General features: G+C 43.9%; 4 protein-coding genes across 16 annotated transcripts in view; all 4 read left to right on the forward strand.

Annotated features, from left to right (window-relative positions):
- The window catches only part of NUP210 (nucleoporin 210), a 108,117-nt gene extending 82,186 nt beyond the window's left edge, over nucleotides 1-25,931 (forward strand). Inside the window, exons 34-40 of the mRNA XM_073644462.1 lie at nucleotides 2,676-2,799; nucleotides 16,048-16,194; nucleotides 17,903-18,153; nucleotides 20,519-20,726; nucleotides 21,490-21,597; nucleotides 21,675-21,749; nucleotides 21,998-25,931. Of these exons, the coding sequence (XP_073500563.1) occupies nucleotides 2,676-2,799; nucleotides 16,048-16,194; nucleotides 17,903-18,153; nucleotides 20,519-20,726; nucleotides 21,490-21,597; nucleotides 21,675-21,749; nucleotides 21,998-22,107 (1,023 nt within the window). The 3' untranslated portion in view covers nucleotides 22,108-25,931. The remainder of the gene's footprint in view (nucleotides 1-2,675; nucleotides 2,800-16,047; nucleotides 16,195-17,902; nucleotides 18,154-20,518; nucleotides 20,727-21,489; nucleotides 21,598-21,674; nucleotides 21,750-21,997) is intronic.
- A 25,677-nt stretch (nucleotides 25,932-51,608) lies between these two features.
- On the forward strand, nucleotides 51,609-965,060 carry IQSEC1 (IQ motif and Sec7 domain ArfGEF 1). 12 transcript variants are annotated; one of them, XM_073644463.1, is made up of 17 exons: nucleotides 51,612-52,305; nucleotides 250,188-250,217; nucleotides 458,620-458,664; nucleotides 669,497-669,553; nucleotides 881,700-881,976; nucleotides 888,744-889,996; nucleotides 900,031-900,192; nucleotides 910,676-910,798; nucleotides 915,467-915,633; nucleotides 920,050-920,189; nucleotides 925,372-925,401; nucleotides 928,492-928,617; nucleotides 930,990-931,089; nucleotides 935,487-935,660; nucleotides 937,348-937,524; nucleotides 963,292-963,341; nucleotides 964,167-965,060. In XM_073644463.1, the coding sequence occupies exons 1-17, from the start codon at nucleotides 52,052-52,054 to the stop codon at nucleotides 964,707-964,709; spliced, it is 3,708 nt and encodes a 1,235-aa protein (XP_073500564.1). In that variant the 5' UTR covers nucleotides 51,612-52,051; the 3' UTR covers nucleotides 964,710-965,060. The 12 variants fall into 12 exon arrangements, with proteins under 12 accessions (XP_073500575.1, XP_073500564.1, XP_073500567.1 ...); XM_073644465.1 differs by having other exon boundaries at nucleotides 51,614-52,305; nucleotides 935,487-935,648; XM_073644474.1 differs by lacking the exon at nucleotides 963,292-963,341 and having other exon boundaries at nucleotides 51,609-52,305; nucleotides 964,167-964,285.
- A 33,105-nt stretch (nucleotides 965,061-998,165) lies between these two features.
- LOC141157756 (uncharacterized) lies at nucleotides 998,166-1,013,530 on the forward strand. Its single transcript, XM_073645286.1, has 6 exons — nucleotides 998,166-998,227; nucleotides 1,000,238-1,000,452; nucleotides 1,000,850-1,001,086; nucleotides 1,003,743-1,003,850; nucleotides 1,007,574-1,007,631; nucleotides 1,013,410-1,013,530. The coding sequence occupies exons 1-6, from the start codon at nucleotides 998,166-998,168 to the stop codon at nucleotides 1,013,528-1,013,530; spliced, it is 801 nt and encodes a 266-aa protein (XP_073501387.1).
- A 355-nt stretch (nucleotides 1,013,531-1,013,885) lies between these two features.
- The window catches only part of ACAD9 (acyl-CoA dehydrogenase family member 9), a 38,006-nt gene continuing 6,891 nt past the window's right edge, over nucleotides 1,013,886-1,045,000 (forward strand). Inside the window, exons 1-14 of one of the 2 annotated variants that reach the window (XM_073642734.1) lie at nucleotides 1,013,886-1,014,137; nucleotides 1,023,610-1,023,703; nucleotides 1,024,192-1,024,293; nucleotides 1,025,056-1,025,162; nucleotides 1,026,830-1,026,930; nucleotides 1,029,069-1,029,147; nucleotides 1,035,529-1,035,703; nucleotides 1,036,734-1,036,807; nucleotides 1,037,080-1,037,155; nucleotides 1,039,132-1,039,202; nucleotides 1,040,270-1,040,389; nucleotides 1,043,756-1,043,884; nucleotides 1,044,063-1,044,142; nucleotides 1,044,939-1,045,000. The exon at nucleotides 1,044,939-1,045,000 is cut by the window's right edge and continues 65 nt beyond it. In XM_073642734.1, coding sequence (XP_073498835.1) covers nucleotides 1,013,988-1,014,137; nucleotides 1,023,610-1,023,703; nucleotides 1,024,192-1,024,293; nucleotides 1,025,056-1,025,162; nucleotides 1,026,830-1,026,930; nucleotides 1,029,069-1,029,147; nucleotides 1,035,529-1,035,703; nucleotides 1,036,734-1,036,807; nucleotides 1,037,080-1,037,155; nucleotides 1,039,132-1,039,202; nucleotides 1,040,270-1,040,389; nucleotides 1,043,756-1,043,884; nucleotides 1,044,063-1,044,142; nucleotides 1,044,939-1,045,000 — 1,420 coding nt within the window. In that variant the 5' untranslated portion in view covers nucleotides 1,013,886-1,013,987. Of the gene's footprint in view, nucleotides 1,014,138-1,017,187; nucleotides 1,017,310-1,023,609; nucleotides 1,023,704-1,024,191; nucleotides 1,024,294-1,025,055; nucleotides 1,025,163-1,026,829; nucleotides 1,026,931-1,029,068; nucleotides 1,029,148-1,035,528; nucleotides 1,035,704-1,036,733; nucleotides 1,036,808-1,037,079; nucleotides 1,037,156-1,039,131; nucleotides 1,039,203-1,040,269; nucleotides 1,040,390-1,043,755; nucleotides 1,043,885-1,044,062; nucleotides 1,044,143-1,044,938 lie in introns of those variants that run through there. The other variant, XM_073642735.1, reaches the window with a different exon arrangement.

Genomic DNA, 1,045,000 nt, shown 5'->3' on the forward strand with positions numbered 1-1,045,000 from the left:
ATATGGCTGTATTATTTCTCTATGATGCTTCCTGAATATGTATTTTAAGAAAAGAGGGTGTCCATAACTTTTATGGAAAAATGTCAACTTTTTGACACAATTTATTAGCGACCAAGCAATAGCTGGAATAAAGTTAAACAAAGATGCACCAAAACTATTATCTAACATGAGCCACTGAGTCATTAGACCATTTTACTACTAATCTAGGTCTCCTTTTCCTAATAGATGGGATTGGTAAAACTGGCCTAAAGTTATAAAAAAAAATTATCTGAAATTATTTAATGGGGAATGCAAGTATTTACTAGAACGGACATGTCAGGAGAGCGGACAGATCCTCTTTACAGAATAGTTCCTAGTGGAATTTCCTTTGTCACAAGCACAGCTATTATCTGCTAAAAATACTTTCTGTGCAGAGTCCAAAGAGATGTTCATAGGGGATTTTCTTACAAGATTCAGACCAACTATATAGTATTTTTGGATCCATTAGAAGCCAAATGAAATGGCTTATACAGTAGTTTTAAAATGATCCTACTATCAAAACCACGATTTAGACTAACTTAGTACAAAGTGATGATCTCAGTTGGTGCTTTTGTGGTCGACACTACTAACTAGCAAGGAAAAATATCCTTCATGCGGGTGGTCATTTGTACTGTATGAGCAGGCCTGTCTGATGTGGTGCAACACAGTGGCTCAGTGGTTAGCACTGTAACCTTGCACCGTTGGGATCCTGGTTTCAAATCCCACTAAGAAGATTGTATGCTTTCCCCATGTGTTTCGAGCCTTGATCATAGTCTGTAAAACTTTGTTGACGAAACCTGAGGATCTTAGAACAGCTTTACTGAGTGGCCGAGAATTGAGGTGGAAGAAGATACCTTGAGAGAGAAGATCTGGATGGTCCAGGAGCCTTCACAGAATGTCTGCTAGAAGATTTACCATTTTCACGTACCATGATCTTCTAGGCCAGTCTGGGCCCACGAGGACAACAGGAATACCTTCTGACCTGATCTTCTTGAGAATCCTGAGTAGCTGAGGTAGATGTGGGAAGGAAAAACTGTGAGACCAGGGAATTGTAACCGCTAGAGGATTGCAAGCTCTGGACACGAACCGGGACACCTTGTGATTGTCGCTGGATGCTATCAGGTTGATGTCTGGAGTGTGATGACAATTTGAGGCAGGACCCACTGTCTCACGAATAGACCTTTGCGACTTAGGATGTCTGCAGCCCAGTTGTCCACTCCCAGGATGTAGATTTCTGAAATGGCTGGGATTCTTCTTTCTGCCCAATCGAGAATCTGAGAGACCTCTGACATAGTTTGATGACCTCTAGTTCCTCCTTGGTGATTGATGTAAGCCACGGAAGTGGCGTTATTGAACTTGGCGACCCGACAGCTGATCATGCCTATGCGATAGTATTAGATGACTTGCCCTGAGTTCCAGGATGTTGATGGGGAGGAGGACTTCATGGCTCTTCCACCAACCCTGCAACGTCTGCTTCCAGAAGACTGCTCCCCAACCGAGTAGGCTGTTGTTCGTCACGATCAGTCGGTGAGTAGGGAGGAAGGAACATCTGAGAAAAATGAGGAGTGAGTCCCACCACCATAACCGAGACTGTCTGACATGGGGGGGAGACGAATCTAATGAGCCATAGAGTTAACCGGCTTGTGCCAGCTGCAGTGGTCATGTGTGGAACTGGGCAGGTCCATATAATGCTGCAGGGTAAGAAAATGGCACTTCCCGGGAACGAGGAGGGGGCGGGGACACTGCTGAGTGGGAGATTTACCCATACAAGTGTATAATTGGCCGAGGTTAAAGGGAGCATGGTCTACCAGCTCAACTAGGCCACAACTGAAGCCAGAGACTAAATTTGAGTCCTGACCCCAGGTGCAGCTTCAGAATACTGTGGAGGAGCTTCAGGAAGGAGAAGCAGAGCATGAAGAAAAAGATGGAAGAAAAATTGAAAAATACTAAAGATGGGAAAACGTTGCTGGAACAAAGCAGCGGGATGCAGGGGGAAGTTCCACTTGCCTGTCCTAAAGGAAAGCATGCTGGATTCTTTGCAAGGATGATCATCAGCTCGGCCTTCACTCCATGCACTCCTTTACTTTAGGGGGTGAGGTGGGCAGGAGAAAAGGAGTCAAGGACTGTCACACCTTCTGCATCTGTACATAAAACCAACTGTATTCGTACAAAAAAAAGGTCCTACCGAACTGGACAATAGGGGATACATACTGACCCCTGGAAGACTGTGCTCTTGTTGGGAAATCCGAGTGGCCCAACCCTCTGTTGCCTTTCTGTCGAAACAAGAAGAAAATTAATAAAAATAAATAGACTTTTAGCAGAAACTGTTATGGAGCTCCAGACCCATGTCTGCCTCCGAGTGACACTAGGCCAAACTGATTAGCTTGATTGCCAGTAGGCTGGTATAGATTGTTGTGGAGGAGCTGACTTTTATTCTTAGTTGTAATTCTTAGTGTCAGCCTCCTGGCAGGGGCAGCAGGGTTCACCCATGGTCTCCTGTGCCCCCCAATGAAGCGTCCAAGAAAATATTTAATCTAATACCTAATTGTTTTCACTGCATGGAAAACATTACTCTGTGCGGCTTTCATGCATATCATGGCAAAACTTTTACTCTATCGAATATTCAAATTTTGTTTTTTGTTTTTTTTGCATTACAGGTGTTAATCCGCTCACCGCAGAGAACACGAGTTGTGGATGCAAATAGAGAGAAAATCAATTTGCAGTCTGCAAATATTCATAAATTCCTTGTTGATATTGGGGAAAATGGCAACAATTTGAAAGGTAACTCTAACACATGATTTTCTGTATGAACAGCCTGTCTGAGCAGGGAGCGCAAACAATCTTACAAAATGTCTTTTCTCAGTCAGACCGTCTCTTTTGTCCAACGAACATTACCCCGGCCTGTTGTTGTTTTGTTTTTGTTGTTTTATATTTTGAGCCACGTAATGGTAGAACAGTTTAGAATATTCCACCCTTTTTGGCGTTTCTTTTCTGTCTGGTTTCTATTGAATTTATGACACCAAGAATGGCGTAGGATGCTGCAGTATTCTGCACAATATATTCCCCCCCCCCCCCTTCCCTAAAGTGATACCAATTTAAAAATTGCCCCCCTCAAGGTATTCAAAATATGTACCCCCTCCCGCTGTTAACCATTTAGTTGCTGGTGTTACTATTGACAGAAGCATATAATTGGTTTAACACCCATGATTGGCGCTAACATCGATCATTGCCAGTGCGGCAGGGGGTCGGCTAGAATATAAAACAGACATACTCTGCATTTTCGCCCGTAGTGGGGCATTATTCTTGTATTCCTCAGGTCTGTAAAAAAGTGTATTGGCAATCATTAAGGGGTTAAAAAAAAGTAGAAAACTGATGCACTGATGATAGACACCATGGCCGAACCCTATTCATTGTAGGTGGTAATAGTATCCGGCGCTCCAGCAGAGTGGAAATTAAAGTTCAGTCTGTTTCCATGGGCAATCAGAAAAACTTACCAAAATGGCTATTAATAAGATTAAAAAAGTAAAAACTGCAAAAAGTGAAATAATGTTGCATCGTTATCAAGTTTAGTGCATGCACCAAAAAACTGGTTTTAATGACTTTCATCATATTTGTGTGTTAGATATTTTCTGAGCTTTGTTCAACAAGGAGTGGCCTTGTTGGGAAGGGATGTGAGACTGTTGGCCAAAATTTTGGCACAAAGTAACCCAACTAAGAAGTGATGTAAACTTGGACTAGTTAGTCTTAAATCCGGCACATTTTAAAACCGTTTAGTCTAAATTTGCACTGGCTAAGTATTATGCCGAAATCGCATATCTGTGTGACACAGTCCGAACACTGGCCGAGCACGGACTGTCTGCGGGTCTGTGCAAGGTTCGTTTTTGGACCGTGACATCGATGTGAGTTTTGTGTTTTTTTTCATTTGATAAAGAAGTCGGTACGGCGTTGTGCATATAAAGAACCTTTATTCTCATCATTGTTGAGGAATTGGATTACTCCATCAGCGCAGTCCAACTAATGTTTTTGATCCAACTGGATCCATACCTGTATGAATGCGGCATTAGACCGTATTGATAAATGTGCCCCAATGTATTTTGTAAAGTCTCTTTATGTTCTGGTGTGAAAAGATTTATACTTTGTTTTATTTTTCACACTATTTATTAAATTGAAATACGATCTATTTTAGTTCACAATTATCAGTATCTCGGCAAGTTATGCTGAAAGTAATATTTGGCATAAAGTAATATTTTCATTTTGGTGGTCTTGTTTCCATAAAGTTCCAATGCTTGAAAAGGTGGCACCACACACAGAATAATATACCAAAGAGAATTAAGGGGCAGCGATTGTTCGATCTTCGTTTCGCAGGTTCTTCAGTCGGTTTACGTGTAAGCCGAGATTACTCTCTGCCATAGCGTATTGGAGCCATTTGTCTGGCTGTATGAAGTATAGCTCGATCGCCCAAGGGCTGAAGCTTTCCTTGCTGGCATAGTCTACATCCACGTGTTTGTGTGACTGCAGATGATGTGCATTTGTGAATGTTCCTATAAAATGCCATATAATGCACTAACATCCCAGAGATTTGCCATAATAACTGTGAGTGCAGGATGTCTTTGCGCTATGAAGCATTACTCCTCTGCGTTAGTAAAAGACTTCTATGAATCGTTCTGTATAGAAGTTGCACACTCAAGTGTAATGAAAATGTCCCTTTAATGTTTGCTAAGTTTTAAGTACTGACTATAAGGGCACAGTGAGGCGCGTTGGTGACGACAATGATGGACTTGGTTGAGTCACTCTGTAGTTTCCTTAGATGAAAGAAGTAGTTGTGTTTTCTAGATTGCAACTAGTGATTATGGTTCATCCACTTCATTGCGATTACTCTGGTCTCTTGAGAGTCCATCAAAACCACTTTATTTTCAACAGCTTCAATTCTCTATTCTTGTAAATGCCTCCTTTATGCAATAACACTTCATAAAATGACAGTAATTGCGAGAGCCCCCCAAAGCTGCATTTACATAGAGCGATTTTACAAACCAACAACCAATTGCCAGTAAAGCACAGAAGTGGTTTATTACCGCCTCTGTCTTCTCGTTTGACGGTTTCTCAGTGCATTTATATAGATTATGGGTGACATTAAAGGTGGACAAATTTCTGGAATGATTCTTTTTGGTATAATTAAATTTATATGACAAAAATCTAGCATTTTCCCTAGGGTGTATAAACTTTTTTATATTCCCTGCATATATACACCTTCATTCCTAATTTGGAAACAACAATCAGTATGCTTTGTGACTTATAATGGCAATTATACAAGAATGTAGTTTAATAATATAATAATAATTTTTATTTATATAGCGCCAACATATTCCGCAGCACTTTACAATTAAGGACATATACAGACAATATAAACAATACAATGTAACATATTTCAATAGTTACAGGAAAAGTGAGGGCCCTGCTCGCAAGCTTACAATCTATATGGAAATGGGGGGACACAATAGGTAGAACATGGTCATCAGCCAGTATCAGTATCTAAGAGCAGTTACCGTTTGTTATTTGGTGCATGGAGGATGTGGAGACAGATGAATAGGCAGGGGCAGATTAGGATTAACATTTAGGAGGGGACAGGGGAGAGTTAGGTTAGTGAATTGAGGTGATAGACTTGTCTATACAGATGTGTTTTTAAAGCACGTTTGAAGACATGGGGGCTAGATATTAGTCAGATCGTTTGGGGTAGTGCATTCCAGAAAACTGGTGCGACACGAGAAGTCTTGGAGATGGAGGTGCGAGGTTCGGATTATGGAGGATGTTAGACTTAGATCAGTTGCAGAACGGAGGGCACGGGAAGGGTGATACAGAAATGTGGGATGAGATATAGGGCTTTGCAGAACTGTGGAGAGCTTTGTGGGTGAGAGAGATGAATTTGTATTGTATTCAGTGGTGAATGGGTAACCAGTGCAATGACTGGCACAGGGTAGAGGCGTCTGTGAAGCGGCCTGATAGAAATACTAACCTGGCTGCTGCATTCAGAATGGATTGGAGAGGAGAGAGTTTGTTTAGATGGAGACGGATTAGAAGAGAGTTGCAGTAGTCCAGACGAGAGTGAATAAGAGCGTTAAATTGACCCCCCCGTCCTCATTTAATTGATCCCCGACCACCCCTGTCCATATTAAAGTGATCCCCCTGACCACATTTAAATGATTGATCCCCCTTGTCCACTTTTACTCATCCCCAGTCCCTATCTATTTGCCTTATCCCCCACCATATTTAATTAACCCCTGTCCATAATTAATTGATTGATTCCCCAGACCACAATTAATTATTTCCCCAGTCCATATTTATTGATATTATTGATACTTATTGATCCCCAGTCCTTAGTTAATTGACCCACCGTCCATACCTATTTATTTGCTTTACCCCCCATCCTATTTAATTAAACCCCCTGTCCATAATTAATTGATTCCCTAGTCCACAATTAATTATTTCCCCAGTTCATACTTATTGATCCCAGTCCATAGTTAATTGACACACCATCCATACTTAATTAATCCACCTGACCCACTCAGCTGATCCCCCGTCCATACTTAATTGATACTTAATTGATCCCCCGTCCATACTTAATTGATACTTAATTGATCCCCCGTCCATACTTAACTGATCCCGCGCCGATATCTAATCGATACACTTGCACATCCCTAATTGATCCCCGTCCATACACCTATATATAAATAATTGTGTTTTGTACTTGTACATATATACTGACTGTATCCCCATATTTAGAATGACGTCCATGTTGGCCGGAGCCGTGCAGTGTACATCTTGCGCAATGTATGCATTCCCTGAGCTACCGCTCAGGGATCCATACTGCTGCGAGAGATGTGAGCATATCGTGCACTTGGAAGCCCAAATCCTGGATCTAAGTGCTCAGATAGCGGTACTGAGGAGCATCGACAACATGGAACGGAGTTTGCTGCTCACCGAGCAGACACTCAATGGGTCAACACTGGGGGTGGAGCTTAGTGGGGAAGCGCAGGCTGAACAGGCAGGGAGCTGGGTAACAGTTAGAAGGGATAGAGGGAAGAAGTATAGGAAGGCTGGTTCAGAACCGGCATTATTGGAGCACGACAGATCCTCTGACCGCCGGGGGAGTGTATGCTCCAGTAATGAGGTGGAGGGGGGAAGTGTAGGGCAGGCTAGACAGGTCCTGGTAGTGGGTGACTCTATTATTAGGGGGACAGACAGGGCAATCTGTCACAAAGACCGGGATCGCCGAATGGTGTGCTGCCTCCCTGGCGCTCGAGTCCGGCACATCGCGGATCGGGTTGACAGGTTACTGGGTGGGGCTGGCGAAGACCCAGCGGTTATGGTCCACATTGGCACCAATGACAAAGTGAGTGGTAGATGGAGGGTCCTTAAAAATGATTTCAGGGATCTAGGTAGGAAGCTTAGGGCAAGGACCTCCAAGGTAGTTTTCTCAGAAATACTACCAATCCCGCGAGCCACACAGGAGTGCCAACAGGAGGTTAGGGAGGTGAATAAGTGGCTAAAGAGTTGGTGCAAGGCAGAAGGGTTTGGGTTCATGGAGAACTGGGCCGACTTCGCTGTCTGCTACAGGCTCTACCGTAGGGACGGGCTGCACCTCAATGGGGAGGGTGCAGCGGTGCTGGGGAAGAAGATGGCTAATAGGTTGGAGGAGTTTTTAAACTAGAGACGGGGGGGGGGAAACCAAGGAAATAGGTGGGATGTGAGGCAAGCAAGGGGGAAGGGGAGAAGTGAATATAATGAGGGTGGAGAGGGGGGTGGGGATAGTATAGTTAGATCGTTAGAGAAGAATAGGATGCTAAATAACCCCAAAGTTTTATCTTGCACGCTGACCAACGCAAGAAGCCTGACCAATAAGGCGGATGAGCTGCGGGCGCTTATATCGGAGGAGAGGTATGACATCGTAGGTATAACAGAGACTTGGCTAGACGATAGCTACGACTGGGCGGTAAATTTAACAGATTATAGTTTATTTAGAAGGGACCGGAAACAGGGGAATGGCGGAGGAGTCTGCTTATATGTAAAGTCATGTCTAAAGCCCAGACTAAGGGAAGATATAGGAGAGGGAGAAGAGGGGGTAGAGTCCATGTGGGTAGAGATAGAGGGGGCAAAAAATAATAATAATATTACTGGGGGTCTGCTATAAGCCACCCAATATAACAGAGGAGAATGAGAAACTGCTATTAGGACAAATAGACAAAGTAGCAAAACATAATGAGGTGATTGTAATGGGGGACTTCAACTACCCGGATATTGACTGGGAAACAGAAACCTGTAGATCGCAGAAAGGAAAAAGGTTCTTGACAAATATCAAGGATAATTATCTCTCCCAACTAGTGCAGGAACCAACGAGAGGGAAGGCCGTGTTGGACTTAATATTGACTAATAGGCCTGATAGAATAACTGAGGTACAGATAGGGGGGCACCTAGGTAATAGCGACCATAATATTATCGACTTCAAAATGCCCTTCAGTAGGGTTATCAATAAGGGAACAACTAAAACATTAAACTTTAGGAGGGCGAAGTTTGATCAGCTGAAAGAAAACCTTCAACTTATAGACTGGGACAAAGTTCTTAATCAAGGAAATACGAATAGTAAATGGGAAACCTTCAAAAGAATTCTGAATACTCAGTGCGAGAGGTATATACCGTATGGGAATAAAAGGGCCAGAAATAAGAGGAAACCAATATGGTTGAATAAGAACGTAAAAGGGGCGTTAAATAGCAAAAAAGAGGCATTCAAGAGATTAAAACAGGAAAACAGCAAGGAGGCACTAATGTGTTACAAGGAAAAAACGAGAACCTGTAAAAAACAAATAAAAATGGCAAAGGAGGAAACAGAGAGACGTATTGCTAAGGAAAGTAGATCAAATCCCAAACTGTTCTTTACGTATATAAATAGTAAAAGGATTAAATCGAATAATATTGGACCGATAAAAAGTGATGAAGGCAAAATCATAGAGAAAGATGAGGATAAAGCTAATCTATTAAATAAATTTTTTTCGTCAACTTTCACAAAGGAAAAAGAACTAACAGGCGAAATGAGAAGTGACAAACTTAATCCTCCACTAAGTATGACAAATCTAACCCAAGCTGGGGTACAGAAACGTCTCAGTAACATTAAAATAAACAAATCACCAGGACCTGATGGCATACACCCACGGGTACTAAGGGAACTAAGTAATGTGATAGACAGACCGTTATATCTTATATTTAAGGACTCTGTTGAGACTCGGTCTGTACCACTTGATTGGCGACAGGCGAATGTAGTGCCAATATTCAAAAAGGGAGCGAAAAGTGACGCCGGAAACTATCGGCCGGTGAGTCTGACGTCCGTTGTGGGCAAAATTTTTGAAGGCTTTATTAATGAGGCAATCATGGAGCATCTTGATGCTAATAATCTATTAACCCCGAACCAACATGGATTCATGAGGAATTGCTCCTGCCAAACAAACCTGATTGACTTCTACGAGGAGGTTAGCTCTCGAGTAGATCAGGGGGAACCAGTGGATGTCGTGTATCTCGACTTCTCAAAAGCGTTCGATAGCGTGCCACATAATAGGTTGGTATGCAAAATGAGAATGATGGGGCTGGGGGAAAATGTCTGCAAGTGGGTAGCTAACTGGCTAAAGGATAGAAGGCAGAGGGTGGTTATAAATGGAATATACTCAGATTGGGTAAGCGTCACTAGTGGGGTACCACAGGGGTCTGTACTAGGCCCAATGTTATTTAATATCTTTATTAACGACATAGTCAACGGGATAAATAGTAAAATATCAATATTTGCAGATGACACAAAGTTATGTAAAACAATTAATACAAAAGAGGACAGTGCAGACCTACAGAGGGATTTGGATAAGCTGGGTAGGTGGAGCATTAAATGGCAAATGAGGTTTAACGAGGAGAAATGTAAGGTCATACATATGGGAAGGAAAAATGGAAGTCACCAGTACTCACTGAATGGGAAATCATTGGGGAATTCAGAGATGGAGAAGGACTTGGGCATCTTGATTGACAGCAAACTAAATTGGAGTGCCCAAAGTCAGGCGGCTGCTGTAAGGGCAAACAGGGTAATGGGATGTATCAGAAGAGGTATAGCTGCAAAGGATGAGAACATTATTCTTCCACTGTACAAAGCACTGGTCAGACCACACTTGGAATACTGTGCTCAGTTATGGGCCCCAATATATAGAAAGGATATAAATGAGCTTGAAAAGGTACAAAGGAGGGCAACAAAATTAATAAGGGGAATGGAGGGACTGCAATACCCAGAGAGGTTGGCAAAATTAGGACTATTCAGCCTGGAAAAGAGAAGGTTGAGGGGGGACATAATAAATGTGTACAAATATGTTAGGGGACAGTATAGAGACCTTGCCCGGGATTTGTTCAAAAGGAGGGATATTACGGTAACAAGAGGGCATTCACTAAGACTGGAAGAGAAAAGGTTTCAGCACCAGCATAGGAAGGGGTTCTTTACGGTAAGAGCAGTGAGAATATGGAATTCACTGAGTGAGGAGACGGTAATGTCGGATTCACTACACCAGTTCAAGCGGGGACTGGATGCTTTTCTAGATACCAGGCAGATTTCAGCATATACTTAAAAATAGAATAAAATAGTAGGTTGATACAGGGATTTATTCTGACTGCTGGTTTCAGAGTCGGGAGGGAATTTTTCCTCAGGTGAAGATTGGCTAAATCATTTGGGGTTTTTGCCCTCCTCTGGATCAACTTTAGCAATTACAGAACTAACAGGTCGAACTTGATGGACGCAAGTCTTTATTCGGCTTTACTAACTATGTAATTATGTTAGTAAGAGTTTTTGCCGTATCAAAGGTGAGAAAAGGTCGGATTCTGGAGATGTTTTTAAGGTGCAGGTAACACGAGCGAATGAGTGATTGTATATGGGGAATAAAGGAAAGTTGTGTGTCAAATATGACTCCAAGACCGCGAGCTTGTTGCTTGGGAGTTATGGTGGTACCACCCAAGGAAATTGAAAAGTCAGGTATTGGTAGGTTAGTAGAGGGAGGAAGAACAAGGATCGGTTTTGGAGAGATTCAGTTTCAGATAGAGGGGGGACATGATGATAGAGGCAGCGGACAATCACTGGTATTTTGTATTAGCGTAGGGGTGATGTCAGGTGAAGAGGTGTATGGCTGGGTGTCATCAGCATAGAGATGATACTGGAAACCAAATCTGCTGATTGTTTGTCCAATAGGGGCAGTGTATAGAGAGAAGAGGAGGGGGCCTAGGACTGAGCCTTGCGGAACCCCAATAGTAAGGGGAAGAGGAGCCGGCAAAAGATACCGTGAAGGAGCGGTCAGAGAGGTAGGAGGAGAACCAGGAGAGAGTGGTGTCCTTGAGGCCTATAGAGCGGAGCATAGTGAGGAGGAGCTGGTGATCCACAGTGTCAAAAGCGGCAGAGAGATCCAGGAGAAACAGCAGGGAGCAGTGACCATTAGATGTAGCTTTTAGATCATTAGAGACTTTAGTGAGGGCAGTTTCAGTGGAGTGTAAAGAGCGGAAATTGGATTGTAAATGGTCGAGAAGAGAGTTATCTGAGAGATAGTGGTTAGACGGGAGAGGACCAAGTATTCCAGGAGTTTAGTGATGAAGGGAAGATTAGAGACTGGTCTGCAGTTAGCAGTGCAGTTCTGGTCCCTGGATGGCTTTTTAAGTAAAGGAGTTATGATGGCATGTTTGAATGAAGAGGGAAAAATACCGGAAGAAAGAGAGAGGTTAAATATTTTAGTTAGGTGGGTAGTGACAGCTGGGGAAAGGAAGTGAGGAAGATGTGAGGGAATAGGGTCACTGTTTCAGGTTGTAGGGCAAGAAGAAGCAAGGAGCCTGGTCACTTCTTCTGTGACCGTCTCGAACAGTTTACTCTCAAATAGAGGAACCATTGGATTTTTAGTGCGTGCATGCGTGCTCTGTCTATACTTAATTAATAATAGTATGGATGTACATAGTGTAAATAGTTAATTGAAGCAAACTAAAGGGACATGTGTTGGAAATGGTTTAGTGAATCCTGCATTGAGCAGGGGGTTGGACATGACCCTAGAGGTCCCTTCCAACTCTAAGATTCTGTAAATCTGTCAGCAGGTTTTTGCAAACTCAACTGAGAGCAGCATAATGTAGGCAAAGAGAAGCTGAATCCAACTATGTATCACTTAGTTTACTGAGTGCAGCAGTTCTGACACAATCAGAGCTTTTAGATTTTGAAGTGTAGCAGAGCTGAGAAAGCTAACCCCGCCCATGCCAGGCTCACAGTGTAAATAATCCATAGCCAGTGAGCTGCTTATCACAGGAGTGGGCGGAGTTGAACTTGCAAGTGCATGCCAGCTAATCACAGCAATGATAATCACCAGGTGATGAAACATTTAGTGTAAATAAACAGCCTACAGCCTGATATGTGACACATTGTTGAATTCTGTGTTTTATCTCCTACCCCATGTTGTTCTCAGATTACAAAGCAAAAGCCAGCTGACAGATCCCTTTTAAGTAATCTTTAGCCCTAGTGGCAAGTTTGAAGAAAAAAAAAAAAAAAAAAAGGATCTATCATAATATTCCCTGTCTCATAAGTGGGTTTCTTTGATAGTCTTAGTTTATTACTATGTACGATTAATAGGTCTTTGAAACAAGAGTACATCAAATTTAAAATGTAGAACATATAATAAAAGTTGCTTTTTTATTTTAAATATATTGGGATAATTACAAAAAAAAAGGTTGTGAAGGTGGTTAGTCTTTTTTAGGGGTTTCTTTTTTTTTTTTTTTTGGGATAGCGCCTAAATAATAAAGATGTGCAAATAAATTTGCCAGACTCTAGTCCATAGCCACCGGATGTAGCCGGGGAGGAAAAATACTTGAGCGCTGCCAGAAAGATGGGGACCAATGGTAAGATTTAAAAACCTTTCATTCAGACTATGCATTTCTGGGCCGATCTGGCTCACTCATCAGGTACAGCGCTTGCAGCGTTCACAAAGTCCGGGTATTTTTCCTTCACTGCTATATCCGGGTCCTGGTACCTGACAGCCTGGGGCTTCGGGGACGCAGCTCTTCTTGGAGGAAGATCATCCACCCCATTGTCAGTGTTGTGCCTACTCGCACAACCCTACAAGATGGGTGTAACAATTCACAAGCCTCCATCTTCTGTCCTTTGGAGCACTTGTTCTCTCTTATGTAGCTACCGGATGAGCCCTGTGAACGGCCTCCTACCGGCTAGTGAGAGCCGACAAATCAGAAGAGGTTTCCCATCCAGTGTCCACGAATTCATTCGCACATTTTGGCATCCTATGCAAGTTTATTTAGTAATGTAAGAATCTGCCCCCGGCCACGACTCGTGCCGCCTCTGCACCTACTGTGGCTACTAAGTAGTGGGATGAAGATGCAGAACAAAGTTAGCAAGTTTGTAATTTAGTATTTTTAGGTTCACTTGTTCAGGAGTTCATATATCATCTTAGAAATCGGTGATGTCCATGCAAACACTTTTTTACATTTTTGAGTACGACTTAATGGGTGGTAATGGCAAAGAAGTGACTAACTGCCCCCGTACCCTCCTCCCGCTCGTACATTGGTCAGTAGGACATCAGATTGGTTGTCCTTATTACTTATCTTCTCAGTTACAGTTCTATAAAAAGGAAAAGCTCGTAGAAGGATTTTTTATTTTTATTTTTTTTAACTTGATGGCTCTATTCTTTTCTGTCTTATCTTGTCGGATCATTTTATTGCCTACAAGTCTCGGCTAGAAACCAGCTGGGTTTGTCATTGTTTAGATAGTTAATAAGGCGTCTGAAGCGGCGATGATAACCATTCGTGTGACGTCTATTAGAAAACAAAATAGATGGGTTTATTTCTGCATTATATCCACAAAGGACTTCACTGTCTGACATGCTGGAATATCCAAAGAAAACGCTTACACTCTGGTAGCCGAGTGTATAATATGCTCTGTATTTCTTCTGACTTGCTGCATTGGAGACTTTTCAACAGATATAAAAGTTTTATTTCTCTGGTATCTGGTTTTTTTTTTACACATATAACGCAAAGTTGTAATACCAATTTGTATGTCTTACCCTGAAAAATAAAGTGTATAGTATAGAACACCAGATCCCAGGTACAGGCAGCAGATATGTCACTGGGTAATAATCTGTTTGCTTCAAGATCATATATTATAAGACAAATGCACCTCTTACATTAAAAAAAAATATAAAAAATCTGTCCCTTTGCTTATAAAAGACCTATCTGATTTATTATTTGTGGAAATACTTGTATTTCTCATATAGAAAGGGTCAGTCCCTATCAATACTTTGACAGCAGGATGTCATTATCTAGATAATATAAATAGGTTACATACAACTCACTATATTGTCTACCACTAGGGGTCTCCATCCTGTCTAATTTGCCTGTTGTAAAGTGTAATCCATCTGTAGCAGCAGAGACACCGAGAAGAGTTATAGGAAGTGGTGGTGGTTGGTCTTTGTCTCTCTGCTTCTCTTGCCCAACTGCATAAAAGCATAACTTGAAAGGTGATGTTTCGGTTCAGAGTAGGTGCAATGCATGCTGGGAAAGGAAGTTCCAGCACGCATTGTGCTAACAGAATGCTGAAGAAGAGAAACTGCCAACTAAAAAGGTGTAGATGATAAATTACTGAGCAGAAGACTCGGGTATGTTTCTGGAGAAATTACACCGGTTTTAATTAGTTGTGGGGCAGTACAGGTTTTGTGTGAAAGTACAGGTATACTTAAAAGGGTAATTTTAACCTTCAGAAATGCCATCTGCCTGCAGATATAGAGATAAAATGCACGTAAATGGCTATTAAATCCTGTTTAGCCAGCTACAGGGCGAAAATAGAGTTTTATTCTTCCTGCAGCTGCTCGTTTCCAGTCATTGGAGCGCTTATATTCGCAGCTCACTACACAAGACAGTTAATGCAGCTGTAAGCACTGCCCTTCACAGTGATTGACAGCCCACTCTGCAGCCGAAGTGTGTGGAGCAAGCTGTCAATCACCTTGCCGGGGAGTCATAACAGCCACGCTCAGAGTATTATTATTTATTATGCATTGCTTATATAGCGCTATCGTGATCCACAGCACTTTACAGATATCATAATCACTGTCCCCATTGGAGCTCACAATCCAGATTCCCTATCAGTATGTCTTTAAAGTGTGGGAGGACACCAGAGAACTCGGAGGAAACTCGCACAAACACGGTGAGAACATACAAGCTCTTTGCAGATGTTGTCCTTGGTGGGATTTGAACCCAGGACCCCAGCTCTGCAAAGCAACAGTGCTAATTGATGAGCCAGTGTGCTGCCTTATATGAGAGTGAGCAGGGACAGTACTGCCCCGATGTGCACCGCCCTGATGACTGGAAGCGAGCGGCTTCAGGAAGAATATAATGTGATTTTTTTTTTCTCCCTGTAGCATTTTTGATGTGACGGGTTCCCTTTTAAAGGGGTTGTCCAGCACATGATGATGGTTATCATTAGGATAGGTCATCAGTGTCTGGTAGGGCTGTGATACCCAGCACCCCCGCCGATCAGCTGTTCCTGGTCTCAGTGGTGGCCGGAATTGCTCAGTTATGATGCTGTTATGTTGTAGGGTGGCTGGAGACAGCTGTTCTCAGTTTGCTTTATCCATTGGCATTAGTTTAAGCCCAACAGTGAGTAAAAAAAAAACCTATTGTATGTACAGAAACATGTTTCCTACGGTATGTGTAAAACAAGCAGAAGGCTGGTCTGATGGTGTCTGCTTCACCGCAAACCAGCAGTGAGGTTTCCTAATTACCCTTTTGTCCCATCTGGTCCCCAGAGTTCAATATTATCTGTAAGATCTGTGCAATGAATAAAATAAATACATCAATTAACACACAAGTTTAATAAAGCTGTCCAGCGCAACACGGCAACAATTGATTTTCTGTTGTTTTTCTCTGCTTTGTTGATGGTTTTGATTTATTAATATTTGCAGATTAAAATGCCTTTTTTTTAATCACTTTAAGGGGAATGTTCTTCCATCCAGATTGAAACAATTCAGGATCTTCACCCAGAAAACCTCATCCATTGTTATCTGCATTTTAAAAATCAGAATCCCGATGTTTCACCTCCTGAAATATTTTCTATTAAAACGGGATTTGATGTAGAGACAGGTACGATGATTGTAATAGATTTGGTGTTTTACTTTGCATGACTGTGGATTCGGACTCTTTCCACTTTTCCCGGTAACGTATAGCTGAGCCCTGGAGTACGAGCTCAATTCTGTGGAGCATTTACATTTTGAAATGTTGCAAAATTTTATTAAAAATGTAACTTTTTTGGAGTTGAAGACTAAAATGCAATATCTTAAAGGGAACCTGTGACTCGGTTTATGTTGCCCAAACTGCGGCAGCATGGATCCGAGCCTGGCTGCCCGATTGCAGGCTGATATGTTTTTCTTTGAAACGCCACGGAAAATATGGTTTGAAGAACTGGCAAGGAACCATAGGAAGAGACCGGACTAGTGTTCTTATTTTCCCTGCACCAATCTAGCTGAATGACAGGTCTCTTACATGCGTGTACATAGTTAGAGACCTGTCAATCATCTGGAGTGATGCTGGGGGCGGCGCTGGACTGGTCTCCTCTCCGGTTGTGATCCCCGTACGGTTCTTGGAACTATATATTTTTTTTCTGAAATGCCAATGTATTTCAGAGAGAAATATACCTGGCTGCAATTGTGCAACTTAGCCTGGTGCCCTTTAACATTTATTAAAAAGATCATGCAACTTTTTTACTCTTAAAATGTGCAAAAAAAAAAAAAATCTCTTGAATTTGTGCCAATTCATCAAACATTGTGCGCCCGTTTTGGTGAATTTGGTGCGAAGTCCGCCAGCGCAAAATTTTAAGAAAAAAATTCTTAGAAAACTTCCTATAATGGATTTAGGATGAGCAAGAGACAGGGCTGTGGAGTCAGTAAGCCAAACCTCCGACGACTCAATTTCCATGACTCCGACTCCCTCATACATGGCTCATGTTTAAGTGATAAATTTACTGTAGCACAGATTCGTCTCAGCTAAAAGTCTAGACCCTTAGATCAGGAATAGGTCAGACATTTATAGGACATTTCATAACTTTCCCAAATTCTTATGAGAAAATATTCCCCACAAACTGCATTGTACTACTGTACCCAATTTATTATATATTTTAGGAGTCGGTCCATTTCATACCGACTCCGACCCCACCACAATGGGCTCAGACTCCAACTCCACAGCCCTGGAGAGGGCACATCTTGATTTTATTGTTGCATCTTTTAAGTAAAATTGAGATGAGACCACAATAGAAGCGCTTTCTGTGGAGAAAGGGGTATGTGTGCGATATTTTTCTTTTTTCCATGCTTTTACTGCTAGGTAGTGATGAGCGCAAGTGCTCGTTGCTCGGGCATGCACGGAGTATCGCGGGTGCTCGAGTGACTTGTTCGAGTCCTGTGGCCATATGTTTCGCAGCTGTTAGAGCCACAAAATATACCAGACAAACGCCGGCAATCCCCACATGTTTTGTGGCTGTCTAACATCCATAAAACATGCAGTCGCGGTGACTCTAACATGTCACTCGAGCACCCTCGATACTCCATGTATACCCGAGCACCCGATACAGACTATTAACGAGCACTTGCGCTCATCACTGCTGCTAGGTCCTGGTTATATTTGAAACCGTTTCAAGCTTTTCTAATATCCTGATTTTAATTAGCCATTTTTCTTCATTGATACACTTTGTACAGGTTATTTCTTAAGCTGCTGTGCTAAGTGTCTGCTAATTCTTTGCTGTCATAACGGTCTCCTCCGAGCCGAGTCCTCACCATTATCTTATCTATCCGATATCTAGGTCACTACACCTGTTCCCTCTCAAGACAGCAGCTTTCCGAGAGCCAGCTAAAGCATCTCAGCATGGGGGACACGTCTCTCACTGTAACAGCAGCCATACTTGGGAATCACGTCTACAGAGAGCAGATCAGCGCGCTGGCATCTGTTTATCCCGGCTTTTATGCCAATCAAAAGGAAATAGTTCTAAGCAATCATTACACAACAGCCGACATTAAGATATTTGGAGCTGCCGAAGTTCTGAACAATCTGGAGGTGAGCGCTCCGATACTAATCATCCTTCACACGTCGTAATGAAGTGGGAATCTGCCCAAATGTTCTGGTTTATCGATGCCCGATAATATCAATGTCTTCAAATCCCAAAAGTATTCTCTCAACCCCCTTCCAGAGTCTTTAAGGTTGCACTTTCTGTGCGGTAATATCTTGTAAGACAAGCTGTTGGTTTAAATGTGTTTTTTCTTCTTTTGGCTTGTGCTCCTCCATCACTGAGAAGTTTTAGATCAATTCAATAAAGTGGAGGCTGGAGAATGACTGACTGTTTTATTTTAGGGCAATAAAAAAAGCCTTTTTTCCCCCCCTTTCCCTGTCATGATATGTATGGCAGTAAATTAAAGGCATTGACTCATTAAGAGGAGCTCTTTGAGATTAGAGCTGGCCCAGTTCTTGCTTCATCGTGGCTTCTAACATCCCAGGAGATGACAGACGACTGCTGGGGGTTTCTGAGGCCGGACCTATGTCGATCAAATAGACGCAGGGCCGGCTTTAATCTACAGAGGGCTTGCTTTGATGAGACAAGCTGCGGCCGTACATGCATTTGTTTTGCAGCCACTACTGCAGGGGAATTGTAGTATTATATTGAGGCTGGTTGATTTTGTAATACATGGAATAGCAACGGACTGCCTGAGCTAATAGTGAGGGCCCATTCATGGGGGTGGGAGATATTTATTTGGCCCTTTTAAATGGTCCCGGTCATGTCAACAAACTTTGCATAAATCAACAACAGAAAACATTTTTGTACTATATCATATCAGAGAAATATGTTTATTTTAACTGCTTCCACCAGCCTCCTGAACTCGCCATCCACTCAGGGTAAAAAACCGGACACAGTGAGGTATCCAGCGTAGACCTCTCCTCTCCCTAATCCATAGCATCTAATAGGAGACGTATTAAGCCTTGGTGAGATACAGGGAGCTGCAGCTTCAAGCAGCTCTTACCTCCAGTGCTGGATTCACAGCCACACAGCTGTAGCTTCAATCAGCTTTTACCATACACCAGTGCTGGATTCACAGCCACACAGATGCAGCTTCAATCAACTTTTACCATACGCCAGTGCTGGATTCACAGCCACACAGATGCAGCTTCAATCAACTTTTACCATACGCCAGTGCTGGATTCACAGCCACACAGCTGTAGCTTCAATCAACTTTTACCATACGCCAGTGCTGGATTCACAGCCACACAGCTGTAGCTTCAATCAACTTTTACCATACTCCAGTGCTGGATTTACAGCCACACAGCTGTAGCTTCAATCAACTTTTACCATACGCCAGTGCTGGATTCACAGCCACACAGCTGTAGCTTCAATCAACTTTTACCATACTCCAGTGCTGGATTTACAGCCACACAGCTGTAGCTTCAATCAACTTTTACCATACGCCAGTGCTGGATTCACAGCCACACAGCTGTAGCTTCAATTAACTTTTACCATACGCCAGTGCTGGATTCACAGCCACACAGCTGTAGCTTCAATCAACTTTTACCATACGCCAGTGCTGGATTCACAGCCACACAGCTGTAGCTTCAATCAACTTTTACCATAAGCCAGTGCTGGATTCACAGCCACAACGCTGTAGCTTCAATCAACTTTTACCATACGCCAGTGCTGGATTCACAGCCACGCAGCTCAGTAGTGCTGTACAATGTGCTAAATAAATAAAAGCAGGAATCCCTCCGTGTGCTGTTTTTAGAAGACATGACAGCAGCTCAGGGGGAACTGCGAAGTAGGGCTCATTCAGACAAGCGTATAATTCAGACTTGTTCTGTCTGAGTAAACATCGGACAGCACACTAACATGTAATTTAATACGTCTGTTCAAATTACAGCTATCTCACACGGACTGAGTGCCCGTATGCATGCATTCGTATCCCGTGTGTCGGATGTGATTCGCCTATTCAAGACGAAGGGTGTGCAAAAAATAAAATCCGCTCCCATACGAATCATCTGTGTAGCATTTGATTTTTACTAATACATTGCTATTGTTAACCTAGGAAACTGTATTTGATCATGTACATTTTATAATGTTGTATAAAAACGGATGGCACACGGATGAAAATAGTATGACATTTCTGGACGACAATCAAACGATTTTTGATGCACTTGTTTGAACCCGGCCGTAGGGAGAGAGTCTGCAAAGGGGAAAATTGGTAAATGCAAGATGCATGTAATATAAAGATACACGTGTGACTCTTTGTATTTTATTAATACCCTTCCTGTGCAACATACATTTTTATCAAAAAAGGTGGCTGCACATAATGGAGACTTGCTTTTCATTACTCTGGCTATAAGATAACATGTTCTACAGAATAAAATCTGTCTAAGCTTCTGTGATCTCTTCCGACAGGTGAAGGTTGGATCCCCGGTGGTGACTGTGTATCGGAAAGAAAAGTCCTCTGGAGTTCCCAGCTTTGTTACATATGAAGTTGGCATTACTGATGTGCAGGCTTTAAATCGAGGATCATTATCCACATCGCTTTCTGTTTCCAGCTACACGTCAGACCAAACCATAGATGTTCCCATCAGACTTATGGCAGCGACAGGCCCACTTAATGGTATGTATATATGTGTGTAGCTTTTACCACTGTGGTGATCGAGGAATGGTGCCTGCAGCTTTTTTTTTTTTTCATGACCGCCCCACAGCTTCTGTCCCCACCATCTCGTGTACTAAAACGAGACTTCGTCAAGGAGTTGTGATAGGCGGGTGAGTGATATCAGCGCCGCACCACAGCTGTCACTGCCATGAAGCAAATAGTCATCAGGGGCAGCGCTGCTGTCACTTACCCTGCTTCTATCGCCATCCCTGATGACGTTTTGTTTTGGTGAACAAAAATGCTTTGGAGACTGAAGATGCGGGGCTTTGGGGACAGAAGTGGTGGTGGTGAAAGAAACTGCAGTTGTTTCTTCTTGCCTCCATCACCACAATTGATTTGAGACGTCGTCATGATGATGTCTTGTTCCAGAGGGACGATAGAAGCTACGGGGAAGTGACTGCAGGACCATCTTCCTGTGACCTCTTGTTTGAGACTCCTCTCCAATGAAATGTCACATCACAGGAAGTAAAAAAAAAAAAAAAAAAAACTTTTATAGGGAATAGCAGGACAGGGAGAACAATAGCAAATTTTATAATAAAACTAATTGCATAATTGGTTAAGGGTTAAAAATAGATATTTATAAAGGGCATCTAATGTGGCGGCCAATCTCTAAGTATGGCAGACTCCTAATGCCTTATATATAGCTCCATATATGTTAGTTTCCAGTAAAGAACAGAATGCCAAAATAACGACTTGTCTCTTCTCTTCCGCTGTGTTCCTGCAGTGCCTTATACCGGGGAGCACAGCTTTTACAAGACCTTTATGGACTCTTATCCTGTGTTCTTCTTCACCTTGTTTGCTCTCATAGCCGGAGTTGCCATTGCTGTTCTCGGTAAGCACAGACACAATACAAGTATAGTCCAGTCTCTTAACGTCACAATTCTGTAATATTTGTTTTTCCTTTTTCAGTTCTTTCACCAAAAGAGACTGTTAATCACCCGGCGTTTATCCCGCGCTCACCTCCTCCATCTGTACCACCAAATAGTAAGTGTTCATACCTGTACAGTGCACTTTAGTTTGGCCATTGCTACAACTATATCTCCCCTATTAAGTTTATTTTAGACTATATTGTAGTGGCGATTGGGTTGGCGTTTTCAAACTCTTCCGAATTCTAGCAAAGTTTTGGCCGTGCTTGTACATCTATGCATGTGTCAAGATCTAATAGCAGAAACTGTTTAAACAATAAAAGGAGGAAACTTTTATAAAAACTTTTACCTTTGTTGTCTTTTTAGATTTTTCTCCAACACCACCAGGGAGTTTTGCCAATCACCACAGTCCAAACTGGCCTCACAGCAACTCCAAACCTCGGCCCCTGTGGAGTCCAGACTACGCCTCCAACTAAAGAAACCCCGGGTTTACCAAAGAGCCGATCTGATTAATTTGGGTGCCTTTTGTAGTGCATGTGTTGTGCAGCATGATGCTGACATTTTATGCATCTTCTTATTTTGTTATGTTTGGACTGGAGTTTTGCACACTTTTCCTAATACATGTGGATTCCTCTGTGCCGCATGGGCCGGAATCCATGCGTCTTAGGACATCGTAAACCTTCTCATTTATATATATCGGCAGCCAATTTTAATGCCGTCCGCCTGATTTTATTTTTGTTTTGTAATGATACATGCTTGTATTAGCCCTTTCATTGTTCGGTACTTTTTTCTTTTTACGAAGATCAGATCGAATTGTTTGTTTTTATGTGCGTCTTACTGCAATTTTAGTTGTTGGATTGAAGGACTGTTTTTATTCCTTTTTTTTTTACTTCTGTTTTTGTAATTTCAGCTTTTTCAAACCACTTGCTTTTCCCTTCAGGTAGAAGTTAGAAAGCGTCTTGCGTTGCAGCTCTTTCTGTGTAACTCAGGAATATTTTGCACTGATTAGTAATTGTAGCCTTGCAATGTGAGCCTGACCAATTGGAAATGCATAGCTGTGAATGAATCCTGTGCACGTTGGCCTCTATCCACAGAAACGACAAGCAGACGGCACTAGACTATACTGCCAGCTCCTGCGTTGTTTTTCGGGGGTTAACGTGCATGGGGTGTCACAATCGGATATCGAGTACTCTGTGAGCTTGAGGCATTTACTGATAATGAGAAACCACTATCCCCATGACCATTCAGTGCTTCTGCATGCGCGTAGACTGGCCGCTGCCTCCTAGTACACCAATTGTATTTTTTTTTTTTTACCCTGCCGTTTGCTTTGCTTTGTTAGCTGATCATGATACCACTGGACAAATGTGAGCATCAAATCAATGTTTCCTGGATAAAAAATAGCAATAGTCCGCCACTACCTCTGCACAACGGTCCGAATTGCAAGAATGTAAGCAAGGGATCCGTTATAATTCTTGTGGCATTTACACTTCTTTTTAAAGGTAGTACTAGGTGAGTCGGGTTGGTCAGTAAAATTCACACCCAAACTGTGAAGTACCCCAATGGAAACTCTCATAAAAGAGCCAGCAAGGCTAGGGTCACACTCTTCTGAGTAGAATGTTGGGGTTTCTGTTGGAATTTCCAAAAAACAGGATTTCGACTACAGCCCCCAACTCAGCCTTTTGCTTCAATGAAGCCGACGGAGTCAGTGGATGATAACTGACCTCCGTCCTGGCAGGATTAGTATTTTTCAGACATGAACAAAAATTTGGCAGACTGGCTGTGTCAGGGTTTTCTTCAAAACCCTGTTTTTGAGGGATTCCCCCAGAAACCCTGATGTAAAGATAAGCAGATAACACCCTTATAAGGGTGATCCTAGCCTTACATGGCTCTTCCTGTGTGTTATGCATAATCATAAAGCTATTTAGTCACTCAGTAGTTAAATTAAAATTGCAGGGTACCACATTTGTTGCACAACCCTATGGATTCCCTATAAGGGAGGATTCTGATATCGCAGAACGTTACACATTTTACCACAGTTGAACTATAGGGTCAAATTTATCATTGCTTGAAGTGACAAACTTTTATTGGTTGCCTTAAAGTGACAAATTTTTGTGCAAAAATGTGGGATTTTTTTTCCCCAATTTTTTTGGCTAAACTCAACCCTGAGTTAAAGGACTGGTGTGGCTTATTGGGAGGGTTCTACCAAGGCCTTATAAATATACCATAGATTATTGCAGAAATCTAGGTCTGCTTATAGATGGTGTAGATTCAACTTAAAGCTGCACAGACAGCCCAAAGTGCTCCAAATTTATTAAGGCCCATGCTCCTCTTTAAAGGGAATCTGTCATCAGGATTTTGATGTGAAGTCTGATTTTAACATGATGTAGGGTCAGAGACCCTGATTCCAGCAATGTGTCACTTAGTTTATTGGGTACAGCAGTTGTGATAGAATCAGTTTTCCTTGCTGCAGATGTAGCAGAGCTCAGTGCCCCCATCACTGATCAGCAGCTTTCTGTCAATATACAGTGAACACAGAAAGCTGCCAATCAGTGGTGTGGGTGGAGTTTGACCAGGAGGCACGAGACACCTAGTCCTCTAGTGATAATCTTCTGCTGATAAAACATTGATTTTATTTAAACAGCAAAACTCATCCCAGCAAGTGACACATCACTGGAATCAGGGTCTCTGACCCTACATCATCCTGCTCTCGGATTACATAGCAAAAACTGGGGATAGATTTAATACATTTTTCTCATGTTATTTTATCGGGCTGTTCAAGGCTCTTGTACGAAATGACCATCTTCCTAAATTCCTAGATAATCAGTCGATCCCGATGATCCACTGGTGAAAACATAATGGCAATCACCTTACGAACCAGTGTTTTTCTGGTTCGTTGGGTAATAAGATCGTTTCTGGTGGCAGAAAATCCTTATCGGTGGCACATTACCCAGTGTAAATGGGTGATGGGCTGCTGATAACTTGACACTATGTGGTCAGAACAATTGTAATTAGCGATAATCGTTCTGCCCCCATCATTGTTCACTGGCCTGTGTGATCAAGTCATTGATTGAGCGCCCAATGTCTTGTATATAGTCGAATGGCGCTAGTTAAAGGTGCATTGACGGGCCAAAATCGTAGTGACTAAACGCATCTTTTCGTCTTAAATAGCGATTCCACTGTATACACATTATACCTGTTACATATTACCTACATTCCATTATATACCTATATACCTCACCCTTGCTTCTAGATTGGATTATATCCTTTTCCAAATGTCAACCATCTCCTAATTAATTGCTCTTTTTTTTTTTTTTTTTTTTTTTTTAATTACTGTGGGCAAATCGTGCCACTTGTTAAATCTAACTATCACTGGTAAAATGGCAGTGTCCCCCGTCTGGGGCAGGGGCATTCATCTACAATTGCATTACTGTACCTTTGTGACTTTAGAACATGGAGAAGCCTAGGCGTCCATTGCTGTCCATGAATATATACTTCTCTACTTTCCAAAATGTTACTCCAAGGAAAAGAATCCATTACCACTGGTAGTAAGTCCACATGGCAGAAAAATTATAAGTGTCTCTGCGGGGGGACTAAAACGTTTGGCCCCTGTGATCTTCATACTTCTGGGAAAGCTTGGATATGAAGTACGTTTATGCAGAAAATGAATGCCTAGTGCACGTGATAAATGTGTGTGCTAGCGTTCAGCACCGTCAGGTTTAGTACCCTGAGGCGTCGGGTTTAGTACTTGGTATAGGAGCATTTGATCATTTCGTATTTCAGGTGATAATTGTTTTGACTCTGAAGAATCTTGCAAGAGATTCACAGTTTTTCTTTAATGCAAACGATACCGTGTGTTAAAACGTCTTAAATAATTTAGTCTGCCAGTTTTCAAGATGCTAAAAATTTAATAGCCTATCACTTTTGTACCCGCATCACGTGAGAGGGATCACCGTGATGTGTGTAATGGGAGAGATACAATGTGAAAAATGTGAATTTTGTTTTCTTTGTCACAGTCAAGTGGTGAAAACTGATGACGCTTGTACTCAGGGGCCAGTAACGTGTAGTAAAGTGTTCTCTACTCAAATACCTCAAGCTTTCTTTCTTTTATTTTTCCCTAAAGATAAACCACGCTGAATGTACACGTCATCTGTTTTTTTTTTTCTTTTTTTATTATACTATAATGGCTCAGAATCATCATTTGTGTTTTGCTCGCTATTGTTGTGAATGCCGTTTGTGCCTTATTTTTACCATGTCTGCTGCATTGCAATTTTTTCTTTGTATAATAAACTGTTTCTTAATACATGATGCTTGCTGAATTATTACATTTATATATGTGTACCTGAATTCTTATGATGCTATTCTTTAAAGCTACGGTACTATACATTAGTGTAATCTATTGCTATCAAAGTTATGTACTATGAATATGGAGCCTAAGGACTCCTTGTATAATAAAGAAAAAGCATACACTCTCCTCTCGCACCATTCCAGCATTGTCACCATTGGGTCTGCCAGGATTCGTGTGGCACGTGAGCACTGCAGCCAGTCAGCGGACGCTTATGGGCTACTCTCCCACACCATTCAGTGGGAAAAAGTGAGAGTGCAGCAGCCCAAAAGCGGAAAAAAAATTGCATAGATTGTCCTACTTGGTGGGGCTTGTGCAGTCTTTGGGACTGTTCACATGTCCGATTTTTTTTCTATTTATTTTTTTCCTCTGATTAATTGGTCCTAAAATCGTAGCATGCACCATTTGCCTCCGAGAATCAGATGGCACTCGACTGTTCATGTCTTTGGGTCAGTGGAAAAAATCTGACTGCACTCAGATGACATCCGAGTGCAGTCCGATTTTTCACGGACTGACATAATGGACTTTTTACAGACCTGTCGAATTGAATTGATTTTTGGCGTCAAATTGTATTAGTGTTTTTTTTAAGGAGAAGGGATGCATTACACACAAAAGGTTTAAAATCAATATTAATAACCTAAAGAGGGAAAAGGTAAAGGGGAGGGTACACCTGAAATGGGTATAAGGAAACTACTACTTTGCATTCCTAACCTATACAATAGCTTATAATAGACGATTATATCTAAAATATTGTAAATCCTAAAAAAAGAGAAACGGGTTAGTACAAACAACAAATCATTGCTTTTAGATAGTTGCTCTTTGTACCTTTTGTTCTGGTCGGGATGCACCCCCGACTGAATAGATGATATTGATCCATGACTCGGATCAAGAACAGAGATGTCAGTAGTTTCCCAAGGAAAAAAAAATCAAAGTTGGGTGCCTACTAAAAAACCTATAAATGTGAACAGCACCAGAAAGCATAATGGCCACATATTCTCTCCCATGAAAAACAGAAAATATATGTGAAAAACAGACATCTGAATAAGGCCTTACTCTGATCAACACATGCAAGTTTGAAAGTGACCAGAGTTTGTAAGCCAAAACCAGGGATCGGTCCAAAATATGGAAGGGGTGCAGCCTGTTGCTTTTCCATCAAATTTATCTTGTGAAGAACTCTAAAGAAATACTGCAATTTTTTAATATACAGTATTGTGCAAAAGTTTTAGGCAAGTGTGGAACAAAATGTTGCAAAGTAAGAATACTTTCTGAAATAGAAGTGTTAGCAAAAAACGTACAAATTTAACAAAATACAAAGTGAATGAACAAAATAGAATTCTAAATCTCTTAAATATTTGGTATGACCGCACTTTTACCTTCAAAACGGCATCAGTTCTTCTAGCTACACTTGTAGAAAGTCATGGATTTTTGTAGGATTGTAGTCAGGTGAAGGAGTAATCAATCATTCAAAACAGGTGGTTTTTCTTTTTCATATGTAGGTTGAAACGCAGTCATGAACTTAAACATAAACTACTGTGTAGGAGGCTTAAAACTGGGTGAACAGCTAAACTCTGCTACAAAGGTGAGGTTATGGAAGACAGTTTCATGTCAGAGGCCATACACCATGGCAAGTGTGACCACGGCAACAAGACACAAGGTAGTTATATTGCATCAGCAAGGACACTAGGTTCAAGATGTGCTGTTCAAACTCTTTTGAAGAACCAACAAGAAATTGGCAACATGGAGGACCTGAATAGTAAGTGAAGGTAACTTAATGCAGCAGACGAAAACACATCATGCTTCTCTTCCAAATCAGATGTGCAGTAACAAGTTGGAGCAGCTACATCCAGCTAGTGTTCGGAGAAGTCTGACCAAAAGTGTTCTTCATGGAAGAATTGCAGCCAAAAATTATACCTTCAATATGGAAACAAGGCCAAGGCAAGCAACTCAACTATACACAAAAATGTAGGATCTGGGATTGGACTGATAAGTTTTGATTCAATATACACTGCGCAAAAAAATAAAGGGAACACTTAAACAACAGAATATAACTCCAAGTAAATCAAACTTCTGTGAAATCAAACTGTCCACTTAGGAAGCAACACTGATTGACAATCAATTTCACATGCTGTTGTGCAAATGGAATAGACAATCGATGGAAATTATTGGCAATTATCAAGACACACTCAATAAAGGAGTGTTTCTGCAGGTGGGGACCACAGACCACATCTCAGTGCCAATGCTTTCTGGCTGATGTTTTGGTCACTTTTGAAGGTTGGTTGTGCTTTCACACTCATGGTAGCATGAGACGGACTCTAAAACCCACAGAAGTTGCTCAGGTAGTGCAGCTCATCCAGGATGGCACATCAATGCGAGCTGTGGCAAGAGGGTTTGCTGTGTCTGTCAGCGTAGTGTCCAGAGGCTTGAGGCGCTACCATGAGACAGGCCAGTACACCAGGAGACGTGGAGGGGGCCGTAGAAGGGCAACAACCCAGCAGCAGTACCGCTACCTCCACCTTTGTGCAAGGAGGAACAGGAGGAGCACTGCAAAATGGCCTCCAGCAGGCCACAAATGTGCATGTGTCTGCACAAATTGTTAGAAACCGACTCTATGAGGGTGGTATGAGGGCCCGACGTCCACCGATGGGGGTTGTGCTCACAGCCCAACACCATGCAGGACGCTTGGCATTTGCCACAGAACACCAGGATTGGCAAAGTCGCCACTGGTGCCCTGTGCTCTTCACAGATGAAAGCAGGTTCACACTGAGCACATGTGACAGACGTGACAGAGTCTGGAGACGCCGTGGAGAACGATCTGCCTGCAACATCTTTCAGCATGACCGGTTTGGCAGTGGGTCAGTAATGGTGTGGGGTGGCATTTCTTTGGAGGGCCGCACAGCCCTCCATGTGCAAACCAAAGGTAGCCTGACTGCCATTAGGTACCGAGATGAGATTCTCAGACCCCTTGTGAGACCATATGCTGGTGCGGTTGGCCCTGGGTTCCTCCTAATGCAGGACAATGCCAGACCTCATGTGACTGGAGTGTGTCAGCAGTTCCTGCAAGATGAAGGCATTGAAGCTATGGACTGGCCCGCCCGTTCCCCGGACCTGAATCCAATTGAGCAAATCTAGGACATCATGTCTCGCTCCATCCACCAACGTCACGTTGCACCACAGACTGTCCAGGAGTTGGCGGATGCTTTAGTCCAGGTCTGGGAGGAGATCCCACAGGAGACCATCCGTAACCTCATCAGGAGCATGCCCAGGCGTTGTAGGGAGGTCATACAGGCATGTGGAGGCCACACACAATACTGAGCCTCATTTTGACTTTTTTTAAGGCCATTACATCAAAGTTGGATCAGCCTGTAGTGTGTTTTTCCACTTTAATTTTGGGGGTGACTCCAAATCCAGGCCTCCATTGGTTAATAAATTTGATTTCCATTGATGATTTTTGTGTGATTTTGTTGTCAGCACATTCAACTTTGTACAGAACAAAGTCTTCAATGAGAATATTTCATTCATTCAGATCTAGGATGTGTTATTTGAGTGTTCCCTTTATTTTTTTGAGCCGTGTATTTGACAGTAGCAGAAAGCAGTTTGTTCGCTGAAGGGCTGGAGAGAGGTACAATAATGAGTGCCTGTAGGCATCAGTAAAGCATGGTGGAGGTTCCCTGTAAATTTGGGGCAGCATTTCAGAAAATGTAGTTGGGAGATTTGGTCAGGGTCAATTGTGTTCTCAAAGCTGAGAGATACACACAGATACTTATCAATCATTCAATACCATCAGGGAGGCGTTCTGTTTAGCTACAAATAACTTCTACAGAAGGAAAACTATCTCAGACATACAGCCAATGTCATTAAGAACTATCCTCGACATATGGAATAACATTTTTCTCGCCAGACTTGATGAGAGGTGTATGTGTAGCACCCTGAGGATTCGGCTGCTACAGGGGTATTGCACCTCAACCCAGAGGTGTGATATTCCACTCCCGGGTAAGGATGGAGTGTGGGACTGAGCTCGGTAGGCTGCATGCACTACACACATCCCATTTCCGAGGAACAGACCAACGGTACTCCCACTTAGAAATGTGCAGGTACGACCGAGTCTGTTCCTGGCTGGAGTGGGAGGGGGGTGGAACATCCCAAGTAGTGTAGGGGCAGATAGGGGGAGCAGCCTGGGTAAAGATAGGAGCTCATTGGGTGCTGGTCGCCTGAGCTCACACATAGAGGGTGTATATAAGGTGGGCACCATCAAAGAACAGGGTCAGTCAGTCAGTCAGTCTTTGCAGAGGAGTCAGTCTGTGAGAAGCAGTGGAGGAGAGAGAGAGAGCAGAGAAGCCCCAGAGAGAGTGGAGCAAGAAAGACCCAGAGGGGGAAACAGAAAAGGAACTCTGAGAACCCAAAGTCCATCAGCGGGTGAAGAGTTGGCATTAGGGTACCGGATCCCAAGCTGGTGGGGGCAAAAGCACACCCTAGCCAGAGACCGGAGGCCGTGGGCAGCGTCTGCCACGGCCACCCACCACATCCACCCCGAAGGCATACCACGTGGAGGGTCAGGGAACCCAAGGCCAAGGGTGTCCCAACAGAAGGCCCGAGGGAGCTGGACCTAGGTGGATCACTAGTGGGGACGGCCAGAGGAAAGGACAGAAGGAGAGCTCAGGGTCACGCTCCGGACTTGCTTGGGGGTTGGCTGAATCCAGGACCTGGTGGACGCAGCACGGCTCGGGTGGTCACTTGAAGCTGGAGTGACCGGAACATCAGCAGTGAGTAAATACCCTAAACTGCACAACCCGACTCTGTCTTCCTTTAACATCTATGCTGCACCACCACAACCCCCATCCTCTGCACCTGACCCCCTGAGGCTATACCCCACCCGTTGGGGGTTATACCACCAAAAGCTGCACCAACACCATTAGCCTCAGCGGACCCTGCTGCAGCGGCGGCCATAGTGACCGCAATACAACGGGTGGCGTAGTCGACAATAAAGAACTTAATAACATCTGTAGGACTGCCACATACAACTGAGTTTGACACCCTGGGCACGGACCGGGTCACGGCCACTCGGAAGACTACAACTCCCATCTGATCCGGCTCCGGATATTCCCCCTAAAGAATATGGCCCAGGGGGCGCGTCATATGCCTCTTAATGAATCATGAGTGTCTGAGAAGTCTCTGACTGGAGTAAGATTTCTGGGGTAAGGAAAGCAACAGCTCGTCATGAATTAGGCTTGCTGTGGCATCATGCCCCCATTCCACCCCAATTCCGCCCATTTTGAAGGAGCTGGTAAAAACTGACATGAAAATGTCAAAAGTCTCAAATTTTCTGTGCAACTCCGAGTTGCGCAAACATTTTGCAATTCTTGAAAGCAATTTATGAATTTCTACAATTCTGGCGAAATTACTTTGATTAATTGGGGCCAAAGAGTCCTGGAAGTGATGATACGGCCCCCACAGAGACCTAATCTCAACATCATCAAGTCTATGAGGAATTACGTGAAGAGACAGAAGGATTTACACAAATGACATCCATAGAAGATCTCTGATTAGTTCTCCAAGATTTTTAGAAGAACCTCCCTGTCAAGATCATTCAAAAGCTGTACAAGTGTACCAAGAAGAACTGATTGTTCATTTGGTAATTGTTAAAAATAAACTTCTATTTTTTTCTTTTATTTTTAAAGCATTCTTACTTTGCAGCAGTTTTTCATCGCCTGTCTAAAACTTTTTCCCAGTGCTATATGTGGTTTACAATATTATTATGTGTAGATCCCAGAGGAAGTTTCCACACCAGATTAGGTAGGAATGTTTGTGCCCAGCAGATGTCAGTGTAATAAAACAACTAGATTAGTGCTCATCTTTGCCATAGTGGAAAGCCTATGTATTTCAATTCATGCCCAGCAAGTCACTACTTTAAAATGAGATGTGATCAATATTATAAGGGGTTGAAAATTATATAAACGCCTCTAAAAAATATTTTAATTGCTTTTGCCAAAATCAAAGGTGCTGAGAGCCTCATGTATTACTTTGGGTAAAATTCATAGTATTATATTTAGCAGATCAGTTATGCTGCTGATTTTCAAAACTGCGATATGCTAGAATTAGATGCAGATAGTATCTGCTGTTTGTGTATTCTGCACTAAAAATATTCGGAGTCAAAATTAGCAAAATATGCCACATCTGACATTTTCAAATTTCTCTCTCTCTCTGACTTTCCTTGGAATGCCAATCAATGCAATGGACTTCCCCCCGGAACTCCGATCAATGCAATGGACTTCCCCCTGGAACTCCGACAAATGCAATGGACTTTCCACCTGGAACTCCGAACAATGCAATGGACTTCCCCCTGGAACGCCGACAAATGCAATGGACTTTCCACCTGGAACTCCGAACAATGCAATGGACTTCCCCCTGGAACTCCGACAAATGCAATGGACTTTCCACCTGGAACTCCGAACAATGCAATGGACTTACCCCTTGGAACTCCGAACAATGCAATGGACTTCCCCCCAGAACTCTGATCAATGCAATGGACCCCCCCCCCCCAAGAACTCCGATCAATGCAATGGACATCCCCCTGGAACTCCGAACAATGCAATGGACTTCCCCCCGGAACTCCGATCAATGCAATGAACTACCCCCCGGAACTCCGATAAATGCAATGGACTTTCCCCCTGGAACTCCGATCAATGCAATGGACTTCCCCCCCCAGAACTCCGATCAATGCAATGGACTTCCCCCCCAGAACTACGATCAATGCAATGGACTTCCCCCTGGAACTCCGAACAATGCAATGGACTTCCCCCCGGAACTCCGATCAATGCAATGGACTTCCCAGCGGAACTCCGATCAATGCAATGGACTTTCCACCTGGAACTCTGACAAATGCATTGGACTTTCCCCCTGAAACTCCGATCAATGCAATGGACTTCCCCCCCAGAACTCCGATCAATGCAATGGACTTCTCCCTGAAACTCCGAACGATGCAATGGACTTCCCCCTCAGCTCTCCGAACAATGCAATGGACTTCCCCCTCGGATCTCCGAACGATGCAATGGACTTCCCCCTCAGCTCTCCGAACAATGCAATGGACTTCCCCCTCGGATCTCCGAGCAATGCAATGGACTTCCCCTCGGATCTCCGAACAATGCAATGGACTTCCCCCTTGGATATCCGAACAATGCAATGGAGTTCCCCCCGCAACTTAAAACGATGCAATGGAGTTCCAGAAAAAGTCAATGTTCAACGTTTAGTATCGGACACTAATTGTCCGGTACGAATGCCGAACTTTTAAGTTCGAGTTCGCTCATTTCTAATATTAAAGAAAACTCAAACACTCACTGCAGAGACATTCTGCAGCTTAAATTGTCCAGCACTGTAAAAGTAATATGCTTCATTTCCATACGTTCTCCGGTTATTTCCACCCCACTCCCATCTCATTGACTGACACCGCTGGATTCACATGTGCCCCTGCTGTCAGCACATTCACAGAAGAGCCTTCCCCTCCAGTGTTGGTCTGCTCCCTGTTGTGCACATATTTGGGATTTCAGCAGTGACAGTACTGTCAATCAATGAAGTTGGGGGTGACGATAACCTGAGAACATGTAGGCAGGAAGATGCTCTGCCCTTGATGCACAGATCCCCTTATTAAAATAAGGCTAAGTTCTCACCGATGAGCTTTTTGGTGAGTTATTGATGTTGCAGATGTTTTGCAGCATTTCTGCGCCCATTAAGTAAGAGGTTACTTGCATTTTTTTTAAAATATACAGCATCAAAAACTTATTGTGGGAACGTAGCCTGAGGAATGATTTCTGCAAATCGACCCAACGTATTTTAAGATTAAAGGTAAGATTTTTTTGGGGACAATGTTTCATGCAAGGTGCTGAGCTTAGTTTGAACAATCTATCTTTAAATCCCTTTTAAAAGGAGTCTGTCAGCCCAAGCTCACAGTATAAACTAAGCCCCCAGCCTTGAAAGAGATATGCCACCATTAAAAACTGCACCTTTAAAAGAGCCGATTCATCTAGTAAATTGCTTGAAATGCGGAACTCTAAATTATGCAAAAACGTAGCAACTTTTTGGTATTTTAATGCCAGTCCCGCCTTGCTCCGCTAACTCTTTGCAAAGTGAGCAGTGTTCATAAGAGCTGTAGACAGAAGACCTCAACAAAGTCATAATTTATGCCACAAAAATTATGACAGACCCATCTGGTATACATTTTTGGCGGTGGCACATGGCAGTTGAAAGATGCGCCAAATCCATTAAGAGGCACATGCGTCTTAATGAATTCTCAGCACTTTACTCCATCGCTCCTTTCATTAAAGGGAACTTGTCATGTCAAAAAACCTGCAGAATTTTAACACTATCTGCAGATTAACCCCATATCTGCATGTAAATAGTGTCTTTGAACATGACACGTACCATTTAAGACTTGGTGTGCAAAATGCCGGTCCTAATGAAGGCTGAATTTCGGCACCCGTGAAACTGACTGGCCATTGATCTCCCGACCCATACACAAAAACCTCATAGGCCTCTTCCTACTGCTCTTGTTTCCTTCCTTCTTAGCTTGATTGATAGCTCACTGTCAGTGTGACATCAGGAGACAAGCAAGGAAATCAGACCGCTATCAGTCATGCTAAAGAGACCGGTGCTGGGCGAGAGAACAACTTTGGGAGGCAGAGGCTCAGGAAGTGCTCTGTCACACCCAGAGCATTTAAGGCCTTATTTGCATGTGAATTAAAACACTTATTTGTTGGGAATGTAGTAATAGATTGAAAATGTAAATTCATTGACTGACAGAATGTCTTTAATCAAATATACTAGTTAGGATGCTTGGTGCACACTTGGTGTGGCCAACCAGCTTATGTTCTTCTCTGCACACTGTTCTTGCAAGCCCTCACTGGTGACTGACAGCGCTGCCTTGCCTGGAGATTACATAGTCTCCAGATAAAGCTAAGGCAAGCCTGCACTGTCAATCACCTGTGAGGATGGTGGGGACATGCAAAACCAGTAGGCGGCGCAGTGCACTGAGCCTCTTGGCCACACCAAGGGTGCAAAAAAGCACCCTAAGTAGCATATTTGATTAAGGGTGCAATTTTTATAGGGCAATGTGCTTAGTTTCCATTTGCAGTTTGACCTGACAGATTCTCTTTAAGAAAACATCTGGTATGGCCATTATCTCGAGGGCTATTGATTAAATCACATTCATTGCAGATTGCATTATGGCTGATCAATGTCATTCTTAGAATTAATAATCATTACTTATTTGCTCCTGACATCGTTGCTGGGTCTATTTGTGACATACGTGGGGGTAGTGAGGGATTAGTCCAATTGTCATTATTAAATGTATGGAATATAGATAATTAAATATATTGGGTGAAGGAATGAGGCAGAGATGATAAATAGTTTTTATTGGCAGCGGAGTGCTATATGCCTTTTGAGATCGTAGATACAAGTGATCATTAAACATCCCTGTAAGTTATGGCTGACACCGAACGCAGCTCTCAATGAGGATCAGCTATACCGGCTAAACTCTTGCTGACTGAATGATGTCATTGGTTCAAAGGAAGCAATGGCTGCCTTCATGTAGATCTAAAAGGGGAACTCGTGAAATATCTCTATAGATTATAAAAAATTAATATTTGCAATCTGCATGGAATTAAAAATGAACTCGTTGTGACATTTTCTTAGGGCTCATTCAGACGTCTGTTTTGCTCGTATGAGCACTATCCGTGTTTTTCATGGATGGCAATCATACTGATAATAGTGAATGGGGTCATTCACAAGTCTGCAACTTTTCTCAGACCGAGAGGTCCACGCAAAATTGCGGAGACATGTCCAATTGGTATGTAAGTGTCAGAGGAAGATCAGCAATGCAAGTCTATGGCTACATGACAAAATCGGACCTCTCTCTGATGCCATCTGAGTGCGGTCTAATTTTCATGGACTGTTCGATTTTTTTTTTTCCACATAGAAGAAAAACTGATGAAACTCAGACCAAACCCTGATGAAAATCACTGATGAAATTTGGTCCATTTTTCTAGTATGTGAATGAGGGTTTACACAGTATGGCGCCATCTGGTGTTGAACGTGTATAACAATGTCTAGGTCCATCTGATAAGCTGACTGATGGTGGTCACACATGCTCAGCCACATAGGTATGTGTGTACCAATAATATGTGGCAAAAAAAGACGCTCGTTTTAGTGTATATTGGCAAGTTCATGCCTTACATGTCCACATCATTTATTTTAATGGATAAGAGGTTGTCCACTACTTTTATATTGATTGCCTACCCTTAGGATAGGTCATCAGTGTCTGATCAGTCGGGGTCCGACACCTGGAACCCCAGACGATCAGCTGTTATCATTGTCAATGGCGGTGGCCACCGGCCAAAAATATTCGCTTGCCGAGCTGCTCTGTCTACTTGTAGTGGCCGCCGCAGGGTACTACACATCCACTTCCTATTGATTTGAATAGGAGGCAGATAGGCAGCCACTGCAAGTAGACAAAGACACTCAGCAAGCGAGTATTTCCTGCCGGTGGCTGAAGCCATTGACACCGATAACAGCTGATCGGCGGGGGTGCAGGGTGTCGGACTCCGGGCCAACCAGACATTGATGACCTATCCTAAGGATAGGCAATCAATATAAAAGTAGTGGACAACCTCTTTAATTCCCTGCCTTTGGTCCAGCATCCAATCTGGTCTTTCATGGCAGTTGTGCCAGAGCAGTCTTCCCCTCCTTGGTTCCTCTTGTGCCTGGTGACATAATGTTAGGGCTTGTAAACTCAAGAAGTGCCCAGCATGCCGGACCATGGATGCCGGGTGCATAAGTGAAGACCGTGCTGGTCTGCCTGCCATGGCTGCAGAAATAATTTTGCGCAACCTTATTAATTCATAATGGCACTGAGGGGGAATTGCAGGGTGCCATTATGTAATTGTCAAGATCCCTTGCAGATTACAACTAGAGGTTAGCGAATTGATTTGCAGGACCTTGGTCTAGTGGCCACGGTAGTAGTTTTTGGCTGCCAGACAGGAGCCCTGTGCACCATTTCCTATCTGCTGAAATCCACAGTGCTTATTCTGATGTGTAGGACTGATGCTATGTTATCAATGAAGTGTGAGGCAAGATGGTGCACCAGAACTATTAATCAGAAAAGGCACGGGGGATGCCGTCACCTAGACACAAACTCCTGTCCCGTGGACGCGGGCACTGGACCAGGAATCCTGTAATCGTTTCACTGATCACTAGTGGTCACACAAGATGGAGTTCTTATGCTCAGCTTGTGACTGCAACACTCCTGGCCAGTGTCTCCCTGCACACAAAGAAATGCAAATTGGACATAATTTCAGACAAAACTCCAAAAATGGGTCCAACAAAATTGTTGGCACTTTTCCAAAAATGTGGGTAAACAACTTTGTTTCAGGCATGTGATGCTTGTTCAAACTCACCTGTGGCAGGTAACAGGTGTGGGCAATATGAAAATCATACCTGAAATAAAAAGGGGAGGCGTTAACTGAATTTTTGCATTGTGTGTCTGCGTATGTGACACTAAACATGGAGAAAAGAAAGAGGAGAAAACTGTCTGAGGACTTGAGATTCAAAATTGTTGAAAAATATCAATAATCTAAAGGCTACAAGTCCATCTCCAGAGATCTTGATGTTCCTTTGTCCACAGTGCGCAACATAATCAAGAAGTTTACAACCCATGGCACTATAGCTAATCTCCCTGGACATGGACGGCAGAGAAAAATTGATGAAAGGTTGCAACGCAGGATAGTTTGGATTGTGGATAAGGAGCTCCAATCAAGTTCCAAAGAAATTCAAGCAGTTCTGCAGGCTCAGTATGAACTATCTGTCGACATTTGAATGAAATGAAACGCTATTACAGAGACATAAAAAAAGCTAGACTGCAGGTTGCCAAAATGTATGTAAGCCAAAATCCTTCTGGGAAAGCATCTTGTGGACAGATGAGACCAAGATAGAGCTTTTTAGTAAAGCACAACAGTCTATTGTTTACTGAAAACATAATGAGGCCTTTAAAGAAAAGAACACCGTACCTACAGTCAAATATGGTGGAGGTTCACTGGGTGCCTTGATTGTGTGCAAGGCATCATGAAATCTGAAGATTGCCAAAGGATTTTGGGTCGCAATGTAGTGCACATTGTCAGAAAGCTGGGTTTGCATCCTGGGTCATGGGTCTTCCAGCAGGACAATGACTCTAAACATACTTCAAGAAGCACCCAGAAATGGATGGAAACAAAGTTCTGGAGAGTTCTGAAGTGGCAGCAATGAGTCTGCATCAAAATCCCATTGAACACCTGTGGAGCAATCTAAAAATTGCTGTTGGGAGAAGGCACCCTTCACATATGAGAGACCTGGAGCAGTTTGCAAAAGAAGAGTGGTCCAACATTCCAGTTGAGAGGTGTAAGAAGCTTGTTTATGGATATAGGAAGTGATAGATTTCAGTTATTTATTCCAAAGGGTGTGCAACCAAATATTAAGTTGAGGGTGCCAAGAATTTTGTCCAGACCATTTTTGTGGTTATATTTGAAGTTATGTCCAATTTGTCTAATTTTCTCTGTTTTTGTGTTGTTCCAATACACACAAAGGAAATAAACGTGTATAACAAAACGTGTAACTGCAATAATTTTCTGCAAAAATACTTAATTTTATGGAACAATTTCAAGGGTGCCAACACTTTCGGCCATGACTGTATGCGGCGATGGTGATTGCTACAAACCATTGCCATACTACAAAAAGTAAAGCGGGCGAGCTGGACCCGGTCCGTTATTTATATATTAGTCCATTAGATATTCCAGTACATTAGGAGCACCCGTGATTTACCAGTCGGCTCTTTCTGAATACATCTGATGGATTTCAATCAAATTAGCTTCGTCTTATTATATCGTAGACGCTTCTCTTGAAATCCCTACTGATTCCCTGCTGATCATCATGCCACCTCAATTACATGGCGATAGGTCACGTGTAGATGAGTAAATCACTGGGAAGCCATGTGATATGTAGATAGTAAGCAGAAAAACAGACACCCAGGAGTCATTAAAATGCGCCCTCCTCTTCACATCAAAGTGCGGTTCCTCCTACATCAGCTGGTAATCTGGAGGCCTGGTATGAAGAAGCGATACAGAAACTTCCCAGAGGAGTTTGTAAAGCATTTTCAGATATGCGCTTGTTTTCTGCTTTTACTATTCATACCAATTACTCTGCAACCTTCCTTTTTTCTTACAAATTTTTTGTAATCTCTTTTTTTGTTGTCAAGTTCCTTAACGATGTGATACTAATTAGTCGAACAAGAAGAAACTCGTTAAGGGCGTGATCACATTAATGTTTGATCGCTCCATCTTTAAAGGTTCTTTTTTTTTTTAATTTGCTTCTTGATTCTGACGAGATTTATTCACACTTTTGCAAAAAAATGAAAAACGGACGTAAGGCTGAAATCACACTTGTAATTTTTGACGCAGTGTTTTTTTTTTCTTAACCAAAGCCAAGACTGGATTCAAAGAGAATAAAAAATATAAAGGCTTAATGCCCACTGTGTTTGTGGCTAATGTTGGGTGTATAGGCTCAGGGGGTAAACCCCTGCTAGTGCCACAGCCTGGATGGATGCCAGGGCGCCTGTCTAAATTGGGGACCAACAGGGGGCATCCTCTAAGATTTAATTATCGTAGACAGTGATTCTTTACTGTAAGAGCAGTGAGACTATGGAATTCTCTGCCACATGATGTTGTAATGGGTGATTCACTAAAAAAGTTCAAGGAGGACCTGGATGCCTTTCTTGAAAAATATAATGTTTCCAGTTATGGGCACTAGATTCTGTGATGAGACGTTGATCCATGTGACTAGTCTGATTGCCGTATGTGGAGTCGGGAGGGAATTTTTCCTCTTATGTGGAGCTATTAGCATCTGCCCCATGGTTTTTTTTCTGTGTTTTAGTTGCTCAATTCAAATTACATGTATCTCACGCTATTAAAAAATGATTGAGTGAAGGTATGACATTTACTTACGGGTGCCACTTGCTGTTTAAAGTGTATAGCAAAGTGCAGGTGCAACTAATGAGCTGAGTGCAACAGACATCTTCAGTTACTCTACCCACAGTGAGTTCTCTTCATAGTGATTGTCTAAACATTACAAGGAGCCCAAAAAATAATTTTTTGCCCTGCTTGTCAGGAAAAGAGCAGAGCCTCTGCAGTAGCGAGGCGGTGTAATAGAAAAGGCTTCGTCTGCAGAGCAAGTAGGAAGCGACTGTGCTGTCATCTGCAGGTGGGAAGGAGACTGATTCTGGCAGGAGCATTTTTTTTATCTAGATGCACTTTAAATTTGTGTAAAACTGCTATTAACATAATATCAGGGCTTTTAGCATGAAATTGATTCATGCCAGATAAGGGTCCACCAGTAACATTGACTCTGGTGGCCCACTGTTCAGCTACATGCAAATATCACATTACCATCATTCACAAATGTACTTATTTTTCTATATAATAACAAATGGGGTAGCTTATTAAATGGATGTTGAGGTGATGCCCTTGTTTGTACATAGTGAAACAAATGTATTATGCCAACTACTTCTCATATAGGTGGAGTAGAGAGCTCATTCCTGCGTGGGGGCCCACCAGAGGATTCTCCTGTTCTCCAGTGGACCAGTCCGAGCCTGGGTATAACTCCCTTAAGGCAACATTTACACATTCAGTATTTGGCGAGTATTTTACATCAGTATTTGTAAGCCCAAACCAGGATTGGGTGATAAATGCAGTGTTTCTATTATACTTTTCCTCTGGTTGTTCCACTCCTGGTTTTGTCTTACAAATACTGATGTAAAATGCTGACCAAATACTGATCGTGTGAACGTGGTCTAATTCAGACAAGTTGGTTGTGAAGGAATCAATACATACCATACTGTTTAGATAAAATTTGTCCGAACCTGATTTTTCAGGGTGAGGTCTTACATGGCAGCTGGCCACATGCGATCATCACTCCACCCACCATGATGACCAATTGTGACATTACTTTGTTGCACAACTGTGCAGCCACTGGTCCGCCGACGCTTGGTGGAGTTTTATCTGCATCAGCAGCGTCTGGCCGCACCCTTACAGAAATTCTTCTACATAGTGTAGATGCTGCGTTTTTTCGATTGCATTTTTTTTAAGCAAAAAAATCTGTTACATTTGACAATTCATGTAAAATGGATGTAATTTAAAGGTTAATGCTATTTACCTGCAGATATAGAGTTAATAGCATTATCAAGATGCCCGATTGCTGTATTGAAAGTGCAGCATTAGGGAGAAAATGAACTTTATTCCTCCTGGCAGCCTCCAGCTTTAAGTCTTAGGCTAGAGACAGACTGCTGTATCTTTCGTGTGAGGATCGCATGATAAACCTCGTTCTGGCCGGCACTTCTACAGACCTGACCTTGACAGCAGTATAGAAATCCATCATGCTGTCATGCTCAGGTCAGGAGAAGTGCCGGGCCAGTCCGTTCATTGCGATGCGATCATCACACGAGTTATACGGCAGTCTGTCTCTGCCCATAGAGGTGTACCAGCCCGGCTACAGTCACCGCATAGTGAAAAGCGGCTTTAATCACACCCGGCACTTACTGGCAGCTTGCTCTGCATGGATACACCGAAGCTGGCTGTCAGTGACAGGGCGCGGTTAAAGCCACCACTCACTATGTACTCAGCGGTGACTGAAGCCGCGACGGCGCCACCCCTATGACTGAACGCCGGAGGCTTCCAGGAGGAATAAAGTTAATTTTCTCCCCAGTGCCGCACTTTGTGTAGTGGCCAGGCAGCTTTCTATTGATATTAATCTGCAGATATAGGGTTAATCTGCAGGTTGATAGCGTTATATTTTTCTGATAGGCTTCTATGGGGAGCCTTAAAAAACGCAATTGTGTTAGGTTGTGTTTAAGTACAAAATTCCAGTGTTTCTTCACTAAAAAAACACTTGAAAAAACGTTGCGTCACTTCAGCACCAAACTTTCATAAATAAAGGGGAAAATCCACAAAAAAAACAGAATAATGAGAACAGATTATTGTTATTGCATATTTTGGAGTGGACATCTGCAGAAAAACGCAGAGGGAAAAACAGTGTTTGGGCTATATGGGAACATGGTCTTAGGGAAACACAGTCGGCATCATTATTTGAGATACTTATTACCAAAAACCAGGAGTGCATGGTAATGGGACACTTCACTAGGGTCGGACATATCATCAGTGCAACCTGTGTAGCCGCACAGGGGCCCAAGAGGTAAGGGGGCCCATTTCTACCTCCAAAGCAGGTGAAATTTTGCATTTTTAGGAGCTCTTTGGCTGCAAAGGGCCCTGTTCTTGCACAGGGGCCCTTTTCTGCCTGTGTCCGCCAGTGTCCTCCACCATATATTTATAAAAAATGCAGCCATGTGTCAGGGGGAATGTGGGGTGCAAGACCTTTGTACTATTTATCAGTGGGACCCTCAACATATAGTTATCTCATGATTGTAGGGAAACCCCTTTAAGCAGTTATCTTCTTTTTATTTTTACCCGTCAATTCTGGTTAAACACAAGTCTGCAGCTCCAGCAGACGGTAGATAATAGGTCCCTCTGGTGAAGGCGTAGACAGTTCTCTAGTTAGGATAATACAGGGTGAAGGATCAACTCATCACGTACAGAAAAACCCATGACTCTTCTCACATACAAGTCCATTTCATATTGACCGGAGCAGTGTGAACAGCTGTCTGCTGACAAGGTGCATGTAGTGTCTCTACCCATATGACTTCACCAAATGCAGCCCCAAACCTTACAGCAGACGTGATACTGTAAAGCAGGAGACCGAATGCAAGGCACACAAGGCACGAGGCGGGAACAGTCAAGGCACGATTTCTTTCTTTCCGATATAGCGGGAATTTACAGGGAACAGTTAATAATATGAAACAGCAGTAAACCGTACAAACAATAAACATACAATACATTTTAGAATACAATTAGAATAATGGAAAAGTCTCTCAAGAATTATATTTGAGTCCTTCCTACAAGGGTGGCACACCCATTACTGGGAGCTACTATGTTAAGTCTTCCTGCAGCAATGGCCCTAGCCGGGGTCACCAGGGTTTCCCGCTAGTCCTTCTGACAAAGTCTATCAAGGAACGTTGAACCTCCCGTGCACCAACCGGCTCACATCCCACCTGTTGTCCTAACTCAGGCCGACCCCTGTATCGTACGTTGTTGCTGGAAGAGACGGCCCGGTTCACTCGTGTCGTCCTTCTGTAACTGCAGGCGTCCTCCTCTGGTCGACGCCTCCTCGTGGATCTTCGGTGCTTGACCGACGGCGCATGTCTCCTAGGCTGGGCAAGAGAGGGCTGAGTCCCGGCTCTCAACGGCTGTTGTCTGGGCTCTGAATCTTGACCAGCGTAGGGTGAAGATTGTGATCTTGACCTGTGCAGTCTGGGCTCTGGATCTTGACCGGCGCAGGTTGGGTCTTCAAGTCTTGGCCGGCATAGTCAGGTCTTTGGATTTCACCGGACGTTGTCTGACGGCAGCCAGCACCCTGCTTGCGCACGCTCTCTGCTGAGGCCTGTTATACTGGCGGAGGTGTAGTCTCTGACCCTTGTCCACACCGCTCTTCTACTTGGAGATAAATCCTGCCATGGTTTGGCGTGCAGGAAATCCAGGAACTGTATCATCCAAGGCACCTGACCGGTTCTTGCACATGAACTTGCTCCCCCTGCAACTCTTCTGGTGCCGGTTAGTTCCGCCTGGTTTTGTGCAGCCAGCAGATGGCAGTCTTTCCTCACGAATGCGACATCACACAGGGGCTCTTCAAGGGTACCATCACTTCCTCTTACTATACACCAAAAACCCACTTCATGATCAGGATATGCATCAGACACTTTTATCTACATACTGAAAATCAGTAAACTAACTATCAGGGTCAGTTCGCACACTAAAGGGAACCTATCAGGAAATTAACACTGCTCAAACCTCAGGTAGCATGTTTCTCGTGTATCAGAAAAAATATATTGTGAAGATCCAGCCTGCGACCATAGCCAGAAAGCAGACTAGTCTGGCCAGCTCTTTCCAGCGTGCAGCTAATTGACAGGTCTCTCCCTTGTATCTCACCTGCTGCAGCGCTGGGAAAAGTCGGCCAGGAGCAGAGCCAGACTAATCTGGTCTCCAGCTTGGATTCCCAGCCAGATATATCTTCTCTGAAATAACACAGCGTTTCAGAAAATAATACACCTGGCTTCAATCGTACAACGAGGGTGCGATTCATGATGCACTCAGTATGGTCAGCATGAAACGCCTCTCAGCTTCCCTTTATGCATGTGGAAAATCCACAGAGTAAGTGAAAACTCAACATATCTTATCCGCATGTTGCTAAAACTTTCTGCATTTAAATCTGCAATGAATTAAAAATAAACCTTCATTGCAGATTTCAAACTCTGCATAATATCAATTCTTTGTGCAGAATTGAACACAGATTTTAGCCTTTGCGCCCCTCCACCATGCCTGGCCTTGCCTTGATATATCTGGATCACTACAATTTTGCCAGATCTCAGAAATCTGTTGCAAATCTGGACCAAAATCTGCATTTAATAAGCATAGATTTTGCTGCCGGTACACTATAGAAAAAATACACAACCTGTGAACTTATCCTAAGAACGACCATATCTGACAGCATAAATCCTGGTGCTCACATGGTCTGATATTTAATCACTGGATTCTCTACAATTGGCCCCATCCTGACCTAATACTAAAAGATTAGTGACAATTCTATTTCTCATTTCACCAAGGCCATTTCTGGAACTATACAACTTTTGCACCCATTAAATAATATAATTTCCAATTTTCCCAGATTGTGACGCTGCCGCCATATTGACTTCAATAGAAGCTGTATTAATATGTGTGCTGTGATCGCCCCCTTGTGGCGTTTTCAGCAAGCAGAAATATACCGGTAATACTGTGGCTAAGTGAATGCACAATCATTCTGTATCAGAAAAAAAACAAAGCTCTATTCTCTAAAAACAAATGCATATTTTAACTAAATAGCACATAATTTGGACCTTTTTACAGTATATAAGGCTCTGCTCACATCTGCTTTGAAGCCTTTATTCTGGTGAAAAAAGATGGACACCATGACAAAGCCCCAAGGACATCATTAAAAATCAATCGAGTCCATTTAGCACCTTTGTTGCCCATTTTGGGATAGATAGAGGACTGCATCATTTTCGGTTATCTATTTCTGCAACAAAACAGCAAATTGTCTCTTCAGAGAGGAAGAGGACCAGAACTCTAGTGCCACCTACAGGAAATAGCAATCCTAAAAGTCAATAGTGACCCTTTAACGAGACTTATCACATGACTTAGGATATAAGCCAGAACCAGAAACTCAATTTGCAGACACTGTGTTTCGGGGTACTGCCCCTGGTCAGTGCAAAGCATGAGTTCTGGTTTGGCTGGATGAGAGGCGTCAGACTGGTATCTAAGGGGTAACATTTCTGCAACAAAACAGAAAACTGGACAGGAGGAGATCCCTGCCTAACACAGAGCCAGCACCCCATGCCATCGCTGTAAGGGAGCGTTCACACAGGATGTATTTACTGCAAAATTTCCGGTAATTAACTTGGGAAGATATTGCTGGGGTTTAGCTGTGCAGAAATGCTGCGGATATACCGAAATTTTCACCCTTTGCATTGCGAAGAGTGAAATCCATGGTGAATGACTGCAGCGTGAATTAGAAGCTGGTGAATTTATGCTCATCCACAACGCTTGCACTGGAAAACACAGCAGATTTTTCATCTGGAAAATCCACTGTGTATCCGCGACCCGTTCCAACATCAATATGATGACTTTTTTTTTTCACCGAGCCATTTATCTGAATAGCCGAGTTATGACTAGTCTAGGATATTGTCTTGGTTTTTCTGTGGATACATGAATAGCTCCATAGAATAGAAATGAAAAACTTTGGACAACAAAAACTGACATGTGAATAAAGCCTTATATATCATTGAAGCCAATCAGCGGTTTTCATCCCCCACCACGGATGTCTCACTTTTGTCCGAAGGAAAGGGTGAGCGAAGCAGTTCATTAGCAGCTCAGCACTCACGTGATATTACTATGTCATGCAAGTGCCAGGAAACCCGGCACTGGTAATGCTGGAACGGCACTGATGCCGGAGGTAAGTATCTGAGTTTTTTTTATTCTATAATTGAAAGCACCACAGCAGCATTTATTTTTATTTCAGTGCTGGAGTGGTGCTACTAATGTAAGGTCTCTGACCCTAGTCTTACACTTATCAGCCTCCGTCTTCAGCTGTTCCCAGTGCCACCACCTTGGAAGTCAGAGGTAACGGTCACAAGCTCTCAGTGTAAGTCTATAACAGCCTCCTCTAGCCTCATAGACTAAAGGCCCTGTCACACTTAGCGACGCTGCAACGATCCCGACAACGATACGACCTGTCAGGGATCGCTGCTGCGTCGCTATGTGGTCGCTGGTGAGCTGTCAAGCAGGCAGGCTCACCAACGATCAGGGGAGCAGCGACATCGTGGAAAGAATCTTTCCACAATGTCCTGCTCCTGGTTACCAGCCTGCTGAAGCAGGAGCAGGCTGGTAACCATGGTAAACATCGGGTTACTAGGGGCACACGCGCACCTAGTAACCCGTTGTTTATCATGGTTACCACTCTGCTACAGTGAGCGGGAGGTTACCGCTCACTTTAGCAGGCTCGTAACCATGATAAACAATGGGTTACTAGGTGCGCGTGTGCCCCTAGTAACCTGATGTTTATCATGGTTACCAGCCTGATCGCTGCTCCCGCTGGTCACACACAGCGATGTGTGCTGACCAGCGGGAGGGCAACGACCAAAAAATGGTCCAGGACACTTTGCAGCGATCAGCGACCTCACAGCAGGGGCCTGATCGCTGCAAAGTGTCACACATAGCGACATCGCTGGTGAGGTCGCTGTTGAGTCACCAAAACCGTGACACAGCAGCGATCTTGCTATGTGAGACGGGGGCTTTACTTAGTTGTGACCTCCTGTCCACCCAGCAAACACTGGAGAGATCCAGCAGATCACAAACTGCTGGAGACCGACCGGAACGGCGCCGAAAACAGAAGACGACGGCTGGTAAAAATGAGACTGAGTGCAAGGAACTTAGATTAGTAGCACAACTCCAAAAATTAGAGTGGTGTTTTAAGAAGGAGCTGTCCAATATATTTTCTCAAATATCTGTGTATAATCCAAGAATATAAACAAAATCAAAATTGACAAAGGACGTGTGAAAGAAAATAGATCTCATCTAATATATACATATGTACAAAGTAAGTACACAGCTGAGCATATAATATATTCTGGAGATTCGCAGAGCCCGTATACACAGAATAATAATAAAGGAACCCAAAATAAGAACCTTCCTTCCATAGGAGGAGTATTACGTTACAACAAAGGCAGGTGATGAACCGCTAATAAGTAAGTACAAAGGAAATCTGGTACTATACATAAGGCCACGTTCACACATTTGGTATTTGGTCAGTATTTTACATCAGTATTTGTAAGTTAAAACCAGGAGTGGAACAATCAGAGGAAAAGTATAATAGAAACACGTCACCACTTCTGTATTTATCACCCACTCCTGGTTTTGGCTTACACATACTTATGGAAAATACTGACCAAATACTGAATGTGTGAATTTGGGCTTATAGTCATAGTACACAGGGAGTTATAAACGGCAGGAGGGACAACACAAACAGGGCCAGATCTATAACCAAGATCGACCTCCTGCGAATAAAGGTAGCTTAGTACATATGTATATATTAGTGCATATGTATATATTAGATGAGATCTATTTTATTCCATGTCACTCTGTACATTTGGATTATTTTTATATTCTTGTTTTATATGCAGATATAGGAGAAAAGTCATATCTGAGCGAATCGTTACATTTTTTATATTGTCTAACAATGAACAGAACGATATCTGGCTAATTTGATAAATAAAGAGCGTCGAGCTCCGTTCTTGAGCACCTTGTATTGGGGACTGGAGTGCTGTGTTCCCTTTTCTGCTTTGTAACTTCATACCAGACGACCGTAGATTCTCACATCCGAGAGAATCAGGCCGATTATGTAATTCACACTCCGATCACAGTGTGCTCCGATTCTTTCGGATGAGTAGGAGATGGAGAAAAACATTTCTCCATCTCCTGCATTCTCTCAGTGCGCGGAAATCAGACTACACTCAGATGTCATCCGAGTGCAGTTCGATGTTTCCCACGTACTCATTGACTTGCATGGCCAAGTGCGATCAGAATATTGAATCAAACTCGGACATGTAGCTATTTTTCCTTTCCTAAAGATCTGACGTGGATGACCGCATAGAATAAGATTGGTCTAGGTGCGATCCAATGTTTTCATAACGAAAATACGCTCATCTGCACCTGCCCTTAGAGGGTTCTTTACTTACTTTTAAAATGAAGTAATCCCCCTTGTAAAATAAAAATAACAGAGTACTCTCCTCCCGCAGTGGTGCCGTCCCAGCACCAGGTTTCCCTTGACATTGTTGTACCATGTGAGTCCTGCAGTCAACTATTGTGCTGCTGCTTCCACATTTCCCTCAGATGAATGTCGAACATGTAGAAGAGAAAACGCAGCAGCCCAATAGCATACGCTGGGCTTACGTGGCATCGCTGCTACGGCTCCAGCGAGTATGTTATTTTTATTTTACAAGGGGGGACTACTTCATTTTAAAAGGCATTGGTCTGGTAGGCCAGCCCCTTTAAAGGGAACATGTCAGCTGATCCATGCTGCCCACACCGTGGTCAGCCTGTATCAGCCATTGGCTGTAGTATCACTGAGGTGTTTCAGAGAAAAACATATAGCCGTCAGAAACCTAGACCGAACTATTGACTAGTCGTACAGATGGGTTCACGGCGGCTTCTTCCTACCCGCTGACACTGACTGATAAGTCACTGTCAGCTCTGCAGGCGGGGAGAAGCCTCTGTGGACCCGCCTGTACGCTTAGTCACCTGTGCAACTAATCGGTCCCCATTGGCAATTAAAAGTATGGCTAGCACAAACATACATTCCTGTGGTCGTACAGTCAGTGGCAGATACATGTTATCCACCTATCCACAGTTCGGGCAGCATGTATCAGCGATCAGATTCCTTTTATGTCAGTGATCAGATTCCTTTTATGTCAACAGTCAGGTTCCTTTTATGCCAGCGGTCAGATTCCTTTTAGCTCAACAGTCAGGTTCCTTTTATGTCAGCGGTCAGGTTACTTTTATTGCAGGGGTCAGGTTCCTTATATATCAGTGGCCAGGTTTTTTTTATGCCAGCGGTCAGGTTCCTTATATGCCAGCGGTCAGGTTCCTTATATGCTAGCGGTCAGGTTCCTTATATGTCAGTGGCCAGGTTCCTTTTATGCCAGCGGTCAGGTTCCTTTTATGTCAGTGGTCAGGTTTCTTTTATGTCAGCGGTCAGATTCCTTTTATGTCAACGGTCAGATTCCTTTTATGCCAGCGATCAGGTTCCTTTTATGTCAGCGGTCAGATTCCTTTTATGTCAACGGTCAGATTCCTTTTATGTCAACGGTCAGATTCCTTTTATGCCAGCGGTCAGATTCCTTTTATGCCAGCGGTCAGTTACCTTTTATGCCAGCGGTCAGATTCCTTTTATGTCAGCGATCAGATTCCTTTTATGTCAGCGGTCAGATTCCTTTTATGTCAGCGGTCAGATTCCTTTTATGTCAACGGTCAGATTCCTTTTATGCCAGCGATCAGGTTCCTTTTATGTCAGCGATCAGGTTCCCTTTATGTCAGTGGTCAGATTCCTTTTATGCCAACGGTCAGGTTCCTTTTATACCAGCGGTCAGATTCCTTTTATGTCAGCGGTCAGATTCCTTTTATGTCAGCGGTCAGGTTCCTTTTACGTCAGCGGTCAGGTTCCTTTTATGTCAGGGGTCAGGTTCCTTATATGTCAGTGGCCAGGTTCCTTTAATGTCAGCGGTCAGGTTCCTTTTACGTCAGCGGTCAGGTTTCTTTTATGTCAGCGATCAGGTTCCCTTTATGTCAGCGGTCAGGTTCCTTTTATGTCAGCGGTCAGGTTCCTTTTATGTCAGCGGTCAGATTCCTTTTATGCCAGCGGTGAGATTCCTTTTATGTCAGCGGTCAGATTCCTTTTATGTCAGCGGTCAGGTTCCTTTTACGTCAGCGATCAGATTCCTTTTATGTCAGCAGTCAGATTCCTTTTATGTCAGCGGTCAGATTCCTTTTATGTCAACGGTCAGATTCCTTTTATGCCAGCGATCAGGTTCCTTTTATGTCAGCGATCAGGTTCCCTTTATGTCAGCGGTCAGGTTCCTTTTATACCAGCGGTCAGGTTCCTTTTATGTCAGCGGTCAGATTCCTTTTATGCCAGCGGTCAGGTTCCTTTTATACCAGCGGTCAGATTCCTTTTATGCCAGCGGCCAGGTTCCTTTTATGCCAGCGGTCAGGTTCCTTTTATGTCAGCGATCAGGTTCCTTTAAAGCTAGCGGTCAGGTTCCTTATATGCCAGCGGTCAGGTTCCTTTTATGTCAGCGGTCAGGATTCTTTTATGCCAGCGGTCAGGTTCCTTATATGTCAGCGGTCAGGCTCCTTTTATGTCAGCGGTCAGGTTCCTTTTATGTCAGCGATCAGGTTCCTTTAAAGCTAGCGGTCAGGTTCCTTATATGCCAGCGGTCAGGTTCCTTTTATGTCAGCGGTCAGGATTCTTTTATGCCAGCGGTCAGGTTCCTTATATGTCAGCGGTCAGGCTCCTTTTATGTCAGCGGTCAGGTTTCTTTTATGTCAGCGGTCAGATTCCTTTTATGTCAGCGATCAGGTTCCTTTTATGTCAGCGATCAGGTTCCTTTTATGTCAGCGATCAGGTTCCTTTTATGTCAGCGGTCAGGTTCTTTTTATACCAGCGGTCAGGTTCCTTTTATGTCAGCGGTCAGACTCCTTTTATGTCAATGGTCAGGTTCCTTTTATGTCAGCGGTCAGGTTCCTTTTATGTCAACGGTCAGGTTCCTTTTATGTCAGCGATCAGGTTCCTTTTATGTCAGCGATCAGGTTCCCTTTATGTCAGCGGTCAGGTTCTTTTTATACCAGCGGTCAGGTTCCTTTTATGTCAGCAGTCAGGTTCCTTATATGCCTGCGGTCAGGTTCTTTTTATGCCTGCGGTCAGGTTCCTTTTATGTCAGCGGTCAGGTTCCTTTTATACCAGCGATCAGGTTCCTTTTATACCAGCGGTCAGGTTCCTTTTATACCAGCGGTCAGGTTCCTTTTATGCCAGCGGTCATGCCTATGGACTTAGCATGGGATGTTATAAAATGTCCTTTAGATGTAACGTGGAGGTATCCCAGTCCTATTGTATTGTTTTTATTTGGAGACTGTATAGCGGTGTATTATTTCTGTACAATATGGCAGTAGTATAAGACTATGCAGGCTGCCTTTCTCTGGGGTGATTGTGTGGGGCTGGGTGCATCTTCTTGGCTCATTTCTTTACTTTCCCCCAGTACATGGCTGGTATCCCTGCATGCACAGGTGGGCACATCCCCTCACTTTATCTGGGGTGCCCCCAGTAGCCGGTGCAGCAGGTATCGCAGGAGGTCGGTCTCTGCCGGCTCCCTGCCTCCTCTGCCGCCTGTGTCCTCTTCTGCCAGCAGCGAGTGGAGCGGACCCGAGCAGCCACATCTCTCCCTCCTTCCTCATCTCCCAGCCCCCAGCTAATGAGCCCAGCCCTTAGCTCCATCATCCCGGGGACAGTATCCCAGCGACTCCCAGTCACCACCAGCGTCTCTCCCATTCATCCCCAGTAACATTCCGGAGCGGCTGCCAGTCACTGCCAGGGGCCACAGTGCGGGCAGCAGGTGCAGAGACCCTCACCCTGCACACCGGGCAATGGCGGAGATCCGGTGCCTGCACCCTGGAGCTGTGTAGCCGGCATATGGCACCATGCATGGCACCGGGGATGTGAGGAGTTCCTCCTGCACTGGCATTTAGGCTCCGTGCCATCGCAGCAGTGACTGACATCTTCTGCACAGGCATGTGTCCGGGGGGCTGAGGTCGCACAGCATGGAGCCCCCTGCAGAAAGTCCATGTCGGGCGGCAGAATACCTGAAGGAGCTCAACAAAATCATTGAGACCCAGCAGGAGCTTCTGGAGAAGCAGAAAAAGAGGATTGATGAACTGGAGGAGCAAGTGAGCAGCCTGTACAATGAGAAAGCCTGCCTGCAGGAGGAGCACCACAAGCACCTGGCCACCTGCAGCAGGCTGCACCAGCCACCCGCCGCCTCCGCCTGCCTCAGCGCCATCCAGGAGAACGACAAGTAAGTGTGGAGGAAGGCAGGGGGCGCTGTCACACACCTGTTGCTGGCTGGCTGGGTGTACTTACAATATCTACCACCAGGGGGTGGTGCCCTCAGTGGGCAGATTATAGCCATTATGTGGTAACATGTGAGGTGTGGAGATACATTCTCAGTCAGTCTTTCACACCAGTTAGGGGCATGTTCACACACAGGGTTTTTTTTAATGGAATTTTGATGCAGATTCCACTACAAAATCTACATTAAAAACTGTTTCAAATATTCTCAAAGTAAAGCTTCCCATACATCTCAAAGGGAAATCAAGGATATAGTGAATTTTTTTTCCCATGTGTTTATTTCTATGTGGAAAATAGGAGCAGTAGTCAGTTCTTGAGGTGTTTCTGATTGAAAAATGCTCCAAATGTGACCACCGAAGCTAAAAAGCGCCTCGTATATAAAAACTGCGTGTGAACATTCCCTTACAGGCTACGTCACAGCCTCCCGTGAGGGGTTTAGGATGTGGTTTACATCCGCCATTATGTTTGGTGTTAATGTTGGCATTTGGTCGCTGCAGAGCAGCAGAAGTTGTGGGATAAGTGGTCTGTTAGGGTGGTCTTGGCAATGGAGATATGGTGGCAGAGAAAATCTCTCACAGGAATCTAGTATGGACGAGCGGGCGGCCTCCCTGTATCCTATTGTGATATATACTAATGTATGGCACCGCGCTATATACTAATGTACGGCACCGCTCTATATACTAATGTACGGCACCGCTCTATATACTAATGTATGGCACCACGCTATATACTAATGTATGGCACCGCTCTATATACTAATGTATGGCACCGCTCTATATACTAATGTACGGCACCGCTCTATATACTAATGTATGGCACCACGCTATATACTAATGTATGGCACCGCTCTATATACTAATGTATGGCACCGCGCTATATACTAATGTACGGCACCGTGTTATATACTAATGTATGGCACCGCGCTATATACTAATGTATGGCATCACGCTATATACTAATGTATGGCACCGCGCTATATACTAATGTATGGCACCGTGCTATATACTGATGTACGGCACCGCGCTATATACTAATGTATGGCATCACGCTATATACTAATGAATGACACCGTGCTATATACTAATGTACGGCACCGCGCTATATGCTAATGTCTGGCACCGTGCTATATACTAATGTACGTCACCACGCTATATACTAATGTATGGCACCGCGCTATATACTAATGTATGGCACGACGCTATATACTAATGTACGTCACCACGCTATATACTAATGTATGGCACCGCGCTATATACTAATGTATGGCACCGCGCTATATACTAATGTATGGCACCGTGCTATATACTGATGTACGGCACCGCGCTATATACTAATGTATGGCACCGTGCTATATACTAATGTACGGCACCGCGCTATATGCTAATGTCTGGCACCGTGCTATATACTAATGTACGTCACCACGCTATATACTAATGTATGGCACCGCGCTATATACTAATGTATGGCACGACGCTATATACTAATGTACGTCACCACGCTATATACTAATGTATGGCACCGCTCTATATACTAATGTATGGCATCACGCTATATACTAATGTATGGCACCGTGCTATATACTGATGTACGGCACCGCGCTATATACTAATGTATGGCATCACGCTATATACTAATGAATGACACCGTGCTATATACTAATGTACGGCACCGCGCTATATGCTAATGTCTGGCACCGTGCTATATACTAATGTACGTCACCACGCTATATACTAATGTATGGCACCGCGCTATATACTAATGTATGGCACGACGCTATATACTAATGTACGTCACCACGCTATATACTAATGTATGGCACCGCGCTATATACTAATGTATGGCACCGCGCTATATACTAATGTACGGCACCGTGCTATATACTAATGTACGGCACCGCGCTATATACTAATGTATGGCACCGCGCTATATACTAATGTACGGCACCGTGCTATATACTAATGTACGGCACCGCGCTATATACTAATGTACGGCACCGTGCTATATACTGATGTACGGCACCGCTCTATATACTAATGTATGGCACCACGCTATATACTAATGTATGGCACCGCTCTATATACTAATGTATGGCACCACGCTATATACTAATGTATGGCACCGCTCTATATACTAATGTATGGCACCGCGCTATATACTAATGTACGGCACCGCGCTATATACTGATGTACGGCACCGCTCTATATACTAATGTATGGCACCGCGCTATATACTGATGTACGGCACCGCGCTATATACTAATGTATGGCATCACGCTATATACTAATGAATGACACCGTGCTATATACTGATGTACGGCACCGCGCTATATACTAATGTATGGCATCACGCTATATACTAATGAATGACACCGTGCTATATACTAATGTACGGCACCGCGCTATATGCTAATGTCTGGCACCGTGCTATATACTGATATACGGCACCGCGCTATATACTAATGTATGGCACCGTGCTATATACTGATGTACGGCACCGCGCTATATACTAATGTATGGCACCGTGCTATATACTGATGTACGGCACCGCGCTATATACTAATGTATGGCACCGCTCTATATACTAATGTATGGCATCACGCTATATACTAATGTATGGCACCGTGCTATATACTGATGTACGGCACCGCGCTATATACTAATGTATGGCATCACGCTATATACTAATGAATGACACCGTGCTATATACTAATGTACGGCACCGCGCTATATGCTAATGTCTGGCACCGTGCTATATACTAATGTACGTCACCACGCTATATACTAATGTATGGCACCGCGCTATATACTAATGTATGGCACGACGCTATATACTAATGTACGTCACCACGCTATATACTAATGTATGGCACCGCGCTATATACTAATGTATGGCACCGCGCTATATACTAATGTACGGCACCGTGCTATATACTAATGTACGGCACCGCGCTATATACTAATGTATGGCACCGCGCTATATACTAATGTACGGCACCGTGCTATATACTAATGTACGGCACCGCGCTATATACTAATGTACGGCACCGTGCTATATACTGATGTACGGCACCGCTCTATATACTAATGTATGGCACCACGCTATATACTAATGTATGGCACCGCTCTATATACTAATGTATGGCACCACGCTATATACTAATGTATGGCACCGCTCTATATACTAATGTATGGCACCGCGCTATATACTAATGCACGGCACCGCGCTATATACTGATGTACGGCACCGCTCTATATACTAATGTATGGCACCGCGCTATATACTGATGTACGGCACCGCGCTATATACTAATGTATGGCATCACGCTATATACTAATGAATGACACCGTGCTATATACTGATGTACGGCACCGCGCTATATACTAATGTATGGCATCACGCTATATACTAATGAATGACACCGTGCTATATACTAATGTACGGCACCGCGCTATATGCTAATGTCTGGCACCGTGCTATATACTGATATACGGCACCGCGCTATATACTAATGTATGGCACCGTGCTATATACTGATGTACGGCACCGCGCTATATACTAATGTATGGCACCGTGCTATATACTGATGTACGGCACCACGCTATATACTAATGTATGGCACCGCTCTATATACTAATGTATGGCATCACGCTATATACTAATGTATGGCACCGTGCTATATACTGATGTACGGCACCGCGCTATATACTAATGTATGGCATCACGCTATATACTAATGAATGACACCGTGCTATATACTAATGTACGGCACCGCGCTATATGCTAATGTCTGGCACCGTGCTATATACTAATGTACGTCACCACGCTATATACTAATGTATGGCACCGCGCTATATACTAATGTACGGCACCGTGCTATATACTAATGTATGGCATCACGCTATATACTAATGTATGGCACCGTGCTATATACTAATGTACGGCACCGCGCTATATACTAATGTATGGCACCGCGCTATATACTAATGTACGGCACCGTGCTATATACTGATGTACGGCACCGCGCTATATACTAATGTATGGCACCGTACTATATACTGATGTACGGCACCGCGCTATATACTAATGTATGGCACCGCGCTATATACTAATGTACGGCACCGCGCTATATACTAATGTATGGCACCACGCTATATACTAATGTACGGCACCGCGCTATATACTAATGTATGGCACCGCGCTATATACTAATGTACGGCACCGCGCTATATACTAATGTATGGCACCGCGCTATATACTAATGTACGGCACCGCGCTATATACTAATGTATGGCACCACGCTATATACTAATGTACGGCACCGCGCTATATACTAATGTATGGCACCGCGCTATATACTAATGTACGGCACCGCGCTATATACTAATGTATGGCACCGCGCTATATACTAATGTACGGCACCGCGCTATATACTAATGTATGGCACCGCACTATATACTAATGTACGGCACCATGCTATATACTACCGCATGGAACTGTGCTATATACTAACGTATGGCACCGCGCTATATACTAATGTACGGCACCGTGCTATATTCTGATGTACGGCACCGCGCTATATACTAATGTATGGCACCCCGCTATATACTAATGTATGGCACCGCGCTATATACTAATGTACGGCACCGTGCTATATACTAATGTACAGCACCGCACTATATACTAATGTACGGCACCGCGCTATATTCTGATGTACGGCACCGCGCTATATTCTGATGTACGGCACCACGCTATATACTAATGTACGGCACCGTGCTATATTCTGATGTACGGCACCGCGCTATATACTAATGTATAGCACCGTGCTATATACTAATGTATGGCACCACGCTATATACTAATGTACGGCACCGCGCTATATACTAATGTATGGCACCACGCTATATACTAATGTATGGCACCGCGCTATATACTAATGTATGGCACCGCGCTATATACTAATGTACGGCACCGCGCTATATACTAATGTACGGCACCGTGCTATATACTGATATACGGCACCGCGCTATATACTAATGTATGGCACCGTGCTATATACTGATGTACGGCACCGCGCTATATACTAATGTATTGCACCGCGCTATATACTAATGTACGGCACCGCGCTATATACTAATGTATGGCACCGTGCTATATACTGATGTATGGCACCGCGCTATATACTAATGTACGGCACCGTGCTATATACTACCGCATGGAACCGTGCTATATACTAACGTATGGCACCGCGCTATATACTAATGTACGGCACCGCGCTATATACTAATGTATGGCACCGCGCTATATACTAATGTACGGCACCGCGCTATATACTAATGTACGGCACCATGCTATATACTACCGCATGGAACCGTGGTATATACTAACGTATGGCACCGCGCTATATACTAATGTACGGCACCGTGCTATATTCTGATGTACGGCACCGCGCTATATACTAATGTATGGCACCGCGCTATATACTAATCTATGGCACCGCGCTATATACTAATGTACGGCACCGTGCTATATACTAATGTATGGCACCACGCTATATACTAATGTACGGCACCGCGCTATATACTAATGTACGGCACCGCGCTATATACTAATGTATGGCACCGCGCTATATACTAATGTATTGCACCGCGCTATATACTAATGTACGGCACCGCGCTATATACTAATGTATGGCACCGTGCTATATACTGATGTATGGCACCGCGCTATATACTAATGTACGGCACCGTGCTATATACTAATGTACGGCACCGTGCTATATACTACCGCATGGAACCGTGCTATATACTAACGTATGGCACCGTGCTATATACTGATGTACGGCACCGTGCTATATACTACCGCATGGAACCGTGCTATATACTAACGTATGGCATTTTGCATGACACATTCCTGTCAGTGCCGGTACCAGTTGATTCTGAAAGTCGAGAATTTGCTTATTTTTTTCCTCACAGACTTATTGCATTTTATGTATTGCCACATATTAATGAATAATGACATGCCTCAGGGGTCTACACATATGTGTTCTTCATAATCACAGGGGGGGTATTGGCATTCTTTCTGTCACTCTCGTTATCCTCTAATGGATCCATATGTTCTTGGTATCAGCCATATACAGAGGTTGGATCCATATCACCAACTGGCCATGACTGATAAGAGAGGGGACTCAGTGCTGGCAAATACTCAAATACCTGCAAATAAATAGCACGTGGAAAATACTATATACACTGTGTTCCAAATTATTATGCAAATAATATTTTCTCAGATTTTCCCAAATTACCTATATGAATTGCAGTCATTGTAATTTTCCAGTCAAATAACTATTAGAGTACAATTGAAAGGTTTTTGTACAAACTGCCTATGATAACAGTATATTTAAAAAAAAAATAAAACACTCAAACTGCACTCAAAATGCATGTTCCAAATTATTATGCACAGCAGAGTTTTCAACCTTTTCATTTTAATAAAGAACAAAAAAATGGTCATTTTTGAAATTATAAGCATTAGCAGGTTATTACAAACTGAAATCAAACAGTTTTCAACTCAAAACTTTATTCTAGGTGATGTTACATTTGCACATAGGACCGCTTGTTCGAAAGGAGCTTCTGAACTCTCTCGTCCATTGAATTTGTCAGGTTTTGGATGGTTTCTGCTTCAATTGTTTTGCATGAGGACAGAATACCCTCCCAGAGCTGTTGATTAGATGTGAACTGCCTCCCGCCATCATAGACACTCCTTTTGATGATGCTCCAGAGGTTCTCAATGGGGTTGAGGTCAGGGGAGCATGGGGGCCACACCATAAGTTTGTCCCTTTTTATGCCCATATCAGCCAGAGATGCAGATGTGTTATGTGCAGCATGAGACGGGGCATTACCATGCATGAAAATGATCTTGCTGCAGAATGCACGGCTCTTCTTCTTGAACCATGGAAGGAAGTGCTGTTTGAGAAACTCAACATACATTATGGAGTTCATCTTTACCCCTTCAGGGATCCTAAAAGGGCCGACAATCTCTCTCCCCATGATTCCAGCCCAAAACATTACTCCACCTCCTCCTTGTTAGCGCCGTAGCCGTGTTTGCATGGGGTGTCCATCAACCAGCCATCCTCCACTCCATCCATCTGGACCATCGAGATCATTTCATGCATGATAATGCCCCGTCTCTTGCTGCACATAACACATCTGCATCTCTGGCTGCTATGGGCATAAAAGGGGACAAACTTATGGTGTGGCCCCCATGCTCCCCTGACCTCAACCCCATTGAGAACCTCTGGAGCATCATCAAAAGGAGTGTCTATGCTGGCGGGAGACAGTTCACATCTAAGCAACAGCTCTGGGAGGGTATTCTGTCCTCATGCAAAACAATTGAAGCAGAAACCATCCAAAACCTGACAAATTCAATGGACGAGAGAGTTCAGAAGCTCCTTTCGAACAAGCGGTTCTATGTGCAAATGTAAGATCACCTAGAATAACGTTTTGAGTTGAAAACTGTTTGATTTCAGTTTGTAATAACCTGCTAATGCTTATAATTTAAAAAATGACCATTTTTTTGTTCTTTATTAAAATGAAAAGGTTGAAAACTCTGCTGTGGATAATAATTTGGAACATGCATTTTGAGTGCAGTTTGAGTGTTTAATTTTTTTAAAAATATACTGTTATCATAGGCAGTTTGTACAAAAACCTTTCAATTGTACTCTAATAGTTATTTGACTGGAAAATTACAATGACTTCAATTCATATAGGTAATTTGGGAAAATCTGAGAAAATATTATTTACATAATAATTTGGAACACAGTGTATGCACACACATATATATATATATATATATATATATATATATATATATGTATATATATATGTACAGACATATATATACACACACATACTCAAATACATACAGTACAGACCAAAAGTTTGGACACACCGTCTCATTTAAAGATTTTTCTGTATTTTCATGACTTTGAAAATTGTACATTCACACAGAAGGCATCAAAACTATGAATTAACACATGTGGAATTATATACTTAACAAAAAAGTGTGAAACAACTGAAAATATGTCTTATATTCTAGGTTCTTCAAAGTAGCCACCTTTTGCTTTGATGACTGCTTTGCACACTCTTGGCATTCTCTTGATAAGCTTCAAGAGGTAGTCACCGGAAATGGTTTTCACTTCAGAGGTGTGCCCTGTCAGGTTTAATAAGTGGGATTTCTTGCCTTATAAATGGGGTGGGGACCATCAGTTGTGTTGTGCAGAAGTCAGGTGGATACACAGCTGATTGTCCTACTGAATAGACTGTTAGAATTTGTATTATGGCTAGAAAAAAGCAGCTAAGTAAAGAAAAACGAGTGGCCATCATTACTTTAAGAAGTGAAGGTCAGTCAGTGCGAAAAATTGGGAAAACTTTGAAAGTGTCCCCAAGTGCAGTTGCAAAAACCATCAAGCGCTACAAAGAAACTGGCTCACATGAGGACCGCCCCAGGAAAGGAAGACCAAGAGTCACCTCTGCTTCTGAGGATAAGTTTATCCGAATCACCAGCCTCAGAAATCAAAGGTTAACAGCTGCTCAGATTAGAGACCAGGTCAATGCCACACAGAGTTCTAGCAGCAGACACATCTCTACAACAACTGTTAAGAGGAGACTTTGTGCAGCAGACCTTCATGGTAAAATAGCTGCTAGGAAACCACTGCTAAGGACAGGCAACAAGCAGAAGAGACTTGTTTGGGCTAAAAAACACAAGGAATGGACATTAGACCAGTGGAAATCTGTGCTTTGGTCTGATGAGTCCAAATTTGAGATCTTTGGTTCCAACCACCATGTCTTTGTGCGAGGCAGAAAAGGTGAACGGATGGACTCTACATGCCTCTACTTATTAACCCTGACAGGGCACACCTGTGAAGTGAAAACCATTTCCGGTGACTACCTCTTGAAGCTCATCAAGAGAATGCCAAGAGTGTGCAAAGCAGTCATCAAAGCAAAAGGTGGCTACTTTGAAGAACCTAGAATATAAGACATATTTTCAGTTGTTTCACACTTTTTTGTTAAGTATATAATTCCACATGTGTTAATTCATAGTTTTGATGCCTTCAGTGTGAATGTACAATTTTCATAATCATGAAAATACAGAAAAATCTTTAAATGAGAAGGTGTGTCCAAACTTTTGGTCTGTACTGTACATATATTTATCAGCCACTAAAACCATTTCCTTACTGCTCTACACACCTAGGTCATTGACATGTATGAGAATGGAGCAAGATTGCGCCGTAGAGCTTGCACTCTACCTACAATGCTAAATACCCTTCTAAGATATCCTCATATTCTAATTATATAAAAACACACAGAACATGATGAGAGTAATAATCTGCGTAATTAATTTCACAGCAAACATGTCAGATGTGAGGATGCTGCTGGATTACATGACAGATCGCTGAGGACTGAGGGTTAAAGGTTTCCTGGTGCTTATTCCTAATGATCCCATTATCCTCTCATTTATAGCTAAAATCATACAATTTATCAAGTGAGACAGAATATAAAGTGCTCGCTGGAGTTAGGGGATCTGACAGAGGCATATATATACAGTATATATATATATATATATATATATATATATATATATATATATATATATATACTGCATATATCTGTGACGTGCAGCATTTCTGTACTTCACATTAATTCACTGAGAATTGGGATTATTATTCCCAGCCATTTCTAGAGCCGAGTATAATTTGGCCGTGACGCTGAACGCTCCATTGTTGTGTGTGGCTGATATTTCATTTTAACTTGGCAGTCTCAGGGAAAACTGCAGAGAAAAACTCTCTATTTTCTTCGGTTTTCAGACATATTAAAGGGAAACTCCATGAGAAAAAGATTATAAGTCTCAGGTTTTGAGGATATGTTACCATATTCCAGGATTTCTGTAGGGACCAGCGCTGAAGAGATGAATACAATATTTTTCTATATTGTATGTTTTATTATATATATATATATATATATATATATATATATATATATATATATATATATATATATACATACACATATATATATGTATATATAGAACAACACAAAGAAATACTTGCCTTAAAGAAAATCAGAGGAAAGAAACATATAAAAATATGATGTGCATTGTATAGAACAGCAGAGTACATGGAAGAGAGGAGGCTTTATGTCAAAAATCAAAATTATTCTCCCAATATGTGATGGATTTTGCCATGAAGAACAGAAAGGTCTGTAATTTGTTTGCCCATCATCCAATTTCCAGGACCCTCTGGCGGTTTCCCCACCTCCTGTTAGGCTGGCCATACACATTACATAGCTGTCGGCCAAATGTTTCTTCAGCGTCCAGCTATTTCTCCTGACTCCTCCATACACGGCTCAGCAGACACGTCTAGCAGCGACTTATCTTCCCTGAACAGAAAAGAATTGGGCATTAAAATTCTACCTGACGATATCTGGGGAGAGTCGGGAGGCCTCCATACACATCAGATGGTCGGCCAGTCCCATCAAAATCGTATGACAATAATCTAATGTGTAACAGGTTCTCCGGTGATGGGAATCCTGTGCAGGTCTTTGGTCTTTGCCAACCATTTGCAAAAAGAAGAGACCAACAAGGCCAGCGCTCCTTTCTGCAAGGGCTTGATCTTCCCCTCTCTAAATCTTAGCCCCCCTCTTCCAAAACCTCACCTACAACAGACTCTTTCTTCCATTGCTATATTATTCTCATAGTGATCTTTTGCTGTCACAGGCAGAACAGAGTAAGGGTATGTGCACATGATAAGTATTTGCAGAAGAATTTCTGCACCATTTCTGCATCTGTTGGCAGGAAAGACGCTGTGTAAGATAGGCACCCAAATCTTTTTACTTGTGTTTTTGGTGCAGATTTTTCCCCACTCATTAGTATGGGTGGAATCTGCAGAAAAAACGCTGAAAGAATTGACACACTACAGATTTAAATCTACAAGGAAAAATAAACAACGTGTGCATGAGACTTCAGAAATCTCCTTCACTTTGCTGGCTTCAGGAAACCCTTTAGGTTTTGTGACAAATGTGCACTGAAAAAAAAAACACGTCAAAAACACAATAAATCTGCAACGTGTGCACAGGCCTTTAAGGGTTCTCTCAGGCAGTTCTTTTATAGCAGTCATGGACAGAACAGATAATGCATGATGTTGTGATGTTTTTCTGGTAAAGCAACAGACACCATGACGGTGGACCACCACCCTCTTATATTATTATAATTATTACTATTATTTATTTATATAGCACCACTGATTCCATGGTGCTGTACATACAGTACAGACCAAAAGTTTGGACACACCTTCTCATTTAAAGATTTTTCTGTATTTTCTTGACTATGAAAATTGTACATTCACACTGAAGGCATCAAAACTATGAATTAACACATGTGGAATTATATACTTAGCAAAAAAGTGTGAAACAACTGAAAATATGTCTTGTATTCTAGGTTCTTCAAAGTAGCCACCTTTTGCTTTGATGACTGCTTTGCACACTCTTGGCATTCTCACTATGCTCCATCTTCTGGCGGCAGCGGGCGGTCTCCGGTTTGACCCGCTGAGCCCCTAGTCCATAACAATGCACCTCACTTGCTCAGCTCCAGGGATCCTGCGTCTCTTCTCCCTCTAGTCGGGCTTGACTTCCACTGTCCACTGCCGCTTTTCCCGCGCAAAAACTCCTTTTCCACCCTCTTCCTAGACACGAGCTCAGCTCCCCGGTCACCTGACTCCTCAGCTCTCTCTCTGGACCCACCCCCAGCTTCCCGGTCACCTGACTCCTGTCTCGCAGTCTGTCTTCCCCCTGCAACAAGAGGCACGGCCCCGGCAGTTCCGGATCCCTTGTTCTGAAAGTACTTACACCCCGGTCTTCCCCCTTACACTCACATTGAGTTTGAGGAAGCGAGAGGAGAAGAAGGAGGATATGGCTGGGATTCTGGACAGCAAAGAGGTGACGTCTGGGCCAGAGAGGTAGATCTGGGTGTCATCAGCGTACAGGTGGTATTGGAAACTGTGTGACTTTATGACCTGCCCCAGACCAAGGGTATAGATTGAGAACAGTAGGGGTCCTAGGACAGAGACTTGAGGTACTCCAACAGAGAGAGCAGTTCTTGGCACAATATAGTTGAATCGACATGTACAGACAAAGGCAGCATCTTATTCATTAGCAATCTACCCAGTTCATTGTTATATAAGTTTGTGATTGGGGATAATGTCACATTTGCATGTGGCTGAAAAGTGGGGCCCTGGAGTTGGTTACTGGTGGACCCTTAGCACCTCAGTCCGATGCTGGTTCAGTGTGGTCAGTTAGCGCTGCCGGAGTCCGTCCTGTGTCCTATAGCATAAATTCCATTTTTTCCGTTCCTAATACAAGAAAATGGAATTATTATGCTGATGTGAACCTAAGGCTGTTTCAGGTCAAAAAGTGGCTATTCTGTATACATCCTATGTGCAAGGAAGAAGAAATAGCTTTTTTTTAATAGCCTAGCTCCCAATAAAATTATATCTCACATAAGATATGTTCTTGAGTTTCTGAGTAAGCAGGTCTTTGTACACATAAAGCCTTTCTGGGATGCTATATCTTCTACAGAAAGATGAAAAGATACCAAATCTGATGGAAAAAAATAAGTGCTTTTCATTTTTGGTATTGAGTTTGTAGCAAGAAAATGGCATTCTGTCACTTTAACGGTATGTAAGTGTGAGCGCCCACTCACCTTCTCTACTACTACTGGTCACAGACTGGATGCTAAACAGGCGATAACCCCATATTTCTGAGGTAGATGCGAGTTTGAAATATCTAATTAGGACTTCACTTTGTCAATTGTAATGTGAAGAGCTTCTAAAATGTCAGACTGGGTTCTATTCTTCAGTTTTGTCTGAATTGACATCTGAATTATATGAAAGGGGTTGTCCACTAGTGAATGGTCATCACAAACTAAAAAAAGCTTCCCTTCCGGACCAGCGCCGTTCCTCTGATTACAGCACTGAGTCTCAAGGCAGCCGCTGATCAGTTGCCGCCTTTAATATGTCGTCAGCGCGGACTTCCACAATTCCATGCGACTGCTGGGGGACAAAGCGTAGGAACAATGCTGGTCTGGGAGGTAAGTATGCAATTGTTTTATGATGGGCGGTAAAGCTGTTAAGAAGGGGTTGTCTAGTAGTGGACAACCTCTTTAAGGATATGACGCGCCCCCTGGGCCTGTGCTGCTGCTGCTGCTGTGCAGGGGGAATACCCGGAGCCGGATCGCTGGGGGTTGTAGTTCTCCGTGGCGGTGACCCGGTCCGTGCCCAGGGTGGTCAAACCAGTGGCAGTCTATTTGTATGGTAATAAGTGTCCGACTACGCCACCCGTGGATTGCGGTCAGTGGGGACCGCCGCTGCGCTGCAGACCGCTGAGGCTGATGTTGTTTGCGCAGCTGAGTATGGGATGACTCCCCACGGGAGAAGTATTGCCTCAGGGCAGCTAATGTGGATGATGGTGGTAGTGATGGTGTGAGGGTCCCAGTGCTAGTGGTGCTGGAGCGGCAAGGAATCACAGAGACGTGTGGTGCAGTTTCCAAAGCTTTACTCACAGTTGTTGCTCCGGTCACTTCGGCCAGCAGTGACCGCCCGAGCCGTGCTGCGTCCACCAGGTGAGGGACTCGGTCAACTCCCAAGCAATTCCAGAGTGTGGCTGAAAGCTCCCCTCTCTTCCTTTCTACTGGCCGTCCCCACCAGTGACCCACCTTTGTCCAGCTTCCTCGGGCCTTCTGTTGGTGAAACCTCTCTCCGGTCTCCCTGACCCTATGCGGTATGCCTTTCTGGTGGATGTAGTGAGGGGTCGCACCAAGATGTGGTCAATGACCTCCGGTTTTGGCTGAGGATTAGTCGCCTCCACCAATTCGGGTTCCGGTACCCTGCTCTGCCAACCCTTCACCCAGTATCTCCTCTGGGAATATGGGGTTCCTTCTGCCTTCGTGTCTCTGGGCCTTTCTTTGTGTTCCTTGCCTCCTTTCTCCTCCGTTTCAGTTCCTTTCTTACTTTCCTTCCTGTTCCTTCTCCTTTCTCTTTCTGCTGTTTCAGGCCTCCACTCCAGGCTTGCCTCTGGAGCTGGGCCCAGACTGAGCCACAACTCCCTGTCAGCCCTCTCTGGCTGAGCTCCTCTCTTCTTCTCCTCCTCTCTGAACTGACCACTGACCTAAGATGGTGCCCACCTTATATACCTCCTTCTATGTGTGAGCCCAGGTGACTAGCAACCAATGGGCTCCTACCTATGCCCAGAAACCCACCCCTATCTGCTCCTACACCACTGGGTTTTCCTCCCCCTCCCCACTCCAGCCAGGAACAGAAGCTGTCGTGCCTGCACTCTGTCTAGTGGGAGCACCGTTGGTCTGTTCCTCGGAAATGGGGTGTGTGTGGTGCATGCAGCCTACTGAGCCCCGGTCCACACTCCATCCTTACCCGGGAGTGGAATATCACACCTCTGGTTCGAGGTGCAATACCCCTGTAGCAGCCGAGTCCTCGGGGTGCTACATTCCCCCCTGGTAAATCACAGCACGTCCTCGGGCTGGAAAAGAGCAAAGACAAGTTAAAACATACAAATTTTTTTTTTTTTTTAAATGCACTCATATATAAGACATTAACTTTTCACTCATCCCTTTATGGGAGGTACTCTTCTCTCTTTAACGTTACTGGTATAAAACATTTTTATAAAACATTCTACTAATGCCACTGGAACTCTTTTGTAAAACACTATATAAAACTTTTGGCATTACTATTTTAGCAGCATATTAAACTTTCCATTATAAGACATTTTCAAATAAACATTTTCAAAACATATTCTTGAGCTCTGGCCGCTGTGCAACTTGCGACCAGGTAAAGGTGCAACAGTCCATTTTAATCCACCTTGAGGTAGACGTTGCGGTTCTTGTATAAAACCAGTAGGGGGCGCTTTAAGAAGCGCAACTATATACAAGGGATGGCCGCTCTCAGTCCTCGGCCAGTGGGGATAGGGGAATGGCTGCTCACAGTCCTCAGCCTGGTTAGGGATTAGGGGCACACAGGTAACAGTTCTTTAACAGTTCCATACTAGTCCCAACGGGGACCACACTTCAATCAGCAACAGTTCTTGTACCCTGACGGGTAACTATATACAGTTCCATTTTACCGTTTACTGGTAACGGTGTCCTCCTCGCTCTTCCGGGTAATCTTCTGGTCCGTCCGGACCCTCGGTGTACTCAGTTTCTGGGCGGTACTGTAGTTCCTCTTCCGTGAGCCGGTGAACGTGGAGGGCGTACGGTCCCTTAGCACCCTTGTGCCGGGTGAAGGTGACCACATCACCCGGGTAGAGATCGCGTCCGCGGTGTCCTTCTGGCAGGTGGCTCTCGACGTCCCTGCGGGTGACAAAGACGTCGCCGGGGGTTCGATGGTCTCGGATAAAGCCCCAGCCATGCTCCAGCTGGAACTTTATTACGGTCCCGTTGACTCGGGGACCGCGGGCGGCTCGGGGATCTTGTCGGGCCCTGCGCTTCTGCTCCGCGCTCCGGGCCTGCAGCTGTTCTTCACGGATTCGCCTCTCCCGCCGTTCCCTTTCAAATACCTCCAGCTGTTGACGGCAGCACTCTTCACGCCGGGCTGCGTCCGCCTGGGTCTCCTGCGTGAACCCTATGAGATTCTCACCGGTGGGGTCCCATGCAAACTGGGCATGCTCCAGCGGAAGCGGAGCGATTTTGGCGGGCTCCGGAGCCGGGATCAGAGGCTCACACAGGGGCCGTTCCCTCCGGAGACGGGGGTTGACGTACTCCGGTGGCCACACGAAGGGCAGCCCGTCCGGGCTGGTATGTTGCGCATAGAGATCTGCGCCCAAGGGTGGCACCACGGGCCCCGATCGGGGAGCAGCGCCCCGGGTTACTCGGCCTTGCGACCAGGCCGGGGAACTTCCGGTTGGGTCTGGGGGTGGCACTGTTGAGGAAGAGGGAGCTGGAGGGGCAGCGGCGCCCGGGTTCACCAGGCCTTGCGACCAGGCCGGTGGTACTTCCTCTTTTGCTGCACCCGGGGTCGAGGGGTGTGGCGCGGAACGGGGCGTGACCGCGGCTCCTGCCGCTTGAGGCCTAGTTGGGAGCAGTGGCGGCGCGGCAACGGGTGTGGTGAGTAGGGCTTCGGGCTCTGCGACGGGAGGCTGGGGCAGGCTTACGGCTGCTGGGCTCGGGGTGATGACGTCCCCATTACCTGCCTCAATCCTTGCGGCTCCCTCCGCGGCGTCGTCTCCGGCCTTCGTCCCTCCTGCACCATCCTCAGAGGCAGACGTGCTCCTTGCTGCGGGTGGCGCCTCCTGCCGGCGGGTTTCAGCCTTCTCCACTCGGCCAGCGCATCCTGCTGTGCCCGGGCCATCCTCCGGTCCAAGTCCTCCAGCGCAGCCTGTGCACGCTCCGGATCTCTGGGGAGCTGTGCCAGGATCTCCACTAGGCTGTCTGGCGGTGCGGCCTGCAGCAGGCTCCGGACCAAGGTGTTGGCACTGCTGGACGCTTCCTCCATTCCCGGGTGCGGTCTGTCCAGACTGATCCAGAGCGCGCCCTGCCCCACAGTTTTCTTCACTTCCCGCCCCCATTGGGGGTGGTCCTGGGGCAACTTGGTGACAGTCAGTTTCAAGGGCAGCCCTCCCACGCTGATGGACATCTCCACTGCTGCATTCATGGCTGGTGGGGGCGGGCTCCTTCTTTGGCGCCACTCTGAGACCTGGCCCACGATGGGAGGTGGCTTCCTGCTGTCCTTTGGTGCGCACATAATGGCGTCCGCTCTGCCAGGGCGGGAAAAACTGATGAAGATGGCGGGAAACGGTCCAAGATGGCGTCTGATGGCGGGAATCGGCTGGAAATGGCGGGAGACTTCTTTTTAAGGTACATGTGCAGTTTTCTTCAGGCACGCAATACCCGCTTGTGGCGGGTTGGTAACGATCCTGCCGACTACGCCAAAGTTGACGCGCCCCCTGGGCCTGTGCTGCTGCTGCTGTGCAGGGGGAATACCCGGAGCCGGATCGCTGGGGGTTGTAGTTCTCCGTGGCGGTGACCCGGTCCGTGCCCAGGGTGGTCAAACCAGTGGCAGTCTATTTGTATGGTAATAAGTGTCCGACTACGCCACCCGTGGATTGCGGTCAGTGGGGACCGCCGCTGCGCTGCAGACCGCTGAGGCTGATGTTGTTTGCGCAGCTGAGTATGGGATGACTCCCCACGGGAGAAGCATTGCCTCAGGGCAGCTAATGTGGATGATGGTGGTAGTGATGGTGTGAGGGTCCCAGTGCTAGTGGTGCTGGAGCGGCAAGGAATCACAGAGACGTGTGGTGCAGTTTCCAAAGCTTTACTCACAGTTGTTGCTCCGGTCACTTCGGCCAGCAGTGACCGCCCGAGCCGTGCTGCGTCCACCAGGTGAGGGACTCGGTCAACTCCCAAGCAATTCCAGAGTGTGGCTGAAAGCTCCCCTCTCTTCCTTTCTACTGGCCGTCCCCACCAGTGACCCACCTTTGTCCAGCTTCCTCGGGCCTTCTGTTGGTGAAACCTCTCTCCGGTCTCCCTGACCCTATGCGGTATGCCTTTCTGGTGGATGTAGTGAGGGGTCGCACCAAGATGTGGTCACGACCTCCGGTTTTGGCTGAGGATTAGTCGCCTCCACCAATTCGGGTTCCGGTACCCTGATCTGCCAACCCTTCACCCAGTATCTCCTCTGGGAATATGGGGTTCCTTCTGCCTTCGTGTCTCTGGGCCTTTCTTTGTGTTCCTTGCCTCCTTTCTCCTCCGTTTCAGTTCCTCTCTTACTTTCCTTCCTGTTCCTTCTCCTTTCTCTTTCTGCTGTTTCAGGCCTCCACTCCAGGCTTGCCTCTGGAGCTGGGCCCAGACTGAGCCACAGCTCCCTGTCAGCCCTCTCTGGCTGAGCTCCTCTCTTCTTCTCCTCCTCTCTGAACTGACCACTGACCTAAGATGGTGCCCACCTTATATACCTCCTTCTATGTGTGAGCCCAGGTGACTAGCAACCAATGGGCTCCTACCTATGCCCAGAAACCCACCCCTATCTGCTCCTACACCACTGGGTTTTCCTCCCCCTCCCCACTCCAGCCAGGAACAAAAGCTGTCGTGCCTGCACTCTGTCTAGTGGGAGCACCGTTGGTCTGTTCCTCGGAAATGGGGTGTGTGTGGTGCATGCAGCCTACTGAGCCCCGGTCCACACTCCATCCTTACCCGGGAGTGGAATATCACACCTCTGTAGCAGCCGAGTCCTCGGGGTGCTACAGATGTCCTAAAGGACCACTTTAGACAAAAATTATACACATTTGTTTTGCTTAGTGTAGGACCTTATGCATGATACAGGGGAATCTGTCAGGTGATTCATGCAGTTTAAACCATGGGCAACATGAAACTGCGACAGGCTCTACAGACACTTATGTTTTAGGGCTTTATCAGTTGTCAGTGATCATCGGTCCGATCTTGGATCACAATACACAGACTGGCCCTGTGTCTCCTGAACCCCAAGCGTGACAGCCACATAGAAATAAAAGAAGTTGTCACGCTCGGGGTCTGGAGACGCCCGGCCCATCCATGCATTGTGATCCGAGAATGGACTGATGATCACGGACATCTGAATGAGCCCTAACTCTGAAATGCTACAAACGATTCGGGAATAAGGAGAACAGTCATCTGGGAGGCTCTGCACTGACTATTCCCTGACCGACATAACTAGATATGTCCGTATTTGTATATTGAGCCAGGTGGGGAGAAGCCAGCGAGCGCACCCACCCAGTTGACTTCTTCCCATTCTTCGATTCTTTCTAAACTAGATACCTGAAGTTAAAGAGAGGCTGTCAGCACGATTTTGTAATGTAAAGACATGGCTATAATGGCGCTGTAACACAGATTAAATTGATATATTCGGTGAAGAAATCCACTTTGTGGTTTTTCTTTAATTGCCATTTAAATGTTTCTGGTAATTAGATTTCGGTGAACAGGGGCCAGACTGTGCACTGGGTCTTCTCCTCCCTGCCTGTGATTCCTCGGCCCCTCCGCTGCCTCTGGTCCGTGAATGATAGGTCAGTGCTGAGATTTGATATACAGTAGAGGAGGCAGGTCATTCACAGACTGGAGGCAGGTGGAGGGGCCGGGGAATTACAGACCGAAGGGAGCAGAGGGGCCGGGAAATCACAGACAGGTAGGAGAAGACCCTGTGCACAGTCCGGCCCCTGTGCATCAAAATCGAATTAGCAGAAAACTTTAAATGGCGATCAGAGAAGAACCACAAAGCGGATTTTTTCACCAAAGGTATCAATGTAATCAGTATTACAGCCCCATTACAGCCATGTCTTCACTTTACACTACAGTGTCGTGCTGAGAGGTCAGCCTGTCCCTGGTTCTTTCATGCTGCTTCCTTCCTTGCGTCTTGCACCTGTCCCTCAGCACCTGCACTAGGCATAATGCAATGTATCAGCTTTGCCTGGAATGAACCTTTAATCTGTACTGATTTGTTTACTAGGCGCTGGATGCTGTTTACCTCTTCTGTCCATACATACTGCTTCTCTTGTAATTTGCCAAGGTTACTTAAAAGAAAATATTTTCATTGCAGATGATACAAGGCGAGCAGGTGCCCGAGTGTTTGCCATTTCGCCAATTTAAACTATAGAATGACCCAAAATTCCGTCGATCGGTGATGAATATTGAAAGCTGTTGCTATTATTTAATAAACATTTATTTATGTTATATTTATATATTTGCTAATAGGAAACTGAAAATACTTATTGATTTCTGCAGTCTGATTGCTCTTCACTCATGTTGAGGGGCTGTGGATGTATCAGAGCTTCTCTCTTACAGGAAATACTACCTGTTTCCGGTGGCTCGTGATTTCTGTAGTCATGAGGAGAATACATATTAGCCAGTTACCAATGTTCTAAAATATAACTTTTTTATTTTCTCTTGATGTCTTTGAAACTTTTTTAATACTTGGCTTTAGCAACTGAAGATATGAAACTGAGCCTTTGGGGTATTATAAATGAGCTGAAATGTGTTTGCCGTATGCTGGAATCCCCAGAGTTATATATAATCTTATATCTGGAAACCTTATATCAGGAAAAACTAAATGTATTAATTGGAAACATATATAAACTGTTCACAAATGCCGTATTTGTTGCAGATTTTCATTACAGATGCTGCTACATGAATATTTGCAACAAAGTACAAAGCAATGAGTATAAAAGAGGGTTTAGAAAACGCTATTTTTACGTAACGGGATACATGTGCAGATCGGAAAGCATGTCACAGATTTTATTACTTGCAACATACTATATTCTGCAGCAGATTTAGTACAGAGGTAAAAGTTATGGCATAATCAATAAGTTAAAGGGACCTTGTCAGCTGATTCGTGCTGTCACAAGAAGGATAAATTAGACACAGGCTGCCCAAGTTTTTATCTAAAACGCTGCTAAAAAGCAACAAAGGGGCCATCTGACTAGTATGACGAGGCCGAGCAGATCCCTGGCAGCTTCTCCCCGCCCCACGGAGTCTCTCCTTATATGTGTGTATATAGAAAGCTCTGTATAACCCCTCCCCCACCACTGATTGGCAGCTTTTTACCTATGCACAGTGTACACAGAAAGCTGCCAATCAGGGGTGTGGGCGGGGTTATACAGAGCTCAGCATTCAGAGAACTGCTGGATCTGCAGCTGATAAAACAATTACCTACAGCAGAGTAAGTGATTCAGAACTGGAATCAGGGTCTCTGCCCACACATCATGCTGCTCTCAGATGGGGTAGCAAAAACCTTAGACAAATTCACAGATTCCTTTTAAAATATGGTTGCAATAACCCAGCTAAACATTCATTCATGCTGCCTGTGATTTGAGCAGCATGAATCAGCTGACAGTTTCTCTTTAGTATGTGCAGTTTTAGGCCCCATTCACACGTCTGTGTTACACCACAAAAAAATAAATAAATACATGCCATCCATATTACATCCAGATTTTTTTTTTACTATCCAATGGATACGAGAAGCTTGGAAACATTTTTTTTTCTTAGTATACAAGAAAAATTCACAGCGAAGATAAAAACGGACACATGGATCTAAAAGTAGATAAAACCTAGGTAAAAACACTGAAAAAAATCAATTAGTTTTATCGTACACGAAAAAAGGATGTCTGAATGAGGCTTTAATGTGGATTTTATTGTAGATTTTCACCAGATTAGAGTACAAATTTTGAGTACTTTACTCTAGCAAACTGGTGCTAAAAACCTTTTATTATTTGTAATTCTGTATTACATAGTAAAGTAAATAGCATAAATAATGGACAGTGTAATAGGAAGAATGAATTTGCAGGTAAGAGTGTGTGAGAAAACATGTTTTAGTGACTTATTTGTAGTTAACTAAAGATTAAGCTGGAGATGTTGATTTAGCTTAGGTAGTCGCTTTTATTAAAGGCTGTTCAATGTTTAATCTGTGTTAGATGAGCTTGCATCGCCCGTGCCAATGGATTTAATGCTAGCAGTAAAGCCATTTGACAATTGTGGTTAGTGGAGGACAGGGTGATGGAGTGGATCTGGTTTCAGTGCAGAAAGTTGGTCTCTTTCTATTTGTTCTATTTCATTATGTCATTGAACTTGATAGAACGGTATATGGGACTGGAAACATGAATGATACTGATGTTATGTCATTTACACACAACCTGACACATAAAGCAGAAAACTGTGAATCTACAAATGATAAAACGTCTATTATGTCTCTTAAATTGTATGTAAATTAGAGCTCAGGGTGCCACGAGGTGATCCGACTGCTACCATTTTCCCCATCGCAAGATTCTCTATGTGTCTAAATAAGAATTTATGGATTCCTATCAGACGATATTGCTATGAACTCTCTACCTGTCTGAAGTGATAACCGAGACAGTAAAAGGACAACAATAAATTTCTTAATAAGAGTCTTACAAGCAGGGCTGTGGAGTTGGTAAGCCAAACCTCCGACTCCTCAATTTCCATGCCACCGAGTGCACGACTCCGACTCCCTCATACACGGCTCACATTTAAGTGATAAATTTACAGCAGCACAGATTCATCTCAGCTAAAAGTCTAGACCCTTAGATCAGGAATAGGTCAGACATTTATAGGACATTTCATAACTTTCCCAAATTCTTATGAAAAAAATATTCCCCACAAACTGCATTGAACTACTGTACCCAATTTATTATATACTTTAGGAGTTGGAGTTGGTCCATTTTATACCAACTCTGATTCCGACTCCGACTCCACCAAAATGGACACCGACTCCGACTCCACAGCTCTGATTACAATAAGTGCAAAATTTGGAAATGACTAAAACCTCTCATACACATTAGACTATTTTTGGCTGAGCCTGCCAATATCGACTGGTTCAGATACCTGATTCTAATATGTATGGGGGCAGCAGACGATTGATTGTCAGGGGAGTTAAGGATCTGAAATGGTCGATTTCAAACTGCTGATCCTTTGTTCTCCCAGCTCTCTCATAGAGAACATAGGAGTGCTCAACCAACATCAGGGGTGGACACTGCCACCTGTGGCCGCTGTGCAATAAATGTGTTTGGGGCCCTCTCCCTTTATGGCAACCAAGCTACAGATATAAATATGGAAATCTGATATGTAAGGAACAGTGCTGTACATAACAACTGAGGGCACTATGTAATAAGGGACAGTAATATACATAATGAGAGGAGACTATGTAATATATATACTGTATAAATAGTCTCCTCTCAGTATGTATATTACTGTCCCTTACTACATAGTGCCCTCAGTTGTTAGATACAGCACTTTTCCTTACATATTGCATTCTCTTATTTTTTTTTATTTATAGCGCCCTGTCTTATTTATATACTGTCCTCTCTTGTTAGATATAAACTGAAATGACGGCTGATGGAACATGGGAAATCTTCTTTTCTAATGGAGGAATCTGATGGACTGGTTTTCTGGTTAGATGCTGCTTTTTCAGCAGTCATTTTATATCTACAAGAGAGGACTCTATGTAATAAAGGAAAGGCACTGTGACTAACAAAAATAATGGGCATATGCTATATAACAAGACATAATACTATGTAATAATGGGACAGCACTGTACATAACAACAGAGGATGCTACATAATAAAGGACCGCACCATACATAACTAGAGAGGATGGTATGTAATAAGGGATGGCCTTCCTGGTATAACGTCCTTTCTTGGTATAATGTTCCCCATCTTGGCCCCCTTCCTGATATAATGTGCCCCATACTGGTTCCCTTCCTAATATAATGTCCCCTACCAGGAATAATGTTCCTCATGTTGTCCCCTTACTGATATAATGCCCCCCCATCCTTATCTCCTTCCTGGTATAATGTCTCCCTCCTGGTTATAATGAACCCCATCATGGTATAATGTACCCTATCCTGGTCCCCTTCCTGGTATAATATGCACCATCCCTTTTCCCCATCCTGGTATAATGTGCCCCATTCTGGTCCATTTCCTGGGATAATGTCCCCACCCTTGTAAAATGTGTCCCATCTTAGTCCCCTTCCTGGGATAATGTCCCCCCCCCCCCGGTATAATATGCACTAACCTGTTTCCCCATCCTGGTATAATGTTCCCCATCCTGGTCCCCTTCCTGGGATAATGTGCCCTACCCTGATATAATGTGCCCCATCCTGGTATAATGAACCCCATCCTAGTATAATGTTCACCATCCTGGTCCTCTACAGGATAATGTTCCCCATCTTGGTCCCCTTTCAGGTATAATGTGCCCCATTCTAGTTCCCTTCCTTTGATAATGTGCCCCATCCTGGTCCACTTCCTTTGATAATGTGCCACATCCTGGTCCCCTTCCTGGGATAATATGCCCTGTTCTGTTCTCTAATATATTAAAAAAAAACTGATACTACTCACCTTCCTTAATGCAACAACACCACGTGGGGTCCTCTTTTACAGCCGATGCAGGAGCCGGCAGCTGACTTCAGCGTCCCCGATATGGTGTATGACTTCACTGCCAGTCACAGTACACTGACGTCAGGTGCCGACCTCTGATTGGCCGGCGGCATATATTGCAGCGCAGGGAGCCGGTGGGTTCTCTGCACCGCAATACATTTCAGCTGAATGTGTTGCTGGTGCCAGCAGGCCCCACTCCACCTCCGGGCCCCAATGCAGCTGTATCAGCTGCACTGGCGATATGTCCGCTCCTGGCCAAGGTGGCTGCAGTATAGTGATTGGCCAAACCATCATTTGTCTGACAGCCATCTAATATGACTTATCATATCACTACAGTACACAGTCAGTACATTCATGTAAATAATAATAAAGGCTCCCATGTACATTTGTTCGGCCTACAGCTATCTCCCTCGATTCCCCCATGAACATGAATACTCAGCTGATCACTCATGTTCCCAATGAGAAAGCAGCTGTCAGACTCTTCTGTCATTGGCTTTTGTCCCGGACAACAAAAGGATTAACATTGGAAATCTAATCTATCCGTCTCTTCCCCAACATTATCTGTCTGAAAAGAGTTGGTAGGTCTCCTATACATAGTAGATTGTCGGCCAATATTGGCAGTTTCGTCTTATTCGAGTCTAATGTGTATGGGGGACCTTAAGTTGTTGAGCATAAGTCCGATACCCAAAATATAGGTCCAGATACTATTGTATTGTATAGTCTAATAGCTGGTGGGCCCAAGATTTCTAGAATGGGGGACCCAAGCCTTCTGAGCCCAAAATTCTGCTATTTTAGTCAGCCCCAATGACAATGCATTGAACAGCAGGATACTTGCCTGGCCATCACACCGTTCAAGCTCCTGGCTGAGCCATGTGCCTCATTTCAGTGTCTACTAGTGGGAACAGCCGAGTGCTATGCTCGACTCTTGACTGTCTCCATCATTCCTGTAGACTTTAAATGGATCTTCTGGAGCATGCTCGACAGCAGCATAATGTAGAGACAGAGACCCTGATTCCAGTGATGTGTCATTTACTGGGCTGCTTGCTGCGTTTTGATAAAATTTTTGTTTTATCTGCTGCCGATCTCCAGTTTTCTGAACGCTGAGCTCTGTATAACCCCGACCACACTAGTGATTGGCAGCTTTCTATGTAGACTGCATAGGCAGAAAGCTTCCAATCAGTGGTGGGTTATACAGAGCTCATGAATATGGAGGACTACTTGGCAGCAGGATTACTAGTCCTCTAGGAATAATCTCCTGCTGGTAAAACAGTGATTTTATCAGAACTACAGCAAGCAGCCCAGTAAGTGACACATCGCTGGAATCGATGTGTCTGTCTCTACATCATAATGTTCTCGAATTAGTTGGAAAAAAACAGATTCCCTCACAGAATACAGCTCTCTGCTAGTTGTCCAGACAGCAGGACACTCAGTTGTCAGCATATCATCAGGTGACGCTTCTAACAAAAAGGGATTTGTCCACATATTGCATAACAGTCCAGGACAATGGCCATTGTAAGCATGAGGCATGTGCAAGCAAAGACTTGTAAGTACTGAGGCCTCAGGGCTATACGACATAACCAATTGATGCAAGTCATCAGTCTTAGTATAGGTCAGCTGTATTTAATAAAGCTAATTGATTTTACAAGGTTGTGTGCTCTGTATAGGGAATGTTACAGCAACAATGGAGCTTCCAGAATACGCACGTCATCACAGACCACTGATATGAGAGATGCTGCTACTCTATGGCTAGTAAGACATTTGTCTAGGCTGTGAGTTTACCGAGTTCTTGTCTTGAGTATTTTTGTACATATTGCTCAATAATAAATATCTATTGCATTTAGTGTTGAGTGAGTATGTTCTATTAACCCTTTCGCTGAGTATGCTCGGGCCGAGCTCCGAGTATTTATAGCTGCTCGGTGATATGGTTAAATCGCTCCCGTGTGCATGATTTGCAACTGTTTGATAGTTTTATTACATGTGAGGAATGTCTATTTCTTACACATTCCTCACATGTAATAAAGCTGTCAAACAGTCGTAAATCATGCACACGGGAGTGATTCAACGATATCACCGAGCAGCTGTAAATACTCGGAGCTCGGCCCGAGCATACTCGGACAGAACATACTCGCTCAACCCTAATTGCATTCTATGCCTTTCTTGCTCTAGCTACATATGTTAAGATTGTGATAGACCTGGCTAGGGCGGTGACAGGGGATGTAAAAGTAATAGAGTCATCAGCACTTATATTCTCTGATGGTCCTCAGACTGAGGGACAAGTTTATATGTTGTGCAGCTATATTATAGTTACCATGCTAATTTTTAGAAAGTCATAAATGTGATATAAAGTTCTTTACATAGCTAGCAGTAATTTTGAATGACCACTTACAAATGCCCCATTGGTGGTGGATTGTCATATCGGATGCCATGTACAATCGCTAGTGTCAACTTAAGGGGTCGTGTGGTCTTAAGCTACAAGTCTGCAGTCACATTATGTGACTGCAGACTTGTGAATCCTCACATCGCGCACACTGCACGCTGTGAGGATTCTTCCACCGGGAGAGGGCGATCATGTGAATACAAGTATGCAATTTGTATCCTTTCGACTAGACTGTATCCGGCCTCGCTCAATACACTTGCATTGAGCGAGATGCGCCCATTTAGTTGGCACATAACTGCATGTATGCAAATTACGTAATTGCCGGCACCAGAGAACTCCTGCAGCACACAGTGCACGCGATGTGAGGATTCACAAGTCTGCAGTCACATAGAGTAACTGCAGACTTACAGAGTATGAACAGACAACCCTTTTAAATTTGGGTGCGATTAAACATTTGCATGAAACAGTGAAAACAATAAAAAAAAAGTTTCTTCAAAGATACAGAATGGAACAAAACTCATTTTAAAACCTCTTAAATGTCTTTTCACATTGTGATTTTCAGCATAACTGAGTCCAGAGCTTGACCTTCGAAGACTAAGGGATTGACAGCTGTCTCTTTATGACAAAAGTCAATAATTATGTATGGAAAACTTGATCTAAGATGTGAGAGGTAATTGAGCTTGTATAAATCTGCCATTCTGGAGGAGCTGGACTGTCTGCACAACCTTCTAAACACAAAACTAAAGAAGATTTAGTCAGGAAGGATAGGGAGAGAGTAAAGCCCACCATATTAGATGGCTATCGACTGATCAGTCATTTGACAGTCAACTCAGCCGACTTTCCCGTACATAGGAACGCTTGTTTGACCAAGGGATCCTGTGGTCTCTATGAGAAAGAAGACGAGAGCTTGGCACACTGAGGAATCTCAGGAGGAGCAGGACAGATGAAGTGGAACCCAGCAGGGATGGAACTAAGTAAAAGCACAGTATGCACAGAAAGCGAAGCACACTAAACATGGAGGTCTAGAGACTCAATCCCAAGGCACAGGTGTGTGTCTTCATGGACCTTAAATATTTCTATTGAGATGATGTCATTGATTCACGCCAGGCAGTTTGCAAAACCTGACGTGGAGCACAACAGAGGGCAGTAGTTCCAGGGGAAGGAAGCGGAACCTAGGATACCTGGGGCAGGTTTTTGGTGTCCACTTCAAAAAGTTCCTGTAAAATCACTTTGAAAATGCTTTAAAGACTCTTCCCATTTATTCCTGTTGTAAAACCATTTTACTGTTCATATGTTCAGTGTTTTGAGTGTTTTTTTTCATTACAGGTTATGAAAAAACACCTGATGGGGTAAAAAGAAAGTACATGTCACTTATTTGAAGCGGATCCTGATTGAATCCGCTCCAAACTAGGCACTTTCCAATCTAAAGAATGCAAAAAAAAAAGACCTCTTCCAAAAACTCTTCAAAACCTTTTTCATGAAACGTTTCAGGAAAATTCTACAAAAAAGGAGCCTTTCCTGAAGCAGTTTCCACTTAAAAGCTCATCGGTTTTGACATCCTCAAAAAGAAACTCACTGTGCACAAGTCTATTTGTATGTGGCCACCACCTGCAAAGTCAATGGGATGTCTGCTGTAACGTCTCCAGTGCGCCTGTTGTAAAACATTGAAGCTTCCTGTTTCCTCCTTGCACTGATCATAGCAATTAGTGCAATATGGAGATAAATGTAAGTAAACAGCTATATCTATGCAACTTCACAGCTTCTAGGTCCTCTCTGTGATTGGCTAGATCATGTCGGGAACACATGGAACAGCTCAGGGAGCCTACACTTTAGGAACGGGAGTATTTAAGGTGCCCATTCACACAACACTCTAGCAAATTTATTTTATGATACTTATTATTCCCGCAATTCCTGGACTATCCAAGGTTATCTTGGAGACTGTCAGTTCAGGTCAGGAGTTTAAGACTTAAAGAAGTTGTCCACTACTTTTTAAGATTGCCCCAATGTATCAACCGTTTGATTTTAAGACTTTTTGTAATTACATTTGGTAGTCCTCATTGCCTGTGAGCGGCGCTATCCTAGGCCTCTCACTGGCATCACGTGACCCCGCGCTGATGTCGTCAAGTGAGGCATGACATCAGTGACGCTCTCCCCGCGGTGGCTGCTGGGTTTTGGGCAGGGTTACCCCACCGCGTCACACCCAGCATCCACCGCGTGCTTTCCCAATGAATGAGGAGAAGGAGAACACGCGGTGGATGCCGGGTGTGACGCGCAGGGTAACCCCACCCACAACCCATCAGCCACCATGGAACGCAGCACTAAGTCACCCCTGGCTGCAGCCAGAACTTGATGTGACGTCAGCCGATGTCAGAGCCGGCTGCCGCCGGGGATCACGTGATGCCCGTGAGCAGCCAAGGATAGCGCCGCTCACAGGCAATAAAGACTACCAAAAGGTAATTACAAAAAAGTCTTATAATCACAGGGTTAATATATTGGGGGAATCGTAAAAAGTAGTGGACAACTTTAACACGTACTATGAAATGCGACCAATATACTGTTGTGTGAATAAGCCCTTAAATAGATTTGTTTTACAATGAATTAATTATGTGTAGAGACCCTTTACATTTACAGCAAACTCTTAACGGGTATATAACATCCTGTCTTCACCTGGACAATGTTATACGGTGGCTCAGTGGTTAACACTGCAGCCTTGCAGCACTGGAGTCCTGGGTTCAAATCCCACCAAGGACAACATCTGCAAGGAGTTTGTATGTTATCCCTGTGTTTCCGTGGGTTTCTTCCTGGTTCTCAGATTTCCTTCCTCACTGCTAGGGAATCTAGATTATGAGCCCCAATGGGGCTCATAATGTATGTAAAGCGCTTGGGGAATTAATGGTGCTATATAAGTAAGTAAACATCCATGAACTGAAATCTTTTTGCAAGATTCTAGATATTCAATGAACAGGGCATTATACCTTGTGCCGAAATCAAGATGGACACTCAAAAACGAGTTCTTCATGTTCCAAGGAAAAATTGCACTTTGCTTCTCATTTGTCGCTGCTCCAAAAATACATTTATAGAAGTAAAAAGGTTCCTCGTTCTTGGTTTAAAAGAAAATACTGGTACATTTAGTCTCTGACATAACAGCTATTATGTTGGCTTTCTTAGCATCGGACATGTTGGATAGTTCATAGAGTTCATAGGTGATGTAAAGTTTATCATAAATCTAACAATTCTTCAAATCATTTATCACATGGATAGACAAGATACTGTAGACTGCAGGAGGCAACCTGATTTCTATTAGTTGTAGATAGTAGATATCAATAAAAAAAAAACATTTAATGTTTGGTATCAGTAACAATGTGTTGGGTATAACGGCTATCTGGCTTTTGGTTTTCTTAAAAATGTATTGTTATTATACATTTTGCTGCTCTTTTTCTAAGTATATAAAAGTGATCTTTGTAGGTTTTTTTTTATTTCAAATCTATAAAGATGAGGAACGAGACCATGGTACCAATGGCGCAAGAGGAAGACCGTGGTACCAGTGACACAGGAGTGAGACATTGGTATCAGTGGCACAAGAGGAAGACCATGGTACTAGCGGTGCAGGATGAAACCATGGTACCAGAGGAGTAAGAAGGAGACCATGGTACCAGATGAGCAGGTTAGACCATGGTAACAGTGGTGCAGGATGGAGACCATAGTACCAGAGGAGCAAGAAGGAGACCATGATGCCAGAGGAGCAGGTTAGACCATGGTAACAGTGGTGCAGGATGGAGACCATAGTACCAGAGGAGCAAGAAGGAGACCATGATGCCAGAGGAGCAGGTTAGACCATGGTAACAGTGGTGCAGGATGGAGACCATAGTACCAGAGGAGCAAGAAGGAGACCATGATACCAGAGGAGCAGGTTAGACCATGGTAACAGTGGTGCAGGATGGAGACCATAGTACCAGGGGAGCAAGAAGGAGACCATAGTACCAGAGGAGCAGGTTAGACCATGGTAACTGTGGTACAGGATGGAGACCATAGTACCAGAGGAGCAAGAAGGAGACCATAGTGCCAGAGGAGCAGGTTAGACCATAGTAAGGGTGGTGCAGGATGGAGACCATAGTACCAGAGGAGTAAGAAGGAGACCATGATACCAGAGGAGCAGGTTAGACCATGGTAACAGTGGTGCAGGATGGAGACCACAGTACCAGAGGAGCAAGAAGGAGACCATGATACCAGAGGAGCAGGTTAAACCATGGTAACAGTGGTGCAGGATGGAGACCATAGTACCAGAGGAGCAAGAAGGAGACCATAGTACCAGAGGAGCAGGTTAGACCATGGTAACAGTGGTGCAGGATGGAGACCATAGTACCAGAGGAGCGAGAAGGAGACCATAGTACCAGAGGAGCAGGTTAGACCATGGTAACTGTGGTACAGGATGGAGACCATAGTACCAGAGGAGCAAGAAGGAGACCATAGTACCAGAGGAGCAGGTTAGACCATGGTAACAGTGGTGCAGGATGAAGACCATGGTACAATTGGTGCAGGAAGGAGACCATGGAACCAGAGGTGGAGGAAGTAAACCATGGTACCAGTGGCATAGAAGGGAGACCATGGTACTAGTTGCAGAGAAGGTCAACCATGGTATCAGTGGTGCAGGATGGAGACAGTGCTACCAGTTTTGCAGAAGGGAAACCATGGTCCTTGTAGTGGAGGAGGGAGACCATGGTACCAGTGGCACAGGAGTGAGACCATGGTACCTGTGACAGAAGAGGGAGACTGAGGTACTAATGGCTGAGGAGGTAGACAATGGTACCAGAGGCATGGGCAGAAGATTGTGGTATCAGTGGCTGAGGAGGAAGACAATGGTACCAGTGACACAGGAGCCGCATAGATTTGTGAGTATATTCCAGTTTATCATTAGCCATTTGCAGCTGTTGAAACTTATTGCTAAGAAACAACTTCAGAGTTTCAGAGACAGGCTCCTTTTTGCATACAGATGTAACACAGGTGCTGGAATGCAACGCACAAAGACACAAGGCAGGAACAGTCAGGGGTTGCTAAACCCACTTTATATGTATAACAAGTATTATGCAAGGGGGTTAGTAACAGGGATAATAAACAACAACTTTGAATAACAATAAGAAATAGTTTCAGTGAATAACGGTAAAGTTCTTTGCAAAAATGTGATGCACCCAGTCGTGGGAGTCACCACATGAGTTCTCTTTGTATGACCCTAGCGGGGGTCACCGATTCTTCCCACTAGGCCGCAAGTCTCTTCCAGATAAAGTCTAGCAGATCCCATTGAGCCTCCCACACACCAGCTGGCCCCCTCCCAACCTGAGATCCTAATCCCAACTGCCCCCGCTACCATAAGAATTGGAAGTGACGGCCCTGTTCACTTGCCCGATTCCTCCGTGGTTGCTGGCGCTTCTCTCCTGTTGTAGTTCTCTCTCAGCTCGACCATCGACGGTAGTCTTTCACGCTTGGTCTAAGGGGGTCCGGACCTCGGCTCTTGAAAGGTGGCATCGGATCCTGGGGAACTTACTCAGTGTGGGTCGCAGGTCCTGACTCTGACCAACATGCGTAGGGCTCAGGACACTTCTGTAAGGAGTCCGGAGACTCTCAGGCAATGTCCAACTCTGGTGCAGCGCAGGCCTCCGGCTGAGACCTGTCCCGCTCGGCTCTGCTGTCCCTCTGGAGCACGTCTGCTCCACTCTGCAGCCTGATGCCAAATCTCTCTGTCTCTTGGCGCACTGGACATTTATATCCAGGAAATCCTTCCTGGAAGTCACCTGACCAGGTCCAGCATCTGAATTTACTCCCCCTTCAGCTTTTCTAGCATAACTTGGTTCCGCTTGATTTCATCTGGCCAGCAGATGGCAATCTTTCCTCATCTCTGGGACATCCAGCAAGAATTTTCCTGCTGGTTCATTGCTCTCTACTACACAGAGAAGTGAGAGTGAGGAAAATAGAAGTGTACAGGGTTAAGGAAAATGAGGCAACACTATGTGAAGAATGGCTCAGTATAACAACATTTTCTATCTCTGTGTTTTTTTATGTACAGAAAATCCATATAATTTTGTAACATAACTTTCCTGAAACATAAGAGTACTTACAAGAAGTAATAGAAAACAATTTATTTTTTTCTTAACCTTGCATAGCAGGAATTTTATGTGTCAGAAAGTAACATTTGTGCTGGTAACAACTTAAGGCCCCCATACATATTGAATAGTTGTCGACTGAACTCGTTAAGCTGACAGCGATCTCTCCTGATTCCCCCATATACAACCCTCAGCTTGTCCAACTGCTTCTGTGTTCTTTATGAGAAAGTTGCTGCCAGACTCCTCTGGCGGAGGCTTATCACTGTACAGTAGGAAAGGATCAGCAGTTGAAGTCCCAACGTGCTGATCCTTTCCTCCCATGACATACAGTGCCTTGAAAAAGTATTCCTATCCCGTGAACTTTTCTCACGTTACATCCACAAGCGAAAATGTTGTTCTATTTGGATTTTATGTGCTATACTAACACAAAGTAGCAAGTATTTGTGAAGTGTAATGGAAATGATACATGGTATTCTAAATATTTTAAAAATATTTACTTTCTGTTGCTATACCAAATAAAATCCCAATAAAATACATTTAAGTTTGTGGGTGTAACGTAAAAAATGTGGACAAATGTTAATATTTTTTCAAGGCACTTTAATTTGTCGGGGGAGAGTCGGGAGACCCCATACACATTAGACTTTGGCCGATACCGTTCAGCCTTCTTTTAGTCTAACGTGTATGGATAACTTTACATCACCCATGTCACAGGCAAATAGGACAGCTAAAATCAATCTATCTGCTTCCTTGGATCTCTGTTAGTTTGCATTTGCAGATTTGAGAAAACACTATGATAGTACGTAGGATCTGTTGTCATTCAGTCTCGATTAAAATGAAATTCACAATATTCTTAGTCATCACTACACTCAAGTTTTGTTTTAATTCTTTCTTTTTTTTTATGTCTTGACACAATGCATTTGATTTGCCATTTTACATGAATCATTCTCTCATCACTTGCATTGTTATAGGGTGCAATATATGCGGGTAGATAAGTGTTGATAGGACAATATGAACTTTTTCTGTTTCATTCTTATTCCTAGGATATAAGCTCGTCAAAGTGAGTACACACAACATTTTATTTCGGTGTACCTGTTTGCCGGCTGGGTTAAGTCCACCTCTGCATTTGAGTTTTTGGATGATTCCATAATTTTTACCGGGAAAAAAAAAACACAGCACACTTTATTATTAATTTTTTTTTTTTTTTTAAATGAGGGGCATCGTAATGGAAACCTGACAGAACCCATTATAAATCAGTGGGTCCTGTCAGGATGTCTTTGGGTCCATCATTCCACCGATCCCTCACTGGCATGAATTTCATTTTTCTGTTCCTAATACCAAAACAGAAAATAAAATATTCTTAACCCAGATGTGAAGCAAGAAGACAAATGATTGTATTTGCACTGCAGCTGCTTATTGTCATACTGAACCAATCCGGGGGCTGCACTAAAAATGAAAGGAAAATTACCTTCTGTGGCATATGGAAAGTATATAACATAAATGTGTGATAGGTACAAATTCTACTTACAGGATTCTTACTTCCAAAAATCAGTACTCTGATGGTACAGAGAGAAAAAAATAAAGGTAGTTTCTGGCACAACCGTCCAAGTCGGTTTGCCGGAAACTACCTTAGTTTTTTCACTCTGTCAGCTGCAATCACCAGCAGGTACGGCACCCACTGGTTTCTAATCACAGCAACGGATTCATCCATGTTACCAGCGTGAATAGCTCTAACCCTCCCCATCTCCCCAATTCCTACTCTAGTGGTACGTTCACACTGAGGTTTTTTATGAGAATTTAGAAACAGATTCTGCTCCTAAGTCCACATAAAAAAACGCATCAAATACTCGACCGAATTAATACGTTTCCAACTGATTTTAATGGGAAAAGCTCCTTCCCTACACACAGTGCTGTTTTTTTCATGTTATTTTAAACATTTCACAGTAAAAGTAATAGGAAGCTTATTCAAAGAGTATTTGAAGCATTTTTTTTTCATAAGGATTTACAGTAAAATCAGCTTCTAAATCTTCATAAAAAAAGGTGTGTGAATAGGCCCTAAAGAGGAAGCGGTCATGCATGCACACGGCTCTCTACAATTGATTATGGGTTGCTTGCTTACTGGCTAATGTTTCAGAGCTCCCATAAGTTAAGGTGGAGTGAGCCATAGACACAGGCCACAAGTCTAATTCACATTCTCCTTTCTGGAGTGCTGAACGGGTTAAGCGACCCTCATTCCTCTGATGTAAGAGGCCTCCAGAGATGTCTACACTGTGCACCATTAGTCCATGCCAGTCCCTGCTCCTTAGCTGCTGCCACTACTCTTTTGTGTGTGGCTGCTCACCTGTCAATCAAGCATTTTTTCTGTCCATACGGTTGAGGGCCGCACAGAATGGCATCGTGGACTGCATGTGGCCCCGTGGCCCCCGGGCCACAGGTTGTACACCCCTGATATAGTTAGGTATGTCTACAATGTACCATAACGGAGGTATGAAATATACTGCTTGTAACATCAGAACATGTGGACAGCAGAGGGAGCAATTCTTTCTGAAGCTGGAAATCTACAGTAGCAGTTATTGTATGTACTGTATAAAATGTGTGTTAGGCTTTAGTATATCTGTGAGGTTCATTAGCAAAGATGGAATTTCATGTACATATGCAAACGTTAGAAAATGGAGTGTTCAAAGATAATATGCTTCATAGGTCTGTAGCTGGCCTAATAGGTCATATAACTAGACAACCGGAAAGCTGCCCATCTGGGCAAGAAACACAGGTAGTTTTTGCTGTGGTTTCAGTCTTCTGTATTATTATTACTTTTGTAGACATAGGGCTTCAATAGAAGTTTACCTTCTGTTCTGATTTCATAGAGCAAAGTTGCATTATGTTCCATTGCAGGTTCTAGCATGCAAAACTCTCTCTCTCTCTCTCTTTCTCTCTCTCTTTCTCTCTCTCTTTCTCTCTCTCTTTCTCTCTCTCTCTCCCTCTCTCTCTCTTTCTCTCTCTCTCTCTCTCTCTCCCCCCCCCCCCCATAGTACTTTTATGACAGATAAGATTTACATTTTGGCCATTACAATAATTGACTTGTGTGACCAAATGCAATAGTATTTTAACTCCTTACTGACATCCACCGCATATATATACAGCCTATGGCCTCATTCAGATATCGTTTTTCTTACGAGAAAAACGAACCAATTATTTTGATTAGAGGTTTGATCAGAGTGTCATCTGTTTTTTGGACTGCACTCGGAAGTCATCTGAGTACGGTCCACTTTTTTCACGTACCCATAGACTTGCATTGGTGATTTTGATCCGACCCTCCAATCAAAATCGGACATGTCTGCAATTTTCCGCGTACCACTCGGAATATCATGGACATGTGAATAATATGAGTGTTACAGAATTTCTTACAATGGCAAAACCCTTTCCTGCAAAACTATTGATTAATCTTATCACTGCTATAATGCAAAATGTCCTTGAAATAATGTTTACTTCTATCACCACAGTAAATATTGTATATGTATGCTACCATAATGTTTGGGATTGAGGGATATGACCTAGAAATAACACCTTAAATTTTTCACGCTTGTAAATGATTTTCAATTTTACTCTTAATTCTGTTGCTCCCGGCTCCTTTTTCTGGTGCACGGATCTGCTATGATGAGAAGCCGCTGCCACGCTGGAGAGGCTAAATTACAATCTTGACCAAAATCAGAGACATGGTGAATTGCAATTGTGAATTATTAATCATTTAGCCCCACATTAACTGTTAGAGAACAGCATAAAACAACCTCTCACTGCTATATACAGTACAGACCAAAAGTTTGGACACACCTTCTCATTTAAAGATTTTTCTGTATTTTCATGACTTTGAAAATTGTACATTCACACTGAAGGCATCAAAACTATGAATTAACACATGTGGAATTATATACTTAACAAAAAAGTGTGAAACAACTGAAAATATGTCTTATATTCTAGGTTCTTCAAAGTAGCCACCTTTTGCTTTGATGACTGCTTTGCACACTCTTGGCATTCTCTTGATGAGCTTCAAGAGGTAGTCACCAGAAATGGTCTTCCAACAATCTTGAAGGAGTTCCCAGAGATGCTTAGCACTTGTTGGCCCTTTTGCCTTCACTCTGCGGTCCAGCTCACCCCAAACCATCTCGATTGGGTTCAGGTCTGGTGACTGTGGAGGCCAGGTCATCTGGCGTAGCACCCCGTCACTCTCCTTCTTGGTCAAATAGCCCTTACACAGCCTGGAGGTGTGTTTGGGGTCATTGTCCTGTTGAAAAATAAATGATGGTCCAACTAAACGCAAACCGGATGGAATAGCATGCCGCTGCAAGATGCTGTGGTAGCCATGCTGGTTCAGTATGCCTTCAATTTTGAATAAATCCTCAACAGTGTCACCAGCAAAGCCCCCCCACACCATCACACCTCCTCCTCCATGCTTCACGGTGGGAACCAGGCATGTAGAGTCCATCCGTTCACCTTTTCTGCGTCGCACAAAGACACAGTGGTTGGAACCAAAGATCTCAAATTTGGACTCATCAGACCAAAGCACAGATTTCCACTGGTCTAATGTCCATTCCTTGTGTTCTTTAGCCCAAACTTGTTTCTTCTGCTTGTGGCCTGTCCTTAGCAGTGGTTTCCTAGCAGCTATTTTACCATGAAGGCCAACTGCACAAAGTCTCCTCTTAACAGTTGTTGTAGAGATGTGTCTGCTGCTAGAACTCTGTGTGGCATTGACCTGGTCTCTAATCTGAGCTGCTGTTAACCTGCGATTTATGAGGCTGGTGACTCGGTTAAACTTATCCTCAGAAGCAGAGGTGACTCTTGGTCTTCCTTTCCTGGGGCGGTCCTCATGTGAGCCAGTTTCTTTGTAGCGCTTGATGATTTTTGAAACTGCACTTGGGGACACTTTCAAAGTTTGCCCAATTTTTCGGACTGACTGACCTTCATTTCTTAAAGTAATGATGGCCACTCGTTTTTCTTTCCTTAGCTGCTTTTTTCTTGCCATAATACAAATTCTAACAGTCTATTCAGTAGGACTATTAGCTGTGTATCCACCTGACTTCTGCACAACACAACTGATGGTCCGAATCCCATTTATAAGGCAAGAAATCCCACTTATTAAACCTGACAGGGCACACCTGTGAAGTGAAAACCATTTCCTCTGACTACCTCTTGAAGCTCATCAAGAGAATGCCAAGAGTGTGCAAAGCAGTCATCAAAGCAAAAGGTGGCTACTTTGAAGAACCTAGAATATAAGACATATTTTCAGTTGTTTCACACTTTTTTGTTAAGTATATAATTCCACATGTGTTAATTCATAGTTTTGATGCCTTCAGTGTGAATGTACAATTTTCAAAGTCATGAAAATACAGAAAAATCTTTAAATGAGAAGGTGTGTCCAAACTTTTGGTCTGTACTGTATATACAAGGGCAACTCAAAAATAATCCACACTCTGTCTATAAAATAAATTTTAATCAACTTTCAGAAAAAGACAAATACATCATTTTTCAACACAATCTTCCTACTTTTCAGTACACTTTGTACATAGATGTGAATCTTCATACTCTTAGTGCTTCTTTTAAGTGGACTGTAACAATGCTACTCACTTGGGAATGACCTGAGGTATTACAGGAACCATTTCTATCTAAAGTCCGGCTGGTTTATTTCAGTCCTCACAAACCACATCACAGGAAAACTTAAATACAGCCTTTGTCTGTCACAAAGTAAAGCATAAAGTAACAAGTCCATAAAATAGTGCTGGTTAGCCCGCCTGGCTTAGAGTCCAGCGTCTTTAGCAAAGGCACTCAATCCAGGAGATCTGCACGCCTCCATACACACAGACATGTGTGAGACAAATAGGTCTAATTTTTTAAAGTGAATCTCACCCAGGGGTGGAGGTATGGTGAACAGCTGTCTCTTCCAACTCTTCAGTTGCTCGCAATCAACCTATCATGGCTGATTAACCTCTTTTAGTCCTATATGTACTAAAGCATTACTCCAGGTTTATCTCCCATACTCTAGGTGTCCTACAGCCACCTTACAGGGACATAATCCACTGTCACTTGTCTGTTCAACAGAATGAGTTCACGTGCACGCTCAATGTTGTCATCATTCGTGGACTTGGACCGGCTTCCTGCTCCATCTTCATGGCTGCCACTTCTGGGACCTTCCTTGAACTTCACAAATCCATCCATACACACTTCTTCCCGGCAAAACACTTTCTCCATAATGTGCACAGTGACAGCCCCAGACACACTATCAGACCAAAAAAATAAATAAATAAATCCGTGTATGCTGATCTTGTTCAGTGCAAGTCACAAGTGGGGCAGCTATTCTTTCTTGCTGCCCAGTCACAAATGAACTGACGTAACCCGATGAAACCTGCTCAATTATGACTGGGGAGACTACGACGACATACTGAAAGCAACAATAGGACAGTGCATCCATCAGACATTTTAATATAACGGGAGTGTGGAAAACTTTTTGACTCCTCAAAAAATAACGGCGTAATTGCATTTCTATCACCATATCATCCCAATTAGATTTTTTTCGTGTTTCCATTCATCATATGGTAACATGAATGGTGTGATTCCAAACTACTCCATCCAGCAAAAAAAAAAACAAGACTTCATATGAAATTTTCCCAGCTCATTTTGGAATGGCATAGTACTAGGATATTCCAGATCTAGATTTTTGATGCCTCTTATACAATCAGTCGTATAGTGAATACACCACACAGATGAAGGACCTCAGCTGAAAATATCAAAAGCTTGTACAGAGGTAGCACATTGCGTAATCCCACAACCAGGCATTGGATAGCGAACACGAATGTTGGACCTTCGGCAGCAGGTGGATGGCGATTCCCACTGATCTAATGGGGAGGAAAAATCATCAAAGGGGACTACAATGGTGTAGCACTACTACTCAAAAAGGCATATCGCCCCAAAGAATTTATTGAACTCACAAGATTCCAATGAATAAGTGCCGTAAAAACAATGTCTAAAACTCAGCTCAAAGGTATGTTTATTGCACACTTTCCCAACTCAAGTTTCGCCTAATCGGCTTCCTCTGGGGTGTGTTTAAATAATGAATTTACCCTATCAATATATACTCTTGTACAACGACTGATCCTGAGAATGAAGACGATGTTATGCTGGTCTAGTGCTGTGTTCTCTTCACTGTTTTTACTGTGTACGGAGGCTCCTGGTCACCCGGTGTTGCTGAGAGCTGCAGCACAACACTATTGAAGTGATTGAGGCAAGTGGCAGTTCCTCAGGGGCTGAGAGCTCCACAGCACAAGAAAAAGCTTAGAAGTTTTTTCTCAGTGGGGGTCCCTAATTGATCATAATGGGAAAGTATATACTAGTGATATGCCATCACTTTGTAAGATAGAAATAACCCTATAATAAACATTACTGAATGATCTGTGCTCAGACTTAGTTCTGGCAACATTACTCTTTTTGTGGTTACATTTGATTGATGGACTATATGTCTAATTTACTGATTAATTCTGCTCCAAGGTAAACAGCAAGACTATTTCATCCACTTAAATAATAAAGATGATAATTCTACAACTACTTGTCAGAAAGCTAATATTAATAGTACAGAAGTAAAACAGATTGTATATGTTGTGTCATTTGTTACTTCACTTTTAACATGTAAATAATTTATGGAGGATTCTCCAGTCGAGCGATGGGATACAAGTTATTGTGAAGTGTGTCATAATAAAACCTTTCACTTGTTTTCTTTCATAGCTTGGGGCTCGAGGTGGCTGAAGCCAAGTCTGTGAAATCCTCTAAGTGGATTTGGTCTCGGGATGATAATTAATCTGAGATATTTATGGAAGGGAATTTAGCTTTGCAGGGTATACCATTAAGATATTACACTTCTGTTTCCTCCTAAATCGCTCCATTTGAAAACAACAATGTGCAAAAGAAGCAGTCTATCAAAACTCCCATTCCAGCTCTATGGGAAAATAGGAAATTATCTTGTTTTTTTTTTTTTTGGGAGGGAAACAGTTATTCACAAAGGTGCTTCTTTTACGCCTGCATTAGAGGTTGAGATCATAGAAAAATACTTCCACATCCATTCAATTATAGAGATGCTATTTTCCAGTTCAGGAAATAGGTGGAGGTATATGACACACTTTACAAATTGCAATATCTGTAGGAAGGATAATATGCTATAGGGCTGACATTGGGAGGACACATTGAGTATTACTGGGTCCTCCTGATATTAAAAAAGTGATTTATAATAACCATTTTTTTTTAAGTTCAGCCTTTCCTATTTATTTCCAGGATGTCCTCCTTTTATTTCTATATTATAGACTGTGCTTGCCTAATTCACATATAATTAGGCATCATTTGCATATAGATACACAATGGTTAACATATTTATTCACATGTGCATTTTTTCCCAATTACATAATTACTTAGATAGATAGATAGATAGATAGGTAGATAGATAGGTACAAAAAGAAAACACAGCAGCACTCAGTAAGGACCAAGATACATGAAAACAATGGAAACATTGAATCTAAATGGTATTAATGCTAAGCAAGCTATATTTACAAAAAACAAAGGTTCTTAGTGCATTAATTGGCCAATTCATGTGTGCCCATCAACCGCGGCAATGTGACCTCCCTCTGATGGGTACTGCTCTACCCTACAGGCCACTTTTGGGCTACAAGCCTACAACTAAACGCACAAACATGTCTTCTTTTGGGCTAAAACACCTACATTTTAAATGGGCAAGTACAGTGGGTACGTAAAGTATTCAGACCCCTTTAAATTTTTCACTCTTTGTTTCATTGCAGCCATTTGGTAAATTCTAAAAAGTTTCATTTTTTTTCTCATTAAAGTACACTCTGCACCCCATCCTGACTGAAAAAAAAAACAGAAATGTAGAATTTTTTGCAAATTTAATAAAAAAGAAAAACTGAAATATCACATGGTCATAAGTATTCAGACCCTTTGCTTAGACACTCATATTTAAGTCACATGCTGTCCATTTCCTTGTAATCCTCCTTGAGATGGTTCTACTCCTTCATTGCAGTCCAGCTGTGTTTAATTAAACTGATAGGACTTGATTTGTCTATATAAGACCTCACAGCTCACAGTGCATGTCAGACCAATTGAGAATCATGAGCTCAAAGTAACTGCCCAAGGAGCTCAGAGACAGAATTGTGGCAAGGCACTGTAAAATAATACTCTTCTCTGTATTATTTTTTCTACTGAGGACTTCTCAAAGTATCAATATCACGATATTCTTATAAAAAAATGTATCTATTTATTCTTGGATTGTCCATTAAAAAGAATCAGATTGCAGCAGGTACATATAATAATTAGTTATAAAGTAATTGTCCATTTGTCCATAATTAGCTTAATTGTTGAGATTCACCCATCTTTCCTTGGATCCTGGCTGGTAAATCATGTCTTTGTCCAGCACGTGTCCAGGCCTACATGTCATCTGCTTCTCAGCATGAAGATTCTTCTTGTGGGGCGGGAAGAGCAAGAGAGCCCCCCTTTCTGTACCATGGGCTTTTATAGCCAGTCGTATGGCACACCTGTTCTACATATGGTAGTGAACCAAAAATACACACACAAATAGCGCATGTCAACTAGACACAATGGCTGATGCAATCCTTGTATAGAACTCAAATTTAAGAAAAATGATTATCGATTATTAATTAACATTCCAAATGAATTTCCATAATTAACCATTTAACATTTCCCCCTTTTTTGAGAATAAAAGGATTTAAACTGAAAATTCTCAAAAGAAGATACATTCATCAATCATTTTTTTCCTTTCCTTCTTCCTTGGCAATATCATTAAATTTCCATAATAATAATAATAATAATAATAATATCAATAATAATATCAATAATAGTATCAGATATAATGATGTGAATTCATGTTATGGTAAGCCATGACTAATATTCATTTAATATGTATAATTATACTTCCCTATATCTAAATTGAAGTAATCACGGGTCCCATCGTCATCGTCTGATGTCATCGGGTCGTCGTCTCGTCTTCTTCTTGGTTCTTTTATAACGCAGTCTTTAGATGAAAACTCCTTTGAAATAAATGACAGCGTGTAGATATTGTACAGTCCATAATTGTGTTCATTATTGTTCAGTCCATAAACTGTACTCTTTATTAGAAAGATCATGTGTATCAACTGATAAGAAAACAAAGTCCATGGATGAAATGTAGCTTTAATATCTGTGCGATATTCTGGAATCTTCCATATGTCCGCATTGGTCTAGTGTCACTTTTGGAACAGATGTGACGTCTTTGGTCAGTAAAGCAAGGGTTAACTTGACACTTCCCTGCTTTATATAGCACCATAACCAGTACGCAGTCCTTTATATACAGGACACATTTGCCAGGTATTACCTGTTCACCAGCTTTCATTGAAGCGTTGCAGGTGATAAGAAACCACTGGAACGTGATGAAACTTGAACACAACACAGTTCATTCAGGATCATCGTCCTCTGCCGTCCTGGTGATCAGTGGTGTGAATTGTATCCGACACAGTCTATTATAACACTCAGCATTCACACCTGTTACCTTCTGAGACGTCCGGATATCAGTTGCTTCTTCTTGTAACTTTTGAGAGTCTCTTTGATTTATAAATATGAAAGTCTTTATTAAGATAGAATTCATAATTGCGATGTCTTGATTGAAGTCTTCATTCCCTAATCTGATACCAAATCTGGCAATTTTTCCTAACCTATAATATCACAGCGTACCATAGCAATCAATAATATCCATCTAATTATTATCAAAACATTAAAATAAATTATGTTTGGAATAATAAACAATAATAGATAATAATTCATTATTAATCAAGTTCTCCATATGATAGAACATTTTTATGTCATAGGTGTAATTACCTTTTCCAACCCATAGGTGTCAGTGTGTTTTGAAACAACAAGTGTTTATATCTTTATTAAACCAATAATATCAAAGAATGCATACTCCTGAACTAAAATGAATAAATATATGAATGTATGAATGAATGAATTGTTGTGTTTACTCAGAAAATGTAAACATTTTTTTCCTTAACAATATATTAATTCATATCATCATTATATTTAATGAAGCAATATTCTTGTACTTGACATTACCCCATTAAATATTAATGTGTTTTCTCAATTGAAATATTGAACTGAATTAAAATCAAAAATTGAGAATTAAAAATGAAAAATGGAAAAATAAGAAAATAAGTAAGAATAAAATTTTAAAAATGAAAAATAAAATTAAGAGTAAAAATAAGAATAAAAATAAAAATAAGGCCTTTAAATTTTAATGACAAATGCAGAGTAATTATATTCTCCATAAAAAATACCCTTATATCTCCATTATCTGGATGATTTCATATTTGTCATAACCTTGTACCACCAAAAAATTATTAAACTATGCAACTTTGCATGTAACACCCTTCTTAATTATATCATTGTACCTTATTATTGTTTCTTCTTTATTAAAATGTGTGGAAAATAAGTATTGATCAAAAGTGATTATGTAATCAGGATCAAAAACACATTTTCCCCCTTAATACCAAAAATATTATTTTATAAAATTTATGTATATATCAGAACCAAATTAAAAATAGTTATTCTTGAAGAAATATTGTGCATAAATTTCATATCGACGAGTAGCATAGATTTGTCTAAAGAGAGGTGTGTACCTATTTAGGTAACCATTAAAAATAATATCATAGTTATTCAAGAATATTGTCATGTGGAAAATTATTCTAAATATAAATTTGCTTTGTAAACCATTTTGATGTGTGGTTGCCCTTATCCACTATTTGTTAAATCAAGAAATAATAATTATTAAAGAAATATAGAAGTATATATATATGTAGATAATACCTAATTATGTATTATAATTTTTCTCAGAATTAAATATATTTTTGTACCTTCACATAAAGAAACATTTTTTTTTTCCAAACATACAAACGTACGAAGCCTCTGTCACATCAATCACTCTTAGCAGCTGCTGATTTACTCATCTGTCATGTTCACTCTGACATTCACAGATCTGTTCAATCCATACATTCCACATACGAAGTTATAGATATATATTTAACCCAAAATTGTTGTATCCCAATTTATTAATGCGCATTTAATATCTTAATATTTTTTGAATATTCCCCAAGTACATATTATATAATATGAGAGTAAGTCACTGGAATTTCAGACACTCTCTTGACTTAGATTCTTTTTTCACTGGCTGCCCGGTCTTAAGTTACATCAGCTGAAAATAGAATGAATGGGATCTATGCTATTAGCTCAAAGTTCAAAGGCCGCAGCTGTCACACGTCATGCTGTAAAGCTACTTGTTATAAAATAAACACTTCATGCATAGAAAATATTAGCAACACAAAAGAATTAATAAGTATTACATGTATTATAGTCCAACTAGTTATATTGTTAATTTTTTAAAATGTAACACATATAAATCATGCAATTTTTCCACTTCCTGTGTGAATAAAGAAATAAATCCATTTTAGAGTTGTTTGATCAAATCCTGCTTTGGAATGAAAACTCTAAGGAAATATAAGAAAATAAAATTAAATATCAAATTCATACAGAAACAGAATTATTTAAATATCTTATACATATATTGGTTGGTTCTAATGTAATTCAAAATATTGCTACTTAAATTTATATATGAAGTTCTAATTTATTAATTAATATATATATATTTTTTATAAATATATATATAAATACAATTATACACAATCTCTACTTAGACAAGTGTATATATATATATATATATATATATATATATATATATATATGAACTATTAGAAACTATGTAACTACAATTTTACAGTATAAGATTATAAATAAATATTGAGACATTGTATAACATTTTGATACAACATCATAATTACAGTTTTTCCTTAGCCACTACCTAAACCAAATCTTCTGTCTCTCTCAAATATCTCCAGGAACGCCCTATTTAGGAAAGACATTTTTCTATCCTTCAAAACCTCAGAGAACTGCCTGTCCTTCTGTCCACATTCCATGACGTCACTGTGAGCCGGTCGTCTCACCTGTCTCTGTTCATCAGTTTCGGCCATTTTCCTTTCTAGGGAAAAGTCACAGCTTTGCATTTTTAACTCTTTGTGTGGAGATATGGAGTTTTGAATTATCTGATATGGCTTATAACAGATATGAAATCTCCTGCGTATTTGATAGAGTTCACTATGGGCATGACTCAGTCTAGGAGAGTTTGATATTGGCTTTTGGTAAGATTTTACCTTTTCTGGTTTTATAAATTTAACTTGATTCATTTTCTTTTCATGATTCTCATGTTTTCTAACAAAATCCAGAATCTGCGCACATTCAAATAATGAATTTTTTGTGATGCCATAACTTCGGAAACTGAATTTAGGAATTTGAATTTTTGTACAAAAGTTGTTATCATATGTTGTACTTTTCCATTTTTGATAAGAGCTTTATACAACCGTTCAAACATGGACATGAATGTATATGTACATTCCTTCCTACCAATCCTTAGTTTCTGCAGATCTTCTATATTGGGAAAATCCTTTGTGACACAATAAATCAAATATCTTAATCTGTCCGAATCATTTTCCCATCCATTAGGAGAGTCATTTTCACAGGGCATTAAATGTAAACGTCTGGACAATGTCACAGGAATCCATATTTTAAATAATTGATTCCTCTCCTCATTGGATAAATCAAACTTATCAGAGAAGCTCTCAAATATCTCTGAATTTCTACAGGCATGGATTTTGACATCATATTTTGGCATGATTTTGTATAATTTCAGCAAATTTTTCCTCATTTTAATTTGTAGTTGAGCCTGGGTAATTCCAGAATTCTCTGATATTTTTAGTGGCTCTTGTACGTCCGCTCCTCCTACATCACTCACGTCTCCTCCCACATCACCTAATATGTCGGTTTCTCGTATGTCAGTCATGTCTCCTCCCATGTCAGGTTTCTGTATGTCCGTCTCTTGGTCAGACCCAAGGTCACCTTCAGTTACAGACACGTGTCTCAAATCTTGTTCATTTTCCACATTACAGTCAGAATCATTATCACCATCTGACACTTCTACACTATTTTCCTGCTTAGAAATCTCTAACACAAGACTATGAAAAAAATCTACCAAATGTAGAATATTTCTCAATTTGTGTTTCTCTCTATTTACCAATTTAGAAGTTAACTGTAAATTCTGCAATTCACATTCTTTGTATAAACTGAGCCACAAAACTTCTATGTCATCTCCTACATTAACTTTGAAATTAATATTACTTTGTTTAGCAAAAGAAGAAATTATATCCATATTTTGCTTACCTTAAGATTCCTTAGCTTCTCTTTATCAGCACGTCCTGTCTTCAGTTCGTCTGATTCTTTCCCTGTGTGATTCTGTTCCTTGTTAGTACCTCTGCTTCCTGTCTTTCCTCAGTCTGTAGATTCCTTCTGCTTCTCGTGACAAATTAGTGAATTTACTGACACGTGAACAACAGCTGTTCAGCTCGTCAGGACTTCCCCCCTTGTTCACGGAAGAAATTCACTTACTTAATTTAAAAAAAAAAAAAAAAACAGGACTGGCTGGCTCACCATTGTAAAATAATACTCTTCTCTGTATTATTTTTTCTACTGAGGACTTCTCAAAGTATCAATATCACGATATTCTTATAAAAAAATGTATCTATTTATTCTTGGATTGTCCATTAAAAAGAATCAGATTGCAGCAGGTACATATAATAATTAGTTATAAAGTAATTGTCCATTTGTCCATAATTAGCTTAATTGTTGAGATTCACCCATCTTTCCTTGGATCCTGGCTGGTAAATCATGTCTTTGTCCAGCACGTGTCCAGGCCTACATGTCATCTGCTTCTCAGCATGAAGATTCTTCTTGTGGGGCGGGAAGAGCAAGAGAGCCCCCCTTTCTGTACCATGGGCTTTTATAGCCAGTCGTATGGCACACCTGTTCTACATATGGTAGTGAACCAAAAATACACACACAAATAGCGCATGTCAACTAGACACAATGGCTGATGCAATCCTTGTATAGAACTCAAATTTAAGAAAAATGATTATCGATTATTAATTAACATTCCAAATGAATTTCCATAATTAACCATTTAACAGGCACAGATCTGGCCAAGGTTACAAAAGAATTCTTAAGGTTCCTAAGAGCACAGTGGCCTCCATAATCCTTAAATGGAAGAAGTTTGGGACCACCAGAAGTATTCCTAGACCTGGCCATCCAGCCAAACTGAGCCATCGTGGGAGAAGAGCCTTGGTGAGAGAGGTAAAGAAGAACCCCAAGATCACTGTGGCTGAGCTCCAGAGATGCAGTAGGGAGATGGGAGAAAGTTCCACAAAGTTCCACAAAGTCAACTATCACTGCAGCCCTCCAGTCATGCCTTTATGGCAGAGTGGCCCGACGGAAGCCTCTTCTCAGTGCAAGACATATGAAAGCCCGCATAGAGTTTGCTCAAAAACACATGAAGGACTCCCAGACTATGAGAAATAAGATTCTTTGGTCTGATGAGATGAAGATAGAACTTTATAGTGATAATTCTAAGCGGTATGTGTGCAGAAAACCAGGCACTGCTCATCACGTGCCCAATACAATCCCAACAGTGAAGCATGGTGGTGGCAACATCATGCTATGGCGGTGTTTTTCAGATGCAGGGACAGGACGACTGGTTGCAATTGAAGGAAACATGAATGCGGCCAAGTACAGAGATATCCTGGATGAAAACCTCTTCCAGAGTGCTCTGGACCTCAGACTTGGCCGAAGGTTCACCTTCCAACAAGACAATGTCCCTAAGCACACAGCTAAAATAACAAAGGAGTGGCTTCAGAACAACTCTGTGACCATTCTTGACTGGCCCAGCCAGAGCCCTGACCTAAACCCAATTGAGCATCTCTGGAGAGACCTGAAAATGGCTATCCACCAACGTTCACCATCCAACCTGACGGAACTGGAGAGGATCTGCAAGGAAGAATGGTAGAAGAACCCCAAATCCGGGTGTGAAAAACTTGTTGCATCATTCCCAAGAAGACTCATGGCTGTACTAGCTCAAAAGGGTGCTTCTACTCAATACTGAGCAAAGGGTCTGAATACTTATGACCATGTGATATTTCCTTTTTCCTTTTTAACAAATTTGCAAAAATTTCTACATTTCTGTTTTTTTCAGTCAAGATGGGGTGCAGAGTGTACTTTAATGAGAAAAAAAAATGAACTTTTTAGAATTTACCAAATGGCTGCAATGAAACAAAGAGTGAAAAATTTAAAGGGGTCTGAATACTTTCCGTACCCACTGTAGAACTGATTATACATCACCTGCTTGTTAATAGGAGGAGTGCAGAGTCAGACAAGAGGCAGTTACAACCTCATAGAAATATATAGTGAAAAAAACCTGACCAGCACCTCATAAGTGTGAACTGGTGCCAGGATTTTTATTTTAGATGTGATGTCCTTTTCAGAAACAATGGCTGCCAGCTGTGTAGAAGCGGATTACGAAAAAATATGTATTTTGGCGAATGTGGATTTTTGTAAAATTCAAGTTGAATTCAGTTCCACATACGTAAATTTATTCATTCATCTCTAGTTGTTAAGACTATACCGAGAATGGTATGAGCAAGGAAAAATATCTAGTGAAAGGGGATCCTGTGGGCTAAAACCCTTGTTGAAATAAGAGATTAGAAGAGGATTCCAGAGTCTGTGCTTCAAGTAACCTGTCCGATGCATGATTTCTTAGCAAGGATGGGCAGAGAACCAGAAGATGGCCAGTTCAAGTGCCATTGCCATCTAAGGGAAACAGAAAGGTGAGAGAGCACAAGAATTAGATTAATGGGCAGTGAAAAAAAAATTGTCTGGTGAGATGAATTAAGGTTGCACCATGCTGATGGGAGGGTCAAAAAATGGCACAACATGAACACGAATTGATGAACCTTTCCTGTCAAGAGGCAACACTTCAGGATGGTGGAAGTGGAGTAATGGTGTGGGTAATTTATTGGTATGTCCCGGCACCTCTGTTACATAAAGATATTTGAAGGGCACTTTTAACAGCACAATGCCACTTTAAAACCACACAAGAGTCTATCAGTCCTCTTCAGATGTTATTTTCAAAAAAATACACACCAAAGACACTTCATTGACTGCTTTAGAAAATTCCATATATATTCAATATCCATATATCCCAATACAATAGCTCAATAGACTTTCAGCATATTCTCCCAGGGCGCATCACAATCCAAAATGTGGCTTTAGCTGAAGCATCAGTGTCTTTACCAGACTAAAATGCTGCACGGTAGATTGAGTGTCACACGCATGACATTTTTTGAAAATAGCAGGACAATGCACCACCACCCAACCAGTCATGGATTAGATCCAGGAATATGACATGGAGTTTTATTTGCTTTCCTGGCCTTTACAATCCCTAGATATTAATCTCATAAAGCACCGGTGGGCAATTAATTTTTCTGAAGAGCCACATGGGAGACCATGACTGTTGTGGAGGCCAAACCAATAGGCTGAAATTAATTCTGCTCAATATTAATATTAGCATATTAATCATTATTTCATATTAATATGAATTGTATCACGTAATATTGAGCAGAATTAAGTATGCTGACAGCACTTCTATATACAGTATGATAGCACACACAGCCCCCTATATACAGTAGGAGCCCTCACACAGCCTCCTATATATAGTATGAGCCCTTACATAGCCCCCTATATTTAGTTTAAGCCTCCACATAGCCCCCATATACAGTACGAGTCCCACATAGTACCCCTATTTAAAGTATGAGCCCCCACATAACCCGCTATATACAGTATGAGCCCCTACACAGCCTTACTAAATGCAATATGAGCCCCCACACAGTCTCCCTATATACAATATGAGCCGCCATAGAGGCTCCCTATATGCAGTATGAGCCCTCACACAGTCTTCCAATTATACAGCGAGTCCCCGCACTGTCTCCTATATACAGTATGATCCCTCACATAGCCCCTATATACAGTATGAGCCCCCACATAGCCTGCCTATATGCAGTATGAGCCCTTACACAACCCCTATATACAGTATGAGCCCTATATACAGAAACACATCCCAGATATACAGTATATATATATATATATATCTAAAAAAATACTCAGTTCGCTCCTGTTCCCCGGGGTTTTGCTCCAGTCTCCACACAGCAGACGTGATGTAGTGATGTCATCGTGTCTGCTGTCTGAGTCACACACCCTGAATCGTGGAAGGAAAGGCCGGTGATTCCCACCTTTATTATTATATTCACAGCTATTTGCATCCTGAGGATGCAAAGAGCGATATCGGGTGCAGCCCGTGAACCACACTTTTGGCCGCACTTTGCCCAGGTCTGCTATAGAGCATCTATGGGGTTGGGTAGTACCAGCTTTTCAGAGCATGTCAGAGCATTTCAGTACCTGCATCAAATTTGCGGCAACTGCAAGAAGTTTTCCTTTTGGGCCATTATTTCTGCAAAACGATTGCAACAAGTAGTAGGATCTATGCCTTGACGAACTGCTGCAATTCTGAAGGTCAAAGGAGGTCCAACGCGCTACTAAATTGGTGTCTCTAATAAAGTGGCCATTCAGTGTATATAGCAAGTTTGTCAGATGAATTACTACTTTTTTCCAGTTATGACTGATCTGAGGTTTAGATCCATTTGATTAGACTCATTTGTCACTTTCCACACAGTTCTGCAGCGTGATCTTAGCAAATTAGAAGCTGCAGTAAGAGGGTATTCCCATCCCAGACATACAGTATATCCCATTTCCACAGGCTATGCCTGATATTTGTCTAATAGATGCAGGTCTCACTTCTGGGACCTGCAATTATCTAGAGAATCTGGGACATAAAACAGAGACGGGCATATATGACTGACAACGAAGTAACACACAAATCTTGTGTCATGGACGCAAAGAAGTAGAAAGAACAAATCGGGAAAATGTCTCTAGATATTTGACAGTGCAAAATATATGCAGACATTGAATATATAAACTTTGATTTGTATTATTGCTATGTAGACCATATATATAGAGTGTAGTTATAAATGTGAGACTCTTAGTGCACATTTTATTCAATTGTCGTGTTCCCATATGTCCCTGTGCTATTCTGATATTAAAGTAGATGGCCACTACTTTTTATTATCCCCTTAATGTATTCTCCCGGGGCCCATAAGGGTTTTTGTAATTACCTTGCATTGCAGTTCTTGCCTGTGTTCCGCTCACAGGCATCACGTGACCCGCCACTTATGCCTCGTCAAGTGACACGTGACATCAGTGACGCGGTTCCCGCGGTGGCTGCTGGGTTGTGGGTGGGGTTACCCCGCGCGTCACACCCAGCATCCACCACACGCTTTCACAATGATTGAGGAGAGGGAGAGAGCGCGGTAGATGCTGGGTGTGACGCGCGGGGTAACCTCACCCACTGCCAGGCATCCTCCGTGGAATGCAGAAGTCAGTCACCCTGGCTGCTGCCAGAACTTGACGTGCCATCAGCAGATGTCAAAGCCGGCTGCAGCCGGGGGTCACGTGATGCCTGTGAGCGGCCAGTGACAGCGCCACTCACTGGCAGTAACTGCAACGCAAGACATTTACAAAAACCCTTATGAGCCCCAGGGGAATACATTAGGGAGATAATAAAAAGTAGTGGACAACCCCTTTAAATACTTATCTATTTTGTTTTGTGCATTGCACATTTGTGGAAGGGACTTTTTCCATCTTGGCAATGTACTTCTCCCCATCTGTCCATAGCATTTTTTTTTAAATTAGAGCAAAATGTATTTGTGTTATACACCGGTCCTGGGTATCACAAGCTTCTCTCCCTTCTCCTGAGTCTGCTGCCCTCTGTTGTGCTCCGCATCGGGTTTTGCAAGTTGCCCGATTTGGATCAGTGACACCATCTCTCTAGATCTATTTAAAGGGAATCTGTCACCCCCTAGGATGTAACTAACCTATTACTATGGGCATACAGGTGATAAAAACGTAAATCTGTTCATCGCTGTATTCCTCATATTAATAGTATTGATGTTGTGAAATCTTATATTATTATTATTATGGTAATGATTGCTCCAGGCCCCGGGCCTATAAGGAATCCCCACCTCCTCTATTTATTATCATAGTACCCCCCTCCCCTGCACGTCACAGTGTCCTGTTGTGGAGCTGTATTCTCGCACCTACGTGTTGAACTACCTCCACGATCCTCCCTCCCACGAGTCTCCGTGACTCACCGGCGACTGCGCAGTAGATCACAGACTAGTGTATTGCGTGATTTTCTGGGCAGGCGCGTCACTGCCGGCGCCTACGCAGAACATCATGGAATATACTAGTGTACTCAGTGATCTTCTGCGTAGGTGCCGGCAGTGACGCACCTGTGCAGAAAATCACGCAATAAACTAGTCTGTGATCTTCTGTGCAGGCACCGGTGAGTCACGGAGTTGAGAGGGTGGAAGGATTGTGGAGGGATTTCAACATGCAGTCGCGAGATTACAGCACCGCAACAGGACACTGTGACATGCAGGGGAGGTGGGTACTATGATAATAAAGAAAGGAGGCAAGGACTCCTTATAGGCCCGTGGCCTGGAGTAATCATTACCATAAAGTCATAATATAAGATTTCAAAACATCAAAACTATTAATATGAGGCATACAGCTATGAATAGATTTACATTTCTATCACCTGTATGCCCATACTAATAGGTTAGTTGCGTCCCAGGGGGTGACAGATTCCTTTTAAGGCCCATTGTCACACACACGCAAACTTTGTCTTGGGATTGAGTCTCTAGACATCTGTTTAGTGTGCTTCACCTTCGGTCCATACTGTGCTTTACTTGCTTCCATTCCTACTGAGTTCTACTTCATCTGTTCTGCTGCTCCTAAGGTTCCTCAGTGTATCAAGTCCTTGCTGCCCACATGCTTTCCAGCATGCTGCATCAAAGCCTGGGGTCTGTGTGCCCTCTCAGACCTGTGGCTTAGAGGATCCACCTCACCTGATGAGCCTTAACAATCTGAACTCATCTGGCCTTGAGTTCATTTGTAGACATAAGCATAGGAGTGCTAAGTCCTTTAAGGCCCCGTCACACTAAGCGAGATCGCTAGCAATCTCGCTACTTTTGACACGTAGCAGCAACCAGGCCCCTGCTGTGAGATCGCTGGTCGTGTCGGAATGGCCTGGACCTTTTTTTGATCATTTTAAAATATTTTTATTAAGTTTTCAATTAACAAAACTGTAAATACTTTATATACAGTACAGACCAAAAGTTTGGACACACCTTCTCATTTAAAGATTTTTCTGTATTTTCTTGACAATGAAAATTGTACATTCACACTGAAGGCATCAAAACTATGAATTAACACATGTGGAATTATATACTTGACAAAAAAGTGTAAAACAACTGAAAATATGTCTTATATTCTAGATTCTTCAAAGTAGCCACCTTTTGCTTTGATGACTGCTTTGCACACTCTTGGTATTCTCTTGATGAGCTTCAAGAGGTAGTCACCTGAAATGGTCTTCCAACAATCTTTAAGGAGTTCCCAGAGATGCTTAACACTTGTTGGCCCTTTTGCCTTCACTCTGCGGTCCAGCTCACAACAAACCATCTCGATTGGGTTCAGGTCTGGTGACTGTGGAGGCCAGGTCATCTGGCGTAGCACCCCATCACTCTCCCTCTTGGTCAAATAGCCTTTACACAGCCTGGAGGTGTGTTTGGGGTCATTATCCTGTTGAAAAATAAATGATGGTCCAACTAAATGCAAACCGGATGGAATAACATGCCGCTGCAAGATGCTGTGGTAGCCATGCTGGTTCAGTATGCCTTCAATTTTTAATAAATCCCCAAAAGTGTCACCAGCCAAGCACCCCCACACCATCACACCTCCTCCGCCATGCTTCACGGTGGGAACCAGGCATGTAGAGTCCATCCGTTTACCTTTTCTGCATCGCACAAAGACACGGTGGTTGGAACCAAAGATCTCAAATTTGGACTCATCAGACCAAAGCATAGATTTCCACTGGTCTAATGTCCATTCCTTGTGTTCTTTAGCCCAAACAAGTCTCTTCTGCTTGTTGCCTGTCCGTAGCAGTGGTTTCCTAGCAGCTATTTTACCATGAAGGCCTGCTGCACAAAGTCTCCTCTTAACAGTTGTTGTAGAGATGTGTCTGCTCCTAGAACTCTGTGTGGCATTGACCTGGTCTCTTATCTGAGCTGCTGTTAATCTGCGATTTCTGAGGCTGGTGACTCGGATAAACTTATCCTCAGAAGCAGAGGTGACTCTTGGTCTTCCTTTCCTGGGGCGGTCCTCATGTGTGCCAGTTTCTTTGTAGCGCTTGATGGTTTTTGCAACTACACCTGGGGACACTTTCTAAGTTTTCCCAGTTTTTCGCACTGACTGACCTTCATTTCTTAAAGTAATGATGGCCACTCATTTTTCTTTACTTAGCTGCTTTTTTCTTGCCATAATACAAATTCTAACAGTCTATTCAGTAGGACTATCAGCTGTGTATCCACCTGACTTCTGCACAACACAACTGATGGCCCCAACCCCATTTATAAGGTAAGAAATCCCACTTATTAAACCTGACAGGGCATACCTGTGAAGTGAAAACCATTTCTGGTTACTACCTCTTGAAGCTCATCAAGAGAATGCCAAGAGTGTGCAAAGCAGTCATCAAAGCAAAAGGTGGCTACTTTGAAGAACGAAGAATATAAGACATATTTTCAGTTGTTTCACACTTTTTTGTTAAGTATATAATTCCACATGTGTTAATTCATAGTTTTGATGCCTTCAGTGTGAATGTACAATTTTCATAGTCATGAAAATACAGAAAAATCTTTAAATGAGATGGTGTGTCTAAACTTTTGGTCTGTACTGTATTATATTATACAGAGTGGTTATAGTAGATATAACATATGTGAGTTATCATATAATACAGATATATCTATCCAATATGTTTTAATCACAGATTTACAAGGAAAGAACATAAATTTGGGGAAAGGGGAAAAAACAGACAACATAAAAGGAACTTACAACATAATCATACAAATTGGTTAACCAAAAGTGTAATACATTACTTTTAACATCCCGAATTCTTACAAAGAGTATCATAGCCTAAGTTTCGGAACTACATTCAGTTAGTGAATTAAACAAAATTATATAAATACACCATTATTGAATCAGAATTCAAAAATCGTAGTTTCACAATGTTAATGGAGTGTCAAGAAATTAAGTTTGGCATAAAGTTTTGCGACCAAATATCCCATTTAAATTTATATTTATTCAAGTCCTTCTGTCTAAGGGCTATATTGTATTCATAGATATTGTGGATAGAAACTCTGTCTATTACATCTGCTATGGTTGGAACTTCAACTTGTTTCCAACGTGAAGCTATCAACAATTTAGTAGTTATTAAAATGTGACCGATTATGTGCCTTAGATTGTTGGGGAAAGTATCTATACCTAGCAGCAGAAGAACCAATTGTGGATTAAGGGAAATTTGTAAGCTAGTGAGGTTTTTAATAAGGTTTCCAACCTCTGTCCAAGGATTATTGAGCTTAGGACAACCCCAGAAAATATGTGAGAGGGTCCCCATGTTCCCGCAACCCCTCCAACAGTCGGATGATGTCGATGGTGAGATTTGATAAATTCTCTCCGGTGTCCAGTACCATCTAGACAAGATCTTATAGTGGGACTCATGTAGAGAAGCACACAGAGTGTTCGAGTAAATGATGTCTAGAGATGAGGAGAGTTGTGATATGTCTATTTGAACTTGGAGTTCTTTTTCCCAAGTTATTATGTTTTTAGTCTTTAGTAGTTCAATGTCATCATTGTAAATCATATACAGACGGTTTGTCACCCATTTGGGGCTATCGAAGGGTTTAGATAAAAGGTCAATAATGAATTGGGGAAGAGAAAAGAGAATGTTTTTTGAAGTCAGGAATAATTGTAATTTTAACCATGTCGAAATTTCTTTGTTAGGTAAAGTATATTTATCCTGAAGGGATTGAAAAGTAATAAGATTATTATCCAGAATTATATCTTGGATTACTGAGATACCCAATTCCAACCATGTACTCAATTTCAGCTTAGCGATTAAAATTTCTAAAATTTGGATTGGAAGAGAATTAAGCTGCAAATCTTTACATTTTGACTTTGTTTTGTTGAGCAGATTTCTCCAGACGGTGATAACTGCCTTGAGTGTCTGAAAATTTGGTAGAGGTTTACTAAGGTCTATAAGATAAGCTGTGATAACTAGCTTCAAGTCACTGTAATTTATTTGGGCCTTTTCCAAGGAGACCCAGGGAATAGGATTGTCTTTTATTAACCAACCATTTGAGAGTTTCAATATCGTTGCTTGATAATAACTAAAAAGATTTGAGAGACCCAATCCACCTCGTCTCTTATGTTTTTCTAAAAGAGTGATTGATATTCGTGGCTTGTTTTTGTTCCAAATAAACATCCTGAGTTGTGTTTGAAATGTATTGAACCATTTTCCAGGTATAGGTAATGGGATACATCTAATTACATATAAAAATTTAGGAAGGGCCATCATCTTGTAGGTAATGATTCTCCCCAGCCACGAAAGGTCTATTTTACTCAGACGGAATAATTCAGTTTGAGGGATTTATGAAGGACCGACAGGTTGTCATTGACCACAGATGATGGAGATTTTGTCAGAATTATACCCAAGTACGAAATCTGCTGCGGTTGCCAGTTAAAGTCGAATTGTACCTTCAAGGCAGTGGCCAAGTTGTCTTCTAAGTTGAAAGTCATACATTGAGTTTTTGAAAAGTTAACGAAACATTAGCAAAAATTTTTATCAGGGAATTTAAACGCTGAAGTGACAAAAGAGGGTTTGAGATAGTAAGCAGAATATCATATCTACTAAGGTTCTGGCACTCAAATAATAATAGAAAGTCAATGGATGTGTTTCAAACAGGTGAATGCTTTAATAGATTCTCCAAGACAAAGGTAGCTCAAAAAGATGCCCAACGTTTCAACCCCACTGGGGTTTTCATCAGGGGCTTCAAAAAAGCATTCACCTGTTTGAAACACATCCATTGACTTTCTATTATTATTTGAGTGCCAGAACCTTAGTAGATATTATACAGTCTTGTTGAGTTCCTGGCACCTTCACTCTACTGGTTGAGCCTGGACTTTATATTTTGTGCAGTAAGCAGAATATCGTCTGCAAAAAGTGTGACTTTTGAGCATGTTTGTTTAAAGTTTATACCTTCTATAAATGGGTCAGACCTAATTTTTGCAGCTAGAGGTTCAATAAATAGGGCAAAAAGTATAGGCGAGAAGGGACATCCCTGTCTGGTGCCGTTAGATAGAGGAAACTTAACTGAAAGAAAATTATTTGTGTACACCCGGGCCGATGGATTCAAATACATAGCCTTAATTCTGTTGAATATCTTGCCTTGAAATCCAAATTTTTCAAGAGTTTTAAACATATAAGACCAGTTCACCCAGTCAAAAGCTTTCTCCGCATCTATGGCCAACAACACTGCCGGAGATTTCTTTTTGCTTATAATCGAGATAATATTAAGGGCTCGTCTTGTGGCATCTGATGTCGATCTTCCCTGAATAAAACCCACCTGGTCTGGGTTAATTAGTTTGTGAACAACATTTTGAAGTCTTTGAGCCGCTAATTTAGCCAATAATTTGCTGTCACTGTTCAAAAGAGAAATAGGCCTGTAATTTTTTGTGTCATTCGGATCACCTTTGGGTTTGGGGATGACGATCACCAAAGCCTCCATCATCTCAGCAGGCAAGTGGCCCTCAATCGCGGATGTATTTTCTAATCTAACTAGAGGATCTTCCAACAAGTTTTCAAAGCACTTATAAAATTCATTTTGAAACCCATCTGGGCCAGGTGATTTCTCATTTTTAAGGTTTTTAATTAGAGAAGAAATTTCTAATTTAGTATATGGGGAATTCAATTCTTCCAGCTCAGACTTAGAAAGGGAAGGGAGGTTTATGGAATTTAAAAAAGAGTCTATCACTTCACATGAGGGGTTAGAAAAGTTGGGATTATCCTTAAGATTATATAAATTTTTATAAAAATCAGCAAAGATGTCTGTGATTTTCTTAGGGTGTGTAACTAAACGGGCATTTTTATCTATAATTTGACTAATCTTTGTCTTTTGTCTAAAATGTTTAAGTCTTGCCGCAAAGGCTTTAGATGGTTTATCGGTTGATGAGTAATAGTTTGCTCTAATTCTTTGAGTAACTTTGTCGAATTCTTCAGATAAAAGGGTTTTGAGTTTCTGCCTCAATGTCAATATTAAAGATTGCAAATCTGGGGAAGGGTTATTAAATAATTTTTCTTCTAAAGCTATAATTTCTTTAGTGATTTCAACAGTTTTGTCTCTATTGCTTTTCTTTAATTGGGAATTTAGTTGGATAAGATGACCCCTTAGTACCGCCTTAAAAGCCGTCCAAAGTAAATAAATTGGAGTATTGTCAGAATCATTCTCTCTAAAGTAATTCTTAATTGATTATTCTATTGCACATCTGTATTTAGGATGGGTAAATAAGTAACTTGTTTCGCCACAGCCTATTCTCTACCAAAACTGGGCTAATAACTATTTCAGCTAAGACAGGGGCATGATCAGACCATAACCTTGGCTCTATCCGCACAGATTTGAATTTGGCTAAAGAAAATATGTCTGTGAGGATCAGGTCAATACGGGAGTATGAGTTATGCCTTCCTGAGTAATGGGTAAACTCTATAGAAGATGTGTTGAGGCATCTAAATACATCATATAGCTCATTCTTATTAATCCACTGGTTTAAATTAGAGAGAAACTGTCTTGATCTAGTGGAGCAGTCCATTAAGGCGTTAGGTACCATGTTAAAATCCCCAAACAAAACCAATTTGCCCCTCTTGGTTTGGTGAATAAGCTTCATTATTTTGTCCAAAAAGGTTATTTGACCACTATTAGGAACATAAACATTAACTAGAGTGAATTCTACACCATTTATTTTACATATTAAAATTAGATATCTTCCATCTTCATCGGCTAATATCAGAAGTTTTTCAAAAGTTACTGTGTTTTTTATAAGAATTGCTACACCTCGTTTTTTCTTCGGATTGGAGGCATAGGAAAGTTCTTATTAGTGAATTTAGGCTGGTTGGCTGCTGCGAATTTGGTTTCTTGAAGACCAATAATATCTGCTCTAGAGTCTCTTATCTGTTTCCATACTAGATATCGCTTTCTTGGGCTATTCAGTCCATTAACGTTATGGGATAAAATCTTAACTGCCATGGGAGAAGGTGTCAGTAGTGATGCTTGTCATTTGAGCACGGTGTTTTAGAAATATGAAAAAAAGAGATGGAGACATTGCAAAGATTCTGAAAACAACTTAATGAATCAATAGAGAAAAAAAAATGTACTATCAGTAATAAACCACTAAAAACTGAATCTAGCCTAAAATAACCTAACTTAACTGCTGAAGATTAGTTCCTCTAGAGGATCTACTAATCGTAGGAACTAACTCCTCTAGGAAAGGGCTTAAGTTCTGGCCCAAAACCTCAATTCAAATGCATAAAATTAACTTCTCAGGAAATAGTATTACAAAGTTCTTTTAGAATCTGTAGACCTTCCTCTACATTGCTTATGGCGACAGTCCGGCCCTGGAAAGAAAACAACACCTTCGCTGGGTTAAAACCCCACTTATACAGGAGGTGTTTCTGCCGAAGAATGTCTGTGATTGTTGCTAAGTTTTTCCTTTGTAACATGGTCTCTTTTGAGAGATCAGCAAACGTTTTAATGTTCTCATAGGGGTGAGGTAGGATTTTGTTAGTTCTTATAAATTCTTTTAACCTTTCTTTGGTATGAAAGAAATGGAATTTGACAATTACGTCTCTTGGAATGTCCGGACTGATATGTTTGGGTTTTGGAAGTCTATGGACTCTAACAATAGTGACATCTAGATGTGTCAGAGATGGCAAGGACTTCTTTAGCAGACTTTTTACATAAAGATCTAATTGGTCATTTTTGACTGACTCAGGGATCCCTCTCAGCTTCAGATTTTGTCTTCTATCCCTGTCTTCTAAATCCGTCATCTTATTTTTAATGAATTTTAGATCTTCCCTTAGAGTACTTTGCTCCTTCCCCAACTGATTAGTCATTTTTCCTAATTCAAAAACCTCAGCTTCATTTCTTTCTACTCTATGTGAGATGGAATCAATTGAGGTCTGAAGTTTCTCAAATCTCTTATCTAGGTCTTTTTTTGTGTCCAGTCTCATGGATTTTTTAAAAGCTGTAAACAGACTCTTGAAAAATGTTTGGTCTAATGGCTGCTCCCATTTGAAACTTTGAAGAGGATCATTTGGGTCAGTATAGGATGAATCGTCTCTGCTAGATCTCTGCTTATCCCTTTTTTTTTCTTTTTTTTTTTGATCATTGAGGTCCCGCTGGGTAGCATGCATCGGTGTGTTTGACACCTTACCAACGACCTTGTTGGCGACTCAGAACTGAGACACATAGGCGTGCATTTGCGTTGCATCGTTATACAGGTCGCTACGGGTCGCCGCATCGTTGCTGCGTCGTTGGGAAGATCTGACTGTTTGACATCTCACCAGCGACCACACAGCAACGCAGCAACGATCCCTGTCAGACTGTATCGTTGTTGGGATCGCTGTAGCGTCGCTAAGTGTGACGGTACCTTTAGTGTAAGATCCCATCTAAGGAGGTTGCCCCAACGGAGCAGATAGGCTCTCACAATTAGATCAAAATGTATATTGAGATCCTCAAATTTGTAAGTATATTCTATAGAGCATTAATGTGTTTCAAAATTCTTATATTTTTGATATTTGCATATAAGTTAGCATTGTTTCATTAAGATAAGTCAAAGAATAATAATACAATGGGAGGGTTTTCCAGGGTCGTCCTCAGCCCCTTAATACCGGTAGAGGGAAATTTTCATGTTTCAGCATAAAATACATTTTGGATAATTGTAGCTTCCAACTTTGTGGGAACATTGGGAGCCAGTTCCTCTTGTCCAGCATAATAAATACTCTTCTGAATGAACGGGAAAAAATCCCACAGACAACTCCAAAATCTTGTAGAAAAAGTTCCCAGAAGAGTGGAAGCTGTTAAATCTCTGAGGGGAAGGAGGGAAGAACTCCATATTAATGCCTATGGATTTTAAATGGTATATCATAAAAGTACTCAGAGCTGCAATGTGTACACGTTTCGATGCTTTTATCCATATAGTGTATGTTGTAAATTGGCTGATATATGACCAACATGACTTTTACCAAGTGAACCGTGTGCTAAGCTTATGTTTATTGATATGATTCATGCAGTTTGATAACTCGGGGTACCGAATAATAATGGAGCCATTAAGCAAAAGCTACTATTGTGAACCCACTTATTTCTTCTGAAAGGGATCAATTATAAATTCAATATGAATGTAAACCACAACTGTGTCCATGATCTTACCGCCTTGGCTTCTGTACCTGCAGAATTTGCATGAATGCCTTACTAAGTAATTTGTTTGTCTATGAGAGTTAGGATCAATAGCCCCAGAAGATTGTTTGTATTGATGTGCTTTAGTATGGATGACTAAACCGCTGCTTAGGTCTTGGAGAAGCCTATTAGAAAATCAGCAGGAGTAACATTGGCTGATTTCTTGTAGTAGTTAAATAATACATTATTGGGAAAAGTATTATAGGATGTCCGGTTAACTATACTTTTTTTTATTAGGAAATATCTTAAGATTGCTAGTTGAATTGCCTGTAACCATTTCAGACCTGGAGATGCTTTACAGCTTTAGTATGAAGACAAATTTACCAATTTCATTTAGATCAACTTATATTACAAAATCAATTCAGTGTCTAGCAAGTGATTGGTTGATCATAGCTGATGTAGTGTACTGAATCTGATTAGTCAGAGTGATGACAATAATGCCTCATATGCCAGCCCATAAAGAGGTGATACGGGAAAATAAAACAATAAATAACTAAACAAAATCTCATTACATACATGTTCCTAAATACCATTAAATAGCTAATCATATTTGTTTTGACTGAGGAAGTAATCACTATAGAATTAAAATGTCTGCCACCTTGTGACCCTGACAGCAATCTGTCCTATAATGTTAAGATAGCAGCCTGTAAGCATGTGAACTAGGAAGGTCTCCCCCCTTCATGTGTAGGGAGATGTGGTCCCGAGGAATATTCTGATCTAGTATTGTGCGGAGGCTAAAAAAATGCTCACACTGAGGTCCACCCTGTATGTCTGATCTAATACTGGGGATAACAGAGATGCTGAAGTAAGAAGAGGCTGCTCACACTGCCGTCCACCTTGTCTATCTGATCTAATACTGGAGGTAACAGGGGTGCTGAAGTAAAAAGAGGCAGTTCACACTGATGTCCTCCATTTCTATCTGATCTAATACTGGAGATACCAGGGGTGCTGAAGTAGGAAGAGGCTGCTCACATTGCTGTTCACCCTGTATATCTGATCTAATACTGGAGATACAGAGGTGCTGAGGTAAGAAAAGTCTGCTCACACTGCTGTCCACCCTGTATATCTGATCTAATACTGGAGATAAAGAGGTGCTGAGGTAAGAAGAGGCTGCTCACACTGTTGTCCACCCTGTATATCGGATCTAATACTGGAGATAACAGGAGTGCTGAGGTAAGAAAAGGCTGTTCACACTGCTGTCCAACCTGTATATCTGATCTAATACTGGAGATACCAGGGGTGCTGAAGTAGGAAGAGGCTGCGTACACTGATGTCCTCCCTTTCTATATGATCTAATACTGGAGATACCAGGGGTGCTGAAGTAGGAAGATGCTGCTCACTTTGCTGTCTACCCTGTCTGTCTGATCTAATACTAGAGATACCAGTGATGCTGAAGTAAGAAGGGGCTGCTCACACTGCTGTCCACCCTGTCTATCTGATCTGATACTAGAGATACCAGTGATGCTGAAGCCAGAAGGGGCTGCTCTCACTGCTATCCACCCTTTCTATCTGATCTAATGCTAGAGATACCAGTGATGCTGAAGCAAGAAGAGACTGATCACACTGCTATCCACCCTATCTATGTGTTCTAATACTGGAGATACCAGAAGTGTGGAGGTATGAAGAGGCTGTTCACCCGGCTGTCCACCCTATCTATCTGATCTAATACTAGAGATACCAGGGGTGCTGAAGTAAGAAGAGGCAGATCACATTACTGTCCTCCCTGTCTTTCTAATCTAATTCTGGAGATAACAGGGATGCTGAGGTACGAAGAGGCAGCTCACACTGCTGTCCTCCCTTTCTATCTGATCTAATACTGGAGATAACAGGGGTGCTGAAGTAAGAAGGGACTGCACACACTTCTGTCCACCCTGTATATCTGATCTAATACTGGAGATACCAGGGGTGCTGAGGTAAGAAGAGACCACTCACACAACTGTTCAATATATGTCTATCTGATATTATACTGGAGATAGACGAGGCTCTGAGGTAAGAAGAGGCTGCTCACATTGCTGTCTACAATGTCTATCTGATCTTATACTGGAGATACTAGAGGCTCTGAGGTAAGAAGAGGCTGCTCACACTGCTTTCTATCCCATCTATCTGATCGAATACTGGATATACCAGGGGCGTTGAGGTAAGAAGAGGCTGCTCACACTTCTGTTCATCATGTCTATCTGAACTAATACTGGAGATACCAGGGGTGCTGAGGTAAGAAGGGGCTGCTCACACTGCTATCCACCCTATCTATCTGATCTAATACTAGAGATACCAGTGATGCTGAAGCAAGAAGAGACTGATCACACTGCTATCCACCCTATCTATGTGTTCTAATACTGGAGATACCAGAAGTGTGGAGGTAGGAAGAGCCTGTTCACCCGGCTGTCCACCCTATCTATCTGATCTAATACTAGAGATACCAGGGGTGCTGAAGTAAGAAGAGGCAGATCACATAACTGTCCTCCCTGTCTTTCTGATCTAATATTGGAGATAACAGGGATGCTGAGGTACGAAGAGGCAGCTCACACTGCTGTCCTCCCTTTCTATCTGATCTAATACTGGAGATAACAGGGGTGCTGAAGTAAGAAGGGGCTGCTCACACTGCTGTCCATCCTGTCTATCTGATCTAATACTGGAGATATCAGGGGAGCTGAAGTAAGAAGGGACTGCACACACTTCTGTCCACCCTGTATATCTCATCTAATACTGGAGATACCAGGGGTGCTGAGGTAAGAAGAGACCACTCACACTACTGTTCAATATATGTCTATCTGATATTATACTGGAGATAGAAGAGGCTCTGAGGTAAGAAGAGGCTGCTCACATTGCTGTCTACAATGTCTATCTGATCTTATACTGGAGATACTAGAGGCTCTGAGGTAAGAAGAGGCTGCTCACACTGCTTTCTATCCCATCTATCTGATTGAATACTAGATAAACCAGGGGCGTTGAGGTAAGAAGAGGTTGCTCACACTGCTGTTCATCATGTCTATCTGAACTAATACTGGAGATACCAGGGGTGCTGAGGTAAGAAGAGGCTGCTCACACTGCTGTCCACCCTGTCTATACGATCTAATACTGGAGACACCAGGAGTGCTGAGGTAAGAAGGGGCTGAGGTAAGAAGGACAGCATTATGAGCAGCCTATTCTCAGCACCCTGGTATCTCCAGTATTAGATCAGAATATCCACATGGAGCCTGTCTTTTGCACATGCTGACAGGCTACTGTCCTATTAACATTCTAGGTTTCTGTCAGTGTAACAAGACGATGGCCATTTTAATTTACTATAGTGATTACTTTCTGTAACACCCTTTTAGGGCTACCACGGTACACTGGGTGTTATGGGGGGTCTCACCTCTCTATGGCGCAGTGCCTCCACCCGAATCTTGATTGGAGCTCTCTCTCTGGGACTGCAGAAGGACGGTTATCTTCTGCCAGGGGCTGATTCGGGAAGCCCCTGCCACAGCTCAGTACACACACAGGGAACAGGGGTAAAACCGTTTTACAGGTTTATTACTATGCAGCAGAATTGAGGTGGGTGTAAAGGAATAACATACAATGCAAGTAACGGTGCTCTATAAAAGTCATATACACATCACAATCTACTTCTACTCCGACCCTGCAAATATAACGTAGCAGGTTTTCCCTTTTTTGTATTAACTCAGTCCAAACGTTGGGGCCCAGTTGCCGTGGATGTTGGCGTGCAAATTAGAACCGTTGGTGCACTTAGATGAATATTAATGTCAATAGTCTGGGTTGTAGTGTACTCACTGTAAATAGCGCTGGTAGAACCACAAGTCTCAGAAAGGCACTTGACGCGCCCCTGGGCCTGAGTCGCGCAGCGTTGCGCACGCGGGAGCCTACCCGGAGCCGGATCTGATAGGGGTAGTAGTCTCGTGGCAGTGACCCGGTCCGTGCCCAGGGAGTCAAGCTGAGTGGCAGAGTTTAGCAGAAGATGGTACGGTGTTCGACTACGCCACCCGTTGAATGCGGCTATGAGGCCGCCGCTGCAGGGCAGACCGCTGAGGCCGGTGGTACGATCGTGCAGCGTAGATGGTATAACCCCCAACGGGAGGGGTATGGCCTCAGGGCAGCCGACGTGTTTGAAGGGGGGTAGCAGAATAGCATGCAGGTAGCAGGAACCACTCAGAGACGGTGCGGTGTAGTTCAGGGTCTTTACTGATGACAAAGGTAGACCCTCCCGGAGTACTGGCTAGCGATCGGGGCCTGGTCAGTCCGTGAGCAGATGGGATCTCCCCTGGCCAGGCGGAGTTGTAGGCCTCCCCAACTAATTGTACTCTTCTGGCTACCTTGCTAGAGGCGGGTAAAAGTAGCCCACGTCCCTGAGTGTACCGTGTGGTGCTCACCCGTATGGCCGGTGACTCGGGGCCTTCTGGTAGCTTCCGCTCCACGACGGCGGTGCTGGTCCCTTGCGTGTGACCGTGCCTTCGGGTTTCTTGGCCAGAGGACCTGAAATCCCCTGCCGGTCGGTTTCTGCTGCTGGGTAAGGATTAGTCCCCACAGCCTCGGACTCCGGGTCCGGTGAGAACTCTTCAATCAGGGCGAGCTCTACAGCTTCCAGCCCCTGACTCCTTTTAGCACTGCTCCCACTGAGCTCCTGATCTTTCTTTCCTATAGCTGCTCCTCTCCAGACCAGACTATGTCTCTGTCTGGGACTCTTCTTCTCCTCTTTCTCCCTAACCCTGCCTCAGCCCCAGTCTTATATAGGGGAAGTTCTTCCCCTCCCAGGACTGGGCAGGAGGTGTGGCATGCATAGGATTCCTGGCCAGGAGACCTCCCACCTGCTCTCAGACATAATATTGCTATTACTGTGGAAACCAGACCCCTGGGGTGCCACATTCCCCCCTAGTGAAATTTAGTACTCCGGGACTAAACATACTTTTGTAAACATAACAAGTTATAAACAGAAACAGTACAATAAAGAAAAACACATTAGGATGGTCACGGCGTGTCCGCAACCGGGTGCAGTTTTTGAAGAAAACAAGGGTGTCCATTCCACCAAAGAACAGGGAGCCGTAACCAGGTAGGGGTCTGTCCTGCCCCGAGTCTTTAACAGTCTTTAGTCCGTTCCTGGGTTACGCTCCAAACATATGTACAAAGGATTCCGGATAATCCATAAACGACACCTATAAAATAACTAGAAATACACAATTATTCACAAGCAACAATAAACAAGTAAATACAAATAAAACAGTTTGAGCACTTTAAATCCTCCAACGTACGGGCAACTGGCCTCTAGTGACCCTAGTAGACCTACGGAGCTGACTGACTGGTCCTGAGTTACAGGGTGTAGGGGCTGTCAAAGGTAAACTGGGCAGCTGTCTACGAGCTCTTTGGCTCACTAGGGGCACGGCAGGCTCACTATAAGCAGAGGGTTGATCCTCCTGGTCTGCTTGTGTGGGGTCTTCTGCCTCCTGGACCGGCTGCTCTTCCAGCTCTACCTGTTTCTCCGTAGGTACTTGAGATGCTGGTTGGAGGAAGGTGAGGACGGGTACCACAACAGCGCCATTGACTTGAGTCCAAGACCGAGGGAAGTCTCCGAGCACAGTACTGACCATATCTTCCCTTTCCTCTGCGGGTCGAGGGTCTTCCTGTTCTTCTTCAGGGTTCCGTAGCTGTTCGGGACACTTCTTCAGGTGATCTCGGGATACAATGGCTGTGGTTTCTCCTCCATCCTTACTGATTGTGCAGACTTTCGGGTTCTCATGGCTTGAGGGCAGTACGGTGTACGGGTCCTTCTCCCACTGGTCGTCCAACTTGTGGAGCCGTCTCTTCCTCTTCAAGACCTGCTCTCCAGGTACCAGGGGAACAGCGGGAGCATACTGGTTGTAAGTCTTCTCCTGTCTTTCTCTAGCTTGACAGAGACTTCGCTCCACGCTCTCCTGTACTTTCCGGTACTGCTGCTGCCTCTCTGTGTCCCAGTCTGCTTCTGGTGAAGTGTCCTCGGGTGTCAGGACTCCCATATCCAGGTCAACAGGCAGCTTACCAGGTCTTGCTCTCATTAGGTAAGCCGGGGTACAGTTGGTAGAACCTACAGGGATGTGGTTGTATAGGTCCACCAGATCAGGCAGTTTCTCAGGCCACAGACTGCATTCTTCCAGGGGCAATGTTTTCAAAAGGTCTATCACCACCTGGTTCATTTTCTCGCAGAGTCCATTGGTTTGTGGATGATAGGGTGTTGTTCTTATCTTCCGGCAGCCATACAGAGTGCAGAACTCCTGGAAGACCTCCGCTTCAAAGGCAGGTCCCTGGTCCGTCAGCACCTGCTCTGGGTATCCGTGTGGACGGCAGAAGTGCTGCTGGAAGGCTCTAGCTGCTGTTTGAGCCGTTAAGTCCTTGACGGGGACGACAACCAAGAACCGGGAGTAGTGATCCACGATGGTTAACGCATAGACGTAGCCACTTCTGCTGGGGGTCAGTTTTACATGATCCAAGGCTACCAGTTCCAACGGCTGCTTGGTGACGATGGACTGCAGGGGAGTCTTCTGGCTAGCACGGTCCTTCCTTCTTAGGTTGCATGGGCCACAGTCTCTGCACCACCTCTCGATGGTTCCTCTCATGCCTACCCAATGGAACCGCCCGCGCAGCAGGAACTCCAGCTTCTTCCATCCGAAGTGCCCAGCTCCGTTGTGGTATGCCTCCAGTACCATAGCCGCGTCTCTTCTTGGCACCACTACTTGCCAGATCAGTTCATGCGTCCGGGAGTTAACCATTCTGCGGCACAACTTCCCCTTGTAAAGGAACAGTCGACTCTTCTCAACCCACAGTTGCTTGGCCTCCTCCGGAGCGTCTGGGTCAAGGCGGGCATCTGGCTGAGTCAGCATCTCCTTCACCAGTCGGACGGCGGGGTCACTGTCTTGCGTTTCCGCCCAGTTGTAATGAGGTAAGGGGTTGAACGTAGCAGATTGCTTACCCCTTACACGGTGGGAATACTGGATAGTCCCATGACGGTGGAACGCGGGGAGTTCAACTTCTTCCAGTTCCTCTGGATCTTCCCCTACGTCCGGTAGGTTTGGCATTCTGGACAAGGCATCCGCGTTGGTATTGGAGCGTCCTGCCCGGTATTTGATCGTGAACTCATAGTTGGACAGGCGGGCCATCCATCTCTGCTCCAGGGCACCGAGTCTTGCCGTATCCAGGTGTGTCAACGGGTTGTTATCCGTGTACACGGTGAACCGGGAAGAGGCAAGGTAGTGCCTAAAGCGTTCGGTGACTGCCCACACCACTGCCAGGAACTCTAGCTTGAATGAGCTGTAATTCTCAGGGTTTCTTTCGGTGGGTCGCAGTTTTCAGCTGGCGTAAGCAATTACCCGTTCTTTCCCCTGCTGGATCTGGGACAGTACGGCTCCTAGCCCGACGTTACTTGCGTCGGTGTAGAGGATAAAGGGCTGGCTGTAATCAGGGTACGCCAGGATTTCATTCCCCGTGAGGGCCATCTTCAACTGGCGGAAGGACTCTTCTTCCAGCTTCTCCCATCTGAAGGGTGGCTTCTGGTTCTTGGCCTTCCTGGACTGGCCTATCAGGAGGTCCTGCATAGGAGCTGCCTTTTTGGTGAAACCGGGAATGAATCTTCGGTAGTAGCCTACCAACCCGAGGAACTGCCGCACTTCCTTTACGCTGGAGGGGCTTGGCCATTCCTTAATTGCGGTGATCTTATCAGGGTCGGGAGCCACTCCGTCAGCACTCACCACGTGTCCCAGGTACTGCACCTTTGGTTTCAGGAGGTGACACTTGGAGGGTTTCACCTTTAGGCCGTAGTTTGCCAGGGCTTCGAACACTTCTGCCAGGTGTATCAGGTGGTCCTCGTAGGTCTTGGAGTAGACGATGACATCGTCCAGGTATAACAGGACCGTCTCGAAGTTTCGGTGTCCCAGACAGCATTCCATCAATCGTTGGAAGGTTCCTGGTGCGTTGCAGAGTCCGAACGGCATGCAGGTAAACTCGCTAAGTCCCATCGGGGTGGTGAATGCGGTCTTCTCCCGGTCCGCCTCTGCTACAGGAACCTGCCAGTACCCGCTAGTGAGATCCAAAGTGGAGAAGAAGTTAGCAGATTTTAAAGCAGCCAAAGACTCCTCTATCCTTGGTAAGGGGTACGCATCTTTGTGTGTGATACGGTTGATTTTCCGGTAATCTACACACATTCTCATGGTGTTGTCCTTCTTTTTAACCAAGACTAGTGGAGCTGCCCAGGGGCTACAGCTATCCCTGATTACCCCAGCCTCCTTCATGTCTCTAAGCATCCCCTTGGCGTGTTGGTAGTGTGCAGGGGGTACGGGTCGGTATCTCTCCTTTATGGGAGGATGGTCTCCCGTGGGGATGTGGTGTTCTACCCCCTTTACTCGCCCGAAGTCTAACGGGTGTTTACTAAACACTCTCTCGTACTCTTGAACCACCCGATAGACTCCCTGTTTCTGGTGTGAGGGAGTGGAGTCAGTTCCCAAATGTAGTTGCTGACACCAGTCCTCCATTGGTTTCTTAGAGCCGTTACCTTCCTCTGGGTGAGATGGAGGCAAGGGTTCCACTGACTGTACAGAATTTTGGTCGATGGTATACAATTTGGCTAGCGTGGCATACCGGGGCAGGTATACTTCCCTCTTCCCGATATTTATTATGCGAACGGGCACCCTCCCATGGCGTACATCAACCACCTCCCGTGCCGTCAAAATGGTGGGCCTACTGTCTGAGTAGACTGGTTCTACCATTGCCTGGTAATCTCTACCTCTCAGACCAATAGCTGCCCGGCACCAAATCATCATTTCACTTTTCGGGGGCATGGCAATAGGGAAAGGGTCACACATTCTCACGCTTCCTATCTCACCACCGGAGAGTTCCACCTGTTGCCGCCGCATCAGTGCCCGGATCTCTTTTTGGAGCACTCGCTGCTGGCCGGAGCTGGCGTTCTTGGCAACCTGCTGTAAAATGAAAATCACCTCTGCAAGACAATTTTCAATCACATTAGTTCCTAGTGTTATCTTTGGGTGACTCTCGCGCTTGTCAATGTCTACAATGATCAGTCCCTGTGCTGCCAGTTCGACTCTACCGATTTTAATGGTCATCTCTTTAAATCCGATCTGTGGCACGGGCTGACCATTGCTGGCAATGATACTCAAGTCGTCGTCAGGGTAGCGGGTTATATCCGAGTCATTCCAGTACTGCTTGAAGAGCACGTACGGGATGGTGGTGACCTGTGACCCGGTGTCAAGTAGGGCACTCATAGGAATGCCATCCAGTACCACAGGCAAGACTGGACGTCCTCCCACATATTTGTCACGCCAGTTCGATGGGCCTGGTGATCTTATTCCTGGGGGTTGGCCCTCTACCCCAGGTTGTGCCAGTTTAAAGGACAGTACCTTGCCATATGTCCGGGTTGATTGCAGCGGCGGCAGATGGGTTGTCCGTCCTCGTTGTATCGGTCGCTGGGTCTTCCTCTGGCCGGTGGGGTCCTCCTTGGTCGACGCCACGGGATGTCCTCCGGTCCGGATGCCAGCTGGATCTTCCCTGGAGCAGAAACCTGTAAAGACTGCACAGTTCGGGTTAGCGCAGCAACGCTTTTAGCTAGCTCTTGGACCTGATGGTGCAGGTCTGGAGCCGGGTCATTGTTCAAAACCTGCGCGTCAGCTCCCACAGGCCCTGCCGACAAGGGCGCCGCCTCCTGGTGGTAAGCGGTAGTAGGGCGCCTGTGGGTCACCACGCCACCCGGTGCCGGTTCTCGGAGCACCCGGATGGCTCTGTCCTTGAACTGTGCAAAGTCCAGATGAGGATCCTGTAAGGCCATTGCCCGCAACTGGGTTCGGTGGGCATTGCAATATAGTCCCTCTATAAATTGTTCGGTCAACAGCCTGTCCTCGTTTCCCACGCCGTCAGGGTCGGTCTGCTTAATGGCTCTCAGGGCCTCTTGTAGGTTTAGTGCATAGTCCCTTATATTCTCATGTGCTCGCTGTTTGCACCCGTAGAATCTAAGCTTAATCTCGGCTGAGGTGCGGGTATCAAAGGTGTCCTTCAGCCGGGTTAATATCCCTGTGACAGTCCTCCTCCCAGGTGGCCAGGACTTTACCTCCTTTTGGGCTGCCCCGGTTAGTTGGGCCACCAGGATGCTCACTTTTTGCTCTTCTGTGAGGGGGTACACCTGGAAGAGGCTATCCAGCTTTTCTCTAAAGTCATTCAGGGTATGTGACTCCCCTGAGTACTGGGGTAGCCAGGCTGCCCCCGGGATATAGGTCATGGTGAAAGGCATGACCGCAGCAGCGGCGGCGCTGGCGGTGGCTGTGGCAGTGAAGCTCTCCTCCGTATCCGACATCCTCCTCCCCCCTAGTGGACCGTGGCCTACCTTGCGATGATCCTCTTCCGTAGGCCGCGGTTCCGCAGTGGATCGTCAGGGTTGAGGACCTTCCGTCGCGCTACTGTGACGTCGGCGTCTGCTGGGCTCCTTCCAGGACCTTACGCAACGTCCTGACGTGAGGCGGGGCTTCAGTTCTCGCGCGCTTTCAGAGTCCACGCCCCTCTTCTTCCCGCGCGTCTTCAAGATGGCGTCCAACGGCGGGAAAACTCCACGGATGGCGGGAAGAAGGCAGAAGATGGCGCCGGATGGCGGGAAAACTTCACGGATGGCGGGAAGAAGGCAGAAGATGGCGCCGGATGGCGGGAATCTTCACCACAGGTAAGTTTAACAGTCTTCTTTCAGGCACGCAGTACCCGGTGGTTGCGGGCACGGAATCCTGCCGACTACGCCAAAGTTGACGCGCCCCTGGGCCTGAGTCTCGCAGCGTTGCGCACGCGGGAGCCTACCCGGAGCCGGATCTGATAGGGGTAGTAGTCTCGTGGCGGTGACCCGGTCCGTGCCCAGGGAGTCAAGCTGAGTGGCAGAGTTTAGCAGAAGATGGTACGGTGTTCGACTACGCCACCCGTTGAATGCGGCTATGAGGCCGCCGCTGCAGGGCAGACCGCTGAGGCCGGTGGTACGATCGTGCAGCGTAGATGGTATAACCCCCAACGGGAGGGGTATGGCCTCAGGGCAGCCGACGTGTTTGAAGGGGGGTAGCAGAATAGCATGCAGGTAGCAGGAACCACTCAGAGATGGTGCGGTGTAGTTCAGGGTCTTTACTGATGACAAAGGTAGACCCTCCCGGAGTACTGGCTAGCGATCGGGGCCTGGTCAGTCCGTGAGCAGATGGGATCTCCCCTGGCCAGGCGGAGTTGTAGGCCTCCCCAACTAATTGTACTCTTCTGGCTACCTTGCTAGAGGCGGGTAAAAGTAGCCCACGTCCCTGAGTGTACCGTGTGGTGCTCACCCGTATGGCCGGTGACTCGGGGCCTTCTGGTAGCTTCCGCTCCACGACGGCGGTGCTGGTCCCTTGCGTGTGACCGTGCCTTCGGGTTTCTTGGCCAGAGGACCTGAAATCCCCTGCCGGTCGGTTTCTGCTGCTGGGTAAGGATTAGTCCCCACAGCCTCGGACTCCGGGTCCGGTGAGAACTCTTCAATCAGGGCGAGCTCTACAGCTTCCAGCCCCTGACTCCTTTTAGCACTGCTCCCACTGAGCTCCTGATCTTTCTTTCCTATAGCTGCTCCTCTCCAGACCAGACTATGTCTCTGTCTGGGACTCTTCTTCTCCTCTTTCTCCCTAACCCTGCCTCAGCCCCAGTCTTATATAGGGGAAGTTCTTCCCCTCCCAGGACTGGGCAGGAGGTGTGGCATGCATAGGATTCCTGACCAGGAGACCTCCCACCTGCTCTCAGACATAATATTGCTATTACTGTGGAAACCAGACCCCTGGGGTGCCACACACTCACTGTGTGTCTCAGTCGGATGGGTCTCTGGACACCAGCTGGGGGCGGCAGGATTCAGGCCTTTATACAGTAGGAGTGCCGGCAGAGCTCTCCGAGTCCTTGATGTAACTTGCTTCAGAGGGTGACAGGACCGCGCTCTCTCCAGCAGCGCGGGTATCTCAGAGGGGGCCACCACACTCTGCAGCGTAGAGGAATGCAGATCCACACCTCTCCGTCTTTCACAGCAAGCTGCCACGCTCCTTCTCCCCTGAACTTTCACTTCCTGCCCAGCTCCCTCCCCCCAAGTCCCTCCTCCTCCAATCCACTCTCTCTCCTTTTATCCTTCCAGGCTGTGTCATCTGACTGAAACAAGGGTCCCTGGGAATTGTAGTCCACTGCACCTCAGGGGAAAAACAGTTAATGTCTGTAGGTCCCTCTTTAACAGCAGCTGCAAAGCTCTTCTTAGTGGCTGTAAGTTCCAGTATACCGGTAGCTGCCCTGATAGTTCCATGTGCAGGTGTTACATTTCTTATTCAAAACTAGTGTGATTTGCTAGTTAAAGGTGTTTAGGAATTTATGTCTAATGACATGCACTTTATATTTTTGTCACCAGGCTTTTGCCACCTAGTCTGGGAGACTATGATTTCAGCAATGTATCACTTATTGTTTGCTGATGTTTTGATAAAATCACTGTTTTATCAGAATGAAATTATCATTAGAGGACTAGTAAACCTGCTGCCATGTAGTCCTCCATATTCATAATCTCTGTATAACCCCGCCCCCACCACTGATTGGCAACTTTCTGTGTACACTGTACATGGGCAGAAAGCTGCCAATCAGTGGTGTGGGCGGGGTTATACAGAGCTCAACATTCAGAGAACTGCTAGATCTGCAGCAGATAAAACAGTGATTTTATGAAAATGATTAAGTAAGTGATGCATTGCTGGAATCAGGGTCTCTGCCTCTACTTTATACTGCTCTCACATGAAGTAGCAACAACCAGGTGACAGATTCCCTTTACATGATCATTTAAGTTCATCCTCTGGGACCCCCGCTGATTGTAAGAATGAAGAAGCCAAAGCACTGTTTTGAATGTGCCACTGCGCAACCACAGGCTTTAGCAATCAGGTCACCAAAGAGTGGGGAGCCATTGTATCTGTTTTGTAGCGGAGGTCACTGGAGTGACCTGTGCTTGATCCACAGGTGTAGGAGAGAGTGAGTATGCCTCAGTTTATTGTTTTTTTAAGTGTCAATGCATTTGCAAATTGTTTTTAACATGTTGGGCAGCATATTTAAAGGGCGTCTGTCTGACGGTTTTAGCTATGTAATCTGAGAACAGCATGAGGTAGGGCCCGAGACACTGATTTCAGGGATGTGTCACTTTTTAGGCTGTATGCTGTTGTTTCAATACAATGAATGTTTTATCACCAGGAGATTATCACTTCCAGGACTGATGCTCCCATGAGCCCTGGTGTGTCCACCCCCTCTCAACTGATAAGCAGCTTATAGTCTATAGACAATGTACATAGAATGTTGAGCTGTGGGCAGGGTTAGCTTTATGAGCTCTGCTACATGCTACATCTAAAACCTCTGTGTCGCAACTGCTTCACCCAGTAAACTAAGTGATACATCACTGGAATCAGAGTCTCTGTCCCTATATTATGCTGCTCTCAGATGAGGTAGCAAAAAGTTGGTGACAAATTCCCTTTAAGTGATCGAATATATTAGACGTATGACATCAATTACTAAGAGGATTTATCCATTTAAATAAGTTTTTACATAATAAAATCTAATATCCCTGATCTCAGTAGTGCCACCTATATTCCATACTGAAAGGCTTTATCACAGCTGAAAGATCATCTTATGGTTCTATTCACATGTTATTGTTTATTTGTACACAATAAAAAAGATCAGATGTCATAAGTGCACTGGATCTGTTCATGCATTTATGATCCATGTGTCCCATTTGTACCGTCAGTATGTCACCCGTTTCTTATATGAGCAAAACAAATGTAGATAAAGCAAATTTCTCCTAGCAACTAGTCAGTGAAAAATGTATGCAATTGGGAAAGCATCCTTGTGCTGTTCGGGCTGCTTTTTCTTTCAGAGCCATTCACATTTTTCATCAATAAATCAGATAAAAATTGAACATGTCTGCTTTACAAAAAAAAAAGTACAATGCATGTGAAAAGACTCATGGCTATATAACGAGTATGTGTTAAAAACAAAACAAAAAAAAAACCCGATAGAACACAAACTATATGTGAAACTTGTATGTGTGAATGGGGCCTTAAAGAGAAGGGACGGCTTTAAAATTAAATTGGATGTAGCAATCCTAAAAGTCAATAGTGGCCCTTTAAAGGGAATCTGTCAGCAGTTTTTTTTTGCAATATAATCTGAGAACATCATAATGTAGGGGCAGAGGCCCTGATTCCAGCAATGTGTCACTTACTGGACTGCTTTTTGCAGTTTTGATAGAATCCTTGTTTTCTCGCCTGTTAGCAGTGCTCAGAATGCTAAGCTGTGTATAACCCCGCTCACACCCCTGATTGGCAGCTTCCTGTGTACAATGTATATTGACAGCTGCTAATCAGGGGTGAGGGCTTGATTGGACCAGGAGGCAGGAGACAACTAGTCATATAGTGATAATCTCCTGCTGATAAAACACTGATTGTATTGAACTACAGCAAAGTGACACATCCCTGGAATCAGGCTCTCTTCACCTACATTATGCTGCTCTCAGACTATATATCAAAAACCTGTTGATTCCCTTTAAAACATGCCACATGACTTAGGATATGAAGCCAAACCAGAAACTCCATTTGCAGAAACGTGTTTCAAGGTGTTTGCCCCTCATCAGTGCAAAGAAGGAGACCTGATTTGGCTGGGTGAGAGACCTCTGACATGGTGTCTAAGGGGGGATCATTTCTCCTTGTGGAGAGTGTCAAGCCATTGTAAGGAGACTTATAGGCCATTCAATGCTCTAGGAGCAGACACAGAAGAGGGCCACTGTGCAAGAACAATACATGGGCCCATTGCAGTCCAATAGCTCATCATAATGAACAATTCCACTTTATCTGGACATGGAAGTGGGCCCTGTGTGACTCCACAGTTTGCACCAATGGTATGTCCGCCCCTACAATGCTCCTGTGGGAATTGAAATATGCAAATGGTCACTTCAGAGAGGAAGAGGACAGGAACGCTAGTGTGGCGACCCTGCGGGTTCAGTTGCCACAGAGGTACTGCATCTCACCCAGAGGTGTGGTATCCCACTCTCAGGTAAGGATAGAGTGCTGCCCTGGATCCTAACACCTGCATCCAACACATTCCACTTCAGTGGGGGCAGGGCGAGATTGCTCCTAAGGGAGAGCACAGTCCCTGGTCCCTAGCTGAAGGGTGGTACTATGTAGTGGGTGTGGGTGGAGCATGTAATTCAGGGGAGCACAGGAAAGGAAGTGATATAAAAGAGGGAACCACCTTGGAAAGACAAGCAGTCAGTCAGTGGAGTTGAAGGGAGCAGGAGCTCTGCAGGAGCTCTGCTCAGGAGGAAGGTCTAGCAGAGAGGCCCAAGACTGAGAAGGAGAGGAGGAAGGAGAGAGGAGCAGGAGAGAAGGCTCCAGGAGGAACGAGGGGATCTTAGGGGTACGGGCAGTGCTGGAGGCCACCCGTACGCCCGAATCTACCAGGACATGGAAGGATCAAGCCGCAGAGGGGACCGGCCTCTAAACTAGTGAAGAACTACAAGGCTCAGCTAGAAACCGGAGGCTTCTGTACTTTTAGGGTGCAGTTGCCACAGCCACAGTTACATCGCCGAAAAGGTGGTCACAGAGGGTCTAGGGGACTGCAGCTCGCCTGACAAGACCCGAGACTACCGGCTTGGGACACTGATTGTGAGGCGCAGGGCAGGAAGGTGAGAGCCAGCGCAGGAAGACGACTGAGAAAGGCACACAGAACGGGGTCCCGTTAAGTGCTCTTGAATTACCTGAGGGATTGCTGAACCCCTCCCTGAGTAAGCACAGGGCGACGTGGGAAGTTACACCGGTACCTGTAACTTGGATTGCAACAACTGTGAGTAAACAACCTTGAAGACTGCACCCCACTGTCTCCATGAATTACTACTGCGCCATCACCCCTGCACTACACCGCAACATCCATAACATCTCAGCACGGCCCTGGAGCTAAGCTCTACCTGTGGAGAGCTAAACCAACTCTGCTGCATTTACACCAGTTCCAGAGGACCTGCTCCGCAGCGGCGGCTCCCTTTAGCCGCATACCAAAGGTGGCGTCACAAACTTTATACAAAAACTATAAATCCCCTGTAAATATTCCCATTTGGATTGACCGCCCTGGGTCACGGACCGGGTCACCGCCACTGTGACATCTCCTCTAGCAACAACCGGCCCGGCACCGAGTACCCCAGGGGGCGCGTCACTAGCGCCACCTACTGGGTTTTAGATGTGCAAAATAATGGTTGGTTATAACATTAGGTGATATGTATAAAATATGGTGTTTGTCTCTATATATCTACAGACGCTCTGCACCTCAGCAATCTCATGCTCTCCACCTGGTGTTGCAGTCTATCAAAGTTGTAGAACAGGGATTGAATAATTCAGTATCTGTCAGAGTAAAACCAGCACATGGGGTGCAGTTAAATATTTGTATGTCAGTTCCTGCTTCAGCTCAGCAACTGCAGTGAAACGTCAAGAAGGTCCATATGTTCCCTGCACCTTCAGTTATGCATCTGCCAGAATGATATAAAAATGTTTATTCTTTTGAGGAGCTGATTTTGTTATAACTGTATTTTATTATCAGTTTCCTGAAGCTAATAAGAATATGAATCAAAAAATGATTTTTTTTATTGGATGCAAAATAGCATTATGCTCTGCGTCCGCATAAATTATAATAAATAATCATAAATTGTAGACAAAAATAGCACATTTTACCTGTCATATAATAAAATGTTTGAATTGGAATCATAAAGTGCAAGTTTATATAAACCATATACAATAGGCCACTTTAGAAAAATGTCAGTAAAGAGAAATACAGAGGTGATTTCCATTGCAAATTGAACACGAGGCCTTGGAAGGGATTTAAAGACAGGTGGCTTTATACATTAAAACCTCTGAAAGACGATCACTGAACACTACGGTGAAAAATGGTCTTCAGAGGGATGAGGCTTTCAAGAAGAATGACCAATATACGAAGAATATAAGGGAATGAAAAATGTCATAGAAAATTCTGGTTAAAGGGAAGCTATCATCAGAAAATTACCTATTGATTAAATCAGATTTTTGTGTTAAATGTATTTTATTTTTACATTTTTGGCAGTAGTTTTTTTTTTACATAGCAATTTTCACATTGGCCACTGGGGCTTTTTTAGATTCTAACTTCCTGTTGTTTCTGGAAACAACACATGTACACAGCCACAAGTGGTCAGATCCTATCTTCTGAATAGAAGTGTCTAATGAGCATGTCTAAAGGTCATTGTGAAGAGAAGGAGAGCAGGGCAGCTGTGACATCACCTATTGTGATTGATAGATCCTGTGTTATCAGTTGTGTATAGAGGTGTTACCTGTCATTGTTATCTTGCCTTTACTAATAACTTTTATGTAAACTTTTCCTAAAACACAGAAAGTCCTAATGGTCATTCTGAAAATTGCAAGATTACTTATTTTATTTTTATTTAATAGAGGACATGATATGAAAAAAAAAATTGCCAACAATTTTTCAAAAATGCATGTAGCAAAAAAATCTTTAAAAAATCAAACAATATGTCATTTTCTGATGATATCTACCCTTTGAAGGGCTCCTACTCTGTACTGTGTAATGGCCGTGTCTGACCGTGCAGAGACATGGTCTGAACATACCACAGCCTGGGTTTGGATAACACCAGAACATTACCTGACTTACTGCAGCTTACCAAGTGTAACATTTTTGGTGGAGAAAGGATAATGCAATGGGGTTGTCTTTCAAAGGTCGGCCTAGGACCCTTAGTTCCATGAATGTAAATCTTAATGCTTCAGCACAAGATATTTTTGGACAATTGTAGCTTCCAACTTTCTAGGAACAATTTGGGGAAGGCCCCTTCCTGTTCCCCATACCGAGTGCACCAAGCAAGGCCCATAAAGTTTGTGCGCCCGGTCATGTTCTTACTCACCAGAGCATGGACTCAACTCCCATCAAGAACCTTTGGGGTGAACTAGAACGGAGATTGAGAGCCTGGTGATCTCCTCCAACATCAGCGTCTGACCTCACAAAAATTTCCACAGAACCTCCAAAATCTTGTAGAAATCCTTCCCCAAAGACTAGAATTTGTTATAGCTGCAAATGGGGATGAACTTCTTATTAATGTGTATGGATTTAGAATTGGCGGTCATAAAAGCTCCAAAAAGTCCTAATACTTTTTTTCCATATAGTGTATCTAATTAGTAGACTGCTCAATTTAGAATCACTAAGATTTAATGTAGAATTGACAATTAAATGTAGAGACATTCCAATCACCCTCTTTAGCACTAGGTATAGAACATAAGGACCCACCATATATCATTGTCTATGGCAGTGCTTACAGAATACAATAATTCCATGTTGATGGAGCTGAAGTTGTGCACCACCATGGTTTCTGTTGGATACATACTGTTACGGGTGTATCACTGGTGACAGACAGTCGCCCTGCAGTTGGTTGCAGGAGATCTCTACGTTTGGCATTACAGACATCTTCTTAGATGAGAGGCTGTCTCTCGGACCTAGCGGCTACCTTCCCCTGGCTAATTAGCTCCCTGGCCTGGGTGTATAAATACCTGGTGTGTCTGAGAGGGAGATGCCGGCTATATTCATTACTAGTTGTGAGGCTTTAGCAAGAGGAGTCATCTAAAGCTAAGCAATGCTCCCCTGTTTGTCTACCCTTGTTGTCTATAGAGTTTAGTGGAGATCGACTAGTTCTCATCTCCTCCCTTCCTTAGCCTTAGCCATACACCAGGGAAAGTAAGGGCGAGGCACATGTCCTGCGATTGCTGCAGAGCCAATATAGGGACGGTAGTTGAGACAGAGTGACACTAGACCAGTCTAGGAGGTCTCCAATCCCCGCTTTCCCTAGTGTCTGAGCTCCCTTTCCCTCTTTCCTCCGTGTTGCACTTAGTCTTTCCCACACCTTGCGTGACACATACAGAATCTAATAGAAAATATGAAATTAGAAGCACATGGAAGTACAATTGGGCTCCAAAAAATCTAAAGATGACCTAATATCGCCCGTCCGAACCATAGGGTATTTAAAGAAGTTGCCCACTACTATAACATTGATGATATAATAGCTGTCTACAAATAACTCAAGTGCTGTCACACTGTAGAGGGATCAGCTTTATTCTCTTTTGCACAAAGAAAGACTAGAAGCAATGGGTTAAAACTGAATGGGAGAAGATACAGATTAGATATTAGAAAAAACTTTTTGACAGTGAGGGTGAACAATGAGTGGAACAGGCGGCCACGAGAGGTGGTGAGTTCTCCTTCAATGGAAGTCTTCAGACAGAGGCTGGACAGACATCTGTCTGAGATGGTTTAGTGAATCCTGCATTGATCGGGGGGTTGGACACTATGACCCTGGAGGTCCCTTCCAACTCTACCTTTCTATGTTTCTATGATGATGACCTATCTTTAGTATAAGTCATCAATGTCTGATCGGTGGGGGTGCAACGCCCTGCAGCCCCTATTCTAATCTATAAGGGGTGGATGTGCAGGACTCGGCCGCAGCCTCTATCAGTAGATGGAGCAGCTCCATTACTGTGTAGCTTCAGCCACCGCCAGCACCTAGAGCAGCTGATTGCCGGAGGGTGCCGGGTGTCGCATCAGACATTGGTGTCCTATCCTAAGGATAGGCAATGTTAAAGTAGTGGACAACCTCTTTAGTAAGTGCTAATATCGCTCCACACACCAATGTAAGGCAAAGTTAACACAAAGTTATCTGTATCTATCTTGCTATCATAACTCTACTATATTAAGATATTAAGACTTTATTCCCAGTGAAGTTCCATCTGTGCTCTCTGCTAAATAACTATTTACATTTAATGTGAGCGTTTACTCAAGAGACAGAATGAGTTTTATGAGAGGGGAACATATTTTGTGACTTGAATAAATGTAGTATTAAATCGTTTAGGATTTACACTAAATCAATTCTGTTTCACATAATTGAGTCCGCCTACAGTGCAATAAATAGCGACAAACAGCGCATAAAAGAAATTCATTTAAAAGTCACAAAATCAATTTCGTCCATAAAATTAATTTTGTAAGTCATAAATAGATGGAAGGCCATCATTTCACAGTCCCCTTTTTGGTTTTTTTCTGAGTTCACGGATGGTAGTACGCTGTTACCAATGTTTAGAGTTTCATACTGACAAACCTCTTTAATCAGGAGAGAGTATCAAAGACAAGTCCAACTTTATAGCTCTCAGGTTCCATAAAATACTCATTTGTCCCTTCAGCACAAGGCTTTGAGGTATCTCTGTGATGAAGGGTTGTAGTCTGAAGACATTGAGGCACAGATTATTCTTTTGTGGTTCCTAACCGGCAGCTGGGTCGCAGGCACTTTAGTGCTCCTTCAGAGAGATAATTGGAATAATAGTCCGTTAATAAGGATTTTTGCTTTTGGCCAGGTACACAGTGTCCTTTTTAACTTCAGTAAAGTAATAGTCTAAATGATCTTCCTCTGATATCATCTTTTGATGTATAAACCGCTTTGCAAATCCTTCTTTTATTTTAAGTATATGGACACTGAAAATCAATAATCATTTGGGGATCAGGACCTACTTGGATTAATGAGAACAAATAGGAAACTGAACCCTTTATATTCATGTTTCTGTATTATTCTCCATTCTTTCATATTACATATTTTGCTTAATTTCCTTGTTACAGAAATAGGCTTTTCAGTTTATTATGCCTATTGTCTAAATAGGATAACACGTTTTAGAAACCCATCCAATGGTTCCAATTCATCATTTGCTTTTTTTTTTCCAAGTCCCTTTCCCTTTTTGTCTTGTGGTATTTGTAGCCGTTTTTTTGGAAGGAAGGAGACGCACAGCTAGGGTAAGAATGGATGCTAAATCAGTAAGCAACCAAAGTTACAACAAGCAAAACAAGAAGCATTGCTTAATGATCAGCACACCTGTGATAAAAGTATAATCATTTTATTGTGACAAGGAACCATAACAATTAAAACCAATTAAAAAAAAACAAAATATCCCCAGAGACCACTGGCATGTATGGCAATAATCATAATCGACAAGGAAATACAATAAATATACTGCACAAAATATAGACGTTAACACAACCCTATAAAGGTGCCAAAAAATGTACATAGTTCTAATATGGATCTAATATATACAATATATACAGATAAATATCCAATAAGGCACTATAAATATACAAGAATAGTACAACAAAAAAGCTGTCAAATAATAGCTATAATAGCAATGTCAACATTCTTCTGTCTATAAAAACACCTATGAAAATGTATAGCATATATATGATATATCAAAATCAATCCCAAGATGAGGGTCTAAGACATATATAACATAAAAAATACATGCAAATGAAGGTAGAGATAGTATACCACTATTAGGTAGGGTCCATGAATATAGGATCCAATATGCTAGGCAACGTGATATCAGTGGGGATAAGCCAACCCCATTTCTCTGCTGTAGAGCAGCTTCATCAGGGGAAGTGTGCCAAGTACGATCGGTGTCCACATATATATCACAAAGTAAATTAAATTATGATTTACTGGTGGCCATAGTCAAGAAAGTTCCACGAGGAGTAAAGAACGCAGATGATCCAAAAATGGCATTCTTCAAAATGGCGCATGTGGTTCATGAATTTTACTGCCATGAACTGTTTTTACAACCTGTTAGCACAAAGAAGTCTCACATTTGGCACAATAATACAAAAATTGTGGCAAAAACACAACGGGGGTGGGGGTGAGACTTGAATAGAGTGGAGTTGCACCAAATTTTGTAACTTTTTAAAAAGTCTTACATTAAGTATCAGACAAAAACATCTGTAATCACTTAATTTTGCCCACAAAGCGGAAAACAGAAAAACAAACAGGTGAGCACATATAAAATAGACTTAAAAAGGCACAAATAAAATAATGAAATAAGTGCAAAAACAGGACAAAGCTGCACAAAATACAGGCCCAAAGACAATGATGAAACAAAGCCTTCATCTTTACCTGCTATCTATGAAGGGGATGTCACAACAAAAAGAACTGATCCATTCTATATTACATACTTTTTAAATACCACAAGAACGTCCATGTCACTACTATGAATGTCTTATCTGAACATCCCTTTGACATCAGAAAAATTGTTGCATTAGTTATTTTTGTCTCGAAAGACATCTATGGGATATATCTATTGGAAACCTCTATCAAAAGCGTTATTTCCATCATCTCAACAGGTCATATTTAGGTAGATTTTGCAAATATAAACCACTATGCAATTAAATTTCACAATACAGCCATACATTATGATACAGTTCTCTTAGACCTGATGAGCCTGGTGTCTTATTTGAAAAATCTGTTTCAGAATGGCTGTATAAGACTTTTTGAAAGAATAAGTTTGAGTTTAATCTTTCAGTTTGAGTTTACCCATCCAGCTTTGATTGAAAGCTCATTAGTGTTACTCTTTCCTGGGCTTCTGATAAAATTTCACACTGCTCAGCTCACACCGTGTGAGTGTGTGTGTATATATAGATATAATATATCTATATATATATATTTAATATTTTCAAGTGTTAAAATAAAAAATTATATTTATAAATATATATTATTTTTAACATATGCAGCTTGTATTGTGAAATCTGCTGAGATCTGCTTTAATCCCTCCTGTGCTATTGCTAAAAAAAAATACCCAATGGCATAATAAAAAATTATTGTCCTTCCAAAAACACTACTATAACAGTATATCAGTATAGAAAACTACAGTACTTATTGCACTATATCTGAGAGCGATTAGCTAATTTGATCACTAAGAGTTAAAATTATAGTAGTATGTTAATAAAACAAAGCCTGTACACAGGGGTGGATTAAGAGTAGCAAGGGCCCCGGGCAGTTTAGAAGGCGCGGGGCCCCCCCCACACACACACACACCTGATGTATCACGTGACATGTCACATGATCCCCTGTGATAGATCATGTGATAGTTCATGTGAAATTAATTTGACACAATATTAATTATAATAATTTTTTTTAGGCTGTGTGCCCACTATGCGTTTTTTAAGCATTTCCGCAGCGGCAATTCCGCTGCAGAAACGCTTAAAAACGCTTGGTAGAAGGTCTGCCATGTTCCCCATTGATAATCCGCATGTGCTGTGCAGATGCTGCGGAAATTTCCACTGCGGATTATCATTGCGGAAACATCCGCAGCACTACCAATTATTTTACCGAAGCGCGGCGTTTTCGCCGCCATTGACTTGCATTGGAACGCATGAAATCCGCATCACTGCATCTGTACATGCAGAATCCAAGCGTTTCAATGTGCGGATGGTACCCGGGTCTGGAGAAGAGGAGACTCTCCTCCGGACCCGGGTACCATAGAACGTGTAAAAAAAGAATAAAATAAAAAATAAATATCATACTTACCTTTTGATGGCCCCCGGTGTCTTTATCCGATGCGTCCTGGCTTGCCGGCAGCTCGCGATGGTCTGAAAAGGACCTGCCGTGACGTCATTTAGTCATGTGACGGGTCACGCGACCGCTGACGTCGGCAGGCCATCAGAAGGTAAGTATATATTTATTTTTTACCATTCTTTTATGGTCACACTATATAAATCCATGCCGGTTGCATGGATTTATATAGTGTGACCAAGTTGTCAAGCACTTTCCAAGTGATGCTAAAATCGCTTGCAAAGCGCTTGTCACCCCGCATGCGGAAATGCATGTGAAGAACGTTTCACATCCGCTTGTCCCTGGCAGGAAAACGCATGTACAATCCACATGCATTTTTTCTTCCAGGGAGATGCAGAAACGCTCAAAAAAAATCCGGAGCATTTCTGCATCGTGGGCACATAGCCTTACATTAATTGTATGACTCAATATTGAGCACACATAGCCATCTATACACAGCAGGAGGCCGCATGTAGCCATCTATACACAGCAGGAGGCCGCACGTAGCCATCTATACACAGCGGGAAGCCGCACGTAGCCATCTATACACAGCGGGAGGCCGCATGGCGCCATCTATACACAGCGGGAGGCCGCACGGCGCCATCTATACACAACGGGAGGCCGCACGTCGCGCCACCTATACACAGCGGGAGGCCGCACGGCGCCACCTATACACAGTGGGAGGCCGCACAATGCCATCTATACACAGCAGGAGGCCGCACGGCGCCATCTATACACAGCAGGGGGCCGCACAATGCCATCTATACACAGCAGGGGGCCGCACGATGCCATCTATACACAGCGAGAGCCCGCATGGCGCCATCTATACACAGCGGGAGGCCGCACGGCGCCATCTATGCACAGCGGGAGGCTGCACGGCGCCATCTATACACAGCGGGAGGCCGCACGGAGCCCCCCCCCAGAGACAGCAGAAAGCCGCACAGCGCCATCTATACTCAGCGGGAAGCCGCACGCAGTCACGCACGCACACAAACATATACAGACATATACATACACGCATAAACAGATTTGAAACACAAAAATACATATAAACAGACATCACACAATGATATCTGCCTGCACATACACACACACTCATATACACACACACAGACACACACTCACCATCCCCCGGCTCAGCTCCAGTCCTGCTCTTTTCCGGTACAGCACTGCAGGCCGGTTGCACACTGCGTGATGTCACAGCTAGGAGACACGGCCGCGCACATGGAGGGCCGTGTCTCCTAGCAGTGACGCGGCCGGGCCAGCACAGGGAAGTTAACTGCTGCAGTGCTGGCCCGGCCGAAGAAGAAGCAGCGGCCGTGCGCCGCTGCTGGGGGAGCGGTCCGGGGCCCCCCCGCCACTGTCTGCCGGTATGTGCCACGGCGCCGCACATATAATGAGGACGATCTGGCCATGGGCCCCCCGGAGCCCCGGGCCCCTTGGAGGTTCGGGGCCCCTGGCGGTAGCCCAGATCGTCCTCATTATAATCCGCCTATGCCTGTACAAACATGGTGACAGTAAAAGTTAAAACATACAGCCAGAAAATATAAAAACTTCTTACGTCCACACTTACAGGACCTGTGAGAAGCCATTCCTTCAGTGCTCAGCTATTTGTGCTACTGTGCTCTCTTTCATCCTAATGCACTAACAGTAAGTTGTTATCATTATCTGTCATCTTGGGCTCTGTTCACTCGTCCAGTTGTCGTCAATTTCTAACAGATCCAGTATTTAAAAAAACTGGAGCCATTACAAACAGCAAAAATGGAAGCAAAATGAAATCAAAAATTTTCGTTTGGAAATTAATCAGTCTTAAAAAGAAGACACTTTACTTTCTAGTTTGCATCCGTTCTTCATCCGTTTTTACTGGAGGTGTCTCTGAGCATGTCTAGTATTCTGGACAAGCACGGTACTAAAGAATGGATCCATTAGCGGATAACAAAACAAATGACCATCAGTTAAGATCCGTTTCCCATAGAGTTAGCAAAAAAATTTTATGCGAGTTAAAAAAGTTTTTCAGACCATGGTTTTTAATACAGCTAAAAAAATGGATTTCAGCTGGATTGTAGTCAAGTGATAGGTTTTGGGATGAAAACAAGAAATAAAATACATGTACTAAAATGGCCTTCCATTTTAGTACATGTATTTTATTTCTCTTGTTTTCATCCCAAAACCTATCCAAAATAAAAATAATTACTGTACATGTGAACAGATACAGTGAAGCTGCCGCTCAGTCATGGTCACTGTCTGTGAGAGTCTCCTAGCACACACTACTCTTGTCTGTTACAATACAGAGACCACTTGAAGTTGTGCAGTGGCTGCTGTAATCACAGGACTTTAGTAGCTAGCTCTTTTCTATATAATCCCATGTCACAGTATATATCTCTTTCTCTGTCCTTTTCGGCAAGGAGGAAGTAAAGTGCTTCAGTAATTTATGTCTCCTTCTTTGCACCATATTGAAATGAGTGTGTAGCCTTTCCATTGAACAACGCTACCAGATAATTTAGAATAATTGTAGATTAGAAACTTTAATTTACACACTGAGGTGCATTTGACGCGCCCCCTGGGCCAGTGCTGTTTGGGGGATACCCGGAGCCGGATCGGATGGGGGTTGTAGTCTCCGAGTGGCGGCGACCCGGTCCGTGCCCAGGGTGTCAAACTCAGTGTGTGGCAGTCTTGATAGATGTTATTGATGTTCTTAGTGTCGACTACGCCACCCGTTGATTTGCAGCTATGGAGCTGCCGCTGCAGGGCAGACCGCTGAGGCCGGTGTAGAATTGTGCAGCGTGATAGTATAACCCCCAACGGGAGGGGTATGGCCTCAGGGCAGCCGACGTGGAAAATGAGGGTAGCAGGAACCACTCAGAGACGGTGCGGTGTAATTCAGGGTCTTTACTGGTAACAACGATAGACCCTCCCGGAGTACTTGCTAGCGAACGGGGCCTGGTCAGTCCTTGAGCAGATGGGATCTCCCCTGGCCAGGCGGAGTTGTAGGCCTCCCAAACTGGCTGTACTCTTCTGGCTACCTTGCTAGAAGCTGATATAAGTAGCCCACGTCCCTGAGTGTACCGTGTGGTGCTCACCCGTATGGCCGGTGACTCGGGGCCTTCTAATGGCTTCCGCTCCACGATGGCGGTGCTGGTCCCACGCGTGTGACCGTGCCTTCGGGTTTCTGGGCCTGAGGATCTGAAATCCCCTGCCGGTCGGCTTCTGCTGCTGGGTAAGAGTTAATCCCCACAGCCTCGGACGCTGAGTCCGGTAAGAAAGCTTCTCAGTCAGGGCGAGCTCTGCAGCTGCCAGCCCCTGACTTGTAGTAGTATTGCTCCCACTGAGCTTCTGCTGTTTCTTCCTATGACTGTTTCTTGTCTCTACTCTCCTAGACTCCTAACCCTGCTTCAGCCCCGGGTTTATATAGGGGAAGTTCTTCTCCTCCCAAGACTGGGCAGGAGGTGTGGCATGCACAGGATCCCTGACCAAAGGACCTCCCACCTGCTCTCAGACATAACATTACATTACTGTGGGAACCAGACCCCTGGGGTGCCACATTCCCCCCTAGTGAAATTTAGTACTCCGGGACTAAACACATTTTTGTAAACATAACAGAGTACAACCAAAACATTATAATAAAGAGACACATAACAATGGTCACGGCGTGTCCGCAACCGGGTGCAGTCTTTGAGGGGAAGCAAGGTGTCCATTTCACCAAAACAGGGAGACGTAACCAGGTAGGGGTCTGTCCTACCCCGAGTCCTTAACAGTCTCTAGTCCATCCTGGGTTACGCTCCAACTAATTGTACAAGGATTCCCGGTAGATCCACCAAGGATTCCTAAAAATAACTAGAAACACAAAATTATACACAAGCAACAATACACAGGTAAACATAAATAAAACAATTTATACACTTTAAATCCTCCAGCGTGCGGGTAACTGGCCTCTAGTGGCCCTAGTGGACCTACGGAGCTGACTGCCTAGCCCTGAACTACAGGGTGTAGGAGCTGTCAAGGGTAAACTGGGCAGCTGTCTACCGGCTCTTTGGCTCACTAGGGGTATGGCAGGCTCACTGCAAGCAGAGGGTTGATCCTCCTGGTTTGCGGGTGTGGGGTCTTCTGCCTCCTGGACCGGCTGTTCTTCCAGCTCTACCTGTTTCTCCGTAGGCACTTGGGATGCTGGTTGGAGGAAGGTGAGTACGGGTACCACAACTGCACCATTGACTTGAGTCCAAGACCGAGGGAAGTCCCCGAGCACAGTACTAACCATATCTTCCCTTTCCTCTACGGGTCGATGGTCTTCTTGTTCCTCCTCAGGGTTCCTCAGTTGTTCGGGACACTTCTTCAGGTGGTCCCGGGATACAATGGCTGTGGTTTCCCCTCCGTCTTTACTGATGGTACAAACCTTCGGGTTTTCGTGGCTTGAGGGCAGTACGGTGTACGGGTCCTTCTCCCACTGGTCGTCCAACTTGTGGAGCCGTCTCTTCCTCTTTAAGACCTGCTCTCCGGGTACCAGGGGAACAGCGGGAGCATACTGGTTGTAAATTTTCTCTTGCCTTTCCCTAGCCTGACAGAGACTTCGCTCCACGCTCTCCTGTACTCTCCGGTACTGCTGCTGCCTCTCTGTGTCCCAGTCTGTTTCTGGTGAAGTGTCCTCGGGTGTCAGGACTCCCATTTCCAGGTCAACAGGTAACTTACCAGGTCTTGCCCTCATTAGGTAAGCCGGGGTACAGTTGGTGGAACCTACCGGGATGTGGTTGTATAGGTCCACCAGATCGGGCAACTTCTCAGGCCACAGACTGCGTTCTTCCAGGGGCAACGTTTTTAGAAGATCCATTACCACCTGGTTCATTTTCTCACAAAGTCCATTAGTTTGCGGATGGTAGGGTGTCGTCCTTATCTTCCGGCAGCCATACAGATTGCAGAATTCCTGGAAGACCTCCGCTTCAAAGGCAGGTCCCTGGTCCGTCAGCACTTGGTCCGGGTACCCGTGTGGACGGCAAAAGTGCTGCTGGAAGGCTCTAGCTGCTTTTGAGCCGTTAAGTCCTTGACGGGGACGACAACCAAAAACCGGGAGTAATGATCCACGATGGTTAACGCGTAGACGTAGCCACTTCTGCTTGGGGTCAGTTTTACATGATCCAAGGCTACCAGTTCCAACGGTTGCCGGGTGACGATGGACTGCAGGGGAGTCTTCTGGCTGGCACGGTCCTTCCTTCTCAGGTTGCACGGGCCACAGTCTCTGCACCATTTCTCAATGGTTCCCCTCATGCCTACCCAGTGGAATCGCTCGCGCAGCAGGAACTCCAGCTTCTTCCACCCGAAGTGTCCAGCTCCGTCGTGGTATGCCTCCATCACCATGGCTGCGTCTCTTCGTGGCACCACTACTTGCCAGAGTAGTTCATGCGTCCGGGAGTTAACCATTCTGCGGCACAACTTCCCCTTGTAAAGGAACAGTCGACTCTTCTCTGCCCATAGTTGTTTGGCTTCCTCCGGAGCGTCTGGTTCAAGGCAAGCCTCCGGGCGAGTCAGCATGTCCTTCACCAGTCGGACGGCAGGGTCGCTGTCTTGCATTTCCGCCCAGTTGTAGTGAGGTAAGGGGTTCAACGTAACAGCCTGCTTACTCCTTACACGGTGGGAATACTGGATAGTCCCATGACGGTGGAACGCAGGGAGTTCAACTTCTTCCAGTCCCTCCGGATCTTCTCCTTCGTCCGGCAGGTTGGGCATCCTGGACAGGGCGTCCGCGTTGGTATTGGAGCGTCCGGCCCGGTATTTGATTGTGAACTTGTAGTTGGACAGACGAGCCATCCACCTCTGCTCCAGGGCACCGAGTCTTGCCGTGTCCAGGTGTGTCAACGGGTTGTTATCCGTGTACACGGTGAACCGGGAAGAAGCGAGGTAATGCTTAAAGCGCTCGGTGACCGCCCATACTACGGCCAGGAACTCTAGCTTAAATGAGCTGTAATTCTCGGGGTTCCTTTCGGTGGGTCGCAGTTTTCGGCTGGCGTAGGCGATTACTCGTTCCTTCCCCTGCTGGATCTGGGACAGTACGGCTCCTAGCCCGATGTTACTGGCGTCGGTGTAGAGGATAAAGGGCTGGCTATAATCCGGGTACGCCAGGATTTCGTCCCCCGTGAGGGCCATCTTCAGCTGGCGGAAGGACTCTTCTTCCAGCTCCTCCCATTTGAAGGGCGGCTTCTGGTTCTTGGCCTTCCGGGACTGGCCTATCAGGAGGTCCTGCATAGGTGCTGCCTTTTTGGTGAAACCGGGAATAAACCTTCGGTAGTAGCCTACCAACCCGAGGAACTGCCGCACTTCTTTTACGCTGGAGGGGCTTGGCCATTCCTTAATTGCGGTGATCTTATCAGGGTCGGGAGCCACTCCGTCAGCGCTCACTACGTGTCCCAGGTACTGCACCTTTGGTTTCAGGAGGTGACACTTGGAGGGTTTCACCTTTAGGCCGTAGCTTGCCAGAGCTTCGAACACTTCCGCCAGGTGTTTCAGGTGGTCCTCATACGTCTTGGAATATACGATGACATCGTCCAGGTACAACAGGACCGTCTCGAAGTTTCTGTGGCCCAGACAACACTCCATTAGTCGTTGGAAGGTTCCTGGTGCGTTGCAGAGTCCGAACGGCATGCAGGTGAACTCGCTAAGTCCCATCGGGGTGGTGAATGCGGTCTTCTCCCGGTCCGCCTCTGCTACAGGAACCTGCCAGTACCCGCTAGTGAGATCCAAGGTAGAGAAGAAGTTAGCAGATCTTAAAGCAGCCAATGACTTCTCTATCCTTGGTAAGGGGTACGCATCCTTGTGTGTCATACGGTTGATTTTCCGGTAATCTACACACATTCTCATGGTGTTGTCTTTTTTTCTGACTAAGACTAGTGGAGCTGCCCAGGGGCTACAGCTATCCCTGATCACCCCAGCCTCCTTCATGTCTCTAAGCATCCCCTTGGCGTGTTGGTAGTGGGCAGGGGGTACGGGTCGATACCTCTCTTTTATAGGAGGATGGTCTCCCGTGGGGATGTGGTGTTCTACCCCCTTGACTCGCCCGAAGTCTAACGGGTGTTTACTGAACACTCTCTCGTACTCTTGAACCACCCGATAGACTCCTTGTTTCTGGTGTGCGGGAGTGGAGTCAGTACCCAGATGTAGTTGCTGACACCAGTCCTCCATGTTTTTCTTAGAGCCGTTACCTTCCTCCGGGTGAGATGGAGGCAAGGGTTCCACAGATTGTATAGAATTTTGGTTAATGGTATATAATTTGGCTAGCGTGGCATACCGGGGCAGGTACACTTCCCTCTCCCCGATATTTATTATGCGAACGGGCACCCTCCCATGGCGTACATCGACCACCCCCCGTGCTGTCAAAATGGTGGGCCTACTGTCTGAGTAAACTGGTTCTACCATTGCCTGGTAATCCCTACCTCTCAGACCAATAGCTGCCCGGCACCAAATCATCATTTCACTTTTTGGGGGCATGGCAATAGGAAAAGGGTCACACATTCTTACGCTACCAATCTCACCGCCGGAGAGTTCCACCTGTTGCCGTCGCATCAGCGCCCGGATCTCTTTCTGGAGCACCCGCTGCTCGCCGGAGCTGGCGTTCTTGGCAACCTGCTGTAAAAGGAAAATCACCTCTGCAAGACAATTTTCAATTACATTAGTTCCTAGAGTTATTTTTGGGTGACTCTCATGTTTGTCAATATCTACAATGATCAGTCCCTGTGCTGCCAGTTCGACTCTACCGATTTTGATGGTCACCTCTTTAAATCCGATCTGTGGCACGGGCTGGCCATTGCTGGCGATGATACTCAAGTCGTCGTCAGGGTAGCGGGTAATATCCGAGTCATTCCAGTACTGCTTAAAGAGCACGTACGGGATAGTGGTGACCTGTGACCCGGTGTCCAGTAGGGCACTCATGGGAATGCCATCCAGTACCACAGGCAAGACTGGATGTCCTCTCACATATCTGTCGCGCCAGTTCGATGGGCCTGGTGATCTTTTTCCTGGGGGTTGGCCCTCTACCCCAGGTTGTGCCCGTTTAAAGAACAGTACCTTGCCATATGTCCGGGTTGATTGCAGTGGCGGCAGATGGGTCGTCCGTCCTCGCTGTATCGGTCACTGGGTCTTCCTCTGGCCGGTGGGGTCCTCCTTGGTCGACGCCACGGGATGTCCTCCGGTCCGGATGCCAGCTGGATCTTCCCTGGGGTGGAAGCCTGTAAAGACTGCACAGTTCGGGTTAGCGCAGCAACGCTCTTAGCTAGCTCTTGGACCTGATGGTGTAGGTCTGGAGCCGAGTCATTGTCCAAAGCCTGCGCATCAGCTCCCACAGGCCCTGCCGACAAAGGCGCCGCCTCCTGGTGGTAAGTGATAGCAGGGCGCCCGTGGGTCACAACGCCACCCGGTGCCGGTTCTCGGAGCACCCGGATGGCTCTGTCCTTGAACTGTGCAAAGCCCAGATGGGGATCCTGTAAGGCCATTGCCCGCAACTGGGTTCGGTGGGTATTACAATATAGTCCCTCTATAAACTGTTCGGTCAACAGCCTGTCCTCGTTTCCCACTCCATCAGGGTCGGTCTGCTTAATGGCCCTCAGGGCCTCTTGTAGGTTTAGTGCATAGTCCCTTATACTCTCATGCGCTCGCTGCTTGCACCCGTAGAATCTAAGCTTAATCTCGGCTGAGGTGCGGGTATCAAAGGTGTCCTTCAGCCGGGTTAGTATCCCTGCGACAGTCTTCCTCCCAGGTGGCCAGGATTTTACTTCCCTTTTGGCTGCCCCGGTTAGTTGGGCCACCAGGATGCTCACTTTTTGCTCTTCTGTGAGGGGGTACACCTGGAAAAGGCTATCCAGCTTTTCTCTAAAGTCATGCAGGGTATGTGACTCCCCTGAGTACTGGGGTAGCCAAGCTGCTCCCGGGATATAGGGCATGGTGAAGGGCATAACTGCAGCAGCGGTAGCGCTGGCGGGGGTTGAGGCAGTGAAGCTCTCCTCCGTATCCGACATCTTCCTCCCCCCTAGTGGACCGTGGCCTACCTTGCGATGATCCTCTTCCGTAGGCCGCGGCTCCGCAGTGGATGGTTGAGGACCTTCCGTCGCGCTCCTGTGACGTCGGCGTCTGCTGGGCTCCTTCCAGGACCTTACGCAACGTCCGGACGTGAGGCAGGGCTTCAGTTCTCGCGCGCTTTCGGAGTCCACGCCCCTCTTCTTCCCGCGCGGCGTCCTCAAGATGGCGTCCAATGGCGGGAAAACTCCACGGATGGCGGGAAGAAGGCTGAAGATGGCGCCGGATGGCGGGAATCTTCACCACAGGTAAGTTTGAAAAGTCTCTTTTTCAGGCACGCAGTACCCGGTGGTTGCGGGCACGAAATCCTGCCGACTACGCCAAAGTTGACGCGCGCCCTGGGCCAGTGCTGTTTGGGGGATACCCGGAACCGGATCGGATGGGGGTTGTAGTCTCCGAGTGGCGGCGACCCGGTCCGTGCCCAGGGTGTCAAACTCAGTGTGTGGCAGTCTTGATAGATGTTATTGATGTTCTTAGTGTCGACTACGCCACCCGTTGATTTGCAGCTATGGAGCTGCCGCTGCAGGGCAGACCGCTGAGGCCGGTGTAGAATTGTGCAGCGTGATAGTATAACCCCCAACGGGAGGGGTATGGCCTCAGGGCAGCCGACGTGGAAAATGAGGGTAGCAGGAACCACTCAGAGACGGTGCGGTGTAATTCAGGGTCTTTACTGGTAACAACGATAGACCCTCCCGGAGTACTTGCTAGCGAACGGGGCCTGGTCAGTCCTTGAGCAGATGGGATCTCCCCTGGCCAGGCGGAGTTGTAGGCCTCCCAAACTGGCTGTACTCTTCTGGATACCTTGCTAGAAGCTGATATAAGTAGCCCACGTCCCTGAGTGTACCGTGTGGTGCTCACCCGTATGGCCGGTGACTCGGGGCCTTCTAATGGCTTCCGCTCCACGATGGCGGTGCTGGTCCCACGCGTGTGACCGTGTCTTCGGGTTTCTGGGCCTGAGGATCTGAAATCCCCTGCCGGTCGGCTTCTGCTGCTGGGTAAGAGTTAATCCCCACAGCCTCGGACGCCGAGTCCGGTAAGAAAGCTTCTCAGTCAGGGCGAGCTCTGCAGCTGCCAGCCCCTGACTTGTAGTAGTATTGCTCCCACTGAGCTTCTGCTGTTTCTTCCTATGACTGTTTCTTGTCTCTACTCTCCTAGACTCCTAACCCTGCTTCAGCCCCGGGTTTATATAGGGGAAGTTCTTCTCCTCCCAAGACTGGGCAGGAGGTGTGGCATGCACAGGATCCCTGACCAAAGGACCTCCCACCTGCTCTCAGACATAACATTACATTACTGTGGGAATCAGACCCCTGGGGTGCCACACATTTACTAAAAGGAATTTAATTGGATTACCGGAGGTGTGCCTCAATGTAATTACATCTCAATAAGCTCCTTTTCAGAGTTGTGAGTGAAAGCAGATTTGGGCTTGTATTTCAGGTTGTATGATAGAAGTGCTACATTTGTTTGTTGACAAACGCAAATAATATCCTCCTCTTAATTTAATTTTGTCACAGGTTGAAGCTTATTACTTGGTTCAAGCACTGATTTAACTAATTTTTTATATATATATATACAGTACAGACCAAAAGTTTGGACACACCTCATTTAAAGATTTTTCTGTATTTTCATGACTATGAAAATTGTACATTCACACTGAAGGCATCAAAACTATGAATTAACACATGTGGAATTATATACTTAACAAAAAAGTGTGAAACAACTGAAAATATGTCTTATATTCTAGGTTCTTCAAAGTAGCCACCTTTTGCTTTGATGACTGCTTTGCACACTCTTGGCATTCTCTTGATGAGCTTCAAGAGGTAGTCACCGGAAATGGTCTTCCAACAATCTTGAAGGAGTTCCCAGAGATGCTTAGCACTTGTTGGCCCCTTTGCCTTCACTCTGCGGTCCAGCGCACCCCAAACCATCTCGATTGGGTTCAGGTCTGGTGACTGTGGAGGCCAGGTCATCTGGCGTAGCACCCCATCACTCTCCTTCTTGGTCAAATAGCTCTTACACAGCCTGGAGGTGTGTTTGGGGTCATTGTCCTGTTGAAAAATAAATGATGGTCCAACTAAATGCAAACCGGATGGAATAGCATGCCGCTGCAAGATGCTGTGGTAGCCATGCTGGTTCCGTATGCCTTCAATTTTGAATAAATCCCCAACAGTGTCACCAGCAAAGCACCCCCACACCATCACACCTCCTCCTCCATGCTTCACGGTGGGAACCAGGCATGTAGAGTCCATCCGTTCACCTTTTCTGCATCGCACAAAGACGGTGGTTGGAACCAAAGATCTCAAATTTGGACTCATCAGACCAAAGCACAGATTTCCACTGGTCTAATGTCCATTCCTTGTGTTCTTTAGCCCAAACAAGTCTCTTCTGCTTGTTGCCTGTCCTTAGCAGTGGTTTCCTAGCAGCTATTTTACCATGAAGGCCTGCTGCACAAAGTCTCCTCTTAACAGTTGTTGAAGAGATGTGTCTGCTGCTAGAACTCTGTGTGGCATTGACCTGGTCTCTAATCTGAGCTGCTGTTAACCTGCGATTTCTGAGGCTGGTGACTCGGATAAACTTATCCACAGAAGCAGAGGTGACTCTTGGTCTTCCTTTCCTGGGGCGGTCCTCATGTGAGCCAGTTTCTTTGTAGCGCTTGATGGTTTTTGCAACTGCACTTGGGGACACTTTCAAAGTTTTCCCAATTTTTCACACTGACTGACCTTCATTTCTTAAAGTAATGATGGCCACTCGTTTTTCTTTACTTAGCTGCTTTTTTCTAGCCATAATACAAATTCTAACAGTCTATTCAGTAGGACTATCAGCTGTGTATCCACCTGACTTCTGCACAACACAACTGATGGTCCCAACCCCATTTATAAGGCAAGAAATCCCACTTATTAAACCTGACAGGGCACACCTGTGAAGTGAAAACCATTTCCGGTGACTACCTCTTGAAGCTCATCAAGAGAATGCCAAGAGTGTGCAAAGCAGTCATCAAAGCAAAAGGTGGCTACTTTGAAGAAGCTAGAATATAAGACATATTTTCAGTTGTTTCACACTTTTTTGCTAAGTATATAATTCCACATGTGGTAATTCATAGTTTTGATGCCTTCTGTGTGAATGTACAATTTTCATAGTCGTGAAAATACAGAAAAATCTTTAAATGAGAAGGTGTGTCCAAACTTTTGGTCTGTACTGTATAACGGTTTAGGCTTTAACTGGAGAAGAATATGGAGTTGGAGTAGTTGGCGCTCACGAAAAAAGTTGGAATTTGGGACTTAAAATGTTGTTATATACCACTTCTAAGCAATTATAGCAAGTGTCACAGTAAGCGTTACATTAGCTAATTAACTTCTTTGAAGACAGAACCTTATAAACTCCTCTTAATTAACACTGGCGTACTGATTGCTGCTACAGATGAAAGCTGCCAAAGCTGCATGCTTGTGTACCGACAAGAGAAAGAACAACATACAGTGTGTGACATAATCTAGTTAATATATATGCACACAGATGTAGCGGGACTGAATTTGTTATGTCAATTTTTCTACTATTTATAGAGATAACCTTATAGTTTAAAGAAAATCCACAGAAAAATATATGTATGTATCATGATAAGTTGTGTTTGTGTCCCTTGCCTTCATACTTCTTTAATAGTCACATATTAGTTAAATATGGGTGACTACTAAACAAGCTCCTACCGGTACTGGAAAGCAGCGCAGGAGTGTTAATCTTATAAGCTTAAAGGGATTCTGTCAGCCCAAATTTACACTGGATTCTCTCATTTGTCTCCATATCACCAGAGTGCAAGAGTGAGCAGACACATCACTCTCACTTCATTACTAACATCGCTCGGGAATAGCGGTTATTGCGAGGCATGTCAGTAGAGTGGAGAGCGTGATGTGTGTGCTCGCTCCTACACTGAAGCGATTGCAGAAGAGAGGAGCATTGACAGCAGAATGGAGAGCGCGATGTGTATGCTCGCTCCTACGCTGAAGTGATAGCAAGCAAAAGAGACTAGCGATGACAGCAGAGTGGAGAGAGTGATGAGTGTGCTCACTCCTGCACTGCAGTGATAGCAGAAGAGAAGAAAGATAATAGCAAAGTGGAGAGTGATGTGTGTGCTCACTCCTGCACTGAAGTGATAGCGGAAGAGAGGAGCGATGACAGCACAGTGGAGAGAGTGTTGTGTGTTCTTACTTATGTACTGAAGTGATAGCAGAAGAGAAGAGCGATGACGGCAGAGTTGAGAGAGTGATGAGTGTGCTCACTCCTGCACTGAAGTGATAGGAAAAGAGGGGAGTGATGACAGCAGAGTGGAGAGAGTGGTGTATGTGCTCTCTCCTGCACTGAAGTGATAGCTGAAGAGAGGAGCGATGACAGCAGAGAGGAGAGAGTGATGTGTGTGCTCACTCCTACACATAAACAGTGTGCACATAATGGAAGTTTATCTTCACACAGCACTGGTTCTGGCCAAGCCAACACTGTCAACATGGAATTAGTAGCGGCAATCCAAATAAGTGGGTGTAATGGTGCACTGACTCATTTAGTCACGCAAAGGGTGCCCTGAGCACCTTCATTTATATGTTACAATAAAGTTATTTTTGGGGGGCAACAGAAGAACAGATTTGAAAACTGAAAGAACATTTTTTATGCTCCATCTCCTAAAATCTGTGTTTAGTTTGAAGTATAAATTTGGATTGACTAGACTCCCTTTAAATAGTCATTTTGGTTTCAACTAACTTTGCATAAGTCAATAGTACAAACATATATAAGAAACTTTGTAATACATCTTGTCAGGGAAATATGCTTCTTTCTCCACTTATGAGCCACTTCTTCTCCTCCCCTTGCCTATTGAACTTTCAATTTACTCTGAAAACAATAAAAATCATTCTTATCATTCTTGGTCAAGCCAAAAATATTGAGGTATCAGATCACAGCTTCTTATTGAAGTCTATGGAGAGACGAGGACTGAGAAATATAGTGAGAGACACATGCAGACCGTGCTGCAGCTTTCTAGTGTTTATCTCACACCACTACTCTGGATTTACAGCTACACTTCTCAGTACTGCTGTATGAAGTCATTCATGCTATGACAGGTATGCTTTAACGTTACTGTTGAAGGTTTTATCATAGGGCATATAGCTTGTTTGGTTGTTCAGGTACCAGGAAATATAACAAAAGGCATTGATTCAATTGTAATGTGTGCAGGGTGTAAATTTCAATATCTATAGTGCTAGTTCTTTAACAATGACCATGTACAGTCCCTATAAAATTATTTATCACCCACGCTGACATGAAATCGTATTCTTCTGATAGTAAGTGTCATAAAAGCCCAATTAAATTTGTAGTGATTTAATGCCGTTACACAATAAAACATGAAGTATTAATGGAAGCTGAATACCATTTTCATAGGCACTTTGCGCTGAAGAGAAGTAAAAAAGAAAAATCATCTTCAGCATTTTTTTAAAGAATAGAATCAAATTTTGGAAACCGTTTTTTTTTTGCAACTGGAAAGTATTGCTTATTTGAGGTGCAACCATTAAAGTTTAATGCTGTTCATATAGAAGTAGTAGTACAAGTCACCTCTATGGCAAACCCTACAGCTCCATACAAAACTGAACTATTATTACAGTAGTGTGCATGAGCTCTTAAGGTAATTAATTATACTGAGATGTTCATGATTTTATAATTTTGGGCAAAATGTTTACTTAATTGGGTGATAATTAAAAGTAAATAGAAAAATAGCTTGATCCATGAGATTGGGATTGTTTTTCTGAGGGTGGAATCAAACTGAATGCTGACCATAAAATCTAATTTATGTCAAAGTGTACATCAGGACTTAAAGGGGTTTACCCACGAACAAAAGTTGATTTTAATACACAGGGTGGGCCATTTATATGGATACACCTAAATTAAATGGGAATGGTTGGTGATATCAACTTCCTGTTTGTGGCTCATTAGTATATGGGAGGGGGAAAACTTTTCCAGATGGGTGGTGACCATGGCGGCCATTTTGAAGTCGGCCATTTTGGATCCAACTTTATTTTTTTCAATGGTAAGAGGGTCATGTGACACATCGGACTTATTGAGAATTTCCTAAGAAAAACAATGGTGTGCTTGGTTTTAACGTAACTTTATTCTTTCATGAGTTTTTTACAAGTTTTTGACCACTTATAAAATGTGTTCAAAGTGCTGCCCATTGTGTTGGATTGTCAATGCAACCCTCTTCTTTTTGTGGGAAAAATGGGATTTTTTCATTTTTACGGCTCAATGTTATAAAATTCTTTGAAGCACCTGGGGGTTCAAGGTGTTCACCACACATCTAGATAAGTTCCCTGAGAGGTCTAGTTTCCAAAATGGTGTCACTTGTGGGGGGTTTCCACTCTTTAGGCACATCGGGGGCTCTCCAAACGCTTTATGGCGTCTGATATGGTTATTCAAGCAAATTTTACATTCAAAAAGTCAAATGGCGCTCCTTCCCTTCCGAGCCCTTCCATGCTCCCAAACAGTGGTTTTCCCCCACATATGGGGTATCGGCTTACTCAGGAGAAATTGCGCAGCAAATTGTATGGTGCAATTTCTCCTATTACCCTTATGAAAATGCAAAATTTGGGGCTGAAAAACATTTTTGTGGGAAAAATATGAACATTTTATTTTTATGGCTGAATCTTATAAACTTCTGTGAAGCACCTGGGGGTTCAAGGTGCTCACCACACACATAGATAAGTTCCCTGAGAGGTCTAGTTTCCAAAATGGTGTCACTTGTGAGGGGTTTCCATTGTTTAGACACATCAGTGGCTCTACAAACGCGACATGGCGTCCGCTAATTATTCCAGAAAATTTTACATTCAAAAAGTCAAATGGTGCTCCTTCCCATACGAGCCCTGCCGTTTTCCTCCACCTATGGGGTATTTGCGTGTTCAGGGGAAATTGCACAACAAATTTTGGGGTCCATTTTTTCTGGTTACCCTTGCGAAAATAAAAAAATTTGGCTCTAAAGGAAAATTTTTGTGAAAAAAAGTAAAATTTCATTGTTTTCATCCACATTCCAAAAATTTCTGTGAAGCACCTAAAGAGTTAATAAACTTCTTGAATGTCATTTTGAGCACCTTGAGGGGTTCAGTTTTTAGAATGGTGTCACTTCTGGGTATTTTATGTCATAAAGGGCCCTCAAAGTCATTTCAAATGTGATGTGGTCCCTAAAAAAATGGTTTTGTAAATTTGGTTGGAAAAATGAGAAATCGCTGGTCAACTTTTAACCCTTATAACTTCCTAACAAAAAAAAATTTGGGTTCCAAAATTGTGCTGATGTAAAGTACACATGTGGGAAATATTATTTATTAACTATTTTGTGTGACATATCTCTCTGATTTAAGGGCATAAAAATTCAAAGTTTGAAAATTGCGAAATTTTCGCCACATTTCTGTTTTTTTCACAAATAAATGTCAGTCACATCAAATAAATTTTACCACTACCATGAAGTACAATATGTCACGAAAAAGAGTCTCAGAATCAGGGGGATCCGTTGAAGCGTTCCAGAGTTATTACCTCATAAAGTGACAGTGGTCAGAATTGTAAAATTTGGCCCGGTTCTGAAGGTGAAAACAGGCTCGGGGGTGAAGGGGTTAAATTTCCACAAATTGTGAAAAGTGACTACATTTTTTTTTAAAGTATAAAACTGTAATCCATTGCAAACACTTTTGTACTTTAGGGCAAATCCTACCCACATATAAGATTTATCCATCATTCATATAACCCCTGGAGCAGTCAGACGGACAGTATGGAATTGGTTTAACCCTTTCATTGAAAGCTCATAGAATAATTCCCATATTGTTTGCTGTAAAGTCACCTGTTGTATTATTTTTATAGAATAATTATGTGGTATGTTAAAAGCAAAAAATATACCTTCTATTGTTTTATTAGAATTTTGTTTCATTATTTGGTGTTTGTGTATTTATTGTATTATTTATTTCTACTTCATATTGATGTTATAATTAGTTTTTTTTTATGTACCATACATTTATTTCTACTTTTTGGGGTAGGGCTGCATTTTGCTTGTGACCTAAAGCAATAAAAGTGCATTTACACTAGATAATTATTATGAAAGATCGTTCCTAGTTTCATGATAATTATGAAGTACCAATCACCCGATGAACAAGCAAAATGCTTGTTCATCAGTTGAAATGATTTTTAAGCCTACTTAAAAACAAATAATTCTCAGCAGCACATGGATATGTGCTGCCGAGAACAATGACAGTCTATGCCCCCTGATGGTTCTGTGCGTATCAGAGGTGTGGTCTGCATCTCTAAACGGGTTATTAAACAATTGCCGACCTGCCAATATGTAGCCGATCAGCAAGTGTAAACCAGGGCTGTGGAGTCAGTAAGCCAAACCTCCGACTCCTCAATTTCCCTGACTTCCAACTCCACGACTATGACTCCACAGCCGCACCTCACTACTGAGCATGTACATAAAGTGCGGCATAGATTCATCTCAACTTAAAGTCTAGATCCTTAGACCAGGAACAGAATAGACATTTATAGGACATTTCATAACTTTCCCAAATTTTTATGAAAACATTTACAGCACATCCTGCATTGTACTACTGTACCCAATGTATTATATATTTTAGGAGTTGGAGTCAGTCCATTTATACCGACTCCGCCTTAACCAAAATGGACACCGACTCAGACTCCACAGCCCTGGTATAAACTAACCCTTATGGTCTTGTTCATCAAGACCAGCGTTGTTCACGTCGGTCTTGATGAAGAGATGCAGAAAATTAAATCATCGCACACTCGTAGGTACAGTTGCAGTGTTCATTTATTAACAGGCAATAAATCAAATCAAAATGGTGAAGGCGACAGTAGACGTTTCGACCTTTAACTAGGCCTTATTCATTAGGTCGCTACTGTGAAAGAGAGGTAGAACAAAATAAGAACAAACACAATGTTTTACAGATAATATATACAATTCCAGGTGGTTATGGAGTCATGACAAGGAAGAGAAAGGGTTGCCTTACACCAAATAGCTTACTGGCAACGATGGACGTCAACAGTCTATACACCTCCATTAGCCACAAGAAGGGACTGGAGGCCACTTCACAACTTCTCTCACAATCCAACCTATCTCCCTTATCAGTCCAGTTTTACCTGGAACTACTATCGCTAGTCCTACATGAGAACTTCTTTCTGTTCAGGGATGAATTTTTCATACAGGAACGTGGGACTGCAATGGGCTCGAACGTAGCGCCAGCCTACGCAAATGCCTACATGCGCAAATTTGATGAAGAATATGTCTACACAAATGAGCTATTTAAATTACACTGTACCACTTACCATCGCTATATTGACGATATCTTCCTCATCTGGCAGGGACCACACTAGACACTCACTACTTTCTTTACTTACCTTAACTCCATCAGATCAGAGCTACAATTCACCCTCAACTATGACTCGAAACAAATCCCATTCCTTGACACTATGGTCATCCACAACGGTGACGGTATACTTACAACCGTAGTAGTATATTCCCGGCACACATATAAAGAGACAAAAATTGTTTGATGCAAATAAAATAGTTTAATACTGACAGATCCTCAATCAAAATCCGATGATCGTTTCAATCAATATTAGATTTTCATCAGGGACGGGGATCTCTAATCAAAAATTGTGTTGTATAGAGTGCCAATGTCGTGGCTCAGTAACCCGCATCGGGTCCTAAAGATGCTAGGAGAAGGAATCACCCAAAGGTACGGACAAGTAGATCACCCCAAGAGAATGCTTGTTAGGGTATCAAAAGGAAATCCCAATATGAGAGGGGGGGGGATCTATATTAAATAGCAAAACTCCGTAGTACAGGAAGTGGTGTCCAGCTGAAGCGCGACGGGCATAGCACATCCGACGGCATATTCACCCTGTACAGGTCCTAAGCCGCAGTTCTATTTCTCACACTTATCCTTTAATTATAACGATTGGACACCACTTCCTGTACTACGGAGTTTTGCTATTTAATATAGATCAATATTGAGTGAAACGATCGTCGGATTTTGATTGAGGATCTGTCAGTATTAAACTATTTTATTTGCATCAAACAATTTTTGTCTCTTTATATGTGTGCCGGGAATATACTACTACTATTGAAGTTTTTTTTCCCTGAGCACCTATTATATCGGTTGAGCACAGCTTTCTCTTTGTAGGTAAACTTACAACTGACTTGTTCTCAAAACCTACAGACTGTAACAGTCTTCTGCACTACTTCAGCTGCCATGCTAGGACTACTAAGAACAGTCTCCCATGTTCCCAATTTCATAGAATCACTCAGATTGTCTCCGATCCCAGTGTCCTTCCACAACGTCTCCAGGATATGTCACAGAAGTTCAGTGAAACCCAATACCCCACCCAACTCCTCCAGCAGGAAAGTACGTGAGCACTAGAACCGAAACCACCACATCCCCCAACTACTAAAGTAGAAAGAGTGCCTTTCGTTCATATGTATCCTCTGATGCCCAAAATCCATGCAACCATCAAGAAGCACTGGCCCGTCTTATCTAAGGCTTATCCAGAGATCCCTGCCTTTACCACCCCTGCACTTATGTGCACCAAAAGATTAAAGATAAAATCATCAGGGCAGACATAGGGAGCTTACGCACAACCGCCTCACAACGCCTACTTAGCTCTCGCTGCCACGGCACCTTTCCATGCCTGAGCTGCGCAGCGTGTTCTACTATCATCAAGTCAGACACCATCACACACCCCAGAACTGGAAAGAGCTACCCCATCAAGGGATTCTTCACATGTGACTCCAACTTCGTGATTTACGTGGTCAAATGTCCATGTGGTCTCCTCTATGTGGGCGAAACCACACAACACATTAGGGACCGCATAGCAAGCCACAAATCGACTGTCCGCTGTGGCAAAAACTGGCTTCCATTACCAGACCATTTCACCAAAGCCAAACATACTGTGCCCCAACTCCGTTTTCAAGTGATAGGACATGTGGTGAGGCCCAGACGGGGGGGCAATCACATTCAACTACTCAAACAGCGCGAGTCATATTGGATATATACCCTCCACACCCTTTCCCCCAAAGGATTAAATAGTGAAATAGATTGGAGCCATTAACCCGCTAACCTATCCTTTTTCTTCAACAGACTCACTTAATCCACTTGACCTTATAGGTGAGTTTCCCCCCCCCCCCCCGTTGTCCCTGACAATATACATCCCCACAACATATGTACTGATCCCATTATTAATCCCTCACCCTCAACCACCATGTTGATACAGTGATCCACATTAACTTTAATTTTTCCTTCCTAATCCCCCTTGCTGTCACATGCTGGCCGGATCTCCCTGACCGCTGTTCATAACAGTGCTGCCCCGGGCTGCTTTCTCTATCTGTTCCCCTGACAATCCCTAATCACCACATATGGCCAGCGGCGATGCGCACATGCGCCGCCTGAGGACCGCTTTGTTTATGATCTCCTTGACAACACTGAGCCGGCTCTCCCCGCAATACTGAGTCAAAAGCGGGACGTCACTTCCGTGGCCACAACCCGCCCATGACGTACTTCCGGCACAGTGCTTAGTGCCGATATTTAAACACTGTCCACCGCACTTCGCCACAGCCCACGGACGCAGTCAGGCGCAGTAACGCCGCTCCCATACTCTCCTGAGGAGCCAGAACTGGGACCATACCACAGGTGCTGGTAGCGCTCCTTGCACTATTATCCAGGTATTTGACTAAGCAACACAGGCCCTTACCCTCATGACTGTACACCACAGCATGGAATCCTAACCTGGTTATTTACATGTTTTTCCAGATCTACACAGGCTGGCTCTCACAGGGACTTATAGAAAGGTACTTCCAGCATACATCTCCCCCCCCTCAAATACCCTATAGTGACCCTGACTTATATCCTCTTAATGTTACAGCTCTCTATTGGATCACTCCCATCATTACTCCCTCTCATCTTATTGGCACACATCCAAATCTTGACTAAATGTAAGGAAATTCGTCCCGCCCACTTTGTGAGAGATGCGCAAAAATGATGTGAGAACACCAAGTCACAAAACTTTACCACAGCCTGGAGTTGTGCCAAAATTTTTTGAATTTTCAAAACTTGTTACAATAGAATACTGGTGTAAAAACTGTGTTGAATTGGACCCTAAGACTTTACTAAACCTTTTCATAATAGTTTTTTTTCCTGTGCAAAAAATAATGATGAGTCTCTTGCCAGTATAACACAATACAGCGCATTCCTCCTAAAATGATATAAGCGGGCAATGATCAAACGTCCAAAGTTGTTTTCAATTTAGTACAATCAGATGTTGATGTGGCATTAATTCAGACAAATTATTCATCTTCTGTGCATGATTCTATCATTTGACAACGATTATCTTGTCTCTCTAGATTCCCTGTAAAAAGCATTTCTACCAGGTTTCTCCAAGCCTTTCCTTCTAATTATTGATATGATTGGAGTTTATTACTTTTTAGAAACTTTGATGTAAGTTCAGTATTTTTCTGCAGCCTACATCGATATACTAGGTCATGGGTGCAAAATTAATACTCTTCCTCAGTCAATTGATAAGTAAAATTAAGAGAATACATAGCGCCTGGTGTACTGCTGAAAAGGATACTTAGGAGGAGTGTCAATGACAACCAATAAGCATCTCTGACAGAGTGAATTGAAATGCTGATTGGCTGAGATCTGTTGAGGGCAACATAAACAGGCTGAGTCCTTTTCAGTTGGTTTCCAGGCACTATATAATTACTATTGGTCTGATGGTTAGTTTTTCCTCTCTTTTTGCCATTGTAGCTATTTTAACTATACATTTTCACATTGCAACCTCTTGTAAAACATTTTTTAATCAGTAAGCAGACAAATATGATCTATAAGTACAACCCCCTTTTTATTTGTGTGAGCTGTAGTCAGTCATCAACATACAGTCGTATAATAAGCTAAGTCACAGGACTTCATTGGATTGGTGTAAGCCACGGGAATACTTTTAAATACAGTAGTTCACTCGTAGAGATTTCTAAAAGCATAATGCACCAGTATGAATCTAGGATCAAAAATGTGTAATTAGAGCCTCTGATATACAAAACGCATTTTGTGTATAAAACAACCTCTCCTCTGAGAGAGCAAGCATGAGCTGGTCCATAACTGATCCGCGGCTTTTGTTATTCACTAGCAACATAAAGTAATTAATTGCCAAAGAACAATGGCATCTCCTATTTCACTGCAGCATTCACACAACATCTTTGCTCTTCAATTACATTCATTAGTCAAAACATGGTTGTGAGGCTGAATGGATTTATCATCATTGTAAAATAACGAAAGATATTCATTCGGAATTGTTCAAGTAGGTTTACCATTGTAAACCATTTCTAATGGGCGGTACATTATGCAATATTCACATTATTTCCCTTTCTGCATATCAATAAGGTCTGCTATACATTTCCAAATAATCTGGTTCCCACATAGACTCACTGTTCACATCTGGGTTCTTGTTCTGCTCCTGTTATGTCAGAAAACGATGGCAGTGTTGGACTTGTCTAATGATAGACACCAACAACAACCAACAGTCCACAATGACTATAATGGGGTCCATTGAATTTCCATTATGATATCTGTCATTTCACCATTTTTGGTATTTTTGATGGATTTTGTGACAAAGTCTCTCAGCTGAGCCTCTAATGCACATGTGAGGAGCCTAATACTGAGAAAATAGATGTTCATTGTTTTCAGAAGATAGGTAGCTGCACTTGCACTGTCCCCCTGCATTACAGTGAAGGTGGGAAACTAAACCAATGTGTGTTCAGCCACCATATAGTGAATGCATTTGTGTAGCTATCCTTCTGCAAAATGAAGGATACATAGCAAAAGTAAAAAGTGCAGATATCTCTATTAATACATCTAAAATGAAATACTCAGACAGTGTCCTCCGGATGAAGCTTTACCAGCGAAACGCACGTTGCGTATGGAGAATCCATGGTTCCGTGGTGCTCTATCCTTTCATTTTGACTGTATTATTGTAACTCTTGTTTATGTGCATGCTTCAAGGGGTGTCTAATATATATATTTTTATAGTGTTATCAGCTCTTCTGGGAGCATATTTTTTTATACCACATATGTTTGTAGATTTTGCATTATATCCCTTGATTCCACTTTATTTTCTATACTGTTTCTCTTTGACAGTATGCAGACATTTGTAGTTTTTTTTGCACTTGTGGTTAATTATTGCATCTTGGGGTAGACATTGGAACTACATGGTGTTTTCCCATCCTGCTTGCTGGTATTCTTGTGACATTGTGTTGTCTCTATACTAGTACGATCTGAGTATTTCACTTTAGATGTACTAATAAAGATGTAGTTTTAGGTACATCAATTTTTTTCTTTTGAAATGTGCTACCTTTGTGTGGTGCTATAGGCTACTAAATATGGCTACATGGTATAGGTGTCTTGCAAAATGAAGGAGAAAGGTATTGAGTAATAAAGGGGTTGTCGGGTCTAAAATGACAAATCTGCAGTTACTCTATGTGACTGCAGATTGGTGAATCCTCACTTTGTGCACAATGCGCGCTGTGAGGTTCCTCCCGGCCACAATGTCCGTGTAAAAAAATATCACTACCTGTTTTCGATTTATGAACCAGACTGGAGCATATAAATAGCAGGCAGCTCCAGCACTCGGCTGCTATGTGAACAGACACACGGAGCCAGTCATGTCTGCAATTTGCAGTCAAGACTGGTCCAATAAATTCAGTGACCCATGTGAACGTAGCCTTAGCGTGAGCTCAGTGGTATATCCAAGTTATGCTGTGATTTAGGCAAAAGCGCAGCACAAAAATGACCTGTGACTGCAACGTACCCTTAAACATTTGAGTGTTCCAGGAATTATTTTAGGCTTGTGAATGGGGATAATCGTTTTGCATCCTATTATTATAATAATTACACCGAATAGAGATCGCCTTGAAGAGATTTCTTTTCACTTTGGCAATAAAGAATCAATTTCTGTTGATTAGTGGAGAAAGAAGCCTAATTGCATCTAGTGCAAAGTGTGAGTTAGATTCATCATGTGGGAAGACTAGTTCTCTGCCCGTAGGAGACTTTGAGACATTCAAGGTAATATTGTTTAGAGATAATGAATTCCCTCCTAGGCTGACCACATGCAAACTTGTCTTGAATAAATTCGAAGTTGATGAAGGCATGTTAGCGGTTGAAGAAAATCTGTAAGGCGGCTGGATGCATCTTGAACTGCATGCTAATAAGCTGCTCAAACTATTATTATAGGGTGCTCGAAAAAAGGTAAATTCAGAAAGTGTTGATTTTGGTGATGATTCCTCACCGTACATCCACTGTAGTTTAAAATAGGATACATGCGGAAGGGGCTTTCAAAATAGGGTGAAAACAAAAAAATAAATAAATCACCCTCCTGCTTTTCCCATTCTGAAAATAAAAAAAAAAGAAGAAAGAAATATTTGTTATTGACAATGTGTAAAAGCCCTACCTTTTGAAATGATGAATCCCATCACCTCACCTCAGAAAATCATTGAAGACACTTCTGCTTGCCCCACAAAAAAGCCCTCACACCGCTCTATTAACAGAAGTATAAAGAAAAAAGACTAACACCAATATTATCTCCATATGGTGATCATATAGTGGTGGATACCAGTGTGCAGAACATGTAAGAGATTACAGTAAAGTTATAGATTATGATTTACTACTGATGTTCTTTCTGATGGAGTCGTTCATTTTTTCACCGTCTTTTCCATCTGGCCCAGACCGACATGGCAACTTCTCCATCGACTCATCTGCAGAATTTACTATAAAGACAAATTTGACTTCTCATATTTCCAACCTGCACAAACTCATAATCCTGCTGACACCCTAATGCTGAGCTGCCGCGGCCATATGTGTCCGTATTACTGCACCTGCTGTGTGGTACAAAAACAGCACTCCTCTTATTGCCCCAAATAGTAAAACACCTTCTTTGTGCCCACTAGATTGTAAAACCGACCCCTAGAATATATTCATGCCCTGTGCAAGTGCTCTAGACAAAAAGTGCCCACATTTTTCCCACTAGAAAGTAATAATGCCCCTTTGACAGTAACAATAAACTGAGTGCCCCTATAACAATAAGTGACCGCTTAACATTTAATAATGTCTCCTGAGTCTCCCCTGTACAGCTCCCCTATACACACTATGATGGACCCACAGCTCAAGTATACACAGTATCATGTCTTCACAGCTCCCCTATACACAGTATAATGGGCTCAAAGCTCCACTACACTGTATGATATCCCCACAGCTCCCCCCTACACAGTATCATGTCCCCACAGCTCCCCCCCTACACAGTATGATGTCCCAATAACTCCCCTATACACCGTATAATAACCATACAGCTCTCTATGCACAGTATAATGGGTCCACAGCTCCCCTACACACAATATGATGACCCTACAGCTAATCTCTACAAAGCATGATGCCCCCACAGCTCTCCTATACACAGTATGATGCCCTCGAAACTGTACGATACCCCACAGTACACCTCACACTTTATGATGGGCTCAACAGTAGCTCCCACACTGTATGATGGCTCCACAGTAGCCCCCACACTACATAGTGGCCCCTTAGTAGTCCCCACACTGTATAATGGCTTCTCACTGTATGATGGCCTTCACACTGTACAATGACTCTACAGTAATCAACACACTGTATGATTGCTAGACAGTAGCTCTCACACTGTATTATGCCCCCACGCTGTACAATGGCTTTACATTAGCTCCTACACTGTATGATGGCCCCCTCACTGTATGATGGCCCCCACAATAGTCTCCAAACTGTATGATGGCCTCTACAGTAGTCTTCACACTATATCATGATCCCCTTTCAAGCCCCCACTTTGTATCATGGCCCACTTAGTAGTCCCCATGCTCTATCATGGCTTCCTCAGCAGCTCCCACTCTCTAGGAAGGCCACCGTAGTAACCCACAGACTGTATCATGGCCCCCTTAGTAGCCCCCACTATGTATGATGGCCCCCTCGGTAGCCCCCACTCTGTATTTGGGCGCCACTATGTATGAGGGCCCCTTGGTAGCTCCCACAGATAATAGCCCTTACACAGTAGTAAAATGAAAAATTAAATATCATATACTGACCCAACCCAGACAAGTCCAGTGGCAGACAGCGACTGGTCCCGGGCAAACCAACGCGGTAATGTTTTCATGTCGCACCACCTGGGAACTGCCGTTCTGCAGGCCACAGGCTTAAAGTGACCTAAGGCCTACAGAACGGAGAGCAGAAGAGCAGGGAGACCATGTCTACTTGCTCAACTGCTGAGATTAACAGATAATGGTGGGGGTTGCTTCTGGTGGGCCCATCCAAGTCCTGGGCCGATCGCACCCTCTGTCCCCTCAGTAGCTATACTACTGGTCTGAATACTATTTTATGGATATAAGACATAAAACCCAGATGGAGTGCATAATGGAGAGTATTCACCTATTCTCATCCAAGCTTACTGGCTGATCCAGACTTTTAAAGATTGCTGTTGTTTATTGGCCTATTTACACAGCTTGATGAACATTTTGTGTGCATTGAATATCATGTTATCGGCATCACGTGTCCTGTTTATATGGGGCAATGTGCTGCCGATAACAATGATGTTGCTTGTTCGTCTGATGATTGACAGTCTATTTCGCTGGGTGAGAGAGCATATATGAATGCTTGTTCCCTAAAAGTTGGCTTGTGTAAATGGGCCTTAACATATGCTGATTCTGTAGTGGATATAGTGTGTGAAATCATGCCAAAATCTGCAGCCGAAAAAAGTATGTCATGTCTGGACTTACTACCAATAAATTGGGGTCACCTCCACTGTTTTTGAGTCAAGTGTTTTCGGTCTGTTACAGTTTTGTAATCATTTTTTTTAACACTGAAATAGCACAGTTACATTCCTTTGTGCATTGAGCAGACAACATTGCAATACGTAGCGGTAAATGTTTTGGCACGTCACATTATAGCAGTTTAGCACATTGTTAGTAATATTGCACTTTGCATAACAAGAAACTTGATAACATAAAACAGAAGGATAATACAGGACATCTCCCAAAGGGATACATGGTGGGAAAAGAACGAGATGTCGTAGCTTTGTTGGTGTGGCAATATTGAATGTTTGAAGAGGAAACAATCACTTGCAGACCAGGTTCAGTGTATTTTGCGTACATGCTGGCCATGTTAAAATCGGATAGCACACGGCCAGCACATGGACCAATGTTATTCAATAGGGCTGTTCAAACAGTTTTTTCACAAGTGTTCATGCGAGAAAAGAAAATCGCACCATGCACTAGCCTCTTCTGTATTTTGGATGAGACTTGCCCATACACGTCTATGAGTGTGGAAAAACAAAAATGGATCCCATGCGAATCATCAGTATTGCATCTGTTTTGCAATTATATTAACACAGGAAAATGCATTTGGTTGTGTACATTTTTTAAGCAGTTGATATATAAAAATAGATGTTATACAGATATAATACAGTTGTCGAAAACGGACATACAGGTGACACATGGATGGCCTAAAGATGAAAAATGGATGAAAATAGTTTTTAATTAAGTACGAAAATTGGACGATTTTTCATATGCTCTTCTGAACTTGGCCATACTTGGCTACTGAACAAATCTGAACATCAGATTCAGAATGTGCATACAATGTATATAGGTTATTTTATAGGGATATACAGTATTGGTATAGGGGCCCTAGTTCACTGGGATTTCATGATATTAACTGTGTACCAAAAAAAAAAAGTGTTGTGTTCTCTATTTCCAAGGAGAATTGCCTAAAATCACTTGGGAAAGTAGTTAATCTCCTATCTCCATTAAGAGTGTATGGACGAGATTAATTGTTTGAAACACGCTTTAGGCAATTAAATTGCAACAATGAGCGATTAACCGGCATCATTATGCTTCACGGGGAATAAAAATTGCTTGTGTAGCAAAGCAAAATGGAAGTAAATCATTATAAAAGCAGTGATCGTTCCTGGTAGATTCATATTTGAAGGCTCAACTACTGAAAATAGTGTAGATCAGCTCTAAAGTGAATGCGTACACCAGAGCACAATTTTGTTTTTGTTTTTTTTGCAATCTAAAAAGATCTAAAATAAAAATTCTGAAAAAATGATTATTTTCAGATTGTATGTGTTTACTTCCATTTTTTTAAGGGATTCTCAAATCTGCCGCAACGTTTTAAAATTAGAAATTTGTCAATTTTTTTTACCCTCAATAGAGGAAATGTAAGCATTTTATAAAGGGGAGGATGGGTGTGGAAGGGGGGGGGATTCAAAGCCATGAACATCTGAATACTGTACACTGGATATGTACACAATAAATAACAGTACCCCTGTTGTCATCACACTAAAAGCTCTACCATGTGCATGAACCTCAATAGCTGGATCAGGAGTGCAGTGCTGGTGAGTAGTTTAGAAATCTATGATGTCCCCACAGCTCCCTACTACACAATATGATGTCCCAATAGCTCTCCTATACACAGTACTATGCCTATACAGCTCTCTATGAAAAGTATAATGGGCCCACAGCTCCCCTATACATAATATGATGTCCCTACAGTTCCCCTATACATAGTATGTTGGGCCCACAACCTTACTATACACAGTTTGATGCACCACAGCTCCCCTATACACAGTATGATGTCCTTACAGTTCCCCTGTACACAGTATATTGGGCCCACAGCTCCCCTATGCACAGTTTGATGACCCCACAGCTCCCCTATTCACAGTATGATGTCCACACAGATCTTTTTCACAGTATGATGCCCCCCAAACTGTATGATGCCCCAACAATACTCCTCACACTGTATGATGAGCTCAACAGTAGCTCCATACCAGGTGAACAGCTCTGCCAGTAGAGCGTACTGCTATATTACAACATGCATTGGGGTATTCCTCATTTTTATTTTTCAAAAATGTAATGAGCAACAATTTATACTGCTAAAAATAATCAGAAATACACTGCTAAAAAAAAAGAAAAAAAATCAATAAAAAACACTTTACATTGAGCTCCAGAGTACCACGATTTTAACAGTAGAGGTAGACTATGCCCACTAGACGGGTTCTGCCCGGGAGTATGCATATCTCATACTTGACTGCCGTTCCCAGTGCAGATACTGGCGAATGCTCGCAGCGTACAGTGCGGGCGCTGGGAGGAATCACAAGTCTGCGGTCACACAGCGTGACTGCAGACAACCCCTTTAACTTATCTCGAAAAAAGGTTGTCTGTGCTCATAGTAAAACCTCCCCTCGGCTTGATCTAATTAATAATAAAAAAATATTTTTGTTTAAGATGAAAATGTAAAACCTCAATTAAAATACATTTGGACAAAAAAAAAAAAGAATAAAATAAATAAAAAAAATAGGTTTACTCATTGACTGCGACTCCTGCTCTTCTTCCATGTTGCTCTCTGGTCTCTTTGACATAGCTGTAGCAATTACCTCACATCGACAGCATGTGACCGCTGCAGCCAATCACTGGGCTCTTGATGTCGCTGGCACAATATCATTGAGCCCAGTAATTGGCTGCAGCTGTCACATGTTGTAGAGATGACATCACCTCTGCTGCCCTGTCAATAAACACTCGGGTAGCCGTAGAGAGGCAGAGCTGGAGAGACAGTCAGTTAGTAATTTTTCCACATTTGTTCTGCTATTCTATAATATTCTTATTATATGTGGATTATACACATACACATTAAATATAGCAAAAAATCCCAAAAACATATTGCCTGAGGGCACACACGTCCGTGGAATCGGTCGACAGGCATGTGATCAGAGGAGATGAGCTGTAGAATATAAATGATGAGTTGAGGCCTGTCTCTAGGAAAAAAGAGGGCCAACCTGGGCAAATATGAATAAAAGACACATGTTAATAATCAAAGCTGCTGGCCTCTGATAGGCCGGCGGCTGCCACTGGTATTGCTGTGCAGAGAGCCGGTCTCTGCGCGGCAATACACTGAACTGAAGCGCAGCTGCCGGCAGCTCCTGGACCGGGCCGCGATCGGGGTCTATGGTGCCTGCGGGCCACAGGTGCAGAAAGGACGCAGAGGGAACGGAGGACAGGTGAGAAGAATCTTTTTTTTTTTCTCTTGTATGTGTAGAACGGCACAAGGGACAGTCCTCCAAGATGGGGACCAGGCTGGGGACAGTCCTAAAAGATGGGGACCAGGCTGGGGACAGTCCTAAAAGATGGGAACCAGGCTGGGGACAGTCCTAAAAGATGGGGACCAGGCTGGGGACAGTCCTAAAAGATGGGAACCAGGCTGGGGACAGTCCTAAAAGATGGAGACCAGGCTGGGGACAGTCCTAAAACATGGGGACCAGGCTGGGGACAGTCTTAAAACATGGGGACCAGGCTGGGGACAGTCCTAAAAGATGGGGACAAGGCTGGGGACAGTCCTAAAACATGAGGACCAGGCTGGGGACAGTCCTAAAACATGGGGACCAGGCTGGGGACAGTCCTAAAAGATGGGAACCAGGCTGGGGACAGTCCTAAAAGATGGGGACCAGGCTGGGGACAGTCCTAAAAGATGGGAACCAGGCTGGGGACAGTCCTAAAAGATGGGGACCATACTGGGGACAGTCCTAAAACATGGGGACCAGGCTGGGGACAGTCCTAAAAGATGGGGACAAGGCTGGGGACAGTCCTAAAACATGAGGACCAGGCTGGGGACAGTCCTAAAACATGGGGACCAGGCTGGGGACAGTCGTAAAACATGGAGACCAGGCTGGGGACAGTCCTAAAACATGGGGACCAGGCTGGGGACAGTCCTAAAACATGGGGACCAGGCTGTGGACATTACTACAAGAGGGGGACCAGGATGGGAACATTCCTAGAAGATGGGGACATTACGACAAGATGGGGACCAGGATGGGGCATTACTACAAGATGAGGACATATCTACAATATGGGGACCAGTATGTGACATTACGACAATATGGGGCCCAGGATGGGAGACATTACAACAAGATGGGGACCAGTATGGAATATTACGACAAGATGGGGACAAAGATGGGGGACATGACAAGATGCAGACCAGGGTGGGGCACATTACTACAAGATCTTGGCAGAAAAACTTCCAAATGAAGCATGAAAAAATATTTTGCCACTAAAACTGCTGGTTTATATCTAAACTAAAGTAAACAAAAAAAGTGCATGTTTTGTTATCGCAACATCCATAACGACCCAAGCTCTAAAAAATAAAACAGCAAAAATGTTCAAAAGGTGTATAGAAAAAAAAATGGTATCACTAAAAATGTCACTTTGTCCTGCAAAGAATGCGGCCCCCCAAATTATTATTTTTTCCGTGTGCGGCCCATATACCCAGCCGAGTTTGAGACCCCTGCTCTAAGCGGTCCTTACTTCCAGGATAATGCTACTGCCACTTTTCTGGATTCCTATTCTGGTGACATCTGCTTTCTGTCTGGCTGATGCTCACTGTGCTGTAACTACAGGCACTCTGATGTACTAGGCCTCTACCACCCCTTATACTGCTGAAGCCCCTTCCTGAGCTTTCAGCTAATTGTTAACCCTTGCCTACGCAAAAGCTCCATCACTTAGCATTAATTTTCACAGTACACTTATATATCTAATGCAGCAACTGAGAAATACATCAACATAACACATTACATTTATTATAACATCTTTAGGGGAGTTGATCATTCTTCTCTCTTACAAGCTATTTAACCTCTGTGCTTTGTTCTAATGCGCGACTTATTCCTTATAACAAAGATACAGTTTGATGACATAAAACTGAATTTGAAAGTTAAACTATGAAGCGTTTCCAAGTGCGAGTAGGTTGTTATATTGGAAATGTAAATTTGTGGCATTTGGAGTTAATAACACTTGCAAATGGGAAATCAAAATGTATTTCCCAAGGTACGTTTCTATTTCAACGGCTGTTTACTTTTACAGCAAATAACTTGTGCTCTTTAATCTCACCCCTGTGGTCAAAGATTATCTACATATTTACAAACCGATATACAACATTGAAAATACTTAACAATTCTCGAGTAGCGTCCCGAGTGCATTACTCTACATTAGCTTAGATAAAGAATCTCTCCTCCATTGTGACAAGGCGTACACAAGGTGATATTTCACCCATTGCAACAAAAGGTCAAATTTCAAGTTATTTTAGATCATGAGATATGTCACTATAGCAACAGTTCTTTTCTTTTATTACATGCATCACTCCAGTGAACTAAAGTTTTAGTGTCCATACATTTTCTACAAATTTGATTAATTTCAATTTAGAATATCTCAAAGTAAATGGAGAAGGTCTACAAGAAGGGGATGAGTAGATTGTACTTCCTAAGGAAGTTAAGGTCTTTTAATGTGTGTGGCAAAATGCTTGAGGTGTTCTACCAATCCATTGTGGCTAGTGCCACCTTTGCGGCAATAATTTGCTGGGGTAACAGTGTGCGTGTTGCTGATGCCAACAAGCTCAACAAACTTATAAAGAAGGTTAGCGCGACGGTGGGCCTACAGCTTGGGACTTTTGAAGAGGTGGTAGAGGATAGGATTAAGAAGAAGTGCAGAGATATAATGGGCAACAACACACACCCGCTTTATGAACTGTTTGCGAAACAGAAGAGCACATTCAGCAATCGCCTAATACAACTAAGGTGTAAAAAGGAAAAATACAGGAGATCGTTTGTTCCAACAGCTATGGGGGTGTTTAACAAATGTCTGAAAAGCAATGTCTAAAGCATTCCAAATGTTATCATATGTGTCATGTTCGAGATCTGTGTTCTGCTGCTGTGATACCGCAATTTCCTCCGGGATAAATAAAGTATATCTTAAAGGCGCACAATAGATAAAAACAGTTGGCTAAAATTTGCAAAACTTTCTATAATTTTAGAATGTTCTTTTCTAAATCACATAATAGTAATATGACGCTGAGTCACTTCTCACGGACAAGCCGGACAAGCCGCGAATCGGGATAGACGAGGAGTCCGAGGTCAATAGCCAGGTGGGTACATCATAAACAGAGGGAAGAGACAAAGTTGTAGTCAGGTAACGGTCCGAGGTCAAAATTCCAAAAAGATAGCAGATCAGAGCAAAAGGGTTAAACAGACGGATGGTCAGAACTGTGTACTTACAATTGCTCATTTCGCCTTTCTACCCAGTTAACTCTTCTCTTTTCCATTAGGTCTATGATATCACGTGATTGAAAACTGACTAGCTGAATCCTTCTAAGCTCTACATAGAAACAGGAAGGCTATTTTCCTTGCATGAGTCATCACTGCAAAAGTCCCTTGCAGGGGGAGGAGCAGAGCAGCTGGGTTAGGAGTTGAAGAGGTGGATGAACTTATGCAAGGAAAATATTTCCAATAATATGGGGCAATTTGCATTTGACTCATGGGGGTTTTGCCTTTTTCTGAATCAACATGTTTGGCTATAGGGTGAACTTGATGAACTTATATCTGCTTTGAACCTTAAAAACCATAAAACTATGAATCAGTTCACATGACCAGGTCCATCGGCCTCATCAGTAATCCGTGGCTGCTGGACAGGAGTTGTGAGAACCACCTCTTACTTGACAGCATTCACAGCTCTTCTTTTAGTCAGTCATCGTTGCAGCGTGATGAACATTTCATGTCGCGCCAGGCTGGCTAATCGAAAGAATAGTTGCGGATGCTGATAAGTAAGAGGTGGTTCAACATAGATGACTGATTTGGCTGCCTCTTGCTCTTCCTTCCTCCTGTCTACATAGAATCTTTTCCGTAGCAGCTGCCATCTCCTATCTCAGTAATAGGAGTCTGTCTTAACTGAATACAGATTTTACCTTAGAATTAAGAATTTTGATAATTACTGATCAATTCTGCCAGAGAAAAAAGCAGATTCCTCTGATAAGATATATTACAAAGTTACTTAATGTGAACTATTGATTTATGAAATAAATATTAAAACGACGGTTACTCTTTAGTTCCTGCAGTACTCGGGGGGTGTATGCCATCTGGGCTCAGTGATTTGTCTGCTTTAGTGTTTTTGAGGCGACACCATACTTCCTGCTGAGTTAAGCAGGTGACATTTAATGGAGAAGTTGTGGACTATGACCATGAGTTTTTTCTGTGAATACTGTGGATAAGAAGGCATTTAATTAATTGGCCTTTCCCTCATCCTCTTCCACCATTTCACCCAGATTATTTTTGAGGGGTCCAGAACATTAATATTTTTGAGTTTCTTCCTGTTTAAGTAGTTGAAGAATATTTCTTAATTATTTTTACTCTTTTTGGCAACGAGTCTCTCTGTCTCATTTTTCATGCATTGAATTTTTTTTAAACATTTTTTTCTCTATAATCTATTAATGTCTTCTCACTATCCTCTTGCTTTAGTTACCTAAATTCTTTCTTTTTGTCATTTATTGTGCCTCTTACGGTTCTCTTTAGCCGTAGTGATTTTCTCCTATTTCTAGCTTGTTTATTCCCATTGAGTATATACAGTATTTTGCAGAAGTCCTATTCAGGACGCTTATAAAAGATTCCCTTTAATTTGTGCATTTTTGATTTCAAGGACATTGTCCTAGTTTATGACACTAAGATCATCTCTCGGGCATTGAAAAATCGCCTTCATGAAGTTTAGTGTCCTTAGTCCTTATAGTCCCTCAACTATACATCTTATTAAAGGATACATGGAGACAAATTATTTTGTGATCAGTATTACACAAGAGACCCCAAACCCATACACTTGATATTCTGTCTGGTCTATTGGTTAATATTAGGTCTAAAAGTGCCCCCCCTTTTGTTGGGTCCTGTACCAGTTGTGAAAGATAATTGCATTTTATTATTGTCGATTTCTAATTTATATCAGGGTAGTTGAAGTCCCCATAATTATTAATTTTCCGATTCTCCGTCTCATCTCTTTGCTTTATGAAGATATTTTCTACCCCTTCCATTCAATTCACAGGAATTTTTGGAATGTGGAAGAAAACAATGAACATTTAACTTTTTTTCAGAAAAATGTTACTTTAGACCCAATTTTTTTTATTTTCACAAGGATAACAGGAAAAAATGGACTCCAAAATTTGTTGTACAGTTTCTCCTGAGCATGCTGATGCCCCATATGTGGGGAAAAATCACTGTTTGGGCGCACGGCAGGGCTCAGAAGGGAAGGAACACCATTTGACTTTTTTAATGTAAAATTTGCTTGAATAATTAGCGGACGCCATGTCGCTTTTGGGGAACCCCCGATGTGCCTAAACAGTGGAAACCCAACCCCCCACAATTGACATCATTTTGGAAACTAATCCCCTCAGGGAACTTATCTAGATGTGTGGTGAGCACCTTGAACCCCCAGGTGCTTCACAGAAGTTTATAACATTGAGCAGTAAAAATAAAATTTTCACATTTCTCCCACAAAAATGTTTTTCAGCCCTCAATTTTGCATTTTCATAAGGGTAACAGGAGAAATTGCACCATTCCATTGGTTGTGCAATTTCTCCTGAGCACGCCGATACCCCATATGTGGGGGGAAACCACTGTTTGGGCGCACGGCAGGGATTGGAAGGGAAGGAGCGCCATTTGACTTTTTGAATGTAAAATTTGCTTGAATACTTAGCGGACGCCATGTTGCGTTTCCAGAGCCCCTGATGTGCCTAAACAGTGTAAATCCCCCACAAGTGACCACATTTTAGAAATTAGACCCCTTAAGGAACTTAGCTAGATGTGTGGTGAGCACTTTGAACCCTCAAGTGTTTCACAATAGTTTATAACATAGAGCTGTGAAAATAAAAAAATCACTTACTTATGTTTTAGCCCCATTTTTTTATTTTGACAAGGGTAACAGGGGAAATTGGACCCCAAAAGTTGTGCAATTTCTCCTGAGTACGCTGATACCCCATATGTGGGAGAAAACTACTGTTTGGGCACACGTCAGGGCACAGAAGGGAAGAAGTGACGTCTTGATGGAATGGTCTGCGGGTGTCATGTTGCGTTTGCAGAGCCCCTGATGTACCTAAACAGTAGAAATGCCCAACAAGTGCCCCCTTTTTGGAATCTAGACCTCGCAATGAATTTATCTACATGTGTGGTGAGCACCTTGAACCCCCCAGGTGCTTCACAGAAAATTATAACATTGACTTGTGAAACTAAAAAAAATCATATTTGTCCACAAAAATATTATTTTAGCCAAAAAAAAATATTTTCACAAGGGTAACAGGAGAAAGTGTACCCCAAAATTTGTTGTGCAATTTCTCCTGAGCACGCAGATACCCCATATGTGGTCGAAAACTACTTTTGAGGCACAGTGCAAAGCTCAGAAGGGAAGAAGCGCCATATTTTCCTGGGCTGTTTTGACGGTGCCATGTCACAATGGCAGAGCCCCAAAGGTGCCGAAGCAGCAGAACCCCCCATAAGAGACCCCATTTTACAAACTATACCTCTCAATGAATTCATCTAGGGGTGCAGTGAGCATGTTGACACCACCGAATTTTACACATTGGGCCGTGAAGAAAGAAAAATTACATTTTTATCACCAAAAGTTTTGTTTTAGCCCTAGATTTTACATTTTCACACTGGGAAATGGATTCGGTCTTCTCAGAATAATTTTTTACCACTTTACCATTTTCATCCTGTAAAAATCCTATAGCATCTTTGACTTTTCTTTTACTTTTGACATACCCCTCACTGCGCTCTGTTGTTCGGTCGTTGCCGGTAATGGGCTCTTAACCTGGGTCAGAGGCTATTACCGGCAAGGACCTGACAGTAAAGTGCCCTTTCTCCATCCCTATCCCTTTCCTGACATATCTACTGACTGTGTGTGTAGGCGTCATTGGCAGAGGAGTCAGGAAGGAGTCGGGAGGAGGCCCCGGGATCTCACCATAGTCCTCCTGGGCTGCATGTCACTGTGTATCTGCGGAGATAAAACTGCTGCCGGAGCTCGCTCCTTCTATTCCTGGCACCTGCCACCATCACAGGGATCTGTTACACAATCTATATTGTGCAGGAAGCTGATTGTACGATGCAGGGACGACCTGAAGCTGCTGAGAGCCCAAAAAAGTAAATCCACCTTCCCTAGTATTGCTTCAAAAACACTCGTGGTCATTGCAGCAGATGGTATCTTCACATTACTAGTGGTTGTGTCACACGCAATCGGGTGAGCACAATACAGTTGTAACCTCACTATTTTACCTTGATAATGTTACACACACGCCGCCTAAGTTCAGATAGGGGCGAGACCGGTTACATCAATTCGTTGGAATCCTGGGGGAACCGTTACTCAGGGCGATCATAGACTGCCTCTTCTCTCAGGCACACGATAGATTCAGTTGCTGACCAGACACATCTCACAAGATTCTTCATAAACAGTAGAACAGTAACATTTAATGAGGCACGGCCAGTGCATTGCAAATGTCTCTGAGCAACAGGCTCCAGTAATAACAGTACAGTCTCCTTTGCAGCACAGCAGTACACAGTCTATTTGTTAGAACCTTGCTCTTAGGTTTTTTCCTTTGCTGGTCACATGACCTTGTTGGCCTATTTAATCCTGCTCCGCCCTTCTGGCTTTGCTGGACTTCATTGTATAACTACTTTCTAGCTAGCCTGTGCTCTGTATCTAACTCTGTTAGTTTGCTTGGTCTACGGACCTCTATGTTCTATATATTTTGTTTGTTCGTCTGTCTGCTACTATTTCTGTTAGGAGGTGTCCCATTTTCTTCCCAGTCCTTAGTACTTGTAGGGATTCCTTCCCCACATCTATAGGTCTCCGTACAGACTAGCTTAGGACTTTAGCAGGTCTGATCGCAGGATCAGGTTCCCTGTTACATCGTAGGGATTCAGCTGAGTTCTATCGTAGGGACAGATCTCCTCTCTTTCCTTAGCTCTGGTAGCAGAACATAACAGTAAGTCCAGCCTGCAAATTCTCTAAGGAAAGATTTTTCTGTTCCATCATGGTGTCGGTTCAGGATTTGGCTCATCGCCTGCAGGGACTCTCTCTGGAGGTGGCCGAGCTCCGTCAGCACGTGAGTAACTGTCCTGGAGCACATTTCTTGGAGCCTAAGGTATGTTTGCCGGATTTATTTTTTGGTGAACACCGAGAATTTTTTTCATTTAAAAATGCTTGCTTATTGTATTTTCGTTTGAGACCCAAGTCCTCTGGGGATGAATCCCAGCGCATAGGGTTCATAATGTCACTTTTGCGCAAAGAGCCTCAGGAGTGGGCCTTTTCTTTGCAACCTAGTGATACATGCTTCAGATCAGTGGATAGTTTTTTTTCTGCTTTGGGACTATTATATGATGATCCTGACCGTGTCGCATCAGCTGAGACTGAGTTGAGACGTTTGAAACAGGGATCAGGTAATGTGGAAAAATATTGTACTCATTTCCGTCGATGGTCTACTCAAACAGGGTGGAACGATTCTGCTCTGAAAAGTCTATTTCTTGCTGGGCTCAATGAAAGGGTTAAAGACCTGCTAATTGCTTATCCTACACCTGAAGATTTGCAACAGGCTATGCAATTAGCTATACGGGTGGATAGGAGACTGCGTGCAAGGGTTAATGAGAGCAAATCCTCTGCTATGTCAGTTTCTGGTTATGAGAATGTGTGTACTAACAGTGGTGAACCGATGGAGATTGGATCGGTGGCACCTCGCTCTCAAGAAAAAGACCGTCGATTTTCTGAAGGCTTGTGTTTCTATTGCGGAAAATCTGGTCATTTGATTAAAGGCTGTGAGCTTCGTATGAAGAAAGAAAAAAAAATGGTCAGTCATGCCCGTATTGCCTGTTTAAATTCCAAGGGTGTATTTTTAGCTGCTTCCACGATTGCTCAGGAAAAATTAATGGAATTTCGGGTGTTTGTTGATTGTGGGTCTACTCTGAATGTAATTGATGGGGGATTCTTGGAAAGACTCAATTTAAAACCCGAACCTTTATCATCCCCCATTGCTGTGGTTTCTGTGGATGGTTCCCCTTTGAAGAATATTACTCTCAAGGTCTGTGAATTTCCTCTCACTATTAATGGTGTTCACCATGAGAAATTGGATTTGGTAGTTTTGAATAACTTGCCTTCTCCAGTAATATTGGGATTGCCCTGGTTAAAATTTCACAATCCTGTACTGGATTGGTCTACCAGTGAAATTAAATCCTGGAGCCATAAATGTTATGACAAGTGTTGTAACGGGCGTATTGCAGCTTTGGATAGGGGAGAATTGCCTGTTCCTATTCAGGATTTTTGGAGAGTTTTTTCTGAGAAGGAATCGCAGGTTTTGCCTCCCCATAGAGACTATGATTGTTCTATTGAATTTGTCCCTGGAGCGACTCTTCCTAAAAGTCGTTTATTTAACCTTACTATTCCTGAGAGGAAGGCTTTGGAGGAATACATACAGACAAGTTTGGCCGCCGGTCACATTAGGCCCTCTAAGTCTCCTGTGGCGGTTGGATTTTTTTTTGTAAAAAAAAAGGACGGCGGTTTACGTCCTTGTCTGGATTTTCGTGAGATTAACAAAATTACTGTACGCAATCCTTACCCACTGCGATTGATTCCTGATCTGTTTAACCAGTTAATGGGGGCCAAGTGGTTCTCTAAAATTGACCTTAAGGGGGCATACAATCTGTTGCGCATGAAGGAGGGTGATGAATGGAAGACTGCTTTTAACACTCCTGTGGGTCATTTTGAGAACCTGGTTATGCCTTTTGGTCTTACTAATGCTCCTGCATTTTTTCAGAATCTTATTAATGACATCCTTAGACCTTTGATCGGCAAAAATGTGGTTGTGTATTTGGATGACATTTTGATTTATTCGCCGGATCTGGAGTCTCATTGGCGGAGCGTACGTGAGGTATTACAGTTATTAATGGACAATTCGCTTTTTGCTAAGCTGGAGAAATGTGAGTTCGCTCTACAGAGAATTAGTTTTTTGGGTTACATTATCTCCAGCGAAGGTTTTGAGATGGACCCGGTTAAAGTTCAAGCTGTACAGGAATGGCCTAGGCCTATTGGTTTGAAATCGATACAGAGGTTTTTTGGGTTTCGCCAATTATTACAGAAAATTCATAAAAATTTTTTCTAGTATTGTCAAACCTCTGACCGATCTCACCAGGAAAGGTGCTGATGCGGTTCAGTGGTCTTCTGAGGCCATTGAAGCTTTTGTGTATCTCAAGGAGAGGTTCACCTCTGCTCCCATCCTTATGCAGCCTGATGTGACTAAGCCGTTTTTGGTTGAGGTTGATGCTTCCTCTGTGGGGGTTGGCGCAGTATTGTCTCAGGATAACGGGGATGGATTACATCCCTGTGCCTTTTTTTCAAAAAAATTTTCGAAGACTGAACTGAATTACGATATTGGTAATCGGGAATTATTGGCTATTAAACTCGCATTTGAACACTGGCGCCACTTCTTGGAAGGTGCGGAATTTCCCGTTCAGGTTCTTACGGATCATAAAAATCTGATATATCTTGATGCTGCCAAGCGCCTGAATGCCCGTCAGGCTAGGTGGGCACTGTTTTTCTCGCGGTTTAATTTCTCCGTTACTTACATCCCTGGTACTAAGAATGTTAAGGCGGATGCCTTGTCTCGCAGTTTTTCTCCCATAGTCGGTGCTGAGAAAGAGGAGAACATTTTACAAGAAGGTGTTGTGATAGCTGCTTTGGACTCCGTTTTGGAAGATGAGATTCTTAAAGCACAGGAGAATGCCCCATCTAACACTCCTCATGGGAGGTTGTTTGTGCCTGGGACCTTTAGGAGAGATTTGTTTGTTGAGTGTCACGAATCTCGGTTGGCAGATCATCCCGGAATCTCTGAGACCAAGAGACTGGTGGGTCGCAGTTTTTGGTGGCCTGGATGGCAGAAGGAAGTCATTAAGTGGGTGCGTCAATGTACTATATGTGCTAGATCTAAGTCCTCACATACTCCTGCTGCGGGGTTGCTTTGTCCTTTGGAGGTTCCCAGTGCTCCTTGGACACATTTGGCTATGGACTTTATAACTGACCTTCCCCCCTCTGAGGGTTTTACTGTCATCTGGGTGGTCGTGGACCGTTTTAGCAAGATGTGTCACTTGGTTCCCTTCGTCAAACTGCCCTGCGCTAAAACTCTCGCTAAGGCCTTTGTCAAGGAAATTGTCAGACTTCATGGCGTTCCTACTGACATTGTTTCTGATAGGGGTCCTCAGTTCGTGGCTCGTTTTTGGCGTGCCTTTTGTGACAGGTTGGGAGTTCATTTGTCGTTCTCGTCCGGATATCATCCTGAATCGAATGGCCAGACAGAAAGGAAAAACCAGGATGTTGAGCAGTTCTTGCGTTGTTTTGTGGCAGAAAATCAAGAGGGGTGGTCTGAGTTTCTGCCACTTGCTGAATTTGCTCTGAACAATCATACATCTTCTTCTGCTGGTTGTTCGCCTTTTTTTTGTTGTTCTGGGAGACATCCGTCGTTTGGGTCGTTCTCCAAGTTGGGATCTGCCGTGCCTGAGGAGGAGAATTTTTCCGGTGATTTGGAGAGAGTTTGAACGGATGTGCGTGGTAATCTTCAGGAGGCCAACAGAAAATCTAAAGACTACTTTGATAGGAAACGACAGGAGGTTTTGTTCGCTGTTGGTGACATGGTCTGGTTGTCCTCTAGGAATCTGCGGTTGAGGATTCCTTCTAAGAAATTGGGTCCCAAGTTTGTAGGGCCCTTTAAGGTGCTTCAGGTTGTCAACCAATCTGCTGTTAGGTTGGAGGTTCCTACCTCCTGGAGAATTAATCCGGTATTTCATGTCTCTCTGTTAAAAAAAGCTGTTGTGTCGGATGGTGACGCCTCTGCCTCTGTTCCTCCGGTGGTGGAGGACGGGGAATATGAAATTTCTCGCATCCTTAACTCTAGACGGTATAGAGGTAGTTTGCAGTATCTTGTGGCCTGGAAAGGTTTCGGACCCGAGGATAACTCTTGGGTGAGGTCAGATGATGTTTCCGCGTCCAGACTTATCAGAGCGTTTCACAGGAGATTTCCTGATAAGCCTGGTCCTAGGGGATCCGGAGGATCCTCTTAGAAGGGGGGGTACTGTTAGAACCTTGCTCTTAGGTTTTTTCCTTTGCTGGTCACATGACCTTGTTGGCCTATTTAATCCTGCTCCGCCCTTCTGGCTTTGCTGGACTTCATTGTATAACTACTTTCTAGCTAGCCTGTGCTCTGTATCTAACTCTGTTAGTTTGCTTGGTCTACGGACCTCTATGTTCTATATATTTTGTTTGTTCGTCTGTCTGCTACTATTTCTGTTAGGAGGTGTCCCATTTTCCTCCCAGTCCTTAGTACTTGTAGGGATTCCTTCCCCACATCTATAGGTCTCCGTACAGACTAGCTTAGGACTTTAGCAGGTCTGATCGCAGGATCAGGTTCCCTGTTACATCGTAGGGATTCAGCTGAGTTCTATCGTAGGGACAGATCTCCTCTCTTTCCTTAGCTCTGGTAGCAGAACATAACACTATTATCCCGTAGCACAGTGCAGCACAGTTTTGATGCATACACAACCACAGGTTTTTCCTTCACAAGGACTCAATAGCACACAACATTCTTTATCCTGCATGGAGATGGAGGGGGGGAAGGGTGTGATGAGGGAGATGATCTCTACGACAGGCTTCCTTCCAGTCCTTATCTTCCTAGCCAATAATACTCCACACTGTTAGCTCAGGTAGTCTAACGGACCTTTGTTTAGCTTCCTTCCTGACCTGAATTCTGTTCCCTTGCCTTCTGCGAGATACAGATCATAATCCACCTTTCTCTTCAGCTTTTTCCAGACAGTAAACAACTTCCCCACAATCCCCCTGGGGCTCTGCTAAAACACTCACCATTCTCCTGTGACTATGTTAACCCTTCTAGTTGGTGGATGCTTCTGGAGTACAACACTTCCTGTCTCATGTGCTTGTGTTACTTCTAATAGTTGCTGAATGCTTTTAAAGCAACAGTATTACTTCTGCATGTCACACTCTGCAACAGCACTACTTCTGCATGTCACAATAATACCTTATTGCGTTTTTTTCTAACCTATAGTTACTAATGTAGTTGTTATATTTGGCGATAACCTGTATAGTGTATAGGAGATATTTGCCCCTCTATATAAAGCCATTACAGTTTGTCTACATTTCGGCGTGCCCAGCTCGGATGCCCTCATTCAGTTCACATTGCAGCATTTCAGTGGGATTGAGGTCAGGGCTGTGACTTGGCCTTTGTAAAATACCAAATCTCTTGTGATTGATCCACTCTGCTGTTGATTTACTCCTGTGTTTTCAGTTATTTTCTTGACAAATGTCTCAACCTTTTTTCAGTATTATATCACAGACAGACATTGCCATTCTACTGTCACTGCCAGGTTATAACGACGGCTGCTGTAATCGCCAGCATGAGTTATGTGGTCCCTCCACCAGGAATCAGAGTTAAGTCTCATTCAAAGAATTCTCACCTACATGTTCTGTCCTTGTTTCCATAAGTTCTTTATGGATAGAATATAAACCCATTTTAATCTATGGTGCTGTTTACATGTCCGTGTTTTTTTGTGGAGCGGGTGTCTACCAAAATCATAAGGAGACAAGTCCTGTTTTGATCCGAATCCTGGATAACACTGACCAATTCAGACTTATAGACCCAGGAGAAGCTCCTATAGCACTTGTCACCATCCTAGTTGCTTCCTAGTGCTGACTGATAAGAGAAGGTTCAGATTCCTCTATCAGTTTTTTTGCAAACGAGAAAACTGATGGTAAAAACGGACACATTGACCAAACACTGATGAAAAACCTGTTGTGGTAGCCCGTTCCAAGGAGGGCTAATTTGGGTTGAGATACAAATGATCTCCAATATTTCTGCCATTATTGGTTCAAATTAAATAAAATAAATACGATGCATCAGAGAAAAGAAAATAACACACAGCCAGTGTCTGAGTGTACAATTCTTGTCTGCCCTCAGATCCCAAGCAACAAGTATTTTATTACAACCCCAGAAGAAAGGGGGATGGCTTTGTACATTACCTAACACAAAAAAAGTATTTTAATTGGAAATAACAGAGTAGTACATTATGGATTCTCCAGAAGTCCTTGAAAGCTAGTTCTGTCCAATTTACTATACTTTTAAAAACAGAGAAGGAAAGCTTTAACACAAGACACTTCTATATAAGATACAATGCCCTGTGTTATAGCTTTTATGAATAACACTTAGAAAGCTAATATTAAACTACAAAATTATCAAAGATATGTAGGTAGATTTAATTGTCTAAATAATAAGCAAAGCAAAGTATAAATATTTACCATAACAAAGCGAACTAAAATTCTAATGGAAATTGTTCCGTTTTCTGCACATATGGTGAAAAATAAACCGACACCAGAGGCCTTGCGGTATGTTCACATGTGGCTTATATGTAGATATTCACATTTAAAATTCCCACGAAAGGTCAATTTCTGCTGCAGATTATTTGTGCAGCGTATGGATAAAATTTAGTAAAGTCTTAAACACTTTTTTTTGCTACTGTAAAATGATGCAGATGTTCTGCCCACAAATCCAGACAGAAAATCTCCAGTGTATAAGAGTAGCAGCAAAGTCTAAATGCTGCAGAAAAAAATCTGTAGCAGAAAGAATTTCTCCCTTTGCAATTAGACTTCAGCAAAAGATTTGCAGGACCCTGATACAGTGATAGGTTGACAAAGCCCAACAAAACTCCTCCTACCTGCCGGTATCTCCAGCACTTTCAATCAGTAGGCGCTACATTTTGTTAAAAAACATAAATGTCAAGTTCTGCCGTAATACACAAACCATATTTTTCATCCCAAACTGTGGTTTTTTTTTTAATTAAATAAAAAAAAAAGGTCAATAGGAATTGATTAATCCCTTTGAACAAATAAATGGGCCTTTATGTACAGGCTTGGGTCCACAACTGTCGAGAGTGCCCAGAAGGTCAGCCCACTACAATCAGCTGACACTGGCTGTGTCATACAGTCGGCATCTGTCTAGCTCCGATCACTGCTGATTAACCATTTAGATGTTGCTGTCTAAATCTGATAATGGCATTTAAATGGAGCGATCACAATTGCATGCTCTCACAGTCTCCATTCAGTCACTATGACTTATGGTGACCTATCGATGGTTTACCTCTGGCTACCATCTTGGCATTCAAGTGGAGACCGTCATTTGCACTATATTCTGTAAGATTCATACAAAAATGTATGAAACCTTTGTATTAAATTTGAGGATGCTCATTTATAAAATATTTTAATGCAAAAAATAACTCAACATGTGAACGCATCCTAATAGTCTTCAAATAAAGTTGCACTTTGTAGTACTATAACATGTAAACATGAAATGTATGAAAAATTTGAATTGCATTTCTGCTCTAGAAAATAGGAAAAAACGAAGTTACTTATCACATAATTCGGCCAATTCATGCATACCCAGCAGCCACGGCAAGGCAACCTCCTTTGGCAAAGAAGGTCACCTTGCTGTGGCTGCTGGGCATGCATGAATTGGCCAAATTATGTGTTAAGTATCTTTGCTTTTTACTATTTTCTAGAGCAGTAATACAATTCAAATTTCATATATTTTACATGCTATAGCATTACAGAGTACCACTTTATTTGTTAGTTATGTATGGAGATGGCTACTCTTAGTAAGCACCTTTACATACCGATTTTCTGTTTGGAAGTGATGGTCAGTCTTTTGATAATGGTCTTCAAAGACTGACACCATTAAATGGTCTGATTACGAAATATTTCAAAATTATTTTGAGAGTAGAAAACTGGGCTTCTACACACACACAAAAAAAAATTGCCAAAAAAAACACGTCTTTTTTACCGAGCCTCTCGAATCTTAGAGCTGAGGAAACAAGATACATACAACTGAGCTCAGAGAGCCTTTCTCATTCTGCACATGAACTTCATCTAAAGACGAATATTTAATATCTAACGTTGAGTGTACTGTGCCTCCAGCGTTCGGTTTGTGAGCACCGTTACAGTATACAAAGACTTCATAAAAAGCCCGGGTTTGGAAAGCTATTTTGGCAACACAGCGTTCTCCCCAGGGCCATAATATCTTGTTTTATTGTAAAATCGTTACAGCCACTCTCTCACAAATTTCTGATTTGTAAGTCATTGTGAATTCTGACCCACGTGTGTCAGGACACCACAGTCATATTTTGTCCACAGGGTTTTGTAATTAATTGAGGTTTTGTGCTTCCTTTTCATCATGGTTCATTAAACACAACCTCACATTCATGTGTATTTAACGCTAATTGCATAGATTATAAGAAGACTAATGTTGAAAAACATCATTAGTATAATGTAATATTTTCTTTTTAATTATGAGACGGGAATGTATAACAATTTTAAAAAGCTTTTATAGGTGATCAACATAAAACAATCTCCAACTATAAATTATAAGGTCAGCTTGTAAAACTTTTTATATGTTTTAACTCCTTAAGGACCAAACGATTTACAACCATGGGATTTTTTTTTTATTTTGGCAACCATGTCTTTTTTTTATTTTGTTTTAGTATTGCTTAGATTTTTGCCTAGATTTTTATTGTTTTGTTGTAGTTTTTTTTATTAACCATCATTTTGAAGCACAGTTTTAATTATTTTTTCTCCCCGTGTTTCCGTGGGTTTCCTCCGGGTTCTCCAGTTTCCTCCCACACTCCAAAGACATACTGATAGGGAATGTAGATTGTGAGCCCCAATGGAGACAGTGCCGATAATGTCTGTAAAGCGCTGTGGAATTAATGGCGCTATATAAGTGAGTAAAATAAATAAATCAAACAATTACAGAATTCATTTTTTTATAATGGTGGAATCAATTTAAAAAAAATCATTTCCAGCATTTTTTTAAACCCTTGATCAGGCCAAATTTTTCAAATCTGACATGTCACTTTATATGGCAATACCTCTGGAATGGTTCAACATATCCCATTGATTTTGAGACTTTTTTCGTGACACAATATATTTTATTTGACAAAAATTTCTAAAAATTATCACTTTTCAAAACTTTGAATGATTATCCCTTTAATCCAGGTAGTCATACCACACAAAATAGTTAATAAATACAATTTCCCTCATGTCTGCTTTACATCATCAGCACCATTTATGTAATGTCCTTTTATTTTCTTAGGATTTTAGAAGCATAGAAAATTGCAGCAGTCATTTTTCATCTTTTTCAAAGAAATTTAAATTTTTTTTTTGTTAGGTACCTATTCAGTTTTGAAGTGACTTTGGGGGTCCTATATATTGGGAAACCCCCAAAAGGGATACCATTTTAAAAACTGTGCCCTTCAACATATTCAAAATTTATTTTGGGTGGTTTATTAACCCTTCAGTAGCTTTTTCAGGAATTAATGCAAAGAGACATGACTCAAAAGAAAAACTCTATTTTTACCATCTAAATGGTGGTAACTGCTGAACAGGTTAGTATAGCCGGCAGACTCTAGGGTCGTTATTTGGCCGTGAATTGCCATGGCAAGGATCAGGACCACACAATCATAATCTCAGGGAGCCCCCACACTCTGTTAACCATCTAGATGCCGTAGTCATTACTGACAGCAGCATCTAAGGGGATGAACGGCCATGGTCGTTGCCAACACCGATGGTGACCTATACAGCAGGGTGTCAGCTATAGTGTACAGCCGACAGCTGATGCTATTCACTTATATCTCAGGTCAGTTTTTAATTCGTATTGGTGGTCCGTGAGGGGTTAAACATGATTTCCATTCACTTTAAATGACAAAATAACTTTATTTTATAGGGTGTAATATGCTGGGATGCCTGATAGAAAGTGTTTAGTTTCCCTGCAGCACCACCAAGGGAAAAATAACCATTATATGGCGCCCTTTGAAAAATGAGGTTGCATATGTATTGCACAGATGTTACATGTCCTCCAACGTGAGAAATGTTCTCTGTAGTTTCTTGCAACTTTGGCTAAATATTGATTTTCCTGAATGGGAGACTCTATGTTTTAAATATTAAAGGCTTTCAATAGGGCATTTCAAAAGGCTTTTTCTAAACTATACAACATTGCATCATATGAGAATTTTATTATTGACATTACATAATTTTTTTTAAAAAGATGAAGATCAGATATAAGGAAAACAAAAATAACAGTTAATTTATGAGATTTTTCACATATATACAGTATGTCATTCGCAAATCAGTGGACTTACCTCAGTAGAATGAGCACAAAATCTTGTGAAATTATCTGGGGTATACCAATTCTAAACGGCTAGATGATAAAGTGGAGCCTTGTGCTCAGATGTTTCAGTATTTGGCCTGTTTTTCCATTTTGTTGGCTTATTAGAATGAGAGAATTTGTCCAAGGTGTAACTTTTCTCCTTGCGGAGAGTGACATGTTAAGCATGTCAAGGTGAGGAGACTTTTAAGCTGCAATGCTCATTTGGAAAATAAGCACCTTGCCTTGTTCATAACACACAGAAATCTTACATCTTCTTTAACTCAACTACATTCAGGATGAACATAAGAGTTCTTATCCTAAGAGCATCTCCCTTTTACTTACACACTGCATGCTTGGGTTACCAACCGTCCAGAAATTCCAGGATATTCCGTATAAATAGGTAAATAGGGCACTTTTTTTGTCCTGCCAGTAAAAAAAATTTAAGGCATCTGTGATTTTTTTTAAGCTAATGATTACAGATTATTTTCATTGCAATTATCATAATTTTACAGTTTACAGTGAATGCAGCTGATGTTTTCATATCAGAATTATGGGCTGTAGACATTGAACACTTATAATCATAATGATTTGTTACAGTTTTCCAATGTGTTTGTAAAAAAAAAATGTCTGTTCGTGAGTTTTTGATGAGCTGTCCAGAAAAAATAAAAAGTAATTTGGCAAATGTGCTGCACACTCCCATTCTTCCCGTACAACATACACAGTGGTATTTCCACCATAGGCGGAGATGCAGGAAGTCTCACACAGCTCTCAAATAGAGAGCTGCAGAAAGCCCTTACTTCAGCCTCTCTAAAAGGGCCAAAGCTATCATCACTAAATTTTAAATTATTACAACTTACATTTAGCTTAGACCAGGGATGTCAAACTCAAATATATAGAAGGAAAAATGAAAAACTTGGACAAAGTCACGGTCCAACCTTGATATTTATTTAAAAAAAAAAAGGTCTACAGTTGAGGAATAAATGTAAATATGTAATAATGAAGGATAAAAATACTTGAAGTAATAAATAATACAGATAATAAAGTATGATGCCTACAAAAGTGGCCCCCAAACACAATATGATACTCCCACAGTGAATTCCTCTACAGTACCCTCTACACACAGTATGATGAAACTACTGTACCCCCAGCAAAGTATGTTGACGCCAGCACAGTATGATGTCGCAACTGTGATCCCCACACAGCACTCCATACAGAATAATGGGCCCCCCTAGTGCTCCATACAGAATAATGAGCCCCACATAGTCCTCCATACAGAATAATGGCCCCGACATAGTCCTCCATACAGAATAATGGGCCCCCCTAGTGCTCCATACAGAATAATGGGCCCCACATAGTCCTCCATACAGAATAATGGCCCCCACATAGTGCTCCATACAGAATAATGGGCCCCACATATTCTCCATAGAGAATAATGGCCCCCACATATTCTCCATAGAGAATAATGGCCCCAAATAGTCCTCCATACAGAATAATGGGCCCCACCTAGTGCTCCATACAGCATAATGGGCCCCACATAGTCCTCCATACAGAATAATGGGCCCTACCTAGTGCTCCATATAGTGTAATGGGCCCCAACTAGTCCTCCATACAGAATAATGGGCCCCACATAGTCCTCTATGCAGAATAATGGGCCCCACATAGTGCTCCATACAGTATAATGGCCCCACATGGTCCTCCATACATTATAATGGACCCACATAGTCCCCCATACTGTATAATGGCTCCCACCTAGTCCTTCATACAGAATAATGGCCCCACATAGTGCTTCATACAGTATAATGGGCCTCACATGGTCCTCCATACAGTATAATGGCCCCACATAGTCCTCAATACAGTATAATGGCTCCCACCTTGTCCTTCATACAGAATAATGGCCCCAGATAGTCCTCCATACAGTATAATGGGCTCCACATAGTTCTTCATACAGACTAATGGGGCCCACATAGTCCTCCATACAGTATAATGGGCCCCACTTAGTCCTCTATACAGTATAATGGGCCCCACGTAGTCCTCCATACAGTATAATGGGCCCCACTGAGTCCTCCATACAGTATAATAGGCCCAACGTTGTCCTCTATACAGTATAATGGGCCCCACTGAGTCCTCCATACAGTATAATGGGCCCCACTGAGTCCTCCATACAGTATAATAGGCCCCACGTTGTCCTCTATACAGTATAATGGGCCCCACTGAGTCCTCCATACAGTATAATAGGCCCCACGTTGTCCTCCATACAGAATAATGGGCCCCACATAGTCCTCCATACAGTATAATGGGCCCCACTTAGTCCTCTATACAGTATAATGGGCCCCACATAGTCCTCCATGCAGTATAATGGGCCCCACTTAGTCCTCCATACAGTATAATGGGCCCCACTTAGTCCTCTATACAGTATAATGGGCCCCACATAGTCCTCCATGCAGTATAATGGGCCCCACTTAGTCCTCCATACAGTATAATGGGCCCCACTTAGTCCTCTATACAGTATAATGGGCCCCACATAGTCCTCCATACAGAATAATGGGCCCCACATAGTCCTCCATACAGTATAATGGGCCCCACTTAGTCCTCTATACAGTATAATGGCCCCACATAGTCCTCCATACAGTATAATGGGCCCCACTTAGTCCTCCATACAGTATAATGGGCCCCACTTAGTCCTCTATACAGTATAATGGGCCCCACATAGTCCTCCATACAGTATAATGGGCCCCACTGAGTCCTCCATACAGTATAATGGGCCCCACATAGTCCTCAATACAGTATAATGGCTCCCACCTTGTCCTCCATACAGTATAATGGGCCCCACATAGTCCTCCATACAGAATAATGGGCCCCACTTAGTCCTCTATACAGTATAATGGGCCCCACTTAGTCCTCTATACAGTTTAATGGGCCCCACATAGTCCTCCATGCAGTATAATGGGCCCCACTTAGTCCTGCATTCAGTATAATGGGCCCCACTTAGTTCTCTATACAGTATAATGGGCCCCTCATAGTCCTCCATACAGTATAATGGGCCCCACATAGTCCTCTATACAGTATAATGGGCCCCACTTAGTCCTCTACCTGGGGCCCTACCGGCGCGCGCATTTTGAAGCTTTTTTTTTAAGCTTTTTTCACTGTTTTCAGAACATTAACAATAAGAACATGGAAGAGTCCAGGAGCCATTTGGTGAGCTGCATATCCTGCTACATGTTCACAGACTTGCCAGTGGAAAAGCCAGACTTCACATGCCAGAAATGCAAGCTTGTGTCCCTGTTGGAGGAAAAGTTGCGAAATCTAGAAGAGAGGTTAACTACCTTGAAAATCATTAAGGAAGGTGAAGAGTTCTTAGACAGAGCAGAATTATCTCTTCATGATTCAGAAAGAGAAGAAATTCGAACTGCACCTGACGAAACAGAGGAATGGAAGCATGTGACCCACAGAAGCAGGAGGATCGAGAGGCAGTCAGCACCCATACTGCTCAGGAACCAGTACCAGGCTCTCACACAGGAGAACCATGAAGAAATACAGCAAGATAAGACTTTGCCAGCAATGAATGACCTTGTAAGCCCTCAGAATCCTCCTGGATGGAGAAAGAAGAATGTTGTGAAGAAAAAACGGAGAGTGGTGGTCATGGGGGATTCCCTGTTAAGAGGAACAGAGGCCGCTATCTGCAGACCAGACATAACCTCAAGAGAAATGTGCTGTCTTCCAGGAGCAAAAATTAAAGATGTGTCTGACAGGATATCAAGACTCTTCAGACCTACAGATCACTACCCATTCCTGCTAATACATGTGGGGACAAATGACACCGCAAGAAAGGACCTGGCAACCATCTGCAGTGACTTTGAAGACTTAGGCAAGAAAGTGAAAGAATTGGGAGCGCAGGTGGTCTTCTCATCCATCCTCCCAGTGGATGGCCATGGAACAATGAGGTGGAATAAGATTCTACAGGTGAACAACTGGCTACGTCGATGGTGCCGTCAACAAGGATTTGGATTTCTGGATCACGGAATGAATTACGTATACGATGGACTACTTGCTAGAGATGGGGTGCACCTTACGAAGACTGGAAAACATGTATTTGGAAGTCGCCTTGCTACACTCATCAGAAGAGCTTTAAACTAGAACAATGTGGGAAGGGAAGCAAAAGGCCAGAAAAAGCCATACAGCTGACAAATACTATTGAGATCTCTGCTACTGGAAGTGGAAAAGAAGAACAAAGACAAAAAAATCTAAATAATAAAAATATGGGAGGAAGAGAAACCAATCACAAACTAAAATGTTTTTATACAAATGCACAAAGCATGGGCAACAAACAAGGAGAATTGGAACTACTAATGCAGGAAAAGGAATATGATGTCATTGGAATCACTGAAACTTGGTGGGACGATACACATGATTGGAATAAAAGGCTAAAAGGATACAACTTATTTGCAAGAAACAGACTTGATAAACGAGGAGGAGGTGTTGCATTGTATGTTAGAAAAGCGTATATCTGCACAGAGATTGAAGCTTCAGAGACTGGGAGTTCTGTGGAAACTGTTTGGGTAAGAATACAAGGAGAGAACAACGGAAAGGACACCATTGTAGGCATTTACTACAGGCCACCTGGGCAAGCTGAAGATATGGATGAACTCTTTATGTATCAAATGACCAAGTTCTCCAAAAAATATGACGTAGTGGTCATGGGAGATTTCAACTATCCAGACATTTGTTGGGAATCTCTCTCAAGTAAAACTAACAGGTCAAGCAAATTCTTATCCTCTCTTGCTGACAACTTTATCTTCCAAAAGGTAGGGGAGAAAACAAGGGGATCTGCTACTTTGGATCTAATCCTTATAAACAGGGAGGAAATGGTTGAGGAGGTAAAGGTGGCTGGGACCCTAGGAGGCAGCGATCATGCTATTATAGAATTTTGGATAACTAGAGGAGGAAGACATGTGAAGACTCAAACTTCAAGGTTAGATTTTAGAAAGGCAGATTTTAAGAGACTCAGAAAGAGAATAGGAGGGATCCAATGGCTGGATGTCCTTAAGGACAAAAATGTCCAGGAAGGATGGGAAATTTTTAAAAATGAGATTCTCAAAGCACAATCGTTAACAATCCCGAAAAGTAGGAAGAATGGGAAGCATTTAAGGAAACCAGGATGGATGAACACAGAACTTAAACACATGCTAAAAAGAAAGAAAGAAATGTTTATTAAATGGAAAGAGGGAGGCATATCTAAAGAAGATTATAATGCAGTCTGCAGATCCTGTAGGGCACGTATCAGGTTAGCTAAAGCTGACAATGAATTAAGGCTTGCAAGAGATGTCAAAAGCAATAAAAAAGGATTTTGGGGGTATGTCAAAAGTAAAAGAAAAGTCAAAGATGCTATAGGATTTTTACAGGATGAAAATGGAGAAATGGTAAGAGAGGATGTTGAGAAGGCCGAACTTTTTAATTCCTATTTTGCATCTGTTTTCTCTCAGAAAGAAAATGTAACATCAACTGATCTTCACTGTCCTTTTAAAGGAATAGAGGAATCCAAGTTATCAGTAAACAGAAAGATTGTGAGGGAATATTTAGCTAACATAAATGAGTTCAAGTCTCCAGGTCCAGATGAATTACACCCCAGAGTACTGAAGGAGATTGTAGAAGAAATTTTAGAACCACTCTCCATAATCTTTGAAAATTCTTGGAGAACAGGAGAAGTCCCAGAAGACTGGAGAAGAGCAAATGTTGTTCCTATCTTCAAAAAGGGGAAGAAGGTGGACCCAGGGAACTATAGGCCGGTGAGTCTGACTTCTATACCAGGAAAGATCTTTGAACAAATTATTAAACAACATGTATGTAAGTACATGGATAAGAATGAAGTGATTAACCAGAGTCAGCATGGGTTTGTAACTAACAAGTCATGTCAGACTAACTTAATTTCCTTCTATGACAGAATCACTGACTGGGTGGATCAGGGAAATGCTGTAGATATAGTATATCTTGACTTCAGCAAAGCATTTGACAAAGTATCTCACATCATCCTTATTGAAAAAATGACCAAGTATGCAATGGACCAGGCAACTGTTAGGTGGATTCATAACTGGCTTAGTGATCGGACTCAAAGGGTGGTTGTAAATGGCTTCACATCCAGCTGGATGAATGTCTCAAGTGGGGTACCACAGGGCTCCGTCCTGGGACCTGTATTGTTCAACATCTTTATCAATGATTTAGATGAAGGAATTGAGGGTAAACTGATTAAATTTGCTGATGACACAAAGCTAGGAGGGATAGCTAATACTAGAGAAGAGAGAGAGAGGATTCAAAAAGACCTAAATAAACTGGAGCAGTGGGCAGCAACCAACAGAATGGTTTTTAACCGGGAAAAATGCAAAGTACTACATCTGGGCAATAAAAATGAAAAAAGCATATACAGAATGGGAGGAATAGAGCTAAGCAACAGTACATGTGAAAAAGACTTAGGTATACTAATAGATCATAGACTGAACATGAGTCAACAGTGTGATGCAGCAGCAAAAAAAGGCAAATACAATTCTGGGATGTATTAACAGAAGCATACAGTCTAGATCACGTGAAGTCATTATCGGTCTTTACTCCTCTTTGGTCAGACCTCATCTGGAATACTGTGTACAGTTTTGGGCACCACATTTTAAAAAAGACATCGACAAACTGGAGCAAGTTCAGAGAAGAGCGACCAGAATGGTGACTGGTCTGCAAACCATGTCCTATGAGGAACGGTTGCAGGATTTGGGAATGTTTAGCTTGCAAAAAAGAAGACTGAGAGGAGACTTTATAGCTGTCTACAAATATGTCAAGGGCTGTCACATTGTAGAAGGATCATCTTTATTCTCATTTGCACAAGGAAAGACTAGAAGCAATGGGATGAAACTAAATGGGAGGAGACACAGATTAGATATTAGAAAAAACTTTTTGACAGTTAGGGTGATTAATGAGTGGAACAGGCTGCCACGAGAGGTGGTGAGTTCCCCTTCAATGGACGTCTTCAAACAGAGGCTGGACAGACATCTGTCTGAGATGATCTAGTGAATCCTGCTTTGAGCAGGGGGTTGGACCAGATGACCCAGGAGGTCCCTTCCAACTCTACCATTCTATGATTCTATGATTCTATACAGTATAATGGGCCCCACTTAGTCCTCTATACAGTATAATGGGCCCCACATAGTTCTCCATACAGAATAATGGGCCCCACATAGTCCTCTATACAGTATAATGGCCCCACATAGTCCACAGCGTCGCAGACCAAATATAATCACCCTGAGGGCCAGATTTGGCTTAGACAGCGAGAAATTCTAGGGTAAGTTTAGGAGTACTAGAATAGCTGGGTACTTATATGGGTACTTTTTCTTCTTATATCTTTTTTTTAATGAAGCCTAAAAGTAAGTCTTTAAGTTATAAAAAGTAAAGGATTGCACACATAAAATCCTGCTAATAGGTGCTAAAAGAAATCACTGATACCCCCACCAATCACAAAAAACAGGTCCAAAGGTTAGAATGTCGCAGTGCACTGCCACTCCATTCATTGTGTATGGCATTCTCTGTCACTTTGTTTGGAGTGGATTGGCACATGTGCGACCACAACTCCAATCCAACTTCCAATCTTAACGCATTATTATCCAGAACCAAAGGTTTAATTTTTTCACTTTTGTATCCAGGAAGAAATAAAGTCCTACTAGCGTGACAAGTCAACGGCAGAGACCACAAGTGCCCTCTCCATTCATCTCAAACCAGTTTTTGCTGCTAATGAAGTAATTTTCTGCAGACATCTATAAATTCAGCTCTAATTGATTCATATTTGAGCAAAACAAGATATGTTTGCTGAAATTAATTAGTTGCATATCCTAAACAGAAATAATGATATTTAGGTAACCTAATAATTGGTTCAGATTTTAAAAAATACATTGATATTTCTCCTTATTCCGTAATGATAATTTTTTTTTTTTTTTTTTACAAAACTAAGAAATATAAAGCAGAGGTAAGAAAGGATAAGAAAGCCATCGAGGCAGGGTTTTTTTTTGTGACTTTGGGAAAACATACAATTTAGAGAAAAAGGACAAACTCCCATACACGCAGTGGTAATGTTGAATCAGCAGCACAGCTGGATCCAAATGAAAGCTAAAGGGGCAGAGAAAGGAGACGGAAGACGTGATTCACACACGATGATGCAGAGCCAGATTTACCGAAGAGTTAAAAGCTAAGTGACCTATTGAAGGAGCACAACAAATAATTTTCACAAAATGAGAGGGGACGCAGGAACATTTTGTCAATGTTGTTATTTGATAGTGAATGGAAACATCCTGGACTTGTAGATAAGTTACAGTATGTGCTCTGTCATCTTGTCCAGTTATTTTGGAAAGTCGTAGTTGGGGGTATTTTATAGTAGATTGAGGCAAAGGTGTAGATGGAAACTCCTGTGCCCCAATGAAAAGCCACCATACACCATGTGCCATTTATTACATTGGTATTTTTTTAAGTTTATTGATTTTACTCACTTACATAGCGCCATTAATTCCACAGCGCTTTTCAGACATCATCAGTGTCCCCATTGGGGCTCACAATCTACATTCCCTATCAGTATGTCTTTGGAATGTGGGAGGAAACCGGAGAACCCGGAGGAAACCCACGCAAACACGGGGAGAACATACAAACTCCTTGCAGATGTTGTCCTTGGTGGGATGGTATCTTCTTCTACGTGAAGGGGGCCTTTGAGCCTCCAAAAGATTTAGTGTCCAGGTGTGACTGCACCCCCATAGATGGAAAACAGAAGAGTAGGGAGTAAGAGGATAACTGCTGTAGATAGTACAGGGGTAACTAATTAACATGCAGGGTTGTGTCAAGTTTTGTAGATGGAGAAAACTGAACTTTCATTCTGTCAATATCTATTTTTTACCCATTTTATTACAGTACTCATGGCTTACCTGACCATAAAATTGCAAATTAGCTCAGATCAATTAAACCAGAAGCATCTATCTGTAGACAGTGGCGTTTCTAGGTTAATGAAAAAAGCCTTTTGTCAATCATTGTCAGCCAGATGCAAACATACACTATGCTGTCACTTACACAATAAATATCACAGGAGTACAAGAACAGGTATGAACCTGTCATTACAAACATACACATTACACACATTATATACATTACACAACGTGCACACCTACATGCTAATAATGCTACAGTTTTCAACAAGAAACAGAGAAACAGAATTTGATGGAGGTGTGGAGAATGACATCACCTTTGGTTCTTTACTAATGTGTTTACTGTGTTCAGTTTTGGCTTGTATGGGCTAATTTGAATATTATTTTCCCATGCAGCTTTATTACCTATAAAAAAAGTCTTCATTCATGGTAGGGTGTCTACTATGAATGATGCATCTAAAGATCCATTTAAATGGGCCAATATTTGGGGAATAAGCATTTGTAGGAAAGCTCATTCTTGTCTTCTGGTCCTCCTAAACAGACCGCGATCACCCAACAAGCAAACAGAGCGCTCGGTCATTGGTCGCGATAATTTTTAATCTGTCAGCAGGTTTTTGCAATCTCATCTGATAGCAGCATAATGTATGCAAAGAGAAGCTGAATCTAACAATGTTTATTATTATTATTATTATTATAGCGCCATTTATTCCATGGCACTTTACATGTGAAAATATACATAGCAAAAACAAATACAATAATCTTGAACAAAAAGACGACGGCGACTGGTACAGGAGGAGAGAGGAGCTTGCCCGCAAGGGGTCACAATCTAGAAGTGTATCAATTACATTACTGGGTGCAGCCGTTCTGACACAATCAGAGCTTTTAGATTTAGATTGAAGCAGAGCTGAGGAAGCTAACCCTGCCCACACCACAGCTAACCCCGCCCACACCAGGTTCTCCATGTACAAAGTCCATAGACAGTCAGCTGCTTATCACAGGAGGGGGCGTTGCCCGACTTGTCAGGCAATGTTAATCTCTTAGTGATAAATCGTTCACATTTAGTAAACAACAGCACGCACTTTGACAAGTGACACATCCCTGAATTCTGTGTTTCAGCCTCTATCTCCTGCTGTCTTCAGATTACATAGCAAAAACCTGCTGACAGATTCCCTTAAAAAAATCATCGTTATCAGTAGTATACTACCCCATGTAGAAAGGTGATGTGCTGCTGATAACAAGATGTCTTCAATTCAGTAAAGGACTGCTGATTGGCTTGCATACAGTTGTTTACCATCCGAGTTTGTTTAATCTAAATGGGTTATAACATCACATTTAGCCAACCAGTATATTGCTTTGTACTGATGAGGAGAAAAAACTCTCAAACAGTGCTTTCTGTGGATGGGTGGTCCTGTTTGGCTTATATCAGCTGATTTGCTTACTTATGTCTCAAGGGGCACTACTCATAATTAGCTCCTTGTACACCTAGTGAGTCTGCTCAATGAAAGCCATTGCCACCATTAATGAGCAGTGTCTAAGGGTCCATTTACACAAAGATTATAGGGAATGAGCATTCCTAGGACTGTTCGCTTCATCACAATCTCTCAGTCTGAACAGGCTGATGATAACCCGATGAATGAGCAAGACATTCAATCGTCGGGTGAAATGTTCTTTTGGTTTGCACAAAAGATCATTGTTCTCGATAGAGCATTGTCTTGTGTAAACAGGACTCACGCTGCCGAGAACAATGAAAATCGATGTGCACTGAGCGATCTGTTACAGATCGTTCACTGTGCCTCGTTAAGCATGGTCTGCCTGTGTAAACAGGATATTAAACGACCACAGATCGATAAATATTTGCTGATAGGTGGTAATTTAGTCAAATCAAATCAATGTTTATTAAGATATTATTTAAAGTATCAGGAAAGTCTGTTAATCATGTATATTTTTAACACAGAAGAATACAATCCAGATCTATTACAAAGGCATTGATAAACTGTATCAGAACAATAATAAATAAGTACAAAATAATAATATAATAATAATAATAATAATAAAAGATGAAGAAGAGAGGCGGAGGATCACAATAAAAGCAACAAATAACACAATAAGGTCACATGAAACAATTGGAAAGGAAAGAGCAAGGAAAAAGGCAAAGACAATCAAGCAGGAGCAGTGCCTAGTTTACTGACTTTGGACATGTCATCTAAGTGTTATGTAACAACCTCTAGAGGAAAAGTTATAACTAAATATGAAAAATAGTATTACTATTTGTAGAGGGAAGGAGACCCTAGGCCAGCCAGACGTAATATTGAGGAGAATCGAATAATGTTATCCAAGGAGACTGCCTAGCAGTCCAATCAGAGCACTGATTCATAGGCTATCATGTCCTCTCTTCTACAGGATTAATTCATTTTTTCTGCCCAATTTAGTCCAGAGGGGGTAATGTCCGACTTTCATGACCGGGAAATAACTTATTACCAGAGTACATCTTAAATTAGACCCATATAAGTAAGAGAAACATGAATTGATGTCTTGCCATAATAGGCGCATTTTCCAACAATTCCACCAGATGTGTTCCATGGTACCTCTGTCCCTCCCGCATCTCCAACAGGTATCGGATGTAGAAGGAAAGACAGAATGTAACCATGAGGGAGTTTTATACCATCAACTTAAAATCTTGTACTATTCTCTCAGATTCAACAAGAGATACTGTAGATAGCTTATGTGACCAAATAAATTACTTTCTCCAATACACAGGAGAAAATGTTCTCCTCAAGTCCCTCTCCCATGCTAAAACAAAGGTCGGCCAGGTCTCCAAGCATCTCCCCAGGAGGAGTCCACAGATCACAAAGTCGGTATGAACCAAAGGTGCTACTTGCACACAGAGGGTTTCAAAATGCGTCAAAGTAAAATCTCACTAGTTGTCACCTTAGACATAAATTGACAAAGTTGACCATAAGCCATCCAAGCCCTACTAGGGGTTGGGTAATTGTTTAGGAGATCCGCTAGAGATTTGATAATGCCATGATCGGTGGTAATTTATTGCCGAAAGTTGGTTGGTGTAAACCTACCTTAAGACATCTCACTTATCACTACAAAGCAGGTAATTGTTTGGCTAAGGAACAAGAAGCATGAAAAATTTCTGATATGAGCTAATGTTTCTCAATGGAGCCTTGCCTATAGATAAGTTTTTTCAATGAGAGACACCCACACCGCAGTGTGTTCATAGTGAAATATAACTTTCTAACATTTTAGTTACTGTTACTGACAAATGATGATACTACTTTTGGCACATATTTTGCACACTGCAACAAATCCATAAAGTTCTTAGTATGGATCTGTTGTCTCACATCAACCAGTGCTTTAACACTCAAAGTAACCGCCTTGAGTGAGACAGTGATGGAGTGGACAGCAGTAGAGCTAAAGTGAAAAAAAATAAAAATGATTATTAGAACTTTCAAAGAAAACAAGCAAAAACTTCCCGAGAGAAAAGCTCCTGGACAACTGTGCGCTAATTCCTGGAGAGATACATCTCCATTACCAGATGTTTCATCCCATCTGTTTCTGGGCTATGTTTGTTCCTACAACCATAATCTCTCCAGCTGTTAAATAGGTTAGAAACCCCTGAGGAATTTTGGCAAGACCTATGGCTTGCCGAACCCTAGCGGTGTATAATATGCACACTTTTAGGATTTGGCTCTGCTTGTCTGTTCCAGCGGACGTCATGTGTCCACAAATATGCGATCTGTATAGTTGCAGATACTTGTCGACTAGAGACTAGACAATTGGGAGAAGTGGCTGACACTCTACTCGGCACTTGACCGCAACTATGCAAATCACATATTTGAGGTCATGTGACAGACTGTGAGGATTTGGCAAGCTGCAAGGCTTAACAAAAATTTCCCCAATGATGGAAAACCCCCTTAATATACACTACCGTTCAAAAGTTTGGGGTCATTTAGAAATTTCATTATTTTTGAAAGAAAAGCACATTTTTTTTCAAAGAAGCTAACATTAAATGAATCAGAAATACACTCTATACATTGTTAATGTGGTAAATTAGTATTCTAGCTGCAAACGTCTTGTTTTTATTGCAATATCTACATAGGTGTATAGAGACCCATATCCAACAACCACCACTCCAGTGTTTTAATGGTACATTGTGTTTGCTAACTGTGTAAGAAGGCTAATGGATGTTTAGAAAACCCTTGCACAAGTATGTTAGCCCAGCTGAGAACGGTTTGGCTGATTTGAGTAGCTATAAAATGGACCTTCCTTTGAGCTCGTTGAGAATCTGGAGCATTACATTTGTTTGTTCTATGAAACTCTCAAAATGGCCAGAAAAAGAGAACTTTCATGTGAAACTCGACAGTCTATTCTTGTTCTTAGAAATGAAGGCTATTCCATGCGAGAGATTGCCAAGAAACTGAAGTTTTCGTACAACGATGTGAACTACTCCCTTCAGAGGAAAGCACAAACAGGCTCTAACCAGAGTGGAAAGAGAAGTGACAGCTGAGCAACAAGACAAGTACATTAGAGTCTCAAGTTTGAGAAATCGACGCCTCACAGCTCCTCAACTGTCAGCTTCATTAAATAGTACACGCAAAACGCCAGTGTCAACGTCTACAGTGAAGAGGCGAGTCTTGGATGCTGGCCTTCAGGGCAAAGTGGCAACGAAAAAGCCACATCTGAGACTGGCCAATAAAAGGAAAAGATTAATATGGGCAAAAGAACACAGACATTGGACAGAGGAAGATTGGAAAAAAGTTTTATGGACAAACAAATCAAAGTTTGAGGTGTTTGGATCACACAGAAGAACATTTGTGAGACGCAGAACAACTGAAAAGATGCTGGAAGAGTGCCTGATGCCATCTGTCAAGCATGGTGGAGGTAATGTGATGGTCTGGAGTTGCTTTGGTGCTGGTAAAGTGGGAGATTTGTACAAGGTAAATGGGATTTTGAATAAGGAAGGCTATTACTCCATTTTGCAACGCCATGCCATACCCTGTGGACAGCACTTGATTGGAGCCAATTTCATCCTACAACAGGGCAATGACCCAAAGCACACCTCCAAATTATGAATGAACTATTTAGAATACAAGCTGCCTGCTTCTTCCCTATCTGTAATGGAGTGGCCAGCGCAGTCACCAGATCTCAACCCCATTGAGCTGTTGTGGGAGCAGCTTGACCATATGGTACCCAAAATGTGCCCATCAAGCCAATCCAACTTGTGGGAGGGGCTTCAGGAAGCATGGGGGAAATTTCTCAAGATTACCTCAGCAAATTAACAGCTAGAATGCCAAAGGTCTGCAATGCTGGAATTGCTGCAAAGTGAGCATTCTTTGACAAAAGCAAAGTTTGAAGGAGAAAATTATTCTTTCAAATAAAAATTATTATTTCTAACCTTGTCAATCTCTGGACTATATTTTCTATTCATTTTGCAACTCATTTGATAAAATAAAAGTATGAGTTTTCATACTTTTTACATAATTGTCTGGGTGACCCCAAACTTTTGAACGGTAGTGTATATAATATAGATATAGATCCTCAGTTAGAAATACCTTATCCCACCTCAATGACCATTAGTATTATGGTGATCATGCTGTGATTAACCAACAAATACAATTTCTTGGTGTTTGAAAACTTTTTACAATTTGAGTTCAAAATATTTATGCGAGACACTTTACATAAAGCTCCATGCTTTTATAGAAGTTGTGGACATAGATCCATCTGTGCTTCAAATAGTTGCCCACTTTGGACAATACCTTTAGGGAATGTACACACAATGGGCCGATTCACCATAGCTTTCACGCCAGAATTCTGGCATAAACCCTTTGAGAAGTCATAAAATGTAGATGCAACCCTTCACACCAGTTTCTTCCAGTTGTACCAAAATGGGCAGAGCTGGGGCAAGGTGGGGGGCTGATGACACAGCTTGTCTAATTCATGATGAGCTGTAGCATTCTCTAAGACAGAAATCTCACTCCAGTACTTGACTGGATTGAGTTTTCTTACGTAGTGCACAAAGGTGCACACCACTCATCAGACACTCCAGATTCATGAAGAGATGAATCAGGAGCACAAGACTCCAGCACACCTTGTGAACAACGCCAGTCTAGAAGAATCATGCCTAATGTCTTCTTCAGGCAGGTCTTCTCCAAAAACCGCCTGAGAAAATGCCAAGAAAACTCTCAAAAGAGGAGGCTGTACGGGGCCCCAGGCCTAATGGCATGACAGGGTTAGGGTGGGAATTAGTAGGAGCCAGGGTTACTAGGTGCTGCAGGGGTTAATAGGATTCAAGGGACGGAGCAAGACTAGGTACAGGGTGGAGAGAACTGGTGTTGGAGGTGACCCTATAAATATCAGGGTCATGTGGTAGCTGGCAACCATTTTAGGTGGCCACCGAAGCAGATCAGATCTTTATAGGGGACACCCTAAATTATGGAGGCTGTGGACACCTTATTGCAGCAGCTCAGATTGGCTGCTGGTTCCCTGGGTGAGCAGTGGCTGCAGGCATCCATCCAGGGCCTGCTACAAGGAGCTGTCGTTGCACCCCCAGCTCAAACTGGATGCCGGCCGCGGAGAACCAGGCCTCCGCCCCGCCTCAGTCCGGACTTTACCCCTAGGGCCTGGCACCGCAACAGGAGCCCCTCCAGGGACCCTCTGGATCAGAGTGGGGCTCGCTCTCCTTTGGAGCGCCGCGCTATTTCTGGGAGGAATCCGACCTTCCGGCGGGGCCTGCAGCAAGGTGAGGTGTCCCCCTTCCTCATCTACTCACAGAGATGGATCCGGAGCTGCTGCGACGGATGTTCCGACCGGACCGGGACCCGCTCGTCGTAGACAGTTACGCCAGACCAGAGGGCGGTGGCCAGAGCGCAGGGGGGTTTCACACTCAGGAGACACTGGTGAACTGCGAGGATTAACCCCTAATGGCAGGCATGAGCCCATGATTGTTCAACACGGGCAGCAGTCGGCTGGCCTTGTGCAGAGTTACAGCCCACCTGCAGTTCTGCAAGCAGGTACAAGCCCTAGTTTCCACACCACATTGAGTTTCCTGGACACTTCAAGACATTCGGCACAGATAGATCATGGAAGGCGTCTGCAGGATTCCGGACTTGCGGCTGCTGGGAACACAGCACCCAGGCAGTCAGCTGAGACCTTACACATGCAAACTGTTTTACCTTTGCTAACTGCTCCAGGGAATGGGGGTCAAGATTCTTTCCCTGGGGGGCAGGCGGAGGTATGGGATTCTTATTTAATGGTCTAAGGCAGTGGTCGGCAAACTTTTTTGCACCAGGGACCGGCTTTAAGCAAGACCAGTTTTCAATGGCCCAGTGGGGGCGGGGCTTTGGTCATATGTGGGTGGGGTTATGGAGGGGTGGAGCTTAGTGCATACTTATCTTATAATTATGACATTTATAATGAGAATGTGATTCAACTTACCATAGGTTCAGAATGAGTGGGAGCACCAGGCTTGTTTCCCTTGATCAGTGGGAGCACTGGGCTTGTTTTCCTGCAACAAGACGGTCCCATCTAGGTCCCATCTGATGATGATGACCACTACTGCTGCTACTGGACACAGCCACTGCTGCTATGAATTTTCACTGTTATTTGCTTTTTTCACTTTAACCAGAAAATCTGCTGCTGGGCCGCATGACACCAGAACACAGCTACAGGAGTCATAAGGGTGGGACACCTGACGTCATATCTAGCTGCCCATTAGCATCCAGAGCCCCTCCCCCTCCAACTCGCAGCTAGCAGGAGGGGAAGGAGCGCTGGACACACATGACCTGCTTGTCCCTGCTCCTGCCTGAGCACATTCTGCGAGTAGGGCCGCATGGCTAATTATCTATTCACTGCCAGTCCCTCCTCCTCTTTTCTTATAGGCTACTGATCACATGCTGGCTTTCTCCCTGCTGATCCTCTACAACTGTCAGCGGCGCCGCGGACCGGCTGAAAAACCCCAACGGCCCGGTCCTGGTCCGCGGACCGGCGGTTGGGGACCTCTGGTCTAAGGGACTTAGCATTATTAGTGGGCTCAGGGGGCATTCAAGGGGGATCGTCTCCTATTGCAGCATGGCTGGGTAATTTGGGTTCAGCAGTAGCAGCTGGAGGTAGTTTTAGCTGGGCACAAGGAACAGCTGGGAGCGCTAGTGTGGGAATACATGATCAGGGCGTAGCTCAGACTCCTGGCACAGTCCCGTCTTCAGCTAATGTGTCGGATGTCAGGGAACCAGGCAGGGAACAAGGGGAGGGGCATGAGAAAGATAAGGAGGACTCGGTTCGCTTAGACAATACAGCTAAAGGCGAGGTCTACATCTGCTTTGAAGGGCCTCTAGGGGCGCATTTGAAGCACAAGGTGAGGGAGAAGTTTTGGAAGGGGGAATACGATGATATATTTTCGCTTTTGCCGTTGGAGCGTTTTAGTCTGGATAGGCTAAGAAAGGCCGAGTCTAAAAAGGAGGACGAAGAAAAACTCAGATACCTTTTGATCCCGAGAACTTTTAACAATTGGCTGCAAGCATTTGCAATCTTGGCTAGCATTATAGGCGAAAAGGCTCCAGAAAATTGTTCTGACCTTTTTTGTTACATGGATGCAATTGGGGAGGCATATAAGGTTTATGGAGGACAGGGTTGGCTTAGATATGACGATCAGTTTAGTCAACACAAGGCGGTGCGGCCCAGCATACGCTGGGATCATAAAGACATCTGGGAGCCAGTCGTTTCATGGTAGCACCGGGGGGTCAGGACAGTCAGGTCACTCGGTGGTGTTACAAAAAGGACTGTGTTTCAGCTTTAACGAGGGGTCTTGCAAGTTTGGGAGCAAGTGCAAGTTCAAACATGAATGTTCAAATTGTGGGGGCACCCATGGAGCAGCAAAGTGTTTTAGGTCCAACCGTCAGAGAGGGGGAGAAAGTTCTGAAAAAAGGGGAGACACCAGTGCGGCTAGCAGAGATGGAATACCTCCTAAATAGATACCAGAATACAGCAGCTGCAATTTTGTTGAGAGAGGGTTTTAGGGATGGTTTTAAGATACCGTCCGTTGAATTTGAATACAAGTTATGCTAAAAGAATTTTAAAATCAGCTAATCAATTTCCAGAAGTTGTATCAGAAAAGTTAAAGAAAGAGGTAGATTTGGGCAGGATGGCAGGTCCTTTTGAGGCAGCTCCGTTGGACAACTTGAGGGTTTCACCTCTGGGCGTGGTGTCCAAAAAGGAGCCAAATAAATTCAGGTTAATACATCATTTATCGTTCCCGAAGGGAGCTTCTGTGAATGATGTTATTGATCCTGAACTATGCTCGGTAAGTTACACTTCCTTTGATGCTGCGGTTGAGTGGGTGCTTTTCTTTGGAAAGGGGGCACTGTTGGCGAAGACAGACATAGAGGCAGCATTTAGGTTATTACCTGTTCACCCAGATAGCTTACATCTTTTGGGTTGTTTCTGGAACGGAGGATTTTTTGTGGATTGTTGTCTTCCCATGGGTTGCTCCCTTTCGTGTGCCTATTTTGAAACCTTTAGCACCTTCTTGGAGTGGTTGGTTAAAGACGTTTCAGGTTTAAATTCCTGCTTTAACTATCTGAATGACTTCTTGTATATTGGCTCAGCTTGCGGTCCTGATTGCTCTATTCTCTTGCATACAATGGAGAGTATGGCAAACAAGTTTGGTGTTCCATTGGCCGTTAAGAAGACAGTAGGGCCGGTTACGGTTTTAAGTTTTTTGGGGATCGAAATTGATATATTGTCGATGGAATGCAGGTTGCCTATGGAAAAAGTGAACAATCTCTTGGCCGAAGTATGTAGAGCGAGTAAAATGAAGAAGGTGACTTTGAGAGAGTTACAATCTTTACTCGGTAAATTGAACTTCGCATGCAGAATCATGCCGATGGTTAGAGCCTTTTGCCGTTTTTTGTCATTGGCGACAGGGGGTATAAAATCTCACCATTTTATCCAGCTGGGTAAGGATTTGTGGGAAGATTTGGTCATCTGGGCAGTTTTTCTGGAAGCATACAACGGCAGGTCAATGTGGATGCAGCCAATGGTAAATGCGGAGGATTTAGGACTGGCCATTGAGGTAGACAGGTATCATGGTTTCAAGATCTCTTTTCAGGACAGGTGCATGGTGGACATTTGGCCTAAGTCCTGGTTAGCCCAAGGTCTCAACACAAATATTGAACTGCTGCACATTATTCCATTAGTGGTCATTTTTTCGCTGTGGGGCGAAAGTTTCAGAAACAAGAAAATTTGGTTCTTCAGCAAACAAGATAGGGTCGTGAAGGCAATCAATTCTTCAACATCAGGTTCCGCACCCGTGGTACATTTTTGCAAAGCTTGGTATTGTTGGGTCTGTCATTGAATATGTTGGTGGTGGCTGATGTCAGAGGAGGTGTTGTTAATCCTTTTACAATGTCTCTCATTTTCAGTGGGACCAGGTGAGGAGTTCGGCAGCTCAAGATGGATTGACATACCAGGCGTGCCCTCTTGACCTATGGAGCATCCCTTCAGGGATATCCTTATCATTAGCGGATAGGACGTGGGTTCAATACGACCAGGCTTGGAAAACTTGGGAGGAGTGGAAGTTAACTTTGGGTAGTTCAATGGAGGAAGAGAGTTTGTTGTTATTACTTCTGGGGCACGGTTGGGAGTCAGGATGGTCAGTTGCAAGGAAAGATAGTTTGTTGGCAGGTTTGGCATTCGGCTTTAAGGCCCGGTGAATAAAAGATCACACTGAGTCATTTTTGGTATGGCAGGCCTTTAGGGGTTGGAGGAAGGGGTGGAAAGTATTAGATAAGAGGTGGCCAGTTTCGTACGATTTACTTTTATTGTTGGGGGCTCAGTTGGAGGATATTTGTGTTTCCAATTGGGAAGTGTCCCTGTTCAAATTAGCCTTTTCATTGGCGTTTTTTGGGGCGCTTCGGCTAAGGGAATTGGTTAGCCCTTCTAGGTTCAGAAAAGGGGGGTTATTAAAACAAGACCTAGATGTATATGATGATAGAGTCAAATTATTCATCCTTTCGTCCAAGACAGATGTAATTGGGAAGGGTTGTAGGTTGGTACTCTATAAGGTTCATGGTTCAGCACTTTGTCCAGTCCATTGTGCTAGGGATTTTGGCAGTGGGCCTGGGGATTTTAATTTACCACTGTTGGTTCATGCTGATGGTTCATTTCTTTCGCGTTTCCAGTTTTTAGCCATGTTTCGTCGTTGCTTGAAACTGAGAGGGATCACCTCTAAAGTACACTGCGGGCATTCTTTTAGGATTAGGGCAGCGACTGAGGCAGCCAAAAGGGGGCTAAGTGAAGAAGTGATAAAAAGGATCAGGCATTGGGAATCGGAAAGGTTCCGTTCTTACGTTCGCACAGGAATGGTTTAATTGTTGTAGAGTTTGAAGTCCGCGCTTACTCCTGTCTTATTCTCACCCCTTTTGGATTTATTTATTATATTTTACAGATAGGTCTCAGCTACTCATATGGATCATGGGACACTCTTTTGTTTTCTGGGCGGCGTTGCGCGCAGTGGTACGTCTGGACGGGCGACAATTGGGATTCAGAAGGGAGGAGGCTATTTTCCAATTGATCTGTAAACATGGCATGGCCTGGAAGCAGTTCCATCATTTTGTGAGGCTCGATCATGTTCCAGAGGTTCTGGTTATTCACCTAGGGGGTAATGATCTCGGGAAGCGACCGTGCAAGGAGCTTATACGGGATGTTAAATTTAAATTTGATTTTTTGCGACTGTGGTCCGTGTTCCCTTGGGTATTGACAATATGGTCCGATATCATCCCGAGAAAAGTCTGGCGGGGGGCACGATCAATTGAAGGAATCAATAGAGCAAGGGTAAAGGTGAATCGGGTGCTTTCACGCTTTATGGCCAGGAACGGTGCATTGGTGGTCCGTCATGTGGAACTGGAATCAGGCGAGGGGAAATTTTGGCGGAGTGATGGTATTCACTTTAACGCAGTGGGCATTGATATGTGGGGCCTAGCAATTTAGGAAGGGATTGAGAGGGCTATCAGAGTTTGGAGGGGCGAAACATTTTGAGGTTTCAAAACATTTTTGTTTGTGGCATGGGGGGAGGTCCTCGAAGTTGGTGGAGCTGGATAATGGTGGAACAGTGGGGGGAATCTCATGAGGTTCTGGACTTTTCCCCTTTGTGGAATGGAGTGGTGGCGGGCATTTAAAGAATCCCGGGAAGGGACTTACTGAGCACCTGGCTAATGGGTGCGTTCTATGGCTAGGTTGTTCAATAGGTGCCTCTGAGCTGGTGCATAGCGGCTGGAGGTAAACTATAACCTGGGAGTCAATGTGGTCTTATGAGACTGGTTGGAAATAAAGAATTATTAGGGCTTCAAGGACCACCCCTCTTTATGGTTGATGTTTGTTTACCTGTTTATTTTGTTAATAAACGGCTGATGTGGCCATTCATAATCCAATCTTGTGTATTGTATTTTATTTCACAGTAAGTAGGAGCTGATTAATTTTAGATGGGGGGTGAGGGTTTTTTGTTATCTGGCCGGATGACTCGCAATTACCCTTGTCAAGAGAAGGCCGTATGGGGCCCCAGGCATAAAGGAAGGCAGTCATGACAGGGTTAGGGCGGGAATTAGTAGGAGCCAGGGTTACTAGGTGCTGCGGGGGTTAATAGGATTCAAGGGAGGGAGCAAGACTAGGTACGGGTGGAGAACACTGGGGTAGGAGGTGACCCTATAAATATCTGGGTCATGTGGTAGCTGGCAACCATTTTAGGTGGCCCTTGAAGCAGACCAGATGTCCCACCCATCCTCCCTGTTTAAATAGTTTTAGTTTCAGATTACTGGGGTATTTCTATGAGGAATGTTATTATGCACACATATCGAACGTTATCAATTCATTATTGTTCATGTCCTTAATTTGTCATGGCAGCTTGGCATGGGGGGAGGTCCTCGAAGTTGGTGGAGCTGGATAATGGTGGAACGGTGGGGGAGGGGAATCTCACGAGGTTCTGGACTTCCCCCGTTTGTGTTGGCGGGCATTTAAAGAATCCCAGGAAGGGACTTACTGAGCATGTGGCTAATGGGTACGTTCTATGGCCAGGTTATTCAATAGGTGCCTCTGAGCTGGTGCATAGCGGCTGGAGGTAACCAATAACCTGGGAGCCAATTTGGGCTTATGAGACTGGTTGGAAATAAAGAATTATTAGGGCTTCGAGGACCACCCCTCTTTATGGTTGATGTTTGTTTACTTGTTTATTTTGTTAATAAAGAACTGCTGTGGCCATTCATAATCTAATCGTATGTATTGTATTTTATTTCATAGTACGTAGAAGCTGATTAATTTTAGATGGGGGCAAGGGTTTTTTTCTTATCTGGCCGGATGACTCGCAATTACCCTTGTCAAAAAGGAACATATGCATTTTTAGGTAAAAACGACTTGTTTTTCATATGTTCAGGATTGTGAACTTCTTTCAAAGGGGTTGTCCACTACTAGGACAACCCTTTCTCATTCCCCATGTTTGCCCCCCGTTAAAATGAAAAAGCTTATACTCCCCTCCCATGCCGGTGCCGTTCCAGCGGTGTCGGCACTCACGTTCTAGGGGCTCACGTGATCTTGTTATATTATGGGAGCCTTGTGCCCAATCAGCGCTCAATCTGGTGCCATTCTCCCCATCTTCAGACGTATAAGTAATAAAGAGGAAGTGAGAGCTGTCGCTGGCCGCAAACTTCCTGTTAATCACGTGTATGTCTGAAGGTGGGGACAGTGACCAGTGGTGATTGGACACAGGACTCAAGTGTCATAACAGCCTCACTTGAGCCCCGTGATCGCGAGTACCAACACCAGTGGAATGGCAGGGGAGTATAAGCTTTTTTATTTCAACGGGGCCAAACATGGGGAATGAGAAGGGTTTGTCCAAGTAGTGGCCAACTCCTTTAATTTCTTCAGGTTTACTAAAATACCAAAAAGTTAAAAGATGTCCATTCTTCAGGATAAAGAAACTCTATGCTTTACTATACAATTCAATGCAAAGACTCAAAAGCCGTCCAAAAATGCTGGAAAAAAGCGTCAGTAAAGCGCCCCGTAAAGAACAAATGAAAAAAAATTAGATATTGTGTGTGCATACTCTGAGACAGGTTTTCCAAAAATCTTGGCTTCTCATGTGTTGTCTCATTGCTTAGGACCCCCGGTGATCGACTAATCTATTGGAGAACCTGCAGCAGGTAGTCAGTTAGCCTGCAGTGGCACTACAGGAAAGACTGAGCAGTACACAGTGCCCACTGAAATCAATGAGTGCTCAAATAACACGTCAACGGGAAAAAATGTACAGTGGTGAAGTTGTTTTTTGTAGCTGCTTTGTACTCCTGATTTTCCAAACTATTATCTTTATTTTGAGAAAAAAAAAAAAAAGAAACCACAAAATTAGTAACCTTACAAATTTCACAGTAGCCACTAGGGCTTTTTTTTATACTATTTTCTGTTGTTTCAGGAAGAGTTTTCAGCATGCTCATCATAGGCAGGATTACAGTGACAGGTAACACCTCTGCACACAGCTGACAACAAAGGATTGACCAATCACAATAGGCGATATCGTATCTGACCCTGCTTCCCCTCCCTTCACAATGACCTTTGCACATGTTCATTAGACTCTTCAATACAAAATATTGGGTTGGTATCTGACCATTGAGGCAATGTACATGTGTTGTTTACTGAAACATCAGGAAATTTAAGCCTAAAAGAGCCCCAGTGGCCAATGTGAAAATTGTAAATAAAAATATTTTTTTTAATACAGATTGTGATATGTTTTAAAAAAATTCAAAAATATTTAAAAAAAATACACGTAACCCGATTTAAACAATAGGTAATTTTCTGGTTAAATTACCTGGTTGTCTTCATTGTGTCTATATCATCATGAACTGTAAGGGCATAGAGAGACCAGTTTTTTTTTGCATACACAGTTGGTGAAGCATCACAAATATTTTTAGGATGATAGAAGACAGATCATACATGATCACTATCAAACTATCTAGAAATTGCATGTGCTCTCATCAGGGTGATAGGGTCAATCCTAACAGCAGCTTTTCTTTCTTGAGAACTAAGTATTGCGATGTTGAAATCCAACATGCTGGATCCTTCCAACATGCCAGAATCTTTGGAGAAAGTCAGGAGTATGGGGAGTAGAGAACAGAAAGGCTCAGACAGGGAAAGTCCCATACGCAGAACATTTGAGTATAGTGTAGGAATTTTGCTGAACAGCAGTTAAAAGGAATTTCTAACGGTACATTAACTGGTCATTAAAGCAACACTTCAGCATGGAGTTTGGGAGAGATCTAAGTAAAATAATGTAATGAAGCATATTGCAAAAATGCATACATTTTCAATGCTTGGAGGATAATAAAATAAAGCAAAAAAAAACTTTAGTTACTCTTTAAAGGGAACCTGTCACATCAGATAATGCTATTAGTCTGCAGTATAGGGTTAATTTGCAGGTTAATAGTGTTAGGAAGATGCCATACTGAATGTGAGGCACTCAGGAGAAAATTTAACTCTATTCCTCTTGGGAGCCGCCAAATTTAAATGATACAGACGTGCTGGAGTCGTCAAGCGCTTCAGGTTCCTCCTAAAGAACCGGAAGGCAGAGCAGTGTGCAATTTACCTACAGAAGGAATTGTGTGCTGAGATAGAAAGAGAGAGTTAAAACAAGCCAAATACAAAAATGAAAATATAAGGTACTGCTAGAGAGTATTCCGCCTACTCCTACATGAGAAACGGAAGATAGGTGCCGGGTGTTGAGCATAATCAGCAGAGTGATAAACCCTAGCTGGTCTTGCAGTGATTGCCATAAACAACTGCTGTATTGCTGGACATCCAAAAGGTGAATATCATCAGCAGGAAATACCAGCAGGGGGAAAGTATATACAGCTGCACCCGAAAGGTGATTGGGCAAACCTTAAAACAAAGAAAAGGCAGCCATGGAAAACTACAAAACACTGTAAGTGGTAAGCGGAACTCTCTATACTTTAAGTACGCCTGGGATCTAAGTTTTTTCCAGTCTCCATTTACCTCCAATTCCAGAGCGCCACACCCTACATTGGATATCATCACTGAGCAAAAAGGGATTGGAGTTAATTCCGAAACTCTCCATCCAGTATAAAGATTTAAATAATATGACAAAATATTCTAACAACATTTATAGCCATATGAAACATTATATAATCAGAAACCATTACAATAGACTGGGGAGATTTTGTGTTGCAATAAACTAAAAATAAATAATAGTAAAAGCTTTTTTGCAAATCTGAATATTATTGGATACTTAAACGAAGAAATCATCTAATTTAATTCACTTATGTTACTGCCTGAAGGGACAACATTAATTATTATCCCTTTTAAGTAAAAATATCACAATTCTCTTCATATCATCTCCCTTAGCGCAAATATAATACTGTTTCTTCGACAACCAACTACTACATCTGCAGCAGCTGCTTATTGCCCTCCTGGGTAACAAGATCAGTCATTTACTTGCAAAACCTGGAGAATAGTTTTATGTAGAATTGTAATTAAATATGCGAGACGGTAACATGGGGATGAATAGAGGTTCTCCTGCTAAAGGCAGTGTCATAGTTTTTCACTATATGCTACCTTTTGTGTTATAAAATGAAGTTCAAATGCAAACCCACCTGCCATCAATGGCTGACGATACCTATGAAGCCATTTATGAATACCTATCTTTAAGCCCTAACCACATTAGCAATTAGCTCTATTATTACAGTCTCAAACGGGACGTCACAGGAAGCTGGTGCAGCACTCGCTTCTCTGCTGTGTCTATCACTCCTCCTGGAACAGGATGTCATCAGGGGCGGCGTTATGTTCACTTCCCACAGCTTCTGTCACCACTGTCTCCTGATGACATCCTGGATCAGTACAGGTGGTCAAGAAGTGACCGTATTTTCAGTCACCACTGCTTCTAACACCACAGTCTCTTTCCCTGAAATAATTTGTGATCAGATCTGTGATAGAATTAATGTGAGTGACACTGGCACCACCCCCTGATAACAATTAATTTGAGGGTGATGATATAAGCAGTGGGGCGGTGCTGTTGTCACTCACCCTGCTTCTATCTCCAACCTCAGTTGAAACGATTTGTTTCAGATGGAGCGATAGACACTGCAGAGAAGTGAGTGCAGCCCCAGCCTCCTGTTATGAAACATCACAGAAAGTAGAGTTAAAAAAAAAAGAAGCAAATAGCAGGCTAAGTGTAGGGAATTTAATAATAAATCTAATTCTAAAAGTAGTTAGTGCTTAAAGAAAGGTATTTATAAAGGGCTTTATAGGTATTCAACCACCAATTTAAGGATCAATGAAAACTCAAATTATTACTGTAAGTTAATTTGTGCGGCATGCTGTATTCACATTTTGTAATTTGCTATAATGATCTCCCGATGACACATCATCTGTTAAATAATGAGAAGTGATTAAAAGGCTATTGTGACCCTGCTACCATACAATATTTACACAAGGCACTATGCAAAGGAATGTGGGCACTAAAAGCAGCAACTAGGGCAGGAGACGAGGGTGAAGGGTGGCAGGAAATGTGCACTGGGTGTTGGGTACTAAGAAGGGCTCCAGTAGCAAGAATTGAGCAGTGAACCGAATCTTTGAAATCTTTTCTGTGCCCTTGGAGATCTTTGTGGAAGCAGATTGTGCATTTTCTGCAGTCTTTGTGGATTCTGCATAGTGTGCAGTATATAGAAAAATATTCATTCTCTAGAACCACAGAAACAGTGGGTATATGCGTACATCTTTTCAATTTTGAGATGGATTCTCTGGGAAGAGAAAGAAAGAAAAAAAAAGAAAGAAGGAAAGAAACTAACTTTAATTAGCAAATCATATGCCCTTTGTCTAGTAAAGCAAACACTATTAAACTTTAATATGCCCACTGCCTTGTTAGACAATATCCTGTCCTAGAATTCTAGGACCGATGCCCCGTGAGCCAGTGGAGTAAGAAGCTCACAGGCATCTGTGCTATTAACATTCTAGGGGCCCGATTCATCATTGCATTTTAGTCATTTTTTTGCCTCTTAATTAGCGACTTTAATTTGCGACAAATTCATCAAACGATTTGCGTCTTTTGTGGTTTAGTTGGTTTTCTGATTTTTACGTTCATGTGGCATTTCCAGACATTTTATTAGACTTTTTCATCAAATGTGACTTTTTTTGAAAAATCACAAAGTTTGGTGAAAGTCTACTCCAGTCCTCCCCCTGGAGTGATATTATGTACACCAGTGACTTAAAAAACCCCGCAAATGTTAAATCAGATGTTGAGGAATTTTTTCATGATGATGTTTTCTTTAAGTTTTTTTGTAAGAGAATTTCTTTAATGGAACAAACTGAATTTTTTATTCAAATAAAAAGAAAAGACAGGATGCATCAAAACTACAAGTGTGATTACAGGAGAAGTACCGTATGTATTGCTTTTTTTTAGACCTATACAGCCACGAAATATCATATATGCTTCCACTATAAACATGCATGAGTTCAATAATCATGTCCTAAAATGTTATTAAAGGGAATCTGTCAGCAGGTTTTTGCTATTTCATCTGAGAGCACCATAATATAGAGCAAAAGAGCCTGATTACAGAGATGTATCATTTATTAGGCTGTGTGCTGTAGTTTCAATACAATCAGTATTTTATCATCAGGAGATTATCACTACAGGACTACATGTCTTGTGCAGGCAAGTCAGGCTAGTCTGTATAACCCCGTCCCCACTCCTGATTGGCAACTTGCTGACAATTCACAGTGTACACATCAAGCAGCCAATCAGTGGTGTGGGCGGGGTTATACACAGTTTAGCAATCTGATCACTTCTAGATCTACAATAGAGAAAACAAGGTTTCTAACAAAACTGCACCAAGTAGTCCAGTAAGTGATACATTACTGGAATCAGGGACTCTTTCCCTACATCATGCTGCTCTTAGATAACATAGCAAGAATCTGCTGACAGATTCCCTTTAACCTGCAGTTATGGGATTAATATGCAGATTAATAGCATTCTAAAGCCATATAGCCACTGTACTGAGAGCCCGGCTACCGGTAGGAAATTAACTTTATTCCTCCTAGCAGTCTCCGGCTTCAGTCACTGCTCAGTACATAGTGAGTGGTGGCTGTAACCACACCCCGATACTGACTGACAGCCGGCTCTGTACTGATGCCGCTGTCAGTCAGTGCCAGGGTGTGGTTCAATCTTCCACTAACTATGTATTGAGCGGTGACAGAAGTAGCGCCGGCCACACCTCTAATGACTGAAAGCCGTAGGCTGGCAGGAGAGATAATGGCAGCGGGGCTCTTAGTGCGGCGGCCGCACAGCTTCAGACCGCTATTAACCTGCATATTAACCCCATATGTGCAGGTTAATAGCGTTTTTTTTCATATGATAGATTGCCTTTAAAGAGGATTTAATGTTCAGAATATTGATGACCATAAATATCTAGTCAGCAGGGGTCTGATTCTCTGCACCTTCTGAGTAGCTGTTTGGAGAGGCCACGTAGCTCAGCAAGTATTGAAGCATCTTCTGTTCTGTTTTCCCTCCAGGGTGAGCAGGTATTGCAGCTTTGCTCCATTTACTTCAATAGGAAATGATTGCAATACCTTGCAAAGTTTCTGATACGTACAGGGTGTGCAGAGCACCAAGTGAGCAACAAAAGCTGTGGCAGATCCCCACTGATAGGATATTGATGACCTATCCTAAGGATGGGCCAGTAATATTCTGAACCCGGGAAACTATTTAACTCAGCAGGGAGTCTGATTCCATGCAAATCTGCTAACAGATCGCATGCTGCTGCTGACCTGTATTCTGTATATGGAAAGGAGAAGTAAGATGTCGCACCACAACCTGTTCATGCTGACAGGGAATCTATATGGAATTTAAATGGGCACTGTGCTCTCAGCAAACTTTGCATAAATCAATAGTACAGGCGAATATGAGAAACTTTGTAACATAGTTTATCACAGAAATCTGCTTCATTCTCCACTTAAAAGCTGCTGATTTTCATGCCCCTTTCCTTATGAACTCATCATGCACCCTGAGAAATAAGCAGCTTGAATTTGTATTGGTCAAGTCAAAAGGGACTGCTAGCACAGACAGGTTACAGAGCACATTGAAGTCTATAGAGAGGAGAGAAGGGAGGAGAGAGGATAAAACTATGTGCACACGAACCGTTTTTAATGCGTTTCCGCAGCGTTTTTTCCACCGCGAAAATTCTTGTTAATAGGTCAGCCAGCCATAGCAATGGTAATCCTGATGTCGTATGCACATGATGCGGAAATTTCCGCTCAGGATTACCATTGCGGAAAAAAACGCAGCATGGCCACTGTTTGCGCGATTCCGCCGCAAATTCGCGCCCATTGACTTGAATTGAAACGCAGCAAATCCGCAGGTTTATTATTTATACCTGCGGATTTGCTGCGTTTCCATTAAAGCCAATAGCCGCGAATTTGCGGCGGAAACGCGGTGCGGGTGGTACCCGGGTCGGGAGAGGAGGACTACTACTCCTCTCATCTGACCGCCACTCCCGCTGATAACAGCGAGAGCGGGTCGACTGGGGGAAGCAGTAGTCTGCCCTGCCGAGCCGGCGTGCCCACGGACAAAAAAAAGTAAACATTAAAATAAAAAACACTATACTCAACTGTCCAGCGCCACCCGGTGTCCTCCTGGTCCCCGGCGATGTCTTCAGCCCGGCGGCCGGCGGTACACTGCGGGGAGCACGCTCGCTCCCCGCAGTGTACTGCGCTGCCAGGACCTGTGGTCACGTGAGCGATCAGTTGATTGCACATGTGACCTCACCGTGGGAAAATTCAAAAGAATGTTCCCATGGTTGTGAGCTCACCGGGGCTGATCAGCTGATCTTCAGCTGATGAACCCCAGTGACCTCCTGCGGCTGCATGTATACTGACAGGAGTGATTTTACACTCCTGTCTATATACAGCGCTGTCTTCTACAGCAGTGACATCAGTGATTGCTGATGTCACTGCTGTAGAAGTGACACGGATCGCCGAGGGACAATTGTTGGTGTAATCGTGGACTGCGTCGTTGACGGCGGACAGATGAGGGATATGGTTGTTTGTTTTTTTACTTTTTTTTCAGAAGATAGATGGCTTCGCGGACAGAGTGCAATAAAAAAAAATATTAAAACCATGTGTTTTTTATTTCATTAAAATACTTTATTCTGGCCATGTCTTTTATTGAAAAAGCGGCGACCACTTTACTACGCGGTTAGTAATGGGGGGTCTTATAGATGCCCTCCATTACTAACCTGGGCTTCACATCAGCCGCCAATACAAGGCTGACGTGAACCCCAACCACATTAACCCACTCGCCACTGCTACAGGGCAGTGGGAAGAGTGGAGGCTAAGTGCCAGATTTGGCGCATCTAATGGATGCGTCAGTTCTGGAGTTCAGGGACTGCTGAGGGGAGATATTAATAGCTGCAGAGGGGGCTAGTATCCAAGTCCCCTTCCTTGGCTATTAATATCAGCCTGCAGCTGTCTGTTTAGCCTTTTCTGGTTAGATTTTATAGTGGGGCCCCACGTCAATTTTTTTCTGGGGTCCCCCTGTAATCTAGCCAGTAAAGGCTAAGCAAACAGCTGTGGGCTGATATTAATAGTCAGGGAACATTGTTGGCTAATGGCCCCTTCCCCGGCTACTAATATCAGCCTCCAGCGGGCTTTCCCTCTGCTGGTTATAGAAATGATGCGGGAGCCCACGCCATTTTTAAAAAAATTTTAGGCGCTGTGCCCACGATCTGGAGGTAGCAGCGCTTTGGACGCATATTTTTTGCTGCGTCCAAAACGTTGCATTCTATTGAACGCAAGTAAATCCACATGTGTTCACTGAACCATGATTATTTACCGCATTCAATACATTCTAGTGGTGAAATTTCTGTTGCAGAGACTGGCGACTCTGCAAGAGATTTTGACATGCTGCGGTCCTGAAAGACTCACCGCATGTCAGTGTCCAAGGGTGATCCGCAGCCTTTGATGCACGCATAGTGGACATGGGATTTCTAGAGATCCCATCCACGATGTTGTAACATCTGGACGCTGCGGGTTTCACGCTGTATAAACACTCAGCGTCAAACCTGCAGCGGCTCCTGATCGTGGCCACGTACCCAAACTCACCTGCAGCCTGTCAATTTCTGTCGCGGACACTCTAATCTCTACTGCAGATTTTGACAGATTGAAGTGTCATTATATGCGGTGGATTCACATGTACCGACAACAAAAGTGGGACATTAGAACACCGCGCTTTGGACGCTGCAAAAATACGCTGCGTCCAAAGCGCTGCTGAGTGCTGATCGGGGGGACATAGCGGCTAACCAAACAGCTGTGAGCTGTTAATAATGGCCAGAGGCCATGTTTGCAAATAGCACCTTCCTAGGCTAAAATTAGCAGCTCACAGCTGCTGCATAAATTACATGAATGGAAATGCTAATGACATTGGGCGAATTAGCTCTTTTGTTTGGTGATGACAAGGTGTCACTCAGACCCTTTCATCACCAAACCTAATTAAAGTAAAGTAAAGAGTTAAATAAACACACAGACAACGATCAAACACTTTATTTGAAAAATAACAGACACATTCTTTAATCATTTAAATCAACCAATATACTCACCTCAGTTCTGACCGTAATCCAAGGGTTTTAAGCAATGACCCACCAAATAACTTTAGTTAGCTCCAAAAAGCATTCATTGATGTACAAAAACGCTTCAAAAACCGAATTAAAAAAATGCGTCAAAAACGCACGTTTTTTCCGCAGCATTTTTCCTGCCAAGGAGATGCAGAAATGCTCAGGAAATTTCTGCTTCAAATCCTGATCGTGTGCACATAGCCTAAAAGTCAAACGAAAGCACAGAAACACATGGTTCAGCTTTTTTTAAATTATGCTAGTTTATGCCAGTGCTGGATTCACAGCCACACTGCTCAGTACTGCTGTGCAATTTCCTCTATGCCTCTGCTGCTTCTGTCTGTATGCCATATAAGGAAAAAAGAGTGTGAATCCCTTATGTCTGTGTGTGCTGTGTATGGGAGACATCATAACAGCTAATCTAAACCCACTAGCTCAGTGTCAATTGCAAATTAGACAACCTGCAGAGGGGAAAAGGTGTGAACAGTGCAATATACAAGTGCTATAATGACCAGACCTTTTATAGTGTTATTCCTCACACAAGAAAGTTTCTTGAAAATATTATTAACCTTTAAAAACTTCACACAGGGTTCGTTGGGTGCCATTTATGTCCGATTCATCCCCTGCATACATTTCTAATTCACATTTAGAAAACAATGTGTCTGTTCAGCTCACCTCTCAATGCTTGGTTAGGTCCATGGTAGGTGCTTGGATGAAAAATGTAATTTAGGAAGGAATGTGGGCAGCATGGTGGCTCAGTGGCACTGCAGCCTTGCAGCGCTGGGGTCCTGGGGTCAAATCCTACCAAGGACAACATATGCAAGGAGTTTTTATGTTCTCCCCTTGTTTGCGTGGGTTTCCTCTGGGTTCTCCGGTTTCCTCCCACACTCCAAAGAAAAACTGATAGGGAATCTAGATTGTGAGCCCCAATGGGGGACAGTGCCGATATTGTCTGTAAAGCGCTGTGGAATTAATGGCGCTATGTAAGTCAGTAAAATGAATAAATAAATACATTTTACTAAAACTCCAGCACTTGATTTCCAGTGTAAATGAAAAATTTTACAGACACATCCAAATTAAAATTGTAAAAACATTAAAAAACAGGACATCCTGAAGATAGTAGCAAAAACCTACGCGTTTCGAACCAGCATTTGTGTGCGGTTCTTATTCATGGCATTAATGCCATGAATAAGAACCGCAAACAAGTGCCAGTTTGGTATTTATTGATCCCTTATGTACTTTCCAAGAAGCCCCTTTTTTTCCCTTATTGATTTTTTTTGTGATGTGCTAATTATTGGGTGACTAGTTATGAGGGAGTTGATTTCCCCATACTTATTGTCCCACTAATCATGTTATGACGTCTCTGTTGGCGACATGATTTGCAAGAGAGGCATCACCACTGGTGACCACTAATGGAGTGGTGCTCTTGCAAGTCATGTCACTCATGCCCACAGGGGTGTGATAACATAATTAGTGGGACGATTAGGCTAGGGTCACACAACCGTATTTTCGCCCATTCAAGTCTGCTCAGAGTGTGATCCAATTTTCTCGGATGTGGAGAAGATGGAGAAAAAAAAATTCTCCATCTTCTCCATGGTGTCAATCCGTGAAAGTCGGATGTCATCCGAGTGTGGTCCGTTTTCTTGATGGACCCAAGGAAAAAAATCAGACCTGTGCACGGCTCCATAGAATAAGATTGGTCCAAGTGAAATCCAATGTTTTTTCGGATTGTACTCAGACTGAAATATGGTTATCTGCACGAGCCCTTAGGCTGGGAAAAGCAACACCCTCATGATTAGTCACCCAATAATTAGCATATTGCAAGAAGCCCAGTTATAAAAATGTATTTTAGGTACATGAAAAAATCAATTTATCACAAAGAGGGGCTTGTTAGGAAGAATATAAAGGGATCAATAAATACATACTGGCGGTTTGGGGGGCTGGGGGAAGCTGAAAGGTTCCCTACTAGACTAAGGATGCCATTACTTTTTGGTTAGTTTGTAGCATACTGTATGTAACAACTTTTCGCTAATGATACAAAAACAAAACATTTGTTGCAATGTAACCTTTGCATGTTATGGAAATATGTATTCTTTTTCTCAAACAAATTCAAATACTCTCCAGATTCCACAATAGACAAACCTCCTCTCTGTCAGGAATCTTATCATTAGGGCATCTCACAGTATGTCACAAGACACTACTATACTGTAATAAGGTCCAGTATGGCAGTATGGGTCAGATTCAACCTTAATGGAAAACGTGTCTTCTAGTAAATGTCAGACCAAACAACAATACTTGAATGAAATGCCATAGGTCACCTATGTGCTTGGGGTGGATTTTGTTACTAGATCCTTGAAATTCAACTATTCGTTGTGCTCTAAATCCAGGGTCAGACATGTCTGTATAATGTTACATTGAATACAAGGTATCAGTACTGATTCTTGATTAAGAATTGAACATAAAAGCTGTATGAAGTCCTATAACATGTTTGGTAAACCTAGAAATTCAGAAGCATTATATCTGTTTCTTAAACATTTTACCATTATGGCAGTCATCATATAGGCTGCACGAGGCCTAGACTGACCCACAGGAGAACAGGAGAATCCTCCGGTGGGCCATCACCCTCTTATATGAGCAGTACTTGGCACAATATACTTTAATTACTATGTACAGATAAAGGTAGCATCTTATTCATTTACCAATCTACCCAGTTCATTGTTATATAAATTTGTGATTGAGAATAATGTCACATTTACATGTAGGTGAAAAGTGGGGCCCTGGAGTTGGTTACTGGTGGACCCTTGGTAAACCAGTCCGACACTGGGCTGCAGTGTCGGTGGACCCCAATACTAGAGCACCCTAGTAAGGTTTCATACTGGCTTTGCATTCTCACATTCAAATTACTGTATTTTTCGGACTATAAGACGCACTTTTTTCCTCCAAAATTTTGGAGGAAAGTGGGGGGTGCGTCTTAAAGTCCGAACATATGTTCGGCTGTGGATGGTGGGGGCGTTGGAGGGGGCGGCAGCGATGGATGAGCGGGGCACAGGAGGCGGTAGCCGCCTGCTGCAGCCTACACTGTCCCTGCTGCTAAAGAGAATGAATATTCCCTGCTCCCCACGCCTATGAGAGTGGAGAGCAGTGAATATTATTATTATTATATTATTTATTATTATAGCGCCATTTATTCCATGGCGCTTTACATGTGAAAAAGGGGTATACATAGCAAAAACAAGTACAATAATCTTGAACACAATGTGACAGCGACTGGTACAGGAGGAGCGAGGACCCTGCCCGCGAGGGCTCACAATCTACGAGGGATGGGTGAGGATACTGTAGGTGAGGGTAGAGCTGGTCGTGCAGCGGTATGGTGGAGCGGTGGTTACTGCAGGTTGTAGGCTTGTCGGAAGAGGTGGGTCTTCAGGTTCCTTTTGAAGGTTTCCACAGTAGGCGAGAGTCTGATACGTTGGGGTAGAGAGTTCCAGAGTAGGGCAGAAGCACGGGAGAACTCTTGTATACGGTTGTGGGAGGAGGAGATAAGAGGGGAGTAGAGAAGGAGATCTTGTGAGGATCGGAGGTTGCGTGCAGGTATGTAACGGGAGACTAGGTCGGAGATATATGGAGGAGACAGGTTGTGAATGGCTTTGTATGTCATGGTTAGGGTTTTGAACTGGAGTCTCTGAGCAATGGGGAGCCAGTGAAGAGATTGACAGAGAGGAGAGGCCGGGGAATAGCGGGGGGACAGGTGGATTAGTCGAACAGCCGAGTTTATGATAGATTGGAGGGGTGCAAGAGTGTTAGAGGGGAGGCCACAGAGCAGGAGGTTGCAGTAGTCAAGGCGGGAGATGATGAGGGCATGCACTAGTGTTTTTGCAGATTCATGGTTTAGGAATGTGCGGATCCGGGAGATATTTTTGAGTTGGAGTCGGCAGGAAGTGGAAAGGGCTTGGATATGTGGTTTGAAGGAGAGTTCCGAGTCTAGGGTTACCCCAAGGCAGCGAGATTGAGGGACTGGGGAGAGTGGGCAGCCATTGACATTGATAGATAGGTCAGTTGGGAGGGTTGAATGAGATGGCGGAAAGATGATGAATTCTGTTTTGTCCATGTTAAGTTTTAGAAATCAGGCAGAGAAGAAGGATGAAATAGCAGACAGACATTGTGGGATTTTGGCTAATAAGGAGGTGATATCAGGTCCAGAGAGGTAGATCTGTGTGTCATCGGCATAGAGGTGATACTGAAAGCCATGAGACTCTATGAGCTGTCCCAGGCCTAAGGTGTAGATGGAGAAGAGCAGGGGTCCTAGAATTGAACCTTGGGGGACACCGACAGATAGGGGGCGAGATGAAGAGGTGGTGTGCGAGTGGGAGACACTGAATGTCCGGTCTGTTAGGTATGAGGAGATCCAGGATAGGGCCAAGTCTGTGATGCCAAGAGATGAAAGAGTCTGTAGTAAGAGGGAATGGTCCACTGTGTCAAAGGCAGATGACAGGTCTAGGAGTAGGAGGACAGAGTAGTGTCGCTTAGATTTGGCGGTTAGTAGGTCGTTTGTGACTTTAGTCAGTGCAGTTTCAGTAGAATGGTGCGGTCGGAAACCAGATTGTAGGCGGTCAAAGAGGGAGCAGGAGGAGAGGTGGGAGGACAGCTCATAATGGACATGTTGTTCCAGTAGTTTTGAGGCATAGGGGAGAAGTGATATGAGGCGATAGCTAGACAGAGAGGATGGGTCAAGGGAGGGCTTTTTGAGGATAGGTGTGATTGAGGCATGTTTGAAGCATGAGGGGAAAACACCAGTTGTTAATGACAGGTTGAAGAGGTGGGCTAGGGCTGGGATGAAGATAGTGGTAAGGTTTGGGATGAGGTGGGACGGGATTGGGTCAAGTTTACAGGTGGTGAGGTGTGATTTGGAGAGTAAGGAGGAAAGTTGATCTTTAGAAACGGTGGAGAATGTAGTTTTGGAAGAGGAGGGTTGAGTAGGTGTGGGGTTGGGGCGGTGGGGGCTTTAGGCAAAAGCTTTGTCTGATGGTGTCAATCTTCTGCTTGAAGAATGAGGCAAAGTCTTCAGCTGAAATAAGAGGAGAGGGAGGAGGCACTGGGGGACGGAGGAGAGAATTGAAGGTGTTGAATAGTTGTTTAGGGTTGTGAGACAGGGAGGATATGAGAGATGCAAAGTATGTTTGTTTTGCTGCAGTGAGTGTGGACTTGAAGGTAGTGAGGGACTGTTTGAATGCGATGAAGTGCTCATGGGAGTGGGACCTTTTCCATCTACGTTCAGCAACCCTGGTGGCCCGTCGCAGTTCTTTAGTTAGGCTGGTGTGCCAGGGTTGTCTGTTGATTGTGCGAGCCTTGGTATGCATGAGGGGGGCAACCGAATCGAGAGCTGCAGCTGTTGTTGTGTTGTATAAAGTGGCAGCAGCATCTGCATCATGTAAGGAACTAATGTCTGTAAGAGGGAGGAGGGATTCAGAGAGAGAGTGTAAGTCAAGGTGTTTGAGATTTCTACGAGGGTATGCAAGTTTGTGGAGTGGGGATTGTTGCCCCGGGGAGGAGAGAGAAGAGAATGTGAGTAGGTTGTGGTCAGAAAGAGGGAGAGGTGAGTTAGCGAGGTTAGATAGGGAACAGAGGCGAGTGAAGATGAGATCCAGCGTGGGGCCGTCTTTGTGCGTGGGTGTGGAAGACCACTGGGTAAGACCGAAGGAGGGAGTGAGGGATAGAAGCTTAGAGGCAGCTGAGAGGGAAGTGTCAATGGGGATGTTAAAGTCGCCCATGAGGATAGTGGGGATGTCAACGGAGAGGAAATGAAGTAGCCAGGTGGTGAAGTGGTCAAAGAAAGTGGTGGTTGATCCTGTGAGGCGGTAGATGACAGCCAGTTGGAGGTTGGATGGGGAGTAGATGCGCACGCAGTGCACTTCAAAAGACGGGAGAGTAATTGCGGGCGGCAGTGGGATCTGGGTGATGGAGCAGTTTTCTGAGAGGAGGAAACCTATTCCTCCACCGTGCTTGCAGTTGGGGCGGGGGGTATGGGAGAGGTGGAATCCGCCATACGAAAGTGCAGCAGGAGAGGCTGTGTCGGAGGGGGTGAGCCAGGTTTCAGTGATGCCGAGGAAGGAAAGCTTGTTAGTGATGAAGAGATCGTGAATGTAGGAAAGTTTATTGCAGACAGAGCGAGCGTTTGTCACACTGTCTCTGTATACTGGAGGTAGGGGGCCTAAGCTGACCCTAAGCTGGGGCCCTGACTAATCCCTCAACCTGGAGGTACTGTTAAAGGTACAGAGGTCCAGGCCGCCAGCGTAACCCCTACCTCCTGAGGATCCCTGCACCTAAGTAATCTAGTCCTGAGAAGGACCCCGATCACAACAAAAGGGGACAAGTAATAATATGCCCACACACAGTACTTAGACGAACGAGACAGTACAAGGGAAAAACCAAAACCACCTTGCATACAAAAACTACACAACTGCAACAGAGGGAACACCAACGGGAAAGGAGATAAATGATAAAGCGAGGAAGGGAAAAAACTCTCCGAATACACTTATCTCTGAAACTCCAAATACCACGATCCGCTCTGTTAGTCTGCATGAAATGCTTTCACCGACACTTCCCTAACAGACCAGCAGGCATTTGAAGGAGTCTCACTACAGCAGCATTGATTGCAGCTGGGCGAGGCTGGACCTCGTCTAGCACAGAGAGAGAGAGAATTAACTCCCTCACTGCCGAAAAACACAAAGCACCAAAAAGTCAGCTGCGAGAAGTCAGGCTGTGTAATCGTGACGATCTTCGTGGCGACACACCCGTGACAGTACCCCCCCTTCTACGAGGGGCCTCCGGACCCTCAGGGCCAGGTTTATCCGGGTGAGTCGTGTGGAAGGCCCGAGCTAATCGGTCTGCGTTAATATCCGACGCAGGAACCCACATCCTCTCCTCAGGACCATACCCTTTCCAATGAACCAGGTACTGAAGGGACCGGCGATTAAAGCGTGAATCGATGACCCTCGATACCTGGAACTCCAAGTTACCATTGACCACCACTGGAGGCGGAGGTAAAGGTGACGGTACCACCGGCGCCACATACCTCTTAAGCAACGATCTGTGGAACACGTTGTGAATTTTAAACGTAGGGGGGAGGTCAAGACGGAATGCCACCGGATTAATTATAGAACTGATTCTGTACGGCCCGATGAACCTGGGACCCAGTTTCCAGGAGGGAACCTTAAGTTTTATATTCCTGGTAGACAACCATACCCGATCGTTCACACTTAGGTCCGGACCAGACACTCTCCTCCTATCAGCCATACGTTTGTATCGGTTCCCCATAGTATTCAGATTCTTCAGTACCCCTCTCCATACTGAAGCGAGTGATGAGGAAAATCGTTCCTCCTCAGGAACCCCCGAAGAGCCCCCCCTACTGAAAGTACAAAACTGGGGGTGAAAACCATATGCCCCAAAAAACGGGGACTTACCAGTGGACTCGCTCCGCCTATTATTAAGAGCAAACTCTGCCAGAGGTAAGAAAGAAGCCCAGTCCTCCTGGTTCTCTGACACAAAACACCGGAGATATGTCTCCAAGCTCTGGTTCATTCGTTCCGTCTGACCATTGGTCTGAGGATGAAAAGCCGATGAGAACGACAAATGCATCCCCCGCCGTGCACAAAACGCCTTCCAGAACTTGGACACAAACTGAGACCCCCGATCAGACACCACCTCGGAGGGTACCCCGTGAAGCCTCACAATCTCCCCAATGAACACCTGCGCAAGAGTTTTAGCATTAGGGAGAGCAGGAAGAGCGATAAAATGTGCCATCTTGCTGAACCTGTCCACTACAACGAGTATGACCGTTTTACCCGAAGACGGAGGGAGGTCCGTAATAAAGTCCATAGACAGATGAGTCCAAGGACGCTCCGGGATCTTCAAAGGTAAGAGGGCCCCAGACGGATGGGTATGTGAGGTCTTAGAGCGCGCACAAACCCCACAGGACGCGACAAAAGTTACCACCTCCTTATGTAAGTTAGGCCACCAAAACCGACGCGAGAGGAGATCCACAGTTGCTTTACTCCCCGGGTGTCCTGCAAAAACTGAGTTATGGTGTGCCTCGATCACCTTTTGTCGCAACTGATCTGGAACAAACAGTCTCCCCGGAGGTCCAACAGGGGCGTCCCCCTGAGCCTCCAATACCTCCTCCTCCAGCTCAGAGCATACTGCCGAAACCACCACCCCCTCCTGAAGGATAGGAATCGGGTCGTCCGTATTCCCGGCCCCAGGGAAACTACGAGATAAGGCATCCGCCTTTACATTTTTTGACCCAGGACGATATGTAACGACAAAATTAAACCTGGTAAAAAACAATGACCACCTAGCTTGTCTGGGATTCAGACGTTTCGCGGACTCCAGATATAGCAGGTTCTTGTGATCGGTGATGACGGTGACCGGATGGACTGCCCCCTCCAAAAAATGGCGCCACTCCTCAAAAGCTAACTTAATGGCCAAGAGTTCCCTATTGCCGACATCGTAATTCCTCTCAGCGGACGACAATTTTTTAGAGAAAAAGGCGCACGGATGCCACTTACCAGGGGACGAACCTTGTGACAATACTGCTCCCACCCCTACCTCGGAAGCGTCTACCTCTACAATGAATGGCTGTGACGCATCAGGTTGAATGAGTATGGGTGCCGAGGCAAAACATTTTTTCAAGGAGGAGAATGCTTGACAAGCCTTGTCAGACCACCTAGAAAAATCCGTCCCCTTTTTAGTCATGTCTGTGAGAGGCTTAACCATGGACGAGAAATTACGAATGAACTTCCGGTAATAATTAGCAAACCCCAGGAAAGTTGTAGTGCCTTAAGATTCTCTGGCCGATCCCACTCAAGAACTGCCCGCACTTTCCCAGGGTCCATACGAAAACCGGACGCTGAAACCAGGAAGCCTAAAAACTGGAGTTCCTGTACGGCGAACACACACTTTTCCCATTTGGCATACAGTTTATTATCCCGCAAGATCTGTAACACCTGCCTAACGTGCTCCTGATGAGACACCAGATCCGGCGAGTAAATTAAGATATCATCCAGATATATGACAACAAACTGTCCCACCAGGCGGCGAAAAATGTCATTAACAAAGTGTTGGAACACCGCCGGGGCATTAGTCAGGCCGAATGGCATGACAAGGTTCTCATAATGCCCCTCCGGAGTGTTAAACGCCGTCTTCCACTCATCCCCCTCCTTCATCCTAATCAGATTGTACGCCCCCCTGAGATCCAACTTAGAGAACCATTTGGCGCCCACGATCTGATTAAAGAGATCGGGAATAAGTGGGAGCGAATACGGATCTCGGACCGTAATCCGATTAAGTTCACGGAAATCCAGGCAAGGGCGTAGGCCTCCATCTTTCTTCTTAACAAAGAAGAACCCCGCAGCCACCGGTGAAGATGAAGGTCTAATATGCCCCTTAGCCAGACTTTCTGAAATATAATCCTTCATGGCCTGCCTCTCAGGACCAGAAAGGTTATACAACCTAGCTTTAGGTAACTTGGCCTCAGGGAGCAGTTTTACAGAACAGTCATACTCGCGATGAGGAGGTAGTTCCTGACACCCTTTCTCCGAGAATACATCCTCAAAGTCCGCCAGAAATGGAGGTAAGACCCAAGGAGTAACCGCACCGATGACCATGTTCATGCAGTTTTTATTACAGAATTTACTCCATTGGCTTATCTCTCTGATTTGCCAATTAATAACCGGGTTATGCTTAGTTAACCAAGGAAGGCCCAACACTATAGGAGTGGGAAGACCCTCCAACACGTAGCAAGACAACAGTTCTTTATGTATCGCCCCCACTTGAAGTTTTACGTCATGCACAGCTTGCAAAAAACTTCCCTGACCGAGAGGCCTGGCATCGATCGAGAATATGGGGATGGGTTTAGCCAACTCACTCAATCGCATACCTTGAACCCGGGCAAACCGAGCATCAACCAGATTAGCCCCGGCCCCACTATCCAGAAGAACAGATATCCTCTCAGTTCTCGTACCCACCACCACCTCCGCCGGTACTAGAAACTGAGACGAACCTAGGGACGAAATACCTACTCCCAGATTGCCGTCCACCACACAACCTGGGATCAACAGTTTTCCGACGACTCTTCACTCTGCAAGGGACGGGATGGACACCCCCCAATAAAATGTCCCTTTCTCCCGCAGAAGAAACACCTTCCTGTCTTATGGCGCACCACCGGTCCCCTCCCCCGAAATGATGTCCCTCCTAATTGCATAGGCTCCTCTGGACTGACCAGGGGAACCACCATATGAGGGGACCTTGTAGGAGGTGGAGTCATCACAGGGGGTAGAGTTATCCCGCACCTCTCCCGAAGCCGTCTGTCAACGTGAATAGCAAGGGCCATAGCGGCTTCCAGTGACGCGGGAGAGTCATACTGTGCCAACACATCCTGTAATTTGTCGGATAAACCTTGACAAAACTGGCTCCTAAGAGCCGGGTCATTCCACTGGGTGTCCGTGGCCCACCTACGGAACTCCGAACAGAATTCCTCCGCCGGACGATCTCCCTGCTGAATCCTACGTAACTTAGACTCAGCAAGGGAGATCCGATCTGGGTCATCATATACGAGTCCCAGAGCAGCGAAAAACCTATCCACTGACTGGAGAGCCGGGGAGCCCGGGGGAAGAGAGAACGCCCAAGATTGTGGGTCCCCTTGTAGGAGCGAGATGACAATTCCCACCCTTTGTTCTTCACTCCCCGATGACCGAGGCCGCAGCCGAAAGTACAACTTGCATGCCTCCCGGAAAACAAAAAACTTGTCCCGCCCCCCAGTGAACCTGTCAGGGAGAGCTACTTTAGGTTCTGGTCCGGCTTGCTCCTGAGGATACAAAACCTTGGACCTAACGTCCGCCAGCTCCATGGACAAACTCTGCAACTGCCGAGCTAGACCGGCTACTGGATCCATGGTAGCTGGAGAAAAACTAAGTGGTCGGTGAAAATGTCACGCTGTCTCTGTATACTGGAGGTAGGGGGCCTAAGCTGACCCTAAGCTGGGGCCCTGACTAATCCCTCAACCTGGAGGTACTGTTAAAGGTACAGAGGTCCAGGCCGCCAGCGTAACCCCTACCTCCTGAGGATCCCTGCACCTAAGTAATCTAGTCCTGAGAAGGACCCCGATCACAACAAAAGGGGACAAGTAATAATATGCCCACACACAGTACTTAGACGAACGAGACAGTACAAGGGAAAAACCAAAACCACCTTGCATACAAAAACTACACAACTACAACAGAGGGAACACCAACGGGAAAGGAGATAAATGATAAAGCGAGGAAGGGAAAAAACTCTCCGAATACACTTATCTCTGAAACTCCAAATACCACGATCCGCTCTGTTAGTCTGCATGAAATGCTTTCACCGACACTTCCCTAACAGACCAGCAGGCATTTGAAGGAGTCTCACTACAGCAGCATTGATTGCAGCTGGGCGAGGCTGGACCTCGTCTAGCACAGAGAGAGAGAGAATTAACTCCCTCACTGCCGAAAAACACAAAGCACCAAAAAGTCAGCTGCGAGAAGTCAGGCTGTGTAATCGTGACGATCTTCGTGGCGACACACCCGTGACAGCATTCCATAGAGCTCCTGTTAGGGGGATTGGGGAAGCGGGGGCTGGACGGATGGGTATAAGTTTAGAAGGGTTGCAAGAGTTTGGGATAGATCGGGGGTAGGAGGTGGAAGTAAATGTAGGGATGTGGTGAGGAGGGCCAGGATTTGGAGAGATGTCGCTGGCAGTAAGGAGGAGAAGAGAAAGCGTTATTAGGTGGGAGCAGGAGAGGGCATGAGGTGGCTGTCTGTGTTTGGAGACAAAGGATTTTATGTTGTGGAATAGCTCTGAGGAGGAGGCGAGATGGGTGGGGAGAATGGAGGGAGAGATGAAGAGTTCCTTACCAGGTGTAGGGATTAGGGGTGGTTGGAAAAGGTGAAGGATTAAGGGGGTGAGAGTGAAAACAAAGACAAACATTGTTTACTGCGACTTAGTATCCAGTTACCTTCAGTTCACTTCAGATTCAATTCAGAATTAATTCAAATTTCAGACACTTCAGCTCATGGACACTTAAGCTGAGGGACACAGACTGTAGTCTGACACAGACTCCTGGCTCTCAATATATTTGTAACAGAATGCATTCAGCTGTGAACCAGAGGGGAGTGGTCTGTGCTCATCTTGATCAGCTGATTAAGGCTGAACCAGATGTAGGATACTCAAAGGTTCAGTAAACAGGGTCATAAATGAAAGTTGGGGGTGGGTAGTGTAACTTGGGTCACGTACCATTATTATATAGTAGGAGCAGAGAGAATATTCATTTCCCTTAATGGCGCACACACTGTACCCGCAGCGCAGCTCCTGCTGCGGCCGGCAGTCTGTGTGCCCGCTATTAAAGTCCATGAATATTTGCTACAACCCACTCCCATTGAATATTCATGATCTTTAATAGCGGGCACATACACCACAGAGTGGCAGCAGGAGCCGCGCTGCGGCTACAGTGTGCGCGCTACTGAGGAGAGTGCTGCTCCCCAGGGTGTCACTGCTCCCCACGCACAGAGTCCCGGCGCGGGGAGCAGTGACTATTCAGGCACAGCACTTCACTGTGTGAGAGCGCATGGCAGGGACGCAATGCGCGCCTCACACAGTGAAAATGTCGACATCAGAGCGGGACGCAGTACTGGAGGAGAGAGGAGGTGAGTATAATTGTTTGGTTTTTTTTGGGCAGCGTGATGGGGCTCAGAGGATGCCATGCACACCATGATGGAGGCTCAAGGGGTGCCATGCATACCAGGATGGGGGAATCAAGGGGTGCCATGCATACCAGGATGGGGGAATCAAGGGGTGCCATGCATACCAGGATGGGAGAATCAATGGATGCCATGCATACCAGGATCAAGGGGTGCCATGCATACCAGGATGGGGGAATCAAGGGGTGCCATGCATACCAGGATGGGGGAATCAAGGGGTGTCATGCATGCCAGGATGGGGGATCAAGGGGTGCCATGCATACCAGGATGGGAATGAGGGCCACGTATACCAGGATGGGGATGAGGGCCACGTATACCAGGATGGGAATGAGGGCCACGTATACCAGGATGGGGATGAGGGCCACGTATACCAAGAAGGAGGGGCCATACATACCAGGATGGAGGATATTAACAGAATTGGGGGACATTGCCCCAATACCAGTATCAGCATCAGACCCCTAGCCCCCATAACAGGGCATCATGACCACATTTTTTGCTTATTTATTTTTTTCTATTTTCTTCCTCTAAAACCTAGGTGCATCTTATTGTGGCACCCCAGGGGTCCGGTTGCCACAGGGGCATTGCCTTCCTCACAAGGGGTGATGCCATGCCTGGAAGCAAGGAGGGGTCCCCTAATCAGGTTTACCAGCATACAACACTTTCCTGCCTCCAGACCAGAAAGGGGAGCTCCTCCCCTTGACAACTGGAATCTGGAGGCAGGGTTAGTGAGGGTGAGTGGAGAGGAGTTGAAGACAGGACAGCGACGAGGAAGGACCTGGGGAAGGGACATGTGTACAAGCTCACCCCAGAGGAGAGAAGCGCAGAAGAACCGGACACTGGAGTCCGAGGTTGTGGGACACTGAAGGCCCAGCAGCAGAAACCGGAGGGCAGGAGACTGCAGGCCTCCTGGCCCCACCAGACACCCGGAGGCTCAGCAGCACATAGGGCCCAGCACTGCCACGTGGGAGCGACACTCCAGGAAGGCCCGAGCTGCCTGCCATACGGGTGAGGAAAAGACGTTTTTCTCAGGGACGAGGGCCGCAGCACAGCTATGAGCAGCAGGGCCAAAGAGATTAGCGCAGAGGGAAGGCCTACAACTTCACCTGGCCAGGTGGATCCCCAACCTGCTAACAGGCCGCCCGGACCTCCACTTCCAGCTAGTACCCGTGCCCCAGTCTGCTTAACAACCGCAAGTAAAGATAAGAGGAAACCGCCATTAAGCTGTGGACTGGTCATTATCTGCGCCATCACCTGCACTACACCGCACCAACAACATCTACCTCATAACATCACTATATCCTGCCCTGGAGCTAAGCTCTGCCTGTGAAGAGCTGAACCAACTCTGCTGCATCACCATCAGCTCCAGTGGATCTGCACCGCAGCGGCGGCTCCATATATCCGCATACAACAGGTGGCGTCACGATCATTATCTCTATAAAGACTTTATTCCCCTTTTACTTTTCCCCTTTTATTGACCGCCCGAGGCCACGGACCGGGTCACTGCCACTGTGACATCCCCCAGCATCGGCCGGCCCAGCTACCGAGTACCCAAGGGACCAGAGGGCGCGTCAATATGGTCCGGTGCATCTTATAGTCCAAAAAATACGGTAGTCAGCAAAAAAAAACCACTTCTATTTTGGTCTGATGCAAAATTATCCACAACTCGCCAACCTTTCCTTAAGGTGTGTGAAAAACAAAATCTATGGTTAGATTCGCACATCCATTGTACATATCCGCATACTGTCCATTTTTTAAACGAGCAGTACACGGACCCACTGGGTTTTATTGATCCATACACACATCTATTTTAAAGATGGAACCTTGAGATCTATCTGCCACACTCAGGTGCTATTCTCATCCGTTTTGAGGATGAGACTCGGCCATTGAAGTCTATGGGGATCCGTATAAACTGGATAAAACACGGAACTTTACATCAAAGTTGTACCTGAGTTTCATCCGTTTATCACTGGTCCAATGTTAAGAGTCAATGGATACATAAAAGTTTAGACATTTCAGCTTCAGTTTTTTTAAAAATGGATGAGAAAAAATTGATTCAATACGGATGACACATGAGAGAAAAGCGGTCCATCTTACATGGACTTAAAAAATAGACACGGATGGCGAATGTAGCCTTAGCCCTCATTCAGATGTCCGTTTTTCACGTACATGTTCTATCTGCGTTTTCATGGATAGAACTTGTACCCATTGTCCCCCATGGAGCTGTCTCTTTTGCCGACCATGTGTCCTCAAAAAATTATGGAGGTATGTCCGTTTTTTCATCAGATCAAAATTACCCATACAAGTTTATGGGTCCGTGAAAATTACACTGCTCAAAAAAATAAAGGGAACACTCAAATAACACATCCTAGATCTGAATGTATGAAATATTCTCATTGAATACTTTGTTCTGTACAAAGTTGAATGTGCTGACAACAAAATCACACAAAAATCATCAATGGAAATCAAATTTATTAACCAATGGAGGCCTGGATTTGGAGTCACCCCCAAAATTAAAGTGGAAAAACACACTACAGGCTGTTCCAACTTTGATGTAATGTCCTTAAAACAAGTCAAAATGAGGCTCAGTACTTTGTGTGGCCTCCACGTGCCTGTATGACCTCCATACAACGCCTGGGCATGCTCCTGATGAGGTTGCGGATGGTCTCCTGTGGGATCTCCCCCCAGACCTGGACTAAAGCATCCGCCAACTCCTGGACAATCTGTGGTGCAACGTGACATTGGTGGATGGAGCAAGACATGATATCCCAGATGTGCTCAATTGGACTCAGATCTGGGGAACGGGCGGGCCAGTCCATAGCTTCAATGCCTTCATCTTGCAGGAACTGCTGACACACTCCAGCCACATGAGGTCTGGCATTGTCCTGCATTAGGAGGAACCCAGGGCCAACCGCACCAGCATATGGTCTCACAAGGGGTCTGAGGATCTCATCTCGGTACCTAATGGCAGTCAGGCTACCTCTGGCGAGCACATGGAGGGCTGTGCGGCCCTCCAAAGAAATGCCACCCCACATCATTACTGACCCACTGCCAAACCGGTCATGCTGAAGGATGTTGCAGGCAGCAGATCGCTCTCCACGGCGTCTCCAGACTCTGTCACGTCTGTCACATGTGCTCAGTGTGAACTTGCTTTCATCTGGGAAGAGCACAGGGCACCAGTGGCGACTTTGAAAATCCTGGTGTTCTGTGGAAAATGCCAAGCGTCCTGCATGGTGTTGGGCTGTGAGCACAACCCCAATCTGTGGGCGTCGGGCCCTCATACCACCTTCATGGAGTCGGTTTCTAACCGTTTGTGCAGACACATGCACATTTGTGGCCTGCTGGAGGTCATTTTGCAGGGCTCTGGCAGTGCTCTTCCTGATCCTGCTTGAGGTAACGGTCCTGCTGCTGGGTTGTTGCCCTCCTTTGGCTCCCTTTACATCTCCTGGTATCTGCTCCATGCTCTGGACACTGTGCTGACAGACACAGCTACCCTTCTAGCCACAGCTCGCACTGATGTGCCATCTTGGATGAACTGCACTACCTGAGCAACTTCTGTGGGTTGTACTGTAGACACCGCCTCCTGCTACTGTACCTCTAGGGGAGAGAGCAATGGCAAAATGAAAAAGTGATAAAAAAAACAGCCAAAAAGGATGAGAACAGAGAAATGGTCTGTGGTCCCCACCTGCCGAACCACTCCTTTATAGGGGGTACCGTATCTTCCTAATTGCTGATCATTTCTACCAGTTGTCTGTTCCTTTTGCACAACAGCAGGAGAAATTGATTCACAATCAGTGTTGCTTCATAACTGGACAGGTGGATTTCCCAGAAGTGTTATTGACTTGGAGTTACATTGTGTTGTTTAAGTGTTCCCTTTATTTTTTTGAGCTGTGTAATTGCTGTATGTTTTTAACATTGTAATGTGTAGGGGGAGCTTTGCAATTTTTCTATTTTTTTTGGCTCTTTCATTCAAGTGAAAAAAATAGACCGCACTCGGACCAATGTTATTGGGGTAGTGAAAATGAGTGATTTTTTTTTTTCACTGACCGAATCAGAGTTTGAAAAAAAAATGTTTGGTTAAGTGCCCACGTAGCGTGTTTGTAGCGTTTTTGCGGCGTTTTTACGGCTGCGAAAACGCTTGTAAAACAGTCTGCCATGCAAAGCAATGTGAATTCGGATGTGCTGTGCACATGATGCGCTAATTAGCGTGCTGAATTCGCATTGCGTTGCAAAACGCAGCATGACCATTTCTACCGCGATTACGCTGCAAATTCGCGGCCATTGAGGAACATTGAAACGCAGCAAACCCGCAGGTATATGTGGATTTGCTGCGTTTCAATTAAATTCAGTGGCCGTCAATTTGCAGCGTAATCGCGGTGCATGTGGTAGCCGGGATGAAGAGAAGACTACAACTCCTCTTCATCCCGGCTACCACGCGGTGAAAAAAAGAAATAAAAAAGTTAAAAATAAACAAAACCTGTATATTCACCTCTCCGGCGGCCCCCGCTCTGCTCCCGGCCACGTCCTCTCGCCTTGGCGTCCCGCGGTGTACTGTCAGGACCTGCGGTGACGTCATTTAGTCACCTGACGGTCACGCGACCGCTGAGGTCGGCGGTCAGGTGATGGTCGCGTGACCATCAGCTGACTAAATGACGTCACTGCAGGTCCTGACAGTACACTGCGGGACGACGAAGAGAGAGGACGCGGCCGGGAGCCGACTGGAGGAGGCCGGAGAGGTGAGTATACAGTTGTTTTTTTTATTTTTAACGTTTTAATTCTCTTTTTTTTACTATAAATGCTGCATTTAAAGCATCAGTTGTTCACACATTCTAAATCCATGCCAGTTGCATGGATTTATATTGTGTGACCAACTTGTCAAGCACTTTCCAAGTGATGCTCAAAATCGCTTGGAAAACTGCTTGAAAAAACGCATGCGAAAACGCATGTAAAAACGCTGAAAAAACGCTGAAAAAACGCTTCTCACTGGCAGAAAAAACGCATGTAAATCTGCATGCGTTTTTTTCTGCCAGAGAGAGGCAAAAACGCTCTGCATCAAATCTGCTACGTGGGCACATAGCCTTTCTTCTATAAATTGGATGGGACTCATCCATTAGGCTGAGTTCACACGATGCGTATTTCATGCGTTTCCGCGGCGTTTTTGCAGTTGCGTAAACGCCGCGGAAACGCATGAAAAACGCATGGTAGAAGGGAAGCAATGTTCCCCAATGGAAATCCGCATGTGCTGTGCCCATGATGCGGATTTTTCTGCAGCGTTAACGCTGCGGTCAAAAATCCGCAGCATGTCAATTAATTTTGCGGAAACGCGGCGATTTCGCCGCCATTGACTTGCATTAGAACGCGCCAATTCCGCAAGACAGCATTTGTACTTGCGTTAATGGCGCGTTCTAATATGCGGATGGTACCCGGGTGTGGAGGAGAGGAGAGTCTCATCCACACCCAGGTACCATTAAAAAAGCTGTAAAAAAAGAATAAAATAAAAAATAAATGTATTCTTACCTTCTGTCGGCCCGCGCAGCGCTCCCGCTTGGTTCCCGGCACTTGCAGTGAGTTGTAGGACCTGCGGTGACGTCAGAGTCATGTGACGGGTCACGTGACGCTGACGTCGGCAGGTCTTTCAATTCAAAGTTGCCGGCAGCCGGGAACTTTGTAAAGCAGGACAGCGCGGGCCATCAGAGGTAAGTATATACACTCTCTCGGGTCACACTATATAAATCCATGCTGTTTGCATGGATTTATATAGTGTGACCTAGTTGTCAAGCACTTTCCAGGTGATGCTAAAATCGCCTGGAAAGCGCTTGTCAATCTGCATGCGGAAACGCATGTCAATCTGCATGTGGATCCGCATGTATTCTGCAGGAAAAACGCATGCACAATCTGCATGCGTTTTTTCTGCCAGGGAGATGCAGAAATGATGCAGAAATTTTCTGCTTCATTTCTGCATCGTGTGCACATACCCTTAACGTCTATGGCTAAGCAAAAAAAAAACGGTTACCATACGGAGCCACAGTATAGAATATGATTTTTATGTATACATTGCAATTCTGTAACATAGAATCATAGAATCATAGAATCATAGAATGGTAGAGTTGGAAGGGACCTCCTGGGTCATCTGGTCCAACCCCCTGCTCAAAGCAGGATTCACTAAATCATCTCAGACAGATGTCTGTCCAGCCTCTGTTTGAAGACGTTCATTGAAGGGGAACTCACCACCTCTCGTGGCAGCCTGTTCCACTCATTAATCACCCTAACTGTCAAAAAGTTTTTTCTAATATCTAATCTGTATCTCCTCCCATTTAGTTTCATCCCATTGCTTCTAGTCTTTCCTTGTGCAAATGAGAATAAAGATGATCCTTCTACAATGTGACAGCCCTTGACATATTTGTAGACAGCTATTAAGTCTCCTCTCAGTCTTCTTTTTTGCAAGCTAAACATTCCCAAATCCTGCAACCGTTCCTCATAGGACATGGTTTGCAGACCAGTCACCATTCTGGTCGCTCTTCTCTGAACTTGCTCCAGTTTGTCTATGTCTTTTTTAAAATGTGGTGCCCAAAACTGTACACAGTATTCCAGATGAGGTCTGACCAAAGAGGAGTAAAGACCGATAATGACTTCACGTGATCTAGACTGTATGCTTCTGTTAATACATCCCAGAATTGTATTTGCCTTTTTTGCTGCTGCATCACACTGTTGACTCATGTTCAGTCTATGATCTATTAGTATACCTAAGTCTTTTTCACATGTACTGTTGCTTAGCTCTATTCCTCCCATTCTGTATATGCTTTTTTCATTTTTATTGCCCAGATGTAGTACTTTGCATTTTTCCCTGTTAAAAACCATTCTGTTGGTTGCTGCCCACTGCTCCAGTTTATTTAGGTCTTTTTGAATCCTCTCTCTCTCTTCTCTAGTATTAGCTATCCCTCCTAGCTTTGTGTCATCAGCAAATTTAATCAGTTTACCCTCAATTCCTTCATCTAAATCATTGATAAAGATGTTGAACAATACAGGTCCCAGGACGGAGCCCTGTGGTACCCCACTTGAGACATTCATCCAGCTGGATGTGAAGCCATTTACAACCACCCTTTGAGTCCGATCACTAAGCCAGTTATGAATCCACCTAACAGTTGCCTGGTCCATTGCATACTTGGTCATTTTTTCAATAAGGATGGTGTGAGATACTTTGTCAAATGCTTTGCTGAAGTCAAGATATACTATATCTACAGCATTTCCCTGATCCACCCAGTCAGTGATTCTGTCATAGAAGGAAATTAAGTTAGTCTGACATGACTTGTTAGTTACAAACCCATGCTGACTCTGGTTAATCACTTCATTCTTATCCATGTACTTACATACATGTTGTTTAATAATTTGTTCAAAGATCTTTCCTGGTATAGAAGTCAGACTCACCGGCCTATAGTTCCCTGGGTCCACCTTCTTCCCCTTATAGAAAACTATAAATGGTTAATAGCGGCTGAGTAAAAAAAAAAAAACAGATTAATGCGGACCGCACAAGAAATAACAACTGAGAAAAAAAAAGTGTCACACTTTTCTGGATGAAACTGTGAACAATTTTTTTATACTCTCGTGTGAATCTACCCTTTCAAACAGTGGATGAAAAATGGATAACACACGGGTGCCATCCAATTTTTTCACGGACCCATTGACTTCCATTGGCGAGATTGATCTAAGTTGCAGATTAAAGTCGGACAAGTCTTAGTGATTTTGTGCAGACCCTTCAGCTAGAAAAATAGGTGGACATGTGAACAGCTGCATAGACTGTAATAGCTATGAGTTCTATCCATGAAAACATAGAACTCGTATGAGGAAAAATTGACATCTGAATTAGCCCTAAGGCGCTTTCTACACTTTTGTTCATTATTTTTTGATGATCAGAATAGTGCAGCATGTTTGCAACAAATTCATTATATCTGTCGGAATTCTTGTAAAAATGGAAGTTATAACTCCAGTGTGGCCTCATATGATCCTGCCCGCTGCACGCACATAGCTATTTCCGTCAAGTTGGATGATTGCGCTTTATGTAGCACATCCCTGACCCTGATTATCAATATCATGGCCATTGCAGACTTCTTTCCTTAATTGCACCCTTAATTTGGCATACCACAGTTGTTGTTTTTTTTTTACCACGTTCACTGAATGCTAAAAGTGACCTGCCATTATGATTCTCCAGGTCATTGCGAGTTCGTAGACACCAAACATGTATAGATTCTTTTTTATTTAAGTGGTGAAAAAAATTCAAAGTTTGCTCAACAAAAATGGCGCCATTTTCTGAGACCAGTAGCGTCTCCATTTTTCGGGATCTGGGGCTGGGTGAGAGCTTATTTTTTGTGTGCCGAGCTGACATTTTTATTGATACCATTTTGGGGTAGATCTGATGTTTTGATCGCCCGTTATTGCATTTTATTGCAATGTTGCGGTGACCAAAAAAGCGTAATTTTGTTGTTTAGAATTTTTTTCTCGTTACCCCGTTTACCGATCGGATTAATTCTTTTTTCATATTGATAGATCGGGCGATTCTGAATGCGGCCATACCAAATATGTGTATATGGGTTTTTTTTTAATTATTTTATTTTGAATGGGGCGAAAGGGGGAAATTTAAACTTTTATATTTTTTTATTTTTTTAATATTTTTAAAAACATTTTTTTTACACTTCATGCTTGCTTCTATAGTTTCCATAGGAGACTAGAAGCAGCAGCAGTCTGATTACCTCTGCTATATAGAGGCGATGAGCCTCTGTGTAGCAGAATTGCTCACTTGCTATGAGCGCCGACCACTAGGTGGTGCTCATAGCAATCTTTACATGACAACCACAGGGGTCTGCTGCAGACCCCGGGTTGTCATGCTCACGCATCGGTGACCCACGATCATGTGACGGGGTCACCGATGGATGGGGCTAATGCCGCGCTTCCGGTGCAGCGATGTTAAATGCCGCTGTCAGAGATTGACAGCAACATTTAACTCGTTAACAGCCGCGGGTGAATCGCGATTCCACCCGTGGCTGTTGCAGGCACATGTCAGCTGTATAAATCAGTTGACATGTGCCCGGTTCAATGCGGGCTCAGGGCCGGAGCCCTCACTGAAGTGGGGGTGATGGCCTGGGGCGTACTAATATGCCCCAGGCTTTAAAGGGGTTAATATAGACCCTTTAACGAGCCTTGCCACATGACATAGGATAAAAGCCAAACCAGAATCTCAGTTTGCAGACGAATGTTTCGGGGTGTTTTGCACTCGTCAGTGCAAAGCATGAGATCTAATTTGGCTGTATGAGAGGCCTGTGACTGGGGTCTAAGGGGTATTGTTTGGAGAGTGACATGTCTGAATGCCAGGATAAGGAGACTTATAATCCATGAAATGCTCCTCTGTGAAATTAAATATGCAGATTGTCTCTTCAGAGAGTAAGAGCACTGGAGCTCGAGTGCAATTCATTGGAAGTAGCATTTCTAAAAGTTAATATTGACCTTTAAATGAACCTTGACACGTGACTTAGAATAAAAGCCAAACCCGAATCTCAGTTTGCAGAAACAAACGTGTTTCAGGGTATTGCCCCTCATCAGTGCAAAGTATGAGCTCTGATTTGACTGCATGAGAGGCCTGTGACTGGGGTTTAAGGGGTATTGTTTGGAGAGTGACATGTCTGAATGCCAGGATAAGGAGACTTATAAGCCATGCAATGCTCCTTTGTGAAATTAAATATGCAAATTGTCTCTTCACAGAGAAAGAGGACTGGAGGACTGGCGTTCCAGTGCAACCCATTGGAAGTAGCATTTCTAAAAGTTAATACTGACCTTTTAACGAGCCTTGTAATATGACTTAGAATAAAAGCCAAACCAGAATCTCAGTTTGCAGAAAAGTGTTTCAGGGTGTTGCCCCTCATCAGTGCAAAGTGTGCGATCTGATTTGGCTGTATGTTTTCATAGATATTTCATCGTTTATGTGTGATTTTTAACATCCAGAATTGGCCAAACTCCCCTCCCCAAGAATCTGAGAAACTACATACGGTGGCATCATGCTTTTCTATAATGTAGATCCTTTACGATCTATGCACAGAGATAACAGGCGCCGCATGTAAATCTAACTACATGTGCACTGACTGTCAGCACTCTGTGCTCCGGATCTGTCTGTAACATTCAATCTGACGTTTGTTTTTTGATATCTCAATGGAAATGACAGTGTTTGATAAATTATATGCTGCATCTTAGTAGAAGCAGTTTGTGTCCTGCGCGGTCAGATTGTAATATGTCGAGATGTGTGCAGTTAACAATGACAACACGAACACAAATTACTATGGACACCCAGGCATAGGATTGCAATAGTACAAAATGTGACAGGTATGATACTATGTTATATAAAGAGCATGTGTTTGTAGTGTAAAAACATCACCTGTAGAAATAAGCCCAAAAGTCGATTTTATTTTCCATTTGAGTACTTAAAAAAAACAAACTATATTTATCTATAATTATATTTCATTCTGGGAAACCTGACTGGCATCAAAAGAGCCACCATTGCAGCTGTCACCCAGCTGATTCCTGACATTTACATCCACTTATCAGGGCTGGATCAACCTTTGTGGAGGCTTCTCGGGTGCTTATTCTTTGGTGGAAGCGTACTTGTCGTTTCACGCAAATTTTAGAACAAGATTGTGAGTAATAAAACTATTTCTGGCAATTTTATGACTTGTTTGTGATAACAACTATGACTATTTAATAGACTGTTCCCAATCAATAATGTTCAGTTGTTGCTTTTTTTTATTTATTAAGGAGTCACTTAAACATTTTAAGAGATTAAGGGTGGCTGCACACGACCATTTTCTCTCCGTCCGAAACAGTTCAGTTAGGCCACGTTCACACGTTCAGTATTTGGTCAGTATTTTACATCAGTATTTGTAAGCCAAAACCAGGAGTGGATGATAAATACAGAAGTGGTGACGTGTTTCTATTATACTTTTCCACTGATTGTTCCACTCCTGATTTTGGCTTTACTGATGTAAAATACTGATCAAATACTGAACGTGTGGACGTAGCCTTATTCTGATCACGGTTTGATCAAACTTTGGTCAGAGTTTGATCAGAGCGGCATCAGTTTTTCTCGGAGATGGAGAGAAAAAAACATTTTTTCCACCATCTCCATACTGTCAGTCCGTGAAAATCAGATTTTATGTGGTCCGATGTTTTTCACGGACCCATAGATTTGCATTAGCGATTTTGATCTGACACTCAGATCAAAGTCGGACATGTCTCCCAATTTTTTCCTCTGAACACTTGGTACGAAAAAAAAAAAATTGGACATGTGCCGAGCCCTAGAGAATATCATGGGTACGATTGCTATCCTTAAAAAGCACAGATAGCACTTGTTCGAGAAAATTGGTCGTGTGCTCGAGACCAATGAAAAACAGTTTCATAGAATTCTATGTATGGTAGATGGTATTAATTCAGAATGTGCTATCAGAAAATTGTTTAAATGGTCACTGTTATTACAACCGTCTGTGTGTTAATCAAAAGTATAAGCAGATATATATATAAAAAACAACTTTATATTACGGTATATCCTATGAGAGGCATTGGCTTCTTTCTCCACTTATTAGGGACTTTTTCTACTCCCCCTCTTCTTCCTGAATTCAACATCCACGGAAAAACAGCTCAAATGTATTTTGGTCAAAGTAAAACAATGTATGCATTTCGTGAGCAACCGCTCGAGGATCCATACTGCTGCGAGAGATGTGAGCATATCGTGCACTTGGAAGCCCAAATTCTGGATCTAAGTGCTCAGATAGCGATACTGAGGAGCATCGACAACATGGAACGGAGTTTGCTGCTCACCGAGCAGACACTCAATGGGTCAATACTGGGGGTGGAGCATAGAGGGGAAGTGCAGGCTGAACAGGCAGGGAGCTGGATAACAGTTAGGAGGGATATAGGGAAGAAGTATAGGAAGGCTGGTTCAGAACCGGCATTATTGGAGCACGACAGATCCTCTGACCGCCGGGGGAGTGTATGCTCCATTAATGAGGGGGGAAGTGTAGGGCAGGCAAGACAGGTTCTGGTAGTGGGTGACTCTATTATTAGGGGGACAGACAGGGCAATCTGTCACAAAGACCGGGATCGCCGAACGGTGTGCTGCCTCCCTGGCGCTCGAGTCCGGCACATCGCGGATCGGGTTGACAGGTTACTGGGTGGGGCTGGCGAAGACCCAGCGGTCATGGTCCACATCGGCACCAATGACAAAGTGAGTGGTAGATGGAGGGTCCTTAAAAATGATTTCAGGGACCTAGGTAGGAAGCTTAGGGCAAGGACCTCCAAGGTAGTTTTCTCAGAAATACTACAAATCCCGCGAGCCACACAGGAGCGCCAACGGGAAGTTAGGGAGGTGAATAAGTGGCTAAAGAGTTGGTGCAAGGCAGAAGGGTTTGGGTTCATGGAGAACTGGGCCGACTTTGCGGTCTTCTACAGGCTCTACCGTAGGGACGGGCCGCACCTCAATGGGGAGGGTGCAGCAGTGCTGGGGAAGAAGATGGCTAATAGGTTGGAGGAGTTTTTAAACTCGAGACGGGGGGGGGGAACCAAGGAAATAGGTGGGATGTGAGGCAAGCAAGGGGGAAGGGGAGAAGTGAATATAATGAGGGTGGAGAGGGGGTTGGGGATAGTACAGTTAGATCGTTAGAGAAGAATAGGATGCTAAATAACCCCAAAGTTTTATCTTGCATGCTGACCAACGCAAGAAGCCTGACCAATAAGGCGGATGAGCTGGGGGCGCTTATATCGGAGGAGAGGTATGACATCGTAGGTATAACAGAGACTTGGCTAGACGATAGCTACGACTGGGCGGTAAATTTATTAGATTATAGTTTATTTAGAAGGGACCGGAAACAGGGGAAAGGCGGAGGAGTCTGCTTATATGTAAAGTCATGTCTAAAACCCAGACTAAGGGAAGATATAGGAGAGGGACAAGAGGGGGTCGAGTCCATGTGGGTAGAGATAGAGGGGGCAAAAAATAATAATAAAATATTACTGGGGGTCTGCTATAAGCCACCAAATATAACAGAGGAGAATGAGAATCTGCTATTAGGACAAATAGACAAAGTAGCAAAACATAATGAAGTGATTGTAATTGGGGATTTCAACTACCCGGATATTGACTGGGAAACAGAAACCTGTAGATCTCAGAAAGGAAAAAAGTTCTTGACAAATAATAAGGATAATTATCTCTCCCAACTAGTGCAGGAACCAACGAGAGGGAAGGCCATGTTGGACTTAATATTGACTAATAGGCCTGATAGAATAACTGAGGTACAGATAGGGGGGCACTTAGGTAATAGTGATCATAATATTATCGACTTCAAAATGCCCTTTAGTAGGGTTATCAATAAGGGAACAACAAAAACATTAAACTTTAGGAGGGCGAAGTTTGATCAGCTGATAGAAAACCTTCAACTTATTGACTGGTACTTAATCAATGGAATACGAATAGTAAATGGGAAACCTTCAAAAGAATTCTGAATACTCAGTGCGAGAGGTATATACCGTATGGGAATAAAAGGGCCAGAAATAAGAGGAAACCAATATGGTTGAACAAGAACGTAAAAGGGGCGTTAAATAGCAAAAAAGAGGCATTCAAGAGATTAAAACAGGAAAACAGTAAGGAGGCACTAATGTGTTACAAGGAAAAAACGAGAACCTGTAAAAAACAAATAAAAATAGCGAAGGAGGAAACAGAGAGACGTATTGCTAGGGAAAGTAGATCAAATCCCAAACTGTTCTTTACGTATATAAATAGTAAAAGGATTAAATCGGATAATATTGGACCGATAAAAAGTGAGGAAGGCAAAATCATAGAGAAAGATGAGGATAAAGCTAATCTATTAAATAATTTTTTTTCGACAACTTTCACGAAGGAAATAGAACTAACAGGAGAAATGAGAAGGGACAAGCGTAATCCTCCACTAAGTATGACTAATCTAACCCAAGCTGGGGTACAGAAACGCCTCAGTAACATTAAAATAAACAAATCACCAGGACCTGATGGCATACACCCACGGGTACTAAGGGAACTAAGTAATGTGATAGACAGACCGTTATATCTTATATTTAAGGACTCTGTTGAGACTGGGTCTGTGCCACTTGATTGGCGACAGGCGAATGTAGTACCAATATTCAAAAAGGGAGCGAAAAGTGACGCCGGAAACTATCGGCCGGTGAGTCTGACGTCCGTTGTGGGCAAAATTTTTGAAAGCTTCATTAAAGAGGCAATTACGGAGCATCTTGATGCTAATAATCTTTTAATCCCGAACCAACATGGATTCACGAGGAATCGCTCCTGCCAAACAAGCCTGATTGACTTCTACGAGGAGGTTAGCTCTCGAGTAGATCAGGGGGAACCAGTGGATGTCGTGTATCTCGACTTCTCAAAAGCGTTCGATAGCGTGCCACATAATAGGTTGGTATACAAAATGAGAATGATGGGGCTTGGGGAAAATGTCTGCAAGTGGGTAGCTAACTGGCTAAAGGATAGAAGGCAGAGGGTGGTTATAAATGGAATATACTCAGATTGGGTAAGCGTCACTAGTGGGGTACCACAGGGGTCTGTACTAGGCCCAATGTTATTTAATATCTTTATTAACGACATAGTCAACGGGATAAATAGTAAAATATCAATATTTGCAGATGACACAAAGTTATGTAAAACAATTAATACAAAAGAGGACAGTGCAGACCTACAGAGGGATTTGGATAAGCTGGGTAGGTGGAGCATTAAATGGCAATTGAGGTTTAACGAGGAGAAATGTAAGGTCATACATATGGGAAGGAAAAATGGAAGTCACCAGTACTCACTGAATGGGAAATCATTGGGGAATTCAGAGATGGAGAAGGACTTGGGCATCTTGATTGATAGCAAACTAAATTGGAGTGCCCAAAGTCAGGCCGCTGCTGTAAGGGCAAACAGGGTAATGGGATGTATCAGAAGAGGTATAGCTGCAAAGGAGGAGAACATTGTTCTTCCACTGTACAAAGCACTGGTCAGACCACACTTGGAATACTGTGCTCAGTTATGGGCCCCAATATATAGAAAGGATATAAATGAGCTTGAAAAGGTACAAAGGAGGGCAACAAAATTAATAAAGGGAATGGAGGGACTGCAATACCCAGAGAGGTTGGCAAAACTAGGACTATTCAGCCTGGAAAAGAGAAGGTTGAGGGGGGACATAATAAATGTGTACAAATATGTTAGGGGACAGTATAGAGATCTTGCCCGGGATTTGTTCAAAAGGAGGGATATTACGGTAACAAGAGGGCATTCACTAAGACTGGAAGAGAAAAGGTTTCAGCACCAGCATAGGAAGGGGTTCTTTACGGTAAGAGCAGTGAGAATATGGAATTCACTGAGTGAGGAGACGGTAATGTCGGATTCACTACACCAGTTCAAGCGGGGACTGGATGCATTTCTAGATACCAGGCAGATTTCAGCATATACTTAAAAATAAAATAAAATAGTAGGTTGATACAGGGATTTATTCTGACTGCTGGTTTCAGAGTCGGGAGGGAATTTTTCCTCAGGTGAAGATTGGCTAAATCATTTGGGGTTTTTGCCCTCCTCTGGATCAACTTTAGCAATTACAGAACTAACAGGTCGAACTTGATGGACGCAAGTCTTTATTCGGCTTTACAAACTATGTTACTAAAACAGACTGCCAGCACAGTGAGGGGTCAGGTTACTGCTCCTATTAAAGGGAACCTGTCAGCTTCCTCAAGCCCCCCAAACTGCAACCATGTTTTTATTGAGCAGGTTATATGTATTCTAACAAGCCCCTTTTTATGGCCTATAGCTTTTAGAAACTCCATAAAATCAATTTTATAACTGCGGCCATGATAAGCTAATTATTGGGTGACTAGTCATGGGGAGGTTGTTTTCCCCAGGCTAATCTTCCCACTAATCATGATTTCACACGTCACCACGTCTGCATTTATCACCCACTCCTGGTTTTGGCTCCCACTCCTGAGAAAAAATACTGACCGAATACTGACCAAATACTGATAGTGGGGCCGTGGTCTTATACAAAGGATAATGAAGGAGCCAGGACCAATTGCACTCAAATTTGCCAAGATTGTTGGAAACTGGGTACAACACTTTTGGGGACATGAAGGATAATTTATTACCAGGGTTTTGCCACTTATTCGGAGAGCACTATGATGTAGAGAGAGTCCCTGATTCCAGTGATTTGTCACTTACTGAGCTGCTTGCTGTAGTTTTGATAAATTCTCTGTTTTATCAGCAGGAGATTATCACTACAGGACTAGTAAACCTGCTGCCAGGTAGTCACTCATATTCATGAGCCCAGTATAACCCTGCCCCCCACCACTGATTGGCAGATTTCTGCCTATGCACAGTGTACACAGAAAGCAGCCAATCAGTGGTGTGGGGCGGGGTTATACACAGCTCAGCATTCAGAGAACTGCTGGATCTGCAGCAGAGAAAAGTGTGATTTATCAAAGCTGCAACAAGCAGCCCAGTAAGTGATGTATCGCTGGGATCCGGGTCTCTGCCCCTACATAATGCTGCTCTCAGATGGGGTAGAAACAACTCTGACAGATTCCCTTTAAATTACTGCCTTATTATCTTTCATCTTCCGCAGAAACAGCATGCTTGTGTAAAGTCCCCGTCACACTTAGCGACGTTACAGTGATCCCGACAACGATACGACTTGTCAGGGATCGTTGCTGCGTCGCTATGTGATCGCTGGTGAGCTGTCAAACAGGCAGGCTCACCAGCGATCAGGGGAGCAGCGACATCGTGGAAAGAATCTTTCCACGATGTCCTGCTCCTGGTTACCAGCCTGCTCCTGCTTCAGCACACGCGCACCTTGTAACCCGCTGTTTATCATGGTTACCACTCTGCTACGGTGAGCGGGAGGTTACCGCTCACGTAGCAGAGTGGTAACCATGATAAACAGCGGGTTACTAAGTGCGCGTGTTCCCCTAGTAACCCGATGTTTATCATGGATACCAGCCTGATCGCTGGTCCCACTGGTCACACACAGCGATGTGTGCTGACCAGCGGGAGGGCAAAGACCAAAAAATGGTCCAGGACATTCTGCAGCGATCAGCGACCTCACAGCAGGGGCCTGATCGCTGCAAAGTGTCACACATAGCGACATCGCTGGTGAGGTCACTGTTGCGTCACCAAAACCGTGACTCAGCAGCGATCTCGCTAGCGATCTCGCTATGTGAGACGGGGGCTTTACTTCTACTGGAAAAGTCTCCGCCATACACGTCCATAGCCTATTTTGTCATTCTTGTCGGCTACAGTATTCTTTAAAGGAAAGTCAACATAATATATATTATATATATATATATATATATATATATATATATATCCATGCAAAAATGGAGGCAGCACACAGAGTAGAACAAAGTGATAAGGTTTAATAGCCCATATGGCAACGTTTCGGTCCAAAATTGTGGACCTTTCTCAAGGCAGTTACACCCCCTTATAGTAATACAAACCAGAGAAACCTGACCAGAACCTCCTAATGTGAACTGGTGCCAGCTGCCGTAACTATAAAATATATCAAAAGAATGCAGCAGCACTCCATATGGCCAAGGTACGTCTTAACAATGAAAATAATATTGGATCTAAACTGTTTTGCTTAGCAAACAAGTACTTACAAACAATGAAGGTTTTTAGTGCATAAATTGGCCAATTCATGTGTGCCCATCAACCACAGCAAGGTAACCTCCCCCTGATGGGTAACTGCTCTGCCTAACATGCCACTTTTGGGCTACAAGCCTACAACTAAACGGACAAATATGTCTTCTTCTGGGCTAAAAACACCTACATTTAAAGGGCAAGCAGAGCTTGAGGTGCTGGTCAGGTTTCTCTGGTTTGTATTACTATAAGGGGGTGTAACTGCCTCTTGCCTGATTCTGCACTCCTCCCATTAACCAGCAGGTGTTGTACAAACAGCTTTGCTTGCCCTTTAAATGTAGGTGATTTTAGCCCAGAAGAAGACATGTTTGTCCGTTTAGTTGTAGGCTTGTAGCCCAAAAGTAGCATGTTAGGCAGAGTAGTTACCCATCAGGGGGAGGTTACCTTGCCGTGGTTGATGGGCACACATGAATTGGCCAATTTATGCACTAAAAACCTTCATTGTTTGCAAGTACTTGTTGATAAGCAAAACAGTTTAGATCCAATATTATTTTCATTGTTAAGACGTATCTTGGCCATATGGAGTGCTGCTGCATTCTTTTGATATATATATACATACATATAGACACAAACAGCGGGTGAAATAAGTATTGAACACGTCACCAATTTTCTAAGCAAATATATTTATAAAGGTGCTATTGACATGAAATTCTCACCAGATGTCGGTAACAATAACAACCCATCCAATCCATTCCTTATTTCTCCTGCTGTATATTATAATATAGAGTTTGTATACTTATATAAATTACTTGTAACAATGTTACACATATTGGGGCCATATGTTCATGTATATGTTGAACGCATATATCCGAAAGGTAAGTAAATTCGAGGCCTGAGGAACGGCTGGATAGAATTTTTTAGGCGAACACCTCAATGACTTTTTACAATTTATTTCAGGGTGAAATGATCTTTACAGTTTGTGTTGTATCTGCACAGGGAACATTTCGGCGTTGCATATTGAACTGCAACAATGACTGCTCCAAATGTCAAATTGTGCTATTCGCAGAATGTAACGTAATAGTTATGTTTCTAGCAGATGTCTTTGTGAATGTTTTATAACTGTACATTGTAGCTGAAATCCAGCACTGAAATGTTTTAAGTGCACATTATACTGAAATATGGCGCATACTGAAAACAATCTATATGCATTATTTGCTTCGTTTTCTTTCAGCATAAAACAATTGCACTCCAGAGATGCACGGTTCAATGTTTTCTGATTAGTAATATGGAGCCAGCATGTTAGCATTTTTCAGGATCATTTACCCAATGGGGGCACTATTCCAATGGAGCTTCACATTTAATTTTTTTTTTCCTTTGGCGATCAATACCACAGCTTTACATTTTATTGGCAAACATAAATTTTCTCTTACATGTGGGTAGTGTGATATACCATATTACATAATGAGTGATGCTGCCTCTGACCTGTATATAGGGTCCGGTAGAAAACTATTGCGGCTATTCTATTCTCCAGGACCTGGGAAGCAGTGATTGCTGATCAGTGCATAGTTAGTTTTTGCCATGAAAATAGGATGGACCAGAGGTGTCTTCCCAATCTACACACTTAAAGGGAATCCGTCAGCAGGTTTTTGCCATGTAATCTGACAGTAGCATGGAGTAGGGAAAGAGACCCTGATTCCAGCGATGTATCACTTAGTTTACTGGGAGAAGCAGTTGTGATAAAATCAGAGTTTTCTTTGCTGCAGATCTAGCAGAACTCGAAATGTCGAGCTCTGTATAACCCCGCCCACACCACTGATTGGCCGCTTTCTGACTATCAGTGGAGGGGACGGGTTGGACTAAGAGGCACGAGATACCTAGTCCTCAAGTGATAATCTCCTGCTGATAATACACTGATTTTATTGAAACAGCAAAACAACCCAGAAAGTGATATATCTAGCTAGCAGGATGAGTACACACTGGCTGCCATTGTTTTCCACCTGGGCGTTAACCTGAGTGTATTCCACCAGCAATTTTGCAAGTCCCCACAATAACTTATTTACGTTGCAACCAAAGAAAGTGCAATGAATTGGGAGAATGGGAACTTATTTTTAGAAAAGAATGAGAGAGTTAATGTGTCTAAAAAGACTACTTTGATATATTGTTAAAGATATGTATTTGTATTTTTCAGGTATGAAGAAGAAGTGCCAAGAAATGTAAGGTAATTTGTCATTTATTCTTTTTTTTATATAGTAAGTATGCATTCGTAGCACATCACTGACTATTTTATTAGCTTGGTATCCTGCATCCACACATGTAGAAATTACTGATAAAAGCTTCATTTTATGACTTTATGTGCATCTACCTGTATTTCATGCGCAACATACGAGTATTGTAAGCTAATGGTTTTTAGATTTGGCTTCTTTTCATTACTTTATTATGGCATTTTAATATTTTTTCTGCCTTTTCTCTCTGTTATCGAGAAATGGGACAAGGCTTACAGCTTCTCATGCAGCCTTTTTTTTTGGTGCATCATTTGCTTAATGCCAAATGCCAATGGACATTCATTAACGATGTGGTCTGAAACTAACATTTATTTTAATCCTAAACCTCAATTTAATGTAATAATCTAATCTCTTTTCTAATATACTTTAATTAAAAAGTCTATATCATTACCTCACTACTCTATCTAGCTGCTTTATTTATTTATTTTTTACTACTTCTTGTGTGATGACGCTTCATTTAAGAATCCCAGTGCATGCTGGGATACTCAAACAACTTGTCATCATGAAGAAGAGTCTGCAGTCACTGCCGCAGCCTCTGCCCCCACCCTGAAATGAAGCATTATCAGTGACATCTATTTCAGGGTCTGGGCTAGTCCCTGCTCTACTGAGCATGCGTCGGTTTTTATTTCTAATGCATGCTCAGTAGACTCTTGTCATTGTGCAATATTATTCTCAGCATATAGTGGCAGAGCGCTCCCTTGTCGACTCTTATGACAAGTGATGAGCCATCAAGAGAGCACACTGTCAGTGCACATTGTAAATAAAAGACCCAGAGTACAGGAAAAGCAGAGACCAGCGCTGCCCCCACAAGTGATATCACTATCAGGGGTGGGGCTGGTCTCTGCTCGCTCGTTTTTTCCTTAAAATGCGTATTAACAGTGTGCTCTCTTGCTGGCTCATCACTTCTCATTAGAGCCGGCGAGGGAGTGCAGTGTCACTACGCACTGAGAATATTGCAAAGTGACAAGATCCTACTGGGCATATGTCAGAATTGACAACTGGTGCATACTCAGTAGAGCAGGGACTAGCCCAGCCCCGGAAATGGACGTCGCTGATGACGCCTTGTTTGACTAACCTTGCACAAAGCGTCATCAAACTGGAAGTAGTAAAAAAAAAAAAAAAAATGTTAGAGAGGGAACAATAGAGACTTTTTAATTAGAGTATATTAGAAAAGAGATTTAATTATGACATTAAATAGATATACATTTTGGATTAAAATAAATGTTAGTTTTGGATCACCCGTTTAATGCCAAATGGCCATTGGACATTCATTAAAGATGTACATAATTAAAGTGGACCCATCCTTATTCCTGACTTGTCTCTTTTAGGAATTACTTGTATTCTTCTTGAAATAACAATTTTTTTTTAATTCCTCAGTTATTAATCCTTATTCCTAACTCCAAAACTGTCTGATTTTAAAGTCTATGATGTCAATTGTGTCAAGGCCATTTTGCTGCCTCTGCTGTAGTCACTAAGGCACTTGGAAACTTCCTTTGGTTTCTCCTTAATAGTGTTATCTTTTACTTCATCTGTAACGACAAGCTATTAGCCATTTAATGATAGTGATGGCCACGTAGGGCATGCTGTATAATAGGTCTCCAGTGCTGCCTGGTCTTGCTGCAGTAATTGAGTGAATCTTTCACTGTAGCTTCAGTACAGGCAGAGATGTCTTCCTTCATGTTGATGAGCTGCTACAAGTGAAGAGATCAGATAATACAGCTGACCTGATAGCGGCTGCACCAGGGACTCCGTCTTGTCCACTGTGGCCTTATTCATTGTCATCTATTTCGGTAGTTAGAATAGAACATTTTCAATGGAATCTAAAAAAACAAAAGATGCAGCAAAAAACATTAAAAAATGCAACATGGAAATGCATTCTTGTAAAGTAACGCAACGAGCAGAAGCGGTGTTAGGGCGGGAGAAGCGGCAAATTGGGCAAACGCCCAGGGCTTCCATTTTCAAGGTGTCCAACTTGGTGATATGAGGCACCAGACTTTTTGCCCGATGCTCCAGATCATAGGGGGGATGAACGGGCGACACTTAAGCATATGGAAGTTGTTGATCCTGCGTCATACAGTAAGTAAATGTCTAAGGCTACACTCACACAAACATATTTTTCTATCTGAAGTGTTGTCCTTGTAATACATGACCTCACTCGGACAGCACTCGGACCAATGTTAGCCTATGTACCAGTGCTCATGGACCTCAGGTCCATGTGAAAAAATGTGGCGTGCACTAGATTTTTCTGATTTACGGACCAGACTAGTGCATGTAAATAGCAGACATTTGCGCCCGACTGCTGTGAGAACGAGTACATGGAACTTATACAGAAATACAGAACCTATCATGGATGTGACTACTCCGTGATCTACGGCAATGGGAACTCAGCCTAAGACTCCATGACTTTGATGCTGTCGCTGTCACACCAAGGACCGATCAGTAAAGGAAGCCCACAGTGCAAGAGACTATCGGAAGGGGGCATGTGCCTATTGGAGAAGCTATTTTTGCTTAGACTCTTTCCTGCCTAAGACCAACACTAAACTCTGCACCGTCCTAAAAGTATAATGTTAGTAATATTTAATAATACTAGCAGCCCGAGTTCCAAAACAAATACGTTTAGGAAGCTAGAAAAGTGTGCTCTACATAATAAAAACTAACTCAAATTACCCATGTCTATTTACTTTCAGCCTTTTTACACGATAAACAGCAAAGTTGTCATAATTAATAAATTAGTAAATGGCGTTAAGGAAAACCAAAATAAAATTTAGCAGGTTACAGAGACATTCATCAATTCAAAAAGTGTATCGCCCAAAGTAGATCGCATGGAAATCTCTCTGTATGCCTTATCACCTTCAGCGGATCCTGTTAAAATCTTTGCCTCAAGAACATTTCTATTCAATGATGTTATAAGTTATAACTTATAACTAATCATGTACCATTGCTGAGTCCTCGTTTTGTATTCAAATTTCTCAACAACATGATAATGCTGCCCACCTTGTCTAAGGCAATGACTTGGCATGCCTGATGGGGTTAAGCTATTTAAAAATTCAATAGTAAAATGTTCCCTTTCATCGTCGTCATCTACAACAGTCATCGCTCCAACGTCAGCTGATGTTTTTCTCGGACTCACCTCAACATTAAGCTCTTTATGTAGTAAGATAATTACTATAAATGCTTAGAGGGGATAGGTGATACCGTATTGATCGGTTGGGGTCTTCAAAAAAAACACAGACAAATGGACCCCTAAAATTTAAGTTGTGTAAGTTATGTAAGTTAAAACCAGAAAACTCTCCAAGGGTCTTCCAGCTGGGACCAGTTCTGATCAGCAGAACAGTGAATTTTTCATCTCCACTGGGGCACCTTTATCTTCGCTAGAATGGAGCAGCAGTGCACATTCCCAACCAACACTTCACACATCCTCTATGTAGCTGTCGGAGAAAGCGTTCGGCACCCACCCATGGGGAATGAATGGAACAGCGGTCCAGCATACGTGTCCTCCACTATTGGGGATAAAAGTGCCCAGTTCTGCCTATCAGTTGGAATCATAGTGGTCGGACCCCCAACATCCTATCGATAGTGGTTGTCTGCTGAAAATAAGTAAAGTGTTAACGACTAAGGAACAATAGCCCTCCAGGAATTTGATATTGACCCATCCATCAGTGCGTTTATCTGTCTGCAAATGTTAGAAATGGTGTAAAATATTGCATTCCACAATATTCAATGTTAGAAACAGAACAGTCGCTGTAAGGAGAACCTTTACATTCACAGAGGTTTGCAGTAAGGTGATTCAAATGAAAAACTTCTTATCCAGAAAACTCATTTCCAGGTTCCCAGTTAATGGATCCGTTCTCGATGCTTTGTAATTATAATCAGTTTTCTGATTGTTCTCCACCAGACCAAGGTTGTGGAATTAGATAATTTAACTCTAAAACTGCATATTTGTCATTGTGCTCGGCAGGTAAATTACTTACATGACTAGGAATAATCTCCCATACAATCTAAGAGAATATGAAGAATGTGCTACTTACATTGCACGTGTAAAATTACACCACTGGTTAAAGGGTCACTGTAATTTCATTCTCCTGCCAGAGCTGATATTGTGGAGACGTGCAGATGGCACGATGGGTGCTATAGTTGCCAAGACATTGTATAAAGATTCTCACTCACAGGTCCCATTAATTAGAGTAGGACCTGTTCACAAGACGAATCCTGTCTCAGCAACTGTACTGCCCAGCACATATTTTGAAGTTCGATGTCAGATCAGGCAGGATGATGGAATTATAGTGACAATTCAAAGCTAGTACTAGGCCTAGAGGTTTTCTACCGCCACTGTTTATTTGAATTATTGAGTGACCACTGGAGTCCACAGGATTGAATACAACTTACCGTAATGTATTGCTTTGGATTGCAGCATTTATCTGCTGTTAAAATGAATCGATAGTGCTAGTAAAAGTATAAGAAGTATCCATATCCTAAGGCTATACGCACACAAAGTCTTTTTCAGGGGGATTCCACCAGGAATTCCCCTGAAAAAGCGCCACAAAAGCTCCCCATAAAACAACATTGCTGTGCACATGTCCTGTGTTATGTCACTTCTTTTAACTGCTTCAGGGTCCGGAAATCCTGAAGCGCAGTTTAAAACAACATTCTCTTTATGCTGAACAGTACAGACAAAAACACACTGGTGGCACAGCCGCCACAAGAACAGCGGCGAAACCACCGGAGTTTCCTGGAGTAGCATCGCCTGGGACAATTAAAAGACGCTGTGTCCTTAAAAGGATTTCCATGTATAAATGAAAAGTTGTCATTTATTACTAAGTCAACATAGTAAAAGCTCAATTATATCTGATTTCTAATTAGAGATAATGTCATTTTTGGGGTTCTTCTGGTGTCGTTTTATACAGCAGGATGGGCAGTCATTTTGGTTTGGATGTACAACATAGTCCTTAAAAGTAAAGAGACGGTTTTTCCAGTTTCCTAGATGTACATTTTCGTAGAACTAAACAAAAAAATAATGTTGTTTTTTAGTAAACTATAAAGCTCCCTTTTGTGATGGATGCAAGCAGCCAAAATTCAAAAAGGGAGATAGCAAATAAGTTGGAGCTCTTCATCAGAAAAATAGAACTTTACTCCCCCCCTATACAATAGAATATAATTTGAGTTCTTTGTACTTTGTTTAGTTATACTTATATTCTTTAGTTATGATTTTTCTCTAACATACTTCATTACCTTAGTTTGCTTCCTTCTCTCCTAAATGTTGTGCTGCAGGGCTGTTTCATGTGACCAATTTATGCTGCTTTAGAAGCTGCTTTCAACTGCTGCTCTGCCAAGATCTGTCCTATTATTATTGAATAAGACCCTATTTTTGCTCCTCAGCTTTTTCCTACAAGGAAAAGTTTCTGTATCACCTCTTGGATCACTGGGAGTTGTAAAGGGGGAGAGATGATGGTCACAAAGGGATGCTTCTTCCTGATGTCATCTCTCATCCCACCACTCTCACCTACAGATGGTGTCATTGAAAAGTACAACTTGTCCCACAAAAAAAAGCCCTTATACAGCTATATTGATGGTAAAATAAAAAAGTTATGGATCTTGGAAGAAGACGAGGAAAAACTGAAAACAAAAAAAATGGAAAATCGCAAGGTCATAAAGGGGTCAAAATCAGGGGTGGACATATCATCTGTGCAACCTGTGTGACCACACAGGGGCCCAAGAGGACAGGGGGCCATTTCTACCTCCAAAGCAGGTGCAATTTTGCATTTTTAGGCACTCTTAGGCTGCAGAGGGCCCATATATTGTTCTTGCACAGGGGCCCTTTTCTGTCTGTGTCCGCCAGTGGTCAAAATGATATCAAAGTTTAAGCTCTAACTCTTATATTTTAGCCATGGACCTTGTTGAAATGCAAGACAAACTGCATACACTTTCGGCAGTGAAAGAGTCAAAAGGACACTTAATTAGCAGTCAGCAAATTTATCTAAATTTGTTTTGGTCAGATTTACTCGACTCTGCTTCTAAAAAAGGTCATAATTGAATTTGCCCCAATTACCGTGAAAAGACATTTATTATTCTCTGAGGTCTCTCTAGATGCCAAAGCATAATCAACGGACCAAAGGGAAAGGATTAAAAAATAAAAATACACATTATACTCACCTGTCCATGGCTCTCACCTGACTCTTCATACTGCCTCTACCGCAGCTCTCCAGTCCTCGGCATTGGTCTTCTGTTATTTCGGTGCCAAGGTCAGTGATTAGCCTAATGTAGTCAAGTGGGGAGTGACATGACACAAGTCATTGACATCAATTAAGTGGGTCATCCCACACAGTTACTGGCCTCAGCTCCAGAAGAACCAAAGACCCACGCAGAGGACTGGGATGGTATGACAGCAGTGAAGGCGGTATAAGGAGTCAGGTGAAGGAGTATGAAGTGTTTTAGTATTATTTTAACTCCTTCCCATTCTTCAAAATAGTGGGCAGTGATTTCACTAGTTCGTGCGAATAGAATCCCCAAATTTTGGATTCGCTGGAATCCAAAATTTGTGGAAATTCAGAATCCAAGGGGTAACCTTTCTCCTTATGGAGAGTGACATGCCAAGCCTGGCATGCCAATGTGAGGAGACTTTTAAGATTTAAAAGTCTCCTCACATTGGCTTGGTAGGCTTGGCATGTCACTCTCCACAAGGAGAAACGTTACCCCTTGGCTCCCGGTCAGACTCATCTACTCCAGATAAACCAGATCTCACACTTTGCACTGATGAAGGGTAGCACCCCGAAAAAAAAGTGTCTGTAAATTGAGATTCTGATTTGGCTATTATCCGAAGTCATGTGGCAAGGCTCATTAAAGGGTCGATATTGACTTTTAGGATTTCTACGTCCAATAGGTGGCACTAGAGTTCTAGTCCTGTTCCTGTCTGAAGAGGCAATTTGCATGGGGAATTCAGAACAAATTTGATTAATCACAGGTCGTTTCACCCATTTCTGCAATTCATGGAAGTGTATACTTATGGTCATTTCAGTTTTTATGGTTGAGATGAACATTTTTGTTTGTACCCTACACAGATACATCTGCACCATTATAGGAAATAAGTGATAATACTTCCTTTGCTGGAACTATCAGGTTGATTACCTCGGTCAAACGAACGGAAGCTAAGTATGTGTTTTGTGAGATTGGCCATCAGTGTGTTTATTTGTGGTAGTTGTGACGTGCACTCAGTGCGATGTTTTCTGCTCCGGTCGTAGCCAGCCTGTTTTTGCATTCCTGAGGAGTTTTTAATGGCTCATTGTGATGGCTGAATGAGGGTGATTTGACATTCTCTTGTCTCGAGGTAGTGGAGACATAATTCCTGCATTGTGACTAATATAATTTCTTTGTCATATTACGGCACTCAATAACGGCACCTCATTTATTCTTTTTTATCTGCTGTAATGCAACTAACATACAGTTATTACATTCTGAAATGGCTTCATTCATTATTTTCTTATTTGTTAGTAATTGTTGACATCTCAGGCACATTCAAAAGCTAATTCGATTTTTAAGTAAAATTGGCATGGCGTACCTGTGGATCCCAGAGCTCAGATTCAGCTGCCTTATGTATTAAAATTACGTTGGCAAGACTAAAATATTTTACTAGTAAAATGGAAAATAGACATTTTGAAGTACAAAAATTAAAGGTTTTTTTGGGAATAAAATAAAGGTAATGTCATTATAAATAAATTCCTAAATACCTTCAATTAGAAAATCACAATCGTTTTGTCTAGGGAGGTAATAACTATAGTATTAAATTGGTCACTGTCTTCTTACACTGACAGAAACCTGTCCTAGAATGTTACTAGCACAGATGGCTGTGTTATAGGAAACCCCACTGCTGGGACCTGGAGATACCTATACTACGTTCTGTCATTCAGAAAGAAAAGGAGGACAGCAGTGTGAGCAGTCTCTTCTCATCTCAGCCCCCCAGATATCGCCATTATCAGATCAGATAGACAGGGTGAACAGCAGTGTGAGCAGTCTCTTCTTACCTCAGGACCCCTGATATCTCCAGTATTAGATCAGATAAGAAAGGGTAGACAGTATTGTGAACAGCCTCTTCATACCTCAGCACCCCTGTTATCTCCATTATTAGATCATATACACTACCGTTCAAAAGTTTGTGATCACCCAGACAATTTTGTATTTTCCATGAAAACTCATACTTTTATTTCTCAAATGAGTTGCAAAATGAATAGAAAATATAGTCCAGACATTGACAAGGTTAGAAATAATGATTTTTATTTGAAAGAATAATTTTCTCCTTCAAACTTTGCTTTCGTCAAAGAATGCTCCCTTAGCAGCAGTTATAGCATTGCAGACCTTTGGCATTCTAGCTGTTAATTTGCTGGGGTAATCTGGAGAAATTTCACCCCATGCTTCCTGAAGCCCCTCTCACAAGTTGGATTGGCTTGATGGGCACTTCTTGGGTACCATACGGTCAAGCTGCTCCCACAACAGCTCAATGGGGTTGAGATCTGGTGACTGAGCTGGCCACTCCATTACAGATAGAATACCAGCTGCCTGTTTCTTCCCTAAATAGTTCATGCATAATTTGGGGGTGTGCTTTGGGTCATTGTCCTGTTGTAGGATGAAATTGGCTCCAATCAAGCACTGTCCACAGGGTATGCATGGCGTTGCAAAATGGAGTGATAGCCTTCCTTATTCAAAATCCCATTTACCTTATACAAATCTCCCACTTTACCAGCACCAAAGCAACCCCAGACCATCACATTACCTCCACCATGCTTGACAGATGGCGTCAGGCACTCTTCCAGCATCTTTTCAGTTGTTCTGGGTCTCACAAATGTTCTTCTGTGTAATCCAAACACCTCAAACTTTGATTCGTCTGTCCATAAAACTTTTTTCCAATCTTCCTCTGTCCAATGTCTGTGTTCTTTTGCCCATATTAATCTTTTCCTTTTATCAGCCAGTCTCAGATATGGCTTTTTCTTTGCCACTTTGCCCTGAAGGCCAGCATCCCGGAGTTGCCTCTTCACTGTAGACGTTTACACTGGCGTTTTGCGTGTACTATTTAATGAAGCTGCCAGTTGAGGAGCTGTGAGGCGTCGATTTCTCAAACTAGAGACTCTAATGTACTTGTCTTGTTGCTCAGTTGTGTAGCGGGGCCTCCCACTTCTCTTTCTACTCTGGTTAGAGCCTGTTTGTGCTCTCCTCTAAAGGGAGTACTACACACCGTTGTAGGAAATATTCAGTTTCTTGGCAATGTCTCGCATGGAATAGCCTTCATTTCTAAGAACAAGAATAGACTGTCGACTTTCACATGAAAGTTCTCTTTTTCTGGCCATTTTGAGAGTTTCATAGAACAAACAAATATAATGCTCCAGATTCTCAACTAGCTCAAAGGAAGGTCAGTTTTATAGCTTCTCAAATCAGCCGAACCATTTTCCGCTGGGCTAACATACTTGTGCATGGGTTTTCTAAACATCCATTAGCCTTCTTACACAGTTAGCAAACACAATGTACCATTAAAACACTGGAGTGGTGGTTGTTGGAAATGGGCCTCTATACACCTATGTAGATATTGGTATAAAAACAAGACGTTTGCAGCTAGAATAGTCATTTACCACATTAACAATGTATAGAGTGTGTGTCTGATTCATTTAATGTTAGCTTCATTGAAAAAAAAAGTGCTTTTCTTTCAAACATAATGAAATTTCTAAATGACCCCAAACTTTTGAACAGTAGTGTATATATGGTGGACAGCAGTGTGAGCAGTCTCTTCCTACCTCAGCACCCCTGGAATCTCCAGTATTAGATTAGAATATCTACTGGGAGCATATCTTCCTACAGCAATTTTTTACTATCATTTTTGTGAACCATAATGTGCTATCAAACGGTTAAAAAATATTAAAAAATCACTATGCACACCTCACCTTTCACCTCTCCAGCCCCTCTACTAGTCACTGCCAGCTGTCTGGTTCTCGACGCATATTCTAGTCCCTTCGATGCTCGCATTGGAATCTTTGGTCCTCTCTTGCTGCATCAGACTTCCGGGTGTCATGATGCCAGAAAGCAATTCCAGAAAGGAGGTCAACGGCACCATGACGTGCCTTGTTGATGTCACGCATGCCTGCGTAAAACCCTCTTGACACCTGGAAGGCTGCCGCAGTACCGCAGTATAAGAGGACTGAAGAATCCAACGCAAGCAGCGGAGGATGAGAAAATGTGACTAGGGCCAGAAGGATGGTGGGTAGCGGAGGGGCCGGAGAGGTGCATGATGAGGTAAATATAACACATTTTTAAATTTTTTACATATTACATTTATTATGCTTTGGGGCCTGAAGAGACACGAGAAAATAATGAGGGACAATAAATTAGCGGAGAATACAGTCTCTGCAAATAGAATTTCCTGGGAAAAAACGCGTGAACAGGTGAATTTGAATTTTGCCTGAACCGCTCATCTTTTTACTAGATTCTGTGATGGGACATTGATCCAGGGAACTAGTCTGTGTTACGCAAGGCGAGTGGAGAGTTAGTACATAGGGGGCAGAGGAGCTTAACTCGCTCACCCCGAAGCATTTACCGGACACCGGGTCCGAAGCTTACCGGGATCTCTATGACCCAGTAAGGCATAACTGGAATCCCTGGAGAACTAAAGGTCCCAGGATCGCTAAAGTTCTGATACGTAACAGAGCCGGGAGACACATAGGCCCTGCAAGCTGAGGAGCGTGTACTCCAAGAAAAGGCCCTACCACAAGGTCAGCCAGCGCAGGACAGAGACAAAGTTAGGCCTAGCTCCAGGCAGGTCAGAAACTTACTACGCAGAGGCAAGTAACAGGAGGCCCTACACCCGCTCATTGGGGAGGATCCTGACATGCACCCTTCACCCTACAGTGCTCCGGGACATGCCTGAATTTCCATCAGTAAAAGGTACTGAAGTGACTATCGTGTCTGTCCCTGTTCTTGCCCTGACCCGGCTGGGTCTCACCTGTCCTGCATACCCCCTCATACGCTGCCCTGAGGCCTAGCTCCACCAGTGGGGAGCTATACCATTGAGCTGCCTTATCACCGGCCTCAGTGGACTGCGCAGCGCTGGTGATTCTCACCAGAAGCCACAGGTGGCGTCACGAACTTTAATAAAATTAACAACTATAAACGCTTTTAAAGAGAGACCTCAGGATACGGGCCCGGGAGCCGACCACCGCGACATCCCCAAGGCAAAGGCCCGGGTACCGAGTCATCCCCATCCCCCTGGGCTAGTCATACTCTTCCATGCTGAAGGAACAGTTTGTCCGGGGACTGAGGTCTCCAGAGGAGAGCAGGACTGTACGTTGGTGGTCCTTGGATCATCCAGATGCCACCTTTGACAATCTTAAGGACATGGCTATAAAAGGACTGCAGCCCCTGGAAACAAATGCCATCCAATGTTACCAGGGTGGGGCTACCCCAGTACCTGCTACACCCACCTTTTCCCCAGTGGCTGCTGAAGCTAAGGTCGCCAGAAGAGAGATGACAAGCCCAGGGGGATGGGGATGACTCGGTACCCGGCCCTATGCCTGGCGTAGTCGGCAGGATTGCGTGCCCGCAGCAAAGGAAGGAATTACCCATTGCTACCGGGTACTGTGTGCCTTACACCTTGAACTGTCGTTTTCACTTAAAATGGCGCCCGCCCAAGAAGAACAGGCGCCATAATACTGTGGAAAGATGGCCTTCTGACACCTCCCATCGTGGGCTGGGCTCCCGCATGGCGCCAAAAGTGCGGACTGCCCCTTCCATCAGAGACTGTCCGCGGGTAATGCCCGTCAAACCGGATGGGCCGAACGAAGGCGGGCCTGTCAGCATGCCGCCCAGGAACCGCCCTGAAAGAGGAGGAAGAAGACAAGCAACAATGTGCGGCCTTAGCAGTTGGAGGTTGGCAATCTTCGGGAGCAGACATGGACGCTTCTGGAGCGCAACCTACCGAGCCTTCTGAACCCGGTTCAGGTCCTTCACCCAGCTGGGAGCGAGGAGGCAAGATCTTGACAGCGGGAGAATTATAGTTTCTCCATCAGGAAACCCCGGGACAGAAAGAGGCCCAGGAGGCGGCGACGGCTGCGTAGTGGGAAGAAATGTTGCTGCGCATCCGGGCCCGCCGCCAAGGAGCTGAAGCTCAGGGAGACACGGTGACAGAGGTCGCGAGCAGCCCAGAGGCGGGTGAGTGTGCTACCCCTGCCCCGGCTGCTGAGCCTACCGTACTGATGCTGGACCTCATGATCGAATATCTCTTGCCCGGCGCGGTCAGCTGGCAGCAGGTCTTTGCCCTGGAGCTGCAAGCTTCAGCTATCGGTGGAGTCCTGCAGTGCCGCCATACTCCCGAGTCCGAAGCACCTGAAGCTGCAGAGGTGTCCACCGGCCCCAACCCGGACTGGTCCACACTCGTAGAGGAACCGCAGCAACCCCTAATGACACCGCTACCCGCACTGACAGTCACCTGGCCGGAGGCTGAGGAGTGGGCCTGGGACAACCAAAGGGGGGACCTGATCGGCTTCCCCTGGGAGACCCGGGCTGAAGCGCAGAGGAAGAGTGAGCGGTGCCGTGAGCAGATCCTCCAGCTCACTCGGGAGCAACGCCAAAGGGAGGTCCGCTGCGAGCGCCTCGAGGTGAGGGCCAAATCTGCCAAGTCCCGGGTCCGACAGGAGGAGGCAACCCGTCCCAGTCCCCGTGTGGAAGGGCAAGTCGTCCGCTTCCACAATGAGGCGGGGTGGGGGTTCATCAGAAGTCCCCAGCACGAGGACGACGTCTTTGTCAGCCGGCGGAACGTCGAGCCGCGGCTGAAGAAGGGACACCCTGGCAGGAACCTCTTCCTGGGCGATGTAGTGACTTACTCTCGCCACCATGGGGTGCGGGGGTGGTACGCCCTGGATGTCCACAAAGTGTCCGGGAGCGACGCCCCCTCGCGCTCAGCCTCAGCGGACCGGTCAGCCTCCGTCGGGAGTAACGAGCCTTTTCCCAGGAGGGAACCCGAGATCTAAGCAGCCCCGGCTGTAATCTGTTTAAAGTTAAAATGTTGACATTTACGTTTTGATTTTTCTATCCCCGGTTTCTGGAGACATTGGTCCCTGCGGACTAGCAGCAGACAGACTCCCTTCCTGTATATAGTTTGCATCTCTTTAGGTGCTCCTTATTGGTTTTATGTAAAACCGCGTATATATTTCTACCTCAGACCTCAGAAGAAAAACCTGTCGGGGTGGCTCTCTTGCAGGTCCAACTCGGGATCTACATGCCCTGCAGCCACCGCAGGGCCCACGTTGGGGGTTTGGGACAGGTCCCTCGCACTTCTGAACTGACTCTTTGTCCTTGCACTTTAACCCGCCTGTCTGCATGTTATGTCTCTGGAAAATGCTAGCACTTTTATAATTTTATAACTTTATATTTTTGTACTTTTATAATGTCATGTTTGCAACGTTTAAGAAGATGTGCCTCCCATAAAGGGAAGATGGTTTGTTGTTATATAAAAAGAAAACTTTCCTATGTGTTACTCTTTTGCAGCACACTGACGTGCTGTGTTTCACCAGGGGGGAATGTGGCGCCCCTGAGGGTTCGACCGCCACAGGGATGCTGCACTTCTTTAATGGAGTGTAGTGTTCCTCCTCTGAGGTAAGAACAGTGTGATGGTCAGGACTCCACCTCCACATCCGACACCACATTTCTCCACCAGAGGGGGCTAGAATGCACTAGGTGCTGTCCTCCTGGTTACAGGGAGACTGGGGAACAAAGAGTTAGGGGAACCATTTAGTGGGTGAGGGTGGAGGACTCACATTTTAGTGACACTTAATAATTCATATTTAATAAAAAAAAACATTTTGGTTCTGGGTCTTTGTATTGTGATCTCCCTCCCTGAGCGTGGATCCTGTGTGGGCCTGCAGAGGACAGAGACACGGCCCTCGTACCTTAGCCTTGTGGTCGTGGGGCAGGTTGCAGATAATGAATGTCTGAACCCGGTCAAAGACCATGACCAAGAAGGCCCGGAGCTTTAGAGTGTAGCTCCACCGCAAATGGGTCCCGGGGAGGATGCAGACGGAGCGGTATACGCCACCTGTCCTCGCCTACCTGATCTATTCAGAGGGATTCTGGCTGCAAAAGGGGTACCGGCCCCCGACACCCGACCTTGCTACTCTACGTCCTGGTCGGGAAAGCCCGGTAGGCCCAGAGGATCCCACTGGGTAACGGAAAGAGCCGCCACCCGTGCCCTTTTTCTGAGAGGAGTTCAAAGGGAGACCCGGCCTATCCACACACACACAGACAGGAAAGGACCCGGTCTGAAGTCTAGGAACACTCTGGTGCGGGGTCCTGATTGAACGCTGGACTTACTCGGAGGTTGTCGGACCCACGTCCCTGGTGACCGCAGAACTCCGCGAGGAGCAGGGAGTCGCCTTCCTACTGCCATCTCTCATGTGAGTAAAGCCTTGGAAGTTCACCTCTATGGCCTCCGGACTCTTTATTCTGCGCCACACCGCACTATGCAGACTTTCTAGACTACTACCCTTCGACCTCCTGTCCCTCTGCCCTGAGGCCTTGCTCCGCCTGTGGGGAGTAGTAACAACGACGGCCGCCTTACCACCATGCCTCAGTGGACTGCAGCAGCGCTGGTGGCCTTCACCAGGTGCCACAGGTGGCGTAGTCGAAATCAGCCACTCAACCCGGATAAGCCCGTACCATCCTTTTAATTGTGACGGCCCTGGGCACGGAGCGGGTCCGGGCCACGGCTGCACACCATCTCTCCATCACAGGACCCGACTCTGAGTCCCCTAACTCCCAGGGTAAAGAAAAGGGCTTTCGAGCAGAGGCGTCACATTTAAAAAAAAAAAATCTATACTTACCTTCTGATGGCCCCCGCAGTCTTTATTCGCTCCGTCCTGGCTGCCGGCAGCTTGCGGTACAGTACTCTGAAGGACCTGCCGTCACATGACTATGACGTCAGCGCAGGTCCTTCAGTCCACCGCGAGCTGCCGGCAAGCTGAGATAAGGATACCGGGGGCCATCAGAAGGTAAGTATAATGTTTATTTTTTATTTTATTCTTGTTTTTACAGGTTCTATGGTACCCGAGTCTGGAGGAGAGTCTCCTCTTCTCCAAACCCGGGTACCATCCGCACATTGAAACGCATGGATGCCGCATATACAGATCCAGTGATGCGGATTCCATGCGTTCCAATGAAAGTCAATGGCGGCGAAAACGCAGCGCTTCCGCAAAATAATTGGTAGTGGTTCGTTTTTTTCCGCAATGATAATTCGCAGCGGAAATTCCCGCAGCATGTGCACATGAGGATTATCATTGGGGAACAGGGAAGGCCTTCTACTAAGTGTTTTTTAAGCGTTTCTGCTGCGTTTTTGCCGCTGCGGAAATGCTTAAAAAACGCATCGTGGGCACACAGCCTAAAATAGCACTATAGAAATGTTTTTGCACATATAATGCTAACTTGCTTACTTTCCACCTCCTCTGCTGGTCATTACAAATTTCACTTTTTTACCAGTTCGCCATTTTGACTGAGGTATGTTGTACTGTAATGTATGATTTTCTCGCCTCTTCTTTTTTTCCTTCTTTGTTAAGATCTTCGTTATCTTATAAGCATTATTTGTTTGTACCTTAGTAGGCGGAGGGTAATTTAGATGTCAGCAGAATGGTTAATAACAGATTCCCTTTAAGTGTTTTTAACCTTGTGTAGCAGTGTTTGGTGTTGATAATCGCTATTATTGAACTAATAAAGTTGCAATACTATACTTGTATTTGTGTTTAATTGTCATGTGTGAATTTTCTTGGTGTTTGATGACTGCGAGAAACCTGTCACAAGCAGGAGGCCAGAGAGACAGATGGAAGATGCATAACATAAGATTCACTGAGACTCTGAAGTGTGAGTCACATACTTACCAACATTTCAGAGTTTCAAATCAGGACCTTTAATGGAGTTTTCTAGGTGTTACATATTGATTGCATATTTTGAGGCTAGGGCAGATCAGTGGGGATCTGACTCTCGGCACTCCCATCTACCAGCTGTTTGCAGCTATTCAGATTGAATGAAGCTTCATGATTATGCAGTACATCTAAATTCATTCCGTTCTGGGTTTGATAAGAGAGACCTGAGCGCTGTACTCTCTTGCTATCTTGGTCAGTCTCATAGACATTGCATTGTTTGTTCTGGCTTTTGTGGTTTAATGTTTTGTGTCATTATGTAGCTGTAAATGATGGAATATTGCAATTGATTCGACTTTGTTGGAAAGAACTTAAAAACTGTGGAACTGTTACATTATTAATTTAAATCTGCTAACTGTGTTCTGTCACTTTGAAGAATTAATTATATTAGGATTTGAGTCAAGACAAATGCTTCCTTACCGTATATCTGAGCAAATTCAGTGAATGCCTAGCAGACATAAATGAGTCATAATGAAGGATCTTGTCTTCAGCTTCTTTCCTGCCAGTAATGTGTGACATAGGTCTTCAGAACCGATTATAATCTGCTCATTTGCATTTGTACACATTTGTAACAATGATTGTAAGATTTGTGGGTGACCTTGATTCTTTTCTCTCTATCTACTGATTATATTGAGCTTCATGCATCAAAAATCTCACGGAGAAAGTGCATTTGTATTCCTATAAGCACCAATAAAAGTTTAGGCATACCACCCGTAAAAAAATAGAAATGATATATTATCGAAACATATGAGCAATGGTATGCCGCAACATGACTACATCAGAGTGTTCAATTGAAATTGTCCATTATGAAACACCCCAAGAATACACCTAATCTAAGTCTCAAATATATAACAGAGTCTTACAATGGATCTGCATCCTGATCACTGCCACTACTTTTACAAGTCTGCTGGCTTACAGAACAATTACTTACCCCCTGAACTCCCCACTTCAATCCCTTTTCATACTACAGATGCTACTTGCTTCAAAAAAATGCAGAGGTTGCTGTAATCAAAGGACTATTAAGTCACTTCTGCATAATTAAAAAAATAGTGACTGCAGTAACGATGGATACATCAGTCTTAGAGTTTGATCGTAGTTTTCATAGCTCGGTTTGGGGATTTGATTTGGTGACCTGTTGCTTCGTGGTTGGTTCTTCTGCCAGTTGAGCTATGGCATTTTTCCTTCCCTGTCCAAATGCTGATCTTGTTTCTCCCTTCTAGGTTTGCTCCTTTCCAGGTGTTTTCCATTTTCCCATTTAGGTTTACCCTATCCCTTCTCTGCACTTCCTTGCTGGCTATATTTCCTGGTGGATGTACGCTTAAGAGTTCCATCTATTTATCTTGGGGGTTTAACTAGCTTGGTAAACTCCAGTTGTATTCCTGCTGTAAGTTGATTTGCTTTCTCTCCCAGCACATTTTCCTTTTACGACTGTTAGGTTCTTGGGAGGTCTTTCTTGTTCCTTTTATTTTGGGTACTACTTAACCTTCACCCTTCCATCTTATTTAAATTTGCTTTGGTTTCTCACCTTGGGTTCTTTTATCTCTCTTCACACTTTTCTTTCCCCTTGTAGGTAGTGTGTTGAGGCCTCCCCTCTGGTTCCTCAGGAGGTATGAGAAACCCCTCAACAGCCTTTTAGGTAGTCAGATCTGAGGTGGTGTTTTTTAGTTGTGTGGCTAGGGCCTTTCTAGTTTGTACAGGAACCAGTTGAGTGTAGGTGCAGCGTTTCCCTTGGGTGAGTGTGGACACGTTCATAAAAGTAGTTTGCTCCGATTCTCTCAGATGAGGAGAAGATGGAGAAAAAAGATGCCTCCATCTCCTCCATTGTGTCAGTTTGTGTAAATCAAATTGCACTCAGATGTCATCCAAGTGCAGATGGTTTTCACCGACTCATTGACTTGCAAGTCCGAGTGTGATCCGAATATTGGATTAAACTTGGGCATGCTACAATTTTTTCCTGGGACAGGCTCTATCCGAGGAAAAAATCGGACATGTGCCCGGTATCCTTAGAGAAACAGTACAGTTCAGCCCCCAGCAACAAAATCAAACATGGTGATGTAAATAAATATGGTACATGACTGTTCACATGACTGGTTACTTGCATATATGATGCAGCATTTCTTCGGCTGACTATTTCATACAGTACCACTGAAATTTATAGGAACCCAACCATTGTTATTTATGACATAGGAAAAACCTTTTTCAGCTCTCTCATTGGTTGTCACAGAGGCTTGCAAATTATGATAATTGTCGTATAAGTGAAAAAGTTGTTTAAGCTGGATTTTTAGAGAACGCTGAGGTTCAGTTTTCAGGGGGGTTTTTTGCTTGCAGCATCTTTGTAATTCTGAATGTTATTTTATTTTATTTTGAATACTCTTGTAAAGGTTAAAATACATTAAAATACATAGTTAAAAAACAGCAGTAATATAATGCTAACAACCTAAAATACAAAACTGCAGTTGTTTTAATGGGAGTTTTTTTTTGCTTTTGGCCCTTAGAGGGTTTTCTTGCATTTACATTTTTCTGCTAGATCACAGAAAACAAACCTATTTTCCAAGTGAAATTCATTTTAAAAGAATATTTATCTAGATATTGCTTTTACATTCTTATTTTGTTTTTTTTTAAAGGGATTGTCCAGTCGCAGTATGTTGATGATTTATCCATATTATATCAATACCAGATTAGTGGGGTCCAACACTCGGCACCCCTACCGACCAGCGGTTATTTGCTTCGGGTGCCGCCAGGTGTAAAAAATTTGAATGGAACTGCAAAGTGCGACTCCATTCATTGTGTAGTGGCTGCTGTCAATTACTGCAGAACAGCTCCTATTCCAAAGAGCTTAAGTTCTGCAGTACTTGGCAGAGGCCACTACACAGTGAATGGAGGTGCATTTTGAAACTTGTTCAAAATGTTTACATCCAATGGTCAACAGAGCAAATGACAACTGATCGGTGGGGGTGCTCAGTGTAGGACTCCCAGAGATGTGATATTGATCCTAGCCAATCCTATGGATAGGTCAGAAATATGTTGTGATCAGACAACCCTTTTAATTTTCTTCTGATTCCGTCCCAGAGTTTCCTCCAAGCGTATCCAGTACTGGTAACGAGGTTGCTTCTTGTGCTCTGATTCTTATAGACGGGCCTGATTACTAGCAGATGGCACCCCACTAACTATGCAAAGTAGGATCCAAGTGGCAGAACCAAGGCAGTAGAGATATGTAACCCCCCACCCCTCCACATTAGAGGAAATTAAAAGAATAACAGGGAGTACCATTACAAATCTATAACAGTAATATCTAGACCCATGAGCATTTTTTTAATTATTACAATTGAAAAACTGCATGATTTTTTAGACAAATTTATAGGGGTTGTCCAGGACAGTGATACTGATGACCTATCCGCTCATACAGTTTTGATACATATTGGCCATACCATAGTTCGGCCTTCAGCTATCTTGCCCAACTTTCCCATACACAGGAATGCTCACTCTGCCGAGTGCTCCTGTGTTCTCTATGAAGGAGCGGCTGCAGGACATCTCTGGCGGTGGCTTATGTTTTAGAAAACTAAAGGATTGGCAGTCTGAAATCGGACATGCAGAATCTTTATTTCTCCCAACATCATCTGTCTGGGGAGAGCTGGGAGGCCCTCATAAACATTAGACAGTGGTCCAAAACTGTCGATATTGGTAAGTTCATTCAACGTCAGTCTATGTGTATGGAGGCATTTAGGATGAGTCAATAATACTAAATTGGTCACTTCCAGCACCCAACAACTCCAATGATCAGTTGTTATTAGCTGTTATTGTTGTTAAACTATTTACAGGTCGGTTCTACAGTACCCAGGAACGGACACTACACTGTATTTGGATCTGTGCAGTTCCTGTTCCAGAGACTTTATACATGTGGCAGCTGATAACAGCTGATCAGTGGAGGTGCTTTCATGTCTGTCAGAGGTCACAGGTTCACAAAGGCTACTTCGTACAGACTTGGCACAAGCCACTCCATCTGACAGATTCCAAAAGAACCCCGATCTTCACCCCTTAACCAAGTCTCTTCATTCCCGCAGCGCAGCCCACTTACGCGTGCCAGCTTTCATTTTTGCCATATACTTATGATAGAGCATCAACATCACAGCTCTCTAAAAACCCCTTTAATACTGAATTGCAGCACAGCTACTTTAAGGCAATTTTAACATAGCACAATTTTAGTTAATTTACTACACTCATTTACTATAGCCACCAGATATTTCATTGCAGTAACTGGAATTGTATAAAATCCCATCTGCACAATACTAAAAGTTACACAATCGTTATTCTGACGCATGCTGCATTTTTTGGAACCTAAAGATAAAAAAAAATAATATTTCCTTACAATAACCGTGTTGTGATTTTTCATATACCGTAAATAGTTTTAGAAACGTTTTAGAACAGGAAATCTATGTGTATTTATTATGTAGGTTTTCAGTGTTTCTCCAGCAGTGGTGCCGCTTCCAGCAATGCCAGGTTTCTTTTACAATGCGAGTCTCTTGCATTTGACAAGTTACATAGCACCATGGAAAAGCTGGTGGATTTAATCCATTTTTCAGTCCAGAGGCTGTAAGATCTCATACATTTTTCAGCAGTGGTTCATCTACCGGTGCTTTATACATTTTTTTTGATTGAAAGAGCGTTGGCTTTGCTTCTTGTGGCACGGCTTACACTGTATTTTTCCTGGCTGTAAATATTTAAACAGCAAGCAACACGTGTAATTTTCTCCATATGTTTTACTTATTACACCGCATGTCTGAGGTTGAGAGTTTTGCTTTAAATTGAAATGATGAAATAGGATCCAAACTACTATCCAGACATGTATACTGTGGGTATGCAGAAATGTACATGAATCCTGAAATACAAATTTGCTTAAAAACACCATGATGAAGGCATTTTTCACTTATATGGTAGTATTGCATATTTTTAACATAAAATTGGAAAAGTTAGTACTCATATTAAAGGGCTTTTCTATGTATAATCTTTTTCTGGCTAGGTGCTTCCTCGAAGTGAAATTAATACACTAAGCATTTACCCTCCCCTGCTCCAGCGGAGCCTCTCCTCTGCTGCTCCCATTTTTGGGGATAGCCAGCAGCGGTGATGTCGTGACTACAGCACTTGACCACTGCAGCCAATTCAAAATCACAGTTTCATTGGTATCTCCATCCTCATGATGCGGATACCCTGGACTGAAAGTTTTCATAGTATCAGGAGGGCTTTAGGGGCCATCAGACTGTGTGTGGATCATCCTACTGTGTGGGTATAATGGGGACCATGATACTCTGTGTGGGAAACTCTGGTGTCCATCATACTATGTGGGGCTGTGGGAACATAACAATGTGATGGGGGTCACTGGAGACCTCATAAAGTGTGTAGGGGTAACTGTTGGGCATACTACTAGGTGGAGGGAAGAGTCATTGTGAGAGCCTCGTAATGTGTGTGTGGGAGCTGTGGGGATGCCACACTGTGTTGGGGGCACTGTAGGGGCATTGTACTGTGTTGAGTGCACGTGTGGGGTCATTTGCTGGGCACGTGTAGCGGTCATTATATTGTGCAGTGGGGGCTACTGTGGGGGAATTCACTCTGAGGGTATTATACAGAGTGTTTGTGGGGAATTTGAGGGGGGGGGGTTTGTTGGCATCATACTCTATAAGGGCCAATAAAGGGGTATTGTAGTTAGTGAGAACACCAAGGGGCTTCAATGGCGGCAACATTACTGTGTAAGTGCCGCAATACATGTCCTTCTCTCTGTCTTTTAAAGTTGGATGGTATGCCGTTTGTGACTGCACCTATGCACCGTGACCCAGCTTATGCCGCAATTTTTTTTATTTTTGGAGAGGAGGGAGTTGGACCAATTAGGACTTTTACTATGAGGCTCCATGCCACTTTTGGTACCACTGCAGAACTAAAGAAGATGATACTGTAGTAGTTTGCAACTGAAAATAATACAGAGATTCTTTTGATAGGGGGAGAGAGATAGGAAAGGTATTTTTTGGACTATAAGACGTACCGGACTGTAAGACGCACCTAGGTTTTAGAGGAGGAAAATAGAAAAAAAAATTAAGAAAAAAATGTGGTCATGATGCACTGTTATGGGGGAGGGGTTCTGAAGCTGACACTGTTATAGGGGTAATGTCCCTCAATTCTGTTAATATTCTCCATCCTAGTATATATGGCCCTTCCTTCCTGTTATATGTGGTCCCCATCACCATACTGGTATGCATGGCACCCCTCATCTCCATCCTGATATGCATGGCACCCCAATCCACCATCCTGGTATGCATGGCACCCCTCATCCCCATCCTGGTATGCATGGCAGCACTCATTCTGGTTGCATGGCACCCTGATCCTGGTATGCATGGCACACCTCGTCCCTCTTCCTGGTTTGCATGGCACCCCTCATCCAAGTACACACAGCCCCCCTCATTCTGCTTGCATGGCACCCCTCATCCTGGTATGTATGGTGACGCGTCCCCTGGGCCGTGTGGGGAACCCAGAACCAGGCCTTTTGCGGATGCTGGGGGTTGTAGTCTCCGTGGCGGCGACCCGGTCCCGTGGCTCAGGGCGGTCAAACCAAATGGCAGTCTATCATGCTGAATGTCTGACTACGCCACCCGTGGATTGCGGTCAGAGTGAACCGCCACTGCAGGGCTGACCGCTGAGGCTGGTGTTGTGGGTGCAGCAGAGTGTAGTATAACTCCCCACGGGAGAAGTATAGCCTCAGGGCAGTGAGTGCAGAAGATGGGGGTGATGGTGCGCGGGAATAATGACTCAGAGTCTCTGTAATGCAGTCCAGGACCTTTACTCACAGTTCGTTACTCCACGTTACTCCGGCCGGCTGTAACTTCCCGCGTCGCACTGTGCTCACCAGGTGAGGGGCTCGGCCTATTCCCAGATAACTTTGGAGTGTTTCACAGGACCCCCTTTGTCCGGCTGCCTCGGGCCTTCTCATGGTAAACTTTGGCGCCAGTTTCCCTGACCCTATATGGTGCCTTCCTAGCGGGTGTAGCGAGGGGCTGCGCCACGTGAAATGTCACAGCCTCCGGTTTCTAGCTGAGGGTAGTTTCCCGCCTCCACTAGTTTCGGGGACCGGTCTCCCCCTTTGGCCTGACCCTTCTACGCAGGTAGATTCGGGCGTGCGGTGGAGACTCGCCGGTCCACACCCCTGGGGTCCCTTCGTTCCTTGTTCCTGGAGCCTCCTCCTCTCCTCTTCCTTCCTTCTTCTTCCTCCATTCCCCGGCCTCTCCCAGGCCCGCCTGCGGAGCAGAGCTCGGTCTGAGCCTCTGCTCCCTGTCTTCTCCTCTCTCACTCACTTTCAGTGCTGGCTGGACCTCACAGGCTAGGCCCACCTCCGGAGCAGAGCCCCATGCAGAGGCCCTGCTCTGTCACTTCTTCTCTCAGACTGCACTGAGCCCTGATCTAAGATGGTGCCCACCTCTTATACCTCCCTCTAGGTGCACCCAGGAACTGCTCTCTCCCTGCTCCTGCACTACAGGGTCCCCCCTTCCTCGGTGTCCCCCCCCCCCACTCCAGCCAGGGACAGGGACTGTCGTGCTCTGCTTTGAGCATATCGGTCGCCCTGCTCCCCGGAAATGTGGTGTAATGCATGCAGGTGTCGGGGTCCTGATCCACACTCCATCCTTACCTGAGAGTGAGATATCACACCTCTGGTTGAGATGCAATACTCCTGTAGCAACCGAGCCCTCAGGGTGCTACATATGGCACACCTCGTCCCTCTTCCTGGTATCCATGGCACCCCTCACCCATACATACTCAAATGCATATTAATGAAGGACCGTTTACAAAAGGTCAAGTAACTAGTAAATTCTTACCCTTTTAAGTGGTGCCCCCCCCCCCCCAGGGAGGATGAAACTCTCCTCCCTACGCTCGTTTCGATTACTCTTGTTCACGGGGGAGTAACCAGTAGTGCCCATAGTACCTTCCAGGACCTCTTTAATCCATGTGATAGAGGTCACATGTATACCTATCAACCAGTCATGTTCCGATACCACGGCACGTGCGCCAATGCCGACCGCACCAACCATGCGCCCCAGGCCATCAGATGGGAACTCACATGGACCGGAGCCCGGACGCGTTGCCATGGCTCCCGCACATGCGCACACCCACCTAAGGATGCCGAGGTGCGGGCGGAGGTAGCAGGCAGAAAGAGGCTCATGCACACATTGAACAGGATGGCTAGGTAAGTATAGTAGGCTCTTTTTTTTCAGGAATAAGGACATATACAAAGGATGCATGGAGCCAAACAGCAATAGATTATTACAATGTATACATATCCATAACTGCCACCAATGATTACAATTAATCTAACTTGTTTAAGAATACACATCCAAATCTTTTTAATATTGGACAATTAATAGCGGCACGCTGACCGCCAGCTTCTGCAGGAGCCGCGCTGCAGTACAGTGTGCCGGCTATTAAGGAAAATTAATATTCAGTGTTCCACACGCCCATGGGCGTGGGGAGCAGTGAATATTCATATTCTTTAGTAGCAGGCACAGCGTAGGCTGCAACAGGCGACTCCTGCCTCCTATGCCCGCTCCACCGCCACTGCTGCTCCCCCACACCACCCACAGCCACCATATACTGTATACAAAATTTTGGAGGAAAAAATTGCATCTTATAGTCAGAAAAATATGGTACATTTTTTTTTTCATTCTTAATGCACTAGAGAGCAGCAGCAAGGCTGCATATTTTTTATAGAAAAAAAATCTGAAATCAGTGTCAATCTAAACAGTGTGCTTGCTTGTCACAAATGACACTGAGTGTTTGATTTTTTAATTAAATGTTTTTGTTTTTCAAAAATGCAAAATAAAATGTTACAAAATCTAAACATTTACCTACAACTGTTTACCAAATGTCTGTGTTCAACTGTCTTCCAAATGTGCATGACACAAGCATGTGCACATCTGTTTTACTAGTCAAATTTTGAATCCATACATAGCCCACCAATACAGCACCCAGTCGCAGGTACTGTTTTTTTGGATGTGTACCTACTGAGCATTCTTTATTAATTATTATTACGAAAACTATGTTTTTCACATCCAAGTGCTAACCAAGTTTTTCACAAATAGCTTCCGTACCTATGATAGTCTATTCATATGTCGGTGATTTTTATGTACAAAATGGTTTGTGCAAAATCACAGAGACATGTCTGATCTTGTTCTGAACGTAGGATCAAAACTGGCTATTCAAGTCTATGTGTCCATGAAAAAATAGAACAGCACTTACGTGCCATTTGAGTGCTGTCTGTTTTTCATGGACTGTTAGATAGGAGACATTGGGGAAACTTTTTTTTCTCACATACAAGACAAACTGATGAAAATCGGCAATACTTTGATGAAATTCGGATGACACTGATGAAAATCTGTTGTAAATCACTTATGAACCTTAGTCAGTTATGTGAAACAAAAATGACGTCTGAATGAGAACTAAGTCACATGATGATGTTACCTTCGACAGCAACAGTTTGAGTCAGTGTATCTCACAGAACTGTGTGATCACAAATGACTAAGAAGGATAATTTTTGGACCAAATTGTAACGGGTCTGGGAGGCGGAACCTCTGAGCTACTATACAAGGGGGCGGTCCTTGTAAGGGAGCGGGTGGCGACCAGGGAAGACGGGCAGGCAGTCACAGCAGGTGACCGGGACAGTCTCTGAGTGAACGGGCTGGAGGTCACGGCAAGTGACCGGGGCAGTCTCTGGATGAACGGGCAGGAGGTCACGGCAAGTGACCGGGGCAGTCTCTGGGTAAAGGGTAGGTACGACCTGTGATGGCAGAGCCTCCAGGTAGGCTAGCAGGCAGATGGTTGATGTGTGCTCCCAGGTGAGCAAGCGAGAGTCTCTGGAATGGCAGGTGGTCACAGCACGTGACGACGGAGCCTCCAGGTAGGCTAGCAGGCAGGTAACAGGTGTGTGCTCCCAGCTGAGCGGGCAGGAGTCTCTGGAATGGCAGGTGGTCACAGCACGTGACGGCGGAGCCTCCAGGTAGGCTAGCAGGCAGGTAACAGGTGTGCGCTCCCAGGTGAGCGGGCAGGAGTCTCTGGAATGGCAGGTGGTCACAGCATGTGACGGCGGAGCCTCCAGGTAGGCTAGCAGGCAGGTAGCAGATGTGCGCTCCCAGGTGAACGGGCAAGCTGGTCCATAGACAGACTGACAGGAGTTGGAGGGCAGACCGTCGGACCTCAGGCTAGCAGGCAGGTAGCAGAGAAGCGCTCCCAGGTGAGCGGGCAAGCTGGTCCTTAGACAGACTGACAGGAGTCGGTAGGCAGACCGTCGGACCTCAGGCTAGCAGGCGGGTAAGCAGAATATCAAGCAGGAATCAGACAGCAAACTGGCAGGAATCTGGCAGGTAACTGGCAATGGGACCTGAGGGCTGAAGCAGAGTAGTGAACAGTGCAACAACATTGCTCGGGCACCTCCATTTTGGAGGAGGTGCCTTATATATGGTGAAGTCCTCCGGCCATTGGCCGGGGACTCCTTAGGACGGCGCGCGCGGCCCCTTTAAGAGGGAGGGAGCGCGCGTGCCCTAAGCACAGTGGCCGGGAAGGAGCGCGCGCTGCCAGCAGAGCGGGAGGAGGACGCCGGACTCGGAGCAGAGGGGTGAGGGGAACAGCGTCCCTGCCTAGCAGAGGGCAGGGACGCCGGCGCTACAGTACCCCCCCCTTTAGGCCCCCCCTTTTTTAGGCCAGAGAGAAATTTAGCTAGGATGAGAGGGGCATGGATGTTCTCCCGGGGCTCCCACGTTCTCTCTTCAGGACCAAACCCCTTCCAATCTACTAGAAAAAAGGTCTTCCCTCTTACCCTTTTGGTGGCCAGAATGTTCTCTACCTCAAATTCGTTTTCAGCGGAAACCGGAGCAGGAGGCGTACCTGTAGACTTGGAAAAAGAGTTAAGTACCACAGGTTTGAGGAGAGATACATGGAAGGAGTTAGGGATCCGCAAGTTGGCCAGGAGTTTCAGTTTATAGGCCACCGGGTTGATCTGACTGATGACCTCCAGGGGACTGATGAACCGAGGCCCTAACTTATAGGAAGGAATCTTGAACCGGACATATTTGGACGAGAGCCAGACCTTATCCCCTGGACGGAATTGAGGATGATCCAGACGTTTTTTGTCAGCATGTCTTTTCATACGCTCGGATGACAGAAGGAGTGCGGATCGGGTACTCTCCCATATGGAGGAAAATTTGTTAACAAGAGATTCCGCAGCCGGATTGTCCACCGAGGTGGAGACGGGAAATGGGATCCGAGGATGCTGACCGAAGACAACAAAAAACGGGGATTTGGAGGAAGATTCGCTCTCGTGATTGTTGTAAGAAAATTCGGCCCATGGCAGGAGATCCACCCAGTCTGAATGGTGGGCATTAACGAAGTGCCGGAGGTAACTGGTCAGGTTCTGATTGATCCGCTCCACTTGACCATTAGACTGTGGGTGGTAAGCGGAGGAGAAGTCCAGGGTGACGTCTAGCAATTTACAAGTGGCTCTCCAGAAGCGTGAGGTGAACTGTACCCCACGATCCGACACGATGTGGAGGGGCAGGCCATGAAGACGGAAGATGTGGCGGATAAAGTCTTTAGCCAGCTCGGGTGCAGACGGGAGGCCTGGCAGGGGAACGAAATGAGCCATCTTGGAAAAGCGGTCAGCGACCACCCAAATGACCGTACAACCGGCAGAGACGGGGAGATCGGTTATAAAGTCCATTGCTATATGCTGCCAGGGGGCAGCAGGTACTGGGAGCGGAAGGAGGCGACCGGCTGGCAGATGTCTCGGAACCTTGTTGCGGGCGCAGGACACACAGGCAGAAACAAAGTCTATTACGTCCTTGTGCAGGGTAGGCCACCAGTAGTACCGGGTAATAAGCTGGAGGGTCTTTTTCTGACCGGCGTGGCCAGCTAGTTTAGACGAGTGACCCCAGTGTAGGATCTTCTCCCGATCAGGTACTGATACGAACGTCTTACCGGGAGGGAGACGATTTAGACTCACGGAAGCCACCTGCATTACTCTGGCGGGATCGATGATGTGTTTCGGTTCCTCCTCGAGATCAGACACCAGAAAGGATCGGGACAAGGCGTCCGCCTTGATGTTTTTGTCAGCCGGGCGAAAATGAAGAATAAAATCAAAGCAAGCAAAAAACAAGGACCACCGAGCTTGGCGCGGGTTAAGTCTCTGGGCATGCTGGAGGTAAGCCAAGTTCTTGTGGTCAGTGTAAATTATTACCGGGTGAAGAGCCCCTTCGAGCAGGTAACGCCACTCCTCCAATGCCAGCTTGATGGCCAATAACTCTCGATCTCCTATGGAATAGTTGCGCTCAGAAGAGGAGAAGAGTTTGGAGAAGAAGCCACAAGTTACCATTCTCCCGGAAGATGATTTTTGGGTAAGTACCGCTCCGGCTCCAGAGGAGGAGGCGTCAACCTCCAGGAAGAACTGCTTGTTGCCATCTGGGCGATGCAGCACCGGGGCGGAAGAGAAGGCCTGTTTTAAGGAAAGAAAGGCCTCCTCTGCTTCGGGTGGCCACTCTCTGGGATTAGTGCCCTTACGGGTGAGCGCGGAAATTGGGGCAGTCCGGGAAGAGAAGTGCGGTATGAAGAGGCGGTAGTAGTTGGCGAAGCCCAGGAACCGCTGAATGGCCTTCAACCCCTCCGGTCGGGGCCATTTCCTAAGCACAGTGGCCGGGAAGGAGCGCGCGCTGCCAGCAGAGCGGGAGGAGGACGCCGGGCTCGGAGCAGAGGGGTGAGGGGAACAGCGTCCCTGCCTAGCAGAGGGCAGGGACGCCGGCGCTACACAAATTTACATTTTTAAAAGTCTGTCAGTGCATTGTTATTATATGAAACTTGTCACGTGAAAAGCTATTAACCTTCAGATATGGAGTTAATCTGCAGATTAATAGCGTTCTGAACAAGTCTGACCCCCAAATTTAGAGCCCCACTGCCGGGAGGAAATTAACTTTATACCTCTCTGCAGTATTTGGCGTTCAGTGATAGGGGTGGCACCATCAAGGTTTCAGTCAACTCTCTGTATAGAAAGTGGTAGCTGTAACCATGCCCTGGCACTGACTGATAGTTCGCTCTTCATTAGTGCCGGCTGTCAGTCAGTACAGAGGGCATGGTTACAGCCGCCACGCTCTATACACAGAGAGGTTACTGAAAGTGTACTGGTGCCACACCTATGACTGGAAGCCGAATGCTGCAGAGGGAATAAAGTTCATTTCCTCCCAGTAGCGGGGGTCTAAGTGCCGGTGCCGAGAATGTTCAGAACGCTATTAACCTGCAGATTAACCCCATATCTGCAGGTTAATAGCATTTTTTCACATAACAGGTTACCTTTAGCCCCTTCATGACCGGAGCATTTTCCGTTTTTGCATTTTCTTTTTTTGCTCCCCTTCTTCCCAGAGCCATAACTCTTTTATTTTTTGGTCAATATGGCCATGTGGGGGCTTATTTTTTGCAGGACAAGTTGTACTTTTGAACGACAAGACTGGTTTTACCATATCGTGTACTGGAAAAGGGGAAAAAATTCCAAGTGCGGTGAAATTGCAAGCAAAGTGCAATTCCACAATTAAATTTTTTTTTTACCCCGTTCACTGAATGCTAAAACAGACCTGCCATTATTATTCTCCAGGTGATTACGAGTTTGTAGACACCAAACATGTATAAGTTGTTTATTATTTAAGTGGTGAAAAAAAAATCCAAAGTTTGCTAAAAAAAAAAAACTGGCGCCATTTTCCGAGACCCGTAGCGTCTTCATCGTGATCTGAAGCCGGGTGAGGGCTTATTTTTTGCACGCCGAGCTGATGTTTCTATTGATACCATTTTGGGGTAGATACAATGTTTTGATCGCCTGTTATTACATTTTATTGCAATGTTGCAGCAACCAAAAAAACTTAATTCTGGGTTTTAGAATTTTTTTTATCGTTACGACGTTTACCGATCAGATTAATTCTTTTTTTTATATTGATGGATCACACAATTTTTAACGAGGTAATACTAAACATGTGTATGTGTGTTTTTTTTTACTGGTTTATTTTAAATAGGGTGAAAGGGGAGTGATTTAAACTTTTATATATATATATTTTTTTTTTATATATTTTTAAAAACACTTTTTTACACTTTTTGCATGCTTCAATAGTCTCTATGGGAGACTAGAAGCTGCAGTTGTCGGATTTTCTGTACTACACACAGGCGATGATCAGATCACCTCTGTGTAGCAGAATTGCTACGAATGCCGACCACTTGGAGGCGCTCATAGCAATCTGACAATGACAACCGCAGGGGTCTCCTGCTGATCCCAGGTTGTCATGCCTACCCATCGGTAACCTACAATCATGTGACGGGGTCGCCGATGGGCGGGGCCAATGACACGCTTCCTGGAAGCCTGAGTTAAATGCCGCTGTCAGAGATTGACAGTGGCATTTAACTAGTTAACAGCCGCTGGTGGATCACGATTCAGTATAGATCAGCTGACATGTGCCCGGAAAGGTGCGGGCTCCAGCGCTGAGCCCGCACCAAACAGGAGGATCTGACGTGGGGCGTACTATTACGTTCCAGGTCAGAAAGGGGTTAAATGAGCTGTTGGTTATTCTTCAGCTCCATCCTTTTTTATGGTGAGGTTACTTTGACATTACTAAGTCTGTGTTTGTGTTAAAGAGCTTGAAAGTTGGATTTAGTACTAGGAGACCTCAGAGTATTACACACATCCTTTCAGGGCATTTGGAGGTTTTGCAGTATTGCAATTTGTGTTAAATAATTTATCAAATTTTGGGTAAAATTTTGTTGAATCTGGTGAATTTGAAAAGATTCAATCATCTCAGGTGAACCCCAAAATGTTCCCTGAGACACACTAAACAGAGTGGTTAGTAGAATGTTCAAAAAAGCTCCATTAAAGAGATTGGCCACTACTTTTTTATTAATGGCCTATCATTAGGATAGGGCTTCAATATCTGACTGGTAGGGATGCGACATTAGGCACCCCTGCCGATAAGCTGTTACCAACACCTGCAATGAAGGATGGAAGTTCTTTGATGCTGCCGGAACACAGCAGATCTGTCAAAACTATAGTAGTCATGGCCGAACACTCCAGATCCACCCCCTATTCACTTGAGTAGGTAACAACTGATTGGTAGGGGAAGGCAGATGTTGCGCCCCCCATCAATCAGATATTGAAGCCCTATCCTAAATCCCAAAGGCCATCACAAAGAAACAGTGGCCTACCTCTTTACGTGCTGCCAGGTTTCACATTCAGTATCTTAGCAGCAGGACTCCTTTGATGTTGAATTGAATATATCATACCACACTATTAGTAATAGGTACTATCAGATTTTGTTGTGATCTGTTTGAAAAACAAATACATTATAACACACATTAAAGAATGCAATGGCGCTAGCGGGTACAGAGCCGTATACAGACTCTTTGTATATTATTTTTCAGTTTTTTTGGAAGTAAAAACCTCCAAAACCAAATACATTTTGCTACTAAACTAGCATTAAAGTAATAATCTACAAACTCTCCTAATGTCTTTTGAGACCAAGGGTTATAAAACAGGTGTCAGTTAATGGCTTTTGGCTTCAAGCTCCTAATTATTAGCAGTGAGGTTGCTGTTATCTGCAGATGTTGCTACTTGTAAATTTAATGAGTTTCTTACGTGCCATGATGGAGAAAGACGGTTATGTTTTATATATTTTCACAGAAATGATCAAACTTTGTGAAAAAGCATTTACTGAAAAATTCAGGACAGACAAAAACAAGGCTGGGAATTCATCCAAATGTTTAGATGAGGCAATATACAATTACAATTTATATATTTCCAGCCCCAAAACACCTTTAGAGAATGAAATATCCTGTTAGTTAATATAAATGTATAAACCCTTCTGCTTTCAAGGTTGACAATGCCAACTAACTTTTTTTTTATAGATTTGGGGGGTTGTATTTTTAATAAATAGTTCTTATTTTATAATAGACTTTTGATATGATATTTAGTTTCCTTTATTTCTTTAGAGCTCTGCTTTTGGCTACATTTGCAGTGTCAGGAATGCACTATCCCTTTATTCATCATCCTATAAAGTCATGGCATATCTCTAGGATACGTTATCACCAGCAGTGTAGCAATAATAGGTGCAGACGTTGCAATCTTACCCGGGGCCTGGAGACTAATGGGCATCAAAAGGTCCATTTGCCCCATATGAAAAGACTGTTACTATGAAAGACGTGTTGGTTGGAAATTTTGCATTGGGGCCCAAAAGCTTCAAGTTATGCCACTGGTCATCACTCAATGATTGTTGGGGGTCTGGAAAAGGGAATAAAGGGGAGATAGAGCTGGTTTAGCGCTGTTTTGCCTTTGTTGTTTTTCTCTGAAGAGTGGTGCCACAAGGCAGAGGGCCAAGCTATGCTGCAGTTGCCGGCACAACTTATCTGTTGCAGTGCCTATCTTATTTTCTTGGTTTTATGAGGATCCTAGCGATCAAGCAACTACAAGTCATTCAATTAAGGCATATCATAATGATACATCATTACTTAATTTGATGGAAATAAATCTTTTTCATTCAAGCTTGGTTAGGATAGCAGCCTCACTTCCAGGGACTATCACTGCCAGAAATAGTTGAAAAACCACAAATAATATTTGGAGACCTTGTAAACAGTTGCATTTAACAAGTAGATCTCTGGTGAGAACTCTACATATATCAAGGCCAAGTATATCAAGGCATAGACCCTTCTCCATACAGCATTCCTATGTTGAAAATCATACAAGAGATGCTTACCCTCCTGGTGTCCAGCGCAGTGGTGTAACTAGAGTTCGATAGCCCCCGTGCAAAATTTGGACATGGGCCCCCACCTGCATTGTTTATCAGATTTATGGGCCCTTTTAGTGTTCTAGATCCCATAATGAAGTACGTGTTCACCCCCCATGTAATAATGTCCTCTGTCCTGGCTTCTTCTTGTGATTATCTCTCCCACCCTGCACCCCTTCAAGTAATAATGTCTCTATCCTGGCCCCTTCCAGTAATAATACCCCCATCCTGGGCCCCATGCTATAACATTTTCCCCCATACTGTGTTCCTTCCTGGTATAAGGCTCTCCCTGGCTCTCCCTCCTGCTCCCCACTGCATACTACGGAGGCTCTCTGGCACCTGCACATTAGCTGGCGTCTTAGGTATTTTTTCAGTGTCTACACATGACACTGCACATACATGCACATTCTGCATAGGTTATATTTTCTTTACCTTTCAGCACACATTATTGTTGGTGCCTTTTGGTAAAATAATTAGTGCCCAAACGTAACAGCTCAGATATTTGGGTCTTTTTTCCACTTTCGAGGGGTATGCTTATTGTGGCCCTATGACAACTCTTATTGTGGAGGTTGTTCTCATGGTAACACTCAGCCACACATGTTTGTAATATTAGATATCTGTTATTATGATATATATATATATTTATGCATTGTCAGAATGTTATGAAACTGTGTGCTTACCTCTGTATTTAATATGCTTATTGTGGCCCTATGACAACTCTTATTGTGGAGGTGGTTCTTGTGTTAACACTCAGCCACACATGTTCGTAATATTAGATATTGGGCTCTCCCTTCTGCTTCCCACTCCATACTATGGAGGTTCTCTGGCACCTGCACATTAGCTGGCGTCTTAGGTATTTTTTCAGTGTCTACACACGACACTGCATATACAAGCACATTTTGCATAGGTTATATTATCTTTACCTTTTGAGGGGTATGCTTATTGTGGCCCTATGACAACTCTTATTGTGGCCCTATGACAACTCTTATTGTGGAGGTGGTTCTTGTGCCAACATTCAGCCACACATGTCTGTAATATTAGACATTTGTTATTATGATATACATATACTTATTCATTGTCAGAATGTTATGAAACTGTGTGCTTATTTTTGTAATTATCTTTTGAGCCTGCTTTTATGCACATGTATGGAAAAATAAGACTACATCAATTACTGCTTTTCATGATAGTATACATCTGATTGCAGTTATTATTGACTGATTGTGATCTGCTATGAGGGGAGCAGTTGCAGGCCCCATATGGCCTTTTTAAGTATTTTTAACAATTTTTTTTTGTGGTCCAATAAAATTTATTTCTATATCACTTTATATTGGAGGTGTGCTCGTCAAATGTGTAGTTCTTTTTCTTCCTCCTTCCTGGTATAATGTCACCATCCTGGCATAATGCCCACATTTTGGTATAATATCCTCCAACCTTGTGTAATGCCCCCATTCTGATATAATGTCCCCCATCCTGGCATAATGTTCCCCATCCTGGTATAATGTCTCCATTCTGGTATAATGCCCCTCTTCTAGTATAATGTCCCTATTCTGGAATTATCCTCTCATTCTGGTATAATGTCCCCATTCTGGTATAATATCCCCCATCCTGGTATAATGCCCCTATTCTGAAATTATCCACTCATTCTGGTATAATGCCCCTATTCAGGTATAATGCCCCCCTTCCTGGTATAATGTCCCCCATCCTGGTATAACGTCCCCATCCTGGTATAATGTCCCCCATCCTGGTATAATACCCCTATTCTTGTATAATGTCCCACTTCCTGGTATAATGTCTCCCATCCTGGTATAAAGTCCACATCCTGAGATCACAGACTCTAAACACCAATAAATGTTAGATAAGTAAAACATCACTTTTATTAAATATTATTAAAAAAATGTAATATACGCAAAACAAAAAAAAGGCAATGTTAAAACCAGGGGAGGAGTCCTGAGGAGATAATTTGCATATTCCCACTGCATTTTGGGGTAAGTGAAGAGTCTCCGCGAGCTCAAAGAACACTGGATTTTGGCTGTTGGAGCTGAAAAGAGGACATCGGTAAACCAGGGGAGGAGTCCTGAGGAGATAATTTGCATATTCCCACTGCATTTTGGGGTAATTGAAGAGTCTCCGCGAGCTCAAAGAACACTGGATTTTGGCTGTTGGAGCTGAAAAGAGGACATCGGTAAACCAGGGGAGGAGTCCTGAGGAGATAATTTGCATATTCCCACTGCATTTTGGAGTAAGTGAAGAGTCTCCACGAGCTCAAAGAACACTGGATTTTGGCTGTTGGAGCTGAAAAGAGGACATCGGTAAACCAGGGGAGGAGTCCTGAGGAGATAATTTGCATATTCCCACTGCATTTTGGAGTAAGTGAAGAGTCTCCACGAGCTCAAAGAACACTGGATTTTGGCTGTTGGAGCTGAAAAGAGGACATCGGTAAACCAGGGGAGGAGTCCTGAGGAGATAATTTGCATATTCCCACTGCATTTTGGGGTAAGTGAAGAGTCTCCGCGAGCTCAAAGAACACTGGATTTTGGCTGTTGGAGCTGAAAAGAGGACATCGGTAAACCAGGGGAGGAGTCCTGAGGAGATAATTTGCATATTCCCACTGCATTTTGGAGTAAGTGAAGAGTCTCCACGAGCTCAAAGAACACTGGATTTTGGCTGTTGGAGCTGAAAAGAGGACATCGGTAAACCAGGGGAGGAGTCCTGAGGAGATAATTTGCATATTCCCACTGCATTTTGGAGTAAGTGAAGAGTCTCCACGAGCTCAAAGAACACTGGATTTTGGCTGTTGGAGCTGAAAAGAGGACATCGGTAAACCAGGGGAGGAGTCCTGAGGAGATAATTTGCATATTCCCACTGCATTTTGGGGTAAGTGAAGAGTCTCCGCGAGCTCAAAGAACACTGGATTTTGGCTGTTGGAGCTGAAAAGAGGGCATCGGTAAACCAGGGGAGGAGTCCTGAGGAGATAATTTGCATATTCCCACTGCATTTTGGAGTAAGTGAAGAGTCTCCACGAGCTCAAAGAACACTGGATTTTGGCTGTTGGAGCTGAAAAGAGGACATCGGTAAACCAGGGGAGGAGTCCTGAGGAGATAATTTGCATATTCCCACTGCATTTTGGGGTAAGTGAAGAGTCTCCGCGAGCTCAAAGAACACTGGATTTTGGCTGTTGGAGCTGAAAAGAGGACATCGGTAAACCAGGGGAGGAGTCCTGAGGAGATAATTTGCATATTCCCACTGCATTTTGGAGTAAGTGAAGAGTCTCCACGAGCTCAAAGAACACTGGATTTTGGCTGTTGGAGCTGAAAAGAGGACATCGGTAAACCAGGGGAGGAGTCCTGAGGAGATAATTTGCATATTCCCACTGCATTTTGGAGTAAGTGAAGAGTCTCCACGAGCTCAAAGAACACTGGATTTTGGCTGTTGGAGCTGAAAAGAGGACATCGGTAAACCAGGGGAGGAGTCCTGAGGAGATAATTTGCATATTCCCACTGCATTTTGGGGTAAGTGAAGAGTCTCCGCGAGCTCAAAGAACACTGGATTTTGGCTGTTGGAGCTGAAAAGAGGACATCGGTAAACCAGGGGAGGAGTCCTGAGGAGATAATTTGCATATTCCCACTGCATTTTGGGGTAAGTGAAGAGTCTCCGCGAGCTCAAAGAACACTGGATTTTGGCTGTTGGAGCTGAAAAGAGGACATCGGTAAACCAGGGGAGGAGTCCTGAGGAGATAATTTGCATATTCCCACTGCATTTTGGGGTAAGTGAAGAGTCTCCGCGAGCTCAAAGAACACTGGATTTTGGCTGTTGGAGCTGAAAAGAGGACATCGGTAAACCAGGGGAGGAGTCCTGAGGAGATAATTTGCATATTCCCACTGCATTTTGGAGTAAGTGAAGAGTCTCCGCGAGCTCAAAGAACACTGGATTTTGGCTGTTGGAGCTGAAAAGAGGACATCGGTAAACCAGGGGAGGAGTCCTGAGGAGATAATTTGCATATTCCCACTGCATTTTGGGGTAAGTGAAGAGTCTCCGCGAGCTCAAAGAACACTGGATTTTGGCTGTTGGAGCTGAAAAGAGGACATCGGTAAACCAGGGGAGGAGTCCTGAGGAGATAATTTGCATATTCCCACTGCATTTTGGAGTAAGTGAAGAGTCTCCACGAGCTCAAAGAACACTGGATTTTGGCTGTTGGAGCTGAAAAGAGGACATCGGTAAACCAGGGGAGGAGTCCTGAGGAGATAATTTGCATATTCCCACTGCATTTTGGAGTAAGTGAAGAGTCTCCACGAGCTCAAAGAACACTGGATTTTGGCTGTTGGAGCTGAAAAGAGGACATCGGTAAACCGCGCGCCTGCCGGCGCGCGCATTTTGAAGCTTTTTTTTAAGCTTTTTTCACTGTTTTCAGAACATTAACAATAAGAACATGGAAGAGTCCAGGAGCCATTTGGTGAGCTGCATATCTTGCTACATGTTCACAGACTTGCCGGTGGAAAAGCCAAACTTCACATGCCAGAAATGCAAGCTTGTGTCCCTGTTGGAGGAAAAGTTGCGAAATCTAGAAGAGAGGTTAACTACCTTGAAAATCATTAAGGAAGGTGAAGAGTTCTTAGACAGAGCAGAATTATCTCTTCATGATTCAGAAAGAGAAGAAATTCGAACTGCACCTGACGAAACAGAGGAATGGAAGCATGTGACCCACCGAAGCAGGAGGATCAAGAGGCAGTCAGCACCCATACTGCTCAGGAACCAGTACCAGGCTCTCTCGCAGGAGCACCATGAAGAAATACAGCAAGATAAGACTTTGCCAGCAATGAATAACCTTGTAAGCCCTCAGAATCCTCCTGGATGGAGAAAGAAGAATGTTGTGAAGAAAAAACGGAGAGTGGTGGTCATGGGGGATTCCCTGTTAAGAGGAACAGAGGCCGCTATCTGCAGACCAGACATAACCTCAAGAGAAATGTGCTGTCTTCCAGGAGCAAAAATTAAAGATGTGTCTGACAGGATATCAAGACTCTTCAGACCTACAGATCACTACCCATTCCTGCTAATACATGTGGGGACAAATGACACCGCAAGAAAGGACCTGGAAACCATCTGCAGTGACTTTGAAGACTTAGGCAAGAAAGTGAAAGAATTGGGAGCGCAGGTGGTCTTCTCATCCATCCTCCCAGTGGATGGCCATGGAACAATGAGGTGGAATAAGATTCTACAGGTGAACAACTGGCTACGTCGATGGTGCCGTCAACAAGGATTTGGATTTCTGGATCACGGAATGAATTACCTATACGATGGACTACTTGCTAGAGATGGGGTGCACCTTACGAAGACTGGAAAACATGTATTTGGAAGTCGCCTTGCTACACTCATCAGAAGAGCTTTAAACTAGAACAATGTGGGAAGGGAAGCAAAAGGCCAGAAAAAGCCATACAGCTGACAAATACTATTGAGATCTCTGCTACTGGAAGTGGAAAGGAAGAACAAAGACAAAACAATTTAAATAATAAAAATATGGGAGGAAGAGAAACCAATCACAAACTAAAATGTTTTTATACAAATGCACAAAGCATGGGCAACAAACAAGGAGAACTGGAACTACTAATGCAGGAAAAGGAATATGATGTCATTGGAATCACTGAAACTTGGTGGGACGATACACATGATTGGAATAAAAGGCTAAAAGGATACAACTTATTTGCAAGAAACAGACTTGATAAACGAGGAGGAGGTGTTGCATTGTATGTTAGAAAAGCGTATATCTGCACAGAGATTGAAGCTTCAGAGACTGGGAGTTCTGTGGAAACTGTTTGGGTAAGAATACAAGGAGAGAACAACGGAAAGGACACCATTGTAGGCATTTACTACAGGCCACCTGGGCAAGCTGAAGATATGGATGAACTCTTTATGTATCAAATGACCAAGTTCTCCAAAAAATATGACGTAGTGGTCATGGGAGATTTCAACTATCCAGACATTTGTTGGGAATCTCTCTCAAGTAAAACTAACAGGTCAAGCAAATTCTTATCCTCTCTTGCTGACAACTTTATCTTCCAAAAGGTAGGGGAGAAAACAAGGGGATCTGCTACTTTGGATCTAATCCTTATAAACAGGGAGGAAATGGTTGAGGAGGTAAAGGTGGCTGGGACCCTAGGAGGCAGCGATCATGCTATTATAGAATTTTGGATAACTAGAGGAGGAAGACATGTGAAGACTCAAACTTCAAGGTTAGATTTTAGGAAGGCAGATTTTAAGAGACTCAGAAAGAGAATAGGAGGGATCCAATGGCTGGATGTCCTTAAGGACAAAAATGTCCAGGAAGGATGGGAAATTTTTAAAAATGAGATTCTCAAAGCACAATCGTTAACAATCCCGAAAAGTAGGAAGAATGGGAAGCATTTAAGGAAACCAGGATGGATGAACACAGAACTTAAACACATGCTAAAAAGAAAGAAAGAAATGTTTATTAAATGGAAAGAGGGAGGCATATCTAAAGAAGATTATAATGCAGTCTGCAGATCCTGCAGGGCACGTATCAGGTTAGCTAAAGCTGACAATGAATTAAGGCTTGCAAGAGATGTCAAAAGCAATAAAAAAGGATTTTGGGGGTATGTCAAAAGTAAAAGAAAAGTCAAAGATGCTATAGGATTTTTACAGGATGAAAATGGAGAAATGGTAAGAGAGGATGTTGAGAAGGCCGAACTTTTTAATTCCTATTTTGCATCTGTTTTCTCTCAGAAAGAAAATGTAACATCAACTGATCTTCACTGTCCTTTTAAAGGAATAGAGGAATCCAAGTTATCTGTAAACAGAAAGATTGTGAGGGAATATTTAGCTAACATAAATGAGTTCAAGTCACCAGGTCCAGATGAATTACACCCCAGAGTACTGAAGGAGATCGTAGAAGAAATTTTAGAACCACTCTCCATAATCTTTGAAAATTCTTGGAGAACAGGAGAAGTCCCAGAAGACTGGAGAAGAGCAAATGTTGTTCCTATCTTCAAAAAGGGGAAGAAGGTGGACCCAGGGAACTATAGGCCGGTGAGTCTGACTTCTATACCAGGAAAGATCTTTGAACAAATTATTAAACAACATGTATGTAAGTACATGGATAAGAATGAAGTGATTAACCAGAGTCAGCATGGGTTTGTAACTAAGAAGTCATGTCAGACTAACTTAATTTCCTTCTATGACAGAATCACTGACTGGGTGGATCAGGGAAATGCTGTAGATATAGTATATCTTGACTTCAGCAAAGCATTTGACAAAGTATCTCACACCATCCTTATTGAAAAAATGACCAAGTATGCAATGGACCAGGCAACTGTTAGGTGGATTCATAACTGGCTTAGTGATCGGACTCAAAGGGTGGTTGTAAATGGCTTCACATCCAGCTGGATGAATGTCTCAAGTGGGGTACCACAGGGCTCCGTCCTGGGACCTGTATTGTTCAACATCTTTATCAATGATTTAGATGAAGGAATTGAGGGTAAACTGATTAAATTTGCTGATGACACAAAGCTAGGAGGGATAGCTAATACTAGAGAAGAGAGAGAGAGGATTCAAAAAGACCTAAATAAACTGGAGCAGTGGGCAGCAACCAACAGAATGGTTTTTAACAGGGAAAAATGCAAAGTACTACATCTGGGCAATAAAAATGAAAAAAGCATATACAGAATGGGAGGAATAGAGCTAAGCAACAGTACATGTGAAAAAGACTTAGGTATACTAATAGATCATAGACTGAACATGAGTCAACAGTGTGATGCAGCAGCAAAAAAGGCAAATACAATTCTGGGATGTATTAACAGAAGCATACAGTCTAGATCACGTGAAGTCATTATCGGTCTTTACTCCTCTTTGGTCAGACCTCATCTGGAATACTGTGTACAGTTTTGGGCACCACATTTTAAAAAAGACATAGACAAACTGGAGCAAGTTCAGAGAAGAGCGACCAGAATGGTGACTGGTCTGCAAACCATGTCCTATGAGGAACGGTTGCAGGATTTGGGAATGTTTAGCTTGCAAAAAAGAAGACTGAGAGGAGACTTAATAGCTGTCTACAAATATGTCAAGGGCTGTCACATTGTAGAAGGATCATCTTTATTCTCATTTGCACAAGGAAAGACTAGAAGCAATGGGATGAAACTAAATGGGAGGAGACACAGATTAGATATTAGAAAAAACTTTTTGACAGTTAGGGTGATTAATGAGTGGAACAGGCTGCCACGAGAGGTGGTGAGTTCCCCTTCAATGGACGTCTTCAAACAGAGGCTGGACAGACATCTGTCTGAGATGATCTAGTGAATCCTGCTTTGAGCAGGGGGTTGGACCAGATGACCCAGGAGGTCCCTTCCAACTCTACCATTCTATGATTCTATGATTCTATGAAAAGTTTTGGCCAAAGATAGCTTCCAATAGACAAGTAGGCAGGTTTGGGAGGTTCACCCTATAATAATTCTATTTTCTCCCTACCTGACAGCGGAGGTTGGCACCCTTATCCTTTGCAGTGGCGCCCAAGCTCAATGGCGGCTGCCCCTGTCTGACCCGGTTAGACCCTATACCTGGGACATATAAGACAATACCACTATCTAGGGAGAAAAGAAGCCTGAAACCGGGATAGACTGTGCAAATTCAATTAATCAGAATGTTTATTAAATGTACAACCAAATAAATATGCATTCAATCTCCGAATTCTTTGTAGATGATTTTCTTAGTAGACAAGCAGAAACAGAAAATTCAAAGATATCCCTCGCTCATCAACCTGCCTAACAGCGAAGGCTGGCACCCTTCACCTGCGCAGTGGCGCCCCCGCTCCACGTCAACTGTCCCTGTCTGACCCTAGTAGGCCCTCAGACCGAAATAGCCAGAAGAGAAACCTGGAATATATGAAGTACAAAAAGAGAGATGAGCTAATATCCCAAGCTAATAAACAATAGATACAAAGATGATGTTTCCCAACACTAGGGACAGGGGTTGCTAATTCTCACAGCATTTTTGCAAACTCAGAATGCATAGAATACATGCGGATATTTGTATTCCCTATATGTCCGATGATACAACAAAATTATTGCACAATGCCCAAATATAATAAAGTGCAATCTATAATATAACGACACCTGGCTCCAGACAGGAGAATGCATCCGGCCGTTACAGGTATGAGAAGTATATGGCGCCGGAGATCACTGTATGCGTAGACACTGAATGCATACCGCGAGCTTCGGCACCATAAGTACATACCTGACCCGAAGGAATGTTGCCGCGGCTCCTCTGTTTGGCCGGAGTCCGGGGGAGGAGTGCGGCGTCGGAATCGGTGCATGCGCATAGTGCGCTATCCAGCTCCATTTTAGTGAAGATACATTGGCGTCAGACAGCGCGGTATGGGCACACACATACTCTGGTGCCACACTCCTCCCCCGGCCTCCAGATGGGGGCAGCACATAACAGGATGGGGGCGCAGGATGGGGACTGCACATAGCAGAATGAGGGCTGCACATAACAGGATGGGGGCTGCACATTACAGGATGGGGGCGCAGGATGGGGACTGCACAGAGCAGAATGAGGGCTGCACATAACAGGATGGGGGCTGCACATAACAGGAACGGAGCGCAGAATGGGGGCTGCACATAGCAGGATGGGGGATGCACATAACAGGATGGAGGCGCAGGATGGGGGCTGCACATAGCAGGATGGGGGCTGCACATAACAGAATGGGGGCTGCACACAACAGGATGGAGGCGCAGGATGGGGACTGCACAGAGCAGAATGAGGGCTGCACATAACAGGATGGGGGCTGCACATAACAGGATGGGGGCTGCACATAGCAGAATGGGGGATGCACATAACAGGATGGAGGCGCAGGATGGGGGCTGCACATAGCAGGATGGGGGCTGCACATAACAGAATGGGGGCGCAGTATGGGGGCTGCATATAACAGGATGGGGGTTGCACATAACAGGATGGGGGCTCCACCACGTAACAGGATGGGGGCGGCGCGTAACAGGATGGGGGAGCACATAACAGGATGGGAGAGCACATAACAGGATGGGGGCGCAGGATGGGGCTGCACATAGCAGGATGGGGACTGCACATAACAGGATGGGGCGCAGGATGGGGGCTACACATAGCAGCATGGCGACTGCACATAACAGGATGGGGGCTGCACATAACAGGATGGGGGCTGCATGTAACAGGATGGGGGCTGCATGTAACAGGATGGGGGCTGCACATAACAGGATGGGGGCTGCATGTAACAGGATGGGGGCTGCACATAACAGGATGGGGGCTGCATGTAACAGGATGGGGGCTGCACCACGTAACAGGATGGGGGCGGCACGCATAGGCGGATTATAATGAGGTCAATCCGGGCTACCGCCTGGGGCCCGGGACTGCCATGGGGCCCGGGGCCGGATTGACCTCATTATAATGTGTGACAGGAGGGCCCGGTAGTCGGAAGATGGAATCTGCTCTGCTGTGTCCCGGGGCGGCGCTGGGAGGATGACTCACCAGCTGCTGACTGTGTAAGTGCAGGAGAGGAGGCTCCGCCCACCTGCTCCGGCCTCCAGCAGAGCACAGAGCCAGCTTACAGCATGGCCACTGCTCTCCCTGCCCCCTACCCGGGTCTGAATGTTGCCTCTCCGCTCTCCCCCTCCTGCCCTGCAATTACACCAGAGCTCTGCAGTCGGGCCTCAAGAGGAGGGGAGGCTGCCCCACAGAGAAGATGGAAGAACCTGCATCATGTGCAGAAAGGGTAAGTCCATGTGCAGTGTGTATATACATATATATATATATAATTAGTGTGTGTGTATGTATCTATGTATTTGTGGACCATCAGGCCCGGGCTGCTTCCCCTGTGCAGGACCGCTGGCACTTCACCTGACATGGCCGTGAGCTGTGCGGATGTGTCTGGTATTAATGACACGGCAGGGGCGACACTGCGCCTATAATTGTGCTTGTGTATTGCCCCTACCGCGCCATTACTACCAGACACAACTGCACAGTGCACGGCCATGTCAGGTGAAGTGCCGGCAATCAAACAGCGCCAGAGGTCCTACACAGATGCTGTAGAAACAGCCCAGGCCCCAAGTTCGAGTGGGCCCCTCTGATGGTCCAGGGCCATGTCTGTGACATGCCGGCGGCCCTGCACTGAGACATGCCTGTGGAGCTGCTGGACAGGACAGTTTTATGTGTTTAGAAGATATGTACGTATGCATGTGTCTGTGCGCATATCTGCGTACTGTGTGCATGTGTGCGCATATCTGCATATCGTGCGTGCGCACGTGTGCTGGCCCGGCCGCATCACAGCTAGAAGACACGGCCCTGTGCGCGCCAGTGTCTGCTAGCGTGACGTCATGCAGTGTGCCCTGCACTGCTTCTTACCACCATAGAGGAGCTGGACGACTGGAGCCGAGCAGGGGGACGGTGAGTGATGTGTCAGTGTGTGCAGATATCATTGTGTGATATGTCTCTTTATATGTATTTTTGTGTTTCAAATGTGTTTATGGCTATGTGCCCACGATGCAGAAATACTGCAGATTTTTTCCGCTTCTCCCTGGCAGGTAAAACGCATGCAGATTTTACATGTGTTTTTCCCACCAGGTAGAAGCGTTTGTCAAGCGTTCTTCACATGCATTTCCGCATGCGGGTTATCAAGCGCTTTTCCAAGCGATTTTAGCATCACTTGGAAAGTGCTTGACAACTTGGTCACACTATATAAATCCATGCAAACGGCATATATAGTGTGACCAAGTAATAGTTAAAAAAAAAAAGAATAAGAATGGTAAAAAAATAAAGATTATACTCCCCTTCCGATGGCCCCCGGTCTCCTCAGCGATGCGTCCGGTGTGTTGGGCGGCTCACGGTGGTGTGAAAGGACCTTTCATGACGTCATTTAGTCATGTGACAGGTCACGCGACAGCCGATGTCAGCTGTCTTGTGACCTGTCACATGACTAAATGACGTCATGGCAGGTCCTTTCACACCACCGCGACGCATACAACAGACCGGACGTATCGCTGAGGAGACCGGGGGCCATCGGAAGGTGAGTATAATCTTTATTTTTTTTATTTTAAATTTTTTTTTTACAGTTTCTATGGTACCCGGGTCTGGATGAGAGCCTCCTCTTCTCAAAACCCGGGTACCATCCGCACATTGAATCGCTTAATATCCGCATGTGCACATGTAGTCATGCGGATATTAAGCGATTCAATGCAAGTCAATGGCGGCAATTACGCTGCGTGTCCGCAAAATTAATGGACATGCTGCGTTTTTTTCCGCAATGATAATCCGCATTGGAAATTTCCGCAGCATGTGCACAGCACATGCGGATTATCATTGGGGACGATGGGGCACGTATTACCAAGCGTTTTTTCAGCGTTTTCCCTGCGGAAATTCCGTGGCAAAAACGCTTGAAAAACGCACAGTGGGCACGCAGCCTATGCGTGTATGTATTTGTCTTTGTATATGTCTGTATATGTTTGTTTGTGTGTGTGCGGCCTCCTGCTGTATCTGGGGGGGGGTGCCATGCGCCCCCCGGCTGTACCTGGGGGGGGGGGGCGCCGTGCGGCCCCCGGCTGTACCTGGGGGGGGGGGCGCCGTGCGGCCCCCGACTGTATCTGGGGGGGGGGGCGCCGTGCGGCCTCCAGCTGCATGGGGGGGGGGGGGGGCGCTGTGCGGCCCCCGGCGGTATCTGGGGTGGGGCGCCGTGCGGCCCCCGGCTGTATCTGGGGGGGGGCGCCGTGCGGCCCCCGGCTGTATCTGGGGGGGGGCGCCGTGCGGCCTCCGGCTGCATCTGGGGGGGCGCCGTGCGGCCTCCTGCTGTGTATAGGAGGATGTGAAAGCTCCTATTATACAATATGAGACCCTACATACATAAGGGGGATGTCAGCATACTTAATTGTGCTCAATATTAAGTCATACAATTAATCTAAAAAAATAATTATAATATATTAATATTGTGCAGAATTAATTTCACATGAACTATCACATGATCTATCAAAGGGGGATCATGTGACAAGTCATGTGATACATCAGGTGTGTGTGTGTGGGGGGGCCCATGCCGTCTAAACTGCCCGGGGCCCTTGCTACTCTTAATCCACCCCTGGCGGCATGTAACAGGATGGAGGCAGCATGTAACAGGATAGGGGAGCATATACCAATAAAAATGCTTGCCACCCGAGCATAGAACGGGTTCAGTAGCTAGTAGTACTTATAAAGTGTCCAAAGCTAGTCTATCATAGACCTATTTCAGATTCAAATATCCAATAATACTTACAAAAAACATTGCAAAGTTCCCTTATAAAGAGCAGTTTTAGTAACCCATATGCCATACAAGTCGACGCGTTTGCCCTTTGATAGGTTCTTCCGGAGAACATACTTTTAACTGGTCCCTAAGACCCACAAATAGAAGAAGAAAAGCATAATGGACTTAGCTTAATGTTATGTTGATAATAGAAAACAGTGGCATACCGCCAATGGAGGCAAGCCGCGCGACTGCTATGGGGCTCTGAGCCGTTGGGGCCCCATAGCAGTCCAGGGGTGGACATACCGCCGCTGGTGCAGTTGAGCCGGGGGCCCACCGGTGCAGCTGCTCCCTGCAGCTCCGCTGCTGACAGGAGAAGAATAGCAGCGGAGGTGGAGGGATTGTCCTCTGCCTCCTCCCTGACCCAGGCGAGCGCAGCTTGATGACGTCATCATGCAGTGCGCGCATGGGTCAGGAAGAAAACTGCCGGCAACGAGGAGGATGCTACAGCAGAGCGAGCTGAGGCAAGTTGTTGGTTTTTTCTTTTCTTTTTTTTTTAACTGAAACGCTGGGGAGGGGAGGTGGGGGAGAGCAATGATGGGATGGTGGGGCTGGGGAGAGCAATGATGGGGCTGGGGAGAGGAATAATGGGGCTGGGGAGAGGAATGATGGGGCTGGGGAGAGGAATGATGGGGCTGGGGAGAGGAATGATGGGGCTGGGGAGAGGAATGATGGGGCTGGGGAGAGGAATGATGGGGCTGGGGAGAGGAATGATGGGGCTGGGGAGAGGAATGATGGGGCTGGGAAGAGCAATAATGGGGCTGGGGAGAGCAATGATGGGGATGGTGGGGAAGGGGAGAGCAATGACGTGTTGCTGGGAGAGAGCAATGATGAAGGTGCTGGGACAGAGCAATGATGGAGGTGCTGGGAGAGAGCAATGATGGGGGTGCTGGGAGAGAGCAATGATGGGGGTGCTTGTATATTTTCCGTGTGCACATAGCGTTACAGTTAATTGGGGAGAGTCACAGAGACTGAATAATTTATATTATTGGCCGGTGGAGATTCTAGTTAATGGGGGGCACAGTGCTGCTTATCCCTTTATATTTTGATGGCTAATAGTATATTAATGGGGGGGTACATATCTGTAGTCAGGGCCGCAGTGTGGGGGAGACATGTATTTATACAATATATGTGACCTTGTTATTTTCTAGGCTGGAGATCATCGTGACAAGACGAGTCGTGGCTGGGAGATGTCCACATGGAGGTCTGACCAGATGGAGAAGAAGCAGCAGAAACCGGCTCTGATCAGATGAGACGTCAGCGGTAAGTGCCTGGATGTAAATATTATTCTGTATCTGCACTGTGTGACTTGGAGTGATGATGTTATCTGTAAAATCCCTTAGGCTGCATTCTCACATTTGTGTGAAATGTCCGTGAGCTGCCAGATTTTTTTATCGGATTGTTAACGGACTCGTAGAGTTTTATAGATCCATTCACACATCCATGAAAATCACGTATCTGAGAATGAGATCTAAGAGGGTCAGAGAATGTCCTGTTCTGATCCGATTTTGCTCAATGCGTCTGTAAAACAGGGCAGCACACTGACACTGCACACAGATGCAGGAATGTAGCCATATTATGTATAACACAGTCCCTTAGTATATAGTGTACTCACTTATTATGTATAGCGCCGTCCTTAGTTATATAGTTTCCTCTTTTATTATGTATAACACCCTCCCTTATTACGTACCATCCTTTCTAGCTCTAGGGCTTACAGTTGGGGGATCATACTGTGTTGGGGTCACCATACTTTGCCCTGGGAGTTGCGGTGGGGTACAGTAGGGTCATCATATTGTGCATTGGATGCACATGCACATGCTAATGTGGATGAATTCACCATGGGGGTATCATACTGTGTTTGGGGATACTTTTGTTGGCATCACACTTTATGGGGCAATGAAAGAAGAATCTAGGACTTCAGCAGGAGGAAAATTACTATGTAAAGAATGGAAAGTTGTGAGATCTGCTCTTCTGTGACCCCAACAGTTATTTACATTTTTTTTTGGGGGGGGGGGGGGCAATTAGAACTTCTGCTATGGGGCCCAATGATTCCTATGTATGGCCCTGATAGAGAACAAGGGGAACAGTCTCCTTCCTCATTCACAGCCAACCCCCGCTGTTATGCAGGTTGGTGAGCGAGGGATATCTTTGAATTTTCTGCTTCTAATTGTCTACTAAGAAAATCAAATCTTCAAGGAATTCGGAGATTGAATGCATATTTATTTGGTTGTAGATTTAATAAACATTCTGACTAATTGAATTTGCACAGTCTATCCCGATTTCGGGCTTATTTTCTCCCTAGATAGTGGTATTGTCTTATATGTCCCGGGTATAGGGCCTAACAGGGTCAGACAGGGGCAGCCGACGTTGAGCGGGGGCGCCATTGCGAAGGATAAGGGTGCCAACCTCTGCTGTCAGGTAGGGAGAGAATAGAATTATTATAGGGTGAACCTCCCAAACTTGCCTACTTGTCTATTGGAAGCTATCTTTGGCCAAAAGTTTTAACATTGTCTGTTTTTTGTTTTGCGTATATTAAATTTTTTTAATAATATTTAATAAAAGTGATGTTTTACTTATCTAACATTTATTGGTGTTTAGAGTCTGTGATCTGAGTAATCTTTCTACACCCGTTTCATTTGATAATCAGTGATTGGTAATGTCCCCATCCTGGTATAATGTCCCCCACTCTGGTATAATATGCCCATCCTGGTAAAATTCCAATATTCTGGTATAATGTCCCCCATTCTGGTATAATGTCCCCCATCCTGGTTTAATGTCCCGATTCTGGTATAATGTCTCCCATCCTGGTTTAATGTCCCCATTCTGGTATAATGTTCCCCTTCCTGCTGTAATGTTCCCCATCCTGGTATAATGTCCCCATTCTGGTATAACGCCCCCAGCCTCTTATAATGTCCCCCATCCTGGTATAATGTCCCCCATCCTGGTATAATGTCCCCATTCTGGTATAATGGTCCCCAATTCTGGTATAATGTCTCTCATGTTGGTCTCCTTCCGTTCTTCTCTAGCACATTTAAAAAAAAAAAATTCTACTTGCCTCCCTACGCTCCCATGATGTGCAGCATCCTCTTCTGTAACCAGCTGAATTTGGCATGCTGGTACTGGCAGCTAGTAGGTCACTACCATGTGCCGGCCTCTGATTGGCTGGAGGCGTGTTTTGCAGCACATGAAGCTGACAAGTCTCTGCGCCACAATGCATTGCTTGAGCTAAGTGATTGGCTTGAGCCAATGGTGATTAGCTGCAGGGCTGTTGATGTGATGTTATCACTGCAGATAGTTTAACAATCACTGGAGCACCGGCGGAGATGCAGAGAATGGTGGGTGCCACCTGTTTTTATTATTTTTAACACAGGTATGCCAAGCAGAATGCTGAAAGTGAAAACGCCATGTAATCTCATATAGAGAAGGAAACTCAAACTCGTATAATCTTAAAAACATAATATTTATGGAAAGAATTGACGGATTTGGAACGTTTCGCAATAGCGCTGAGCTACATAAAGGACTTACAGACGCGCTGCAGCAGCAAAATAGTAGCACATTTTTAATGAACATGCTTTAGAAAGTTGCTTAACTTTGCATTTAGGAAATAAATGAATACAAAAAATATTTGCAAAGGTGTACGTATGCTTTATTGTATCAAAAGCACAGCGTTGTACAAGCGTTGTAGGGAGAGTGTGTGTCCCCAGAGACAAAGGGGGAAATGTATCAGGAAGGACTTATTGAAGTTATGTGTCAAATGTGTCAAAGTTGACAAAATATAACACTTCTGTCTTAAAAAAAGTTTCTCTAGTTTTTACACTACCCCTTATTAGAGTGGGAATTGTGACTTTTTTGCAACTTTAAAAACTCATAATTTATAATTCTACTACATAGTTAAATACCATAAATGGTCAAGTGAGATAAAAATCACAAAAATGGGCAAATTCTTAGTATAAAAAAAAAATAACAATGTGCAACAAAATTTGTGATTTTTTTTTGATGCCAAGAAATTGGCTCCAAACCTTTATAAATATTCTCTTGCCCTCTTGGGAACACACACAACAGGTTGAGACCCCTGGCATTGTACAATCTTATTTTAATAGTGAGTGCTATTAATAATTACATACATATTATTTCTCTTTCCTAAATGTTGTTGTGCATCCGGTGTGATTCACAGACAGCTGGACTGAAGACGTGGCTTTTTACGCAGTTCTCATTACTAACATGTCTCTTCTTGTGTCTTTGTGCCTCTCTGCAGTAATAATAGTGTTAGTGGTCAGCCCTGACATGCTGTAACCTTCACAAGGTCGCATACTGTAACACGTTCCTGTGGCTGTTAGCATCTGTCACATAGGAAGCTCATACATTTTTTAATATGCATTACTTAAGGCAAAATAATTATAAGTAAGCCCGGGCAAGGAAGGTTTCTAATCTTATATTCCCAAATATATTTATAGACTTCAAATGTCACAGCCAATGTTATTCCCGTTTGAAAATCCGATGTGGAATAACGAAATAATGCACTTAGAAAAGTTCTTTTTTGGACAACATCTGCAGCCTGGTGTTAGGATATTTCTTTCTTTAATCATGTCTTGAACGATTGTACAAGAATCTCGCCATGATCAACAGCTCGTTCTTTGAATAGAATTCATTTCAATGCATTAGAATTGATTGTAGCGCGCCAGGCGCTTAGAAAACAGGTGAGAATGGAAATCACAGCTATTGTTGAACCAACAGAGAGGAGAAAGTAAATCAAAAAGATTTGTTTCATTAATGCTCCAAAGGAGGTTTCTTAACTTCTGCTATGAGCACCCACGGAGGCAATTTATGGTGACCTTAAATGGTACCGGAGGCTTTGACTCTCTTGTTCTTCTATGTATTATGGAGTAGCATAAACTGGAGTTCTCTCGTAGGAAGTAGTGATGTGAAAATAAGTCAAATAAATCAAGACCCTTTAGGCTTTTCAGATTTCCTGCAGCAGAGTTCAGGCGCCACTTAAGGTAGCCCTTTGCCTGTCCCCCGGAAAACTACATGAAATATAACATTTTGGCCTGGATGTCTTATTACTATTTTCAGATCTAACCAGATACTTCTTCTCTCCAGTTATTGATGTGCATATGATTTCGTAATTTGTTCCATGAAATATAGAAGTGATAGTTTCTGCTTTCAAAATACGTCAACCTGACCCTAAAAAAAAAAAGACTATCACTTAGGATCTACTTTACTTATGTGGATACCCATATCCTGGCTATGGGTGGTTGCATTGCCCTAAAATCTTTGCCTTCAGGAAATTAAACCTCTGGGTTTTTAGTATCAAGCCCATAAGCTGCCACAATACATCTTCATGGCGGCACACATTACAGTTGAAATCTCAGCCCCTCAGTGTGGTTATAATTAAAGGGGTTATCCCCTTTCAGTTAATTTTTGTCCCCGGGTATTTGGGATAAAAAAAACTCCGGTACTCACTTCCCCAGGGTCCACCTGAGAATCTCTGCAGCTGGTTTCTCCTGCAGCGTTGATTTCATGCCCGGCAGCATATACGTGAGCTTCACGGCTCTGCCAGTGTAGACTGAGCACCATACTCATAGCCGCTAAGTTCATTGATTGGCTGATGTTAGCGCCGCAGCCAATGCCAGACCCTGGGAGCATTGGCAGAGACTCACTGGTGGACCTGGGGAAGGTGAGTACATTGTGGTTTATTTTTTTATCCCAAATACCCAGGAACAACAAACATTAACTGAAAGAGGACAACCCCTTTAAGTTGAGAGTGGCTTGTATGTTAATTTACAAAAAAATAATAAAATCCATCTGGACTAGATGGAGCTCTTTCTGAAAAGCAAGCAGCCTTGTGTCAATTTAATTGATATTCCAGGCCTCGGTACTTCTCTTCACCCCTAACTTTGGGGTAATACTTCCTTAGACCTTACTACTTTACCTAACTCATAAATACTCTCATTTTGGGTCACTCCTTACTAATCTGGCTTTAGTATATCATATGTGGTAAAGTGACTTGTTCGGCTCTCTAGAGGCAGACACAGGACACACGGTTCGGGTTAACTTCCTGCTGGTTTATTCTGCGGCATAAACTTCAGCAGTGTCCCATAAAAATAAACAGACCCTCTCGGGGTTAACGGGTAAACAAACGATAAGGTGTAACAGAGTCCATTTGCAACCGAGGCTCTGCCCGCTCCGGGTAGCACAGTAAAATCTCAGCAAACACCAGTCCTCCGGTGTTGCTCTCTGGCTTCACCCAAAGACAGCCTGGAGACTTCCCTCTCCAGACCACACACTACGCAGAGGAAAAAAAACTGACTGACCATTTACCCATGCTCAGCCACACCCTGAGTGGAGGTAGGGGAATGGCCTCCCACTCTCTTTGCTATTTCCATAAAACCACACCCTTTAAGAGAGTTAACCCCCAGCATATAACATGCTGGCAGAAATTTAGTAGGGTTCAGTTCACACAGGAGAGCAACCTGAGTGACACATACCTCCCCTCGCATATCACACCAGTGACTCTGTCACAAATACTAAAATCCACTTTTACACTAATGACACCGTGCGTGGAAAACTGGTTTGTGCGTTACATTGTTTTCATTAAGATAACTTTATTTCCAAATAAAAATATACTTTTAGTGAAAAAATAAATTCTAAAGAAATTAATGAGTAGAGCACCTGTATTTTTTAATTTAATTTACTGTTTATTTCACAGCAACAAATAAGTGAACAGATTATCACACACATTATAAATGAAGCATCCCTGCCTGCCTCTCTCACAGCAGGAAGTCTCAGCAAAATCAAAAGCACCAATGAACAGTTGAATCACATCCAGCTAACCAACTTCATGTAAAACTTTGATTCTCTATGTGCCCGAAACAGACATACATTTTTTACAGTCTGAATATATTTTTACTACAATTTTTATTGGCATAAAATAGGGTAACAAATACAGTGGCTTGTGAAAGTATTCACCCCCTTTGGCTTTTTTTTTAATCTATTTTGTTATATTACAACCTCTGTTTAAAAATTTTTGTAATCTGATTTGTGTGTAAGGCTATGTGCCCACGATGCAGAAATGCTGCATATTTTTTCCGCTTCTCCCTGGCAGGAAAAACGCATGCGGATTGTACATGCGTTTTTCCTGCCTGGTAGAAGCATTTCTCAAGCGTTCTTCACATGCATTTCCGCATGCGGGTTGTCAAGCGCTTTCCAAGCGATTTTAGCATCACTTGGAAAAGTGCTTGACAACTTGGTCACACTATATAAATCCATGCAACCGGCTTGGATTTATATAGTGTGACCAAGTAATAGTTAAAAAAAAAAAGAATAAGAATGGTAAAAAATAAAGATTATACTTACCTTCCGATGGCCCCCGGTATTTTCTCTGCACTGTCTGATCTGCGGTGACGTCATTGAGTCATGTGACGGGTCACGCGACCGCCGACGTCAGCGGTCACGTGACCTGTCACATGACTAAATTACATCATGGCAGGTCCTTCACACCACCGCGACCCATACAACAGACCGGACTCATCGCTGAGGAGGCCGGGGACCATCAGAAAGTAAGTATAATCTTTATTTTTTATTTTAAATTCTTTTTTTAACAGGTTCTATGGTACCCGGGTCTGGAGGAGAGTCTCCTCGTCTCCAAACCCGGGTACCATCCGCACATAGAATCGCATAATATCCGCTTGTTCACATGTACTGACACGGATATTATGCGTTTCAATGCAAGTCAATGGCAGCAATTACGCTCCGTGTCCGCAAAATTAATGGAAATGCTGCGTATTTTTCCGCTATGATAATCCGCAGCGGAAATTTCCGCAGCATGTGCACAGCACATGCGGATTATCATTGGGGACCATGGGGCACGTATTACCAAGCGTTTTTTAAGCATTTTTGCTGCGGAAATTCCCCGGCAAAAACGCTTGAAAAACGCATAGTGGGCACGCGGCCTAATGCATCAGCACTAAATAATATAAGGCTGTGTGCCCACTATGCGTTTTTACCGTGGAATTTCCGTAGCGAAAACGCTTAAAAACGCTTGGTAATACGTGCCCCATGGTCCCCAATGATAATCCGCATGTGCTGTGCACATGCTGCGGAAATTTCCGCTGCGGAAAAATATGCAGCATGTCCATTAATTTTGCGGACACGCAGTCTAATTGCCGCCATTGACTTGCATTGAATCGCTTAATATCCGCATCACTACATGTGCACATGCTTATATTAAGCAATTCAATGTGCGGATGGTACCCGGACTCTCCTCCAGACCCGGGTACCATAGTACCTGTTAAAAAAAGAATTTAAAATAAAAAACGAACATATACTCACCTTCCGATGTCCCCCGGTCTTTTCTCCACTGCGTCGCGGTCGCATGACCTGTCACATGACTAAATGACGTCATGAAAGGTCCTTTCACACTACCGCTAGCCGTACAAGAGACTGGACGCAGCGGAGGAAAGACCGGGGGCCATCAGAAGGTGAGTATAATGTTTTTTTTTTTTTATTTTTTATCATTCTTATTCTTTTTTTTTTTAACTATTACTTGGTCACACTATATAAATCCAAGCCGGTTGCATGGATTTATATAGTGTGACCAAGTTGTCAAGCACTTTTCCAAGTGATGCTAAAATCGCTTGGAAAAGTGCTTGATAACCCGCATGCAGAAAAGCATCCAAAAACGCTTGACAAACGCTTCTACCTGGCAGGAAAAACGCATGTAAAATCCGTATTCGCTTTACCTGCCAGGGAGAAGCGGAAAAAATATGCAGCCTTTCTGCATTGTGGGCATATAGGCAAAAATTAAATTTATGGGATAAAATAAATAAAAATTGGCATGTGGATATGTATTCACCCCTTTTGCTATGAAGCCCCTAAAATATCTGGTGCAAGCAATTCCCTTCATAAGTCACATGCTTAGTGAAAGGAAGCCCACCTGTGTGCAGTCTAAGTGTCACATGTCTGTCAGTATATACACTTTGCCTTTTCTGAAAGGCCACAGAGGCTGCAACACCATTAAGCAAGAGGCACCACTAACCAAACAACACCAAGAAGACCAAGCGGAAGATGAATGGTGTGAAATACAGAGATATTCTTGATCAAAACCTGTTTTAGTCTGTCAGTGAGACTGGGACGGTTCACCTTCCAACAAGACAATGACCCAAAGCATACTGCTAAAGCAACACTCGAGTGGTTTAAGAGGAAACGTGTAAATGTTTTGGAGTGGCCTAGTCAAAGCCCAGACCTTAATCCAATTGAGAATCTGTGGTCAGACTTGAAGATTGCTGTTCATCAGAGGAGACCATCTAACTTGAAGGAGCTGGATCAGTTTTGCATTGAGGAATGGGCAAAAATCCCAGTGGCAAGATGTGGAAAGGTCATTGAGACTTATCCAAGGCGACTTGTAGCTGTAAGTGCGCAAAAGGAGGCTCTACAAAGTACTGACTTTAGGGGGGTGAATAGTTATGCACACTGAAGTTTAAATGTTCACAGTTTAGGCATGTTCTTTACATGAGCTGATGCAAACCATAAAAAAAAAATTAAAAAAACAGTGAAATTCCAGGTTGTGAGGTAGCAAGGCACGAAAAATGCCAAGAGGGGGAAGGGGTTGAATGCTTTCGCAAGCTACTGTATGTTTCTCTAGTCAGGATAATAATTTCTTATGGATCCTCAATTTATACACTGTCTTTTTCACCATAGACTCAGGGCCGGCTCCAGGTTTTTGTGGGCCCTGGGCGAAAGAGTCTCAGTGGGCCCCTTTAACACATACCACGATTCATGATGCAGAGATACCGCAGAGAAATATATATATAGTACAATGCCAAAGATTTCACTTCTTACATTACAGGAGTGATATCTATTGTAAATTATATAATAGCTCAGAAACCGGTGAATCCTCACAGCGCACAGTGCAGCCCGGACAGTATAGTTCTCCATACAGTATTATGGGCACCACATAGTCCTCCATACAGTATTATGGGCACCACATAGTCCTCCATACAGTATAATGGGCCCCACATAGTCCTCCATACAGTATAATGGGCCCCACATAGTCCTCCATACAGTATTATGGGCGCCACATAGTCCTCCATACAGTATAATGAGCCCCATATAGTCCTCAATACAGTATGATGGGCCCCACATAGTCCTCCATACAGTATTATGGGCACCACATAGTCCTCCATCTAATATATATAATTGTCTTATCCCGTCTGTCTGTCCAGGAAATCCCGCGTCGCTGATTGGTCTGGCCGCGGCCAATCAGCGACGCGGCATTTCAGAAAAAGATGGCGGCCGTTAGCGGCTCATCTGCCGCACGGAGGTCTGCAGCGATGCAGCCGGCTGCTCGCAGCATAAGTCCCCCGACCGGAGGCGCCGCTCACCTCCATGCGGCTACCGTCGGGAGATCAGCGGCTACGGCCACTTATCTCCTGACGGCAAGTGTGACGCCCCTCTCCCCTCCTTTCCTCCCTCCTACCCTCCCCCCGCTTTTTCAGGGAGAGCAGTGCCAGCGCCCCCCCGGCTTTCTCAGGGCCCCGGCAGCCGGCACAATACTTACCCCTCCCCGTGCCTCCGCAGCAGGTCCTGTGTCTTCCGCTGCTGCTCTGTGATGTCTCAGGTCAGAGACCGCTGTGACGTCTTTACACTGCGCTCTCTCCTGAGCGGTCACAGCGCAGAGCGGGAAGATGCCGGCTACGCTTGAGTCCGGAGCAGCAGCTGAGAAGTGAGGTGAGTATTGGATTTTTTTTTTTTTTATTGTATGGGGGCATAGGGCATTAAATGGTGGGGTGGGGGTGTGTGACATCGTGGAGGGGCCATTATAAGCGAGGGGGGGTGTGACATCCTGCATGGGGCACTATGGGGGGATGTGACATCCTGCATAGGGTATTATATAGGGCGGATGTGACTTCCTGCATGGGGCATTATAAGGGAAGGGGGGATGTGGCATCCTGCATGGGCCACTATGCGGGAGATGTGACTTCCTGCATGGGGTATTATATAGGGTCTCCGGCCAATTGGCGGCAGATTTAAAATAAGTACGCCACCGTCGGGAGACATATTCTAGAATACCCGATGCGTTAGAATCGGGCCACCATCTAGTACAGTATAATAGGCCCCACATAGTCCTCCATACAGTATTATGGGCACCACATAGTCCTCCATACAGTATTATGGCCCCCATAAAATGCTCCATGCAGAATACTGGCCCCCATATAAAGCTCCATACAGGATACTGGTCCCCATATAATGCTCCATACAGGATACTGGCCCCCATATAATGCTCCATACAGAATACTGGCCCCATATAATGCCCCATGCAGGTGCCCCATATAATGCCCCATGCAGGCTGTGCCCCCATATAATGCCCCATGCAGGCTGTGCCCCCATATAATTCCCCATGCAGGCTGTGCCCCCATATAATTCCCCATGCAGGCTGTGCCCCTATATAATGCCCCATGCAGGCTGTGCCCTCATATAATTCCCCATGCAGGCTGTGCCCCCTTATAATGTCCCATGCAGGCTGTGCCCCCATATAATGAATCCTGCTGGGCCCCCATATAATGCCCCATGCAGGTGCCCCAATATAATGCCTCCTGCTGTGCCCCCATATAATGCCCCATGCAGATGCCCCCATATAATGCATCCTGCTGGGCCCCCATATAATGCCCCATGCAGGTGCCCCCATATAATGCCCCATGCAGGATGTCACCCCCCCCCCCCAGTATAATGCCCCATGCCTCCATACATAAAAAAAATAATAAAATCAAATACTCACCTCACTTCTCACCTGCTATCGCTGCTACGGACTCCTCACCATCTTCCCGCTTTGCGCTGTGACTGCTCAGGTGAGGGCGCGGTTTAAAGACGTCACCGCACCCTCTGACCTGAGACGTCACAGTGCAGCAGCCGCGGAAGAGACAGGACCTGCTGTGGAGGCACGAGGAGAGGTAAGTATTGTGCCGGCTGCCGGGGCCCTGAGCAAGCCAGGGGAGTGCTGGCACTGCTCTCCTCAGCTTATGGGTCCCATAGCGCACCGGGGTGACCGATGGTGAGTGGGTCCCCGGCGCCTGCTCAGGGCCCCGGCACTTGCCCGGGTTCTGATGCCGGGGCTGCATAGACTGATGATATAGCATTGCATTTAAATATTTTTAATTTTCAGTGAGTACGAACTAAAATTGCTTTTCAACATGTAACATTTTCCCTTTTCTCTTATTATATATACATATATACTACAAATATATTATTGCCTAAAGCTCATCTTTGACAAATTATCTGCTGCTTTTATGGAATTTTTATTCGGACTATTGCATATTCTGTTTGATGTTTCTACTCTTCCTTTCCTCTTTTCAGCGCTTGAAATGTATTTAGCCATGCTTCTTAAAGCTTAAAGGGATACTTTTGTCAGAATTTTTAAAAAATTTTGGCTTTTTATTTTGTGTGTTTACATTTACGGTAAATTGCTATTCATATTTTGGATTCTAAACACATTACACCTACAGGAACTTTTGTGACGTCCCTTTCTAAATCCATAAAAATGAAAGGGTTGGTCAGGAACTAAAATTTATTTTAATCCTAAATGCCTGTCTATTTAATGTCATAATCTAAACATTTTTTTCTAATATAATTTAATTAAAAAGTCGCTACTATTCCCTCACTACTCTAACTGTTTTTTTTTTTACACTAATTCCTCTTTGATAATGCTTCATTTGAGAATTCCAATGCATGCTGGTATAGTCAAACAAGTTGTCACTGCTGCAGCCTCTGCCCTCTCCCTGAAATGAAGTGTCATCAGTGATGCCCATTTAAGGGGCTAGTACCTGCTACACTGAGCATACGTCGGTTGTCAATTTCGACGAATGCTCAGTAGGTTCTTGTCACTGTGCAATATGCACAGTGACAGTGCGCTCTCTCACCAGCTCTGATCAGAAGTAACGAGCTGGCAAGAGAGCACACTGTCAGTGCATGTTGTAAGAAGAATACCTGGTGTGCAGGAAAAGCAGAGACCAGCGCCACAGCCGAACGTGACGTCTCTATCAGGGGCAAGAATGGATGAAGATTCCTCAAACAAGAATTGTCTGGCTACAAAAAGCAATTACAAGCTGTGATACTTGCAAAAGAGGGCGCTACTAGGTACTAACCATGCAGGGTGCCTAAACTTTTGCATCAGCGCATTTTCCTTTTTGTGTAAAAAATGACAATATATACAGTACAGACCAAAAGTTTGGACACACTTTCTCATTTAAAGATGTTTCTATATTTTCATGACTATGAAAATTGTACATTCACACTGAAGGCATCAAAACTATGAATTAACACATGTTGAATTATATACTTAACAAAAAAGTGTGAAAAAACTGAAAATATGTCTTATATTCTAGGTTCTTCAAAGTAGCCACCTTTTGCTTTGACTGCTTTGCACACTCTTGGCATTCTCTTGATGAGCTTCAAGAGGTAGTCACCGGAAATGGTCTTCCAACAATCTTGAAGGAGTTCCCAGAGATGCTTAGCACTTGTTGGCCCTTTTGCCTTCACTCTGCGGTCCAGCTCACCCCAAACCATCTCGATTGGGTTCAGGTCTGGTGACTGTGGAGGCCAGGTCATCTGGCGTAGCACCCCATCACTCTACTTCTTGGTCAAATAGCCCTTACACAGCCTGGAGATGTGTTTGGGGTCATTGTCCTGTTGAAAAATAAATGATGGTCCAACTAAACTCAAACCGGATGGAATAGCATGCCGCTGCAAGATGCTGTGGTAGCCATGCTGGTTCAGTATGCCTTCAATTTTGAATAAACCCCCACACCATCACACCTCCTCCTCCATGCTTCACGGTGGGAACCAGGCATGTAGAGTCCATCCGTTCACCTTTTCTGCGTCGCCCAAAGACACGGTGGTTGGAATCAAAGATCTCAAATTTGGACTCATCAGACCAAAGCACAGATTTCCACTGGTCTAATGTCCATTCCTTGTGTTCTTTAGCCCAAACAAGTCTCTTCTGCTTGTTGCCTGTCCTTAGCAGTGCTTTCCTAGCAGCTATTTTACCATGAAGGCCTGCTGCACAAAGTCTCCTCTTAACAGTTGATGTAGAGATGTGTCTGCTGCTAGAACTCTGTGTGGCATTGACCTGGTCTCTAATCTGAGCTGCTGTTAACCTGCGATTTCTGAGGCTGGTGATTCGGATAAACTTATCCTCAGAAGCAGAGGTGACTCTTGGTCTTCCTTTCCTGGGGCGGTCCTCATGTGAGCCAGTTTCTTTGTAGCGCTTGATGGTTTTTGCAACTGCACTTGGGGACACTTTGAAAGTTTTCCCAATTTTTCGGACTGACTGACCTTCATTTCTTAAAGTAATGATGGCCACTCGTTTTTCTTTACTTAGCTGCTTTTTTCTTGCCATAATACAAATTCTAACAGTCTATTCAGTAGGACTATCAGCTGTGTATCCACCTGACTTCTGCACAACACAACTGATGGTCCCAACCCCATTTATAAGGCAAGAAATCCCACTTGTTAAACCTGACAGGGCACACCTGTGAAGTGAAAACCATTTCAGGTGACTACCTCTTGAAGCTCATCAAGAGAATGGCAAGTGTGTGCAAAGCAGTCATCAAAGCAAAAGGTGGCTACTTTGAAGAACCTAGAATATAAGACATATTTTCAGTTGTTTCACACTTTTTTGTTAAGTATATAATTCCACATGTGTTAATTCATAGTTTTGATGCCTTCAGTGTGAATGTACAATTTTCATAGTCATGAAAATACAGAAAAATCTTTAAATGAGAAGGTGTGTCCAAACTTTTGGTTTGTACTGTATATTTTTTGCCTAAAATACAATGGAAATGTGTCATCTTTAACTTTAGGCCTTTTAGAGATCATTTCATTTTCAACTTGCTTAACTGTTCACAATAACAGTAATTTTGCCCAGACTTTTACATGCCACTGTAGACTTTCCGATAGAAGGGAACCACTGCTGCAGAAAAGGAATAAACTAGTTAGAAAGTCTATCAGTAGTGAAGCAGCTGGCGAAACAAGGCATGGACCATGCCAAATGATTCTGCAGCATCACGCTGCAATGAGACACTGCATAACAAGGCACAGTCATTCCACTAATAGTGCCGTTTACCCGCCATACGCTTTTAATCAGTAAGATCAGAATTTGGAATTCAACATAAAAAAATGAACATAAAAATGACCAGAGAGAGAATCTGTATAAATGTAATTGATATTTATAGACAAATATTGCTGCAAAGTGCTGCAAAAGAAGTTTCTGTCTTTCTTTAGAACCTGGATAAAATGCTGCATTCAATAGAACATTAATGCCTCTGCCAAACATTAATTAGCACATGCTGGTCCACTGTGCATAATTGTCTTACCAGCAAGTATAGAGTGGAGACGCGCATCACTTAAAGGAGCAATGCAAAGCCCTTTCTATACCCTGTCACATCTGTAGCAAAGGTAATTGCGGCTCAATTCTAGGAAAAAGCCTAGAGCCTACATGTGGGTTTGTGTTTTGTAAAGAAATGTAAAATATATGAAAATGCTGATTTTTTATTCCTTAAAGGAGTTCTCTTGGCATATGATATTGATGACCTATCCTTGGAGTAGGTCATCAATAACAGATCGGTGGGGGTTGCTCCAACACCTTAGGATAGGTCATCAATATTGTAGGATAGATCATCAATATCAGATCGGTGGGGGTCCAAGACCTAGAGCCCCGATCTATCAGCTTCAGTGGTGGCTGGATGTAAATGTAGAAAGGAGCTGCACTGTGTCAATGCAACTTGTAGCGACCACTGCAGGGTACTATTCAGAATCCTAGCTTATTCAGTAGAATAGGAGCTAATCTGCAGTACCTGGCAGTGGCCTCTACACAATGAATGACTAAATGAAACTGTGCATTGCCGCTGCGTTGAGGGTTCACATCACACCAATCTGATATTGATGACCTATCCTAAGAATATTGATGATCTTTCCTAAGCTATTGGCCCCCACCAGTCTGATATTGATGACCTGACCTAAAGATAGGTCATCAGTATCATACACCTCGATAATCCCTTTAATACAACCCAATATGATGTTATTAGTCTTTACCATATGCTCCATTTATGGGATACAGGCTACTATAAGCAGGGACAAAATCCGCACCAAGTAAGGTGCCGATACCATGGCCCATTAGTTTGAAAGGTTGGAATCTCATAACAACCTTGTTAAGGGAGTTTTCCACTATTTGGACAACCCTTTCTCAATTCGTATGTTTCCTCCTTTTAATGTAACAACACTTATACTCACCTCTGGTGCCTTTCCAACCGGTGTTGGCACTGTCTCTCCCGGTGTGACGTAGTGCAAGCCCTGCGGCCAATCAGCAGCTGCTTCATTCTCCTGCCTTTGGACAAAACACTTACATCCGAAGGAAGTCAAAGCTGCTGCTCTGGCTCTTAGTCCAGATGTATGTGATACGTCAAACGACGGGGAAAGTGAAGCAGCCACTGATTGGCCGCAGGGTTCTCATGACGTTACACTGTTACACAATCACTGGGAGAGACAGTCCTGACACCGCTGGAATGGCGCCTGCACCCGAAGTGAAAATAAGTGTTATTTTAAAAGGGGGAAACATATGGATTCAGAAGGGATTGTCCAAGTAGTAGACAACCCCTTTAACTATGCTCTATGCTGAGGCATAAATAGGTAGCCAGTTTTCAATGTCAACCTAGGTCCTACATACACCCATAGTTGCCAACGTTTCTGGTGATATTTAAACCTTGCCCCCAAACCCTGCCCCTCCAAGGCATGTCTCCAGCTTTCCGGGGAACACCCAGGTCTGAACCAGAATGCACACTTTTGGGCAAAGCTTACATAAACTTAACACCATTTTGGTTCAGGAGTCCCTGATTCTGACCCTGACTCCAAATCTGTAGTTTGCTGTCAAAATTTTAGGTAAATAGAAGAATATTATGACAATCACATAATGTGATGGAAATAATATTTTAGCAATTTAAATAAGGGGTTGGCATATAAAGAAATCCATGTCCAAGTAGGACATATGCATGTCATATTGGTGGTTCCTCTAGAATAGATGACATGTAACATTACTATTGTCCTGCAGCAGCCAATGCTATGTCTCAATGGCTGACAAATCATGTTTGCTGAGGGTATAGAGAGAAGGATCCAAAACAATAAGCTAATCGCTGAATAACCCCTTTAGTATAGTTGTATAGTCGTAAAGAACAGGGCTTCTCAAACTTTTTTTTACTGTTGGGACCCTTTTGCAATGGGCCCTCTTTGCAATGCTTAGACACGTGTGATTCTCCAGAGAAAGAGGTCCTAAATGTGGGGTCAGAACTCCCTGTTAGGGTATTTGACGATGTGTTTATTTAACCACACAACCCCTTAAATTGACCTAATGTGACAAATGACACATCTATCTGAAGTATATGACCTTTGCTTCAACTTTTTCCAATGTTGTTTTGAGCCGGTGAAATATCTGTGAACCCATCTGTCGATCATTGAGAGTTGGCGGTGCTGAAGCCACGATCCAGCTGTGCGTGCTCAGAGGAAGTGTGAATGCCATGGCTGATATGCTATGATTGATCAGCGCTGACAATGCCAGCAGCATCACTGGTTTTCAGTACAGTTGTCGTCTTCTTTTAAAGAAACATTCACACAGTTGTTGATATGAAATAGCAGCTCTTACACACTTGTAAAACTTAAAGAATAACAGTCATTTTCATTTTTATATAATATATAGTCAGCATGAAAATAAGCAGCTTTGTAATATATTTTATGAGAGAGATATGCTTCTTTCTCATTTTGGATTGATCTTTCACTCTCAATTCATGGGTAAAATCTACAGGTGCATCTCACTAAATTAGAATATCGTCAAAAAGTTCATTTATTTCAGTTCTTCAATACAAAAAGTGAAACTCATATATTATATAGAGTCATTACACACAGAGTGATCTATTTCAAGTGTTTATTTCTGTTCATGTTGGTGACTATGGCTTACAGCCAATGAAAACACAAAGGTCATTATCTCAGTAAATTAGAATACTTTGTAACAACAGCTTGAAAAATGTTTTTAAAATCCGAAATGTTGTCCTACTGAAATGTATGTTCAGTAAATGCCCTCAATACTTGGTCGGGGCTCCTTTTGCATCAATTACTGCATCAATGCGGCGTGGCATGGAGGCGATCAGCCTGTGGCACTGCTGAGGTGTTATGGAAGCCCAGGTTGCTTTGATAGCAGCCTTCAGCTCGTCTGCATTGTTGGGTCTGGTGTCTCTCATCTTCCTCTTGACAATACCCCATAGATTCTCTATAATAGATTCTCTATGGGATTAAGGTCAGGTGAGTTTGCTGCCAATCAAGCACAGTGATACTGTTGTTTGTAAACCAGGTATTGGTACTTTTGGCAGTGTGGACAGGGGCCAAATCCTGCTGGAGAATGACATTTCCATCTCTAAAAAGCTTGTCAGCAGAGGGAAGCATGAAGTGCTCTAAAATCTCCTGGTAGACGGCCGCGCTGACTTTGGTCTTGATAAAACACAGTGGACCAAACACCAGCAGATGACATGGCCCCCCAAACCATCACTGATTGTGGAACTCTGGGGCCTTGTGGAGTGTGTCAATGACTGCCTTCTGGACATCTGTCAAGTCAGCAGTCTTCCCCATGATTGTGTAGCCTACTGAAACAGACTAAGGGACTTTTTTAAATGCTTAGGAAGCCTTTGCAGGTGTTTTTTGTTAATTCTTTTAATTTACTGAGATAATGACTTTTGTGTTTTCATTGGCAATCTAAGAGCTCTGATTGTGTCAGAACCACTGCACCCAGTAAACTAAGTGATACATCGTTGGATTCAGGGTCTCTTTGCCTAAATCATGCTGCTCACAGAAGAGGTGGCAAAACCCTGCTGACAGATTCCCTTTAATACTGACATATAGTGCCAAGACAATACCGTGTTCTGTTATATGGACAATATTCTCTTCTAAATGTAATGCTTTAAAGGGAGATTGCTTCCATAATACAGCATGCATTGGAGTCCCTTTTTCTCTTATGGATTTTTACTAGTTTAAAAGGAAATTAAATTAGATTAAAAGGAAACTATTACCAGAAAATGACCTTTTATTTAAATCAGGTTTTCTTCTTACATGTAATTTTTTTTCAATACCATGATCTTTATTAAAAAAACAAAATTAAATTAGTAATCTTGCAATGTTCACACTGATTTAGACAGGAAGAGTTTTCAGCAAGTTCCTTATCACAGGCAGGATTACAATGACAGGTAACACCTCTATACACAGCTGATCCATTAATCACAATAGGCGATGTCACAGCTGACCCTACTCCCTCTCCTTTCACAATGATCTTTGCACATGCTCATTAGATGCTTCAATACAAAAGATAGAATTGGGATCTGACCATTTTGGCTATGTCCATGTGTTGTTTCCTGAAACAACAGGAAGTCAAAGCCTACTAAATCCCCTGTGGCCAGTGTGAGAATTGCAGGATTTCTATTTTATTTTTTTGATACATTGTTTTATGGAAGGAAAAACACGTTGCAAAAAAAAGTTAACACAAAAACCTGATTTGAAAAATAGCTCATTCTCTGATTATAGCTTCCCTTTAATGGAGGCACACTGAGGCCTTAATGTGATAAATGAGTATAGTTTTTCTCCTACTACAACTTTGCTAATACTTAATGGCGGCAGGGTTGCCTTTGATCCTATTGGACATGGACGTGTGGTTAGATAAGTTTACCAGGGTCAGAGCCATGTCATCACTCCAAGATGGTAAGAGCTCAATAAATCTTGATAATTACAAAGCGTTGCTGTGGAAGTGATGACAGGATCACAGTGATGGGTGGGTGGCCTTATTGTCCACTTCAGCAGTTTGGCAGATTTCCCAGATATGTAGATTTGTCTTGCACGGTACAGGAGCAGGGGGCGTTGTCGTACATCCATCGTCACTGTTTTCTAGTCATCCACTTGGCGACAGTATGTTGAAACTGTACATAAAAAGTTGCTTTCAAGGTTTAAATTGTCCTAGAAGACTCGGTAAACTTTTTTTTTTTTAAGTGCGGCGAGACTTGTTTGCTAGATTCTTGAAGGTTGCCACTAGTGGATGTAATCTATAGCAGTTATTTGTCATAAGGCTACACTTTTCTACCTGACTGACAAAAGAAAAGAAAAAAGTTGCCTTCTAGTTTCTATTGATTTCTTGCCAAAAAAAAGTATCATCAAGTTCTCGGCATTGTTGTATTTGCTGCTTGTTCATTATTTCTTCATGTCCCTCACTAACACACAAAAGATAGAAAAGTACATAAAAGAGAAACTCCCGGAGTAAGAGAGAACTTCTGCTGCCGATTACTCCTCAGACGACTTCCTTGATCAAAGCCGTAGTTGTATAAAAAAAAAAAAAAATCACAAACAATACTTACCTTTATTTCCCTTGATTAGCTCAGGGGCCGGCAGCCAAAATCACACTGTAGAAAGGCTAGCAGCATAAATGTGCAATGGAGATCAAAAAGTAGTCACTCACCAGGTGGCGTTTAGGTGCTGCTTAACCCACACTATTTTATCTATTTTATTCATTTATATTCCAAGATATTCCACAGCGATCAGCAGAGATTGTTATCACTCACATTATATCTCCATTAGGGCTTACAATCTAATTCCAAGGGAACCTATTATTATGTTTTTGAGTGTGGGAGGAATCCGAAGTACCCAGAGGAAACTAACACAGACATGGGAAGAACACGCAAACTGTGAAGAAGGTTGGATTAGATCTTGCATCATCCATTTTAGATCTTCTTTCTGCAATGATTTTACACACGTGGTCAAAATTGTTGGTACCCCTCATTTAATGAAAGAAAAACCCACAATGGTCACAGAAATAACTGGAATCTGACAAAAGTAATAATAAATTAAAAATCTATGAAAATGAACAAATGAAAGTCAGACATTGCTTTTCTGCTTCCACAGAATTAAAAAAAAAAATTAAACTCATGAAGTAGGCCTGGACAGAAATGATGGTTTTCTTCTTAACTTAATATTTTGTTGAACAACCTTTTGAGGCAATCACTGCAATCAAACGATTCCAGTAACTGTCAATGAGACTTCTGTACCTCAGGTATTTTGGCCCACTCCTCATGAGCAAACTGCTCCAGTTGTCTCGTGTTTGAAGGTTGCCTTTTCCTGACGACATGTTTCAGCTCTTTCCAAAGATGCTCCATAGGATTTAGGTCAGGGCTCATAGAAGGCCACTTCAGCATAGTCCAGCATAGTCCATCTGACACTGATGTTTCTTGAGCTTGAAGATGACCTTTAATCTCTTTAGAAGTTATCATGGGCTCTTTTGTTACCATTCGTATTATCCGTCTCTTTGATTTGTCATAAATTTTCCTCCTGCGGCCATTTTCCAGGGAGGTTGGCTACAGTCCCATGGATCTTAAATTTCTGAATAATATGTGGAACTGTAGTCACAGGAACATCAAGCTGTTTGGATATGGTCTTATAACCTTTACCTTGTCTATAATTTTCTTTCTAATTTCCTGAGACAACTCTTTCCTTTGCTTCCTCTGGTCCATGTTGAGTGAGGTACACACCATGTCACCAAACAGCACACTGAGTATCTGTAGCCCTATATACAGGCCCACTAACTGATTACAAGATTGTAGACACCTGTGATGCTACTTAGTGGACACAACATGATTTAACATGTCCTTTTTGTCACATTATTTTCGGGGGTACCATCATTTCTGTCCAGGCCTATTTCATGAGTTTAATTTTTTTAAAAATTCTGTGGAAGCAGAAAAGCAATGACTGACTTTCAATTGTTCATTTTCATAGATTTTTAATTTATTATTACTTTTGTCAAGTTCTTTCTGTGACCATTGTGGGCTTTTCTTTCATTAAACGAGGGGTACCAACAATTTTGACCACGTGTATGTGTTCCAATGGCCACTCAGAATTTGACTTTTGTTAGGTTTATCTTCTGTACAGTCATGGCCAAAAGTTTTAAGACTGGGACAAATTTTGGCTTTCACAATGTTTCCTGCTCCAGTGTTTTTAGATCTTTTAGTCGGATGTTTATCTGGTTACTGAGGTACAATTATCAGCATTTCATAAGTTTTTAAACTTTCATTGACAAATACATTAAGTTTATTTATATAAAGACTCCATACTTATTGTGTTGACCCTTATTTTTCAAAACTTCTGCCCTTCGTTCTGGCAGCTGAATATCAACTTCTGGGCCAAATACTGACTAATGGCTATGCGTTCATGTCAAATCAGTGCTTGGAGTTTACCACAATTTCTGTGGTTTTGTTGGTCCATCAGAAACAATAACTGTCCGCTAGTTGTTTTCAGTCCATTCCCTGTACTGCAAAGTTATTTTCTCTGATGAAGCCCCCCTTCAGACTGTTTTGGACATCTGGAAGAATGATTGTCTGGAGAAGAAAAGGTGAGGGCTACCATGAGTCCTGTGTCATGTTAGCACTAAATGCTCCTGAGACCATTCATGTGTGGGGGCTTTTTATACAAGGGAGTGAATTAACTCATAATTTTTCCTAACAACGACTAAAGAATGGGATCTAAACATCCTCCAGAAGCAACTTCTCCCAAGGATCCAAGAACAATTTGGCTTTTCCTAGCATGATGGAGACCATATCACAAGGCAAAAGTGATAACTAAATGGCTCAGTGAATAAACATTGAAATTTTGGGTCCATTGCCATGAAATTGCCCAAATTTGACAAATCCATAAACTAAAATTTTTAACCTCAATTTCCGGTGCAATTATAGTAATTCTGTTGGATTATGGTTAGCCACGTACATGCTCTCAAACCCACCACCTTTTTCTGCCAATTTTGTAAAAAAGCATGAGTGTTTAAAAGTCACAAATTTTTGAGCAGTAGTATCATGCACCGTTTTTATGCCATAAAAGTGGCATAAGGTCCTTGATAAACTCTTCAAATAATATTTCCTATTAGTAGCATTGCCAACACAAATAAGCCCACAAAAATAAATCACTATTTATCAAGCCACTCTAAATTGGACAGCATTTTAGGAAATTTGAGCACTAAAAATTTACCTAAAATATTTTTCTCTGCCAAATTTGGAATATATTTTCTGGTAATTCATCAATGCTAAAGAATATACCCAGAGAACGAGTACGCTATCCATACCTTATTATTGTTAGGTATGCAGTAGAGGAATTGTATCTATGCAGAAAATGAGCGATGATATCTGATTCTGTTTTCTATGTGATATCAGAAGTGTTTTCTATGCCCTTTTTTTCAAAAAGTATGGTCTAAAAACTACTCACCTAGTGAGGAAGTTTGGAGACTGATCCACCACCAATCTCCAATTTTCTTCTTAGAGCAGTGATGGAATGTGACCGCTGCAGCCGATCACTGAATGCAGCAGTAACTATCACGTCCCTACTGCAGTCAGTGGTTGGCTGCATCGATTGTTTGTTAATATCATCAGAACAGGATTTGCAAAGGTGGTCTGTATATATCCCCTTCTAGTCAGTAGGACATGTGACTCTTACAATTAATCACAAGTCCGATGCATGTACTGAACACAGAAAAAAATGATGCACATTTATACTGCAGATTACGGTTTGAGACAATTTATGTATCAGATAAGTGATGACCATTTCCGAGCTTAGCTGTAGATAATATATGGTGATATCCTCTTATGTAAAGAATTAGCAAGTATGGACACCTTTGACATTGAAAAAATGATTTTTACATATGTTAATGGTTACCTTTAGTTACAATTGCACTAAGTTTCAGTCTGCAATCTTCATTCCTATATTTATTTTCAGAACTCTTGACGTAGAGTTTGCAGCATGATCCAAATTTTTAGATTTTTTTTTGCTGAAGTATTTTTCCCAGTAACATAGAAAAACTGGATTTAAGGTGTCAGGCTCACTAGGTGAGATGGATCGTCGAAGCCCAAGGTACGGTTGGCACGTGCCATGGGGACGCTATTGCAGGCAGATGAAGCATGTAAGAATCAAGTAGCAGAGGTGCTGGAAGGTGCAGTTAGACAGGAGACATCCTGAAGACTGCAGACAGATAGCAAAGGTACTAGAAACTGCAAACTGGCAGTAGAAGCACTGGAAGCCGCAGGCAGACCGGAGACGTCCAGGAGACAGCAGAAAGGTACCATAGGTACTGGAAGTCACAGGCAGACAGGAGACATCCTGGAGACCGCAAACAGGTAGCAGAGGTACTGGAAACAGAAAACAGGTAGCAGAGGCACTAGAAGCTGCAGGAGATGTCCAGGAGACTGGAGACGGGTCGTTGTGCACACTAAGAGACTTAATACCAAGACGAGATATGGGTCTTGGTAGTTAGATGATCACATTGGAGCACACAGGCAACTTGTAAAGCTCGATGTGGAGCACAAGAAAGTTTAGCAGACCGGGGCAAAGGGAGCAGAGCCCAGACTCGAGGCAGGTGTGTAACATAAGGTCTGTGTATTCAGGGCACTGTTAACTTGCCTTCTGTCCTGCACTAATTTCCTCTTCCTATACTATACATGCTTTCTCCCCTCTCTACACTATCTGTGTATACCTCCTCCCTGCTGTTATTTCTAACATTGTGAGAAGGGAATCAGTGCAGATAGCCATTTGTAACAGGAGCTTTGAACATTTTTGCAAAACAGCTATTTCCGTGGGAGCGAAATGATTGATTTTTTTTTTACTGACAACTATTTAGAAAGTTTTTCACTTTACATTTAGGAAGCAAATGATAAAATCAGTGCAAAGGTGCCAATAGCCTTTAAATGCTACAATGTGCTTAGGCTAGTCATATGCATATATGCATACAATCTGCAGTACTTTACAGGGATTTTCCCATTTTATAGAAACATAGTCATGTCATTGAACAACCCTGAACACAATAAAACAAGCCTGCTCATGCCTGGACTGTCAACTGCACTCAAGCCAGAAGACGTTTTAGCTATTGACTCGGCAGACTCTGTTATGTTGAGATACGACGTGAGGACCATCAGAATTATTAGAAAGCACCCGCAAAGGAAATTACAGCTGATAAAAATACCCAATAAAATGGAAAAGTCAGACAAAAAGAAACAGCTTAAGGTTCGGTCTGCTCTCCAGGATGTTCTTTTATGTGGGTGCACGTGATAATGTGCTTACTCAAGGCAAACAGTTTGAAAAATAATCTAGGTAATACATACGGTTAAGTCCCGAAATTGAAAATGATTCAATACTGACATTTATACCATGAACACCACTGTGAATATTGATTCAAGCCTATGGGGCTTGCATGCTCTGTCTTGTATTTTAAAGGTGGAGGCTTTGGATCCACTTGCCAAAATCAAACAATAACTAAAAACTTACAATCCCAATCAAATACCATTTCCTCTGGCATCAAAATCCATTACACTACACCTAAGCAATCGAAAATACAGGACTGCATTGTATAGTTTTATATGATCATCTATATTAAAATCAGTATAACTCTCCCCCAAAAAAAAATTTGGACATGACAGGTGGGCTCAAATAGGCAACAGTACTAAGCATACAGTATATGGTATGTACTAATGAATAAATGCACATATAACTGCAAGTATTCTGCAGATATAACAATCAGCGGCCGTGACCCCCATGGATAATCCAATTGCAAATCCAACTGAGTATAGAAATGTGATGAGACGATGCACTCCTAATGCATGTGATATCAGTATGTTATGTTTCTCTTTGTAATGAATCATTTATTGAGTGCCACGGCTTTAGAGTTACCATTTCTGGGCCATATTTATGTGGTCGTCATGTCCAATCACCAACCACTCAGTTTTGCTGTTGGCAAAACTTCCGTCAATTGTGGTGGGTGACTTGGTTGAGTTTGTTGGACACCTGTTATTTTATCTACATACGACTCCCATAAACATTAAAATAATTTCACCCGAACCTGCTGATAATGGTGGGTTTGGTAGACTATATAATGTACATGGAATCCCCAGACAATTGATTGTCTTTGGAGTGCAGATGAGTGGATTTTTTTTAATTAAAATTTGCCAACTTTGTAGAATTTTACCCAAAAATTCAATTTGTGTCAAATAAATTTGCGTGAATCTCAAAACTGAAAAGCTTGTAATTGCTTAAAAAATACATGTGGGGGAGAGGAGAGAGAGGACCCCAGTGACCATAAGAGCTTACACTACAGGACAGAGAGGACCCCACGGACCATAAGAGCTTACACTCTACAGGACAGAGAGTACCCCACGGACCATAAGAGCTTACACTCTACAGGATAGAGAGGACCCCAATGACCATAAGAGCTTACACTCTACAGGAGAGAAAGGACTCCGCTGACCATAAGAGCTTACACTCTACAGGACAGAGAGGACCCCACGGACCATAAGAGCTTACACTCTACAGGACAGAGAGTACCCCACGGACCATAAGACCTTACACTCTACAGGATAGAGAGGACCCCAATGACCATAAGAGCTTACACTCTACAGGAGAGAAAGGACTCCGCTGACCATAAGAGCTTACACTCTACAAGGCAGATAGGACCCCACTGACCATAAGAGCTTAGACTTTACAGGTGAGAGAGGACCCCACTGACCATTGGAGCTTACAGTCTACCGGAGAGAGAGAGGACCCCTCTTACCATAAGAGCTTACTATCTACAGGAGAGAGAGGACCCCACTGACCATAAGAGCTTACACTCTACAGGTGAGAGAGGACCCCACTGACCATTGGAGCTTACAGTCTACCGGAGAGAGAGAGGACCCCTCTGACCATAAGAGCTTACTATCTACAGGAGAGAGAGGACCCCGCTGACCATAAGAGCTTACTCTCTACAGGAGAGAGAGGACCCCACTGACCATAAGAGCTTACACTCTACAGGAGAGATAGGACCCCGCTGATCATAAGAGCTTACACTCTACAGGAGAGAGAGGACCCCACTTACCATTGGAGCTTACAGTCTACCGGAGAGAGAGAGGACCCCTCTGACCATAAGAGCTTACTATCTACAGGAGAGAGAGGACCCCGCTGACCATAAGAGCTTACACTCTACGGGAGAGAGAGGACCCCACTGACCATAAGAGCTTACACTCTACAAGAGAGAGAGGACTCCACTGATCATAAGAGATTAAACTCTACAGGAGAGAGAGGACCCCACTGACTATAAGAGCTTAGACTCTACAGGTGAGAGAGGACCCTGCTGACCATAAGAGCTTACACTCTACAGGCCAGAGAGAAAGACATAGAGGACCTCACTGACCATAAGAGTTTAGGCTTTACAAGCGAGAGAGAAAGAGGGAGGATTCCGCTGACCATAAGAGCTTACACTCTACAGGAGAGAGAGGACCCCTCTGACCATAAGAGCTTACTATCTACAGGAGAGAGATGACCCCGCTGACCATAAGAGCTTACACTCTACAGGAGAGAGAGGACCCCACTGACCATAAGAGCTTACACTCTACAGGAGAGATAGGACCCCACTGACCATTGGAGCTTACAGTCTACAGGAGATAGAGAGGACCCCTCTGACCATAAGAGCTTACACTCTACAGGAGAGAGAGGACCCGACTGACCATAAGAGCTTACACTCTACAAGAGAGAGAGGACTCCGCTGATCATAAGAGATTAAACTCTACAGGAGAGAGAGGACCCCACTGACTATAAGAGCTTAGACTCTACAGGTGAGAGAGGACCCTGCTGACCATAAGAGCTTACACTCTACAGGCCAGAGAGAAAGACATAGAGGACCTCACTGACCATAAGAGTTTAGGCTTTACAAGCGAGAGAGAAAGAGGGAGGATTCCGCTGACCATAAAAGCTTACACTCTACAGGAGAGAGAGGACCCCTCTGACCATAAGAGCTTACTATCTACAGGAGAGAGAAGACCCCGTTGACCTTAAGAGCTTACACTCTACAGGAGAGAGAGGACCCCACTGACTATAAGAGCTTACACTCTACAGGAGAGAGAGGACTCCGCTGATCATAAGAGATTAAACTCTACAGGAGAGAGAGGATCCCACTGACTATAAGAGCTTAGACGCTACAGGTGAGAGATGACCCCACTGACCATAAGAGCTTACACTCTACAGGATTGAGAGGACTCCGCTGATCATAAGAGATTAAACTCTACAGGAGAGAGAGGACCCCACTGACTATAACAGCTTAGACTCTACAGGTGAGAGAGGACCCTGATGACCATAAGAGCTTACACTCTACAGGCCAGAGAGAAAGAGAGAGAAGACCTCACTGACCATAAGAGTTTAGGCTTTACAAGCGAGAGAGAAAGAGGGAGAGGACTCCGCTGACCATAAAAGCTTACACTCTACAGGAGAGAGAGGGCTCCGCTGACCATAAGAGCTTACACTCTACAGGAGGGAGAGGACTCCGCTGACCATAAAAGCTTACACTCTACAGGAGAGAGAGGACCTCTCTGACCATAAGAGCTTACTATCTACAGGAGAGAGATGACCCCGCTGACCATAAGAGCTTACACTCTACAGGAGAGAGAGGACCCCACTGACCATAAGAGCTTACACTCTACAGGAGAGAGAGGACTCCGCTGATCATAAGAGATTAATCTCTACAGGAGAGAGAGGACCCCACTGACTATTAGAGCTTAGACGCTACAGGTGAGAGAGGACCCTGATGACCATAAGAGCTTACACTCTACAGGCCAGAGAGAAAGAAAGAGAAGGCCTCACTGACCCTAAGAGTTTAGGCTTTACAAGCGAGAGAGAAAGAGGGAGAGGACTCCGCTGACCATAAAAGCTTACACTCTACAGGAGAGAGAGGGCTCCGCTGACCATAAGAGCTTACACTCTACAGGAGGGAGAGGACTCCGCTGACCATAAAAGCTTACGCTCTACAGGACAGAGAGTACCCCACGGAACATAAGAGCTTACACTCTACAGGATAGAGAGGACCCCAATGACCATAAGAGCTTACACTCTACAGGAGAGAACGGACTCCGCTGACCATAAGAGCTTACACTCTAAAAGGCAGATAGGACCCCACTGACCATAAGAGCTTGGACTCTACAGGTGAGACAGGACCCCACTGACCATTGGAGCTTACAGTCTACCGGAGAGAGAGAGAGGACCCCTCTGACCATAAGAGCTTACTATCTACAGGAGAGAGAGGACCCCGCTGACCATAAGACCTTGCTCTCTACAGGAGAGAGAGGACCCCACTGACCATAAGAGCTTACACTCTACAGGTGAGAGAGGACCCCACTGACCATTGGAGCTTAAAGTCTACCGGAGAGAGAGAGGACCCCTCTGACCATAAGAGCTTACTCTCTACAGGAGAGAGAGGACCCCACTGACCATAAGAGCTTACACTCTACAGGAGAGATAGGACCCCGCTAATCATAAGAGCTTACACTCTACAGGAGAGAGAGGACCCCACTGACCATAGGAGCTTACAGTCTACAGGAGAGAGAGAGGACCCCTCTGACCATAAGAGCTTACTATCTACAGGAGAGAGAGGACCCCACTGACCATAAGAGCTTACACTCTACAGGAGAGAGAGGACTCCGCTGATCATAAGAGATTAAACTCTACAGGAGACAGAGGACCCCACTGACTATAAGAGCTTAGACGCTACAGGTGAGAGAGGACCCCACTGACCATAAGAGCTTACACTCTACAGGAGAGAGAGGACTCCGCTGATCATAAGAGATTAAACTCTAAAGGAGAGAGAGGACCCCACTGACTATGAGAGCTTAGACTCTACAGGTGAGAGAGGACCCTGATGACCATAAGAGCTTACACTCTACAGGCCAAAGAGAGAGAAAGAGAAGACTTCACTGACCATAAGAGTTTAGGCTTTACAAGCGAGAGAGAAGGAGGGAGGACTCCGTTGACCATAAGAGCTTACACTCTACAGGAGAGAGAGGACCCCTCTGACCATAAGAGCATACTTTCTACAGGAGAGAGAGGACCCCACTGACCATAAGAGCTTACACTCTACAGGAGAGAGAGGACCCCACTGACCATTAGAGCTTACAATGTACAGGAGAGAGAGTACCCCGCTGACCATAAGAGCTTACAATCTACAGGAGAAAGAGGAGTCTACTGACCATTAGAGCTTACACTCTACAGGAGAGAGAGGACTCCGCTGACCATAAGAGCTTACACTCTACAGGAGGGAGAGGACCCTGCTGACTATAAGAGCTTACACTATACAGGAGAAAGAGGACACCACTGACTACATAAGAGCTTACACTCCACAGAAGAGAGAGGACCCCGCTGACCAAAAGAGCTTACACTCTACAGGAGAAAGTGGACCCCTCTGACCAAAAGAGCTTAAACTCTACAGGAGAAAGAGGACCCCGCTGACCATTAGAGCTTACACTCTACAGGAGAAAGAGAACCCCAATGACCATGAGAGCTTACAATCTACAGGAGAGAGAGGACCCTGCTGACCATAAGAGCTTACAATCTACTGGAGAGAGATGACCCCGCTGACCATTAGTGCATACAATCTACAGGAGAGAAAGGACCCCACTGACCATTAGAGCTTACAATCTACAGGAGAGAGAGGACCCCGCTGACCATAAGAGCTTACACTCTACAGGAGAGAAAGGATTCTGCTGACCATAAGAGCTTACACTCTACAGGAGAGAGAAAACCCTACTGACCATTAGAGCTTACACTCTACAGGAGAGAGAGGACCCCTCTGACCATAAGAGCTTACTGTCAACAGGAGACAGAGGACCCCGCTGACCATAAGAGCTTACACTCTACAGGAGAGAGAGGACCCCACTGATCATAAGAGCTTACACTCTACAGGAGAGAGAGGGCTCCGCTGACCATAAAAGCTTATACTCTACAGAAGAGAGAGGACCCCACTGACCATAAGAGCTTACATTCTACAGGAGGGACAGGACTCCGCTGACCATAAAAGCTTACATTCTACAGGAGAGAGAGGGCCCCGCTGACCATAAGAGCTTACTCTCTACAGGACAGAGAGGACCGCACGGACCATAAGAGCTTACACTTTGCAGGACAGAGAGGACCCCACGGACCATAAGAGCTTACACTCTACAGGATAGAGAGGACCCCACTGACCATAAGAGCTTACACTCTACAGGAGAGAAAGGACTCCGCTGACCATAAGAGCTTACACTCTACAAGACAGATAGGACCCCACTGACCATAAGAGCTTAGACTCTACAGGTGAGAGAGGACCCCACTGACCATTGGAGCTTACAGTCTACCGGAGAGAAAGAGGACCCCTCTGTCCATAAGAGCTTACTATCTACAGGAGAGAGAGGACCCTGCTGACCATAAGAGCTTACTGTCTACAGGAGAGAGAAGACCCCACTGACCATAAGACCTTACACTCTACAGGTGAGAGAGAACCCCACTGACCATTGGAGCTTACAGTCTACCGGAGAGAGAGAGGACCCCTCTGACCATAAGAGCTTACAATCTACAGGAGAGAGAGGACCCCACTGACCATAAGAGCTTACTCTCTACAGGAGAGAGAGGACCCCACTGACCATAAGAGCTTACACTCTACAGGAGAGATAGGACCCCGCTGATCATAAGAGCTTACACTCTACAGGAGAGAGAGGACCCCACTAACCATTGGAGCTTACAGTCTACAGGAGATAGAGAGGACCCCACTGACCATTAGAGCTTACAATCTACAGGAGAGAGAGGACCCTGCTGACCATAAAAGCTTATACTCTACAGGAGAGAGAGGACCCCACTGACCATGAGAGCTTACACTCTACAGGAGAGAGAGGACCCTGCTGACCATAAGAGCTTACACTCTACAGGAGAGAGAGGACCCCACTGACCATAAGAGCTTACACTTTGCAGGACAGAGAGGACCCCACGGACCATAAGAGCTTACACTCTACAGGATAGAGAGGACCCCACTGACCATAAGAGCTTACACTCTACAGGAGAGAAAGGACTCCGCTGACCATAAGAGCTTACACTCTACAAGACAGATAGGACCCCACTGACCATAAGAGCTTAGACTCTACAGGTGAGAGAGGACCCCACTGACCATTGGAGCTTACAGTCTACCGGAGAGAAAGAGGACCCCTCTGTCCATAAGAGCTTACTATCTACAGGAGAGAGAGGACCCTGCTGACCATAAGAGCTTACTGTCTACAGGAGAGAGAAGACCCCACTGACCATAAGACCTTACACTCTACAGGTGAGAGAGAACCCCACTGACCATTGGAGCTTACAGTCTACCGGAGAGAGAGAGGACCCCTCTGACCATAAGAGCTTACAATCTACAGGAGAGAGAGGACCCGACTGACCATAAGAGCTTACTCTCTACAGGAGAGAGAGGACCCCACTGACCATAAGAGCTTACACTCTACAGGAGAGATAGGACCCCGCTGATCATAAGAGCTTACACTCTACAGGAGAGAGAGGACCCCACTAACCATTGGAGCTTACAGTCTACAGGAGATAGAGAGGACCCCACTGACCATTAGAGCTTACAATCTACAGGAGAGAGAGGACCCTGCTGACCATAAAAGCTTATACTCTACAGGAGAGAGAGGACCCCACTGACCATGAGAGCTTACACTCTACAGGAGAGAGAGGACCCTGCTGACCATAAGAGCTTACACTCTACAGGAGAGAGAGGACCCCACTGACCATAAGAGCTTACAATCTACAGGAGAGAGAGGACTCCGCTGATCATAAGAGATTAAACTCTACAGGAGACAGAGGACCCCACTGACAAAAAGAGCTTAGAATCTACAGGTGAGAGAGGACCCCACTGACCATAAGAGCTTACACTCTACAGTAGAGCGAGGACTCCGCTGATCATAAGAGATTAAACTCTACAGGAGAGAGAGGACCCCATTGACTATAAGAGCTTAGACTCTAAAGGTGAGAGAGGACCCTGCTGACCATAAGAACTTACACTCTACAGGAGAGAGAGAAAGAAAGAGAGGACCTCACTGACCATAAGAGTTTAGGCTTTACAAGCAAGAGAGAAAGAGGGAGGACTCCGCTGACCATAAAAGCTTACACTCTACAGGAGAGAGAGGACCCCTCTGACCATAAGAGCTTACTATCTACAGGAGAGAGAGGACCCCGCTGACCATAAGAGCTTACACTCTACAGGAGAGAGAGAACCCCACTGACCATTAGAGCTTACAATCTACAGGAGAGAGAGGACCCTGCTGACCATAAGAGCTTACAATGTACAGGAGAGAGAGGAGTCTACTGACTATTAGAGCTTACACTCTACAGGAGAGAGAGGACTCCGCTGACCATAAGAGCTTACACTGTATAGGAGAGAGAGGACCCTGCTAACTATAAGAGCTTACACTATTCAGGAGAAAGAGGACACCACTGACTACATAAGAGCTTTCACTCCACAGAAGAGAGAGGACCCTGCTGACCAAAAGAGCTTACACTCTACAGGAGAAAGAGGACCCCGCTGACCATTAGAGCTTACACTCTACAGGAGAAAGAGAACCCCAATGACCATTGTAGCTTACAATCTACAGAATAGAGAGGACCCTGCTGACCATAAGAGCTTACAATCTACTGGAGAGAGATGATCCCGCTGACCATTAGTGCATACAATCTACAGGAGCGAGAGGACCCCACTGACCAATAGAGCTTACAATCTACAGGAGAGAGAGGACCCCACTGACCATTAGAGCTTACAATCTACAGGAGAGAGAGGACCCTGCTAACCATAAGAGCTTACAATGTACAGGAGAGAGAGGAGTCTACTGACCATTAGAGCTTACACTCTACAGGTGAGAGAGGACCCCACTGACCATTGGAGCTTACAGTCTACCGGAGAGAGAGAGGACCCCTCTGACCATAAGAGCTTACTATCTACAGGAGAGAGAGGACCCCGCTGACCATAAGACCTTGCTCTCTACAGGAGAGAGAGGACCCCACTGACCATAAGAGCTTACACTCTACAGGTGAGAGAGGACCCCACTGACCATTGGAGCTTAAAGTCTACCGGAGAGAGAGAGGACCCCTCTGACCATAAGAGCTTACTCTCTACAGGAGAGAGAGGACCCCACTGACCATAAGAGCTTACACTCTACAGGAGAGATAGGACCTCGCTAATCATAAGAGCTTACACTCTACAGGAGAGAGAGGACCCCACTGACCATAGGAGCTTACAGTCTACAGGAGAGAGAGAGGACCCCTCTGACCATAAGAGCTTACTATCTACAAGAGAGAGAGGACCCCGCTGACCATAAGAGCTTACACTCTACAGAAGGGAGAGGACCCCACTGACCATAAGAGCTTACACTCTACAGGAGAGAGAGGACTCCGCTGATCATAAGAGATTAAACTCTACAGGAGAGAGAGGACCCCACTGACTATAAGAGCTTAGACGCTACAGGTGAGAGAGGACCCCACTGACCATAAGAGCTTACACTCTACAGGCGAGAGAGGACTCCGCTGACCATAAGAGTTTAAACTCTAAAGGAGAGAGAGGACCCCACTGACTATAAGAGCTTAGACTCTACAGGTGAGAGAGGACCCTGATGACCATAAGAGCTTACACTCTACAGGCCAAAGAGAGAGAAAGAGAAGACTTCACTGACCTTAAGAGTTTAGGCTTTACAAGCGAGAGAGAAGGAGGGAGGACTCCGTTGACCATAAGAGCTTACACTCTACAGGAGAGAGAGGACCCCTCTGACCATAAGAGCATACTTTCTACAGGAGAGAGAGGACCCCACTGACCATAAGAGCTTACACTCTACAGGAGAGAGAGGACCCCACTGACCATAAGAGCTTACACTCTACAGGAGAGAGAGGACCCCACTGACCATTAGAGCTTTCAATGTACAGGAGAGAGAGTACCCCGCTGACCATAAGAGCTTACAATATACAGGAGAAAGAGGAGTCTACTGACCATTAGAGCTTACACTCTACAGGAGAGAGAGGACTCCGCTGACCATAAGAGCTTACACTCTACAGGAGGGAGAGGACCCTGCTGACTATAAGAGCTTACACTATACAGGAGAAAGAGGACACCACTGACTACATAAGAGCTTACAATTCACAGAAGAGAGAGGACCCCGCTGACCAAAAGAGCTTACACTCTACAGGAGAAAGTGGACCCCTCTGACCAAAAGAGCTTACACTCTACAGGAGAAAGAGGACCCCGCTGACCATTAGAGCTTACACTCTACAGGAGAAAGAGAACCCCAATGACCATGAGAGCTTACAATCTACAGGAGAGAGAGGACCCTGCTGACCATAAGAGCTTACAATCTACTGGAGAGAGATGACCCCGCTGACCATTAGTGCATACAATCTACAGAAGAGAGAGGACCCCACTGACCATTAGAGCTTACAATCTACAGGAGAGAGAGGACCCCGCTGACCATAAGAGCTTACACTCTACAGGAGAGAAAGGACTCTGCTGACCATAAGAGCTTACACTCTACAGCAGAGAGAAAACCCTACTGACCATTAGAGCTTACACTCTACAGGAGAGAGAGGACCCCTCTGACCATAAGAGCTTACTGTCAACAGGAGACAGAGGACCCCGCTGACCATAAGAGCTTACACTCTACAGGAGAGAGAGGACCGCACTGATCGTAAGAGCTTACACTCTACAGGAGAGAGAGGGCTCCGCTGACCATAAAAGCTTATACTCTACAGAAGAGAGAGGACCCCACTGACCATAAGAGCTTACATTCTACAGGAGGGACAGGACTCCGCTGACCATAAAAGCTTACACTCTACAGGAGAGAGAGGGCTCCGCTGACCATAAGAGCTTACTCTCTACAGGACAGAGAGGGCCCCACGGACCATAAGAGCTTACACTTTGCAGGACAGAGAGGACCCCACGGACCATAAGAGCTTACACTCTACAGGATAGAGAGGACCCCACTGACCATAAGAGCTTACACTCTACAGGAGAGAAAGGACTCCGCTGACCATAAGAGCTTACACTCTACAAGACAGATAGGACCTCACTGACCATAAGACCTTACACTCTACAGGTGAGAGAGAACCCCACTGACCATTGGAGCTTACAGTCTACCGGAGAGAAAGAGGACCCCTCTGACCATAAGAGCTTACAATCTACAGGAGAGAGAGGACCCCACTGACCATAAGAGCTTACTCTCTACAGGAGAGAGAGGACCCCACTGACCATAAGAGCTTACACTCTACAGGAGAGAGAGGACCCCACTGACCATGAGAGCTTACACTCTACAGGAGAGAGAGGACCCTGCTGACCATAAGAGCTTACACTCTACAGGAGAGAGAGGACCCCACTGACCATAAGAGCTTACACTTTACAGGAGAGAGAGGACTCCGCTGATCATAAGAGATTAAACTCTACAGGAGACAGAGGACCCCACTGACAAAAAGAGCTTAGACTCTACAGGTGAGAGAGGACCCCACTGACCATAAGAGCTTACACTCTACAGTAGAGAGAGGACTCCGCTGATCATAAGAGATTAAACTCTACAGGAGAGAGAGGACCCCATTAACTATAAGAGCTTAGACTCTAAAGGTGAGAGAGGACCCTGCTGACCATAAGAGCTTACACTCTACAGGAGAGAGAGAAAGAAAGAGAGGACCTCACTGACCATAAGAGTTTAGGCTTTACAAGCAAGAGAGAAAGAGGGAGGACTCCGCTGACCATAAAAGCTTACACTCTACAGGAGAGAGAGGACCCCTCTGACTATAAGAGCTTACTATCTACAGGAGAGAGAGGACCCCGCTGACCATAAGAGCTTACACTCTACAGGAGAGAGAGGACCCCACTGACCATTAGAGCTTACAATCTACAGGAGAGAGAGGACCCTGCTGACCATAAGAGCTTACAATGTACAGGAGAGAGAGGAGTCTACTGACTATTAGAGCTTACACTCTACAGGAGAGAGAGGACTCCGCTGACCATAAGAGCTTACACTGTATAGGAGAGAGAGGACCCTGCTAACTAGAAGAGCTTACACTATTCGGGAGAAAGAGGACACCACTGACTACATAAGAGCTTTCACTCCACAGAAGAAAGAGGACCCTGCTGACCAAAAGAGCTTACACTCTACAGGAGAAAGAGGACCCCGCTGACCATTAGAGCTTACACTCTACAGGAGAAAGAGAACCCCAATGACCATTAGAGCTTACAATCTACAGAAGAGAGAGGACCCTGCTGACCATAAGAGCTTACAATCTACTGGAGAGAGATGACCCCGCTGACCATTAGTGCATACAATCTACAGGAGCGAGAGGACCCCACTGACCATTAGAGCTTACAATCTACAGGAGAGCGAGGACCCCGTTGACAATAAGAGCTTACACTCTACAGGAGAGAAAGGACTCTGCTGACCATAAGAGCTTACACTCTACAGGAGAGAGAAAACCCTACTGACCATTAGAGCTTACTCTCTACAGGAGAGAGAGGACCCCACTGACCATTAGAGCTTACAATCTACAGGACAGAGAGGACCCTGCTGACCATAAGAGCTTACAATGTACAGGAGAGAGAGGAGTCTACTGACCATTAGAGCTTACACTCTACAGGAGAGAAAGGACTCTGCTGACCATAAGAGCTTACACTCTACAGGAGAGAGAAAACCCTACTGACCATTAGAGCTTACCCTCTACAGGAGAGAGAGGACTTTGCTGACCATAAGAGCTTACTGTCTACAGGAGAGAGAGGACCCCGCTGACCATAAGAGCTTACACTCTACAGGAGAGAGAGGACCCCACTGATCATAAGAACTTACACTCTACCGGAGAGAGAGGACTCTGTTGACCATGAGAGCTTACACTCTACAGGAGAGAGAGGACCCCACTGACCATTAGAGCTTACAATCTACAGGAGAGAGAGGACCCCGCTGACCATAAGAGCTTACAATCTACAGGAGAGAGTGGACCCCGCTGACCATTAGAGCTTACACTCTACAGGAGGAGAGGACACCGCGGACCATAAGAGCTTACACTCTACAGGAGGGAAAGGACTCCGCTGACCATAAGAGCTTACACTCTACAGGACAGATAGGACCCCACTGACCATAAGAGTTTAGACTCTTCAGATGAGAGAGGACCCCGCTGACCATAAGAGCTTACATTCTACAGGAGAGAGAGGACCCCACTGACCATAAGAGTTTACATTCTACATAAGAGAGAATGGACCATGCTGACCATAAGAGCTTACACCCTACAGGCCAGAGAGAAATAAAGAGAGCACCTCACTGACCATAAGAGCTTAGGCTCTACAGGCGAGAGAGAAAGAGAGAGGGCTCCGCTGACCAGAAGAGCTTACACTCTACAGGAGAGAGAGGGCCCTGCTGACTATAAGAGCTTACACTCTACAAGAGAGAGAGGACCGCGCTGACTATAAGAGCTTACACTCTACAGAAGAGAGAGGACCCCGCTGACCATAAGAGCTTACACTCTACAGGAGAGAGAGGACCCCGCTGTCCATAAGAGCTTACAATCTGCAGAAGAGAGAGGACCACGCTGACCATAAGAGCTTACACTGTACAGGAGAGAGAGGACCCCACTGACCAAAAGAGCTTACACTCTACAGGAGACGGAGGACTCTGCTGACCATTAGAGCTTACACTCTACAGGAGAGAGACGACCCCTCTGACCATAAGAGCTTACACTCTACAGGAGAGAGAGGACCCCACTGACCAAAAGAGCTTACACTCTACAGGAGAGAGAGGACCCCGCTGACCATAAGAGCTTACACTCTACAGGAGAGAGAGGACTCTGCTGACCATAAGAGCTTACAATCTACTGGAGAGAGATGACCCCGCTGACCATTAGTGCATGCAATCTACAGGAGCGAGAGGACCCCACTGACCATTAGAGCTTACAATCTACATGAGAGAGAGGACCCCACTGACCATTAGAGCTTACAATCTACAGGATAGAGAGGACCTGCTAACCATAAGAGCTTACAATGTACAGGAGAGAGAGGAGTCTACTGACCATTAGAGCTTACACTCTACAGGAGAGAAAGGACTCTGCTGACCATAAGAGCTTACACTCTACAGGAGAGAGAAAACCCTACTGACCATTAGAGCTTACACTCTACAGGAGAGAGAGGACTTTGCTGACCATAAGAGCTTACTGTCTACAGGAGAGAGAGGACCCCGCTGACCATAAAAGCTTACACTCTACAGGAGATAGAGGACCCCACTGATCATAAGAACTTACACTCTACAGGAGAGAGAGGACTCTGTTGACCATGAGAGCTTACACTCTACAGGAGAGAGAGGACCCCACTGACCATTAGAGCTTACAATCTACAGGAGAGAGAGGACCCCGCTGACCATAAGAGCTTACAATCTACAGGAGAGAGAGGACCCCGCTGACCATAAGAGTTTAGACTCTACAGGACAGATAGGACCCCACTGACCATAAGAGTTTAGACTCTACAGATGAGAGAGGACCCCGCTGACCATAAGAGCTTACATTCTACAGGAGAGAGAGAACCCCACTGACCATAAGAGTTTACATTCTACATAAGAGAGAAAGGACACCGCTGACCATAAGAGCTTACATTCTACAGGAGAGAGAGGACCCCACTGACCATAAGAGCTTACAATCTACAGATGAGAGAGGACCCTGCTGACCATAAGAGCTTACACCCTACCGGCCAGACAGAAATAAAGAGAGCACCTCACTGACCATAAGAGCTTAGGCTTTACAGGCAAGAGAGAAAGAGAGAGGGCTCCGCTGACCAGAAGAGCTTACACTCTACAGGAGAGAGAGGGCCCTGCTGACTATAAGAGCTTACACTATACAGGAGAAAGAGGACCCCACTGACTATAAGAGCTTACACTCTACAAGAGAGAGAGGACCCCCATGACTATAAGAGCTTACACTCTACAGAAGAGAGAGGACCCCGCTGACCATAAGAGCTTACACTCTACAGGAGAGACAGGACCCCGCTGACCATAAGAGCTTACAATCTGCAGAAGAGATAGGACCACGCTGACCATAAGAGCTTACACTGTACAGGAGAGAGAGGACCCCACTGACCAAAAGAGCTTACACTTTACAGGAGATAGAGGACTCTGCTGACCATTAGAGCTTACACTCTACAGGAGAGAGAGGACCCCTCTGACCATAAGAGCTTACACTCTACAGGAGAGAGAGGACCCCACTGACCAAAAGAGCTTACACTCTACAGGAGAGAGAGGACCCCGCTGACCGTAAGAGCTTACACTCTACAGGAGAGAGAGGACTCCGCTGACCATTAGAGCTTACAATCTACAGGAGAGAGAGGACCCTGAAGACCATAAGAGCTTACACTCTACAGGAGACAGAGGACCCCGCTGACCATAAGAGATTACACTCTACAGGAGAAAGAGGACCCTGCTGACCTTAAGAGCTTACACTCTATAGGAGAGAGAGAACCCCACTGACCATAAGAGCTTTCACTCTATAGAAGAGAGAGGACCTCGCTGACTGTAAGAGCTTACACTCTACAGGAGAGAGAGGACCCCACTGGCCAAAAGAGCTTACACTCTACAGGAGAGAGAGAGGAGTCCACTTACCATTAGAGCTTACAATCTACAGGAGAGAGAGGACCCTGCTGACCATAAGAGCTTACAATCTACAAGAAAAAGAGGACCCTGCTGACCATAAAAGATTACACTCTATAGGAAAAAGAGGACCCCACTGACCATAAGAGCTTACAATCTACAAGAGACAGAGGACTCCGCTGACCATAAGAGCTAATATCTACAGGAGAGAGAGGACCCCACTGACCATTAGAGCTTACACTCTACAGGAGAAAGAGGACCCCACTGACCATTAGAGCTTACAATCTACAGGAGAGAGAGGACCCCGCTGACCATAAGAGCTTACAATCTACAGGAGAGAGTGGACCCCGCTGACCATTAGAGCTTACACTCTACAGGAGGAGAGGACACCGCGGACCATAAGAGCTTACACTCTACAGGAGGGAAAGGACTCCGCTGACCATAAGAGCTTACACTCTACAGGACAGATAGGACCCCACTGACCATAAGAGTTTAGACTCTTCAGATGAGAGAGGACCCCGCTGACCATAAGAGCTTACATTCTACAGGAGAGAGAGGACCCCACTGACCATAAGAGTTTACATTCTACATAAGAGAGAATGGACCATGCTGACCATAAGAGCTTACACCCTACAGGCCAGAGAGAAATAAAGAGAGCACCTCACTGACCATAAGAGCTTAGGCTCTACAGGCGAGAGAGAAAGAGAGAGGGCTCCGCTGACCAGAAGAGCTTACACTCTACAGGAGAGAGAGGGCCCTGCTGACTATAAGAGCTTACACTCTACAAGAGAGAGAGGACCGCGCTGACTATAAGAGCTTACACTCTACAGAAGAGAGAGGACCCCGCTGACCATAAGAGCTTACACTCTACAGGAGAGAGAGGACCCCGCTGTCCATAAGAGCTTACAATCTGCAGAAGAGAGAGGACCACGCTGACCATAAGAGCTTACACTGTACAGGAGAGAGAGGACCCCACTGACCAAAAGAGCTTACACTCTACAGGAGACGGAGGACTCTGCTGACCATTAGAGCTTACACTCTACAGGAGAGAGATGACCCCTCTGACCATAAGAGCTTACACTCTACAGGAGAGAGAGGACCCCACTGACCAAAAGAGCTTACACTCTACAGGAGAGAGAGGACCCCGCTGACCGTAAGAGCTTACACTCTACAGGAGAGAGAGGACTCTGCTGACCATAAGAGCTTACAATCTACTGGAGAGAGATGACCCTGCTGACCATTAGTGCATGCAATCTACAGGAGCGAGAGGACCCTACTGACCATTAGAGCTTACAATCTACATGAGAGAGAGGACCCCACTGACCATTAGAGCTTACAATCTACAGGAGAGAGAGGACCTGCTAACCATAAGAGCTTACAATGTACAGGAGAGAGAGGAGTCTACTGACCATTAGAGCTTACACTCTACAGGAGAGAAAGGACTCTGCTGACCATAAGAGCTTACACTCTACAGGAGAGAGAAAACCCTACTGACCATTAGAGCTTACACTCTACAGGAGAGAGAGGACTTTGCTGACCATAAGAGCTTACTGTTTACAGGAGAGAGAGGACCCCGCTGACCATAAAAGCTTACACTCTACAGGAGATAGAGGACCCCACTGATCATAAGAACTTACACTCTACAGGAGAGAGAGGACTCTGTTGACCATGAGAGCTTACACTCTACAGGAGAGAGAGGACCCCACTGACCATTAGAGCTTACAATCTACAGGAGAGAGAGGACCCCGCTGACCATAAGAGCTTACAATCTACAGGAGAGAGAGGACCCCGCTGACCATAAGAGTTTAGACTCTACAGGACAGATAGGACCCCACTGACCATAAGAGTTTAGACTCTACAGATGAGAGAGGACCCCGCTGACCATAAGAGCTTACATTCTACAGGAGAGAGAGAACCCCACTGACCATAAGAGTTTACATTCTACATAAGAGAGAAAGGACACCGCTGACCATAAGAGCTTACATTCTACAGGAGAGAGAGGACCCCACTGACCATAAGAGCTTACAATCTACAGATGAGAGAGGACCCTGCTGACCATAAGAGCTTACACCCTACAGGCCAGACAGAAATAAAGAGAGCACCTCACTGACCATAAGAGCTTAGGCTTTACAGGCAAGAGAGAAAGAGAGAGGGCTCCGCTGACCAGAAGAGCTTACACTCTACAGGAGAGAGAGGGCCCTGCTGACTATAAGAGCTTACACTATACAGGAGAAAGAGGACCCCACTGACTATAAGAGCTTACACTCTACAAGAGAGAGAGGACCCCCATGACTATAAGAGCTTACACTCTACAGAAGAGAGAGGACCCCGCTGACCATAAGAGCTTACACTCTACAGGAGAGACAGGACCCCGCTGACCATAAGAGCTTACAATCTGCAGAAGAGATAGGACCACGCTGACCATAAGAGCTTACACTGTACAGGAGAGAGAGGACCCCACTAACCAAAAGAGCTTACACTTTACAGGAGATAGAGGACTCTGCTGACCATTAGAGCTTACACTCTACAGGAGAGAGAGGACCCCTCTGACCATAAGAGCTTACACTCTACAGGAGAGAGAGGACCCCACTGACCAAAAGAGCTTACACTCTACAGGAGAGAGAGGACCCCGCTGACCGTAAGAGCTTACACTCTACAGGAGAGAGAGGACTCCGCTGACCATTAGAGCTTACAATCTACAGGAGAGAGAGGACCCTGAAGACCATAAGAGCTTACACTCTACAGGAGACAGAGGACCCCGCTGACCATAAGAGATTACACTCTACAGGAGAAAGAGGACCCTGCTGACCTTAAGAGCTTACACTCTATAGGAGAGAGAGAACCCCACTGACCATAAGAGCTTTCACTCTATAGAAGAGAGAGGACCTCGCTGACTGTAAGAGCTTACACTCTACAGGAGAGAGAGGACCCCACTGGCCAAAAGAGCTTACACTCTACAGGAGAGAGAGAGGAGTCCACTTACCATTAGAGCTTACAATCTACAGGAGAGAGAGGACCCTGCTGACCATAAGAGCTTACAATCTACAAGAAAAAGAGGACCCTGCTGACCATAAAAGATTACACTCTATAGGAAAAAGAGGACCCCACTGACCATAAGAGCTTACAATCTACAAGAGACAGAGGACTCCGCTGACCATAAGAGCTAATATCTACAGGAGAGAGAGGACCCCACTGACCATTAGAGCTTACACTCTACAGGAGAAAGAGGACCCCACTGGCCAAAAGAGCTTACACTCTATAGAAGAGAGAGGACCCCGCTGACCATAAGAGCTTACACTCTACAGGAGAGAGAGGACCCCACTGGCCAAAAGAGCTTACACTCTACAGGAGAGAGAGAGGATTCCGCTGACCATTAGAGCTTACAATCTACAGGAGACAGAAGACCCTGCTGACCATAAGAGCTTACAATCTACAGGAAAAAGAGGACCCTGCTGACCATAAAAGATTACACTCTACAGGAAAAAGAGGACCCCACTGACCATAGGAGCTTACACTCTACAGGAGAGAAAGGACTCCGCTGACCATTAGAGCTAATAATCTACAGGAGAGAGAGGACCCCACTCACCATTAGAGCTTACAATCTACAGGAAAGAGAGGACCCTGCTGACTATAAGAGCTTAAACTATACAGGAGAAAGAGGACCGCACTGACTATAAGAGCTTACACTCTACAAGAGAGAGAGGACCCCACTGACCATAAGAGTTTACATTCTACAGGAGAGAGAGGACCCCACTGACCATAAGAGTTTACATTCTACATAAGAGAGAAAGGACCCTGCTAACCATAAGAGCTTACAATGTACAGGAGAGAGAGGAGTCTACTGACCATTAGAGCTTACACTCTACAGGTGAGAGAGGACCCCACTGACCATTGGAGCTTACAGTCTACCGGAGAGAGAGAGGACCCCTCTGACCATAAGAGCTTACTATCTACAGGAGAGAGAGGACCCCGCTGACCATAAGACCTTGCTCTCTACAGGAGAGAGAGGACCCCACTGACCATAAGAGCTTACACTCTACAGGTGAGAGAGGACCCCACTGACCATTGGAGCTTAAAGTCTACCGGAGAGAGAGAGGACCCCTCTGACCATAAGAACTTACTCTCTACAGGAGAGAGAGGACCCCACTGACCATAAGAGCTTACACTCTACAGGAGAGATAGGACCTCGCTAATCATAAGAGCTTACACTCTACAGGAGAGAGAGGACCCCACTGACCATAGGAGCTTACAGTCTACAGGAGAGAGAGAGGACCCCTCTGACCATAAGAGCTTACTATCTACAAGAGAGAGAGGACCCTGCTGACCATAAGAGCTTACACTCTACAGAAGGGAGAGGACCCCACTGACCATAAGAGCTTACACTCTACAGGAGAGAGAGGACTCCGCTGATCATAAGAGATTAAACTCTACAGGAGAGAGAGGACCCCACTGACTATAAGAGCTTAGACGCTACAGGTGAGAGAGGACCCCACTGACCATAAGAGCTTACACTCTACAGGCGAGAGAGGACTCCGCTGATCATAAGAGATTAAACTCTAAAGGAGAGAGAGGACCCCACTGACTATAAGAGCTTAGACTCTACAGGTGAGAGAGGACCCTGATGACCATAAGAGCTTACACTCTACAGGCCAAAGAGAGAGAAAGAGAAGACTTCACTGACCATAAGAGTTTAGGCTTTACAAGCGAGAGAGAAGGAGGGAGGACTCCGGTGACCATAAGAGCTTACACTCTACAGGAGAGAGAGGACCCCTCTGACCATAAGAGCATACTTTCTACAGGAGAGAGAGGACCCCACTGACCATAAGAGCTTACACTCTACAGGAGAGAGAGGACCCCACTGACCATTAGAGCTTTCAATGTACAGGAGAGAGAGTACCCCGCTGACCATAAGAGCTTACAATATACAGGAGAAAGAGGAGTCTACTGACCATTAGAGCTTACACTCTACAGGAGAGAGAGGACTCCGCTGACCATAAGAGCTTACACTCTACAGGAGGGAGAGGACCCTGCTGACTATAAGAGCTTACACTATACAGGAGAAAGAGGACACCACTGACTACATAAGAGCTTACAATCCACAGAAGAGAGAGGACCCCGCTGACCAAAAGAGCTTACACTCTACAGGAGAAAGTGGACCCCTCTGACCAAAAGAGCTTACACTCTACAGGAGAAAGAGGACCCCGCTGACCATTAGAGCTTACACTCTACAGGAGAAAGAGAACCCCAATGACCATGAGAGCTTACAATCTACAGGGAGGAGGACCCTGCTGACCATAAGAGCTTACAATCTACTGGAGAGAGATGACCCCGCTGACCATTAGTGCATACAATCTACAGAAGAGAGAGGACCCCACTGACCATTAGAGCTTACAATCTACAGGAGAGAGAGGACCCCGCTGACCATAAGAGCTTAGACTCTACAGGAGAGAAAGGACTCTGCTGACCATAAGAGCTTACACTCTACAGCAGAGAGAAAACCCTACTGACCATTAGAGCTTACACTCTACAGGAGAGAGAGGACCCCTCTGACCATAAGAGCTTACTGTCAACAGGAGACAGAGGACCCCGCTGACCATAAGAGCTTACACTCTACAGGAGAGAGAGGACCCCACTGATCATAAGAGCTTACACTCTACAGGAGAGAGAGGGCTCCGCTGACCATAAAAGCTTATACTCTACAGAAGAGAGAGGACCCCACTGACCATAAGACCTTACATTCTACAGGAGGGACAGGACTCCGCTGACCATAAAAGCTTACACTCTACAGGAGAGAGAGGGCTCCGCTGACCATAAGAGCTTACTCTCTACAGGACAGAGAGGGCCCCACGGACCATAAGAGCTTACACTTTGCAGGACAGAGAGGACCCCACGGACCATAAGAGCTTACACTCTACAGGATAGAGAGGACCCCACTGACCATAAGAGCTTACACTCTACAGGAGAGAAAGGACTCCGCTGACCATAAGAGCTTACACTCTACAAGACAGATAGGACCTCACTGACCATAAGACCTTACACTCTACAGGTGAGAGAGAACCCCACTGACCATTGGAGCTTACAGTCTACCGGAGAGAAAGAGGACCCCTCTGACCATAAGAGCTTACAATCTACAGGAGAGAGAGGACCCCACTGACCATAAGAGCTTACTCTCTACAGGAGAGAGAGGACCCCACTGACCATAAGAGCTTACACTCTACAGGAGAGAGAGGACCCCACTGACCATGAGAGCTTACACTCTACAGGAGAGAGAGGACCCTGCTGACCATAAGAGCTTACACTCTACAGGAGAGAGAGGACCCCACTGACCATAAGAGCTTACACTTTACAGGAGAGAGAGGACTCCGCTGATCATAAGAGATTAAATTCTACAGGAGACAGAGGACCCCACTGACAGAAAGAGCTTAGACTCTACAGGTGAGAGAGGACCCCACTGACCATAAGAGCTTACACTCTACAGTAGAGAGAGGACTCCGCTGATCATAAGAGATTAAACTCTACAGGAGAGAGAGGACCCCATTAACTATAAGAGCTTAGACTCTAAAGGTGAGAGAGGACCCTGCTGACCATAAGAGCTTACACTCTACAGGAGAGAGAGAAAGAAAGAGAGGACCTCACTGACCATAAGAGTTTAGGCTTTACAAGCAAGAGAGAAAGAGGGAGGACTCCGCTGACCATAAAAGCTTACACTCTACAGGAGAGAGAGGACCCCTCTGACTATAAGAGCTTACTATCTACAGGAGAGAGAGGACCCGCTGACCATAAGAGCAGACACTCTACAGGAGAGAGAGGACCCCACTGACCATTAGAGCTTACAATCTACAGGAGAGAGAGGACCCTGCTGACCATAAGAGCTTACAATGTACAGGAGAGAGAGGAGTCTACTGACTATTAGAGCTTACACTCTACAGGAGAGAGAGGACTCCGCTGACCATAAGAGCTTACACTGTATAGGAGAGAGAGGACCCTGCTAACTAGAAGAGCTTACACTATTCGGGAGAAAGAGGACACCACTGACTACATAAGAGCTTTCACTCCACAGAAGAGAGAGGACCCTGCTGACCAAAAGAGCTTACACTCTACAGGAGAAAGAGGACCCCGCTGACCATTAGAGCTTACACTCTACAGGAGAAAGAGAACCCCAATGACCATTAGAGCTTACAATCTACAGAAGAGAGAGGACCCTGCTGACCATAAGAGCTTACAATCTACTGGAGAGAGATGACCCCGCTGACCATTAGTGCATACAATCTACAGGAGCGAGAGGACCCCACTGACCATTAGAGCTTACAATCTACAGGAGAGCGAGGACCCCGTTGACAATAAGAGCTTACACTCTACAGGAGAGAAAGGACTCTGCTGACCATAAGAGCTTACACTCTACAGGAGAGAGAAAACCCTACTGACCATTAGAGCTTACTCTCTACAGGAGAGAGAGGACCCCACTGACCATTAGAGCTTACAATCTACAGGAGAGAGAGGACCCTGCTGACCATAAGAGCTTACAATGTACAGGAGAGAGAGGAGTCTACTGACCATTAGAGCTTACACTCTACAGGAGAGAAAGGACTCTGCTGACCATAAGAGCTTACACTCTACAGGAGAGAGAAAACCCTACTGACCATTAGAGCTTACCCTCTACAGGAGAGAGAGGACTTTGCTGACCATAAGAGCTTACTGTCTACAGGAGAGAGAGGACCCCGCTGACCATAAGAGCTTACACTCTACAGGAGAGAGAGGACCCCACTGATCATAAGAACTTACACTCTACCGGAGAGAGAGGACTCTGTTGACCATGAGAGCTTACACTCTACAGGAGAGAGAGGACCCCACTGACCATTAGAGCTTACAATCTACAGGAGAGAGAGGACCCCGCTGACCATAAGAGCTTACAATCTACAGGAGAGAGTGGACCCCGCTGACCATTAGAGCTTACACTCTACAGGAGGAGAGGACACCGCTGACCATAAGAGCTTACACTCTACAGGAGGGAAAGGACTCCGCTGACCATAAGAGCTTACACTCTACAGGACAGATAGGACCCCACTGACCATAAGAGTTTAGACTCTTCAGATGAGAGAGGACCCCGCTGACCATAAGAGCTTACATTCTACAGGAGAGAGAGGACCCCACTGACCATAAGAGTTTACATTCTACATAAGAGAGAATGGACCATGCTGACCATAAGAGCTTACACCCTACAGGCCAGAGAGAAATAAAGAGAGCACCTCACTGACCATAAGAGCTTAGGCTCTACAGGCGAGAGAGAAAGAGAGAGGGCTCCGCTGACCAGAAGAGCTTACACTCTACAGGAGAGAGAGGGCCCTGCTGACTATAAGAGCTTACACTCTACAAGAGAGAGAGGACCGCGCTGACTATAAGAGCTTACACTCTACAGAAGAGAGAGGACCCCGCTGACCATAAGAGCTTACACTCTACAGGAGAGAGAGGACCCCGCTGTCCATAAGAGCTTACAATCTGCAGAAGAGAGAGGACCACGCTGACCATAAGAGCTTACACTGTACAGGAGAGAGAGGACCCCACTGACCAAAAGAGCTTACACTCTACAGGAGACGGAGGACTCTGCTGACCATTAGAGCTTACACTCTACAGGAGAGAGATGACCCCTCTGACCATAAGAGCTTACACTCTACAGGAGAGAGAGGACCCCACTGACCAAAAGAGCTTACACTCTACAGGAGAGAGAGGACTCTGCTGACCATAAGAGCTTACAATCTACTGGAGAGAGATGACCCCGCTGACCATTAGTGCATGCAATCTACAGGAGCGAGAGGACCCCACTGACCATTAGAGCTTACAATCTACATGAGAGAGAGGACCCCACTGACCATTAGAGCTTACAATCTACAGGAGAGAGAGGACCTGCTAACCATAAGAGCTTACAATGTACAGGAGAGAGAGGAGTCTACTGACCATTAGAGCTTACACTCTACAGGAGAGAAAGGACTCTGCTGACCATAAGAGCTTACACTCTACAGGAGAGAGAAAACCCTACTGACCATTAGAGCTTACACTCTACAGGAGAGAGAGGACTTTGCTGACCATAAGAGCTTACTGTCTACAGGAGAGAGAGGACCCCGCTGACCATAAAAGCTTACACTCTACAGGAGATAGAGGACCCCACTGATCATAAGAACTTACACTCTACAGGAGAGAGAGGACTCTGTTGACCATGAGAGCTTACACTCTACAGGAGAGAGAGGACCCCACTGACCATTAGAGCTTACAATCTACAGGAGAGACAGGACCCCGCTGACCATAAGAGCTTACAATCTACAGGAGAGAGAGGACCCCGCTGACCATAAGAGTTTAGACTCTACAGGACAGATAGGACCCCACTGACCATAAGAGTTTAGACTCTACAGATGAGAGAGGACCCCGCTGACCATAAGAGCTTACATTCTACAGGAGAGAGAGAACCCCACTGACCATAAGAGTTTACATTCTACATAAGAGAGAAAGGACACCGCTGACCATAAGAGCTTACATTCTACAGGAGAGAGAGGACCCCACTGACCATAAGAGCTTACAATCTACAGATGAGAGAGGACCCTGCTGACCATAAGAGCTTACACCCTACAGGCCAGACAGAAATAAAGAGAGCACCTCACTGACCATAAGAGCTTAGGCTTTACAGGCAAGAGAGAAAGAGAGAGGGCTCCGCTGACCAGAAGAGCTTACACTCTACAGGAGAGAGAGGGCCCTGCTGACTATAAGAGCTTACACTATACAGGAGAAAGAGGACCCCACTGACTATAAGAGCTTACACTCTACAAGAGAGAGAGGACCCCCATGACTATAAGAGCTTACACTCTACAGAAGAGAGAGGACCCCGCTGACCATAAGAGCTTACACTCTACAGGAGAGACAGGACCCCGCTGACCATAAGAGCTTACAATCTGCAGAAGAGATAGGACCACGCTGACCATAAGAGCTTACACTGTACAGGAGAGAGAGGACCCCACTGACCAAAAGAGCTTACACTTTACAGGAGATAGAGGACTCTGCTGACCATTAGAGCTTACACTCTACAGGAGAGAGAGGACCCCTCTGACCATAAGAGCTTACACTCTACAGGAGAGAGAGGACCCCACTGACCAAAAGAGCTTACACTCTACAGGAGAGAGAGGACCCCGCTGACCGTAAGAGCTTACACTCTACAGGAGAGAGAGGACTCCGCTGACCATTAGAGCTTACAATCTACAGGAGAGAGAGGACCCTGAAGACCATAAGAGCTTACACTCTACAGGAGACAGAGGACCCCGCTGACCATAAGAGATTACACTCTACAGGAGAAAGAGGACCCTGCTGACCTTAAGAGCTTACACTCTATAGGAGAGAGAGAACCCCACTGACCATAAGAGCTTTCACTCTATAGAAGAGAGAGGACCTCGCTGACTGTAAGAGCTTACACTCTACAGGAGAGAGAGGACCCCACTGGCCAAAAGAGCTTACACTCTACAGGAGAGAGAGAGGAGTCCACTTACCATTAGAGCTTACAATCTACAGGAGAGAGAGGACCCTGCTGACCATAAGAGCTTACAATCTACAAGAAAAAGAGGACCCTGCTGACCATAAAAGATTACACTCTATAGGAAAAAGAGGACCCCACTGACCATAAGAGCTTACAATCTACAAGAGACAGAGGACTCCGCTGACCATAAGAGCTAATATCTACAGGCGAGAGAGGACCCCACTGACCATTAGAGCTTACACTCTACAGGAGAAAGAGGACCCCACTGGCCAAAAGAGCTTACACTCTATAGAAGAGAGAGGACCCCGCTGACCATAAGAGCTTACACTCTACAGGAGAGAGAGGACCCCACTGGCCAAAAGAGCTTACACTCTACAGGAGAGAGAGAGGATTCCGCTGACCATTAGAGCTTACAATCTACAGGAGACAGAAGACCCTGCTGACCATAAGAGCTTACAATCTACAGGAAAAAGAGGACCCTGCTGACCATAAAAGATTACACTCTACAGGAAAAAGAGGACCCCACTGACCATAGGAGCTTACACTCTACAGGAGAGAAAGGACTCCGCTGACCATTAGAGCTAATAATCTACAGGAGAGAGAGGACCCCACTCACCATTAGAGCTTACAATCTACAGGAAAGAGAGGACCCTGCTGACTATAAGAGCTTAAACTATACAGGAGAAAGAGGACCGCACTGACTATAAGAGCTTACACTCTACAAGAGAGAGAGGACCCCACTGACCATAAGAGTTTACATTCTACAGGAGAGAGAGGACCCCACTGACCATAAGAGTTTACATTCTACATAAGAGAGAAAGGACCCTGCTGACCATAAGAGCTTACACCCTACAGGCCAGAGAGTAATAAAGAGAGCACCTCACTGACCATAAGAGCTTAGGCTCTACAGGCGAGAGAGAAAGAGAGAGGGCTCCGCTGACCAGAAGAGCTTACACTCTACAGGAGAGAGAGGGCCCTGCTGACTATAAGAGCTTACACTGTACAAGAGAGAGAGGACCCCGCTGACTATAAGAGCTTACACTCTACAGAAGAGAGAGGACCCCGCTGACCTTAAGAGCTTACACTCTACAGGAGAGAGAGGACCCCGCTGTCCATGAGAGCTTACAATCTGCAGAAGAGAGAGGACCACGCTGACCATAAGAGCTTACACTGTACAGGAGAGAGAGGACCCCACTGACCAAAAGAGCTTACACTCTACAGGAGACAGAGGACTCTGCTGACCATTAGAGCTTACACTCTACAGGAGAGAGAGGACCCCTCTGACCATAAGAGCTTACACTCTACAGGAGAGAGAGGACCCCACTGACCAAAAGAGCTTACACTCTACAGGAGAGAGAGGACCCCGCTGACCGTAAGAGCTTACACTCTACAGGAGAGAGAGGACTCCGCTGACCATTAGAGCTTACAATCTACAGGAGAGAGAGGACTCTGCTGACCATAAGAGCTTACAATCTACTGGAGAGAGATGACCCCGCTGACCATTAGTGCATGCAATCTACAGGAGCGAGAGGACCCCACTGACCATTAGAGCTTACAATCTACAGGAGAGAGAGGACCCCACTGACCATTAGAGCTTACAATCTACAGGAGAGAGAGGACCCTGCTAACCATAAGAGCTTACAATGTACAGGAGAGAGAGGAGTCTACTGACCATTAGAGCTTACACTCTACAGGAGAGAAAGGACTCTGCTGACCATAAGAGCTTACACTCTACAGGAGAGAGAAAACCCTACTGACCATTAGAGCTTACACTCTACAGGAGAGAGAGGACTCTGTTGACCATGAGAGCTTACACTCTACAGGAGAGAGAGGACCCTACTGACCATTAAAGCTTACAATCTACAGGAGAGAGAGGATCCCGCTGACCAAAAGAGCTTACAATCTACAGGAGAGAGAGGACCCCGCTGACCATTAGAGCTTACACACTACAGGAGGAGAGGACCCCGCTGACCATAAGAGCTTACACTTTACAGGAGAGAAAGGACTCCGCTGACCATAAGAGCTTACACTCTACAGGACAGATAGGACCCCACTGACCATAAGAGTTTAGACTCTACAGATGAGAGAGGACCCCGCTGACCATAAGAGCTTACATTCTACAAGAGAGAGAGAACCCCACTGACCATAAGAGTTTACATTCTACATAAGAGAGAAAGGACACCGCTGACCATAAGAGCTTACATTCTACAGGAGTGAGAGGACCCCACTGACCATAAGAGCTTACAATCTACAGGTGAGAGAGGACCCTGCTGACCATAAGAGCTTACACCCTACAGGCCAGACAGAAATAAAGAGAGCACCTCACTGACCATAAGAGCTTAGGCTTTACAGGCAAGAGAGAAAGAGAGAGGGCTCCGCTGACCAGAAGAGCTTACACTCTACAGGAGAGAGAGGGCCCTGCTGACTATAAGAGCTTACACTCTACAAGAGAGAGAGGACCCCCATGACTATAAGAGCTTACACTCTACAGAAGAGAGAGGACCCCGCTGACCATAAGAGCTTACACTCTACAGGAGAGACAGGACCCCGCTGACCATAAGAGCTTACAATCTGCAGAAGAGATAGGACCACGCTGACCATAAGAGCTTACACTGTACAGGAGAGAGAGGACCCCACTGACCAAAAGAGCTTACACTTTACAGGAGATAGAGGACTCTGCTGACCATTAGAGCTTACACTCTACAGGAGAGAGAGGACCCCTCTGACCATAAGAGCTTACACTCTACAGGAGAGAGAGGACCCCACTGACCAAAAGAGCTTACACTCTACAGGAGAGAGAGGACCCCGCTGACCGTAAGAGCTTACACTCTACAGGAGAGAGAGGACTCCGCTGACCATTAGAGCTTACAATCTACAGGAGAGAGAGGACCCTGAAGACCATAAGAGCTTACACTCTACAGGAGACAGAGGACCCCGCTGACCATAAGAGATTACACTCTACAGGAGAAAGAGGACCCTGCTGACCTTAAGAGCTTACACTCTATAGGAGAGAGAGAACCCCACTGACCATAAGAGCTTTCACTCTATAGAAGAGAGAGGACCTCGCTGACCGTAAGAGCTTACACTCTACAGGAGAGAGAGGACCCCACTGGCCAAAAGAGCTTACACTCTACAGGAGAGAGAGAGGAGTCCGCTTACCATTAGAGCTTACAATCTACAGGAGAGAGAGGACCCTGCTGACCATAAGAGCTTACAATCTACAAGAAAAAGAGCACCCTGCTGACCATAAAAGATTACACTCTATAGGAAAAAGAGGACCCCACTGACCATAAGAGCTTACAATCTACAAGAGAGAGAGGACTCCGCTGACCATAAGAGCTAATATCTACAGGAGAGAGAGGACCCCACTGACCATTAGAGCTTACACTCTACAGGAGAAAGAGGACCCCACTGGCCAAAAGAGCTTACACTCTATAGAAGAGAGAGGACCCCGCTGACCATAAGAGCTTACACTCTACAGGAGAGAGAGGACCCCACTGGCCAAAAGAGCTTACACTCTACAGGAGAGAGAGAGGTTTCCGCTGACCATTAGAGCTTACAATCTACAGGAGACAGAAGACCCTGCTGACCATAAGAGCTTACAATCTACAGGAAAAAGAGGAACCTGCTGACCATAAAAGATTACACTCTACAGGAAAAAGAGGACCCCACTGACCATAGGAGCTTACACTCTACAGGAGAGAAAGGACTCCGCTGACCATTAGAGCTAATAATCTACAGGAGAGAGAGGACCCCACTCACCATTAGAGCTTACAATCTACAGGAAAGAGAGGACCCTGCTGACTATAAGAGCTTAAACTATACAGGAGAAATTGGACCGCACTGACTATAAGAGCTTACACTCTACAAGAGAGAGAGGACCCCACTGACCATAAGAGCTTACATTCTACAGGAGAGAGAGGACCCCACTGACCATAAGAGTTTACATTCTACATAAGAGAGAAAGGACCCTGCTGACCATAAGAGCTTACACCCTACAGGCCAGAGAGTAATAAAGAGAGCACCTCACTGACCATAAGAGTTTAGGCTCTACAGGCGAGAGAGAAAGAGAGAGGGCTCCGCTGACCAGAAGAGCTTACACTCTACAGGAGAGAGAGGGCCCTGCTGACTATAAGAGCTTACACTCTACAAGAGAGAGAGGACCCCGCTGACTATAAGAGCTTACACTCTACAGAAGAGAGAGGACCCCGCTGACCTTAAGAGCTTACACTCTACAGGAGAGAGAGGACCCCGCTGTCCATAAGAGCTTACAATCTGCAGAAGAGAGAGGACCACGCTGACCATAAGAGCTTACACTGTACAGGAGAGAGAGGACCCCACTGACCAAAAGAGCTTACACTCTACAGGAGACAGAGGACTCTGCTGACCATTAGAGCTTACACTCTACAGGAGAGAGAGGACCCCTCTGACCATAAGAGCTTACACTCTACAGGAGAGAGAGGACCCCACTGACCAAAAGAGCTTACACTCTACAGGAGAGAGAGGACCCCGCTGACCGTAAGAGCTTACACTCTACAGGAGAGAGAGGACTCCGCTGACCATTAGAGCTTACAATCTACAGGAGAGAGAGGACTCTGCTGACCATAAGAGCTTACAATCTACTGGAGAGAGATGACCCCGCTGACCATTAGTGCATGCAATCTACAGGAGCGAGAGGACCCCACTGACCATTAGAGCTTACAATCTACAGGAGAGAGAGGACCCCACTGACCATTAGAGCTTACAATCTACAGGAGAGAGAGGACCCTGCTAACCATAAGAGCTTACAATGTACAGGAGAGAGAGGAGTCTACTGACCATTAGAGCTTACACTCTACAGGAGAGAAAGGACTCTGCTGACCATAAGAGCTTACACTCTACAGGAGAGAGAAAACCCTACTGACCATTAGAGCTTACACTCTACAGGAGAGAGAGGACTCTGTTGACCATGAGAGCTTACACTCTACAGGAGAGAGAGGACCCTACTGACCATTAAAGCTTACAATCTACAGGAGAGAGAGGATCCCGCTGACCAAAAGAGCTTACAATCTACAGGAGAGAGAGGACCCCGCTGACCATTAGAGCTTACACACTACAGGAGGAGAGGACCCCGCTGACCATAAGAGCTTACACTTTACAGGAGAGAAAGGACTCCGCTGACCATAAGAGCTTACACTCTACAGGACAGATAGGACCCCACTGACCATAAGAGTTTAGACTCTACAGATGAGAGAGGACCCCGCTGACCATAAGAGCTTACATTCTACAGGAGAGAGAGAACCCCACTGACCATAAGAGTTTACATTCTACATAAGAGAGAAAGGACACCGCTGACCATAAGAGCTTACATTCTACAGGAGTGAGAGGACCCCACTGACCATAAGAGCTTACAATCTACAGGTGAGAGAGGACCCTGCTGACCATAAGAGCTTACACCCTACAGGCCAGACAGAAATAAAGAGAGCACCTCACTGACCATAAGAGCTTAGGCTTTACAGGCAAGAGAGAAAGAGAGAGGGTTCCGCTGACCAGAAGAGCTTACACTCTACAGGAGAGAGAGGGCCCTGCTGACTATAAGAGCTTACACTCTACAAGAGAGAGAGGACCCCCATGACTATAAGAGCTTACACTCTACAGAAGAGAGAGGACCCCGCTGACCATAAGAGCTTACACTACAGGAGAGACAGGACCCCGCTGACCATAAGAGCTTACAATCTGCAGAAGAGATAGGACCACGCTGACCATAAGAGCTTACACTGTACAGGAGAGAGAGGACCCCACTGACCAAAAGAGCTTACACTTTACAGGAGATAGAGGACTCTGCTGACCATTAGAGCTTACACTCTACAGGAGAGAGAGGACCCCTCTGACCATAAGAGCTTACACTCTACAGGAGAGAGAGGACCCCACTGACCAAAAGAGCTTACACTCTACAGGAGAGAGAGGACCCCGCTGACCGTAAGAGCTTACACTCTACAGGAGAGAGAGGACTCCGCTGACCATTAGAGCTTACAATCTACAGGAGAGAGAGGACCCTGAAGACCATAAGAGCTTACACTCTACAGGAGACAGAGGACCCCGCTGACCATAAGAGATTACACTCTACAGGAGAAAGAGGACCCTGCTGACCTTAAGAGCTTACACTCTATAGGAGAGAGAGAACCCCACTGACCATAAGAGCTTTCACTCTATAGAAGAGAGAGGACCTCGCTGACCGTAAGAGCTTACACTCTACAGGAGAGAGAGGACCCCACTGGCCAAAAGAGCTTACACTCTACAGGAGAGAGAGAGGAGTCCGCTTACCATTAGAGCTTACAATCTACAGGAGAGAGAGGACCCTGCTGACCATAAGAGCTTACAATCTACAAGAAAAAGAGCACCCTGCTGACCATAAAAGATTACACTCTATAGGAAAAAGAGGACCCCACTGACCATAAGAGCTTACAATCTACAAGAGAGAGAGGACTCCGCTGACCATAAGAGCTAATATCTACAGGAGAGAGAGGACCCCACTGACCATTAGAGCTTACACTCTACAGGAGAAAGAGGACCCCACTGGCCAAAAGAGCTTACACTCTATAGAAGAGAGAGGACCCCGCTGACCATAAGAGCTTACACTCTACAGGAGAGAGAGGACCCCACTGGCCAAAAGAGCTTACACTCTACAGGAGAGAGAGAGGTTTCCGCTGACCATTAGAGCTTACAATCTACAGGAGACAGAAGACCCTGCTGACCATAAGAGCTTACAATCTACAGGAAAAAGAGGAACCTGCTGACCATAAAAGATTACACTCTACAGGAAAAAGAGGACCCCACTGACCATAGGAGCTTACACTCTACAGGAGAGAAAGGACTCCGCTGACCATTAGAGCTAATAATCTACAGGAGAGAGAGGACCCCACTCACCATTAGAGCTTACAATCTACAGGAAAGAGAGGACCCTGCTGACTATAAGAGCTTAAACTATACAGGAGAAATTGGACCGCACTGACTATAAGAGCTTACACTCTACAAGAGAGAGAGGACCCCACTGACCATAAGAGCTTACATTCTACAGGAGAGAGAGGACCCCACTGACCATAAGAGTTTACATTCTACATAAGAGAGAAAGGACCCTGCTGACCATAAGAGCTTACACCCTACAGGCCAGAGAGTAATAAAGAGAGCACCTCACTGACCATAAGAGTTTAGGCTCTACAGGCGAGAGAGAAAGAGAGAGGGCTCCGCTGACCAGAAGAGCTTACACTCTACAGGAGAGAGAGGGCCCTGCTGACTATAAGAGCTTACACTCTACAAGAGAGAGAGGACCCCGCTGACTATAAGAGCTTACACTCTACAGAAGAGAGAGGACCCCGCTGACCTTAAGAGCTTACACTCTACAGGAGAGAGAGGACCCCGCTGTCCATAAGAGCTTACAATCTGCAGAAGAGAGAGGACCACGCTGACCATAAGAGCTTACACTGTACAGGAGAGAGAGGACCCCACTGACCAAAAGAGCTTACACTCTACAGGAGACAGAGGACTCTGCTGACCATTAGAGCTTACACTCTACAGGAGAGAGAGGACCCCTCTGACCATAAGAGCTTACACTCTACAGGAGAGAGAGGACCCCACTGACCAAAAGAGCTTACACTCTACAGGAGAGAGAGTACCCCGCTGACCGTAAGAGCTTACACTCTACAGGAGAGAGAGGACTCCGCTGACCATTAGAGCTTACAATCTACAGGAGAGAGAGGACTCTGCTGACCATAAGAGCTTACAATCTACTGGAGAGAGATGACCCCGCTGACCATTAGTGCATGCAATCTACAGGAGCGAGAGGACCCCACTGACCATTAGAGCTTACAATCTACAGGAGAGAGAGGACCCCACTGACCATTAGAGCTTACAATCTACAGGAGAGAGAGGACCCTGCTAACCATAAGAGCTTACAATGTACAGGAGAGAGAGGAGTCTACTGACCATTAGAGCTTACACTCTACAGGAGAGAAAGGACTCTGCTGACCATAAGAGCTTACACTCTACAGGAGAGAGAAAACCCTACTGACCATTAGAGCTTACACTCTACAGGAGAGAGAGGACTTTGCTCACCATAACAGCTTACTGTCTACAGGAGAGAGAGGACCCCGCTGACCATAAAAGCTTACACTCTACAGGAGATAGAGGACCCCACTGATCATAAGAACTTACACTCTACAGGAGAGAGAGGACTCTGTTGACCATGAGAGCTTACACTCTACAGGAGAGAGAGGACCCTACTGACCATTAGAGCTTACAATCTACAGGAGAGAGAGGATCCCACTGACCAAAAGAGCTTACAATCTACAGGAGAGAGAGGACCCCGCTGACCATTAGAGCTTACACACTACAGTAGCAAAAAAGAAGCAAGACAAAAATATATCTCATACCCTACCATAATTATATATAAATGTAAAGCAAAATTGCATAATAAATATAGGGTACTTAGTGAACTATTTTTGATCAAAAAAAGTATACAAGCCGTCCCACCAGCGGCAAGGTGACCCTAAATTGGGACGGTACCTATACTGCCTATATTAAAAACCTTACTGTATATCAAAGTTGAAGTAATGCATATAAAAGGGTAGACAAATAGGACCGGGTCCCAACTCCAGACCACCTAGGCCCGTGGTAAGCTACATATATACCAATCAGCTCAACAAAGGGCATGCCACACCCTTAAATTGCACAGAATGCAAACAAGTCAAAAAAACAGACAATGTGAACTGAGGTCTAAGATGGCAGACATACAAGAAACAGAGGCATGTTCACACTAGCAAAAAAGAAGCAAGACAAAAATATATCTCATACCCTACCATAATTATATATAAATGTAAAGCAAAATTGCATAATAAATATAGGGTACTTAGTGAACTATTTTTGATCAAAAAAAGTATACAAGCCGTCCCACCAGCGGCAAGGTGACCCTAAATTGGGACGGTACCTATACTGCCTATATTAAAAACCTTACTGTATATCAAAGTTGAAGTAATGCATATAAAAGGGTAGACAAATAGGACCGGGTCCCAACTCCAGACCACCTAGGCCCGTGGTAAGCTACATATATACCAATCAGCTCAACAAAGGGCATGCCACACCCTTAAATTGCACAGAATGCAAACAAGTCAAAAAACCAGACAATGTGAACTGAGGTCTAAGATGGCAGACATACAAGAAACAGAGGCATGTTCACACTAGCAAAAAAGAAGCAAGACAAAAATATATCTCATACCCTACCATAATTATATATAAATGTAAAGCAAAATTGCATAATAAATATAGGGTACTTAGTGAACTATTTTTGATCAAAAAAAGTATACAAGCCGTCCCACCAGCGGCAAGGTGACCCTAAATTGGGACGGTACCTATACTGCCTATATTAAAAACCTTACTGTATATCAAAGTTGAAGTAATGCATATAAAAGGGTAGATAAATAGGACCGGGTCCCAACTCCAGACCACCTAGGCCCGTGGTAAGCTACATATATACAGTATGAGAGGACCCCGCTGACCATAAGAGCTTACACTTTACAGGAGAGAAAGGACTCCGCTGACCATAAGAGCTTACACTCTACAGGACAGATAGGACCCCACTGACCATAAGAGTTTAGACTCTACAGATGAGAGAGGACCCCGCTGACCATAAGAGCTTACATTCTACAGGAGAGAGAGAACCCCACTGACCATAAGAGTTTACATTCTACATAAGAGAGAAAGGACACCGCTGACCATAAGAGCTTACATTCTACAGGAGAGAGAGGACCCCACTAACCATAAGAGCTTACAATCTACAGGTGAGAGAGGACCCTGCTGACCATAAGAGCTTACACCCTACAGGCCAGACAGAAATAAAGAGAGCACCTCACTGACCATAAGAGCTTAGGCTTTACAGGCAAGAGAGAAAGAGAGAGGGCTTCGCTGACCAGAAGAGCTTACACTCTACAGGAGAGAGAGGGCCCTGCTGACTATAAGAGCTTACACTCTACAAGAGAGAGAGGACCCCCATGACTATAAGAGCTTACACTCTACAGAAGAGAGAGGACCCCGCTGACCATAAGAGCTTACACTCTACAGGAGAGAGAGGACCCCGCTGACCATAAGAGCTTACAATCTGCAGAAGAGATAGGACCACGCTGACCATAAGAGCTTACACTGTACAGGAGAGAGAGGACCCCACTGACCAAAATAGCTTACACTTTACAGGAGATAGAGGACTCTGCTGACCATTAGAGCTTACACTCTACAGGAGAGAGAGGACCCCTCTGACCATAAGAGCTTACACTCTACAGGAGAGAGAGGACCCCACTGACCAAAAGAGCTTACACTCTACAGGAGAGAGAGGACACCGCTGACCGTAAGAGCTTACACTCTACAGGAGAGAGAGGACTCCGCTGACCATTAGAGCTTACAATCTACAGGAGATAGAGGACCCTGAAGTCCATAAGAGCTTACACTCTACAAGAGACAGAGGACCCCGCTGACCATAAGAGATTACACTCTACAGGAGAAAGAGGACCCTGCTGACCTTAAGAGCTTACACTCTATAGGAGAGAGAGAACCCCACTGACCATAAGAGCTTTCACTCTATAGAAGAGAGAGGACCTCGCTGACCGTAAGAGCTTACACTCTACAGGAGAGAGAGGACCCCACTGGCCAAAAGAGCTTACACTCTACAGGAGAGAGAGAGGAGTCCGCTTACCATTAGAGCTTACAATCTACAGGAGAGAGAGGACCCTGCTGACCATAAGAGCTTACAATCTACAAGAAAAAGATGACCCTGCTGACCATAAAAGATTACACTCTATAGGAAAAAGAGGACCCCACTGACCATAAGAGCTTACACTCTACAAGAGAGATAGGACTCCGCGGACCATAAGAGCTAATATCTACAGGAGAGAGAGGACCCCACTGACCATTAGAGCTTACACTCTACAGGAGAAAGAGGACCCCACTGGCCAAAAGAGCTTACACTCTATAGAAGAGAGAGGACCCCGCTGACCATAAGAGCTTACACTCTACAGGAGAGAGAGGACCCCACTGGCCAAAAGAGCTTACACTCTACAGGAGAGAGAGAGGATTCCGCTGACCATTAGAGCTTACAATCTACAGGAGACAGAAGACCCTGCTGACCATAAGAGCTTACAATCTACAGGAAAAAGAGGACCCTGCTGACCATAAAAGATTACACTCTACAGGAAAAAGAGGACCCCACTGACCATAGGAGCTTACACTCTACAGGAGAGAAAGGACTCCGCTGACCATTAGAGCTAATAATCTACAGGAGAGAGAGGACCCCACTCACCATTAGAGCTTACAATCTACAGGAAAGAGAGGACCCTCCTGACTATAAGAGCTTAAACTATACAGGAGAAATTGGACCGCACTGACTATAAGAGCTTACACTCTACAAGAGAGAGAGGACCCCACTGACCATAAGAGCTTACATTCTACAGGAGAGAGAGGACCCCACTGACCATAAGAGTTTACATTCTACATAAGAGAGAAAGGACCCTGCTGACCATAAGAGCTTACACCCTACAGGCCATAGAGTAATAAAGAGAGCACCTCACTGACCATAAGAGCTTAGGGTCTACAGGCGAGAGAGAAAGAGAGAGGGCTCCGCTGACCAGAAGAGCTTACACTCTACAGGAGAGAGAGGGCCCTGCTGACTATAAGAGCTTACACTCTACAAGAGAGAGAGGACCCCGCTGACTATAAGAGCTTACACTCTACAGAAGAGAGAGGACCCCGCTGACCATAAGAGCTTACACTCTACAGGAGAGAGAGGACCCCGCTGTCCATAACAGCTTACAATCTGCAGAAGAGAGAGGACCACGCTGACCATAAGAGCTTACACTGTACAGGAGAGAGAGGACCCCACTGACCAAAAGAGCTTACACTCTACAGGAGACAGAGGACTCTGCTGACCATTAGAGCTTACACTCTACAGGAGAGAGAGGACCCCTCTGACCATAAGAGCTTACACTCTACAGGAGAGAGAGGACCCCACTGACCAAAAGAGCTTACACTCTACAGGAGAGAGAGGACCCCGCTGACCGTAAGAGCTTACACTCTACAGGAGAGAGAGGACTCCGCTGACCATTAGAGCTTACAATCTACAGGAGAGAGAGGACTCTGCTGACCATAAGAGCTTACAATCTACTGGAGAGAGATGACCCCGCTGACCATTAGTGCATGCAATCTACAGGAGCGAGAGGACCCCACTGACCATTAGAGCTTACAATCTACAGGAGAGAGAGGACCCCACTGACCATTAGAGCTTACAATCTACAGGAGAGAGAGGACCCTGCTAACCATAAGAGCTTACAATGTACAGGAGAGAGAGGAGTCTACTGACCATTAGAGCTTACACTCTACAGGAGAGAAAGGACTCTGCTGACCATAAGAGCTTACACTCTACAGGAGAGAGAAAACCCTACTGACCATTAGAGCTTACACTCTACAGGAGAGAGAGGACTTTGCTCACCATAAGAGCTTACTGTCTACAGGAGAGAGAGGACCCCGCTGACCATAAAAGCTTACACTCTACAGGAGATAGAGGACCCCACTGACCATTAGAGCTTACAATCTACAGGAGAGAGAGGATCCCGCTGACCAAAAGAGCTTACAATCTACAGGAGAGAGAGGACCCCGCTGACCATTAGAGCTTACACACTACAGGAGGAGAGGACCCTGCTGACCATAAGAGCTTACACTCTACAGGAGAGAAAGGACTCCGCTGACCATAAGAGCTTACACTCTACAGGACAGATAGGACCCCCTGACCATAAGAGTTTAGACTCTACAGATGAGAGAGGACCCCGCTGACCATAAGAGCTTACATTCTACAGGAGAGAGAGAACCCCACTGACCATAAGAGTTTACATTCTACATAAGAGAGAAAGGACCCTGCTGACCATAAGAGCTTACACCCTACAGGCCAGAGAGAAATAAAGAGAGCACCTCACTGACCATAAGAGCTTAGGCTTTACAGGCGAGAGAGAAAGAGAGAGGGCTCCGCTGACCTGAAGAGCTTACACTCTACAGGAGAGAGAGGGCCCTGCTGACTATAAGAGCTTACACTATACAGGAGAAAGAGGACCCCACTGACAATAAGAGCTTACACTCTACAAGAGAGAGAGGACCCCGCTGACCATAAGAGCTTACAATCTGCAGAAGAGAGAGGACCATGCTGACCATAAGAGCTTACACTGTACAGGAGAGAGAGGACCCCACTGACCAAAAGAGCTTACACTCTACAGGAGACAGAGGACTCTGCTGACCATTAGCGTTTACAATCTACAGGAGAGAGAGGACCCTTCTGACCATAAGAGCTTACACTCTACAGGAGAGAGAGGACCCCACTGACCAAAAGAGCTTACACTCTACAGGAGAGAGGGGACCCCGCTGACCGTAAGAGCTTACACTCTACAGGAGAGAGAGAACTCCGCTGACCATTAGAGCTTACAATCTACAGGAGAGAGAGGACCCTGAAGACCATAAGAGCTTACACTCTACAGGAGACAGAGGACCCCGCTGACCATAAGAGATTACACTCTACAGGAGAAAGAGGACCCTGCTGACCTTAAGAGCTTACACTCTATAGGAGAGAGAGAACCCCACTGACCATAAGAGCTTTCACTCTATAGAAGAGAGAGGACCTCGCTGACCGTAAGAGCTTACACTCTACAGGAGTGAGAGGACCCCACTGGCCAAAAGAGCTTACACTCTACAGGAGAGAAAGGACTCCGCTGACCATAAGAGCTTACACTCTACAGGACAGATAGTACCCCACTGACCATAAGAGTTTAGACTCTACAAATGAGAGAGGACCCCGCTGACCATAAGAGCTTGCATTCTACAGGAGAGAGAGGACACCACTGACCATAAGAGTTTACATTCTACATAAGAGAGAAAGGACACCGCTGACCATAAGAGCTTACATTCTACAGGAGAGAGAGGACCCCACTGACCATAAGAGCTTACACTCTACAGGTGAGAGAGGACCCTGCTGACCATAAGAGTTTACACCCTACAGGCCAGAGAGAAATAAAGAGAGCACCTCACTGACCATAAGAGCTTAGGCTTTACAGGCAAGAGAGAAAGAGAGAGGGCTCCGCTGACCAGAAGAGCTTACACTCTACAGGAGAGAGAGGGCCCTGCTGACTATAAGAGCTTACACTATACAGGAGAAAGAGGACCCCACTGACTATAAGAGCTTACACTCTACAAGAGAGAGGACCCAGCTGACTATAAGAGCTTACACTCTACAGAAGAGAGAGGACCCCGCTGACCATAAGAGCTTACACTCTACAGGAGAGAGAGGACCCCGCTGACCATAAGAGCTTACAATCTGCAGAAGAGATAGGACCACGCTGACCATAAGAGCTTACACTGTACAGGAGAGAGAGGACCCCACTGACCAAAAGAGCTTACACTTTACAGGAGATAGAGGACTCTGCTGACCATTAGAGCTTACACTCTACAGGAGAGAGAGGACCCCTCTGAAAATAAAAGCTTACACTCTACAGGAGAGAGAGGACCCCACTGACCAAAAGAGCTTACACTCTACAGGAGAGAGAGGACCCCGCTGACCGTAAGAGCTTACACTCTACAGGAGAGAGAGGACTCCGCTGACCATTAGAGCTTACAATCTACAGGAGAGAGAGGACCCTGAAGACCATAAGAGTTTACACTCTACAGGAGACAGAGGTCCCCGCTGACCATAAGAGATTACACTCTACAGGAGAAAGAGGACCCTGCTGACCTTAAGAGCTTACACTCTATAGGAGAGAGAGAACCCCACTGACCATAAGAGCTTTCACTCTATAGAAGAGAGAGGACCTCGCTGACCGTAAGAGCTTACACTCTACAGGAGAGAGAGGACCCCACTGGCCAAAAGAGCTTACACTCTACAGGAGAGAGAGAGGAGTCCGCTTACCATTAGAGCTTACAATCTACAGGAGAGAGAGGACCCTGCTGACCATAAGAGCTTACAATCTACAAGAAAAAGAGGACCCTGCTGACCATAAAAGATTACACTCTATAGGAAAAAGAGGACCCCACTGACCATAAGAGCTTACACTCTACAAGAGAGAGAGGACTCCGCTGACCATAAGAGCTAATAATCTACAGGAGAGAGAGGACCCCACTGACCATTAGAGCTTACACTCTACAGGAGAAAGAGGACCCCACTGGCCAAAAGAGCTTACACTCTATAGAAGAGAGAGGACCCCACTGACCATAAGAGCTTACACTCTACAGGAGAGAGAGGACCCCACTGGCCAAAAGAGCTTACACTCTACAGGAGAGAGAGAGGATTCCGCTGACCATTAGAGCTTACAATCTACAGGAGACAGAAGACCCTGCTGACCATAAGAGCTTACAATCTACAGGAAAAAGAGGACCCTGCTGACCATAAAAGATTACACTCTACAGGAAAAAGAGGACCCAACTGACCATAGGAGCTTACACTCTACAGGAGAGAAAGGACTCCGCTGACCATTAGAGCTAATAATCTACAGGAGAGAGAGGACCCCACTCACCATTAGAGCTTACAATCTACAGGAAAGAGAGGACCCTGCTGACTATAAGAGCTTAAACTATACAGGAGAAAGAGGACCCCACTGACTATAAGAGCTTACTCTCTACAAGAGAGAGAGGACCCCACTGACCATAAGAGCTTACACTCTACAGGAGAGAAAGGAGTCAGCTGACCATAAGAGCTTACGCTCTACAGGAAAAAGAGGACCCCTCTGACCATAAAAGATTACACTCTACAGGAGAAAGAGGACCCCACTGACCATAAGAGCTTACGCTCTACAGGAGAGAATGGACTCCGCTGACCATTAGAGCTTACAATCTACAGGAGAGAGAGGACCCTGCTGTCTATAAGAGCTTACACTATACAGGAGAGAGAGGACCCCGCTGACCATAAGAGCTTACACTCTATCGGAGAGAGAGGACTTCGCTGACCATAAGAGCTTACACTCTACAGGAGAGAGAGGACTTCGCTGACCATAAGAGCTTACAATCTACAGGAGACAGAGGACCTTGCTGACCATAAGAGCTTACACTCTACCGGAGAGAGAGGAGCGCACTGACCATAAGAGCTTACACTCTACAGGAGAGAGAGGACCCCACTGACCATAAGTGCTTACAATCTACAGGAGAGAGAGGACTTCGCTGACCATAAGAGCTTACACTCTACAGAAGAGAGAGGACTTCGCTGACCATAAGAGCTTACAATCTACAGGAGAGAGAGGACTTTGCTGACCATAAGAGCTTACAATCTACAGGAGAGAGAGGACTTCGCTGACCATAAGCGCTTACACTCTACCGGAGAGAGAGGACCGCACTGACCATAAGAGCTTACAATCTACAGGAGACAGAGGACTTCGCTGACTATAAGAGCTTACACTCTACCGGAGAGAGAGGACCGCACTGACCATAAGAGCTTACAATCTACAGGAGACAGAGGACGCCTCTGACCATAAGAGCTTACACTCTACCAGAGAGAGAGGACCCCACTGACCATAAGAGCTTACACTCTACAGGAGAGGAGTTTCCCAGTGACTCAGGAGATAGAAAACAACTCTGTCTTATCCCACGTTTATGCGTGCAGTATTTCGTCAGTTTCTTACCTTAGTATTTATGAGCCAAAACCAGGAGTGGAACAATCAGAGGAAAAATATAATAGAAACACGTCACCACTTCTGTATTTATCACCCACTCCTGTTTTCGCTTACAAATACTGATGTGTAATACTGACCAAATACTGAATGTGTGAACATGGCCTCATAAACTGTGCTCAACTGGGAACTGCTGATCTGTGATGACCCAGGTACTGACCTCCCTGTACAAGGTATGATAGTCCGCTAGATGTCATAGTTGCACTGCATTATGGGGAAACCCACGTGGCAACGCAAAATTACGTTAGCCCACTCTCTGCTGCTTCAGCCGTGTGGGAAATGGTGCTAAGTTTTCTTTTTTTGTGAACTGCAAATCAAATCTAAAAATTTTCGAATCTGAGTGAAAAATTTCAGAAAATTTGACTCAAACTTCATCCTTCGTGGATCGATCCGCTCATCTCTCCTGGGGAGTTTTTGTTTCGGGATATCCGATTTCAGACTGCCGATCCTTTTGTTCTCCGTGAGATAAGACGCCACCAAACATGAACACAGGCTCTCAGCAGGACAAGAGCTTTTCTGTATGGAACAAACAGCCTAGATAAGTGCCAGACGAATGGTCATCCAAGAAAATCAGGCAACAGCCATCTAATGTGTATGGGGGGCTTTACCTACTTATTTACCTGCTTGGATTATTATGTATCTCTTATTCCGTAGGCTGCCTTTATGTTTGATCATTCATGTATGGCTCACCTATGTGGCTCATAACTTTTACGTGGATATTTATAGTCTGTAAATGGATTGTCCGTTGGGGTACGGCCGGTTGTCATTGTCGTGACAGTCCGGCATCTTCGTGTAATTGGGTGTAGGAGCTAAAAAGTTAGGAAAGTGATGCCATTCAGGCCAGTTTAGTCTGGGTACTTTGTAAGCTGATGATATGCCTAGCGATAGTGACGCGCCCCCTGGGCCTGTGCTGTGCAGGGGAACCCGGAACCGGGCCTGTTGTAGGATGCTGGGGGTTGTAGTCTCCGTGTGGCGGTGACCCGGTCCGTGCCCAGGGTGGTCAAACCAGTGGCAGTCTTAATGTATAGCAAATGTCCGACTACGCCACCCGTGGATTGCGGTCAGTGGGGACCGCCGCTGCGCTGCAGACCGCTGAGGCTGATGTTGTTTGCGCAGCTGAGTATGGGATGACTCCCCACGGGAGAAGTATTGCCTCAGGGCAGCTAATGTGGATGATGGTGGTGATGGTGTGAGTGTCCCAGTACTGATGGTGCTGGTGCAGCGAGGAACCACAGAGACGTGCAGTTGCAGTTTTCAATGCTTTACTCACAGTTCTTTATCAGGTCACTTGTGCGCAGTTAGGACCGCCCGAGTCATGCTGCGTCCACCAGGTGAGGGACTCGGTCAACTCCCAGGCAATTCCGGAGTGTGGTTCAGAGCTCCCTTCTCTTCCCTTCTCTGGCCGTCCCCACCAGTGACCCACCTTTGTCCAGCTTCCTCGGGCCTTCTGTTGGCGAAACCTCTCTCCGGTTTCCCTGACCCTATACGGTATGCCTTTCTGGTGGATGTAGTGAGGGGTCGCACCAAGATGTGGTAACAACCTCCGGTCTTTGGCTGAGGAATCTGTTGCCTCCACCAATTTGGGTTCCGGTACCCTGTTCTGCCAACCCTTCACCCTGTATCTCCTCTGGGCATATGGGGTTCCTTCTGTCCTCGTGTCTCTGGGCCTTTCTCTGTGTTCCTTGCTTCCTTTCTCCTCTGTTCCAGTTCCTTTCCTACTTTCCTTTCTGTTCCTTCTTCTCTCTCTCTCTCTCAGGCTCCAGCCTCCTGACAAGGCCTGCCTGCAGAGCAGAGCCCGTGCAGTGGCTCTGCTTCCTGTTTTCTCCTCAGACTGTCTCCACTGAACTGAACTGGACTGAACCCTGATCTAAGATGGTGCCCACCTTTTATACCTCCTTCTGACACCCGAGCCCAGGTGACTTGCAACCAATGGGCTCCTGCCTATGCCTAGAGACCCACCCCTATCTGCTCCTACACCACTGGGTTTTCCTTTCCCCGCCCCACTCCAGCCAGGGACAGAAGCTGTCGTGCCTGCACTTCTGTGGGAGCACCGTTGAGCTGTCCCTCGGAAATGGGGTGTGTGTGGTGCATGCAGCTAAACGAGTCCTGGTCCACACTCCATCCTTACCCGGGAGTGGAATATCACACCTCTGGTCTGAGGTGCAATACCCCTGTAGCAGCCGAGCCCTCGGGGTGCTACATTCCCCCCTGGTAAATCACAGCACGTCCTCGGGCTGGAAAAGAGCAAAGACAATTCAAAAACATGCAATACTTTTTCAAAACTTTTCACATTAGAAACCGGCCGGCATTATTCAACTTCCCTTTATGGGAAACACTTTCTCTTTACTAGACATTATACTGCACTTTTAATATTACTGGAACTCTTTTGTCATATAACATTTTCTAGCAGCATATAAAACTATTCAGCATATCAAACTTTTTCTGGTAAAACATTTTAGTAGATTCTCTTCTTCACTGGCCACTGTGCAACTTGTGACCAGGTAAAGGTGCAACAGTCCATTTAATTCCGAGGTAGGCGTTGCAGTTTTTGTATAAAACCAGTAGGGGGCGCTTTAATAAGCGCAACTATATACAAGGGATGGCCGCTCTCAGTCCTCGGCCAGTGGGGATAGGGGAATGGCTGCTCACAGTCCTCAGCCTGGTTAGGGATTAGGGGCACACAGGTAACAGTTCTTTAACAGTTCCATACTAGTCCCAACGGGGACCACACTTCAATCAGCAACAGTTCTTGTACCCTGACGGGTAACTATATACAGTTCCACTTTTACCGTTCACTGGTAACGGTGTCCTCCTCGCTCTTCCGGGTAATCTTCTGGTCCGTCCGGACCCTCGGTGTACTCAGTTTCTGGGCGGTACTGTAGTTCCTCTTCCGTGAGCCGGTGAATGTGGAGGGCGTACGGTCCCTTGGCACCCTTGTGCCGGGTGAAGGTGACCACATCACCCGGGTAGAGATCGCGTCCGCGGTGTCCCTCTGGCAGGTGGCTCTCGACGTCCCTGCGGGTGACAAAGACGTCGCCGGGGGTTCGATGGTCTCGGATAAAGCCCCAGCCATGCTCCAGCTGGAACTTTATTACGGTCCCGTTGACTCGGGGACCGCGGGCGGCTCGGGGGTCTTGTCGGGCCCTGCGCTTCTGCTCCGCGCTCCGGGCCTGCAGCTGTTCCTCTCGGATTCGCCTCTCCCACCGTTCCCTTTCAAATACCTCCAGCTGTTGACGGCAGCTCTCCTCACGCCGGGCTGCGTCCGCCCGGGTCTCCTGGGTGAACCCCATGAGATTCTCACCGGTGGGATCCCATGCGAATTGAGTGTCCTCCAGCGGGAGCGGAGCGATTTTGGCGGGCTCCGGAGCCGGGATCAGAGGCTCACACAGGGGTCGTTCCCTCCGGAGACGGGGGTTGACGTACTCCGGTGGCCACACGAAGGGCAGCCCGTCCGGGCTGGTATGTTGCGCAAAGAGGTCTGCGCCCAGGGGTGGCACCACGGGCCTCGGTCGGGGAGCAGCGCCCGGGGGCACTCGGCCTTGCGACCAGGCCGGGGAATTTCCGGTTGGGTCTGGGGGTGGCACTGTTGAGGAAGAGGGCGCTGGAGGGGCAGCGGCGCCCGGGTTCACCAGGCCTTGCGACCAGGCCGGTGGTACTTCCTCTTTTGCCGCGCCCGGGGTCGAGGGGCGTGGCGCGGAACGGGGCGTGACCGCGGCTCCTGCCGCTTGAGGCCTAGTTGGGAGCAGTGGCGGCGCGGCAACGGGTGTGGTGAGTAGGACTTCGGGCTCTGCGACGGGAGGCTGGGGCAGGCTTACAGCTGCTGGGCTCGGGGTGATGACGTCCCCATTACCTGCCTCAATCCTCGCGGCTCCCTCCACGGCGTCGTCTCCGGCCTTCGTCCCTCCTGCACCATCCTCAGAGGCAGGCGTGCTCCAGGTTGCTTGTGTCACCTCCTGCTGGCGGGTTCCAGCCTGCCGGGCCATCTCCCTTCTCCACTCGGCCAGCGCATCCTGCTGTGCCCGGACCATCCTCCGGTCCAAGTCCTCCAGCGCAGCCTGTGCACGCTCCGGGTCTCTGGGGAGCTGCGCCAGGATCTCCACCAGGCTGTCCGGCGGTGCGGCCTGCAGCAGGCTCCGGACCAAGGTGTTGGCACTGCCGGACGCTTCCTCAATTTCCGGGTGCGGTCTGTCCAGACTGATCCAGACCGCGCCCTGCCCCACAGTTTTCTTCACTTCCCGCCCCCATTGGGGGTGGTCCTGGGGCAACTTGGTGACAGTCAGTTTCAAGGGCAGCCCTCCCACGCTGATGGACATCTCCACTGCTGCATTCATAGCTGGTGGGGGCGGGCTCCTTCTTTGGCGCCACTCTGGGACCTGGCCCACGATGGGAGGTGGCTTCCTGCTGTCCTTTGGTGCGCACATAATGGCGTCCGCTCTGCCAGGGCGGGAAAAACGGATGAAGATGGCGGGAAACGGTCCAAGATGGCGTCTGATGGCGGGAATCAGCTCCGGATGGCGGGAAACGACCCCGGACGGCGGCAAACTTCTGGAAATGGTGGGAGACTTCTTTTCAAGGTACATGCACAATCTTCTTCAGGCACGCAATACCCGCTTGTGGCGGGTTGGTAATGATCCTGCCGACTACGCCAAAGTTGACGCGCCCCCTGGGTCTGTGCTGTGCAGGGGAACCCGGAACCGGGCCTGTTGTAGGATGCTGGGGGTTGTAGTCTCCGTGTGGCGGTGACCCGGTCCGTGCCCAGGGTGGTCAAACCAGTGGCAGTCTTAATGTATAGCAAATGTCCGACTATGCCACCCGTGGATTGCGGTCAGTGGGGACCGCCGCTGCGCTGCAGACCGCTGAGGCTGATGTTGTTTGCGCAGCTGAGTATGGGATGACTCCCCACGGGAGAAGTATTGCCTCAGGGCAGCTAATGTGGATGATGGTGGTGATGGTGTGAGTGTCCCAGTACTGATGGTGCTGGTGCGGCGAGGAACCACAGAGACGTGCAGTTGCAGTTTTCAATGCTTTACTCACAGTTCTTTATCAGGTCACTTGTGCGCAGTTAGGACCGCCCGAGTCATGCTGCGTCCACCAGGTGAGGGACTCGGTCAACTCCCAGGCAATTCCGGAGTGTGGTTCAGAGCTCCCTTCTCTTTCCTTTCTCTGGCCGTCCCCACCAGTGACCCACCTTTGTCCAGCTTCCTCGGGCCTTCTGTTGGCGAAACCTCTCACCGGTTTCCCTGACCCTATACGGTATGCCTTTCTGGTGGATGTAGTGAGGGGTCGCACCAAGATGTGGTAACAACCTCCGGTCTTTGGCTGAGGAATCTGTTGCCTCCACCAATTTGGGTTCCGGTACCCTGTTCTGCCAACCCTTCACCCTGTATCTCCTCTGGGCATATGGGGTTCCTTCTGTCCTCGTGTCTCTGGGCCTTTCTCTGTGTTCCTTGCTTCCTTTCTCCTCTGTTCCAGTTCCTTTCCTACTTTCCTTTCTGTTCCTTCTTCTCTCTCTCTCTCTCTCTCAGGCTCCAGCCTCCTGACAAGGCCTGCCTGCAGAGCAGAGCCCGTGCAGGGGCTCTGCTTCCTGTCTTCTCCTCAGACTGTCTCCACTGAACTGAACTGGACTGAACCCTGATCTAAGATGGTGCCCACCTTTTATACCTCCTTCTGACACCCGAGCCCAGGTGACTTGCAACCAATGGGCTCCTGCCTATGCCCAGAGACCCACCCCTATCTGCTCCTACACCACTGGGTTTTCCTTTCCCCGTCCCACTCCAGCCAGGGACAGAAGCTGTCGTGCCTGCACTTCTGTGGGAGCACCGTTGAGCTGTCCCTCGGAAATGGGGTGTGTGTGGTGCATGCAGCTAAACGAGTCCTGGTCCACACTCCATCCTTACCCGGGAGTGGAATATCACACCTCTGGTCTGAGGTGCAATACCCCTGTAGCAGCCGAGCCCTCTGAGTGCTACAATAGCTTGTGTGTTATGATTGCTTATTGATTTAGATGCGTATAGTCATTTGTTGGTGTAAAGTTGATAACATGACTATTGACAGGAGTAATTGTGTTGACTATAGTAACCGATCAGATCCTGTCTTCATTTTCAAGCCAGTTCTGGAAGAAGTAAAGCTGTTTTCTCGTTGTTCTGTACCATGAGATAAAATGTGATTTTATGTAGTGTCTCTACTGACTCTCTCCAAACTTGATTTAGGAGATATCCTCTCCGACATCCAATGTAACATCTTGTTACAGCAAGAAGTACGAAGCCACTGGGTAATCTGTGTGCAGCCAAATAGACTATAGACTATGTGTGTGTATGAGACTATGAGCAATTTTAGACAAAGTCAGGGGCGCATCTCCCATAGCATCAGACCACGCAGCCGCTGTTGGTCCGTGAGTTGGGGGGATCCGGTGCAGTGTGGCACCTTTCCAACTTCTCACGCTTGTTGTCGCAGTTTCAACAGTATCTGCATAAGTAGGATGTGGCGGCATCATCCTTTGCTGAAGGCATTGTGATGTCATCATGATATGCATGTGAGGGGAATTCTCTTTGGTGGTATCATAAGATAAGATAAGATATACTTTATTTATCCCGGAGGAAATTGCGGTATCACAGCAGCAGAACACAGATCTCGAACATGACACATATGATAACATAACATTTGGAATGCTTTAGACATTGCTTTTCAGACATTTGTTAAACACCCCCATAGCTGTTGGAACAATCATGCCATATGGGGGACATTTTTTAGGGCATTGTACTCTATAACGGCCATGAAAGGGGTTTAGTAGTTGTCAAGAACACTAAGGGGCTTCAGTATTTGCATAATTACTGTGTACCTGCCGTAATACGGTCCCTTTCACTGATTTTAAAAGTTGGAAGGTATGACCTGGCATACTTGGCCAAATTGTTTTTTTTTGGGGGGGGGGGAGGCATATAAAATGGGGGTGGGGGCCCAATTAGGACTTTTATTATGGGGTCCCATGATTTCTCTGTATGCCACTGATGAAAGTAGTTGGTACAATGTATCAAGAGAGTTGAAATCCAGACGTTGCTAACTACTGGTGAGCGAGCATGCTACTCGAGATTTATGAGCGAGCACTGAGTATCTACAGCGTGCTCGGTGATAAATTTGAATCACTCCCGTGTGCATGATTTGCGACTGTTTGACAGCTTTAATACATGTGAGGAATGCTTAAGAAGCAGGCATTCCTCACATGTATTAAAGCTGTCAAACAGTCGCAAATCATGCACACGAGAGTGATTCAAACATATCACCGAGCACGCTGAAGATACTTGGTGCTCGTCCGAGCATGCTCGCTGAAAGGGTTAACAGAACATTCTCGATCAACTAACTACCTCCCTATTCTGCCCAGCACAGATCTCTGCCGGCACAGAGCAGTCACTGACTGCTCCTGCCGGAGATTCTGTGGCTTTTGCTGAGGTCATATCAACAGAGCAGCGGCTTCTTTTCCGCTCTGCTCTGTTGATGGGGCGTGACTGCCAATGTAATACTGATTGACAGCCGGCTCCCCGCTGCCTTACTGCGGGGAGCTAGCTGTCAATCAGCATAATGTCGGAAGTGATGCCACATCGACAGAGCGAACCAGAAGAGAGTTGCTTGTTTGACATGAGTTGAAATGAAGCAGCAGAATCGACGGCAGGACCGGTCCATGACTGCTGCATAATTGCAGGAGGCGAGCTGTCAATCAGCATGACGTCTGCAATCATGCCTTGTCGACAGAGCAGCCCAGAAGAAGAAGAGCTGCTCTGTTGACACTGAGTAGCTGAATCGTCAGCAGAAGAGGCAGGTAGTTGCTAACTAGTTAGCAACTACTTGCCTGTTAGTTTTTTGGTTCATAGTAAGAAAGAATAATATAGTCCTGGATAAACTTTTAATACAATAGGAAGCCATTGTGATGTGACATTGGGCTTAAATACTTTGATCAAAATGTCAACTGAGAACCTTGTGTTCTGTTTGTAAAGTTTTCTTAGCTGACTTTAATCAATGTATTATATTTGGAAGTGCAGTCTATGTAATTGTTGCTACATTTATGATGTGACGCCGATCACTTTATATGTGATAAGCCTTCAAATTGGGCGCTTAAGTGCAGGCCATGACTCCATGTGGAAAAGTGTCTGTATTAACAGTGCCAGCAAGGTGCCCATATAAACCTTAAGATCCAGTGCAAATTCAGCCATAGTATGTGTAACTAAGGGCGCACACAGCGCCAGAAACGCACAAGAGTGAACATGTGGATTTTAATTGTTTGACGTATATGGAATAAAGTTTGAAGATTTCATCTATTTTTTGGGGATCTGACGATCAACTTTATTTTTCTTGGATGTATTTTCTGGCGGTCAGAAGTATTTGAAACCCATTGCACATAAAGGACAGATTTCATCAATCATTGCACGGTGAGTGATTTATTCAATATTTTTTCTCAGGGAAGAGAACAGTGTCTATTATACGGAGGCTTATGCACATTTATTAGGCAAAATCTCTATAAGTTTGAAGCATTTTTTTTCCCCAAAAATCAGGTTTTCGTCTTCTTTATAAAATGTCGTCCTTATCACACTCTTGAAATGTTCTGTCCTTATAGGAGACAGAAAGGACTGACAAGATACATGTACTATGTGCACGGCAACTCATCACCGATGGCACCACAACTCTTATATAACAAAGGTTATCAGGTTGTCACTCTTAGCCACCCAGAGGGGATATTACCCCATAATTGGATCTAATTGAGTAAAAAAACACTTCAACAATATCATTGGGGCATTAGTGCCTTATTTCATCTGCAATGGATTTAAGAAAGAAACTTTAATACCACATGTGTCGATATCTCATACACATTCATCAATATTATTTTGCCATTAAAGTGTTGGTCCAGGATTAACATATTGATGATTTACCCATAGGAAACAAAGATAAATGCACTAGGATTCTGGCACAATTTATGCCAAAAAAAACCATGCCATGCATCAAATTTCTTTTCTGTATTAGACAACTTTTGCTCCTCACGTCACAAGAGGAAGCTGCTTATCGGGAAAAGGTTGCTTTTATGTGTAAGACAAAATTTGGCATAATGCAAGAATATACACGGATGCGCAATGTTTTATACGGGATATAGGTAATGGTGTTTCGGGCATGTACACATCGCGGTACTGTGTCCAATATATTTTGCATATGTATTTGCTGATCTGATTGCATACATCCCAACCATCCTGAATCCACCGGGACTGTCTCAAATTTTTGGAGCTGTCTTGAGAATTTGTGGGGGTATGATCCGCCTTCAATTGTGACTGTGTTCTCAGGCAAAACCAAAGATAAAAACATAAAAAGCAAGTACCCTGCAGTAAATAAATAAATAGTAATAGTGCATAAAAATAATATGGGGTGCTTAGTTAACATAATTTTGATCAAAAAAACATAAGCCATTCCACCACGTCATGGTGACCCTATTCGGGATGGTCCTAACCTCTAGTATTAAAACCTTACCTTTTGCCAAGTGACGTGCATGTGGATAAGGGCTGAGAAGGACTGAGACCTGGCTAATGGACACACAGCCATGGGGAACTACATGAATGTAATATCCAGCTCAAAGAAAATGGAGGTAACAACCTTATTTGCACAGAGTGTGAAAAAACTGAAACAAAAAAACCTAAAGAGATGAATTGGGATATAAGTTAGTGTGCATGCAGCGTGTAGGCGTATGTTCACATTGGCCACTAAACAGACAAAACCCAAGATAAAAACATAATAAGCAAATACCCTGCAGTAAATAAGCAAATAAATAGCAGAAGTGCATGAAAATAATATAGGGTGATTATTTAACATAATTTTGATTAAAAATAAATGTATGAGTCATCCCTCCACATTACAATGAACCTATTCGGGACACAGATACAGTAGACTATCACAGTGGAGTAGGGAACCATCAGATCCTTATTTCTCCATTCAATACCTGTAAAGACTGAAGGTCCTACTAGGGCATCAGACATTATGGAAGAAAGAAGGGAATTTACTGTGTGGGCATCATACTGTGTGGGGAGGGATGTGGGGGCCATCATGTAGTGTTTGTATCTGTGGGGCATCCTACTGTGTGTGAGGCTGTGGGGGTATCATACTGTGTACTGGGGCTGTATAGGGAAGTGTGAGGAGCTGTGGGGTAATCACACTGTGTTGGGAGCTATAAGGGCATCATACAGGATAAGGGCTTGTGGGGGGAGCATCATACTGTGTGTGGGGAGCTGTGTGGGTATAATACTGTGTAAGGGGTTGTGAGGAACTGTGTGAGAGCTGTAGGGGTATGATACTGTGTGTGAGGAGCTATGGGGGCATAATTCTGTGTATGGGGTCATCAAACTGTGGGGGGGCTGTGGGGGCATCATACTGGATAAGGGGTTGTTTGGGGAGGTGTGACAATCTGTGGGGGCATCATACAGTATGTGGGGAGTGGTGGAGGCATCATACATTGTGGGGGCATCATACTGTGTGGGGGTTGTGGCGGAATCATACTGTTTGCGTGGGAATCTACTGTAGGGGCATCATAATGTGTATAAGGGGCTGGGCGGCATCATATTTTCTGTGGGGGAGCTGTAGGGTCATCATTCTCTGTGTGGGGGGCTTTGGGGGCATAATACTGTGTGTGGGGTAATGTACTGTAAAAGCATTATACTTTGTGTGGGGAAGTATAGGGGGCATCATGGTGTGTAGGCATCATTCTATGTGTGTGGGAATTTACTGTTGGAGCATCTCACTGTGGAGGCTGTGAAAGGGTTATTGTACTTTGTGAGATAACTAATGGGCTTAGGAGCAACATTTCTGTAAAGTCACGAGTAAAGGCCTGGACGAGGTTAGATCAGTAGTTTAGCGTCAGATCTAAATTGCAGTACCCGTCCCTCTTTCTTGTCTTTCATAGAAGGAATGCTGATTGGCATGGTCTATCTTTACAGCTAAGGTTACACTATGATGTGGCTCCCTGTATGTGACATGCCCGTTTTCTTTCCTGATTGCATTATTTTTGAAGAGTTTGGAGGAGTTATAAATTATTCAGAGAACCATAGAGGGCATTTAGATCAATTTTCTTGCAGGCTGCCTTCCTAAATGAGTCTATAAAGCTCTCGAGTTTCCTGTGAAGTTTTTATACCACATAAATACGTGAAGATTTGTAGTCTTATGAGTTGTAAAAGTAATGTGAATGAAGTTTAATGATAATATAATCGCAATCACACAGTTTCATGTACACTTCTCCATAGTTTGATACGTAGAGAATTACATCTCTAATTCAAGGTAATACACATGAAGATCTTTTCTAGAAAGTGTCTGCATTATAGCTGGAGAAGCTATGATTTACAGTATTCCCACGATAAAACATAATCAGATCCCAGTTATGTAGGTAAAGTATTCTAAACCAGTGATGCATCAGTGCTTGCAGCAAAACGGTAGGGTTTAGTGATATTAGCCTTTCATTGTACTAAACTTATAATTGGACTTCACCCAAAATAGGATAAATGTATGGTCTCATCCCCCACAATAAGGTAAAACTGCTTTTAGTTCACATACCTAGTGTAATATATCCAGAAACCATCCCAATTCTCATGCTCTGAAAATTGCCTTCTGCTCCTTTTGAGTGAGGGAGTTCTTCCTTATCATATTCTTCCAGCATTATAGGTGTTGGAACTTCTTTTCGCCCACTTTCCAGCATGCATTGTGCCTACCACTGTCAAATGGCTTTTTTCTCTCTGTTATACCTGTATGCATTTTGACAAAAGAGCTGTTAAAAAAAGTCCATCCCCCACATCCTGTAATCTTTTTTTTCTGTCTAACTTGCCTTCTGCTCCTTTTGAGTGGGGAAGTTCTTCCTTATCAGTATTCTTCCAGCACTATAGGTGTTGGAACTTCTTTTCTCTCACTTTCCAGCATGCATTGTGCCTACAACTGTCGAATGGCTTTTCTCTCTCTGTTATACCTGTATGTTGTATGTAGAATAAAAGCCCAGCCCTACCTCCTATAATCCTTCTTTCTGTCTAACTTGCCTTCGGCTCCTTTTGAGTGGGGAAATTCTTCCTTATCAGTATTCTTCCAGCCCTATAGGTGTTGGAACTTCTTTTCCCTCACTTTACAGCATGCATTGTGGCTATCACTGTCGAATGGCTTTTCTCTCTCTGTTATACCTGTATGTAGAAAAAAAGCCCAGCCCCTACCTCCTGTAATCCTTCTTTCTGTCTCTGCTGCTGGAGATTACAAGCAGTTATACTGAATGGAAAAACATAGAGGCTGATTCATTCAGACTGGCATTGCGCATGCTAGTCTTAATGAACAGGCTGGCTGGAGTATATGGGTTGAATTCATTAAGAGGCACTCGCCACTTAATGAATTAGGTGCATCTCTTAAAGGGGATGTCCAGCCTTAGGTTACAAATCTGCAGTCACATCTATGTGCCAGTGATGATGTTGTGACCATCAGACTCCTAACCTCTCAGCCAATCAGTGGCCACAGTGGTAAAGGTGACTTTTGATTACGGTGTCATCACTTGCGGCCCTCTGTCGGAGACCTTCAGAGTGGTAATGCTGGAGTCAGGAGGGTATTGCTGCTTTTCTTCTTTGATATTACTTATAGAAAGTTTTCAGAAAATGGGTTTCCCTAGTTTGATGTTTAGCTTGCGCTGGTGCAGTGATAGACTCAACGGTCACAATGCTGTTTTCATAAAATTCCCTGCCTTCACAGACAAAACACAAGTGCCACCTAAGCGATAGCCCCCCAAGTCATCATCTTCATTTTTAAAGTGACTTTTTATTTTGTCTTGTGGTATTTGTTGCCGTTTTTGCGCTAAATTCGTTAAAATGGTGTAAAGTCAAAAATGTTGTCTTTATCTTAAACATTTTTGGCGACTTTTTAGTTTTGCAAAAAAAATTACGTCAAAATATCTGGAAATCAGTCCAGGAGGGCACTGAAATGCATATGCGACAAGTTTAGTGACTTTTCAAAAAGTCACAAAAACACGTGGAAAATCTCCAAACCCTGCCCACAATGGAAATCATGAAACGAAAAAAAAAACAATTAAACACACTAAATAGTTTAAAAAAATAGCAAATTGAAAGATGAATATGATGCAAACAAAAAATTGCACAAAACACTAAAAACTTGTCAAAAAAACAGGGGCTATTGCAATATTGAATTGGGTCCACTACACTTTGTACACAGCTGACCCTTGATATATCCTACGATCTACGTACCCATCACATGATTGTGTATGTGATTCCTAAGCTCAAGTTACAGTTTGAGAAGGGAACGCATAATTTCTGAAGACATCCATTGAGTAAGGGGTATGACTACTAGGATACCTTCATGCCGGCTGATATTGTGCTCCATGGCTTTTCCTCAGCAAAAAAATCTACAGTGAGATCCATATTGGGAACAAACAAAGCGACAAGATTCACTAAATCTTTCACACCAGAATTCTGGAGTAAAAGTTTTGAAAAGTCGCAAAATTTAGGTGTGAGTTTGCGCTTTTGGCATTTTCACACTGGTTTCTCCTAGCTGTGGCAAAATGGGTGGGATTGGGGTGGAGACGGGGGCATGACCGTATTCCAGAAATCTCACTCCATTTCTTGACTGGAGTGAGATTTCTGGCGTAGTGCATGGAGGCGCACACTACTCATCAGACGTTTCAGATATATGAAGTGGCGTGCACCTCTTCATGAATCAGAAGCGTCTAACTCCAGTACGCTCCATCATAATCACTGGCATGAACAACACTGGTCTTGGTGAATCGGGTCCAAATTTTTTGTTGCTGATCTCATTGTGGAAATGTTGCAAAATTAGCCGTAGATTTCACCTGTTGCAAAGAGAAATATCAGCAGCGTAAATCTGCACTGACGGTCAGATTTCAGTGCACTGAAAGCATAGTAAATACATTTTTAGGCATATTTTTTGCATTAATTTCAGGGCACATTCAGGTGTATACTGTGTAGCATACATGATGAAGAAGCGGTAGCACCAGACTTTTCTAGATCAGAAGAGTCCATCCCCAGCGGGGAAGTGCACAGATGGCCGAGTCCTTCTTTAAATCAAGATATTTGGAAGCCTGGGCTTTTGCCACATTGAAAGCCCTGGCAGAAAAAAGAAACCCATAATTATGCTAGAATAAATTAAGGCCATTTATTTTTTAATGACTCATCTCTTTAAGGACTGAGGAATTAATATTCATCATCCAGACACATTATCGTGGTGCATTTGAAAGTAATCGGTCAGTTGCCCCTGACTGCTCGGACTTCATAGACTATAGAGAGTGCGAAACCTCTGATCTCGCTGACAAATTGAGGACATGGAGTCGCGCAGAACTGAATTTTCTGGAATGTGATCGTTATAATAAATGGTAAGTAGTAATGTCAGTCATGTTATGAAACATTGGAAACATAAAAGATGTGTCAGCCGCCATCATCCTACCTGTCACTACCGTTTCTCATAGTCACGGTATAAGTCATTTATGTTTTCAGCAGACATTTGTAACTATTGGATGGAACTGTCTACATTCTACAACATATGAAATTACCTTTTCTTTAAAGACCTACAGGCACATTATTTTATCATTAACTTCTGCCTATTTCATTCTGTTTTCAAAACTAAGTTCATGCACAAAATATATTTATTACAAACATACTTTAAAAGCTCCTCCACAGTTTAAGGGGATGTCCAGCCTTAGTGTGCTTTCACATTGCGTTCTGTGTCCCCGTCGGGGCATACGTCCCAAATTCCCAGCAAAACGCGGTCTGGACGTATGCTGTGACAGGGGCCATAGACTGCAATGGTGACGGCAGAGCGAACGTGTGCTCGGCAGTGCACTTTTTTCAGGAGCGTGCGCCCACAGGAGGTGGACACCCAAACATAGGCTGCTGCATCTGAGTGTCTGCCTCCTGTAGGCGTGCACTCCCGAAAAAAGTGCAGTGCAGAACGCACGTTCGCTCTGCCGTCACCATTGCAGTCTATGGCCTCCGTCACAGCATATGTCCAGACCCCGTTTTACTGGGAATTTTGGGAAGTATGCCCCAACAGGGACACAGAACACAATGTGAAAGCACACTAAGGCTGTGTGCCCACGATGCGTTTTTTGGTGCGTATTTGCAGCGCGGAAACGCTCCAGAAACGCATTGCATACCTTATCCCATGACTTCCTATGATATTCTGCAAGTTCTGTGCACATGGTCAAGATTTTTTCTGAGCGGATTTTACTTGCAGAAAAAATCCGGACATGACCAATTCTTGTGCGTTTCTGCATACGTATTTGCCTATACAATGCATTGGAAAAACGCATGGCAAATCCGCATGCAAAAACGCATCAAAAACACATGTAAAAACCGCAAGCGTTTTTCTGCCAAGGAGATGCAGAAATGCTCAGGAAAATTTGTGCTTCATTTCTGCATCGTGGGCACATAGCCTAAGGCTACAAGATTGCAATCGCTCTATGTGACTGCAGACTCGTGAATCTTCCTATTGCGCACACTGCACGCTGTGAGAATTTTCTGGTGCCGGCGTCGGGAGCGGGCAGTTGTAAGCAGGTGACCAGATGCAACGCGCAGACAGTAAAAAGGCGGAAGTAACCAATTAAACTGTTTATTTCCCTAAAGTGGAGAGAAATTAAAAAACAATAGCAACGGTAAATAGTGCAAAACAGAGTAATTACAGCATGAAATATACAATATCAGATATGCAATGAATCCTCTGGTTCACTCTACCTATTTTAACAGTCTCTTGTGATATATTCTTATAACTTTCTGACAGGAGTGATAATCCCAGTACCATGAGAGTCACTGTACTGTTTCTTCCTCTAACACAGGCCATAGCGAGGGTCTCCAGTTCTTTTCACTAGACCAAGTCTAACAAGGCTCGCTTAGTTTATTTCCTTCACTGTTTGTATCATTTTTTTAAACACATTAGAAACCATCTTTACTTTCCCTCTCCCCACCCATAGTGCACACTTTAAAATTGAATCTGTTTGCATGAAAAAAAATCAAGACCAAAATTCTATTTTGAATATCTCTATTTTCGGTAGAGATTTACTAAGCTCAATGCACCAGAATTCGAGCTGAATTTGGACATACACTAGAGTTGGGCAGATCAATTTTGTGGGATCTGGTCCATCGGCCAGGTCAGTAGTATCTGGCTGCTGGACAGCAGGCTCGTGAATCTCTTACTTTCCAGCATACACGGTGCGGCTTTTGATTAGCTGTCATGGCGTGACATCATCTGTGCGATGATGTGCAAAGTAGCCGTCAGTCAAGCAGGAGGAGGGAGCGCCTGGCCGTGAATAGAGCTGGAGTGACAGATGCTTCAAATCCACAATAGTTTGGGATGTGAAATCCTTCTGACAGATTCCTTTTACTGTATTTTAGACCACAATTTTTTTCTCTAAACCACACTTTTATGGACATTAACTAGTGAGGCACAAGAAGTGGTGGACAGATTGATTCTGGGGACTCGGGTCCATCGGCCAGGTCAGTAGTCTCTGGCTCATGAATCTCTTACTTTCCGGCATCCCTGGTGCGGCTTTTGATTAGCTGTCCTGGCGTCACGTCATCTGTGCGACAATGTTAAGATCGTGCCACCCCGACTTAATCGAAAGCAGCGCCAAAGATTCTGGGAAGTTATGAGATTCACGAGGCTCCCAGAATCAATCTGCCCAACCACTTCTTCTGCCTCACTAATTAATGTCCATAAAAGTGTGGTTTACAGAAAAAAATTGTGGTCTAAAATACATTAAAGGGAATCTGTCAGAAGGATTTTCCACCCAAAACTATTGCGTATCTGAAGCCTCTGTCACTCCAGCTCTATTCACGACCAAGCGCTCCCTCCTCCTGCTTGACTGACGGCTACTTTGCCTGAAGTTACATCGCATAGAGGCTTTCAGTCAAGCAGGAGGAGGCGGCTCTGGGCGGTGAATAGAGCTGGAGTGACAGAAGCTTCAGAGCTACCATACCATTTGCATATCAATTTAAACACTGATTTCTCAATAATGAAGGAATGGACTGGCCATGTAAAGGTATTGTTGGACTTGTCTATGAAAGAGCTAGATGCGCATATAAATAGTTTGGAAGGAGAAATCCCTTTAATGTGCACTGAAAATACACCAGAATTTTGGGGCAAATGCAACATCAGTAAATTTGCCCTATTATTTTATTTCCTGTTGCTTATAAAGCGACCAAACATTTTCCAGTGCTGAACATAACCCCACCGAGGCTATCTCAAACACAGAAACTAGGACAATAACTCATCAGTATGTTTTTGGAATTATTTTTTGCCTTTTCATCTGGAAAATGATTGTTGTCAGTTAAGAGGCTCGCCTACATGTTTAAGCACAATAACAGTGTCCAGCCAACCTCTAGTTGTGGGTGGAAAGTGATAAATGACGTAATCTTTGTTAGATCTGGTAACAATCATTCTTCGGCTTGACGAGAGACATATCTGCAGGAGATACTGAGTTTGCATTACACTGACACATAACTGCAGTCATCTAATCTTTACAGTTTATCAGTGGAAATACACTGTCCGCATCAGGAGATCATTGCATAGTGACAAAGTGTCACTACCACTGGAGATAGGACGGATGATGTACATAAACACATCTCCCCTGTGTCTTCACCTGCGAGCAGGAGCCAGTAGGCAGAAAAGGGACAACGCTCATACAGGCAAACTCATTTACAGTCCAAACTTTGACAAGAGTATTAAACAAGTCACATTATTTTATAATATGCTGTGTGCAAAAACTGATACTGTAAAGACTAGATTGGGGAGGCAGCATGGTGGTGGCCCGGTTGTTTGCAATGTTGTATTCGACAAGAGTCAGTGCTTCCCCTGAACTTCTTCCAACATTTCAGAAATATAATCGGCTTCATGTGAAATTGGACTGATTACAGAAGGCTTTGAGAAGAAAGAGTACCATTGCCAAGAAGAGATGTATGTAATGTTTAGGTCGGGGGTTTGCGTCAAAACAACATTGACATGAATGCCAGGATCCAAAGTTTCCCAGCAGAACCCAGAGCCTCACACCTTTTCCCCATAGCATATCTTGGTGCCTTCTCTTCCCCAGATAAGAAACACACATGGACCTAGCTGTCTACATGAACAGACCACATGTTTCCACTGCTCCATGGTCCAGTGCTGATGTTCACATCTGTTGTGGATGCTCTCAGTGACTGTAGGCTGCTGAGTGTTCTGTCTCCTTTCTGTAATAGACAATATTAAAGGGGTAATCAGGAGTATATGAATTTTTTATTAATTTTTTACTATGGCCTGTTGTGCCCAGGGCAGATTCCTGCCGGCACAGATCGGTCATGGACCGCTCCTACCGGCAATTCTGAGGTTTACACTGACGTCACATCGACAGAGTAGCGACTTCTCTTCTGCTCTGTTCTGTTGATGGGGTGTGACTGCAGACATTATGCAGATTGACAGCCGACTCCCAGCTGCCTAACTATGGGGAGCCGGCTGTCAATCAGCATGACGTTGGCAGTCACGCCCCATCAACAGAGCAGCCCAGAAGAAGAAGACCTGCTCTGTTGACGCGGAGCAGCTGAATCACCAGCGACCGCTCTGAGCTGGCGCCGGATAGAACAGGCAGGTAGTTAGCAACTGTTATTTTTTTTTTTTTTTACTATGAGCCAAAAAACAAATGTAGCCCTGGCTAGCCTCTTTAATTTTTACATCGATTTGTGCTATATTAAGTCCTCAAAGGTCAAACAGTCTAGTATTTGATACATAGCTTCAGTAAGCTTTGGGTCCCCATGACCTTGCTGCCTGTCCACTGGTCATCATTCCTTAAGACCGAGTTTAAGAACACATAGTGTTTGAAACGCGTTTGGTTTTCTCTGCCTATGGTTTTTCCTCCTGTCTCCTGTCAATTTTTATTGGATGTACCAACACATTATATATATTTTTTAAATGATAAAATAAAGATTTTTTTCTACATTTTAAATGGATCAACTTTTTCTTCTGTGCAAGTCCTTTCTTGGACCACTTTTTGTAGTTACTAACCACTGTATACCAGGGACATCCCATAAGATCTGCAGTTTTGAAGATGCCCCAACTTTTTGTCTAACCAACACAATTTGGCTGTTCTTAGTGTCACTCAGCGCCCTACACTTGTCCATTTTCCAGCTTCCAGTATATCAACTTCAAAAACATGAAAGTATACCATTGTAACGGAATAATTAATGTTATTTTCTTCACCTGTGATTTCAATGTTACGGTTGATTGATGTACTGTACAAGCTTTTAGAAAGTATGACTATTAAAGGGAATCTGTCAGCAGGGTTTTGCTAAGTAATCTGAGAGCAACATGATGTAGGGACAGATACCCTGATTCCAGCAATGTACCACTTAGTTTACTGGGTGCAACCGTTGCGATAAAATCACTGTTTTCTGTGCTGCAGATCTAGCAGAGCTCTGAATGCTGAGCTGTGTATAAACCCATCCACACCACTGATTTGCAGCGTTCTGTGTACATTGTATAGTGACAGAGAGCTGCTAATCAGTGTTGGGGCGGGATTACACAGAGCAGAAGGACTAGGAGTGTAGTGAAAATCTCCTGCTGATAAAACACTGATTTTACTGAAATAACAACACAAAGCCCAGAAAGTGACACATCCCTGAAATCAGGCTCTCAGCCCCTAAAAATTGCTGTTCTCGGATTACAAAGCAAAAACTTGCTGATATATTCCCTTTATGCATCAATAGGGTTACTAGAGAAAAAGCCTGTTCTGTTTATATAACAAACTGAGGGTTTTTAGAAAGAAAAAAATAATGGACAACCCCTTTAAGAATATACTTGGGTATCTGCAAGTATCACTAAGCTGAATGAAACGCTCAGAAAATTCTCCAACAAATTTACCGCATGTGAACTTGAAATGACACCATTGTCTTCTGCTCTTGCATATGCAGGTGCATCTCACTAAATTAGAATATCATCAAAAAGAGTATTTATTTCAGTTCTTCAATACAAAAAGTGAAATTCAGTAAATTAAAATTATTAACAAAAAACACCTGCAAAGGCTTCCTAAGCGTTTAAAAAGGTCCATTAGTCTGTTTCAGTAGGCTCCACAATCATGGGAAAGACTGCTGACTTGACAGATGTCCAGAAGGCAGTCATTGACACACTCCACAAGGTCCCAGAGGTCCAATTTTCATTTGGAAATCAAGGTCCCAGAGTCTGGAGGAAGAGTGGAGAGGCCACAATCCAAGCTGCTTGAGGTCTAGTGTGAAGTTTCCACAATCAGTGATGGTTTGGGGAGCCATGTCTTCTGCTGGTGTAGGTCCACTGTGTTTTATCAAAGCCAAAGTCAGCGCAGCCGTCTACCAGGACATTTTAGAGCACTTCATGCTTCCCTCTGCCGACAAGCTTTTTGGAGATGGAAATTTCATTCTCCAGCTGGACTTGGCACCTGTCCACACTGCCAAAAGTACCAATACCTGGTGTAAAAACAACAGTATCACTGTGCTTGATTGGCCAGCAAACTCGCCTGACCTTAACCCTATAGAGAATCTATTATAGAGAATCTATGGGGTATTGTCAAGAGGAAGATGAGACACCAGACCCAACAATGCAGACGAGCTGAAGGCTGCTATCAAAGCCACCTGGGCTTCCATAACACCTCAGCAGTGCCACAGGCTGATCGCCTCCATGCCACATTGATGCAGTAATTGATGCACAAGGAGCCCCGACCAAGTATTGAGTACATTTACTGAACATACATTTCAGTAGAACATTTCGGATTTTAAAAACATTTTTCAAGCTGTTGTTATAAAGTATTCTAATTTACTGAGATAATGACTTTTGTGTTTTCATTGGCTGTAAACCATAATCATCAACATTAACAGAAATAAACACTTGAAATAGATCACTCTGTAATGACTCTATATAATATATGAGTTTCACTTTTTGTATTGAAGAACTGAAATAAATGAACTTTTTGATGATATTCTAATTTAGTGAGATGCACCTGTATTTTTTGCTTCTGCGCATTTGCACAGGCATTTGTTCACTTCAACTAACTTAATTGATTGCGTTTTGCCCGAATGCATTTTTACCATTTCCACTACCATCATGCAGGCGCTAGCCGCCATGTTTGGACTGTGTGTTCTCTTTTTTAGTGTCTGGGTATATTTGTCCATTTTTCGCTTGCGCTTAAGTCATTTGTTCTTTTTGTAAATTACGTTAAAATTAAATTAATTTATGTACTTTTGCTATGATTTTTGAGGTGCACAACTGTTGCAACTTCACTTTTACATATTCGTTGACTTTTTGTACCTTTCATGACTCAGATCCCATAGATTACAAGATTCTAGGGATCCATCCTAAACTCTGCAGAACATGTACATATCCGGTTCATTTTATTCTCCACTCATCACAAATCTAGTTTACTGCTGTGGAATCTCAGCATGACTTCGCATCTGACCCCCAATATTATTTGTGCGCCATAGTTGGTTCTTCTAGCCGCTGTCTTAATTTTGTACTAGTGCAATTTTCACTCATTTGTTGAATTTTGTACCGGGATAACAGCAATTTGGATAAGTAGCATCCAAATACACATGTGCACAATGAATCCGCAGCAATGTTCAGCCGATGGGAATGGCACGATATTTAAGAAACTGCAAGTGAAACGAAGGCTGGAATTTTCCACAGGGATATTGATTTTTTTCTCTTACTTTTTTTTATACCAATGTAATTCATTCCACTGTGGCCTTTGCTTTACTTTTTAGGTCCTAATAGGATTACATCGTCTTCTAAGTGCTAGTGTCCCACAGACTGCGACAGTGTTACTACCAAGATTTGTTCATAGTCTTCGGCATTCATTTTTCCACTCTATTTTTAAAGATAATACATCAGCAGGTTTTGCTATGTAATCCAATAGCAGCATAATTTAGGGATAGAGACCCTTATTCCAGCGATGTGTCCCTTGCTCAGCAGCTTGCTGTTGTTTCAATACAATCAGTGTTTCATCAGCAGGAGATTATCACTGCAGGACTAGGTCTCATGTGCCAGGCAGTCCAGATAATCTGTAACCCCGCCCCCATCACTGATTGGCAGCTGGCTAACGGTGTACACAGGAAGCTGCCAATCAGTGATGTGGGCGGGGTTATACACAGCTCAGCATTCACAGCACTGCTGCATCTATAGCAGAGAAATTAGTGATTGATTTTACATAATATTCTACTCCTGTATATTTTTATGCTGCATGGATATACGCTTTATCTATGGTACTGCATGGGTAGTCATCTTGCCTGTCATGTTGAACATGTTGGGGTAATGCCCCTTATTGGGGCTATTTTTTGTCATTTTTCTTGTCCTACATTTGATACCTGAGAGAGAGTGTTGTCAGATTATTTAGAGCTGCAGTCTCTGTTCTATGCATGAATATTTTTTCTTCCATGCTGGATATTATTAAGCTCGTGACACAACAATGCATATCTCATTGAAAATACAATAATCTTTCTGGGATTCGTGTTTACCATGTAATACAGTGACATTGTGTACCAGAACGTACAATACTGTTCAATACCTATGTGCAGCACGTAATAGATTCTTGTATTCTGTATAGTGTCAAGCTCAGCAATTCTAATTGTCCTAATTGAGATCCATCGCCGTCACCATCATCATTTATCTGTTCTTTTTATAGAAGCAATAAACAGAGAAATTCCGAGTCATTTATAAAAATGAGTCCAGAGAAATACAGAGCGTTTCCAATCAGAACTACCCCATGAAAAAAAATACAAGCGATTGGTTCCCATGTGCGACTAATCTATTTTTTTTTATTCTGCATTATGCTTTTTTTTTTTTTTTTTAATATCTAAGATACTTTTACTCTTGGCTGAAAAATGTAGTTAATTGATGTAATTATAATGTAAATATTCCTAGATTAATCTCCAAGATTAAAGCAACCTGTCATTCTATTTATGCTGCCCAAATCACAAGCAGCATGAATCAGCGCCGGGTTGCACGATATCTCTCTGATCTACTCTTCCATTTAATAGAAAACATGGTTAGAAAAGTCAGCCGGGACCATAGGCTTCTCTTTAAAGATTGTATCCAGGACTTTTTTTTTGTTTGTTTTTTTACTAAGGGCCTAAAAACTAGTTAGCAACTACCTGGCACCGGCACAAAGCAGTTTCTGCTGCTTCATATGAACAGAGCAGCTTTTTCTCTTCCGACAGGGCGTGACTGCCGGTGTCATGCTGATTGACAGCTGGCTCCCCGCAGTTAGATCGTGGGGAGTCGGTTGTAAATCAGCATGACGTTGGCAGTCACGCCCCATCGACAGAGCAGCGCGGAATAGAAGCTGCTGCTTTGTTGTTGTGATGTCGACGGAATTCGCTGAATCGCCGGCAGGAGCGGTCTGTGATCAACTCTGTGCTGGTAGAGATCGGCGCTGGGCTCAAGAGGCAGGTAGTTAGCAACTTCCCGCCTGATAGTTCTTAGACCCATATTAAAAAAAAAAAAAATAGTCCTGGATATCCCCTTTAACTGTGAACACCACTAGTTTGTAGGTATAATTAAACTTACCATCATTTGCGAGCCCTTCCCCATTTCACATGGTGACACCTTGGCAGAAAAACCCTTTTTAATGCATGTTGGAATAAGCTCAGCTCCCTATAAAAGTCCAATATAACCCACAGCGATGTATAAATATTGCAATCATTTAGTGTAAATCAGTCCTTAGATTAATTGGCTTCTTATGAAATTGGCCCTATCAGCATGTAGTGAACTGAGGATCCCAGTGCTGTAAGGCTACATTGCTAACAGATATATCTTTTCACACCACATTTGGTCATACGGATCTCAGTATATGACGGTAACAAAAAAAAAAATTCAAACATTCGCTGTACAGTATCTATAGAGTTCTCTTGCAGAGATGTATAATTAAAATGTTGTTAGAAAGTTGAACATTTTATGTATTTACCTTTATTGACTTTTATATTTAATCTGTTTCATTTGTCAAAAATAAAAAGCACTCCTCCTCCTCCCATCAAAGGTTTTATTCTTTTAAAATATTTCAATCATCATATTATAAAGCTCTGTGTACTTACTATTTCTCATTTTGCCTTTCTACCCAGATAATTCTTCTCTTTTCTCTGCTCTATGTAGTAACAGGAAGTCTCTTTTCCCTGTATTTATAATCCCCTTTTTCAACTCCTGACCCAGCTGCTCCCGCCTCCCCTCGCCATAGACTTTTGCAGTGACTTATGACTCATACAGGGAAAATTGACCTCCTGTTTCTCCATAGAGCTTAGAAGGATTCAGCTAGTCAGTTTTTAATCACGTGATGTCATAGACCTAATGGAAACGAGAAGAATTAACTGGGTAGAAAGACAAAATGAGCAATTGTAAGTGCACAGTGCTATATAATATGATGACTGCAATATATTAAGAGGATAAAAACTTTGATTGGAGGAGGAGGAGTGCTTCTTTAAACAGTGATTTAAAACAATGTGTATACAGTCTTGGCATATGTTACATGGGTTGTTTTAATTCGTCAAAGCTTGGCTAATCCACTTACATATAAACGAATGGACTTCTAATAAAAAAATATTGAACAAATACTGTATTTGCTGAGCACTGAAAAAGCCATGGTGGAACAATTTTCTTTAAAGGGAAGGTATCATCAGAAAATGACCCACTGCTAAAATCATGTTTTTATGTTAGAGAAGGGGTGCACAATCTTTTTGGGTCCAATGGTCACATTGAACCAACCACATGGGTCACAATATTACCAAAGTGTTACCTTCTGAGACATTTACTGCATATTGAAGGTATGCGCCATCAATATTTAATAGGTGCAGGCTCCATTTTTAGGGGTCTCACCTATCACAACAGTAGAGGTAACCTGAAAGGAAGACACCGTGCATTCAGCTCTCCACATTGTAGTATTTGCAAGACATTTAAACAGTTGAGTGTTTTTTTCATCCCAGTGATCTAAGGGGTAATATTTCTCCTTGTGGAGAGTGACATGCCTGACAAGCCAGTGTAAGAAGGATTATAAGCCATGCAATGCTCCTCTGGGAAATTAAATATGCAAATTTCCTCTTCAGAGAGAAAGATGACTTGAACTCTAGCGCCACCTATTGGAAATATCAATCCTAAAAGTCAATATCGACCCTTTAACGAGCCTTGCCATATGACTTAGGATAAAAGCCAAACCTAAGTCATATGTCAAGGCTTGTTATAGGATCATTATTGACTTTTAGGATTGCTCCTTCCAATAGGTGGCGGTAGAGTTCAAGCTTTCTTTCTCTTTGAAGAGAAAATTTGCACATCTCTCATCCTATAAACTACAATGAATTTAAAAGCACTCATGCAGCATGGCAACTTCTTCACAGGCTTTTAGTTATAGGCAGGCAAACCATTGGACCAGGACAGGAGCAATATTTGATGGAAAGTGAGTGGAAGTAAAGCTCCAGCACCTATAGTGCTGCCAGAATTTTGATGAAGAGGAGCTGCCTACTCAAAATAGAGTCATTCCATGTCAAGTGGACCAGTGGTCCCCACTCGACCTTCTCCGATTTTGCTGAAAATTTATAAGGATGTACATGTATGTTTGAAAAGAGGTTCTGTAAATTTTTAGGGCCAGATCTCAAATACATTGGGCACTGTTGACCTTTCACTGGAGGTTCCACCAAGCCTGCGGCTTCAGCTAAGAGGATTTTGCAAACTTTGGCACATAGCCATTAGAGTTCTATACTGGCTATGATGCTGAAATTTGGCATACTAGCTCAACTTTTGCTGCTAAACACGATAAAATTATTACCGGCTATGACAAAACAATATTTCGGCCGCAATTTTGTGTCAAAGTAGCTTGTAAAACGCATCGCATAAAATTTATGCCAAACTTTGCCCATATATAACTCAAGACCAAAAACCAATAGTAACCTGTGCTTTGCCCTGTACACCAAACATCTACATGACTTTGCATTGCTGCAATATCACGGTCAAATCATATGTATTTGTGGAAATATTCACACCCACATATGATGAAAAACTTAAAAAAAACAAATTTTACCTATTTTTAGGTCAAATTTCTCAAAAAGGGTACCCCTAAAATATATTAATTCTGATATCATTAGAAAGAGCACATTTTTCTCTACAAGGATCATTGTTGTTTTTTTTGGAGTCTCTCAGTTTAAGAAAAGAAAAATGCCACTGAACATGGTGTTATTTATTAATAAGCAATGAATGGTAACTGCACTATTCAAACCCTTGCGTTGGTCCATGGTGGTTATACCACAACCAATTCCCTAAGAATTGGTATTATAATCCTATTAAGAATTGTAGTAATGCTGTCTTTCGAGAATTGGCAGCCCCATCGCCTAGGAGCCATGGCCGATAGCCGTGCAAGGCCAGCCGCGGGCGGTCTCTTTATCGCAGGTTCCGAAGCCTGAGGGTGGGTGTCTTTGCCTAGGATCCCAAGCCTAATATTGGGTATCTTTTGTTGGTTCCCAAGCCATAATGTTCAGTCTAAGTGGTCTGGAATTGTTGCTGAATTTGCATCATAATCGGTTCAGAGAAGCTGTATTGTCGGCCCATTGCTGTTGCAGCTGGTGCTGGAATTATTGCAATGATTGACTGCTCGGGAATCCAGCATGTATCATTTCTCACAGGCCAGTGAAAGAAGCTAGCTGGTCCATGAGGATGCATAGAATTTATTAATGCATCATGGTCGTCGACTGAAATTTCAGAAATATTTCCAATCCACCAGTTCCTATCGTAAATGCAGGCAATGTATTGCCCTGGCTGGAGGTTTGCAATTGGCACAAAAGGCATTTCTGATCTGACAGATCTATCTACATGGGCAATGAAAGATGATGGGTCATTTGACACCCTTGAAATGCGAATCTTTTTGTCATCAATTGGCACAAACTGGTGATTTTCTCTTGTTCCAGCAATTGTATGTCCATCTTTGAACCTTTCCTCTTGAACTACCCGTATTTCGTCAATTTTTTTCTTTTGGAACAAAAAAAAATTTGATTCCATGCAGTTGCTCGTTGGAAAAGTTGAATAAATCCACCAGGGTCAGTATTTGGTTTTCAGTTGGGAGTTGAAGACTGGCACGAGCTGCCAACCTCTTTGCTGTCCCTCCAATCCCATCACAGGGCGACTTTCCATGACTGGTACCAAAAAAATTCCATTCAGCGCTGATATTGAAATCAGCATTGTGGTGGCACAAGTTGAGAAAATTTTTGAAATTTTTGTACTGGGCTGCAGATCCATCGCTGAAGTAGTGGATATGACGAATCCCATAGATGAGAGTCTTGAGATACGCCACAATTACTGTTAAGAAAGTGTGGACTGCAACTGTGTCATGTCGTGAGCAATCACTGAGTATGCACAAGCTGATGTTCTGCGCAGCTTCACCATTTAACTCCTTGAAGTAAATTACAAATGGGTGTACTGTAGCTTGACTATTTTCCCAGTGGAAACCTTGAATGGCATCTTGAACAATAAATGAGTAATTTTCAGCAAAGTCCATAAGGATCACAAGCTCTCCTTCAACGATTTCAAATAGCTACTTTGATGCTTGGCGATGTAGTGATGGCTACAAAGTTTAGAAATTTTCAAAACCAATTCTTCAATGAAATCTTCTATAGTCAGTTGTTTGGTATCAAGCGTGTCTCGATCAGTGTGAATCCATTGTTTGAACTCAATAATATCTTCAGGGTCACTGTTGACAAACACATTGACTAGAAATTCTTTTAAAACTTCAGGACCCGGGCATTTATCACAACGGCCAAGCATACAGTCCTTGGATTCAATTCCACAGACCATTTTGCATATGAGCTCTTTGTAGTCATCATTGATTGGGCATGCTGCAAGCATTAGTTTGACATTTTGGTGAATGGTACACACACAAACAGAATGTGTTCCAGCAGATCCAACGGTTACGGACCACTTTGGCCGAAGCTCACAAAACTTGGAAAATCCAATTTCAGGGCCATTCCCATCCCGATAGGCAACAAACATTTCCCTCATATTGCTCAGTAATAGTCGCTTTTGCATCTGCTTTTTTTTTTTCTCCTGCTATTCGCACTGATACATAGTCTTTTTTACCAGGGCACATTCGACTGAATTCATCATCCTCAAAAAATGCCTGCACCTTTTTCTTCACTTCCTCAGAAACTTTCTTGCCACACTTGATTCTAGGTAAGGCTAAGATCCCATGTTCACATTTAAGCTTTCGAGCTTGCTTGACCATTCGTTCAGAGACACCGAATTCATCTGATATAGCCTTAATGGACCAACTTTTAGGTGCCAATGTCAAGATTTAGACCTTTTCTGCCCGACTGGACACCTGCAGCTTTTGCTTCAAATCTGCCAAAAGGTGATTGTAATCCAGACACATTTTGCAGTGTGCTGTTTTTGTTTGCTCAATGTCTTTCGGCTCAAGCCCTCCAATTGAAGCAATCTTGCTAGAAAATGCATTTTGTACCTGGCTTATCTTTCTCCTTGCATATCCAAGTGAATCCCGCTGGCTTACTCGTGGATATTTCAGAGGAGAGATGCCAATGGATGTTAAGCTTGAATTTAGACTTTCAGGAGAACATTCCATTCCATCTGGATCTGATTCAGAGGAAACTGGATCAGCTGATTTTTTCCTGTTAGCAAATTCTTTTCGACATGATGCACACATCTTCTGGCCATGCTTCACATCATTCTTTGTAAATTCGTTCAACTGGTCAGCTGCTAACAAATTGATAGCTCGCAAATTCTTTTTGGTGTTATGACCTTTCTTCCCAAAAGGATTGCAACACGATTTTTGCAAATGCTCATATTTGGTCAAGAATGAAGCTTCATGGTGTAAACAGATTTGTGAATGTTCGTCAAAATTTAGTCCCACTCGTCGACGCAGCAATTTCTGTTCATCCAATCCAAAGCTTGTAAACAATTTCAACTCATCCTTGCTATGGGTGAATGTCTTAAGGTGGCACTTCGAATTGTTCGCAAGGCCGATAGAGCACTGGGCCGATTCTTCATCAATTTCATTCTCCATCGCTAAAAAGTAAATAATATATGCATTAAAATGTAACAATAGTCAATAACTTTTCATAAACAAAAAGGTTTATAGGTTTTTGATTATAATAGACATTGCTAGCAACAATACAACTCTGTAACATGTGATAATAATCTGAAAATCAAACACAAAATCAATGCATTACGCGCATAAATAACACCATGTTCAGTGGCATTTTTCTTTTCTTAAACTGAGAGACTCCAAAAAAAAAACAATGATCCTTGTAGAGAAAAATGTGCTCTTTCTAATGATATTAGAATTAATATATTTTAGGGGTACCCTTTTTGAGAAATTTGACCTAAAAATAGGTAAAATTCATTTTTTTTAAGTTTTTCATCATATGTGGGTGTGAATATTTCCACAAATACATATGGTTTGACCGTGATATTGCAGCAATGCAAAGTCATGTAGATGTTTGGTGTACAGGGCAAAGCACCAGTTACTATTGGTTTTTGGTCTTGAGTTATATATGGGCAAAGTTTGGCATAAATTTTATGCGACGCGTTTTACAAGCTACTTTGACACAAAATTGTGGCCGAAATATTGTTTTGTCATAGCCGGTAATAATTTTATCGTGTTTAGCAGCAAAAGTTGAGCTAGTATTCCAAATTTCAGCATCATAGCCAGTATAGAACCCTAATGGCTATGTGCCAAAGTTTGCAAAATCCTCTTAGCTGAAGCCGCAGGCTTGGTGGAACCTCCAGTGAAAGGTCAACAGTGCCCAATGTATTTGAGATCTGGCCCTAAAAATGTACAGAACCTCTTTTCAAACATACATGTACATCCTTATAAATTTTCAACAAAATCGGAGAAGGTCGAGTGGGGACGATTTTTAAAACTGGTCCACTTGATGTGGAATGACCCAATAGTGGATTGGAAATTACAGACTATAGAAAACATGGCAGTTCCAGAACATGTCAGACTTTTATGTGCACTAAAAGCAGTGAAAACTTTTTGTTCGGGAGAGGGCAGCAAGACCATGCTTATCTAAAGGCTTTGTGTGAACCAACAAGTTTGCTTAAAACATTGTAGTGTCATGAAAAACCCTTCACATAACCTACTAATCCATCCAAGTGATAATTGCTTGGGTGTTTCATGTATCTTATTATTTCATCCTGCAATCAAGGGAATGAAAGGGAAAGATATTTATTTGTAGAAGGACATGTTGCGAAAAGTGACAATTTTGGCTCGTTGAGTCAAATGTTTGACAGTCGTTTTATTGAAGATCAGTTGTGTGAGCGATTGCTGCAGGCTTCTTTGTTCTCAGCAATAATGTAAATTGAATCTGTCAGATCACAAGGAATGTGTCATTAGAAAATTACCTATTGTGTAAATAAGATTTCTGCGATTATATATATATATATTTTTATTTTTGGCAATTTTTTCATAATACAATATTTATTAAAAATAAAAAAAAAAACAGAAATCTTTCAATTTTCACATTGCCCATTGTGGCTTTTTTAGACTCTAAATCTTGCTGTTTCAGGAAATCCATGTGAACATTAGCCACAATGAACAGACGATGACTGTAACTGTTCTATTAAAGCACCTAATGAGCTTGTGCAAAGGTCATAATGAAGGGAAGAGGAGCAGGGGGGGACTGTGACAACACAGGATCTACCAATCACAATACTTTATATCAGCTGTGTATAGAGATATAACCTTTCATTTCCATCTTGCCTTTGATGATAATGAAACTGCTGTAAACTGTTTCTCAAACAATAGGAAATCGATGTCTAAAATAGTCCCAGTGTCAGAGTGAAAATTGCAAGATTTCTATTCTTTATTTTCAATTTTAATAAATACTGTAGTATGAAAAAACATTGCCAAAAATTAAAGAAAAAATAATATATATTTTCATATATATACAGTACAGACCAAACGTTTAGACACTCCTTCTCATTTAAAGATTTTTCTGTATTTTCATGACTATGAAAATTGTACATTCACACTGAAGGCATCAAAACTATGAATTAACACATGTGGAATTATATACTTAACAAAAAAGTGTGAAACAACTGAAAATATGTCTTATATTCTAGGTTCTTCAAAGTAGCCACCTTTTGCTTTGATGACTGCTTTGCACACTCTTGACATTCTCTTGATGAGCTTCAAGAGGTAGTCACCGGAAATGGTCTTCCAACAATCTTGAAGGAGTTCCCAGAGATGCTTAGCACTTGTTGGCCCTTTTGCCTTCACTCTGCGGTCCAGCTCACCCCAAACCATCTCGATTGGGTTCAGGTCTGGTGACTGTGGAGGCCAGGTCATCTGGCGTAGCACCCCATCACTCTCCCTCTTGGTCAAATAGCCCTTACACAGCCTGGAGGTGTGTTTGGGGTCATTGTCCTGTTGAAAAATAAATGATGGTCCAACTAAACGCAAACCGGATGGAATAGCATGCCGCTGCAAGATGCTGTGGTAGCCATGCTGTTTCAGTATGCCTTCAATTTTGAATAAATCCCCAACAGTGTCACCAGCAAAGCACCCCCACACCATCACACCTCCTCCTCCATGCTTCACGGTGGGAACCAGGCATGTAGAGTCCATCCGTTCACCTTTTCAGCGTCGCACAAAGACACAGTGGTTGGAACCAAAGATCTCAAATTTGGACTCATCAGACCAAAGCACAGCTTTCCACTGGTCTAATGTCCATTCCTTGTGTTCTTTAGCCCAAACAAGTCTCTTCTGCTTGTTGCCTGTCCTTAGCAGTGATTTCCTAGCGGCTATTTTACCATGAAGGCCTGCTGCACAAAGTCTCCTCTCAACAGTTGTTGTAGAGATGTGTCTGCTGCTATAACTCTGTGTGGCATTGACCTGGTCTCTAATCTGAGCTGCTGTTAACCTGCGATTTCTGAGGCTGGTGACTTGGATAAACTTATCCTCAGAAGCAGAGGTGACTCTTGGTCTTCCTTTCTTGGGGCGGTCCTCATGTGAGGCAGTTTCTTTGTAGCGCTTGATGGTTTTTGCAACTGCACTTGGGGACACTTTCAAAGTTTTCCCAATTTTTCACATTGACTGACCTTCATTTCTTAAAGTAATGATGGCCACTCGTTTTTCTTTACTTAGCTGCTTTTTTCTTGCCATAATACAAATTCTAACAGTTTATTCAGTAGGACTATCAGCTGTGCATCCACCAGACTTCTGCACAACACAACTGATGGTCCCAACCCCATTTATAAGGCAAGAAATCCCACTTATTAAACCTGACAGGGCACACCTGTGAAGTGAAAACCAGAATGCCAAGAGTGTGCAAAGCAGTCATCAAAGCAAAAGGTGGCTTCTTTGAAGAACCTAGAATATAAGACATATTTTCAGTTGTTTCACACTTTTTTGTTAAGTATATAATTCCACATGTGTTAATTCATAGTTTTGATGCCTTCAGTGTGAATGTACAATTTTCATAGTCATGAAAATACAGAAAAATATTTAAATGAGAAGGTGTGTCCAAACTTTTGGTCTGTACTATATATATATATATATATATAAAACCTGATTTAAATTCCCTGTGACCTGACGGGTTCAATTTACATTTTATTTTCTGTTTATAAAGATCGTGATGTGATAAAAAAAATTGCCAAAAGGAAGAAAAAATTCACCCTGGCCACTGGGGCTTTTTTAGATTTTAACTTCCGGTTGAGTAAAAAAATCCTCTTTGATAATGAACAGACTCTGGCCTATATCTTATATATTGAAGCATCTATTGTGCGTGTGTAAAGGTCATTGTGAAGGGGAGCAAGGTCAGCCGTGACAGCTCCTGTTGTAAATCGTGGATCCTATGTTATCGGCTGTGTATAGAGGTGTTTACTTGTCATTGCAATCCTGCCTCTGATGATAATGAAACTGCTGTAAACTCTTCCTGAAAGGACAGGAAGTATAAGTCTAAAATATCCATAGTAGCAAGTGTGAAAAATATAATTTTAACAACTTTTTATATTTTTAAAAAGTGATCGTAATGTGAAAAAAACACATTTTTTTAAAATAAATATAACACAAAAATCTAATTTACACAATAGGTCATTTTCTGACAGCACATTCCCTTTAAATGCTTGTTTTACTCTCATGAAACTGTTCATATTTTTCCCTTAATTATAAGTTGTGTGCTTGTAGCTACAGCTAATATGCATAATATTTCTAACCTTTCACCCTCACCTATCCCAATAAGTACGTCTCCTTCAATGTACTACAAGGCGAATGCTGAAAGTATTATTTTCTCACCAGTTAATGAATTACTGCTCAGTCAACCATAGCAAATAAACACTTTCCAGTTCAGATATAGTTATAGCCAGATTTCATTATTAGATTATTCAAATTTATTATACTATTAAAGTAGTTGTCCACCCCTGATTTTTTTTTCCACATATTGCCCAGAATGCTTAACAATAAAAAATATATAATATCCTCATCCAGCGGTGCTCGGTTCACCATTTCCATCCATGGTTCCTCAACTAGCCAGATGGGCATGTGATCGCTGACTTGCCAAAACAGGATGTAATGGAACCATGACTTTGAGAAGGTTTCTATGACTAGTTTGAAGACGAAAATCATAGAAACACAATCTCCTGGCATGTCATTGATACATTGCACAATGTCCTGGAAGAGAAAAAGAAGAATTTGGAGAAGCTTATTTTGTGGGTTATGGAAAAGAGTGAGAAATTTGGGTTATATCTGAACATCAAGAAAACAAAGATCATGACAACAACGCAAACGGCTAACATCAATATCAAGGTCAACAACGAGGTGACCGAAGCGGTCGACAATTAAATATTCATTGGCTCCAAGATCAACTGCGATGGCGACTGCACACCTGAAGTAAAACGACGCATAGCAGTTGGACAGAATGCAATGGTTGGCATGACCAAGGTCTGGAAGAGCAGAGGCATCACCTTCTCTACCAAATGCAGATTGGTCAACCCAATCGTCTTCCCATAGCAACATACGGATGTAAAACCTGGACTGGAAGAAAATTTACGCATTTGAACTTTGATGTTGGAGGAAACTTCTGCGGATTCCATGGACAGCGAGAATCACCAAAGGAGACATCTTTGACCAAGGCTAGCCAAAACTGTCACTGGAAGCTAAGATAACCAAACAAAAATTAGCTCAATTTGGCCACATTATGCAGTCAGTCCTTGGAGAAAGACCTAGTGCTTGGATCAGTCAGTGGCAGAAAAAGAAGGATGACCAAGAACCAGCTGGATCGACACTATCAAGAGTGACATAGAAATGATCATTGGCGAACTGTAAGAAGCAACACCGGATAGAAGCGATGATCGATAGAGTGACCGAGAAACATCGTACTCGACTGAATGTATAAGAGAGAGAGACACTTCAGGGGACTTTTCAGAATAATCTGTCTAGTATGTACGTGAAAAATAACACTGTTTATGACCATTATGTGACTTATAGCCTTAATTTTTCTTCTAGTTTTCTCATGTTCAGGATCTGACTCTAATTTTCCCTCATCTCTGAGCTTGTGGATGAAGACCAGCTGCTATGATGTCTCCCTTACATTGCATACACAAACAAGGGGCACACCTGCTCTTTTGTCTCTATGTAGTATATGCTGAGAAGCATGGAGGACATTATGCAGGAGTATTGAGAAGTGTAGCTGTGAATAACTCACTAGGTGAGAAGAAACACTTGAAAGCAGAAGGAGGGGTTTGCGCATGTCTCTCTGCCTCTCCCACCCTGCGCCTCCTTCCCCGCTCCATCGATTTGAATGGGCTACTGTTATCTGATTTCTCAGGGAGCTGGCAGTATGTCTTTGCCTTACTAGATTTTAAAGGGAATCTGTAAGTGGGATCAACATCTGAAAATCTGAATAAAATGATACCTTGCTATCTGTAATCCGATATCTTATTCCAGAGAAATTCACATTTTTCTTATTATGTAAATGAGCTATTAAGATCTATGAGCCGAACATAGATCTCCCCGAAAATCTGCCTCCAGAGCTTATTTTAAATGAAAGGAGGTGTTACCAGTGTGAGACATGTAGTGACTGACCGTCTGCTCTCCTGATCTACATGTCTCACACTGAATTTGCCCCCTTTCATTTAAACTAAGCTCTGCAGGCAGAGTAAATGGAAGTGTAAATCCAGCTCACACATTGCATTTTTGCTGCGTTTTATTTCTGCAGCAAAGACACTGTTTTACAGTACCAGCAAAGTGAATAAGATTTCAAAAATCTAATGCACACACTTGTTTTTTTCTGCACCAAAAACCAGTGTCGGCAGGAAAAAAAACGCTGCATACTATTATTCATGTTTTTGCATGCATTTTTTCAGCGATTTTACTTGCATTTTTTCCATTCTCTTGAAAGAATTAACATACTGCAGATTTCAAAACACACCCAACAGCTAAAAAAATGTGATATTGATATTGACTTTTAGGATTGTTACATCCAATAGGTGGCGCTAGGGTTCTAGTGTCCTTCCTCTCTCAAAAGGCAATTTGCATATTTAATTTCCCAGAGGAGCATTGCATGGCCTATAAGTCTCCTTACACTGGCATATCTGGCATGTCAGTCTCCTTAAGGAGAGATGTTACCCCTTAGACCCAAGTCAGAAGCCTCTCATACAGCAAAATCAGATCTCTTGCTTTGCACTGAGGAGGGAAATCACCAAGTGTCTGCAAATGGAGTATTTGACTTTTATTGTAAGTCATGTGACAAGGCTCCTTAAAGGGTTGATATTGACTTTTAGGATTGTTACTTCCAATAGGTGGCGCTAGAGTTCTAGTCCTCTTCCTCTCTGAAGAGGCAATTTGTAAACATTATTATTAATTATTATTATTAAAGGGCAGGGTTACAATAAAAGGGAAGACCTTTTTTTATATAGTGGAAGACAGAGAATACAGGATCACATCCTGTATAATAAGTGATGGGGATTGCTCAGCAGTCAGCACCCACAATCGCTGCACGTGGCACAGAGCATGCCCACAGCCCTCTGCAACATAAATCACCCATTTGATTTATGCCTACCGTGTTTTATATGATTTATTAAAGGTGATTGATTCTCTTTGCTTAATCTTATTTTTCCCATAATCCTTAGAATTGATGCAATGCTCTTGTACTCCCCTGCTACTAACCTCTTATATGGCAAAGTTAGAATCCAACAATCCCACAAGTGATTAAAAAAACATGCTTATTCCAAAATCCTTAAAACTATAGAGAGAAAAAAAAGAGAAGCAAAGAAGAAAAAAAGAAAAAATCTAAAATCACATGGATGGAGTGTTTCGAACCGCAATGGTTCTTAATCATAACAAATGTGACACTGAGTCACTTCTCACTGACAAGCCATGAGTTGGAGAAGTCAAGAAGTCCGAGGTCAAGAGCTAGGAGGGTACGTCATAAATAGAGGGAAAAAACAAAGAAGTAATCCGGTAATGGTCAGAATAGCAGGAAGATAGCAAATCAAAGGGGCTAGGCAAACGGATGGTCAGAATGAGGTTCAAGGTCAGCAATAGATCTAAAAGCAAAGCACAAGGCACAGAGAAACAAACCACTTTGATCTGAAGCTACGACTGACAGCTATCTAAGACTGCCAGCCAAGTTAAGTAGCTGAGTAATCATTAGGAACAGGAACCACCTGACGGAAGCTCAGCACCTCCCAGTCTCAGATTGGACAGCCGAGCTGTCAGTCAAAACAAAGACAGCTCATCACGCCCCTGCACCAGACTGGATGACTGACGTTCAAGACACACTGAGGGGGGGAATCATGACATCAAGGGTTATTATTAGGCTACAATTAAGAACCCATATGGTTCAAAACGCGTCATCCATGTGATTTTGTTTTTTTATTTTTTGCTTCTCTTTTGTTTCCCACCATGGTTTTAAAGATTTTGGAATAAATATGATTTTTGAATGACTTGTGGGATTTCTGGATTACAACTTTGCCATTTCAGTACTACTCCACCCGGGAACCAGCTGGGATTTATCACCCGTTCATCCCCTATTCTGAGATTTTGGATCCAGAATTCACACTTAACCTCGGGCAAGCTGATAAGGATATACATTTTTCTCCTTACTAACCTCTTGCATACCTAATGCCCCAGTACATGCTTTGTAAAGCCAGGTATACATTGTATATGATGTAGAATAGCATATTTACTGTACACCACACCTTAGAAATAACCATGGTCTCCAGCTCATCCCTAAGAGATGCAAAGAAATGTCTACTTCATGTACTTTACATCTGAGATAGAAACTAACCGCTTTGTATTTGTATGAATATTTTATTGAAGCAAGTTGTAAGTCATGCGTGAAACATGGCGATATTACACCGGAAAGTGGCGTACACTCTTTAGACACACTTAGAAAACAGCTGAATGCAAATAGCCTTATACCAGCCAGTTATTGCTTTTTGTGAATAATTTTAACATTTGCTTTCTTGGTATATTACCAGTTGTAAGTTATGGAAAAGATGTAACGTGAAATCGAATTTGATGATCTCTACATGCTACCATTATACACAGTGTCAAGATGATCAGCGAGGGCGATCATTGCAGCTAATTTATGAAATTCATCAATGTATTGGGTCCAGGACTGGTGTTTAGTTAGATGTTTTCGACTACCGTTCACGGACGATGATGATTTGTGTCCATATAATTTGTAAGTTCAGTTACACAAGTTGACTCCACTGTCTGACGTGTAAAGGTGATTTTACATGGCATTAAAGCTCTCTGTTGAGGACGCCATCTATCAGTTGTGTTTGAATAGCCGAAATAGTACTCAGACGTGCCCCCTGATGTTTCCCTTCTTATTAATGAAGCAAACGGTTTCAAAAAAGGTAAAACTCTCCTGTAGAGTGTAAGCTCTTATGGTCAGCGGGGTCCTCTCTCTCCTGTAGAGTGTAAGCTCTTATGGTCAGCGGGGTCCTCTCTCTCCTGTAAAGTGTAATCTCTTATAGTCAGCAGGATCCTCTCTCTCCTGTAGAGTGTAAGCTCTTATGGTCAGCGGGGTCCTATCTTTCTCTCTCTCCTGTAGAGTGTAAGTTCTTATGGTCAGCGGGGTCCTCTCTCTCCTGTAGAGTGTAAGCTGTTATGGTCAGCGGGGTCCTCTCTCTCCTGTAGAGTGTAAGCTCTTATGGTCAGCAGGATCCTCTCTCTCTTGTAGAGTGTAAGCTCTTATGGTCAGCGGGGTCTTCTCTCTCCTGTAGAGTGTAATCTCTTATAGTCAGCAGGATCCTCTCTCTCCTGTAGAGTGTAAGCTCTTATGGTCAGCAGGGTCCTATCTTTCTCTCTCCTGTCGAGTGTAAGCTCTTATGGTCAGCGGAGTCCTCTCTCTCCTGTAGAGTGTAAGCTCTTATGATCAGCAGGGTCCTCTCTCTCCTGTAGAGTGTAAGCTCTTATGCTCAGCGGGGTCCTCTCTCTCCTGTAAAGTGTAATCTCTTATAGTCAGCAGGATCCTCTCTCTCCTGTAGAGTGTAAGCTCTTATGGTCAGCGGGGTCCTATCTTTCTCTCTCTCCTGTAGAGTGTAAGTTCTTATGGTCAGCGGGGTCCTCTCTCTCCTGTAGAGTGTAAGCTGTTATGGTCAGCGGGGTCCTCTCTTTCCTTTAGAGTGTAAGCTCTTATGGTCAGCAAGATCCTCTCTCTCTTGTAGAGTGTAAGCTCTTATGGTCAGCGGGGTCTTCTCTCTCCTGTAGAGTGTAATCTCTTATAGTCAGCAGGATCCTCTCTCTCCTGTAGAGTGTAAGCTCTTATGGTCAGCAGGGTCTTATCTTTCTCTCTCCTGTCGAGTGTAAGCTCTTATGGTCAGCGGAGTCCTCTCTCTCCTGTCGAGTGTAAGCTCTTATGATCAGCAGGGTCCTCTCTCTCCTGTAGAGTGTAAGCTCTTATGGTCAGTGGGGTCCTCTCTCTCCTGTAGAGTGTAAGCTCTTATGGTCAGCAGGGTCCTCTCCCTTCTGTAGAGTGTAAGCTCTTATGGTCAGCGGGGTCTTCTCTCTCCTGTAGAGTGTAATCTCTTATAGTCAGCAGGATCCTCTCTCTCCTGTAGCGTATAAGCTCTTATTTTCAGCGGGGTCCTATCTTTCTCTCTTGTCGAGTGTAAGCTCTTATGGTCAGCGGAGTCCTCTCTCTCCTGTCGAGTGTAAGCTCTTATGATCAGCAGGGTCCTCTCTCTCCTGTAGAGTGTAAGCTCTTATGGTCAGTGGTGTCCTCTCTCTCTCCTGTAGAGTGTAAGCTCTTATGGTTAGTGGGGTCCTCTCTCTCCTGTACAGTGTACGCTCTTATGGTCAGTGGAGTCCTCTCTCTCCTGTAGAGTGTAAGCTCTTATGGTCAGTGGGGTCATCTCTCTCTTGTAGAGTGTAAGCTGTTATAGTCAGCTGGATCCTCTCTCTCCTGTAGTGTGTAAACTCTTATGGTCAGTGGGGTCCTCTCTCTCCTGTAGAGTGTAAGCTCTTATAGTCAGCAGGATCCTCTCTCTCCTGTAGTGTGTAAACTCTTATGGTCAGCGGAGTCCTCTTTCTCCTGTAGAGTGTAAGCTTTTATGGTCAGTGGGGTCCTCTTTCTCCTGTAGAGTGTAAGCTCTTATGGTCAGTGGGGTCCTCTCTCTCCTGTACAGTGTAAGTTCTTATGGTCAGCGGAGTCCTCTCTCTCCTGTAGAATGTAAGCTTTTATGGTCAGTGGGGTCCTCTCTCTCCTGTACAGTGTAAGTTCTTATGGTTAGCGGGGTTTTCTTTCTCTCCCATGATGAGGTACTGTATATCTGATATTGAAATCAGAGGCTAATGGATTTAAGGGGTATCCTATCAGGACAACCTCTGTCCATTTACCCTATTGAGGCATTTAGACATCATAGAAGGGGGTCTGTCCTCCAATAGCCTGAACAGAAAGCTGCAAACAAGCCTCGGTTCTCTCATAGTGTGTTTTACAAGCTTCATGTGGTTCCGGAATCCGATTTATTACACTAACACAGCTCAGTGTCCTCAAGTGTGTTGTATCGGTAGAAAGATTTCTGAAATGTGTTCCTTCTTATATAATGTGAGTTTGTTTTGATGAACGTGGTCAGCATTTTGTGCATATTTGGTGTTCAGCATTTTAAGACCCTCATCAATATGAAGGATGTGTTTGGACGAATCAATAAATTGATGAGACAAAGTGTAAAGTGTAAAGGTCTGCTGATATGGACGGATTATCCATTCGTACACGGTGCTATGTAGAGTAGGACGTACCGTACACCACCATATGGCTTAGTTCACACAACTGTATGTTTGGTCCAATACTGTCCGGGAAAAAGCTGCCAACAGTCCGACCAATGTTATTCAATGGTGCTGTTCAGATGAGCATTTTTTCACACGGACAGAATGTCTGCGTGAAAAAAATTGCAGCACGCACCAATCTTCTCATCTATTCAAGTCTATGGGCAAAAAATAAGTAATGTAATAATGTAATTCTTTAACGTAGGAAACTATATTTGGTCTCTTAAATCTTAACTGATGATTTATGAAAATGGATGGCATACGGATGATAGTACAGATGAAAAATTGTCTACTTTTTCTGGATGAAAATTGGGCAATTTGTTATACGTTTGTTTGAACCGATACGGATCTAAGAATGCAAGAGGGCGGTATGGGGGCTCAGTGGTTAGCACTGTTGCTTTGCAGCACTGGGGTCCCGGGTTCAAATCCCACCAAGGACGACATCTGCAAGGAGTTTGTATGTTCTTCCCGTGTTTCCTCGGGGTTCTCTGGTTTCCTCCCACGCTCCAAAGACATACTGATAGGAAATCTAGATTATGAGCCCCAATGGAGACAGTGCCAATAATGTTGTGAATTGTATAACGCTGCGAAATATGTTGGCGCTATATAAATAATAAAGATTATTATTAATAGATTTCAAGCTTTCACCATATTTTGTTGTGAATTTGGCTGTAGATTCCACTCTACTGCATTAGAAAGCACTGTATAGAATCGCCCCAATTTTTTTCAGGTGTTACCATGATTGTCTGTATTTAAAAGGAACCTGTCACCATTTTTATACCTGACAAATCATGTCCATCACTTTTTAAAGCATGTAGATGGGGTTCTTTGAGACTTTGAGAACTGTGTGGATGATGTAGGAGATGTCATCCACTTCCATCAAGATAGAAGCGGCGGACTTTGAAGGGACTGGGGCGATCTGGATTCACTTATCGGACCAGACCGTGCAATTTACATGAATAAAAGACTTTTTCGGAGGTATGCATGGGGAACCTAAGAGGGTATACAGGGGTTGTAGGATCCCTTGTAGACTGTGAGCCCTCGCGGGCAGGGTCCTCTCTACTCCTGTACCAGTCGCCGTCGCATTTTTGTACAGGATTATTGTAATTGTTTTTGCTATGTATACCCCCTTTTTAACATGTAAAGCGCCATGGAATAAATGGCGCTATAATAAATAATAATAATAACAAAAACACCATTTACATGCTTTAAAAGTTGATGGGCCTGGTTTATAAGGTATAAAACTGGTGACAATGGAAAATAGTTTACCAGAAAGAATTACCATACATAGGGTAAACTTCACAGTAAAAAATCACACGTGAATGATCGTGTTGCAACTTTTTAAAATCCACGTCATGCTCTCAATTTTTTGGGGATTAAAAACCCACAAAAGATGCAACATACACTACTAGATGCATTGTTTTACATAGGTCTATGGGGGAAAAAAAATGCTACATACTGAAAAAAACGCCATATTAAGAACATGCAAAAACATAGGTGAAGAAAAATGGCAAAGGAAAATAACACACTCATTTAAAATGTACCCAGATATTTACATGTACTATTATTACTATTATTTATTTACTTACTGCAGGGTATTTGCTCGTTGTTTTTATCCTTTTTTTTTTCCTTTTTGCCTTATAGCCAAGTGAAGGCAACATTTGGGCATGTTTTACCGAATCTGTTTTACACTTTTAATTAGAGATCATTAGACTTCTGCCCGACCTCCCCCTAAATACCAAGCTGTGAGCGCATAAGTTAGTGCATACAAAGGCAGATTTACTAAAACTGTCTGAAAATTAGATTAGAATTGGGCTAGTTGTGCCAAATTTATCATGGTGTCGCCTGCTAGAACATAAATTTGCTGCATCTGTATACTGTCTAGTCTTAACCTTTCACCACCTCCTGGTTGTCTTACCTTAGACCAGTTTTTTGTACCAAAATTATAGTTCAATTCGAGGCATATTAAGTCATTCATGGTAAATCATGCACTTGCCAAATTAGAATCAAAAAGTGTCCAAAAAAACCCATCAATAAATGTGATAAATGCCATGGCTCAATTTAAACAGGACTTGTCATCGGGTCAGAAGTTGTCAGTTTTTGCTCTTATTCCCGCTGCTCCCTTGAGTTTTCCGTTTTATTTTATCGTTTCCAAAGAACAGTATGTTCATTTTTACCATCTTTCCTAAGGGGGTGTTGATAACAGGGTAAGGGTAACAGGGTAGGCAAAGCCGCCTAAATATACGCCCCAGAAGATCCTGTAAGCCACCCCACCTTGGTAAAAACAACCCATAAAAAGTAGCACTAAATAAGAAGGCCTGTATCTCTAACTGGATGGTGGATTTCAAAAATAAAAAAAGAATGCTCAGTAGAGCAGCGGGAATAAAATAAAAGCAAAAAAACACTTTTTCACCTGGTGACAGATTCTTTTAAAGGAAGAATCCCTATGCATTTTGTGTAGAAATCTGCTGCACTTTATGTGAAAGAGCAGATCTGTCTCATCTCATTGGCCTAGAACACACGTGTCAAATCTGGCCCCCAGGGTGGTTATATTTCACTCACGACACCAGAATCCCCACCCCTATGTGGGGCCATTATACTGTATGGAGGACTATGCAGGGCCCATTATACTGCATGGAGGACTATGTGGGGCCATTATACTGTATGGAGGACTATGCAGGGCCCATTATACTGCATGGAGGACTATGTGGGGCGATTATACTGTATGGAGGACTATGTGGGGCCCATTATACTGTATGGAGGACTATGTGGGGCCATTATAATGTATGGAGGACTATGTGGTACCCATTATTCTGTATGGAGGACTATGTGGGGCCCATTATACAGTATGGAGGACTATGTGGGGCCCATTATACTGTATGGAGGACTATGTGGAGCCCATTATTCTGTATGAAGGACTATGTGAGGCCCATTATACTGCATGGAGGACTATGTGGGGCCATTATACTGTATGGAGGACTATGTGGGGCCCATTATACTGTATGGAGGACTATGTGGGGCCATTATACTGTATGGAGGACTATGTGGGGCCATTATACTGTATGGAGGACTATGCAGGGCCCATTATACTGCATGGAGGACTATGTGGGGCCATTATACTGTATGGAGGACTATGTGGGGCCCATTATACTGTATGGAGGACTATGTGGGGCCATTATACTGTATGGAGGACTATGTGGTACCCATTATTCTGTATGGAGGACTATGTGGGGCCCATTATACAGTATGGAGGACTATGTGGGGCCCATTATACTGTATGAAGGACTATGTGGGGCCATTATACTGTATGGAGGACTATGTGGGGCCATTATACTGTATGGAGGACTATGCAGGGCCCATTATACTGCATGGAGGACTATGTGGGGCCATTATACTGTATGGAGGACTATGTGGGGCCCATTATACTGTATGGAGGACTATGTGGGGCCATTATACTGTATGGAGGACTATGTGGTACCCATTATTCTGTATGGAGGACTATGTGGGGCCCATTATACTGTATGGAGGACTATGTGGGGCCATTATACTGTATGGAGGACTATGCAGGGCCCATTATACTGCATGGAGGACTATGTGGGGCCATTATACTGTATGGAGGACTATGCAGGGCCCATTATACTGCATGGAGGACTATGTGGGGCCATTATACTGTATGGAGGACTATGTGGGGCCCATTATACTGTATGGAGGACTATGTGGGGCCATTATACTGTATGGAGGACTATGTGGTACCCATTATTCTGTATGGAGGACTATGTGGGGCCCATTATACAGTATGGAGGACTATGTGGGGCCCATTATACTGTATGGAGGACTATGTGGAGCCCATTATTCTGTATGAAGGACTATGTGGGGCCCATTATACTGCATGGAGGACTATGTGGGGCCATTATACTGTATGGAGGACTATGTGGGGCCCATTATACTGTATGGAGGACTATGTGGGGCCCATTATACTGTATGGAGGACTATGTGGTACCCATTATTCTGTATGGAGGACTATGTGGGGCCCATTATACAGTATGGAGGACTATGTGGGGCCCATTATACTGTATGGAGGACTATGTGGAGCCCATTATTCTGTATGAAGGACTATGTGAGGCCCATTATACAGTATGGAGGACTATGTGGGGCCCATTATACTGTATGGAGGACTATGTGGGGCCATTATACTGTATGGAGGACTATGTGGGGCCCATTATACTGTATGGAGGACTATGTGGGGCCATTATACTGTATGGAGGACTATGTGGGGCCCATTATTCTGTATGGAGGACTATGTGGGGCCCATTATTCTGTATGGAGGACTATGTGGGACCCATTATCCTGTATGGAGGACTATGTGAGGCCCATTATTCTGTACGGGGGACTATATGGAGCCCATTATTCTGTGTGGAGGACTATGTGGGGCTCATTATACTGTATGGAGGACTATGTGGGGCCCATTATACTTATGGAGGACTTTGTGGGGCCCATTATTCTGTATGGAGCACTATGGGGGCCCATTATTCTGTATGGAAGATTATGTGAGGCCATTTTTCTGTATGGAGGACTATGTGGGGCCGTTATTCTGTGTGAAGGACTATGTGGGGCCCATTATTCTGTATGGAGGACTATATGGGGCCTTTATTCTGTATGGAGGACTATGTGGGACCCATTATACTGTATGGAGGACTATGTGAGGCCCATTATACTGTATGGAGGACTATGTGGGGCCATTATACTGTATGAAGGACTATGTGGGGCCCATTATACTGTATGGAGGACTATGTGGGGCCTTTATTCTGTATGGAGGACTATGTGGTGCCCATTATACTGTATGGAGGACTATGTGAGGCCCATTATACTGTATGGAGGACTATGTGGGGCCATTATACTGTATGGAGGACTATGTGGGGCCCATTATTCTGTATGGAGGACTATATGGGGCCCATTATTCTTTATGGAGGACTATGTGGGGCCCATTATTCTGTATGGAGGACTATATGGGCCCCATTATTCTGTATGGAGGACTATGTGAGGCCCATTATTCTGTACGGGGGACTATGTGGAGCCCATTATTCTATGTGAAGGACTATGTGGGGCTCATTATACTGTATGGAGGACTATATGGGGCCCATTATACTGTATGGAGGACTTTGATGGGCCCATTATTCTGTATGGAGCACTATGGGGGCCCATTATTCTGTATGGAGGATTATGTGAGGCCATTTTTCTGTATGGAGGACTATATAGGTCCATTATTCTGTGTGAAGGACTATGTGGGGCCATTATTCCATATGGAGGACTATGTGAGGCCGATTATACTGTATGGAGGACTATGTGGGACCATTATACTGTATGGAGGATTATGTGGGGCCCATTATACTTTATGGAGGACTATGTGGGGCCCATTATACTGAACGGAGGACTATCTGGGGCCCATTATTCTGTATGGGGGACTATGTGGGGCCATTATTCTTTATGGAGGACTATGTGGGGCCCATTATTCTGTGTGGAGGACTATGTGGAGCCCATTATTCTGTATGGAGGACTATGTGGGCCCCATTATTCTGTATGGAGGACTATGTGGGTCCCATTATTCTGTATGGAGGACTATGTGGGTCTCATTATTCTGTATGGAGGACTATATGGGGCCATTATTCTGTATGGAGGACTATGTGGGGCCCATTATACTGTATGGAGGACTTTGTGGGGCCCATTCTGTATGGAGCACTATGGGGGCCCATTATTCTGTATGGAGGACTATGTGGGGCCATTTTTCTGTATGGAGGACTATGTGGGCCCATTATTCTGTGTGGAGGACTATGTGGGGCCCATTATACTGTATGGAGGACTATGTGGGGCCCATTATTCTGTATGGAGGACTATGTGGGGCTCATTATTCTGTATGGAGGACTATGTGGGGCCCATTATACTGTATGGAGGACTATGTGGGACCCATTATACTGTATGGAGGACTATGTGGGCCCATTATACTGTATGGAGGGCTATGTGGGGCCTATTATTCTGTATGGAGGACTATGTTGGGCTCATTCTACTGTATGGAGGACTATGTGGAGCTCATTATTCTGTATACTGGTTGGCCCGCGACTTTGTCCAACTTTTGAATTTTGGCCCTTGGTGTGTTTAAGTTTGACAACCCTGACCTAGAACATCCCTGAGGTTGAATCTTGGAGGATGGACATTTCTAATAACTTCAATAAAGCCTTATGCAACAATTATTTGTAATATCAGATGTGTTTGTGTCGTGATGTAACTGTTATGAGTCATGTTTCTACTTTGTGTTTGGTTTCCTTCCATAATGGATTTCTGCTCTCATCACCTGACTGTATTATCTTCTTAGAGAACTGTGAGTTGTGTATATTGCCGGTGAATTTACCCACACTTACAAGGTGGGACTTTGATGAAACGCGGCGTCCCGTACTTACAGAGCGTGACACAGACACTTAAATCGTTAATACTTTTCAGTGTGCGGTAATAACAGAGCTGACACATGATCACAGACACAAAAGGAAAAGTGTCCACCAGCTTTAAACACTTCATTGATCTCTGGATTTCAGGTGCAGGATTATTGACAAGGCTTTTCCTGGTTAAGATTTGGAAAGAGAACTGATGTTTTCGCTTTCAGAAATAAATTGATCCATCAGTACAATGAGATGTGGATGTTAAATGGAGCTTGCGGAGGAAGGGCAAGATTGAAGAATAAGAAGTCATTTAGGGTATTTACCTATTCATTGTCCCATTTTAAATCTATCCATCTGCCTCACTTTCTTTCTATTACCTTCTGTATCTAATTCCTCCATTGGCTCTGTTCTGCATTGATTTTAGTAATGCAATCTTACGTCCGTGCCCTACAGACCCTTGAGATATTTTCAGTTTCAAAATTCCGAAGGAATTAATATGGAAGTGCACAGAACTTATATAATAAAACAGATCGGTCGTACCATGAAAACAACCCTCTTATGTCCCCTAAACAGCTCCGTCTCTTCAAGCCATAGACCTACAATGGTGTCCTGTGGTATTTGGCACCAAGTTTGCAGCAAATCCTTTAAGATTTATAAGTAGTGATGTGAGGCCTTTATGGATTGGCCTTGTATCTCCAGGCACATCCCATAGATGCTTGGTTGGATTGAGTATTTAAAGGGGTTGTCCGGTGAAAACAAGATATCACCTATCCACAGGAACTTAGGCTTCGTTCACATGTCCAGTAATCATCTGTTTGAAATGGATCCAGTAAGCAAAAAAGTAAAAAACGATCCATTTGAGATGGAAGGCTTGGTTTTCCATACTTGAAGACTTCAATCTTAAAAAAATACGGATCTAGTTCATCAAAAAAGTTGTGTCTGTAGAATCTTTTTGTCCTGCTAAGATAAGAGATTGCTGCTGGATCTGTTTCAAATGGATGATTACCTGTCAGCCTTATAGATCGGTGCAGGTCCCAGCTTTCGGACTCCCACCTATCGGCAGATCATGGCACTTTGATCCCTGTTAGGGCTCACCCCCACTTGCGATTAAATCGGACAAATGCAATCTGATAAAAAAATCAGATTGCATTCGGTCCAATCGAATTGAGATCGGACTGAAAAAAAAAAAGCAGCATGCTGTGATTGCAGGCAGAATACGAATCGCACACACCCATATAAGTCTATGGGTGTGTCTGAAACATCTCACTGCACTTGGATATCACCCGAGTGCAGTGAGATTCCTACAGACGCCGGCAATAGAGGAGATGGAGAAATTAATTTCTCCGTCTCCTCTGCAGCAGTGCTGTGATTCTCTCATGTGAGAGGATCGGAGCACAGAGCTCTGACCCTCGACTACCGCTGGCAGCTGAGCAGGAGCCGAGTGGCATTAGCATATCGGATGTCTCTGACCTTAGAATGAAATGACATTGTGCATGCTCAACCGCTGCTCCACTCATTCCCTATAAGGCTGCCAAGCTTCTTCTGGAAGCCACATAAAAAGTAAATGAAGCAACGGGTGGGCATCTGACCCGCCACAACATTTTGTAACAGGTATAAAAGTTCCCCATTGTGGATAAAATTTCTCAGATATGCAGACATGTCTGAGTTCTAGCACTTGGACCCCCAACAATCAGCAAGTTATCACCTGTCTCATGGATAGAGGATAACTTGTTTTAACCATTTTAAGGACAACTCCTTTAAGGCCAAGTCACAATGTTGATCTTTGTCATGTTCCTCAATTAAGTGCTGGGCAATTTTTGCAGCATTACCCCTCTAAAAGAGGCCACTGCCATTAGCGAATTACATTGTCACTAAGGGGTGCACTTGGTCCTCAGGAGGTGTGATAGATAGGGATGGCTGTTCCTTATGTCTAGGAGATGGCGCCAGTGGAGAACCCACTCTGGAGTTGAGCAGAATAAGAATTCAGCAAGGGTAGGGTGTACTGCCCAGTAAGGTTTCTGATAACAATATTGGTAAAAAATTTTTACCTTTATTTGAATCCACAAGTTGATAGTTCGCAAACCAGTTATCGGCTCCGGATGGGAGCCTTCATCAGGTGGTGGAAGATTACGGCATGAAGATGCCAAAAGTCACAAAATTTTGGCACACCCCTTGAGTTGAGCCTAAATTTTTTGACTTTCCAAACCTTTTTTATGCCAGAATTCTGGCTTTACAGCTATGATGAATTTGGCCCCAAATTTCTAAATTTAAAGATTCAACTTTATTAACTTAAAAATTCCCCAATAGGATATGAAAAATTATATAAAGATTTGTTAAAGTGAACAACCCCTTTAAGGACTAAAATTATTTTCTATTTCGAAGTTTTCATTGATTTTATAGAAGCTACATATATAATGAAATGAACATAACTGTATGCATGGTTAGCTTGATGTGTTATCTGATACAACCCATTCAATAGTGTAAACAGGTTGTGAATGGTGCGACCATTACATTCTATAACTTTGCAAAAGAAAAAGCAGTGTAAAATTGGATTCCTGGACGGTTTCTTTGTGCACCGGGGCAGAATCGGAGTTACAGATGCATCCATTCTTAAACTAATAAACAAGAAGGATATCACGATCCGGAAGGTTAACTCAACACTTAGAACAACATACGCCATTGAATTGGTATAGTTGGATGTTGAGTTGCACTTTTCTGGATTGGGATTTCTTTTTGCATCATGAGATCTTTGTCATTTTTAGAAAAGCTACATCTGTGTGATGAGATATAGTAGAAATAATGGGTAAAGGGAGGAAAGAAAGAAAGAGAAAACAAAAGGGGGGTTCATCCCAAGTGAGCACATTACAAGAAAAATATAGGTTTAATGGAAAATATAAATGGATATCTTGATATGTCAGTGCAACTTGGAATGTAGGTGAATGTGGATAAGCATATTCTATCCATGGTGTCCAGATCTTGACAAACTTTTCATGTTTATGTATTAAGATGCTGGACAATTTTTCATTTATCATAAATCCGTCCATTCTGGAGCCATCTCCTTGCAGAGGAACAGATCTTCTGTTCCATGAATGCGTGTTTGGCAGCTAGAATTAGGAAGTCGAAATTGTGTATGAGTGAGATATTGTGATATAGGAGGATAACCCAGGGATCAGGGCATATTGTGGCATTGAAGGGCATCTGTGAGTAGGATCAACCCTCCTAAGTCATTTCAATGGGCATGCAGGTCATAGAAAGTTGATTAATGCGATACTTTGATATCTGTGATTTGATTTCTTATTTCATTGAAATCTACATTCTTCTTAATATGTAAATGAGCTGTTAATATCTATGGGCAGGGCACAGATATCCCAGAGAATCTGCCTCCACAGCTTATTTTAAATGAAAGAGGGTGTTACCAGTGTGAGACATGTAATGACTGACAGTCTGCTCTCCTGATCTCACTGCAGAGCTGTGTGTGATTACAACTAAAACAGAACAGCAGAGCTGAGCTTTGTCTCATTACAAACACATCTACAGTTGTCCTTAAATTGATCTTAACAGCTCATTTAAATGTAAGAAAAACATGGATTTCTCTGGAATAAGACATCGGATCGCAGATATCAAGGTATCATTTTACTCAACTTTCTTCCCTTTAAAGAGAGCTCGAATGATTCCATAGATTTTGGACCAGAATCTGGTTAGTTTAGGGAATGTCCACCAAGTTGGAAGCATGTCATTCCACCTAGAGCCACCTGATTAAGACTTTTTAGGCCGACTATTGATTGAGCATTTAGATCTTGATAGCCAAGTGTTCTCCAAGGAATTGCTTCTCCCCACCAGACCTTGCACCCATGCACATTCCCATTGCATTTTATTTATGAGCCCATGGTTTATTTAAAGTGGCATATAGGAGGGAAATAAAGCCTTAGTTGTAGGGGTTCTAAATCCATATTCGTTCAAAGAAAGTTAACTTTTGAAAGTTAGCCTCCTTTCGCACAAAGTTGGACGCCCAAAGCTTCAGCTGGAGAAAACGGAAGATTTCCAAGTTGGGGATATCATGAGACAAGAAAAACTATTTTAAACTATGTCACAATCTATTTGTTCCTCTTGAGTATTAATTACAAACTCCAAGTTTCATGTTTGCAAAATAATTTGCACATATCCTGTAATGGATAAAGACTCTCGACTCAATTATGTACATAGACAGGACCAATCTACCGTTGTCGGAAATGTGACCCCGGTAATGATGGCTCGGGGAGTTGTGAATGCTCTTGTCAATCATAATGTTTCAACCGGCTTGCAAATTCTTTTTTTTTTTGTATTTTATCCAAGAGTGTGTTGGTTATAAAGATATTTTTTTGCGTTCTTCAGTAAATTTTCATCCCAGCAATCTTTTTATAAGATCAAAGTCGAGGCTTATCTGATCAGTAGGTCATGAAAAGAGAACAATGATTCCCTTACGTGTGTTTCTATCATTTAATTTGGAAGCAAGCTTTGGAAAATGTTGACATTATTATATGTTTGAGTGCCCGGTGACAAATTATATTGTCACGATGGTTATAATGGAGGAATAACACTTCCATCAGCACCAGCTCATCCATCCACACTAATTGGTGAGAATAGCGAGCTTACTGCGAGACCACTCTGAGCTGATAACACTAGCGGAATCTACCATCATGTTGAGGAGATGTCTCCATTACCAAATTGCTACATTAATTTCAGCTATAAACCAAAGTGTACAAGCAAACAACTTAGTATTCTCTCTATGAGCCAGTTGGGTAAGGAATAAAATAGGCCCTCCAATGGAAATAAATAGAGGAGTTGCCAGATTAGTGTTATTTGGTGTTCCATAAAACCTAAAACCCTACTTCAAGGGATTATCCACCACACTTTTTTCTAAAACAGACCCCAGTGTTGTCTAAAAATGTATGTAAAAAAGTATACTCATCTACTTATCCTCACTGCCCAGGTTCCTTTCTGGCTTTTTTATTTTTACTTTTTGATGATGATACTTATTAAAATATTCAAACATGGACACAAGAAAAATAATAGTTATACAATTACCATGCTTTTTTTCCCATTTTCACCCCTCCTCTTAAAGGGATTGTCCCGCCTTAGGCTATAATTTGCAGTCACTCTATGTAACTGCAGACTTTTGAATCCTCACGTCGCAAACTCTGCACACTGTGAGGATTCTCCGATGCTGGCACCAGGCGTGACCTCAAGTTATGCGATTTGCATACTTGCAGCCATGTTCCAACTAGACGTGCTTGGCCTCCCTCGAGACATTTGCATTGAGCGAGTACGCGCACATCTAGTCGGCATGTGACCACATGTATGCAAATTGCATACTTGCCATCACGCGCCCACCTACTCCCGGTACAAGAGAATCCTCACAGCGCATAGTGTGCGCGATGCGAGGATTCATAAGTCTGCAGTGACAGAGTGACTACAAACTTGTAGTATAGCCCCCATCCCGACTCAAACAGTGAAGAAAAGAGGGGGGGGGGCGGACTATCAATAATTCTTGCCCATTTTCCCAAGACCGTTTGCTTATAGTTATTATCCCAGCAATTAGTATATTGGAAAATAAACTCTAGCCTAATCTGATGCATAAAACAGCATATTTCTATAGGTTATCCAGTTCTTAGCAATAACTACACTTGCAAATAGTAACAGTGAAGAAATTAGATCCTTAGTGGGAATATCCATCTTGATCCCTGTAGAGTCACCAAAGTCCCTCCCTGACCTTTGAGCTTCCACTTCTGGTTGAGGAGGTCTTGTAACTACTTGAAGGAAGGTGCAGACGACTGTTTTCTCTCCATCCAAGAAAATTGATTATGCTGATCAGAGTATCATCAGAGTGCAATCCAATTTTCTCGGAGGTGAAGAGAAAAGTTTCTCCACTTTCTACCATGTCAGTCCATGAAAATCGGAAAGCACTCGAATGTCATTCAAGTGCAGTCCGATTTTTTTCACAAACCCATAGACATAAATGGGCGAGTACCATACGATTCTCAGAGGCAAATTTAGAGGCAAATAGACTCTAACTTCCTATTGTTTCAGGAAACAATACATGTACATAGCCACAATGGTCAAACCCTATCTTTTGCATTGAAGTATCTAATGAGTGTGTGTTATCAGCTGTGTATGGAGGCGTTACCTGTCATTGTAATCCCGGCTCTGATAATATGAATCCTGCCTTTAATAATATGGATAATTGCTATAAACTGTTCCTAAATGGTCAGGAAATACAAGTCAATACACGCCACCGGGCAGTAGAACGTGGCGACTGGGACACAGTCTGGATTGTGAAAGTGTTTGGGGAATACCAGTAGACAGGCTAATGGTGTAGTTTTCTATTAATCCAGAATAATGGTGGTCTTCGGGTAAGTACAGTTTGTATCGTAGTCAATACAGGATTTAGAAAGTTAATTTCTTTGTAAATGACAGAATGGATGGCCGCTAGGGAGGGTTACGGCAGCACAGTACAGCGAGCTGACTCACATTCAGAGTCATGTTCCATCTGTGGATGAAGTTTTAATGAGCCATGGTTTGTTTTGGAAGCTCCTGCCAACCTACATTATTTGTATGAAATCTGAAAATGTTCATGGTCTGGATCGGTTACCTCTAATTGCCTTTAGCAAAATAGTATGAGGAAATTACTTACATGCTTTATTAATAACTACAGTGCTGTTAGATTTGCATTTTGACAGCAGATAATATTATAAATTATTTCCACCTCCCAAAAAAAAACTAATTACTTAACGTTTCAAAAGCCAAATAATGGGAAAAAATTTAATTCTCATCGTTTTGTGATTTTAGACTTAATGACCACTGACGTTTCAACAAACTTTGCATAAATGAATAGTAGAGGTGAATATAAGAAACATTGTCATCTATCTTAGACGAATATCTAAACTCATCACTCTCTCTGAAAAACAGCAAAAATCCAACATGGTCAAAACTGAAGAATCAGATTACAGCTGCCTATTGAAGTCAATGGAGAAAGAAAGGGGGTGGAGCACAGTTAAAAAAAAGGCACAGACAAACAGGCAGTGCTGCTACTTTCTAGTAAGGGGTATGTGCACGTGACTTTCTTTAAGACGCCAACGGAGCCGCTGAGGTTTTCTTAGGCAAAGCCACGCCAGAAAAAAGCTGGGGGTCTTTTCCTGAAGCTGCTTAGCTGGCAGTATTGCTGTCACTTTTTGTAGTGGCCCCACCACTGGCGTCTTTTCTTATACTCTTTCAAGTATAAAGAATGGGCAGCATCTAAACGAAGCCGCCTGAAGAATGAACATTCTTCCCGAATCTGAAATGGTTAAAAGAACTAACAAAAGACTGAAAATGTGCACAGCAATATTGTTTTTACATTGCTGTCCTTATGTTCATTTTCTGCAGAAATTTTGCAGCAATTGATTAGGTGGATTCCAGAAGGAATCTGCTTGAAAAAGACGTTGTGTGCACATAATGAAAGGGCCCGATTCATAAAAGCTTTCACTCCAGAAGTCTGTTGTAAAAGCTTTGAAAAGTCGCAAAATTTAGGCGCAACTTTGAGTTGTGTCAAATTTTTGCGACTTTTGGAGATTTAAAGCCAGTTTCTCCCAGCACTGGCAATATGGGAGATGCTAGGATTGGGCACGGCGGGGGCAGAACACCACAGCTCATCTAATTTATGAAGAGCTACACCAGATATCTCACTCCAGTACCTGAGTGGAGTGAGACTTCTGACATGGTGCATGTCACTCATCAGTTGCTCCAGATTCATGAAAAGGCATGCACCCCTTCATGAATCGGGAGCATCTGACTCCACCACGCCGCCTCATCAAGACCGGTATGAACAACGATGAATGATGTATTCAAAGGTACACTGCTCCTTAATGCTGTATAATGTCAGGAGAGCAGAATCCCTCATGCCTGTGTGCACTGTGTATGGGAGAGATCCTGATCATAGCAGCCAGTTTCAACCCACTAGCTCAGAGAAAACTGACAATTAGGATATTGGAAGCAAAGGGGAATGCTGGTGAAAAATGAAGGCTATAAGTCATATAATTTCCAGAACTAGCGTGATTTTATTTTTGTTTTGTACATTCCAGTGAATGGTCCATTTTTTGCCCTTGGCGGCGTCAATTTTGCCCTTGGGAGCGCCACCTGGATTTTCTAGAGATATAGCCAAAAAGGGGTTGATTAAAATATAACTTTTTTACAATTTAATTTAAAATCAATAGAAAAAAACAGTAATAAGTGCAAGTGCATATTAAGAACTTAGTAAAGAGCAGCACAATTTGCTACTTAAGCAAACTTGGCAGGATACAAATTCATACCCGTTGTAAAAGGAATAAAAAGTCCGCCTTTCGGTAGTCTGCAAACCCACTGTGTTATTCAAACACTTGTCCAACACAGTATGTGAAAATAATAAAAAAAAAACATATTCATTGATAGGGCATGTATTCTTAGCACAGCATACCTCTCTTGTATTCATTGTGAATGGTAACAGAGACCCCTGTCCACGATGGTCATTCTCCAAGGAACATTACCTCACGTTCAACAATCAAATACATTCATATTGTGGTGCTGATAAGCAAATATTATCTCTGTGATAAAGTCAAGTATTCATATAGGTGCTAATATAACCAAACATAAAAATAATAATATGATAAGGTCAATTGCTTAACTCCCTACATCAAGGTGGTCCAAATACGATCAAATTCATGGAGATAGACAAAATCGAGGTTCCTTGCACGGTGGGAAACTGGGACAATAGGATTCTACAGACCGAAACCAAATGGATATTTAGTCTGAACACCACCTCTCCCCATGGGGCTCAACGAACAATTATCCTTTAGCCCCTGCATTTAAGATCAGGACGATTAATAGTGCCAGTTAGAATAGGGACAGTCATCATTGAGTGGGGGCACCATTTGCGCAGGTTTCCTAGGGTGCCAACCTCCGCTGTTAGGAAGGGTAATGATCAGTTAGGGTAAGTGTAGAGACGTGTAGTCCCACTACAACCCGCCTTCCTTTTTCTTGTATCCTCCATTGTGTTACGCATGTTATCTATGGTCTCCTATCTAATATGGTCACTTTCTGGCACTTTTTTTGGTTCTTTTTCCCTTCCTAATGTCTGTTCTCTTTTGGGTCTTATCATGAGAGTCACTTCTTTTTTAAGTATCTGATCTTATATTTTATCTGTCTTCCCTGTTATTTGATTTTATTGATTAGCTCTGTACATTACTCCTGGTATAGACTTAGTGATCCACATTTAAGGATCGTAATCTATAATATAACGGGAGATACGTGTCTCTGTCTGAAGCATGCGCGACGCACAGTCTGGCTCCTGACAGAAGCAGGCATTCAGCCGTTACAGGTAAGAGGAGTGTATGGCGCCGGAGATCGCGGTATGTGTAGGCACTGAACGCATACCGCGATCTCCAGCGCCATACTTACATACTTACCTGACCAGGAGGAGCATTGCCGCGGCGCCTCTCTTCGTCAGAGACCGGGGCGGGAGTGAGGCGTCGGATCGGCGCATGCGCATAGCGCTATCCAGCGCCATTTTACTGAAGACACATTTGCAGTGTGTCTTCAGCAAAATGGCACCGGACAGCGCGGTGCTCTGGCGCCGCATTCTTCCCCCGGCCTCCAGCACAACAGGACACAGCAGCGCTGGAGCACAGAGAAGAAAGGTGAGTGTAAAGTGTTTATTTTTTTGTATGTGTGAAAGGGATGAGGGGGCCACACATATCAGGATTGGGGGGTGAGGGGGCCACACATACCAGGATTGGGGGGTGAGGGGGCCACACATACCAGGATCAGGGGAGTGAGGGGGCCACACATACCTGGATTGGGGGGTGAGGGGACCATGCATACCAGGATTGGGGGTTGAGGGGACCATGCATACCAGGATTGTGGGGTCAGGGGACCGTGCATACCAGGATTGGGGGTGAGGGGACCATGCATACCAGGATTGGGGTTTGAGGGGATCATGCATACCAGGATTGGGGGAGGTGAGGAGACCATGCACACCAGGATTGGGGGGTGAGGGGTGCCATGCATACCAGAATAGGGATGAGGGGTACCATACATGCCAGGATAGGAATGCGGGGTACCAAGCATACCAGGATGAGGGATGGGGTGCCATGCATACCAGGATGAGGGGTATCATGCATACCAGAATAGGGATGAGGGGTACCATGCATACCAGGATAAGGGATTGGGTGCCATGCATACCAGGTTTCTGGGATGAGGAGGCCATACATACCGGTATTGGGATGAGGGGTGCCATACATACCAGGATGAGGGGTACCATACATACCAGAATTGGGATGAGGGGTGCCATGCATACCAGGATGAGGGGTACCATACATACCCGAATAGGGATGAGGGGTGCCATGCATACCAGGATGAGGGGTACCATACATACCAGGATAGGGATGAGGGGTACCATGTATACCAGGATTGGGGATGAGGGGCCCATGCATACCAAGATAGGGGATGACGGAGACATGCATAACAGTATTGGGGATGAGGGGTGCCATGTATACCAGGATTGGGGATGAGGGGTATCATGCATACCAGGATTGGGGATGAGGGGTGCCATGCATACCGGGATTGGGGATGAAGGGTGCCATGCATACCAGGATTGGGGATGAGAGGTGCCATGCATACCGGGATTGGGGATGAGGGGTGCCATGCATACCGGGATTGGGGATGAGGGGTGCCATGCATACCAGTATTGGGGATGAGGGGTGCCATGCATACCGGGATTGGGGATGAGGGGTGCCATGTATACCGGGATTGGGGATGAGGGGTGCCATGCATACCGGGATTGGGGATGAGGGGTGCCATGCATACCGGGATTGGGGATGAAGGGTGCCATACATACCAGGATTGGGGATGAGGGGTGCCATGCATACCAGGATTGGGGATGAGGGGTGCCATGCATACCAGAATTGGGGATGAGGGGTGCCACGCATACCAGGATTGGGGATAAGGGGTGCCATGCATACCAGGATTGGGGATGAGGGGTGCCATGCATACCAGGATTGGGGATGAGGGGTGCCATGCATATCGGGATTGGGGATGAGGGGTGCCATGCATACCGGGATTGGGGATGAGGGATGCCATGCATACCAGGATTGGGGATGAGGGGTGCCATACATACCGGGATTGGGGATGAGGGGTGCCATGCATACCAGGATTCGGATGAGGAGTGCCATGCATACCAGGATTCGGATGAGGGGCCATGCATACCAGGATAGGGGTGAGGGGTGCCATGCATACCAGGATGTGGGTGAGGGACCCATGCACACCAGGATGAGGGATACCATACATACCAGGATAGGGATGAGGGATGAGGTACCATGCATACCAGGATAGGGATGAGGAGTACCACACATACCAGGATTGAGGATGAGGCAGGATTGGGGGTGAGGGGTGCCATGCCTTCCAGGATTGGGGTTGAGAGGTGCCATGCATACCAGGATTGGGGATGAAGGGTGCCATACATACCGGGATTGGGGATGAGGGGTGCCATGCATACCGGGATTGGGGATGAGGGGTCATGCATACCTGGATAGGGATGAGGAGTGCCATGCTTACCAGGATGAGGGGCCATGCATACCATGATGGGGATGAGGGGTGCCATGCATACCATGATGTGGGTGAGGGGCCCATGCATACCAGGATGAGGGATACCATACATACCAGGATAGCGATGAGGGATAGGGTACCATGCATACCAGGATAGGGATGAGGAGTACCACACATACCAGGATTGGGGATGAAGGGTGCCATACATACCGGGATTGGGGATGAGGGGTGCCATGCATACCGGGATTGGGGATGAGGGGTCATGCATACCAGGATAGGGATGAGGAGTGCCATGCTTACCAGGATGAGGGGCCATGCATACCAGGATGGGGATGAGGGGTGCCATGCATACCATGATGTGGGTGAGGGGCCCATGCATACCAGGATGAGGGATACCATACATACCAGGATAGCGATGAGGGATAGGGTACCATGCATACCAGGATAGGGATGAGGAGTACCACACATACCAGGATTAGGGATGAGGAGTGCCATGCATACCAGGATTTGGGGTGAGGGGTGCCATGCATACCAGGATTGGGGGTGAGGGGTGCCATGCCTACCAGGATTGGGGATGAGGGGTGCCATGCATACCAGGATTGGGGGTGAGAGGTGCCATGCATACCAGGATTGGGGGTGAGGGGTGCCATGCATACCAGGATTGGGGGTGAGGGGTGCCATGCATACCAGAAGAGGGATGAGGGGTGCCATGCATACCAGGATAGGGATGAGGGGTGCCATGCATACCAGGATAGGATGGTGGGGACAGGATGGGGGCAGTACAAATACCAGGAGGGGGGCAGCACAAGTACCAGCATGGGAGACCATATACCAATAAAAATGCTCGCCACCCGGGGGTAGAACGGATTTAATAGCTAGTTGTCTATAATTTGGCCAGCTGTCCCTCAATTATGGCCTCTCTACGTGTTGGTTTTGTGAGGGACAGCAGGTTTGATTGAGTGACAGGGATATAACTTCATACACTGTTTCCACGTCGTACCAAGGGAGTGGGAGTTGTTATCCCACCCTCCCCCATTACCTTGGTGACCTTTGATCAGCTGATAATTTGGGTTTACCTTGTGCACGCACCGGAAGTGATGTATGCATGTCACCACCATTTGGTTATATTACCATCTATACCATACATGTCAAACTCTGGCCCATGGGCGAAATTTGTCCCTCAAGGATTATATTTGGCCAGCGACACCAGAACAACCACCCCTATGCAGGCCCATAATTCTGTATGGAGGACTATGTGGGCCCATTTTACTGTATGGAGGGCTATGTGCGGCCCATTTTACTGTATGGAAAGCTATGTGGATCCATTATACTGTTTGGAGGACTATATGGGGCCCATTATTCTGTTTGGAGGACTGTGTGGAGCCCATTATACTGTATGGAGGACTATGAGGCGCCCATTATTCTGTATGGAGGACTATGTGGGCTCATTATTCTGTATGGAGGACTGTGTGGGGCCATTATACTGTATGGAGGACTATGTGGGGCCATTATTCTGTATGGAGGACTATGTGGTGCCATTATTCTGTATGGAGGACTATGTGGGGCCATTATTCTGTAGGGAGGACTATGTGGGGCCATTATTCTGTACAGGGGACTATGTGGGGTCCATTATTCTGCATGGAGGACTATGTAGTGCCATTATTCTGTATGGAGGACTATGTGGGGCCCATTATTCTGTAGGGAGGACTATGTGGGGCCCATTATTCTGTAGGGAGGACTATGTGGGGCCATTATTCTGTATGGAGGACTATGTGGGGCCCATTATTCTGTATGGAGGGCTATATGGGGCCCATTATTCTGTATGGAGGACTATGTGGGGCCATTATTCTGTACGGAGGACTATATGGGGCCATTATTCTGTATGGAGGACTTTGTGGGGACCATTATTCTGTATGGAGGACTATGCGGGGCTCATTATACGGTTTACTGGTTGCCCACGACTTTGTCCAAGCTTTCATTTTGGCCCTATGTGTGTTTGAGTTTGACATCCCTGACCTATATGGATACTTGACTTTATCACAGAGATAATATTTGCTTATCAGCACCACAATATGAATGTATTTGATTGTTGAACGTGAGGTAATGTTCCTTGGAGAATGACCATCGTGGACAGGGGTCTCTGTTACCATTCACAATGAATACCAGAGAGGTATGCTGTGCTAAGAATACATGCCCTATCAATGACTATGCTTTTGCATTATTTTCACATGCGGTATTGGACAAGTGTTGAATACCCATAGGGTCCTATTGTAACACAGTCTACTGAAAGGCAGACTTTTCATTCGGTTTAGAATAAGGTGTGAATTTGTATCCTGGTTGCTTCCCTAGAATATTGTGCTTCTCTTTATCATGTTCTTAATATGTACTTGCACTCATTAATGTTTTTTTGATATTGGTTTTAAAAGAACTCGTAAAAGTTATATTTTCATTAACCCCTTTTTGGCTATGCCTCTATTGAATCTTGAGTAAGGGATTCATTGTTTGAGCTACTCTTTATTACCTGGATTTTCTCCGTCCCATATTCTCACACATGACAGCTCGTTCTGAAAAGTTACCTGAAACAACAGGTATGCTTTAAAGTGGTTATCCCATAAACACTGTACATCACCGACCCACGTAATGCTTATTATATCATTAGGGCATCATTATGGTTTTAATCAGCTTTCAAATTCATCTAGGTCAATTACTTTTTAATAGCTTAGCGGACTAAAGACAAAATGTAAGAAGATTGTTTGTACTCATTACTCTACACCCTGGACACTGTACAATCATTACCAGCAGCTAGCGGATGTTATATATTGTCAAAGAGGTGAATCTGCCAGCACTGATAGGACACACCTCAACTCATAACACCCAATTATTAATTTATTTATGAATTTCTAGGAGGAATAACAGAGGAGCATAATGCAGAGTTCTTATAGGTAATGCTCCAGAAGTGTTAGTTATTTGCTCAATCAGTATGTTAGCAGTGGTGGCAGATCATCTTTATTAATTGACTGCATTGGGGTCATCTTGAAAAGTCAGGAGAGGAAAATGGGATAGAATGTACTTTTCAGGCTGTGGAGCTTATTAGGAAAGACATGATACAAATGGAGGCTTCATGCAGTCCTTATGGTGTGGTTGAACTAATAATCTTCACTGCACAGACTACACCTTTTGCAAAATAGAGCACATGGACTAAAACATCTGGATGGTCCAGATTGTCTGGAGTACATATATTATATCTATGTATCTATCTATATATATTTTCAGTATATATAATACATAATATGTATATACACCCACTGTGATATATATATATATATATATATATATATATATATATATATAATTAATATTATTTATTTATATAGCACTATTGGTTCCATGGTGCTGTACATAAGGAGGGGTTACATACCAAATACAGATATCACTTCTAGTAAACAAACTAACAGTGATAGACTGGTACGGAGGGAAGAGGACCCTGCCCTTGTGGACTTACATTCGGCAGGATGATGGGGAACGAGAGAGGTTGGTGAGGCGGCAGCTCCGGTGGTGGTGAGGCGACAGCGGGGTCATTGCAGGTTGTAAGCTTTCTTGAAGAGATGGATTTTCAGGTTCCGTCTGAAGGATCCAAATGTGGTGGATAATCGGACGTGATGAGGCGCAGAATTCCAGAAGATGGGGGATATTTGAGAGAAGTCTTGGAAGTGATTGGGTGAGGAACAAATAAGTGTTGAGGAGAGAAGGAGGTCTTGGGAAGACCGGAGATTACTTGAGGGAATATATCAGGAGATTAGTTTGGAGATGTACGGAGGAGAGAGGTTATGGATGGCTTTGTAGGTCAGTGTTAGTAGTTTGAACTGTGCAAATTGTCTCTTCAGAGAGCAAGAGGACTAGAACTTTAGTGCCACCTACAGGAAGTAGCAATCCTAACAGTCAATAGTGACCTTTTAACGAGCCTTATCACATGACTTAGGATGAAAAGCCAAGACCAGAAACTCAATTTGCAGACACTGTTTCGGGGTACTGCCCCTCATCAGTGTAAAGTGTGGTGTGAGTTCTGGTTTGGCTGGATGAGAGGTGTCAGACCGGTATATAGGGGTAATATTACCCCTAGATACTAGTTTGAACTGGATACACTGGAGAATTGGGAGAGAGTGAACAGATTTGCAGAGGGGAGAAGCAGAGGAGTAGCGAGGAGAGAAATTAATTAGTCGGGCAGCAGAGTTAAGGACTGGAGAGGTGCGAGAGTGTTCGCAGGAAGGCCACAGAGGAGGATGCAGTAGTCAAGGCGGGAGATGATATCAAGGCGAGATATATGATGTTGAGATTATCGCATACTAGCTAATGAGTGGCTAACATGGTGAATTTACTGTAAGTACTCATGCAGGCAACCGTATTTTTGGTCCGAGTGCTTGCCATTAAAAAACTGGATCGCGCTTGGACAAATGTCCGAGTATTCAATTTGGCAGTGCAGGTGAACATTATTTTTCACTGAACAAATTGGAGTATGAAAGTAATCTCAGCATGCACAATTTTCCTCTAGAAATCGGATGAGACTCACCCATTCAAGTCTATGGGTGCGAGAAAAAAATTGGATGACATAAGGAGCCGCAGTATAGAATCAGATTTTTACAGCTACATTGTAATTCTGTAACAGGAAACTGTAATGGTCTAGTAAATGATTAATAGCTGCTGTAAAAAAAAAACGGATTTTATACGGACAGCACACGGATGACAAGTGAGAAAAAAAATCGTCCCACTTTTCTGGATGAAACTCGTAATAGGTTCACATGACAGTATAAAAAATCGTTCAAACACTAACTCAGTTGAAGCACCATTCCAGCATTTTATTTTCTATTTCACTGCTAGAGTGGTAGCACTAATCCATATTCCTTGACCCTAGTCTTATACTTACCAGCTGCTGTCTTCTGCTCTTCCCTGCTCCACTCCGATCCCTTGCCGCCATCAACTCCTGACTGACCGGAAGTCAGAGGTAATGGTCACAAGCTCTCAAGCCCCTTTCTGGCTCTCATAGACTTACATTGAGTTGCAACTTCCGGATCGCCCAGCAAACATTGGAGTGATCTGGCAGGTCACAACTAGCAGAAGTCCGACCGGAGTGGCGCTGAGAACAGCAGAAGGCAACAGCTGATAAGTATAAGACTAGGGGCAGAGAATTTACATTAGTGATACCACTTGTCTATGAAATAGTCATGGCAAAAAAAAGTGTTGAAATTGTTCCAGAAAATGAAGCATTTCTCCCATAAAATTATTGTAATTACACATGTTTTGTTATACATATATTTATTCCCATTGTTTGTATTGGAAAATACAAAAAAAAACAGAGAAAAAAGGCAAATTGAATATAATTTCATGCAAAACCCAAACATGGTCCGGACAAAATTGTTAGCACCTTTCCAAAATTATGGGTAAACAGCTTTGTTTCAAGCATGTGATTTTCATTCAAACTCACTTGTGGCAAGTAACAGGTATGAGCAGGCTCGGACTGGTCCACTGGAGAATCCTCCAGTGGGCCCCTGTGCAGGACAGGGCCACCACCTTCTTATGTGAGCAGTACTTGGCACAATTAACTTGATTCACTATGTACAGACAAAGGCAGCATCTTATTCATTAACAATCTGCCTAGTTTATTGCTATAGAAATTTGTGAATAAGGATGATGTCACATTTGCTTGTAGCTAACAGATAGCCCCTGAAGTTGATGTCACTAGTGAGCCCTTGGCGTCCCAGTCTGACTCTAGGTGTGGGCAATATGAAAATCACACCTGAAACCAGATAACAAGGGAAGAAGTTGACTTAATCTTTGAATTGTGTCTGTGTGTACCACACTAAGCATGGAGAACATAAAGAGGAGAAGAGAACTGTCTGAGGAATTGAGAACCAAAATTGTTGAAAAATATCATCAATCTCAAGGTTACAAGTCAATCTCCAGAGATCTTGGTGTTCCTCTGTCCACATAATCAAGAAGTTCATAACCTATTAACACTGTAGCTAATCTCCCTGGACGTGGACGGTAAAGAAAAATTAATGAAAGGTTGCAATGCAGGATAGTCCAAATTTTGGATAAGCAACCCCAATGAAGTTTCAAAGAAATTCAAGCTGTTCTGCATGTGTAAGGGTGTGACAGAGACTGTTGTGTTCCTGCCCCTGAAGACAACAATTGTGTATTGTGAATACTGTCATACGTTTTACTGCGTTTTATGGGGACATGTGAAATGTATAGGGTGTAATGTAAGTAATGCAAAAAGCATAACCAGTGTGGTTTACATAAATCAGATGCTACATAGGCAATATCAGACATTACCAGTGTCATACAAATGATTACCCTATTATTAATACCTGGAAGCAATACTGTTGATAACAGTATATAATGCTGCCAGTGTTAACCAAAATGGCTTCCAGGTCAATAAATTGCTTGGCACAATGTCCCGTATTTATTGCATAGGGTTGTCCAAAAAAGAACAACCTTGTTCCTTTTTGGATAACCCTATCTGGGATCTATATTTCAAAAGAACACAGTACCTACAGTCAAATATGGTGGAAGTTCAAAGATGTTTTGGGGTTGTTTTGCTGCCTCTGGCACTGGGTGCCTTGACTGTGTGCAAGGCATCATGAAATCTGAAGATTACCAAAGGATTTTGGGTCGCAATGTAGTGCCCAGTGCCAGAAAGCTGGGTTTGCGTCCTAGGTCATGGGTCTTCCAGCAGGAAAATGACCACAAACATACTTCAAGAAGCACTCAGAAATGGATGGAAACAAAGGGCTGGAGAGTTCTGAAGTGGCCAGCAATGAGTCCGGATCTAAATCCCATTGATCACGTGTAAATCTAAGAGACCTGGAGCAGTTTTCAAAAGAAGAGTGGTCCAAAATTCCAGTTGAGAGGTGGAAGAAGCTTGTTAATGGTTATAGGAAGTGATTGATTGCAGTTATTTATTCCAACCAAATATTAAGTTGAGAGTGACAACAGTTTTGTCCGGACAATTTTCGGGGTTTTGTGTGAAATTATGTAAAAATTTGCTTTTTTTTCCTCTGTTTTTGTGTTGTTCTGAAACACACAAAGGAAATAAACATGTGTAGAACAAAACATGTGTAATTGCAATAATTTTCTGGGAGAAATACTTCATTTACTGGAACAGTTTCAAGGGTGCCAACACTTTCGGCCATGACTGTATAAAAAAACGCCAGTGTGTTGTTTTAATTATAAATATATAACTATATTTTATTGATATGCTGCATCTAAATGGAAAAAAAGCAACTTGCAAGTAGCCTTGCTAAAAATAATATGCTGATTTGTGCTTACAGCATCTATGTAAACCTAAGTTAATCTGACGGTACAGCTACAATATTAAATGTATCTTCTTACCACTAACATTATCTTTTGGTAATTAATGATTCAGTGCACAGTAGAACATCTGTGACACGAATAAAGTATAAGCTGTATTTCTCCACTGTAAATCTAGCTAATTATGATGGATTTGTATATTTTTATTGTGCTATACCACAATACCATCACTAGGTGGCAGTAGAGATAAAGCATAAATTCTACAATGCAATTTATGCCCAACAGATAGAGAATGAAGCCAAAAGCTGGGGCTGATTTCTCAGCTGCGGAGTGTGGCCAGCTCATTTGCACGGGTGTTTTTTTGGAGAGGGACGGTATGAGCCATGCGCTTGGAATACACAACCTTTTACACAACCATTTTAGAACCTTCAGAACTCAAATATGTTCCTTGTGATTCAGCGTTGATCTAAGAAGGAAATTATTGTAAAAATGTGTCGAATTCTGGTAATATTATTTTTCACAATAAAAATACTGTAAAAAATTTTTCCTTAAAAAGATCCTGTCACCAAGTCAAAAGTGTCCAATTTTTGCTCTTATTTTATTCCCTCTGCTCCCCTGAGAATTCTGTTGTTTTTTTCTTTCTTAAATTCCGACAAAATGTTCCAGAGATCTGGGACTTTTTATTTAGTGCTACTTTTTATGTTTTTTTACCAAGGGGGCATGGCTCACAGGGGGAGTAATGCAGAGCAACCTAAAGACCCGCCCCAGAGGATCATGAACCTTGCCCCCATTAAAAATTATCACTAAATAAAAAAGCCCATATATTTGGATGGTGGATTTTAGAAGAAAAACAAAACAGAATAGTCATAGAAGCAGCAGGAATAAACTAAGAATATAAGCGGGACACTTTTGACCTGATGACAGTTCCTCTTTAACTATTATTGATCCTAATTTGCAACTTTTGAAGTTTTTAGGGGATTCCATTTTAATGTAAATGAGGCTTAAACTAGGTCTACCTGATATCCAAAATTCTGACAGTAGGGCTAAAGATACATGGGCAATATGTGTCACGCCACGTTGAGATCGCAGTGTCACATCACTACATGTAATGGTTTCCTATCTCTGCCATCTACCGAGACTGCAACACAGCAACCAATGTCTCCATGTGTGTTCATTACTCCTTCACTGATTGCAAGACTTCATGCAACTCAGCCCCAGGCGAATGCCACTTGTCCGCGATTTAGCGGGTTGTTTTTTTTTTTCTTTTACAGCAAAATTGCAGCTCTAACATAGTTGTGATGTCAAGTTACAAACAAGTTGCACAAATATCTTTGATCGTTCTGCTTGCCTGAGAATTTCTGTCGCCTGTCACTGTGTAGCATAGATTTTAGTGGTTTAGTAGATATATACAGTACAGACCAAAAGTTTGGACACACCCTCTCATTTAAAGATTTTTCTGTATTTTCATGACTTTGAAAATTGTACATTCACACTGAAGTCATCAAATCTATGAATTAACACATGTGGAATTATATACTTAACAAAAAGTGTGAAACAACTGAAAATATGTCTTATATTCTAGGTTCTTCAGAGTAGCCACCTTTTGCTTTGATGACTGCTTTGCACACTCTTGGCATTCTCTTGATGAGCTTCAAGAGGTAGTCACCTGAAATGGTTTTCACTTCACAGGCGTGCCCTGTCAGGTTTAATAAGTGGGATTTCTCGCCTTATAAATGGGGTTGGGACCATCAGTTGTGTTGTGCAGAAGTCAGGTGGATACATAGCTGATAGTCCTACTGAATAGACTTTGTATTATGGCAAGAAAAAAGCAGCTAAGTAAAGAAAAACGACTGGCCATCATTACTTTAAGAAATGAAGGTCAGTCAGTGCAAAAAATTGGGCAAACTTTGAAAGTGTCCCCAAGTGCAGTTGCAAAAACCATAAAGCGCTACAAAGAAACTGGCTCACATGAGGACCGCCCCAGGAAAGGAAGACCAAGAGTCACCTCTGCTTCTGAGGATACGTTTATCCAAGTCACCAGCCTCAGAAATCGCAGGTTAACAGCAGCTCAGATTAGAGACCAGGTCAATGCCACACAGAGTTCTAGCAGCAGACACATCTCTTCAACAACTGTTAAGAGGAGACACTGTGCAGCAGGCCTTCATGGTAAAATAGCTGCTAGGAAACCACTGCTAAGGACAGGCAACAAGCAGAAGAGACTTGTTTGGGCTAAAGAACACAAGGAATGGATATTAGAACAATGGAAATCTGTGCTTTGGTCTGATGAGTCCAAATTTGAGATCTTTGGTTCCAACCACCGAGTCTTTATGCGACGCAGAAAAGGTGAACGGATGGACTCTACATGCCTGGTTCCCACCGTGAATCATGGACGAGGAGGTGTGATGGTATGGGGGTGCTTTGCTGGTGACACTGTTGGGGATTTATTCAAAATTGAAGGTATACTGAACCAGCATGGCTACCACAGCATCTTGCAGCGGCATGCTATTCCATCCGGTTTCCGTTTAGTTGGACCATCATTTATTTTTCAACAGGACACTGACCCAAAACACACCTCCAGGCTGTGTAAGGGCTATTTGACCAAGAAGGAGAGTGATGGGGTGCTACGCCAGATGACCTGGCATCCACAGTCACCAGACCTGAACCCAATCGAGATGGTTTGGGGTGAGCTGGACGCAGAGTGAAGGCAAAAGGGCCAACAAGTGCTAAGCATCTCTGGGAATTCCTTCAAGATTGTTGGAAGACCATTTCCGGTGACTACCTCTTGGAGCTCATCAAGAGAATGCCAAGAGTGTGCAAAGCAGTCATCAAAGCAAAAGGTGGCTACTTTGAAGAACCTAGAATATAAGACATATTTTCAGTTGTTTCACACTTTTTGTTAAGTATATAATTCCACATGTGTTAATTCATAGTTTTGATGCCTTCAGTGTGAATGTACAATTTTCATAGTCATGAAAATACAGAAAAATCTTTAAATGAGAAGGTGTGTCCAAACTTTTGGTCTGTACTGTATATATGAGGAGGTTGCGGTCCACCCTTAATGTAGCCAAGAGTTCAGTGCACTGTTACGCCCCGTCAGATTACATAATGAGCATTGTAATATCTTGATTGACAGCACTCAAGCTAGCCCTGCTTAATCTCAATCAGAAGAGATGCAAGAGATGTGATGGGATTTCATAGTATACTAAACATTCCAAAAGTTCAATATCTTAGTATCTATATTGCAAAAGAGACTAATGATTATATTCCTCTAAATCTGAGCCCCCTAGTTATCAAAGCTGGAAATAAAGTTAGTGCTTGGGGGAAATTACCGGTATCGGCTCTAGGTAGAACAAATCTTATCAATATGTGCCTCATGTCCTCCATCCTGTATGTCCTTCACAACTCCCCAGTTTGGATTCCGAAGTGTGTGCCCACGATGCGTTTTTTAAGCGTTTCCGCAGCGGCAAAAACGCTGCAGAAACGCTTAAAAAACGCTTGGGAGAAGGTCTGCCATGTTCCCCAATGATAATCCGCATGTGCTGTGCACAAGCTGCCGAAATTTCCGCTGCGGATTATCATTGCAGAAAAAAAACGCAGCACTACCAATTATTTTGCGGAAGCGCGACGTTTTCGCCGCCATTGACTTTCATTGGAACTCATGTAATCCGCATCACTGGATCTGTAGATGCGGAATCCAAGCGTTTCAATGTGCGGATGGTACCCGGGTCTGGAGGACAGGAGACTCTCCTGCGGACCCGGATACCATAGTACCTGTAAAAAAAAGAATAAAATAAGAAATAAATATTATACTTACCTTCTGATGGCCCCCGGTCTCCTTGTCTTCACTTGCCGGCAGCTCGCGGTGAACTGAAGGACCTGCGCTGACGTCATAGTCATGTGACGGCAGATCCTTCAGTATAGTGTACCGCGAGCTGCCGGCAGCCAGGACGGAGCGAAGCAAGACTCCGGGGGCCATCAGAAGGTAAGTATAGATTTATTTTTTTACCATTCTTTCGTTCACACTATATAAATTCATGCTGGTTGCACGGATTTATATAGTGTGACCAAGTTGTCAACCACTTTCCAAGTGATGCTAAAATTGCTTGGAAAGCGCTTGTCAACCCGCATGCGGAAATGCATGTGAAGAACGCTTCACTTCCGCATGTCCCTGGCAGGAAAAATGCATGCACAATCCGCATGTACAATCTGCATGCGTTTTTTTCTGCCAGGGAGATGCAGAAACGCTCAGGAAAAATCCAGAGCATTTCTGCATCGTGGGCACATAGCCTAAAACTTGAGAAATTATAGCTCCCCAAAGGTCAAAGAGGTTTAACACTCCCACATGCTTGGGGATACGTTCTAGCTTCCCAATTTCAACACTTTAGAGGGCGGAAGGGGTCAAGGAGGTAGGTTCAGTGGAACTGAAACATCTGAGGAGGTTAGGATAATTTGTTGGACCTCTTAGAATCACAAAAGTTTAAGGTCACCTCCAGAGGTTTCTCTACCCTACTTCTTATGCATAAAACATGGTGGGCCTGTAAGAAACTATTGGGTTTGGGAGAATGTTCTAAATGTACCCCTCTATGGAATAACCCTTGCTTGAGGGAACTGCTACATTTGGAGGGGGTCGTGGAGTGAAAACACAGCCTGAGGTATTTGTATGAATTGTATCAGGATGGCCATTTTTGCTTCTTTGAGCAACTAAACCAGGAATTCATTTTGAGTCATTTGGAATTTTTCAGATATCCACAATTGAGGCGTGCAGTAAGAGCACAGGAAATTGTTTCTGATCTCTCTTTCTCAGTCACCGGGAAACTAGATTATGTGGCGAGGAGAACAACTACTATGGGTATTATCTCCTCTGCTACCAAGAATTCTGGGTGACCTTATGACCACAGTCAAAAATAGGTGGGAGAGAAATGTGGAACATACATCCATGGAGGAATGGGAGGACATCTTGGACTCAACATGGCAGATATCAATCAACACGGCCCAGAGGAGGTCACAATTGTTCTTGATTCATAGAGTCTATAGAACCCCAAAAGTATTATATAGGATGGGCAGGGCCGGCGTCAGCAACTGGCGCACCCGGGCAAGTGTCTGGACCCTGGACAAAGGGAAGGGGCCCACTTGCCGTCCGAGCCCGGGCCGCTCCCCCAGCAGCTGTGCACGGCCGCCGATGCTGCTTGATTGCCATCATTTAAACAGACATGGCCGCACGCAGTTCACTGTTCGGCTGTGTCCGCTAGTAATGAGGCGGCTGGGCCGACACAAGCAAAATTGAAGGCGCAGTGCTGATCCTGCTGCGTCATCAGACGCAGACACATCCTCTTAGTGCACTGCGTGCGGCCATGTCTTAAGTGACAACATCCAAGCAGCTTGATCTGCACAGCCACATGCCAGAGGAACTGCACTGGAGACAAGCCGGGGGAAGGTGAGCGAAGCTTGTTGCTGGCTTCCCCATATTAAATTTTTTTAATGTGTCTGTGTGTGCATGTCTGCATACAGTATGTGTGTGCATGTCTGCATGCTGTATGTGTGTGCATGTCTGCATACTGTATGTGTGTGCATGTCTGCGTACTATGTGTGCATGTCTGCGTACTATTTGTGCATGTCTGCGTACTGTGTGTGCATGTCTGCGCACTGTATGTTTGTGCATGTCTGCGTACTGTGTGTGCATGTCTGCATACTGTATGTGTGTGCATGTCTGCATACTATGTGTGCATGTCTGCGTACTATGTGTGCATGTCTGCGTGCTGTATGTTTGTGCATGGCTGCGTACTATGTGTGCATGTCTGCATACTGTGTGTGCATGTCTGCGTACTGTATGTGTGTGTGCATGTCTGCGTACTATGTGTGCATGTCTGCGCACTGTATGTGTGTGCATGTCTGCGTACTATGTGTGCATGTCTGCGCACTGTATGTTTGTGCATCTCTGCGCACTGTATGTTTGTGCATGTCTGCGCACTGTATGTGTGTGCATGTCTGCGCACTGTATGTGTGTGCATGTCTGCGCACTGTATGTGTGTGCATGTCTGCGTACTATGTGTGCATGTCTGCGTACTATGTGTGCATGTCTGCACACTGTATGTTTGTGCATCTCTGCGCACTGTATGTTTGTGCATGTCTGCGCACTGTATGTTTGTGCATGTCTGCGCACTGTATGTGTGTGCATGTCTGCGTACTGTGTGTGCATGTCTGCTCACTGTATGTCTGTACATGTCTGTGTACTGTATGTGTGTGCATGTCTGCATACTGTATGTGTGCATGTCTGCATACTATGTGTATGTCTGCACACTGTATGTGTGTGCATGTCTGCGTACTGTATGTCTGTGCATGCCTGCATACTGTGTGTGTGCATGTCTGCGTACTGTATGTGTGTGCATGTCTGCGTACTGTATGTGTGAGCATGTCTATATACTGTATGTGTGTGCATGTCTATATACTGTATGTTTGTGCATGTCTGCATACTGTATGTGTGTGCATGTCTGCTTACTGTATGTGTGTGTGTATGTCTCCATACTGTATGTGTGCGTACTGTATGTGTGTGCATGTCTGTGTACTGTATGTGTGTGCATGTCTCCTTACTGTATGTGTGTGCATGTCTACAAACTGTATGTGTGTGCATGTCTGCATGCCATGTATATATGTGTGGCGCCCAGGGGATGGGGAGTACTCGGCGCCCGGGCCTTAATGCCTGGTCTTGGGGGGAGATGTCGCGGTGGTCGGCTCCCTGGCCCGTACCCTGGGGTCTCTCTTAAAAAAAAGGGGAAAATAAAATGTCAGAGTTCGTGACGCCACCTGTGGTGTCTGGTGAGAATCACCAGCGCTGCGGCAGTCCACTGAGGCCAGTGTTACGGCAGCTTTGATGGTGTAGCTGCCCACAGGTGGAGCTAGGCCTCAGAGCAGTGATGTTTGACGAGGTGCACGATATGGAGGTGACCCAGCCGGGTCCAAGGAAGGACAGGGGACACACACACACGGTTTGCTTATTTACCTTTTACTGGTGGAAATGCAGGTACCGTCCGGAGCACTGTAGGGTGAGGGGTGCACTGCAGGACTCTCCCCAGTGAGCAGGTGTAGGGCCTCCTGTTTCTTTGCCGCTTAGTGTTAGTCTCTGGCCTGCCTGGAGCTAGACCTAACTTAGTCTCTGTTCTGCACCGGCTGATCCTGTGGTAGGGCCTTCTGTTGGAGTACATACTCCCTGGTATATGGGGCCTCGGTAACTCCTGACCCTGGTATAACAGTCAGCGTTTGGTATTCCTGGGACATGTAGTTCGCCAGGGGTTTTGGTTGTCTTCTGCTGGGTGTAAAGAATCCCTGCAGACTCGGACCCGGTGTCCGGTATATGGTTTCTGGGGTGAGCTGGTAAAGCTCCTCTGCCCCCAATGCTACTCACTCCTCTAGCCATCGGCCTACTCGGGCCCTCACTAGGCTATACACACTGGCAGTTAGCTGGCTGCCTCTTCTGCTGCTCTCTGAGCGTCAACAACGCTCCTAGCTCACTTAACTCGAGCTGCTTGAGTCTGACTTAGCTCCACTGCAGACTGACCTGTTTCTCTTTGTCTCACTCTGCAGGAACTGGCTGTGGACTTCAGACTGTTCTGTCTCCACTCACTTCCTGCGGAGAACTAACTCACAGACTCCCTCTGCCTAGCTCCACCCTCCGTATTTATATCCCTATCCGGGCTCCCTCTGGTTGTCTGAGGTAGGGTGGAGGTGTGCTGTATGCTCTGAGGGCCTCTTGTGGAGAAAACCTGAAATGCACCCCTCCAGGATCTGTGACTCCATGCACAGCAGGGCGTCACATTCCCCCCTAGTTGAACTCAGCACTCCCGGGCTGAAGCACATTTTGTAACAACAACAATAACAAGCTTCCCTTTATGGGAGGTTAGGACACTTGAATGTTGCATAACCAGAACATGGATAAATATACATATATAGTTCAATAAACAGTAGGCAATGAGCAACCAGAAAGTCCAAGTCTCTTCCGGAGAGGTTGCTCAAAGGGGCACTCAGGGAGTGCAAATATGTACAAATAAAGTCTTTGGGCTGCACATAGTCCTCAGCCACAGAGTTCTTAGATACCCTAGCGGGTAATGGGAAGCAAATAAGTAAAGTGTCCGCTTCACTTGGATTGTCCATTAGAGGGGCAAAATATAAGTTAAAGGCCTGTAAAAGGCAATAAATACATAGCAATACATACGCAGGATAATGCAATAATATACAATATTATACAATACAATACCTCAGGGGTAACTATCTACATCTGTCGAGGTTTAACTATTTTATTTAGTGTACCTGACAGGAAGTTGACCTTTCGTGCTACGTGTAGATCTGTGTAGTGCGGTGGTCTGTGTAGTGTCAGTGTTTCAGCTACCCTGTTAGTTCTACTTGCGATGGTATTGAAAAACTGCCTTAACCTCGCTACTGGGCTGGCAAGTTCACCATTGGCTGGGCCTTCTTGCTCTGCTTCTGCCGGGGATCCTTCCTGAGCAGGCTCTTCTGTGGCTCTAGGCTCTTCTGCAGCACTTACAGGTTCAACTTGCTGTGGGGGATCTTCTGGCTGTTGGAAGAATTGGAGTACTGGAATTATGACTGCTCCTCTGATTTTGAGGCCAATCTGCCGGGAAGTCTCCTAAATCATTATGTATTACTGCTTCATCAGGTTCCTCCGGGAAAATGAGAGGCACTTCTTCTTGGGGTTTTAGCAGATCTGGATATAACTTCAGGTGGTCCCTAGATACTGTTGCAGTTGTTCTTCCTCCATCTTTGCTGATCAGACACGTCTTCCTGTTGTCAAACCTTGAATTCAACACAGTGTAGGGTTCTCTCTCCCACTGGTCATCAAGCTTGTGCTTCCTCCGCTTCCTTTTCAATACCACTTCTCCTGGTGTGAAGGGTTCTGCTGGTGCACTTCTGTTGTATTGTGCTTCTTGTTTATCCCTCACTCGAGTGAGACTGTCTTCGACACAGGCTTGTACTCTTCTGTACTGCTCCTGTCTGGTCATGTCCCAGTCTTCAGTGGTCACGTCTGCCTCTGGTTCTACAACACCAAGCTCCAGGTCCATGGGCAACTTTCCTGGTCTTGCCCGCATGAGTGCAATTGGTGGAACTTACTGGTATGTGATTATACAGATCCACTAGGTCAGCTAGTAGGTCTGGCCACTGGTTTCTCTCTTCTAATGGTATGGTCTTCACTAGATCGATGATGATGTTATTCATCTTTTCACAGAGACCGTTAGTTTGGGGGTGGTACGGTGTAGTCCTTATCTTTTTACACCCGTACAGATGGCAGAACTCCTTGAACAATTCAGCCTCAAAGGCCGGGCCTTGGTCAGTCAGTACCTGCTCAGGGTATCCATGGGGTCTGCAGAAGTACACTTGGAACGTCTTCACTGCTGTCTCTGCTGTCAGGTCTTTGACAGGGGCGACCACAAGGAACCTGGAGTAGTGATCCACCATGGTCAGGGCATAGGAGTATCCTGACCTGCTGGGTGACAGCTTGACATGGTCCAGGGCCACGATCTCCAGGGGTCGAGTCGTCTTGATGGGTTGCAGGGGAGCCTTCTGGCTGCTGTAGTCTTTTCTTCTTAGGCTACAGGGTCCACAGTCTCTGCACCACCTCTCAATGGAGCTGCGCATTCCTACCCAGTAGAATCGACACTTCAGCAGGGTTTCTAGCTTTTTCCAGCCAAAGTGCCCCGCCTGATCATGGTAGGCCTCCAACACCATCTGGATGTTCGTCTTGGGGACCACTATCTGCCATACCATCTTGTGGGTCTTGTGATTGACGTACCTCCGGCACAACTTCTCACGGTAGATAAACAGCCGGCTCCTCTCGTTCCACAGCTGCTTTGCTTGAAGAGACGCATCCTTCTCCAGGGAGGAACCTTCTTGGGTTATCAGCTCCTTGATATGGCTGACAACTGGGTCGCTATCCTGGGTCTCCTTCCAGCTGTGGTGAGGCAGGAGGTTTAACGTCTTACCGCATTGCCTCCTGGAGGCTCGTAGCTCGTGGATCATCCCATTCTGGTGGAAGACAGGTAGGTCAATCTCTTCCAAGTCATCCACTTCTTCTTCTGTGTCTGACTGGTGAGGCATCCTGGACAGGGCATCGGCGTTGGCGTTCTTGCGGCCCGCCCGGTACTTAATTGTGAACTGGTAGTTTGACAGCCGAGCCATCCATCGTTGTTCCATGGCTCCCAGCTTGGCTGTTTTAAGATGAGTTAAGGGGTTATTGTCAGTGTAGGCTGTGAACTTGCTGGAGGCTAGGTAGTGCTTGAACCTTTCTGTGATGGCCCAGACCAAGGCCAGGAACTCTAACTTAAAGCTGCTATAGTTCTCTGGGTTCCTCTCAGTCGGGCGGAGCTTCCTGCTTGCATACGCAATGACTTTCTCCTGGCCATTCTGCTTCTGACTTAGGACAGCTCCCAATCCTTCATTGCTGGCATCAGTATACAGCAGGAACGGTTGGCTATAGTCAGGGTAGGCTAGGATCTCATCACCTGTCAGGATCTCCTTCATTTCTTGAAATGATTCAGCCTGTTCTTTACCCCAGTGGAATGGGGGATTTCTGCCCTTGGGGGACTGTCCTACCAGGAGGTCTTGCAGAGGCGCTGCTTTCTTTGTGTAATCTTTTACAAACCTCCGGTAGTATCCTACTAGTCACAGGAACTGACGCACCTCCTTGAGGTTCTTCGGCTCCGGCCATTTCTGGATGGCAGTGACCTTCTCCGAGTCTGGTGCTACTCCCTCTGGACTAACAATGTGCCCCAGGTACTGTACCTTTTTCTTGAGCTGGTGGCACTTTGATGGCTTCAACTTCATCCCATACCAGGACAGTGACTCAAATAACTCCACCAGGTGCTTCAAGTGGTCCTCATACGTTTTGGAGTACACAATCACGTCATCCAGGTAAAGTAACACATTCTCGAAGTTGCGGCGTCCCAGGCAGCACTCCATCAATCTCTGGAACGTTCCGGGGGCATTGCAGAGTCCAAACGGCATACTGTTGAACTCGCAGAGTCCCATCGGGGTGGTGAAGGCCGTCTTCTCCCGATCCGAGCACGGCTTGGGCAGTCATTGCTGACAGAAGTGACTTGGGTTTCAACTGTGAGTAAAAGGCCTGAACTGTACCATTGGACTCTGTGTGATCTATGCTGCGCCTGCACCATCACCCCCAGCATCCTCTTACACTGCCCTGAGGCTATACTCTTCCCGTGGGGAGTTATCCTATCCCTGTGCTGCATACTAACACCAGCCTCAGCGGTCGGCCTTGCAGCGGCGGTCATCCTTGACCGCAATCCACGGGTGGTGTAGTCGGACATTCATAGCTCTACAAATAGACTGCCACAGCATTTGGTCTGACCACCCTGAGCCACGGGATCGGGTTGCCACTACTACTCCCAGCATCGCACTGAAGCCCGGTTCCAGGTACCCCACGGCTCAGGGGGCGAAACACTTGTCTGTAATCTACACACATTCTCATGCTTCCATCCTTATTCCTGAATAGAACTAGGGGAGCTGCCCAGGGACTACAACTATCCCTTACTACCCCTGCCTTCTTCATGTCATGCAACATCTCCTTGGCTTTCTGGTAGTGTGCTGGAGGTATAGGCCTGTACCGTTCCTTGATGGGGGGATGGTTGCCTGTGGGGATGTGATGTTGTACCCCCTTAGTCCTCCCAAAGTCAAGTGGGTGTTTGCTGAATACCTGCGCGTATTCCTGAACCACCCTGTACTCCCTGTTTCTGGTGGGCAGGAGTGGTGTCTGTCCCAACGTGGAGCTGTTGACACCAATCCTCCACCTGTGTTGTAGGGTCATTATCCTCCACTTGGTCTGGGGAGGTTAAGGACTCCGCCGTGTGAATAGAGTTATTATTTACAGTGTACAGTTTGGCAACAGTGGCATAACGTGGTAGTCTGACCTCGTCTTCCCCATAGTTGAGAAGACGGACGGGCACCCTCCCATTGCGTACATCTACTACCCCCCTGGCAGTTAAGAGTGTAGGTCTGTGCTCTGAGCTAAGGGGTTCTACTACCGCCTGGTAGCTCTGTCCTTTAAGACCTATTGCTGCTCTACACCAGATAAGCATTTCGCTCATTGGGGGAATCACAATGGGTATCGGGTCTGTTACCCGCACGCTAACAAGCTCACCACCGGTCAGCTTCACTTGCTGCTGGTACATCAGGGCTCGGATCTCCTTCTGGATCGCTCTCTTCTGCCCTGGTCTGGCAACGTCAGCGAGCTGTTGGAGTAAAAACACAACCTCCTCCAACAATGTTAGTGCCTAGTACCACATTCAGTCCATTTTCCTCATTGACAGTCTTCACTACAATGAGTCCCTGGTCCTTTAACTCCACTCTCCCCACTTTTACTGCTACATTCTTAATCCCAAGTAGGTCAAGAGGGAGGCCGTTAGAGGCATATACTGAAAAGTCTGGGTTTGGGGGTTGGAGACTGTCCATGGACCAGTGTTTGCTATAGAGGATATCAGGTATGATTGTTACCTGGGATCCGGTGTCCAGCAGGGCAGGTATCGCAATGCCGTCCAGTATGATGGATAGGAAAGGTCTTCCTCCCACGAACCTGCGGTGCCAGTCTGAGGGGCCTGCTGAGTCTATTCCTGGGTGCTGGCCCTTGGACCAAGGGTTTGCTTGTTTAAAGGACACTGTTGCACTGTGTGACCTGCCTTCTGGCAGCAGTGGCAGACGAACTCTTTGTGAGGATGGCGCTGGTTGTTGGTCCTTCCTGGGGGCGGCGTTGTCCTCCTCCGGGGTGGCAATATCCTCCTCCGGGTTGGCGACGTCCTCCTTCTTCTCCGGTTCATCCAGGGGACATCCTCAGGGCAGTCGGCTAACAGTATCTTTCCCTCCGTCTCTGGCTCCGTCCGTAGTTACAGGGCACTCATTACAGTGGCCAGGTTTTTGGTCAGCTGGCGCACTTCTGAGCGCAGACAGTCCAGCTCAGTAGGGGGCGCTGCCTGCACTTTAGCTTCAGCAGCCATTGGGGAAAAGGTGGGTGCTGCTGGCGTTGGAGTGGCCCCACCCTGGTAACATTGGATTGAAGTATCTGCCGTCTCCAGGGGTTGCAGTCCCTTTATAGCCATATCCTTAAGGGTGTCAAAGGTAGCATCTGGATGATCCAAGGACCACCAACGCACAGTCCTGCTCTCCGCTTGGGACCTCAGCCCCCGGACAAATTGTTCTTTTAGCATTTTACTCTCATTAGTTATGCTAATTGGACTAACCTGTTTTAGAGCTCGCAGGGCCCCTTGTAAACGACAGGCATAGTCCCGAACGCTGTCCTCCGGTTTCTGAGAGTATTGGTAGAACCTCATCCGGAGGTCTGCCTCAGTGCGGTCCTCAAAGGCCGTCTGTAACTTTTTGAAAATTGTGGATACTGATTCCTGGTCTGCGGCCGTCCAAGTCTCTACTTCTCTCTCCGCAGCACCAGTCAATTGTCCCACTACTACTGCAGCTCTTTGTTTGCCCGTCATAGAATACATGTCCAGGATGCTGCATATTTTGCGCTTGAATCCAGACAGGGTGTCTGGCTTGCCGCTGTACTGGGGGAGCCACTTTGCTCCAGGCATGTATGGTAAAGTCAATGGTACGATAGGGGCTACAGGCCCTGGTGATGGAGCGGCTGCTCCGTCTTGCGCGGCGGCGGCCGCGGGTGCATCATCGGGGCTGTCAGCCTGGGCCGCGACGTCGGTTTGTTGCTGCAACATCTTGGCGCCCCCCTAGTGAACCGTGGCCTACCTTCCTTCTGTAGGCCGCAGCTCCGCAGGTGACGGTCTTCTGGTAGGACCTTGCGTCGCTTACGTTCCACGTCAGAGCGTTCGCTGGGGATTCCTGCCAGGACCTGACGCTGCGTCAGTGCGTGGGGCGTGTCCTCCACTTCGCGCGCTTCCAGCGGTTACGCCCCTCTTCTTCCCGTGCGGCGACCGGAGAGATGGAGGCCAGTGGCGGGAAACTCCAGAAAATGGCGGGAAAAGCTTCACCACTGTGAGTTTTACAGTTTCTTAAGGCGCACAGTACCCGGTGGCAATGGGCACGCAATCCTGTTTGTGACGCCAGTTGGAGAGATGTGGCGCCCAGGGGATGGGGACTACTCGGTGCCCGGGCCTTAATGCCTGGTCTTGGGGGGGGGGATGTCGCGGTGGTCGGCTCCCGGGCCCGTACCCTGGGGTCTCTCTTAAAAAAAAGGGGAAAATAAAATGTCACAGTTTGTGACGCCACCTGTGGTGTCTGGTGAGAATCACCAGCGCTGCGGCAGTCCACTGAGGCTGGTGTTATTGCAGCTTTGATGGTGTAGCTCCCCACAGGTGGAGCTAGGCCTCAGGGCAGTGATGTTTGACGAGGTGCATGATATGGCGGTGACCCAGCTGGGTCCAAGGAAGGACAGGGGACACACACACACGGTTTGCTTATTTACCTTTTACTGGTGGAAATGCAGGTACCGTCCGGAGCACTGTAGGGTGAGGGGTGCACTGCAGGACTCTCCCCAGTGAGCAGGTGTAGGGCCTCCTGTTTCTTCACCGCTTAGTGTTAGTCTCTGGCCTGCCTGGAGCTAGGCCTAACTTAGTCTCTGTTCTGCACCGACTGATCCTGTGGTAGGGCCTTCTGTTGGAGTACACACTCCCTGGTATATGGGGCCTCGGTAACTCCTGACCCTGGTATAACAGTCAGCGTTTGGTATTCCTGGGACATGTAGTTCGCCAGGGGTTCTGGTTGTCTTCTGCTTGGTGTAAAGAATCCGTGCAGACTCGGACCCGGTGTCCGGTATATGGTTTCTGGGGTGAGCTGGTAAAGCTCCTCTGCCCCCAATGCTACTCACTCCTCTAGCCTTTGGCCTACTCGGGCCCTCACTAGGCTATACACACTGGCAGTTAGCTGGCTGCCTCTTCTGCTGCTCTCTGAGCGTCAGCAACGCTCCTAGCTCACTTAACTCAAGTTGCTTGAGTCTGACTGAGCTCCACGGCAGACTGTCCTGTTTCTCTGTGTCTCACTCTGCAGGAACTGGCTGTGGACTCCAAACTGTTCTGTCTCCACTCACTTCCTGAGGAGAACTAACTCACAGACTCCCTCTGCCTAGCTCCACCCTCCGTATTTATATCCCTATCCGAGCTCCCTCTGGTGGTCTGAGGTAGGGTGGAGGTGTGTGTATGCTCTTGTGGAGAAAACCTGAAATGCACCCCTCCAGGATCTGTGACTCCATGCACAGCAGGGCGTCACACATACCTGAATATTGTTTGTGTGTGCATGTCTGCGCACTGTATGTTTGTGCATGTCTTCTTACTGTGTGCATGTCTGCATACTGTATGTGTGTGCATGTCTGCATACTGTATGTGTGTGCATGTCTGCATACTGTATGTCTGTGCATGTCTACGTACTGTATGTGTGCTTGTCTGCGTACTGTATGTGTGCTTGTCTGCGTACTGTATATTTGTGCATGTCTACGTACTGTATGTGTGTGCATGTCTGCTTACTGTATGTGTGTGCATGTCTGCATACTGTATGTCTGTGCATGTCTGCGTACTGTATGTGTATGCATGTTTGTGTACTGTATGTGTGTGCTTGTCTGCGTGCTGTATGTGTGTGCATGCCTGCGTACTGTATGTCTGTGCATGTCTACGTACTGTATGTGTGTGCATGTTTGTGTACTGTATGTGTGCTTGTCTGCGTACTGTATGTGTGCTTGTCTGCGTACTGTATATTTGTGCATGTCTGCATACTGTATGTGTGTGCATGTCTGCTTACTGTATGTGTGCATGTCTGCATACTGTATGTCTGTGCATGTCTGTGTACTGTATGTGTGTGCATGTTTGTGTACTGTATGTGTGCTTCTCTGCGTGCTGTATGTGTGTGCATGCCTGCATACTATATGTGTGTTCATGTCTACGTACTGTATGTGTGTGCATGTCTGCTTACTGTATGTCTGTGCATGTCTGCATACTGTATGTCTGTGCATGTCTGTGTACTGCATGTGTGTGCATGTTTGTGTACTGTATGTGTGTGCTTGTCTGCGTGCTGTATGTGTGTGCATGCCTGCGTACTGTATGTGTGTTCATGTCTACGTACTGTAAGTGTGTGCATGTCTGCATGCTATGTATACATGCCTGCATACTGTATGTGTGTGCGTGTCTGCGTATTATATGTGTGTGCATGTCTGCGTACTGTATGTGTGTGCATGTCTGCGTACTGTGCATGTGTGCATGTCTACGTACTGTATGTGTGTATGTCTGCATGCCATGTATACATGCCTGAATACTGTATGTGTGTGCAAGTCTGCATACTGAATGTGTGTGCATGTCTGCATACTGTATGTGTGCATGTCTGCTTACTGTATCTGGGTGCATGTCTACATACTGTATGTGTGTGCATGTCTGCATGCCATGTATACATGTCTGCTTACTGTATGTGTGTGCATGTCTTCATACGGTATGTGTATGTCTGCATACTGCATGTTTGTGCATGCCTGCATACTGTATGTGTGTGCATGTCTGCTTACTGTGTGTGCATGTCTGCATACTGTATGTGTGCGCATGTCTGCGTACTGTATGTGTGTGTATGTCTGCTTACTGTATGTGTGTGCATGTCTGCATACTGTATGTGTGTGCATGTTTACGTACTGCATATGTGTGCATGTCTGCGTACTGTATATTTGTGCATGTCTGCATACTGTATGTGTGCATGTCTGCATACTGTATATGTGTGCATGTCTACATACTGTATGTGTGTGCATGTCTGCGTACTGCATGTGCATGTCTGCGTACTGTATGTGCATGTCTGCATACTCTATGTGTGTGCATGTCTACGTACTGTATGTGTGTATGTGTGTGCATGTCTGCATAATCTGTATGTGCATGTCTATGTACTGTATGTGTGTGCATGTGACGCGCCCCCTGGGCCATATTCTTTAGGGGGAATATCCGGAGCCGGATCAGATGGGAGTTGTAGTCTTCCGAGTGGCTGTGACCCGGTCCGTGCCCAGGGTGTCAAACTCAGTTGTATGTGGCAGTCCTACAGATGTTATTAAGTTCTTTATTGTCGACTACGCCACCCGTTGTGTTGCGGTCACTATGGCCGCCGCTGCAGCAGGGTCCGCTGAGGCTGATGGTGTAGGTGCAGCTTTTGGTGGTATAACCCCCAACGGGTGGGGTATAGCCTCAGGGGGTCAGGTGCAGAGGATGGGGGTTGTGGTGGTGCAGCATAGATGTTAAAGGAAGACAGAGTCGGGTTGTGCAGTTTAGGGTATTTACTCACTGCTGATGTTCCGGTCACTCCAGCTTCAAGTGACCACCCGAGCCGTGCTGCGTCCACCAGGTCCTGGATCCAGCCAACCCCCAAACAAGTCCGGAGCGTGACCCTGAGCTCTCCTTCTGTCCTTTCCTCTGGCCGTCCCCACTAGTGATCCACCCAGGTCCAGCTCCCTCGGGCCTTCTGTTGGGACACCCTTGGCCTTGGGTTCCCTGACCCTCCACGTGGTATGCCTTCGGGGTGGATGTGGTGGGTGGCCGTGGCAGACGCTGCCCACGGCCTCCGGTCTCTGGCTAGGGTGTGCTTTTGCTCCCACCAGCTTGGGATCCGGTACCCTTTTGCCAACTCTTCACCCGCTGATGGACTTTGGGTTCTCAGAGTTCCTTTTCTGTTTCCCCCTCTGGGTCTTTCTTGCTTTCTCCTCTCTCTCTCTCTGGGGCTTCTCTGCTCCTCTTCCTGACTCTGACAGACTGACCGCTCTGCAAAGACTGACCCTGTTCTTTGATGGTGCCCACCTTATATACACCCTCTATGTGTGAGCTCAGGCGACCAGCACCCAATGAGCTCCTATCTTTACCCAGGCTGCTCCCCCTATCTGCCCCTACACTACTTGGGATGTACCACCCCCCTCCCACTCCAGCCAGGAACAGACTCGGTCGTACCTGCACATTTCTAAGTGGGAGTACCGTCGGTCTGCTCCTCGGAAATGGGATGTGTGTAGTGCATGCAGCCTACCGAGCTCAGATCCACACTCCATCCTTACCCGGGAGTGGAATATCACACCTCTGGGTTGAGGTGCAATACCCCTGTAGCAGCCGAATCCTCAGGGTGCTACATTCCCCCCTGGTAAATCACAGCACGTCCTCGGGCTGTAAGAACAAAACACCAAAAACATACAAATTTTTGCATAAACATATAAAACATCATATATATATATATTAATAAAACTTTTCATATAAAACTTTCTCGTCGCCTCTGGCTCCTCCTCCGGTCACTGTGCAACTTGTGACCGGGTAAAGTGCGACAGTCTCTCTAGACAAATGGTTTTCCTATAAAACCGGTAGGGGGCGCTTTAGGACGCGCAACTATATACAGGGGTAGTGGCCGCTCTCAGTCCTCGGCCAGGTATTAGGGAGGAATGACCGCTCTCAGTCCTCGGTCAGTGGGATTTAGGGAATAAACGGGTAAACAGTTCAATTCTCTGGTCCCAACGGGGACTACATTAGCAGCAGTAACAGTTTCAGTTCACGGTGCCCCGACGGGCAACTAGATACAGCTTCTACTCTGCTGTACTTAACGACGGCGTCCTCCTGCTCTTTCTTTGTGGTTACCTCTAGCTTCAGACCCGTTCGGGCACGTATGCTGGGCAAACAGATCTTCTCCCAGATGCGGCACTCTTGGTCTTATGGGCGCGGTGGTGTTAGCGCCCGGGTTGCCCGGGCCTTGCGGCCAGGCCTGGGGTATCTGGAAGGTAAAGGGCACCGTAAGGACGGCGGCGCCCTGGGCTACTTGGCCCTGCGACCAGGCCGGGGGCTCCGCGGAGGTAGGGGGCGCTGTTGGTATTGCGGCGCCCGGGGGTACTAGGCCTTGCGACCAGGCTGGTGGTACTTCCTGCTTGGTCACGCTCGGGGTCGAGGCGTGTGACGTCACAGGGGTCGCGGCTCCCGTTTGAGGCCTAGTCTGCGGCGGTGACGTTGCAGCGACGGGCACGGCAGGATAGACTTCGGGCTCTGCGACGGGGAGCTGGGGCAGGTACGCGGTTTCCCGGTTTGGGGTATAGACGTCCCCTTTACCTGCCTCCACTCGTTCGGCTCCCTTCTCGGCGCCGTCTCCGGCCTTCAATCCTCCCGCGCCATCCTCAGAGGCGGTCTGTTTCCTCGTCTCGGGTGGCGTGCTCCGCTGACAGGTCTCGGTCTGCTGGGCCATCTCACGGCTCCACTCCGCCAACGTCTCTCGCTGCACCCGGGCCATCCTCCCCGCGAGGCCCTCCAGAGCGGTCCGCGCACACCCCCGGTCTCGGGGGAGCTGCGCCAGGACCTCCACCAGGCCCAGTGGGGTCGTTGTTTCCAGCAGGCTCCTGACCAACGGGTCGGTGCTGCTCTGCTCTCCTTCAGTTGTCTCCAGCAGGCTCCTGACCAACGGGCCGGTGCTGCTCTGCTCTCCCTCTTCTGTTGTCTCCAGCAGGCTCCTGGCCAGCGGGCCGGTGCTGCTCTGCTTTCTCGCCATCTCCGGGTAAGCTCCTCCGATACTCTTCTCCAGGCTTCTTGCCTCCGGGTGCGCTCGCTCTAGACTGCTCCAAGCGACACCCATCTTTTTTCTCTCCTTTCGTCTCCTCCCCCTTCGAGGGCGGTCCCGGGGCCACTTGGTGATTGTCAGCTCCAGGGGCTGTTCTTTCACGCTGACAGACACCTCTAGCATCACAGTCTCTGTTGGTGGGGGCGGTTTCCACTTTTGGCGCCATTTTCGGTCCTGGCCCACGATGGGAGGTGGCCTCTTGCCATCCTCTGGCACGCCCATAATGGCGTCCGCTCTTCCAAGGCGGGAAACCTTTGGAAATGGCGGGAATCGTCTCCCAGTGGCGGGAAACTCTGCAGATGGCGGGAAAAAACTGTTAATGGCGGACAACCGGCGGGAATCGACCTGTGATGGAGTCCGATGGCGGGGACCCTCCGGAACCGGCAGGAGACTTCTTTTTGAGGTAAACTCGTTCTTTTCTTCAGGCACGCAGTACCCGGGTGTTGCGGGCACGTAATCCTGCCGACTACGCCAAAGTTGACGCGCCCCCTGGGCCATATTCTTTAGGGGGAATATCCGGAGCCGGATCAGATGGGAGTTGTAGTCTTCCGAGTGGCTGTGACCCGGTCCGTGCCCAGGGTGTCAAACTCAGTTGTATGTGGCAGTCCTACAGATGTTATTAAGTTCTTTATTGTCGACTACGCCACCCGTTGTGTTGCGGTCACTATGGCCGCCGCTGCAGCAGGGTCCGCTGAGGCTGATGGTGTAGGTGCAGCTTTTGGTGGTATAACCCCCAACGGGTGGGGTATAGCCTCAGGGGGTCAGGTGCAGAGGATGGGGGTTGTGGTGGTGCAGCATAGATGTTAAAGGAAGACAGAGTCGGGTTGTGCAGTTTAGGGTATTTACTCACTGCTGATGTTCCGGTCACTCCAGCTTCAAGTGACCACCCGAGCCGTGCTGCGTCCACCAGGTCCTGGATCCAGCCAACCCCCAAACAAGTCCGGAGCGTGACCCTGAGCTCTCCTTCTGTCCTTTCCTCTGGCCGTCCCCACTAGTGATCCACCCAGGTCCAGCTCCCTCGGGCCTTCTGTTGGGACACCCTTGGCCTTGGGTTCCCTGACCCTCCACGTGGTATGCCTTCGGGGTGGATGTGGTGGGTGGCCGTGGCAGACGCTGCCCACGGCCTCCGGTCTCTGGCTAGGGTGTGCTTTTGCCCCCACCAGCTTGGGATCCGGTACCCTTTTGCCAACTCTTCACCCGCTGATGGACTTTGGGTTCTCAGAGTTCCTTTTCTGTTTCCCCCTCTGGGTCTTTCTTGCTTTCTCCTCTCTCTCTCTCTGGGGCTTCTCTGCTCCTCTTCCTGACTCTGACAGACTGACCGCTCTGCAAAGACTGACCCTGTTCTTTGATGGTGCCCACCTTATATACACCCTCTATGTGTGAGCTCAGGCGACCAGCACCCAATGAGCTCCTATCTTTACCCAGGCTGCTCCCCCTATCTGCCCCTACACTACTTGGGATGTACCACCCCCCTCCCACTCCAGCCAGGAACAGACTCGGTCGTACCTGCACATTTCTAAGTGGGAGTACCGTCGGTCTGCTCCTCGGAAATGGGATGTGTGTAGTGCATGCAGCCTACCGAGCTCAGATCCACACTCCATCCTTACCCGGGAGTGGAATATCACACCTCTGGGTTGAGGTGCAATACCCCTGTAGCAGCCGAATCCTCAGGGTGCTACACATGTCTGCATGCTATCTATGCATGCCTGCATACTGTATGTGTGTGCATGTCTGCATATTATATGTGTGTGCATGTCCGCTTATTGTATGTGTGTAAATGTCTATGTACTGTATGTGTGTGCATGCCATGTATACATGCCTGAATACTGTATGTGTGTGCATGTCTGCATACTGTATGTGTGTGCATGTCTGCATACTGTATGTGTGTGCATGTCTGCATACTCTATGTGTGTGCATGTCTATGTACTGCATGTGTGTGCATGTCTGCATGCTATGTATACATGCCTGCATACTGTATGTCTGCATACTGTATGTGTGTGCATGTCTACGTATTGTATGTATGTGCATGTCTGCATACTGTATGTGTGTGCATGTCTGCATACTGTATGTGTGTGCATGTCTGCGTACAGTATGTGTGTGCATATCTGCGTACTGTATATGTGTGCATGTCATTTCACAAAATGTGTGTGCATGTCTGCATACTGTATGTATATTGTATGTGTGTGCATGTTTGCGTACAGTATGTGTGTGCATGTCTGCATACTGTATGTATACTGTATGTGTGTGCATGTCTGCGTAGTGTATATGTGCGCATGTCTGCGTACAGTATGTGATGCGCCCCCTGGGCCGTGTGTGGGGGAATACCCGGAGCCGGGTCTCTGTGTAATGTCAGGGGTTGTAGTCTCCGTGGCGGCGACCCAGTCCCGTGGCTCAGGGTGGTCAAACCAGTGGCGGATCTGTTTACTTGGTTTTTAATGTTGAAATGTCCGACTACGCCACTCGTGGATTGCAGTCACTGAGAACCGCCACGGCGGGGCAGACCGCTGAGGCTGATGTTGTGTGCGCAGCAGAGGGTAGTACACAGGGCAGCGTGTGTAGATGGTGAGGGTTGTGGTGCATGGGCGCAGCAGAAATGACTCTGAGTCCGTGCAGTGCAGTTCAGGGTCTTTACTGTTGGTAATGAAGAAGTCCCTGCCGGGAGTACTGGCTAACATTAGAGGCCTGGTCAGTCTGTGAGCGAACACGAGTCCCCCTGGCCAGGTGGAGGTGTAGGCCTTCCGGTCTGACTGCACTCTTCCTGGCTACCCTGCTGTAGTCGTGTAGTAGCCCATGTCCCTGAGTGTACCGTGTGGTGCTCACCCGTATGGCTGGTGACTTGGGGCCTTTGGTACCTTCCGCTCCTCGATGGCGGTGCCGGTCCCTTGCGTGTGACTGAGCCTCCGGGCTTTCTATGGCCAGAGGACCTGAAATCCCCTGCCTGGTTTCTGCTGCAGGATGTGGATATCCTCACAGCCTCGGACTCGTGTCCGGTTCTCTGCGTCTTCGGCCAGGACGAGTTCTGCTAGTTCCAGTCCCTGGCCTTCAGCTCCTGTCTCCTACAGAGCTCCTTGCTGCTCCTCTGTCCCTTCCTCTGGACTAGAACTCGACTCTACTCTTCTCTACTCTACTCTACTAACCCCGCCCCAGATCCAGTTTATAAAGGGCAGGTTCCTCTGCTCCCTGGACTGGGGCAGGAGGCGTTGCATGCAATAGTGCTCCTGACCAGGAAAACCCATGCTCGCTCTCAGACATGGTATTTCTACCACTGTGGCAACCAGACCCCCTGGGGTGCCACATTTGTATATTGTATGTGTGTGCATGTCTGCGTAGTGTATATGTGTGCATGTCTGCGTACAGTATGTGTGCATGACTGTAGTGTATGTGTGCATGTCTGTGTAGTGTATATGTGTGCATGTCTGCGTACAGTATGTGTGCATGACTGTAGTGTATATGTGTGCATGTCTGCGTACAGTATGTGTGCATGGCTGTATACTGTATATGTGTGCATGTCTGTGTACTGTATGTGTGTGCATGTCTGCGTACTGCATGTATATTTTATGTGTGTGCATGTCTGCATTTGTGAGGAATGACGGGACAGCCTGGGCCCTGTGTACTATACCTATATTTCTCTGCCGTATCTGTGCATCATGAATCGTGGTATGTGCTAAAGGAGCCCACAGAGACTCTTTCGCTTGGGGCCCATGAAAACCTGGAGCTGGCCGTGCGGATGGGTCTCAGAGCTGATGATCGTTGTCCTCACTGTAAGGAAGAGGGAGTAGATCTGATTCATAAGTTTTGATCATGTTCGCAATTGGTGGAGTTATGGGAAAATGTTAGCAGACTAATTCGTGAGGTCTTTAGCATTCCAATTTCCATTAATCCTAAATCCTGAGTACGGGGTCTAGTGGGAGACATTGGAGGTTCTTCAGCACAGTTAGCCATAGCTAAAATATTCTAGCATGTAAGGAAGACTATTGCCAAACACTGGCTAACAAGTAGCCCTCCCTTGATTGATGAAATAGTTTGGGGATTAAACAATACAATCCTAATAAAGATGTTTTTTGCTAATAAGGCATAATCTGTATCTCTTTTACTATTCTAATGTTTGTTATCACTAATGTCTCAATAAATAAACTTTTCTTCATTAAAAAAACCTCAATCAGCAGATCTGCACCTCCCCACGGACACTACAGCTGTGCTCACATAGTATTATTGCTGACTCTCATCACTGGCTCCTGTCTGCGGCTGCTTGTGTACTGTCAATCAAGATATGACAAAATGCTCAGTGATAAAATTGAGTGGACGTAACGGGGCGCTGAGTCCTGTGTACAATGGGACCCCCTTATTTGCATACAATATAATTTTATTATATATTTTACAGCAATTAAATAACTAAAATCTGTACTATAATTTTTATAGGAGCTACAGCCTCTTCATACCTGTATGAGTGGTTTAGTTAGCATTTGGGGGATCTCAGATCCCCTTTAAATATCCCATCGGACTACAGCTTTGGTCACTTTATTAGCTTATGCTGCTTTTGTCATAAGCAATACAGACACTGTTGTATAATCAGTATGTGAGACAGTTGCATGACATCTAATTATACAGTGATTGCACTAGAAAATTACTTCCAGCTACCTGAATAAAATTGATTTTTGTACATTTAAACACCATTAAAAATTTTCTCTGTCGTCTCAGTTGCTCTTAGTCATATGGTACAGGGAATGGCAAAAACAGTTTTTCAGAAGTGTGCATGGTTCTTCTTCTGTATACAGTATATTGCTGATTTTGTTCCTATATAGCACTGTGGCGCCCCTGAGGGTTCGACCGCCACAGGGATGCTGCACTTCTTTAATGGAGTGTAGTGTTCCTCCTCTGAGGTAAGAACAGTGTGATAGTCGTGACCTAACCTTTGCATCCAACACCACATTTCTCCACCAGAGGGTGCTAGAATGCACTAGGTGCTGCTCTCCTGGTTACATGGAGACTGGGGAACCAAGAGTGAGGGGAACCAGTTAGTGGGTGAGGGTGGAGGACCTACAAGTTAGTTACACTTTAAATTTCATATTTAATAAAAAGCCATCTTGGGTCTTGGTTCTTTGACTGCCTTCAATCGCTCTTTGACTGTCTCTATGCTGTCAATTGCTGAGTGGACTGTGATCTCCCACCCTAACGCGGATCCTGTGTGGGCCCGCATCGGATGGAGACACGGCCCTCGTACCCCGGCCTTGGGACGAGGGGTAGGTTGTAGACAAGGAATGTCTCGACCCGGTCAAGGACCAGGACCAAGAAGGCCAGGAGCTTAAGAGTGTGGCTCCATAGCAAATGGATCCCAGGCAGGATGCAGACGGAGCGGTGTACGCCACCTGTCCTCGCCAACCTGATATATTCAGTGGGAGTCCGGCTGCAAGAGGGGTACCGGCCCCCGACACCCGACCTTGCTACTCCATGTCCTGGTTGGGAAAGCCCGGTAGGCCCTGAGGATCCCACCGGGTATCGGACGGAGCGGAGCTGCCACCCGTGCCCTTGTTCTGAGAGGAGCTCAGAGGGAGACCCAGCCTATTCGCACACACACGGACAGGAAAGGATTCGGTCTGTAGTTCCGGAACACTCTGGTGTAGGGTCCCGACTGAACGCTGGACTTACTCGGAGGTTGTCGGACCCCCGTCCCTGGTGACCGCAGAACTCCGCGGGGAGCAGGGAGTCGCCTTCCTTCTGCCATCTCTAAAGTGAGTAAAGCCTTGGAAGTTCATCCCTATGACGGCGCCTGTCTCCCTCTACTACTACCCCCTCCATCCTGTCCGTCTGCCTTGAGGCCTCGCTCCGCCTGTGGGGAGTAGTAATAACTTTGGCCGCCATAACACCATGCCTCAGTGGACTGCGGCGGCGCTGGTGGCCTTCACCAGGTGCCACAGGTGGCGTAGTCGTAAATCAGCCACTCAACCCGGACAAGCCAACACCATCCTTTTTAATGTGACGGCCCTGAGCACGGGTCGGGTCCGGGCCACGGCTGCACCCCATCTCTCCATCACAGGACCCGACTCCGAGTCCCCCATCTCCCAGGGTAAAGAAAAGGGCTTTTCGAGTAGAGGCGTCACAGCACCACTAACTGTCCGCCGTCCATACCGCCGGGCACTCATGTCAGTACACTAGGAGGAAGAGCGTCCATCACAGTCTCCCTTAACTCGCACATCCGGTACAGCAGCCATCACTGCAGAATCACATAAACCTTTGTTCACACAGAGTTTCTTTGAGAAGATCAAATCCGATGAGTTTTTCAAGAAGAAGACACTTCAGGAAATGTTCCTTTTTGGGGGAAATTTTTGTTTTCCTAACGAGTTTTGATATGCTTTTTATTTCCTGGAAAGGCTTTTGTGGCCTTTTTTGTTTGGACAGTTTTGAGAGGTTTCCCTTAGGATCCACTTAAAAGAAGTGACATGCACATTTTTTCTACCAGGTGTTAGGATATAGGCACACAAAATCTTTCTAGGTGGGCAAACCCGCCAAGTTTTTTGAGAAGAAGATGCTTCAGGAAACCCTGACGTTTTTCTTGGAGCATCTTTTCCAGAATTTTTTTGGGTCGTTCTCCTAGCTCTTGTTCTATATTTTTACCTGCAGGTGGTTGTTTTGAGCATTTCGCCAACATTTTTGGGGCGTCTCTTTTACTCTTGTTTTCCAGTTGTTGTTTTTTTTTATTTAGTATAGAAACAGCTTGGTGTCATTCAAGCAAAACGCTCAAAAAGGCACCCAGGCATCTTCTGAGCCTTCTCATTGTCTTGTATTGTAAAGTATAGAGCGTCTTCAGAATGGAAACCACCTGAAGAATGGTCGGCTCACTTCTTTTAACCGCTTGGAGTCATTGGAAACCTAAAGCGGTTAAAAGTCTCTAAAAAGTCTGAACGTATGAACAGCAAAGGGTTTTTACATAGAAATGCCTATGTTCATTCTCTTTCTCGTTTCTTTTTATCACTTTTTCAAGTGGTATTCAGAGCAGACGCACCTAAAAACCTCTTCAGGGTGTAAAGTGACCTAGGGCAGTAGCCGTGGTCGAGCTGCTGCTGTATAACGCCCCGGCATTGTATAGGAAAATCGTGTCCCAGTCCCAATGCGCTGTCAGGTGTGGGGTGTATCACACTTAGGCCACGGCCCCACTATGAGAATTCGGTCAGTATTTTTTCTCAGGAGTGGGAGCCAAAACCAGGTGAGGAACAATCAGAGAAAAGGTATAATAGAAAAAAGTGCACCAATTCTGCATTTTCACCCACTCCTGGTCTTGGCTCCCACTCCTGAGAAAAAATACTGACTGAATACTGACCAAATACGGATAGTGGGGCTGTGGCCTTACTTGTAGGCTGCAGGTCTCTGATGTCTCCAGTCCTCTATCTTCTGGTGCCGTCGCACATAATTCAGAGGACACCTAGTTTATTTCAACAAACAAAAGTTTACAGGACAGTTCAAGTTCATCAGATTGTAACACGCAGTATTAGGCATAACACTTCTTAGTCCTTATTTCCTTAATACGGTAAGTTTCTCTTGGATTGTCTCTACAGCTACTGTTTCCTTCAGCCCTTGGAACTTCTCATCCAATTACGCAGTACATCCGGGATCCGTTACCTTCCCTTCACACGGTCCCACGCCCATCATCCCCTGTATGCCAGAGGATAAGGCACTCTTCGTAGTATCTGTAACGAACCTTGAGCTTGGGATGTTGCAGGAATTCCAGTATGGCCTCCCACTGCCCCGAATGATAGATTTTTACTGGCACTAGCAGCCCACTGCACTTGAACTTGAGCTTTATTTACTGTACTTCCCTATTTTTATTGACAGGGTCAGCTAGGGAACAATATGCTTATTTTCCCATAGCTGTAAGCCCCTCCGAGGGGCTGTGGCGCAAAAGTACCAGAATAACGGATCGCAACTATGCCATGTGTAGTCTCTACGGAAAGGTAAATTCATAATAAAAAATATGGTATCACTTTTGGGCTTCTGCGATCAGCCAGGAAGGAGTTATCAAAGAAGTTAAAGTTTTTTAATAAAAACATGAAGGATGGAGCTCAGCCCATAAGATGTCAGCACAAGGCGCGTGTGGGCAGGTCCCCTCTTCGGCATAAAAGATCCAACTGAAGATTAATCCACATTCATTGCTAGGGGGATATAGAGACTATAAGCAACGGATCCTGTTCGATAACAGTCAAATCAATAAGTGGGGCGCCCTCCCTCCAGCTAATCAGAATCATCTCTGCAATCTGTCTAGTACGTAAGTCTTCTTTAATCCTGTTATTTTGTGTAACTGTACAGTCTGTATTGTAATGTCCACTTTTGTAAAATCTTTGTATATTTTTCCTAAACACTACCTCCCTTTTGGATTAAATATAAAATTTAATAGTCCTGTTTTTTTTTTTGCTCTGTAATCGTTCTCTCCCCCGAAGCCATATACGCTACCAGAACACAGGCGCCCGGCCAGGCCTGTATCAAACTCGGCCGTTGGTGGCAGCGAATAATAATAATTGGGCTATCGTGAAGCTGGTAGTTACCGTACGGGGGCGTATACACATATTCCATGCTTTGGAATCCGGAGGTGTGACGCCATATGCTTTCTGCTCGCTTGCCGATAGCTCCGTAGTGAGTAGTCGGGTTCGCGTGCTCGCGAATCCCTGACGAAATCCAGACAGAGTGACGGCAACGGTGAGAAATTGTGTGATCTCCCCGGTGTCATCCCAGTGAAACCCTGACAGCACCTAAAACCGCAATGCACAGTTCACACTTTACATGACACAGTATATGTAAAAGACACATGACATTATTCCCATAACGCGACTGGTGTCTTCAGGGGCAGGATCGTGACCACCACTTTTACAAGGGAAAAAAAACATTAAAAAAAACTCCTCATATAAACAGCAAAGTGAATTTCCCATAGAAATGAATACTTTGGGTCAGGTACGTAAAGACCGATGTGATGAGGGAGAGTGCTGGAGTAAGATGCTCCTGATTCATGAAAAGACATATGACTCCTCATGAATCAAGAGCATCAGACAGGTGGCATACACCTCTGTGTGCCAGTCCTAGCTGGAATAAGATTTGTGACATAGCGAACGCCACTGCTCGTCATGAATTTGATGTCCCCGTCCCTCCTCAATTCCGCCCACTGGTGTAAGAACGTCAAAAATTGTAAAATTATGGAGAAACTCCAAGTTTCACTAAATTTGGCGGCTTTTCAAAGCTTTTACGCCAGAATTCTAGCGGCATGAGCACCCCATGGCAGAATCTGCAATACATTTGGAAAAATTGCACTGTGATCATTTTCTTTAATAATTAAGGCGCACCTGCAATTATAGACTCCTGAATAGTCTTTGGATATATTGAGATAGCCATGCTGCATTTGCAGTTTTTTATGGACACCATTTTAACCCTGTTGTATTTTGTAGGGAAAGAAGACCCCTTGTCCCCAGTGCTGGAATGAGGAGAACATAGTAAGTACAATTTTTCTGTGTTTTCTTAGAGGATAGTGGTTGGAAGGAGCAGTTACCTATGGCAAGCAATAATACTACTACTCTCATTTTCTAAAGAGCTGGAATATGATTGTTTGCTGCACTTTTTTGCAATAGCGGGGATACGCTACCGCTTCATCCATCTGTGGAGCTGCGGCCATCAATAAATTCTAACTGAACTTGTATCACTATAATCTTTCTCCTTGTAAAAGAAGCAATTTAAAAATAAATATATTAACAAATTATTATTTATTATTATAGCGCCATTTATTCCATGGCATTTTACATGTGAAAAAGGGGTATACATACAAGAACAATTACAATAATCTTGAACACAATGTGACGGCGACTGGTACAGGAGGAGCGAGGACCCTGCCCGTGAGGGCTCACAGTCTACAAGGGATGGGTGAGGATACAGTAGGTGAGGGTAGATCTGGTCGTGCAGCGGTATTGGTGGAGTGGTGGTTACTGCAGGTTGTAGGCTTGTCGGAAGAGGTGGGTCTTCATGCTCTTTTTGAAGGTTTCCACGGTCGATGAGAGTCTGATGTGTTGGGGTAGAGAGTTCCAGAGTAGGGGGGAAGCACGGGAGAAATCTTGTATGCGATTGTGGGAGGAGGAGATTAGAGGGGAGTAGAGAAGGAGATCTTGTGAGGATCGGAGGTTGCGTGCGGGTATGTAGCGGGAGACTAGGTCAGAGATATATGGAGGAGACAGGTTGTGAATGGCTTTGTATGTCATGGTTAGGGTTTTGAACTGGAGTCTCTGGGCAATGGGGAGCCAGTGAAGAGATTGACAGAGAGGAGAGGCCGGGGAATAGCGGGGGGACAGGTGGATTAGTCTGGCAGCAGAGTTTAGGATGGATTGGAGGGGTGCAAGAGTGTTGGAAGGGAGGCCACAGAGCAGGAGGTTGCAGTAGTCAAGGCGGGAGATGATAAGGGCGTGCACTAGTGTTTTTGTAGAGTCATGGTTGAGGAATGTGCGGATCCGGGAGATATTTTTGAGTTGGAGTCGGCAGGAAGTGGAAAAGGCTTGGATATGTGGTTTGAAGGAGAGTTCAGAGTCCAGGGTTACCCCAAGGCAGCGAGCCTGAGGGACTGGGGAGAGTGGGCAGCCATTGACGTTAATAGATAGGTCAGTTGGGGGGGTTGAATGAGATGGCGGAAAGATGATGAATTCTGTTTTGTCCATGTTAAGTTTTAGAAATCTAGCAGAGAAGAAGGATGAAATAGCAGACAGACATTGTGGGATTTTGGTTAGTAAAGAGGTGATATCGGGTCCAGAGAGGTAGATCTGTGTGTCATCAGCATAGAGGTGATAATGAAAGCCATGAGACTCTATGAGCTGTCCCAGGCCTAAGGTGTAGATTGAGAAGAGCAGGGGTCCTAGAACTGAACCTTAGGGGACACCGACAGATAGGGGGCAAGATGAGGAGGCGGTCTGTGAGTGGGAGACACTGAATGTCCTGTCTGTTAGGTATGAGGAGATCCAGGATAGGGTCAAGTCTGTGATGCCGAGAGATGAGAGAGTTTGTAGTAAGAGGGAATGGTCCACTGTGTCGAAGGCAGATGACAGGTCTAGGAGGAGGAGGACAGAGTAGCGTCGCTTAGATTTGGCGGTTAGTAGGTCATTGGTGACTTTAGTCAGTGCAGTTTCAGTAGAATGGTGCGGTCGGAAACCAGATTGTAGGCGGTTGAAGAGGGAGCAGGAGGAGAGGTGGGAGGACAGCTCAGAATGGACGTGTTGTTCCAGTAGTTTTGAGGCATAGGGGAGAAGTGATATGGGGCGATAGCTAGACAGAGAGGATGGGTCAAGGGAAGGCTTTTTGAGGATGGTTGTGATTGAGAGGCATGTTTGAAGCATGAGGGGAAGACACCAGTTGTTAGTGACAGGTTGAAGAGGTGGGCTAGGGCTGGGATGAAGATAGTGGTAAGGTTTGGGATGAGGTGGGACGGGATTGGGTCAAGTTTACAGGTGGTGAGGTGTGATTTGGAGAGTAAAGAGGAAAGTTGATCTTCCGAAATGGTGGAGAATGTGGTTTTGGAAGAGGAGGGTTGAGTAGGTGTGGGGAGGGGCTGTGGGGGCTTTAGGCAAAAGCTTTGTCTGATGGTGTCAATCTTCTGCTTGAAGAATGAGCAAAGTCTTCGGCTGAAATAAGAGGAGAGGGAGGAGGCTCTGGGGGATGGAGGAGAGAATTGAAGGTGTTGAATAGTTGTTTGGGGTTGTGAGACGGGGAGGATATGAGAGATGAGAAGTATGTTTGTTTTTCTGCAGTGAGTGTGGACTTGAAGGTAGTGAGGGACTGTTTGAATGCGATGAGGTGCTCATTGGAGTGGGACCTTTTCCATCTACGCTCAGCAACCCTGGAGGACCGTCGAAGTTCTTTAGTTAGGCTGGTGTGCCAGGGTTGTCTGTTGGTTGTGCGAGCTTTGGTATGTGTGAGGGGGGCGACTGAATCGAGAGCTGCAGCTGTTGTGGTGTTGTATAAAGTGGCAGCAACATCTGCGTCATGTAAGGAACTAATGTCTGTAAGAGGGAGAAGGGATTCAGAGAGTGAGTGTAGGTCAAGGTGTTTGAGATTTCTGCGAGGGTATGCAAGTTTGTGGAGTGGGGATTGTTGCCCTGGAGAGGAGAGGGTAGAGAATGTAAGTAGGTTGTGGTCAGAGAGAGGGAGAGCTGAGTTAGAGAGGTTAGATAGGGAACAGAGGCGGGTGAAGATGAGATCCAGCGTGGGGCCGTCTTTGTGCGTGGGTGTGGAAGACCACTGGGTAAGACCGAAGGAGGGAGTGAGGGATAGAAGCTTAGAGGCAGCTGAGAGGGAAGTGTCAATGGGGATGTTGAAGTCGCCCATGAGGATAGTGGGGATGTGAACGGAGAGGAAATGAAGTAACCAAGTGGTGAAGTGGTCAAAGAAAGTGGTGGCTGATCCAGGGGGGCGGTAGATGACAGCCAGTTGAAGGTTGGAGGGGGAGTAGATGCGCACGCAGTGCACTTCAAAGAGGGGAGAGTTATTGAGGGTGGCAGTGGGATATGGGTGAAGGAGCAGTTATCTGAGAGGAGGAAACCTATTCCTCCACCGTGCTTGCTGGTGGGGCAGGGGGTATGGGAGAGGTGGAATCCGCCGTACGAAAGTGCAGCAGGAGAGGCTGTGTCGGAGGGGGTCAGCCAGGTTTCAGTGATGCCGAGGAAGGAAAGCTTGTTAGTGATGAAGTGATCATGAATATAGGAACGTTTTTTGCAGACAGAGCGAGCGTTCCATAGAGCTCCTGTTAGGGGGACTGGGGAAGCGGGTGCTGGGCGGATGGGTATAAGGTTAGAAGGGTTACGAGAGTTTGGGATAGATCGTGGGTAGGAGGTGGAAGTGATTATAAGGATGTGGTGAGGAGGGCCGGGATGTGGAGAGATGTCGCCGGCAGTGAGGAGGAGCAGAGAAAGCGTTAGTAGGTGGGAGCAGGAGAGGGCATGAGGTGGCTGTCTGTGTTTGGAGGCAAAGGATTGTATGTTGAGGAATAGCTCTGAGGAGGAGGTGAGATGGGTGGGGAGAATGGAGGGATAGATGAAGAATTCCTTACCAGGTGTAGGGATTAGGGGTGGTTGGAAAAGGTGAAGGATTAAGGGGGTGAGAGTGAAAACAAAGACACACATTGTTTACTGTGACTTAGTATCCAGTTCCCTTCAGGTTCAATTCAGGATTAATTCATGTTTCTCACACTTCAGCTAATGGCCACACTTAAGGTAATGGACACAGACTAAAGTCTGACACAGACTCCTGGCCCACAATATATTTGTAACAGAATGCATTCAGCTGTGAACCAGAGGGGAGTGGTCTGTGCTCATCTTGATCAGCTGATTAAGGCTGAACCAGATGCTGGATACTCAAAGGCTAAGTAAACAAGGTCATAAATGAAAGTGGGGGGTAGCTGGTGTAACTTGAAGAACAAATAGCTATTTATGCAATTTGCTAGCATATGTATGATCACCAATGGTGAGCTTGCACTGCAAAATGCTCCACAGATTGACGAGGGTCTTGACCTTTTTTTTTTGCCATATTAATTGTGCCACTTTAACTTTTGACACCATTTGTGATTTTTGTTCTTAATATATCTTTTGTCTCTGTCTCAACAAGTTCATTCAGTGACTTCAAGCAGTAAGGGAAGGATATATAATTTTCTATATTACACTTCATTATGGCGTTCGAAATACTCAGCCACATCGCTGTTGCGGTCCTGATTGCATATTATTCCGCCTAATCAGCTGCACATTGTATTCATACAGATGGAAAAGTTTGTGCAGATTATACAGTACATATAGGACACAGCATTAGACAGCGCTCGTCTAAAAATGAATTCCCTGATGATCGGAGCCATTATAAGAAATCTGATTGCGTAGGCAAATATTGCTTTCATGAATACACTAATTGTCACCTAGAAATGGGCGCTTCTAAAGAATACACCTGTCACTGTACAATAGTGATTTACAACTTATCTTTACCTGCGGAAAATGATGTTGTGTAGTCATCAAAGGGGTTGTCTGATGAAAACATGTTATCACCTATCCATAGAACAGGTGATAACTTGTTGATCCCCTGGGGTCCAACTACTGGGACCTGCACCAATCAGCAGAATTGGGCACTTTAAAGGGGATTTACGGAATTAAGCTACAAGTCTGTAGTCATTCTGTGCGGACGTGTGACCACAAGTATGTAATTTGCATACATGCCGACTAGACTTATCCAGCCTCGCTCAATACACTTGCATTGAACGAGGCTACGCCCAACTAGTTGGCTTGTGACCTGATGTATACAAATCACATACTTACGGTCCTGGCACCGGAGAATCCTCACAGTACACATGATATGAGGATTCACAAGTCTACAGCAACATATAGTGCCTGCAGACTTGTAGCCTAAGGCCGGACAACCCATTTAATCCCTATTAGAATGGTGCAGCAGGATGCATGAACGACCATCGCTCCATTGATTCCCTATAGGGCTGCTCAGCTTTTTCCGGCAACCCCATAGTCAATGAATGGATCAGCAGTCGGGCGTCATACCTGCCGCTCCATTTTATAACGGAGATAAAAGGTCCACATTAGGGCTAAAAATTCCCCAATCTAACGATTAGTGCAACTTCCAGCAGTCGGACCTCCACCGATCAGCAAGTTATCACCTATCCCAAGGACAGGTGATAACTTGTTTTCCCCAGGACATCCCTTTTAATGTTCATATATTATAAGTGAAACACATGACTGATGTGAATTAGGTTGTAGAGCCAAAGGTAGTAGAAAAGTCATTGATGTAAAATTTTTAAAGGATATGGACGCCATTACTGAAATGCACGTATTTATGGGTAAAAATCACTTTTGTACTTTTTTTTTTGTAGAAAAATGTTGCCATTTTTGGCTCCTGCAGCTTCTTTGTATCACAGTACGTAACCCGCTGCAGAATGCCATGCACAGACAAATCCGTCCAGCACCGCATTCACACGATGCTTTTCCAATTTCAAAATTGCCACGTTTTTACTAGATTTTTTGAAAATCGCAACTAAACGATGCATCATAAACGCACCGTGTGAACACTGCCAGAGATATCCAACGGTCCTGTGTCCAGTAGCTCCTTAACAGTCATCTCAATTGAATTCTCATTAAAATTGATCCATTTTGATCTGATTGGAATTCAACTTAGTTGATGGCCAAAAATATATTCATTTCAGTAAAAAAAATGCTTTAAAATGTAAAAAAATGTAGAAAACCTTCCACAATAAGTGTATATTTTTTTAAAATGCACTGTATGATGGATATATAAGTCACGCTTATCTGGGTTTCCTCTGTTAACCCATCGCACAAACCCCTATACTGGTAGGTGACAATGTTTTCCCATGGCATAGGGGGGCCTAACAATGGCCCCCTTAACCACTACCTTAATTCGCCAGTCAGCATATTGCTGGGTTTTATATGAGCAATTAAAATAATTTCAGTTCTAGACCCCGGTGAGACTAAAATAGAAAGTAAAAAAAAAATTTAATTAAAACAAAACAAAAACTGCCGTTGTTCCTTTTACCATTTTTTTTTTATATCTGACATATTGCATGTTTACATCTTCTATTACACTGATATCTAAGCATATTATGTGTGCACTGGTGCACTTTATTTGTATCTCATACCATATATCTGACATTATAGATTATATATATTTATTATATAAATTATGTTTTTGACATTTTTAAGCATCTAGTATTTTTCTAAAGCTATTAAAGGAGTTGTGCCTGTGCTTGGGGCTCAAGTTTGCAGTTACTTACTGTGACTGCAGACTTGTGAATATTCACAGCCAGCACAGGGCGCACTGTCAGGATTCTCTGATGCCAACATCGGGAGTAGGTGGCCATGTGACTGCAAGTATGCATTTAGCATACTTCCAGCTACATTCCAACTAGATGTGTCTGGCGTCAATCAATTCATTTGTATTGAGTAAGGCCACGTACGTCAAGTTGGCACGTGACTTCATGTATGCAAATCGCATACTTCCGGTCACAATCCTGTCCGCTCCAGGCATCAGCACCAGAGAATCCTCACAAGGGCGAGCGGGCTGTCGGTCATATGGCTGCAAGTATGTGATTTGCATACATGTGGTCACAAGCCGACTAACGCGAATTGAGTGAGGTCAGACACATTTATTTGGCACATGACTGCATACATGAAAATTGCATAATAGGGGTCAGATGACAGCTCGCTCCTGGCACCTGAAATCCTGACAGCACGCACTATGCGTGCTGTGAGGATTCACAAGTCTGCAGTCACTTAGAGTAACTGCAGACTTGAACCCCTTTAAAAAAAAGTTTGTGTGTTTGATTTAGGTCATATTGGGAAAACCCCTTTACTGTGACCTCTAAAGAAAAATGTAACATAATATAGTGAAATAGATATCCCCTGGCCGACTACTTCACAGTCCTCACATCTGGAAAGAGAAGGAGTGATATCACATCATCATGGCAGGACAGCACGCAATATACAGTTGTGCTCAAAAGTTTACATACCCCAGCAGAATTTTTCCTTTCTTGGCCTTGTTTCAGAGAATATGAATGATAACAAAAAAACTTTTTCTCCACTTGTGGTTATTGGTTGGGTGAAGCCATTTATTGTCAAACTACTGTGTTTTCTCTTTTTAAATCTTAATGACAACCAAAAACATCCAAATGACCCTGATCAAAAGTTCACATACCCTGGTGATTTTGGCCTGATAACATCCCAAAAATTTGACATAAATGGGTTTGAATGGCTACTAAAGGTAACATCCTCACCTTTGACCTATTTGCTTGTAATCAGTGTGTGTGTGACTCGCCCCCTGGGCCGTGGGGCACTCGGATCCGGGCAATAGGGGAACGATGGGGGTAGTAGTGGCAACCCGGTTCCGTGGCTCAGGGTGGTCAGGCCAGTGGTAGTCTGTTATGCGCTGATGATTATGTCCGACTACGCCACCCGTGGATTGCGGTTATTAGGAACCGCCGCTGCATGCAGACCGCTGGGGCTGATGAGGTGTGCAGCTAAGGTAGTGTGACTCCCCACGGGAAGAGTGCGGCCCCAGGGCAGTATAATGGATGGTGGGAGTGATGGTAGTGAGAGTCCCAGTGCTGATAGTGCTGGAGGAGCAAGGAGCACACAGACAACAGGTTGCAGTCCAGGGTCTTTACTAAAACAGGTAAACTGACCCATAAACAGTCCCGGCTAAGAGGGGACCTGGATGTCTGAGAGCAACGGGGAAATTGGCCCTGGTCAGGGTGAGGGTGTAGGCCTACCGTGCTTTCTGCGCTCCTTCTGGCTATCTCCTCGTTATAGGGTAACAGCCCACGTTTCCGAGCTTTCCGTGTACTCTCGCCTGTATGGCCTGCGACGTGGGTTCCTTTCTGCTCCCAGCCTTGTACGGCTTTGCTGGTCCCTTCTGTTGTGGCAGGGCCTCCAGGCTTCTTAGGCCAAGGAATATACAGTCCCTTGCGAACTGGTTATCTGCTGGAGAATGTGGAATCCTCCCAGCCTCAGACACCGAAGTCTGGTAGATTAAGTCCTCTATCTGCCAAGACAGGCTCACTTCGCCTCTTGTCTCTGGCTTGTGGCTCTCCTCCTGCCACACTTCCTCTTAGGTGCAGTACAACTGTCTGTCTCTGCTCTGCTCTGGGACAAGTCTCAGTCCTGAGACAGGCCTTCAAGTTCTCCCTAACCCTGCCCCCAGCACCAGCTTTTATAGGGGCAGCCTGCTCCCCCTACTGGCCTGAGACAGGAGGTACTGCATGCTAATGTTCCCCTGACTAGAGAACCTCCCCCCTGCTCTTAGACACAGCTTTATTACATTTTGTGGCATCCAGGCCAGGGTGACACATGTGCATAAAAGCTGAGTGAGTTTCTGGGATCCAGACAGACTCTTGCATCTTTCATCCAGCCACTGACGTTTCTGGATTGTGAGTCATGGGGAAAGCAAAAGAATTGTCAACGGATCTACAGGAAAAGGTAGTTGACTTGAACTGTATAACACAGGAAAGGGACAAAAAAAATCAAGGAATTGATAATGCCAGTCAGCAGCGTTCAAACTGTGATTAACAAATGGAAATTCAGGGGCTCTGTAAAAACCAAACCACAGTCAGGTAGACCAACAAAAATTTCGGCCACAACTGGAAAATAACCAGGAAAATAGTTTGGGATGCAAAGAAAAACCCACAAATAACATCAGCTGAAATTCAGGACTCTCTGAAAAGTAGCATAGTGGCTGTTTCAAGATAAGGAGACATTTGAAGAAAAATGGGCTGCATGGTCGAGTCACCAGAAGAAAGCCATTACTGTGCAAATGCCACAAAGTATCTCGCTTACAATACGCCAAACAGCACAGAGACAAGCCTCAAAACTTCTGGAACAAGGTAATTTGGAGCGCTGAGACCAAAATTTAACTTTTTGGCCACAACTATAAACGTTACATTTGGAGAGAGGTCAACAAGGCCTATGATGAAAGGAACACCATTCCTACAGTAAAGCACGGAGGTGGATCGCTGATGTTTTGGGGATATGTCAGCTACAAAGGCACAGGAAACTTGGTAAAAATTGAAGGAAAGATGAATGCAGCACGTTATCAGCAAATACTGGAGGCAAATTTGAACTCATCAGCCTGGAAGCTGTGCATGGGACGTACTTGGACGTTCCAACATGACAACGATCCAAAACACAAGGCCAAGTTGACCCGTCATTGGCTAAACCAGGACAAAGTGAAGGTTCTGGAGTGGCCATCTCAGTTTCCTGACCTCAATATCATTGAGCCACTCTGGGGAGATCTCAAGCGCGAAGTTCATGCTAGACAGCCGAGGAATTTACAGGAACTGGAGGCTTTTTGCCAAGAAGAATGGGCAGCTTTACCATCTGAGAAAATAAAGAAGATCATCCACAAATACCACAAAAGAATTCAAACTGTCATTGATGTTAAAGGTGGCAATACACGGTATTAAGAACTGGGGTATGTGAACTTTTGATCAGGGTCATTTGGATGTTTTTGGTTGTCATTAAGATTTAAAAACACAGTAGTTTGACAATAAATGGCTTCACCCAACCAATAACCATGAGTGGAGAAAAAGTTTTTTTATTATCATTCATATTCTCTGAAACAAGGCCAAGAAAGCAAAAATTCTGCCGGGGTATGTAAACTCTTGAGCACAACTGTATAATGATTTTCTAAATATTTTCCTAAACAGTTATGACAGCAATGTTACAGCACAAAATAAACTTTACATCTCCGTGCACAGGGTCGGAAATTTTCTGTTTACGATATAGTGAAAACATACATTTAGATTTGAATCTTGACCTCTGACCTGATGGAATTTTTAGTATTTGCCTTCTTATGGTTAATACCAAAACCTTTGCACAAAGCTGTTAAGTCAGAAATTCTTATCTAAAATTTCCTAGTGTTAGAAATCACTGCAGACAGCAAAGCGATTACACATTGCCTCGGAGGCTGTGATTCCTTAAAAATATGACTATGCCGTATATCAAACTGTTTAGTGGAAGCTGCAGATAAGCAGAACCTTTGCATCAATCCTTAATGTCACCGTGCCTCTAGATAATGTATTATCAAAGTTTTGAAAGAAAGTTGCACCTTGTGATGATGCGGGTCATCTTCTAAATTATACATACACTGGAGGACACAGAGAGAGAAGGTTGGTTACCTTTATTAGAAGACCACAGATCACAAACCGTTTTTTGCTCCAGACAGGAGCCCTGGTCCGGTGATTGACAATCACCAGATGAAGGCTCCTGTCCAGAGATGAAACCCGGTTTCTGATCTGTGAACTGTGGACCACCAATTAAGGCATTCTACTGTTGTACCCGGCAGCGCACCGACACCCCTCCGCCAATTTTATCTATTGTTAACTTGCTCATTTCCTGTACCAGTTTCTCTCCTGGTGCTGTCTCACCTTAAGGTGAAGTTGGTTCATCACCCAACCACCTTGTATTCCACCATCTGAGATCCACCATAACTACATTTCTGTTAGCAGAGGAACCTTTATCTTTGCAGCAGGTGAGACTGAGGCTCAACGGCCAGAGCGTTGTAGGCTGTAAAGCATAATGCCTGCTCATGCCGTGCACTCCTTGCCTACCTAACCAACCACACTAGGACTGCAGAGGTGACTGGTAACCTGATCAATGAACGGTACACTATAAAATTAAAAATATTTATTTTCTTGAGAATGGAAATGATTTTTAATAAGAGGTAAATTGCAAAGTTGCTTGTTTTTATATGACCGTGTATGGCCAATCCGGCTTCCTCTTTAGAATTAATCCTTTTTCCCCACTCCAGACACTCATCTTCTTTTCCCCCCAAATAAAACACTGCTACTTTAATTTGGACAAATTTGGCCACAGCAGCCATTTTATTAACAAACAATATAAAATATTTAACAGTGTTATAAAACAAATAAATATGAGGGGAGGGTTCTTGGAGCTAATAGATCTGGCATGAATAAAACTTAAAAAATCAAACCGCTATGTTACCCTCAGCCGTGCACCACCAGCTCAAGGGCACCAAACTTCCACCTTACGTGAAAGATTATCCACCGAAAAAGCTCCCAGGGTAAAACCCTGTCCAGAGCCTAAAACAAATGCCAGATCTCCCCATTCCATTTAAAACTGCCTGTGATTGTACCAAAATCATTTCACCGTTAATTTGTTCACCCCTCTCCAAGAAGCCCACCTGCCACCAACCACGAACAGCCCTGACACCTTAGGCTCGTGAGTGCCCCAAAACCACCAAAGCCCTCTCAATCCCTTCCTGGATAGCCAAGGCCCAAAGATCAATACCGATGGCATTCAAGTGAACTCCATCCTCTAACCAAAAATTTCCAACTCCTTCCTCAAGCTCATAATGTCTCACACTAACCCCCTCGTTTCTGGATATGAAACTAGATACCGCCCTGTTCAACTTTATCCACGCCTTGTTAATCCCCTTCACTGACCTAGCCTCCCTCCATTTTAATCTTGGCACAATATCTGACCAAACTGTCAATACTTCCGGAAAAGACGTCCACAACCTAAGAAAATCAAAGCGAATGTCTCTTATCAATTCTCTAACAGGCCTTGCCTTCAAATCATCCCCCCCCCAAATGTACCACCAACATATCAGGTGTACGATCCAAACGCGACGCCTTATGAAATTCCGGAAGAAACCTCCTCCAAACCATTCCCCTAAAACCTAACCACCGAACCACTAACTGTTGGCAGCAAAAACCCAGCTGCCTACCGACTCATCTCACGTCAGCTCGCAACGCCCCCCAATGCACAAACGACTGACCGAGAATCCATGCTAACAAGGGAACGCCACCTGTAACAACAACAATTAAAAAGGAGATAATAACACACCGCCCTACGAATGCCTAACTACGAACATAAGACAAATACCGATTAGAACTCCACCTCCCAATCCTTTTAATCACCTCGGAACCTAGTCACAACTTGTCTGCCTCGGACGCCGCACCGATTCTGAAAGAATGTGAACCATACACTTCCGGTCTCAGTCCCAATTCCTGAATTCCTTTTTTGAAAACCGCTATAAATTGAAAGCGCGATAAAAACTCACCACTTTCATAACATAACAGCGGACCTACTCTACCTGACCATACTTTCCAAAAATCTACTAAACACTTTCTTGGGCACATCAAAGACCCGTTCACTGTACCCAAAAACAAACGCCTACCTCTGCCCAATTGATCAGTCTTCGCATGCCTGATCCAAAATTTAATGCCCCCTTCCCAACAACTCACATCCTCAGCCAACAAACCTCCCACTTTGTATTTACTAGGAGCCACCAACTCTCCTACTCTCAGAGCCCCAAAAAATGCCAAAGAAAATGCTAACCGAAACAGTATTCCTTCAAAACTGGAGCGACAAATACTATCCAGGACTAGGCCTAACCTTTCCAACATACTGAAAGACAGTGGTCTACGCTTATCCAAAGTCCTAACACCCCTCCTAAAACCCCTTAATGCCTGCTTAACCAAAAAGGATTTTGTCACATCAGTAACGCCTTGCAACTTGAAACCAAAAGCCAACCCTGCAACGAATTTGCTAACCCTAGACACTGACCATCCAATAACAGCTGCCCTGCCAACTAAAAACAGCACCGCAGACATTCTATCTTCTAGCTCCACCGGGCCCCATTGCGACAACCAGCTAAGCCATACTCGCCATGCTCCTTCATATGACGACCAAGTCTGCGCGGTAATGGACTCCCGTATCAACCGACCTGCTCATCCATAACCAGCTGCCAGAGATGTGGAGGGCATTCCTGTTCCACGTCCACCGCCTCCAATGCCCGAAATTGATCCCACTGCAAACGAGACAAGGAATCTGCAAAAGAATTCTGCACACCTGGGACGTGGACCGCTGTAATCCAGGCATTCAACTCAAGACAATGAAGAACTAACTCCCTCACCAACTTAATAACCGGAGGAGATGATGCAGACAGACTATTAATTACTGACACCACTCCCATATTGTCACAATGGAAATGCACTTTCCTATTTGCAAAATTCTCCCCCCAAATTGAAACTGCTACAATAATAGGAAATAATTCCAACAGAGATAGGTTCTTAGTAAAGCCCTTCTCTATCCACGACTTTGGCCATTCACCAACGCTCCACTGACCCTTACAATAGGACCCCGTACCCGACGCCACCAGCAGCGTCTGTATAAATCTCACAGTCAAAACTGCTGAGAAACTCATGCTGAATTAAAGACCTACCATTATAATTCTCCAAAAATTACTTCCAAACTCTCAAATCTTCCTTCAGTTCCTTGTTTAACCGGATGATATGGTGGGGGGGCCCTCACCCCAGCTGTTGCCTGTGACAATCTATGGCAAAAAATCCTGCCCATAGGCATAATTCTGCACACAAAATTCAGTCTACCTAAAAGTGACTGCAACTCTATTAAAGTCACCTTGTGTAACCTTTCAACTCTTTCCACCTCTTGCCGTAGGAGACTTAGTTTATCCTCTGGCAAGCGACAGTCCATCCTAACCGAATCAATTAAAATCTCTAAAAAACTTATAACCGTGCAGGGACCGACTGTACGGAAATCACTTCTTTCACCACACATTCTAAAAAGGTACTAAAAGTCTCAAACAAAGAACAAGAAAGTGCACAACCCATCGGCAAACTTCGATCCACGTAATACTCGCCATTCCAAAAACAACCTAACAACATGATACAACACAGGCAGCAGCCGAAAAGTCAACTCAATATCAGTCTTACCTAAACACGACCCAGGCCCGTATCTCCTGACCCATTGCACCGCCGCATCAAATGACGTATACTCCACTGAACATAACTCCTGCGCGATACCGTCATTGATCGAAAGCCCTTTTGGATAAGACAAATGTTGGATCAACCGAAACTTACTGGGTTCCTTCTTAGGTACAACCCCCAATGGAGAAATAATTATGTCATCCCGCGGTAAATTCTGAAAAGGACCAGCCATCCTTCCCATTTCCAACTCCTTCCTCAACTTCTTGCTAACCACTCCTGGGTAAAGAGACGCCGACCTCAAATTTTTAACAGAAAAAGGAACACTATGACTGCGAAAAACCTTCACAAATAACAGCGGCCTTCAACCTATCTGGGTACCTATTTAGAAAGGGGGCCATCACGTGAGGTCTCACTGGAGTCACCCCCTTGACTGGAACCCACTGAAGACTTCCCTTTCCCTTGTTTAAAAGATTTTGATGCCTCATGTGAGCCACCGCTGCAATGGGAGCACACATGCTTAAATTTGCAACTGCTCCCGTACTTACACTGTCCGTCATTAAATTGCCAGCATGTTCCTGTCTTCTCTTTAGAACCTTGTGCCCCTTGGTTGCTCCCTCCATGACCAACTGCTTGTGCCCCACTGCTGCCGCTCCCGTGAAAGGACTGCCCATACCTAGCTGGAGCCATAACCTTTAGCCACAGCCCTATGTCCTTTTGGTCCCACCTAATCTCAGGCCGTACCGCCTTCCTCTGCCGAAACTTTTTATCGTATCTTAACCACGTCTGCCCACCATAAATACGATGTGCCTCCCCAATAGAGTCCTGGTAACAAAAAAGGCCCGAGCAATTTTCCAGTGCTTTTTCCCCAATAACACTAGCCAGTATCGCAAAGGCTTGCAGACAGTTTACGAATGTCTGAGGAATCAACCTCCACCTCCGCTTCTCCTCCTCTTCTTTTTTACTATCATCCTTCTTCCCCTTATCCAAATTAAACTTCTCCAGAGGGAGAAGCGAAAAAATTTCCACATATTCATCCTTCCAAATTTTTTCTTTCACTTCCTTCTTCAAGTGTGCCCCCAAAGGACCCTCAAAGCACACGTAAACCTCCCCTTTCGCTCGATTGTTAAGTTTAACGGCCTCACCTTTCTCTTTCTCCGTCTGCACGAACACAGACACACTCGAGGATGCACCATCCACCCCCGCCACTGCCATGCTCACCTCCCCACCAACCCGTGGCGTGACCGACTGCCCGGGAACCCAAGCCCCTGCGGGAGAAACTCCTGCCCCAATCGCTGACCTACCATCCAACCTTGCCAAAACCTGCGACAAACTAATTAAAACATCTCTAAGCCCAGGTACTTCTGTCCCGGGTTACCCTGGTAACGTTGCTCCCGCTAGGCCCACTCAACTGACTACCCTCCATTCCCAAAGACATTAAACCAACCGGTAACAAACCAGACATTGAAGCATACACACCAAGCTATGCAGGTGCTGTGTCCCCACCAGCCGTAAGTCCCGCCTCCCACCAATCAGTTTCACCAACGCCGTCTTCACCAAAATCAGATTCCTCCGACTCCTGATGCTGTTCAATGCCTGCGCCCCTGGCCTCCTCGTCACCAGGGGGGACCCGAACAGATCCTGCAGCGCCCTCATCACCACGAACTGCCGATCGCCTCGATGCGCCGCACCTTGTAGCGCTTCTAGACCTGGCCCGATTGGAAGACCCAGATGGTCCAGCCTGGTCCGTGAAGCCAGGCAGCTCCCTGTTGCTGCCCGCCGCCCCGCATGCCACACTCTGGATAGCACGACCAGGCTGCGGGTCCAGGAAAACCTGCCGTCTGCCTGCCAACCGTCCTGGTACCGCATCCTGGCTGTTGTGACTAGCAGGCACACCGACAGGAGCATCGCCGGGTGTACCTGCCATGGAACAGCATCCTCTGCGACCGGCTCCTTGCTGTCACTGTCCGCTGTGCTGATTGTCCAATATGCTGAGAAGGCCCATCATCCCGCACGGTCCCGGCTCCAGCATGGGACCGCAATATAGGCCGCACTACCGGTGCAGCCCGCAAATCCGGCGCGAGCGGCGCCCGCTGTCAAGGCCAGGCTTCCTGTGCGGGCCTGCCTCTGTTTTGGGAGCGCGATGTAGGCCGCACTTCCGGTGCGGCCCATACTTCCGGCGTGAGCCGCGCCCGCTGAGAAGGCCCAGCTTCCTGTGCAGGCCCCCCACGAGACTGGGTGTGCGATGTAGGCCGCACTTCTCGTGCGGCCTGGACCTCCAGCGCTCGCGGTACTGCAGCGCCACCAGGCCGGCTGGGCGGATTCCCGCCGGTGTGAGCCCCGCAGCGGGGAACCTCACTGCCGCGCTCACTTACCGCAGGGTCCCCGGAGGGGCTCCGCAGCCTGCGCCTGGCGCGCACGTTCCAATCAGGGGAAAGTCTCGCGTCCTCCTGGCTCTTCTTCCAGACCCCGACGGCGCACTGTCATCTCTGGCAGTCCCCAGCAGATCCGACAGCTGGGACTGCAGCCACCCATCGCTCCTGGACCGTGCTGCATCCCGCAGCTGATTAATTAGGGCATCGACTGAATCCATGAGGTAGGTGTCTTCCTTATGTGCCTTCCTGAAGGAATGGCAGCCTCCTTAAGCCTCCTTAAGCCAGCCCACCCGAGCATTCTTCCCAATCCCGAGCTCCGCTTTATTCAAAATATTCCTAGTCCACCTCCTGGCCCATCCCGGTCATGTGGGGCCTCTTTCCAGCTTTGCTTGCTTCCAGAAGATCATTGAGTATCTCTGAATGATCCAGTGTTGTCCTAAATGACTGGTAATGATGAATATAATCCACCTGTGTGTAATCAAGTCTCCGTATAAATGCACCTGCTCTGTGATAGTCTCAGGGTTCTGTTTCAAGTGCAGAGAGCATCATGAAGACCAAGGAACACGCCAGGCAGGTCCGAGATACTGTTGTGGCGAAGTTTAAAGCCAGATTTGGATACAAAAAGATTTCCCAAGTTTTAAACATCTCAAGGAGCACTGTGCAAGCTATCATATTGAAATGGAAGGAGTACCAAACCACTGTAAATCTACCAAGACCCGGCCGTCCTTCTAACCTCCAGGCTGTGTAAGGGCTATTTGACCAAGAAGGAGAGTGATGGGGTGCTATGCCAGATGACCTTGTCTCCACAGTCACCAGACCTGAACCCAATCGAGATGGTTTGGGGTGAGCTGGACCGCAGAGTGAAGGCAAAAGGGCCAACAAGTGCTAAGCATCTCTGGGAACTCCTTCAAGATTGTTGGAAGACCATTTCCGGTGACTACCTCTTGAAGCTCATCAAGAGAATGCCAAGAGTGTGCAAAGCAGTCATCAAAGCAAAAGGTGGCTACTTTGAAGAACCTAGAATATAAGACATATTTTCAGTTGTTTCACACTGTTTTGTTAACTATATAATTCAGCATGTGTTAATTCATAGTTTTGATGCCTTCAGTGTGAATGTACAATTTTCATAGTCATGAAAATACAGAAAAATCTTTAAATGAGAAGGTGTGTCCAAACTTTTGGTCTGTACTGTATATATATATATATATATATATATATATATATATATATATATATATATGTGTGTATATATATATATAAAAATTATTTGAAGCACAAAATCACAAGAAAATAATAAAATAAAACTTGGCAGGAAAAAGAAAAAAATTCAAAACAATGCCAGGACACAATTAATGGTCACTGTTCAGACAAAGGGCAAAGTCAGATTAACCTATAATTAATTTAGACATTAGACTCACCTGTCCCCACCTTGTTAGTGCTCACATAACTTTAGCCTATGAATGCTTAGAAAGACCAGTTTTATTACCTTTTCATTGTTCATAGTGGCAAAGAATAAATGAGCACACTAGAAAAGCTATTATCACCAAGCACAAGCAGTTTAAAGGGTACAACACTATCGCCAAAGACCTTTGCATACCGGCTTCAATAGTTCCAAAAGTTATCAAGAAGTTTTTCACAAATTGAAGAGTCAAGAACCTTATAGGATTCTGAGCTTCACCCATTCTATGTATTTTTGATACTTGTCGGCTTAGGGCCCGATTAAATGTGCCAACTGCGATGATGAAATGACCGCCAATGCGCGTTTGCTTAATAGCCTGTTTAGACAGACCGACCTCACTTTTATGCACGCAAAATAATCATTAATATGATGTGAGGTATATGTGTTCAGGATGCTGCTCCCTTCATTAGCTTTAAGGTACTTGCAGAGCTTCATTCCTGTACTGCCTTAATTCTACAATCCATGAACATACTCTTCTCCCTTGTTCTAAGAGACATTGAGGACAAGTGTGTGATTTCTTCCTCCTACCCACTGTAGAGTGTATTTGCTGCTTTCCTCTCTATCTACACTCATATACGTACAGCTTATGTGATTTACATCCTCACTCAGTAGACTGTTTTGGATACTCTATCCCCATCTACACTAAAACTGTAAAGCCATGTGTGTTCACTGGAGACTTTTTGCTAGTATCAGTGAGGGAAGGATGGGTGAGAGCAAAGAGAGTAAATACAGCCAGGAATTGTGTGCTTGTAAGGTGCCCCAGCGAGGTAGTCGTGGGCGAGCTGTAGCCCCCTCTCGCTCTGGCACCCTACAGACAATACGTGTCCTCCCTCTGAAGTGTGGCTGTGTATGTGGTGCTCTTCACTTACTTCAAGCCATCCGATCGCGGCTGTCTCCAGGCATTTCTCTTCTGGGACCAGGGCAGCAATAAATTCAGAGGACACGAGGTTCTTAACCTGAACTTGAACTTTACTTGGGGAAGAGGAATATATACAATATTTACAGGCAGATATAATGGATAAGGCCCGACAGGTTATCATCTCTCTCACAGGCGCTGGCAACTCCTTCAGCCCTGGTTCCCTCTTTAAGTGAAGCATCTCTGTGACTCTAATCTCTGGCCCAAGAGACTCTTCCGCAATACCAACAGTGATCTGGATCCGATATCTCTCCCCCACGTCTTAGCCTGGAGTCCTATTTATCTTCCTCTGCTTCCTGCAGACTAGAAGTGCCCCGGGTCCTCACTACCTTTGATGAGTTTCTCCGGCCGGCTAACAGGACTCTTGCTCTTGCGTAGGGAGACTTTCACACTGGTGATCCCACTGTCTGAGGGTACGAAGCTCCCGTCTACCCTAGCAGCCAATATATATTCAGGCTGCCTGTATGGTTCTCTGTCCTATCTCTTACTGAAGAATCACTTCCTGATTCTGGAAACTAAACAGAGATTTTCCTAATGTGCCCACCCCCAGTGAGCTGTCATCACACAGCATTAACTCATCACTGTCTGTAACACTGCTAGCAGACTCAACCTGACATCTGCACCCAGGACAGTGGCATCTTGTGGCCGTTTACAGGTACTGCAGCCCACAAGGAATTATGCCAGGAACAAGCTCTATATCACTCAAGGCTTGATCAGGGCACTAAGTTCCCCCTCTACTCTACTGACTGGACCACTAAAGCTAACCCCTTAGCTTGGTCTACCAACAGTTCAGAGAGGTCTGACTTCAGGAACACTTCCTTTAACTATCTCAGTGCCAAGGGAAGGCTACGCCCTTCCCCACTATTACATGCTATTAGGTCTATGTCAAAGGCAGCAGCACAACCAGCTATGTGTAGGAGTTCTATAGACTCTACAACAACAAAATGAAAGGAAATTATGATGAATACGATTCAAAAAGTTTGTAATTTTGCATTAAGAAAGCGTATAAAAAAAGTTTTCAATGTTGTTATCAGGTAGTTGTAACATAAACATATTGCAGAAACCTTTTTAGCTTTATTTCTCCTCTATGACCATGTGTCTGATCCATGGTTGGGTGAGCACATAAAGGTCATAAGATGTTTGTTATCATAGACTTGTGTTAGAATTTCTTTTTTTTTCTTGCACAGTTCTCAGCTGAGATGCAAGTGGAAAGCAGCACATGAAGCTACATGGAATTAAAAATCACATAAAATAAATCTAGTTCTCTTCACAGTTGGCTGGGGGCAATATGAGGATTCAGGCAGATGGTATTATGCTTAAATCTGGCTCCTGAGCATTGCAGCTCTGTCTGCTCTGGTGCTAGTTAACAATACCAAGGACTGAGCAAAGACCAATGGGACATGTCACTATATATTGTCTACTCAGCCTGAAATGAATAGCAGTTGATATATGATGCATAAAAAAGTTTTATTCATAATATTAATCCTCTAACATTGGACGGTCTGTTTTTTTGATCTTGCTCAACTCATAAGTTACATGTTGCTGTAAACCAGCACCTGTAAATTTTGATGGGTGCTTTTCTATACCTCTGTATGAGTATACATGGAAGCATTTATAGTTTAGTGTCATACTTCATTGGACTTCATATGGTGACATTTTTAAAAACATGGACTCCATTTGCCTTTGCGCATAGAGCTTGGCTATATGCATCAGTCCAAGTACTTTAAAGAGAACTTGACACCATGAAAATGACATCCAATTTGCAGGCATCATGTTATAGAGCAGGGGGGCTGATTAGATTGATATATGACTTTGTAAAAAATCATTCAATATAACCTGTGTTTTACTCAGTTAAATCTCTGCTCTGTCTGGGATTTTTAGTCAAGTGGGCTGTTCTATCAGTGACTCACAGCTTTCTTTGCATAAGAGTGCATACCGAGATAGCTGTCAGTCACTGATAGGACCGCCCACTGGACCGGAAATGCCAAAAAAAAGAGAGGTTTAAAAGATTAAAACCCAGGTTATACTGAATCGTTTTTTTACAAATCTATATATCAATCTACTCAGGGATCTTGCTCTATAACATGATGCCTGGAGAATAGACGGCATTTTCATGCTGACAGTTTCCTTTAAATTAGTGTATGTATATGTATTACAAATATATATGTATTACACACATATATATATTTTTATACATTTACATACACACACATACACACACCCATTTACATGCATATGACTCGCCCCCTGGGCCTAGTGTGAACGTGTGTGGGTTACCCGGAGCCGGGTCTCTGGGGATTGTAGTCTCCGTGGCGGCGACCCGGTCTCATGGCTCAGGGTGGTCAGGCCGATGGCAGTCTTTTAGGGGTTGGTTTTAGGTTAATTGTCCGACTACGCCACCCGTGGATTGCGGTCAGTAGGGACCGCCGCTGCAAGGCAGACCGCTGGGGCTGATGGTGTATGCAGCTGAGGTAGTGTGACTCCCCACGGGAAGAGTGCAGCCCCACGGGAAGAGAGCAGCCCCAGGGCAGTGTAGTTGATGGTGAGGGTGATAGTGCACGGGAGTCCCAGCACTAGTAGTGCTGGTGCGGCGATGAGCAGGAACGACTCAGAGTCTTTGCAGTGCAGTTCAGGGTCTTTACTGGTGATATGAAGGCAGACCCTCCCGGGAGTACTGGCTAGCATAAGGGGCCTGGTCAGTCTGCGAGCAAACAGGAGTTCCCCTGGCCAGGTGGAGTTGTAGGCCTCCCCGTCTATCTGCACTCTTTCTGGCTACCTTGCTGTAAGCGGGTAGAAGTAGCCCACGTCCCTGAGTATACCGTGTGGTGCTCATCCGTATGGCTGGTGACTTGGGGCCTTCTGTTAGCCTCCGCTCCTGGATGGCGGTGCTGGTCCCTTCCTTGTGACTGAGCCTCCGGGCTTCTATGGCCAGAGGACCTGGAATCCCCTGCCGGCTGGTTTCTGCTGCTGGGTGGATATCAGTCCCCACAGCCTCGGACTCCGGTGTCCGGTTATCAGATTCTTCTGCCAGAGCGAGCTATATCTCTGCTTAGCTTCCAGCCCCTGGTCTTCTGCTCCTACAGAGCTCCTTGCTGACACTTTCCCTGTGTCTGGAACTGTCTCCAGGCTCTGACTCAACTCACTAATCCTGCCCCAGACCCAGTTTATAAGGGCAGATTCCCCCCCTCCCAGGTCTGGGCAGGAAGTGTTGCATAATTAAGGGCTCCTGACCAGAGAAACCTCCCACTTGCTCTCAGACGTAATATTTCTATTACTGTGGCAACCAGACCCCTGGGGTGCCACACATACACACATACATACACAATGGGGAAAATAAGTATGTGATACACTGCTGATTTTGCAAGTTTTCCCACCTACAAAGAATAGAGAGGTCTGTAATTTTTACCATAGGTACACTTCACCTGTGACTCGCTGTGGAGTCGGTTAGCCAAACCTCTGACTCCGACTCCTCAATTTCCTTGACACCGACTCCAACTCCACGACTCCCTCATACATGGCTAATGTTTAAGTGATAAATTTACTGTAGCACAAATTCATCTCAGCTAAAAGTCCAGACCCTTAGATCAGGAATAGGACAGACATTTGTAGGACATTTCATAACTTTCCCAAATTCTTATGAAAAAAATATTCCCCACAAACTGCATTGAACTACTGTACCCAATTTATTATATATTTTAGGAGTTGGAGTTGGTCCATTTTATACCGACTCCGATACTGACTCCGACTCCACCAAAATAGACACCGACTCCGACTCCACAACTCCAACTCCACAGCCCTGCCTGTGAGAGACAGAATCTTAAAAAAAATCCAGAAAATCACATTGTATGTTTTTTATGTTCAAATATTTTTTTATTACATTTTCAAGTAGAATGAGAAAAAAAATATATATATATTTCATACAAACAGTACATATATAGTGAAATAGAGGTACACAAGTAAACAAGATGAATACCGTTGTAAGCCTGAAATTATTCGGTTGGTGATATGATTCATAGCTTTAGATACGTAAGCTATATCTTATAGGTGCATTTTATAGACGGGTAACTTGGTTGATTCGTTCATAACATAAGTTGTGAAGGTATACAAAGAGAACTATTTATATATTTGGAAGTACACAGAAATATTTCAGGAAAACAAGGGGGAAGGGAAAATTGGATGGTGATATTAAGACACGATATGCCTGCTATGACTATCCTGTAAGTTAGATACAATTAGATGAATGAGGATGATGAGTCGAGTTAGATTGAGAAGACTAATATAGTCTTAAACAACGCTAAGGTCTCTACGGTGAATGTTTTGGAATCATAATAGAGTTCCAATCCTCCCATTTTCTGACGTATTTTTTAAAAGATTGTTTCTAAGGGCGTATGTATATTCATACGTGTTGTGGCATGCTAATTTTTCTATAGTTTTTTCCACAGTTGGGGGAAGAGGGTCTTTCCAAAGGGCGGCAATATTGCTTTTTGCTGTAAGGAGTATATGAGTGATGATAGGTCTGTATCTGCATGGGAGGGTTTCAAGGCCCAAAAGGAGGAGCACCAGTTCTGGTGAAAGATGTATGTTTAATCCTGTGATGTTGTTAATTAAGGATTCAATTCCAGACCAGTATGATTTAAGAGCTTTACAGCTCCAAAAGATGTGAGTCAGACTGCCAGTAGCATTATAATTCCTCCAGCAAAGGGGGGAGTTAGTGTTCTGAATTTTATGAAGTTTAAGCGGAGTAAAATACCAGCGTGTGTAGATCTTGTAGTGGATTTCTACAAGGGATGAGCAGGGAATGTCAGTATAGATAGATTCGAAGACTTTGTGCAGAAGATCGGTCGTAATTTCTATACTTAATTCTTTTTTCCATGCTTCTATATTTGTTGTATGTGGAAAGTGCGTGTCTTGGTTGAAGTTCTGATATATGTGACCAGTTTTCCAGAAAAGGGGAGTTTGTGGGTATTTATCTAACCTCTCTAACTCACCTCTCCCTCTTTCTGACCACAACCTACTCACATTCTCTTCTCTCTCCTCCCCGGGGCAACAATCCCCACTCCACAAACTTGCATACCCTTGCAGAAATCTCAAACACCTTGACCTACACTCACTCTCTGAATCCCTCCTCCCTCTTACAGACATTAGTTCCTTACATGATGCAGATGTTGCTGCCACTTTATACAACACCACAACCCCTGCAGCTCTCGATTCGGTCGCCCCCCTCACACATACCAAGGCTCGCACAATCAACAGACAACCCTGGCACACCAGCCTAACTAAAGAACTGCGACGGGCCTCCAGGGTTGCTGAGCGTAGATGGAAAAGGTCTCACTCCCATGAGCACTTCATCGCATTCAAACAGTCCCTCACTACCTTCAAGTCCACACTCACTGCAGAAAAACAAACATACTTCACATCTCTCATATCCTCCCTGGCTCACAACCCCAAACAACTATTCAACACCTTCAGTTCTCTCCTCCGTCCCCCAGTGCCTCCTACCTCTCCTCTTATTTCAACCGAAGACTTTGCCTCATTCTTCAAGCAGAAGATTGACACCATCAGACAAAGCTTTTGCCTAAAGCCCCCACAGCCCCTCCCCAGACCTACTCAACCCTCTTCCTCCAAAACCACCTTCTCCACCATTTCTGAAGATCAACTTTCCTCTTTACTCTCCAAATCACACCTCACCACCTGTAAACTTGACCCAATCCCGTCCCACGTCATCCCAAACCTTACCACTATCTTCATCCCAGCCCTAGCCCACCTCTTCAACCTGTCACTAACAACTGATGTCTTCCCCTCATGCTTCAAACATGCCTCAATCACACCTATCCTCAAAAAGCCCTCCCTTGACCCATCCTCTGTGTCTAGCTATCACCCCATATCACTTCTCCCCTATGCCTCAAAACTACTGGAACAACATGTCCATTCTGAACTGTCCTCCCACCTCTCCTCCTGCTCCCTCTTTGACCGCCTACAATCTGGTTTCCGACCGCACCATTCTACTGAAACTGCACTGACTAAAGTCACCAATGACCTACTAATCGCCAAATCTAAGCGACACTACTCTGTCCTCCTCCTCCTAGACCTGTCATCTGCCTTTGACACAGTGGACCATTCCCTCTTACTACAGACTCTCTCATCTATCGGCATCTCAGACTTGGCCCTATCCTGGATCTCCTCATACCTAACAGACCGGACATTCAGTGTCTCCCACTCACAGACCACCTCCTCATCTCGCCCTTATCTGTCGGTGTCCCCCAAGGTTCAGTTCTAGGACCACTGGTCTTCTCCATCTTCACCTTCGGCCTGGGACAGCTCATAGAGTCTCACGGCTTTCATTATCACCTCTATGCTGATGACACACAGATCTACCTCTCTGGACCCGATATCACCTCCTTACTAACCAAAATCCCACAATGTCTGTCTGCTATTTCATCCTTCTTCTCTGCCAGATTTCTAAAACTTAACATGGACAAAACAGAATTCATCATCTTTCCGCCATCTCATTTAACCCCCCAACTGACCTATCTATCAACGTCAATGGCTGCCCACTCTCCCCAGTCCCTCAAGCTCGCTGCCTTGGGGTAACCCTGGACTCTGAACTCTCCTTCAAGCCACATATCCGAGCCCTTTCCACTTCCTGCCGACTCCAACTCAAAAATATCTCCCGGATCCGCACATTCCTCAACCATGAATCTGCAAAAACACTAGTGCACGCCCTCATCATCTCCCGCCTTGACTACTGCAACCCCCTGCTCTGTGGCCTCCTCTCTAACACTCTTGCACCCTTCCAATCCATCCTAAACTCTGCTACTCGACTAATCAACCTGTCCCCCCGCTATTCCCCGGCCTCTCCTCTCTGTCAATCTCTTCACTGGCTCCCCATTACTCAGAGACTCCAGTTCAAAACCCTAACCATGACATACAAAGCCATTCACAACCTGTCTCCTCCATATATCTCTGACCTAGTCTCCCGTTACATACCCGCACGCATCCTCCGATCCTCACAAGATCTCCTTCTCTACTCCCGTCTTATCTCCTCCTCCCACAATCGCATACAAGATTTCTCCCGTGCTTCCTCCCTACTCTGGAACTCTCTACCCCAACGTATCAGACTCTCGCCTACCATGGAAACCTTCAAAAGGAACCTGAAGACCCACCTCTTCCGACAAGCCTACAACCTGCAGTAACCACCGCTCCACCATACCGCTGCACGACCAGCTCTACCCTCACCTACTGTATCCTCACACATCCCTTGTAGATTGTGAGCCCTCGCGGGCCGGGTCCTCGCTCCTCCTGTACCAGTCGCTGTCACATTGTGTTCAAGATTATTGTAATTGTTCTTGTATTATACCCCTTTTTCACATGTAAAGCGCCATGGAATAAATGGCGCTATAATAATAAATAATAATAATAATATTTGAACATCTGAGCTAGATTTTGAGGGAGAAAAAAGTTTAGGTTGTGAGAGTTGAGGATGTTTTGAATCTTCTTCCATGTCTTTTCTTCTAGAATGTTGAGTTTGAATTTATCTCTAAGAGATTGAAAAGGTATGAGTTGTTTCTTGTCATCCATTATATCTGAGATACATTTAATGCCTAACTTCTTCCATGAATCTAGTTTGATTTTTGAGGATCACAGTTCAAGAATATCTACAACTATCCAGGTTGGAGAAACCGTGGGGTAGCTTTTGTGAGATAGTTTTAGTAGTAATCTCCAAGAGAGAATTGCAGATTTAACTGTGATTTCTTCTGGAAGTCTCTTAGTTTTGTCGCATAAGTAGGAGAGGGTGATTAGGCTAAGTCTGCCACTGGGTTTCAAAGGTTCTTCATGAAATAAGTATCTGATACAATAGAAAAACAGAACGTAATATTTGGTACAGAAACCTTTGTTTGCAATTGCAGAGGTTTCCTGTAGTTCTTGACCAAGTTTGCAAACACTGCAGCAGGGATTTTAGCCCACTCCTCCATACAGATCTTCTCCAGATCTTTCAGGTCTTGGGGCTGGGCAACAGTGAGTTTTAACTCCCTCCAAAGATTTTCTATTGGGTTCAGGTCTGGAAACTGACTAGGCCACTCCAGGACCTTGAAATGCTTCTTACGGAGCCACTCCTTAGTTGCCCTGACTGTATGTTTCAGGTCATTTTAATGCTGGAAGACCCAGCCACGACCCATCTTCAATGCTCTGACTGAGGGAAGGAGGTTGTTGGCCAAAATCTTACATGACCTTATCCATACTCCCTTCAATACGATGCAGTTGTTTTGCCCCCTTTTTCCCCCACCATGCTTCACAGTTGGGACGGTGTTCTTGGGGTTGTACTCATCCTTCTTCTTCCTCCAAACACGGTAAGTGAAGTTAATACCAAAAAGTCCTATTTTGGTCTCATCTGCCAACATGACCTTCTCCCATGCCTCCTCTGGATCATCTAAATGGTCATTGGCGAACTCCAAACGGGCCTGGATATGTGCTGGCGTGAGCAGGGGGACCTTGTGTTCCCTGCAGGATTGTAATCAATAACGGCGTAGTGTGTTACTAACGGTAAGGTTTGAGACTGTGGTCCCAGCTCTCTTCAGGTCATTGACCAGGTGCCTCCCGTGTAGTTCTGGGCTGATTCCTGACTTTTGTCAGAATCATCCTTAACCCACGAGGCGAGATCTTGCATGGTGCCCCAGACCGAGGAAGATTGACCGCCATCTTGTGTTTCTTCCATTTTCTAATAATTGTGCCAACAGTAGTTGTCTTCTCACCAAGCTGCTTTCCTATTGTCCTGTAGCTCATCCTAGCCTTGTTCAGGTCTACAATTTTGTTCCTGGTGTCCTTAGACAGCTTTTTGGTCTTGGCCATGGTGGAGAGGTTGGAGTGTGATTGAGCGTGTGAACAGGTGTATTTTATATTGGTAACGAGTTCAAACAGGTGAAATTAATACAGGTAATGAGTGCAGAGAAGAAGGACTTCTTAAAGAAAAACTAACAGGTCTGTGAGAGGCAAAATTCTTGCTGGTTGGTAGATGATCAAATACTTATTTCATGCAATAAAAGGCAATTTAAGTATTTTAAAAAATACAATGTGATTTTCTGGTTTTTATTTTTAGATTCTGTCTCTGACAGTTGAAGTGTACCTATGAAAAAAATTACAGACCTATCCATTCTTTGTGGGTGGAAAAACATGCAAAATTGGCAGTGTATCAAATACTTATTTTCCCCACTGTATGTACATAATGCTGTGCAAGACATTTAGGCAGGAGTGGAAAAGATGCTGCAAAATAAAAATGTTTTTTTAAAAATAGAAGAGTTTATAGTAATAAGAGAAATAAATAGAAATAACGCAAATCTAAATGAAATCAATATTTGATGTGACCAATCCGGGCTTGATAATGCTGAGATCAGGACTTTCTGGGGCCATATCAGCACATCCAGGACTCCTTGTTCTTCTTTACACTGAAGATAGTTATTAATGACATTGGCTGTATATTTGGGGTTGTTGTCCTGCTGTAGAATAAATTTGTAGCCAAACGCCTCCCTGGTGTTTCATAATGGATAATTATCTTCCTGTATTTCTCAGCATTGAGGACACCATTAATACTGTCCAAATCCCCAAATACATTTGCTGAAATGCAGCCCCAAACTTGCAAGGACCCTCCACCTTGCTTTACTGTTGTCTGCAGACACTCATTATTGTTCAGTTCTTCAGCACGTCAGAGTACAAGCTGCCTTCCTACTCATCAGTCCAGAGCACTTGTTGACATTTTTCTGTACCCTAGTTCCAATGTTTTCGTGCATAGTTGAGTTACTTGGCCTTGTTTCTATGTCAAAGATATGGTTTCTGGATGCAATTCTTCCATGAAGATCATTTCTGGCCAGACTTCTCTGAACTGTAGGTTGGTTTAGCTGGGTCCCACTGGTTGCTGCCAGTTCTGAGCTGATATCTCTCATAGAATCATAGAATGTTAGAGTTAGAAGAGACCTCCACGATCAGCGTGTCCAACCCCCTGCTCAACGCTGGATTCACTAAACTATCTCAGACAGATGTCTGTCCAGCCTCTGTTTGAAGACTTCCATTGAAGGAGAACTCACCACCTCTCGTGGCCGTCTGTTGCACTCATTGATCACCCTCACTGTCAATTTTTTTTTTATAATATCTAATCTGTATCTTTACCCTTTCAGTTTAATTCCATTGCTTCTCGTGTGTCCATGTGCAAATGAGAATAAGGATGATCCCCCCTACACTGTGATATCCCTTCAGATATTTGTAGACAGCTATTAAGTCTCCTCTTAGCCTTCTCGTTTGTAAGCTAAACATTCCAAGATCCTCTAACCGTTCCTCATATGACATAGTTTGCAACCACTCATCATCCTGGTCGCTCTTCCCTGAACTTGCTCCAGTTTTTCAATGTCTGTTTTAAAATGTGGCGCCCAGAACTGGACACAGTATTTCAGATGAGGTCTGACCAAGGAGGAGTAGAGGGGGATAATTACTTCACGTGATCAAGACTCTATGCTTCTCTTAATACATCCCAGAATTGTGTTTTCTTTTTTGCTGCTGCATTGATGGACATCGTCTGATTTCAAAGGGAAGTCAGTGTGATGTGTCTTTTATCTGCTGCTCAAGTTCCTTTGGCTGGCCACAGGGTCTATGATCCTCATTGTTGCCCATTTCATGGTGTCCTCAATGCTGACATACTTATCCATCATGCAGTACCATCAGGGAGGAGTTTGATTGGCTCCAAATTTATCCAACATCATCAAAAATGTCTGGGATTACATGAGAAGACAGACGGATTTGTGCAAGAAGATCTGTGGTTAGTTTTCCAAGATGTTTGGAACAGCCTTCCTGAAGAGTTCATTGAAAAACTGTGTGCAAGTACCTAATAGAACTGATACTGTTTAGGATTGAAAGTTGGTCACATAAAATATTGATTTGATTTAGATTTCTCTGTTGTTCAAAAACTTAGCATTTTGTTAATTTATAAAAATAAACCATTAATACTTTTAATTTTTAAAGCACTCTTACTTTGCAACATTTTTCCACACCTGCCTAAAACTTTTGCACTGTACTGTGTATACAGTACAGACCAAAAGTTTGGACACACCTTTTAAAGATTTTTCTGTATTTTCATGCCTATGAAAATTGTACATTCACACTGAAGGCATCAAAACTATGAATTAACACATGTGGAATTATATACTTAACAAAAAAGTGTGAAACAACTGAAAATATGTCTTATATTCTAGGTTCTTCAAAGTAGCCACCTTTTGCTTTGATGACTGCTTTGCACACTCTTGGCATTCTCTTGATGAGCTTCAAGAGGTAGTCACCAGAAATGGTCTTCCAACAATCTTGAAGGAGTTCCCAGAGATGCTTAGCACTTGTTGGCCCTTTTGCCTTCACTCTTCGGTCCAGCTCACCCCAAACCATCTCGATTAGGTTCAGGTCTGGTAACTGTGGAGGCCAGGTCATCTGGCGTAGCACCCCATCACTCTCCTTCTTGGTCAATTAGCCCTTACACAGCCTGGAGGTGTGTTTGGGGTCATTATCCTGTTGAAAAATAAATGATGGTCCAACTAAACGCAAACTGGATGGAATAGCATGTCGCTGCAAGATGCTGTGGTCGCCATGCTGGTTCAGTATGCCTTCAATTTTGAATAAATCCCCAACAGTGTTACCAGCAAAGCACCCCCACACCAACACACCTCCTCCTCCATGCTTCACGGTGGGAACCAGGCATGTAGAGTCCATCCGTTCACCTTTTCTGCGTCGCACAAAGACACGGTGGTTGGAACCAAAGATCTCAAATTTGGACTCATCAGACCAAAGCACAGATTTCCACTGGTCTAATGTCCATTCCTTGTGTTCTTTAGCCCAAACAAGTCTCTTCTGCTTGTTGCCTGTCCTTAGCAGTGGTTTCCTAGCAGCTATTTTACCATGAAGGCCTGCTGCACAAAGTCTCCTCTTAACAGTTGTTGTAGAGATGTGTCTCCTGCTAGAACTCTGTGTAGCATTGACCTGGTCTCTAATCTGAGCTGCTGTTAACCTGCGATTTCTGAGGCTGGTGACTTGGATAAACTTATCCTCAGAAGTAGAGGTGACTCTTGGTCTTCCTTTCCTGGGGCGGTCCTCATGTGAGCCAGTTTCTTTGTAGTGCTTGATGGTTTTTGCAACTGCACTTGGGGACACTTTCAAAGTTTTCTCAATTTTTCGGACTGACTGACCTTCATTTCTTAAAGTAATGATGGCCACTCGTTTTTCTTTACTTAGCTGCTTTTTTCTTGCCATAATACAAATTCTAACAGTCTATTCAGTAGGACTATCAGCTGTGTATCCACCAGACTTCTGCACAACACAACTGATGGTCCCAACCCCATTTATAAGGCAAGAAATCCCACTTATTAAACCTGACAGGGCACACCTGTGAAGTGAAAACCAGAATGCCAAGAGTGTGCAAAGCAGTCATCAAAGCAAAAGGTGGCTACTTTGAAGAACCTAGAATATAAGACATATTTTCAGTTGTTTCACACTTTTTTGTTAAGTATATAATTCCACATGTGTTAATTCATAGTTTTGATGCCTTCAGTGTGAATGTACAATTTTCAAAGTCATGAAAATACAGAAAAATCTTTAAATGAGAAGGTGTGTCCAAACTTTTGGTCTGTATTGTATAAAATCATATACTTGTATATACATATATATTTTGTTCACACACATACTATATACACAAACATACATTGCACACATTTGCATACACATTACAGACATATACATACACAGAAATTAAATATACATATACAAAAATGACATATACAGTACATACATACAAATCCAAAAGTACAAGTGAAGTGATTTTATCTTATTATTGAAAAATTCCCCATTACCCACATATCAGGCTCCTTAACGCCCTTCTTTCTCCTCCTACCACCTACCTTATCTCCTCGACTGATCAGTCACTGTGAAATAACTGGTAGGAGTGGGAAAGACCTAACTGATGGCCATATTGGCAGACAGACCTGTACACATAGTGCTGCTTATCCAAGTAAGCATTAAAGCATTATATCTCAACCCAGTGGAGGCAGGATTCACAGCTACACAGCCATGATTGTGGAGACTACTGAAGCAGACTAAGGGACCTTTTTAAACGCTTTGAAAGCCGTTGCAGGTGTTTTTTGTTAATTGTTTTAATTTACTGAGATAATAACTTTTGTATTTTCATTGGCTTTAAGCCATAATCATCAACATTAACAGAAATAAACACTTAAATAGATCACTCTGTTTGTAATGACTCTATACAATATATGAGTTTTTGTATTGAAGAACTGAAATAAATTAACTTTTTGATGATATTCTAATTTAGTGAGATGCACCTGTATATTATGAGTCTGAGTTGGTTAATTTTATACCGACTCTGACTCCACTAAAATGGACACTGACTCAGACTCCACAGCCCTGGACATATTAAGGCCCACAGAGGAGCAAGTCATGTAACTCCTCCAACATGTACTGTCATTTTTGCAGTGTGTCGCAGGTGAGGGGACCAGCCCATCTGCAAGAGAATTTACCGCGAGAAGACAGGAACCCGAGTAGCAAATGTATTCTAAATGTTAAAGTCTGCTGCAATTTTTGTTTAAAGTATATGCAAATTGTCTCTTCAGAGAGGAAAAGGACTAGAACTCTAGTGCCACCTACAGGAAGTAGCAATCCTAACAGTCAATAGTGACCCTTTAATGAGCCATGACTTAAGGTACCGTCTCACATAACGATGCCCCAGCGATCCTGACAACGATGTGACCTGGCCGGTATCGCTGGTGCGTCGCTAAGTGATCGCTGGTGAGCTGTCAAACAGGCAGGCTCACCAGCGATCAGGGGAGCAGCGACATCGTGGAAAGAATCTTTCCACGATGTCCTGCTCCTGGTTACCAGCCTGCTCCAGCTTCAGCAGCAGGGGCACACGCTTAGTAACCCGCTGTTTATCATGGTTACCACTCTGCTACAGTGAGCGGGAGGTTACCGCTCACCGTAGCAGAGTGGTAACCATGATAAACAGCGGGTTACTAAGTGCGCATGTGCCCCTAGTAACCCGATGTTTACCATAGTTACCAGCCTGATCGCTGCTCCCGCTGGTCACACACAGCGATGTGTGCTGACCAGCGGGAGAGCAACGACCAAAAAATGTTCCAGGACACTTTGCAGCGATCAGCGACCTCACAGCAGGGGCCTGATCGTTGCAAAGTGTCACACATAGCGACATCGCTGGTGAGGTCGCTGGTGAGTCACCAAAACCGTGACACAGCAGCGATCTCGCTAGCGATCTCGCTATGTGAGACGGGGGCTTAAGGATAAAAAGCCAGAACTAGAAACTCAATTTGCAGACACTGTGTTTTGTGGTACTGCCCCTCATCAGTGCAAAGTGTGAGTTCTGGTTTTGCTGGGTGAGAGTCGAAAGTATACAAACACAAAAGTATTGTGAAATTCTTAACGTTTTTGCCAGTTTTTTTTTTAATTTTTAAAACAAAGCAATCTCTGGGATTGACACGTATGACTTAAACAATGCAAGAAAAACAAGTTTAAAATAATGCAAAATGCAAAAGAGCCAATTAAATCGCTTGCAAGAAATATTATAAAAATAGATCCAAACTTTTTTCTTTAGAATAGTGCATCTGAAGGCATGAGAACACATTTAAGAAAAGAAAGAAATAAAGCAACAAACTAATTTTATTGTATACCAGGTGACACTTTTACTGTGGATTACGTTCAAACTTTTACTATAAATCCAATTTAATGTTTGTTTCAGGTGCCGAATAATTAAACCAGCTCCTTAAATAATTCTGCAACAAGTTTTGCTTTATTAGATATGCAAATTATGTGATTAATACTTAATGAATAGAAAACTTCAATTATATCTTAATTTTGTGGATTGCTTCTTTCTATAGCATGTTTACAAAAGAAAAAGTAGGCAATTGAAAAACATCTTTAGCAGGGATAATGACTATATTGTTTTTGTCAAGAATGAAGGAAAAATGATTAACAATAAATATTTTAGTAGAATGTGTTTTTTTTTTAAATTTTATATTCCGTCTGGGTTAATTAAAGCTTAATTTATGTGTTTTTTTTACCATTAGTTATGTTATATCTCTGGAATTAAAAAGTAGACTTTTATGGATGCAAAAATTAGATGTGAGGGTGCAATGTGCTTGTGCCTACTGCCCAAGCACAGACATTTACCTAAGAAAAAGAGTCAGACTTGTTATACAATTAAAGGTATACCTTTATTATGTCAACAGGGTTTCAGATAGACATCAGAATCAACATTTCAGGCTAAATGGTGGCTTTTGTGACCAATCTTAAACCCCATTGGTTTCACAAAGAGTCCTGCAAGCTTCCATTTAGCCTAAATAAAGAGGTATAATCTGAGAGCCCCATTCTCAGAATTGTTGTGGGTCAGACTCCATTGGATTAATAAATTATCCTATGTGTAGGAGCTAATTTACGATCTTGGGAATAACCCATTGCAAGCGACATGAGGCAACAAACTTTAGTGTTATGTACACTGAGACATGTAGCTAAGTCCAGACAGAGATTGAGAGTTAACTTCTGTTAGTGTTTGCTCCCTGTTTTGTGGCCTGGGTGGGCTGCAAACTATTTAAGCTCCTGAAATCCTGCTGCTCACTGCCAGTTATAATTTGACTAGCTTCAGTAAACTTCTGTGTATCTTACTTGTTTTCCTCAATAGACATTCCTCATTTTGACTTCAGCTCGTTTATTGAATTCTCTCTTGTCCTACGGTTTGGACCCTACACCGACAACCTGGTTCTGACATGGCTAAAGACCATTCTTTCTGCTAGCCTGCACCACCGGCCAGCAGCTGATTCTGTAGCCCAAACCCACAGATCCCAGTGTAAGTCCAGAAACATATACAAGGGTTAAAGGGTGAAGGTTACTCTACCCCTGGGATTTGGTATACAGAGGGGCTTGCAACAAATCTGTCCATGGTAGCCATTTTAGTGCTGCCAGGTGACTACTGATGGACCCACAATATCATTCTTGAATTTTAGCCAGTGAATTTTCCCCTTCTTTACATACATATTTCCACTTATTATAATTTGTATATAATGTTGAGTAGTATGCAAATACTTTGCTTTACATATCTAAATACTGATTTAAGGTTATAGAAAGTATTATGTTTTTCATTTTTTCAGTTGATGAGCTCACATCTTCCCTCAGTCTCTGCTGGTTCAGTATTTTTCTCTGACTAAGAGCAGCCGATGGCAATTTCTCTGGCCACAATCAGCTGTTTTCTTCTTTTCATATAGTAGCCGGACTCTTGTGTTTGAAGGGAATCTGTCATCCCCTGGGACTTTTCAGACCGCTAATATGGGCATACAGGTGATAGAAATGTGAATCTATACTTACCTGGATGGCCCATATTAGTGGTCTGGTTGCTGTGTAATAGCTTTTTTATTAAATTATTTCTGCTAAGCTTCGCGTCTCCCGGACGCCAAGAAATGCCCGCCTACTAGCCCTATTTCCATACTCGCCCCACCTCCCCTGTGGGGACCCTGTGACGTGCAGTTCCCGGCCGGATCCCCTGCCTGCGCTGTTTCCTCTGTACGGACGGCGCTCTTCTCCCTGCCGTCCGTATAGCCTTGTGGAGCAGGGAACTTGTGCGCAGGCGCCGGTGAGTCACTCTGCCTTCCCAGCGCCTGTGCACAAGTTCCCTGCACAGGCGGGGGATCCGGCCGGGAACTGCACATCACAGGGCCCTGTGACGTGCAGTGGAGGTGGGGCGAGTATGGAAATAGTGCTAGTAGGCGGGCATTTCTTGGCGTCTGGGGGACGCGAAGATTAGCAGAAATAATTTAATAAAAAAGCTAGTACACAACAACCAGACCTCTAACATGGGCCATGCAGGTAAGTATAGATTCACATTTCTATCACCTGTCTGCCCATATTAGCGGTCTGAAAAGTCCCAGGGGGTGACAGATTCCCTTTAAAGGGTTGGGATTTTAGCTGTTTTTTAGTTTACTACTATTTAAATCAGATTTTCTAAATTTCACTAACAGATTTATATTCTACTGCAGCAGATTCAAAGATGGAGCTACCCTTCATGTATTTTACATTAAGGGACAGATTCCTTCATTTGCACAGATTTCCCCTATAAGCTGCATTCTTTTCTCAGCATTTATTAGCTTTGGTAAGATCAATAAATAAATTATAGCTTTCCACCATGTTTGCCTTGGCATTGTCTGTGAAATCATTACATGAAACAAAGAAGTACAAATGATGCTTTCTTGCTGCTCCCTCTCTGCCTGGAAGAAAACCCAAGACCAAAGGGCTCATACACATGGCAGCTTTCCCTGATTTATGTTCTGTTGACTCTGATCTGCATTCAGCACTTGGTAAACCCGGCTGAATAGACGCTGCATATTGAGCAGTGGGATGTAATTAAGAGTAAAAGAATAACACACATACAGGATTTTTTTCTGCAAAATGATTTTTCCAAGGAGAATAGAATTAAAATTCTATAAATAATAATATTTTCATGATCAGCTGTAACATTAAAAGGTGATTCGCAGAATCACCTCATTTTTCACAAAGCACAGTAAATGCAAGGTTTCTTTCTTGCATCTTTGTGTCTCTGTCCCTTAGTTCATCCATAAAATAATGGGCATTCCTATTCTTATCTGCCAAAAGTGCATTTCCCAACAGCACTTTCTTCTCCTCTATATACAGCCCATCCATTCTGCAGTATATCTCTTCTTTCTTTCCTCTCCATATGCAGCCCAGCCTGCAATATATCTCTCCTTTCTGTCTTTTTATATACAGCCAATCCTGCATTATCTTTTTTCTGTTCTTTCAATACACAGCCCCATTCTGCAGTATATCAATTCTCACAGTCCCTCTATATACAGTCCATCCTGCAACATATTTCTCCTTTCTGTCCCCTGTATATACAGCCCATTCTGGATTAAATCTCTCTTTTCTGTCCCTTCTATACACAGCTCCATCCTGCAGTATATCACTCCTCTCAGTTCCCTCTATACTGCCCTTCCTGCAGTATATTACTCCTCTTAGTTACCAACGCACAGGCACCATTGCTTCCTCATATGAACTTTGCACTGTAATGAAGAAGGTTCTACCTCTCTCCGTGGCATCCCTCACAGTAGACACAGACACAGGCAGCCGAGAGAGATTGCCCTATACAGGATCGACCAAGGTTCTTGGTACTACAAGACAGGTACAATGGCAACTAAAGGATAATCTGAGCCTAGTAGGGCATCCTTAGGGGGGTGATATGTGCAAAACAGGGCAGATTTAAAAATAAGTCGCATTGCCATAAATTAATACAAATATGTGTACATTATTATGAGACAACCTAATTGTGATTTTGAGACTAACCCTTTATAGACACACACACAGTGCTCAGCATAAATAAGTAAACTCCCTTTGAAAAGTAAGATTTTAATCAATCTCACTGAACATATGAACAATTTCCAAAATTTTGACAAGACTTAGCTTCATATAACATAAGTAAGGTTAACCCCTTATTGATGTGAGGTGTAATAGTACGTCTCTGTGACCTGGGCCTTAATGACCAGGTACATATTATTACACCTCACTGATCGCACTCGCACAGAAGCTGTGCGGGCGCGATCGCTGCCGGGTGTCAGCTAATTTTGACAGCTGACACCTGATACTATGTGCCAGGAGCGGTCCTGCACTGCTCCCAGCACATTAACCCCCGAAATGCTGCGATCAAAGTCGATTGCAGCATTTTCGGGTCAGGCCGAATCGTTGACATGTCAGCGCGGGGTCCCGATTGTTGACATGGTGATCCAATGTAGTCATGACGACATCCGGGTCACCAGGCATCAGGAAGTTAGATAGATCGTGCACAGTGCACGATCTATCTAACTTGTGCCAGTGCAGAGCTGACAGCCTGCATAGCACAGAGATACTGCTGCTGCTGCATCTCTATGCTATACAACGATCAGCCTGCAAAAAATGAAAGTCCCATAGTGGGACAAAGTGTAAAAGTGAATAAAAGTGTCAGAAAGTTAAAAAAAATTGTAAAAATATTTTAAGAATAATAAAAAATAATCCCAAAAAAATAAAAATATACTGTGCCCATAAATAAATATTATGAAAAAAAAGCTATAAAAGTACACATATTTGGTATCGCCGCGTCTGGACCGACCTCACCTATAAAACTTTCCCACTAGTTAACCCCTTTAGTGAACACAGTAAAAAAAATCAAAACAAAAAAAGCCACGATGCTTTATCATCATACCGCCAAATAAAAATGGAATGAAACGCGATCAAAAAGATGAATGCAAATAAAAATGGTACCGCTGAAAACATCATCTTGTCCTGCAAAAAAAAAAACAAGCTGCCATACAGCTCCATCAACAGAAAAATAAAAAAGTTATAGCTCTCAGAATAAAACGATGCAAAAAAAATATTTTTTATACAAAATATTTTTTATTGTGTAAAAGCCCCAAAACATAAAAAAATATATAAATGTAGTATCGCTGTGAATGTACTGACCCGAAGAATAACACTGCCTTATCAATTTTACCACACGCGGAGTAGCATTGAAAAAGAAAAAAACAATTCCTGAATTGTTGGTCTTTGTGCCTCCCAAAAATTGGAATAGAAGGTGATCAAAAAATGTCACGTGCCAGAAAATGGTACCAATAAAAACGTCAACTTGTCCCGCAAAAAACAAGCCCTTACATGACGGTCAGCCAAAATATGGAAAAATGATTGTGTGGCACCCCAGGGGTCTGGTTTCCACAGTAACGGCAATGTTATGTCTGAGAGCAGGTGGGAGGTCTCTTGGTCAGGGATCCTATGCATGCCACACCTCCTGCCCAGTCCTGGGAGGGGAAGAACTTCCCCTATATAAACCTAGGGCTGAGGCAGGGTTAGTGAGTAGAGAAGAAGTAGAGACAGAGAAGCAGATATAGGAAAAGAACATCAGGAGCTCTGTGGGAGCAGTGCTACAAGGAGTCAGGGGCTGGCAGCTGCAGAGCTCGCCCTGACTGAGAAGTTATCACCGGACCCGGAGTCCGAGGCTGTGGGGACTAACTCCTATCCAGCAGCAGAAACCGACCGGCAGGGGATTGCAGGTCCTCTGGCCCAGAAACCCGAAGGCACGGTCACACGCGTGGGACCAGCACCGCCGTCGTGGAGCGGAAGCTACTAGAAGGCCCCGAGTCACCGGCCATACGGGTGAGCACCACACGGTACACTCAGGGACGTGGGCTACTTATACCCGCCTCTAGCAAGGTAGCCGGAAGAGTATCGTTAGTTTGGGAGGCCTACAACTCCGCCTGGCCAGGGGAGATCCCATCTGCTCAAGGACTGACCAGGCCCCAATCGCTAGCCAGTACTCCGGGAGGGTCTATCTTTGTCACCAGTAAAGACCCTGAACTACACCGTACCGTCTCCGAGTGGTTCCTGCTACCCCCATCATCCACGTCGGCTGCCCTGAGGCCATACCCCTCCCGTTGGGGGTTATACTATCACGCTGCACAATACTACCACCGGCCTCAGCGGTCTGCCCTGCAGCAGCAGCTCCTTAGCTGTACTCAACGGGTGGCGTAGTCGTCCAACATCTACCGCTAATACAGCGCCACTTAGTCTGACTCCCTGGGCACGGACCGGATCACCGCCACGAGAGTACAACCCTCAAGAGATCCGGCTCCGGGTAAGCTCCCGCGTGCGCAACGCAGCGCGACACAGGCCCAGGGGCGCGTCAACTTTTGGCGTAGTCGGCAGGATTTCGTGCCCGCAACCACCGGGTACTGCGTGCCTGAAAAAGACTGTTCAAACTTACCTGTGGTGAAGATTCCCGCCATCCGGCGCCATCTTCCACTTCCTTCCCGCCATCGATGGAGTTTTCCCGCCATCCGGCGCCATCTTCGGCCTTCTTCCCGCCATACGTGGAGTTTTCCCGCCATTGGACGCCATCTTGAGGACGCCGCGCGGGAAGAAGAGGGGCGTGGACTCCGAAAGCGCGCGAGAACTGAAGCCCCGCCTCACGTCCGGACGTTGCGTAAGGTCCTGGAAGGAGCCCAGCAGACGCCGACGTCACAGGAGCGCGACGGAAGGTCCTCAACCCTGACGATCCAGTGCAGAGCCGCGGCCTACGGAAGAGGATCATCGCAAGGTAGGCCACGGTCCACTAGGGGGGAGAAGGATGTCGGATACGGAGGAGAGCTTCACCGCTTCAACCCCCGCCAGCGCCACCGCTGTTGCGGTCATGCCTTTCACCATGCCCTATATCCCGGGGGCAGCCTGGCTACCCCAGTACTCAGGGGAGTCACATACCCTGCATGACTTTAGAGAAAAGCTGGATAGCCTCTTCCAGGTGTACCCCCTCACAGAGGAGCAAAAAGTGAGCATCCTGGTGGCCCAATTAACCGGGGCAGCCCAAAGGGAGGTAAAGTCCTGGCCACCTGGGGGGAGGACTGTCGCAGGGATACTAACCGGGCTGAGGGACACCTTTGATACCCGCACCTCAGCCGAGATCAAGCTTAGATTCTACGGGTGCAAACAGCGGGCACATGAGAGTATAAGGGACTATGCCCTGAACCTACAAGAGGCCCTGAAAGCCATTAAGCAGACCGACCCTGACGGCGTGGGAGACGAGGACAGGCTGTTGACTGAACAATTTATAGAGGGTTTATATTGCAATGCCCACCGAACCCAGTTGCGGGCAATGGCCTTACAGGACCCTCATCTGGGATTTGCACAGTTCAAGGACAGAGCCATCCGGGTGCTTCGAGAACCGGCACCAGGTGGCGTTGTGACCCCCAGACGCCCCACTACCACTTACCACCAGGAGGCGGCGCCCTTGTCGGCAGGGCCTGTGGGAGCTGGTGCGCAGGCTTTGAACAATGACCCGGCTCCAGACCTGCACCATCAGGTCCAAGAGCTAGCTAAAAGCGTTGCTGCGCTAACCCGAACTGTGCAGTCTTTACAGGTTTCCACTCCAGGGAAGATCCAGCTGGCATCCGGACCGGAGGACATCCCGTGGCGTCGACCAAGGAGGACCCCACCAGCCAGAGGAAGACCCAGCGACCGATACAACGAGGACGGACGACCCATCTGCCGCCGCTGCAATCAACCCGGACATATGGCAAGGTACTGTCCTTTAAACTGGCACAACCTGGGGTAGAGGGCCAACCCCCAGGAAAAAGATCACCAGGCCCATCGAACTGGCGCGACAAATATGTGGGAGGACGTCCAGTCTTACCCGTGGTACTGGATGGCATTCCTATGAGTGCCCTACTGGACACCGGGTCACAGGTCACCACCATCCCGTACGTGCTCTTCAAGCAGTACTGGAATGACTCGGATATCACCCGCTACCCTGACGACGACTTGAGTATCATCGCCAGCAATGGTCAGCCCGTGCCACAGATTGGATTTAAAGAGGTGACCATTAAAATCGGTAGAGTCGAACTGGCAGCACAGGGACTGATCATTGTAGACATTGACAAACACGAGAGTCACCCAAAGATAACTCTAGGAACTAATGTAATTGAAAATTGTCTTGCAGAGGTGATTTTCCTTTTACAGCAGGTTGCCAAGAACGCCAGCTCCGGCCAGCAGCGAGTGCTCCAGAAAGAGATCCGGGCACTGATGCGACGGCAACAGCTAGAACTCTCCGGTGGTGAGATTGGTAGCGTGCGAATGTGTGACCCTTTCCCTATTGCCATGCCCCCGAAAAGTGAAATGATGATTTGGTGCCGGGCAGCTATTGGTCTGAGAGGTAGAGATTACCAGGCAATGGTAGAACCAGTTTACTCAGACAGTAGGCCCACCATTTTGACAGCACGGGGGGTGGTCAGTGTACGCCATGGGAGGGTGCCCGTTCGCATAATAAATATCGGGAAGAGGGAAGTGTACCTGCCCCGGTATGCCACGCTAGCCAAATTGTATACCATCAATCAAGATTCCATACAGTCCGTAGAACCCTTGCCTCCATCTTCCCCGGAGGAAGGTAACGGCTCTCAGAAAACAATGGAGGACTGGTGTCAGCAACTACATTTGGGTACTGACTCCACTCCCTCACACCAGAAACAGGGAGTCTATCGGGTGGTTCAAGAGTACGAGAGAGTGTTTAGTAAACACCCGTTAGACTTCGGGCGAGTCAAGGGGGTAGAACACCACATCCCCACGGGAGACCATCCTCCCATAAAAGAGAGGTATCGACCCGTACCCCCTGCACACTACCAACACGCCAAGGGGATGCTTAGAGACATGAAGGAGGCTGGGGTGATCAGGGATAGCTGTAGCCCCTGGGCAGCTCCACTAGTCTTAGTCAAAAAGAAAGACAACACCATGAGGATGTGTGTAGATTACTGGAAAATCAACCGTATCACACACAAGGATGCGTACCCCTTACCAAGGATAGAGGAGACTTTGGCTGCTTTAAGATCTGCTAACTTCTTCTCTACCTTGGATCTCACTAGTGGGTACTGGCAGGTTCCTGTAGCAGAGGCGGACCAGGAGAAGACCGCATTCACCACCCCGATGGGACTTAGCGAGTTTACCTGCATGCCGTTCGGACTCTGCAACGCACCAGGAACCTTCCAACGATTAATGGAGTGCTGTCTGGGCCACAGAAACTTCGAGACGGTCCTGCTGTACCTGGACGATGTCATCGTATATTCCAAGACGTATGAGGACCACCTGAAACACCTGGCGGAAGTGTTCGAAGCTCTGGCAAGCTACGGCCTAAAGGTGAAACCCTCCAAGTGTCACCTCCTGAAACCAAAGGTGCAGTACCTGGGACACGTGGTGAGCGCTGATGGAGTGGCTCCCGACCCTGATAAGATCACCGCAATTAAGAAATGGCCAAGTCCCTCCAGTGTAAAGGAAGTGCCGCAGTTCCTCGGGTTGGTAGGCTATTACCGCAGATTCATCCCCGGTTTCACCAAAAAGGCAGCTCCTATGCAGGACCTCCTGATAGACCAGTCCCGGAAGGCCAAGAACCAGAAGCCACCCTTCAGATGGGAGAACTTAGAAGAAGAGTCCTTCCGCCAGCTGAAGATGGCCCTCACGGGGGATGAAATCCTGGCGTACCCTGATTACAGCCAGCCCTTTATCCTCTACACCGACGCAAGTAACATCGGGCTAGGAGCCGTGCTGTCCCAGATCCAGCAGGGGAAAGAACGAGTAATCGCTTACGCCAGCCGAAAACTGCGACCCACCGAGAGAAACCCTGAGAATTACAGCTCATTTAAGCTAGAGTTCCTGGCAGTGGTGTGGGCAGTCACCGAACGCTTTAAGCACTACCTCGCTTCCTCCCGGTTCACCGTGTACACGGATAACAACCCGTTGACACACCTGGACACAGCAAGACTCGGTGCCCTAGAGCAGAGATGGATGGCCCGTCTGTCCAACTACGAGTTCACAATCAAATACCGGGCAGGACGCTCCAATACCAACGCGGACGCCCTGTCCAGGATGCCAAACCTACCGGACGTAGGAGAAGATCCAGAGGGACTGGAAGAAGTCGAACTCCCCGCGTTCCACCGTCATGGGACTATCCAGTATTCCCACCGGGTAAGGAGTAAGCAAGCTGCTACGTTTAATCCCTTGCCTCACTACAACTGGGCGGAAACGCAAGACAGTGACCCTGCCGTCCGACTGGTGAAGGAGATGCTGACTCGGCCAGAGGCTCGCCTTGACCCAGACGCTCCGGAGGAAGCCAAGCAACTGTGGGCTGAGAAGAGTCGACTGTTCCTTTATAAGGGGAAGTTGTGCCGCCGAATGGTTAACTCCCGGACGCATGAACTAATCTGGCAAGTAGTGGTGCCACGAAGAGACGCAGCCGTGGTGATGGAGGCATACCACGACGGGGCTGGACACTTCGGATGGAAGAAGCTGGAGTTCCTGCTGCGCGGGCGGTTCCACTGGGTAGGCATGAGGGGAACCATCGAGAGGTGGTGCAGAGACTGTGGCCCGTGCAACCTAAGAAGGAAGGACCGTGCCAGCCAGAAGACTCCCCTGCAGTCCATCGTCACCCGGCAGCCGTTGGAACTGGTAGCCTTGGATCATGTAAAACTGACCCCAAGCAGAAGTGGCTACGTCTACGCACTAACCATCGTGGATCACTACTCCCGGTTCTTGGTTGTCATCCCCGTCAAGGACTTAACAGCTCGAACAGCAGCTAGAGCCTTCCAGCAGCATTTCTGCCGTCCACACGGGTACCCGGACCAAGTGTTGACAGACCAGGGACCTGCCTTTGAAGCGGAGGTCTTCCAAGAATTCTGCACTCTGTATGGCTGCCGGAAGATAAGGACGACACCCTATCATCCGCAAACTAATGGACTTTGTGAGAAAATGAACCAGGTGGTGATAGATCTTCTGAAAACATTGCCCCTGGAAGAACGCAGTCTGTGGCCTGAGAGGCTGCCCGACCTAGTGGACCTATACAACCACATCCCGGTAGGTTCCACCAACTGTACCCCGGCTTACCTGATGAGGGCAAGACCTGGTAAGCTACCTGTTGACCTGGAGATGGGAGTCCTGACACCCGAGGACACTTCACCAGAAGCAGACTGGGACACAGAGAGGCAGCAGCAGTACCGGAAAGTACAGGAGAGCGTGGAGCGAAGTCTCTGTCAAGCTAGGGAAAGACAAGAGAAAACTTACAACCAGTATGCTCCCGCTGTTCCCCTGGTACCCGGAGAGCAGGTCTTGAAGAGGAAAAGGCGGCTCCACAAGTTGGACGACCAGTGGGAGAAGGACCCGTACATCGTACTGCCCTCAAGCCACGACAACCCAAAGGTCTGTACCATCAGTAAAGACGGAGGGGAAACCACAACCATTGTATCCCGGGATCACCTGAAGAAGTGTCCCGAACAGCTACGGAACCCTGAAGGGGAACAAGAAGACCCTCGACCCGTAGAGGAAAGGGAAGATATGGTTAGTACTGTGCTCGGAGACTTCCCTCGGTCTTGGACTCAAGTCAATGGCGCAGTTGTGGTACCCGTACTCACCTTCCTCCAACCAGCATCCCAAGCACCTACGGAGCAACAGGTAGAGCTGGAAGAACAGCCGGTCCAGGAGGCAGAAGACCCCACACCAGCAGACCAGGAGGATCAACCCTCTGCTTATAGTGAACCTGCCATGCCTCTAGTGAGCCAAAGGGCCCGTGGACAGCTGCCCAGTTTACCCTTGACAGTTCCTACACCCTGTAGTTCGGGGCTAGACAGTCAGCTCCGTAGGTCTACTAGGGCCACTAGAGGCCAGTTACCCGCACGTTGGAGGATTTGAAGTGTATAAGTTGTTTTATTTATGGTTACCTGTTTTTCTTGTTGCTTGTGTATAATTATGTGTTTCTAGTTATTTATAGGAGTCCTTGGTGGATTTACCGGGAATCCTTGTACATGGTTGGAGCGTAACCTAGGAATGGACTAAAGACTGTTAAGGACTCGGGGCAGGACAGACCCCTACCTGGTTACGTCTCCCTGTTTTGGTGAAATGGACACCTTGCTTTTCTTCAAAAACTCCACCCGGTTGCGGACACGCCGTAACCATCCTTATGTGTTTTTCTTATTGTATTATTATTGTTTATACCTTGTTATGTTTTTCTAAAAATATGTTTAGTCCCGGAGTACTAAATTTCACTAGGGGGGAATGTGGCACCCCAGGGGTCTGGTTTCCACAGTAACGGCAATGTTATGTCTGAGAGCAGGTGGGAGGTCTCTTGGTCAGGGATCCTATGCATGCCACACCTCCTGCCCAGTCCTGGGAGGGGAAGAACTTCCCCTATATAAACCTAGGGCTGAGGCAGGGTTAGTGAGTAGAGAAGAAGTAGAGACAGAGAAGCAGATATAGGAAAAGAACATCAGGAGCTCTGTGGGAGCAGTGCTACAAGGAGTCAGGGGCTGGCAGCTGCAGAGCTCGCCCTGACTGAGAAGTTATCACCGGACCCGGAGTCCGAGGCTGTGGGGACTAACTCCTATCCAGCAGCAGAAACCGACCGGCAGGGGATTGCAGGTCCTCTGGCCCAGAAACCCGAAGGCACGGTCACACGCGTGGGACCAGCACCGCCGTCGTGGAGCGGAAGCTACTAGAAGGCCCCGAGTCACCGGCCATACGGGTGAGCACCACACGGTACACTCAGGGACGTGGCCTACTTATACCCGCCTCTAGCAAGGTAGCCGGAAGAGTATCGTTAGTTTGGGAGGCCTATAACTCCGCCTGGCCAGGGGAGATCCCATCTGCTCAAGGACTGACCAGGCCCCAATCGCTAGCCAGTACTCCGGGAGGGTCTATCTTTGTCACCAGTAAAGACCCTGAACTACACCGTACCGTCTCCGAGTGGTTCCTGCTACCCCTATCATCCACGTCGGCTGCCCTGAGGCTATACCCCTCCCGTTGGGGGTTATACTATCACGCTGCACAATACTACCACCGGCCTCAGCGGTCTGCCCTGCAGCAGCAGCTCCTTAGCTGTACTCAACGGGTGGCGTAGTCGTCCAACATCTACCGCTAAAACAGCGCCACTTAGTCTGACTCCCTGGGCACGGACCGGATCACCGCCACGAGACTACAACCCTCAAGAGATCCGGCTCCGGGTAAGCTCCCGCGTGCGCAACGCAGCGCGACACAGGCCCAGGGGCGCGTCAATTGCAAAAACTAGTCTTTTAAAAAAAAAAAAGCATCTTTTAGTGTGTGACAGCTGCCAAACATAAAAACCTGATATGAATCTGGTATCGCTGTAATCGCACCGACCCCAAGAATAAAGTTGTCTAATCACTTATACCACACGAGGAACCGCGTAAAAAATAAACTCTAGGGTTATGGTTGTGCTAGGGTAAGGATAGGGTTAGGATTAGGGTTACGGTTAGGGTTAGTGTTAGGATTGGGCTAGGATTAGGGGGGTTGTGCTAGGATTAGAGTTGTGCTATGTTGGGGTTCAGATTTTTTCAAAAGTAAAGAAAACAAAATGATGACAATATGGCGACTAGTGTTGAGTGCAAGTGCTCGCTACTTGAGTTTTACCTAGGGTGCTCGGGTATGTGACGCGCCCCCTGGGCCGTGGGGTACTTGGTGCCGGGCCGGTCGTTGCTAGGGGAGATGTCACACTGGCGGTGACCCGGTCCGTGACCCAGGGCGGTCAATAAAAGGGGGATATTTACAGGGGAATTAAAGTTCTTATATACAGTTTGTGACGCCACCTGTGGTATGCGGCTATAGGGAGCCGCCGCTGCGGAGCAGGTCCTCTGGAGCTGGTGTGAATGCAGCAGAGTTGGTTTAGCTCTCCACAGGTAGAGCTTAGCTCCAGGGCAGTATAGGTATTGTAGATGTTGTAGATGATGCTGGGCAGTATGGCGCAGGTGATGGCGCAGATAATGATCACAGAGACGGTAAGGTGCAGTCCTCAGGGTTTACTCACGGTTTCTTAAATTTCCAGTTACCAGTACTATTGTAACTTCCCACAGCATCCGGTGCTTACTCAGGGAGGGGTTCAGGAACTCCCAGGTCTCTCCGGAGTACGTAACGGGACCCCCTTCTGTGTGTTCTTTCTGGCTGTCTCCCTGCACCTCACACCCAGTGTCTCAGGCCAGTGGCCGCGGACCTTGCCGGGCGACGTCTCCTCTGTCCCTTGGGTCCTCTATGGCCACGTTTCTGGTGATTACTGTAGATGCGGCTTTTGGCTGCAGTACCTGAAATACTGCAGCCTCCGGTTTTCTAGTTGAGGCTTAAAGAACTCTGCTAGTTTAGGGACCGGTCCCCTCTGTGCGACCTGACCCCTCCACCTCCTGGTAGATTCGGGCGTACGGGTGGCCTCCAGCACTACCCATACCCCTGGGGTCCCTTCCACGTTCCTGGAGCCTTTCTCCTGCTCCTCTCTCTCTCTTCAGTCTTGGGCCTCTCTGGCTAGGCCTTCCTTCTGAGCAGGGCTCCTACAGAGCTCCTGCTCTCTCTACTTCTCCTCTCAGACTGTTCTGTCCTTTTAAGATGGTTCCCCTTTTTATATCACTTCTTTCAATGCTCCCCTGATCTTCTTCCACCCACACCCACTACATGGTTTCCCCTACTTTGGTTCCCCCCACTCCAGCCAGGGACAGGGCTCAGCAGGGAAGCGACGCATCTTGCCCCTCCTGCTGGTCTGGAGTAGTGTAGTGTTGGATGCAGGTGTTAGGGTCCCGGGCAGTACTCCTTCCTTACCTGAGCGTGATATACCACACCTCTGGGTGAGATGCAGTACCTCTGTGGCGACTGAACCAGCAGGGGCGCCACTTATGCACTGAGCATCGCGGGTGCTCGAGTGACATCCTCGAGTCTCCGCCCCATATGTTTAGCGGCTGTTATACAGCCCAAAAAAACATGCGGGGACTGGCTACCGTGCACAGTCAATCCCCACATGTTTTTTTTTTGGGTGTCTAACAACCGTGAAACATACAAGGCGGGGCGTCGAGTATGTCACACAAGCACCCGCGATACTTGGTGCATACCCGAGTACCTGATGCAAACTCAAGTAGCGAGCACTTGCGCTCAAGACTAATGACAACTTATTCAATATGATGACCTAATGTTATCAAATTCTGTGTCGTACCTCTGGGTTCAAAATGTTCACTATACCCCTTGATAAAATCACTGAGGGGTCTAGTTTCCAAAATGGTGTCACTTGTGGGGGGTTTCCACTGTTTAGGCACAACAGGGGCTCCCCAAACACAACATGGCGTCCGCTAATTATTCAAGCAAATTTTACATTCAAAAAGTCAAATGGCGCCCCGTCCCTTCTGAACCCTTCCATGCACCCAAACTGGTTTTCCCCCACATATGGGGTATCAGTGCGCTCAAGAGAAATTGCACAACAAATTTTGGGGTCCATTTTTTCCTGTTAACTTTGCAAAAATAAATACAATTTTGGTCTAAAGTAACATTTTTGTGAAAAAAAGTTAAATGTTCATTGTTTTCTTCCACATTCCAAAAATTTCTGTGAAGCACCTGAAGGGTTAATAAACTTTTTGAATGTGGTTTTGAGCACCTTGATGGGTGCAGTTTATAGAATGGTGTCACTTTTGGGTATTTTCTGTCATAAATGCCCCTCAAAGTCACTTCAAATGTGATGTGGTCCCTAAAAAAATGGTTTTGTAAATTTTGCTGGAAAAATGAGAAATCGCTGGTCAACTTTTAACCCTTATAACTTCCTAACAAAAAAAATGTTGGTTCCAAAATTGTGCTGATGTAAAGTAAACATGTGAAAAATGTTATTTATTAACTATTTTGTGTGACATATCTCTCTGATTTAAGGGCATGAAAATTAAAATTTTGAAAATTGGAAAATTTTCAAAATTTTTGCCAAATTTCTGATTTTTTCACAAATAAACACAAGTCATATCAAATAAATTTTATCACTATCATGAAGTACAATATGTCACGAAAAACATCTCCGAATCAGTGGGATCTGTTGAAGCATTCCAGAGTTATTACCTCATAAAGTGACAGTGGTCAGAATTGTAAAAATTGGCCTTGTCATTAACGTGCAAACTATTTTCAGAGGGAAAGGGGTTAATATAACTTTTATTACAAAATCATCAGTTTTACTCAAAATTAGTTGATGCAAAAAAAGAATACACCCCTGTAGGCACCATGATTTTTTCTAAACTAATTTTTCTAAATACATGGTACCTAAAGTGAAACATGGTGGTGGCGTTCTCTTTATGTGGGCTACATTAGTGCTACTGGGGTCGGGGACCTACATTTCATTAAAGGTATTATGAATTCACAGATGTACTGCTCTATATTAAAAGAGAAGATGCTGCCATCACTTCAAGCCCATGGTAGGCGTGCACTTTTCCAACATGACAACACTCAACTGTTGCATTTCTGAAGAAAAGCAGGGTGAAAGTGGTTGTGGCCAAGTGTCTTCTGATCTGAACCCATCCGAACACACATGAGAAATTCTGAAGAGACAAGTTCAGCATCACTCTCCATCGAACTTAAAGGCTCTAAAAGAGATTGCACTATTTTAGCTCTGCTGTATTATGGTCCTAATATTATGGTCCACCCACAGCCCTTGATATAGCATGATGGTCCCACCATATCTCTCTGTATAGTAAGATTATCCCCCACAACTTCAATACAGTATGATGGTCCTCCCAGAGTTCCCCCATATAGTATGATAGTAACCCCACACAGTATTATGGTCACCACAGCCAATAAAAAATAATAATAATTTATACTCATCTAATCCATAATCTAGCTGCAGCTGCTGTCTCCTCTTCTATCCTGTCTTGCAGTGGATGTGGGCGGCATGATGTATTGACATCATCGCTCCGACTGACGTCCACTCGGTGGCGCCAGTCTACAGCAGACGCAGGCTGGAAGTATCATGCAGTTTGCTGCAGTAAGTGATGTAGTACTGAGCTGGGCTAGGTGACGCAAAGATGATGTTGCTCCTGCAACTGGTTAATCAAAAGCCACCAGGAATGCTGGAAGGTAAGAGATTTGCGGGTCTCACATCTAGCCACCCGGTACCACTGACATGGACGTTGGACCAAAGTTCACCAACTTCACCTCTATCGCTCAATTAACGCCGTAAAAAGCAAAACCCAAGAAACAATTCCTTTTTTTTTCTTCACCATTTCACCATAATAATAATAATATATAATAATAATTTGGAATGTTTTTTTGTTTTTTTCAGTACATTATGTAGCCAAGTAAATGGTGAGATTCAAAACTCCAACCTGTCCCCCAAAAAAACAAGTCTCATATGAAAAATTGAAAAGGTATGGCACTTCGAAAAAGGGGAAGAAAAAAGCAAAAGAGCAAAAATGAAAAAAACAAACCCACCTAGTTCTTAAAGGGGTTGTCCACTACTAGGTCAACCCCTTCTCAATCTGAATGTTTGCCCCCATTAAAATAAAAATACTTCCACTCGTGTTCCCTGGGCTCACGTGACGCTCTTATGTTACGTGAGCCCTGCGCCCAATCAGCGCTGTCGTCACTGTCCCCACCTTCGAAACTATAAATAATCAACAGAAAGTGTGAGCTGCGGCTGGCCGCTTATTTCCACTTGATTACTTATATGTCCGAAGACAGGAGCAGTGACGCCAGCGCTGATTGGGCCCAGGTCTCACGTGACATAAGAACGTCACGTGAGCCCCTGGAACACGAGTGCCGACATCGCTGGAACGGCACGGGAGGTTAGTATAAGTGTTTTAATTTAAACGGAGGCAAACATTCCGATTGAGAAGGGGTTGTCCTAGCAGTGGACAGACCCTTTAAGGGGTTAAAAATGTATTTCCCTTTGATTAAACACCTTTTTATTTAGGATTTGCATATGCTGTACACTTTTGAGTAAGACTTTGTTCACATCAACAAACATTCTCTACGTTCTCCTCTGCTGCAGTTATATTCCCCATCATTGTCCTGTGAGTTAGTCAATTTTGTACAACTTTTTCCGGTATATCATAAGATATCCTTATCGTCATGTGCTAAAAGTTTAGAGTCTCTTTAAGATAACATTAAGCTGTGCAGTGTACGGATAGGGAAGTATTTGAGATGCACGAATAATCAAGATCACAACAAGACTGCGAAATGTAAACTCTTCATTAGGGTTCAATGACTTAGTTAATGACTGTACAGACCCCTGAGCAAATTGAGCTTCAGGCACTTTCAAGTGGATGTCAAAGGTTTGGTTGAAGATGCTGGTTAATTTCCTATTATTGAGGCTGCTGTGTCTCTATAAGCTGGTTCTCGAATAAGCTGCATGGTTTCAAGTTGTTGCTATGTGAATTTGGCTGATCTCATTACATGGTAAATTAGGTTTTAACTGGCATTTTGTATCATTTGACCTTAACGTTTTAGCAGAAATCTGTAATGTAAACCTTTGTGTTAATGTAAACTTAAAGAGTCTCTTAAGTGCAAGAAATACTGCTCCTAGGTGTAAAAGTAGTATGTGTCTTCATTCTATTCTTATTATTGTGTTACGGCTTAAAGAGTAAACGTCATGTTAATTTTTATTTCATAAATCAACAGTGCATATAAAAATATGAAACTTTGTAATATATCTTATCAGAGAAATCTGTTTCTTTCTCCTCCTGGATTGATCTTTCACTTGATGAAGACAGATTTTCCCATTACTGAAATAGGAGATGACACTTGGTGCTTATAAAATTCTATGGAGGGGGAGGAGAGAGACGCTAATGGCACAAGCAGTCGTTATGGTGCAAGTTCCTTAGAACTTTATGTGCACCAATTGTTATCTTCGTATCTCAGTAATAAGTAAATCTCTATCTGCTATAGACACATTTTACCAAGGAATTGAGAATTCGAGACTGAATGATCAGTCTAGAACACACGTGTCAAACTCCAGCTCGTGGGCCAGATCTGGACCGCAGGGTCGTTATATTTGGCCCCCGACACCAGAACCACCACCCCTATGTGGGGCCATTATTCTGTATGGAGGATTATGTGTGGCCCATTATTCTGTATGGAGTACTATGTGGGGGCCCATTATTCTGTATGGAGTACTATGTGGGGGCCCATTATTCTGTATGGAGGACTATGTGGGGGCCCATTATTCTGTATGGAGGACTATGTGAGGCCCATTATTCTGTATGAAGAACTATGTGGGGCCCATTATACTATATGGAGGACTATGTGGGGCCCATTATACTATATGGAGGACTATGTGGGCTCATTATACTGTGTGGAGGACTATGTGTGGCCCATTATACTGTATGGAGGACTTTGTGGGGCCTATTATACTGTATGGAGGACTATGTGGGGCCCATTATACTGTATGGAGGACTATGTGGGGCCTATTATACTGTATGGAGGACTATGTGGGGCCCATTATACTGTATGGAGGACTATGTGGGGCCTATTATCCTGCATGGAGGACTATGTGGGGCTATTATTCTATATTGAGGACTATGTGAGGCCCATTATTCTGTATGGAGGACTATGTGAGGCCCATTATTCTGTATAGAGGACTATGTGAGGCTCATTCTGTATGGAGGACTATGTGAGGCCCATTATTCTGTATGGCGGACTATGTGAAGACCATTATTCTGTATGGAGGACTATGTGAGGCCCATTATACTGTATGTGTGAAGCCCATTATTCTGTATGGAGGACTATGTGAGGCCCATTATTCTGTATGGAGGACTATGTGAAGCCCATTACTCTGTATGGAGGACTATGTGAGGCCCATTATTCTGTATGGAGGACTATGTGAAGACCATTATTCTGTATGGAGGACTATGTGAGGCCCATTATACTGTATGTGTGAAGCCCATTATTCTGTATGGAGGACTATGTGAGGCCCATTATTCTGTATGGAGGACTATGTGAAGCCCATTATTCTGTATGGAGGACTATGTGAGGCCCATTATTCTGTATGGAGGACTATGTGAGGCCCATTATTCTATAAGGAGGACTATGTGAGGCCCATTATTCTATAAGGAGGACTATGTGAAGCCCATTATTCTGTATGGAGGACTATGTGAAGCCCATTATTCTGTATGGAGGACTATGTTAGGCCAATTATACTGTATGGAGGACTATGTGAGGCCCATTATTCTGTATGGAGGACTATGTGAAGCCCATTATTCTGTATGGAGGACTATGTGAAGCCCATTATTCTGTATGGAGGACTATGTGGGGCTCATTATACTGTATGGAGGACTATGTGAGGTCCATTATACCTTATGGAGGACTATGTGGGGCCTATTATTCTGTATGGAGGACTATGTGGGGCCCATTATTCTGTATGGAGGCTGTGGGGCCCATAATTCTGTATACTGGATGGGCCCACGACTTTGTCCAAGTTTTTCATTTTGGCCCTCTGTATGTTTAAGTTTGACATCCCTGGTCTAGAATGAGAAAAAAAGCAGATTTCTCTAATAAAATGTTAGAAAGGTTCCTATTTTCATGTGTACTATTGTACAAGGACAACATCTGCAATCAGTCTATATGTTCTCCCCATGTTTGTGTAGGTTTCCTCCAGGTTCTCCGGTTTCCTTCCACACCCCAAAGACATACCCCACATATAGTCAAAAAGTTCTGATAGCACAAACGGCAGGGTTCAGAGCAGAAGGAGCAATATTTGAATTTTGGAACACAAATTTGTCTGAAAGAGACAACGGGTACCATGTCATATTTGCTGGGGCCCTAAGGTGCCTAAATAGCAGAAACCCCCCACAAGTGACCCCATTTTGGAAACTATATCCCCTTTAGGATTTTATCCAGGGGTATAGTGAGCATTTTGAATCCACAGGTACTACACAGAATTTGATAACATTAGGTCATCATGTTGAATATGTTGTCATTGTCATAATTTTTTTTTTGTAACTTTTGAAAAAACCTTAAGCCTAACTACAAAGAATGAAAGAAATAAAAGTTACAAAATAAAAAAATCTAATTAAGTGATTAAGGGGGTGCACAGCAAGGCATAGCCCAAGTGCTGTCCTGTTTACTAATTATTGGGCTTTTGATCTCTGTGATAGGGTGTATCACAGTGATCAAAAGTCAGGAACCAATAAGAAAAATTCCTCCGGTTGCCGGCTGGCAGATTTCAGCCGGCGACCTGAGCATGTACCCGCCATTTTGCTTAATGAAAAGGAGGAGGAGGGCCCGTGGGGGGCTTGGGGGACACCATTTCTCTCTCCTCTGACATGTTATATCACGTCAGAGGAGAGAGAAATGATTTTTACACTTTTTTAAGCCAGCCCTCATGATGTTCTCTCAGCTACCCCTGGTAGCTGAAACCCGGTGATTTTACGACTCTGGGGGCGCGATTACCTTATTCCTTATGAGGGAATAAGGCCCCTTAGCGGCCGGCGTTTTTATGCGTATCGGCAGTCGTTAAGGGGTTAAACCCATTCAAGAAAACAATACAAATAAGGCATTATATCACGATGATGCTTATGTTAAAACAAAATGTCAGGCCACGTTCACACGTGCAGTATTTGGTCAGTATTTTACATCAGTATTTGGAAGCCAAAACCAGGAGTGGAAAAATCAAAGGAAAAGTATAATAGAAACACGTCACCACTTCTGTATTTATCACCCACTCCTGGTTTTGGCTTACAAATACTGACCAAATACTGAACGTGTGAACATGGCCTTATAGCTGTTAAATCTATAAAGGAAAGAATGAACAAAAAAATCATCTGGACTTCTAAAGAAATGCATTACAAAAATGTCATTGTGTATATCTGTGTGTTATGTGTATTTTACATAAGCTTGTGTGCATGTATGAACAACGTATGTGCGTATGTAATTTGCTAATGTGCATGTGACGCGCCCCCTGGGCCATATTCTTTAGGGGGAATACCCGGAGCCGGATCAGATGGGAGTTGTAGTCTTCCGAGTGGCTGTGACCCGGTCCGTGCCCAGGGTGTCAAGCTCAGAGTATGTGGCAGTCCTACAGATGTTATAAAGTTCTTTATTGTCGACTACGCCACCCGTTGTATTGCGGTCACTATGGCCGCCGCTGCAGCAGGGTCCGCTGAGGCTGATGGTGTTGGTGCAGCTTGTGGTAGTATAACCCCCAACGGGTGGGGTATAGCCTCAGGGGGTCAGGTGCAGAGGATGGGGGTTGTGGTGGTGCAGCATAGATGGTAATGAAGACAGAGTCGGGTTGTGCAGTTTAGGGTATTTACTCACTGCTGATGTTCCGGTCACTTGGCCTTGGGTTCCCTGACCCTCCACGTGGTCTGCCTTCGGGGTGGATGTGGTGGGTGGCCATGGCAAACGCTGCCCACGGCCTCCGGTTTCTGGCTAGGGTGTGCTTTTGCCCCCACCAGTTTGGGATCCGGTACCCTATTGCCGACTCTTCACCCGGGGATTGAATTTGGGTTCTCAGAGTCCTTTCTTTTCACCCCCTCTGGGTCTCTCTTTCTTCTCCTCTCTCACTCTGGCTCAGGCCGCTCTGCTCCTCTGCTCTCCTTACTGACTCTGACAGACTGACCCTGATCTAAGATGGTGCCCACCTTATATACTCCCTCTATGTGTGAGCTCAGGTGACCAGCACCCAATGAGCTCCTATCTTTACCCAGGCTGCTCCCCCTATCTGCCCCTACACTACTGGGATGTACCACCCCCCTCCCACTCCAGCCAGGAACAGACTCGGTCGTACCTGCACATTTCTAAGTGGGAGTACCGTTGGTCTGCTCCTCGGAAATGGGATGTGTGTAGTGCATGCAGCCTACCGAGCTCAGTTCCACACTCCATCCTTACCCGGGAGTGGAATATCACACCTCTGGGTTGAGGTGCAATACCCCTGTAGCAGCCGAATCCTCAGGGTGCTACATTCCCCCCTGGTAAATCACAGCACGTCCTCGGGCTGTAAGATATAAAACATCCACAAACATACATTTTTTTTTTTTTCATATAAACAACATAATAAAACATCATATAAAACATTGCATATATATATATATCAATAAAACTTTTTCATATAGACTTTTCTTCGCTTCTTGCTCCTCCTCCGGTCACTGTGCAACGCGTGACCGGGTAAAGTGCGACAGTCTTTTCTTGAAAAAATGGTTTTCCTATAAAACCGGAAGGGGGCGCTTTAGAACGCGCAACTATATACAAAAGGGAAGGTGGCCGCTCTCAGTCCTCGGCCAGGTATTAGGGAGGAATGACCGCTCTCAGTCCTCGGTCAGTGGGATTTAAAGGTTAACCCCTTAAGCCCCGCGGGTGGTTTGCACGTTAATGACCGGGCCAATTTTTACAATTCTGACCACTGTCACTTTATGAGGTAATTACTCTCGAACGCTTCAACGGATCCCCCTGATTCTGAGACTGTTTTTTCGTGACATATTGTACTTCATGATTGTGGAAAAATTTCTTCGATATCACTTGCGTTTATTTGTGAAAAAAACGGAAATTTGGCGAAAATTTTGAAAATTTTGCAATTTTCAAAATTTGAATTTTTTAGCCCTGAAATCAGAGCGATATGTCACACAAAAGAGTTAATAAATAACATTTCCCACATGTCTACTTTACATCAGCACAATTTTGGAACCAAAATTTTTTTTTGTTAGGGAGCTATAAGGGTTAAAAGTTGACCAGCGATTTCTCATTTTTCCAACAAAATTTACAAAACCATTTTTTTAGGGACCACATCACATTTGAAGTCACTTTGAGGGGTCTTTATGACAGAAAATACCCAAAAGTGACACCATTCTAAAAACTGCACCCCTCAAGGTGCTCAAAACCACATTCAAGAACTTTATTAACCCTTCAGGTGCTTCACAGGAATTTTTTGAATGTGGAAGAAAAAAATGAACATTTAACTTTTTTCACAAAAATGTTAATTTAGACCCAATTTTTTTTATTTTCACAGGGGTAACAAGAAAAAATGGACCCCAAAATTTGTTGTGCAATTTCCCCTGGGCATGCAGATACCCAATATTTGGGGAAAAAATACTGTTTGGGCGCACGGCAGGGCTCGGAAGGGAAGGAGCGCTATTTGACTTTTTGATTGTAAAATTTGCTTGAATAATTAGCGGACGCCATGTTGTGTTTGGAGAGCCCATGTGTGCCCAAACTTTGGAGCTCCCCCACAAGTGACCCCATTTTGGAAACTAGACCCCCCAAGGCACCTTTCTAGATGCATAGTGAGCACTTGGAACCCCCAGGTGCTTCACAAATTGATTCGTAACAATGAAAAAGTGAAAAAAAAAAACACTTTTTCATTTTTATGAATCAATTTGTGAAGCACCTGAGTGTTCCAAGTGCTCACAATGCATCTAGATAGGTGCCTTGGGGGGTCTAGTTTCCAAAATGGGGTCACTTGTGGGAGAGCTCCAATGTTTGGGCACACAGCGGCTCTCCAAACGCAACATGGTGTCGCTAACAATTTGAGCCGATTTTCCGTTAAATTTGTTAGAGGACACCATGTTGCATTTAGAGAGTCCCTGTGTGCCCAAACATTGGAGCTCCCCCACAAGTGACCCCATTTTGGAAACTAGACCCCCCAAGGCACCTATCTAGATGCATAGTGAGCACTTGGAACCCCCAGGTGCTTCACAAATTGATTCGTAACAATGAAAAAGTGAAAAAAAAAACACTTTTTCATTTGTATGAATCAATTTGTGAAGCACCTGAGGGTTCCAAGTGCTCACTATGCATCTAGATAGGTGCCTTGGGTGGTCTAGTTTCCAAAATGGGGTCACTTGTGGGGGAGCTCCAATATTTGGGCACACAGCGGCTCTCTAAATGCAACATGGTGTCCGCTAACAAATTTAACGCAAAATTGGCTCAAATTGTTAGCGACACCATGTTGCGTTTGGAGAGCTGCTGTGTGCCCAAACATTGGAGCTCCCCCACAAGTGACCCCATTTTGGAAACTAGACCCCCCAAGGCACCTATCTAGATGCATAGTGAGCACTTGGAACCCCCAGGTGCTTCACAAATTGATTCGTAACAATGAAAAAGTGAAAAAAAAAAACACTTTTTCATTTTTATGAATCAATTTGTGAAGCACCTGGGGGTTCCAACTGCTCACTATGCATCTAGATAGGTGCCTTGGGGGGTCTAGTTTCCAAAATGGGGTCACTTGTGGGAGAGCTCCAATGTTTGGGCACACAGGGACTCTCTAAATGCAACATGGTATCCGCTAACAAATTGAATGGAAAATCGGCTCAAAATGTTAGCGGACACCACATTGCGTTTGGAGAGCTTCTCTGTGCCCAAACTTTGGAGCTCCCCCACAAGTGACCCCATTTTGGAAACTAGACCCCCCAAGGCACCTTTCTAGATGCATAGTGAGCACTTGGAACCCCCAGGTGCTTCACAAATTGATTCGTAATAATGAAAAAGTGAAAAAAAAAACACTTTTTCATTTTTACGAATCAATTTGTGAAGCACCTAGGGGTTCCAAGTGCTCACTATGCATCTAGATAGGTGCCTTGGGGGGTCTAGTTTCCAAAATGGGGTCACTTGTGGGGGAGCTCCAATGTTTGGGCACACAGGGACTCTCTAAATGCAACATGGTATCCGCTAACAAATTGAATGGAAAATCGGCTCAAATTGTTAGCGGACGCCACATTGCGTTTGGAGAGCCCCTCTGTGCCCAAACTTTGGAGCTCCCCCACAAGTGACCCCATTTTGGAAACTAGACCCCCCAAGGCACCTTTCTAGATGCATAGTGAGCACTTGGAACCCCCAGGTGCTTCACAAATTGATTCGTAATAATGAAAAAGTGAAAAAAAAAACACTTTTTCATTTTTACGAATTAATTTGTGAAGCACCTAGGGGTTCCAAGTGCTCACTATGCATCTAGATAGGTGCCTTGGGGGGTCTAGTTTCCAAAATGGGGTCACTTGTGGAGGAGCTCCAATGTTTGGGCACACAGGGACTCTCCAAATGCAACATGATATCCGCTAACAATTTGAGCCGACAATTTGTTAGCGGATATCATGTTGCATTTGGAGAGTCCCTGTGTGCCCAAACATTGGAGCTCCCCCACAAGTGACCCCATTTTGGAAACTAGACCCCCCAAGGCACCTATCTAGATTCATAGTGAGCACTTGGAACCCCAGGTTCTTCACAAATTGATTCATAAAAATGAAAAAGTGTTTTTTTTTTCACTTTTTCATTTTTACGAATCAATTTGTGAAGCACCTGGGGGTTCCAAGTGCTCACTATGCATCTAGAAAGGTGCCTTGGGGGGTCTAGTTTCCAAAATGGGGTCACTTGTGGGGGAGCTCCAAAGTTTGGGCACAGAGGGGCTCTCCAAACGCAATGTGGTGTCCGCTAACAATTTGAGCCGATTTTCCATTCAATTTGTTAGCGGATACCATGTTGCATTTAGAGAGTCCCTGTGTGCCCAAACATTGGAGCTCCCCCACAAGTGACCCCATTTTGGAAACTAGACCCCCCAAGGCACCTATCTAGATTCATAGTGAGCACTTGGAACCCCAGGTGCTTCACAAATTGATTCATAAAAATGAAAAAGTGGTTTATTTTCACTTTTTCATTTTTACGAATCAATTTGTGAAGCACCTGGGGGTTCTAAGTGCTCACTATGCATCTAGATAGGTGCCTTGGGGGGTCTAGTTTCCAAAATGGGGTCACTTGTGGGGGAGCTCCAATGTTTGGACACACAGGGGCTCTCCAAACGCAACATGGCGTCCGCTAACAATTTGAGCCGATTTTCCATTCAATTTGTTAGCGGACACCATGTCGCGTTTGGAGAGCCCGTGATGTGCCTAAACAGTGGAGCTCCCCCACAAGTGTCCCCATTTTGGAAACTATACCCCTCAAAGATTTTATTAAGGTGTATAGTGAACATTTTGAACCCAGAGGTACGGCACATTATTTGTTTACATTAGGTCATCATATTGAATAAGTTTTCATTATTCTTGAGCGCAAGTGCTCGCTACTTGAGTTTGCATCGGGTACTCAGGTATGCACCATGTACAGCGTGTGCTCGAGTGACATGCTCGAGTCCCTGCTCCGCATGTTTCACGGTTATTAGACACCCAAAAAAAAACATGCGGGGATCGCTCGTGCATGGCAGGCAATCCCCGTAAAGTTTTTTGGCCGCGAAGCATATGGGGCAGAGACTCGAGCATGTCACTCAAATACCCACGATACTAAATGCATACCAGAGCACCCGATGCAAACTCAAGTAGCGAGCACTTGCTCTCAACACTAGTCGCCATATCGTCATCTTTTTTTCTTACTTTTGAAAAAAATCCCAACCCCAGCCCTAACCCTAGCACAACCCTAGCCCCAGCACAACCCAAGCCCCAGCACAACCCTAGCCCCAGCACAACCCTAGCCCCAGCACAACCCTAGCCCCAGCACAACCCTAGCCCCAAACCCAGCCCTAACCCTAGCCCAATCCTAACTCAAGAGTTTATTTTTGACGCCGTTCCTTGTGCGGTATAAGTGATTAGACGACTTTATTCTTCGGGTCGGTGTGATTACAGCAATGCCAGAATCATATGGGGTTTTTATGACTGACAGCTGTCACACACTAAAAGACGCATTTTTTGTAAAATCTAGTTTTTGCATCGCCATATTTTGAGAGCTATAATTTTTCCAGATTTTGGCAGACAGTCATGTGACGGCTCGTTTTTTGCGGGATGACTTGACGTTGTTATTGGTGCCATTTTCAGGCACGTGACATTTTTTGATCGCTTTCTATTCCGATTTTTGGGAGGCAGAATAAACAAAAACCAACAATTCAGGAATTGTTTTTTTTTTTTTTTTTTATTCTGTTCCGCGTGTGGTAAAATTGATGAGGCAGCTTTACTCTTCGGGTCAGTACGTTTACAGCGGTACCACATTTGTATCATTTTTCTATGTTTTGGCGCTTATACACAATAAAAGCTATTTTATAGAAAAAAATATTTTTTAGTATCGCTTTATTCTGAGAGCTATAACTTTTTTATTTTTCGGCTGATGGAGCTATATGGCGGCTTGTTTTTTGCGGGACGAGATGACGTTTTCAGCGGTATCATTTTTATTTATATGCGTCTTTTTGATCGCGTGTTATTCCACTTTTTGTTTGGCGGTATGGTGATAAAGCATTGTTTTTTGCTTTTTTTTTTTTTTTTTTTTTACCGTGTTCACTGAAGGGGTTAACTAGTGGGACAGTTTTATAGGTCAGGTTGTTCCGGACGCGGCGATACCAAATATGTGTACTTTTATTGTTTTTTTTTTATTTTTTTTATAATAATATTTATTGATGGGTACATTATATTTTTATTTTTGGTGTATTATTTTTTTTATTTTTTTATAATATTTTTGCACATTTTTTTTTTTTTTTTTTCCACTTTCACACAGTTTATACACTTTATTACTTTGTCCCACTCTGGGACTTTCACTTTTTTTTTTCTGATCGCCTGCATGGCACAGGAATGGAGCACCATCCCTATGCCATGAAGGCTGTCAGAAGTGCACAGTGTGAAGATTGCTTGGAGATGCACTGCGCATGTCCAAGCAATCTTCCTGCTCTCTGGTGACCCGGATGTTGTCATGACGACATCGGGTCGTCATGGCAACACCCGGGAAGCCTTTGCAGACTGCGCTGGAAGCCGGAAGAGGAGGTGAGTATCGCCGATCACCTCCCCTTGCCCCCGCAATGCCGCGATCGACTTCGATCGACTTCGATCGCAGCATCGCGGGGGTTAATGTGCTGGGAGCGGTGCGTGACCGCTCCCTGCACATAGTACCGGGTGTCAGCTGTGACAATCAGCTGACACCCGGCGGCGATCGCGCCCGCACAGCCTGTGTGCGGGCGCGATCGCGATGACGTACTAATACGGGTCTGGCTCTTAAGTCCCAGGGCACAGACGCGTATTAGTACGTCAGATGTTATTAAGGGGTTAAACGGGTAAACAGTTCAATTCTCTGGTCCCAACGGGGACTACATTAGCAACAGTAACAGTTCACTGTGCCCCGACGGGCAACTATATACAGCTTCTGCTCCGCTGTACTTAACGACGACATCCTCCTGCCCTTTCTTTATGGTTTCCTTTAACTCTAGTTTCAGACCCGTCCGGGTCCTCTTGTTCTTCCTCCTCACACCGCAGCTCTTCCTCCGTCAGGCGATGCACATGGAGGGCGTAGGGTCCTTTGGCACACTTGTGCCGGGTGAAGGTGACCTCGTCCCCGATGTAAAGGTCACGACCTCTGTGTCCCTCCGGTAGGTGGGACTCAACGTCTCTCCTGGTCACGAAGACGTCGCCTGGGGTGCGGTGATCTCGGATGAAGCCCCACCCGTGCTGCATATTAAACTTGATCACAGTCCCGGTGGAAGGGGGACCATGAGCTGCACGGGGATTTCTCCTGGCCCGGCTCTTCTGCTCCGCGCTCCTTATTTGAGCTTGCTGTTCCCGGACCCGCCTCTCTCTCCGCTCCCTCTCGAAGACCTCGAGCTGTTGGCGGCAGCACTCAGCACGCTCCGCTGCAGCTGCCCGAGTCTCTTGAGTGAACCCCATGAGATCTTCTCCGGTGGGGTCCCACTCAAACTGCGCTTCTGCTAGCGGGGGCGAGATCTTCTTGACGGGCTTTGGAGCCGGGATCAGGGGTTCATCCAGGGGTCTCTCTTTCCGGAGTCGGGGATGGTGAAACTCCGGTGGCCATTTGAAGGGCTGCCCATCCGGGCACGTATGCTGGGCGTACAGGTCCTCACCCAGGTGCGGCACTCTTGGTCTTATGGGCGCGGTGGTGCTAGCGCCCGGGTTGCCCGGGCCTTGCGGCCAGGCCTGGGGTATCTGGAAGGTGAAGGGCACCGTAAGGACGGCGGCGCCCTGGGCTACTTGGCCCTGCGACCAGGTCGGGGGCTCCGCGGAGGTAGGGGGCGCTGTTGGTATTGCGGCGCCCGGGGGCACTAGGCCTTGCGACCAGGCTGGTGGTACTTCCTGCTTGGTCACGCTCGGGGTCGAGGCGTGTGACGTCACAGGGGTCGCGGCTCCCGTTTGAGGCCTAGTCTGCGGCGGTGACGTTGCAGCGACGGGCACGGCAGGATAGACTTCGGGCTCTGCGACGGGGAGCTGGGGCAGGTACGCGGTTTCCCGGTTTGGGGTATAGACGTCCCCTTTACCTGCCTCCACTCGTTCGGCTCCCTTCTCGGCGCCGTCTCCGGCCTTGAGTCCTCCTGCGCCATCCTCAGAGGCGGTCTGTCTCCTCGTCTCGGGTGGCGTGCTCCGCTGACAGGTCTCGGTCTGCTGGGCCATCTCACGGCTCCACTCCGCCAACGTCTCTCGCTGCACCCGGGCCATCCTCCTTGCGAGGCCCTCCAGAGCGGTCTGTGCACACTCCCGGTCTCGGGGGAGCTGTGCTAGGACCTCCACTAGGCCTAGTGGGGTCGTTGTTTCCAGCAGGCTCCTGACCAACGGGTCGGTGCTGCTCTGCTCTCCTCTCGTTGTCTCCAGCAGGCTCCTGGCCAACGGGCCGGTGCTGCTCTGCTCTTCCTCCTCCGTTTCTAGCAGGCTCCTGGCCAACGGGCCGGTGCTGCTCTGCTTTCTCGCCATCTCCGGGTAAGCTCCTCCGATACTCTTCTCCAGGCTTCTTGCCTCCGGGTGCGCTCTCTCCAGACTGCTCCAAGCGACACCCATCTTTGCTCTCTCCTTTCGTCTCCTCCCCCTTCGAGGGCGGTCCCGGGGCCACTTGGTGATTGTCAGCTCCAGGGGCGGTTCTTTCACGCTGACAGACACCTCTAGCATCACAGTCTCTGTTGGTGGGGGCGGTTTCCACTTTTGGCGCCATTTTCGGTCCTGGCCCACGATGGGAGGTGGCCTCTTGCCACCCTCTGGCACGCCCATAATGGCGTCCGCTCTGACAAGGCGGGAAACCTTTGGAAATGGCGGGAACCGCTTCCCAGTGGCGGGAAACTCTGCAGATGGCGGGAAAACGCTGTTAATGGCGGACAACCGGCGGGAATCGACCTGTGATGGAGTCCGATGGCGGGGACCCTCCGGAACCGGCGGGAGACTTCTTTTTGAGGTAAACTCGCACTTTTCTTCAGGCACGCAGTACCCGGTGGTTGTGGGCACGTAATCCTGCCGACTACGCCAAAGTTGACGCGCCCCCTGGGCCATATTCTTTAGGGGGAATACCCGGAGCCGGATCAGATGGGAGTTGTAGTCTTCCGAGTGGCTGTGACCCGGTCCGTGCCCAGGGTGTCAAGCTCAGAGTATGTGGCAGTCCTACAGATGTTATAAAGTTCTTTATTGTCGACTACGCCACCCGTTGTATTGCGGTCACTATGGCCGCCGCTGCAGCAGGGTCCGCTGAGGCTGATGGTGTTGGTGCAGCTTGTGGTAGTATAACCCCCAACGGGTGGGGTATAGCCTCAGGGGGTCAGGTGCAGAGGATGGGGGTTGTGGTGGTGCAGCATAGATGGTAATGAAGACAGAGTCGGGTTGTGCAGTTTAGGGTATTTACTCACTGCTGATGTTCCGGTCACTCCAGCTTCAAGTGACCACCCGAGCCGTGCTGCGTCCACCAGGTCCTGGATTCAGCAAACCCCCAAACAAGTCCGGAGCGTGGCCCTGAGCTCTCCTTCTGTCCTTTCCTCTGGCCGTCCCCACTAGTGATCCACCTAGGTCCAGCTCCCTCGGGCCTTCTGTTGGGAGACCCTTGGCCTTGGGTTCCCTGACCCTCCACGTGGTCTGCCTTCGGGGTGGATGTGGTGGGTGGCCGTGGCAAACGCTGCCCACGGCCTCCGGTCTCTGGCTAGGGTGTGCTTTTGCCCCCACCAGTTTGGGATCCGGTACCCTATTGCCGACTCTTCACCCGGGGATTGAATTTGGGTTCTCAGAGTCCTTTCTTTTCACCCCCTCTGGGTCTCTCTTTCTTCTCCTCTCTCACTCTGGCTCAGGCCGCTCTGCTCCTCTGCTCTCCTTACTGACTCTGACAGACTGACCCTGATCTAAGATGGTGCCCACCTTATATACTCCCTCTATGTGTGAGCTCAGGTGACCAGCACCCAATGAGCTCCTATCTTTACCCAGGCTGCTCCCCCTATCTGCCCCTACACTACTGGGATGTACCACCCCCCTCCCACTCCAGCCAGGAACAGACTCGGTCGTACCTGCACATTTCTAAGTGGGAGTACCGTTGGTCTGCTCCTCGGAAATGGGATGTGTGTAGTGCATGCAGCCTACCGAGCTCAGTTCCACACTCCATCCTTACCCGGGAATGGAATATCACACCTCTGGGTTGAGGTGCAATACCCCTGTAGCAGCCGAATCCTCAGGGTGCTACACATGTGTGTTTTATATGTGGGCGTAATATGTATATGTGTGCCTAGTAAATGTATATAAATAGGTAAGGCATGACGGAAAGGGGTGGGGGGGGACACAAGTCCTGCACAGGGGCCCTGCACTATCAGTGCCCACTCTTGGTGAACAGATCTCTTTGTCAGGACAATACAACATTTTCTGAATTAGTTACAATATTGGCTAGTTCAGGAGTGACCATCATGATTCATAAACCTTGTAACCTGAGACAACAGCTCAATTAAAAACTAATACTGGGTTCTACCTACAGATGAGCAGATCTTTTGAAATTCAAATTCACCGACTTTTACAAACAAATTTGATTTGCAGCAGATAATTTTGAATGAATATCAATAATTGAAACCTTGTAATTGCTTTGAAAATATATGTGGCGGAGAGAAGAAAAAGACCATAAGGCTAAGTGCCCACGATGCAGAAATGCTGCAGATTTTTTCCGCATCTCCCTGGCAGGAAAAATGCATGCGGATTGTACATGCGGATTGTACATGCGGATTGTACATGCGTTTTTCCTGCCAGGGACATGCGGATGTGAAGCGTTCTTCACTTGCATTTCTGCTTGCGGGTTGTCAAGCGCTTTCCAAACGATTTTAGTATCACTTGGAAAAGTGCTTGACAACTTGGTCACACTATATAAATCCATGCATGGATTTATATAGTGTGATCAAGTAATAGTTAAAAAAAAGAATAAAAATAGTAAAAAATAAAAAATAAACATTATACTTCCGCTGACGTCGGCGGTCGCGTGACCTGTCACATGACTAAATGACGTCTCCGCAGGTCCTTTTAGACCATCGCGAGCCGTACAAGAGACCGGACGCATCGTACAGGAGACCGGGGGCCATCAGAAGGTAAGTATAATATTTATTTTTTATTTTATTCTTTTTTTTACAGGTTCTATGGTACCTGGGTCTGGAGGAGAGTCTTCTCTTCTCCAAACCCGGGTACCATCCGCACATTGAATCGCTTAATATCCGCATGTGCACATGTAGTCATGCGGATATTATGCGTTTCAATGCAAGTCAATGGCGGCAATTACGCTGCGTGTCCGCAAAATTAATGGACATGCTGCGTATTTTTCCACAATGATAATCCGCGGCGGAAAGTTCCGCAGCATGTGCGCAGCACATGCGGATTATCATTGGGTACCATGGAGCACGTATAACCAAGTTGTTTTTTAAGAGTTTTCGCTGTGGAAATTCCGCAGCAAAAACGCTTGAAAAACGCATAGTGGACACACAGCCTTAGGCTATGTGCCCACGATGCAGAAATGCTCCGGATTTTTCAAGAGCGTTTCTGCATCTCCCTGGCAGAGAAAACGCATGCCAGGGACAAGCGTTTGTCACGCGTTTTGGACATGCGATTTCGCATGCGGGTTGACAAGCGCTTCCCAAGCGATTTTAGCATCACTTGGAAAAGTGCTTGACAACTTGGTCACACTATATAAATCCATGCAACCGGCATGGATTTTATATAGTGTGACCAAGTTAGTTAAAAAAAAGAATAAAAATGGTAAAAAATAAAAAAAAAACATATATACTCACCTTCCGATGGCCCCCGGTCTCCTTCTCCGATGCGTCCGGTCTCCCCGATGTCTCACGGTGGTGTAAAAGGACCTTCCATGACGTCATTTAGTCATGTGACAGGTCACTCGACCGCCGCCGTCAGCGGTCGCGTGACCTGTCACATGACTAAATGACGACATGTAAGGTCCTTTTACACCATCGCGAGCTGCTGGGGAGCCAGGACGCATCGTACAGGAGACCGGGGGACATCGGAAGGTAAGTATAATGTTTATTTTTTATTTTAAAATCTTTTTTTTTACAGGTACCCGGGTCTGGAGGAGAGTCTCCTCTTCTCCAGACCCGGGTACCATCCGCACATTGAATCGCTTAATATCCGCATGTGCACATGTAGTCATTCAGATATTAAGCAATTCAATGCCAGTCAGTGGCGGCAAAAACGCCGCGCTTACGCAAAATAATTGGTAGTGCTGTGGATTTTTCCGCAATGATAATCCGCAGCGGAAATTTCCGCAGTATGTGCACCGCACATGCTTATTATCATTGGGGAACATTGCAGACCTTCTACCAAACGGTTTTTAAGCGTTTCTGCGACGTAATTGCTGCTGCGAAAACGCTTAAAAAACGCATAGTGGGCACACAGGCTAAGAGCTTACACACTACAAGAGAAAGAGAGAGAGAGGACGCTGCTGACCTTAAGAGCTTACACTCTACATGAGAGAGAGAGGACCATACTGACCATAATAGATTACATTCTACAGGAGAGAGAGAAAGGATCCTGATGACCATAAGAGCTTACACTTTATAGGAGAGAGAGGACCCCCCTGACCATAAGAGCTTACACTCTACAGGAGAGAGAGAAAGGATTCTGATGACCATAAGAGCTTACACTTTATAGGAGAAAGAGGACTCCCCTGAACATAAGAGCTTACACTCTACAGGAGAGAAAGGACCCACTGACCATAAGAGCTTACACTCTACAGGAGAAAGAGGACCCCGCTGACCATAAGAAGTTACACTCTACAGGAGAGAAAGGACCCCCCTGACCATAAGAGCTTACACTCTACAGGAGAGAGAGGACCCCCCTGACCATAAGAGCTTACACTCTACAGGAGAAAGAGGACCCCGCTGACCATAAGAGATTACACTCTACACGAGAGAGAGGACCCCGCTGACCATAAGAGATTACACTCTACAGGATAGAGAGGACTCCCCTGACCATAAGAGATTACATTCTACAGGAGAGAGAGGACTCCCCTGACCATAAGAGATTACATTCTACAGGAGAGAGAGGACTCCCCTGACCATAAGAGATTACACACTACAGGATAGAGAGGACCCCACTGACCATAAGAGATTACATTCTACAGGAGAGAGAGAAAGGACCCTGATGACCATAAGAGCTTACACTTTATAGGAGAAAGAGGACCCCCCTGACCATAAGAGATTACATTCTACAGGAGAGAGAGAGGAAGGATCCTGATGACCATAAGAGCTTACACTTTATAGGAGAAAGAGGACCCCCCCCTGACCATAAGAGATTACATTCTACAGGAGAGAGAGAGGAAGGATTTGATGACCATAAGAGCTTACACTCTACAGGAGAAAGAGGATCCCCCTGACCATAAGAGCTTACACTGTACAGGAGAGAGAAGACCCCGCTGACTCTGGATATGGAAAATGACTCTGCCGTACAAACTATGCTCCACTGGGAACCGCTGATCTGTGATGGCCCAAGTACTGACCACCAGGACAAGAGTTAGGCAGGGTAGGCACCCGCCTAGGGTGCTACTCTTGGCCACCCGAGGAGGGCACACATTGAGAAAAAAAAACTGACGTCATGTCTACGTCTGCTCGGCACCTTCCTCCGGCCGCAGGCATTCAGCAGAGTGACGGACGGGGTGCAACCATGGAGGTGAGCAGTGTCAGTCACTGACAGTGCTCACCCCTTTCTCTGCCTGCGCCCCAGCTGGTGTTACCTCCCCGCAATCAATTATATTCGCATCTGTAAGACACAAATACAATTGATGTGATGCTGCTGTGCCGGCACAGGAGCAGAGGAACTGCAATCAGCTCCCTGCTCCGCCAGGAACTTCATCAGAACTTCCGGCCCGTGCCCTGTTGGAGATAGCACATGCAGAGGACATCGGATGACATGATGCAGTAAGGTCATCGCGCTATCCAACGCCCACTGCTGTACAGGATAGAAGAAGAGATGGAGCCTGCACTTAACGGGGAGCCTGGGTTAGGTGATTATAAGCTTTTTTTATTTTTCTTATATTGTATTGCTACTGAATAGGGGCCATCAAAAATGGGGCTGGTTGTGGGAGACATAATACTGGGGGCTGTTGGCTGTGGGGGACTATCACACTAGATGCAGGCTGTGGGAGACATTAGAGGGCTGTCTATGGGAAACACTATGCTGGGGGCTGGCTGTGAGGGACTGTCACACGGGGGGCTGGCTGTAGAGGAAAGAATGCTGGGCCATAATACTGGAGGCTGGCTATGAAGACATACTGTATAGAGGGCTGTGGGGACATCATACTATATTGAAGGCTGTGCAGTACCATCATACTGTATAGGGGGCTGTGGGGGACATAATAGTGAGGGCTGTAGAGACATCATACTGTAAAGGGGTCTGTGATGACCATACTATACAGGGGGCTTTAGAGGTCATACTGGATTCTGTGGTGACCATACTGTATTGGGGACTGTAGTGAACAATCTTTATAGGGCGTTATGGGGGACATTTTTTGTGTGTAGGTGGCTGTGGTGATCATATTATATAGGGGGGCTCTGGTGGACATTACACTGGATATTGGGGGGGCTGTGGTGGATATCATACTGTATGGGGTGTTGTGGGGGCCATCATACTATATATGGCGGTGTTGACGAAACTATATAATGGTGTTTGTGGTGGACATCATACTGTATGGGGGACTGTCGTGGACATCATAGTGTAAATTGGGGGCTGTTGTGGATATCATACTGTATGGGCGGCTGTGGTGACCATCATACTGTGTAGGAGGACAGTGTGAGGAGGGGTACAGTCTGGAGAGGGCAGTGTGGTGGGCAGAATAAGGGCATAGTGTGAAGAAGGGAAGCAGAACTGATTTGGAGAAGGGGCAGCATTAAATGGGGGCACAGAGGTTAGCATGGCGGTGGGATCGTGTGGCGATATAGAGAGTGTAACAGAAAACAGTAGAGCAGGGACAGCCATAGTGTAGGCCATGGGTCATAAGGGCAGACAGTGTGGCGGTTACAGCTGATAATGGCAGACAGTGTGGTGGTTATAACTCATTAAGGCGGACAGTGTAAAGGCCATATACCATGGAAGGCTTATTTAGGGCATAGATTGGACAAATATTTTTATTCAGAGGGCATTTTAATAACGCTCTTATTTTTAAGGGCACCATGTTGGAATGTGCTGCAGAAAACCGGAGAAGGGGGAAGTCTGCAGAGATGAGATGTGGATGTGAAAAGTGATCATGGAGTCTGGACAAGATGGAGACAGAAAGAAAGAAAAACTCCAATCATAGAAGAGTGCACCTATAACGTATCAGGATGTAAATGTTTACTTGTTGATACTCACTTCGTCTCTTCAGTACTGTGGTTCCTGTATAGTCCGCAGTCTGATAATGAATGATAACAATGGTAAGGAGATGCTGAGAGTTGTTGTTAAGGACATATTGGGAGTTGTAGGTTCATGCGATACAAATGTATATGGGGCTGACTTGACATTACAATTGATTGCTCTACTAAACTTGGTGATGTTGTCATGTACTGATGATGGATCTGGTGATGTATTCATGTACTGAAGTATTTATTTACTGATGGTAGTTCTAGTGATGTATTCATGTACTGGTTAAGATTCTAGTGATACATTAATGTGCTGATGGTGGTTATGGTAATGTATTCATGTACTGATGGTAGTTCTAGTGACCCATTTATTTACTGATGATGGTTCTGGTGCCGTATTTATGTACGATCAATGGGTCTGGTGTTCTGTTTATGTTTTGATGTTGATTTCGTATTCATGTACTGATGATAGTTCTGGTGATGAATACAGCACCAGAACCACCATCAGGACAGGAATATGACACCAGAACTACCATCAGTATATGAATGCGCCACCAGAACCACTATCCGTACAAGAATATGGCACCAGAACCACCATCAGTTTTGTTGCAAACTGTATTTGTCACATAACGGTTGCAAAAACCATTATACATATCCCTTTATCTATAGTGGGGCCTGTTTGGTTTCAATTAAGGTTACCAACATTTGGCGGATAACCTAGTTGCCCCCATTATATTTAAGCTATATTAGTTTCCATGGCTATCCTTGTGTCTGACATTTAAAATATTGGACGTCAAAGATAAATATCGCTATTTGTCCCTGGTGTTGTGTAAAGGGTCCACAAACAATGAATACTTCTATGTCTAACTTTGAAATTGCACTTCCTTTGCTGCACCTTGATAGTGCATTTAGTTCTAAAGATCTGGGCAGGTAAACACTGCTCCCCTTTTTTGCTGTGTTTTTTCTTGAAATTTTGGGGGAATTTTAATTCTTCTTAGTGTGGCTTTGCTTTTTGTGTCCTGCTGAGCCTCACCCCTAAAGTATACAACTTTTTTACTTATGCTGGTGCTTTTTGCTGAAAAAGGTAAAAATTCTAGTGGAAGGGGTCATCAGAGAATGTTACCTGACCCATCGGATGGATAAGAGGGTGCGTTAGTGGTCCTCTTACCTTAGCTTCTGACCCATTCCTTTGTTTGGGGGCTGAGTGTTCATCGATGAAGGGGGGGCGCCATTGCGTTAATCTGCCTAGGGCATCAAAATACCTTGTCTTGGCCCTGCTTACCACCACTGTACAAGGTAATAAGCTAGATATCTTAGCTGAAGGCAGGGCATTATGGGGAGGCACATGTGGCAACGCAATAAGACATTAGCCAGGTGCCAGGAAAGGCTCTTTATTGTGAACCATGAATCGAATTTCAAAATGTTCAAATTTGCGCAAAACCCCAAATTTCAGGAAATTCAACTAAAACTTGATTCTCCGCTGATCAATCCACACATCTCTAGTTAGGACACCCCAAAATGTGATTTTTGGCAGATGTCAGACATCACAAAAGAAGAAACATCATGCTTTGCTGTAAAAAAAAATACTTTGCATCGTGGCTGTGGTCTGATCCTGCTATAAAGCCCTAGTTGTTTGCAATCACACATCTTTTATACCTTTCATGCTATGTGCTTGCATCTGAAGTGACATCTCTAGTGCAAATGTCTATCATAAGTGAAAGATAAAAGAGAATAAAGGCATCAATCTGTACAAATATACTCAACTCCGATGATTTATGTTTAACCTTGCGCTGACATGAACCTGGCAGGTTCTTATCCTTAACCCTGAGTAACACAGACTCGCCATTAAATATATAATAGTAAATTACAGGAAAGAGACCTCGTTGGCAGTTTTTAATTCTTCCCGCTGCCTAGTGGGGTCGTTGTTTCCAGCAGGCTCCTGACCAACGGGTCGGTGCTGCTCTGCTCTCCTCTCGTTGTCTCCAGCAGGCTCCTGGCCAACGGGCCGGTGCTGCTCTGCTCTTCCTCCTCCGTTTCTAGCAGGCTCCTGGCCAACGGGCCGGTGCTGCTCTGCTTTCTCGCCATCTCCGGGTAAGCTCCTCCGATACTCTTCTCCAGGCTTCTTGCCTCCGGGTGCGCTCTCTCCAGACTGCTCCAAGCGACACCCATCTTTGCTCTCTCCTTTCGTCTCCTCCCCCTTCGAGGGCGGTCCCGGGGCCACTTGGTGATTGTCAGCTCCAGGGGCGGTTCTTTCACGCTGACAGACACCTCTAGCATCACAGTCTCTGTTGGTGGGGGCGGTTTCCACTTTTGGCGCCATTTTCGGTCCTGGCCCACGATGGGAGGTGGCCTCTTGCCACCCTCTGGCACGCCCATAATGGCGTCCGCTCTGACAAGGCGGGAAACCTTTGGAAATGGCGGGAACCGCTTCCCAGTGGCGGGAAACTCTGCAGATGGCGGGAAAACGCTGTTAATGGCGGACAACCGGCGGGAATCGACCTGTGATGGAGTCCGATGGCGGGGACCCTCCGGAACCGGCGGGAGACTTCTTTTTGAGGTAAACTCGCACTTTTCTTCAGGCACGCAGTACCCGGTGGTTGTGGGCACGTAATCCTGCCGACTACGCCAAAGTTGACGCGCCCCCTGGGCCATATTCTTTAGGGGGAATACCCGGAGCCGGATCAGATGGGAGTTGTAGTCTTCCGAGTGGCTGTGACCCGGTCCGTGCCCAGGGTGTCAAGCTCAGAGTATGTGGCAGTCCTACAGATGTTATAAAGTTCTTTATTGTCGACTACGCCACCCGTTGTATTGCGGTCACTATGGCCGCCGCTGCAGCAGGGTCCGCTGAGGCTGATGGTGTTGGTGCAGCTTGTGGTAGTATAACCCCCAACGGGTGGGGTATAGCCTCAGGGGGTCAGGTGCAGAGGATGGGGGTTGTGGTGGTGCAGCATAGATGGTAATGAAGACAGAGTCGGGTTGTGCAGTTTAGGGTATTTACTCACTGCTGATGTTCCGGTCACTCCAGCTTCAAGTGACCACCCGAGCCGTGCTGCGTCCACCAGGTCCTGGATTCAGCAAACCCCCAAACAAGTCCGGAGCGTGGCCCTGAGCTCTCCTTCTGTCCTTTCCTCTGGCCGTCCCCACTAGTGATCCACCTAGGTCCAGCTCCCTCGGGCCTTCTGTTGGGAGACCCTTGGCCTTGGGTTCCCTGACCCTCCACGTGGTCTGCCTTCGGGGTGGATGTGGTGGGTGGCCGTGGCAAACGCTGCCCACGGCCTCCGGTCTCTGGCTAGGGTGTGCTTTTGCCCCCACCAGTTTGGGATCCGGTACCCTATTGCCGACTCTTCACCCGGGGATTGAATTTGGGTTCTCAGAGTCCTTTCTTTTCACCCCCTCTGGGTCTCTCTTTCTTCTCCTCTCTCACTCTGGCTCAGGCCGCTCTGCTCCTCTGCTCTCCTTACTGACTCTGACAGACTGACCCTGATCTAAGATGGTGCCCACCTTATATACTCCCTCTATGTGTGAGCTCAGGTGACCAGCACCCAATGAGCTCCTATCTTTACCCAGGCTGCTCCCCCTATCTGCCCCTACACTACTGGGATGTACCACCCCCCTCCCACTCCAGCCAGGAACAGACTCGGTCGTACCTGCACATTTCTAAGTGGGAGTACCGTTGGTCTGCTCCTCGGAAATGGGATGTGTGTAGTGCATGCAGCCTACCGAGCTCAGTTCCACACTCCATCCTTACCCGGGAATGGAATATCACACCTCTGGGTTGAGGTGCAATACCCCTGTAGCAGCCGAATCCTCAGGGTGCTACACATGTGTGTTTTATATGTGGGCGTAATATGTATATGTGTGCCTAGTAAATGTATATAAATAGGTAAGGCATGACGGAAAGGGGTGGGGGGGGACACAAGTCCTGCACAGGGGCCCTGCACTATCAGTGCCCACTCTTGGTGAACAGATCTCTTTGTCAGGACAATACAACATTTTCTGAATTAGTTACAATATTGGCTAGTTCAGGAGTGACCATCATGATTCATAAACATTGTAACCTGAGACAACAGCTCAATTAAAAACTAATACTGGGTTCTACCTACAGATGAGCAGATCTTTTGAAATTCAAATTCACCGACTTTTACAAACAAATTTGATTTGCAGCAGATAATTTTGAATGAATATCAATAATTGAAACCTTGTAATTGCTTTGAAAATATATGTGGCGGAGAGAAGAAAAAGACCATAAGGCTAAGTGCCCACGATGCAGAAATGCTGCAGATTTTTTCCGCATCTCCCTGGCAGGAAAAATGCATGCGGATTGTACATGCGGATTGTACATGCGGATTGTACATGCGTTTTTCCTGCCAGGGACATGCGGATGTGAAGCGTTCTTCACTTGCATTTCTGCTTGCGGGTTGTCAAGCGCTTTCCAAACGATTTTAGTATCACTTGGAAAAGTGCTTGACAACTTGGTCACACTATATAAATCCATGCATGGATTTATATAGTGTGATCAAGTAATAGTTAAAAAAAAGAATAAAAATAGTAAAAAATAAAAAATAAACATTATACTTCCGCTGACGTCGGCGGTCACGTGACCTGTCACATGACTAAATGACGTCTCCGCAGGTCCTTTTAGACCATCGCGAGCCGTACAAGAGACCGGACGCATCGTACAGGAGACCGGGGGCCATCAGAAGGTAAGTATAATATTTATTTTTTATTTTATTCTTTTTTTTACAGGTTCTATGGTACCTGGGTCTGGAGGAGAGTCTTCTCTTCTCCAAACCCGGGTACCATCCGCACATTGAATCGCTTAATATCCGCATGTGCACATGTAGTCATGCGGATATTATGCGTTTCAATGCAAGTCAATGGCGGCAATTACGCTGCGTGTCCGCAAAATTAATGGACATGCTGCGTATTTTTCCACAATGATAATCCGCGGCGGAAAGTTCCGCAGCATGTGCGCAGCACATGCGGATTATCATTGGGTACCATGGAGCACGTATAACCAAGTTGTTTTTTAAGAGTTTTCGCTGTGGAAATTCCGCAGCAAAAACGCTTGAAAAACGCATAGTGGACACACAGCCTTAGGCTATGTGCCCACGATGCAGAAATGCTCCGGATTTTTCAAGAGCGTTTCTGCATCTCCCTGGCAGAGAAAACGCATGCCAGGGACAAGCGTTTGTCACGCGTTTTGGACATGCGATTTCGCATGCGGGTTGACAAGCGCTTCCCAAGCGATTTTAGCATCACTTGGAAAAGTGCTTGACAACTTGGTCACACTATATAAATCCATGCAACCGGCATGGATTTTATATAGTGTGACCAAGTTAGTTAAAAAAAAGAATAAAAATGGTAAAAAATAAAAAAAAAACATATATACTCACCTTCCGATGGCCCCCGGTCTCCTTCTCCGATGCGTCCGGTCTCCCCGATGTCTCACGGTGGTGTAAAAGGACCTTCCATGACGTCATTTAGTCATGTGACAGGTCACTCGACCGCCGCCGTCAGCGGTCGCGTGACCTGTCACATGACTAAATGACGACATGTAAGGTCCTTTTACACCATCGCGAGCTGCTGGGGAGCCAGGACGCATCGTACAGGAGACCGGGGGACATCGGAAGGTAAGTATAATGTTTATTTTTTATTTTAAAATCTTTTTTTTTACAGGTACCCGGGTCTGGAGGAGAGTCTCCTCTTCTCCAGACCCGGGTACCATCCGCACATTGAATCGCTTAATATCCGCATGTGCACATGTAGTCATTCAGATATTAAGCAATTCAATGCCAGTCAGTGGCGGCAAAAACGCCGCGCTTACGCAAAATAATTGGTAGTGCTGTGGATTTTTCCGCAATGATAATCCGCAGCGGAAATTTCCGCAGTATGTGCACCGCACATGCTTATTATCATTGGGGAACATTGCAGACCTTCTACCAAACGGTTTTTAAGCGTTTCTGCGACGTAATTGCTGCTGCGAAAACGCTTAAAAAACGCATAGTGGGCACACAGGCTAAGAGCTTACACACTACAAGAGAAAGAGAGAGAGAGGACGCTGCTGACCTTAAGAGCTTACACTCTACATGAGAGAGAGAGGACCATACTGACCATAATAGATTACATTCTACAGGAGAGAGAGAAAGGATCCTGATGACCATAAGAGCTTACACTTTATAGGAGAGAGAGGACCCCCCTGACCATAAGAGCTTACACTCTACAGGAGAGAGAGAAAGGATTCTGATGACCATAAGAGCTTACACTTTATAGGAGAAAGAGGACTCCCCTGAACATAAGAGCTTACACTCTACAGGAGAGAAAGGACCCACTGACCATAAGAGCTTACACTCTACAGGAGAAAGAGGACCCCGCTGACCATAAGAAGTTACACTCTACAGGAGAGAAAGGACCCCCCTGACCATAAGAGCTTACACTCTACAGGAGAGAGAGGACCCCCCTGACCATAAGAGCTTACACTCTACAGGAGAAAGAGGACCCCGCTGACCATAAGAGATTACACTCTACACGAGAGAGAGGACCCCGCTGACCATAAGAGATTACACTCTACAGGATAGAGAGGACTCCCCTGACCATAAGAGATTACATTCTACAGGAGAGAGAGGACTCCCCTGACCATAAGAGATTACATTCTACAGGAGAGAGAGGACTCCCCTGACCATAAGAGATTACACACTACAGGATAGAGAGGACCCCACTGACCATAAGAGATTACATTCTACAGGAGAGAGAGAAAGGACCCTGATGACCATAAGAGCTTACACTTTATAGGAGAAAGAGGACCCCCCTGACCATAAGAGATTACATTCTACAGGAGAGAGAGAGGAAGGATCCTGATGACCATAAGAGCTTACACTTTATAGGAGAAAGAGGACCCCCCCCTGACCATAAGAGATTACATTCTACAGGAGAGAGAGAGGAAGGATTTGATGACCATAAGAGCTTACACTCTACAGGAGAAAGAGGATCCCCCTGACCATAAGAGCTTACACTGTACAGGAGAGAGAAGACCCCGCTGACTCTGGATATGGAAAATGACTCTGCCGTACAAACTATGCTCCACTGGGAACCGCTGATCTGTGATGGCCCAAGTACTGACCACCAGGACAAGAGTTAGGCAGGGTAGGCACCCGCCTAGGGTGCTAACTCTTGGCCACCCGAGGAGGGCACACATTGAGAAAAAAAAACTGACGTCATGTCTACGTCTGCTCGGCACCTTCCTCCGGCCGCAGGCATTCAGCAGAGTGACGGACGGGGTGCAACCATGGAGGTGAGCAGTGTCAGTCACTGACAGTGCTCACCCCTTTCTCTGCCTGCGCCCCAGCTGGCGTTACCTCCCCGCAATCAATTATATTCGCATCTGTAAGACACAAATACAATTGATGTGATGCTGCTGTGCCGGCACAGGAGCAGAGGAACTGCAATCAGCTCCCTGCTCCGCCAGGAACTTCATCAGAACTTCCGGCCCGTGCCCTGTTGGAGATAGCACATGCAGAGGACATCGGATGACATGATGCAGTAAGGTCATCGCGCTATCCAACGCCCACTGCTGTACAGGATAGAAGAAGAGATGGAGCCTGCACTTAACGGGGAGCCTGGGTTAGGTGATTATAAGCTTTTTTTATTTTTCTTATATTGTATTGCTACTGAATAGGGGCCATCAAAAATGGGGCTGGTTGTGGGAGACATAATACTGGGGGCTGTTGGCTGTGGGGGACTATCACACTAGATGCAGGCTGTGGGAGACATTAGAGGGCTGTCTATGGGAAACACTATGCTGGGGGCTGGCTGTGAGGGACTGTCACACGGGGGGCTGGCTGTAGAGGAAAGAATGCTGGGCCATAATACTGGAGGCTGGCTATGAAGACATACTGTATAGAGGGCTGTGGGGACATCATACTATATTGAAGGCTGTGCAGTACCATCATACTGTATAGGGGGCTGTGGGGGACATAATAGTGAGGGCTGTAGAGACATCATACTGTAAAGGGGTCTGTGATGACCATACTATACAGGGGGCTTTAGAGGTCATACTGGATTCTGTGGTGACCATACTGTATTGGGGACTGTAGTGAACAATCTTTATAGGGCGTTATGGGGGACATTTTTTGTGTGTAGGTGGCTGTGGTGATCATATTATATAGGGGGGCTCTGGTGGACATTACACTGGATATTGGGGGGGCTGTGGTGGATATCATACTGTATGGGGTGTTGTGGGGGCCATCATACTATATATGGCGGTGTTGACGAAACTATATAATGGTGTTTGTGGTGGACATCATACTGTATGGGGGACTGTCGTGGACATCATAGTGTAAATTGGGGGCTGTTGTGGATATCATACTGTATGGGCGGCTGTGGTGACCATCATACTGTGTAGGAGGACAGTGTGAGGAGGGGTACAGTCTGGAGAGGGCAGTGTGGTGGGCAGAATAAGGGCATAGTGTGAAGAAGGGAAGCAGAACTGATTTGGAGAAGGGGCAGCATTAAATGGGGGCACAGAGGTTAGCATGGCGGTGGGATCGTGTGGCGATATAGAGAGTGTAACAGAAAACAGTAGAGCAGGGACAGCCATAGTGTAGGCCATGGGTCATAAGGGCAGACAGTGTGGCGGTTACAGCTGATAATGGCAGACAGTGTGGTGGTTATAACTCATTAAGGCGGACAGTGTAAAGGCCATATACCATGGAAGGCTTATTTAGGGCATAGATTGGACAAATATTTTTATTCAGAGGGCATTTTAATAACGCTCTTATTTTTAAGGGCACCATGTTGGAATGTGCTGCAGAAAACCGGAGAAGGGGGAAGTCTGCAGAGATGAGATGTGGATGTGAAAAGTGATCATGGAGTCTGGACAAGATGGAGACAGAAAGAAAGAAAAACTCCAATCATAGAAGAGTGCACCTATAACGTATCAGGATGTAAATGTTTACTTGTTGATACTCACTTCGTCTCTTCAGTACTGTGGTTCCTGTATAGTCCGCAGTCTGATAATGAATGATAACAATGGTAAGGAGATGCTGAGAGTTGTTGTTAAGGACATATTGGGAGTTGTAGGTTCATGCGATACAAATGTATATGGGGCTGACTTGACATTACAATTGATTGCTCTACTAAACTTGGTGATGTTGTCATGTACTGATGATGGATCTGGTGATGTATTCATGTACTGAAGTATTTATTTACTGATGGTAGTTCTAGTGATGTATTCATGTACTGGTTAAGATTCTAGTGATACATTAATGTGCTGATGGTGGTTATGGTAATGTATTCATGTACTGATGGTAGTTCTAGTGACCCATTTATTTACTGATGATGGTTCTGGTGCCGTATTTATGTACGATCAATGGGTCTGGTGTTCTGTTTATGTTTTGATGTTGATTTCGTATTCATGTACTGATGATAGTTCTGGTGATGAATACAGCACCAGAACCACCATCAGGACAGGAATATGACACCAGAACTACCATCAGTATATGAATGCGCCACCAGAACCACTATCCGTACAAGAATATGGCACCAGAACCACCATCAGTTTTGTTGCAAACTGTATTTGTCACATAACGGTTGCAAAAACCATTATACATATCCCTTTATCTATAGTGGGGCCTGTTTGGTTTCAATTAAGGTTACCAACATTTGGCGGATAACCTAGTTGCCCCCATTATATTTAAGCTATATTAGTTTCCATGGCTATCCTTGTGTCTGACATTTAAAATATTGGACGTCAAAGATAAATATCGCTATTTGTCCCTGGTGTTGTGTAAAGGGTCCACAAACAATGAATACTTCTATGTCTAACTTTGAAATTGCACTTCCTTTGCTGCACCTTGATAGTGCATTTAGTTCTAAAGATCTGGGCAGGTAAACACTGCTCCCCTTTTTTGCTGTGTTTTTTCTTGAAATTTTGGGGGAATTTTAATTCTTCTTAGTGTGGCTTTGCTTTTTGTGTCCTGCTGAGCCTCACCCCTAAAGTATACAACTTTTTTACTTATGCTGGTGCTTTTTGCTGAAAAAGGTAAAAATTCTAGTGGAAGGGGTCATCAGAGAATGTTACCTGACCCATCGGATGGATAAGAGGGTGCGTTAGTGGTCCTCTTACCTTAGCTTCTGACCCATTCCTTTGTTTGGGGGCTGAGTGTTCATCGATGAAGGGGGGGCGCCATTGCGTTAATCTGCCTAGGGCATCAAAATACCTTGTCTTGGCCCTGCTTACCACCACTGTACAAGGTAATAAGCTAGATATCTTAGCTGAAGGCAGGGCATTATGGGGAGGCACATGTGGCAACGCAATAAGACATTAGCCAGGTGCCAGGAAAGGCTCTTTATTGTGAACCATGAATCGAATTTCAAAATGTTCAAATTTGCGCAAAACCCCAAATTTCAGGAAATTCAACTAAAACTTGATTCTCCGCTGATCAATCCACACATCTCTAGTTAGGACACCCCAAAATGTGATTTTTGGCAGATGTCAGACATCACAAAAGAAGAAACATCATGCTTTGCTGTAAAAAAAAATACTTTGCATCGTGGCTGTGGTCTGATCCTGCTATAAAGCCCTAGTTGTTTGCAATCACACATCTTTTATACCTTTCATGCTATGTGTTTGCATCTGAAGTGACATCTCTAGTGCAAATGTCTATCATAAGTGAAAGATAAAAGAGAATAAAGGCATCAATCTGTACAAATATACTCAACTCCGATGATTTATGTTTAACCTTGCGCTGACATGAACCTGGCAGGTTCTTATCCTTAACCCTGAGTAACACAGACTCGCCATTAAATATATAATAGTAAATTACAGGAAAGAGACCTCGTTGGCAGTTTTTAATTCTTCCCGCTGCCTTAGAGTTGCACATAACGCAAAGAGGTCAAAATGCTTCATTGAAGCCTCATCAAATAACTCATCTGTGCATTCACCCTAACACGAATACAACGTCCCCTGGTGTGTACCTGCCAAATATTTAATGCAATATGTTTCTATTATTTATATGTAACAGGAACACTTCCAAATATGTGGAGCATAATTTAACATTGTGTTGTGCCTACTGAAGGCCAGTACAATGTATAACAGGAGATTTTTGAAAAAAATTATATTAGGTTATACTGTAATTTGTTATTCATTTTTGATCTGGTAGATTTTCCTGAAACAGATATTTAACAATCTCCGGCTCCTCTCTGAAGCCACTCACCTACTACACTCCCAGGTGAAGTGAGCGGCCGCCACAGACTAGCAGGAGCTGGAGCTCACATTGTGCCTGCACCTACTGTCACGGGTGTGTCAGATGTGACAGACAGTCATTCTGGATCTGGCTGTAGAAGGTCATTGCGCTTAGCTCTGCGGGCACCTTCTTGATCTTTTAATCTCTGTAGTGTAGTGATATCCTACTCCCTCTAGGACCTAGCAATGACCTCCACCTCCTGCTGCTAATTGACAGACCCTAGCTGGATGTTTAAATACCTTCAGTCTCTCCAGAGAGTCGCCGGTGATAGCTCTATTTTCCTCAGTCCAGGCTTGAAGCACTAGTAGGTGGCTAGTGTCTTCTTGGAGTTCCCTTGGAGGATAGTTGGCATTATCTCTCTGGTGTCTTCTCAAGCTAAGCGTTTCCCTTGTCTGTTTACCTGTTTGTCTTTAGTTGCAGTGGGGTGTTGTGCACATGCCCGGACTGACTGGCGTGTGCGTGATTAGTGATCCCACTGTGCCATGAACCGGAGAGTGCCTGGAGGGGCGAAACTAAGTATCAACCCGATCCGACCCAGGTCGCACGACGGCTATGACGCCGTGCACCAGGGAAGAACCGAGCAGAGGGACCAGGTGCCACTCCAGGTCAGACCCCGGACACGGCTGTTGACCCACACCGGGGAATACAGGAACAGGCAGGTTAGAGCACAGGCTGGGTAGGGTCCAGTACAGACTGGGAGATGGGTTCAGAGCCGCAGATGCGGTAATCAAGCAGAGTAAAGCGAAACCGCAGGTGCGGTGGACAAGGCTGAGCAGAGCGAAACCGCAGGTCCGGTGGACAAGGCTGAGCAGAGCGAAACCGCAGGTGCGGTGGACAAGGCTGAGCAGAGCGAAACCGCAGGTGCAGTTTACAGGGCTGAGCAGAGCGAAAACGCAGGTGCGGTGGACAGGGCTGAGCAGAGCGAAACCGCAGGTGCGGTGGACAGAGCTGAGCAGAGCAAAACCACAGGTGCGGTGGACAGAGCTGAGCAGAGCAAAACCGCAGGTGCGGTGGACAGAGCTGAGCAGAGCGAAACCACAGGTGCGGTGGACAGGGCTGAGTAGAGCGAAACCGCAGATGCGGTGGACAGGGCTGAGCAGAGCGAAACCGCAGGTGCGGTGGACAGGGCTGAGCAGAGCGAAACCGCAGGTGCGGTGGACAAGGCTGAGCAGAGCGAAACCGCAGGTGCGGTGGACAAGGCTGAGCAGAGCGAAACCGCAGGTGCGGTGGACAAGGCTGAGCAGAGCGAAACTGCCGGTGCGGTGGACAAGGCTGAGCAAAGCGAAACTGCAGATGCGGTGGACAAGGCTGAGCAGAGCGAAACCGCAGATGCGGTGGACAAGGCTGAGCAGAGCGAAACCGCAGATGCGGTGGACAAGGCTGAGCAGAGCGAAACCGCAGATGCGGTGGACAAGGCTGAGCAGAGCGAAACCGCAGGTGCGGTGGACGAGGCAGAGTGGGCTGGAACCGACGGAGCGGTAAGTAAGGCAGAGCAAGGGGGAAACCGCCAAAGCGGTGAGCAAAGACAAAGCAGAGGGGACAGGGCTCTGTTCACACGGAACAGACTGGAAGGGAAAGGCAGAACCAGATACACACGAGGTACTTGCAAAGAAGTAGCGAGTGGACTCCAAACTCACAAACGGAAGTACAGCGACAACGAGTAGGAGTTAGGTGCAGGTTCAGACTCTGCAGAAAAAGGAAAGGTACAGACATAGAGAAAAACAGGTAACAGGCTAGAAGAGTGTTCAGACAGGAACTGAGTGTTAAGACAGGAACTGACACTGCAGCGAGATACAGGAGTGAGTCTGGGTATGCGGCCCCCAGAAAGGCGGAAAAACAGGCTAGAAGACACAGATAACAGGTCTGGGTATGCGGCCCCCAGAAGGCAGGACAAACAGGCTAGAAGCGTGTTCAGACAGGCCTGGGAATACTGCCTCCAGGAAGGCGGACAGGCAGGAAAAACAGAACAGGACCTGGCACATCAGAGGCAAGAAGCCCTCTGAGGATAAGAGTAGCTCAGGCACCAGCTTCAAGGTGGAGCTGGTTTAAATATCCAGTGACAGACAGCAATAGGCTGAGGACGCATTAGGGGTGTGCCCAGAGCAGCTACAAAAAACAGGAAGTAACCGGGCCGCCGCCCTAAGCTGTCAGAACAGAGACAAACAAACAGCATGAATAGAAGCCAGGCTAGCAGACTGGACTGAAGATCAAGTTTGCGATCTTGCATAGTGGGAGATGGTGCACCATGCAAGCCCGCCACCAGGTATGTTACATGGGGGTTAATTAGTGCTCACCCTGTCGCCTCCCTATCTAGGGCCTATGCTAGGGGCAGTCAGGGATTAGGTTTCCTGCTCGGCGATAGGTGCGGAACCTATTTAGGGACGTTAGGGGAGCCAGGGTGTTGTCAGATCTGCCTAGGGGTCTCCACTCCCCCTTTCACTAGCTTCCTCTCCCTCTTCCCGTTGTTGTGCACTTAGTCTTTTCCTCACCTTACGCGACACCTATACCCAGTGCGCTCTTCCAGACACTATGAGCGCACCGCTGGGCTTCTCCTGTCTCAATGTGCATGTGCAGGAACAGGGGTTTGCATTTAAGGAGCACTCAAGTTGCTGTGATAAAGCGATCACTGTCAAATCAAGATTAGGGACAGTGCTAGATATGCAAATCGGAGGGTGTAACAGTGCACCGAACCATTGCCAATGCTAAGTGTGCACCGAAATGCCCTCATTTGCATAAGAGTTAAAAGTAAATTTATCTGCAACTATGATTTCTATTGTTGCTTAGTCCCCTATATAAATGTTTAAGTAACTGAATTTGCATTTTGTGAGTGACAGACTCTCTTTAAAACTGGCCAAACACATTAGATAACTGTCAGCAGAACGTTGGATCGGCAGATAAATTTCTTTTTAAACTCCCCCATACACATGAGTGCTCAGTTTAGCCGAGTGTTCATGTGTTTTCAAAGGGCAGAAAGGTGAAATCTACCAGACTTCTATGAAATCAAAAGGATCGGCCATTAAAGTTGAAGCCCCCATACACATTAGATAGATGGCCAGTTTTGACAATATTGGCGGGTTCGGACGACTTTCATCTAATGTGTATGGGAGGCTTAAGTCCAAAGATTCAGAATGTTTGCGCAATATGTTGAGGACACACAATGCCATCCTTAAAGCCCACATAAACATCAGATGAAAGTCATCTAAGCCTGCAGATTTTGGTGGGATCAAATGACTATGTGATGTGTATGGGGGCCTCCTATGTGTATGGCCAGCTTTAGTCTACTTGCATGCTCCTTGCCTAGGAAAACGGAACACGCTGAGGTGGCCGGTAACCTAGGCAATGAGTAGTAAACTATAGAATTATTATTCTGTTTTTGAGAGGGTTTTTATTAAGAGGTAAATTGCACAGTTGCTTGTTTTAACAATAACATTTGCAGTTTTAACCATTAATGAACATGAGACAACCCCTTTTGTGATTAGTGCTGATTGCATACTCAAAACCGCTAATTAAGATGGCCATGCATTTTAGAGAAAGTTAATTTACAATCTGGCAATTTTGGTGCAACCGAATGACAATTTTGTGTTTGTTGGGGCCTTCAAAGTCTGTCTCAACAGATAATGTTGGCGAAATGAAAGAATCAAGGATGCTAAACTTCCGTGTCTGATCCGTTTGTTCCTAAGGGAATCCAGCTGGAAAGCTGGGGAGTACCCAGGGTGGTTAAGCCGGGAAACTGAGGCATTCCCAGGGGACTTTATCAGGAGAGTTCCCAGGGGAGTTAAGCTCGGGAGTTCCCAGGAGATTTAAGCTGGAGATCTGGAAGTTTCCAGAGAAGTTAAGCTGGGGAGTTCCCAGGGGAGATAAGCTGGGGTGTTTCCAGGGAAGTTAAGCTGTGGAGTTCCCAGGAGATTTAAGCTGAGGATCTGGAAGTTTCCAGAGAAGTTAAGCTGGGGAGTTCCCAGGGGAGATAAGCTGGGGTGTTTCCAGAGAAGTTAAGATGGGGAGTTCCCAAGGAAGTTAAGATGGGGAGTTCCCATGGGAGTTAAGATGGAAAGCTGTTGAGTTAATCTGGGGAGATGGGGAATTCCCAGGGGGAGATAAGCTGGGGAGTTCCCAGGGGAGTTAAGCTAGGGAGTTCCCAGGGGAGTTAAGCTAGGGAGTTCCCAGGGGAGTTAAGCTAGGGAGTTCCCAGGGGAGTTAAGCTAGGGAGTTCCCAGGGGAGTTAAGCTGGGGAGTTTCCAGGGAAGTTACTGTAAGTTAGGGAGCTGGGGAGTTTTCAGGGAGGTTAAGTTGGGGAGTTTGTATTCCCAGTGGAGTTAAGCTGGGGAGTTGTCTGGCTCTTCCCATTGAAAACAACATATTTTCTCTGAGTCGAGTATGCACAGGTGCATCTCACTAAATTAGAATATCATCAAAAAGTTAATTTATTACAGTTCTTCAATACAAAAAGTGAAACTCATATTATATAGAGTCTTTAAAAACACATTGATCTATTTCAAGTATTTCTTTCTGTTAATATTGATGATTATGGCTTATAGCCAATGAAAACATAAAAGTCATTATCTCAGTAAATTAAAATAATTAACAAAAAAAAACCCTGCAAAGGCTTCCTAAGCGTTTAAAAATGTCCCTTAGTCTGTTTCAGTAGGCTCCACAATCATGGGGAAGGCTGCTGACTTGACAGATGTCCAGAAGGCAGTCATTGACACACTTCACAAGGTCCCAGGGTTCCAATTTTCATTTGAAAATCAAGGTCCCAGAGTCTGGAGGAAGAGTGGAGAGGCCACAATCCAAGCTGCTTGAGGTCTAGTGTGAAGTTTCCACAATCAGTGATGGTTTGGGGAGCCATGTCATCTGCTGGTGTAGGTCCACTGTGTTTTATCAAGACCAAAGTCAGTGCAGCCGTCTACCAGGAAATTTTAGAGCACTTCATGCTTCCCTCTGCCGACAAGCTTTTTGGAGATGGAAATGTCATTCTCCAGCAGGACTTGGCACCTGTCCACACTGCCAAAAGTACCAATACCTGGTTTACAAACAACAGTATCACTGTGCTTGATTGGCCAGCAAACTCGCTTGACCTTAACCCCATAGAGAATCTATGGGGTATTGTCAAGAGGAAGATGAGAGACACCAGACCCAACAATGCAGACGAGCTGAAGGCTGCTATCAAAGCAACCTGGGCTTCCATAACACCTCAGCAGTGCCACAGGCTGATCGCCTCCATGCCATGCCACATTGATGCAGTAATTGATGCAAAAGGCGCCCTGACCCAGTATTGAGGGCATTTACTGAACATATGTGTCACCCAGTGGGATATAGGGTGTAACGGGTCTGGGAGGCGGAACCTCTGAGCTACTATACAAGGGGGCGGTCCTTGTAAGGGAGCGGGTGGCGACCAGGGAAGACGGGCAGGCAGTCACAGCAGGTGACCGGGACAGTCTCTGAGTGAACGGGCTGGAGGTCACGGCAAGTGACCGGGGCAGTCTCTGGATGAACGGGCAGGAGGTCACGGCAAGTGACCGGGGCAGTCTCTGGATGAACGGGCAGGAGGTCACGGCAAGTGACCGGGGCAGTCTCTGGGTAAAGGGTAGGTACGACCTGTGATGGCAGAGCCTCCAGGTAGGCTAGCAGGCAGGTAACAGGTGTGCGCTCCCAGGTGAGCGGGCAGGAGTCTCTGGAATGGCAGGTGGTCACAGCACGTGACGGCGGAGCCTCCAGGTAGGCTAGCAGGCAGGTAGCAGGTGTGCGCTCCCAGGTGAGCGGGCAAGCTGGTCCATAGACAGACTGACAGGAGTTGGAAGGCAGACCGTCGGACCTCAGGCAAGCAGGCAGGTAGCTGATGTGCGCTCCCAGGTGAGCGGGCAAGCTGGTCCTTAGACAGACTGGCAGGAGTTGTAAGGCAGACCGTCGGACCTCAGGCTAGCAGGCAGGTAGCAGAAAATCAGGCAGGAATAAGACAGCAAGCTGGCAGGAATCTGGCAGGTATCTGGCAGGTAACTGGCAACGGGACCTGAGGGCTGAAGCAGAGTAGTGAACAGTGCAACAACATTGCTCGGGCACCTCCATTTTGGAGGAGGTGCCTTATATATGGTGAAGTCCTCCGGCCATTGGCCGGGGACTCCTTAGGACGGCACGCGCGGCCCCTTTAAGAGGGAGGGAGAGCGCGCGCGCCCTAAGCACAGTGGCCGGGAAGGAGCGCGCGCTGCCAGCAGATTGGGAGGAGGACGCCGGGCACGGAGCAGAGAGGTGAGGGGAACAGCGTCCCTGCCTAACAGAGGGCAGGGACGCCGGCGCTACAGTACCCCCCCCTTTAGGCCCCCCCTTTTTTAGGCCAGACAGAAATTTAGCAAGGATAAGAGGGGCATGGATGTTCTCCCGGGGCTCCCACGTTCTCTCCTCAGGACCAAACCCCTTCCAATCTACTACAAAAAAGGTCTTTCCTCTTACCCTTTTGGTGGCAAGAATGTTCTCTACCTCAAACTCGTCCTCAGCAGAAACCGGAGCAGGAGGCGTACCTGTAGACTTGGAAAAAGAGTTAAGTACCACAGGTTTGAGGAGAGATACATGGAAGGAGTTAGGGATCCGTAAGTTGGCCGGGAGTTTCAATTTATAGGCCACCGGGTTGATCTGACTGATGACCTCCAGAGGACCGATGAACCGAGGCCCTAACTTGTAAGAAGGTATCTTGAGTCGGACATATTTAGATGAAAGCCAGACTTTATCTCCAGGACGAAATTGTGGAGGATCCAGGCGTTTTTGTCAGCGTGTCTTTTCATCCGTTCGGACGACTGAAGGAGTGCGGATCGGGTACTCTCCCAAATGGAGGAAAATTTGCTAACGAGAGATTCCGCAGCCGGGTTGTCCACAGAGGTGGAGACAGGAAAAGGAATCCGAGGATGCTGACCGAAGACTACAAAAAACGGGGATTTGGAGGAGGATTCGCTCTCGTGATTGTTATAAGAGAACTCGGCCCATGGTAGGAGATCCACCCAGTCTGAATGATGGGCATTAACGAAGTGCCGGAGGTAACTGGTCAGGTTCTGATTGATCCGCTCCACTTGACCATTGGACTGTGGGTGGTAAGTGGAAGAGAAGTCCAGGGTGACGTCTAGCAGTTTACAAGTGGCTCTCCAGAAGCGTGAGGTGAACTGTACCCCACGATCCGACACGATGTGGAGGGGCAGGCCATGAAGACGAAAGATGTGACGAATAAAGTCTTTAGCTAGCTCGGGTGCAGACGGGAGGCCTGGCAGGGGAACGAAATGAGCCATCTTGGAGAAGCGGTCAGCGACCACCCAAATGACCGTACAACCGGCAGAGACTGGGAGGTCAGTTATAAAGTCCATTGCTATATGCTGCCAGGGGGCAGCAGGTACAGAAAGCGGAAGGAGGCGACCGGCTGGCAGATGTCTCGGAACCTTGTTGCGGGCGCAGGACACACAGGCAGAAACAAAGTCTATTACGTCCTTGTGCAGGGTAGGCCACCAGTAGTGCCGGGTAATAAGCTGGAGGGTCTTTTTCTGACCGGCATGGCCAGCCAGTTTAGACGAGTGACCCCAGTGAAGGATCTTCTCCCGATCAGGTACTGATACGAACGTCTTTCCGGGAGGGAGACGATTTAGACTCACGGGAGCCACCTGCATTACTCTGGCGGGATCGATGATGTGTTTCGGATCTTCCTCGAGATCAGACACCAGAAAGGATCGAGACAAGGCGTCCGCCTTGACGTTTTTGTCAGCCGGGCGAAAATGAAGAACAAAATCAAAGCGAGCAAAAAATAAGGACCACCGGGCTTGGCGCGGGTTAAGTCTCTGGGCATGCTGGAGGTAAGCCAAGTTCTTGTGGTCAGTGTAAATTATTACCGGGTGAAGAGCCCCCTCGAGCAGGTAACGCCACTCCTCCAATGCCAGTTTGATGGCCAATAACTCTCGGTCTCCTATGGAATAATTGCGCTCTGAGGAGGAGAAGAGTTTAGAGAAGAAGCCGCAAGTTATCATCCTCCCGGAAGATGATTTTTGAGTAAGTACCGCTCCGGCTCCAGAGGAGGAGGCGTCAACTTCCAGGAAGAACTGCTTGTTGCCGTCCGGGCGATGCAGCACCGGGGCGGAAGAGAAGGCCTGTTTTAAGGAAAGAAAGGCCTCCTCTGCTTCGGGCGGCCACTCTTTGGGATTAGTACCCTTACGGGTGAGCGCGGAAATTGGGGCAGTCCGGGAAGAGAAGTGTGGTATGAAGAGGCGGTAGTAGTTGGCGAAGCCCAGGAACCGCTGAATGGCCTTCAACCCCTCCGGTCGAGGCCACTTCTCGATGGCAGACAGTTTCTCTGGATCCATTCGTAGGCCGGTCTGAGAAATAATGTAGCCCAAAAACGGAAGCGAGGTCTGCTCAAAGAGGCACTTCTCGTATTTAGCGAAGAGGTGATTCTGCCTGAGCCTGAGCAGGACCTGACGAACGTCCCTCCGGTGAGTCTGGAGATCCGGAGAGAAGACCAAGATGTCGTCCAGGTACACCACTACGCAGGAGTAGAGAAGGTCCCGGAAGATGTCATTGACCAACTCTTGAAAGACGGCAGGAGCGTTACAGAGACCAAAGGGCATTACCAGATATTCATAGTGGCCGTCCCGGGTGTTGAATGCCGTCTTCCATTCATCCCCCTGACGGATACGAACCAGGTTGTACGCCCCACGGAGGTCCAGTTTGGTGAAGATTCTAGCCCCCCTCAGACGATCAAATAACTCCGGAATGAGCGGAAGGGGGTACTTATTCTTCACCGTGATCTGGTTAAGGCCTCTATAGTCTATACAGGGACGGAGAGAGCCGTCCTTCTTTTTGACGAAAAAGAAGCCTGCTCCCGCCGGGGAGGTAGATTTCCGGATGAATCCCCTGGCCAGATTCTCCTCAATATATTCGGACATCGACCGGGTCTCAGCAGCGGATAATGGATAAATACGCCCACGGGGAGGAGTAGTACCGGGTAACAGGTCGATAGGGCAGTCGTATGGTCTATGAGGGGGTAGTGTCTCTGCCTCCTTTTTATTAAAGACATCAGCATAAGACCAATAAGGAATCGGAAGTCCAGGTAGATTAGCTGGGGTAGGAGAAGGACGGACGGGATGGACGGGAACCAGACAGGTCTTATGGCAGTCCTGTCCCCAGCGAAGGACCTCTCCGGTCTGCCAGTCAAGCACGGGTGCATGTCTCTGGAACCAAGGTAGACCTAGCAAGAGGGCGTGAGAGAGTCCAGGCAGAACATGAAGGGAGATACTCTCAGAATGCAGCATTCCCACCTGCAGAGTAATGGATTCGGTGATGAGTTGGATGGGGCGTGGTAAGAGACCCCCATCCACGGCAGCAACAGACAAGGGTACAGCCAGGGGTTTGGTGGGGATGCGGTATTTCTCTACCAGGGACTGTGAAATAAGATTCCCGGCTGCTCCAGAGTCAAGTTGGGCTAGTTCGAAATAACGGTTCTCCCCGCAGACGATTGAGACTGACAGCAGCAGAGATGGAGAGGATTTATTCTTGTCTAGGTCGACCTCTCTGAGCGAACCTAGACACAGGCGTTTCCCGACCTCTCCGGGCAGGCACGGATCCGGTGCTCCTTACTGCCACAGTAGAAGCAGCTCCCCTCGGCACGGCGTAAGTCCTGACGGGTTTTGACCATCTTGGTCTGGTCGACCTGCATAGGCTCAGGAGAGTGTACCTGGGGAGAGACGGAGGGAGTGACGGGTTTCTGAAAAGTAGGAGCTAGACGTGGAAACCTCCTCTCACGGGTGACCTCTTTGGCACGCTCCTGGAACCGTAGGTCAATCCGGGTGGCAAGAGTTATTAGGTCATCGAGAGTGGTAGGAATGTCCCGACCGGCAAGTTCATCTTTAATACGGCCGGACAGACCCTCCCAGAAGACGGATACCAGAGCGTCGTTATCCCAGGCCAGCTCCGAGGCAAGGGTACGGAACCGTATGGCATATTGGCCCACGGTGAGACTTCCCTGACGGAGGCGTAGCAGTGATGATGCGGATGAGGTCTTCCGTCCGGGTTCGTCGAAGACTTTCCGGAAAGCCGTGAGAAAGGCAGGCAAGTCGGACACCAGGGGGTCTCCTCTCTCCCATAGAGGATTTAGCCAGGCCAGGGCCTCCCCGGTGAGATGGGACATGATGAAGGCAATTTTGGCCCAGTCGGAGTTAAACTGGTGGGACAATAGTTCAAAGTGCAGGGTGCACTGATTTATGAAGCCCCGAGCCTGGGCGGAGTCGCCTCCGAAGTGAGGAGGTGCAGAAAGCCGGGGTCCGGGGTAGGATACCATGGTATTAGTGGGCAGCGGAGCTGCCGGATTGCGAGTCATGGCTCTGGCGGTGGTTGCTGGTGGAGCAGTCAGAGTGTCCAGGCGAGTATTGACAATCCACAGGTGACCCAGGATGGACTCCTGTTGGGACCTCTGACGGGACAGTTCATGACACAGGTCCGAGAGTGAGGGAGCTTGGGTGCCACCGGGTTCCATGGCCCGAGCAAACTGTAACGGGTCTGGGAGGCGGAACCTCTGAGCTACTATACAAGGGGGCGGTCCTTGTAAGGGAGCGGGTGGCGACCAGGGAAGACGGGCAGGCAGTCACAGCAGGTGACCGGGACAGTCTCTGAGTGAACGGGCTGGAGGTCACGGCAAGTGACCGGGGCAGTCTCTGGATGAACGGGCAGGAGGTCACGGCAAGTGACCGGGGCAGTCTCTGGGTAAAGGGTAGGTACGACCTGTGATGGCAGAGCCTCCAGGTAGGCTAGCAGGCAGGTAACAGGTGTGCGCTCCCAGGTGAGCGGGCAGGAGTCTCTGGAATGGCAGGTGGTCACAGCACGTGACGCGGAGCCTCCAGGTAGGCTAGCAGGCAGGTAGCAGGTGTGCGCTCCCAGGTGAGCGGGCAGGAGTCTCTGGAATGGCAGGTGGTCACAGCACGTGACGGCGGAGCCTCCAGGTAGGCTAGCAGGCAGGTAGCAGATGTGCGCTCCCAGGTGAGCGGGCAAGCTGGTCCATAGACAGACTGACAGGAGTTGGAAGGCAGACCGTCGGACCTCAGGCAAGCAGGCAGGTAGCTGATGTGCGCTCCCAGGTGAGCGGGCAAGCTGGTCCTTAGACAGACTGGCAGGAGTTGTAAGGCAGACCGTCGGACCTCAGGCTAGCAGGCAGGTAGCAGAAAATCAGGCAGGAATAAGACAGCAAGCTGGCAGGAATCTGGCAGGTAACTGGCAACGGGACCTGAGGGCTGAAGCAGAGTAGTGAACAGTGCAACAACATTGCTCGGGCACCTCCATTTTGGAGGAGGTGCCTTATATATGGTGAAGTCCTCCGGCCATTGGCCGGGGACTCCTTAGGACGGCGCGCGCGGCCCCTTTAAGAGGGAGGGAGAGCGCGCGCGCGCGCCCTAAGCACGGTGGCCGGGAAGGAGCGCGCGCTGCCAGCAGAGCGGGAGGAGGATGCCGGGCACGGAGCAGAGAGGTGAGGGGAACAGCGTCCCTGCCTAGCAGAGGGCAGGGACGCCGGCGCTACATAGGGGACTCGGTACCCAGGCCTTTTACCTTGCTTAGGATATCAAGTCAGTCGGCTCCCGGGCCCGTACTGTGGGGTCTCTCTTGAAAAAGGGTTTTTTCGTGTACAGTTTGTTTCGTGACGCCACCTGTAGTTTCCTGTAATGGTTACCGGCACTGCTGCGGACCTCCGGGGGTGATGAGATGGCAGCTGGGATGCTTCTGCTCCCCACAGGCGGAACGGACCCCCGGGGCAGAGTTGATGGAAGGGATGCAGGTGAGAGATGGCCAGGTCAGGGGGAATGACGCACATGCACACAGAGGATTCGCTTCAGTACCTTTACTGGTGTAACGGCAGGTATGGTCCAGTGTACTTGCTAGGAAGGGTGCACTTCAGGACTTCTCCCCAGTTAGCGGGTATAAGGCCTCCTGATACATGTCTCCCTCTCTCTAAGCTCCTAGCCAGCCTGGAACTTGGCCTAGCTTCTGTGTTGTGTTGCTCTCTCACATGACCGCTTGGTAGTAGGACCTTTCTTTGGCAACCACTATCCCTGGACGCCGGGGCCTTCGTGGTTCCTAGTCCTGTTATTGCTGGTAGCTTCAGATGACCAGGGGTCTGGAGGCCTCCTGGTATGCCGGTAGTCCCTACCGGGTATAGAGGACCCTGTAGGCGCGGACCCGGTGTCCGGTTTATGTCTTGTGGTGAGCCTATGATGCTCCTCTGCCCCCTCAACTCCTCTCTCTTCTCCTCTTTGCCTCCGGCCACACTCGGGGCCCTCATTACAGCAGCAGACGCCCTGCGTCTTCACTGCTCTCAGTGGCAGCACACTCTCTGAACTCTCTCACTAAACTGAACTTCCTGGCTCCACCCTCCATATATATATATCCCTAACAGGGCTCCCTCTGGTGGTATGAGGTCGAAGGGTGGAGGTGTTTGTTTGTAATGAGGGCCTCTTGTGGAGAAGTCCATCCATGCACCCTTTTGGGTCCTGTGGTACCTGTTGTAGCAGGGTGCCACACATACATTTGAGTACAACATTTTGGATTTTAAAAACATTTTTCAAGCTGTTGTTATAAAGTATTCTAATTTACTGAGATAATGACTTTTGAGTTTTCATTGGCTGTAAGCCATAATCATCAACATTAACAGAAATAAACACTTGAAATAGATCACTCTGTTTGTAATGACTCTATATAATATATGAGTTTCACTTTTTGTATTGAAGATCTGAAATAAATGAACTTTTTGATGATATTCTAATTTAGTGAGAAGCACCTGTATGAAGGGGCATCAGAATAATTGCGAGTTCTACTAACCGCTGTTGAATGTAAAAACACCTTCCTAGCCGAAAGAAAAGGGTCTGTCCATTACCATGATATGTGGAGTCACCTGTCCGAGTTCCCCTAGGGCGCACCAGCAGCAAAATCAATAAGTAAAATAACTGTCTCATTTATGTTATTTTTACAATTACTGGAAGGGAAACGCTGTGTAATTCCACTAATAGCTGACAGCTACCTCTAATTGGTCGCCCCAGGGGGATTGCAGCACTGAGTTGACCACTTGCCTATATTTCCGAGGCTCATTATATATTTTGCAAGGAATGCTGGGTAACTATCACATTGAAGAATGACATTTCTCTTTGTTTCTATTTCTTTTCTGTACTGACGGTAAAAAAGGCCAGAGAGTGGAGATCATTTACAATAAGGATAGCAAATTAAACCAGAGTGATATACTAAATGCAATTCATGGTTTGCACCTTCTTCTGCTGCATGAATGGAAAGTGTGGCTGCCTATATCGATTACATAGGAAACCGGAAAAATGCTTTATGCTCGTGTATCAAAAGAGGTTCCCTCTCATTTCAGTAATTACTGCAGTCTTCTGCCCCTCCGACACCACTATACAATTTACATCAATTGAATTTGCCATGGAATAGGGAGAACTGCAGAACAGTCGGCCCTGATGGCACGTGCCAGACCAAATACAGCTGGCGATTGTGTGCAAAATGTAGATATTGTCTGCTATGAATGTGGATTGTGAGCGCAGATCTCTCATCCACTGTAAAAACCACTAAAATCATCTTCAGCCACGTACAAGTCTCTGAAAAGCATTCTCATAAGGCCAGACAACAGAAGAAAATCCATTTTGTGGAGACATCAGATTAGCAGCTTTATATTATCTTGCCAACCAGACGCCATCTGGATAAAAGAATAAAAATGCTAGTACAAGATGTAGTTCAACATTCCGATTAAGAAGGGTATTACTACTTCTTAAAAGGGTTGGCTCATCGTCTTAAATGGGAAACATTGCAGAGCACTCGTAAAAAGCAAGGATCTTTACAATTGTTATGTAAAGTATATTCTGTTCTCAAGAACAAGAAGCTTATCAATTGTTTACTGCTCGGACTTAAGTGCTTACAAGCTCTTTTCCATAGAGCTTGTAATCACTGCCCAGATGATGGCCGGATCGCTACTCCAGTGCTGCAGAGTCAAAGTATTGAAGAATGGGCAAAGCCGCACGACCATGACCTAGAACAAATTGTCAATCAATCAGGAGCACACCTTCTTATGGCCACCAGGAAATAAAGAGGCTGGGGAGCTGGTGCTCCTAAAGAATGAAGATGCAACAACCCTTTTTAAAGGGTTGACCAAACCCGGACAGCTTGCAATAGTATAAAATAACTAGAGTAATACTAGTCTTATAAGTCCCCTGCCAATTTTGTTCTCAGGCTTCTCTCGGTCCCCTCCTCTCTCATTAATTTGGCTCTAGCAATGACATGGTGTGATGACGCGTGACCTCCACAGGTAATCTCCGGTTGGAGTGGTGAAGTTTCTCACAACTGAGGCCACACCTATGGTAAATGATAGGCTGAAGTGATTTTGTGTTTACATGACATTGCTGGAGCGTATAATCAGAGATGGGTGGGAGACCAAAGACCATTGTAAGGTGCTCGGAAATAAAATAGGGTTGGAAGTGTAATTTCTGTACACTTCTCCTTAGAGCAGTGTTCCCCAATGCCAGGCTTCAAGAACCACCAACAGATCATGTTTTCAGGATTTCCTTAATATTGCGCAGGTGATGGCATTATTTCCTTAGCCTGTTGCTCAGGAAATAATGCCATCACCTGCGCAATATTAAGGAAATCCTGAAAAAGTGATCTGTTGGTGGCTCTTGAGGGCTGGAGTTGGGGAACAATGCCTAAGGCTATGTGCCCACGATGCAGAAATGCTGCATATTTTTTCCGCTTCTCCCTGGCAGGAAAAACGCATGCTGTTTTTACATGCGTTTTTCTCGCCAGGTAGAAGCATTTGTCAAGCGTTCTTCACATGCATTTCTGCATGCGGGTTATCAAGCGCTTTCCAAGCGATTTTAGCATCACTTGGAAAAGTGATTGACAACTTGGTCACACTATATAAATCCATGCAACCGGCATGGATTTCTAGTAGTGTGACCAAATTAGTTAAAAAAAAAAGAATAAGAATGGTAAAAAATAAAAAAAAAAGATTATACTCACCTTCCGATGTCCTCCTGGTGTTTTCTCCGCTGCGTCCGGTGTCTTGGGCGGCTCACAGTGGTGTGAAGGACCTGCGGTGACGTCATTGAGTCATGTGACAGGTCACATGACTCAATGACGTCATGGCAGGTCCTTCACAACATCGCGACCCATACAGCAGACCAGACGGAGGGGAGAAAACACCGGGACGACATCGGAAGGTGAGTATAATCTTTATTTTTTATTTTAAATTCTTTTTTTTTACAGTTTCTATGGTACCCAGGTCTAGAGGAGAGTCTCTTCTTCAGGCCCGGGTACCATCCGCACATTGAACCGTGTGATATCCGCATGTGCAGATGTAGTGATGCGGATGTCACGCGGTCCAATGCAAGTCAATGGCGGCGATTACGCTGCGTGTCCGCAAAATTAATGGACATGCTGCGGATTTTTCCGCGACATGCTGCGGATTTTTCCGCAATGATAATCCGCAGCAGAAATTTCCGCAGCATGTGCACAGCACATGCGGATTATCATTGGGGACCATGGGGCACGTATTACCAAGCATTTTTTAAGCGTTTTCGCTGTGGAAATTCCGCGGCAAAAACGCTTGAAAAACGCATAGTGGGCATGCAGCCTAAAAGTATTGTGAAATCGGGACCGATAAATGTTATCCCGTAGAAACCACACAAGGAATAAGTTTTTTTTTTTTTTTGTGAACCAACCTATATACAGTATATATTCATGAATAATGCAAGTTCCATCAAATTTAGCATTTTTCTGTAGGAAGCTATTATGATCATTCTCACATACCTGCAGTGATTTTCCTGGACACTTTAGACCAGATTCAGATGGCTACATGGAAAATTGGACCAGTCACCATCACAAACTGGCTCATAGTGGTTATCTGCCTTGCAGATGGGTACCTGAGCTGCCTTTCATTGCATGCTTTATTCTGGTCCATAAAATGGACTAAAGTAGGGCATGCTGCTGTTTTTTTCTGCGCAGACCATCAGTCTATGTCAACTGGGTACAAAGGGTCCATTTGCTCTTCATGGTGCTTAGGAAAACCAATTATACACCCGTCTGAATAATCCCCTACAGTAAAACTGTCTTGGTTGCCAATCAGAGTTCAACTTTTACTTTACTAGAGCAGTTTTAAAAATGAATGAGACCCATTGTCCATTTTAATGATGGCAGCACACACCATATTAATGTGAAGAGGAGCAGTGTATCATAAAGCTGCTCCCTCCATGTACAGGCAGCCGACATCATAGGTGTAATGGAGCATGCACACATGAAGACCTGATTCACATGAGCAATCATCTGGAAATTACTCTTCATTTCCATCTAAGTCAGGCAGGAGGCAACTTGGAAGAGGAGCTTAACTATTCTACAGCTTTGGCACTGCTCCATTTCTTATGTGCTTGCATGAACCATATATATCTTCTCTATAAACTATGCAAAAAAAAGAAATAATCTATTCAAGAAGAAGAATGAGCCTATCAGAGAAAGTGTCTACATGAATGGATAATTAAATGTGTTTCTATCAATAATTGCTTAAGATAGAGATGAAATGGATAAAATATAAAAAAAAATATGTAGCATAAAAAACATTATACATACAATATACTCTTTTTTATGACTCACCGTGTATATAGTATATCCAAATAATGCAAGCATGCAACTCATCTTGACAAGGCGGATTCCAGTTTGTAGTTTCACAAACTTTACACCTATTACTGATCCATAATCCATTATATGCTTATTACGGGCCAAGTTCTTTTAACTCTTTTAGACATATTGTACATAAAGACACAATCAAAAAATGTATATACACCGGGCACACTGACCAATGCAAGCCTATGTGGTAGTTCACAGGGACGTTTTTACACACAGGCCAATGTTCTATTACAAAAAATATATAATGTGTGGTCCATTGTTAGTGACTGGAATAATTTGCTCAATATTTGGTTTGTTTTATGGGATTGGCATCATATTACAGGAATTTAATTTGATCTATAACTTTGTTCAAACATTGGCATAGGCCGGATAAAAAGTCAGTTTGTCTAATTTGTCACAGGGGAAAAACTGCTGGACGTGAGAGTCTTTTACATAAAGCGCATCAACATTTGCAACCTTTGCACAATCTGTGTGTAGGTTTTGGAATATGGCCGACATAATTTCCCTGGTGTCTTATTCCAATGGATAGGGAACTGCGGCACCTGCTGGGAGGCCTGCCAGATCTTTCTTACTAACAAGAGAGTCAATTTAGGTCACCCTGCATATCGGCTCATACTTATGAGCAGTTTTAATTAATTAAATTGTCCATTTTCCAAACCGAATGCTACATTAGCAAATTGTTCTGAAAATATTGTTGTGACCGGATTTATTGATCAGTTGACTATTTGGAAAGTCGTGTCCAGGCAAAGTCTATGTAGAAGTTTGGGTGAATGAGCCGAACAGAGTAATCCTCTCTGCAATAGAAATAACCCATGTTGAATTTGAGAATCTCCAAGTACTCAACTTGTGCGAAGGATTTTAGTCTTCTGTTCAGCCACTTTGCATTTATGGGGGTGCTATGCACCTGTCTCTGATCTGTGCTTTGCTTCCCTCACCCCGGTCCACTAGACTCTATTGTGCACCACCTTGATCTCTGCAGATGGCCCAGTGTGCTCCCATGTGAGCATTTGCCTGGGCCTATATAAGGCTCACCAATACCCACACCTGTGTCTTGGTAGGCTCTGAATTCCTCTTTTCACCTTGACCTGCTCAGCTGCCTGTCTGCAGTCTCCTGGACGTCTCCTACCTGGCTGCGGTTTCCAGCCTCCCAGGTACCTGTCTGTGGTCTCCTGGACATCTCCCACCTGCTTGCGGTTTTCAACATCTGAGCTGCCTGTCACAGTCTCCTGGATGTCTCTTGCTTGCCTGCAGTTTCCAGCATCCCAGCTGCCTGTCTGTGGTCTCCTAGATGTCACCCGCCTGCCTGCGGTTTCCAGTATACCAACTACCCGTGTCCTGTGTGCCTCACCTGTTTGCTTTATTGACGCCTGTAGCCCAAATGCCAACTCGGACCTTGGGCTTGGAGGATCCACCTCACCTGATTAGCCTAAAAGGGAAGTTTAAAGTGAAAACTTAAGGTCAATTTACATAGAACGGCCAGCAGCACTGAATGACCACCGACAGGTAAAAATTTACCAATCAGTGATTGTTGCCTAGCCCCTTTACACAGGTGAACTACAGTAAACATCATTGTTTTTTGGCAGCACTGGTGCTGTTTTTCAGGATGTTGTGTTGCCAGAACTATGATCTATTTTGCAGCAAAAAAGATAATTTGACCCGATGAACGAGCTGTTAGCACTCATACATGAAAAACGGACATCTGAATGAGCACCTAGTTGTTCCTCTTGTCTGATCGTTTGCTAATTAAGTTATTTATCTTAACTTGTGGAAGTGGAAAATAAAGGCTTGCATAAATTTTAGAAAGCTTTCACTTGTGTGCAGAAAAGGTGCAAATTATATCCTTACTATGCAGGGTGGGAGGAAGGAAGTCAGGAGCGCACCTTTTCTACGCTCTGGAGAACACTAGGATCGGAAGTTACAGTGACTCTCCGGTGCCTGCACAGAACAAAAGCAAAGCCATTGCCAATAAAAGGCGGAAAACTGAAGAGGAGCGACGGCAATCAGAATGTTCAGGATTTCCGACCGCGCACCTGATGTTACAGGGACACAGTGACAATGTGGAAGGAGAAAGATAGGATAATCAAGTGAGGAGGCAGCATCATCTTCCAGGCAGCGTATGCCCCATAGCCTGGAAAAACTAATTTCCATAAAGTGATAAAAGATGGTTTTTCCACAACAAAGCATCATCCATGAGGCGTACAGGTAGGACTTTTTCCAGCTGTCTATAACCTGTATGTCCATGTTTATAGGTCAGATCACTCAAATGCGGTGACAGATTCCCTTTATCAATTAAGACATAATCCTGAGTGACATGGAAAATAAATAGCCACAGTATCCTTTATTGATTACAACATATTTCAAATCAAGCATAAATGCAGTTTCTTTTCGGAGGAGTTCCTGGACGCCTGACACCACTGGACAGCACCAGAATAAAATACTCCCCAGTCGCACCGTTCCAACTCGGGGTTGAAAAATGGTGCTGTCCCCTCTACAAATTTCTCCCTGTTCCCCAGGAACTGTCCCTGCAGGAACTAAACCATGACTCAATAATGAAGGGTCAACATACCTCCGATGTGACCCTACGCCCATTAACCAAAACCATCCCTGACCTCCTCACCTCCAGCTGCTATGACATAAATATAAAATAGCCAAAGATTATCACACCACCACCAGAATTTATATGTTAGCAAAAGAAAATGGGGCATAACATAAGGGCAGGTGGATGGGTCTTTCAATAGTCCTGAATCTGCAGGGAAGACTATGATCCACGACTCCTCCTCTTCTTGTAAGGTACCTCAGATACTCGCTCCTCCTTTCCACAATTTACTAACCCAATCCTAAACAGAATCTAATCCTATGTGACCTAAACTCCAACCCCACACCTAACTTTCTTTTGTGGTTGTGCAAAATTAAATATCAACCCTTTCCCAGTAAAAATAGCTATTAACCCTTTCCTAGCCTTCTCCTTCCAAACCCCTGTCATGTCCGGGTCTACACTTTAGCACCGCCCGTTGCAGTCCTATCTTTATCAGAGTTATTCAGCGCAAGCTCTTTATTCTACTTACAAGAGATAAGATAAAAATCAGCAATCCAAATGTCATGTGCATCCCGACTCAAGTTTCACCATGTCACTTCTTCTGGAGACTCACATATCAGATATATGTAATGCATCTTTAAAAAGGTGACATCTGCATGGGATTTCTATATTCTCTTTGTGTTTTTGTAATTTTTTTTTGCGCCATATATTGCCACTATATTAGCTAAAGAAAACAATTTGACAAAAAAATGCACCGATTGGCATAGTGGCAAAAATAATACATGGTTATGGTGTGTCTGGTCTGAGATGTTGGCATGCAAGGCAATAGAGGGTGGAGTAACCTTTCTGTCTACAAGTATCTGAGAAGTTGTGGTGAGTACACTTGTCAGAGAGTCGATATTGACTTTTAGGATTAATACTTCCTATAGGTGACACAAGAGGTCTAGTCCTCTTCCTATCTGAAGAGACAACTTGCATATTTCCCAGAGGAGCATTGCGGCTTGAAAGTCTCCTCACCTTGGCATGTCAGGCTTGACGTGTCACTCTCCGCACGGAGAAACGTTACCTCTTGGATCCTGGTGAGTACACTAAAATCTGAATTCAAGGGAATTAGGATTAATACTTCCTATAGGTGACATTAGAGGTCTGGTCCTCTTCCTCTCTGAAGAGACAATTTGCATATTTCCCAGAGGAGCATTGCGGCTTAAAAGTCTCCTCACCTTGGCATGTCAGGCTTGACATGTCACTCTCCGCATGGAGAAACGTTACCCCTTGGATCCTGGTGAGTACACTAAAATCTGAATTCAAGGGAATTATCTTCTGCCATGTTCGACTCTTGACTATTGGCGCATTACCAATTACTGCACACACTGTCAGCTACAACTACATCACGTCCTATTAGTGTACCTCATCTAGCCGGATAGTCTGGTCTTCTTTGAGGCTCATTTTTTTGTGTTTCATTAGGAAAGGAATTCTCTCTTTACATGACATGCCGTTTTAAACTTTACAGCACAATTAGAAGGGAGAAATCTTTACTCTTTAAATCTTTTCAGAAAGGTTTGTGATCCGTCATCATGCACAGTACATTAGGAATGCGTAGGCTGAAAGACACTATTGCTATGTCTCTAGAGAACTGTCAACTGATGTTTTTTAAAGGAAAAAAAAAAAGCTATTCTTTACCAACTCAGAAAATGCAGTCTTTAGTATTAGTCCTAAACTTTGTGATATTTAGATTCATATGCAAGTTAATGGGTTTGTCCCTTCAGAATATGTGGTTATATGGTCATCAAGGAAGTATAAGTCTTGGTTGGGATCTCTACTTTATGAGCCATTGAAGAAAATCAGCAGCCCTGGTAGACTCTGGACATCCATGTACTACATGGGCAACCATTCATCTGAATAAACTACTGTTTCTTGGGAACCTCAGGGGCCAGACCTATGGAGGTCAATGGCTGTAATGATTTAATGCACCCTAATAAGCAATGGTCAATCCAACAGGGATATACAGTTGAAACCAGCAGTTTACATACACTATATAAAATGACACATATGAATGTTTTTCTCAATATCTGACATGAAATCAGAATAAACCTTTCCCGTTTTAGGTCAATTAGAATTACCATAATTTTTAATATTTGCCAAATGCCAGAATAATGAGAGAGAGCTAATGTTTTAAGGCATTTTTATTACTTACTGCAAAATCAAAAGTTTACATACACTGAGATTAATATGCCTTTAAACAATTCTGAACTGCCCATATGATCATGTCATGTGTTTGGGAGCTTCTGATAGTTTTTTTGGCAACATCTGAGTTAATTAGAGACACACCTGTGGATGTATTTTAATGCACACCTGAAACACATTAGTACGCAAGTACAAACAAGATAGGAATGTCCAGCCATCATACTGCAGGGAATCTAAAGAGCATAATGATGCATATGGTTTACTATTATCTTCTTCAAACAGCTGTTGGCTGTGGCTGGAAAGAAACTATGCAATATATTTGGTGGACGTGCCTCAATACCTCAATATAATGCAGTTTGGATAAAACATACAATGTAGTCTCATCTCCACCATCATTCAATATTAAATTAGCAAATCTCCTTGTGTGGCTCCAATATCTTTATGTACCTGAACCCTAATTCCTCTTATATTTGTGTGACCTAACTTGTGGTTGCAAGGTCATGGAGGAAAATATAATCAATTAATATAATTAAAGTTTCCCCCATGTAGGGTGGATTCACAAACCTGCAGGTCAGAGTGAGCACATGGATCCAGGTCATTAACACAGCAGGATCTAAAGAACATGGTAACAGGGAGGATGCAGAAAACAGACTATGCTGAACGTCAGCCGAAGAAGCGAGGCAGGACACACAGCTCTAGAACCAAGAGGGTATATGAACACTGGAGTACACATGAAGAGTTAAACTGCAGGTCTGAAGCAGAACTTAGCTGTAGGTGTGAATTGTAGAGTCAGGAGGAGATTTCAGCATAATGTGAACAGCATCTAATAACAGTTCATAATGCTTACAGCAAACGATTGGTTAATTAGCTGGTCTCAGAAGCCATAGATGCAAGTTGTAGAATCCACGCATCTGAGAAGATTTGGGATCCTCTGGTTATATACCCAAAGTCATAACTCAGAGGAGACTTGGAGGAGACCAAGTTAAACCTAGACAATTGGCCCCTACCTTCTCTTCTTTCTTGTCTCTTTTTATTTGTTCCCAGAACAAATCAGAAAAATGCAAATGCAAAAATGCATCATTCCTTTACATTTGTTGTGAAAGAAAGTACACCATTTTATTTTTCATCAGCTGTTGAAAGGTTTTTAGATCACAGCAAATGAAATTCACAACCTTAAAAAAAATAGGTAACGAAAAATTGGGACTCTGGTGACAAATTTTCCCTAACGTTCACATGTATCAAGATTATAGATCATGGCAATGTCAACTATGTAACAAATGACCCCGCTGGATCGCCTTGTAACTTAGTGTGACAGGTAGATTGTGGCATCCTTTGAGCAAGTAGCGTTAAAAATGATGGTGGGTGTTATTAGCGGAGCTTTGGGAATAATTGCTCTTGTACAGTGACATAGCAGAAGGCTATTCAGCCGCTGTGTTTTTATAGCTGGCATAAACAACTCGTTTTGTCTATCATTGGATAGACTCAATAAATTAAATTCTCCCATTTACAAACTTTGCAGTATTCCCTATATAGAACATCATTTTCCATGAAATAAATTTAACTAATTTAGTTCAATGAGATACAGAGCTTGGGTAAAGAGTAGGTTCATTCTTAAAGGGGTTATCCAATTCTTGGATGCAGTGAGTGACAGTTTAGCTGCCCTCTGGAATCAGGGTCTTGCTGAGCTGTCACGTACAATCTAGTGCAGGGGGTGTGCTGAGCTGTCAGTATTTTTATGGACGAGGAGGTGCTGAGCTTCCTTCAGGTGTTCCCTGTTTTAAATGATTAACCAGCTTTTTAGCTTAGCAGTCAGTCCCAGACTTCTGCCAGTAGTAGCTTTCAGCTCAGTGGTGTGTTTACTCTGTGTTCTGAACTCTGACATTCTGATCTTTGTTAACAGACCTTGGATTTGCCTTTTAACTGCCTGTTTGTATTACTCCTTTTGTCTTGACACACTCTGACTTTGGAATTCTGACGCTGGACTGTGACCTGACTATGGCTTTGTCTCTTCCCTCTGTATATGACATACCCTCCTGGTTCTCGACTTCCCTGACTCACAACTTTTCCGTGAGAAGTGACTCATCGTCACATTATCTATTAATAAATGTTTAAATTAAAAGAAGTCTTTGTCAGAACAAAATGACTATTCAAACCAATCACATCTAGCTCCTATAAACAGTATATGCAAGAAAAGTGGGTGGGAAGGTACACTGAACTGCTCAGCCACACCAAGGGGGCATCGAGCCTTATAGGTATATTTGAATAATGAGCAATTTCTGGAAAATGCAGCAACAGATTTGGACTCTAAGGCTGTGTGCCCACTATGCGTTTTTCAAGCGTTTTTTCCATGAAATTTCTACAGCGAAAACGCTTAAAAAACGCTTGGTAATACGTACCCTATGGTCCCCAATGATAATCCGCATGTGCTGTGCACATGCTGCGGAGATTTCCGCTGAGGATTATCATTGCGGAAAAATCCGAAGCAAGTCCATTAATTTTGCGGACACGCAGCGTAATTGCCGCCATTGACTTGCATTGAATCGCTTAATATCCGCATGACTACATGTGCACATGCGGATATTAAGCGGTTCAATGTGCGGATGGTACCCGGGTCAGGAGAAGAGGAGACTCTCCTCCAGACCCAAGTACCATAGTACCTGTAAAAAAAAGAATTTAATAAAAAAAATAAACATTATACTCACCTTCTGATGGCCCCCAATCTCCTTAGCGATGCGTCGTGGCTCCCCAGCCACTCGCGATGATGTAAAAGGACCTTCCATGACGTCATTTAGTCATGTGACAGGTCACGCGACCGTCGACGTAGGCGGTCGCGTGAACTGTCACATGACTAAATGAAAGGTCCTTTTACACCACTGCGAGCCGTACAAGAGACCAGACGCATTGTACAGGAGACCGGGGGACATTGGAAGGTGAGTATAATGTTTATTTTTTATTTTTTACCATTTCTATTCTTTTTTTTAACTATTACTTGGTCACACTATATAAATCCATGCCGGTTGCATGGATTTATATAGTGTGACCAAGTTGTCAAGCACTTTTCCAAGTGATGCTAAAATCGCTTGGTAAAGCGCTTGATAACCCACATGCAGAAATGCATGCAAAAACGCTTGACAAACTCTTCTACCTGGCAGGAAAAACGCATGTAAAATCCGCATGCGTTTTTCCTGCCTGGGAGATGCGGAAAAAAGCTGCAGCATTTCTGCATCGTGGGCACTTAGGCTAAAGGTCCCCTACAAGGTGCAGTGCTTGGTTTGAGCACCCATTTTGTGCTGACAGACAGTCTTTAAATAAGAAGTGCAGCTGCCGTCATTGTTTGTTACGTAAGAAAACTTGTGACTCAGAGTAGTTGAAATTAAATAAATGATTTAATATGCAATCCAACAATAAAGGTTCACAAAATCTGATATTTTTTCTGTTGGACAATAGGCACACTGAGGAAGGTCTAGACCGAAACATTTGTGAACCTTTATTGTTGGATTGCATATTAAATCATATTGTTTTCTCAAATGATAGAAAACAATATAGTTGCATCCTGAATTGCTAAGAAGGATTGTTCTAAAGCATAGAAACTGCATTGCTACCATGGAAAAATATGAAAGCGCTACATAATGTATATATGAAATATTTGAAAATGAATCTGTAATATTAATATGAAAAATTACAGTAAAAGGAAGTTACTTAGCGCATAGATTGGCCAATATATGTGTGCCCAACAGTTAGCGTCAAGGCGTCCTTCATTGTTGGATCCCTGTCCTGCTTTGTCACCTCTCCTGGGCTAAGAAGCCTACAATTTATGGGGCAGGAGTGAACCAGCTAACTACTTAAAATCACCTGAGACTGATGGGAGTGGGAGTGCGCATGCAGGGCCTGCGTCAGCACCCGGCGTACCCGGGCAAGTGCCGGGGCCCTGGACCATCAGGGGGGCCCACTCGTTATCGGGGCCTGGGCTGCTTCCCCGGCATCTGTGCAGGGCCGCCGATGCTGTTCAAGCCCTGCTCTGCTTCATGCAGCAGCAGCAGTGTGCGGTCAGTGTGCAGCAAGATAATTTTCATGCATGATAATGCACCGTCTCATGCTGCACATAACACATCTGCATCTCTGGCTGCTATGGGCATAAAAGGGGACAAACTTATGGTGTGGCACCCATGCTCCCCTGATCTCAACCCCATTGAGAACCTCTGGAGCATCATCAAAAGGAGTGTCTATGATGGCGGGAGGCAGTTCACATCTAAGCAACAGCTCTGGGAGGGTATTCTGTCCTCATGCAAAACAATTGAAGCAGAAACCATCCAAAACCTGACAAATTCAATGGACGAGAGAGTTCAGAAGCTCCTTTCGAACAAGCGGTCCTATGTGCAAATGTAACATCACCTAGAATAAAGTTTTGAGTTGAAAACTGTTTGATTTCAGTTTGTAATAACCTGCTAATGCTTATAATTTCAAAAATGACCATTTTTTTGTTCTTTAGTAAAATGAAAAGGTTGAAAACTCTGCTGTGCATAATAATTTGGAACATGCATTTTGAGTGCAGTTTGAGTATTTTATTTTTTTTTAAATATACTGTTGTCATAGGCAGTTTGTACAAAAACCTTTCAATTGTACTCTAATAGTTATTTGACTGAAAAATTACAATGACTGCAATTCATATAGGTAATTTGGGAAAATCTGAGAAAATATTATTTGCATAATAATTTGGAACACAGTGTATACTTCCTGTTGGTCGGGCAGCATGTATCAGCTGTCACGTTCCCTTTAATAAGCAGAAGGTAGTCCGATGACCCGGACAGCTTGCCCCACCCCAGATGAAATCTATATTAATGTGCCCTCAGTTTACATTTTATATTTAGCATATATTTATCTATTGCTGAAATTCCATTGGAATATAAGACAGCGGGAATTGCAGTGTTTCACATGATTGTATCTGTTTCAGGATGTGGAAGGAGCGAGCAGCTCTGTAAGTGATATCATATTACTATAGCCATGGTGGGGTTTTTTCTGCCCACCTTGCAAGGAACTTGGAAATAAGCCTGACTTGTATAGCACCTGGGGCTCATGCAGGAAAGCAGTCCTTAAATGCAGTTTTCCAATAAGTAATTTGTCTTTTTGGCAGCGTTCCAGCTCTCCGTAATACACAATCAGAACACCCCTACTAATTGAGCTGTTTCCCTTCACTCATGACATATTGCTCAATTGACTCCTCCACTACAGCATATCCATTATATACAGGCTGGGCACATATAGTCCTATTTACTAATATTGCATTTTGCCCTGTCACCCACCCCATTTACTGACCACCATCTGACATTAGTTTACATTCTTCACCTTGAGTCAAACAGTTAAAATTAACCAATTTTCCCTCCTGCTTTTAAATTGATAGATTTCCATTTTAAAGGCCAAGAAATCCAAGTACCAATTCAAATGCAATAAAGAACAGGGAGGAAAAACGTGTAACTATGGATGAACTGATGTTCGGGACAAAATTTAGACCTGGGCACTGACCAGCAAATAAATAAATGCATGTGTGTGTGTATATATATATATATATATATATATATATATATATATATATATATATATATATATATATACACACACACACTGTATATACACATACACACAGGGGCATCTCACTAAATTAGAATATCAAAAAGTTAATTTATTTCAGTTCTTCAATACAAAAAGTGAAACTCATATATTATATACAAACAGAGTGATCTATTTCAAGTATTGATTTCTGTTAATGTTGATGATTATGGCTGACAGCCAATGAAAACACAAAAGTCATTATCTCAGTAAATTAGAGTAAATAACAAAAAACACCTGCAAAGGCTTCCGATGCATTTACAAAGGTCCCTTAGTCTGTTTCAGTAGGCTCCACAATCATGGGGAAGACTATTGACTTGACAGATGTCCAGAAGGCAGTCATTGACACACTCCATAAGGAGGGTAAGCCACAAAAGGTCATTGCTAAAGAAGCTGGCTGTTCACAGAGTGCTATATCCAAGCCTATTAATGGAAGGTTGAGTGAAAGGAAAAAGTGTGGTAGAAAAAGGTGCACAAGCAACCGGTATAACCGCAGCCTTGGAAGGATTGTTAAGAAAAGGCCATTAAAAAATTTGGGGGAGATTCACAAGGAGTGGACTGCTGCTGGAGTCATTGCTTCAAGAGTCACCACGCACAGACGTATCCACGACTTGGGCTACAAGTGTCACATTCCTTGTGTCAAGCCATTCATGACCAATAGACAATGCCAGAAGTGTCTTACCTGGGCCAAGGAGAAAAATACCTGGACTGATGCTCAGTGGTCCAAGATGTTGTTTTCAGATGAAAGTAAATTTTGCATTTCATTTGGAAATTAAGGTCCCAGAGTCTGGAGGAAGAGTGGAGAGGTCACAATCCAACCTGCTTGAGGTCTAATGTGAAGTTTCCACAATCAGTGATGGCTTGGGGACCCATGTCATCTGCTGGTGTAGGTCCACTGTGTTTTATCAAGGCCAAAGTCAGCGCAGCCGTCTACCAGGAAATTTTAGGACACTTCATTGGCAGCAAACTCGCCTGACCTTAACCCCATAGAGAATCTATGGGGTATTGTCAAGAGGAAGATGAGAGACACCAGACCCAACAATGCAGACGAGCTGAAGGCGGCTATCAAAGCAACGTGGGCTTCCATAACACCTCAGCAGTGCCACAGGCTGATCACTTCCGTGCCACGCCACATTGATGCAGTAATTGATGCAAAAGGAGCCCCGACCAAGTATTGAGTGCATTTACTGAACATACATTTCAGTAGGCCAACATTTCGGATTTTAAAATCATTTTTCAAGCTGTTGTTATAAAGTATTCTAATTTACTGAGATACGACTTTTGTGTTTTCATTGGCTGTAAGCCATAATCATCAACATTAACAGAAATAATCACTTGAAATAGATCACTCTGTTTGTAATGACTCTATATAATATAGGAGTTTCACTTTTTGTATTGAAGAACTGAAATAAATTAACTTTTTGATGATATTCTAATTTAGTGAGAAGCACTTGTATTGATATATGACAATCGTCAGGAGTGGGCCAGCAATTACTTTATGGATTCTCACATCTAGTGTAAGTGCATTGATACATAACAAATATTAAAGAGGAGCTGTCACCTCTCCTGTCAAGCCTATTTTAGTAAAACTTGTATTTCCCATTAAATAACAATCCTGGAGCATTCTTTCTTAGAACTCTGTGTTGAGCAGTTCCTCTGTTATTCCTCCTGGAATTGTATAATTAAATGGACAATGGTGTATCCTTATACAATGTGGCCCTGTTAGCACTAATTGGACAGTGTCAGTCTAAGTAGCTCCCGACTAGTAACACTCGGCTGTCAGTGTATTCATACATTTCTAGAAGGAATAGCAGTGGAACAGCACACAGAGCTCTAAGAAAACATGGGTTTAATGAAACAAGCATATTAGGTGAGCCAACAGGTCCTTCTTAACTGATTGGGGGTATAATCAGTGTTAGGGCTCATTCAGACGCCTGATCTTCTCATATGAGTGCTATTTGTGTCTTTCACAGATAGCACTCATACCTGTGATAGTCTATGGGGACATTCACATGTCCCTGACATTTTGTGGACCGAGTGTCAGGTGCAAAGGCAATGATGAATCAGGGCCTTAGTGTAAAGTACATTGTAGTGGCTGTCCAGTCACAATATATTGAAGACCTTTCCACAGGGTTAAGTCATCAATATCAGATCAATGGGTGTCTGACAACCTATGCGCTGGCTGTGGGCTGCACCTTTCAAGAGTAGCGGTTGCTGCCGGGTACTGCAGAACAGCTCCTGTTCTCTTGAATAGAGCTGATCTGCAGGACCCGGCAGCGGCTGCAAAACATTGAATGGTGCTCCGTTTATAATGTTTACATCCCTTTTAAAGAGTGGCCCATGGACTAAAATGAAAAAAAAATTAATTATAAACTCACCTACTGGACTCCTGCTGTTCACTGGGACCGTACCCCATGACCCCCCACTGGTCTCCTCATTTCCTCTTCTGTATTAAGCTTCATATGACCAGGGTTTTAAAGAGCCTCGTCTGAATAGAGCAGGGGTTGGGCATGTGCATCCCAAGGGGTCGCACCTCCAGGGATTTGGGAGTTATCTCCTATCCCAGAAATAAGGGATAACTTCCAAACTTAGCATAACCCCTTTACAGGAAAACGCACTTTGATGTAGTGCAGCGGATAAAACTGTAGAAGTAGGGCAGGCCCTTGGAGTAAATTCCACCTGTGGACCCTGGTCACCACAGTCCGACCCTGTGCAAAGATGTCTATGACTAATCACTTCTACAGTACCCTCCATACGTTTTCTCCCACTTCTACACTTCGCCAGATGAAGAAAGGTGCAATAGTACCTCCCTTTTGTTCTTCCCATAGAACCAGTATTTGCAAAAACAGAATATATTACAGTAGTGATGTCTCTCTTTGTGACCATCTCAAAGTAGAAATGGCCATCTTGGTGGCCCCCCTACAATATGAATGCATATGTCCCCTTTAGAGGCCCCTGTGCTATGCTAAAATTGCTCTTTGTGCCCCAATTCAGTAGTAACGTCTGTCTCTGTACTCAAATACAACAGTAATTCCCCCTGCCTAGTGGCAACAATACAGTAGTACCGCACACCATTTATACCAACATACAGTAATAGCGTCCATCTTTTATGCCTCAATACAGTTGGAACATCCCATATTGTGACTCAATACATTAATAATGCATGGGCCACAATGGAGAAAATTATTAATGTCGCCCCTTGTGGAGTAATAGTGTCCCCAATTGGCTTCCTACAGTAATTATGTCAACCACTTGCTACCATAAACTATAATGTATCTTCTCTCTTTCCCTCCCTCCTCTTATTTATTTAGTTTTCCTGGGGTTCTCTTTTGTGCGTGCGCACACGTGTTGCCGCGGAAGGATTCAGCCCTGGGTGTATCTTTATGGCTGCCGCTCTGGTAATGTGACCCGCTCGCGCCCATGTGATTTCCTTCACGTGGTAGTGTTTGCACCTTAGGGATGGACCTGTTGACGTCATCGTGCTGTGCGCCTATTGGAGAGCACTATACAAATATCACCCTCCGTATGCACCTGTCATTAAGGATGTATACCCAAAGCAGCAACTGAGCGCCGCTCCCGAGACTGAAATGGGAATGCTGCCGGGAGGAATAAAGTTCATTTTCTTCCCGCAGCGTTAGGCTATGTGCAGGCAGCGGCCAGCATTTTATAGGTTTTTCTGGTGACAGATTCACTTTAAGTCACGTATCTTGTAATAATGTCCTCCATGCTGTAAAAATGTCCCCAATCCTGGCCCCTATTCTGTAATAATCTCCCCATCTTGGCACCTAACCTATAATTATGTACCTCATCATGGCCCCTTTCTTAAATAATGTCCCCCAACTTGGGCCCTTTTGTTTGATAATGGCCCCCATCCCGGTACCTTTCAATAATGATGTCCCCCATCCTAGGCCCCTGCCTTTAATAATGTCCCCCATCGTAGGCCTCTACCTTTAATAATGTCCCCCATCGTAGGCCTCTACCTTTAATAATGTCCCCCATCTTAGGCCTCTACCTTTAATATTGTTCCCCATCGTAGGCTTCTACCTTTAATAATGTCCCCCATCGTAGGCCTCTACCTTTAATAATGTCCCCCATCGTAGGCCTCTACCTTTAATAATGTCCCCTATCCTCCAGGCCCCTTCCTTTCATAATATCCACCATCCTGGACCCTATCCTGTAAAAAGGTTTCCCATCTTGGCCCATATCCTGTAATAATATCCCCCATCCTGGTTCCCATCCTTTTATAATGTCCTCTGTGCTGGTAACTTTCCTAAATAATGTCCTCCATCCTGACGCTCTTCTTCAACACATTTATAGAGAAATTAGAAAAGATTCTTCTCACTTGCCTTTGCTCCCACGACATGCAGCGTCGTTGTGCACAACCGTCATACGGGGGCAGGGTAGCACATGACCATCATGCGCCAGCCGCTATTTGAACTCTATTGGGGTGCAGAGAGCCGGTGGCTTGTATAGTAAGCGTGTGTTGTCATGGCGACAATAATGTCATGCATTCTTATGGTGATGATGATGCCATGTGTTGTCATGGAAACAATTACATCAGTGTCATGGTGACGATGTCATGTGTTGTCATGGCGACAATGGTGTCGGGTTGTCATGGCTACAATTATGTAAAAATGTCATGTGTTATCATACCAAGAATGATGTCATAGTGTCGTGTGTTGTCATGGTGACGATTATGTCATAATTTTGTCGTGGCGATGAGGATGTCATAGTGTTGCCTGTTGTCATGGAAACTATGTCATATTGTTGTGCGTTGTCATGGCGATGATGATAGTCTTGTCATGACGACGATGGTGTCATAGTCTTGTCATGGCGACAATGATGTCAGTGTTGTGTATTGTCATGACAACAATGATGTCATAGTGTTGTCATTGCAATCTCATAGTGTTGTCATGGTGACTATGATGTCATAGTGTTGTCATGACGATGATGCTGTTATAGTGTTGTGTGTTGTCACTATGTCATTATCGCCGCTATGACAGCGATGAAGATGTCATAGTGTTCTGTGTTTTCATGGCAACGATAATGTCATAGTGTCATGTGTTGACATGGCGATGATGATGTCATTGTGTCATGTATTGTGAAAACGACGATGATGTCAATGTCGTGTATTGTGATAGCGACGATGATGTCATGGTGACATTATGGCGACGATGTTCTCATAGTGTTGTGTGTAGTCATGGCGATGATGATGTCATAGTGACATCATGGTGACAATGTCAGTGTTTTGTGTGGTCATGGTGACGATGTCATAGTTTCATGTGTTGTCATAGCGATGATGATGTCATAGTTAGAGCATGGCGGCAATGATGTCAGTGTTATAGTGTTGTTATGGCGACGACGATGTCGTAGTGTTGTTATGGTGAAGATTATGTCATAGTGTTGTCATGGTGATGATGATATATTGTTGCCTGTTGTCATGGTGACGATGATGTCAGTGTTGTAATGGCGACGATATAGTGCTGGTGATACTATGACAAAGTGTTGCCTGTTATCACAGTGATGATGATGTCATAGTGTTGTGTGTTGTCATGGTGACGATGTCGTAGTGTTGTGTGTTGTCATAGTGACATCATGGCGATGATAGTGTTGTCATGACGACAATTATGTCATAGTGTTAATGTAGCACCCTGAGGATTCGGCTGCTACAGGGGTATTGCACCTCAACCCAGAGGTGTGATATTCCACTCCCGGGTAAGGAAGGAGTGTGGAACTGAGCTCAGATAGACTGCATGCACTACATACATCCCATTCCAGAGGAGCAGGCCGACGGCACTCCCACTTAGAAATGTGCAGGTGCGACCGAGCCTGTTCCTGGCTGGAGTGGGAGGGGGGAGGAACATCCCATGTAGTGTAGGGGCAGATAGGGGGAGCAGTCTGGGTAGTGGTAGGAGCTCATTGGGTGCTGGTCACCTGAGCTCACACATAGAGGGATATATAAGGAGGGCACCAACTAGGATCAGGGTCAGACGCAGAGAGTAAGTCAGATGCAGAGGACAAGCCTGCAGAAAGAAACAACAGCCCTGGAGAGAGAGTGGAGTAAAGAAGGAGACCCAGAGGGGGACAAAGAAGGGACCCAAGAACCCAAATAAGAACACCGGGTGAGGAGTCAGCAGAAGGGTACCGGAACCCAAGCTGGTGGGGGTAAAGACATTCCCCAGCCAGAGACCGGAGACCGTGGGCAGAGTCTGTCACGGTCACCCACTACATTCACCCTGAAGGCACACCACATGGAGGGTCAGGGAACCTGAGGCCAAAGGTTGCCCAACAGAAGGCCCGAGGGAGCTGGATTTAGGTGAATCACTGGTGGGGACGGCTGAAGGAAGGACAGAGGGAGAGCTCAGGGCCACGCTCCGGACTTGTTTGGGGGTTGGCCGGATCCAGGACCTGGTGGACGCAGCACGGCTCGGGAGGTCACTTGGAGCTAGAGTGACCAGGAACATCTGCAGTAAGTAAAGACCCTTAACTGCACAACCCGAGTCTGTCATCATTACCGGCTGCACCGCACCATCACAACCCCCATCCTCTGCGCCTGTCCCCTCTGAGGCTATACCCCTCCCGTTGGGGGTTATCCCACCAAGCTGCGCATCCACCATCAGCCTCAGCGGACCCTGCTGCAGCGGCGGGCACAGTGACCGCATCACAACGGGTGGCGTAGTCGACACAACGAACTTTAATAACATCAGTAAAGACTGCCACATAACCCTGAGCTTGACGCCCTGGGCACGGGACCGGGTCACAGCCGCTCGGAGACTACAACCCCCCCATCTGATCCGGTGCCGGGTATTCCCCTCAAAACGGAATATGTCCCAGGGGGCGCGTCGACTTTGGCGTAGTCGGCAGGATTACGTGCCCGCAACACCCGGGTACTGCGTGCCTGAAGAAAAGTGCAAGTTTACCTCAGAAAGAAGACTCCTGCCGGTTCCGGAGGGTCCACGCCATCGGACTCCATCACCAGTCGTTTCCCGCCGATTGTCCGCCATTTCCAGCTTGTTCCCGCCATCTGCAGAGTTTCCCGCCACTGGGCGACGCTTCCCGCCAAAACCGCAGATTTCCCGCCTTGGAAGAGCAGCGGACGCCATTATGGGCGTGCCAAAGGAGGGCAAGAGGCCACCTCCCATCGTGGGCCAGGACAGAAAATGGCGCCAAAAGTGGAAACCGCCCCCACCAACAGAGACTGTGATGCTGGAGGTGTCTGTCAGCGTGAAAGAACTACCCCTGGAGCTGACAGTCACCGAGTTGCCCCGGGACCGCCCTCGAAGTGGGAGGAGACGAAAGAAAAGAGCAAAGATGGGTGTCGCTTGGAGCAGTCTAGAACGAGCGCACCCGGAGGCGAGGTGTCCAGAGCAAGAGCACCCGGAGTCGAGGAGAGAAAGAGTAGACCCGGGAATGGAGCGGCAGCAGAGCAGCACCGGCCCGCTGGCCAGGAGCCTGCAGAAGGAAGAAGGAGGAGAGCAGAGCAGCACCGGCCCGCTGGCCAGGAGCCTGCCGGAAGCAGAGCAGAGCAGCACCGACCCGATGGTCAGGAGCCTGCTAGAGTCGACAACCCCGCTAGGCTTAGCGGAGATCCTGGCGCAGCTTCCCCGAGATCGGGAGTGCGCGCGGAGTGCCCTGGAGGGCCTCGCGGGAAGGATGGCCCGAGTGCAGAGGGAGATCCTGGCGGAGTGGGGCCGGGAGATGGCCCAGCAAGCTGGAATCCGCCCACGGAACCCGCTCCCTTGGAAGAAGACGTCGACTACCTCTGCGGATGACGCGGGAGGACCCAAGGCCGGAGACGGCGCAGAAGAGGGAGCGAGACGCATGGCAGCAGGTAAGGGGGATGCCTATACCCCATACCGGAAGACCACCCACCTACCCCAGCTCCCCGTCGCAGAGCCCGAAAGTCCCCCTGCCGTACCCGAGACCGCCATGACACCGCCACCGACTAGGCCCCAACCGGAAGCCGCCGTCGCGACCCCAGTGACGTCACGCGTCGTGACCCGGAGCGTGGCGCAGGAAGAAGAGCCTCCGGCCTGGTCACAGGGCCTAGCGTTTCCGGGCGCCGCATCCAAAGCAGAGCCATCTACCTCCGCGGAGCCTCCGGCCTGGTCGCAAGGCCAGGTAACCCAGGGCGCCGCCGTCCTTACGGTGCCCTTCACCTTCCAGGTGCCCCAGGCCTGGCCGCAAGGCCTGGGCAACCCGGGCGCCATCACCACCGCGCCCGCGCCCGTAATACCAAGGGTGCCACACCTGGGGGAGGACCTCTTCGGCCAGCTCACATGGCCGGACGGGCGGCCCTTCATCTGGCCCGAAGGGTACCCTGAGCTAGAGCGGCAGCAAAGACTAGGGCCCTTGTGTGAGCCCCTGATCCCGGCTCCAAAGCCCGTAACTCGGGTCTCGCCTCCACTCGAGGAAGCCCAGTTCGTGTGGGACCCCACGGGAGAAGATTTGATGGGGTTCACCGGAGAGACTCGGGCAGCTGCAGCAGAGCGTACCGAGTGTTGCCGTCAACAGCTGGCAGAGTTCAAGAGAGAGCGGGAGGAGAGGCGGGCCAGAGAGCAATGGGCCCGGACCCGCAGCGCGGAGCAAAAGAGCCGGACCAGAAGGGACCCCCGTGCAGCAGATCGTCCCCGTACCATCGGGACGGTAATAAAGTTTAATGCGCAGCATGGGTGGGGCTTCATAAAGGACCAGAACACCATGGGTGACGTCTTCGTTACCCGACGGGATGTCGAGTCTCACCTGCCAGAGGGTCACAAAGGCCGTGACCTCTACGTCGGTGACGAGGTAACGTTCACCCGGCACAAGTGTGCCAAGGGACCTTACGCCCTCCACGTGCATCGCCTGACAGAGGAGGAGTTGCGGTGTAGGGAGGAAGAGCCAGAAGACCCGGACGGGTTCAAGGCTAGGAGGTACTACGATTAAGAACAGTAGTAAAGAAAAACTGTATATAGTTACCCGTCGGGGTACACAAGAAACCGTGGCTGCTTTAACGTTTAGTCCCCGTTGGGACCAGTGAACAGTTTAACCCGTGTGTCCCTTACCCAAACCAGGCTGAGGACTGTGAGCAGCCATCCCTTTCCCTTACCTGGCCGGGGACTGAGAACGGCCAAAACTTCCCTGTAAATAGTTGCGCTTCCTAAGGCGCCCCCTACTGGTTTTATAAGGAACTGCTTTTCAAAAGACTGTCGCACTTTACCTGGTCACGAGTTGCACGGTGACCAGAGGAGGAAGAAAGAAAGAGACGACGAGAATGTTATGATGATGTTTATATGAAAAAGTTTATATATATATAATATTTTATATGTTTTATATGTTTATAAAAATTTGTATGTTTGGTGTTTTTGTCTTTGCAGCCCGAGGACGTGCTGTGATTTACCAGGGGGGAATGTAGCACCCTGAGGATTCGGCTGCTACAGGGGTATTGCACCTCAACCCAGAGGTGTGATATTCCACTCCCGGGTAAGGAAGGAGTGTGGAACTGAGCTCAGATAGACTGCATGCACTACATACATCCCATTCCAGAGGAGCAGGCCGACGGCACTCCCACTTAGAAATGTGCAGGTGCGACCGAGCCTGTTCCTGGCTGGAGTGGGAGGGGGGAGGAACATCCCATGTAGTGTAGGGGCAGATAGGGGGAGCAGTCTGGGTAGTGGTAGGAGCTCATTGGGTGCTGGTCACCTGAGCTCACACATAGAGGGATATATAAGGAGGGCACCAACTAGGATCAGGGTCAGACGCAGAGAGTAAGTCAGATGCAGAGGACAAGCCTGCAGAAAGAAACAACAGCCCTGGAGAGAGAGTGGAGTAAAGAAGGAGACCCAGAGGGGGACAAAGAAGGGACCCAAGAACCCAAATAAGAACACCGGGTGAGGAGTCAGCAGAAGGGTACCGGAACCCAAGCTGGTGGGGGTAAAGACATTCCCCAGCCAGAGACCGGAGACCGTGGGCAGAGTCTGTCACGGTCACCCACTACATTCACCCTGAAGGCACACCACATGGAGGGTCAGGGAACCTGAGGCCAAAGGTTGCCCAACAGAAGGCCCGAGGGAGCTGGATTTAGGTGAATCACTGGTGGGGACGGCTGAAGGAAGGACAGAGGGAGAGCTCAGGGCCACGCTCCGGACTTGTTTGGGGGTTGGCCGGATCCAGGACCTGGTGGACGCAGCACGGCTCGGGAGGTCACTTGGAGCTAGAGTGACCAGGAACATCTGCAGTAAGTAAAGACCCTTAACTGCACAACCCGAGTCTGTCATCATTACCGGCTGCACCGCACCATCACAACCCCCATCCTCTGCGCCTGTCCCCTCTGAGGCTATACCCCTCCCGTTGGGGGTTATCCCACCAAGCTGCGCATCCACCATCAGCCTCAGCGGACCCTGCTGCAGCGGCGGGCACAGTGACCGCATCACAACGGGTGGCGTAGTCGACACAACGAACTTTAATAACATCAGTAAAGACTGCCACATAACCCTGAGCTTGACGCCCTGGGCACGGGACCGGGTCACAGCCGCTCGGAGACTACAACCCCCCCATCTGATCCGGTGCCGGGTATTCCCCTCAAAACGGAATATGTCCCAGGGGGCGCGTCATTAATATAAAAAGGTAACAGTTGTACGCGCTAAGAGTCACTGGATTAAATTCTGAAGCCTACCTTATGATGGTGTAGCTTGAGAAACTGTCCGGTTCACATGTGGGAGCTTGCTTCAGCAGTCCATGGACAAATGAGCAGGCTGTTCCTGCTTGCTGTGCTTGACACTCCTCAAGCGGCATAGACAGGGTGCCGGCCGGTCACACCTGCACTATTCCTGGCTTGGAAAAAATATACAGTACAGACCAAAAGTTTGGACACACCTTCTCATTTAAAGATTTTTCTGTATTTTAATGACTATGAAAATTGTACATTCACACTGAAGGCATCAAAACTATGAATTAACACATGTGGAATTATATACTTAACAAAAAAGTGTGAAACAACTGAAAATATGTCTTATATTCTAGGTTCTTCAAAGTAGCCACCTTTTGCTTTGATGACTGCTTTGCACACTCTTGGCATTCTCTTGATGAGCTTCAAGAGGTAGTCACCGGAAATGGTCTTCCAACAATCTTGAAGGAGTTCCCAGAGATGCTTAGCACTTGTGGGCCCTTTTGCCTTCACTCTGCGGTCCAGCTCACCCCAAACCATCTCGGTTGGGTTCAGGTCTGGTGACTGTTGAGGCTAGGTCATCTGGCGTAGCACCCCATCACTCTCCTTCTTGGTCAAATAGCCCTTACACAGCCTGGAGGTGTGTTTGGGGTCATTGTCCTGTTGAAAAATAAATGATGGTCCAACTAAACGCAAACCGGATGGAATAGCATGCCACTGCAAGATGCTGTGGTAGCCATGCTGGTTCAGTATGCCTTCAATTTTGAATAAATCTCCAACATTGTCACCAGCAAAGCACCCCCACACCATCATACCTCCTCCTCCATGCTTCACGGTGGGAACCAGGCATGTAGAGTTCATCCGTTCACCTTTTTTGCGTCGCACAAAGACATGGTGGTTGGAACCAAAGATCTCAAATTTGGACTCATCAGACCAAAGCACAGATTTACACTGGTCTAATGTCCATTCCTTGTGTTTTTTAGCCCAAACAAGTCTCTTCTGCTTGTTGCCTGTCCTTAGCAGTGGTTTCCTAGCAGCTATTTTACCATGAAGGCCTGCTGCACAAAGTCTCCTCTTAACAGTTGTTGTAGAGATGTGTCTGCTGCTAGAACTCTGCGTGCCATTGACCTGGTCTCTAATCTGAGCTGCTGTTAACCTGCGATTTCTGAGGCTGGTGACTCGGATAAACTTATCCTCAGAAGCAGAGGTGACTCTTGGTCTTCCTTTCCTGGGGCGGTCCTCATGTGAGCCAGTTTCTTTGTAGCGCTTGATGGTTTTTGCAACTGCACTTGGGGACGTTTTAAAAGTTTTTCCAATTTTTCGCACTGATTGACCTTCGTTTCTTAAAGTAATGATGGCCACTCGTTTTTCTTTACTTAGCTGCTTTTTTCTTGCCATAATACAAAGTCTAACAGTCTATTCAGTAGGACTATCAGCTGTTTATCCACCTAACTTCTGCACAACACAACTGATGGTTCCAACCCCATTTATAAGGCAAGAAATCCCACTTCTTAAACCTGACAGGGCACACCTGTGAAGTGAAAACCATTTCCGGTGACTACCTCTTGAAGCTTATCAAGAGAATGCCAAGAGTGTGCAAAGCAGTCATCAAAGCAAAAGGTGGCTACTTTGAAGAGCCCAGAATATAAGACATATTTTCAGTTGTTTCACACTTTTTTGTTAAGTATATAATTCCACATGTGCTAATTCATAGTTTTGATGCCTTCAGTGTGAATGTACAATTTTCATAGTCATGAAAATACAGAAAAATCTTTAAATGAGAAGGTGTGTCCAAACTTTTGGTCTGTACTATATATATATATATATATATATCTGCTGCCCTGTGTCTGTGTGACATCACCAAACTACAGGCTCTCCTGGTGCAAGAGGAGTGCCGATAGTGTATCCAACACGTTTCTGAGGTTACGACCTCCTTTGTCAAGTACATTGGTACGCAGCTTCCAGCTACTGGACATAGTGGTAGCGCTAGTGCTCGTTTTAGGTTGATGTCATAGTGTTGTCATGGTGACGATGATGTCATAGTGTGGTCTTGACACTGATGAGGTCATAGTGTTATCATGGCTACGATCATGTCATATTTATGTGTGTTGTCATGGCGACGATTATGTCAGTGTTGTATGTTGTCATGGCGACGATGATATCATAGTGATGTCATGGCGATGATGATGTCAGTGTTGTGTGTTGTCATGGGGATGATGATGCCATAGTGTTGTCATGGCGATCATGGCTATGATGATGTCATAGTGACGATGGCATGGTGTTGTCATAATGATATTGGCATTTGTTGTCATGTCAACGAAGCTGTCAGTGTCGTGTGTTGTCATGTCAACGATTATGTCATAAGGACGATCATAAATCCAGCAATGAACAGTCAAACACGACTATATGCCACCAAGCTATAGAAACCTATGAATATGACACATAGTCAAAATATAATAGTACAATAATTTATTTGATTGTAATTAAAAAACATCAAAATACAATTACACATAAAGGAAAAAACAGCCCAGGTATAATGGGCATCCGGGGGTCTGCAGGTAATATTACAAAGGACACTGGTCTCAAATCAACAGCTAAGGAATCCACCAATCATAGATTATTCAAAAATTGAAAATGCATACAGTAAAGTGCATAGAGCAATAAATATTTGCCCAAATGGGTGTAAATGCACTTATATACAATGCAGTGCAAAATTATTATCTCTACCCTATATGTAAATACTTAACAAGATGTTAGAAGGGAAGAGTAGATTGCAATGATAGCTGTAAGTCCGCATGTATAGTACAATGTATCATATGGATCAACAAGTGTCACCATGGTAAAATGATAATGCAGTGAAATACCTGCCAATCTCCCCAGAGTCCACAGAGATCCGACGCGCGTTTCGCCGATGGCTTTAACGAGGATATAATGTCCGGCATCGAGGTATGGTATATAAAGGAGGACCAACCAATGAGAGGACAATCATCATAGTTAATTGGTAGGATGCACGTGTGCCGGCATAGCGCTATGCTTAAGTGGGCCAATCCCGGTCGCATCAGGGGTCCGCGTCTCCATAGAGCGCGGTCCTCCGGAAGCGGCGGCATCAGCGTGCGTGTCATATTGAACCGCAAAATGCGGAAGTGACGTATATTGCACATCCGGTGTCAAGTTGAGCCGCAAGAGGTAAGTAATAAATCCAGTGAAACAACGCACGTCGCGTGTCACGATGGAACGCAGGCATAAGTCAATATACAAATAAGGCATAAACAGTAAAGATGATAATTACTGAATAAATACAGTGATATATATTTCATCATATAGATCCTAAAGTGCACATTGTACAAAAAAAGAAAAGTGAATATAAAGAGGGCTCATGATTATGGTGTAGTTAAACAAAATATATATAAGAGTTATATCAATATCAAAATCCACGGATTGCCACTTTTTATCTTCTCCCAAAGTTACATAAGAATTTGACCACCCCTCCTGGTAGGCCAATAGTATCTGGCATACAGAATTTCTGTGAGCCGGTCTGTAAATGTATTGACCATATTCTCCGTCCATTGGTAGAAACATTACCATTCTATCTAAAAGACACTGCGGATCTCCTCATGAAGGTCGATGGGATCCATGTGGATGAGAACGTTACCATGGTGACCTGTGATGTGGAGTCGCTCTACACGTCCATACGCCGTGAGAATGGAATTAGAGCAACTAGAGCGTTTCTGGAGATGTCAGATGTGGATGGTGAGATGTGCGACCTTGTAGTTGAGCTACTGCAATTTGCCTTGAGTCATAATTTTTTTCTATATGGAGAATCCTTCTTCCTGCAGCTCCAGGGGACAGCAATGGGGGCGGCATGCGCCCCCTCTTACGCTAATTTGTTCCTGGGGCTGTGGGAGAGGGAAATCTTTATGACCAATCCAGTGCAGAATGTTGATAAGATTCTGTACTGGGGTCGTTTCATTGATGACATCTTTTTTCTATGGCAGGGTTCGGATGAAGAGGTCGCATCTCTCATCTCTACTCTGAATTCAAATAATTTTAATATCTAGCTGACTTTTAAAACCGGGAGACAAAATATTGACTTTTTGGACCTTCTGTTGAAAATCGATATGGATGGATTCATTCAAACAGATGTTTTCCGTAAACCAACGACAGTAAATACCCTCCTTCATGCAAGCTCCTCTCATCCAAGGAGTCTGATTAATAGTATTCCAACGGGACAATTTTTAAGGATGCGCCGAATCTGTTCCAACAATACAACCTTTGAAAGACAAGCAATGGAACTCAAAGAAAGGTTTAGAAGTAGGGGTTATAATGAACAGACAATACAGAGGAGCTATCGCAGAGCTAAATTTGCAAAAAGAAAAGATCTATCAATCACAAAAAGCTGAGGAGACAGATATAGTGAGATTTATTTCAACATATAACGTTAGGAATGGTGAGATGTGGGATGCCTTAAACAATCATTGGCAAATTCTGCAATTGGATAAAACACTGGTGCCCCACATCCCTCGTAACCCCATGATAACCTACAGACATTCACAGAACTTGAGGGATGTATTTGTAGCACTCCAAGGGCTCGGCTGCTACAGGGGTATTGCACCTCAAACCAGAGGTGTGATATTCCACTCCCGGGTAAGGATGGAGTGTGGACCAGGACTCGTTAGGCTGCATGCACCACACACACCCCATTTCCGAGGGACAGGTCAACGGTGCTCCCACGAGACAGGAGTGCAGGCACGACAGCATCTGTCCCTGTCTGGAGTGGGGAGGGGAAGGAAAACCCAGTGGTGTAGGAGCAGATAGGGGTGGGTCTCTGGGCATAGGTAGGAGCCCATTGGTTGCTAGTCACCTGGGCTCACACATAAGGGAGGTATATAAGGTGGGCACCATCTTAGGACAGGGTCCAGTTCAGTGCAGTCTGTGAGGAGAGCAGACAGGGAGCAGCAGCTCAGGCTGGGTGCTGCTCCAGAGGCAGGCCTAGAGAAGAGGCCAGAGCCTGAGAGGAGAAGGAGAAGTAGGAACTGGAACTGGAACAGAAAGGAGATAAGGGAACAGGAACACAGAGAAAGGCCCAGAGACACGAGGACAGAAGGAACCCCATAGGCCCAGGAGATTGCTGGTGAAGGGTTGGCAGAGCAGGGTACCGGAACCCAAATTGGTGGAGGCAACAGATTCCTCAGCCAAAGACCGGAGGTTGTGACCACATCTTGGTGCGACCCCTCACTACATCCACCAGGAAAGCATACCACATAGGGTCAGGGAATAGGTTTCGCCAAGAGAAGGCCCGAGGGAGCTGGACAAAGGTGGGTCACTGGTGAGGACGGCCAGAGAAGGGAGCCCTGTGCCACGCTCTGGAATTGCCTGGGAGTTGGTCGAGCCCCTTGCCTGGTGGACGCAGCACGGCTTGGGCAGTCATCGCCTGCAGGATTGACACAAATAACAACTCTGAGTAAAGCATTGGAAACTGCAGCCCCACGTCTCTGTGTTTCATCGTCGCACCAGCACCATCAGTACTGGGACGCTCACACCATCACTCCCATTATCTCCACACTAACTGCCCTGAGGCTATACTCCTCCCGTGGGGAGTCATCCCATTCTAAGCTGCACACATAATACCAGCCTCAGCGGTCTGCCCTGCAGCGGCGGTCCCCATTGACCGCAATCCACGGGTGGCGTAGTCGGACATTTGTTATCACACTAAGACTGCCACTGAATTGACCACCCTGGGCACGGATCGGGTCAGCGCCACGGAGACTACAACCCCCAGCGATCCGGCTCCGGGTATCCCCCTCACAACACAGGCCCAGGGGGCGCGTCATATTGGTTCATAGTCATCTGGAGGGACCTAAAAAGAGATATAGCTTCGGCTCAAGAGGCCCTGAATGAGGATGTAGACCCTGTGGTTCCTGTGTTGCATGTCCGAATATTGCCTCTACTAGAGTATTTACTAATGTGGATCAAACTAAAAGATATAAGATAACCCATACTATCTCCTGCACCACAATGGGCGTTATGTATAGTGCGAGATGCCCATGTGATAAAATATATATCGGCATGACTACCAGATAACTCCGTAGTGAAATGGATAACTATTCTTGATACGATGGTCCCTAATGGGTTGAATGAGACTAATAGTTTTGTTCCTTTCCTATAATCTCTCTATGTCACGGATGTGTGTTTCTTCTGGTCCATTATGTTTTTAATATTTTAACTGTTTTTATTTTATGTTTCTGTGTCTCTTTGTATTTATTGTATTCTCTTTATCCTCCTGTTTGTAGTTCTTTCGCCTGTTTCATATGGTACCCGTATATGAGAAATCCGAAGTCTTCTTGAATTTTGGGCGGATGAACCAGCGAGCTATATTTAGGCCACATCTTCAGCGCAGAGTGCTTAGGATACATGTTTGATTGTGTGTCTGTTATTATACTCACGATATAAAAAAAAAAAAATTCACTATGTAGTATCACTGTATATTTTATATTTTTCTTTTTTTAAATTTTTATTATTATTACTAGATGGTGGCCCGATTCTAACGCATCGGGTATTCTAGAATAGGTATGCGGCCGACCGGGCGCAATCAGCAGAGCGGTATTTAAATTTGGCGCCAAAATCTCTGATTGCTCGAGGCCGGCAACCGCGACCAATTAGCAAAGCGGTGTTAAAATTTGGCGCCTATATCGCAGATTGGTCACGGCCGGCGGTCGCGACTAATCAGCAGCGCGGGGTTTAAATTTGGCGCCAAAAATGCTGATTGGTCACGGCTGCGACTAATCAGCAGAGCGGTGTTTAAATTTGTCGCCAATAATGCTGGTTATTCGTGACCGGTAACCGCGACCAATGAGCAGAGCAGTGTTTAAATATGGCGCCAATATCGCTGATTGGTCGCGGCCGGCCACCACGACCAATCAGCGAAGCGGTGTTTAAATTTGGCGCCAATATCGCTGATTGGTCACGGCCGGTGGTTGCGACTAATCAGCAGAGCGAGGTTTAAATTTGGCGCCAATACTGTTGATTGGTCGCGGCCGGCGACCGCGACCAATCAGCAGAGCGGGGTTTAAATTTTGCGCCAATACTGCTCATTGGTCGTGACCGCGACCAATCAGCAGAGCGGTGTTTCAAATTGCCACCAAAATCGCTGATTGGTCGCGGCCGGCCACCGCAACCAATCAGCAGAGCGTTGTTTAAATTTGGCGCCAATCTCGCTGATTGGTCGTGGACGGCCGGCCACAGCGACCAATCAGCAGAGCGGCGTTTAAATGTGCCGCCCATCTCGCTGATTGGTCGCGGCCAGCCACCGCGACCAGTGAGCAGAGCGGCGTTTAAATTTGCCGCCCATCTCGCTGGTTGGTCGCGGTGGCCGGCCGCGACCAATCAGCAGAGCGAAGTTTAAATTTGCCGCCAATCTCGATCATTGGTCGCGGTGGCCGGCCGCGACCAATCAGCAGAGCGGTGTTTAAATTTGCCGCCCATCTCGCTGATTGGTCGCGGTGGCCGGCCGCGATTAATCAGCAGAGCGGCGTTTAAATTTGCCGCCCATCTCGCTGATTGATCGCGGTGGCAGGCCGCGATTAATCAGCAGAGCGGCGTTTAAATTTGTCGCCCATCTCGCTGATTGGTCGCGGCCACCGCGACCAATCAGCGTCGTATTAGTGTGGGCCCGGGAGCGGCGCTGCTTGTGTGGCTCCGCATTAGCGAGGACCGGGGAGCGGCGCTGCATGTGCGGCTCCTTCTGCTGCGAGAAGCCGGGAGATGAGCGGGCGCTCGCAGCAGAAGCATCCCGACTGGCGGCGCCGCTCCCCGGTCCTCCGTTCACACTTGCTGTCGGGAGATCAGCGGGCCAAGCCGCTGATCTTCCGACGTTAGCCGCATGGAGGTCAGCGGCGCCGGTCGGGGTAGTTGTGCTGCTAGCGCCGCTCATCTCCCCGCTGCATCGCCGCTGACCTCCGTCCGCCAGATGAGCCGCTAACGGCCGCCAATGTTTTTTCAGAAATCCCGCGGCGCTGATTGGCCGCTGCCGGACCAATGAGCGACGCGGGATTTCCAGGACAGACAGACAGACAGACAGAGAGAAAGACAGATAGACAGACAGACAGACGGGATAAGACAATTATATAGTAGATTACTTTTTTTATTATTTATTTTTCATGTTTATGCACAATATATGTGGCCCTAACATTTGGATTGGTGTTTCACACCAACACATTATATCCTCCACACTGAGCTATGTATACAGTGTGGTTAGGATGTTATGTATTGCTTAAGATATTTATATAACTCTTATATATATTTTGTTTAACTACACCATAATCATGAGCCCTCTTTATATTCACGTTTCTTTTGTTGTACAATGTGCACTTTAGGATCTATATGATGAAATATATATCACTGTATTTATTCAGTAATTATCATCTTTACTGTTTATGCCTTATTTGTATATTGACTTACGCCTGCGTTCCATCGTGACACGCGACGTGCGTTGTTTCACTGGATTTATCACTTACCTCTTGCGGCTCAACTTGACACCGGATGTACAATATACGTCACTTCCGCATTTTGCGGTTCAACATGACACGCACGCTGATGCCGCCGCTTCCGGAGGACCGCGCTCTATGGAGACGCGGACCCCTGATGCGACCGGGATTGGCCCACTTAAGCATAGCGCTATGCTGGCACACGTGCATCCTACCAATTAACTATGATGATTGTCCTCTCATTGGTTGGTCCTCCTTTATATACCATACCTCGATGCCGGACATTATATCCTCGTTAAAGCCATCGGCGAAACGCGCGTCGGATCTCTGTGGACTCTGGAGAGATTGGCAGGTATTTCACTGCATTATCATTTTACCATGGTGACACTTGTTGATCCATATGATACATTGTACTATACATGCGGACTTACAGCTATCATTGCAATCTACTCTTCCCTTCTAACATCTTGTTAAGTATTTACATATAGGGTAGAGATAATAATTTTGCACTGCATTGTATATAAGTGCATTTACACCCATTTGGGCAAATATTTATTGCACTATGCACTTTACTGTATGCATTTTCAATTTTTGAATAATATATGATTGGTGGATTTCTTAGCTGTTGATTTGAGACCAGTGTCCTTTGTAATATTACCTACTGACCCCCGGATGCCCATTATACCTGGGCTGTTTTTTCCTCTATGTGTAATTGTATTTTGATGTTTTTTAATTACAATCAAATAAATTATTGTACTATTATATTTTGACTATATGTTATATTCATAGGTTTGTATAATGACGATCATGTCATAGTGATGTGTGTTGTCATGACGATGATGTCATAGTGTTGTACGTTGTCATGGCGACAATGATGTCATATTGATGTCATGGCGATGATGTTGTCATGGGGATGATGATGTCATAGTGACGTTTGTTGTCATGGCGACAATCATGTCATAGTGTTGTCATTGTGACAATGCTATCATAATGTTGTCATGGCATGTGTTGTCATGATGATGTCATAGTGTTGTCATGGCGAATATGATGTCATAGTGTTGTATGTTATCATGGTGACAATGATGTCATAGTGTCGTCATGGCGTCAATGATGTCATAGTGTCATGGCGACAATGATGTCATAGTGCTGTCATTGTGTCAATGATGTTGTCATAGTGTTGTCATGGCGATGATGTCAGTGTTGTGTGTTGTCATGGCGAAAATGATGTCATAATGTTGTCATGGCGACGACGATGTCAGTGTTGCCATGGCGACAATAATGTCATAGTGTTGTCATGGCGAATATGATGTCATAGTGTTGTGTGTTATCATGGTGACAATGATGTCATAGTGTTGTCATGGTGTCAATCATGTCATATTGCTGTCATGGCGAATATGATGTCATTGTGTTGTCTTGTCGAATATGATGTCATAGTATTGTATGTTGTCATGGCAACAATTTAGTCACAATGTTGTCATTGCGATGATGATTTCAGTGTTGCCTGTTGTCTTGGTGACGATGAAGTCATATTGTTGTCATGGGGACGATGAAGTCATAGTGTTGTCATGGTGACGATGGTGTCATAGTATTGTCATGGTGACAATGATGTAATAGTGCTGTTACAATGACGATCATGTCATAGTGTTGTTTGTTGTCATAGCAATAATGATGACATAATGACACCATGGTGACTGTGATGTTATAGTGTTGTCATGGCGACCATGGCGACAATGATGTTATAGCGATGGCATGATAATGATATCATACTGATGATTATGTCATAGTGCTGTCATGGTGACGAGTCTGTCATAGTGTTGTTATGGTGACAACGATGTCATTGTTGTATATTGTCATGGAGACTATGAGGTCATAGTGTTGTGTGTTGTCATGGCGACAATAGTGTCATTGTTGTCATGGTGACAATGTCCTGTTGTCATGGCGACTATAATGTCATACTGTTGTCATGGCAACGATGGTGTCATGGTGTTGTGTGTTATCATGGTGACAATGATGTCATAGTGTTGTTATGTCGTCAATGATGTCATAGTTTTGTCATGGCGACGATGATGCCATAGTGTTGTCATGGCGACAATGAGGTCATAGTATTGTCATGGCTACGATTACATCAGTGTTTTCATGGCGACGATGATGTCATTGTGTGTGGTCATGGCGACAATGGTGTCATAGTGTTGTGTTGTCATGAAGAATTTGATGTCATAATATGGTTTTGTCATGTGACAATGATGTCATAGTGCTGTCATGGGGATGATGATGTCTTAATTATAGTGTCATGGGGATGATGATATAATATGGCGATGATTATGCCTCATGTTGTCATGGTGATGATGATTTTTGAATGTCATGTGTTGTCTTGGCGAAGATGATGCCATAGTGTTGCAATGGGGACGATAAGGTCATAATATGGTGTTTCCAATGTGACGATGATGTCATGTCGGCGATGATGTCATAGTATGGTGTTGTCATGGCGACAGTGACTCCATGTGTTGTCATTGCGACGCTCATAATATTGTGTTGACTATGGAGTCAGAATATTGTGCTAACTATGGAGTCAGAATATTGTGCTATGGCAACAACTACCTTATTTGTCCTGTGTGATGTCCGTGAAAAAACTGACATCACACGGGTAGCACTAGAACCAATGTTATTCAATTGGACTGTTCAGATGTGCATTTAGTTTCCACGGATCAAATCTGTAGTTGGAAAAAAAAAACTCACGGCTTCCAGATGGATGAACACTATAGCATCCGAATTTTACAAATACATTGAAATTATTAAAATACAAAACTGTATTTGGTCTTGTAAATTTTATTAACTGATGATGATGGATAAAAACGAGGGTCATACATGACAATATAGATGAAAATTGTCCATTTTCTTCTGGATAAAACTTGGATGATTTTTTATTCATTCTTGTGAACCTAAGTTCCCACCACGAGTATTTTGTACGTTTTCTGCACTTAGTAGCAAAATTAGATTACTTGTGGTTTCATCACACTTTTTTCAGTATGTTTTTTGTCTGTTGTTGGTGCCATATTTTAAATAAAAATACGATGTTTTGGAAACTTCCTATTACTTATCTTTGATGAAACTTTATTCATAAAGTCATTTGCAGATTCCCTCTGGAATCACACTATAAACTCTTGTTTTTTATTTGTGGATTTTCCTCATCTCATTCAAATCTACGGGGAAAATCCGCAAATGAGACGCATATTTACCACAATAGAAATTGTCATGTTGCAGAGTTCAAAATCTGCACCGCGGGTCAGTTTTTGCAGTGAAAGAAGAAGGAAAATTGGCCATGAGATTTAAAGAAATCCCATTCACTTTACTGTATCTGTAATATGCTGCATCAAAGACGCACCAGATACTCATCATGGGAGCTCAGCCTAAAAGAAAGAACAAAAAAGGCAAAAAGGATAACCATTAGCACGGAAGTAGAGCTGCTTAGTAGGAGGATATAGAACACTGGTTCGATTTCTGAATGGTTTTGTATTAAGTTTATGGTGCTGATTAAGAATATGATTTTGGTTTTGCCAGATTGGCTCTAGTTTCTAAGATATTTAATAGTTAAGTCTGGATTCAAAAAGTCTCTTTTATAGCATTGTAAGCCTACAAATTTAAATACAAAATAATTATTATATTATAAGACAAGGACCGACCAAAAGCCGTTGCATTTATTATCACACACAAGTCACATTGGGGGAATGCATTATTTTCATGGATGAATTATCTCAAAAACTAGAACCAGTTCAGCAAAAGTAATGGGATTTTTGAATTCAGCACCCTGAACGTGTGAACGTGGCCTTAGAGAGAGGTACAGGTCAACGCGATGATGCAAATGTAGGAATGTGGAGCATAAAGAAACTGACCGTATATAAACTAACAAGTAAAGAAAGCATGGTGATTTGGAGAACTTTGAAGTCTAGTTAGGATATGGTTATCGCATACAGTCTGGATTTTTTGACCTGTAATATCCCTAATCTTAGGGAATTGTATATAAAGCTACCACTGCTCGCCATGTAATAACTAAAACTGAATAGGTAAAAAATACAAAAAGATTGTGATCCTCTACCTACAGTAAGAAAGTGTAGCTTTTAAAAAGAAAAAAAAAAGAATTTTGCCATCAAAAATATTAGAAATTTAGTTGTGGAAGTTTAAAGGGAAACTGTCATCAGGCTATTGTTATGTAATCTGAGAGCAGCCTGATGTAGGGCCAGAGAGCCTCATTCCAGTGAGGTGTCCCTTGCTGCTTTGCATGCCGTCATTTTGATACAACCATTGTTTTCTTGACTGCAGGTCTAGCTGAGCTGTGTATAATCCCACCCTCACCACTGATTGGCAGCTTTCTGTGTACACTGCATAGGCAGAAAGCTGCCAATCAGTGGTGGGGGCGGAGTTACACACAGCAGTTGACTAGGAGGCACAAAACACCTTGTCCTGTAGTGATAATCTCCTGCTGATAAAACACTGATTTTATTGGAAACAGCAACATACAGCCTAGTAAGTGACACATCACTCTAATCAGGGTCTCATCCCCTACATCATGCTGGTCTCAGATGACATAGCACAAACCTACTGGCAGATTCACTTTAACATGCTGTGCTTGGAAAGGACCAGTCTCTGTGCATCCAAAAGATAGTAAGGCCACATTTACACAATCAGTATTTGGTCAGTATTTTACATCAGTAAGCCAAAGCCAGGAGTGGGTTGAAAAATGCAGAAGTGGTGGCATGTTTCTAGTCTACTTTTCCTCTGATTGTTACACTCCCGGTTTTAAAATACTGACCAAATACTGAACGTGTGAACGTGGCCTAATAGTCAGTGGCACGTTTGTTGTTTTCAGATTGCCTCCTTTAGGTCTCGTAAACTAATTGACAAGGTTCATTGTTTGCGGCCGGCCATATATTTCCCCTGCAGGATCACTTGCCATTTAAATGAATCAGCAGCCATGTAATTGGTGGCATGTCCCTGATCACCGGAGTGAGAGATTGATTTTGTTAGTGGCTTTTAGTGCGGGTGCTAAACTAATAATACCTCCCCATGCTGTATTAGATCATGTATAATTAGTATTATAATGTGCTTTCCATCTGGACTATTAGGGCATTTTTATGTAAGCTATGCCCTTAAAATAGCCAAGCCCACTTTTCATTATCAGCTTGCCAATATCAGGATGGATCTTCTGTAATCAGCTTTTGGTGGGTTACTGTAATGCAGCCATATAATATTTTTAGACCTTGTGCACATAGAAGATCAATATGGTGGGAGCCTATAGGATACACCTGTACTTTAGAGCTATAGTCACTGTGGGCCCAAGTCAATATTTATTTGCACCCAACTCTTCAAAATGGCACACAATGCTAATAAATTTGGCATGAAATGAAAAATGCCGGCACTGTAAAAGCGATGTCAGTGCCTGCTCTCCTGAGGCACACGTGACATTATGCCACATACGACCTATAGCCAATCAGCGGCCACTAATGGGCCACTTCCATCTCACTTCCAAAGCTGACATTTGAAGGAGGTCAGAGCAGCAGCAGCAGCAGCTCTCACTTCAGGATGTTCGTTTAGTCCAAATGAAGTGAGAGTGATGCGGCTGCTGATTGGAACAGCGCCAGCACCAGAGGTTTTTTTTTGTTACATGCGGGAGTACCCTTGAGGTGTTTCTTCAGGTTTAGAAACAGATGATAGTCAGAGGGAGTTAGATCTGGTGAATAAGGTGGGTGGTCAACCAGCTGGAAGCCTAGCTCAACCAGTTTTGCCGTGTGAGCAGTGGCGTTGTCTTGCAGGAACAACATTCCTTTGGACAGCTTGCCGCGCCTTTTTGCCTTCAGAGCTGCCTTCACTTGGTCCAAAAGTTCATTGTAATACCTTGCATTGATGGTGGAACCATTTTGAAGGTAGTCCACTAGCAACACGCCCTCCTTATCCCAGAACACAGACGCCATCACCTTAGTGGCTGATTTTTGCACCCTGAACTTCTTTGGACGAGGAGAACCACTGTGCCGCCACTCTCTTTTGACTGCTCCTTGGTTTCAGGGTCATACAAATAAATCCAGGTCTCATCTGTGACGCCCCATGGGCTGGTTGCCACAATAGTGTTGCCTCCTTCACCGGAGGTGATATTACGCTTGGACGCAGGAGGAGCTACCCACGTCAGGTAAACCCCACATGCACACACAGCTTCTGATCCCTGACCTGAAGGGGGAGCTCTACACCCTATTTTGGGGAGCTGCCTTTTCTGGCTGGGGGGAGAAGTTAGTCAGTGAGTGTGAGAGGGAAGGGAGAGTGAGAGAAAGCAGCAGAGGGAGAAGGAGAAAGTTCTGGGGAGCAGAGCAAGTGAAGAGCTCACCCCAGGCAGCGGAGCAGAGGACGTCAGAGTCCTGGGTTGTACGGGCATTGCACGTCCCGACAGCAAAATCTGGGGAACAGGAGACTGCATGTTTCCTGGCCACAAGCAGAGGCCCGGCAGCACAGCGGTATAGCTAGAGCCCGGAGCTGCACCCAAGACGGCAGTACCCATTATAGGTTCGCACCGCCTGCTAGTACGGAGTTTAGGGCAGGAGTGAAGAAAAGGGACCGCATGATAGCTCACAGGCAGCGGGGCCCGCAACGGAGGAGCGCAGCAGGCAAGCCTCCAAACCCAGCTGACGGGGTGGACTCCAATTGCTTCCCGGCTGACCGGACCCTCCTGGACCTAGTGACCAGTGCCCCGTACTCCACAGCTTTCTCTGCAGTAAAGGTAACCGGACTGCATTCCTCGTGTCTGTCTTCTTCTTCTGCGCCTCCCCGCAGCTGTGCTACCAGCGTGACTATCATCACTGATGTCGCCCTGCTCTCTGCACCCTGTTTCCCGTGCCGCCATCCTTCATATAAGCTTTCTCAATCCCTGGGGGCCCGCTTCACCTGTGGGAAGTGTTTCATCCCAGCTGCTATAGCATCTATCCCCTAGGGTCCACACAGCAGTGCTGGACTACGAATCCCCTGTAAAGACTCCCTTCATCTGCTCAGCCATGGCTATGGAGCTGGGCCACTGCCACCGTGACCTCCCTGGAAGACTGCCTGCCCTGCTACAGAGTACCCTAGGCCCTTACGGCTGCTGCAACTGGCATCACGAACAGGATTTACGGACCCTGTTAACCAGGTCCTGTGTGCCACAAAGACTGTATATAACTGTGCTGTGTGATCCATCCACCCATCTGACGATCCCAACTGCTGCAGCCCTGTGCATACAGCACAAGTGTGTGAAGCTGTGCAGCAAGAGTGCGGCTGTACAGTGAGCAGCAGAGCAGTCTCAGTGACCGGCTGTGCAAGGAGTGACGACATATGCATCCGGAGCGGTGAGTCCTACCCCGGCAAGGGTGAACTAGGGGGGGGAGAAAGATGCCCAACTTAGGCGAAACTCCAACAGTGGGTGCTGGCGCAGCCCCCATAATGCCACTGTCTATGCCATATATCCCCGGAGCGGCCTGGTTACCACAATACTCAGGGGAGTTGCATACCCTTAGCGATTTCAAAGAGAGACTGCATAGCCTGTTTGACGTTTACCCCATGGCCGAAGGGCAGATGGTCAGCATTCTAATCGGTCAGCTAACTGGTGCCGCGCAGAGGGAAGTCAAGTCCTGGCCGGACACTGATAAACGGACAGTCAAGCACATCTTAACAAAGCTACAAGACATTTTTGATACCCCCACCGCGACAGAAATAAAAATGCGGTTCTTTGGCTGCAAACAAAGGGTGCAGGACAGTGTGAGAGACTATGCCCTCAACCTCCAGGAGGCGCTGCGAGCCATTAGGCAGATTGATCCTGACAGCGTGCAGGAGGAGGACAGACTATTAACAGAGCAATTTATAGAAGGACTGCTGTCTACCATGCATAAGACCCAATTGCGTATAATGTCCTTACAAAACCCTGACATGAAATTTGCTCAATTTAAGGACACGGCAATCTGTGTGCTACGAGAGACGACCCCTAGCGATACCGCGCCCACTAAATGCCCAGCAATACTCTACCACCAGGGGGCAGTGTCTTTGCCCTAGAAACCTGTTGAGGCTGATGCCCTGACACGGAGTAACGAACCCTCTGCAGGCTTACGCCTACAGGTACAAGAACTAACCAGAAGTGTGGCTGCATTGGCAAAAACAGTGCAGTCTCTGCAAGTGTCTTCCCCTACAGAGAAGATTCAGCTGGCCTCGAGTCCGGATGACCTGCCGTGGCGACGACAGAAGAGGATCCCATCCACCCGCACCAAAGGAAGAGGCACCGACTGCTACGACCCAACCGGGCGGCCCATCTGCCGACGCTGCGACAAGGTGGGTCACATCGCAAGTTGGTGTCCGTTAAACGACCGACCCCTGGGGCAGAGGACCAACCCCCATGAGTAAAGCAACCTGGTCCACTCAACTGGAGGGACAAGTACATAGGGGGACGGCCGATCCTGCCCGTCGTGATTGATGGCATTTCATTGAACGCTCTCTTGGACACTGGTTCCCAAGTGACCACGATGCCTCATATGCTTTACAAACACTATTGAGCTGATACTGACCTTACCCATTGCCCTGATGATGACTTAACTATAGTAGCAAGTAACGGTCAGCCCTTGCCTCAGGTGGGGTATAAAGAGGTGACCATTAAGGTGGGGAGAGTGGAACTTGAATCGCAGGGTTTGATAATTGTGGATATTGATAAACGTTAATGCCATCCCATGATCACCCTAGGTACAAACATTATTAAAAACTGTATTGGTGAAATAATTGTGTTGCTACAGCAGGTAGCTGAAACCGCCAACGCCGGACAACAACGAGTCCAGCACAAAGAGATTAGAGCACTCATGCAAAGACAACAGGTAGAGTTGTCCGGTGCAGAGATTGGCAGCGTAAGGGTGAGTGACCCGTACCCCATTGTGCTACCCCCCAAGAGTGAAATGATGATATGGTGTAGGGCAGCCACGGGCATCAGAGGCCAAGACTACCAGGCCTTGGTAGAGCCCATTTACTCTGACAGCAGACCCACTATCCTGACAGCCTAAGAGGTGGTAGATGTCAGAAAGGGGAGGGTACCCGTGCGAGTATTAAATTGTGGGGAAAAAGAGGCCAACTTACCCAGGTACGCTACAGTAATAGTTTTTATATACACAGGGGCAGTCTCTGAGCTATATTTCTGGTAATATCAGGTTGGCCCGGTGACTCACTCCATGTTACTGTGAGTGGCAAATTTTATATTTTATATATCGTATTTAAAGTTATGTTTTAGATTTCACAATCTTGCTGTCCAATTATCTATAATATTGTGATAAAATTGAGTGGTGGTCAAATACTCCCACCTAATTGCTAATTATACGCTACAGTAGCCAAGCTCTTTACTGTTACTAATAACGCAATCCTGGCAGTAGAACCCTTGGACCCGTCTGAAATGACGGAGGACAACGGCTCCTCAGGACGGTTGGAGGACTGGTGTCAGAAACTGCACGTTGGTACTGACTCCACCCCTTCACATCACAAAGATGGCGTCTACCGGGTAGTACAGGAATACGAAAGGGTATTCAGTAAGAGCTCCCTGGATTTTGGGCAAGTAAAAGGGATCCAACACCATATCCCTACTGGAGTCCACCCCCCTATTAAAGAGAGATACCGTCCTGTCCCTCTGGCTCACTACCAGTGTGCCAAGAGCATGTTGTGAGAAATTAAAGAGGAAGGAGTAATAAGGGATAGTTGTAGCCCCTGGGCAGCCCCCTTGGTACTAGTCAAAAAGAAGGATGGTACCATGCGTATGTGCGTCGACTATAGGCAGATCAAATGCATCACCCATAAAGACGTCTATCCCTTGACGCGTATCGAGGAGTCGCTAGCTGCCCTAAAATCAGCTAAATGCTTTTCGACCCTAGATTCACCAGTGGGTACTGGCAGGTTCCCGTTGCAGAGGCAGACAAGGAGAAGACCGCATTTACTACACAATGGGCTTACTTATGCGAGTTCAACTGTATGCCATTCGGGCTGTGCAACGCCACTGGAACGTTCCAGAGGGTAATGGAGTGTTGCCTTGGGCATAAGAACTTCGAAACGGTACTGTTATACCTGGACAATGTCATTGTCTATTCTAGAACCTATGAAGACCATTTGAAACACCTGGCCGAGGTATTCGAAGCCCTATCCAACTTTGGTCTGAAGGTGAAGCCGTCCAAATGTCATCTCCTGAAACCCAAGGTACAATACCTAGGCCATGTTGTGAGCGCAGAAGGCGTGGCACCAGACCCAGATAAGGTCACCGTCATCAAGGACTGGCAGAAGCCAACTACCATTCGTGAGGTACGACAATTTCTAGGGTTGGTTGGCTATTACAGAAGGTTTATCAAGGGCTTTACCAAGATAGCCGCTCCCCTTCAGGACCTCTTGGTGGGCCACTCCAAAAAGGCAAAGACCAAGAGCCCTCCGATCGAGTGGGATGACAGGGAGGAAGAATCCTTCAACCGCTTGAAGCTAGCTCTCACGGGAGACAAAATCATGGCTTACCCCGACTACGGTCAGCCGTTTATCCTGTACACAGATGCCAGCAACGTTGGGTTGGGAGCAGTGTTGTCTCAAATGCAGAAAGGCAAAGAGAGGAAGCTTCGCCCTACCGAAAGGAACCCCACCAACTACAGTTCCTTCAAGCTGGAGTTCCTGGCCATAGTCTGGGCAGTGACTGAGAGGTTCAAACACTACCTCGCCTCGTCCAGATTTACAGTCTTCACGGATAACAACCCGCTGACGCACCTGGGGACTGCGAAGCTTGGTGCCCTAGAACAATGATGGATGGCTTGGCTGTCTAACTACGAGTTTGTGATCAAATATCGGGCGGGAAGCAAGAACGCCAATGCCGATGCTTTGTCCCGCATGCCGAACTTACCAGACTCGGGAGAAGATTTGGAAGACCTCGAAGAAATTGAGATGCCGGCCTTCCACCACCAGGGTGCTTCCCAATGCTCCCATTGTGTGAAAAACAAGCAGTCGGCTGTTCAAGAAGTCTCTTTCAACCCATTGCCCCACCATGGATGGGCAGAAGTGCAGGACAGTGACCCGGCCATCCGCATGGTGAAAGAACTACTGAGCCAAGCCAATTCGTCCCCAGGGCCGGATGCACCACCAGAAGCCTTGCAACTGTGGAAGGAGAGAGCCAAGTTGTTCTTTTATAAAGGTAAATTGTGAAGAAGAACCATCAACTCCCGCACGCTCGAGCTGGTATGGCAGATAGTAGTTCCAAAGAAGGATGCGCCAATGGTCCTGGAAGCTTACCACGACAGGGCAGGACACTTCGGGTGGAAGAAGTTGGAGGCACTGATCCGTGAGCGTTTCTTCTGGATGGGCATGAGAAGGTCCATCGAGAGGTGGTGTCGAGAGTGTGGCCCATGCAATCTAAGACGAAGAGATCGTGGTAGCCAGAGAGCCCCTTTACAACTCATCATCACAAGACAACCGCTTGAAGTCGTGGCCCTGGACCATGTGAAGCTTTCTCCGAGTCGGTCTTGATACACCTATGCCTTAACGATTGTGGACCACTACTCCCGTTTCCTAGTGGTTGTATCAGTCAAGGACCAGACGGCGAGGACAGCTGCTAAAGCCTTTCAAGACCACTTCTGTTGACCTCATGGCTATCCGGAGCAAGTCCTAATCGACCAAGGCCCTGCTTTTGAAGCTGAGATATTTCGAGAATTCTGCATCCAGTACGGCTGTAAGAAAATTCAGACAACACCTTATCACCCGCGGTCTGTGCGAAAAGTTGAAACAGGTGGTGATTGACTTGTTGAAAACTGTACCTCTGGAAGAGCGCAACCGGTGGCCTGAGAAGTTACCAGACTTGGTGGACCTGTATTCTGGTGAATTCGACCAACTGTACCCCAGCCTATCTGATGTGGGCAAGGCCGGGTAAACATTTGGGGACCCACTTTGCAGATAGCTTCTTCATGTTCAAATGTTCATGGATAATGACACAAACACGTTCACAAGAAATCCCCATGATGTCTGCTATTCTTTCAGCTGAAATTCGCCGATTCTCCAGTATGAGGTTGTGCACAGCATCAATGGTCTCCGGAACAAAAACCACTCTCGGTCGTCCAGGACGTTCCTCATCATTGGTGCTGAAGTGGCCAGTTTTATGTTTGGTAACCCAGTTCTTAACTGTAGAATATGAAGGGCATTGATCACCCAATGTCTGTTACATATCACCATGAATATCCTTCGCGGGCTTTCCTTGCAGAAACAAGAATTTTATCACTCCTCTGCTTTCATTTGCTGTGAATATCGCCTTAGACTCCGCCATTTTGTTTTCCCGCGTGCCTAGATCACTGTTGCCATAAGCTACAAACACAAAATTTTGAAAACATATATTAGACACAGAAGGCTTTCATGTGATGTAACATTCGTTACCATAGAAACAAAAAAAGAACACAAAGCCAAAGACTTATCAGCAGTCCCTTGTATAGGAATTGAGAAGGGGTTTTCCAAGTAATAGAAAAGCCAAATTAATAACTCCACCAGAAACAGATTTCACCCCCCCAAAAAAAATCACTCTCACACACACACACAACACGCTGGAGTGGTGGTTTAATATTTTTTTTTGTTTTAACAGCTGTTTTTCACTAAAAAAGGGCGCAGTCAGATGTCTGTATAAATTGGACAGAGCTCGGACTGCAATGCACAGACTGACCGGTGGGTCTCCCGACCGGAGCGTGACAGCTTCATATATTTCTATGCTGCTGTAGCACATGTCTGTTTTTACACGGACTACGTGACCGCATAAACCACATGGGTCTGTATTTTATCTGCAGCTCAGATGACAAGGACCAATTCAAGTCTATGTGTCCGTGTAAAACAAGTACAGCACACGGATGTGTGTTTAACATTGCAAAGTATAGGAGAAGCTTTGTCATTTCATTCTTTCTTTATCCATGTCAGAAAAACACTGATTGCGCACTGATCCAAAACATTGATGACACCGGTACTATTTTTTAAGGTACCGGTTTTATACAGTCGTGTGAAGGGGGCCTAACACTAATGAAACTAGGATCCAAAAGACTGATGATACCTGTACTGTTTCGTTCAGGTACTGGTTTTATATGGACGTGTGAACGGGGCCTAACACTGATGAAACTAGGATCTAAAACATTGATGATACCGGTACTGGTTTTATACAGACGTGTGAAGGGGGCCTAATGCTGATGAAACTAGAATCCAAAACATTGATGACACCGGTACTGTTTTTTTCTGGTACTGGTTTTATACAGACGTGTGAAGGGGGCCTAAGGCTGCTGAAACTAGGATCCAAAGTACTGATGACAGTCGGACCTTTTTTTTCATACGAGAAAAGTCGCTGAGGTGTGAATAAGTCCTACAGCTTAGGACCATGAGGTGCATAATCCTAAATAGGATCAATCTGAAGCTACTAATAGATTAAAGTGGTTGATTATCACAAACCAGATGCAATTTCTAGGTCTCTAAATATGAAATATTTCCAGAAATGCCCAACAGTCGTGGTATATACCTATGCTACAGCCATGACCTAATTTCTTGAATCAAGCCTCCTGTCAGGCTGCCTGGCGCACCACTGAAATGACCCGGGCATTGTCAATACCCAGAAATAGAAATAGCACAGCAGTTAAATTATTAAGCAGGGCTGTGGTCCCTGCGTGGCCTCTGAACGGCTTACAGTGATTGGTATTATTTCCTTTTGTGATTTTGTGCACATGACATCATTGATGTTGACCTCTGATTTCCTCCTGCTTTTTTCTTTTCCTCCTTTCCTTGACTGAAAGCTAAATCCTTCTGCCTTATCAGCGCCCGGCATTGTGTACAAGCAGAAATTGCAGATGAGAGTGAATATTCTCCAGCACAGATGCTGCTGTTACTATGGGGACGCGGGAGCCAATGAGCGGCCGACGCTGCGGACGGTACTATGATGCTGAGACAAGATGGTGAATTCTACCTCTGCCTCTCATTCATTCCCTCCAGCTGATGCAAAACACGCACACAGGGTGTAGAGCAGCAAGTCAATGAGAGCTCAGCCATCAGCTGCAAAACCCCCCAAAAAACCAACCCCCCCTTATTATTTTATTTGCTACCTTATTGAGGGTTGTTTATTATTTTTCCTTTGACCTCGATCACTCTCGGCTGTTTAGATTTATTTTGGCTTTCCATAACAAGTCCCCATAGAGGGATGATAGCACGCAGCCCTTGAAGATGGTTACATCACAGGCTGACTGGTGTACGACGTCTCTCCACTGAGGACCGGGCTGGACCGTAGATTGCAGCAGACACATTGCCTACAGAGCTCCCCCATCCACAACCAACTCGTCCAAACGTGACCGTCCTGTCGACATTGAACATGGCCTGCAGAAGATGTTATTTGTGAGTAACCCCTTTTATATATTTTGTATCTCTACCACCTTGACATTGATACATGATGTCCTTTTACAGATCCTGTAACAATGTTGCCTTTGATGATAAACAAACCGATGGAATGTTCCGTCTTACTGGATATTTAGAATCAACCCCCCCCCTGGGGGATCTGCATATTAATCACAGGAAGGGGGTTGTAAACCTGGGGGGGGGTGGAGGGGGCGATCTTGGAATTGTGGAAAATTCCAAAGTTTTTTTTTTAAGGAGATGACATGAATGGGCTCGGTATGAAGGGTCAAGTACAAAATGCTTTGTCATTATAGGCTGTAAATGTCCTAAGGGTAAAGCCAGGAATAGTGCTATAGACTGACCTGTGCCAAGGAATAAGGGATTAGATGCTCACTATGCAGTTGTGTTAGTGCTGGTAGTCACCAGGTTAGTAGTCACAGATTTTACAGGAATATTGACCTGTCCTAATGCATCAAGCATTAATTAAAGAGACATTCCTGGGGTTGAGTTACGTATTCTGTGCATTGATGGTTTATGCGTATTTAGGGGAATATTACTGTGCATTGATGGTTTATGTATTCTTATATCATGTGTATCATATAAATAATATTATGCATCAATGTATGTGTGTATTGACGAATATTACTATGCATTCACGGTATACGTGGACTTACAGTAGGTGTGTATTACTATGCATTTATGGTTTATGTAGGTAAATGCTATGTATTGATGGCATATGTGTATTTAGATGAATATTACTATGCATTGATGGCATATGTTCGTATAGTTGCATATTACTTTGCATTGATGAGTATTTATATATATATATAATATACACACATACATACATACACACGTATAGATATATACACATATAGATATATATGTATATATATTACACACACGAGATATAAACCGTATATATGCTTGAGAACAGTCCTGAATTGGACTGAAACGTTGCCGTCACTGTGGGCTATTGAATTTTACTAATTTTCTATTTTAGGATTGCTGCCTTCGTGTGTTTGTATGTGTATATGTGTGTGCGTATGTATATATATGTGTGTGTGTGTGTATGTGTGTGTGTATATATGTATGTACGTAAGTATGTACATACATACGCATTATATATACACATGCACACACACACACACAATAAACATATATATATATATTATTACATGCATCTTGTCTATATAAAGTAAGTTTACAACTGTGTTTCCATGCACAGACCCAATAATATCAAAACCTGGACGGCATAGTATTTGTCTAACGCCATCTCCAACGTCAAAATCGATCCTATAATTGCATTACCTGCATTTCAGAGCTGGTACACTTATATTCTGTTGATGGGATACAATGTTGGTGTTGGAAAATTGCATTAACAAATGAGAATATTCATTTTCATGCTCCATATGCAGCCATTTTGAAATACAACATGCATCAATTGGGTATTAAGTTACATTTAGGAGGCGGTAAGCCAGTATACAATGGGGCCTAATGTTGTTGTTAAGTGCTGTGTTTTGGGATTTGAAGGCAGGCTACCGGTAGAATATTACTTTATGACAATATGGTTATTATGATGGTATTTTAGTAGGTTTCAATTCCTGGCGCCTTTATGTATAATTTTTTTTTACTTCTTTTGGGGGGGGTTGAAGGCTTCTCAATGACATTTTAGCCATTTATACCAAAGCTGCAACTAATCACCTGTCATTCCTTCAGATGAATGATGAATGCCTGCACTTACGACCGGTGCTTGCCCAGTTACAGTAAATAATTAAACCATTGCTGAATCTTTTCTTAACTTGTATGGTGGACACACGTCTACTCCCATATAGATAGTTCTATAACCATTAACATGATGAACACGTCTTATATCTATTACACTTAGAGTTGATCATTTAGCTTCAATTTGCTCCTTTTCTGCGCTTTGTATACAAGTACACAGGGTCACATCTCCAGCGTTATTGCACACCAAACCAGCTGCCATTTTTAATCACAGACTAATACATTTCTATCAAGTCTTGTATAGTCGGATTAGCACATAGAGGAATTCCCAGGAGGAAGCTCAATACACATAGTAAATTGGAAGAGAATTAATATTCAGCTCGAAAAAGGCCCAAGGAGTTTTATGATATTTTTTTCTTCTGTCCATTAATAATTACCGGTATATCGTTAGCTAAGAACTTGGATCACAGTCTATAAAAATAAAATACATACTAAAATAATATCCATGTATTAGTCAAACTTTTCTAATAGGAGCTCATTCCGATGTCAGTGATTGCTCTTTTACTCAAAAATTGTTTGCGTTTCACCAGTGTTTTTGATCAGATTTTCATCAGAGTGTCCATTATTGCTATCAGTTTTTCTCATATGTAAAAAATAAAATGTTGGAGGTTTCTCAGGGATTTTTTCACCGACCCATAGACTTGCATCAGCAAGATTGATCAAAAGTGAACATGCCTCCGTGATTTTATGCTGACAACGTAGTCCACAAAAAAAAACACGGACATGTGAACGGCCTCCTAAACTATAAAAGGTACCAGTTCTATCTGTAAAATCCACAGATAGAACTTGCATGTGAAAAAGTGATGTATGAATGAGCCCTAAATGTTATTTCTAAGAGTAGTTTGTCGTGATGAAGAAGTGGTATGCATCAAAACGCATTGCCTAATAAACCTGCTATTAAAACTCTTCGATCCTGGGATCCATTTCTGAATAACTTGTTGGTATCGTCTGCAGCACATATTCAAACCCCCGTTAATCCTCCTAACCATTTCTAAGAGTAAGACATTAATAAAAAAGGAAAGTAAAAGAATACCAGATATTTCTACAAGATACAAGTTCAGGGGTAACCAATGACAGGGTATTCAAAATTTGCAGAAAATACATGATGGATACGGAACAGTATATGTGATCAGAACCTAGGCTTTAGTTCTGGATTTAAGTTGCCCACTTTCCTTACTGATATTACATATGATATTATTTTTTTAAATTGCCTGGTATAAAAATAAAAGAAGAAAAGAAAACTTATCCTCACTGATCTCCTGCAGCTCCAGTTACGACACTGTCCAGGCCTTGCTGGTCTCCACTTCTTGGTTCTGTCTTAACACAATAGATCTAGGTAGAAATGCCAGCTCAGTCAGTGGACTGAGGTGGGTCACCACTTCGGCCAATGATTGACTGAGTGAGCATTGCTGTTATGTTAAGACAGGACCAGAAAGTAGAGACCAACAAAGGCTGGGTAAGCATCAGAACAGGAACTGAGGAGAATAAGAAGTATAGTTTCATATTTTTCAAACCGTTCTGGAGGCCCCTCGGAAATATTTTTTAACAGTTGTATAACCCCTCTGAAGCCAATTTCATCTCAATGACTTGTACGCCAACTATAGATACATAGATTGTCACACATTAAGAAACCAGTTTTACATGAAGCTCAAAGACAGTTGGCATACCTAAAATTTTAGACATTCAGTAACAACTTCTTGGGGCTTTATATTCTGACATTAATACGGCTCCTCTAAGGGCAAGTAGTGCTAATTCATGCCAATATAAACTATAGAAAATGTAGTCACTGAATTCTAATTTCAGGAGCCAATTCATTTTTACTTATATGTCACTCCTCTGTAGAGGACTTGTGGAAAGTGTCAAGCCGGCTTAAGGAGGCCTATAGGTCATGCAATGCTCCTATTGTGGTTGCAATCCTAAAATACAATATTGACCCTTTACCAAGCCACGTGACTTAGGGTAAGGAGCCACGTGACTTAGGATAAGAAGCCATACCAGACATTCCATTTGCAGACATGTGTTTCAGGGTATTTGCCTCTCCTCAGTCCAAAGAAAGATCAGATTTGGCTGGATGAGAGGCGTCTGACGGGTTATAAGGGGGAACATTTCTGCTTCAGAAGAGTGCCAAGCCAGTGTAAGGAGACTTACAAGCCATGCAATGCTCCTCTAGGACATTAAATGTGCAAATAGCCTGTTTAAAGAGGGAGAGGACTTGAATTGGAAATGTTCATCTTAGATTTCCAGCCATAGTCCTCTCACCCAGCCAAATCAGATCTCCTGCTGTGCACTGAGGAGGGGCAAACACCTTCTGGTTTGGCTATATTTCCTAAGTCATGTAGCAATACTCAAAGGATTAATATCATTAAAGGTTTTATAAAGAGTATTTAAGGATTTCTACCCCAATAAGTGGCACTAGAGTTCAAGTCCTTTTCCTCTTTGAAGAGGCTAGATGCATCATCTGTAGAGGTGATGCTATGGAAGGGTGGATGTAATCAACAGGTCTCCATTGTGTGCCCTTTTGTTTCCTCCCATAATGACCACTTCTGTTGTAAATGTAAATTAATATAATGCATGTAAGAAGTATAGTGACCTCAGAACAAGATAAAAAGTGGAACGCAAAACAATATGAAAATATTATGATTGTCTGAAATTCCTAGGGAAGAAGCAGGGTTTCAAAGCTCTTGTAGGGTTCATAGGCAAGAATGTTGTATGCTTGTTAAAATAAATATGGGTAAACATGTGAATGTGTCGCCCAAGGTCCACACCCTCCTGGAGGCAGCGTTGTCTGTTAATCCACCCCAATCCACTAACACCACTAGTCTTATCTGTGTGCGAAATACACAAAGCTTTCTGAAACATTCAAAAACAGTTTTTTCATAAGAAAACTGTTTAGGGAGATTTTTGTTTTGTATTTTTTTGGGGGAGCAGTTTTTGGCTCAGTTTTTCTTTATCTCAATTGGTTTTTTGGGTATGTGCACACATCATCTTTATGACGCTGGCAGACCTGCCAAGGTTTTCCTAGGCGAAGCTACTTCAGTAAAAAGCCAACAGTCTTTTTTCTGAAGCGGCCTTGCAGGCGGGTTTGCCATAGTTTTTGGGTTGGCGACTTTATTTCTATAAGTTAAACACTAAAAACACTCCAAACATCAACAGCAGTGTGGATTATTCATAGAAATGAATAGGGAGTTTTTCAAGCAGTTTTGAATTTATTTCTTTTGGGGTTTTTTGGAGAGGGCTATGTCAAAAAAATCATTGTGGACATAGCCTAAGGATTTTCCTAACATAATTTCCCCCCAAATCCATGGAAAAAAAATACTTACCTATATATCCCCAGAATTAATGATGGTGTGTTTATGTTACATGACGGCACCGATGGGGCAAGGACAGAAAGTCACGTCTTTAGATAGTGCTCAATAGTGGTAGGATCCTACTTGGGGATATACATATTATAATGTGGGATATATCATATATTTTCTGTAGTTTACTTTGGATTTTCACATTTCAGTCCCAAAACTCTTCTTTAAAACCTGCCACTTTCCTTATTACCAATGGTAACTACTTAATGTATAGAAATGAATGCTTTCTCATATATAGTAATTATCCAAGATTTTGTCTCAAAATATTAGTTTTTAAGTCTTTTTAGTTATTACAAAAGTAGAGATACAAAGTATACAGTGTTTAATTTATGTTATGGTTTGTAAATCCCATTAAATCAGCAACATGAAAAACTGTTTTGCTTTACCACCTGCTGAGGGGTGGGTGGGAATAATATAAAAAATAAAAATTGTGTTAGTAATTGTGATTAAACGCATTAATGATCATATTTCCAGATTACATATAACAACCAAAAAATGCAGTAAATTGGACATTATATGGTCATTTAGCCCTTGATCCAGATCACCTGTGTGTGTATTGGCCGTCCTCAGAGGTGTAAGATATAGTGGCCTTAGCAAATGTTAAATTGGGCCTCTCCAATATGTTAACCAGTTTTGCTTAGGACAGAAGGGTCTGGTGTTTGTTTCACCTTTTATGCCATCTCAAGTGATTAATAACAATGCAGTTCTCCTGCACAGATACTTTCCACCCTGGGGATAGACTGAACCAAGTCCGTGGGCGCCATCTCCCAAGGGCTTCATACCAGCTGCTTCTATTGTACATAAGGTCATGTCCATGATATGACCATGCTGTCGTAGAAGCAATTGTTATTATAGGGTTTTTATTAAAGGGAACATGTCATGTTCAGAAAAGCTATTTACCTGCAGATATAGGGGTAAACTGCAGGTAAATAGCATTTAACAGCCGGCTACAGGGAGAAAATATAGTTTTATTCTTCCTGCAGCCGCTCGCTTCCAGTCATCGGGATGGTGCAGGGAGAGGTTACAGTCACAGATCACAGCTATAACCAATCCCTGGCACTCTGATTAACAGCCTGTACTGCCTCGATAAGGCTAGGGTCAGATGGCCATAAATTCCCTCATCTGAGAAAATCCAGCTGATTATGCAAACGATACTCTGATCAAAGTGTAAGTAAGCATAGTGTGATCCAATAGTCAGTGCAGGCAATCGGACTGCGCTCAAATATCATCCGTGATATCATGACATGCATGGCCGGGCGCAGTCCCAAAAAAATCTGACAAGTGAGTGGCCCCATGCAATAACATTGGTCTAAGTACAATCCAATGTATCGTCTGATCGCACTCGGACATAAAATATGGTAGTGTGAGCTTGCCTGGACTGTAAGTGAGTAGCTACAGGGATAATAAAACTTAATTTTCTCCCTGTAGCCGATTCTCTAGGAAGCTGGCTACACAGGGTTTAAACGCTCGCTATTTACCACAGCTGTAGAAAGACATGGACTGCACATCCAAAACTTATACATTGATCTATTGCAGCTAAGCGAAAATTTACAAGACTGAACATGAGATTCTTAATAGAGATGAGCGAACCCAAGCTGTAAAGTTAGGGGTTCGTACTGGATCACGGACTTCTCCCGGAAGTCTGTTTTACAATTCGGGAGTTCAGGGAGGAGATAGAGAGAGATTTTCCATTTCCAAAGTTCGGGTCCCCATTGATTTCTATGGAGTTCTAGTTCAAGTTAAGATACAGTTCTGGTACCGGAACTGAATTTTGGACTGAAGTTCGGTCTAACCCGACGAACCTGAACTTCCACATGTCCGCTCCTCCCTAATTCTTAGGTTAACATTCTAATCAGACTGTATGAAGTCCACTGTCATGTCACGGTGATCCTCTCAGTGGTACTCAACCTTAAAAGATCACCACCGCAGCGGTAGTGCACCAACAAGGAGAGCCATGTGGTGCCCCATGTTGGAAGGCTGAGCCATCATGACTCCAGACCACAAGCACAACAACAACACCAAGTGAAAGGAGGTAAAAACAACTCACTTTCCACATGTTCTTACGCTATGAATTGAGAGCAAAAGTAGGCCGAACATTCTTGCTGTCTCCTGCTAATTAAAACCAACTAAGCCAAAGGGGAGGAGTGCTGGACCAAGTGAAAAAAGAGGGGACAGACCATGTAATATACCAAAGCTGTGGGGAAGACATGGACCACACATCCCAAAATCATACATTGAGCTATTGTGACTCAGCAAAAATGTACAAAACTGAATATGATGTTCTTAGTTTAACATTCTGATCAGACTGTATGAAGACCACTGCCACGTCACAAGGAACCTTTCAATAGGTTAAACTAAGAACTTCATGTTCAATTTTCTACATTTTTGCTTAGCGGCAATAGATCAATGTTTGATTTTTCGATGTGCGGTCCTTGTCTTTCTCCACAGTTATGTAGCATTTAAATTCTATTTACCTGCAGATCACCCCTGTATCTGCAGGTAAACAGTATTTCTAGGGGTGACAGGTTCCCTTTAAACACTATTAATCACAGGGTGTCATGTTGAGCCAATCAGCAAATTTTGGTTTTCATACTGAATGGTACCGTATATCCAGGACATTACTTTTTAGGCGACATTTTCATAGAACGTATTTACAACGGACCTCTGGCAGCCGAGGCTCAGCATTAATCCCAGCAGCAGAATTTACTGATTGGGATATTGCGGAGAAGTTGCACATTTTACTGCATTGCAAAGGATGAAATTCACACCTACATCTGCAGATAGACATGTTGTGGGTCTTAAACCCGCAGCTCTGGTCAATTTATGCCACGTGTATTTTTCGCTGCATATGCATGACATTTCTTAAATCTCATGTACTATGCGGGCGTTGTAAAACAAGTGGATTTTCAGCAATCGCCTATGCAACAAAACCTCAGCTGTATTTTGACACTGTGTGAACTGAGCCTTAAGGTGCCTATGACTTTGTATCTCCGTTATAATAATTATTGTCATATTTCATACTGAGGTCTTTTGAAATGTATTTGTATTGTAACACAGGTGGCTACTAAACTTGCGGTGTTAAGTGGTGAAATCCACAGTAAAAATGCACAGCATTTCAGCAACAGAATGAGCATGTAACAGATTTTTATTTCTGGAGCAGACTTGTTTTTCCACTCAGTTCTATATACTTCTGCAAACTTTCCTCCACGGATCTCACTGAAAAATGACAGCGAATCTGCAGCAAAACGTACATGGACATTCTGCCTTGGATTCACTGTGATTTTCAACCAACTACATTGAGCTAATTTTTCTATGCAAAGGATGTCCACAGATATGTACTGCCTCCAAAAGTTGCCCCTTCCCAAAAACTAGGGGTTGAAAAAGCCTAGCTATGGTGATAGTCTTAGGGTGTGTTCATACCTAGTATTTTTGCCAAGTTTTTGAGAAGGAATTTGGAGAGTGCTATGTGCACACGACATCATTTTTCAGGCTGATTCCACCCGAAAGTGGCAAGAAACCTCTGCAAAAAATGGACATAATGCACAGCAATGTCAAAATGACATTGCTGTGCACATGTTCAGTATTTTGTTACTTCTTTTAACCACTTTAGGCTGTGTGCCCACGATGTGTTTTTGGTGTAGATTTGCAGCGTGGAAACGCTCCAGAAACGCATTGCATACCTTATCCCATGATTTCCTATGACATTCTGCAAGTTCTGTGCACATGGTCAGGATTTTTTCTGCGCGGATTTTACTTACAGAAAAAATCCAGACATGACCAATTCTTGTGCGTTTCTGCATGCAGATTTGCCTATACAATGCATTGGAAAAACGCATAGCAAATACGCATGCAAAAACGCATGTAAAAAATGCATATAAAAACCGAATGCGTTTTTCTGCCAAGGAGATGCAGAAATGCTCAGGAAAATTTCTGCTTCATTTCTGCTTTGTGGGTACTAAACCTTAGGGTTCGGAATCCCTGAAGCGGTTAAAAGGAGCAACATGTTCATTCTTCAGGTGGCTTCGCTTGGAATCTGCCCACTCAGTATAAGGCCAGTTTCACAAGTCCGTATATTTCCGGTACCGGAAAAACTGGTACCAGAGATATCCGTGTGTCCGTGTGTATCACACGTGTGGCAACCGTGTGCCGCCCATGTGCTGCATCAGGATCACACGGACTGGCACCTGGGAATCAGCGCTACAGTTCCCTGGAAAGCGGCTAAAAATAATGGCCTGACAATTCTTCAGGCAGCTTTTGCTTGGAAGCTGCCACTATTTTATATATAAAATTATAAGAAAGAAAAAGATGGCCGCAAAAACATGGTAGAATATGACAAAAAAAAAAAACCTTCAGGAAAAACACAGCTGCCATTTTCCTGAAGTTTCTTCTGCTTTAAAAACAATGCCGGTATGTCGGCGTCTAAAAGACGTCGATTGCACATGCTCTTGAGCTCTGTTCACATGCAGAAAAAGTACGGGTTCCGTCAGGTTTCTGTTTTTTTTTTTTTTTTTTTAAGAATTGAAGAAAAAGTTTTGCATGCAGGACTTTTTCTATTTTTCGCTCTAAAAATCAGTCCCCAAAAGGACCCCATAATAATCAATGGGGTCTCTATGCAACTGAATAAGTGACACAATTGATCACTTATTAAGTTTGTCTGTTCCTGAAGCAGGACAGGCAGATTGTCCAAATGGACCTGCGATGGGATAATTAGAAATTACAATTTCTCTATAAAATCACAAAATAGATTTTTTGTATTGTTCTAGTACTGTACATTCATTGTAGAGAAGTGACCCGTGACATCAATCTTCTTTTATCCTTTCAGCGTTGGATATAAGCTGCTCAACACTATCTCCCCCTCACATCTATGTATAAAAGCGCTTTTCCATAGCTTAGATGTTCTTTGTAACGAAATGTTCTCCATTCTGGTGTAGTTTATTCAATGTTTTATTCTGTTATTCATTGCATTAATAAGCAGCACGGCGTGACAGTTCTGGTGCGAATTCTCTACAAATGTCGTACAATTGCTTAGTGAGAGAGGTCAATCGAGCCTAAATTACAGAACTGAAAATCGTAGCGATGTGTCATTGAGCAATGTCACCGATTGATGTCTAATTGGTCAATTTGGACCTTCCATTTTAGGGCCCATTTAAGGCCACGTTCACAACTTCAGTATTTGGTGAGTTTTTTTACCTCAGTATTTGTTGGTGATAAATACAGGAGTGGTGACGTGTTTCTATTATACTTTCCCTCTGATTGTTCCTATCCTGGTTCTGGCTTACAAATACTGAGGTAAAAAACTGACCAAATACTCAACATGTGAATGTGTCCTAATAGAAACACGTCACCACTTCTGTATTTTTCACCCACAAATTCTGAGGTAAAAAACTCACCAAATACTGAACGTGTGCACTTGGCCTAAGTTATTTCTCCTCTACTTGTGTTAGGGACCTAAATCAAGGCTGAGACTGCAGAAAAAATCATGGAGCCTCAAGCAATCGAGTCCAAGGAGAAGAGACATCAGCTGCTTTGTTAAACTGACCAAGGCTGCTGTGTCTGTTTAAGAAAGCAGCTGATGAAGCATCCGCCGACACACTTATCAGCAAGAGGGCTATTGCATCAGCAGCTTTCCTCAATGGTAGATCCGGGGAAAAATTCAGACCAGAACCCCTTAATATAGACGGAGACAAGATTATCAGAATTTATGGCTCATTCAGACATCAGTTTTTCGGGTACGAGTTCTCTGTTTTTCACGGATAATACTCGTACCTAAGATAATTTATGGAGTAGTTCACATGTCTGATTTTTTTCCGGGGTCCACACAAAAGCACAGAGACATGTCCAATATTGATCTGAATGACAGATAAAACTCAACGTATGGATGAGCGGACCCGTGGAAGTTCGGGTTCTGGTACCCTTTATTCCAAAGTTCGGTTCAGGTACCAGAACTTGAACCTGAACCCCATTGAAAATAATGACAACCCGAACTCTCTCTCACTTCCTTTTCGAAACTCCGAACATTGCAACAGACTCCCGGGAGATGTCCGTGTTCGGCGTTAAGCATCGGACACTAACTGTCCAGTATGAACGCCAAACTTTGAAGTAAGTGTTCGCTCATCTCTACTCAACAATGCAAGTCTATGGATCCTTGAAAAAAATTGGACAGCACATGGACTCCATTGCTGGGCAGTACATTTTTCACAGCCTGTTTAATAGGAGAAGCTGGAGAAAAAACTAATGGCTGAGAAAAACTAATGGCACTCTGATCAAAAACATTGATAAAACTCGAACCATTTTTCTCATTAGGTCACGGCCCCACTATCAGTATTTGGCCACGGCCCCACTATCAGTATTTGGACACGGCCCCACTATCAGTATTTGGACACGGCCCCACTATCAGTATTTGGCCACAGTCCCACTATCAGTATTTTGTCAGTATTCGGTCAGTATTTTTTCTCAGGAGTGGGAACCAAAACCAGGAGTGGGTGATAAATGCAGAATTGGTGACTTGTTTCTATTATACCTCCCACTCTTGAGAAAAAATACTGACAAAATACTGATAGTGGGGCTGTGACCTTATGCTCGTCTAAACAGGCTGCCAATCACCTGGGTGATCACTAGGTGAAATGATTTTTAAGCAAATTTAAAGATCATTGTTCTTGGCAGCACATCGTGCTATGTAAATGACGCGCCCCCTGGACCGTGGGGTACTCGGTGCCGGGCCGGTTGTTGCTAGGGGAGATGTCACAGTCGCAGTGACCCGGTTCATGACCCAGGGCGGTCAATAAAAGGGGATATTTACAGGGGATTTATAGTTTTTATATAAAGCTCGTGACGCCACCTGTGGTATGCGGCTAAAGGGAGCCGCCGCTGCGGAGCAGGTCCTCTGGAGCTGATGTTAGTGCAGCAGAGTTGGTTTAGCTCTCCACAGGTAGAGCCAAGCTCCAGGGCGGTGCGGTGATGGTAGATGATGAAGTAACTGTGGTTGTGCAGTGTGGTGCAGGGGATGATGGTGCAGAAATGATTCACAGAGACAGTGGGGTGCAGTCTTCAGGGTTTACTCACAGTTCTCTCTTTGCTCCTGGTTACAACTGCCAGCTTATAACCTCCCATGTCGTGCTGCGTTCGCCCGGCAGGGGTTCAGCCATCCCTCAGGTAATTCCAGAGTGCCTGACAGGACCCCGTTCTAGTTGTCCTTATCAGCCGTCTTCCTGCACTGGCTCTCACTCTTCCTGCCCTGCGCCTCGCAAACAGAGTCCCAAGCTGGTATCCTCGGATCTTTCTGGGCAACCTGGAGTTCCCTGGATCCTATGTGGTGACCTTTTTGGCGACTTGAGTGCGGATGCGGCAACTACTCCCTGAAAGAGTAGAAGCCTCCGGTTTCTAGTTGAACGTTGTAATTCTCACTAGTTAGGGGCCGGTCCCCTTCTGCGGCTCAATCCCTCCACCACCTGGTAGATTCGGGCGTACGGGTGGCCTCCAGCACTCTCCGTACCCCTGGGATCCCTTCTTCACTCCTGGAGCCTTCCCTCAGCTCCCGTTCCTTCCTCCTCTCCTTCTCCTGGGCCTCTCTCACTCAGGCCCGCACTTCCCTGAGCAGAGCTCCTGCAGAACTCCTACTCCCAACTCTTCCTCTGACTCAATCTCCTCAGACTTACTGAGCTCCCCTGAACTACTTCCTCCACCCACACCCACTACATGGTTCCCCCTACTTGGTTGCCCCCACTCCAGCCAGGGACAGGGCTCAGCAGAGGAGCAGCGCATCTTGCCCCTCCTGCCGGTCTGGAGTAGTGTAATGTTGGATGCAGGTGTTTGGGTCCCGGGCAGCACTCTATCCTTACCTGAGAGTGAGATACCACACCTCTGGGTGAGATGCAGTTCCTCTGTGGCGACTGAACCCGCAGGGGCGCCACATAAACAGGACGTGCTGCCGAGAACAAAGAAGCAGAATAATCATGTAAATGATACGATAGTTCTGTGTGTACTGAAGTGCAATCGACCTGTCTAAACAGGCTATTAAACTACAGTCAATTGGAGTACATTAACGGCAGCATGGCCAATGTAAAGTACCTTAAATAATAATCAGAGCAAGAGACAAAGAGACCGATAAGTGGGGAAAGAGGCATTTTTCTCTAAAGAGATATATTACAAAGTTTCTTATCTTCACCTGTACTGTTTTTTTATGGAAAAAAAAGTTTCAATACTATTTCACTTTTTCGTTTTGGCTTCAGGATCTGCACACAGTTAACCACATGACCTTATCTGTGCAGGTCCTTTTGTGTCAGACATCATTACACAAATCAATTTTTTGAGGTCTATGGCCATCAATGGACACATTAGGTGGAAGTTTTGAGAGGGAACCAAAAGAACAGCTGAGGATACCATAACAAGGATGTAATGTCAGATAAAGGAGCATTCATTCTAAAGGGAACCTGACAGGAGATTTATGCTGCCCGAGTCACAGGCAGCATGACTCTGACAATGGCTGCTTTATTTCAAATGTGTATGTTGCAGCTTTTCAGGGAAATCACACCTTGAAAAGCTGTCCGGGATGTCCAAGTCCAAGGTCACTGGTAGCTTTTCCCCACTATGGTGGCTTCTCCCCACCCTGAAGGTTTCCCCCCCACCCTGCTGCATTTGACGTATAGGTCTGTCCATCTTTGGGTGTATAGGGAAAGACCTGTCTGATGGGCAACAGAGCTGTTAGAAGCCACCGAGAATTTGACTTGGACAAGTCATCCTGGACACATGGACCTGGCTGGCTTTTCAAAGCAAGTTTTCCCTGAAGTGCCGCAGTGATACATGACTGCAGTATTGTAGAGGCTTCCCTTTCTTAGAAGTTCCCCTTCTTTATTGGATCCAATATCCCCAGATTCTCCCAAATAAACAGACGAAACACCTTTTTGGATTAAATTGGCCAAATCGTCCTTTATTGCAACAAACATAACAGTAATAAATAACTTGGGGTGAGGAGGTTCTTGGAGATCCAAAAACCAATATATATATACAGTATATAACCATCCAGTCTTACCCCTAGCCGCAACCACAGGCTCAGGGTCACCTCATGGCCGGAAGCTATTTTTCATCCACTGACTCCCAGGGACCCCACCCTTAAAGCCCCCAAATCTGCCAGGCAGTTACCATAATTCCAAAACCAATAGGAGGTTCCCATCTCCATGATGTGCAACCTCCACCAATATTTTGACACCAACTCCAAGAACCTCCTCCTGCCTAAATGACTCCAAGCCATGAAATGTAAGCCAATTTAAATCCACGTATTTACATTTAACAATCATAATAAAAAAGGGGGAGGGTGGGCAGGACCTTTCTGACTGTTTACTACCTGCAGATTAGGTAGCCACATCCCCCTCCTACTTTTTAAAGACCTACTTTTTCTCCCCCACAACCCCCTTTCACTCATCCCCTTAAATTTTTCACCTCCACTTAACCTCCTCACAACCTCAACATTAACCCCTGCTCTGCTCTACATAGCTGAGTCATGGGTAACTGCGCCCATGGCTCTGCCGGGGCTACGTTTTCTCTTACATGGCTGCAAGAATACAGCCAGTGTCAGATTCATGCTGTCCATGGTTTGGGTTGCATGAATATCTTGTCAGGTTTCCATGATTGCAATGGGAAATATATTATGTTTTTTTTTGTAGCCTTACAATGAAATGCAATTTTTAGTCTTTGAACAGCCATTTTAAGACAGTCCCTTGGTCTAGAGAAGCCATATTTTCCACTAGGATCTAAAGTTGAGGATCTAAAGTTCTTCATCCACTTCTGTATTCGGGAATCTCTATAGGCGCCTCATTATTACTTGCAAGGAGAGGGGTTTGGAATAATACACAACACTGCAGATTCTAATAAACTTGCAAGAAAATCAGGACTCAGCAGTGTTGAACAGTGGTATAATGCTCTGTTCGGATGTTTATTCTCTCGATTCTCTGTGATGTGTTCTCAAAATAGTCAGCTTCTTCTGGGACACAATATGGGATGTGTTCAGGCTGCTAGAACAGACCTGCAGACTTTAATGAGCAAAAACTCCTTGGAGTAAAGGAGGAATGGAGCTGCTCCTCGCTTGTTTAGAGTTCTTTGGAGTTGTATACCAGCTGTATCACTCCCTCGAGGATGAGCTACATTCACAACATATCTATTCTGAGAAAGAAGTGTTTTGTCTGGAATGGAAATACAATTAGATCAATACTACATTCTCTTTGTATGTGGCTATTATTTCAGAGATGCAGTGAATTATGTGTGTTTTTAGTGTGCACTGTAGGTTTATATGGTTTGCTGTACATGATATTTATTGTTTTCTGTTCTAAAGAGGAACTCTTCTTTTCTGTTGTTGTTTTCTTTACATGAAAGCGAACCTGTCGTGTAAAGTAACTCTTCAGAATAAGCAGATGTGTATGTATATGAGGAAGAACACTCTTTCAGACCTTTATATGACTTGTATGCTACATTATTCATGAGTTCTTCAGGCTCCAGGCTTTAGCTCTAATTTTCACTTGTTCCCAAGCTAAAGTGGGGACAAGCTGCTATAATGTCTGCCATACACAGCATACCCAGACATAAGGAATTCCTGCTCTCCTGTCTTTATGTAGCACATGGTAGGAAGCAGCAGCAGGCTTCATAATATACAGAAATAATGAGCAGAGTAGCTGTGATTCCAGCATTAGAGGTGATTAAACACTAAAAATCAGCCACATTATCTTTCTGCATCTTTCTGCTTTTATCTCCTCCATCTCTTCTCAATAGAATGAAGAGAATAAATAGCTTTTTCTGGTGTGGTGCCACAAAAGATAGGTGGAACTAGGGATACAGTAATAAAGCTCACCTATGGTCGTTGTGCCTGGTATCCTGCTCTTCTGCCCCCTAACCCTGGGATCTGATCTCCCGCTGTGGGAGAAAAAATGTAGAAGTAGAGGCTCTCAGAAACATCACCGAGAGGTGCAAATACCAAACATTTTCAGGATCAGTTCCAGAGTCTTTCACTTTGCAAAGTGATAACTTCACTTCTAAGCTGACCTTCCTCTCACACTAGCAGACACAAGACCCTAGAACTGAACCTTCAAGATTTGGTACTATTTGCGCCTCCCGATGAACTTTGAGAGCTTCAGTAATTCCTCCTGGAACTAGATCCACTATCTCTCCATAGAATATCATGAGCAGCTGTAACCTGACGCCTCAGTGAACAGACAGTATATCGCGTTTTGAGCAAAGATAGATGTTATTATTTATTTTAAAGTGAATTTTGACTTCGGTAGAGAGAAGCTGATAAGTGGAGAAAAAATTATATTTCTCTTATAAAGTTTCTTATATTTGTACAATTGTTGAATTGACAGTTATCATATGCTGTTCTGCTAGTCACCATGATCTGTGTAACAACATCTCTTTGAGTGCCAATTATAAAATATACTAAATGAAGAATGGATTCTAAGTTTAGAACCAAGGAGTGATTGCTAAGAAACCGCACAGTGTCCTCACCAGAGTCCCACGAGTCCTGGGATATTTTGTTTTTTGCTCATTTTGTTGTTCATCAGAGAACAATAGCAATTTATATAATGACTCAGATTAATTAGAATATAGCAGATGTGCACTCCCAGTCTACTGCACTATCCATAACCATACAAACCACACAAGATATGATCTTTATAGCTTGTTTTCCCATATTGATCAGAGAATTGGGAAAAGATTCCAGAATACAGCTCAATAAAATAAGCATTGGGACCCTTATGAGCCATCTGGGAGTTGTAGTACAGCTATAATGTAGATTCCATTGGATGACAACTCTTTATTACTTGAGGAGGGCATGATATCTCAGGAATATTTGTGTGTCAAATATGAGCACTACCTTCTCATACTAGATACAATATTGTACAAACGTCACCATTAAAGGCTTATTTTTGACAATCCTGTCCCTTTAATCCAAACTAATTAAAGGGAATCTGTCAGTAGGTTTTACTAAGTAATCTGAGAGCAGCATGATATAGAGTCAGAGAACCGGATTTCAGCAATGTATGACTTACTGGGTTGCTTTTGCAGTTTTGATAAAATCCCTGTTTTCTCTGCTATAGCTGTAGCAGTACTCGGAATGCTGAGCTGTGTATAACCCCACCCATATCACTGATTGGTAGCTTCCTGTGCACTGTGCAGAAAACTGCCAATCAGTTGTGGAGGCGGGGCTACACAGATTGGCTAGACTGGCTTGCATGTGAGACTTAGTCCTCTAGTGATAATCTCCTGATAAAACACTAATTGCATTGAAACTACAAATCACAGCCTAATAAGTGACACATCCCTGGAATCAGGCTTTCTTGCTCTATATTATGCTGCTCTCGTATTAAATAGCCAAAACCTGCTTACATATTCCCTTTAAAGGGTCACCTGCTGCTGGGATCAGCTGTACTTATCAGAACAACCACACAGTATATGTTCATGGCATTACATGAGCACCTATTATTTTTAAGAGATATCAGTGCCCCTTCAGAACAGAGATCTGCTCTATCAATTTTAGTTAATGAAGGCACTTTCCAGTTGACCAATTTCTTCTTATTAGCTGAACATGGTGTAAAAGGACAAATACTAAGGGATTATGTAACGGCTTCGTCATCCACACTGGGTAATAGTGTTACAAAGGCTTGTATAAAATGTCACAGGTTTTATGTGTTTTTCAGCCTTCTTACGTACTGTACTTTTTTTTATTCTATAGCATATATGCATCTTATAGATAAGTAGGAAAAATGGCAGAAAAAGATGCCATACACACCTAGAGCATGTTTTATTTTAATAAAATATCAAGGACCTAAAAAAAAAACTTCAAACCATAACCAAAAATTGTTATATGTATTTTTATATTGCATGATAGACTTCATAGTAGCCAAGAAAACTATTACTAAAAAGGTGGCATTTTTGATCTGTTTGCTGCTGAATTAAATCAGAAGTATATGAAGGAACAGTAGAGCTCCAAAATAGTCTTTAGAGGTGGTATATAGCCTTTGGGTTTGTTCACACTCTGCGTTTTCCTGCCTTTTTTTTCCTCACGCTTTTTTTCAAGGGTAAAAAAAAACAGCAGTTTACAGTAACAGCAAAGTGAATGAGATTTCTGAAATCCCTTGGACATGCTGCTCAATTTTTCCTTGCAGATTTGAACTACCAAAGCTCTTTTTTATCTGCAGCATTTTAATTCTTTCAGTGTTTTTCACCCTTTCAAATCATTCGGTAAAAATTGGTGTTTTTTTGCAGTGTTTTTTTCCTGCCAACAATTTGATTTATGTTTTTTCTTTAACTCCATATATAAAATAGTGACAGCTTCCAAGTGGTTATTTCTTTTAGCTGCTTCATGGCTTTCGAAGTCACAAGTGGTTAAAAGAAGTGACAAAAAACAGAACATCAATGTCAATCTTTTCAGGGTTTTTTTTAGCACTTTTTCAGTAGGCTTCTGGGCGGAATCTACCTGAAAGACAGGGGTGTAACGACTGCAGTCACAGAGGTTGTGGCCATAACAGCGCACTTGCGTTTGAGGGGCCGCCGACACCAGCGCAAACTTCAACTGGATGTGCGTCCTAGGATGCAAGTGTATAGCAGCACAGAGACCAATCAGGTCCGTGCACAGCAATACATGCTGTCGGACAATCAGAGACCAGCAGCCGATGTCGGTGTGCACATGACCGGGTGCGCATGGCAGTGATGTCATGCCCTTCCGTCGCTTGCACACTGAAGTCAGCTGCTGGCATCAGAAGAGGACGCCGCATGGTGGGGGAGCTGAGGGAAAGTGAGCTTGTAATTGTTTATTTTTTTCTATGCATTACGAGCCGCAGAACTGGGGACATGTACCAGGATGGGGCCCAGGATAAGGGACATATATATACTAGGATGGGGCCCAGGATAAGGGACATATATAATAGGATGGGGGATATATACCAGGATAAGGGACATATATACTAGGATGGGGATATATACCAGGATGGGACCCAGGATAAGGGACTTATACACCAGGATGGGGGATATATACCAGGATGGGGCACAGGATAAGGGACATATATACTAGGATTGGGGATATATACCAGGATGGGGCCCAGGATAAGGGACATATATATACTAGGATGGGGAATATATACCAGGATGGGGCACAGGATAAGGGACATATATACCAGGATTGGGGATATATACCAGGATGGGGCACAGGATAAGGGACATATATAATAGGATGGGGGATATATACCAGGATGGGGCACAGGATAAGGGACATATATAATAGGATGGGGGATATATACCAGGATAAGGGACATATATACTAGGATGGGGATATATACCAGGATGGGACCCAGGATAAGGGACATATACACCAGGATGGGGGATATATACCAGGATGGGGCACAGGATAAGGGACATATATACTAGGATTGGGGATATATACCAGGATGGGGCCCAGGATAAGGGACATATATATACTAGGATGGGGAATATATACCAGGATGGGGCACAGGATAAGGGACATATATACCAGGATTGAGGATATATACCAGGATGGGGCACAGGATAAGGGACATATATACCAGGATGGGGGATATATACCAGGATGGGGCACAGGATAAGGGACATATATACCAGGATGGGGGATATATACCAGGATGGGGCCCAGGATAAGGGACATATATATACTAGGATGGGGAATATATACCAGGATGGGGCCCAGGATAAGGGACATATATACCAGGATGGGGAATATATACCAGGATAAGGGACATATATACTAGGATGGGGGATATATACCAGGATGGGACCCAGGATAAGGAACATATATACCAGGATGGGGCCCAGGATAAGGGACATATATACCAGGATGCGGAATATATACCAGGATAAGGGACATATATACTAGGATGGGGGATATATACCAGGATGGGGCCCAGGATAATGGACATATATACCAGGATGGGGGATATATACCAGAATGGGGCACAGGATAAGGGACATAAATACCAGGATGGGGAATATATACCTGGATAAGGGACATATATACTAGGATAGGAAATACATACCAGGATGCGGCCCAGGATAAGGGACATATATACCAGGATGGGGGATATATACCAGGATGGGGCCCAGGATAAGGGACATATATACCAGGATGGGGGATATATACCAGGAAGGTGCCCAGGATAAGGGACATATATATTAAGATATAGTGTGTGTGTATACAGTGGGTACAGTGGCTTTCAAGCACTTTATATTTATTAGACAAGCAAATATCACCTGTCGTAGAAGTTTGCAAACCATGATGTCCTACCGACAAGGACCAACATAGGAGCAGCTCTTATCCCGCAAGATGTTTATTGCAAACACCTTGTTTTTGTAGTGTAACGGTTTTTTTTTTTTTCATTTTTTCCAATAACAGTTTCTTTTTCAGCAGTCTGAATAACTGCTGAACATCCACAAAGATTCGTAATAATAGAAACTTGAAACGGTTCAGTAGATGCACCGGAGCATGGACCTGCGAGACAAACTAATAGAGGACATTTAAAAAAAAAACACCTGTGCGCAGTATGGGTGGGGGAATCCACCTGTGCGCAGTATGGGTGGGGGAATCCACCTGTGCGCAGTATGGGGGGGGGGGGGGGGACACCTGTGCGCAGTATGGGGGAGGAAAACACCTGTGCACAGTATGGGGGGGAAACACCTGTGTGCTGTATGGGGGGGGAACACCTGTGCGCAGTATGTGGGGGGGGGGGACACCTGTGCTCAGTATATGGGGGGGGGAACCTGTGCGCATTATATGGGGGGGTGGACCTAGATGGGGGACATGTCTGCAATATGGGGACCTGGATGGGGGACATTACGACAAGAATGGGACCAGGATGGGGACGTTACTTCAAGATGAGGTCCAGGATGGAGCCATTACTACAAGATGAGGACCTGGATGGGGCTTATTACTACAAGACAGGGACCAGCATGGGGCATTACTACAAGATGAGGACCAGGATGGGGCATTACTACAAGATGAGGACCAGTTCAAAAGGTGCATAGAAAAAAAATGGTATCACTAAAAATGTCATTTTGTCCTGCAAATAATGCGGCCCCCCAAATTAAATGTTTTTACCTGTGCGGCCCATATACGTAGCTGAGTTTGAGACCCCTGCTCTAGAGCATACATGTCATGTCTGGCCCACAGGGAGGTTTTATTTAGCCCATGACACCAGAACCACCACCCCTATGTGGGGCCATTATTCTGTATGGAGGACTATGTGGGGCCCATTATTCGTTATGGAGGACTATGTGGGGCCCATTATTCTGTATGAAGGACTATGTGGGGCCATTATTCTGTATGGAGGACTACGTAGGGCCATTATACTGTATGGAGGACTATGTGGGGCCCATTAATCTGTATGGAGGACTATGTGGGGACATTATTCTGTATGGAGGACTACATAGGGCCATTATACTGCATGGAGGACTATGTGGTGTCCATTATACTGTATGGAGGTCTATGTGGTGCCTATTATACGGTATGGAGGACTATGTGGTGCCCATTATACGGTATGGAGGACTATGTGGTGCTCATTATACTGTATGGAGGACTATGTGGGGCCCATTATTCTGTATGGAAGACAATGTGATGCCCATAATACTGTATGGAGGACTATGTAGTGTCCATAATACTGTATGGAGGACTATGTGAAGCCATTATACTGTATGGAGGTCTATGTGGGGCCATTATTCTGTATGGAAGACTATGTGGAGCCATTATACTGTATGGAGGACTATGTGGGACCCATTATTGTGTATGGATGACTATGTGGTACCCATAATACTGTATGGAGGACTATGTGGTGCCCATTATTCTGTATGGAAGACAATGTGATGCCCATAATACTGTATGGAGGACTATGTAGTGCCCATAATACTGTATGGAGGACTATGTGAAGCCATTATACTGTATGGAGGTCTATGTGGGGCCATTATTCTGTATGGAAGACTATGTGGAGCCATTATACTGTATGGAGGACTATGTGGGACCCATTATACTGCATGAAGGATTATGTGGGGGCCCATTATTCTGTATAGAGGACTATGTGGGGCCCATTATACTATATGGAGGACTATGTGGTGCCCATAATACTGTATGGAGGACTATGTGGTGCCCATTTTTTTGTATGGAGCACTATGTGGGGCCAATTATTCTGTATGGAGGACTATTTGGGACCCATTATACTGTATGGAGGACTATGTGGGGCTTATTATACTGCATGGAAGACTATGTGGTGCCCATTATTTTGTATGGAGGACTATGTGGTGCCCATTATTCTGTATGGAGGACAATGTGATGCCCATAATACTGTATGGAGGACTATGTGGGGCCATTGTACTGTATGGAGGTCTATGTGGTGCCCATAATACTGTATGGAGGACTATGATAAACTTGAGAAAAAGAGTTTTTTTTGTAGGCATAAAAAATTCAAATTTTATTACAACATTTAAAAGTACATATAGAAAGTACGATATAAAGTGACAGTGTATAGATGGTAGCAAAAAAATCACTGAAAAAGACAGCAAGTTGTAAGAATAGAAAAACTCTTATATATTGTTTAAGTCATCTTACCCAGTGGGAGGCCGGACATAGATCAGTCATTCCCCTTGAGGAAGCGGCCACTCTGGGCTGCGAAACGCGCGTCGGGGCTTGCCACTGCGCGTCTATTCTCACTGATCTATGTCCGGCCTCCCACTGGGTAAGATGACTTAAACAATATATAAGAGTTTTTCCATCTGGGAATCCCTTTCTCTGGCAGCCATTACCCTTCTATTTTGGAGTGTATCTATGGATATGTTTAATATGCAGCAATATATACACATATGACCTATATTATTAAATAGCCTTATTACCTGTTCTATTGTATGCATCATTCTGCCTTTTGAATTTTGGGATCATGGAGATTCTTACAACTTGCTGTCTTTTTCAGTGATTTTTTTGCTACCATCTATACACTGTCACTTTATATCGTACTTTCTATATGTACTTTTAAATGTTGTAATAAAATTTGAATTTTTTATGCCTACAAAAAAAACTCTTTGTTTCTCAAGTTTATCATATGTAATATGAGTTGGCATGTTTTGGCGCTCTGGGTTGGTCTCTCCTTTCCCCAGATGCGCCAATTTAGTTATAAATGGGTTAAATTGTTGATTGTATGGAGGACTATGTGGGGCTCATTATACTGTATGGAGGACTATGTGGTGCCCATAATACTGTATGGAGGACTATGTGGGGCCATTATACTGTATGGAGGACTATATGGGGCCATTATACTGTATGGAGGACTATGTGGTGCCCATTATTTTGTATGGAGGACTATGTAGTGCCCATAATACTGTATGGAGGATTATGTGGGGCCCATTATTCTGTATGGAGGACTATGTGGGGGCCATTATTCTATATGGAGGACTATGTGGGGCCCATTATTTTGTATGGAGGACTATGTGGTGCCCATAATACTGTATGGAGGATTTTGTGGGGGCCATTATTCTGTATGGAGGATTATGTGAGGCCCATTATTCTGTATGGGTGACTATGTGGGGCCAATATTTTGTATGGTGGACTGTGTGGGGCCCTTTATACTGTATGGAGGGCTATGTGGGGCCCATTATACTATATACTGGTTGGCCAGTGACTTTGTCCAAGTTTTTCATTTTTGCCCTCTGTGTGTTTGAGTTTGACATCCCTGCTCTAAAGACATTCTATGGTATTCTGGCAGTGGTTCCAAACCTCCCCAAAATGGAAAGATTTTGTTGCTTAAGTTTCTGAACGAAGTTGCGAGTCTTAGCCAAATAAAATCTTTATCTGTATTACTTTTCTATTTTGTCTATTTTCTTCTGTGTTTCTGTTGAAAATGGGTCTCAGAGCCCACTTTCTTTTGCACTATTGAGCCCAATAAATAAGACAAGCCATGCGCTTTGCCATTTCAGAACTCAATCATGGTATCTCAATTCCCTCATTCGTATTGTAGGCAGCGGCAAGTGATCTTAAATCAATGCCTTTGTATTTATATATCGTGTCTTGTTACAAAAATTATTAAAAAAAGCAATCGGCATATGTTCAATTACGCTGCTAATCTTGGGGAAAAGGGGCACAAATAAGGTCTCATTTTCATTGTTCTGCAGAAACCTCTTTATGTAAGCACAGCTAGTATTGAGGCTTTTTACAAGCAGTATCATGGGACGCACATTTTATTACATAAACAGAATAGGGGATCAGTCCTGGAACAAGATAATCTGGGGCCGTATAGGAAGAAAGAAGTCTCAGGGTTAGATTAGACACAGGGGACAATGACTCCAGAGTAAGGCTGTGTGCCCACGATGCGTTTTTAAGCGTTTCCGCAGCGGCAATTCCACTGCAGAAACGCTTAAAAAACGCTTGGTAGAAGGCCTGCCATGTTCCACAATGATAATCCGCATATGCTGTGCACATGCTGCGGAAATTTCCGCTACGGATTATCATTGCGGAAAAAAACGCAGCACTACCAATTATTTTGCGGAAGCGCTGCGTTTTCGCCGCCATTGACTTGCATTAGATCGCATGGATTCCGCATCACTGCATCTGTACATGCAGATTCCATGCGTTTCAATGTACGGATGGTACCCGGGTCTAGAGAAGAGGAGACTCTCCTCCGGACCCGGGTACCATAGTACCTGTAAAAAAAAGAATAAAATAAAAAATAAATATTATACTTACCTTCTGATGGCCCCCGGTGTGCTTGTCTTCGCTTGCCGGCAGATCGCGGTGGACTGAAGGACCTGCGGTGATGTCATTTAGTCATGTGACGGCAGGTCCTTCAGTGTACCTCGAGCTGCCGGCAAGCCAGGACAGAGCGAAGCAAGATTTCGGGGGCCATCAGAATGTAAGTATAATATTTATTTTTTATTTTTTACCATTCTTTCGGTCACACTATATAAATGATGCTAAAATCGCTTGGAAAGCGCTTGACAACCCGCATGCGGAAATGCATGTGAAGAACGCTTCACTTCTGCTTGTCCCTGGCAGGAAAAACGCATGTACAATCCGCATGTACAATTCGCATGCGTTTTTTGTGCCAGGGAGATGCAGAAACGCTCAGGAAAAAATTCCGGAGCATTTCTGCATCGTGGGCACATAGCCTAAAGGTGCATTTACACTGTACGATTATCATGAGCAAATATTCAGAGTAAGCCTGTGTGCCCACGATGCGTTTTTGGTGCGTATTTGCAGCGCGTAAACCAGGGGTCTCAAACTCGGCTGGGTATATGGGCCGCACATGGAAAAAATTTGAATTTGGGGAAAAATTTGAATTTGGGGGGCCGCATTCTTTGTTCAATGTGACATTTTTAGTGATACCATTTTTTTTGTATACACCTTTTGAACATTTTTGCCGTGTTTATTTTTTTTATGGCTTGGGTCGTTATGGATGTGGCGATAATAAACGTGCACTTTTTTGTGTTTACTTTAGTTTACATATAAAACAGCATTTTTAGTGCCCAATATTTTTTCATGCTTTATTTTATTTTTTTTACAATTTTATTTCCCCCAATTGGCCACATACAGTAATATTGTCTTACAATTAGCATCATATAGTAATAATGGAAAACATCTTGTAGTAATGGTCCCCATCTTGTACTAATGTGCCCCATCCAGGTCCCCATCCTGCGGCTATGTGCCCCATCCAGGTCCCCATCCTGTGGCAACGTTCCCCATCCTGGCGCCCATCTTGTACTAATGTGCCTCATCCAGGTCGCCATCTTGGGGCTATGTGCCCCATCCAGGTCCCCATCCTGTGGCAATGGTCCCCATCCAGGTCCCCATCTTGTGGCTTTGGTCCCCATCTTGTGGCTCTGTGCCCCATCCAGGTCCCCATCCTGTGGCTATGTGCCCCATCCAGGTCCCCTCTTGTGGCTATGTGCCCCATCCAGGTCCCCTTTTGTGGCTATGTGCCCCCTGTGCTGTTCTTCACACACATAAAATAGAAAAAAAAAAAGATGATTCTCACCTGTCCTCCGTTCCCTCGGCGGCCTTCCTGCAGATGTGGCCCGCAGGCACCACAGAGTCCGACCCCTTGACGATCCCGACCTGGTCCAGGAGGAGCCGCCGACAGCAGCGCTGCATTGCCGCACAGAGACAGTCTCCCAGCACAGCATTTTCAATGTCAGCCGCCGGCCAATCAGAGGCCAGCAGCTGACATCTGCATATGGCAATGACGTCATACTCGCTGCGCCGACACGCAGATATCAGCTGCTGGCCTCTGATTGGCCAGCGGCTGGCATTGGAAATGCAGTGCTGGGAAACAGTCTCTGTGTGGCAATTCAGCGCTGCTGTCGGCGGCTCCTCCTGGACCAGGTCGGGATCGTCAAGGGGTCTGTGCCTGCGGGCCGCATAAAGCAGCCTCAGGGGCCGCATGCGGCCCGCGGGCCGCGTGTTTGAGACCCCTGGCGTAAACGCTCCAGAAATGCATTGCATACCTTATCCCATGACTTCCTATGACATTCTGCAAGTTCTGTGCTCATGGTCAGGATTTTTTCTGCGCAGATTTTACTCGCAGAAAAAATCTGGACATGACCAATTCTTGTGCGTTTCTGCATGCTTATTTGCCTATACAATGCATTGGAAAAACGCATGGCAAATAAGCATGCAAAAACGCGTCAAACACGCATCAAAAACGCATGGAAAAACCGCATGCGTTTTTCTGCCAAGGAGATGCAGAAACGCTCAGGAAAATTTCTGCTTCATTTCTGCATCGTGGGCACTAACACACATTTCATGATAATCTGCAGCTGATCTCCCAACAAACGGGCAAAATGCTCATTAGGTGAAATGATCTTTTGGTTTGCACAAAAGATCATCATTCTCGGCAGCACTTCATAAACAATATATGTGCTACAGAGAACAATGGCTTCTTATGCACACCAAACACTCTATTACATCGATTCATGCGCATCTCAAGCTGGGTCAGGATATTAATCGACCGCCGTTCGTCGGTAAACGCTGCAAAATTGACTAATGTAAACTCACCATAAATGTATAATATTCATATGTATGTATATAGGATGAGATGAAAAAAAAGAAAGATAAAAGAGCAACGTGAGAAGGAAACAGATGAGAACAACATAGGAAGGAAACTTTAAAGAGACATTCTGCAAGTTGGAACGAAAAAAAAAAAATAGTTTGTCTCCTTTTTCTAAAGGTAGACTCTACGCATGGTGAATCTAGATGTGTCGACTTCTGACCATCAATGCACTATTAACAAGAAGGGATGAGCGGATCCATGGAAGTTCGGATAGGGTACCAGAACTTTACCCGATCTTGAACCAGAACTCGAACCCCATTGAAATGTATGGGTACCTGAACTTTGCAGCTGGAAAATTCTCTCTCTCGGACTTCCCCGTAACTCCGAACTTTGTACTGGACATCCGGGACAAGTCTTTGTTCGGTGTTTAGCACCGAACACTAAGTGTCCGATATGAACTCGAAACTTTTAAGTTCGGGTTCGTTCATCTCTATTAACGAGCACCGATCGACTAAATACAAAGCGTTCAGCGATTCCTTACTCATGCCGGTGAATAATGATGGGGACAGAATGATCACTAATTTCATTGTTCCATTCCTATATAGTATCATGTTGTCTGCTGCAGTTCCCCTGATGACATATTTTATTGCTGGATTAAACAATCTGATCAACTGGTGAGCGAGATTTTTTTTTTCCTACAAATGCTCATTATCCACTGGTATAAATCTTCCATTAGTGTCTGTGTTATAAAAAATTGTCAACTTTTTTTTTTTTCCCCAAATACTGGATTGAATAGGAGGGAATTAGGAAAACGTTATCTATGAGAAGTTTAAGACTAAGACAGGGGCGTGCTGAGCTGTCGGTTTGGTGATTGACAGCTCAGTCATCCAATCGAGAGCTGGGGCGTGCTAAACTGTCAGTGTCTTCAGTGACAGTTTAGCCGTTCAATCAGGGCCAGAGTGTGCCGAGGCTTCCTCCATGTGTCTCCTGTTGGGAGTAATTACCTGGCTATTTAGCTGGCTCTTTGCCTTAGGTTTCTGCCAATTGTAACCTTACTCAATTGGTATGTGTTGCTCTGTGCTCCTAGTCAGGTATTCTGATCTTTGTTGCTACACCTTGGATTTGCCTTGACCATCCGTTTGCCCAGCCCTTTTTTCGTGATCTGCTACCTTCTTGGAATTCTGACCTCGGACAGTAACCTGACTATGCCTTTCTCTCACCCCTCTATCTATGATGTTCCCATTCTGGCTTTTGACCTTCAATCGCTTGACTACCCCGCCTCACGGCTTGTCCGTCACACTATGCTGCCGATCTTGCAGAATATCACTAGATACAATTAGCTACAGAACATGTTATCGATGCACCAGCCATCAGTGCATGTCAAATGACAGATGGCCTTTTAATATCACTTTTTGACAAAGGTGTAAAAATAAAAATATTTCTCTGGAACATTTTTTCACGGAGCGGCAATCATACAGACATTTGTACGATGCGAGCAGCAATCATTCGCTGTAATATTATTCATGGTTTGTATTATACTTCAAACCATGCTCAGGTATCCCCGCACCATCCAGGCCGATGAAATATTTAGGAGGCTGTTTACTTATTCTGTAAGATCTCTTGTGTGACTCTGTGATCGCTGGAGATGGTAATGGAATGATAAGTGCGACTCTATCATCTTTCCCTCCTCTCAATAGTTTAGCGTCTGGAATTTTCTCTCCCTTCAGTTTTTATACAGATTTGATATTTTTATTAGAAACATTCATATCTCTTAAATCAAGAGAACCAGCTGATTATATATTCAGGCTGTGGAACAAGACGGTAATAATGTGTCAAAGCCAATCTACGCTGCTCTTATCTTCCAGGGGAACTGACCACTGAGCAATCACTGCGCAGCCAATGTAGTTTAAACGGACATTACATCTAGTCTATTTTATCTACATTTGCTTTCGACAGACTACATTTTGGTTGACTGCCATCTTTTGTTCCCTGTTATCAGCCAGTTTGGGCTGGAGAAAGACACACTGTAGTTTTATTTGATGGGATTTTTCAAAAGGATGTTTACAATATTCTCTAACCCCTACTATATTCATTACTTTATCTGACAAATTCCCATGTACAACGACGGGAAAAGAGAAGGGAGCCCAACAACTAGGGAAATGGGGAGTGGAGACCCCTAGGCTGATCTAATATCACCCTGCCTATATGGGTTCTGCACCTATTGCCGAGCTGGAACCTAAACCCTGAATATCCCTAGAGCTTGGCCCTGGATAGGGAGGGAACGAGGTGAACACTAGTCAGGCCCCACTACAAACTAAAGACAACAAGGTAAACAAACAAAGGGGATATACTTAGCTTGAGCAGACACCAGAGAGATAACACCAACTGACCTCCAAGGGCACCAAAGACGAGACTAGCCGACTGCCAGTACTCCAAGTCTGCACAGAGGTACATAGAACTATCACCGGCGACTCTCTGGAGAAACTGAGAGTTTTTAGCTACCAAGCAAGGGTGTGTCAATCAGCAGAAGAAGGTGGAGGTAGCTGCTGGGTCCTAAAGGAAGAAGGATATAACTATACTACAGAGATGAGAGGATCAAGAAGGCATCTGCAATGCCAAGCGCAGTGACCTTCTACAGCCGGATCCAGAGCGACTGTCTGTCACACCTGACACACCCATGACAACTTCAGATTGCTGTGATGGTTGGACCGATCATTTGGCCGGCAATTATCTCGGCCGTTTCTTCCATATACAGGAGTGCTCGCTTGTGTTCTCTATGGGAAAGACGCTGCCAGACAAGCCTAGCATCGACTTATCCCTGGATAGATGAGCAGTCTGAAATCGGACATGCCCAATCCTTATCTCCTCCGTCAATCAAAAATTCATGGCCTCCATACACATTAGACTGTCGGCTTAACCCGTCATTATCGGCAGGCTAATTCAATGGCGGACACAAATGCAAGAGTATATCGGCCCTTTGTAGTCCAATAATTCATCAAAATGCCAAATTACACTTGCTTCGGAGGTGGATGTGTGGCTTCTTACATGTTGGGTCTATGTACGACTGCACAGGTTGCACCAATGATATATCCATCCCCTGGTCTATTGTGTTTCGAGAGTCTAATAGTATCTAAAGTCTTGTTATTCTTATCGATAAGACGCCGTTCTGTGGCGCTTTACAATGCAGCACAAAAAAGTACTAACCTGAAAGAGCAACAATAGGAATTAAAAAAGAAAAGGAGAAAATGTTCAGCCAGTATGAACTAACAATCTTAGCGATAAAGGCCCTTATACACATCAGATAAAAATCGGACAAAATGGACAATTTTAACTATAACAAATGATTGTTGTCTGGACCGGTGAAACCGATTGCCGACCAGAAACTTGAGTTTTCATTGAAAATGATAATTACTGGTTGCATCCTTGGCTGCAAAAAATCCAACAGGGCCGATGTGGTGTGATGTGCAGTTTTTTTTGCAACGAATCTCTGTTTGTTTCGATCGAAGAACGATTGTTGGTCATCCCACTCTTTTATAATGCGTCTGGTGGTCTTAGGGAAACAAATGCATGGGCAGAGGTTGTGCATCGTTTGATGAGAAGTAATTCCGTAGAGTGTAAAGATGGTCATACACATCGTCTAAGATGAGCTTCCAGTATAAACATCTGCGAAACCGCCTAACTTGCGTATGAGTATCTTCTGACTCTCTCCTGGTGGCATTGTGTCAGGGAAAAGAAGGGTTGTGAACGTTGGATTGAAACATGACCGATCCTTTTGTTCTCAAAGAAAGTAAGTCGAGGTGATTGGTAGTAGCTTACTCTCCCCTCTAAGTTTGCACATTGTAGGGAAAAAGTAGCCTTGGCATAGTCCTGGAGTTTGGAAGACAACTTTATGAAAAACCCAAGTGTCTAGATACAGTATAAAGCAACAGTTTGGAAACAAGTTCAAAGTGTAAAGCTTATGATTGTTTTGGACCCATTTTTACCCAGGCATATGACACAAGGCGATGTAACAATTGAGGGACAACATACACAATGATGTCAGAGCACTGGAATTAAAGGAGTGATGTCACGAAATCAGGATAATGCACACAGCAATATCACAGTATAGGATAAAAAAAAAAAACTCAATGCAAGGATAATAAATAGTGTGATTTTATAGTACAGAGATTATAAGCAAGGTAATGTCACAGTACAGGGATAATACACACAGTGATGCTACAGTACAGGTGTAACAAATGCAGCAGTGTCACAGTACAGGGATAATACACACAGTGATGTCAGAGTACAGGGATGATACACACAGTGATGTCACAGTACAGGGATAATACACACAGTGATGTCACAGTACAGGGATAATACACACAGTGATGTCACAGTACAGGGATAATACACACAGTGATGTCACAGTACAGGGATGATACACACAGTGATGTCACAGTACAGGGATGATACACACAGTGATGTCACAGTACAGGAAAAATACCCACAGTGATGTCACTGTACAGAGATGATACACACAGTGATGTCACAGTACAGGGATGATACACACAGTGATGTCACAGTACGGGGACACTACACACAATGATGTCAAAGTACAGGGAGAATACACACAGTGATGTCAAAGTACAGGGATGATACACACAGTGATGTCACAGTACAGGGATGATACACACAGTGATGTCACAGTACAGAGATGATACACACAGTGATGTCACAGTACAGGGATGATACACACAGTGATGTCACAGTACGGGGATACTACACACAATGATGTCAAAGTACAGGGAGAATACACACAGTGATGTCACAGTACAAGGGGAATACACACAGTGATGTTACAGTACGGGGATAATATACACAGTGATGTCACAGTATAAGGAAAATAAACTGATGCCACAGTACAGGGATAACAAATGCAGCAATGTCACAGTACAGGGATAATAAACACAGTGATGTCACAGTACAGGAATAATACACACAGTGATGTCACAGTACGGGGATACTACACACAGTGCTGTCACAGTAAGGGGATACTCCACACAGTGATGTCACAGTACATGGATGATACACACAGTGATGTCACAGTTCAGGGATGATACAGTGATGTCACAGTACTGGGATGATACACACAGTGATGTCACAGTACGGGGATGATACACACAGTGATGTCACAGTAAAGGGATAATACACACAGTGATGTCACAGTACAGAGATGATACACACAGTGATGTCACAGTACGGGGATACTACACACAGTGATGTCACAGTAAAGGAATAATACACACAGTGATGTCACAGTGCAGGGATAACAAATGCAGCAATGTCACATTACAGCGATGATACACACAGTGATGTCACAGTACAGGGATGATACACACAGTGATGTCACAGTACAGGGATGATACACACAGTGATGTCACAGTACGGGGATGATACATACAGTGATGTCACAGCACGGGGATACTGCAAACAGTGATGTCACAGTACAGGGATGATACACACAGTGATGTCACAGTAAGGTGATCCTACACACAGTGATGTCACAGTACATGGATGATACACACAGTGATGTTACAGTGCAGGGATGATACACACAGTGATGTCACAGTAAGGGGATACTACACACAATGATATCAAAGTACAGGGAGAATACACACAGTGATGTCACAGTACGGGGATGATACACACAGTGATGTCACAGTAAAGGGAAAATACACACAGTGATGTCACAGCACAGGGATAATACACACAGTGATGTCACAGTACAGGGATGATACACACAGTGATGTCACAGTAAAGGGAAAATACACACAGTGATGTCACAGTACGGGGATACTACACACAGTGATGTCACAGTAAAGGGAAAATACACACAGTGATGTCACAGTACAGGGATGATACACGCAGTGATGTCACAGCACAGGGATGATACACACAGTGATGTCACAGTACGGGGATGATACACACAGTGATGTCACAGCACGGGGATACTGGAAACAGTGATGTCACAGTACAGGGATGATACACACAGTGATGTCACAGTACAGGGATGATACACATAGTGATGTCTCAGTACAGGGATAATACACACAGTGATGTCACTGTACAGAGATGATACACACAGTGATGTCACAGTACAGGGATGATACACACAGTGATGTCACAGTACGGGGATACTACACACAATGATGTCAAAGTACAGGGAGAATACACACAGTGATGTCAAAGTACAGGGATGATACACACAGTGATGTCACAGTACAGGGATGATACACACAGTGATGTCACAGTACAGAGATGATACACACAGTGATGTCACAGTACGGGGATACTACACACAATGATGTCAAAGTACAGGGAGAATACACACAGTGATGTCACAGTACAAGGGGAATACACACAGTGATGTTACAGTACGGGGATAATATACACAGTGATGTCACAGTATAAGGAAAATAAACTGATGCCACAGTACAGGGATAACAAATGCAGCAATGTCACAGTACAGGGATAATAAACACAGTGATGTCACAGTACGGGGATACTACACACAGTGCTGTCACAGTAAGGGGATACTACACACAGTGATGTTACAGTACGGGGATAATACACACAGTGATGTCACAGTACATGGATGATACACACAGTGATGTCACAGTACTGGAATGATACACACAGTGATGTCACAGTACGGGGATGATACACACAGTGATGTCACAGTACGGGGATGATACACACAGTGATGTCACAGTACGGGGATGATACACACAGTGATGTCACAGTACGGGAATACTACACACAGTGATGTCACAGTAAAGGGATAATACACACAGTGTTGTCACAGTACAGAGATGATACACACAGTGATGTCACAGTACGGGGATACTACAGACAGTGATGTCACAGTAAAGGAATAATACACACAGTGATGTCACAGTGCAGGGATAACAAATGCAGCAATGTCACATTACAGCGATGATACACACAGTGATGTCACAGTACAGGGATGATACACAGTGATGTCACAGTACAGGGATGATACACACAGTGATGTCACAGTACGGGGATGATACATACAGTGATGTCACAGCACGGGGATACTGCAAACAGTGATGTCACAGTACAGGGATGATACACATAGTGATGTCACAGTACAGGGATGATACACACAGTGATGTCACAGTAAGGTGATCCTACACACAGTGATGTCACAGTACATGGATGATACACACAGTGATGTTACAGTGCAGGGATGATACACACAGTGATGTCACAGTAAGGGGATACTACACACAATGATATCAAAGTACAGGGAGAATACACACAGTGATGTCACAGTACAGGGATGATACACACAGTGATGTCACAGTACGGGGATGATACACACAGTGATGTCACAGTACTGGGATGATACACACAGTGATGTCACAGCACAGGGATAATACACACAGTGATGTCACAGTACAGGGATGATACACACAGTGATGTCACAGTACAGGGATGATACACACAGTGATGTCACAGTAAAGGGAAAATACACACAGTGATGTCACAGTACGGGGATACTACACACAGTGATGTCACAGTAAAGGGAAAATACACACAGTGATGTCACAGTACAGGGATAAAAAATACTGCAATGTCACAGTACAGGGATGATACACGCAGTGATGTCACAGCACAGGGATGATACACACAGTGATGTCACAGTACGGGGATGATACACACAGTGATGTCACAGTACGGGGATGATACACACAGTGATGTCACAGCACGGGGATACTGGAAACAGTGATGTCACAGTACAGGGATGATACACACAGTGATGTCACAGTACAGGGATGATACACATAGTGATGTCTCAGTACAGGGATGATACACACAGTGATGTCACAGTACAGAGATGATACACACAGTGATGTCACAGTACGGGGATACTACACACAGTGATGTCACAGTACAGGGATGATGCACACAGTGATGTCACAGTAAGGGGATACTACACACAGTGATGTCACAGTACAGGGATGATACACACAGTGTTGTCACAGTACAGGGATGATACACACAGTGATGTCACAGTACAGGGATGATACACACAGTGATGTCACAGTACAGGGATGATACACACAGTGATGTCACAGTACAGGGATGATACACACAGTGATGTCACAGTACGGGGATGATGCACACAGTGATGTCACAGTACTGGGATGATACACACAGTGATGTCACAGCACAGGGATAATACACAGTGATGTCACAGTACAGGGATGATACACACAGTGATGTCACAGTAAAGGGAAAATACACACAGTGATGTCACAGTACAGGGATGATACACACAGTGATGTCACAGTACGGGGATACTACACACAGTGATGTCACAGTAAAGTGAAAATACACACAGTGATGTCACAGTACAGGGATGATACACGCAGTGATGTCACAGCACAGGGATGATACACGCAGTGATGTCACAGCACAGGGATGATACACACAGTGATGTCACAGTACGGGGATGATACACACAGTGATGTCACAGCACGGGGATACTGGATACTACACACAATGATGTCAAAGTACAGGGAGAATACACACAGTGATGTCACAGTACAAGGAGAATATACACAGTGATGTTACAGTACGGGGATAATATACACAGTGATGTCACAGTACAGGAATAACAAATGCAGCAATGTCACAGTACGGGGATGATACACACAGTGATGTCACAGTACGGGGATGATATACACAGTGATGTCCTAGTACAGGGATGATACACGCAGTGATGTCACAGTACGGGGATGATACACACAGTGATGTCACAGTACCGGGATGATGCACACAGTGATGTCACAGTACAGGGATGATACACACAGTAATGTCACAGTACTGGGATGATACACAGAGTGATGTCACAGTACAGGGATGATACACAGTGATGTCACAGTACAGAGATGATACACACAGTGATGTCACAGTACAGGGATAATGCACACAGTGATGTCACAGTACGGATACTACACACAGTGATGTCACAGTACAGAGATGATACACACAGTGATGTCACAGTACAGGGATAATGCACACAGTGATGTCACAGTAAAGGGATGATACACACAGTGATGTCACAGTACAGGGATGATACACACAGTGATGTCACAGTACGGGGATACTACACACAATGATGTCACAGTACGGGGATACTACACACTGATGTCACAGTACAGGGATAACAAATGCAGCAATGTCACAGCACAGGGATAATACACACAGTGATGTCACAGTACGGGGATGATGCAAACAGTGATGTCAGAGCACGGGGATACTGCAAACAGTGATGTCACAGTACAGGGATGATACACACAGTGATGTCAAAGTAAGGGGATACTACACAGAGTGATGTCACAGTACAGGTATGATACACACAGTGATGTCACAGTACAGGGATGATACACACAGTGATGTCACAGTACGGGGATACTACACACAATGATGTCAAAGTACAGGGAGAATACACACAGTGATGTCACAGTACAAGGAGAATATACACAGTGATGTTACAGTACGGGGATAATATACACAGTGATGTCACAGTACGGGGATGATACACACAGTGATGTCACAGCACAGGGATGATACACACAGTAATGTCACAGTACAGGGATGATACACACAGTGATGTCACAGTACGGGGATGATACACACAGTGATGTCACAGTACAGAGATGATACACACAGTGATGTCACAGTACGGGGATGATACACACAGTGATGTCACAGTACAGGGATAATACACACAGTGATGTCTCAGTACAGGGATGATACACACAGTGATGTCACAGTACAGAGATGATACACACAGTGATGTCACAGTACGGGGATACTACACACAGTGATGTCACAGTACAGGGATGATGCACACAGTGATGTCACAGTAAGGGGATACTACACGCAGTGATGTCACAGTACAGGGATGATACACACAGTGATGTCACAGTAAGGGGATACTACACACAGTGATGTCACAGTACAGGGATGATACACACAGTGATGTCCTAGTACAGAGATGATACACGCAGTGATGTCTCAGTACGGGGATGATACACACAGTGATGTCACAGTACAGGGATGATACACACAGTGATGTCACAGTACAGGGATAATACACACAGTGATGTCACAGTACAGGGATGATACACAGTGATGTCACAGTACAGGGATGATACACACAGTGATGTCACAGTACTGAGATGATACACACAGTGATGTCACAGTACAGGGATGATACACACAGTAATGTCACAGTACGGGGATGATACACACAGTGATGTCACAGTACAGGGATGATACACACAGTGATGTCACAGTACAGGGATGATACACACAGTGATGTCAAAGTAAGGGGATACTACACAGAGTGATGTCACAGTACAGGGATGATACACACAGTGATGTCACAGTACGGGGATACTACACACAGTGATGTCACAGTACGGGGATACTACACACTGATGTCACAGTACAGGGATAACAAATGCAGCAATGTCACAGCACAGGGATAATACACACAGTGATGTCACAGTACGGGGATGATACACACAGTGATGTCACAGTACAGGGATGATACACACAGCGATGTTACAATACAGAAATTAGAAACACAACGATGTGATAGTACAGTGATTATAAAGATAGTGTTGTCACAATATAAAGGTTATAAACCTAATTATTCCATAGTACAGAAGTAAAAAAAACCTGTGATGTCTAAGTACTGAGTTTATAAAACAATGGCGTCATATCACAGAAATCACAAGTACAAAATAGGTCACTATGTCCACTATGAGATAACAGGACTTGATATCATAGAGCTGGGACCGTGCAAAGAATAATAATGGCACAATACATTGTTCACACCAACTGAAGAGGTAACAATTGGACTCCCAATGGGCGAGATTTATTTAATGTCCTAAAGCATTGGTTGATGTGGGCAAACAAAGGCAGTTTTTCTTATAGGCAGTTTTCATGGTCTAGATCAGGGGTCTCAAACTCGGCCAAGTATATGGGCCGCACAGAAAAAAATGTGAATTTGAAGGACCGCATTCTTTGCAGGATGATATGAGATTTTTAATGATACCATATTGTTTTTTCTATACACCTTTTGATTTTTTGACCATTGTTGGCTTTTTTATTTTATTCTTTTAAATGGCATTCATTTTATTGGCTATGGTACAGTTTTATTGTTTTTACAAGTTTACAGTTTTTACATTTTTTATTTACTTTTTGTGCCCCCTAATTGGCCACATACAGTGATTTTTTTTCTTACAATTAGAACCATATAGTAATTCTGACCAATTTCTTATAGTAATGTCCCCAGTCTTAGTCTTCATCTTGTAGTAATGTACCCATCCTCGTCTCTAACTTGTACTAATGGCCCATCCTGGTCCTAATCTTGTAGTCATGTGCCCATCCTGGTCCCCATCTTATAGTAATGTGCCCATTCTGGTCCCCATCTTGTAGTAATGTGCCCATTCTGGTCCTCTTCTTGTAGTAATGGCCCATCCTGGTCCTCATCTTGTAGTAATGTGCCCATCCTGGTCCTCATCTTGTAGTAATGCACCCATCCTGGTCCCCATCTTGTAGTAATGTGCCCATTCTGGTCCTCTTCTTGTAGTAATGGCCCATCTTGGTCCTCATCTTGTAGTAATGGCCCATCTTGGTCCTCATCTTGTAATAATGTGCCCATCTTGGTCCTCATCTTGTAGTAATGTGCCCATCTCGGTCCTCATCTTGTAGTAATGGGCCCATCCTGGTCCTCATCTTGTAGTAATGTGCCCATCCTGGTCCCCATCTTATAGTAATGTGCCCATTCTGGTCCCCATCTTGTAGTAATGGCCCATCCCAATCCCCATCTTGTAGTAATGTGCCCGTCCCGGTCCCCATTATGTAGTAATGTCCCTATCCTTGTCTGTGTCTTGTCGTAATGGCCCATCCTGATCCCCATTTTGTAGTAATGTGCCCATCCTGGTCCTCATCTTGTAGTAATGTGCCCATCCTGATCCTCATTTTGTAGTAATGTCCCCCATCTTGGTCCTCATCTTGTAGTAATGTGTCCATCCCGGTCCTCATTTTGTGGTAATGTGCCCATCCTGGTCCTCATTTTGTAGTAATGGCCCATCCTGGTCCTTATCTTGTACTAATGTGCCCATCCTGGTCCTCATCTTGTAGTAATGGCCCATCCTGGTCCTCATCTTGTAGTAATGTGCCCATCCTGGTCCCCATCTTGTAGTAATGGCCCATCCTGGTCCTCTTCTTGTAGTAATGGCTCATCCTGGTCCTCATCTTGTAGTAATGTGCCCATCTTGATCCTCATCTTGTAGTAATGTGCCCATCCTGGTGCTCATCTTGTAGTAATGTGCTCATCCTGGTCCCCATGTTGTAGTAATATGCCCATCTTGGTCCTCATCTCGTAGTAATGTGCCCATCCTGGTCCCCATCTTATAGTAATGTGCCCATTCTGGTCCCCGTCTTGTAGTAATGGCCCATCCCGATCCCCATCTTGTAGTAATGTGCCCGTTTCGGTCCCCATCTTGTAGTAATGTCCCTATCCTTGTCTGTGTCTTGTAGTAATGGCCCATCCTGATCCCCATCTTGTAATAATGTGCCCATCCTGGTCCTCATCTTGTAGTAATATGCCCATCCTGATCCTCATTTTGTAGTAATGTCCCCCATCTTGGTCCTCATCTTGTAGTAATGTGTCCATCCCGGGCCTCATTTTGTAGTAATGGCACATCCTGGTCCTTATCTTGTACTAATGTGCCCATCCTGGTCCTCATCTTGTAGTAATGGCCCATCCTGGTCCTCATCTTGTAGTAATGTGCCCATCCTGGTCCTCATCTTGTAGTAATGTGCCCATCCTGGTCCCCATCCCGTAGTAATGGCCCATCCTGGTCCTCTTCTTGTAGTAATGGCTCATCCTGGTCCTCATCTTGTATTAATGTGCCCATCTTGATCCTCATCTTGTAGTAATGTGCCCATCCTGGTGCTCATCTTGTAGTAATGTGCTCATCCTGGTCCCCATGTTGTAGTAATATGCCCATCTTGGTCCTCATCTCGTAGTAATGTGCCCATTCTGGTCCCCGTCTTGTAGTAATGGCCCATCCCGATCCCCATCTTGTAGTAATGTGCCCGTCCCGGTCCCCATCTTGTAGTAATGTCCCTATCCTTGTCTGTGTCTTGTAGTAATGGCCCATCCTGATCCCCATCTTGTAATAATGTGCCCATCCTGGTCCTCATCTTGTAGTAATATGCCCATCCTGATCCTCATTTTGTAGTAATGTCCCCCATCTTGGTCCTCATCTTGTAGTAATGTGTCCATCCCGGTCCTCATTTTGTGGTAATGTGCCCATCCTGGTCCTCATCTTGTAGTAATGGCCCATCCTGGTCCTTATCTTGTACTAATGTGCCCATCCTGGTCCCCATCTTGTAGTAATGTGCCCATCTTGATCCTCATCTTGTAGTAATGTGCCCATCCTGGTGCTCATCTTGTAGTAATGTGCTCATCCTGGTCCCCATGTTGTAATAATATGCCCATCTTGGTCCTCATCTCGTAGTAATGTGCCCATCCTGGTGCTCATCTTGTAGTAATGTGCCCATCCTGGTCCCCATGTTGTAGTAATATGCCCATCTTGGTCCTCATGTTGTAGTAATATGCCCATCCCAGTGCTCATCTTGTAGTAAGTGCCCATGCTGGTCCTCATCTTGTAGTAATGGCCCATCCTGGTCCTCATCTTGTAGTAATGTGCCCATCTTGTTCCTCATCTTGTAGTAATGCACCCATCCTGGTCCTCATCTTGTAGTAATGTGCCCATCCTGGTCCTCATCTTGTAGTAATGGCCTCTCCTGGTCCTCATCTTATAGTAATGTGCCCATCCTGGTCCCCATCTTGTAGTAATGTGCCCATCCTGGTCCCCATCTTGTAGTAATGTGCCCATCTTGGTCCTCATCTTGTAGTAATTGTAACGGGTCTGGGAGGCGGAACCTCTGAGCAACTATACAAGTGGGCGGTCCTTGTAAGGAAGCGGGTGGCTCCCAGGGAAGACGGGCAGGTAGTCACGGCAAGTGACAGGGACAGTCTCTGGGTAGAAGGGCAGGTAGTGACGGCAAGTGACAGGGACAGTCTCTGGGTAGACTAGCAGACAGGTAGCAGGTGGACGCTCCCAGGTGAGCGGGCAAGAGTCTCTGGACAGGCAGGTGGTCACGGCAAGTGACGGCAGAGCCTCCAGGTAGGCTAGCAGGCAGGTAGCAGGTGAGCGCTCCCAGGTGAGCGGGCAAGAGTCTCTGGACGGGCAGGTGGTCACGGCAAGTGACGGCAGAGCCTCCAGGTAGGCTAGCAGGCAGGTAGCAGGTGAGCGCTCCCAGGTGAGCGGGCAAGAGTCTCTGGACAGGCAGGTGGTCATGGCAAGTGACGGCAGAGCCTCCAGGTAGGCAAGCAGGCAGGTAGCAGGTGAGCGCTCCCAGGTGAGCGGGTAAGAGTCTCTGGACAGGCAGGTGGTCACGGCAAGTGACGGCAGAGCCTCCAGGTAGGCTAGCAGGCAGGTAGCAGGTGAGCGCACCCAGGTGAGCGGGCAGGCTGGTCCATAGACAGGCTGACAGGTGTCGGAAGGCAGACCGTCGGACCGCAGGCTTGCAAGCAGGTAAGCGGATATCAGGCCGGTTTCAAGCAGGAATCTGGCAGGTGACTGGCAGGTAACAAGCAGGAATCTGGCAGGTAACAAGCAGGAATCTGGCAGGTGACTGGCAGGTAACTGGTAACGGGACCTGAGGGCTGAAGCAGAGTGAAGGCTTTGCAACAACATTGCTCGGGCACCTCCATTTTGGAGGAGGTGCCTTATATATGGTGAGGTCCTCCGGCCATTGGCCGGGGACTCCTTAGGACGGCGCGCGCGGCCCCTTTAAGAGAGGGGGAGCGCGCGCGCCCTAAGCACAGTGGCCGGGAAGCAGCGCGCGCTGCCAGCAGAGCGGGAGGAGGACGCCGGGCACGGAGCGGAGAGGTGAGGGGAACGCCGACGCTACAGTACCCCCCCTTTAGGCCCCCCCTTTTTTAGGCCAGACAGAAATTTATCAAGGATGAGAGGGGCATGGATGTTCTCCCGGGGCTCCCAAGTTCTCTCCTCATGACCAAACCCCTTCCAATCCACTAGAAAAAAGGTCTTTCCTCTAACCCTTTTGGTGGCCAGGATGTTCTCTACCTCAAACTCGTTTTCAGCGGAAACCGGAGCAGGAGGTGTACCTGTAGACTTGGAAAAAGAGTTAAGTACCACGGGTTTGAGGAGAGATACATGGAAGGAATTAGGGATCCGCAAGTTGGCAAGGAGTTTCAATTTATAGGCCACCGGGTTGATCTGTTTGATAACCTCCAGTGGGCCGATGAACCGAGGCCCTAACTTGTAGGAAGGAACCTTGAGCCGGACATACTTGGACGAGAGCCAGACTTTATCTCCAGGACGGAATTGTGGAGGATCCAGGCGTTTTTTGTCAGCGTGTTTTTTCATCCGCTCGGACGACTGAAGGAGTGCGGATCGGGTACTCTCCCAAATGGAGGAGAATTCGCTAATGAGAGATTCCGCAGCCGGATTGTCCACCGAGGTGGAGACGAGAAATGGGATCCGAGGATGCTGACCGAAGACTACAAAAAACGGGGATTTGGAGGAAGATTCGCTCTCGTGATTATTGTAAGAGAATTCGGCCCATGGCAGTAGATCCACCCAGTCTGAATGGTGGGCATTAACGAAGTGCCGGAGGTAACTGGTCAGGATCTGATTGATCCGCTCCACTTGACCATTGGACTGTGGGTGGTATGCGGAGGAGAAGTCCAGGGTAACGTCTAGCAGCTTACATGTGGCTCTCCAGAAGCGTGAGGTGAACTGAACCCCACGATCCGACACGATGTGGAGGGGCAGGCTATGGAGACGGAAGATGTGGCGGATAAAGTCTTTAGCCAGCTCGGGTGCAGACGGGAGGCCTGGCAGGGGAATGAAATGAGCCATTTTGGAAAAGCGGTCAGCGACCACCCAAATGACCGTACAACCAGCAGAGACAGGGAGATCTGTTATGAAGTCCATAGCTATATGCTGCCAGGGGGCAGCAGGTACTGGAAGAGGAAGGAGGCGACCGGCTGGCAGGTGTCTCGGAACCTTGTTGCGGGCGCAGGACACACAGGCAGAAACAAAGTCTATTACGTCCTTGTGCAGGGTAGGCCACCAGTAGTGCCGGGTGATAAGCTGGAGGGTCTTTTTCTGACCGGCGTGGCCAGCTAGCTTAGACGAGTGACCCCAGTGTAGGATCTTCTCCCGATCAGGTACCGTTACGAACGTCTTACCGGGAGGGAGACGATTTAGACTCACGGGGGCCACCTGCATTACTCTGGCGGGATCGATGATGTGTTTAGGTTCCTCCTCAAGATCAGACACCAGGAAGGATCGGGACAAGGCGTCAGCTTTGATGTTTTTGTCAGCCGGGCGAAAATGAAGAACAAAATCAAAGCGAGCAAAAAACAAGGACCACCGGGCTTGGCGCGGGTTAAGTCTCTGGGCACTCTGGAGGTAAGCCAAGTTCTTGTGGTCCGTGTAAATTATTACCGGGTGAAGAGCCCCCTCGAGCAGGTAACGCCACTCCTCCAATGCCAGCTTAATGGCCAATAACTCTCGGTCTCCTATAGAATAGTTGCGCTCGGAAGAGGAGAAGAGTTTGGAGAAGAAGCCGCAAGTTACCATTCTCCCGGAAGACAATTTTTGGGTAAGTACCGCTCCGGCTCCAGAGGAGGAGGCATCAACTTCCAGGAAGAATTGATTGTTGCTGTCCAGGCGATGCAGCACCGGGGCGGAAGAGAAAGCCTGTTTTAAGGAAAGAAAGGCTTCCTCTGCTTCGGGCGGCCATTCTCTGGGATTAGTGCCCTTATGGGTGAGCGCAGAGTTTGGGGAAGTCCGGGAAGAGAAGTGCGGTATGAAGAGGCGGTAGTAGTTGGCGAAGCCCAGGAACCGCTGAATAGCCTTCAACCCCTCTGGTCGAGGCCACTTCTCGATGGCAGACAGTTTCTCAGGATCCATTCGTAGGCCGGTCTGAGAAATTATGTAGCCCAAAAACGGAAGCGAGGTCTGCTCAAAGAGGCACTTCTCATATTTAGCGTAGAGGTGGTTCTGCCTGAGCGTGAGCAGAACCTGACGAACATCCCTCCGGTGTGTGGGGAGATCCGGAGAGAAGACCAAGATGTCGTCCAGGTACACCACTACGCAGGAGTAGAGAAGGTCCCGGAAGATGTCTTTGACCAACTCTTGAAAGACAGCGGGAGCGTTACAGAGACCGAAGGGCATCACCAGGTATTCATAGTGGCCGTCCCGGGTGTTGAATGCCGTCTTCCATTCATCCCCCTGACGGATACGGACCAGGTTATACGCCCCACGGAGGTCCAGCTTGGTGAAGATTCTAGCCCCCCTCAGACGGTCAAATAATTCCGGAATGAGCGGAAGGGGGTATTTATTCTTCACCGTGATCTGGTTAAGGCCTCTATAGTCTATACAGGGACGGAGTGAGCCGTCCTTCTTTTTGACGAAGAAGAAGCCTGCTCACGCCGGGGAAGTAGATTTCCGGATGAATCCCCGGGCCAGATTCTCCTCAATATATTCTGACATGGATCGGGTCTCAGCAGCGGACAAAGGGTAAATGCGCCCATGGGGAGGAGTAGCGCCGGGCATCAGGTCGATTGGGCAGTCGTATGGTCTATGAGGGGGTAATGTCTCTGCCTCCTTTTTATTAAAGACGTCCGCATACGACCAATAAGGAGCCGGAAGACCAGGTAGATTGGCTGGAGTAGGAGAAGGACGGACAGGATGGACGGGAACTAAACAAGTCTTATGGCAGTCCTGTCCCCAGCGAAGGACTTCTCCGGTCTGCCAATCAAGCACGGGTGCATGTCTCTGAAGCCAAGGTAGGCCTAGTAAGAGGGCGTGAGAGATTCCAGGCAGAACATGAAAGAAGATGCTCTCAGAGTGCAGCATTCCCACCTGCAGGGTTATGGATTCGGTGATGAGTTGGATGGGATGTGGTAAGAGGCCCCCATCCACGGCAGAGACAGATAAGGGTACAGCTAGAGGTTTGGTGGGAATGCGGTATTTCTCTACCAGAGACTGAGAAATGAGGTTTCCGGCAGCTCCAGAGTCAAGTTGGGCTAGTTCAAAATAACGGTTCTCCCCGCAGATGATAGAGACCGAGAGGAACAGAGATGGAGAGGGTTTACTCTTGTCTAGGACGACCTCTCTGAGCGATCCTAGACACAGGCGTTTCCCGACCTCTCCGGACAGGAACGGATCCGGTGCTCCTTACTGCCACAGTAGAAGCAGCTCCCCTCGGCACGGCGTAACTCTTGACGGGTTTTGACCATCTTGGTCTGGTCGACCTGCAGAGGCTCAAGAGAGTGTGCCTGGGTAGTAACGGGAGAAGTGACAGGTTTCTGGAAGGTAGGGGCTAGACGTGGAAACCTCCTCTCACGGGTGACCTCTTTGGCGCGCTCCTGGAACCGGATGTCAATCCGGGTGGCAAGTGTTATTAAGTCGTCGAGAGTGGTAGGAATGTCCCGACCGGCGAGTTCATCTTTAATACGGCCGGACAGACCCTCCCAAAAGACATACACCAGGGCGTCGTTATCCCAGGCCAGCTCCAAAGCAAGGGTACGGAACCGTATGGCATATTGGCCCACGGTGAGATTTCCTTGATGGAGGCGTAGCAGAAATGATGCGGATGAGGTCTTCCGTCCGGGTTCGTCGAAGACTTTCCGGAAAGCCGTGAGAAAGGCTGGCAGGTCGGACACTAGGGGGTCTCCTCTCTCCCATAGAGGATTTAGCCAAGCCAGTGCCTCCCCCGTGAGATGGGACATAATGAAGGCTATTTTGGCCCGGTCGGAGATAAACTGGTGGGACAGGAGTTCAAAGTGCAGGGTGCACTGGTTTATAAAGCCCCGGGCTTGGGCGGGATCGCCTCCGAAGCGAGGAGGTGCAGAAAGCCGGGGTCCGGGGCAGGATACCATGGTATTGGTGGGCAGCAGCGCTGCCGGGTTGCGAGTCATGACACTAGCGGTGGTTACTGGTGGAGCAGTCAGGGTGTCCAGGCGAGAGTTGACATTCCGCAGGTGACTGAGGATGGACTCCTGTTGGGACCTCTGCCGGGACAGTTCATGACATAGGTCCGAGAGCGAGGGAGCTTGGGTGCCACCGGGTTCCATGGCCCGAGCAAACTGTAACGGGTCTGGGAGGCGGAACCTCTGAGCAACTATACAAGGGGGCGGTCCTTGTAAGGAAGCGGGTGGCTCCCAGGGAAGACGGGCAGGTAGTCACGGCAAGTGACAAGGACAGTCTCTGGGTAGAAGGGCACGTAGTCACGGCAAGTGACAGGGACAGTCTCTGGGTAGACTAGCAGACAGGTAGCAGGTGGACGCTCCCAGGTGAGCAGGCAAGAGTCTCTGGACGGGCAGGTGGTCACGGCAAGTGACGGCAGAGCCTCCAGGTAGGCAAGCAGGCAGGTAGCAGGTGAGCGCTCCCAGGTGAGCGGGTAAGAGTCTCTGGACAGGCCGGTGGTCACGGCAAGTGACGGCAGAGCCTCCAGGTAGGCTAGCAGGTAGGTAGCAGGTGAGCGCTCCCAGGTGAGCGGGTAAGAGTCTCTGGACAGGCAGGTGGTCACGGCAAGTGACGGCAGAGCCTCCAGGTAGGCTAGCAGGCAGGTAGCAGGTGAGCGCTCCCAGGTGAGCGGGCAGGCTGGTCCATAGACAGGCTGACAGGTGTCGGAAGGCAGACCGTCGGACCGCAGGCTTGCAAGCAGGTAAGCAGATATCAGGCAGGTTTCAAGCAGGAATCTGGCTGGTGACTGGCAGGTAACAAGCAGGAATCTGGTAGGTGGCTGGCAGGTAACAAGCAGGAATCTGGCAGGTGACTGGCAGGTAACTGGTAACGGGACCTGAGGGCTGAAGCAGAGTGAAGGCTTTGCAGCAACATTGCTCGGGCACCTCCATTTTGGAGGAGGTGCCTTATATATGGTGAGGTCCTCCGGCCATTGGCCGGGGACTCCTTAGGACGGCGCACGCGGCCCCTTTAAGAGAGGGGGAGCGCGCGCGCGCCCTAAGCACAGTGGCCGGGAAGCAGCGCGCGCTGCCAGCAGAGCGGGAGGAGGACGCCGGGCACGGAGCGGAGAGGTGAGTGGAACAGCGTCCCTGCCTAGCAGGAGGCAGGGACGCCGACGCTACAGTAATGTGCCCATCCTGGTTCTCATCTTGTAGTAATGTGCCCATCCTGGTCCTCATCTTGTAGTAATGTGCCCATCTTGGTCCTCATCTTGTAGTAATGTGCCTGTCCTGGTCCCCATCTTGTAGTAATGCCCCATCCTGGTCCCCATCTTGTAGTAATATGCCCATCTTGGTCTTCATCTTATAGTAATGACCCATGCTGGTCCCTAACTTGTAGAACATTCAACTGAAAAGAATCACTGACTTAAGCCGCCCTCAGGACCAGGCCGCAATCATTACGGGGGCTCCGGTGCCTGGGGGCCCCATTAAGCAGCCTCAGGGGCTGCGTGTTTGAGACCCCTGATCTATATAATATTCCTGTGCACATATATGAAGCCACATGTAACGAGTTTCTAAAACAAAAATTAGGGTTCCTTAAACGATTCCAGCAAAAAAATAAATTTTCCGTTAATTTGACTATATTCGGCGCCCCCCTAAATATTTAACACTCAGCATATAATCAGTAGTTTTATTTCCATTTGGTATTGTGAATTAATGCTTTCATCAGGAATATATTCTTAAATACATATTATGCTCAATCTGAGGCAGAAGATAATTATAGTATTTCCGAGCACAGAAAATAATGCGCGATATAGAAATATTACTGTTTTGCTCACAGCTGCGAGATGAAAGTTACAATAACACTAAGCCATGCTGTTTTCTCTTTGAATACACATGAAATGGGTGCAGTTCCTGCCTCATTAAAAATATACATGAAAGTAGAAGTAAATTCTCAACAGGATTTAGTCTGGCGCGGTAGCCGAGCACAATAATGAAGCCGATTCCCACATTCTTAATGAAGATTCTAACCAGACGACTGAAATAAATTGTTTGTGAGCAAAACAGCCGAACAGTTCGCATCGTACACATGACATATGTTGATTCATTTATTCTTTCTTGAACGAGGGGATAAAGAACTTTAAAATAATCATCTACGGTGGCACGATATGGCGGCACAGTTATGGATGAAGTACAGAATTTGTATCTAGCATTATCATCCACCAATCTTCACAATGCACCATATGGATCAGCGTTCTGTTCTACAAAATTCATGATGGATTGTTAAATACGCAAATTGCCTCTTCAAAGAGGAAGAGGACTTGAACGCTAGCGCCACCTATTGGAAGTAGCAATCTTAAAAGTCAATATCAACCCTTTAACGAGTCTTGCCACATGACTTAGAATAAAAGCCAAATCAGAATCTCAATTCGCAGACAGGGTGTTTCGGGGTATTGCCCCTCGTCAGTGAAAAGTATGAGATCTGATTTGGCATGGTGAGAGGCTAAGACTGGGATCTAAGGGGTAACTTTTATCCTTATGGAGAGTGACATGCCAGGTCTGGCTGTCACGCAAGGTGTGGGAAAGACTAAGTGCAACAAGAAAGGAAGAGGGGGAGGCAAGCCCAAACACTAGGGAAAGGGGGAGTGGCAGATTTTATTTCACCCTGCCTACCCTACCATCTCTATACAGGTTCCACACCTACAGTTATATGAAAAAGTTTGGGCACCCCTATTAATCTTAAGCTTAATGTTTTATAAAAATTTGTGTTTTTGCAACAGCTATTTCAGTTTGATATATGTAATAACTGTTGGACACAGTAATGTTTCTGCCTTGAAATGAGGTTTATTGTACTAACAGAAAATGTGCAATCTGCATTCAAACAAAATTTGACAGGTGCATAAGTATGGGCACCCTTATCATTTTCTTGTTTTAAATACTCCTACCTACTTTTTACTGACTTACTAAAGCACTTTTTTGGTTTTGTAACCTCATTGAGCTTTGAACTTCATAGTCAGGTGTATGCAATCATGAGAAAAGCTACTTAAAGTGGCCACTTGCAAGTTGTTCTCCTGTTTGAATCTCCTCTGAAGAGTGGCATCATGGGCTCCTCAAAACAACTGTTAAATGATCTGAAAACAAAGATTATTCAAGATAGTTGTTCAGGGGAAGGATACAAAAAGCTGTCTCAGAGATTTAACCTGTCAGTTTCCACTGTGAGGAACATAGTAAGGAAATGGAAGAACACAGGGACAGTTCTTGTTAAGGCCAGAAGTGGCAGGCCAAGAAAAACATCAGAAAGGCAGAGAAGAAGAATGATGAGATCAGTCAAGGACAATCCTCAGACCACCTCCAGAGAGCTGCAGCATCAACTTGCTGCAGATGGTGTCACTGTGCATCGGTCAACTATGCAACGCACTTTGCACAAGGAGAAGCTGTATGGGAGAGTGATGCAAAAGAAGCCGTTTCTGCAAGCACGCCACAAACAGAGTCGGCTGAGGTATGCAAAAGCACATAAGGAGAAGCCAATTTCTTTTTGGAAGAAGGTCCTGTGGACTGATGAAACCAAGATTGAGTTGTTTGGTCATACAAAAAGGCGTTATGCATGGCGGCAAAAAAACACAGCATTCCAAGAAAAACACTTGCTACCCACAGTAAAATTTGGTGGAGGTTCCATCATGCTTTGGGGCTGTGTGGCCAATGCCGGCACCGGGAATCTTGTTAAAGTTGAGGGATGCATGGATTCCACTCAGTATCAGCAGATTCTTGACAATAATGTTCATGAATCAGTGACAAAGTTGAAGTTACGCAGGGGATGGATCTTTCAGCAAGACAATGATCCAAAACACCGCTCCAAATCTACTCAGGCATTCATGCAGAGGAACAATTACAATGTTCTGGAATGGCCATCCCAGTCCCCAGACCTGAATATCCTTGAACATCTGTGGGATCATTTGAAGAGGGCTGTCCATGCTCGGTGACCATCAAACTTAACTGAACTGGAATTGTTTTGCAAAGAGGAATGGTCAAAAATACCTTCATCCAGGATCCAGGAACTCATTAAAAGCTACAGGAAGCGACTAGAGGCTGTTATTTTTGCAAAAGGAGGATCTACTAAATATTAATGTCACTTTTCTGGTGGGGTGCCCATACTTATGCACCTGTCAAATTTTGTTTGAATGCAGATTGCACATTTTCTGTTAGTACAATAAACCTCATTTCAAGGGAGAAACATTACTGTGTCCAACAGTTATTACATATATCAAACTGAAATAGCTGTTGCAAAAACACCAATTTTTATAAAACATTAAGCTTAAGATTAATAGGGGTGCCCAAACTTTTTGATATAACTGTATAACAGAGCAGGACCCCAAGCCCTGGATGTCCCTGGAGCTTGGCCCGAGATAGGGAGGGGGAGGGGTAAGCACTGGTCAGGCCCCACTACAAACTAAAGACAACAAGGTAGACAAACAAAGGGGATTAACTTACCTTGAGCAGACACCAGAGGAGTAACGCCAACTGTCCTCCAAGGGCACCAGAGAAGAAGCTATCCGACTGCTAGTGCTCCAAGCCTGCACAAAGGTACATAGAAGTATCACCGGTGATTCCCTGCAGCAAACTGAGTGTTTTTAACTCCCAGGCAAAGGTGTGTCAATCAGCAGCAGGAGGTAGGTCTCCGCTGGGTAATGAGTCAAAATCTTGCTCGAAGAGAGAAAATCTTGGCTACTTTCACAATTCCTCCGCTCAGTGGGTCTTGGATGCAGTGACTGACAGCTCAGTCGTCCAATCTAGTGCTGGGGAGTGCTGAGCTGTCAGTATTTTGATAGACCGCTCAGCTGTCCATTCTGAGACTCGGAGGTACTGAGCTTCCTTCAGGTGTTCCCTGTTCCAAGTGATTACCCAGCTACTTAGCTAAGCTGGCAGTCCCAGATCTCTCTCAATTGTAGCATTTGCTCAGTGGTGCATGTTTGCCTTGTATTCCTTGCTCTGTTTGTTGATCTATTGTTGCCTGACCTTGGACTTCACTATGACCATCCGTTTACCTGGCCCCTTTGCTCTGATTTACTATCTTCCTGGTATTCTGACCTCGGGCCGTGACCTGAATTTGCCTTTGTCTTTCCCCTTTAGTTTACCTGACCCCAGAAAGTTTGACTACCCTGCCTCACGGCTTGTCCGTGACTAGTGACTAGCGTCACAGCTACTCCTCTGATGGTTATGGATGGAGTTGTTTATGATTACTTTGGTAGATCCCATATTGACTTATAATGAGATCAATTTTTTACTCTGTACAATCATCGAGCATGACCATAAAAAACCCAACAGATTAGAATTAATGTCTGATAGATTTGGGTCCCAACTCTCCTGACTCCCATCTAACAGCAGATGGGAATGAAGAGGTGGCCACACTTGTCTGCTCCTGACATTGACTTCTATGGGAGTTTTGATAACTTCCAAACAAGAAGAATCCTGAAAGGTAGGACATGCCAGATATTTATGATATATCCACATGATATGCCATAAATGTCCTAGATGGGAAATTTCCCTTTAAGTGCCACTGATTAAAAGGATTTGAACGCCTTTGAAACATTTTTTTTACTTAAACTAATGTACTTAAAATAATGTTTGCATACATTTTTTTTGCCCCTTTTGGCTTTTACTGGCTCTTTTGTTTCCCTGTACATTTCTAGATGCAGAATGAGTTAACTAAAAATCCGTCAGTCAACTCATTTTCTGAGCTTCTCTCAGCTGATTTTTGACTGCAAACCTAAGCTGAATTCTGCTGCGGTCATAAATCAGCAGGGAATTAGAAACTGTCCTTAGAACGAGCTCACTGACAGTTTCTCAGATAAATTTTTTTGCAGTCAGCAATACCGTGCAACACAGAGGCTATAACTAAGAAAACGGCGCAAAATGTTTGATTTAAGCACGACTACAAAATTATTTTTAGACCAAAATACATGCATTTAAGTAAAGAAAATGCCCCTGTAGGTTATTTTGTCTAGGAGGGAAAGTTATGAAACTTTACTAAATTACTTTCTTAAGAAATTTACCTTTATTCCTGTAAAAAACATTAATAAAGATTTCCTGTAAGGGCTTCCACCCCCCTGTTTTTCGCCTGTCCATCTTCCTAGTTCAGCTGCATTGATATCAGAACGTAAGCATTTGGAGTACATATGATGGCAGTAATGGGTCAGTTCAGCCTGTGTCTCCTCGTTCTGAGTGTTCTTCTTATCAGAACGATCTCCTGCAGCAGCTGACCCCCAGAGTAAGGCTATGTGCCCACGATGCAGAAATGCTCCGGATTTTTCCTGAGCGTTTCTGCATCTCCCTGGCAGAAAAAACGCATGCGGATTTTACATGCGGATTGTACATGCGTTTTTCCTGCCAGGGACATGCGGAAGTGAAGCGTTCTTCACATGCATTTCCGCATGCGGGTTGACAAGCGCTTTCCAAGCGATTTTAGCATCACTTGGAAAGTGCTTGACAACTTGATCACACTATATAAATCCATGCAACCGGCATGGATTTATATAGTGTGACCGAAGGAATGGTAAAAAATAAAAAAATAAATCTATACTTACCTTCTGATGGCTCCCGGTGTCCTTGTCTTGGCTTGCCGGCAGCTCGCGGTACACTAAAGGACCTGCCGACGTCACCGCGATCTGCCGGCAAGCCGAGACAAGGACACCGGGGGCGATCAGAAGGTAAGTATAATATTTATTTTTTATTTTATTCTTTTTTTACAAGTACTATGGTACCCGGGTCCGGAGGAGAGTTTCCTCTCCTCTAGACCCGAGTACCATCCGCACATTGAAACGTATGATGGATTCCACATGTAGAGATTCAGTGATGCGGATTCCATGCGTTCCAATGCAAGTCAATGGCGGCGAAAACGCCAAAATAATTGGTAGTGCTGCGGATTTTTCTGCAATGATAATCCGCAGCGGAAATTTCCGCAGCATGTGCACAGCACATGCAGATTATCATTGGAGAACATGGCAGGCCTTCTACCATGCGTTTTTTAAGCGTTTCTGCAGCGGAATTGCCGCTGCGGAAACGCTTAAAAAATGCATAGTGGGCACATCGCCTAAGGCTTCATTCAGAAGTCCAATTTTTGCATAAGAGTGCTGATTGTGATTTTCCCGGATAGCATTTGTACCTGTGATAATCTATGGAGCCATTCACATGTCCGATTTTATTCCTCAGTCTGAGAGCTCCACGGAAATCGCAGAGACAAGTCCAATTTTGACCCGAGGGTCAGATCAAAATCGGCAATGCAAGTCAATGGGTCGGTGAAAAAAATCGGACCACACTCAGATTTCAAGTTTGGTCCGTTTTTTCACGGACTGTCAGAATGGAGAAGGTGAAGAAACTTTTTTTTTTTATTTCTCCAAGTACAAGAAAATCGGATGTCACTCGGACCACACTCATCAGAATAATCAGTCCTTTTTTCTGTTACGTGTACAGATCGAATGTGTGAATGAGTCGCATGTGCTGAGCTGACTCTACTACTGCCCCCATCTGACAAATCCGGTATTAAAGTGATTTGCAAAGTTTTATAACTTTCCATTCTGGACAAAATTATTTAAAAAAAAATAAATAAATAAAAGTTTAGTTTCTCTTTAAATATTGAAAGTTTTGTCCCTTGCAGCAAAATATAAGGATCTTTCAATACGACTGACGCTGATCTGCCGTAAATATATAATGTCACAATATCATATAAATAAATCATAATAATAAAATGAATAATAATGAATGAATGAAACTATCTAGTGAGCTGCAGTTCTCATGTTTAGCAATAGGTGTCACTGTATCAAGGTTCAAACGCCCTAACTATATTGTAGTTGTACTGCAGTGATTGGAGGTGCGCAGAATTAACCCTGTCCTATCCCCTAATGAATCCATGTGATTGCCTCCTATAAATATGATACCTACTTTAATTTACACTATATCAGTATTGCGTGTGATCAGACACTAAATAAAGCTCTTTTGTTGGCATTGATGGAGCGATGCGTCATTCTCAGTAAAGCTTCTGTGTGATATATCAGCCTTGTAGACAAATTGAGGATTAGTAAGTTAAAAAAAAAGAAAGTAACTAATTATTTTCCGTTCGTAATTATCTTACAAAATTATAATTGGGCCTGCAGCCAAGACGTGTGAACAATTAAAAGTAGAGTGATTATTTGTGCGGTGATAATAAAACACTCAATGGATCATGTAAGTGGTGCGCTGCGGTGCAACGCTGTACGTGGCGCTGTGAACGCTGATGATGTTTTTGGCAGAGACGGTTTCCTCCCGGTATGTGATTAGCACACTATCTCTCGCTTTGTTCCGCAGCATCCAGGAGTCTGACAGCGCAGAGCGGTTTATCAGCCACGAGATAGGGAAAGATTACAGCTCCGCTTCCTTCAGCTCTCACAGTGCCGTCGGGTTGTAGCAAGGCTTTACATATGTGATTTGTGGGGAAGGATTAGGACAAGGTGCGTTGGGATTTGACATATATCGTTTGCTGGATGGTGCAGTGATAACATATTCAGTAACTAATTGCAGCTAGTGATGTCCTGCAAGGCCAGAAGCATAGCTTTAATGGGACCTTGTGCTACACCTGAGAGCAGCATGATGTAGGGGCAGAGACCCTGAGTCCAGTGATACAGTAAGGTTTATAAATATTTGGCCAGTGAAGAAATCTCCGTGATTTGGCCTCTACATGCCGCTATTTTAGATGTAAAATTAAATAACTGAGATGCAATTGAAATGTAGACTTTCGGGGTTAATTAAAGGGGTTGAACGAAAATATCCTCTGAAACGTTTAGGAACTGTAATCATTTTGGTACAAAGCCTCCTCATTTCTGGGGCTCAAAAGTAATTGGATAAATTAAAGAAGTTGTCCTGTACTTTTTTCAATTGCCCAAATGTATTTAGCTAGTGCCCATAAGTGTTTTTGTAATTACCTTTAGTTGTATGTATGGCCTGTGGGTGGCGCTATAGCTGGCCGCTCACAGGCATCTCGTGGCCCCCGGCTGCAGCTTTTTCTTCTGCTGATGTCATGTCAAGTGAGGCGTGACATCAGTGACGCAGTCCCTGCGGTGGATGCTGGGCTGTGGGCAGGGTTACCCCACGCGTCACACCCATCATCCACCGCGCACTTTCCCAATGAATGAGGAGAGGGAAAGCTCGGGGTGTGACGCGCGGGGTAATCCCACCCACAGCCCAGCATCCACCGCAGGAACCGCGTCATTGATGTCACCCCCGGCTGCAGCCAGGACATGATGTGACGCCAGGGGTCACGTGATGCCTGTGAGCGGCCAGTGATAGCGCCGCTCACAGGCAATAAAGACAACTAAAGAAAATTACTAAAACACTTATAGGCACATGCTAAATATATTGGAGCAATTGAAAAAAAAGTACTGGACAACTCCTTTAATTTTAACATAAATAAAATGTTAATTTTTAATACTTTGTAGTGAATCCTTTGCAGCAATGATGGCCTGAAGTCTGGAAGCCATGGACGTCACCAAGCGCTGGGTTTCCTCCGTTGTGATGTTTTGCCTCCTTTACTGCAGCTGACTTCTGTTGTTGCTTGTTTGTGGGTCTTTCTGCCTTAAGTTTTGCCTTAAGAATGGGAAAAGCTGCTCGATGGGGTCGAGATCTGGTGATGACTGGGCCATTGCAGAATATTCCACTTCTTTACCTTGTCTCCTGTGTTGCTTTCGCAGTATGTTTTGGGTCATTGTCCATCTGTACTTTGAAGCGCCGTCCAATCATCCTTGCTGCATTTGGTTGAATCTGAGCAGAAAGTATCGCCCTTTAAACTTCAGAATTCATCCGACTGCTTCTGTCTTCAGTCTCATCATCAATAACACTAGTGACCCAGCGCCATTGGAAGCCATGCATGCCCGCGCCATCACACTGCCTCCACCATGAGTTACAGGGGATATGGTGGGCTTACGACCATGGGCCGTTCCAAGCCTTCTCCATACTTTCTTCTTCCCATCATTCTGGTACTGGTTGATCTTAGTTTCATCTGTCCAAAGAATGAAGAATGCTTTTCCAGAACTGGGCGGGTTCTTTAGATGTTTTTTTGGCAAAGTCTAATCTGACATTTCTATTTTTAAGGCTGATTGATGGTTTGCACCTTATGGTGAACCCTTTGTATTTGCTCTCATGAAGTCTTCTGTTTATGGTAGACTTAGATACTGAAAGGCCTACTTCCTGGAGAGTGTTCTTCACTTGGGTGGATGTTGTGAAGGAGGTTTTCTTCACCATGGAAAGATTCTACGAACCTCCACCACTGTTGTCTTCCATAGACGTCTAGGCCTTTTTGGCGTTCCCAAGCTCACCAGTGTGCTCTTTTTTTTCAGAATGCAACAAATTGTTGATTTGGCCACTCCTAACATTTCTACTATCTCTCTGATGAATTTCTTCTTTTTTTTAGCCTAATGATGGTCTGTTTCTCTTCCATTGACAGTTACTTTGATCTCATGTTGTGGGTTCACAGCAACAACTACAAAATGCAAATGCCACACCTGGAATCAGCTCCAGACCTTTCACTTGCTTAATTAATGATGGATTTATGAGGGAATAACCCATGCAGCCCATTAGAGCTTTTGAGATAACTGTCCAATACCTTTTGGTCACTGTAAGAAGAGGCAGCTACATATTAAAGAGCTGTAATTCCTGAACTTTTGCTCCAGTTAGAATGTGAATATCCTCAAATTAAAGTTGAGAGTCTGCTCTTTACGCCCATATTGATTATATAACTGTATCTTGAATATGGTTTGGTAAACAGCTAAAATGCCAAAACTTATCACTGTTAAAATATTTCTGGACCTAACTGTATATCACTTACTAGGCTGCTTCCTGCAGTTCTGATAAAATCACTGATTTTTCTACTGCAGATCTACCGGTTCTCTGAATGTTGAGCTGTTCAAAACCTCACTCACACCACTGATTGGCAGCTTTCTGTGTACACTGTGCATAGGCAGAAAGCTGCCAATAAGTAGTGGGGGCGTGGCTATACAGGGCTCCTTAATATGAAGGACTACATGGCTACAGATTTACTAGTCCTCCAGTTATAATTTCCTGCTTATAAAACAGTTCTTTTATTCAAACTAGGGCAAACAGCCCAGTAAGTCACACATCAACGTAATCAGGCTTTCTGCCCCTACATCATGCTGTTCTCAGATTGGGTGGCAAAAACCTGGTGACAGATTCCTTTTAAAGTGATTGTCTCCTCCTGCTCTATAACATCTTACCTGCGGTTCGGATATTATTTTTCAACACAACAGGTTCCCTTTAAAAAGGTCCAAAAACCTCAATTCCTCCTAAATGGACTGTTGGAATAGAAATGGTATGTGATTAGTGGTATGATACTGCCCATGGGCTTCATAATCTGCTTTTTAGTTTTCATACATCAATTATAGGTCGTCTGTCCTCCACTGTGGTGGACATACCAGTCTGTGTCAACACCAGAAGAGTTCACAGGCACCAGCACTTAAAGGGGTGTTGCCAACATAGCAAGCTACTACCTACTCACAGGACAGGAGATAACTTGCTAATTACTGGAGGTACCACTTCAGGGACCCTCCACCATGCTCACTGGCTGCAGCGGTGAGTTAACTGATTGACAGGAAGTAATCTTTTTGGTCCTAGTGGAGACCACTGTAGAAACGCCACTGGAGCAGCAGGGGCTTTGAGTAGTAAGTAATGGCTAGCTCTTTAACTGCTACTTTTTCTTCTCTCTTTGATTCTTTCTTTCTTCCTCTTTCTTCCTTCTTTCTTCTACCTTCCTCCTTTCTTCTTCCTTCCTCATTCTTTGTTCTTTCTTCCTTCCTTCCTCCTTCTTCTTCCTTCCTCATTTTTCTTTCTTCCTTATTTTCTTCTTCCTTCCTCCTTGTTTCTTTCTTCCTTCTACCTTCCTCCTTCTTTCTTCTTCCTTCCTCATTCTTCTTTCTTTCTTCCTTCCTTCTTGTTTATTTCTTCCTTCTTCATTCTTCTTTCTTCCTTCTTTTCTTCTTTCTTCCTCCTTCTTTCTTCTACCTTCCCCCTTCCTTTCTTCTTCTTTCCTCATTCTTCTTCTTTCATTCTTCTTTCTTCCTTTCTTCTTCCTTCTTTCTTCCTTTCTTCTTCCTTCCTTCTTCATTCTTCCTTCCTTTGTTCTTCTTCCTTCCTCCTTCTTTCTTCTTCCTTCCTCCTTCCTCCTTCTTTCTTTCCTTCTTTCTTCCTCATTCTTCTTTCTTTCTTCTTCCTTCCTCCTTCTTTCTTCTACCTTCTTTCTTCCTTTCCTTCCTCATTCTTTCTTCTTCCTTCTTCTTTCTTCCTTCTTTTCTTCTTCCTTCCTCCTTCCTTTCTTCTTCTTTCCTCATTCTTCTTTCTTTCTTCCTCCTTCCTTCTTCTTCATTCTTCTTTCTTCCTTTCTTTCTTCTTCCTTCCTTCTTCCTTCCTTTCTTCTTCCTTCCTCCTTCTTCCTTCCTCATTCTTTTTTCTTTCTTCTTTCCTTCTTTCATTCTTCCTTCCTCATTCTTCTTTCTTTCTTCTTCCTTCCTCCTTCTTTCTTCTTCCTTCCTCATTCTTCTTTCTTTCTTTCCTTCTTTCATTCTTCTTTCTTTCTTCTTCCTTCCTCCTTCTTTCTTCTTCCTTCCTCCTTCTTTCAACTTCCTTCTTCATTCTTCTTTCCTTTCTTCTTCCTTCCTCCATCTTTCTTCCTCATTCTTTCTTCTACCTTCCTCCTTCTTTCTTTCTTTCCTTCTTTCATTCCTCCTTCTTCATTCTTCTTTTTTTCATCTTCCTTCCTCCTTCCTTCTTCTTCCTTCCTTCCTTCTTCCCTCCTCCTTCTTTCTTCTACGTTCCTCATTCTTCTTTCTTTCTTCTTCCTTCCTTCCTCTTCCTTCCTCATTCTTCTTTCTTCCTTCTTTTATTCTTCCTTCTTTCTTCTTCATTCTTCTTTCTTCCTTCCTTCTTCCTTTCTCCATCTTTCTTCCACCTTTTTTCTTCTTCCTTCCTCATTTTTCTTTCTTTCTTTTTCCTTCCTCCTTTCTTCTTCTTCCTTCCTCATTCTTCTTTCTTCCTTCTTTTTTTCTTCATTCCTCCTTCTTTCTTCCTCCTTCTTTCTTCTACCTTCCTCCTTCCTTTCTTCTTCTTTCCTCATTCTTCTTTCTTTCTTCCTCCTTCCTTCTTCTTCATTCTTCCTTCCTTTGTTCTTCTTCCTTCCTCCTTCTTTCTTCCTCCTTCTTTCTTCCTTCCTCCTTCTTTCTTCTTCATTCTTCTTTCTTCCTTCTTTTCTTCTTCCTTCCTCCTTCTTTCTTCTACCTTCCTCCTTCCTTTCTTCTTCTTTCCTCATTCTTCTTTCTTTCTTCTTCCTTCCTTCTTCTTCCTTCCTTTCTTCTTCCTTCCTCCTTCTTTCATTCTTCCTTCCTCATTCTTCTTTCTTTCTTCTTCCTTCCTCCTTCTTTCTTCTTCCTTCCTCCATCTTTCTTCTTCCTTCCTCCATCTTTCTTCTACCTTCCTCCTTCTTTCTTTCTTTCCTTCTTTCATTCCTCCTTCTTCATTCTTCTTTTTTTCGTCTCCCTTCCTCCTTCCTTCTTCTTCCTTCTTTCTTCCTTCCTTTCTTCTTCCCTCCTCCTTTCTTCTACGTTCCTCATTCTTCTTTCTTTCTTCTTCCTTCCTTCCTCTTCCTTCCTCATTCTTCTTTCTTCCTTCTTTTATTCTTCCTTCTTTCTTCTTTCTTCCTTCCTTTATTCTTCCTTCTTTCTTCTTCCCTTTCTTCTTCCTTTCTCCATCTTTCTTCCACCTTTTTTCTTCCTTCCTCATTTTTCTTTCTTTCTTTTTCCTTCCTCCTTTCTTCTTCTTCCTTCCTCATTCTTCTTTCTTCCTTCTTTTTTTCTTCATTCCTCCTTCTTTCTTCCTCCTTCTTTCTTCTACCTTCCTCCTTCCTTTCTTCTTCTTTCCTCATTCTTCTTTCTTTCTTCCTCCTTCCTTCTTCCTTTCTTTCTTCTTCCTTCTTCTTTCTTCTTCCTTCCTCCTTCTTTCTTCTACCTTCCTCCTTCTTTCTTCTACCTTCCTCATTCTTCTTTCTTTCTTTCATTCTTCCTTCCTCATTCTTCTTTCTTTCTTTCATTCTTCCTTCCTCCTTCCTCCTTCTACCTTCCTCCTTCTTTCTTCTTCCTTCCTCCTTCTTTCTTCTTCCTTCCTCCTTTCTTCTTCCTTCCTCCTTCTTCTTTCTTTATTCTTTCTTTCCTTCTTTCATTGTTCCTTCCTCCTTCTTTCTTTCTTCTTCCTTCCTCCTTCTTTCTTCTTCATTCTTCTTTCTTCTTTCTTCCTTCCTTCTACCTTCCTCCTTCTTTCTTCTTCCTTCCTCATTCTTTTTCTCTTTCTTTCTTTCCTTCCTTCTTTCATTCTTCCTTCCTCATTCTTCTTTCTTTCTTTCCTTCTTTCATTCCTCCTTCATTCTTCTTTCTTTCGTCTTCCTTCCTCCTTCTTCATTCTTCTTTCTTCCTTCCTTCTTCCCTCCTCCTTTCTTCTATGTTCCTCATTCTTCTTTCTTTCTTCCTTTCTTCTTCCTTCCTCATTCTTCTTTCTTCATTCCTTTCTTCTTCCTTCCTCCATCTTTCTTCCACCTTTTTTCTTCTTCCTTCCTCCATCTTTCTTCCACCTTTTTTCTTCTTCCTTCCTCATTTTTCTTTCTTTCTTTTTCCTTCCTCCTTTCTTCTTCTTCCTTCCTCATTCTTCTTTCTTCCTTCTTTTCTTCTTCCTTCCTCCTTCTACCTTCCTCCTTCCTTTCTTCTTCTTTCCTCATTCTTCTTTCTTTCTTCCTCCTTCCTTCTTCATTCTTCTTTCTTCCTTCTTCTTCCTTCTTCCTTCCTCATTCTTCTTTCTTCCTTCTTCTTCCTTCTTCCTTCCTCATTCTTCTTTCTTCCTTCTTCTTCCTTCTTCCTTCTTTCTTCTTCCTTCCTCCTTCTTTCTTCTTCATTCTTCTTTCTTCCTTCCTTTCTTCTTCCTTCCTCCTTCCTTTCTTCTTCTTTCCTCATTCTTCTTTCTTCCTCCTTTTCTTCTTCCTTCCTCCTTCTACCTTCCTCCTTCCTTTCTTCTTCCCTCATTCTTCTCTTTCTTCCTCCTTCCTTCTTCCTTCTTCCTTCTTCTTCCTTCCTCATTCTTCTTTCTTCTTCCTTCCTCCTTCTTTCTTCTTCATTCTTCTTTCTTCCTTCCTTTCTTCTTCCTTTCTTCTTCTTTCCTCATTCTTCTTTCTTCCTTCTTTTTTCCTCATTCTTCTTTCTTCCTTCTTTTCTTCTTCCTTCCTCCTTCTACCTTCCTCCTTCCTTTCTTCTTCTTTCCTCATTCTTCTTTCTTTCTCCTTCATTCTTCTTTCTTCCTTCTTCTTCCTTCTTCCTTCCTCATTCTTCTTTCTTCCTTCCTCCTTCTTTCTTCTTCTTCATTCTTCTTTCTTCCTTCCTCCTTCTACCTTCCTCCTTCCTTTCTTCTTCTTTCCTCATTCTTCTTTCTTTCTTCCTCTTCCTTCTTCATTCTTCTTTCTTCCTTCTTCTTCCTTCTTCCTTCCTCATTCTTCTTTCTTCTTCCTTCCTCCTTCTTTCTTCTTCATTCTTCTTTCTTCCTTCCTTTCTTCTTCCTTCCTCCTTCCTTTCTTCTTCTTTCCTCATTCTTCTTTCTTTCTCCCTCCTTCCTTCTTCATTCTTCTTTCTTTCTTTCTTCTTCCTTCCTCTTCCTTCTTCATTCTTCTTTCTTCCTTCCTTCCTCCTTCTTCTTCCTTTCTTTCCTACTTTCATTCTTCCTTCCTCATTCTTCTTTCTTTCTTCTTCCTTCCTCCTTCTTTCAACTTCCTTCTTCATTCTTCTTCCTTCCTTTCTCCATCTTTCTTCCTCATTCTTCTACCTTCCTCCTTCTTCTTCCTTTCTTTCCTTCTTTCATTCCTCCTTCTTCATTCTTCTTTCTTCCTTCTTCTTCCTTCCTTTCTTCTTCCCTCCTCCTTCTTTCTTCCTCCTTCTTTCTTCTACCTTCCTCCTTCATTCTTCTTCCTTCCTCATTCTTCTTTCTTTCTTTCCTTCTTTCATTCTTCCTTCCTTTCCTCTTTCTTTTCCCCACAGCTTCTGCAAAATTTTGGAAAGTTCTGGAAAATCTCCTTTAACTAGCAGGTTATTAGAAAATTGGTTCTTAAAACCCAGACTCCTCTTTTATTAATTTTCTGCATATAAATTATTCTAAAAATCTATCTGCCTATATAAATTGAAAAGAAAATGGATCCAAGAACAGCAGCCAACAAAGAGAAGATATCAAAAGAAGGAATAGCTGACTACCAGCCGAAAGCAATGGATTGATCAAGAAAGATAAGATGGGCTTAGGAAAGCCAGTGCTGAGCACTATGTCCCTGAGTACTTTACAAAGGACCATTTCCGCAGAGCAATGACAGTAAAAGCAGAGGGGAATTAGAGAATTGAGAGCTCATTATATGTTCGAGTAGCTTAAATCTAAAATGGTGCAGATAAACCCAATGATGGACAGAGGAACGTCCTGGGAGTTATAATGATAGGTTTGACACTATGTTATAATGAAGATGGGAACGTGCCAGTGGAGGAGATATTAGAGCAAAGTCAAAGCTGTATATTCCTCCAGGGAAGAGATCTGAGGAAGGAACTGTTATTTTTATGTCTCTTCCATCAGATCGGATACTAGCGAGCAGCGAGTAACTTGTGGGATAAAACCACGATGAGAAAGAAAAAAAATCAATAACCATGATTACAGGGTAAAATAACTGCAGAATATCATGGCTGGCCCTTAAAGAGTTAAAAATAAACCAGTGGTGCTAACAAAAAGCAAAATGTGTCTTACTCACCCTCACCTGGTCCAGCACTGAGTCTCTCCCTCTTGTCCCAGTATCTGTTATTGTCTGCAGTGCTGACGTCATCTCAACAGCACTGCAGACAATCAGGGAACTCAAAATCTCACAATTCGCCACTCCAGCGCTGACAGCGCCCTTCTTTTCCACCAAATCTTCCATCATAAGTGACTCTTAGGATAAAGGCCCATAAGGGGTGGAAATGTCACACAATGTCACCATACTGTATACATCTGTTCATGATGACTTCAGAACATCTCTGTCTATTGTGTTTGAACCTTCGTGCTCCATAACGTATCAATCCGTCATGAGTTGGGGTTTATTCCTGCTTTACGACTCATGAATCTAGAAAATGTGTTCTTGCTTATGGGTCACATGTTGCTTATTTTATGAGGATTTTACTAAAGGATTTCTAAATTGAAATCAGCAGCGTTTCTGCAGCTAAAATCCACCCATATTCAGAAATTGACATGCTGTGGATTTAAAAAAAATGAAAAAATGCCAGTTTCTTTATGAATACTGTAAAAAAAAACAGAAAAAAAACAGCATATAAATGAGAATAAGTAAAAATGTAATGATTTCACAGCTTCTAGAAAATGCTCCAGATTTAAATGCTCTTAAATTTCACACCTAATTGTGATCTTTATTTAAAAAAAATCACTAATAATGTTTACATTTTCATACTTTTTTAAGCTTATACTTTCAAGCCTTTCTGGAAGAGTTTTCAGCCGGCTCATTATCTTCAGAGGCATGATTACAATGACAACTAACACCACTATTCTCAACTGATAACACAGGTTTCACAATATAGTGAGGTCACAGATGTCCCTGCTCCCCCCTCCCTTCACAATGACTTTTGCACATGCTCATTAGATGTTTCAATACAAAAGATAGAGTCAGGGTCTGTTCATTGTGGCTATGTACATGTGTTGTTTCCTGAAACAATAGGAAGTTAGTCTATTAAGCCCCAGTGGCCACTGTGAGCATTGCAAGATTTCTATTTTTTTATCTTTAATACAGATTTTGAAATGAGAAACAAACAAATAAGCCAAAAAACGTTGCCAAAAATTATTTAAAAATACATTTAACACGAAAACCTCATTTAAGCATTAGGTAATTATCAGATGATGGCTTCCCTTTAAGAAAAGGAAAAAAAACACATGCCTTTATGTTACCTAACCCAAAGATGAAACGTACCAGTAGGTCATAACAGTGCGCTATTCCGCCCTGGTACAACCTAAGCGCCAAATCAAATTAGCAAAAACTCAACCCCCTTCATGTCCTGCTTTGTGTTACTGTCCTACGAAAATGGAAACTGTCAGCAAGCATGTAACATAACACTAATATATGCGTCTCACATTTTAAAATGAAATAAAAGAATAGAAAAAAAGCAGGTTGCAGTATTAATTTAAAAAAAAAGGAAAAATTATTTATTACGAAATGCTAATATCCTCATTTCCGCACTATTATAATTGGAACAATCTAAGCTGACAGTAATATGTAACGATTTGGCTAAGCGGTACATCCAATTAGAAATATATTAATCCTACCCTTTTACACTGTCTCCAAAACAATGAAGCCGAAGAAGAAGCATGTAAACTACGAGACAAAAAAAAGAACTGTAAAACCTTTATCATTTTTTCACTGGCACTAGAAGCAAATAAATGGAAAGCTCAATAGCCCTATTAATGTGTTTTGTCAGACTAAATTATGTTTTGTCAGAACAGGTCCTCGGCGAACGTCGTTACTAAATAGGGTTTATTTTTCTCACATTACAGTGTCATCGGTATATTTTGTACTTGTTTTTTGTATTCTTTGCATTCAGGCTATTCCATAGTTCCTTAGAACTAGTCCTCTTCTGTAGATCATCAATGTCTCCTCGTTATCGGAGTGTCAGCATTACCTACAGGGACTAGTAAACCAAGGTTGTATAATATGCCGGTACAACCCTGAAACTCCAATGTGGCTTATAGGGAACCAAACTGACCTACTTCGTTTTTATCACGTTCAATGTGAACAATGCATATTTTTTATTAGGATTTAAAATTGAATTTATTACTTTCCAAATAATATGTATTTTTTTACCTGATCTAAATGCCATTGTTCTCCTGTATGTGTCAATGTTTTTCTTTTGTTCCTGCTCTTCTCCATTCCTGAGACATGGCCTCCTGTCCCTTGTATTGAAATTTGATCTAGTTAGCCAAGTGGGCGTGAACCTCAACTTTTCCCTGTTGGTGTGTTCCTGAGGATAACGCCCTATTGGCTACTAAGATTAGATTTACAGACAAGAAACAGGCGTTCATATCTCAAGAAGAGAAACGCAGGAACAACAAAAAAGCTAATTAAAGGTAATTTGTCAATAGGATCAGCCCTCCTAAGCCGTCTATATTGGCATGCAGGTCATAGGAAGCTAAATTAAATGATACCCTGATATCTGCGATCCGATGTTTTATTCCAGAGAAATCCACATTTTTCTTAATATGTAAATGAGCTGTTAAGATCTATGGGCCGGATATAGATCTCCCCGAAAATCTGCCTCCAGAGCTTATTTTAGATGAAAGGAGACATTACAAGTATGAGACATATAATGACTGACATGCTGCTCTTCTGATCTACATGTCTGGCACTGGCACTGTCCCCTTTCGTTTAAAATAATCTCTGGAGGCAGATTCTCAGGGAGATCAATGGCCGGCCCATAGATCTTAACAGCTCATTTACATCTAAAAAAAACATGGATTTCGTAGGAATAAGACATCAGATCACAGTTATCAAGGTAGCATTTTATTCATCTTCCTATGGCCTGCATGCCATGTAGACGGCTTAGAGGGGGTTGATCCTTCTGAGAGATTCTTTTTAAGGAGAATAGTGAAGTTTACACCAAGAAAAATAATTGTATGTTAATGGTAATTTATAGGTCCTCTTTAGTACTTTAATACTAAGTAGGGCTTTATTTGAAACTGGCAACAATAGGTTGCAGATCTTGGGTGTATGTGAACCCCTTTACGGTCATATCAGGAATTATTTTATATAATATATTTCTTTATATTGTAAGCGGTAGGTTAATGATTTGGGTCTCTTATGTTTTTTTTATTACAAATCTTAATAATTCTTCATAATCTAAAGTTTGGATGCAGAGTTCAAAAAATAGTTTGCTATATATGACAATATTAGTATATGATATCACAGAAAAGCTGGCAAAAATGGGTGATCACTTTTTAGCGATAGTCTTTTGGGGAGTTGCCATTGTTAATTTTTGACAAGCAAGTCGAGGATGTGTATTTGAGTTTGTGTAAAGCCGTATGCACATTATGATTGGAGTAAGAGTTGCATATGTTGCCTCTAGGGCAGATAGGCATAGCCTTGTACGAGCGTTGGGCGGCTCAGGGAGATTTCAGTTACTATCTGTACATGGACAGTAATCACTGGATCTTCCCAAGTGGCCCAAAGTACACAGCCCATCCCCTGGGGCTTCTGGGCCCCCTGAAACTGTCTTTATAATCCATTGGTGGGCTTGTAGTGTAGTGGTCAAAAGGAACTTGCTCTCTTTCACCGGCTAAATGGCTGTTCTCTAGCATACCGTGCAGTTGCATGCAGAAAACTGACCTATACCCACCTGATGAAGGCCAAGAGGACAAACTTTTAGCCTCTGTCTGGCAATAGAGCTGTATAGACATGTTTAGTCTGTATGTTGGGAGGTTTCCTGCATGTGGATCTTAACCATAGGTCAAAAAATATCGTGAATAGGTCTTAACTTGGATTTTTTTACTTAAAGGGGTTATCCAGGGCTACATTTTTTTTTCACTATAAGCTAAAATAGCGCTGAGCTCACCGAGCAGTGTCCTGTCACTCAGTGAGCTCAGTGAGTTCAGCGGCCCGCTCGCTGCAGTGAGTCATTTTCCCCGGCTCCTCAGCATGTGCGGTCAGATGGATTACAGCTTGGGACACTTAGGACAGGTGAGTATAAGGATTTTTTTATTTTATTCTTATTTTTACAGGCTTTGGACACAGCAGGAGCAGAATACTACTCTCATCATTGTCCCTGCTGGTGCTGATCGCAGCACCTGCAGGGGACAATGATGAGGGCAGTGTTCAGCACCCGGCGCTTGGGAACAGCGCTAACTGTACCTCTGCTTCCCAGGTGCTGGTACGTGTGATACTGATGCCGGACACGGTTGCCACACGTATCATACACATGGATACGTATATCTCCGGTACTGGAAATATCCGGACGTGTGAAAGAGGCCTTATACAGAGGCTGTAGAACGCAAACGGTGTAACATTTTTAATGAGACACAATTGAAAATATAATTTGTAGTCCAAAAAGCATGCACCTAAGTAAAAAAAAAAGGTGGACAACCCCTTTAATTAGTGCAAATGTCCAAACCACAACATGTAGATAAGGGTTCCGAACAACATGCATCCTTTTATGAATGCTGGCAAAAGCCTCTCTCATTTGCTTCTTGTTCAATCTATAACATATTGGTCTTTTTGTGGTGGCGAGGTCTGTTTTTTTGTAACACATCAGTCCTGCATGATTAGCTACATTACCTATAGTTATGGCTGTGACCACTGATTGCCCCCTCAAGCCAAGAGTCGTCAGCCCTCTGCTTTCTGCCGATATATCACCTGCGACCTGGGGCTAAGCTCTGTAATATGGAGATGTGGATGTGATTCCATTTGCAATTCAAAGCAATAATTATATCTCAGAGATGTAAATTTCTATCTTTAGAGAAAAAGGTGCCTGATTCATCATTTGCTTTTTTTCCTTCTTTTTTGGTGTTGTGGTATCCATTGTCATTTTTTCCTCCAAATTCTTCAAAACTGCTCAAATGTTTCCTAAATTGTCAAGTTTTGCACAAAAACAAAAATTCTCTTTATTTTTGTCTTTTGGCTTTGTTTTGCTAAAATGTTGCAAAATTTGCTCAAAAAATTTCAGACCTACTGGAGCCCGTTTGCACCAAAATGTTTGTGACTTTTCAAAAAGTCGAAGTCTAGGAATCAGTTAAAAACATGTGAAAATATCAAACAATGCCCACAATGACGAACGCAACAAAAAAAAAACAGATACATTAATACAGATCAAATAACTTTAAAACTAAAAAGAATAAGGTGCAAAAGAAAAAAACACAAAAAACTAGACAAGAATAAAAGGCGCAAATTCAATCTTTACTATGGACACGTCGAAAAGATTTACTTTGCAAACCAATTATATGACTGTATTGTTTTGTATCCATGAATATTAATCAATTTATAAATGGTTACTAAATAATCATAAATATACAGGACGTGGCATTACCTGTATTATTTGTGCAGCTTTCGTCTTGTTATATCGTGTGCAATAATGGATTTAATACATTAAGAAACAATAAGGTGCTAATAGCTAAAAAAAACAGCGAGAGGCGATCGTAATAACTAACCTAGAATCATTTACTTCTTTCAATGCTCATCTTTAATATAACATCCGCCATTGAGAACGATCACCTGTGGTATTTATTAATGGGTCGGCGAGTCTTCTAAGCAAGTTCTGATTTCTCTTTCCTTCTCATTATGTAGTTATTACCCACGGACCTCCTTGGAAACCAGGAGCAGTTTATCTACAGAACCACTAAGGTACTGTGAAATGCATTGTGTTCACCGGGCGGATTCCCTCCTATCTGCTCAGCATGAGTCAGTCTGAAGTTTGCTCCATCCGTCTGGTTTAATATACCTTGGCTGTTTTATTACTTATCAACTACTTAAGCCTTTTTTGCTACTGATCAGAAAGTCAGCATGAACCTTCTTTCTAAAAAGAAGGCTTTCAACATCAATAAGTCAATTCTGGCGTTAGGGGGGTGAAATGGCGGCGCTCCATCCCTGTGCTTTATTCGAATTGCTTGACCAACTTCAGGGTCCGCTATCGATGTAGATGTTGAGTTGTTCAGATCACTTTTAGCAGCGTCTTCAGTCTTATATATCTTCTCCTTAGCCTCCTTTTACATGAACAGATTTTCTGCACCTATTGAGGATATGGCAAGTTGATCGACGCGTTTTGAGCTCCAATTATACGGAGCATTGCATACGACTGAGCGATTATAGTATGATCACTTGTTCTGCATAGTTTCATTGTTGCTGCAGCCAAATGACGAATTTAAAGGGAATCTGGCAGCATGTTTTGAAGAGGCTGGGACCCTGATTCCAGTGATGTGTTACTTACTGGGCTGTGTCAATAAAATCAGAACTTATCCCTACAGCACTAGGTGTCTTGTACCATCTAGTCAACCTGTTCTGTGTAACCCCACACCCACCACTGATTGGCAGTTTTCTGCCTATGCACAGTGTACACAGGAAGCTACCAATCAGTGGTGTGGGCCGGGTTATACAGGGATCAGTATTCAGATTTCTACTAGATCTGCAGCAGATAATACAGTGATTTTATCAAAACTGCATCAGGTCGTCCAGTAAGTGATACATCACTGGAATGGTCTATGCCCCTACATCATGCTGCTCTCAGATTACTTAGCAAAAAACAGGTTACAGATTTCCTTTACTGTCCACTTAAAAGATGATATCAAATGACATTTGGTCAGCGTACATACTTACCCAGATCACTGGCTGGGAACGAGTGTTCATCTGAGCAGTAAAGGGCTTTAAAAGGAGTTGTCCAGTGAAACGACTTATCACCTATCCACAAAATGGGTTATAACTTTTTCATTGTTGGGGGTCCATGGGCAGAGCGGGGAATTGTTATTCTTGTTACAAAATGGAGCAGCAGGCTGGATGTCCAACCACCTTACAATTCATTCCCCAGGGGTTGCCAGAGTGCTGCGCTCGGCAGCAATGTAGGAGATGAATGGAGCGGCAGTCTAGCGTGTGCACTGCTGCTCCATTCTATAACTGGGATTGGTGTTTAAGGGGTAACATTTCACGTTGAGGCTTGACATTACCCCTTAGACCACAGTCAGAGGCCTCTCATACAGCCAAATCAGATCTCATACTTTGCACTAATGAGGGGCAATACCCTGAAACACGTGTCTGCACATCGAGATTCTGGTTTGGCTTTTATCCTAAGTCAAATTGCAAGGCTCATTAGCGAGTTCATATTGACTTTTAGGATCGCTGCTTCCAATAGGTGGCGCTAGAGTTCTAGTCCTCTTCCTTTCTGAAGAGACAATTTGCATAACTGGGATTAAACTTCTCAGTTCTGCTGAATGGTGTGGGTCCTAGCGGTCTGACTCCCCCAAGATCAGCAAGTTATCACCTATCCTGTAGATAGTTAACTTGTTTTCACTGGACAACCCCTTGAAGACCTACATCTGCACAGTACCTGGTGAGAGAAGACAAGGTGGGGTCAGGGAGTTCATGAAACATCTGCTGGAGTAATATGTACCCAATTTATTAAGAAGCTCATGTCTCATCATGAATTTAGTGCATCTTTCAGGCTTAATATGTCCAGTGTCAGAAGATGTGCTCCAGTTATGAGATGAAATACATTTCTGCTATAATTGACTCCACTTTCTGGCATAACTACATTGAGTGTCTTATGCTAAGATAAAGGTTTCAGAAAAATGCTGGTGTAAAAACACCAAGAATCACAAAATGTTTGTACAACTGTGTTGCAAAAAAAAAGTGAGACTTTTATATGTCAATTTCCTGGCATAAGGTGTATAGCGAATTCTTCCCAATATTTTGTGATGCAATTTGTAATTTCCGTTAGACCTTACAATGCATGTGTTGGAATGCGCTGTCTTCTTTTGCAAAAAAAAAAAAGCATCTTGCAGTACCACATGTGAGCATAATAATTGCATTTGCTATCATTTTAAAAAAAAAATGTAACAATGAAGATTTAACTCCTTCACGACATCCGACAGGGGTATGGAGCAGGATCGCCCCATACTCAGCAGGTAGTGGCTATGTGTCACAGCCAGGACCTGCCTCTAACAATCCCATGTTTTGTTTTATTTTAAAAATCCAGTTCCAGAGATATGGGCCTTTAATGTTTAGTACTAATTTTAATTGTCTTTTTTAAAGGGGGCGTGGCTCACTGGGTAATAATACAGAGTAGCCTAAACCATGCCCCCGAGGATCCTGTAAGCCACGCCTCCTTGTAAAGACCATAAAAAAGGCCTATATCTTTGGAACCGTAAGACCGATTTTTAAAAGACAATAAAATGGAATAAAATAAGAGTAGAAACTGGCCACTTATGACCTAGTGACAGGCCCTCCTTAAATGTCAGAGACTACAGGAAAATGAATGTCATTGCCCTAAGCACTACCCAGGCACGGTTAACAAGTGCAACATATAGTTCTAGGATAGAACCCATTATGAGAAGTCGGCACATATTTTGCATAAGGCTCCTACATTGACACAAGACGTTCCGCTTACACAGGCAGTTACACCGCGTTATGTCATGTGTTATGTATTATTTGATGACAAGGGTCTGCTTTAATTAAGCTAAAGTGTTCACACGTAACCGCACTATACATGACAAGCCGGCTCTCAGCTAATGTCATCTACAATGTTTTACATAATTTAGGCTGCCGGATTCATAGTGCACAGAAATGTAATTTGCTTCGTCTTCAAGTCTGGGAATGCATGATAAACCGTGTATCCCCTTTCTTCATGCCTCCATGATTATTGCTTTCATTTCCTGTAGCGTCTGGACACTTTTATTACATCTCGCTTCATCATTTGCAGTTTTAAAAATGTAGCAACATTTCTCACATCTTACAGTTCTATCGGTGTTTAATTCTTCATAAATATTAAGGGTTAGCATTTTACTATGTTGTCAATGAAATACAATTATATGGACTCAATTATCTGTGCAATTAAAGGGGATGTAAGTGGTGACTAGGATATCACATCATCTAATGATCCTTGGGGTCTCACTGATCGTGAGGGTGTAGGGGCCGCAATGCTGCTTTCCCACCTGCACAGGATCCTTTATATTGGTTGGAGCATAGTTGGAGAAGCTGCAGTTCCCTACACAGCTGGGCGTGGTGCTGTACAGAGAAAAAGCTGTAAAAGGGATGCAACGTTGTGACCCTTCTTTCAGGGGATTGCTAGGGCTCCCATAGGTTGGACCCCAACGATCATTAAAAACAAAACTGTCACTTGCTATAAGTTTCTAATTTTTTTTTACCTTTTATAAATGCCGCTGTTTTCCTGAATCCGGTATAGTTTTGCTTTTGTTCCTGTTTGTCTCCATTCCTGAGATATGGCTTCTTCTTCCCTGTCTGATAAATTTTGTCAGTTTATCCAAGTGGGCGTGGTCATCAAGAAGACACCCACAAAGAAAAGTTTATGACCACGCCCACTTGTATAAAGGACTATATTTATATACAGAGAAGAGGATGTCTTATCTCAGGAGTGGAGAGGCGCAGGAACAAAGTGGGCATGGTCATCAAGAAGAAGCCCACAGAAAAGAGTTTATGACCACACCCACTTGTATGAAAGACTATATTTATACACAGAGAAGAGGGTGTCTTATCTCAGGAATGGAGAGGTGCAGGAGTAAAGTGGGCAAGATCATCAAGAAGACACCCACAGAGAACACTTTATGACAACACCAATTGGATAAAAGACTAGTTTTACTTACAGGGAAGAGGGGGTATATTATCACTTGTGATAAATATGTAATTTTTTTGTGTAGTGTAAATGCTGTTGTTCTCCTGAATCCAGCGTTGTTTTTCTTTTGTTCCTGCGCCTCTCCGTTCCTGAGATACAGACCCCTCTTCCTGGGAGGTAAATCTAGTCTTTTGAGCTGAGTGGGCGTGGTCCCCTATCTTCTCTGTGGGAATATTCTTGTGAACCACACCCAGTTATCTAAAAAGACTAAATTTATTTGCAGAAAAGAGGGGGCCATATCTCAGGATCAGAGGGGTACAGGAACAAAAGAAAAATGATGACAGATTCGGGAGAATATTGACATTTACACCGGGTAAAAAAAAATACATATTTATGGAAAGCGAGCTCTCCCCTTTAAGTGACAACATATCCTTTTGATATACCATCACTCCCTAAAATCGAAATACAAGTGATGGAATCCAAATAAACTAGAACTAAAATGAGGCATGATCCAAATAAACTGGAACTAAACATTAGGCGAGAAGAGATATTACTCTGTCCCCTATGGTAACACTTTCTACCACTATGCTCGGACATGTCAGTGTTATCGTAGAGATTTTATAGTTTTTATCTTTCTAGCACTGTCAAACAAATGAACAGGTTATGCCTATCTCTGCATTTCATGGCTGAGATGGGAATAGCTGCGCTGTACCATTAACTGACATCTGGGTGTTATCAGTTGGAGGTGTGACACCGGCTGACACTGTCCAATCAGTGCTAATAGAATCAGATTATACAGTGACACACCTGTCCAACAAGGGGAACAGCAACTCCCAGCTGCCAATTTATTCATGCATTTCTACGAGGAATAACAGAGGGACGGCACTACGCAGAGTTATTAGAAAATATTCTCCTGAATTCTAATGTATAAAGGGGATGCAAATATTTACTAAAACAGACGTGTCAGGAGAGGGGACGGATGCTTTTTATTATGAGTGTACACATTTCTGAAGGACAAGTCATATTTTAATACAATTCTATCTTCCTTGATGAATGTATTGTCTTGAAGTAATGCTGTATCCTGCCTCCTAACACACATAGTGCACTGAATTTAGAGAGCATCCGTGAGAAATGGAAAACTCTGTCATATATGCCATAAGAATGATTAGATAAATATATCTATTTTATACCTATGTACAGTATGTTAGATAGATAGATGGATAGACAGTTAGCTGGATGGATAGATGGATGGATGGACAGCTGAATGGATGGGTAGACAGCTGGATGGATGGATAGATAGACAGCTGGATGAATGAATGGATGGATAGATAGATGGATGCATGGATGGACGAATGGATGGATAGACAGTTAACTAGATAGATGGATAGACAGATGGATGTATGTATGGATGGATAGAGAGTTAGCTAGATGGATAGATAGACAGCTGGATGGAAGGATAGACAGCTGGATGGATGGATGGATACATTGAGATATGGATGAGTGGATAGACAGCTGGATGGAAGCATGGATGGATGGATAGATGGATGGATAGACAAATGGATGGGTGGATAGACAGCTGGATGGATGAATGGATGGATAGACAGCTGGATGTATGGATAGATGGATGGATAGACAGCTTGATGGATGGATGGATAGACAGCTTGATGGATGGATGGATAGACAGCTAGATGGATGGCTAGAAGATATCATTGCCACTTCTCCATATTTCTCCCCAGATAGGACATCCTCATTTTGATAGATTGGGAGGAGAATGGAGCAGATATTTTTGAGGATTAGCTTTGCGCTATCAGGTTTCTGATTTCGTCTGCGGATCACCGTTCTGCTTTCGCATTTATATTTAGTTGAAATATGCAGTTCTGCGCGATCCACGTAACTTTATATTCCGCAAGCTGCCATGCATCATAATCATCTCATTTACAATCAGGAGAGAAATTCATGAAGAATTAGTCAGAGATGGCTTGTGTGGCACCTCTGTGAAATTTGCATGTGTCGTATGTGCTCCTGTGAGAGGAATCAACCTGCTTTATGTGGTATTAAATTCTGCTGCCAGAGTAAATCATTTGCATTGCAAATTACATCAGAAATAAAGGCAAAGGGAAGACTCAACGGCTATAAATCAGTATAAATGGCTTAAATGCCGCTTATTATTCCGGAGCACCACACCCTAGAATTTTGCTTTAACAAATGCAAAATCTCTGTCCTACTCTAGTGCAAATGATAAAAACCTACAATATAGAGCCTGTGTAGCAGAGCCGACTGAGTAGTCAAATCTGTAATCCTGTGCAACTGATGATAATATCATGATATGGCTTCCATAGGACGGCCGGTGAATCTGCAGTTCACCCGTTCCTGTCCTTTCACTCCCAGCCTCTAGAGAAGCCTGGTATATAAGATAAAACTGCATTTGGTGCACGTGCCTGTCTGATATGTCCTGGAAGTGACCTGATTCTTTTACTCTGTAACTTGTCACCCACTGTTTTCAGTGGGCGGTTCCTTATCATCAACATTCTGCCAGCACTATAGGTGCTAAAAATTCCTTTCCTTCATTTCCCAGCATGCCCTTTGCTTGCCCTGAACAGAAAGCCTGTCTCTATGCATTGGCTGTATGAAGCTTCATGGACAAGTGAAAAAAAGCTGAGAGACAAAGCTTTGCCCCTGTAATCCGTTTCTGTGACTGCTGCTAGAGAAGGATTATAATTGACCACATCCAGCGGACACCAAGTCACATAACAGGGAGACACTTAGTGGCCGACACTTTAGAGTGATTTTTCATTTTTTTTTATTTTAGACTGGACAACCCCTTTAAGGGACCATTTAATTCTACTACATCTGCATGCATATATATATATTTATAGATAGATAGATAGATAGATAGATAGATACTGCTCAAAAAATTAAAGGGAACACTCAAATAACACATCCTAGATCTGAATGAATGAAATACTCTCATTGAATACTTTGTTCTGTACAAAGTTGAATGTGCTGACAACAAAATCACACAAAAATCATCAATGGAAATCAAATTTATTGACTCCAAATCCAGGCCTCCATTGGTTAATAAATGTGATTTCCATTGATGATTTTTGTGTGATTTTGTTGTCAGCACATTCAACTTTGTACAGAACAAAGTATTCAATGAGAATATTTCATTCATTCAGATCTAGGATGTGTTATTTGAGTGTTCCCTTTAATTTTTTGAGCAGTATATATATATATATTATATATATATATATATATAAAACACAGATAAACATGCAAAAATATATATATATATATATATTTTACCAAAATCTCCACTTTTGGAGTGGCTTTCAGGAATATATTAGCCGCTTGTATCTTTAGTGTGTTATTATCAGTAGGGAGAGTCTGACATTCCTTGCAGCAATACAGGTTATTAGCTCATTCTTGAGGTTGAAAGAAGCGTTTCCAATAGCAGAATATGAGTGGATTGCTATTAATACCATTCCTTAAAGAGACCCCATCATCTTTGCTGACATTTTAGCCAATGCTCATTTTTTTCCCCATGAAATGGCAATATTTATATAAATCATGTATTCCTCTATTATTCCAATTGGACGCATCAATCAATGCATCAATTCTTCATCTGAAGCAATTCTTCATCTGAAGCCCTACACATTGGCCTTCATGAGCAGAACACAATTGTAAGAAATAAGTAGCAGTGTTGATGCAAGGATTCCAGCATTTCATTTTTTTTAAAGCATTGAAATGAAAAAGTGATTCTCTCAGTTGCCGCTGGTGAGTCCGATGTTTTAAAGAAATTAAAAAAAAAAATACATCTTGTTACATTTTTATTGCCTTTGTCACTGGTATAGAGCATAGTAAAATGTATCTCTCTTATAGATACTTTGTAGCAACTGATTGACAACTTGTAAAGATAACAGAAAAGCATACTGTTGTCAAGGAGCACACATTCTACAATTTATCATGGTATTTTTATTGCATCTAGACCGAAACTGAAGTCGTTCTTTCACCAGATTTCACAGTACTAATTATATCCGTTATTAAATATATCTCAGACCTGATGAAGCTGGTGTACTGACTATGAAAATTAATGTCAGAATGGCTGTATAATCCTTTTTTTTTTTTTTTTTTTTTTTTAAATCCTCCTCTCCTGATCTCAGCTGGACTCATAATATGTTACTTTAAATATCTGATAAGTCAAGTTGACCCAGTCCAGCGACCACGTCGGTTACTTAGTGTGGCCATCAGACGGGAGCCCTGACAACATCCCTGGTTCTTCTTTTTGTTATCCAGCCTGGTTCAACGTCATGGCTGTGGCCTGATCCACATGTGATGTCACAGCCAGGTCAGCTAATGAAAAGAAGAACCACGGATCCCGTCAAGCGGCAAGAGGCAATTGTCAGGGTTCACATCCAGCAGCTACTGATGCATCCGCTGGACTGGGTCCTGCAAATCAATTCCCTGGGTCCTGAAAATTGATTCGCTTGGTCCTGTAAATCGATTCGCCCCAAGTCTGCTGTTAAGATTACTTTTTAAAAAAAATGTATTGGAATGGATTTTCAGAGTAAGTACACCAGCCTCATCAGTTCTAACAGATCTATCTAAAAAAAAAAAAAAAGTATGTAGCTTGGATTTTGAAGGATTCGCTTTGAGATATTAATATATATAAGCAGTGAAATTTTTTCAATGCCATTAAATTAAGCAGAGCGGCAGCCGCGCCTTAGCTCCTGTTATACGAGTGCGATTTATTGCAGGGCGATACACATCTAGCAGACAGAGAATCTGTCTTGTAAATCCTCGAACAAAATAGGTAGCAGCCCAATATCTTTTTTTTTTCAAAGACTTTGATTCATTTTGTCTCGGATCGTGAGATGAAGCTTAATGCTTTTTTATTGAGTTGTTTGAAGGAAATGAGAAATGTATAAACTCCGCGGCGGCGGCTGCTGACAAAAGTCTTCATTTGCATTCCCGCGCTGGCAGATTACTGCTAAGTATTAGTGACTGGCAGCTAATTCACCCGCAGCTTCACAAATAACCGTCCCGGACTTCAAAATGCAAAGGAGACGATAAAGTGCTCTCATTTCTACATGGAAGATAGTGTTTAAAGGAGGCCAAAATTACAGTGCCGACACCAAGGCGGGGGCAGGGGGGAGCTCTTTAAATGTTTCCATTAAAATAATCAGTGTTTTGCCGCATTTCCACCCTAATTATATGTGTTCGATTCAGTGCTGGATTTTTGTTGCCATCCTCCTCCATAGTAATTAGCTTCACATCTGACTAAGACGTCTATTATATTCTTATGTAAACACCATTTTTTTTTCGTCTGTTTTATTTCGGCATTTGTCTTGGTGCGTATATATATATATATATATATATATATATATATATATATATATATATATAAATAAAGGGGCCTACAAAAATGATAGACGGACAGGGTGTTCTTTCTGATTAAAGGTTGATAAAAGTCAGCCGATCAGCCACATGCAAGCTGTTTAACGTCCGGTTTAGACAAGCACTGTGCACAGAACGATCGTTAAAAAGATTGTTCTGTGCAAAGACAACATCATGTTATCGGCAGCATATGTGCGATTCGACAAAACAAAGGCTCACGCTTGGACCAATGTTATTCTATAGGGCCGTTCACATATCCGAAAATTGCAGCACACCTGAGTTGGATCCGATTATCAGATCGCACTCTGCCATGCAAGCCAAGGAATTAGTGGAAAACATTGGACTGCACTCGGATGACTTGTGAGTACAGTCTGATTTTCACAGACTGACAGAATGGAGACATTTTGCTTCGCCATCTTCTCGTAATCTGAGAGAATCGGAGTATACTCTGCTCAGAGTTTTATCAGAGTATGATTAACATAATCGTCCTAATTCTCTTGGATGAGAGAAAATATACCGGTGTGACCCTAGAATAATGCAAATCTCAAAGGCCCCCATACACTTTAGATAAAAGTTGGCCAACCGTCTAATGGCTACGGGAGTCTCCTGATTCTCTTCTGACAGATGATGGATCTGACCTGTTGAATTTTAGCAGTCGATCCTTTTGCTTGGCCGGGGGGGGTGGGGAGGTAATAAGCCATTGTCATAAGAGTATGCCAATGGAAGCCAGGTATTCCTGGGGACTGTGAAGTTGTTTGGCTGACAGTGATCTAATGTGTTTGTCCAGCTGACGTGTGGCTTATAGTCGTCTGGTCTGAAACTGTTAAGGGGACTCTGTCAGCACAACATGACTGTTCAAACCAAGCACAGGTGCTCGGTTCACCCTTGGCCTGGTTGAGTAGTTCAGTGCACCTTTTCATCTGCTTGTTCTCCATCTATGTTTGACCTCCTCCTTCTTGATTGGCAGCTCTGACTTTACAGGACCCAGATAAGGGCAGAGACTGATGCAAAACAAGTAGGTGGGAAAGGGTCAATGAACTGATCGGCCACCCCAAGGGTGCACCAAGTGCATGTGCTTCGTTTGAACAGTCACTTTCTGTTGACAGACTCCCTTTAATAATTAAAAAAAAGTCAGACAAACCTACTAATTTCAGCAGGACTGGCTAAGGATTTAATGTTTATAGGGGAGTCCCAACTTCCCCCACCCCAACATCATCTGAATAATGTATGAAAAAAAGGGGTCAAGACAGAAGCGTCATATGGATTGATGTATTGAAGTTTCAATTGAATAAAGTCAAGAGTTAATTGAAACTTACATGGGTGCCGGTCTTCATATACATATATTGACTCTAGCATCTCACCACCCTGCAGAGCTCCGGCTGGAAACATATGGTATCTGCATAATGTAGGGGATCGGGCAGTTTAAATTAAATGCTAATCCTTTCATTCTCCCTGAAGGTATCTGGCACCCACTTACTTCAGCCCCCCCATGGAAAGCACCTGGACTCTTGGCCGAACCGAGCATGCTTATATGTAGGAGACTATTGAGCTTGAGCTGTCCTTGTAGGTCACATTGACCTTCGTTTTGGCCCCGCAGATGGCATGACACAATCTAACAATATACAGTATATTGATGAGATCTCTTTATATTATGGCACCTTATTTGTGCCCCAATAAGTAATAGCTATGAGAAGTCACCGTTGTACCCGTCTGGTAGTTTTACCAGGACATCTTCTAGATCCTCTCCTATATAGAGAATGGCATGGTGGGATGTCCTCGGTAATTCATCCCTTAATATCTTCTATAAACACCCCCAGCAAACGCTGCGTTAGGGAAGGCGATTCCTTGACCTTTTTAATCAGGTATTAGAGGACAGAGGAATACTTCACGTTTTGTAGCTTCATGATGAAATCATCGGAACGTGGATTTGTCACATTAAGGTCCTGATCTTCTCCCTAGAAATGTTCCCCACAATCTCATTAAATAGAGAATGGAGGCAGTGATTGCAGAAGAAAGAACCTCTAATAGCAGTGAAATAGAGATTGGGGCGAGAAATGCCGGAATTGACTCATTAGTCTCTCGATTTCTATAATTCATCGCCCAGCAGTATAAATGATCAGTGTTTGCTGTATCTGTGACGTACAGCGAGGCTCGGTGCACTCCAGTATCAGCTGAGGAGCATTTATCAGCCACATCACATTCAGTTATTAGTTGAAGCTTTTTGCTATTCCACATCAACATAAATCAAAAGAAAAAGGGAACAGATGGGGAGCCGGGCTAAAGAGGGACTGTACTTCTCAATACTCCTATAATGAGAACTTTCCAATCTTCTGCCTAATTCTAAAGTGTTCCAGAACACAATTATTATGGAGACCTCTGACCCCTGAGACATTGCAGTCTGGGCTTTATTCTAATCAATATAGAAAGCTACGATCAAAGGCAGTCTGTGATAGATAGATAGATAGATAGATAGATATTAGATAAATAGATAAATATATAGATTTATAGATAGATAATAGATAGATAGATATTAGATAAATGTAGATACGAGACTGCTAGAAAAATAGTTATGACCTGTCTCTTATATCTATCTATGAGAGACAGGTTAGATTGGATAGATGGATAGATTGGATAGATGGATAGATGGATAGATTGATAGATGGATAGATCTGGGATATATAGATTAAATAATTATGATATGAGAGAAAAATATTAGATGGATAGATATAAGATAGATAGATATTAGATAGAATAGAGAAATAGATAGGTAGGAAATACATAGATAGATAGAGGGATAGATAGATAGATAAAAGGTATATCATATGATATATTTATGACATAGGTCGGGTCAGCATTTCACTTTGGTGTGCTGCCCCCAATTTTTAGATATTGTTTTGATGGTAACCTTTGGGGCTTTGTACCCTTTTTTGCATGAAAACTGCTGCTTTTATTTTTCTATCTCTAGATAGAGTAAGTGATCCATCCATCCTAATTATTATTGCACATGAGCATCACAATGAGCAGTTTATGCACTTTTGATATTTATAACCTTAAAATGTTCTGTGTTTTTCTTCAGATGATGCATAATGGATCAGTATATTATAATTTGTTCACTTGTTATTTATCATGTACTACAGATGTATTATGAGGATTACTATTTTAATGATCATACTTGTAATTAATGCACCTTTAAACGTGTGATTTGTGCACTTGGTACAATGATTGAGAAAGGTTCATATTATAAACTGGACCATTCAATTCCTATAACTTTGCACTTTATGTTTGGAGTGCTGCCTCCATATATTTCCTATAGATGGATAATGACCCTGCGTTGCTATTTCTAGTTTTTGCAATTGAGACCTTTTATGTTGCTTAGATGCAGATGTCCAGTATATTTTTTTGGCTGAAATACTATTCTCTGACATTACTGTGAACCACATGGCACTTACCATTACTTCTATTGATTATTGACAGGGATTACTTCAAATTTGAAGACATTTGTGACATCTGGGTGTTAATGATAGCCTTTTTTTCTGCCTTAGCCCTGCATTTATACATCCCGGCAAGTGGACATTGAGAAGGTGGTGTCCTTCCCTGGCACCGGCACACGTGATTTCCTGGCTATGCCCCTTTCATGACGATAGATTAAATATGGATGTCAGTGTAAGGAGATGGGCATACTGCCCACGCTCCCCCTTGAAGGCCCGATTATTGTTGTGGTGTGTTGTGTGAATTGAGATATGCGTTATTGGTGATAATGTTGTGTTAGGGTTAATGTTTGGGACTAGCCCAGAGTGGGAGGGACTAAGGTGGAAGGACAGAGACCGTTTCCTGTCAGGACATCAAATAGGGCCCAGTGTGCGTCAGTAGCAGACCTAAGGTCTGGACAGTAAGTAGTGCAGAATGACGTTGGTGTCCCGAAGCGGGAGGAGACTGAGGCAGTGGATATCGTGATCCGGAGTAAAGAGGAAGGAAGACTGACAGAAGGTCAAAGTGATCAACCGGAGATAGGTTCTGGGAGAGGACGCCTAGCAATACAGCCCCGAGTTTATAACTCAGAGAGGTAACTGCCCAGGACGGGACAGAGAGTGTGAGACGATGAGAGTGCCCCGGGCAGAGCTCCAAGGCGTCAGTAGCAGAGAGACTAAGTACTGGTCAAACTAGTTCCCTTGAGTGGAAAGAAAATGCCGAACCGCGGGTTGAGAACAGGACTCTCACTAACTGGACTGTAGTAATGTGCTGGGTTGTGGTAACATAGTAACATAGGTTGAATAAAGACCTAGGTCCATCCAGTTCCACCTTTCTCCCCCAATAGTACTCTCTACACTAACATACTAACTTATTGGGACTATGCCTCACAAATGTATTATTACCATTTTTATTATTGCTGAACTATTACCAATAAAAATGAACCCGTTTATAATTTTTTTGATTAGTTTTATATTTTGTATTACTCTTGTGATTCTAATAAAGGTATTACTAAAATCACTATGCCTAAATCTGTTGATCCAGAAGAAGGCAAAAACCCCAGGACACATTCAGCCAATTTGTGTCACAGGGAAAAATTCCTTCTTGACCCCGAGAAAAGGCGATCAGTCCTAGAACCCTGGATCAAACCTAATTATGATACTAGTTATGTAATTACTATTGCTGTATTAAATGTACTACTATAGTTTTTTTGTCTAATTTAACTGTAGCCCACAATGTTATATGTATCGAGGAAATCATCCAGCCCTATTTTGAAAGCTGTTATAGTGTCGGCCATCACTACCTCTTGTGGTCGGCATTTCACAGTCTGACTGCTCTGACTGTAAAGAACCCTTTCCTGTTTAGCTGCTGGAATCACCTTTCTTCCACCCGTAATGAGAGCCCCCTGGTCCTTAGTATGGTCTTTGGAAGGAATAAGTTATGTGCCAGTCCTTTATACTGACCACACATATATTTATACATGTAAATGAGATCTCCTCTGAGACGTCTTTTTTCTAATCTAAACAGACTCAACTTTTTCAACCTCTCATCATATAAGAGGCCTTCCATCCCTTGTAGTAATCTAGTTGTCCGCCTTTGAACTGATTAACTTCTGTATATCCTTTTTAAAATGTGGAGCCCAAAACTGGATCCCATATTCCAGATGTGGTCTCACCAGTGAAGGAAGGTGAAACTGTGGAGACAGAGACCAAGTGCGTACAGAGAAAGGAATTCAGACTGTGCGTGAAAATGCTCCGTATGGTTCATCTAGTTGTACACCCACTATCTGTTGTGCATAATCCCCACCAAGTTATCCTTCAGTAAAAAGTTTATTTTTGACTAGTGGTTTCCCTCATTGAAGTCCTCAACATCAGGTCCTGGCCAACCCAAGCCATAAGTAAAGTGACTTGCTAAGGCGTAGCGGCCCATAGACGAAGTCCACACACCCAGTCAGGACCCCCACTTTCATGGGCGTAAGAGATGAGTCCCTCGTCCACGGCTACCGCCCGCGCCATGTTACATCAGATGACTAAGTAGATGCCACTTATAGGGTTGTATATAAAATGGTTATATACAGTACTGTTAAAAAAATTAATCTAGTCAGCAATAATTTACCTATACGTCAAAAAAGTTACTAAACTTTTGTTCATCACATTTTACTGCCCTTTACTTCGGCTGGTTGCCCATATTAATGCCACTGGTCTTTTATGAAAATGAGATAAAGCAGAATGAGCACCTTCCTATGTATCATTGCACTTTAAAAAGTCAATGTTATGAATTTCTATGCAGAATCATGTGTAGATGAGTTTTTTTTCTTGCAAGGGGCAGATGAGATACTTCTACCATGAAAATAACACAAGGGGCAAAAAGATGTTTAACTTGGCACAGTTTTATGACGGTTTAAGGGATGACTTAAAGGGGTTGTCCAGGTTTGGGGCTCAAGTCTGCAGTCACAAGTAGTGACTGCAGACTTGAGAATCCTCACTGCAGGCACAGTGCACGTTGTCAGGATTCTCCAGTGCCGGGAGCGAGCGGTCATCTGATCACAAGTATGTGTGGCGCCCCTGAGGGTTCAGTCGCCACAGAGATACTGCACCTCACTCGAGGTGTGGTGCCTCCCTTCTCTCAGGTAAGGAGGGAGTGCTGCACGGAACCCCAAACACCTGCATCCATCACTACACTGCTCCAGGCCAGCTGGAGGGGCAACATGCAGAGCGCAGCTGCTGAGCCCTGACACACTGGCTGGAGTAGGGGGGGGGGACCCAAAGTTAGGGGGAACCAATAGTGGGTGTGGGTGGAGGAAGCACTGATAGGTTGATATAAAAGGAAGACATCTTAGTTTAGATCAGACTAGTAAGAGGTGGAGTGAGTGGAGTTTAGTGAGGGCTGTTCAGAAGAACAGTCCGGGAGCAGAGGCTCAGTCAGAGCTCTGCTCCGCAAGTTAGGGCCCAGGATAGAGGCCCCGGAGGGGAGCAGGGAGTAGGCTCCGTTCTACAAGAGGATGCCAGGGGGTACGGCGCGTGCAGGACGGCACCCGTACGCCCCGCTCCTGCCAGGTGGGATCGGTTGCTTCATTCTAATCTCCAGGGGGTCAGGTTGGTCCCGGATCCGACGTACAGGAAGGACTTCAGCATACCCGAGCGGGTTTGAGAGTGGGCAGCGGTGAGAAGGACCAAGTGTGAAGACGGTCAAAGTAGGAACACGAGAAAGTGGGATTCCGCCAGGCATTCCTAAGCTGCTTAAAGAAGGACTGAACCCCTGCCCGGTGAACGCAGCGCGACGAGGGAGGCCTTCACCTGTAAAGTGCACTTGTGAATTGCCTAAGAACTGTAAGTAAAACCTTGGACGACTGCATCGAACAGCCTCTGTCTGTTTCTTCACCAGCACCATTAATCCTTACCGCACTACAACGCCCAGCGCACCAAACATCTATTTTTACACTGTCCTGAGGCCCGCTCCGCCTGTGGGGAGCTGTACCATCTTTAGCTGCCCTGACATCTGCCACAGAGGACTGTTGCAGCGCAGGTGATCCTCACCAGACATCACAGGTGGCGTCACGAACTCTTTGAACATTAGCTAATAATTGGTATCCCCTTTTGTGCACTGACCGCCCTGGGCCAGCCACCGTGATATCTCGCAAAGAGTGCCCCGCGGCCGAGTCATATGCAATTTTCATACATGCTGTCATGTGCCGACTAGTCGTATGCAGCTCACTCAATTCACTTGTATTGAGTGAGTCCGTCCATGTCTAGTCAGCATGTGATCTGCAAATCGCATACTTGCGGTCACATGCCCGCACCCGGCGCCGGTATAGAGAATTCTGACAGCGCACACCATGTTTATTCACATAGAGTGACTGCAGACTTGAGCCCCAAGCCTGGACAACCCCTTTAAGTCCACCAAACAAATTAGATTGCAGCTATCTCATCTGCCTCTCCCATACACAGGAGCACTCGCTGTGTCAGCGGCTTGACTCCGGGAGAACAATATGATCAGCATTCTGAAATCTGACATATCCAATCGATATTTTCCCCATCAATAAATTGTCAGAGGTCCCCATACACATTAGACTGTCAGCCGACCCCAACGATATCTGAGGGTTCGGCTGACATAATCCTATTGTGTATGGGGGATGTTATCCTTAAAATATGCCATTAATATCAGACTGCCAGTCTACCTAACTGATCATCTGATCAAAGCCACTGTACTCTATTGAGTGCTGCTGCCTCTTTTATTGGATGCCAGCCACAGCGCCATACATTTTTTAGCGGCTTTGCCTGGTATTGCAGCTCTCCATAGCTCAGTCTTAGGCCTCTTTCACACGTCAGTGTTTCCAGTACGTGTGGTGACAGTTTCCACACGTACCAGATGACACTGACACACGTAGACACATTCAAATCTATGGATCTGCGCATATGTCAGTGTGTTTCCACAGACTGTGTGTCCGTGTGCTCCACGCGCTGACATGTCCGTTTTTTTACACGTTGCACGGGCCCAAAATGTCCCACACTGAAGACACACGGATGACATCCGTGTGACACGTACCAGCGCCTGAGAATCAGTGGTACAATTAGCGCTGTTCCCAAGCACCGGATGCTGAACACTGCCCTCATCATTGTTCCCTGCTGGCGCTGCGATCAGCACCAGTAGGGACAATGATGAGAGTAGTAGTCTGCTCCCGCAGTGTCCAACTGTAAAAATAAGAATAAAATAAAAAAAAAAACGTATACTCACCTGTCCTAAGTGTGCAAATCACACTCTGATCCGAGTGTGAGCATAGTGTGCTCCGGTTTTGTCGGGTGAGGAGAAGATGGAGAAAACAATGTCTCCATCTTCTCCATTGTCAGTCCATGGAAATTGGACTGCACTCAGATGTCTTCCGAGTGCAGTCCGATGGTTTCCACATGCTCATTGACTTGCATGGTTCGAGTGAGATCTGAATATCGGATCAAACTTGGACATGCAGCGATTTTTTTTTCCCTCGGATCAACTCTGTTTGAAGAAAAAATCTGACATTTGCACAGCTTCATAGAATAACATTGGTCTGAGTGCGATCTGTTGTTTTGTTTGATCGCACTCGGACCGGAAATACGCTCGTCTGCTCCTGCCCTAAGTATAGCCCATTTAAGAACCCTATATAACTACCATAGCTGACCACACACTATACACTTCTCTTCCTGATGCCACCAGGCTTTGATACATGTATATTGTTGGGACATACAGCGAATCCCACTTGCATCATTTAATTAATCCACATAAAGCCACTTTTCAGTTGATAAATGTGTCCGGTGTGAGCTTATATTTGTCACTGTCATTATTGTAGGCTAATGGCCGCCCATGCACACGCTTTTCACATTTCTAGTTGCATATTGCTCAGTAATTAGTTTCATTCATAAATATGTATGTATATGCGACGCGCAGCATTTTTCCGGACAGTCACTGAAGACTGTATGTCTCCATGATAACAGGGAACAATAGATTGTATGAAATTGCACAACAATGACTGTAATTTCAGTGTTTACATAAAATAAAAAGAATTAATGATTGATGAAGATCCATTTATTAGGGCTCTTACTTTTGTCTTCATTGAATTGAATTCTGCCCAATGTTTCTTGATGCCCAGAAACCCGTCCCTGCTGGTCCAGTGTAACCACAACCATATTACCAATAAATGTAATCAGTTCTGAAGTCACAATCATATATTTTATATGGAGAAAATCTTTCAGCATTTAGCGAGCAGAAGCAGATGAACGGTTTTAAAGGGGCGTTTCAGAAAATCACATTCTTTTTACAGAGAAATCTTCATAGAGATGTATGGGACTTGTAGAAATTTCAACAGCAAATCTGGTAACACATGCAAAAGCTGCCTGCTGAATGCTCATTTGGCCGACATCAATTCCTCCCAACCCACCCCCCCATCCCCCTAAAGGGGTTGTCTGACACTTAAAAACATCCTTGCCTACATTTTTTGTTTGGACACAATAAAGGGAAGCATACTCCGTGGATCCAGACTAGTCTGCATGAAAAGTCTGCGCCAACTGTGTAAGCGAAGTCTGCTCTATTTGGAAATAAGAAGGACCGCTGCAGCCAATCACATCCTGTTGACTTCCAAATGAAGCAGACATTGCTTCCAGAGCTGGCGCAGACCTCTAATGCAACCTCTACTGGACCCAAAGGGGTACTGGAAGGCGAATATCCCTTTGTGTATGGCTTTATAAACAACCATACCTTAATTATTTATTTTTTTCAGAGCTGGGTGACCTCTTTAAGTCGTTTTGAATTGTCCTGGTTAGTCAAGCTGCTAAAATTTGTATTCAGCCATCTATTAGTTAGACCTGCTTATGGGAAAGCTGGGTGAAAGCTGACACCCAGCTTTCCCTGATTTCTGAATGGTGACATTGCCTTCCACTGCTCTTGTAGAACTCGATCAGTTTCACCATAGTAGATATTTCTAAGGAAGGAATCTGAAGACTTTTGCGGAAGCTGTAATTATGGCTGTCATGATGGAGTCACAGCTTTCCCTTATTCCTCATTCACACTTCCATGTAAGAAATCGTACTGGTGTCATCAGTGTTGTGCATCAGTGTGTTATCAGTGTGTCCATTTTTACCATCAGTGTTCGGTCCGTGTGTCCGTTTTTATCATCAGTGTGCCATCAGTGGGTCTGTATTTACCATCAGTGTTTTGAATCAGTGTGTCATCAGTGTTTGGTCCGTGTGTCTGTTTTTACCATCACTGTTGTATATCAGTGTCATCAGTGTGTCCGTTTTTACCTTCAGTGTGTCATCAGTGTTTGGTCCATGTGTTTGTTTCTACCATCAGTGTTTTGCATCAGTGTGTCATCAGTGTTTCATCCGTGTATCTGTTTTAACCATCAGTGTCTCATCAGTGTTCTGCATCAGTGTGTCATCACTGTTTGGTCCGTGTGTCAGTTTTTACCATCAGTGTCTCATCAATGTATCATCAGTGTGTCATCAGTGTTTGGTCCATGTGTTTGTTTCTACCATCAGTATTTTGCATCAGTGTGTCATCAGTGTTTCATCCGTGTATCTGTTTTTACCATCAGTGTGTCATCACTGTTTGATCCGTGTGTCAGTTTTTACCATCAGTGTCTCATCAGTGTTTCATCAGTGTTGTGCTTCTGTATGTCCGATTTTACCATCAGTGTGTCCATTTTTACCATCCGTGTGTCATCAGTGTGTCATCAGTGTGTCTGTTTTTACCATCAGTGTCTCATCAGTGTTGTGCATCAGTATGTCATCCGTATGTACATTTTTACCATCAGTATCTCATCAGTGTTGTGTATCAGTGTGTCATCACTGTTTGATCCGTGTGTCAGTTTTTACCATCAGTGTCTCATCAGTGTTTCATCAGTGTTGTGCATCTGTATGTCCGATTTTACCATCAGTGTGTCCATTTTTACCATCCGTGTATCATCAGTGTGTCATCAGTGTGTCTGTTTTTACCATCAGTGTCTCATCAGTGTTGTGCATCAGTATGTCATCTGTATGTACATTTTTACCATCAGTATCTCATCAGTGTTGTGTATCAGTGTGTCATCAGTGTTTTGTCCGTGTCTGTTTTTCCCATCAGTGTTGTGTATCAGTGTGTCATCAGTGTTTGATCCATGTCTGTTTTTACCATCAGTATCTCATCAGTGTTGTGTATCAGTGTTTGGTCCGTGTCTGTTTTTCCCCATCAGTGTGTCATCCGTGTATCATCAGTGTTGTGTATCAGTGTGTCATCAGTGTTTGGTCCCTGTGTCTGTTTTTACCATCAGTGTTTTTCACGGATGAATAAAGAGACAAATAAATGACAACGCTTCTCCTATACTTTGCAGTGTTAAACACAGACGGCACACAGATGACACACTTATGCCATGTGACTCGCCCCCTGGGCCGTGGGGCACTCGGATCCGGGCAATAGGGAGACGGTGGGAGTAGTAGTGGCAACCCGGTTCCGTGGCTCAGGGTGGTCAGGCCAGTGGTAGTCCGTTATGTGCTGATGTTTATGTCAGACTACGCCACCCGTGGATTTGCGGTCATTAGGAACCGCCGCTGCAAGGCAGACCGCTGGGGCTGATGATATGTGCAGCTGGGATGGTGTGACTCCCCACGGGAAGAGTGCGGCCCCAGGGCAGTGTAGTGGACGGTGGGAGTGATGGTGGTGAGAGTCCCAGTACCGGTAGTGCTGGAGGCGCGAAGGAGCACACAGACAATAGGTTGTAGTCCAGGGTCTTTACTGAAACAGGTAAACTGACCCATAAACAGTCCCAGCTAGGAGGGGACCTGGATGTCTGAGAGCAACGGGGAAATTGGCCCTGGTCAGGGTGAGGGTGTAGGCCTACTGTGCTTTCTGCGCTCCTTCTGGCTATCTCCTCGTTATAGGGTAACAGCCCACGTTTCCGAGCTTTACGTGTATTCTCGCCTGTATGGCCTGCGACGTGGGTTCCTTTCTGCTCCCAGCCTTGTACGGCTTTACTGGTCCCTTCGGTTGTGGCAGGGCCTCCAGGCTTCTTAGGCCAAGGAATATACAGTCCCTTGCGAACTGGTTCTCTGCTGGAGGGTGTAGAATCCTCCCAGCCTCAGACACCAAAGTCTGGTAAGATTAAGTCCTTTTATCTGCCAAGACAGGCTCTCTTCGCCTCTTGTCTCTGGCTTGTGGCTCTCCTCCTGCCACACTTCCTCTTAGGTGCAGTGCAACTGTCTGTCCCTGCTCTGCTCTGGGACAAGTCTCAGTCCTGAGACAGGCCGTCAAGTTCTCCCTAACCCTGCCCCCAGTACCAGCTTTTATAGGGGCAGCCTGCTCCCCCTACTGGCCTGAGACAGGAGGCATTGCATGCTAATGTTCCCCTGACTAGAGAACCTCCCCCTTGCTCTCAGACACAGCTTTATTTACACTTGTGGCATCCAGGCCAGGGTGACACACATGCGTTTGCTGTACATGTTTCTCACGCACCAATAGACTTGTATTGGCCCTTGTCATCCATGCTGCCGGAAAAAAGCAGAACAGTACCATAGACTATAATGGAAACCTTTGGTATCCGTGAAAAAAAACAGATAGAACACGCACGTGTCACACGGACGTCTGAATGATGCCTTAGAAAGATGTAATGGGAATTTTCAATAAAGGTGTCCTCTACTGATAAACATTTTTGATTAATCCTTAGAATATGTAATTAATTTCCGATACGTGGGCGCCCCCCGAGGTAGAAGAACAAGGGTCTCATGTTCCCTCTTGTCTCGCTCATCTGTTTCCATATCCAATCACTACAATGGAGCGTGCTAGGAACGTGTGTGGGCTTGGTCTCAGGAGCAACTGGGAATATGTGTCCCTCATTCTCCTAAAAAGGTGGAAGACCCCAGCAATCACAAGGACCACTATTGCTTTTATACTGCCATTATTCTTGTATTGTTATAGCCATTTTCCTGTTCTCTTTCATGTTACCTTTGTCTGTGTAAAACTTAATAAAAACGAAAAATTATCTATTGATGGAATAATTTTAATTATTCTGTAATATATTGATGATTTCTTTTTGGAATACTCTTTAATTATTTTGCACTTTTCTTTTAATTTACTGTGCTTGATCCAGAATCCTTTTTCTTTTTTGTTTCATTGTTTTACATCATTCGTGTAGCCGGCCCCTCCCAGCCTTGGCTTTGTGCAGAGGGGTCTCTATGAGGGTCTTGTACTGCACATTACACAGACATTACCCCCCTAAATGGCAGGGGAGGCTGTCATCCAGGGCCCTTTTTTTTTTCCGGCTGTCATCAATGTGTTCCTGTTACCGTAGAAACCAAGGAGGGCCAATCCCAGGGCCCCCGTCTCTGGCTGGGAGCCTGTCCCTCTGTGCAGCATGTGGCTCTTATGATTAGCTGTTCACACGGACCTGACTGACAACGTGTGCTGGGAATAAGATAAGAATAAATTATTTTAAGGCAGGGAGGGCGTGCGGCGACATTTCTTTTTGTTATGGTCTCACATGTTCTCTTACAATGGACTGGACGTGTCCGGTGACAGCAAAGTGAGTCGTCCTGCTGATTTTTTTTTTTTTCACAAAGAGGATTTTCTAGGTGATATTTTTTTTTTTGGAAAGCCTTTGCCTGGGGATTAGCAAGGAAAAAAAAAATGACCCTTGAGAATGATCAAAACCTGTGTGGATTAGTGTCTTCTCCCTGACGAAGATTTCGAGAACTTCCAGTAATATGAAGAGGTCGGAGCAGTCATTCGGAGACGTCGTTCTTCTCTTACTCCATCTTTCTGGAGTTTGCTACTTTTTGGGGATGCAGAATTTTCCCATGCATCTGTGCCAATGTGCAGCGAGGCACCTGCTGGTTTTGGATGGTGCCATCTAGGCACTCTTTACTACTCGCTATCAAAATGATGAAGTTAAAAGCTTTTTGTCTGGATTACTGGCAGTTTCTGTGTCTTCAACCCCTCCACGGGCTCTATAAGAGGTACGACATGATGCGGAATGTTGGGAATGATTTGTTTACTAAACATCATGAATACATTCTATCAATATTTATCTTTAGAATTCTCGCTGATACATTCCGTGTGTGCGCTTTCCTTTACATGTATTGTCGTCTTGGGGGATATTCCTCGTCCTTTTCTCGGGATCAATCCTATATTATGTCGTCTTAAGCAACAAGATCAAGGGTTACCGATCCGAGGATGTAGACAAGATGGAGATATTGGCTAATAAATAGTTAATCTCAGCTCCTGTGACAAAGCAGCTTTGTGATTGATGGTGAGCAGGGGAGGAGGGAGCCCCAGTATAAAGGCAGATACATTCATATTCATGAGCAGCGACACATCCTTTATATCGGCAGATATCAGCAGATTACACACCCACCATCCACACAATAGATTAACAGACATTCTTCCTTTCTGCTATTTCTTTGCTTGGTTAACCTGCCCAAGGGCTGGGGTTCAGCGCAGAAGTGTCGCTCGCTCTCCAAACTAAATTTAGCCTGGGAACTTCAATGTGTGATAACACGTAGAATATGTGCCGTCACGTGGTGACTTCCAGCAGCCGCGTATTAAGCTTCACTTGATCCCTTTATACCTGGCGTAGGGCTGCGTTCACATGTGGATGTTTCACGGTCTGAGGCTGTCCTGACCCCAACACTACAACCTATTGAGTTCAAATTTGCAGTCGGTCCAAAAATCGCAGACCATGAAACACAGAAATGTGAAATCAGTCTTAAGATATGTTCACATTGCATTTTTGCTGCATTTTTTTTCCCACGTGAAATAAGCAAAATATTGGCAGGAAGAACACTGTGTAGATTATGCACATTTTTATATATATTTTTATGCAATGGTTATAAAAAAGGCGCTTGTATTTTTAAGGGCAAAAACGCCTTTAAGGGCAAAAACGCAAGAAAAATGGGCATAAAATTTCAAATGCCTTTTTAAGACACCCATTAGGTAAAAAAAAAACACAGTAAAACAGTGGAAATACACTGAAAGAATTGACATGCTGCGTCCAGAAAAAACACACTGCGGGTCAAAAGATGCAAGGAAAAAGTGCGCAACATAGGCATGAAATTTTGGGAATCTCACTAAGGCCACGTGCACACGTTGAGATTTGGTCAGTATTTTACATCAGTATTTGTAATCCAAAACCAGGTGATAAATACAGAAGTGGTGACGTGTTTCTATGATACTTTTCCTCTGATTGTTCCACTCCTGGTTTTGGTTTACAAATACTAAGGTAAAAAACTCACCAAATACTGAACGTGTGAACGTGGCCTTATTTTGCTGCCATTGTAAAACGCTACATTTTTATGCACAAAAATATGTGAAGACAAAATGCACCAAATATGTTACGTGTGACCAAGCTCTTAGGCTAGAATCTCACATGGAGTTTTTGATGCAGTTTTTTGTGCCAAATCCAGAACTGGATCAAAAAAGACCGAAACATAAAAAAGAAAGACCGATGCTTCTCTACTTTATATCCACTTTTTTTGTTTTTGTGCAAAACAGTTGCAAAAAAAAAGAAGTCATGGCTTTGTAGAAGGGAGAGTTGTTTTGCGGCCTGACAAATTTACTAGAATTTATATTATAAATTGATTTCCTTAGGCCACGTTCACACGTTCAGTATTTGGTCAGAATTTTATATCAGTATTTGTAAGCCAAAATCAGAAGTGGGTGATAAATACAGAAGTGGTGACGTGTTTCTATTATACTTTTCTTCTGATTGTTCCACTCCTGGTTTTGACTTACAAATACTGATGGAAAATACTGACCAAATACTGAACGTGTGAACGTGGCCTAACAGTAGAAATCTAAATCAGCTCGTAGATGGTGTATATTTTAATTTGTGTTGCACAGGTTGCCCAAGATGAGATGAATTCAGTAAGAGGTGTGCACATTTTACTCTAGTGGGCTTTTGTCTAGAATCGGTGCATCAATCGCAGGTTTTAAGTAAATTTCCCTTATAGGTTTTTTTTTTTTTTTGCTGTAGGAAAGGGTATTGATTGTTATACATTTCTTTCTTTTTTTTTACAAGCGTTTCATGTGGCATTCTTTTTTATACACACATGCGTTTTGTTTTTATTTTTTTTAATGTCTAAAGAATAGGAATTTGGAACCCTGAATGTTGTGTAAAAGCTCCCATATCCAATATATATATTTTTTTACATTTAAAGGCCATTTCTCCTTGAGCACAGGTGCGTCCATTGAAAACTCTAGTAGTTATTTCCTTTAAAATGGCTTTAACCATGGCCTATAAGTCTAAAGGACTGAAATTGCCCCCTCCCCGCCCCCAATCCACTAAAACAGCACCTCATTTGTTCACACTCCCAGGGTTAGCGAGGGGCACCAGCTGGTTGTGTCATCTCTCATTGTTGTGCGTAGATGGGACTCAATTATGCTTTGTTGTCCAGCACGTGTGAGGTTTAAAGCACTAGGAGAAGGAAATCAGGGAAAAGATGTAGAACAGAAGACTGGAAAATGAGAAATGCTTCCAATTTGCTACCAATTAAAACCTGGAAAGTCATCGAATAGCCGGGGGCCCCTCCAAAAATGCGAACACAAGTAATACATATACTACTAAATCAAACAGCAATGCAATAGTACAATATATAAAATACTGTACATACGCTAATGTTTATGTCTGATTACAATTTTCACTACCCTGTTTCTTAAAGAGGATGTCCAGAAAAATATAAATTTGGCTAAACAAACAGGCTCACTCGTGTGAGGACGACCACAGCTGCAGAAGAGGCGAGGGGTGTGATTGTATTATTATGTCTCTCCCTTGGGCATGACATCCCCAGATCCCTATGGATTTATCCCATATACATGATCAACGCACATGCAAACGTACAAGAACCATTTCCCCCTCCCCCCACAGCTGTGGCCTTAGCCATATGTAGATTGCTCCTAAAACTCTTTAAATTGGTTGTTCATCTATGGGGACATTTATTTTATTTTTTATTATTAGTATTTTATTTTTTTTATTAGATGCTTTTAGGCCAAAAAAATCATTTTTGAAATCGGGATTCATTACAGATTTTACAAGCTCTTTGTATCCTGCATGTTCAACTTTGCTGTGGTTTGAGGAGCTCAGAAAAACATCAGTTAAAAGAGTCACAAACTCATGGAGTCTCAGTTAACTCATTCTGCAGCCAGCAATAGACACTGCAATATAGACCCTAGACACTATAGAAGGCAAATGGTGTAACTTTTTTGTAATTAAAGGGGTTGTTCGGTCCTAACCGATATGCCTGTAATCACCCTGTGTGACTGCAGAGTTATGAATTCTCCCAGCACATGCACTGTGCGCTTCGGGGATTCGCTGGTTTCTGAGCCAGGATCGGAGGGTATGTGTTATACATATTCCCGGCCAGAGCCCGTGTAGTGGGAGTGGCCTCTTCTCCATATATTTGTATGGAGCGAGGCTGCGCCCTCTAGTCGTCCCCGCCCACTGGACAGCCGCATCGATAGTCGGGGAGCGGCCTTGCTCAATACAAGTGTATGGAGCGAGGCTAAAGCCCACTAGACGGGCTCTGGCCGGGAATATGTATAACACATAGCCTCCGGTCCTGGCTCAGAAACCGGTAAATCCCCGCAGCACACAGCGCGTGCACTAGGGGGATTCATAAGTTATCTATTTGCCTTTAAGCCACTTGCAAACCTGAATTTAGGTCCAAATACGTGTATTTAATAATAAAAAAAAGTCAACAAATATTCTGTATTTTATATATATATGAAATATTTTGTAATTTCAGGTTTTTTTTTACTTTTTGCTTCTGCGTGATCTCTTTTCAGGCATAAAGGGGCCCAACGGCTCTATCCTGTGTCATATGCAGTAGATGGCGGGATCTGCCAGTTAGTAATACATGATCACACTGTGTTATCCAAAGCGAGAGACCCTCTATTTTGGTTCCTACCTATAATTGCTGTGGTAAATAGGGGATCCCCTCTGTGATGCCCAGATACCTTAATAGATCATATAGTGGTCGTCCTACTCAATCTTTTTTGAACTAATAATAGCATTTATGAAGAATTTGATCTTCAGGTACACGTCTGATTTTCAAATAGTGAGGTGCTTCAGTTTTTGGATATTTTAGTTTCATTAAAACCGGAAAAGTGGAAAGTGTCACCTTCTCATGGCATCTGTCACTTTTGACCTTCAAGAGTTTTATAAGCTCAAGATTTTTTGTAACACATGTCATTACCTTATTTTTCTTCCTTCTCTCTCAACTCCATGCTGCAGTGTTGTTTCAATGTCCAGTTCAAGCTCCTTTACATGCTGCTTTCAACTGCTGCTCATAAAAGATCCTTACACTAAATTAAAAAAGTCAGAGTGTGGAAATTCTCTTTTCTGAGCTTCTTCTCCCTACCTCAGTACTTAGGCAGGGGAATTCCTACACATAGACTGAATATAGCATTGTTATCTTTACCTGGCAGCAGCTGAAAGAAACTTATGAAGGAGCAGGAACTGGGTATTGAAAACGTACTGCAGCTAGTGTTAGGGATAGAATGATACAAAATAAGGTAATAAAGTGTATTACAAAAAAAATCAAAACTTTGTAATTACTGGAGTATAATAAGGTAAAAAAAAAGTTTAGTTACTGTTTAGACTAGGGCTACATGGCAACGTTAGCCGAGACAGATGTTGCGTGGACAAAGTTTGCAAGGTGTTGCTGCTACATTGCAGTGCAATACAAGTCAATCGGGTCGCATTGATACTAAGCAAGTGCCAAAAAGTCCAACTGTGTTGGATTTTTTTGTGATTTCCTTGTCGATGTCGTAGTACCCTTGGGGTCACAATGCGAACCTGGTCACTTGAATTGCTCTGTGATGTGGCAACGACACCTAGCGAACTTTGACTGTGCAACATTTGTTGTGGCCAAAGTTGCCACTGATTTTATATAGTGTTTTTCAGTGTTTTTTTGTATTTTTAACTGAGTTTTTGTTTGATTTTTTTTTTCAATCAGAAATCTATAGTAGGCTACGGCCCCACTATCAGTATTTGGTCAGTATTCGGTCAGTATTTTTTCTCAGGAGTGGGAACCAAAACCAGGAGTGGGTGATAAATGCAGAATTGGTGACTTGTTTCTATTATACCTTTTCTCTGGTTGTTCCTCACCTGGTTTTGGCTTCCACTCCTGAGAAAAAATACTGACCGAATACTGATAGTGGGGCTGTAGTCGTAAGATGCAAAACAGTGGTGGGGGAGGAGGGTTAGTTGTTTTTGGCCTTTTTAAGGTTTGCGGGGTTCTTTTCCTTCAAAACACAGCCTGGATTGGTAATGGCATTTTCTAACATTTTTTTCTTATTGGTTTTCCTACTTTCCTATAAAGCATGAAGAATACTAGAATAATCCTTGTTATAAATGTAAAGCTGGTTTTATATACATGACCATAAAAAACTACTTGGAGTAATCAAATATAACCCAAATTGGGAGTAACAGGTCATTAACTTTATTAAAGACACAAATATGACAAAACATGATTAAAAAACATATAAACAGGACAAAAATAAAATCCACACAGATATGTTAAAAATAGGAGGCAGAGGAACATCAACAGCGTCAACCCAAAATGATCTTATATAAACAATATGATGAATAGTTAAATATATAAAGTGCAAGGGTGTTGAGGGAGGGCACCAACGTCCCTTCACGGTTGACCAAGTGAGTGTCAAATTATTATGTTGATTGCGCAATCCACAGAAAACTAAACGGAGACAGTGCTCTGTATGGAAGGATTCAGAGAATCTCTAATCCCGTTTATTTCTACTTAGCATTTTATATTGTTTTGAGTATATCGATGGCCAATCATCTACAGCTGTACTACAGTACTACAGGCTTAGGCCAATGTTAGTACAATTATTACGGAAACACACATATGGCCATATATCATCGTTAGTTCGGCGCATGATGGAAATTTAAAAGGTTACCCATCCCGGCTCAGACTAGTCAGATAACGGGAGCAGGGTGTCTCACAGAATGTTCTTGTGAGAAAAGGTTAGTGTGGGAAGATGTTTTGGAAGCATGAGAAAAGAAGGAAAGAATGCATGTTATGCAAGGAGTATAATAACATGATTTTAAAGCAAGCAGACAAAATGGAGTTGCTCTAGCATGAGTATCAATATGTCCTTTACACTTGGATAGCATGAATATTAATATGTCCTTTACAAGGGCACAAGGGAAATTAATTACCAAAAATAGAAGCTAAATATCAAAAACATAAAGTGAATCATTGTTAAATAAGTAAAGAAAGTTACCAACCAGGCTTCATGGATACTGCCGCCACCCCACACTCCAACGTGCGTTTCACACAAGCTTCCTCAGAGAGTGATCATCCTTGAGGAAGCTAGTGTGAAACCTTATATATTTAACTATTACTCCAAGTAGTTTTTTTATGGCCATATAAGTAGTTCTCTGCTTGGGTCAGTGCTTTAATTGGACGTCTACATGTTTTCGATTAGGGATACATTCCATCTGTTAAAGGTTTAACTGGTTTTATACATGTAGTTTTTTGGGAGGGAGAGGGAGTGACATTTTCGTAGCTTTTTTTAGCCCAAAAGATTGTGGGTAGATGTTACATGAAAATCAATAGTGAAATATACAAATGTTAGAAAAAAAAGTTACAAATGCACGAATTGAACGAACACCATTTCATGATGTTTCTTACAAGAAAAAAATCCCCCCCCCCAAAAAAAACAAAACAAAAAAAACGCTTGTACAAAACAATATTGAGACTGCTTGAAACGCAGGGCATTTTTTATAAGCATTTCTGGCAAAAAAAGCAGAAAAAAAGTTGTACTCACCTTTCAGATCACATCTTGCGTCTGCAGTGGTGAAGCGAGACATTATTTATGTGCTTGGTCCCTATGGAAAAGACTCTTTCTTAAATAAGCATTTATGCGAGGCGGTATGTGCTCATTTTATCTTTATTTAACCTTAGTTTTAAGAAAGAGAATCTGTCACATTTTCCTCTCCTAAGATTTATCTGTTGGGTTTGCATTGGTTGCGTCTTCTCTATAATCTTGGCATTTATCTCATTTTATTTCAAGATTTCAATCGTGAGGACACTGACTCGAAAAATGGAGTCGAGAGTCCCTGGTGCTGCCGAGTCCCAGCTTTATTATGCACTGGGTCGTAGCCAAGTTCATGACAAGTAACGCTCTCTGCTTGTCTTATTACCGCCTTGTCTTCTGCTCTGAACTCTCCGCTATCAGCAGTAACAGCATCGAGCATTGATAACCATCTTCTCATACATTTGCAATTCCTCTCAAATATTTTTATTCTCTTCTGCCGTTGGCAATTAACGAATAGCCAACATGCTGGCAAAGCTGGCAGATTTAGCTCCATATGATCTATCTGGCAGTGGCATAATATTCCCAAGGAATTGGTACCATTTGGCCGGAGTACAAGTGTCAATGCAACGGGAACTGCAGCGCACTCATTAGCATATTTGCATATTTATGACCCATTATGCTTCTCGTTAAAGTTTTCCTTCTGACAGATTTTTACAAATATTTTGACAGTACAGTAAATAAAGCATAAAACCGTGTCTGCGTCTCTTGTGAGCCAGATTATTATAACAGGAAATCAGGCAGGCGAATGGTTGTTATCGAAAGCAGTCGGAAATCCAAGTTCGCATTATTGGCGTGCCAGAAGCGCAGAACTTGGGTTCAAAAAGGTTTATCAGTCTGAAAAAGAGCAGATCATTCTCTAATCCCAGTCTCCCTTAGTCTGAAAATGAAATACCAGTACTAGATGCTGGTGGGAAGTTACTGTGTATGTACTAACCGGACATTTATAGAAGCTGATAGTTGTGCAAATAAGATTAGGTCAAAGAAGAGAAAATTAGACTTTGAGATGACATTTTCAGAAACTGCACCAGGAAATATCCCAAGAAAATAACAAAAAAAAAAGCATAAGGGTATAAGGGTGCTGATACACATTGAATTAAAGTTGCCAAAAAGTGGGTGATTTCAGCAGTGAATAAGGAAGTTACTTCCGAAACGCGCCAGTTGTTTGATGACTTGTGTTCAGTGCTTTTATCATGTATGGAATAAAGTTACAATAAACACGAGTTTCTCAAGAAGGACGGAGTGCTTGCTTATCTCTTACTGGATTTCGGCAATGATGGATCATTTTAGCACTCACCCGCAAAGTCAGCCATGCTTGAATTTTTCTAACAAATAAAGCTGTACTCTGTAATGCTATAGCATGCAAACATGAAATATATGAAATTTGAATTGCTTTACTGCTCTAGAAAATAGGAAAAAACAAGAATACTAAGCGCATAAACTGGCCAAATCATGTGTCCCCACAGCCGTGATAAGGTGATTCTCTTTGCTAGGAACCTATCTAATGTGAATCCTCTCCTAGGCTGAAGTCAACATATATATGAGTAGGTAGGATCCTGCTGTGATTAAAACTGCCAGAGGCTGAGGGGTGGAATGCTGGGTCAGAGAGCCTATGTATAAATATCAAAAGCCTGACCGCCATTTCCAAACAGAAGACAGGTGTGTACAGGTGTTTACTAAGAAAAACCTAGAAATATGAACTGCGATATAAACTGGCGTGCATGCAGCATGTAAGTGCATGTTCACACCTGGCCACTAAACAGAAAAAAACAAAGACAGAAACATAATAAGAAAATACTCTGCAATAAATAAATAGCAATAGTGCATGAAAATAATATAGAGTACTTAGTTAACATAATTTTGATCAAAATAATGCAAAAGCCATCCCACCACGTCGCGGTGACCCTATTAGGGACAGTCCTATTTCTAATATTTAAAACCTTACCATTGTCAAGTGACATGCATGTTGATAAGGGCTGAGAAAGACTGAGTCCGGATAGTAGACACTCAGCCATGGGAAACTAGATGAATGGAGTTTCCAGCTCAAGGAAAATCAGGCCGTACCTTTATATGCTGGAGATGCTATTTATTTATTGCAGAGTACTGCTGTTCTGTATAAGATATCATTCAGCATGGTGCAGCACGGTGGCTCAGTGGTTAGCACTGTAGCTTTGCAGCGCTGAAGTCCTGGGTTCAAATCCCACCAAGGACAACAACTGCAAGGAGTTTTTATGTTCTCCCCTGGTTTTGATTGGGTTTCTTCTGGGTTCTCTGGTTTCCTCTAAAGACATACAGATAGGGAATTTAGATTATGAGCCCCAAAGGGAGCAATGACTATAATGTCTGTAAAGCACTGTGGAATTAATGACGTTATATAAATAAAATAAATTAAAGTTAAAGTTAAATTATAAGTAAAATAAATTTCAGACGTCAGTGGGTTAGTTATAACCATCAGATTTTTATCCGTTTTTCTCGTATTAACAGCAACAAAAAAGATGAAGCTGCTCATATCAAATAGCCTGTGAAAAATGAGCATCGCATGGATGAATGACATCCAAGTGCTGTCCGATATCTTTCACGGACCCATAGATTTGCATTGGCAAGTTTGATCCAAGACTTGGATCAAGTACGAACATATTTCCATGATTTTTTGCAGACAGCATTGGACCACAAAAATACATGGTCATGTGGACAGCTCCTTTAGGTACAAGTGTTATCTATGAAAAACATGGATAGAACTTGTACACGAAAAACTGATGTCTAATTGAGCCTCAGTAATCTTGGTCTTAGATCTGGAGACCAGAGATTCCAGATGTTCTCTTGCCTTTATTGAATCAGGTTGCCCATTGGCTCCTTATGCCAACATAGAATCCTAGAATGTTAGAGTTTGAAGAGGCCTCCAGGGTCATCGTGTCCAACCCCCTGCTCAATGCAGGAGTCACTAAACCATCTCAGACAGAGACGTCCATTGAAGGAGAACTCACCACCTCTCATGGCCGCCTGTTCCACTCATTGATCACCCTCACGGTCAAAACAGTTTATTGAAACTTTGACATCATTGTAACATGCCATACTATCAAAACAGACTATACCACTTGGATCTACTACGACTACAATGAGTGTTCCCTCCTGAGTTCTGTCCAGTTTCAAAAGACTAGAATATGTTTGTGTATCTCATTCTCGACATTTAGTTTTTGATTTGATAAGGATTGGAATAGGATAGCGTTGGATGTTTTTAGTAACAGATACTGAAATCACAATCCAAGTGCGGATCGTGATGTACGGAAGACCGTAGGTCTCCTGACCCTAACTCAACAGTCCTATAGGAATTTATAAGGCTATAGAGTTTGGGTCAAGAAATCCAGTAGGTGTACTTGTACAATGCGGTCAAATCTGTGATCCTGGGTTCAAATCCCACCAAGAAAAGGAGTTTGTATGTTCTCCCCGTGTTTGTGTGGGTTTCCTCTGTGTACTCCAGTTTCCTTCCACACTCCAAAGACATACTGATAGGGAATGTAGATTGTGAGCCTCAATGGGGACGGGGATGAGGTCTATAAAACGCTGCGGAATATGATGGAGCTATAAAAGTGAGTAAAATAATTACCATAGATGGCACAAACGGCGATATTACTGCAGCCCTAATTATATGAACTTGCATTAAAAAATAGGAAAACAGAGATTTAATAGTGTACTGTAAGGAACCTTTTTCTGCACCAGAGCATGTACATCAGTGTTCATACATTGTCACCGAGTATGAAATTGCTTTTCTCCTCCTAGTAATTATGTTGCCATCTGGGGATTATATTGATTAGATCTATATACTACACAAAGAGCTTTTTAATTAAAATAGCAACGTCAATATACAGACATATGCAATGTGAATACATTTTGGGGCGATATGATGGTGTGCGACTTATAATGCATATGATTTATTATTTTCACATATTCTTCAGGTTACGGTCACTGGTCGATACATTAATCTCTTGTTACCGATCACTGTTCCTTTAACAAAAGTTTCTGGAGTGATGCTCTGCGGCAGTACCAGGAATTAGGCCAAAGTTCTTTCCCTCCAGTTATGTACAATAGAAAGTGCTCCGAGAGCCTGGGAAGAAAATTCGGCATTTTCACTCCCAATCCAAATCTTTCAAGACAATTTTCTGCAGTTTGCTTCCAAATGAGTTCCGGTCTGTGCAAGGCGAGAGATTGCGGCTGGAATAATGAGGAATTAAGTAAGGTTCAAGCTTTTGGGTTTATTGTTGATTGTCCTGCGCCAAATTCTGTACAGATTATAAATGATGTGTTTAGATTTTCGCGGACCTCGCCTCTGTAATTCTGTGATTTATGCTGTCATCGCTTTGAACTGGGATAGGCTGACGGCTGGGGGATTGCTGCATTAATTACATCTAGACCACTGAAGCGTGAAGGAGAATTATCATTAAAATGTAGTTTTGCTCTTTATGGTTATTTGAAATTCTCTTTTTCGCTCGTGTTCTCACTTTGTAAGAGTAAATGTTTTCTGAGCCATTTTACATGTCTGATTCTGTTGCCGTTAGCTATTTGGTTCAGTTTTTCCAGGAGCGATTCTAGCTTTTTTTGGTGCTGGTGGTGGACAGTGAAATATCGCCTACCTTCTGCTTGTTGGAGATTGGAAAGAGGGAAAGTATCTTTTTCTATCGTCAAAGTGCTGCTGAAAATGCTGCTGTCATACAGTCGGGGATGGGCACCATTGGTGGCACAAGTATGGTGCCCCCCTAAATGTTCTTATGTCTAGGTTGTTACTGGATACTTGGATATCACTGCACAAAAAAGTGTAAGGGTATGTTCACATCTCGATTTCGCCTACGTGACGCACCCCCTGGGCCATATTCTTTTAGGGGGAATATCCGGAGCCGGATCAGATGGGGGTTGTAGTCTTCCGAGTGGCTGTGACCCGGTCCGTGCCCAGGGTGTCAAACTCAGTTGTATGTGGCAGTCCTACAGATGTTAATAAGTTCTTAATGTCGACTACGCCACCCGTTGTATTGCGGTCACTATGGCCGCCGCTGCAGCAGGGTCCGCTGAGGCTGATGGCGTAGGTGCAGCTTGTGATGGTATAACCCCCAACGGGTGGGGTATAGCCTCAGGGGGTCAGGTGCAGAGGATGGGGGTTGTGGTGGTGCAGCATAGGTGTTAAAGGAAGACAGAGTCGGGTTGTGCAGTTTAGGGTATTTACTCACTGCTGATGTTCCGGTCACTCCAGCTTCAAGTGACCTCCCGAGCCGTGCTGCATCCACCAGGTCCTGGATCCAGCCAACCCCCAAGCGAGTCCGGAGCGTGACCCTGAGCTCTCCTTCTGTCCTTTCTCTGGCCGTCCCCACTATTGATCCACCCAGGTCCAGCTCCCTCGGGCCTTCTGTTGGGAGACCCTTGGCCTTGGGTTCCCTGACCCTCCACGTGGTATGCCTTCGTGGTGGATGTGGTGGGTGGCCGTGGCAGACGCTGCCCACGGCCTCCGGTCTCTGGCTGGGGTGTGTTTTTGCCCCCACCAGCTTGGGTTCCGGTACCCTGATGCCGACTCTTCACCCGTGGATTGGATTTGGGGTCTTAGAGTCCTCTCTTCTGCTTCCCCCTCTGGGTCTCTCTTTCTTTCTCCTCTCTCTCTCTCTCTTGGGCTGCTCTGCTCCTCTGCTTCTTACTCTGACAGACTGACCCTGTTCTTTGATGGTGCCCACCTTATATACACCCTCTATGTGTGAGCTCAGGTGACCAGCACCCAATGAGCTCCTATCTTTACCCAGGCTGCTCCCCCTATCTGCCCCTACACTACTTGGGATGTTCCACCCCCCTCCCACTCCAGCCAGGAACAGACTCGGTCGTACCTGCACATTTCTAAGTGGGAGTACCGTCGGCCTGCTCCTCGGAAATGGAATGTATGTAGTGCATGCAGCCTACCGAGCTCAGATCCACACTCCATCCTTACCCGGGAGTGGAATATCACACCTCTGGGTTGAGGTGCAATACCCCTGTAGCAGCCGAATCCTCAGGGTGCTACATACGCTTACATCTGAAACCCTGGAAAACGAATCTGGGCGTATGCACTGACGGGGTCTTAGACTGTAATGATGTAGACGGGGTCACTGTGTGCTCTATCGGACATCATTTTCGGCTACGACGTGGTCAGCTACGTCTTGGAACCTGCCTCAAAGAGACGTATAAGGCCGAAAATAATGTCCGATAGAGCACACAGTGACTCTGTCTGCTTTATTACAGTCAATGGTTGCCCCAACAGAGCCACTGACCTTAGGCTAAAATGTGATATGATCATAGTCTAAGGAAATTGTGCTCACTTACAAAATTTTGCATTCCCCCCAGTAAATTGTGCATATGGAGTTGGAAAAATCAGCTGCAAATTTCATGTCGGAAATCAAGACAACTCCATGGTAAATCCGCAGCACAATCCAAATGTGCAACATTTGGATTTTGCTGCTGATTTACAATGGAAATTACTATGGGTTTTACACTGAGAAAGGGGAAATGCACCGTGAAATTCTGCAACAAAAATTGATATGCTACAGATTTTAAAATCCATAATTTAATGTCCCTGTAGCTTGTGGATGAGATGAGATGCACTATCGGTGCTGTAATCTACTGTGGATTTTTTGCTCGCAAATCGGCTGGTGAGATCAACAGCATTTTTTCCCCACAGGGATTACAGTTTTGTTGTCCTCATACCCGCCCTTTGGAACCTGATCACATTGGGCATTTCAGTTAGAAACTCACTTGTTGAGTAGGTCCTGGTGAGGTTCTCGTTGTCAATGCCCTGGACCCACTCAGTTGGGTGAAAATGTCGCTTTATTTTTTGCAAAGTAAAAAATGCGATTGTCTTTGTAGATAGCGTGTGTCTATGTCATAAGTGCTTGGTAATTACAGTTACAAAAATTGAGGATGTGGAGATCTCAAGACATTTCCTGATCAGATTTCTCTCATGGCGAGCGTTCTCACGGAGATGAGCACAGAGGCCGTTGAGAACACCCTAATGCACACAAAAGGACCATTTATATACAGGACTTCCTGCCAGGACTGTGGAGTCAGAGTCGTGGAGTCGGAGTTGGTGTCCATTTTGGACATATAAAATATGTAATAAATTGGGTACAGTAGTTCAATGCCGTTTGTGGGGAATATTTTTTCATAAGAATTTGGGAAAGTTATGAAATGTCCTATAAATGTCTGACCTATTCCTGATCTAAGGGTCTAGACTTTTAGCTGAGATGAATCTGTGCTACAGTAAATTTATCACATGAGCCATGTATGAGGGAGTCGGAGTTGGAGTCGGTGTCATGAAAATTGAGGAGTCGGAGGTTTGGCTTACCGACTCCACAGCCCTGTTTCCTGCGACTTTTTTCCTGTTTTTTTTCCCTTTTTTTTGCAGCAAAAAACCCTCTAGCCAAATGTTGGGGTTTCCTTCTGGTCTTTTTTCCATTTTTTGGTTATGTGCACACGGAGTATTTTTGGGTGCTGAAAAGCGGAAACTCAAAGTTTTTGAGGAGTTTTGAGATTTAGAGGAGAATTTTGAAAGTTTCTCCACCAAAACCTCCTTGGAAAAACTCTATGGTGTGTTATTGGTTCTTTGGCATTTTTTTAAAAGCCGTTTGTTCTAGGTCTGCCTTTTTTTCATGCGTTTACCCATAGACTTCACTACAGAGAAAAAAAAACATAAAACGCTTGTAAATATATGCCTAGAGTTCAATAACTGTGTGATGGACGCCTCGAAGGATTTTTCTATAAATATTCATTGATGGCTATAAATATACATCCATCTGGACCCCCACAGTTCGCTGAATGAAAGGATCATAGCATTTTCTACAATCATTATTGCAGACACAGCAGCTCTCTCTGGTACGGCTGCTCAGCTTTATTCGAGGGCAGGCTTTCAATAAATATTACTGAAATTCACATTTAGGTTAATAAAAAATTTGTTTGTGTTTTTTTATGTTGGTATTGTACAGATGAAAGAGATATTGGATTGCTTGTACATCCAAGGTAAAGTTGGCCATACACAAGCGATAGCTATCGGCCAATTGCGGTCTCTTTCGACTCCTCCATACCGGTTCAGCCGAACATTAATGTGTTTTCAATGAGGAGAGCAGAGAAAGCCGCTGTCAGACATATCTGGCGGCGACTTATCTTCCAAAGAATACAAAGGATTGGGCACTTAAATGCAAACGGCCCAATCCTTCTATCGCCTACTATTATCTGTTGGGTAGAGTAAGAAGGACACTACAATGTCGGCCAATTCCATTGAAAACGGGAAATCCTGATGGCTTTAATATTTGTAATTCTCAAATTACCTGGAAGGAAAAAAAACAAAGGAAGGAGTGTGGATTGAAATTTGTATGTGTCACCCCAAGGAAGCATTGTTGCTTTGCTATGGTCCAAAATATTGGGCTACCGCTTAACAAGCAGCATGGTCAAATATTCTTCACTAGGGTACTTGAAGGACTCTCTAATCTACAATTATAATGTAGGTTATTTTTTATGGCCTTCCTCCCCGGCCTGCTTGCTCATTGTTTTCCATTTTGCTTTCATTGCCAAGCTGAGAAAATGCAGGAGGCGAGGAACGTGCAGCGAGAACCCCATGATAATTAGGCTGTGTTGTAATAAGGGGACCTCAGTCTTGGACTATCACAGCATTCTTCTCATTGCATAGATTTTGTTATCGACCGCTTCCATCTTAACCTTTAAAATTGTTTATAATTAATGTAAAATGCGCTGTTTTTCTGGCCTCGCTAATGATTTGTTTAATTGATCGCTGGCTCTTTCAAGTATAAAACTGAGTTTGGATTACTTCCATATCCTTGAGTCAGTCAGATGCTAGGTTAGTGGAAAGTATTTGCAAATCTCTTGTGTTCCTCAGAAGAAAGTTCACATCTTGGTCAGATATTTACCCCCCCGCCCCATGATCTTCTACTCTACTGTCTTTTTCCTCTACAGTTTTCTATCCAAAACAAAGGCCTCGTATATAACAAGTATTGCAGACGTGAAGTGGAGCAGTACACAGATTTATCAATGCTCGTGTCATGGTATTAGGTCATCTCTTAGGATATGTTGACACGTGGCGATTCTGCCTGGGATATTTGCCATCAATTATTAGACAGTAAAAAAACAAAAATCTATGAATGGAAGACCCCCAAAAAGACTATTTTAAACATACCCTATAAAACCCTTGTTTAAAAGGTTTTATCCTGGTGGAAGCTTCCTTTTACAGAATCCTTTACCCGTAGTAGGTAAAAAAATATATGATTGGATATGCTGCACAAAATCTTTAGCATTAATCATTTTGATCCTAAAAAATTTGTCCATTTTGATAAAAAAGGAAGGGTCAGAATAGTAAAAGAAACAGAATAAAGTAACGCTGACCTCTCGAATTCTCTCACACTTTTCTGGTCTTCCACTGATCTCTACATCTTAGTTGCTCTCAATATTCAGTGACCCTTCGCTAAGGGTCATTTCTTGTGCTCCAAAAGTTACCAGACAGAAAAGACCGATATGGGACCAGGGAAACATCGAGATCAGTGAAGAAAGCATCACTTCTTTTTGTTTCTTTTGTCACGCTGAACCATTTAAAAAAAAAAAAAAAATATGTGGACAACCTTTTTAATTATTTGTAAGCCTGGAAAAAGTTCTACCATTGGTGGCTGGATTGGTACAAGTCAATGCCAATAATGGCCAAATATAAATGTGAACTGCATACAGTAAAACTATTACCAGGCAACCATGGTGTCACCCAGAGGTCACATCATGTTAACCATGGAAAAAAATTGCCGCATAGTGCTTGACCTTTAGCATATATGTATAGTAGTATGCAAAAGTTTTAGGCAGGTGTGAAAAAAATGCTGCAAAGTTAGAAAAAATAGACATATTAATAGTTTATTTTTATCAATCAACAAATGAATGAACAAAAGAGAAATCTAAATCAAATCATTATTTGGTGTTAACAGCATTTGCATCAATTCTTCTAGGTACACTTACACAAAAGATTTGAAGGAGCTCGGCAGGGAGGTTGTTCCAAACATCTTGGAGAACTGACCACAGATCTTCTGTGGATTTTGGCTTGCTCAAATACTTCTGTCTCTTTATGCATAGTAATCCCTCACAGACTGGATGATGTTGAGATCAGGACTCTGTGGAGGCCATATCATATTCTTTACGCTGAAGATAGTTCTTAATATCATTGACTGTCTTTAGGAATTGTTGTCTTGTTATAGCCAAATATTTCAGATTTTGACTCATCAATCTAGAGCACCTGCTGCCATTTTTTTAGACCCCAGTTCACGTATAGTTGAAACGCTTGGTTTTGTTTCAATGTAGAAGGTATAGTATTTGGAAGCAATTGTTCCGTGAAGACCACTTTTGGTCAGAATAGTAGATTGGTGTAGCTGCCAGTTCTGAGTTGATGGCACTGCTGGACATCTTCTAATTTCAAAGCTAAGTAGGCACAATGTGTCTTTCATCTACTGCACTAAGTTTCTTTGGCCGACCAAAGATTTGGCAATCTTCTCTGGTCCTCAAAGTTGCCCATTTCTTGATGCTTTTTCCAAAGAACTTGAACAGCACATTTTGAAACTGCAGTCTGCTTTGAAATCTTTGCCCAGGACGTTTACAGAATGCTGTATGCCGAGAACAAATCATAAAACCCTTTAGAAAGCACCTGGATAGACCCAGCGTGAAACAAATCTTAAATAATCTGGTTTTCCATATGTGCTTCTGATTGTAAGCTTCTTGTTGACAGGAAACGTGCTGATTGTGGTGACGTTCGGTGAAGTGAAGATTTCTTTTTTCGTTGTGGATGAAGGCTTTGTGCTTTTATCCCTTTCATCTCTTTGATGTTTCTTTTTTTTATCTTCTATTTTTAGAATTCGATATTGCGCTGCATTGCAGCATTGGAATTGAAGCCATTTGTGTTCAGTGTGTTTATGTGAATAATGATTTAGAGCAGCGCTTCAGATGCTCGGCTGTAAACAGGGGACTTTAAATCTTTCTCTTCCAGCCCAAGTGTTTTAGACGAAATAAGACGGATGTCTCACTTAAAGGACCATTAAACCTAAAACAATCCAAAACACAAGTTGCCCTCCATGAAAACTTTTATCAAAGTTTATTGCAGTCGTAAGCATTAATTCATGGATGCAACATGTACTCATAAATAAAGCATTTAGGGCAATAAATAAAAACAACCCTCAATATTATTTTCATTGTCTCACGACCATGAAAATCGAAGTGACCATCCCTTGAGGAGCCATTGTAATTCTATAAAAGTGAACTTTTGTTGCTATGGAGTCATGAAGCCATAGTTTTAACTTTGATTCCTCTATTTCAATTTTCCAAGTACTTCATAAATTGCCAATAATTAATAATAACAAATTTACTGTAGCTATCACAGTTTTTTTTCTTTTAATAATCAGTTCCGTTAGACTGAAGGACATACACTTTTATTAACGTTTCAAAACTTTTCTTAATTCCTATGAAAATTAATTAATCATTCTCTATTAATCATTTTTTCTTTCAAGATTGAGTCAGAGTTTGTACATTTCAACTCACTCCGACTTCACCCAAACCAAGCTCCGACAACACAACTCCGACTCCACAGACGTCGCATCGCATCCATCGATTCATCTTTTAGGTTCTAGGCTGAAATAGTAAGGGTGGAAAATGGCTGACTGCTAAGGCTTCATTTGAAAAAAGGTCTGATACGTGAGGTTGTCCACTATGGGCAATCACTTTTTGTTAGAAGATATTCTTTGATCTTATACTGACCATAGGGTCTCTTATTTCTTGACACACAAGTGATTGCCTACAATGTGTGCAATAAGGCAGAATCAGAACCAGAAGCAGAGATAAGAACAGGGTTAGAATCCAGAAGGTCAAGCAGAATTAGCAAAAGGAAAATAGGGAGATAGTCCTCCTAGGTCAAACCATCCAAGAGTTTACTCAGAAGAACTGTCTGGGAGGTAGCCGAGTAAGAACCTTAGAATCAGACTTCAAATGAACGTTCTGGGTGGTATATAGACTACAATCACTGCCATAGAGAAATTCAAACAATGAAGTTGATCCTTGATCAGCCGCTGAACCTGCCCTACCCTGTCCGCTAATCAACTTGCTTGATTGGTTGGTATTTTGGACTTTAAGATTGATCACAACGCATCCATCATATGTAGCACCTCTTCCATAGATGCCAAGTAGCCCGGAGCTTCAGAGCTACAATGAAACCGTGATGGTCTTCAATGTGTTTTGTCATTGAGACATGTTATAAAATTACAATGGTGGAGTCCAAGAGGTCAAAACTGCTGGCTTCCCAAATGATGGAGAAACCAAAGCCATTCAACAAAGCTCAGAGGTTTTACACAATCAATCGTTCAGATCAGTGTGGCTTTGATTGGATTGTAGTGTGGAAGATTTACAGTAAATTTAATCCAAAGAGTTGCCTAAGGGGTTCGTAGAGCATCACCCATTTCTTCTTGAAATTGATGGTGGCCACAGATTTTACATAAAAAAAATCATCATTTGGCCTAATTTCTTCTTTGAATTGAAATTCACTTAATCTCAATAAAAGGACAGTTCTAGAACGTTATAGCTTTTTTTCAGTCTTTCCTGGGATATAAAGAGGGTAATATTAAATAGAATTCCGGATAGGCAACTGGCAAATAAAATATCGGTATTATTCTAAGAATCTGCAGAGCATTAAACACGTAGGCCCAGAATAATTAATACTGGCGTTTTGTACGCCAGTCTTAATGAAGCGTCCGCTAGAGTAAGAAGCTCCTAATTTATGAAGAAGCGTGCACCTGTAAATTATTTTGGCATAGCTCTCAGATGCCTTGCACCATCATAAATAAATGTAGTCAGGTACTGGTTTATATTTCTGTTATAATTTATAACATTGTTATGGTGTAAATTCTGATGTTACCCATTGAAAGAAAGCAGGAGGTAATGTCTTGGGTGGCAGGTATGTGTTAAGAGATGGTTTTATTTTGACTGGATTTTGGTTCCAGGATTTAGGAGCGACCAAAAGAGCCTGGGTGGGAATGGTCGCTCCCATACTACAGTCTCAGTCTTGCTGGCCTGATAAACTATACCTGGTCTAGCTGAGGTAGTAGTAGTGTGCTGAGGCTGGAGAAAGACAAAGCTGGTAAATATTCTGTGTTATAGCCTGAGATGTTCCTGTGACACTAAGTTGGTGAGATGGTTTTGATTTATTGAATAACTGTTTTTGGGACAAAAGTGCACACACAGAGCAGTATCGCTGGGTAGAAAAGGAAAAAGTATGCGCTCACCTGACTGTGTTGTGTGAAGGCACACCACATGTAGACACGTGTAACTGCTGCTGCGACCCCGTGGCTTGAGGAGAAAAACTTCTTCCAGATGATTAATAGTAGAGGAGCACAATATCATGTTGAACGGGCTTCACTGAGGTAAATGAGAAACCTTTTGTTTTCCAAAATAGGTTCTTATTATTATTATTATTACTCTGTGTTATATCTTGAGATGTTCCTGTGACACTAAGTTAGTGAGACCATTTTAATTTATTGTGCAGAGAAAAGGACTGTTTTTGTTTATTTATATGGGCTGGAGAAAGGACTGTTTTTGTTTATTCATTTGTTCTGAAGAAAGCGGTTTCCGTTTTGAAGCCGTAAAGTTTATGAAGGACAATATACTTTATTCTGATATTAAAACCCTATGCCTGTAAGTATCCACGCAGCTACCAGAGAGCCGAAACCCCCACATTGTGTTCGGACACACCCCATCCCTACTAAACTGTGCCCACTTTTCAGTAGGTAGAGCTGGCTAAGGCTGGTGTAAAAATTACAAAAAAATTGAAAAAGTATTATGCAACATTTCAAGCTGTTTTAACCCAGAATTTTGGGAAAAACTGATGAATTGACACCAATGTGTCCAGACCTTATTAATGTAGATTGAGGTTGGCAGATCATTTAGTAATTAGCTGCAGCTGCTCTTTGCCCCTGACAGTCTATTTTTTTTTGCTCTTTGACCAATGATGTGCCCTATATCTATGGGACTGCTGCAGCCAGTCATTGGCCTCTGCAGTCACGTGACTTAAAAGCTGGCATCAGCGCTGAGGCCAGAGATTGGCCAAAGTCATGTGGCTGTATGGGACATCATCTCTCCAGAGACTTGCAGTAAACAAAGACCGAGGGGGACCATTTTCTGCAGCTTAACTTCTTAAACTCTCCAGCTATTCTTCCAAGGCATGTGATATATATTACACAATAGTCAAACTTGTATACGATAGAAGAAAATTGCACTTCTTAGGATGATATGGATGGTCCCTCGAAGTCTGAATTGTCTGTCTCTCTCTCTTATACATATATATATATATATATATATATATATATATATATATATATATATATATGTGTTTTGGTGTGTGTAATATATATGTATATATATACAGTATGTGTGTGTAATATATATGTGTATATATATATATATATATATATATATATATGTGTGTAATATATATATATATATATATATATGTGTGTGTGTGTGTATATATATATATATATATACACACATGACTATACAATAAAACTTAAAATAACTTACACCAGATGATCCAGTCTAATATACCCAGTAATAATAAGTGTTTATCAGTAATTAAGATGTTTACAGCTTGATAACATTATATAATGGCTAATGACTTATGCAGGTTAATCACTTTTTGGCTTATAGCCATAATTTAATTTCACTATTACTAATAATAGTCTAATCACTCCATCTGTGTACAACAGAAGCATTTTTCAATCAAGCTAAGAAATGTTTTTGATACAATTGCATCTCTAATTTTATGAAAAATAGACAGACAATACTAATTACTAAATTGTGTGATATGTAAAACACTGATTATTCGGTTTTCTAAATCGGTCTAATTTTAAATGAAGTAAACCAGATAATTGGAAACAAACACTTGTATGATTGACAAATTATATTTGTTAAACTACTGAGGTCTTGGAATGGGCCTTAGTTCCATCCTATTCAAGGGAGGCCACTGAAAAATCTGTAAGTCCACAATGCTCCGATTCCATAAATTCTTTACATCCGGACTCTGCGGAGCTGATAACAGTTGATCGGTGGGGAAAGGTGCTGAGTATCAGACCCTACAGATCTGATATCGATGGCCTATCCTATGGACTCATGCACACATACAATACAGACCAAAAGTTTGGACACACCTTCTCATTTAAAGATTTTTCTGTATTTTCATGACTATGAAAATTGTACATTCACACTGAAGGCATCAAAACTATGAATTAACACATGTGGAATTATATACTTAACAAAAAAGTGTGAAACAACTGAAAATATGTCTTATATTCTAGGTTCTTCAAAGAAGCCAACTTTTGCTTTGATGACTGCTTTTCACACTCTTGGCATTCTGGTTTTCACTTCACAGGTGTGCCCTGTCAGGTTTAATAAGTGGGATTTCTTGCCTTATAAATGGGGTTGGGACCATCAGTTGTGTTGTGTAGAAGTCTGGTGGATACACAGCTGATAGTCCTACTGAATAAACTGTTAGCTGCTTTTTTCTTGCCATAATACAAATTCTAAGTAAAGAAAAACGAGTGGCCATCATTACTTTAAGAAATGAAGGTCAGTCAGTGCGAACAATTGGGAAAACTTTGAAAGTGTCCCCAAGTGCAGTTGCAAAAACCATCAAGCGCTACAAAGAAACTGGCTCACATGATGACCGCCCCAGAAAAGGAAGACCAAGAGTCACCTCTGCTACTGAGGATAAGTTTATCCGAGCCACCAGTCTCAGAAATCGCAGGTTAACAGCATCTCAGATTAGTGACCAGGTCAATGCCACACAGAGTTCTAGCAGCAGACACATCTCTTCAACAACTGTTAAGAGGAGACTTTGTGCAGCAGGCCTTCATGGTAAAATAGCTGCTAGGAAACCACTGCTAAGGACAGGCCACAAGCAGAAGAGACTTGTTTGGGCTAAAGAACACAAGGAATTGACATTAGACCAGTAGAAATCTGTGCTTTGGTCTGATGAGTCCAAATTTGAGATCTTTGGTTCCAACCACCGTGTCTTTGTGCGACGCAGAAAAGGTGAACGGATGGACTCTACATGCCTGGTTCCCACCGTGAAGCATGGAGGAGGAGGTGTGATGGTGTGGGGGTGCTTCGCTGGTGACACTGTTGGGGATTTATTCAAAATTGAAGGCATACTGAACCAGCATGGCTACCACAGCATCTTGCAGCGGCATGCTATTCCTTCCGGTTTGCGTTTAGTTGGACCATCATTTATTTTTCAACAGGACAATAACCCCAAACACACCTCCAGGCTGTGTAAGGGCTATTTGACCAAGAAGGAGAGTGATGGGGTGCCACGCCAGATCACCTGGCCTCCACAGTCACCAGACCTGAACCCAATTGAGATGGTTTAGGGTGAGCTGGACCGCAGAGTGAAGGCAAAAGGGCCAACAAGTGCTAAGCATCTCCAGGAACTCCTTCAAGATTATTGGAAGACCATTTCCGGTGACTACATTTTGAAGCTCATCAAGAGAATGCCAAGAGTGTGCAAAGCAGTCATCAAAGCAAAAGGTGGCTACTTTGAAGAACCTAGAATATAAGACATATTTTCAGTTGTTTCACACTTTTTTGTTAAGTATATAATTCCACATGTGTTAATTCATAGTTTTGATGCCTTCAGTGTGAATGTACAATTTTCATAGTCATGAAAGTACAGAAAAATCTTTAAATGAGAAGGTGTGTCCAAACTTTTGGTCTGTACTGTATGTATTACTACACTATAAAGAGCCATAATACACTACCCAGAGACTTCTAGGTTGTCCTACAGTATTTCTATATGCTCTGATTTCAGAGGGATGCATACGGAGGTTTTTTACTAGGGAATAGCAGAACAAGCCTGATACCCTTGCAGCCCTTATTTTCTTAAGAAACAGCTTTTAGCCCGGTTTCACCACCACTGCTTTGTAGTATTTTTCATGCTGTTGCAAATTATTGAAAATTTACATATACGGCACCTTTGTTTTCCATGTTTTTGTGCCATTTTGTCCTATTTTTCTTTTAAATACAGCTGGTTCTAGGACGGATAAAAAAGCAAAAAACGAAAAAAAAAGTGTTTTGAATTACACTATACAACAGAAAAAAAACATAATAAAAACCCTTCTTTACCAAACTTTTAAAAACCTGGAAAAATTGTATGTGAGAAGGAAGTTTCTGCTAGGGTAGGGTTGCGCGACCGTTTTCTCTCCATCTGATCGGCGTTTGATCAGGGTGGTATCAGTTTTTCTCGGACGTGGAGAGAAAAAAAGTTCCTCCACTTTCTCCATTCTCTCAGTCCTCGTAAATTGAACCACATTCGGATGTGATGTTTTTCCCGAACTCATAGACTTACATTGAACATTGAAATTTGAATTAACACTCCGACCAAAATCGGTACTAGGAAAAAAATCGTATATGTGCCCAGCCCCATAGAATATCATGGGAATGAGTGCTATTTGTGAAAACCACTGATATCACAGGTCCGATATAATGGGTCACGTGCACGAGCCCTTAGGCGCACTGTGGTTTCACCAGCACACGGAGGTGGCTCTCATTGTGATTTTTGTTATGGTTATTACTGTATTTACTGAGAAGTCGAAACATAGCTTGCTGCACCCAACCAAATCTCTACTTTTCTGTATGGTGTATAGAAGTAAGAACTGGAATCGCTGACATCGTCGTCTCCTGACTCCTCAATGTTTTCATTTGGGGGACTGCTAGGTCATAACAATTCCAGTTTCCACCCATGGTGAGCTCATTCCTAATTAGTTCCAGATCTACAGTGCTTTTGTTAGAAATATACAATCTGTCGATTAAAGTCCTTTTTTTAGGTTATTTAATTCCTTGTAAATCTGCGAAGTCATGCCTTAGCAGATCTGGCCCTAGTCCCAGATACGTCATGTACCCCTTAGACTATGATTTGGGAATATGAGTCTTTATTTCATACATATCTCAAGTGTTTAAAAGTATTTCAAAGTTTTCAAGCCCTTTATGTCTGCTCACATACATGAATGAGTATGTACATAGACTTTTAGAAATTGTCAGTTTTCACTATGAAGTTCCCCAGTAAACAGGGGCATTCCCTCTCATTTCCAGTAAAGGATTGAATCTATAGGTACAAAAACGGGATTCTTTATTCTAGAAGCTGTAGAGTAGCTGATATGTTTCACTAAAGTGATTAAACCTAATTGTTCCATCTATATCTATGCTCGTTCCCTCTGCTTCAGCTTCAGTCAATGGACCACGCCTTCACCGCTGCCGATGCGGGATAACAATACAGAAGAACTGAATGATATTCTGGGAATTGTGGTGTCGTCCAGGCAGACAACTTGGGGGTTAATTCCTGAACATAGTCATGTCATTGTCTCCTTTCTGTGAGACTTAGGTGGGGCTCACACCATATAGCTCCCTGCCTCTAGTTTCCAGTTATAGGTTATACCTGACCCTGGTTCTGGTCCTAAACCTCTGCTGCCCTAATCCTGTGTGGTATTTAGTTGCTGACCTCGGACTGTATTGATTTGGGCCTTTGCCTGCCAATTCTGACTTTGTTTTCTGACTTTTAATTTGGCTTTTACGATCCTTCTCTGCCAGTCCGCTCCACCAGCCAGCAGCGCCAACCCAGGAAGCCTTGTATAAGTCCAGATCCCTGAACATGGATTAAAGGATTAAGGGTAAAAGCCAGGGAATTCCTTTTAAGCGCTGCCAGACTATCATGAACAGAGCTACTTTACAATAATAATTCAGATGGCCATATTTTTTAGTTCCACATGGGGTCAGAACCCAGTAATTTCCCCTCTTTAAAAACACCTGGATGTATGCTCAATGTCTTTTGATGGTGGGCGTTGAAGGTATGTCGTTTGCAGTACTGTACCTAAGAGCTTCTATGCTTAGAGCAGCCTCTTGGCTGTGTCTGGGAATGGTGAAACCTTCAATACTAGTTATTTAAGACCTTGATCACCATTGTCCAAGAGTGAAGTATAATGAAAGGGGGACTCCCCCTTCGGTCAGACAACTGGGTTTGACTGCAACATCTAAGTTGTTAGAAAGCCACAATTGAAGTTTTCTCAGCTGTCGCAGCAGTGTCACCTACAGCTCCTCCTTCTTTAAAATCATTTTAATGATCGTTCATTGCCATTTGGCAGTGATCAGTGCTTTAATTTGCAAATATGTCTTTTGGCTGAAGAGACTTATGAGCGCATCAGCGAGCACTCCGGCTGTAAGAATGGGCTGTTGGTAAAGGCTCCTGTTCTTAGAGCACCGATCGAGGTAACCCAGCCTTATACCAGGATGGTGAGCGGACTGCAAACTATGTCCTACGAGGAACGGTTAAAGGATCTGTCAATGTTTAACTTGCAAAAAAGAAAGGCTAAGAGGAGACTTAATAGCTACAAATATGTCAAGGGCTGTCACACTGTAGGGGGATCATCCTTATTCTCATTTGCACATGGAAAGACTAGAAGCAATGGGATGAAACTGAGAGGGAGAAGATACAGATTAGATATTAGAAAAAACTTTTTGACAGTGAGGGTGATCAATGAGTGGAACAGGCGGCCATGAGAGGTGGGGAGTTCTCCTTCAATGTAAGTCTTCATACAGAGGCTGGACAGACATCTGTCTGAGATGGTTTAGTGAATCCTGCATTGAGCAGGGGGTTGGATCAGATGACCCAGGAGGTCCCTTCTAACTCTAACATTCTATAATTCTATGATATACAGCTGACATCTCCCGCAGATGGCTCACCTTTGTGCTGTACATGCATTTTAGTTTGCACTATGTACTGTATATACAATGTGCCATGTTAGCTTTATTCATAAACCTGAATTACATCTTCCCTGTAGCTTTATTTTAAGTACAAATACGGGATTGGATCCTTTTGGAGTACTGTTGGAGTGTTTTCCCCTATAGAATGCAAGTTTTTTGGGAGGTTGCTTCTATAAAACCTATGGTGTTTCTTCTAGGTCTCTAATCCAAGATACCCCCCCTTGTTTCTGAAGAAGCACATTAAGACAAAATGATTCTAGATTGAATTTTCCATTTCAGAAATCCACCAGTGTGTCCTTAACACGGCTTCATTTCCTTGTACTAAAAACAGATTACTGTGTCTAGCTCGTCCAGAGATGGAGCTTCACATTACCCTGGTTCATTTAAGTTTCAAGCTCCTTGTTTGCTTATTGGAAAATGATTCATTAGAGCGCTTGGCCTGGGAAAGAGTTTATTACACAGCCGTCAAGTCAGATAGTTTGCAGACAGCTGGGGTCTTGTGCAGTCTCAAGTAGATGATTTCACTTGCAGTTTTCAGAGAGAGCATAGTTGTACGGAGACTCTGAAGAGACTTAATAAAGAGACCCTTGGATGAAATCTTGACTAGAGGAAAAACCCAAACCAGTCATTTTGAGGTTACTTTCTGTTTTTTTTTCCTTCCTCGGAAAATGTGCATAATATTCAGCGTAACACAGATTCCTGTAAACCATGAAGAGGTAACATGAGATGAGGCTTCAACTGAAGTTTTTGTCCCAGAAGTCTGAGGATTTCTACAAGTTGAAGCGTTTTTGGTGTCTACTGCATCTTCGCGAGTCCTGAACTGATCTTATAAGTTGTACCTTATAAGTGGATTGCACAGGACATCCCGGGTGGTCATGAAGGGGGATGGAGGAGCGATGTGGAACCTTATGTGGAAATATTGCCTTTCGGTCCGAACTATAAGGTAAGGTCAAAGTCTATGAATGAAATTAATAATTTTTGAGATATTTAGTGGGGGCAATGTAGGGTAGCTGCTGTCTTGGAGATGGGTCTCCTACCCAGGAGCTAGATTACATGATTAATACAAATGAACATCTGTTGGCTGAAGGCATCAGAAGAGCTTCTGAAAATAGGAATTTCGTATATAGAAAGACTACTAAATTGAGATTATAGGGTGTGACTCTGATAAGAACCAGAGAAACAATAACCAACTGAATGTGGGAATTAATGGGTTCTAGATTGACGAACACTTTTACATTATCTGAAAATACACATTTTTGATTTAGTTTTTGATGCAATTTTTGAGGCAAAGTCAGAATTGGATTTGGCAATTTATGAGAAATGTACAGTAAGTTCTTCTTTTTTTGTATTCCTTTTGAATTCACAAGAGATAAGCAGATCTTTTGAAATTCAACTTTGCCAAATTTTCCCCAAAAATTAGTTTTGTGGTGAATAAATTTGCTTGAATCTCAATACTGGAAAGCTTGTAACTGCTCGGAAAATACAAGCGGGGGAGAGGAAAGAGAGAGGACTCTGCTGACCATAAGAGCTTACACTCTACAGGAGAGAGAAAGAACACTGCTGACCATAAGTACTTACATTCTACAGGAGAAAGAGAACCCCGCTGACCATAAGAGCTTACACTCTACAGGAGAGAGAGAGAAAGAGAGGACCCCGCTGACCATAAGAGCTTACACTCTACAGAAGAAAGAGGACCCCGCTGACCATAAGAGCTTACACTCTACAGGAGAGAGAGGACTCTGCTGACCCTAAGAGCTTACACTCTACAGGAGAAAGAGGACCCCGCTGACCATAAGAGCTTACACTCTACAGGAGAGAGAGAGAAAGAGAGGACCCCACTGACCATAAGAGTGTACACTCTACAGGAGAAAGAGGACCCCACTGACCATAAGAGCTTGCAATCTACAGGAGAAAGAGGACTCCGCTGACCATAAGAGCTTACACTCTACAGGAGAGAGAGAGAAAGAGAGGACCCCGCTGACCATAAGAGTTTACACTCTACTGGAGAAAGAGGACCCCGCTGACCATAAGAGCTTACACTCTACAGGAGAAAGAGGACCTCGCTGACCATAAGAGCTTACACTCTACAGGAGAGAGAGAGAAAGAGAGGACCCCGCTGACCATAAGAGCTTACACTCTACAGGGGAGAGAGGACCCCGCTGACTATAAAAGCTTACACTCTACATAAGAAAGAAGACCCCGTTGACCATAAGATCTTACACACTACAGAAGAAAGAGGACCCCACTAACCATAAGAGCTTACACTCTACAGGAGAAAGAGGACCCCATTGACCATTAGAGCTTACACTCTACAGGAGAAAGAGGACTAAGCTGACCATAAGAGCTTACACTCTACAGGAGAGAGAGAGAGAAAGAGAGGACCCCACTGACCATAAGAGCTTACACTCTACAGAAGAAAAAGGCCCCACTAACAATAAGAGCTTACACTCTACAGGAGAAAGAGGACCCCACTGACCATAAGAGCTTACACTGTACAGGAGAAAGAGGACCCCGCTGACCATAAGAGCTTACACTCTACAGGAGCAAGAGGACCCCGCTGACTATAAAAGCTTACACTCTACAGAAGAAAGAAGACCCCGTTGACCATAAGATCTTACACTCTACAGAAGAAAGAGGACCCCACTAACCATAAGAGCTTACACTCTACAGGAGAAAGAGGACCCCATTGACCATTGGAGCTTACACTCTACAGGAGAAAGAGGACTCCGCTGACCATAAGAGCTTACACTCTGCAGAAGAGAGAGGACTCTGCTGACCATAAGAGCTTACACTTTACAGAAGAGAGAGGACCCCACTGACCATAAGAGCTTACACTCTACAGGAGAGAGAAGACCCTGTTGACCATAAGAGCTTACACTCTACAGGAGATAGAGGACCCCACTGACTATGAGAGCTTGCACTCTACAGGAGAGAGGAGATGACCCCACTGACCATAAGAGCTTACATTCTACAGGAGAGAGAGGACCCCACTGACCATAAGAGCTTACACTCTACAGGAGAGAGAGGACCCCACTGACCATAAGAGCTTACTCTCTACAGGAGAAAGAGGACCCCGCTGACCATAAGAGCTTACACACTACAGGAGAGAGAGGACCCCACTGACCATAAGAGCTTACACACTACAGGAGAGAAGACCCTGCTGACCATAAGAGCTTACACTCTACAGGAGATAGAGGACCCCACTGACCATAAGAGTTTACACTCTACAGAAGAAAAAGGACCCCACTAACAATAAGAGCTTACACTCTACAGGAGAAAGAGGACCCCACTGACCATAAGAGCTTACACTCTACAGGAGAAAGAGGACCCCGCTGACCATAAGAGCTTACACTCTACAGGAGAGAGGGGACCCCACTGACTATGAGAGATTACACTCTACAGGAGAGAGAGGACCCCGCTGACCATAAGAGCTTACACACTACAGGAGAAAGAGATTTAGGCTGTGTGCCCACGATGCGTTTTTTAAGAGTTTCCGCAGCGGCAATTCCGCTGCAGAAACGCTTAAAAAACGCTTAGTAGAAGGTCTGCCATGTTCCCCAATGATAATCCGCATGTGCTGTGTACATGCTGCAGAAATTTCCGTTGCGGATTATCATTGCGGAAAAATCCGCAGCATTACCAATTATTTTGCGGAAGCGCTGCGTTTTCGCCCCCATTGACTTGCATTAGAACGCATGGAATCCGCATCACTGGATCTGTACATGCGGATTTCATGAGTTTCTATGTGCGGATGGTACCCGGGTTTGGAGAAGAGGAGACTCTCCTCCGGACCCGGGTACCATAGAACCTGTAAAAAAAAAGAATAAAATAAAAAATATACATTATACTTACCTTCTGATGGCCCCCGGTGTCTTTATCCGATGCGTCCTGGCTTGCCGGCAGCTTGCGGTGGACTCAAGGACCAGCCATGATGTCATTTAGTCATGTGATGGGTCACACGACCGCTGATGTCGGCAGGTCCTTTAGTCCACCGCGAGCTACCAGCAAGCCAGGACGCATCGGATAAGGACACCGAGGGCCATCAGAAGGTAAGTATATTTTTATTTTTTACCATTCTTTTACGGTCACGCTATATAAATCCAAGCCGGTTGCATGGATTTATATAGTGTGACCAAGTTGACAAGCACTTTCCAAGTGATGCTAAAATCGTTTGGAAAGCGCTTGACAACCCGCATGCGAAAATGCATGTGAAGAACGCTTCACATCCACATGTCCCTGGCAGGAAAAACACATGTACAATCAGCATGTACAATCCGCATGTACAATCCGCATGTACAATCCACATGTACAATCCGCATGTACAATCCGCATGCGTTTTTTCTGCCAGGGAGATGCAGAAACGCTCAGGAAAAATCCGGAGCATTTCTGCATCGTGGGCACATAGCCTTACCCTGTGACTCTGTAGATGGAAAACGTACAAACTGTGCTCCACTGGGTACTGCTGATCTGTGATGGCCAGGTACTGACCAAGGTACAAGGTATGATAGTCCGCTAGAGGTCACAGTTGCAGGGCATTATGGGAAAGTCCATGCATCAACACAAAATGACATTAGCCCACTCTCTGATGCTTCAGCCTTGTGGGAAATGGTGTCGGGCAAGTGTTTTTTATGCGAATCGAATCTCAAAATGTTCGAACATGTGAAACTTTAACTCGATCCTCCACTGACTGATCTGCTCATCTCAAGAATTCACTCATGGATTTGTCTCCAAAACTGTGTACCAAAAAAAAACTTCACCTTTAACTTGTGCCTGGGTCGTCTGGGATTCAACTGACCTGGACATGGATCCTTTTTGCCAAAAATTGCTGCAAGACTACAGCAAAATTCTAAGGTTTTGCAGCAACTATGTCTAAATACTCACAATGTCTGAGGTTTATTTTAATGCATATGGAGCAAGAGAAGCCATCAGACTTAATTACAGCATTTTCTAATGCCTAAAATAAAGCAGATGTATGCGCAGAGTGCAAGGAGAATGAATGTAAACAGGTCTGTGAGCAGCCGATGAAGTCATCGTGGTGACAATGAGCCGTCCAGACGTGCTGACATCTTATTGTATCCCAGACACTTACTATGTATGGAAATGTATACATGGCAGTCAGCACCTTACACTTCTGCAAGATTACAGCGCAAGATTCTCAGCGGATACAGCATTACCGCCGACCACCAATCTGGGTGATATTTAGTCGCAGTTCTTTAGGTGAATTATTTGGATTATATTCACATTTTATTTTATTATTATATTACAACTTTTGTACGACCGCTCACAACTTGCAATCTTTATATAGAAATGACGCAACGGCGTTGTATATAATATAAGTACAATATAGGAATTTAAGCCAAAAGAAATAAATGATCCATCACGGAGTGGCTTGTATTATTGGGGTCGTCCACTTTTAAGGAATTTTTTTTTTACTTGATGCTTTTATTTGGGGCTAAAAATCATTTTGTTTTATTAAAAATCTGGCACCATTTGACTTTTCCAGACTCTTTTTTATTTGTTTGATGTGGTTTGTGGTCATAAATAAGCTGAGAGTTCAGAAAAAGAAAAACAAGAGTCCCCTGACAGCTTCAGAATGAGCTCACTGATAGATTCTCAGTGAACTCATTCTGTAGCCAGAAATAGACTTTGCAATACAGAGGCTGAAGAAGGCAAACAGTGCAAATTTCTTAATGAAAACCAGTTGCAATAATGATTTTCAGTCTTAAATACGTGCATTTAAATGAAACAAAAAAAAAATAGTGTCCCCAAAGGTGGACAACCCCTTGTGTTGTCACTGGACTAAAACGCCCTCAGTTCTGGGGAAGCCGGGTCTGACGTAATAACTGTATTTTATTAGTACAGGATTATTTTGTTTGAGATGCAAAACTTAAAGTGTTTGTCCCTTTTCAAAGATTATTACTCCATAGGCTCAAGAACGCAAAAAAAAACAACTGACCTTGTCCTCATACTTCCGGGGCGCTGCCTCTTGCTGCTGCTCCAGTCTTTGTTGATTAGCTGCAGTGGTGAATACAGCACTGCAACCAATCGCTGGTCTCAGCAGCTCTGCAGATGTAGAAGTTATGAACAGCTGAGCACAGTGATTGATTGCAGCGTCTTCAACGTGACAATACCACTGCAACGAATCAAGAAAGCCCTGAACAGCAGCGAGAGGCTGCGCTATAACTTGAGAGGGTGATTTATACTCATCCATTCCATCACCGATGTTCCAGCGCTGGTCTTCTGTTTACCTTGGCTAGTGATGTAATGTATACCTTATGTGACTGCTGCAGCCAATCACTGCTCTCAGTGGGTAATAGCTCAAGACAGTGATTGTAATTGGCTGCAGCTGTTACACAGAGTATACGGGACATGATGACTGCAGTCTAGGTAAAAAAAAAAGGATTAGTATTGGAGAAGAAATGTGTTAGTAAATATATCTCTTTATATATTGCTACCTTTAACAAGTTCACCTTTTTTTTTTTTTTAAATAGGTCCTTGATTCTGTGCTTGTTTATTTTTTCATATATCTGTATAGGGTTGAAGCTCTGTTTTTCTGATACAGATCCTCTGCATTGGCAATGATAAAATTCTGCCTGCCTGCAGTCACCACTAGGGGGAGCTTGAGAACATACGGCATAGTGTTGATGCAAAATATTGTCCTGCACTCCCCCTAGTGGTGGCAGAATCGTATTGTTCACCTCTGTCTATGCAGAAACAGAGCTCTGACCGCTAAGAAGATTTATAGAAAATATTGACACAAAAAGTTGAGCATGAAAAGGTAACACATTGGTTTGTGAATTGTTTGGGCTTTTTTTCTAGCTTTTTGAACAGGTGACCCCCTCCTTTGTATACACTGTTACTTTTTATTATTTGATAGAAGCTATGTTACAAAGTTACAGCTTATCAGCACTACAATAGGTTCATATTGGGCTCCCAATTCGTCTTATGTCGCATTGTTGGAATCCATCAGATGCCGGATTATCTGCGTTTTACGGTACATGTGCATCTGCGGTACATAAGTAATTCTCTATTTACATCTTGCGGCTCCACTTTGTGTTTTCTGTTGATATTTTCCCCTTATCCTCCTTTCAGCCAACAGATAAGTGCAAAGAGGCGAGAGATCAGGCAGTTCAGCATTTACATAAGCAGTTCAGAGTTTTCTCTTCTTTTTTTTTTTTACAAAAGGGGCTTCATCACTATCTGTGTGGATAATGTTTATAAGACCTGTCACATCATCCAAACTGAACTCTGCAGGAATACAAAAGGGAAACATCAGAACATTCCTTGCTCTGTTTATCCTCTGTACATGGGGGAGAGACTGAATCCCTGCCTAAAATCGAGTCCCCGTCAGGTCACAGATCACACGGATGGATTTCATCTCTGTGTTTGTTCCACACTTGCTCTGTTTTGTATCTGAAGATAAAGTTCATTTCAATGATTTTTATATCTGGATTTTAAAGGTGCGGAATTATCTTCCTCCTCTCCCCTATAGATATCTGATAAGGATGCAATGTATTTTACGTTTACATCCTTTTCATGTTTTCCTGCGCATGGGGCATAAATTCAGTTTGGCGCCCCCCTATACACAACTTAATTGCTTTGCGTAGTCGTCATATGACTTCTCGTATGTATTTTGCCTACATACAGTCACGTGCCAACCTAATTTTCTCCATGTCCAGTGAAAAACGACAGCCCCTGCTTCACTGAGAGAAACAAGAAAAGAAGTTGGCATGTGACCGTATGTATGAAAATCACATATGAGTGGTCATGTGAAGACCGCTAGAACCGGCAAGCAGAGCTGAATCCTGACAGTGAGTATAATACACACTGTTAGGATCTGGTATGCTCAAGGCTTCATTTTATAATTAGTTCCTAACATAAATACTGATGTAGTAATCCTTAACTTGTCAGATGGCACAATACTTTATAAACATAGCCATGTGTGACGTTATCTAGCAAGTTATGGATTGTCATATATGTACAGGATCAGAACCAAATGCAGAAATACATCACTAGAACCACAAACATTACAGAAATACAGCATCACAACCACCATCAGTACAGCAACCAGAAGCACCAACAGTACAAGTATATATAACTAGAAGCAACAACAGTACAAGGATACATCACTAGAAGCACCAACAGTACAAGAATGCATCACTAGAAGCACCATCAATACAGGAATACATGACCAGATCAACCAACATTACAGAAATACATCACTAGAACCACCATTACAGAAATACATCACCAGAACCACCATTAGTACATAAATACATCACCAGAACCACTATAACTACATGCATACATGCTTTGAAGAGCGATCAGTTGTAATGTCAGGTCAGCCCCATATGACGGATTTAAAAAAAAAACTCAGGGGAGCAACGGGACTAAAATAAGAGTGAAAACTGGCCACTTTTACCAGGTGATAGGTCCTCTTTATATAGTAGGCTTGGGACAATGTAACGCTTCATCAGTTGGGGTTATTAATAGACAACGATAAAATAAAAAAGTGACTATTGAGCCTGCAGGATGTCCATGAGCCAACATACACCCCTGGCTAGAACTGTATGGCACAGTTTTTAAAACCATCCCTAAGAATATAGGTGGGAGGTTTAAATACCTTCCTTTTCACCATAAAAGTCTGATTGTGTTGGGGATGTTGAACCGCCCTCTATTACAGCACAAGCCAGGACACCGGGTGATTCAGGGAATGTGATGGGACAACTGAGCATTTATAAAATGAATGAAGGGACCAATTATAGGGAAGGGCAGAGTGAAAGCGCCATAGAAGTAGAACCATTACAGCATGGATAAGTAGGAATAGAAAGTGCTACACTATAAATAGTTTATAAAGTTCTCTTTCAGGAAGATACAAGGTTTATAGGAACATAGAAATGTTGAAAAAAGTCCATCATGTTCATATTTTTAATTTAATTTTTATTAATGAACTTTTTGAATAAGACAATAATCGATGATTGAGCATCTGTAATCGCTCTCGTTGCTGTCAACCCATCCAATAAGCGTTTTATTTGTTCTATAGGTGATTGCCGGTTGTTTAAATGTAATTTTTATGCCGGTATACAAATCATTGTTCTCGGCAGCACATCGCCCCGTGGAAACAAGCGATGTGCTGCCATGAAGATTACATTCTGTGTGCACAGAATGATCATTTTGGCGATCATTCTGTGCGCATAGACTGTTCATCAGTCGGCCTAAAAAGACCTGTAAAGAATCACAGATTAGCATGTATATAGCCAATCAGCTGACGTTCAAAGGGGCCATAAGTAATTTATGGGTACTATGTTAATGTCAATATATAGATTCACTTCTCATGTAAAATGGCTAAAGAAATACATTTCTCGTAGCCTTTACATAATAATAATCCAGAAAAAAAGACTTTGCACTTTAAAGGCTAAATCCACCTTTGCAATCATTTTGCTTTTCTCCTTAACATCTAAAATAAAAATTAAATCAACTTTGCAAAAAAAAAATTTGATAATAACTATATTACCGTTTTGTGTGCACAGTCCCTATGTTAGACCTATGTGTATCCATTGCTACAGACTACAAACAAACTCTTTGTAGTCTGATCATGGAGCCATAATTCTGTACATCTGTCTCCTCCTTCTTACTAATCATCAGGAGCGGTGACTACAGGATCAGACTACGTAGGGCTTGTTTGTAGTCTGTTACTATAGACACTCATAGGTCTGCACAGGAGTAGTGTATATATATATGTACAGTACAGACCAAAAGTTTGGACACACCTTCTCATTTAAAGATTTTTCTGTATTTTCATGACTATGAAAATTGTACATTCACACTGAAGGCATCAAAACTATGAATTAACACATGTGGAATTATATACTTAACAAAAAAGTGTGAAACAACTGAAAATATGTCTTATATTCTAGGTTCTTCAAAGTAGCCACCTTTTGCTTTGATGACTGCTTTGCACACTCTTGGCATTCTCTTGATGAGCTTCAAGAGGTAATCACCGGAAATGGTTTTCACTTCACAGGTGTGCCCTGTCAGGTTTAATAAGTGGGATTTCTTGCCTTATAAATGGGGTAGGGACCATCAGTTGTGTTGTGCAGAAGTCTGGTGGATGCACAGCTGATAGTCCTACTGAATAGACTGTTAGAATTTGTATTATGGCAAGAAAAAAGCAGCTAAGTAAAGAAAAATGAGTGGCTATCATTACTTTAAGAAATGAAGGTCAGTCAGTGCGAAAAATTGGGAAAACTTTGAAAGTGTCCCCAAGTGCAGTTGCAAAAACAATCAAGCGCTACAAAGAAACTGGCTCACATGAGGACCGCACGAGGAAAGGAAGACCAAGAGTCACCTCTGCTTCTGAGGATAAGTTTATCCGAGTCACCAGCCTCAGAAATCGCAGGTTAACAGCAGCTCAGATTAGAGACCAGGTCAATGCCACACAGAGTTCTAGCAGCAGATACATCTCTACAACAACTGTTAAGAGGAGACTTTGTGCAGCAGGCCTTCATGGTAAAATAGCTGCTAGGAAACCACTGCTAAGGACAGGCAACAAGCAGAAGAGACTTGTTTGGGCTAAAGAACACAAAGAATGGACATTAGACCAGTGGAAATCTGCTTTGGTCTGATGAGTCCAAATTTGAGATCTTTGGTTCCAATCACCGTGTCTTTGTGCGACGCAGAAAAGGTGAACGGATGGACTCTACATGCCTGGTTCCCACCGTGAAGCATGGAGGAGGAGGTGTGATGGTGTGGGGGTGCTTTGCTGGTGACACTGTTGGAAATTTATTCAAAATTGAAGGCATACTGTTCCAGCATGGCTACCACAGCATCTTGCAGCGGCATGCTATTCCATCCGGTTTGCGTTTAGTTGGACCATCATTTATTTTTCAACAGGACAATGACCCCAAACACACCTCCAGGCTGTGTAAGGGCTATTTGACCAAGAAGGAGAGTGATGGGGTGCTACGCCAGATGACCTGGCCTCCACAGTCACCAGACCAGAACCCAATCGAGATGGTTTGGGGTGAGCTGGACCGCAGAGTGAAGGCAAAAGGGCCAACAAGTGCTAAGCATCTCTGGGAACTCCTTCAAGATTGTTGGAAGACCATTTCCGGTGACTACCACTTGAAGCTCATCAAGAGAATGCCAAGAGTGTGCAAAGCAGTCATCAAAGCAAAAGGTGGCTACTTTGAAGAACCTAGAATATAAGACATATTTTCAGTTGTTTCACACTTTTTTGTTAAGTATATAATTCCACATGTGTTAATTCATAGTTTTGATGCCTTCAGTGTGAATGTACAATTTTCATAGTTATGAAAATACAGAAAAATCTTTAAATGAGAAGGTGTGTCCAAACTTTTGGTCTGAACTGTATATATATAAAACGATGGGAAATTTTTAATCAAGACTAGTTGCAAAAATGTATAATTTTTGACTTCAGGTATGTTGGAGCAATTAAAAAAAATAATTGGTGATGACAATATTGCATTTAAAAAAATTGTATTATTAATGTAGTGTTCTGGTCTCGGGCCAAGCAGATCCCTACCTAATATAATACAATTATTGGATATAATGGTCTCTTTAGTACTAAAAATATTATATTAGTTATACACTGTATGTAATGGATAGTAGAACTGACATTGCCAGAAAACTGTTACATCACTCAGTGGAATCTGTGCAGCCAAACTCCTGAAAGTCATGTTCCAGCGAAACCCTAATGATAGGGGAAATAATCGACATTGCAGGAAATGTAACCATATCTGTTTTCTCTTGTTTTTATTTTCCATTTTGTAATTGATACATTTTAAATAAGAGATGATGTAATTGTTCCTCTAACAATAACCGTTCTTCAGAGGTTACAGTAATGTAACAAAGGACGTCTTCTGTTTTTATATGATTGTCCCTCTCCCATGTGGGAATCATATGGGCAAAAGGTTTTAAAATGTTCCTCTGAGACTCATAGTCAGATAGGAGTCCATTCCAAAAGTGACTTCTGGTCCACACAGAGGACACTGCGTGATTTGGTCAATCACCGTGCAGGTCACGCGGGGTAGATGGGCCAAAACGGCACTGAAAACTGGAGGATGTGTCAATCAGTAAGTTTGTTAGCCGGTGCAGTTTGTACAAGATGATACGTTTCACTAGAGTGTTACTGTATCGGAGTTATCTGAACATTTGATGACCTGTCATTAGGGTACATATACAGTATAATGTTGGTCTAGATATGTACTGAGACGATCACTGAGCAATTGTAATTGTACAACTTGTTCTTTAAAAGCTTTTTACGTCCTGTAATACTTTTTTAGCTTCTAAGAAAATTGTATAGAAGTCACAAGTTTTAATTGATGCTTATAAGGCTGAAACCAATATCTAGCAGTAAAAAGTAATCCAGGTTTGCCTTTAGAAGTTTGTGCTATCTCTCTCCCTGTAGCCCAGCTCTGATGTAAGGATCCCCTCCCTTCTTCTCCACTTAGCGTTTGTCAGCCATCTTTCTAGGTTCGTCTCTGTACATCTCTGGTTCAGAACTGTCACTTTACCTACTGCAGCTTCTGCTGTTACTACTGTGCATAATACAAGAATTCAGCTTGAGAATAAACTTCTTCTGGAATCTTAACAGTTGCTTCTGCAGTCGAGTTAAGCTATCTGATGAAGTTCCTTTGTGTGAGTACTGGTTCTATACAGACATCTATAGAAACGCTGTCTCAAGAGCCCCACACTCGCAGCCTAGTTATGGAGTCAGAATGCATCAAGTTCTGAGACAAACCTTTTAAAGGGGATGTCCGATACTGTAAACCTTTTTTATGCTTGTATATCTTCAAAATAACAGACAGAGACATACTCCCCTTCAGTTTCCCCATGGATCCAGCGGAGGCTGCGGAGAACTATCAGCAGGTCCACTGAAGCCTGTGAATAGCTATGGTCGGTCAGGTGATGAGTGCATTGTAGGATGCTTCTCTGATACTGCTCTCTTCTGGTCACCTCACCAATACAGCCAGTCACAGGCTTCAAAGGTCTTATTGATATCTGGACACTTCTGGAGCCGGCAAAGACCTGAGTTGGATTGGTTTCAACGTTGGGCAACCCTTTATAGACAGGGACATGTGATCTCTGACTTGATGCACTTCTCTGGTGTATGATGATTGACTGAAACGTTCTCAATCTAAACACCAGATTCCTGTCTCATAACACTATTTGTCTTGGGAAAGGATGAGGGATGGTTTGTAGGACATGGGTAGAAGGTGGAGGGCATTGGCAGTAGTTTAGAGGGTGCCCAAAAAATCAAAGAAATCGAGCAGTTGCTGGTTAGACATGACATTTGCAATGAACATGACTCCATTTTGCTATGGGTTCCTCATATATCAGTGTGCATATGCACACCTTTAAATACTTTCAACCATCTAATGTGTATATTGGCCTCCCGGCACGTTTCCAGGTAGCGGAGAGTATGATTTTGCAGTTGGGCTTCAACTTGTTCAATATTTTTGTTCTCAGAAGAGATTTCTCCATTAAAAACACCAGCGAACTTTTCCGAGCGGATCATGTATGTATAAGAGGTGTCAGGAGAAACAGCTGTCGGCACAATGAGCATTAAACTAACAGATATGTAAGGTGTATGGAAACAACCAAACTTATCTTTACTCACCCTCCCCAGGTCTGGTCCTAAATCTTCACCGCTGCTCCTGGTCTCTGTTATTTTCTCACCCACCCCAGGTCTGGTGCTAAGTCTTCACCACTGCTCCTGGTGTCTGTTATTTACTCACCCTCCCCAGGTCTGGTGCTAAGTCTTCACCGCTGCTCCTGGTGTCTGTTATTTTCTCACCCTCCCCAGGTCTGGTGCTAAGTCTTCACTGCTGCTCCTGGTGTCTGTTATTTACTCACCTACCCCAGGTCTGGTGCTAAGTCTTCACCGCTGCTCCTGGTGTCTGTTATTTACTCACCTTCCCCAGGTCTGGTGCTAAGTCTTCACCGCTGCTCCTGGTGTCTGTTATTTACTCACCCTCCCCAGGTCTGATGCTAAGTCTTCACCGCTGCTCCTGGTGTCTGTTATTTACTCACTCTCCCCAGGTCTGGTACTAAGTCTTCACCGCTGCTCCTGGTCTCTGTTATTTTCTCACCCTCCCCAGATCTGGTGCTAACTCTTCACCGCTGCTCCTGGCGTCTGTTATTTACTCACCCTCCCCAGGTCTGGTGCTAAGTCTTCACCGCTGCTCCTGGTGTCTGTTATTTACTCACCCTCCCCAGGTCTGGTGCTAAGTCTTCACTGATGCTCCTGGTGTCTTTTATTGTCTGCAGCGCTCAATGGCTTTGCCAAAATTGAGGTCACAAGCTGCTCAGAACTGCTGAGCTCTCTGATTGACTGCAGTGCTGTTGATATGACATCAGTTCTGCAAACAATAACAGACCCTGGGATCAGTGGGGAAGACTCAGCGTGGGACTCAGCAGAGGGTGAGTAAAGCAGCTGGGGGACAGGGGTTTTCCAAAACTGGAAAACCTTTTTTAGCACCAAATAGGCCCAGATATTTGCTTACTTGACCTTCATCTCTTCGATATACAATCACCGATATGCAAGTAACTGGAAGTTTGGTATCATGTAGCATGGTGCCCTCATTATATGGAAAGTAGATATCGCTTTTTCTACAAAGTTCATGAATTGACCAAATGATACGATGCAGAAAACTCCCAATCTAGAAAGAAGGAACACTAATGAGTGTAAATAATTTGTTGGAGAGCCGAGCGCTCACGTTGGCAGCCTTTTATGCCCGGATCACCTTTAGCCCATGACAGTTTCTACTGAATAATGTAGTGTGCTGCAGAAAGAGATGGATGGGGCTTTCTTTCCTTAGGGGCTTTATCTTTACAAGGACTCCATGTTTCTGCCTCCTCCGTGTCTACTTTTGGACACGTTTGGCCTGTTATATTGACCTTAAATAAGAAAACTTTGAGACAACTGTAAATGTGAGGTTTCCCAGGATGAGAAGTTTAGCTGTGTCCTCTGAAACAAAGTCCGGGTATGATGTGAAACCTTAGACCACGGACACATGATCCGGCCAGAGCTCCTGTATTCTGCATGTCCCTGTGCAGCATCTTTCCGCAGAGCCATGATATTACAGGGTAGCTCCATTGTATCCTTACAGACCGCTGTCCTTCTTCCTAGGGCGCTGCATTAAGATGCTGAACACAGACACATTGACATAGGGTTCTCCTCTCTCCACAGTATCAAACAAGCCCCAAGATTATCTTGTTGTTTTTTTTTTCTTTTTCCAATTTGCTTTGTTTTCAAGGGCGGAACGGTCAAAGCTCCTTTTCTTTATTCCTGCAAACAGCAATCTCTTCTTAGGGAGGTTAATTTAGGGATCAAGAAGTTGCAGGAAGGACATTTAATTGATACAGGGAGAGGGACAGAAGAGGTGTTTAGTATTTAAGCTGGATCTACCTCGTACACTGGATGGAGTGATATCCAGGCCGGCGGTAAGTACATACTGTATATTGGATTTCATTTGTATTAACGTTTTTATTATGATGTCTGTGCGCTCTTTTCTGTATCTTAATATTACTGCTATGGAGAGAGAAGGGATATAGTTCATCGCCCACATCTGCGTAATGTGAAAGACGTTGCAACCTAGTGCACGTAGCAGCTAGGAAGACTACTGACATGTTAATATAGCTAGATTATGACCTTCATACGACGTGGAATCCTAGTGCACATAGCAACTAAAAAAGACAATTGACATGTGAATATAGCTAGATTACTAGATTATGACCTTCAACCGATGTGGCATCCTAGTGCACGTAGCAGGTAGAAAAGACTACTGAAATGTGAATATAGCTAAATTATGACCTTCATACGACGTGGAATCCTAGTGCACGTAGCAACTAAAAAAGACAATTGACATGTGAATATGGCTAGATTAATAGATTATAACCGTCATCCGACGTGGCATCCTAATGCACGTAGCATCTAGAAAGGACCACTGACATGTAAATATAGCTAGATTATGACCTTCATCCGACGTGGCATCTTAGTGCATGTAGCAGCTAGAAAATACCGATGTGGCATCCTAGTGTATGTAGCAGCTAGAAAATACCACTGACATGTGAATATAGCTAGATTATGACCTTCATCCGACATGGAATCCTAGTGGTCGTAGCAGCTAGAAAATACTACTGACATGTGAATATAGCTAGATTATGACCTTCATCCGAAATGGCATCCTAGTGCTCGTAGCAGCTAGAAAATACCACTGACATGTGACTATAGCTAGATTATGACCTTCATCCGACGTGGCATCCTAGTGCTTGTAGCAGCTAGAAAATACCATTGACATGTGAATATAGCTAGATTATGACCTTCATCCGACGTGGAATCCTAGTGCACGGAGCAACTAAAAAAGACAACTGACATGTGAATATAGCTAGATTACTAGATTATAACCGTCATCCGACGTGGTATACTAATGCACGTAGCATCTAGAAAGGACCACTGACATGTAAATATAGCTAGATTATGACCTTCATCCGACGTGGCATTTTAGTGCACGTAGCAGCTAGAAAATACCGATGTGGTATCCTAGTGTATGTAGCAGCTAGAAAATACCACTGACATGTGAATATAGCTAGATTATGACCTTCATCCGACATGGCATCCTAGTGCTTGTAGCAGCTAGAAAATACCATTGACATGTGAATATAGCTAGATTTTGACCTTCATCTGACGTGGCATCCTAGTATATGTAACAGCTAGAAAAGACCACTGACATGTGACTATAGCTGGATTATGACCTTCATCCGACATGGCATCCTAGTGTACTTAGCAGCTAGAAAAGACCACTGACATGTGAATATAGTTAGATTATGACCTACTTCCGACGTGGCACCCTAGTGCTCGTAGCAGCTAGAAAATACCATTGACATGTGAATATAGCTAAATTATGACCTTCATCCGACGTGGCATCCTAGTGCTCGTAGCAGCTAGAAAATACCATTGACATGTGAATATAGCTAAATTATGACCTTCGTCCGACGTGGCATCCTAGTGCACGTAGCAGCTAGAAAATATCATTGACATGTGAATATAGCCAGATTTTGACCCTCATCTGACATGGCTTCCTAGTGCACGTAGCAACTAGAAAAGACCAATGATGTGAATATAGCTAGATTATAACCCTCATCCTGAGTGGTTGACGGGTTCTGTTCTGTCTTCTGCTGTATGTAAGCTGGACTGTATGAAGGCGATAAGCATTATATCCAGCAGCAGTGTATATGATTGGGGTTCCTTATTGTACTTCATTACATAACCTACAAAATTTAGAGAGTAACCATTGTTTTATTTTCTTCCCCATAAATCTATAGTACAGGTGAAAATAATAAAATTTGGAATATATCTTATAGAAATCCGCTTTTTTTCTCCTCCTTCTGGACTGATCTTTCCTTCTCAAAAGTCTAATTTTGTGGATAAAACGGTCTTCAGTGAATGTAGATATTACCATTACTGAGCTAGGAGTGGGCAGTTAGTGCTCATAAAATTATATGGAGAACTGTAACTGACGTTTCAGGAGAAACTTGCAGCAGAATCCCCTTATTCCCTCCATAAAATATTATAAGCACCAACTGTCATCTCCTATCTCAGTCATGGGAAAATCTGTCTTCACTGACTACAGATTTTACCCATAAATTGAGAGTGAAAGAAGCAAAATTAATAAAAAACAAGTGCTTCTCACAAAATTAGAATATCATCAAAAAGTTAATTTATTTCAGTTCTTCAATACAAAAAGTGAAACTCATATATTATATAGAGTCATTACAAACAGCGTGATCTATTTCAAGTGTTTATTTCTGTTAATGTTGCCATAATCATTAACATTAACAGAAATTATCACTTGAAATAGATCACTCTGTTTGTAATGACTCTATATAATATAGGAGTTTCACTTTTTGTATTGAAGAACTGAAATCAATTACATTTTTGAGGATATTCTAATTTAGTGAGAAGAACCTGTATATTACAAAGTTGCTTATTTTCACGTGTACTATTGATTTATGATGCAAATATTAAAACGACGGTTATGCTTTAAAGTTTAACTGTCGTCTCAGGAGAACTTGCAGCAGAATGTCTGTGTCGGCCTCTAGCTCCTCCCATCTTCATAGAATCTTTTAAACACCAACTGTCATTTCCTATCTCAGTAATGGGAAAATCTATTCTCACTGAAGACTGATTTTACCCATGAATCGAGCATGAATGATCACTCCAAGCTTATTACTCTAATAAGATTTATTATTTTCACGTGTACTAAAATTAAAATGACGGTTATTCTTGAAATCACAATTTTATATTGCTAGGGTTAATGCCACATATGCCTCCCGTTATGAGATAGAATTGCACTTTGAAGTGTATATTCATCTCTAATCATCATTTTATAGTTTATTTGTAAAATGAATCTACTTAAAAAGTATTTTGTAAGTTGATTACATTACTGATACTGCACTGATCCTGGGACTAAAGGTCCTAGGTGACAGTGAGAAGATTAGACATCGCTGACTATATGATTTCTTTTTTTTTCATTTAATGGTATCTTAAGGGTTAATGGGGGAAAATAAAAAGGGCGGGGGGAGGAGAGGAAGCTTTCCTAGAAAAGACAAACAGTATGTCTGTTATAGTATAGACCAGTCCCGCAGGGACCGAGTCTGTCCCTCAACAGCTGCGCCAAGTAATTATCTCCTATTTATTTGCAAAAACTCATTGAATTGAGTGTGAAATATTTATGGGCCAAAGATTAGAAAATCCCGTTGTACATCCTCCGGTCAGTGACTCGTAGCTTTGAGTCTACAATACAGATATTTTGTATTTTGGGACATAGATGATGCCATTTTAGAGGATGGCTTATAATATGTAGAGGACTCATTTTATTTATTGAAATTCCTGGTTTATAATGTATAGGAGTCCAGTGGGCGGTCCTATTCAGTGATTGACAGTCTTCCTTGTATGACTGTGCATGCAGACATTGCTGTCAATCACTAGTAGGACCGCCCACTGGACTCCTATACATACAGACATAAGAGAATTATATACAGTCATATGAAAAAGTTTGGGCACCCCTATTAATCTTAAGCTTAATGTTTTATAAAAATTGGTGTTTTTGCAACAGCTATTTCAGTTTGATATATGTAATAACTGTTGGATACAGTAATGTTTCTGCCTTGAAATGAGGTTTATTGTACTAACAGAAAATGTGCAATCTGCATTCAAACAAAATTTGACAGGTGCATAAGTATGGGCACCTCACCAGAAAAGTGACATTAATATTTAGTAGATCCTCCTTTTGCAAAAATAACAGCCTCTAGTCGCTTCCTGTAACTTTTAATGAGTTCCTGGATCCTGGATGAAGGTATTTTTGACCATTCCTCTTTACAAAACAATTCCAGTTTAGTTAAGTTTGATGGTCGCCGAGCATGGACAGCCCTCTTCAAATGATCCCACAGATGTTCAATGATATTCAGGTCTGGGGACTGGGATGGCCATTCCAGAACATTGTAATTGTTCCTCTGCATGAATGCCTGAGTAGATTTGGAGCGGTGTTTTGGATCATTGTCTTGCTGAAAGATCCATCCCCTGCGTAACTTCAACTTTATCACTGATTCTTGAACACTATTGCCAAGAATCTGCTGATACTGAGTGGAATCCATGCATCCCTCAACTTTAACAAGATTCCCAGTGCCGGCATTGACCACACAGCCCCAAAGCATGATGGAACCTCCACCAAATTTTACTGTGGGTAGCAAGTGTTTTTCTTGGAATGCTGTGTTTTTTTGCCACCATGCATAACGCCTTTTTGTATGACCAAACAACTCAATCTTGGTTTCATCAGTCCACAGGACCTTCTTCCAAAAAGAAATAGGCTTCTTCAAATGTGCTTTTGCATACCTCAGCCAACTCTGTTTGTGCGTACTTGCAGAAACGGCTTCTTTCGCATCACTCTCCCATACAGCTTCTCCTTGTGCAAAGTGCGTTGTATAGTTGACCGATGCACAGTGACACCATCTGCAGCAAGTTGATGCTGCAGCTCTCTGGAGGTGGTCTGAGGATTGTCCTTGACTGATCTCACCATTCTTCTTCTCTGCCTTTCTGATGTTTTTCTTGTCCTGATACTTCTGGCCTTAACAAGAACTATCCCTATGTTCTTCCATTTCCTTACTATGTTCCTCACAGTGGAAACTGACAGGTTAAATCTCTGAGACAGCTTTTTGTATCCTTCCCCTGAACAACTATGTTGAATAATCTTTGTTTTTAGATCATTTGACAGTTGTTTTGAGGAGCCCATGATGCCACTCTTCAGAGGAGATTCAAACAGGAGAACAACTTGCAAGTGGCCACTTTAAGTAGCTTTTCTCATGATTGCATACACCTGGCTATAAAGTTCAAAGCTCAATGAGGTTACAAAACCAAAAAAAGTGCTTTAGTAAGTCAGTAAAAAGTAGGCAGGAGTATTTAAAACAAGAAAATGATAAGGGTGCCCATACTTATGCACAGGTCAAATTTTGTTTGAATGCAGATTGCACATTTTCTGTTAGCACAATAAACCTCATTTCAAGGCCGAAACATTACTGTGTCCAACAGTTATTACATATATCAAACTGAAATAGCTGTTGCAAAAACACCAATTTTTATAAAACATTAAGCTTAAGATTAATAGGGGTGCCCAAACTTTTTCATATGACTGTATGTTATACTGAATCTTATCCTGGCAACGTAAATATCATTCTGTTCTGCTTGTATTGTCTTGGAGGGATTTTTTGGTAATCGCCAAATAGGTCGTAGGGCGTTTTTATGAGAAAATATACGTTGAAAAGCCAACCAGGGACTATTCATCTTGGGTGACTAGTCCAAAAGGCTAGTCCTCTCCGGCTTCTACTTGTCCCACTACCCTGGTCTGACAGGTCTCTACCCATGGGCGCACAGGGACCCGAGAGGTAAGGGGCCCACTGCCACCTCGAAAGCAGGTGGCATTGTGCATTATTATGATGAGTTATTGGACTGCAATGGGTCCATATATTGTTCTTGCACAAGGGCCCCCAACTGTCTGTGACCACCCTTGTCTCTACCTATGTGTGTGTATAGGGAGAGAGTTGCCAGCTTAGGGCAGCGGGACAAGGAGAGGCTGCCGGGGACTTACCTCTTGGACTAGTCCTCTTTGCCGTATTTTCCCAGTCAGCTTTATATAAGTATTTTTCCATTGAAACTCTGCAGTGTTTTGGAGTAAAACCTACATGACTGCAATAATGGAGCCTTCCTCTGATTCATGATGCCTGCAGTTTGGGCAGCATGACTCAGCTACCAGGTTCCTTTTAAACAATGGATTAACTGAAGACAATTATCTCAAAGACCAGCGTTACCACCATCTGCATTATGTGTACAGCATAAGGGCTGATACATAAAGCCCCACAACATGGAGTGGTAGTATGGCTGCTACACATGGTTGTAGGCCTTCCTCTTCCCCTCTGCATGCCTCTGATTTCGCTAGGACCTGTTGGTTTTCCAAGGATCATATCTCATGAAGAACTATGGATTGTTGGGACCCTAGTTATCCCAAGAGCAGAGCTCTGACATTCCCAGTTGGAATAGGACTAGCAGGATTCCAGTTCTCCGCCATCTCTGGCAGTCCCATGTGGCATATTCCAAAGCAATACACAGCCATGTTCTAAGGATCGGAGAAGTCTCAGTGGTTGGACCCCCCCAATTATCCAGAGGTTAATATCATAACTTTTCATGTTGGGGATAACTCTTTAAAACGCAGCCCCTGTGCGCAGCTACCCATTAATCCTTAGTGTGCACATATGAAAGTGTTGAGATTTTGTAAATCTGCCCACATTTTGAGGGGAACATATCATCAGATTTGTACCATTTAATCTGACAGCAGCATGATATAGGGGCAGAGACCCTGATTCCAGAGATGTGCCACTTATTAGGCTGTGTTTCAATATAGTCAGAGTTTTATCAGCAGGAGATTATCACTGCTGGACTAGGTGTCACATGCCAGACAGTCCAGCTAATCTGTGTAACCCCGTCCCCTACCACTGATTGGCAGCTTGCTGACAATGCACAGTGTACAGCTGCCAATCAGGGGTGTGGGCGGGGTTATACTCAGCTCAGCATTCTGGTCACTGCTACATCTACCACAGAAAAAACAGGGATTTTATCAAAACTGCACCAAGCAATCCAGTAGGTGACACATCACTGGAATCAGGGTCTTTGCCCCTACATCATGCTGCTGTCAGATTACATATCAAAAACTGGCTAACAGATTCCCTTTAACTACTATTTGGAGCAACACGTTGTCTCCAAGGGAGGGACAATCTTCTCGCTTCATTCTTCTCTCTTATAGTTCAGTTGTAAAATTATTCTTTCAGTAATCATCTTCTGGAGATTGCCCCAGGTAATGGGAATGCTAAAAGAAATGAGAACGATTCTCAATACAAGTGGAATTGTTTTCCCGATGATAAGCCTGGTTATTACAGCAAACTTTAACAAAATGTGTGCTATCACATTCTGTAATCACAGATTTGTAATATGTATTGTTTATCCTAGGATGACACGGTTCCCTATTCCCTATATATATAGAATTTCACTTACCACATACATTGGTTTAGTAAATAGCTGAGAAAGTGAAGTTTCGGAAACTCTTTCCATTTCTCCATTATAACAGATTAGTTTGAAAGTTTAGACATAAACAATAAACTGGAAACTTGGCAGCCGAAGGACTGCTTCTATCATAGGAGGTAAGGGTCTCCTAAACCAGGGTCACTTATGGGGACTGCAGGCCAAGTCTCCAAGTGTTAGATGCATTGCAAAAGAGGGGAGGCATAAATACTCCAACAATGACTTGAAGGAATCAGATGAAACTCTGCCAAGGATATTGTTTTCTTGGACAGCCTTCAAACAAAGTCTTATGTTGCTATCTGTTCAGAGATCCCTGTCAGTTTCTGAATTAAAGGGAAATTATCATTAGAAAATAACCTATTGTTTAAATCAGGTTTTTATATCACATTTTTTTTTATTATTATTTTTTTTCTTCATATTGTGATCTTTATTTAAAATAAAATCAAAATTAGTAATCTTACAATGTTCACACTGGCAATTAAGGCTTTTTTAGACTCATAGATTCCTGTCGTTTCAAGGAGAGTTTCCAGCAGGCTCCTTATCATCAGAGGCAGGATTACAGTGACCCAGACTTCCTGTCTTTTCAAGAAGAGATTATCTTCACAGGCAGGATTACAATGACAGGTAATACAACGATTCACAGCTGATAACACAATACCCACCAATCACAATAGACAATGTCACTGCTGACCCTCCCTTCACAATGACCTCTGCACACGCTTATTAGATGCTTCAATACGAAAGGGCAGACTCCAGCCATTGTGGCTATGTACATTTGTTGTTTCCTTAAACTACAGGAAGATAGAATCTAAAAATAACCCCGGTGGCCGGTGTAAGAATTGCAGGATTTCTATTTATTATTTTTAATACAGATTGTGATATGTAAAAATATATATACAGTATAGACCAAAAGTTTGGACACACTTTCTCATTTAAAGATTTTTCTGTATTTTCATGACTATGAAAATTGTACATTCACACTGAAGGCATCAAAACTATGAATTAACACATGTGGAATTATATAGTTAACAAAAAAGTGTGAAACAACTGAAAATATGTCTCTTATATTCTAGGTTCTTCAAAGTAGCCACCTTATGCTTTGATGACTGCTTTGCACACTCTTGGCATTCTCTTGATGAGCTTCAAGAGGTAGTCACCGGAAATGGTCTTCACTTCACAGGTGTGCCCTGTCAGGTTTAATAAGTGGGATTTCTTGCCTTATAAATGGGATTGGGACCATCAGTTGTGTTGTGCAGAAGTCTGGTGGATACACAGCTGATAGTCCTACTGAATAGACTGTTAGAATTTGTATTATGGCAAGAAAAAAGCAGCTAAGTAAAGAAAAACGAGTGGCCATCATTACTTTAAGAAATGAAGGTCAGTCAGTCCGAAAAACTGGGAAAACTTTGAAAGTGTCCCCAAGTGCAGATGAAAAAACCATCAAGCACTACAAAGAAACTGGCTCACATGAGGACCGCCCTAGGAAAGGAAGACCAAGAGTCACCTCTGCTTCTGAGGATAAGTTTATCCGAGTCACCAGCCTCAGAAATCGCAGGTTAACAGCAGCTCAGATTAGAGACCAGGTCAATGCCACACAGAGTTCTAGCAGCAGACACATCTCTACAACAACTGTTAAGAGGAGACTTTGTGCAGCAGGCCTTCATGGTAAAATAGCTGCTAGGAAACCACTGCTAAGGACAGGCAACAAGCAGAAGAGACTTGTTTGGGCTAAAGAACACAAGGAATGGACATTAGACCAGTGGAAATCTGTGCTTTGGTCTGATGAGTCCAAATTTGAGATCTTTGGTTCCAACCACCGTGTCTTTGTGCGACGCAGAAAAGGTGAACGGATGGACTCTACATGCCTGGTTCCCACCGTGAAGCATGGAAGAGGAGGTGTGATGGTGTGGGGGTGCTTTGCTGGTGACACTGTTGGGGATTTATTCAAAATTGAAGGCATACTGAACCAGCATGGCTACCACAGCATCTTGCAGCGGCATGCTATTCCATCCGGTTTGTGTTTAATTGGACCATCATTTATTTTTCAACAGGACAATGACCCCAAACACACCTCCATGCTGTGTAAGGGCTATTTGACCAAGAAGGAGAGTGATGGGGTGCTACGCCAGATGATCTGGCCTCCACAGTCACCAGACCTGAACCCGATTGAGATGGTTTGGGGTGAGCTGGACCGCAGAGTGAAGGAAAAAGGGCCAACAAGTGCTAAGCATCTCTGGGAACTCCTTCAAGATTGTTGGAAGACCATTTCCGGTGACTACCTCTTGAAGCTCATCAAGAGAATGCCAAGAGTGTGCAAAGCAGTCATCAAAGCAAAAGGTGGCTACTTTGAAGAACCTAGAATATAAGACATATTTTCAGTTGTTTCACACTTTTTTGTTAAGTATATAATTCCACATGTGTTAATTTATAGTTTTGATGCCTTCAGTGTTATTGTACAATTTTCAAAGTCATGAAAATACCGAAAAATCTTTAAATGAGAAGGTGTGTCCAAACTTTTGGTCTGTACTGTATAAATATATATATTTTTTTTATTTATTTTTTTTTTTTTCAAAACTACATTTAACACAAAGTCCTGATTTAAACATTAGGTCACTTTCTGATGATAACTTCCCTTTAAGAAGAAGGTAACCCTGTTCTTGCAGTATTAAATAGAAGACATCATTGATATAAAATAGTGACTACACTGAATGTCTACTTTTATATAATCCCTCGACATAAGCTAGGGATCAGCTCCGTCATCCTTTTACATTCAGCATTTTTTTTTTAAAGGGAAAACAGACTGGAGCTGCAGCATTGGTCACACAATACAGCATATATAGTGGTATTGCCCCATTCATAGGGAACCTATCATTGCTCATGGATCAGATTTGTTTTTCTCTGAAACATTCTGGTGTTTCCAAGAAAATGTAGTTAGAAGATCATAGCCGGGGATGAAACAAGACGGCGGCACTCCCAGTTGCCTTTTCCCGGCACCAGTCCAGGTGATTGACAAATCTCTTGCTATGGGAACGACCTGTCAATCACCTAGAGCGGTGCGGGAGAATTCGTCCGGTTCCAGCTCCAGCACCATTTATGGTCCCCAGCCGTATTTGTACTTGGTTTGGGCAGCGTGAATCACGTGAAAGGTTCCCTTTAAAGCTTGAGTGAAGAGAATGACTCAATACCTGTGTGTTTATGCAGCATAGTATTTCACTTGCCGGTCTACAGATGCAGACAATGCAAGATTTCCTTGGAGATCTTCAATTCATTTGGATCTGAGCAGACACCTATTGTTTAGACAGTAAGGAGCAGCCGGTGCAGTCCCTAATTAGGAATGGAGGGCCGCCGCGCACATGTGGTCATACTCCAGAGCACATGGTAATGCGAGGACCACACCTGAGCCTTTAGGACTAGCCCGGCTGTGCCTTTATATTCACCGAGCCCCCGTCAGTTGTGGCATTGACTCCCACTGTCTTCATTGTTTTTTGAAAATATTCCGTTTTTTACCGAATGGTTTTTGTAGCACTTTGAGCTGTCCGGCACATTTTGACATTTTGCACATATTCCTTAATGAATCCCTTACACCGAACTGAGTATCATTAACAAGACGGGAGATAATGAACAGATCGTGGAGTAATGAGCGGTAGGGGATGAATCGCCGGCTGTACAGATGGCGTCTCGTGTGCTCACATTTGGCATGGAGAACGCGCTGGTCGCTCGTGCGTCATGAAAGCGCGAAGCGTCATAGTGATAGGGGCAGCTGGAGGAGGCACGTTATTCCCTCAGCCATTGACCTTGTATAATAACCTTTATTGATCGAGACATGGACAATTGGATCTGCCCCAATTAAACAAGTAATAAAGGATATAACAAAAAATAGCAAAAAAAAATAAACATGGTGGAAGGGAGATATTACATTGGTAATGAACAAAGAAGCCAAGGTGCTGATGATGAATATATTCTACTTACTAGATAAGCAAATGTATACAAGAAATGAAACCAAGAATATATAATTTATCTGGGAAAGTTTGGATAGCACGTTACATAGTAAATGTCATTTCTTGATCTCATGGTTTCTTGATTTCTTGTCTTTTTTGTACCAGGATTAAATGCCGTTATTCTCCCAAATCCGGCAATGTTTTACTTTTCTTTCTGCGCCTCTCCGTTCCTGAGATATGACCGCTTCTTCCCAGTATGTAAATCTATATTTATTCGGTCGTCCATGACAGCACCACGTGAGAGAGAGGATCCGCCCATCAAGGACAGGAAACCTACAGGTTAAAAAGGGCGGCCCTCTCTTTCCGCCTCAGTTTAGGTTTCCTGTCCATGATGGGGGACCTTGCAGACTTACCTGCAGAAGATGGACTCCTGTCCCAGAGTGGGCCACAGCAGGTGGTTGGAGCCGGTCCGTCCCGGTCCTCTGGAGACGCCACGGCAGGGCTCATGGGGGCGCCTCCGTGAGCGTTGCGGCAGGCGCGACATCGCCTCACGGGAGGTAGATGTCCGCCAGGTGTGGGGCCGCTAGCGGGCTTCCCCCCCCCCTCGCTACCGCTTGCAGGAGATCCAGGTTGCGCCGGCTGCGCACGTGACGAGCGCGACCTTCTGACGCGACTTCCGGTGCGCCGGGCAGGAAGCCCTGTGACGTCACCGGAAGGGGCGGGGCTCGTTTGAATTTTTTGGCGCGAGCAGCTGAACGCCGGGGGATTGAGGACCTGGCGGCGAGTAGCCCACCTGGATCCCACCTGGACCTGGGGAGGAAGACCAAGGAGCAGGTAACACCCTCCTGGGTAAAAAAAAAAAAAAAAAAAGAAACACATACCCACACATGGTACCGGTATGGCCAGTATATAAAGAGTCTGGTAACATACAGAGGTGCTTCCCAGCCCATTCTTACATTGTAAGCTATGGAAGATTCACAGGAGCTGTCACCTAGGCAACAACATCTGCTGCAGGAGCAGTCCTCTGGGGAGCCCTCACAACTAGTGGCGCAGCGTCATTCCCGGCTAGGGTCTGGTCGTGCAACTAGAAGAGCTACCACTAAGAGCAGGAAGGACGGTCCGGTGCGGCGTGATTCCTCGCCATGCATGCTGGATTCTTCTGCTTCTATGGTACCGAAGGTTCTGTGGGGTGAGTGGAATCTTCGTGAAAGTTCTACTAATGTTTCCTCCTTTTTTCTATCTATGACTTTCTTTTAGAGCAAGAAATGTTCCTCGAAGTCCAAGCACAGAGAGTGTGCCTTATGCAGCTGTCCACTCCCTGATTCTTATAGCAAAAGGTTGTGTCAGCTTTGTATCAGCAAAATGATATCGGAGGAGACCCCAGATTTTTCCCTAGGCCTAAGAACTTTAATAAGGGAAGAAATAGGCAAAGCATTGCAAGGTTCAGAGTCTGGGCATATTCCTCAAGAAACCCAGCCGGGTTCAGACTCTGAGCTATCGGTCGCTTCCTCCTCCGCCTTCTCTTCCTCTGATAGTGAGCCAGACAGACAGTGCTTCCCCCTGAAGGAGGTCGATGCCCTAGTAAAAGCCGTCCGATCTACAATGGGGATAGTGGACTCGAGGGTAGAGAAATCAGCTGAGGATGTTATGTTTGGTGGTCTGGGGCTAAAGAAGAGAAGGGTCTTTCCAGTAAATTCAAGGGTGAAAGACCTCATTGATAAGGAGTGGAGAAAGCCTGACAAGAAGGGTAGTGTTCCTCCATCCTTTAAAAGGAAATATCCGTTTGAGGATGCTATGTGTTCCTCCTGGTTAAAAGCACCCAAGCTGGATGTTGCTGTTACTAAAGCAGCGAAAAGAACTTCCCTCCCTTTCGATGATATGGGTGCATTGAGAGACCCCCTAGACAGACGGGCTGATACTTTCCTGAAAGGGGCATGGGAGACAGCTGCGGGAGCACTGAGACCAACAGTAGCAGCTACCTGTACGTCCAGAGCCCTGATGGTGTGGCTTGAACAGCTAGACAGTCAGTTGAAGGATGGGACTTCTAGGAAAGACATTATTTCTTCCCTTCCACTGGTTCAGGGGGCGGCAGCTTTTCTTGCTGATGCATCTGTGGACTCGGTGAGGTTGGCAGCAAAGTCAGCAGCACTGTCAAATGCGGCTAGGCGAGCCTTGTGGATTAAAAGCTGGCCAGGGGATTTACAGACTAAGTCCAGACTGTGTACAATCCCGTGTGAAGGGGAATACCTCTTTGGTCAGACCATGGACGACTTATTGGAGAAAGCGGGGGACCCTAAGAAGGGGTTTCCATCAGTTCCTCTACCCTCCTTTAAGAGATCGTTCCGGAAGAGGAAATTTTTCCGGAAGAGATATTTCAGGGAGCAAGACAAGTCTGATGAAAGAGGTCGAAAAGGTAGAGGTCTACTCTTTGGTCCGTCTCCAAAAATTGAGCAGAAGCCAGGGGATACACAATCAGCCCAGGTGGGAGGGAGATTGTCATTTTTTGTCCCAGCTTGGGAACAGATTTCTCATAGTAATTGGATTTTGAGCCTGATTAAGTATGGTCTTAAGTTTCAGTTTAAAGCATTGCCTCACAAAAGGTTCATGGTTGTTCCCTCCAGTTCTTCCCCAGAACGCCAGGCTGCCCTCGTTTCGGAAGTACAAACCCTAATAAGAAAGCACGTCCTGATTGAGGTTCCGGAAGCTGAAAAGGGTCTTGGTTTCTACTCCCCGCTCTTCTTGATTCCGAAACCGGATGGAAGTTTCAGGACAATTATAAATCTGAAATCCCTGAATAATTTCCATAAAATACACACCTTTAAAATGGAGTTTTTAAAATCCGTAATAAAGTTACTTTTTCCCCACTGCTATATGGTAGTGCTCGATCTCAAAGATGCGTATTACCATATCCCAATTCATAGTGATTACCAGAAATACTTGAGGCTGGCCATTGAAATAGACGGGGTGGTTAAACACTTCCAATACACTGCACTCCCCTTCGGTTTAGCTATAGCCCCACGGGTTTTTACTAAAGTAATGGCGGAAGTTATGGCCCATATAAGAGAAAGGGACATTCTAATTATCCCTTACCTGGATGATCTCCTGATAGTGGGGAATTCGTTGGTTCAATGCGAGACCCACCTGCAGGAGACCATGTCGGTCTTAAAGAGTTTGGGGTGGTTTCTAAATTTAGAAAAATCTAGACTATCTCCACTCAAGGTACAACAATATCTGGGGGTCATATTAGATTCCAGGAAACAGCTATGTTGTCTTCCAGAAGAGAAAATTGATAGAATCCGGGAGTTGGTAGAACAATGTATACGTAAACCTTCTATGTCACTCCGTAAGGCCATGTCACTATTGGGAACCTTCACCTCCACTTTTCCTGCGGTTCGTTGGTCACAATTGCATTCAAGAGCCTTTCAGTGGGATGTGTTGTACAATAACGCAGCTTTAGAGGGGCATCTAGACCATAAGTTTACGCTAGGTCCTCGTGCCATATGGTCCCTTCGTTGGTGGTTACGACAAGACAATCTTGCTAAAGGGGTTCCCTGGGAATGTAGTCCAACTGCAGTCTTGTCCACTGATGCAAGTGCTACAGGTTGGGGAGCTCACTTTGAAGGGAAATTAGTGCAGGGAACCTGGTCAAGCAGTGAGCAACAGTTGTCATCAAATGTTAAGGAGCTTCTGGCGGTGCAGCATGCGTTCAACGAGTTCCTTGTATATTTTCAGGACCAGCATGTCCGTGTACTCTCGGACAATCAAGTCAAGGTAGCTTACATAAACCACCAAGGGGGAACCCGCTCAAGAAACTTGATGAGGGTAGCGAACGCACTTCTGCTGAAAGCCGAAGATCACTGTCTCTCTCTTTCGGCTACTCATCTAAAAGGCAAGGAAAACATCACAGCGGATTTCCTCAGCCGTACTTCTGTAAAAGAAGGAGAGTGGTCCCTAAATACACAAATATTCTCCAGAATCGTAGAGATGTGGGGCCTTCCGTCTGTGGACTTATTCGCAACAAGAGCCAATCGGAAAGTGGAAAATTTTTGTTCCTTAGACCCCAGTGAAGGACCCCTGGCAGTGGACGCCTTTATGGTTCCCTGGAGGTTTCCTCTGGCATATGCCTTCCCTCCCATGATCCTGCTCCCAGCGGTGATAAAAAAGATCAGGGCAGACCGGGCCAGAGTGATACTCGTATGTCCCTTTTGGCCCAAAAGACCGTGGTTCCCTTGTCTCCGGAAGATGTCCATATCATATCCCTGGGTTCTTCCGGAGATTCCGGACCTCCTCACTCAAGGGCCACTTTCCCATCCTCCAACCCCGAGTCTACATTTGACGGCGTGGAATTTGAGAGGGTGTTATTGACCAACAAAGGATTCCCCGCAAATGTAGTGAATACTCTCCTGTCTAGCAGAAAACCTGTTACCACCCGTATTTATGCCAGGACCTGGAGGAAGTTCCTGTCCTTTGCAGAAGTTAAGGTGGAGGAGGGGCCCCCTATTGGGAAAATTCTGGAATTTCTGCAGCGAGGCTTAGAATTAGGTCTCACTACCAGTACCTTGAAAGTACAGGTGTCGGCGTTGGGAGCTTTATTTTCTTCCAATATTGCAGATAACTATTGGATAGGCCGTTTTATAAAAGCTTCCTTTAGGTGTAGACCCATTACCAAAGCAAAGATGTCTCCCTGGGATTTGAATTATGTCTTAGATGCCTTGACCAGTCCTCCTTTTGAGCCACTAGATTTAGTCTCCCCCAAAATTATTTTCCTAAAGACGGTCCTGTTAGTAGCCCTAACTTCAGCCAGGAGAGTCAGTGACCTACAGGCCCTTTCAATATGCCCTCCATTCACGCAAATTCTGGACAATAGGATTATATTAAAACCTGATCCAGCCTTTCTTCCTAAAGTGGCCACTCGATTCCATAGAACCCAGGAAATAGTTCTCCCAACTTTTTGCTTTCCGCCCAAAAATCAAAAAGAGGAGAGACTTCACACTTTAGACGTTAGGAGGTGCGTACTAAGGTACTTAGAAGTATCACATGGCTTTAGAAAGGATAAGTCCCTATTTATTTGCTATCAGGGGGCTAGGAAGGGTTGTAAGGCCTCAAAGGCTACAATCGCTAGATGGATCAAGGAGGCCATTTCCCTCGCATACTCCTCAGGGGATAAAGAGATACCGGAGGGATTGAGGGCGCATTCTACCAGAGCGGTGTCAACCTCCTGGGCGGAGAAGACAGGGCTTTCCATTGAGGAGATTTGTAAGGCTGCCACTTGGGCTTCTCCCTCTACTTTCTATAGGCACTATAGATTGGATCTGGGTGGCTCTGCAGATCTCACTTTCGGGAGAAGGGTGCTTCAAGCTGTGGTCCCTCCCTAATTTCCTTCGTCTCTGTAATTCTCTCACGTGGTGCTGTCATGGACGACCGAATAAAGCCTTAGTTACTTACCGGTAACGGGATTTTTCAGAGCCCATGACAGCACCCGTATATTCCCTCCCTTCACTGGTGTTGTGCACTCCTGTAGATTTGATTTCTTTTTGTGCACCCTTGTGGGAAATTGATGAAAAGTAATGTACTTAATGTGATTATGTTTTGTTATAACTAACCTTGGCGGTACTCTCATGCTCTGTTAACTAAACTGAGGCGGAAAGAGAGGGCCGCCCTTTTTAACCTGCAGGTTTCCTGTCCTTGATGGGCGGATCCTCTCTCTCACGTGGTGCTGTCATGGGCTCCGAAAAATCCCGTTACCGGTAAGTAACTAAGGCTTTTTAGTCAACAGGGTGCGGCCCTCTGAAGAATTGAGGAGCACGCCCACTTGGTTAATAAGACTAGATTTATATACAGGGAAGAGGGAGAAATATCTGAGGAATGGAGAGAGGCACAGGAACAAAAGGAAAACAACGCCGGATTCAGGAGAACAACAGTATTAACACCAGGTAAAATATATATATATATATATATATATATATATGTATATATATATGTAAATATATATTTATATACATATATATATATATATAACACTGCTCAAAAAATAAAGGGAACACTTAAACAACAGAATATAACTCCAAGGAAATCAAACTGTCCACTTAGGAAGCAACACTGATTGATAATCAATTTCACATGCTGTTGTGCAAATGGAATAGACAATAGATGGAAATTATTGGCAATTATCAAGACACACTCAATAAAGGAGTGGTTCTGCAGGTGGGGACCACAGACCACATCTCAGTACCAATGCTTTCTGGCTGATGTTTTGGTCACTTTTGAATGTTGGTTGTGCTTTCACACTCGTAGTAGCATGAGACGGACTCTACTACCCACAGAAGTTGCTCAGGTAGTGCAGCTCATCCAGGATGGCACATCAATGTGAGCTGTGGCAAGAAGGTTCGCTGTCTCTGTCAGCGTAGTGTTCAGAGGCTGGAGGTGCTACCAGGAGACAGGCCAGTACACCAGGAGACGTGGTGGGGGCCGAAGGAGGGCAACCAGCCAGCAGCAGGACCGCTACCTCCGCCTTTGTGCAAGGAGGAACAGGAGGAGCACTGCCAGAGCCTTGCAAAATGACCTCCAGCAGGCCACAAATGTGCATGTGTCTGCATAAATGGTTAGAAACCGACTCCATGAGGGTGGTATGAGGGCCCGACGTCCACAGATGGGGGTTGTGCTTACAGCCCAACACTGTGCAGGACGCTTGGCATTTGCCACAGAACACCAGGATTGGCAAAGTCGCCACTGGCGCCCTGTGCTCTTCATAGATGAAAGCAGGTTCACACTGAACACATGTGACAGACGTGACAGAGTCTGGAGACGCCGTGGAGAGCAATCTGTTGCCTGCAACATCCTTCAGCATGACCGGTTTGGCAGTGGGTCAGTAATGGTGTAGGGTGGCATTTCTTTGGAGGGCCGCACAGCCCTCCATGTGCTCGCCAGAGGTAGCCTGACTGCGATTAGGTACCGAGATGAGATCCTCATACCCCTTGTGAGACCATATGCTGGTGCGGTTGGCCCTGGGTTCCTCCTAATGCAGGACAATGCCAGACCTCATGTGGCTGGAGTGTGTCAGCAATTCCTGCAAGATGAAGGCATTGAAGCTATGGACTGGCCCACCCGTTCCCCAGACCTGAGTCCGATTGAGCACATCTGGGACATCATGTCTCGCTCCATCCACCAACGTCACGTTGCACCACAGACTGTCCAGGAGTTGGCGGATGCTTTAGTCCAGGTCTGGGTGGAGATCCCACAGGAGACCATCTGCAACCTCATCAGGAGCATGCCCAGGCGTTGTAGGGAGGTCATACAGGCACGTGGAGGCCACACACAATACTGAGCCTCATTTTGACTTGTTTTAAGGACATTACATCAAAGTTGGATCAGCCTGTAGTGTGTTTTTCAACTTTAATTTTGGGGGTAACTCCAAATCCAGGCCTCCATTGGTTAATAAATTTGATTTCCATTGATGATTTTTGTGTGATTTTGTTGTCAGCACATTCAACTTTGTACAGAACAAAGTATTCAATGAGAATATTTCATTCATTCAGATCTAGGATGTGTTATTTGAGTGTTCCCTTTATTTTTTTGAGCAGTATATATAGATAGATAGATAGATAGATAGATAGATAGATAGATAGATAGATAGATAGATAGATAGATAGATAGATAGAAAATGAAAATAAGAAGCTTAAAAGAAATTAAAGCAGCACTCCATTAAAGAGTTAGAAAAACTGTGGTTTAATAGCCCATTGGGGCTCAGTAACACTTCGGGTCTATTGAGAACCTTTTTCAAGCCTAGAAGATAGAGAAATATATACAGTGCTGGCCAAAAGTATTGGCACCCTTGCAATTCTCAATACCCATAAAAACCTGCATTTACATAAACCAGATTTTTGAAAAGAGGATGTAGAGCAAATAATATTTAAAAATTATTTATTTTTATTACATCAAATTTACAAACTTCAATAAAAACCATAAAAAAGCAGTGACCTGTTGATCCCATGCAAGAAGTCATCCAATTAATAGATCACAATGTTAATACAGAAAACACTGCACTATTGCACAAGAAAAAGGGGGAAGGGTGATGTAAACATAAGACCAATAAATATAATATTATAGTGTCAATTACCGCTATACACATAGATAGGTCAAATATTAATCAAATGATTATTGTCCCCATAGAAAATATTATAAATATATAATCCACAGTTTTTAGAAATATATATAAGTGCAGAATTTCCATTCAGCAATGTGCTATGAATTGCAAAATTCTCAAAGAGTTCATGAAAATATGACTGATAGAAGTACCAATAAATTGATTACAAGTGTAGAAGTAAGTTTCCATCAGTCAAATTATTAAGTCAGACTATTCCAATTTATCAAGACAGTGCTTAAAACGATAAGTACTCATTAGAATCATGCATGAACAATCAGCATCAATGAAGTCCAAACAATACACTTACATGAATGTTTCAGGAATATGGAGACAATCTCGCAGGGATCCGCCCGACGACGCCGTTTCGCATGTGTGCTTCTTCGATGGGGCGTGCAGTATGAATGTATGAAGTGGTTATTTATAGGTTAACGATCAGCTGTTTTGAGTCCCCGTAAATAGTGGAGTGTGCTTGGCGCATGCGCACGCTACATGACTCCGTGTGTCAAAAAGTGACTTCCGGAGTATAGCGGCTGACACGCATGCGATGGAACGCATGCAGTGTCTAGTGCGCCAAACCGGAAGTCCACGGGTCTGTATGCGTACATGCGCACTTCTCCACTATGGAATCCCCATATGTTGGTAGCGTAGTTCAAAAGGGGCATGTCAACGTCATGAGTGAGACAGTAAGTGGGCGGGCACAAACCGGAGATCCGCGGGTTTCTACGGGCACTTCTCCACTATGAAATCCTCATGTATTAATAGCGGAGTTCAGAAGACGCATATCCATATCATGAATGGGACAATAAGAAAGCAAGTATAGTTATATGGATGAACTAAGAGCACATACCGTGAATGGGACAATAAGAAAGCAAGTATAGTTATGTGAATGAACTAAGAACATATACCCAATAGACAGACGATTTGGACCACCAAAATAATAATAATGAGTGAGGATAGAAATTGAAAATATGAGAATCACACAAAAATTAACATGGAAAGGAAAAAGTGAGAGGATAAAAATGAAAATAAAAGGAAAAAGAGGCAAGTGAAAAGAGGAGGGACAAAGAATGTAGAAATAAATGGAGAGATAAATAGTGAACAGTGAAGAAAGGTGACAGGGAGATGAAAAAGGAAATGTGATATTAACGATATTGCAAAAGACTTCATAAAAATAATGTAAAAGGCGAATAAAATGATGATAGTGTTTTGGGGTGAAATTAATGCAAGAAAGAGAAAGTGTGTATAAAAATGATAATAGTGATATTGCGAGGAATTTCATGAAAGTCAAGTAAAATAAAGATAATATTGATGTGTAAGAGTGAGATTAATACAAGAAAAAGTATAGGTAGGTAGTGCAAAATGTGTATAGTGCAAATATGTGTAATGTCTGATAAATGTGAATAAACCATAATATACAAGTTATATAAAATAACCTAGAATATCACAATTCTAATGTGTTAGGTATTACAATTCTAATGTGTTACAGATACATCCCAATCCATGTATGGTACCATATACATAGCTCATAGGATGGAGCGACCAAAAAAGTCCTTTATTCAGCATAATGCTAATTTTCTTTTTTCTTCTTTTTTCTTTCTTTATCTCAGTAGGACAGGAATAAATGACTCCACGCCTCAGAGAATCCACCCCGAAAGGAAACCGAGAGACAGCACCCGGGGATCACACAAAAACAGCCAAAGGTAAGTACTGTATGAAAAATAAGGCAGTTAAAATCATTTAAAAAAACCGAACATACTTAAAAGGGTGACTCTAAAGGATCAAAAAAATAAAAGAGAGGGTTTAAATAATTTTAGGGAAAAATATGTAAATATCAGAGAGATACGTAGAGATTGGTGAAACAATTATAGAAAAGCGGAGAAACCGAACTGTTCATTTAGGCCTTGGGGCGATATAGTGCCCAGTCTAAATATCCACCTACTCTCCAGTCTTGCCAGGGCCTGGCCCAAATCGTCTCCTCTAGGACCCAAGTCAATCTGATCAATGCTTAAAGTGTCTCGGTAAAGTTCTTAATTTGGTTATTTCTTCCATAGACATTGTTTTCTCAATGTCCAACACATGTTCTCTAGTTCTTGTTTTTAATTCTCGAGTAGTGAGACCAATGTAAATTTTTCTTCAGGGGCATTGGGCATAGTAGATGACTCCCTTAGAATTGCAGGATAGGGTCTTTCTAATCTCATATGTTCTACTGTTGTCATAGTTGCTGAATTCTTTACTATTAATCATATTTTTGCATGCTTTACATTTTCCGCATGTGTAGAATATTACGAAAAACCCTACCACAAAAAACAATTCTAGTGGCTAGACGCTCCAAAAATCTGAGAAATTTTTTGGTACATAGTCATTATGATAGAAATCCCACCTCATGTCTAACCGACAGAAATAAATATGGATTCTACACATGCGGAAAATGTAAAGCATGCAAAAATATGATTAATAGTAAAGAATTCAGCAACTATGACAACAGTAGAACATATGAGATTAGACAGACCCTATCCTGTAATTCTAAGAGAGTCATCTACTATGCCCAATGCCCCTGAAGAAAAATTTACATTGGTCTCACTACTCGAGAATTAAAAACAAGAACTAGAGAACATGTGTTGGACATTGAGAAAACAATGTCTATGGAAGAAATAACCAAATTAAGAACTTTACCGAGACACTTTAAGCTCCACCATAACAGTGATTCCAGTGGCTTAAAAATAAGAGGCATTGATCAGATTGACTTGGGTCCTAGAGGAGGCGATTTGGGCCAGGCCCTGGCAAGACTGGAGAGTAGGTGGATATTTAGACTGGGCACTATATCGCCCCAAGGCCTAAATGAACAGTTCGGTTTCTCCGCTTTTCTATAATTGTTTCACCAATCTCTACGTATCTCTCTGATATTTACATATTTTTCCCTAAAATTATTTAAACCCTCTCTTTTATTTTTTTGATCCTTTAGAGTCACCCTTTTAAGTATGTTCGGTTTTTTTAAATGATTTTAACTGCCTTATTTTTCATACAGTACTTACCTTTGGCTGTTTTTGTGTGATCCCCGGGTGCTGTCTCTCGGTTTCCTTTCGGGGTGGATTCTTTGAGGCGTGGAGTCATTTATTCCTGTCCTACTGAGATAAAGAAAGAAAAAAGAAGAAAAAAGAAAATTAGCATTATGCTGAATAAAGGACTTTTTTGGTCGCTCCATCCTATGAGCTATGTATATGGTACCATACATGGATTGGGATGTATCTGTAACACATTAGAATTGTAATACCTAACACATTAGTATTGTGATATTCTAGGTTATTTTATATAACTTGTATATTATGGTTTATTCACATTTATCAGACATTACACATATTTGCACTATACACATTTTGCACTACCTACCTATACTTTTTCTTGTATTAATCTCACTCTTACACATCAATATTATCTTTATTTTACTTGACTTTCATGAAATTCCTCGCAATATCACTATTATCATTTTTATACACACTTTCTCTTTCTTGCATTAATTTCACCCCAAAACACTATCATCATTTTATTCGCCTTTTACATTATTTTTATGAAGTCTTTTGCAATATCATTAATATCACATTTCCTTTTTCATCTCCCTGTCACCTTCCTTCACTGTTCACTATTTATCTCTCCATTTATTTCTACATTCTTTGTCCCTCCTCTTTTCACTTGCCTCTTTTTCCTTTTATTTTCATTTTTATCCTCTCACTTTTTCCTTTCCATGTTAATTTTTGTGTGATTCTCATATTTTCAATTTCTATCCTCACTCATTATTATTATTTTGGTGGTCCAAATCGTCTGTCTATTGGGTATATGTTCTTAGTTCATTCACATAACTATACTTGCTTTCTTATTGTCCCATTCACGGTATATGCTCTTAGTTCATCCATATAACTATACTTGCTTTCTTATTGTCCCATTCATGATATGGATATGCGTCTTCTGAACTCCGCTATTAATACATGAGGATTTCATAGTGGAGAAGTGCCCGTAGAAACCCGCGGATCTCCGGTTTGTGCCCGCCCACTTACTGTCTCACTCATGACGTCGACATGCCCCTTTTGAACTACGCTACCAACATATGGGGATTCCATAGTGGAGAAGTGCGCATGTACGCATACAGACCCGTGGACTTCCGGTTTTGCGCACTAGACACTGCATGCGTTCCATCGCATGCGTGTCAGCCGCTATACTCCGGAAGTCACTTTTTGACACACGGAGTCATGTAGCGTGCGCATGCGCCAAGCACACTCCACTATTTACGGGGACTCAAAACAGCTGATCGTTAACCTATAAATAACCACTTCATACATTCATACTGCACGCCCCATCGAAGAAGCACACATGCGAAACGGCGTCGTCGGGCGGATCCCTGCGAGATTGTCTCCATATTCCTGAAACATTCATGTAAGTGTATTGTTTGGACTTCATTGATGCTGATTGTTCATGCATGATTCTAATGAGTACTTATCGTTTTAAGCACTGTCTTGATAAATTGGAATAGTCTGACTTAATAATTTGACTGATGGAAACTTACTTCTACACTTGTAATCAATTTATTGGTACTTCTATCAGTCATATTGTCATGAACTCTTTGAGAATTTTGCAATCCATAGCACATTGCTGAATGGAAATTCTGCACTTATATATATTTCTAAAAACTGTGGATTATATATTTATAATATTTTCTATGGGGACAATAATCATTTGATTAATATTTGACCTATCTATGTGTATAGCGGTAATTGACACTATAATATTATATTTATTGGTCTTATGTTTACATCACCCTTCCCCCTTTTTCTTGTGCAATAGTGCAGTGTTTTCTGTATTAACATTGTGATCTATTAATTGGATGACTTCTTGCATGGGATCAACAGGCCACTGCTTTTTTATGTTTTTTATTGAAGTTTGTAAATTTGATGTAATAAAAATAAATAATTTTTAAATATTATTTGCTCTACATCCTCTTTTCAAAAATCTGGTTTATGTAAATGCAGGTTTTTATGGGTATTGAAAATCTTCATTGAGGTGGTTTATGTTTATGACCTTTTTGATGGAAACTAACCCCTGCAATTCTGTCAGATAATACTCAGTTTCTTCCTGAAAATGATTGCAATCACAAATTCTTTGGTATTATTATCTTCATTTAATTTGCTTGCAAGGAAAAAAGCACAAAAGAGAATGAAGCAAAAATCAAATCATTGATCATTTCACACAAAACTCCAAAAAAGGGCCGGACAAAAGTATTGGCACCCTCAGCCTAATACTTGGTTGCACAACCTTTAGCCTAAATAACTGCGAACAACCGCTTCCGGTAACCATCAATGAGTTTCTTACAATGCTCTGCTGGAATTGTAGACCATTCTTCTTTGGCAAACTGCTCCAGGTCCCTGATATTTGAAGGGTGCCTTCTCCAAACTGCCATTTTGAGATCTCTCCACAGGTGTTCTATGGGATTCAGGTCTGGACTCATTGCTGGCCACCTTAGAAGTCTCCAGTGCTTTCTCTCAAACCATTTTATAGTGCTTTTGGAAGTGTGTTTTGGGTCATTGTCCTGCTGGAAGACCCATGACCTCTGAGGGAGACCCAGCTTTCTCACACTGGGCCCTACATTATGCTGCAAAATTTGTTGGTAGTCTTCAGATTTCATAATGCCATGCACACGGTCATGCAGTTCAGTGCCAGAGGCAGCAAAGCAACCCGAAAACATCAGGGAACCTCCGCCATGTTTGACTGTAGGGACCGTGTTCTTTTCTTTCAATGCCTCTTTTTTTTCCTGTACACTCTATGTTGATGCTTTTTCCCAAAAAGCTCTACTTTTGTCTCATCTGACCAGAGAACATTCTTCCAAAACGTTTTAGGCTTTCTCAGGTAAGTTTTGGCAAACTCCAGCCTGGCTTTTTTATGTCTCGGGGTAAGAAGTGGGGTCTTCCTGGGTATCCTACCATACAGTCCCTTTTCATTCAGACGCCGACGGATAGTACGGGTTGACACTGTTGTACCCTCGGACTGCAGGACAGCTTGAACTTGTTTGGATGTTAGTCGAGGTTCTTTATCCACCATCCGCACAATCTTGCGTTGAAATCTCTCGTCAATTTTTCTTTTCCGTCCACATCTAGGAAGGTTAGCCACAGTGCCATGGGCTTTAAACTTCTTGATGACATTGCGCACGGAAGACACAGGAACATTCAGGTCTTTGGAGATGGACTTGTAGCCTTGAGATTGCTCATGCTTCCTCACAATTTGGTTTCTCAAGTCCTCAGACAGTTCTTTGGTCTTCTTTCTTTTCTCCATGCTCAATGTGGTACACACAAGGACACAGGACAGAGGTTGAGTCAACTTTAATCCATGTTAACTGGCTGCAAGTGTGATTTAGTTATTGCCAACACCTGTTAGGTGCCACAGGTAAGTTACAGGTGCTGTTAATTACACGAATTACATGATTTTTCAAACAGTGCCAATACTTTTGTCCACCCCCTTTTTTAGGTTTGGTGTGGAATTATATCCAATTTGGCTTTAGGACAATTCTTTTTGTGTTTTTTCATTGAAGACAAATTAAATGAAGATAATAATACCAAAGAATTTGTGATTGCAATCATTTTCAGGAAGAAACTGAGTATTATCTGACAGAATTGCAGGGGTGCCAATACTTTTGGCCAGCACTGTATATACATGTATACACATATATATATATATATATGTTACACGCACGCCGCTAGTTTCAGATAGGGCGAGACGGGTTTCATGAATTCTTTGGAATCCTGGGGGAACCGTTACTCAGGGCGACCATAGGCTGCAGCTTCTCTCAGGCACACGATAGATTCAATTGCTGACCAGACACATCTGACAAGAGTCTTTTTCAACAGTTTAACTGTGGAATTTAATCTGAAGCACGGCCAGTGCAGTTCAGGGATAATACAGCAACAATCTTCATTACAGTACAGTCTTGAGTTTCTTGAGCAACCGGCTCCAGTAACAATACAGTAGTTTCTTCACAAAGCACAATATTACAGTCTCTTCAGTAGCATAATTCAGCATAGATTAGATCTCTTAGCAGCACACTTCTATGCATACACATCCACAAGCTCTTCCTTCAGAAGGACACAATAGTACACAGCATTCTTTATTCTGCATGGAGATGGAGGGGGGGAGGGTTTGATAAGGGAGATGATCCCTATGGCATAATTCCTTCCAGTCCTTATCTTCCTGCCCGATAATACTCCGCACTGTTAGTTCAGGGAGTTTATCTGACCTGTGTTTAATTTCTCTCCTGATCTGAATCCTGTTCAGTTGCCTTCTGTCAGATCCAGATAACACACCACCTTTCTCTTCGGCTTCAGCCAGACTACAATAACAAGTTTCCCGCAATCCCCCTGGGGCTCTTCTAAAACACTCCCTGTCTACTGTGACTGTGTTAGCCCCTCTAGTTGCTGGATGCTTCTGAAGCACAACACTTCCTGTCTCTTGTAACTGTGTTAACTCTTATAGTTGCTGGATGCTTTTGAAGCAACAGCACTACTTCTGCATGTCACATATACAGTATATGGCATGTGACACGTCCTCCTTAAGAAAAGGCCATCATTATCAGATCAGTGGGTGTCCTGTTCCCATCATCCCGCCAATCAACTGGCTCTATGGTTCCACTGCACCATACATAGGAGAATGTGAAATCTCTTAAAGGCACAGGCCGTGGCTATGGGTCCATAGTATAGCTATAGGACTGTGCACTTAGTTTACTAACACTCAGCCCCTATCCTGTCTTACATATACGTATACTATATAATGAGGCAGCGTATTCTCTCTAGCACATGCTGTGAAATATGCCGTCATTTGTAATATTTTTTATTGTTTTGGTAAGTTGTGGATATTATTATATTCAGTGGCTTCTATTTTTGTGATTTATTATTCTATTTCTTTACGTAGTACCAAAGGTAAGAGTTTATTGTGATGGATGTATCCTAATATCACACATTGGAAGGAGCCAGTAATGAGGATGTTTAGTATTCTTCTTCCAGCAGCCTTGGGACGTCAGATGTCTTATTGCTCCCAACTGTACATTTTTTAATTAGTTGTACAGTAATTAGATATTTTCATGGAGACTCCTCCAAAAACTTGTCAGCCTTGTCTGTTAAATAACATCCTATTTTTACGAGGTTCATTTGCCTAAGGAATGCCTTTAAGAAAGGAAGTATCAAAGGAAACGTTTAACATGGGCGATCTGGACAGGATGTCATCGAGCTCGACATTTTCTCCCACAAAATCTTTTTTTTATAAACATTTGCGTTCAGAAGTTTTATGGGGTCTCGTGAGCAAATGCACCTTTGTAACTCTATATGTGGCGACACTGGAGACGCTGACACTTGTCCCCTGACGAGTTTATTGCTCCATGTGCAAAAACATTTTTAACCTTATACTCAGCATGTTACATAATATGACCAAAGTCAACAGCACTCAGCTACCCCTAACACCCAGGAATTATCACATGCCGCAAAGACTTGCCCTTGGAAAAGAATGACCTTGGGATATCCCTATTTTTTTATTGCTGACAAACCCTTTAATGCGGTGAGTGCAGAAGTTTTATCAATGATATTTAAAAGGGGATCAGTCATCAGATTTCACAATTAAAACAGCAAAAATCCTTAAATACATCTCTCGGACCTGATGAGGCTGGTGTACTGACTGTGAAAATCAATGTCAGAATGGATGTATAATCTTTTTTGAAAAGTTAAACTGTCTAAAGGGTAAAGTAGTGACACAGACGACTCCAGCTTGGCTGCATGTCTGCTGGAATATGATTTTGCCAAATAAATTTATTTATTTTTTTGGAGGAGGGGATTTTGTTAAAAATGACTGCCACACAAAGACTGCCACACGGCCACACAAAGACTGCCACGCAAAGAATAGATATGCCGTGGGGTACTCGGCACTCGGGCCTATGGATGCTGGTGGGGGATATCACGGTGGCTGGCCCGGTCCGTGACCCAGGGCGGTCAACAAAAAGGGGAATTATTTATAGGGGATTTTGTAAAGTGTTTGTGACACCACCTGTGGATTGCGGCTAGAGGGAGCCGCCGCTGTGGAGCAGTCCTCTGAAGCTGATGTTACTGCAGCAGGGATGGTGTGGCTCTCCACAGGAAGAGCTAGCTCCAGGGCAGTGTAGGTAATGGTTGCGCTGGGCGTTGTAGTGCCGGGGGAAAGATGGCGCAGATGAAAGAATAGACGGAGGCAGTGCAGTGCAGTCATCACAGTTGTTAAGTTCCTCAGGTTGCACTGTCAGCTTACAACCTCCCACGTCGCGCTGCGTTCACCAGAACAGGGGTTCAGCTCTTCCTCAGGTGATTTAGGAATACCTGACGGAACCTTCTTTCTTGTGTTCCTCACTAGACCGTCTTCAAGCTGGGTCTTCTCCCTCCTCCCCTGCGCTTCCCACTCTCAATCCTGCTCGGGTGCTCTGAAGTCCCTCCGGTCTTACTGGAGTTCCCGGACCTGCTTGACCCTCACGGGGATTAGAATGAGGCTTTGGTAACTGGACTATGAAAGCCAGAAGCCTCCGGTTTTTCCAGCCGAGAGTTGAAGTTACACGACTGGTCCAGGGGCCGGTCCCCTTCTTGCGGTCTATGATCCTTCTGCCTTCTGACAGATTCGGGGCGTACGGGTGCCGTGGAACCTCTGTGCTGCGGTGCAAGGAGGGACCAGAGGGACGTAACTAGGTATCAACTCGGACTGACCAATTTCGCACGGCGGCTCAATCGACTCGGTGAACCAGGGAAGGACCGAGCAGAGGGACCAGGTGCTACTCTGGACCAGTCCTTGTATGAGAGCAGGTGACGCCCATGGGTCAGAAGGCAGGGACTGACCGGTACAGTAGAAGAGCACGGCAGGCAGGCTGACGGGTGATCCGGGTAGACGGACTGGCAGACTCCACGGGTAACTGGCAGGAACCTCAAGGTAGGCTGGCAGGTAGGCACGGCAGGTAACTGGTATGTTCTCCGGGTAGGCAGGCAAGCCTGGCCCATAGACAGACTGGCAGGTTTGGACCGTACGCAGACCGTCGGGTTGGAGAGTGTACTTGGCTGGCGGAGACAGGTAGCAGGCAAAGGCTCCGGATAAGCGGACTGGACAAGCCCATAGACAGACTGGCGGGCTGGGCTGTAAGCAGACTGTCGGGCTGGACTGGTAGACTGGTAGACCGGGGACTCCTTAGGACGGCGCGCGGCCCCTTTAAGAGGGAGGGAGCACGCGCGCCCTAAGCACAGTGCCCGGGAAGCTGCGCGCGCTGGCAGCAGCAGGAGAGCCGGGAGACGCCGGGCCAGGAGCGCGGCGGTAAGGGGAACGGCGTCTCTGCCTATCAGGGGGCAGAGACGCCGATGCTACACAGTGTATATGTAACATTTAGTGTATGTATGTGTAATGTACATTGTATATGTAACATGTAGTGTATGCATGTGTAATATACAGTGTATATGTAACATGTAGTGTATGTATGTGTAACATGCAGTGTATGTGTAACATGTAGTCTATGTACAGTACAGACCAAAAGTTTGGACACACCTTCTCATGTAAAGATTTTTCTGTATTTTCATGACTATGAAAATTGTACATTCACACTGAAGGCATCAAAACTATGAATTAACACAGGTGGAATTATATACTTAACAAAAAAGTGTGAAACAACTGAAAATATGTCTTATATTCTAGGTTCTTCAAAGTAGCCACCTTTTGCTTTGATGACTGCTTTGCACACTCTTGGCATTCTCTTGATGAGCTTCAAGAGGTAGTCACCGGAAATGGTTTTCACTTCACAGGTGTGCCCTGTCAGGTTTAATAAGTGGGATTTCTTGCCTTATAAATGGGGTTCGGACCATCAGTTGTGTTGTTCAGAAGTCTGATGGATACACAGCTGATAGTCCTACTGAATAGACTGTTAGAATTTGTATTATGGCAAGAAAAAAGCAGCTAAGTAAAGAAAAACAAGTGACCATCATTACTTTAAGAAATGAAGGTCAGTCAGTGCGAAAAATTGGGAAAACTTTCAAAGTGTCCCCAAGTGCAGTTGCAAAAACCATCAAGCGCTACAAAGAAACTGGCTCACATGAGGACCGCCCCAGGAATGGAAGACCAAGAGTCACCTCTGCTTCTGAGGATAAGTTTATCTGAGTCACCAGCCTCAGAAATCGCAGGTTAGCAGCAGCTCAGATTAGAGACCAGGTCAATGCCACACAGAGTTCTAGGAGCAGACACATCTCTACAACAACTGTTAAGAGGAGACTTTGTGCAGTTGGCCTTCATGGTAAAATAGCTGCTAGGAAACCACTGCTAAGGACAGGCAACAAGCAGAAGAGACTTGTTTGGGCAAAAGAACACAAGGAATGGACATTAGACCAGTGGAAGTCTGTGCTTTGGTCTGATTAGTCCAAATTTGAGATCTTTGGTTCCAACCACCGTGTCTTTGTGCGATGCAGAAAAGGTGAACGGATGGACTCTACATGTGTGTGTGTATGTGTAATATGCAGGGTGTGTAGCATCCACATTTATAAACACCAGAAGCACAGATGAGCGTTTGTAGGTGTAAACATTTCAGCAATCTCCCAACAAAGGAGCCAAATGCTCTAACACCCTAATTAGCTAGTTGGCGCCCGCTGGGTGCACACATTTTTAATTAGCATGTGCAGTTATAAGAGACTCCAGGGCAGTATTCTTGTGGCGGCTATATGATACACTCCTGATTTGCACGTTATGGGTCAGAACTGTGTAGATTAGTGTTGAGCGAGTATGTTCTGTCCGAGTATGCTCAGGCGAGCACCGAGTATTTACAGCTGCTCGGTGATATGGTTGAATCGCTCCCATGTGCATGATTTGCGACTGACAGCTTTAGTACATGTGAGGAATGTGTAAGAAATAGACATTCCTCACATGTAATAAAGCTGTCAAACAGTTGCAAATAATGCACAGGGGAGCGATTCAAACATATCACCGAGCAGCTGTAAATACTCGGAGCTCGGCCCGAGCATACTCAGCGAAAGGGTTAATAGAACATACTCGCTCAACACTAGTTCGATGTATTCTGCGAGCCATTACACGAGCATTGTGATGCCCTAGCGCTTTCAGGCTTGGCTTTGTGTAACATGCATAGTTTTATAGTTTTGTAAACAGTATATTATGTATTGTGAGTGTGGGTCAGATTGCACATATTATCTGCTGCTTTGTATTTGAATATAAGTCTATATAACTTTATGTATTGTTTTTTACATTGCTGAATAAATATGTAGACTTTATTATGATAGTGTGTGGCAGTATTTTTTGGTGGTGCGGTACATTATTACAGAGCCCCTTTTAGGATTATTATTTGATTATAAGTGGAAGGACAATTTATAATTGCAGTCTACTTAGCCCTTATATATAAATGTTGCCTGATTGTTTCAGACATGGTATGTAATAGGTAGTCTTCATTTCCCATCCCCCTTACAGCATACAACACATAGCCCATCCTATATATTTATTGCTTGCTCCTTGCCTGCCTATTGTCGCCTGATCTCTTTCCTGTCTGGTTTTATTCTCTTTCTGTTTCCTCCCCCTGGTGGCAAGAAAAGGAAATGCAGCTCAATTTGATGCCTACATCAGACTTGTTAGAATTGCAAAATCATAAAAAAAATCCCTGATAACAATGGATGTCCTGACTAGCTGATGCTCATTATAAAGATCATGTATTACTATGGCATCATTGAACTCTAACGCATTGTATATTTTGCTAACATTAGTCTGGTTTCTAATCAGCTCATAGCCATTCTGTTCCTGACCAGGCACATTTTATGTTTTTATTTTTGGGTTTTTTCATACTTGTGACTTAAAAAGCTCTTCATTTTTCTTTCTCATTTGGATATTCAAATACATTTTGCATTTTTCTTGCTTATTTTTTATGTTATTTTCATACTCAAATTTTTTGCTGATATTGGGGAAATTAAAGGAAATACTGATCTGTTTTTTTTATTTTTATAACCACAATGGGCCACAAAAATACATTAAAAATGTGTTACCCTTTCTGTACAAATTATTTTTATTCAGTATATCGGATGCATAGTTTTTTTCAATGGAGGAAGGGCTAGTAACAGTGATTTGAGTTGTCAGTGATTTTTTTATTTTTTTTACCTGCTTTTTATTTATTTTCAATTATTTAACATGTTGTGCCTCCATAAAGTTATGCTTTATTTTAATCTTTTTTTTTTTAATCAGATTTTCCCTGTAACTGGGACTAGTATATTAGCCCCAGTTGCAGTAGAATTTCAGCTCCTGATCCCTCCCTAAACCTGGCAAAAACATGACTGGAGAAGGAAGCACTGTTAGTGTTTCCAATACTGTATGTACAACACTTGTTCAGAGCTGTGTATACAGCGATCAGGAAGGCAGAGGTGGTAATAAACCCTCTCTGCCTTCTATCAGGAGCTGGGCCATGTCTGACAGTGGATTCCCTGCTCCCACAGCTGCTCGATTTCATTCTACACAATGCCTGCAGCATTGCAGACCTTAGGGCAGACAGGTAACAAAGCTATCAGGACATTAAAGGGTATTTCTCAAGAAAACATTGCTGAATGATTGATATTTCAAACCAGCGGCATGGATGAATCATTGGTCCAAACTGTGCACCCTTCCATGCAGAGATTATTTTTTAAGAGGAAGTAAATGACAAAGTTGCTTGTTTTTCTAAGCACTTTGCAGTTTATGAGAAAACCCCTTTAACGCCTTTTTGTTAATCTGAATTAAAGGGGACTTGTCACCTCCAAAAACGCTATTTCTTTGCAAATCATAGTTTTAAGATCTCTGCTTTCTTTCATTGAATAGAAAACTTCACTTTTTTATTTCTAGTAGCTATAAAATTGTTCTGGTCACGAGATGGACATGCTGGTGTATGATTTATTACAAGACCCAGCTCTGATTAGTGTAATTACAGTAAGTCCAGAAGATTTCATTCACCTTCAAGAAAGGAGTGATATATGTACAGGGTAATGCTGATTGTTAGGTCGTGGGATGGGACTCTGAAACGCCCCTCACCTTGTCTGTGGGGGACATCTCAGACACCTTTGGTTCCACTGCAGTAGTGAGATCTAGTTACTTGTAAAGATTTAAAGGGATACTCCCATGTTAAAAAGTTCTGGGCATATCACTAGCATATGCACCCTTTATTATTAGTGGGGGGGGGGGTCCAACTTCTAAGACTTCCACTGATCATCAGTCCTGGTGCAGAAAAGTTGCACCTCCAAAAGTTGCACCTCCAATCATATCCAAGGAATATGCCATCACTTTGCAAGAAGGGAATTCCTCTACTGGCCTAAAAGAAGTACAGTGGTTGTACTGCGGTCATGTAAGTGGCGCACTGGTGACCAACTCTGTGTCCATGGCGTCTGACTGGCAGAGACGACTAGGTGACCTCAGTATGTTGATTAAAATTCGGATTTTGGATGCTTGGGGCACATTATATTGCCATAAAGAAGCCAGTAACCAGCATAATTAGTTCATAATGTATCGTCTTTTCTGCTATTGGGCTTATAAACCTTGCGCTGGGTGACAGCCTCCTCCGGGCTCGTATCTGGGCTCCATGAAACATGAAAATGACAGAAATATATTTCACTAAAAGGCCATCAGCCGCCTAGAAGAAGCTTCAATTAATGTAAGCCTGATGCGTGTCAAGAATTCTTCTCTGATTATTAATGGCAGTGGAAATATTAAAGGGACATAGGAAAGTGGACATTATTATAACCATTATCTATCATTTACCTCCATAATAATACCCAAAGATAATGAAGAACAATCCCACAAAGCAAAAAAATAGAAATATTCTCAGGGTTGCAAAGAATTAGAGAAACATGGCTGATTTCTTCCATAAACCGCACCACACTGGTCTGTGGGTTGTATCTGGTTAACTCCATTTAAAATTAATTGAACTTAGTGGGAATTCCATAGACAACTTGTAGACAGGTGTGATGCTGTTTTTGGCTGTTATTTATTCTAACATAAGACAACCCCTATCAAAAAGAACGTATCAATTGCTCAAAAAAATGAAGTTAAATACTTTGTTAAAAAAAATCCCTGAGTTTCCCTGATTCTGACGCTCTTTTCCGTTTTGCGATGCGACACTCCATTTGAGAAATATTCATATTTGTCCCTTCAGGAGCGCACTATGTGAAATCTCTGCTTGCACATCCACTGGCCGTTTCTTCAGTCTTCTCTGGGGGAGTGCGCTTTCACCCCTCCCTACCAGATGCTGCCAATCAGAGCTCAGTAAAGTCAGAGACTGCTAGACGTTTGAATCAGCTACCGAGCTGTGATTGGCAGCTTCTGGGAGGGAGGGGTAAAAACACACAATCTTAGAGAAGACTCTGAAGAAACATCCAGTTGGACTGCAAAGCAGAGATTTCATATACTGCGCTCCAGTAGAAACAAATGTGAATATCTCTGTAATGGAGCAACGCAGCGCAAAACCGAAAAGAGTGGCAGAATCAGTGGAACACATGGATTTTTTTACAAGGTTGAATTTTTTGAGCAAGTGACAGTTCCTCTTTAATTCCATATTGTTTTCCCGGTCTCATGACGGGTCAGTCTGCCCTTGTTATGTATCTAGTATACCTTCTGATTTTATATGATTGCAATAACTAGACAGATTTACCAGTTATGAGACTGAATTATCTGGGTAACTACTCCTCTAGGAGCCATAATGACTGACAATAATAGTTGTGATTTTTGGAAAACAGATGTAAAAAAAACTATCTGTATAGAATGCAGAATCGCCTTTAAAAAACAAATGAACGTAAGCTGCATGGTCCTTATGCCCATCTTATAGTATAAGGGCGGGGGGGGAAGAAAAAATGATCAAAACGTCCAAGTTAATATAAAAATAGTATAAAGTTTATTAATGCAGTCATAACAGGCAAGGGAACGTGACACATGTGCAAAGCTAGCATGGGATGCACTGGGCCGGAGTACAAGTTAGTAAATAACATATGTAGTAATTCATATAAAAAAATAAATTGTCATACATAGTAATGATCCCTATCACATGGCTACCATAAAAGATAGTTTATCATAATATAACCACCAGGTATTCAACAGTAGTGAGCCATATGTATCAAGTAATAATTGCACCTCTAGCTGTATCAATAGGGAGGTACATTACCAATTCTGTACACTCAGGAAACCTGCGCATCCACCCCGACGCGCGTTTTGGAATGCCTTTGTTAGGGCCCCCCCCCCGTTTGATTATAATGATCGGTCCACTACTGTCCATTACTTGGCAGCTATAACTATTCATAAATTGATTTATTAAATATAATTATTTTTATCAATATGCTGCTATTTTCTATGAATTTTTGTCCATCCTATAGTATGAAGATTATCGGATTTACATATAGGGAACCATTACTGTGGTTCTCCAGTTATTGCTACATATTTACCGGATATGTTTTCAGCTTGTTTGTAATATATGTGGTACAGAGCAGATGCAGCTACAGGGACCTCATCAGCATTGTGCGCCCATATAATTCTGTGTACATGTACTCTGCAGATGCAATATTCATATACAGTAGCATCTGCTTTTACAATCTCTCAGATCATGTTCCTGAGATGTATATACCAAAAAAATGAGCACTTCTGGTACTTAGTACAACCAACTTTACTTATACCTACCTGGAGGACCCTTTAAAGGGAATCTGTCACCAGGTTTTTGCCACCTAATTCGAGGGTAATGTAGAGTCAGAGACCCTATGCCGCAGTTTTGATATAATCACTGTTTTACCAGGAGATGATCACTAGAGGACTAGTAAACCTGCTGCTGCCAGGTAGTCCTCCATATTCATGAGCTCTGTATAACTCCGCCTCCACTAGTGATTGGCAGTTTTCTGTGCACAGAAAGCAGCCAATCAGTTGTGTGGGCGGGATTAGACAAAGCTCAGTGTTCAGAGCACTGCTAGATCTGCAGCAGATAAAACTGTGATTTTATGAAAGCTGCAGCAAGCAGCCCAATAAGTGACACATTGCTGGAGTCAGGTTCTCTGTCTCTACATCATGCTGCTCACAGATGGGGCAGCAAAAACCTGGTGACAGATTCCCTTTAAGTGGTGCTGGTTAGATATGAGTGGATTTAAAAAACTAATTGTAAAATAATGTCTAGATCACAGATTTTAACTCTTTAAAGTTTGCTGACTGATCCCTTTAAATGGACATAGTCAATATGTTTTACTGACTCTTCAGTGGTAGTTAAAGAAGAAGTGTCCCCATGCAATAACAGCTTTGAAGCACCTTTTCTTCTAATTTCTGTTCCTCTGTTATTCCTCCTGGGTAAAATGACAGCCGGGAGTTATTGACGAAGACCACGTCCAATTAGTGCTGACAAAGGGTGTGTGTCATCCTTAATTGGTCAGTGTCAGGGTGTGCAGGGACACGCCCCCTAGCTGGTAATAGTCAGAAATTCATACATTTCCAAGAGGAATAATGGAGGAACGGCACAATGGAGAGTTATAAGAAAAGATGCTCCAGAATTGTTATTTTGTGAGGAAGACATGTCAGAATATGTGGAATACTGCCTTAAACTCTTCTAAGTGCTGTAATACATACTCTGTCCATCCGGGCCAAGAAGTGTATTCTGTAATCTAGTCCATATATACTCCAGTCCTTTCTTGTGCTCAGGATTAGGTAGACCAGCGAGATTCATTCACATAATAACCAGCCCTCACATATTATTACATACATAGCAATCTGACCCCATATTAGCTTTGTGGAAATAACAGTGATATTCTGGTATTTGTGACACTTGTAAAGAATGGAAGTCATAGCGCTGCTTAATGAAATGGCGGTGTTATAACAGCATGCCGCCATCCTTACCCATTAGGATGTAATGGAACAGTAAAACATATTTAATTACAATTATTACAATGTTATACCACCTCATATGAGGCTAAATTGCCTTTATTTAAATGGCATTACAGCTCCTGTCAGACGGCGAAAATGAAATTCCACTTTTCCATGGACGTGTTCTATGAATGAGTCATGAGGCGCCGCGCTCAGTGATGGAAATCCAACAATCTGTAGGAAGGGCCCCAGATTATGAGATGGGCGTCCAAGGCAAAGGATCAAAGCCGCTTGTGTTTTTTTGTTCATGTGAGTCACATGAGCGGGAGGTTTTCATTTTAATCTGCGAATAAAATTAAATGCCTGTATTATAGCCAAGACAAAAAAAACTCAAAAGAATGGACAAGAATAAAGCAAAAACACGTGGACTTTTTTTTTTAAAATTAAATCATTTTTAGGCTTCATATAACAAAAAAGAATGAAAAAAATAAAACAGAACAAAATCTCCTCAATGCCATTGCCTTCCTCCCACCCAGTCCCTGCTAACAGAAAAATATAGTGAATATACGCATAAGGCTTCATTCATTCATTTTCACTGTGATAATCTATGGGGCCATTCACATGTCTGATTTTTTTCCCCCAGACCGATAAAATATCAGAGACCTGTCCGATTTTAATTCAAGGGTCGGATCAAATCAGCAATGCAAGTCAATGGCTCCTTGATAAATCGGACTGCACTTGGATGGCATCCGAGTGCAGTCCTAGTTTCACAGACTGTTACAATATAGAAGGTGGAAAAAAAAAATTTTCGCCAGTGTACGAGAAAATCTGATGCCATTGGGACCACACTCTTATCAAAGTCGGATTAGAATAATCAGTCAGTTTTTCTATTATGTGGAATAAACTTATGTCTGAATGAGGCCTAGGAAAAGGTAGGAAACAGATTTGCCAATTCTGTATAATTCTTAGTGCAAACCCGGATTAGACTGTAAAATACGTCAGATTTATCACAGCGGATGATGCTGTTTGATAGATTGGGCACATATAGTCTTAAAACCCCTCTTATACAGTACAGACCAAAAGTTTGGACACACCTTCTGATTTAAAGATTTTTCATTATTTTCATGACTTTGAAAATTGTACATTCACACTGAAGGCATCAAAACTATGAATTAACACATGTGGAATTATATACTTAACAAAAAAGTGTGAAACAACTGAAAATATGCCTTATATTCTGGGTTCTTCAAAGTAGCCACCTTTTGCTTTGATGACTGCTTTGCACACTCTTTGCATTCTCTTGATGAGCTTCAAAAGGTAGTCATCGGAAATGGTTTTCACTTCACAGGTGTGCCCTGTCAGGTTTAATAAGTGGGATTTCTTGCCTTATAAATGGGGTTGGGACCATCAGTTGTGTTGTGCAGAAGTCAGGTGGATACACAGCTGATAGTCCTACTGAATAGACTGTTAGAATTTGTATTATGGCAAGAAAAAAGCAGCTAAGTAAAGAAAAGCGAGTGGCCATCATTACTTTAAGAAATGAAGGTCAGTCAGTCCGAAAAATTGGGAAAACTTTGAAAGTGTCCCCAAGTGCAGATGCAAAAACCATCAAGCGCTACAAAGAAACTGGCTCACATGAGGACCGCCCCAGGAAAGGAAGACCAAGAGTCACCTCTGCTTCTGAGGATAAGTTTATTCGAGTCACCAGCCTCAGAAATCGCAGGTTAACAGCAGCTCAGATTAGAGACCAGGTCAATGTCACACAGAGTTCTAGCAGCAGACACATCTCTACAACAACTGTTAAGAGGAGACTTTGTGCAGCAGGCCTTTGACGCGCCCCCTGGGCCAGTGCTGTAGGGGATACCCGGAGCCGGATCTCGATGGGGGTAGTAGTCCTTGTGGCGGTGACCCGGTCCGTGCCCAGGGTGTCAAACTAAGTGGCAGTCTATGGCAACAGATGTTAACTTGATTGTCGACTACGCCACCCGTTGAGTGCGGCTTTGAAGCCGCCGCTGCAGAGCAGTCCACTGAGGCCGGTGGTATATGTGCAGCAGTGATGGTATAACCCCCAACGGGAGGGGTATGGCCTCAGGGCAGAAGGTGTAGATGATGGGGGTTGTGAAGATGCAGAAGGGAAGACTCAGAGTCAGGAGATGCAGTTCAGGGCTTTTACTTACTGGTGTTCTTTTGGTCACTCTGGCCTTGAGTGACCACCCGAGCCGTGCTGCGTCCACCAGGTCCTGGACTCGGCCAACCCCCAGGCAATTCTGGAGCGTGGTCCTGAGCTCCTTTCGGACTCTCCCTTCCTCTGGCCGCTCCCACCAGGGATCCACTTTTGGCCGGCTCCCTCGGGTCTCTTGGTGGTCAAGCCTCCTCTGGGCTCCCTGACCCTATGCTCGGTGTGCCTTTCTGGTGGATTTGGTGAGGGTCGTGGCAGATCCTGCCCACAACCTCCGGTTCCTGGTTAAGGTTCGTTTTGGCCTCTGCCAGCTTGGGTTCCGGTACCCTTGTGCGCCAACCCTTCACCCTTCTGTCCTTATTCTGGGATCTTGGGGTTCCTTCTTGTTTCCTCTCTGGGTCCTTCTCACTCCTCTCTCTCTCTCTCAGCAGGCTCTGTTCTGGAGCTGGGCCCAGCCGGAGCCACAGCTCCCTGTCAGCCCTCCTGGCTGAGCTCCTCTGCTCTGCTCCTCAGGCTAAAGACTCACTGACTGACTGACCCTGTTCTAAGATGGTGCCCACCTTATATACTCCCTCTATGTGTGAGCTCAGGTGACCAGCACCCAATGAGCTCCTATCTTTACCCAGACTACTCCCCCTATCTGCCCCTACACTACTGGGATGTTCCACCCCCCTCCCACTCCAGCCAGGGACAGACGCTGTCGTACCTGCACATAAACTGGTGGGAGTACCGTCGTTCTGTCCCCCGGAAATGAGATGTATGTAGTGCATGCAGCCTACTAGCTCAGTTCCACACTCCATCCTTACCCGGGAGTGGAATACCACACCTCTGGCTTGAGGTGTAATACCCCTGTAGCAGCCGAGTCCTCAGGGTGCTACATTCCCCCCTGGTAAATCACAGCACGTCCTCGGGCTGTAAAAGAATAAAAACATCCACAAACATACAATTTTTTTTTCAAAAACATCATAAACATATAAAACATTATATATATATCATCAGCATAAAACTTTTCATATAAAACTTTTCATAGTAAACATTCTTGTTCCTCCGGCCACGGTGCAACTTGTGACCGGGTAAAGTGCAACAGTCTCTTGTAGTAAAAACAACAGTTTCCTATAAAACCGGTAGGGGGCACTTTAGAAAGCGCAACTATATACAAGGGAAGGTATGGCCGCTCTCAGTCCTCGGCCAGTGGGATTAGGGATGGCTGCTCACAGTCCTCAGCCTGTGGGGAGATGGGACACACTGGAACAGTTCACTGGTCCCAACGGGGACTATAATGGTAACAGTTATTGTACCTTCACGGGTAACTATTTACAGTGCTCCTACTGTACTTTAGTAGCGACGTCCTCCAGCTCCTTCCTCCGTGTATTCTTCAGACCCGTCCGGGTCCTCTTGCTCCTCCTGACACCTCAGCTCTTTCTCTGTCAGTCGGTGCACATGAAGGGCATAGGGTCCTTTGGCACATTGGTGCCGGGTGAAGGTGACCTCATCACCCAGGTAAAGATCACGACCTCTGTGTCCCTCCGGTAGGTGGGACTCGACATCTCTTCTGGTCACGAAGACGTCGCCGGGGGTGTGATGATCTCGAATGAAGCCCCAACCGTGCTGCAACTGGAATTTAATTACAGTCCCGGTGGCACGGGGACCGTGGGCTGCACGGGGGTTCCTCCTGGTCCGGCTCTTCTGTTCTGCACTTTTTATTTGCAGCCGCTGCTCGCGGACCCGCCTCTCTCTTCTTTCTCGGTCAAAGGCTTCCAACTGCTGGCGGCAGCACTCTGCACGCTCCGCTGCAGCCGCCCGGGTTTCTTGAGTGAACCCGATGAGGTCTCCTCCTGCGGGGTCCCACTCAAACTGCGCCTCCTCTAACGAGAGCGGGGTCATCTTGACGGGCGCCGGAGCCGGGATCAGGGGCTCATCCAGAGGTCTTTCTTTCCGGAGTCGGGGATGGTGGAACTCCGGTGGCCACACAAAGGGCTGCCCATCCGGGCATGTGTGCTGGGCAAATAGGTCTTCACCCAGGTGTGGCGCTGTGGACGTTGAGGGCGCTGTTTTGGTGGCGGCGCCCGGGTTCACCAGGCCTTGCGACCAGGCTTGGGGCACCCTGAATGTAAAGGGCACCGTGAAGACGGCGGCGCCCGGGGTTACTTGGCCCAGCGACCAGGCCGGTGGCTAAGTGGAGGTAGAGGGCGCTGTTGGTACTGCGGCGCCCGGGGGTACTCGGCCTTGTGACCAGGCCGATGGCGCTTCCTGTTTGGTCGCACTCTGATTTGAGGCGCGTGACGTCACGGGGAGCGCGGCCGCGGCTTCTGTTTGAGGTCTAGTCGGGAGCGGTAGCGGTGCGGCAACGGGCACGATCAGTGGGACTTCGGGCTCTGCGACGGGGAGCGGGGGTAGGCTTACGGTGGCTGGGCTTGGGGTAGTGACGTCCCCTTTACTTGCCTCCGTCTCTTCAGCTCCCTCTGCGGCGTCGTCTCCGGCCTCCGTCCCTTCTGCATCCTCTTCAGGGGCAGGCGTGCTCCTCGTTGCAGGTGGTGTGCTCCGCTGGCGGGTTCCAGCCTGCTGGGCCATCTCTCTGGTCCATGCGGCCAGTACGTCCCGCTGCACTCGGGCCATCCTCTGAGCCAAGCCCTCCAGTGCGGTCCGTGCATGCTCCCGATCTCTGGGGAGCTGCGCCAGGATCTCCACCAGGCCTTCTGGGGTTGTCGCTTGCAACAGGCTCCTGACCACTGGGTCGGTGCTGCCTGCCTCTCCCTCCATCTCCGGGTACGGCTCCTCCAGACTCCTCCAGGCTGCTCCCATCTTCTCTCTTTTGTTCTGTCTCCGCCCATACTGAGGGTGGTCCCGGGGCAACTTGGTGATTGTCAGTTCCAGGGGCAGTCCCCTCACGCTGATGGACATCTCAATCATTACAGTCTCTGCTGGTGGGGGCGGTTTCCGCTTTTGGCGCCATTTCTTGACCTGGCCCACGATGGGAGGTGGCCTCTTGCCACCCTCCGACACGCCCATAATGGCGTCCGCTCTGCCAGGGCGGGAAATCTTCTGAAATGGCGGGAAAAGACTGCAGATGACGGGCAAATGGCGGGAACCGATCCGAGATGGCGTCCGATGGCGGGGACCCTCCGGAATTGGCGGGAGACTTCTTTTTGAGGTAAATGTGAACTTTTCTTCAGGCACGCAGTACCCGGTGGTTGCGGGCACGTTATCCTGCCGACTACGCCAAAAGTTGACGCGCCCCCTGGGCCAGTGCTGTAGGGGATACCCGGAGCCGGATCTCGATGGGGGTAGTAGTCCTTGTGGCGGTGACCCGGTCCGTGCCCAGGGTGTCAAACTAAGTGGCAGTCTATGGCAACAGATGTTAACTTGATTGTCGACTACGCCACCCGTTGAGTGCGGCTTTGAAGCCGCCGCTGCAGAGCAGTCCACTGAGGCCGGTGGTATATGTGCAGCAGTGATGGTATAACCCCCAACGGGAGGGGTATGGCCTCAGGGCAGAAGGTGTAGATGATGGGGGTTGTGAAGATGCAGAAGGGAAGACTCAGAGTCAGGAGATGCAGTTCAGGGCTTTTACTTACTGGTGTTCTTTTGGTCACTCTGGCCTTGAGTGACCACCCGAGCCGTGCTGCGTCCACCAGGTCCTGGACTCGGCCAACCCCCAGGCAATTCTGGAGCGTGGTCCTGAGCTCCTTTCTGACTCTTCCTTCCTCTGGCCGTTCCCACCAGGGATCCACTTTTGGCCGGCTCCCTCGGGTCTCTTGGTGGTCAAGCCTCCTCTGGGCTCCCTGACCCTATGCTCGGTGTGCCTTTCTAGTGGATTTGGTGAGGGTCGTGGCAGATCCTGCCCACAACCTCCGGTTCCTGGTTAAGGTTCGTTTTGGCCTCTGCCAGCTTGGGTTCTGGTACCCTTGTGCGCCAACCCTTCACCCTTCTGTCCTTATTCTGGGATCTTGGGGTTCCTTCTTGTTTCCTCTCTGGGTCCTTCTCACTCCTCTCTCTCTCTCTCAGCAGGCTCTGTTCTGGAGCTGGGCCCAGCCGGAGCCACAGCTCCCTGTCAGCCCTCCTGGCTGAGCTCCTCTGCTCTGCTCCTCAGGCTAAAGACTCACTGACTGACTGACCCTGTTCTAAGATGGTGCCCACCTTATATACTCCCTCTATGTGTGAGCTCAGGTGACCAGCACCCAATGAGCTCCTATCTTTACCCAGACTACTCCCCCTATCTGCCCCTACACTACTGGGATGTTCCACCCCCCTCCCACTCCAGCCAGGGACAGACGCTGTCATACCTGCACATAAACTGGTGGGAGTACCGTCGTTCTGTCCCCAGGAAATGGGATGTATGTAGTGCATGCAGCCTACTAGCTCAGTTCCACACTCCATCCTTACCCGGGAGTGGAATACCACACCTCTGGCTTGAGGTGTAATACCCCTGTAGCAGCCGAGTCCTCAGGGTGCTACACCTTCATGGTAAAATAGCTGCTAGGAAACCACTGCTAATGACAGGCAACAAGCAGAAGAGACTTGTTTGGGCTAAAGAACACAAGGAATGGACATTAGAGCAGTGGAAATCTGTGCTTTGGTCTGATGAGTCCAAATTTGAGATCTTTGGTTCCAACCACCGTGTCTTTGTGCGACGCAGAAAAGGTGAACGGATGGACTCTACATGCCTGGTTCCCACCGTGAAGCATGGAGGAGGAGGTGTGATGGTGTGGGGGTGCTTTGCTGGTGACACTGTTGGGGATTTATTCAAAATTGAAGGCATACTGTTCCAGCATGGCTACGACAGCATCTTGCAGTGGCATGCTATTCCATCCGGTTTGCGTTTAGTTGGATCATCATTTATTTTTCAACAGGACAATGACCCCAAACACACCTCCAGGCTGTGTAAGGGCTATTTGTCACCAGACCTCAACCCAATCGAGATGGTTTGGGGTGAGCTGGACCGCAGAGTGAAGGAAAAAGGGCCAACAAGTGCTAAGCATCTCTGGGAACTCCTTCAAGATTGTTGGAAGACCATTTCCGGTGACTACCTCTTGAAGCTCATCAAGAGAATGCCAAGAGTGTACAAAGCAGTCATCAAAGCAAAAGATGTCTACTTTGAAGAACCTAGAATATAAGACATATTTTCAGTTGTTTCACACTTTTTTGTTAAGTATATAATTCCACATGTGTTAATTCATAGTTTTGATGCCTTCAGTGTGAATGTACAATTTTCATAGTCATGAAAATACAGAAAAATCTTTAAATTAGAAGGTGTGTCCAAACTTTTGGTCTGTACCGTACATTAGAATAATGGTGGTGGAGCCCATCGATATCGACAGGTTCAGTCGACAGTCTCATTGTCAATAGAGTTAAGGATCCAGCATGTCCAAATTCGGACTGCTGCTCCTTTTGTTCTCCCTGAGATTAGCCACCACCAGACATGTTCTTCCATTGAGGACACAGGAGCGCTCCTGTGTATGGGAGCGAAGGTTGAGATCGCTGCCGGCCTAACAATTGCCCAAACCATCGTTCAGCCAACAGCTGTCTATGTGTATGGGAGGCATTAGTTTACACCATCTATTAATTGTTTTACTTTGTGCCAAAAATTTGCTCCAAAATTTTGATAATTTTTTGCATGCTAAACCAGGCCCCTTCCCCAGAAATAACTCTTTTCCGCAAAACCGCACCCGTTATTGGACAATGTGCAGAAAATATCTCAAACACATAAATTTCATTTTATTATTGTGTTTTGCGTCTTCCTTCTGCTGAAGAAATATCTATGGCGAGAGGTTTGTATATCTTTTATGTGTTTTTTTATATGCAAGTCACGAATCCAATGAACCAGGACGACCATCTGCTCTAGTTACAAAGGACAGATGAAGCCTGGTTCATGAGGCTGAAAATAGATATTTTTATATACTTCCTCATATCATAAAAGTGGACGAGGGTTAAGTCTAGTATTTCATGAATATGTAAAGCATGTAAACTGTGAAGCCAGAGCAAGGTACTTTACAGAACACTATGGACAGGCAGAGAACGTCCTGTCAAAGTTATTTTTAAGAATAGCCCAAAACTGAAATGACAGTTCTCAAATATATTTGAGATGTAGTGTAAAGCATGGAGTTTGAACAGATCTCACGTGCCTGTGGTAGGACACTAGTAGATTGGCCCCCATACACACTAGACTAACATCGACAGGTTCGACCAACAGTGTAATGTATAGGGGGGGCACCTGGCAGATGATGTTGGGGGAGATAAAGATCCAGCATATCTGATTTTGGACTTCCGATCCTTATCCCAGAGATAAGCGGCCGCCAGAGATATTAGCAGCTGCTCTCTCAAAGAGCACACAGGAATAGAGATGAGCGAACCCTAACTGTAAAGTTTGGGGTTCGTACTGGACACCTAGTGTCTGGTGCTGAACTCCGAACACGGACTTCTGCTGGAAGTCCGAGTTATAGTTCGTGAGTTCTAGGGTCCCCATGGAAATCAAATTTTGGACTAAAGTACAGTTGGGTACCAGAACCCGAACTTCTATGGCTCCGCTCATCTCTACACAGGAGTGCTCCTGTGTATTGGAGACTTGGGTGATATAGTTGCTGGCTGAACGATTGGCCAAAAGCCATTTAATGCGTATGGGGGCCTTTAGGCTTCCAATCTGCAATAAAGTGGGGACAAGCTAAAGTCATGAATATTAGGTCATAAATGCTAAATCAGTGGGAGTCTGACAGCTCAGACCCTCACTGATTGCCAGTTTGGGGTACTCCGGAGTTCCCCAATCTGGTGATGGGTGAGGGTCCTTACAGTTAGGCCACCACCGAGCTATCATTTATCACCTATGTAGGGATTAGGTATAAAAGCTTTTGTGACGATACAGTGTAAAATCTTAATTATGCCAGACATGCTTTCTGATGGCAAGAGTAGCATACCTTTATTTTTATGTTGACTCTTTAATCTCTGTTCTTCTTTAGTTGATTAACACAGACTACTATTTGTATAACCCTGAATGTTACATGCTCTTTGATTCTGAAACAATGATGTGTATTTACAAGAGCCCCTGTGATACCAACTATGTAAATAGATTATCTCAAACAATAATAGGTGAGCCCTGCACCTTTACCTCTGACATGTCATATGTACACTTTTCTTTGGGGGAGGAGGGTGAGAGCAGTTCTATCATTCAGGGGGCTGAGCCCAGAGAAGCAGAAATGAGATGTGCTTCTGAGACAGAGTCAGTCTTGGGACAGAGAATCAGAAAGACCTTTAGAAGGAGAATGAGAGACATCCTTCAGGAAAGTAGATGGATTGCATGGTATTATCCAAAGAGACACAGATTTGTATTCTACATTCTAGCCTAAGGGTATCGGCCCTGACTGGAAAGATTCGGATCTGCTCCATTGACCATCAGAGAGACATGGATACTTTTGGGGAGACCAGGAGAAGAAGAAGTCACCTCGCCCCATGGATATGTTGTTTTGTGGTCGCTGGGAGGGACCCACCGGTCGCCTAGCCCCATGGAAACTCTCGGAGAGGCCAGGTTGGGACCCTCGGGTCTCCTGGTCTTGTACCTCGATGGACTGCTAGCTTCCTAAGCTTGCTGCTACCTCTTCTCTGTGGGGGCCCGACAGAAGCAGGGGGCCACTGGTTGAAGTAGTTGGCCCTGGAAGTCTCCAAAGTCGCAGCTGTTCTATCCCAAGCAGGTCAGCGGAAGGGTGAGACTGTGTAATGTTGTACCATCTTGGGTATTAGCTGGGACTGTTCTGTGTTTATTTCCGCTTTGTGGTTCAATAAAGTATTGCCACGCTGTTTTACCCTCACCCTGCGTTGTCTGAGTAGCGTTACGCCCACGGAAGACCCCGGGTTTTCACAGCTTTGTTCATAGACTGTAATTCCTTCAGATCTGTATACCTTTTAGTAGCGTTCAGACCTCGTTGCTTCATTATGTAAGATGTTGTGATACACCAACAATGGAAATTTTTCCAGGTGACCGTGCCATAGATATCTCCTAATTGAGCGTAGAGATCCCTCCAGAGCGTTTTACGTTACACTCCGCTGCCCTGCCTATGACCAGTAATCTATATGGAGATGTACGGTCACTGGCTTCCTGGTGACTTGAAACCATTGCTACCAGTCTGACTATTATAAATGACAAAAAAATAAAGGGATATCAGGGACAAAAAAATATAATAATTTTGGACAGGGGCATTTATTCTCTAAAAATTGACTCTAAAAAGCACAATGTAAAGTAAACTCTGTATTTCCATCTTTGTGATATATGAATAGAAGCCTTCATATGTCATTTTACAGTGCGTGTCATTTTTCAGCTCCGTTCCTCTCGTCTGCTGACTGGCTTGCTTAGTAAATCAGTTTTTGTGTGATTTAGCTCTGCAAAACAATGGTACAAACTTTGTAAAAGCGTACACCTTCAAAAGTGAAATGGTGAAACATTTGCTGAGCGTGCATGCTTTAATGATCAGTTTCTTTCACCCTGCTGTCAAGATTTATCGCTGTTATACTCTATGGGACAGTGCAGGGGATTAGCTCAAAAATCCAGGTCTGTTAAACCTGAGCACAATGAAAAAGTAAGGAAATGAAACCTAATATGCAACCCCCCCCCACCCCAAAAAAAACATATCTATAGGTTATGGATAGGGCTCCCGCCTGCCATGTACTTCCACCTTGCCTTCGCTTTATTGCAGCAATAGCACACATAGGACTTCATTGCCAATTTATTGATGCCGCCTTCTTTTCAAGCAGAATCTTACTGTAACAAACCTGTCCCGGGTTCCGTTTCCTTCCTCTGGGTCCGCTGCCCTCTGCTGTGCTCCACGTTAGGTTTTGCAGGTTCCCAGAAGTCGATTAATGACATCATCTCCCTAGACCTATTCAAGGCCCATTTAGACACCCCTGTGTCTTGGGATTGAGACTCCAGTGTTCCAATGTTTGGTTTGCGCCATTGCTGTGTTTTCAACTAGCATTTTATCCCTGCTAAGTTACGCTCCATCCATCCCGCTGCTGTTGAGATTTTTAAGTGTGTGAAGTCCTCGCTGTCCATGTGCCTTCCCGCATGCTGAATCAACTCCCGGCATTTGCGTGTCCACCCAAACCTAGGGCTTAGAGGATCCTCCTAACTTGGTGTACCTAAAATGTTCCCATTGTTCAGTATTCTATCCAGAAAGCCCTATGGATGACTATTACAGCAAGGCTGGGACCCTTCATCTTAAAGGAAACTTGTCAACAGAAAATTAAAAATTGTTTAAACTAGGTTTTTGTGTCAAATGTATTTTTTTTTACAAATTTTCTGAAAAAATGTTTTGTTTTCTTTCATATCACAATCTTTAAATCAAAAATGGAAATATTGCAATTTTCACACAGGCCACTGGGGCTTTTTTTTAGACTTTAACTCCCTGTTTCAGGAAACAATACATGTACATTAGCCACATTGGTCAGACTCTAACCCTGTCTTTTGTATTGAAGCATCTAATGAGCATGTGCAGAGAGGGGAAGCAAGGTCCGGTTTGACATCATCTATTGTGATTGCTGTATTCTGTGTTATCAGCTGTGTATAGCAGTGTTACCTGTCAGTGTAATCCTGCCTCTGCTGATAAGGAAACTGCTGTAAACTTTTCCTGAAAAACAGGGAGTATGAGTCTAAAATAGCCCCACTGGGGGGTTTAAAATTTGCAAGATTATTTTTACATTTTTTTTTTAGTAAGGGGTGCAGTGTTTTAACGGTAGATCGCTCGCTCTCTTCCTAGATAGTTTATTAATTGTAGTCCAGAAAGCAGAAAAATAAAAAATCGAGTCAATTGTTATCATGTAGGAGAACTAGATGTAGGCTACAGCTTGAAAATTACATTATAAAATGTCTGTTTTGCGTTCTTATCCAGATAATTTCTGTATCGTAGTGATATAGGCTGAAAAAAAAGACATAAATCCATCTAGTTCGGGCTATTATCCTGGGGGAAAAGACAATTATCCTCATCTCAGGAACGAAAATGATTGCTGACTACAAATATGGCATCCGGAATATATCCCTGAATCATCATCCCAATTCCAGAAATCTACTACTCGGCCATAACTTGTAGTATTAATACATCCAATAAACTCTTCCCAATTATAATTTTGCTAAAAAAAATCATTCATATAAAGGTTGTCCACTTTTCTGAACTTTTTTTTTATCTTTCAGAACTTTTTTTTTGTTACTTAAATACATTTATTTTGGGCTAGAAATAATTTATGCAAATGGGTTTCATAAAAAGTTTGCACCGTTTGCCATCTGTAGCCTCTGTGTTCCAATGTCTATTTCTGGCTGCAAAATGAGTTAACTTAGAATCTGTCAGTGAGCCCACCTTGACAGTCTGATGAGAGAGTCTGTAAATCTTTATCTGTCTTTTTCTGAGCTTCTCTCAGCTGACCACAGACCCCATCAAAGTTGAATGTGTGGGGAAAAGCCTTTAAAAGCCAAACGATGCAAAATTTTGAATGAAACCCAATTGCGAACATGTAAACAGAGGTTGTGTCTCTTATCCATTCTTTGCAAAGTTACAAATGGACACCAGATAATGATTCACCAACAAGATGCGTCACAGGAAATTCCTTTCACTTCCATAGATTATTCTTCCATTGTCAAAAAACTCTGCGAAATCCCAGATTCTGTTAGTCCTGGGAAAGTAAAAAAAAACAAAACCACGTTGGTCATTTTAAGTTTTTCCTTTTTCGGCTCCGATGAGTCGTGCAGAGATGTGATATTTTTCTCCTGCTCATTCATGACTATTGTGCTGCTTAGTAGCGGTATGACGCCATGAGACTGTTCACAAGAAACGACTGCTGATCTTGAGTGACAAGTAGACTCACAGCGCCACTTCATGGTCTCGAGCATCATACGCAAGTCCCACTGCTCATAGCTATGCCCGCAATATTAACTGGTAGAGAAATGCTGTAGGCATAAGTCTGGATCTTGGATGAGATGGAGGAAATGAGAACACTTTAAAGCCCAATTCATTATTGCATTGGCAACTGTTTTTGTCTAGTTTTTGGGTGTTTTTCACCTTTTTTCATTTGCACTTTATTCTTCTTTTTGTATGTATTCGATTCATTATTGCATTGGCACCTGTTTTTGTCTATTTTTTTGGTGTTTTTCACCTTTTTTCATTTGCACTTTATTCTTCTTTTTGTATGTATTCGATTCATTATTGCATTGGCACCTGTTTTTGTCTAGTTTTTGGGTGTTTTTCACCTTTTTTTATTTGCACTTTATTCTTCTTTTTGTATGTGTTCGATTCATTATTGCATTGGCACCTGTTTTTGTCTAGTTTTTGGGTGTTTTTCACCTTTTTTCATTTGCACTTTATTCTTCTTTTTATATGTGTTCACCTTATTTTTTTGTTACATTCACCATTAGGAGTGTTTTTTGTTCTCCAGATCTTTTTGTCTAATACATCAAAAAGTTATAAAACGTTGTCACAAATGTACTCCTATCCCCCGGAGTCCTTTTTGTAAGCCAGATATTTTGGGGGCAAACATTGTACCAGTTAGCGAAACGTGTTACTTTTGCACTAAAAAGAGGTCAAAGATGAAAATAAAGATCAATTTTGAGTTTGTACAAAATTCATAAACCGCGCGCACCATTTTGAAGAATTTGGTGCAAAAAAACATCAACAACAACCACAAGACAAAAAAAGAAAAGCGACCTCAAAACAACCATAAATGATGTTTTGTAAACTCTTTGTTACCCCAAGTATTTTAATACTTTTGATGAATTTATTCAGTAGTGTCAAAAGAAAAATACCACAAGTGGATGACCTCTGTAGTAATACCACATTCTGGATGTCATTTAACAAGCGAAAAAAATATGTCATCAATCTCTTAGTGGAGATAATTACGATCAATACATAGCACCAGAGTTGTAAATGAGCCTCCAAGGAAATGATCCGTCCTCCAGCTTCTACTTATTAACAGGTAGACACTAGGTACATGCAGCGTCATCTCATGCCAGGAGGAAAAGCTGTAAGGAATCGGAGCCTGATCACTTCCACAAACAAGATTTGGGTCAATAGGAGCTAAAATTTTCTTAGACCATAAAACTTTTCAAAACTCAAAATTTACTCCAAAACCATACATCTACTGTACCTGTGCCAGCTGAATTAGTGTACATGACGCACCCCCTGGGCCATATTCTTTAGGGGAATACCCGGAGCCGGATCAGATGGGAGTTGTAGTCGCCGAGTGGCTGTGACCCGGTCCGTGCCCAGGGTGTCAAGCTCAGTTGTATGTGGCAGTCCTACAGATGTTATTAAGTTCTTTATTGTCGACTACGCCACCCGTTGTATTGCGGTCACTATGGCCGCCGCTGCAGCAGGGTCCGCTGAGGCTGATGGTGTAGGTGCAGCTTTTGATGGTATCACCCCCAACGGGTGGGGTATAGCCTCAGGGGGTCAGGTGCAGAGGATGGGGGTTGTGGTGGTGCAGCGTAGATGTAAAATGAAGACAGAGTCGGGTTGTGCAGTTTAGGGTATTTACTCACTGCTGATGTTCCGGTCACTCCAGCTTCAAGTGACCACCCGAGCCGTGCTGCGTCCACCAGGTCCTGGATCCAGCCAACCCCCAAGCAAGTCCGGAGCGTGACCCTGAGCTCTCCTTCTGTCCTTTCCTCTGGCCGTCCCCACTAGTGATCCACCCAGGTCCAGCTCCCTCGGGCCTTCTGTTGGGAGACCCTTGGCCTTGGGTTCCCTGACCCTCCACGTGGTATGCCTTCGGGGTGGATGTGGTGGGTGGCCGTGGCAGACGCTGCCCACGGCCTCCGGTCTCTGGCTAGGGTGTGCTTTTGCCCCCACCAGCTTGGGATCCGGTACCCTTTTGCCAACTCTTCACCCGCTGATGGACTTTGGGTTCTCAGAGTTCCTTTTCTGTTTCCCCCTCTGGGTCTTTCTGGCTTTCTCCTCTCTCTCTCTGGGGCTTCTCTGCTCCTCTTCCTCCGACTTCTCTGCAAAGACTGACTGACTGACCCTGTTCTTTGATGGTGCCCACCTTATATACACCCTCTATGTGTGAGCTCAGGTGACCAGCACCCAATGAGCTCCTATCTTTACCCAGGCTGCTCCCCCTATCTGCCCCTACACTACTTGGGATGTACCACCCCCCTCCCACTCCAGCCAGGAACAGACTCGGTCGTACCTGCACATTTCTAAGTGGGAGTACCGTCGGTCTGCTCCTCGGAAATGGGATGTGTGTAGTGCATGCAGCCTACCGAGCTCAGTTCCACACTCCATCCTTACCCGGGAGTGGAATATCACACCTCTGGGTTGAGGTGCAATACCCCTGTAGCAGCCGAATCCTCAGGGTGCTACATACACTGGGTGTCTGAATTTCCTACAGTTTTGGACTATAGGGGTACTTTTGGTAAATATAAGTGAAGGCTTAAAAGTTTATTGTGGCACAGCTCTTTTAATGTTCTACATCAGGGTTGGGCAATTGCCAGGGTCGGGACTTTATGCCCCTCTTAGGTGCCTTTAAGTGCTATCAAGGCTAACAATTGTACTACAGTCATGCATGGCTGTACCGTAGGTATCAGTGTTGGGTATACATGCAGGACAGCAGAGCTTGCATGTTTAAGTAAGGGTGCATTTATATTGAGAATGAACATTCCTAGACTCCAGAGAGTCGCCGGTGATAGGACAATTTTTCCCCACTCAGGTCTGGAGTACTAGCAGTCGGCTAGTTTCTTCTTGGAGTTTCTTGGTGGATTGTTGTCGTCTTCTCTCTGGTGTCTTCCCAAGTGAAGTGTATCCCCTTGCCTGTTTTCCTTGTTTGTCTTTAGTTGCAGTGAGGGCTGACTAGTGCTCACCCCTTCCTCTCCCTACCCAGAGCCTAGTTTTAGGGACAATAAGGGATTAGGTATTCTGCTCGGCGATAGGTGCGGAACCTATTTAGGGACGGTAGGGGAGTCAGGCTGTTTAAGATCTGCCTAAGGGTCTCCACTCCCCCCTTTTCCCATCGTCGTACACTTGGTCCTCCCCTTACCTAGCGTGACATTATCACCGGCGACTCTCTGGAGACACTAAGGGTTTTTAAATATCAAGCAAGTGTGTGTCAATTAGCAGCAGAAGGTGGAGATCACTGCTAGGTCCTAGCGAGAGAAGGATACCACTTCACTACAGAGATAAAAAGATCAAGAAGGTGTCTGCAAAGAAAAGCGCAGTGACCTTCTACAGTCAGATCCAGAACGACTGTCTGTCAAACCTGATACACCCGTGACAGGTAGTAGTTACATGTGTGTCTAGGACTTTGAGAAAGTCCAAAGTTCTCTCTTCCACAGATGTATGATAAAAAGGAACTGATAGTTGGGGGGTTCATTTTGCAGAATCTGCAGAAGGCACATCTCCAATAATGTCATGCCATCCGCTGGAGAAGAGGATGTGGGGGGCTCCATTAGCATGTCAATGCTACGGGCATGTTTATGGCCACTCATTTAAATAGCTGGCATGTAGTCCTACATGCTAGCTACAATTTCCTCCACCAATAATATCTGATCACCAAACTGGCTTCAGTCTGAAAAGGGGCTCTCTTGATAAGGCATCCCCTTTAAAAAGAACACCCAGGTCAGACATTGCTCACTTGGCATAGCTTAAAAGGCAAACAGTAATGTATCCCTATGATCCTGGCTATATCTGCCCATAATGATCTTACAATGAGTATGTCAGCAGAAAATGACTGTTCAAACCAAGCACAGACACTTGGTGCACCCTTGGTTTGGCCTAGTAGTTCAGAGCACCATCCCACCTACTGTTTTCTTTCTATTTCTGCCTCCTCTTCGTTGATTGAAAGCTTTGGAGGAGAGGAGGGAAGATGTAGATGAAAAATACATAGGTGGGAAGAAGCATTGAATTGTTTGTCCAGGCAAGGGTGCACCGAGCGCCTGTGCTTGGTTTGAACAGTCGTTTTGTGCTGACAGACTCATTTTAAGGTGATTATACTGTATATAACCCTTAGCAGTTTAAGAATTTTTCTTCTTGAGATTAAAAACGTCCTTATTGCGAAATACAAATGTCAGACAGAGCGATAAAGCTGTGATATATTTAGGATGTGTTATAAAAATGTCTATCGATTTCATTTATTGTGATGTTTTATCATTTGCTTTCATCGCATTTTCAGCTCTCATTAAAAGATTGCTGGTTATTACTAACCTGTGATCCAGCGAAGACTTTCTTTGACGTGTAAGTTGATGTGCTGTGATTACTCAAAGCCTTGCCTAATGCGTAAGGAAACAAGCAGAGCCCGAGGCGGTCCTGTAGTTATGGGGATGTCTGGCTCCTGCAGAAAGATTTCTCTGTCACTTCTGTGCACACCTTGAGATTTGAAAATTGTGGCAGCTATTACATTAATGTAAAGAGTCGTCCGTGACGTAGGCCTCGGATCCTATAGGAACAGTCCTGGGCTGAGTGCAATGGCGCCTATTCATTTCGATCAGATTTTGCAAAAATTTGTAAGATCACTTGCTCCTCATCAGATGGTGACAAACCAATGCGTTAAAAATATCACCTTAATCTGGTCAAAAATCATCTTCTGATGTCATCTCTGTAATCTCTAAATGAGGTTCTTCCATCCAGGCAATCTGTTATCAGATAGAAGCTGTTACAGGCCGATGTGGAGGACAGTAAAGCCCGCCATACACATTTGATGGCTGTGGGGTGAGCGATGCTTTGGACGGCAGTCATTTTGGCCGGCTCTTCCCAGCACTCCTGTGTTCTCGATGAAAAAGCCACTGCCAGATTTAAGGATCTGAGGTTATGGGTTGTAAGTAATCACCTAGGCAGGTTAACAATGCAACAATATTTTATTAATCACATCCATGGTAATACAACAGTTCCAGGAAAATGGCCAAAATACAATTCTCTCAGTCCTTAAGTTCCCAACCTGGGATCAGTAGTTCCACTGGCTTTGTATCAGGCCATACTCACTGTCTCCCAACTTTTGGTTGGCCCATAGATTTCGTATCTCCAGCCAGTATATTCTGTAGCCACAACCCACGATCCTCCAGACGACAGATAAAACGATGGAAGCACAGGTATCCAGTAGCAATATTACTTTAAGAAAGTTTAAAGCCAAACGACATATCCACAACTGTAGCACGTTTATCCAATTCAGTCTGTAACTGATCTCTAACACTCCGTAAGCCATCCATCCATCCATCGGCTCCATGTCCACTGCCATAGATCCTAGCCCTTCCCCTTCCTTCTCCCAAACATGTGGCTTCTTTTTTCCTTCACTGGAATCAGCCCCCTGAATGGGCAGAACTGCTCTCACCCTCCCCCCCCAAAGCTAAGTGTGCATTAGTTGAGGTATTTTTCTTGATCCATCACTTGGGTTTGCATATGAGACTCCCTGTGGTGACAGCTCCGCCGGATCTTCTTCCAACACTCACACAATGGGCCTAGATGCTTTTTGAACAATGGTTAGAGGCACCTGAGATACTAATGAGATTACACTTTACAAGTAAAATTAGTGCACATAAACTGACGAGCAAGCAGAACATTAATAAAACACAGTCAGCAAATCTCTAATAAAACATAATAATAATATTGACGGAAATGGTGCTCCATGCTGGAAAAGTCTCTTAGTCTTTAGTCAGTGGGCAGCTCCTCACACCAGACATCTATGCCGGCGGGTTGTCTCCAGGAGAACAAAAAGGATCGGCCTTCCAAAATCGGACATGCCAGATCCTGTACCTCCCCAACATTCATCAATCAGAGGAATCCTTGCACATTAGCCTGTCGAAAATTACTCATAGGAATATTTGGCATGCCCAGCATATAATATATGTAAATTTATGAATGATATATGTAACATGCTCACGGTGTAATTGGACTTTTAAATATGTCAGGACAAATTGTCAAAGGGATTAAACAGAAGAAAAGGAAAAAACAACAATCAAATGTCCCCAATAATAGTCAAAATACAAAATTTTATTGAAAAAACGGGGCGGAGGAGGAGAAATATATACACATGCAGGAGAGCAGGGACGCACAACCTAGGAACATAAGCATGTAACTATAAATATCAATTTATCACATAATGAATGGTAATTTAACATGAATTTGTACACACTGGCAAAGTCTAACTCTGCAGTTTATATAGGATATATGGGGGTACCCAGGATTGATAATGTAACTACATACAGTGGTGGCCAAAAGTATTGGCACCCCTGCAATTCTGTCAGATAATACTGAGTTTCTTCCTGAAAATGATTACAATCACAAATTCTTTGGTATTATTATCTTCATTTAATTTGTCTTCAATGAAAAAACACAAAAAGAATTGTCCTAAAGCCAAATTGGATATAATTCCACACCAAACCTAAAAAAGGGGGTGGACAAAAGTATTGGCACTGTTTGAAAAATCATGTGATGCTTCTCTAATTCGTGTAATTAACAGCACCTGTAATTTACCTGTGGCACCTAACAGGTGTTGGCAATAACTAAATCACACTTGCAGCCAGTTAACATGGATTAAAGTTGACTCAACCTCTGTCCTGTGTCCTTGTGTGTACCACATTGAGTATGGAGAAAAGAAAGAAGACCAAAGAACTGTCTGAGGACTTGAGAAACCAAATTGTGAGGAAGCATGAGCAATCTCAAGGCTACAAGTCCATCTCCAAAGACCTGAATGTTCCTGTGTCTTCCGTGCGCAGTGTCATCAAGAAGTTTAAAGCCCATGGCACTGTGGCTAACCTCCCTAGATGTGGACGGAAAAGAAAAATTGACGAGACATTTCAACGCAAGATTGTGCGGATGGTGGATAAAGAACCTCGACTAACATCCAAACAAGTTCAAGCTGCCCTGCAGTCCGAGGGTACAACAGTGTCAACCCGTACTATCCGTCGGCGTGTGAATGAAAAGGGACTGTATGGTAGGATACCCAGGAAGACCCCACTTCTTACCCCGAGACATAAAAAAGCCAGGCTGGAGTTTGCCAAAACTTACCTGAGAAAGCCTAAAACGTTTTGGAAGAATGTTCTCTGGTCAGATGAGACAAAAGTAGAGCATTTTGGGAAAAGCATCAACATAGAGTGTACAGGAAAAAAAAAGGCATTCAAAGAAAAGAACATGGTCCCTACAGTCAAACATGGCGGAGGTTCCCTGATGTTTTGGGGTTGCTTTGCTGCCTCTGGCACTGGACTGCTTGACCGTGTGCATGACATTATGAAGTCTGAAGACTACCAAAAAAATTTGCAGCATAATATAGGGCCCAGTGTGAGAAAGCTGGGTCTCCCTCAGAGGTCATGGGTCTTCCAGCAGGACAATGACCCAAAACACACTTCCAAAAGCACTATAAAATGGTTTGAGAGAAAGCACTGGAGACTTCTAAGGTGGCCAGCAATGAGTCCAGACCTGAATCCCATAGAACACCTGTGGAGAGATCTCAAAATGGCAGTTTGGAGAAGGCACCCTTCAAATATCAGGGACCTGGAGCAGTTTGCCAAAGAAGAATGGTCTACAATTCCAGTAGAGCATTGTAAGAAACTCATTGATGGTTACCGGAAGCGGTTGTTCGCAGTTATTTTGGCTAAAGGTTGTGCAACCAAGTATTAGGCTGAGGGTGCCAATACTTTTGTCTGGCCCATTTTTGGAGTTTTGTGTGAAATGATCAATGATTTGATTTTTGCTTCATTCTCTTTTGTGTTTTTTCCTTGCAAGCAAATTAAATTAAGATAATAATACCAAAGAATTTGTGATTGCAATCATTTTCAGGAAGAAACTGAGTATTATCTGACAGAATTGCAGGGGTGCCAATACTTTTGGCCACCACTGTATATAGTGATGTTGTAAGTAGGAGTGAAATAATAGATTACCTGGGACTCACACCAAATGAGTGCATCCACCCCGACGTGCGTTTCGGACCAGTCTTCTTCAGGGGTCAGACATTCGTTTGTCGGCCTAACCCTAGTCTTGGCCAACGTTAGTCTAATGTGTATGGGGAGCATTAGTTTTACATGCTGGCTGTTTGAATAATGTCCAATCATCTACGAGTATGTTCAAATGGAGTTTTTATATGGGGATTTTGAAGCGGATACACTTTAAAATCCACATAAAAAAATACACCAGAGCAAGAGTCAATGCGGCTACGGGGAGTGGATGCCCCTTGATTCACTCTAAAGAGGACCTTTACTCTGGAAATCAGGTGTGGTCTGAGATTGCAGACTTTACCAATGTATTTTTTTGTGTGTTTATATGGATTATATTGCAGTCTTTGTGCTTTTTTAGCTCTCTGGGGAACTGAACTATGCTTCTGTATTATAGTAACCTTCTTTATATATTTGCTGTGTCATGAAATACCAAACTTTTGACTATTTCCTCAGCTACACTTGGTGAGGAAATTCCATATACAGTGATGAAGAATGATTCCGGTCACATGTATGTTGTCTTTGATATCATTTATGGTACCACCTACCATGCCCGTGGTGTAGGAGAAGGGGTCACAGCTGCAACTAGGCCTTACCAGAACAAGGCTCTGACCTTCTTGTTCCTGCTAAGTACAAGACCCCCCAATGGATGCTTACTTCAGAACATTTCATATATTAAGGGGAATCTGTTAGTAGATTCATGCTGCCTATAACACGGACATACATTTTTTTGTTTGTGTATGATTTACTCCAACACGATGCAACATTGTAGGGAAAACATACTTTGAAATGCTGGGGACTGTGTGTCTTCGATAGTCCAAGGAACGTCTCCGGCGGTTTCTGCCTGACACAATCCTTTAGACTGACAGGTCTCTCCCCATGTGTGTGTCTCGGGGGAGACTTGTCGGTATAGGGGAGTGGAGCATGAAGTAGTCAACGGGGGATTGCATTGGATTAGGAATTCAAGACTCGTAGCCCTCAGATGGCTTTTCAAAGAATGTTTATTTTTTCCTGAAAAGCTGTAGCTTTTAGAAGAAAAATATACATGGCTGCAATAATGCTGCTATTGTTTGACAAATGGTGTGCGAGGTTCGAAGAGCATGAATCCGATTACAGTTTCCCTTTAAAAGCCTCCCCACTTGAGCAACATTTCAAAATTGTCATCCACACAGTTTAGTAAAAGTGGCCATGTGTTTTCTACAAGTTCCTTTGGTAACAGCTATTTCTAACAAACTCCCCATACACATGCACCCTCGGTTCAGCTGAACGGGCTTGTGTTCCCTCTGGCAGCAGATTATCTTCCATGAGAGCATAGTTGTCATGTTAGGTATGTGAAGAACCCAGTGTACAACGATGGGAAAAGGGGGGGAAGCCCAGCAACTAGGGAAGGGGGAGTGGAGACCCCCAAGCAGATCTAACAACACCCTGACTCCCCTACCGTCCCTAAATAGGTTCTGCACCTATCGCCGAGCAGGATACCTTAGTCCTGGCTGACTCTAGAGCTAGGCCCTAGGTAGGGAGTGGGAGTGGTGAGCACTAGTCAGCCCCACTGCAACTAAAGACAAACAAGGGAAACATACAAGGGGATACACTTAGCTTTGAGAAGACACTAGAGAGATAGCGACTACAATCCACAAAGGAACTCCAAGGAGAATCTAGCCAACTGCTAGAATTAAAGACCTGAACAGAGGAATTAACTCTATCTCCAGAAACTCTCTTGAGAAACTGAGTGTATTTATAGATCCTGTAAGGGTGTGTCAATTAGCAGCAGAAGGTGGAGATCACCGCTGGGTCCTAAAGAGGAAGGGATGATGAAAGGATCAAGAAGGTGTCTGCAAGGCTTCTACAGCCGGATCCAGACTGACTGTCTGTCAAACCTGACACACCCTTGACAACAGTATCAATAAGTTAAAATGCAGCATTTCAAATTCTTTTACTTCTCTCTAACATAGGACAACCATGCCTTGCACATTAGTTGGTGAGCTGGTCCTTCTGAAATTGGCGGGTTTGGCCGACCTAAAGCCGGTCGTACACATCAGATGGCTGTCAGCCGAGTGATACTTTGGTTGATCATTCGATGACAGCCATCTTGGCCTTCTCTCCCATACACATCTCTCATCGTTTGGTCGAGATCTCATGTTCTCCTTGAGAGAGCCGCCGGCAATGGCTTATCTCTGGGAGAACAATAGACATCTCCCACCACCCCAACCATCAATCGGCCGGAACCCCCATATACAGTAGAGTGTTGGCTGATCTTGTCGATATCAGCGGATTCAGACTACATTAGTCGAAGGTGTGTGGGGGCGTTAAGTCTAACCTGTGTCGCCACCTTCACTTTGTATATCATTTACTTATTCTGGATATCAGACTTCTGTCAAATTTCATTGTCATTCACAGCCAAAGTGAAAAGTAAAAATTCTTCTGGTTTGTATCTAAAGCATGCAGACAGACAGTCATGTGTTTAATAGATTTACGGTCTCACAAGGCTCTACTGAAAGGAAGGCAGCAGAATTTTGAATTTATTGTTATGTCTGGAGGCGAAAGAAAACCTGTGATTAAAGAGAAGTACAAAAATGCAAAATGATTGCAAAAATATATAAGCATATTTGTAGTTTTTAACCACAGAATAAAGGGTAAAAATGAAGTGATCACGGAGCAAAATAGTTTATTTTTTTCCATTATCTACACATGCTGTTAAAGCACCACTCTGGTCTTATACTTACCCATCGCTGTCTTCTGCTCTTCCCAGCTCCACTCTGGTCCCGCTCCACCATCTTGTGACCTCAATTCCTGACTGACTGGAAGTAAGAGGTAATGGTCACAAGTTCTCAATGTAAGTTTATGAGAGACGCGTCCTGGCCCCCTTTTGAGTCTCATAGACCTTAAGGCTAAGTGCCCACGATGCAGAAATGCTGCAGATTTTTTAAGCATCTCCCTGGCAAGAAAAACGCATGCGGATTTTACATGCTTTTTTCCCGCCAGGTAGAAGCGTTTGTCAAGCGTTTTTGCATGTGACTCGCCCCCTGGGCCGTGGGGTACCCGGAACCGGGCCTTCTAGTACAATGCTGGGGGTAGTAGTGGCAACCCGATCCCGTGGCTCAGGGTGGTCAGACCAAAAGTTGTGGCAGTCTATTTATCAGTGTTTTGAATGTCCGACTACGCCACCCGTGGATTGCGGTCAAGGACGACCGCCGCTGCAAGGCAGACCGCTGAGGCTGGTGTTGGTGTGCAGCACAGGGATAGGCTAACTCCCCACGGGAAGAGTGTAGCCTCAGGGCAATGTAGGTGGATGCTGGGGGTGATGGTGCAGGCGCAGCATAAATCACACAGAGTCTAATGGTGCAGTTCAGGCCTTTTACTCACAGTTGTTTTCCAAGTCACTTCTGTCAGCAATGACTACCCAAGCCGTGCTGCGTCCACCAGGTGAGGGGCTCGGTCAACCCCCAGGCATTTCAAGAGTATGGCACAGGACCCCCTTCCATCCTTTATCTGGCCTCTCGTGCCCCACCAGTGACCACGCTTCCGTCCAGCTGCCTCGGGCCTTCTCTGGTAAAACTTGACGCCAGTTTCCCTGACCCTATGTGGTGCCTTCCTAGCGGGTGTAGCCAGGGGTCGCACCAATAAATGATCACGACCTCTGGTTCTTGGCTGAGGGATGATTTACCTCCACCAACTTGGGAATCCGGTACCCTTCCACGGCCTGACCCTTCACCCGATATAACGCGGGTTTGCAACGGTTGCTGTCCGTTCTGCTCTCTTAGGGTCCCTTCTGCCTTCTTGTTTCTGGAGCCTTTCTACTCCTCTGTCCCTCCTCTTTCCTTCCTTCTCTTCCTCCTTCTTCTCTTCTCCTCTCTGGCCTCGGCCTTTTCTCTAGGCCTGCCTCGTGGAGTTGAGCTCAGGCTGAGCCTCGCCTCCCTGTCAGCTCTCTACTCCTTCACTCTGCTCTGACTGACTGGACTGCCTCCTAAGATGGCCCCCACCTTTTATCTGCTTCTCTGTGTCTGAGCTCAGGTGACCTGCACCCAATGAGTTCCTTCCTGTGCTCCAGAAACCGTCCCCTTCTGCTCCTACACCACTGGGTTCTCTCCCCCCTCCCCACTCCAGCCAGGGACATGGTCAGTTGTGCCTGCAATAAGATGGGAGCACCGTCGAGCTGTCCCCCGGAAATGAGGAGTGTATGTGTATGTGCAGCTAACTGAGCCCTGGTCCACACTCCATCCTTACCTGGGAGTGGAATATCACACCTCTGGTTGAGGTGCAATACCCCTGTGGCAACCGAACCCTCAGGGCGCCCCACATGCATTTCTGCATGCGGGTTATCAAGCGCTTTCCAAACGATTTTAGCATCACTTGGAAAGTGCTTGACAACTTGGTCACACTATATAAATCCATGCAACTGGGATGGATTTATATAGTGTGACCAAGTTAATAGTTAAAAAAAGAATAAAAATGGTAAAAAATAAACATTATACTTACCTTCCGATGGCCACCGGTCTCCTTCTCTGGTACGTCCGGCCTCTTGTACAGCTCGCGATGGTCTAAAAGGACCTGCAGTGACGTCATTTACTCATGTGACAGGTCACGCAACCGCCGACATCAGCGGTCGCATGACCTGTCACATGACTAAATTACGTTACCGCAGGTCCTTTTAGACCATCGTGAGCTGTACAAGAGACGGGACGCATCGTACTGGAGACCGGGGCCCATCAGAAGGTGAGTATAATGTATTTTTTTATTTTAAATTCTTTGGTACCTGGGTCTGGAGGTGAGTCTCCTCTTCTCCAGACCTGAGTACCATCCGCACATTGAATCGCTTAATATAAGCATGTGCACATGTAGTCATGCGGATATTAAGCGATTCAATGCAATTACACCCCAGAGTACTGAAGGAGATCATAGAAGAAATTTTAGAACCACTCTCCATAATCTTTGAAAATTCTTGGAGAACAGGAGAAGTCCCAGAAGACTGGAGAAGAGCAAATGTTGTTCCTATCTTCAAAAAGGGGAAGAAGGTGGACCCAGGGAACTATAGGCCGGTGAGTCTGACTTCTATACCAGGAAAGATCTTTGAACAAATTATTAAACAACATGTATGTAAGTACATGGATAAGAATGAAGTGATTAACCAGAGTCAGCATGGGTTTGTAACTAACAAGTCATGTCAGACTAACTTAATTTCCTTCTATGACAGAATCACTGACTGGGTGGATCAGGGAAATGCTGTAGATATAGTATATCTTGACTTCAGCAAAGCATTTGACAAAGTATCTCACACCATCCTTATTGAAAAAATGACCAAGTATGCAATGGACCAGGCAACTGTTAGGTGGATTCATAACTGGCTTAGTGATCGGACTCAAAGGGTGGTTGTAAATGGCTTCACATCCAGCTGGATGAATGTCTCAAGTGGGGTACCACAGGGCTCCGTCCTGGGACCTGTATTGTTCAACATCTTTATCAATGATTTAGATGAAGGAATTGAGGGTAAACTGATTAAATTTGCTGATGACACAAAGCTAGGAGGGATAGCTAATACTAGAGAAGAGAGAGAGAGAGGATTCAAAAAGACCTAAATAAACTGGAGCAGTGGGCAGCAACCAACAGAATGGTTTTTAACAGGGAAAAATGCAAAGTACTACATCTGGGCAATAAAAATGAAAAAAGCATATACAGAATGGGAGGAATAGAGCTAAGCAACAGTACATGTGAAAAAGACTTAGGTATACTAATAGATCATAGACTGAACATGAGTCAACAGTGTGATGCAGCAGCAAAAAAGGCAAATACAATTCTGGGATGCATTAACAGAAGCATACAGTCTAGATCACGTGAAGTCATTATCGGTCTTTACTCCTCTTTGGTCAGACCTCATCTGGAATACTGTGTACAGTTTTGGGCACCACATTTTAAAAAAGACATAGACAAACTGGAGCAAGTTCAGAGAAGAGCGACCAGAATGGTGACTGGTCTGCAAACCATGTCCTATGAGGAACGGTTGCAGGATTTGGGAATGTTTAGCTTGCAAAAAAGAAGACTGAGAGGAGACTTAATAGCTGTCTACAAATATGTCAAGGGCTGTCACATTGTAGAAGGATCATCTTTATTCTCATTTGCACAAGGAAAGACTAGAAGCAATGGGATGAAACTAAATGGGAGGAGACACAGATTAGATATTAGAAAAAACTTTTTGACAGTTAGAGTGATTAATGAGTGGAACAGGCTGCCACGAGAGGTGGTGAGTTCCCCTTCAATGGACGTCTTCAAACAGAGGCTGGACAGACATCTGTCTGAGATGATTTAGTGAATCCTGCTTTGAGCAGGGGGTTGGACCAGATGACCCAGGAGGTCCCTTCCAACTCTACCATTCTATGATTCTATGATTCTAAGTCAATGGCAGCAATTACGCTGCGTGTCCGCAAAATTAATGGACATGCTTGCGTATTTTTCCGCAGCGGAAATTTCTGCAGCATGTGCACAGCACATGCGGACTATCATTGGGGACCATGGGGCATGTATTACCAAGCGTTTTTTAAGCGTTTTCGCGGAGGAAATTCCGCAGCAAAAACGCTTGAAAAACGCATAGTGGGCACGCAGACTTACATTGAGTAGTGACTTCCAGATCTTTCCAGAAAACACTGCAGCAATCAAGCAGGTCACAGACCTGGAGACCGACCACAGTGCCTCTGAGAACAGCAGAAGACAGTGTCTGGTAAGTATAATACTGGGGACAAGGAACTTAGATTAGTGACACCACTCCAGCATTAAATTAAAAATGTCGGTGTGGTGCTCTAAAGGAGTTGTCAGTTTTGGAAAAAGTAATAAAACTTTCTGCTTGTCCCATGAAAGTAGATACTTGTAATGTTTTCTGCTACTGAGACTCAAGCAATTAACAGTAATCTGTGGATGTTCCTGATAAACAAGTGTTTAATTTCCCTGCAGCACCTCCAAAGGGTAAAAGGAGTATCACATGGTACACATTACACTGAGGGCTGTAATAGGCACAGGGGATGAAAATGAAAAAAATACACCATTCCTCAACATTTCATTTCAAGGTATATAATGTTTTGAGGGGCTCCATTACAGGTTTCACTTTCCACAGGAGTTGGTGCAAATTGATTTGCAGGACTTGGTCCATCCTGCACAACATTGAAGGGGTTGTCCACTACTCGAACAACCCCTTCTCAATCTCTATGTTACCCTTGTGTCATTGTCCAGCAGCCAGAAATGAAGGGGGTGGTCCACTACTGTTTCCTCTTAGTAAAATAATAACACTTATACTCACCTCCCGTTCCAGCGATGTCGGCACTTGCTCGCCCAGGGATCTTATGACATTGTTATGTCATGCAATCCCTGTGGCCAATCACCACTGGCTTCACTCTCCCCGCCTTCGGACAAATCACATACATCTGGAGGAAAACAGCGCTGCTGCTCTCTCACTTCCTTTGGATGTATGTGATTTGTCCAAAGATGGAGAGAGTGAAGCCAGTGGTGATTGGCCACAGAGATTGCGTGACATAACAATGTCACAAGATCCCGGGGAGAGTACAGTGGTGGCCAAAAGTATTGGCACCCCTGCAATTCTGTCAGATAATACTCAGTTTCTTTCTGAAAATGATTGCAATCACAAATTCTTTTGTATTATTATCTTCATTTAATTTGCTTGCGAGGAAAAAACACAAAAGAGAATGAAGCAAAAATCAAATCATTGATCATTTCACACAAAACTCCAAAAATGGGCCAGACAAAAGTATTGGCACCCTCAGCCTAATACTTGGTTGCACAACCTTTAGCCAAAATAACTGCGAACAACCGCTTCCGGTAACCATCAATGAGTTTCTTACAATGCTCTGCTGGAATTGTAGACCATTCTTCTTTGGCAAACTGCTCCAGGTCCCTGATATTTGAAGGGTGCCTTCTCCAAACTGCCATTTTGAGATCTATCCACAGGTGTTCTATGGGATTCAGGTCTGGACTCATTGCTGGCCACCTTAGAAGTCTCCAGTGCTTTCTCTCAAACCATTTTATAGTGCCTTTTGAAGTGTGTTTTGGGTCATTGTCCTGCTGGAAGACCCATGACCTCTGAGGGAGAACCAGCTTTCTCACACTGGGCCCTACATTATGCTGCAAAATTTGTTGGTAGTCTTCAGACTTCATAATGTCATGCACACGGTCAAGCAGTCCAGTGCCAGAGGCAGCAAAGCAACCCCAAAACATCAGGGAACCTGCGCCATGTTTGACTGTAGGGACCGTGTTCTTTTCTTTGAATGCCTCTTTTTTTTTCCTGTACACTCTATGTTGATGCTTTTTCCCATAAAACTCTACTTTTGTCTCATCTGACCAGAGAACATTCTTCCAAAACGTTTTAGGCTTTCTCAGGTAAGTTTTGGCAAACTCCAGCCTGGCTTTTTTATGTCTCGGGGTAAGAAGTGGGGTCTTCCTGGGTATCCTACCATACAGTCCCTTTTCATTCACACGCCGACGGATAGTACGGGTTGACACTGTTGTACCCTCGGACTGCAGGGCAGCTTGAACTTGTTTGGATGTTAGTCGAGGTTCTTTATCCACCATCCGCACAATCTTGCGTTGAAATCTCTCGTCAATTTTTCTTTTCCGTCCACATCTAGGGAGGTTAGCCACAGTGCCATGGGCTTTAAACTTCTTGATGACACTGCGCATGGAAGACACAGGAACATTCAGGTCTTTGGAGATGGACTTGTAGCCTTGAGATTGCTCATGCTTCCTCACAATTTGGTTTCTCAAGTCCTCAGACAGTTCTTTGGTCTTCTTTCTTTTCTCCATGCTCAATGTGGTACACACAAGGACACAGGACAGAGGTTGAGTCAACTTTAATCCATGTTAACTGGCTGCAAGTGTGATTTAGTTATTGCCAACACCAGTTAGGTGCCACAGGTAAGTTACAGGTGCTGTTAATTACACGAATTAGAGAAGCATCACATGATTTTTCAAACAGTGCCAATACTTTTGTCCACCCCCTTTTTTAGGTTTGGTGTGGAATTATATCCAATTTGGCTTTAGGACAATTCTTTTTGTGTTTTTCATTGAAGACAAATTAAATGAAGATAATAATACCAAAGAATTTGTGATTGCAATCATTTTCAGGAAGAAACTGAGTATTATCTGACAGAATTGCAGGGGTGCCAATACTTTTGGCCACCACTGTAAGTGCCAACATCGGTGGAACAGTACCGGAGGTGAGTATAAGTGTTATTATTTTACTAGGGGTAAACAGTACTGGACCACCCCCTTAATTTCTGGCTGCTGGACAGGAGCCATGGAAACCACTTCTTACCTCTCGGCATCTTTGGTTCTTCCTTTGATTCGCCGGCCTGGCATGATGGCACATGATGATGTTGCGCCAGGCCGGCTAATCAAAAGAAGAGTCGTGAATATCTTCAGCTGAAAAGGAAAGTTTTCTCAGCTCCCATCCAGCAACCGGAGATTAGTGTCATGATAAGATCCCAGCTAAATATAAGCACTTTAGTAGTGGGGTGCATTAACGCTCCCTGAATTCCCCACTAAAATCGTTTGCGCCTGTTTTTTTTTCCATCTGACCGAGCAGGGAGAGATCACCTGACTCACACATCGGCAGCTTTACTATAGAGACGGTTGATTCCCAAAGCAGCATGTTGAAGTCAAATATCACAAGGGGTTCACATGTGACTTGTAAATCACCATGTGTCCTGTTCTCAGACTGTAGCCTGAAGGCCAATGACTCTTTTTGGCATACTGATGTGTGACTCACTTTAATTAGTTCTGTTCCAGGTATTACATAGAGGGAAAAGTATTAATCTAACTTTCACATGAGATCTTAATTGGACAGAATGAAAAGTACAAATATATAAATGTTGAAGATCTTTTTTGTGGGAGTTATTGAATTTTTCCCTTTTTAGGCTATGTTCACACATTGCATTGTTGCGGCGTTTTTTAATGCGCTGTTGTTATGCAAATTAAAAGCTGCTTTTTACTGTAATTTCAGAAACCTCATGCACACACTTGCTTTTTTTCCTAACTAAATTGGAAAACTGCTGTTTTTTGGGGAAATTACAGCATGTCAATTCTTTCAGCGTTTTTTGACCGCAGAAAGCTTTTAGAAAGTGCAAAAGCCCTGCAAAAAATGCAACCCTGTGTTTTTGCTGCTTTTTTTGGTGAATGAAACTAACTTTATGAAACATGTACTGCAGACAAATGACACATATAATCTGCACCCCAAAAAAAACAGCAAATACGCAGCAAAACCTGCTTTTTGTAAGCAGCTTTTTTACAGCCAAGAGAGCAAGTTTTGGTTGCATCAAAAAAAACAACGTGTGAACATAGCCTTTCATAACTTTTTTTTACTTTTCTAAAATAACGACTATATACTTTAGAATAGACTTAATGGCATGAAAAGGGTCTGTTTTTCTGCCTTACAAACTGCTCTATTTGCAGTTTGAAGCCACATTATAGCAGCAGGCTCAGTGTAAGGCCACGGTCCCACTATCAGGATTTGGTCAGTATTCGGTCAGTATTTTTTCTCAGGAGTGGGAGCCAAAACCAGGAGTGGGTGATAAATGCAGAATTGGTGACTTGTTTAGATTATACCTTTTCCCTGATTGTTCCTCACCTTGTTTTGGCTCCAACTCCTCAGAAAAAATACTGACCGAATACTGATAGTGGGGCCGTGGCCTTAAGCACTGCTTTGGGGACCACTGTCATGTCTGTTGTACATTTCTGTGTCCTCCAACCCTCTAGCGTACAACACCGGCCTCTCCTGCATTCGGTATTTTCTAGCCATTACTTGCAAATCAATATCCAGGAAACTATCATTAAAAATGTACAAGACTAAAGATAGAAACATCCAGGTTCTAGTTCCATCACCTGCTGACCAGTGACCGGGATTTGTTCAGACATTATAACATGGGGCTGGGGGGATCTGGCATAATTCTTCAAAACTTTAGTGTCAGAGCGTCTTTCACCCGACGATCATCGCTTGAACCAATTTCAATAGTATATCAGAATTTTTAAAATTGCAACTCCCCAATATCTTACATGCTCAGAATTGTATTCGGGGATGCAGAGGTTGCGGTCGTACCCAGGACCTGGAGATTCACCGGTCCCAGTTTTTTTTCCCAGCTGGGGGAATTATTTCCAATTTCGATTTGACGTCCAAAAGACTCAGGTTATGACTGTATATTTACTAAAATATGTGTTAAAGTCAACCCTAACTCACAGTCATAAGTTGTCATCTGAGGCAAGAAATGTCAGATAACACACTTTGGCCCCGCTTCATTATTTTTTAAGTTTTTGGTGTTTTTAAGTCTATTTTTGATTTATGTCTAATTCTTCTTTTAAATTGCACCTAGTGTCCCGAGGATCACTAGACATTATGTCACGCGATTGCTGCAGCCAATTAGTGCTGGCTTCATTCTCCCCACCTTCGGACGAATCAAGACATCCAGTGCAAATGATAGAGCAGTCACTGCTATCACTTCCTCCGGATGTCAATTGCATCCAAAGGAGAAGAGAGTGAAGCCAGCGCTGACTGACCGAAGGAATTGCATGACATAATGTCATGCGAGCCCCGGGAGAGTCAGTGCTGACACCGCTGGAACGGCACCGCAGGTGAGTGTAAGTATTATTTTACGGGGGGGGGGGAAACATAGGAATTCAGAAGGGGTTGTCCGAGTAGAAGACAACCCCTATAAGTCTATTTTGTATGTGCTCACCTATTTTTTTTTTTTTCATTTATATTCACCATGTGTGAGTGTGTTTTTTCTTTTCCAGATATTTGTGATCAATTCAATCAATTGCAGCTTTTTAAAAGTTGCAAAATTATTTGCCCAAATATACTACGGTCATCCCCTGGTTTTTTTTGTGCAGGTGGTATAGTTGTGTACGACATCTCAATGGAACATGCAACTTATTGCTATTAAAACGTGCAAAAAATGTTAAAGGCAAAAATAAAGAGCATGGTGAGCATTTTGAAGACTTTGGTGCAAAAAAAAATGAAAGTGACCTAAAAGAAATGCAAAGGATGAATCAGGCCTTTTATTATGTAACTTTTATTAGTGTTTTGTTTTAGTTTTTTCAAAAAATTCTGAATTACAATGTATGTAAAAAAATTAACCAGTTACTCTTAATGTTGGTTCGATAGGTAAATGTGGCCAGTGGCAGTGACGGGCACAGCTGCCCAAGCAGCCTACATAAAGAATGATAAAGACGCCCTGCTCTTCATTGTACTGATCAGCGGGAGGACCAGGAGGTTGGGTCTCCAAGGATCAAACATTGATCGCCTATCTAAAGGAAAGGTCTTCCCTATTATAATGCCGGATAGCGTTCTGGTTGGGTTCCTATGACATTTACAGTAAGCCTGTTTAGAATAATGCTTATTTACAAGCTACAGTATTGGCACCCCCTTGCATATATAGTGGCACCCATGGATGGTGGTTGAGCATGTGTGATCAATCTATAATTGGATCTATTCTCGGCAGTAGGACCATATCCTTTATGTGTACCCCGATTTACACCAGTTTTGCTTCAAATCAGACAACGCAGAGGGATCTCATTTAACTACAGCACAAGCTAAATTTGAGCACTGTTAGGGTATGTTCACACATCTCTTTGTTGTCACATTTTTCCTGCATGTTTTTGCCACGGAAAATGTAGTATTTTACTGTCCCTGCATTGTGAATGAAATTACTGGAATCTCATGCACACGCAGCTTATTTTTTCCTTACAGATTTGAAGCAGTGTCAAATCTGCAATTCTTTCAGCGTTTTTTACCCGTTCTAAGGGCTCTTCACACATCAGTGCATCCGGTACGTGTGGTGACAGTTTCCACATGTACCGGAGACACTAACACACGCAGACCCATTCAAATCTATTCTTCTGTACACATGTCTGTGTGTTTCCACAGACCGTTTGCTCCACGCGCTGACATGTCCATTTTTTTGCGGATACATGGTCCGCAAAAGTGTCTCATGCTGATCACACACGGATGAAATCAGTGTGACGCATACCGGTGCCTGGGAATCAGTGTACAGTTAGCGCTGTTCCCAAGCGCCGGGTGCTGAACGCTGCCCTCATTATTGTCCTCTGCCGGCGCTGCGATCAGCACCAGCAGGGACAATGATGAGGGTAGTGGTTTCTGCTCCCGCAGTGTCCCTGTGTAAAAATAAGAATGAAATAATAAAATCCATATACTCCCCTGTCCTAGGTGTCCCCCGCTGTAATCCTCTGACCGCTGACGCTGAGGAGCCAGAAAGAATGAGCGGCTCCGGAGCTGAGCTCAGTAGCGGTGTTATGTCACTCACTGAGCGCAGCTCCGGGGCCCGCTCGCTGGTGCAGCTCATTCTCCCAGGCTCCTCGGCGTTAGCGGTCAGAGGATTACAGCGGGGGTCACCTAGGACAGGTGAGTATAAGGATTTTATTATTTTAATCTTTTTTTACACAGGGACACTGCGGGAGCAGACTACCACTACCCTCATCATTGCTGGTGCAGCGCCAGCAGGTAACCATGATGATGGCAGCGTTCAGCACCCGGCACTTGGGAACAGCATTAACTGTATTGCTGATTCCCTGGCGCTGATCTGTGTGATCCTGATGTGGCACATGGTTGACACACGCGTGACACGCGGACACATGGGATACGGATATCTCCAATACCGTTTTTTCCGGTACTGGAAATATACAGACGTTTGAATAAATGGAAAATACGGATTAGAAATGCATCAAAAATTCGGCAAAAATGTGGCAAAATCTCAGTAAAAAGCACATGTTTATGCAGCATTTTTCCTGCCATGGGACCCGTATGGCAGAAATGTTTGCAGCAAATACTTAACATATGCACATACCCTTATGGTCCTAATTTAATAGGTGTAAATTGAAAAAAAATTAAAATACTGGAGTGCATTTACACTGTTAAGTAAGCTCCCATAGACTACATTCAGGTCGTTCAGCACTTGATTACGCAGGCTGATGAAGAATGATGGGGACAGAACAATTACTTCTGCTACTGGATCATTCTGTCCTCATACAATATCATGTTATGAGCAGCACACTGGCCAATGTGCTGCCGAGAATGATGATTCTTATACCAGTATAAACGGTCCAATAAATGAGCCGTTGCTCTATCGCTGGGTGATTGCCGACATGTTTACACCTAAGACCGTTCATCTGCGCATCTGGTATTTCTAAGAGTATATGCAACACACTCTGTATGTTACACACACTCCATGCTACACGCACACACAAACATACTACCCACACACTCCGTGCTACACGCACACACTGCATGTTACACACACACTCCATGCTACACACACTGCATATTACACATACTCTGTACTACACACACACATACTACATGTCAAACACACACTTCATGTTACACACACACACTCCGTGCTACACACATATTACATGTCACATACACTCCATGTTACACACAGATACACTCCATGCTACACTCACCCACATACTACATGTCAAACACACATTACGTGCTACACACACGACACACACTGCATGTTACACACACACACCGTGCTACACACATACTACATGTCACATACACTCCATGTTACACACACACACTCCATTCCACACTCACACACATACTACATGTCACACACACACACTACGTGCTACACACACGCACACACACTGCATGTTACACGCACACACTCCATGCTACACACATATTACATGTCACACACACTCCATGTTACACACACACACACTCCATGCTACACTCACAAACATACTACATGTCTCACACACACACTACGTGCTACACACACGCACACACACTGCATGTTACACACACAATGCAGAGGACATGCTATACTCTCTCCTCCTCTGCAGCTCCTCCATACTGCCGCAGGGTGAAGGACCTTTGGTCACATGACCATAATGTCACCAAAGATCCTTGAAAACTTCCAAGCTTAGAAATTTTACTGATAATGCAGGACCAGCATTATCAATTCAGTTTCTGGCTTGTAAAGGCTAGGGGCCATTTGGAGATAAGGACACTGGGCTATTGGCCAGTTTACACTTCCTTGCACCAACGCTAGCCCTACATGAATGGAGTGATAGTACCCTCCACTTAAGAGGGATTTCCCATGGTATATTGGTAGAATATTCTATAATTTAATGATCATTCCCCACCAACCCCTAGAAAGAGGGGACTGTAACTAGAAATGAGCAAAACGATTTGAACTACCTTGGTCTGGCTTCCAGTTTGGTTATCCTCTGCCACTTAATAGGCCTCCGCGACACCATGCCGTTGCCAGAGGCCTAGTCACTAAACCTCACAAGACATGATGACACGTGTCGCTCCTAGTAAGTGGCAGCAGCACCCAGGATGCCGGGCAGAGGATTGTTGGCACAGAAGTTCGCATTGTCCCAGTTCGTCTGCCAGGGACGACTGAACTGGGTAGTTTGAATATTTTTGCTCATCTCTACCTGTCTCCGTTTTTTTTTTACTAGCACCTTCCCAAGGATCAGTGATTTATTGTACAGTATAAACCCTTCATTTTATATCATTTACTATGATGCTGAAGTCATACTTTTTTTTTTTTACTTAAATTCATGTATTTGTGGCTAAAACTTATTTTTGCAATTGGGTTTCATTAAAAATATTGCACCATTTGGCTTTTTACAGGCTCCTTGTTTCCCTGCACATTCAACTTTGATGTGGTCTGAAAGGAGCTCAGAAAAATAAATAAAGCGTTACAAACTGCTTGTCAGAACAGCTCACTGATTGGTTCTCAGTTAACTCATTCTTCAGCCAACAATAGACAGTGCAACGTAGAGGCTAGAACGTTGCAAGTTTTTAATGAAACCCCAATTCCAAAATTATTTTTAACCCAAAATTCATGCATTTAAGTAAAAAAAAAAGAAATTGCCCATAAAATTAGCTCTTTGATATATTAATATTTTAAATTCGCTTCGAGTGACCCTAGTCTCAGTCGACATGTTATTTTTAGACCGTAAAACTGCAAAACCCATAAGACACATAGCTAATGTTAAAGTCATATTCTGCAGGCACCGTGCGACGCCGTGTGACAGTCACGCTCCGGTAGACATTTATGGGGACATTCAGACAAGTCTTTGTCATCTTTAAGCACCACCCTAAAAGACAGTCATTACATGCGGTCATCGACGTTAATTACAATCTGCCATGACTACAGATATTTCCACACATAACCCAGCTTCCAATGCAATGCATAAGAAAGGCACCAGATGAGCTGATGTAACCAGACATGACGGTTATTAGGGGGTTAAATAGACATCATCTTCTGTGTTTTATCCTCTTTGGAAGTTGTGCTGGAGCACAAAATCTGCCTTTGTATACTCGCGTACAAGACTCTGCCGGCGAGGCAGGGGTTAACGCCCTGGGTGGCTAAACCAGTTTTAAGGAAACGTAGCCTGAGTCAGAATTCTTGTGAACTTCCCACAACTTTTAATGCCACCTCGTCCGATAACCCTGAGAAACGAGCGAGAGCCCCGTGTCCCCGACCGGTGTAGCTAAGGAGGTTTCTCCAATTTACTAAGCACGGAAAGTCGATCTGCAGGAGTGGAAAGTGGATCTGCGGGAGCGGAAAGTGGATCTGCGGGAGCGGAAAGTGGATCTGCGGGAGCGGAAAGTGGATCTGCGGGAGCGGAAAGTGGATCTGCAGAAGTGGAAAGTGGTTCTGCGGGAGCGGAAAGTGGATCTGCGGGAGTGGAAAGTGGATCTGCAGGAGTGGAAAGTGGATTGGAGTTGTTGTCGCCGATTGTTGTTGCATCCTATAAATGACCGCCGAGGAGGGATTCCTTATTTATTTCTGGAATTAAATCATTTGGCGGAGAACTATTAGGTTTTGCCAACGCTTGAGAAACGGAGAAGGGTTTAATTCCATTAAGTAACCATCCTCGTGAAGGAAAGACTGATTTAATTCCATTAAGTCACGTGCCGCATCATCTGTTATGTACAGTTCGGCTCCAATCTCTTAAGCCTCAGACTATGTCTTGCAAGGATGAGAAGGCCTTTGACCTTGCAATAAGGTTGCCTAATGTCTGCAATCACCGGAGAGATTGGGAATTACCCAGTGCATAGTGGACGAGCGGCGGAGAAGAAGAGGAAGCTATAGGGTCCAGCCCACCGCTACAATGTGCTGAGCTGTACTGTACGGTATATCTCGCTCGCACGTTGCTCGTCAATGAGGGACTGACCTAGCTGCATCCTCCTATACGAGCACAAAGCTTTCTTGTTTTTTTTTTTCCTTCCTGTGTCATTACGGAGTATCCACTGCAAAGTGACACAGGCATCGCTCCACCTGAACGCCGGATCCTCGCTCTTTGTCGCCAGCCCGGGCAAGGATGGAGTCAGAGGTAGGTGGCTGATGCAGTGCAGGACACTGTGCCGCAGGAGACACAATGATTTAGCAGGGCAGTATAGCAGCAGCACTGAGCCGTCTGCAATGTCTGCTGTTTTGCATGTTGTGGAGGAGACTCCTCTATGTGTGAATGCGGAGTATTGTTATTCATCCATTAACTCTCGTCTGACTGGTTGACAAGTTGGGGACCTGCGATCTAGCGATATCCAAGAAGTACGTGTAGTCTACTAATACACAAAAAGAAGATCTGTTGAGACCCGGTGTATTGGGCCTGTGGCTTTACGACTGTAAAGATCCTTGTACTAGGAAATGTTAAAGGCTTTTTCCTAATAATCAGGTTTGATATTTAATTATCTTACTCATATAGCACCGTCATATTCCGCAGCGCTGTACAGACATCGTTTGGGGCTCACAATCTACATTCCCTATCAGTATGTCTTTGGAGTGTGCGAGGAAACCGGAGAACCCGGGGGAAACCCACACAAACAAGCAATAGGGTTATAATGCAACCAGCATTGGTAGGTGGGGGGTTATTACTGTAACCATTGTCGTTGAGTTCGGAATTTACTAGTTCTTTTTACTTAGTTGGAAATATGTTGCTATCCCTCGGTCATATTACCATGGTGCACCGTTGCAGGATAAGTCTCGGAAAATTAAAGTCCTTCTTAAATAGCAGCGTTGCCCATGCATGGTGTGCCATGGGGAATGACCCGTGTTGTAAAAGGCACCTATGTATTGTGTCATTTCTCCAATTCTAATACCGCTACGATGTATTGAATATAATGTAATCTGCACTTTAGAGTTGGTGCGAATCAATTTGCAAAGCTCGGCCCATCTGCCCCATAAGTAACGCTGGACCGAAATCGTGAGAACCGCCTCTTACCCTCCGGTATCCGCGGCTCTTTTTTTGATTAGCCATCTAAGAGCAACATCTCATGGACATCACGCCTCAACGATGATATCACGTCAGACCTCCTAATCAAGAGGAGCCGCGGATGACATCAGTTAAGAGGCGGCACTCTCAGGGCTTCATATTACCGATGGGCCAAGTCTTGCAAATTGATTTGCACCAGCTCTAAACTTTACGTTACAATATTATATTGCATATATGATATACACTGTAGCTGTATTGGAATTGGACAAAATTGTGAAAAATTAAGCACGGAGTGGTGCCCAAGTCTATAAAATAATGTCATAGATGCTGAAATTTTCTGCGGCATTGTTACCTCTAGGTCCTCATTCAGACGTCCGTTTTTCATGTACATGCTCTATTTATGTTTTTATGATAGACCTCATGCCCATTATATTCTGTAGGGTGGTTCACGTGACTGTGTCTTGTGGATGAGTATAAGGAAAAAAAAAGAGGGAGACATGTTTGATTTTGATCCAAGTTACATATAAAAATCGCACATTCAAGTCTATGGATCTGGGAAAAATTCGAACACCACACTGATGGCTCCCTAGTTGCCTTCTAGTGTTGTCCAGTTTTCACTGTCTAATGCAAGAAGATAGAGAATGTTGATCAGTTTTTTTATACTCTTATATTAGAGAAAAATGGATGAAACACTGATGGTAAAAACTGAGACTCGGAACGAATACTGATGTAATTCTGATCCGGCACACTGATGAAATTCGGTCCTTTTTTATTTTCACGTAGAAGAAAAAATCCAATGTCCGAATGAGGTCTAATACTATTGCCCTTTCCTCAGCTTTTACAGGCCAAGCAGAACAGCTTAATATGGAGGCAAGCACTCATTGGATCAAAGTAGGTGGGCAAAATTTTTGAAAGCTTCATTAAAGAGGCAATTACGGAGCATCTTGATGCTAATAATCTTTTAATCCCGAACCAACATGGATTCATGAGGAATCGCTCCTGCCAAACAAGCCTGATTGACTTCTACGAGGAGGTTAGCTCTCGAGTAGATCAGGGGAACCAGTGGATGTCGTGTATCTCGACTTCTCAAAAGCGTTCGATAGCGTGCCACATAATAGGTTGGTATACAAAATGAGAATGATGGGGCTGGGGGAAAATGTCTGCAAGTGGGTAGCTAACTGGCTAAAGGATAGATGGCAGAGGATGGTTATAAATGGAATATACTCAGATTGGGTAAGCGTCACTAGTGGGGTACCACAGGGGTCTGTACTAGGCCCAATGTTATTTATTATCTTTATTAACGACATAGTCAACGGGATAAATAGTAAAATATCAATATTTGCAGATGACACAAAGTTATGTAAAACAATTAATACAAAAGAGGACAGTGCAGACCTACAGAGGGATTTGGATAAGCTGGGTAGGTGGAGCATTAAATGGCAAATGAGGTTTAACGAGGAGAAATGTAAGGTCATACATATGGGAAGGAAAAATGGAAGTCACTAGTACTCACTGAATGGGAAATCATTGGGGAATTCAGAGATGGAGAAGGACTTGGGCATCTTGATTGATAGCAAACTAAATTGGAGTGCCCAAAGTCAGGCCGCTGCTGTAAGGGCAAACAGGGTAATGGGATGTATCAGAAGAGGTATAGCTGCAAAGGATGAGAACATTGTTCTTCCACTGTACAAAGCACTGGTCAGACCACACTTGGAATACTGTGCTCAGTTATGGGCCCCAATATATAGAAAGGATATAAATGAGCTTGAAAAGGTACAAAGGAGGGCAACAAAATTAATAAAGGGAATGGAGGGACTGCAATACCCAGAGAGGTTGGCAAAACTAGGACTATTCAGCTTGGAAAAGAGAAGGTTGAGGGGGGACATAATAAATGTGTACAAATATGTTAGGGGACAGTATAGAGATCTTGCCCGAGATTTGTTCAAAAGGAGGGATATTACGGTAACAAGAGGGCATTCACTAAGACTGGAAGAGAAAAGGTTTCAGCACCAGCATAGGAAGGGGTTCTTTACGGTAAGAGCAGTGAGAATATGGAATTCACTGAGTGAGGAGACGGTAATGTCGGATTCACTACACCAGTTCAAGCGGGGACTGGATGCTTTTCTAGATACCAGGCAGATTTCAGCATATACTTAAAAATAAAATAAAATAGTAGGTTGATACAGGGATTTATTCTGACTGCTGGTTTCAGAGTCGGGAGGGAATTTTTCCTCAGGTGAAGATTGGCCAAATCATTTGGGGTTTTTGCCCTCCTCTGGATCAACTTTAGCAATTACAGAACTAACAGGTCGAACTTGATGGACGCAAGTCTTTATTCGGCTTTACAAACTATGTTACTATGTTAGGTGCAGGCAATGGGCAAAAAGTTTAAACCGACGTGTTGAGTGACAGCAATTCTCAAATAAGTCTCAAAACAACTGTGCAACCAAGAAAGTATCGGGGTTGGATGCAAAATATTGATGTGGGCATGGTTGATAAATGATGATGTCTTTTCAGCCATCTATTAAAACTTTGATATATTTGGAACTTTACTGAAAAACTTTCCAAACTCCAGTGTATTTCGTCTGAGTGGCTGAGAGGTGGAGGACTTATGTGGTGGAGACCTCATGGCTGATGTCCCTTTTTGCCTTCCTTATGATCAGGCCGTGCTAGGATCACTTGTTTGGGTTCCTTCACAATAACTTGGGGGTCTCAGAATATTATCTCAGCAATCAGTTATGGTGGAAGGGTTCTAAAAAAAACCTCCTTCCGTATCTTGAAAATAGTTGTTTTTTTCTGCATGCATTTAGTAGTGGGAAGAAAACATTAGTGAGGGCTTTGGAGTAATTGATTTGTTCTTTGTCCATGATAAATATGGTGCTGGTAATATTTTCTTACCCAGTCAATTTTCTATCTTATAAGCAGGCAAGGTCACTAATGGCAAAAGTATATGATCCTCTAACAATATCGAGCCTCTGAATGTATTGATCTCGGAAAACAGAGATTCGAGTCGTGTTGCACTCTGCTCAGGTGTGGGTTTGATCCGTTCTGTCTTATCAGAAAGCAATTTGGTTGTCTGCTCTTAACAAAAGAATTCTGTTTAAGAGCAGCTTGCTGAGATCAAAAGAGATTTCACAAGATGTCAGAAGAAGAGTTTTGACGCTAATAAGACTGGAAAGCCGTAGAAAATCGTTTCCAAGACTTGGGCCTCCTCCATTTTTTCCATATTGATGACAGAGAAATAAATTAATGAAGTTCAGTTCTCATCAGTAAATTAATAATTTGTAGGGTGGTACAACATATAGATTTTTTGGTCATGTGATCTGTGGGTCTACCATGGGAGCAGTTTATAGACAAGGATGGACCTCATGGGATGTCAGTTTAGAGGACATAAAAGCTCTACAGAGAACACAGTGCTGCCTACCGTATGGCAGTTTTGCTAAAGATCGGCACAAAACTTATGGACAGAACAGACAAAATGTGACTTGTTAATACAGGTATTGTACTGTAGAGTTGGTGCGAATTGATTCGCCCTTTCCATTCCACTGCCCATGAGAGTGGTCTATGGCCTCGACTTAGGGGTTGGAGAACCACCTCTTACCTGCTCTAATCCCTGACTTTTCTTTTGATTTCCCAGCCTGACAAAATGTCACATACTCATTGCGCCACAACTATGATGTTGAGTCAAGCTGGCTAATTAAAAGAAGAGCTGGGGATGATGTCAAGAGGTGGTTCTCCCACACCCATGTCGCGGCACCAGACCACTGTTATGGCCGATGGAATGGGATGTGCGAAGAAACTCACACCAACTCTACACTTTACCTAATCTTCTACCTTGGTGTAAAGCAGAACATGTTGGGTTGCTTTGGCGACCCTCGTCCTGAACAAATTGTAGCCATCGAGAGGTCAATATAAGTTGCCCCATACATAACATTTAGCACTTATGCACAGGATAGGAATGATCTGAGGGTCTGGCCACTAAAACCCCCACTCCTCCTGAGACCTGGAAGCCCAGAATCCTCCCTGTGAATGGGGCAGTGGTGAGCATGTGGTGAGCATGTGCTGCCATCTATAGACAGGGAATGAAGCCGTGGTCGCACATGTTCACTACTACTCCATTGACACAGGGAACTTTGGGATTCCCTTTCTCAGTATCAATAAAAGCAATAGGACCACTAGTGATCATTCATTTATTATCTATCTTGTAGGTAGGTCATATACATTGTTTATGGGACAACACGTTAAAATATAAAGTGGTACCAGAAACTCTAATGCAAAGTTTTGTTTGGTGAGCCAAAAAAAAACCAAAACCATATACTGTATATACACAGCACCAGAAAGTAAATTGTTAAGAATGATTGGTTATACTTAGAAATGAAAATCCAGTAAAGTCACTGGACACTCCATTATAAACCCACCTAATTACAATTTTTTGTCTCATTTATCAAGTCATGCAAAGAAAAAATTAGGATGATGGTACATTTCTGGTGATCACTACAACCATATTAAAGTGACCCTCTTCCCTGGCACTGATAAGTGACTATGCATCTGTCATGTATGCCTACATGGTGCGCTCTGTCTGCCTCCTCTGCTGAGACTAGCTTTTTGGTCATCCTGCATTCAAGATGGGTGTCACAGTGACATAGGGAACAGGGATAAGTCTGAATCATGCCTACACAGCATGGAAAGGGCAGGGGAAGCATGATTCGGACTTACGACTGTGCTCCCCATGCCACTTTGATGCAGAAGGAGAGGAACTCCAGATTCGACAGAGGGGCAGTGGTAGGCAAATGGAGGCCTCCATGTTGGGTGACTGACTATACATGAGAAATGCATAGTCACTTTTTAGAGCCGGGGTGAAGGGTCGGTTTATTTCTTACCAGTTGGTTCATCTTCACAAGTCCTGTCAACTATGTCCAATTAAGCCATATGGACTAGACTAGCTGTAGAGCTGCTAGCGTAGAGCGTCTTTCAGTCTGGTGGTTCGAGCCATTGATTTTAATGTATGTACATTGATCAACTAAGCATTAACAGCACTGACAGGTGACAGTGATAACATTTATTATCTCGTTAAAATGACACATGTCAAAAGGCAGGATATATGTATTAGCAAGTGGATAGCCCGTTCTTGAAGTTCATGTATTGGAAGCATAAAAAATGGTCTAGCATAAGGATCTGAGAAACAAGGGTCAAACTGGTAGGGTAGACAAGGGTAGACTACTGGTTTAGAGGAGATCAAAAAGGGCAACCCTTGCAAGGTTTTTCTGTTATACGGTGTTTAGCACCAACCAAATGTGGTCCAAGGAAGGTCATCCGGTAAATCGGCAACATAATCATGCTGCATGGGGTGTGAAGGTTATTTCATCTGATCCCACATAATAGCTAGTGTAGCACAAGATGCTGAATAATTTATTGCCGAGAACCTTCATAAGGTCTTGAAGAATTCATGTCTTGACGGGTCAGAGCTCTTTTGGTGGTGTGAAGATCAGACAGGTGGTTTATATCTTATGGTTGATTGGTGTATATTAAAATGTATGGCTGAATGTAGCTTTCCCTTGGTGGGACCTCCCCAGTAAGGATTATTTACACACTATATGTGCATGATAATAGCTACGACCATGATAATAGATATGAGATTAAATAAATATCTGGTCAAAATGTAAACTATCTACACAAAAAAAAAAAAAAAGTAACAAAGATATTATGTAGTATGGTTAGTGCAACCGTCTGTCAAGTGTAAGCTGCAATCAACCGGAGGTCAACATTAGTGTTTGACATCGTTACTGATGGAGGTATTACTCTGGAGGCACAGGCGTTGGGTTTCTTCTCTTACTCTGGGCAAATATTTTACATGCTTATTGACCAGCTAAAGGTCAGTTATTTCACTAATTTCCCATAACAGGTAAGATTTATGTACTTTTTTAGTACTAAAGAAAATTCTCCAATTTCAACAGACTCCAGTGATGATTGTAACGAGACCATTCCATCCTCCTCTTTAATCGTGTACCTCATTGAACATTACAGTTTTCAGGCAGCAGACGGTGAATTATTCATAATATGGGCTCATTACAAAGAGTCTTTTGAAGTTTCTTTTTTCAATAGACCCCAATATAAAGGGAACATTTGTTTTCGTACCTTTGATTTCCCTCACATAGACTGACAACAAGGTGGAGGATACAAACCCTTGACGTTCCTCTGATTCTTCATATCATCTCTTTTTCCATACTAAAACCTTATATTTTGATTTATCACGTAAAACCTGATGGATTTAATGAAATAAACTCCTTAGGAGTATTCCTACACTTTTTCCTTGAGCGCGGCACTTGAATTTTGTAGATGGCATCTTGAGTTTTTTTTACATTTGTGCAGATTTACATTAAATATGGAGGATTGTTACTGACTCTTCATGCACAACATCTCTTAGTATTTTACTCTTCTTATTGGTATTACTTTAAGATATAATATCTGTGGAGAACAATGGAGCCAAATTAACCCTTTATTAAAGTGATACTGCCATTTTAGGGAACCTGTGAAAAGGGTCCTATTAAAATGGCCCATTTTGTAGATGTACACCCTGAGATAAAGAGGAATACCTAACACCCTACTGGACAGTCTCTTGCCTATTGACTAGTGCTTGGTTGCTCTTTAATGCCCTTTTGCTCCTTAATTTCTAATGTTGGGTCAGTTTCCCTGATGCAAGAGAGTGTTAATGCATGCAACAAAAACCTGATGATGATGATTATAGGTCAATGATTATGAAGATTATAGGTCAACAGGTTCCATCCAGAATAGCTGGGATCCATATCAAAATAAGCATGTCATAGCTGCCGCGACTCCATTACGAATAGAAAGCATGATGGTAGTGGCCTAGCACCTTAGACTTTGGTCATCTCAACTGTTGATTTTGCCCGAACTGGCCAAGTATCTAATGTGTATAACATGTTTGGTCGACGTTTGGTTAGCCTATGTCAAGGGAGATAAGCCAACACCAAAGGTGTCTTCTCCGCTCTTCCACTCGGAAAAAATGCATGCTTGTCTGAACTGAGCATGCATCTGATGGCCTGATGAAGGCACCATCATGGAAGTCTCAATAAAGTGACCAAACCTCTACTTATGAGGCATCTTCTCTTCCAGTAGCGCCCAGTGGTTTCTTGTTTCTCTTCTACATCCTAGAGCAGTGTTCCCACTGGCCAAATATGTCATACATATTTGTTGCTCTAGAACTGTGTTCCCCAGCTCCAATCCTCAAGAGCCACCAACAGGTCATGTCTTCAGGATTTCCTTAGCATTGCCCAGGTGATAATTGCATCACCTGCACAGGCAATAATTCCATGACCTGTGCAATACTATGGAAATCATGATCTGTTGGTGGCTTTTGAACACTGGAGTTGGGGATCTCTGCCTTAGAGCACCAAATGTGTATGGCATGTCTGGCCAACATTTGTTCATTTGTTCAGCCTATGTCAAGGGAGATAAGCCAACTGCAAAGGTCTCTTCTCAACTCTCCTGCTCTGAACAGATGCATGCTTGGCTGACCTGAGCGTACATGTGTATGGGGAAGTTGGGTGAGAGAGCTGACAGCCGATGAAACTGTCTTACCCTACTGTTGGAAGCCTTTGCAAGATTTTTGCTAAGGATAGTCATTTGGCATTCTTTTTAGCAGCTTCTCGTAGGGCTTACTCATTATATGCCTTTCTACTCAGTAGTTCAGCTTTGATAAGACATCGAAGAGATGTTATAACGTGAAGACTCTTCTAGAGACAGGTTTCCTTTAAGGCATTGAAAAGATAGAGCCATAAACATGGATGCCTGAAGAATAAATGAATGTTGCTGGGATTTACAATGCGCTTTTCAGCTGCCTATTATAATGACGTATAGATAAATCTCTACATAAAAGAATACGAACAAGAAAGTGCGCATTTGATTCTTGGCATTACATTAGATTGCGCTACTATGGGATTGATCACACACGCAAAGCTCGCAGTAATAGCCTTCTGTCTATACGTGGCTGCTCTTTACAGAGGGTCAATTGACATTGGAAAATGGAAAGTCATTTGAAAATAACAATAAAAAGCATTTGCAGAGCGATGGAGCTAGTTCTCCGAGATGGGCGGTAAAACAGGTATGTTTGTTAGTTATTCACCGGAGATTGATTGACTATTTGAGACATTTTGTGGACTGAAAATGTCAGATCAAAGTGAGCACAATACAGATAAATTATCCCGGGCTCGTGCTGCTTCGCTTTGTTTCTGGTGCATAATGAGACTGTTATTTCAGCTGTTACCTTCAGTCTTTGGCCATTGTGTGGAGGCTAATCCCCCGGCTGCTGCTTACAAGGCTGATTCGTGTAGCAATGGTTATTTCCAAGAGAAGTTCTTTATCAAGTGCTAACAATCCCCCCTACGGTTTATTGGGTCAATGTCTCATTGGGAATCTATACCAGCCCCTCGTTCCGTTTTTTCACTTGGACAACTATAAGCTGAGATTTTTCATGCAAACGTAAATGGTATAATAAAGTGGTGTCCAAATGTCTCCATTCCAGTAGACCCAAACAAACTAGAGACACGATGATTATATGGTTATTAATAAACCAGACCCCAATGGTTGTGTCATCCATTAAGGCATATCCTCTGCAGGCTGCTATTAGCCATCATAGCCAGGTGACATCATCAGGATCCATGTCAAACACATGCCTCAACATTTTGAATGGGCAAAGACCTCAAAATGACCAAAATATATTGGTTAAGTTCACTTGATTCATTAAAGGGGTCTTCCAACCTAAACAAGTTATCACCTATCCACACGTTAGATCAGTGTGGACTCCACCACTGGGGGGGGGGGGGTCACATACAGTGTCAGACAGAAGAACATTGGGCTCACCTGAGGATTTGATTCTGAGGGCCCACCTGTCTCCACCACTCAAGAGCCCCATAGCAGCTGCAAGGTTTGCACTACGAACACTCCTGAAGAAGAAGCCAGGTTCTCTGGTGGGCCCGTTCAACCCTGGACACATAAATTCACCAGAATTAGAGACTTCTGTTCCCTGTGGAAATCTTTATTACCCTAAGCATTCATATGGGACCTGCTTAGGGCGTTTATTGGATCATTTAGACGGGTAAATGATCAGCAAAATAAACAAAACACCAGCTCACCCACAGCGACTCTCGGCGCGCTTAAGCCCAGAACACGTGTGGCCACACGTAGAAACAATGTTGAAAAAAGGAAAAAGGTTCCAGCTTCCAAAATTTCGATCTTTATTTTTCCATCATTAAAATTCCATTAAGTCACAAGGTGCATGTGTAAAATCCATATAGCAATGCGACTCCAACTCTCACCAGCGTTCTTTGTCAAGCTTGGAATTTTAATAATGGAATAATAAAGATCGAAATGATCAGCAAACATGTGTTTGTAAGAACTCTTACTCCTGATTATTTGCCCATGAGAAAGCAAAACACTCATCTGTTGGGTGATTGTGCCAAAAAAAAGCATCCATTTTTAGAAATACCAGCAGTGCAGATGAGCTTTCTTAGGGAGCAGTCAGACGGCCATATAAATCGGACTGAGATCGGAACGCAGTGCACGGACTGACCAGCGGCTCTCCTGACCCGAGCCTGACCACTTCATGTATTTCTATGCACTTGTCACGCTCGGGTTGGGAGAGCCGCCGGCCAGTCCGTGCACTGCGTTCCAATCTCGGTCCGATTTATATGGTCTATATATTGAACCCTTAGGTGTAAACATCACATTAGAAAATTGCTCATTCATTGGGTCATAAGTTTATTTAAAAATCATTGCTCTTAGCAGTACGTTGTCCCGTGCAAACAGGGGATGTGCTGCCGATCACATGATACTGTATGGGGATCGAACGACCATATTAGCAATTGTTCCATCCCCATTACTGTTCATCAGACCATGCAATCAGGACGGTAGATGAGCGCTGGACTTGTTAAATAGTTGATCAGCACTAATTAAAGTGCCTTGATGAGCCAAAATCGTCATGTCTCAGTGCACTATGTGGCACAGAGGAAGATAGCCCAGTGCAGCGCTCAGTTATCGTCCGATATCTTTAGTACCTTAGGCTTGAATATGAAACCTGTCGCTCCATTCAAGTCCATGACACTGATGAAGATGGCCCATTGTATCTTTGAGTATCTTAGAATTGAATGGGACGAAAGGGCTCGTGCGTATAACCTTGCGGAAGTTTGGTTGGTTTCTCTCCTTTTTTTTTTGCAACAAATGTTTAATATAAGTTATAGACTTTACACCCATGTGTGCATTGGTTTATAAGTACTGTTTGCAGGTGAAGCATGGCCTTCCATAGGTAATATACATTTCATAAGTGTGATACATCCTCAAGTCATTTCCCTCTTTGTAGCTTGGATATCTCTGGGCTGGATTGGGACCTAGAAGGATTTTTTGCACTTCTATTTTTCCATTACAGCCTATTGTTGACTTTGCCGTTTTAACAAGATTTGGCCTGTACGTACTTCCTCCTAACATCTGCTTGGACAGATCGGAGCTGGTTTATTACCCTGGTTTTATATTTGGCCAATGAGAGAATGATAAATAACTTGCGGAATGACCTGTCCTTGCAAAACACTGATAATGTGATATTTCCCTAGCCTGGTCGGTACATGTGCTGCCGGCCGAGCTGCTGGTCAGCATTTCCTCCTCTACCAGATAATAACACAGTCATTGCCTTTCATTTCCTCTCAGCTGCTGCCAGCTCTTCAAAAAATGATTTTCCAGAATACATCCCGTTCTGGGGCATCTGCCAGTATGCAGCCCACCATACATAGCTGAGGTTAGGAGGCCCATCCACCATCTTCTGGGTGTCGGTGGTTTGCTTGAAGCAAAAACTATTTCCATACAGACTTCTAGAGGACTTCATATTTTTGCAAGAAATGGGACATCGGATGCAAAAAATAGTCAAAAAATCAATATATAAGAAATAAATGTGTAACATTTTTACATTTAGGTTGACTTTGGAAAGGAAATTCTGTAACAAGGTCAACATGGTGCTACATGAGGCACGATGGATTTAGCTACTTTATTCATCCCACCTACTTATATATTGGCATCACAGACATCATCACTGTCCCCATTGGGGCTCACAATCTAGATTACCTATCAGTATGTCTTAGGAGTGTGGGGAGAAATCGGAGAACCCGGAGGAAACCCATGCAAACACAGGGAGAACATACAAACTCCTTGCAGATGTTGTCCTTGGTGGGATTTGAACCCAGGACCCCAGATTAACAGTGCGCTCTCCCCTTTAACCAATTCATGATGGTTGATTTTCCTTCTTTTTTTTTCCGTTTTTGTTTTTTCCTCCTCTTCTTCCATGAGTCATGACTTTTTTCTTTTTCCGTCCAAATGAGGGCTTATTTTTTGCTGAATGACACCATTCATTTTGTCATGTAATGCACCGGAAAGCAGGAAAAAAATTCCAAATGCATTGAAATTGTAAAAAAAAAAAGTGTAATTCCCCAATTGTTTTTTGAGTATTTTATTTACCATGTTCACTATACGGTAAAACTGACCCGGCAGTATGATTCTACAACAACTTTGAGACGTATAGCGTTTTCATTTTTCAGGGTATGGGGCTGTGCGAGGGTTATTTTTTGCACGGCGAGCTGATGTTTTTACTGATACCATTTTGGGGTAGATATGATGTTTTGATCGCCTCTTATTGCATTTTACTGCAATGTTGCGGCGTCAAAAAAACTGTAATTCTGGCGTTCCAATTTTTTTCTCGTTATTCCGTTTACCGATCAGATTAATTTATTTTAGATTTTAATCGATCAGACTTTTACGAACGCAGCGATACCAAACATGTGTATTTTTTTATTATGTTTTATTTTTAATGGAGTAAAAGGGGGTGATTTGAACTTTTGTGTTTTTTTAATTTTTTCATATTTTTAAGCACTTTTTTTTTACTTTTTACTGTATTTAATAGTTCCCTTAGGGGACTTGAGCTGCAATCGTCCTATTGCCTGTGTTACACAGCTATGTATAGAGTAAATCACGATCTCCTATGAATGCCAGCTAAACGCGTTTTGAAGTATCTATAGCTTCTTCATCAGGAGAAACTACAGCAACCACTGACTTTCTATGGTTTCTCCTGATGAAGTTATAGATACTTCGAAACGCGTTGAGAATAAAACCGCTATCATTTCATCATTCCCTGGATCCTCTGGATATCTTTTATTCCATACTGCCCAGCAGTGCAGCCCACCCGCATCCCCTACCACTGATCTCCACGTTGGACCTCCAACTTGCGGAGCAGCAGCAGCTGGATTTTTATCTTGTGCCTATAAAGTGTTGTGCTTTCTCACAACAATACCGGGTGAGCACTGCACAAAAGAAGAAATTGATAAGGTAACACTAAAGAAGTGCATCTGATCATCCTGATTTATTGCAGAGAACTTTATTAGTGCAGCTTGATCCACTGAAAGATGAGCCATGACCAGGGATTGAGTGGAAAGTCTGTGTTACCTTGTGACTGATCATCGATTCTTGCCTTTGCATTGATTATCTGAAGATATTCTCGTTAAAGGGAATCCGTTACCAGTTTTGTGATGCCTCATCTGAGAGCAGAGATTGCAGCGATGTATCACTTACTGGGCTTCTTGCTGTAGTTTTAATATTATCACTGTCTGCTGCAGCTTTGCTAGTCTTCTCAGTAATGAGCTCCAGCTATGAAGTCTTCATGAGCTCTATCTAACTCCAGCTTTCCGTCCATGCACAGTTTAGGCAGAAGGCTGTCAATCAATTCTGGTGGAGAGGTCAGACAAAGCGCATCACTGCGAGGACTAGCAGATAAAACTGTGATATTCGCAAAACTACAGCAAGCAGCCCAGTAAGTGACCCATCACTGGAATCAGGGTCTCAGCCCCTAGTATAAAGCTGGTGACAGATTTTATTTAACTGCAAATCTCTAATATGTCTCTCATGGCAAAGAAATCTATTGCATTTATACAAATTTTAAAGGGGATGTCTGATTGCTTGATCTGATTGCTGGGACCCACACTCGACGAGTCACAAGGTCTCCTGTGTGAATAGAGCTGTAGTAATCATGTGTGACCATTACATCATCCACTATCTATAAGAATGGTGGTTGCAAGTGCTCATTGCTGCTCCATTCACACCTTGTGCCCCCCACTCTTGGGATCAGTAAGGGTCCACACCCCAGGGATAATAAATCTTTGAGATAATCCCTTCAAGAATAGCCCATAAAAGCATATGCAGTGAAGTCTGCCGTGATATTTTTACATAAAATGAAAGTTATAGGAAGGTACAGTAAGAACCAATAGAATTCTATGGATGCGGCATTATGAAAGTATACTATATGGATACATCTGTGTGTATAAGGCCTGATCTGTGTGCACAAGGCCCAATTGTGTAATTGTCATCTGCGCTTCCACAATCCATTACTATGCAGAAAACCTGTGAGCGCTGAGCTGCAGTACCAGGAAATGGCCACTACAGTGTATGGCGCTGTTGTGCACCTGCTCTATGGTACAGAATCAGCCGATCGGTGCCGATGTCGGATGTTGTACCCCCACCGATCTGATACTGATGACCTATTTTAAGGATTAGTCTTCAATATCTAAGTCCTGGACAACAGCTTAAAACTTTACATATAAACTGAGAAATACATTGTAAATATTTTCAAATGAAGGCCTCATTCAGACTTGCGTATTTTGGAGTCTTTATTCCTAGATATAACACCGGGACAAACTTAATATAATTATAAAGCAATGCAAATGTTATGTAAAATGATTAAAAAAAACATAAATTATTCTATAGAATTACTCTGTGCATCTTTCTGGGATCTAACACCATGTTCATCCTAAGCTTCTTGGTGTCTTGCTGGGGTCACAACTATAGGGGGTTGTAGTCACACCCCAACTTTTGAATCAAAGGGGAGCAAAAGGTCCATATGTGCAATATAGGGGGAGCAGCACTATAAGTGACTTGTCATTTATAAGTCTGGTGGGGCATTTTGTATTAGTGCCCAGGAGCCTCAGCTTATTCCTCTGGGTTAATGAATATGAAGGCAGAATTAATGCACAGGCAAAGTACCGCGACAATGCGGAGTCCTACCAGTCCGAGTATGTAGGAACCTGAGTGAAGAACCTGCTGTCGGTGCGATGGCAGCTATTAGTGAATGGCGCTCAGCATCTGTCACCTCTGTAGGTGACCAATGTACCCGAGAAACTGCTGAACAGAATATTAGAAGGGCTGTCTCATCAGGACACGGCTTGTCCTTCTGGAGAACAATATGGATCTAAGGGACCCAAGTGTTACACTACATTGTGTGTGTATTGCATGGAATTGCTGCCAATAACAATTGGTTACCAGACAGGTTTCAATACTGATAAGGGTTGCAATGTTTAAAGTCTACAAAACCTGTAGAAAAGCAAAGTCTTGATGTTCTCATCCCTTACAGTACCCTGCCAGCACTCTAGGTGCTGGAACATGCATTCTTGCTGCCCATGTTGAACAGTTTGCGTGCTGTGAACTGAATGTCTACCTTGCTTTTATACTTCTTATATCTGTCTCGGCATTTCTGCTGCTTGAGACGGATTACACTTAAAGGGGTTGTCTGGGACTTTAACAATAATGGCCTTTCCTTAGTATAGGTCATTAATGTCTGATTGGTTGGGGTACGACACCCGACACTCCTTGCCGATCAGCTGTCCCAGTCAGAACAGCTCCATTGACTGTATAGTGGCCGAGGATGGCACTGCACATCCAACCCCTATTTAAGTCAATGGAACAGCTGGGGGCGACGGCTGTTGCATCCACACCAATCAGACATTGATGACCTATCCTAAGGTACTCCATCAATGTTAACCCCTTAAACAGGAAGTAGACATCACATTATGCAGAAGGGAGACACCTAGTGGCCAGGAATTTGTAGGGATTTTTTGGAGGTCAGACACCATAAGTTTGAAAGTAATTTGCAAATTGTCTACTTATCACATTATCTATCAAATAAGCTGAAATTGTAAGTACAGGGACCATCTAAACCAGGGTTCCCCAACTCCAGTCCTCAAGGCCCACCAACAGGTCATGTTTTCAGGATTTCCTTAGTATTGTACAGGTGGTGTAATTATGGTCTGTGCAGGTGATGGAATTATCACCTGAGCAATAGTAAGGAAATCCTGAAAACATGACCTGTTGGTGGGCCTTGAGGACTGGAGTTGGGGAACCCTGATCTAAACGACCCCCTAGTTTAATAATTCCCACAACTCATGGATTTTTATGCAGTGAAAATTGCAGAGAAAGATGGTCTAATAGCTTCTATCAAGGAGGATTGCCCAAAATCTGTGATCGCCTAGACTAGATAAGGACTGGTCTCTAAGAGATGGTTTTTGGCGAGGTTCGCTGTGTACAGTGTATACCATATACAATAGGTAAAGGCTGTCACTAATAGTATCTCATCAGAAGTCTTGGGAATGGTTAGTGCTTAGCATGTCGGCATTGGTGGTGCAGTGGTTAGCATTGTACGGTGGCTCAGTGGTTAGCACTGCAGCAGGTTCAAATCCCACCAAGGACAACATCTGCAAGGAGTTTGTATGTTCTCCCCGTGTTTGCGTGGGTTTCCTCCCACACTCCAAAGACATACTGATAGGGAATGTAGGTTGTGAGCCCCGATGGGGACAGTGACGATAATGTATGTAAAGCACTGTGGAATATGTTAGCGCTATATAAAAAATAAAGATTATTATAAAGAATATTGGAGGGGAAGAAACATGTCTCATACGAGGAGATAAATCTATACTTCTCTGCTTTTGCCTGTGTGGTTTATTCCAATTTGTTTTTCTGTCCGGTGCAGTTTTCATGCAACACTGAGGACATTGATTGGTGTTGTTTAACAGTCGATATTCATTCAACATCAGCCAGAAAAAGATGATCTAGTACGCTGCAGGTCTCTCGCTCTCGCTCTATTTTTTTATTATTATTATTTGTGAAAAAGTCCTGAAATGAGGTAAAAATGTGATCTGACGTTTTGGAATATTACCATTAGGAGCAGCGTGATGAAGAGATTGCATTTTTTGGTGGCTTGTTGACTCTGGGCAGAAAACATTTGCTGTCAGCAGATGTGAGGAATTCCCGCAGCTCACAGCGCAGCACAGATTATACACACAAAAGGACTCCGCTCCATACAAATGACCAATGCAAAAGTAAAGCAAAGTGGTATAAAGCCAGAATGGAGAATTCAGAGGTAACCGGAGCACAGGTGAGAGCGTGCCACCAAAGGACGTAGCGGGGGTGGGGATGACGGGCATGGGCCATGGGAGGTGGGAGCAACAACCAGACGCTCGGCTTTGGACAGAATGGACACTAGGGTGGTATTGCTACTGACTACATATAGGGACCTATTTACAAAATATGCTTTATATCAACCAAAAACGATGCAAATAAGGTTTCTTTAACAAAGAAGAAAACTCATCCCAAACAAGTTAGAGGCTCATTCGCAAGGAAGAAAGAAGCTACTGTAGACGGCTGTTTTGTCAGTTCAGAGCAAACCTGATTTTACTATTAGATTCATCAGTACAGAGAAGAATATTGGGAGATAGTATATGGTACTGTATCCGTGTGTATAATAATTAGGCTGATTTTGGTATATGGTACTGTATCCGTGTGTATAATAATTAGGCTGATTTTGGTATATGGTACTGTATCCGTGTGTATAATAATTAGGCTGATTTTAGTATATGGTACTGTATCCGTGTGTATAATAATTAGGCTGATTTTAGTATATGGTACTGTATCCGTGTGTATAATAATTAGGCTGATTTTGGTATATGGTACTGTATCCGTGTGTATAATAATTAGGCTGATTTTAGTATATGGTACTGTATCCGTGTGTATAATAATTAGGCTGATTTTAGTATATGGTACTGTATCCGTGTGTATAATAATTAGGCTGATTTTAGTATATGGTACTGTATCCGTGTGCATAATAATTAGGCTGATTTTAGTATATGGTACTGTATCCGTGTGCATAATAATTAGGCTGATTTTAGTATATGGTACTGTATCCGTGTGCATAATAATTAGGCTGATTTTAGTATATGGTACTGTATCTGTGTGTATAATAATTAGGCTGATTTTAGTATATGGAACTGTATCTGTGTGTATAATAATTAGGCTGATTTGAGTATATGGTACTGTATCCGTGTGTATAATAATTAGGCTGATTTTAGTATATGGTACTGTATCCGTGTGTATAATAATTAGGCTGATTTGAGTATATGGTACTGTATCCGTGTGCATAATAATTAGGCTGATTTTAGTATATGGTACTGTATCCGTGTGCATAATAATTAGGCTTATTTTAGTATATGGTACTGTATCCGTGTGCATAATAATTAGGCTGATTTGAGTATATGGTACTGTATCCGTGTGTATAATAATTAGGCTGATTTTAGTATATGGTACTGTATCCGTGTGCATAATAATTAGGCTGATTTGAGTATATTGTACTGTATACGTGTGTATAATAATTAGGCTGATTTTAGTATATGGTACTGTATCCATGTGCATAATAATTAGGCTGATTTGAGTATATGGTACTGTATCCGTGTGTATAATAATTAGGCTGATTTTAGTATATGGTACTGTATGCATGTACATAGTAATTAGGCTGATTTTGGTATATGGTACTGTATCCGTGTGTATAATAATTAGGCTTATTTTAGTATATGGTACTGTATCCGTGTGCATAATAATTCGGCTTATTTTAGTATATGGAACTGTATCCGTGTGCATAATAATTCGGCTGATTTTTGTATATGGTACTGTATCCGTGTGCATAATAATTCGGCTGATTTTAGTATATGGTACTGTATCCGTGTGCATAATAATTAGGCTGATTTTAGTATATGGTACTGTATCCGTGTGCATAATAATTAGGCTGATTTTAGTATATGGTACTGTATCCATGTACATAATATTTAGGCAGATTTTTGTGTATGGTACTGTATCTGTGTGCTTAATAATTAGGCTGATTTTAGCATATGGTACTGTATCCGTATGCGTAATAAGTCACAATATAGATGGTCTGTCCCAAGAAACCGTGAAAAGCATGGCAGCATTTCCAAACTGCAGATATTACTCAAAAATGGAGTGAGTGATATGATTTGCTTCTATGATGTACCTCTGCATTCCTTATAAACTCTAGCCTTAATGACTCCATATCAGTAATATTATCAGCACCGTCTTGTAATACTCAGGGTCACAGGAGCTGAGTGCCCAGCGGGGGGCGTCCTGCATTACTCTGTATATGTAATATCTATTTGTCAGGATAATAAGTGGCCATGTCTATAGTTATCTCTCCGATCTAAGTTAGTTTTGGTAGGTAGACTTTTTATGGAGGAGGCAATTGCTTTATTTTTAGTATTGTACATTTGCGGTTCCTCCTTGCGCTAATATTGAAGTAACCGCAGATGACAATGGTGACATACTTTTATGATGTCGGCACACACCATAAAATACCTTTCCCTATTGTCAGGTAGAATAGTATTTGTTTGTTACATCCTCCTGCCGCTACCAAAGAAGTAAAAGGCATTGTAGAAATAATGTGTACTGTGCACACTGTGAGAACCCAGCAGCTGCCACTGACTCCAGTAATGTTTCTCTTTTCTTACATATTTATGATAAAATGTTACACTGAATAAACAAGATGATGGAAATAGAGGAAGTGGTGGAGGATTTCTGCAGAAGGTTTGGTACCGGGTCACATCTCCACCAGGACTCTGACTACACTCAGTACTTGTATTCTGGACAGAGTTCTGTCCCAAATTCTCTGAGTGTTGCCATTATAGTAAACAGCAAAAGGAGCGCAGCAGGGGGGCGGGGTTCTCCTTGATGCTTGATCTCTGACATTTACAGGCACAAGTGACATCTGGAACAGCTCAACTACTCAGACTCTCCCTTGGAGCTATGTGCATTGATTGCTTATGTTTATGAAGGAGGGTATATGCATATCTAGTGAAATTTCTCTAAAAGACCACCTCTTCAAGAACACCCCTTTATCCAGACCAGATTTCAGTTCCATCTTATTTAAAGAGGACCTGTCATCTGCCAAAAATATGGGGTCTAAGGGATCCAAGGGGTAATGTTTCTCCTTGCAGAGAGTGACATGTCAAGCCTGGCATGCCAAGGTGAGGAGACTTTTAAGCCTTACAATGCTCCTCTGGGAAATTAAATGTCATTTGTCTCTTTGGAGATTAAAAGGACTAGAACTCTAGTGCCACCTATTGGAAGTAGCAATCGTAAAAGTCAATATTGACCCTTTATCAAGCCTTGTCACATGACTTGGGGTAAAAGCCAAACCATAACCTCAATAAGCAGACACTGTGTTTCAGGGTACTGCCCCTCGTCAGTGCAAAGTGTGAGATTTTGTTTGGCTGGGTGACAGGCGTCTGACCGGGATCCAAGGGGTAACATTTCTCCTTGCAGAAAGGGACATTTCAAACCTGGCAATGCAAGTGTCTAAGGGGTGAAATTTCTCCAAGTTGGCATAGGGAGACATATAGGTTGCAATACTCCTCTGGGAATTTAATAAATATCACAGCATTGCATGGCCAATTAGTCTCCTTACGCTAATTTGGCACTCTCCCTCTTAAAGCCCTATCAAAGATCTCTCATCCAGCCAACAAGTTCTCCAGCTTTCCACCGTTGAGGGGGAAAAACTCCAAAACACGTGTCTGTGCAAATTGAGTTTCTGATTTGGCTTCTTATTCTAAGTGTTGTGGACAAGGCCCTTTAAATGGTCAATGTTGACTTTTAGGATTGCTACATGCAATAGTTGGCACTAGAATTCCTCTCTGAAGAGGTTAGTTGCATATTGCATTATAATTGCATTTTTTTCACCTGGTGTAAATGCTACTGTTCTATTGAATCTGGTGGTGATTTCCTCTTGTTCTTTAAGCTCTCCGATCCTGAGATATGGATCTCCTTCCTTGTTTGTAAATCTATTCTTTTTGTCCATGTGGGCATGATACTCAATAAGATGCCTTCGGAAAACCACACCCACTTCGCTAAAAACGCTTCATTTACATACAGGGAAAAGGGGGTCATATCTCAGGAATGGAGAGGCTCAAGAAGAAAAGAAAAACAACACTGGATTCAAGAGAACAGTGGCAATAGAAATAAAATACTATATTTATGGCAAGTGACAGGTTCTTTTTAAGAAGACCACCGATTAGTTCACCGCTTTTGAAAGCAGTTTTGGGTGTTAGATAGATAATGATGAGATACTTCTATCATTAAATTATTATTAGTAATGAAGGACTGAGGTGAAACTCTATGATATCCACATGCCGCTACATTCTCATGTACAAAATGTAAAATGAAAAGCAAAATGGCAATTTATAAAATACAGGATATATTTATACATAGTAAATATTATCCACGCAGACAACGATTGCTGCTTGTTTCATAACTGGAAGCAGATGATCAACATCATATGATCCGGAATAGAAATGATTTATAATGTAATTCTTGGCAGCATCTTCTGCACAGTTTTAACATAAAAAGCAAAATATTGAAGGTCTGTTAGTAAAGCTTATCTGAGTCTTCAAATGATATGTCATTGCCGCTGAAGCTCCCACCTTGCAACCTGCAGGGTAGCTGAATTTTGCAGCCAGCTAATGGGGAGTGATTCATGAAGATGTGTAACTTCTGCTTCCTTTTCCCTACATCTCTCCAAAATTATACAGTGCTTGCCAAAAGTATTGGCACCCCTGCAATTCTGTCAGATAATACTCAGTTTCTTCCTGAAAATGATTGCAATCACAAATTCTTTGGTATTATTCTCTTCATTTAATTTGCTTGCAAGGAAAAAACACAAAAGAGAATGAAGCAAAAATCAAATCATTGATCATTTCACACAAAACTCCAAAAATGGGCCGGACAAAAGTATTGGCACCCTCAGCCTAATACTTGGTTGCACAACCTTTAGCCAAAATAACTGCGAACAACCGCTTCCGGTAACCATCAATGAGTTTCTTACAATGCTCTGCTGGAATTGTAGACCATTCTTCTTTGGCAAACTGCTCCAGGTCCCTGATATTTGAAGGGTGCCTTCTCCAAACTGCCATTTTGAGATCTCTCCACAGGTATTCTATGGGATTTAGGTCTGGACTCATTGCTGGCCACCTTAGAAGTCTCCAGTGCTTTCTCTAAAACCATTTTATAGTGCTTTTGGAAGTGTGTTTTGGGTCATTGTCCTGCTGGAAGACCCATGACCTCTGAGGGAGACCCAGCTTTCTCACACTGGGCCCTACATTATGCTGCAAAATTTGTTGGTAGTCTTCAGACTTCATAATGCCATGCACACGGTCAAGCAGTCCAGTGCCAGAGGCAGCAAAGCAACCCCAAAACATCAGGGAACCTCCGCCATGTTTGACTGTAGGGACCGTGTTCTTTTCTTTGAATGCCTCTTTTTTTTTTCCTGTACACTCTATGTTGATGCTTTTTCCCAAAAAGCTCTACTTTTGTCTCATCTGACCAGAGAACATTCTTCCAAAACGTTTTAGGCTTTCTCAGGTAAGTTTTGGCAAACTCCAGCCAGGCTTTTTTATGTCTCGGGGTAAGAAGTGGGGTCTTCCTGGGTATCCTAACATACAGTCCCTTTTCATACAGACGTCGACGGATAGTACGAGTTGACACTGTTGCACCCTCGGACTGCCGGGCAGCTTGAACTTGTTTGGATGTTAGTTGAGGTTCTTTATCCACCATCCGCACAATCTTGCGTTGAAATCTCTCGTCAATTTTTCTTTTCCGTCCATATCTAGGGAGGTTAGCCACAGTGCCATGGGCTTTAAACTTCTTGATGACACTGCGCACGGAAGACACAGGAACATTCAGGTCTTTGGAGATGGGCTTGTAGCCTTGAGATTGCTCATGCTTCCTCACAATTTGGTTTCTCAAGTCCTCAGACAGTTCTTTGGTCTTCTTTCTTTTCTCCATGCTCAATGTGGTACACACAAGGACACAGGACAGAGGTTGAGTCAACTTTAATCCATGGTAACTGGCTACAAGTGTGATTTAGTTATTGCCAACACATGTTAGGTGCCACAGGTAAGTTACAGGTGCTGTTAATTACATGAATTAGAGAAGCATCACATGATTTTTCAAAGGGTGCCAATACTTTTGTCCACCCCCTTTTTTAGGTTTGGTGTGGAATTATATCCAATTTGGCTTTAGGGCAATTCTTTTTGTGTTTTTTTTCATTGAAGACAAATTAAATGAAGAGAATAATACCAAAGAATTTGTGATTGCAATCATTTTCAGGAAGAAGCTGAGTATTATCTGACAGAATTGCAGGGGTGCCAATATTTTTGGCCAGCACTGTATCTGCATATATCATTGTTTTTCAATCTGTGTCTTTCATTGGCTGAGAGCTGCACAGTGATGGACTGCAGTGCTCCTAAATGTCCTGTTCAGTCGGATGCATGTCACAGTATGAAATCTCTCAAACACTGGTCCAAAAAGTTGCAATGAAAGCTCTGAGCTGCATGATTATTATGGCTCTTCTGTCTGTGTCCACCCCTGAGCTTCATGATTACTATGGCTCTTCTGTCAGTGTCCACCCCTGAGCTTCATGATTACTATGGCTCGTCTGTCAGTGTCCACCCCTGAGCTTCATGATTACCATGGCTCTTCTGTCAGTGTCCACCCCTGAGCTTCATGATTACCATGGCTCTTCTGTCAGTGTCCACCCCTGAGCTTCATGATTACTATGGCTCTTCTGTCAGTGTCCACCCCTGAGCTTCATGATTATTATGGCTCTTCTGTCAGTGTCCACCCCTGAGCTTCATGATTACTATGGCTCTTCTGTCAGTTTCCACCCCTGAGCTTCATGATTACCATGGCTCATCTGTCTGTGTCCACCCCTGAGCTTCATGATTACTATGGCTCTTCTGTCGGTGTCCACCCCTGAGCTTCATGATTACCATGGCTCTTTTGTCAGTGTCCAACCCTGAGCTTCATGATTATTATGGCTCTTCTGTCAGTGTCCACCCCTGAGCTTAATGATTACCATGGCTCATTGTTAGTGTCTGCCCCTGAACTGCATTCTTATTATGGCTTTTCTGTCAGTGTCCGCCTCTGAGCTTCATGATTACCATGGCTCATCTGTCTGTGTCCACCCCTGAGCTTCATGATTACCATGGCTCTTCTGTCAGTGTCCACCCCTGAGCTTCATGATTATTATGGCTCTTCTGTCAGTGTCCACCCCTGAGCTTCATGATTACTATGGCTCTTCTGTCAGTGTCCACCCCTGAGCCTCATGATTACCATGGCTCATCTGTCTGTGTCCACCCCTGAGCTTCATGATTACTATGGCTCTTCTGTCAGTGTCCACCCCTGAGCTTCATGATTACTATGGCTTTTCTGTCTGTGTCCACCCCTGAGCTTCATGATTACCATGGCTCTTCTGTCCGTGTCCACCCCTGAGCTTCATGATTACCATGGCTCATCTGTCAGTGTCCACCCCTGAGCTTCATGATTACCATGGCTCTTCTGTCAGTGTCCACCCCTGAGCTTCATGATTACTATGGCTCTTCTGTCTGTGTCCAACCCTGAGCTTCATGATTACTATGGCTCTTCTGTCTGTGTCCACCCCTGAGCTGCATTCTTATTATGGCTCTTCTGTCTGTGTCCACCCCTGAGCTGCATTCTTATTATGGCTCTTCTGTCAGTGTCCACCCCTGAGCTTCATGATTACTATGGCTCTTCTGTCTGTGTCCACCCCTGAGCTTCATGATTACTATGTCTCTTATGTCTGTGTCCACCCCTGAGCTTCATGATTACTATGGCTCTTCTGTCAGTGTCCACCCCTGAGCTTCATGATTACTATGGCTCTTCTGTCTGTGTCCGGCCCTGAGCTGCTTTCTTATTATGGCTCTTCTGTCTGTGTCCACCCCTGAGCTTCATGATTATTATGGCTTTTCTGTCAGTGTCCGCCTCTGAGCGGCATTCTTATTATGGCTCTTCTGTCTGTGTCCACCCCTGAGCTTCATGATTACTATGGCTCTTCTGTCTGTGTCCACCCCTGAGCTTCATGATTACTATGGCTCTTCTGTCTGTTTCCGCCCCTGAGCTGCATTCTTATTATGGCTCTTCTGTCTGTGTCCACCCTTGAGCTTCATGATTATTATGGCTCTTCTGTCTGTGTCCACCCCTGAGCTTCATGATTACCATGGCTCATCTGTCAGTGTCTGCCCCTGAGCTGCATTCTTATTATGGCTTTTCTGTCTGTGTCCACCCCTGAGCTTCATGATTATTATGGCTCTTCTGTCAGTGTCTGCCCCTGAAATGCATTCTTATTATGGCTCTTCTGTCTGTGTCCACCCCTGAGCTTCATGATTACCATGGCTCTTCTGTCAGTGTCTGCCCCTGAGCTTCATGATTACCATGGCTCATTGTTAGTGTCTGCCCCTGAGCTGCATTTTTATTATGGCTTTTCTGTCAGTGTCCGCCTCTGAGCTTCATGATTACTGTGGCTCTTCTGTCAGTGTCCGCCCCTGAGTTTCATGATTACCATGGCTCTTCTGTCTGTGTCCACCCCTGAGCTTCATGATTATTATGGCTCTTCTGTCTGTGTCCACCCCTGAGCTTCATGATTATTATGGCTCTTTTGTCTGTGTCCACCCCTGAGCTTCATGATTACCATGGCTCTTCTGTCAGTGTCCACCCCTGAGCTTCATGATTACCATAGCTCTTCTGTCACTGTCCACCCCTGAGCTTCATGATTACCATGGCTCTACTGTCAGTGTCCACCCCTGAGCTTCATGATTACCATGGCTCTTCTGTCAGTGTCCGCACCTGAGTTTCATGATTATCATGGTTCTTCTGTCTGTGTCCGCCTCTGATCTGCATGATTATCATGGCTCTTCTGTGCCTGCGCCTGAGTTGCAAGATTATCATGGCTCTTGTGTCTGTGTCCGCCCCTGAGCTACAAGATTACTATGGCTCTTATGTTTGTGTCCACCTCTGAGCTGCATGATTATCATGGCTCTTCTGTGTCCACCCCTGAGCTATATGATTATTATGGCTGTTCTGCAGTATATTAGTATGTTATGGGCCAGCCCAAAATGTTATGTATAACATCATAGGATGGCATTAGCTTCTGGTTTGCCAACTGTCCAGAAATTTGGCAATCCTGATTAGGTCTTTTGTTGATTAATACTGCAATTATGCCGACATTCATGGTCACAGGTGGGTAAAGCTGTGAATGGGCATTTCATCATTCGTTGTTCTACAACAAGACACTAAAGCCATGACCTGGAGTGGATAATAATGGTCATGGACCCCTTACGAGCCATCGCATTTATAATATACAAGCCGGGTTAACGTTACATAATAGAGCAGCATTTAACTTATTTATCTCTATGCAATTTTTATATGTTTTTGGACCGTGCATCCGACTCTGGACTTTTGTGGCCCTTTCTGGCCTTTAGATTTCTAACACTGAGTCTACCCCTGCTAGAGGCCAACAATCCCCCATATGAGTATTATAGGATAATTATAGGCCATTATAGGATAACTGTTTGCATGTGTAGTAAGTTTTCCTATGTATTTTATAGATCATTTAGTAGTGATATAGTACAATAAAACAACATATAAAGTATCTTTTCTCACAATACAGCATTTGTGATTTCTCCCTGAAATGTTTCAGCTGTTTTTATAGGAGGAAGGTGCTGGCGCTCAGCCAGTGCCCCTTGTTACAGATTGTAGAATGGTTCTGCCTCAAGTGCGGACGACCTGATTATTTTCCAATGACATTGAAAGTTAGAAGACACAGGATTGATCTGTTCATCCTTCAAAGCTGCTTATTTGACAAGGATAATATATTATGTGATTGTATCACATCCTTCTCTTTTTCTACAGACAGACGGAGCTTTATAATGTGGCGCTACTAAATATTTGTTCCTAATATTATCTGTGGAAATGTTTTGCCTCGCATATATTAATAGACTACATGTATCAAACCTTCTTTTTTTTTTAGACAAAAAGTGCTTTGAGTTATTTTTCCATTGCAGTTCATTAAATTAAGGAAGCCCTCCCATGAAGTTTAGTTTTTGTTTTTTACTAAGACTATATATGTGTTTATTCACTGTAGTGAGTGTATTAATATACTCACCTACCGATGTCTTCTCCAGTATCCAGCACCGTTCCGCTCCTCAGTGACGTCACCACACTTCAGACTCATTTCGCTCAGTTTCACCTGGTAGTGGCTTTTACAATGTAAGCCTATGGTCAAAACAAAATAAGGCTTCCAGCTCACACATAGAACATAGAGTGATCTGGAGACTCTGAAGAGCGGTGATGTCACTCAGCTCACGCATAGAACATAGAGTGATCTGGAGACTCTGAAGAGCGGTGACATCACTCAGCTCACGAATAGAACATAGAGTGATTCGGGGACTCTGAAGAGCTTTGACGTCACTCAGCTCACGCATAAAACATAGAGTGATCCGGGGACTCTGAAGAGCGGTGACGTCACTCAGCTCACACATAGAACATAGAGTGATACGGAGACTCTGAAGAGCGGTGACATCACACAGCTCACGAATAGAACATAGAGTGATCCAGAGACTCTGAAGAGTGGTGACGTCACTCAACTCACGTATAGAACATAGAGTGATCCGGAGACTCTGAAGAGCGGTGACGTCACTTAACTCACGTATAGAACATAGAGTGATCCGGAGACTCTGAAGAGCGGTGACGTCACTCAGGTCATGCATAGAACATAGAGTGACCCGGAGACTGTGAAGAGCAGTGACGTCACCCAGCTCATGCATAGACCGTAGAGTGATCTGGAGACTCTGAAGAGCGTTGAAGTCACTCAGCTCACGCATACAGCGTAGAGTGATCCAGAGACTCTGAAGAGCGGTGACGTCACTTAGCTCATATTATACCTGAGGAAGGCTCAAAGAAGTCGAAACCGGTTGTATTTTACTTTGAAATTAAAATTATCTTTGAATTCGAATATCAAGTTCCATCATCATCCTTCAGGAGCGCATATTGCTGGGAAAAACATTTACAATATGGGAGCGACCTGTCAATCACCTGGAGAGGTGCAGGAAAAGCTGTCCGGGAGCAGCGGCCAAGCTCTGGTTAATGCTGCCCGTAGCTTGGGCAGCATGTATCTGGCGATATCTTCCCTTTAGATCAAGCTTTTATGTACATTTTTCTTAAGTAAATTTAGATTTTTCTTTTATTGTCCATATTACTAACTATAATAAAAATATCTTACAATTTTGCAGTTTTCACTCTATAAACGAAGTCTAATATTAGTCTGATACTTTTGTATGAATCAGTTTTCAACATTCATCTCATTATTATTGCCAGCAGGGTTACAACAAAAGATAACAGCTGTATATAGATAATTCAGGAACACAGCAGTCACAATATGTAATGGGCACAGCTCACCTCCTCCCTTTCCTTGCACAGGGACCTCTGTACAGATCACACAGCATGCCTAGAAAACCCATCGCAGTCAGTGAATCAGATCCTCTCTACTACTGTCTATGGTCCAAGTAGTTGTTGTAAAGCGTATCTCTAAGAGCTGTTAATGGAAACACTGCGGTTCCATACATTGTGTAGTAGCCACACCTGAGTACTGCAGTTTATTTCTCTTTTACTTGAAACAGTGGCCACTAAATGTATAGAGCTGCACTGTTCCACTCCATATATTGCTTACATCCAATTGCTGCTGGAGAAGATATCTGCTGATCGATGTTGGATCCCCACCGATAGGATAGGTCATCAATGTGGTAGACCCAGACAATCCATTTAAGTATCTTTCTGTGCCACCTAAAAGTCCCAGTTGCCAGTTGCACCATCACCTTTCTGTCTGCTCCGTAGAGTCCTTGTGTGCAATTTCAGACCACCGCTTCCCCATGTCCCACGCTAGTGGCTGTAGCCTAAAGTTATGTGGGCAGAAATTGTTATCCCATTATTATAAATAGGACTTTTTACTCTTTAGTCATCAGAATTGATCCCTTTAGTCCAAGTAATTAAAACCGAGCTTGTAGAGGATTCTAGGATAAGACATGATTCAAGAGTTGCCTCCCCCCTGGTGTCTATTCCATGTCATCAGTAGATTTCATACATTCATGTTCTGCACTGCGCTCTTCTATAAAATATTCTCTGCTGTCCCAATGCTGCCAATGTAACATGCTTTACTAACCAAGAACAATGTATTGCACTCTCCCTTTGCTGTCAGTGTACTATGTTCTACTTGCTCAATACATTGTTTCCTTTCCAGTCACAATATTCATCTCCCTCCTAGTATAGCTCATATGCTGCTGTCTTGGTGTATGGTACCTGGCAAAGCTGTAGAGATTGCAAAGGTTGCCGCTACATCCAAAGCTGATGCCTAAGGCTGAGTTCCCAATATGAGTTTTCTGTGAGTTTTTGATGCTGCATATTTTTTTAAAAAATGCAAGTGACCTACGTTACTTAATGGATGCATAAAATCTGCAACATCAAAAACTCATCAAAAGCTCACCGTGGGAACTTAGCATTAGGGGTATATCTTTGCCTAATAACTAGAGATTATGAAATTGCGGGTAACCTGCGCTGCTGGTGGTATATCCAGCGAAGGAATCCAATCTGGTATAAGGATAACAGTGAGATTTATTCTTGACGTGTTTCGAAAGTGCTCTCACTTCATCAGGAGAATCACAAAGATCTTTGGTACTCCTGATGAAGTAAGAGCACTGCGAAACGTGTCAAGATAAACCGCACTGTTATTCTTATACCGGCTTTCTTTAATCCCTAAATAAAATGTTGGGCCTCCAACCCCTGGGGCTGCAGCAGCTGGATTTTTTTCTCGAGTGCCTTTATAGTGTTGCGTCTCACATAACCGCATCAGGTGGGAAGTACCGCCTCTCACTTAACGCTGTTATCGGGATAAAACCCTATTATGCTAAATTGTTCCCAGAGTTACTTCTCAACTAATAACTAAAGATGACATTTAATGGTGGGGAGGCCCAACAACTTAAAGTTCTGCTTCTGTCCTGCATTCATTGTAACTGGTTTTACCTTTGCCACTATCTCCTCACCTAGCGTGCAATACTTGGCTGGTTACAACATACTTTACTTCCATGTTCTCTTTTAACATGTTCTGCTTTCCTGGGAGAATGTCTTCTGCTTATACACTGTGTCCATTATGTCTTATATTGGGGATTTTCCCATCATATCACTTGACTTCATCTACAACCTGCAACAATACCCTGAATAAACAATTCATACTAAGTTTCCTCTTCTAGAGCCTTACCCTAAAGGGATTTTCCAAGTTATTAAAACGTCTGCACCAATCCAACAAAACGAAAAATAAGTCCAAAAAATAATGTACACTCATCCATGTAATTTTTGCTGTTACAGCGGTCCCTTCCTGCTGCTCTTCTGTTTACCTCGTTACTGCTGCAGCCCATCACTGGCTTGATCAATATAGGGTACAAGACCTAAGGCCAGTATTTGGCTGCAGCACTCATATTGGGTACATGGGGTCTTCTGTTTTCCTGGTGACTGCTGCAGCCAATCACTGGCTTGATCAATATAGCATACAAGACCTAAGGCCAGTATTTAGCTGCAGCACTCATATTGGGTACATGGGGTCTTCTGTTTACCTGGTGACTGCTGCAGGCAATCACTGGCTTGATCAATATAGCATACAAGACCTAAGGCCAGTATTTGGCTGCAGCACTCATATTGGGTACATGGGGTCTTCTGTTTACCTGGTGACTGCTGCAGCTAATCACTGGCTTGATCAATATAGCATACAAGACCTAAGGCCAGTATTTAGCTGCAGCACTCATATTGGGTACATGGGGTCTTCTGTTTACCTGGTGACTGCTGCAGGCAATCACTGGCTTGATCAATATAGCATACAAGACCTAAGGCCAGTATTTGGCTGCAGCACTCATATTGGGTACATGGGGTCTTCTGTTTACCTGGTGACTGCTGCAGCTAATCACTGGCTTGATCAATATAGCATACAAGACCTAAGGCCAGTATTTAGCTGCAGCACTCATATTGGGTACATGGGGTCTTCTGTTTACCTGGTGACTGCTGCAGGCAATCACTGGCTTGATCAATATAGCATACAAGACCTAAGGCCAGTATTTGGCTGCAGCACTCATATTGGGTACATTGGGTCTTCTGTTTACCTGGTGACTGCTGCAGGCAATCACTGGCTTGATCAATATAGCATACAAGACCTAAGGCCAGTATTTGGCTGCAGCACTCATATTGGGTACATGGGGTCTTCTGTTTACCTGGTGACTGCTGCAGCTAATCACTGGCTTGATCAATATAGCATACAAGACCTAAGGCCAGTATTTAGCTGCAGCACTCATATTGGGTACATGGGGTCTTCTGTTTACCTGGTGACTGCTGCAGGCAATCACTGGCTTGATCAATATAGCATACAAGACCTAAGGCCAGTATTTGGCTGCAGCACTCATATTGGGTACATGGGGTCTTCTGTTTACCTGGTGACTGCTGCAGCTAATCACTGGCTTGATCAATATAGCATACAAGACCTAAGGCCAGTATTTAGCTGCAGCACTCATATTGGGTACATGGGGTCTTCTGTTTACCTGGTGACTGCTGCAGGCAATCACTGGCTTGATCAATATAGCATACAAGACCTAAGGCCAGTATTTGGCTGCAGCACTCATATTGGGTACATGGGGTCTTCTGTTTACCTGGTGACTGCTGCAGCTAATCACTGGCTTGATCAATATAGCATACAAGACCTAAGGCCAGTATTTAGCTGCAGCACTCATATTGGGTACATGGGGTCTTCTGTTTACCTGGTGACTGCTGCAGGCAATCACTGGCTTGATCAATATAGCATACAAGACCTAAGGCCAGTATTTAGCTGCAGCACTCATATTGGGTACATGGGGTCTTCTGTTTACCTGGTGACTGCTGCAGGCAATCACTGGCTTGATCAATATAGCATACAAGACCTAAGGCCAGTATTTGGCTGCAGCACTCATATTGGGTACATGGGGTCTTCTGTTTACCTGGTGACTGCTGCAGTTAATCACTGGCTTGATCAATATAGCATACAAGACCTAAGGCCAGTATTTAGCTGCAGCACTCATATTGGGTACATGGGGTCTTCTGTTTACCTGGTGACTGCTGCAGGCAATCACTGGCTTGATCAATATAGCATACAAGACCTAAGGCCAGTATTTAGCTGCAGCACTCATATTGGGTACATGGGGTCTTCTGTTTACCTGGTGACTGCTGCAGGCAATCACTGGCTTGATCAATATAGCATACAAGACCTAAGGCCAGTATTTGGCTGCAGCACTCATATTGGGTACATGGGGTCTTCTGTTTACCTGGTGACTGCTGCAGCTAATCACTGGCTTGATCAATATAGCATACAAGACCTAAGGCCAGTATTTAGCTGCAGCACTCATATTGTGTACATGGGGTCTTCTGTTTACCTGGTGACTGCTGCAGCTAATCACTGGCTTGATCAATATAGCATACAAGACCTAAGGCCAGTATTTAGCTGCAGCACTCATATTGGGTACATGGGGTCTTCTGTTTACCTGGTGACTGCTGCAGCTAATCACTGGCTTGATCAATATAGCATACAAGACCTAAGGCCAGTATTTAGCTGCAGCACTCATATTGTGTACATGGGGTCTTCTGTTTACCTGGTGACTGCTGCAGCTAATCACTGGCTTGATCAATATAGCATACAAGACCTAAGGCCAGTATTTAGCTGCAGCACTCATATTGGGTACATGGGGTCTTCTGTTTACCTGGTGACTGCTGCAGCTAATCACTGGCTTGATCAATATAGCATACAAGACCTAAGGCCAGTATTTAGCTGCAGCACTCATATTGTGTACATGGGCCATCACCGTTGCTGTTAAGGTAAACAGAAGGCAATCAGGAAGGAACCGCTGGAACAGCAAGGATTACATGATGAGCAAAGATGGAGAGAGAACAAACACTAATACAATTGTTCTTTCCTCATATACAGTGCATGTTATCCCCTGTGTAGATGTGACTGTGTGCTGCCAATAGCGATGCCAGCATCAAATCAAATCACCTGATGAACAAGCATTTTGCACTGGGTATATTTCCAGCGCCAGATAATCAGTGATCGTCAATTATCGTCTCGTGTATAAGGGCCATAAAAGAAGTTACAGGGGGTCAATTCTGCTTTTCTTCCTATTGCTTTCTATTGAAATTCAGTGAAGGCTCATCTCACGAGCTAGAACTGCAGGGCAAGGACTTTCTGTTAAAATGTCGCACAGCTCATGATAAATGTCTCTAATCCTGACAAATGTTCTGAAAATAGCCCAACTTCCAGGGCAGCTGTGTTGGATCATACATCGACCTGCCTTATGTAGCGCTGCATAGTCAGACATTAATAGACACCTGTGCCTCTCTACTGCCTGGTCTTGTTTCAAAAGGAAAAATGATAAAATCTTGTAATATGGACAGCTCAGTGGCTCTGTGGTTTGCACTGTATGGTTGCTCAGTGGTTAGCACTGTATGGTGGCTCAGTGGTTAGCACTGTATGGTTGCTCAGTGGTTAGCACTGTATGGTGGCTCAGTGGTTAGCACTGTATGGTGGCTCAGTGGTTAGCACTGTATGGTTGCTCAGTGGTTAGCACTGTATGGTTGCTCAGTGGTTAGCACTGTATGGTTGCTCAGTGGTTAGCACTGTATGGTTGCTCAGTGGTTAGCACTGTATGGTTGCTCAGTGGTTTGCACTGTATGGTGGCTCAGTGGTTAGCACTGTATGGTGGCTCAGTGGTTAGCACTGTATGGTTGCTCAGTGGTTAGCACTGTATGGTGGCTCAGTGGTTAGCACTGTATGGTTGCTCAGTGGTTAGCACTGTATGGTTGCTCAGTGGTTAGCACTGTATGGTGGCTCAGTGGTTAGCACTGTATGGTGGCTCAGTGGTTAGCACTGTAGCTTTGCAGTGCTGGGGTCCTGCATTTAAATCCCACAAAGAACAACTTCTGCAAGGAGTTTGTACATTCTCCCGATGTTTGGGTGATACTCTGGTTTCCTCCCAACACTCCAAAGACATACTGATCGGAAATTCAGATTTATGAGACCCAATAGGGACAGTGAAAAAAAATCTCCGTAAAGCTCTCAAGAATACATTGATGCTATATAGGCAAGCATAATAAATGATGGAGAGTGTTCATAAATATCTGTGGCTGATTTCAGGATCACTTTTGATAAATGCATTAAATGTAAAGCTCAGTTCAATATGTTGGCACTATATAAATATTGTTATTATTATTATTGTCATTACTATTAGTATCATTATTATTATTTATTTACATAGCGCCATTGATTCCATGGTGCTGTATTACTATTAGTATCATTATTATTATTATTATTATTATTACCACTATTAGTATCATTGTTATTATCATGATTACTATTGTTATTATTAAGATTACTATTATTATTACTATTATTATTATTATTATTACCACTATAGTGTCATTATTATTATTACTGTTAGTATCATTGTTATTATTATTATTACTACTACTATCATTATTATTACTATTAGTTTAATTATTATTACTATCATTATTACCACTACTAGTATCATTGTTATTATTATGATTACTATTAGTATCATTGTTACTATTATTACTATTAGTATCGTTGTTACTATTATTATTATTATTATTACCACTATTAGTGTCATTATTATTATTACTATCATTATTATTACTATTATTACCACTACTAGTATCATTGTTATTATTATGATTACTATTAGTATCATTGTTACTATTATTATTACTATTAGTATCGCTGTTACTATTTTAATAATAATTTACAAATCTGGTTGTAGTAAAATAAAAGAGCGTTAGGTAAGTGCAGGGGCAGTGTCCCTAGAATTATTGGGTACAGCGCCCCATTGATCTTCCTGACAGTGTACTCTGCTCTGTTCCCTGTTCTCCAGCTCTGGACTATTTAGCAGTTTCCTGTTCCTTTGCTAGGAAAACTCAAGCACCAGCAATGGGCAGCAAATGAGAGCAGTTTAATCCTGTGTCCCTCCTCCTCCTCTCCCCCCTTTCCCAGCTTTCCAGCCATCCCCCCATCCTCCCCTGGACTGGAAGGGTGGACCTCTCTGCTGATTCTTCCGGATCACTGCAGTAACAGCAAAGAGAGGGTCAGGGGGGACACAGGATGTTGGGGTCCCTGTTGGGATGATGTGACACTGTCACCTTGTCCTGTCCCTGCACTGAGCCATGTGGTGTCTGCAATGTAACTCGGAGAGGACCCAGTCTCTGCTGGAGCTTGAACTGGACAGCTGGTAATACAGAATATTTATATATAGACACAAACCCAAATAGCATGCACCATTGTATATACTTCACACAAAATACACCGGGGTCCTCGCAGGGACCAGCGTCTGCAACTAACACCCCATATGTATATAAAATACTGTAATGAGTCACCACGACATCAAATATTTTCCGTCACTTTTATACAAATCCCATCACACCAGACACAATGTTGTACACGGTTTACAAGACAACACCGCAACAATGTAGAAAAGTGACACAATCCTTAGCAACATTGTATATCATCCTGTGCTTGAAATATCACCTACGTGTTGCATCTATGGGACGGTATAAGCCGTAATGTGTTTTGTGCGATTTGCAGAATTTGTTTTTTTTATCTCTTTGCAGTTGTATTTTTACTTTACATAGGATTTAAAACTGCAGTCCTATGTAAAAGAAGGGGCAACGCATTATTTGACATGCTTTAGAAAAACTGAATAAATTCTGTTATGCCACATCCATATACACTGTATATAGTTTGAAGCCATTCTCGTGCATACCAGTCGTCTTGCATATTATTTTTTGTGACTTTTGAGCACTTTGTTTTCTATTAATCTTGCATATAAATGCTTTAAAGGCAGATGTTAGAACTTTTAATGAATGGTGAATGAGTGCGTCCCACCTAAGTATGACTCTTTGTGGAAGTATGCGCAAATGTCTGTAATATGCTTTCCTTCTGGAAAAGTAGTACTTGTGGGTAATGAATGGTTAAACTGGATGAAGTCATAGGGCAGCGCTGTAAAGAAGAAAATTATGCCTTGACTTTCAGTAAAGTAGTTCCAGATATTTCATCTTTGCCATAAAACATGGACAAAATATGCGGAGAACGACAAACTAGCGTTTGATGATGGCGGATTCCTCCCGGAGATTGCAGTTGTATAGTTTGTGAACGGCATGTTAGTGTTATGCAGAATTAAAATTTCCTTGCCATACATGGCGGTATAGTTTGGGCAATGTAGCCAGTAATTGGAACAATCATAGAGAACTGATGATCAGAAGTGCTCCGTACAACAATAGTATTTATTCCGAATTCATACGTTCTTTTAGGAATACCTTCCCATTCATTGTACCAACAGGATACATTTTATCAGACAGTAGCTTCAGCGAACTATCTGGACATGTATACCCAGTTGGCTTTAGAAGGAACCTGTCTCCAGTTTTTGTGTCTCTGAACAAATGCTACCACCTTTATCTGCTCCTGTAGTTCATTCCACAATCATCTCCTGATTCCTCCTGTATACCTCCAAAAATATCATTTTAATAGTTCCCACGCTGTATTTAAATGAGGATGTTCCGGTTCGATAGGCGTTTCTGCTACGGTGTCTGTGGCTCCTAATCGGCGTCCTCCAGCTTTGATTGATGCCGAGCAACGTCATTCCGGCTCCAACGTACCCTGCCACTGGAAATGATTGGATGACGTCACTTGGCACTTTTGCAGTGATGTTTTATTCTCTGTCCGCAGAAGGGCAGAGCAAAGTGCACCTGCGTGGGCCTGCAAGGTTACTGCGCAGGCGAAAAATCTCATTTCGCTATGTGGATGATGCAGAGCGTGTCATCCACATCAATCAAAGCCGGAGGACAGCGAATAGGATCAGAGAGTAGGCACAGATGCAGCAGGGAGGACCAGGGCTGTGGAGTCGGAGTCGTGGAGCCGGTGTCCATTTTGGTGGAGTCGGAATCGGAGTCGGTATAAAATGGATCAACCCCAACTCCTAAAATATATAATAAATTGGGTACAGTAGTTCAATGCAGTTTGTGGGGAATATTTTATCATAAGAGTTTGAGAAAGTTATGAAATGTCCTATAAATGTCTGTCCTATTCCTGATCTAAGGGTCTAGACTTTTAGCGGAGATGAATCTGTGCTATAGTAAATTTATCACTTAAACATGAGCCATGAATGAGGGAGTCGGAGTCGTGGAGTCGGTGTCATGGAAATTGAGGAGTCGGAGGTTTTGCTTACCGACTCCTCAGCCCTGGGGAGGACGCCCATCGGTCTGCGCCATCCTCGTTTAAATACATCGCGGGAACTATTAAAATGGTATTTTTGTGGTATACCGAGGGAGTCAGGAGATGATAGACACGTATGTGGAATGCCTCGCAGGTGAAGATAAAGTTGGTGGTATTTGTTCAGAGACACAAAACTGGTGACAATTTCCCTTTAATATTACAGCAAGTGGAATAAATGGGTTACGGTGCCCCAACAAGTCACTCTTCCATGGCCAAGAATTGTTGAAGCAACTCATTGATACACCTAGTAACAGTCATTTTATTAGATCACTTTTTAATTCTTAAACTGATTGGTTGAAAGTCTGATGATCTAACGCTAATTTGGGTTTATTGTTACTGCTTCATAAAATAACCTCCGTAATCAGCTTTATTTAATATAGGTTTGTGTGCTTTCAGTATTAATTTCTTTTAGACCGATTTTTGATTTGACATTAAAAATAACTTTTTTGGGCCAATCTTGCTGCACTCCTTTTACTTACGGTGCTTTTTCAATGCAGTATTTTTTGGAAATAGGGTTACTGAATGTGTAATAGATATATTGTATATGATACCGTTAGTTAAACATTTGATTTGTATAATCTCCTTTTTTTGTATGTGCGTTTACACACATAAAAAAGATCATCTATGTAACGTCACTTTCAACATTTCTACATTGATCTAAATACATATAGGATTTACATGGCTGGGGGTACCAGTGATAACTTTTAGGACTTACGGTATGTCGTAAGGGTCAGATTTGTATCTGGGATCTCCATCAATCATAAGAGTCCTTGTTTTAATTGGAGGAACCTTGAACGTTATAGAGACCACAGCACTATGGTTCATCTAGCTTTCTAGATGGAGGGGAGGCAGTGTTGACTTACATATATTTAATTCCCAGACGAAGGCTATCCATAGACATAGATATATATCAAAGCAAATATCAGCCAGCACATCTGGCGCTGCTTATCTAGGGAAATGGTAGGAAATGGTAGGTAAAAATTCTGTTAAAAGCAAACACTGGGAAACTGGAAACATTGCAGAAATCCACCTGAAGGAATCTTATATTTATGGCAGAGATGTACGGTAGCTAGGGGTTCAATAAAGTGGGGAACAAACACAGTAAATATTTTCCTACTTCCACTGTTTTATGGCCAGTTTTAGCTGTCCCTTTAATTAAGCTCTGAAACCAGCAACGTGACCCCAAGGTGACAGCATGAACCTGTATGGATCAATTATTGTAGCTTCCATACAGATGAAGTGCTGGGGGCATTAAAATTCTGCCACTATGGTCCAGTTGCCAGCTAGAGGCTTTCCAGACCCAGTAATAAATAAAGGTTTCACAGGTCCTGACTTTTTGGAAGAAGTAAAGGGAAGTACATCTAAGAACATTGTGTTCCAGTTCCAGAGTTTTTCTTTAAAAATAAGTTCTAAAAACCACAACTTGTCCAAGTCTGTGCTGAAAAATAACATGACATCACTTCAGTACGGGATCTGCTGAACTCATTTAACTCCTCTTTTACGTGCCGCCATGGCCTGAAATCACATATTAGTAACTTGAACAAAAATAGCTCTGGTCTCACATTTCAGGATTTACTATTCTGTATATCAGATTTTTCAAAATACGTGGGAGAATCACACTGAGCTTACAAAGCCTGATGAATGAGAGGCGGCTCGCCACGCTACCTTCTGAAAAACAGCATTGGTGGTTTTGACAGCACCTTGGGTTGGTTGGAATGAGAGGCGGAATTAATTGCTGTAAAGGGTGGGAAGATGAGTTAGTATACCACACCATTCATCTGAAAACATTAATAATCTTGGACTAACTATTTACAATGCTTAGAAGTCTTATAATTATATGGTATGCCATATATTATATTGAAAACTAATACAGATCTCTTTTGTAAATGTAGAGCATCCACCCTATCTGTAGAGTTAGGAGAGACAAACAGATGTGCTTAAAGGGGTGGTCTGTACTCCAAAAGTAATTTTCATCCTAAATACCGTACTTATTTATTTAGTGCCATAGTCTAAACTATTTTCTAATAGACTTGCTTTAAAAATTCCCTACTGTTCCCTAACTACACTGTCTAACTGCTATTTTCTGTTTCACTTCCTTTTGATGGAGCTTCATTTGAGAACCCCCAGTGCATGCTGGGATAATCAAACATTATCAGGGGCAGAGGCTAATTTCACTGCCACATCCTCTGCCCGTTCAGCAAATGGAAAAAAAATAATAAAGCATTAGATAGTGCTGTTAAGGAAGGGTAGAGATTTTTTAATTCAAGTATATTAGAAAATAGTTTAGATTATAGTACTAAGTAGATATGGATTTAGTAAGAAAATTAATTTGTACTTTAGACCACCCCTTTAATTTCTTTCAAGGGAGACTCTTCAGCATACATTGAGTGATCTTTGTATTTGAAGCATCTTATTATGCAGAGGTAGCCATTGCTGGACCAGATAGTTGTTGTTCTTCTGGCCGACAGATAACTTCCCCAAACCCCCATTCTGCCATTAGCCTAACTTAAAGAGGTTGTCCGGGACTTTGATATAGATGGCCTATTGTTGGATGAGGCCATCATTACCAGATCAGTGGGATATGACATCTGGTACCCCCACTGATCAGCTGTTCCCGGTGCTGGCATGGGGCTGGATGTGGAGCAGAACATCACAGCTCTGTTAACTGCATAGTGGCCACAGCAGGGTACTGCAGATCCACCCCTATTTATTCCACCAGCTATTCAGCAGGGGTGCTGAGTGTCACACCCCCAACAATCTGGGAATTGGGCTCTTAGTCTTGTGGGACAAGTAAGCAGAACAGGAGGTTTTTACCTAAAGATAAGCTGTACCAGAGAGGTCTGTAAGCTCCCACCCCCTTTGGCCCTACAAATTACCATTTAGAATTGACCAAGTTAAATTTATGTGCCATTAAGGGACTTGTTGATCTTAACAGTTCCTTTTTGGCCAACCATTGTTGCATGTCTATCGGCAGGGTTACCTCCCTCGTCACCATCCAGTTCTTTCATCTATTAAAGCAAAGTCTCTCTTTTCTTGGTGTAATCGTCTCAGGCTCCTGAAACATTTCCTAAAACTTTCTTGCCAGCAGTAAAAGCAGCTCCTGCCTTGATTTACCGCTTGCCAAGGGGGCCTGCCAGCAAACGAAACCTTTGTAGGACCTTAACTTCCTGAAGATATGTTGAAGGATTGTGAGAGGAGAACGGGTGGCAATGGATGGACTTCGGTTGCTGTGGTAATTCTGTTTTCTCTGGAGCTTTTACAATAAGTCTAATTGTATCATGTAATCAGTATTCACTGAAGAGGGAAACTCACTCATTGGGACTCCACTCTTAGCCCCGAGGCCTCAGGTTCCTGGGATTCTCCTCAAGCACATATGTATTAACGACTTGCGTTACTGAAGCGTCACGTAACTTGACCACCAAAATAGGTTCAACATTGGACATAGAGTAACTCTTTCAATGTGGCTTTATCTTGGGTGGTGACATTGTACTGAGAATCGTTTGAGTTAGTTTGTCAGGAAACCAATTTCTGTTTTTTTTTAACTTCCATGTCTCAACTGAGTTGAACCTCAATCTAGAGGAACACAAATGATTACAAATGACGTTAAGAAAATCACCAATTATATAGATCCATGATTGAACCTGTCCTTGTGGATGGAAGAGTTCGGCCGAGGATTACTTCTGCTGACCTCACTATAAACATGCACGCTTGCCTTGGCTCAGCTTGCATGTTTATTTTAATAATCATCTGCTGTACAACTCTAGCTATTGGGTTTGTCTAAATTCAATATGCCCAATCCCTCACCCAACATCTGCTGTCAAGGTCAAGATGCCTTCCTAGAAGTGACATAGCCGATCACTCCCGTTTGGTTCAAGACACTTTTGATGTTCCTACTAAGAGTACGAAGATGCCTGAAACGCGAGCAGGAGCACAGCATGTGGCCTATTCTGCATAGTGCAGGCACGGTGGCTCAGTGGTTAACACTGCCACCTTGCAGTGCTGGGGTCCTGGGTTCAAATCCCACCAAGGACAACATCTACAAGGAGTTTGTATGTTCTCCCCGTGTTTGCGTGGGTTTCCTCCGGGTTCTCTGGTTTCCTCCCACACTCCAATGACATACTGATAGGGAATTTAGATTGTGAGCCCCAATGGAAACAGTGCCCATAATGTCTGTAAAGCACTATATAAGTGAGTAAAATAAATAAATAGTGGATTTTAACAAGTTTTCAAAAAACTTTGCTGCTTTTACCTCCAGTGCTGAACCCATTTCCTTCTTGAGAATTCCAGACACTTTTTTTCCCTTTTACTTTAATTCCCTTTATGATTTGTCACTGATAATTAACTTTACATAATAAGTGAACCACTGGCATGTGACCTCCTGCTGATGAGACTCAGCGACAGAACAATAAATAAAATATTGCGCTCTTTCAATCACATTAAAACCTATTATTTATTTAGTCTCTGTATAAGTAACTAGTCCTGCTGAGAAAACACGGAACATAGAACTATAATACCCCGGTGACATATAAATAAACCTCCCATGCCTGTTTAAGCTCTGGCCGATGATGTCATCAGCAGTCATTTAGTGATGTCATCTGTTTAGCATTTCATAAGATACAGCTATTCTACTTTGTAGCTATAAATACTGTATAATTTATGATAGCAAATAAAAACTACACTGGGAAATGTAATGAAAAGCATTTTAATAATTTACTAGGCACTACGAGCAAAACTGAGAAGACATCAATTTCAACTTCTTTTCCTATAGACCTTGTCGGGTTTGGATATTGTGTTTCTATTATATTTAGGTTAGAAACCTGTGTAATAGACTTTTATAATGACAGAAGCGACTGTATTATTATTTATAAATGTGCATTTAAGGCAATTTTACGAAATGCCTTGGGCTTTTCTATTATTTATACTGCCCTAATTTGGTAAATAAGAATTCATAACTAGGAGAGACCTTGCAGTACCATTTATGGCCACTACACACTGCATGGCGCTGTCACAATTCTGTTGCACCACAATACTTTAAATGAGCCGAGCGGTGGATCAGCTGGGAGTTAGACCTCCATTGGATAGGTCTTCAATGTTAAAATCTCAGAAAATAAAAATCCCATAAAATCAATTTAATGATATTTACTTCTCATTTTTTATAGCGCTGTATACAGTTTGGGATCACTCACATCGCATGTGTTTTTGGATTAGCGAATTTATCCATCAAAAACAAAGGCATAATTAGACTACAATTGTCAGCTGGAAAATTGCTAAATGCTAGACTGGTGGGGGGGGTCTCACCGTTGGGCAAGTAATGGTCAATCATATGCTATGTTGCTCCATTCCAATTTTATAGGAGTGAGTCCAGTGAACAGATGATAAATGTTTTTGGTCGGAGTACCCCTTTAAGTGTTTGGTGTCACCACCATTCATCCTCTACTGTAACGGGCGACATTTCTAGATCTGCACATGAAGGTGAAGATCATTCAATGTCGAGAGGTGGTCATCTTGATAAATAAATGCATTGGGAAAATTCACTTTTGCAGAAGTTAACTGTTAAAGGGTAAACTAAAGTTTTAAACATTTTTTATAGCCAATGTTAAGAAGTGTTGATTGTGGGGGTCCTGTTCCTAAGACCCCACTGTTCATTCTGCTCATCCTTTAAAGAGCCACCAGATGAGTTTTTTAACATGGACTTTATAGCGGATTTGCTTCAAAGTCTACATAATAAAACAATGTGAACATACCCATAGACTTTCTTTTGCTTGTACTCAAAGATAAGCAGAGAGCATTTGCTCCTTGGGTTTGAGCGGTCAGTGAGGGTCAGAAGACCCAGACCACCACCAATCAACACTACTACGCAGGATGACTTACTGGTAGAACTTCCTGGGTGTTTCTCTTAGGTTAGCTTCACATTAATACAGTTTTCTCCGCTGAGTACTAATATCGAGACTTCCGTTGAAATCCCCAAAAAACTGTACCCCGACAGAGCAATTTAGTGGAGCCACCATCCTGGCAGTATTTTTCTTTTTCAGACATTTCCAAAAATTGGGTTTGCCCGACAATGTCCACAATGACTCCGTTGACTTCATTCGTTTCTGTTAGTGTCGTAAGAATAGTTTTTCAGGGATTCCATCAGAAACTCCAATGTAGTGCTTGGCGGTGCTCTGTATTAATATAAATCAAGCCTTACAGAGTTTCCATTCTGAAATTTAAAATACTTTTTTTTTAATTACCCAGAAATTAAGTCATGGTGGTAGCAGCCTATAAAGCACTGTAGAAGCTGTGTTAGGATCTGAGCCGAGCAGGCAGCATGGCGTATACAGCCTTGAGTTTCACTCCTCGCATCCTGTCACCTAATTCCGATTTTCATAAGAACTGAGCTTTCAGTGTCTGTTTTCTCGACAGTCAACGTTACACCATATATAACATATAAAACTATTCATTGATCATTGCCATGAGTCAGCCGGCAGCGGTCCAGGTATATCACACAGTAAATAGATTTTATGTTTATTTTGGTGGAAATTGTGAAGCATTGGCTTAGTCAGGGCTCGTGTAATCTGCAAGAGCTGTGGAGAAAGGACTTTATTACAATATTCTGATTACAGAGTAGTTTGCTGGCTAGAGTTTTGCATGTTGCGGTGCTGGGAATCCATGTGATCCCGATGATGTGCTCACTGAGATGTCTGCTATGGAGGCAGCGAGCACACGGGAGGCTTTAGAATTAGACGTAGCTTAAGGGTAACTTTGGTTAAGATCACTAAATAAAGTTTTACATGGGTTTTGATTTTTTTGGTCTACTTCTATGTGATGCGGAAGCTTACCTAACAAAACATTGTTTGGTGAAATAGAGATGTTTAAGTCCTACCCATAGGACAGCCTCAGGGAATGGCCAAAATCTAATAGGAAAACTTACCTCCTACAGACCGGGTCACGTCTGATATTCTTTCCAAAGACTTGATTCTGTTTGCAACTACGTGAAAGTTTTATCACTACGTACAGGTATATAGGAGAGCAAACAATGGAGTAGTATAATCTTGGTTAATGGACACATGATCATTATAAGAATATTTGTAAGGCTTGTTTTTTATGCACATGGAGGCACAGTATCAGGCTATGGGCACTGTATTGGGCATTTGTGTAATGCAGTTCCATAATACAGCCGTAATGAGAAAGTTACCTGATTATTAAAGGAGTTCTCTGAAGATAGAAAAACATAACTAAAGGAAATGTCATTGGGAGCATATGCAATAGGAATCACCAGGAGTGCTGAGGGAAGAAGAGGCTGCTCACACTGCTGTCCACCTAATCTATCTGATTTAATTCTGGAGATTCCAGGAGTGCTGAGGTAAGAAGAGGCTGCTCACACTGCTGTCCACCCTGTCTACCTGATCTAATACTGGAGATACCAGGAGTGCTGATGTAAGAAGAAGCTGCTCACACTTCAGTCCATCCTGTCTATCTGATCTAATACTGGAGATACCAGAGGCTCTGAGGTAAGAAGAGGCTGCTCACACTGCTGCCCCCTGTCTATCTGATCTAATACTGGAGATACCAGAGGCACTGAGGTAAGAAGAGGCTGCTCACACTGCTGCCTCCTGACTATCTGATCTAGTGCTGGAGATAACAGGGTGGCTGAGGAAAGAAGAGGCTGCTCACACAGCTGTCCACAGTGTCTATCTGATTTTATACTGGAGATAGCAGAGGCTCTGAGGTTAGAAGAGACTGATCACACTGCTGTCCACCCTATCTATCTGAACTAATACTTGAGATACCAGGATGATGAGGTAAGAAGGGGCTGCTCATACTGCTGTCCCCCCTATCTATCTGATCTAATACTGGATATACTATGGTGCTGAGGTAAGAGGCTGCTCACAGTGTTGTCCACCTTGTCTTTCTAAAAGCTGAGTGGCTGTTGTGACCAGGAGATAACTAATACCACATAATCTCATGTGATTCACCAGGACACAGCAGAGGAGCTTCCTACTGCACATGGTCACAGGCACCTGTTCTATTAGGGTGAGTTTTTGTCCATATAATAAGAAGAACACCATTTTAATGTGCTATAGCAGTTAACTACCTAGACGAAAGAAGTGTGATTTGCTAATTAAAGGTAATTTACCAATAAAGACTTTTCCTTTAGGTATTTTTTTTTCTATTCCCAGAGAGCCCCTTTAAAGTAGTCAAAAGAAAAATAGGTTTTAAAACAGCAGGGGGTTGGGTAAAAGGATTTATATGCGGGATGATTTTTATTGGAACTCCAGCTTAGCGGAGCATGCATATATTGTGTATGGGAAGAGAGAAGTAAGCCGCGCCAGTGTCTCCTTGATCAGGCGTTTACATTCAAAATGTTTGATCTTCAACCTCATCTCTTGGGGGGTGAGAGAGTTGGGTGCTTCCCATACACGTACTGCAAAAATGGGTGAGCCAACTTTAATGTGTATAGGACCTTTACTGTTCAACTTTGCAACCTTGTTCAAATTTGCAATAGGGATTCGCAGGACTGAACCAGAGCTTTGTACGTAGCACTATAAATAACTGAAAACACTATAAATCTAAGGAAATAAATATCTGTATGGCTATATCCAACCTCCTTGTCTTTACAGCATTAGCCAAATAAGAACGACTGCCAGAAACCATGATGTAATACAAAGCTCTTTCAAAAGAATTTGAGTAAAATCACCCCATCTGTGTTTCACATTACCAAGAATCACTTAAAATGGAAAATGTACCCAGATTGTCATCTCCTGGCGATATTTCCCCAACTCCCACCATACAGGATCAGTGTCGATTCCCCCATACAGCTGTTCTCACAAGATTATCATTATTAAGGGGAGCTTAGGGGGTCATTGACATTTATTCAACAAGTTTTTGCACACTTGACCATCATAGACAAAGCTAAGTTCACATGTGACGTCCTGCTGAAAAATGCCACTTATACAGTGTATAAATAAACCCGTTCTGGCAGTTGCTAGTTTGGTCAATTCAGAGCAGCTGGCAGCCATAAAAGGATTGTATATTTTTAGCTAAAATGCAGTTTCCTTGCAAGAAAAATGCTTTCAAATACTCAGCACATTTTATCGCATCCTTGTAGCAGTATTATTCTATCTATGGCTCTAATTCCCAAACTACAGCTGTCAGGGCCTGCTGGAAGTTGTAGTTTTGGAATACCAGGAGAGCCACCGGTTGCAGAACACTGCAGTAAAGGGTTTGTACCAAGATATGAAGTTATTCCCTATTTTTAGGACAGAAGATAACTTTCTGATTGTTGGGGGTCCAACCGGTGGGACTCCAATATAGAGGATGTAGAGTCGAGCATGTTCACCTAGGTAGGTATTCTCAAGGTCTGTTTGGTTGGTTCCCGAAGCAATCACAAAATGATTCCCTATCCCATTAAGAGGGGACAGCTTCATATCTTGGTACAAACCTTTATTGATGTCAATATACCTTAGATATAAGTTGGTCAAACAGCGATCTCTCAACTACCCCGTACACCCTGAGAGTGTGAAGGAGACACTTCTGCCAGTGGCCCGGGGAAACAAAAGGTGTGGACGTTGCAATTTCTTCATGCCCGAACTTTCTCTGTTGGTGACAGATCCGGAGGTTCCCATACACATTGGATGGTTGACCTGTCCCACTGAAATTGTTGGGTTTCTTCAGCTTAGGCAAAATGTGAATACTGCTGTCAATGAGTTGCCTCTCATTGACTGCGGCGCTCACCTGATACCCCTGCCAGATGTTGATTCCTGAAGACCAGCGGGGAACCCGGTGTTGAGTACAGAGGAACAGCGCCAGCACAGGAGGAATCTTTTTTTTAATTTTTTTGACCCCCTTGGTCGCATTAATAAGGAGTTCTCAAGTAGTAGACAAAGCCTTAAAAAATATTGATTTCTGTTTTATTGAAACTAGAATATGGAAGGAAGTATATTATTTCATCTGATAGAAGCTTTGAAGCTTCTCAGTTAAAATCAACTGTAAATAATAAGTAGAAATTCCCAAATATAACTTGATTTCATGGTATTTCTCCAAATATAACTTGATTTCATGGTATTTCTGATAACACCGAGGCTGGCGTCTGTATATTTCAAAGTACACACATTTGCCTTGCAAATTCTTGAGTATAATACATGCTGCTGTTCGGTGGCATGTCTTATCTCGCCACCTCCTTGCACTATCAGATTGTTCCCAGGTATAAAGCCAGTGATTCTGATAATAAATGTGTCATTTTATTCACTGCAGCACCCTCCCAGGTTATGTACACTCATATAGTGGTGCACATTCATAAAACCCACTGTCCTAGGAAAAAAGGGACCTATTGATAAGATCATGCTTCCTCAACTAAGGGCAGTATGAGTTGATGTGGCTGTTTCGGCCTGGGATCCCTTCTATTTCTTCCATTCTGGTGTACTTGATCCATCCTCATACTAGAAGGACAGCCACGCATCTGACCAGCTATCATATAACACTACAATCGCTTGGCTAAGCGTAGCTTCCCAAGCAAAAATCAGTAGTTTACCAATAGGATGTAGGGCGAAGAGTTGGTGGGCAGCATTTGGAAAGGGGTTGACTCTTCAGAGAAGGTGACCAAACTCACTATATTGAAACGACCAAACCAGCCAATTTTGGCAGGACTGCCCATCCATCTAATGAGTGTGGTGGTGTTTCAAATCTCCTGTAAGTAAAGAAGGGTCGGGCATATTGGATTTAAAAACACTCATGCTTCTTTCTCATGAAAGACATGCCACCGCCACAGGTGTCTAGCCACAGCTTATTTATTCCCTTCCTATTGAAATCATATTCATGCTTGGCCGACCTCGGGAAAGAAACAATGAAAGATAAGTCACTGCCACAGCTTATTTATTCCCTCTTCCTATTGAGATCATATGCTTGGCCGACCGCGGGTGTGCATGGGAGAGAAACAATGAAAGATAAGTCACTGCCACAGCTTATTTATTCCCCTCTTCCTATTGAGATCATATGCATGCTCAGCTGGCCTCAGGTATGCATGGGAGAGAAACAATGAAAGATAAGCCACTGCCACAGCTTATTTATTCCCCTCTTCCTATTGAGCTCATGTTCATGCTCAGCTGGCCTCAGGTATGCATGGGAGAGAAACAATGAAAGATAAGTCACTGCCACAGCTTGTTTATTCCCATCTTCCTATTGAGATCATATGCGTGCTCAGCTGACCTCGGGTGTGCATAGGAGAGAGTCGATGAAAGATAAGTCACTGCCACAGCTTATTTATTCCCTTCTTCCTATTGAGATCATATGCATGCTCAGCTGACCTTGGGTATGCATGGGAGAAAAACAATGAAAGATAAGTCACTGCCACAGCTTGTTTATTCCCCTCTTCTTATTGAGATCATATGCATGCTCAACTGACCTCGGGTGTGCATAGGAGAGAAACGGTGAAAGATAAGTCACTGCCACAGCTTATTTCTTCCCCTCTTCCAATTGTGATCATATGCTTGGCCGACCGAGGGTGTGCATGGGAGAGAAACGATGAAAGATAAGTCACTGCCACAGCTCATTTATTCCCCTCTTCCTATTGAGATCACATGCATGCTCGGCTGACCTTCGGTGTGTGACGCGCCCCCTGGGCTGTGGGGTACTCGGTGCGGGGCCGGTTGTTCCTGGGGGAGATGTCACAGTGGCGGCGACCCGGTCCGTGACCCAGGGCGGTCATTCAAAAGTAGATTTTTATAGGGGATTTATGTACAAAGTTCGTGACGCCACCTGTGGTATGCGGCTAAAGGGAGCCGCCGCTGCGGAGCAGGTCCTCTGGAGCTGATGTTGGTGCAGCAGGGTTGGTTTAGCTCTCCACAGGTAGAGCTTAGCTCCAGGGCAGTGTAGATGTTATAGGTGATGCTGGGCGTTGTAGTGCAGGGGGTGATGGCGCAGATAATAATCACAGAGACAGTGGGGTGCAGTCTTCTGAGTTTACTCACAGTTGTTAAGTTCCTCAGGTTACAGGTTCCGGACTACAACCTCCCACGTCGTCCTGTGCTTACTCAGGGAGGGGTTCAGCAATCCCTCAGGTAATTCAAGAGTGCCTGACAGGACCCCTTTCTATATGCCTTCCTCAGTCGTCTTCCTGCGCTGGCTCTCGCCCTCCTGCCCTGCGCCTCACAATCAGTGTCCCAATCCGGTAGCCTCGGGTCTTGTCGGGCGACCTCTAGTCCCCTGGACCCTCTGTGGCCACCTTCTCGGCGATATAATTGTGGCTGGGCCACTGCACCTTGCAAGTACAGCAGCCTCCGGTTCCTAGCTGAGCCTTGTAGTTCTCCACTAGTTTAGGGGCCGGTCCCATCTGCGGCTCGATCCCTCCACCGCCCGGCAGATTTGGGTGTACAGGTGGCCTCCAGCACTTCCCGTACCCCTGGGATCCCTTCTGTTCCTGGAGCCTTTCTCCTGCTCCCTCTCCTCTTCCTTCAGTCCTGGGTCTCTCCTCAGGCCCGCTCTGGAGCAGAGCTCGTGCAGAGCCCCTGCTCCCCTCACTTTCCTCCTCCAACTGAACACACTGACTGGCTTGTTTTTCTAAGATGGTTCCCTCTTTTATATCACTCCCTCACCAGTGCTCCCCTAATCTACGTCCTCCACCCACACCCACTACATGGTTCCCCCTCACTTGGTTCCCCTCCACTCCAGCCAGGGACCAGGGACTGTGCTCTCCCTTAGGAGCAATCTCGCCCTGCCCCCACTGAAATGGAATGTGTTGGATGCAGGTGTTAGGATCCAGGGCAGCACTCTATCCTTACCTGAAAGTGGGATACCACACCTCTGGGTGAGATGCAGTACCTCTGTGGCGACTGAACCCTCAGGGGCGCCACATGTGCATGGGAGAGAAACAATGAAAGATAAGTCACTGCCACAGCTCATTTATTCCCCTCTTCCTATTGAGATCATATGCATGCTCACCAGAGTGTGTGTGTGTATAGGAGGAAAGCAGTAGAAATACCGTAGCTGCCTGCTGAATAAGCATTTGACCAGCAACATAGTAAAGTGTATGCCCACGTTTAGTGACAGCGACATCCAGTGTAGATAGCACATTTACAATATATGCTAGATATTCACTAAGTTGAGGCGTGTGCAAATAGTGCATGCCACATTGCAAATTCCAGTTGACACACTATTTTTAATAACTCCCACCCCCAATGATTCAACATATGGATTTCTACAAATGACCCATGTGACAGTATATGTCTATCCATATGGAAATGACTGTGTGTATATACACCAAAATTCTTAATTTTGGCACAGCTACAACCTCCTAGGAAACCTGAGATTGACTCTCCTTCTGCAATATAAGGACTCATGCTGACATCCGTGCAAATCGATCCGAGCATGGACCGCAATGCACTGACTGGCCGCACCTCTACAGACCCATGTGTCACAGTCTCATAGCCATCTATATAGTATAAAGCTGTGACGCTCGAGTTGTGAGAGCCACGGCAGCTCCCTGCTCGGACCCATTTGCACAGACGTCTGCCTGAGCCCTTAGGGTAATTTGTTGCAGAAATTTTTATAGGTGAAATAATCACTGCCATACATCTAAATGCACTCACTCTTGTAACGTGTATGTGGATTTCCACAAGCTCCGTTCGTATTAATAGGACAGCCACACAAATGTCTTCAACAAATCTGCTCTGTGTGAACATAACCTTATACTTACAGTATGTCCATCGGAATTTCTCCATGGTAATTTTATATAGGAATGTTTAAACGTACACAGGTATGCCAGCTGCCAGGGTTTTTTTTCTCCATTTTTTAAGGTTCCCTTACATTTTATGACTTAGAAGCCTCTGCCTTACAGGAGTTTTTTTTTTTCTACACATCTTACCATCTGCCAAAAATACTTAGTGCTGTCCCAAGCTGCGCCTGTCAGTGCTTGTAGTGATGTCAGCATGGGACAGGTTTAGATTTATCACCAGTTACATAGCAGTGCGAAAGCTGCCAGCCATTTCAGCTCCTGGATGCGCCTGGATAAGACTTGTGGCTCTCAGCAACTACTCTCCTAGGGCAAGTCAAGCTTTGTATTATGATTTTATATTTTTGGAAATTTTGCAACCTTCGAACAGATTTCTGTTTGGTGTAAATTGTGCATGTCAGTTGGGAGATGATCCAATAACACTAAATTAATAAGTGCGATTCCAACCCCACCCAAAAAAGGACTCTCAAAGTGATGATACAGGGTAGATGGGTCCCAGGTTGAAAAAAAAATTGGCACATAAAATAATGCAGATAAGATAAGATAAGATAAGATATACTTTATTTATCCCGTAGGAAATTGCGGTATCACAGCAGCAGAACACAGATCTCGAACATGACACATATGATAACATAACATTTGGAATACTTTAGACATTGCTTTTCAGACATTTGTTAAACACCCCCATAGCTGTTGGAACAAACGATCTCCTGTATTTTTCCTTTTTACACCTTAGTTGTATTAGGCGATTGCTGAATGTGCTCTTCTGTTTCGCAAACAGTTCATAAAGCGGGTGTGTGTTGTTGCCCATTATAGCTCTGCACTTCTTCTTAATCCTTTCCTCTACCACCTCTTCAAAAATCCCAAGCTGTAGGCCCACCGTCGCGCTAGCCTTCTTTATAAGTTTGTTGAGCTTGTTGGCGTCAGCAACACGCACACTGTTACCCCAGCAAATTATTGCCGCAAAGGTGGCACTAGCCACAATGGATTGGTAGAACACCTCAAGCATTTTGCCACACACATTAAAAGACCTTAACTTCCTTAGGAAGTACAATCTACTCATCCCCTTCTTGTAGACCTTCTCCACGTGGCACTTCCAGTCTAGCTTGCTATCCAGGTAAACCCCCAAATATTTGAAACTGTCCACCATCTCCACATCCTGACCGTCAATGGTAACAGGTAGGCATACCTTCTTGCACCTTCCATAGCTCATCACCAACTCCCTGGTTTTCTTAACATTTAGTTCTAGATGGTTAGCCTGGCACCATACTACAAAGTCCGCAACCACCCTTCTATATTCCTCTTCATCCTGGTCCTTCCCAATACCGCCAACTATCACAGAGTCATCCGAGTACTTCTGGAGGTAACAACGGTCTGATTTATACTGAAAGTCAGCTGTGTACAATGTAAAGAGGAATGGCGACAGCACTGTTCCCTGCGGGGCTCCGACACTGCTCAGTACACTATCTGATGTAGCCGTCCCCCACCTAACAAACTGTGGCCTATCCGACAGGTAGTCAATTATCCAATTCACAAGTCCCTCATCCACCGCCATTTTAATCAACTTTCCACGCAGTAAGAGTGGCTGTAATGTGTTGAACGCACTAGAGAAATCAAAGAACAAAGCACGCACTGTGGTTCCATCATTGTCCAAAAAGGAATGTACTGTTTGTAGCAGAGACGCTACAGCATCGTCCACCCCCAGTCCCTGCCGGTACGCAAACTGAAGAGCATCAGTATGCGCCATCACCCTCGGACACAAGTGAGCAAGTACTATTCTCTCCAAGGACTTCATCGCATGCGATGTTAAGGCCACCGGTCTATAGTCCCCCGGGGAAGTCGGGAAGGTAGTCTTGGGAAGCGGCACCAGGCAGGAAGTCTTCCATAGCACTGGTACTCTCTTTGATTGTAAGCTCCGGTTAAAGAGATGCTGGAAGACAGTACACAACTCATTTGCACACACTCTGAGGACACGTGGACTGAGACCGTCAGGCCCTGCTGCTTTGCCAATGGCCAGCTTACTAAACTGGTCCCTCACGTCATTTTTGGAGACCGAGAAATGATCTATTTCACCCCCTGTTAATTTAGCTAGTTGTTCCCCGGCCTCCTCCCCCTTCCCTGCTGCTACCGCACCTTTATTGCTGAATCTATTGAAGAACTCATTCATTTCATTAGCCATTCTAAGTCCACCACCCACCTGCTCCGACCTTGCCTTAAACCCAGTCACTAGCTTCATTCCAGCCCACACCTCTCTGGAGCTTTTTCGTGCAAATTGATTTTCTAATTTAACTCTGAATGCCTCACGGGCAATCTTAATTTTCCCCTTTAGGTCTCGCTGTATAATTTTCAATGCCTCCTTGTCCTTCCTTTTAAAAGCCAGTTTTTTCATGTTTAGTAAATGTTTATATATATGTTGTGGTGGTGGTGGCTCCCCCTGCTGTATGTGAAATGACTGGAGTAGTCAGCAGAGTTATGAGGACCAGAGATGAGTGAACCCAAACTTAGAAGTTCGGGGTCCGTACCGGACAGTTAGTGTCTAATGCTAAACGCCAAACACAGACTTCTCCCATAAGTTCGTTGCAGTGTTCGGAGTTCCGGGGGAAGTCCATTGCAGAGAGAGAGAGAATTTTTTCCAGGTCCAAAGTTCATGTCTCCATTGTTTTCAATGGGGTTCGGGTTCTGGTTCAAGTCCGGATACAGTTCTGGTACTCAAACCGAACTTTGGGTCAGACACCAAAACCCGAACTTCCATGGGTCCACTCATCCCTAATGAGGACTTATATGACATGCCCCAGATCAAAATGCTTGGTAGGTGTCAAAGAACTATCACGAGTCTCCTTCGCGATGAGTGGCCAAGAGCACTCATTGAGGAGAGGGAAAAATCCAAAGTGAAGCCGCACCGGATTTCTTGAAGAAAATGCATAGCAAAGGGTGCAATTTGCATTGATCTGCTACTTAAATTAAAGTGCTGTGGATGTTAACCAGGTTCTTTTACCCGAAAGGTTTTCTTTGCAGCCTGTGAATGAAAATGAAAATGGATGTGGATGAGATTTCCCAAAATCTCATCCATAATGCCACTATAATACGCATAAGGGAAATCCACTGCGTATATGACCCATGTGAACACAGCCTAATAGTTCTGATTGAGCGCGGCTCATTTTCGGCTATGGTTTTATTCCAGTAGCAACTTTAGTATTTGTGATCCTGCACGTATGTTGGCTAGAACATGGCATAATATGTAAGGGCTGCAAATGGGTACCACATGCTTCAATATTACTGTTTGTGAGTTGAGATGAAAAATCTCGAAAAATTTCACCTGCGTTTCTCTATCAGATGTTGGGTTCATGTGTGTAGCAGAAAAGACAATGGAAAGTCCATATTCTAGTAAGCATCCAACTACATTTTCCAAGTGTTACTCATCTGTTTTTATGGGATAAATTTATATTACTGCTATCGTCATGACTTTAAATATTTGCCACGGCTAGAATATGAGGGCTACTGGAGCTTAGATGATCAGGACCTTAGTTTTCAATTTAGCAACCTCTAGGTGCAATATTCAGGGGCACAGATCTTGTTTGAGAAGAACACAAAAGTTTTATGGTACTTCCCTATCCTTCAGTGATCCTAGGGACTTTTCTTCATGTTATCACCCTCCTTACCAATCAAAGAATCTCTGCACCCTCTAAGGCTTTTTTTTCTTCACTAGACAATGAAGAGATGAATAGTTGTACATTAATTCGTCAACTAAGGACATTTTCTCAATTTTCTCAACTCTGTAATTCGTGTTCACTGGCGTTCTTTATAGTCCTGGTGAATATGTGAATATATGTAGAGAAGTAAAGGTTGGATCTGCTTGTGTTTAGACTTCTAGCCACAAACATGAATGTTGTAATTATTATTATTATTTTTTTTTAAAGTTAAGCTGTAATGAAAAATTGCGACACCAATGACAACGAAGTGCAGGATGGCATTTTTACAATTTGCCGATATAATTTGTATTATAATGTTTCTTTTTCTCAGTTTGATAAATTTAGCTTTGGATCTTTGTTTTTTCTTAATTGCAATACAAAAAAAGCAAATACTACAAATAGTAAATGTAAAAAGTGTCTAATTGTTAAAAAGCAAAACAAACCTCTCCAATTATAAAAGAAAAAAACATTAGGCGCCTTTTTGATGCTGGCACAGCTGCTAAGCTTATCCAGCCAAAACCACTTCAGGAAACTGCGAGCAGTCGTTTTCCTGAAGCGGCTTCACCGTCGTTCTTGCGGTGGCTCTGTAGCGCCCTGTGGGTTCGGTCGCTACAGAGGTATTGCACCTCAACCAGAGGTGTGATATCCCACTCCCGGGTAAGGATGGTGTGTGGACTGGGACTCAGTTAGCTGCATGCATCACACACACCCCATTTCCGGGGGACAGCTCAACGGTGCTCCCATTAGTACAGTAATGCAGGCACGACAGATCATGTCCCTGGCTGGAGTGGGGAGGGGGGAGGAAAACCCAGTGATGTAGGAGCAGGAGGGGACGGTTTCTGGGCAAAGGTAGGAGCCCATTGGTTGCAAGTCACCTGGGCTCATACACTAGAGGGAGGTATATAAGAGGTGGGCACCATCTTAGGTCAGTCAGTTCAGTTCAGTCAGTGGAGTGAGAGAAGGAGTTCAGCCAGAGAGGGCTGACAGGGAGCTGTGGCTGAGTCTGGGCCCAGCTCCACGAGGCAGGCCTAGGGTGAAGGCCGGAGCCAGAAGAGAGGAACAGAAACAGAAAGGAAAAGAAAGGAACAGAAACAGAAAGGAACAGCAAAGAAAGAGAAGTACCCAAAGTGTAGAAAGGCCCAGAGACACGAAGGCGGAAGGAACCCTAAGGACCCAGGAGATTGCGGGTGACGGGTTGGCAGAACAAGGTACCGGATCCCAAGTTGGTGGAGGTGACTAATCCTTAACCAAGAACCGTTGGTCGTGATCATTTACTGGTGCGACCCCTCACTACACCTACTAGGAAGGCACACCACATAGGGTCAGGGAAGTGGACACCCAGTCCTCCCAGGAGAAGACCCGAGGCAGCTGGACAGAAGTAGTGTCACTGGTGGGGCACGGCTGACGAAAGGATAGAAGGGAGTCCTGTGCCACACTCCGGAATTGCCTGGGGGTTGATCGAGCCCCCTGCCTGGTGGACGCAGCACGGCTCAGGCGGTCCTACCTGTGCACAAGTGACCTGGATGAGAACTGTGAGTAAAGAACCTGAACTGCAACACCTTGTCTCTGTGCTTTCTCACCGCGCCAGCACTACTAGTACTGGGACGCCCCGCACCACAACCACCATCATCACTCTACACTGCCCTGAGGCTATACTCCTCCCGTGGGGAGTTGTACTACACTCTGCTGCACCCACAACACCAGCCTCAGCCGTCTGCCCTGCAGCGGCGGTTCATCCTGACCGCAATCCACGGGTGGCGTAGTCGGACATTAAACCATAAAACCCCATAAATAGGCTGTCACTGAGTTGACCGCCCTGGGCCACGGGACCGGGTCGCCGCCACGGAGGCTACAACCCCCAGAGACCCGGCTCCGGGTAACCCACACACGTGCACACACGGCCCAGGGGGCGCGTCAACTTTGGCGTAGTCGGCAGGATCGTTACCAACCCGCCACAAACGTGTAGTGCGCCCCTGAAAAGAGACTGTTTTATTGTATTAAAGATAGCGCCCGCCCCAGAAGAACGAGCGCCATAATGTGCGCGCCAAAAGACAACAGGAAACCACCTCCCATCGTGGGCCAGGTCCCAGAATGGCGCCAAAGAAGGAGTCCACCCCCAACAGCCATGAGTGCGGCTGTAGAGATGTCCATCAACGTGGGGGGGCTGCCCCTGAAGGTGATTGTCAGCAGGTGGCCCCAAGACCACTCCCAATGGGGGCGGACAGGAAAGAAAACTGTGGGGCAGGGTGCGGTCTGGATCAGTCTGGACAGACCGCACCCGGGAATGGAAGGAACACCAAACACCACCAGCACCTTGGCCCGTAGCCTGTTGCAGGCTGAACCGCCATGCAGCCTAACAGAGTTGCTGGCACAGCTCCCCAGAGACCCGGAGCATGCGCAAGCCGCGCTAGAAGACCTGGACCGGAGGATGGTCCGGGCACAGCGGGATGTGATCGCCGGGTGGAGGGAGGAGTTGGCCCGGCGAGCCGTGACCCGACCGCAGGAGGCGCTACCACCGCCCAGCCGCACGCCTGCCTCTGAGGGCGGTGGAGGTGGACCGGAGTCCGGGGACGCCGCCGCGGAGGAGGCCACAGAGACCGAGGCCGGTAATGGGGACGTCATCACCCCAAGCCCTGAGGCCGCAAGCCTACCCCCCGCCTCCCGTTGTGGGACCCGAAGCCCCGGGAACCGTACCTGACGCCATGCCTCCGCCGTTACCAGCTAGGCCTCAAGCTGCAAGCGCTGCTGTCACGCCCCGCCCCGTGCCCTTTAACCCCGGGCGCAATAAAGAAACATGCGCCACTGGCCAGGTCGCAAGGCCTAGTGCACCCGGGCGTCACTGCCTCACGAGCGCCCCCTTCCTTGACTGCGCCACTCCCGGGCACAACCGGAAGACGCCCATCAGCCTGGTCGCAAGGCCGAGTGCCCCCGGGCGCTGCTCCCCAACCGGGGCCCCCTGCCATACTACCCCTGGGCGCGGATCTATTCGCCCAGCACACCGGCCCGGATGGACTGCCCCTGGTATGGCGGGCCGAACTGATCAGCAGCCGCCCATGGAGAGACCAGCCCCCACGTGAACCCCTGATACCGGCTCCGGAGCCCAGAGAACTAACCCATCCCCCGCTGGAGGACGCCCAGTTCGAGTGGGACCCCACTGGAGAAAACCTGATGGGGTTCACACAGGAAACCCAGGCGGACGCAGCCCGTCGACTGGAGTCCTGCCGCCGGCAGTTGCCGACATTTGAGAGGGAGCGGCGGGAGCGACGTGTCAGGGAGGAGTGGCTCCAAGCACGGAGTGCGGAGCAAAAGAGGAGAGCCCGACAGGATCCCCGAGCCGCCTGCGGTCCCCGAGCCACTGGTACCGTGGTGAAATTCCAGATGGAGCTCGGCTGGGGCTTCATCAAGGATCCTGAGACCACAGACGACGTCTTTGTGACCCGCAGGGACGTCGAGAGCCACCTGCCAGAGGGACATCGCGGACGAGATCTGTACCCTGGTGACGTGGTCACCTACACCCGGCACAAGGGCGCAAAGGGACTTTACGCCCTCCGTGTCCATAGAGTGGTAGGAGAGGAGGAGCAGTACCACTCGGACCCCGAGTGCCAAGAGGGCCAGGACGGGCCTGAAGATTACCCGGAGGAACAAGGCGCATACGGAGGACGCCGTCAGTGGTAAGGAGGAGAAAATGTGCCTATGTATATAGTTACCCGTCAGGGTATAAGAACTGTTGTGGGACTGTTTCCACTGAGAGTGTGGTCCCCGTTGGGACTGATATAAAACTGATAAAAATTGCCCCATCCCCTAAGTTACCTGGCTGGGGACTGAGAACAGCCATCCCCTTTCCCTACCTGGCCGAGGACTGAGAGCGGCCGCCCCTGTAAATAGTTGCGCTTCCTAAAGCGCCCCCTACTGGTTTTATAAAAAGACTGCAACATCTACCTCAAGACAAATTTACTGGACTGTTGCACCTTTAGGAAGAAAGGACACCTTGTCGCAAGATGCACGGCGGCCAGTACCCAAGAATGTGTTTTACTTGAGAATGTTTTATACTGAAAAGTTTTATATGCTGCTAAAAGAGTTTTATGGTATTTTATATGTGTAATACTTGTTAAAAGAGGAAAGTGTATCGGTAACGTTGAAGGAGAAAAGTGCCTCCCATAAAGGGAGGGGTTAAATGGTTATTGTCTTATATGCGAATGCATTCTAAAAATTTTTGTATGTTTTTGAATTGTCTTTGCTCTTTTCCAGCCCGAGGACGTGCTGTGGTTTACCGGGGGGAATGTAGCGCCCCGTGGGTTCGGTTGCTACAGAGGTATTGCACCTCAACCAGAGGTGTGATATCCCACTCCCGGGTAAGGATGGTGTGTGGACCGGGACTCAGTTAGCTGCATGCATCACACACACCCCATTTCCGGGGGACAGCTAAACGGTGCTCCCATTAGTACAGTAATGCAGGCACGACAGATCATGTCCCTGGCTGGAGTGGGGAGGGGGGAGGAAAACCCAGTGATGTAGGAGCAGGAGGGGACGGTTTCTGGGCAAAGGTAGGAGCCCATTGGTTGCAAGTCACCTGGGCTCATACACTACAAGGAGATATATAAGAGGTGGGCACCATCTTTGGTCAGTCAGTTCAGTTCAGTCAGTGGAGTGAGAGAAGGAGTTCAGCCAGAGAGGGCTGACAGGGAGCTGTGGCTCAGTCTGGGTAAAGCTCCATGAGGCAGGCCTAGGGTGAAGGCCGGAGCCAGAAGAGAGGAACAGAAACAGAAAGGAACAGCAAAGAAAGAGAAGTACCCAAAGTGTAGAAAGGCCCTTGACACGAAGGCGGAAGGAACCCTAAGGACCCAGGAGATTGCAGGTGACGGGTTGGCAGAACAAGGTACCGGATCCCAAGTTGGTGGAGGTGACTAATTCTCAACCAAGAACCGGTGGTCGTGATCATTTACTGGTGCGACCCCTCACTACACCTACTAGGAAGGCACACCACATAGGGTCAGGGAAGTGGACACCCAGTCCTCCCAGGAGAAGACCCGAGGCAGCTGGACAGAGGTAGTGTCACTGGTGGGGCACGGCTGACGAAAGGATAGAAGGGAGTCCTGTGCCACACTCCGGAATTGCCTGGGGGTTGATTGAGCCCCCTGCCTGGTGGACGCAGCACGGCTCAGGCGGTCCTACCTGTGCACAAGTGACCTGGATGAGAACTGTGAGTAAAGAACCTGAACTCCAACACCTTGTCTCTGTGCTTTCTCACCGCGCCAGCACTACTAGTACTGGGACGCACCGCACCACAACCACCATCATCACTCTACACTGCCCTGAGGCTATACTCCTCCCGTGGGGAGTTGTACTACACTCTGCTGCACCCACAACACCAGCCTCAGCGGTCTGCCCTGCAGCAGCGGTTCATCCTGACCGCAATCCACGGGTGGAGTAGTCGGACATTAAACCATAAAAACCCCATAAATAGACTGCCACTGGTTTGACCACCCTGAGCCACGGGACCGGGTCGCCGCCACGGTGACTTCAACCCCCAGCATCCACAAAAAGGGCCCGGTTCCGAGTTCCCCACGCGGCCCAGGGGGCGAGTCAGCTCCGCTGCCGGCGTCTTTTACTCTATACTGCCAAGTATAGCGCACAGGCAACTACCTAACGGAAGCCATCAGAAGAATGAGCATGTCGTTTCTTTTAAGCGCTTCTTTGTTTCTGAACCCTGAAGAGGTTAAGCGACGCGGCCTAGTACGGAACAAGTGAACAGCAATGTCGTTTTTGCATTGCTGTGCATTATGTTCATTTTATGGGTCGGTGGAATCCTCCTGAAAAAGATGCCATATTGCCCAAGCTTGCAATACAGTATTTTTAAAAAATCTTAAGCACCATAATCAATTTTACTTTTATAACGAAGGTGCACTTTAGGCTGTGATTCATGGACCGAAATGCACAGACTGACCATAGGTCTCCCAACGCAAACCTACAACCTCATAGGCATCTATGAGGCCATAAGTTTAGGTCGGGAAACCGGTGGTCAGTTTATGCATTACGGTCTGTATACAGACTGTGACATACTGCCACGGGTGTATCAGAGGTGACAGACAGTCGCCCTGCAGTTGGTTGCAGGAGATCTCTACATTTGGCATTGCAGACATCTTCTTAGATGGGGGGTTGTCTCTAGGACCTAGCGGCTACCTCCCTCTGGCTAATTAGCTCTCTGGCCTGGGTGTATAAATACCTGGTGTGTCTGTGAGGGAGGTGCCGGCTATATTCATTACTACTTGTGAAGCTTAGCAAGGGCAGTACTTCGTCTTCTCTGGAGCTTGAGGCCTAGTGCGCATTTGTCTGGAGTTCGTCTAAAGCTAAGCAATCTCCCCCTGTTTGTCTACCCTTGTTGTCTATAGAGTTTATTGAGATCGACTAGTGCTCATCTCCTCCCATGCCTAGCCTTAGCCATACGCCATGGAAAGTCAGGGCAAGGCACGCGTATGGCAATTGGCGAGAAGCAGACTAGGAGGTCTCCATCCCCCCCTTTCCCTAGTGTCTGGGCTCCTTTTCCCTCTTCCCTCTGTGTTCACTAAGTCTTTCCCACACCTGGCGTGACACATACGATCGGCTGAAACAGACATTAATGCAACCTGGATGGGAGAAGATACAGATTAGATATTAGAAAAAACTTTTTGACAGTTAGGGTGACCAATGAGTGGAACAGGCTGCCACGAGAGGAGGTGAGTTCTACTTCAATGGAAGTCTTCAAACAGAGGTTGGACAGACATCTGTCTGAGATGGTTTAGTGCATCCTGCATTGAGCAGGGGGTCGGACATGAGGACCCTGGAGGTCCCTTCCAACTCTACCATTCTATGATTCAACGTGTGTCCACTCTGCATCTTGCTTACGGTCGTATTTGCTCTTCTTTTCTGCTGCAGACAGATTTACAGATATGAACATATACTAGGTGTGGTTGGACGGAGCATGTTCATCATACCTAGTGCTGGATGCATGGTTAATGTGCTCATGATGTGCCTGCAGCATTAATCTTCTGATGGTGTGTGCTATTTCCATGTGATCTGTCCGTTCAGAGCGCTTCCATCCAGTTGCCAAGCTCTTGTCACAAAGCGCTCTGTGTTCCTGTATGCAAATCACTCAATGATTCATCCTCCTCTTCAACAAACATGAAACATTTTTGCTTGAAGTTTGAGTCAACAAGGAAAAGCTTCCATCAATACATGTGAGCTGAGCCTGGATTATATCCACTGGATTTCTAGGAAAAAAATAGTTTAAAAAAAAGTAATAAACCAAGGACTGTATATGATATTTTTTGACTGCCTTCGTAGGTGCTGTTTGGCCCAGAGCAAGAAGTATCAGTCCTGCTGCAGGGTACAGTGTGTAGCCTGCCATCGTGGTGCAAACTGTATGGAACTTCCGGCTAAAAAAGTAAATTTAAAGAGAACCTGTCATCCGGATTTAATACCCCAAACTAATGATGTTTATGTAAAGGAGTTTTAATTCTGAGTAAATCCTTACCTTTCTTGTAGAAATCAGTTTAGCTGTTTTAGAGAAATAAAGTCATAGTTTAAATTGGATGCTAATGAGCTACAAGTGCAGTAAGCGAGCGCTGCACTTACAGCTTTCCTACATCTCTGCTTATTCCCTGCCCACTGCTGGCCTCCTGGCTTTGATTGAGTGCAGGTAAAGCACAAAACATACCAAACATAGAGGGCAAGATTTTCAATCCCCAGACACAAGTGTGTGTCTTAATGGGACTCAAATAGGCCTTGTGAGATGATGTCACTGATCCACAGCAGGCAACTTTCAAAACCCGATGTGGAGCACAACAGAAGGCAGCAAACCCAGGGGAAGGAAGCGGTAACCCGGATACCCGGGACAGGTGTGTAACACATATGGTCCAAAGGGACCTATTTGGCCCTTTAGGCTCCAGAGACCTGGAGACTTGGATTCCCGGGACAGGTGTGTAACACATATGGTTCAAAGGGACCTATTTGGCCCTTTAGGCTCCAGAGACCTGGATACCCGGGACAGGTGTGTAACACATATGTTTCAAAGGGACCTATTTGGCGCCTTTAGGCTCCAGTACCCTGGGTGCAACTGCAAACCCTGCACCCACTATATTTACTCCCCTGCTTAGCAGCAAATCCCTCCATGAAAATGGAAAAAGTGATGGTAATTATATGGTAGTGATGACCATTCGTCCCCATACAGTTTGCACATTCACTTGCCGTATGTAAAACGAGTGCCGATCGATGTTGGCATTGTACTCTTTCTTGCAGACTAATAATCAAAGATTAAATGCATGAAGGTTAATATAATTCATCATGAATGCCTCAAAATGCGTTTCTTCACTTTGCAGAATTTCTAAGGAAGTGGTGTAATTATAGGGTAAGAGAAAACGAATGTGTTGATATGTCACCAAAGTGGTAATACTATATTAAGTCTGGTGGGCTCCCAGCTGCCATCCCGGTGGCTCGCTGCTCGGCTTCTTTATCAGTCTGCTACTTTATTTAGGATGAATGCTCACATTCCACGACTCAGCTGTTGGAAGAACTGTAGGAGTCTTCGAGGAATGTTACTATTCCAGATTTAGCTTTCACTCTGAGCTTTAATTCCAAAAAGAGAGATTTGGGAGGCTCATTAGACAGATTTTTAATTCCCGGCAGCTGCTGGTTTTATGGCCTAAGTGTTCTGCGAGACTGAAGAAATCACCCTCAATATTTCATAGGTCGCTCTTTCTGCACGGGAGCTGCAGACATTTTGGAGTCTTGATTACACTTCCTGGCATCTCCTGCTAAGTCTGAGCCCTGCCGTCACATTGCTGGGTTTTCTGTGGAAGTGAATGAGTTCTGTGTTGTGCGTCTGAGGTTTAATGATTTAACCATATGAGCTGGAATGGAATTTTTTTCTCGCTGTCAGACATTTCTTCATTAGGTTCGGTGACTGTAGCCGTTCTGTTTACGCCATAGCGCAGGTTCTATTAATACATTAGAAAGTATAGTGCTGTGTTTTATACACAAATACTTTTAAAAATTACTAATTTTCCATGTTTATTGCGCCAATATTCACTCACGTCGGTCCTATTGTTTAATCTATCCATGGGTATGCAAGAATACCTTCATTACATGTTGCAATTTTTGGGAAAAACTAAGGTGTTTTTTTGACTTATGTGATTTAATTGGCAAAATATGGATCCATATGAAATAGATCACAGATATGACCTATGTACCCCTAATGGCCAAATTTTAGAGCAGGAGGAAACCAGTACAATCAGAGAGAGGACAAATAAACTCCTTCCGGGTGTTACTACACATAAATTTGTATTCAGGACGTCTTGTAGAGAGTGCCAATTCGATGTAAGGAGACTTATAGGCCATTGCATGGCCTTTAAGTCTCCTTACGCTGACTTAGCACTTCCTCAAGAAGAAACTTCACCCCTTAGACTCCCATCAGAGGCCTCTCATCTAGCGAAATCAGATCTCTTGCTTTGCACTGATGATGGGCAAACACCCAGGAACATGTGTCTGCAATTGGAATATCTGGTTTTGCTTCTTATCCTAAGTCGTGTGGCAAGGCTCGTTAAAGGGACAATATTGACTATTAGGTTTGCTACCTCAATTGGTGGCACTTATCCTCATCTTCTTCGGGGAGGCTATTTGCATATTAATATTCAGGACCCCAGCACTACAGGGTAACATGTGGTAAGTAGGAATATTGACAAACTTTATAGTGGGAAGAAGCAAGTGCGGAGAAACTGAAAATTACCCAAAGTACCAGAACAAAGTCAAATTCCTGTATTTATACTGCAAACACATTAGTCAATTTTCACAAGAGTCTTTGATCCAATGACAACAGTCTGTATTCTGCTGACTGGTCTGTGGGACAAACATAGGAAATATTACATTCTGCACAGTCCTGCTCATTATTATTGAAATGAACTCTGGTAATATATAGAGCAAATCCGACAACACTAATATCATGGTATCATTGCTTTTAGAGCTGGTAACGTTGTAGTAATACCCGGCAGTCCTGTCAGTAGACCTGATATTTTATTTTATGGATATTTCAGACTAAAATAATTTATTACCTTATTAAATGTCACCATAATCAGATTTTTCTATACAGTATATATGTTTGACCCAGTTCTTACCGAATTCATAAGATTTCTAAAGCCCTTGTTGTCCCTTGCCAGATGGCACCGCCAGTCCTCTTGCTGTTTCATCCTGTCAAAGGCCCAAACTGCGGCATTTATAAAGGTCAACATAGAACTGTTTCTCATTTCTTATAGTTTTAGACTGTTATTATGGGATATTTTATGTCGCCTGTATTCAGTTTAGCTTCATTTCACAGGTCAAGCCCATTACAATGTTAAAAATGGACAGTACAAGGATGGCACCCGTATGTTGTCCATACATTTAAAGGACCCATATACTTGTATGGGTTATGACTGGTATAAAAAATGGACATGGGTCCATGATTTATTTTGCGCCAAATTAAGCAGACATGTGAACAGCCCCACAGACTATAATGGGTACGTGTTTCGTACATGAAAAACATGAACAGAACAAGTACATGAAAAATGGATGTCTGAATGAGGCCTTGTTGTATAAAGGACTTGGCTAAAAAAGTTCTCAGGTTATGTAACTTCAGTAAGGCTTATTAAAGGGTCGATATTGACTTTTAGGATTGGTAGCTCCAGTCGTTAGCGCCAGAGATCAAGTCCCCTTCCTCTGTTAAGAGGCTAATTGCGTATTTAAATCCTTAGAAAAGTATATCATGGCCTATAAGTCTCCTTACACCACAAGTAAAAATGTTCCACCTTACAACCTCAGTCAGAGGCCGCTCATCTAGCCAAATTAGATCTCTTGCTTTTCACTGATGAAGGGCAACCACCCCGAAATACTTGCCTGCAAATTAAGTTTCTGGTTTGGCTTCTTATCCAAAGTCATGTGACAAGGCTCGTTAAAGGGTCGATATTGACTTTTAGGATTGCTACATCCACTAGGTTGCGCTAGAGTTCAAATCGTCTTCCTCTCTAAAGAGCCTATTTGCACATCTGAAAAGTAAGGAACAACCGAGCAAAGTGCATTGTTTCTCAGTAAACTTCATTTCACAGCTCGGTGCCTTTAGACCGCAGATGATCAGATATTCTCAGCATGCCAAGTGCGAACAAATGGCGATTCACGAGAGTGGAGCTGGCAGTGACAGAAGTAATACTTTGTCATGACTGTGGGGGGCAGCGTGCCTAAAGGCAAACTCCCTTAATTATATTTGGTACAATAAATCATTTTCTCACAGTACAGTTACACTTCTCTTTCTTTATGAAGTGCCGGATTTCATAATATATTTGGATTTTTCCAGATGGATTGAATAAACGGGAAAGTTAAATCCTAATCTTTGTGCGGTCTACACAGTTTGGGGCCTAATACAGTTTCTGCGAAAATTGGAAATGTGCACGGCGCCATGGAATAATATTGGTCCGAGTGTGATCCGATGTTTTGTCGAATCGCACCCGGACCATAAATACGGTTGCCTGCACGAGCCCTAAACTGTTCAATTATTATGCACATTGCCTGACTGTGAAGGGATACACCCATTTTGACAAAATGTAATAGTAACACCTACATTAGTAACAATCAGAGACCCTGATTCCAGTGATGTGTCACTTATGGTCTGCTTGCTGTAGTTTTGATAAAATCACAGTTTTCTCTGCTGCAGATCTAGCAGTTCTCTGTATGCTGAGCTCTGTATGACCCTGCCCACACCACTGATTGGCAGCTTTTTGTGTACACTGTAAATAGGCAGAAAGCAGCCAATCGTTGGTGGGGGTGGGGTTAAGCAGAGCTCATGAAAATGGAGGACTACATGGCACCATGTGACTAGTCTCCTAGTGATAATTTCCCGTTGATAAATCTTTGATTTTATCAAAACTACAGCAAGCAGCCCAGTAAGTGATACATCACTGGAATCAGGGTCTCAGTCTCTACATTATGCTAATCTCAGATTAGGGAGGAAAACCCTAGTGACAGATTCCCTGTAATATAATGAATATAATGTAATATAATGATAAAATTACAGGTCTGTTGTTACTCTGTACACACAGCCATGCAAACATGTCCTGTAGTGCAAATATACCGTAAACCCATGGGAAATAGGGTGTTACCATAGGGCCCGTGTTTACCACCAGAGGGCGTGGCTCTGTATGCACTAAGCGCTGATGTAACCACTGGTTTTCCTATGACTACAACTGGTAATATAAGAGGTGTGCGGCACCAGTCATCACGGCAAGCGTCATCTCAGGCTTGTTACAGGAGGGTGAGCAGAATGACAGGACAGGAGTAATCAAAGGACAGGAACCTCAGTGGATGAATATAAAAAGAATATGAGCGTGCGTTGTACATACCGCTATAAATAGACGGAAATCACCTATAAATAGGATTGTTCCGCCTTTCCTTTGTACTTGGTATATTATTATAGCTAGAGCTAAAAGTTGGTCAGTGGTTAAAAGTTCATAAAAGTTCAGAATGTTTAGTTTGATTTTAGGTCGTTCACTCTGGAACTTGATTTTTGTCCCATATCACATCTAGGTCATACAAAGCCTTCCTTTATTACATAAAAAAAATCACAATCACTCTTTTCGTAGGGGTAGATGTGTGTTGGAATTTTTGAGTGTGAGGGCTCTTCTTGGTGAGATGGTTGTTTTCGAACTGGGTGTCTGGTAGCAGCTTTCTCCCCTCTCCACAAGCTGAGAGTTCATGTGAATGGGGTGCTGTTGGCCAAGTTATCTCACCTGTATGGAAAGTCAGGAAATATAGCTGTCGGACGAGTTATCTGATGTGTATGGGCACCTCTACTGAACTTTGATGTTTCTTACTCCTTGTGCAGTTTCATAGACTTGGAGAAATTGAGAAGCTGCAGCTGCATCTCCCTCTTCCCCCTCCTTCCGATCTACTGATTTCAGTATTACTGCAAATGTTTTTTTGGAGAGACTGAGAAGTTTTACTAACGTTACAGAACAAGCAGGGGAGGTTGAGCTACCGGCTGCTGGGAGGTGAGGAGGATATTCACATGCAATTTGTCCCTGCTACTTGAAACAAAAAGAAATTACAAAGGAGAAAACTCAAACCACATGTGCATGAGTCAGCGCCGCCACAGGCAATGGTGTGACAAAGAGTATTGTATAATGTCAGCCTTTAGAGGATAAAAAAAGACATATCTGTGGCTTCTGCACCTTTTGGTACCTGTTCACCACTGGAGAAAGCAGCGTAACTTACTGCACAGTAAAACTTTAGCTGTTTCGTCGTGTTTTCTGGAAGAAAATCGATATGTTCTGTAGTTTCATTGTGACAAAAGAATTAAACATTTCCATGAAGTTTTCATTATCTGACTCCAAAGATCCCCCCGGCGCTTCCGCTCTGAAGTGAGAATTCAGCCGAGAGGGAAGAAATAAATCTGAGCTGCTCAGAAAGTTCAAAGCCGTACAGAGCCACAATGGATCTCCAGGCTGGGATTTCATATCGAGCACAGGGTCCTGTGCACGGGGCGGCGTGGGCCCGCAGACCCCTGCCTCTGCTCTTTTTATAGGTCTATCCTTGATAAGCAAGGGAAAAATATAACAGGACTGTCTGTTCTCATATAGGCCATTGGATGTCTCCCGACGCGCGATATTGTAGCCATATATATATTTGGTATGTGCTGAGTCTCTGCACAGGACACCAGGACATAATATTCCTATATAATCTACATTAGAGATCATTCAGACGTCCATTTTTCGCGTGTGAGTGCTATCCGTGTTCACTAGATAGCACTAGTACCTGTGATAGTCTATGGGGACTTTCACATGTCCGTATGTTTTTGCGGACCTGGAGACATGTCTGATTTTGATCCGACGGTCGGATCAAAATAGGCAATGCAACTCAGTGGGTCCGTGAAAAAACCGACCTCACACGAGTGAGGTCCGATTTTCACGGACTGTCAGAATGGAGAAGGTGGAGAAACTTTTTTTTTTTATTTCTCCCCGTAAGAGAAAAATGGATGACACTCGGACCACACTCAATAATTGTTCCGATTTTCTCGCATCTGAGAAAAAAAGACATCTGATACTACAGGATCCTGCAGTGGGTGAAGACCCCAATAGTCCAGCCGAAGACAACCCTATGTGGAGTTGACTTTCAAGTAGGGATGTTGGACCCATGGAAGTACGGGTTCTGGTACCCAACCGGGACTTTATTTTAAAGGTCATTTCGGGTACCAGAACTGTACCAAACTTGAACCAGAACACGAACACCATGGGAAAAAATGGGGACCCAAACTTTTGAGCTGGAAAAATCTCTCTCTCCTTCCCCTGGAACTCCGAACATTGCAACGGACCTCAGGGAGAAGTCCGTGTTCTGCGTTTTCCACCGGACACTAACTGTCCCTTATGAACCCAGAACTTTTAAGTTCGGGTTCGCTCATCTCTGCTTTCATGCCAATCAGATTTTCCAAGAAAACCCATCTCTATACCACTGAAAAGGGATCCTATTTATTGCTGGCTATGTGAAGGATTTACAAAAATGCTTTGGAACTGATATTCCGTACTATGCTAGGGACCCCTGTATCAGAAAGTGACCGTATTATAAATGGCCCCTGGTAGGACCCTGTTACAGATTATTCATTGTAGGTCAGGAGCTTTGATGCACATATCTCTCCATATAGATACAATTACACTTATATTCTCTACTGAGACATGATTATTGGATCAGAAGGGTCCGAAATATATGTTACTTTTAAAGTACAAAAGGGGGAAGGTGAATCTTTATTTTAAATGGCTCCTGTTATTGGGATTTACCCATTTAATGTATTAGGACTGCTTTATCAGCCTCTTAATACTAAATTTTAATGATCCCTTTATTACACCTTAAAGGGGTGTTCCATCTTTGCAAACTTTTTTCTTTTACTTAAATGCATGTATTTAGGGCTAGAAAATATTTTTTGCAATAGGGTCTCATTAAAAGTGTTGCACTGGTTCTGATTTTCTGTACATTCAACTGTGATGTGGTCTGTGATCATAAATCAGCTGAGAGGAGCTAGGAAAAAGGAAGAGAAAAAGGTTACAAAGTCCCCATCAGACTGTCATAGTGAGCTGACTGACGGATTCTCAGTTAACTCATTCTGCAGCCAGCAATTGACAGCGCAGCGCAGAAGGCAAACGGTGCAACATTTTTAATAAAAACCATAGCAAAAACATTAAATATTACTTTTTCACTGTCTACAAAATTGTACTTAGGATGATAAAGTGCTCTCAATACATTTTAGAGGTAAATCTCCTTGACAGGTTCCCTTTAACCAAAGAAACATACATATCTCATCCCCTATCACACTGGAGTGCTTCTATCCCAACTGTACATTGATTTCTCTGGATATTTATACTGAGGGCTTTATATTCACAGCTAGAAGTCACTGGGTGATGAGTGAATAGGGATTTCTATACATGTAGTGAATAAATGCTTTTAGACAAGTCTTTTTATACTCTCTGTTTGGACATGTATCGCTAATGGATGGGTCAGAGACACCGGACCCTCACCTGATTTAGCTGCACCTCGATCTCTATACTAAAAGGACCCGTCACTTGTCATAAATATGTAATTTTTAGTACGTGGCGTAAATGCCGCTGTTCTCCTGAATCCGGCGTTGTTTTTCTTTTGTTCCTACGATTCTCCATTCCTAAGATATGGCCTCCTTTTCCCTAAAGCTAGACTTTGTGACCAATTGGGTGTGGTCATTGAGGGAGACACCCACTTGCCTAACAAGACTACAGGGAAGAGAGAGGTCATATCTCGGGAACGCAGAGGCGCAGAAAGAAAAGAAAAACAACGCCGGATTCAGGAGAACAGCGGCATTTACACAAGCTTGGAGAAAAAACATAGTTATGACAAGTGAAAGGTCCTCTTTAAATAATAAATGGCAGTTCCAAACTTTCCTTAACCTTACGGGTCCTCAGACGTTACCTGATAGATTTCAGAGATGGACACACTCTGTAGAAGGGGGGCAGTTTTTGGCATTTGTGTATTTAAAAGCCTTGATACTTTTTTTTTTGTATTATCGTAATTTAGTCACAAAGAGCGGAAAAGGATTATATTAATGATTTTTCTCAGGGAGTTTCCTCCAGGCACAGACAGTAGGTACTTTGATCAGATTATTGTGATCTGTCAGTACTTTGACCTCGGGGATAAGACTGACACATGTCTCCTACACGCCCAGTACATGCCGGCATGTGTGGCAGTTGTTTTGCTTGAGAGTAAGAAGGAAGGAAGGTGCATTACGGTGTGCTGGTGAGACAGCTGAGATCCCTGATGTTATCTGCTGCTTCTTTGCTGACTAGGTGTGAGTGCATGTACATGTGGATCTAAATATATCAGATTATGTAAAAGCCTTATATAATCGATGAGGACAGAGATCTCGTAACTACCTCGACTTACGGATGTTTATTCATTTCTTCTAGTGTTGAAGGCGAGGTCCCTGGAAGTGAAACAGGCGCTTCTTTAGATGGCTCAGGTTACCACCAAGGGGCAATAACGCACAGCTCATCTATAAGCCCCGACCAGTACGACCATCCTGCGTACGGGATTTATTCCGTGTCCCCCGGACAGCGCTCGCGAAGGCCAAAACTACAGCACTCCACATCCATCCTGCGGAAACAGGCCGAGGAGGAGGCGATCAAGCGCTCCCGATCACTCTCCGAGAGCTATGAGCTGTCTTCAGACTTGCAGGACAAGCAGGTAACGCGTCTTGCTGTATATCTATACGTATATTATTATTAAAAAATTAATTCTATCCTCTTTTTTTTTGTAAATAAATTCCCATTTGCAAGATCTCTGCATGCTGTCATTGAATAACATTTTTTTTTGTAAAGGCTGAACTCTCATACAGACCTAATACAACTGAGAGGTGGATGCCGTTGGTAAATGGTTAAAAAGTCTTTTTATTTGTTTCATAAATCAATAATAAACTTTGTAATATATATTATTAGAAAAATCTGCTTGTTTCTCCTCTTCAAAATTATCAATTCAGGGTTAAAATCTGTCATAAGTGAATACAGATTTCCAACTACTGAGATAGGAAATGACAGTTGGTGCTCATATTGTTCTATGGAGAACGGTGTAATTTCAGGAGAACTTGCAGCAGAATGTCTGTCTCTGCCTCTAGCTCCTCCCCCTCCATAGAATTTTAGAAGCACCAACTGTCATCTCCTATCTCAGTAATGGGAAAATATGTATTCACCGAAGACAGATTTTACCACTAAATTGAGGGTGAATGATGAGCCCAGGAGGAGAAAGAAGCAGATTTCTCTGATAAGATATGTTACAAAGTTTCTAATTTTCATGTTAACTATTGAATTATGAAATAAAAATTGAAACAAAGGTTATTCTTCATTTAGTGTTTAAAATGCAACACAACATCATTGTATGATGATCATCTTTTTTTTTACATGATATCCCCAAATAATTAGACAAGGCACTATGGGATAGATTTATCAAGCTAAAAGTGTAATATGCTCCCAAAAAAATGTTCTTCATGTCTTCCACCATATTTACTATTGTGTTTAAGTCACTTTATATGTGTTGGTTTTGCTGAAAGCGCACCTGTCAGCAGTATTGTGCTCAGTAAGCTACATACACTGTCAGGTGGGTGACATTACACTAATTAATATAATACCTTGGTTGATGAAATCCGTCCTGTGGTTCTTGTGTAATCTTTACTTTCAGTTTGGAGATAATGATATGCTCGTGCTTCGGGGCGGCCTGTGTGGGGCGCTCTATCTGGTGCTCTGCATACATATTCATCTGTATGCTCTTATGACCGCTCACTGTGCCTTCACTGACCTGCCTCCTATTTTACCTAGCCCCGCACTACTAGATGCATTATGTAAAATAGGAAACAGGTTACACAAGAACCACAGGGCGGATTTCATCAACCAAGGTATCATTTTAATCAGTGTAATGTCGCCCACCTGACAATGTATGTAGTTTACCGAGCACAATCCTGCTGACAGGTGTGCTTTAAAAGGGATGTGACGTGTCATAAATGGGACATAAGCTAAAATGCACCCAAAAATGCGCTACAATTTTGGTGCAAGTTTCTGACATAGAGTAAGCCAACTGGTAGACAACAGAAACGTAGACTAGAAGTAGATGGATTGATCACACAGCATGAACCACTGATAAATCTGGAGCATTATAACACGAGTTTGCACCAAGAATTAGGGTATGTTGACAAGTTGTGTTTTTGCAGTGTGTTTCCAGAATCTCATTCACACTCTGCGTTTTTGTTCCTTGCTGTTTTTGAGCTACTGGATGATTTTTTGAACTCTGCAGCATGTCAATTCTTTCAGCATTTTTGCAATGTTTTTCAACCTTTCAAATGAGATGGAAAAAATCGCACGTAAAATGTGTAAAAAATCTGCACAGAGTTTTTCCTGTCAATACTTTGGTTTTTGGTGCAGAAAAATCCGCAGCAGAAATGCTGCGTGTGTGAACAAACCTTTAGGCAGTTTTGATAACTATGCCCCAATGTCTATTTTATGACATGACATATTAGGGGTTATGTATAAGTGCAGTTGTGCAAAGTAATTTTTACACATGACCCCCTAATATTTCACTTTATTACTAACTTTATTCCCCTTAAAGGGGTTGTCTAATATAGAAAGAAAACTTTAAGACATAGATGCACTGGAAATAAAATATAGTGGCATACTCACTTTACAGTGTCCTCGCGGATCCAGGCCGCTCCTGATGTCTGCACTAGTTCCAGAAGCGTTGCCTGCTCCGTTGAGAAGCAAGAGGACCACTGCAGACAATCGCAGTACAAATTATTTCTAAACTGTCGTTGCAAATCAGAGTAGTCCATTTTTAATGGAAGCATTTCATACAGCCCCCCAAAAATGGTCATAATCACCTAAATATACCTAAAAAAGTGGTCCCCAAATGATTGCAGACATGTAAAACCACTAACACAGAAAGCTCTCAACCTCCTCGGGTCCAGCGTCGGATCCAGTCTGTGATTTGGCTGTAGCCGTAACAACATTTATCACCACTGCAGCCAATCCACTCAGTTGCTCTGCAGATGTAGATGTCATGAGCAGCTGAGCTCAGTGATTGACTGCAGCGGTGATGTGCGCTACTGGACCGGAGACCGGATCAGAGGCACAGAACTGGCGCTGGACTGGGAAGGGGGGTGGGTTCTATCTGTGTTGATTTCCATGTCTGCAAGCTGAGCTCTTTAAAACAGAGGTAAATTAACCTAGTAATGACCACCATATGCTAATTTACAGGGGCCTTTTTGTACAGCACCATATATTTATGCTGTCTGTTCACTAGAACCTTTACAGGAAATATACAGTACAGACCAAAAGTTTGGACACACCTTCTCATTTAAAGATTTTTCTGTATTTTCATGACTATGAAAATTGTACATTCACACTGAAGGCATCAAAAATATGAATTACCACATGTGGAATTATATACTTAACAAAAAAGTGTGAAACAACTGAAAATTTGTCTTATATTCTAGGTTCTTCACAGTAGCCACCTTTTGCTTTGATGACTGCTTTGCACACTCTTGACATTCTCTTGATGAGCTTCAAGAGGTAGTCACCGGAAATGGTTTTCACTTCACAGGTGTGCCCTGTCAGGTTTAATAAGTGGGATTTCTTGCCTTATAAATGGGGTTGGGACCATCAGTTGTTTGTGCAGAAGTCAGGTGGATACACAGCTGATAGTCCTACTGAATAGACTGTTAGAATTTGTATTATGGCAAGAAAAAAGCAGCTAAGTAAAGAAAAACGAGTGGCCATCATTACTTTAAGAAATGAAGGTCAGTCAGTGCGAAAAATTGGGAAAACTTTGAAAGTGTCCCCAAGTGCAGTTGCAAAAACCATCAAGCGCTACAAAGAAACTGGCTCACATGAGGACCGCCCCAGGAAAGGAAGACCAAGAGTCACCTCTGCTTCTGAGGATAAGTTTATCCGAGTCACCAGCCTCAGAAATCGCAGGTTAACGGCAGCTCAGATTAGAGACCAGGTCAATGCCACACAGAGTTCTAGCAGCAGACACATCTGTACAACAACTGTTAAGAGGAGACTTTGTGCAGCAGGCCTTCATGGTAAAATAGCTGCTAGGAAACCACTGCTAAGGACGGGCAACAAGCAGAAGAGACTTGTTTGGGCTAAAGAACACAAGGAATAGACATTAGACCAGTGGAAATCTGTGCTTTGGTCTGATGAGTCCAAATTTGAGATCTTTGGTTCCAACCACTGTGTCTTTGTGCAACGCAGAAAATGTGAACGGATGGACTCTACATGCCTGGTTCCCACCGTGAAGCATGGAGGAGGAGGTGTGATGGTGTGGGGGTGCTTTGCTGGTGACACTGTTGGGGATTTATTCAAAATTGAAGGCATACTGAACCAGCATGGCTACCACAGCATCTTGCAGTGGCATGCTATTCCATCCGGTTTGCGTTTAGTTGGACCATCATTTATTTTTCAACAGGACAATGACCCCAAACACACCTCCAGACTGTGTAAGGGCTATTTGACCAAGAAGGAGAGTGATGGGGGGCTACGCCAGATGACCTGGCCTCCACCGTCACCAGACCTGAACCCAATCGAGATGGTTTGTGGTGAGCTGGACCGCAGATTGAAGGCAAAAGGGCCAACAAGTGCTAAGCATCTCTGGGAACTCCTTCAAGATTGTTGGAAGACCATTTCTGGTGACTACCTCTTGAAGCTCATCAAGAGAATGCCAAGAGTGTGCAAAGCAGTCATCAAAGCAAAAGGTGGCTACTTTGAAGAACCTAGAATATAAGACATATTTTCAGTTGTTTCACACTTTTTTGTTAAGTATACAATTCCACATGTGTTAATTCATAGTTTTGATGCCTTCAGTGTGAATGTACAATTTTCATAGTCATGAAAATACAGAAAAATCTTTAAATGAGAAGGTGTGTCCAAACTTTTGGTCTGTACTGTATATAAAGCACATATTAACTTAAAAAGGCTAGGAGAAGGTATTTAGACAACTAGAAAGGATGCAATTGAACTTTTGTCCTCTTCTGCTCCACCAGGCTACAGCACTTTCTCCCTATCACACCTACAGTAAATGCTTAATAGACTCTAATGTTGAACCTTTTACTCCATGATCCTACTTGGTGTATCCCATGTCCCGTCACAATTGGTACAGTGCATCTCTAATGTAAAGTGATCCCTTTATTTTATTCCCCCTTTTTTTACCTTTTCTTAGCCCCTGTCAACCACATATTTTACTTTTATGTATATTACTACCCCCGGAAAGGAAAAAAAAATGTTCCTGGTACTTTTGTTTGTACATTTGTATAACCAGCGGCCGATGTAATAAAACTTTATGGAGCTAAAATAAACATGTGTAATAGTAATCCCTAATGGGATTAAAACAATATATTGAAAAAAATGTTTAAAAAAAAAAGCAAAAAAATAACAGAAAAAAAATTGTTTAGTAGGAAATACATTTTCTAGAGCATACATTAGAAAAAAAAAAAACTAAACTGATTAGATATCCACATGACTGTAATTACCTGAAGAATTAATGTGACACTTTAATTATAATTTCAAACGTGATTGGTATAAAAAAAATGCAGAAAATTGCTTTTTTGCTATTCAGGCTAAAAACAAATTAAATAACTTGTACGGTCATGTATATGTACGCTCAAGCTGAAAAGTATTAATTACCTCTTGCAAAAAACAAAGACTCATATAACCACGTGAAAGAAAAATGTAAATAGTCACAGCTACTGAAATGCAGAGAGGCAAAACTGAAAAGATGTACCTAATCTTTAAAGGGGGTTTCCACTCTTTTTTAAAAGCTTTTAATTTGAAGAAAACAAGCCGTACTTACCCCCCAGAATTTTCCTCTGCCCCAACGCTGCTGCTTTGACATTCTCCCCCAGACCGGAAGTGATTATGTCATTGATATCATGGCCACCAGTTTCCTGATCCTACAGGGATCCGATGCCTTATTCCAGAGTAATCTATATTTTTCTTAATATGTAAATGAGCTTTTGAGATCTATGTCCGGCCCATAGATCTTAGCAGCTCATTTACATATTAAGAAAAATGTGGATTTCTCTGGAATAAGACATCGGATTGCTGATAACAAAGTATCATATTATTCAACTTTCAATGACCTACATGCCGATTTAGACGGCTTAGGAGGGTTGATCCTACTGACAAATCCCCTTTAAGGAGTTATCACAAAGTTTATTACACAATAATCAAGTCTTTTTTACTGAAATTGTTGTTAACATGGCTTAAAGGTTTTTTCCCATCTTCCTAAATAGGTATTGTCGGATAGTTCTTATAAATCCAAGCAATTTTGCAATTTACAAGTGATTAAAATTTTCAGCCGCTCTTGAGATATTAACACTTTTGTTTACTGCTCGTTGTCTTGGAGACCGACCACTGCTGCTAAACAGCAGATAAAGCGCAATGCTTACAAGCTATTTTCCTCTGAGCTTGTAAACACTGTGTGACAGATGTGAGTGTGGACCCACTGCACCACTAGCCAGGCTTACCCTGGAGAGGCGTGACTAAGTGGCTTCCCGATCTTCACTAAAGTCTCTGATGGTGAGGTTAGGCTTAGGCCGTTAGGGTAGCCACCAGGTTCCACTCCAGGGCAGTGCCCGGACCTGCAGTAGCTGACCAACGGGTCAAAGCAGGGAAACAAGGCACCGAGGGCGTAGGCAGAGATGTGGTCAGGAAGTCCAAAGTCAGTGCAGGCAGCACAGGCTCAGAATACAAATCAAGGTCAGGAGCAGACAGGTCAAACAGAACGGGAATACAAGCCAGGTTGGTAACAGGAGAGTCAATGCAAACATGCACATAGACAGGATATTAGGAGAGGAACTGCATTAGGAACCTAAGTTCAGGCACAGTGTAGAGGGTGGAGCTGTCTAATATATTTCCCTACTGGCACAGGATAGGCCAGGGCAGTTACACATTTCAAGACACACAGGGGTTAAATTGCTGTGTATCTTGTCTGTCCGCGCCTCCCTATACCCCGGTTGAGGTTCTCAGCAAGAGGAGGATTCAGCCGTGCTAGGAATGCTGCAAGAGGGAGTTCAGCATGATGGCTTGTGACTGAGAGGAGCAGAGCAGTGAGCGTACTGAGTAAAACAGCACTCAGAAAGAGTTCAGGTTATCGGCGTGACACACCATTTTTAAGACCAGGATAGCTGGAGTGCAGTTACCTCCTGATCCCGGACAGATTCAGTGCAGTGTTTACAAGCTAGACAGCAGCGGTGGTCGGTCTCCTATTCAACGAGCTGCAAACAATAGTAAAGTATTAATATCTCAAGAACGGATGCAGATTTTAATAAGGGATACATTGTAAAAGTGCTTATAATATGAAAATATCCATCAATGAAGATGGGGATAACAATTTATTGTTTAAAATAATTGTGACATTCTTGTGTGTGATACACAATCCTAATAATTGCTTTGTGTTTCTTTCTTAAGGTGGAAATGCTGGAGCGCAAATATGGAGGCCGTCTCATAACCAGACATGCTGCGCGCACCATCCAAACCGCCTTCCGGCAATATCAGATGAACAAGAATTTCGAGAGGCTTCGAAGTTCCATGTCAGAAAACCGCATGTCGAGACGGATCGTGTTGTCCAATATGAGAATGCAGTTCTCCTTTGAAGGACCAGAGAAAGTCCATAGTTCCTATTTTGAAGGGAAACAGGTGTCTCTGTCGAACGATGGCACAAAACTTGGGCACCGTATGTTGCAGTCTGATTGTGGGGATCTCAGTGAGCAGACGTCACTAAAATCTCCCGCTGCCTCCAGTGATTTTGCCGATGCGATCACAGAACTAGAAGATGCTTTCTCCAGACAAGTCAAGTCCCTCGCAGAATCTATCGATGATGCTTTAAATTGCCGTAGTTTACACGCAGATGATGTCCAGGCATCTGAACAAGTTAGAAGTCGGGAATTGGAAAGAAGTAGTCAGATGAAGCCAGCCCATAATCTTGATCACCGGAAACTTGATGAAATGACGGCATCTTATAGTGATGTTACCCTGTATATTGACGAGGAAGAGCTCTCCCCTCCTCTTCCTCTTTCTCAGTCCGTGGACAGGCCGTCCAGTACAGAATCTGACTTGAGACTCAGATCAATGAACTCTTCGCAAGAGTACTGGTCCATGACTCATAAGGACGATAAGTTGGATACAGATACCAGTTGTCGGAGCACCCCGTCACTGGAGTGCCAGGACCATCGGTCAAGAATAGACCATCTCCCTTTGCTCACCATTGAGCCACCCAGTGACAGTTCAGTAGACCTTAGTGATCGCTCAGAAAGAGGATCTATAAAGAGGCAGAACGTGTATGAAAGAGGGATTCACAGTCAGCAAGGAAGCCCCAAACATATCCCCCATATTCCAACCAAAATAATCTCTAGGGAAGATGAGCAAAGAAGTCACCGGCCAAGACCTATCGATGCACAGTTGATAATCAACGGCACTGTGAACCGACAGAGTAAATCTGAATCTGATTATTCGGATGGCGATAATGACAGCATAAATAGCACTTCAAATTCCAATGATACCATAAACTGCAGCTCAGAGTCTTCACGAGACAGTATCCGGGAGCAGACCCTGAGCAAACAGACGTACCACAAAGAGACACGGAACAGCTGGGATTCACCGGCATTTAGTAATGATGTCATCAGGAAAAGACATTACAGGATCGGGCTGAACCTTTTCAATAAGTAAGTACAACCTGAACTCTTAAAGAAACACCTTGAGCAACTCGAAAATGGTTTCAAGGATTGTTTTGACTCTTTCAAAATAAAACTAAAAAGAGAGTCGAGTCCACGGTCAAGCACCGTCCCCACAAGTCCTGAACTAGATATGTGTTGTCTCATAAACATATGATTGATAGGTTCTAGCTGCTGAGTGGCCCACTGATCTCGAGGATGGTGGGTCATAGTCCACTAGGTGAATGAAAACATGAGTGAATGAATAAAGTGATGAGCATGTGTGAACACCACTCCATTAACTGTCTATAGCAGTGAGCATGTGTGAACACCACTCCATTAACTGTCTATAGCAGTGAGCATGTGCGACCACCACTCCATTAACTGTCTATAGCAGTGAGCATGTGCGACCACCACTCCATTAACTGTCTATAGCAGTGAGCATGTGCGACCACCACTCCATTAACTGTCTATAGCAGTGAACATGTGCGACCACCACTCCATTAACTGTCTATAGCAGTGAGCATGTGCGACCGCCACTCCATTAACTGTCTATAGCAGTGAGCATGTGCGACCGCCACTCCATTAACTGTCTATAGCAGTGAGCAAGTGCGACCATCACTCCATTAACTGTCTATAGCAGTGAGCATGTGCGACCGCCACTCCATTAACTGTCTATAGCAGTGAGTATGTGCGACCACCACTCCATTAACTGTCTATAGCAGTGAGCAAGTGTGACCATCACTCCATTAACTGTCTATAGCAGTGAGCATGTGCGACCATCACTCCATTAACTGTCTATAGCAGTGAGCATGTGCGGCCACCACTTCATTAACTGTCTATAGCAGTGAGCATGTGCGGCCACCACTTCATTAACTGTCTATAGCAGTGAGCATGTGCGGCCACCACTTCATTAACTGTCTATAGCAGTGAGCATGTGAGTCTACCACTCCATTAACTGTCTATAGCAGTAAGCATGTGCGACCACCACTCCATTAACTATCTATAGCAGTGAGTATGTGCGACCTCCACTCCATTAACTGTCTATAGCAGTGAGTATGTGCGACCACCACTCCATTAACTGTCTATAGCAGTGAGCAAGTGTGACCATCACTCCATTAACTGTCTATAGCAGTGAGCATGTGCGACCGCCACTCCATTAACTGTCTATAGCAGTGAGCAAGTGTGACCATCACTCCATTAACTATCTATAGCAGTGAGCATGTGCGACCATCACTCCATTAACTGTCTATAGCAGTGAGCATGTGCGACCGCCACTCCATTAACTGTCTATAGCAGTGAGTATGTGCGACCACCACTCCATTAACTGTCTATAGCAGTGAGCAAGTGTGACCATCACTCCATTAACTGTCTATAGCAGTGAGCATGTGCGACCATCACTCCATTAACTGTCTATAGCAGTGAGCATGTGCGGCCACCACTTCATTAACTGTCTATAGCAGTGAGCATGTGCGGCCACCACTTCATTAACTGTCTATAGCAGTGAGCATGTGCGGCCACCACTTCATTAACTGTCTATAGCAGTGAGCATGTGAGTCTACCACTCCATTAACTGTCTATAGCAGTAAGCATGTGCGACCACCACTCCATTAACTGTCTATAGCAGTGAGTATGTGCGACCTCCACTCCATTAACTGTCTATAGCAGTGAGTATGTGCGACCACCACTCCATTAACTGTCTATAGCAGTGAGCAAGTGTGACCATCACTCCATTAACTGTCTATAGCAGTGAGCATGTGCGACCGCCACTCCATTAACTGTCTATAGCAGTGAGAAAGTGTGACCATCACTCCATTAACTATCTATAGCAGTGAGCATGTGCGACCATCACTCCATTAACTGTCTATAGCAGTGAGCATGTGCGACCGCCACTCCATTAACTGTCTATAGCAGTGAGTATGTGCGACCACCACTCCATTAACTGTCTATAGCAGTGAGCAAGTGTGACCATCACTCCATTAACTGTCTATAGCAGTGAGCATGTGCGACCATCACTCCATTAACTGTCTATAGCAGTGAGCATGTGCGGCCACCACTTCATTAACTGTCTATAGCAGTGAGCATGTGCGGCCACCACTTCATTAACTGTCTATAGCAGTGAGCATGTGCGGCCACCACTTCATTAACTGTCTATAGCAGTGAGCATGTGAGTCCACCACTCCATTAACTGTCTATAGCAGTAAGCATGTGAGTCTACCATTCCATTAACTGTCTATAGCAGTAAGCATGTGCGACCACCTCTCCATTAACTGTCTATAGCAGTAGTGGTGGCACATACTCAGTAAAACTCACACAAGGGACTTGACCTGTTCTTGTGATCAGTGGGAGTTCCAGCTGTCAGACCCCCAGTAATCATACATTTATCATCTATCTTGTGGATAGGTAAAAAAAACGGTTGCCCACCTTTAGGGTATTTTTTTTTGTTTTTATTACTTAATTATCAGTATTTGGGGCTAAAAAACATTAGAAATTTTGCACCATATCGCTTTTACAGGCTCTTTATTTCCCTGCATATTCAATTTTGATGTGGTCTGTGACGAGTTTAGAAAACGACAGATAAAAGAGTTAGAAATTCCCCTTCAGACCGTCATAGTGGCTGACTGATGGATTCTCAGTTAGCTCATTCTGCAGCCAGCAATGGATAGTCCAACACAAAGACTATAGAAGGCAAATGGCGCAAATTTTTTAATGAAAACCAATTGCAAAAATGACTGTTAGCCCAAATTATGTGCATTTAAGGAAGAAAAGAAAAATTTTACCCAAAGGTGGACAATATACTGGATCGAGAAAAAGAAATGACCCCATGTGCCTTGTCTTATTTTATATTATGTCATTCAGCAACAAAAAAATTTCAACTTTCTACGTATGTACACGTTATAGATCAGTGGACAATGAAGAACTCTCATCACATCACATGTCTGCTGCGTTCCTTATGTACTCATATTTGAGTGCCATAGTAACTGAATGTTTGTATGTACATTCATAGAAAAGGCTTTGTGAACAATCCTGTGCTCCGAGCATCTATTGTAGACGCTACCTGTGCATTTACAGTACATATTTGGAGCATACAAAATGTTTCACCACCTTGGATACAAGGAAGCAAAGTGCACATAGAACCCTACAAAGAATCAGAATGAGAGAGAATAGCATCAAGTATAACTATAGTATCATATTTAGCTATATTCCGACCAAATAGGAAACTTTTTTGGCCTCCGATGGGCAATTAATGGCCCCAAAAAAGGGTTATTCCCATCTTGTCCTTTCATGGCCACAATGGGAATTACTCCTTCTAGGACCTGGTTATTACAACGGCCGAGTACTGCTGCATTATGCTGTTTGCTCAACTCCTATAGAAATGCTTAGGAGTTAAAAAACAGTTTAAGAAAGAGACCTAAGCCATTGACATACCTCCCGAGACGCAGAAATTGCATAGCTTGCTGTTCTATGTTTTCTCCATAACTCCCATTCATTTCTTCCTGAGTTTCGCTAACAGCATAGCGCAGCTGCATTTAGCTGTTTCGCCAGTAGCAGTGCGGCTTCTCCGGTTGTAGAATATGTTACCCAACCAAAATTTAAGTCATGGGCTTCTGTATGCATTGCTCCATTACACATACTGTATTTCCATCATGGTAATCTTTCATGTGCTGTCAGGCGACTTATTCCAGCAGTAAGGACCACTTCTAGGTAGTTAGACATCCTACTGGCCTTCGGTAACTCAGTTGTGGGTGTTAATGGTTTGACATAGTAGCGAGGGGCCTAATAACGGTTCCCCAGGTCTGCCATCTTAATGCACCTACAGTTAGGTCCATATATATTTGGACAGAGACAACATTTTTCTAATTTTGGTTCTAGACATTACCACAATGAATTTTAAACAAAACAATTCAGATGCAGTTGAGGTTCAGACTTTCAGCTTTCATTTGAGGGTATTCACATTAAAATTGGATGAAGGGTTTAGGAGTTTCAGCTCCTTATCATGTGCCACCCTGTTTTTAAAGGGACCAAAAGTAATTTGACAATTGACTCCAAGGCTATTTCATGGACAGGTGTGGGCAATCCCTTCGTTATGTCATTCTCAATTAAGCAGATAAAAGGCCTGGAGTTGATTGGAGCTGTGGTACTTGCATTTGGAAGGTTTTGGTGTGAAGTAAACATGCGGTCAAAGGAGCTCTCAATGCAGGTGAAACAAGCCATCCTTAAGCTGCAAAAACAGAAAAAACCCATCCGAGAAATTGCTACAATATTAGAGTGGCAAAATCTACAGTTTGGTACATCCTGAGAAAGAAAGAAAGCACTGGTGAACTCATCAATGCAAAAAGACCTGGGCGCCCACGGAAGACAACAGTGGTGGATGATCGCAGAATAATCTCCGTGGTGAAGAGAAACCCCTTCACAACAGCCAACCAAGTGAACAACACTCTCCAGGAGGTAGGCGTATCAATATCCAAATCTACCATAAAGAGAAGACTGCATGAAAGTAAATACAGAGGGTTCACTGCACGGTGCAAGCCACTCATAAGCATCAAGAATAAAAAGCCTAGACTGGACTCTGCTAAAATAGATCTAAAAAAGCCAGCACAGTTCTGGAAGAACATTCTTTGGACAGATGAAACCAAGATCAACCTCTACCAGAATGATGGAAAGAGAAAAGTATGGCGAAGCCGTGGTACAGCTCATGATCCAAAGCATACCACATCATCTGTAAAACATGGTGGAGGCAGTGTGATGGCTTGGGCATGCATGGCTGCCAGTGGCACTGGGTCACTAGTGTTTATTGATGATGTGACACAGGACAGAAGCAGCCGAATGAATTCTGATGTATTCAGAGCCATACTGTGTGCTCAGATCCAGCCAAATGCAGCCAAACTGATTGGTCGTCGTTTCATACTACAGATGGACAATGACCCAAAACATAAAGCCAAAGCAACCCAGGAGTTTATTAAAGCAAAGAAGTGGAATATTCTTGAATGGCCAAGTCAGTCACCTGATCTCAACCCAACTGAGCATGCATTTCACTTGTTAAAGACTAAACTTCAGACAGAAAGGCCCACAAACAAACAGCAACTGAAAACCACCGCAGTGAAGGCCAGGCAGAGCATCAAAAAGGAGGAAACACAGCGTCTGGTGATGTCCATGAGTTCAAGACTTCAGGCGGTCATTGCCAACAAAGGGTTTTCAACCAAGTACTAGAAATGAACATTTTATTTGCAATTATTTAATCTGTCCAATTACTTTTGGTCCCTTTAAAAACAGGGTGGCACATGTTAAGGAGCTGAAACACCTAAACCCTTCATCCAATTTTAATGTGGATACCCTCAAATGAAAGCTGAAAGTCTGAACTTCAACTGCATCTGAATTGTTTTGTTTAAAATTCATTGTGGTAATGTCTAGAACCAAAATTAGAAAAATGTTGTCTCTGTCCAAATATATATGGACCTAACTGTATAAGACCCTGACTGAGGCATAATACCCTGCAATACAGAAGTAGTGCAGGGTATTATATGAGTGGTCAAGCTTACAAAAGATGAAGAAAAATGAGCAATAAAGCAAGAAATTAAAAAAAAATGCAAAATGCATGTTCTCCCCACTGAAAAATGCTTTATTATATAAAAAAATAAGTATACATAATTGTGTCTGTAATGGATGTAAATGATCAATTAGCATGTTATTTAATCACATGAATGCCATAAAACACAGTAAAAAAAGAATGCCAGAATTTCTAGTTTTGCACTCATAGAACCACATCCGAAAAAGCTTTAACTCTTGAAATGGATAAAAAAATTGCCAAGTCCTTAAAAGTTAAAGAGAATCTGTCAGCAGTTCTTTCTATATAATCTGAGAGCAGGATAACATTGAGCCTGATTCCAGTGATGTATCACTTACTGGGCTGCTTGGTGTACTATTGATAGTTTTGTCTGATGTAGATGTAGCAGAGCTAAGACTTTTGAGCCCGCCTACACCTCTGATTGGCTGCTTCCTGTGTACACTGTGCATTTCCAGCAAGCTGCCAATCAGTGATGGGGGCGAGGTTACAAAGATTAGCCTGGCTGGTGTGCATGTGAGACCTAGTCCTGCAGTGATAATCTCCTACTGATAAAACACTGATTGTATTGAAACTACAACACACCGCCTAATAAGTGACACATCTCTGTAATCAGGCTCTCGTGCCCTATATTAGGCTACTCTCAGATTAAATAGCAAAAACTCCTGACAGATTCCCTTTATGGACAGCTTCAGGTTCATTTCTTTACCTAAATGCATCATTTTTGCAATTGAGTTTAAATAAAAAATGTTGCACTGATTGCCTTCTATAGCTTTGTTCTTACACTGTTTATTGAGTTATCTGGAAATCCGTCAGTCAGCTCGTTCTGATGGGGAGTTTATAACTCTTCTTTCTGTCTTTTTCTGAACTCTTCTGTGCTGACGTGTGACCACAAAGTTCATCTCAACTGTGATGTGGTCACACCGGCGGACACAGACAAAAGAGGCCCCTTTGCAAGAACAATATATGAGCACTTTGCAGTCCAATAGCTCATCATAGCTTTGGAGGTGGTAGTGGCCCCCTTACCTTTTGGGCCCCTCTGCGGCTGCACAGATTGCACCAATGATATGTTCACACTCGTGTGGTCATTAATCAGCTGAGAGAAGCTCAGAAAAATACTAATGCAAGAGCTACAAACTCTCCTGTCAGAATGAACTCACTGATGGATTCTCAGTTAACTCATTCAGCTAAATAAAGAGCATGTAAAATCCAAAATGTTTAACAAAACCCAATAGAAAAAAATGTTTTGAACCCAAAATACATACATTTAGGTAAAAATAAAAATGTCCATGAAAGGGTCCACGTCATCTAGGACCCACAATAGGTAGGTTGTTAAAGGGATAGGAGACCCCATGTGTTTTATCACACATTTTTACATTGACTTTCTTCCCAATGATCATATAGATACTTTATTAATACATTTGAAGGTTATGAGTCCGGTTGTCCGTGACGCGGCGAATGCCAGGATCGGCAAGAAACTGACAGACAATAGAGTCAAGCGATAAACTGATACAAGTTGTCGCTCTGTACATTTGTGCCTGTTTCATGATTCTCCTAAGCTGACGCTGCCTTACCTGAAGATGACAACATCAATTAGGCCTCAGCGCGGCAGGCCGCTTAAAGAGGATCTTCACCATCTGCTCTTGTCACATTCTCCCGCAGCCACTTTCGCGGTCACTTCAGGCTCCCATCGACCCATCCTCTCTCACAACATCGTTTTCATGCACATTTCACGCTGTCACTTCGGAGTTTCTCTCGCCACAGAGAAGTCTAAGTGATGAGTCAGAAACAGCTAATTAGCAAAATTGAAGAAATGTCCACTCCACCCTGCCATACGCTAAGACAGCCATTGTGTTCCCAATTTATAAAAGGACTTATTGAGCTTGTTAGTCAGAGCAATGAGATAAAATATTAGAGAGAATGTTGTTTGGCAAAAGTGAGCACGTGTACGACAGGTCAGACTGGTCACAGGAACGTAAGGGTATGTGCACGCGATGTCTTTTTCAGGTGCATCCCCCTGAAAAAGCATCCAAAAAAATGAACATAGTGCACATCAATGTAAAAATTACACTGCTGTGCACATGTTAAAGTGGTTGTCCATTACTTAGACAATCCCTTCTCAATCTTTATGTTTCCCCCTTTGTAAAATAATAAAACTTATAATCATCTCCGGTGCCGCCGTTGTTCCAGCAGTGTCAGAAACTGGCTCTCCCGGGGATTGTGTGACATCACGCGGTCCCTGTGGCCAGTCAGCAGCCTCCTCTCTTATGGACATAATTGACATCTGAAGGAAGATCTCACTTCCTTCTGACTTGTCCGAAGGTGGGGAGAGTGAGGCGGACGCTGATTGTCTGCAGGGATCACTAATCATAATAATGTCACTAGAGCCCTGGGAGAGTCAGTGCTGACACTGCTGAAAAGGCATCAGCACCGGAGGTGAGAATAGGTGTTGTTATTTTACAAAGGTTGAAACATGAGGCTTGAAAAGGGGTTGTCGGATGAGTGGTCAACCCCTTAAATGTTTTAAGTCCCCTCTTTTAACTGCTTCAGTGTTCGGAAAGAAGTAACATGTTCTTTCGCACCCTATACTCAAAGTATTATGAATCAGCCAAAAACATCTAAAAAATAAAAACCAGGCTAACACTGGTAACCAAAAAAAACAAAAAACTGTTGAATACATAAAATAGGCTTTAAGAAAAAGGGCAAATTGAAAGAAGAATAAAACGCAAATGAAAAACGAGAGACTACTGTAAACAGAAAAAAAGGCGCAAATGCAACAATGAATCAGGCCCTAAATGCCAGCACTGGTTATTCTATATTATTTTTGGCATTGAATGAAAAGCATCACATCCTCCTATAGAACAGATTTCTCCATATTTCCTGTGCTTCGCTGATGCCTTTTGGGCTTGAAGCTTTCTTATCTGAAAACAAAAGCCTTTAATCTCCAGTTAGTCATCCTCACTGGTAAAATTGTTTTCAGCGTTAGCGCGTGGATGTTTGTAGGTCACCTTGTCCTGGAAATCAATTGTTTTAGCATCTGGAGATGCAATTTTACTTATGTTGCTTGTTGAAAGAAACAATACAGAAAATGTTAGTAATTAGAGGGACCGTGAAGAGTAAAGTGAGAATGTGCAGTGTTAGTGTGCAGTAATCTGTCATCAGTCCATCCAGACTTTAACTTTATAAAAAATGGAAAAGCCTTTTTAGAGTTCCCAAAATGTTAATCAAAAGAGCAGCCAAAACATTGGAGGAAGGCTGAACCTACTTATTTTGACAAGACTGGCTGTAATGTGTATCAAGGTGTCTTGACTCTTCCCTGATGGCAGAGAAAAGAAGGATCAGGGTGATAATTTACGCCTTTGTTCTGACGGGAGATACACCACCAACAGAGGTGTCTGTCAGTAGCAAAATTCCCTCTAAGCATAAGTGTATGTGCACTGCAATCCACCTGAAAAAGCACCGCAAACCCGCCACAAAAAAATGATCATAATGCACAGCAATGTCGGAAACACATTGCTGTGCACATGTTCGGTCTTTTGTTGATTCTTTTATCTGTGATGAGGTTAAAAGAAGCAATGTGTTCATTCTACAAGCAGCTTCGTTTGGACGTCACCTGCTCTATAGCATTGAGCAAAGACGCTCCTTAAAATGAGGTTTGGTTGGGAAAGAAGTACACAATAGGGCAGCACCAAAAGAGAAATGAGAGAGGGTGAGAGTGATACTGGTGCTCACCTGGGGTGTGGTGTGGACACGACACCTATAAGAGCCTTGGAATCCGCAGCTGCTGCCCCCGTGGCTGGAATAGAAGTTCTTCTGGGCTGCACCTGCAGAAATGAAAAACCTGCGATAGTATATTACACCAACGCATTTCAGTGCTGGACTAGTGCCTTTTTCAAGGTAAAAAACAAAAAGAGGTTTGACAGAGCGCAAGGTAACTCCCTCTGTCTCATTAAAGGGAGTCTGTGAAGCACAGAATGAAAGTTCAATCAAGTACAGATGCTCGGTGCACCCTTGGTGTGGCCAAACATTTCACTGCATCTATATACCTACTTATTTTCCCTCTATTTTCAGCCCCTTCCTTCCTCCCCCTATTTTGATTGACAGTTCTGGCTTTATAGACCCAGAGAAGGGCAGAGATAGATGGAAAACAAGTAAGAGAGACGGTGCACTGAACTGTTTGGCCAAACCAAGGGTGCACCGAGCGCCTGTGCTTGATTTGAACAGTCATCCTGTGCTGACAGAGTCACTTTAAAGTCAATGGCTCTGTTGGGCGTTGCGGCTGAATCTTGTTTTTCAGGGCTTCCGACGGAACCACTGTCACGTATCAAAAATACAATATGAACATAGCCGAGCACAGTAAATCTACAGTAGTACAATTTTATTTACAGATTACTCAGAAAATTGATCTCTAATATAATCCTGATTTTGTTATTCCAATTTCATTGTATCTCCATTCATTTTATGACTTTTTCTGTTTCTGTAGGAAACCTGAAAAGGGGATCCAGTATCTCATTGAACGGGGCTTTGTACCGGACACCCCAGTTGGAGTGGCTCATTTTCTCTTGCAGAGAAAGGGACTCAGCCGCCAAATGATTGGAGAGTTTTTGGGCAACAGACAGAAACAGTTCAACAGAGACGTCCTCGAGTGAGTAGAACTTTATTAGAACTTTTGTACAGCCCTAAGTTATTCTTTTTTCATTTTTGTAAATATTAAGATGAATATGTACTAGTGATTGCTTTCTGCCTTTTTACGTGGGATCCGAGGTGGTCGTTGACACCTGCAAAGTTCTTGTCCAAGGGTAAAACTGTCTTTCATTCTAGAAGAGCTGTGTACGAAATGGAAGCTCCACCATGATTGGTTTTTATTTTAGACAATTTTAATAAAATTAGCCCATTTATACTTGTGTGTATGAGATTGCTTTCACTTTGGTGCCTGAAATGAACGCTCCAAAGTTCATTTCCATCAGTGCCCTCTCTGAACATGGCCATCTGTGCCCACGTTGCCTATGTCATCGATATGAGTAGTGTTCCTCCCTGGCACATGTCGTTTGTAAGTTGGAGGATCGGTAAAACCTATGGTATAATCGGACAGCGGTGGACCGCAGGTCAGAACTATTTGTAAGGAAGCTAGATTCCATTATAGGCCATTCAGTAGCAGCTATCATATCTCATTATTGATTGAAATATTGTCCGGCTTGTACTAATTCACAACACCACCCACGTATACGACTTCCATGGTTATCGTGCATTATAGTTTTAGAGTGTTATATACTGACAGTATTGACTGCGCAGAGCTCCATTGCGAAGCCCCAATGCAGACGTTCTCTGATCCTCCAGGAACCTACAAGTATGCTTTTTAACCAGCAGGAACTTGACTTGATACCATATGGATCCAATTGGCAGCTTGACCCATTTTCTCCAATGAGTAGTTACTGGTGATATTAATTAAAGAGGTCATGGAAAAAGAAAACTGGAGAGCAAAAGAGCGCAAAATAGAGTCTTAACTGGTAACAAAATTAGAGAAGGGGAGAATTACACTCACCTGATGGAGTTGCTAATATGCTACATTTTTAACACATGAAACAGCTGCTGCAGGACACTGGTCGAAAGGACTGAATAGCTTGTAAATCCAGGAGTGATGTGTCTAAATCTACGCTGTTGATGGAGATTTCAGGACATCAAGAGATTTCTTCAAATGCTTTATTAATACAGGTTTTAAAAGTCAACGCTTTCAAAGTCACTCAGGACTTCTTCTTCAGGATCCTGAAGAAGAGGTCCTGAGTGACTTCAAAACGCGTTGACTTTTAAAACCTGTATTAATAAAGCATTTTAAGAAATCTCTTGATGTCCTGAGATCTCCATCTCCAAGAGGTCACACATATTTGTAAAATTGAGGGTGTATCAATATTAGATCTTTGGAGAGCTGACTCTTGGCACTCCTTCCAATCAACTTTTTGAATAGGCCTTAACCGGTCCAGTTGTCTTTTGCAGCCGGTCTTCACTTCTGCACCCAACATCCTAGGAACCTCTGGTGCTTACTAGGCCCTGCGACACCATGACGTTGTAGGGCTTAATAAGTGCCAGAGGTGCCCAGAATGCTGTTGGGAAGAGGAAAGAAGACCGGCTTCTACGGAGGACCGGACACTGGACCAGCAATCGAATTGCTTCTCTCTAATAAGGACCAATGTAAACAATAAGAGGCCATAGTGCTCACTGGATCACTGCAGCCTCCTCAAAAAGCTGATTGTCCAGGAAACTGAGAATCAACCCTCACCATACAAAATAGATAAATTTTGGCCAAAGCCACTGATATCGATGGCCAACAATCTAATTTGCATGGGGTCCCAAGACAGATGATTTTCGAAGGAGTTAAGGATACAGCATGCCTGAGCTCGGTCTGGCGATCCTTTTGTTCTCCTTGAGAGAAGCTACCACCAAAGATGTCATAGACAACATGGGAGAGACGGCCCAGATATCTTAGGGACAAACAAATGGTTCTGCTGACAGCCTTCTGAGGTGTACGCTGGGCTTAAGACTCACCAATCTAATACTGATGGTCTTTCCTTAAGGGTCAATGCTTGGACTGGCCCGACCTGAGGGTGACAGCTTCTATGTAGATGTTGTGTTCGGGTCGGGAGAGCCGCGGCCAGTCCCCGAGCATTGCGGTCCAATCTCAGTCCGATATATACGGCCATCTGACTGCACCCTAAGTCCAGATAACCCTTTCAAGTATAAGGCACATTGGGATGTCTGACCCCAAACTGTTTCTAAAGTATTGCTCCACTCTGTGTGTCCCGTCAGGCAATGGTATAGTTCATCTATTCATAAGTTCAGGACTATATTAACAATTCTCTCTGTTAAGGCATTGAGTAAATGGCTCTTGCCCACACTATGGCCAACATACTATTACTTCACTAGTCCATTCCTTGTTTGCTTTTGGGGTGCAGTCCAAGCAACACAGTAATATTGCGAGGGTATGAATACCTCGATACGTGCAACCTTTTACATATGTCATATATATCAGAAGAAGTTAGTTTAGTGAGGGAATGATAGGGACTTTTTAATTAAAGTATATTAGAAAAGAGATTAGATTATGACTTTAGGATTAAAATTAATTTTAGTTTCGGATCACCTCTTTAAGTGGCATGATTGCAGAGGCGGGCCATTTTGGTAGGGACCTGTCAGGTTATTCACGGTGTCCAAACCATTTCCAGCATGTAAGATTGCAGCCAGGTATATTATTCCCTATAATTCTCCATCGATTCAAAGAAAATATACTTTGAAGATCCGCACCCAGCCGGCTTTCCCAAGCGTCGATGCAGATGTCGGCGTAAAAAATAAAAAAGCGTTGGCTCTTGGAAGAAGGGTAGGAAAAAACAAAAGAGCAAAAATGAAAAGTGGCAACAGCGGATGCCAGTATAGCCTGTGGGTGACGGATGCCACTTTAGGCATCCTTCACAGACTCTGTTTAATGTCTTAAGCTTTTATAGGCATTTAGGTTAATAGGGGGTAAAAAATGCAATGTGCCCTTTAAATTTCAGTAATTTGATGGAACAGGTATTCTGCTCATGAACCAGAGAGATCAGGATGAATATTGCATGGAATTATAGAATAGCAGTCTGCTGCTGTTTTTTGCAATAATCACTGGGTCTCAGGAAGAGTCTAATTATTGTGTCACTTTTGGGAACGTAACTAATTTATAGCGAGAATTCTCCAATCCCTTCTAAAGCTGCCCCCGTGTGCCCCGTGGTACCTTCAGAATACATGGTTCTTTCTTCATCTTACATAGATAATTGATTAATATAGAAACTAAAACAATCTCTTACCTATAAAAAATCTACAAAGAGTCCTCTTGGTTTTCTGGCATTTTCTTGAATGTGTATTTAAGTTTTAAAAGGCAGGAGAGATTCAAGTAATACTTTCTAAATTGTGATTGGGCTGCAGGTTCTTAAAGGGTTATTCTCATTTATTCTCATGATCTTAAAGGGAATCTGTCTCCAGGTTTTTGCTTTCTCATCTGAGAGCAGCATGATGTAGGCAATGAGACCCTGATTCCAGCTATGTATCACTTAACTTACTGGGTGCAGCAGTTGTGATGCAATCAGAGTTTTTAGATGTAGCATCTAGCAGAGCTCAGAATGCTGCCCCCACCCACACCGCAGCTTTTTTGTATATAGACAGAGAGCTGCTAATCAGTGTTGGGGGTGTGGTCGGACCAGGGTTCACATGAGCTGTAGTCCTGTAGTGATAATTTCCTGCTGATAAAACACTCATTGTATTGAAACAACAGCACACAGCCTAATAAGTGATACATCACTGAAATCAGTGTCTCAGTCCCTACCTCATGCTGCTGTCGGATTACATAGCAAAAACCAGCTGACAGATTCCCTTTAAATGGATAAAATTGCACACTGATGATAAACTGATGGCACACTGATGATACACTGCTGATATACTGATGGCACACTGATGATAAACTGATGGCACACTGATGATACACTGATGATACACTGACAATACACTGATGTCACATTGAGGGCACACTGATACACTGATGATACGCTGATGGCTCACTGATGGCATACTGTTGACACACTGATGATACATTGATGATACACTGATGGCTCACTGATGATACACTGATGGTTCACTGATGATACACTGATGGCAAAGTGATGACACACTGATGACACACTGATGACACACTGATAGTTCACTGATGGCTTACTGATAGCACACTGATGACACACTGATGATACACTTATGGCAAACTGATGACACACTGATGGTTCACTGATGGCACACTGATGACACACTGATGATACAATGATGATACACTGATGGCTCATTGATGACACACTGATGATACACTGATGGCACACTGATGACACACTGATGATACACTGATGATACACTGATGGCACACTGATGGCACACTGATGACACACTGATGATACACTGATGGCACACTGATGACTGATATAGGAGTCTAATATTTGCCAGTGTGAAAATTGCTAGATTTAAGGTGCGCTCCCACGTTCAGGATTTGCTGTAATTTTGATGCTGCGGGTCTATACAGCGTCGAAACCTCAGCGTCCAGACAGTATATTGGATGGGATTTGTAGAAATCCCATGTCCACTATGCGTCCCCGTGCACCTGCGGATCACCCACAGAAACTGAAATGCGGCACGTCTTTCAGATCCGCAGCATGTCAATTTCTCTTGCGGGTCCGCATGTGGACTTTCCCCATAGACTAACATCTATGAGGAAAGTCCGCTGGTGAAAAAAATGTAAAATGCGTGTCCGCTAATCTGCATAATAGGTGCGGACATTCTTCAGCGTCAAAACCGCGGCAAATCCTGAACGTGGGAACGTACCCTTAGGGGGTTTTGATTTTTGTTTTCTTTAAATGCAGAGACTTGCATGAAAGAAAAAAATAAAATGTGAAAAAAGATACATTTATAAAAGCCTGATTTACACACTAGGTCATTTTCTGATGGCGCATTCCCTTTAAATGGTTTCACTACAATTTACTTCACTGCTCCGGGAAGATTAAAACTGTTCATTGTGTGCATTACCAACAATGCAGAGGGAAATTGATCACTGCTCAATGCCGGGTAACAGATCAATGCCCTGTAATTAGTCACCATCTTTTTCCTTTATGTAAAAAGGGCACACATAAAAAAAACTTTATAGCTTAATTCCACTGTAATATTAAAAAAGTGCCACAATGGATTATAAATATGTGTAATACAACTTGTTAAAAGCCACTAATCTTTGTAAAGACGCTAAATTCAAGTGGCACAAGAATGCTTTATATTTTTTAGGAACACTCTTGGCAAAATGAATAAATTGTGTTATGCCCAGTGCTGGGCCTTGTACTAGGCATAACACTATTAGTTTTTGATGGAATGTCTCTTTAAATTACGTCCATACATTTCAGGGACCAGATTGCACTGTGTATGAACTCCCCATAGTGAGGACAATTAACTTTAATTTTTAGCCTTAGACTAAAAGTTGTTCTGGCACCATAATAATATGGGATAAGGTTCTGTGCAATTTTAGCTCAAAAAGCCTAAAAAATGTTGTATTGTTTGACTTAAAGGGGTTGTCCGGAGTTAGGACACAAGTCTGCAGTCTCTCTATGTGACTGCCGACTTTTGATTCCACACATCGTGTGAACTGGGCGCTGTAAGTATCCTCCGGTGCTGGCGTTGGAAGCAGCAAGTTCGTGACCGCAAGTATAGGATTTGCATAATTCTGGCCACATTCCAACTAGACTATTCTGGCCTCACTCAATACACTTGCATTGAGCGAGGCTGCGCATGTCTAGTGGGCACGCACTCGAATGTACAGTATGCAAATCGCATACTTTCGGTCATGCACCCGCAGCTCCCGGCGCTGACACCAGAGAATCCGCACAGTGCTCTCGTTGTGAGGATTCACAAGTCTGCAGTAACATGGAGTGACTGCAGACTTGTACCCTAAGGCTAGAAAACCCCTTTAAAGAGGACTTTTCACTGCCTTTTTTCATTTAAGTTGAATACCGATTAAAATTGCCGCTGCTCCCCTGATTCTGGAACAGTTGTTCTTTTTCTTCTGTGTTCCTCCGTTCCAAAGTTATGCCCCTCGATAATAAAGGTGCATTTTTTCCCTTCACCCAACTGGGCATATACCACAGAACGTATTAGTGGGCGTGGCCATGTTCTGATTGGCCAGCATCAGAGGAGCAAACAGCCACAGAATCGTTCTCTGGTATACGCCCAGTTAGTTGAAGGGAAAATTTGCATCTTTATTCCCGGGGGGCATAACTTTGGAACGGAGGGGCACAAAAGAAAAAGAAAAGCTGTTCCAGAATCAGTGGAACAGCGCCAATTAAAGGAGGTACTCAGTTTAAATAAAAAAAATCTGATGAAAGGCTCTCTTTAAAGCAGTATCAAAGTGTACAGTAGACACATGGTTATGAGTCAGGTGTATCTATGAAGGGAGTGTCTCCCTGACCCTTCTCCAAAGTGATTGATGGCTGCCTTCTATACATACTAATACAACACAACCATAAGTCACTTCTAAGCCAGGTGGATGGCACATGTTTACGGGAGGAGACGGCGCTCGCCTCATGAAGACGCCGGACTCCTAACTATGAGTCCATTACACATTTTAATAGCTCTAGTTACATGAATGTCAAAATAATAGGGAATTCTCAGTTAGTAGAGTGGCTTCCCCATATTTAGGATACTCATCTCTTGGCTGGAGGGGAGAGCAGTTACAAAAAGCATCTCTAGCTTTGGAGGACCTGCCCTGTCCTGAGTTATACAGACGATGATGAGATTAGACACTGTGTAATGTTCTGTTTCCCCTGTGGAGGCGCTGCAGGAAAAAGAAACACTTATATCCAGGTTTCCTGACAGTAACAACTGATTTTTTGACGATTTCAATAGGGGGACACTTAGATCAGCTTATTTTCTAGGGACACTTCAAGTTGGACTAGTCCAAAGTGGAGAACCCCATATAATGTTTGATCCCCATTTATACAGTCTAGCACCGACTTACAAATAGGTTTCATCTGAACTATTAATCATCAATCTCCTTAAATGTAAAAGATTGGATACTAGACATACTTCTACACTAAATATTCAATACATAATCCCTGGCAAACTGATTGAACTGCCACAGGATAAAAAGAGATTCTAGTCATATAAAAACAGTTATTTTATTAGTACAATTAATCATACAAAAAATAAAAATACAAAAAAACAGGGTGGGCAATAACCTCCAATGGAGGGAGGCAAAATAATGCAGCTGAGTTACACTAGATCCAAAAGAAACCCCCTGAAGAAGAGTTATGCGAAACGGCTTAGGGGTTTGGGAGGCATGCTGTCCATAATTCCACTTAGTGATCCTGCTACACTTACTATTTGAGGTAATGTACCCTATATTAAAAATGGCTTCTTGGTAATTTTTGCACTTAGCACTTTATTGACTACTTACAGAAGCAGTTTTCTGAGCCGTTAATTATGTTTTGATGTATAGTCTGAGCAGGGGCGGACACAGACTGTAGTGGGCCCCTGTGCAAGAAATTTTTGGGGCCCCCCCCTGCCCTTCATAAGGCAACAAAGTTATGTAAACATAACCCCCCCATGTGCATCTCTCATCCCCCCCCATGTGCATCTTTCATCGCCCCCCATGTGCATCTTTCATCGCTCCCCATGTGCATCTCTCATCCCCCCCATGTGCATCTCTCATCCCCCCCATGTGCATCTCTCACCCCCCCCCATGTGCATCTCTCACCCCCCCCCCATGTGCATCTCTCACCCCCCCCGTGCATCTCATCCCCCCCGTTCCTAGTTAATTAATTGTATTTAAAAAAAATAAAACTTGTTATACTTACCCCCATGCAATCCCTGCAGAATCCTGGCGCTCGTCCACGTCGCTGCCACCAGGTTCTCCTGACGTTCGGCCATGTGACGGCGGCACATACATAGCCAGCAGCTTTTGTTTTGGCCAAAAGATTTTTAAAGCCGCCACCACGATAAGGTAGACTCTTCTGGCCGGGCCCTACTCTAACCTATTAAAATTTTCTTAAAACATCCAATACTCTTTTTAGATATATTTTTATTTCGTTTTCTTTAAGGGAATGTGTCATATACATTTTTTTTTAAATGACCAATAATACCACATACAGGGAATACCGCCACACCATGACCAGACCACATATTACCACAACATAGTGACCGAATAATACCACACAGAAGGAAGAAAAACTGCCACACCATGACCAGACCACATATTACCACCACATTACTAATATTACCATAAGTGTCATTATACACGGGAGCTCTATACATGGTATGTATAATTTAAGTGTCCAGGTAATCTAGTGATCACCAGTGACATTATACACAGGAGCTCTGTATATAGTGTCAGTGTACAGGTAATACAGTGATCACCAGTGACATTATACACAGGAGCTCTGTATATAGTGTCAGTGTACAGGTAATACAGTGATCACCAGTGACATTATACACAGGAGCCCGGTACATAGTATATAGTGTAAGTGTACATGTAATACACTGACTCACTGGTGACGTCTCTAGGTGAAGTCCTTCAGCTACGCTTTTCTCCTTCATCCAGCACAGACCGCCATCACGTCTTCCAGCCAGGACTCGTCTCTGCATAAAATAACACAGTTATCTAGAGCACATTCCCCAACTTCTACATTACGCAGCTGAATACAGACGTGCACCCACCATTAATATATAGTTATTATGCCACCCACCATTCCAAATATAAATTGTAATCCACCACGGTGCCCCCATTAACTGTAAATAGGCACTTAATATATAATTTAATTAGAACCTCTACTCTTTCCACCAATTTGTTACCAGTTACACTCCTGCATCCGCAACGCCCCCTACTCTATACTTCCTGCTCCCCGCATTCATTATTTACATGCACCCCCTGCCCCAATTCATTATATCATGTCCGTGCTCTCCCCACCCCATCATCATTTACTCTCCCCCACCCCACATTCATTATGTGCAGCTCATTATCCCCCTACTCCCAATTCCCCCATGTGCAGCTCATTTTCTCCCAATTACCCCATGTGCAGCTCTCATCCCCCCCATGTGCACATCTCTCATCCCCCTCCCCATGTGCATCTCTCATCCCCCCACATGTGCAGCTCTCACCACCCCCCCATGTGCAGCTCTCTCATCCCCCACATGTGCACCTCTCTCATCCCCCTCCCCCACATGTGCACCTCTCTCATCCCCCTCCCCCACATGTGCACCTCTCTCATCCCCCTCCCCCACATGTGCACCTCTCATCCCCCTCCCCCCATGTGCACCTCTCTCATCCCCCTACCCCCATGTGCATCTCCCATTCCCCCCCCATGTTCATCTCCCATTCCCCCCCCCATATGTGCATCTCCCATTTCCCCCCCCCCCTCCATATGTGCATCTCCCATTTCCCCCCCCATATGTGCATCTCCCATTTCCCCCCCCCATATGTGCATCTCCCATTTCCCCCCCCCATATGTGCATCTCCCATTTCCCCCCCCCATATGTGCATCTCCCATTCCCCTTCCCCCCCATGTGCATCTCCCATCCCCCCCCCCCCCATATGTGCATCTCCCATTCCCCTTCCCCCCCATGTGCATCTCCCATTTCCCCCCACTCCTAGTTAATTGTATTTAAAAAAAAAAAATAAAACTTGTTATACTTACCCCCATGCGATCCCTGCAGAATCCTGGCGCTCGTCCAAATCGCTGACACCAGGTTCTCCTGACTTCCGGTCATGTGACGGCGCGGTCACATGACCGGAAGTCAGGGGAATCATAAAGGCGCTGCCGCAGCAGAGCAGCGCAGCGCTGATGTACCGGACCCGGCGCTTAGCATGGGGCCGGGGGCCCCATGAGGAGAGAGACGCACAAGAGGGGGGGCTCCGAGGGGGCCCCTACCGGCCGGGCCCCACACTGGAGTCAGGGCAGACATGCCCTGATGGCGGCCCTGCTGGAGGCTGGAGGGGCCCCCTCTCCCTCGGGGCCCCCGTTCAATGAACCGGCTGCACGGTCGGTAGTTCCGCCCCTGAGTCTGAGATGATACTGGCTGTCTTATCATGTTTCTATCCATTTTTTCAATGATTTATAGTGTATACCAACGTGAGCAGATTTTTGCCTGGACTAGCCCTTTATAGCTTTAGATCTAGTGTAACTCAGCTACATTATTTTGCCTCCCTCCATTGGCGGTTATTGCTCACCCTGTTTTTTTGTATTTTTATTTTTTGTATGATTAATTGTACTAATAAAATTACTGTTTTTATATGACTAGAATCTCTTTTTATCCTGTTGCATTTCAATCAGTTTGCCAGGGATTATGTATTGAATATTCATCTGAACTATGGCCGACCATCAAACTTTTTTTTTTTTGCTTTTGTATGTGTGATAGGATTTTCATCTGTATTTATTGTCGCGCCATTTATAACGAGCAAGAACTCATAGTTGGTTACGGTTAATTACAAAATAGCATATAATACTAATATTTGAATATTATGCCTAAAACCTAATTTCCTAACTGTCCTATTTCCCAGCTGCGAGGCTAAACAATGCGATTGTGCTTCTGTCTTCCAGCTGCGTGGTTGATGAGATGGATTTTTCAGCCATGGAGTTAGATGAAGCTCTCAGGAAGTTCCAAGCTCATATACGGGTCCAGGGAGAAGCCCAGAAAGTGGAGCGACTCATTGAAGCCTTTAGGTACGCATTCGGTATTCATTGCACATTCGGCTCTATGGGCTATATTCCTATTGAGGTATATACAGAAGGGTGCGATGTTTGCAGAGCCGTCACGTAAGGAATGCAGAATATGTGAGCTGCACACAGTTAAAGATTTAAGCTTCACTAAGCTCTTGCAGTTTGACTTAAGCAGAGTCAGATGGTCATGGCTCGGCCGCTTGGAATTTGAACAGCATGTGTGAAAACACTAGGGAGGGATGAGCTGTCCCTGGAAATAAAGTGCCTGCCTCTGAAGGTCACGGATGATGAATACATTTCAGGGGCTGATCTCTACTCTCGCATGAAGAAGAGCACTGAACTGCAGGCGGTCACTGTAAACAGTCTCAGGAGAATAAATTGTTTTTATGCGCCTAGTATGAAGCCACGAACCGCCAATAAGGACATATGTGAAATCATCACCCCAAGACGGAGCGATCTGGGCTTCCTTGACTCCAGTTGGACAACCTGAGTGTATGTTCTTCCAGATGCTCTACCACCATGTGATGCGTCCCCAACTAGCCCACCAGCAGCTGCCGATGTTACAAGCATTCATAAGATATGCCCATCACACGGCACCCACCATCTGTAAATTGTGCAGTACGGTAATAATCATGTTCTCAATTTTATAGGTCACTGGTAAGAAATGGAAACCAATCAGACGGGAGCATAAATGGCAGACAGAGGATCCCGTTAGTCTGAGGTCTAAAACATTAGCTCGACTAGTTTACCACTTACCACTAATTTTAGAATTTGAGTGCCAACCTCGACTGGCATCGACTTTAGACAGCACCTATAATTGCTGATGGGCTGGCTTCATGGTAAAGGTGCCCATACAGCCAAATGAGTGGTCGTCCAACAGGTATCTCTCTTGACGCCAGCTATACACTTGCTTGCTCTTTTTGGCCAAGTGGAGAGTAAGCCTGTCAGGAATTCTGTTGCCATCTACAGTTTGACCACTAGTGGCTGCTATTGTTCACTTTAATAATTGTGCTGCAGTTTCACTCCTTACCACTGGAGGCTGCTGTTGTGTTCTGCAATTGCCCTTTACTAAGATGGTAGATTCTGAACCTTGGAATCCATCTTGTTTCCTGTTTGGGCCTACTTAAAGCCACATGGATCTCTCACTCATTGCTTGAGTATTGTGTCTAGCAGTTAGCTTAGCTTCAGTGTCCATCTCCTGAACGTTCTTACCCAGTCTGTTCTAATTTATCTAAGGATTGTTTCCTACAGCTCCTTGCTTTCTCCAAGAACTTCTACTTCCGCTTGCTGTTCCTGCTTGTACTCCTTCAGCCACTGGTTTCCAGCAGTACTACTCCAGTGTCGTAACAAAGCCATTGCTACATACAGTGCCTACAAGTAGTATTCAACCCCCTGCAGATTTAGCTGGTTTGATAAGATGCAAATAAGTTAGAGCCTTCAAACTGCAAACGAGAGTAGGTTTTATGAACAGAAGCATAAATCTTACAAACCAAAAAGTTATGTTGCTCAGTTGAATTTTATTAAATTTTAAACATAAAAGTGTGGGTCAATTATTATACAACCCCTATGTTTAATATTTTGTGGAATAACCCTTTTTTGCAATTACAGCTAATAATCGTCTTTTATAAGACCTGATCAGGCCGGCACAGGTCTGTGGAGTTATCTTGGCCCACTCCTCCATGCAGATCTTCTCCAAGTTATCTAGGTTCTTTGGGTGTCTCATGTGGACTTAATTCTTGAGCTCCTTCCACAAGTTTTCAATTGGGTTAAGGTCAGGAGACTGACTAGGCCACTCCAACACCTTGACTTTTTCCCTATTGAACCAGGCCTTGGTTTTCTTGGCTGTGTGCTTTGGGTCGTTGTCTTGTTGGAAGATGAAATTACGACCCATCTTAAGATCCTTGATGGAGGAGCGGAGGTTCTTGGCCAAAATCTCCAGGTAGGCCGTGCTATCCATCTTCCCATGGATGCGGACCAGATGGCCAGGCCCCTTGGCAGAGAAACAGCCCCACAGCATGATGCTGCCACCACCATGCTTGACTGTAGGGATGGTATTCTTGGGGTCGTATGCAGTGCCATCCAGTCTCCAAACGTCACGTGTGTGGTTGGCACCAAAGATCTCGATCTTGGTCTCATTAGACCATAGAACCTTGAACCAGTCTGTCTCAGAGTCCTCCAAGTGATCATGAGCAAACTGTAGACGAGCCTTGACATGACGATTTGAAAGTAAAGGTACCTTATGGGCTCGTCTGGAACGGAGACCATTGCGGTGGAGTACGTTACTTATGGTATTGACTGAAACCAATGTCCCCACTGCCATGAGATCTTCCCGGAGCTCCTTCCTTGTTGTCCTTGGGTTAGCCTTAACTCTTCGGACAAGCCTGGCCTCGGCACGGGAGGACACTTTCAAAGGCTGTCCTGGCCGTGGAAGGCTAACAGTAGTTCCATAAGCCTTCCACTTACGGATGATGCTCCCAACAGTGGAGACAGGTAGGCCCAACTCCTTGGAAAGGGTTTTGTACCCCTTGCCAGCCTTGTGACCCTCCACGATCTTGTCTCTGATGGCCTTGGAATGCTCCTTTGTCTTTCCCATGTTGACCATGTCTGAGTGCTGTTCACAAGTTTGGGGAGGGTCTTAAATAGTCAGAAAAGGCTGGCAAAAGAGATCTTTAATCCACACATGTGAAGCTCATTATTCTTGGTGCCTGAACTACTTCTTAATACTTTAGGGGGACCAAACAGAATTCTTGTAGTTTGAGGGGTTGAATAATAAATGACACTCTGAATTAACTTTTTACGTTTTAAAAAAAAAAAAAAAAAAAAAATTTGCTGCAGTGCATTTCCCACTTCCAGGCTGATCTACAGTACAAATGTCACAATGCCAAGTTAATTCCGCATGTGTCAACCAGCTAAATCTGCAGGGGGTTGAATACTACTTGTAGGCACTGTACATCTAATGGCGGTTTTTAATACAGGGAGAACCAAAAGCTTGGGCAGTTAAGTTCAGCATGTACAATCCTTCTCGCATCATCTTTTAGAGGAGAGTCAAAAGGCCCATCTACACATTAGACAAAAGTCAGTCCTGCTCATTGATATCAGCCAAAATTGAATGGGCATAGTGGTCTCCCAAATCTTCCCCAACAGATAATGTCAGGGGAGAGAAGGATCAACCCATTGGAATTTCAGCATCGATTCTACAGTTTGGCGCCGAGATAAACCTCTGTCTCTGACAGCGCATCTCTCATAGAGCTTGGCCGATCTGAGTGTTGTTGTGTATGGCAGAATCAGAGAAGATGGCTGTTGGATGAACAGTCATCCGGCTGATGGTTATTTAATATGTAAGGGGGCCTTTAGATGGTTGGCTATTCCCACTGAAATCATCAGATTTTCAGTGTATGAATTTTGGATACTAGGTAGACTTGGTGAGGCCTCAATTACCTTAAAGGGGTTGTCTAGTGAAAATAAGTTTCACCACAGGATAGGTGATAAAATAGTGATCATTGGGAGTCTGACTACTGGGACCCGCAATGATCGGCAGAATGAGGGCTTTTTGTCCCAGACAGGGCACTTTTATCACCGTTACAAAACAGTGGGTAAGAAACCCAATAGCTGCTCCATTCATCCTCTTTGGGGCTGCTGGAAAAATCCAAGCACAGTGCTCGGCAGCGCGTTAGGTAATATATGGAGAAACGATCCAGGATGTGCACTGCTACTCTGTTCTAATGGGGATAAAAGTTCTCCCTTTTTCCAATCCGAGCAGGTCCCAGCGGTCTTAGACACTCCGATCATTAAGTTACCACCTACTTGTTTTCACCAGACAAATCCTTTAACACTCTGAAAGAACATGCAGTATATCATTTTGATATCTTGCTTGGCAGAAGCTGCATTATCCATAATTATTAGAGCGCCTGAAAAATGTTATCCTTTTAAGAGCATTTGACTAAAATACCAGAATTACATCCGTAATGCTCAGCCAAATAAGAGCTCCTGAAAATTACCAGGTCTCTGCATCCAGCAGAAGTAAATCCTGCACTTACTTTCATTTACTGACTCTTCTCCTTTTTAAAACCTGACTGTGCACTAAAGAAGTTCCAGATTTGAGAGCCGCTAATAATCATTTTCATGAATGGTATGTTTCCTGTACGTTTTACTTCCTCCTGAGATATTCACTTTTGAATGGCCCGAGGCTCGGGGGGCTTACTGAAGAATACTTGTCTAATGAGATAAATACATGATGTGCTCATATGTTTAATTCTCAGTGGAAGCAGCTCTGATAGTGACATTCTGAGCAGACTGATATACTAATGAGATAAATACATGATGTGCTCATTTGTCTTCTCAGTGGAAGCAGCTCTGATAGTGACATTCTGAGCAGACTGATATACTAATGAGATAAATACATGATGTGCTCATATGTCTTCTCAGTGGAAGCAGCTCTGATAGTGACATTCTGAGCAGACTGATATACTTTCCTTCATTAGCGGTCCTAGTGTTGAGCACATATACGCCAAACTCACCAATTTTATTGGGAACAGTTCTCCTCATAATGTCCTAACTCTCCGACTAGAGGAAAGAAGGATCAGCCATGATTACATGTAATATGGCCTACTCCCCTACTAGCTTTTAGGAAGTGTCTTGGTTAGTTCATGATGGTCTGATCTTGTATTACAGCCAGCGGTATTGCATCTGCAACCCCGGGGTTGTCAGGCAGTTCCGGAATCCAGACACCATCTTCATCTTGGCATTTGCAATCATCCTCCTCAACACTGACATGTACAGCCCCAATGTAAAGCCCGAGCGAAAGATGAAGCTGGAGGATTTTGTGAAGAATCTAAGAGGTAACATTTAGTAACTTTTGATAGATAGATAGATAGATAGATATATAGATAGATAGATAGAGAGACAGACAGACAATATCTATCTATCGTATATCTATCTATCCATGCATCTATCTGTCTATCTTTCTATCTATTATCTATCTATTATCGATCCATCTATCTATCCATCCATCTATCTATTATCTATCTATCTATTATTTATATATCTGTCTATCTATTCATCTATCTATTATCTATCTATCTAATGTCTAGCTATCTATCTATTATCGATCCATCTATCTATTATCTATCTATCTATCAATCTATTATCTATCCATCTATCTATCCATATATCTAAGCAAAAAATTGGAACAGCACCATATAGTTTAAATCCTGGGTGCAAGGCGCCCAAGCAAATATTCGTTTTGTAGTAATAATAGCAATAAAAAGCAGGCAGCACTCCAAAAACTTTTTCAGTGAAAAAAGTGGACTTTATTAGCCCATATAGTGTGGCAACGTTTCGGCTGAAATCCTTTCTCCATTTTTTATTGTTATCCATCTATCTATCTATCTATCTATCTATCTATCTATCTATCTATCTATCTATCTATCTATCTATCTATCTATCTATCCATATATCTATCTTATCTATCTATCCCTCTATCTATCTATCTCTCTATCAATCCCATCTCTATCTATCTATTATCTATCTGTAAAGTACTACTCTGTTTAAATATCATGCCACAGCTATTAGAGGTAGATGAAAGGGATAGATAGATAGATAGATAGATAGATAGATAGATAGATAGATAGATAGATAGATAGATAGATAGATAGATATGAGATAGATAGATGTACATTTTGTCTGTTTGTGTATTTGTCTAAGACCATAAGTGACTAAAAATCTCTTATGAATAATTAACAGTCTAAAGACCAGGCTCAACTATACAGGATAGGTGCCAGGAACACAACGTAATCCAAATATGCAAAGAAATAAGGTTCCGGCACTCAAAAATAATGTAGATAGTCAGATAGTTGCAATTTCAAACATAATTTCCTTTAATGGTTCTTCGTTGAATAATGGCCCAACGTTTCAACCCCTTCGGGGTTTTCATCAGGGGCTTCAAGTAAAATAGTGTTTACATGTGAACAAAAAGGACAAAAAGTGCAGGTATTAGTGCTAGTTACATACACATTAATGTGACTAGAAAAACATCAATATATATGCAATGTGACCCTGAAGGGTATATTCTAGTAAATACAATATTGAGTAGACTGCAAAAAGAAAATGCAAGAGTCCAAAAATAATAAACATATTGGAAAAAGTTCTGTAGTCTTCATTAAGGACCAATAACATCGGCTCATAGAATACATGTAACAGAGACTAGTTATAATGTCTCCAATGGTAACAAATAATGAAGACACTAAGGACAAACAAGAAAACAAGGAAAAACGGAAAAGAGATAGAAAAAGAGATAGAAAAAAGAGAGGCGAGGAGAGGGGGGAACATGTATATTAAAATGATGATAGGTACCCTGGGTTTATGTAATTTAAACCATGAAGGATGAATAATCCTCAGGATCAGTATCCGGCAGCTGGAAAAGTAAAATAGAAATAAAGAGCAATAGAATTTATTGCAGGTTCAGGAGTAGATGTGAAGTAGGAGAGGAAAAAATAATTTTAAATACCAAAATTACGTGTTATATGAGTTCCCAAGGAATGGGGAGATTGTTCCTGGTGTTGTTGCCAGGGATTGTGGAGGAGGGATGTCCTGCCAATCTGTCAATACACAGTATATTGCAATATAAGATATGTGCTAGTCCAGATGACCAAAGACCCCCCAAGAATGGAGCCCTATAATGTAGGAGTCCTACCTGTGTCCTGTACGAGGTGACTGTAGTGTGTCTGTTGCTAGTCTGGCTATAAATAGCCAGCGCGCGTGTATTACTTCCTGTTTCCTGTCTGTTGGAACGCAAGTTCCTGTTGTGTGGAACGCGCCATCGCGCATGCGCGAGACGCTTACTTTCAGACCAAGTGTGATTGTGGAACGCAAGCTATGCATTCCACTGCGTGGTTGATATGGAAGATCAGTGCATAGTGTAGATAGCGGTTTCCAAGGACAAACGGAGGTACAGATGAGTTATCTAATGTTCAGCACTGGTAGAACGGATCACAAAGGGATAACTATTAAGGAATAATAGAGAATAAAAAAATATTAATAATAATGAGAGGGGGAGGAGAGGATAACGGAAGAGATCAGGAGAAATAATATATCAGCAGGAGACAAGAATATTACAGAAGGGATTGTCCTTTTGTCCAACCCTATCCTTTGACCCTTTCACCTTAGATTTAGAACTAAGACGTTTCTTTCGGAATCTTAGGCTTAAGGTTCATTTTTCCACAAAGGATGATTCTCCTAGTCATTCTTCCTCTGAACAACAGACAGAATTACTGTCACTAAATGAATTAAGCCTTAAGATTCCATCAAAATTTAATCCTCCAAAAATTTACCATCCAGTGGAAACATATATCTCACTGGTGAAAAGGGACATTGAACAATTGAAGACTAAGGTCTCTCTAGTGGTATGTTTCCCCTCCGCATGAATCTCAGTGGAGAGGAGAAACAGGCCCTACATGCACTTACTTCTAACAACCAAATCATCATAAAGCCAGCGGACAAAGGGGGCGCGATAGTGGTCATGGACCGCTCTTACTATATTGGAGAAATCGAGGGACAACTTAGTAACCCTGATATATACACTAGGGTTCCACACAACAGGAACTTGCGTTCCAACGGACAGGAAACAGGAAGTAATACACGCGCGCTGGCTATTTATAGCCAGACTAGCAACAGACGCACTACAGTCACCTCGTACAGGACACAGGTAGGACTCCTACATTATAGGGCTCCATTCTTGGGGGGTCTTTGGTCATCTGGACTAGCACATATCTTATATTGCAATATACTGTGTATTGACAGATTGGCAGGACATCCCTCCTCCACAATCCCTGGCAACAACACCAGGAACAATCTCCCCATTCCTTGGGAACTCATATAACACGTAATTTTGGTATTTAAAATTATTTTTTCCTCTCCTACTTCACATCTACTCCTGAACCTGCAATAAATTCTATTGCTCTTTATTTCTATTTTACTTTTCCAGCTGCCGGATACTGATCCTGAGGATTATTCATCCTTCATGGTTTAAATTACATAAACCCAGGGTACCTATCATCATTTTAATATACATGTTCCCCCCTCTCCTCGCCTCTCTTTTTTCTATCTCTTTTTCTATCTCTTTTCCGTTTTTCCTTGTTTTCTTGTTTGTCCTTAGTGTCTTCATTATTTGTTACCATTGGAGACATTATAACTAGTCTCTGTTACATGTATTCTATGAGCCGATGTTATTGGTCCTTAATGAAGACTACAGAACTTTTTCCAATATGTTTATTATTTTTGGACTCTTGCATTTTCTTTTTGCAGTCTCCTCAATATTGTATTTACTAGGATATACCCTTCAGGGTCACATTGCATATATATTGATGTTTTTCTAGTCACATTAATGTGTATGTAACTAGCACTAATACCTGCATTTTTTGTCCTTTTTGTTCACATGTAAACACTATTTTACTTGAAGCCCCTGATGAAAACCCCGAAGGGGTTGAAACGTTGGGCCATTATTCAACGAAGAACCATTAAAGGAAATTATGTTTCAAATTGCAACTATCTGACTATCTACATTATTTTTGAGTGCCGGAACCTTATTTCTTTGCATAAAAATCTCTTATGGACATGACCATTTGGAAATTGAACCATAAAAGTTGAAGCCATAACTAGTACTGATATTTTATGGGACATATAACTAGTCCAAAGAAGGGAGTAGTAGTCCAGCTCCACGATCATGGGGGTTGCTTTATTCAAGTGTGGATGAGTACAAAAATCAGTACTCATCTGAAACGGGTCGATGTTTTATCCATATCTATCATGATATTGTAACTTTGCATAGCCAGTACGGATATTTTATGGGCGACATAACTAGTAGGGATATTTTTATGAAAATGATATCATTCATCCTGATATTCCGCTGGTCCTCTGAAGTATAAAAAGCTAAATCACCTTTGTAATAATAAGGAATCCCCTTCAGTGCATAGTGTGAGTTTTATATACTTCTGGGTAATTAAACATTGAAGTCCAGGATGACTGGTAATGAATGCAGAACGAGTAACTGTGCGGATATCATTTTCTCACTGATCCAACTATCCAGAGAAACAGGGTTGTGGTGCCTGGGCTAATTGTCTATTCAGTACCTGCTTGCCCATCCCTGAAAAACAAGGATATGTATGATCATTGTCCTTGGCTTTGACCTTGCAGAGACATCAGCAATAGCAAGCTGTAATGTGTGGTCCTTTAGTAATGAGAACTGTCACTGTCTGCAGGTGTGGACGATGGTGAGGACATCCCCCGGGAGATGCTGATAGGCATTTATGAGCGCATCCGTAAGCGTGAACTCAAGACTAATGAAGATCATGTATCTCAAGTTCAGAAGGTTGAAAAACTTATTGTAGGCAAGAAGCCGGTGAGTTACTGATTAGTGCTCAGTCAGTATGCAGTGCACATAATAATATGCTGCCGTGTACTACTGGGATTAGCTCCTGATATTTTAAATGGCCTATACAAGTAAAGTAAGGCTACATTCACACATCCGCTGCGCACATCCTTGTGATGTCCATTGCTTTCTCTCACAGCACACAGACCCACACACCATACACACATGTGATTTTAATATGGATCCATGTGACCGATCTGTGAGACTCAGAAGATGTCCTATTCTCATCCGTTTTGCAGATTAGACTCGGCCATTAAATGGCTTTCACAAAACTTTGCATAAATCAACAGTACAGTAGAATATAATAAACTTTGAAATAGGTCTTATCAGAGAAACTTGCTTCCTTCCCCTCTTATCAGCCTCTTTCCTCTCACCCTACTTCCGGAACTTATCATCCACTATCTACAAAGCCTATTATAACCTACGGAGAGTGGAGGAAGATTGAGGAGCAGGGAGAGGAAACAGGTAGAAGTAGACACAGAAAGATAATGGTGAGCTTTCTAACAAGTCTTTTACTTCACCCCAGTGCTGAATAAATAACAACACTGATCACTATTACTGTATAATTTCCTATGTGCTGCTTGTCTCTGTGTGCTAAAAAATGGAATAAAGATTAGGACTTCCTCTCTGTGCATAGGGTTGTGTATTGGAGAGATCACAGCAGTTCATCTCTACCCACTAGCTCAGAGTGGCATGTAGATTAGGGATAAAGACTGCAGAGGGGAAAACTGGTGAAAATGGGGGATACAAGTTATATAATGGCCAGAAATTATGTTATTCCTTATGAACAACACATGACAGCTTATTCTGAATAGTTACTTAAAAGTACGGTTACCCTTTAAAGTCTATGAGGATCCATTACATGGATTAAAGGGAACCTGTCATGTCAGTTGGAGCATGTAAACTGCCCCCAAGTTGTTGCTAGTGATGCAATATGCATCACCAACACGCTTTTTGTATTAAAATCGGTGCTGTAATCTTTTGTAAAAATCACTTTATGTACTTATATCTTACTTGCTCGTTTAATCATAGGGGTGTTCCTTTCTTTATTCAGTCCGGCTTGTCCTGCCCACTCAATTTGAATTGCCCCCATTGTGCGCCGACGTCACATAAATAGGCTTGCTTTGGTCACACTGATGCTGTGATCCACGGTTGCGCAATGTGTATTGAACGGCACGTCGCCGCGCGTGCACAATGATGATCGGTCCCAGTGTGTGCACAGTGATGATCGGCCCCAGCGTGTGCGCAGTGACATCGGCCCCAGCGCATGCTTAGTGATGATTGCCTCCAGCGCGTGCGCAATGATGATCGGTCCCAGCGTGTGCACAGTGATGATTGCTCCAGCCCGTGCGCAGTGATGATCGGCCCCAGCGCGTGCGCAGTGATGATTGCCCCCAGCGCGTGTGCAGTGATGATCGGCCGCAGCGCGTGTGCAGTGATGATCAGGCCCAACGCGTGCGCAGAGACGATCGGCCTCAGTGCGTGCGCAGTGACGATCGGCCCCAGCGCGTGCGCAGTGACGATCGGCCGCAGCGCATGCGCAGTGAAGATCAGGCCCAACGCGTGCGCAGAGACGATCGGCCCCAGTGCGTGCGCAGTGACGATCGGCCCCAGCGCGGGCGCAGTGACGATCGGCCCCAGCGCGGGCGCAGTGATGACCGACCCCAGCGTGGGCGCAGTGATGATCGGCTCCCGCGCATGCGCAGTAGTAATCGGCTCCCGCGCGTGCACGGGAGCCGCTTGTCTCTGCGCACGCGTGGGAGCCGATCATCGCGGCAACGCGCAGCCGTTCAATACACATTGCGCTAGTGTAGATCACTGCATCAGTGTGACCACAGCAAGCCTATTCATGTGACGTCGGCGCACACCGAGGGCAATTCAAATTGAGTGGGCAGAACAAGCCGGACTGAATAAGGAAAGGAACACCCATAAGACTAAACGAGCAAGTAAGATATAAGTACATAAAGTGATTTTTACAAAAGATTACAGAACCGATTTTAATGCAAAAAGCGTCACTTGCATCACTAACAACAACCTGGGGGCAGTTTACACACTCCAACTGACATGACAGGTTCCCTTTAAAAAATGAAGACATCCTTTGTACTTCAGAGATCCATCAAAGTTTCATCTGTTTTTCACTGATCCATTGTTAAGAGTCAGTGGATAAATAAAAGTTCACACAGTCTACCTGCTTCAGTTTTTAAAACCGAATGAGAAAAAATTAGATGCAACAGGGAAGCAAAACAGAACACACATGGAAGAAAAATGGTCCTTTTTACACTGATGTAAAAATAGACGCGGGCGTGTCATTGTAGATTAATAGATAAATGTGGATAAATAGTTTAACACATAAGTTATTAATAGACAATTTACTTTACAATTATATGTGACTTTAGTGTCCCTGAAAACGAGAGGAAGATGTTTTTTTTCCATTATTATTATAATTTTATTATATCTCCAGAAAATGAGGTAAGTCAATATTTTTATCATTTCCTGTGGATAGAAATAAATACTTTTTTTTAATTAAAATCAACTTGTATATGTTTTTTTTTTAAATTGAAGGGGTGCCGAAAGTGAATGTCTACAGCCATAAATGTAAATGATAGCATTTTGGTGGTTTGCAGCCCCCTCTAGGGGGCGCATGTTTCTGGTATTAAACTCCATTGCAGTGAAGTTGGTAACTTGCTCTAACTTTTAGTTCCAATAATTTTATAAATGTTGGCCAAGAGTAGGGAGTGTTCTTAAAAATAAAAAGACTGGTTGAATCCCCTGACGTTCCAGCTCTGCCTCTGTTGGTGGTCGCAGCTGACCAATGATGTCCCATCCATCATTCAGGTGACCACAGCAGCCAATTGTTTGGTTTGATTGTGATGTTTACTCACTTGGCTTATGAGTTCTGGGGCCAGTGATGGGCTGCAGCGGTCATTTGAATGACCAGCCTAAACCAAAGCAACAGAGGGGGATTCAAGGGATAAGCAATGCTTATTTCTTTGTTTTATAACATTCCCTACTCTTGGCCAACTTTTTTCAAAAATTTAGAAAAACTCTTTGGACAATGGAGGTCAGAGATTTTGAGCAGTGTAGCAGAATAAGAAATGATTCAACAAAGAGTTTTAGAACTAGCAGTAAAATGGTTTTATACTGTGAACTTTCCAAAAATGTCCTTAAAGGGTTTCCCCCACTACTATTCCAGTAAATCTTAATGAACCACTGGTGTTCAAAGAAAAGAATAAAAACCATGTTCACACTCCAGAGAGCCACTGCTTTTCTGTAATCCATACTGTATCCCCCGCAAGAAAATCTAATCTTTGGGTGGGAAGGGGTATCATGTGACCACTGCAGCCAATTAGTGGCTGCAGCCTTCAAATTCCTCCTGGACAGGAGGATGCTGTTCAGAAAGGAAGGAATGGCTATTCTGGAGAGTCAGTATAGTTTTTTTTTACTCCAGGGACCCATTAAGATTTATTATAATAGTAGTGGAGAACCCCTTGAAAAAATAACTACCCAACTCATCTGTTTCACTAACCAGTATTATATTAATCCACATGGGGAGTAAGTAATAAATGTTAGAACGCTAGCCGTCCTCTGGTATCTCCATCACCCTGATCTCCTTAACCTCCGTCACATTTACAGGAGATATAAAAACAGCCAAGCACTCTCCCTCCACGCTTTCTATATCTCCCATAAAGATGTATATTTCAGTCTCATCATGGGCAACATACAATTTTTCCGGCCCCCCAGCGACCTAAGATTTATCACCTTTTCACTGAATAATTAATAAATATTGATAGAGGGGTTATGACAAAATCTGTAGCATAGTTAATAAACATTGGTCATTAAATGGAATCTGTCACCAGGTTGTTGCTATGAAATCTGACAGCAGCATGATGTAGAGGCAGAGACCCTGATTCTAGCGATGTATCACTTAGGTTACTGGGTGCAGCAGTTCTCATAGAATCACACTTTTCTCTGCTGCAGATCTAGCAGAGCTCTGAATGCTGAGCTGTGTATAACCCCGTACCCACCACTGATTGGCTGCTTTTCTGCTAATCAGTGCTGAGGGCGGGGTTGGACAAGGGGGACAAGACACTTAGTCCTCTAGTGATAATTTCCTGCTGATAAAACACTGATTGTATGAAACAACAAAACACAACCACAGGCCTGGAATCAAAGTCTCAGCTCCTACATCATGGTGCTCTCAGATTACATAGCAAAAACCTAGTGACAAATTCTCTTTTAAGGGACATTTGATCCCATGACGCCCAGGACCACCCCATCCCTGGTCTGGAAATTCAATTCATGGGCAGGGTTTGTGTAAACCTTGACCCTATTTGGATTGGGACAGCCACAAAATTGCCTGGACTGTTTTTGAAAGTGGCAAATGTGCTGTATCTGTGCTGCCACTGTCTGTTTGCTGAAGCCCTTGGCTATCAGTGTATCTGGTTTCTGTAATATTCCTATTTGTTGACTTATTATTGCTCAACTCTGATTATAAACCTGTGTTTAGTATCAAGCCTACGTGTGATTCCCAGCAACATATCCGTTACCCAGAGAAATCAGCCGCTTCTGGGGATGCAACGATAGACTTTGTTCTCTTTCTGTTTTTTTATGTTGTTTGTTTTTTTTTAATGTGTTGAAACCGATTTTATGATGTGTATAATAAATACCATCATCAGCATCTTTACATATCACAATAAAAGGATCATTTGTTTTATTGCTTCCTCCATATTATTGCCCTGTGAAGTGTCAGTGTTGCTGCAGTGACCGCATCCCTCAGGCCCTGTCTTGCGAACATCATTTTGCAGTATTAATATCACAAAGGCAAAGATGTAGGTTATTTTATAGGATCCCTGGAAATATCATTCCCTGGCCTTGCTTCTCGCAGCAGTAACTTCCCCAGGAGATCCATCAAATGATCCCATCATGAAACTTTTAGCTCATAAAGTCCGCTGCAATCTATTGAAACGCGTTAGTCCTTCACATGTGGTGTTGAAAGTTCTGAGATGAAAATGTGTCAAGTGTTTTTTTTTTGTCCAATTCTCCAGTTGGAGTTTTTCACGACCCGGTTGTGTTGTCACTGCATTTCCTTTGTTTTTATCTTATGTTATTTTTTTTTATTGCTAATGACTTTATGTGTGTCTTTTTACTGTAGATCGGATCCCTACACCACGGACTTGGCTGTGTAGGTATTCGTTTTGTTAACACTTTTTAGCTATACCCTACTAGATCTCATCTAAAGTGTATAATGTCTACCTTGTTCGGAAACTTTCCCCTTATAAATGTATGCTTAATACTGGAAATTTCTTCCCCCATATGTATGATAAAAATTGTTTTCTTTGCAATAATATCAGATCAGTGGTGGTATAACTTTTGGGCAAGATACAAAAATGATGTAAAAAAAAAAATTTCACCCTTATTGAAGCTAAAAAAAAACATCTCACCCTTATTGAGGCTTCTATAATTCTTGGCACGGAGAAGGCCACTCCAGCCCAATGTGGCACAGCGAAGATCCAGCTAAAGAAAGTCCTCCAGCCATATTCCAAGCCACATTGTGAAGTGGCCGTGAATGCTGCTCCTATTCATGTGAATAAAAGAGAACTGCAGTACCATTCACAGCCACTACACAATTTACGGAGCTCCTTTAATCAGTCGATCGGTGGGAGTACCAGGAGTTGGCCTCCCGCCATTCTGATGCTGATGATCAAAACTAAGGATAGGTCACCAATATTTCAGATAATGCCTTTAATGGAAAGTCTATAAAATATTGATTGGTGGTTTCTGGCCACTGATACCTTGGCTGATCCAGAGACGTTTTAGTCCTTAATGACAATGGAGGCAAAATGAAGCACCTTGTTCTTGGGATCAGTCATGGTTCTGACAGCCAGCCTATGTTGCATATTCAGATTTTTTTAGGGGGAGCCGTTTACATTAATCTCTATATATACAGCCCGTATGTAATTTATCTATACAGGGAGATGTACTGTATATCCATAGCTCAATGTACGTCATCCATAGAGTAAGCTGAATGGTGGCATTTTTAGTATTCGGTCATGTCAGCCATTTCTTGCAGTTCAGCAGAGCCTTTTCTGAGTCACAAAATGCAAATGGATAGGTCTTTTGCATTTTATTCATTGCAATACATGGTGATTGTATACATAGGAGTCCAGTGGGCGGTCCTATCAGTGATTGACAGTCTTCTCTGTACTGTGCATGCAGAACTACCTGCCAATCACTGAGTAACACCGCCCACTGGACCCATATACATTCAAACACTGGGGATTTCAATGAATAAAAACCAAGTTATACTAATTCTTTCCCTTCATAAACTTATATATCATTCTCCTCAGCTTCTTGTACTCCATACCATATTAGCCACAGATCGGACGGCATGTACAACGAGACAGGTTCCGCTTAGCTTGTATTCCCTAAGGTCATACTCTGTGGCAGCCCACATTAGGTCTTATCACAGTGAAAATCCAGATTAAATCATAGGTCCATTAGGATTAATTATATTATTACAACTGTGTTAGGTTGCTTTACTACATGAGCATATTCTATAACTGGTTCCAGCACATTGGTGTCCTTAAAGAGGTTTTCCCAGTCTAAACATTGATAGCGCATTGCTAAGCTTTGCCATCAATGTCCAATTAATGGAGGTACAACCCTCTGACTCACACTTTATTAATCAAGCCAAAAGATCATTTCACCCGACGAACAAGTGTTTTGCTCTGTCGTTGAGTGATTGACAGTCTGTTTACACCGCTCAATTATCAGGAAGCGAGAGTTCATAGGACCTCACACGTTCCTGATCGATACCGTGTTAATGCACCCTAAAATAACGTCACCGGTGTCACTTTGTTTCCAGTTTTTTCAGAATCCACATGTTTGGCCCAGTAATCACATAAAGGTTATATAATGGCCCAACATCAACAGTCTGATATATATCCTCCAGAAAATGCAAAGTAGAGCCAACAGAAGCCAACTTTTTCTACATGTTGGACCCCAATCGAATGTTGGTGTCTTAGCTTATTTTTATTTTTTCATAGACAACCCTTGTAATTGGTAAAGGACTTCTGGATGTTTTTATGTTTGTTTTTGGAAATCTAATATGTCAGAATTGACTATATTTCTGCCCCACGTCTGTCACACATCACGGGATATTTTTGTATGCTCCGTTTATTAATGTGTCTGTTTTCATGTATTTATGTAGGTTCAGCAATAGGCTTTAATACGATTTAGAAAAATGTGACAATGATGAGATACAGGTTAATTTTCTCCACTGCCTGGGGAGCATCGAATATTACTAGTCAAAGTTCTCACATTGGAGAGGCCCTTTACTCTATAGGGTCATGATTTTTATTTGCATGCAGAGATGTAAAATTTAAGGCCAAACACTTTTACACCAGAAAACTGTCTCAAAAACGTTTGAAAAGTCACAATTTTTACGCATCTAAGGTCTGAAAACATGTCGTAACTTTTGCCATTTTCTTGCCCATTTTGGCCTAGCTTGGACATCACTGGGGTGCAGCATGGGCGTGACGCCACAGCTCATCTAATTCACCGTGACCTATGGGGGTTCTTACTCCAGACCATGGCTGAAGTAAGATTTCTGACGAGGCCTACGCCACTTGTCATATGAGCCTAATTCATTAAGAGTCATGTGCCTCGTAATGAATCAGGCGCCTCTGACTCCAACAAACCTCTTCATCAAGACCGGCTTGAAAATCACCAGTGTTGGTGAATCGGAGCCTAAGTGCTTTGGGTATGATAAAATCCAGATAGTGCTCATCCGGAGTGATCTTCAGCTGGAGGAAAGTCTGGGCTGGCTGATAGAGGATCATGAAGGTCAATGGTTTCACCATAGTTGCCCATTCCAGATATAGTCATAAGTGAATCTATTCTACCTAATAAAAGTTTTACTTTAGACCCATCTAACTTTTTGTTCACTTTTTGATCCATCATGATCTTCTGTAGTCCCATCATACTCATGCACGCTCAGTGTGGCAGAGCATGCATATATTGTACATTGGCATGAAGAGCAAAAGGATCACACATTGAAATTGAAAATGCCTGATCCTTCTCTCCCCTGATATCACCTGCCATGGGAGATGCCCAATCCTCTTCCTCCCTGACACAGGGAAAAGACAGGTTCTCCAAAAATCAGCAAGTCCATCTAACTTTAATGTGTATTCGGCCTTAACAATCATGACTTGATAATACCTTCCTTATGGATTCTGACCACCTCTTGAAAATGTTGCTTTTCTACCTACAGGTCCTTTCCTTACCGCATCGAAGACTGGTCTGCTACTGTCGTCTTTTCGAAGTCCCCGATCCAAACAAACCCCAAAAACTTGGTTTACATCAGAGAGAAATCTTCCTGTTTAATGACCTGCTAGTGGTAGGTATCGGGTTTAGGGCTCATGCACTTGGTCGTATTTTTGTTCCTAGTGCGCTCTGACAAAACATCGGATCGCACTCGGACCAACGTTACTGTATGGGGCCATGCACATGTCAAATTTTTTCCTCCGACCTAGGTGGTCCGAGGACAAAATTGTTGCATGTGCGAGTTTGATATGATATTCGGATCACACTAAGCCAAGCAAATCAATGAGTCCGTGGAACCCATCGGACTGCACTCGGATGACATCTAAGTGCAGTCCGATTTCCACGGGCTGCCAGAATGGAGAACATGGAGAAATGTTTTTCTCTGTCTTCTCTTCCGACAGAATCAGATCACACTGTGCTGACACTCGGATCAGAGTGTGATTGATGTGATCCACCCTATTCCCTCAAATTAGAGATAATACGCTGGTGAGCACCTGCCTTAAGCGGAGTCTATCATTGGAAATCACGGATCAGACATCGTTTAGTCAGGATACCTTATTATTAATACCGATTGCCTGTAGGGCTCAGGAGGAAATATATACCGTATACTACTGGCTCCTATTTTCGGACGGATAGCAGTGTCAGTGTGCACACGACATGTTATTTGTACAGCTCGAAGCATTCAAAAACTGTTAAAAGTTTTATCACTATAAATTTGGAGCTTTCATCCTCTCCCAAAAATAGATTTGGTGATCAAAGAGATGAGGCGTCTTCTTAATCTATACACTTATGAAAGGCTTGCTGCCGGCATTATAAATGCAGCGTTGTAAAACTGCAGATAAACGGGAGAAGCAGGACGCTGGGTGTAAAACTATGACTGGGTTTAATACAAGGCACGTGCTTGTGTTCGGTAGGACTAACAATCATTAGACATTACATGACTACCTAGGTTGACAAAAAGCACATTAGGCCTCATTTATCAAAAGTTGCCCATAGCAACCAATCACAGCGCAGCTTTCATTTTGTAAACTGATCTTGTGAAATGAAAGCTGCTCTGTGATTGGTTGCTATGGGCAGCTTTTGATAAATGAGGCCTAATGTGCTAATATTTTTCTATGGGTAAAAATGACAGTTCTCCTTTTGCTCACTTTTGATAAATCTGCTCCATCAAGTATAAAGGCCTATTTTCATTTTCACTTTATGATCACTGGGGGTCCAACGTCTGGGACCTTCCCCAATCCTGATCATTTAAGCGGCTCAGCTCTTCTTCAACACTGTCCCTTTCAAATGAATCCTTCAGAAAGTTTTTTACTATGCAATCTGAAAGCAACATGATGTGGGGGCTGAGACCCTGATTCCAATGATGTGCCACTTACTAGGCTGTGTGTTGCTGTTTCAATCAAATCAGTGTTTTATCAGCAGGAGATTATCACAACAGGACTAGGTATCTTTTGCCTCCTAGTCCAACCACATCTCCACTACTGATTAGCCACATCCTGTCAATATATAAGGCACACAGAAAGCTGTCAATCAGGAGTGCGGACGGTGTTATATAGGGCTCAGCATTCAGAGAACTGCTAGATCTGCTGCAGAAAAAAACAATGATTGAATCAAAATGACAGCAAGAAGCCCAGTAACATCTCGCTGGAATCGGGGTCTCTCTTCCATATTATGCTACTCTCAGATTACATAGCAAAAACCTGGAGACAGATTCCCTTTCACTGGTCTCCCTGCATAGTGGCTCCTGACTGTGCAGGGAGCTGCGACGTTCACTTGAAAGGAGCCACTCTGCTGTCAATGGCCAGGAACACCCCATCACAGAGGAAAAAAACTATGATTTGGACAGAAAGTTGAAGAAGCTCTGTAGGTCATTCATTCACAGTATCAGTAGGGGCCTTAAATAATGGCATATTCTAGAGCTATACCATCACTTACTGGGATGGGATCACCCCTTTAATCCTTCCCATGCATTTTTATAGAAATGCTTAAAGTCAATGAAGCTGCAATCAGAGAACATGAAAAATAACAGTTCCTTTAGATAAAAACCAAACATATAGTTTTTGTTAAATGTTTTTCCCTGCAGTAGTCATTGATAGAGTACTCCTAGGAGAGGCAATCAATGTGTGGTCAGTGACAGCCCAACTCCTCGGACCACCAGTAAACACCAGAATCAATGGCGCTTGTGGAACGCTGCGGACCCTTCAGCATTTTTCTAGACAATGTGTTATGAATGCTCCTTAGCTACAGCACCAAAAAATTCCGAAAATACAAATCCGAACCTTTTAAAATTGACTTTAATGTAAGTTTCTTCAATAATTAAAACTGTTTCTTGATTCAGCATTTATTACGTCCTATTAATGTTAAGATTAAGGAATTTCGTTAACTTTTTGTTAATCCAATAAAGTCCACCAAACGGTAAATGTTCAATTATTAAATACTTTCTAGGTAACGAAAATCTTCCAGAAGAAGAAAAATTCTGTAACCTACAGCTTCCGGCAGTCATTCTCCCTCTATGGAATGCAAGTTATGCTGTTCGAAAATCAGTGTAAGTTTTACATTGACCCTTGTGAGCTGAAAATGGGGGCATCTTTTTGGAGTCATGTCAATAAAATTATAACCTGGATGTTGCATAGTATTTAAATGGGCTGTATAAGATAAAAAACAACTTCTGCTCTGGTCCACGGGTGCATCAAGAATTGCAACTATATACTGGCTTTCACATAATTTTTATTTCTGATCTTGGTGCCTTTTATGCTAATCCCTGGGCTCTGGATGAACACTATAGGCTCCGATCAACACTATATAGAGTAAAGTAGGACAAACCTTCAATTTTGGTGGATAGGCTCATAGTCTAATGTGTATGGGGGCCTCCTGACTCTGCCCCAACTGATGATGTCAAGAGAAAACGTTCCGGCACGTTGGATTTCCGAAAATCTATCATTTTATTCTGGCAGCAGCTCTCTCATAGAGAACATTGGCGCGCTCGGCTGAGTGTTCCTGTGTATGGAGGAATCGGGAGTGATAGCACTTGGCTGAACGTTTGATCAGATATGTAATGTATATAGAAGCTTCCCGCCTCTCTCTTGACCGGTGATGGTGAAGGGGAGAAGGATTAGCATGTCGGAATTCCAAAAGCCAATCCTTTTGTTCCGGGCAGAGATAAGTTGCTGCCAGTAACAGCTCTCTTATATAAAATATGAGTGATCGGCCGAGCACTCCCGTGTATGGGGGATTCGGGGAAGATAGCTGTCAGACAAATTTGTATGGGGGTCCTAAGTCCTACTATCTATTATACTCCATATTTGTGTATTTGACCCAGTGCCTGCAGGTTCTCTTTAACTTCACATTGCCCATAGGGAAGGGAGAGAATTGGTGAAGAAGGTCTCAGGTCAGGCTGTCTTCTGGAGGAAGAATGCAGAATGCTTAAAGGGAACCTGTCAGCAACTTTTAATCTCCCTATCCATTTATTTGTAGCCCTTTAAAGGATAAGCAAGGCAATCCCTTTTTGACTCCAAAGTACTGCTGAAGCAGTGAGAAATCTTGTTTTGAAGTTCAGTCTAGAAGTGCATTTGGTCGTGATGATGCACTTACAGCTGCTCAACCTCACTATGTACTCCGGTACTGTCAGAGCTAGTGATGAGCGAGTATGTTCGGTTAAGTCCTTTTGGCGAGTATGCTCGGGCGAGTACCGAGTATCTTCAGCGTCCTCGGTGATAAGTTTGAATCACTCCCGTGTGCATGATTTGTGACTGTTTGACATCTTTAATACATGTGAGGAATGCTTTTTTCTTAAGCATTCCTCACGTGTATTAAAGCTGTCAAACAGTCGCAAATCATGCACACGGGAGTGATTCAAACATATCACCGAGCACGCTGAAGATACTCGGTACTCGCCCGAGCATACTCACCGAAAGGGTTAACCGAACATACTTGCTCATCACTAGTCAGAACCCTTCCCTGGCTGATTGACAAGTCAATGGCCAGTGTACAACAGTAAATGACCTGTCAATCAGCCTGGGAAGGATGAAACTGTATCAGGAATACAGCGTGAGACTGAGGAGCTGTAAGTGCGCCATCTCGCCATAACGCACTTCCAGATTGAACTGCAAAAAGTGCAGCACTTTGGGGTCAATAAGGAATTGGCTTATATTTTAAAGGGCACTACAGTCACATAAATGGTTTTGGGGGGAGTAAAAGTTGCTGACAAGTTCCCTTTAATAAATGCACTAGCAATAGGAGGTAAAGCATTGGAAATTAGGGGGAATTTAGAGTCCGACGTAAAACTCAGATTTTGAGTTCTGTTTGGAGAGACCCTTTAAATATCAAACACTTCTTTTACATCCTGCAGTTTTCATCAATTAACACAGATAATTTTTCTTTTGCAGCTGAAATTGATACATTATTTGGTCGGTAATCGCCATCGTGTGCCTGCCCTTAGTTTATAGCTGTGCGGTTGCGAGGCAACCGTTCGGTCTACAGCACGGATGATAGAAAATGAGACAAATTCTTAAGAAGACAAGTGTGAAAGCTGTAAATTGTTCTGTAAATGTCAATTTGCACAACTCTTAAACAGCATTATTCACAAAAGCTTCAGCAGGTCACCGCAGTGCCGAGTATTTGTGGAGTCCATTAGGCTGCAAATGCTAAAGCGTCCTGGCAGGCGACTTGGTAGCCGGTGATGTGATTGTTTATAACAGTGGTCCTCCATACTAAGCCTCGCTTTTATTACGCCATGGTGACATTAATCATTGCCTGTCGCAATATTTATTTAGATTTCTATATATTCCTGTCTATGTTCATAACCCGCAAAATAATAGGACGGCTATTATATATTACCCGTGACCTTGTGCCGTAACACAAATAACAGCTTTATTTAGCACAATTTAGAGTTCTGGATATTTCGTATGGCGAATTCTATCTCACTGACAATTTACTGAGGAGAACATGAAATATTTTTCTCCTCTTCGACAGATCTCTCTTTTGAGATCCCGAAGTTATAGATGATACCGTAAGCCGTCATTATACCACATCTGCCGCCCCTTGGGGACATATGACAGATTTATGGGCATCAGATAATATATGATCATCAGCCAGGAATTAATACCGTGCTATAAAGTAACATTAATGTGTGCAGAAATAACATTATTATTTTTTTTACGCTCGAAGGAAGACTGTTACCTTATATTCCTAAAAATAAAAGCAGATGCCATTAGCTTCCGGCTCTCCAGAAAATTTCATGAATTACACAAGGCAGATTCATTTCTTCTGTCTTCGGTTTCTCAGGAACTGTCAGCTGTAATCAGTAGATAAAACAGGGATTGCGAAGAATAGAGAGTCTTTGCTTATTTCTGAATTCACTAAGAAATTCGGGAAAAGTTTATTTAAAGTTCAGTTACCAGGTCAAAAATTGGAATTTTTTTTGGTCTTATTGCTTGCTTGCTGCTCCCCTGAGTATTACTTTTTTTTTCTTTTTAAAATCCGTCATACGATTCCAAAGATATGGGACTTTTTTGGTACAAATTGTTATGATCCTTATAAAAGAGGGTGTGTCTCACGGGATAATTATACAGCGCAGCCTAAAGACACGCCCCCGAGGAGCCTGTGCGCCACGCCCGATTTGTCAAGACCATAAAAATTAGAAGTAAATAAAAAGGCTTATATCTCTGGAATCGTATGTTGGATTTAAACAAAACAAAAAGCTAAATACTCAGGGAAACGGGGAGAATAACATAAAAACAAAAACTGGCCACTTTTTACATGCTATTAAAGTGCCATTATATCAAAAGTACAATTGCAAATTGCTTGATCCAAACCACAGATCAGTTGCTAAAGGGGCCTTAGTGAAACGCGTTTTGTTTTTTGAGACTATAAATGACTGTATGTTTTACATCATCTGATGTTTGGATTGTCCTCTACTGGCTCTATGCTCTCATTTGATGTCCTGGCTTCTGATGGTATTTATATGGATAACCAACAGCTTTGTACAGTACTGTTTCAGCCCTTTGCAGTTTCATCTCATTATAATGCACAATTCCACCTGCTTTGGAGGTAGAAGTGGCACCTTCACCTCTTGGGTCCCTGCACAGGTTGAACCAAGGATATGTCCACCCCTGGACCATACATCCAAAACTTATACACAGATCTATTGCAACTATGCAAAAAAATTATAAAACTGAACATGAGGTTGTCACTTTAGCATTCTGATCTGACTGTATGAAGCCCACTGCCACGTCAAGGTACAGTGAACCTCTTAGTGGGCCGCTGACCATAAAGGTGCGGCATTGTGCGCCGACCACCGCCGAAGCAGTACAGCATCCGCAAGGGGGGCAACCCAGTACCCCACATCACCAATGCAGGAAGGTAAAGCCCCAATAGGTCCAGTTCACACCAATCCATAGGCAGATCATCACCATCACACCATATAGCACCGACCCAAGGTGAACAGACCAAAAAAAACCCCTAAGTTTCCACATGGTCTCAGACTAAAAGCTGAAAGCAAAAATAGATGTAAATTTCAGTCTCCTGCTAATTAAAACACCTGGGCCAAATGGGTGAAGTGCTGGTACATAAAAAGAGGGGACAGACCATGCAATATACCATAGAAAAAGACATGATCTGCATTTATGAAACTCACACATTGATGAAATTGAACACAAGGCTTAGTTTAACATCATGACCAGGCTGTATAACGCCCACTACCACGTCAAGGTGAACCTCTTCGTGGGTCCCTAACCTTAAAAGTGCAGCCACATGCACCGACCTCACTGTCCTTAAGGTCTAAGCCTTGCAAAAAAAAAAAAAAGAATCGAGATTGTTTTAGCAGTGTTTTCCTTTGATGGTTGTGCTACTGTACAGATATTACATTACGGACATGACGCCGAGCTTCACTGCCTGCTGTATTTCCAGATTAATTCATTGATTGTTACTCTTTGTTCACTTTAGACTACCCAAATGGCATCCGACTCACATCAGCAATTCCAGGAGCAGATATTAAAGTTCTCATAAACTTCAATGCACCAAATCCCCAGGATCGCAAGAAGTTCACAGATGACTTGAGAGAGTCCATTGCAGAAGTTCAGGAAATGGAAAAATACAGAATAGAGTGTAAGTACAAAGGTATATACATTCTGGGTATATAATGTCATACTGATTTCAGTGAAGCTACTCAGTAGAACAGTGAAGATCTACTGAATAAAAAAAATGGAAAACTCTATTTTAAGTATGGCCAAGAGGGACTAATGCAGAGTGTTCTACTGGCCCGAAGGACACATGTGGATTTTGGACTACTGGTTGACTAATATTCCTAAGCAAATCATGGATATTTAATCCTTGGGTGAATAAAAATAATTGCTAGATATTCAGCTAATGAAGGGGAAGCTGCCACTAGAATAATGCCCCTTAGATTACATGTCGGTGTTGCCAAATTTTGCCCACTTAATACCTTCTTGCACTACTAATCAGAAGGTGGGGTAAATAGCCTACACTATATGGTGGCCCCTTCTCACTCTCCTGACTCATGCTCGGTAGAAGAGACAGCGTCCATATCACTTATACTATCAATATGGCCAATCTAAAAATATAAAGAACCAAGACAAATGAAGAATCCCATCAGGATAGCTCAGATGCCAAGAGCGCTCCTGGAAAGGTGAAGATGCCGCATATGGTTGTTAGCAAATATGTTGTGCCTAAAAAAAAAAAGAAGAGAATTCAAGGTCGACTCCAGTTTTTGCAAAGACCAGTTTGGGCACTCAGGGTAAAATAATAATAAGTATTAATAAAGTTCAGGAAATATAGTGGATATTAATTTTAAAGGCTTTACACATTATTAAAATCCCAAACGATAAAACACTGACGCGTTTCATACACACAGTCTAGCGTGTACATGGATGTATAGGGGTGCATCGGTTGCATTCAGGCTCTACTTGATGATGAAGGTGGCGTACAATGTTGTATTGAAGCTCTAGCTTGGCATTGAATATGCAAATTGTCTCTTCAGAGAGGAAGAGGAGTTGAACTCTATAGCGCCACCTATTGAAAGTAGCAACCCTACAAGTCAGTATCGACCCTTTGATGATTTTAGGATAAAAGCCAAATCAGAATCTCAATTTGCAGACACTGTGTTTCGAGGTATTGCCCCTCATCAGTGCAAAGTATGAGATCTGATTTGGCTGGGTGAGAGACTAAGACTGGGATCTAAGGGGTAAGTTTTCTCCTTATGGAGAGTGACATGCCAGGTCTGGCATGCCAATATGAGGAGGCTTAAATGCGACCCTTTAATGAGCCTTGGAATATGAGTTAGGATAAAAGCCAAATCAGAATCTCAATTTGCAGACACAGTGCTTCTGGGTATTGCCCCTCATCAGTGCAGAGTATGAGATCTGATTTGGCTGGGTGAGATGCTAAGACTGGGATGTAAGAGGTAAGTTTTCTCCTTATGGAGAGTGACATGCCAGGTCTGGCACGCCAATATGAGGAGGCTTAAATGCGACCCTTTAATGAGCCTTGGAATATGAGTTAGGATAAAAGCCAAATCAGAATCTCAATTTGCAGACACGGTGCTTCTGGGTATTGCCCCTCATCAGTGCAAAGTATGAGACATGCCAAGTTTGGCACGCCAGTATGAGGAGGCTTAAACACCTTGCATGACATTGAAAGACTATTCTTGCCCTAATGCAGTGTGTCCTAAGGACGGGATCCTGTCAATGAAATCTGAGATAAAAATGCTTCTCGTTGTTCTGTATTGGATTTCTGTGAGTTGATAATGCAGCTCATTTTTCCCTTCTCCTCATTGTGTTTGCTTCAGCGGAGCTAGAGAAGCAGAAGGGAGTGGTGCGCCCCAGTATGTCTCAATGCTCCAGCTTGAAGAAGGAGTCTGGTAACGGCACGTTGAACAGGACATGTCTAGATGACAGCTACGCCACAGGCGAAGGACTGAAACGCAGCGCTCTCAGCAGCTCTCTTCGAGACCTGTCAGAAGCAGGTAAGAATGATTCTCGTATACCTGGTTATGAGCTTAATATACACAAATATGTATATTCGATATAAATATACCATCATTTGTGCTGTATACAGCCGTAACCCTTATATGAATATTTATTTGGTTTATTTGCTGTTTTCCTTTTTTTTTGCCTACTTGTTTTGACAATGAACTATTATAGATTACTATGTATACTTGCAGTGAAGACAGTGGAAAGCGTAAGTGGATTTGTAGACTTAGAAGCAGACAGACCCAGGTTCATGTAATGATCGCTTCATGTGTATCCTGTGCTTCCGTGTACCCGTGCATTACATTAGATGAATGAAATGGAGTGAAGCCCGTCTAAATTTATTTTTTTGCCTTCCAATGCTGTACTAGATATTGGCCCAGTTTTCTAGGTCTTTTAGCATTACCATCTCAAACTAGCTTTACTGCAGCACACTGACATTGAGCTGCTCATCCTCGGAGTCTACAAACACAAGACCAATGAAAACTGGATCGCTGTCTTTTATCAGCATTAGTATTCTGTTCATGAAGTTCTCCTTTTATAAAAATAAAAAAACCTCCTGGGTTAGTCCTATCACCGGGATAGCGGTGTAATATGAAACTTCTTTATGGTACACATTAAGCCATGCAGGAACACAATGTAACCTAAATAGAAAGAGTAGAACATCGCACACAGAGCCATAAACGTAGACGAATAAATCCCAAATTATAATTTGTGTATTAGCGTGATGTGAAACTCAGTAGCCTTGTTTTAAACATCTGCTTATTTCCTTGGATGGTAAACCTTGTAGCTTGCCTTGACCTTGTGAGCTGGAAAGTACCTTGTACCCATTACTAAAGCAATTCAGGCTCTTTGATGTAGTCGCCAACATGTACAAGTGCGGTATATTTGATATTGTCAATGGCAGGATACTGATCTACCCTCCATGCCGTGATTTTACAACCATCATCATTTTACAATATATCATTGACTCTTTCTTTCCATCGTCATCATCTTTACCAATCCATTTAATATAACCACATCATACTCATCAGTGTCTTCCATTACTTTGTCCTCATTTATCCAAACCTCATTCTAAGATGGCTCATGTTGCATGTTCATTCCACCACGCCACCCTTTTTATCTACACTTTGTCGTATATGATCCCATCAAATTCCGATACCATCTCTTAGGGCAGATCCTGCCTGAACGGGTGCCAATCGGTGATTTTTCAAGGCATTGTACACAGGCCGATGTCATCTCTTGGTCCCCATTTAATATGCTTTTCGTTAGCTTCTTATCCCCAGTTTACGCCTGAGATGTGTTGCTGACAATGATAATGTTAGGAACACGTAAAAGATGCAGTCAGCCAATTTGTTGGTTGGCTGATCGGTGTCATGATCAGGAACAAGCATTCTTATTAAAGGGCATCTGTCAATAGGATCAACTCTCCTAAACCGTCTATATGGGCATGTAGGACAGAAAAAGTTGAATAAAATGGTACCTTGCTATCTCTTGTTCCAGAGAAATCCACATTTTTGTGTTAAGATCTATTGGCCGGATATAGATCTCACTGAGAATCTGCGTCCAGAGCTTGTGTGAGACATGTAGATCAATAGAGCAGTCTGTCAGTCATTACATGTCCTCTTTGATTTAAAATAAGCTCTGGAGGCAGATTCTCAGTGAGATCTATGTCCGGCCCATAGATCTTACCAGTTCATTTACATATTAAGAAAAATATGGATTTCTCTAGAATAAGACATCGAATCTCAGATATCAAGGTATCATTTTATTTAACATTCTATGACCTATATTCCCATATAGACGGCATAGGAGGATTGATCCGACTCTCTCGATAAGTTTGCTCAGTCAATTACCAGCCCATGAAAGAGACCTTTACCATCACAGATAACTTATTTTGCCCAATTTTTCTCTGTGTCATACCCAGTTACCCATCCATTCTGAGTTACTGTAATCTATAGTGAACGTTTATCACCCACAAGGTAAAAGAAAAAACCCAATGGAGAATCCTTCCGTAAAGTAATACAAGTAACACAATAGTCTGGTTACATGTAGTCTGATTATAGTTACACTCCCAGTTTTCTATGCCGTGTTATTAGATAACATTTAATATCTTTTATTGTTTGTATCTTATCTTTTACCATAACCCAATAGCAGTCTTCATATCCAATTGGCAATCTTCATTATACAATCTCATAAATTTAGAAATTATTTTATTAGTGACCATCCCCCTTAGCCTTGTATTTCTATTTGCCCTATGGTCATATTTAGCATGCAAGCTCTATATGAAAATTCACTTAAAGGGAATCGGTCACCTGGTTTCTTGCTAACTAATCTGAGAGCAGCATGATATAGAGACAGAGACCCTGAATCCAGCGGTCTGTCACTTACTGGACTGCTTGCTGTAGTTTTTATAAAATTATTGCTTAATCTGAAGGAGATTATTGCTAGAAGACTAGCAAATATGCTGCCAAGTAGTCAAGCTACGACCCCACCACTCTTTGGCAGCTTTCTGCCTATGCAGAGTGTACACAGAACTCTGCCAATAAGTGGTGTGGGTGGGGTTATACAGAGCTCAACATTCAGAGAACTATTAGATCTGCCGCTTATAAAACAATTTTTAATCACACCTACAACAAGCAGCCCAGTAAGTGGCACATTGCTGGAATAAGGGTCTCTGCCCTTACATCATGCTGCTCTCAGATGGGATAGCAATATTTGGTCACAGATTCCCTTTAACAACACATCCAAGTTGTTTCCTAATCTTTTTTACATCCTAATTTGGTAGTAACTGCCTTAACATATTATCCTAACAACATACAGCAGTTGTACCTGTTAAAATCCTTCCTCACTAACCTACATTCACATACATAGGCATAGAATATATACATCACTCAGTCAGAATTTTCATGTTATGTAAAGTTTACTTTTTAATAAGTTTGGAATTTTTGCTTATTCTTTTTAAGCAGATTATAGAGAATTCATTGGTGGTCACATACAACAGACAGCCAAACTCCCAAAAATCACAATTGTGTTTTGCTGATGGACCCCGTGTTCTGCTGATGGTCACTGTGTCCCACTAGTGGACACTGTATCCCACTGATGGTCCTGTATCCTGTGTCCTGCTGATTGTCATGGTGATACTCTGATTGTCATGGTGTCCTGCTGATGGTCACGGTGCTCTGCTGATGGACTCTGTCCTGCTGATGGTCACTGTGTTCTACTGATTAACACTGTGTCCCTCCGATGGTCACGGCGTCCCGCTGATGGTCACGGTGTCCCGCTGATGGACTCTGTGTTCTGCTGATGGTCACTGTGTCCCGCTGATCGTCACTGTGTCCCGCTGATGGTCACTGTGTCCCGCTGATGGTCACTTTGTCCCGCTAATGGTCACTTTGTCCCGCTGATGGACAATGTGTCCCGCTGATGGACACTGTGTCCCGCTGATGGACACTGTATCCCGCTAATGGTCACTGTATCTTGCTGATGGTCACTGTGTCCTGCTGATGGTCACTGTGTCCCACTGATTGTCATGATGTCCAGCTGATGGTCACGGTGTTCTGCTTATGGACTCTGTCCTGCTGATGGACACTGTGTTCTACTGATGAAAGCTGTGTCCTGCTGATGGTCACTGTGTCCCACTGATGGTCACTGTGTCCCACTGATGGTCACAGTGTACCGCTGATGGTCACGGTGTCCCCGGTGATGGACTCTGTGTCCTGCTGATGGACTCTGGGTCCTGCTGATGGTCACTGTGTCCCACTGATGGTTACTGTGTCCCGCTGATGGTCACGGTGTCCCGCTGATGGACTCTGTGTCCCGCTGATGGACTCTGTGTTCTGCTGATGGTCACTGTGTCCCGCTGATGGTGACTGTATTCTGCTGATGGTCACTGTGTCCCACTGATTGTCATGGTGTCCCCCTGATGGTCACGGTGTTCTGCTGATGGACTCTGTCCTGCTGATGGACACTGTGTTCTACTCATGAAAACTGTGTCCCGCTGATGGACTCTGTGTCCCGCTGATGGTGACTGTATCCTGCCGATGGTCACTGTGTCCTGCTGATGATCACTGTGTCCCACTGATTGTCATGGTGTCCTGCTGATGGTCACGGTGTCCCGCTGATCGTCACGGTGTTCTGCTGATGGACTCTGTGTTCCGCTGATGGTCACTGTGCCCCGCTGATGGTCGCTGTGTCCCGCTGATGGACTTTGTGTCCCACTGATGGACTCTGTGTCCCGCTGATGGTGACTGTGTCCTGCTGATGGTGACTGTGTCCTGCTGATGGTCACTGTGTCCCGCTGATGGACACTGTGTCCCGCTGACGGACTCTGTGTCCTGCTGATGGACACCGTGTCCAGCTAATGGATACTGTGTCCCGCTGATGGACACGGTGTCCCGCTGATGGACACGGTGTCCCGCTGATGGTCACTGTGTCCCGCTGATAGACACGGTGTCTCGCTGATTGTCACAGTGTCCCGCTGATGGTTATGGTGTCCTGCTGATGGACTCTGTGTCCCGCTGATGTACTCTGTGCCCCGCTGATGGTCGCTGTGTGCTGCTGATGGATTCTGTGTCCCGCTGATGGATTCTGTGTCCCGCTGATGGTGACTGTGTCCTGCTGATGGCCTTGGTATCCTGCTGATGGTGACTGTGTCCTGCTGATGGACTCTGTGTCCCACTGATGGCCTTGGTGTCCCACTGATGGCCTCGGTGTCCTACTGATGGCCTTGGTGCCCAGCCAATGGATACAGTGTCCTGCTGATGGACTCTGTCCTGCTAATGGATACTGTGTCCTGCTGCTCGTTACTGTTTTCTGCTAATGGACTCAGTCTCCTGCTGATGGACTCAGTCTCCTGCTGATGGACACTGTGTTCTGCTGATGGTCACTGTGTTCTGCTGATGGCCTTGGTGTCCCACTGATGGCCTTGGTGTCCTGCTGATGGCCTTGGTGTCCCGCTGATAGCCTTGGTGTCCTGCTGATGGCCTTGGTGTCCGGCTAATGGCCATGGTGTCCTGATGATGGCTACAGTGTCCTGATGATGACTACAGTGTACTGCTGATGGACACTGTGTCCCACTGATGCACACAGTGTCCAGCTGATGGACACCATGTCCCACTTATGGACAGTGTCCTGCTAATGGACACTGTGTCCTGCAGATGGACTCATTGTCCTGCATTCTGCTGATGGACACTGTGTCCCACTGACGGACCCTGTGTCCTGCTTATGGCCTCGGTATCCTGCTGATGGTGACTGTGTCCTGCTGATGGCCTCAGTGTCCCACTGATGGCCTCAGTGTCCCACTGATGGCCTCGGTGTCCTGCTGATGGCCTTGGTGCCCAGCTGATGGATAAAGTGTCCTGCTGATGGACTCTGTCCTGCTAATGGATACTGTGTCCTGCTGCTCGTCACTGTTTTCTGCTGATGGCCTTAGTGTCCCACTGATGGACACTGTGTCCTGCTGATAGCTTTGGTGTCCTGCTGATGGCATTGGTGTCCTGCTGATGGACACTGTGTCCCGCTGATGGACACTGTGTCCCACTGATGGACACTGTGTCCCGCTGATGGACACGGTGTCCAGCTGATGGACACCGTGTCCCACTTATGGACTGTGTCCAGCTGATGAACACTGTGTCCTGCAGATGGACTCATTGTCCTGCATCCTGCTGATGGACACTGTGTACTGCAGATGGACTCATTGTCCTGCATCCCGCTGATGGACCTGTGTCCCGCTGACGGACTCTGTGTCCCGCTGACGGACTCTGTGTCCCGCTGATGGACTGTGTCCAGCTGATGGACACTGTGTCCCACTGATGGACTGTGTCCAGCTGATGGATACTGTGTCCTGCAGATGGACTCATTGTCCTGCATCCCGCTGATGGACACTGTGTCCCGCTGACGGACTCTGTGTCCCGCTGACGGACTCTGTGTCCCACTGACGGACACAGTGTCCAACTGATGGACACTGTGTCCCACTGATGGACTGTGTCCAGCTGATGGACACTGTGTCCCACTGATGGACTGTGTCCAGTTGATGGACACTGTGTCCTGCAGATGGACTCCTTGTCCTGCATCCTGCTGATGGACACTGTGTCCTGCTGATGGTCACTTTGTCCTGCTGATGATCACTGTGTCCCACTGATGGTCACTGTGATATGTTGATGGACACTGTCCTGCTGCTGGTCACTGTTTTCTGCTGATGGACACTGAGTCCTGCAGATGGACACCGTGTCCCACTGATGTACTGTGTTCAGCTGATGGACACTGTGTCCTGCAGATGGACTCATTGTCCTGGATCCTGCTGATTGACTCAGTGTCCTGCTGATTGTCACTGTGTCCTGCTGATTGTCACTGTGTCCTGCTGATGGTCACTGTCATCTGCTGATATACACTGTGTCCTGCTGATGGACACTTGCGAAAAGAAAAGAAAGGGCGCATGTGTAGACTCACAGGGCTATTTATATAATTTAAAAAGTGCCATTGCACTCACCTGTGATGGTTGTGTACGTCTACACAACCAAGATTAAGCGTGTGATTAATGAGGCTCCGGGTCACCTCTATTTGTAGTACCGTCCTGTCGGTGTTTGCCTCGCAACTCCGTGCTCCTCAAGTGGTCACACGATCCTGCTGGACCAGATACCACGTCACCGCAGGTCCTCAGTAGTTTAACCCGGTGGCTGGATAACCGCAGGTCCTCAAACATCCAAATATGCCCGGCTGCTCCTGCCGCTTTGGCTCCGTATGGAGATATTTCACAAGTAAACAATGGTGCAGCGATCTCAGGGAGCGCCAAAGGAATACTGGACAAGGTACCCCACCTGATGAAGACGGCTTAGACCGTTGAAACGCGTTGTGGCAGTGGTATTGGAGGAAGAATAAAAGTCTGTTGCCATCTATTAAATTGTCCAGTATTCCTTTGGCGCTCCCTGAGACCGCTGCACCATTGTTTACTGCTGATGGACACTGTCCTACTGACGGACACTGTGTCCTGCTGATGGACATTGTTCTGCTGATGGACACTGTGTCCTACTGATGAACACTGTGTCCTACTGATGAACACTGTGTCCTACTGATGGACACTGTGTCCTGCTGATGGACTCAGTGTTCTGGTGATGGAGACTGTGTTCTGCTAATGGTCACTGCGTCCTGCTGATGGTCACTGTGATCTGCTGATGAACACTGTCCTGCTGATGGTCAATGTTTTCTGATGATGGATACTGTGTCCTGCAGATGGACTCATTGTCCTGCATCCTGCTGATGGACACTGTGTCTCACTGATGGACACGGTATCCAGCTGATGGACACTGTGTCCTGCAGATGGACTCATTGTCCTGCATCCTGCTGATGGTCTCAGTGTCCTGCTGATGGTCACTGTGTCCTGCTGATGGTCACTGAGTCCTGCTGATGGTCACTGTGTCCTGCTGAGGGTCACTGTGATCTGCTGAAGGACACTGTGTCCTACTGACAGACATTGTGTCATGCTGATGTACTCAGTGTTCTGGTGATGGAGACTGTGGTCTGCTGATGGACATTGTGTTTTGCTGATGGACATTGTGTTGTGCTGATGGACACTGTTTCTTGCTGAGGTATACAGTGTCCTGCTGATGGACAATGTGTCCTGCTGGTCACTGTTTTCTGCTGGTGGACTCAGTGTCCTGCCAATGGACTTAGTGTCCTGCATCCTACTGATGGACTCAGTGTCCTGCTTATGGACTCATTGTCCTACTGATGGACACTGGGTTCTGCTGATGGACACTGTGTCCTGCTGATGGACACAGTGTCCAGCTGATGGACACTGTGTCCCACTGATGAACTGTGTCCAGCTGATGGACACTGTGTACTGCAGATGAACTCATTGTCCTGCATCCCGCTGACGGACTCTGTGTCCCCCTGACGGACTCTGTGTCCCGCTGATGGACTGTGTCCAGCTGATGGACACTGTGTCCCACTGATGGACTGTGTCCAGCTGATGGACACTGTGTCCCACTGATGGACTGTGTCCAGCTGATGGACACTGTGTCCTGCAGATGGACTCATTGTCCTGCATCCTGCTGATGGACACTGCATCCCTCTGATGGACACCGTGTCCCACTGATGGACTGTGTCCAGCTGATGGACACTGTGTCCTGCAGATGGACTCATTGTCCTGGATCCTGCTGATTGACTCAGTGTCCTGCTGATAGTCACTGTGTCCTGCTGATGGTCACTGTGTCCTGCTGATGGTCACTGTGATCTGCTGATGGACACTGTCCTACTGACGGACACTGTGTCCTGCCGATGGACATTGTTCTGCTGATGGACACTGTGTCCTACTGATGGACACTGTGTCCTACTGACGGACACTGTGTCCTGCTGATGAACTCAGTGTTCTGGTGATGGAGACTGTGTTCTGCTAATGGTCACTGCGTCATGCTGATGGTCACTGTGATCTGCTGATGAACACTGTCCTGCTGATGGTCAATCTTTTCTGATGATGGATACTGTGTCCTGCAGATGGACTTATTGTCCTGCATCCTGTTGATGGACACTGTGTCCCACTGATGGACACGGTATCCAGCTGATGGACACTGTGTCCCACTGATGGACTGTGTCCAGCGGATGGACGCTGTGTCCTGCAGATGGACTCATTGTCCTGCATCCTGCTGATGGTCACTGTGTCCTGCTGATGGTCACTGTGTCCTGCTGATGGTCACTGTGATCTGCTGATGGACACTGTGTCCTACTGACAGACACTGTGTCCTGCTGATGGACACTGTTCTGCTAATGGACGCTGTGTCCTACTGATGGACACTGTGTCCTGCTGATGGACATTGTGTTCTGCTGATGGACATTGTGTTTTGCTGATGGACATTGTGCTGTGCTGGTGGACACTGTTTCTTGCTGTGGTATACAGTGTCCTGCTGATGGACTCTGTCCTGCTGATGGACGATGTGTCCTGCTGGTCACTGTTTTCTGCTGGTGGACTCAGTGTCCTGCTGGTGGACACAGCGTCCTGCCAATGGACTTAGTGTCCTGCATCCTACTGATGGACTCAGTGTCCTGCTTATGAATTTATTGTCCTACTGATGGACACTGGGTTCTGCTGATGGACACTCTGTCCTGCTGATGGACACTATTCTGCTGATGGACATAGTGTTCTGCTGATGGACACTGTGTTCTGCTGATGGACACTGTTTTGCTGATGGACATAGTGTTCTGATGGACACTGTGTTCTGCTGATGGACACTGTTTTGCTGATGGACACTGTTTTGCTGATGGACACTGTGTTCTACTGATGGACACTGTGTTCTGCTGATGGACACTGTTTTGCTGATGGACTCAGTGTCCTGCTGATGGACTCAGTGTCCTGCTGATGGACACTGTGTTCTGCTGATGGACACTGTTTTGCTGATGGACACTGTGTTCTACTGATGGACACTATGTTCTGCTGACGGACACTGTTTTGCTAATGGACTCAGTGTTCTGCTGATGGACACTGTTCTGATGATGGACACTGTTCTGATGATGGACACTGTTCTGATGATGGACACTGTGGCCTGCTGATGGATTTAACCTCAACAATCATAATGTTAGACCTGACTCGCTCCCTCTACTACCTAGAGACTACAATAATAACATTTTATTAAAGAAATTCTGCAACATTCCTCAAAATGGACAAAAGTCTTTATTAATTAGCTAATTAACTCAATTTATTCATTAATGCATATATTTTGCTTGGAGACCAACAAGCTTTTAATGAAGTTGTGTTGCAGAACTAGTAGGTCCCCGATGACAACTAATCATGGCAGAATTAAGTAGATATTAGCAAAATATCGTATTACAGAACCCCTGCAACGTCAGAATGAGTTTTAATGGATATGTCATTCATTTCTCACTGACATTTGAGGAGGAGGATTTTGTAATGATGCCATATTAAACCCCTCTGGAAATCAGCGTACATAGCATATTTGTATAGTGTGGTGCATGAAATAATATCTAACGAGGGCATAACTACAGTAGGTGTAGGGGTTGCAGTTGCACCCAGGCCCTGAAGCCTAAAAGGTCCCTTTGGCTCATATAAGAAGTCCAATATTATTAAAAACCTGTGGGGGCCCTGTTGGAGATTTTGCATTGGCGCCCAAGAGTTTAAACTTACACCACTGGGCAGCACCATTGGAAAATCTTCAAACAGTTATTGTATTGCTCCTCACATATACCAAATTAAATGAAACTAAGTTATGAATTAATAAAAAACAGTAAATACAGCAAGGATTAAGATCCCAGATTTTATTTTAAGAACTATAAGCATTGATCTGGACAATTTTCCTCCATAAAAGAGATCTTAAAAGGTGTTGTTTTTATTTTATAAAAGATTCAGAATGGGTTAAAAAATAGAAGGAGCAAAATCTCACTGATACATGGGTTCCAGTTTGATGCTGATCTTCTCCTTCTCTTCTTCAAGTAAGCTAAGCAGCAGTACTCAATGCCAAGCAGCTGCTGCAAAAGCAAATGAAATTTTAGGATGCATAAAAGAGATATCCCATCACCCCAACGCATTATTATCCTTCTATAAATCACTTGTATGGCCACATCTTAAATGAGGGATCTGGTTTTGGACTCCACATTTTGAAAAGAATATTAGAAAGTTGTAGAGAGTATATAGAAGTATATAGGATAAAAGGACTCATGCACACGACCAATTTTCTCGGACAAGTGCTACCCGTGGTTTTAACGGATAGCTTTCATATCCATGATATTCTATGGGGCTGTGCACATGTCCGATTTTTTTCCTCAAACCGAGTGGTCCGCAAAAACAATCGGTGACATGTCCGATTATGATCCGAGCGTTGGATCAAAATTGGCATTGCCAATCTATGGCTCCATGAGAATTTTTTTTGCTGACTGACAGAATGGAAAAGGTGGAGAACATTTTTTTTTCTCCAGGTCCAAGAAAAACTGATGCCAGTCTGATCAAACTTTGATCAGAGTCTGATCAGAATAATCGGAGAAAACGGTCGTGTGACCCTCCCCTTATCGCAAGAGGTTAGAAAAGATGGTCAATCTCATTTATATGTATAAATACATGTGTGGGCAATAAAAAGAACTGGCACATGATTTATTCCATCCAAGAACCTTACAAAGGACCAGGGGGCACTCATTAAATGTGGAGGAAAAGTGATTGAGGCATCTAAATAGGAAAGGGTTCTTTACAATTAGAGCAGTCAAGATTGTGGAATACACGAGGTAGTGTATTGGAAGGCACTATAATAGCATTAAAAAAATGTCTGGATGCTGTTCTCATTACCAATGGCATTGTGTATTATAAAACCTAGCGAAAGAGAATTTATAACCATTGGAGAAAGATTGAAATTGAGGGTCCTACTGTATGACTTTTTTCAACCTATGTAAGTATATATGTAACTATGCTGCCAATGAAGTCCCAACTCAGGTACATGCAACCGCTGCAGCCAGTCACTGGCACTCCTGCAGCCAGTGATTGTCCGCATCAGGACAGAAAGGCAGCGGCAGGAGATCACTTCGGTGAGTATTGTTTCTGTTTTTTTCTAATCCATTCTGAGACTTTTGTAAAATAAAAAATAACGTATCAGACTATCAATTAATGACTATTAGAGGGTTGTTGGAATTATCGGAGCAGGCATAGCATATGTCCTCATGGTATTCATTAGTGATTATTTTCTCTGGTGGTTTTGCTACTTATTACTTGACATGGTAAATATACATTGATGGATGTAGAGCAGAGAAGCAGCATGTATAATTTATAAGGAGTTCCATGACTAGTTGGTAATTTCCAAGCACAGAGGTTGTAATGTTGGGATATAGGCTCTTAATCCAAACTAAGCTCATGTTTTGCAGTGAAAGTGGTGGCAGCATACAGATCAAGAGTGGCATGCACATATATACCTGATGTCCTGTATCTTGACAACAGACTAGTCATTATTGGGATAAATCATTTGGAATTATGCTTATACAAAAGGGTAGAGGTTCTTAGACATTGTCAAAGCTATAGAAGGTGCTACTTACACTTTGGATCTGATCTGACAAAATCCAAAGGCCATTTTTTCACATCAACCCATTATACTGTATGGAGGACTATGTGAAGCCCATTATTCTGTATGGAGGACTATGTGGGGCCCATTATTCTGTATGGAGGACTATGTGGGGCTCATTATTCTGTATGGAGGACTATGTGGGGCCCATTATTCTGTATGGAGGACTATGTGGTGCCCATAATACTGTATGGAGGACTATGTGGGGCCATTATACTGTATGGGGGACTATGTGGGGCCCATTATTCTGTATGGAGGGCTGTGTGAGGCCCATTATTCTGTATGGAGGGCTATGTGGAGCCCATTATACTGTATGAAGGACTATGTGGAGCCCATTATTCTGTATGGGGGATTATGTGGGGCCATTATACTGTATGGAGGACTATGTGGAGCCCATTATACTGTATGAAGGACTATGTGGGGCCATTATTCTGTATGGAGGGCTATGTGGAGCCCATTATACTGTATGAAGGACTATGTGGGGCCATTATTCTGTATGGAGGACTATGTGGAGCCCATTATTCTGTATGGAGCACTATGTGGGGCCATTATTCTGTATGGAGGACTATGTGGGGCCATTATACTGTATGGGGGACTATGTGGGGCCCATTATTCTGTATGGAGGGCTGTGTGAGGCCCATTATTCTGTATGGAGGGCTATGTTGAACCCATTATACTCTATGAAGGACTATGTGGGGCCCATTATTCTGTATGGAGGACTATGTGGGGCCCATTATTCTGTATGGAGGACTATGTGGGGCCCATTATTCTGTATGGAAGACTATGTGGTGCCCATTATACTGTATGGAGGACTATGTGGAACCCATTATACTGTATGAAGGACTATGTGGGGCCCATTATTCTGTATGAAGGACTATGTGGGGCCACTATTCTGTATGGAGGACTATGTGGTGCCCATTATTCTGTATGGAGGACTATGTGGGGCCCATTATACTGTATGGAGGACTATGTGGGGCCCATTATTCTGTATGGAGGACTATGTGAGACCTATTATACTGTATGGAGGACTATGTGGGGCCCATTATACTGTATGGAGGACTATGTGAAGCCCATTATTCTGTATGGAGGACTATGTGCGGGCCATTATTCTGTATGGAGGGCTATGTGGGGTCCATTATTCTGTATGGAGGACTATGTGGGGTCCATTATTCTGTATGGAGGACTATGTGGTGGCCATTATTCTGTATGGAGGACTATGTAGGGCCATTATTCTGTATGGAGCACTATGTGGGGCCCATTATTCTGTATGGAGGACTATGTGGGGCCCATTATTCTGTATGGAGGACTATGTGGTGCCCATAATACTGTATGGAGGACTATGTGGGGCCATTATACTGTATGGGGGACTATGTGGGGCCCATTATTCTGTATGGAGGGCTGTGTGAGGCCCATTATTCTGTATGGAGGGCTATGTGGAGCCCATTATACTGTATGAAGGACTATGTGGAGCCCATTATTCTGTATGGAGCACTATGTGGGGCCATTATTCTGTATGGAGGACTATGTGGGACCATTATACTGTATGGGGGACTATGTGGGGCCCATTATTCTGTATGGAGGGCTGTGTGAGGCCCATTATTCTGTATGGAGGGCTATGTTGAACCCATTATACTCTATGAAGGACTATGTGGGGCCCATTATTCTGTATGGAGGACTCTGTGGGGCCCATTATTCTGTATGGAGGACTATGTGGGGCCCATTATTCTGTATGGAAGACTATGTGGTGCCCATTATACTGTATGGAGGACTATGTGGAACCCATTATACTGTATGAAGGACTATGTGGGGCCCATTATTCTGTATGAAGGACTATGTGGGGCCACTATTCTGTATGGAGGACTATGTGGTGCCCATTATTCTGTATGGAGGACTATGTGGGGCCCATTATACTGTATGGAGGACTATGTGGGGCCCATTATTCTGTATGGAGGACTATGTGAGGCCTATTATACTGTATGGAGGACTATGTGGGGCCCATTATACTGTATGGAGGACTATGTGAAGCCCATTATTCTGTATGGAGGACTATGTGCGGGCCATTATTCTGTATGGAGGGCTATGTGGGGTCCATTATTCTGTATGGAGGACTATGTGGGATCCATTATTCTGTATGGAGGACTATGTGGTGCCCATTATTCTGTATGGAGGACTATGTAGGGCCATTATTCTGTATGGAGGACTATGTGGGGCCCATTATTCTGTATGGAGGACTATGTGGGGCCATTATTCTGTATGGAGGACTATGTGGGCCCACTATTTTGTATGGAGGTCTATGTGGGGCCCATTATTCTGTATGGAAGACTATGGGGCCATTATTCTGCATGGAGGACTATGCTTGGCCCATTATTCTGTATGGAGGACTATGTGGGGCCCATTATTCTGTATGGAGGACTATGTGGGGCCCATTATTCTGTATGGAGGACTATGTGGGGCCCATTATTCTTTATGGAGGACTATGTGGTGCCCATTATTCTGTATGGAGGACTATGTGGGGCCCATTATACTGTATGGATGACTATGTAGGGCCATTATTCTGTATGGAGGACTATGTGAGGCCCATTATTCTGTATGGAGGACTATGTGGTGCCCATAATACTGTATGGAGGACTATGTGGGGCTCATTATACTGTATGGAGGACTATGTAGGGCCATTATTCTGTATGGAGGATTTTGTGGGGCCCATTATTCTGTGTGGAGGACTATGTGGGCCCACTATTCTGTATGGAAGATTATGGGGCCATTATTCTGTATGGAGGGCTATGCTTGGCCCATTATTCTGTAGGGAGGACTATGTGGGGCCCATTATTCTGTATGGAGGACTATGTGGGGCCCATTTTTCTGTATGGAGGGCTATGTGGGGTCCATTATACAGTATGGAGGACTATGTGGGGCCCATTATTCTGTATGGAGGACTATGTGGGGCCCATTATTCTGTATGGAAGACTATGGGGCCATTATTCTGTATGGAGGGCTATGCTTGGCCCTTTATTCTGGAGGGAGGACTTTGTGGGGCCCATTATTCTGTATGGAAGACTATGGGGCCATTATTCTGTATGGAGGGCTGTGCTTGGCCCATTATACTGTATGGAGGACTATGTGGGGCCCATTATACTGTATGGAGGACTATGTGGGGCCCATTATTCTGTATGGAGGACTATGTGGGGCCCATTATTCTGTATGGAGGGCTATGTGGGGTCCATTATTCTGTATGGAGGACTAATTGGAGCCCATTATTCTGTATGGAGGACTATGTGGGACCATTATTCTGTATGGAAGACTATGGGGCCATTATTCTGTATGGAGGGCTATGCTTGGCCCATTGTTCTGTAGGGAGGACTGTGTGGGGCCCATTATTCTGTATGGAGGACTATGTGGGGTCATTATTCTGTATGGAGGACTATGTGGGGCCCATTATTTTGTATGGAAGACTATGGGGCCATTATTCTGTATGGAGGGCTATGCTTGGCCCATTATTCTGTATAGGGGACTATGTGGGGCCCATTATTCTGTATGGAGGACTATGTGGGGCCCATTATTCTGTATAGAGGGCTATGTGGGGCCCATTATTCTCTATGGAGGACTATGTGGGGCCCATTGTTCTGTATGGAGGACTATGTGGGACCTATTATTCTGTATAGAAGATTATGTGGGACCCATTATTTTGTATGGAGGACTATGTGGGACCCATTATTCTGTATAGAGGACTATGTGGGACCCATTATTTCATACAGAATAATGGCACCACATAGGGGTGGTGGTTCTGGTGTCCCAGGCCAAATATAATCACCCTATGGGACAGAATTGGCCCACGTGCCGGAGTTGGACATGTATGTTCTACTTATATCACACAAACCATTAGCACCCCTTTTTTCCAACATCATAAGGTGAGATAACATATATTTTGAGGAAATATGAATGTCTGCTATACAATAATAAGTAAAGGATGTAGAAGGAAAATATATACGCAAGTCTTTACTTTTTTGGAGGAATATTACATATTTACTGCAATGTTTGTGGCATTAAAAAGAAGCATATGTTGATTTGATCTCATGGAACACAAGATAATTGTATTATGTGCCCATTAATATTGTTGACCGAATTTGTTTGGCATTTCAAATTCGTGTTCGTGTTCGGGGTTCCAACTTGTTTGCGCCAAAAAATTGTCTCCGCCCATGATCTTCCCTGATTTGCCACGCTGTCACGCAGATGTCATCAGCGTGACAGCGTGGCAAATCAGGGATGTTCATGGGCCGAGCCGATTTTTTTGGCGCGAACAAGTCAGAACCACGAACACGAATTTGAAATGCCGAACAAATTCGCTCAATACTATCCATTAACACATTACTGGTCGAATTACAGTAAAAATCTGGTGTTAATCCGGTGTGTAAATAGTTGTATTGTGTACCTGAAGAAGGACCTACCAAGATTGGGTAATATGGAAAGCAGTTTTTATTAATTGTATTAAAAGTATAACATAGAGACTTGTCAGAAGTATTGATTGGTGGGTTGGGGGCTGAGACCCCTACCAATAGCTAAAACAAACGAGCCTGAGTGATCAGGCTATACTCTGAGACTGAGCACAGGCTCCAGAGACTTTCTATTGAGCCCATCTTTGGAGGAGAGCAGCTCCCGGCTGCTCACTTTGTTTTAGTGGACGATGGGGGTGTCGGCATCTGGATCCCAATTCATTACAGCTTCTGACCTATCTGTTTACCAATTTTTTTTTTCTAAATAACAGTGACACTTTAAGCCAAGTACCCCCAACTTAAATATATTGCATTAAATTAGTTTATCATATTTTTTACTTTATGTTCTAAGTATAGCTTGACAACAGTGTAGGCACCCTATAGTGGTGTGTTGTGTACGCCCTGAGGTACTCACGCTACAGACTGAGAATCTGGCTGTTAGCGGCTATGAATTTCAAGCATTCAAATATGGAGGTTGTTCCAAACATCTTGAGGAACTAACCACAGATCTTCTGCAGATATAGGCTAGTGCAAATCTTTCTGTCTTTTCATGTAATCCCAGAAATACTGGATGATGTTGAGATCAGAGCTCTGTGGTGGCCATATTATCACTTCCAGGGCTTCTTGTTCTTCTTTACACTATAGATAGTTCTTAATGACATTGGCTGTATGTTTGGGGTCGTTGTCCCACTGCAGAATAAATTTGGAGCCAATCAGAAGCCTCCCTGATGGTATTGCATGATGGATAAGTATCTGCCTGTATTTCTCTCAGCATTGAGGACACCATTAATCCTGAGTAAATTCCCAACTCCATTTGCTAAAATGCAGTCCCAAGCTTGCAAGGAACCTCCACCATGCTTCACTGTTCCCTGCAGACACTCATTATTATACCACTCTCCAGCCTTTTACTAACAGACTGCCTTCTGAATCACCAGTCCAGAGCTCCTGCTGCCATTTTTCTGTATCCTATTTCCTAGGTTTTCGTACCTAGTTGAGTCACTTGGCCTTGTTTCAGTGTGGAATGTATGATTTTCGGGGGCAATTCTTCCATGAAGACCACTTCTGGCAAGACTTCTCTGAACAGTAGATGGGTGTAGTAGGTCCCACTGGAGGGCTTCTTGTTCTGAACTGATGGCACTGCTGGACATCTTTTGATTTAACAGTGATGTGTCTTTCATCTGCTGCATCAATTTTCTTTGGCAGACCTCGATGTCTCAATGTTGTCCATTTCTTGGTTTCTTTAATGCTGAGAAATACAGGCAGATACTTATCCATCATATAATACCATCAGGGAGGCGTCTGGCTCCAAATATATTCTACCGCATGACAACAACCTCAAACATACAGCCAGTGTCATTAAGAACTATTTCAGTGTTAAGAAGAACAAGAAGTCCTGAAGGTGATGATATGGCCCTCTCAGAGCCCTGATCTCAACATCAAATCTGTGTGAAATTAGATGAAGAGACAGAAGGATTTGAACAGGTAATATCCACAGAGGATTATTAATATTATTATTATTATTAATTATTATAGCGCCATTTATTACATGGCGTTTTACATGTGAAAAAGGGGTATACATACAAGAACAATTACAATAATCTTGAACAAAACATGACAGCGACTGGTACAGGAGGAGCGAGGACCCTGCCCACCAGGGCTCACAGTCTACAAGGGATGGGTGAGGATACAGTAGGTGAGGGTAGAGCTGGTTGTGCAGGGGTAGGGTGGAGCGATGGTTACTGCAGGTTGTGCGCTTGTCGGAAGAGGTGAGTCTTCAGGTTCCTTTTGAAGGTTTCCACGGTAGGCGAGATCCTGATATGGTGGGGTAGAGAGTTCCAGAGTAGGGGGGAAGCACGGGAGAAATCTTGCATGCGATTGTGGGAAGAGATGATAAGAGGGGAGTAGAGAAGGAGATCTTGTGAGGATCGGAGGTTGCGTGCAGATATGTATCGGGAGACTACATCACAGATGTATGGAGGAGACAGGTTGTGGATGGCTTTGTATACCATGGTTAGGGTTTTGAACTGTAGTCTCTGGGCAATGGGGAGCCAGTGAAGAGATTGACAGAGAGGAGAGGCTGGGGAATAGCGGGGGGACTGGTGGATTAGTCGGGCAGCAGAGTTTAGGATAGATTATAGTGGTGCAAAAGTGTTGGAAGGGAATCCGTGGTTAGTTTTCCAAGATGTTTGGAACAATCTGTTTCTTTCAAAAACTGTGTAATTGTGTACCTACAAGAATTGATGCTGTTTTGAAGGCAAAGGCCGGTTTCACCAAATATTGATGTGATTTAGATTTTTCTTTTGTTCATTCACTTTGCGTTTTGTTAATTGATAAAAATAAATTATTAACATTTCAATTTTTTTACAGCATTCTTACATCGCAGCATTTTTTCTACACCTGTCTAAAACAGTTGCACAGCTCCATAGACTTTACAAATTCCTTAGACATGTTTTTTTAATCCATGAGGGTTTCAGGTCTATGATTTTTGATTTGTGTCCAGTTATTATGCTGGTTGATGACTGCGAGTCTTGTGGAACAGGAAAAGTAACGAGACTTGGATTAGAAAGCAGGTTATTTCTGTACTACTTTTTTTTCCCCGTACTATGGACAACATCTGTTCTTTTTGATGTATCCCAGCATAGACAGAATATTTAGTGGGATTTTTTGGTGTCTGTTGGCATTGTCTGTTCATCTTCTGTTACAGTTATTATAACAGCACAGTACGATACTCATACAGAACACTTATTTATAGCGACTTATTATGATGAAATGGTTATATTTATATTCCTATCCAAATGAAAAAAAAAAATTTAAATTAAAATTAATTTTCTATAGTTGCCATTAATGAATACAAACGTTTAATTTTTTTTTTCCATTTTCATTTAAAAGATCCATGACTTAAAGGGGTTGTCCAGGACTAATATAATGATGACTTATCTATAAATCGATATAAATGGGATATAGGTACTGCCAGGGATCAGCTGTTACCAGGTCCCGCAGCCAGAACACCACAGCTCCATACACTGAGTAGTGGCCATTCTCAGGTACTGCAGCTCAGATCCTTATGTCTTCAATGGGAACTAAGCTGCAGTACCTGAGAATGTCCACCACACAATGTAAGGATAGTCCATTAATATCTTGGTCTTGGACAAAGCCTTTAAAAAATGACATAGCCAAAATTACTACAGGTCTGGATGGTGGGGTATACTTACACTATACAGTGGGTACTGAAAGTATTCAGACCACTTTAAATTTTTCACTCTTTGTTTCATTGCAGCCATTTGGTAAATTCTAAAAAGTTCATTTTTTTCTCATTAAAGTACACTCTGCACCCCATCTTGACTGAAAAAAAACAATAATGTAGACATTTTTGCAAATTTATTAAAAAAGAAAAACAGAAATATCACATGGTCATAAGTATTTAGACCCTTTGCTCAGTATTGAGTAGAAGCACCCTTTTGAGCCAGTACAGCCATGAGTCTTCTTGGGAATGAAGCAACAAGTTTTTCACACCTGGATTTGTGGATCTTCTGCCATTCTTCCTTGCAGATCCTCTCCAGTTCCGTCAGGTTGGATGGTGAACGTTGGTGGACAGCCATTTTCAGGTCTCTCCAACTATGCTCAATTGGGTTTAGGTCAGGGCTCTGGCTGGGCCAGTCAAGAATGATCACAGAGTTGTTCTGAAGCCACTCCTTTATTATTTTAGCTGTGTGCTTAGGGTCATTGTCTTGTTGGAAGGTGAATCTTCGGCCAAGTCTGATGTCCAGAGCACTCTGGAAGAGGTTTTCATCCAGGATATCTCTATACTTGGCCGCATTCATGTTTCCTTCAATTGCAACCAGTCGTCCTGCCCCTGCAGCTGAAAAACACCCCCATAGCATGATGCTGCCACCACCATGTTTCACTGTTGGGATTGTATTGGTTGGTGATGAGCAGTGCCTGGTTTTCTCCACTCATACCGCTTAAAATTATCACCAAAAAGTTCTATCTTTGTCTCATCAGACCAGAGAATCTTATTTCTCATAGTCTGGGAGTCCTCCATGTGTTTTTGAGCAAACTCTATGTGGGCTTTCATATGTCTTGCAATGAGGAGAGGCTTCCGTCGGGCCACTCTGCCATAAAGGCATGACTGGTGGAGCGCTGCAGTGATAGTTGATTTTGTGGGACTTTCTCCCATCTCCCTACTGCATCTCTGGAGCTCAGCCACGGTGATCTTGGGGTTCTTCATACCTCTCTCACCAAGGCTCTTCTCCCACGATTGCTCAGTTTGGCTGGACGGCCAGGTCTAGGAAGACTTCTGGTGGTCCCAAACTTCTTCCATTTAAGGATTATGGAGGCCACTGTGCTCTTAGGGACCTTGAGAAATGCAGAAATTCTTTTGTAACCTTGGCCAGATCTGTGCCTTGCCACAATTCTGTCTCTGAGCTCCTTGGGCAGTTCCTTTGAGCTTATGATTCTCATTTGGTCTGACATGCACTGTGAGCTGTGAGGTCTTATATAGACTGGTATTATTTAAACACAGCTGGACTCCAATGAAGGAGTAGAACCATCTCAAGGAGGATCACAAGGAAATGGACAGCTTGTGACTTAAATATGAGTTGTCTGAGCAAAGGGTCTGAATACTTATTACCATGTGATATTTCTGTTTTTCTTTTTTAATAAATTTGAAAAAATGTCTACATTTCAGTTTTTTTCAGTCAGGATGGGGTGCAGAGTGTACTTTAATGAGAAAAAAATGAACTTTTTAGAATTTACCAAATGGCTGCAATGAAACAAAGAGTGAAAAATTTAAAGGGGTCTGAATACTTTCCACACCCAGTGTAAATAGTCAAACTCTATATGTACGAATAGAAACATGTTTCACTGTTACCAGGGAAGGATTGTGCTCTACCTTGGTATTGCAAATGTTAATAGAAATTATAAAGATGTAATAGTCATGAAATAATTCTAATAATTAGAAAAACGTAGTTCATTGATCCCAATAAGCATTTAAAGAGGACCTGTCACTAGGTCAAAAGGGGCCATTTTTTCTCCTATTTTATTCCCCCTGCTCCTGAGTATTCAATTTTTTTGTTTGTTTTTATAAAACCTCCATACTTTCCAGCGATACTGGTCTTTTTAGTTAGTGCCTAAAGACACTCTGGCGAGGATCCTGTGAACCGTTAGGCTGTGTGCCCACGATGCGTTTTTTAAGAGTTTCTGCAGTGGCAAAAACGCTGCCGAAACGCTTAAAAAACGCTTGGTAGAAGGTCTGCCATGTTCCCCAATGATAATCCGCATGTAGTGTGCACATGCTGCGGAAATTTCCGCTGCGGAAAAATCCGCAGCACTACCAATTATTTTGCGGAAGCGCTGCGTTTTCGCCGCCATTGACTTGCATTGGAACGCATGGAATCCGCATCACTGCATCTGTACATGCAGAATCCATGCGTTTCAATGTGTGGATGGTACCCAGGTCTAGAGAAGAGGAGACTCTCCTCCGGACCCGGGTACCATAGTACCTGTAAAAAAAAGAATAAAATAAAAAATAAATATTATACTTACCTTCTGATGGCCCCCGGTCTCCTTGTCTTCGCTTGCCGGCAGATCGCAGTGGACTGAAGGACCTGCGCTGAAGTCATCTAGTCATGTGACGGGTCACGCGACCGCTGACGTCGGCAGGTCCTTCAGTGTACCGCGAGCTGCCGGCAAGCCAGGACGGAGTGAATAAAGACTGCAGGGGCCATCAGAAGGTAAGTATATATTTATTTTTCTATTTTTTACCATTCTTTAAGGTCACACTATATAAATCCATGCCGGTTGCATGGATTTATATAGTGTGACCAAGTTGTCAAACACTTTCCAAGTGATGCTAAAATCGCTTGGAAAGTGCTTGACAACCCGCATGCGAAATCGCATGATCAAAACGCTTCACATCCGCATGTCCCTGGCAGGAAAAACACATGTACAATCCGCATGTACAATCCGCATGTACAATCCTCATGTACAATCCGCATGTACAATCCTCATGTACAATCCGCATGTACAATCCTCATGTACAATCCGCATGTACAATCCGCATGTACAATCCGCATGCGTTTTTTCTGCCAGGGAGATGCAGAAACGCTCAGGAAAAATCCGGAGCATTTCTGCATCGTGGGCACATAGCCTTAAGCTAACCAAAAGGATAAATTGAAACATAATTAGAATTTAGATAATGCATTATGGAACTTTGTCTTTCTTCAAGTTCATTATACAGTATTTGCACATCAAATGTATAAACCAAGCTATAAAACACAATTAAGGTCATTGAACTTACATAAGAATTTATGACATAAAAAGCATTCAATAAGGTTGGACACTTTTAATAATGAAGATTTCTGCATTGTGAGTTGGGAGTCCTTGGCCTTAGGGTTTCTACAATTGTAGTATCAAAATGGAGACATCTTTTAAAGGGAATCTGTCACCGGGTTTTTGCCACCTAATTTGAGAGCAGCATGATATAGAGACAGAGACCCTGATTCCAATGATGTATCACTTACTGGGCTGCTTGCTGTCATTTTGTAGGGTCTCTGTCTCTACATTATGCTGCTCTCAGATGGGGGAGCAAAAAACTGGTGACAGATTCCCTTTAATGAGTTGTTCATTTAATTCCATACACTTCCTCAGATCGTGTCCAGGTAAAAGAAAGCATGACTCTCCAACTTTATTAAAGGGATTATCAGATGATAGCTAACCCCTTTATTATGAGGTCAGCTGGTTTCTGAGTGGACTTTGCCTGGAAAGGCCCAATCAGCGGTTCGTTATCCCTGCAGTGACCCCTACAGGACAGTTGCAGTATTGCATGCAGCTTTCAAATGAATGACCACCTTTGTTCTACCTGGATGGCCACAAGAGTGTCACTGCTTGTTAGTAATTCATGAGAGGTTTCCCAACCCCCCTCCAATGACTTCCCAACCCTCCAATGGCTTTCATATGGACCAGTAGGACAGATAGACAAAATTGTCTAGATGGGACAACTTAAAGGGGTTGTACCATCAGGACAAATCACTTGTCTATGGTACAGAAGAAGATCTGGAGGTCCGAGGCATAGAGTGCCAAGTGTCCTGTCAGGAAAGATTCTCTTTAAAATCTGAATATTGATAGAACTGTGTAATGTTGATGTTATTTGGATTATTATTTTCCCGTGTTTATACATCATGCACATTTTATCTATTAAACTTGCAGAGGGCAGAATTTCTTTTGGTGAAGCCGCAACCACTAGTCCTTCATTTTGCCACACAAATACCCGATAAACTTACCCTCTTCTTTTCATGTCAATCTTGTAGTATAAAGACTAAAGCTTAGAAGTAAAAATATTGTGTATGACAAAAAGATGTTTCATTTCCATTCATTGCATCACTAATCATCCAGTGTCATTTTGCAGCTTTTATGTTCTTGTTCAGAAACGGCAAAACCCGTGCAAGTAAGCTACTATGTGTTGGCCTGTGTAGCTTAGCCGCCTCACCCATAGCCAGGCCCTGGACTGTGCTCATACTGTAGCTCCTGTTCTGCTGGTGTAGAGATAATAGATCACAACCAGACGTTTCATCTCTCATATTCCAATAGCTATCAGTGTGTAACAATCATCTCCTCACTACAAATCTGCTTCAACCTGAGAATGTCATATCTAGAGTCACACCAGATACATGTCTAGAAATAAAAGTGACTGATTCACAATGACGAGCGAAGTGATGTGCCAGTCCCTCCCCATGTAATGATGATAATGTAAATCATATAATTGGCTTTTCATTCCAGCCTCTCATTTAATTTAATTATTATGAAACCTCCTATTAACTAGACGGTCTAATGCCACAAGGCTTTAAAGGGGGTTGTCTAAGTAGAAAAAATGCAGTTTATATGTGTTTAAATTAATAAAGTATTCAACTTAATAATACACTTTACATCTGAAAGGGGCCCCCGATCTTCATCTACGAGCTCCTGTAATGGGTCATGGCTGGTCGACTTCACACACACGTGACCAGTACTTGGCATGGAGGGGTCTGGATGACTCCTTTTTTCGGAAACTAAGCAACTAAGCCAGCCCTCTTCTCTGTCACGGATGATGTACAAAGAGAGAAGGGGTCTGGCTTACCTATTGAAATGAGAAGTCAGCCAGCCCCCTTCTCTGTCACAGATGATGGAGAAGGAGAGATGAGCAGTCAGCGAGTCTTCTTCTCCATCACAATAAGGGCTGGCTTAGCTATTGAAATGAGCAGACTGACAGCCCCTTGCTCTGTCACAGTAGGGGCTGGCTAAGCTATTGAAATGAATAGTAAGCCAGCCCCCTTCTCTGTGACAGATGATGTATAAAGAGAGAAGGGGTCTGTCTTAGCGATTGAAATGAACAGTCAGCTCTCTTCTCTGTCACAGTAGGGGCTGACTTAGCTATTGAAACAAATAATAAGCAAACCCTATCCTCTGCTACAATAGGGGCGGCTTAGCTAATGAAATGAACAGTAAGCCAACCTTCTTCTCTGTCACAGTAGGGGCTGGCTTAGCTAATGAAACAAACAGTAAGCCAACCCCCTTTTATATCACAATAGGTGCTGGCTTAGCTAATGAAATGAACAGTAAGTCAACCCTCTTCTCTGTCACAGTAGGGGCTGGCTTAGCTAATGAAATGTGCAGTCAGCCAGCCCCCTTCGCACATCACTCTTCTAAACACTTTCCTATGTGGTACACAAACTGGAAGAAGGTGTGACAGGACCCAGTCCAGAGGTTGTAGCTGAAGATCGGGGCACTTTTGAGACATAAGGTATATTAGTAAGTTGCAGAACTTACTAATTTATCTACATTTAAGTACAATTGTATTTTGCTGGACACCCCCTCTAACCCATAATTCCCTATACAGTGTTGGGTATCTCATAACCTTCGAACAGCTTCCAGTATACTACGTCAATTTTTCTGAAGAGCTTATGTAACCTGGCCAAGTATTCTGGAAGCTGGAGTTCTAGTAATGACCGGAGAGCACAGCGGGTCTTTTTTTTAGCACTGCTGGGTGACCGGTAGATCCCGTGTTTTGTGGCATTACACCTCTAGAGAAGTACAGCCTTCGGCCGTGTTTCTCAGCCAGCGCTAGGAGAGCAACTACATATGTCAGGTTTGATTGCTTAGTGAGTAAAATGAATAGGTTGTCAGCTAGGGGAAGACTTGTGTTACCCAGATCTTGTGTCGATATCTAATCTATGGTATTGCATGTCCTGGGCAGGCAAGCGTGGGCGGCGCAGCAGTGCAGGATCGCTAGACAGCAATATGGAAGTAAGTAGGATGCCTAGCTGATGTGATATGCATTTGAATCCTTTCCTTTCACTTGAACACTTTTTTTGTTCCTCTGTATTCTGCTTGCCTCAGATATTGCATGCCCGGGATTCTTACTCTGTATATCCCAAAGCCAAACAGACAAACACTTAAGATTTGTGAGGACGCTCCTGGCTCCTCGTAACCCTACTAGCTCCTAGAAGCATGACTCCACCACACACGACTGTCTGCTTCCTTCTCACAGTGGCTCTGGACCACTAACTGGCTGCTAACACTCTTTCCTTACCAGGTTATACTTCTAATGACGCTCTAATGACAGTCTCTTTGCCTATCTGTTAGTGTGATGAATATTATGACCACACTGTTAATTTGACCCAGTCTATATCGTAAGGGAAGCAGAGGTTGTACTCAGGTAGACAGAAGACAAAGTCAATATAACAATTACGTCAATGTGGATTTCATGAGATTTCATTCATCTTGAACCATTAATTTACACTGATCATGTGCTCAGCCACCTATCTCTGTGTGTTCACCTCCGATAATTTGTGTCCCATGACCGCCTAATGCCCGTCCCTTTTAAGCCCAGGCCTAGACCTAGTTCACATAGGCTTAGCTCACCTCTGTAGTTTAGCTTAGATAGCTGTAGCCTTATGGTAAAAGTGGAATGTCTGGATTTTACGAGAGCTTTTTCGATACAGCAGTGGGACAACCTAGTGACATCGGTGGGCTTGTGTTAGATTAGGTGCGTAGCTTGTTGTATTTTTTTGATAATACTGTTGGACTGCTGCAAATTGTGTAATTGTACTCTTTATGCTTCCTTTTCAGGGGTCCATCATTAGCAGCCCTCACATGCGCAGACGAGCCACCTCAACTCGGGAATGTGCCTCTCGTCAGAGCTTACCTAACTCTTCCTCCCTCCTAGGTTCTTTATTCGGTAGCAAGAGAGGGAAGCCATCTTCCCAAGGTCATCTGGTAGCCGGACAAGCGCTGCCGCCGCAGCATCCTACATTGATTTCACATCAACAACACCCAACGAGTCATCACTTGGCACAAGCCGAGGGGCAAACACAGGCACAAGTACACGCACAACACTCACAGTACTGCCACGTGCCGCAAAACCCACCGCCGTATCACCACCATCATCACTACCACCCTCCCCAGCACATCCAGCCGCACCAGTACCACCCACACGGACAGCATTCTTCCCATGCGTCCTACATTCAGCACCCGCATGCGCAGCACTCCCACTCCAGCCACTCTGGGCACTCGGCACATTCCCAGCATGCGCAACATCATCACTCTCAGCCGGTCCCGTCCACGTCCACAAGCACCAAACCCAAACACAGCGGAATTAGCACAATAGTCTAGATGCCTCATCCTTCCAGCAGGGGAAAATCCGGAGGAAAGAAGAAGGATCTCCAAAAGCGCGAGAGAATTCGTTGCTGTCACGCTTAAAGGAGTAGCATTATTTATTATTTAATTACAATATAGAAATAGCAAGTCAATGGAAGAACGGCCTAGTAGCTGCATAAAAAAAAATACTAAAAAAAAACCTTCAGCACTGGCTGGGTTCATAATACTACTTAGCTAATTACTCTAGTTCTACTGCGTGCGTGTACACAGTTACATATAGCATCTTCTTAATATATTGCGTGCGTGTACACATTAGTACCTTAAATTATTGTACTTGAAAAAAAAGCTATTTAAAAATTCTTTTTTCACCTCTAGCAATATTGACTCACAAGCATTCTCACTTTCATCTAGTTTGTAGGAACATTACGAAGAGGTTATTGTATTTTCTTAAAACCAAGCAATCGCCGTAATAATAATAATAATATGTGCCAATTATTCTGACGGTTTCTGTACGTGTCCCAGCTACACTTTGCTTGTACAAAAGGATAAATTATTCTTATTGTAAAAGATTTAAAAAAAAAAAAAAAACTACTACAGATCAGTATTACGCTGTCTTCTTCCAGGCAGAGAGCTGACGGAAGAAGCCCCTGCAGTTTCTAGAGTAACTGACCATTGACCATACCGATTCTTGGACACTTTAACGGCTGTAAGAACTGTGAATTTTCATTATCTACCTTTTTTATATACATATATATAAATATATATATACATACGATTTGTAAACACATAAATCTAGATGTGTGTTTTCGTGTACTCGCATCATACAGCGTCCGTGGACCTTCTCTCCATTGTCTGCAGTGTCTTGCTGTCACCGTTCATTTTGATTCTGAAACTAGGAGCAAAACATTTGAGACCTTTTTATAGCAGAGAATGTATTTTCAGACTTTTTTAGCAGTGTTTTTTCATTCGTTTTTTTTCTCTAAGTTTTGTCTTCTTTTCGATTGGCAAGTGGAGATTTTAGTCTAATGGTTTACCCCCCGACCAACTCTACAGATCTCAGTTCCCGAGAGAATCTTCTGTGTGTCACCCATCATGTGTATGGTTACCTCTATCCAGAATTGCTTGATGTCATCTCGTTACTTTTCCTGCTTTTCATTGTGGACCCAGAGGTACATTGTATTTAGACACATTTTACAAACCAATCCAAACAATACTTTTCACTGTGATGAAAGGAGCAACCGAATCAACGGATTTCTGTACCTTATTGATACCAGCGTAACTCTTCATAGGCCAGGAGATAGACCTTTCAGAGGAACCAGCTACACGTGTCTGATATGTATGTTGCTGAGCCCCTTGCCATTAGAAAGTTTACTCATAGAACAATATGGGCCTACTTTTAGTTCCTGTGAGAAGCAGAGACTGTTCCTTGTAGACGATACAATGCTAGTGACAGTAATGGAGGCTGATACTTTTCTTAGTAATTACTATAGAAAACCATAGTTAGATTTCCAAGATTTACCATGGTGTTTGTTCATTAGCAACATGTAATGGCAGCAGTTGTTTAAAATGCACTAAAAAAAAGTCTCCGGGTCTTTTTTCTGGTGGTTAGGGTGATATCTTGCATAAATTACGTCTTCATATATACTTTTTGGGAAAATAGTGGAAGCCATATAAAGAGATAGAAAAGACCTCCATGCTAATGATCAGAGTGCACTCAGTTCCGTACTGAGTTATGTAGAAGACCATGGCCAACGTTTATCAAGACGTGATGGCCAGCGTACTGTAATGCAATGCGGATATTTTGTACGCAAAAAAAAGTGGTGGAAAATTTGCGTGTATCAGTTCCGTGTGGCGTAAAAGCACGTCTCCTCAAAAGTTACAACTGGGAATGTCCAAGAGGTAGAAAATGCAACCTATCCCTGTTGTAAGCAGACATAAATGTATGCCAAAATTTGCACCATTTTCTAGTTTTATAGTAAATAAGTTTGTCTTACAGGGAACCTGTCAAGCAATTCATGCTGCGCAAACTGCAGGCAGCAGGAATCGCAGTCTGGCTGCACGATTGCAGCCAGGTGTATTTTTCTCTGAAACATTTCGGTGTTTCAAAGGGAATATACTTTGATAGTCCAGCCGGCTATTCCCAGCACTACTGCAAGAGATTGACAGGGTTCTCCCTATGTACACGCGAGTAAGAAACCTGTCAATCAAGTGCAGCAGCGCTGAGGAGAGCTGGCCAGGGACCATAGCTGAAGACAAAACTAGTTCAGTGCCGTCCCACGATTGCCGCCAGGCGTATTTTTCTCTGAAACGATTCGGTGGTTCATAGAGAATATACACTGCTCAAAAAAATAAAGGGAACACTCAAATAACACATCCTAGATCTGATGAATGAAATATTCTCATTGAATACTTTGTTCTGTACAAAGTTGAATGTGCTGACAACAAAATCACACAAAAATCATCAATGGAAATCAAATTTATTAACCAACGGAGGCCTGGATTTGGAGTCACCCCCAAAATTAAAGTGGAAAAACACACTACAGGCTGATCCAACTTTGATGTAATGTCCTTAAAACAAGTCAAAATGAGGCTCAGTATTGTGTGTGGCCTCCACGTGCCTGTATGACCTCCCTGCAACACCTGGGCATGCTCCTGATGAGGTTGCGGATGGTCTCCTGTGGGATCTCCTCCCAGACCTGGACTAAAGCATCCGCCAACTCCTGGACAGTCTGTGGTGCAACGTGACGTTGGTGGATGGAGCGAGACATGATGTCCCAGATGTGCTCAATCGAATTCAGGTCTGGGGAGTGTTGCTTCCTAAGTGGACAGTTTGGTTTCACAGAAGTTTGATTTACTTGGAGTTATATTCTGTTGTTTAAGTGTTCCCTTTATTTTTGTGAGCAGTGTACTTTGAAAGTCCAGCCGGCTATTTCCAGCGCTGCTGCAAGATATTGACAGGTCTCTTCCTTTGTACACGTAAGGAAGAAACCTGTCAATCACCTGCAGCAGCACTGGGGAGAGCCGGCCAGGGACCATTGCTGTAGAAGAGACTAGTCCGGCGTCGACTCTGGCCATCTCTTCCCAGCGCCGATGCAGGTGATTGATAGGTTTCAGAGAAAGATATACCTGTCTGCTATCATGCAGCCAGGCTGTGGTTCATACTGCCCGCGTTTTGGGCAGCATGAATCCCCGGACAGGTTTCCTTCAAACTTGAAAACCGCACACACTCCTTAGAGCTTATACCACTTTTCACATCATCTTCTGATATTGCAGAAAATACTGGCGTAAGCTACTTAATAAATGTCGGCCAAAGTCCGGTTCTGAAACGACAGAATATATTTTTGCAGGTGCATAGAGTAAGAGATAAATCAGTGTGTTGCCCATACCACCCAATAACCAAATAAAGACAAAGTTACGACTGGTTCTAGAATATTCTTGCCTACATCATGGCAGTCTACTACTTGCAAATCATAAACCGCTTGTTACCTGTAGAGGCCATGTTTGTAGGGTATCTCATCACTTTGTACACTGCAGAGGTCAGGTCTCTTACAGAATATTTTGAGGTTGCCCACAACATGTTCACGGCTCCCATTCTCATCAAAAGGCTCAGTTCTGTTCCTCACAGGCTATACAACTTACAAGTAAGGCAAAAACAGCGGTTTTGCATGTCATCTATAGTAAATATTCTGATGCTACATTCTAAATAGTGTATATTTGCAGAATATATCAGTATTATTGTTCATATTAGCCGAGGTAAGGTGATAACATATTACAATATGTAGCCTTCCCTTCTTACCTCTGTACTTTATAGTAGAAATTATCTGTAATTTATATGTTATTCCAGGAAAGAGAAGACTCGGCATATTGGTTGTATTGTTCATTATGAATCATATTAACGTTTTCCTTCTTGCAGTCTTAATGTTACCTAGTAGAAGTTAGTAAGGCAAAAACATAGTGGCCCAATGCTGGTGTGGCGTTTCATTAGTGTAGACACCTTTATTTTTCTGTACGCGTTCATAAGCACACTACTTGCATAGCCCAGTGGTGGGAACTGCAGGTCATGATCAGATCTTGATTGTGAGATCCAGAAGAACTCGTGCCGTTTGATTTCTGGTATATGCCCTTTGTCATTTGTTAAGAAACCTGTGTGGAAACAGATTTACTAAAAGAGTTCCGGGTGCAAAAACAGTTTTTGACCTATCTAGTAGCTAATTCAAAATTTGCATTTGGCATCAAGAGATGCAGCATCTGATGGGACGGTATGGTGACTTGGCAAACATACAATGTCTGAAATTGTTCCCGCAGAGCTTCAGCAACTCGACTGCCCTGTCTGATTCTGCTTCTCCCATCGCCAATGCAAATTTCAGCCGAAGATGCGCTGCCTAGATGCTGACAGTGTCACTTTAAATTTATGTTGGGTACTACTTTCCCTTGAAAATCTCCTGCAAATGAAATAAAACAACCTCTGTAGCACTACCAATTTGAAGAAAGTATCCTTTAAGTCAATCTCCGACCTTTTGAAGGAGCACTCCCTCTAAATTTTATTACCTAAACCTGTGTATATGTAGTGTGGTGTGGGTGCATTTATAAACTCACCGATCGCTGTCAGCGCCACTTCGATCCTCTTCTAGGTTACGTGACTTCTATTCCGACTCGTCAGATCATATTTGTGAGCCAAAAATGGCTTATACAATGTAAGTCTATAGAGCGTCACAACAAGGCTCCATAGACTTACATTGTAAGGGCGGAGTCAGACGACGATCGCATTGCAATGCTTGGACTGGCCGGCGGCTCTCCTACCCCAAGCATATTAGCCAAACCAAAGTCTCCTACAAAATGAAGACCATCTGTAGACAGCAGCTGATGAAGGGGCATAAGACCCCGAGACAGCTAAGGATCAGAAATTGACTGATGTGACCTATCAGTGGCCCAAGAATGCTACTTTTCTTCCTTTTGGAAGGGGCATAATTTGCATACCTACTAATAAAATGTAAAACATTATACAATGCTATCACCTTTATAACTAGCGATTTAGGAAGCAGGAAAAAGAGAATAAGTAAACTATTTAACACATTGCGTGAAAATAATGAGGCCTGAACCTCCTGCTGATAAAACTTGTTACACAGTCATTTTGGCGTATCGACCAGATAAGTAAAAAAACAATATTTTCTGCTTTTCTATACGTCTAATACAGATTGATCCTGTGATTGATTGGCACAGCGGGAGTTATATAGAAGTGCTTTTATGTAATCCGCCACATTCCGACATGACATAACCAATATGAAGGCGCTGACTCTTTCCTGGAATGACCACATAATGTATATGTATTTTTTAAGTTAAGAATGAAATGTACACTGTAAACAATAACAAGATACTTATATACTGTACATGTATTGTAGAATGACACTCCCCATGGTGCTGCATGTAGCGGAGACCTCTGGTTTCTTAATATAAGCTGAACTTGGCAGCAGATATTTATACATATATGTATATTGACTCTCTACTTGTTGACTTGCTGTGTCTACTGCAGTTCCGCATGAATTTGTTATGTTTTCATTGTAAATTATCATTGCACTTCTTGCCTGCAAATAAAGAAGCGATTGCTTTGTATATACAAAAACAACAACAATAAAAGGAACTAACCACAAGTGACAATTTAGGAATGGCGGTTTTAGGACCAAGTAGGAGCTAGGTGACTGATTCCTGTACATAGTGTGTATATTACTATTCCGTCTGCAGTCATACCGAGGTTGCATACAGTCCCTATCTCTTACTAGATTCCTGACTATAACATTAGCGTAGTAGAGAACACACGGAGGGTTAGTTCCTAAGAGTAGACTGTTAGAATCCCATTAGACGGACCGATTTCTGATGGGTCACAAGTTGCATTTTGTAAGTAATGCGAAAAGAGAGGAGTGCTTTCATTTTAATATGCATTCTGTTTGTAAGTAGTAACAAACCCTATCGATGTACAACTATAACTGTGATCATGTGGACTAACTCAATAAACCATAAAAGACGACAATGGTATTTTGTGACTGGATTGTAATGTATGTCTGTGATGTAAGGATATACCGATAAATGGACTTCGGAGAAACGGAACATAATCAACTCCAAAAGTTTGAAGCAGGTGTGGAAAAAATGCTGCATGTAAGAAGCTTTCACAATTAGAAGTGTTTATAGTTTATTTTTATCAATTCACAAAATTCAAAGAGAATGAACAAAAGAGAAAAAAACATCAATATTTGGTGTGAACACACTTTGTCTTCAAAACAGCGTAAATTTTTCCAGATACACAGTTTTTGAAGGAACTCGGCAGGGAGGTTGTTCCAAACATCTTGGAGAACTAACCACTGATCTTCTGTGGATGTCGGTTGGTGAAACTAAAAGAACTGATGTTGTTTTGAAAGAAACAAATATTAATTTGATTCTCGTATATTTTCTTTTGTTCATTCACTTTGCATGTTGTTAATTGATAAAAAAAAACGTTAACACTTCTATTTACGAAAGCATTCTTACTTTGCAACTTTTTTTTCTGCACCTGCCTAATACTTTGGCACAGTATGTATGTATGGTGAATAAAGACTTTTAGATGATGAGTTGTCCTCTCTTGGTTTTCACTGTTTGCTATGCAAAGGTCTATTTTCAAGAAAGTTCTCTCCACTAAAAAAAATATAATTATGGGCATTTTGGACTTGGTGTTATACACATAAGTGTAAACAGGCAGAACAAGAAAACATTGATTTCATGAAACGTAGAAATCATAGTGTTGAACAAATGATGGGTAAGTTCCAGAGAAACACTGCTCATATTCATATATTGTAGTTCTAAACATACTTCTACTTATGGACACCTTATGTCTAAAATCTGGACAAGTAAAAAATATATAGGTTTTTTATTTTATATATACAATATATATATATATATATATACATATATATATATATAATAAGAAATATATAATTTAAATATATATATAATCTTGTTTAATATTTGTATCATTTAATATTTTATATACCTTATTATTGTAATTATTATTTTAAATCCTTCCTGTCTTTTTCCAATGGTCCAGTTCAACAATGGGGCTGGTGGCACAACAATTCTGCTATGCAAATGGATAGCATCCAAAACTCCTGCTGATGCCTACACCATGGTGAAACCGTTACCTGAGCCTTTTACATCTCCAGAACTGGTATTCAGAGCAGACTGGGAACTGTAGACGAAAGCCACCAGTGCACCTTGGCCGTGCGGGTACGATGGACAATTCACACTGGCTCCTTGGTATTCAGCAGTTATGAGTAGAGTTGTGTGCCGCAGTTTCCTTCTGCAGACTCAGAGGTATATACAGTACACTGTTGAACAGGATAATCAAAAGCAAAGCTTTATTCTCAGTGTGATAGGTCTTAGAGTATGTGCATGCAGATACTTTTTGCTGAATTTTTGTAGTGGAACCTGAGCAGAAACTCCAACGTTTTTGAGGAGTTTTGCATTTTTGAAGAGGATTTGGAGAGTTTCCACTCAATTTCTGTCCCAAAACCTCCTAAGAAAACCTTCATATAGACATTGCCTGAATGTGGTTCTCCAGGACTTTTACATAGGTAACTTATTTTTAGCATTGTGAAATTTCTGTGGGTGGCTGTGTCTTGTACATCAGCTTAACTTGTGAACTGCTATAGTACCAGCCATAGGTGCTCATAGGTGTAGGAGACATAGCCATAGGTGCTATAGTACCAGCCATAGGTGCTCATGGCTATGGAAACACTGATGATGACACTACAATTGCATGAGTCCTGTTACTGTGCTTGAGCAATGGGACTTCAGGTTGGACACCAGACATTGTGTAGGACATTTGGCAGACCTTCCGGGACAAAGACCCAAATTCAGGACATACTTGCTAGATCGGGACCTATGATTAGGCCAAGGATTACCCTCATTATAGGCCATCAATGTTAAAGTTTTCGAGAACTTCTTTAAAATTACGTTGGCTCTGTAACACAGATTAGACAACTGACTATTGAAGTTGCTGGTGATTTTTCAGCTGCACTTACTAGTTTTTCCTGAGAAGTTTATGAAAAACATAAATTAAACCTTGAAGAATGATAATAGAAATAGAGTCAACATACAGAGAAATCAAGGTAAGCGGGAGGCACCGGTGAATTGCTATGAAGAAGATTGTAAGTGTGATGTTCTCAAGGTGAAGTCATATCACCTACAGTACTGTGCTATTCTGAGAAATGTATGAGAATGGAGTTCAGAAAAAATCAAAACAAATCTGTAATTAGTCTTATCATAATGTGATTTTCTAAGAGACTTTTACCTTTAAAAAGTATCCCCTTAATATCTCTAGTGAAGCGATGTCACAAGAGCATAGGTTCCATAGACATAGCCTTTATTTAGTTGGATCCTTAAAGCAAGGAGACACATTTAAGGTTGGTTTTGTCCACTTTTTTGGGTAGTTAGTAAAAACCTACATAAAGATGTGATCTCCATGGGTCCATGTTAGCAAACAAGGAAGGGTACTACTTATGAAAATTCAATGTAGGCAGCAAGACATCAAGCTGAGGATGGTTAGGAGTTTGGTGTTGTCAAGCAGCCCCTAGAATGAGCCCAATATTGGTGTTTGCTGAGAATTTGCACGCACAACCACCTCTCCACTCACTATTGATGAGGTGCCAGCTGGAGCAGGAGATCGAGGGACCCTTATTCTGGAGATAGAAGCAGGTCCCAGAAGTGGGACCCTCGTGTATCAGAAATTTATGGCAAAGACAAACAAGAGACACTCGCTTCCTAGTGCAATAAACCAGTACAAGGTAGATATTTAGGTAGATTAGTGGGGGATGCTCTCACCTTCTGGGGTTGTGCAATTAAACGCACAACCCTGGTAAATTCTTGTAGAATTATGGTCTGTTAGGAACTGCTTCTTTCCTCAGCCATGGTGGACAAGCAGCACCGCAGAATACACAACAATATAGAATATCGTCCAAAGAGTAGAAGATGTAGTCAAGGTTCCTTTATTGGTAAAACATAAGGTAACGCGTTTCAACACCAAATTAGTATCTTTTAATACAGTAAAAATGCACATGTATGTGGTATAAATAGTATAAAAAAAGGCTCCAAATGTGGTACCCTTAACCCAATTAGCATAACAGAAGTAGGCAATAAGTACAATAAAAAACGATAGACAGATACCAATCATACATTAAAATTCATATGATGTTGATAAAATGGTATGTGAATAATAATGAAAAGCAAAAAGAGAAAAACTTAATTGTTTAAAACCATATGGAGTGGAACAAGCAAGAAGAGAGGAGGAAGTAGGCATTGGTCCGATGGTAAACAGTCATGGCCGGGACTAGAGCATGGTGGGGTGGGGATGTGCGATTGCAAAAGAAGGGAGGGGATAGGGCATGATGTATGGGGTTGGCATGGCTGGAAGAGATGTGTGAGAGCCAGATAGGATGGGCTTTGAAATTGAGGAGGGAAAAGGAGCTAGAAAAAGATAAGTGAGGAGAGGGAAAAAAGGAGCTAGAGAAAGATGGGTGTGGCGAGGGAAAAGGAACTAGAACAAGATGGGTGGGGAGAGGGAAAAAGGAGCTAGAGAAAGATGGGTGTGGACAGGGAAAAAAGAAGCAAAGGAAAAATGGGTGGAGAGAGAAAAATTAGCTAGGGAAAGATGGGTGGATAAAGGCGCTAAGGAAATATGAGTGGAGAGGGGGAAAAGGAGTTAGGGAAGAAAGGGTGGGTTAAGGGAAAATGGAGCTAAAGAAAGATTGGTGGAGAGAGGAAATAAAGGATCAAGAGAAAGATGGGTGGGGAGAAGGAAAAAAGGTAGGAAAAATGAGAGGGGAGATGGTAAAATGAGCTAGAGAAAGATGGATGGGGAGAGGGTTAAAAGCTAGAGCGAGATGGGTGGGGAGGGGGGAATGAAAGCTAGAAAAAGTTGGGTGGAGAGAGGAAAGAAAAGAGATGGAAATATGGGGGTAAGAAGGAAAAAGACATGAGATAAAGATGGGTGGAAAGAGGGAAAAAAGTAGCTAGGGAAGTAGTATAGACAAATATTATTGGGTCTCTGCATGTTTCCTAATGTCAGTGCTGTTTGGATTATCTTCTGACCACACACCCTGCTTGTATGCAGATTTGTAGTGCAATATGCATACACAGTGCATTGAGAGTAAAGTATTTCTGGCAGCGAAGCTTCTTTTCTGATTCAATCACTTACATTCGCTGACATCATGGATTGCCATGGAAACCTTTATGCGCTGCCGTGTCCAGCTACTTCTCAGCTGGAGGATCTGCTTGTCGGCTTAAGATTTAATTTTAAGCTTCTGTGTTTTCTAATATACACGGTAACCTTGACGGCACACAAGTCTTACGGCTCTATACACTTCAACTATTTTAACCAAACTCTTTCACATTAAAGTAACTCTTTAAAGGGAAAAAACATATATTTTTTTCTGACTGTATATAATTCGTCAAATCGTAATAGATTTTGACCATATGCACAGGACTTCATATGGTACGCGGGAAATCTTAGACCAGAACTGGCATAACCTGGAGCATGAAGAAAACTTCACCAATGCCAGGGATCATTGGGCAAACGGCGCCCATCGCAATCTGGCAAAACATTTTCTTTGCTTGTCCAGTTGAGGTTGGAATAGTCTGAGGGAAAATGTGACTCTAATGCTGAAGAACCAGTCCTGATCCTTGTGACGTCATTCATGCTGGTCAGATTTCTTAAGAAACGTCACATCTCATCATGAATAACACGAGCTGTGGCGTTATGTCACCGCCGCGCCCATTTTGGAGGAACTGGTGTGAAAGCGCCAAAATTCACAATTTTTTTTGCGCTACTATGAAAACTTTTGGTACTTTTCAAAGTAATTTACACCAGAATTATGGCAAAATTGAATCAGGGCCATTGTTCATTAAAATTGTTAGAAAGCATCTGAAAGGGGGTCTCTTTGAACCAAGGAAGCTCCCTTAGTTTTTTCTTCTTTCTTATGGGAAAATTGGGTAAATGATTAGAAAATTGTATTACTACAATTACCAAATATATTACAACAGTAAAACAAGTTCCATACCGCCATGATCAAGCATCTTGTCTGAAGTTTAAAGTCCACAGTGAAAGTGTATAGCCTATCCTTAACCTTGGGTGTATGGGTTACCTAAGAAGAGGGACAAGCATTTGGGATTTTTTTCCCTCATCAAAGATGAACTTGACTAGCAGGAGCAAATCAGATAATAACACCGTAAAGAGCCTGTACTGTAGCACAAAGGCCCTGTGGCTCTGTACTAAGAGGCAGAGGGCGGCCTGTATGGAGCAGTATGGTACTGCACTACCGAGAATGGCCACTATGCAGTGAACTAAGCCGAAGGCGCTACAAACAGTTGATCGGTGGGGCTGCTGGGTGTTGGACCCCCACCAATCTAATATTGATGACCTATCTCAAGCATAGATATCATTTCAATTCTGACAACATAAAATGAGCCCTGAATCTTTCTCTGGATGTAGAATGAAACTAATTTAATCCGAGAGTATATCTGATTGTGGAAAGTCCTGAGCCCAAAGTCTGTCTTTTGATACAGCACGAACCTCACTTGTTCTGTAAGTACATCTAACTGTAAAAAGTCCAGTAAATGCTATGTTAACTGGTGAGAACAGAAACCAAAACTGGGACCTCTCTTGATGCAGCAGGAAACTCGCTTGTTCCAGGAGTACGTGACTGCTGAAAGTCCAGTAAATATGTCAACTTTTGAGAACAAAGACCAAGCCTGGAACCTGTTTCTTCTCGAGGAAGTATAGGTCATCTGATCCTAACACATAGTGGCCGCCATGTTATTGACTTATAGTAGAGGCATCCGTTCCAGCTGAATCCCATGTTTATTTTTCAAAACACAACAAGATCCTAATCCGCCATAGTGTTCTGCAGAAAGAATGAATGGAACTGATTATTATTGAAGACGGTGCAGCAGGTTATTACATGTAAGTAAGATATATATATATATATATATATATATATATATATACACAGTCATGGACAAAAGTGTTGGCACCCTTGAAATTGTTAAAAAAAAGTATTTTTCCTAGAAAATTATTGCAATTACGGTATACATGTTTTGTTATACACATATTTATTTCCTTTCTTTATATTAGAGCAATATAAAAATAAACAGAAAAAAAAGCAAATTGGACTTAATTTCACACAAAACCCCCAAAATGGTCCGGACAAAATTGTTGGCACCTTTGCAAAAATGTGGGTTAACAACTTGTTTCAAGCATGTGATGCTTGATCAAACTCGCCTGTGGCAAGTAACAGATGTGGGCAATATGAAAAAAATCACACCTGCACTACAGTACACCTCAGCTGAATATGCGTCCTCGGACAGCCATCCAGCTGAAGGTAGTGTTGGCGGGCGCACCTCCTGCAGGACTCTCTGCGACCGTGATCCTTACATCCCTGGTAACTTGGCTTTCAGTCAGAAAAAATATTACAATTCCATAGTGGTAACCACAGATGACAATACAGTACTGTTCAAAATAATAGCAGTGGGTTCAAAGACATGAGCTAAGCACAAAATCTTTATACTAGTTTTTATTTCCATGCATTGGGAACATTGCACACTGTTTTCTAATTCAAAACATGAAGAGAAATGTATATAATTTTTAACTATTTTACAGAAAATAACAAAACATGAACAATGGGCTGTTCTAAAAAAATAGCAGTGTCTGCATTTGTCTTTACAAACTCACAATATGTACTCTTTTTTGAGAATTTAGCATTCCTGTGAATCAGTAACCTAATACTTAGTTGTATACCCACAGTTTTTTTTTAACTGCATCACATCTATGTTGCATAGAGTCAACCAACTTCTGGCACCTGTCAACTGTTATTCCAGCCCAGGATGCTTTGACTACATCCCACAATTTTTTTGGCATTTGTTGGCTTTGCTTCAGAAACAGCATTTTTGATGTCACCCACAAGTGATCTATTAGATTAAGGTCCAGGGATTGGGCTGGCCACTCCATATCCTCAATTTTGTTGGACTGGAACCAAGATTTTGCTCATTTACTGGTGTGTTTAGGGTCGTTGTCTTGTTGAAACACCCATTTCAAGGGCATATCCTCTTCAGCGTAAGGCAACATGACCTCTTCAAGTATTGTAATATATGCAAATTGGTCCATGATCCCTGGTATGCGGTAAATAGGTCCAGCACCATAGTAAGAGAAACATGCCCATAGCATGATGCTTGCACCACCCTGCTTCACTGTCATCAGAGTGTACTATGGCTTGAATGCAGAGTTTGGGGGTCGTCTGACGAATTGTCTGCGGCCCTTGGACCCAAAAAGAACAATTTTACTTTCATCAGTCCACAAAATGTTTCTCCACTTCTCTTTAGGCCAGGTGATGTGTTCTTTGACAAATTGTATCCGCTTCAGTACATGTCTTTTTTTTAACAGTGGGACTTTGCGGGGACTTCTTGCTAAGAGATTAGCTTCACACAGGCGTCTTCTTACTGTCACAGTATTCACAGGTAACTTGAGACTGTCTTTGATCATCCTGGAGCTGATCATTGGCTGAGCCTTTGCCATTCTGGCTATTCTTCAATCCATTCGAATGGTAGTCATCCGTTTTCTTCCACGTCTCTCTGGTTTTGCTTTCCATTTTAAAGCATTGGAGATCATTTTAAGTTGAATAGCCTATCATTGTCTGCACTTCTTTATAAGTTTTACCCTCTCCAATCAACTTTTTAATCAAAGTACGCTGTTCTTCTGAACAATGTCTCGAACAACCCATATTTCTCAGGCTTTCAAGGAGAAATGCATGTACAACATGTGCTGGCTTCACCCTTAAATAAAGGCCACCTGATTCACACCTGTTTCTTCACAGAATGATTGACCTCACTATTGAACTCCACACTGCTATTATTTTGAACACACCCCCTAACAATTAATTATTCAAATACACAGACTCAAAAACATGCAGATCATAAATGCGGAGTCTGTTGGTTTTCTTAGAATCTATTGCACCAACTGGTAAATTGCTTGACATGTGGTAATATAATCTATACGAAAAACAGTGATTAAACTGGTTAGTCATATTGGACTGCTATTATTTTGAACACTACTGTAAGTAGCTGAAGTAGTGCACACACATATGTATCGTAGTAGATTAATCCATTTTAGTAATAGTAATGTTTTATTAAACAATATAATGAGGTTAATACCTTGCCAATGATTTGGTCGTATTACACATGTGAAGCTCCGACTCTTTCATTTCCATGGATACGGAATATTTGACTTCTGATTCATCTGCCAGGTTCTGTATTCTTTTATTAAAACATAGATGTTTTCCTTCCTTCATTATTCCAGGCTCAAAAAAGAGACTACAAAGCCTTTGCATTTCATTAGTGTCGCATTTTGTGATGCTTTTTGCATTCACTGGAAAGATTTTGCTGTCTCCTGTTGTGTCTGGAAAAGGCCAAATCAATTATTTGAACAGAAAGCCTTTCCTTCTCGGGCGGCTCCTGCTGTCAACTCACCGGTTTAATGTGGCTCTTTCATAGTAAAATAAATAAACACACAACATATAGACTTTATTCTGCGCAGTAATGTTTGCTCAGAGCTAATAGTTCAAGAAATGCCATATTTGTTAGTATGATTCCCCAGCGATTACAAGTCAACAAACATAAACTACAATGTTCTCTACCGCATGGAACGTCAGAGCTAACAATATCCTATTTTATTAAATGTCTAATTAATGGTAGCAGCAAACTTGATCTGAAACATTTCAAGTGGCACTTAGTCTCTTCAATGTATTTCTTATAAAATATCAGCAGAGACCTAACTGATGGATCTTATAAAAAGTGCAACCACTGTTTTCCCATTAGTTCAAGTGTAAAGTTAGCCATAAACATTAGATATTTGTCAACTGTTGTTTGCTATCTCTCCTGCTCCTCACTGTGACATCTGTATCGGTGCCTGCCTTTCCTGCATCTGCTTCTGTCGCTAGGCGGCACTGCACTCTCCTTGCGGGCGACTTGTAGTTCCACCCAGTTTGAAAGTTAACTTCTGTCAGTGTTTGCTCTTTGCTGTGTGGTTTGGGTGGGGCTGCAAGCTATTTAAGCTCCTGAAATCCTGCTGTCCACTCCCAGTTATAATCTGACTTGCTTCTATATAACTTGTGCCTTGGTATTCTTCCAGTGGACATTCCTGATTTCTGACCTCGGCTTATTGTTTGACTATTCTTCTTGATGATTTTGCCCTTACACCGATCTCCTGGTTCTGGCCCAGCTACCCGACTATTCTTTCCCCACTGGTTTGATCCTCTGAATAGCAGCTCTCCAATGGAAGAAATCCAGTGGGCCCCATTTTAAGACCAGATTCCTGTACAGAGGTTAAAAGCTGAAGAGTGGTGTTCCTCTTGAATCTGCCAGATAGAGTGGCTTGCGCCAAGTCTGTCTGAAGTTGCCCATTTGAGCCTGCGGCCTCTGATAGATGTAACACCCTCCTTGATATGCACTCTCCGCTGACCGTGAAATTGTTCTGTATAGGGAATGTGGACTAAAGGCACATTAGACTGATGTCTGCCAAACTGGCTGATAACGATGAGTTCGGCCAACAGTCTAATGTGTATGGGGTCACTTGCCGACTGATGATTGGGATAGATGTTGATCATACATGTCCAATTTTGGACATCCGATTGTATTGTTCTAGTTCAGATAAGCCGCCAGGTGACATGTCAGCTGGTGGCTTTATCAGAGAACACAAGAGTGCTCAGCAAAATGAGAGCTCCCATGTAAAGGAGAGCTAGCAGAGATGGCTGGTGGCTAAACGATCGGCTAAAGCATAATTCGGCCGACAGCCAACTATTGTGTATGGTGGGCTTTAGACCTCTGGTGTGGCTTATCTTCCATCAGAAGTAGGCAGGTTGATATACATGTTGATGTTCAGCTAGTTCTCAGTCTCTGTAGTCCACCTTCTATTCAAATTGGTTAGCTAGGCACCAAAAAATCTCTGCCCATATCTCTATTTTGACTTTCAACATTGCTGAAAGAGATGACGTGTCACGCTGGTGGATCGTGGATTCACTGCGCCACAGGCCGAGCTTACCCTGGAGGGGCATAGCTAAGCGGGTACCTGGTCTTTGCTAGAGCCCCTGATGGTGAAGTTGCAGGCTTGAGCTGCAGGTAGCCGCCAGGTACTGCTCCAGGGCAGTCCCCGGTACTGCAACAGTCCCCGGTACTGCAACAGCTGACCCCAAGGGTCAGAAATGTAGGTACGGTCTCTGAGTCCATGGCAGGACCGGACACTGCTTCTGGTTCATACAGTGCAGATTCTGGAACACTTGACAGGATGGACACTGGTGCAGGTTCAGACAGTGCTGGTTCTGGAACACATGACAGGACGGGTAACATTTTCAGGTGCTGGTTCAGACTAGATGGTTCCTATTCCTTTAAGAAGCGAGGAACACGCATGCGCTGACCGGAGACCTATGAGCATGTCGGTGTCCCTGCCGGGCAGAGGTGGTGAAACCATACAGGGACCAGGAGGATAGTGGTTTCCTCACATTGTTGTCAACCCAGTTAACTAATTCTTGCAGTAGACGAGCAATGTTCAACTCTCAAACAGTTTAAAGACTTTTTCATAAGTGCACTTAATGCTAAAAGATGACAGAATAACTTTAAAATATGAAAATATGAGTTTCTCATTGTATATATACAGTACAGACCAAAAGTTTGGACACACCTTTTCGTTTAAAGTTTTTTCTGTGTTTTCATGACTATGAAAATTGTACATTCACACTGAAGGCATCAAAACTATGAATTACCACATGTGGAATTATATACTTAACAAAAAAGTGTGAAACAACTGAAAATATGTCTTATATTCTAGGTTCTTCAAAGTAGCCACCTTTTGCTTTGATGACTGCTTTGCACACTCTTGGCATTCTCTTGATGAGCTTCAAGAGGTAGTCACCAGAAATGGTCTTCCAACAATCTTGAAGGAGTTCCCAGAGATGCTTAGCACTTGTTGGCCCTTTTGCCTTCACTCTGCGGTCCAGCTCACCCCAAACCATCTCGATTGGGTTCAGGTCTGGTGACTGTGGAGGCCAGGTCATCTGGCGTAGCACCCCATCACTCTCCTTCTTGGTCAAATAGCCCTTACACAGCCTGGAGGTGTGTTTGGGGTCATTGTCCTGCTGAAAAATAAATGATGGTCCAACTAGACGCAAACCGGATGGAATAGCATGTCGCTGCAAGATGCTGTGGTAGCCATGCTGGTTCAGTATGCCTTCAATTTTGAATAAATCCCCAACAATGTCACCAGAAAAGCACCCCCACACCATCACACCTCCTCCTCCATGCTTCATGGTGGGAACCAGGCATGTAGAGTCCATCTGTTCACCTTTTCTGCGTCGCACAAAGACACGGTGGTTGGAACCAAAGATCTCAAATTTGAACTCATCAGACCAAAGCACAGATTTCCACTGGTCTAATGTCCATTCCTTGTGTTCTTTAGCCCAAACAAGTCTCTTCTGCTTGTTGCCTGTCCTTAGCAGTGGTTTCCTAGCAGCTATTTTACCATGAAGGCCTGCTGCACAAAGTCTCCTCTTAACAGTTGTTGAAGAGATGTGTCTGCTGCTAGAACTCTGTGTGGCATTGACCTGGTCTCTAATCTGAGCTGCTGTTAACCTGCGATTTCTGAGGCTGGTGACTCGGATAAACTTATCCTCAGAAGCAGAGGTGACTCTTGGTCTTCCTTTCCTGGGGCGGTCCTCATGTGAGCCAGTTTCTTTGTAGCACTTGATGGTTTTTGCAACTGCACTTGGGGACACTTTCAAAGTTTTCCCAATTTTTCGACTGACTGACCTTCATTTCTTAAAGTAATGATGGCCACTTGTTTTTCTTTACTTAGAATTTGTATTATGGCAAGAAAAAAGCAGCTAACAGTCTATTCAGTACGACAATCAGCTGTGTATCCACCTGACTTCTGCACAACACAACTGATGGTCCCAACCCCTTATAAGGCAAGAAATCCCACTTATTAAACCTAACAGGGCACACCTGTGAAGTGTGAACCATTTCCGGTGACTACCTCTTGAAGCTCATCAAGAGAATGCCAAGAGTGTGCAAAGCAGTCATCAAAGCAAAAGGTGGCTACTTTGAAGAACCTAGAATATAAGACATATTTTCAGTTGTTTCACACTTTTTTGTTAAGTATATAATTACACATGTGTTAATTCATAGTTTTGTTGCCTTCAGTGTGAATGTACAATTCTCATAGTCATGAAAATACTGAAAAATCTTTAATGAGAAGATGTGTCCAAACTTTTGGTCTGTACTGTATATTGGGTATTCACTGAGTTTTAAAAATAATCTCTTCAAGTGCTAAACTTACTAGGAAGCAAACATATTTAGCCATGTATAAATTAACTGGTCCTTCCACCAGTGCTTACCCTCTATATTAGAAATGAAGGGCCTTCTGGGACAGGAAGACCTTTGTGCCAATTAAAACGTGCCTAAAACATAGGGTGCCATGCAAATAATGTCCCACAATGCTATACAATCCCGATTTATAGTTCCCATTATTTTTTTGTTACAAAAATGGTCATGCAACCAAATCAGATCTTTTTTTTTGCACTGAGGAGGGGCAACACCCTGAAACATGTATCTGTAAATAGAGATTCTGGTTTTGGTTTTTATCCTAGGTTATGTGGCAAGGCTCATTAAAAGGGCAATATTGACTTGTAGGACTGCTACTCTCAATAGGTGGCACTGGAGTTCAAATCCTCTTCCTCTCTGAAGATGCAATTTGCATATTGCTTCAATGATGAAACCCATAGTGCAGGTTGCATATATTGTCTAGTGTTATGATAGTATATCAACTCACTCAGGAAAATAGGTAACACACGAAAAACTGCTACTGACCCTGCCGGTTCCTGTACAGACTAGAGATCTTTACCCCGCAGTCCCTAGTGGCTCTTGCATGAGCTGAGATACCCTAACCATAGACTAGATGATGGCAACATGGATCTATGCTGCCTGAAAGGCCGTCAAGCGCTTCATAGAAAGAGAACCCAGAGTGAGTAAAACAAACCACAAAATAAAGAATTAAGTACAAACTGTAAGGCTATGTGCCCACGATGCAGAAATGCTCCAGATTTTTTCCTGAGCGTTTCTGCATCTCCCTGGCAGAAAAAACTCAAGCGGATTGTACATGCGGATTGTACATGTGGATTGTACATGCGGATTGTACATGCGGATTGTACATGTGTTTTTCCTGCCAGGGACATGCGGATGTGAAGCGTTCTTTACATGCATTTCCGCATGCGGGTTGTCAAGCGCTTTCCAAGCGATTTTAGCATCACTTGGAAAAGTGCTTGACAACTTGGTCACACTATATAAATCCATGCAACCGGTATGGATTTATATACTGTAACCGAAAGAATGGTATAAGAATGGTATAAAATAAAAAATAAATATATACTTACCTTCCGATGGCCCCCGGAGTCTTGCTTTGCTCCGTCCTGGCTGCCGGCAGCTCGCGGTACACTACACTGAAGGACCTGCCGTCACAGTCCACCGCGATCTGCCGGCAAGTGAAGACAAGGAGAGCGGGGGCCATCAGAAGGTAAGTATAATGTTTATTTTTTATTTTATTCTTTTTTTTTTTTTATAGTTTCTATGGTACCCGGGTCCGGAGGAGAGTCTCCTCTTCTCCAAACCCGGGTACCATCCGCACATTGGAACGCTTGGATTCCGCATGTACAGATGCAGTGATGCGGAATCCATGCGTTCCAATGCAAGTCAATGGCGGCGAAAAGGCAGTGCTTCCGCAAAATAATTGGTAGTGCTGTGGATTTTTCCGCAATGATAATCCGCAGTGGAAATTTCCGCAGCATGTGCACAGCACATGCAGATTATCATTGGGGAACATGGCAGGCCTTCTACCATGCGTTTTTAAGCGTTTCTGCAGCATTTTTGCCGCTGCGGAAACGCTTAAAAAACGCATCGTGGGCACACAGCCTTAGAGAATACTTCCTAAAAAGAAGCAGAAGATAGGTGTGTGGCGCCTCTGCGGGTCCAGTTGCCACAGAGGTACTGCATTTCATCCAGAGGTGTGGTACCCCACTCTCAGGTAAGGAGGGAGCGCTACCCGGGACCCACACACCTGCATCCAACACTACACCACTCCAGACCAGCAGACGGGGCAAGATGCATTTGGTCACTGCTGAGCCCTGTCCCTGGCTGGAAGGGGGGGAACCAAAAAAGAGGGAACCATGTAGTGGGTGTGGGTGGAGGAAGAAGTTCAGGGGAGCACTGAAAGAGCAGTATATAAGCAAGGGTGGAAATATCTAGAAGATTTGGAGGTGAGTAGGATTTGAGAGGAGTTCTGTGGAGAGTTCTGCTCAGGGGAGCAGGGTCCATCTTCCTGGCTCCAGTCCTTGGAGCAGGAGCTGAGTTGAGAGAGTGAGGTGAGAAGACAGGAGCAGGGATAAGGGCTCCAGAAAGACAGAAGGGATCCCAGGGGCACGGCGAGTCCGGAGGCCACCCGTGCGCCCGAATTCACGCTGACATGGAGGGATGAGGCCACAGTAGGGGACCGGCCCCAGCCTAGTGGAGTACTTTAAGGCTCAGCTAGCAAACCGGAGGTTGCAGTATTTCATGTGCTGTAACCACACTCCACACTTAATCACCGAAAAGGTGGCCATGTAGGGCCAAGGGGACAGTCTGGACATCGCCCGACAAGGCCCGCATCCACTGGATTGGGACACTGGGTGTGAGGCGCTGGGCAGGAGGGCGAGAGCCAGCGCAGAGAGACGACCTGGAGAGGTACACAGAAAGGGGTCCTGTTCAAGTGCTTCCAAAATACCTGAGAGTTGGCTGGATCACTTCCCCGGAGGACACAGGACGACGTGGGTGGTTATAACCTGGCCATTGTAACTTGGAGCAGCTGAACAACTGTAAGTAAAGCCTGAAGACTGCACCCCACTGTGTCCTTGACTAATTACTGCGTTACCAGCCCTGCACTACACTGTCCCTGCCGGCAACATCTACCTTTAAAAATCATCATATACTGCCCTGGAGCTTAGCTCTGCCCGTGGAGAGCTGAACCAACTCTGCTGTGTCACCATCACCCCCAGTGGATCTGCACCGAAGCGGTGGTCCCATATAGCCGCGTAACACGAGTGGCGTCACGAACATTATCCCCAAATCTTTATTTCCCCAAATTGACTTTTCATTGATTGACCGCCCAGGGCCACGGATAGGGTCCCTGCCGCCATGACTACCCCAATATAGGACCGGCACGGCTACCGAGTATCCCACTGCTCCAGGGGGCGGGTCAGCTGCAAGGTAAAAAACAAAAACAGCAGAGAGATAAACTCTATCTGGTCTTTCATTGACTGGCTTAAACTATGGCTGGACATACAAATGAGACTATCACCAGCAGAAGGAAAGTATATAAAGCCGCACCCAAAAGGTGATAAGGCAGACAAATGAGTAAATGAAAACACCTGTTACCCTAAAACCTGTTACCCTAAAAAGACTGAAGCAAGAATAAAATAAACTAAACACCTTGATAAAAGGTGTATCTGCTGTGGCTTGGCAGACAGAGAAGCCGGCCACAAAGCACAAACTCAAGGGATCGAATCTAGATGCATGACATCTAGCCTGCAGTTCAGGTTCTCTGCAGCTTATTTGGGAATGGTGGGACAGGGAGACATCTACCATTTTCCCTGAAAATAAGCTCTAGTATTATTTTTCAGGATGCTCAAAATATAAGCCATACTCCAAAAATAAGCCCTAGTTACAGTTAATAAAAAAGTCAATTTAAATAGTGTCCAGGCAGCTATTCATGTAAAAAGTAATATCAATTAGAAAAAGAATTCAGCAGGACAGATTGTCCCCTCATCAAGGAAAGTAGAGACCCACCAAAAGAATTACACTCTAAAGACCCCACAAGACCCAAACAATAAGGGTTGGCAAGTGCCGGGCTCTCCCACACAGATTGGGTAGTCCTGCTGGCGTCACTCCTGCCACAGGCACGTTACGTGCTGTCAGGTCCCTTCACGTTCCAGCTGCTCCCTAATGCATCTTTTGGAGGAAAAATTAATATAACATCTTGTCTTATATTCGGGCAAACAATGTACGAATACATCTCTACAGAAGTTTAGATTTTATATATAGGACTAGTACTTTTATGCACGTGTGCAACTTTAAGTGTTATTTCTACAGAACTGAAAGTGTTCCTTCTGTTACACGAGCTGGTAACAATTACAACTTGTATAACTTATTATATAGATAATAATGGGACTTGTGTATTATATTCCCCTATATATTATTATAATTATTATTTCTGTAGAATGTTACTTATTTATACATTGTAGCATCCCAAGAACAAACACAATCTTTATGTTTTCTTTAGTTCTTGTTCTGTGGACCAATTACAATGTAAATAAGGGAAAATTGCACAGTGCCAGTAAAATTCACATTGAGAAAGTGTTATTACAAGCAAGTTACCAGGGAATAAATGATTGTAACGAGCTCGGTATTGCTCTCTGGATTGCCTTACAGTATACAACTAAAAAAAAAAATTCTGTAAAATGAACAGAAAAATTCCATCTGCCCGAATTAGAAAGAAAAGACATTTAAATGAAGGTAAACAAAATATCAGACGCTAAAATGTTTATTATATCAAATTACAAAGGTGTTGGTTTCTTTTGTGCCCTGTGTTGGAAGCAAAGCTATAAACGCCATATGGACACAGCTATAAACGTGGTATCAACGCACAACCAGCTATGGGGAGATGACTGTGACTGATAATCACCACTATGTGGTAACTGCTGGTATTGGAGAAAACACTAATTCCAGATGTTTAATCCCTTTAATGTGCTATTAATTTGTAATTGCCAAATACTTAATGTGCAGTACTCCCATTGTCTCCATATGGGTTATATACACACGTTGAGCATTTTGCAGCAGCTTTGGCGGGAAAAATGCTGCGTAAAATACGCACATTGTTGTTGAGTTTTTAAGTGGGTTTTTTTTGCATTTACCTGCATTTTTCCCCCCACTCATTTGAATGGGTGAAAAACGCTGAAAGAATTGACACGCTGCAGGTCTGAAAAAACTCTTCGAAGGTTCAAATCCGCAAGGAATAAATAAGCAGCGTGTGCATACGATTTCAGAAACTTCATTAACTTTTCTGGTACTATAAAGTGCTGCGTTTTTTCAGTGTCAAAAACGGACAGTAAAAAACGCAACGTGTGAACAAGTCTTAAGCTTGGGTAAAAGATTTATGGGCTGCCGGAGCTGTCTTAAAATAATACTTGTTAGGACATTTCATAGGTACAGTTGAAACCAGAAGTTTACATACACTATATAAAAAGACACATATGCAGGTTTCTCTCAATCTCTGACATGAAATCTGAATAAACCTTTCCCGTTTAGGTCAATTAGGATTACCATCATTTTTAATATTTGCCAAATGCCAGAATAATTAGTGAGAGAGAATGTTTTAAGGCATTTTTATTACTTATTGCAAAGTCAAAAGTTTACATACACTTAGACTATTATGCCTTTAAACAATTCTGGACTGCCCATATGATGATGTCATGTGATTGGAAGCTTTGGAAAAAAATTTGGCAACATCTGAGTTAAATAGAGACACCTGTGGGTGTATTTTAATGCACACCTGAAACACACTGCTTCTTTGTGTAGCATCATGGGAAAGTCTAAAGAAATCAGCCAAGATATCAGGAAGAGAATTGTGGACTTGCACAAGTCTGGCTCATCCTTGGGTACAATTTCAAGATACTTGAAGGTGCCTCATTCATCTGTACAAACAAGATGGTACAAAAGCAAAAGACCTTTTGAAGATGATGGTGGAAGCTGGTAAGATTGTGTCAATAACCACAGTGAAATGAGTATTGTATCAACATGGGCTGAAAGGCTACTCTGCCAAGAAGAAGCCATTACTCCAAAAGAAACATAAAAAAAAACAGATTGTTTGCAAATGCACACAGGAACAAAGACCTTAATTTTTGGAGACATTTCCTGTTGTCTGATGAAACTAAAATTGAAGGTTTTGGGCATCATGACCATCGTTATGTTTGGAGGAAAAAGGGAGAAGCTTGGAAGCCTAAGAACACCATCCCAACTGTGAAACAAAGGGGTGGCAGCATCATGTTATGGGGTTGTTTTACTGCAGGAGGGACTGGTGCACTTCACAAAATAGGTGGCATCATGAGAAAAGAAGATTATGTGGCAATACTGAAGTAACATCTCAAGACATCAACTAGGAAGTTAAAGCTTGGGTGGAAATGGGTCTTCCAAATGGACAAATTCTGGCATTTGGCAAATATTAAAAATTATGGTAACCCTAATTGACCTAAAACGGGAAAGGTTTATTCTGATTTCATGTCAGATATTGAGGAAAACATTCATATGTGTCTTTTTATATAGTGTATGTAAGCTTCTGGTTTCAACCGTATGTCTTGGCGGGCTATATGTGAATTTTCTTTATGCAGCCTATGGTGCATTAAAATAGACAAATATTTCAATTCATATTAATAATAATAAAAGTCCCCTAGTGAGACAAAATTAATGTTTATAAAGTTTAATAAAATGAGATGTGAAAAAGGTTGCAAAAGTAAAAAATAATGCCCAACCCCCATAAAAAAGTAAAACAATTTTCCACTGTTTATTTTATTAATAAAAAAGGAGCAGACTCTAAAAGTACTTTATTTGTTAGTCCCATAATCGCCACATAATAAAGCTCTATGTTATATGTACTTCAGAATAAAGACATAAAAAATGAATATAAGGACACAAAATAACAAGACATCACTCAGTGAGGTCAATGGAAAAATAAAACGTCATGGCTCTTGGAATAAAGTGAGGCAAAAATGTACTGCACACTGAGAGTCATAGTTACCTGTGACCTTAAAGGGGTTGTCTATCCCTGAATTATTTTTTTTTACTGGTTCTCCATACTTTCTGTTGAGTATGGGAGTACATGAAACTATTGCATCCAATTACTGGCTGGAGCAGTGATGCATTTCAATAGTGGACACCCCCTTAAAGAGAATGTCAGTAGGATCAACACTCCTAAATTGTCTATATGGGCATGTAGGTCATAGGAAGGTGAATAAAATGATATCTTCCATCCGGTGTTTTATTCCAGAGAAATCCATGATTTTTTTAAAAATATGTAAACTTGTTTTTAAGATCTATTGACCGGACATAGATCTACCTGAGAATCTGCCTCCAGAGCGTATTGTAAATGAAAAGGAGGCGTTACCAATGTGAGACATGTAGATCCAGAGAGCAGACTGTCAGTCATTACATGTCTCTCATTTTAGAATCACATTTTAGAAAAAGATTAGATGCTGTAGCACACAACATAGACTGTCCTGTAGGACTTAGTGGATTGCTTCTATTGCTTTGTAAGTCAAATGTGAACTGGAAGGACAAAAATCTACTTGTTATATGCATGTTCTGCTGATTTCCTCTAAAAACATGCAAATCAGATACGGCCACTGCATCCCATCCTGACAATATTGTGTTACTTAGAACAAACAAATCAGTTCTATTCATGAATCTATAATTCTGGAAGCGAGTGATGTAAGAGGTCCTGTCTGCTCTCCTGACATGTCTTTTTCAGCAAATATATGTATTTCTCATGGAATGCCCCTACAGTCAGACACTGTGACAATGGCTGGACCGTGGCAAAGAGAATAGTTACACCACTTGGCAGGAGCTGGAAAAGTGGGGGGCACAAAGAACTGACCCATGAGTGGGCCGGCCCATCCTTGGGCTTGGAATTCATGTAGCACTTGGTGTGTGTAGCGCGTGTCCGAGGAGCGGTTATTAACGACTCATTTCATAAAACTCACAGCCTCTCTCTGTTGTATTATTGGAAATGAATCAGAAGTGGTTTATTGTTAAAGGTTGTGAACCAATGCCACCATTAACAGCAATCATGTAATCTGCACTTGTTTTCTAATTATACAGCGGAAAGATGCAGCAATTTCAATCCAACCCACAACCACTCGATCATAATTACTTGTCCTCTTGCATTAATAATCCCCCATAGTACAACATATAATAATAATAAATCATTCCACCTGGTTATAATATCACATTCTCTTGCAGTGATCACCTGTAGCATAATAATGAATCCCTCCATCTAGGTTATAACATACTCCCCTGTAGTAGTCAGCTGCCCCTTCCACCAGATTATAACCACACACTTCCTGTATTATAATATATACAGCTCTATATACAGCCCCATTCTGCAGCACATTCCTCCTCTTAGCCACTGTATACAGCCCCATGCTAGAGTACATCGCTCCTCTTAGCCTCCTCTATATTCAGCCCCCATCCTGCAGTAAATTGCTCCTCTTAGTACTGCAATATACAGACACTTCCTGCAGTACGTAGCTCCTCTCAACACCTCTGTATACAGCCCCATTCTGCAGCACATTCCTCCTCTTAGCCACTGTATACATCCCCATCCCACAGTACATTGATCCTATCAGCCTCCTCTAAATTCAGCCCCATCCTTAAGTAAATTGCTCCTCTTAACCCCACAATATACAGACTGTTCCAGCACTACATAGCTCTTCTCAACCCCTCTATATACAGCCCCATTCTGCAGTACATCCCTCCTCTTAGTCACTGTATACATCCTCATCCCACAGTACATTGATCATATCAGCCTCCTCTAAATTTCTTACCCATCCTTCAGTAAATCGCTCCTCTTAGCCTTGCAATACACAGACCCTTCCTGCAATACAAAGCTCCTCTCAACGCCTCTATAAACAACTTCATTCTGCAGCACTTTTTAGCCACTGTACAGAGCCCCATCCTACAGTACATCACTCCTCCCAGCCCGTCAACAGCCCCATCCTACAGGGCATCACTACTGTCAGCCTCATCAAGGTCTTTTTCTCTACATTATGCTGCTTTTAGATGGGCTATCAAAAACGTGGTTTCAGATTCTATTTAAATGGTCACTGTTGTCTTCAGCAAATTCAACTGTATAATTTCTTCCTTGCAGCTGCTCTTGTCTGTGTGCTACAAAAGAAGAGTAGAAATCCAGTTCACTTTGCGCACTATATATGGGAGACATCAAAGTAGCTCTTCTCTACCCATTAGCTCAGAGAGATTTGAAAATTAGAGACAAAGCACATAGAAGGGAAAACTAGTGAAAAATGAAGGACACTAGTCATATAAAAGATTGCATATATTGAAGTGAAATGCAATGGAGCGGAAGTACCAGGGAGAAGCTACTACAGACTGTATCGGGCTGTGACCAAAGGACATAACAGCTGATCAGTGAGGGGGCCGGGTGATGGACACTCACTGATGTGATAATGATGCCCCATTCTGCAGGTCTTTGGGATGTAAATCCATGGACACCTTTATATCTTCTATCTGTGGCTGCATTCCTGACATACTACAGTTTTAATTAATATGCCTATGAAATGTTAAGTGACAGAGCACTTAATGAGCCTCTGCATCCAGAGCATGCATTCTGCCCAGCGCCAGCCTTTGTAGCTTGATTGATAGCTCACTGTCTGTGTGATGTCAAATGCCAGGCAAGGAAATCAGTTAATGAGCTATCAATCAAGCTTAAGAAGCTGATGCTGATCGAGGAAACAAACTGGGGAAGCAGAGGCTTGTTAAGTGCTCTGTCACGCCCAAAGCACTTAATGCCTCATTTGCATATGAATTAAAACTCTAATTTCTCAGAAATTAAGCAACAAATTGAAGATATAAAAATGTCAATGGATTTATAGTTCAAACTCCTGCATGCCCATATAAATGTGCAAACAATTGAGCCGAACTATATGGCAAGGGATTACGACCACAATTGGTGATCAATCAGTGTGGGTACTCCTGATATATATACACAGCCTATAGGAAAAACGGAGTATACTACCCAAGAAACAGTCTAGAGCAATAACAGCTTGAATGTATCTAAAATATCAATTTTATTATGCATACATGATAAAACCAGGACAAAATATTAAAAATAGCAGGTCAATGGAGGGAAATGCACAGAAGCAGAGCGGCAACCCATGGGGTCCACATGGGGTCATCTGTACAATAAGGTGATTCAAGAGTTGCAAAAAGGCACAAAAATAGATAAGTCTAGGTAAAGAAAGGTTGTTCTATACATCAAATGCCAAGATAGTGCCTGATCTAAGTGGTATTGTAACCCCAGCAACCTAGAATACTGAGTCTCAAAAGGGATAAGAGCGATGGGAGAAAGTCACGTGACTACCCATCGATATACCTAACAGACTCACCCATGTTAAAGTAGGGACCTGGTGCCCCGACGCGCGTTTCGCGTTTGCTTCCTCGGGGGGCTGTGGTGATGTGTGTAATGGCCTTCTTTATATATCTCTGTCTCATCAGATGTATCTAGGGCGCACGCCGGTAACGCAGCGCGTGCGTGATGATATCGTTCACTTCCGCTACGTCACTTCCGGCCAGTTCCTGATGAGAGTGTGGGTAGGAACAAATATTCCAGTGACGTCAGTAACCAGCACTCCCGTCATGCGGAAACCTTATGAGACGCAGCCGGATAAGTGGTACACCGCGCATGTGTTGCTAGCGGCGGCCATTTTTAGTAGGGGTCAAGTGATGGGCAAAAAATCAAAGTAAGAAGCAAGTTATGATAACGGCCAAAAAGTCCATCCAATAGTTATACAAGTAAAGGCAGCATTTACTATTTCAAGTTGCATATAAATAAATAGAGTATATGGCGTAGATCATATACATTCTTACATAAATATCAGAGAATTTGGTTAATATACAGGTAAAAAATGCTTATAAGCAGGATGCTTTGCGATGTGCCTCATATTCTCAGATATATCGACAGAAGACTTGTCCCTTGTGCATCTGGACGTCCCGAGTGTGATCCAGACGTGTATTGTGAGGGTGGACCCAGAATATGACTACTATGAAAAAATGGATAAAAATTAGGAACACACATAATTAAAAACATAGGGAAAAGAGGATGACTCCTCAACTTAAAGGAATGGGGCAAAGCTCAATTGTTCATTTAAACCCCAGGGGGACATAGTATCCAAAATAGCTATCCAGCGACACTGCAGCTGCGCCAGAATGCGTTTGTAGTTACCTCCCCTTGTACCAAGGTGTACCTTATCAATGCCTCTAAATTTGAGGCGCGAAGGATCGCAATTAAGGCACTGTCTGAAGTGTCGCAGGATAGTCTTTACATCAAGTGTCTCTCGTGTTGCTACCACATCCCTAATGTGCTCCCTTACACGGACTCGAAATTCTCTTGATGTTAGTCCTACGTAGCTGAGATTACATGAGCATCTCGCCAAGTAGACTACATATGTGGAACTGCAAGAGATGTGATGCGTGATTTTAAAGTTCCTAGTCCCATCTGCAGATGCAAAAGAAGTGGCACGGACTTCTTTTGCATCTGATTCTCAAATAAGCCACCTAAGAGAGATCCTCCCATTAGGTTTATATCCACCTTCAATAGTCGCTGGTCTGAGATACGACAAATTCTAACTAAACATTGGCCTGTCCTTAAAACAGAACCAACATTAAATAAAATTCTACCAGATAGACCCTTGATGACAGCAAGGAGAGGTAGGAGCCTGAGGGACTCCCTGGTCAGAAGCCACTATGTCGCTCCTACTTCCACTCTATTCGGTGTTGGGAAACAGAGATGGGGGTGCTATCCCTACGGGTCATGTTTGGCCTGCAGGAATATTAGTCCGTGCCACTTCTTTTGCATCTGCAGATGGGACTAGGAACTTTAAAATCACGCATCACATCTCTTGCAGTTCCACATATGTAGTCTACTTGGCGAGATGATCATGCAATCTCAGCTACGTAGGACTAACATCAAGAGAATTTCGAGTCCGTGTAAGGGAGCACATTAGGGATGTGGTAGCAGCACGAGAGACACTTGATGTAACAACATTAAAGACTATCCTGCGACACTTCAGACAGTGCCATAATTGCGACCCTTCGTGCCTCAAATTTAGAGGCATTGATAAGGTACACCTTGGTACAAGGGGAGGTAACTACAAACGCATTCTGGCGCAGCTGCAGTGTCGCTGGATAGCTATTTTGGATACTATGTCCCCCTGGGGTTTAAATGAACAATTGAGCTTTGCCCCGTTCCTTTAAGTTGAGGAGTCATCCTCTTTTCCCTATGTTTTTAATTATGTGTGTTCCTAATTTTTATCCATTTTTTCATAGTAGTCATATTCTGGGGCCACCCTCACAATACACGTCTGGATCACACTCGGGACGTCCAGATGCACAAGGGACAAGTCTTCTGTCGATATATCTGAGAATATGAGGCACATCGCAAAGCGTCCTGCTTATAAGCATTTTTTACCTGTATATTAACCAAATTCTCTGATATTTATGTAAGAATGTATATGATCTACGCCATATACTCTATTTATTTATATGCAACTTGAAATAGTAAATGCTGCCTTTACTTGTATAACTATTGGATGGACTTTTTGGCCGTTATCATAACTTGCTTCTTACTTTGATTTTTTGCCCATCACTTGTCCCCTACTAAAAATGGCTGTCGCTAGCAACGCATGCGCGGTGTACCACTTATCCGGCTGCGTCTCATAAGGCTTCCGCATGGCGGGAGTGCTGGTTACTGACGTCACTGGAACATTTGTTCCTACCCGCACTCTCATCAGGAACTGGCCGGAAGTGACGTAGCGGAAGTTACCGATATCATCGCGCACGTGCTGCGTTACCGGCATGCGCCCTAGATACATCTGGTGAGACAGAGACATATAAAGAAGGCCATTACACACATCACCACAGCCCCCCGAGGAAGCAAACGCGAAACGCGCGTCGGGGCTTCAGCGCGGCACCAGGTCCCTAGTTTAACATGGGTGAGTCTGTTAGGTATATCGATGGGTAGTCACGTGACTTTCTCCCATCGCTCTTATCCCTTTTGAGACTCAGTATTCTAGGTTGCTGGGGTTACAATACCATTTAGATCAGGCACTATCTTGGCATTTGATGTATAGAACGACCTTTCTTTACCTAGACATCTATTTTTGTGCCTTTTTGCAACTCTTGAATCACCTTATTGTACAGATGACCCCATGTGGACCCCATGGGTTGCCGCTCTGCTTCTGTGCATTTCCCTCCATTGACCTGCTATTTTTAATATTTTGTCTTGGTTTTATCATGTATGCATAATAAAATTGATGTTTTAGATACATTCAAGCTGTTATTGCTCTAGACTGTTTCTTGGGTAGTATACGCCGTTTTTCCTGTAGGATGTGTATGCCCATATAAATGGTTTGGAAGGAGGTTGATCTTACTGACAAATTCCCTTTAAAGTTTAAAATCCTTTTGGTTATATAAAATGTTCCTTTCAGCATCTTAAAATTTCTACGGTCGCCATATTTAGCGCTTTTTGCAAGCTGACAAATTACACAAAATTGGGTATTATTATGAGAATAAAAGAGAACAATTGAATCCATGTTGCTGTAATTTGAAGTCAGACAGTTATCTGTAATTTGTCTTGTCAAGGTCAATATTAAACTTTAGAGTTTAAGGATATTTTTTCAGAACAATACTTTTTTCATGTCTGGGATTATAAAGATGCATTCACATTATGTTTTCTGTCTATCATTAGTCGCCCAAAATAAAAGAGGATCTAACATAGGAAATAAAAGAAACACGTAACAAAAACGTATCACTTGTTCATCGTTCCATGATCCATTTCCTTTTTGGTGAATGATCCCTCACAGTTTTCACTGTCTTTGCTTGCAGTCATTCAATGATACAATATGGTTGAGAAGTGTCCAGAGATGTGATATAATAAGCCGTGTGCCTAATAGCAGAAACTATGAAGACTTTATACAGAAAATTATAAAGAAAATAACCTTTATTTGGTGAACCGTACTATCCTTGTAAAGTGAATGTATCAGTAGGATCAACCCCCCTAAGTTGAATAAAATGATACCCTGATATCTGTGATCCGATGTCTTATTTCAGAGAAATCCATATTTTTCTTATATGTAAATGAGCTGTTAAGATCTATGGGCCGGACATAGATCTCCCTGAGAATCTGCAGATCTCCCTGAGAATCTGCCTCTGTGTAATGACTGACAGTCTGCTCTCCTGATCTCACTGCACAGAGAGCATTGCAAAATTGGTTAGGGTGTAAAGATGTATAGTTAGAAAGGACATTTTTGATGCCAGACCATCCCTTTAAGTTTACGTTTCCATTTGCATATTCTGTAAGTTCCGTTTTTAAGAATGAACAAACGAAACTCATACCCAAAATGGACCCATTTATAAGCAGAGGAGCACTGGTAATCATTGTGGGGACAGTTTGGTTTCCAGTATGAGTCAGTTTTATAGAATGCAAGAAACTATAGTAAGTAACTGCAGCGCTGCCCCCTGATGATGTCATAGTCACTGCAGGGAACTGAGTGCACCCCCAGCCTCCTGTGAGAGACTCCTCTCAAACAAAATGTCTCAAGAAGTAAAGTAAAAAAAAACACATTTAAGGATTAGATAGATTGATGGATAGGGAGGAGTGTATGGTGTAGTGTAATAAAGCAAATTACTAAAGTGGTTATGGTGTAAAGATAGATATTTAGACTGGACATTTTAGGTACCAAACCAACCTTTAAGTCTTAGAGCTCAAGCAGATGTGATGCAAATCGGTCCGAGCACAGACTGCAATGCACTTACTGGCTGCAGGTCTCCCATCCGAGCGTGGCAACGCTATATATATCTATGAGGTTGTGACGTTCGGGTGAGCCGCGGCCAGTACGTGCATTGCGGTCCGTGCACAGTCCGATTTGCATGAGCCATTACATCTGTGTGAAACCAATCAAAGCATAGTGATTATAAAATCATCTCAAGGATTGGGTTGTTTGTGCTTGAGAAGCAAGATATCCCAATAATCCCATTATATAGGCAATCACCAGTTATTAAAGGGAATCTGTCCACACAGTTTTATTCCACCTAATCTGAGATCTAGGATCAGAGAACATGATTCCAGTGATGTGTCAATTATTAGGCTGCTTGCTGTACTTTTGATAAAATCACTGCTTTATCAGCAGGAGATTATCACTAGAGGACTAGTAATCCTGCTGCCAGGTAGTCCTCCATATTTATGAACTCCTCCCTCACCCCTGATTGGCAGCTTTCTGCCTTTGCAAAGTGTTCACAAAAAGCAGCCAATCAGTGGTGTGGGTGGAGTTATACAGAGCTCAGCATTCAGAAAACTGCTGGATCTGCAGCAAAGAAAACTGTGATTTTCTGAAAATCTGCAGCAAGCAGCCCAGTAAGTGATACATCGCTGGAATCAGGGTATCTGCCCCTACATCATGCCGCTTTCAGATGGGTGAAGAAAAAACCTGGTGACAGATTCCCTTTAATTCCCAGAAATCATTCAATATCAATTTGACAATGTCACTTAATGTTCTGGATTTGGCAGGACTGACCGATGCCAGAATGGAAGCTTGGTTTTGGTAATACGTGAATCTATATTTTTGGGTATTCCAGCCATTTAGCCTGGGAGGCGATCTTTTTGTAAGAAGCTGACCGACAGAGGGAATAGCTGCTCTCCATCCCTCATGGGTAATGAATGAAAGACGTGTTGCTAATAACACATCGTAGAGACCTACTGAGTCCTCACAGAAAATCAATATTTCCTTTTATTTCATTGCACTGTGTAATTTGTTTTCAAATGGCTCTATAGTAAAATGATTGGCTGTGCGTGTGATAAAACATAATGTATAGCCGTGGCTACGCGATTAATCGACCGCAGGTTCCTGGCTCCATTCTAAGTAATAGTTCAAAGGCTTCTTATCCAGGCAGCAGGAAATGTACTTACCATAAAAAAGAGTAGATGAATAGAAGTCGCCAAAAGGCAGGACTGATATTAGTGAAAATGGAATCCATTGTGCGGAAGGTGAGAAATCCATGCATGGCTTGAGACATTACTATTTCACGAGTAATTATAGCGTACAGGGTATGGAGGAGAGTGCTGGTCGCCTCTGGGCCATTACCCTCCTAATGGAAAACACATTACCTGCCATGCGGTGCTGACAAAGTAGATGAAATGTCAGAGGACTGGATGGTGGCCGCCTTCTCTAGCATTGTCGTCTGCATCTTCATTTAAAGCCCAAAACTGGCGCTTTGTCAGCTATATACCGTCACACATGCAAGAAGCAATTTATTTTTATATAGGAGCCAAACGTGTGCAACAAGTGCAGTGTGCAACAATGGAAGTGAAAGACCAACATGGAAAAGCTACAATAGTGACACCTGTGGGTAAAAAAGGGTATAGCAGCAGAAAATACATTCTGAATGTAGTGTTTATAGTCACAAGTTTTTCCTTTCCTACAAGAGTGAGGCTACATTGTCGCATCCGTGGGGTTTTTTGTTTAACCCAAAGAAGCCAATTCATCAAGACTGGCCAGTCACATCAGTCTTGATGGAATACCAGAGGCACCGAACCTATTAAGAGATGCATGCCACTTAATCAATTTGAGACTCCTTATGAGTTTGTGCCGCTCCAGAATTGCTACTCCAGTAAAGGACTGGAATAGCATTTCTGGTGTAAAAAATGCTGACGCTTTTCAAGAATTGGAGAGACGGGCTTCTATACACCATGTTCTCTTCCCAGTTCCAGCCATTTTATCGAGGCGTTTACAAAGTGATTTGAAAATGCTGAAAGTCGCAAAATGTGCAACTCCATATTTCGGAAAGATTTTGCAACTTTTTAAAATTTTCATGCAACTTTTGTGGTGGAAAAGCTTTGATGAATCAGCCCTATAGTGTTTAATTGATCCATACACACATCAGTTTTAACACTAGAACTACTGATGGAGTCATTTTGACTCCTTTCGTTTTTTATTTCTCTTCTGTGACTACATTTTTCAGAATTCCGGCTTGAAACTCGGTGACTTTTCCTCAAATATGATGTGAAAAAAGATTTTGTGAGAATAAATAATTTTGGTGAAAAATTTGCGCGTTTTTTTCAAAATTTACCAAGAACTACTGAAGGGAGTCATTTTGACTCCCTACTATATTTTGAGGTCCTTTTGTCACTAAATGTTGCTATAAAGTTTTGTGCATAATTTTTTCACTCTGTCTTATTTACCCTGATGTTCATATAGATGTAGTTCAATTTACATGTCAACTTTTCACATTTTCCTTGTGTTTTACCTGCTTGTATTACTGTGTAATGCTGAACAAAATAGCTTGTTTACTCTAGGCTCTTATCTTATGCTAATGAAGGGTGGTGTTTTTCTAAGGTCCTAGCAGGAGACAGTATTCTGGATAGTAACTTTACTTTCAGTTCAGCTGAAGAGACAAAGAGAACAGACGCAGACATACGAGCTCTGAAGACTCATACAGGTATGAATTGTTATGAAATAGTTTAGCTGTCTGTCAACTGATTCAGCCCACCTACTTTTGAAGGTGGCAGAACAGTTATTATTTCTTTTAGTTTTCATTTCATTTCTATTTTTCAGCAGGGAACTATATAGAATTATGGAATTTGTGAGGAATATGGAGAGAAGACGTTTGATAAAGCCTCAGGATATTCTGGCTACTTTGCAATCCATACCGGAGGATGAATCGGAATCCGAATTGCAGGAACATGTATTTGATTCTGACAGTGATGAAGATTTCATTCCTCAGAACATATCAAGTGAATCTGAAGACTCAGAAGGAACAAATCCAGAAGGTAAGTAGTTATGTGTATTTGTTCTTCCACACACTGAGTTAGGGCCTGTGCACACTAGCAGAATTCTGGCTGAATAGCCATCTGGATATTCTTGCCGCAATACAGGCCGTACCTGCCCGCTCATGCCTGAAGCTCCGCTCCGAACCCCGGGCTGGAGCCGCTGTCAGGGACAGAGCAGCGCTTGCTTACGCGCGAGCACGGCTCCGTCCCAGACAGCGGCTCCAGCCCGGGGTTCGGAGCGGAGCTTCAGGTATGAAACTCCACTCTGTACCTGAGCGGGCAGGTACGGGCCGGATTGTGGTGAGAATATCCGGTCGGATATTCCGCCGCTAATCCAGCCAGTGTGCACGGACCCTTACAAAACAAAAATTCTAAATATTCATCAACTTTTTTACAGATATTCCAAGCACATCAACTGGGGATCGGGCTCATGCAGTTATGTTGCCTCGTGACCATCCTCCTGGTCGTGGACAGAAAAAATCAGCAAAACGTCCCAGAAATGAAAGAACAACAGATAACGATGGCGGCGAAGGTAATGCAACAACAAACACCAGAGAAGGCGAATCTGAAGGAATACTAGTTTCAGCGGATAGTATTCAATGGAAACCTGTTGAAATTGGAGAACACTTGCCTGGTAGGCGTGACAGCCAAAATATTCTTCGAGAAGCACCTGGCCCTACAGGATACGCCAGAAGAAATATCATTATCGATAGTCCTTTGAGCGCATGGCGTTTATTTTTTGATTCATATATATTGACACATATAAAGAACTGTACGCTTGCAGAAGCATGCAGGAACAATAATTTACAGTTTACTCTATCTGATGAGGAGCTAGATGCATTCATTGCGATATTCTATGCTCGTGGAATATCTGGCACGAACCGTCACTCGATTAGCAGTATTTGGTGTAATGACTGGGGAATACCGTTTTGCAAAGCGACAATGTCTAGGGACCGCTTTGTTGAAATTATGAGGTTTCTCAGATTTGATGAGAAATCTACTCGATCGGAGAGACTGCAAACGGACAAGTTTGCTCTATTTTCTACTGTGTGGGACAGGTTTATTGAAAATTGTATTGCGTGTTACAAACCTGGCCCATACATAACGGTGGATGAGCAACTTTTCCCAAGCAAAACTAGGTGTCCATTCACGCAGTACATGCCTTCCAAACCAGATAAATATGGCCACAAATATTGGCTAGCTGTTGATAAGAGGAGCAAATATCTGGCAAATGGCTTCCCTTATCTAGGCAAAGATGACACACGCCGTGCTGAGGACCGTTTAGCTGACCATGTGGTAATGAAGTTATTGGACCCGTTTTTGAAAAAAGGTCGCAATGTTACAACCGATAATTATTTTACTTCAGTAAAATTAGCTAAACAGCTAAAAAGCAAAGGAACAACCATCATGGGAACACTGAACAAGATAAGGCGAGAAGTGCCTAAAGAAATAAAATCCATGAAAGAGGAATTGTACAACACTAAAGTGTTTAGAAATGAAGACAATTTTACACTTACAGTATATCAAGGAAAGCCCAACAAAAATGTTGTCATTTTGAGTTCCGTCCATCCAGATGTTGTTGTTGCGTCTGATTCCGCTAAAAAAAACTCCAGAAACGGTAAAGTTTTACAATGAAACAAAATATGGAGTAGATGTAGTGGATCAGATGGCACGAAAATATACCACACGAACATGCACAAGGAGATGGCCTGTTCATGCATTTGAAAATGCCTTAGACTTTGCGGGTATAAATGCATGGATAATATTCAAGGAGATTACCCACCAAAAAATGTCACGCAAGGCATTTTTGCAAACGCTTGTGAGAGAGTTGAGTGGTCCTTATGTCACAGATAGGGAAAAGGGTTCCACGTCCCAAGTTTCTACATGCTCAGAAGTGATGGTTCAAACAAAATTTTGCCAGATCAAAGAAAAGTGCAAGAAAAATAGATCTGTCGGAAATTGTAAGACTTGTGGTAAGTCTTTGTGTGGGCAATGTACTGCCATAAATCAAAGGCAATGCCTAAAATGCGAAACACCAAATGTTTAGAAGGTGAATTCTGCGCCATATTTTCATTTTTATGCTCCTCCACCTACATTTTCTCTGCTTTTTGTTCTTCAGTTGTTGTTTATATGTGTGCACTTGAATAAAAAAAAATGTTTGAAAAACGTCTATTATAATTATTGTTATTTTCTGTAGAAAAATAAGAAAAGCAGAAAAAAAACAATCAAAAGCATTACTGTTGGATCTCACAATAATAATACATTACAAAAAATATAATTATTAATAAATAACCAAAAATGAAACTCTAAAAATAAACGAAAACAAGCAAGGAGTCAAAATGACTCCTTTCAGTAGTTCTAGGCGGGGTCACGAGTCCAGTAGTCCTAGTGTTAAAGGGAATCTGTCAGCAGGATTTTGTTATGTAATCTGAGAGCAGCATGGCTTAGGGACAGAGACCCTGATTCCAGCGATGTGTCACTTACTAGACTGTGTTTTTGTTTTAATAAAATCAGTGTTTTATCAGCAGGAGATTATCACTAGAGAACTAGGTGTCTGGTGCCTCCTGGTTTAACCCCACCCCTTCCACTGATTGTCAGAAAACGGCCAATCAGTGGTGTGGGCAGGGTTACATACAGCCCAGCATTTAGAGCTCTGCTAGATCCGCAGCAGAGAAAACTCTAATTGTATCACAACTGCTGCACCCAATAAACCAAGTAATACATCGCTGGAATCAGTGTCTCTGTCCCTACTTCATGCTGCTTTCAGATTACACAGCAAAAACTTAATGACAAATTCTTTTCAAAGCGGGGCCACATCTCTGGTCCGTGAGACTCAGAGCTTGCCCTATTCTCGAACGTTTTATGAATTATACTCGGCTATTAAAGTCTATGGGGATCTGTTTAAAATGGATTAAACGAGAAAGACAGAGTTTGTACTTCAAGGTTCCATCTGAGAGTTTGCAGCCATAATAACTATATTACAGAGGACCTGCATTATGGGAAAATCACCAATATCCTCTAATTTAAAGGGGTTGTTTGGCGTCGCTCACTTCTGATCGGTGCCGATAGCTTTGTGCCCCCACATACTTCCGGACTGTCGGGACATGTTCAAGTCAGCAAGGAATTGCGCACAAAAAATAGACATGCTGTAGATTTTACAATCCGCATCGCAGGTCAATTTATGTGCAGAACATTTACACAACATGTGGATGAGATCATTAAAATCTCATTCAGGCCTCATTCACACATCAGTTTTTCTCGTACAAGCGCTATCCGTGTTTTTTTTACAGATTGCACTCGTACCTATAAAAGTCTACAGGACTGTTCACGTGTCTGTGATTTTGTGCGGACCGAGTGGTTTGCACAAAATCGCGGAGACATGTCCGATCTTGAGTCAAGTATTGGATGAAAAGCTAATGTAAGTCTATGGGTCCGTGAAAAAAAACCTGAATGCACTTGGATACCATCCAAGTGCAGTCTGATTTTTATGGACTGTAAGGCTACGTTCCCACCATGAGCTTTTGGTGGGTTTTTAATGTTGCAGTTTTTCTGCACCAAGTAAGTAAAATAGGTTACTTGCATTTTTTCGAAAAGCGTAAAAAAACTCACTTAAAATGTCTTTGTGGGAATGTAGCCTTAGATAAGAAAAGGTGGAGAAACTTTTTTTTTTTTACACAAACAAGAAAACATTATGAAAGTTGGACTAAACTATGATAAAACTTGGATGACTCTCTGATGAAACTCTAATACTCTGTCCATTTTTCTTGTACATGAAAAAAACTGACGTATGAATGAGGCCTAACTTGGCTGGTGCTGTACAATACTGCAGGTTTGCCGCACGCAAATCTGCACAGAAAACCCGCACCAACTACTCACCGTATACATTTACTCTTAGGGTAAATGAATCTGAGCAGTAATATCGCATAATCAGGAATGGAGTGAAACTCTTTGTAAAAGTACGTAGCCGTGTTTTTCCATTCATTTAAAGTGGTTGTCTACTACTAAGTTAACCCCTTCACAATCCCTATTTTTCCCCAGGAAAATCATAATACTTACTGAATACTCACCTCTGGTGCAGGTGCCATTCCAGCAGTGTCGGCACTAGCTCTCCCGAGGATCGCATGACATTATGTCAAGTGATCCCTGTGGCCAATCAGCACTGGCCTCACTCTCCTTGCCTACAGACATAACTGACATCTGGAAGAAGTGAGGTCTGAGGCTATTCTCTTCCTTCCTCTGGATGTCCTGATTTGTCTGAAGGCGAGGAGATTGAAGCCAGCGCTGATTAGCCGCAGGGATCACATGATATAACAATGTCACAAGATCCTCGAGAGAGTCAGTACCGACACCGGCACTGGAGGTGAGTATAAGTGTTATGATTTTACAAAGGGGGAAACATAGGGATTGAGAAGGGGTTGTCCACATAGTGGACAAACCCTTTAAAAACACCTTCAGATACAAGCCTTAAAGGGTTATTCCCATCTTTAGAGGTTATTACCTCTCTGTAAGGTAGGTGATAAATTGCTGATCGGTGGGAATCTGACTGCTCTGCGGAGACCTGTTTAAATCGATCGCTGGCAGGGCATGCGCCATGCTCCATGCATTTTCTGCGAGACTGCAGCAAAAGCTGCGCTCTGTACTTGCCAGTTACCGCTCTATTCAGACAAGGAATTTCTGCCCCCTATTCTGACGATTGGTGGGAGGCCAAGCTGCAGAACCGACATTGATAAGACAAGTAATAATGTCTAAAGATGGGAATAATCTGGTGCGGCACCACATCATTGAGAACATTGCTGTAGATGATCTGAGTAGAAGCCCTGGATTTTGTGCATAGTCCATGGTTGTGAAATGTTCTGTAATTTGACGATCTCTTATTTGCACCCGTATTGCTGCCTGCAGTGAAGCTGATTTCCCTCTGGGATAACTTCTAAAATTGCTTCTGGCTGCAAAGAAAGTGATTATAAACTAAAGTGATTCTTTAAACATAATTATATGAGAAACCTGTTGATCCGATATTCTCTAATCTAAAGACTGTCACAGAATTATTATGTTATAGCTACATTGTATATGGAATGGTATGGATGGACGCTCCTTTATACAATTAGTGGCTTCTATCCTCAGCTTCATTGTAATCCAACCTATATATAATGTAGCTCTGGGTGATTAGATAAAACACGCACGGTAATCAGCCTCCTCTGGTGAGCCATGCTGCATTACTACAGACTAACATTACATAGCATTGTGAACATCATCCCATATTTATTGGGCACATTATATGGTATTTTCTACCATGAAAAATATCACCCAAGCCGAACAGATGCTTAACCCCTTCACCCCCGAGGGTGGTTTGCACGTTAATGACCGGGCCAATTTTTACAATTCTGACCACTGTCACTTTATGAGGTAATTACTCTGGAACGCTTCAACGGATCCTCCTGATTCTGAGACTGTTTTTTCGTGACATATTGTACTTCATGATAGGGGTAAAATCTATTTGATATGACTTGTGTTTATTTGTGAAAAAAATCGAAAATTTGGCAAAAATGTTGAAAATTTCGCAATTTTCAAACTTAGAATTTTCATGCCCTTAAATCAGAGCGATATGTCACACAAAATAGTTAATAAATAACATTTCCCACATGTGTAATTTTGAAACCAACATTTTTTTTGTTAGGAAGTTATAAGGGTTAAAAGTTGACCAGCGATTTCTAATCTTTCCAACAACATTTACAAAACCATTTTTTTAGGGACCACATCACATTTAAAGTGACTTTGAGGGGTCTACATGACAGAAAATACCCAAAAGTGACACCATTCTAAAAACTGCACCCCTCAAGGTGCTCAAAACCACATTCACGAAGTGTATTATCCCTTCAGGTGCTTCACAGGAATTTTTGGAATGTGGAAGAAAACAATGAACATTTACAAAAGTGTTACTTTGGACACAATTTTTTTTATTTTCACAAGGGTGACAGAAAAAAATGGACCCCCAAATTTGTGCAATTTCTCAAATAAAATTTTCACATTTTCCCCACAAAAATGTTTTTCAGCCCCAAATTTTGCATTTTCATAAATTGCACCATACTATTTGTTGTGCAATTTCTCCTGAGTAAGCCAATACCCCATACGTGGGGGAAAACCACTGTTTGGGCGCACGGCAGTGCTCAGAAGGGAAGGAGCGCCATTTGACTTTTTAAATGTAAAATTTGCTTGAATAATTTGCGGACGCCATGTCACGTTTGGGGAGCCCCTGATGTGCCTAAACAGTGGAAACCCCCCACAAGTGACACCATTTTGGAAACTAGATCCCTCAAGAGGTGTAGTTTTTAAAATGGGGTCTCTTATGGGGGGTCTGCTGTTCTGGCACCTCAGGGGCTCTGCCAATTTCTGCCATTGCACACTCAAACCAGTCCAGCAAAATCTGAAATCCAATATGGTGCTTCTTCCCTTCTGATCTTTGCACTGTGCATCAAAAGTAGTTTCTGACCACATATGGGGTATTGGCGTACATAGGAAAAATTGAACAACAAATTTTGGGTCCATTTTCTCCTGCTATCCTTGTGAAAATGAAAAAAATTGAGGCTAGAACAACATTTTTGTGGGAAAAAATATATATTTTTCATTTTTACAGAGCCACGTTGTAAAATTCTGTGAAGCACCTGTGGGTTCAAGGTGCTCACCACACATCAAAATAAATTCCTCAATCAATTAATCTAGGGGTGCAGTGAGCATATTGACACGACAGGTGGATCACAGAATTTTATACCATTGGGCAGTGAAGAAAAAAATAATTAAATTTTTACAACCAAAATTTTGTTTTAGCCCCAGATTTTACATTTTCACACTGGGAAATGGGTAACAATGGCACCAAAATGTGTCCCACAATTTCTGCTGAATATAGAAATACAGCACATATGGCTATACAGTACTGCTTAGCCATACGGTGAGACTCGGGAGGGAGCGCAGATTTTTCTAGAATAGTATGCGGACTCCTTATACAGAGCCCTTAAGTGCTAGAATAGCAGAGTTTCCCCGCAAGTGACCCCATTTTGGAAATTATACCCCTTTTGGAATTTATCTACAGGTGTAGTGATGATTTTGACTCCATGGGTCTTTTACAGAAACAAGCAGCAGCGGATATTGGTTAGTGAAAATTGAAAACTGCCGTTGTAGTGACCAGTAAGTTGTAGTGACCAGCACGTTGTACCCAGCTCATGCTTCTGGACACATGCACCCGTAATTAAGCAGGGGGGCATTTGGATTTGAGACTGCAGAATTTGCTTAATTTCTTTTGGGGGGCAATGAGCCATGGCCCTTTTCCAGAGCCTTCGTGCTACCAGTAATATGGAAGCGCCTATATTTCCGATAACTGATGACGGACCTGAGAAGGAACTTTTTTTTGTGGATTGAGTTGAAGCTTTTGTTGGTAACATTTTACATAACATTTTGGATCACATTTATGCTGCTTTTTACGCTGAGCACTTATATCGGGGTTTCCATCTAAATCTCCGAGTGACGTGATTCAGATGAAACCCTGAGGGATTGATTCACTATAATGAGGCAGCAGAGTTACTCTGGACTCCGTCTGGCTTCTGTTCAGAGTTGCCCTTTTCAGAAGTGCACAAAACTGTGGCCGACAGCACTTCTATGCACGCCTAATAAAAAAACGGACGCCGACAGATCATAGGCCAGATGGCATCCACGGTGCCTCATTACACGGAATCTGACGCTGGGGGTTCCGTCTGAATCATATAGTTCAGAGATTTACACGGAAACCCCGGTGCAGCCACTCACCGCAGAGCACAGGATAAATGTGAGCAGAGCCTTACTGCGATCTTTGGGAGGCAGAATGAACAAATCAGCAGCCGGTGAAGAATTGGTTTTATTTATTTTTTAAGCCATTCCTCATGCGGTATAAAACTTTATTCTTCGAGTCGGTGCGATTACAGCGATACCAGATTCATATTGGGTTTTTATGTTTGGCAGCGTCACACACTAAAAGCAATTAAAGCGATACAATACATGTATAGTTTTTTTTATTTAAGTGGTGAACAAAAATTCTATAAAAAAAAAATTTGCTTGAGTCGTCATTTTCCGAGACCCGGGAGAGCTCCCACCCCTCCAACCACCTAGGTCAGGGATGTCAAACTCAAACTCACAGATGGCCAAAATGAAAAACTTGGACAAAGTCGCAGGCCAACCCGTATAATGGGCCCCACATAGTCCTTCATACAGAATAATGGGCCCCATATAGCCCTCCATACAGTATAATGGGCCTCACATAGTCCTTCATACAGTATAATGGCACCACATAGTCCTCCATACAGTATAATGGGCCTCACATAGTCCTCCATACAGTATAATGGCACCACATAGTCCTCCATACAGAATAATGGGCCTCACATAGTCCTCCATACAGAATAATGGGCCTAACATAGTCCTCCATACAGAATAATGGGCCCCACATAGTCCTCCATACAGTATAATGGGCCTCACATAGTCCTCCATACAGAATAATGGGCACCACATAGTCCTCCTTACAGTATAATGGGCCCCACATAGTCCTCCGTACAGAATAATGGGCCACACACAATCCTCTGTACAGTATATTGGGCCTCACATAGTCCTCCTTATAGTATTACGGGCCCAACATAGTCCTCCATACAGAATAATGGGCACCACATAGTCCTCCATGCAGAATAATGGGTCCCACATAATCCTCCATACAGTATAATGGGCCCCACATAGCCCTCCATACAGAATAATGGGCCCCATATAGCCCTCCATACAGAATAATGGGCCTCACATAGTCCTCCATACAGAATAATGGGCCCCACATAGTCCTCCATACAGAATAATGGGCCTAACATAGTCCTCCATACAGAATAATGGGCCCCACATAGCCCTCCATACAGAATAATGGGCCCCATATAGTCCTACAATATATTTTTACAGTATTAAAAAAAAAAAAACCATCTACCATATATGATTCTCCAGATCAGTATGATTAAAGCGATACAATACATGTATAGTTTTTTTTATTTAAGTGGTGAACAAAAATTTTGTACAAAAAAAAATTGGCTTGTCTCATCATTTTCCGAGACCCGGGAGAGCTCCCACCCCTCCAACCACCAAGGTCAGCGATGTCAAACTGAAACTCACAGAGGGCCAAAATGAAAAACTTGGACAATGTCGCAGGCCAACCAGTTTAATGGGCCCCACATAGTCCTCCATACAGAATAATGGGCCCCATATAGCCCTCCATACAGTATAATTGGGCCCCACATAGTCCTCCATACAATATAATGGGCCTCACATAGTCCTTCATACAGAATAATGGGCCCCGTATAGCCCTCCATACAGTATAATGGGCTCCATATAGCCCTCCATACAGAATAATTGGGCCCCACATGGTCCTCCATACATTATAATGGGCCTCACATAATCCTCCATACAGTATATTGGGCCCCACATAGTTCTTCATACAGAATAATGGGCCCCACATAGTCCTACATACAATATAATGGGCCTCACATAGTCATCCATACAGAATAATGGGCCCCACATAGTCCTCCATACAGTATAATGGACCTCACATAGTCCTCGATATGGAATAATGGGCCCCATATAGCCCTCCAAATAGTATAATGGGCCTCACATAGTCCTTCATACAGAATAATGGGCCCCACATAGTCCTCCATACAGTATAATGGGTCCCACATAGTCCTCCATACAGTATAATGGGCCCACATAGTCCTCCATATAGAATAATGGCCCCACATAGTCCTCCATACAGAATAATGGCCCAATATAGTCCTCCATACGGAATAATGGACCCCACATAGTCCTCCATTCAGTATAATGGGCCCCACATAGTCCTCCATACAGTATAATGGGCCCCACATAGTCCTCTATACAGAACAATGGGCCTCGCATAGCCCTCCATACAGTATAATGGGCCCCACATAGTCCTTCATACAGAATAATGGCCCCACATAGTGCTCCATACAGTATAATGGGTCCCACATAGTGCTCCATACAGTATAATGGCCTCACACAGTGCTCCACACAGTATAATGGGCCCACATAGTGCTCCATGCAGAATAATGGGCCTCACATAGTCCTCCATACAGAATAATGGCCCCACATAGTCCTCCATACAGTATTATGGGCACCACATAGTCCTCCATACAGTATAATTGGCCCCACATAGTCCTCCATACAGTATAAAGGGCCTCACATAGTCCTCCATACAGTATAATAGGCCTCACATAGTCCTCCCTACGGAATAATGGGCCCCACATAGTCCTCCATACAGTATAATGGGTCCCACATAGTCCTCCATACAGAATAATGGCCCAATATAGTCCTCTATACGGAATAATGGGCCCCACATAGTCCTCCATACAGTATAATGGGCCCACATAGTCCTCCATACAGAATAATGGGTCCCACATAGTCCTCCATACAGTATAATGGGCCCACATAGTCCTCCATACAGAATAATGGCCCCACATAGTCCTCCATACAGAATAATGGCCCAATATAGTCCTCCATACGGAATAATGGACCCCACATAGTCCTCCATTCAGTATAATGGGCCCCACATAGTCCTCCATACAGTATAATGGGCCCCACATAGTCCTCTATACAGAACAATGGGCCTCGCATAGCCCTCCATACAGTATAATGGGCCCCACATAGTCCTTCATACAGAATAATGGCCCCACATAGTGCTCCATACAGTATAATGGGTCCCACATAGTGCTCCATACAGTATAATGGCCTCACACAGTGCTCCACACAGTATAATGGGCCCACATAGTGCTCCATGCAGAATAATGGGCCTCACATAGTCCTCCATACAGAATAATGGCCCCACATAGTCCTCCATACAGTATTATGGGCACCACATAGTCCTCCATACAGTATAATGGGCCCCACATAGTCCTCCATACAGTATAAAGGGCCTCACATAGTCCTCCATACAGTATAATAGGCCTCACATAGTCCTCCATACGGAATAATGGGCCACACATAGTCCTCCATACAGTATAATGGGTCCCACATAGCCCAATATAGTCCTCTATACGGAATAATGGGCCCCACAGTCCTCCATACAGTATAATGGGCCCCACATAGTCCTCCATACAGTATAATGGGCCCCACATAGTCCTCTATACAGAATAATGGGCCTCGCATAGCCCTCTATACAGTATAATGGGCCCCACATAGTCCTTCATACAGAATAATGGCCCCACATAGTGCTCCATACAGTATAATGGGTCCCACATAGTGCTCCATACAGTATAATGGCCCCACATAGTCCTCCATACAGTATAAAGGGCCTCACATAGTCCTCCATACAGTATAAAGGGCCTCACATAGTCCTCCATACAGTATAATAGGCCTCACATAGTCCTCCATACGGAATAATGGGCCCCACATAGTCCTCCATACAGAATAATTGGTCCCAAATAGTCCCTCATTTTCTCTCATTAAAATAAAAAAAATTCACATGTCTGGTATCACTGCGTTCGTTAAAGTCCGATCTATCAAATAAAATATAAATTAATCTGATCAGAAAACAGCGAAACAAGAAAAAGAATCAAAATGTCAGAATTGCAGTTTTTCAGTCGATGCAACAACAGAAAAAAAATGTAATAAGAGGCGATCAAAGCATCACATCTATCCCAAAATTATATCAATAAAAACACTCTTCGAGCAGAAAAAAATAAGCCCTCACACTGCCCCATCTTCCGAAAATGTAAAATGTTATGGCTCTCGGAAAATGGCGACATAATCAAATTTTTTTTTTTTTTTTTTACAAATTTCTGAATTTTTTTTACCCCTTGAATAAAAAAAAACAACTATACATGTTTGGTTTCTGCGTAATCGTACTGACCTGTACAATCATATTACCAGGTCAGTTTTAGGGTATGTGCCCACGATGCAGATTTGAAGCAGAAATTTCCTGAGCGTTTCTGCATCTCCTTGGCAGAAAAAACGCATGCGGATTTTACATGCGTTTATGTATGTGTTTTTTTCAAGCGTTTTTCCAAGCGATTTTGAGCATGGAAAAGTGCTTGACAAGTTGGTCACACAATATAAATCCATGCAACCGGCATGGACTTATATTGAGTGACCAATTTAGAGGAAATTTCTGGTTCAAATGCTGCATCTAAAGTAAAAAAAAAAAGAATTAAAAAGTAAAAAGAAATAAAAAACCTTATATTCACCTCTCCGGCGGCCCCCGGTCTCTTCCTGGCCGCGTCCTTTCTCCTTGACGGCCCAAGGTGTACTGTCAGGACCTGCGGTGACGACAGCGGTCAGGTGATGGTGGCGTGACCATCAGCTGACTTAATGACGTCACCGCAGGTCCTGCTAGCACACCGCGGGCCGTCGAGAGAGGACGCGGCCAGGAGGAACGTATGAATCATTTTTTTTATTTTTTACTTTATAATTCTCTTTTTACTTGCAGGTACAATGGTACCCGGGTCTGGATAAGAGTCTCCTCTTCTCCAGACACGAGTACTATGTGAGCAGTGAACCGTATAACATCCACATGTATACATCTGGATATTATGCGATTCAATGCAAGTCAATGGGCGCGATTTTGCCACGAAATCGCACAATAATTGGTAGTGCTGCACATTTTTCCGCAATGATAATCCGCAGCGGAAATCTCCGCAGCATGTGCACAGCAGATGCGGATTATCATTGGGGAACATCCCAGACCTCTTACCAAGCAATTTTAATGTGTTTCCGTGGCGAAATGCAGCCGCGGAAACGCATTAAATCTGCATCGTGGGCACACAGCCTTATCATAACATCAATGCTGTTAATAAAAAAAACAATTGCAGAATTGCACTTTATTTGCTATTTTCACCACACTTTTAATTATTTTTCCTCTTTTCCAATATATCATATGATAAAATGAATTGTGTCATTCAAAAGAATAACTCATCCAGCAAAAAAACCAAAGCCCTCCGATGGCCATATTGACGGAGAAATAAAGGTTATGGCTCTTGGAGGAAAGGGAGGAAAAAGCGAAAATGGAAAATCGCCCAGTACTTAAGAGGTTAAAGGAAGGAAAAATCGAAATGCCAGAATTGTTGTTTATTGGTCGCTGCAGGTTCCTCTCCGACGTAAAAAAGCAGTAAAATCAAGTATGTGCCCCGAAAATGGTATGTAAAAAAATGCCCATTATTATACTTGGGGAGGGGGGTCTGACAGAGCTGGGACCCGTGTGGTCTGGAGACCAGGGTCAGTAATCAGCCTCTATGGGGATGATGTCTTGAGTGAGTGCAGACGGAAAGTCTCGGGGTTCACACTCCACTCCTATCAGTGTCAGTGTGGCTGGCGCACGGCATGCCGGGAACTGTAGTTTTTTTCAGCCATATACTGAACGCTCCGAACAAGTTGAAGGTTCTCCGTAGAATCACGTGACCGCTGGCAGCCGCGCCTACTGATGACGTAGCAGGTCGCTCGTTAGTGCAGTGATACCGGCAGTCAGTGACATTGACTTGAGAGGAATGAGCCGCTTGTGTGCACAGCTCGGGCGTATCGCCTGGAGATGGGGAGCCCCTGCCCGGTGCCGTCAGGTGGAATTACAGCGGCTCGTACACACGGGACCGCGGAGTCTGGCGTTCGCCAAACAGCTCTTCCTGGGCTCCATTAATAAGGTAGGGACCTGACAGAACCCCTGCTGGTGGGAACGTGTGTCCCCATAGCAACCCTCTGCTGGTGCACTACCACTGCCAACATGGCCTGCTGATGGGAGTCCTGGCCTCCAGCTGTTCCAAAACTGCAAGTAGGAGATGCCTGATGTATAGGGGGGCTGGGCTCAGAATCATATGTGGGAGGATAGGAGTGGTAGTCTGTGCTGGATACAGGATATCAGGGACGTGGTAACGTGATTAGATCATGCGATTTATTCTATATGTTTTTCCAAGTTGAGCCAATTTCTTCATCAGGACAACAGACTACCACTCCCATCCTCCTACTTCTAGTTCTACATGGCGGGATTTCCTGACCCGAGGGTCCTGCAGCAGCTGTCATACCTCGGGCACAGAATTATCTCACAGGGCACGTGACCAGCACGGGCAAGTGAAGTGACCGCCATCACTCCACGTAAAGGACTGAGGAGCACAGGTGGCCAGAAATGGGGAAACGTGTCTGAAAGTTACCAGGACTTTCCCCCCTATGGACAAGATGCTGGCGATCACCAGGATGGTGGTGGGCTCTCTGTCACCTACATTGCACCCCATCTGCCCACAATGTGTGTTATGGGGGACGCCTGCAATTATCTGTCCCACCATCCTCCGGGTCACTATATACACTGCTCACAATATACACCGTCCTATATGGGAACAGTCACATCATATGGTGTATAGCTGTAATGTCAGATCACACATGTAACAGCGATCCAACCCTACATGCGCATATATATATATATATATATATAATATATATATTACAGCAGCTGGCACCAGTTCACATTAGGAGATGCTGGTCAGGTTTTTCTGGTATGTGTGTATATATATATATATATATATATATATATATATATATATATATCTATATATATATATATATATCCAGACCAGTGCTCCCATACTTGCTGCCTTACACAAGCGCTTTCACTAGATCAGAAGTGACCAGTTTTTGCTCTTGTATTACTCCAGCCGTTCCACTGATTATTCCATACTCTTCCAGAGATATGGGCCTTTTTAGTTAATGCTTCATTTTATGGTCTTTACTAAAGGGTCGTTGCTCACAGGATAATTTTACCTAAAGACATGCCCGTGAGGATCCTGTGATCGCCGCCTCGTTGGTAAAGACCATAAAAGTTAGCACTAAATGAAGACCTATAATCTCTGGAACCGTAACACAAAATCCCCAATACTCAGGGTAGAAGCCGGAATAAAATGAAAGCAAAAACTGTCCATAGGTGGACTGTACAGGACCTTTTCAGCTTCTCTGCCGTCGTCTTATTACTAAATACCGCACCATTATTCTACATAAAAGTAAAATGTTGGAGTATATCTCCAGAGATCTGTTCCTCAGTTATTCCTCCTGAATATGTATGAATGAAATATCACCTGAACGTTAGTGTTTCTTGTAAAAGGTTTGTGTCCTTACATAGTCTGAGGCTGGTTCCACAAATCTGACATTCAGAGTCTGAGCCCTGATATCCCATGCCGGACCAGATATCACAGTCTGTACTCAGTCAGTGAATGTCAGATTAGTAAAACCGGCCCAATACTGTTAGCAGTGATTGAATGGTGTCAGACACCCCCGTAGCTGTTAATTTCTAAATAGATTACCAGTAGGAATAACAGAGGAACAGCTCTGCAGTTGTATTATGAGGAATACAATCACTTTTAAAAAAACAGGAGTAAAGTTGGTGCCAATCGATTTACAGGACCCAGTCCTGTGGCCAGGTCGGTAATCTATGGTCGCTAGACGGGAGTCCTGAGTCCTGTCTCCCGGCATCCACAACTCTTGTTTTGATTAGCCAGTCTGATTCGATGTCAAATGTGCGTCAAGCAGCAACGATGACATCACACCAGGCCAGATCATCAAAGGAAGAGGTGTGGATGCTGAGAGGTAGGAGACGGTTCTCAGGGCTTCCATCCAGTGGCCACAGATTACCGACCTGGACGAAGTCCTGTGAATCGATTCAATCAGGAGAGTTCTCAGATTCATTGTAAGGGATTGTCCCCCTGTAGACACCCTAAGGGCTTGTGCACATGGACATATTTTCGGTCGGAGTGCGACCTGTCAAAACATTGGATGCACTTGGACCAATATTAGTCTATAGGGCTGTGCACGTCAGATTTTTTTCCTTGGACCAGCTCGCACCATGCCTGAGTTTGATCCGATTATCAGATTGCACTCGGCCATGGAAAACATTGGACTGCACTCGGATGATATCTGAGTGCAGTATAGTTTCCACAGACTGAGAGAATGGAGAAGGTGGAGACATTTTTTTCTCCATCTACACTCTGCCCACACTCTCTCATTTGCAGAGGGTTGTTATGGGGACACCCGATTCTTTTGGATGAGAGAATCCACGGTATTCTGCCGCTAGCCTAACAATCAGCTGACCACTGCAAAAGACCCCCAGCTGCAGCTGGCCTATAGTTTTCCATCTGGTCCATAAAGTACAATAGACAGCAATTTAGCCGATAACTAGTAAACTAGTGAATTGGTATCTCACAGATTATGATGTGTTGATTATTGATCTACATTGTGGTCCTGGTGATTTGTGTTTTTTTTCTGTGCAGATTCCTGAGCTTAAAATATGAAATTAACAACAAAATTACTGGGGCCCCTTAATTGCAACCTTCCTTGGGGGCCCCTACCTATAAGACCACTGTTGATGTAAACGTTGCATATCAGTATGTCACAGCTGGCTTCCCTCCTCTTTGAGTTGGATGGCAGACATGTCTGCAGCCCGTTCTTACCCTTTGTATTGGTTTTGAGCAGTTGTACAGTTTATCCATACGGCCGTGGGCTCTATACCTGAAACTTTAAGGTGCAGCCTGGAGAGCTTGTGTTTAGGTGCTGTGTAATGTCAGGAGCAGCAGTAGCACCGCATCGTCTGACTATGGCGGAGACCTTTCACACACTTTTGTGCCCGCACGCCCGCTCCTTGGACTCTGTGCAGCTGTTGGTGTCGGCTGGGATATTTTGTTCTTATCACATGTGAGATTTCTGCGTGCTTGATGGCTTATGCAGGTCACGGCCACCATAATCAGGAAAAGAGCAGTCATGTGCTGTGAGATTAATGACGGCCTGGTATGCCGAACACCAGCACCCACCGAGACCGCTGGACTGGAACAGATTTAGGTATTTTTTTGATGTGTGAAATTCCCTGTTGTCATTGACAATGTCAGTAGTGGGGTCCTGCAGTATGAGGGCCATGTCAGTTTACTGTGCCCACCCTTATCCCTATTCACCCTACCTTTGGGTTATGACTGAGTTAGTGACACTGTGGTGCCTTGATTCGGATGGTACGGTGTCTGTCGGTGGTGTTTTGGTTATATGGTTTCACATTGGATGTATCTATTATAAAGATCATCCCCAGACACTGGCTGACATCTGGGTGATCTATGAAAACATGCGTATCTCTTACATATTCTTACATAATCACAAGTCTTAAAATAATTTCTAGTTTTTGTGTTTCTTCCATTGCCATGAATGGAAACCGAATTACAATTGGGTTGCATTATTTTTTTTTGCGCCATTTGCCTTCTATAGTCTGCGTTGCACTATTGTGTATTACAGTCTGCTGTATGAAGTCAACTGAGAACCAGTCAGTGCGCTCGATCTGAAGTGATAATTTGAAACACTTTGTGTGCTCTATGTAGACACAGGAAGTCTCTTGTCCCTGCATGAATCATTCCCCTCTTCAACTCCTCACCCAGCTGCTCCTTCCTCCCCCCTGCCAGGGACTTTTGCAGTGACTTATGAGTCATGCAGGGAAAATTTACCTCCTGATTCTAGATATAGTTTAGAAGGATTCAGCTAATCAGTTTTTAATTACATGATGACATACACCTAATGGGAAAGAGAAGAATTATCTGGGTAGAAGGGAAAAATGAGCAATTGTAAGTGCACAGTGCTATATAATATGATGGCTGCAGTATATTAAGAGAGGAGGAGGAGGAGGGCTGCTTTGAAACCAAAGAGTGCAACATTTTAATGAAAGCCAGTTGTAAAAGTGATTTATAGCCCAAATGCATGCATTTAAGAAAAAAATAATAGAAATATATTTGTCGGCAATCCCTTTCAGATTCATGTGGATGTGCCGAAGTGATTTTTCTCCTTTTGTGCCCTAATGGTTGGCACCGAGACAAAACTACTGAAAAATACCCATCATGGACAGATATGGAGATAAAGGGAACAGAGTAGGAATTGTCTGTATAGATTGTTGCAGATTCAGTTACTGGTTGAGAAATCCTGAGCGGGGCACATGTAAGACTCTGGGGTTCACTTTTTCTCATTCTTTCAAGAATTACAAAGTCTTTAGTGGTTTCCTCTTCTGATCTGATTCTATGGAAGTTTTGGTGACTACCAGTATAGCTGTCATGGGGACATTTTTGGTTACCCCCCCCCCCCCCACTTCCCTAAATAAGGACACCACCAAGAAATGCCTATAGCTTTACCAACAGAGGCTTTATCCTACCGTTGTAAAGGCTAAAGCTCCTTAGTATTACCCATTATCACTCTTTGGTATTATCCATAGGTTGTTAGGAATGGATTAGTGCTGTACAGGTGACTGGAATAAAGACTTAATAGTCTATAGATTATTACAGCCAGTGCATAAGAGATATATAGAGCATAAAGGGGAGCTCCGGGCCCCTCCATCTGCAGCAGGAGGTAGTCACAGTGCATAATCTATATGTCCGGTGTTTGTGCACCATGCACAGATATACAAGGTATGAACATCCCCTGTGGCTATATAGATGCATTATTACTCAGAGATCCAGAATAGACTTTTTATATAAAATCCTACAACTCTGCGTTTTGCAGTGCGTTGCTGTATGGGGCTCAGTACAGTCCTGAATCACAGAGGCATTCTCCCTTAGAGAGTATCTGTAAAATGGCATCCGATGGAGCACCGTATAATGTTTCACTATCAATTAGCCAGAAAACCCTTTCACTGCTTCTGTATGAAACCAGAGAGCCGCAGAGAAGTCCCTGGACGCCATGCATGTTGCTCGAAGTCAGAAGCATAATATCAGCGTATCTCAGATCCTGACTCCGCCATGGGTCCTATGATCCGGTGGGTTGAGATTCAAGGTCAAAATATACTATACATACAGTGCCTACAAGTAGTATTCAACCCCCTGCAGATTTAGCTGGTTGACACATGCGGAATTAACTTGGCATTGTGACATTTGTACTGTAGATCAGCCTGGAAGTGGGAAATGCATTGCAGCAAATTTTGTTTTTGTTTTTGTTTATTTTTGTTTTTAAAACGTTAAAAGTTAATTCAGAGTGTCATTTATTATTCAACCCCTCAAACTACAAGAATTCTGTTTGGTCCCCCTAAAGTATTAAGAAGTAGTTCAGGCACCAAGAATAATGAGCTTCACATGTGTGGATTAAAGATCTCTTTTGCCAGCCTTTTCTGACTATTTAAGACCCTCCCCAAACTTGTGAACAACACTCAGACATGGTCAACATGGGAAAGACAAAGGAGCATTCCAAGGCCATCAGAGACAAGATCGTGGAGGGTCACAAGGCTGGCAAGGGGTACAAAACCCTTTCCAAGGAGTTGGGCCTACCTGTCTCCACTGTTGGGAGCATCATCCGTAAGTGGAAGGCTTATGGAACTACGGTTAGCCTTCCACGGCCAGGACAGCCTTTGAAAGTGTCCTCCCGTGCCGAGGCCAGGCTTGTCCGAAGAGTCAAGGCTAACCCAAGGACAACAAGGAAGGAGCTCCGGGAAGATCTCATGGCAGTGGGGACATTGGTTTCAGTCAATACCATAAGTAACGTACTCCACCGCAATGGTCTCCGTTCCAGACGAGCCCGTAAGGTACCTTTACTTTCAAAGCGTCATGTCAAGGCTCGTCTACAGTTTGCTCATGATCACTTGGAGGACTCTCAGACAGACTGGTTCAAGGTTCTATGGTCTGATGAGACCAAGATCGAGATCTTTGGTGCCAACCACACACGTGACGTTTGGAGACTGGATGGCACTGCATACGACCCCAAGAATACCATCCCTACAGTCAAGCATGGTGGTGGCAGCATCATGCTGTGGGGCTGTTTCTCTGCCAAGGGGCCTGGCCATCTGGTCCGCATCCATGGGAAGATGGATAGCACGGCCTACCTGGAGATTTTGGCCAAGATCCTCCGCTCCTCCATCAAGGATCTTAAGATGGGTCGTAATTTCATCTTCCAACAAGACAACGACCCAAAGCACACAGCCAAGAAACCAAGGCCTGGTTCAATAGGGAAAAAGTCAAGGTGTTGGAGTGGCCTAGTCAGTCTCCTGACCTTAACCCAATTGAAAACTTGTGGAAGGAGCTCAAGAATAAAGTCCACATGAGACACCCAAAGAACCTAGATAACTTGGAGAAGATCTGCATGGAGGAGTGGGCCAAGATAACTCCACAGACCTGTGCCGGCCTGATCAGGTCTTATAAAAGACGATTATTAGCTGTAATTGCAAACAAGGGTTATTCCACAAAATATTAAACATAGGGGTTGTATAATAATTGACCTACACTTTTATGTTTAAAATTTAATAAAATTCAACTGAGCAACATAACTTTTTGGTTTGTAAGATTTATGCTTCTGTTCATAAAACCTACTCTCGTTTGCAGTTTGAAGGCTCTAACTTATTTGCATCTTATCAAACCAGCTAAATCTGCAGGGGGTTGAATACTACTTGTAGGCACTGTATGTGTTCATTTCACTGATCAGTAAGGTGACATTTACTTTTCCCCGGTGTTCATACACCAGTCATAATGAAAACCATGCTGGAGTAAGAGGCAGCAGATATACAGATCGGCGTACACTTTGGGCTGCCCATACGCCCCAAAGTAACATTTCTCTCTATAAATTATGCAAAGATGTGCTGTAAATTATAATATTCATGAGATCCCCCTATTCCATATCTCATTCATATTTTAGAAAAGGGGAAAAAGTCACTTATTTTTCCATACATATTGTTTACTCAAAAATGTGACTTTTTTTAAGGCCAGAGAAGGGGGTACAGGATCCTCTTTAAATGTCCCCACACCCATAGATTTGCATGATATCAAAATGTAACTTCAGACACTTCATGTTGAACCATTCATTAGTATCTAGCCATCACTCAAAGCTTGGGACCAGATACAGGCGACACATGGGATTAATGATATTAGAAGAACTGGGGATTATAGAAGGTGGAATGATGATGACTATGTATAGAATACTTATGGCATTACACTATACAGATCTAGTCTGACAGGGCATTGGAGTGCAGCAGGGATATGTGGGCGATTTATACAGCTTGTGTATAGTGTCTTATTGATGTTTAATAGTTAATGTACATTGTTACTGCTGATATTTTGTTTTTAACCCTAAAGTTGTTCTCTAATGTAGAAAACCTGTTCTGTACTCAATATTGTCATCTTTAACCCCTTTTTATAGGAGTTTTCCATTTTTAGAAACCCCGTGTCCCCCGGCTGCAGTTTCTTTACATTTTGTCATGTTTTTTTTTTTTTTAAACTGTGCTTTACTTGCCCTGATGTAGAACAGGTACATAAAACGCAGCTGTCTGAATGAGGCCTAAAGCAGTTTTTGTTTTTTCATATGGACCTACCCCAACAATGACCGGCCAGAGAACGCACTGCGTAAGTAGTGCATTGTATTATTTAAGGCAATCAAAGGGTCACATGTTCACTACCCCTTGTGGCAACTGATTAAAGATTAAAAAAAAAAAAAAAAAAAAAAAACTTTTTAAACTTTCTCAATTGTTTAATTGGGAGGGAAAAAAATTATAAACCACAAGTTTACTATTGCCACATCTGTAACGACCTGTACTATAAAATTGTCAAAACTGTAACAAAAAAAAAAAGTTCTAAAGTGTTTTGTTTGCTTTTTCTGCAAAAGTAGTAAAACTTGAGAAAACAAAACTGGCATCCCCATAAATGTACTGACTCAGGGAATAAAATGAACAAGTAAATTTGGTATTGTCCTACTGACAGATGCACAGAATGAAGTGGACACTTTATTTGTGAATAGTGTAAAATGTAATTATATAATTGCTGTTTCATTTCTCCCTAAAGAATTAATAAAAATTATTTAAAAAGTTATATGTACTCCAAAATGGTGCCACTGGCAAATATAACCCCAATCTAGGAAAATGCAGTGAATCAATCTGTAGGCTTTCTGTTGCATATGAATAAGGGAAGGGGCTCTGTGATTCATGCATGATTCAGATACTGGCCCCCACATTGCAGCCACGAGTGTTTTTACTCTGAATCTTTGCGGCATTTTCGGGAGAGCATACTTCGAAAAGACGGCCGGGGCCATGTTGCTCAGGTGACTAGTCCAAGAGGCCAGTTCCCGGAGGCTTCTTCCAGCCCCCGCTGCTTTTGAGTGACAGGTCTCTCCCTATTCACATTTAGGGAGAGACCGAAGTCATCGGGCATCGGACTCTTGAACTAGTCACCAGAGCCGCATGTTCTCTCTGAAACATTAGTAAAACATACCTGGCTGAAATGATGGTGCTAGTGTCTTTTTCCGGCGGCATATGTCAGCTGTCAGGTTCACCTTAACACATCTCAGCCAAAATATACAGCTCTGGGCAAAAATTGCAGAAAGCTTCACCATCCACACACCGGCTTCTTATGGAACAGGTGTCCCTACGTGTAAAAATAAATAAATAAATAAATATATATATATATATATATATATATATATATATATATATATATATATATATATATATATATATATATATATATATATATCTCTCCCCCTCCTTGGTAACTACGTTAGGAACAGCAGTTCATACAAGATATTCAATCTTCAAGAGGTTTTCCACTATAAAAAAAAAAAATAATAATAATTTACAAGGTTTTTTTTTTTCTCGTTTTTATTGTATATTAACAAATTTTGTGTATTAGGAGAAGGGCCTCACTCTTCAGATTTTGACGTCAGCCCCAGCAAACTCACTCAAGTATCAATAATTTTTCTTCCCTAAACTTTTGTGGATTTCAGTACAAAATAATCAGATGTTGGTAGTAAATTTCTAGGAGCAATTCGCTGGTCACTTGTTAGGATTTGTCCTCTCCTGAAGGAACCATCTCACGGTCTAAGCTGTGAGAACCAGCATCCATCTGATGACCGATATCTGATTTAGGGGAACATCATGGGTTATAGAGACGGAGGGGGAAGATGCCGCTTTTTCATATCTGTCTTGGCCCTATAAATATGTGACCCATTGCGATCCAAAACTGATTAGTCTCAGATGAAAAATTGTCCATTTTATCATATTGACTACAGCCCCGTAGATCCAGTCGGCAGCTATAATAATATTACTGTAAATTTTGAAGTAAGGGACACCTTTGTGATGTAGATGGTGCAGACCTCATATACGGTGTAAATTAGCCGTAGTTACATGGCTTTATCTCTGTCTGCCAGGAAGAAGTGTTTCCATACCCAGAGATCAGTAATGATGAGTTGGAGGAGATCAATCAACTCGTCGGACCGGTGGAGAAGTTCTTCAATGAGGAAGGTGAGATGATGATGGCTGTAGTATTTATTACAAAGCATTTCTAGCTAAAATAAAAAATCACCTTTTAAACCTTTTGTATTGTTCTCTGTCTATACCATTTGTGCCACTACTACAGGATTCATAGGAGCGGTGGCCACACGTGGTCGTCTTTATTGATATTCATAGATTTATGAGGGTTTATTGATGTCCTCTTTGTAAGCCGAATGGAGTGCTGCTCCTATTCTGGTGGATTTGAGCTGTCCTATTACAAGGTCAGCCATTCACCTACATAGCTGCCATGTAATGTTACATTGCCTCGCAGTGGAAACTACAGAGGCAATCAGCCGAGCAGTAGCTGCACTTTACAAGGATTTGCACGTGATAAGACAACTCCAAAAGACAGAAATACCCATTTAATGACTTTGGTGCCTCTCCTTCATTTACATTTGTTATGGGGATTTTTTTTTTCTTTAACCTTATTGTAATTAAATATATTTTGCACCTTGCAGTTGATTCTAAAGCAATAGACCAAAATGCTAAAATCCCTCCCGAAACACTGAACGGATTGAAGGACCTTGGCCTGTTTGGCATGCAAATTCCCGAGGAGTATGGTACGTACCCGTCTCTTGCTTCTGTGTGCAGCTCCTAGGATGAGTTTCTTCTTTCATTATGTTGTATTGCTTGTTAAGAAAGTGGGGAAGGTAGATGCATCTTAAAGATTTGTCTCGGGACTTGATGTCATCTCTAACAGCTTGTCCCAGTGTTCACCTGTCATAGCCCTAATGTAAGCTCTGCACATATTTCACACTGCATCACACCTATGGGACCTCCACTAGTCTCTAAAATGGGGGTCCCATGACCCCCTTTTCTGACCGTAGTGACTAGAAAGGTGTCCTTTCTCCGTTCTCTTGTATAGAAGATCAGAATACAGCTCATTATAGAGATGGGATAAGCAGCTATTAGACATTTATGACATATATCGTAGCTGTAGGAAAAGATCCAAGATGTATACATTGGTGTTTGGTGAGGTTTACGTAAACTCTGCTCCTTTTAGACGTGGGTTATTACCAAATTTTTCTGTTTTGTTTCTGAAGAATCAGGACCATTGCAGCAAATTCAGGACTTTTGGCGATTATACATTCCTCATCTCTGCCTCTCTTATAGCCCGGCCTAACGAGCCCTCAGTGCTTGTTCTCTCCCACCCAATATATACCCATTCTAGATGACTGCTCTTATAGGCTCCACTCTCGCCCCTCATATTTAGTTACTGATCCTGTGTCGCTACGTGATAAGCTGTGATGACTGTGAGGCTGCACTTGTAATGAAAGGTTTATTTGACCGGTGACGTGTTTTCTCTACAATGATTCATGCAGGAGGCCTGGGGTTATCCAACACCATGTATGCTCGGCTGGGAGAGATCACATCTCTAGACGGAGCAATAGCTGTAACTCTGGCGGCTCACCAAGCCATAGGGCTAAAGGTACGACATGGTGCAGATGTGTATTACCAAGTCCGTCAATGTGGTGTCTTATATTCTGCCTTGGAAATAAGAAGACTGACTAGAACTTGCATTTACTTGCTCGTGGATTTGTGCATTTGAGATAAATTATAATCATATTCTTAGCGCCGTTTTACTATACTGGTGTATTTAGGAGCCACATGTGCCAATGATACTGTGCAGTAGTAAGCTTTAGAGCTTAGTACTAAGGCCCCAACCCTACTGGTGGGTATTACCACCAGTGTAGGTGGCTATCGACCTGCACAATGTTGCTACCTCTACTCTAGCACACTTGTTCTGTAAATGGATATATTATATATACAGTATTAGGAATATTTGAATACCCACCCCTTTCCCAATCCTGTAAAATCAGCCCATACTAAGGTCCAAGTTTCCTGTGTTTTTCTATCTCAAGAGGATGCAGCCATCTCTCCATTCCCTCTTTCATGAGATGCATATGGGTCCCACCCTTGTAACCTCTGCTTATCTCAAGAGGGGAATTTGCCATAAATGCTTGAGATGGGAATACCCCTTTTAAACCAGAAAACCAAAGGCAGAGTTATGCAGCCATGCCTAGGACTAGTGGTATATACAGCTTACAATGGATCTTTTGTTATATGACACAACGATCATTACTGTGAAGACACCTAGGACTACTAATCCCAGACTAAATAGAGTTTGTTTTTAGCCCCCCTCCCAGTGTATTTAACAAAATAGTTTCTGACGGAAAGCACAAGGCAATGCCAGATTGGTCAGATGATGGATACCAGTGTCTGGTGATGGGTGGATTTATTTAAAAAAATAAAATAATGCATGCCGCACTGTACTTCTTGTCAAGTCAGATTACAGAAAGCTCCATACAGGTATAATGAGGCCTAAGGCTGAGTTCACACTGGCATTTCTTAATTCTATTGTTCTTCTCCATCATAAGAGTAGAAGAACGAAATTATAGGTGGTTTTCCGTCATAGCGCTCAACTACGTACACCGTGCTGCGCTATTTTGTCTGCTATTTTGGGCCAAATTTGTGACCAGTCCTCCAACTCAATGTGAAAAAGACTCTAGTCATGGCAATAAGTCTCAGTCCAGCTGTCCATGTTGTGTTGCAGATTAGATATCTGGTTTCCATGGTCAATTCCTCAATTTTTTTAATTTATTTTCTGCATTAAAGTTAGTGCAGCCCGGAGTCCCTCCATAGTGAATGAATGCACCGCGTTTCCATCAGCCTTTAGTTGCGCTGTTTTAATCACAAGTGATCAATTGCCGGTTCTGGAGCCTATATTCAGCGTACTACATTAGCAGGCTGGGATTGTTAGGAGCCGCTCAATGTCCCCAATCTATTACATTGTTTATAATGGGGAAATCCAATCTCCAAGTGTAGCCCAGGCCTTAATGATAATGACAGCAATGCCCTTCAGGCCTGTCTTGGATGGAGTGAATCGTACCCTTCTCTCGCGCTGTCTGCCGTTTGCTCCGTCATTCATGTGTTGGGGATGCGTTGATGGGTTGTTATTTCTGAAATGTGATATTTCTCTCGCTTGTCTCCGCTAATAACACGGACACTTGATTTTATTATGATTGGTTGAGGGACGGGTGATTATCCCAGGCGAAGATTTGTAGACCTACTCCTGCTTTATTGTCATTTCTTCAGGGAATACTGATTGCCGGTAATGATGAGCAAAAAGCTAAATATCTGCCGCAACTGGCATCAGGAGAACACATTGCCGCATTTTGCCTCACGGAGCCTGGAAGGTAAAATGCTCTTTTGCTTTTACGTTTTTTTATTTCCCTTGAGTTTGCTCTGTTTTGAATGTTTGATCACAAAGTAAAAAAGAAGCTGATTATATGGCACGAAGTATAGGATATTGACAGTCTTATTTAAGGATGTGATAAGTGCATAGCTTCGACATATTTGCTTTGCATGTAGGGGGCAATAAATAGATGCTTTGGAGGAGATGGTGGCCCCTTTACCTCTTGGGGCTCTGAGGTTGCACCAATGATATACCCACCCCTAACACTGTTGACACAGACTTCAGGGATTACTGCTCTCCTTTATATATGTAGAACGCCCTCTGAAGCCACAGCTGCATGTAGGACATTATACAGTAGTGTAATTGTGACTCCAATGCACTGGGGTGAGCTAAAACACTCACTGAAAACCAGGAACCGCGCCATTACCTCTCACTTTGCTTCTACTTCTCTCCTCATCTTTTCATACACTTCCATTGGCAGCTGTAATCTGACCCCTCAGTGAGCAGGCAGTCCATCTTGAACAAAATAAATTATAGCTTCCAGAGTAAATTAATTCCGGAGGCAGAGTGAGGAGAAGTGGCTCATAAGTGGAGGGAAAAAAAGCATATTTCTTTGATGGGATAAATTACAAAGTTTGTTATATTTACTTGTGCTATTTATTTATGCAAATTTTGTAGTAAGGGCAGTGATCATTTAAATCTGAATCAAAAATTTACGTCAAATTTTCATGTAACTTGTTGATTTTGATGTAAAATCTGCAGCAGAAAATTTTCTATGTGTGAATTTATTTTTTAAAAAAGACGCTGTTTAAAAAAACAAAACTATATACCTAACTTCTCTTAGGTTTTGCCTTTTTTGTTTGTCTTTTATATGCAAAGCCATCAGAATTTGTCAATTTACATTCCATTTACCACTATCACTTGACACAAAAAAATGTAAATTGTTTTATTTGTATGTAATGAATTATCACATCTATAGAGTGTGCAGCACCAAAACCCCAAAAATCTGAGACTGGGTCATCCAGTTTTAGATGTAAAAGCCTCCACATATAAAATATATGATTACAATATTGTCGTATGTTGGTGTCTTGTCTACAATCTCTGTAGACCTGTTTTTGTTCTTTAAAATTCTTTTATAACTAAGGGGGCTTGATAGACCCATCTGAAATGGTGGATGCGATGTAGGACTTTCTCAACCCCAGAGTTCCATAGGTCTGGGGCTGTACATGTGATGCCTCAAACATGTTACAGACCATCTTTGCATTTTTTATAAAGTTAATAAGCTTTTTATTATTATTGATCAACCTTTTTGCAAAGTTATGAATCTGTTATACTCCATTACCCTATTTTCCTTTCTCTTCTATCAGAGACTATGTTGAAAGTGCTGTTTTAACTGCCTTGTTTATGTTCCTTTAGAAGCTACTTTGAACTGCTTCTCCAGCAAGAATCAAAAAGAAAGGGCAGTGTTTTGTTTGCGAATAGTGTTGTGAGTACCAATTCTTGCTACAGCAGCAGTTCAAGGCAGCATGCAAAGGAGCATGTCCTAAAAAAGCAAAGGAGCACTTTCAGTATGGTGTTTGGGAGAGAAGGAAGCAAAATAAAATGATAGTGTGTTACAAAATAAAAATCGTGTGTGTATGGAGTGAGACAAGAACTTCAACTATAAATCAAGGCCATGGAATTGGTCACTAACAGAAGTGGCACATTGCATAGTAGTATATTATGGTGATTGTTGAGGGTCTTGTAGGAACTTGTTTACCGTTTTTTGGCAAGGAAGGTCGAAGCTTATTAACAGTGAGGACCTCTCACAGTACATGTGAGTTTCAGCACAGGCTAACTGACTACTGTACTTACAGGGCAATGGCAGTGACTGCAAACTCTAGACCAATATACTTCTCTATTATTAGATTGCTTAGCAGGAGATTTTTTGTTATCTCTATTTGGAAAGTTATATTTTAAGGATCAAGTCATAAAAAAAGTATGAGCTTAATTGTGTTATAGCTATGATCCACACTTGTTATTCCAACAGAAGGTGAGCCTTAGATTGACGTGTTGTCATTATGAGGGCAACAGACTTTAAATCTCTCTCAAAAATAAATAAATAAATGGTCATAATATTAATATTTTTTTCCTATCCAGTGGGAGTGATGCTGCTTCAATAAAATCCAGAGCCACCTTAAGTGATGATGGAAAACATTACATCCTCAATGGTTCAAAGGTAAAGTTATATGGACTAGTAGCCATTGACTAATACACGGCATTGGCCAGGCTTCAAACGACTCATGATCAATTCCTCACACATTATCTGCAATGTCTGGACTGTCAAAGGTTAAATCTATGATGCAAAAGTTTTTTTAATTGATGATCGATTGATGGTAATGATGATTTGTATAAAGAGGATTTTTCACCCAATTGAGAATGGTAAACTGGCCACATCATGGAACAATTGCTGCAGAGCTGAGTAAATCGTAGTCTTTGTTTTTTTAATTTTTTTCCTCTGTGTTGTGTAGATATTAGCTTGTAAGATTTAGGTTAGAAATTATATTATACTTTAACATGGCGTTACCAGTGATTTGTCTCTGAGGGCATGTACTTCTTCCCGTGCATGAGGCTGACCATCCAGCATGGGTGAGAAGAACATGGCCTCTCTCCTCACTGCACTGAAAAAGCCCCTCTCATACTCAGGTATATAATCGAGTGTATAGAAATTCCGGTGGTGGAGGAGCGGGGCACACGCAGTAGCCGGCTGCTGCCGCTACCGCGTGTGCCCGCTGCTAAAGAGTAATGTATATTCACTCTTCTCCACTCCCATGGGCGTGGAGAAGAATGAATATTCATTCTCTTTAGTAGTGGGCACAGAAGAGCGCTGAGCCGCAGCTCCCACTGACAGTGCCCGCTACTAAAGAGAATGCATATTCCCTCTTCTCCACACCCATAGTCCCGGCGTGGAGAGGAGTGAATATGCCGGCAGCTCACCTCTGCGTCTGAGAGCGTATGGCAGTGATGCCATGTGCTGCTCAGATGCTGACATGAGCTGCTGTAGCAGAACAGGATGCAGCGCTGGAGCAGAGGTGAGGAAGGAATGTGTGCAGTGATGGGGCCATGCGTACCAGGATTGGGGGATGAAGGGGGCCATGCGTACCGGGATTGGGGGATGAGGGGGCCATGCGTACTGGGATTGGGGGATGAGAGGGGGGCCATGCGTACTGGGATTGGGGGATGAGAGGGGGGCCATGCGTACCGGGATTGGGGGATGAAGGGGGGCCATGCGTACCAGGATTGGGGGATGAAGGGGGGCCATGCGTACCAGGATTGGGGGATGAAGGGGGGCCATGCGTACCAGGATTGGGGGATGAAGGGGGGCCATGTGTACCGGGATGAGGAAATTTACCAGTAGCTGCTGCATTTCCCACCCAAGGCCAGTATATACTTGAGTCAATAAATTTTCCCAGTTTTTTGTGGTAAAATTAGGTACCTCGGCTTATATTCGAGTATATACGGTACTATGTCCAGCTCTGCAACCAAGTACTTATGTTTTAATGATTTTAAAGGGGTAGTCCGAATGGCAAAGTCATTTTTCTCCTAAATCCTAATCTATTTAGTGCCATAATCTGTTATTAATTATTATTGATTCCATGGTGCTGTGCATGAGAAAAGGTTACGTACAGAATACAAATATAACTTGCAGTAAACAAACTAACAATGACAGACTGGTACAGAGCGGAGAGGACCTTGCCCTTGCGGGTTTACATTCTGCAAGTTAATGGGGAAGGAGACAGTAGGTTGGGAGGTTGCGGCAGCTCCGGTGGTGGTGAGGAGGCTGCGGGGGTCAGTGCAGGCTGTAAGCTTTCATGAAGAGATGTGTTGTCAAGTTTCGTCTGAAAATTCCGAGTGTAGCGGATAATTATTGGACCTGATGGGGCACAGAATTCTAAAGGATGGGGGATGCTTGGGAGAAGTTTTGGAGGGGATTGGGTGAGAACCTCTAAGTGTGGAGGAGAGAAGGAGGTCTTTAGAGGACCAGAGGTTACCTGTTAGAAAATATCTGGAGATTAGATCGGATATATACAGAGGAGACAGGTTATGGATGGCTTTGTAGGTAAGTGGCAGTTTGAACTGGATATGTTGGGGAATTAGTAGAAAATTAAGGGATTTGCAGAGGAGTAGCGTGGAGAGAGGTGGATTAGTCGGGCAGCAGAGTTAAGGACGGGAGAGGTTTGAGAGTGTTAGCAGGTAGGCCACAGAGGAGGATATTGCAGTAGTCGAGGCGGGAGATGATGAAGGCATGCACTAACATTTTAATAGATTCAGGGTTGAGGAAAAGATGGATTTTGGAAATATTTTTGAGCTGGAGGCGGCATGAGGTGGCGAGAGCTTGATTATGCGGTTTGAAGAACAGGGCAAGAGTTGTGGGTTACACCGAGGTAGCAGACTTCTGGTACAAGGGAAAGCATGATGTCATTTATTGTGATAGATCAGATAGGGAACTTAGGTGAGATGGAGGAAAGATAATGAGTTCAGTTTTATCTACATTGAGCTTCTGGAAGTGTGATGAGAATGAGGATATGACTGATAGACACTGAGCCATTCTAGACAGTAGAGCGGTGACATCTGAACAGAAGAGGCAGATCTGAGTATGATCAGTGCATTGGTGGTATTGGAAGCCATGGCACTTTGAGTTTTCCCAGGCCAAACATATAAATTGGGAAGAGTAGGGGTCCCAGGACAGCCGTGAGGGACACTGACAGAGGAGAGGGCAGGATGTGGAGGTGGTGTACGAGATGCAAAATGTGCGGTTAGAAAGGTATGAGGATACACAAGAGAGGGTAAGGTCTTTGACGCTAAGGGAAAAGCGGATTTGTAGTAGGAGGGAGTGCTCGACTGTGTCAAAGGCAGAGGACAGGTCTAGAAGGAGGAGGATAGAGAATTGTCTGTTAGCTTTGGCTGTGAATAAGTCTCTAGTGATTTTGGTTAGGGCAGTTTCAGTGGAATGGTGGGGGCGGAAGCTGAACTGTAGGTTGTCAGAGAGTGAGTTAGATGAGACATGGGAGGAAAGTTCAGCATGGACATGCTGTTCGAGGAGTTTGGAGACGAACGGGAGTAGCGATATGGGGCGATGGCTAGACTTGGAGGTCGGGTCAAGGGATTGCTTCTTTAGGATAGGTGTGATCATGGTATGCTTGAAAGCTGAAGGGAAAGTACCAGAAGTTAGCAATTGGTTTAAGAGATTAGTTAGGGCCGGGATAAGTGTGGTGGTGAGGTTGGTGAGCAGATGGGATGGGAAGGGGTCAAGTGCACAAGTGGTGAGGTGCGATTTGGAGGTAAGGACCAACTTGAATGTGAAAGTGACTTGTTGGAAACTTGCAGAAGTTTTTAGTGAGGTTATTGTGCCAGGGTTATCCATTGTACACAAATATCAAAAGACTGACGTCCCTTCCAAAACAGAAAACTGATGTATACAGGTGCTTACTAAGAGTAGCCATCTCCATTTATTATCAACAAATAAAGTAGCAGCCTGTAGCGCTATACCATGCAAGCATGAAATATGACCTTTGAATTGCATTACTGCTCTAGAAAATGGGGGAAAAAAATGAGAATGCTTAGCGCATAAATTAGCCAATTCATGTGTGTGGAGATGGCTACTCTTAGTAAGCACCTGTACACATCTGTTTTGGAAGTGACTGTTAGTCTTTTGATATTTGTATAAATAGGCTCTCTGACGGAGTACTCTACCCCTCAGCTTCAGGCAGTTTTAATTACAGCAGGATCCTAACTTTCCATATAAATATAGGCTTTAGCCTAAGAGAGGATTCACATTAGATAGGTTCCCAGCAACGAGAATCGCCTTATCATGGCTGCCGGGTACATATGAGTTGGCCAGTTTATGCCCTAAACATTCTCATTTTTTTTCCTATTTTCTAGAGTAGTAATGTAATTCAAATGTCATTGCATGCTATAGTGCCACAGAGTACTACTTTATTTGAGGATTATCCATTGATCCATCGCACTCTGCCATACACAAAAGGGGCAAATGTGTCAATAGCTGATGAGAGAGTGGTGTTGTAAAAAAAATAAGTCTGTCACTGTCTGTCATGTAGTGAAGATATGGAGGACGGTGGTAGAATAAAGTCAGAGAGAGTGTGAATGTCTGGGTGTGCGCTAGTTGCTGGACATGGGGGAGGGGGGTAAGTGAGGAGAACATGGATGAGAAAGTGAGTAGATGGTGGTCATATAGGGGGAGAGGTGAGGTTAGATAAGGGAGCAGAGGTGGGTGAAAAGTTTCTGTGTGGGTGGCTGCAGAGGACCACGGAGTAAGACCAAAGAATGAAGCGAGCGACAGGAGTTTTTAGGCTGCAAACGGACAGGTGTCGGGATGTTGAATTTGCACATGATGATGGTGGGAATGTCAGCAGAGAGAAAGTGAAGAAACCAGGTGCTGAATTGTCAATAAAGGCAGTGACTGGGCCCGGAGGTCAGTATATGACAGCCACTTGGAGGTTGGAAGGAGAGTGGATACGGACAGAATGTACCTAGAAGAAGGGAGGGTAGAGGTGGGATTGGGTTGAAGGAGCATTTGTTAGAAAGGAGAAGACTCACCCCTCCACCATGTCTACTGCCAAGGCGAGGAGTGTGGGTGAAGTGAAGGCTATCGTAACACAGCGCAGCCTGTGAGGCTGTGTCGGAGGGTGTCAGCCATGTTTCGGTGAGGCCCAGGAAGGATACATTGCTAGAGGTGAAGAGGTTGTGGATGACGTAGAGCTTGTTGCAGACGGAAGGGCATTCCAAAGTGCTCCAGAGGGAGGGCCCGGTGGAGTGGAGGGTCAAAGGGATGGGTTTTAAGTTGCTGCGATTGCAGTATTTTTTAGTAGGTGGTGAGTGATAGGAGGGAGAATTCGTGGGTATCAGCTGTGGCGGTCCAGGATTGGGAGATATGTTGCCAGCAGTAAGGAGAAGCAGAGAGAGGGAGAGGAGGTGGGAGAAGGAGAGTTTGTTTTGTGTTTTAGTAGGAGGGAGCAGGACTGCAGATGAGGTCAGGTGAGGAGGTAAGAGGGAAGGTGAGAGAATTATATGTTTGGAGAGTGTCTGGATTAGTGGAACAAAAACTGTAAGGGCATAGTAAAAGAGTAAATAGTTAATAAATAGTTGTAGCTTTTACCGTAATTCTGGTCAGTTCTGGAACATTTGTTATATTTCAGCTCGGCACTTAGGAGGCACTTGAGAAGATGCATGTAAAGACCAAGGTCAGCAAAGACCTACTGATCCAATTTTATATACCTTTACTTGCATATGAAAGATACCGGGTGAAAACAGGAAGGAGGAACCAGAGGGAGACCGGACACACAATCAAGGCAATGGGATAGATTAAGGGACGGGAGATAATAAGAAAAGCTTGGTAGTTGCACAGCAGGGGATTGAAGCCAGAGACGTACCAAAAGACAGATTAATAAGTGTAAATTCAGATCAATGGATATGAGGTATATTCTGTTCAGCAAGAAGACATGCCGGTGGATGAGACAGATGGGTGGTCAGATCAAGGTTTGTGCGGCTTTGGAGGATATATACTGTAGAATTACATTTCTGGTATATTTCTGCTGTGCACATCTAAACTATTTTCTAATATACTTGCATTAAAAATTCCCTACCGTTACCTAACTACACGATCTAACTGTTTTTGTATTATTTTTTTTTCACTTCCTTTTTGATGACCCTTCGTTTGAGATCCCAGTGCATGCTGTGATACTCAGTGTCATCAGGGGGCAGAAGCTGCGGCCTCTTCCACAGCCCCAGCTCCAGCCCCCTTCTTGAAACAAAGCGTCATCAGTAATGCTAGTTTCACGGGTGGGCCTACACACTGCGCACTGTGCGATGTGCACAATGACATTCTGTTGCCGGCTCAGATGAGCAGTAATTAGCCGTTAACAGAATGCTGTGTCAGAAAACCCGGTCCGCAGAAAGACCAGCATCGCCCCACAAGTGATGGCGCTGGTCTCTGCACACAGAGTATTCTGACACTGCGCTCTGTTGTTGGCTTGTTACTTCTGATCTGAGCCAGCAACAGAAAGCGCACTGTCATTGTGCACAGTGTACAGTGAAGAGCCCAGCCCCTGATGACACTCTGATGCATGTTGAGAATCCCAGTGTAATAAATCCCTATGCTCTGAGATTTGCAAATGAAGCATCCTCAGAAAGGAAGTAAGAAAAAAATAAATGAAAACTGTTAGTGTAGTAAGGAAAGGATAGGGACTTTATAATGCAAGTGTATGAGAAATTAGTTTAGATTATGGCACTAAATAGATGGGGATTTAGGATGATAATGACTTTCGCCTTTGGACTACCCCGTTTCATATAAATGTAACATGTAGTCTGAGTCTGCAGTCCCTACTTCTCACTAACCTTCCTTTATGTAGCAAGAAGTAAACTAATAGAAAATGATGGCCTGTCTGATCTGACAGTCATACTCTATACTCTAAATATTTGCTGTATGCAGTGTAATAAAAGCAATATTAGTTTTAGATGTTTGTCTAAAACAATAGTTCAACTAGTCCTTCATGTTCTTAAATGTGTGTGTAGGATGCTAAAATGTGAATTCCCTCTACAGATCTGGATATCTAATGGAGGCCTGGCTGATATTTTTACTGTATTTGCAAGGACAGAAGTTGTAGATGCGGATGGAGCCACTAAGGATAAAATCTCAGCCTTTATTGTGGAGCGTGCTTTCGGAGGTGTCTCTCATGGAAAGCCTGAAGATAAGCTAGGAATCAGAGGATCAAACAGTAAGAACAATCCTCCCTCACCAGTGCCATGTGTTGGGGTCCAATACATAAAACAATTTACCCCATTTTTCTGACTTAAAACACTTTAAATCACAATTTTTTTTTTGCAATCTTTGGCCCTTTCACGACAGTATCGGCCAACCCTGACAAAAGGGCCACTGTTCATGTGAATAGAGCTCTGGTTCACATGTGTGACAATCGCTCTATTCATGATCTATAGGAACGGTGGTCACAATGGGTTCTCCATAGAAGTAAATGGAGCGGTGATCTTGCATACATGCAAGTAGTTGTATCACACAGGAACCTCCATTCTATTGACCTTTTCGCAAGGATATATTTATTACCCATCATGTGCATAAATGATGAATGTCATTGGTGGCATAACCCACTTTGGTGCCAAAATTGGCTGCCAAAACAGGGATTTCTAGAGCCTTGAGTTATGCTGCTGTTCATGCTCCTACAGTAGCCCGTACCTGGAGTGTATGTTAACCACACAGGAGTCTATAATGGTAAAGAATGGATGATTTACCAGTTGCAGCATGGCAGGGCTGTAACATCCCAAACATTACAGCATGTATTTTACAAAATAACTTTAGTTTGACTAGTGTTGAACAAGCAGGGAGAATCCAGCTTTTAAGTAAATCTCCAATGATCATAGTATTCCTCAATCCAAAATCTGTGCAGATTAATTTGTCATCTGATTTTAATACAGGTTAGAGCTTTCTTTTCTCATAAAACGATCCAAATCCTCTGCATAGACCTAGATTCAAAACATAACATTTTGGCTTCCTGTAGCCACCACTAGAGGGAGCACACTGCATACTGTCTTTTTATTGAGCTCAATGTGGGTCCGTATGCAGGAAGCTCCCATGCTCCCTCCAGTGGTGGCTTTTTGAAATAAAATGTTTTAAATCCATGTCTGTTTCATGTAAATAGAAGCCCTACGGGTTCAGATATGCAGTTTATATTAAGTGTTGTACAGTTAATGTGATGTGTGGTCCTCTTCTCATATGTTTAAATTATCTTGCAGCCTGTGAGCTCCATTTTGAGAACACAAAGATCCCTATTGAGAACGTCATCGGTGAAGTTGGAGGAGGTTTTAAGGTGAGTTGTTGTTACATTTTATAATAATAGAACTCTTTTATATAGCAGCAATATATTCCTTAGCAATGTACAATATTTGGAACTTTCCATACTTGTATGGGTTATCAGACTATCATTCATTCTCCTCCATGCTGGGTATCCATAATGTTATCATTTACAACCTCTGCTCTCTTACTGATATTTTTATTTATTTCTTTTACTCGCTTATATAGGGCCATTAATTCCACAGCTCTTTACAGAGACATTATAATCAATATCTGTATATTTTTCAGGTTGCTATGAATATTCTGAATAGCGGGCGCTTCAGTATGGGCAGTGCCTCAGCTGGAATGATTAAGAAGCTGATAGGTAACACGACTTTTTCTTACATCGGCTTTTTCCCCCGTTTGTCATGTCGTGTTTCTAAAAAGTGCAATGATAGTTTTTGGAAGAAGACCAAGCAGAAGAAAGTATTTAAATGGAACCTGTTAGGTGATTTACTTTGCACAAATCCGCAGCATGATTGCTGCCAGCCATACTAGCCTCACAAACGCTCGAGAATATTTTCTTTGAAGACTAATCTGGCTGAGCTCCTGGCCGGCTCTTCCCAGCACTGCTGCAGGTGATTGACAGGTCTCTCCCTATGTACACACACGTGAGAGACTGTCACCTGCAACAGTGCCGAAAAGAGCCGGCCCGCTTTGCTTACAGTATGCTTTTTCTAATACACCAGTGCATTTCAGAGAATGATATACCTGACTTCTGTCTTTCCCCCTGACTGCAATTCATGCAGCCCACAGTTTGGGTAAAATGATCTGCCTGACAGGTTTGCTTTTTAAGGACATGATTCCTTAAAATAAAAGGCCCACAGCTTGTGGGAGATCCTCTTATGACTTGTCAGGTGTCTCAAAACCTGTGTGGATCCTGATCAGTACCCAGATCGATAACCACATTCTTACAGACAGAAGCTATGAGCGGGCGAAGATCTGCGCTATAATTTTACTCCACTTTACCAGCTTGAATTATGACAAATCTGTCATTGGTTTTGTGCTGATAAAGACTGTAAAAGAATACCAAGCCCAGTGATTGGCTGCAGTGGTCACTCGCGGTAAACATGACAGCACCTCTGCTGCTAGGTCAACAAAGACTAGAGGAAGTGGCAGAGAGGTAGTGATTGAGTAGCCAAGGGTAAAACTGATTTTATGACTTCTAGATCGAGCAAGTCTGTGCTCTAAAACGTTAATAATTTTGTGTTTTATGTTTATTTCCTATCTATATATATATATATATATATATTATTCGATTTTTTTTTTTAGGCCCTTTAGGGAACTTGTACCTGTGATTGTTCCTAAGGGGCCTAAAAAATATAGAAGAAATCATGGTGCGAGGCTACGGCAGGATCCGGGCACTAAGAAAATGTCTGTACCTCCTATCCTTTTCACTACGGTGGACTTCGGGAAAATGGCCACCGGAGGCGGCGCATGCGCAGATTGAGCCGAGATCTCAGTCTGCTCATGCTCTGTTTCCAGCGGCCATTTTTCCAAAGTCCACCATAGTGAAAAGGATAGGAGGTGTGGGGACTCTGCAGACATTTTGTGGAAGCCTGGAGCCTGCTGTAGCCTCGCACTGCCAAACACCCCCTCCTCCCAGCCCGGGGTCCGCAGCATCACCCCACTCCTGCCGCCACCGCCAGCTTCCTGCAGCAGCGACCCTGCCTCTTGGGACCTCGCTGCACTGCAGCCGCGCCCCACCCCCATACACTTGTATACTACATTCGGATTATAAGACACCTCCATTGGAAAAAGTGTTTTATAATCCCCAAAAAAAGTGTTTGTATTTTGGTTTCATTGAAAAATGTTCATTATTTTGCTTTTAAAGGCTTTGTTTCCAAATTCAACTTTGGTGTGTGGTCATAAATCAGCTGAGAGGAGCTCTGACAATGATAGCTAAAACAGTTCTAAACTCTCCCATTGGACAGTCAGAACGAGCTCACTGATGGTTTCTCAGTAAACCCATTCTGCAACCATCAATAGACAGCTCAACTCAGAGGCTATAGAAGGGAAATGGTACATAGATTTTAATGAAACCTAATTACAAAAAATATTTTTATCCAAAAATAAATGCATTTAAGAAAAAAAATAAAATGTTACCAGTGGTGTACAACCCCTTTCAACTTAGAAAATAATCACTACCGTACTTGGTAACCTATTGTTGGAAGAAGTGAGCTCTGTGATGTTTGGGTTTCTCATGTTTGGTCTAATATTTTTTCTTGTGATACCAAATGTTGTTAAATTATGCGTTACCATGTCACATTGTTTTATTAAACATTTTTTTATGTGCTGTAGAAATGACAGCGGAATATGCCTGTACGAGGAAACAGTTCAACAAGAAGCTCAGCGACTTTGAACTAATACAGGTAATTCCTCATTATTCTATGACCGTACATATGACAATAGTATGGCTTCATCTGGACTATGGGGACAGCTGCAATCCACACTGACTACGGCGGATCGAGTGTCTCCGGCTCTAGGTGTCTGTCTATCTAGATCTCCTACACTAATCTGGGGTTGTCACAAGACAGCTGCCTCCCAAAGTCTCTTTCTATGTGGGAATATGTGCGTCTTTATGGCAGCCGTTGTAGAATCTGTTTACTGATCCGCCTATTGCAGCTTTAGCCCGGGGAATGTCAAAAAAAGCAAAATTATTATTATTTTGCACATGTAGAAATTGCCTTTATTGCATTATATTAAAGGGGTTGTCTAGGCTTTACCCAGTGACTGCAGACTTTTGAATTGTGATAGCATGCGATGCACACACTGTCAGGATGCCCCGGTATTGCCAGTGCGAGCGGACTCGTAACCAGATATTTCCGACTAGACTAGATGTATCAGACGTCTCTCAATTAACTTCCATTGAAAGAGGCAGCGTACATCTAGTCTGCACGATACCACAAGTATGCAAAGTGCATACATGTGGTCATGTGACTGCTCACTTGCGCTGGCAATGATAGGGAATCCTGACAGTGTGTGCATCGCACTATATCACAATTCACACTGCCAGGATGCCCCAGTATTGCCAGTGCGAGTGATCTCCTGACCAGATGTTTCCGACTTCTCTCAATTCACTTTCATTGAGGGAGAGCGCACCCATTTAGTCTTTGCGAGACCACAAGTAAGCAAAGTGCATACATATGTTCATGTGACTGCTCGCTCGCACTTGCAGTGCCAGGGAATCCTGACAGTGTGCACATCGCACGCTATCACAATTCAGAAGTCTGGAGTCAGATGGGGTGACTGCAGACTTGTGTGTGAAGCCTGGACAATCCCTTTCAGTGTCTAATGTTGTACTTACTATATTTTTCACCTGGATCAGACAGATTGCAACCCTTATGTATTGTGTGTGTTACAGATGTGAATGTACACACCTTTTTATGTCTTTTTTTTTTTTCTATTTGTAAGAAATTTTAATTTTTCGTTTCTTTAGGAGAAATTTGCTCTCATGGCTGAAAAGGCCTATGTAATGGAAAGCATGGCGTACCTCACAGCTGGTATGATGGACAGGCCAGGGTTTCCCGATTGCTCAGTTGAAGCCGCCATGGTTAAGGTAAGTTTGGAATATGGGAATCCCTTCTTACTACACAAAATACTGCTTCCAAAAGAAAACCATAAAAATCATTACTGGATCTGCCGTCTGTGCCATTTATATGGAGAGGAAGAAATTGTGTGACATATCGTCTCATTCATTAGGATTTCATAAAGTAAATCTACGATTACAAGCAATGTCATTAAAATGATAGTCCTCCCTAAAATCCTACATGTTCTGGTACATTCAGCCTCCATAGTCCCACAAAAGGTCTTCGCATGATCGACTCCCATTTAGCATCCTTCAGATGGGGCTCAAACTGAAGCTGACCGCTCTCCAGAGGCCCAGGGATGAGGCTGGCGCGGCACTCCAGGACTTCTTATACTACTTAGTTGGCCAACTTCGCTTTCTACAACACTGAATAACAGATAATCATTTGCCTAATTCTGAACACCAGTCTTCAGAGTCTATGGGGGTCTTGAAGGCACCAGAGAAATACTCATGCTTCTTCTTGCCAATTCACAGATTTGCAATTTAAGTGTGGAGAGCCACCAAAAAGATTTTTCAATTCAAGGACATAGCCGCTGAGTCCTCCTTATGGCATAACAGTGCTCTTCCCGAATTACTACATTCCCAAGATGCCCAGTTTTGGTTAAACGTAGGGGTAAAGACTCTGGCATAGGTATACAAGTATATTCAGGGAGTTCTTGTTTCCTTTGATCAATGTCAACAGTTCTATAAAATCCCCACACATGCTTTCTTTAGGTATCTGGAACTAAGGGACCCAATTCCCAGACATTGGAAATATTTTTATATCCTCATACCCCCTGATAGGAATTATAAGGAGCCAGGGACACAAGGGGCTGATCTCCTGCTCCTCATCACCATTATTGGTTAAGGACCGTAATACCCTCCCTATCAGAGGAGGAGATAAAGTAAATGTGAGGCATATTTTTGACTGTGTGTTAAAAAATAAATAAAATCCAACGCAGCTGCATTCAATGACAACTTTCTAGTGTACATTGGCTTGTGGCCCAATCGTTAGACAAGTTCCAGGGCTGGCTCAAAAAGGAAAAAAATATATAATTTTTTTTAATGCACAAATACTACTTGTTTCAATTTTTGCAACTTTTTGGTACCATACAGCGAATGCCGCTTGGCAAATCTAACTGCAGTTAAAACCACGAGTTTACATCCACTATATAAAAAGACACATTTGCAGGTTTTTCTCAATATCTGACATGAAATCAGAATAAACCTTTCCCGTTTTAGGTCAATTAGAATTACCATCATTTTTAATATTTGCCAAATGCCAGAATAATGAGAGAGAGCTAATGTTTTAAGGCATTTTTATTACTTACTGCAAAGTCAAAAGTTTACATACACTGAGATTACTATGCCTTTAAACAATTCAGGACTGCCCATTTGATGATGTCATGTGTTTGGAAGGTTTTTTGTCAACATCTGAGTTAATTAGAGACACACCTGTGGATGTATTTTAATGCACACCTGAAACACAATGCTTCTTTGTGTAGCATCATGGGAAAGTCTAGAGAAATCAGCCAAGATATCAAGAGAATTGTGGACTTGCACAAGTCTGGCTCATCCTTGGGTTCAATTTCAAGATACCTGAAGATGCCTCGTTCATCTGTACAAAAATTGTATGCAGGTACAAACAAGATGGGAATGTCCAGCCATCATACCACTCAGGAAGGAGACTGGTTCTGTGTCCCAGAGATGAACTTGCTTTGGTCCGACATGTGCATATCAACTCAAGGACAAAAGCAAAAGACCTTGAGGAGAAGAAGCTTGGAAGCCTAAGAACACCATCCCAACTGTGAAACACGGGGGTGGCAGCATCATGTTATGGGGTTGTTTTGCTGCAGGAGGGACTGGTGCACTTCACAAAATAGATGGCATCTTTAGAAAAGAAGATTCTGTGGCAATACTGAAGCAACATCTCAAGACATCAGCCAGAAAGTTAAAGCTTGGGCGGAAATGGGTCTTCCAAGTGGACAATGTTACCATTTTGGCGGTATGCTTCAGGTCAAAGTGGCTTAAGGATAACAAAGTCAATGTTTTGGAGTGGCCATCACAAAGCCCTGATCTCAATCCTATTGAAAATTTATGGACAAAGCTGAAAAGGCAGGTGCGAGCAAGGCGACCTACAAACCTGGATCAGTTACACCAGTTTTGTCAGGAGGAATGGGCCCACATTACGATCAACTATTGTGAGAAGCTTGTGGAAGGATATCCTAAACGTCTGACCCAAGTCATTCAGTTTAAGGGCAATGGTACCAAATACTAATGAAATGTATGTAAACTTTTGCCTTTGCAGTAAGTAATAAAAATGGCTTAAAACATTCTCTCTCACTCATTATTCAGGCATTTGGCAAATATTAAACATTATGGTAATCCTAATTGACCTAAAACGGGAAAGGTTTATTCTGATTTCATGTCAGATATTGAGAAAACCTGCAGATGTGTCTTTTTATATAGTGTATGCTAACGTCTGGTTTCAACTGTATATAGAGGACTGTTGAAGAGCTTTTATGTTTCTGCAAGCGTTGAATTTGAGGGTCTCTAAGGCTGTAAAAATTCTGTAAAAAAAACAAAACAAAACTGATGTGGCGGCAGGAAAAAAGCGTACATTTCTGTCATGTTTTTACATTCTTTTTGGATGCAGCGTTCTCCCCACAGATTACTATGGAAAATCTGCAATGAAAAATTTAAGCAACGTGTGCATGAGATTTCAGAAACCGTATTCACACTGCTGATACTAGGAAATCCTTCAGTTTGTGACAAAACTGGACTATAAAAATGTGACAAAAACACAACGTGTGCACTTACCCGAAGTCCTTTGTATGGCTGGAGAGTTGGACACACTTAAGCCCTTTACATCTTAGGAGAATGGCTGTCTGGTGGAACTATGTCATAAGCTATCCACAAGAGCTGATAACGTCTTAATCAGTGGGGGTCCGACTGCTGTGTCCCTACACCGACTGACAGAAATGGGCTCTTTCATCCCTGTTAGAATGGACCGGCGGAGTGCTTGTTGGATCGCCCTCCATTCATTCTCTATGGGGCTGTCAAGAAAAAAGCCGAGCGCAACTCTCGGCATTCCCATAGAGGATACATGGAGCGGCTGTCTAATGGGGATAAAACTGCCCCACTAAGATCATCGGACCCCCATGGATCTAGAAGTTGTCACTTAGCCTGTGGATAGGTGATAACTTCTTTTCACCCACTATTCCTTTAGTTAGTGCTTTTTCTGGAAGCCTAAAAATACAGAAAACGCACAACAGATATTTTTGTTTTGTTCACAATTTATTTAAACTCTACATTTGGGGCACCCCAAATACTAACAGCGATCCTTTCTTGTGTTAGGTGTTTAGCTCTGAAGGGGCATGGCAATGTGTCAGCGAGGCGCTGCAGATCCTGGGGGGCTTGGGATATATGAAGGATTATCCATACGAACGCTATCTACGTGACAGCCGCATTCTTCTTATTTTTGAGGTGAGTGTTCTCAGGCTGCATTATTTATACTGGACATTTACCTCTTGAGACGTCAAGGCCGTGCACAGGTTAACATTGTAGGTTTTATTGTACAGTGTTTAAGGAGGTAAAATTGCAAAATGTTTGAAAAACCTAGCAACTTTGCTTTGTGATTCTGAATGTATCCCCTTTGTTTCAGGGAACTAATGAAATCCTGCGGATGTATATTGCCCTCACAGGGATGCAGCATGCAGGAAAGATTTTAACTGGTAAAATAAAGTAAGTGAAATATTAGTAATTGTCTCAATCATCAATTACTTAGCTTGTTTTCACCAGACCACCCCTTTATCACCTATCCATTGGATGGGTGATGGCTTATTGTTCGGTGAGGGTCCGATTGCTAGGACCCACAGTGATCGGCAGAACGACACATTTTTATTCTGATTCGGCACTTAAATCCTCGTTATAAATGGCACGACAGGTCTGATGCCGATCACGACTCCATTAATTCTCTATGGGGCTGCCAGAAATAGCCATGTGCAGCGCTCAGCAGCCCCATACGGGATGAATGGTGTCCTGGTTGCACATGCACACTGCCGTTCCATTATATAACTGGAATAATAGATGCCAATTGATGCAGGTCCCAATGGTCTGACCCCACCAAATTAATAAGTTATCACCCATCCTGTTGATAGGTGATAAAGGGGTTGTACAGTGAAACAAGTTTTAGTCTGGCACTTGCATATGCAGATTTGGTCAGAATTTTGGATATTTAAAAAAAAAAAAAAAACTAAATCAAACATGGAAAATCCTTGAAGAGGCTCCTTCAGACGTCTGTGGATCTCTTACCACAATGCACAGACTGGTCGTCTCCCAACCCGAATGTGACAGCCTCTTAGCAATGCTTGAAGTTGTCGGGAGACCCACGGCCAGTCCGTGATTAGGCCGATTTGCACAGATATCTGAATGACCCCAAGTAGAATTTGTGCATAGTCAGTAATATGGATTATACTACAATCCTGTCTGCAGTCTTCCTATGTGATGTGTATAATGTCAATGGTCTCCTTTGTATCAGGGAATTAAGGAAGGGGAGTCTTTCCGTGGCCTTAGAACTTATCGGCAAAAAATTGGGCAGCT

Source organism: Phyllobates terribilis, unplaced genomic scaffold (genome assembly GCF_046119375.1).
Source record: "Phyllobates terribilis strain yellow unplaced genomic scaffold, ASM4611937v1 Scaffold_8__6_contigs__length_399053987, whole genome shotgun sequence".
NCBI classification, from domain to species: domain Eukaryota; kingdom Metazoa; phylum Chordata; class Amphibia; order Anura; family Dendrobatidae; genus Phyllobates; species Phyllobates terribilis.

Excerpts from the sequence above, each read along its gene's own strand:
- IQSEC1 (XM_073644463.1), top strand. The coding sequence starts at position 52,052 with ATGGAGCCCCCTGCAGAAAGTCCATGTCGGGCGGCAGAATACCTGAAG. Across the intron at positions 52,306-250,187 it reads GCCATCCAGGAGAACGACAA|GTATGAAGAAGAAGTGCCAA; the intron begins GTAAGTGTGGAG and ends TGTATTTTTCAG. Across the intron at positions 910,799-915,466 it reads CGACTCATTGAAGCCTTTAG|CCAGCGGTATTGCATCTGCA; the intron begins GTACGCATTCGG and ends CTTGTATTACAG.
- LOC141157756 (XM_073645286.1), top strand. The coding sequence starts at position 998,166 with ATGTCACTTAATGTTCTGGATTTGGCAGGACTGACCGATGCCAGAATG. Across the intron at positions 998,228-1,000,237 it reads AGAATGGAAGCTTGGTTTTG|CAGGGAACTATATAGAATTA; the intron begins GTAATACGTGAA and ends TCTATTTTTCAG. Across the intron at positions 1,001,087-1,003,742 it reads AATTGGAGAACACTTGCCTG|ATTGCACTCGTACCTATAAA; the intron begins GTAGGCGTGACA and ends TTTTTTTTACAG.